This window comes from Macaca fascicularis, chromosome 3, assembly GCF_037993035.2.
Source record: "Macaca fascicularis isolate 582-1 chromosome 3, T2T-MFA8v1.1".
In the NCBI taxonomy this organism is placed as follows: Eukaryota; Metazoa; Chordata; class Mammalia; order Primates; family Cercopithecidae; genus Macaca; species Macaca fascicularis.
Genome location: NC_088377.1, coordinates 17,612,783 through 18,723,359, shown reverse-complemented (window position 1 = coordinate 18,723,359; position 1,110,577 = coordinate 17,612,783). Strand labels below are relative to the sequence as shown.

Below are 1,110,577 nucleotides of genomic sequence, written 5' to 3'. Positions count from 1 at the left end.
TCATGCAATAAGCCAAGATTGCGCCACTGCACTCCAGCCTGGTGACAGATCGAGACTCTATCTCAAAAAAAAAAAATAATAATAATAATAATAAATACAATAATAAATATAAATATTTATTATTGAGACATGAACATATTTGTGTCTACATTAACTGATATTTTAAATTTCCATCCCCTATTTCCATACTATTATAAAATGTTTAATAGTAATTAACTTGATATTTCAGTATTTAAGCTCCAGGATATCCAGGAGTAAGTATGTCTCAGCTAGAAAAGAGCATCAGCCAAAGACAGCCAAAAGGACTTTGTGTTCTCTTGTGGTGAGATGGTTAGTTAGTATCTGTTCAGTTATTAGGCAGAAACATGATTTCACTATGTCTTTATTTGGAAGTCGAAAGGCTTTTATATGAATATCAGGTTGACAAGGGGCAAACTGTGACAGCTTTGTACAATGTCAATTTAGTTAAACTAAAACTAAGTCTTCCATAATTCTATTTTCTATGTATTTCTGCATTAGAGTGAGCCAAAAGAGAAACTGCACAAGAATGGAATGGTAGACGTGAAAGAATGGCTATAATCTCTAAAGGTCAGTGTAGGGTACCAGGTCCCCATGTAGCTCACATACATTGTTACTGACCTGCTAGGCATGTGGGAGCAGCCAGACCTACAACTTTTTCAGATCCTGCTAGAGCTTCAGGTTTAGTTGTTGCTCCCAGGTAGAGAGTAGCTAGCTCTTCCTAACACAGGACACTCATATCATCAAGACTGGAGGAGGTAAGATTCAGACACTTCCCAGTTTTTCCTTATGGATTCCAGTTTGTCCTTGCTGTGTCTCCTATTCCATGTCTAACTTTTTTTCTGAACTACCAGCCTTGACTATCTATAGCAACTTCAGATCCACTGCCAGATACAGTGATAACAGCCTTCTGTAGACTTCTTTGCCAGCTCCCACAATTGTATATGTTCTGATTCCAACAATGTTCTTTCTTCTATGGTGATTATGCTTCTCCGATTTAACTCTAACAGATACAATATGCTGCAGCAAAATAAGGGGGAAATATCAAAAAGAAAGGCAACATCATGCAATGAGCCGAGATTGTGCCACTGCACTCCAGCCTGGTGACAGAGCGAGACTCCATCTCAAAAAAAAAAAAAAAAAAAAAAAAAGGCATCATCAGGGCACAAAAACAATGAATTCACTAACGTAAGAAAATTTGGAATTATTGACCTAGGATGATTGCTTCTGAAATCAGAAAGCCACCAGTTCAGCTAAATTAGAAGCACGTGGACTTTAGAACAAAGGTCTCCAGGCAAAAGGACTGGAGATTTGAGATTAAGTCCAGATAAAGAGTAGGTTACATGACAGAAAGTAAAGATAAAATTAATGATATTATCAAAACCTGAAAGAAAATGAAAGAAATCAATCATGAACTGCAGGTAAAACAAACATCTGCATAAGCAATTATGGTCTATATATCAGATTACTCCTTCAAATTAGAATAGGAAGCCAGTAAACTTCTAGAGGAAAAATGGACTGGATTTTAGGCAATAGAGTGAGCAAAAAGACAGATGATATTGGAGACATAACAAAGAAAACACGTTTCCAACAGGAAAAACAAATCAAAATAAAAGCACTTAGAAACTCTAGAAAGAACCAAGAAAAGAAAAAAGCATGGTGAAAACATGAAGGAAGTTAAAATGGGTCATAATTTTAAGAACTTGGGGGAGAGTAATAAAGGAGAATGGATTTGATCATCGTCCATTGAATGTCAGTGGGGTTGTCTCCATGGTGCTATAGAACAGGAGACTAATTCCGTCATCCACTGGGCATTGTTGTCAAGGATATTTAGATGGATATACCAACTTAATTGTAATTTATTTCAACTTTCAGACTCAGACTGCAAAATGCCTAGAAGACCAAATAATTAACACAAAACAGAGTATTAGTGGAATCAACACTGAGAAAATTAACAGTACAGTTGTAGAAAAAAGAACAAGGACATCATTTGATGTGCTTCACTTGCTACAAAATTGAGAAAAAAAGCATCTCAATAAAATATAGTATGACGCTTTGCTGAGTTAAGTGTGAGCTAAAGTTAGGAAAATCATCCTGTTTAATTATACTGTACACCATAAAAACAATTTAGCATAGAACATAAAACATTGCTAATCTATGTTTCTTGAAGACCTGCATTTCCCTGAACTTGAGTTAGAGAATTTTATGAACTGAATGACTGTGTGCCCCCTGCCAAATTCACGTGTTGAAGCTCTAATCCCTAGTATGACTGTGTTTAGAGATGGGGTCTCTAAAGAAATAATTAGGGTCAAATGTGGTAGTAAGGGTGGGTTTCTAATCCAATATGGCTGACTTCCTTATGAGAAGATATGCTAGAGAGCTTTCCACGTACCAAGGAAAAGCCATGTGAGGACACAGCAAGAAGAGGCCATCTACAAACCAGAAAGAGAGCCTCACCAGAAACAATCAGCCTGAAGCTTGATGTGGGACTCCAGCCTCCAGAACAACGAAAAAATACGTTATTGTTGTTTAAGCCATCTAGTCCACAGTATTTTGTTAGGCCAGCCAAGCTGACTAAGGCAGAGACCAATGATGGGGTTAAAGAAGAGGTGAAGAGAAGCTAAATGCCTCGTGTTTCTAGTTCAATCATATCAGCCTCATGTTATTTGTTTTATAATTGTTGTTTATTGTATTAGATATCAGATTTTCCCTGATGAAAGAAAAAAGAGTTCCAAACCATGAACTAGCATCCCTGAAGAAATAGAATGTCAAAAGCATCTAAATACTAAATAATTTATGTTTCCTACTCAAATATTACTGATTTTCCTTTATGCCACCATTTTTATGCACTGTTTGATATTTTGTTTTAAAATAAATTTTAACTTACAGGAAGGTTTTAAAATAGTTATATAAAACTCACACTCGTAGCTATATTCAACAACTATTAACATTTTGCCAAAATTTCTCACACATACTCTATTTCTATTCCTCTTTTCCCTTCCCTCTCTCTTTACACATACAAAATAATATAGACATAGAAATCTAAACCTTTGAGATTAAATGCAGATATCATACTTCCATATCTCCTAAATACTTAAACACACATTACAGCAAAACAAGGGCATTCTCTCTTTAAACACCTTCACAACATTTTTTGAACTTTCTTTTCTCTTTCTGTACTTCTTGCCCACAACTTATCTTGATTGCATTTGGATACTTTTTTCATATTCATAAATACATAACAGTATTCTGAATGAGATAAGCTAGGTAGAATGGGGAAAGACTGGTGTTTCTAGAAGAAACTGTTGAATTCAGTTGCCATGGTGGGATTATGAAAATGGGTTTGATAAAAATTCAAGCAGAAATAAATATGCATGATCTTCTCCATTTAGAATTGTACAAAAAGCTGTGTATATTGTCTGCTTTGAGATGAAACAATAGTCTTGTGCATTGTCATGTCAAACACAAATAACTCTTTATTCTATTTTGTTTTTCTTGTTTTCCCTTCTAGTCCTGCATGAAAGATATCCAAAAACTGATCTTCACTGAAAAACAACACTAAAATCAAGCAGAAGATTCCTTTTGGCAAAACATATTGAACTGATAAAACACTAATTAGTATATTTGGGTTCAGGCCTCAGGACATTTTCTTCAAATGTTTTCATTTTTATTCATAATTTATAATGTAATTCTCTTTTATTTTGAAATACACGCTTGTTTTGGAGGAAAACTCTGGCAATATACCAAAGAAGAAGTTATATCTAAATGATTTAAATAGTGTTTGCTAAGCATCTTTGGTGACTATTTTTCTCCCTTAGAACTATAAAATCTAACAAACATAATTTATGGAGATGTTTAGTCTTAAACAGAGATGTTATAGTTTTGAACCGGATTAAATTTCAAAAGTATCTTTCTATATCTTGAGACTTTTTGGTAATATAAATCAAAATAAAACATCCATAAAACATAAAATTCTGCTTCTTTCATCTCTTAAGTTTCTGTGCTCTACTAAACTGTTATGGGTGTTTGTACACCAACTGCATACACATTTACTCATGGATGCAATGGGAAGCTGAGAATTTTTGAGTTGCACAATTAGGATGTAAGAATATTCTTCAAAGGCTTCATCATAGTCCAGAGACTGAGGAATGCGTACTATCTCAAAGAGAAAAAACAAATAAGGCTCGCTTATCTTTCAAATTAAATTGACAGGGTATTAGCATAAGTAAAATTGTGTCATATTAATTATTGATCTGTAGGATGTTAGAGATTGTGCTAGAAAACTTAATGTAAGGACATGATACTCTTACTCATGCCTGGAGAGTTAGCAGTAATGTTAGTGTCATCCTGGCCAACTCTGTCCTTTTTCTTCCTAAATCATTTTCCCATCAGCCACTGATAAGAAATTCTGCTAATGAAGACATATTCTTTTTGTGTAAAACCCACACATGAATGAGATCATGATTTTTATGGAATCAGTATTAGTGACCACAGAATACGCTTGCAATAAATGTTGCTTAAATGTTTCTGAATATAGAAAAAAGAGACAAAAGTCAGTAAGCAGATGATGAAGCCCTACCTACAGAGACTAAACCTTTTGGGCTTCATGAGGGTTTTTCTGTCTTACAGAGATTTTGTTGTGAAGCGACTCCAACATAAAGGGAATACAAAAATTAACACATTGCATAGAATACAGTATAATCTCAATAAATTCAACTGCCTTTCACCTCACACATGTTCTTTGCATCTCCCACACCAAAGTGGCCAAATGGGACACTGTTCTATATAAATACATATTCTCTTATATCCAAAAAAAAAAAAAAAAAATAAGCCTGGTATGGTGGCTCACACCTATAATCCCAGAACTTTGGGAGGCCAAGACTAGAGAGTCCCTTGAGCCCAGGAGTTTGAGACTAGACTGGGCAACATAGGGAGTCCCCATCTTCTCTCTTAAAGAAATTTAAAAATTAGTCAGACATGGTGCCATGCACTTGCGGTTCCAGTGATTCAGAAGGCTGAGGTGGAAGGATCGCTTAAGCCCAGGTTGAGGCTCAAGTGAGCTGTCATAGCACCACTGCACTCTAGCCTGAGTGACAGAGCAAGACCTTGTCTCAAAAGAGAGAAAAAAAATCATCTGTCACTTTTCTATATATGACAGTCCATATACAGTTGTCATATATTGACCATTCTAAATCTAGCCTTCAAATAATATGACTGTTTTTGAATATAAATTGTGCATTGGCAAATCTAAATCCACCTTTCAAAGTACACATAGTTCTATTTTTTTTTTAAGTCACTATCTGATTATTGACAAATCTGAACAAATCTGTCATGTGGCTGAGGATGAGGGGCTGGGAGAGGGGAGTGGTATTTCCCGTACACCAGATCATTTGACAGTACTTATGAACAAAGATCAATGTCAAATGAAAGGAACTTTCTCTCTACCTGGTCTATAAAGGACCCACCAAGGCACCTGAAATTCCCTTGTTCCTGTGGGACACTATTTGCTGCTGTCCTCTTTCCTACTTCAAAGCCCCCACCACCTGTTTCCTCTGGGACAGAGCTAGAACTGCCATAATGTTAAGAAGCAAAGGAGTTGTCCAAAATAATCCCCTCTTCATGTAAGGTGGCCAAAACAGGCCCGAAACTCACTGACAAGGCTGCAAGGTGGAGGCAGAAACACATGCTATCTTTCTGTTATCCCTGCTCTGTGTAAAGTAGGTAACCTGACGATGAAGTTAAGAGATTGGGAGCTGCCAGCATCACTACCTCTGCCCATTGGAGAGGTTGGAGCTCAAGGGAGCAGGTGCTAACTGAGAAAGAACAAATGCCCCACTGGATTTCCCAGTAACAGTAATTGGTATGTGGGTGTTCATCCCCTCCACTGAAGCTGATTCCTGGCACGCCCAGGGGCTCTCATTCACCCAATGGATGGTCCAGTCCTGAAGGACACTACCTCCTTTCACTCCCAAATTAAGGAAGTAATAGCATTTTTCAGATCTCAGAAATTTAACTCTCCTAATAGTCTCTAAGTCTATTGTTCTACTTCCAGACATTATACTTCTAATTACATTTTCATAAACACCCACTATTAATTAAAATGGTGGCCGTCTATAGTTGTTCAATCATTGGCCAATATTTTGGAGTTCTGTTCATCTGAAAGCTTCCAACAATCTCTGCTACAATATAAAAATGTTCAAATGTTTTGCAGGTGGTAGTGTCTAATAAATATCTAATAACTGATTTAGCACTTTCAGATAAATTCAATAAAATAATTCTTGCGTTACGTCTACTAGAATAATTTTATTATAGTTACAATAATTCTTAAATTAGCCTTTTGAAGGCATGTGATCTTCACATCACATTTTGTTGCTGTCTCTTCCATGACTATATGGTGTTTTAACATATTTGTGTGATAAACAAAATTTAGTTTTGATGAGAAAATCTGGTGTCAACATAGAGCCTTTGGCTGAAATTTCACCTGCAACAATATATTAAAATGATATCTGTTGAGTGTATCCTTTCTAAATTTGAATATTAAAACCACTATTGCAACTTGTTAAAATGTAAAAGTAACTGTTAAATTATAGAAAGAATTCACTAAATTATGCTCTAGTAACTTACTAAAGACATTTTTAATGAAGTCAATCAATATTTTCACTTATCTTTATAAGAGTTCCAAAATGCTAGCATAATGAGCTTTTCACAATATATATTTTGTTTCATTACATATAATATCACCTTAATGGTTGTGGGAATTTAGTATTTCAACAATTCCCCTTACTATGTGTTGCTCTTTAGAAATTTTTCTAAATTTTAAGTTATTTAAAGATCAGTGATTTAAAAAGAGCAATTCTGCCACCTTGTGTTCTGTAAAACCAGGATAGCTGCTTGCTTCTGGGAAATTGCCAGTACTTTCTTATCAAACTTGAAAGTTGTAACTCTGAATCAGAATTCGACGATGATAATCAGCTGTGCCCCTCCCCCTGTTTATTTTCTTCCAACTGTGCTTGTACTGATCATGGAAGCTGGTTACTTAAGCTGTACTTGTGCCAGAGTTAGGACTCATTCCTCAGGATTTCCACCAAGGTTTGTAAAGCCAAACAACAAAACTTTAATTGTAACCATATGTCACTCTGTTTAAATTTTATTTTATTTTATATATATATATACATATATTTCAAATTTAGAATATATGTGTACATGGAATTACTGAAATGCTAGTTGATAGTCAGTTATACAGGTTATATTATACTCTATGTTTTAAAACAATAATAAGAACAATACAAAAAGAGGCTTACAATTTTTTAAAAATATACAACTTTTAAGAGGTAAGAAAAGTTGGTTGTGGTTTTTTGAAGTCAGATAATTAAAAAAAGAAAACTTTCAAACTTTTGGTAAAATACAACTTTTAATCAGAACATTAAAAATTAAACAGAAAAGGATCTCCTACTAATAAATAATCATTAACCTGTTGACGTGTCTCTTTCTTAAGAGTGGAAAGTTCCAGGAATACACAATCCATTGTTTAAAGGTTTGTAATTTATCATTCTTCCCCAGAAAAGCAGAAGATGAAATGCCATCAAAAGTCTCAACTTCAGAGTCTGTCCTTCCCTTGATACTTGGATTACCGAACTCTTTGTATCATCTGTTCCCTTTGTGGATTTATTTTCAAAAGAAAAATGTAAGTTAGTCTTCACAGGACTAAATTTTGTAAGTCTATGAAAAGGCTTCATCAGAAATTTATATACATGGTGCTTGGAGTGAAGAGAGACCATCATTTTAATCAGATTGTCAAAGGTGTCTACGTCCCCACCTTCCCAAAAGGATACAAATTACCATAAAAAGTCTCTGATTTGAATTACACAACTAGTTTCTATGAGTAAATCATAAAATTTCGGTGGTATGTTGCTGCCATCTTGTGTCTAGCAAATATCTCTTTCCATTTCCATTAAGTATGCTAGCTGGAGTGATCAATAAAGAAACATTCTAAATTCAACCCGTAGGATTCTGCAGGGACTTACGCGAACAAAACATGGAAAAACAGTGAATTTCAAGCTATAGGTCCCTTAAAGCATTATTAGAATTATTGTCCAAAACAGTTTTAATAAATTATACGGTTGCTCATGATTAAAGATTTCTCCTTAATAGTTTTAGTCTTAACTCATACTTAGAGCAGGAATTAGAATTGGCAGGAATCTCATAAGAAAGGACACCTACATAATAACATTTCTGCAACTGAAGGCAAGGAAATATCACTAATTCATTGAGATGTTGCAATTAGTTTTTAAATCTTGGATTCTTAAGGTGAACTTCTCCAAGTTTCTGAGTATTCATCCAACATGTGCCAAACTTCAAAACTTTGTAAAGTTTAGGCATTTCAACTTGAAAAAAAATTTTTTAAAGCACAAACATAAAAGGAAAATGCTGTGATGTATGACATAAAATCAGAAGAATTTTTCAGCATTGTGATTTTTAGTTATCTGGCTAAATTGTCTGTGTTGATTTAACATACAATTTAAGAACTAAAATCACTTTTTGAACACTTATGTATAAAAAATGATTGTAATTCTAAAATAATCCTGAAATTTAAGAAATGGAGGATTAATTACAGACTCAGAAAGAAAACACAAAAGTTCCAATGCTAACCAGCCTATCCAGCATGAACTTTTGAATATTATCAACTTTCCAACGGCATGGGAAGATGATTGGAGAGAGCTGGCAACTGCTTTTGAGTAATAAGTATATTTTGGAGCTCAATGGAAAGAAGAATTATGAATTTTCTTTCTCAGTAGTGTGACTACAAAATTCTTAGTTATAGAGGCATTAGTAGATATTATGAGGGTATTTCTAGCTAACAAATAATGTCTATTTTAGAGGGACTTCAAAGTAACCCTTTGGTTAAAAGAGGATTTGGAAGTTGGTCTTGAAGCTGATTTTGGATAGCAGGGACACTGATCTGGTGACTTTGTGGGGAGAGCATCACTTAATGCTGCTTTTGATAGATTGAAAACTGCTCTGTGAGAGAGGAAGAATTTGGTGTCATGATATAGCACTTTGGTCAAAAAAATAAGCAGAAATAACTAGTATAAAAATAAGCACCAATAAAGTTAACTTTTCAGGAGAAAATTTCTTTATATTATATTTTTATCTGGTTGGGAGGTTGGGGGTTGGAGACAGATAAGTTTAATTCAAATTCTCCAACTGACAAGCATTACTCACATTATCTGTATCAACTCACCCTTGTTTGAGTCTTTGATCATACAGCTGGCTTCCTAAACATGATAGGATTTCCTAAGGCACCTAAGATGTACTTCTAACAGGACGCTCAGTTAAAATAAATTATGCACGTTTCCAGGATCTGTTTCTGAGCCACTCAGATTCTTCTATCAACAAGCATATCTGAAATCAGTGTCCTATACCCATTTTTAGACTCTTACCCAAGGGCAGCCTAGCTCTCTGAATTGGCAGAACTATTGTTAGGATACTGCATTGTTCTGGGTTTGCCCATCTGATATGCCTATCCCAGAGGAAGAGCTGTAGGAACTGATAGAAGTTTGGAGAGCCATGTTTCCTTCCACTCCATGCTTCTTGACCAATTAAAACAAAGCACAGAAGGGAAAAATCAGTAATCACATTACAAAAGAACACAGGCATAAAAATCTTTCATTCTGAACAGTGGAAACTCAATTTTGCTATATCCTTCTGAAAATTTGCCTAGAAATGACCAAAAAAAAAAAAAAAAACAGAACCGGAAAAGACCTCAGAAGGACATGTGGCTTCCGGCCAGTTTTATGTGCCCCTTGTGTCCCTGGCCACACCTGACTGAGAGCATAGATGTTCTCTTTGGCAATCTTTCCCGCTCTTTCACTCCAGTGGCGGCTGGTCTCCCCACTTCTCTTTGTGTTTACTTGATTCTATAGCTGCAGCATTCCCCCTTCTCTCAATGACATTTGGCTGGACTTTGACTTGAAACTTGTTTTGTGCTTGTAGTGACCTCTGATGTAGACTTGTTACATTCTTCCACTAGAATGCTTCCCAATGAGTTTCCAGTCCCTGCTGGCACTGCTTTAGCCCTAAGAGGTGAGGATCCCTTCTCAATACCAGTACCTCCCTTGCATCAGCACCCTGAACATCAACCCATTACAAAAAAACACGAACTTCTCAACGACATTTCTAGCTTCCTCTCTTGAAAACTTTTGGATTGTTTTTCCAAGGGCTTGACTGGGGTACATTGACCAACACCACAAAGTGTTACAACGAGAGTACCCATTCCTCCACTCCCAGCATTGTCCTGTGGCCAGGATCAAGTCCAGGCAGCTCAGTTACTTTCCCACTCAAGATAAGCTCCCTTCTCATCCAAAGCACCTTGGAGAAATTGAAACAACCTTTGACCCCACCCTGGGTGGAGGTGTCTTAAGCCTGCCTACTAGATAAAAATGCCAGTTCCAGTGTGGTCTGCAACATTTCTCCTAGGGGAGACATTAATTTTTCATGAAGATTGTAAGGGATTTTATTCCTAAGCTGAAATCAATGAAGTTAATATGTTAAAACAAGCCTGTCCCATGGGATATTTGTGTCACTTGAAATGTGGAACTACAAGCATGAATAGTAAAATAGGACTTTTTCCTAAATTTTTAAAGTTGAAATAAGGAGTAGTTTCTGTTTAACTATGTCTCATGCTCATTCCAAAGTAGTTAAATGCACATAAATATTTTCTAACCACTCTGTTTTTTAAATTTCTTTTGTTGTTACTTATTTACCCCAAAACCACATTTTATGACTTCAAATCACCTTCATTCTTTAAAGCTGTCATGGATTTGGCTCTTTCAGATTGATCTCAATATATTTCTGACTGTGGTAACATCAAAAGCCAATATCAATTTCTTTCAAAAAATACCATCTGTATTCCAATAAAATAATTTTTTAAAAATCATTTCTCTCTTAAACTAGTGTATTTTTAAAGAAGAATTTAAATAAAAAGCAAGGCAAGCATTTCTACCCTTAAATATGACTACAATTCAAAAGCTTCGACAAAGTTGAAATTTTCTTATTGTCATTTGTCAGAATATATCTTGCAAAACAGATTTATTAGTATTTATCATCCATACGTATAATTCTGTGTGAGAGTATGTATGTACTTTGGCAGTGCAGTGGAGTATTTGCATGCTTTAGTAATTTTTGAAAGGAAGCCCCAGGAAGCAGGATAGTTGATTTCCTTGACATAATGAGCTAAATGCCCATCATCATCCACTTGTCTATAGATAAAGTAAGGAACCTAAGTGTGTTTTGAAGAGCATTAGAAGGGGGGAGGTACCTATCTATATTTCAATCCACATTTCACTGTCTCATAATCCAACCCCACAAATACATTCAATTGGTTTAATATCCATGGAGATATTTTCATAGTTCTAAATCATTTCTTTATCATTCCAAAATCCAAGAAACTAAAATTGTCTGTTTGTTTCCTAATTCTTCTGGTGGCAAAATCTGAACTAATACAGCAAGTAGCCTTATCTACTTTATCTTAATTAGTACCATTTCACTGCAGAGGTATTAATTAGTTAATTTGATTATGTATTTGATTATAAGGTGAAGGCATTTGTACCATACAATTTTTCTAAATTTAAAATTCTACAATTTAGAATTTGAAACATATCTTGTCTCAAAGTTTTTAAATAGATTTGTACTTATACTGGATAACACACTGCTTCTGGAAGGATAAATGATTTCAAAGGATTTATTAGACTCATTGTTCCCTGATTGACAATAAGGTTGGCTCCAGCACTTCGTTGTTTAGGGGCAAGGTGGGGACTAGACATAATAAGAGTGGAAAGAAAAGAGAGATATGGGTTTCAAGTGGCAAACAATATGTCTTTTGCACCTATGCAAAAGACGTATCATTCCAGATTATCTAAGGGGCAGAAGTAATCAGTTTCCTTCTGGAGCTTTCCAGCATCTAACTGGATCAGTCCGCACTCTGCATGTAGATTTTGGTGCCATTTCCTTCAGTTTTCAGAGGAAGAGAGTGAATTCTACTGCTTTTACAACTTTTAAAAATACAACCATCCTCTGTCTTGCTTACATTTGAATTAAGCGTTTTCCTGAGGAAATTTCAAGGATAGAGTTTGAGAAATTTCAGGAACCCCTTTAGAACTGCCAAATAGAAAGTTTCTTATGCAGACAAATCATTTTTTTTTTTACAATAGTATAATACTGTAATAAGAAAGAAAAAATCACATAAGTTACTAAAATCTGTAATAGAAAATTTGATGGTTACAAAGCAATTTTTTTTTTTTTTTTTTTGAGACGGAGGCTCGCTCTGTCGCCCAAGGCTGGAGTGGAGTGGTGCGACCTTGGCTCACTGCAATCTCCACCTCCCGGGTTCACGCCATTTTCCTGCCTCCCGAGTAGCTGGGACTATAGGCACCCACCACCACGCCAGGCTAATTTTTTGTATTTTTGGTAGAGACGGGGTTTCACCATGTTAGCCAGGATGGTCTCGATCTCCTGACTCTGTGATCCGTCCACCTCGGCCTCCCAAAGAGCTGGGATTACAGGCATGAGCCACCGCGCCTGGCCAGCATTTTTGAAATTAATTCAAATTTCTGAAAATCTGACCAAGTGAATATTTTTTTCTTATATATTATACCTGTTATACATTATACATATTTAAAATGCCATTTTGAATAATTGGCTTCTTTGCATTAGATAGACATTTAAAATGCAAAAAAAAACAAAAAAGAAATTGATTAAGATAAGTAAATAAACCAGTCTTTCAGATAATGTTACAAATTTATTCTAAGTTTTACTCAGAATCTGCAAATATTATTTTAAATTTGCCATACTCTTAAGCATATATAATCAGTAAGTATCTTTAAATAATTGTTATTTGTAAGAATATGTCTTGCAAAACAGATTTTCAAAGTTGAAATTTCTAAGGCAAGAAACTAGAAAATGTTGAGGAAAACATAAGAAAACTATGCCCCATTCCTCAAACATTTTCTACTTGTTGGTTTTAGTGGGAAGTCTCATATCACATATACAGAACTCCCTTAAAAAATAAAAAAATGTGCCATAATTTTGGAATCATATAATATACCCCACTTACTAACTTGAGACATGTGTTTTAAAATTATTATTTAGAGAAAAGAGCCTTTCAATAACAATTTGATTGTGAACACAGAATTATAATTGAGCCTTAGGAGCACTATGTTGCTTTTTTCAGACACAATAGGTAGGGTTTTGATTTGATCACATCTCCAGGAATTCAGTGTGGCTCACACTGAAATTGTTGTGGTTCACACAAGATTGTTGAGCACAATCTTGGATTATACTCATTGAAAGCTAGAAGGGGAAATGACCAACAAGAGATTTCACAGAAAGCATACTTTGCCATATGGCTTCTAACTGTTTGCTCTTTGAAGCTCAGCGAGAGAGATCTGAGATACTACAGCCATGTTTTTCCTTTGTCATGAAAGATTTGTCTAGGAAGACAGCAGAAGCCATGAATTTGACATGCTAGTCAAAATACAAGAAGTTTAAGGCAACAGATGAAAAAGCAGAGGGCTTGCAGCTGTTTCAAATGAGTTCCTGTGGTGCTGCGCTTCTTTCGAAGAGGGCCCTATCTCAGAATAAAGCCACAAGAGTTCTTCCTACCACTAAACAGTCCTATAGGTTAAAACCCATGACAGCCATTCTACTGATTTAAATTTTGATAGATCCTTATTTAAGCATCAAAGTTTAGTCAGTAATCTTTTGCATAAATGGGATATAATTAGTGATGTGTGAAAATTCACTAAATAAGCTTTCCTTCTTTGGTTTATTATGATGCTCAGAATTAGTCAATAATTTTTTGCATTTTTTGTTCTAACTCTGGGAATTTTCATGCTATTCTGAACCTTGAACGTTTAAAATGCATAATAAAATACATGAAGTCCAACTTATCCTCAATTAAAATTTAATAAGCTTTGAGAACTCTATTTTAAGGTATTACTAGTGATCATTTTTTACAAAAGAAATTTCAAGAAATATTAATATACCCATTGTATTAGTCTGTTCTCACCCTGCTATGAAGAAATACCCAAGATTGGATAATTTATAAAGAAAAGAGGTTTAATTGATTCACATTTCTGCATGGCTGGGGGTGCCTCAGGAAGCTTACAATCATGGCAGAAGTCACCTCTTTACAGGGTTGTAGGAGATAGAATGAGTGCCAGGAGGGAAATGCTGGATGCTTCTATGATGTGGTTTGGCTGTGTCCCCACCAAAATCTCATCTTGAATTTTAGCTCCCATAACCCCCATGTGTCATGGGAGGGACCCGGTGGGAGGTAATTGAATTGTTGGGCCTGGTCTTTCCTGTCCTGTTCTTGAAATAGTGAATAAATCTCACAAGATCTGATGGTTTTACAAAGAGGAGTTTCCCTGCATGTGCTTTCTTGCCTGCCATTGTGTAAGACGTGCCATTGGTTCTCCTTTGCCTTCTGCCATGATTGTGAGGCCTCCCCAGCCATGCTGAACTGTGAGTCTGTTAAGCCTCTTTCCTTCATAAATTAGCTAGTCTCAGGTATGTCTTTATTAGCAGTGTGAGAACAGACTAATACACTTATAAAACCATCAGATCTCGTGAGAACTCACTATCACAAGAATAAACACGGGAAAAACATCCCGTATGATTCAGTTACCTCCCACTGGGTTCTTCCCACATGTAGGTGTTATGAGGATTACAATTCAAGATGAGATTTCAGTGGGGACATAGCCAAATGATATCACCCATAGACCACTTTTTTTTATTCATGAGTTAATAATTTTGAGAAGAGAATCTTAGTATATTCCTAAAATTTAGAGAAAGACTTTATGTCTAAAAGAATGTCAATTAGAAAATTGTCACTGGGGCCAGGCGTGGTGGGTTATGCATGTAATCCTAGCACTTTGGGAGCCCAAGGTGGGCAGATCGCTTGAGGTCAGGAGTTCGAGACCAGCCCAGCCAACATGGTGAAACCCCATCTCCACTAAAAACACAAAAATTATCCAGGTGTGGTGGCAGGCACCTGTAATCTCAGCTACTCTGGAGGCTAAGGCAGGAGAATTGTTTGAACCTGGAGACAAAGGTTGTAGTGAGCCAAGATCACGCTACTGCACTTCAGCCTGGGTGACTTGACACTGGTTGGTTTGTTTTGTTTTGTTTGGAGCATTGAAACAATTGTCCTCCAACTATTAAGCCATCATAGCAAGATTAAAATGTTAATGCAACTACTATATTTGAAAATTAGCATCCTGATGAAATTATAAACTTGACCACATTGCAATAGCACCAACAATGGATTACTCATCACACATAATGACCCACTTCAAATTTAAATGATATTATTTAGTGCAATTAAATTAGAATTATCAAATTTCTATCTAGAGGACATATGTGATGACTTTAGAGTAAATTGCCATAAAAACAATAGGCAGTGACATGAGAAGAGGTCAATTTAGAGTCCAAGAGATACAGGAACTAAAGATGACTTTGTACACAACTTATTTCTATTTTCTTTTTACCATGTAATATATGTGAACAACTTAGGGTTGTAATGCAGTGCCTGGAAGTTCCTTTATATCACATTTAGTTGCTATGAGAGTTCCTGGATGAGAAAATCAGGGACAATCCAATGGGAGTGGGCATGGAGCAGAGGCAAAGAACAGCACATCAGAGTGAGAAGGGAATAAAGAAGAATAAAGTTAATGCAAATCTGGCAGTTTCTGACCATTTGTTTTTCCTTGTGACTTTTAAAAATCTTTTGCTAGGCTCTCTTTAAGCTATAATTTGTAGTCTCAACAGAAGGCATAGAGTGAGTGGTATCCAGACCACTACGACTCAAAGAGAGAAGACCTTTCTTTAATGGATAGAAATTTAAGACTACAAGAGTTCACTGTTTTTACCATCCTTGGAACAATATGTGTGCTCTAGGGAGAGATAATTACTTTTAAGAACTTCAAATCTAGCGCCTTTCACCAACTTAATTCTTTGAAAATGTTAGAAAAACATGACTTTTTTTCCTGAAACTTATTCTGAACAGACTTGAATGTTCCCACCCAGGGAGCAATTCAGGAAAGATTCTTCTTGCCAACCTTTCATGGCTAAATTTCTCAAGCACGACCTAGGTTAAAGTAAGGTTGCCTCAGTCTTGGGATGATTGCCATTTTTCCATTTATCGATTTTACATTTTTTGTTTCATCTCTGCAGGAAAGCATTTGTGTGGCTGGGGCATGAGGAAGTGTGAAAGAGTGCCTGCTTTTTCTGGGATTGCATGGTCTCCTAACTATGATTTCGTCACTTTAAGATGAAAATGCTGACAGCTAGGGTGGAGAGTCAAAGAAATAAATTAACGCCCTTGTCTGGTGTTCAAAGTAATGATATCATAAGTGTTACAATGATTATTCCATACCAGGATAAAGACTCATGCTGATGAATGACTTAATAACCTATGGTAACTATGTGAAGTTGTTTTATTAAAGATGGTGGCCTACTGATCTCTGTCTCTTCTGAAAACAAAATGAGGATAAAAAGTGCAAACTACACCCACAGCAAGAGAGATAAAACAGATATTCTGGATTTTCTAATCACAGTAGTTGTTATGAAAGAAAATCAATTTCTAAAGAATTGTAAGTGATCTCTAGTAAGAAATCAGTCTCCCTTAGTGAAATAAAAATATACCTGAAAGTGGCTTCCCCCCGCCCAATGGCAGCTGGCATGCTTCATGGGACCCTAGCCTATGACACTAAAATTGACCTCTAATGCATTAAGGGAAATAGGCTCTTCTTCCACTTGTTTGTGTATATAAGGGCCTTGAGTTCCCCACATTTATTTCAGAGTCAAGAAGCAAAAGATTAAACATTGGTCACTGATTAAATAATGTAATGATTTTCAATAAAATTCACAGGTTACCCCAACAATCATGGGTTAACTGTGTCCTATGAGATCATAGTAAAATCCAGAATATTTTCATTATATTTGGTAGCAAAGCATACTGCACGGCTACAACTTCTTCTCTGCCCTTGCTCAGCTACTTCCTCTCCTCCAATTCCCCTTTGCCATCCATGACCAGCCATGCACATGCATGAACAGTCAGAGGAGGAACAGGGATGCTCTTCAGGAACCCTTATAGAGCCCCCAAGTGTCTGAGAAATGCAATTGCCTCCACTGCACTCCAACTCCCACAGACAGCTCCTTTCCCCATTATTTTTTGGAGGAAGAGCTAGGTTCCTAACTCCATTGCAATCAGTCACAACTCACTTCATCACATGTGCCCTGGATGAAGCTATAAAATCAGATATCCAATCAAGAGAAATGGTGTAGGCATTAACTTTGGGCTAATTTCCGGTGGTATATTCTCAGATTCTTGCCTCATTTCCTCTACTGTTTTGTCATAGAATGTTAAGGATTTTCTAGAGACAATAAAGCTGAAAGCAATGGAAAGAAGTCTTGGCTGGAAAACAAAGAGAAAATAATCCTTCAATATTAAAATCCTTTAAAAGGAGATGAAGGAATTACATTAAATGACAATTATAGTGCAGTAAGGAAATGACTCCAAAGCTGGTAAGCTCATCATGATTTTGGGGGAGAATTCATAGTAGAACAGGAAAAGGCAAAGATTTGGAGCCAGAACAGAGCCCCCAAGGCATTTGTGCCTGAGGGATGTCACTGGAGCAAAGGCCACTCATGTAGAGGTCTGTGAGAAGACCGTCACTGAGGCCTCTCCTGCTGTCTCCAGTGGCCCTACCCTTCCAGTGCGACCCAATTCTCAAGACATCTAAGAATTATTAGGGAAAGGAAAGGGAAGCAAAGGAAGAGAAGACTCAAGTAACAAACCTATAAATAACTTTTTTTGTTTTTTTTTTTTTTTTTTTTTGAGAGAGAGTCTTGCTCTGCCATCCAGGCTGGAGTGGAGTGGTGCAATCTTGGCTTACAATCTTAGCATCACAATTGGGATGCTAAGAAATGTTGGGAATGGAGAAACAAAAGTTATCATTTTTAGTTACTTGGTAAAAGTTAATCACAATTCAGTTGGTAAATTCTCAATCATCATTGTTCAAATGTCAGCTAAAGTAAATCTCCAAACCAATCTTGCCCAACAGTTGATCACTCTTTCCATGCTTGATAGCTCTACCTTGTAAAGAGTTATTGGCTGGGTGTGGTGGCTCATGCCTGTAATCCCAGCACTTTGGGAGGCCAAGGCAGGCAAACTGCCTGAAGTCAGGAGTTCAAGACCAGCCTGGTCAAAATGGCGAAACTAAATAAAATACAAAAATTAGCCGGGCGTGGTGGCATGTGCCTGTAATCCCAGCTACTCATGAGGCTGAGGCAGGGGAATTGCTTGAACTAGGAAGGTGGAGGTTACAGTGAGCCAAGATTGCACCACTCCACTCCAGTCTGGATAGCAGAGCAAGACTCTCTCAAAAAAAAAAAAAAAAAAAAAAAAAAGTTATTTATAGGTTTATTACTAGAGTCTTCTCTTCCTTTGCTTTCCTTTCCTTTCCCTTCCTTCCTTCCTCCTCCCTTTTTCCTTCCCTCCCTCCCTTCTTCCTTCCTTCATTCCTCCCTCCCTTTCCTTCTCCTTCTCCTCCTCTTGTTCCTCCTCCTCTTCCTCTGCTTCTTCTCCTTCCTTCCTCCTTCCTTTCTCTCTCTCTTTCTTCTTTCTTTCTTTCCTTTCTTTCTCTCATTCTTTCTTTGTCTGTCCCCCTGACTTTAGAGAAAAGAAATGGTATCATCTTGGTTGTGTTCTGTCACATGAATCTGACAAATATTTGTTGGGCTCAAGGAAACTGAAGGTTGTAGAAGTCACTCTTAGATTCTTGGAAATATAGTTGCTCAACTGTAAAATAGTCATAATATCTTTTTCTTACGGTTGCTGGACTAATTTTAATAATTTGCCATATATGTCTGGTAAATGTCATGCCCTCAGCTAAATGGTTGTTGATGTATTACTATTTTCAAGTATATTATTTTAAATATTTCATAATATGTCTATTTTTATTATGGAGACAGAGTCTTGCTCTGTCACCCAGGCTGGAGTGCAGTGGCGCAATCTTGGCTCACTGCAACCTCCGCCTCCTGGGTTCAAGAGATTCTGCTGCCTCAGCCTCCTGAGTAGCTGGGACTACAGGCGCCGCCATCACGCCCAGCTAATTTTTTGTATTTTTAGTAGAGACAGGGTTTCACCGTGTTAGCCAGGATGGTCTCCATTTCCCAACCTTGTGATCCGCCCACCTCAGCCTCCTAAAGTGCTGGAATTACAGGCGTGAGTCACCGTGCCCAGTCAGTATGTGTATTATTATCACTAGTACTAATAATAATTGAGTTCCTAGGTGGACCTGGGGTAAACTTCATCTGCTGAAGACTTGAAGTGATTGTCTTTGTCCTCTAAATAGAGTCTAAATGATTTCACTAAAGCACAGACCACTTATTTTTTGCATTTTTTTTTTCTTTTCCAGATACGTTCTTGGTTATGCTTTCTCTGCCTTTTACTTCTTAAAATTTTTTTCAAGTGTTCTTAAGATGACTTCTCTCATTCTAATGGTTTTAATATTAAATTTCTAAATCTGGTTTTAAAATGAAACAGGATTACAAAACATGTTTGCAGATTAAGCTGGTATTAGAGAGATTAATAAATAAAAGTATTTTTTAACATGGGAACTCCACAATGTTGTGGTAGCTGGGGACAAATGTTTCTAGTGTATTTTGTGGCAGGGAAATGCAATCAGTTCATATGGGAGATGAATTTAGTTTTTGGATGCTCCTCCTTGTAATTAATAATAAATCCTGGTTAAAATAATGAAAGGAAAACAGGAAACGGAAGAAAAGAATCTCTAATCTGTGACTGGAGTGTAACTGTTTGGATAGTAATTATTGCCACATTTTTTGTATCATTACGAAAGTAAAATATCAGACCAACATTCTGATTGTTTTCTAAAAGAAAACAGGAACATCATTTTGTTCCTGATACTTGGCACTGACATTTCTACATATTATTAGAAGTAGCATTTGTCCCTTTACTGTAATAATGTGTTTTGAACAGATTGATTTTGACATTCTAATAAATAACCAACATGTAGGCAATTGAATATTTTGATTTTTTCCCAAAGAATTAGTTAAAACTTACATATACATTTGAAGAATCATCAACTTTTAGATAGCATTTCATTAAAACCATGAGACCAGATGAAATTACTTAGGGAATAAACAGAAATGCATAGACATTTTTGTTTGTTCTTAGTTTTCAATCATTGAAAAAATGATAAATTATCAGGCAAGGTAACTGGTGATCAGTTTCGTTATCAAAGAGGAATAAACAACTATAAAAACTGAAGGGCAATTGCCATATTAAAGTAAAAATCCTTTTGGGATTAAATAGAGGGCACTGCTCTAGTAAGATATAGCAAACACTAAAAATGTTAGAGGTGATTGGAGACCTCGGTATTCCTTGCTGAAGCCAAATTTAGATATACAGTTGATTTTACTATTTATTCAAGTTTACCTGCCCAGGAGAAAAAAGAAAAAAATGAATTTTTCATTTTGTGTTTTTCTTAAATTAGGCAAATTCTAAAACAGATTTGTATTTTACTAGCTCACATTCTACTTAAAATGAACAAGTACAGATATGTTTATAACCCTATTTTCTGACCTTCTACTCTAGTCTGGCTTTCTCCTCATGCTGACTTCTTCCAGATTAACAATCTCAGAGCAATTCCAGAAGTGTAGTGGGATCACAGTCTCTATTTAATGTGCAGCAAAATACCAATAGACTTTATTTGCCTAAATAATCAAAAAGATATCTATAAATGTGCATGCATAAAAATCCTAAAATAAATAAAAATGTTAAAGAAGTAAGTCTTTAACATTTAAAAATTACTTGCTGTTGTTGTTTTGAAGAGTTTCTTTCTTAGGTCTTTGGAACTATTTCATCTGGTATGGGAAGACAGTCTGATTTTTCATTAGTAGAAATAGTAGTGATATAAAAACAGTAGTAATAGAAAAGATAGTGCATGTAAGCATACTATTTCCGAGTTTAACTAAGAATTGGTGAAGTAGGTTAGGAAACACAGCCATGAACATTTCAGGGGTCATGGCACAGAGCAAAGATAAGCATAGAGTAATATGGAAGTGATGTCTTGACTGAGCCTCTATCTAACTGAACACATGTTATTCAGGTCCTTCAAATCAATTTCTGCATGTTTATTTAATACATACCAACCTGCTATGGTTGGAGTGGCTTACTGGATCACAATTCTCATCTCATTCTTTCAATTTAATATTGCTGAGCCTAAGAAAGGTCACTTTTTAAACCATGTTTATTTTACTCGGAAATCAAAATTTGGACAATGTTTAGAGAAAATAGCTTTTCTCTGCTCCTCTCAGAACCTGAAGGTTTGTTCACTCAAATTTTTGACAGTTGATGATCACTCTCTGTTGCAAGTTTATCTGGGGCTACCAATGAGAAAACCTACACGTGGCCTCTGTGCTTTCTCACAGAATGGTAGCTGAGTTTCAGAGACAAATGTTTTGAGAAAGAAAAAGTGATAGAAATAAAGGGAGAAGGAGAGAGAGAGAGAGAGAGAGAGAGAGAGTAGACAGAAGCCTTAGAAGTCATGCAACATCACATCCACTGCATTCTATCCATCAAGCCAGCCACAAATGCCACCAAAATGCAAGGGCATGAAAAACAGACTTTACATCTTTATTAGAAGAGGCAGAATTCTGCAAAAGCATATAGGCAATAGAATCTCTCATAACTGGTTTGCTCGACATGCTGTCAGTATAGTTCCACAGAAGAATTTTGTTGTTGCTGTCCTTATTTTCTAAAGAGTAAAGTTTTATCATGAAGAACATAACTGATGAATATGAAGGAAAGAAAGATAAAACAATTAACAGTGTGTGCATATTTACGTGTGTATTCATGCTAAGTATACATTCCTTCAAAAGGCTCCTATTCACTGCTTGAAACTTCATGGGGAAATTGATTCATGGCTAAATATAAATAGCAGCTTCCATTTTAATATACAGTCTTCCTTGGTATAACAGGAAATTGGTATGACTTCACACATCAAATATTCTTTTTCCTCCCCTTCCTCCCTCTTCTCCTCCATCTCCTTCTGCTGCTTCTTCCTTTTTTCTCTTTTATAAAATAAATTTGCATTATTATCCTCAAAGTAACAGTTATAGCTCATCACACTCCATGCCCACACTGTTTCTTCAGACTTGAGATTAAATCCAAAGACATAATGTAATGGCCAGTGATTGTCAAAGTGCAGAAAAGGTCTATCTAGGGAAGAAGTCTCAATAGAAAGAAAATGTGGAACACTCAATGGAAAGAAGAGAGGAGAGTCAGACCCATTCTCACTCTCTTCCTTTTGGTGTAGAAATATGGTAGGTAGACAGAGGGAACAATGCAAAAGAAATACCAGCCCAGTGAGGAGGGAACTCAATGCCATTTGGGGAACAGTTGTTGCTTTTTGTGGTACATTTTAGAGAAATTTCAAGTAGTCATGTTTAGGTTTGGTTAGGAGAGGTGACTAGACAGATTATCTGCAGGGCTCGTCATGATCTTCATAGAATAAGTGGCAGAGTAATTGGTGATATAAGATTCTATGTGCCCAGAACACAGCACAGAAAACATGAACAGGAAGAGGCCTCCAGGGGAGTCAGACTTAAAAAGGCACAATATTTAAAAATGTCACCATAAGTGGCAAATAGTAGAGTCCAAGGACTTCAGTAATGGGTACTAGAATGCTAACCACACAACAGATAGGGCCAGTCCTGCTTCACTAGTTGTGGGTTCAGGGACCAAAACAGAAAGTCCCTGCTTAGCAGAGACCAGCAAGATTCAAAAGACACCTTGTAGATCAGGGAACACTGCTATGGAGGTTCTCCCTTCCTGCACATATGTGGAGAGGAAGGGTAGAGGAGAAGAAAGTCTAAACTCCTGAGCACTTGTACAAAGAAGACTGATACATCCAAAATTATTATCTAAACTGGAAGGGACTGTGATTCTATCAACTTCAGGTTGCAATTTAGGTTTCCCTGACCACTTATAAAGTAACTGTTAATGAGGATAATCAGATTGGTTGTAGTAAATTAAGACCAACAAGATTTTGCCCATCTGAGTACATGCTCATCTAGCAAATATGTGAGCCTTCCCCCTTAGAGAATATTGAAGGCCTTATCATGAAAGAACCAATTTAGCCAATGTAAAAGAACAGAAATGTCTTCCCTTAGGAAATAGAGGTCCAAGGTATTCAAATGGCCTGCTTACAAGTAGCAGAATAGAAATCAGCATTCAGGATGCCTGGCATCCAGTTCAGTTTTCCCTGCCACACTATGTCCCACATGCAGTCAGGTCTGCTTGCTGTCTAATGGAAAGTCAGTGGAGGAATGAGTTCAGATGGGAAGGGACAGACTAGATTAAAGGTGTGAAAGCCCAGAACACTAATTGGCAAACGTCAGTTAATTTTTAAATATAATGTCTTCATCATTAAACACTTACTCTTCTCAAACTACGTGAAATCATCAAAGGATGTTACTGAGTCAACAGAAAAAAAGACAAGATCCATCTTGGATCATTTCACTGTTGGAGACTAAGCAGAAGTGAAAATCTCCTCTAGCAAAATTAGCCACTTGAATCATCTAAATGAGCTTAACAATGTTATACTAGATTACCTTTCAGAGTAATTAGACCACCGATTCCTGTCAATTTAAGGAGGCTACTTTCCAGAATGTGTTGAACTTGACATAATTCCCAAACTGGTAGAAAATGGAATAATGAGAATTATAGTTTTGATATCTTTTGTTTAGCCAAGTATGCTTTCTTCCACAAAGTGATCATAGCAATTCTTAATATTATAGATACTTCATTTTCTTTGTTCAACCCATTTTGTAACATGCTATTTTATTATTTTGAAAATTGTAGAATTGTGTACATTCTTCTTAGGCATATTGGTCAAGCTGTAATTTTTTTTGTTTAGCATAATTAGAAGTCTGGTATAAAAAAGTGTTTTAAAAAATATTACCTAAAAAAGAAAGTATGGGGCAGTGCAGCTTATGCGTAGGAAATTTCATTTGTTTGCATGCACAAGTAAATATTTTCATGGTGAAGTCAGATGTGTTTGCATGACCAAAGCTCTTTTGCATGTACAAATATGGGTTTCAAGTACCCAAATTACACAAATACATATGCTAATATAATGTGTTGTAGTTGTCGAATTTTTTTCTCAGTAAAATATCAAGGATGAATGAGCTCATTAGTTCCACAGTAAGCAGTTTTTCTCCCGGAAAGTATCTTATTTTAAAATACTCATCCCTCTATCCTTGCAACTTATAGAAATAAAAAACAATTTTTTTAACTTGAAGAAACACTTTTGAAAGGCAAATATCACACAAAATATTTAATTACAACACAGGCATAACAGTTAAGTTTTTAAGAAAGATTTTCAATTTGTCTAAGAAAGTTATATAGAAACCTACTAAACAGCCACAATTTTAGGTACTAAATTCACCATGCTATTCCTAGAGAGAAACAATAATTTTTTGAAAGGTGGAGTAATTCTCACAGGTCATGGGAATTAATTTGAGGCGGACCCTCACCAGCTCTGTGACTCTACCAATCCTAAAGATCTGCTACTTTGCTGGAAAACTCTTCTCATTTTCTCAAATGTGGCATTATAGGCGGTAACCATTACTGAATACTCAGAAAGGAAAGTGAATCTTCAAAGGGGAATATTTTAAAAATAACTTTCCTCTCTCACAACTTTTCCTCATTAGAATATCTTTCCAAAGTTACCTTGTAAGTTAAATTAAGGTTTAAAAGAGCTTTTAGAGTAACTTGATCATGTTTTAAGAGTTCAAAAACAATCATTTTATTGAGGCGTTGGAAATAGTTTAATAAAGTCATGCCTAAAGTTTTTCTTCATTTTTCTTTATTTTTTCCTAATAACATGTTCTGGACTACATGACTTCTCTCAAGTACACATTCAATGATGTATATTGTTTGAATAAGTATATTCAGAAGTCTTCCAAAACAAGCAATTGTGGAAATTTAGTAAGGCTTACTTGGGCCCAAAGCATGATTTTCTTCGGAATAGTTTCTTATTCTTTTAGACTGTAAGCAATGGACATTAATTGTATTTGTATTTATACTATATAAAAATGTATTTATACTATATATAGAAGATATTCACTGTGACATACATAAACACAAATATAACGAACATTTCATTTATATGTAGTATAAATTCACTGCTATCAATATATGTATTATACATACAGTAATATAAGTTCATTGGTATCATTCTCTATGAAATACTAAAAGTTCTATTCAGCACATCAGATTCATTCACCAAAAAAAAAAAATGATTTTGTTATCATGAATTTCACAGCATTCACTCTGTACTGAGGAGAGAGAGAGGGGTTGGAATTCATGGGACTTTAAGGAAACTGAAACCTAGTCATGAAGAAACATGCACAAAATGACCGACTACTTCCAAAATGTTATATCAAGAGTTTAAATTGTGCATCACAACAAATGGAAATAAGTGATCCGATGTGAACGGCACTTGAAAGGGTTGATGTGGAGTTCACTGTCATTATCAGAGTAGCACAGATTGGCAGAGGAAGACTTCAGGTGTTTAGATAGAAGGAATGATCTCAGCAAAGGAAGAGAAGAGATTAGAACTCCTCAGCAGAAGCCAAAAAGCAGTCAGAAGTTGCTATAGGCTACCACTCATAAGGAAGAACAGGTGGTATTTGGTTTTCTGTTCCTGCGTTAGTTTGCTAAGGACAATGGTCTCCAGCACCATCCATGTCCCTTCAAAGGACACGATCTCACACATGAACACATAGAAGGGAAGAACACACACTGGGGCCTTTCTGAGGGTGGAGAGTGGAAGGAGGCAGGGGATCAGGACAAACAACTATGGGTACTAGGCTAAATACCTGGGCAATGAAATAATCTGTACAACAAATGCCCATGACCAACTTTACCTATGTAATAGACCTACACTTGTACCCCTGAACTTAAAATAAATGTTTTTTTTAAAAGTTGCTATAAGCTTGTTAAAAGAGGAATAGGAATTGAGAATATGTAATACAAACGAAAAATAGAGCCATGCCTGTTGACCACATTCTGGGAACCATCACACAAGTCAGCTTTGTTAGATTGATTAACCTTATACAGCCACAGTGTAGCTAGACCCTTGTCATGCATCTCATTATTCTTTTCACATAACCTCATGCGTATCTCACCATTGAGGACAACAGCGAGAACCAATCTTGTCTTCATTCTAGAATTAGAGTCATAGGGACAACAAAAACAACAATAAAGTCATGGAGCATCTAACTGTCCTTATATCTAAATGTCAAGAAATGACCCTGATGTGTCATCCCCACCCTGCTTTACAATCAATGTTGTCCCAATTATAGTATTGATCCTTATGTTCTTCAAAATGCCAACGTCTGATGCACATGAAAGAAGAGGTTGTTGGGTCCATTCCAAAGACGACTAGGGAAAGAAAGTATTCAGAGATGAGGAGAGCCTGGAAGATAAACTTTTTGGCCCAAACGCAGCTTCCCATTCAAAGAAAGAATTCTACAGTGGGCAACGCTTCCATCTCCAAGATCTATTATGGGCACATTTAACTTCTGGCCAGATTCCCAGCATTTCTGCTATTCTTTGACTTTTGTACTGGTCCACAATGATGGAAATTCATGCATAAAAGTATATGTAGAGTAAGAGTGCACAAATAGGGGCATCTTCTATTCACCCATTGAAAGAGAGGGTCCATTTCTGAATGCAAGCTTGCTATTTCCACCCAATAAAAGGTGTAGGAAACATAAAAGGTCTATTAGATCATCTTGTCAACTCTTTTTCTTAGTTTCATCAACAGTCCAGGATGCTGTCAAATGAAACTCCTCACATTAGGGCATTTCCAAGGATAAAGGCCAGGCACACCTCTGAAATTTACATAGATGCCCAGTGTGCCAACCAGCTACAACAAGGTTCTATGATTCATGATTAGAAATGATCAAAGACCACCTCCCAGTGTTTCTTTCTCCCAGAATTAATAAACTGTATGACACTGAATTCACAAAATATTGTATTTTTAAGCATTCATATGCAATGATTCCTTTCATTGCTATTAATAAACTGGAGGACTCATCCAGCTGAACTCTTTCACTGTGTGTGTGTGTGTGCGCGCGCACATGCACGTGCTCCCACTTGGACTAGAAGAAAATCCCAGCATCATCTATATCTGACAAGCTTGCTGTACTGTGCTAATGAGCCCTAACGGTTTTAACATAAGTCCTGCAGGGCTGGACTACTTGAGGCTTATTCCATCATTGACAAAAAATGCTCAAGCTTATGGCAGTACTAGACGTTCAGAGAGCTTGAAGTGAAATACAGTCTGTCAATCTGTTCAGTGTCATACCTATAATCAGAATGCTGGGAATGTCTGCACAAATCCTTGTGCTTTTTCTTATGAATTGGAAGACTTTTCTTTCTTAAATAAAAGGAAACAGATCATGCAGCATGTTGAGTAGAAACAGGCTGGTGCATAACAGGAGAAGAAAATCCAATGGAGTAGCCACACACAGATTCCCTTTACTTCTAGGTTGGCAGGCAAAGTAAGATTTGGAATTAACACCAGAAAGGAATTTCTCCCATCTCTTTCCATGGAGCTGGCTCACTGATGTTCAAGCCATGTTAATAGTCTCAGACTGCTGGCTCTGGAAAATGCTAAAGGTATCACAAGGCACTCAGACATTTACCAGTGAATCCAAAATATATAAGCATTTATCCAAGTGCACCCAGTTTCCCAGTCTTCATTAATAATCAGGTAATTGAAAGTGTTCTCATCTCTAATGCCTAATGCAGTAAATTATGAGCAGTCTTGTCACCACATCTATGAGGCATGTTAAAGCCTATGGTGGGTTCTCAACCCTGGCGGCATGCTAATGTCACCCAGAGAGCTCTCACCAAATACCTACATCCAGAGCCCATCCCCAGAGATTCTGGCTTAATTGGCCTGAAGTAGAGCCAAGCCTTGGTATTTTTTTATTGCTCCCCAGGAGATTCTGGTGTGCAGCCAAGATTGAAAGACTAAAATTAACAAGCTGAATCTGAAATGAATTATAGGTATATTGGTATATTATAACAACATGTAACCCTTTATTAGAAGACTCAGAACTTTCTAGAAAAAAATTCCTCTGATGCCTCAGGACTTCTCTCATTACTTCACTTGATGTCTCCTGTGTATCTCAACAATCAGGAGCTACTTGGCATAAAATGTGTGTGAGAGGCAGCCCTGCATAATGGTTAAGAACACAGTGTTTATATTCTTGGGTTTAAATCCTTACTCCTTGGTTGATCTTGGTTGAATTACTTAGTCCTTCTGTTCCTCTACTTTCCCTCTGTAAAATGGTAATAATAGCTCCAGTTGAAAGGATTGAATGACTCAATGTGTGTGAAACATTTGCACTGTGCCTGGCCCATGGGAAGTTCTACATATGTACTGGCTATTATTATCTCTAAACTGCCAATAGCTGAAAAATAAAAATGTATGAAAATCCAAACCCCAAGTGTTTAATGCTTGAACAGTGTTCTAAACAACAGTCAGCTTTTGTTTTCCCTTTACTGTAAGTCCGGTACGCAATGACCTCTACAATTCTTAATATTCCACCCAGGACTCAGTCAAATGCACCAGTTTCTTCCATCAAAAAGGCTGCATGTTTTCTTGCCAGTATTGTCAAATTGGGAATCAGTTATTATATAATTTTGTGTTTACTAACAGCATTGTTGCAATACCATAAAAACTATAGTTTGCAAAAGAGCACTGTATTTCCAGATGTTTTATGCACGTCTATAGCAGTTTTGGTGACATTTGGAATATAAGCATTATGTAAACCTGAAATTTAAATTTCCATTTGTACAATAACAAGACTGACATAATGTGGATCCAAAGTGTGGTAGGTTTTTTAAAAAAAAAAAAAAAAAAGAAGAAGAAGAAAAAAAACTAAAAAGTCTTTTGTATAAGCATGTGCCCCACTTAACTAGCTACTTCACTGTTTGACAAAATATCATTTGAAAACAATGTCGGTAAGTACCATCAATCCTATGTAGAAGTTGTACTGCACTGACTCTGAAATGTTGTTTTGCTTTTAATTCTGCAGGCGTAATTTTTCCAGTGGGTCAGAATCAAGATTACAGTAATATGAAGCAGTGGAAGAAAATCTCCCTGCTGTTAGAAGAAAACATGGTTATCCTACCTATTAGTAGACAAACATGGAAATATTTGATTTAATTTAATTTTCACATGATTTAATTTTGACTTAATGCTCTCCCAGGGAATAGTGATTTCTGATGTCAGGAACTGCCTTTCCTTTAAGGCATATGCTTCTTCTTTAGAGGCAAGGAACTGCAAACATTTTCTGTAAAGCACCACGCATATACACTTTAGATTTTGCACCCATATGTTCTCTGTTGCAAATACTCAACTCTGCTATTGAAGCAAGAAAGTCACAAATAAATGAGCATGTCTGGTATGGAAGGCTGAATAATAGTTTCCAAAGAAAAGCAGATTCTAATACCTGCAACATGTGACTACTGCCTTATATTGCAAAAGGAACTTTGCAGGTATGGTTAAATCAAGGATCTTGAAATGAGGAGATTATTCTAGATTATCTGGATGAGCCCTAAAAGTAATCACAAGTGTCCTTATAAAAGAGAAGCAGAGAGGACATTTGACCACAGAGACAGAAGGCAATGTGACAACTGGAGCAAGATGCTATGCTACTGGCATGAAAGATGGAGAAAGGGCCAGATGCCAAAATATCAATTTTTAAGTGTACAATAGCGTTATCATCTATAGGGACAATGTTGTACAGCAGATCTCTGGTACTTACTCATCTTGCATAATTGAGAATTTATGCTCTTTGACTAGCAATTCCCTAAAGCTCCTTGCCCCAGCCCTAGGTTACCACCATGTTATCCTCTAATTCTATGAGTTTGACTATTTTAGTGTCAATTCTATGAGTTTGACTATGTCAGTGGAATCAGGCAATTTTAGTCCTTCTATGACTGGCTTATTTCACTTAGCATCAGGTCCCCAGGATCATCCAAGTTGTTGCATATAGCAGGATTTTCTTCTTTTTTAAGCTTGAATAAATATTACATTGTAAGTACATACCATATTTTATTTATTTGTTCATCCTTAAAAGGATGTTTATTCATTTCTACATTTTGTTATTGCAAATAGTGATGCAATAAACACTGGAGTGCTAACATCTCTTCTAGATTCTGATTTTAATTCTTTTGTATAAATACTAGAAGTGGGAGGAGTGTACTATGTGATAGTTCTATTTTTAATATTTTGGGAACACTCCTTACTCTTTTCCATAGCTGCTGCACTATTTTGCATTTCTGCAACAGTGCTCAAGAGATCCAACACCTCCACATCCTCACCAACACCTGTTGTGTTTTGATTGTTGAAAACAGCCATACTAAAAAGTGTGAGGTGATATCCCATTATGGTTTTGATTTGCATTTCTCTGATGATTACTGACAATGAACATCTTTTTCTTATGCCTGTTGGCCATTTATATGTCTCAACGACTGTTTATTCAAGACTTTGGCCCATTTCTTAATCTGATAATTAGGTTTCACTATTAAGTTACAAAAGTTTCCTTATATATTTTGGAAATTAATCGCTTATATAATAAATGGTTTACAAAGATTTTATTCCATTCCCTAGATTGCCTTTTTCACTCTATTGATTATTTCCTTTAATGTCAGAAACTTTCTAGTTCAATGTTGTCCCACTTACCTATTTTGATTTTCTTGCCTGCTTTTGATGTCATATTCATGAAATTATTGCCAATACCAATGTCTTGAAGTTTTACAGTTTCAGGTCTGATATGTAAGTCTTTAATCCACTTTGAGTTGAATCTGCATATGATTTAATATAAAGGTCCAATTTTATTCTTTTCCATGTGGATATCCAGTTGTCCCAGAGCCATTTGTTGAAGAAATTATCCTTTCTCAGTTTTATGACCTTTGTCAAAGATAATTTGACCATATATGTGTGAATTTATTTTGGGGTTCTCTATTCTGTTCCATTTTTCTATGTGTTTGTCTTTATGCCAGTAACACATTATTTTTTATTTTTTATTGATAAAGTTTGTGTTTTTACTATGTATAATGTATTGTTTTAAAGTATGCATACAATGTTGAATAACTCTAGTTAATTAACATATGCATCCCTTCATATGGTTATCATTTTTGTGATGAGAACACTTCATATCCACTTCCTTAGCTATTGCTATAGCTTTGGAATAAATTTTGAAATTAGGAAGTGTGATGCCTTCAGCTTTATTCTTCTTTGTCAAGATTGTTTTAGCTATTTGAGGTATTTTGTACTCCCATATAAATTTTAGAATTATTTTTTCTAATTCTATAAAAAATTCCATTGGGATTTTGATAGGGATTACATTGAATCTGTAGATTACTTTGGGCAGTATTGACGTTTTAACAATATTAAGTCTTTGAATCTATGAACACAGGATATCTTCCATCTGCTTGTATCTTATTTCATCAATGTTTTGTAGTTTTCTGTGTACAAGTATTTTGCCTCCTCAATATGTTCTGCTTTTTGTTGCCTTGTAAATGGGCTTGTTTTCCTAATTATTTTTTCAGACAGATTGTTGTATAGAAACTCAACTGATTTTTGTATGTTGATTTGCATCCTGTAATTTTAATGACTTTATTAGTCCTAATGTTTTTTACTGGAGTCTTTAGCGTTTTCTATGTATAAAAACTGCATCTGCAAACAGAGACAATGCTAATTTTTCCTTTCTGATTTGAGTGCCACTTTTCTTGCCTAATTTCCCAAGCTAGGAATTCCAGTACTATGTTAAATAAAACAACAAGTGACAAAAGAGGGCATCCTTGCTTTGTTCCAAACCATAGAAGAAAAACTTGCAACTTTTCACCTTTAAGTATGATGTCAACTGTGGGCTCTTCATATATGGCCTTTATTATATTGAGGTAATGTCTTTCTATGCCTCGTTTGTTTAGAGTTTTTATCACAAAAATGTTGTTGAATTTTGTCAAACACTTTTTCCACATCTGTTAAAATAACATGTATATGATTTTATTCTGCTAGTTCATTCAGGCTGTTATAACAAATACTTTAAATTGGGTGGTTAATAAAAAGAAATTTATTTCTCACAGTTTTAGAGGATGAGATGTTCACAATTGAGGTACTGGCCTCTTTTATAAAAGCACTAATTCCAATCATCTCCCAAACACTCTCCCTCCTAATGTCATCACATTGGTGATGAGGTACTAACGCATGCATTTTGGGGTGACACAAACATTCAGACCATAGAAGCGGCATAGTATATTAATTATTTTTGTATGTTAAAACAATCTCATGTCTCAAAGAGAAATCCCACTTGGTCATGGTGTATGATCCTTTAAATGTGCTGTTGAATTCAGTTTGCTGGTACTTTGTTAAAAATTTTTACGTCTTCAGAGATATTGACCTGTAGTTTTCTTTCCTTGTGGTATATTTGTCTGAATTTGGTAACAGGGTAATGTTGAGATCTCATAAAATGAATTTGGAAGTAAGTCCTCTTTTCCAGTTTTTTTAAAGAGTTTGAGAAAGGTTGATGTTAAATCTTCCTTTTATGTTTGGTAGAATTTACCAGTGAAGTCATCTGGTGCTGGGCTTTTCTTTATTAAGAGGTTTCTGGACAATGATCCAATCGTATATAAATATATATAGATATACACAGATGTAATTTATAGATAATATAATTTATATAATATATTGATATCAATATAATTTATGTTGATATATTGATATCAATATATTATATATAATATAAATATGTAATATACAATACATTAATATATTATATATCATTGATATATCATTAATATATCAGATGATACATATCATTATTATATATTTATATATCACTATATTAGATATGATATAGTAATATATTAGATATTATATATGATATATTAAATATATAATATAAAATATAATAAAACTATATAATACATTATATATAACATATATAACATGTATATTTATACCTATATGTGTGTGTATATATATTGGGGTGTGTGTGTATGTGTGTGTATATATATATGTACGTTCTTTGGGATCAGTTGAAGTACGTCTTCTTTCATTTCTGATTTTACTTATTTTTCTATCTTCTTTTTTAGTCTAGCTACAGGTTGTCAATTTTGTTTGTCTTTAAAATATACCAACACTTAGGTTTGCTTTCTGTATTGTTTTCTATTTTCTATTGTGTTTATTTCTGTTCTAAACTGTACAGTCTCCTTTCTTCTGCTAACTTTAGGCTTAGGTTGTTCTTCATTTTACTTTTTCACCCATTTTACTCCTTTGAGGTGTATAAACCTCCTTCTTAAAACTGTTTTTGCTGCATCTCAGAAATGTTTAGTATGTTGCATTTTTATTTTTGTCTCAAAATATTTTCTAATTTCCCTTTTGATTTTTTTCTTTTACCTACTGGTTCTTGAGAAGTAAGTGTGTTTTTAAATTTCCATATATTTGTGAATTTTCCAGTGTTTCTTCTGCTCTTGATTTCTAGTTTTATTTCATTGTGGTCACAAAAGATACTTGGTATAATTTCAGTCTTCTTAAATTTGTTAACATTTGTTTTGTGACCTAGCCTGTGCTCATCCTAAAGAAATATTCATGTACACATCAGAAGACTTTGTATTCTGCTCCTCTTGGTTTGGATGTTCTACATATATCTGTTAAGCCTATTTAGTCTATAATGTTATTCAAGTCCTCTGTTTACTTATTGATATTCTGTCTGGACGTCTGTCCATTATTGAAAGTTTGGCATCGAAGTCTCCTCCCATTACTGCATAGCTGTCTATTTCTACCCTCAGCTTTATCATAAACATATAAAGCTCATCTGCCATATATATTTAAATGCTCTAATGCTGGAGGTATATGCACTTATAATCATTGTTTCGTCCTGGGAAACTGATTGTTTTATCATCACATAACGTCTTTTTTATGTTTAGTGAAAGTTTTAGACTTAAAAATCTATTTTGCCTGATATAAGTGTGTCCACCTTTGCTGGATTTTGGTTGCCATTTACATTAAATATCTTTTTCCGTCCCTTCACTTGTAGCTATGTGTGTCCTTAAATCTAACGTCAGTTTCATGTGGATACAGCATAGCTGGATAATTTTTTAGTCCATTCAGCCACTCTAAGCCTTTTGATTGGGACATTTAATCATTTCAACTTTAAAAGTTTAATTATTTATAGGAAAAGATTTACTATTAACATTTTGTTGCTTGTTGTTTATCTTATAGTTCTTTTCTCTCTTTTTGTCTCTCTTATTTGATTTGATTTTTGGTGGGGGAGTGGGGGGATGGAGTTTTGCTCTTGTTGCCTGGGCAGGAAAGCAATGGCGCAATCTCAGCTGACTGCAACCTCTGCCTCTTGGGTTCAAGTGATTCTCCTGCCTCAGCCTCCCTAGTAGCTGGGATTACAGGCACTTCCACCACGCCTGGCTAACTTTTTTGTATTTTTAGTAGAGACGGAGTTTCACCATGTTGGCCAGGCTGGTCTTGAACTCCTGACCTCAGGTGACCCACCCGCCTTATCCCTTCAGAGTGCTGGGATTACAGGCATGAGCCACTGCGCCTGGCCTCTTTTTGTCTCTTGCTCTCTTCATTTGTGTTTCATTGATTTTTTTTTATTGATATACCTTTATTTCTTTTTATTTTTCTCTTGTGCTGTAGGCATTTTATTGTGGTTACCATGGGATTAACATAAAATACCTTACAGTTATAACAGATTTTTTAAAAAATAACAATTTAACTTCAAGCATATGCAAAAACTTTTTTCTTTCCCCTACACTCAGTTATTGATTTCCTAATTTAAATTAAGTTATAGTGTGGATCTATTATCATATTTTTAAATGCTAGTTATTTTCAATACATTTGTCCTTTATATTAGAATTAAAAGTGATTTGTCCACCATTACAATAATACAGCATTCTGTATTTGTCTATACATTTATCTTTTTTTTTTTTTTTTGAGATGGAGTCTCACTCTGTCTCTCAGGCTGGAGTGCAATGGCATGATCTCAGCTCACTACAACCTCTGCCTCCCAGGTTCAAGCAATTGTCCTGCCTCAGCCTCCCGAGTAACTGGGACTACAGGTGCCTGCCACAACACCCAGCTAATTTTTGTATTTTAAGTAGAGACAGGGTTTCATCATGCTGTCCAGGCTGGTCCAGAACTCCTAACCTCAGGTGATCCACCCACCTCGGCCTCCCAAAGTGCTGAAATTACAGGCATGAGCCACCACGCCCGGCCCTATACATTGATCTTTACAAATAAGTTTCACACTCTTTACGCTATTCTGTTACTGGTTAGTATCCTTTCCTTTTGACTTGAAGAACTCCCATTAGCATTTCTTGAGAGGCAAATTGAAAGAATGGTGATGAGCTTCCTCAGTTTTTATTAGCTTGGAAAAATCCTTCTTCTTCTTTTTTCTTTGAATGGTATTTTTGCCAGCTATAGTATATTTAGTTGGTAGTCGTTTATTTGTTTATTTCTTTTAGCACTTTCAATAAATCATCCTACTCCCATCTAACTGGCAAAGTTTCTGCTGAGAAAATTATCTTACAGTCTTGAGGAGGTTCCCTTATATGAGACAAGACATTTTTCTCTTGCTACTTTCAAAATTCTCTTTGGCTTTTGACAATTTGATTACAGAGTGTCTACATATAGATTTCTTTGGGTTTATTCTTTTGGGCTTGGGTTGAGGAGGCAAATTTCTGGTCTATATATTCATTTCCTAACCCAGATTTGGAAAGTTTTTAGCATTAACTTTTAAAATGTGCTTTCAGTATCATTTTTTTTCTCCAAGATCCCCATTTTATATATACATTGGTCCACTTGGTGGTGTCCCATAAGTTCCTAAATCTTTCTTCACTCTTGTTTTCTTCTGTTTTCTTTCAGCTTCTATGACTGAATAATTTTTATAACCAGGCTCTGACTTTACTAACACTCTCTTCTGTTTGATTTAGTCTACAGTTGAAGTTCATTAGTGAATTTTTCAGTTCAGTTATTATATTCTATAGTCCCATGATTTCTGTTGGTACATTTTTAATATTTCCTATCTCTTTGTTGAAATTCTCACTTTGTTTATGCATTATTCTCCACTTCTTGGTGAGAAATTTTAAGATGCTTATTTTGAATTATTTGCTAGATAAATTATATAACTCCATTTAATTCAATTCAGGTAGGTTTCTAGAGATTTGCCTTCCTTCTTTGATTGGAACATCATTGCCTAGTTCTCTAGTTCCCTTTCCTCTCTGTGTTGCTGTCTGAATATTAGACAAAAGAGTCACTTCTCCCACTCTTTAAAGACTAGCCTTGTCTAGGAGAAGTTCTCACTAATCAGCCCGGCCAGAGATTCCGAAGACTTCTCGAACCTGTAAGTTTTTCAACCCACTTTCTTTATTATACTCACCACCCCCACCACCACAGGCATCTAGAATATGCCAGATGCCATCAATACTCCAAGACAAGAAAAATAAAACCAGTTCTTCGGAAGTCCCTGAAAAGGTTGGATTATTGGGTACTCTAAGTCAACTCTTTCAATACCCAAAGAGGAGCTGGGAGCTGGGATTTTTATCTTCTCACTCTGATCTGCGCAGTCAGGTGAGCAGCTGTGGTGACTAGTTGTGTGCTAAAAACCCTATGCCTGCTTTGCTCATGTTCTTACTAACTATCCTCCATCACAAAGATACATTAATGGTACTATAGGTGTCAGTTTACATGACTGGTTTTTTTTTTCTTAGTTGTCAATTTTTGTGAGTATATAGCAGGTATATATATTTATGGGGTACATGAGATATTTTGATATAGGAATATATGCTTAATAACCACATCAAGATAGACAGGTGATATTCATCACCCCAAACATTTATCCTTTGTGTTATAAATAATCCAGTTATACACTTTTAGTTATTTTAAAATATAAAATTAAATTATTATTGCCTTTAGTCACCCTCTTGGGCTATCAAATACAAGGTCTTATTTATACTTCCTATTTTTTGTACCCATTAACCATACTACTTTTTTCCCACTACCAACCACTACCCTTCCCAGCCTCTGGTAACCATCCTCTACTCTCTATACCCATGAGTACAATTCTTTTAATTTCTAGCTCCCATAAATAGGTGAAAACATGCAAAGTTTGACTTTCTGTGCCTGGTTTATTTCACTTGACATAATGATTTCCAAGTCATTATGTTAATGACATGTTCCATTCATGCTGCTGCAAATGACAGGATCTTATTTAATAGCTGAATAGTATTCCATTGTATATACGTACCACATTTTCCTTAGTTATTCATCTGTTGATGGACACTCAATTTGCTTCCAAATCATGGCTACTGTGAATAGTGCTATAATAAACATGGGAGTGCAGATATCTATTCAATATGTTAATTTCATTTCTTTTGGGTATATACCTAGCAGTGGGATTGTGGGATCATACAGTAGCTCTATTTTTATTTTTTTTGAGGAAACTTGAAACTGTTCCAATAGTGGTTGTACTAATTTACATTCCCATTCACTATGTACAAGGTCTCCACCTTCTTACTAGCATTTGTTTCTGCCCCCCCCTTTTTTTGGATAAAAGCCATTTTTACTGAGATGAGATGATATCTCATTGTAGTTTTCATTTGCGTTTCTCTGATGATCAATGATGTTGAGCACCTTTTTATTCATCTGATTTTTATTTGTACATCTTCTTTTGTAAATGTCTGTTCAGATCTTTGGTCCATATTTTAATCAGATTATTAAATTTTTCTATAGAGTTTTTTGAGCTATTTATGTATTCTGGTAACTAACAACTGCTCAGGTGGATAGTTTACAAATATTTTCTACCATGCTGTGGGTTATCTCTTCACTTTATTGACCGTATCTATTGCTGTGGAGAAGCATTTTAATTTGATGTTATCCCATTTGTCTATTTTTGCTTTGCAAACTGTTTGTGGGCATTACTCAAAATCTTTACTTAGTGCAACGTCCTGGAGAGCTTCTCAGATGTTTTCTTGTAGTCGTTTCATAGTCAGAGGTCTGAAATTTAAGTGTTTAATCCATTTTGATTTGATTTTTTTTATACGGCAAGAGATAGAGGTCTAGTTTCATTCCTCTGCATATGGATATCCACATTTCCCAGCGCCATTTATTGATGAGACATTTATTTTTCCATTGTATGTTCTTGGTGTATTTGTTCAAAATGATTTTGTTTTAGGTTCTCTATTCTGTTCTGTTGTTCTATGTGTCTCTCTTTGTTTATTTGTTTGTCTGCTTTTGGAGACAGAGTCTTACTCTGTTGCCCAGAGATTTTGCAATGGCAAAATCTCAACTACTGCAAACTCCGAATCCAAAGTTCAAGCAATTCTTGTGCCTCAGCCTTACAAGTAGCTGAGGTTACAGGCATGTGCCACCAAACCTGGCTAAGTTTTGTATTTTAGCAGAGATGGGTTTTCATCATGTCGGCCAGACTGGCCTCGAACTGTTGGTCTCAAGTGATCCACCAGCCTTGGGCTCCCAAATTCTTGGGATAACAGCAGGCGTGAGCCACTGCACTGGGCCTATGTGTCTGTCTTCATGCCAATATTAATGCTGTTTTGGTCACTATAACTCTGTAATATTATTTGGTGTCAGGTGACAGGATTCCTCTAGTTTTGTTCTGTCTGTTCAGAATAGCTTTGGCTGTTCTGAGTCTTTTGTGGTTTCATATAAATTTTAGGATTATTTTTTCTATTTCCGTGAAGAATGTCATTGGTATTTTGATAGGAATTGCACTGAATCTGTAGATTGTTTTGGGTAATATGGGCTTTTTAACAATATTTATTCTTGAAATCCATGAACATAGAGTATCTTTCCATTTTTGTGCATTACTTTTTTATTTGTTTTTCAGATTAATTACTTTTGGCATATAAAAATATTAATATCTGTATATTGATGTTGTATCCCACGATTTACTGAATTTATTGGTTCTCATTTTTTTGCTGCAGTCTTTATTTTTTCCAAATATAAGATTATATGTGCATATAAGGATAATTTGACTCCTTCCTCTCCAATTTGGATGCTCATTATTTCTTTATCTTGTCTGATTGCTCTGGCAATAACTTCCAGCACTATGCTGAATAACAGTAGTGAAACTGGGCATCCTTGTCATTTTCTCAATCTTAGAGAAAAGGTCTTCAGTTTTTCCCCATTCAGTATATTAGCTGTGGGTCCGTCATATATGACTCTTATGTTGAGATATGTCCTTTCTATACGGTTTTTTAAGGGTTTTTATTATGAAGGGATGTTGAATTATATCAAATACTTCTCCAGCATTAGTTGAAACTGTCATATTGTTTTTGTCTTCATTCTGTTGATACATCAAATTGATTGATTTGCATATATTGCACATATATGCAAGGATGCTTGCACCTCTGAGATAAATCCCACTTGGCCATGATAAATCTTTTTGATGTGTTGTTGAGTTCAGTTTGCTAGTGTTTTGTGAAACATTTGTGAATCAAGGTTAATCAGGGATATTGGTCTGTAGTTTTTATTTATTTATTTTTTAATGTGTCTTTGGTTTTGGTATCAAAGTAATTCTGGGCTCATAAAATGAGATTGAAAATATTCCCTCCTCTTCTGTTTTTCTAAATGGTTTGAGTAGGATTGGTATTCTTTAAATGTTAGGTAAAATTCAGCAGTGAAGTCATTACATCTCAGGCTTGTCTTTCCTGGGAGATGTTTTATTATCATTTTGATCTCATCACTTATTATTGGTCCATTCAGATTGTAAATTTCTTCATGGTTCAATGTTGGCAGATTATATGTGTCTAAAAATTTATTCATTCCTTCTAGATTTTCCAATTTATGGGCATATAGTTGCTCAAAGTGGCCTCTAATAATCTTTTAAATTTCTGTACTATTAGTTGTAATGTCTCCTTTTTCATCTCTAATTTTATTTATTTGGGTCTTCTCTATCTTAGTCTGGCTAAAGGTCTGTCAATTTTGTTTAACTTTTCAGAAAACCAACTTTGATTCATTTTATTAATCTTTTGCATTGTTTTCTTCATTTTAATTTCATTTATTTATGTTCTGATCTTTACTGTTTCTTTTCTATTACTCATGTTGCGTTTGGTCAACTATGGCTTTTCTAGCTTTTTAAGATGCATAATTAGGATGTTTAAAGATTTTCTGCTTTTTTATGTAGGCCCTTATAAACTTTCCTCTTAGTACTGCTTTTACTGAATACCATAGGTTTTGGTATGCTGTGTTTCAATTATTGTTTGTAAAAATGTTTCAACTTCCTCTTTAATTTCTTCATTGACCCACAGGTCATTCAGGAGCATAATGTTTAATTTCCATGTACTTGTATAGTTTCTAAAATTCCTCTTGTTATTGATTTATTATTTTGATTATTTATTACTTTTTATTTCATTTGGTCAGAGAAGGTACTTGATTTTTTTTTTTTTTAATTTTAAAAGACTTGTTTTTTTGGCCTAGTATATGGTCTATCATTGAAAATGCTCCATGTGCCAAGGAGAAGAATGTGCATTCTGCAGCTGCTGGATGATATTTTCTGTAAATATTTATTAGGTCCATTTGGTCTGCAGTGCAGATTAAGTGTAAAGTTTAAGGTTGATCACTCTTTTTAGCTCTGACAATATATGCTTCATATATCTAGGTGTTCATATGTTGGGTGCATATACATGTACAATTATTGTATCCTCTCGGTAATTTTATCCTGTTATATAATGGCCTTCTTTGCATTTTTTACAGTTTTTGTCTTAAAATCTATTTTGTCTGATATAAGTATAGTGACTTGCTCTTATATGGTTCCCACTGGCATGGAATATATTTTTCCATCTCTTTTTCAGTCTACTTGTGTCCTTACAGATGAAGTGCATTTCTTCTAGACTATAGATCATTGGGTCTTGTTCTCTTTTTTCTTTTTTTTTTTAAGACAGAGTCTCCCTCTGTCACCCAGGCTGGAGTGCAGAGCATGATCTCAGCTCACTGCAACCTCTGCCTCCTGAGCTCTAAGTAATTCTCCTGCCTCAGCCTCCGGAGTAGCTGGGACTACAGGCACGCACCACCATGCCTGGCTAATTTTGTATTTTTAGTAGAGATGGGGTTTCATCCTGTTGGCCAGGGTGGTCTCAAACTCCTGACCTCAGGTGATCCACATGCCTCGGCCTCCCAAAGTGCAGGGATTACATGCGTGAACCACAACACCTGGCCTTGTTTTCTTATCCATTCAGTGAGTCTATGTCTTTTCATTGAGAAGTTTAGTTAATTTACATTTAATGTTACTCTTGATAAGTAAAATCTTACTCCTGTAAGATTTTTTTGTTTTGTTTTGTTGTTGGTTTTCTGGGTGTTTTTTTTTGTGTGTGTGTTCTCTTCCTTCTGACTTGTCTTCCTGCTTTCCTTTCAGTAAAAGTGATTTTCTCCAGTGGACTATTTTAATTTCTTGCTTATTATTTTTTATTTGTTGTGTGTTATTGGATTTGCAGTTACTATGGAGCTTGCAAATAAAATTGTATAACCTATTATTTTAAACTGATAACAGCTTAACACTGATTGCATAAATCAACAAATGAAATAACAAGAAAAATACTAATAAAAACTCTATAACTTCTTCCTCCTACTTTTTTGTGATGGATATTTATGATAGGTTTTATAATTTCTATATTTTTATTAAAATTTTAATTTCCATAATGAGTTTTTCTTTACTAAAATTTTCAATAGCTTTTGGGGTACAAGTGGTTTTCATTACATGGATGAAATTTTCAGTGGTGAATTCTGAGATTGTAGTTCACCCATCACCCAAGTAGGGTAGACTGTAGCTAATGTGAAGTTTTTTATCCCTATCCCCCCTCTGAGTCTCTAAAACTCATCATATAACTCTGTATGCCTCTGCATACTCATAGCTTAGTTCCCACTTATAAGTGAGAATATACAATATTTTGTTTTTTACTCCTGTGTTACTTCATTTAGAATAATGGCCTCCAGCTCCATTGAAGTTGCTGCAAAAGACATTATTTCATTCTTTTAATGGCTGAGTAGTAGTCCATGTGTGTATATAACACATTTTTTTATCCACTCAATAGTCAATGAGCACTTAACTTCGTTCCGCATCTTTGTAATTGTGAATTGTGCTGCATTTGCAAATGTCTTTTTCATATAATGACTTCTTTTCTTTTGAGTACTCAGTAGTGGCATTGCTGGATTGAATGGTAGATCTACTTATAGCTCTTTAAGGACTCTCCATGCTATTTTCCATAAAGGTTGTACTAATTTACACTCTCACCAGCAGTTTATAAGCATTCACTTTTCCCACATCCATGGCAACATCCATTGTTTTTCTGACTGTGTAATAATTGCCTTACTTGCCCGAGTAAGGTGGTATCTCACTGTAGTTTTAATTTGCATTCCCTAATGATTAGTGATGTTGAGCTTCTTTTCATATGTGTGTTGGTCATTTGTGTATCTTCTTTTGAGAAATGTCTATTCATTTCCTATGCTCACTTATTAAAGGAATTATTTGATTTTTTTTCTTGGTGTTTGAGTTCCTTATAGATTCTGGATGCTAGTTCTTTGTCAGATGCATAGATGGCAAATATTTTCTCCTATTCTATGGGTTGTCTGTTTACTCTGGTGAGTATTTCTTCTGCTGTGCAGAAGCTTTTTCATTTAGTTAGGTCTCATTTATTTCTTTTTGTTTTTGTTGCATTTACTTTGGAGGGTTTAGTCATGAATTCTTTACCTAGGCTGACATCTAAAATAGTTTTTCCAACATTGTCTTCTAGAAATTTTATGGTTTCAGACCTTATGTTTAAGTCTTTGATCCATCTTAATTTTTTTATATGGTGAGAAATAAGGATGCAGTTTTATTCTTCTATGTGTGGCTTGCCAGTTATCCCAGCACCATTTATTAAATAGAGTGTCCCTTCTCCAATTTGTGTTTTCATATGCTTTGTCAAAGATCAATTAGTTGTATGATTTTTATTTATTGCTTTTGATTGTTTTGGTTATTCTGACTCTTTTTTCATTTCATATAAATTTTAGGATTTTCTAATTCTGTGGCTACTAATGTTGGTATTTTGATGGGAATTGCATTAAATATGTAAATTGCTTTGGGTAGAATGGTCATTTTCACAATACTCATTCTTCTAATCCATGAGCATGAGCCATTCCATCTGTTTACGCCATCTGAGATTTCTTACAGCATTTTTTTTTTTTTTAGCTCTCTTGTTAGAGATCTTTCACCTGTTTGGTTATTTCCAGGTATTCTATATTCTTTACAGCTGTAGTAAAATATATTGAGTTCTTGATTTTATTCTCAGCTTGGTTGTTGTCGATATATAGCAGTGTTACTAATTTGTGTACGTTGATTGTGTAACCTGAGACTTCATTAAATTTGTTTTTCAAATCTAAGAATCTTTTGGAAGAGTCTTTAGAATTTTCTAGATATACAGTCATATCATCTGTAAACGGCAGTAGTTTGACTTTCTCTTCTTCAATTCGGATGCCCTATTTCTTTTTTTTCTTGCTTAATTGCTTTCTTTAGTACTTCCAGTACTATGTCGAATAGAAATGGTAAAAGTGAGTATTTTTGTCTTTTCTGGTTCTCAGAGAAAATTATTTCAACTTTTCCCATTCAGTATGATGTTGATTGTGAGTCTGTCATATATGGATTTTATTAATTTAAGATAGGTTCCATGTCTAGTTTGTTGAGAGTTTTTTTTTTTTTTTTTTTTTCATAAAGGAGAGCTAAAATTTGTCAATCACTTCTTCTGCATCTATCGAGATGATCATATGGTTTTTGTTTATAATTCTGATGATGTGATGTATCACATTTTTTAACTTGCATATACTAAACCACCTCTGCATCCCTTGGACAAAACTCACTAGATGATTTTGAATTATCTTTTTGATGTGCTGCTGGATTCAGTTAGCTAATATTTTCCTGAGGTTGTTTGCCTCTATGTTCATCACATAAATCGGTCTGTAGTTTTATTTTTTGTGTCATTCCTGGTTTTGGTATCAGAGTGATACTAGCTTCATAAAATGGTTTAGGGATGATGTCTTCTTTTTCAATCTTTTGAAATAGTTTCAGTAGGATTGCTAGTAATTCTTTAAATGTCTGGTAGAATTCACTTGTGAATTTATGTGGTCCCAGGCTCTTATTAATTGGCAATTTTTAAATTACTGACTCAGGTTTGCTGCCTCTTATTGATCTGTTCAAAGTTTCTATTTATTCCTGATTTAATCTGAGAGGGTTGTATATTTCCAGGAACTCGTCCATTTCCTCTAGGTTTTCTAGTTTGTATGCAAAAAGGTGTTCCATAGTGGTCTCAAATGATCTTTTGTATTTCCGTGGTGTTGATTGTAATGTCTCCAGTTTCATTTCCAGTTGAGTTTATTTGGATCTTCTCTGTTCTTTTCTTTTTTTTTTTTAATTTATTATTATTATACTTTAAGTTGTAGGGTACATGTGCATAACGTGCAGGTTTGTTACATATGTATACTTGTGCCTTGTTGGTGTGCTGCACCCATCAACTCGTCATTTACATCAGGTATAACTCCCAATGCAATCCCTCCCCCCTCCCCCCTCCCCATGATAGGCCCCGGTGTGTGATGTTCCCCTTCCTGAGTCCAAGTGATCTCATTGTTCAGTTCCCACCTATGAGTGAGAACATGCGGTGTTTGGTTTTCTGTTCTTGTGATAGTTTGCTAAGAATGATGGTTTCCAGCTGCATCCATGTCCCTACAAAGGACACAAACTCATCCTTTTTTACGGCTGCATAGTATTCCATGGTGTATATGTGCCACATTTTCTTAATCCAGTCTGTCACTGATGGACATTTGGGTTGATTCCAAGTCTTTGCTATTGTGAATAGTGCCGCAATAAACATACGTGTGCATGTGTATTTATAGCAGCATAATTTATAATCCTTTGGGTATATACCCAGTAATGGGATGGCTGGGTCATATGGTACATCTAGTTCTAGATCCTTGAGGAATCGCCATACTGTTTTCCATAATGGTTGAACTAGTTTACAATCCCATCAACAGTGTAAAAGTGTTCCTATTTCTCCACATCCTCTCCAGCACCTGTTGTTTCCTGACTTTTTAATGATCGCCATTCTAACTGGTGTGAGATGGTATCTCATTGTGGTTTTGATTTGCATTTCTCTGATGGCCAGTGATGATGAGCATTTTTTCATGTGTCTGTTGGCTGTATGAATGTCTTCTTTTGAGAAATGTCTGTTCATATCCTTTGCCCACTTTTTGATGGGGTTGTTTTTTTCTTGTAAATTTGTTTGAGTTCTTTGTAGGTTCTGGATATTAGCCCTTTGTCAGATGAGTAGATTGCAAAAATTTTCTCCCATTCTGAAGGTTGCCTGTTCACTCTGATGGTAGTTTCTTGTGCTGTGCAGAAGCTCTTTAGTTTAATGAGATCCCATTTGTCAATTTTGGCTTTTGCTGCTGTTGCTTTTGGTGTTTTAGACATGAAGTCTTTGCCCATGCCTATGTCCTGAATGGTACTACCTAGGTTTTCCTCTAGGATTTTTATGGTATTAGGTCTAACATTTAAGTCTCTAATCCATCTTGAATTAATTTTCGTATAAGGAGTAAGGAAAGGATCCAGTTTCAGCTTTCTACTTATGGCTAGCCAATTTTCCCAGCACCATTTATTAAATAGGGAATCCTTTCCCCATTTCTTGTTTCTCTTCAGATGGCTGTAGATGTGTGGTATTATTTCTGAGGACTCTGTTCTGTTCCATTGGTCTATATCTCTGTTTTGGTACCAGTACCATACTGTTTTGGTTACTGTAGCCTTGTAGTATAGTTTGAAGTCAGGTAGCGTGATGCCTCCAGCTTTGTTCTTTTGACTTAGGATTGTCTTGGAGATGCGGGCTCTTTTTTGGTTCCATATGAACTTTAAAGCAGTTTTTTCCAATTCTGTGAAGAAACTCGTTGGTAGCTTGATGGGGATGGCATTGAATCTATAAATTACCTTGGGCAGTATGGCCATTTTCACGATATTGATTCTTCCTATCCATGAGCATGGTATGTTCTTCCATTTGTTTGTGTCCTCTTTTATTTCACTGAGCAGTGGTTTGTAGTTCTCCTTGAAGAGGTCCTTTACATCCCTTGTAAGTTGGATTCCTAGGTATTTTATTCTCTTTGAAGCAACTGTGAATGGAAGTTCATTCCTGATTTGGCTCTCTGTTTGTCTGTTACTGGTGTATAAGAATGCTTGTGATTTTTGCACATTAATTTTGTATCCTGAGACTTTGCTGAAGTTGCTTATCAGCTTAAGGAGATTTTGGGCTGAGACAATGGGGTTTTCTAAATATACAATCATGTCATCTGCAAACAGGGACAGTTTGACTTCTTCTTTTCCTAACTGAATACCCTTGATTTCTTTCTCTTGCCTGATTGCCCTAGTCAGAACTTCCAACACTATGTTGAATAGGAGTGGTGAGAGAGGGCATCCCTGTCTTGTGCCAGTTTTCAAAGGGAATTTTTCCAGTTTTTGCCCATTCAGTATGATATTGGCTGTGGGTTTGTCATAAATAGCTCTTATTATTTTGAGGTACGTTCCATCAATACCGAATTTATTGAGCGTTTTTAGCATGAAGGGCTGTTGAATTTTGTCAAAAGCCTTTTCTGCATCTATTGAGATAATCATGTGGTTCTTGTCTTTGGTTCTGTTTATATGCTGGATTATGTTTATTGATTTGCAAATGTTGAACCAGCCTTGCATCCCAGGGATGAAGCCCACTTGATCATGGTGGATAAGCTTTTTGATGTGTTGCTGAATCCGGTTTGCCAGTACTTTATTGAGGACTTTTGCATCGATGTTCATCAGGGATATTGGTCTAAAATTCTCTTTTTTTGTTGTGTCTCTGCCAGGCTTTGGTATCAGGATGATGTTGGCCTCATAAAATGAGTTAGGGAGGATTCCCTCTTTTTCTATTGATTGGAATAGTTTCAGAAGGAATGGTACCAGCTCCTCCTTGTACCTCTGGTAGAATTCAGCTGTGAATCCATCTGGTCCTGGACTTTTTTTGGTTGGTAGGCTATTAATTATTGCCTCAATTTCAGAGCCTGCTATTGGTCTATTCAGGGATTCAACTTCTTCCTGGTTTAGTCTTGGAAGAGTGTAAGTGTCCAGGAAATTATCCATTTCTTCTAGATTTTCCAGTTTATTTGCGTAGAGGTGTTTATAGTATTCTCTGATGGTAGTTTGTATTTCTGTGGGGTCGGTGGTGATATCCCCTTTATCATTTTTAATTGCGTCGATTTGATTCTTCTCTCTTTTCTTCTTTATTAGTCTTGCTAGTGGTCTGTCAATTTTGTTGATCTTTTCAAAAAACCAACTCCTGGATTCATTGATTTTTGGAGGGTTTTTTGTGTCTCTATTGCCTTCAGTTCTGCTCTGATCTTAGTTATTTCTAGCCTTCTGCTAGCTTTCGAATGTGTTTGCTCTTGCTTCTCTAGTTCTTTTAATTGTGATGTTAGAGTGTCAATTTTAGATCTTTCCTGCTTTCTCTTGTGGGCATTTAGTGCTATAAATTTCCCTCTACACACTGCTTTAAATGTGTCCCAGAGATTCTGGTATGTTGTATCTTTGTTCTCATTGGTTTCAAAGAACATCTTTATTTCTGCCTTCATTTCGTTATGTACCCAGTAGTCATTCAGGAGCAGGTTGTTCAGTTTCCATGTAGTTGAGCGGTTGTGATTGAGTTTCTTAGTCCTGAGTTCTAGTTTGATTGCACTGTGGTCTGAGAGACAGTTTGTTATAATTTCTGTTCTTGTACATTTGCTGAGGAGTGCTTTACTTCCAATTACGTGGTCAATTTTGGAGTAAGTACGATGTGGTGCTGAGAAGAATGTATATTCTGTTGATTTGGGGTGGAGAGTTCTATAGATGTCTATTAGGTCTGCTTGCTGCAGAGATGAGTTCAATTCCTGGATATCCTTGTTAACTTTCTGTCTCGTTGATCTGTCTAATGTGGACAGTGGAGTGTTGAAGTCTCCCGTTATTATTGTATGGGAGTCTAAGTCTCTTTGTAAGTCTCTAAGGACTTGCTTGATGAATCTGGGTGCTCCTGTATTGGGTGCATATATATTTAGGATAGTTAGCTCTTCCTGTTGAATTGATCCCTTTACCATTATGTAATGGCCTTCTTTGTCTCTTTTGATCTTTGATGGTTTAAAGTCTGTTTTATCAGAGACTAGTATTGCAACCCCTGCTTTTTTTGGTTCTCCATTTGCTTGGTAAATCTTCCTCCATCCCTTTATTTTGAGCCTATGTATGTCTCTGCGTGTGAGATGGGTCTCCTGAATACAGCAGACTTATGGGTCTTGACTCTTTATCCAGTTTGCCAGTCTGTGTCTTTTAATTGGAGCATTTAGTCCATTTACATTTAAGGTTAAGATTGTTATGTGTGAACTTGATCCTGCCATTATGATATTAACTGGTTATTTTGCTCGTTAGTTGATGCAGTTTCTTCCTAGCCTCGATGGTCTTTACATTTTGGCATGTTTTTGCAATGGCTGGTACTGGTTGTTCCTTTCCATGTTTAGTGCTTCCTTCAGGGTCTCTTGTAAGGCAGGCCTAGTGGTGACAAAATCTCTAAGCATTTGCTTATCTGTAAAGGATTTTATTTCTCCTTCACTTATGAAACTTAGTTTGGCTGGATATGAAATTCTGGGTTGAAAATTCTTTTCTTTAAGAATGTTGAATATTGGCCCCCACTCTCTTCTGGCTTGTAGAGTTTCTGCTGAGAGATCTGCTGTTAGTCTGATGGGCTTCCCTTTGTGGGTAACCCGACCTTTCTCTCTGGCTGCCCTTAAGATTTTTTCCTTCATTTCAACTTTGGTGAATCTGGCAATTACGTGTCTTGGAGTTGCTCTTCTCGAGGAGTATCTTTGTGGCATTCTCTGTATTTCCTGGATTTGAATGTTGGCCTGCCCTACTAGGTTGAGGAAGTTCTCCTGGATGATATCCTGAAGAGTGTTTTCCAACTTGGTTCCATTTTCCCCCTCACTTTCAGGCACCCCAATCAGGCGTAGATTTGGTCTTTTTACATAATCCCATACTTCTTGCAGGCTTTGTTCATTTCTTTTTCTTCTTTTTTCTTTTGGTTTCTCTTCTCGCTTCATTTCATTCATTTGATCCTCAATCGCTGATACTCTTTCTTCCAGTTGATCGAGTCGGTTACTGAAGCTTGTGCATTTGTCACGTATTTCTCGTGTCATGGTTTTCATCTCTTTCATTTCGTTTATGACCTTCTCTGCATTAATTACTCTAGCCATCAATTCTTCCACTTTTTTTTTTCAAGATTTTTAGTTTCTTTGCGCTGGGTACGTAATTCCTCCTTTAGCTCTGAGAAATTTGATGGACTGAAGCCTTCTTCTCTCATCTCGTCAAAGTCATTCTCCGTCCAGCTTTGATCCGTTGCTGGCGATGAGCTGCGCTCCTTTGCCGGGGGAGATGCGCTCTTATTTTTTGAATTTCCAGCTTTTCTGCCCTGCTTTTTCCCCATCTTTGTGGTTTTATCTGCCTCTGGTCTTTGATGATGGTGATGTACTGATGGGGTTTTGGTGTAGGTGTCCTTCCTGTTTGATAGTTTTCCTTTTAACAGTCAGGACCCTCAGCTGTAGGTCTGTTGGAGATTGCTTGAGGTCCACTCCAGACCCTGTTTGCCTGGGTATCAGCAGCAGAGGCTGCAGAAGATAGAATATTGCTGAACAGCGAGTGTACTTGTCTGATTCTTGCTTTGGAAGCTTCCTCTCAGGGGTGTACTGCACCCTGTGAGGTGTGGGGTGTCAGACTGCCCCTAGTGGGGGATGTCTCCCAGTTAGGCTGCTCAGGGGTCAGGGACCCACTTGAGCAGGGAGTCTGTCCCTTCTCAGATCTCAACCTCCGTGTTGGGAGATCCACTGCTCTCTTCAAAGCTGTCAGACAGAGTCGTTTGCGTCTGCAGAGTTTTCTACTGTATTTGTTATTGTTTACTGTGCCTTGTCCCCAGAGGTGGAGTCTACAGAGACAGGCAGGTTTCCTTGAGCTGCTGTGAGCTCCACCCAGTTCGAGCTTCCCAGCGGCTTTGTTTACCTACTTAAGCCTCAGCAATGGTGGGCGCCCCTTCCCCAGCCTCGCTGCTGCCTTGCCGGTAGATCACAGACTGCTGTGCTAGCAATGAGGGAAGCTCCGTGGGTGTGGGACCCTCCCGGCCAGGTGTGGGATATGATCTCCTGGTGTGCCTGTTTGCTTAAAGCGCAGTATTGGGGTGGGAGTTACCCGATTTTCCAGGTGTTGTGTGTCTCCGTTCCCCTGGCTAGGAAAAGGGATTCCCTTCCCCCTTGTGCTTCCCAGGTGAGGCAATGCCTCGCCCTGCTTCAGCTCTCGCTGGTCGGGCTGCAGCAGCTGACCAGCACCGATCGTCCGGCACTCCCCAGTGAGATGAACCCAGTACCTCAGTTGAAAATGCAGAAATCACCGGTCTTCTGTGTCGCTCGCGCTGGGAGTTGGAGACTGGAGCTGTTCCTATTCGGCCATCTTGCTCCGCAAGCCCAGAATTCTTCTCTGTTCTTTTCATTGTTAATTTAGCTAATTGTCTATCACATTTGTTTATTTTTTCAAAAAACCATTTTTTCTTTCATGGCTCTTTTGGTTTTGTTTTTTGTTTTTTTTTTTTATTGTTGTTGTTTGAATTTCACTTAGTTCTGCTGTGATCCTTGTTATTTCTTTTCTTCTTTTAGCTTTTGTTTTGTTCGTTTTTCCAGTTCCTTGAGGATGACATTAGGTTGTCAATATGTGTTCTTTCAGACTTTCTGATGTAGGCATTTAGCACTATAAACCTCCCTCTTGGCAGTGCTTTTGCTGTATCCCAAAGGTTCTGATGCCCATGGTGGTGGACAAGGTGGGAAAGACTTCCTCTTCTTAAGACCCTTCATATGCACCAGGGCTTTCTAACTGTTGGGGTAGAGCTGAAGACTTTCCCTGCTCAACTCAGCACTTTAACTGTGCCACTGCTGAAAGCAGCTTTCCACCAGCAGAAAGACCTAGTGCTCAAGGCCTGCCACCCAGATTCTTTTGTCCCACATGGTGTTCCCTTCATGTGGTGCACTTCTGCCTCCTCTAGACTACCGTGAGTGTTGTCGCTCCTCTGGGTCTAGCTACCCAGCAAAGCTACAACACTCCAGGCTGGTGCTGGGGAATGTTTGCAAGGAGTCCGGTGATATGACCTGTCTGAGGCAATATCTTTTGTGTATGTGGGATTTCTGGTGTTTTGAAATAGTTCTACAATGAACACTTGCTAGTTTTGTCATCAGAAATAAATTCTTTCAGTGTAGTGCAAGTAAGTTCTATGTTTTCAGGCATTTCCTCAGCCTCTGTCCACAGGCTAATCTAAAAATGTGAAGGATGTTTGTATTGGCAGATTGAGATGTGAATTGTGCATACAAAGGTAGGAAAAGGTGGAAATAATGTTAATCCAAATGTCTTTGTGGAAAAGAAATAAGTTGTGGCATGAGACATGCCTTCAAAGTTAATTAGGTAATGATTAGCCTAAAGAAGCAAAAGGTCAAAGTTGCATAGTTTTAGCGATAAATCGTAAAAGATTCATTAACAGAAAATGAACACAGGAAGTGCCAGAACTAACCATGAGTCCCTGGTTCTTGTAACTTAAAAGGTCACCTTCTGATCATTTTAACTAATATTCCTCCATCCAAAATTATGAGGAAGAAAATTGTGCTCTGCTCCAAAACACAGGTAAAAAACATAATGTCAGAGTGAAGAGGTTAAAAATTAACATTTTTCTAGTTGCATTTAGTGAAAATGTTTAATTTTCAAAATCAGTGAAACAAAGGTAGAATGCATAGGAATTTGAGACCAATTGGAAAGGAGAGTTCTGTCAAAGGCAACACTGAATCCTCTGGTTGACTGAAGAATGGTAGTGCCAATAACAAAAATTCATAATAGCATTTGAGAGACAGAGAGAGAGAAGTGCCACAAGGCAGAGATGGTTTCAAGAGAGGAAACGCTGACTTTAGTTTGGTTTGTGTTAAGAATGTCTGTCCATATGGAAATACACAAAAGGTGGCCAGGTTTAGTGGCTCACCCCTGTAATCCCAGTGAGGCAGGAGAATAGGGTTTGGAGACGAGGAATGTAAGGACTTTCTAGAACTAAATCACATGAAAACATTACAGCTATGACAGGAAATATCTTCTCCGTTTACATAGGGAATAGGCTGAATACATGACTTTGTAACTTTACTTCATCCTCTTCACTTACATAGGGCATACACCAAGTAACCAATGGAAACCTCTAGACAGTATTTAAACCCCCCAAAAAATCTGTAACAGGACCCTTGAGCCCCTATGCTCAGGCCCACTCCCGCACCATGGAGTGTACTTTCATTTTCAATAAATTTCTGCTTTTGTTGCTTAATTCTTTCCTTGCTTTGTTTGTGCGTTTTGTACAATTCTCTGTTCAAGACACCAAGAACCTGGACACCCTCCACTGGTTAACACCGCACTTTGGGAGACCGAGGCAGGCAGATCACTTGAAGCCAGAAGTTTAAGACCAGTCTGGTCAACATAGCAAAACTACCAAAAATACAAAAAATTAGCCAGGTATGATGGCATACACCTGTAGTCCCAGCTACTTGGGAGGCTGAGGCAGAAGAATCCCTTGAATCAGGGAGGCAGAAGTTGCAGTGAGTCGAGATTGCACCACTGCACTCCAGGCTGAGCGAAAAAGCTAGACTCTGTCTCAAAAAAGAAAGAAACATATAAAAGGTAGCTGAAAATTAGAACTTACAGGAGCTATTCAAGCAGGTGAGAACAAGTTGGATATCATGCACAGCAACCTGATCACTGAAGCAACGCCCTAAACTGCAGATTCATGAAAACTAATAGATCACAGATAGGGAGGGAGTAGCAGCAGAATTCAGAGAGCTTGTTGAGACAGAAGCAGGGGGAAAGAATTTTAGGGAATAGAATTTGAAAGAGGAAAAAAGAAAAAACACAAAATGAGAAAAAATATTTTGGAAAAACAATACGTACCCACATAAGAGATATAGGACAAGTTTGTAGAAGAGCCGATCAAGATAGCTTTATTAGTCCCTGGAAAACCTCTGAAATCACAAAAAAAAAAAGGAACAGAGAAATATATTTTTAAAATTGTGACATTATCCAAGACTGGATCTTGAGTGAAGAGCAGTAAAAAATATTAATGAGGTTACTTTATGTTTTAGAAAATACATAGACTTTGGAAGCAAATATACCTGTGTTTGAATATTGACCTGGAAGACTTTGAATCTTGAAACTCTTTGAGCTTCATAGTTCTTTCTGTATAAATTAGAGAGGACTATACTTAGTTCACACAATTATTTTGAAAAGTTCAATGAATACAAACACATACAATTCAAAGCATGCCGCAGGACACATAGTTGTCATTCAATAAGTATTACCTCCTTTCAAGGATATAGGTACTATTAACCATACATTACAGATAAAGAAACTATTTATAACATACAGTGCTTGTTCCCTTCAACTGATACTTACTGAGCCTCTACTATGTAACAAGGTATGGTTGAATTGCAAGGCAAATGGTCCTGCACAATCTTCTGGCAAAGAAAGGCAAATAATAAACAAAAAAGTAAATACAGATATCATATAAAGATGAGTGCAATTCAGAAAAAAAAACTGCATGGTTTTATAAAGGTATCTGGGTGGCTAGCTTAGGTTAGGTTGTCAAAATGCTTCACCAGAGAGGTAGGAAGAAGGAATCAGGCAGCCTGTGAAGATTAAGTTGAGGGCTATTCCAGGAAAGGTCAACAGCCAGAGTAAAGGACTTAGGAAGAGTATGACGCAACTGGCACATCCAAGGAACCCAGGGAATGTTTAGTCTAGCTAAGGGTTTTCAGTGGATGAGGGGAAGAGAGGAACCAGGGAAGTCAGAGTGGCCAGATCACATAGGGCTTGGTAAGCCAGAGTAGCCTAGGTGTTAGTCCACATGAAATTGGGCAGCATTGGAGTACTGTAAACAGGCCACTAAAATAATCTGATTTGTGGTTTTCAAAGATCCCTCTGACTACTGGGTGAAGAATAGACAGCTAGGGGATAAAAGCCAAAAGAGGAGACACATCAGGAGGTTATTGTGTTCATGTTTAGAGGAGAAACAAGGACTACTTAAGCAAAAGAAGTAGAGCTACAGAGGAGGAGGGGAAGATATATCTTTGGGGTATGCTTAACAGAACCTGCCACCAGATTAGATGTGTGGGAAAGGTAAGTATCAAGGGTAACCCTTGGATTATTGTTGGGTACAAGTGACTGCTTGGGTGCCAATTAACAAGATCAAAAAGCAGAAAGTCGGGGGGCAAAGAGAGGACAAATGGGTGGAGAGAAGATGCTAGATACTCAATTGGATGAATATATCTTGAAAAGTTTTGAGGAGATTCAGAAACAGCAATTTAGAACAAATTTTAAACCACAGAATGGAATGAGAACTCTGAGGGAGAGTGTACAAAACTGGGAGAGAAGAAAACCCAGCATTCCCTCTGGGGCATGTCAACCTTTCAAGATCACACAAAAAAGGAATAGGAAACTGTGAAAGAGAAAAAGAATAGACAAGTAAAGCAGAAGGAAACCCAGAAAAGTGTAGAATCAGGCAAGCCAGGAGAGGAAGATGTTTCAACGAAGGGACCATTCTGTTCAGTGCTGAGATAATAAAGTATCTATAATAATTTGAAAGGTGAGTCCATTGAATTTGAAAGCATAGAAGTTATGAGTGACCTTCATAAGAAAAATCTTTGTGAAAGGATGAGAACTGGAGGCCAAATAAGATTTTGTGGCCGGGCACGGTGGCTCAAGCCTGTAATCCCAGCACTTTGGGAGGCCGAGACGGGTGGATCATGAGATCAGGAGATCGAGACCATCCTGGCTAACACGGTGAAACCCCGTCTCTACTAAAAAAATACAAAAACAAACTAGCCGGGTGAGGTGGGGGGTGCCTGTAGTCCCAGCTACTCGGGAGGCTGAGGCAGGAGAATGGCGTGAACCCGGGAGGCGGAGCTTGCAGTGAGCTGAGATCCGGCCACCACACTCCAGCCTGGGTGACAGAGCGAGACTCCGTCTCAAAAAAAAAAAAAAAAAAAAAAAAAAGACTTTGTATCATTTTCCTATACAGCAACATAGCCTAGGCATGCTCCATATATTAAATGTTAGCCAAGGAATGACTTAAAATACTGTATTTATTTTCTTTATACAATTATGTTTCAATGTTTTTCATGCATAATTTTGTTTAATCAAAAATGTTTATATTCTACTTTAAATCTTTTTCTTTTCCTTATGTTTTCTACCTTTCATTCAACATCAGCTCTCCTCCACCACAAGGTAGCCCACATTGCAACGCAGTAGTGATCTTCAATATCTTTTCTGTGCCTAGTCTCATTTATGTACATAGATGCATACCTTTATACAGATATATAAGGCTTAGATTTTTGTCCATATATTGTTTTACCTAAATGGAATCATACCATAAATACTTTCTGAGTCTTGCTTTCCACTCACCTATATCTCACAGAAACCCTGAGTCAATTAGCATAGCTTAAATCCACTCTTTTTTAACGGTTGGGTTATATTCTAGATGTGAGTTTGCTATAATTAAACATTCCTCTATAGACTAGCATTTACTTTGTTTTCAATCAAACATATGATGATTAGTGGTGCCAAAATACATCAAAACTTTATGAGTATTATAATTCTCTTTATTTGAATGTTTATGTCTTTACCACATTTCTATTTTAATTTAAAAAATACCTGTGAACATTTACACATAAATCTTTCACATATCTCTAATTCTTTTCTTAGGATAGATGCTTAGATATAAAGGCAAATGGCTTGGGCATAAAAAGTATTTGAAGAAATCTTGACAAATGATGCTAAATATCTTTCTAGGAAAGTAGAAATTTGTATTCTTACAGAAGATAAGAGTGTTAAGATCCCTGTTCCATGCCATCAGAACTCATCTGAGCATTATCTGAAGCAACTATGCCATCACTGAGGGAAGATGCCTCATAACTCTAACAGAGGTCTGACTTAAGTGCCAAGGCTGATCTAAACAAAGCAGTCAGGAACACACTGGCTAGGATTCTCCTGACCTCTTCTTTGTTGCCATAGTTACCTTTATCAATAAATGACCAAAGATGTAACCGAGGCATTGTTGTCATAGTTAACTGGATGGCAACAAACTGTTGTTGAATAAATTAGTGTCCCAATTAAGAGTCTTTCCTATTTTTCAGCACCTTTCCAATCTGTGACAGGCATTTCCTTTCAAAACACTGACAGAGTAAAATAATGTGAACTTCGTTAGAAATGAGAATCCTTGGCATCAGTTTAAAATCTTGACACCCAGGAGAATGAAAATTGTAATTTCTATTAATTATCCCATGAGGTTTTGCTAAAAAAGCGTCTGTTTTCTAGCCCTGCACCTTGTATCCTAACCAAAATATAATTGTCTATGATTAAAGCCTGGTTGTCTGCCTTCCTGAATCTTGGGCATCGGAAGTCAGTTTTCTGCTGCTAATCTCCTTTTGGGACAGCTCTCTAGAAGAACTCTAGAAAAGTTTGTATTGCGGAGTCTTGCATGGAGTTAACTGGCAGACATTAAGAACACAAGATAAACTCTGTCGAGTCAGGCACTTTTGACTTTCAGAAAATTTTTCAATCTTTCCCCTGAAAATTAGGAGCTCTGGAAGGTTTTCTTTCCTATGGAAAATAGTAAAATGCTTAAAAGAAACAGAACACATTTAACACAATTCCTTATTTGAATCAGATTTATTTAATAATCACAATCTAATTTTAGATAGTTTCTGTTTTCCAGAAAATGCAAGTTAGAGATCATTAGAGCAATTAGTACAAGATAAACTTTAGAATATTGCATTTGGCCAGACCAGATGTAAAATCATTAGGGAATAAACATAACCATGTTTCATAGAAGCCCAATATTCAGCCATTAGATGAGTTTTAGATCTGATGACATAATGACAGGCCTCATTTAAAAAGACTAATAACTTAGTGAAAACCATGTGTATTTCTACAACACTATTTGCATTTTACTAATTTAATCTCACCCATTAACTGAGGGTGCTGACATTTTAGCCAGTGTGAGCATGAGAAACAGATGACTCATGTATGATCTAAATGCACCACATCAAGATCACTAGTTGAGTTGTATTCAGAAGGGCTGAAATAATGTGTTATTGTCCAAAACACCATAGTCATATAAAAACAGGCAGTATAGCAGATACTTGAAAAAATATTTTTTGGATGAATAAGGGAAAATGTTAATATTTTACAGGCTATAAGTTGCTTTCATTCCCATTTCTTCAGCATCTGTTGTTACTAGGCAATGAACTAGTTTTTGAGATGCTAAGATAGATAAGATAGAGTATCTCTTTTTAGAAGCTAGCTTAATTCTAAACCCTGTAATCCAGGAATCATGAGTATTATTAAGCCATTTGTACAAGAGCTGAAAAGCAGTTAAATATGATCAAATGAACTGTCCAAGTCATGGAGTGCTAAGTGGGAACATTAGGTCCAATATTCAGGCTTTGAAACTCAGTCCAGTGTGCTTTATACTATCTTTCTCTAACCATCTTCCAAATTACTGTTTCTTTTTATGACAATATCATCAATGATCATATTTAAAATAAGACATTGAAAGATTCAAATGCATTCAATGCCTCAGTTATTTGCATTTTGGTATAATGACAGACTGTGATGAATAATTTTTTTAACAGTACAGACACATTTACTTTGCATCTCCCATTGCTTTTGGCACAGCTGTTAGTTGCTCAATAAACATATAGTAAACAAGATTATATAGACGGTTTATTGTAAGTGTCTTGTAAACGTGCCAGATGGCATATTTAAAAGAGCAAACTATCCCCATGATCCAAATAGCACATAAACAATTAAGATTGACTTCCACCATAAAACTCAAATGTGTCCTTTTGTAATGCTGAGTACCATTCAAAACAAGTAGGTTATTATCATGTTCAAAATATATATAAAAATAACTGCATGACATTTTCAGTTTTGCTGTATGAATAAATTCTGGAGATCTAATGTACAGCATGGTTACTATACCTGTATTACATATTTGAAATTTGCTAAGAGATTAGATCTTAAATGTTCTCACCAAAAAAATGTAACTATATAAGGTGATAGATATGTTAATAAGCTTGATTGTGACAATCATTTCACAATGCATATATACAAAATATTTCACCTTAAATATATACAATTTTTATTTGTTAATTATCCCACAATAAAGCTGGGAGAAATTCTAACACAAACAAAAAAAAAATAACTGTACATTGAGAGTTTAGATCATTCTGGTAAATCATCACAGGTTTACAAACTCAGAGCAAAAGGGAAATTCAACACTAACAAAAAAGAAAGTTGATATTCCACAGGCAGGAATTCTTACTTAAAATGTAAAATATAACGAATACTTTGTTTTTCAAGAGGATCAACTCCCCGTTGCACTGAAGCTGGGATCCCATGCCACACAAAGAGGCATAGAAGGGACCGGCATAAACCATGGAAGGTAGAAAATAATCCAATATCATTTTCCATTAAGTAAATTACATCATTGTCTATCTTGTAGATAGTCACAAATAAGATGTAAAATGAAGAAAAAAAAATTAACGTTTTTATTTTGAGGGCATTCTCAGAGAATAAGACGCTATTCCCTGAAATTAAATGATTTTCTAACCTGGCACTAACCATTCCGAGGCCAAGTGTTATTACTTCCTAGCGTTTCTGATGGAAGTTTTACCAACTTAATTCAATGTTTCTATGGACAGTGTTTAGTTAACACGAGTTATCCTTTTATTGATGACTTGACAATGTTGTTATGAAAATCAACTTATAGTTTTTCTTTATATTCAATCAGCCCTTCTCCTCTTTTGTATTCAGCTCTTTCTTCTGGTTTTTCTTTCTGGAAATTATTTCTTTGGAAACCCTTTTCTATTTTTACTTTTCTGTTTCTTATCTGCTACTGATCAAAAAAATAAAACTAAGACTCTTATAATTGTGAGTTAGGTAAAAGTAGATATACATTAAAAGCATGTTTCAATAACTCTTTTATAAAATTAAACAAATGGTTTAATCACATGAGAAATTGTGCCATTTTTTGAGATGTGGAAGACTGAAGAGAAGCAAATTTGGAGAGGAAAACAATTAATTATTATTTGTTACTGGATACTTTTGTCCATTCAATATCCAAGTGGATAAACTGACTAGTATGTTGAGCAAATCAATCTTGGATGTCACCATTGAGATGTATGCTGGAGATGTAGTTGCGGGAGCTACCAGAATATTGATGGTCTATAAAGCAATGGGACCAGGTGAGATTATTAGGGAGTGATGGTAGATATGGAGGAAAAAAAGTAGATCACTGAGGCTTGGACCACTCCAACATTGAGCAATCAGGAAGAGGAATGGAATTCACAAATGAAACTGAAAGAACAACCCTTGAGATAGAAGAACAACCAAGAGGATGGGCTTTAAAAGCTAAGTGAAGGAAATGTTTCAAAACAAGTGTTTGATCAACTGTGGAGTAAGATCAAGATTGAAAATTGACTATTGGATTTGACAACATGGAGGTTATCAGGTCTTACTCAGGACAATTTGGGTAGAAGTTTGGAGAAAAAAAACAACCAACCAAACTAATGTAGGCTTCAGAGAAAGGGAGAAAAAGAAACAGAGTTGGTGAGAACATATAACCCCTGTCAAGACTTTTTTTCAAAAAAAAATAAATAGCTGAGAAATGTGCCCAATAACTGGACAGGAAAGTAGGACCAAGAAAGGACTTTTTTTAAAACATGGAAGATTCCAGAATGTTGTATATTGAAGAAAATGCTCAGAAGGGAGGAAATATTGATGATACAGGAAAAAGAAAATATTATTTTATATGAGGAGTGAAGAAATGAAGATGTTGAGGATGACCTGTAAGTTTTTGGCTTGTGTACCTGAATGAATAGTGAAAATCTTTACCAAACTAGAAAATAGTGGAAAATTACAAGTTTACAAGAAAGTTCATGTTGTAACATAGGTTAAGTTGCAGGAGTTTGAGTTATCTAAAAGATACAAGTAGACACAATGGATCCTAGAAGAGAAATTAGATCTAAAGAAACTTTAAGACAACTGGACATGGTAATAACTTAAGCCAAGGGTGAAGGCAAGATCTCCAAGGTCCTCTTAATTTTTTGTGGTTAAAGGATCTCCTATATCCATGAACTTATCACCCTAATTTGGGAAATAAAGAAACCATATTTTAAGGGCCTGTTTTATATGTTTTGTACAGGATGTTACTATGTGTGATGAATGTTTTAAATACTGTGAGGTTGTAAAGTTAATGTTATTTTATAGGTGAAGGAACAGAAATTTAGAGAAACCATGTGACGTTCAAAATGGTAGAGATGGAATTGAATCTAGGCTTATCACAACCCAATGCCTGTTCTGTCTTTCAGCTACATGAGTTGGGATTTTTTATGATCCCCTCTGACCATTATAGTTACTTCTTAATAGGTTTTCTGATTTTCTAGCACCTTATCCTCCATTCCTAAGCTTTTCTGTGGATAAGAATCACTTCCAGAACATTGCCCTCCCCAGATAAACCAATAGTACACACAGTCTGCACATTCAATAAGCATCCACAAGTGATTCTGATGTGCTAATTTAACAAATAAGATGACCCATTAAGCCATATAAAGGCCTTCCTTCCACTAGGGAATTGAGGAGGCAAATTGAATATTGAAAAGGAGCTTTAAAAATGTCATCTGCTTCACCGTAAGATTTCACACAGCACTCAACTGTATAGACACAAATGTATTAAGAAAAAATGCTTGTTTGCTGTAAACTAAAATGAAAGTCATAACAAAATTTCCTAGTACATTTTCTCCCAAGCTTTATTATTGCAAATAAACAACTAACTCAAGTAAAATTATTAGAGATTGTATCTTCCAAATCTTTCTTATCACCATCCCATTCAAGACCAAGAGGTATAAACTGAATCAGAAAAAGATGTAGGTGTACAATAAATTATTGTTAACCATACTCACCCTATTCTGCTACCAAATACTAGATGTTATTCATTCTATTAATACACATCTGTAGTTTTGTACCCATTAACCATGTTCACTTTATCACCCTCTACCCATTACCATTCCTGGCCTTTGGTAACCGTTATTCTGTTCTCTGTCTCCATAAGTTCAATTTCTTTTTCAGCTTCAAGAAATGATAAATGCTTAAGGTGATGGACACCCCTGTTACCCATTCTGATTGTTACACATTGTATGTCTGTATCAAAACATCACTTGTACTCCATAAATATATACAACTATTACCTACCCACAGCAATTAAAAATATATTTTAAAATTACAGGAAGAAAAACAGTATGGCAGTAGAACTATAACAGCCAGATGTATCAATGACAAAGAATAAAACATCTGAAAACAAACAAAATAGTAATGTGGGCATATTGAAGACAAAACCAATAACTGAAAGTAAGTAGTTACAATCAAAATAGAAATACACAGCTGGAAAATTAGTTTTGCAGAAGAGTTTAAGTTTTCCTATTTCCTTGGCAACTGAAGAAGGTTGTGATGTTAACTGCTTAGACATCTGCATCCTTAGAACCATCTCCTCCTTTAGAAACTAGAATAAATACCAAAATAATACGATGGGCCAGAATATACTACTCCTTAACAAAACCAAGTGAAAGTAATGAAATAAAGCTTTTAATATGTGAATTATCTTGGGTTTAATGCTTGAGAGGGATTAATTATTTTTTGTTTTCCTTGTTTTCTTTAGAGAAAAGTGAAAGTCCATGTAATGGCAGGAATGTCCTGAGGTTGCTACATTCCAGGTGTTTTGGGCCCTTGAGCTAGTCATTACAAACTATCCCTATACTCTTAGGAGATTTTTATTATTATTCTTTTTAGGTTGAAGCTGGCACTTGATTATGGACACAGTTGGCTCAGAGCCTGTAGAACACTGGCATGAATACCAAGGAATAGCCAAAGGCAAGCCAGATTTCAATCACAGAACTCCTATTTCCCACATTAGAATACATTTAAACTGACAAAGGACAAAAGTCAATGATATAAAGTCAAAACTAAAAATCCAAAGGATTTTGTACACAATTCAACATTAATTGTAGAAATTTCAATTTTTTTTTCTAGGTTTGTTTGTGAGTCTCTAAAAACAGATGTTTATATCTTAGTAGTCACAGTACTCAGTCTGCCATCTGGCCAGTGGGTACCTGATCTAATTTAAAAGTTCAGGGATTTTTTTCCCCCAAATATCAAGATTTGTTGTGATAATGTCAGAATTATTCATACTTTGTTAGGTACATAGGTACAGGTACAGGAAGCCACATATAAGAATCACTCAATTATTCAGTGAATTTCATTTTTTGTTGTTGTATGTGATATAAGACAAAACTTATGTGAAAGAAAAGATAATCCCAACCCCTTTGCTGGTGAGTGGATCAGGAATAGACATGGAACACAATTGTGGCCAATGCTACTGAGGGGGTTTTTAGAATAAAGTTTCTTCACATATTGTATTAGTTTGTTAGAACTGCCATTACAAACTACGACAGACTGGGTGGCTTAAATGGGAGACATTTATTTTCTCATAGTTCTGGAGGCTAGAAGTCCAAGATCAATGTTGATTTCTTCTAAGGTCTTTCTCCTTAGTCTTTTCTCTTTGTCTATCTGTCCTCTTCTTTGAAGGACACTGGTCATATTGAATGAGAACCTACCCCAGTGACCTTATTTGACTGTAATTACCTGTTTAAAGGCAGTATCCCCAAATTAGGTCACATTCTGAGGTACACGGGGTTAGAACTGATGAATTTGGAGGGGACATGATTCAGCCTGTAACATGTTTAAAAAAACACACACAGAAAAAAAATCTTAATCGTTTAAACATTGTCACTGCTGGGTGTGGTATCTAACAGGCAATGAATGTCCCTGTAGATGACAGAACAGTGGACAGAATCTAGAACCTTTCTGACATCATGAGACTGGGGCATCCTTGACTTAGGACTTCCTATTATGCATGATAGTTACTGTTCTTATCTTTAAGCAGTTGAGGTGTTTTTTTTCTCTCTCTCTTCTGCTACAGTATCTAATTTGTATAAGTAAATACTTTTATTTTCATTGCCATTTCACAAATGCAGAAACCTTGTCAGGAAAGCTGGAATTCTGATCCTGGAATCTAGCTTCTGCCTGAATGACCATAAATAATAGGTCTGTGGCATCATAATGTTCTCTCCAATACTTAGCCTTTCATTTCAGTTTTATAAAGGCCTCCTACAGAAAAATGTAAAAGCACAGACCTTAGAATATTACTAGCTGGATATTCCAGAAATCTAGATGCAAGAAACTGTCCGAAGAAGTAAAAGTATGCCATGAAAGTATTTTGATGAACAAGAAAGTGTCTCCACTAAGATAAGGTTAAGAAATAGTAAGAATGGCTACAATATAAATACACAAAAGTCAATGGATAACGAAAAAGTGGTATGTATACACTACGGAGTACTCTACAGACATCAAAAAGAATGAAATCATGTCTTTTGTGGGATCAAGGATGGAGCTGGAGGCCATTATCCTTGGCAAACTAACGCAGAACCAGAAAACCAAATACCTCCTAATACGGTTTGGCTTCATGTCCTCACCCAAATCTCATCTTGTACCTCCCATAATTCCCACATGTTGTAGAAGGGACCCAGTGGGAGATGACTGAGTCATGGGAGTGGATATTTCCCAAGCTTTTCTCATAGATAATGGGTCTCACAAGATCTGACGGTTTTAAAATTGGAAGTCTCCCTGCACAAGCTCTCTTTTTGCCTGCTGCCATCCACATAAGACATGACTTGCTCTCCTTGCCTTCTGCCATGATTGTGAGGTGTCCCTAGCCATGTGGAATTGTAAGTCCACTTAAACCTCTTTCTTTTGTAAATTTCGAGTATTCGCGTGTAACTCTCGAGTATGTCTTTATCAGCAGTGTGAAAACAGACTAATACACTGCATGTTCTCACTTAGAAGTAGAAGCCAAATGATGAGAACTCACGGACACAAAGACAGGCACAATGGATACTCAGCCCTACTTGAGGGTGGAGGATGGGAGGAAGCAGAGGAGCAGAAAAAAGAAATATTGGGTACTAGGCTTAGTATCTCGGTGATAAAATGATCTGTACAACAAACCCCCATGACACGAGTTTACCTATGTAATGAACCTGCACATGACCCCAAAACCTAAAATAAAAGTTAAAAGTCATTAAACTAGTTAAATGAGATTATTGTTAACAACCGAATACACAAATTGTTCTCTCTCTACTAATCTCTGTAGATAGTTTGAGCTCAGTCCTTAATTCTCTTTGGCAAGAATCGTAAATTTACCTTTAGCTACGGATTTCATTGTTCAATTGGTTTTAATTACAGGGTTTTCCATTACTCATCATTTTCCTTATTTCAAATTAAGCCTCTCTTTTACTTCTTCCCTTAAGAGGAAATGAGCGCTTGTCTTTTCTCAAACCTTCCTTTACCTATTTGTATCACATGCCTTTTGTTGCCTTTCTGGAATAAACCCACTGCTCTTTCATGTCCACAGATGCCTCATCATCCCAGCATAAATTATTCCAATATTTCATGTATTTTCTTTAAGTTTTAAAAAATAGCCTGCCTATCTTTCTTCTTCTGAGATGGAATAATATAAAGAAACATAGTCTATTTCTTGTGCTTCAAAGAACACATTCCTACTTATTTGGGCCACTTTCTAGTGTTTTTATTGTGTGTGGGAAAATCCTTCAGGTTAATTCCTCAGTTTTACTCAGAACTGGAATGCCTGGCAGTGTGTTATCACCAGTTCCCAACCAGCATCAGGAAGGACAGCACCTAACCCAGCTGTAACTGATAAATAACTCCTGGCTTAGCAGAAACTCTGAGCTTGTGCATGATGGTTAAGCAATGTGATAAAGGAACCAGCTCTAGTGGAGAAACTCTGAGCTCCAGATGACTCACTGAGGTCAGAGTCCCTCTGCCTTACTTTCTAGTGATATATGTTTTGCTCTATTTTATAATTTACTTTCATCCTATTTGGCTTTAGAGGTACATTTTTCTTCAGTGACTTTTACTTTGCAGCTGATTACGGCATAAGTACTGCTGTCTATGGCTTTTTTGGCCCCAATTAATGGCCTCCCTTTGCCATGTGACTTTGCAGCTCTTTCCACCAAGACATGAAGCCTGTCCTCCAAGTCTTTAATATAGAGCTGGCTTTGTACCTTTGTACCAATAGCATCTAGTGAAGGTGGCAGCTAACCACTTCTGAGGGTAGGCCTTAAAAGCCCTTGCACATTTTCACTGTCTCAGAATGCCACCTTTGCTTGGAAAACAAGCCCTAGATAGCTTTCTGGAAGATGAGAGACCACATGGAACAGAGACCAACGATCTCTGCTGAAGACAACTTCAACCAGATCCCAGCTGACCCACCGACTGACAAGTCCAAGAGTGAGCTTAACCAAGATCAGCTGAGGTTGGCCCAGATCAGCAGAACCACCAACCCAGTCCTAAGTTCACGGACAAACATAAATTTTCATTGTCACGTACCAATGCAAAGGAAATGGCTGCGTTTTACTCAGTAGTAGGCTGAGGTGGCTGCCCGGTGCAGCATGATTCAGCAGGTTTGGAAAGCAGGCGCACAACTCCGCTTACCTAACCATGCCACATGAGGCGCGTTAGGTGATCACCCATCTGAGCTCTTGCTTGGCTCAGAGCCACTATTGTCTGTAAAGGTATAATTACCCTACTAAGACTGTACATACAGCTTGCGGTTTACACCTTCAGCTGACACCTAGGCTCACTTGCGCCCAGAGAGAGAGTAAAAGCCACGTCAAAACTGTAAACGATTTCTCGAGTATTTTTCCAGCTGCCTGCCATTGGTCTATCCACTCCCCTCAGTCCTCAGTTTGGGCTGGAACCTGACACTTGGCATGAAAATTGGCATCATGAACAGGATCCCGAGGTAGGTGAGCCTTTGGTCCCCACTGATTCTGGGTTGGCCCTGATGGCCACAACATGGGTAGTGGGTACCAGACTGCGGCTGTGCAGCAAGGATGGGCTGTAGTAGAGACTGGGCAGTGGTAGGTGGGGTCCCTCGCGAGCATGGAGAAGGCGCCGAAGCCACTGGAAGCACACAGCACTGAGAAGGAAGGAGCCTTTGCTGCAGAATTGGATGGGCATTTTTGACTGCGCTCGGAGTCCACACCCAGTCCCTGAGGGATGCCGCAGAGGTAAGGGCTTTCCAGGCATAGGCAAGGCACCTGGAGGCCTGGCTACACAGCTCAGAAAAAGAATTAGAAGCTGCCATTAATGGGGACCTCCAGGCACCCCCTGCAAGCCTGGCTACAGAGCTTGAAAAAGGAATTAAAGGCTGCTGTGAATGCAGGCCTGGAGGCCACTTGTGTGACTGAGCGGTCCACGCAGTAAAGAAGGGGAAGACGCCCCTCTCTCAGCACCCCCACCACGGGAGAATAGGGGACCCCCAACGAGTAACACACTCAAAGATGTGGATAGATTTGATTTTGGTCAGGATTGACAGAGAGAAAACTGATAAGCAGCCCAATGAAGTACTCTTAACTTTGTGAAGATGGCTGTCTCTGGAGCAGTAATTCCAGAAAATGCTCAAAAGGAAGAAGGGGAGAAGGACACTGCTGCATGACCCGGTCCCGCCCGGGATGTTCCAGTTCAAAGACTACATGCTGCAGCCAGGCAGGGATGTAAAACCTTTTCTATTTATGAGGGAACTGGCTGAGGTGCCCAGCTTGAGGGGACACTGGGCAACCAGAGGCCACAAGTGAAACTGAAAATCCACTGGTCCCTGCACCCAGGTAAGTTTCCAGGCAAGGCCACATAGACAGCTATGAAGTGTCTGTGGTCAATGAAAGTGAAGCCTGTATCTCTGCACCTTGGCATCAGCCACTTGGGCCCCTGGTTATGCACTGTGTATGTCTCTCCCATACCTGTATACATTCTGGGGTTGGACATTTTACATGGCTTGACAGCTGTCTCATCTATCACACATTTGATGGACTGCTTGACAACAGAATCGGGACAGTACCACTATGGGGTGGACTTGGCTAATACATTTTCTTTTTTTTTTTTTTTTTTTACAGAGAGCCAGGAACAATGTGAGAAAGTGACAATGGACTTTCACAGTGTTACTGCAGGGCTATGTTCATAGCCCCACCATATGTCATGGTCTTGCTAATGATATTATTCCTGGTCTTTTTAATGATATTATGCTAACCTCTAATTCTCTTGCAGATTTAGAAGCAGCAGTGCCCCTCTTCCCTGAGATTGCGATGGTGCAGCTGAGACCACCTTCCTGGCAGCCAAGTGGGCTATTTGGCAGCAATAAGCCCTGTGGATAGTTGACCAGGGGCTCCCATTTGAGCTGGATGTGCATGTGACCACAGATGGTTTCAGGTGGGGCCTGTGGCAGTGCACAGAGTGCTTGAGAACACCAGTAGGCTCTTGATCCCAACTCTGAAAGGGAGCTGAGCTCTGGTATTCCTTGATAGAGAAGCAGTTACTAACTGCATGTGCTGCCCTTCAGGCTCATGAGAGCTTGGCAGGATGGGCTACAATCTTCATGCGGATGATTTACCCAATAGTAGGATGGGTACATTCATGGATAATGGCCCCCTGGACTGGGATGGCGGAGACATCAACTTTGGCAAAGTGGAGTGCCTACTTGGAGCAGTACAGTACGCTGAGTACAAGTCCCTTAGAGGTCTTGGGAGCTGTAGTCCTATGTAAGATAAGGCCATGGGGCCTGAGGCACCCCTAGACCCCGAGCCTTTATCATTTAAAGAAGGGTATCCCTCCATTCTCAATGGGGCATGGTACACAAATGGGCCTAGCTGAGGTGCTTGGACCACTGTTGAAATCCAACCCAGTACTGACACGATATGGTTTGAAACCGGGTGTAGGCAAAGGAGCCAATGGGCTGTATTTAGAGCAGTATGGATGGTGATCACCAAGGAAGTGACACCTAATAGAAATCTGCACTAATAGCTGGGAAGTTTATTGAGGCTTAACCTTATGGTTAACTACCTGGAAGTTACAAAATTAGCTAGTTGTTCACTGGCCCATGTAGGCCAAGCCACGTGACAAGATCTATAGGAGGAAGGATGACCTTCTCCAACCAGGTATAGGGCTGAACAGTAACCTATTGTTGCCTGTCCTGATGCCCCTGAAGTAAAAGGAACAGAAAACCTGGCTGTCGCTGTGGACCCTCCAAGCCCCCAACTGCCTGTGGTTGGCCATCATAGCTCCCTGGGAGAAGGGCCTACAACATGACTTGCCTGTCACTCCTTGGCTGTTCAATGCATGCCCCCCACTGTTGACTGTTCATAGGGAAACAGCCAGATGAAGAACTGTCCTCCGGGAGACATATGTACTATCTGTGTTGCCTATTATGAGCTCCCCTGTGACTTTGGCACAGATACAGGACCCAAAGGAACCATGGGGAGCTGAGAAGGTGTGGTATCATCACCCAGGGCAGAAGCCCATGGTGGCTGAATTGTTATCCAGGGATGGAAAGTTAGCCTGTTACTGTTGTTGTGGGTTATGGATTCAGGGCTCTGTCCTTTGGGCACATGTCCCCTCACAGAGGACGCCCTCAGCCTATGAAGTGGAGTGTAAGGGAAATGGCTGCATGTTAGTCTGGAGTAGGCTGAGGCAGCCTCCCAGCACAGCATGACTAAGTAGGTTTGGAGTGCAGGTGCACAACTCCACATGTTATGTAACCACACCATATGAGGCACATTAGGTGATCACTCACATGAGCTTGTACTTAGCTCAAAGTCACTATTATCTGTAAAAGGTATAATTACCCTGGTAACGCTGTACACATGGCTTGCAGGTCATGCCCAGGCTTGCACCCAGGCTTGCAGCTTGCACCCATGGCTCACGTCCAGGTTTGCTCGTGCTCAGAGAGAGTAAAAGCCATGTCAAAACTGTCTATGATTCCTCGAGTATTTTTCCAGCTCCCTGCAACTTGTCCACCCACTGTCCTCAGTCCCCAGCTTGGGCTGGAACCTGACATTTAGGATGACAACCATTATGGTCTTGTAGTTGTTAATTAGACAGCATTATTATAGCATAAAAAACTGGCACAAGCCCATTTCTAATAATTATTGTATTTTCCTAATCATGACATATGATTTTTTTTAGATTATCTTGTTTTCTGTTCATGATTGCTTGACATTTTATCTTTAATTTTATTAAAAGCTGTGACATTCTTTACCATCCTCAGGAGAGGAGTTTGGTATTTTGATTTCCACAGCAATATGCCTAGCAGCCAACCAGGCTCAAGTGCGTGTCTAAATAAGACTACTTACTGGATAATTGTCAGGTTTCACAGATGCACCTCATTTACTCCACCCACTGTTTTTCCTAACCTTATCAGGTTTCATTCTGTCACAGTCCTAATCCATGAAATCAATGTAAATACTGTCTACCCTTTGACCGCATTTGATTAGTAGAAAACATATGCTTTCACCAAGCCAAGCTTTGATCTAAGGGATGTTTCTTAACTAAAGCAATGAGAATCATCACTATTCCAGGAACAGCAACAGTTGTTGAACAAACAAGATTTACCTGGGGATTTGAAGCGAGGGCAAATTTTTTCTCTCAATTTTTTTTTCAAATCAATAAATAAATAGAAGGGCAAAAGCAAACAGGAACTAAAAGTATAGACTCCTGTAATACCTAGTTATTATTTTTTTATAATTTTGAAAGTCTTATTCACAAGATAAACAGCCACCTCTATTTTTGAAATTTTTTATGGAGGAAAAAAACTCAAGGAGCTAGACTGTCCTGCTTTGACAATTAAAGACGGTGGAAAATCCCTCTGTCATTTAAGATGGATGCAGGTTAATTGCCTGAAAGAGTGGCATATAAAAGGCCAGTTTATTTGGCTAAGGTGTGCAGGTCATTTGGATAGTAGCACAATTAAGCAAAGGTGAGCTGGGGGAGTGTGAAGGAAATTCAAGGAATCTTCATTTCTGACAACTTGGTGAAGGATATCTGACCTAATACCATAGTGTATAGGTGATAGATTTCCATGAAACTGGAGTTAGTGTGGGAAGAACATAAAATGTGTATGGCCAGAAGACAGACTCCAAAAGCAAAGAACTAGGTGCAGGAGGGATGATGGGAAAACAAAAATGAAGACAAAGAGAAAGAAGTCAAGAGATTTCAAAATGCAAAGACAAAACAGAAGTAAGGAAAGGAAAGAGAAGATCACACAGTCTATAGACCATTACCAAGTGAAACTATCCAAAGCCATGAGAGACAGGCATAAGCATATACCTGAGTTTAAGGAGTACCGGTAAAAGACTCAGTCAATGTCATCCCATTTTCTGAAAGCAGGAAAAAAAAAAAAAAGAATAAGCCACTGAAAATTAGATTTTCTTAACAAATGGTTGAGGATAAATACTGCATAGGTACATGAGATATATACTAAAATTAAAATGTAAAAAAGTGTTTAGCCATTTAGGGAAGAAGCCTTTTTTTTTTTTTTTTTTTTTTGAGGAGTACATCAGTTTAGTAAACTCTAAGCTCTTCTGTTTGCTGATAGTCCTCTGGGCTATGGAAATACTCTGGCTGTGGGACTACTGCAGCTATGAGAATAGTACAAGATGAAGCTTCCTGTTATCGAGCTTCACAGGTAATCTGTGTCCTCTGACATTCCTGACTGTTGCTCACTACACAAGAGGCAAGAAGGGCTGTGAATCTCCTCACCACAGCGTGTGTCTATTGCTATTTCATAGTCCCCTGTTCCATCTGATAAAGATGGAACATGATCTATCTTGCTCACTCTCAATTTTTGTTTTTGCCTTAAAAACTGGACCATGAGTTAGAGGCATGAATAGAAACCATCTCTCAACTCCAGGAGGCTTTGCAAATTACAGACTACAAAGTACTTGACATAGAGTTTCTAAATACAGTTAATCAAAGTTATAAAACCTAAGAAATAAACTCAAGATTTGAAAATCTGTTTGAAAAGTGTATAGCTATAGTCCTATCCCATGACAAGAGTTCATTTACTTCATCTCTCTCCTTTTCCACCAGAAAAAAAAAACTATTTACATGTAGAGGTTTCAGAAACTTTATTACAAAACTGTCATAAAAGGACATCATATTTCATGCATATGGGATCATGCTTAGATCCAACACAAAACTAAGACAATAATTTTTTAAGAAAATTTATAATTAGATTTTATTAAATTCAAGTTGCTGAGTGTTGTTCTTTTCTTACATTGTGCATAAATGGCTTGAGATCAGAGTTTGCATTATTTTTCATTTTGTGAAAATTATCTTGTTATATTGGTAATTTCATTAAAAAATCTTTTTTATTCACAGTATTTCTCTAATCTCTTTAAAAATATATTATTTCTTTTTATAAGAACCTATCTGTGATTGTGGGAGTTAAAAACTTTAAGTTTCTAAGAAATGCCCTTGTTTGTTCAGAGCCTTTCTGTTTCTTAGAGAGAAATTGGCTTCTATATAATAAAGAGAAAACTAAAATTTTACTCCAATATTGTTTCCTATTTGGTTCAGACAAACCACCAACTGGATAGACAACATACTTGCAGGAACAGACACTAAATCATCTCATCTACAATAATGAAATGATGTCTGATATGGTTTGGCTATGTCCCCACCCAAATCTCATCTTGAATTCCCACATGTTGCAGGAGGGACCGGGTGGGAGATAATTGAATCATGGGGGCAGGTCTTTCCCGTGCTGTTCTCACGATAGTGAGTAAGTCTCATGAGATCTGATGATTATGTAAGGGTGAGTTTCCCTGCACAAGCTCTCTTCTTTTGTCTGCCGCCACATGAGATGTGCCTTTCACCTTCTGCCATGATTGTGAGGCGTCCCCAGTCACATGGAACTTTAAGTCCATGAAACCTTTTATCTTCCCAGTCTCAGGCATGTCTTTATCACCAGCATGAAAATAGACTAATACAATGTCTTAGAACCTGATATGGTTTGACTCTGTCCCCACCTAAATCTCATCTTGAATTGTAGCTCCCAGAATTCCCATGTGTCATGGGAAGGATGCTGTGGGAGGCAACTGAATCATGGGGTTGGGTCTTTCCCATACTGTTCTCATGATAGTGAATCAGTCTCAGGAGATCTGATAGTTTTATAAATGAGAGATCCCCTACACAAGCTCTCTTGCCTGCTGCCATGTAAGAGGTGACTTCGCTCCTCATTTGCATTGATTGTGAGGCCTCCCTAGCCATGTGGAACTGTGAGCCAATTAAACCTCTTTCCTTTATAAACTCCCCAGTCTTGGGTATGTCTTTATCAGCAGTGTGAGAACAGACTAATACAGAATCTTATTATATTTAAAATTTGCTTTAGAATATGCTAAAAAGATATATATGTGATGGGCTACCAAACATTATCTGTACAATGATTTATTTATCCCTTTTTTTTTTTTTTTTTTTTTTTTTTGAGACGGAGTCTCGCTGTGTCACCCAGGCTGGAGTATAGTGGCCGGATCTCAGCTCACTGCAAGCTCTGCCTCCCGGGTTTACGCCATTCTCCTGCCTCAGCCTCCCGAGTAGCTGGGACTACAGGCTCCTGCCACCTCGCCCGGCTAGTTTTTTGTATTTTTTAGTAGAGACGGGGTTTCACCGTGTTAGCCAGGATGGTCTTGATCTCCTGACCTCGTGATCCGCCCATCTCGGCCTCCCAAAGTGCTGGGATTACAGGCTTGAGCCACCGCGCCCGGCCTTATTTATCCCTTTGCAGCAAAAGTTTAAGCACCAGAAAATTAAAAACATTGAAGCACAGCAATCAAGTAAAACAATATCAGGCAATTCAGGTTTCTGTGGGGTCCTCCACAAAGCCAAAAAACTTTCATCAGTGCTGTGGTCTGAGGACAGACATGTTTCGCTAAATACCTTTGTGGTTAATACAATTTTTAAATAACATTCTCCAAAATTATTTCTCCAGAATCAGGTAATATAAATAAAAGAGGCAAAGGCTGGGTTGCAAGTTGATCACTACATCATTCATTTCACCATTTTACACAAATATTTCTTGACCTCATTTATTTCATAGAATGTACATGTGAATTTTTGTAAGATGTAGGTCACATTTCACTGATCTATTAAATATTCATATTTGAATGTATAATTGTGCTAAGAAGGGAAAAAACTGGATAATTTCCTAAATTCAGAAGAAAGTAAAACTAATATTAAAAGAAAAATATTTAAAACTAACATTAAAAGATATTTATCTGAATTGTTACAAATGGATTAAAAATTACATAATAAATAGCATGCCTTATATTTCAATTTGGCTGTATTTAAAAACAGAAGCCAAAATAACTTTCAAATTTTTAAATTAAAAAAAATATACTTGGAATATTCTTGAGAGTGGTATACTTCTCTAAATGCCTTGGTAATTCTGGCTGGTGTTACAAAGAGATAAGAAAAAAATCTAAACAAACTCCACTCAGATTTTACAGTAAAGCCTGAATGTATGGCTGTCTGTTTATTGAGATAGGTGGGTGATAGATTGGTGATAGGTAGCTATATAGATAAAGAGGATATATCATCTTAAAATGTGATAAATACCATGAATTTAATCCCTATAAACCAATAAATTATACAATATATGTCTTCAAAATAGAAATTTAACCTTATCTGACCCACTTATGAGCAAAATTTTTTAGAGTCCTCCATTGAGTTGCTACATCTCCATACTTCTCTTGTAGCTGCTAAAGTAAAGTGTTTTAATTCCCGTTTTTCAACAGGGAATAATTAATCTGAGATCCTTGGGGCTATTCCACTCAGCCCTCTAAACATACCTGTGGCACATAAAATGGCCATGACTAAAGATCAAGACCATGGGCTCCTTCCTCTTGTTTCTCTCTTAACCTAGAGGAGTAAAGACACACCTACTCATGCCATATTTGACCCTTCGCTAGCTCACTCTCCTGAGCGGAGCTGTCATTGGTCAGATTAAAAGAGCCAGGATGATCACTGGACCTGATTTTATTGGGAGGGGAGAGGTGCAAAGAAGGGAGTTGCTGTTCCCTAAAAGGAGGAACCCCTCAGACTTCACATTTTCCTCTTAAGTCCCACAGAACACCAGTAACTTTACCCACAACCTTAGTGGGAGGAGGCCCAGCTATTCTTCTTATTCTGTACCTCTCTTCCACATACTTCCACATTAGAAAATATTCCTAGTATTTCTGGGCAGGCTGAGACTTTCCTCTTGGGCTCCTAGCTATCCACACAATAGAACATACTGGCAATACCTTACTCACAGTTTATAATGTCATTCACAAAAAACCCACCATGCTATTATTGCATACGTTTCTTACAAGAGCTAACTAATATTTTTACTTCTACTTGGTTAGACTATTTTACCTGCATCTACATTGTAATATTTTAAATATCTTAAGTTATATTTGATTACTTTTTATCACAGCACCTATGTAACTCAGAATAGCTGTTGGAAATATGAAGTATGGTTTGGTTCTTAATCCCCCAAACTCACCCCACCTTCTCTTCAGGTTCTGAATCAAAGAGTGCCGTTTGGACCGTAAGGCCTGTGCCAGGCTTCCACCCCATCTACTTCTTAATGTTAAATAGCTCAGCTGCAGAGCAGAGTGAACTTGACATACCCGTAGCCTCTGAGAAAGTGAGAATAGTACAAAGAGGTCAAGCAAGGTCACCAGGCTGACACCAAAAGAGCCTTTTTTTTTTTTCTAGATAAAAATCACAACCATAGGTTGCCAAATTAATATTTTTTAAAAGATTAAAATTTTTAGTTGCTTATTAAGACAGCATAGATGGTGAACTAATTATTTAGATTATTTTGCCAAATCACAGCTAGTTACAGATGAAGAAACAGCTCTGTTTTTAGATAAACTTCACCCTCAGAGTGGTAAAATATTTATACGAGCATGATACAGAATATCATGAGTCATTTTACTTTTATAAAGGAAAATGCCAACTCATTTCCCATGTCAGCAACTTTTTCTGAAGGTTAGGATTGTCTCTAACAAATTACAAAAACTAATTAATAAGCCAGGCTCAGACAGAGAAAGACCATAGTATCTCACTTATGTGGAATATTTAAAAAGTAGAATTCGCACAAACAGAGAGTAAAGTGGTGGTTGCCAGAGGCTGGGGGTTAGAGGAGCTGGGAAAGTGTTGGTCAAAGCACATGGAATTTCAGTTAGACGGGAAACATACATTCAAAAAATCTGTTGTACATCATGGGGATTACAGTTAATAACAATACATCATATATGTAAAAATTCTTGAAAGTAGATTTTAAGTGTTCTCACCACAACAAAATAAGTATGTGAGATAATGCATGTGCGAAATATCTTTACTGAGCCCTTCCATTATGTATATATATGTCAAAAAATCATGTTGTATGCCATCAATATATATTATTTTACTTGTCAGTTTGAAAAATCATTTTTAAAAGCTAACTATTCAGGACACTTTTTTTAAAATAATTATATTGGGAGATCACCATGCCACCTTTTAGAAGCAGTTTAAATCTCAGTGGAAAACAAAATTACTTATTAGATATATCCTTGTAGCACATCATGTTTGCATACAACTTAGATTAACATCATTGCTCAGGCTGTCTAAATAAATGACACATAGAAAAAGGATAAAGTTAGGATATAGAAATATACAGAAAAGCACAGGCCTGTGGGGAGGCGGGGTCAGGCATTGAAGGTTTGCGACTAATTTTTATGAATACAAAAATTTGGACAGAAACAAATTTATTTTTCTTTCTTAAATATCAAGAGAAAAGGAGTATCTGTTTATGTTATTTTTCTCTCAAAACATATTTCTTACATTCTGTAATAGTTTTGGTATGAGAGTCATCTTACATAATTAAAATAAATTGAAATCTTTTTTAAAAAATAGGAGCAAAGAGAGAAAAGGGCAGTCACTTCTTAGATGAAATCTTGGTTTATTTTGGATTATTATTTTTCCAGATAAATTATTAATAAAATATCCAATATGGAAAATAAAGATAAATCAGATCAATAAATCAAGATGCATCAAGATTCCACCAGTACTAGACTCTGTGTGGGTGTAGCGCACTGGAAAGGTGGAATTATGGAACATTTTTTAAAAGCAACTGCCCACATGTAATTATTACAATTTAATTCACTGGAAAAGAGATAAGCATGAGAAAAGTGATGCATAGTGTGAGATAAAGGAGATGAGGAATCTCAAGAATGTCACCAGAGAAAGATTTTGCGTTTTAAATATTAAACATGGAAAAATTGATTCTTAGATTGCCCCACTTAGATGGTCGTATTAGTTTCCTATTGCTGTAGGTACCAACCACTGCAAACTTGGTGACTTAAAACAATAGACATTTATTATCTTGTAGTTCTAGAAGTCAGAAGTCCAAAATGGGTTTCACTGGACTAAAACCAAGATGTCAGTAGATCTGGTTCTTTTCAAAGGCTCTAAGGGAGAATTTGTTCCCATTCTTTTCCCAGGTTCTAAAAGTTACCTGTATTCCTTAAATGGTTCATTTGACCTTCATTCCTTGAAGATCCTCCATCTTCCAGTAGCATAGCATCTTCCAGTCTCTTTCAGACTCTGACCCTCCTGCCTCTCTCTTATAACAACCTTGTGATTGCACTGGGCTCACGTGAATAATCCAAGATAATCTTCCATCTCAAGATCCTTAATCACATCTGCAAAATCCCTTTTGCCATGCAAGGTAACATATTTACAAGTGCAGGGGATTAGCTCATGGACACCTTTGGGAGGGAGGGGCATTAATTTCCTATTACAATTGTGGACTGGCATTTTGCTTTGGTTAAAATACTCTCCCAATTTGGAAGCTATTGAGCATGTTGATGCTAAAATTAACATTCCAACCTCTAGGCAAAATGCCTCTCAACTGCATAGAAAGGGCTCACATGGATGAAATATTTTATTTTGGACACTTGGTTGCAGTCTAAATGAAATTAAGTTGAAAGTGGTAGCCACTCTATGACTGAGAAGTGATTAAATGAGTGAGATAAGACAAACACAGAAGAATCCTGTACACACAAAAATAGATTCAGCCACAGCAAGCCCTGCTGGCATGGTGAAAAGACAATCTATACATAGATTAAATGTAAAATGAAAATTCACACAGAAGTAGTAGCTACCATGTGTACTTGACCTCTCACGTGAAAGAGAAGAATTAATATAAATCATACAAGACATTTAAAAGTGGATTCAGTCAAAACTTACATGACTTTAGGAAATTATTTTGTAATGTGAATGAGTGATATCCCAAAGTATGTTCTGATCCCAGTGTCCAGGAATTGTGAATTCTGTTTGAATACAGATATCCACGGCATATATCCAAGCAGATGGAAACTCTCTGGAAGAAATATAACTAGACATATCTGTCCTCCTTATCGTAGCAAAGAACTTCTGCTCTAAACAAAAACCCTGATAATTCCTTTCAAATGTCTTCCTTAGACATGATCAGTCTATAGAAACAATGAATTAATTGTAAGATCTGCATGCAAGGAGAGGAATATTTTATTCTAAACTTGGCTAAGCCACTTGGGTAGAGGTAGGTCACTGTCTTCATTACCTATTGCTACATAACAAATTGCCCCCAAAACTTAAGTGGCTTAAATCGACACACATTTTTTATCTCACAGTTTCTATGGGTTAAGACTATGGAAGCAACCTAGCTAGGTAGCCTGTAATGACTCTGCAATCAAGATGTCAGCTAGAGCAGCAGGAGTCATGTCAAGATTCAAGTGACAAAGCATCCACTTCTGAGTTCACTCACATTGTTATTGGGAGAACTCAGAAGATTTTCTTGAGCTCTTTCCTGGGCTTATCAACATGACTGTTCCATAACATGGACACTGACTTTCTCCAAAGAGAATCATGCAAGAGATGGCAAAAGCACATTCACGATGGAAGCCATGGGTTTTTTTATAACTTAATCTTGGAAGTGACACCCATCACTGCTACCACATTCTACAGTTTATTCTTGAACAACATGAGTTTGAACTGCATGGATCCACTTACACATGGATTTTCTACTGCCTCTATCACCCATGAGACAAGAAGATCAACCCTTCCTTTTCATTCTCCTCCTCAGCCTACTCACTGTGAAGATGATGAGGATGAAGACCTTTATGATGCTCCATTTCCACTTAATAAATAGTAAATATCTGTTCTCTTCCTCGTGATTTTCTTAGCATTTTCTTTTCTATTAACTTACTTTATTGTAAGAATACAGTATAATACATATGACATACAACAGGTGCAAACCGACTGTTTATGTTATCAATAAGGTTTCCACTCAACAGTAGGCTATAGTAGTTAACTGTTGGAGAAGTCAAAAATTATAGAAAGATTTTTTGACTGTGCAGGGGATCAGCACCTCTAACTCCCATGTTGTTCAAGGGTCAACTCTATTTATTAGTAATGAGGTAACGTATAAGTCCATTTCCTTGCTGCTAATAAAGACATACCCAAGACTGGGTAGTTTATAAAGAAAAAGAAGTTTAATGGACTCACAGTTCTGTCTGGCTGGGCAGGCCTCACAATCACGGCAGAAGGCAAAAGGCACATCTTACATGGTGGCAGGGAAGGGAGAATGAGAACCTAGTGAAAGGGCAAATCCCTTGTAAAATCATCAGATCTTGTGAGGTTTATTTAATACCACAAGAACAGTATGGGAGAAACACCCCCATGATTCAATTATCTCCAACTGGGTCCCTCCCATGACACGTGGGAATTATGGGAGCTGCAATTCAAGATGAGATTTGGGCAGGGACACAGCCAAACCATATCAGGTAATATATCCTAGCCCATATTCAACAAGTAGGAATTCTACAAAGTCACAAACACCAGGAGGTAGGAAATATCACAGACCACCTTAGAGGCTGCCTGCTGTAGTCACCTGGGAAAACTCTCCTCCTAAATTAACTTTCCTAAGGAAGTAATGGTGCTTATACTTCAGTATTGGATCATTTTAAAGCTAATTTCTTAAAGACTAATGTGTATGTCTATCAAAGATAAACAAAGCCAGACACTACAGTGGTAAAGACAAATTTGTAATCAGTAATATACTATTGCTGTACAGAAGCATGTCCAGTGTAGACTGAACTCAACTTTGATTTGTGCAGAGGTAACTGAGCATTTTAAAGGGAGAATGGGAAGGTTGACAAGGGGTCTAGCAGCCTATCAGTAGAGTCAGAAGTGAAAAATTACTGACACTCGGTCCGTAAATGTCAATTAAACCAGCTGTATCTGTTGGTTGCAAATTGTCCAAGTTAACATTCTCTCCTTTCACAGAGACTGGGAGTCAGTCGGAGGCCCTTTCCTTCCTGATTGTTAGATATTAAAGGAATGGCTTTCAAGTGCTTGAAAAACACACTTCTGTGTTGTAAGAGATACACATACATCTCAAAGGGATGGAAGAAAGATTCACAATCATGAACAGTGTTTAGAAAATGCTTGAAAAGAGTTGTCAGAGCTCTATAATCAGGTGTTGGCTATGACAAACAGTCCATTCTTTTGGCAGCCTTGAACTTTCTCAGGCAGGCTCTGTAAGGGGACTGGGATCATCCTAGAGATGCAACCTTGAAATGTTAGAAACTATGCTAGTGTTTGTTTCAGCCTTTTTTTTTTTTTTTTGAGACAGAGTCTCGCTCTGTCGCCCAGGCTGGAGTGCAGTGGTGTGATCTCAGCTCACTGCAAGCTCCGCCTCCCGGGTTCACGCCATTCTCCGGCCTCAGCCTCCCAAGTAGCTGGGACTACAGGCGCCCACCACCACGCCCAGCTAATTTTTTGTATTTTTAGTAGAGACAGGGTTTCACCATGTTAGCCAGGATGATCTCTATCTCCTGACCTCGTGATCCACCCGCCTCGGCCTCCCAAAGTGCTGGGATTACAGGCATGAGCCACCGCGCCCGGCTGTTTCGGCCTTTTAATGTGGGATGATGAGACAGACAAAATCATCTGTGCTGAGAGTTTTTATAGCCAAGAGGAAGGCCCAATGGAGACTACCTAGAGTTTGGTAAAGGAAGAATCTTCATCATGTCCTTATTATGACACTTTAAGCCCATTCATTCTCTATTGGACCTCAGTTACCAAGTGCATTAATGTGCAAGTTCAGTGGTACCTGAGTCAGTGCTGGTAAAGATAGGCATCCGTTCATGCTATTCAGTTCTCCACTTGTGACTGGAATCCCTCAGCTAATTTATCACCTTCTTCCTTGCTTGTGGCTTGGCTGATTATAGGCCTCATCAACTGTTGGTCCCCCAAAATGTAGAATCAATTTGTCTACCAACTTGGCTAGATGTCGAAGCCAGCTAGCTACACTGACTATTCTCAGGACCAGGGAGAACCCAAAGCTCAGCCCCTCCAGGACAGCCAGCCAGGCCCCGGCAAACCAGCCAGAAATTTCTGAAAATTTCCAGAGCTGGATAGCTATGCTTGACATCTGTGTTCCAGAGCTGGGGACCCTCAAGCCTTATTCCAAACCCACAGGGCCAACTCTTGCTATAATATGTAGCTTTTATTTTCCATTTGCACTCTTCTTCTGATATTTTTGCATGTTCAGGGCTGGCCAATCTTAGTAGAAATGAAACACTTTGTTATGTTCAAACTTTTCAAGCAGACATTGTTCAGTGCATTTTCCAAACCAGAAGGTACTAATTAAAAACACTTCATTAAGATTCTGGATTTTCCAGTACTCAGTTCCCCAAACTGAATGGGAACACATATGGGAAAACATCCATTTATTAAAAAGTTGAAGTACTACGTGATAGAATGAAATGTAGTTGAATCACCAATAGCAGGTCTATTATCTTCGATGTCGATATTTCTAATATTTTCCATAATATGTTTTCTCACAAATGGCTGAGTCTTTTTTTAATTTTAAGCCCTTCCAGTGTTCATAGTAAGTAGTCTTTTTAGAAAAAAAAATCAAGTTTTCAGTGACTCCTTTTATAAACTTTGGGACAGAATGGTTATGCAATATAACAATAATACCAATGTTGAAACACTGTCTTTTAAAAAAAAATTTCATTAATAAAAGTTGTGTATATTCAAAGCACACAACGTGATGACTTGATACACTGTATATATTGTGTACCGACTACCACTATCAAAATAATTAACACATCCATCACCACCTACAGTTATCATTTGTATGTGGAGCAGGGTGGAAGAGGGGATAAGACACTTCAAATCTGCTCTCTTAGCAAATTTATTTCTTTTTCCTTTTTTTTTTTTTTTTCTTTTGAGATGGAGTTTTGCTCTGTTGCCCAGGCTGGAGTGCAGTGGCGTGATCTCGGATCACTGCAACCTCCACCTCCCAGGTTCAAGCGATTCAGTCTCCTGAGTAGCTGGGATTACAGGTGCCCATCACCATGCCCGGCTAATTTTGGTATTTTTAGTAGAGACTTGGTTTCACCATGTTAGACTTGTCTTGAACTCCTGACCTCAGGTGATCCACCCTACTCGGCCTTCCAAAGTGCTGGGATTACAGGCATGAGTCACTGCATAATATTGTTAACTACAGTCACCATGCTGTACTTTAGACCCCCAGAATGCACACATCTTAAAACTGGAAATTTGTATTCTTTGACCAGTATCTCATTTCTTCTACACCCCAGCCCATGGAAACCAGTGTTCTACTTTTGAAGCACTGTATATTAAAGATCATCTGAGACCTGTTTCCAGGTATCTCCGAGCTTCAATTTACTTGTCTCTGAATTTATGTTAATGTTCCCCTTCTCTCTCTGGGTTGATGTGAGAAGGGAAATGAAATCACATACATGAAAGCTCCTAGCACAATGTCTGTTCTGTAATAAATGTAAAATTAGTATTTGTTTTTCTGGTTGGAGGGTTATAATTTTTTTTAATTATAGGCATTTCTTCAGAAGGAATAGAAGAAAAAATGTTAGGTCTTTGCATGTCTTAATCTTTAAACTGTCACCCCAAGACAGCTTTGTACTCAAAATGTGAATTTTTTCCCTTTAGATGATGAGTTGGGGGGAGGGTGAGTTGTTTTTGATCCCTTGTTGAATGGATAGTCAACCTAAAACCACAGTTCTTGAGTGTCTCCCAAAGACACTAGCAGAAAAGAATTATTTTATGCCTTCACTGTGATAAGATTCGATATCTCTTTTATGAAAGATCTCAAATGCCTATTTTTTCCCGAGGCCATTAATCCATTTTATTCTTTTTCTGTTGCAACAGACTTATATTAACAGTATCTTTAAAAACAATGAAAGAGAGGAAGGTTTTTGACTAATTAAATATGTTGGATCCTTACTATATATTCACAACATGGTCTTAAATGAACTGGGCGGTATATTTGGATTAAAAAGAAGGGAGGAACAAAAATAATTTAGAGAGTTGAACAGAAGTGCACTAGAGGAAATGCCAGATACACGTTTAGGGACTGAGATTAGGCAATTCGGGCTGAAACACATGGATTATGTATAAGAGTAAATGACAACATGCTTCCTCATTTAGCTATCAACTGTCATCTCGTTGGCCATTCATTTCCAGGCAAGAGCTCTGCCAGATTTCGCAAATGAATTTTCTACACCCATTACATCTATTTCCTCTCCATCTACTTTCCCCTTTACCCCATGTAATTTGCTTTCCACTTCCAACAATGTGTCAAGTGCATGCTTGCAAAGTTCACCAATGACTATATTATTGCCAAAACAGGAGACTTCTCTCTTCTTTTGTTTTATTCTACAGGACATCTTCAGTGCATTTGACACTTTCTCTTAACATTTTTTCTTACCTACAGTCTTAATCTTTTGCCTTGGTTTCTCTATGTTTTGTAACCATTTCTAGTTATTTTTCCTCATTTTCTTCCCCAGAAACATCTCTGTGCATTACTCAAAAGGTCTGTTCTTCAGACCCTCTCTCCACATATTTTCAGCCCTGGAATGCAGCCATCCTCCAAGTCTTGACTATCCCTTATCAAATGTTGCTTTTCTATGCGGCTGGCCCATCAAATCTTTTTATGGCCCATAAAATGTGCAGCGCCTTCGCCCTCACATTAACCCTTCATGTTCTATCCCGACCATCTCTTCTCCTCTCAAATGTGACAGGCTTCTCACATGCACCAGGCACTTTCAACCATCTGGCCTATGTGCAGTTAATAGGCCAAAAAAATTAAAAAAAAAAAATTCTGCTAGTTAATTCATGTTCTCTCACATTGCACAGACCTTTTGCATGTACTTCCCTCCACCTGGAATGACCTTCCTATCCTGTGAGACTTTTTAATATCTGCTAGTCTTCCAAGACTCTGCTAAAGTCCTTAATAAGTATTTCCTACCTCCCTATTTTAAGGCAAATGCTCCTCTTCCTTCTGTTTAAGAGTTGATTTTGGAGGTTTAGTCTGTTTCTTTCAGGTTGTGAATACTTTAAAAAGACAGTCACTATTTGTCTCCTTCCTCTGCTTCCAATGCCCAGCATAATTTGTAACCCACCACACTTAATCAAAACCTCTTTGTTCAATGAAAACATGAATAAAGCAAGCCACGCAGTTGCCAGGTCTGCCTCTCTGGTAAGTTCTCTAGTCTTACGTGTGTAACTGATTCCTTGGCATGTCCATCTCCACTCATCTCAAATCCAGTACTTTCAATACTTGAAACAATACCTCAGTTCACAATGGAGATCTCCCAATTTAAAGCTTATTCTCTATGAATTTCCCATTGAAACTAGGATTTTCTCCTCTGTTGGACTGTAAGCTTCTTACATGACAATCTCATTTCCCCTAGAACTAAATAATACTTAATCCATGTATGTGCATAAATTTGGACTAAATGAAAGGTTAAATAGTAAATACAAATACTGGAAATGTAACTTGGAGCCAGTTGATAGGAAGCTAAAACCAAATGTTGGCTCTGCCTAGAAGGCTTCCTACTTGGTCTTTGTCAAAATCCTTCTCCAGTGTCAATTTCTCCATTAAACTCTTCCTCAGGTTCCACTTCACAAATGGTACTTAGTAGATAGAGATCTGTTATTACAGTGGTTTTGAATGTGCTTTTGCCCACTCCATCCCCCTGCCATCTCCCAACAGTAAGACAGATGAGGTCACCACTTCCTATTGCTTTTAGAAAAATACCTTGCCCAGACTAGAATTTGTAGCTATTTGGTTGAACTGAGGCACCAAGAGTTGGGATCCACAGGCTTCATCAGATGTCTTACGAGTTCAAGAGAAGTGATCAGGTACACTAGTCAGCAATAGAGCTAGTCAGCAATAGAGAAATCCCAAAAAGCTGACAGCTTATTTCACAAGTCTTTGCCCCTTTCAGAAAAGGAGAAGACAGCTCTGGAATGTTCTAAGTGACCATTTCTTTTCACAGGAACCCTCACCATTATCCACTACAACAGGGCCAAATAAAAAGTCGGACTCTGCCAAGCAACCTCAAATCTAGTTACATGACTAAACTGTTAAACAGACATCCTGATTCAAAGGCCCGGGGTAACTTGCCCTAGCATTTCCTATGAGAACATGTCTGTTTAATAACAATGTAACAGATAATAAGGACACCAATCACAGAGAGAGCTGGTTCAGCCCATGTTAAAAGTTGATGATAATTACTAGACTAAACAAATTATTAAAAATATGTCTCTATCTTCAATCTGAATTTTTAAATACTTAAGAATAACTTGGGAACTGAGGTTCAATTTAATAAGCATCATTATAACTAATACCAAATGGTTTAGCTACAACTGTACTTTGAAAAGGTTTGGGGATTTTTTTTTTTTTTTTTTTTTTTTTGGCATGTCAGGACAGATGAAATTTCAAAAGAATACATATTTCATTCCTTCTGAAGTGACCCTTAATTATATGGGGAGGAAAATGAGATGAAGCCTATGTGTCAACATATGCTAAACACCCTTATTCTGTACATATGTGGACACATTTCAGACATCATAGGTGGAAAATGATTTTAAATGTTTTAAAGTACTTTCTTATTTGAGAAGCAAGGGTAACCAAATATTTACTGGCAAAAGAAAAAGAAAATTGACCTACTCTTCTTCTTCATATCTAAAAATGTGTTCATTATGAACACATTTGGGTTCTCTAATATAGGGAACAAATTTCCTAGATCTGAGTAACAGTAATTTGTAGTTTAATCTGTCCATCAAAGAAATCTGTATTCCCAACTTCCCTAAAAGGTGGTGGGGAGTAAAATAAAATACAAAAGTTTTCAAAAAATTGGGTGGTATTTTTTATCATCAAAGAGCTATGAAATAACTTTTCTTCATAAAGAATATTTCACTTTGAGACTTTTATTTCTGCCCTTTCCATAACCTGTACAATATGTTTTTCCTAATGTCATTTTTCCTGGCTGAGAAGCACATTAACAAAAATAGAGATTTTTTTTTTAAGTGGAGGTGGAGAAAATAGGAGTGTTATGTCACAAGTGACTTCAAATGGAAGAAAAATACCAATTCCACATTGTATTCTGAAGAGAGAATGGAAATTTAAAAATAATGTTCAGTAACTTTCCCTGTGTGCCCATAGTCAACCAAGGATTTCTGTGTCTGCTTAACCCCACCTTGATCCAACTAAGAACTTGTTCATTCATAGAAAATAATCTCTGTTCCAACACAAGAGGAAGCAGTGTGAATTCTTTATTTTTAGCTAGGCTGCATATCATGAATCCTTGCCATGCTGAGGAATTGTGCTACTGATTCTTTCTATTAAAGACCATTTGGGGCATTTGAATTAAGTAACCTGCTCTTCATGCTAACTAATACGGATAGATTCTTACCATTTTCCAGTACCTCATGTAAATATTTCCATTTCCTATCAAATAAAACTAGTATTTCTGGACTCTTTTAATATACTTCAAGAAGCTTTTATGTTTGTTTTGGAATGTTTTAATTTTCACTTTAGTGATTTTTAGCTAAAATGTTACTCTTTTACTCAACAAGTTAATTTTGAGTGGCATGAGAAAAACTCATGTTTCAAAACCAGATGAGATTATCCCTGTGTGATGTTGCACTTTGCACTCTTTGCAGTTAGCAAATATAAATGAAATGCACAGGGATAGCGTTCGTGGCATTTTTTCAGATATACCATAGGAGTGGAAAGTGGCTGCACAGGAAATGAAAATATGCAAATGGATAACAGGCATATAAAAAGGTACCCAGCATCACTGATCATCAGAGAAACGCAAGTCAAAAGTACAATGAAATATCATCTCACCCCAGTAAAAATGGCTTTTATCCAAAAGAGGCAATAATGACTGCTGGTGAGGATATGGAGAGAACGGAGCCCTCAAATACTGTTTATGTTCCCATGGAACTACGACGGAGAGCAGTTTGGAGCTTCTTTAAGAAACTAAAAATAAACCTACCCTACTGCTAGGTAAATACCCCCAAAAAAGGAAATCAGTATATTGAAGATACACCTGCACTCCTATGGGTTTCGTTTGTTTGTTTGAGATGGGGTTTCACTCCCATAGCCCAGGTTGAAGTGCAGTGGCGTGATCTCAGCTCACTGCAGCCTCAACCACCCAGACCCAGGTGATCTTCTCACCTCAGCCTCCTGAGTAGCTGGGACTACAGTGTGGCACTACTGCACTCGGCTAATATTTTATATTTTTAGTAGAGACGAAGTCTTACCACGTTACCTAAGTTGGTCTTGAACTCCTGGGCTCAAGCAATCTGCCTGCCTTGGCCTCCCAAAGTGCTAGGATTACAGGCCAGAGCCCCAACACCCAGCCTCCTATGTTTATTTCAGCACTGTTCACAATAGCCAAGATTTGGAAGCAACCTAAGTGTCCATAAACAGATGAATGGATAAAGAAAATGTGGTATGCATACCCAGTGGAGTACTATTCAGCCACAAATAAGAATGAGATCCTGTCATTTACAACAATATGGATGAAACTAGAGGTCATTATGTTCAATGAAATAAGCTAGTCATAGAAACACAACCTTCATACGTTCTCTTTCATTTGTGGAAGTTAAAAATTAAAAGAATTGAACTCATGGAGATCGAGAGTAGAATGATGGTTACCAGAGGCTATGAAGGGTTGTGGTGGAGGGGAAAGAGAATGGTTAATGGGGACAAAAACACAGTTAGGTGGAATTAATAAGATGTAGTATTCGATAGCAAAATCGGGTGACAATAATAAAAAATAATTTACTCTACATTTTAAAATAACTAAAAGAACAAAATTGGATTGTTTGTACCAAAAAGAAAAATAATAAATGCTTGAGGTAATGAATATTTCATTTGCCCTGATGTGATTACTACGAATTGTATGCTTATATTAAAATACCTTAAGTACCCCATAAATATATACACCTACTATGTACCCACAAAAATTAAAAATTAAAAAATCAAAATTAATGCCTTTGATAAGCAGAGAAATTTTCAAACTGATTGATACAAAACTACTGTCCAGTAAATGTTCGATGTTATTATAATTTGTCACTGTATCCACTTTCAACACCTATGACCTCAGTGTTTTCATAATCTGGTTATATCTGCATATTCATTTCTAGTTACCAAATAAAATTCCAAAACTCGGACCTAGTAAGGTCAGTCCCACAGTGCCATAAGCCACCTATCTTGTTTGCATTTTTCCCAAGTAAGAATTTGAAAGTATGCACTGACAATATCAATACAAATATTATTACTGTAAGAATTAATAATGATGCATGAAATACTTTGATCCACTGGGGGACAGAGGTTATACAAGATTTTATCAATTTCTGGTGGCGTTATGTGCTCCTCTCGCTGAGGTTGTGGGCCTTGATTTAAGTAGCTCTCCCTTCATTGACTTCAATCACTTTTGGTTCTGAAGGTATTCATTTTCCCATTGCTAGTGTTACTGCAGCACCCACTATAGGAGATAGACAATAAATGATCCAGAAAATAGTTTCTCTCCCAAACAATCACTTGTAACTCCTGGTAACATTGGCCATGAAATAAACTCTCCCAATCCCACATGAGCAGGAGCTGAAAGAATTCAGGGTGGGCCAGATGGAAATTACATCCTGAACCTACAAGAAATTTAATATACTCAGCCTCTCCGGTTTCCTTTTTTTTTTTTTTTCCTTTTGGTTTACATGGGAACCTGTGTTTGTAATGGAGTTTTGTCTTAACCAGCTGCAGACAGAGTCCCCATTGCCTGTGCCTTCCCAGTGCTACAGAACTCCTTTTCCTAACATTTATTCAAGCCATGCTTTATGGTTTAATATGCCTTTTAATTGATTTTAGTCTTTCCCTACCAGAGGCAATGTTTGGGTGCTTTGTTCATTTGTTGGTTGGCTGGTTGGTTGCTTTGGGTTAGGGTTTACTTGTTAGTTTTGCCCACATTTTATCCCCACTGTATCTAACAATGTCCTAGATCCTGATAGGCTTTTAAAAAATATCTGGTTGATTGACTACTTAATCAGGTTCTCATGTTCTCTAAGGGTTTCTAAGATGACACGCTTTCCAAATATTCATTTTTTCCTCTTCTTTCCTTTCCCTAATTCCCTATGTCTTACAGAACAAATGGCCTTGTTGGGTTTAACAGATTTCTAAAAACTGGATTAATCAACACACCTCCATTTACAGCAACCACCTCCAGCACTATGATCACCACAATCTTTGTCTTTTTGTTAGAGAAACCCTATCCCTTCTATTTTTTCTCCTGTTACATGGTTTAAATTTATCTTATGTGTTATCACTGACCTTGTGCTATGGAAGGAACTATGCGGGCAAAATCACTCTTTGGCTTTCTACATAACAATTTTTTCAGGGTTGTTTTCTCTTTCCTATGAGGGAAAGTTTGTGCCATCTCTAAAATATTGCAAATGGTTCTCCCAGTCTTCCTCTTACCTGGCTGTGTTTCTGGCCAAAGTTGAGAATATGGAGAAGAAGGCTCATGGTCCCTCAAGTAGCCTACCATACAGTGGAGAGCACATGCGTGGACAAAAATTACAATGTGATGAGAGAGATGCTATCATGGAGATCTGTATGAAGTGCTGTGAGATAACAAGAGAAACATCCAGATCTACCCCTCAACACACAAACACACACACACAAACTCAAGGGAGAAGTCACAGGAAAAAAAGAACTTTAAAATGACAACTGGAGTCATAAGTATGCATTTGCCGGGCATAGGCATTCTTCGTAGAGAAAGCAGACTGTAAGCAATAGAGGGGGAAGCCTGCTCAGCTGATATGAGTAATTCAGTGGTGTGTGTGTGTGTGTGTGTGTGTGTGTGTGTGTGCAGGTGTTTATGAAGGAGTGTTTATGAAGGTGTTAGGAGATTAAATATTGAAAGATGAGAGTAGACAGGTTAGCATAGTTCAACTATATATCTTTTACTCTATCCTGTGGGCAATCAGAGGCTGTTTTATATTTACTGGTGAGAAAGATTTCTGGCATAAAGCAGGGAACTGACCAGTGAAGAATATTAAAAGCAGAGCGAATTATACAGCACTTGAAGCAAGAGATGGCATGCATTGACTAGCTGATGCTACAACAGAGTCAGTGCAGACGAAGATATTTTGGAGGCATGTTAACAGGACTTGATTATGGTTTGAGTGAGTACTAGATGTAAGGTGAGGGGAGGCATCTTGCACAATGTCTAGGATCACAGAGAGGATGCTAGAGGAGTAAATTTGAGGAGAATATGAGTTTAGTAGTGAAACAACAGGTGAAAATATCCAGGTGGAATCAATGTTTTCATTTGAAAAGCAATGGAAGAATCTGGTTGGAGAAATAAATTTGAAACTCATCAGCAACTGAGCACAGATGGAGGCACGTAAGAAAATGAAATTATCCTTGCAGAGTAGCAAGAAAAAAGAATTAAGTTTAAGTGTTTTGCTCTGAGCTACAATGTAAACAAGACTACTTTACAACTGCTTTATTTTTACTTTCATGTAATTTTTTACACATCTTTTTGAGGGTAAACTTCACCATATCCATTAATAATCCTTGGTTATTTTAAAATGGAAAAAAAAGAATGAAATTCTGGTGAATCTCCATCTGTAAGGTATAGATGGAGGAAGGAGAGCTAAAGTACACTGAGAATTGGCCAGAGAAATAGAAAAGAATTCATGTAAAAATGAAAGTTGGAGCATAAAGTGGTAAACAATATAAAATGTCATAAAGAGGGTCAGGTAAAAAGAGGAACAATTTTCTTTTTAGTTACAACATCTTGAAAGGCTTCGATGATGATTGCTAGAAAAATTTTAACAGAGTAGTGTGGGGTGTGAGGCCAAAGTGCAATGATTATTAATGTCAATAGAAGAGAAGGAATAGAGATATCTAGACAGTAGTTCTATGGGGAAATTGAGTCTAGGAGGGTTTCATCTTAAAGATGAATAAAGAAAACTTTACCAAGACCGAAGATAACATCAATCAAGAGTAAAAAGTAGAACATACACAAGGAAAGAATAATTTTTTGACCAAGTTCTTCAAAGAGGTGAAGAGAAGTGTGAGGTAGAACACAGAACGATGGCATGAACTTGAATAGTGATGGATACACCTCTGCTAAGGCAGAGTGAACAAAGGGACATAGAAGAAGAGTATGAAGAAGAAAAACCAGAAAGTTAAAAACATTTGCTTCCAATAACCTTTATTCTCTGGGGAAAGTAAACACAGAGCTAGACGGAAGATGGAGTGGCAATGGCTTCTAATAACCACGTGAGGAATTACAGATAGGGGGATGAGAGAATGACTAAGGCTCCAAAGAGAACCGTTTTGAGTTCACAGCTAGTGACAGCAGATGACCCTAACGCAATGTGTTAAATCTGGTCTCCAGATGTATGAACTTCAGGCTGGCATTGGGCCAGATGATGATAGCTGGCTCTGTCCTGTGAAGGAGGTGTGGGTAGGAAAATGTTCATAGCAGATGCACTTGAACAGGTAAGGGATGGGAATCCCAACAGGCCGAAGACACAACACAGAAATAGGAGGTTCTAAGGCATGTCTGGAAGCATCTTATTTCTTCTATCTTTACTTTTGCCACAGTGATGGGATTCTCCTTATCAAGGCCCAGCTTGTTTATTGATGTCATGCTAGAGAGCAAGCCATGTAATTCTTGCTTCCAGGAAATATTTTTTTCTGGGAAAGTATGGAAGGAATCTGTGTGCTCTGTGAGCTGCCCTGGCCTGACCACACAGCTGCTGGCTCTGTCAAAAACCAAGAGGATGTTCAGATGTTTCCCTAAGGCAAAGATACATATTGGGTATATCCAGCAGTTTATTTATCTAATAAAATAATCACACATAGTTCTCCTACTATGGGCCACAACTCTTTGAGCACTTTGTAAATATCAATTAATTTAACACCCAGAACAACCCACCAAGGTGAGTACTGTCATTATCCCCATTTCACAGATAGGGAAGCTGAAGTCTAGAGAAGTTAGGTGTGGTGTCTACAGACTCAAATGGGGTAAGATACAGGGAGGGATTTGAACCTAGACAGTCCAGTTCTGGAGTCTGGATTCTTCCGACTATTCCACGTTGTCTTTTTATAAGCAAATAGTTAAAAGTTGTAAAATTCTGTGTGGTGGGAATTTTCTAACTACTCCAATTCCTTCCTATTACACTACCACCAAACATATCATTAGAATTGGCAACTTAATAATTTCAATTTTGTTATCTTCTTTAAAGACATAAAGGTGTAGAATAAAGGTGATCATTTTTATTTTAATGTCACAGAATGCTTTTTCCTTCACCCTGAAATATCCACGTCTTTGATTTCCGTGAGTCATAGAACATTCATGTGTTCCCTGGATGTCAGCCCTATTTTAACTCCCTTTGTTTCCAGAGCAGGTGTCTACACAGTTGGTCATGGTGACCTCTGTTTGTTCTGGGAGACTTTTTGAATAGAAGGTAGTCTACTATTAGCCAGTATTCCACTTGGCAAAGCCAAACACATGTCAAGCCTGCTTGGAGATATATATATATCTCTCTCTCTAGCAAATTTGATTTTCCTTATTCTTAGCCAGTTATATATCTGTGTATATATTAATTGTTATAAGTTTAATTTTTCCATTGTCCTATATATGTGTATTTGTGTCTGGAAATGAATATCTTCTGTTTAAAATTCAAAGATATTGTTTCTTTAGTTAACAGATTACTCTGTCTTCAGAGATGTTCGTTTGATTTTCTAGAGAAAAAGTTCTGGGATTTTGAATGTTTTGTATTTTGAACACTGAGCCAAACTCTGACCACATCTTTTTTAAATGGAAACACTTCTGATGAAAAGATAAAGCATTATGTTAACCTGTAGCCTTTGGAGTTGAAGTCTAAACAGAAGTATAAAGCATGAATTGGCTAATTATTTCCCACTTCTGAGTTAGCTGGCTTTTTACTGTTAGCTGTAAGAGTCACAGGGCTCACAAAATTCTGTCTCCCCCTAACCAATGAGTAAGAAATGATGAGTTGTTCAATATAATACAAATCAAATTATAGAATGTTGCCCAAAAAATGACAACAGCAGTTTGATAATGGAGCAATTAAAGTTTAATTAAGAAAAATACATTTTTGATTTGGCAGATAATTGAGATAATATCTTCTACTATGTTGGAAAGAATAATTAAAAGTTTTGAAGTGAAAATGAAGAGTAGAAAATAAAACCTCTAAGCACAAAAAAACATTCTTAGTTTCCTCAGTGCAGTAGAAAGGCCAGCTTGCCTGAAGCAAAATGTACAAAAGTAGTTCTGAATCCTAGCATTCATAGCAGATCTATGACTTAAACTTTTGATAGCATTGTTCAGGAAAAATTCATGACCCCAGAATATAGGTGAGAATCTCATTAGTAATGATTAATGATTGATATGAGTACAGTAATTAACTTTTGCAAAGTTATTTATTCATTTAATTAAAAATTATCTGTTGATCATTTACCATGTGCACAGCATTGTGTAACATAATACAGCAAAAAGATCTTTACTCCCACTGAATTTCCATCTACCCAGGAAGATGAAGCATGATATGTCATTTCAAATGTGATTATGTGTATTATGAAAGGCTAAGTACAAATTGTTACGGTGGCAAATGCTACAGAGGACTTAGTCTCAGAGCACATAGACTTTGTCTACATGCTTATTAAAGATGGTTTTTTTAAATGTTAGTGTGCTTACAGCAAAAAGAGACTACCATCAGAGTGAACAGGCAACCTACAGAATGGGAGAAGATTTTTGCAATCTACTCATCTGACAAAGGGCTAATATCCAGGACCTACAAAGAACTCAAACAAATTTACAAGGAAAAAACAAAACCCCATCAAAAAGTGGGCAAAGGATATGAACAGACAATTCTCAAAAGAAGACATTTATGCAGCCAACAGACACATGAAAAAAATGTTCACCATCACTGGCCATCAGAGAAATGCAAATCAAAACCACAATGAGATACCATCTCACACCAGTTAGAATGGTGATCATTAAAAAGTCAGGAAACAACAGGTGCTGGAGAGGATGTGGAGAAATAGGAACACTTTTACACTGCTGGTGGGACTGTAAACTAGTTCAACCATTGTGTAAGACAGTGTGGTGATTCCTCAAGGATCTAGAACTAGAAATACCATTTGACCCAGCCATCCCATTACTGGGTATACACCAAAGGATTATAAATCATGCTGCTATAAAGACACATGCACACGTATGTTTATTGTGGCACTATTCACAATAGCAAAGACTTGGAATCAACCCAAATGTCCATCAGTGACAGACTGGATTAAAAAAATGTGGCAAATATACACCATGGAATATTATGCAGCCTTAAAAAAGGATGAGTTCATGTCCTTTGTAGGGATGTGGATGCAGCTGGAAACCATCATTCTCAGCAAACTATCACAAGAACAGAAAACCAAACACCACATGTTCTCACTCACAGGTGGGAACTGAACAATGAGAACACTTGCACACAAAAAGGGGAATCACACACCCGGGCCTGTTGTGGGGTGGGAGGTGGGGGGAGGGATAGCATTAGGAGATACACCTAATGTAAATGACAAGTTAACGGGTGCAGCACACCAACATGGCACATGTATACATATGTTAACAAACCTGCACGTTGTGCTCATGTACCCTAGAACATAAAGTATAAAAAAAAAAAATTAGTGTGCTTAAAAGCTCTATACCCATCTAATTGTAGCTATACATTACAGCATTCATCACATTCTATGTGTATGTAGACCTATTCCACCAAACATTGTTCTTAACTCTGATTACATAATAAGTGGTCTGCAGGGAAGCCCAAGCAAAAATGTATTTTTAAAAAAGCTTCCCAGGTTATTCTACCACACAGCTATGATCAAGAACCACAACTCTAGGCCACAAGCTGCTTAAGGACAGAGATACCTGTTGTCCTGAACTTTATGCCTAGCATCTGGCATGGTAAGCTATCTAGATTTGGTGTACAATAAACGCTTTTACATTGAACTGAATTGATTAGAAATGCCCTAGAAGGCCAGGCGCGGTGGCTCAAGCCTGTAATCCCAGCACTTTGGGAGGCCGAGACGGGTGGATCACGAGGTCAGGAGATCTAGACCATCCTGGCTAACACGGCGAAACCCCGTCTCTACTAAAAATACAAAAAAAAAACTAGCCGGGCGAGGTGGCGGCGCCTGTAGTCCCAGCTACTCCGGAGGCTGAGGCAGGAGAATGGCGTGAACCCGGGAGGCGGAGCTTGCAGTGAGCTGAGATCCGGCCACTGCACTCCAGCCTGGGCGACAGAGCGAGACTCCGTCTCAAAAAAAAAAAAAAAAAAAAAAAAAACAGAAATGCCCTAGAAATGCATTATAAACTGCTTCCTCAAGAGAGAAAATCTCCATATTGCATGTCCCTCTTTCATTTCTACTCTAGCAACATAAACATGATGAAGACACCCATACCAACCCAGTGAGTTATCTGCCTGTTCTCTCAGGAGGACCAAAAAATTAAAAGCATATTATTAAATAACTACAAAAAATTTGGATTAGGAAATATCCTAATTCAGCCATGGCCTGTCTAGTCCACTCAGTTCTCAATGCACATGCCAACTATTGCTAAAACCATCTGTTCCCTTCCAGACATGGATGATCCCATCGAACAACCATGAGCCGAATTTGCTAACCATCAGCCTGCAAAAATACAGAGTCTGACTTTTCACCTGACCAATCCTATCAGCACTTCATGCCAGCCATAAAGACAAAAAAGTCCAGTCAGCTGAACTCTGTGAATGGCTGAACTTATTGAACTGCCTAGATATTTTGGTCAGGAAGACACAGTCTAAGGCTTCCCCATCAACACAAATTTCCATGGAAACCAAACCCGGAGATAGAGTACATGTACTTTATTTTAGGTCCAGTGGTTGTCATGAGGCCTCCCCTGTGTCAGTCAAAGTTCTTGGTATCCAGGCCAGTGCTTTGCTCCATGGCTGGCTATCGTTTGAGCCATCACTTTAACCAGGCTCAGACAGCACTTACTTTGAATAGACTCCAAAGAGTTTTCCATGGAGAACTTATGTCTATAGAACTGTCTGCTCACCCAGACTTCATAAACCCTTTGTCTATCCAGACAGGAAAAAAAATCAACATTGCACTGTTATTATTAAATTCATTGAGTATTATTTTATTCTTTTTAAAAAATACAGCTGCATTCCTCTCTTACCACAATATATCTGGAACTTGAAATGTTATATCTGCTTTTTAAAACCATTTTAAGAATATCAATGACTTATAGCCTACATAGCCAAATATAAATGAACCCTTATTTTTCATAACAGTCCAGAGTGTTATGAAAAATTATGGTTTACTGTGAAATGTTACTCTCTGACTTTTGTAAACTCAGATTTGGGCACATCAGGCCCTCCACTATTTAATGGAAGTAAAAGTGGAGGTTTACCTTCACATTGATGATATCAATCCCTATTAAAAGTGAAATCAAATTTTGTGCTTTCAACATTCACATCTTTATTTCCTTGCCTAATGTGTTAGGAGGAATTCAATTCGGTGCAGGACACGGAAACCACACTGAGGGTTTTAAGCAGGGACAGATTAAAATAGGAAATTTGTTTCTGACAAAATTATTGAAAAGGCTTGAAAAACGGCTCCTAGGCTGGACCTCGTGGAAGGACTTCAAAAACAATTAAAACTGGCCGGGCGCGGTGGCTCACGCCTGTAATTCCAGCACTTTGGGAAGCTGAGACGGGCGGATCACGAGGTCAGGAATTCTAGACCATCCACGCTAACACAGTGAAACCCATCTCTATTGAAAATATAAAAAAATAGCCGGACACGGTGGCGGGCACCTGTAGTCCCAGCTACTCGCGAGGCTGAGGCAGGAGAATGGCGTGAACCGGGGAGGTGGAGCTTGAAGTGAGCCGAGATCGCGCCACTGCACTCCAGCCTGGGCGACACAGCGAGATTCCATCTCAAAAAAAAAAAAAAAATTAACACTGACTCTTTAAGGTGGTTGCTAGAGCTATGATAGAAGGGAGATGTTCCACTGACATGGCTCCAGTGTCCTTCCCACATCCAAAAAGCTAGAGAATGAACACTGCCAGCAGTGATTCTGAGACTGGAAGGCCAGATCATGACGCCAGCACCTCTGCCCCTGCTTCTTGACACCATGGAAGTTTGAGAATGGACAGTGGAGTGCTGAATTAAGGAGACCTCCTGTCTTCATGATCTCACTGGCCAGCAGCAACAGCTAAAAGCTACAAAAGGATGGCTTCTCCCTCACATCTGCCTTTCAGATTTCATGGAAATCAATCTAACTGGTGGATCTTCATTTCTTCTAAACCACAGCTGCAATCATATCTGAGAAATTTAGTAATTTTTCAACCTCTTCAACTAGAGGAAAGTTGTGAGTGTATAAATAATTTTTCAATCTCTTCAACAAGAGGAAGTTGTGAGTATATAAACACCTATATAAACAACATAAAAGAGACACAAATTAATATTCATTGTTTTATTTACACATTCAAGTTGGATATAGATAGAAGATGACAAAGTCTGATGACCAGAGGCCCCAGTTTCAACATTTTTAAAAGGAAACTGAGGTCATGCCAATCCTAAATACCATGCATTCAGATTATGGTTTCAAGTTCAAATAACAGCTAATGACTCAATTCACATATATTCAGAAAGACAGCCAAAAATCACCCCAGAATAAAACTCCCATGTCTCAACTCTTTGACCTCTGTACCATTCAACTTCACTTAGATGTCTAATTTTTGCCTTGAAACTGCATAAACTCAATCTTCAAAAGTTTATTGTTCTGTAGGACAACCAGAAATTTACACTCAGTTAAGAAACATAAGATGCAGTTGTCTTTTAGCATGCCCATTCTTCTGAATGTATATCACTCATAATAATAATAACTGATACCTCAAAGCAAATAAAGTATTTTATGATGTGGCTTAGTGGTTTTATTTATGCCTCCTCAGGAAGCCAAGAGACCACAACACAAATCTGAAAAAGAATTAGCCTCTGTTTCTGATTAAACATGTATTGCTTAAAGCTATAGCAAGTGAAAAAAAAAAAAAAGTTTACTGCTAATTCATACAAGCAGTATTTTTTTCTGGACCCTTTATATAATGAAAGCTATGAAAATAGTGGCAAAGGATAAAAGAAATTAAACACAATTTAATTTCTTCATTTTGAAATGCAGTCAGTAAATGTTTTCATTCATACCCCTTTGGATTTTCTTATCTATCCTGTGCACCAAGGAAATAAAATGTATCCAGAAAGGTCAATTGATAAATGCTTATTAAGTTAAAGCATGTTTAAGCTAAAATCTTAATCCTAGAATTATTTGTTTGGTGGAAATTCAATAGGGCAAGTCTTATTAACAAAAATCATGTGGCTAATCATTAGTGTTTCATCTTTAAAACTACTTTTAAGCTAACAAGAACATTTCTCACAGTTTGCAGGTTGATTCAGTAATGTACCTTTGACCTTCATGAGCCACTCACTTATAACCCTCCTTTTCAAATCTCCTAGCTTCTAAGTCTGCAATCAGAGAACACATACACAGAAGGAGTCTTAGGTGTTATGCTCACAGTGCAACTCCTTATATATTCAATTTAAAAATCTCAAAGTGCCTCTTAAACAAAGCTATTTAACTTACAAAGTCTTGATAAAATGCACATAGATGTTGGTGAAGATACTTATTCATTCCAGACACATGATTTAAATAGTCAAGCTCTCATAGTATGCACACAAACAAAAGCTGGAAAAATTTAGAAAACATTTATTTTTTTTAAAACAAGGTCTTGCTCTGTTGTCCAGCCTGGAGTGCAGTGGTGCAATCATAACTCACTGCAGCCTTGACTTTCTGGGCTCACATGGTCCTCCCACCTCAGCCTCCCAAGTAGCTGTGACTACTTTTTTTTTTTTTTTTTTCCAGACATTAGGTCTCACTATGTTGCTCGGCCTGGTCTGAAACTCACGGGCTCACGTGATCCTCCCACATCAGCCTCCCAAAGTGCTGGGATTACAGGCATGAGCCACTGTGCCCTGCCCCAACTATTTGGATCTTTAGTTCCCAAAATACCAAGTATCTGCATATACAAACATATCTGTATATTGGTGATTTTAGTTTTCATTTGGAAGTTTTCCATAAAAACCACAATCTTAGTTTTCTTAACTATGTGCCCTTAGTTGTGAATAATAATTTTGATAATGTTACTATCCCTTTAGGAAAATATTTAGCATAGGAACTCTGAGAAATATGTCTTGTCTGTTGCAGTTGACTACGTCTGCAAAAAGAAGAGGATTTGGAAAAGATATTTCAGTAATTCAACATAGCCAACAACTTATCATTGTATAAGTATTAACACACTAGTAAGACAACTAATCTTATTTTATGTACCACAATATACTTAATGAGTAAATTTAACTAAACCTATCACAGTAAAGGGTAAATGACTACTCCACTCCTTTTACATTTGAAGGGGGCCCAGTAATGCTCACTTCAGTGCAGGGGCTCTGAGGTCTCCACACTCATTCCTCAAAGAGTAGCAGGGTACAAACTGAGTATTGAATTTGGAAGGGGAAACTGAACACATGTTTCCCAGCCTCTTCCTGGTTCCTCAGTCTAGGAAGTGTAAGGCTTGCAAGTAGCATGAATTTTCCTATGTGCCATTTTGCTCCATGCTGCAAAGGATCTTGTCTCTATTGAGGAAATTTGTGGTTTCCAGGACTGCTGGAATTGGCAATCATACTCTCCAAAAGCAGATTTACTAGATTAAAAAAAACGTGGTAATTTGCTCCACATCTTTTTTATCTTTTGTCTTCTCACTTGGTTCAGAACTTAGGCAGTTTAATAGAGTTCTCTTTATTGGACCCACTTGAGCCTCATATAAGATTTAATTTTAAATCATCTGAAAGAGAGTCTGAGGCACCCAAGAAGCCTCTAGTTCATTAATCCGCTTGACTTTCCAAATCTATGTGCAGTAGCCAGAATCTATGTGCATAGATCTACCTATATAAAAGCCCTTCTGTAATACAATTTCTACCTGGGCTTTTTTTTTTTTTTTTTTTTTTACGAAGAAATAGAAATGGGAAACTCAACCAATCTATATTTTTTTCTTATACAGCTCATCATAGAAATATATAGATATACATAAACAACTATATACACAGTTACAGAAATAACTTTTCATTTAAAACACTATTAAAATCAGAACACATATTTAATATATATTAAAAGGTCACAATAGTTTTCTGTTGCTCTCTAATGAAAGGTGCATGAGAGACTTATTTACAAGGTTTCTTAATTTCAGCATTGGTTGCTTACTCTGCCCAAAATCACGAGTAATTGATGAAGGCCTATTTTGTTAATTATGTGAAGAGCTGTTTTAATTGTGCATTCTGGCATTTTTATATAAAACAAATTGAAATCGTGATTTAGGAATTTTCCAGTAAACCTGATCAAAGTAGGCCACCAAGCTTATTAATTCAGGCAAAGAAAGAGACGCTGGTTATCAGAATTGATCAAATGAGTGATGGTCAACAAATTCCTACTGTTTTGTGTACTATGGACACATAGTCTAGGAATTTACCCTAACTTCTCTTCTTCTCCATGAAATATATGAGAAATTGCCTGTCTCCAAGGCCAAAACTAAAAGCTACTTAAATTGATTACAGATGCTTATGTATCTCAAGATTAATGCACTGTGGATACAGATCAACCCAGACTTCACAACCAAATCAACTGAAGCTCATATGGCACACACCTGTGGAATTCTGGACAATCTATGTGCTTTCAATTCCACATCATCCTCAAAGTCAAAGGATTCCCCCATGTAAATAGCTTGTCTCCTTTGCAAAGTTAAAAAAATACATTTTGCTTCATCTTTGCAATTAAAAACAAAATAAATATACATCTGGATAAGCAAACAGAAATGTGAAAAGTTCAATGACTGCATGACCTTGGGAATAAAGCGCAGTTTCACTAGATTTTATATGAATGTCTGGACTACACAATCTTTTTTACCTAAATAATATTATTCAAAGGACATTTTACTATTAATAACATCTTGAACCATTAGACAGCAGTTTCAAGTGTCACTCTTCATGTGTTTTCTCAATATTCATCTACTTATCTACTCACACATTTATTCAAAAAATGGTACTATTCAGTGATTAATGACACAAAATTCCTAACCTCAGCGTTTATTCTCTTTGAGGGAGGGAGACCAGCAAAACAACAGTCACTATTAAGTGGAAAAAGCGGTACAAAACAAATGTGTGTACGAGATATTAGAGAAGCAGAGAAAAGGGTACTTAACTCATGGGGGGGGGGGTTCTTGGGGAGGGGAAATAACATCTGACCTTGATTTTGAAGGATAAGAAGAATAGTAAGAGTCAATTAGGTATGTGGGGAGGAGAGTCGTCATGGCATACAATGATAGCATCATGACCAAAACATAGTATTAAGAAGTAAAGTGTATTTGAGGAACTGAAAATAGTTCAATACATTTTAAAAAGGGTGGCAAGGAGAAAACCCCTGGAGAGGCAGACAGGAAGTGCCACTTTACTTGTGATGCCTACAAGCTTGGATTTTAGTCAGAAGGGAATTTGAAGCCAGAGTAAATGGAAATAATTGACACATTTGGACAATGGACTAAAAGTATAGGCTGACATAGGGCATGGGGTGTGAGATAATTGGTGGCCTCCTCTATGGAAACATAGGCAGGTGGAAGATTCCTTTAACTATATTGCAATACAGAGAAAGAAGCAGGTTTCGTAGGGGGCTGGTGAGTTAATTTTGTGTGTGTGCGGGGGAACGGAGTCTCGTTCTGTCACCTAGGCTGGAGTTCAGTGGTACTATCTCGGCTCACTGCAATCTCCACCTGCCAGGTTCAAGCAATTCTCTGCCTCAGCCTCCCGAGAGGCTGGGATTACAGGCGCCGAGACACCACCCCCAGTTAATTTTTGGATTTTTAGTAGAGATGGGGTTTCACCATCTTGGCCAGCCTAGTCTTGAACTCCTGACCTCGTGATCCACCCACCTTGGCCTCTCAAAGTGCTGGGATTACAGGCATGAGCTACCGCGCCTGGCTGAGTTAAATTTTTTACGTGTTGCTTTAAAGATGCTAGAGGGCCATCCATGTAGAGATGTCCTCTAAGAACATGTTTATAGCAGTCTAGATCTCAAAAGTGAGTTTGAGGCAGAAAATCAGCCCCATTCATAGACCTAAAAAAGGAATCACTTTCTGAAAGCTAATTTAAGAGTGTCACAAAATGACATCTGATGCAAAGCGTTTCTCTAAGTGGTCTACATTTTATAATATTTCATTGGAGGTCATTCCTTCAAAGGCTTCAGAAAAGTGGTAAAATTATATTAATCTATTTAGGACATTAACTTGTCTGGGTAGAAAACACATTAGCTACCCTAATTAGCTTATCATCTTTCACCACTTTCAACCATCTAAATTCTCAGGAAATTGGATACAGGTAGATATATTTTTATTACCAGAAAGGAAGGGTAAAAGCAGAAGCATTTTGTAAGACCTTTCTTAACAAGCAAGTGTGTATTGCAAGGGGGCTCTGGGAAATGAGGCCTGCAGGAGGGGAGGGAGGAGACACAGGATGCACAGGAAAGACAATGGCAAGTACCAAAGAAAAACATCCTTGATTTCTAAAATTAGAAAATAGCATCAGTGACTGAAAAGGACCATGTACAAAGTCTGTGGGGTTTTTTCACTGATTATTATAACCAATTGCAGCTTCCATTACCATTTTCCAAATCTGCTATCTCTTGGGTTCATAGTTTGCTAAAGCTTTGGCCCCCAAAGGAACATTCTATCTCCTATTCTATACTAACTTCCCTAGCCAACATTTCTCCCTCAAGCAATGCATTTTTTTTCTGCATTGCATGCATGAAATTTACAGAGCATATATCCCACATGTTAAAAACCACAATGCTTATATTAAAAGCAAGAGAGAGAAATAATGCACAAAACACTGAAAGGAAAACAAAAATTGTCCCCAGAAATAACTTGCCAAAAATGTAACCCTAGAGTCCTAAGTGGGGCTGGAAAGCAGAAAATGTTCATCTCAAACACCTTTACCTCTTTTTTACCCTCCTTAGGAACATCCAGAATGTCTCAGGTCCTTATGAATTCCTAACTTCTTGTTCAAACTGACTCACAGAAAAAAAATGCCCAATAAACTCATCCATGCTAAGTAATAAATTTGTCATACATTTTTACATTAATACATCATGAATGTTATTTTCTGACACATACATTAAAACACCAAAACGGTATATACAATAAGTAAATCCCAATCATTTAAATAATGGAGAAGAAGTGACCAGGTGTCCCTTTAAATCATGTATGTGCCTACACAAGCTGGCTCCCTTCGGTGTACTTACTGTTCATCGTGAGAAGCAACAGCTTCCTATCATCTGGACCAAGTGCAGGGAGAATGAAAGAAAAGCTGACTGTAACAGGGAGTGGCAATAAATCATCATTCAGAGTCTGAAGGTGACAGTGTCTTTGCTGCACTTGTAATCCCTCTCATGATACCGGAGAGGACAGAGGGAGAGTTAAAAACAGTGGACATGTTCATCTCCAAGCAGCCTGACTGTGATGTTTCTAGAGAGAAGCAGTTCTTAAAACATCTTCTTTTGAAATTCTCTGAAATAGTAGTGCCTCACAGCGTCAATAATGGAGTAAGGGATTAGGAGGATAAATGGATATAACAGAATGAGACAAAGTCATGCTTTCAGGAAACCTACATCTCAGAGGTGAAGAAGATGGCAAGCAAGAAGCTCAAATAACAAGATAATTAAGGATGATAAAATAGGGGAAGCTCTTCATGGGAAGAGATGTGAGGAGACATGAATCTAAAAATGAGACAGCGATGTCAAACACAGTGAAACATAAAAGTGCTCAGGCAAATAAATGCGACACGCAAGGACTCTGAGCTGGTCAATGGGCCTCCCCAACCAAGACTAAATACCTACAGCCTTCATTCTCTGATGTAAGCTGTACATTGGAACAAAAAATATATATATGCCATTTGTAGAAATCATTAACAGCCAAACTGTTTTGGCTGTTTATACTAACAAGATTTGTCAATAGCTTGTGGATAGTTTTACATATGATGCAACTTGATATGGTTTGGCTCTGTCCCCACCCAAATCTCACATTGAACTATAATAATCCCTATGTGTCAAGGGCGGGGCCAGGTGGAGATAATTGAATCATGGGGGTGGTTTCTCCCATACTGTTCTTGTGTACTGAATAAGTCTCATGGTATCTGATGGTTTTATAAGAGGGTGTTCCCCTGCACAAGCTCTCTTGCCTGCTGCCATGTAAGACGTGACTTTGTTCTCATTCACCTTCCACCATGATTGAGAGGCCTAGCCAACCATGTGGAACTGTGAGCCAATTAAACTTCCTTTCTTTATAAATTACCCAGTCTCAGATATGTCATTATTAGCAGTGTAAGAACAGAGTAATACACAATTTAAGTAATGTATAGGTAACATTTTTCCTGGATCAATCTATACAGACTTTGGATGAGAGTAAGAAGGATGACAATGGCCTCTTCTCTTTAGAGTTGAGGAAGTGACTATAACAAAAGCTAAACATCAATTTGCCAAGGAAAAATTCAAAGTTAGCAAGGATATTCCAGAGAACAGTACCAGCCTGTTCTGCTGACACCAAATGTAGTGGGGAAATAGAGAGACTAATTTGTATTTATGAAATAGGGAAAGCAAACTACCTTGGGGATGAGTATTTTCTTACTCCCAGTAAACGACCCTTTTGTGGGAAATCACAACAGTCAGCAGAGAAGCAGGAGAAAACAGAAGTCTTCAATTCCCTCAAAAAGATTTTCCTTGACGTAAAAGGAGCTTCGTTTGTTCTCTTACTGCAGTCACAGCAGGATGAAACCATATCATAATTCTTAATTCCAGGAAATTTAGGACAAATTATGAACAAGCTATTCTTTTAAAACAGCTGCTACTTTTAGTGTCTTTATAATTATTTAACTTCCTGGAAAGAATAACATATACAACTCTTCATCTTCCAAACTCCAATGTTTGGACTTTTTAAAAATGTTTAAGTAAATGTTAGAGTTGTTTTAATAAAAACATGCCAAATTTACCTTCTTCTACCCACAGTGTTTATAGGTTCTTCTGTATCACTATATTACCCCCCAAAAAAAAATGGCCCTGACAGAAAGAAAAAGTAAAAGTGGGGGCTTTGAAAATTATCTATTACAATAACTTTATATTTTGGTAATCATACATATATATTATATGTATTTTTTTTTTGAGACAGAGTCTTGCTCTGTTGCCCAGCCTGGATTGCAGTGGCGTGATCTTGACTTACCACAACCTCCGCCTCCCGGGTTCAAGTGCTTCTCCTGCCTCAGCCTCCTGAGTAGCTGGGACTACAGGCGTGTGCCACCATGCCCAGCTAATTTTTGTATTTTTAGTAGAGACAGGGTTTCACCATCTTGGCCAGTCTGGTCTTCAACTCCTAACCTCATGATCCACCCACCTTGGCATCCCAAAGTGCTGGAATTGCAGGCATGAGCCACCTCACTCAGCCCAATAATCACATTTTAAATAGTGATATTGTAGTTCAACCTACTGGATTATGTTATTTAACTCTACCCTTTCTTAGAACAGAGTAGCTACATATATTCATGGACTCTTAGAGAATCTATACCACCTGGACATTGTGCAAGTGAGAGAACTGAATTCAGCCCAAGAATCTTCAACAACTCACCCAGGATACCACAGGGAGAAAGTGAAAATGGCTGATGAGGGAAGTATTTTTAGGTGAATATTTTTGTTCAGAGAAGCAGAATAAAATTTCTCACCTGTATGGACCCAGATTTACACCCTGAAGTAAAGCAGAACCTTTTAGCTGTGCCCAGCCTTTCAGCTTGCAGCCAGGGATAGATGGAAGGCATTGCACTGACTCCCAACAAAAAGAGAATCAAGGGGAAAAATCCAGTTCTGCCCCAGGCAGGCAGAGTGACAGTCCTAAGCAGAGTAGGCAAAGTTTTTTTCTGTAAAAAGCCAAACAAAATATTTTTAGTTTCTAGGGACAAGAAACAAATTATACTATATACTTTTAAAACAAGTGAGAACACAAATTCTCAGAATGTTTTCGTTGATGAAATTCAAAATACAGTGATAACTGAGTACTTTTTTGTAATATAGGTCTACCAATGAGAAAAGCTGAATTCTTTATAGGGTGTATAATGTGTCACCTAATGAGATTCAAAGGTAAAAACTGTCTCTGGTGTGTGAACCAGAGAAAACAGACAGTAAGCTGTATTCGACCCATAGGACACAGGGTACCCACCCTGGCTTTCAGTGTGGCTCTATGTGGTATTACCCAAATGTCCTCCCATCCAGTAAAGAAAAACCGGGGCCAAATTTCTTAAGACAGATGGAGTAAGATGTAATGTTTCTCAATGAGAAAACCTCTTATTATTTTAAAGCCTATAGCAAAAACAGCAGTTGTACCACTGAAAGAGACCACAGCGCAGCAAATTAAAACGGTGCTAATGAGAACAGCAGGAAGACCTTGAGAATCATGACAAGAATGGTGTTCACCATCAAGGGGCTCTAGAGGAATTAGGCCTTGGTCCAGCCTTTATGTAAATATCCATATTTGCTTTATGTAAATATCCATAAAGCAAAGACGTCCAAAATTGTTCTCAGGCTATGCAATTGTGCTTAGATTGTCTTACTCCAAGGCAGTGTGCTCTCATGGAGGAAGGTCACATATTCACATTTGTATAATCTTTTTGTTGCTTCTTAAACTCTGAGTCTTTAACACTGAGATTCTTTTGCCTGTCCCAAAGCTTAGTCACTCCATTCTAATTCACCACAGGTGATCAGTCTAAGAAAGAAAGAATGCGATACAAGTGAGGAATTTTCAGGCTTTTGGAGATAAAGGGAGAATGACAGTGTGTAGTTTGATGCAAAAAGGAACACAGAGAAAGAATATTCTCTTACCAGATATACACTTGCTGAATGGATGTTCTAGAACTCTCAGGTCATGCTACTAATAGACATGTTACTGATGAGGTTCAAGAAGTTTCAAGAGCCCTATGGAGATCTAAAATTGTAGGCCCTAGAAAAGTGACTAAATTAAAATACAAGAGGAGTCTATAGATAAATTTTGCTTCTAGAAGGAATTGTGTCCATGGCTGGAGCTTGTCAGCCCAACATAGCTTACACTGTCCTCATGAGTAGTGTTAGCTTTGAGGACCTTTGTGATCACTGAGTAATTGCAGAACCTTGTGTTCACTCAGGACAGTGATTGTTGGATTTAGAATGTGTACAGCTTCCAATGACTAACTCTGCACATCACTTTCTCTGACTCCATTGTCATAATCCCAGTAGGCCCTTCTCCCATGAGAGACTAGGGAAGCTTTATCAAGAATGAAGACTATGAGATACTAGCCTACTTGCAAGCTAACATATTAGCCCCCCACAGCTTCAAGGGGATAGGCAGAAGACACTGGACTCCCAGATCAAAGAGAAAAACTTTATTATTCAAGGCACAATGAGCATCCTTATCTTCATATTTTCCCAGGTGGACACAGCACACACACTGAGTATGCATCATAGATGAACAACCTTTTGCTGGCAAAACCCCAGTTTCTAATAAAGAGCTACAGAGAATAAACCCAACATCTGCCCCAGATGAAGACACTGTATTTATTAGACTGGGCAGTAGACAAATGCCTTTTGCATCAGAGAGAGAAATCATCTCTATCTTCAGAAGCTGTTTGCTCTACCAACATCCTTGAAAAGATAGAGTGATCATCATTGGTGCCTTTATTTGCAAGACATACATGGAGAATTGTCTCCCAATACGCCAGGACTTGCTTAAATTCATTCATGTCACATTCCCTATTGAGCTTCCAGATAGTAAATAAATCACATCAACCTAATTCTTCTCTTTCCCTTCCCTGTCTAGTACACTAACATTTATTGATTAGTTAGGCAGTGAGCAACTATTTATTGAACGCCATTCTAAGACATGGCTTTACTCTTATGCAGCTCAAAGTCATCCGGAAAAATAGTCACTAGGGAAAAAGAAGTGAATCATGATTTCTAACCACTGCAATAAAGATACCTGAGCCAAGCCATTTGCTATTTCTCAGATTCAATTTTTGCTTACATCTCACTGAACAGAACTTAGTGACATAGCCTCACATAGCAGGAAAGGCAAGGAAATGAGTACATTGTTGCCTGGAATGACATCAAGGTTCTGTTACTAAGGAAGATGGGAAATATGGATAATGGGTGCAATTAAAATATCTGACACAAGAAAAAAACCTATAAAAGTTATGAGAATGATACATCTTTGGGAAATTATTCTGCTCGTATAAAACCAGTTTTCCCCAAATATGAATTAGGTATTCCTGTCAAATGTTAGGTGATTATGTAACTGAACTAAAAGATAGAAAATTAGACTTACCATGCTTACTTATTCCATTAAACAAACAGATTAACTCAGTTTAGCATTTATATATGCCATTGTGTGGTAACTATCGTGTGGTAATAATCTAACAACATAAAATATTGCTTTAAGATTAAAGCATAAAATTTTCAAATACTAAGAAGTTACCAAAAACTGTATACTACAGACTCACTGTATACTACAGTTCCGCTGAAGGTTGTTTCAAGACGTTCTTTTAAAATTTAGAACATAAAGGGCAAGGAGGTGAAAATACTAGACAAAAAGGGAAGCAATCTAAAAAAAGCCTAATTCTTAAAACAATATATTGGAAATTTCAGAAGGAGATATAATAGACAAAGGAGAGAGAATAATCAATAAAATAATAGTTGAGAATTTCTCTGAAGAAATAATAAATGTTAAAAACATGTTATGGTAGTAGAAACATAATTATACTGGAAAAGATTTAAATATTTCTCCAGAGTAAATGGGGGATAATAGATGGGGGGGAAAAGTGAATGTGTTTCTTTTCCACAAATACCAAATTTCAGAAGACAGTAGAGCAAAATTTCTAGAGTTTGAGCTTCAATACCTTCACACCCAATCAACCTCGGATTTAACTGCTAGGGCAAATGAACAGTATTCTTACACATGCAGGAATACTACTACCCATGTGCCCTCCCCCGCCACAAAAAACTCAAACGTTTCATCAATTGAGGAACAGAATAAAAATAAGACATCTGTGACATACTGACAAAATGAAATGAAAAAGGCAAGCTCAAAATATGTCTTACAATATGAACTTTCTGTTTAAAAATATTTATTATACATATTTAATGGAGATATATATCTCTATTTAAAAGCTTAGAAATATATAATCAATATCTTAACAGCGGTTATGTTTCACTAGTGGGAAAAATAATTTTTAATATTTATGGTCTATACCTGAGCTGTCCAACATGGTAGCCACTAACACATGCAACTAGTAAATGCTTGAAATATGGCTGGTCCCAGTGAGAGGAGAGATATGCTATAGTGCATGCCAGATTTCAAAGACCTAATGTGAAAAATGAATATAAAATATCTTATTGATAATTTTATGTTAAATACTAAAATAATATCTTAAATCATTAGATGAATAAATTTTATTATTAAAATTAATTTTATCTTTTAAAAAAAAATTATCTCACAAATGTAACTACTAAAAAGCTTTAAATTATATAGATTGTGAGTAATGGAAGTCCTATTCGAATTAACAGTTTTAAAAAGAAATCTGTAACTCATGGAGCTGGGAATAGTATTGGTATAACTCATGAGATGAAAGGAAAAGCTATGGGAACCAATATTCCGGTCATTATCCATCTCCCAGCTCTATCTTCAACTGGCTTCTTTCCGTGGGAGGCTTCTCTCCACCTCGCAGGAAACATGTTCGCCAGCAACTAAGTTTTGCATCCTCCCAAATAAAAGAAACATCTTTCTTGCCACATGTTGATGTGGTTTTTCCTTTGTTTTGTTTTGAGATGGAGTCTTGCTCTGTCGCCCAGGCTGGAGTGCAGTGGCGCAATCTCAGCTCACTGCAACCTTCACCTCCCGGGTTCAAGCGATTCTCCTGCCTCAGCCTCCGGAGTAGCTGGGATTACAGTTGCCTACCACCACGCCCGGTTAATTTTTTTGTAGTTTTAGTACAGACACGGTTTCCCCATGTTGGCCAGGGTGGTTTTAAACTCCTGACCTCAAGTGATCCACCCACATTGGACTCCCAAAGTGCCAGAATTACAGGCGTGAACCACCGTGCCTGGCTCATGTTGATATGTTAGCTGAAAAAATTACTCCGGTTGGCCCTACTTTGGACATATGGAAACTCCTGGACTAGTATTTTTTCTGACAAGGTCTGAATGGCAGGTAGACAGGGGACCTACAGGAGGGTGAGAGACAGGCAGAATGGGCTTGTCAGGGTCCATGACCAGAAGGAATAAGAAAGTGTTCTAAGAAGACAGCCCACTAGAACCAAAGTCTGAAAGTTATTATGCTAGACAAGTATTTCGTGAAATGAAACATTATGCATTAGACCATTATGACTCACATCATGTCCACTACACAAAAGTCTGGAAAGTGGCAGAAAATAGAAAGATTGAACAATAATTTCAGGGATAAAATGGACTAAGTATGATTGCACGATCTGTCTGTTCTTGTAAAAAATCACTTCTATAAGAAGGATTATATGCATTTTTGCTCTAGTTTCCTTCCACCACAGTCTGGCATATAAACTGTGCCTGCCTCTTACCCTTTGTGAACTAGAGATCCTGCTCTGTTTTTATTGCCTTAGGCTTTCAGAGATCAGCAATTACAAAAACTTCCAAGACTTTTCTCTGCTCAAAAGCTTTGTATACTTTCCCAAAAGAACATAATTTAGGATCTGTCTTTGTAGGTCACAGGTGCTTTCCCACCTGAGGGTCATGAGGAGGACATCAAGAGAAAGGATCAGTGAAGACAGAGCTTGGAGCAATCACAGATTTTGTCTCACCATTTAGCTTTCTGCTCTCCTTCCCTATGTAGATATATCTCCACTATTTATACTGGAGAAATGTAGATGTGCTCATGATTTCCTTGGATTGATTTAATGTAAGTTAACTTATTAATAAATAACCTTTCTTACCTTTCCCTTTCCATTATCTCATAACATACACAGCACATGAAGCAAAGAAGAAAGTTTCCTGGAGGTATTACTTGTTCATTTATCACCCAAGTTGTCTTTATCCTGTTTTTGCTCATTTAAACTGTGAAGTATTGAAAGGAAAAAAGAAAAAAATGTATGAGGAAGGAAAGACATTTCCTTTCTTATTTGCATTTCTCCATCTCTTGTCATCATTCTCCTTTACTACACCTTGGCCAACATAACCATTTTGCAATACCAGCATTTCCCACTCCCTTATGATAAATATTCACCTCTTATCTTCTAATATCTTATAATCTGCCCGCTTGGGACCAGTAACACCTACATCAGAGACTATGAGTGATTGGTGATGTAATTTAATAAAGGACCTGAGAACATCTGGAAACAGACCAGTATTCACTGTCAGTAATAATGTTTGTGCATATCTGAGTTTTCTTTCAGCAAAATCCCTTAAACTTTATTTATTTATTTATTTTTCATTGTAGAGGACTTGTTCACCATAGAAAGCACAATTTGATAAATAGCAAGTAATGAGTAGAGGGCACACATGCAGCAGTAATCCAGAAAAGGAAAATGTTACTGCTGTAACAGCACAAATGAGGTCATCATGGTACAGGGGCTGTAATAGTCAGAGGCTCAACGTGGTGGTCACTAGCCTTTGATTAGCAATTTCCAGTTAGTCAGAGTCATGGCCAAGGACAGAGGGCAAAGCATGAAAGACGTATCAGCAATAAGTCAGAAGCAGGAAAATGGAAAAAGTCTTAAAAAAAATAATAATAATAACCTGACTTGGAAACCAGGGATGAAACCAGTAACACAGGTCACAGCTGGGAGAAATGAAGCTGAAGGTGGAGAAAGCATGGAGGAGGTGAGTCACAGGCCAAGGAACAAAAGCCAGCGAACAAAGCATGGAACACCATGAGTCAGCCACGCTCAGGATAATGAGCAAAGACAGCCTTTCCATGAAACAGCCGCCTTTTGGAGGTGCATGATGGCTGGACTTTCAAGTCTTAAGTTAGCAGGAACATGGGACTGCTTTGGGCCCTGCCTCTGGACATTTGGGGGTCTGGTGGACACAAGAACCCCAGTGGAGGTACCTCTAAAAGAATTCAGATCCCATCAGAGAGGAAGGAGAGAGATTATTCCAAAATGTGGTCATGTGATAAAGCAGCAAGTTGAGAAGGCAGATGGGCCCACATGGCGGAGGACTTAAGGAGGATTTAAGTTAGTGAATTCATAACCTGAAGGCTCGTTGGAAAAGCAGAATAACATCATAAAAGCAAAATTGTGCATGGAAAATCAAGGACTTTCTATTGTACTTTGAATCTCTGTTTCATTTATATTTTAAATGTCTAATTTAATTGTTGCAGTCATATTTCAAAATCATATGGCCTAGCAGAAATCATAAATCTTATTAAATGCTCTGTTTCTTAGTCCAACTGCTGTAACAGAATACCACAGACTTGGTAATTTATAAACAACAGAGATTTCTTACACTTCTGGGGGCTGGGAAGTCCTAGGTTGAAGGGGCCACATCTGGCAAAGGCCATCTTGCAGGATAACATGGCAGAAGCCATGAGGGTAATAGAGCATTGGATGAGGAAGGGAAGAAAGTGAGATGAAAACATCCTTTTATCAAAAAGTCACTCTTCAGATAAGTGACCTTCTCCAGCAATAATGGCATTAATCCCATTCATGAGGCTTAGCTCTCATGACCTAATCACCTCTTTGAGGTCCCACCTCTCAACACTGTTCACTGGGGAATCAGTTTCCAACAAATAAGCTTTGAGGGACACATTCAAACAATAGCATTATGATAACGTAAACTTTCTTTTTTTTTGAGATGGAGTCTCGCTCTGTCGCCCAGGCTGGAGTGCAGTGGCGAGATCTCGGCTCACTGCAAGCTCCGCCTCCCGGGTTCCCGCCATTCTCCCGCCTCAGCCTCCCGAGGAGCTGGGACTACAGGTGCCCACCACCTTCCCCGGCTAGTTTTTGTATTTTTAGTAGAGACGGGGTTTCACCGTGTTAGCCAGGATGGTCTCAATCTCCTGACCTCATGATCCGCCCGTCTCAGCCTCCCAAAGTGCTGGGATTACAGGCGTGAGCCACCGCGCCCGGCTGATAATGTAAACTTTAAAATAAAGTAAAGAAATGAATCCCTTTTCTAACACTTTCCAAATCTGTTTTCAAGTTATTAATCTATATTCTTTTATATATATGCACGTTTATATATTTATGTGTCTGCATGTATGTGTGTGTATTCCAGTAAGTTTAAAAAACACTAAGAAAACAATACTTAATAGGTTTCTCTACTTTAGAACTAATATTTTAACCTCCAAGATTGGGATCTGTTTGCATTATTTATCAAATTGTTTGACCCTGCATGATTTGTTCTTGAAGCACATATTGGCATCCTTCCTGGAGCAAGGGTTCATTGGAATACCCGTTTGAGAGATTCTGTTTCAGTCTACTGGCTTTTTCCTAAGAAACCAAGCAGTTTGACTGATGTTGCTCAACCAAAAGATGGTTTGGAATGAAGTAACTATTCACGGCAGAATCTACCATCTCCCAAATTGTCAAATTATCGGTATTGTTCTTAAGAAAATGTTTCATGCATAATACACTGAATGTCTTCTTGAGAAAGCAGTGTCCTGCTTTCAGGATTCTGAAGGCACATCAGGATCTTTGGTGGTTTGTAATAATTATTTTCAAATTCCATTTTGCTGGTAGAACAGAGAAACACAAGTTTTAAAAGATGCTTCTTAACATGTGGCTAGATAACTAAAGTTTATGCATATTCTGCAATGAGTATATCTTCATATATTTATACACACATATAAAAGGAACTTTGATAAACACCTTGCAACTAGTCTTGTTAATTTATTTTTAATATTGGTTATGAATCAATGTATTGTACTGAGCCTGAGAGTCCTAATCTACAGAACGGGTCTATTAATTCTTATTCTTCTGCTAAAGTGGGTCAAAGAGATGAAAGTATTTTGTAAACTGTTTATGCAAATGTAAATGGTATCATTCAGTATATTTCTGTTGTATATATTTAGTGTCCTTGGTTAACTGAGTGGCTTAATCATTGGAATAGCTTATTCACCTGAAGCACATACTCTTTGGGTATGTATCTACATTAAAACCTAAGCCACATGAATAAAATAGATGTAAATCAAAATTGATATAGATTATCATTGAACCTGGAGTCATATCGTGTTGACCTGCCTAGGTATTAAATTGGGATGATTAGTTCATCTACCTCTAAATTCTGAAAAAATACAGATATTTTCCCCCAAAGTTTGTGTTGCTCACTGCATCTCATAAATGTCACATGTAACTGATTCTCTCCCACTCTTAGCCCTAAATTTTTGTCTACCAAATCCCTCTATAAAACCATGACTATGAAATAAAGGGAGAGGACTGGATAGGATGTCTGTGACAAAAACTACAGACTCATAATGCACCAAAACACAGCATTTAGATTCTGAGTATTTTTATTTTACTCTGAGAATTAAAAGCAGGCTGTTGACGCACATAGTCAATAAATCAAACACATGAAAATCTTGGGCTTTCTCCCCAGTGTCCACTTTACCAGGGTTTCTAATAAAAAGTCCCATATTTTGAATTCAGCTCATTCAGACCTCAAATCCAAACATAGTTTAATTATTGAACTATGGCTGTTGTTAAACGTCACAACCGAATGTTAAAAAACAGTTGCTGAAACATAGACTGTTCACCAAGCACTTTCACCTGACTTCTAAATACGTGGTTAATAGATTGGGACTTTTTTCTTTGTTTTGCCTGTTTTTGTTTTTGTCTTTTGTGTGTTGCCTATTCATAAGACTCTCAGGAAAAAAAAACTGTCAATGTTTACAGGAGAAAGTTAAAAAAAAAAACTGAGCAATACATGCAAACATTGTTTGAACTCACAAATTGGCTGAAACAGTGACCAATTCCCGCAAACAGAAAAGTGACAAAGAGTAACTAGAATACAAGTTCCCATCAGAGGTTAATCTATATGTTTTCTAAAGCTGGGAAAATAAAACACAATCAGAATATCCAAATATTTTGAAAACACTACTAAGACATTTCATTTGGTCCAAGCCCCTGCTTTATAGACATTATAAACAATTGGGCAAAGCACAAAGCTTGCTGGAGACTCTTCAAAAGAATGATGCAAAGAGCAGGAAGAAAATTAATAAGCAACAGATGCATGCATGAGCATTCTGTGTAACTGGCTGTGAGTACAGCATGTGCTGTTTTGTTTGTGCATGAGTTTCCTTAACACATGCACTATTTGTATCTGTAGATATTATACCAAAAAAATCACCATTACAAAAGAGGCTTAAATATTACCAGTTACTACAATTTTAACAAAACGCAGAAAGACAAGTATTCATGGTGAAAAAATACATACATTTTACTTCTCAGTTGCATACCTTTTTTTCCTTCAAAAACAAACAAATCTTGGATAAGAAAAGGCAAAGCAATAGTTTGCCAGAGAATCAACTGATGCACTTGGTTGCGAGACAGGTTTTAAATGTGCAAATTACTTCCATCCAATAGTTCACTTTTGTTTCAAACCAATCATTTTTTTATGTACTAATTTTTCAAACAAAAGTCATATGATTGACTCTGAATAGGTTATGCCTCCATCTTCTGTCCTTACTTTTACCTCTTCCATGTCTAGCCACTTATAGAAGTGATATAGAACTACGATGCTGCTTAGGGCTAAAAAAAAAAGAATCAAATTTAATGTGCTTGTCTCTATTCAAAAGATTGAATTATATTCATCCTACATTGTTATCCTTTTATTCTTTAATCATAAATTCTACAGATAACCAGTAATGCTTGATGGGCACCAGGTACCTGGAACTGGGGGTGTAAGGATGAGAATGAAAGACACGGATTCTGTTGTCACAGAATTTGCAACCAAGTTAATAAAAAGCCAAAGATTAAAAATACATTCAGTTAATTAGGTTTGACATCCAGCAACTGAATTTTCTTACCAACTCATATAATACGCTCATTCAAATATTCACACATCATTCATTCAACAAACATTTATTCTTACCATGCCTAGTTATGGCAGACACCACTATGTTAAATCCTGAGGTAGGTGTAAGAAGCAAAAATATCCTTGCTCTGGAAATGCTCAAAGACGATCACATAAGATAGATCTGCAAATATGTAGTACTAGAATGTACTAATAGAAATGTGTACTGACACGATGCCAAGCACATAGTAGGTATGGAAAATAAGATGTTCTTGCTTTGGCAAAAATAGACCAAGGAGCTATTTGCCTACAGAGGAGCTAATTATTCTGCCTGATGAAGCTGGACAAGTTTCCATAGAGGAAATGGCATTCGATTAGGGTTTACAGGGATGAAAACACATTTCCCAGATGGTGAAGAACACAAAGACTGTTTTGGGAAGAGGCAAAATCACATGTAAAAGCACAGAGAGCTATTAAAAATGTGTAGAATAATCACACATGCCCGATCTCAAGTTCTAAAATTCTAGTGAAGAGGGATTTACTCTGTACATTATATCCTCAGGGAAATTTTAGTTTCCATGCACATGAATTTATACTTCTTCCTGCCTTAGATTATTAGAGAAATAGGAAACTAGAAGTTAAGAAAAGGAAGCAGGAATAACTCACAAGGGAAAAGATAAAAGAGAGATGAGGCAATGCAGTGAAACTGTAGGAGAGAGAAGGAGACCTGGGAGAGGATTATCCTAAAACCTTGTAATTGAGTGTTTTGGTTCATGGGTGAAAACATCCGTGGAGTTGTAGGTGAGGAAGGGCTTTCTTGTAAATTTACTATGTTCAGAATTGGCACCACTGGGCCCTGCATTGCGGAACGGAAGTTGAGAAATAAAGACTACCCGAGGTTAGTTTTCCAGCTCAGGCATCCACATGAATGTCTGCAGAACGGCTGTGAAATCATACCGATAAAAGGTAAATTAAAATCATAAAATCAGAGAGGCTTTGAAAATTAGTGGACAAACACAGGGAATCTTCTGCACCGTAGATTAACACCATCAAACAAAAAAATCTATGAGTTCTGTATTTAAAATATGGAAAATGGAGAACAGAGATATTGAAAAGTCACTGGTGATCAAAGAATGATAAATTAATATGTATCCATCCCATGCTATTAATTACCAAATGAAGGAACGTGTGAGATATTGGCATTCTCATTACTTGGTGGGCTGTTTTCATGGCTCTATTTAAGAAAACATAAACTATGCTCATCAGATTTTTGAGAGATTAACTAATGATCTAATTTCCCCAATCCTATTTTTCCCCACGGGATTGTAAATTTCTCACATACGGATTTCATAAATCTAATTTTATGTATACAGAAGGGACTATTACATTGCAGCCAACTAAATTCACCATATCTCACATGGTTGTATACACACAACCTTAGGAGAATTGCAAGAAGCAAGTTTGTCAAAGTGAAACCAAAGAGTTTTAAAAGTGTCCTGTAGCCAGTAAGAAACTAAGGAAAGATTTTAGGAAACTCTGTCTTGAAAATAATTTTTTATTACTGCCTCCTCTTCTTGACCATTGAGAGTTCTTTTTGTAAGGTGCCATCTTTGAATTATGTTGAGTCTTCCTAGAAATGTAGTGGAAAATTCTTTTTTATTGAGAACATATGCATTAAAGGAAAGGAATTTTACATGTGGGAGAATACAAAATAACCAATATCCTAAGTTAAAGAGAGACAGGGAGAGAGAGTAATTTGTTTTAGGCTCCTTCACTGCAAAAGAAGAGGATTTGGTATTGTTTTCATTTGTTTAACACCATTGCTTGGTGGACAAATGAAAATTAGGCAATTCTATTTGCCAAAGCTTCAAGATCTCACTCTTGAATCAGAATACCAGTACACTCTTAAGACACAGCAAGAAGGAAGCTGCAATCCCGCATCATACACGAATCACATGTAAACTATGTACAGTAGTGATCTTCCCAGTGGTAGAAGAGCTCAAAGCCACATGAAACCAATCAACACCATATTGATGTCATCTTCTCAAAATTTCTCATCTGTTTCAGAGCCATCAGACATTGTGATCTTTAAAGCAGATATTTACCCTCTCTGTTGCTAACTAAGCCAAATTTTGCATTACAGTAACTTTTCTTACAAAATATTTTTCGGATTGTTGAAAGAACATAAAATGGGGTGGTTTATTTATTTAGTGGCAATAGTAATTAACACTGATATTATTAACTTATAAACTGTCCATTTAAAAATATGCTTATACATTTATTATGTGTCTTTTTTAATGACTACATCAGCCAGACTCCTAACAGAAAATTATGACATTCTCAAACTGGACAATTTGAGTTCAATAAAAGACCTATTTCTAAAAGTATGGATAAAGCTAAAAATGGTAGCTCCAATAATAGTAAAATACCTCTTTCTTGCAACCTTTGATAGGCAATTGCTCCTCTGGTTTGAAAACTGTCCCTTCCAGAACTCATGCCGAAATGTAATTGCCATTGCGACAGTATTAAGAGGTGGAGTCTTTAAAAGGTGGCAGGCCATGAGGGCTTCACCCTTGCATGTGGAATGGGTGCCTTTATAAAAGGGTAAATTTGGTTTCCTCCTTCTCTCTTGACATTCTGCCTTCCACCATATGATGGCACAAGAAGAAAGCCCTTGCCAGATGCTGGCACCTCAATCTTGGATTTCCCAGCCTCAAGAAGTAAATTTCTGTTCATTATAAATTACCACATCTGTGTCATTCTGTTATGGCAGCACGAAATGGACTAAGGCAGTTGTCAACAACTTGACAAATCTCAAACTCTCCCTTGGCATCTGAAGTACAAGGCAGAGACCCCACTGAGAAGTCTTCTATATGTTTACATGACATGAGTGGATTTAGTTTTCCTCATCATAATCTGTCAGAGTTTCCTCTTAGAAAAGCTTGTGAAAACTACATTGTCATGCCCTTAACACTGGATTGGAAAAACCGCACCAAAATCGCTTGAAGGAAAACTGACTGAACAAAGTTTCACAATAATGTCACTCCTACAATGCATCATCTTTGCAAAACAAGATATCAAATTCTATAACTTCCCAGCACACTAAATTATCTCCCATTTCCTCTACTTTTTTTCTTACAAAAACATATACTATACAAATACACATACCCCCCATTGCCTATCAACAATAATTGTGTACTGAGACTTCCAAAGAAGTTAGGTGACTTTACATTTGCGTGTATGTAATTACCTGTGAGCATAAGTCTTACCTTTCATGGTTTCCTAGGTAATAGGACCTCTTTGTTGACAGAACGATCCTAATATTGACATAGGAAAAGGAGCCACAAATAAGAGTTGGGCTGTTACTTAGGAAAGCTTGTCATTGTTACTTCCCCAGGCGATAAGAATAAATGATACAATAAAAGAATGAGTGCCTGCTTCAGCAACGCATCATTAAAAGTGAAGAACTACTACAGGAAGCAGAACTCTAAAATGCACTTATGCAACCTTCCTTTTAGCCTTTTGCAGCTAATTCTTATTATTATACATCAAGATAAGAAAAAAAATCACATAAATCTTTGAGGAAAAAAGAATGAAAGAGGGCTTTCTTTAAAGGTTACTAGCTAAATCCGTTTCTTTACTTTCTGATTTTTCTTTCCTTTTAAATAATCATTGAAGGCACTGATTCAAAGGAAGTTAAAACTGCAAAAGACCTAGAAATCATCTAGGAGTCTATTGACTTTAAAATATTTTTTTCTGAAGAATATTTTGTTCAAGTTCAGTGAAATTCCAACATGTGACAGCGCTTTGTTCTGGCTGAAGTCCACTTGGGTTCCTTTCCTCTTGTAGCCTACATCAGTAGTGGCTTCTACAGGGATTCTGGGTAATTCCCCCCAAGAGCACTGGCCTGGAATAGTGCCCCCTATGTAGAAATAAGAAAAAAATGAGGCACAGAAAGATGAAGGGATCCACCATCACAAAGGTGGTACACAGCAGATAAACATCTCTTCCTTGCCTTTTTATCTCCTACATTTGTCTTCTCATCTTTAAATCGTTTAGTAGGTCTGCAGAATAACTTTCCAGAGAAGATCAACTACACCACATAGCTAAAAGCTGACTTCCTTTTTTTCTTTCATTTCAAAAAATCAAAACACCTGGTTGTGAAATGGGACGTTTTCACAGAATATTTAATTATGGTCCACTTACTGATAGTATCAGTTTTATGTGAACAGTTACATGGCAATTAAATTTCTCAGATTACCATTCTTTAAAGAGTTCTCCAGAGTGCGTCAATGGCAAGGGACCCATTTTTCCAAACCTGTCTTGTTTCCTTAGTGAGTCAGTCTCTCAAAGCTTGTACTGCAGTCATTGTTTGTATTATAAAAGTAATCCCTAAAGTAAGAACAACTACATATAGTCTCTATAAAATTCCTAGCCTAAATAGTCATTTCAAATGCCTTGCTTTCTCAAGTATTGCTTAATATTACCTAACTATGACTACGACTGTACAAAAATATAGAACACTTGGGAGAAGATTATGGCAACAGTGAGACCTGGGAACATTTGTGTATTGGAAGGAAAAACCATGATTCTTGTGGGCAACAAAGAGAATGATCTTGAACAACAAAAGAATATAAGAGTCTGGCATATCATGCTTTTCCAAACGTATGGCTTCATTTAACAAACTTGGGACAGTCTTTATTTTTTCCATGATTACTTGTGTGTCAGCAGGCATAGCTTGGCCTTCTCCATCATAGGCCTGACGCTGAGTCAATGCTTAGCATCCAAACCACACATAAACTATTTTTTCCCCTAGAAAGTGCTCATTGGATGACTTAATAAAAGTATTTTAATGTTTGGAAAGGAAAAACATGCTTGCCTTATTCCTTTAGATTTACAGCTGCTTAGGGTTTATAGAAAATACTGTTGTCAACAATATTCAAAAGGCAGAATAAAAGAGTTTGAGGATGTAATCTTGCTACCTCTATGTTACTCCTACCATTCTGATATGGTTTGGTTCTGTGTCCCCACTCAAATCTCATCTTGAATTGTAATCCCCACACGTCAAGGGAGGGACCTGGTGGGAGGTGATTGGCTCATGGGGTCAGTTTCCCCCATGCAGTTCTCATAATACTGAGGGAGTTCTCATGAGATCTGGTTGTTAGATAAGTAAGCAACTGGCATTTCATTGCGCGCTCGCGCGCTCTCTCTCTCTCTCTCCCCCCCCCTGCTGCCATGTAAGACATGCCTTGCTTCCTCTTTGCCTTCCACCATGATTGTAAGTTTCCTGACACCCACCCAGCCACGTGGAACCATGAGTCAATTAAACCTCTTTTTTTTTCTTTTATAAATTACCCAGTCTCAGGTATTTCTTTATAGCAGTATGAAAATGGACTAATACACATCTGCATACCAGAAAGCCAGAGTGATGTAATCTGATGCAGAACAGAAGTTACTATAGAAAGTATGGCATGGGGCCGGGCGCGGTGGCTCACACCTGTAATCCCAGCACTTTGGGAGGCCGAGGCCGGCGGATCACGAGGTCAGGAGATCGAGACCATCCTGGCTAACAAGGTGAAACCCTGTCTCTACTAAAAAATACAAAAAACTAGCCGGGCATGGTGGTGGGCACCTGTGGTCCCAGCTACTCGGGAGGCTGAGGCGGGAGAATGGCGTGAACCTGGGAGGTGGAGCTTGCAGTGAGCCCAGATCGCACCACCGCACTCCAGCCTGGGCGACAGAGCGAGATTCCGTCTCAAAAAAAAAAAAAAAAAAAAGAAAGTATGGCATGGGTGACTGATTCTTGCAGGATGCTGACTTCTTAATGAGTTTTCAAACCTTGGACTTTGTACACACCAAATTGTTCTGAGATCAGCACAACTGACTTCTGATTCTAGCGAATTTATGCAATTCCTGTAAAAACAGAGCAAGGAAAGATGAGACCCTGTATCACTGAAGTCATGAATAATAACAATAGCAACAGTATAATAATAGCAAATGTTTTGGGAGCATTTACTATTCCAAACACTAAGCTAAACACTACATGCATCATTTTTCTTATTCTTACAATAAATCTTATATTTCTGTTTTGCAGATAGGAAAATAAAACTTAGGAAAGTTAGGTAATCCATCTAAGTTCACAGAGCTAATAAATTATGGAGTCAATATTAGGAGTCTGGTCTTTCCCTTTAATACCAACACCTTGTTCTTAATCATCAACAAGTCTACTTCCATCTCTGAGTAGAGGAAGGTAGACTAGATCATGTATAAATTCCAGATCAACTCTTTCAAGCTTTTGATTTTATACTAAAAATCATCTCCTAAACGCCACTAGCAGAAAATAGCATATCATCTCCAGGAACACAGTCCTCAATAGCTGTTTTTCCAACCTCATCTTTCAAGCAACTTGTTCATACATTTCTCATATTCCAAATGAACAATTTCCAAGGCCTTTCCATCTGACTCCATATTCACTGCTGTTTTTCATTCTCACTATTGTCTCCCTTCTTGCACCTTTACCTATCAAAATTCAAACTAGCTATAATTTCCAAACTAAATGCCACTTTCTCCACAAAGCTTTCTCATCAGATGGTGTCTGCTCTATGCATAATTTTTAATTACCAGCCACACATGTCCTGTGAGATGTTATAGCCTTTTATCCTGTGGACCACACACACAGCATAGACACTGTAAAAGGAACAAAATTGTCTCATAACTCTGTCTAATTATCAATATTGTCTAATGACTCTGTTCACCTACTGTGGAGGTGGCTGATTCTTCTCTTATTGCTCATCTTTACCTCTACATTAACCCAAGTCAAGTGCAGCCAAGGAAGTCACAATGAGCTGCTTATTTGTAGTTATTTTCCAAAGGATTAAAAAAAGTACAACATATCATTTATGGATGCTATGTAATCAGGGATCTTTACATAAATAAAAGTCAAGCAATTTCAGAAAAATGCTGATAGGAAATAATTCTGTCCAAAAATTCTGAAACAACAATACAACCAAGGGTATGCATGTGTAATCTTTTTGGTAGCACATTACAGACATACTTCTAATACTTCTAGTACTTTATATTCTGAAATTGTATTTTCATCATGGTTTCTCAGCAGGAATTTCATAACCAGTGGTCAAAGCTAATCTCAACATCGCTGATCTAGCTTCAAAAATAATAATAATAGCAACAACAAAAATGAGGTTGAAGAATAGAGCTTTTGTATGATACAAACGTCAGTTGATTACACATCAATTTTTCACATGCCATAAAACATAAACATGTATCTGGAAACCTCAGCTGCAGTGCACAGGAATTAAATGAATACTAGGGAGGTAAGGGGAGATTATGACAGATGTACAAGTAGAGAAGGAAGAAAGTTTGGGAGAAGGATCAATGAGTTGATGTTCAATGCTAAGAAAGCACAGATCCCAGGTCCCAGAAGCAGGCTTTTCTACTCTCAGCATTCTTGACTGACCTTCAATGGGCTCAGTCAGACTTGAAGACTTCAAAATAGCACATAGGTTTTCCTTTCCTTTAGAAAAGGAACTGCATTTTCTTTACTGTGAGACCACAACTCTTCCGCCTCAGTACAAAATCTCTGGGGTGTTAAGGCAAAAATAAGGAAAATATAGTCAACTGCAGATATTAAATAAAATAGTGCTTGCAAAGAACTTTGTAATTCAAATGTATTGGCTAGTTTGTAACATGTTAGTTTCATACTGAAGAGCTATATCATTTTTATTACAAAATAAAGTTTTTGAAAATGTTAACATTTATATTTTCAACAAATTCATGAATCAGATTTGCCTTATGTCATCTTATTAAGCATCTCATAGCTAATATCTTAAGCGTTTAGTGCTTGATAAACACATTTTGTTTGAGGTTTTCTTTAAAAGATGGACATATTAAATTGACTTTTTAAAAAGGCTTAGTTTATAGCACAATGTTTTGAGGAATAACATCATCGTTTGTTAAATTTTAGTTTTTATGAAGGTTGTTTCTAAAATCTAAATCTCAGGTGTGTATTTTCCTTAATACACAAAACCACTATTAACTGTAAACAGAAAGAATTTGATATCTAAGTCTAGGGGCAATCTACCTCTTTAGTCCTACAGATCACACAAAGGATGAAAAGGATTCATAACTGACATAACAAAAATCTCTGGTAGACCTAAGACACAGGTTGGGAAAGGGGAAATTATACAGAAAAAGACACAAAAAGGATACAAGTACTTAGGAAATAAAGAACATATAATAAGAGGGGTGGTAAGTAGTGGTGTGAAGACAAGGTACTTCAGGGAACGTGTAAGTTTCACGCACAATAAGGCACAGTCATAGGATCAACTTCTCAGAGAAAACATTGTCATCAGAGCTACATTTTACAGTGCAAAACACCACATTGTAACTTCCAAACACATTAACCTGGAGAGGAAAACACAGACAAAAGCATTCCAATGTGAGAATATATCTTTCAAATGAATGCAATAAGCCAAGAACCACCTCCAATCTAATGGTTACATGACTCGGAGCCAGGACCAGCTCAAGGCCCTGGTCAACTGTGCATGCTTTTGCAGTTGTCTGAAGAATCTTCCAGTGATGAGCCAGACCACTAATAACTGATTCCAAGGTTATGGTGTAGAGAACTGAAAAGGTTCCTTACCCTTCACGCTGCTAATACTTTGTTTCCTCACTCACAATTAACCTTATGATCTTAAATTATAAACCCCACATAATAAAGCTGACTAAATAAGAAACATCCTGTCTTATTCTGCAAAATAATAAAGAAGTCACTCTGATTCATTCAAATTACGGTAAATTTAATTCTTTCTGAATTTCGTGTAAAAGCTCTATTAAAAAGTCCAAAATAAATACACTTGCTCGGACACAAAGGATGAAGCAAATTGCAAAAACATTAAGTCCTAATCTGGTGGTTCTCAACATTTGTAACAATTTAGAATCACCCAGGAAACATAAAAAAGAGAAGATTCCTAGGCTTCCATCCTCAGAACAATTATATTATTCTTTCTGGGAGGTTAGACTCGGGCATCAGTATTCTTTAAAAGCTCCTCAAGTCATGAGAATACATAGCCAAGGTAGAGAACTACAGGCCTCATCTATTCGCTTATGAGATGGTAGTGGAGTGACAGAAGGAAATTCTCCTATAAGATGAGAATTCAAAGTCAAATTAAACAGGATGAGATGTGTGGTTTGGGGCAAATGAATCAGGCTCTCTGTGCTTCATATTCTGTATCCTTAAAATGGAGGACAAATAATTTCTCTTAAAGATCAGATACTTCTCTGGGGTTAAGGATCAATTATCACAGAACAGCTGGCTAGTGGTGAGACTGCAACAAGGTGGAATTCCCTCTCACTCCTGAACGCCTCCTTTCTCCCTCTGCCATTGATCTAAGCCTTCATCAACTAAGTTATTTATTCACTTCATGTCACAAAATATTGCTTTCTCATGAAAAGAAAGTGGTGATTATTAATTTCTAGGCATACTAAAAATTAAATATTTTTAAATTTATTCATTCCAGTCAAGGTTTAATATATTTATTAAGAATAATATAAAAATATGTCTTGAATTATCTACCACATCTCAGTAGAACACTTTCTCTTAAAATAGTAATCCTTGTGCAAAATGGTCTAGAAGGAGACAGACATTTAAAAATACAATGAATCACATAGGTACAAGAGAAAAAATATATGATAAAATGGATGAAAAGAGAGGAAAGCGTCAGAAAATGCTTTGAGCAGAAAAAAGTTCCAGTGCGATTACAGACTTTACCAAGAAAGCTAACCAAGCTTATTCTTTCATATAAAGGACCATTTAAGAAATCAGATATTGTAATTTCTAATCTTCCAAATGATTGTTTGCCAAATCCACATGAATTTGACAAAAAAAAAAAAAAATCAACGAGAATGTCAAATATTTTAAAGAACATCTAAAATTATCAGAAAAACACCATAATAAAGAAAACTATTTAAACTAGTTAAGAGTGAACACTGTGGACATTTATACATGAGCTATCTCTGCTGGGCATAAATGGCATCTGAGAATAATCTAAACCACGGTCACTATGTCTCTTGTATACTTCTTACCACAGCGCTGCCACTGGCACAGCCACCATCTCGCACTATTTCTTTCAGTCAGGGTTGGATTTAGGAGATGACTTTTAACCAACCAAACCACGCAGTGTCACACTGTTTGCCAAGGGAAATTTTTGGTGTGTGTTTGTTTGTTTTTAAGATGGAGTCTCATTCTGTTGCCCAGGCTGGGGTGCAGCCATGCAATCTCAGCTCACTGCAACCTCCGTCTCCCAGGTTCCCAGCGATTCTCCTACCGCAGCCTTCTGAGTAGCTGGGATTACAGGCATGTGCCACCACATCTGGCTAATTTTTTTGTATTTTTAGTAAAGATGGGGTTTCACCATGTTGGTCAGGCTGGTCTTAAACTCCTGACCTCAGGTGATTCACCCGCCTCAGCCTCCCAAAGTGCTGGGACTACAGGCGTGAGCCACCGCACCTGGCCAGGAACTGTTAATAGCACACCGTGCGCCATGTAGACTATAATTTCACTATCAGTTCCCATAATTGAATGCAGATGCTACATGCCCATGGGACCATTTCTGGTGAACTTTTTGACCACTGAATGGAGGGATCTAGTTTGTTCTTCTCATAGAGCCAAGAAGGTCTTTTCAGTGCTGCAACATCCTCATTTGTTAGGAGACATGAGGGTGAAAAGGTTGTTGGGCAAGGGCTTGATGCTGACCGCTAATATTTGCCATGTTAGCTCCCTCCTCTCCTTCATGAGCTATGTAAATTTTAAGAGATCAACCAGTATCTGTAGCCCTGAAAAGGTCAGATGTGATCATTATTCTACTCAACTACCAAAGTTAATTTTGTTTCAATCAAAATAAGCAAAACCAATTGAGATTTTTAGAGGACTTTAAAAATTACATATCTGGTACTCATTCATTTATGTTGTTCATGTTTCTAGTTATTTATTCATTCATGACCTAGTCATTAAATAAATAATTATAAAGTCTCTATTATAAACCAGATAATGTTCGAGGTACTGGAGATGAAAAGATAAATAAGACAGCATCCCTGCCTCAAGTTCTTTACAGTATAGAACAGGATTTCTCATCTTCACCATTATTGACACTGGGGACCAGGCAATTCGTTGTCACAGAACTTTTCCTGTGCATTGTAGAACATTTAACATCACCCTTGGTCTCTTCCCACTAGATGCCAGTAGCACCCCCTCACTGCCTTCTCCCCAGGGTTGTGACAAGGAAAATGTCTCCAGACATTGCCAGATGTCCACAGGGGACAAAATCACTTTCAGATGAGGACTGATGGTCTAGAAGGAAGAGATAGACATTACAAAATACAATGAATGACATGGGTACAATAATAGGAAAACACAGACGATAAAATGTAGGAAAAGAGAGGGAAGTGCCAGGAAATGCTTTGAGTAGAAAAAGGCTGAAGAGTGTGATTATAGACCTTCTTTCTGACTAAATATGCTTGTTATTTCTACTGTGACAAGACTACCCCAGGCTGGGGTGAGAGGCATCATGTGAGGCCATCTCTTCCTAGAATCCCAAATGGGATCTTCTCATTTGATTTCTTACCCCTCACACCCTCCCCTGGATTGAAAGGGATAACACTCAGCTGTGTTTCCCTCCTGGATGAAACTACTCTAACGTAATATATCCTCTTTCTCTGGATCACAGTAAGCCTGTAGGTCCTTGCAGATTATTGCAAGCATGATTGAGCAGAAGGAAGGTTGAAGTAATGCTCTTGAGTGTCCCTCTGCTTCAGTGTGGCAGGAGGGGGCAGAGGTGTCCAAAGGCAGGGAAGTTAAGAGCCAGTGAGACTGCAGTGGGGGCTTCTATAGCAAATGGCTGAGGCTCAGTGGGGTCTACAGTGCCTAAAAGAGCCAGATGGCATCAAGGCAGCAAGAAAGACCACTGTGGAGGCTCTTGCAGTGAGAAATAAGGAGCAGAGAGGAAATCTGAATGACTGGACATAAACCTAAAATAAATCTAACTACATAAAAATATAGAGAAAAACTGAAATACCATTAAAAAAAGCATGTTAGAATTCTTTACTAGAGTAGGCATAATTCAGGAAGATTCTATCAGTTACAGAAAAGGAATCATCTCCATATTCTTTGCCCATCTGTATTTTGACGTGATGACTTTCTATTTTGCTACTCAATAACTTCAAGATTAGAAATACAACATTCTGCAGGAGCACACAGCACAGTGTAGGTCTTGGCACTCAGGGAAAACTGGGATGAAAACATATAATTTTGAACAGAGATTGGAGCATGAACAGAAAGTAGCTTGCTGAAGGTAGAGAGGACAAAAGAGAGAGGAAGGATATTCCAACAAAGGGGATGGATGCAAGGGGCTCCAGATGTGGGGAAGAATTAGGTGAGTTTGAGAACTGGCATATATACACACAGCATTTCTAAGGTAAAGAGAGACATAATAGCCAATATTTATTCAGGATGTATTATATTCCAGGCACTATGCTACATGCTTTATAAAACTAATCCTGATTAAGGTTCATAACAATTAAGTAGGTAGTTGTAGCCCCTCTTCCTCATTTAGTTATTATCTTCATCATCATATTTTGTATTTTGGGAAATGGATAGATACAAGGAATGAAAGAACAGATTCGCAAGAACCATTTAAGAAGCTATCGCTGCAGAGCAGGAAGAACTGAAGTTCCAGACTATGCCATCAGTGATTGGAATAAAAAAGAATGAATGGATTCATGAGTCATTTCAAAGGTAGAACTGAAAGAGGTTGGATGCAACCAACTTATTTTTAAAATTCAAGAGAAGTGTTGAATAGGAGGCCAAAGCTTTAACTATGGAAAACAAGTAGCGAAGTCCTGCCCCAAGATGGGTCAACAGAAAGTAGAAAGTGGGGTTTGGGAGGCATGCAAAGATATAGAAAAGATAAGCTGTAAAATGGGGAGCTATGATTTGTACTGCTCAGTTTGAGGTACAGCAGGTAGCTGGAAATGGAGAATGGGAGCTTTGCAGGGAGAGATGGTCAAGATGACTTTTACTTTGAGGTAAAAGTTGGATCCTAGGAATGATTAAAATAGTAAAAAGAGAAGGAGGCAAATTAAATCAGGTACTGATAGTTCCGGATCAAAAAGGATCCATACCGTTCATCTGCAAGTCCAATCTATCTTGCTTTCTGTTCAAACATTAACAATGCCAAGAGCCCTGGAATCCAAAGTACATATTGCTTTTCTGATTTTTTTTGCTCCAAAGAGACCAGGAAGAGCAACCACTATCTGATAACTGCTCTTTTTCCAAGGCCTTTCCAGATACAAACATTTCTAAGCCTTGTGCTCTCTAGGGACCCTTCAGAGATCCATAGGCTCATGTCATCCTGTGATCATGCCCACGGACCTGATTCTCTTAACTTTCTCAAACTAAATGTCAGATCAGGCGGGGACTTCAGATGTGGGTGTTTTAATGTCATTGAGGTAAATAAAATAGTGACCTCCCACTGAAGGACACTGGGCCTTACAGCTTGGTATCGTTAAATGTGTTCAATCTGATTTGTTGAAATGTTCCATCCTTGCTTTGTCATAAAAGAACAAATTAAATATTTAAAGGAATACAGCAAATGTTTAAAACATGTTGCCTTTTCTTCACCATCTGTGTTTTATTTATTAAATTCTGCCCACTTAAAATTATCCTCTCCCCAACCTGCAACTGTCAAAATCCCATCTTTCAACATTTCATATCATCTCATCTCAAAACCCCATTAGAAAGTTATTCCTATTCTTCTTAGAGGGAATGAATTGTCAATCACTCTGTGCCCTGGGCACTTATATCTGTGAAAGCCTTTGCTGTGTTCTCCTATATTTTAGGGATGAGCACATGTGTTTGTGCTTTTGCGTGTGTGTGTGTGTGTGTGTGTGTGTGTGTGTATACATGTGATTGGAGCTGCTGAATGAAGTTGCTGAAAGAGACATATGGCCATGTAAGTAATAACAAATAGAAGGGCTCTATGAAAACACAAGCCAGAAATTATTCACTATTTCATGTTGAAAATAACACTTTCAGCAGAAAAATCCTCATTTGAAAATAGCAACAGTATAATTAGCCTTCAACTTTACTTCCTTATTAGTGATGCAATTCTCCATTCCACACAATGCAACACATTGTCAGAAATGGATGTTCATATAATGGATTGGAAGAGCATAGAATCCAAACATCTGGATTCTTCCACACATGCCTCATTAGCTGTTTCTGCAAAAGCCAATAGGAACTCCATGTTGATGCAATTAAATGTGACTGGAGAAATACATGCTTCTCACATTTTTAGTTATACATATGTATATGTTTGGCATATAATTCAATATAGTCACAGAAATTTTAAAAAAGAAAAGTTTTCTACAGCCATGTCTGTTAACCATCACTGTGCTACTTCCTGGAAGCAGGGGAAAAGTGAGTAGTCCTGGGCTGCTGGCCACTTCACCACATTGCCATAGTGAGAGAATGCCTAGTCCATAAATAAATTTAGTCCTGTATTAGGACTTCAAGCCTGCTCTTTATGATGGCAAAAATATGCTTTAATTTGAAATTGCCCAGAAATGAGTGAAACGAGGGATTTTATCCAACATTTCTTAATTTGCAAGAACACAAAATGGGTGAATACTTGTAATTCTTTCTCTCATCACTCTCGTTTTAAACAGGCCTGCAAATGGTGTGGCCTACACTTAGAATGAGAACACAGCTCAGTTTCACAGCCCTTGGAGAGCCAGCCTGGAGTAAAATCCAATAGCAAGGGGATTGAGGAAGAAGCTGATTTTCACGCTTTCACTTTCATTCTCTCATTTCCAATTTCGCCCTTTATATGCTAAAGACACAGTAATCCATGCCCAAGTTGGAATGAGTTTTCCTTCTTACGTTTCTGTGCACATGAGAGCCTCAAAAAGGGAGGGCATCCTCTCATTGCTCTTTTATAACTTTTCCAAAGGGAGAAGATTTACTCAACCTTCCCTTTATTTGATTATCTACTATAGAAAAATATTGAGTTACATAATATCTATATTCTCTCTTACCTGAAATCTCTCTTTCATTCCAAACTAAGTAAATACTAAACAAAAAAGTGGTATGCTGTTACTAATTTAGGGTGCCCAAACTGTCCCACAAGGAAACAAATAAGCATGTTGTCACTGATCAGATTTTCTGGATACAGACACTGAGATCCGTGCACAGGAGGTTTCTTGGCATGTCTTCTCAGGAATATTGCTTGTAAGGGAGTGAAGAAGTAAGATTTTTCCGAAGGAAAAGTTGAAATGTAGTAGAGTTCAACCAAAGGCTTCAGCCCATCCCACAGAGTCTGCAGAACTCTCAATCTGCAGTGACCCTCTAAAGATGTCCCGAACTGAGACAAGGGGGCCAGGCGTTTATATCCCCAACAGACTAGACATTGGACACTTGAAGGAGCGTTCTTCCATCAAGGGCAATTTCTACAGGAGAACACAGCTAGGATCCATCAGCAGCCAACATACTCAGGGTTGGGGAATGAGCACTTCGACTCTGAAGGCATTGATCTGGGTGACACACAATAGTATCCACTACAGTTCACCCTAATATACGATGCTTGGTTCTACTTGCTTCTTGTAAATAAGCTCTCTCAATCTAGAAACATCCTCTTTGGGATGCTAGTTGGTCTCATTTTCTAATGAAATTTGTAAGAGGAATTTTGGTCCTCTCCACTAGGGCTAGTCTCAAGGCTGCAAATGATACTCAGCGGTGCCCACCTTTACCCCCCATTCTATATTCCATACATTCTCAGCTTGCACCTCTTTTGGTCTAGGTTGTCTACCTGTTGGGTTGACCCAAATACTCATTTTCCAGGGGTCTGAGGTCTTGGCCAGCATGCAATTCTTGGGTCACAGGTACAAAATTTTTGTTTATTACCATCTTGTCACAACAGGGAAGGGGAGTACCAAGCAACACACTAGTAGGTCAGTGGTGCCAAACACGTTCCTCCCTGCCCCAAGTGTGGAACAGCTACCTTTTCTACCCCTAATATTTGGGGTCAACTACCCTGCCACGATGTAGTCATTTCTTCCTACTCATTCCTTGATATAAGGAGACTGACCAGACAGCAGTAATAGCTTAAAGCTCAACAGGACTTTCCTTGTCTCTCCTGGTAAAAGCATTTCCTTTGGAGAATAAGTACTTCCAGACCCACAAAAGCCTAAACTTTTTTTAAAAAAAAAGAAGCTAAAATTCCCCCAAGTGTGTTATGAGGGTGGTCATAAGCTAGGCCACTCCACCCCTTACCTTCCAGACACCTACTGGGAAAATAAAATCAGTTTATGGTTATTGATTTAGGGTATTTAACACCTCCTGGTGTATACACGCTTGCAGACTATCAACACCAAGTTGGCCTATCATTTGTACCACAAAAAAAGAGCTGTTTCATCCTTCTTTCAGGTTGTTTGTTTGAGTTCCCTAAGTTCAGAATTCCTTGACTGTAATACAACCCACTAAGCATGCAAGTATCAACCGAAAATGTTTGCATCTTCCTGTGGGAATTGAGACTGAGGAACCACCACAAAAAATGTTAATACTCTGGCTACTGCTATTGTTGCAAATAATAAACTGCCTTTGTTTCTGACCCCAAGGTCTTGCATCTCCTGCTGTCAGCATCCATGAATCCATGGCAGGCTGATTTTAAAATTTGTAAATAAGGTAAAAAAATCTTACACCCTTCACAGTTCTAGACACTTATATATGTTGTTATGCAAAAATATACTTTAAACAGCAGTAAGAGTGTTATAAACACCATTCTAGGAAATACTATGCAAATAAAGAGTTATAATCATCCATATTCATATTTTCTAGCCAGAAAAGAGAAGTACTAAGTTATGAAGACGTTACCTTTCTCAAATTATATAACTATTTTGTGATGGAACCAGGAGCTAACATGTTGATCAATATGTGATCAAAGGAGGGCATAGAAGGTACTAGCTAATTGAGTTACACACACACCCACACACAAATGACAGCTGACAGCATTCACTTGGTGACCCCAACTGCTTTCTTCACACTTCTTACATAAGATCTCCACCTCTACGTGGTACATGGGAGACAGAGTACAGAATCAAATCCAAGGATACAAGAACTAAAATGTTGCTTGGCTAACTTCACTATAATAGACTCTATCTGTAGCATACTTCTTATCTCTGCACTTTAGAAGAAAATCTTATGGTGTTTTGTATGAGGAACTTAAAGTGAGGACTTTTATATACATTTTGTTCCCAGTTTCTAGACCTAAAAAGAGAATCAGCATTGTTTTATTCCTATAGGCATAACACTTTCATATTCTACATTTACACTACAACTTATTACCAAACTTCTCGGACATACGGACCTAACTTATTGTCTTAGCCTGTGTTCCTCCAAAGAAGAATCTGAGATAAAGGTTTACATACCAGGAGTTTATATACAAGTGGGATTCCAGAGAGCTAAAGGGAAGTCCAGGAACAGTGAATCCGTGAAAGAGGAAAAGCCAGTACAAGGCTGCATTATCAAAATGGCCAACTGCTACAACAGATTACGTCCAAACCAACAGGACCATCTGAGGAGTCTAAAGAAATACATCTTAGAACTAGGAAAAAGCATTGATCAGTGGACTCTCACCCACCCTATTGCATCAGCTCTCACCCCCTACTGCATCAGCTCTCACCCCCTACTGCATCAGCTCTCACCCCATACCACATCAGCTCTCCTGCACTTCCAGGTTGCACATGTGTGAGAACCAAGTGGGCTCCCACAGCAATTGCTGAGAATCCCCATGGCAGGAAGCAAAACAGAGATGTCAAGTCTTATCTCTACAAAGCTGGTGAAAGCCCAGTATACCCAGGCAGGATCTGCAATAATAGATAGGGCTGCCAGAATTAAGAATGAGATCCAAGAGTTAACTAAAACTAGCCTCCTCTGCACACATTTTCTGGTGGTAAAGATGGCAGCTTCTCTATTACTGATTAAAAACCAGACACTTTTAGTCCTCAACCAGACTTCCCACCCACTGAAGAAATTCTATTATTCTGATTTTTCACACTATCCATTTCTTAAATCAGAGAGGCTATATAACACGAGAGTAGAAAAGACAGATTCTGGTGGTAGACTTCTGTAGAGAGAGGCTCTGATATAATTTGAGCAAGTTACATAATCTCCTGATGCTTCTTCCTGTTCATCCATAACAAGAATAATCATATCTACTGCAAAAATTGTTTATAAGGATTAACTACATTAATACTTAAAAAGTGTTTAGAAAAGCGTCCAGCACAGAGTCCATGAATATTCAGTACTACATTATTTAAACTTCATCATTATTGATATTTCTTAGCTTAAAGAATGACACTTTCAATAAAAATTTGCTTGTAATGGGATCTAAAATGATGGATGAAGTATGTTGAATTTGAGCACTATATGTTCCCAGTTGGTTCATAACTTTATAAAAATGGAATGAAAAAAGCATTCTCAAACATAAACTTATTGAGGGTACAAGTCTGCCTTACTCATCTCTAAATTCCCTAGACCCAATGAAGTCCCATTTTCTCCATGCTTACCTCTACAGCCTCATCCCTTGCAACACATATTTCCAGGTTTCAAAGTTCATATGGTTTGCCTGTGTCCCCATCCAAATCTCATCTTGAATTTAGCACCCACAATTCCATGTCATGGGAAGGACCCAGTGGGATGTATCTGAATCATAAGGGCAGGTTTTTCCTGTGCTGTCCTCATGATAGTGAAAAAGAGTAAGTTTCCCTGCACAAGTTCTCTCTTGCCTGCCACCACGTAAGACATCCCTTTGCTCTTCCTTCGTTTTCTGCCAAGATTGTGAGGCCTCCCCAGCCATGTGTAACTGTGAGTCCATTAAATATTTTTACTTTATAAATTACCCAGTCTCAGGTATATCTTTTATCGGCAGTATGAGAGCAAACTAACAGAAAGACGTTCCTGGCACATGTTGGCTTTGCAGCCCCTTGATTGCTCCTGCTTCATGACTCTCACAAGTTATTCCGTTTGTTTTCAGCACTACTACTTCCATTATTTGACTAATAATTGTCAGCCTTCAGGGCTCAGACTTTCCTTCTAATGGGAAGCCTTCCTGGATCCCCCAAGTCCGAGCAATGTTTCCTTCCTATGTGCACCCAAGGTGCCCATATTTCCTTGTCATAGCACTTACTCTCCAGTATTGTTATTACCTGTCCTCATCTGTTTCTCTCACTAGATTTAATTTTGCAATGATTGTGTCATTTTCATCATTGAGTACTGTGCCTGGCACAAAGCAAACCCTTAATAAATATTAGTGGAATCACCAAATGACAGAATGAATGAACACATACATAAATATGTGATCAAAGGAGGGCACAGAAGGCACTGAGTCACACACACACACACACACACACACACACACACACACAAAACAGCTGACAGCATTCACTTGGTTTTCTCATTTTTGTTCTCCATTCCACTCACACATGGCTAGAGCCCTCCCTCCTCCTGGAATGTGACAGCAACATGTAATAGTGGCCACTTCTCTGGACTGGTGCCCGACTCTGTAGGGGTCTCACCGGGTTTCCAGCTTTGACTGAGGGTCAGGAGTAGAGTCCAACTCATTCTCTCTCCTAACAAGCACAATTATATTGCTCCTTGTGATTGGCCCTTTTTTAATCTGACCCCAACTGCTGTCTTCATACTTCTTACGTAAGATCTCCACCACTGTGTGATGCATGGGAGACAGAGTACAGAGTCAAATCCAGGGATACGGCTTGATCGGTGCATTGAGTGGAGCCTCACTTCAGTATCACCAAAGACAAAAGTCATTCACTCCTCATTGAAACAGAGTCAATCCCCTTAATTATTTCAACAGTCACTTCTTACTAGAATGTGATTATAACCCCAAGGAATTCCTCATTATGCATGAACACAGTGGTAATATTTTAAAGTGAACAAAAACTTTTTTAGGGTGTCTATCTTCTTTCTCAGTGCTCTGCTCCTCAATGCTCCTAGCCTTCCCTCTGGAGCTTCTTTCCCCAGAAGACAGTCTTTACCAGCCCCTGTGGCTCTCCAGATGACTCCCAAATCCACCAAGATGAGGGTATAAGTCTCAAGACAGGGTTTTCAAAAGTGGGATTTTTGCATCTCCAAAATCTGCAACAACTCAATGCAGTGAACCAGATTGTCTTGGGGTGGGAACCCTGAATGTCATTTTACATGCCCCAGGTGATAAAAATCATGCACTCCCAGTATTGAGATCCATAGACTTTACTCCTTCCAAATATTTCCAAGTAAGGAGATAACCTTCAAACTACAAAGTAATAAAGCCTGATATGTATCTGAACTGAAGACCCTTTGCTTCCCCATAAGAATGGGTCTGACTCAGGTAATTAACCACATAGCAGTTTTAGACATTAAGATCAGGTGGCCTAATGGAGCCATATGGAATTGAGATCATATCAGTTTAGGGGATTATTGACTCTGACATCTGACATCAGTTTAAATCTGAAGCCAGAATTTATGAGCTGCTTAAAGGTACATTTTTAACTTCTAGGAACTAAATGTTCTCATGGTAGCAAGCACAGTTGGAAATCTTAAGAGACTTAGATTTGCTGGCTTGGGCAATGGATATGCATGATTACCTGAAATACTGGAAAACACAAGAGGAATGTTAGTGACTCTGAAGAATTCAGTCAAAGTTGAAGAATCTGGCTACAGATTACATTTGAGTAGAATCCAGAATTAGTAAATTGATGAACAATGCCCTACGCACAATGTTACTAAATAAATAGTAAGCAGACAATATTTATTTCACAAGTAAGAAAAGTTTTAAGTAACCTCAGAACATTTTTCTTTAAAACCAAGCCATTATTGTCCTGTAAAGACAATTTCTTTTCTAGCAGAAACCATATTTATAGTTTGATTTAGGTCATTGTTATATTATGGTGAAATTCCTCTTGAGTTAACACTATAAAAGGTAATTTAAGATACTGACTCTTTCCAAATAGAATATTAGTTTCTCTTGTAACCAAATACAATGGTGATACTCTCCAAATGCAATCCTTTGACTAGAAGTTGGCCCTCACGTTGGAGCAAAGGTTTTAAGCTTGCTTCATGCTGAATAAAGGCAGTCAATTCCTTCTTTTTCTTCTATATGGTTGGGCACTGATACTGCAGAGGGAAAGCTTCCCATAAAAGGCACACATAATGTCTCTTCATCTCCTCATACTCCAAAGAGCTCCATTCCAAGCAAGCTGATGTTACAGTCTAAGACTTGACTCTGTCAATGTATTGTTGCCATCGCTCATTTCAGTTTTGCCAAAAACTTCTAAAGGGGTGACAGATCAAATCAGTCTAAGAAAACCCATATGGACATTCTCTCAAAAGCATATACTATAGTAGTTAATGAATACTATATATCTTTAGAAACAATACAGTATCAAGTAGCAGATATTTCACAGACCTACACATTGACATAAATGCACTTTTACTCTTCCCAGAATACGTTTAATTAAATAAAAACAAGAGCAATGAAAACCTGCATATAAGGTATATTATGTTGAAAGAAATGTGGGCTTTGGGACTGCAACTTAGATTTTTTTTAATTTTTAGTAAATATTAATTAATTGTGTACTTGGGCCAAGAACCATATTAAATACTAGTAATTAAAAGAATAATAAAAGACTGTCATTGCCACACACAAATTCACAACTCAATAGAGAGAAGCGAACATACTTCAAATAATTATAAAACAGAGTGTGTCACACCTGTAATCCCAACACTTAGGTAGGCTGAGACGGGTGGATCACCTGAGGTCAGTAGTTCAAGACCAGCCTGACCAAGATGGAGAAAGCGCATCTCTACTAAAATACAAAATTAGCCAGGTGTGGTGGCAGGCACCTGTAATCCCAGCTACTCGGGAGGATGAGGCAGGAGAATGGCTTGATCCTGGAAGGCGGAGGTTGCAGTGAACTGAGATCCTGCCACTGCACTCCAGCCTGCGCAACAGAGTGAGACCCCATCTCAAAAAAACAGAAAACAAACAAAACCAGCATGTTGCCACAATACAAGAATAACTTTTTACATAAAGTCTGGCAATTCTCATAAAGATGACATTTGAGCTTAGTCTTCAACAATAAGTGAAGGAGGCGGGCAAGCAGTCACATGGGGAAAGGAGCAAGTGTAAAGTCAGGGCTGCCCCCAAACAGTGTCTTTGGGGACTGGATATGGACTGGAAGGTCCATCATTGTGGCATAGAATGGATTAAAAAGAATATCAGGAAATAAGGCTAAGAAGCCATGAAAAAGTCTCCATCATCCTTCACAAAGTAATGTTATTTTTGATAGATTTTTTTTTTTTTTTGAGACGGAGTCTGGCTCTGTCACCCAGGCTGGAGCGCAATGGTGCGATCTCCGCTCACTGCAAGCTCCGCCTCCCGGGTTCCCACCATTCTCCTTCCTCAACCTCCCAAGTAGCTGGGACTACAGGTGCCCACCACCACGCCAGGCTAATTTTTTGCGTTTTTTAGTAAAGACGGGGTTTCACTGTGTTAGCCAGAATGGTCTCGATCTCCTGACCTCGTGATCCACCCGCCTCGGCCTCCCAAAGTGCTGGGATTACAAGTGTAAGCCACCGTGCCCCGGCCATTTTTTGATAGATTATTTTCTAAAGAAATAACTTAAAATTTCTCAGTAAAAGTAGGCCATACGAAACTGTCCACCAAAACGGGAAATATTTGTGGGAAAAGAATACAATCTTATGACCACATACCCGTGTGAAGCTGAAAATTCCATTTTACAGAATCATAAACATTGCTTTTTGAAGTCACAGACAACTCTAATAATTCATAATTATAAGGAAACTAAACAGAAAGATGCAAACTAGGTCAGCAATGTAGGGCACTAATCATCTGATCCTATTCTGTCTGTTTTAAAATCCTAAAGACTAATTCTTCCAATATGTGGAATTACAAGTTTGGCTTTTTTCTCATCTTAATGCAAAAGCAAAATAAAAATAAATTCAAATCTTTAGAACTAAAAGTCACGGGTGGGTTTTGGACCATTTCAGTAGCAATGGCAGTTTCCTGTGCTCTGTCCTCAGTATTATAGAGTACTTCAGTGCAGTATTCACAGACACTCCGGGGAAAAACAATCTTAGAATAAAGCAGATGAACGAGTTGTGCTTCAGTCACTCCTCTGCCTGTCCTTCCCTTAACCACCCCACTTTAAGGCATTATATTGTCACAAAAGAAGATTCTAAAAAAGCACTCTGCCAGATGACTGAAAAACAATATATATGTTTTTTAAAAGGAATATTTACTGAAAAGATATATAATTCAAGGAGAGTGAAATTTTGAATCTTCATCTTCCAAAATATGCTCTCATTTTCACTTTTTTTGCCTTTGTGACTGTGTTCCCAGTATCCCTATCTTTTTTTTTTTTTCTCCGAGACAGAGTCTCACTCTGTCACCTAGGCTGGAGTGCAGTGGCGCCATCTTGGCTCACTGCAACCTCCGCCTCCCAAGTTCCAGCGATTCTCCTGCCTCAGCCTCCCAAGGAGTTGGGACTATAGGCGCGTGTCACCACACCCGGTTAATTTTTGTATTTTTAGTAGAGACAGGGTTTTATCAAATTGGCCAGGCTGGTCTCAAACTCCTGATCTCATGATCCACCAACCTCGGCCTCCCAGCACTGGGATTACAGGCCTGAGCCACTGTGCCCGGCCATTCCTACCATTTTTAAGGATGTTCATTACTGCCACCATATGTTGTGCTGGTCTTATGCAATTTGCTTTCATTTAGGACATTGGATTCAAGTATTAAAAAATTTAACTGCAACATAGCATGAAAATGAAATAAAACTGTATGTTCTTAGATAATTTCTGAAAAATTCACATCATCTTTGTATGTTTTTTGTCTCCTCTACATGAACAACCATAATCTGTAAGTGTTGAGTGTTAAAGTAGAGCAATTTAAAAATGCATTATTTTGTCAGGCAAATAAAAAACTTTTAAACATTTTTCTCTATATTTCTTTAAAAAATTATCTTAACTTTCTAATGGGCTATGGAGACGACAACAAAAGGTCCCAACTTCTATTAAGATCCTGGAAGGGCTATAGCCAAAACAAACCAAATTGGCTTTTCTAAAACTAAAACTCAACTTCAAATCAGCTCAGTCACAGCCTGCTTAAGGCTAATCCTCACCAACTTTAATTCTCTGCCAAAAAGAAAAAGTAAATTCTTGCTGGGGGAAAATACATTAGCCAGATCCCCAAATAATCCCTAAAATATTTCATTTCAATTATGACATTCAATAAAAAGTTACCAGGCATACAAGGAAAACTGACCAAATGACTAAATTGAGAGAAAAATCAGAACAAATGAAGCTCAGAAATAAGAAGTACTAGAAATAGACTTTATAGTAATTACAATACATCTGTTTAGTAAAACAGATGACAAGATGTAGAATTTCATTTCCCAAACACTGGAATCTATAATAAAGATTTAGTTCTAGACAATGGTACTAGACTAATTGTAGGACTAGCCCTAGAAAACCATCCTGAAAAATACAATTACTGAAAATAACAGATCAATAGATGAGTTTTAACAATAGACCATCTATGACAATTAATGAGCTAGATGATAGGTAAAAATAAAAAGAAGCAAAAAAGTAATTTATGGTATTGGATCAACATAATTGCTGAATTGGAAGAGGAGGAATATAGTGGCGAAATGCAAACATCTTCTGGTGTTTTGGCAACGTTCTATTACTTGAAGTGAATAGCAGTTACAAGCGAATATTCACCTTGTGAAAATTCATAAAGTTGTGCAAGTAAAAATGCATAAAACTAATCATTTATCTACTTTTCTATGTGTAAATTTAAGTCGACAAAACATGGACTTTTGGCCTTGGAGTAAAGGCCTCCTGAGCTCTATTATCTTTCCTCCAGTTTTTCCAGAGAAATTTTTCTATTGGTGAGGAAAATGGCTTCTGTTTTCATAATCATGCATGTTGCTGCAATGCAGTGATGATGTGGTCAAGAGCACCTATCTGCTATGTAACCCTGAATCATGAGTTTGTTTGACTAACCAAATCAGAGAAGCCAATGGGGAAAATTCTGCCTTTCAATGTAGAACATATCTGTGAGACTCTGAGTAACTTTTTGTTATTCTCTGCATATATCCTGTATAGCATCTTCCGAGCAGCATTTTGCCATAGAGAAGGATATATGACCTTAGGAGGCGACGGATAGGTCTTAAATCTGCTCTTGGCTATGAATACATTTAACATCTGAGCATCTAAAACCGTGGCATGGGGAAGGTTTTTTCCACTCTTAAAATAGACTGAATTATAGTGATTTGCTTAGTAAAACTCCATTTACTAGACAAAAGATCAGGAAACTATTGCTCATGGACCAAACCCAGCTCATATCTTACAAATTTACAAATACAGATTATAAGTCCTGTGATCTAAAAATGTTTTTCACATTTTTACAGGTTTTTAAAAAGTGCTATGAGATAGAGATTTTTTACTACCAATCCCTTTACAGAGAAGTTTGCTTGCTGTTGCACTGGATCTTTGATCATTTGCCCAAAGCACCTAATGAAACAAAAGAAACTCCTGGTTGGAAAATACCAAAATCTTCAGTGATGGTTAATTTCATGTGTCAACATGGCTAGACCACAGTACCCAGATATTTGGTTAAACCGGTTTTGATATTTCTGTGAAAATATTTTTTAGATAAGAGTATAATTTAAATCAGTAGACTCTGACTAAAGCAGATTATCCTCCATAATATGGTAGACCTCATCGAACCATTTGAAGGCCTTAAGAGAAATAAGACTAAGGTCCCATGAGAGTCAGTTCTGCCTCCAGAATGTCTTCAGGCTTGAGCTGCAACATCTGCCCTTCCCTAGTTCTCCAGCCTACTGGCCTACCCCACAGATTTTAGACTTGCCGGTCCCACAATTACATTAGCCAATCCTTTAAAATAATGTAGGAAAAGTAGGACAGAGATCTAAATTACAGCATTAGGATAATAGTTAACAAAATTATATTGCATACTAGAAATTTACTAAGAGAGTAATTTTAGCTAGTTTTACCACACACAGACACACACATATAAATACAAGGGTAACTATGTGAGATGATGAGTATGTTAATTTTCTTGCCTCTAGTAATCATTTCAATATGCATATCAAAACATGTTATATATTTTAAATATAAATTTAAAAAATCTTGTGTGTGTATATCTATAGATAGATGTAGATATACCTTGTCGTATCAGTTCTATTGATGTTGTTTCTATGTTTCTCCTACTCTATTAACCCTGCTTCTCTGGAGAACCCTAACTCATATACCTTTGATAGCCAAACTCCAGCCAAATTATCTTCTCTCAATCATATATATATATGAGACAACATATATGAGAAGCAGTAACCTAAAAGATGTTAAAAGAGTAGAAGAATCAAGTAATACTAGCGTTCTTTTGAAAAGAAAATGAGCTAGTGCAACGGATTCATTGCAAAACGAAAAGAGTGGTTTCAAATTTCTATTCTTCTTTATATACATTTTCTTTACAATGTGATTTTGAAGCTCCTCTTATCTATTTTCCCACTCCTTGAATCTAGGCTGGCCTTATGAATCTAGGCTGCTATTCCAGCTCCAGACCTCAAAGAGCCTTCCTTATTTTCATTCTGTCTTTTGTTCCTTTGCCTTTTCCATAAGAACAAGTTCAAGCTGGTCAGCTAGAGCTGGAGACACAATGTCGAGTATAGCCTAGTCATCTCAGCCCCTAGCTCATTAGCTAACTGCAAAAACAATGAACAGCTGAACTCAACTCATATTAGCAGAATTGCCCAGCAAACAGAGATGCTTAAAAATAATAAATTATTGTTATTCTGGAATAATAAAATGTGTAGGAGACCATTGATTTATACTAAGCTCCTATGCTGGGTCCAACAAAGCCAATCAATATGGAGTCATTCATGTAATGAAACTAACTAACTTGAGAGTATACTTACAGCTGAGTTTCAGTTAGCTACAGCTGCTGAAGTTTAGTCAATTGTAGATGGCCAGTGGATCCAAGTAAGACAAAATGCCAAGTTATAAACAATTAAATGTTTTTTTTTTTTAGTTTGTTTAGTTCTGTTTTGACAGGGTCTTGCCCTGCTACCCAGGCTGGAGTACAGTGGTGTGGTTTCAGCTCACTGCAACCTCCATCGCTTAGGCTCAAGCAATCCTCTTGCCTCAGCCTCCCTGGTAGCTGGGGCTACAGGCACAAGTCACAACACATGGCTAATTTAGTCTATTTTTTGTAAAGACAAGGTCACTGTGTTGCACAGGCTGGTCTCAAACTCTGGGCTCAAGAGATCCTCCCACCTTGACTTCCAAAAGTACTAGAATTACAGGCATGTGCTACCACACCCAGCCGAGTTGTTCTTTTTGCAGCACTTTTGTTTTCTGTTCATAAATGCTGTCTGACCATGTAGCAGGCAGAAGTTCTCAGAAATTGTTCTGGTTCTGAGGACTGCCAGATTTGAGAATTGTTGCTGGTGATGTTTCTTGCACAAATAAACTGATAAATTTAAACTTCCTTAAGATTTGTTTTAACACCCAGCAAACACAGATGCATTAGAATTAATAAATTATTGTTATTCTAAGTAGTAAGTTTTTGAGGCAGTTTATTATGTAACATTATTGTGGTGATAGAAAACTGATATATCCTAATTGAGAAACTGAGTCTCTTACTGTTTCTTTTATCCATCTCTCATCATCTTAGCATCTGAGTGTGGATAGTCTAGTTTACATGAAGGATGCTGAGTGTGCTTAATTTCATACCCACAGAGAATACATAAAGAAAATCCTGTTTTCGTAAGTCTTGTCAGACATAAAGAATAATTTTCCTGGACTTCTGACAAAAAACAAACCAATCTCAGGTTGAACGATTTTTTTTTTCTGATATAGCCAGAATTCAACATGAATGTGGAAAAATCAAGTGATAATTTTATGCAACAAAAACAAAAGCTCTAAATAAAGGAAGAACACAGGATGAATTATTTGGGTGTATATACAAGATTTCTGATTAATAGCTTCGAACTTTTTTGAAGAGATTACTGGGCAAGTTGAGATACATTACCCATGGAATGAGTGGATTTGTTTTCTGTTCATGAGAAAAAACTCATAAATAAAATGAAAAGAACTAGAAAATTATATGTTTAATTATCAAATTCAGTACAAGCCATTCAATTATTTTTTAAGCAATCTTAACATTTTGGGGAAGCTTAGTCTCAAATTTTTCAGAAAATGCATCAAAGATGAAACAGCAATTCAATAATAGCAAAGAGTAAATATATGTTAGTGCTTATCAGTAACAATGGGAAAACATGTAGATCATTTGCTACTTAATGAAGAGTAAAAATTTTAGTCCACGCAGATTTTTCATGTTAAGTTTATTCATACAGAAGTCTCAACATTTAAAAATTCTTCTGGAAAAAAAAAAAGACATAGCTAAAATCAAAGGAGTACTGAACAAAATTGAGACATAAAAATCCATATGAAGAATCAACAAAAACAAGAGTTAGATTTTTAAAAGAATAAACAAGATTGACAGACTGCTGCTTAAATTGACAAAGAAAAAAAGACTAGGGTGACATTACAACTGATTCCACAGAAATACAAAAGATCCTCTGAGACTGTTATGAACAGAAATGGATAAATGCCTGGAAACACATAACCTCCAAGGATTGAATAAAGACTAAATTGAAGCCATGTACAGACCAATATTGAGGTCTGAAATTGAATCAGTAATAAAAATTCTACCAACCCAAACAAAAAGCCCCAGACTAGATCGATTCACAGCCAAATTCTACCAGATGCACAAAGAAGAGTTAGTAAGAATTCTACTAAAACTACTCGAAAAACTTGAGCAGGAGGGACTCCCCTGTTCTTCATTCTATGAAGCCAGCATCACTCCGATACCAAAATCTGACAAGATACTACAAAAAAGAAAACTATAGGCCAACATTCCTGATGAACATAGACACAAAATTCCTCAACAAAATACTAGCAAACATTCAGGAGGCCATCAAAGAGTTAATTCACCATGGTCAACTAGGTTTCATTCTTGGGATGCAAGGTTGTTTCAACATCTACAAATCAATAAATGTGCTTCACCACATAAATATAATTAAAAACTAAAACCATATCATTTCAATATACATAGAAATGCTTTTGATAAAACCCAACATCGCTCCATTATTAAAAAACTCTCAACAAACTAGATGTTGAAGGAACAGACCTCAAATAATAAGAGCCATCTACGACAAACCCACAACCAACATCACACTGAAGAGACAAAAGCTGGAAGCATACCCCTTGAGAACTGGAACAAACAAGGATGTCCACTCTCACCACTCCTACTCAACATGGTACCAGAAGTCCTAGCCAGAGCAATCAGGCAAGATAAAGAAATAAAAAGGAATCTAAACAGAAAGAGAATAAGTCAAACTCTCTCTCTTTGCTGATGATATGATTCTATACCTAGAAAACCCTAAAGATCCTGCCAAGAGGCTCCTGGAATTGATACAGTATTTCAGTAAAGTTTCAGGACACAAAGTTACCGTACAAAAATTAGTAACAATTCAACACCCAAAAAACATTCAAGCTGAGAGCCAAACCAAAAATACAACCCCATTTACAATAGCCACAAAAAAATAAAATACACAGAAATATACCTAATCAAGGAGGTGAAAGATGTCTACAAGGAGAGCTATATAACACTGCTGAAAGAAATTACAGATGACACAAACAAGTGGAAAAACATTCCATGATAATATACTGGAAGATGTACTATCATTAAAATGCCCATACTAACCAAAGCAATCGACAGAATCAACATTATTTCTATCAAACTACCAATGTCATTTTTCACAGAATTAGAAAAAAAATTAAAACTATTTTAAAATACATTTGGAACCAAAAAGGAGCCTTAACAGCCAAAGCAATCCTAAACAAAAGAACAAACCTGGGAGCATAACTTCACCTAACTTCAAACTATACTAAAACACTACACTAACCAAACAGCAAGGTACCGGTACAAAAAGAGACACACAAACCAACGGAACAGAACAGAATACCCAGAAATAAAGCTGCATACCTACAGCCATCTGATTTTTGACAAAGTCCACAAAAATAAGCAATGGAGAAAGGAGTCCCCATTCAATAATTGCTGCTGGGACAGCTGACTAGCCATACGCAGGTGAAGCTGGACCCTTACCATTCACCATGTACAAAAATTAATGCTAAAAAATTTAATGTGAGGTCTCATATCTTGAGTACCCCATATATACAGAGAGAGGTATAATATATATCTGTATATAAACTCAATGAGATGTGTGTGTGTGTGTATATATATATATAATCTCAATGAGGTGTATATATAGAATTTCAACGAGGTATATATATATATAATCTCAATGAGGTCTGTGTATATACATATATCTACTATGTACCCACAAAAATTAAAAATTAAAACATTTCATAATACAAAAAAAAGGTAAGACCTTAAACTGTAGGAATCCTGGAAGAATAAAACCTAGGAAACACTATTCTGGACATTAGCCTTAGGAAATAATTTTTGACTAAGTCTTCAAAAGCAATTGCAACAAAAACAAAATTGGATAACTGGGACCTAATTAAAGAGCTTCTGCGACTTGGCACGGTGGCTCACGCCTGTAATCCCAACACTTTGGGAGGCCGAGGCGGGCAGATTAGCTGAGGTCAGGAGTTCGAAACCAGCCTGGCCAACATGGTGAAACCCCGTCTCTACTAAAAATACAAAAATTAGCCAGACATGGTGGCAGGCGCCTGTAATCCTAGCTACTCAGGAGGCTGAGGCAGGAGAATCGCTTGAACCTGGGAGGTGGAGGTTGCAGTGAGCCAAGAGTGTGCCAGTGCACTCTAGCCTGGGGGATAACAGGGAGACTTCATCTAAAAAGAAAAAAAACGAGTTTCTGCACTGCACAGCAAAAGAAACTATTAACAGAATGAACAGACAAACTACACAATGGGACAAAATATTCACAAACTATGCATCTGACAAAGGTCTAATATTCAGAATTTATAAGGAACTTAAACAACTGAACAAGCAAAAAACAAATAACCCTAACAAAAACTGGTCAAAAGACATGCACAGATGAACAGACACTTCTCAAAAGAAAACATACAAGCAACCAACAAACATATCAAAAAATGCTCGACATCACCAATCATCAGAGAAATTCAAACCAAAACCACAATGAGATACCATCTCACACCAGTCAGAATGGCTATTATTGAAAAGGCGAAACAGCAGATACTGGCAAGGCTGTGGAGAAAAGGGAGTGCTTACACACTGTCAGTGGGAGTGTACCTTAGTTCAGCCACTATAGAAAGCAGTCTGGAGATTTCTCAAAGAACTTAAAACTATGCATTTCTCAAAGAACTGAAAAGCAGTACTACTGCACCCAGCAGTCCCACTACTGGGTATATACCCAAAAGAAACTAAAGTATTCTATCAAAAAGGCACATGCACTTGTATGTTTATTGCAGGACTATTCACAATAGCAAGGACATGGAATCCACATAGGTATCCATCAATGGTGGATTTAACAAAGAAAAGATGGCAACAAAAGACACTGGGAACTACTAGAGGGAAGAGAGATGGAGGATAACAAGGGTTGAAAAACTAACTATTGGGTATTATCCTCATTACCTAGGTAATGATGATGTCATTTGTACCCCAAACCTCAGCATCACACAATATACTCATGTAACAAACCTTCACAGGTACCTCCGAATCTAAAATAAAAGTTGAAATCATTTTTTTATTCTGTTAAGTATATATATTACAGTTGTTTTTGAAGGTTTTTTAACTAGACTGAATACACTTCTTCATGAACAGCACAAATGCAAGAACTTAAAATGTGTTTATTTATTCATTTATTTATTCAGGGCTAATAGAAATAATGCCTAACCTCAACATACCTTTACCCTGATGAATTGAGTTTGGGAGCTAAATTATCTGGACAAGGGTCTTTAATAATATAAAATAATAAGTGTGTGTTTTCAGGCAAAACAGGTAACAATTCCCATGCATTTATCTAATGAAAATTATAACTCATCAACTGGAAAAGGAGAAATACTTTTACCTATAGTCAGAATGAATATGTATTTTTTAAATTTTCAATTTAATTTGCTATAGTAGCATTGTTTATTGCTGGAAAAGTTGCTTGGGAAATATTTTGATCACATTTCTCCAAAATGTAAATCTAGCCATATTTTATTGCACAACTCCAAAACTAAACCTCATCTTTTTTATGAGTTAAGTAACCAATACAAAATATCAGAGCCTCCTGAGTTTCTAGTACTTTAAAAAAAATAGAAGCAGAGAGGAAAAAAAATGGCTTTTATAGAATTTCAGAACAACCTCATACATTCTAACTCTTATGATATCCTAAGATTTTCAGATTTAAAAGGGGAAATTAAAGATGGTTTCATATTTCATCAACAGTGTGGGAAATAAACATTCAAGAAATTACTTTTGCATCATGTGTCATAACTCATGTGACCTTGGCTCAAGGCAAGCTTGTACTACAGTGTTGAGCTGTCAGAGAGAGAGAGAACAGTAGGGCCGAGGCTGAGAGATTTTCTTAGCTATGACTGCAGAGAGGTACTGAACAGTCTAACAGTCACACTGTTATGGGGAAGAGAGGGCTTGAGTTTGATCTGCACTAATGTTATCCCAAGACAGCATGGTCTGCTGAGTGTGTATATTTACAGAACTATTTGCCTGTGGGTTCATGCCCAGCTCTCCTTCCTCTCCTTTAGCCCCAACAAACCAACTCTGTTCTGTAACATAGCAGGTGGGGTCCACCCTGCAGTCTGCATATCCCAGATCTAAGTATTTGACTTTCCGGCTTCCCACTGAGTTCAGCCAATAGGGAGAACCCTCGGGAGATGCGATGATGGAGGGAAGGGAGAAGCCTGGGTAATCTCTCTGTTCCCCTCTGCATTAGGTAGAGTATCTGGCAGGGGCTATATCTTCACCAAGCTCCCATGCCCTCTGCACTAAAACTGCTGTGGTTCTAGCTTCTATCGGGCCACTCTATTCCTGGAGTCTGGTGAAACTGTCTTCTCCAGGCCTGTAATAACTAATATATTGGTTAGCTCCCCACTCCACTTGGTATCTCAGCTCTTCCACAATCTATGTAATCAGTCTCTACAAATTAATTGTTCTTGGTTTTAATATATGGAATTGTTTTCATTTGTTCTGACTGACACAATGAGAATTTATCTGTCCCTTGGCAGTAATTCCACTTGGAGTGGGTGGGCTCTTTCATAGTGGTTCATGAGGGCTGTGGACTATAAAGACAGGATGTATGCCCCATCCTCATGGGGAAAGGGATTGTAAGAGATGTTTAACAGTCCCAGAAAGGTGAGCTGGGAATCACATCGGATACACAGTCTAAAAGAAGGATCAAGAATACACTCAGGTTCCAAGGCTGAGGCCCATTCACACAAACTATAACTGTAGCAGGAGTAGTTGAGGAGGGGTGGGTAGAAGGAAAGTCTGTAATTCACGAGATATATGGGCTCACTCTAGGCACAGCAAATATTTTACTTAAGGAAGCAAGTTTCACACCAGTCCCAAATCATGCATGGAGATAGTCTTCCTAATTCTTCCCAGACTACTGAAAATTGGCCCAAGGACTGGGTGAAGCTGAGCTCATCAAATTTAAGGGTTTGGGAATTCACCTTCAGGTAAAACTGAAACAAACATCTTTTGAAAGATTTCAGCAAAATTATTGCTAGTGATAAAACCAGCTTCGAAGATTTGGTAATATTTTCTATTCTTCTAATCATTCTTCTACTTTTCTAATTGTATTCAGAGCCTTTGTCCTGTTTTCTTTTTCAAAATACCATTTACCTTCAATGTCAATAATCCTTTCTAGAATCTTGCTGGTCAAAGTGTGCTGCAAAGATGGGTAGCATTGGTATCATCTGGCAGCTTACTAAAAATTCAGAATCTCAGGCTCCAGCCTAGCTTTACTGATTTAGAATCTGCATTTGAACAAGATGCCCAGGGGATTCATGAATACATTAAAGTTTTAGAAGTACTTTAGGAGAAAGTAATTTAATTCAAGTAGCAACTAATATGATTAAAACACTCTTATCATAGTATTAGAACACAGAGAAGAATTTTTTTTTCCTTAAAGAGTGAACCATAAAACACAAACAAAAAATTTAACAATGTGAGCTCAGGATTTTATTTTTTTACTTATATACTGCATGAAACTAATGAGCCCTAGATGCTCTAGATGACTTATTCAATCCTTTTCTGTTTATTCTACATGACACATATTGACATAAGGGCTGTTGGCATAAAATGAGAGGCAGCAGCAAGAATGAAGACTGGTCAAAGGGACAAATCATAGGACTGAACATCAAAGAACCTTAATTTTCTTCCCCATGTTTATGACCTCTCTGCTATGTGCTTGGGTGCATAACGCCTCTTCCCTTGCTTAAAGATGTTTATTCCACTGGAAGTTTATCATATAATCGGAGTGAATAATGGTCATACTACACAAACTATATATTAGAGAGTCTTGGAGAATTTTGCTCAAAATGCTAATATCAAATTACAGATTTATCAAGATATTTGGAATAGAAAGTGTTAAAGTGGTTAAAGGCTGGTGGGGGAAAAAGAATAGAGCTTTCCAGGTTAAAAAATAAAATCAAAAAACAAGTTTTTTTTAAATGTCAAAGTCTTCTTGAAAATTATTTTTCTTTTTTTGGAGGGAGGAGGCATCTTCCTAATAACACCAGAAAATATATTAAGTATGTAAAGAGAGAAAAGCTGTCTACCTAACATTCTGAAAATACTGAGTGATTGAAGATAAGAAGACAAAGGAGTCTTAAAAGCTCTGGAAAACATTGAGGGAAAGTAATCAGTAAACTTTCTACCATCAAGATTTTAAAGTAAAGCTGTGTATTATTTCTGCTTTAAGTTGTATGACTCCAAGTCCCCAGTACAGAGGTAACTACTACATAACACTTTTCTTTGATTCCTTACCACCTCACAGGATTTTTTGGTAAAATTACCTTTGTAGTTGCCTTAAAAATATTATTTAGTGTATTTAAAATTTGCATATGTTATAATATAGTTTAAGTTTTAAAAATATGAGTGTATGTATGACTCATTTTTATTTTAAGATATAAGTATATATTCCTAAGTCTGCTCTAGGGTACTAGTTGCACTGACTGTTGAAAACTGATGTCTAAGTTGGAAAGGAGAGATATTTTTAAAAGAGAGACATGTTGAACTCATCAAATAAGGAGGGAAAGAAGAGAGAGGAAGAACAAAAGAAGAATGTGTGTTTCTGCAAATTCAACAACTGTGTGTGTTAACACAGGAGCTTAAAGTAGGAGCTCTGGAGTACACAGACTCAGAGCACCATGAACACAGTTGGGAGGCACAGCAGGTTCAGAGAGATGCAGAGTGAAGAGATCGATGGAGGGTGCACAGCCTATAGGATCTATTGCTTAGAAGTCAGGAGGGCAAAAGACAAGCTGAGACTGCAGTAAAAGACTTGAATTTTCCACCCTGAGAGGAGGAGCTATAGTGAAGTGCCTTCATTTTGCCAAGCCCTCAAAGCTAACTCAGAAGTTAACTCCTTAATACATTTTTCTTTGATGTCCAGATTCAAGACACCCTTTGCTCTTTACTCTTCCCCAGTACTTTTCCTCTGCATACTCTTATAAATATGGTAGCTATGAATCTCAGTCTGCAAACCCAATTTTTTTAACTTTAAAAATTTTAAGCTTTAAATCCAGCATTTTAAAAACTTTTGATCTAATTTAATCTGTCTCAGAGTCCCTAATCCAGAGATTATGAGAATGTCAATCCCAAACAACTCTGAAGTCACTACTGAGGTAGGAGACCAGCTGGACTTAATTCCAGGTTCTGATGGGATGCGGTGAAAAAACCACCAAGAACCAGCAGATGGCCAAGAAAGTGATCCCTAGCTGGCCTCATTGTTCATTAGCATGAGACACTCCCACCAGTGCCATGATAGTTTGCAAATGACACTGCAACCACCTGGAAGCTACTGTACCTTTCCACGACAGTGACCAGGAGGTTACCACCTCTTTCCTAGAAAGTTCTGTGTAACCTGTCCCTCAATTTGCATTACCTCACCCCTTGATTTGCATGTAATTCAAAGTGCACATACGTGACTATAAGTATAGTTTCCAACAGCCAACAAGCACAGCTCATGGCTCTAGGCACAATGTCTATGAGTTCTGCTCTGCAAGGAACAGTTCGAGTTCGATAAAAGATTACTATCCAGCACGACTGGTTTACCCTTGAATTCTTTCCTGAATGAAGGCAAGAGCCCTCTCAGGCTAAGCCCCAGTTGGGAGGCTTGTCTGTCCACCTGCATCAATATAAGACAAGAGCCCTCTCAGGCTAAGCCCCAATGTGAGGGTTTATCTGTCCACCTGCATCTCTTACCATTGCAGGGTAGATCCAGAATCCAAGATGCTAATGGGTTTCCCTAAAATGGAAAAGGAGGCTCTTACCATCTGCCCATTATAGCCATGACTGAGATTTATGGTTTCCACTTGGTGGTGGTATAGTGACTGTCTTATTTCAAGCCCTGTTTGAGATTCAGCCTCTAGGGTGTGCTACCTAAGGACAATACCAACAAGAAAGTCTTGGGTCCATGCCTTCTGGAAACCACTACTCTACAGTTTCTTTCAATTCTTGGCAGTTCTCCCTACCCTCTACTCCCACTCACTGTCAAAAGTCTCTTCACTTATCTACCCCTCCCCATTCTCTGTTCAGGATACCTATCACAATCTCTTAGGGGGACTTTGGCTTTTGCAAAAGACAGGAAGGGAAATATGGTGAAGGCAACTTCTGCTTTTGTTCCCATTATATACACCTCACTTTAGTGGAAAAAAAAAAGTTTGTCAACCTGAAAGGGGCAAAAGGAAAAATTAATTAATATGTTAGCTTTGTAGTCTGATTTATTCTTCACCTGAAGACTGTTTTCATCCCAGAGAGATAATTTACTCTTCATCTAGAGGCCATCCCAAACAAGATGGAACCATGTTTGTATCCTGAATTTGGGTTCTTTGGGATAGTAGTCCTAGCATTCAAAGATTAGCTGACTCAGTTTTCCTGAATCTCTCCAAGTACTACATAGGTAAGCCTGGCTACTAGGTAAATTTCCTGCTTCCTAAAGGGCACTATCTTCTTCTAGAGAAATTTCTTCCAACCCACACTGGCTACATTCCAACCAGAGAAATAATTATTAATTCAATAAATCTTTATTGAGTGTTTACTACGTGCTAGACACTGCTCAAAGCACTGAAAATAAGACAGTGATCAAGGCAAACAAAAATCTCTACCTTCAGGGAGCTTACATACTAGTGATAGGGGCAGACCACAGGGGCAAAAAAAATAAAATTACTAAGATAAATAGCATGTTAAATAAGAATAAATTCTTAGGGGAAATTTTAATCTGGAAAAGGATCTCCTTAAACCATCATTTGGAAAGGGCAAGTGGTGTAATGGGGAGGAAGAAAGTGGAAGAAAGTGTGAAAAAATTTATATTGGGTTGCCAAGAAAGGTGTCAGCCCCAGAGAGTCCAGATATGTCTTTGGTGTTTTTGCATAATTGCATAAAGTAGAGAATGGGAGGCAGTGAGAAGGGTAAATAACTCTTTGGGGTTTAAAAGTAGCCAGGTGTAGAGTCAACTCTAACAGGTGGTGAGCTGGTTCTCTACCTGACTCCATTTTCCTCTCTTCACCACTGAGCTAAGACTCTTTCCAATTTCTTCCACCAAAAGATTGGAAGGCCACGCCATGCTCGCTAGAGTAAGAGCTGTTGGGCTGTCATGATGATTCATGCAACAGGTGTCAATCATCAGGTTGAGAATCCAGCCCCTAGCTACACCTATCCTTGGTCTTGACATTTTGAAACAAGCTGAAAAGGTACTGACTGAGCTGAGACTCCTGTGGGATCAGAGCAGCTCTACTCTGTGATTCCTTTTTGGTTTCCTGAGACACCTCACCAATATTTTATTTCTGCATTACTTTTTGTGGTTTACCCTTGTGGGTGCCATCTTCTAGCAAATGTAAGGTCTAAATTCTAATATTCTCCCTCTGAAACTAAGCAGGGCTCTCTGTAGGCCTGGTATGGGGTCTGGTCTTCACTGAGACAGCATATTCCCAGATGCACTCCAGATCCATCAGTGGCTGTGTGATGGTTCACTTTATCTGTCAACTTGGGCTGGGCCATAGTGCCCAGATAGTTGGTCAAACTGATTCTGGATGTTTCCATGAGGGTACTTTTTGGCTGAGATCAATATTTAAACGGGTGGACATTGAATAAGAAGTATCCTCCATAATGTGGGTGGGCCTCATCCAATCAGCTGAAGGCCTTAACACGACAAATGCTGACCTTTCCTGAGCTAAAAAGAATTCTGCCAGCAGACAGAATTCCTTTTGTCTTTGGACTTAGGCCGTATTCTTCCCTGGGTCTTCAGCCTGCCAGCTTACCCTGAAGATTTTAGACTTACCAAGCCCTCACAACCACATGAAAAGAATTCCTTGAATAAATCTTTCCATCTTGCTGTATATATATATATACATGTACAGTGGGTTCTATTTCTCTGGAGAACCCTGAAGAACACAGGCACATAAAACTTATTTGGTGGTTCTTCATTTAGACAGCTTTTGTGATTGACTACGAAAGAGTTCTCCCCAAACCTTGCAAAGCAGTAGTGTGGGCTTTTCACAGCTGTGGTGCTACCCATTTGTCACTGCAAAGAGCCATCTGTTTCTAGCTTTCTGGCTTAAAGAGATGTGCAACCAATTCTATTTCTTTCTCCTCTTTTATCAGCTTCAATAGTATTCAATAAATCAGTCTAGCACATAAAAACATGTGTTTTCGTCTTCATCACTAGAGTATAAACCTCTCAAGGGCACCACCACTGTAGCACCTCTGGGGCTACCTCACACGCTGTAGATGCTCCATAAGGAAAAGAGACAAAGTTGAGCAAATTGTACTGAGAAACTGGATGAGAATGGTTGGCCTAATTTTACCCCAAGAATTAACCCAAGCATGCAGGTGTATCTGGTTTAATTTTGCATACCTTCCATGAAAAATGACTTACCAAGCAGAACTTCACACATTGCGGTTATAAGAATGCATTTTTTCACTGGCTCCAGTTCACATGGTTTAAATAGCATTTCATTTCGCTATGAGCTTTATTTTAATTTGAAACTTCACGAATATGAAACCATTTGAATCAAACCAGATGCAAACATTCAGAATATCCTGCTCATTCCTGTCAGCCTACTTCACTTGAGAAACAATTCAATTTGTCTTGACTTCAAGCAAACCCTTATTGAGCAGGGCTCTTTGTCTCTAATTGGCTTTTAGACTCCTCCACCCTTTACTAGCTGGTTTATGGAAAAAAGCAAGTAATCTTCAAAAAATAGTTACACCTTTTTTCCTTAAAAACAAGTTACTTTGTTCGGCAATTATAAAATAATACAGAAATGTGAGTAAGCATATTGCATCTATGTGTATTGCTTGCATTTTCAACTCATATACACACATTATCCTTTTAGTTCACTGTAGTTTTATATGAACCTATAATAAGCCAGTTCAGGAATGATGCCCGCCTTATTGTTAACAAAAATATGAGGATAAAGTTTTCCACTATCACATCCACTACTGTTTGGGTATGTAAGCTTCCAGTGTAGTTGGCACATGAGAGGTGAGTAATACTTGTTCCAGATTCAACTTGGAAGCCCAATCTAGGCTAAGCATTGTATATTTTCTTACTTTTGCAGCATAAGACTTACACAACTAGAAAACAAATAGATTTGCAACTATCACATACTCCCCTTCACCAGTGTCCATTTTCATTCAAACTCTGCTTTGGAAAATCTATCTGTAAAATAAATGGCAAAGCAATGAGCACTTAAATACTAGACTAGTAACAAGTAAGGCCATTTTTTTTTAATCCAAACACCAAAGCAAATGACCAAGACTGCTGGATTCATTTTAGAAGCCCCCACATTTCAAACATATATCTTTATACACAAACAACCAAAATATAGATCTATCTTTGTATAATATCCACTTAGGAGAAATTGGTTTTTTAAAAAAACAGAAATGCAACAAGGAAAAATGATGATATATATTAAAATATAGACATATGAGAAACCAGTATTTTTCTTAAAAATCTAGGATAGGCAATTACACAGAAAATACATGAAATGCAGTCCCTTTGTCCTTCTGGCTTTTCTCAATCATCGTTGTGGTTTAAGAAGAGGGGGTAGAAGTTTGATGCCTGAAAGGTGACTTGGTAGCCCTGGAAGGCCCACTGGGTGACCTGTTTAAGTAATGCTGACAGTTCCAATCAGACATTCAGAATACAGACTTACACTGCAAATATAATGATCACATGTACTCAATGTCTACTACACGGCAGGTGCTTTGGAAGCCTTCCTGATCATCTCAATCATGAATATCATGATACTCATGTTTCTTATGAGGAAACAGAAGTTGAGCAGAAGCAAGTAAGTTGCTCCCAAAATCCCAGAACTAATAAGTGACAGGTCAAGATTTGAATTTCAGAACTGGCTACTCAAAAGTCAATGCTTTTTCTACTTTTATACTCTAGAAGAAAAGTTCTTTTTTAAAAATCTTCCTTCACTGCCTCTTAATGATTCCAGATGTCTGCTTTACTTCCTGGCCTGTTATAAAGACTCTTAGTTTCTCATGTTTCAATTGTTGATCAAAATGGTTAACTCTATTCAAAAAAAAAAAGAAAAAAGAAAGTCTTACATACTCTACAAAGAAAGGAAATGGGTCTCTGTTATAGGTTGAATGCTGGGCTCCCAAAAAGATATGTTGAAATCCTTGAAATCTTGACCTTCAGTCCTTCAGAATGTGACCTTATTTGCAAACAGGGTCTTTGCACAGACAAGAAAGTTATGATTTGATTTCTTGTTTTTGGACACAGAGACACACACACACACACACAGAAGATTGTGAATGTGAATTGCGAATGTGAAGCCACACAGGGAGAAGACAGACATGTGGCTGGAGTGAAGCATCTATAAGCCAGGGACTCCAAGGATTGCTGGTGACCAACAGAAGCTAGGAAAAGGCAGGAAGGTTTCCCCTACAGGTATCAGAGAGAACACGCTCCTACAGATGCCTTGACTTTGGACCTGTAGCCTCTGGATCAATAAATTTGTTTTCAGTCACCCAGTTTGTGGTACTTTGCAATGGCAGCCCTAAGAAACTAGTACAGTTTTCAAATAGTGAAAATAAAGCACTGTAAAGCCTTGCCACTCACAGTGTGGCCCTGACACCAGCAGCATCTGCACCCCCTGGGAACACAGCGGGGTGCAGGCCAGACGTAGTGACTCAGAGCTGCTTTTCACAGCCTCTCCAGGTGATTCGTGTACATTCAAATTGAGAACAGAGATTGCAAATGGAATGCACAGTAAACTTAATTTGTAGCTCAGATAAAAACACAAAAGTACTTCCCTTTTGAAATCCTGTTTCTGGGGCTGGAGGCTCCAGACGGTGCATAGAAGAGGGAGAAATGTGTGTCTCTAGGCAGAAAGTGAATGTGCTCACCAGTTAAGACTAAGGATATACTGAAGAAATATGCAGGTACCTGGAATGTTCAAGAAACAGGCATCAGAAGGAGACTCAGGATGGCTTTGGGGAAGAAGAGCTAAAAGCGGTTTCAAAACCAAAGGGAATCTAAGAGATGAGTGTGTGACAAAGGACAGGAGCAGAAGTGGTGTGGGCAGGCCCAGGAGAAGGGAGAAGTATTCCGGCATCCCTCTCTGTTGACTGAATAACCAGGGGCCTCCAGGGAGGGCTGGGGACGGAGCAGAACTCTTGGTGATAACATGCCTGTTACAAAGCCAGTTTGGTAATTCCTATTAAGTAAATTTTGTCCTATTATATTTTTTTCCAAAAGTATTGAGTTAGGAGTGCTTACAAAGGGGAAGTCCTAAACCATGTCGAGCTTGTCCTCCAGGGGCCTGAGGTCAGGTCTCTGTATCTTTTCCTTTTCCCATGTATGGCCATCACATGCCAAAAGTCAATATAATACAGTAACAAGAGAAAATCTGAATCTTTGCCTGGAAATAATTCAGATCTCTAGTTTTTCTCCAAATTCTTAATTTTAAATCTCTCAAACAATAAAACAATGCAATGAGTCATACGGAAGCCTTTATTAAACTCTGACAAATCATATCATCAATCCATTTTAAATTCCTCACTTTTCAACTTCGTAGTAATTAAAATATTCACTTGAGATGAAAATTTTGAAAACATAATTCAATAGGAAACTTGTGACAGAGAAAAGTTGTCTGTTTTATAGATTAGGTGATTGCTGAGAACAGTTTTCTAAAATTATTGCATATGCATTTATTTGGAATTGTTATGTCTTAGAATCACAAAGTGGGGTGGCCCAAAAAAATCGGTCTAAATGTGAAGATGAGCATTCTAAATAGCCCTACTTTGAGAGTAAATGAGATTGGCATATCAACACTCAATAACTATTACATGGATTGTAAAATACTGAAAGACAGAAAAGAAAACCCTCTGGAAATGCTATCTTCCACCACCCTCTCCCACACATATACAGTCAAGATGCTTTCCTTTTTTTTTTTTTTTTAAATACAGGAAACATTTGTGGGACAAATGTAGAATAGGAAGAATTGAATCAGGCTCCCAAGTCAGCTAAACTTGAAATAAATCAGAATTTAAGGTCATAGATACCTTTGCCCTGTTTCTTCCTGTCTGCTTGTCATTTCTCAAGGCCCAATGCAAAAACTACAGCTATCCATGACTTTTAATTCTTCTGAATTGTAATTTTATTGATTGTTGGAACCAATCATTGTTTCCTTTTACTGATAGACATTTTAATGCATATACATATATGTTTTGGAGAAAAGAAGATAAATGTATTCCAACATTGGGTCTGGATTTCCCGTATTAAAACTAGATTGACTTCTGTTATTATTTGAAAGAGTGCAATTCAAATAGTAAGAGAAGATTAGATTAAATGATGCATTTTAAATGAAAGACCGTGGCTGAAAGATCTACAAGAATCAATCACATACCAATTCATGCAGCCAGTCTGCTAAGGTATCTCTTTGTACATGAGAGAATTCTCCCTAGCAACTACTGGGACTAAAGTCAGTTTCAAGATGGCCACTGCCTTCCCCTGAAAGCTTCATTATCAAGAGTTTGACCATAGCTCATGTGTATACTCTACTGTTGAGATTTCATATCCCAGGGAAACCCAGATTCAGTATTGAAGAAACTTTCTCAGAAAGACAGAGTTGAACCCAGTATGTGTTATAAAACAAGCTTCCAAGCCGCCTTCCAACCTTCCCTTGGCTAAATGTTCCTACATAACTGTGGGTTTATGACTTGACACCATCTCATTCTATGCTCTCTAGACAATTGGAATAAAGCAGGAAAAATTACGTCAGACAAAACCATATGATGTACTTACTTCATATGTCATAGGGTTAAAGTGGACATCTCACTCCAAATGAACTCTTCAGAGCAGCTTGGAACATCACCACCTCCCCTTCATTATACTGTGCTGTGCACCATCATTGTTAAACCAGTTTTTTCACTTTGCCTCCCTTCCTCTTTCCCTCCCTCCCTCCCTTTTTGTGAAGCAAAATTGTACATGTAACACTTTCACAAATGTTAAAAACAGAGCTACGGTTCTGTGATTTTTCTGGCATTGCTTCATACCACCAATCATTCCTTCTCTCCAAACTTGATGAAATCATAATGATTCATAAGCTTTGGTTGGAATGGTTGTGTGATATACTCTTGTAGAGGCAATAAGCTTATTATTCAAATAAATTGGTTTAAAAATAGAATAGTTGTACCCTTAAGTAAATCTAATGTGTCAGAGGCTCATACAAAATTGTGGTCATATTTGACATAATTAAAATTAAGCCAGCATGAATGCATTGAGCTTCACAAGTAACAGTCTCTCTGTCCCTGGAGGTGAACAAGAAGAATCAGATGAGGAATCTATCAAGGATGTTCTGAATAAGAGGTGAGACTCTAAAGTTTGCATCCTCAAATTTCATGAAGCCCAGATTGTGACATAGAGACAAAAATAACCAGAAAGAAAAGATTGAAGGGTGAGAAATCCAAAGTAAAATAATTTAATTTTAAGGGGTCAGACTAAAAAAAAAAAAGGCATATCAAAGGATCGAAAGGAAAGAAATTACAACCAGGTGTATGTAATACTAGCACTTTGGGAGGCCAAGGCAGGTGGATCACTTGAGGCCAGGAGATCAAGACCAGCCTGGTCAACATGGTGAAACCCCATCTCTACTAAAAATATAAAAATTTGCCAGGTGTGGTCGTGCATGCCTGTCGTCCCAGCTACTAGGGAGGCTGAGGCAAGAGAATCTCTGTAATCCGGGAGGTGGAGTCTTATGTGAGCTAAGATCACACCACTGTACTCCAGCCTGGGTGACACAGTGAAAATACCTACATACATACATACATACATAGAAAATACATGTTGACCCAAGTCCATGGCCAAAACGAAGCAGAGAATTACATTCTGAGGTGAAAGAAAACTTAGAAGTTACCTAATTCAGTCTTTTCATTACACAGATGGAAAACTCAAGCAAGGCAAACACGATGTTTTACCTGAAGACATGGGTTATGAGTAAGAACAGAGATGCAACCCAGAGCGTGCCAATCCCAGTATAATTCACTCTCTACCACATGAAGGAAGATTCCCACACATCAATAAAGGTTTCCAAACATCATGGACACATGGCACAGTTATAGAAATGTAATGATTATTCTGTTTCATGAATGCTATCAGCATCTTTCTATTTAATTGGAAATGTCCTAACATTTATTAATTAACCCTTTCGCCAAGTTCATTCCATATTTTCAGAGCATATATTTCAACTATTGTTTACAGAATTTTTTATTGTTTTGTTTTCTGGTTTTGTTTTTTTTTTTTTTTTTGAGACGGAGTCCTGTTCTGTTGCCCAGGCTGGAGTGCAATGGCATAATCTCGGCTCACTGCAACCTCCACCTCCCGGGTTCGAGCAATTCTCCTGCCTCAGCCTCCTGTGTAGCTGGGATTACAGATGTGCACCACCATGCCAAGCTAATTTTTTATATTTTTTTTAATAGAGACGGGGTTTTACCACGTTGGCCAGGCTGGTCTCAAACTCCTGACTGATCCACCCACCTCAGTCCCCCAAAGTGCTGGGTTTACAGGCGTGAGCCACTGCACCTGGCCTACAGAAAGTTTTTTTAATGAAGTTTTCCTATCACATTCCTATCAAGTTTGAACACCATTTTCTGTCATCCACCAAAAAGTGAAACACAAAAACACGTTGTTTTCACTTCGTCAAGATGGTGCCACCAACAAAAGGAATTTCCTAACAACACTCAGTGTCTACCGTTGATTATTTATTACTTGGCATAAAAGAAACATGCAAAGTTTCCTCTCACTCTCAAGAATAAATAGCTTTGAGCAGAGAACACAGTGTATCATACAAAATGTCACTACATTCTAACTGGAAACCATGTGATCCCAACATTTGCTGCCGTTCCATCGTCTTTTTGCTAGTGCCACATCCAGAATTTACAATCTGCAGAGAATATTCAGAGTGCAGAAATTTACTCCAGTGATACTCTGGTGGTGAGATTCTAGAGTTCTCACAAAACCAAATTTGTCATCATTGGAAAGCTTGTCAGCACCCAGAATGCAAGTATCCATGCAACTGCGAGATGGAACATAGGGTTGGTCATAGGGCAGCAAGGACAAGATCATAGGAATGTAAGAATTCTAAAAATAAATGAAACCCACAATCTATTTGCCTACATACCACCCTTCTCACTGTAGCACCAATTAGAGTAAGAGAATTGTGAATAAGGAGATGAGTAAACTTGGCACAAGTAAACGTTGGATTCTTGCCCTTCTCACTGCCTCATGCCCAGGCCATAGCTGCCCCCCATTGTTGGCCAAGCTCAGAAATATTTCCTTCTGCACCTACCATTTTGCCCATCTTTTGTTCCATTTCCTACAGAGCAGCAGATCTCCTTGTTAGGAGAAGGAATTCCCTTAGTAGACTTCATCTGAAAACACAAGTGGCTTGGAGTGAGGCTTAGCATGCTCAAACAGCCAGAGGCATTTTATATCTTAAAATGAGAACCTGTTGATCTATAGGAATGAATTGCTAATGCTGAGATTTTGGCTGCACATCTGGGGGTTCAAAAGGCCTCTCAGCACTTTGTAAATTTTGTTAGATGAGTTTCCACTCTTAGCCTTAGCATGGAGCCAGAAAGTGGAAATCTCATGACTTTAGATTCAGGACACTGGGGAGCTGGTTCTAGTTCCTCAGAGTGAACGTCAAGCAAATCACCATCTCTCCTTCATTTAAGAAATAAGATTCATCTAAGAAATAAGATTTAGAATACCTACCTGAAAACCTATTCTTGGAGATTGTTAGGGAATATGTAGGTATTTTTAAAACATTAAAATTATCAAAAAAAATTTTTTTCATGGATGTCAATCGTAAGAGAAATACCTCCTAATGATTCCAGCTTTCCAGAGGATTCTCCTAAAGTCGGTGTTGGCAAACTTTTTTCTACAGAAATCACTTTGGATTTGCAGACTAGTCTCTGTGAACTATAAAACTTCTGTTGTAAGGAGAAAGCAGCCATAGGCAATATGTAACGGAATGAGCTTGGCTAGATTCGGCCCACAGGTCCTAGATTGCTCACTAGGTCCTAGACTGCCGACCCCTGATCTAGAACAAACTACCAAAATAGGGATATACATTCATTAGAAATATGGAGCAGCCAAGACATCTATTTTGAAACTAGTCATTCATTTTTAGAACAAAAAGTATACCTCCCAATACCTGTTTCCTTGACTTAACCCCAGCTACCACATAAACTAGTTGCCTAACAAGCAGCCCATAAAACAAACAGTACAAACAATATATATTCTTAAATGAATGCCATATATTCTCCACCCCATGATCCTACATGATTGCTGGCAGGCTCGAGTGGTGCCAAAATGCCCGTGGTAGACCTGCTGGAGGAATGGCTTCCTCATTGACTCCCCTCACATTCTCTCTCAGGTTCAGTGCCCTCACAGATTTGGAGAAAATGTGACAGAATTGGTTGTCATGGTAGCTGAGTGTTTCTCCAGCTTTTCTCCGGAAGCATAGCCAGGATTCTCAGGAGTGCTATTTGTTTCCTTGACTTTGGGGGAGGGATTTTCCCTCCCGCATGCCTAGGCATCAGTCTGCACACCCCCAGGCTTACGCACAGCTTCCAACATGTGGAAAGGTGGCTGAGAGTGGGAGGACGTGGAATCTGAGCAATGAGCTGTGTCCTCTCGGGCTGCGCTCTTTGTTGGCATTCAGTGGGAAGGCTGCTGCTAGGAGGGGCACCTTCATTAAAAAATCCAAGCTCCTCTGAGGGCAGGGGCAGAAGCTATATCCCTAGGAGCTAGGTTAGTGACTAGCTCAATACATATTTGCTGAATGAATGAATAATGGAAAGAAGCAATCAGTCAATCAATAAACAAATGCAGGAATAGTCCAGACTCAGATAGTGATTTGAATACCTTGAAGGGCATTTTTGTTATGCATAGGCATGATTTTTGACAGAATAATTCAACACATCTGCTTATTGGTTTGCTGTTTGGGAATGAGATTTTGGAAAAGGCTGAGTATAAGAAATAGTATGAATTATACTCTTTCTGTGATTATTCTCTCTGTGATTGCACTATTAACCCAAGCCAATATATAGTAACCTTCTAATTTATTCATTATTCCTACTGTTGAAATTATGACAAGACTCCAACATAACAGCTTCCCTCTATCATCATTTTGGACAAGCTGAACATTCTTTAGAAGCATATGGGTATGTGGGTGTGGGCCTGTGGTGCGTGGTGTGGGGGAAGGTTCCTGGAGGCCTGGAAAAAGTAATACTTTCAAACTCAAAAAGCAAATTGCACCTATTTCAGCAAATTGGAAATTGATGGTGTGTAACTCTGAAAGCCCAGCAGTAGCTATTATTTCCATCCAGGCTATTATTAACTGGTAATATTTTCTCTAGTAAACATTCAATTACTATAGCAACAGGAGCCATGTCACATGGACCAAAAAGCTCCCTGAGTTTGCCAGAGAAATGGATGGCGTTTCAAAGGCATTTTAGAAAATGCAAAGAGGCCTGCCAAACACGATATTTTTAAAGTACTACACTGAATTTTTACTTGAGATAAAAGAGAGAAGAAAGCTGTGATAAAGTGGAAATTGAAGACTTCTTAGAACCCCCGCTTCTATATACTGTATCTAGTGTCTTCCCAGCAAGTATAGAAGTTCCTGTCCTCCCATCTAAGCCAAATGCTTCACTGTGCTCTCAGTGAGATCCCATGCCTCCATCGCAGGTACTGATTTACAATGTCAAGTATGACTTCTACATCGTCTAGCTTCAATTTCTTCCCCCCTACATCTCCCCATCAATATATACTGTATTGATGTGCAACATGCATATAAATAAATAAATCATAAGAATACATACAGCTCAATAAACTATTTTGAAGTAAACACACCTATGTAACCAGTACATGGTTAAAAAATTGAATACGACAGCACACAGAAAGTCTTCTTAGAGCCTATATAACAGTCTTCTCACACTAAAGGAAACCACTATGAATTAGTTTTCTTTGTGTATGAAATGTGTATAAATAGACTTGTATAGTTTGTACTTAGTCTAGCTTCATCCATCCAAAGATTTAGTCAATAGAATCATCCATGTCATTGCACACAGTAGAAGGCAGTTCCTTTCATTGCTGTATTAGCTTCCTAGGGCCTCTGTCATAGTACTGCAAACTGAGCAGCTTACAAAGCAGAGATGTATTTTCTTACACTTCTAAACATTCAACTACCATACCACTGGGAGTCACTTTGGTAGCTAAAGGTCTGAGATCAGGCTGTCAGCAGAGTGGGTTTCTCTCAGGGGTAATGATACTGACAGCACTAAATGATCAACTTTTCTGAAGTCTCCATGCCCCAGTTTTCCCATCTCTGAAATTGGAGATCATATCTCCTCAGCAGATAGCTTTACGACTGCTTTTAGGAGTAAATGAGATTATCTGTGTCTGACACAGAATAATGAAACAAATAATTATTGTTGCTGTTATTATGTTGTCATTAAAATTTTTTAACAACACCCCATGTCAGGTACCAAATGCAAAATACCAGCAGTTTATAAGACGCCAATTATAAAGTGCTGAAATTAAAAATCACATTGCAGTATCACAGAGAACAATAATCCTTAAGTTGTGGGCCACAAGCAAACCCTAAATGTTTTTATTCCTTTTTATATCAACCTGTCCTTTAAGAAAAAGGCTAAGAAGGGCCGGGCACGGTGGCTCATGCCTGTAATCCCAGCACTTTGGGAGGCCGAGGTGGGCGGATCACAAGGTCAGGAGATCGAGACCATCCTGGCTAACACGGTGAAACCTCGTCTCTACTAAAAATACAAAAAATTAGCCGGGCGTGCTGGCAGGTGCCTGTAGTCCCAGCTACTTGAGAGGCTGAGCCAGGAGAATGGCATGAACCCAGGAGGTGGAGCTTGCAGTGAGCGGAGATTGAGCCATTGCACTCCAACCTGGGCGACAAAGCCAGACTCCATCTCAAAAAAAAAAAAAAAAAGGCTAAGAAAAGACTTACTTCATCTTTTCCTGCAAAAGCCTTCTGAGCTAGGTACACAGGTTATTATGTTGCTTTCGCAACTGAAGAAACTGGGCCACGTGGAAGTTCAGTGATTTGAGTGTCAACTTGGAGTTCGTGGAAGATAAGCTGCTACTAAAATCCATTCTTTCCTTACAAATGTGGCTCACAGATCTAAAGTAAACTGACTTTACTTCTTTCTTTGATGATTATATACAGCTTGATTAGAAAGTTACACTCTGTAATTTCACAGTGATTACATGCCCTTGAATATCATTTTGTAAGTAAATGTTTTGAAACCAAAGATAATCACTGTTATACAACCATAACCCTTTTTCTTATGCCATATTCTCCACCAAGAATTTAACCAAGCTAAAGTTACACTTCAGACTCTGAGTAGCTGGCTCTGGGCTCTACTCTGTGTTCCTGGAATTCCAATTCTACTGGGCTATCTGGAGATGAATTACTGTTCTTTGGCTTCGGGGATAACCTTTATCTTTTCAATTGAACGACACGTGCACAAAAAGCTGCACTGTGCTGTCAACATGAGTGCTGTCAAATATAATATGTTAAGATGAAATAGATCAGAGACTTTGCGTAGTAAGACATTCAAAAGTGAAATACCCTGTCTAGATGCCTGGAAACATACTCCCATGATCTGGACATTATGAAGCTCCTCCTCCCTTTTAAGAAATTTCCTCCAGCCTGGGCAACATAGCAAGACACCATGTCTACAAAAAACAAAAAAATGAGTCTCCAACTCCCAGCGCGAGCGACACAGAAGACCGGTGATTTCTGCATTTTCAACTGAGGTACTGGGTTCATCTCACTGGGGAGTGCCGGACGATCGGTGCTGGTCAGCTGCTGCAGCCCGACCAGCGAGAGCTGAAGCAGGGCGAGGCATTGCCTCACCTGGGAAGCGCAAGGGGGAAGGGAATCCCTTTTCCTAGCCAGGGGAACTGAGACACACAACACCTGGAAAATCGGGTAACTCCCACCCCAATACTGCGCTTTAAGCCAACAGGCACACCAGGAGATCATATCCCACACCTGGCCGGGAGGGTCCCACACCCACGGAGCCTCCCTCATTGCTAGCACAGCAGTCTGTGATCTACCGGCAAGGCAGCAGCGAGGCTGGGGGAGGGGCGCCCGCCATTGCTGAGGCTTAAGCAGGTAAACAAAGCTGCTGAGAAGCTCGAAGTGGGTGGAGCTCACAGCAGCTCAAGGAAACCTGCCTGTCTCTGTAGACTCCACCTCTGGGGACAGGGCAATAACAAACATAGCCGAAACCTCTGCAGACGCAAACGACTCTGTCTGACAGCTTTGAAGAGAGCAGTGGATCTCCCAACACGGAGGCTGAGATCTGAGAAGGGACAGACTTCCTGCTCAAGTGGGTCCCTGACCCCTGAGTAGCCTAACTGGGAGACATCCCCCACTAGGGGCAGTCTGACACCCCACACCTCACAGGGTGGAGTACACCCCTGAGAGGAAGCTTCCAAAGCAAGAATCAGACAGGTACACTCGCTGTTCAGAAATATTCTATCTTCTGCAGCCTCTGCTGCTGATACCCAGGCAAACAGGGTCTGGAGTGGACCTCAAGTAATCTCCAACAGACCTACAGCTGAGGGTCCTGACTGTTAGAAGGAAAACTATCAAACAGGAAGGACACCTACACCAAAACCCCATCAGTACATCACCATCATCAAAGACCAGAGGCAGATAAAACCACAAAGATGGGGAAAAAGCAGGGCAGAAAAGCTGGAAATTCCAAAAATAAGAGTGCATCTCCCCCGGCAAAGGAGCGCAGCTCATCGCCAGCAACGGATCAAAGCTGGACGGAGAATGACTTTGACGAGATGAGAGAAGAAGGCTTCAGTCCATCAAATTTCTCAGAGCTAAAGGAGGAATTACGTACCCAGCGCAAAGAAACTAAAAATCTTGAAAAAAAAGTGGAAGAATTGATGGCTAGAGTAATTAATGCAGAGAAGGTCATAAACGAAATGAAAGAGATGAAAACCATGACACGAGAAATACGTGACAAATGCACAAGCTTCAGTAACCGACTCGATCAACTGGAAGAAAGAGTATCTGCGATTGAGGATCAAATGAATGAAATGAAGCGAGAAGAGAAACCAAAAGAAAAAAGAAGAAAAAGAAATGAACAAAGCCTGCAAGAAGTATGGGATTATGTAAAAAGACCAAATCTACGTCTGATTGGGGTGCCTGAAAGTGAGGGGGAAAATGGAACCAAGTTGGAAAACACTCTTCAGGATATCATCCAGGAGAACTTCCCCAACCTAGTAGGGCAGGCCAACATTCAAATCCAGGAAATACAGAGAACGCCACAAAGATACTCCTCGAGAAGAGCAACTCCAAGACACATAATTGCCAGATTCACCAAAGTTGAAATGAAGGAAAAAATCTTAAGGGCAGCCAGAGAGAAAGGTCGGGTTACCCACAAAGGGAAGCCCATAAGACTAACAGCAGATCTCTCAGCAGAAACTCTCCAAGCCAGAAGAGAGTGGGGGCCAATATTCAACATTCTTAAAGAAAAGAATTTTAAACCCAGAATTTCATATCCAGCCAAACTAAGTTTCATAAGTGAAGGAGAAATAAAATCCTTTACAGATAAGCAAATGCTTAGAGATTTTGTCACCACTAGGCCTGCCTTACAAGAGACCCTGAAGGAAGCACTAAACATGGAAAGGAACAACTGGTACCAGCCATTGCAAAAACATGCCAAAATGTAAAGTCCATCGAGGCTAGGAAGAAACTGCATCAACTAACGAGCAAAATAACCAGTTAATATCATAATGGCAGGATCAAGTTCACACATAACAATCTTAACCTTAAATGTAAATGGACTAAATGCTCCAATTAAAAGACACAGACTGGCAAACTGGATCAAGAGTCAAGACCCATCAGTCTGCTGTATTCAGGAGACCCATCTCACACGCAGAGACATACATAGGCTCAAAATAAAGGGATGGAGGAAGATTTACCAAGCAAATGGAGAACAAAAAAAAGCGGGGGTTGCAATACTAGTCTCTGATAAAACAGACTTTAAACCATCAAAGATCAAAAGAGACAAAGAAGGCCATTACATAATGGTAAAGGGATCAATTCAACAAGAAGAGCTAACTATCCTAAATATATATGCACCCAATACAGGAGCACCCAGATTCATAAAGCAAGTCCTTAGAGACTTACAAAGAGACTTAGACTCCCATACAATAATAATGGGAGACTTCAACACTCCACTGTCAACATTAGACAGATCAACGAGACAGAAAGTTAACAAGGATATCCAGGAATTGAACTCATCTCTGCAGCAAGCAGACCTAATAGACATCTATAGAACTCTCCACCCCAAATCAACAGAATATACATTTTTCTCAGCACCACATCGTACTTACTCCAAAATCGACCACGTAATTGGAAGTAAAGCACTCCTCAGCAAATGTACAAGAACAGAAATTATAACAAACTGTCTCTCAGACCACAGTGCAATCAAACTAGAACTCAGGACTAAGAAACTCAATCAAAACCGCTCAACTACATGGAAACTGAACAACCTGCTCCTGAATGACTACTGGGTACATAACGAAATGAAGGCAGAAATAAAGATGTTCTTCGAAACCAATGAGAACAAAGATACAACATACCAGAATCTCTGGGACACATTTAAAGCAGTGTGTAGAGGGAAATTTATAGCACTAAATGCCCACAAGAGAAAGCAGGAAAGATCTAAAATTGACACTCTAACATCACAATTAAAAGAACTAGAGAAGCAAGAGCAAACACATTCGAAAGCTAGCAGAAGGCTAGAAATAACTAAGATCAGAGCAGAACTGAAGGAGATAGAGACACAAAAAACTCTCCAAAAAATCAATGAATCCAGGAGTTGGTTTTTTGAAAAGATCAACAAAATTGACAGACCACTAGCAAGACTAATAAAGAAGAAAAGAGAGAGGAATCAAATCGACGCAATTAAAAATGATAAAGGGGATATCACCACCGACCCCACAGAAATACAAACTACCATCAGAGAATACTATAAACACCTCTACGCAAATAAACTGGAAAATCTAGAAGAAATGGATAATTTCCTGGACACTTACACTCTTCCAAGACTAAACCAGGAAGAAGTTGAATCCCTGAATAGACCAATAGCAGGCTCTGAAATTGAGGCAATAATTAATAGCCTACCAACCAAAAAAAGTCCAGGACCAGATGGATTCACAGCTGAATTCTACCAGAGGTACAAGGAGGAGTTGGTACCATTCCTTCTGAAACTATTCCAATCAATAGAAAAAGAGGGAATCCTCCCTAACTCATTTTATGAGGCCAACATCATCCTGATACCAAAGCCTGGCAGAGACACAACAAAAAAAGAGAATTCTAGACCAATATCCCTGATGAACATCGATGCAAAAATCCTCAATAAAATACTGGCAAACCGGATTCAGCAACACATCAAAAAGCTTATCCACCATGATCAAGTGGGCTTCATCCCTGGGATGCAAGGCTGGTTCAACATTCGCAAATCAATAAACATAATCCAGCATATAAACAGAACCAAAGACAAGAACCACATGATTATCTCAATTGATGCAGAAAAGGCTTTTGACAAAATTCAACAGCCCTTCATGCTAAAAACGCTCAATAAATTCGGTATTGATGGAACGTACCTCAAAATAATAACAGCTATTTATGACAAACCCACAGCCAATATCATACTGAATGGGCAAAAACTGGAAAAATTCCCTTTGAAAACTGGCACAAGACAGGGATGCCCTCTCTCACCACTCCTATTCAACATAGTGTTGGAAGTTCTGGCTAGGGCAATTAGGCAAGAGAAAGAAATCAAGGGTATTCAGTTAGGAAAAGAAGAAGTCAAACTGTCCCTGTTTGCAGATGACATGATTGTATATTTAGAAAACCCCATTGTCTCAGCCCAAAATCTCCTTAAGCTGATAAGCAACTTCAGCAAAGTCTCAGGATACAAAATTAATGTGCAAAAATCACAAGCATTCTTATACACCAGTAACAGACAAACAGAGAGCCAAATCAGGAATGAACTTCCATTCACAATTGCTTCAAAGAGAATCAAATACCTAGGAATCCAACTTACAAGGGATGTAAAGGACCTCTTCAAGGAGAACTACAAACCACTGCTCAGTGAAATCAAAGAGGACACAAACAAATGGAAGAACATACCATGCTCATGGATAGGAAGAATCAATATCGTGAAAATGGCCATACTGCCCAAGGTAATTTATAGATTCAATGCCATCCCCATCAAGCTACCAATGAGTTTCTTCACAGAATTGGAAAAAACTGCTTTAAAGTTCATATGGAACCAAAAAAGAGCCCGCATCTCCAAGACAATCCTAAGTCAAAAGAACAAAGCTGGAGGCATCACGCTACCTGACTTCAAACTCTACTACAAGGCTACAGTAACCAAAACAGCATGGTACTGGTACCAAAACAGAGATATAGACCAATGGAACAGAACAGAGCCCTCAGAAATAATACCACACATCTACAGCCATCTGATCTTTGACAAACCTGAGAGAAACAAGAAATGGGGAAAGGATTCCCTATTTAATAAATGGTGCTGGGAAAATTGGCTAGCCATAAGTAGAAAGCTGAAACTGGATCCTTTCCTTACTCCTTATACAAAAATTAATTCAAGATGGATTAGAGACTTAAATGTTAGACCTAATACCATAAAAATCCTAGAGGAAAACCTAGGTAGTACCATTCAGGACATAGGCATGGGCAAAGACTTCATGTCTAAAACACCAAAAGCAACGGCAGCAAAAGCCAAAATTGACAAATGGGATCTCATTAAATTAAAGAGCTTCTGCACAGCAAAAGAAACTACCACCAGAGTGAACAGGCAACCTACAGAATGGGAGAAAATTTTTGCAATCTACTCATCTGACAAAGGGCTAATATCCAGAACCTACAAGGAACTCAAACAAATTTACAAGAAAAAAACAAACAACCCCATCAAAAAGTGGGCAAAGGATATGAACAGACATTTCTCAAAAGAAGACATTCATACAGCCAACAGACACATGAAAAAATGCTCATCATCACTGGCCATCAGAGAAATGCAAATCAAAACCACAATGAGATACCATCTCACACCAGTTAGAATGGCGATCATTAAAAAGTCAGGAGACAACAGGTGCTGGAGAGGATGTGGAGAAATAGGAACACTTTTACACTGTTGGTGGGATTGTAAACTAGTTCAACCATTATGGAAAACAGTATGGCGATTCCTCAAGGATCTAGAACTAGATGTACCATATGACCCAGCCATCCCATTACTGGGTATATACCCAAAGGATTATAAATTATGCTGCTATAAAGACACATGCACACGTATGTTTATTGCAGCACTCTTCACAATAGCAAAGACTTGGAATCAACCCAAATGTCCATCAGTGACAGATTGGATTAAGAAAATGTGGCACATATACACCATGGAATACTATGCAGCCATCAAAAAGGATGAGTTTGCATCCTTTGTAGGGACATGGATGCAGCTGGAAACCATCATTCTTAGCAAACTATCACAAGAACAGAAAACCAAACACCGCATGTTCTCACTCATAGGTGGGAACTGAACAATGAGATCACATGGACTCAGGAAGGGGAACATCACACACCGGGGCCTATCATGGGGAGGGGGTAGGGGGGAGGGATTGCATTGGGAGTTATACCTGATGTAAACGATGAGTTGATGGGTGCAGCACACCAACATGGCACAAGTATACATATGTAACAAACCTGCACGTTATGCACATGTACCCTACAACTTAAAGTATAATAATAAAAAAAAAAAAAAAAAAAAAAGAAGTTAAGAAATAGACCCAAATATCCCTATAATGAAAATTATGGTGTTTAAAAGATGAATGATATGACTAATATTGTTGAGATAATTGGTTCTTCATATCTTAATTGTATATCACACAACAAAATAAATTCTAGATAGATTAGAAAAATTAAAGGTAAAAAAAAAAAAAAAAAAAAAAAAAAAAAAAATTAGCCAGGCATGATGGTGCATGTCTGTACTCCTACAATCGGGACATCATGAAGCTCCTCCTCTCTTTTAAGAAATTTCCTCCAGCCCGGGCAACATAGCAAGACACCACGTCTACAAAAAAAAAAAAAAAAAAATTAGCCAGGCATGATGGTACATGTCCGTACTCCCAGCTACTCGGGGGGCTGAGGCAGGAGCATCACTTGAGCCCAGGAGTTCGAGCTTGCAGTGAGTCACCACCACGCCACCGCACTTAGCCTGGGAGACAGAGTCTCACTCTGTCTCAAAAAAATAAATAAGTAAAAATAAATAAATAAATAAACTTCCTAATTGCTTGGCCAGATTGTCTCCAGAAACATCTCCAAATTCAAGTGTTCTCCACTCTGGGTTAGTAACTCAGAGATAGCCCTACCTAGTAACTCTTGAGGGCAGCTCATAACCATGGCATTCCTTAGTTCTCTATTTGACCAATAAAGCAATAAACTACAGTATTAATTCCCTTTTTCTCGATTATCTACAGTTCCTGCATTTTCACATCTGCTGAAATTTTCATAAAGAGTGATAAAAAATTTGCCCATGTATACACCTATTCTCACTCTCATCTCAAGGCCATGATTTCCTTTTGGCACCCTCTCATACACATACACACGCCCCAATTCTAACCTGTCGTGGAGGGTCAATCATGGTGTTTGGCTTTATAGACCAGGAGTGGATGTGTAAACCAAAATAAATTAATCAGAGTCTTTTGGGATTTTGGAATTTAGAGAAGAAGAGAAGCTCCGGTAAAAAACACAATGTAATTATTTTAACTGCAATGACCTGATGAAATTATTAACTAAACAGCTCTTTCAATCTAAATTTCCTGGAGCTAGCCTGGTTCCTAGCCTCTTTCAAACCATAATCTCCAGACTTCACATCTGTTACTATCTAGTACTCTGTAGTAATCAGTTGTGTTAGTTTCATCTAAATAAATTGGATCAATACTGAGTCTATCTCTTTTCCCTGAAATGTCTTTAAGTACACCTGGGGGGAAGTTTTTACACCACCACCAAGTGCTACTCTACATAAGTTTCCTTAATACAGAGAGACATTTATACAAATTAGATCCTAAGAACAGACTTGAGGGTCCATGGCTTCTCATGCTGCAATGAATTCTAACCACAACCTCCAATAATGACTGCTACTAAGTCATTTTAGAAAAAGAACTGCATAGCAAACAAATCTATCTGCAGATTAACATATAAACTCAGAACATATCTGCATCCACATTCCTTTATGCATCGAGTCACTCAGTCAGGATACCTGAGGACTTTTAAACACTTAACAATGGTGAGTATGTGTTTTTCCCTCTTAAGTCAGTCACAATAAAATGCGATTTACTTTTAACATAACTAGCCAGACACTTAACTCTTAAATGGAGAAATCATCATATTGGGGTTTTGGTGGTTTTACCTTTCTTCTTTCTGGGGAAAATTCTAGGCTAATTTTTTCTGATATGTGAATTATGGATGGGGTATACAGTCTGGCAGACAAGATCAAATATGGGTCTTCTTTTGGTATTACTGGTTATTACCCAATTTTTAGGGTCTCCTTTGAACACTGCAGGAAAAGAGGACCACAGGTATGTTTTTGTTGTTAGCATCATAAATTCTTAAAGTTGGAAAGGACTACAAAAGTCGTATCATTCTATAAGTCATGCCATATTGCAATCTTGACTTATTCAAAGCCAAGTTATTTTGTTCTTCATCATACATCATAAGCTATATCTATGTCTAAGGTGAAAATTGAGCCAATTAATCAGGTAATATAGGCCTAAAACACAGGTCAAGGAAATACCCAAAACGTAAGAGTGATAGGAGCTTTCAGGAATTATGGAGATGACTTCAAATCTTCATTTTACAGAGCACATCAGGAATCACCTCACGTGCAGAACACAGTGAGTGAACCGGCCATGTCCTGTCTGAAGTAGGACATAAAGAAAGATGAACAACCAATGTCAGTGGGATGTCATTTGTGTTGTCATTTGTAACAATTCAAACATCAAGATTTAGCTACAGTTTGTCACTTAACTTAGCATGGGCCCTTGTGTCTTTTAAATATTTAAGCATAAATTTTACAAAATATAAGGGACAAGGCTATGAGACTGAGTAAATTATTTTTTTCTTCCACATCCAACAGTTTATGGATTTAGTTTAGAAAAAAAAAATACGAATAGACTGCTGACAATACTTTATCACTAAAACTTGTAATATGTTCATGTATTTATTAGAAGTTAAGATTTATACCAGATTAACCTTTGTTTGCCTTTTAGACTGTTTTATCTAACAAGGACTTTATCTAATTATCTAACAGGACTTTAAATTTATGAATTCACTTGCATGTTATATTTTATAGGCATATTATTTCTATATCATATTCCTGTATTTTAAATTGCCTTTGAATATTTCTACTTTAATTTTCTTGTGAATATGATCTAAAGAAGGCATTTAAGGAATTGAAGAAAATATGTCAGAAACTGCTAACCAAACCATTAAGAAAATTGTATTAGATCGACAATAGAGACCACTGTAAAAACTGACAATATAAATTGGAGTTATCTTGCCATACCCTACTAAATTAGAGTTAAGAGGCCAGGGGAGAAAAAAACATTTCGGGTACAAAGCACCTGCCCAAGGACTATCTCTAAAGCCAGCTGCCAGAATGACCTGCTATAACCTTAAAATGAGTTTTACCTGGTAGCTGCTAAAATGAACTGCCATGAATCTAAGCCTATTTTTTTTTTGTCATTTCGTTTTTAATTTTTACTTTTTAATATTTCATTTTTGTGGGTACATAGTGTATATGTTTATGGGGTACATGAGATGCTTTGATACATGCATGCAATGCATAATAGTCACATCATGGAGAATGAGGTCTCCATCCCCTCAAACATTTATCCTTTGTGTTACAAATCATCCAATTATATATACTCTTTTAGTAATTTTTAAATGTAGAATTAAATTATGACTAACTTCAGTTACCCTATTGTGTTAGAATGAATGAATAAGATTTAAGACTCGTTTTAGCCAGTCACCGTTTACGCTCTCACCAGTTTGTCAGCTCCCAAAATCTTCTCTAGTGCCAATTAGGTTTCTTTCAAAACAATACACAACATTTTTTTTCTAATAAAACCCCCAATTTTTTCTTTGTTCTTCAAACACAGAGAACATCACCCCAGTCTATCTGTATGCCTAAAATTGCAATTCTGTTTTCCCAAATTAAATCTTTTGTTTAGAGATTCGTATTTATACTTTGACTCGTTCATACTTCACGTTAGAAGCAGAGCCTGAAACAGACTCACCTGAGAGAGATTAGCAAGCCCTGGAACTGGGTCACATGGTACCCACACTCTGGCCCCTTCCGCCTCCCCACTGCTTCCTCGGGGTACCCCTTTCCCCACAGTGAGTCTCATTTTTCTTTTGGTTGAGTTCTTCAGGGATTTGTTTAAGAGGAGTCTTTCCCCTCTCCTATCCATGAGACCTTCTGCTTATTTTCTACCCGCTGGATTAAGGCCTCCTGTTTATAAGGGATTTTCTCCATCCTGGTTACAAGGTCTTCTGTTTAGGAGGGATTATATTCCCCTCCTGTTAAAGAAAGCTTGTCTCTCCTGGTGAGTACAAACTTTATCTTTCAGTTCATTTGTGCGCTCGGATTTTATTTTGGCTTTGTGTAGCTGGCATTAAACTGAATCACCTAAACGAGTTTATTTACAGTTTGGGCTCTCAAAGTTGAAACGCATGCCAAGATAGATCCCCCGTTCTGGAACTCCAGCTGATGACATGTTACGGGGATCATTCAAACAGTTTGTTTTTCTTAGAAATAAAAGACCATTGCAATATAATCATACAGTCCAAATAGGGCACATATCTCATTTGGTATCTTAAGGTTCCAAAATGCATTCAGGACTCAAAGATTACCTTGCTGCAAAATACTGTCTCAAAGCTAACTGAGGCTCTTTCCTCCCCAAGGCCTTTCCCTCTCCTTCTACACCTCCTCCTCTTTCTCCTTCTCTAAGCCAAACTCTCTTTTTTGTGAAACTCCTCAGGTATTCTGGCATATTGACTAAATTAAGTCTGTTGAAAAACAGTAGATATCAAAAAAATTATTTTGACCTTCATGTTGTTTCTTAAAAGCAAAAGATGAAATCCCAAGTAAAGATACCCTCCCTATACTAGAAGGAAAGGTGACACTCCTTATCTTCAAAAACGAGGAATGAAACCAAGAGAACACCGTACAGCCTTTGTGAGTAAAACTCTTATCTTTTAAGTCTCCTCACGTAATTCAGTCACATTTTTACAATTAACTATTCTTTGTCCAACCCAGCTGTATTAGCCTGTTCCCATGCTGCTAATAAAGACATACCCGAGACTGGGTAATTCATAAAGGAAAGAAGTTTAATTGACTTACAGTTCCACACAGCTGGGGCGGCCTCAGGATACTTGCAATCATGGCGGAAGGCAAAGCAAACACATCCTTCGTGTGGCAGCAGCAAGGAGAAGTGCGGAGCAAAAGGGGAAAAGCCCCTTATAAAACCATCAGATCTCCCGAGAACTCACTCACTATCACGAGAACAGCATGGGGAAAACCTCCCCCATGATTTAATTATCTCCACCTGGTGCCTCCCACGACACGTGGAAATTAAGGAAGCTACAATTCAAGATGAGATTAGGGTGGAGACACAGCAAAACCATATCACTAGCCTTCATAGGCTTATTAGGACAAATACAAAATCTGAAAGTTTAGCTTTATTCTTTTTGTCGGAACTACAATTTGGCTCCAATTGTCTTCATATAAGCTAGTAAATTTGTAATACTACATTTTATTCATTACTAATTTTTAATAAAAACTGTCATTTCTTCACCTGTGTTTTCACAATTTTTTAATTCTATAAAAAGATAGATGATAGATTAGATAGATAGCTAGATGATTGATAGACAGATAGATGACATTTTTTATCAAATTATTTCAAAGAGCTCTATCAACTTAAAGGGAAAAATAAGTCCTTAAATGAAGTACATTAGAAATATAAAAATTAACCCAAATGCCTTTTAGGCCATATGATTTAAGTAAATTTTTTATAAACATGCTGATTTTAAATATATTGATAAAATTAAAACAAAGATTTCTAAGAATTGTTAGTGTGTGTATACATATATATGTATATATACACACTAACTAGTATATATATACACTAATTTAGTGTGTGTGTATGTATATAGTGTGTGTGTATATATACTAATTGTTAGTGTGTATGTATATAGTATGTGTATATATACACACACTAATTGTTAGTGTATGTATATAGTGTAGGTACATATATATATACACACACACACACACACTAATTGTTAGTGTGTATGTATACAGTGTGTATGTGTATATATAGTCCGGATTTGCTGCCCAGACAGGGTTATGTTTGTCTCTGCTAGATGTTTTAATATCATAAAAGTATGAGCTTGATCTAAGAACAAACAATGCAGTGTCCATTGTTTCCTATATATAAAGCACACTAACCTTCAGAAATCTTGACAGGAAAATTACTTAAAATAATAACTAGCTCTGTTAAATATCTGTTTTCATAAGTAATTTAGGTAGAATTGTTAGAAATAAATAAATTAGATAAATGTAAATGAAGTAAATCTTTATAATTTTTTATAGTATGAAATTTTAAAGTTATGTTGAATTAAATAATAGATATTCATAAAATCTGAGTCATTTCTAAATAAATAAATAAAATAATGAAACATGAATTGCCAAACATAGATTAAAGTTTATTTAGTTTTGGCTTTTTAAACCTCATAAGAAGACAAATATTTGGATATATTAACAAAATGTCCTTTTCCACATTAAAAGTTGTTCTATAAAAACTATTAAGATTATAGATTACATATTCATGAGATGTTAATATAGAACAGTTTTAAATTACTTTCCAGTTTTTTGCTAAAAATTAAGATTTCTAATAATTAAAAGTTTTAATTAATATATGTTATTCTATATACAAAACATACAAAAAATAATTTTTGTATGAGAAAGAAACTTGTATGGTCTCAATGATAAAGGCAAAAAAGGTAAAATTTTGCCCAAGGCAAATGATTGGTTATTTTGGTATAGAAAAGGGAAAGTATAGAACAAAGACAAAGAGAGTTTAAGGAAATGATGGAAAATCTAAGCCAGTCATGGAGAGTTTCAGAAGGATGGGTCTCATAAAGGGAGTTTCTTGCATGATCAGATTGGCTGGGTTAGAAGGAAATTGTTTATAAGTTTCTCTAAGAATTGAGCACTGGTGTCAGGGGTGCACTGATATAGGGCCGAAGTCTGACCCTCTCTGTTTGAAACAGCAGGATTTCTTAGAATGTCAATTTTCCCTTAGTAAAGAAAAATTGCAAGAGGTTTTGGTTTTAATTTTGAAATGTTTATTTACATTTGAAACCATTATCTGAACAACAGCTTTTTCCGGTTTTACACTTTCTACCTGATTTCAAGTTGGAAGTGCTGTCTTCTTTATTTAAAATTATAATTTCACGTCTCAAGGTAGCACTTTTCTCTTAAAGCTTTTCAGATTCACATCCCCAGGCTGGGGATATACTGTTGCTGATTATTTTTTGTATTATGTAATTTAATTTTTTTTAACCCCCAAAGCAAGTCCCTTTCACCTATGAGCCCATAATTTATATATGTTAGGATTGTCTTTCCATACCCTACTAAATTAGAGTCAAGAGTGCAGAGGGAAAAAGCACTTGGGGGCATAACACACATGACCTTTGTTCCAGTACCCAGTAAGTTCCTCATTTCCATCTGAAACCTTGTCACCTGGACTTTACTGTTCATATCACTATTAGCATTTTTATCACAACCATTTAGCCAATTTCTTAGAAGTTCCCAACTTTCTCTCATCTTCCTGCCTTCTTCTGAGCCCTCCAAACTCTTCCAACCTCTGCCTGTTACCCAGTTCCAAAGCTGCTTCCACATCTTTATAGCAATGCCCACTCCTCAGTACCAGTTTTTCTGTATTAGATCATTCTTGCATTGCTATAAAAGAAATACCTGACACTGAGAAATTTATAAGAAAAGAGGTTTAATTGGCTTATGGTTCTCCAGGCTTTAAAGGGAGCATGGTGCTGGCATCTCCTTAACTTCTAAGGGAAGTGTCAGAAAGCTTATAATCATGGCAGAAGGCAAAGGGGGAGCAAGCACGTCCTATGGCAAAAGTAGGAGTGAGAGAGAGAAAGAGAGTGGGGGGAGAGGTACCACATACTTTTAAATCACCAGTTCTTATGAGAACTTACTATCACAAAGACAGCACCAACCCATGAGGGGTCCATCCCCATAATCTAAACACCTCCCACCAGGCCACACCTCCAACATTGGCGATTACAATTCCTCATAAGATTTGGGTAGGGACAAATATCCAAACTATCTCAGTGAGCAAAGTTTAATGAGTGATTGGGCTTGGCCCACCCCTGTCATCACTGTGAGAAGAGCTGTCGTCCCTGGTTAGCTGCTGCTCCTTCAGCCAGCACCCTAGAAGAAACAGGCACACAATAGAATTGCCCCCACAAAAAGAAACTCAGTTTACCCAAATCTGAAGCTGAGCTCTCTGCCAAGCCCAGCCAAAAACAACTAACCCCAGACAACTCACAAATCTTTAAACTGATGAGTTCTGTTTTAAACCACAGCATTTTGGTAGCACTAACAGTTGAAGGGTGCGCAGATCATCCTTCGACACAGGAAGTGATCAGTGTAAGGTCCACATTCTTCTCCCCTTTCTCCAATCAACTAAGACTGAGCACAGGACTCCCAGATGTCTAATGGAAATACTCTTATTAAATGCAGGGTCCTAATGGAAGCAAAAATAGGCACTGTGCTCTCTGGAGAGGACTGTAGTCTCCACAGGAGCATGGTCATGAAGATGTAAAACTCATCTTGCCTCAGACTATGGTCATCTTTTGGCTAGGCTACCTGACAACGTTGTACCCTTATTCTCAGCCTTTTGGAAAACAATTTTGTAAAAAAATAAATAAGTTAGGAAATTTCGATTCCTAAAGCTGAGATAACAAAGAAGCTTAAAGTAGTAACTTACATTTAAATATAGCATTCTTAACTTTCTCCAGAGTTCTTCTCAATCACAATAAAGAAATGTATATGTACACAAGGCATCAATCATATACAAACTGTTATTTCAGGATATCTACTGTGCATTATATTTCACAGAAGTTATCTCATTTTATCCTCACCATCAGTTTTCTGGTGTTATCTTCCTAACATTTTATGGATGAAAAAGGGTAGCTTTAGGAGTTTGTGGGCCCTTCCATTTTCACAGTAACCGATGTGTTTTGCTGCCTCGGGGTCTCTGAATTGCTTTCTACTGTATGGAAACTGAGACCCAGAGGTTTAGAGTCTTCTCATAGTCATGCAGTTGATCAAGATGGTAGAGATGGGTCTCCTAACACACAGGTTGCAATTCTTTATCCTTTGGACTACCCTACTTGCGCTTAAGCCCCAGAGTAAAGAGCAAAAGGAAAACATCTTGACAATCACAACTGCCTTTGGCATTTGACAGTAAATCACATTTATCAGCTACCATTTTTCCAGAGTAACAAGATAAAATATGACATTCTTTTTAGATAACACAAAAAGTTCTTACAGTCTAAATGTTTTCGATCTCTGTCACTGATTTCTCAGAACACTGTCTCCCTCTTCTGTGGTCACGTAAAGCTCATTTGGAACACATAACGTTTCTACTGACTTGCCTTTTTATTCTATTTTCACTTTTCAGGGTAAAAATAAAACTTTTGGGGGCTCAAAAATGTTTCTCACTGTTTTTATGGCAATGATTTTTAGAGAGAGAAATGACAGCAGTTTCCATATTCACATTGCCCAATAAATATGTCGTCAAAAGTTCTCAGAGAACTCTCATTAATCAAAATTAGTTATTTCTCCCGTGCAAATGAGGAGGCCTTGAAATGATTTAAGCTGTGCTTGCAGCGAATGCAATGTCAAAATGAAAATACTATTACATTTTTTCAGGGAATTGAAGATATCCCTCAGTAATTTCTGGGTGTTGATAACACGAGGAGATCTGCCTTTCCTGAAAATGGAAGACAAAGACAAGGCATCTCACATTTGAAGCAAAAACAGACAAAGAAGGGAAAAAAAGCAACATCTTTAAAACAGACTTCAAAAATATATAAATTAGAATTCATAGTTTATCTTGTGCTTATTTGAATCTGGTAGATATTGTCTTGAACATTCTATTGAAATCAGGAGATAATAAACGGAGAAAATCAAAATGAAAAGTTGAGTCCTTGTATGTGTATGGATATGTGTCCCTGTGTGTGTTTTCTTCAAATGGGCAAACCAGCTTGTAGTTTTTTTTCATCTGAAACCTGCTTTGGCCCGGGCTGGCCCTTACAGAACTCCGGATAAACTACTTAGGTGGGATTTCTGGATTGGTTGCTGGAAATGTGATCTCAATCTGCCCCTGATTTCCTGTGTAATCTTGAGACCTTAATCTCTGCACCCTGTTTCCTCATCAGTAACTCTATTCAAATGCATGTGGTTGGGGGAAGGGTCACAAGGAGGCCAAGAGGCCAAAGAGGGAAATACAGCGATAATTTCTTTTAAGCATCATAATGTAGATTGCCTGAATATCTCATCAAGTCTGAATGGGCCACACACTTTTGCCAGGAGAATTCATTCTTAAAAGCAAGAAAGAGAAAAGACTTTGTAGGTACATTTATCTATATATCCAAAATCATTTGTAGTTCTTTAAAGTTAGACTCTGAGTAAGAAATAGAATTCAGAGTGAATAGTATATGTTTCTACATATCTGTGATCCTCTCATCAATTATTAAGACCACTAAACAATCAGCTTGTAAGCACAGAAACAAGAGTGAGAATGTTATTTAAATCGCGTTAGCTTTCTTAATGTGACTATCATACAGTGGTTTTCTACCCTGACTGTGCATTAGATTCTTGTCTATATCTTTTAAAAAATATAAATGTGTGAGTTCCACACCTGAACAACTGAATCAGAATTTCTAGGGTTAATATTAAATCTCTACAGGTAATTCTGATAAGCAGCCAAAGTTGGAAAATATTTAGGCCTGAGTGATTTCCGATTGTTTCAGAATGTAAAACAAACAATCTAATCACTGACTACTATTTTTCTTGCTCACTTTTAAAACATTAAGTAGACATAGTCGGAATTGACCACTTGAGTTTCTGCCAAATTTCACAGTAGATATTTTCTTGCCTGACATGGTTGAAAAAGTTATTTTATGATTCAAATCCCTTCCACCCCATCAGATGGATAGTAGAACAAACATTAACCCTTGAAAGTATCTTCCTCTGAGTCAAGGTTTCTCACCATTGGCAGTATTGACATTTTGGGTTAGATAATTCTTTACTGTAGGCTCTGTCCTGTGCATAACAGGATATGTAGCATCCCTGCCCTCTACCCACGCGATATGAGTAGCATACCTCCTATCCCCAGTTGTGACAACTAAAAATGTCTCCCATCGTGGCCAACTGTCTCATAGAGGGCAAAATCAAGGGCAAAACCAGCTCCCATTGAGAACCATTACTCTGTCTGAAAACAAGACTCATACAGCAATTAAATTACACGAAATATTTTTCACGTGTCAAGTTTTCCTTGATTTGGGTCTCCCAGGTAACTGAGGGGACCATCCTAATGGACTACCATAGCATAAATGGAAGTGAGCTCTCCCTGTTGCCATCTTGTTGTACCCTCCAGTTGGCCGTCCCCACTCTTACTGTCTCTGCTGTCTCTACCACCATATTACAACTCCATTCCACCATCTCTTGGGCAATGACAGAGCTGCTGAAATGGCCCTGCTTCCCCCAGGTCAGGTTCATCTCAGGGAATTAACAGCTGGAGGCTCTCAGCCTCAAGCATCATTAACCTGATCTTGACTCAGAGGTTAAGTAGACCTGGAAAGAGAGTAAATTGTCTTTCCTCTAAGGAAGTTTGTGTTTAATTGTTTATCATTGTGGTTTTTCATTTACCATATTCTTCCCCGAAACATTCAGTAACAGCAAGAGATTTCTTTTTTGAAATCCAAGACAGATATAGTCTGAAACAATGAAGCTACTGAAAGTGCTGGATACCTTTTACAAATCTATAACACAGTCAAATATCTTGAAAGCCCAGGATGACACATAAACCCATCCCGGGACCCAAATCACTGCCAAGAGATAGAAGACAAATGGAAAAGAGAGAATTTGAACAATAATATTTAAACACAAAATTGATAAATGTAAATGTAGAGTGATTATGTTAACTTTAATTGGAAAATCAAATTTTTCTTAGCAGAAAGGAGGCTGGAATACTTAAACTGGGACATAGAGATATTATATTTAAAATTATGTTTGCAGGTGTAGCTGCTGTAACTGTTTAGTGACAACCCCCTACACCATTTTTACTATGGACAGAGGCCTCTGAGCTCCCCAAATGAGCCAACCACATTTTTGTTTCCCTTCACTGGTTAAGCAAACTGGATTCTGTGACAATTTTTTCTTTTCTTTTTTTTTTTTTTTCCAGTTTTGTCAAGATCAATAATACCATGAAAACATTTAAGTTCACAAAGCGATTTCTTATACATTATCCTAATGATTATCTCCATTTTACAAAAAAGAATCAAAGATGAAATAATTTGCTCAAAGTCAATAAATGACAGTTCTCATACTAACATGCAGAATTGTTGATTCCAGAATATAACGTGTACCTTATGTTGTGGCCTAGTAGCTTAGTAGTTCAAATTGCCTTTTGGTTGACAAGGATTAGTTTTATGAATGTCTTATATTAAAAATAATTGCAGTGGAGGACCACCTCTCAATGTTTGTTAATTTGCACTGTTTGGTATATAACACAGCAATATTGCAAGAGGCACAAATGGAAATTAGACACTTAGGATGTCATTTTCCTTTGTGTAGACACCAGTTTCTCTTGTCATATTCCTGGTATGACCTCCTTTGCATTTTGTATTTTTTAATACTGTGCTCTCTGACATAAGCCTCATCTTGTACAGAAAGTCTGTATTTTGGAATGGGAAATTGTTTGCCTTAGAACCCAAGTACTGACTGGGCAGCTTCCTTTATCTCTTCCTCTAAAGGTCAATATATAATGGAATCATTACCACTCATGCTTAGATGTGAACAGCGTGTTCAATTTTATATTCCATTCTAGTAAATACAGTGAATACCTGTTATTCCTCTTCCTGTCCACACCCTTCCCAAGGACCCATAAAAACGGGAGGGGACAGGTGGGGTTTTCCCTTTTCATAAATCAAGCTTCCTGGAGTTTCCTATTGTTTCAGCTGGGATTGGTCTATTAATAAGCAATTAATATTCTGAAACTATCATCTCTTTATGGAAATTTCCATATTCTTTCTGATAAACAGAAATAGTTTTCCAAATGTATTAAAGGGAAGCAGAAACATCCCTACCCACTTGTACTTGTACAGGAACATCTAGGTCATAATCTCTTTTAATTCTGATTTAAAAGAAAAAATCCATTCAATATAAATAGCAACTGCCTCATATTAGCCAAGACTAGGAAATTTCTCGAACAAAATACTATTAATTTTGCATCTTATTAACTGGATACTATTCTCATGCTTTAACTGCTGCCTGTTTGTGGAAACTTAAGTATATGTTAATTATGTTAAATATAGTAATTAGAAAAATGAACTATCTAAATAAAATTCTCAGTAAGCTGGGTAGAAGGAATAGAGTAAAAGAGGATCAGGCAGGAATGTGGGAGATAGAAAGTATTCTGTAAACATCTGTCTCAGTACAGAAGCAAAATCATTACAGCTATAAGTCTGGCTTCCCTTAAGCTCCAGAAGCTTGACAAAAAAAACAAAATTCCTAAATATACAGTTTTTATCCTATGAACATATTTATATGGTACAAATTTTCGTTTCTGTAAAAGCCCTTTGAGATTTTAAAAAACTGTATCTTTTGCTGTTTAGGTGATCTCATCTTATTCCATGACTACCCCAGATTGGACTTCTCCCTTTGCTCCCCCAAAGTCAACTGGACATCTTTGCTCAAGTGTTTCTGAAGTAACAGAACCTCATCTGTCTAAATTGAAGAAATTCTTCCATAAATAATCGAGCAAAATGGAACAGGCATCTGAAATTTATAAATATGCAATATTTTATGCCTGTTCAATAAATCTGTTTAACGAGTGAATGCAAAAACAGGATATGCTACCTAAAATACTAAATGGGCATAGGGACATTCATACCTTAATTAATTTTATTCGAATGTTTGCTTGCTTCTTTGTTTTTCCTAAAGTCATGGGTAGTTATTAGGCTGAAAAACGTAATATTAAATACCTTTATTACCATCAGAATGTGTTCCTATTGCATCATTTTCTCCTAAAACTTTAATGTGTCTTCTTGTCTCCTTCTTCTCATCCTTATTTACCTATATTTTATTTTTATTTTTTAAATTTTTCTTAGCCAGGAATTTTAAGGATCAATTAATTCAAAAGATATGACTAGCTATCTAAATAGATTTTTTATTATCAAAAACAAATATGAACTTTTAGTCATTTAAAAATCAAAATAATATATCAGAAAATAGGCATTTTTGCAAGAAGGCTTATTTTGCCACCAGGCTAATGGTTTTACTGCTTCCAACCTACCAGTGTATAGAGATAATATTCACTTAAAGCAATTTCATAATACTGTCAATGGTTTGCGTTTTTTACACTCTACCTAACCATAATAGTATCTGTATAACATTATAATTTAGCACTGTTACTGGTTAAATCCAAAGCTAAGAACTTGATTAGAATAAGACCTCTGATTTTTGAATCAACACTTTTCATACAGTCTATTTTTAGAACAAGTTATGTAGTGTGTGGTATGTCCAACAGGGTGAACGTGATGAAATGTATAAAACCTTACAAGTAAGAATGAAGCCCATTAGTCAAATTGTGCTTTTAATCTGTAAAGGCATTACATCATAAGTCGTTTAGAGGAAAGGGTAGAGTTTCCTCTTGAATTCATTACAGCATGAAAAGTAACATTTAGAAGGTAGAGTTTACAAAATGAAATTGTACCTCTCAGGTAGAAGCATTTTTCCCATGAGAAAGTACACCTTCTACTTAAAAAGAGACCAACTGTATTATTTCCCTATTCCATCATGTATAAGTGACTGGAAACTTCTGAGCTCATTAGTAAACTTTCTAGAACTCTCAATGCAAAGAAAATGAGGCAGTGCAAATCAGGGCTCTATAAGAATAAAAAGCAAAGAGAGACCACTTCATTTGAGGAAATGTTATATGTAGATTTTTTTAACTTGAGCCTAGAAAATTTTCTAGAAGTATAAATATGTAGCTAAAATATGTTTCTTAAAGATCAGTGGATAACTAAAATTGATGGCTTGTCTCACATCTTTGTCTTAAGACTCACCAGTTTAATACTTAGGAACTCCTGAAATTTAAATACTTCATTAAACATTAAGACACCTGAAAATTAAAAGTTTGAGTGATGATCTGACCTCAAATTATGCCAAAAATAAAACTGTTCCTTTTCTAAAATTATTAATAAAAAAAAAGATGGCAATGAAAAATTGTAACACAAAAAGCAAGTGGGTGTCGATTCACTTCTCTTCCAAACAAGATGTTTGCAACTCAGCTGTCTCATTGTAAATGTAGAGTTTTACAAATCTGTACCTACTTCTCAAATTTAACTGGAAAATAAGTTAAAATGATGTATGTGAAAGTATTAAAACTATGAGCCATATCAGCACAATGTGATGAAGAGTTGAGGTAATTTGAAAATATTTAGCCTGGAGAAAAGAAATCTCGCATTGAATAGGATAGATGTCATCAGATACTTCAAAGTCTGAGCCATGGAAGGGATTAGAACTATTCAATATGACCTGAAAAACACACACACGCACACACCAACAGATAGAAGTAACAGAAAAATAGATTTGGGCTCAGTAAAAGAAAATACATTTCTAATAGAGTTTTTAGAAGCTGTGAGCTTTGCCACACTAGAAATGTACCAATGGAAGTAGAAGACTTTATTATATTAATGCTGAGAGGAAAATTCATATCTCAAATTGGCAACTGAGCTATATGATCTGTAAAATCCCTTCCAGAGTCAAGAATCTAGTATTTGAAACATATAGAGTATAATTGTTACTGTTTTTATTGTATTGTTATTTTCAATATTATCTTCATAAGTGTCAAACATACCTTAAGCATCGGTCTCATAAAGGTATAAGTTCCTCTCACAGAGGCAGGATTCTTACACCTTTGTCATCTCTACAATTTGGAGAAAGTAAAAGGCAGACGTGTCAGGAGTAAGCATACCAGGAAATACATCCAACCAAGCAAATATGCAACAGGATGGAAGAGAGACAGGTAGGAGAGGCACAAAGACAAGGTTGAGGAGTTATCTACCGGCATTACTTCCCCTGGGACTAGTTCTGTGCCTGCACACAATGGAGAAATTGATGTTTTATATAATTTCAGTTTAGCCAAACTGATAGGATCCATGATGCTGAGATCTTTATATGCAGCTATGAGTAAATAAAATGTGCATAAAGAATTGATTATCAAAGTAATTTATTATAATTCTTAAGAATAGAAACATATATCACTTAATTAGATTACATATAGTCTAGTTAACACAGACCTTATCCCTTTCCTTTCTTCAATATCAGTGTTCTTGTTGTTGTTTTGCCATGAATTACCCAGATAATTTCCTCAAAGCTCTATAGCTTTGCCTTTCTGGAAACACGCTGGGCATGCTCTGAACACAGTGCTAAGTCTCAGAAAATGTTCTAAAACCTTTGGCAACATCCAGCTCTTTGCCTGGGAGGTCTGGAACTGCCTGTTAGGCCAAATCCTTCAGTACCAAATTTAAAGCATCCCCAATATTAAATCAAAGGGACATCAAATTTTATTTAATAAATATGATAAGGTGTTTTGTTGCTCAGAGTTGGAACTATAAAGATAAACATCATCAATGAGGTACTGTGGTCCAACAGAGCTACTTTCAATCTCTTTGACTCCCATTCCAAAATATGTAAGTACACTTATCTACTTGCCTCAGATGAATCCAGATGAATCCAAGTAATTCATCCAAGATGAATCTTTTTATTTTAAAGAAATTTCACAAATAAGGTAAATATTAGTTCTAAAACCCCATTAAATAGAATATTATATTGATTGATACATTTGAGTGTGGAGCAAATGACAATTCTAAAAAGTTGATTAAATATAAAGGAATACAGACAATCAAATAAAGAAATTAATTTCAAGCATCATTTCTTAAATTAGCATATAATTATACATAGCTGAAAAGTGCATTTAAAATAAATATGGCAACATAGTTAAGTTGTGGCTTGCCTAAAGCTGAGAATCATTAGTGTTCAGACATCTGACAAGAAATGGAAACTTTGGTGAAATCCAAAGTTCTTGGAGTATTAAAAAAAAAGTCACTCTGTTATAAAAACAGCACTGTTTCATTCCCCAACCTCTTTTTTTTCTTTTTAGCCACTAGAACCCACTAAAATAATTGTTAAGGTTATAAATCATTTCAACAGAAAGCAAAAGCTCAGAAAAATCAAACATTTAGCTGGCTGGAAATCACACACTAAACGAGAAGTTAAAACTAAACTTTCGAATTTATAAGATGATAACAGTTATTTGTGTTTTATTCAAGTCTGAAAATATTTAATTTGCTGCAACTAAACAGAGTTCAGATGAAGACAGAAAAGTAAAAATTCCCTTCTTTCCTGGTAGCGCAAAATGATAATGCGAACACAAAATCAGCTGAAACACACCACCAGGAAAGAACACTCGTACACAATTCTTTACTTCCTTTGTGTCATCTTCTCTGGTTCTCCTTCATGAATCTCGATCCTTTTAAGATGGAGAAGACAAGAGTGAGATGGACGTGAGGGTAAGAGGGAGTAGTCAGAACTGCTGCGAAAGAAAAACTTGGGCAGGAGAGAAAACATTGAAGCAAGATTCTTCAATCTCAGGCTGCTCTTCTATGAAATTATATACATATATATATAGAGAGAGAGAATCTGAGTCAATAATGATATGTATACAATTTGAAGCATAATTTGTATTACGCTTAAGAGCCTGGCCAATTTCCTGGGTGTTACACTTGGGTAGTTGCATAGGGCAACTACAGAAAGGGCCAGGCTCTTAGTCTAATGCTTTGCTGTAGACATCTTGACATTTTAAGAATCTTATCTTTGAGCTTGTGTTTTGTACATTTAGCCCACAGGGACAATAAAACATGTACGTGAGCAGAGGACATACCCTGGAAACCAGCCAGGGCATGCAGGGACTCAGACCCTGTTACTGCTAGCAGTCAGCAGCAAGGAGCGTTTGGCCTGAGGCAGTCTTGGGCACCTTGCAGCCTCAAGGGGGCAGCCGAGCTAAGACCCAGGCCCAGACTGTCATTGACGATGGCAGCAGTACCAAAAGCAGTAGTAGTGAGAGTAACAGCTGCAGCCCTAGAGAAAAAGAGAATCTCCCAAGGGGAAAGGACCCTCAGAATGAGAGACCAGCTGGCCTGGCTATCCTGCAACCAATTTCCGCAGCATCTGCACAAATACCCACTCTCTGGCCTATGAGCAGGGACAGGAACTTCCGGTGCTCAGGCAGTATATTTTATCAGTGATTACACATTAAAAGCAGGTACATGGACATTGCAATAAAATAAATTAGGGAACTATTAGGATTTTTCAGAGTTTAGGATCTCTGGTTTAAAAACTGCTAGAATATTGCAAAGTAAATATCCATAGGCTTAGAAGAAGAAATTAAAAATTGTTGCAATTGATGGAAAAAAGTATTATTTTCATGTCATGCTTCAGATAAATTATTAGTGAGAAAGAAAATTTTAAATCTAATTTAACTTTTAACTGAAGATAAAGTGATATATAAACAAATATATCCAATTCTATACAAATCATGAATCACTTTCAGCTTCTTGTATGACCTCCCTAAAATACTGAAATGTCAGAGGAAACATTAAATGCCACTATATAAATGTGCATTTAATTCATATTTACACGAAACTTATTTGTATGAAAAGTTAAATCTTTTTGAAAACACTATTCCCCGAGATTCTTTAGCTCTAGATGTACTAAAATTTATATTTTGAAATAATTTACCAGAAAATAGTCAGTAAAAGTATAAATTGTGTTGTACCAATAAATAAATTCCCAGATAAACAAGCCAGAAAAATTATGCAATGAATCATTATATCCCACCAATAAAGTTTTATAACATATTCTGTTCTGTCACCAAAAATGTTACTGTTTGCATTTATAAGTTTATGTTGTTACTCATTTATTACTATTGCCTTTATTGCATGTTATAAATAAAGTATTTTTACATGAAAAGGCTTTATATTAAGATTTTGGTCCAGTTTTGCTAAAATGTAAATTCCAAAACTCAATGCTGAATTAAAAGTGTGAATCCACAGTTATGCCAACCACTCGAATCAGAATCACCTGGAATTCTTATTAAATATACAAATCCCTTGGCCTTACCCCAGACCTATTCTGTCAGAGGCCCTTGAGAAGGCAGGGCTGCAAGGAGACGTGAGCGTGTGCCGTTTTAGTGAACTCCCAAAGTTCCTTTAACCACACTTTCTTTATTTGCTTTTTGAACAAAGGGCACTGCGTGTTAATTTTGCATTTTCCTCCACAAATTATGTAGCAGGCTCCACCTGAGAGGAAGAAAACTTTGAGATCATTTTATAACTGAGAAGACTAAAATCCACGAGAGTTGAATGGCTCAGCCATAATTTCAAAGCTAGCTTTGGAGAGCAAATTTCTAGACTTTGAGTTTGAAAGGATAGAGCCTGGAGCTCATCAAGAACCCACTTAGAAGCCTCCAAATTATTAGAAGATGTGGATCTGCTCCTTAGAGCTATCTTTTCTGAGTAATCAAGACCACAGGGAAACAGAGAAGCAGCTGAGGGTGCACAGTAACCAGCCAGAGCGTAGAAAACAAAGAGCATGCTCTGCCAGCCTACCATCCAACAGGGAAATGAGTCATTGGACTTAGCCAGATCTACTGTATCCTTTTCTTTTCAGTGAAAACTTGCAAAAACAAATCTCGAGCAAGTATGGATCAAATAAACACTTTCTTTAAAAACTCTGATGGTGGGGATGTGGCGAAATTGTAATCCTTGTGGATCGTTGGTGAGAATGTAAAATGCTGCAGCCACCATAGAAAACAGTTCAGAGCTTCCACATAGAATTATCACGTGGTCTAGCAATTCCATGACTGGATATATACCCCCAAAGAATTAAAAACAGAGGCTCAAACAGACCAATGTTTGTAGCAGTATTATTCACAATACCCAGGTAGAAACCCAAGTATCTATCAACAGACGAGAGAATAAACAACACGTGGTATATACATAAAATGAAGTATTATCTAGCCATGTACAAGAATGAAATCCTGATGCATGTTACAATATAGATAACTTTGAAAGCATTATGCCAAATGAGATGGCAGACACAATATTGTATAATTTCATTCATATGAGGTACCTAGAATAGTGAAATTCACAAAGACATAAAGTAGCATGGCTAAAGGCTGAAGTGGGGGGAATGGGGATTTGTTGTTTAATGCATACAGAATTTCAGTTGTGATAATGAAAAAGCTCTGGAAATAGAGACCAGTGATTATCACACAACATGGTCAATTATTGTCACTGAATTATATACTTAAAAATGGTTAAAATGGTAAATTTTATGTTATATGTATTTCACTACAGTAAAAAATAAGCTATGATAAGATATAAATAATTTTTTAAAAAACATCTGAGCCCCTACAAAACATATTGTCTGGGTTCCAGATTATTTTTATTTCCTTATCAATTTAATATCTCAGAAATTAAAATCAAAATTCTAAAAAAATCCCCAATCACTATTGACATTTGAGTGCTCAAAGGCAACAGTAAATCCAATTTATATTAGAACTAATTTGAAAAATATTATGAACAAATGAAAAATGTGAGAACATTTAACTGTCTCAGAATCATTGAATTTTAGAGTTAGGACTTCAGATATCTTGTTCAATGTTTTCCAAAATGTATTTCACTGACCACTCATCCCACAATATAGTCCATCATAAAAGGCTTCTATGCCAAGTCATCATAAAGAGGCTACACTTCTTTAAATTTTTTATTTATTTTTTTGGAACAGGGTCTTACTCTGTTGCTCAGGCTGGAGTGCAGTGGCCCAATCACAGCTCACTGCTGCCTTGATCTCCCTGGGCTCAGGTGATTCTCCTGCCTCAGCCGCCCAAGTAGCTGGGACCACAGGCATGCGCCACCACACCCAGCTAATTTTTGTATATTTGGAGAGAGGGGGGTTAGTCATGTTGCCCAGGCTGGTCTCAAACTCCTGGCCTCAAGCTATTCTCCCTCCTGCAGACATCGGCAAATCAGCCCTGTGCATTTTAAATAAACCAGACCTGTTCTGCATTCTAGTGCTTCTCAAATTGTAAAGCACACAGTAATTACCTGGGGGTCTTGCACAAATGCAGATTCTGGTTCAGAAAGTTTGGGTGGAATCCAGGAATTAGCATTTTTGACAAGTGCCCAGGGTTGCTGCTGCTGCTGGTCCTGGATCATATTTTGTGGGACAGGTTAGAGAGTACAACTTCGGACAGCACAGGGGTGAAAATACTGATGCACTTCCGTGCTGACTGATAAATAACCACTGAAGGAGCATCCAGACTCCCCAGGAACCAGAAACAAACATCGGATTCCACTTGGGGGTGATATGGTTTGGCTGTGTCCCCACCCCCACCAAAATCTTGCCTTGAATTGTAATAATCCCCACGTGCCAAGGGTGGGGCCATGTGGAGATAACTGAATCATGGGGGCAGTTTCCCCCATACTCTTCTGATGGTAGTGAGGAAGTCTCACAAGATCTGATGATTTTATAAGTGGGAGTTCCCCTACAGAAGCCTTCCTTCTTGCCACCATGTAAGACATGACTTTCCTACTCCTTCACTTCTGTCATGATTGTGAGGCCTTCCCAGTCATGCGGAACTCTGAGTCAATTAAACCTCTTTCCTTTATAAATTACCTGGTCTTGGGTATGTCTTTATTAGCAGCATGAGAACAGACTAATGCAGGGGGCCTCAGAGACACTTCAGATTTGCAGCCAGCATTCATTCTGATTGGTCAATGACAGAATAACCACTTGTTTACTGTTTAAAGTAGGTTACCCTGGAAAAGGTCTTACCAGACAGGCAGCTCCCAGTAAATCTGTGTCGGATGACTCTGTGAAAATGGTTTCAGAATCAATGCAGTATAGACTCCTGCTTATCTTTACCTCCTTTTCCCCCAAACTCATTTAATCACAGGTCCCTTTAGAGGAAACATTGATCTAATTCAACCCAGTCATTTTGCTAATGAGAAAGTTGGAAATCAGAAGGTTGGGGTGATTCACTTACAGTCAGATAGCTAGAGAGAAGCCAACACAAGCCCAGAAATCAGTTCTTCTCACTCTCACAGTCATGCCCCACTGAGTTTGGTTTAGTTCGGCTATTGTAGATGTGAGATAACCTGTAAAGCTTATATTGCAAACCAGTTAAAGTATCTGAATTAACATTACTTTAAAGAAGAATCTCTATTTCTTTAACTCCAAACCCTCAGCTATGAAATATATTTTTATCAGGGTTATAGAGGTATATGTGAAAATTCTACTGTATCTAAAATCTTTAGATCATGCTGTCCAAAACCCCTCACCAGAGATGCAGAATTGAGTTAAAGTGATTTGCTTAATGACACCAGCATAATGGCTATTTAATGACAAATCCAAGACCAGTACCCAGATCTCTTTACTCTCATTGTGGAGCTTGTTTCTGAAAACTGCAACTGGATTCACTTTAGTTTTCTAAAGGAAGTATCTGCATGAATGACTGTTTAGCACAACCCAAGCTGCTGTGTAACTAGGTCACTGAATACAAGTTTACTTTTCTTGAAGAACCAGGTGTGAACAACCACCATCTGAGCAATGAATGAGACCTGCAATGGTGTACTATAGGCTCGAGGAAACAGCCCTCTGCTGGGATGCAGTGATGCTGCCTTTCACCATACCTTTAAAAGAAGGACTGAACTATTAAATATTCCCTGAGGTTCAATGAGGAATAAAGGAGGCATGCAGAGATATTGGTACATGGAAGCAAAATGTTTTTCCATATGTCTTCTTAGAAAATTATTTTCCAGCTGCAGTCAAATTCCCTTTAACAACTACATCTGCATTTGTAACCCCTACCCAGCATCCCGGCTGCTCCACGATGGCCTTGGGGGATATCTGTTACAGGGCTGGATGCGCTCTTATGAGAAATCTGGGAGTTGTATCCCCTGACTCTCACCCACCTCAAACCAAGAGGACACAGTGGTTACCATTGTGCGTTACCAGATAAGGTTACAGAAGGGATCAGAGAGGTGTCTGTGATTCAGTTCAAGGCCAAGGTAATTGCTACAACTTCAGCACTGAAGCGTTTTACAAAGGAAATAGCACCATCAGTTTGCAACACTGGTTTTCCTGTTCAATCTTAAAAAGGAACTGCCCTCAATAAATCATCTTCCTAATGGAAATGACAGAATTATTCTCCCAGGAGGACAATACAAACCACACGTCCCTCTTAATAGGAAGGAAACACAGAGCCACGGCTGCCTGGGAGGATCTAAGGCTTCCAAGGGATTTGTTTCCCCTTTTTCCCTCTGAGGTCACTTTTAACAAATTTTCTAAGTCATTGTTTACATGTAAACATAGATCCCCATCTCCTCAAATATGCCGTCTGTTTCTTTTTTTTCTAAAAACTATGCCGTCTGTTTCTTTTTTTTCTAAAAACTATGTCTATGGTTAACGTAAGGGAAAAAAATCATCATATATCTAAAGCAAAAAGTAAAGTTGTAAATCAGTGTAAGGTTATGTTTTTGTTAATAATGCCAACAAAATTAAATGCAAAAAAATAGAGTTGTAGCTTTTGAAGACGACTGTGATTATCTCTCCTTTTGTGTTTGTCTTATTTTTAAATTTTCTATATTTTTATAATTGAATTATAAAATTCTTATTATTTAAAATCATTTATTTGATCATGTATAATCTACCATAGTGTTTGATGCATACCCATATCACTAGCAACTTTTTAAAGTGCAGCAGAAATACATGGATCATATATGAGATTTTAAAACCAGAACTAATAATTCACTTTCCCATTCTCCATCAATTGCATTACTTTTATTAAGAATTAGTAATAAACTTTGCATATGGCATTTGGCAAAGAAACTTCTGTTCATTTCTTTAAAAATGAATTTGTTAGAACTCCAGGTTTCTTTTCCAATGAAAACTTTAGGAAATGCCACTCCCAAACCAACTGAACAGCCAGGCTTTTGGTTTCTGAGAAATTCTTGCCCAGGTCACCAGAGAATGAAAGGTCAACTTTGAGGAAGTTTCTGGAACAAGAAAGAATATCAGTGAAATTGGCTGGAATTTTTTGAGAGGTGAAAAAAAAATATCCCTTGACTATTAAGTAAGCTATATGTGAGTAAGGTCACAGTTTTATCAAATTCATCCTAGGGATTTGGTCAGATCCTTTGAAACATTTTCCCATGGTTAACATTCTATTTTGTTGCATTTTTGGCATGATGACTAAGAGATTTGGGGCACTGGCCCAAAAATCATAGTGTTTTATTGTTGTTGTTGTTGTTGTTACAACTAATTAATAAATTAGAGGAACTAGGTATTCTTTTTTGTTGTTGTTGTTTGAAATTCACAATGAACAGCCTACTTTGGGGAGAAAAACATCACAATTTGTTACATGTTCTTTTTGCATTCTTAATTTTTATTTTTTTCTGAATGGTGCCTGATAAATCTTATGGAGTTCTTAAATACAAGTGTTTTCCAAATATGATTCTTAAGACCCTTGCAGGAAGCCTACAGTTTTCTCCCGCTTCCAGCTAAAGATCTGCATGAAGTCAAAGTTTCTTTATATGTTTCAACCAAAATAACATGTTGCAATAGACTGAATTCAGAAGAAAATAAGAGAATGTGTCTTCTATTAAGCCAGACATAAAAGATTTTCAAAAATGTGAAACAATGACGTTTTCTCACTTTTCTTGTTTCAAAAAATACTGTTACTTTTCACAGAAATATGTCATTTATGGACATAAGTTTAGTATTTTTCATTAATTGCTTTTGTCCATTACTATTATTTGTAATGTATTAGTAATTACATATTTTTTATTTTCTCAGTATTAATTTCAAATACAGTAAACATCAACATCAACAGAAAGAACCAATCCAAATAGAAGCTCTTTGGGATCCTCAAAGAGCTAACAATGTAATTAGGTCCTAAGATCTTACATTGTTGGGATCTAACAATGTAAGCAGGTCCTAAGATCAAAAAGTATGAGAATTTCTAAGATAGAGAAGCCCCTTCCTTCTTAAGCTTCATGTACACGTCTCTGGCAGGAATAGAGCCTGTACTATATCTCTGCACAACTCTCAGAGATACTTTGAACCTTTGAGATTTTAAATAGACTATTAGGGTTGACCACCCTGCTCTCAAACAATGTGTAACGGTATTTACAATCTGTAGCCCTGCTGTAAGTCATAAATAAAATGGAGCTAGTGAAGAGAACTTTTTATCTGGGGTAATCAATAGATGCTGAATTAAAGAAGACAGTAGCATTGTCCTCAGGCATAAAAGGCAAATAAAAACAAATGCACACATCCCATCATGCAGGAGTTTAAACACCATGTATGAGTATATTTCCATATCTTAGTTGATGAATTTATGATCTATTCTGTATAGGCATTCTGATTTATACTAAATATAAGCCAGTTCAGCCCTCCTAAGCAGCTTAATACATGCATAATTTTGTATCACATGCTGTAGAACCAAACTCCTCCTTTCTATTAATCTCCTACTACAGTGGCTTCATTTATGTTGTCATCCTTGCCTAAAAAATGCCCCCTATTCTTTCCTTTACTTTCAAAGCTCAAGCTAAGTTGTACCTTCCCCTACCGAGATTTCCTTGAATGGCCCTACTTCTCTACAACTCCCTGTATCCAGGCCCTTTCCAAGTGGCTTTAAAATTTCTCTCATCAAAAAGTAGAGTTTGTTTTCCTGTTCTCTGACACTTAGCCCACCTTGTGATTCACTTTGTCCAGTAAAATGTAATGCAAGTAACAGTATACCAGTTTTAAGCCTAGACCTCTGTCTCTTGCTCCTTTGTCTTATTCACAAGAATGAGATCACAAGAGCAGTTGGAAGATGTGAGATCACATGGAGCAGAGCCTTATCGTCCAGGTTGAGGCCATTCTAGAACAGCAAACTCCAGCTGGCCTACCATTTGACTGAAGATGCGTGAGTCAGCCCAGCCAAGAGGAGATATTTCTGGCCTAGATGAAAAGAACCAACTAGCCAAACTACAAACTTGTGAGCAATAATAAATAATTTTTGTTTTAAGGCACTAAGTTTTTGAGTGTTTGCTATGTACCATTATTTTAGCAATAGATAACTGATTTGCCAATCCTCTAATTTCCTCAGAGAATTAACCATATATTTGCAATGAGTCCCAGATATTTTTCCTTATTATATATTGTCTTAGGCTGTGAATTGGTGTTTCTGAACTACTTGAGAGAATATAGTATACCTTAGCTTTCCTGTTTTTGCTCAATAGATATTTAATTGGTACATGGTGCAATTGGGAAACAAATTTCTAGACATAGAAGGATTCTTTAAAATTACTAATTTCTTACCTGACATACATTTTTTCCCTGAAATTAAAATTTTAAAGAAACGTGTCTTTTAAGGAACGAGTTTATCTTTCTTTTGCTTATTTTTCCTCCAAGACTCAATCTCCATGAGTCCCAAAACTCAACGAGTATGCAGAATTTATAACCACACAACTACAGCTTGATCTGCCAGAAGAAAGCACTTTCAATTGAATGGCTTTCTCATTTCTATCACTGAAATTCTAGAGCTCTGTAATCTACTGTCTCTATCATTTTTGTTCTTCATATTATTTTGGAAACTATTCAAAAAGAAAGTGAGTCACTTTGCCTGAAAGGTGATTGGCTCCTGCTGCGAGGTGGCCTCATGATGCTACCTCAAGAACACTCTGTTCATTCCCTGAAAAACTTGTGCCACGAGCAGCCCATGACAAAGATGCAAGCTTGTCCTCCAGAACCTCACATTTCTTTTTCTGTCTGCCTTTACTCCTTTTTGGACACTTATCTCCCCAACATCCTAAAAATTTCAATGCCATAAGCCTTTTTCTGAATAACAGAAGTCCCAAAATGTGAAAACTATTCTGCCTTCAAAATGCTCCATGATCCAAAGGTTATTTGCCTTCTTCCCTGAGTCCTTACCAAAGTCATGATCCTTGCCAAAGTGTCATTTATCTCACCTTGGTGTCTAGTAGAAGGATTTTATTAAAATAATTCATGTGAATAAGTGGTAGCTTAATAAACTAACTAGAACAATTATTTGCATGAAGAGGACGATTATTAATAAAATTATACCAGTGGTAATAAAACTATTTGTGGCAGGATCTGCTACCTGTTCACCACATATCATGTTCTACTCTTCTTCCTGGGCACATTATTTCTCATCCAGGGTTACTCAGAAACTGCATGTCGAAGAATTTCCATTTACCAGGTTTCCTGAATTACTGTGTGGGGAGGGACTGCTTTTCTAACCTGTTAACTGTTATGTGAACAACACAGAAACTTTAGTTTTGTTTAAATTATAAAAATATTGGGGTTTATAGAAGCTAGAGTTACCCTAAATAATTCACTATACTTTATTCATAATGTGATTTATCCTTTTAAAGAAAATTTTTACTCATTTATTCACAAGCAAATTTCACCAAAATTTTTCTATAAAAGGCCAGCTAGTAAATATTTTAGGTAGTGTAAGTCATATAGTCTCCGTTGTCACCACTCAACTCTGTCATTGCAATATGAAGCAAGCCATAGATGACACATAAAACAAATGGTCATGGCTATGCTTCAATAAAACTTTATTTACAAAAAGAGGAGGGAGGCAGGCTGGATTTGGCCCATAGGTATATTTTGCTAACTCCTTTGATAGACGATAGGTAAGTAAAACTAGAACCAGACCTTTATGATATTGGCTGGGCTCACTCCCACAACTGCATTCAACAGAGTATTTGATGGTTTCTGAAATTTTAAGATAGTTTCATTCTTACATCCGGTGCTTTATTCATTGTGACTGAAACATCTGAGGGTTCTCTGAGCTCACACTTCTTCACATGGTGCTGGATCCCAAGAGTCAACATGGGAGCTGCAAACCTGAAAACCTTAAAATATGTAGAAAATCTAAATAGGGCAACACCTCTTTGGCCCCAGTGAAGAATGTATTGGAATGGAAGCTGAGTTTATGCTCTGTCTCATCCATGAAGAAGGACTTGAGGTCACCTGCAAGAAGGGTGAAAACATAAAGTCCCGTATGGCACTAAAGACTTCCCCAGACACTACGCTCAGAGACTTGACCAAACTTTAGCTTGACTTCCACCTGTCATGGGTAGAAGCCATGTCCCTAACAGTGACCCCAGCCTTGTACTGAATCTTCACCCAAGAACATATAGCACTTCCAAACCATAAAAAATACATTGTCTCTACCCAGCTTGCCAAACCATTTGCAGTAATTCTCCACCTACCCCTTTCTGTAGTTTTTCCACTTCCACATGACTCCCTAGTCCATTTTTGTTTCCTTTTTTATTTCCCCTTAAAAACATCAGTTATCTTTGTCTTAGTTGGTGTTGAGCTCAGGGGCTCAGTCTATACTGGAGACTCTCTTACTTACTACAGTAAGTCTAATTAAATTGTCTTGCCACATTTAACAAGGGCCCAACACTGTTTTTCTTTGACAAGTGTATACAGAAATAATCAGAAGAAACTGGAGAAGGGCTCCATTATTTCTAACAAATACATTAGCCATACTTTATTTCCCCTCCTGTAAGGGAGGTATCTGAAAGTAGAATACTGTTTAGATTTGGTAATTGTATTACTTACCTATTGCTACATAAAAGAAATCCCAAAACTTAGTGGCTTAAAATAGCAATGATTTTTTAATGATTCTGTAGATTGGCTGGGCTCATCTACATGACTTGTTTTCTCTTCCTGATATTGGCTGCATGATATTGACTCCTAAAGCTGCATTCAATAAGATGCTTGATCAGGGCTGAGCTACTAAGACAGATTTATGCTCATATCTAGTGACTCATTCGGTGTGACTAAAAAATCTGGGAGTCAATGGAGCTCAAGCTTCTTTAGTACTGGGTCCCAAGAGTTCAACAATGGAAGCTTCAAGGTTCTTAAATCTACGTCTGGAATCACAGGTTTTTACTTTCTGTATATTCTACTAGTCAAATCAAGACACAGGGTCAGCCCAGATTCAGTAGGAAGGGAAGCAGACTCTTCCTCTTGAGATTGAAGTGGCATAGAGCTGCAGACATGGGGAGAACTGGCAGCCATGTTTGCAGATCCTACTACAACAGTTCACATCCTGTTCACAAGCGTTATTGAGTGGTTGTAGGAGAATTCTACATTCAAATTGAATGGGAAAAATGGATTGAACCTAAGTTGGGAGTTCTTGGGGAGTCTCCAACAGGGAACAGCAAAGAGCAAGACTGCTGGGGGCAACCTTGAAATAGTTCACATGCAAGAACATAGGATGGGTATACGATGAGTAATGAAGTCTGTGAGGTGTAGGAAGAGCTGATAGACTTATATATTTATCCCATTATGAGATAAATCATCTAAGTGCAGAAATATTTGGTAGTGGTTTCCTTTCCTTATCCTCTTTAATTATGTCACTGGATTCTCCTCTTAATACAGGAACTGACAGTTTCTAGTGCAATCATTTTGTCTTGCAAGTTTCTGCTTGAAAAAAAAATTAAGAAGATAAAGTTAAGCACCTGCCTGTCAAACAAGCAATTGCATAAACTGTAATGAATGTTACAGATGCTTGTTATCCCTTCAGCATCTGCATTTCAAAACCATGAGGAAAATAAAATTATAACTTCTAAAAATTTTTGTTTCATGAGGTCAGAAAATTCAGTATTTTATAGAAGCAAATCAATTGACCAAATCAATCAACCACATTTTATATACATCATGCAAGGTCAATGCAGTAAGCAAGGTTTACACATCTCAATGCAATATGCATATGGAATAACATATAATGGAAGTAAAGCACACAAGATCAGCATGAGAGCTCTAACAGGCTCAAGGCAGTCTGGGTCTCTCAAACCTTCTAAGGCTGAGAGACTCAGCAGTGAAAAGATAAATATAAAAGGGTTACTTTCCAACACAAAACTAAAAGACATCCTTTATTTTCCCCCTTTATTTAAAATGAGAATGTAGTGTGAAAGGGAAATAGACTGGAGGAAGGAAGAGTAAGTGCACAGGAATTCCCAAGGAAAACCACTGGGAAATTTTTGACCAATATACTGAAAAGTTTATTGCTGAATTTCACATCCTTCTCTTTCCTTCCCCACTCCAGAACTCTCCTTATTACACCAGTAGTGGACCCTTCCTAATGTCATAAGGATGTGCTAGGTTTTTCTCAACTAGAAGCAGAGAAATTGAAAAATTGACAGAATAGGGATAATGAAAGAGAGACATAGAATAGACAGATAAAAATAATTACTTTTATGTTTTCTAGTTTGGTCTTCTTTGCTAAAAGTAAAAAAATAATTACTTTTATGTTTTCTAGTTTGGTTGACTTTTTAAAGATAGACTTTATTTTTTGACATAAGTTTAACATTCACAGAAAAGTTGGGAAGAAAGTACAGAGTTCCCATATACCCTCTGTCCCATGTGCATAGCCTCCCCTACTGTCAACATTCCACACCAGAGTGGTCCACTTGTTACAATCAGTGAACCTCCACTGACACATCATCATCACCACACTCCATAGTTTACATCAGGGCTCACGCTTATTATACATTCTATGGAGTTTTGCAAATGTTTAACAAAATGTATCCACCATTATAATAGCATACAGAACAGTTTCAATGCCCCTAAAAATCCTGTGTTCTACTTATTCATCCCTCCCTCTCCTATAACCCCTGGAAAATATTGATTTTTAAAAAAATTTTGTGGGTACATAGTAGGGACACATGAGATGTTTTGATACAGGCATGCAATGTGAAATAAGCACATCATAGAGAATGGGGTATCCATCCCCTCAAACACTTATCCTTTGAGCTACAATCCAATTACACTCTTTATTTTAAAATATACAATTATTATTGACTATAGTCACCCTGTTTTGCTACCAAATAGTAGGTCTGATTCATTCGTTCTGACTACTTTTTGTACCCATTAACCATCCCCATCTCCCCCCACCCACCCTGCCACTATCCTTCCTTTTCCAAAATGTCATATAGTTGGAATCATATAGTATGTAACATCTTCATGTAGATCTCTTTCATTTAATTATATGCACTTAAATTTTCTCCACTTCTTTTCATGGTTTGTCAGCTCATTTCTGTTTAGCACTGAATAATATTCCATTATGGATATACCACAGTTTGTTTATTCTTTCTCCTACTGAAGGACATCTCCGTTGCATTCAAGTTTTAGCAATTACAAATAAGATTGCTATAACCATCTATGGGCAGATTTTTGTGTAGAATAAGATTTTTACATATTTCAGTAAATACCAGGGAGTGATTGCTGGATTATAAGATTATATTTAGTTTTATAAGAAACTGTTAAGCTGTTTTCCAAATGGCAATACCATTTCACATCCCACAAGCAATAAATGAGGGTTCCTGTTGTTCCTCAACCTCACCAGCATTTTGTATTATCAGTGTTTTGGATTTTAGCCATTAGGGGTATCTTTTTTTTTTTTTTTTTAATTTACAATTCTCTAATGAAAAATAATGTTGACCCATTTTTTTCGTTTCTTTCTTTTTTTTTTTTTTTTTAGACACAGCCTTGCTCTGTCTCCCAGGCTGGAGTGCAGTGGCACAATCTCAGCTCACTGCAACCTCTGCCTCCTGGGTTCAAGTGATTCTCCTGCCTCAACCTCCATTTTTTCATTCTTATTTGCCATCTGTATATCTTCTTTGATGGGGCATCTGTACAAGATTTTTGCTCATTTTTAATTGGTTTGGGTTATTTTTTTCCTATTTTTGAGTTTGTTCTTTGTATATTTTGGATAACACTCCTTTATCAGGCATGTCTTTTGCAAATATTTCTATCTGTGGCTTGCCTCTTCATTCTCTTGACATTGTCTTTTACACAGAAGAAAATTTTGATTTTAATAAGCTCCAGTCAATCAATTATATTTTTCATGGATCTTGTCTTTGCTGTGTATCTAAAAAGTCATCACCAAACCCAAGGTCATTTGGATATTCTCTTACATTATCTTCTAGGACTTTTATAGTTTTTAGTTTTACATTTATGTCTGTCACTCATTTTTTGTTAAGTTTCATAAACAGTGCAGGGTCTGTGCCTAGATTCCTCTTTTTGCATATAGATGTCCAGCTGTTCCAGCACCATTTGCTGAAAAGACTATTTTGGTTTCATTGATTCACTTTGTTCCTTTGTCGAAGATCAGTTGGCTATATTTATGTAGGTCTGTTTCTAGGCTCTCTATTCCATTCTATTAATCTATTTGTCTATTCTTTTGCTAGCACCACACTGTTTTTATTACTGTAGCTTTATAGTAAGTTTTGAAGTTAGGTAGTGTCAGTCTTCTGACTTTATTCTTCGCTTTCAATATTGTATTTGCCATTCTGGGTCTTTTGCATCTCTATATATACTTTGGAATAATTTTGTCAATATCTAAAAAGTAACTTGCTGAGGTTTTCACTGGCATTGCATTGAATCTATAGATCAAGTTGGGAAGAACTGACATCTTGAAAATATTGAGTCTTCCTATCCACAAACATGGGCTATCTCTTCATTTATCTAATTTTTCTTTTATTTTTTTAATCGGAGTTTTGTAGTTTTCCTCACATAGATCTTGAACATATTTTGTTAAATTTACACTTGAAGTATTTCACTTTGGAGTGGCTAGTAATGTAAATTTTGTTGTGTTTATAATTTAATATCCCCTTGTTCATTGTATATTAAGAAAGTGATTGGATTTTATATATTAATCTGTGTCCTGAAAACTTGCCATATATATTTATTAGATCCAGATTTATGTCAATTTTTTCAGATTGTCTTCATAGACAATTATGTCCTCTGAGAACAAAGACAGTTTTATTTCTTCCTTCCTTACTTGTATACCTTTTATATCACTTTTTTTTTTTTTAAATCTTACTATATAAGCTAGGACTTCCAGTAAGAGATTGAAAGGGAACATCCTTCTTTTGTTCCTATTCTCAGTGGGAAAGTTTCTGTTTTCTCACCATTAAGTAAAAGGCTAGCCATAGAGTTTTTGTAGATATTCTTTATCAAGTTAAGGAAGTTCCTTTTTCTATTCCTAGTTTGATGATTTTTCATTAATTGCTTTTGTATTTTGTGAAATGCTTTTCCTGCATCTAGTGATATGATCATGTGATTTTGGTTCTTTAGTCTGTTGATGTACTAGAATATATTAACTGATTTTCTAAAAAAGCCTTGCATAGCAAGCCTTGCATAAGTAGTATAAATCCCACATGGTTTTAGTGAATAATTCTTTGTCATAACGTGTAACTGGATATAATTTGTCAAGGAATTTTGCATCTATGTTAACGAGAGATAATGGTCTGTAGGGTTTTCCTTTCAATACAATGTCTTTGTCTGGCTTTGGTATTAGAGTAATGCTGGACTCAACAGAATGAATTAGGAAGTCTTCCCTCTGCTTTGATCTTCTGAAAGTGATTGTAAAGAACTGGTATAATTTCTTGCTGAAATGTTTGGTAGAATTCCCCAGTGAATCCATCTGGGCCTGATGGTTTCTGCTTTGGAAGTGTGTTAGTCTGTTTTGCATAAAGGAATACTTGAGGCTGAGTAATTTATAAAGAAAAGAGGTTTATTTGGTTCATGGTTCTGTAGGCTGTGCAAGAAGCATAGCACCAGCATTTGCTGCTGGTGGGGCTTCAGGGAGCTTCCACTCATGGTGGAAGGCACAGAGGAAGCAGGCGTGTCACACTGCATGAGAGGGAGCAAGAGAGATGCCATGCTATACTATAGTGAATACGTATGGTAAATATGTATATTTACTATATATGTTTAGTTCTATATATTTATACATATATATTTATAAACATGTGGCATACCTTAAGTATACACAATAAAATTTATTTTTAAAAAAGATTATGTCTTTGGAGGAATTGGTCCATTTCATCTAGGTTATCAAATGTATGGGCATAGAATTATTGCTGGTATTCTGTTTTCTTTTTTATGTCCATGGAATCTGTAATAATAATCCCTCTTTTATTTCTAATATTAGTAATTTGTGTTTTCTCTTTTTCTTAGCCTTGCTAGAAGTTCCTCAATTATACTGATTTTTTTTCAAAGAACCAGCTTTTAGTTTTCTTGATTTTTTTTCATTGATTAACTGTTTAAAATTTAATTGATTTCTGATCTAATTTTTATTATTTGTTTTCTTCTGCTTACTTTGAATTTAATTTGCTCTTCTTTTTCTATTTTGAAAGTGGAAGCTTAGATTATTGATCTTTGATCTTTCTTCTCTTCTAAAATATGTGTGCAATGCTATAAACTTCCCCATAATCACTGCTTTCACTGCATCTCACAAATTTTGATAAGTTACATCTTCATTTTCATTTAGTTCAAGATATTTTAAATTTTATCCTAAGACTTAATCTTTCATCCATGCATTATTTAGAAGAGTGTCATTTAATTTCCAAGTATTTTGAGATTTTTCAGATATCTTTCTGTTATTAATTTCTAGATTAATTCCACTGGGTTCTGAGAGCATACATTGTATAATTTCTATTCTTTTAAATTTGTTGAGGTGTGGTTTATGGCTCAAACTGTGTTATATCTTTTGAATGTTCCATGTGAGCTTCAGAAGAATGTGTATTCTGCAGTTGTTAGATAAAGTATTCTATAGATGTCATTTATAATATATCCAGTTGACTAATGGTGGTGTTGAGTTCAAGTATGTCCTTACTGATTACCTGTCACTGGGTCTGTTCATTTATGATAGAGGAGTATTGAAGTCTCCAACTATAATAGTGGATCTGTCTATTTCTTATTTCCGTTCTATGTTTTTGTCTCAGATATTTTGACACTCTATTTTTAGGGCATGTAAACATAAAGAATTATTATGCCTTCTTGAAGAATTGACCCTCTTGATCCCTAATAATTTTCCTTGCTTTGAAGTCAGTGCTGTCTTAGATTAACATACCTACTTTCTTTATTTTGACTAGGGATATCTTTCTCCATCCCTTTACTTTTAGTCTATATATTAAAGTCTGTATTAGTCTGCTCAGCCTGCCCTAACAAAACACCACAGGCTGGAGTTACGCATTCTGCTCTCCCCAGGTCAATCAGGTGCTGACAAAACACCAATGTGTTGAGATCTGGAAAATAATTTCTCTTGAGGGCAGGCAGGTCTTACAAGAACATAATCATTGACATAAGCAAGTTTAACTACGACTTGATTTTATTTGCATTATTAATTAATTTGTCTGTTAGGCTGAATGTCCAAACAACATTTTTTCTTTTCAAGTTCAATATCTTTACTAGGCTTTATCATGATGTTGGTATACGTGGGTTGTTTTGTTCTTCATCAATTTCCCATTGTTATATAACAAATTACCTCAAACTTAGCAACTCAAAACAATACAAATTTATTATCTTGTGTTGATAAAAACAGTCAAACTCTGTAAAATATTTGAAGAGATGTATTCTTTGCCAAATATGAGTGTCCATGGCCCAAGACACAGCCCTCAGGAAGTCCTGAGAACATGTGCCCAGGGTGGTTGGGGTGCACCTTGGTTTTATATATTTTAGGGAGGCATGAGACGTCAATTGAATACATTTAGGGAGGCATGAGACAAAATCGAATAAAGACATTGGTTTGGTTCAGAAAGTCAGGACAACTCAAAGCAGGGGTTTCCAGGCTATAGGTAAATTTAAACATTTTCTGGTTGACAATTGGTTGAGTTTATCTGAAGATCTGGGATCAATGGAAAAGAATGTCCAGGTTATAATAAAGGATTGTGGAGACCAAGTTTTATTGTGCAGAGGAAGCTCTCAGCAGACTTCAGGGAGAGAGCAAGTTGTAAATGTTTCTTATCAGACCTAAAAGGGTGCCTGGCTCTTAGCTGATTATCTCCTGGATCTGCAAAGAAAGGAAGGAAAACAAAGCGGGGAGGGGATTCTTTATAGAATGTGGATTTTTCCCACAAGAGACTTCGCAGGGCAATTTCAAGGTATGGCAAGGAAATATATTTTGGCGCTAAATATTTTTTCTTGTGTTGTAATGTTGTGCCAGAGTCAGATTGAAAAGTAAGTCACAATATATAGGGTCAAATAAAACCCACCTAATGAGAATTTATGTTTTGCAGGGCATGAACTCCCTAGACCTCTTGGGTAAGAATTTGGCCAAGATAAAATGTCACAGCTTAATCCTCACTTACAATATCTATGGGTCAGAAGTCTTGGCACAAGTTAGCTGGATCCTGTGCTTATTAGGGTCTCATCAGGTTGAAATCAAGGAGTAAGAGGGGACTATCATCTTTTCCAAGACTACTGGTCATCTTCCACACTCATGGGACTAACCTCTGTAGGACTAACACCTGGCTTTCTTGCTGGCTCTCTGCTGGGGGCCACTCTCAGCTCAGTTTTGAGGGACCACTAGCCATTTAAGGCCAACAGAATAGCCTCGTTTTAAAAGACACTATAACTATGTGTCTTTCCTAAAAACATTGATAGAGGTCATTCTTTTTGTGCATTACTTGTTGAGTTATAAATTTAGTCTCTGCTTAAATTTTATAAAGGATTTTTATCAACATTTTAAGAATATATAGTATAAAAAATAGGATGAGAAAATTGAGGCAAGGAGGAAATAAGTGCAGGTGAAATAATGCCCAAGATGAAAGTTATATCCCAAGCTGCATAATATAAAATTCTATATAGCTGTCCTACACTTACAATCTAAGCATGCTATTAATAGTTAACAAAGCAGAGAAGGAAACTGACATTCCTTCAGAAAAGCTTTTTCCAAGTACAGAAACCTAATCAAAATTTCTTCCATGGGTCCTCATGAAAAGGGCACCAAGTGGTAGAGTGAGTAACATTCCAAGTGACCTCCCTAAATAAATCCAAAGGCACAGTTCTAACACATAATTTTTATAAAAATATTTAATAATTGTATAAGCAAACAAAAATGTGGTTTAATTTGGCATGCTCTAGGCATGGAATTTAAAATACACTCAAAAACACGTAGATTACAAATTCTTTAGTAAGTTATCCCTGAATAACATTATTCAAACTGAGTTTTTGATAAAAATTACATGGCAAAGCATTTTAAGTTATACTCTCTGGCTAAAACCTGAAGGTTATACATGGCATGTAGGGAATAGCTAGCAGATTATCATGCTTTGACAATCAAATAGGCCTGCAGGGATACTGACATCCCCTTATTAAAATGAGGAACCTAACTAAGACTTGGGCTTAGATAGACTTTCATCCAATAACTGCATAGAGTTGATTCAAGGTAGTGACTCTGGGCAGAGCCAACATTTTACTCACTCTTGGGGCTGCTGCAAATATGGGCAAATGAGTAACTGAAGGTCCAAATTCTCCATTAAAGACTATGGCTGCAAGAATGTTCATATAGAAAATGTTATGAACAGGTATTACAAATAACCAGAGCACCCATTTATAATGTTGGTGAAGTATCCACAGAACAGTGACTATTAAATCCTGAAATTAAACTATGTTTGTCTTCTGATGATCCTTTACAGTAAATCAGAAAAGCATTGGTATAGATTTTTCTCCAGCCTACTTAGAAGCCAAGGTATAGGAAAATTTGTTTAGTTACATTGGTTCAGAGATTGAGATTGTCAAGGTGTCATGACAAATCTACCACAAATTTCATAAAACCACCAAAAGATATTAGATCTGGAGAACACAGCAGAGTTAAGAACTTGACAATTATGGTGAGGGTTGAAGGACAGGCAAAAAGGACCAAGATAATTGGAGTGATAGAAACAAAAGGTCCCTTTGTTAAAGTAGGAAAATTCTGGCTTTCAGTTTCCTAAGAGAATCAGATCCAGTCGTGAGAAATTTCAAGGTATAATCACACACATGAATGGCTAATGTGAAATTAAGGAAAGTTGATAGAATAGAAAAGCTTAGGAATGGCGAGCCTAGAGTTGCTGAGGACTCAATGTCCAACAGCCAAAATATACTCGCCTACTTCAAAAGAACTATACACTGAGCTTCAGTTATTTGCTAGTCATTATTTCCTATTTACTTATGTAAGTTACTTAGTTAAACCAATTGGTTTGAAAACAATAGCCAGCAAATAAAGTGCAAATTGTTTCATAACTAATACACTTTTTCAAGCTAATTGAACTCTATGTGCTAAGGACTTTGGCATCGACAATGATGACTAACAGCTGAAAAGGGAGATGAAGAAAAGTTAATGTGAGGGGAAATGAAAACTTGGATTTATAGTGTAGTCCAGTTGACTAAAGTTTCGAAATAATATTGACATACTGATAGTAAATGGAAAAAGGAATGGTGGAGAAAGCAGTTACGATTTCACAGAAACCACTTCCAACAGAAATACCATTTTAGATTGCTGATCTTCTAAATGAATGTTTACAATATCATTTTTAAGAGAAAGTTTTATTTCCATTGTGGTTACTAATGCATCTGAGTCACTTGTATATTCTTCTCCAGTGTGATGTATAAAAGGTCAATGAAGAAATAAATCACTTTGAAAAAGACCTATGTTTAACAGAAGATCTTAGGAAGGTCATCCTTAAAGACCATGTGTTAAGTTGGCTGAGTATCAATACAATGAGTATTCATTGATTCACAAGGAACTCATGTCCCTAGGGCTCCAGTTTCTAAGAGTGGTCCACAGTGGTAGATTCAAGCTGAACTCTGAACTTGAAATGAAATCCTATGTCATTTGAACTCTTTCTATTCTCAAAACTGTGAGATCCTCTGACAAATTCTGCTAACAGTTCCAAGGTTTAAAATTGGGGAAGTTAGAGACATGTTATTATTATTATTTTTTAATTTCAACTTTTATTGTAGACACAGGGAGTACACGTGCAGGTTTGTTAAATGGGTATATTGCAACCACACAGTGAGCATAGTACCCAATGGGTAGTTTTTTCAACCCACATCCCCCTTGCTCCCTCCCCTGTCTAGTGGTCCACAGTGCCTATTGTTCCCATGTACATGTCCATGTATGCTCAATACCACAATCCTAAGTGAACTAATGCAGGAACAAAGACATGTTTTTGTTTTTATTTGAATGCTACATCTGGGGCTGGCTAGGACTGAGAAGACACTATGTCTTGCTGACATGTCAGTCCCAACTTGAGCCTCTTCTGTGTGTGTGTGTAAAAAAGAAATCTTATTTATTTATTTATCTATTTTTAAATTATAAATTCATAGGGTACATATGCAGGCTTGTTACATGGGTGTATTGCATAATGCAGGGATTTAGGCTTCTAGAGAACTCATCACCCAAATAGTGAACATAGTATCCAATAGGTAGTTTTTTAATTCTTGTCCCCCTTTCCACCCTCCCCACTTTTGGATTTCTCAGTATCTATTTTTTCCATCTTTATAGCCACCAACATGAGTCTTTTGATGAAATAATGCCTGGCTGAGGTCCACAACTTAAAACAACATTCCAACATAGATTCTCATGATCCCTGAAGAAGTATGCTTGATGTGGCGAAATATCATCAAATGATTAAGTCAACATAGTAGAAGGAAAGAACAGTTCTTTATCAGATTAAATGAGTGAAACAGCTAAATGTCAAGTGACAAAATGTTGGGACTGACTGTATAAAATGCTAATAACATCTACCAAATAGTTTGCGTTGCGCTAAACAACTTATGCACATTATTTCTTTGATTCTTTTTAACACACTGTTGTGGGCTGAATGGTGTCTCCCAAGAAGTCATATGCTGGGATCCTGTCCTGTAGTGCCTCACAACGTGACATTGTTTGGAGTAAGGGTTGCTGAGGATGTAATTAGTCAAGATGAGGTCATACTTGAGTGAGCTGGGTTTCTAATCCAATGTGACTGGTGTCTGTAAAGGGGAAATGTGGACACAGGCACACGCATAAGGAGAACACCATGTGCAGATGAAGGTAGAAATTACACTGATGTGTCTACAAGCCAGGGAACACCAAAGATTGACAGAAAATCACCAGAAGCAGAGAGAGGCAAGAAACATTCTCCCTCAGAGCCTTCAGAAGAAAGCAACCCTGCTGGCACCTTCATCTTGGACTTTGAGCCTCCAGAACTGTGAGGCGATACATTTCTGTTGTTTAAGCCACCCAGTTTGTGGCATTTTGTTACAGCAGCACTAGAATCCTAATGGACGCTGTATTGGATACATATTTTAGGCTTAGGTAGGGTGGATTAAAAACTGTCTTTGTGAGATTATACCTATGAATTAAATCAAATACTTGAACTAAATAAGGTATGGTGTATACATTCCTCAGACAGAGGCAAAAAGAAAGACACTTCTCCATTCCTCATGGATATGCAGCAAATGAAGAAAACTGCTAGCACAAGGAATGGCAGTCTTGTGTGCTTTTCTTGTGTGATATTTTTTCAGGCTCATAACAAGTTCAGATTTCAAGCATCTAAATTTGCTAACTTCTCTGCACTTACTCCAAGGCCAACTAAGAGAAGAGAATTGCTGTTCTATGTCAAGAGAGTTTTCCTTCCACACAGCAAGGTAATAGGCTGTAGGCCTCTCATGAAATAGGTTACTATGATGGTTTGGGAGGGTTGATAGGCAGACACAGAGTTTTAAAGCAGTGGAAATGTTTTGTGTGATATATGATAATAGATACATGTCTCTATACAATTGCCCAAATTCATAGAATGCACAACACCAAGAGTAAACCCTAATATTAACTATGGACTTTGGGTGATTGTGATGTGTTGATACAGGTTTACCAATTGTAACAAATGTATCACTCTGGTGGAGGATGTTGATAATGCAGGAGACTACGCATGTCAGGCAGGAAGTATATGGGAAATCTCTGCACCTGCCTCTTAGTTTTTCTGTGAACCTAAAATTGCTCCAAAAGAAATAAAGTCATTAGAAAATTGCTATAGTGCCCATTAGCTAACATTCCCTTGCCTTTGTGGCCCCTCTCTTCAATGAAGGATTGCTGAAAGGAGTGGGAAATTGTCCTACAGCAGGGAGTAGAAGGCAGGGGACGAACAGATATCACCATCTCCATTTGTAAATGAGGACAGCCATACTTAAAGAGAAAGTATTCTGCTCAAGCTCCACCATTAGTAAAAGTCCAGTATTTAAATCCAGAAGTTACTCCAATCTTGTGTTCATAACCACTGGACTATGCTGCTTCCTAAAACTCACTTATTAGCGTGACATAATGATAGTGTTCAGAAAAAGCTCTTCCACTCCGCATGTTTTTTTATGTAAAAAATAATGCATGCTTATTGAAATGACTCAAATAATACTGAGTCATATAAGGAAAACTTTAATGTTATCTGCTTCCACTTTCTTGTTATAAACTCACGCCCTTGAAGTAACCAAGGGCCACAGTTTGATATTTATCTTTCCGTGTGTTTACCTACTCCATACAAATAGATCCCCAAAAAAAGCACAGAGGGGTTTTTATTCCTGTCTTCTTTAAAAATTGGATGATACTCTTTATATTGACCATCCCTTCAGGTATTTTAATCGACACATAATCATGTATATGAATATATATGGCTTATATATATAACTGTATATGACATATATGTATTTCGTACACGACAATCTAGTGCTTTTTTAATCTGTAAAACAGATTCCCAAAATAGATAATACTGGGTCAGAGAATATATATATATTTTTTAATTTTATAAAATCTAGCAATTTACTTTTCAAATTGTTTTACCAATTCACACCTCAATCAGCACTGCTTAAGACTGACAATTTCCCCACACTCTTACCAGTCCAGAATTTTATCTGGTATGTCCATCTGAATGTCCACACACAGGCAATTCCATAGCTGGTTCATTCAGTAGCTCCATAGTTTTAGTTCTCTGTGTTAACCGATTTGGAGTCTATTTGGCTCTTCCCTCATATCCACAAGACGGCTGCTCCATGTCTAGAGATCTCTTCTTCCTGTGAAGATGTAAGCAGCAGAAACTATCCTGGGTGACTTAATCATAAGAAGGCTGTTAAAGGATGATCAGTAGCTCACAGAATCATTAGGGAGGCTGAAGAACCAGATTTAGAGACAAATAGTCTGAACAATAGTCAAGCCATGGCATAAAAGTGATCAGAAAATACACGTTTGAGATGATGAATATGCTAATTACCCTGATCTGATCACTATGTACTATGTGTATGGAAACATCACCACATACCCCAGGAACATATACAAGTATTATTTTTTCAATTTTTTTTTTTTTTAATACAAAATCTCATTCTGTCACCAGGCTGGAGTGCAGTGGCGCAATCTCAGCTCACTGCAACCTCCGCCTCCCCAGTTCAAGCGATTCTCCTGCCTCAGGCTCCCAAGTAGCTGTGACTACAGGTGCGCACCACCACACCCAGCTAATTTTTGAATTTTTAGGGTTTCAACATGTTTGCCAGGATGGTCTCGATCTCTTGACCTCGTGATCTGCCCACCTCAGCCTCCCAAGGTGCTGGGACTACAGGCATGAGCCACTGTGCCCAGCCTTTATTTTCTCAATTTTTAATAAATTAACTCAATGACAAAACAAACGAGACCATTTCAAAATCATGGAAAATAAAAACTGACACTGCTACCAATTCTGCACCAAACAAATTAAACTTGCAGCAACTAACCTCCTCGAGAATTTTTTTTCTTTTTTCTTTTTTTTTTTTTTTTTTTTTGAGACCGAGTCTTGCTCTGTTGCCCAGGCTGGAGTGCAATGGCGCAATCTTGGCTCACCGCAACCTATTCTCCTGCCTCAGCCTCCCAAGTAGCTGGGATTACAGGCATGCACCACCATGCCCAGCCAATTTTTGTATTTTTAGTAGAGATGGGTTTTCGCCATGTTGACCAGGCTGGTCTCAAACTCCTGATCTCAGGTGATCTGCCTGCCTCAGCCTCCCAAAGTGCTGGGATTACGGGCATGAGCCACTGTGCCTGGCTGAGAATTTCTTACTGTGATATTGTGAAATATATATTTGGTATCTGCACCTGGTTCCTGAGACACAGCTCCTAATACCTTCATAGATAGGGATGCTAAGACAATCTTTTGCTCTAATATTTGGTCTTTGAGCCCAGTTTTGGCACAGAGCTCCTAAGACCTTTATGATTTCCTGAGTGCTAAGAGTGTCTGACAAAGAACTTCCAAATCCCTTGGAATTTCTTAGGCAATAGAAGCATCCTCTGTTCTAATGAGGTGACTCTTGGTGGGTACCGGCATAGCTTCATGATTGGGGTTGGTTGGCTGCTAGAAGAACAAATCATGTGATTAGAGTGTTGGAACTTTCCATCTCAGCCCCCAATCTCTGGAGAGGTGAGAAAGGCAAAAGGTAGAGTTGACCACTAACAGCCAGTGATTTAACTAATCATGCCTATGTACTAAAGCATCCATAAAAAACTAAAGATCACGGTGCAGAGAGCTTCTAGACTGCTGAATAAGCGGTAGTTCCTGGAGGATGATGCACCCAGAGAGGCATGGAAGCTCTGTACCTCTTTCCACATACATTTGCCTATGCATTTCTTCCACCTGGTGGATCCTCTGTTTGCTTTGTAGTATTTTTTATTAAAAAATGGATAAATGTAAATAAAATGTTTCCCTGAGTTATGTGAACCACTATAGCAAATTAATTGAACCCAAGAAGGAGGTCATGGAAACCCCAATTTATAGTTGGTTGTTCAGAAGCACAGGCCAAAGCCTGGAGCATGTGATTGGCATCTGAAGTTGGGGGGAGTCTTGAGGAACTGAGCCTTCGATCTATGAAATCAGATACTAATTCCAAGTAGATAGCTGGGTGAATTAGAGGACTCCAAGCTGGTGTCCGAGAAAAACTCACACCAATTTTGGTGACCAGAGTGAAGTGTAGTGTTGAGAAGAGAGAGTAGGAAAAAAGTTTGCTTTTCCATCAAAGGTACCATGTCTGTTTCTCATATTACTTGAAGGAGTCTAAATCATACTACATAGGAAACTGCAAAATGTAGCATCTAAAAGTTTTCAACTTTTGTGGTAGGAGGCAGTCTGTGCCTCCCACCAAAACTCATAAGGTATGAGTTCATCAAACTGTACAGAGAGAGTTTGGGTGCTAGGTGGCAGAAAAGAATAATCAATGTGTGCAGCATACCTTCTTTTTGAGTTTAGCCATTCTAACAGATGAAAACTGATTTCCCATTCTTTCTCTTATAACATCTTCCTAACACTATGTTTAAGATATGTTTTATTTCATTTTCCTAACTTGTACTTTTATCTTTTCCAATTGTTAATGTAGTTTTGTGTTCTTAAATTTTTAATGCAATTTATATTTTGGTAATATCTAAAATATCAATCATTTTATTATTCATTCACCATAAAATGTGGCTACGGTTTGGACATTTGGATTAAGTAATGACATTGTAATTCAGCCAGAACTGGCAGTAATCATCAGTGTTTGGGATGTTTTGAGAACAAAAGTCTCAGTTCCTGGAAGGGTGGCCCTTCATATGAACTCAGAGTGCACACTCTGTATGGTGTAATCCAAGATAGTTGAATGGTCTGCCTGCCAAAAATAGGCCTCCCACCAGGTTTTTATAAAGACTAGTATTACCAGCTTGAAGGCCTTTTTTCTGATTTAAGGTATTAAAACCTAAGGACCATGTTAAAAGATTGAAATTAACATTCACTGACTTGTTCATTCATTAATCTTTTTAAAGTTTTTTAATTGACGAAAAATAATTATATATATGTACAGGGTACAATGTGATGTTTTGATGTATGTGTACATTATAGAATGATTAAATCAAACTAATTAACATATCCATAACCTCACATACTTATGTTGTTTGCATGTGCTATGAATATTTAAAATCCACTCTCATAGCAATTTTGAAATATACATTACATTAACTATTGTCACCAGGCTGTGCAATTGATTTAAAAAACTTATTCCTCCTATTTAACCAAAACTTTGTAAATATTTAATTAGTGCCTCTTATTAGCCAGACTCTGTTTGAGGCACTAATGACACAGAGTTAAAAGTCAAGTTTGAGCCTCTCTTCTTAGGCATATAACTGTAGGCAAATTACGTCAACTCTGGCCAGTTTTCACATTTAAAATAGAGATGATAACGCTACCCACTTAATGGGTTTGCTTTAAGAATTAAATGATATTGTTTACGGTGCCCAGAAGGAAGGTAGGCCCACTGGCAGTCAGCACATGTAATGGACCAAGGGGTCTTTGAAGAAAGAACATATCCAAGTACAGGCGATAAGCTTGTATTTGAGGACAATGGGGTAGTGTTGAATGGCAGGATTGGGGTGCTATCTGTGATCCTCCCATAGTCTGATGACAGGGCCGGCACCAAAAGGTGTGATCCAATCAAGCACCAAACTCTCATGCAAGGGCGTCGTCCAAACCAGAAACAGCCCATGGGGACTGCCAGTTAGCTTTGCCAAAAAATATCCTTCCTGTCCAAGTCTCCCGAGTCTCTGATAAGAAGAGCCACCTTGAAGCTTTGGACTCCAAGCATGGCTTTCTGGTACAACTTTAACACAGAGGTTTATATTCAATTACCTACAGATACCATAATTATCATTACTATCATTATTAATAAACCTACAGTTAATTACAACAAGGTATGACAAATCTATAACAGACGTAGGCTAGGCTGCTATGGTTGACGAGAGTATAGAGGGAACAGCACTGCCCAAATTGGAGCAGAGGAAAGAAAGTTTGTAGAAGGCACCTAGAGGAGAAAAAACTTGAATCAAGTCTTCAAGAATGAATATGAGTTATGCTGGAGAAGAAAGTATGTGTGTTTGGCAGAAAGTACAAATGCTTGGAGAAGACAGATTAAACAGCACATTCAAACTATGGGGATGTGAAAGAATGTGGAGTGTTGGTAGACTTATGAAAGGATAGCGTGGGCCAGGACATAATCTAAATGTGAGAGAATGGAGAGAGAAGATGTTGTTCAAATTATGGATGGCTTTGTATACCATGTTGAATTGAGACATTGTGTTCAATAATATAAGGAGACATAAAATGACTTTCAGGGTGGTGGTTGGGGGAAGGTCATGATATCTGTATTTTAGACTTTCTACTCAGAGAGTAGTGGGGAAGTTGACTAAAGGAGTTTAAGATTAGTAACCAGGAAAGCCCCATCATGTCAACGCAGTAATCTCATGGGGAGTGGCAATGGCTAAAGTAGGAGCAGAAGCAAGGAAGGAATCAATTTGATACACACTTAAGAGGTAGAATTGGCACTTAAGACAACTGGCTGGAGAACAAGGAAAACTCTTCAAATATTACCAGGTCCCTGGCCTGGACAACTGAGTTAATGTGGCACTATCATCAAGCATGGGATATAGAAGATCAGGGTCATGATATAGAAGATCAGGGTCAGTTTGGTGAGTATGTATAGACTCTGAGATGTCTGTGGAACACTATTCAATAAGACATGGAGCTCCCTGTATATAGCAATATTTTCATGATGTGGCAGATGTGTATTTTGTCAACTGGATGATCTCCATTTCTCATATTATCTTCCCCACATGATTCTTGTGAGTATGGGCCTCAAGAGGCACCTGGTGTGAGATTTAGAAGACAGAAGTGAAGTCACATTGGATTATTTTTATACTCCAAAGGCTGGAGCTGGGTATGAGATACAGTAACTACACAGTCAAGTTCTACCTGCCAACTTACCTTGGTGGCAACATTCAGTTTCATTCCTGTATAATCCCCTGTTCCTGCTGTAGCTCCTTCTTCAGCATCTCTTGGGCCAGGTGAATAAAAAAGGGGACTGCCTTCTACAGGATACCCATGTTATCAAGGGTTACTTCTTAGTAAGAGGTGGACATGGGTTCCAGTTCATCTTCATAAGCCAACTCATCCAGAAAGTCCCAGTTTTTCCTCCTGGGTTCTAGCTCAGACTGTCAGGTTCCACTTTGTCCACGGTTTCCTTCTTAAATGCCTGCTGTGATGACTTCAGGCTGATAGAGAAGAAAAGAGCCTCCCATATTATTATTGAATCGCCTCCCAAAATTGCAAAAGGTCAAGTCTCTGTGGATAATCCCTGCTGGTTCTTCTACTCTGATTGAACCCTGACTGACAAAAAAATGTGGTTTTTATAAACCTCTTTTTCATTTTATACAACTTGGTATATTTAGTCCAACTATCCAGACGCTTTGGTCTCTGGGACCAAAGGTTAGTAGTTTTAGAATTCCATCAGTCTAGCACCCTGCTGTTCCTTTAGCATTAGTGCAGTGGCCCATCTCCTCAAGCTCAGAAATCATGTGTACAATAGATTGACAATCTAAAGCAGGGGTTGGCCTGTATTTTCTGTAAAGTGACTAATAGTAAATATTTTAGGATTTGTAGCCCATAAAGTCTTTATTGCAACTATTCTGCTTGCAATATTGAATAACAAGCAGCCATAGAAAATATAGAAATTTTAAAAGATGGCTGTGTCACAATAAAACTTTACTCACAAAAACAAACAGTACAGATTTGGCCTATAGCTCATGATTTGACAATGCCTAATTCGACAAAATAGTGTAAGTTCTTTATCATAAAAGAAATTTAAAATGTTCACAAATACATTTAACATTGAGAAAAAAATCAAAGTTAGACAGCCTGAGATCTAATCACAGCTCTGCCACTCTCTGATGCTCCATTTTCTCATTTTAAGTAGAGACGAGAAAGTAAATGCAGTGTTTTAAAATATATCCACAAGTGTTTTGACATGCTGTCTTTCAAAAGGTAACGTGTAATTCCCTTTCCCCGAATATGGACGGGACATAATGACTCCAAATGAACAGAATGTTGCAGAAGTTGTGTTCGCATAATTCCCAAGGCTAAGTTAGAAAAAAAGATGATTCAGTTTCAACTTGACTCCCTCTCAGGATAATCACACATAAAACACAACAGCCAAGCTGTGAGAAACCCAAGTGGCCAAACAGAAAGGCCATGTCGAGATGTTTTGACCAAAGGCTCCACCAGAGGTCCCAGCCAACAGCTAGCATCATCTGCCAGACATGCAAGTGATTGGACCACAGATGATTCCAGTCCCCAACTTTTGGAATAATACAATTGATGCCAAGTAGAGCAGAAATATTTGTCTACACGAACCTCACATAGATTGTAGAAACTCAAGTAAAATAAACTCTGTCATTATCTGAAACCACTAAGTTTTGGGGTGATTTGTTACATAGCAATAGATTGCCAGAACAAAAGGATTCCCAGAGACTCCTCTCTTACTACAATAAGAGAATTTTGTGGGACTCTCCCTAATCTATAGACCTGCTCACTTGGATCTTCGTACCAAAGACAAGTATATGCGTGCACTTGACTATTGAAGAGAGCTTCTCAACCATCAAGGAGAAGTCTCAGAAAACAAGCCAGAATACCATCAGAAGCCACAGAGAGGATTTAAGAGGCTGAACCTAATGATCTAACCTGGAATGTGACCAAAACTCTAGGTTTGACACTTCCAGTTCTTTTTAAAACGATGTCATGAGACTTTCAATAACCAGCCTAGATCAGGACTAGAGCCACCCAAACCATCTTTATGTGAAATGGAACACCACTGCTGAAAAAATAGGCCAATGAATTTTGAACTAGAAAGTTTGGGCTTTAATTTATTTTGACCAGAATTCTTTTCAACAGAAATGTAAATCAAATTTTAAAAGCTGGCTTCTAAGAGACATGAATGCCTACAGATCAGTTACAATTGGTTAATTTAAGGTTCATTCTTAAGTTCAACATTATAAGATGGAGTCTGGGAAACAGAATGCCTATACTTTTTATTCTAAATATTGGGATAAAAACCTCTATGACTAGGATAATTCTTTCATAAAGACAAAGATGATAGTAAGAATAAAAGAGAAAAAAGAGAATAAACCTATAAACACGGGATTGTAGCTTGATGATACGATGTGTGGATGGTGCGTATGAAAAGAGAAGGCGTTGGTTGAATAAGTGAGTAGGTGCAAGTGAATATAAATCCTGAAATTAAAGAACAAGCCTTTCAGAGAATGGAATATGAGAAAATCCTTCAACTTCATTTCTTTGCAGCACCTTCTTCCTTTCCTAAAACTACATGCTTTAGTGACACTGACCTACTTACTCATTCTTCAGTTTGCCATTTTTTCCAAAATGACATAACTTTACTACTCTAGGCTCTTTTCCTAGAATGTTCTCAGAGCAGTGTTTTGAAGTAGAAGAAATATGCAGTCATGCAACCATTGATTCAGAGGTCACATCTGCCTCTATCAAACTGTGTAAACTTGAGCCTTTGTTATTTATGACCATTAATTTCAAAACCAGTAAAATCGGGATAAGATATCCAGCCATATGATGATCACAGGGTTCAAGTAAGGCAATATTCATGAAACACTGACCACAATACCGCAAAACAACATGTAGGCCAAGTTTAGTAAACATTAATTTTCCCAGAGCCCCCAATTTACTACTCCATGACTTCTACTTAGGCTTTACAATCTGATGCAGTGTCACCTCCTCCATGCAGTCCTTGCCAAAGCCCCCAAGCAAAACTTGGTATCTTTCTCCAAGCTGTCAAAGCATCTTAGTCATATTGTATGGTCTTAGTATGATTACGTGTCTATCTACCCCATGTGGATTTGCACTTTATCAATTCCTTGTGTTTTGTACCTTCATCATGACAGTCTAGGGATTTTTGTTTTGTAACAAAGGCATTCATCAAGATGACATTTATAAAAATTAGTATGTACTATTTGAGAATGTTGAAATGTGGATTACTCAGTTCTTGGAAGTGTTTTAGCCTGCATTGCAGAGACCATCACTCTCTCTCCCCTCTGGTTCCCGTTTGCCCAGCTATCACTCTTAATTGATTTATGGGGGGCCCTGCTCTTCTTTATGACCTTGCCTCTCATGTTCTCTCAAGTTAAAAGTTTCTTTTTGTAAAACTATACCTTTGTTAATGAAATATGACCAATGGATGCTATAAAGCACTCTTGAAACATGTAATACAACACATTATATACTGCCCAAAGGGGTAGTACTAACTACAAAGGATGAAAAAACCACTACTGTAAAAGTTTACATTTAGGAATTAGTATTTTTCTCCTTATGTTTTAACCTCAAAAAAGGTTTACACTCTGATCCCTTTACTTCAATCTACATATTCTTAAACTGCTAAATGTCTAGAAATAATTATAATCCAACTAATGTTTACTCAGTATTTACCATGGCACAACACTAGAAAAGCGCTTTATGTGTCGTCTCATTGTATTGCTATGGCAAACTTACAGGAGAGATATTATCATTATGCTGGTTTCACAGATGAGGAAGTTGAACCATCATTAGACTAATTCTAATTTTAAAAGCCTGGTTCGCACATTATGCACTATTTATACATGAATTATTATATTAACAGAATTAGCTACCTCCTAGGGTTTATGATATTTTCATTATTTTCTTTTGTAACATTTAGGTACATAAAGAGCCTATGTTAAGATTTTTCTAGCTATAAATAAAGCAGCTTTGGTTATCTGATTGTCTTCTGTCATTTTACAGGAATGCATATAAATAGGAAACCAAGTAAATACATTTTATTAAAAATAGGAAACAGACAAAGAAAAAGTCAAAAAGTTCAGGATGGATGATTCTTACTACAGGCACTGAAGGGGAGGAACTGTGGCAAAGGGTTACACAAGAACATACAACTTCCTGAGCAGCTGAAATAATCAAAAAGAAACAGAAGCTATCCTAATAGCAACATTTATTTACTTTTACCAAAGTAGTAGGTGTCTAAGATCTACAGTGAGCTACTGATTTTTGCATTTACTCTACTGATTTCCTTGTAATAAACAGAAAACTGATCAAAGGTAGCCTTCTCAAATTACTTACATTTATTACAAGATTATCCTGCCATAACAAACAAATCTCCAAAATAGAATAATTTGATTTTTGTGGACCAAATGTTGTTATTTATACACATTCATTCTCCTTGACACGCATATTCCTTTAGGGTAGAGGTAAAAGCCCTTAGGTGAGTGCCTATGATGGTCCATTAATGCCTTAGGCCATTTGGGCTGCTATAACAAAGTACCATAAACTAAGTGGCTTATAAATAACACAAATTTATTTCTCAAAGTTCTGGAGGCTATGAAGCATAAAGCCTTCTGTTGCCAGCAGATTCAGTGTTTGGTGAAGGCTGAATTTGTGGCTCATACACAGTGATATGGTTTGGCTCTCTGTCCCCCCAAAATCTCATTTCAAATTGTAATCCTGCGTCAAGAGAGGGACCTGGTGGGAGGTGACTGGATCATGGGGGCAGTTTCCCACGCTGTTCTCGTGATTGTGAGTTCTCACATGATCTGATTGTTTAAAAGTGTTTAGCAGCTCCCCAATCACTCACTCTCTCTCCTGCTGCCTTGTGAAGAAGGTGCCTGCTTCCCCTTCGCCTTCTGCCATGATTGTAAGTTTCCTGAGGCTTCCCCAGCCATGCAGAAATGTGAGTCAAACCTCTTCTGTTTATAAATTACCCAGTCTCAGGTAGTTCTTTATAGCAATGTGAAAATAGACTAACACACACAGCATCTTCTTACTGTGTCTTCACCTGGTTAAAAGGGTGAGAGGTCTCTCTCAGACCTCTCTTATAAGGGCATTGATCCCATTCATAAAAGCTATGTACCCATGACCTAATCACCTCCCACAGCACACCCCTCCCCCCCGTCCTAATATCATCACCTTGGGGATTAGGATTTCAACATATAAATTTGGGGGAACGAACATTCAGACCACAGTAAATAGCAATGTCTTGGGGGGATAAAGACTCGGGGCCTTTTTTAAAATATATCAAATGCTTTCTCCCTGGTAGCTTCCTAGGCCATTGCTCTAGATTGAATCCAATAAGAAATCCCTCATGAGAGCAAATTCCAAAAACTAGACCTTCCAGAAGGAGAACAGAAAAGAGAGAGCACACTGTGCATATTTCAGTGGGAGCAATTGTCAGGGAGTGTAAGATAAGTGATCTTATACTCCCGTATTCTGATTAGTTCCTCCAGGAATTTTTCTGCTCACACCCTTGATAAGATTGCTTGCATGCAAATTATAAAACAACAATATATTGTTTGTAGATATGATTAGTGTCTATGTTGGTTCTATTATCTTACCAAAACTAGCCTTTATAGTCATGCAAATAAGGTATCCCCGATACACTATGTTAATAAATTTAGTGGTGTTGATTAGTGGTATCTTATGAACATCTCAGTGTATGCAGAAAACGTTAACAAAATTTAACATCAATTCAGGATTTTAAAAAAATCTCTTAGCAAACTATAACTACAGAGTAACTAAATCAATCTTACAACAGGCATCTGCAAAGAAACCTATTAATATCATATGCAGGTCCTGCTGAAGAAATAAGGTTGTTAAAAAGAAGCAAAGTAATAAAGTTTGAAAAGAAGGAAACACAAATGTATTATGAGACTATATGATTATATATATAAAAAATCCTAATGAATAGTATTGATATTCAGTATATCTCTAATGTCAAATTAATTATGTGCCTAGTAGCAAGAATAATACCCATTCATTTCCAATGCATTTTACCAATTTCCATATTCATCAATAAATTACACATTATATTTGACCATTATGTGTATCTATGAATAAAAGAAGAATATTAATTTGGGAATAAAACATATGTTGAGTATTATGTTGCATACCTACCATCACAATTAGTTCCTGACCTCAAAGAGTTTATAGTCTTGTGAAATCCAAGACTTAATATGGGACTTAGAAAACATTTACATTTTACAATTAAATTCACAATTAATCAGTATGCATGATGGTTCTATTTTCCATGAGCCACAACTTACTGGTCAGCCTCTGCTGTTATTGTCATAGGTAAGTCAATTGTCCCCATGGCCATTTACTAGTCAGATGGGATAATAAAAACTAAATCTGAGATGTGACAAGACTTGGGTAGGGTACAATATATGGTCCTCTCTACTTCACGCTATAATCGCACTACCGCACTACAGCCTGATACCCTGTCCCTATTAAAAAAATTAAGAAAGATAACTTACAAGGTTCTACTTCTTAAACTCTGTGGTTTGTTTGCAGTTTTCTAATAAGCTAACCAAGTTTGAATAATGATATTTGAGCTCTCTGATTTTTCCTTGATGTAATTTTCACATCAGTTAAAAAATGATTATGAGAATGGGCCATAACATGTAGCCAACTGGAGTTTTGGAAAACTTGGCAGGTGTTAATGTTTGAGAATCTCATTTATTTTTTATTAACCACTCAAGAACAGAGAAAATCATATAAATCCTGCCAGAAAATATCAGAAGTTTGGGTTATTTTAGATGGTGGTAACTGCCCTAGTGGCTTTTAATTAGCCATATTGTGCCTAACATTTAGAATGTTTATTTTTGCTCTTGGACTATTTTCAGAAACAATTAATAAGAGCCAAACCATTTATAGATGCACATAACCAAACCAAAATCAGAGTATTCACAAACATATTAACCCAAGCATGCAGATCAAACAAAACATTAAACTAGGCACACAGAACTAAAGTGCATAGATGGGGGGACCTCTCCTCAAACCAAGGGAAGCAGTGAAGGACTGTGATGCCCACCAGGGTTACTATGCTTTTTCCACAGATTTTTGCAATCCACGGATCAGGAGATTCCCTCATGAGCCTACCCTACCAGGGCCCTAGGTCTCAAGCACAAAACCAGGTGGCTATTCAAGCAGGCACTGAGCTGCAGGAGTTTTTACATACTGCAGTGGCACCTGAAACTCCAGCGAGACAAGAGAACTATCCACTCCCGTGGAAAGGGGGCTGAAGCCAGGGAGCCAAGCAGTCTCGCTAAGTGGGTCCCACCCCCACGGAGCCCAACAAGCTAAGAACCACTGGCTTGAAATTCTCACTGCGAACACAGCAATCTGGAGTCTTCCTGGGATGTCCAAGTTCCCAGGAGGAGGGGTGACCACCATTACTGTGGCTCGAGTCACCGTTTTTCATCTGACAGTGCTAAGGAGACTGGGAGGTTGGATTGGGTGGAATTCCCCACAGCACAGCAAAATGGCTGTAGCCAGACTGCTTCTCTAGATCCTTCGTACCTGGAAGGAGGAAGTCCAGCAGCTCCAGGGGCTTACAGACAGAACTCTCATCTCCCTCAGACAGAGCACCTGTGGGGAGGTGCAGTTGTGGCCTCAGGTTCAAAGGCCTTAATCTTTCCTGCCTGCTGGCTCTGAAGAGACCTGCTGATTCTGATGAGGGAGATTCCCCCAGCATAGTACACCAGCTCTGCTAAAGGACAGACTGCCTCCTCAAGTGGGTCCCTGATCCCATGCCTCCTGACTGGGTGAGACCTCCCAACAGGGGTGGACAGATACCTCATACAGGAGAGCTCCAGCTGGCATCAGGTCTGTGCCCTTCTGGGACAAGCTTCTGCAGAAGAAGCAGATGGCAATGTTTGCTGTTCTGCAGTTTCCACTCGTGATACCCAGGTGAACAGGGTCTGGAATGAACCCCCGGCAAACTGCAGCAGACTTGCAGAAGAGGAGCCTGTTAGAAGAAAAACAAACAGAAAGAAACAACGACAACCACATTAACAAAAAAGACCCCATAAAAATCCCACTTTGGATTTCTGTGACCTCACAGAAATCCAAAGGTCAACAGCCAGCCTCAAAGATCAAAGGTAGATGAATCAACAAAGATAAGAAAGAAACAGTGCAAAAATGCTGAAAATCCCAAAAGCCAGAATGCCTCTTTTCCTCCAAATTATCACAACACTTCTACAGCAAGGGCGCTAAATAGGGCTGAAGCTGAAATGGATGAACTGACAGAAGTGGCTTCAGAAAGTAGGTAACAATAAATTTCACTGAGCTAAAGTATTATGTTCTAATCCAATGTAAAGAAGCTAAGAACCATGACAAAAGATTACAGGAGCTATTAACCAGAATAACCACTTTCAGGAGGAACATAAATGACTTAATGGAGCTGAAAAGCACAGCAGGGTAACTTTGTGATACAAACACAAGTATCAATAGCTGAATCACCCAAGTGGAAGAGAGAATATCAGAGCTTGAAGACAATCTTGCTGAAATAAGGCAGGCAGACAAGATTAGAGAAAAGAGAATGAAAAGTTATGAACAAAATCTCCAAGAACTATGGGGCTATGCTAAAAGACCGAACCTACGACCAACTGGAGTACCTGAAAGAGATGGGGAGAATGCAAAAAAGTTGGAAAACACATTTCAGGACATCATTCAGGAGAACTTCCCCAACCTAGCAAAACAGGTCAATATTCAAATTCAGGAAATCCAGAGAACACCAGTAAGATACTCCACAAAAAGGTCTACCACAGCAGACCTCTCAGTGGAAACTCCACAAGCCAGAAGAGACTAGGGACCAATATTCAACATTCTTAAAAAAATGAAGTTCAAATCCCAGCACTTTGGGAGGCCGAGACGGGCGGATCACGAGGTCAGGAGATCAAGACCATCCTGGCTAACATGGTGAAACCCCGTCTCTACCAAAAAAGACAAAAAACTAGCCGGGCAAGGTGGCGGGCGCCTGTAGTCCCAGCTACCCCGGAGGCTGAGGCAGGAGAATGGCGGGAACCCGGGAGGCGGAGCTTGCAGTGAGCTGAGATCCGGCCACTGCACTCCAGCCTTGGCGACAGAGCGAGACTCCATCTCAAAAAAAAAAAATGAAGTTCAAACCTAGAATTTCATATACAACTAAACTAAGTTTTATAAGCAAAAGAGAAGTAACGTATTTTTCAGATAAGCAAATGCTGAGGGATTTTGTCAGCACCAGGCCTGTCTTACAAGAGCTCCTGAAGTAAACACTAAACATGGATAGAAAAAAACATTACTAGCCACTACAAAACATACTGAAGTATAGACCAATAACACTATGAAACAACTACATTAACAAGTCTGCAAAATTAACCAGCCAGCATCATGATAACAGGATCAAATTCACACATAACAATATTAACCTTAAATGTAAATGGGCTAAATGCCCCAATTAAAAGACACAGAATGGCAAGTTGAATACAAAGACAAGACCCATTAGTGTGCTGTATTCAAGAGACACATCTCATGTGCAAAGACACACATAGACTCAAAATAAAGGGATTAAGGAAAATTTACCAAGCAAATGGAAAGCAGAAAAAAAACAGGGGTTGCAATGCTAGTTTCTGACAAAATAGACCAACAAAGGTCAAAAAAGACAAAGAAGAGCATTACAAAATGTGAAAGGGTTCAATTCAACAAGAAGAGCTAACTATCCTAAATACATATGCACCCAAATCAGGAGCACACAGATCCATAAAGCAAGTTCTTAGAGACCTACAAAGAGACTTGGACCCCCACACAATAATAGTGGGAGAATTTAATACCCTATTGTCAGTATTAGAGACAGAAAATTAACAGATATTTAAGACTCAAACTCAGTTCTGGATCAAGTGGACCTGATAGATATCTACAAAACTCTTCACCCCAAAACAACAGAATATACATTTTTTTTCAGTGCCACATGATACTTTAAAATTGATCACATAATTAGAAGTAAAACACTCCTCAGCAAATGCAAAAGAACTGAAATCATAACAAACAGTCTCTCAGGCCACAGCGCAATTAAATTAGAACTAAAGATTTAGAAGCCCACTCAAAATCACACAACTACATGGAAATTGAACAACCTGTTCCTGAACGACTGCTGGATAAATAATGAAATTAAGGCAGAAGTCAAAAAGTTATTTGAAACCAACTTTGAGAACAAAGAGACAACATGTCAGAATCTCTGGGATGCAACTAAAGCAGTGTTAAGCAGGAAATTTATAGCACTAAATGCCCACTTCAAAAAGCTAGAAAGATCTCAAATCAACACCCTAACATCACAACTAAAAGAACTAGAAAACCAAGAGAAAACAAACCCCAGAGTTAACAGAATACAAGCAATAACCAAGATCAGAGTGGAACTGACAGAGATAGATACAAGGAAAACCCTTCAAAAAAATCTATGAATCCAGGGACTGGTGTTTTGAAAAAAATCAATAAAAGACTGCTAGCAAAACTAATAAAGAAGAAAAGAGAGAAGATTCAAATGAACACAATCAGAGACAATAAGGGGGATATCACCACTGACCCCACAGAAATACAAATAACCATCAGAAGACACTATAAACACCTCTATGCAAATAAACTGGAAAATCTAGAAAAAAATGGATAAATTCCTGGACACATACACCCTCCCAAGACTGTACCAGGAAGAAGTTGAATCCCTGAATAGGCCAATAACAAGTTCTGAAATAGAAGTAGTAACAAATAGCCTACCAACCAAAAAAAATCCCAGGTCCAGATGGATTTACAGCTGAATTCTACCAGAGGTACAAAGAGGAGCTGGTACTATTTCTTCTGAAACTATTCCAAACAATTGAAAAGGAGGGACTCCTCCTTAGCTCATTTTATGAGGCCAGCATCATCCTGATACAAAAACCTGGCAGAGATGCAACAAAAATAGAAAACTTCAGGCTAATATCCCTGATGGACATTGGTGCAAAAATCCTCAATAAAATACTGGCAAACCAAATCCAGCAGCACATCACAATGTTTATCCACCACGATCAAGTTGGCTTCATCCCTAGGATGCAAGGATGGTTCAACATATGTAAATCAATCAATGTAATTTATCACATAACAAAACTGAAGACAAAAAACACATGATTATCTCAATAGACACAGAAAAGTCCTTTGATAAAATTCAACATCCTTTCATGTTAAAAACTCTCAACAAACTAGGTATCGAAGGAATATACCTCAAAATAATAAGAGCCATTTATGACAAGCCCACAGCCAATATCATACTAAATGGGCAAAAGCTGGAAGCATTTTCCTTGAAAACTGGCACAAGACAAGGATTTCCTCTCTCATCACTCTTATTCAATGTAGTGTTGGAAGTTCTGGCCAGGGCAATCAGGCAAGAGAAAGAAATAAAGGATATTCAAATAGGAAGAGAGGAAGTCAAATTGTCTTTGTTTGCAGATGACATAATTCCATCTCTAGAAAACCCTATCATCTCAGCCCAAAAGCTTCTTAAGCTAACAAGCAACTTTAGCAAAGTACCAGGATACTAAATCAATGTGCAGAAATCACAAGCATTCGTACACACCAACAACAGACAAGCAGATACCCAAATCATAAACGAACTTCCATTCACAATTGCCACAAAGAGATTAAAATACTTAGGAATACAACTAACATGGAAAGTGAAGGACTTCAAGGAGAACTACAAATCATTGCTCAAGGAAATCAAAGCGGACACAAACAGATGGAAAAACATTCCATGCTCTTAGGAAGAATCAATATCATGAAAATGGCCATGCTGCTCAAAGCAATTTATAGATTCAATGGTATCTCCATTAAACTACCGTTGACATTTTTCATAGAATTAGAAAAAAATTTAAAATTTATATGGAACCAAAAAAGAACTTGCATAGCCAAGACAATCCAAAGCAAAAAAAAAAAAAAAGCTGGAGGCATCACACTACCTAACTTCAAACTATACTACAAAATCACAGTAACCAAAACAGCATGGTACTGGTACAAAAACAGGCACATAGACCAATGGAACAGAACATTGACCTAAGAAATAACACCACATATCTACAACCATCTGATCTTCAACAAACCCAGTGAAAACAAGCAATGGGGAAAGGATTCCCTATTTAATAAATTGTGTTGGGGGAACTGTCTAGCCATATGCAGAAAATTGAAACTGGATCCCTTCCTTACACCTTGTAAAAAATTAACTCAAGATGGATTAAAGGCTTAAATGTAAAACCCAAAACTATAAAAACCATATAAAAAATCCAGGCAATACCATGCAGGACATAGACACAGGAAAAGGTTTTATAATGGAAGTGCCAAAAGCAATTGCAACAAAAGCAAGTGGGATCTAATTAAAGAGTTTCTGCAGAGTAAAAGAAACTAGCATCAGAGTGAACAGACAACCTACAGAATAGGAGAAAATTTTTGCAATCTACTCATCTGACAAAGGTCTAACATCCAGAATCTACAAGGAACTTAATCAAATTTACAAGAAAACAAACAATCCCATCAAAAAGTGGGTAAAGAATATGAACAGACATTTCTCAAAAAAAGACATACATGTGGCCAACAAACATATGAAAAATAGCTCAACGTCACCAATCGTTAGGGAAATGTAAATCAAAACAACAATGAGATACCATCTCACACCAGTCAGAATGGCAATTATTAGAAAGTCAAGAAACAACAGATGCTGGCAAGTTTTCGGAGAAATAGGAACACTTTACACTGTTGGTGGGACTGAAAATTAGTCCAACCATTGTGGAAGAAACTGTAGTAATTCCTCAAAGATTTAGAACCGGAAAGACCATCTGACTCAGCAATCCCATTACTGGGTATATACCCAAAATAATATAAATAATTCTATTATAAAGACACATGCATGTATATGTTCATTGCAGCACTATTCACAATAGCAAAGACATGGAATCCAACTCAAATGCCCATCAATGATAGACTGGATAAAGAAAATGTGGTTCACATACATCATGGAATAATATGCAGCCATAAAAAGGAACAAGATGATGTCATTTGCAGGGACCTAGATGAAGTTGGAAGTCATTATCCTCAGCAAACTAATGCAGGAACCAAAAACCAAACACCACACGTTCTCACTTATAAATGGAAGCTAAACAATGAGAACACATGGACACAGGGAGGGGAACACCACTTACTGGGACTGTCAGAGGAGGGCGGTGGGGGGAAAGCATTAGGGAAAAGAGTTAATGAATTCTGGGATTAATAGGTAGGTGATGGGTTGATAGTTGCAGCAAACCACCATGGCACATGTTTTTCTATGTAACAAACATGCACATCCTGCACATGTACCCTAGAACTTAAAAAATAAAAATAAAATACTTATTTAAAAAAAAAAAAAAGGTTGCCAGTGGGATTAAAAAAAAAAAGGCATTCATCTGCTGTCTTCAAGAGACCCACTTCACATGTAATGACATAATAGGCTCAAAGTAAAGAGTTGCAGAAAGATCTACATGCAAACAAAAAAGAGCAGGGGATGCTATTTTTATATTGGATAAAGGAGAATTTAAACTAACAACAGTAAAAAAGAACAAAGAAGGACATTACATAATGATAAGGGTTGAATTCAACAAGACTAATCTATCCTAAATATATATGCACCCAACACTGGAGCACTTAGATTCATAAAACAAATTCTTAGAGACTTATTAAAAGACCCTAATAACCACACAATAATACTGGGAGATTTCAACACCCCACTACAATTTTAGACAGATCACCAAGACAGAATACTAACAGATATTCAGGACCTAAACTTGACACTGGACCAAATGTACCTAAAGACATCTACAAAACACTCCACTCAACAAAAACAGAATATATATTCTTCTCATGCACAAATGACACATACTCTAAAATTGACCATATGCTCGGCCATAAAGCAATTCTCAAAAAAGTAAAAACACTTTCAAAATCATACCAACCACACTCTTGCACCACAGGACAATAAAAATAGAAACCAATAACAAAAAGATCTCTCAGAACCATGCAGTTATATGGAAATTAAACAATGTACTCCTGACTGACTTTTGGGTAAATAGTGAAATTATGACAGAAATCAAGAACTAATGAAACTAATGAAAACAAGATACAACATACCAGAATCTCTGAGACACTGCTAAAGTAATGATAAGAGGACAGTTTAGAGTGCTAAATGCCTACATCAAAAAGTTGAAAAGATCTTAAATTAACAACCTAACATGACACCTAGAGGAAACAGAATAAAAAGAACAAACGAATTCCAAAGCTAGCAGAATAAAAGATATAATCAAAATCAGACAAATGAAGATGAGAAAAAACATGATATTTCAAAGATCAGAATGAGATCAAAAGTTAATTTTTAAAGAATAAAGTTAATGAGATCAAAAGTTAATTTTTAAAGAATAAATAATATTTATAGACTTATAACTAGAGTAATAAAGAAAAAAAAAGGGAGAAGATCCAAATAAACATAATCAGAAATGACAAAGGGGGCATTACCATTGATCTCCCCCCAAAAACAACAACAAATAAAAAAAAAAACACCCTCAGAGACCATTAGGAACACTTTTATGCATACAAACTAGAAAACCTGGAAGAAACAGATAAATTCCTGGAAACATACAACCTCTTAAGATTAAACCAGGAAGAAATTGAATACCTGAACAGACCAATAACAAATTCTGAAATTGAATCAGTAATAAACAGCCTACCAACCACAAAAACAACAACAACAACCAAAAAAAAAAACCCGGACCAGAACGATTCACAGCCAAATTCTACCAGATGTATACAGAAGAACTGGTACCAGTCCTATTGAAATTATAAAATATTGAAAGGGAGAGACTCCTCTCTAACTCCTTCTATGAGGCCAGAATCATTTTGATACCAAAACCTAGCAGACACCACACACAAAAAAAATTCAGGCCAATATCCCTTATGAACATAAATGCACAAATCCTCAACAAAATACTAGCAAACCAAATCCAACTGCACATCAAAAAGCTAATCCACCAACATTAAGTAGGCCTTATTCCTGGGGTGCAAGGTTGGTTCAACATGTGCAAATCAATACATGTTATTCATTACATAAACACAACTGAAAACAAAAAACATATGATCATCTGAAATAGATACAGAATAGACTTTTAATAAACTTAACATCCCTTCATGTTGAAAATTCTAAACAAACTAGGCATTGAAGGTACATACCTCAAAATAATAAAAGCTATCTATGACAAATTCACAGCCAACATCATATTGAACAGGCAAAAGATGGAAAGGTTCCCCTTGAGAACTGGGACAAGATAAGGATGTCTGCTGTCACCGCTCCTATTCAACATAATACTGGAAGTTCTAGCCAGAAAAGTGAGGCAAGAGAAAGAAATAAAAAGCATGAAAATAGGAAGATAAATTCAAACTATCTCTCTTCATAGGTGATATAATTCTATGCCCAGAAAACCCAAAGTCTCCAACATTTGATAAGCAACTTCAGCAAAGTTTTAGGATACAAAATCAATGTACAAAATCAGTACCATTTCTATACAGCAATACTGTCAAAGATGAGAGTCAAATCAAGAACACAATCCCATTCACAACAGCCACAAAAAGATTAAAATGCCTAGGAATATGGCTAATCAAGGAGGTGAAAGATCTCAGCAATGAAAAATACAAAACACTACTCAAGGAAATCAGAGATGGTACAAACAAATGGAAAAACATTTCATGCTTATGGATAGAAAGAATCAATAATGTTAAAATAACCATACTGCCCAAAGCGAATTTCAATGATATTCCTATCAAACTCGTAATGACATTTTTCAAAGAATTAGAAAAAAATTCTAAAATTTACTTGAAACCAAAACAAGAGACCAAACAGCCAAAGCAATCCTAAGAGAAAAGAACAGAGTTGGAGACATCACACTACCCAAATTCAAACTATAGTACAAGACTGTAATAGGTAAAACAGTATGGTACTGGGACTAAAACAGACACATAACCAACAGAACAGGTTAGAGAACCCAGAAATAAAGCCACAACCCTACAACTATCTGATCTTCAACAGAGCTGACAATAACAAGCAATGGGGAAAGACTCCCTGTTCAAATGGTGCTGGGATAACTGGCTACCCATATGCAGAATATTAAAATTGAACAACTACATTTCACCATATATAAAAATCAACTCAAGATGCATTAAAGACTTAAATGTAAAACCTAAAACAATAAAATCCTGAGTAGAAAACCTACAAAATACCATTCTGGTCATCAGCCCTGGTAAGACTTCATGAAGAAAACTTCAAAAGCAGTTGCAACAAAAATAAAAATTGACAAGTGGATTAAGCTTAGGAGCTTCTGCACAGCAAAACAAACTATCAGACAACATACAGAATAGGAAAATATATTTGCAAACTATGCATTCAATAAATATCTAATATCCAGAATCTGTAAGGAACTTAAACAATTGAACAAGGAAAAAACAAATAACCCCATTAAATGGACAAAAGATATAAACAGACACTTCTCAAAGGAAGACATACATGTGGCCAACAAGCATATGAAAAAAAATGCTCCACATCACTAATCATCAGAGAAGTACAAATCAAAACCATAATGAAATACCATCTCACACCAATCAGAATGGTTATTATTAAAAAAATAAAAAATAAAAAAAACAGATGCTGGTGAAGCTACAGAGAGAAGGAAATGCTTGTATACTGTTTCTTCCAGCCACTGTGGAAACCAGTCTGGAGATTCCTCAAAGAACTTAAAACAGAACTACCACTGGAACCAGCAACCCCATTAACAGGTATATATCCAGAAGAAAAGAAATCATTCTACCAAAAAGACACAGGAACTCACACATTTATTTCAGCACTATTCACAATAGTAAAGACATGTAATTAACCCAAGTATACCTCAACAGTGGGTTGGATAAAGAAAATATGGTACATATATACCATGGACTCCTGTGCAGCCATAAAAAGAATAAATCATTTTCTTTGCTGCAACATGGATGCAGGTGAAGGCCATTATCCTAAGCAAATTATGCAGGAACAGAAAACCAAATGACGCATGTTCTCACTTATAAGTGGGAGCTAATCATTGGGTACTCATGGACATAAAGATGACAACAATAGAACTGGGCAATACTAGAGGGGGAGAGGATGGATGCTCACAAAAGTTAACTAACTATTGGGTATCATGCTCACTACCTGGATGATGCTATCATTCATAACCCAAGCCCCATCATCTCACAATATTCCCAGAAAAAAACCTGCACATGGACCCTCTGAATCTAAAATAAAAGTTTTAAAAAAGAGAAAAACAATAAAACAACAATTGAATTTAAAAAACAAAGATTTTGTGTTTTATCCAAATGATTTTCTTTGTTGTTTTTATTAGATTTTTTATTACTTAGGAAAAGTGAGCTTTAAAAAAGTTAAGGTTTTTTTACATCTACTTAACTTTCTTTATTGCTTTTGAAGTTTTTTTAAATTACAACTCTGATTAAATGAGTAACTATTGTTTCACCATGACTTATGATCTTGTTTTGATCAAGTGTTTTAAGCACTTAATAGTGCTTGAAAGTACATCTTTCATAGACTTCCCCAATATCAAAATTCAAAATTAAGTCTTTTTAACCTAAAGTTAGCTTTGAGACTTTCTTGTTGGTCCCTTGAAGATCTTCAAAGGATGTATGTATTCATTTGTGTAGATAATAAATGATTCATATTATTTGGTAAATTATATGAGAAGTATGTATTGTCAAATGATATAATACTAGATCTTCTTTCAGTTACATTTATGGGTATGTTACTGATATACATGTTCCAAAATTGTATGAAATTCTTAAAAATCTGATATGACATCAGAAATAATTCTGGTTATTATGTTGTATCCATAAAAAATAACCAAAGTCCCCTGTCAATTGCTAATTAAACTTCCATTAGATTTTTAACCACTGCTATTTTAAGTCCCTGTCACCCACAGTTATTGTTTTTCTTTTTCAGTAAAAGTATTTGCACTCAGATTGATGGAGAAAACTCTAACAAGCACACTTAAATATAAGTTTCTAATAACTCTAAGATATAGGAACTTAATAAAAATTTTCCAGAACTCTAAGAAAGAAATTGATGGGTTCCTGCAACTGAAAATTAAGATCAAACAAAATTTAAAAATTAATTATATGATGTGAAATAACATCTGAAGATAATATTTTTATAACTTTTATTTCAAACATTCTTGGTTCTTCAGTGTTCTGTTTTTCACATTTAGGGAAATTTTCTCTCTTAAACTATCTATTGTTTACATCAGTTTGGCAAAGCACATTTTTATGAACAAAGCTGGAAACATTTACTTTTTCTCCTTACTTGATTCTTCCAAAATTCAAAAGTTATCCATGAGTATTATTTTTTTGGGGGGGGACAAAATCATTATTTTCATAAGTTTAATAAGAATCTGCATTCTTTATAACAAGATACAATTGGAAACATTGGTTAATACTACCAAGGTTTTGATTAAAATGTTATATCTGAGAATGAACATTGAATGTCTAACTTCAAGAATTCATAACCCTACAGTGAATGAATAAAAATTGTCAATTCCTGGCATGCCCAGAAACCTTAAGACTCTGGCTAGACTCTAAAGTCTGTTTTGCTTTGGCTTTCTAGCCTCTAGAGGCCTCTTAAAAACCTCTTGAGGTTTTTAAATCTGAGATTCCTATGTGATCAATGTAGAGAGAAAAAGTTATGTTCCTAAAAGACTATAATATACCTATTATTAGACTGTAGCCCTATGCATCATTTTCAATTTCTTTTTATCTGCCTGTAGGCTACACCAAATCCTTAATTATTCTAGGTTCCTCTTTCCAACTTTATTTCATAAAAATACTAAAAATGAAAGCTTCTCTGTTTTTGAAGCCCTATTAGCTGAAGCTAGATAAATTTTAAGAGACAAGTCTTATGCCTTATGTATGGCTCATACAAAACGTTCACCAAACTGCTTAATGACATAACCAGAGACATTCAAACTGCAAACCAGTACAAGAACTTGACAGCTTCACAATCTAGACAGCTTTTCCCAAGATGTCAATATAAGATTCCATATCATAATGAGACTCTTTCCTCTCTTAATGCCTATCTTTTTCACTTGGCAGGATAATGTTCAATGGATTTATTCAATTGGTTGCCTGTAAGCCTAAATACTTGGCTCAAAACCAATCTGCAAACCAAGATTGTAATACTACTATTAATTTTACGTTGTATCTTCCCTTTTTAAACATTATATCTATTACTTGTTAAATTTTTGCTGAAGTTCAACTCTTAACAGAATAATACTGGTACAGCACTTTGAGATGAGAGCAACAAAATTGAACTTAACAATGAACTCCAAGTAGACTTAGTCTGAAAGCCACTCCCTTCAAATCTCCCTTATTGCTCAAAGGTGGTTAAAAGGGTTTCAACACTGCTTCTAGCTGTCATTCACTCTCTTCAGCATGGAACCAGACCAGCAACCAGAGACAGATTCAACCCAGCACTGAAGAACAATTAAAACCTAACTACAGGATGATTTGCTAGAGATGCTTTTGGGGAAAAATTTTGATCAAAAGAGGAAATATTAAAGTTGTCAGGATCAAAATAGAGTCACCTATGATACATACACACACACGCACACACACACACAAACACACACACTAGAGCTGGGGAATGCCATGAAAGGAGATTTCTCATGCATAAATGAGTGATAAGAATTAGCACAAAGAGTCTGCAAAAATTACAACCTAGCAAAAAGGCTATCACAAACCTACACACACACACACAAATACTTCTATAAGGACATCTGCCCAGCAACTGCTTGTCCGACCTTGGACTGCAGCCACTCTTTTTGAGACGGAGTCTCACTCTGTAGCCCAGGCTGGAGTGCAGTGGTGCGATCTCAGCTCAGTGCAACCTCTGCTTCCCGAGTCCCAGTTCAAGCAATTCTCCTGCCTCAGCTTCCCAAGTTGCTGGGATTACAGGCCTGCACCACCATGCCCCACTAATTTTTGTATTTTTAGTAGAGATGGGGTTTCACCATGTTGGCCAGGCTGGTCTTGAAATACTGACCTCGTGATCTGCCCGCCTCGGCCTCCCAAAGTGTAGAGTCACTCCTATTGATCCTTGTGGCCATGGATGGATAATTGTCCCAAAACAGTTATGTAATCCTCCCTATTTTTCCTTTAAAGTACTCTTTCTTTACCTCTCTGCATATATACATAGTTTACCATGGCACACATATTCTCATTGCAAACCTCAATTTTTAAGAAATATAATTTTCTTTCAGAGACCCTCTCTCTTATTTAGGTTGAAAATTCAGCATGCCCCATAGTAAACTGCAAGAAAATCCTTGAACAAAGAGAATCGGTGTGCTTTTACTGAAGGCAGCAAAGAAGCAGGTGTTTCGGGAGACTATTCCTCACACTGAAGTCAATAGACAGAGAAAAGAACTGGAAGATTTCTCAAGCAGAAATGATCAATAGGCTGAGTTTTGGCACCTGTTTTATGCGTCAAGAAAGAAAAAGAAGGAATTGGTCCAGATATAGGGAACCCAAATGCCAAGCAGTTGAAAGTAGGTAAGTATGTGTAGAACCCCCACACACGTGACAGAGGAACAATGACTTGAATAGTTAGGTAGAGCACTGTCTCTGCGCCCCCATTTATGGCTTAAGTTGTACTTCTTAATAAATTTACAGATCGTGGAAAAGCCAGAGCTTCAGATGATGAGGCTGCAGCCACTACAAGAGTTATTATCAGAAATTACAAACAAACAAACAAACAAAAAATGGTTATTTCAGTAGGTAAAACTGGAAAGTTATAGAGGATATAGTTTCATTTCTTTCTTTGCGTAATTTTGTGGGATTTAATGTAATGCAATATTAGTCATTTTTACTTTTTTGTATGTGTTCTTTTGTATTTTTAGAAGACAGTGACTAAATTAGTATCATCAGAGTCAGCAAAACAGAACATGAAAAGTACAATACAAGTATGACATTTCCACCTTACTGCCATTTCACCGTACGAGGGACTCAATTACTATATGAGCCACCAAACTCTCTTACCTTGCTCTGTTTCTGTTAGTATTTCCATTATTATATTTATTATTATTTATATTACTATAATACATAATATAATATATACTATATGGTACAATTTTTAATTTTCTATTTTATAACTATAATACAGATATACAGTATTATATGATTGTTACAAATTATTAATTATTCTATTTTATTATTGTGTCTTATTCAGTCACTTTCCCTTGCTTTGATCTATAATAGCCCTTGTATATTTCAATATCTTATACTCCAAAATATATGCATTTGGGGTTAGATAAATAAGTCCATTTCTACAGGAAATAAAATTTTAGTTTAGAAGAATTGAAAAGTTGCTCCCTCTCATATGAGTAGAAATCACTCCAGGAAAAAATATGCAACCCACCCTAAAATGTTGCAAGACCTGCCTTTGGCAGTGACGTTTATTTGTGCTGTGTATTCACTAAATTCTTTGGAGCCCTGTTGTATGGGCCGGAACACTTGGATATGTTTTGATGTCAGGCTCAGTGTGACCTCTTATGCTCTCAATTCTTAAGAAGATTACTAGCTTAAAATGTCTACGAATATTTTGTAGAAGGGAAGACAAATGGCTGTAAGCAACAAGATAAATAATTACTATTCTAAAACTGAAACTAATCAGGTTGGAAAAGGTGATTTAGTCCTCCAAAAATGTGCAAAAGGAGATCACATCAACATAGATTGACGAAAGTGTTATCAAAAAACTGAAATATCTTACATGTGATCATTATTTGGGACATACTGATAGTTTTCAATTTGATTTTTTCATATTAACTATCAATGTGTTTATTTATCTCCTTAAATAAAAATTAGTTGCAAAAAGTAACCAGAATGTTATTGGTGATTGATTAGTCAAAAAAAAAAAAAAAAAAAAAAAACCCAGTGTTCTTTTTGTCATACAAACAAAATTTGGTTCTGGATGGTCATGGAAGTAGGCAACTAAAGCATATAGAATTTACAAGCTGAAGAGACTGGAAAAATTAGAGCTGTCTTCCTGAAACTGAGTATGTTCAGTTGATTTTTGAGGAAGCCATGAAATTTGGGGAAGGTTACTGGGGTGATTTCGAGGAGACCCAAAGAAAAGGTTTAAACACATTTTTATAACTTAAAGAAAATAATCAAAGTACGTTTTATACTATATCTAAAAGCATAGCATTGAAGCCAGCCAAGAGTGAATTCAAAACCCAGCTTCCAGGTAAAGCATGTACAGCTTACTAATACATTCTCTCTGAGCCTCAGTTCATCTATGTGCAAACTGGGGATTAAATAGCTAGTTGCTTCTCATTTTTTATCTCATTTATTGCACATGCCTATTTAATGAGAGAGAAAAGAGAACCAACTAGCTATTAATGTTTATTGTTGTTACATAAACATGACTTTCTGTTGTTACATAAACATAAGGGTACTTTTTATTATGATAATTAAGAGTCTAAAAAAGATATTGCTATTCACCTATCCGATGACGTTTTTATTAAGCCTACATTTAATAACATATTTTCCTCCCAAGGACAAAAACTTAACATTTTACTGCTTCTTTTAACCTTCTCTTTGTTTCTTTTACTCTTAACGAGACAATTTTATTTTTCTCCCTAAAGATGATTAAGCTGTGCAGGAAAAATCAGAAAGTTCAGCACCTGCTCCCCCTGTGATGTGTTTTGCAGCTTCTAAGAGAAAGGAGTACAGGGATACTTGTCCTGGTCACTCTCTGTAACTCCCAGGACTGAGACAGCGCCAGCAAGAGTCCCTGTACAATGATCTTCCACTGTGGGAAAAAAATATAAAATAAAATAAAATAAAATAAAATAAAATCTGTGTTTATATCAGCTGATTCATTCATATGTTTTTACAAAGTAGCAAACATTTATTGAACAACAACTATATGCCAGGACACTGTATAAGGGCAGATGATTAAGCGTGTGTGTGTGTGTGTGTGTGTGTGTGTGTGTGTGTGTGTGTGTGTGTAAAACACAGTAACAGTTTTCAAAGGGACTCATGGCCCAAGTTTTGGACAGAAATATGTTTTCAACATGCTACATTATTCAGTTTTTTGACTTTATGTTGCACCCAGGATTTTAATCCACTCAATATGAATGTGGAATATAATAAAACAATAGCTTTTTATTAATAAAATTAAATTGTGGCATTATTATAAAATATAAGATTGAATTCTTAATGTTTACACTACCTATCTTAAACATTTTGTGAAAACAAGCTAATACAAGTTCAATATCACTATTAAATAAGTTAATAAATTCATTGAAAATTATATAATTATAGAGTAAACTGAAAATCTTATCGAAGACTACCTTACAAAGGCGACAGGTAGTTTCAGAGGTGAATTTCTTCAAATGCTGATATATAAGTCTTGTGTTATTTAAGCTATTTTTTATCTTACAGAAAGAAAATAAATTCTTTATGTAAAATCTATTAGTAATACAAAAACTGACTATGGGTTTTTAAATCCTGAGTAAAATATCTGTAAATAGAATCTTGTAGTAAAACTTATAATTTGTCACAGTTGTAAATCAAAAGAAGAAAATTATATGCTCCTAGCAGGTACTGAAAACTTAATTTGTAAAATTTAGCTTCCATTCTTAGTTATATTTTTTAAACTCAGGATAAAAAAGTATATATAATATGAAAATAAATATGCATACATATATAAATAAAATAAAGTCATGCCTAATGGTGAGATTAAAACATTAATTTTATTAAAGACAGCAAAAGACAAAGATGCCTATAATTTTTATTATTATTTAACATTTTCCTACAAATGCTAGCCAATGAAATGTAGCATTAAAAACTAAATGAGATATAAAAATATTAAAGAGAAGGAAGCACCATTGCAATTATCAATGATACAATTATATATCTAGAAAAACTCCCACTGAAAATCAAAGAAAAATAGTAAGCTCAGAATGGTGACAGAGAGTAAACTTAAATAGCTATAAATCAACAGTCAGTTGGAGTGTCCCAGTCTCTTGAAATTCAGGTAATAGGACCATTTTATGCACTGTTGAAGCTCAAAGCTCACCTCGATTCCTTTTTAACTTCCAAGAGGTTTATGTTCTCATCCTCATATTTGACCCTGGGCTCTTGTTTTTGTATATGCTGTGTTTCTTTCCTTACTATATCATTTTACTTGAGTCTGAAGATCGTAAGAAATATTGAATATACAGGTTTTAAAACAGAAGTGTGTGCAGAAACATAATTTTTGAATTTACTAATTTTTCATCAAAAATCAGATAACATTTATAAAACTGTTAAATAAAAAAGGAAAACATAGTCTCTCTTCAACTTTTGACTACTTATTGCAGGAGAAGTGGTGTAATATTTAAAGCTGAAATAGGATGTCTCTCGTTCCTCATTTGGTAGAGTGGTTATTTTGTAAGTTTTAAATTTACCAAAATGAAGGACATTGTCAACTCTATTAAAGAAATATTCATGCTATTGGAATCTTTGTAAAACAAGATTTCTCTTTTATATCTCTTGGAAAATCTCACTACAGATATTAGAAATATTTGAATTGAGTGTTTAAGCTGCGAATAATATGATCGTCATTTCATGATCACATTAATATGGATTCAGTGTTACAAAACCATGTTTTTTTTCATTTTTATTTCACTTCAGTTATCTTAATAAACTGATATGCCTAGCTCTGCATTCCTTGACAAGCTGTGAATATTTTAAATTACTAAAACTATACTTAAAATGTCTTCTACAGAATACAGGGCAGGGATTTATTCTTGGGAAGAATATCCTAAGGGGAAAAAATGTTGCTTAAAGTAGTTGTTACAGAAGAAATGCTTTTGAGTAGATCTTTTAAAAGATTTTAATTGATTTAAAATACAGTAATTAACCAGAAAAAAATATTTGAAAATGATACAACATAAGTTTTAAGCACAAAGCTCCTTAAAACTACTTAAACTTTCTTCTAAGACTCACTCTTTTTTAGTTACCATTGGGTTGATTCTATGTGGCTGATATCAACCCTGTGTTATTTGATCCGGACAAATTCTTCAAGCTAGTTAACTAGTCACCATTCAGGACACAAAGAGAAAGAGAAAATAACTGATATTTACTGAGTACTTAACACCTGGGCTTCTATCAAGCACTTTTACATATATATTTTTATCCGCATAGTCACAGAGCACTGAGCTTAGGAACCTGGATAAGATTAGGTGAAGCCAGCATACAAAATAGATATCAATAGATATAATGAGATTTATTATAAGGTATTATGAGGTATGGGCTCACATGATTATGAAGGCAGAGAAGCACCATGATCTGCATTCCACAAGCTGGAGACCCACAAAAGCCAGTGGTGTAAACTGAAGGCCTGAGAGTTGAGCAGAGAGCAGGAGAAGACCAATGGCCCAGTTCAAGCAGTCAGGCAGAGAGTGAATTTAACCTTCCTCCTCCCCTTTGTTCCATTTAGGCCCTTGACCAGTTGGATGATGCCAGTGGTGGACTGAGTAAGGCAGATGGCTCTGTTTTACTGTGCTTTTACCTAGTCCACCAATTCAAATACTACTCAGTTTCAAAAAGACTTTCATGGATACACCCAGAAACACGGCTTAACCAGCTATCTGGGCATCCTGTGGCCTAGTCAACTTGATATGTAAAATTAACCATCATCATCACTGTGAATTTTTTTTATCTTTTTAATTGAGGTATTATTTACATCCAACGAAATGCATGGTTCTTTAGTATACAGTTCAATAAATTTTGACAAATGTGTATCCTTACATAACTACCACCCAATGAAGACACAGACATTTCCATCAACCTAGGAGTTTCCTTCCTTCCTTTTTCCAGTCTATCTCACTCCATACTGCCTCAGAGGTGGTTGCCTCTGTTTTTATTTCTGTAATGTTACATAAAGAGAACCTCACAGCATGTTCTCTGGGTTTGTTCTTTCACTCTACATAAAGTTTCTTCTGTTTTTATTTCTGTAATGTTTCATAAAGAGAACCTCACAGCATGTTCTCTGGGTTTGTTCTTTCACTCTACATAAAGTTTCTGAAATGCATCCATGTTGTTCCACATATAGGCAGCTTGTTCCTTTTATCATTGAGTGGTACCCTTTGTATGATCATAACACACAGTGTTTAATTATTCACCAGTTGATTGATATTTGGATTTTTTCTGTTTGGGGTTATCACGAACAAAACTGTAATGAGCATTCTTGGATAAATTTTTATGAGTATATGTTTTCATTGCTCTCATATAAATACATAGGAAAAGAATCTTTGGGTCATATTGTAAATATATGTTTAATGTTATAAGAAACTGCCAAACTATTGCCCCAAGTGTTTGTACCATTTTATTCCCCAACCAGCATATATGAGTTCTAGTCGCTCCAAGACTCTGTCAACAGTACTGTCAGCCCTTTTAATTTCAGCCTTTCTTGTGGGTAAGTGCTATCTCATTGTAGTCTTCAGGAAATTACATTTCCTTGAACAGTAATGATATTGGCTTCCTTTCCAAGAGTTTATTGGCCATTCATAAATTTCTCTTGTGAAGTATCTCTTTCAGTTTTTTTCCCTATTTTAAATTAGGTTTGTCTTTTATTATTGAGATTTGGAGTTTTTAAAATATTCTTAATACAAGTTATTTGTCAGATAGATGTATTTTTAATATTTTTCTCAATCTGTCTTATCCCCATTTTCTTAACAATGTCTTTGATAAATAGAATTTTAATTTTTATAAATTCAATCTATAATTTTTTATGGTTTCTCTTTATTTATCCCATTTAAGAAATCTTTGTGCCATGATTATGAAGATGCACTCTAATGTTTTTTCCCAGAAGCTCTGTAAGTTCAGCTTTTACCTTTTTTTCTTTTTTCTTTTTCTTTTTTTTTTTTTTTTGAGATGGAGTCCTACTCTTGTCACCGAGGCTGGAGTACAGTGGTGCAATCTCGGCTGACTGCAACCTCCACCTCCCAGGTTCAAGCAATTCCCCTGTTTCCACCTCTTGAGTAGCTGGGATTGCAGGTGCCTGCCACCATGCCTGGCTAATTTTCATATTTTTAGTAAAGATTGGGTTTCAACATGTTAGCCAGGCTGGTCTCGAACTCCTGACCTCAAGTGATCCACCCACCTCAGCCTCCCAAAGTGCTGGGATTACAGGCATGAGCCACCGTGCCCAGTCCGAGCTTTTACTTTTTGGTCTATGATTCCTCCCAAATTAATTTCTGTGAACCATTACCTTAAGATGCTGAGATTTAATGTCCAGAATCTCATTTGTTCACCTTTGAAAATTAAGAAACCCTGGCATAGTGTTGACTAGAGCCACTTCCCTTAATAGAAAGTAAAACTCACATATATCTGTAATGAAAAGCAGAGACCAACATAACCAGACACTTGACAGCTTAAAAATCCAAGGCCAGCGTCTTCTCAACTCAGGCCCCACTCACTTACTCCACAACATACTTCTTCTCTTCCTCAGCGTCTACTACTTGTGCTGGGACCTAGGTCTTCCCATTGCTCATGCCATTCTTTTCCTCACAGTTCCCATTCTTTTCTCCCTGAGAGAAAGAAATTTCAAAATACACCATGTTTCATTAGGAAGGCAAAAATGTAAAATTACCTTCAGGAAGATGTGTTTTGATATAAGTTTTCTTTATCCATAAGAAATTGATAGATTTGCAATAAGCATTGAAATTCTGGGGAATGAAAATCCCTTGTTTTGCCCCCTGACAACTTCTTATTTCCAAAACCCGGGACCCATCCTCAACTCTTTCATTTTCCTCAACCACATATCTAGGGTTGCCAGATAAATTGCAGGTTTCCAGCTATATTTGAATTTCAGTTAAGCAATAAATACTTTTTAGTATGTATCCTAAATATTGACCTTATATTTTAAAACAGTGATTTATCTGAAATTCAAATGTACATCATGTAGTTCTATTTGATAAATCTGACACCCCTACCCACATCCAATTCATCATTAAATGCTCTAAATCCTACTTCCTCAATATCATCCATCAGTCCAATTATTTCTATTTCTAGTGTCTTTACTTTTGAAGAAGACACCACATTTATATCCAGATGGCTTTAATGATCTTTTAATTGGCTCCCAAACTCCAGTCAAAACAACCTTTACTCTCTATTAAAGCTAAAACAATTTTTTCAAAACAAATCTGATTGTATCACACCCTTCCATTGTTTCCATTACATTTAAGATCAAGTCTAAACTCCTAAACTCAGCTATCATTGTTATATCCTATCTCTAAACAATCACTGTTTTGCACTCTGCATACACTCCAGCCATTTTGAAAAACCTTTCAGACGCCTGAAAAAGCTTAACTCTGCCCTTTGTTTCCAATATTTACATATAAAATGTTTTCTATCTAAAGCATGCTTTCAGCCAATAACATAAATCTCTCTACCCCTTTCTGCTGAACCTAGATCTTTTTGCCCTCAGATAATTTTCCCTTCCCCTGCTCTGTTCTGATTCAGCTCTCCATAATAAGGTTGTAATCACCTCCTATTCACCCTTCTGGTGAAGGAAGGATATCCACCCTCAGGTGAAAGGGATGGTTGAACATCCAACACCTGAAACAGGACAGATGATATTGACAGTACTTGTTAGTTGCATATAATCACAGACCAGTGGAAACAGACGAACCACACAGGACCACTGGGGGTTGCATTGGGGGAACAGAGTGAACAATCAGGAGGTGAGGGAGGCAGGCTTAGTAGTTTAAAGAGGTTGAGGTGCCCTTCTGGATCCCATGGGCGGATCACATTGGCTCATTTGAATTACCATATGGGCTGGCAGGGAACTGAAATCTTCTACTCAGAGATTAGCAGGAAATGTCCCTGGTTTCCTTGATTAAAAGGGTTGTTTGATAGGGGACCTTATCCATGGGAGCAAAGTGAGGAGGGAAACTTGTGGCTAAGCCATTCAAGGCCCTCCCAGTTTTACTAGATGTCAAGGCAGCACATGTAATATTGGGACTTAATTTTAGCCACACATTAATAAATTTGTAAGTATGTGCAACGGCTCTTGCTTGCTTCCAGAATGGCACCAAAAAAATATTTACCTCTCCCCAAATTCAGATATGGAATTAAATGTAATGTCAGGAAAATTGTCCAAGAGTTGGAAATGGGAAAAAGATGTTCTTTTGGTGGAGTTATGGGCTCCAGAGGTTATCGGATTCTATTGAATGACGTACTTCTGATTGTATTTGTAACAATTAGGCTATTTGTGAACTCGGTAGGGGTAGAAGTCGAGTTGTAGAAAATGGATGGTAATGCAAGTGATTTTTGTCCGTAACAATGCAAATGAATTCTGTTGGTAGAAATAGTCATTTCCACACTGTAGATTACGCTAAACAAACGTCATTACATTATATTTTATTGCCTTATAGACTATTAACCAATTTTGAATCATACAGTAGCAAATTTATTTCAGCATTCTTATGTGTATGTGTTTATACATACATGTGCATATATATTTAAGATATATAATTGTATGTTCTTCAAATTCTTCTTTGAACAGGTGTGAACCTCTTATTAGTTTTCTCATTAAAGAATTTAATAAGACCTTTAATACATGCTTGTATTTTCATGGGAGTCATGAGTTTACCTTTCTGGAAGTCATACTTCAGCAACCATGCTTTAAATAAACCATGATTTAAAATAGTTATCTTAGAAAAAGAAAGTAAAGGTATACTTAAATGTAAATGTTGTCTATTTTTAATAATATGTTTTTATTAATTTGTAAATTTAAAATAATATGTATTTAAGAGAGCTTAGTAAACATATCATACTACAAATAGAATGGAATAGGAATGACCCATGTCAAGGCAGTGTGGCAGTTTTTACCTTCAAAATTGTGCATATTTGTTAGTCCGATTTAACACCAAGAGCATTAGCCTGGATCCAATTCTTTGCTCAGCAATGTTGGAAAATGTTACCCTTGGGGTATGCAAAGGGCCCCAGTTTTGCTTTCCTTCATATTCAAAGTTTGACTGCTCACTCTGGTGACTAAACTTTCTGTGAAAAAGCTTAATTCCCAAGTTCTCTTCATCTTGTAAGCAGCTTACATCATGACTAAAAATTTCAAGCATCAGTTTGACTGACAAAGCATAAAAGAAGGGAGGCAGTGAGTTTTCTTGTGCAAACAAACAGTTGTCAGGTCACAATTCTGAATCTCTAAGAGATCATTAAGAAATCTGACAGTAGGCAAAAAGTGAGATTTTCTTGTCAACAGTGAACACCATCAATTTCTGAATATAGTTGATAGGTGACTCAGCTTCTACCACTTTGTACACTTCTTACGTAAGTGAGCTGGTGAGAAGCAGTGTCTGTAGGCAGCAGGTGGGCAAAGTTCCTCTAAGAGACGCAAGCCATTCTCCCCCTCCAGCACGAACGGAAGAAAGATCTTAGAAATGTACTCACTTCACAGTCTCTTGGCCTGTTCCCATAATGATGGCACCCAGAGAGTTGGAAGCAGGCGGCAGTTCTCTCCAGAGCCCCTCAAGGTTACATGGTTCAGAAAAGGAATGCAACCTGGGAGACAGGCTAGCATGGGCAGGGCAGAGCTCTCCAATGAGTGGCTCTCTGAATCCTGTTTAGCCTCCCACCCCACTCCCCACCATTTGAGCAAAACAATATTCCCTGGCTTCTGGTGCACCATCTCAACCATTTTTACCAAGTTCAACTGGCTTGGCTAAAATGAGAAATGTTTAATGTGCTTTTAAAAAAAAAAGAAGAAGAAGAAGAAGACGAAGCAACAGCTTTAGTATGCACAGTGAAAGTGCTTGCCCTGTTCCCTGCAAAATTAATGAAAAGAAAATATCACCGAAAGTCACCGCACACTCAGCCTCCTCCATGAAACTCCCTCCAACCCAATAGTCGACAAATATCCTCCCCAACCTGGATATCTAAAACACTTATTGTCTCCCCTGCCCTCTTTCTGCTGTGTGCATATCCTGTTCCTGTTGTGATTCACAAGTTTCTGTATAGGTGTTTCCCTTCCCAACTAGAAAGCAAAGTACTAAAAAATCCTGAGAAATCATGGGTTGTGCCTCTTATATCCCCAGTTCCTAGTATGGCCTTGCTCAGGATCCATACTTAAGCAAATAAGGGTTTAATAATGATGAATTTACCCACACCCCCATCCCCAACGTGAATAATGGCCTTTGTTTTGGTACCCATGAATCTTACTCGTTTAACTTTGGAAAAATGGTAAAGGGAAATATCTTGTCCCTTAATACCAAAAATAAAGGCCCTCTTGTCAAGCAGTTTCACTGTGCACTGGTTACTACCTTGTCTGAATCAGGTGAGACATAACACGCTTATTCATACATGAGTTATGTGGAGTGGATTTATTATTAGGTTGGTGCAAAAGTAATGGCTTTTTTTTCTTTACAGCTAGGCAGCAAGGAACAAAAGAAGCCTAGGATTCATTGTGAGCAAGTCCCCTAAGACTCAAGAAAGGTATCCAGAGGAGAAGGAGTCTGGACTGAGCATGGTACAATTGTATCACAGCTGAGGGAACCTGAACAGCAGCCCACCCTGGGTTACCTACCTCAAGGGCAATGTCACTCACTGCACTAAGGCTTTGAAGGAATATACTGCTTCCAGAGCAAAGAGGAACAAAGCCTGTTCTCCCTGAGCAATTTCTCCCTAACTCAAGATGCGATACTCCCTAGGAGAGACAGGGACAAGGCCTAGATTGTTCCAGGCAGCTGCTCTCTATCTCAGGGTATTGTATTCCCATTCCCAGCACATTCTAGTTATTCTTGAGAACTACAAGCAAGAAAGAGGTAAAAACTAGTTTGGTTTAAAGCCACCTAGAGAATGCCCTGCACTTTTGTTATCCAGCCAAATTAAAAAAGAAAATTGAATCCAGTGATCTTAGTAAATTCTGGAATGCAGTATGAAGCTTGAAATGGCTGATACATTTTAAAAGGAGGGGAAATGTTTAAAATGCCCTAACAGTTATGATTGACAATGTAGATATAATCTTTCACTATGTTCCTAAAGACTAGAGAAAGTATTTACAAAATGCAAACTGTATTGTTCTAATTTTTGTGCTTTTTCTTATTATATCATGACCAGCAGAGTGTGATCCAAATTAATTGAAAAAGAGCCACAAACACTGAAGTGGTTATTTCACCAGTTGGGATTCATTTATTGCTGAGTGTAATGGAAACTGGAATAGCAAAGGACTGAGCTATTCAGTTTTCTGTTTGGGGACTACTCAGTTCACGCAGTTTGAACTGAAGCTGACACTTTAAATGAATTTATTAGTCTCGCTTTGTTCCAGGACCAGACGGTAGTCCAGCTCACACTCATAGACACCTCTGGTCCAAATAATTTAATCCAGAAGGGACATATTAATATCATTTTTTTTTTCTCAGATGGTAAGCTTTCCAAGGCCAGATCTTTGATCTGATGTCATGTTGTCACTTGGAATTGAAACTTCCACTTAAACCACCTGGGGGCAATCAAGTATGTTTTACCAGTAACATATTATTCTGAAAATTGTTATCATGGCCTTCAGGGCGAGACTTTTATAAGACAGAGAAGTTGCCCTCTATAGTTCTGCAGAGGGTCTGCCAGGGTTCTCAGTCTTAGAGCTAAACATTTAAAGTTAGAAGGAAGCCCTCCCAGAGGACTAAGAAAATCAAATTAAGAGTACATAGTATAGAATAAATTAGGAAAGATTGAGAGGAAATACTATAACCAGTAGCTTCTTTCATACAAAATAATGTATTTCATTGACTCCAAGATACACAGTTACTGACATCTTATAAACAGTAGTAGCCAGGCTGTTGTCACAATGTCATTGCCATTGTCTACATATAAATAAATTTAGTGTTTTTCCCTGATGGTATAAAAAAATCAGCCAGCAAACCACTTAAGGACTATTTGAGGAAGAAATATGAACCCTGGTTGTTATCTGAAAACCTTTTCTTTTATTCTAGTTGATAATATCAAGACAGTACAACCATCAAGGTTTTACAGAATCGGTGTCATTGAAAGAGAATTTCAGAGACAATAGAGGAACATTCTCAAGAAATGTGGTACTATCAATGCTCTTGATGACACAGACAGCGATATTGGAAAAACAGTATCAATGAGACTGAGTCAAAAGCTATTTCTGAAGAGTTGCTATCTGAATGTGAAAGCATTTTTAAAATACTTTGAACAATTTATTTTTTACATGGCTAAAGAATTATATAAGATAAAAATACATCTCTAAATATGAAAGAGATATTTTAATGATTACAAAATAAAAATTCTAGGTGAAAAGAGAGCATTATTACATGATTCAATTGGAAGTGTCTGTTAGCAGTACCTAAAATAATGGACCTTCTTCCAATAGATGGTGTCTTAATTTAACGACACACAATGGCTATAGATTATTGAGCAAAATGGCAAGACCCAAGCCAGAAACCCTTCAAGAATTCTGTCCTCTCTTTATCCAAAGCATGCAGACCTTGTGAAAAGTCTTCCCTGCCCTCTGGTCACCCCTGAATGAGAAAGTCTGAGGTCTGAGGTCATTAAGGGGATCACAGAAGAACATAGACCTTGAAAAGGGCTACGCCATCAAAATGAACATCTGAATAAAACTATTTCCTGAACACGTCGTTTCAGGTTTTGCATAAATCAGGGTGCTCAAGAGTGTCTCATCATTTTAATTCTATTAAATGATTTCAGAGAACACTTCTATCTTTGTACCATAAATGGAAGTCTTGTTAAGAAAGGTGTGTTTAGCACCACAGCCATATTTTGCCCAAAGTGTGCAGCGTTGCATGGTTCTGTGAATGATTTCCCTTTATTATCATTAAGTTGTTATCATAAACAGCTGCTATTTTATCCTCAAGAACAGAAAGCATAGCATCTACACCCACACAGCTTAGTATTCACATTAACAGGACTTTACTCTTTCACCATCTCTGTTAATATAACTTTACTATTTCAGGAGTATAAAAGTTGCTAATCACTTTATTTTTCATTCTAGGATCATCTTGAAAGGTCCTTCAAATTTTCAATAGAAAGAATCAACAAGAAAATGTACAGAAGTCTCTGAAAGCTATATGCCAAAATCCTCAGACTGCACACCAGTCCTAAACAATTATATCACAGCCCTTAGCCAGTTCTAACCTGTACCGAAAAACTCACCTTAAACCAGACTTCACAATCTCAAAAAATTCCAATTTTGCCCTTTCCAATCTAAGATACTACTAAAATTCTCTCAAGGTAGTTCTTTTCTTATCCTAGTAAGAATAAACTCAATTTTGACTTATCAACAGTTAATTTTGGTGAATTTTGGTGGAGCTGCCATTCAACACAAAAGATTATTTTGTATGAATTATCAATAAATTAGGGAGTCAGGAACTTGAATTTAAGTTGTAAAGATTTTCTTTACAACAGCAAAATAGTAATAAGGAATCAGTACTTACTAGTACATTGAGGACAGTTATAGTTCTGCTCATAGCTTCTGAGTATAATTGAGGAAGATAAAGAATTAAATTAATTCATTATCTCTAAAGTCAGTTGAAGAATTTCTGTTTATAATATCTTAGATCAAAGTCTTTCTAAAATACATCTCAAAAATGTCAGGAAAGCAAAACCTTTTAATCTAGGAGAAGAGCATATAAGAAAGTAAGCGGGGTCACATCTTATTAAAGTGAAAACACCACTCCAGAAAGGAAAGTTCCCCACACTCTCAGGATGTCAAAAGGGCCTGGTGGAATGGTGGTCAGTGGGCCCGGGGGAGCAGGGTACTGTGGACTAAGCCTTGGACTTGGGCAGAGTAAGAAAGCAAATTGGAGACAACCCTACGTAAAACGGGCTGATAGAGAGCTGCACTATAAGGGAGAGGGTGGAATTGATGAAAAAGGGCACAACCGAGATAGGAAGCAAAGAAAATCATCTGTCTCTCCAAAACAAGAGAACTAAGTCATCCACCATGACACAAATGTTTACTATGTACCAAAGAAAAAGCCAAAGCTGAGAATTTTAGTGAAAAGTGGATATGGATAGCACCCAATGAGTATTTGGCAGAAACGGAGGCAATCCCTTTCTAGATAAAAATATCTTCTACTCAAGCCTCACAGGATTTAGAGGTGATTACCAGTATATGCTCACAACTTTCTTAAAAATCAGAACTATCAGTACTTTGGGAGGCCAAGGTGGGTGGATCACCTGAGGTCAGGAGTTCAAGACCAGCCTGCCCAACATGGTGAAATCACATCTCTGCTAAAAATACAAAAATTAGCTGAGCGCAGTGATGCATGCCTGTAATCCCAGCTACTCAGGAGGCTGAGGCAGCAGAATCGCTTGAGCCTGGGAGGCGGAGGTTGCAGTGAGCCAAGATTGCACCATTGCACTCCAGCCTGGGTGACAGAGCAAGACTCTGTCTCAATAAATAAGTAAATAAATAAATAAATATCAGAAGTAATCCAATAAATATATCACCTTCAGTGAAAATCAGCTGAAACAACAAACCAGACCCATAAAGGCTTCAGATATTGGAATTATCAGATAAGGAACATAGAGTACCTATGTTAACATGTATGTGTAAGGCAATCAGAGAAAGATCAAAGCAAAAACAAAAAATTGAAGGCAGACTTTTTAAAATAAAGAATTTCTATAAATAAATTATAACTAAAATTTGAAACTCAATGGAAATATAAAGCAGCAGATTACACAAACCTGAAGCAGGAATTAGTGGGTTGGATGACAGATCTAAAAAAGTGTGTATGGACAATATGAGAGAAAGGTTAAGAGACATGGAGGAAAGAGTAAGAAAGCCCAATATTTATCTATTCTGAGCTCTAGAAATAAGTTATAGAGAGAATGGGGAAGGGGCAACATTAAAAAAGATAATGGCTGAAAATTTTACCAAATTATTGAAAGACATAAATCTTCAGATAAAGGAAGTCCAATAAATCTTGAATAAAACAAATTATAACATAACCATATTGAAAGGAAGGAAGAAATCATAAGGCACAGATAGTTTAATCCTTCACCACAATAATATCCAGTAAGTAGATATTCCCTAAAATTCATGAATTATAAGATGGCAGGATGCACATATTATTTATAACACTAGTGATACACAAATGCTAGGTGAAAGATAGATTTAAATGTTACCCCTGGGAAAGATTTGGGAGCAAGAAAGTGGTGGGATAGAGAAATGGTGCATTTGCAATAAGCATCTTTGCGATGTTTGAATTTCTAAACCATGGTCTTGCATTAAAAATTAACTTAAAAAACAAACAAATTAGTGGAGCTAAACATTATGCATATGTTTGTGAATAAAAAGGCTACTAAAAATTTCTATCACAGTTTTCAAAGACAAAGTCTTATACTACCATAAAAAGATTGAAAAGGAATCCATATCTGTCTATTTAGGCTGTTACCACAATATCTTAAACTGGTGTTAAAACAAAATGAGAACAGCAAAGTAACTTAGGTTATTTCTTGCAAATACCTCTGATAATCATAAATAAAGCTTAAGTTGTCTTCCAAAAATAGTATAAGATGATTGCTTGCTAGCAATCCTCTGCCATCTTGAAACCTCCATGGTAACAATCAATCGCTGCAAACGCTAAACAACTACCTCATTTGCAGTTTATAAGCCATCCTATAATGCCATGCCTCTGAGTTTCCTCTTACCACTTTCATCCAAGGATTCCTGGTTTGCAAAAAAATTTGCAAAATTCCTGGTTCTTCTGTATCCACAATAAACTTTTAAAACTTTCAATTGTATCTGATTTTATTTTTGACACTGAGTAGATTATAAATAACAGAAATTTCTTGTTCACAGTTATACACATTAGACAGTTCAAGACGCAGACTCTGGTAGAGTCCATGTCTGGTGAGAGCCCACTTTCTGGTTCATAGGATTGTGTCTTCTCACAAGGGGGTGGTGAATGACCTTCCTTGGGCCTATTTTATAAGGGCATTAATCCCACCTATGAGGGTTCTGCCCTTATGACCTAATCACCTCCGAAGAGGTTTCACCTTCTAATACCTTGGGGTTAGGATTTCAACCTATGAAATGTGAGAGGATGCAAACGTTCAGACCACGGCAGCACCTGTATATTTCGTGTAAAAATAAAATATTTATGATTACAAAAAACTAAATTGAAGAAAATCCAGTAAGAAATAGTTTAGCCACAAAAGATAAATCAGCAATCTTAAGATTGCAAGCCATCCTATTTCATAGTAACACATGGTAAATGGAGTAGGCATATCAGACAAGGAAACAAACAAACAAACAAACAAACAAACAAAAACTTCAAACCCAGGCTCTATGATTCCACAACGCTTGCTCCAAACTACTCAAGCCAATTTTTACCAAGCCTGATGTTTCCCTTAGAAGATTCAATCACCTAAAATGGGTTGTGGGTTGTATTAAATTGATTTTTTATTATCTTACTCTAATCCTTATAATAGTTTTGATATATTTATATGGTAAATTATAAATATAATAGATTAATTGGTTGGTTTTTAAACAAATAGATTAGTTGATTGACCTACTCCTGGTGGTAGACAAAGTATGTGAAATTACTGTTACAAATTGCTAAGACATTCATTAGTAGTAGGCAACCTAAAAAACTAATTTACTACATGTGTAAGCCACCTTTTCCTTCTGGCATAGGTTATTTGTTCCTCCTTTCCACAAGTTTCCAATTATGGTTACTAATGGGTGTGTCTAGCCCCATTTCTTAATAATTTACTGTGATCCCACTAAATGACATTTTCAACTATCTACAAATGCCAGTGGAGTTGGATTTTTTTAATTTAAAAAATTGATCTACAGTCTGTCATCTCTTTACTGACTATATAATGAAGATTCCAGAAATTCAAAATGCAAACTGTTCAGAAACTCTTCTAAGCCCAAATAGATAAATAAATGATCATGTTTTATTGACCATCATAGTCCCCCTGGAAGTGACTCATTTGTTTGCAGAGATTAAAATAGCATACTTTGGTATTCTCTACATGCAGATATACGCAGAGAGCATTTTGGTCAAAAGACAAGGAAAAGTGTGATGTTGCAAGACAACTTGTATGCCAACCCCAGCTGCAGCTGGCAGAAAGATCAGGACTATTAAACGCAGGGGTGTTCTCTCTTCCTCCCCAGTGAGCGGCTGAGACTAATATAAGCTCTTGAATAGCTAAACATTCATAGATTTCAAAAGACAACCTCTTAGATCTTTTAAAGGTAGACATAAATTATGTGGCAAATAAAATTCACACATTGTAAAAAGAGACTCTCCACATTCTTGAAGTAATATTTAGGCAAAGTGAAAAAAAGCGTCATAAGAAAGCTGATTTGGGACACCAAAAAGGCCTACCAAGCTTCTTGCTCTACTCATTACTTCATTTAGTGGAAACTGTCACCCGCACACTACAGGCTCTGCCCTGGGAGCAACTTTAGGTAGTTCCTTACATATTGATGCTTTATTCTGTAACAGCTACACATCTTTTCTGTGACCCACCCCACCTGATTAATCCAGGACAGCTAAGGGCTGAAAATTTCAAAGTTGGTCATCCCACTCAGTAGGTGACCAGGATTTAACAGAAGTTCTGCCCAATCAGAGACGACGATACGCAATTTACCTGATCAGATTGTTGGGGTGGAGGATTCAAACCAGAAACAAAAAAGTAAAGTTAGTCGATTGATAAAAGGTACAAAAGTTGAAAAATAAACAAAGAAAGAGCAACATAGATGTAATGATGCAATAGAAGCCATGGGTGAGACAGAAGAAAAGAGCTAAAAGGGTCCAGGTGCGGTGGGTCATGCCTGTAATCCCGGTACTTTGGGAGGCCGGGACGGACGGATCACCTGAGGTCGGGAGTTCGAGACCAGTCTGACCAACATGGAGAAACCCCATCTCTACTAAAAATACCAAAAAATTAGCAGGGCATGGTGGCACATGCCTATAATCCCAGCTACTTAGGAGGCAGGAGAATCGCTTGAACCTGGGGGGTGGAGGTTGTAGTGAGCCGAGATTGCCCCATTGCACTCCAGCCTGGGCAACAAGAGTGAAACTCCATTTCAAAAAAAAAAAAAAAAGCTAAAAGGGGAAAAAAATAAGAGTATATGGGAGATAGATGAAATTTACTAGCAATGAGAATGGTAGAAACAGAGCACAATGGAAGAGCATCAAGTTCTTGTTGCTGAAGAAACAAGACCCCCTGTCTGTTAGAGACACCGTGTTAGGCACTTCCACGTCCTGAACTAGGGGCAGCCACCATAAGGGCAGGCTCTATAGCTGTTCCCAGGATCCCACACACCTGGTTGTGAAGGGATCCTGGTAACAGGGATTTCTGTCTTCTCTATCTCCATGTAATTCTTCATATTTAATTTTGTTTAATGACTTCAGATAATCTGAGAAAGTTATTGCCACCAAAAGAGATGAACACTCTCTGCCTCATTGGTATACAGAACTAATTTCATCTATAATCACACAAACACCATTTGTCTGTGTCTACTTTAACTTCTTCAAGAAGGGAAATGTATTATAATTACAATTTTTAAACTTAGGAAAAACAATTATTTTATAATGTGTTTACTTTTTCACTCAAAGTTTTATTTTGAAATTCTCCAGAACTCTGGAAAAGATGAAAGGCTTGTACAATAAACATCATATATTTCTCACCTGGATTCACCAGTTGTTTAAATTCTGCTATGTTGGAAAATAAGTTACAGACAATACGATATTCCAATTGAAAATGCTTCAGCAAGTATCTCGTACAAAGACAGCCTTCTACATAACCATAATATCATTACTATACCTAAGAACACAACAAAAACAGTTCTCATATATGTGAGATCTCAAACGTGTATGTATAATCTGATACACATACTATATACTAAACAAACATGATTTTCTTTTTCTTTTTATTAATCCAGGTTATAATCAAGAGTCGCACATTAAATACAGTTGGTATGTCTCTCTTTATGTACACAGTCCCCCAAAGAGTCTTAGTTATTCATCTTACAAAACATTCCAGCCAGGTGCAGTGACTCATGCCTGTAATCCCAGCACTATGGGAGGCCAAGGCGGGTGGATCACCTGACGTCAGGAGTTTGAGACCAGCCTGGCCAACATGGCAAATCCCCATCTCTACTAAAAGTACAAAAATTAGCCGGGCATGATGGTGGGCGCCTGAAATCCCAGCTACTCAGGAGGTTGATGCAGGAGAGTTGCTTGAAACCGGGAGGCGGAGGTTGTGGTGAGCCGAGATCGCGCCACTACACTCCAGCCTGGGCAGCAAGAGCGAGATTCCGTATCAAAAAATATATATATATACACATTTTGGATTTGTCTTATTGCTTCCTTTTGAGGTCATTTCACCTGCACCTCTATTTCCTGTAACCAGGAAGTTAGGCCTATAGTCTTGATTTAAATGCAGGCAAACATTTTTTTTAAATAGAGTGGTATTGTGTACTCCATGCTACGTCATACCAGGAGACATATAATATCAGGTTATCCCACTATTAATGATATTGAATTTTATCACTTAAATCTCAATATTCTCACTTGTCCACCATTACATGGGAACATACTTTTCCCTGTAATGGTGGGGTGATAGTTTTATACTATGTCTCATGATCTTTTTAACACAATGATTATAATATCATCTATAATGACACCAAATAAATTATTTCATTGATATCAAATTGTACTCTACATTTGTTAACTAGAATACTTTATTTATTAAAAAATAAATACTTTTCTTGCTCCCACTTTCTCTTATATTATACCTAAGTATTAATGGATCTTTTAAAAATTCAATGTATTATAATAAATTACTGTCTAATTTTTTTTGGTGCTTTAATTTTCCCAGAACAGGCTAGTGGTTGACTTTCTGAAATGAGTTCCTCTGGCATGATCCCATTAGCCTTCACTCGATCCCCAAACCAAAATCAGTAACTTCTTCACGATTATTTTCCATTTAAGTTTAGAAACAATAGTATTAATTCTATAATACCACTTGAGATTTTTTACTAGCAAACTGGAAATGGCCATTATAATCACTACCATTTTTATGGCAACCACACAATGCTGAGAAGTTTTCCTTTAGTACCTCATCTCATCCTCGCAGGTGAGATAACTAATTTACTTATTTTATAAATAAGAAGATAGAGGCTTGGGAAAATAAAGACCTTGCTTGAGGTCACAGAAGTATATTCAAATCTAATGTCCATGTTCTCCTTTTTACTTTGCCAAGGTATTTCTCAGAGATTTACAAAGAAGGACCCACCATAGGAGCTTGCCTGATCTGAAAAGTCCATCCGGGTGAGCATTCAATGTCGTTATTGAATAGGTCAGATACCAAAACAACCACACTTAATATTCAATATTAAAGTCTTAAAGTTTATTTAAAAATCATTTGCTCAAAGACCTAAAGGCCCAGCATATTATCCCCTAATAATGTATGTTTCTACTCTAAAAAATGCAATGCCTCCATAAATACAAAAGAAATTCCTTTCAGAAGGATCTAACCGGTATTCAATTTATATTGGAGTAAGCCTATACTGGTGAGAAAAGTGTCTCATGCCTCATCTGAATTGAATAGTTAGTACTTTTGACCATAATTAAACAGGGGAGTTAAAAATTATAGTATAAATTATACTGCATAATTTTCTTAAAAGATTTCGAAAAACATAATCAATGACCACATTATCTTGATTAGGATATCATTTTTCAGGCATAAAAAGCCATCTAATGTATATGCGTGTAATTAGAATTATTGAGTTAAACCACCAAAGCCTGATCTTTTGAAAACCGTGACCACAGTAACCACCTCTGGTCAGTTTCTGCAAATACAGACCAATATGACCATTCCAGAAAAACAGAAACCAAAACCTCTCTATGGCATTCATCACTCGGCTGTCGCTGTATAGTTACTTCTCCCACAAGCCTGTGTCTTTTATGTTATATCTCTACATACAGCAATTGTTTTGCACTTAAGGTGATTTTAAGAACATTTATTACCCTGGGCAACATGACAAAACCCTGTCTCTGTTTAAAAAAAAAAAAAAAAAAAAATCAGCACATCTGTAGTCCCAGCTACTCAGGAGGCTGAGGTGGGAGGATCACATAAGCCCGGGAGGTAGAGGCTGCAGTGAGCCTTGTTTGCACCACTGCACTGCAGCTTAGGCAACAGAATGAGGCCTTGTCTCAAAAAGAAAAAAAAGAACATTTATTAAATGATTAGAAATTAGAAGTCTAAACCTTTGTCAATGTTTTAATCCAGATTATTTGGCTTTTCTTGCCATTTAATTGTAGGAGTTCCTCACATATTTTCAATATTAACTGCTTATCAGAAAAATGGCTTGCAAATATTTTCTCACCAAATCGTTTTCTTTGCTGTGCAGAATCTTTTTAATTTGATATAGTCACATTCGTCTATTTTTGCTTTTTTTGCTTTCGCTTTTGGTGTCATGTTTAAGAAATTGTTACCAAAACTAATGTCATGAAGATTTTTCACTATTGCCTTCTAGAAGTTTTACAGATTCAGGTTTTAAATTTAAGTTTGAGTTAGTTTTTTTATATGGTGTAAGATAGGTGCCCAATTTCATTCTTTTGCATGTAAACATCTAGATTTCCCCAAAACTAGACCATTTGTTGAATAGACTGTTCTTTCCCCATTGTGTATTCTTGGTATCCTTGTCAAAGATCAGTTGATCATATATGCATGAGTTTATTTCAGGGTTCTGTATTCTATTCCATTAATCTTTATGTCTCTTTTTATGCCAGCACCATTTAATTTCATTACTATAGCTTTATAATATTTTTGAAACTCAGGAATGCGATGCCTCCAGTTTTGTCCTTTCTCAAGATTAGGCAGTCAGAGTCTTTGGTTATTCAGTCTTTCACGGTTCTATATAAATTTTAGAATTTCTTTTTCAATTTCTGTAAAAAGATGTCATTATAATTTTGATAGAGATTGCAATGAATCTGTGCATTGTTTTGCGGAGTATGGACATTGTAACATATTAATTCTTTCTAACCATGAATACAGAATGTCCTTCCACTTATTTTTCTTCTTTAATTTCTTTCATCAGTGTTTTTTAGGGTCTCAGTGTGTAAGTCTTTCACTTCTTTGATTAAGTTTATTCATAATTATTTTATTATTTTTGATGTTATTAGAAATGGGGCTATTTTCTTAATTTTCTTTTCAGATGGTTCAGTGTTAGGGTATAGAAATGTGACTGATTTTTGCATGTTGATTTTGTATACTGCAACTTTACTGAATTTGTTTAGTAGTTGTAAGTTTTCCTCTGTGTGTGTGTGTGGAGTCTGTAGGATTTTCTACATAGAAGATTATGTCATCTATGAAAGATCATTTTGCTTCTTCCTCTCCAATTTTGATGCCTTTTATTTCTTTTTCTTAATTGCTCTGGTTGGTACTTCCTGTACTATGTTGAAAACAAGTGGCAAGAGTGAGCATCCTTGTTTTTTCCTACTCCGAGAGAAAAAAGGCTTTAGCTTTTCAAAGGTAAGTATAATGCTAGCTGCGGGCTTTTCATATATAGTCTTTGTTTTATTGAAGTAAATTCCTTCTGTACCTAGTTTCTTTAGAGTTTTTATTATGAGTGTTGAATTTTATCAAATGTTTCTTTCTGCATGTAATTTTCTGATTATGTAATTTTCATTCCTCATTCTGTGAATAAATAAAAATTTCTCCAAAGTAGACATACAGATTGTCATGAGTATATGAAAATAAGTTCAACATCACTAATCATCAGGGAAACGCAAATAAAAACCATGAAATACGACCTCAGACTTTTTACGATAAACATTATCAAAAGCACGAAAGATAATAAGTGATGGCAAGGATGTGGAGCAATTATGCAAGATTAATAAGTTCTAGAGATCTGCACAACATTGTACCCATAGTTTACAATACCATACTAGGCACTTAAAAATGTAAGAGGGTGCATCTCATATTGTGTTCTTACAACAATTTTTTAAAAGACAACAACATTTCAAATACAAACATTGTAAATAGAACATTCATATGATACTATTCAATAATTCAATTAATTAAACAAATATTTATGAAAGTACTCTGGGACATACCAGGCCATTAAGAATCATCCTATAGCTTTAAAAACCCCAGGGTCTCATAGAGAATTTCAAACAGGAAGATACCTCAACCAGCTGGAGTCATCAAGGAAGAGTTATTTGGTTAAAATGACATATTATCTGAGTTTAGTGAAAGCTGGCTTAAATCTTGAAAGGCAAAGATGTGAAAGGTGGTATAAACAGATGACAGCAATTAGAAACTCAAAGTTAGTTGATATGGGAAGCCATCTGTATTAGTTCGTTTTCATGCTGCTGATAAAAGACACACCCAAGACTGGGAACAAAAAACAGGTTTAACTGGACATACAGTTCCACATGGCTGAGGAGGCCTCAGAATCATGGTGGAAGGTGAAAGGCTCTTCCTAAATGATGGTAGGAAGAGAAAATGAGGAAGAAGCAAAAGCAGAAACCCTGATAAATCCATCAGATCTCATAACACTTACTCACTATCGCAAGAATAGCACAGGAAAGACCAGCCCCCATGATTCAATTACCTCCCCCAGGGTCCCTCCCACAACGTGTGGGAATTCTGGGAAATACAATCTTGAATTGAGATTTGGGTGGCAACACAGCCAAACCATATCATTCCACCCCAGCCCCTCCAAATCTCCTGTGCTTACATTTCAAAACCAGTCATGCTTTCCCAACAGTCCCCCAAAGTCTTAACTCATTTCAACATTAACCCAAAAGTTCATAGTCCTAAGTCTCATCTGAGACAAGGCAAGTCCCTTCTGAATAAGAGCCTGTACAATCAAAAGCAAGTTAGTTACTTCCTAGATACAATGGGGATATAGGTATTGGGTTAATACAGCTGCTCCAAATGGGAGAAATTGGCCTAAACAAAGGGGTTACAGGGCCCATGCAACTCTGAAATCAAGCGGGGCAGTCAAATCTTAAAGCTCCAAAATGATCTCCTTTGACTCCAGGTCTCACATTCAGGTCACGCTGATGCAAGAGGTGGGTTCCCATGGTCCTGTGCATCTCTGCTCCTGTGGCTTTGCTGGGTGTAGTCTCCCTCCTGGCTGCTTTCATGGGCTAGCATTGATTGTCTGCAGCTTTTCCAGTTGCACGGTGCAAGCTGTTGATGGATCTACCATTCTGAGGTTTGGAGGATGGCGGCTCTCTTCTCATAGCTCCACTAGGCAGTGCCCCAGTAGGGACTCTGTGTATGGGGGCTCTGACCCCACATTTCCCTTCTGTACTACCCTAGCAGAAGTTCTCCATGAGGGCACTGTCCCTGCAGCAAACTTTTGTCTGGGCATCCAGGCATTTCCATACATCTTCTGAAATCTAGGTGGAGGTTCCCAAACCTCAATTCTTGACTTCTGTGCACCTGCAGGCTCAACACCACATGGAAGCTGCCAAGGCTTGGGGCTTCCACCTTCTGAAGCCACAGCCTGAGTTCTACATTGGCCCCTTTCAGCCACAGCTGGAGCTGCTGGGACACAGGACACCAAGTCCCTAGGCTGCACACAGCACAGGGACCCTGGGCCTGGCCCACAAAATCACTTTTTCCTTCTGGGCTTCCAGGCCTCTGATGGGAGGGGCTGCCATGAAGGTCTCTGACATGGCCTAGAGACATTTTCCCCATGGTCTTGGGGATTAACATTAGGCTCCTTGCTACTTATGCAAATTTCTGCAGCTGGGTTGGGCTTGAATTTCTCCCCAGAAAATGGGCTCTTCTTTTCTATCGCACAGTCAGGCTGCAAATTTTCCAAATTTGCATGCTCTGCTTCCCTTATAAAACTGAATGCCTTTAACAGTACCCAAGCCACCTCGTGAATGCTTTGCTGCTTAGAAATTTCTTCCACGAAATACCCTAAATTATCTCTCTCAAGTTCAAAGTTCCACAAATCTCTAGGGCAGGGGCGAATGCCATCAGTCTCTTTGCTAAAACATAGCAAGAGTCACCTTTGCTCCAGTTCCCAACCAGTTCCTCATCTCCGTCTGAGACTGCCTCAGCCTGGATTTTATTGTCCAAATTGCTATGACCATTTTGGACAAAGACCTTCAACAAGTCTCTAGGAAGTTCCAAACTTTCCCATATTTTCCTTTCTTCTTCTGAGCCCTTCAAACTGTTCTAATCTCTGCCTGTTACCCAGTTCCAAAGTCGCTTCCACATTTTCAGGTATCTTTTCGGCAACATCCCACTTTACTGGCACCAATTTACTGTATTAGTCTGTTTTCATGCTGCTGATAAAGTCACACCCGAGACTGGGAACAAAAAGAAGTTTAATTACAGTTCCACATGGCTGCAGAGGCCTCAGAATCATGGCAGGAGGTGAAAGGTACTTATTACATGGTGACAGCAAGAGAAAATGAAGAAGAAGCAAAAGCAGAAACCCCTGATAAACCCATCAGATCTCATGAGACGTATTCACTATCACAAGAATAACACAGGAAAGACCAGCCGCCATGATTCAAATACCTCCCCCTAGGTCCCTCCCACAACATGTGGGAATTCTGGGAGATACAATTCAAATTGAGATTTGGATGGGGACACAGCTAAACAATATCAGCATCACACCTATGAGAGAAAAAGAAGGAGTATTGTATATAGCAAAATTTCCGAGAAGTATTCTAAACTACAAAGAGCAGAATTTTGATACATTTAGGGGGATGGGTGGATTTAGAAGGGTTTAAAATGAATAGCTAATTTCATTTAGCTTCAGACCATTGTATGTTTTCATTTAGTAATTTTCTGTGTCTGAAGAGAGACAAGATTTACTGGGTACTTAATATGTACCAAGTACTATACATATACCATTAACCATCACCCTCCAACAATTATCCACATCAGTATTACTATTACACCTATTGAAAGGTAAGGCTTAGAGAGGCTATGTAATTTGGATAATCACATACAGTTAGCAACTATTCAGGAATTCAAAACCAGAAAGTAAGTTACCACTACACATTTATTAAAATGGCTAAAATTCGAAAAACTAACAACACCATTTGCAGACAAAGATATGGAGCAACAGGAACCCACATGCACTGCTGTTGAGAATGAAAAATGGTACAGCCACTTTGGAAGACAGTTTGAAAGTTTCTTACAAAGCTACACATAGTCTTACCATATAACCCAGCAATCATACTCCGAGATACAAGTGAAAACTTATGTTCACATAAAAACCTGCACATGAACATTTATAGCAATTTTGTTTATAATCACCAAAACTGGAAGTAACCAAGATGTCCTTCAACATGCAAATGAATAAGCAAACTGGGGCACATTCATGCAATGGAGTACTATCCAGTGATTAAAAAAATGAGTTAGGGCCAGGCGTGGTCGCTTACGCCTGTAATCCCAGCACTTTGGGAGGCCGAGGAGGGCGGATCATGAGATCAGGAGTTTGAGACCATCCTGGCTAACACGGTTAAACCCTGTCTCTACTAAAAATAACAAAAAATTAGCCGGGCATGGCAGTGGGTGCCTGTAGTCCCAGTTACTTAGGAGGCTGAGACAGGAGAATGGCATGAACCCGGGTGGTGGAGCTTGCAGTGAGTCGAGACTGCACCACTGCACTTCAGCCTGGGTGACAGAGTGAGACTCTGTCTCAAAAAAAAAAAAAAATGAGTTATTGAGCCATGAAAAATCATCTCAAATTAATAACTCTAAGTGAAAAACACCAGTCTGAAAAGATTACATACTATATAATTTCCTTTATGTAAACTTATAAAAAAGGCAAAACATTATAGTTGATAAACAGATCAGTGGTTGTCAGGCTGTTGATGAGAGAGAACGGTTTAATTAGCAAAGTAGAGGGGAATTTTTAGGGAAATGAAACTATTTTGTATTATTCTGTATTGAGATATACATGACAGTATGTATTTATCAAAACTCGTAAAACTGTATAGCACAGAATGGATTTCAACATATGCAATTTAAAAAAAAATCATCTAGGAGATCAAGGAATTCCAAGATGTGACAAAATCATATAACTATATTACAAATATATAAAACAACCTTGCTAAAACAACCTTGCTGAGGGTGTTGGGGGAGAAAGGTATTACACAAAGTAACTTTGGAAATGAGTGGAGACTGTCAGACAGGCAAAGGAACTTCACGTGGGCATTGTACTCTAGTTGATAAACTTGTTTGCCATGGGCATAGGGGTTAACAATTCTGAAATGCACGTAAGCTGAAATTAAATAATAAGTAAAGGACAGTGGACAGTGGGAGCCACGTTTCTCAGTTTCAGCCCAGGAGGTTACAGACAAGCAAAAGGGGAAAACTAGAATGATCCATATGGTATACTAGACTTGAGTTGGAAAAATCAATATGAACCATGCTTTGCTTTGATATAAAAATGGATACATATAGAAATATTTTTAGGCATGTATATATAGGTTGATCATTACTAATTCAAAAATTCAAAATCCAGAATGTTCCAAAATCTAAAAATTTTGGAGAACCAACAAGACGTCACAAGTGAAAAAATTTCACACCTGACCTCATGAGATGGATTACAGTAAAAACTCGGGTGCACAACACACAGTTTTTTTTTAATTCAGCATCCTCAAAGGAAGAAGACTCTCCCAGCTTCCTTCAGCTGTGATACATCTTTTCCACACGTTTCCGGATTTCCCCATGCAAGCACGCCCACAAAGGGTAATAAAATGGCATGTATGGAGGCTGGATCTGCCTATAGCAGGTTCCCCATGATGCCTCATATGGAGCTAAGACTTACCTGTGTTACTCTCTGTTTTTGGCTTTTTCTTTTTTGCTTATTCTTTGCTCTTTGGCATAAAGATATTGTTGAAATGTCAGCAAGGCCTGCAGATACAACTATGGGTAAGATTGATAAGAAAAAGAGGAAGCATTTACGTTTATCTGTAGCACAGAAAGTAAAGCTGTTGGAGAAACTGGACACCAGTGTAAGTGTGAAATATCTTACAGAAGAACATGGTGTTGGAATGACCACCATATACAAACTGGAGAAAGAGAAAGACAAACCACTGAAGTTCTATGCTGATAGTAACAAACACAAATTAATGAAAAATTTTTTTAAAAACTGAATAAAGCTAAAAATTAATATCTTGAACATGTATTGAAAGAGTGATTCATCAACATTACAGTGAACACACGCCACTTAATGGTATACTGATCATGAAACAAGCAAAGTTCTATCACAGTGAACTGAAATTTGGAGGGAACTGAAAATATACGCAACAAGCTGGCTGCAGAAATTTAAGAAGAGACACAACATTAAATTATTAAAGATTTGTAGTGATAAAGCCTCTGCCAATCATGAAGCAGCAGGGAAATTTATTAATTAATGAGTTTGCCAAAGTCATCACTGATGAAAATCTGGCACCAGAACAAGTCTCTAATGCTGATAAAACATCAATGCTTAGGCATTATTGGTCCAAAAAGACACTTGCTATAGCTGACGAGACAGCCCCTCCAGGAATTAAGGATGCCAAGACAGAATAACTGTGCTGGGGTGTGCTAATGCAGCAGGCATGCATAAGTGTAAACTCTGTTTAGACAAAAGTTGGCATCCTCTCTGTTTTCAAGGAGTTCATTTCTTACCAGTCTATCATTACGCTAAAAAGAAGTCATGGATCACCAATGACATCTCTTCTGATTAGTTGCATAAACATTTTGTTAGAGCACCTCCTGCTGACTGCAGGGAAGCTGGACTGGATAATGACTAAACGGCAAGAATGTGTTATTCCTCCACAACTATTTGGCTGATCCTCCAGCTGAAATTTCCATAAAAAATAATGTCTATGCCATGTACTTTTGCCCAAATATGACTTCATTAATTCAGCCAATGTGACCAGATCACATTACATATAAAAGCTTACATATAAAAACACTTTCTTGAGCAGCAGGCAGTGTTGTGAACAGACACTTGGGTATGGAAGATTTTCAAAAGAAAATTAGCATGAAAAATGCCATATATATGCTGTTGCCAATCCTTGGAACACAGTGACTACAGACACAGTTGTTGCATGCCTAGCACAACTGCTGGCCTGTGAGTATGTTCAGTGATAATGATGAACAAGGTGGTGACTTTGAAGAATTTTGTACGTCAAGTGAGGAAAAAAATGATGCATGACGACCTTACATATGCAAATAATATATTTTCAGAGTCCATCCGTAAATTGAGCAAAGTACATATCTAATAAGTTTTTATTAACTTTTAAGTTCAGGGGTACATGTGCAGATTCTTTATACAGGTAAACTCACATCATGGGAGTCTGTTGTACAGATTTTTTTCATCACCCGGGTACTGAGCCTACTACCCAATAATCATTTTTTTCTGATCCTCTCCCTTTTCCCACACTCCACCCTCTGGTAGGCCCCAGTGTCTGTTGTTCCCCTATATTTGTCCATGAGTTCTCATCATCTAGCTCTTACTTATAAATGAGAACATGGTGTATTTGGTTTTCTGTTCCTGAGTTAGTTTTCTAAGGAGTTGTCTAAGGATAATGGCCTCCAGCTCCATTCACATTCCTTCAAAGGAAATTGTCTCGTTCTTGTTTATAGCTACATAATGTTGCATGGTGCATATATCATATTTTCTTTATCCAGTCTACCATTGATGGGTTTTCAGGTTGATTCCGTGTCTTTGCTATTGTGAAAAGTGCTGCAAGGAACATATGCATGCATGTGTTTTTATGATAGAATAATTATATTCTTTTGGGTATATACCCAGTAATAGGATTGCTGGGTTGAATGGTAATCTGTTTTTAGGTCTTTGAAGAATTGCCACACTGTTTTCTACAACGGCTGAACTAATTTACACTCCCACCAACAGTGTATAAATGTTCCTTTTTCTCCTCAACCTCACCAGCACCTGTTCTTTTTTGACTTTTTAGTAATAGCTATTCTTACTGGTGTGACATGTTATGGCACTGTAATTTTGATTTGCATTTCTCTAATGATCAGTGATGTTGAGGTTTTACACAACAATAATGAGGCTGTCGTTGTGCAGTCATTGACCAATGGAGCCAAAAAGGTTCTTAATCAAGATGATCATGATGATAGTGATGATGAAGATGACGTCATTAACACTGAAGAAAAAGTGCCTGTAGGCAATACATGAAAATGTGTGATGCACTTATTGAAGGACTAAAATAGCATGTATTTATAACAGAATAAGAAATCATGTCAGTTTATAAAATTAAAGAGAGGCTTCCAAGACAAAAATTATTGTTAAGGAGGCAGACGACTCTGGAGGAAACATTTTTAAAAGCCATCCAGCAGAATGCCTCTTATCCCTAGGGGATTCACTTCCTGGTCTTTCAAATGCTTCTAATGTGTATTCTCACATAAAAATATAAAACATCACATACAATGAGCTTTTAATCAAAACACAGCATCAGAGGAGGAGAAAGCTTACTACTATTGCTGTTGTTTTTGCTGTTGTTTAACAGCTGATCCAGCTAGTCTCGGGTTTGATTTTACTGTACAAAGGACATGTATTTTTTATTGTTAAGTACTTACATGAATAAGTGTAAGAAAATGATTATCAGTAGCATTTAAATTCAGAGTCAGGAATTATGGTGATGCCAAACAACCACAGATTATCCACAAAGGGTGGTTAACAAAGTGGCACCTTTGCTTTCTGATGATTCCATGTACATGAACTTTGTTTCATAGAAAAAATTATTAGAAATATTATATGAGCCAGGCGTAGTGGCACACACCTATAATCCCAGCTACTTAGGAGGCTGAGACAGGAGAATTGTTTGAACCCGGGAGATGGAGGTTGCAGTGAGCCGAGATTTATGCTATTGCACTCCAGCCTGGGTGACAGAGTAAGACTTTGTCTCAAAAAATATATATATATTAAATTACTTTCAGGCTATTTGTGTAAGATGCATATAAACATAAATAAATTTTATGTTTAGACTTGGATCTCATCTCCAAGGCATCTCATTATGTACCTGCAAATATTCTAAAATCAAAAAAATTTGAAATCTCAAACATTTCTGGTCCCAAGCACTTCAGATAAGATACTCAACCTGTATACGTGGATTAGTATGTACACCTATGTTTTCTTGCTCTGACAGTTGAAAGAAGTAACAACATCACACTAGCAATGAGTAGACCCGGATCCCAGGTCTCAGTTTCTAATACTATTCTTCAATAGAAGCAAACATCACTCTTCAGAGAAATGGTTGATTTGAAGGCTAGGGTGGGAAATACACAAGATGATCCTGGAGTACCTTGTAGTGCCATTAAGTAAGGAAGTACTCAAAAAAAATTCATGATAATGAATGTGTGTCAAAGAAACACAGGAACTAAGTGAAAAAGCTCCCAACGGCCAAAGCTGGAACAGTTCGTGCAAAATAAAAAACAGTAGTATTGGGTTATAACCCATATATAAAATAAATATTCATGAGTCCATTTATATGTAAATAAATGGCTACATAAGTAAATAAATGGAGAGAATAGACAAATGTCTCTTGCAGAAGAATTCCAAATATTTTAGGTACTCTACCCTCATCAAGGTAGAGCATAACTCACAGTGACTTCCTTCCAAAAAAGACAGTTTGGAAAAGGGCTGGGGTAGAGCAGCCAACAGCAAAATCTGACAAACACTACTTCAGCTATATGATCAGGTTACCATCAACGGTGATAAGTAACACTGACAGAATTTACCCCGAGAATGGCATTTTACCTCTGTGATCTTCCTCTCAAATACCCATAACCTCCGTTTAATCATGAGAAAAACATAATATAAACCCAAATTGTGGGACATTTTACAAAATATCTGATCAGTACTCAAAACTGGCAAGGTAATAAAAAATAAGAAAACTCTAAGAAACTATCCTAGCCAAGAGAAGGCTCAGCAGACGTGAGGACAAAATTTAATGTGATATCTTGGATGAAATTCGGAGACAGAGAAAGGATAACAGGGAAAGACTAAGGAAATCAAAATAAAACGTGGAATTAAATTAATAATAATGTACTCATATTAGTTCATTAATTGTGACAAATGTACCAAACTAATGTAGGAGATTAACAATAAGGGAAAATGAGTGTATGTTATATGGAAATTATGTGTACAATCTTTACAATGTTTCTGTACACTTAAACTATTTAAAATAAAAAATTAATTTTTAAAAAGGCAGACAGTCTGACTGCAGGATGCATGCTCTTAAACCTAGGCAATACTGCCTTTTTAACATATGCAATTCCTATCTGACTGGCTATTATCTACTTCCCCGACAGGAGGGGGGAGTTGTAACTTTTATTATAATTTCAAAACTAATTTTCTCCCAAAGATGATTAATTTTAAGTGATAATAAACATCAAATTTTTAAAATCTAAATCTCTTATTCCTTTGTAAACAGCCACTTAGTTGTTTTTGTGTCACTGAATACTAAACCTAAACCCTCAATCTGTGCTAGAATGAAGTGTGTTGTCCTGTGTAGCAAAGAGCCATTCAGCATTTACCCGGGCTATTAAACCATATTGCTGCATCATTCACAACAGTTGAAATTGTTGGATCGCTTTCCTACTGTTTGACTCCAGGCTTTAACGAGCATTTATTGGCACTGAAGCAGAAGTTGGAATGATCGATTATTTCTATGATTTTATAGACAACATATTTTAAAAGCTATAGCAATGATTATTAAATATTTTTTAATTTTAAATTTTTGTGGGCACAGCAGGTGTATATATTTATAGGATCCACGAGATGTTTTGACACAGGGATGCAAAGCATAATAATCGCATCATGGAAGATGGGGTATCTATATCCTCAAACATTTATCCTTTGTGTTATAAACAATCCAATTATATTCTCTTAGTTATTTTAAAATGTACAACAACATTATTATTGACTACAGTCACCCTGTTGTGCTATCAAATACTAGGCCTTATTCATTCATTCTATTTTTTGTACCCACTAACCGTCCCCACATCCCCCTCACCGCCTCCCCCTACCACAACCCTTCCCAGCCTCTGATAACTATCCCTCTACTCTCTATATGCATGGGTTCAATTGTGTGATTTTTTAGGTCCCACAAATAAGTGAGAACATGTGATGTTTGTCTTTCTGTGCCTGGCTCATTTAGCTTAACACAATGACCTCCAGTTTCACCCATGTTGTTGCAAATGACTGAATCTCATTTCTTTATAGCTAAATAGTATTCCATTGTGTACAAATACTACATTTTTTAATCCATTCATCTGTTGATGAACACATAGGTTGCTTCCAAATCTTGGCTCTTATAAACAGAGCCGTAAGAAATATGGGAGTGCAGATATCTCTTCGATATATTGATTTCCTTTCTTTTGGGCATACACCCAGCAGTGGGATTGCTACACTGTATGGTAACTCTACTTCTAGTTTTTTAGAAACCTCCAAACAGTTCTTATTTTATTTTATTTTATTTTATTTTATTTATTTATTTATTTTTTGAGACAGAGTCTTGCTCTGTTGCCCAGGCTGGAGTGCAGTGGTGCAATCTTGGCTCACTGCAAGCTCTGCCTCAGCCTCCCAAGTAGCTGGGACTAGGCGCCCGCTACCACACCTGGCTAATTTTTTTGTATTTTTAGTAGAGACGGGGTTTCACCATGTTAGCCAGGATGGTCTCGATCTCCTGACCTCATGATTCACCTGCCTCGGCCTCCCAAAGTACTGAGATTACAGTCATGAGCCACTGCGCCCAGCCCAAACAGTTCTTATTGTTATATTTTTGCAAAATCTTCTTAGCCTAAATTAGGCACATCTTTCTCATAAATTTTCTGATCTTCTCAATATTACAACAAATAACGCACACACAAAATCCCTACATTTTGTTCTAAATTATAAGGGATGTAATAAATATCTTACTGAATCTCACTATGATGTGTATTGTTATATAGGAATAATTCTATAATCCAAGATATACAGTGAAAGAGCTCCCAGTAATTACCATGTCAGGGAAGTTTTAATTGAGAATATTCACGTTATCGGCCGGGCGCGGTGGCTCACGCCTGTAATCCCAGCACTTTGGGAGGCCAAGATGGGCGGATCACGAGGTCAGGAGATCGAGACCATCCTGGCTAACGTGGTGAAACCCCGTCTCTACTAAAAAAAAATACAAAAATTAGCCGGGCGCGGTGGCGGGCGCCTGTAGTCCCAGCCACACGGGAGGCTGAGGCAGGAGAATGGCGTGAACCCGGGAGGCGGAGCTTGCAGTGAGTGGAGATTGCACCACCGCACTCCAGCCTGGGCGACAGAGCGAGACTCCGTCTCAAAAAAAAAAAAAAAAAAAAGAGACAATATTCACGTTATCACAATTCGCTGCAACTCAAGCAAATCTTGACTTACTTTTCTTCTCAGAAAATTACAAATGGAATTACAAAGGTAATTTTATGTTTTGCTTAATCTAGTAACTATAGCTAGAATCTGTAAAAGATAATTTAAATTTAGTCTTGGCAGATAAGAGAGACTTGATAAGGATTTTAGGCTGATGGGAAAACAGTCATAAGAGATGATTTTTAGAAGTTTCGAAATAATTTTCCTAGAGACGAGAAGGAAGTATGAGTTCAGATAAAGAGAATTTGAAGTTAAGGATGGAAGAAACTTGAACAGAAATCATCATTTTTGCCATTGTGATAGGAGCAACAAAAGAAGCATGAACTTAAATACAGACGTGAAAACTGAAAAGTTACACTGAGGAAGGGAAAAGAAAGAAGACTAGGAACTGAGTTTCAGTAAGAGCCTAAAAAAATCAGGAACATGTATGAGATGAATGCTAACTTACAGGTGTGCAGGAAAATGTTCACTCAGCAGGCCTGGGTTGCTCAAACTAAACATTTCCAAGAAAATCCTGTCTTCAGGATTGGCCCTGGAAGATGAGCTCTGAGCCTTTGAAAGTTTCTGCCTGATAAGAGTCTTTTGTATGCCTGAGCCTTGGGCCATGCAGCACTAGTTTGATCATAAGGTTTATGCTGACAATATGATCTATGGTGAATGATTTTTTTAGTGGTTGCATATGAATGACATGTTTTGCTCCAAGGTGCTGCAGTAGGAGTAGCTGAGGTCAGTCAGAGAGTCATTGCATGTCTTTGTGATAAATCTCCAAAAGTAACCCTGGATACTATGATTCAGATGAGCTTATCTGGTTGGCAACACATCACATATGTTGCCACACATCCTTGGAAGAATTAAGCACAACCATGCAACTCCACTGTGAAGGACACCTGCAAGCTCATGCCTGGTTTCTCCTGGATTTTGCCCCATGCACCTTTCCTCTTAGCTTATTGTAATGTATATCCTTTTACTGTAAGAAACCACAGCCATGAGTTAATGAATTTTCTGAGTCCTGCAAGTCCACAAGTCCTTCTAGTAAATTATTGAGCCTGAGGGTGGTCTTAGGGATTCTGGATTCTATAGAATTACCCATTCCTAAACTCCAAGTCAAAAACAGTGAGTAGAGGTTGACTGGAAGTTTTTCTCAATTGCAGAACAGTAAGTGAAAAGAGTTGGGGACACTAAGGACAGAGTTATAGAAAAAAAGCCACAGAATCCAGCCTGAATAAGCACTGACATGAAGTCAAGATGGAACAGCAGGCTGAAAGAAGAGTAGTCCCTGCAGTTACAGATAAGGTCAGAAAGAATAATAGTGGCAGTAAAGGACTGAAGATAGTGAGGACATGATGTTGCAGTTTAGCACTTCAGAAATGATGGGCAAAGTTGCAAAGGATCCTAAAGTTTGGTATGCACCATGGAACTAGTACACTGTTTGAGAGTGAAGGTAAAAGCAAATATAGTTGAGGGGATTCAGAAGCTATGATGCTAATGTGGTCCAGGGTATGTGCACATGCAAGCACACAGAGGAAAACACTGAAATAAAGGAACATCAGCGTTCTTGATGGTGAAGTAGTGTTGTATTAGTCTGTTTTCACACTGCTGATAAAGACATCCTGGAGACTGCATAATTTATAAAGAAAAAGAAGTTCAATGGACTCACAGTTCCATATGGCTAGGGATGCCTCACAATCATGGCAAAGGCAAAAGGCATGTCTTACATGGAGGCAGACAAGAGAGAGAATGAGAACCAAGTGAAAGGGATTTCCTCTCATAAAACCATCAGATCTCGTGAGATTTATTCACTACCATGAGAACAGCATGGGGAAAACCACCTCCATGATTCAATTATCTCCCACCTGGTCCCTCCCACAACACATAGGAATAATGGGAGCTACAATTCAAAATGAGATTTGGGTGGGGTCTCAGAGCCAAACCATTTCATTCTGCCCATAGCCCCTCCCAAATCTCAAGTCCTCACATTTCAAAACCAATCATGTCTTCCCAACAGTCCCACAAAGTCTTAACTAATTTTGGCGTTAACTCAAAAGTCCACAGTCCAAAGTCTAATCTGAGATAAGGCACACACCTTCCACTTATGAGCAAGTAAAATTGAAAGCAAGTTAGTTACTTCCTAGATACAATGGGAGTACAGGCATTGGATAAACACACCCATTCCAAAAGAAAGAAACTGACCAAAACAAAGGGGTTACAGAGACAGTGCAAGTCCAAAATATAGCAGAGCAGTCAAATCTTAAAGCTCCAAAATTATTTCCTTTGACTCCATGTCTCACATCCAGGTCATGCTGATGCAAGAAGTGGGTTCCCAGGATCTTGGGCAGCTCCACCACTGTGGCTTTGCAGTGTACAGCTTCCCCCCAGCTGCTTTCACAGGCTGGCATTGAGTGTCTGTGACTTTTCCAGGTGCACGGTGCAAGCTGCAGGTAGATCTACTATTCTGGGATCTGGAGGACCATGGACCTCTTTTCACAGCTTCATTAGGCATTGCCCCAGTGGGGACTCTGTGTGGGGGCTTTAACCCTACATTTTCCTTTGGCACTGCCCTAGCAGAGATTCTCCATGAGGGCTCCGCCCCTGCAGCAAATTTCTGCATGGGCATTGAGCCGTTTCCATACATCCTCTGAAATTTAGGCGGAGGTTCCCAAAACTCAATTCTTGACTTCTGTGCACCGCAGGCTCAACACCACGTGGAAGCTGCCAAGGCTTGGGGCTTGCACCCTCTAAAGCCACAGCCTGAGCTGTACCTTGGCTCCTTTTGGCCATGGCTAGAGTGGCTGGGATGCAGGGCACAAAGTCTTTAGGCTGCACACAGCAGGGGCACCCTGGGCCTGGCCCATGAAACCTTCTTTTCTTCCAAGCCTCTGGGCCTGTGATGATAAGGGCTGTCTCAAAGGTCTCTGACATGCCCTGGAGACGTTTCCCCCACTGTCTTGGTGATTAACATTTGGCTTCTTGTAACTTATGCAAATTTCTGCAACTAGCTTGAATTTCTCCTCAGAAAATGGGTTTTTCTTTTCTATCTCATTGTCAGGCTGCAAATTTTCTGAATTTTTATGCTCTGCTTCTCTTTTAAAACTGAATACTTTTAACAGCACCCAAGTCACCTCTTGGATGCTTCACTGCTTTTTTCTTCCACCAGATACCCTAAATCATCCATCTCAAGTTCAAAGTTCCACAAATCTCTAGGGCAGGGGCAAAATGCCACCAGTCTCTTTGCTAAAACTTAGCAAGAGTCACCTTTATTCCAGTTTCCAATAAGTTCCAAACCTCCACTCCTCCATAATAATAAATCTCAGTTAATGGTTACTTCATTTTTCTGGCAGCTTAAGCCAAAAACCTTGGAGTTATCCTTTACTCAGGTTTTTCTCAAACCAAATGTTCAATCTTCTAACATATTGTGTCAACTCTGGTTCAAAACATATTCAGCTGCAACCATTGCTCACTACTTCCAAGCCACCATATCACGTGCCTGGTTATTTTCCTCCCCCTCATGCTCCATCCCAGCATATTCTACTGAGCAGTGAGAGGGATCCTGGTAAAACACGATCAGGTCTTGTCATTTATCTCCAAGCACTACCATCTCACTGGGCACAAACATCCAAACCTGCCAGTGGCTTTCAAGGACCTGCATTTACTGAGCCAGTACCCTCCTCACTGCACTTCCCCTCACCTGCTTCCCCTCATCCCCTGTTCCCCATCCTTACTGGCCTCTTTGGTGTTCCCTGGCTTTCTACACCTACTGATTCCTCTTCTTGGAACGTTAGTCTCCCAGATAAGCATGTTTCTCTCCTTCAGCTTCTCAGGGTTTTTGCTCAAATGTAATCCTCCAATTGAGACTTTCTCTACTAACACTTTTTACTATTTACAATTGCACTACACGCACTTCACCGCCTGGCAATTCCTATCTCCTCCCTTGGTTTTAGTTTTTTTTCTCCCTATCAATAGTCACCTTCTGACATCTCTCTCCCTCTCTCCCTCTCTCTCTCTCCTTCTGTAATTTATTCATTTAGGATTGCTCTTTCTTTCTAGTATGTAAGTCCCAAGGGGCAAGGAGATTTTCTATTCACTACTGTTTTTCTAGTTCCAAGAACTGAAGCTAGCACAGACTACTAAGTACTCAACACAGACTGTATTTGTTGAATGAATGAATGAATGTCTGAAAAGCAACAGAACGTGTTACATAGCTGATCATTTTGTAATTTCAGCAGACTCATCATTAAACCAAGCCCTTGGACACATCCTGTTATAACCTTGTCTGGAAGTAACAAGTGTGAGGACCGAGAAACACCTGCCCAATAGAGCACTGTCCTCCTAGCGAATTATGCAATGCTTCAACCATTTAATTCATTGTACGTTGTCATCAGATAATGGCTTGTGCAAGCCTAATTTCCTCAGTGGGAAGAATTTCAGCTTCCTAAACAAGGAGAACTTTTAATTATCTATTCCTTTAACTATGAAGGAAAAAAGGACTATTTTTGCATTTTTTTCGTCTTGGAAAACTGGGCTTCGTTGGTTGTCTTTGGTAACTTAAATATATGAACTGTGTTTTTTAAATTATTGCATTCATTTTTACACGTATTTATGGAGCACCTACAATGTGTTTATTTATTTAGTCATGAAAATGGTTATTAAGTATCTGATATGTGCCAAGGGATGTGCTACTCAATAAAACTGACATACTTATTTTACTGGATTTCAATGTTCTTTATAATAAAAATTATATTTAATAAATAAATAAATAAATGTCAGGGACTTTAGAATTGTTGCATTCTACATTTTGTGCATATTAATCCTGGACGTGAACAATGGTTCACAGCATGCCATTCTAAGACTACGCTTCCAGAAATCCACTAGGACATCTCTGGTGCTCCCACGTTGTTTTCACTATGAATGCATAATTGTAACTACAGTCTGAAAAGTGCATAGCAACCAGAAGCTATAGCCTTCAGGTCACAGTATGAAGATCTGTGTCACATTAGAAGGCAAGACTCCTGAGCCAATAGAGGGTGAAAGGAATCTTGCATGTGCAGTGGAAATGATAGATAACAGTTTTGGCATTGGGACCAACCTTGGAGACAGGAATGATTAGAGCTCATCTCACTAACCCTCCAGCCACCATATTGAGTTAGTCACAGCTGGATGGAATGAACTTCATGTAGTGCATCTGAGCAATCAACAAGAGGAGCAGCCTGCTAAAGACACCCAGTGCTTCTCCTAGACCTCCTTGTATCCCTTTTACCATTTCTGTACTTCGCTGCCTATTTTCTTCCAATGGCCAGCACCTGACACTCGTCTTAGGACAACTGCCCTCAGGGGTCCCTGAAGCCCATTTGCCTACAGGCATCATGGAAAGCCACGATAGCAAGTTCTCATCTCAAGGAGGAAAGCCCAGCTCCTTGGCCTCCAGTAGTGACACACTGAGGCTTAACCCACACACCAGAATATCCTTGCAAAATCAGGCTGACACTCTCCTCAACAACTCATTAGCTTCATCCCCATCCCTGCTGTGCTTCTTCAGCCCTCTTATAAATTTATCTTGGGAAAACTTCCCTAGTAAATCATTTGCCACTAATACTAATCTCAAAGTTCACTTCCGAGGAACCCAATCTAGGTCACCCTTCGTAGTCTCATTTTCAGGCAGTGCCCCATAGAGCCCCCCTTTTCTTATTCTATGGTGACATAGTGAATTCATAGGCAATCCCTTAGTGACACTTAGCAAGTAACAATATTGCTTTCCAGGAGGCAGCCCATAGAGTTTAACTCTTCCACAATATTATTTTACTGAGGATATATATAGATACATAGATATAAACTCTCTCTATAAAGAGAGAGTTTAACTTTTCCACAATATCATTTTACTGAGGATATATATACAAACACGTGTTTGTGTATGTTTTAGGTTGCAGGGGAAAAGTAAGATAAAACCTTTAAATGCTCTGGAATACTGTTTTTGCATGTCCTTCTTAATTCTTATATGACTACAACCCCAGGAAGGTTTTCTTTTCCTGGGTTGCTTTCTGAAGGAGCTCATCCTGCCACAACATTACTCCCGCAGTGTCGTTTAGTTTCAGCAGCTCAGTTGGAGCCTGCACTTGCAATAAATGAACTTTCACTCTCGGCTCATATATGGGATGACAGCAGTGTTGTCTTCAGTTGTCTTTATGGCAGGGATCAGGTTCCCACCTGGTTCATTCCAAAGTGCATGTCTACCCAAAAGTTGGTGGTGAGCCATGCAGGCAGCCTGCCCGAACTCTTCAGTGCAGCAAGCTCTGCATACTCATCTGTTACAGGCAGGCCAACTGCTATAGGGAGAGGTGAACACAGTCCTTAGAATTAAAGGATTCTGTGGCTGGAAGATCATGCAAGTCATTCTGGTTCAATCCCTACTTTCCATTGAGAAAACTGAGGCTCCTCATCGTCACACAATGTTTTGGTGGTGCAAGGTCTGAGATCAGAATCAGTGTTAGACCCTCAGTATACCCTGCTTCATACAGAACTGGATTTTGTCTTTTTCCCTGAAAAGAGGGCCCTTTAAGGTAGGGAACGTCACACACCAGGGCCTGTCATGGAGTGGGGGGCTGGGGAAGGGATAGCATTAGGAGAAATACTTAATGCAAATGACGAGTCGATGGGTGCAGCAAACCAACATGGCACATGTATACCTATGTATCAAACCTGCACATTGTGCACATGTATCCTAGAACTTAAAGGATAATAATAATAAAAAAAAAGAGGGCCCTTAAAATTTCTGCCTGTCACAGGAATAGTATATACCATTCTCTGTGTGAGAAAGACAGATGGGAACTTTCCAGGTGAGTAACAAGTTTAACTTTTCATTCAGCAAATGTCTAGAGGGGGTGAAGATAGACATGTCCATTTTATTCCACGTTGACCAGTAAATGACCTGGTGTACAAACTGCTCAGCAATTCTCATTTTGCAGATGAGAACATAGAAGCCCTGTAAGTTGTAATGACTTAACCTGAGACCATATGGTAAAGAATATTTTCAGGGTGCAAACCCCTGTGTCTCTATTGTCAAAGCTTGCACTCCACATACCACTCTGCCTCTCCAAAGCCTCACACCATTTGCTTTTTAGCTTGGCACAGATCTTACTAAAATGTCTTTGTCCACTTTCCTACTTTGGTAATACAATGGACTGGTCAGAGTTGAAGTCCTCATTGATGCATTGGGACCATGTTGTGCCACAGACAATTGTTCCTTAGCATGAATTTTTCTTGCACAGGTCAGTGCATGTAACTAACTTAAGGAGACAGGATTGTCCTAAATCTGCACTGATCACAGGGTATGTCCTTGAATATTGTTTTCCTCCTGATTTTAGGCATGTATCATGTAGGATCGATCCACATGTGGATGCACTTATGTCAACAAAAAGCATGCACAATTTCAAATATTCAGGCCTCGGTCTGCTCTTGCTCATAGCACCTCCACACAGCCAAGGCAGAATTCCCATTTGGGAACCAGAAGCTTTGCAAAGGAACTCCATTGGCATGTATTAGAATGCTGGTCGTTTTGACAGACCCAAGACTTCACTGAGCTCAACTACACACAGATAATAATGCTGAGTTTCAAATACAGTGAACGCGGAAGAAGAACAGATTGTTCCTCTGTGTAGTGGTTTCATTCTGAAGAACTCCTTTGAAGTCAAGGAAATGGATGCCTGCAACAGACAGAGAGTGCAGTGGAGAATGGCACTTATGTGTCACTATTAAATACTTTCAGCTTGGCTATTTTTAAGTCAAAAGTCTTCAAATATGTCAAAGGCACTTGTTCTAATTAAGAATAAAGGCCATGGCAAGTGGTGATTTTTTTTTAACTAAGTCAGTTTTTTAGCTCTTTAAACATGACTGAATCCATATGGAAGCTTTTGTTCAATATGAAAACCATATTTTTCCATCTTCCTGAATGTCCAATCCAAATTTCCTCATGCTTAAATATTTTAATATATATACAGATAAGTAAACACATTGAATGTAAATATGTTTTTGTGTATCTGTGTGAGCTAATCCATGTATCGTGTGTTTATGTATGTATATGTGTATATCAAGTATAGAAAGCGTTCATTTTAAGGTCAGTTTGGAATGAAAAATTTAATATACTTTATTAGTAAGTGCCATAACTAGGATGTTTCTATTTCAATGTCAAAATACAGCAACAATAAAATTATAATAATTATGTTCCATTGAAGGTATCCATGATATTTGGACAAAAAAAAATTGCTTTCTTGACCTATTAGTGGTTTTCTCAGTACAGTAAATTATTTTTGGCCAACATGTTAAAGTAAAATTTTCATAACTACACACACACACATATACACTCACACAACCTGTTGCAGGATAATAAAAAGAGAAACTGCAGACCTTAGAAAGTAGTGTTGGAAGTACCAGTTGGAATATCCAAAAATTCACAAATCAAAGCCAAATTTTGAATCACAAAACTATACAGAGATAGTATTACAATAAGGCTGGCCACCCAAGCCCCAAACATTCAAAATTCATTTGGGGCAGGACTTTTAAAAATGGGAAAAAACTGTGTGGAGGTAAAAGACAAAGCTGATCATGTCCTAAATGGAGGCTTTTTATTATCTCATGGTCTGTATTCAGTAATAGTTTCATTTATCTATTCGTTCATTTATTTCAAGCTATGCATTGAGCAACACCTCAATGTGCCAGGCAATATGTACAGTGGTTACAGTGATGAATAAGACAGAAAGGGCTTCTGCCTAAATAAAATTTACAGTTTAATGGCAAAGGCAGGCAAAGATGAAAGAAGTAAAATTATGATAATTATGTTCCATTAAAAGTATCTATGATATTTGGACAAAGAAATTGCTATCTTAACCTATTAGTGAGTTTCTCAGTGAAACGAATTCGTTTTGGCCAACTTGCTAAAGTAACATTTTTACTAGGGAAAGTATGACATATTTATCGAACAGCAAGAAATTCTGACCCAAATTCAGTGACCAAAGAAACACACATCAATGAGTAGGATGAGGAGAGATTATGGAGGCTTTCAAGAGGTATTCAGATTGGATTATGGCTGGAGGCTTAACCAATTTTTAATATGAATGATATGTAAAAATGTTGTTTGAGGGCCGGGTGCAGTGGTTCATGCCTGTAATCCTAGAACTTTTGGAGGCTGAGGTAGGCGGATTGCCTGAGCTCAGGAGTTCGCGACCAGCCTGGGCAACAAGGTGAAACCCCATCTCTACGAAAATATAAAAAATTAGCCAGGCATGGTGGCATGCGCCTATAGTCCCAGCTACATGGGAGACTGAGGCAGGAGACCTGCTTGAACCTGGGAGGCGGAGGTTGCAGAGAGTCAAGATCATGCCACTGCACTCCAGCCCGGGCAATACAGCGAGACTCCACCTCAAAAAAAAAAATTAAATAAATAATAAATAATTAAATAAAATGTTGTTTGAGGAAACTGGTGTCATCATTGCAGGCAGGGAAGAGGTCAACTAGGCTTCCTGACACCCAAGATTAGGTAATGTTCACCTGATCCATGAAAATATATGATTCTACTCCTTCACTCTAGCCAACAGGTTTAAACTTACTTTTTCTTCTTTGTCTGCCTTTGCCGTCAAGCTGTAAACTTCATGGAGGCAGAAGCTCTTTCTGTCTTATTTATCACTGTAACCACTATGCATATCACCTGGCACATTGAAAAGTTGCTCAATACATAGCTTGAAATAAATGAATGAATAAGTAAATGAAGCTATTACAGAATATAGACCATGAGATAATAAAGGTTTAAATTAAGATTATGGATATGAAAAGAGAGGAAGAAATATTGCAAACATTGAAAATTAGATTAGCGTGATTTTACATAGAAGATCCAAGAGGGGCTGATACAAAAATATTAACAGTTTGCATCTGTACAGTCCTTGATAATTTACATAGTATTTTCACAAATGACTTAACAATTTTGAACAACTTTGCCCCATGTTTTCAATCCCAAACAAACAAAATTATGTTGATGCTATTGAGGAAAACCAAGACTTGAGCTGCAGGACCAGTTGGAGGGACATGTTAAGTTCAGTTGTAGTCAGACTGAATTTGAAAATAAGTGAGAATATTGAAATGAAAATATCTAGTATTAAATTGAAAATATGGAACACTGACGTGAAAGAACAGGTCTGGAGATACGAACTGATTGCCTTTCAGGGCTGAACAAACAAACACTTTCAAGCAAAACCCACGTCAGTTTAATAATATGTTTCCACTCTCCAATTTTGAAAATTTCACTTTAGGTTATCAATTGCATTTTTCAATTTGTATATTCAAGTAGACTAAAAACTCCTATTAGCTTCAAAGCTAATACATTTCCAACTCCAAAAAAAAAAGAAATGAGATACCAGAAAAAATGGCTGATAGGAGATAGGACTAAATTGCAGCTCCCACTCAGATGGACAGAGCAGCATATGGAGACACACTTCATGAACTTTTGCTCCAAGAACTACTGAGGAACATACCAGGAAACCCAAGAGAATCCATAGACCCTTTGAAGGAAGGAGGTGGATGGCTATCGCGGGCTCTGTGAGACAGCTGAGAAACTGTGAGTCGGCTTTCTTTCTCAGCTGGGAGGCTTGCAGCCTTGAGTAAGTTCTCAGCCATGTTCGCCGGCTGCCTGGAAATAAATTCAATGCTATTGGCAGGGCAAAGTGGGAGTGACACCGGCCTTTTGGGCTGGGGGCTGCATGGGAGTTGGGTGAGGCCTGTGGCTGCCCACTTTGCCCACTCCCATGATGACCTGGGTGACTCAACAGAGGCAGCCATAATCCCCTGAAAAACATAATTCCATTGGCCTGAGAACCACACCCCATCCCTCACAGCAGCCACAGCAAGCCCTGCCCAAGGAAAGTCTGAGCTCAGACATGCCTAAAACTGCTCCCACCTGATAGTCTTCCTTACCCACCCTGGTAGTCAAAGAAAAAGGACATAAATTCTTGGCAGCTCTACGGCCCCACCCACCACCTGTTCCTTCTTCTACTACCACAGCTGATGCACTCTTGAAAGAGCCACCTCCTGGCTGGAGGCCAACCAACCCAAAACCAGCACACTTAACAAAAATACAACCAAGAACCCTGACAGAATCCACTTCACTCCCAGTTACCTCCATGGGAGCAGGTGCTAGTATCCATGACTAGGAGATCTGAAGATGGATCACATCACAGGACTCTTTGTCAACACTCCCCAGTATCAGCTCAGAGTGCGGTAGCTCTTCTAGGTGGTTAGATCCAGAAAAGAAACAACAATCACTGCAGTTTAGCTCTCAGGAAGCCCACCCCTAGGGCAAAGAGGAGAGCACCACATCAAGGAAGCACCCCGTGGGAAAAAGAAACTGAACAGCAGCCCTTGAGTCCCAAATCTTCACTCTGACATAGTCTACCCAAATGAGAAGGAACCAGAAAAACAGTTCTGGTAACACAACAAAACAAGGTTCTTTAACACCCCCAAAAGATCACCATAGCTCACCAGCAATGGATCTAAACCAAGAAGAAACCTCTGAATTGCCAGGAAAAAAAAAAAAAAAAAACAGAAGGTTGACTATTAAGCCAATCAAAGAGGCACCACAGGAAGGTGAAGTCCAACTTAAAGAAAAAAAAAATACGATATAGGATATGAATGGAAAAATCTCCAGTGACATAGATAGTATAAATAAAAAACAATCACAACTTCTGGAAATCAAGGACACACTTAGAGAAATGTAAAATGCACTGGGAAGTCTCAGCAATAGAATAGAACAAGCAGAAGAAACCATTTCAGAGCTCAAAAACACGACTTTTGAATTAACTCTGACAAAGACAAAAAAAAATTTTTTTAATGAACAAAGTCTCCAAGAAGTTTCAGATTATGCTAAATTACCAAAACTAAGAATAATTGGTGTTCCTGAGGAAGAAGAGAAATCTGAAAGTGTGGAAAACAGATTTGAGGGAATCATCAAGGAAAACTTCCCCAGCCTTACTAGAGATCTAGACATCCAAATACAAAAAGCTTGAAGAACACCTGGGAAATTCATCACAAACAGACCATCACCTAGGCACATGGTCATCAGGTTATTTATAGTCAAAACAAAGGAAAGAATCTTAAGAGCTGTGAGGCAAAAGCATCAGATAACCTATAAAGAAAAACCTGTCTGATTAACAGCAGATTTCATAGCAGAAACTCTACAGGCTAGAAGGCATTGGGCTCTATTTTTAGCTTCCTTAAACAAAACAATTATCAGCCAAGAATTTTGTATCCAGCAAAACTAAATTTTGTAAATGAAGGAAAGATAGTCTTTTTCAAACAAATGCTGAGAAAATTTGCCACTACCAAGTCAGCACTATAAGAACTGCTAAAAGGAGCTCTAAATCTTGAAACAAATCCTTGACATACACCAAAATAGAACCTCCCAAAAGCAAACATTTCACAGGACCTATAAAACAACAATACAATGAAAAAAATATAAGATATTCAGGCAACAGGCAACAAATAACATGATAATTAGAATAGTATGTCACATCTCAATACTAATGTTGAATGTAAATGACTTAAATGCTTCATTTAAAAGATACAGAATGGCAGAATGGATAAAGATTAACCAACAAAGTGTTTGCTGTCATCAAGAGACTCACCTGACACATAAGGACTCACACAAACTTAAGGTAAAGGGATAGAAAAAAAATATTCCATGCAAATGGACACCAAAAGAGAGCAGAAGTAGCTATTCTTGTATCAGGCAAAACAAACTTTAAAGCGACAGCAGTTAAAAAAGACAAAGAGAGGCATTATGTAATGATAAATGGACTCGTCCAACAGAAAAAAATCACTATTCTAAATATATATGCACCTAACACTGGAGCTCCCAAAGTTATAAAACAATTACTACTAGGCCTAAGAAATGAGATAGACAGCCACACAGTAATAGTGTGAGACCTTAATACTCCATTGACAGCACTAGACAGGTCATCAAGATGGAAGTTCAAAAAAGAAACAATGAATTTAAACTATACCCTACAACAAAAATGGATTTAACAGATATTTACAGAACTTTCTACCCAACAACTGCAGTATTTACATTCTATCCATCAGTATATGGAACATTCCCCAAGATAGACCATATGAGAGGCCACAAAACAAATCTCAACAAATTTAAGAAAATCAAAACTATAGCAAGTACTCTCTCAGACCAAAGTGGAAGAATATTGGAAATCAACTCCAAAAGGAACTCTCAAAACCATGCAAATACATGGAAATTAAATAACCTGTTCCTGAATAATCATTGGGTCAATGATGAAATCAAGGTAGAATTTTAAAAATTCTTTGAACTGAATGATAGTAGTGACATAACCTATCAAAACCTCTCAGATACAGAAACCGATATTACAAGTGATACCACATAAATACAAAAGATCATTCAAGGTTACTATGGACATGTTTACATGTATAAACTAGAAAACCTAGAGGCGATAGATAAATTCCTGGAAATATACAACCATCCAAGATTAAACCAAAAATAAATAGAGACTCTGAACAGACCAACAACAAGCAGCAAGATTGAAATGGTAATTTAAAATTACCATTTTAAATGGGAGCAGCTCACACTTGTAATCCCGGAAGCAGCTCACACCTGTAATCCCAGCACTTTGGGAGGCCGAGGCAGATGGATCATTTGAGGTCACAAGTTCAAGACCAACCTGGCCAACTGGCAAAACCTCATCTCTACTAAAAATACAAAAATTAGCTGTGCATAGTGGTGAGCACCTGTAGTCCCAGCTACTCAGAAGGCTGGAGAAGAGGAATTGCTTGAACCCAGGAGGGAAGCAGAGGTTGCAGTGAGTGAAGATTGTGCCACTGCATTCCAGCCTGGGTGACAAGACACCATCTCAAAAAAAAAAAAAAAAGTTACCAACAAAAAAATTTCAGGACAGACGAATTCACAACTAAATTCTATCAGACACTCAAAGAAGAATCGGTACCAATCTTATTGACACTATTCCAAAAGATAGCGATAGAGGGAATCCTCCCTAAATCACACTATGAAGCCGGTTTCACCCTAATACTAAAACCAGGAAAGGACATAACAAGAAAAGGAAACTACAGACCAATAGCCCTGACGAACAGAGATGCAAAAATCCAAATAAATAAATAAATAAATAAATATAAACAAACAAACTAGCTAGTCAGATCCAACAGCATATCAAAAAGATAATCCACCATGATCAAGTGGGTTTCATAGCAGGAATGCAGGAACAGTTTAACATCTGCAAGTCAATATATGTTGTACACCACATAAACAGAATTTAAAGCAAAAATCACATGATAATGTCAATAGATGCAAAAAAAAAAAAAGCACTAGACAAAATCCAACATCCCTTTACGATTCAGCAAAATTGGCATACAAAGGACATACCTTGAGGTAATAAATGCCATCTATGACAAACTCACAGCCAACATTACACTGAGTGGGCAAAAGTTTAAAGCATTCCCCCTGAGAGCTGGAACAAGGCAAGGATGCCCAGTTTCACCACTTCTATTTAACACAGTACCAGAAGTCCTAGCCAGAGCAATCAGACAGAACTAGAAAAAAATCTTAAAATTCATATGGAACGAAAAAAGAGCCCAAATAGCCAAAGCAAGACTAAGCAAAAAGAACAAATCTGGAGGCATCACTTTACCTGACTTTGAACTATTCTGTAAGGCCATAGTCACCAAAACAGCATGGTATCGATATAAATACTGACATATAGACTGATGAAACAGAATAGAGAACCAAGAAATAAAGCCAAATACTTACAGTCAATTGATCTTCAACAAAGCAAACCAAATCGTAAAGTAGGGAAATGACACCCTATTCAACAAATGGTGCTGGGATAATTGGCAAGTCACACATAGAAGACTGAAACTGGATTCTCATCTCTCACCTTATACAAAAATCAACTCAAGGTGTATCAAAGACTTAAATCTGAGACCTGAAACCATAAAAATTCTAGAAGATAACATTGGAGTAACCCATTGGCTTACCCAGAGAGTGGGAGAAAATCTTCTGAATCTATACATCTGTCAAAAGACTAATATCCAGAATTTATAAGGAACTCAAACAAATCAGAAAAAAAAAAAAATCCTATCAAAAAGTGGGCTAAGGACATGAACAGACAATTCTTAAAAGAAGATATACTACTGGCCAAGAAACATATTAAAATTATTCAATATCACTAATTATTAGGGAAATGCAAATCAAAACTGTAATATGATACCACCTTACTCCTGCAAGAATGACCATAATAAAAAATAAGAAATAATAGATGTTGGCATGGATGTGGTAAAAAGGGAGCACTTTTACACTATCGGTGGGAATGTAAACTTGTACAACCATTATGGAAAACAGTGTGGAGATTCCTTAAAGAACTAAAAGTAGATCTACCATTTGATAAAGCAGTCCTACTCCTGGATATCTACCTGGAGGAAAATAAGTCATACAAAAAAGATACTTACACACGCATGTTTATAGAAGCACAATTCGCAGTTGTAAAAATATGGAACTAGCCCAAATGCCCATCAATTAACGAGTGGATGAACAAATGTGATCGATAGATAGATAGATAGATAGATAGATAGATAGATAGATAGATCTATAGATAGATATCTAAGTGTATATATATTAGCTATATAATGAGTACAAGCTATGTGACTGTACATAAATATACATCTGTACACACACACACACACACACATATATATATAGACAGAGAGAGAGAGAGAGAGAGCACACAGAAACCACAGAGTGGCTTGTATACTGGTGGACCTAAAGTGGTACACATGATCGGGGTGACTTCCAGCAAATTTTGACTCTGGAATCAAGAACTTCTATATTTGCTGATACCTCCTTCCATAATGTAACTGAAACTGTACATAGCTTGCACTCATTTTAGCCAGCAGCAAAAAGCTTAGTCAAAATAAAGAAACTTTTCAAAGTTCAAAGAGAAAAACTAATTAAATAAAATAGGATACCATCAGCATTCCCATACTATAGGTGGGGAAACCATGGTATAGAGAGATTAAATAACTTTTTCAAATTACCCACCAGCAAAAGTATTCACCTTGTCTTCTCAGGATCCTCAGTACTGTGGTAGCCTTCTCTCCTTTCTTCTTGCATATTCTTTTTTTTCTTTTTTCCCTTAATCAAAACTTAACGTATTCTGTGTCCCCAGGACCTATCTAACAATATAATTAATTCACTAAAAAGAGCCAGGCCAAGTCATTTAGCTTAATGTGTCACATTTCCAAGACAGTATTTCTATTAAAGACCTTAAGTGTTTTAAAAGGAAAAAAAAGAAAAGAAATGGAGTTAAACATGTAAGCAATGTCCTCAAATCTAAGTTGCAGTCCTCCTACACTGATGAAGCTTGCTGACTAGGACTTACATTTCCATTGTAAAGTATCATTGTAAAAGTGCACTTTCTTCAGGGAAAAAGATACCCACAGCTTTCCCAGGGGTCAAGGGCAGTGCTATGTTTTCTTCACTGTGGGAATATTTTCTAGAAGCACCAAAAACAAACCAATGCCTGTCTCTTGCATACACATTACGAGGCCCTATTGCAGGAATGCATGTCAATTTAAATAAAGTTTATAATTCCCTTCCTTCTCTTTTTCTCCCCCACCTCTATCCAGGAATTGAATTTATAATCATGGTGCAATATACAAAACTTTCTAACCATGGTAGATAATTGACTGAGAAAAGATGAACTATGTATAGTTTACAAAATTAGAACTACCTAAGATGTCTATTCTTATCTGTGAACATATATATCCTTTACACTAGATTGATATTCTTATAATCTGGTTTTTTTTTTAAGTTTCCACAACACTGCTTTTAAATTTTTCTTCGACTCTTCACTATGGAGCAAAATTTTAGTTAGGATTACTGCTTATAATTGACTCTACTGGTTTTCACACATTTAAAAAAAAAAAAATATTGAAACCTGTCCATCAGACATTTTGCAATTTTACAAAACTTTGAAATAAAAGGTTTTCCAGAAGTTTTCAGAGTGAAAAATATGATCAAATAGTGTAAGCCAAAGCCAAGATTTCAACTTGAGACTTCGCCATTTTCTTGGGCTCTACGGCTATTAAGAAAAACATGGTAGGCAATTTGTAAAACTAAATGACATATTTTGGAAGAAAAAGTCCTTATATAAATTAGATTACCGTGACATTTTGCTGACATATGAACCACTAGAATATGGAATTTAACAGATGACATCTGACTCAAATCCTATCCAAGAAGTTTGTTATCGGAAGTAGCACAAATGCCTCCACATGGCACATGGCACAGGCTCACCTAGAGAATTTGCTAACACAAGCAGCCTCTAAGGACAGCACAAAAGTGGTTCTCTTTTGAGTTTCAAAACCCTTCAGAGCACTGAGTGATATTTTTCAATCTTGTAAGCATGGCATTTTCAGTGAGGCCTTTTCCTACTCTATATAAAATTCCATAACCCCTTCCTAATCTCTGAATGTTTCTCTGAAACACATGGTTCAGAATGCCTCTTCTTGTCTACAGGGACAGAATTTCTTAACTGCAGGTAGGAATGTCTTAGCATGGTGAGATACAAGAATGATATGGGAGGCTTCTCCCTTTCCTCGTGTATTAATAAAACTGACTCTCTTATTTGTCTGCAAATAAGGGAAGAATTTAATTCCTACTGCATTCAAATGATTCTTAGAAAGATCTGTAGTTCATGACCCCGAATGAAGCAGGAAGACGCAGGGAGTAAGATGCTGGAAGGAAGAAAGGAATAAGAAAGAAATATATTCTTCAGGGTTTTACTAGGGTCATCTCTCTCCTTCCCATTTCCTTTTCTCCCTCCCATTTCCTTTTCCCTCCTTTCCCCTTTTCCCCTCCTCTTCCTCTTCCTTCTCTCTCTTCTTCTTTTCCTCTCTCTCTTTCTCTCTCTCTCTCTCCCCCCCCCGTCTCTTCCCCACAACCCCCCACCTCTGAGAATAAGATTAGACCACAGGACCAGCAGAGAGGAATGTTGAGTCACAGAGCTGGGGTCATAAGCACACCAGCATCAGGACCAAAAAGTCACGAATGAACTGAGCTTTCAGATTCTGCTCATTACAATAAATTCTTGCCAAAAAACAAAAATAAAAAATGTAGATTTTATTTACCTTCTGGTTAGATCAGAATCAAGAGGAAGGGCACCTTTCTTTGGTCCCTTGCTTAAATCTTGTACTGGAAAATCCAAAGTGAAATCATTAGAACCATAGCCCATAGGGTATGGAATGCCATATTTGTCTTCCACAAGGCTAGAATTTTATTCGTTAATGCATTATAATTAGGTTCAAAATGGAACGGCTTAATGATTGTTCTTATATTTTTAATGCTATATGTTATTTAGGAACTAGTGCAGTGATCTCCAGAGTGGGGTACATAAACCACAGGAAGTCTAAGATAGCCCACTGAGGTACAAAAACAAGTTAAAAGTTACGTTGATTTTTATAACAAGAAGGAAAAAATAATCACAACTAACATTTAAAGTACAAATAATGGCATCTTCACTAGGTCCATACATCAAGTGCCACTTGTCGTGTTTAGAACATGGGGTCTCCAAAGGGAACGTTTTGTAATAAACAGGGGTTGACAGTGGAAACTTCAGTCACTGATCACTTTCAGCTTACAGAACAAATTGTCTAGACATAATTTCTCTAATCCTGGAAAAGTAGCTTTAAAAGATTTTTCAAGGCTGAAGATAGTGCTACTAATATAAGCAACAAGGAAATGCAGAACTAACTCTTCTTCTGCTTTGGGGAGAGGTTCTTTGCTAATCGCATCATGAGATTTTGAAAAACAATGGCAATTTTCATCAGATATGACAAGAAGTCTTGCCACTGAAACAATAAAAAAATTATTGAAAATATGGACTTATATCTAGCAGTATTGAGAATGAATCGTGCCATAAATGTATTAGCTAAAGATAATTTTTAAAAATCAGTCTTGTTTGAAAAGTTATTAATTTTTATGAAAAGTCTTATTCTAATAAAATATTAGATTTTTAAGAAACTGGAGTTTTTAAAATTCTATTACCTGCAAAATTCTCTCTAAAACTTCCCTGATACATGAAAAATTCCTGTGCTGAAATGCTAGTCTATGCCATTGTAGGAAAGCTCAAAATTATCAGAAAATTCTTCTTTTAACTAGTTGGATACTGTGTTCTTGTCATTTGTTTTTCTATTTCCCAGTCATTTAAATATTTTCCAGACTGAATATTGCCAGTTCCTGTCCTATAAGTACCATTTGTATATCCTTTGCTATACTAGTTTCTCATTTGTGGATAGATTCCAGTTTCTGTCTCTCCAACTCAAAAAACTCAACACATCTCTCAGGACTGGATCTAATCATTGTGGCAGGCAATAAAATAATTGTCATTCTTGCTCAGTTACTTCCCAAATATTAAATAAGAAACCATCAGGTACCAAGCACTTTTTTAAGGCACTGAGGTACAGTGATACAAAGTATATAAAGCCTTGCTATGATAGAACTTAGGCTCCAGTGAGCTGGCCACAGACAATTAGCTGGTAAGGAAAATAAATACATAAATAAACAAGAAAAATAAGATTTAGACATAGGAGCCAGACAGTGAAGTACAACAAGGTGATAGGTCAGAGAGTGACTTGGTGGCTAGTTTGAATTGGGTGGTCTGGAATAGCCTTGCTGAGGAAGGTTACATGTATACTAAGATCTAGAAGAACCTTCCACAGGAACAGCCAGTGCCAAGGCCCTAAGATAGGAAGCAGTTTAGCATTGAGAAACTGAAGCACATCTGGAGGGGCTGGAGTAGAGGGAGGCAGGGACCACAGTGCAAAATGAGACTGGAGATGCAAACAAGGACCAAATAATGAAGGACCTTGCATGACACGCTAAGAATATGTTATTTTGTGCTGATTTCATACTGAAGACCCTTAATGGTGTCAATATCAAATCTCTCACTGTCTTAAGTACTTACTGCTGTAAGCTCTCAGACTGCCATCTCTAGTCACAATACTGTGAGTTCTCTCAGCTCTACAAAGCATTGGCCATTGCCACATGGAGAGATGCATATAAAAGTTGTTTCTTCACAATCTAAACCATCTACTGATTCTTGCTACCTTAGCAGCTCATGATATGGCACTTCCTTGTTCAGTGCCTGGACAAAATAATATTTCTAAAGATTGTAAATTAAAATTGTAAGCTATTTCTGGAAACAGCAAAATGAGAAGATCTGATTAATCTCTAATATTCTGGTATTTGATATTCTTGACTGTCTTTTTTTTTTTTTAAGACAGAGTCTCATTCCCATCACCCAGGCTGGAGTGCAGTGACATCATCATGGCTTACTGCGGCCTCAACTTCCTAGGCTCAGGTGGTCTCCCACCTCACCCTCCCGAGTAGCTGAGACTACAGGCATATGCCACCAAGCCTGGCTAAATTTTGTACTGTTTGTAAAGATGAAGTTTCACTATGTTGCCCAGGCTGGTCTCAAACCCCTGAGCACAAGTGATCCTCTTACCTCAGACTCCCAGAGGGCTGAGATTACAGGTGTGAGCCACCACACCCAGCCTTGGTTGTTTTAAAGATAAAAAGAATAACAAGACAAATAGAATCAAGAGCTATCAAAATTAGGATAAGAATTTAAATTAATAATAGGAGTGGTTCAGTAAGCATATTTAAATTACTTCTCCTTGAAATGTCACTTAAGAATTTCAAATCCCTCATAGTTTCTTCCTCTGCGACCTCACTTTTCAAAATAAAATGTTCAGGTTTTCATTACTTACAACTTTATATTCATAAAAACAAGTATGTTTTCCGCTTGCACTTACAAAAGGAATTTTCTGACTTGTTTTCTTGTAATTACCATGCACTTAATCTTTGATTAATGGCTTATATGTTGACACATAGTTCATAGTTTTACACTTCTAAATCATTCTCTACTATAAATAAAAGATTTGTGTCAAAACTACACTTGGAGATTTTATTTTGAATTGATTATTAAAGCAAAGCTAGGTTCACTAGTAAAATATTGTTGAATCACAGGTGAACCTCATTTAACTGTATATTTTGGATTGATCTCCATCTTCTTAAAAATTACTATGTAAATTGATATTGTTGGAAAAACAATTAGAAACAGATTTCTAATCTGTCAATGATTAGAAATATACAACACTCTCCTAATTCATCCTTGCACATATGAACACATATCCTAAGGTACTTTTCCTTTTTGACAGTACATTGGCACATGGCTCACTCAATACTAATGATCACTTTTTACACTTATTAGTGTGACTGTGGAAAATTAACATTCAAGTTTATGTATAATAATAAACTAACGTTTTGATGGAGTATTCCATGTACATTGGTTGTTGTGAACTGAACTGTGTCTACTAAAAAAATTCATGCAAAGTCCAACCTCTAGTACCTCAGCGTGTGACTGTATTTGGAGAGAGGGTCTTTACAAAAGCTAGGAAGTTAAAATTAGCTCACTAGGGTAGGCCTTAACCTAATATGATTGGTGTACTTATAAGAAGAGGAAGTTTAGAGACAGACACGTACAGAGGGAAGATGATATGAAGACACAGGGAGAAGACGGCCGTCTATATGCCAAGGAGAGAAGCCTGGAGTGGATTCTTCCCTCAGAGCCCTCAGAAGGGACCAATCCTGTCAATGTCTTGATTTTGAACTCCTAGCATTCAGAACTTGGAGAAGATACTTAACTGTTGTTACAGCAGCCCTAGCAAACTAACACACTGGTTTACAACAAAGAGTCTGCAAAGATTAGAGACAGCTCATGTAATTGTGTGCCTTATGAGAAGTCATGTTCTGGCAATATATCTTTAAGAGCACATGAGGTAAATACCACAAGGTGACATAAAGGCTTTGAAATAACAAATTAAAGCCAAAGCAAACTTACTATCTTTTTGTAAATGGAATTTACTTTCACCAAATCTCATGGTCCTATAAAAGATGACATTTGTGAAGCATTCATTTTACCACCCATTGGCACTTCTCACAAAGATACTAAAATAAACTAGTAAAAGAGCTCTTAGTCTTTTCTAGGCATTGGCTACCATTAAAATCTTCATTTTATTCCTGCTCTTCTTTAACATGCCTTTTTTAAGAGTCCTTTAAAAAATTGTGTGGAGAGACTGCATTTTTATTACAAAAGGACTGAATAGAACTATTGATTCAGTACTTTCCTTTCTTCTCCATTGTCAACAATAATTGATGTTCCTATTGAAATGATGTGGTTTTAATTTGGGTTTGGGTTGCTAAGGGCTAAGGATAGCATGCAAATCAATAGAAGATTAAGGAACTATTGTTCCCACAAACCATAATCTGAGATAAACACCATATGACTTCATAAATCTAAGGAAATGTCTCTTAAAACTCTAATGCCAGGAGATTTTGGGCTGAGACGATGGGGTTTTCTAAATATACAATCATGTCATCTGCAAACAGAGACAATTTGACTTCCACTCTTGCTATCTGAATACGCTTTATTTCTTTCTCTTGACTGATTGCCCTGGCCAGAAATTCCAATACTATGTTGAATAGGAGTGGTGGGAGAGGACATTCAGATTTTGCATCCCAGGGATGAAGCTGACTTGATCGTGGTGGATAAGTTTTTTGATGTGCTGTTGGATTCAGTTTGCCAATATTTTATTGAGGATTTTCGCATCTATGTTCATCAGGGATATTGGCCTGAAATTTTCTTTTTTTGTTGTGTCTCTGCCAGATTTTAGTATCAGGATGATGCAGTCTCACAAAATGAGTTAGGGAGGAGTCCCGCTTTTTCTATTTTTTGGAATAGTTTCAGAAGGAATGGTACCAGCTCCTCTTTGTACCTCTGGTAGAATTTGGCTGTGAATCCATCTGGTCTTGGGCTTTTTTTGGTTGGTGGGCTATTAATTACTGCCTCAATTTCAGAACTTGTTATTGGTCTATTCAGGGATTTGACTTCTTCCTGGTTTAGTCTTGGAGGGTGCATGTGTCTAGGAATTTATCAATTTCCTCTAGATTTTCTAGTTTATTTGCATAGAGGTGTTTATAGTATTCTCTGATGGTAGTTTGTATTTCTGTGGGATCAGTGGTGATATTCCCTTTATTATTTTTTATTGTGCCTATGTGATGCTTCTCTTTTTTATTTTTTATTTTTTATTTTTTTGAGACAGAGTCTCGCTCTGCCACCCAGGCTAGAGTGCAGTGGCATGATTGGGGCTCACTGCAACCTCGGCCTCACGGGTGCAAGTGATTCTCCTGCCTCAGGCTCCCAAGTAGCTGGGACTACAGGCACACGCCACCACACCCAGCTTATTTTTGTATTTTTAGTAGAGATGGAGTTTCACCATGTTGACCAGGACAGTTTTGATCTCTTGACCTCATGATCTGCCTGCCTCCCAAAGTGCTGGGATTACAGGCATGAGCCACTGCGCCCGGCCCTCTTTTTTTCTTTAATAGTCTGGCTAGCAGTCTATTTGGTTAATCTTTTCAAAAAACCAACTCCTGGATTCACTGATTTTTTTCTTAAGGGTTTTTTTGTGTGTCTATCTTAGTTATTTCTTGTCTTCTGCTAGCTTTTGAATTTGTTTTCTCTTGCTTCTCTAGTTCTTTTCATTGTGACGTTAGGGTGTCGATTTTAGATCTTTCCCTCTTTCTCCTGTGGGCGTTTAGTGTATGTAAATTTCCCTCTAAACACTGCGTTAGCTGTGTCCCAGAAATTCTGGTACATTGTGTCTTTGTTCTCACTGGTTTCAAAAAAAATTATTTATTTCTGCCTTAATTTCGTTATTTACCCAGTAGTCATCCAGGAGCAGGTTGTTCAGTTTCCATGTAGTTGTGTGGTTTTCAGTGAGTGTCTCAATCCTGAGTTCTAATTTAAATCTGGGTGCTCCTGTATTGGGTGCATATATATTTAGGATAGTTAGCTCCTCTTGTTGCATTGATCCCTTTACCATTATGTAATGCCCTTCTTTGTCTTTTTTTTTTTTTTATCTTTGTTGGTTTAAAGTCTGTTTTATCAGAAACTAGGATTGCAAGCCCTGCTCTTTTTTGCTTTCCATTTGCTTGGTGAATATTCCTCCATCCCTTCATTTTGAGCCTACATATGTCTTTGCACGTGAGATGGATCAGCCCAAAATTTCCTTAAGCTAATAAGCAACTTCAGCAAAGTCTCAGGATACAAAATCAATGTGCAAAAATTGCAAGCATTCCTATACACCAATAATAGACAAACAGAGAACCAAATCATAAATGAACTTCCATTCACGATTGCTACAAAGAGAGTAAAATACCTAGCAATACAACTTACAACAGATGTGAAGAACCTCTTCAAGGAGAACTACAAACCACTGCTCAAGGAAATAAGAGAGGACACAAACAAATGGAAAAACATTCCATGCTCATGGATAGGAAGAATCAATATTGTGAAAATGGCCATACTACTCAAGTAATTTATACATTCAATGCTATCCCCATCAAATTACCATTGACTTTCTTCACAGAATTACAAGAAACTACTTTATATTTCATATGGAACCAAAAAAGAGCCCATATAGCCAAGACAATCCTAAGCAAAAAAAACAAAAACAAAGCTGGAGGCATCACACTACCTGACTTCAAACTATACTACAAGTCTACAGTAACCAAAACAGCATGGTACTGGTACCAAAATAAATATATAGACCAATAGAACAGAACAGAGGCCTCAGAAATAATATCACACATCTACAACCATCTGATCTTTGACAAACCTGACAAAAACAAGCAATGGGAAAAGGATTCCCTATTTAATAAATGATGCTGGGAAAACTGGCTAATCATATGCAGAATACTGAAACTGGGCCCCTTCCTTACACCTTATACAAAAATTAACTCAAGATGGATTAAAGGCTTATATGTAAGACCTAAAACCCTAAAAGCCCTAGAAGAAAACCTAGGCAATACCATTCAGGACATAGGCATGGGCAAAGACTTCATGACTAAAACATAAAAAGCAATGGCAACAAAAGTCAAAATTGACAAATGGGATCTAATGAAACTAAAGAGCTTCTACACAGCAAGCACTTCTAGTCCTTGTAATACCAGAAGCACAGAGAAAAAATGACATTCAGATTTTCTCCAGAATTTTAGAGAAAGTTTACGCTCACATCCGCTATGGAATTTTGAATGCTAAAACAAAGCAGCCTCTCCTCTCCATTGAGGAGTCCCATCATCCTATCCATAAAATTGGCAATTTGACACAGTTCTAAGTCAATCACTTCTCTCCGTAATACATAAGAAGTGACATTCTTCTATTCCTATCTAAAACAAAGATTAAGAGAATGAGGATAAAAACAGAGTTGAGGGTTCTGTTTGCTGCTGTCATCGAAGGGGAATATTCACTTAGTCAGAAGAGGGTGGCAGCGGTGGTTTTAGGGCATGGTGACACCCACTGTCATGCGTCTGGTCCCATCACTGTCCTAAGACAATGGTCTGTTTTGTATTAGGCTCAAGTCAAGTGACTATGATTATTTGGGATCTAGAGACTCTAGAGAAGGACCCTGGAAAGATCTGAGAAGAATATCACGTTCCTGGCTTAATGGGCTGGAATATGGAACCAGGCACAGACGGGACTAGGAACACTAATCAGGAACCCAAGGCAGAAAGCCAGATCACCACCCGAACAAACAAGGTGGCCTGTCTGCACCTGAGGCACTCACACTTACCCATGATTCTGAGCAACTACACCAAGCACCAAAGAGGTCAACTGTAGACCTAGGCCTAGGCTAGGCTTCTCCTGTACTAAGCAGAATGAGCTGATAGGTGTCAAGGCTCAGCCAAACTAGGGATAAAAGGCAGAGTGTAAGACTTTTGTCTGGTAGGTGAATAGCTATATTTGCATTTATGCTACTTTGCTTTACTATCAGAACAGGCCTCAGCCTTTTCACAAATCCTCAAAGTTTTACAAATTGCTAAGTCATGCACCCAACTTACTGAAATCAACTGAGGAAAAGTCACGTTATCACTGAGCCCTGCCCATAGGTCAGTAGAAAATGATAAAAGGAGAGATTAGATGCAAAAACAAACAGGTATGTTTTTACAGAGCTGTCTTGTTTCAAGAATAAAGTTCTTTTAGGAGAAGGCTTATTCAAATTTTTTCTATAAAGAAAAAAGCTAGCTATTGCAAAAAGATACTTGTGGAACTTATATTAAAATAAGCCCAGTAATCAAAACATACTTTTAGAAGATTCTTGAAAATATTACAACATGTAGGAACCCTAACACAATCCAGTCTAATCCATCCGTTTTGCTTATGAGAAAACTAAAGTTCAAAGAGATTATTTTTGGTGGCTCATGCCTGGAATCCCAGAATTTCGGGAGGCCAAGGTGGGTGGATCACTCGAGGTCAGGAGTTCGAGACCAGCCTAACCAACATGGTGAAACCCCATCTCTACTAAAAATACAAAAACATGGTGGTGCCTGCCTGTGATCTCAGCTACTCTAGAGGCTGAGGCACGAGAATCACTTGAACCCAGGAGGTGGAGGTTGCAGTGAGCTGGGATCCGGGGCCATGCCACTGCACTCCAGCCTCAGCCACAGAGCAAGACTCCCTCTAAAATAAATAAATAAATAAATAAATAAATAAATAAATAAAAACAGATTATTTCTATTATATCATTTGGCAAAGGAGGTAGATTTAGGTAGATAGGGAATGATACCAGATGGAAATATGGATCTACACAGGAAAATGAAGATCACCAGAAATGTAACAACAAGGATGAATATATTTATTGAAAATATCCTGTAAAAGAAAGGATTTGAAAAATCATTCTAAGATAAACAAAAGCTGAAAGAATTTGTCAGCATCAATCTGCACTAGAAGAAATGCTAAAGGCTATTCTCCAAGCTGCAGGAAAAAAATGTTATCAAATAGAAACTGAAATATACCAGGATTGAAACCCACTGGAAACAGTAAATAACAAATACATTTTTATTGTTGTTCTTATAATTTCCTTAAAAGACAACTGACTATTTAAGGGAAAAAAAGGCATTAAACAGTGGACTTTTTATGTTATATGCAAAAAATGGCACAAAAATAGCACCAAGGATGGGTGGAGTGGAAAATGGAATTAAACTATTATAAGGTTATTGCAATGAGAAGTGTTTTAAGTGTAGTTATATTAAGTGTAAGTTATATTAAGTGTAAGTGTTAACTAGGAACTATGAAGTGTGAAATAGTAAACATTGATAAGTTTTAGGGCTAGAACAACTACTAAATATTAATAAAAAGTTTAGCTAAGAAGCCAATAGAGCAAATAAAATAAATCCTAAAACAAATTAGTTAATTCATTAATAAGAAAATGGTATGGCAAGCAAAGCTGGGAGCAAATATTTGAAATACATATATTCAAAAACAGCCTATATTACAATACATAAAGAACTCTTACAAGTCAGTAATAATAAGACAAATAATGCAATAAAAAAGAGAGGCCAGGCATAGTGGCTCATACCTGTAATCCCAATGCTTTGGGAGGTCAGGATGAGAGGATCGCTTAAGACCAGCAGTTTCACACAGTCAGGGCAAGACATCCAGGCCCCATCTCTACATAAACAATAAAATAAAATAAGTTAAAAAATTTTTTAAAAGGGCAAAAAACTTGAACAAGCAAAAGAAGAAATACAAGTAGCCAACAAGTACATGAAAAGATGCTCAAGGTCACTAGTAATCAGAGAAATGCAAATTAAAATTGCAATGAGACACTACTTCAAACCCACTCATATACATATATGACCCAACAATTCTGCTCCGAAGTATTTAATTAAAAAAATAAAAATTTATAGTCACAGAAACATTTGTATATGAATGTCTACAGCAGTTTTATTCATAAGAGCTAAAAACTACAAACAATCCAAATGTACATTAACAGCTGAATGAATATGCCAATTGTGATATATTCACTCGATAAAATACTGGTCAGCAATAAAAAGGAACAAATACCGAAAGGTGCAACAACATGAATCAATTTCAGTGACATTACATTGAACAAAAGAAGCCAAGTACAAAAGAGCATATGTGGTATGATTCTGTGTATATGAGATTCTAGAACAGGTAACATTAACCTATAATGATCGAGATCAGAGCAGTACACTGCAAAGGGGCATGAGATAAATTTCTGGGGTTATGGAAATGTTACCTGTTTTGATCAGGACGGTGGTTACACAAGGGCATACATTTGTCAAAGCTTACTGAACACTGAAAATGGGTGCATTTTCTATCACATAAATTATGCTTTGATAAATCTGATTAAAAATAAAATTAAAATGTGCTCTGAGCAAAATATTGACATTAACAGTTCTTGTCCATGCTCCAACAATAACCATCTGTTTCATTTTAGCCTCCCCACGTTTCAATATCCTGATGAGTAAGATGAAGTAGTTGAAATGAATTATTTGTAAGCTCTCTTCCATTTGAACTGTTTCCAATGCTAAAATTAACATAAGCCAGGTACCAGCCATAAAGTTTCCATACCTCGTGTTATTCATGTACCTTATATGTATAAAGATATGTGTATATAGTGAGGCAGGAGAATAGGATCTGGAGGCAGGGAACCTAAGGCCAATTCACACTGACTTCCTAGAACTAAATCAAAAGGAAAACCCCAAGTTACCACACCTAAGTAACCAAAGGACCACAGGCTACTTTCTTTGCAACCTCCCCCCTGCCCTTTTTCTGCGTGGCAGATGGAAAATTGAAAGTACCGCTGATTGGTTGCTTTCCACAACCAATCAGACATTTGCATAGGGTGTAACCTTTGTAACATCACTTCAGTCTCTGACTGGTTGCTTTCCACAACCAATCAGACTGATTGCTGGCCACTACTTCATTTGCATGGGGACTACACTAAGTGTCCAATGGGAAACCTCTAGAGGGTATTTAAACCCCAGAAAATTCTGTAACAGGGCTCTTGAGCCCCTATGCTCTGCCCACTCCAACCCTCCGGAGTGTACTTTCATTTTCAATAAATCTCTGCTTTTGTTGCTTCATTCTTTCCCTGCTTTGTGCATTTGTTCAAAAGCCAAGAACTTGGGCACCCTCCACCAGTAACAATAGCATATGTATCTACACACATATACACATGTGTATGTATACAATACATACATTTAGATATAGTATAAGCTTCCTTTTTATTTGACATGCTAACTTAATAGTATTGATATTGTAAAATATCACAAATTTGGCGTTTTTATTTTATAATGACTGGATATGGTGTTAATTGATCTTTGCAACCACTATGAGTTAAGAATTGCTTATTTTGACTGCATTATTATAAATAAGGCCAACTTTAGCTTCTGTGATATTCTTTGGAGTTCAGATTAGATCATAGGTTCTGGAAAGGTTTTCTTTCTTTGAGACAGAGTTTCACTTTTGTTGCCCAGGCTGGAGTGCAATTGTATGATCTCGGTTCACTGCAACCTCCGCCTCCTGGATTCAAGTGATTCTCCTGCCTCAGCCTCCCGAGTAACTGGGATTACAGGTATGTGCCACCACGCCCGGCTACTTTTTTTTTTTTTTTTTCTAGTACCAACAAATAAATGTTATCACTCTCTTCACACTCAGATTTTATCAATTTACACTATTTACATTGCATCATTAGCAGGCTTATGAACAAACACAACAGTCTCTGGTAAGCGTATACAATCAAGTGGAGTGTGCAGAAATGCTTTGGAATACTAGAGAATGAGCTACAAACCAAAAATTCTGGAAATGTTGATCAGGCTGGTCTCAAACTCCCGACCTCAGGTAATCGGCCCGCCTCGGCCTCCCACAGTGCTGGGATTACAGGCATGAGCCACCATGCCCGGCCTGCAAAGGTTTTCTTGAACAGTTCTACTGTTTAGAACAAGTGAGCATCACATGCTGCCATTGACTTTTTCAGAATCACAAGAAGCATTTAGCACCCTTCATCCATGCGCATCAACTATGTTCACACACATCCCTGGTCATAATTTATTGAGCTTGCAGTATTAGGGCATCAGAACGAAATAAATCCCAAAACATTAAAGCTGGGAGTCTTGAACTTATCTGTTTATAAGGATCACCTGCTCTCACCCCCAACAGACCAAGTGAGTGAAAATTCCTGGGAAGGCTTGGGATCTATATTTTTTAAGTACTGCCCTTCCTCATCCCACACCATACACAAGGACTTTTAAGATCAGGCAAGTCTGGGAAACACAGGCATAATGTGAGAAACCATAGAATTTACCCCAGAGTCTTGGCAGGTCTCTTCTCAAAGACATTTGATGCATTTAGTGTGCTTGGATTTGGATTACCTCTTTCTCTAAAGTCTCACTGGTAATTAGAGAGAAGGAGGTGGGTGGCAAATTATAACCAGACAGCCAGATTCTGAAGCCAAGGGAGACAGTGCTGTGGTGTTGTCTCCAGTTATAGCTAAGTGGGCCTAGGTTTAGCATGGTCACGCAATCACCTCGACATCGAGCAGATATTCCAACCCAGATCCAACACATCAAAATAAATCATGGCATTTTTCATGCAAAATAGCCAGAATGTGCACTTGCAAAGCAAAGGCCCTAATATAAACAAATGCTCATGTAGATATTGGGTATGTATCCGACAGCCAAATATTGGAGCTATGCAGAGCAGCTAGAAGAGTGGACCGCAGGCAGGGTGGCAAGTCCAGAAGACAGCTCACTTAAAACATCATTTTTAAAACGTACATTCTTAAAGCCTTAAAGACAAGACTCAAATCTGATCCAGGAATAAGTGTAGCTGCCATCTCTAATTTAAAAGGCAGGTGATAATCTCATTTTCCAGCCCTCCTGTCATGTGAAGGTTGTTTATCTTTCCATAGATACATAACCTACCAGTATCCAGGATTCCGCAGGGGCCTGGAAGGCATATACAGTGGCTACATAAACCGGATCAGGGGATAGAAGGACAAGCTTATTAGTCCGCTGGTCCAGAGGGAATCAGTACAGCTTAATCTTCTCAAAATCCCCTTTGCTCAGTTTCTTATGTAGGTTTAACAGTGACTAAGGAAACAGGAAGTCACCAGAGAGTAATGAATCTCCCCAAAGTATGTGTGCCTCTCTGACCAACTTCAGTGGGGTTGGGGTGTAGAGGAAAATTTAGATATTCCAAAACTGACATACGGAAAGTTTGATCCAAAGCTCTCCCTCTTCCTGGTTTATAAACAGACAGTTTCAGAGGGACCAGCTGGTCCAGTCCCAGGAAAACTTCAAAAACATCATACTAGGAAAGGAGACAATATCCAAAAGATTATCTGTGGAATCAGCTGAGATTGCTTTTTATTGTAAAAATTCTGGAAATTCTTTAGCAAATGTGCTAGAAACATTCTTAAAATATCTAAACCTGTAAAAGTTTTTCTACTTCTGTAACATTGCTTGGTCAACCAGGATTCTCTAATTCAATAATTTCCAATCCTAGCTGAATGGCAGGTCTTTTTAAAAATACATATTCTAAGCCCCATCCTAATCCAGTGGTCTTGGATGAGATCTGGAAATATGTGTAGTAGAAACCCCGACAAAATTATAACTAGCATACAATTTGCTCAGCCCAAAAGTTTCATAAAGCAAAAAATCTGAACAAAATATGACATATGTACATCTTTAAGGTATAATCCTTTATATGAAACTAAAATATAAACATATGCATTTGACAGACTTTTTATGTCAAGTATGGACTTTTTCTTATAGAAGTCTACTGATTAAACAGTAAAGCCATCTTTCTTGTGTATTTCACACAAAAAGACAAGATATACAGTCTCCAGTTTTAGTTTCTTTGGAGTGAAGCCTTCAAGACTTTGTAAAGAAACAGGAGCCTAACGTCTTAGATTTTTACAATTTTTTTTATCACTTACAGTTGTCTTGTCCACATACAACAACAAATAAACGGTATCACTCTCTTCACACTCAGATTTTATCAATTTACATTATTTACATTGCATCATTAGCAGGCTTATGAACAAACACAATAGTCTCTGGTAAGCGTATACAATCAAGTGGAGTGTGCAGAAATGCTTTGGAATACTAGAGAATGAGCTACAAACCAGGATTAGTCAGTTTGCTGTGGTAACCCGTGAACATCTCACTGAAGTAAAGGAGAAAGTTTGTTAAACAAGTGAGTAAGTCGAAAAAGACTCATTCATTATCTCTGTACAATATTTCTGAAGAGCTCTACACATAAGCAATTATGGTGGTTATCTAAGTTTGAGAAATATTACCCTATATCAGAGTTTCTCAAACTGAAATGTGCATACAAATTCCCTGAGAGTCTTATTAAAATGCAGATTCTAGAGATCAGTATGTCTTGGGTGGATCCCCAAAATCTAACAGTCTCCTAGCTTTCATCAAAGAACTCTAAATGAGATCTCTACTATGCCACATGTTTTTATCAGTTGTGGCAGCAAAATTGTAGTTGAAAGTGAATTTTTCTTGCATTTTAATCTTTTATAATTAAATAACTTCAATTTTTTTAAACAGAAGAGTTTCTTGACCAATTATTCCCAATAACAATGTAAGATTTTTTCATTTTTTCCAACCATTCTTTGGTTTAGTAGAAAGAAGTGATAGGGAGCAGTAACAAAATATGTTTTCATTTTCTACTGATGTCAACATTACCAACTCTGTCTCTCTGTCCACACAGTAAAATACAAGTTGAACTATTTGTTCTTATAACTTTTGGCTTACAGGGGGAAAAGTTACCTTTGTAGAAAACTTTATAAGGATGCCTGCTTCTAACTCTCTCTTCCCAATCTTGCTGTACAATTTGGATTTAGCTAATGACAGTAGCTAATAGAAAACCAAAATGAGTGATTTCTTGGCAGCAAATGCCTCCCTGATGAATCACCATAGAAAAGATAGCACTGGAGTTTAACGGTGGGATGAGCAAAAAGTAGAGGCAGTGCTGACAGGTTTTCTCCTGCTGCAAGTGGCTTATTTCAACTGTCAGCACGTCACATAAGAAATTTATAGTGAGTCCTATTTCCTCCCATTCCTATAGCTCCTAGCATGATTGCCACTTGATCAGACCCATTTTTCACAATCCACAGCTTTTCTCTAAAACCAGCCACCAAATTCTGATTGTGATACGCTCACCCACTGGATGAGATTATAGGGACTGACATCACTATAGAAGGACGATTTGCTCCAGGTGGCCTGAGTGGAAGCAAGTTTGAACCTGTGCACTGAAAGGGCGAGGCTGGGTTTCTATAGAGGTTAGAAATGCAGTCCTCAGTTGTCAAAAGGCCTGCCAGCACTAGTGTGCATAGTCACAAAGAGAAAATGAACACAGCTGGCTCTCCCCATGAGCCAGGATGCTCTACAAATACCTCATCTTTACTATTGACATCATTTACTATTGAAAATCCACGGGTGAGATCTTAAACTCCTACTTAGGTGGAAACTGTGATTGATTCTAAAAGCACACAGGGCAATTCTCTGAGTCTATTTGTCTTCAAAATTACGGCAACTTTTTTAGGGAACAGAAGAGACTGAACAGGAAGCCTACCAAATAAATGGGCTGTTAGTAGCTAAGTCTGGCAGGGCAGTCATGCCTACATTCCCAAGTATTTTTTAAAATACCATGTATTTTTTAAAGTTCTGTTCTTTTAGAAACCAGAGGCCCCTTTCAGAATATAATAGAAACTGTGAGCCCTTTTCTCAGGACACAAAATCAACCTTCTGTATATGACTTCGAGATGACTTAAAGAGCTTTTTCCTCTGTGTGGCTACCAGGTTACAAATTCCCATTGTAATACAATATGAATAGTTCTCTGAGCCATTGCAAAGAGAAAGGTGTAAGTAAATAAGCACTGTATACTATGCTCAGGGTAAGAAGTTCAGCAACTTCTGTCCTTCTAAAACCTATCGGCCATCCGTCCCCACACCAGGAAAACGTTAGGGCGGTAACAGGAATAACCTACTGTGAAGTTCTGATAGTCACCAGCTTCCTGTGCTGGGCCCAATGGAACAGGCTTCGGTTATCTAAGATAATTCATTCGGTGCCAGCTACAGTGCCTGTTTAATTGTTCAGTGTTTCATGTTCGGGAACTCCTTTCCAATGACTGACTGCCCGTGGCGTCACTGCCATTCTGAATCATGCAAATGAGAATGTCATATCCTCTGACTCAAGAAGCTTTATCTCATTGAAAATTATTTTGAGAACTCCAAGCAGAGAGCTGGTGTTTGCTTAGATCTGACTTCCCAGATACACTACTTTTCCTTTTCTCACGGGGATCCAGCTGATTCCAAAGGAGACTGGGAAGTGTGCAAAGGGGGAATCCTATGGAACTGAGCTTGGGAAGCAGGCACTTGCTAGCAGGGACATTCTCCTCCTTTGCTGAGAGGCTGTGGTCCACAGCCATTGCCAAATCGGTTGCAGTAGCTAATAGTACATTTCCATGTATGTACTTTTTTCTCCCAATTTTCCCCAAGGAAAGGGCGAGTCAGGATATGCACGCATAGCACACAGGACTGAAATAGCCTTGTTTAAGTAGTTAAGTAGCTATTAAGTGAAGTTCCTTGACTTGTCTGTTCTGAGCACTAGTATTTGCACTAGTCAGGCAGCATCCCCCTAGGTCAACTACCTGTGTATTCCTGTACTCTATACTGAAAGACAGCATGCATAGGGCTTACGAAAACAGGCATTAGAAATAGGATTTGAGTCTTCGGGCTAGTTGTGTGACTTACTGGTTATATGAACTTAGACAATTTACCAAACCTCTCTGAGCTTAAATTTACTCATTTATAAAAAGGGGTAATACTAGTTTGTATCTCATAGACTTATTGTAAGGATAAAATCAATTAATATACTGCATATAAAGTTCCTAGCTCAGTGACTAGCACATATTACATACTGTGTGATACATATGTTAAGTGCTTGTGAAGGTTAGCTGTTACTATTACACCAGATATTCTTGAACATTTCTTTAACTCAGTATTAAAGCCAGGAGAGACATGTGTTACATTTAGTTTAAAGGATAAAAGTCAATATAGCATAGACTTGGGAGTCTGCTAGTTCATCATGCTGGTAAATGCTGCAGCAGTTAATAGTCAGCAAAGTTCAAAATTGTTTCTGAATGATCTATATGTTTAATGTTCTCATCTTTTCTTTTTTTTTTTGAGATGGAGTTTGCTCTTTCACCCAGGTTGGCGTGCAGTAGCGCCATCTCGGCTCACTGCAACCTCCATCTTCCGGTTTCAAGTGATTCTCCTGCCTCAGCCTCCCAAGTAGCTGGGATTACAGGTGCCTGCCACCACACCCAGCTAATTTTTGTATTTTTTAGTAAAGACAGGGTTTCACCATGTTGATCAGGCTGGTCTCCAACTCCTGAGCTCATGATCCGCCCACCTCAGACTCCCAAAGTGCTGGAATTACAGGTGTCCTCATCTATTAAGTAATAATCAAGTCTTCCTCATGAAATTTTAATGGCACTTAAATCAAGGGAAGGAAAACATCAAGCCCACAAGGATTAAGTGTACAATTAATGTTAGTCATCATTACCACTAAAAATTAACATGAGCTTAAATATATACAAACTATAGAAGATAGGCAGCAGGCATCCATTCATTTAAAAACTACTAATATTACACTACTGTGTGCCAAGCATGGTTCTACACAACTTACTCAAAAATAACTCATTTATTTAATCCTCATAATAGCTCCAGGAGGTAGGTACTATATCACCCAGCCCTATTTTAAATATGAAGAAACAGGGGCCACTCCATCACCAAGTTGCAGACTCAGGATTCACTCCCAGGCTCCCAAGACAATGCTCTTTCTGTGCTGTCTAATAGAACTTTCTACAATAATGGAACTGATTTGTCTGTGCTGCCCAGTATGCTACGACCTGGGCACATGTAGTAATTGAGCCCTTAAAATGTGGTAAATATGCTTGAGGAATAGAATTTTTTTTATTTCATCTCATTTTAATTAATTTAAATTAAATTTAAATAGCCACAGGTGGCTAGTGGCTATTGGACAACACATGTGTAGACCACCCAGTTCCACTGCTTTATTAAAGGGCTAGTTCCACTGAAGAAACTAGTGGAGACCCTTATCCACACCGTGCTTGTTCCACACTTGCCTACAGTGGTTGTAGTTCCTTCATTCAGGACCTTTATTACTATCTTCTTTAAAAATAAGTGACCTTTGTTGGTATATTTGATTATCTTCAGTAAAAGGAGATTTTGCCTTCAAAACACCCCACTAATAATGGCTCATCCTGTAACTTTTTATCCCTTTTGCCTACTTGTACTTGCTCGATGCCACACACTATTCTCTAGCCATAGATCACATGCAGTTTTCTGCACATGCCCACCCCATGTTCTCTAGTTAGGACACAAGCTCTATTTTGCTCTCTTTTGTAGAGCTAGCAACTACTTTATTGTTGTCTGAGCTGAAAATGGAGCCTTGATGGACAAAAATAGACATCATATCACTTTTTAACGTAATACCATCAAACTTGGCTTTCCGCTGATCCACCAAATTGTGCTTTTACTTTTGCCTCCATTTCATAAAATTAACTACCCTAAGCATGCCTATCTAATTGCAAATTTCCATTCCCTCATGTCCAACCTCTGCCTCCCACTCCACCACTGTAATTTGCCAAGTGTAACCTGCCCAAGTTCAGAGAGACTCAGGAAAACAAAACTCACAAAAAGGAGTACTTTTTTGTCCTGAGTTAAATCAATATTGCAACAAAGAAAACAATCTCATTAGAATGATGGTACATGCATCTTGCTTCCCCTTCCCATTTATGTAATTATCTGTGCTGTGACGCTCGATCCAAACAAGTGCTGTCCCATTTGTAATCAGGGCAGAGAGTATGACTCCGTCACTTCTACCCAAGTCCCTCATACAGCATTGCTTGTCATCAGCATTTTCAAAACTGCATTTCCAAGATCACAACTGGGATCATTTTTGCTTAGAAGCCACATAACAGAAGCCTCACAGACAAACCCAAAATCTTAAACAAGCTTTAAAATTATGACATAATGATTAGCCGATAATGTCTAAAGGCAAGTGGCATGTTCAGGTAGTTCGGCTTGATTTGCTATGCTCACAGCACAAGTGCAAATCTTGTGCTAAGTCATTTCCTCTCTTTGTTTTCAGACTGCATTTCCAAGCAAAATATTCATATCTTTTTCTGTACATAGACTGACTCAGCCTTGCCACAATTTTGTGGGCAGAGAGGGTATGTGTGTTATGTACTTATTTTATCCATTATTATATGATATTAGGGTGGTGATTCTGAGATATGTTAATTTTTCTTGTTTTCATTGGATTATTTTCTTTCCAACCTTCATTCCTATTGATGTGTTCATAGGTTATCATTTGTGTGATTTTTGAGACACAATGAATCAAAGGGATTAAAAGATCACTTGGATACACAATTTTTTCATTGATGTAACAGTGGGCACTTGCCTCTGCATGTAACAGAAATTTAAAAAAAAAAAAAAAAAGGAAAAGAAGCCCCATGTGTTGCTCTCAATAGAGCTGAGAATTGCATTGCCACAGGCATGACTGTCATAGACCTCTCATGCCACACAAATGCCTCACTTCTCCACCTGGGGTTAGTAAAAGACTTTCAGTCAACACTCACATTCATAGCTCATAAATGTTGAGACCTGAACAGCCTTCCTGCTAGGTGGGTTTCTATGGGTGGGTAGGAGTTTACTTTGAAATTAATTGTAGGGTTTCTCTAGGAAGCCAAGCTAGATGAATTCATCAATTCTGAGTTCAGAATTATGAAAAAGTAAGACCAGTTTTCAGTTTTACATTTTGAAGCATTTTAATGTAAGCATGACAGTTTACAACTGCTGTGAGTGAGAAAAAAAAAATTCTCTGTGTTCTTGCTTCTAATTTGATTTGAATCCACAAGTATATATCAATCAGAAAGCAACTAGTTGGAAAGGAGAAAAATAGAATTTATCGACATGAAATAAATAGATTAAAATCATGGGTGGTTATTTGACCTTTAGAAGGTACAAAGTAGCCACAAACTATGGGTACCATTTTCTTCCACACTTTTACATTCCTGAAACTTGGGGTATGTATTTATTTAATAGTCATTCACCCTGCTAGGCAGAGGGAACACAATGAAAACAAGATACAAATCTTGCCCTTAAGAAGCTCACCATCTACTTAGGGGGTATTAACACAAATATTTTAAAAGAAAATCCTTAACTGTAGTGGTAGGAATATGAATGGAATATCACAAAAGCATAGGGAAAGGCATCTAACCCATCAGGCTTCCTGGAGGAGGTGGGATCTGGTCTGCAATTTGAAGAATTATGTAGAGGGTCACTATGTGAAAGGAGGTATAGGAAGAGCAAAGGGACTGGAAGGAGTAGCATGGTGCACGGGTGAATTAAATGTTTCCACATTACCAGAGGGAAAACCATGAGGTAGAGATTAATGAAAGCTAAGTCTTGAGAGGCCAGCAAGATCCTGATCTTGAGGGTCTTATTTACGGCACATGGGGGAAAGCATTCTGGGGTTTTAAGTAAAGGAGAGGACATGTCTGATTTTGTTTTTAGTGGCGTATGAGTTGGTTTGTGCTACAAAAGAAACTGCCTCAAAACCTAGAGGTTTAAAAGAATGAATAGTTAGCTCTTGATCATGAGGGCAGTTCTTCTGAGCAGATCAGCTCAGCTCATTCTACCTGGCCGTCTTCTGTGTCTGGAGTCAGCTGACAAATTGGCTGGCAGCTAGATGATCCAGGCTGGCCTCACGTATGTGGTGGGAGGAGGCTGTCAGCCGGAGCTCCTTGGTTTTCCTCCACATGGCCTCATATGCACCAGCACGCTAGCTTGAGCTCACTCACATGGTCTAAGGATTCTAGGACAAGCAAGAGTGAAATCTGCCAGGCTATTTGAGGCCAAGCTCACAATGTGGACAATGTCATCACCACCGCATTCCAATTCTTAAAGCCAGTCACAAGGCCAGCCTAGATTCAAGAGAGGAGTAGTGGAAAGGAATGGCTCGCTTTCATGGGAGAAACTACAAGTTTTACCAAACTGCTACAGAGAAGTACAACCAAAGACAAGAAATCCAGTTAGGAGATACTGTGTTCTGCAGCCTAAAAATGAGATAATGGGCCTAACCTAAAGAAGTGATAGCAATGGAGAAAAGGAAACCAAGTTAAGAAACCTTCATGGATACAATGGCAGAATTTTATGATTGATTGGATCAAGATGAGGAAGAAGAAATCTCTAGTTTGACCAAAAGAAAGGTAGAAACTAAATATTTGTGTGCCTTATGTGTTTATTGAATTAACAACATACCAATGGCCAATCCTTATGCAAATACCAAGTGTGCATCAAGAAAGTAGAGAAGAATGTGGATCAATTTTATTGAGCACATATTAATTTAACACTCCCAGTCCTAGTGCCAACTAATGACCCTACCTTCAAGGAGCTAATACTTCAGGAAACAAGGTACACAGTAAATCAGGTAATAATAGAAAATAGTAACTGATCAAATGATAAAATATATAGTAAAGATAGAAAGTGACACAGAACAGAGAAGGAAACTCCAGAAGAATCAGGGAAGTCTTCATGGAGCAGGTGGGACCTAAATAAGGTGGGTTTTATAACCAAAAAGCCTCATAAATATTAGTTCTACATTAATTTATCTGAGTATCATCTGTATGACTAATACATTCTTTTAATGTCTTTTCCACATTCCATTGCTAAGAGAATTTAAAAAATAGTTATTCAAATCATGTTCAATATTCTGTGGTTCAGACGAGGAACCCTGATTAAGAAAATCTGGTTTACACATTATTTCTTGGGCTTCAGATTCTAGTTGTTAAAAATCTGTCAAAACTTGCGCCAGTAATGAGCCAATCATCCAGTACAAAGGCATGCTAGGAGCAAAGCCAGACTGAACCAAGAGAAGGTATTAGGAAACCAGCAGGGATCTGAGGGGGCAGAGGAGGTTGGAGGGAGAGAAAGAAAGGCTGAGTTGTAATCCTGGAGACAAGGTCCTATTAGCAAAGAGGCCTAGGGAACATTCACTCCAATTTAGAAGAGAAAACAAAGTCCAGAGGAAACCCACAGTCTCTGGCACATGGAAAATAACAATTTTTAAATGAATCTACACATAGATAGAAGAATGCAAACCAGGGAGTGGGGAGGGAAGATATTAAGCTGTCATTCTGAGATTTCCACACAGTGTGGAATTAGAAAATGAAGAGTAGCAGATGCAAGCAGGAAGCACTCTCTACCAATCTCCCATGATGACCAGTGCTCTGGGGAGATGGAGACACAATGGAGAGTCAAGATCTTTGGGCTCATGATGGCTCAGGAAGAGGGGTCACCATCTAAGAGTCCTTCAAAAGTGCTTGGAGCTCTTGTGTGAGGGCATAGGATGGACAGGAATATTTCTAAATTGTTTTGGTATCCAGCAAGGAAGCTGTTTACACAATAATTCATTGAGTTTGGGGAAGAGTTGAATCAACATGCAGATCCTAGAAACAATCAGAATGGTACTACTGCGGAATCAAGGGCAACCACAAACCAGTAGAAACATTCTCACCCTAAATCAAATTAAGGTATCTCTGAAATCCCTGCTTCTGCAGAAATCTAGCTACCTGGAAAGTTTCCTTTGACAACTGCTACTACCACTGACTACTTCTTGGAGTCCCTAATGGATGTCTAATCTAGGCTTCAAAACAAATCCAATCTGCTAGGATGTGGCTGATTGATCCAATGTTTCTTTCTCATCTGCCCAGCTGCCTTCAGGTTTATGTGATCTGCCATCCTCCAACATCCTGCCTTTTGTTCTAGGTGCATCCACTTCTAATTAACATTTCACCTTCTGCCTAATTCTGGTCTGCCCTGCAGGAGATCATGGCTGCTATGAAGAACAATCACAGTGCCAAGTACGTATGGTGTTAGGCAAAGATACCCTTTGACACTCTTAGGAGGAAATTAAAGGAATATTCTACCCTGCTGCGCATATTGGGCATTTCAGTAAAAATTGTTGTAAAAATTTACTGTTAAGAAAAACTGACTAGTGTTTCTTTGTTATTGTCTTTTTCTTTCTATTCTTTTTTTCGTGCCTTTTTCATCTGTCGTTTTTCTTTTACTGCCGTAAACTCACAAAGGAATAACAAAAATCCTCGTTTCCTCGCTTTCACCACAGTCAGAAGGTACCAGCATTTGTGTTTTTAAAAGTCTAAACTCTCCTTCAACTACCACTCCAGGGGAAAGTAGAGTTTTCATGTTTCAGATCCATAAAGGTAGAAGAAGTCAGGAAGAGTAATGGAAGGTGATGTTTTGAACTGAAGAGAAGTGCCCCAATACCTAGGGTGGCTTCTCTGAGTTAAAAGAAGGCAGTGGCGACAATGAACTTGCAGTGTGCCCCCCTCCTACCCACACACAAGGGCAGCAGAACCTCTAAGAAATGGGCTTTATAATGGCTTGAGGCCTGACCACCTGGAAGCCTTCTTATTGTGAGCCCAGAGCCACCCATTTCCTACTGGAACAGACAACCCTAAACAATGAGCATCTCAAAAGAGTCAACGATGGATGGAAGGCCAAAGGACCTTTTTTCCCCCAATTTTCTGGGTTGGAAAAGTTCCTTGGTTGTTGTAAAGACTGGACACCCACCAAAACATAACTAAGTTTAAATATTCTACAAACCCTAATGAACAAGAACTGAGATTTATTTCACTTAGAAAAATATAGTGGTTTTTGCACACACAAGTGAAGCACAGAGATACAAATTACACAATTTCTTCAGTTTTTATTATCAAGCCTCTTTTTCTCTCAGCTACAACTGGGCCAGGGATGGATCCAAAAACAAACAGAAAGCCATATTCAGAGCAGCCACTTCCCTCACACAACCACTGCTTGGCTGTCAGGCCAAGCTTATCTTCCTGGATCTCTGTCCCTGAGGATAAATTCTCTCCCACAAGATTCAACAATGTCTACTGCAAATAGGCCTCTGGTGTATCAGCCACATCAGTCAGCCAAACGTACAGATGGTTCTGAATCCCAGAGGTGAATGAATACGTGTGAGACTCAGGCCATCACGTTGGGGCTCAAAAAAAATCTGATGTTGAAAAAGTGAGAACCCCTGACATATTAGTAAATAGGCGCCTTCAGGAGCTGACTGAATATTAATAGTCCATTAAATGTTGAAACGACCCCAAAATTTCACATTAAGAGTTTATTTCTTACTGCTCTGGGCTGAATGCATGTGTTCCCCCAAAATTGATAAGCTGAAATCCTAACCCCAAAGGTGATCTTGAGGTGGGATAGTTCCCTTGACCCCCTTCACAGGCAGGAACCGGAAGGACTCATTTCAGTCAGCCTGCCACTGGCCACTCCTCATGGGAGGGAGCGTGCAAGTGAGTGATTGTGGGAACCGGAGTGAACAAATGCTGGAAGCATCCAGTCACTCTTCTCCGGTGGGAGCAGGCTCTATGCAGGCCCAGCAGCAGTGTCCAAGTGTTACTACCAGTCCTCTTTCAGCTCTGTCCTCTGGGGATGGCCAAGTGTCAACCAGCTCAGTGGAGGGTCAGGGTGGCAGCCCCTGCCCTCTCAGCACCCGGGTTCTTGTCAGGCGTCCAAGAAGAATCAGGTCACATGAACTGTTTGAAAGGTGATGAATACGGAAGACTTTATTGAGCGGAGGGTGGCTTTCAGCAGAAAGGGCTGGGAAGGTGATCTTTCCCTGAAGCCCAGCCATCTCTGGCCAGGCCCCTCTCTGAAGCTGCACCATCCAAAGTTAGACTCCAGCTGTAGTCTCCGACACTCAGTTACTTCTCTGCTCACTGCTCAGCTGCTCGATACAAACTGTGTGAATAACAAGCATCCCTGATGTTCAGCCACTTGTGTTACTCTGCCAGCTAATGTCTATAGGCACAGCATGGGGGCAAGGCAGGCCAAAAGGCAACATTTGGGTGGAAAAACAAGGTCAGCTGTTTTCATTTAGGGTCGCAGTTCCAGGTTAAGGGTGGGGTTTAGCTGGGAGCCCAGCCCTTCTGTATCAGTAGTACTAGAAGCCTGGGCCTTTGGGCAGTGGTCACATACCCCACAGTCTAAGGATGGCTGGGTAGCTGCTGCCCTCTTCGGACAGGCATGTGTTCTCCACAGTCCCCACCAGTTCCTACTGCTTTGCTACACTGAAGGTGCCAGCAACCACTTATTGCACTTGCTCTGTACTATGGTCTGAATGTCTGTGTACCTTCAAAATTCATATGCAGAAATCTTCACCCTTAAGGTGACGGTGGCAGGAGGTTGGGACTTCAGAAAGCGATTAAGTCATGGGGGTATACCCCTCACAAATGGGATGAGTACCCTTATAAAAGAGGCCCAAGGGAGACTCCTCAGCCCTTCAGACATATGAGAACACAGAGAAAAGATTAATGTTGACTGGGCACAGTGGATCATGCCTGTAACTGCACATCAAGAGGCTGAGGGGGGAGGATTGTTTGAGGCAAGGAGTCCAAAATCAGCCTGGGCAACATAGCAAGACCCCTTCTCTACAGAAAAAAATTAAAAATTATCCAGGCAAGGTCATGCACACCTGTTGTCCCAGCTACTGGGAGACTTAGGTGAGAAGATCGCTTGAGCCTAGGAGTTCAAGGCCACAGTGAGCCAGGATTGCAGCACTGCACTGCAGCCTGGGCAACAGAGTAACCAGTAAGCAGGTCCTTACCAGACAACTATCCTGCAGGCCTTGACCTTGGACTTCCCAGCCTCCAAAACTGTGAGAAATGAATGTCTGCTGTTTATAAGCTACCCAGTCTATGATAATTTGTTTTAGTAGCCTGAATAAACTAAGACACTAGCTCATGTAATAATTAAATGAGATAGCAGGAAGCTCTACTCCACATAGTCATTCAGGGATGCAGTTTCCTGCCATCTTGTGATAGAAGCATGTTCTAAGGCTTCATCTTCTTCTACATTAAGGCAATGATAGGATCATGAAGAACTGCATATGAGAAGGTTCCATGGGCCAAGACTTGAAGTTATGTGTAACACTTACCTCCAAATTCCATTGACATGAATTCAGGCACATCAAACACCACTGTACTGATCTGTTCTCACATTACTATAAGGAAATACCCAAGACTGGGTAATTTATAAAGGAAAGAGGTTTAATTGACTCACAGTTCCACATGGCTGGGGAGGCCTCAGGAAACTTACAATCATGGTGGAAGGTGAAGGGGAAGCAAGGCACCTTCGTCACAAGGTGGCAGGAAGAAGAATGACCAAAGGAGAAACCTGTCAAACATAAAAACATCAGATCTCATGAGAACTCACCCACTATCACAAGAGCAACATGGGGGAAACTGCCCCCATGATTCAGTCACCTCCACCCGTTCCCTCCCTTGACATATGACGATTATAGGGATCACAATTCAAGACGAGATTTTGGGTGGGGACACAGCAAAACCATATCACCCACCATCCTACCACCACCACTTATTGGCCACTGCAAAGAAATACGGAAAATGTGTGCCTAGAAATTAATGGAAATTAGTCTGGTAAGCAACTAACCTATCTCAAGTTCCAGCCACAGAACATCATAGCTCTTTCTCCCTGCTTACATTTCTTCACTCTCTTGGATTAAATGAGGTAATAACTGAGGAAATAACAAAACAAAGTATTAAATTCTGAATACTTTCCAATGGCCTAAACAACTCATAGAGTCTTAATTCTTTTTGCGAAATTTAAATCCTGAAAATATTTAGTAGATCAATTTCTCATTCTAATAACTATTTCATAAAAAATTGGCTAATTTGTTCTGGTGGTTTTGATGACCAGGCAATGTAAAATACTGGAAATCTAATTTTTTGTTTCTCAGAAATGTACAAATACTGCCTCACTCCATACTTTTGCTAATCTGATGAGAGATTGGCATTTGAGCTTAAGAACCTCTCTAGATTGAGGCCAGTGCTTTGGGGCCTGGAGACTTGGCCACAGATCCGAAGGTTTTTTGGCGAGTTATAGCAATGGAACTGAATGTGCATGCCCTTGGGGTAGGAGTGTCCTCATCAGGGAAGCTACAGAGTTACCTCCTTCTCCTCATCTCAAAGACTATGAAGTGAGTCTTTGAGGCCAGACAGGTAATCTACTTGTCCTCCCTTTGGGAGTTCCAGAGACACACTAGGGCACATTTTCCTGCCAGACTGTTTAATACTCCATGCTGCACTGCCCTTTTACTAACTGCACACATCCCCGAGCTTACACCAGGAAATTCATTTAGGGAGGGTCTCAGATAAGACTTCTCTTAATATTCTGTGAATTTAGTCTATCTTAGCCTCTGGTTTCTAATAAGTGCCTTCTACTCTAAACAGATTTGAAATTATTCCATTTATCTCACTGTCAGCTTTTGTCCAAGATCCTGTTCAGTTACAGACTGCCAAACACGAGGTAAGAATAATTCAAAAGTTTCACAGACCTATAAAGGTGTTGAAGGATTAAGAAAAATTGACAAAAACCTCAAAGAAAAAAGAGTCAGAAAGATTTTCTCACATCATGGTCCCCTAAATTTCCGCATACCGTCAACTTAGCTGTTTTTTTTAACAATACAGATTCCTGAGCCTCACTGTTATGGTCTGAATGTTGCATCCCCCAAAATTCATATGTGGAAACTTTATCACCAATGCAATGATATTCGGAGGTGGGGAGTTTGGGAGGTGATCAGGTCATGAAGTCAGAACCCTTGTAAATGAGATTAATGCCTTCATAAAAGAGATCTAAGGGAGCATGTTTGCCCCTTTCATCATGTGAGGACACAAGTAAAAAGTGCTATCTCTGAATCAGGAAGCAGGCCCTCACTAGACACCAAATCTGCCAGTTTCTTGCTCTTACACTTTCCAACCTTCAGAACTGTAAGCAATAAGTTTCTCTTTTATATAAGCCACCCCTGTTTATTATCATGGCCCAAAAGGACCAAGACACCCACTAACCTATAAATTCACATTCTCTTAAGGATAGAGCTGGGATTCGGAATTTTTAAACAAATTCCCCAGGTGATTTTAATTCATATTAAAGCTGAGAATCATGAAAGAAAAGGTTAATTAGGTATCAAAAGAAGGTTGTGAGGGTCACTTGATGAACTATCTGTATCTTGAGAGAGAACATCTGGCACATGTTTGCGGAGGTTTGATGTCTGTATGTTATCATTACAATATGAGCAGCATATGGATGACTACGAAGAGAAAGAGGGAGGTGCTCCTTCCTCCTGCATCAACCTGTCATCTCAGGGAAAGCCTGATGTCCTGATAGGTAACCCATAAATAGTGAGCTGGGTGATTCACTTAAGCATATCCTGAAGGACACCATGCCCTATCCCTGCTTCATACATAGAAGATTAGAGAGAGGGAGAAGAGGATATGAGGGGACAACTGCCTCTCTCTTAACATTTCCCTGAGAGTGAAGGGAAGAAGAATATTGAACTTGTCCTTCCTTCTTCAAAGACTTGACCCAAGAGACTCTCTCATAAAGTTTGAGGATATTTCAGTTATCTGTTGCTATGTAACAAACCACCCCCAAACAAAGTGGCTCAAAATAACAATGTTATCTCCATGGTTCTATCAATTGACGGTGTTCAGTCGGATGGCCTTATCTGGTATTTTTCATGTAGTATCAGTCAGGTGGCAGCTGGATTTGGAGATCACTGAAGGTTCCTGGGCCAGGCATGTAAAATGGCACGCTCATATGACTAGGAATTGATGCTGAGTGTCAGCCTGGAGCTCAGCTGGGGTAGTCAAGCACAGCACATGTATGTGGCCTCTCCATTTGGCTTGGGCTCCCTACAGCACTGGTTGGGGCATGGCAAGTCTGAAAAGGACTGATCCAAGAACAAGTCCTCTCGTGGACTAGTTTCATAAGTCCCAGAACATCCCTTCTGATTCATTCTGTTGGTTAAGCATGTTGCCTGGGCCAATCCAAATCCAAGAGAAGAAGAAACAGGCTCCTGTTCTCAATAGGGGGTGTGGTAAAGTCATATTGGAAAAGAACATTAAGGGTGAGAGATATTGTGGCTACAATCTTTTGAAAATATGATTTTCTACAGAATGTGGCTCTGAAATATGGTACAGAGATTGTTTTAGTTTTTCCACCAAGGGAACTTGGAAGAAAATGCAAAAGGCACTCAAGATTCTGAGGATGGGCTAATACAAATCCAAAAGGTGGTATAGAAAGTAGCAATGGGGGCCAGGTGTGGTGGCTCACTCCTGTAATCCCAGCACTTTGGGAGGCCAAGGTGGGCAGATCACGAGGTCAAGAAATCAAAACCATCCTGGCCAACATGGTGAAACCCTGTCTCTACTAAAAAATATATATATATTAGCTGGGCGTGGTGGCACATGCCTGTAGTCCTAGCTATCAGGAGGCTGAGGCAGGAGAATCACTTGAAACCGGAAGGCAGAGGTTGCAATGAGCCGAGATCGCGTCACTGAACTCCAGCCTGGGCAATAAGAGCGAAACTCCGTCTCAAAAAAAAAAAAAAAAAAAGAAAGAAAGAAAAAAAAGAAAAAGGAAGTGACACTGGGGGAGTTCTGAGGGGCCAGCCAAAACTTCCACCCAACATCACCTCCCTGTGGTTCATTGTGCCTTGGAATTATAGCAGAGGGAACAAAGGCTGGAACCATGCATTGCCTGTAAGAATTTCCCAGGGGCGAGGGTTGAGGGCTGCAGAAGGCCACTCTGCAGACCTCTTACATGAAGTGAATGGACACCACAACCACACACACACATACCCCATTCTGACAGCAAAGACCAACACAAAAGGCCCTCCTCCACCTCTCCTTTCCACCCAGGCTTGGGATGCACTGAGTATTGCTCAGAGCATGCACAGGCATTACGGCAAGAACAAGAGGGAGTGACTGAGAGGGAAAGATCAAACCTTCCCTTCTTCTCTACCATGTTCCTTGAAGCTGAGCTGAAGACCATTATGGGGGCTAGTGATTCTTGAATGTGACTGAATATTTACTCCACATGAGACTTGAGAGTGTAATTACCAGATTATAATGCAAATCACTAGTCAGAACTGAATTTATCAGCAGAGGCTGAGATTTCTTAATGGTGTTTTATACCTTTGCCTCTTTCCGTACCTCTTTCCCATTCAGAAGTCCCTGGAAAATGTTAGGAACTTGAAAAATTAAGACAGCAGCTTAAAAATAATCTATTCCATGTTTGGACATTACTAAGATGCTCAGATTGCTCCTGCTAACTTTCTGTATGTAAATACTTTTTGGAAATAAAGCATTTGACTCACCTTCCACTGGAAAAATTCTGAGAGTAAAACCTAACAGTTGCACCAGAAGTGGTTCTTTGGCAAAAAGTAGGTTAAGTATGGGGTGTTTTGGTTCAATAGAAATACCTATTTTTATCCTGGCAATAGAGCTGTGTAATCATTTATAAATGTCCGTCCTTGTCACTAGTCTGTAAGATCCCTGAGGACGGGGACCAAGTCTGCTTTGCCCATTACTGATTGCATCTCTAGCACTTAACTTGGTACCTCTCACCAGGAAGGTATTCAGGGGAGGTTTGTTAAATGAATAATTAAATTAGGTTGATGAGTCAAAGAAGCCCAGAACTCTAGTAGTAGAAGAGACTTTTGAGATCATTTAGTTCAACCTTGATCTTCTATGTTGTGATTCTGAGATCCAAAGACAATAAAGAACCTACTCACCACAAAGAAGTATGTCAGTGGCAGAGCAAGAAGTAATACTCAGGTCTCTTGTTTCTGAATTCAGGGATTTCCCATACATACTGTGTTTTCTTCTCTACACCACAGTACAGCAGGAGAGCTGAGCACTAACCAGACAGATTGAATCTGGTTCTGTCTCCAAGGCAGTATCAATATTTCCTTGCTTTTCCCCTCTCCCCTTAAAGTCACATCACTTAACTAAATTAAAAGAGGAAGCTCATAAGTAGAATAGAATGTTCACAAAAACTAAACCCATCTAGAAGGAAAGAATGAGGGTGGAAAGGGGGCTCTTGTCTGACCTGATCAAGCAATAAGTATAGGGTACACCAAAGAATCAAACATATCACCTCAGTGAACAAACCTTTGCTTGTTTATTCATTCAACAATATTTACTGAGCATCTACATTGTGACAGACACTGTTTTAGGAACTAGAAAGAAGTAACAAATAAGACAAAGTCCTTTCCCACAGGTAGAGTATATTCTAGTTCGGGACGCAGAAATAAACAACTACATGAACAGGAGAATTTCTGAGAGTTATGAGTAATTGGAAGTAAATAAATGTTATGCTGGGATATGGGATAACTGCTGGGAGAGGGTCTCCTTTGGAACAGATGATCAGGAAAGCTTCGCAAAGGCAGTAACATTTTATTTGGAATCTACAACGAGAAGGAGCTTGCTATGCTAAGCACTAAGGAAATATCATTCCAGAGCCCAAGGGAACAACAAATACTAAGGTTCAGAGGCAATAAGAATTTGAAGGAAGTGGAGAAGGAAATCAAGGCGGAGGAAACAGCTTGAGGAAAAACAAAATAATAAAATAATATAAAATTTGTACTTTTTTTTAATAACGAAATTTTAGAAGTATGAAACTACATGGCATGTTTGGAAACAAGTAATTCAAATATATGCATGGGAATGAGGTCGGAAACCAAGGCTGGGAGGCTGTAAAGAACATTTGAAATTCTAGATTTTATTCTTCAGACGACAGGAAATCAAAAGAAATGTTGAAATGGATGAATGCAGGAAATGGATTGAAGTGTAAAGAGGCAGGGAGTTCAGATAAAAAACACTGCCGGCTGGGCGCGGTGGCTAACGCCTGTAATCCTAGTACTTTGGGAGGCCCGGGGGGAACACAAGGTCAGGAGTTTGAGACCATCCTGGCCAACATAGTGAAACCCCATTTCTACTAAAAATACAAAAATTAGCTGGGCGTGGTGGCAGGTGCCTGTGATGGCAGCTACTCAGGAGGCTGAGGCAGGAGAATCGTTTGAACCAGGGAGACAGGGGTTGCAGTGAGCCGAGATCATGCCATTGCACTCCAGCCTGGGCGACAGGGCGAGACTCCATCTCAAAAAAAAAGAAAAAAAGCCATGGTCCACTTAATATTGGAGGCAGAATCAGCATAGTGGTATTGGTCATAGAAAGGAATAGAGAGAATTAAGAGACAGTCAGAGGTGGAAGCATAATGTGTGAAGTGACCAATTAGATACAGGAGTTGAGATAGGGAAGGAGTCAGAAAACTTTATAGTTTCCAAATTTGGCAATGGGGAAATGGAAGTACCTATAGCCAACATCTGGGGGAGCAATTGTGTGAGATGAGTTCAAGTGAGGTGGTACCTGGAGGTTAGACATCTTGGGATATTAGAGAGGGGTGTCTAGCCAACTATTCAGAGTTGAAGTCTAGTCTTGAGAAGGACGAGGTAAAGATGTAGATTCGGAAGTCCTCGGCATATAGAGGGGAGTTGAATCCATGGGGGAGAATGATGTTAACTCAGAAGATGAAAGGGGCTTGAAGAAACAGACAAGATGCTATGAAAGATATGCAGAAGAGAACTTTAGGGGATGATTTCATTTAAATGGTGAGAGGACAAAAAAGAACCATCAAAGGATGCTGAAGATGGGTACAGAGTGGTAGGGGGGATATTAGAAGAGAGTATTATATGGGACATGATTGAATGAGGGAAGAAGCAATGAGTCAAGAATGTCAAAAATATTGTCAAGAGGAGAGGAGACTGTAGTTGGAGTTGTGTAATTATTATTTCTGTGGACCAAGTAAATCTTATTCAGGAAGATAGGGCTACATTGCTATTCTGAAAATAAGTATAAATTGTGCTAGTCAAAGCACATAGTTTTCTGCTCCAATAAAATCTTTGCCAGCTGTCAAATACCAGTCACTTTAAAACATAATAAAGACCTATTTCACAGTGAGAAGTATTCCTTTTCCCCCCAGACTCCATGCAAATTATGGATAAAGAATGTAGCAATTTAATAAATCACTGTACTTTTGAACTTAGCCATAAGAAGAATCTACCAGAAGTGTGATTTAGAAGAAAAACTATAAAAAATATTCTACTTATTGTTGAACTGAATCAAGGCTTTTATGGAAATAAATGTGATGGTAGTTTATCAAAAAGAAGGTACTTGGAACAGAATACAAATAAAACAGAATAAAGTAGTGTTATTTAGCTTCTAAACATTGTCACTTGAATAGACCATTGTTTATGGATTTTTAATTATAAGTTGCAATTTGAGTTCAATCAAAATTAATACCTATCACAAGAATGATTTCATTTTTGTCTCCTCTGCATAATTACCAAATTCATATAATATCTTGCATAGAGCATTGTCATGAAGGTCAGACCATCCTCTTTCAAAACACTTTGTTTTCCTTGGAATCACTCTATATCAACCACCTCAGAGAATCTCTGTTAATGTCATTATAGAGAAATAGAAAATAAAGTCTGCCATGTTATTAACATGCCATTATTTTGCAAAAGAGAAAAGCTTAATAGAAATTTAAATAAAAGAAGTAGGTGGGGATGGGAAGAAAAAACATATCAAAATGTGAAAATCAAGTAGGACAACTTGTTCAAATTCCAACAGTCCACAACATACCACATTATACCTGTCTTATAAATTTTCTCTAAGCATGGAATAGCAAATTAAATCACCACATTTCTGTGATTTAAGATCTTTGGATTTGATTTGAATAGCTGTGTTTCTGAAGTTGCTTCATTACATTTTTTCCTATAGAGGTAAAGCTTTTATTTTCAGAATTATTCACACCGTATTTTTAGTCCCCTAAGATCTTAAAATGCAAACAGTGGTTGCTGACTTTATTAAAACATAAGAAAAGTTAGGTAATATTTACGATACTGTTGATCACCTACCCAACAGTATTTCTTCCCTCCTTCCTTTCAGAGTGTTGATTTTATTTAGGCATTCACTTTCCCCTCTTCACTGGGGAAATCCTGATTAGCTAAGCCAATCTTGGGCATGTCATTGCCCAGGAAACCAACACCAGGATGAACCTATGACCTAAGTTGACCCAATCAGATTGGAAAGAAGGGCTTATAGTTTCTTCCTTTTCTTTCTTTTTTCCTTTTTTTCTCTCTTCCTTCCTCCCTCCCTCCCTCCCTTCCTTCTTTTCTATCTTTCTTTCCTGCTGGACATGAACAAAGAAGCATGAAGTCCCAGCTGTCACAGACAGTCATCTTGCTTCTATGAGGGGAACACATTTTAGAATTAAAAATGGCAAAGCAGAGATATAGAAATAAACTAAATTCTTGAGGACTCCATTAAGCTGTTGTTCATTCCACCTGAAACCCACTTTACCCTTGAGACTACTAGAAATAAAAGAAAATAAAAAACATTATTGTTTATTTTCATTTGAGTTGAGGTTTTCTGCTATTGACAGCCGAAAGAATCTCAAGTGAGAGAATAATTTACCTAAACTCTTAAAAATAGCATTATATATTCACTTTATCTTTTCCTCGCAATTTCGACTGGTGTACTTCTAATATATTTGTGATCATTCAGGCACACTAATGCCAAATTATGTACCAAATATAATCTAGCCAAGTTATGACTAAAACTTCTAGGGCCCAAGATACAGATCACATACGACAGTCCTTCAAGATATTCCATGCCCTTATGGTACTGACTGTATATTTTTAATCTCCCAATCAAGGAGATCCAACATTCATAGCACCCCATATCCCTCCATTTTGCCACATTCCTCTAGTATCACCACAATTATTCTCTCACCTGAATGCTCTTCCAGCTGGTTTCCCTGCTGTGGCTTCTAAAATATATACTTCCCATAGAAGCCAGAATAGCCTTCTTAAAACATAAACCAGATTATACCGATACAAGAGACCATAGCGTTTATTTCCCAGTCTTGAAGGGATGAAGTGAAAAAATCAGCAGAAACCAGGAGATGGCCAAGAAAGTGATCCCTAACTATCCTCATTGCTCATTAGCATAACACGCTCCCACCAGTGCCAGGACGGTTTACAAACGCCAGGCAATTACCTGGAAGTTACTGACCCTTTCTGTGGCATTGACCCAAAAGTTACTGTTCCTTTCCTAGAAAGTTCTAAATAACCCACCCCTCAATTTGCATTAACCCTCCCCTTAATTTGCATGTAATTGAAAGTAGGTGTGAGTATAAAGAGAGTATAAAATATAAATCACCCATACTAAAATTGCTTCTCGGTCAACTAAGTATCACTTATGTGCAACATTTCTTAACATCCTACAAGTTTCTTGTTTGTCTACTGTCTCAGCTGCCCACAAGAATAAATAAATGAAAGCATTCCTGCTTCCATAGAAATCTTGGACCCTTGATACAAGCACTGATTTGTGTTTAGTTCATTGGACTATAAAGAGTTTTAAAATCTCAACTGTCACCTGGACTAGGTCTAATGCACGTACTAGCAACAAAATCAGATATTATTGGGAAATTATGTAAGCCTAAATGATCATGAAAAATGTATCTGGCTCTATGATGAGCAAAAGAAAAAACTATAAACCATAAACTATCTTATTTTTATCTCTTGAAGTCATTAGCTTTAAGTCAAAAAGACTAATGAAATAAAACAACTTCAAACGCTAACCTACATGCAAACTGTGTTTACCAACTGGAATTATTGTTGACCAATGGTATTTGAAAGTCACTAACAAAAATGATGTGACAGTTCTCAAATGAGCAGAAAGTACAGCAACCATGAAGAGGAAGAGCTGATAAAACTCTGAGAAAACATGTGGATTTGAGTCACAGAACATTGCACTGGTCTCACTGTCTTCTTGAAGGTCAATCAGAACAGATTCGTACAATGAAAGAGCATTTAGTAAGTTATGGGTCATGGGCCATATCCTTGCAGGTCACTAGTTTATTAATTTCAAAAACAGCACAGTGTTTTGTGCAACTAAGTACACTGTCCACCTGCACAGACTCTAAAAAATGTTTAAGTCCACTAATAGCTTTCATGGTTATCTCCAGCATTTTCTTTCTTTCTCTGCTTAGTTACTCACTTTGGAAGGGAAGGAGACCGAAGGATAACCTCTGACAAGTAGTATCGTTATTTTTGCTGGTAGAAAGGCACAAAAGTCAGAGATTCATAAGGCTATTTTTTCACCAGCACCCCAAGTTAAAGAAAGAATAAGAATTGTTTCTGAGCAGATGTTCTCTCCAGTGGAACTTGCCAGAACAAAGTTTCTACTGTCAAGAAAAAAATAAAACACACATTTTAATGTATTTCTCTTAACGTCTCATTTTCAGTGCTGTCCAAACAAAAACCTGGCTACAGGTTCAGACTTACTGAAACAAGTCAATGAAATCTGCTTGGAATTCATAGTTTTACCATAAAGCGCCCGATTTTAGAAAAATGGTTCTGCACATTAGGTTAATACATTAAGTTAGTTGTTTTCTGCAATAGGATTATTGTAGATACCTAAAAACAGAAGTTTGGCAGCCTAGAATTCCTTACACCAAGGGTACGAAATGCTGAATATAAAATCCAATTTCCATCTGCTTGCTTGAATATCTATTTTGACCAGGTATGTAAAAGACATGTACTTGCTGAAAATGCTGTCTTTTACGCTCACCACTCACTTCGTGCTGCTTAAATATTCATCTTTAATGAACTCGCCTGGAAACTAATTCACTTTGAAAGCAAATATTTACCAAAAAATTTTGAGGCCAATAGATGAGTATTATAGAAAAATTACATGTGCTCTCAAGGCACATTTTGAGCCTAATATACCTTTAAATACCTCTCCTTTTCTATTAAAATATTATGACAAGATGTTCTACTGTTGGAAAACACCCCAGTCCCCTCCTCTATTTGTCTATTCTATTTTTCACTAATTTCAATGAATACAATAAGTTTTTTATTTTGAATTTGTTTTGAACAAACTAGTATAGGGCAAAAAATGAGCAAATGAAAACTATGTGGTTAGCTGCCTGAGGCAATTGCTTGTAACTGTGATAGTGTCTAACTGCATAAAAATTTGCTATGAATAAGAAAAAAATAAATCTGACTCTAAGTAGTTTTAAAAATCCATTTGAATTCATCAAGGAGAATAGGAAATATATTTTCTTTTCCAAATCCATCTCAATTGAATTAAAAACTCTTTGAGGGCAGGAAGCAGCTCAGACTGGTGGGTAGAACCTTGGAAATTTGAAATCAGACCAATCAGGATAGTAGCCCAGGTATTTAAACCACTGTGTGACCTCTGCCAGGTTTCTTATTCTCTCTAGGCTTGAATTTCCCGACTGTAAGATAAGGATAATAATATCTACTTCATAGGATTGGGGTGTGAATTAAAGATCTGAGCATCTGACTCATGGTATGCTCCAAGTCGGTATTAGCTCTCTGATACTTCCCAAAACACCCAGCTCAGGTATTTACATACTGGATACTCAATGACTGTTTCCGGAATGAAATAAAATTAAACGCTATTTCCACTCTATAAAATACCTGCATTTATATAAGAAATAATCACAATTAATAGGACTTTTGCCAACTTTTTATTCTTCTAAACTTGAGATAGGTTCTACTTTCTCATTTGTACATATCCTATCTTACTCCTCACCCCTAAACCAAAATGTAAAATTTGTGCATGATTAGAATCTGCTTAAATGTATGAAAAGTCACACTTTAAATATCCAAACTTTTCCTGAGTTTTGTCAGGAAAATAAAGTCAAAATCAACATTATGAGAAAAATGAATTAAATATACAAATTCAGGCTACACAAACAGAAGATGGAGCAATGAAGGTTTAGAAGATGATGGCCAAGGTATCTCTTAACGAGGAGGGAAAAGCAATTTATCTCTGGAAAGTTCAAGAAACTGACACAACCCAAGAAGTGGATCTTGTGGAAAATTCTAGAAACCATGTCCTTTGCCACAACCTAGAGAAAACATGGTCTGGGGAAGTCCAAGAAAGTACCAGAACCACTAACAGCTTGTGGAGAGGTCTGAAAATCAGCTGCACCTAACAATCAGGACAGTCCCAGGATAACAGCTTCCACTTCATTTGCACCTTCCAAATCCCACTAAGGTCCCTCTTGTGGGTGAATTCTAACCCAACACCACTTAGGAATAAGAACATAGGGAAATATAGTCCTCAGCCTTAGACAGGGCTCTTGGTGGTGGTGCCACATTGAAAACAACCAACCTAGCACAATCCATGCAATACCTTTGTTAACCCATTGACTCAGCATCCATCTTACTACTAAAATCATCTTTAATTTCTACATAAAGACAATGACAACATCAGGCCTCCACCTAAACTAATGCAACCTATCATTTACACAACCAAAGACATACTAATCATCTGCCTCAACAAGGAGGCAAAGAGTCCACATGCCACTGTTAATTCTTTCTAAATACAAAGCAAGATAAGCCCATCAACCAAAGGCAATATAGTACAAGGACTTAAGTGTCAAAAAGACCAAGGGTCAAATCTTAGCTCTTTTACTTGACCATTGTGTAACTTTGATAAATTACATAACTCTCTGATCCTTCATTTCCTCAAGAGAAAAATGAAAAAACCCTACCTTCTAAGACCACTGTAAACACTTACAATAATATTTGTGACAATTCTGTTTCATAGTAAGTGCTCAACAAGTATTAGCCTTTATCAATATCTATTTTAAGTGGCATGCGTAGAGTAACATTTCTTGCTGATCATTTTTGGTCATGTAGTATATTACATTCATGTTTTCTCAACATTATATTAAACTATTTTCATACACAACTATGTATGTTTTTCTATTGCATACACTTCCTAAAACAAACATCAGCTGAAATTTCCTAATTTAAATGACCAATTTCTTGATCCTGCTTAGGTACACAGATCTGTATAAAGATACAAAAGAGTGATTAAACAGTCAAGCGTTAGCAGCAAACCCTAAAAAAAAGAAAGGTCAAAGAACTGAATTGTATACAAGTTACCTGATCAGCTCCTAAATAATAGAAAATTTACTGTTTATCCAAAAGGACAGCAGTCCTATTTACCTAAATTATGCCAAGAGTGACTTCAGACAGGAATTAGCTTTCGCTTCTACAAAGATCTAACCCATGAGTTTGTAACTTTAATACTCTGACTTCACGTCAAAGGAGAAAAATCTCAACTCAATTATCCTACCAGAAAACACAAATTGGTTGACACTGGCAGACTACAACACCACCATGAAAATTGTAACTGCAGAGAAAAGACAAAACAAAAAAGCCTCTGGAAGTCAGAATACTTAAGATGCATCTCTTCATAACTTGGAAGATTATTCTTTTTTCGGACAAAGCATACTGGAGTTTTTTAAATGTCTGTACTTCAACTCATCCATACTTATGATATAATACCCAAAAAGTAGCCAGCAACCCAAACCTTTAAGACTGCCAACCGGGAAAAATAACTTAGCACAACAATGATCTTTTTTAACCATAAATAATGTTATCTTGGGCCAAGCTTTCTAGATAGACTTGGATTGAAACAGCTCTTTACCCTGGGGCTACTAACTATATAACATGGATATTGAGAGGAAAAGGGCAAAAAGAAAAAATGCAGATGAATAAAATTAATTCTTAAAATACCTGAAATTTTGAATAAATGGGGACATGGACTTCTTGAATGGTAGTTCTGTAAATTAAGACAAGTCATTTCTTGCTATGTGTGCAAAAATCCTAGAAGTTGTGGGATGCTTAAAATTATGTTTATGACTCCAAAACTCAAGTGTGCATGCCAAACATAGGTTGTAGGGACAGATCTCAACTAATCTCTGTACAGCATTTGGCTGTAATATCAAAATAATAGGACCTAAAAGAAAAACAACATTAAAGGACTACTATCCAAAATCCAAACAACTTTGTAACTAGAGTACTAATAAAAGAATAACTGGAGCCTCTGGAGTTCCATAGCTCAGTTTGGTTACAGGCTACTTCAAAGGATATTTAAAAAGCCAGAAACCAATACAGTGGGGAAGTTGGCTTGAGGGCCCTGAGAAAATGCACAGAATAGAGTTCTGATTCAGTGGGGCTCCTGATGAGGTAGCAGAGGAATAAATACAACCCGCTTCAAGTTAAGCTGAAGCCTAAGTACCCATTTTAAATTGCCCTAAAATAGAACTGAAAGGTCTTCTGCCTGTGCAACTGCCATGTTGAAGACCTTTGTTCTGCCTGCAGAAGGTTGTAATCCAGTCCTGCTATTCTGACTCCTTTTGACTAAAAACAAATGACATGGAAACCAACACAGCTTCCATGTTATACTGGCATGATTTTAATGTCACATATTTACCAATCTCATATGAGCTATTTGCCTAAGATTCAGTTAGACTTTAAGAAAGCGTATTATATCATTGACTTGTCCCAAGCTCATGACTCACAAAAACCTCTTGTCCTTTTCGTGTAAATTAATGTTAAGGCACATCTTGTCTGCTGCATACTTGTGCAGTGGATCTTTAGATTCATTGTGGCGCTTTAGGTTAACTGCTATTACATTTCATCTTGTTAAACCTGGTCACTTATTTTACCTGAGTCTGATCTCGATTCTGCCCTCCAATATATTAGCTAAAGTTCCAAAGTCCATGTTACCTCTTTATTTCCCAAGCCCGCCAACAATGTTGAGTAGGTATAATCTCAAACATTTGCTGCATGTAACCAGCTACTTCCTGAGAGTCACAAATATTGATTGCTTTTCTTAGATACAAACTATCATTCAAAACTTCATAAATTCTCCTGAGTATATTACCATGCTGACATTTTTCTTTTTGTCCACAAAGATAATGCTCTGTATAACATAACAGACTAATGTATCTGTCTGATAAATCAGTTTCTGATAAACATTTTCCTAATCAATCAGCCTAGAAGCTTTATTCAATAAAGAAATTTGGAAAATGTGAAAAGCCTTGTTCTATGTGATTTAATAATAACTCACTGCAAGCGCTTCAGCTTTCTCAAAGAGTTCAAAAGATACCTTTTAATTAATCTGTTAGAGCATTTTGTTCCAAACGGACAATCAAGTTCATCAATCTGCATCAAAATATTTTTATTAATTCAGAATTTTGATAACATTTTGGCAGCATTTGCCCATTTCTCATTTTTCAGCACCTTTATCTTCATCCCAGGCATTTTAAAAGTGACAAAAGAAGTGAAGAAGCTCATTGCTACATTTTCTGTTCAAGAGGAAAGGTAGAAACCAAAGAGAACTATTTGAGTATGGAATTCCCTTCCATATTCATACACCCTGGATTCAACATTGCAATATAATGAAAAATTAAAATGGATTGGACTTGAAGATTTGAGGTATATTTCTAACAAAAGAGAAATAGGTAATGAGACATCTCATGCTTAGCCCATAGGATGGCATTATTTTTCACAATCCACTAACCAAATATCTCCATATCGGATAAGGTAAGTCCTCTCACCTAGTTATTCATCTTCAGTATTGCCTGGGCTATCTTTGATCTCTTGCCTTTCGCACAAATTTTAGAGTTATCCTAACAATATAGTTACCCACACATATGTGCAAGCACATAAAGAAGTGATAGAATTTTGATTGGGATGGCACTGAACCTAATCAATTTGGGGAGAATTGAAATATTGAAGAGATTACAGCTTTCTATTTATTAGATCCTTTTTAAATTTTTCTCAATAATGGGTTGTAGTTTCCTGTATGGAGGTCTTGCACAACTTTTAATAGACTTATTCCTGGTATTCAATATTTTATATTATTGTTCATGGCATTATTCTTAACTTTTACTCTTTCGTTTGTTTTTTCCAGAGTGTAAAATAAAACCGATTAAGCTGAAATACAATGACTTTGCTAAACTTAAAAATCAATTCTCATAATTTATCATTTGATTTTTGGATTTTTCTACCTAAAACTTAATATCATCTATAAATAATTATAATTTTGTTAATCTTTATAGCTTTTACTTCTTTTCACTGCCTTCTGGAAATAAAAACTTCCACTAACATGTTGAACAGTAAATTGGGCAAGCTTTACTTGTGCCTAATCTCAAAGGCAAAGTTCTTACTATTTTACTTTTATATAAAATGTTAGCTGGTGGATTTGGGATAACTATTGTTTATCAGATTGTGGATTTTTTCTATATAAACTTCTATCTATACTAAGAATTTTTAATCATAAATTTTCTCAAATTATTTTATATATTTATAATATTTTTGTTTTTGTTCTTTTAATGTGATGCACTACATTGGTTTATGATCAAATTTTAAACTAATCTCGCATTCCTAGAACATAAAAAAACCGTGGTGTAATATATTGTTAGATTTGGTTAGGGATTATTTTGTTCAGGAGTTTTGGACCGTTGTTAACATGTGAGATTGTCCTGTAATTTTTCTTCTTTTGTCTAGTTTTAAAAACAAGGTTTGGAGAACATCATAAAATGAGATGGCCAATTGTTCCCCTATTACTATTTTTTGAAAGAATTTGTAAATGATTGCCATTAAGTCTTAACAGAACTCAATAGTGAAGCTATGTGAGCCTGAAGTTATCTTTGAACAAAGTATTTAAATATGAACCAATTATTTAATACTTAAAGAACCATTTATATACTCTACCTTTTTAGGGCCAGTTTGGTAAATTTTTTTCTAGAAATAGGTTCATTTCTTCTAAATTTCCAAGTTTATTGGACTTGGGTTGTTAAAAATGTCTTATCTTTCTCATCTCTATCAGTTCTATGGTTATTTACTGACATGATGTGTGCCTTCTCTATTTTTTCCTCATCTTTCTTCCCAGGAGCTTACCAACTTTATTAATCCTTCAAAATAACTAATTATTGGCTTTGTCTTTTCTTCTATCTTTGATGTCTAATTAATGTTATCTTTCTGATTTTCTTCAGTTTCTACCATCTTTGTATTTCACTTTCTGTTCTTTTTCTAACTTATTGAGATGGACACATAAATTTCTTTTCTGAAATATTTAGTTAAGGCTCTAAATGTTCCTCTAAGGACAACTTTATTTATAACTACTTTATTTATGCAATATTTCAGAATAATTTTATCATCATATCATTAATTTTTAAATATATGGGATTTTAACTGCACTGTGACCAGAGAAGCTATACTTTTCAATTTTGTGATTATGCTAATGACAAAGAGTGTTGGGTTTGCTGACCTTGTCTTAACATCAACAATGACAACAACATATATATGTATGCAAACATATATATGTAAATATATATATATATTCTCTTTTCTTGAGGAAGGTCATCCTGAGTCTCTTCTGTTTCATTTCCTGGTTCTAACGAAGTTGTTTTACTCATGATTCCCCTCCACTTTGAGAACTCCTCATTCCTCTGGCCCAGCACTGTTTGATGGAACTTTATGTGATGACAGAAATGTTCTATATCTCCACTGTCCAATACAGTAGCCAGTAGTCACGTGTGGCTATTGAGTGCTTGAAATGTGATTAGTGTAACTGAGAAACAGTTTTTATATTTGAGTTATGTTTAATTAACTAAATTTATATCTAAGCAACCAAAGTGAGTAGAAGCTACCATATTGAACAGCACAAGTGGAATCAACCCATTCTTTCTCTGTTAGTTAGGATGCAGTCAGAAAGAAGCTATTTGAACAGAAAGAAAGGAACATAAATAGTCGTTAACTAAGTATATGTTTTGTTAACTAGAGAAAAAGGGAGAATCTAAGGCATCACAGAAGTAGCAACTAGGGGAAGCAACTATCATCTCTAGAGCTGAGGGAAGAAAATAAAGAGTCCGGAATATTAAACTTAGAAGCTTAGGGAAGAGGCCCACGAAGCTGGAGCAGACCTCTGAAAGGGAAATGAGGGTGGGCAGGAGAGGGTCACACTCATATGTGTAAACTGTACACTACAACCTGTATTCAGTTGTCACATCCTGAAAGAATTGCTGCTGCCAAGCTGAAGGAATGTTGCTGATGCCCCACTGATAGCCTTTTACTCTCACAGGAACCAAGTGGAAGGAGCTGGTTTGTCATCTGCCTCCAGTCTTGCTGCCTCCCTCTTTCCCCCTCCCCCCTCCACTGGCTGAGTCTTAACAGGAAGCATTTCACAAAGCAAAAAGGTGACTTTCAGAGTACAGGCCCAGGCACCGTGAAGCCAATCACAGAAGGGTGTGTTCAAAGTTAAAAACCAAAAACCAACTGATATGGTTTGACTGTGTCCCCACCCAAATCTCATCTTGAATTGTAGTTCCCATAATTCCCATGTGTCGTGGGAGGGACCCAGTGGGAGGTAATTGGATTGTGGAGACGGTTACTACCACGCTGCTGTTCTCACAATAGTGAGTGGCTTCTCATGAGATCTGATGATTTTATAAGGGGCTTTTCCCTGTTTTTCTTAGCACTTCTCCTTCTTGCCATCATGTGAAGAAGGACGTGCTTGCTACCCTTCCACCATGACTGTAAGTTTCCTGTGGCCTCCCCAGCCTTGAAGAACTGTGAGTCAATTAAACCTCTTTGCTTTATAAATTACCCAGTCTTAGGTGTGTCTTTATTAGCAGCATGAGAATGGACTGATACACCGACATACACTCTTATCTGTTTTTCCATTCTCCTCTCCTCTCTTGCTTTCCCCAAGCCCAATCTTACTTGCTCCCTAAGAGAAAAAACATACCTCTGAGAACCTCCAGCACCTCCAGCACTGATCCACAGTTTCTTAGATCTTTGGTTCAACTTCAGTGGAAGATAAGGGAGAGAAATAATCTCTCAATGGATGAGTGAAAAAAAGAAGAGAATACACAAAGAATAATCTGATGTAAAGATATAACTCTACCATGCTGTTTTCATATTTTGATAAAGACACTGGAAGAAAGACATAATTTTCTACTAAAAGATAAATGAGCAAGTATAATGATAAGTGTAGTGAAGTCGCAGAAACAAGTAGGGACTGTGGAGGACACATGCCTGTCTAAAGAGGGTAGCAGCCAGCCAGCCAGCCTGGGACTGCAGTGCGGTAATGTGAATCCAGTGTTCCCAGATCTCCTAATTTTTTGAGAGATGCCAGAAATCTGGATTTTTATGTGAAAGCATCCAATTTCAAAATGTTGGCTCAGAAAAATTTTAAACATTGTACCAGCCAAATGAAACACTGCGATGGGCCAAATCCAGCCTGTGGGCCATGGTTTGGGACTTCTGCAGTGCAGCACGTGGACAAAAGGGGCTCTGCGGCAATGATGTATGGACCTCAAGTATCCCATCACATGACCCATCGGCAAGAACAGACTAGTTTAACCTTAGGCGACAACCCTAGTTTTAATGCAACGTTGGTTACTTGGGATGGGTTTCTTGTTGTTGCTGTTTTTGTTGTTTCTCTCTGTCTTTTTTGTTATTGTCATTGATGACGTTAGGACAAAGTCCGTCTAACCTAGCATTGTCAGCCACTACCACGATCACTCACTTCAATGTGGAATTAGTTTAAAATGAACACATTGGAGGAAATAAACTGTATAAATGAAATATATAATCATTATTCTGAGGGTTTGGCATTTACGTCAAGAGAACGGGCATCTCTTTAGTTTGTAACAGCAAGAGTCCATCAGTGGGGCATGTAGTTGAATATGCAAACTGAAGGCAAATTGAAATAGACTAACATTGATATATATACATATATACGCATTGTACATATAGTATTCTCATATACAAAGCCTCATTGTCTTTGGTGGAAACTTTTGTACAGCTCTATTACAAAACAATAAAGTATATTGCAAAATAAAATGTGTAGACATTAAAACTGGAATTAGAAGTTTTATGATATGTGTTTATATTTGTCAAATCTTTTAGTAAGTTCTTTGATGCTTGATTCTTTCATTTGTTTGAGTATCAGAAAATATTTTTCCCATATGGAAGTTTTACACATATTCCTAAGCCACATGGAACAGACACTTTGACTCGCATGCAAAAGATTTGTGGTCTTTGCAAAGCCATTATAATTTCTCTTTTGGTACAATTGAAACCATAAACAAATATATGTACATGCATTGTATAAATTGTGTCATATGTTTCTGGATATCTTACTTGCTCTTATTCAAGAAAAATAAATCACTACATAGGTCCACACTTTAAAGGAGCAGTGGATTTTATCAAACATAATATTTCTCTTTCTTCTTTCTCTACCTTCACCCAACTCAAATTAGCACTTTATTTACACTACCATCAACCACCTGTACTACAGTTTATTCTTATAAAATAGGGATAGTGCAGAGTATTGAAAGCACGATGTTTTTCCTCCTAAAACTTTGCCTTTTAAAAAATATATATATTTTGTAAGCTAAAGAGAAAAGATCATCACTCTACTAGAATTCTAGCAGACCATACCTTCAGGTCCTTCTCTATATGTGCTACATTTGTAATAATTCCTGCATGCTTCAGTCTCTAACAATAATTATTTCACAGGTTGAAATGCTCAGAAAGGAAAATAAAGTAGACCTTTAGATTACAATAGCATTACCATATGATTAATAAATGCTAGTTTTTGATACTCAAGAGGGGTAGATTTTGTTCAGAAGATTACTTTGGTTTTAAAAATTAATATTTATTATAAGTTAAAAGTTTGTAAGACTAATTCATTCCTAAGCTTTTCAATTCAACTTACAAATCTTACTCCATTTATAGCTCCAGTTACTTTTAAAGAGGCTTATAGGCCAGGCACAGTGTCTCACGCCTATAATCCCAACACTTTGGGGGGCCAAAGCGGGAGATTGCTTGAGCCTAGGAGTTCAGCATCAGCTTGGGCAACATGGTGAGTTCTCATCTCTACTAAACATTTAAAAAAAAATTAGCCAGGAGTGGTGGCATGCACCTATGGTCTCAGCTACTCAGGATCTCTTGAGTCTGGGAGGTTGAGGCTGTGGTGAGACGTCGTGATCTCATCACTGCACTCCAGCCTGGGTGACAGAGAGAGACCCTATTCCAAAAGTAAATAAATACAAACAAAAAGATTAATTTATAAACACATTTGAAAATTTAGTTATTTATATTTCTTTAAATATTTTAAGTTGCATTTATACATTTGGGTACTTCATTGTCCATTAAAAAAAAATAACCTTTCCAACTGCTTATGTAATTCTTCTCTATAAAATAAACTTATAAATATGAGGGACATCAATTTCTCTTACATTTTCTAATATTATTGATAAACTTCTGTCTTTGACCTTAAAATCACAGTTGTAAATTGATTATGCATGATGCATATTTTAAATTAGAATCTAGTTCTAACATTGCAAATGGTCCTCAACTTAGGACCTACGTTGTTCCCTCATGTCCCTGGACTTTTGAGTTTGTTCCCATTTGTCTTGGCTTTGAAAGGAAGCAGATTGGAAGTTACATTTCTTCTTACTCTGTCTCCCATTTATCTTTTTTTCAGTATTTAGGAAAATGTATGACTTTGGTGAGAAATTTACAGAATTTATTTTCTCATTTAATTATTTGATTCCCTTTGCAGTATACATTTAAGATTCTTTAAAGTAGTTGTCTGTTCAATTTTTACTGTACACCTAATACTGGAAAAGGAGTTTAGGTTGTTAATACATGCCTTTGGAGACTCCAACATGCAAACAAGAAAAAATACACTTCTGGCAATGTGGTCTTCTTCATTTTGGCAGATAAATAGACTTAGGCACTTTTAGAATATCAAACTAGTTTCACACCATGTTGAAGAGAGACATGAATGATTAGATGATTAGATCTACTACTGGAAACAGTTAAGAATCTGTCCTCCACTTAATCATTGATAACAGAGGAAGGCAGGTTTTCCGATAGATTTGTAATATATTTGCCTAGATTGGAGCAAAAGGTAGAAGGGTAATAAATAGCTTAGCAGTTTCTTTTTCAGAATTAGATATCTCTTGATATATATAAATCCTGTTTAACCACTCATCTAACCATAATGTGTTCTCAGGAGAGACTAGAAAATATAGTCATTAGTTCTTATCTAGTAAGTTGGGCTCACTATACAAAAATGAAAAAGAGAAATTCACTTCAGAGATTTCTATATTATGGGAACAAATAGAAAAAACTAGCTGTTATGCAGTAATCTGAAAGTATTTTTTCTTCAAAGAAACAGAAGTCATGAGGTATGGAGCCCAGGACAACAGAATTTGGAATCACAAAACCCTGGCTCAAATGTCGGCTCTATCACCTAGCTATGCAACTTTGTAAAGACCTAATCATCTTGTTCATAAAGGATGATAATAATTTTCCTGTAGACTTGTTATTAGAAATAAAGATAATATATATATATATAATGTCTCAGAGTAGGTCCTGATGAAATATATGCTCTTATTTTACATAATTTTTAAATTGCTATTTCTCCCTGTGCAAACTGTATCTCATTGCCATGAACTCAAGGAATATATAAACATGTGTTGTTTTGACAGATTTTTACTCCAATGACGTGCTTTGCTAAAAAATATATAATCCACCATCAGGTTTCTGGGTTAAAGTGAAATGAGAAGCCATAATTTGTGTTTCTTTGATGAAAGAATTAGAATATGGGGAAAAAAAAAGTATTCTAAACCAAAACTATGAGATTGGGGGAAAGAGAGAATAAAGAAGCAAATATTACAGCAGACTGTCATTCACTCTCAAGAATGTGTCGAATACACATTTTGCTTCTGAAATCTGGAATCTTCCTGTTCTAGGTGGAAATTAGACTGCTTTTCTAGGAGTATTTATGCTGTTTCATGATGTGATTATTTCACATTGCATGCCTCTATCAAAACAGCTCATGTAACTCATAAAATATACACCTACTATGCACCTACAAAAGTTAAAAATTTTAAAAAAGTTACAAAAGTAAAAAAGGGTGAAATTCACTTAAAAACACTATTCTAGAGGCAACAACAGAGGGGTTAAGCAAACAAGTTCTGAAATCCGTCTTCCCGTTGGTATGGCCTCCTAGCTGTGGGATCTGAGTTACGAATGTGTGATCCTTTGTGATCCTTCAAGTAAGGTTAATAATAATCACTACCCTCATAGAGTTGTTGGGAGTATTAAATGAATTAATACATGGAAAGGGTTGAGGATGGCACCTGGCATATACTAATATTTATTAAGTATTCATTGTTATTATTGCTAATCAACCCAACAGCAAATGAGAAAAAACTCATACTCTGTCTGGGAAACACAGAAGTCCTTTGGGGGAAAATTTAGAATCAAGAACAATCCTGAGAGTGTTCTAGGTCCTGGTCAAATCTTGTTAGAAGCCAATTTTCCCCTTCTTTTCAGCATTTTTAACCAGGTTAAGTCAAATTAGAACAAACACTAAAGATAACCTCCAATAAGGCACTACAGACATCTTGAAATCCAAGAGAAAAGTGGAAAAAGGAATTTAGAGTACCTTATTTTATCCCAGTTTTGCTGTGCTGTTATTGGATGCATTTTTCAGCTTTTGCTGTAATAATCCTGTATAAGAAGCAATACCAAAATCTCATTGGCCTATAACAACTGAAATTAGTTTGTCACACATGGATCTGTGACGTAGCCACGGTGACTACGCTCCAGGCTATATACATGGTTCCTGTTCCTCAGTCTAAGACTTATAACATTTCTCACAGGCTGATGGAGCTGTAGCCACCTAAAGAAGTTTTTATCATGGCAGAGGGAACACAAGAGAAAAAAACCAATGACATAAACAAATTGAAAACCTTATTTGAACAGGAAGTAGGTCACTTCTGCTCACATTTCATTGACCAAAATAAATCACATGACCAGATCCAATAGCTATGTAACAAGGAAGTACATGCCTCCTGTGCTGGCATGGTCAAGGGCAGTATTTGCTGAATAATAATACAATCGATCACACTTGCCAAACTACTAGGTTCCATCAAATTCAAGACATATACTGACCACTTCAATTAACCTTATATTAGTGATAGAGGTCTCAAATGTTGAAGAGCATCAAAATCACCTGGGAAATTGTTAAAAATATAAATGACTTGGCCTTCCCACAGTGATACTAATGTAATGCATTTGAGGATGGGACCTAGGATCTGTATTGTCACCAATCTCATCAGTAATCCCACCATACACCAAAGTTTGAGAATCACTAGTTTGCAGAAAGCTATGCCTAGAGATTAGGACAAGTCACTACTGAGAAAGGGTGCCTACTTTTTCCGACTTGCTGTCCCAGGGAAGAAGGAAGGATGATACAACAACATTCCCACTTGCAGAAAGAAGAGAATAAACTGGGCCAGACGCGGTGGCTCATGCCTGTAATCCAGCACTTTGGGAGGCCAAGGTGGGCCAATCACTTGAGGTCAGGAGTTCGAGATCATCCTGGTCAACATGGTGAAACCCTGTCTTTACCAAAAATACAAAAATTAGCCAGATGTGGTGGTACACGCATGTAGTCCCAGCAACTCGGGAGGCTGAAGCAGGAGAATCTCTTGAACCCAAGAGGCGGAGGCTGCAGTGAGCTGAGATCACACCGCTGCACTCCAGCCTGGGTGACAGAGTGCGATTCAAAAAAAGAAGAGAATAAACTGGAGTTTCTGATGGATTGGATTTTGGCTCCCAATTCTTTCCCCTCTGTGTTTTCATGTCTTTGCAATTTGACTATGTAGTTCCTCCCATTGTTTCCCCACCTTGTGGTTACACTTAGCCATGTGACTCCCTTGGCCAATGAGATGTGGGTGAAGTAACAGAGTGCCATTTCCAAGCTTAAACCATGTTCCTGCTTTCCCTCTTGAACTCTACTTTGAGAACAGCTTTTCCTGCTAGCTGCTGCCAGTCCAGACAGGACCCCAGAGTTAACATACCTTGACCAACCTAAGCCCAAGCAAGAAGCCAAGCTCAGCTGGACCCAACTTGAATCAGAGTTGCCTAGCCAAGACCAGTTAGATCAATCCATCTCCATATGAAATCCATACACATGAAAGAAAAACTAATTGCAATTTTGAGCCAATGGATTTTGGGGTGACTTGCCACTCAGCAAAAGCTAACTCATACCCTTTCCCCAATTTTAGCATTATTTGGGTAGCAGGAGTGGGAACTCATGCTCCCCACATTGAAAAGAAGCTCAGACTTTAAGCAAAATAATTTTCCTAATTTTATGAAACATTAAGGATATATACTACTAGGAAGTATTTTCATCTGAATTCATAGTGTGTCATTTATTTGAAAACACCTGAAGAACCAAGCATATGAATGCAGAAGAGTGAAATAAGAGAAAATAGGAATATTTAGGTCATATAACGGCATCATTTTTTTTTTTCAAAATAGAAACAGATTGTTGTACAGAATCCAGCAATCCTGGTGGAAATACTCTGCAATGGAAGCATGTTTTCCATTAACTTAAATACTGTGTTAACCTCAATCAAAAATACACTTTCTTAAACTGAATACAGAATTTATAGTTTTGAGAAACAGAGCCTACAGTCTAAATGGGCAAAGGAACGGATGCAAATGACTCTGTCCCACATGATTAAAAATATTCTTAGTTTTATTTTGTAAAAATGAGATTAAAACCTAAAATAGAATTTATTCTGTCACCCAACCAAACACTTCAGCCATGTGTGATATCTTTTACATCTCCAGAGTCCATTTTCTTTTCTCACTGCTGTGTACTGTCTTGAGGCCATAAGGACATGGTTTCTCTCTATTGAATAAAACTACTCAAGAAAAACTTCTCACACACAGACAGCCACTATCATCTCAAGACTCTTGGAGGCTGATATTGCAAGGCAGATCTTTCTACTAAGCTAGTGAGTCTGAGAAGTATCGTCAGAGCTTTGTCCCGTTAGAAAGTGTATTAGTCCATTTTCACACTGCTACAAAGAACTTCCCTGAGACTGGGTAATTTATAAAGCAAAGAGGTTTAATTGACTCACAGTTCCACATGACTGGGGAGGCCTCAGGAAACTTACAGCTGTGGCAAAAGGCTAAGGAGGTATGTCTTATACGGCAGCAGGCAAGAGAGGGCATGTGAAAAAGGAACTGTAGAATGCTTATAAAACTGTCAGACCTTGGTGTGAACTCCCTCACTATCACAAGACAGCATGGGGGGAACCACTCCCATGATCCAATCACCTCCCACCAAGTCCTTCCTTCAACACATGGGGATTATAGAGATGATTACAATTTCAGATGAAATTTGGGTGGGGACACAGAGCCAAACCATATCAAAGAAAGTGATGCAACAGGTAACATATTGTATATCTGAGTTGCACTTTGGGCTTTTGGGCTTAGTGGGAGTGTCCTGCTATAAAGAAGAAAGATGTATTGTATGGAACAAGGAGGAGCAGGAGCCTTCTTGGAAGGGCTCAGGCCTCAGAGACTGCAGCCAGGTTTGGATCTTGCCTGTGATTCATATATTTCTCCTGCACTTCACTTTTGCCTTTTGAGGGACCAAGCAGATGTGGAAACTGTTAATCACATCTTTGAAAGAAAGTGAGAACAGGCAGTGTCGGGAGAGAAGCAGTGCACTGGAGGAAGAAAGAGTAAAGGTCCAAATAAATCCTGTCTGAAAACCCAAGGTCATAAAGTGGGCTCTAATCATGAGAGGAAGATTTCAGGTTAACACTACCATGCATCCTCCCTTTGCAGGCAACCTCTTCCTCTGGCTGCTAGAAAAGGAAGAATCCTCTTCATATATCCAGCCTTAGAGGTGAGCAAAGACCAACTTGGTATTCGTTGGACATGAAATCAAACATTTCTGGGACTAGATAAAGTTATTTCCCAGCCCAGAAGACTACGCTGATAAATACAACCTGGATTACTGGCTGTGGTAGGAGTGGGGTGGGCAAATAACCTGGTGTTTATAATGTGTTTAGAAGACTCAGAGTGCTTGATGCTATTTCCCAAAAGGCTGAGTTTAGTATAGCAATGCCAGGGATATCATCATTCCATAAATCTCGTTTACACCCTTAGTCACTAGAATCTTGGCTTTTTTATTACATCTGACGGTTGCTTCCACAATCATAAACATGATCCTCTGAATCATTTCCACTCTTTGAAAATGTTAGTTTTAATGTCACACATAAATTCTGCCATAGCACTACTATTCAGAATTTAATTTGCAAAACCTTTAAGCCAATATATGGTCTCCCCTATCATTTCACTGGAAAACAGAAAATTGCGAAATTCTGTGACTTATTCATTTTACAGTGGAGCAGAATAACTCAAGACCCATCTATCACATGACCAGTCATAGCCATTTTTAAAGTACACGCTGTTTTTCAATCACCAGAGCACATTAGATAGCAGGCCCTTTTGCAAAGCAAACTCCCAAAAAAAGAAACATAAGCTTAAATAGTTACCATCCTCATTAAACATTCATCTAGTTCTCTTTTCACTTGAAAAAAATGTTAAGTCATTTGGAACTTCCCTTTGCTGAGTCCTGTCCTCCACAGAGGCTTGTTCTCTCTCTTTCTCACCCTCTGTCTCCCTCAGGTCAACAACTGCCCCAAGTACCAATTGATAAGGGATACTGCCTATCACTAGGGAAAATGGTATTGACCATAATATTTTCCAAGGAGAGGACTGCGTATGTTTACAAGGAGAGCTTTAAGTCATTTGTAGCCAAAAAGACTCTTGAAGTGAATCCTAGAACTGCAAATCAATGTTTGCTCCTCTGCCTGTCAGAAATGTGCAAGGCTCCTGTTTGGTAGAAAAGAACATGCAAGTTTTAGGGCCTGAGTTGAATTTCTCTATTTATACAGAAGAGAGCGGGCTCTCCAGGAGGTGGTCTTTCTCCTCTTGATCCCCAACCAGTGTACACCCCTCCTTTAAATTAAATGTAGAGAGAATATTTAAAGACAATCATTTAAGGTGGTGCTGTATTAGTAGGCTATCCAAGACACCTGTATGCCTCAAAACAACCAAATGCCCTGCTCTTTTTCTCTTCTAACTCTGCTCTCTCTCCATTTTTCTTGACTTGTTTTAATTTAAAAATTGAAAATGTAATTCTTCCCTCACAGACGTGAGCTAAGTCTCAGTTCTTTTATCTCCCAATTTCTGATTCAACTAAGCAAACAAAAACTACCTTCCTTTTCTATTCTTCCTTCTACATGATAAATGCAAAAAGAAGGAAGGAAGAAATGAAGGAAGGAAGAGAGACAGAAAGAAAATAAAAAGAGAGAAAGAAAAAGAAAGAGGAAAAGAAAGAAAGAAAGAAAGAAAGAAAGAAAGAAAGAAAGAAAGAAAGAAAGAAAGAAAGAAAGAAAGAAAGAAAGAAAGAAAGAAAGAAAGAAAGAAAGAAAGAAAAGAAGGAAGGAAGGAGGGAAGAAAGAGGAGAGAAAAAGAGAGAGGGAGGGAGGAAAGAAGGAAGGAAGGAAGGAAGCAAAGAAGGAAGTAAAGGAGGGAAGGAAGGAAAGAGAAAGTGGAAGGAAGGAAGAAGGAAAGGAAGGAAGGAATGAAAGAAGGAAGAAGGGAAAGAAGGAAGGAAGGAAGGAGGGAGGGAAGGAGGGAAGCAGGGAAGGAGAGAGAGAAGGAGGGAGGGAGAGAAAGAAAAAGAAAGAGAAGAAAGGATGAAAGGGGGAAGAAAGAAAGATTGTCTAGAAAAATGCATGATAGTGTTTTAGCAATCATTTAAATGAATCATTCATAACTGTTTTCTCCAATCAGAACTTTGTCTGATGCAGAAAATTTAGAAGTATTTAAAGAAAATAAATTTGTCTGACACTATTTTTCTTTACATTGCTGAAAGTGGATTAAATTCTACTTTCTCACTCCAAAAATAAACTTCAGATAAATTTATATTCTCAGCAACAGTCTGAACTCCAACATATAACCCACATATACGGTCATATGACTATATGACTTTAAACAGCTACAAAAGTGAAAAATTAAAATGAATAGTTTCTCTTGCATTATAATCAACAAAGCCCTTCAAGGTTTGAGGACAAAACTTTTGTTAAAATTAACCACTCAGATAACTCAAGATGGTAGTGTCAGAGGCGTGTGAACCAGAGCAGCTCCATCTTAAATAGAAGCTGGGTAAAATGAGGCTGAAACCTACTGGGCTGCATTCCCAGAGGGTTAAGGCGTTCTAAGTCACAGAATGAGATCAGAGGTCAGCAAAAGATACGGGTCACAAAGACCTTACTGATAAAACACGCTGCAGTAAAGAAGCCGGCCAAAAACCCACCAAAAGCAAGATGGCGACAAGAGTGACCTCTGTCCTCACTGCTACACTCCCATTAGCACCATGACAGTTTACAGACGCCATGGCAATGTCAGGAAGTTACCCTATATGGTCTAAAAAGGGGAGGCATGAATAATCCACCCCTTGCTTAGCATATCATCAAGAAATAACTATAAAAAATTGGCAACCAGCAGCCCTCAGGACTACTCTGTCTATGGAGTAGCCATTCTTTCATACCTTTCCTTTCGTAATAAACTCGCTTTCACTTTACTGTATGGACTTGTCCTGAATTCCTTCTTGCTCAAGATCCAAGAACCCTCTCTTGGAGTCTGGATCTGGACCCCCTTCTGGTAACAGTAGCCCTGGTCAAAGACTCTCAAAAGCACAACTCATTCAGAGGCAGGCAGACAGAATGAGTCTCCCAGGAAGCTTGTCCTGCTTCTCCGGAGTTGAATGGAAGGCTCACTTCATGATCTCACTCCTTGATTGTCCATCTGCATTAATTTTTTCTGGTTTTAATTCTTTTTGTCTCCAGATCTAAGCACTCACCTTAAGAACTCTTTGCTAGACCCACTATGTTAGTCCATTCCTGCTGCTATCACAAAATATCTTAGACTGGGTAAATTATAAATAACAGAAATGTATGTCCCACAGTTCTGGAAACTGGGAAGTCCCGGGTCAAGGTGCTGGCAAGTTCAGTATCTAGCGAAGGCCTGTGTCTCACAGATGGTGCTTTCTCTGTGTCCTCACATGGCCAAAAAGGCAAGGCAGCTCCCTTCAACCTCTTTTATAAGAGCATTAATCCCACCCATGAAAGTGGAGTCCTCATGACTTAATCACGTCCCAAAAGGCCCCACTCCTTAATACTATTGAATTGGGAGTTAGGTTTCAACACATGAATTTTGGGGGCACATCAACATTTAGATCATGGAACTCAGTAAATGAATGATTAATTAGCTACCTAAGGACCTAGGGGTTAAAACACATTGGTAAATTATAGTAAACTTATACTTAGTGTGTGATTTTAGCACAGTTACCAAGTGCTTCCAAACAACTGGCTTATTCATCCATGTCTTCCTCATATAAGACAGAACAAGTAAACTTATTCCTTTTATGTACAAGGATTACGGAAGTGAAATAGCAACTTTTGCTGCTTTAAACAATATATTTACTCAAACATGATAATAAAAATGAAAAATGGATCAATCCCAAAAGATAATAAATGAATACATCTCAAGTTGGCAATTCACAAATTATGTCAGGCAGAGCACAGCCTGACTCATTACCCCCTCCCAGTGTCCCTATTTTGAAAAACTCGTGATCTAACTGTCATTAAGTGTTTTAAATATCTAAAGTGACTGCCAACAAGATTGTCAGCAGTAGGGCAGGATATCCATCACTGGCAACAAAAAGAGGGCAAGTTGAACACAAATGTTACAAGACAGAGACAGAACAACGAACATTTTAACCTTGCTCAGGGCATGCCCTTAGAAACTATAAGGATTGATGATGCATCAAGATTAATTTGATGACTTGCATTTCAACCAATAAGGCAGATTTTCAGGAATGCATATTCTAACTTGGAGCTAGGAAAGGCACAAACCCTGGGCCCAGTCCATCTTTGGGGATTGAGAACAGAGAGTTGAGAACTCATCTTATTAATAATTCCTGCAGTACTGGAGTGTGTGCTTTTAACTTGGAGCCAGAGAGAGTCTTCCTCACCCACAGAGAGGAGAGTAAAAGTCATCCAGAATGTTGCATCTCTCTTAGCTCTTCTTAGGAGGGCCTGGAGCTGCTACAGGAAGTTTCTCATTTGCAGTTCTGAAGTTCTTTCTTTTCTCAGGCCACTTTCTCTTCCAAGTCCAGCTGGGCACTACCCTGCCCCCTGGAATTTACTCCAACACAGATTCCTTCAGGCTTAACCCCAATTTCAGTGTCTGGGCCTTCGGAGTCACAGCCAAAGCTCAGCAGCAGATAAAGTACAAAAGTCAGCAAGGTAGAATTTGAAGCAAACTGCGCTGGTGTATGTTTTCTAGGGTTGCCGTAACAAAGTACCACAGACTGGGGGGCTTAAACTACAGAACCTTATTGTTTCACAATTCTGGAGGCTGAAATCCTGATATCAAGGAGTCAACAAGGTTGATTTCTCCTGAGTCCTCTGTCTTTAGTAGATTCCTGTGTCTACACATGGTAGTCCCTCTGTGTGTGTCTACATTCTAATCTCCTCGTTTTGTGAAGACACCAGTCAGCTTGGATTAGGACCCACAATAGGACCTCACTTTAATTTAATTACCTCTTCAAAGACCCTATTTCCAAATACAGTCACTTTCTGAGGTACTAGGGGATTAGGACTTCAATGGGAGCTGATCATAATCGCAAAAAACACAATCCCAAATGCCATCATGTTGAAATCCTGAAAGATCAACATCCTGAAAATATTGAGACAGCCAGGTGGGAGGGGTCCCCAGAGAAACTCCAACTGGCCTGCGCACTGGGAGGAGCATGCACTGGGGTGGAGTCACAGACGTTTGCGCCTTTGCAGCAGCGAGGAGCCTGGCCCCTCCTCTTCCCGGGTGGTACTTGGGGATTCAATCTGTGAGGCAGGAAGTGCACTAGCAGGACCCTGGCTTTGCAGAGGGTCCCTGTTTCCCCTTTTCCCCCTTTTGCCCAATAAATTCCATTATTCTCACCCTTCAAATTGTCTGTGAGCCTAATTTTTTGTGGCCATGTGGCAAGGACCCCTTCTTTAGTGGAACTAAGGAGAGCATCCTACAACAATATAATTCTGGAAAAAAATGACTTTTAAAATTCTTTAAAATATTTCTATATTTATATTATATTTACAATTATATTTATATTATATTAAATTTTAAAGAGGACTTATTTCAGAAACACACAAACACAAGAGAATACTTCATAGGCCACTTTACACAACAAAATAGGTAATAACAACATACACATTTTGGCAAGCATAAACACTCAGGTATACTAACAACAGTCACACAGGCATAACAATTATGAGCAGATGAACAGTATTCATAAAGAAATAGGCCAAGAGCAAAATGTATGAACGCTTATCACTATGGCTGCTAACTGTGTACCCAGCTTTATAACTGCAGTCATCTGAAACACTGTGATGAACAAACCAAGTCTTTTAATAAGATTAATCCAAAACCATGATGGGTCGCTGCTGCATTATCACTGCATGTAGCCCAAAGAGCCAGTATCTCAAGAAATTTTATCTTTCACAAATGCAAATGTACGAAAAGGATAGCTCTTATATGACATTTTTACATACACGCACAATGTTTGCACACCTAGTCAACCTTGTGATGATGCACTTTCATGGAGTCACGTTTGCAAAAAATTACATAAAACAAATTAGAACTCTCTGAAACTCTTTACACAATTTACATCTCCAGTGCTAGCAATGATGAAAAGATGAAATATATAGCATAGCATGCTGTAAAAAATGATGTCAACAATTTAAAATAGTGAAAAACACCAAAAATTAAAAAAGAAAATTTAACATATGAAAATACATATTGCAAAGAAAGACTGTGGGCAATTGCACAGAGACGGCCCCGAAGAGCTAACTTTCATAATCACTAACTATATTCTGAAGTCTTGCATCACGAGAAGCTTCTTTTTATCTTTTGGGATATGTATCTCCTTGGAGAATATGTTGACATTTATTTTCTATGTGGCACTGCTCTTGTAAAAATTACTCTATAATTCAATAAACACCAACATCAGCATTCCCATTTTAAACTATTAAACTCTCTCATCTTCTGTGCTATGTTCATATGCTGTTTTGGATACCCAGAAATCCATTCCACATGCACCTATATGCAGACCACAAATTTAGCAGAAACAATACCGGTGATTCAACAGCAACACCATTGTGTGTCTTCTTATCCTACCGTGCACCTAATTATACTCAAAAATTAAGTAACTTCTCTGGCTTGTTCAGCCAAATGAAGCTTTAATTCATTAAAATCTGGAATGTTGTCAGCTAGGAAGGAATGTCAATGCAGGTAAATGACACATTTTTTAAACTGAAGTTTTCACTGGACCAATTCATCCATCTGAATTTCCCTCCAAATGCATTAGGCTGAACGGAAAAACAAACTTCATTAGTAATACCTTGAAATCCACTTTCATAATCCTTGATGACACCTAATTTCAAGTCTGTCATTATGGTTTGAGAATTCAACTGAAATCCATTTTCTTCTACATAAAGACTACAAGGTAATTGTTCAACCTGACATGATGCAACCATCCTGTGACTATGATTTTTATCATTTTAGACATAAGGGATGTTATACTGTAGGGATTTTGATCATTTGGGATTTCAACATTTGAGATTATGCCATTCAGGATAGTGTCTTTCAGGATTATGATCCAAACCTGACATTAATACATGAATAGGGGATGCACAATCCCGCCCATAGTACTTGGGAACTCCAGTGGACCATGGGCTCACTTGACCTCCAAGCCCCTGGGTCGAACATCAACTTCCCTTCCTCATCCTGATGACCAAGTACCTGTGAGATCAGCTCTATTCTACAAGGAATGGTTATGCACACTTAGATTTCTAATGGCCACCAAAAAGGTTGAAAAGGTATCAAAAGTAAACAAAGCCAGAAACTAGTTAAAGAGGTAAGGACAGAGTTTCATCAGTAATGTACTATTGCAATAGGGAAAGGAGTTCTGCATGAACCGAAGACAACTTCAATTTGTGGAGAGGTGACTGGTGTTTTAAAGGGAGAATGAGAGAGTTGGGAGGGGGCGGGTATTAGAGTCTGGAAAGTAAAAAAACTACAAAAAACAGAAACAGGGAATTGGTTCATGTGAAGCATCTCAGGATGCAAGACTTCAGAATATAGTTAGTGATCATAAAAGTTAGCTCTTACGGGCTATCTCTATGCAATTGCCCATAATCTTTCCCTGCAATATGTTTTTCATATGTTAGATTTTCCTTTTTTAAGCCTTTTTCACTATTTTAAATTGTTGGCATTATTTTTTACAATATGCTATGATATGTATTTCATCTTTCCAACTAATCATAAGCCTTTATGTCCCAAAAGCCAGTATACCAGACAGGGCAGGAAGCTGAAGAACAGCAAGACCGAACACTCATCAGAAAGTCACAAACAGCCACAGTGATGACTCCCTCTTTTTTGTAAATTTAGCTAAAGGCTGTGGTAAAGTGGAAAAGGAAAAAATATATTAAGAAAGCAGAAGATTTAAGACCTAACTGACTCTCAAACCAAAACAAAGCCCATCATTGCAAACTTACATAAGCCAGTTTGGTTATGCACACTTAGATTTCCAGTGGTCACCAAAAAGGTTGAAAGGGTGTCAAGAATAAACAAAGCCATATGCTAAAGAGGTAACGACAGATTTTCATCAGTAATAAACTATTGCAATAGCGAAACAAGTTCTATATAAACTGAACTCAGCTTCAATTTGGAGAGAGGTGACTGGTATTTTAAAGGGAGATTGAGAGAGTAGGGAGGGGGCAGGTATTAGAGTCAGGGAACCAAAAAATTACAAAAAACAGAAACAGGGAATTAGTTCATGTAAAATTCAGCTGGGATTGCTAACTGGAGCTTATCAGAGTTAGGCTCCTTCCCTCCCACAGATGCTGGGAGACAGGGTCCCTGTATTTAGGTGTTGGCTGAAACAAACAGTACATCCTTATGACAGCCTTGAGTGTTCTCGGGCAAGCATTTTATATGTGGGTCTAGGGTCATTCTTAGGAATGCTACTTTGAGTTATTAGAAACTATATTAGTGAGTGTTCAAGTCTTAATATGCCAAGCTGAGGCCTAGTCAAGACGAGAGCTTCAAGGAGCCTGGCTAGAGTTTGGTGAAGGAGAGAATCTATTATAGTGAAAATTTACTACTCTCCCACACCTCACTATTAGGTGTTTTTGTTTTTTGGTTTTGTTGTTGTTGTTTTTTGTTTTTTGAGACAGAGTTTTGCTCTTATTGCTCAGGCTGGAGTGCAAGGGCACAATCTCAGCTCACCGCAACCTCTGCCTCCCAGGTTCAACCGATTCTCCTGCCTCAGCCTCCCAAGTAGCTGGGATTACTGGCACCCGCCACCTTGCCCAGCTAATTTTTGTATTTTCAGTAGAGATGGGGTTTCACCATGTTGGCCAGGCTGGTGTTGAACTTCGGACCTCGTGATCTTCCCACCTCAGCCTCCCAAAGTGCTGGGATTACAGGAGTGAGCCACCACGCCTGGCCACCATTAGGTTTTAACAAAAACAAATCTCAGCATAAATTTCTTTACACAGACAGACATGTATGTAGTAGCAACCATTCATTAGCAAGAAAGCATAAAACAGTTTATACTACTTGTTCTGTGTGCTGGATGAACCCTTTTTAGGTGGCCCAGGGATGAAACATGCAGTTGAAATAGACATTGTGAGATTTCCAAGGCAGGATTCTATGCTTACACAGCACCAGGCAGTCAGAAATTCTCCTAAATCAACATCTGGATTGAAGGGAATTGAACCATAACTGTCATCCTTAAAAATATCAGGACGGGCCTTCATGTGTTTTTACACTTTTTAAAAAGGATGGAAAGACTCTGAACTACTTTAGCCAATCCATATGTTCAAAATATGTTTAATTCATCAGTGAGAGCCAAAGTCTATTTCTAACATCCATCAGGCTAATCAACAAACACTAAATTCAGCAATGGAAACCCAAATTTGGAACTGATATGCTAGTTCTTAGAGTATCAGAGGTTGAACAAAAGTATATACAATAAAGGGCATGCAGCAGCTATTTCCACAGTGGGCCCCTCTCACATTATACCCCCTGCCACATCTGAACTATACTGCCCTGCTAGCATTATATCTGACCACAAATAAAGTTAAGCCTAAAGTAAAGTTTGCCCTGCTGTATGTACTTTAAAGTAAATTACAGAGATTGTAATACCTGTTTTATACAAAGTGAACCATGGCAATGGCAAACACACTGCACCTGGGGCTAGGACCCCTGGGTTACGATTTTAGAGCACCCACCTTGGACACAACTTCTCTTTGGACCTCATTTTCTTCAGCTAGAAAATAAATGGACTGACTTAGGTCACACTTCTCAGATTTGTCCTATAGAAACAGAGGGTTTTGTGGAGGAGCTTCAGGAATCCTACAAACCTGTGATATACATTTTTATATCATTTATTTGCAATGTATTTTTAAAGAAAAAAAGAGAAAATACGACGTCCATGCCAGCATAGCATGCACACATCCAGTAAAATTCAACACAGTAGACTCAGTGCTACCAGACCAACTTGTTTTTTTCAATCTTAGAATAAAGCTTCTCTAACCATATCTGTAAATGACATATAAAGATACTGTAAACACGTGATTGAGAAAGTAGATTGTAACTCAACCTTTTTTGTTGTTAAATTTAGGCCCATGCTTGTCAACTCAAGTAAAAGTACGTGACAAGGGACATGACTAGGATACAGGTAATGTACTCGGCTTAACGCCAGGAAAAGCTTAAGGATGGATGCCCTCATCACAGCATAGTTGTCAGTTATGCAACAGAAAGGAAAGGCCCAACATTTTTGCATTTATTGTAAGTTCTTGTTAAAATTTGACTTTTTAATTTTAAGGCTAGAGCCATTGTAAGTCTTGGGGTTTTTTTATCTAACTGTTTCTTTTCCCCAGGTAAGAAAAATAAATCCTTCTAAAGCTGAAAATTGCTATGAATCACTAGTTAAAAATAAAGCTTCCAAGAAGATTTGTTGATGGATACGGTGAATGGATGTGGCTCAAGTTAAATTATCAAAATGCCTGATTATCACCAGCTGATTTCTCAACTAGGATTCCACTCACAACTGCACGTGAAATGAAAGCAATGTCTCTCGAACTACATAACACAACTTGAAGACAATAAAGAATGAGAGTACATTGCCCAGGTCTTCAATAGATTTGAGTGAAATTCTTCAAAATAATTTTGACTTCAAATACACTTCAATGTAAATCTGAAACAAAACATGGTGAACATATCACATAAACTCAGATTTTTCAACAGTAATTGAACAATTTATAGGAAACAAATGCAAACAATACTTAACATCTAACAACAAAAATGCATTAACTTTTATCTTCAGATGCTGCTCTATGGCAGGTCTGGGAGAAGTTGTTAGAAAAAGCTTATTATATTCTGGACTCTTGATATCAGCAGGTCAACTAGAGTGCATGCATGATGAAGCAGGGACTTCGCTTGGTTAACTGCTTATCTCCAGGATCTAGGATGGCACATACTAGGTGCTCAATAAATGTTGTTGAATGAATAAATGTATAAGTTGATACAAAAATAGACAGCATTATTATCAGGGCTCAGAGAAGAATCCAGATATGTACACTACAGATGCATAAAAACTGATTCTAAGAAATGCTTCTGCTATGACTAAAGGAGCAGTAGATTTTTGTGGCTGTCTCCATTTTGTTTACTTTTACATAATATGCCCATATAAACAAATACAATGAAAATATATCCCTAGTAAAATACAGAACACACACACAATAGGAGAGGAAGTATTTAAATGCATAGACAGGAGATCTACAAGTGGTGATTTCTGGGCCAAATCCAGCCATGCCCATTAATTGATGTGTTGTTCATGTGCTGTTGGGCTACAATGGCAGAGTTAAATACCTGCAACAGAGACAATATGGCACACAAAGCTGAAAATATTTACTATCTGGCCTTGTACAGGGAGAGTCTGCCTACTCCTGGTGTAGATAAAGTATAACATACCATCAATTAAGAAAATATGTAATGACAATTATACCAAAAAGTAGTTATAAAATGGCAGAAAAAAATCAAAGGAATATCTTCTAAAAGCTATTGCCAAAATGGATTGAGGCATTCCTTGTATACTATGAACCTGAGCATCCACTATAAAGAATATCCCGTTAAAGTCATGCTTAATAACTCCATGCAAATTGTAGATGTTAAGACATAATCATTTAATCACAAATGTCTTAGAGTTACAGTAACAAAAGTGGCCAGTTCAAGGATTTACTTTTTTATACTTACATTTTCACTATCCTTAGACAATATTTCAGCTAAGAAAAAAATAATTTTTTTGTCTTTTTTTTTCTTAAAAAGAAGGTTAAGTACCTTTGATAAGTATCTTTCAAATATCACAAGAAGGCACCAGTTTGTATATCTCAGTAATTTTTTAGCCTTCATACATTATTTGTGAAATAAAATAGAAACACAGAAAACAACACAAAACAATGTATAAGGTGATCACACCTTTGGCAGGCAGAATTCTAAAGACATCCTCCCAGGATTCTAGTCCCCTGGTTATTCAATCAAACACTCACCTAAGTACTGCTGTGAAGAGACATTGAAGATGGAACTAAGGATACTTACTAACTGACCTTAAAATAGGGAGCTTATCCTGTATTCTCATGCGGACCAACGTGATCACGTGAGTCCTTCAAAGCAGCAGAGGAAAGCAGAAGAGTTGCAATAGAAGGAGAAATCTGAGAGATTCAAAACATAAGAGGGACTCCACTTACTGCTGCTGTTTGAAGATGAGGAGGCAATGTAGGGGTGGCCTTAAGAAGCTAAGTATATTAGTTCATTTACACACGGCTAATAAAGACACACCCAAGACTGAGTAATTTATAAAGGAAAGAGGTTTAATGGATTCACAGTTCCACATGGCTGGGGAGGCCTCATAATCATGGCAGAAGGCAAAGGAGAAGCAAAGGCACATCTTACATGGTGGCAGGCAAGACAGTTTGTGCAGGAGAACTCCTATTTATAAAACCATCAGATCCAGAAAGACTACCACGAGAACAGTATGAGGGAAACTGCCCCCATGATTCAATTATCTCCACCTGACCCTGCTCTTGACACATGGGGATTATTACAATTAGAGGTGAGATTTGGGTAGGGGCATAGCCAACCCATATCACTGAGGGAGCTCCGAGATGACAGCCATCAATAAAACAGGATCCTCAGCCTTGCAGCCTCAAGAAACTGAATTGTGGCAATCATCTGAAAGAACTTGGAAGTGAGCTCTTGCTCAGAGCCCCCAGATAAGAGTCCAGCTGACCAGCAACATGATTCTAGTCTTGTGAGACTCATAGCAGAGAAGCAAGTCAAGCTCACCTGGACTTCTCACCTACAGAACCATGAGATTATAAATTGTGGGTTTTTTTTAAGCCTCTAAGTTTATAGTAATTTAGTACCACAATAATAGAAAACTAATACAATGCCCTTGACATCCTCACCTGAGCCAAGAAGTAGAGCTTTGCCAGCCACCTAGAAGCCCCCTCTATGTGCCCCGTCTCAAATGCAGCCAACTCTTTCTCCACAAAGAAACCACTCTCTTGCCTTCACAGTATCTTCACAGTAATTTCTTTCTTGCATTGTACAGTCTTATCATCAAAATGATATGCCCCAGATGTTACCTATAATCTACCTCAATTTTTTAGAAATCACCACGTCTGTTTCTTCCAATATACAGCGTCTCCCTCCATCTCCTTCTTTTCCTTACAGTCCATCTGTGTAAAAACACAGCCATTTTAACCTGTACATCTTCTCTCGGTCAGGATTTTGATTGATATTCACAGTGCAATTCAGCAAGCTTCTCTGCCCTCTCTATTGTCTGCAAATTGGCAGCTAGATACAGAGTCTTGATCAATCTCAGCTTGCATCCTTTTGTCAAGGTTATAGGTGTTGCTGTACTTCTCTCCCTTTAGGAGGCACAGAAGGTCTGATTTTCACTCTGGTCACGACATTAGCAGCTCAATACCTAGATCTGTATTTCATGTGTGTTGCAAAATGGTGATAATTCTATCTGCTTTTTCATTTATTCACTGGAATACTCTTTTTAAAGAGATGCTTCCCCTCATCTACTATTGATTACCCAGTGAAACAGTTCATATGAAAGAGGTAGACTGAATGCTTGGGTTTTTCTCTTGCCTTTTAACCAGTTTTTGAAACAATGAATTGATTCAACATCTTCCAAAGATAATTAATTTTAAATATCTTTATGAATTTAAGGATTTAAATATCTCTGATGGGTTCACTTCATGTCAATTAAAACCCTTATTAAAGATCAAATTGTTCCATTTTTGGTGAGTGAGCTGGCCTCTTCAAGTTGGCTTCTGAAGCCTTTTCTCATGACCCTGATGGTCTCTGGTGGGTTCCTTGAAATCTGGCATGACAAGGTGTTACAGGTTGATCTGATACAAATTCTACTCCCGAGCCTGGAATCAGCCATTTCTCCAAAAAGTTCTGGTTGTCTCAGTGGGAAATAGTATTTCAACGCCACAATCTAGGAGCTAGGATTAACGTTATTTTAAAAATTGGAACAAGCTCAAGTTGGCAATAGATAGCGAGGTTACTATGATTCAACAGCAGATAAAGTGTCAACAAAGATGTTAGAATATAAAGTTTGGACCCAGCATAGAATCAAATACGTTTTACTCTTTCAAAACAACCTGTGAATATCTAACAAGACAACATTTGAGATAGCTGAACTTTCTTTAAGTGACTTTGTTAATCATTTCATTATTTCAGAAAATAATATGCATTTTTCACCAATTCAAACTAGCCAAAAAAACTGTTTATTGGCTCTCTCCAAATTTCAAAGTTTATCATACAGACATGCAGGAAGCTACTAAATCTTACTCATTATTTGACTGGAACAAATGTTCTACTCTTCTCTCAATCTTCCCAAGTGGTTTAATTAAAGAATAAACCAGAATGGTAAAGTGCAAGTTTATAGTCATTAATTAAAACCCACTTTATCTAAAAGATTTTATCACCCATGTTATTCACAGTACTGTTGACCCCTGAGATTCATTGCAACCCTGGACATTCTATGATTCCATATGCATTATAAATTTATTTCAGCAAGAGACTATTACTCTAGGTATCCATGAGATACTAATGGAGGCAAAATAAAGAGATAGAATTAGGGACAAAACAAAGCAATAGTCCTCAAGAAATGCAATTAACAGTGTACACAAATGCAACCTAAAAATTAAAATAAAATATGAAGCTATACACAATGATTAAAAATTCCTAGGAATATATATACTGTATATATTTTACAATAAGGAAAGGAAAAATAGAATATAGAACAATATTCATATTTTGATACCGTTTTCTCTTTTAAATAAAAGTATTATAAAACTAACCAAAGAATCTAAAAGGAGATAAACTAAAATGATTAACAGTATATTTTATTTATTTTCAAAATTTTTATGTTGCAGTGATTGAATAGTTTTTAAATATTAGTATTTTAAAATCAATAAAATACATTTAAATGTAAAACATGATCTATGCAAAAACTTGTATATGAATGCTTCTAGCAGCATTATTCATGATAACCAAAAAGTTCAAACCACCTTAATATACACCAGCTGATGAAAGGATGAACAAAGTATAGTATATTCAAACAAGAGGATATTATTCTACAATAAAATGGAATAAAGTATACACTACAACATGATGAACTTTGAAAACATTATACTGAGTCAAAGAAGCCAGTCACAAAAGGCCACATTTTGTATGCTTCCATCTGTATGAAATGTTCAAAACAGGCAAATCCAAAGTGGCAGAAAATAGATTAGTGTTTTGCCAGCAGCTGGAGGAGGGGGAGGAATGGGGAGTGACTGCTAATTAGTACTGGGTTTCTTTGTGGGGTGATGAAAATATTCTGGAATTAGATAGTGGTGATGATTGCACAACTTCATGAAAATGCTAAAAACCATTGAAATGTACACTTTAAAAGGGGGGATTTTGTGGTAATGAATTATGTCTCCAGTAAAAACTTTTAAAATATATGTATAATGTAGATGGTAAAATAATTCATTCAAAAAATATTTACTTTTTATAAAGATCTATACAGATGAGAACAGGAGAGGAACCAGAAATCTTTACCAAGAAGGTGGCATTTGTGAGGGGTTTTAGGCATAGAAGCATGGACTATTTGCCCAAGTTTTAGCAAGCATGACAAATTATTAAAGCTAATGTTATCATACTAATAAGGACTTGGGTACTATGACTCATAACATTTTTAACCTAAAAAGGATTCACTTTTAAGCCCAATCAACTGAAGGGGAAGGTTTTCTGTTAAGCCCCCAAAAGAATGAGGAATTTTTCAGGTCGTACATGTATTTCTTAACCAAAATCTCTGATTCTGCTTCAACATTTTGATTGCTGCAGCAATAACGTTAAAATGACACCCGTTAAGCATGCCACAGCCTGCCAAAATGAAGTACATTTTTATCTTTTGGGAATCACATCATTTTGTATTCATAGAACGTGCAGGAAAGCATGCCTTCTTCTTTATCATATTAAAGACAGTAAGCCCTCATCAGTTCAGCTCATTTACCTAACTTGCCTTGAGGATAACAGTGACACATTGGCAATCTCATCTATCTATCTAAGATGCACATATATCACCTTTTATACACTGTCAGAAAGAAGGAAGAAAGGCTCTAACTTTGTCTTTCTTAATCACTGTTTAGCTGAATTAAAATTCAACATGGATTTTTCACTTCTTTATCCATACAATCAAGATAGAATTTCTCTCAAAATATTTCCAGGAAAAAATGTACCCATTTAAAAATTTATTTGTAAATGTATGAGTAGTAGTTAGTGTAAACAAAGCACTAAATGATTACCAAATATATCTGCTTAACTATTATGATGTAATTACAGATGCAGTTCAAAAGTAGATTGTCAAAGGAAGGGTTCCTGTTTGTAATTACTGGCCTGGCCTACAGTTTCTTGGACAATTCCATTCCTCAAGCACACTGGGCATTCATACCAAGTACACTCTGATGCTTACTTTCTGTTTTCTCTTCTTGCTTTTAATGGTTATGGTACATAGTTGCCCTAAATAGTAGACTACCCAACATGTAGAATTTGCTCTAACCTAATTTGCAGGAATGTCTTATAGGTTTGTATGCCATATCTGTATAACTAACATACACATCATTTTTCAATGCTCTAAGTACTATAAGAAAAACAACAAAAGGAAGGTACAGGAAATCTTAGTATAGCACTAAGAGGTCATCAACATTACAAGCTCTTAAAATTCTTTAAAGCGTCCCTCCATCATTTATGGTTGAAGTTCTAAGCCCTTAATGTGGTTCAAATAACCAGCCATCATCTGGTCTCCGCCTCGCTATGCTATCCTCTTTCTTCAACTGTGCTTGACACACTCTACAGTGTAGTTATACTTGCATTTCCCAAATGTTCAATTTCTCTCCTCTATTTTGTTTCATATTTTCTCTCTGCCTGGAACATTTATCTCTTCCTGGTTCTTGGAGTAATTACTTTTTCAAGATTCAACATTGTAAAACTTTGCTGAACTTTCTCCTCCTAGCTAGACTGAGTCAGGTATGAAGGCCAATATGTGATCTTTCATCTTGACTTTCTTATGCCCAAAATACTGCCTGATGCAGTTAGTGCTTAATATTTTTTTCTAAATGAACAAATAATGAACCAGTGAAAAAATATATATAGCAGCTTGTCTTAGTTCATTCAGACTGCTACAACAAAATACCATTGCTATAGTTTGTTTTGTTTAACTCCTCCAAATCTCTTGTTGAAATCTGCTCCCCATGTTGAAGATAGCGCCTAATGACAGGTATTTGGGTTGCGGAGCAGATCTCTCATAAATGACTTGGTGTGTGTATTAGTCTGTTCTCACACTGCTAATAAAGACATATCCAAGACTGGGTAATTTATAAAGAGAAAAGGTTTAATTGACTCAGTTCAGCATAGCTAGGGAGGCCTCACAAATCATGGTGGAAGGCGAATGAGGAACAAAGTCATGTTTTACATGGCAACAGACAAGACAGCTTATGTAGGGGAACTCCCATTTATAAAACCATCATATCTCATGAGACTTATTCACTACCATGAGAACAGTATGGGGGAAATCGCCCCCATGATTCAATTATCTCCCCCTGGCCCCACCCTTGACACGTGGGGATTATTACAATTTAAGGTGAGATTTGGGTGGAGACACAGCCAAACCATATCTTTCTGCCCCCGCCCCCTCCCAAATCTCACATCTTCACATTTCAGAGCCAATCATGCCTTCCCAATGGTCCCCCAAAGTCTTAACTCATTTCAGCATTAACTTAAAGTCCACAGTCCAAAGTCTCATCTAAGACAAGGCAAGTCTCTTCCACCTATGAGCCTGTAAAATCAAAAGCAAGTTAATTACTTCCCAGATACAATGGGGGTTGTATCAGTCCAATTTCACACTGCTGATAAAGACATACCCGAGACTGAGTAATTTAGATAGATAGATAGATAGATAGATAGATAGATAGATAGATAGATAGATAGATATAGATAGATAGATAGATAGATTAAAAAAAAAAAAAAAAAAAGGTTGAATGAACTCACAGTTCCACATGGCTGAGGAGGCCCCACAATCATAGCAAAAGGCAAAAGGAACAACTTACATGGCAGCAGTCAAGAGAGAATGAGATCCAAGCAAAAGGGGTTTCCCCTTATAAAACCATCAAATCCTATGAGACTTATTCACTACCACAAGAACAGTTTTGGGGAAAACCGCCCCCATGATTACATTACCTCCCATTAGGTCCCTCCTACAACACATGGGAATTATGGGAGCTACAATTCAAGATGAGATTTGGGCAGGGACACAGCCAAACCATATCAGGGATACAGGCATTGGATAAATATACCCATTCCAAATGAAAGAAGTTGGCCAAAACAAAGGGCTACAGGCCCCATGCAAGTCTGAAATTCAAGAGGGCAGTCATTAAACCTTAAAGTTCCAAAATAATCTCCTTTGACTCCATGTCTCACATCCAGGTTGCACTGATGCAAGAAGTGGGTTCCCATGGTCTTGGGTAGCTCTGCCCCTGTGGTTCTGCAGGGTATAGTCCCTCTCCCGGCTACTTTCATGGGTTGTCATTGAGTTTCTGTGGCTTTTCCAGGCACATGGTGCAAGCTGATTGTGGATCTACCATTCTGGAGTCTAGCGGATGGTGGCCTTCTTCTCACAGCTCCACTAAGCAGTGTCCCAGTGAGGACTCTGTTTGAGGGCTCCCATCCCACATTTCCCTTTGGCATGCCCTAGCAGAGGTTCTCCATGAGGGCTCTGCCCTATAGCACACCTCTACTCAGACATCCAGGAATTTCCATACATCCTCTGAAATCTACGCAGAGGTTCCCAAACTGCAATTCTTGACCTCTGTACACCTGTAGGCCCAACATCATGTGTAAGCCACCAAGGCTTGGGGCTTGCATCCTCTGAAGCCACAGCCTGAGCTGTACCTTGGCCTCTTGTAGCCATGGCCAGAACTGAAGCAGCTGGGACATGGAGCACCATGTCCCAAGACTGCACACAGCAGGGGGGCCCTGAACCTGGCCAAGGAAAACATTTTTTTCTCCTAGGCCTTCAGGCCTATAATGTGAGGAGCTGCTGTGAAGGTCTCTGACATGCCCTGGAGACATTTTCCCTATTGTCTTGGTTATTAACATTTGGTTCCTCATTACTTATGCAATTTTCTGCAGCAGGCTTGAATTTCTTCCCCAGAAAATGGGTTTTTCTTTTATACTGCATTTTAAGGCTGCAAATTTTTCAAACTTTTATGATCTGCTTCCTGTTGAATGCTTTGCTGCTTAGAAATTTCTTCCCCCAGATGCCCTAAATCCTCTCTCTCAAGTTCAAAATTCCACAGAACTCTAGGGCAGGGGCAAAATGCCTCCAGTCTCTTTGCATAGCAAGAGTGACCTTTACTCCAGTTCCCAACAGGTTCCTCATCTCCATCTGAGATCATCCCAACCTGGACCTTATTGTCCATATCACTATCAGCATTTTGGTCAAAACCATTCAACGAGTCTCTAGGAAGTTCCAAACTTTCCCACATCTACCTGTCTTCTTCTGAGCCCTCCAAACTGTTCCAACCTCTGTCTGTTGCCCAGTTCCAATATGTCTTCAGAGTAATGAGTGAGTTATCAGTCTATTAGTTTCCACAAGAGCTAGTTGTTGAAAAGAAGCTGCCACCTTCTTTCTCTCTTGCCAGGTGATCTTTGCACACATTAGCTCCCCTTCACTTTCACCATGAGTGGAAGCTCCCTGAAGCCCTTATCAGAAACAGACGCTGACACCAGGCTTCTTGTAAACCCTGCAGATTCATGAGCAAAACAAACAAACAAACAAAAAAAAAAAAAACTCTTTTCTTTATAAATTACCCAGTCTCAGGTATTCCTTTAGCTTACAGTAACACAAACAAACAGACAACCATAGATTGGGTGACTTATAAACAATGGGAATTTATTTCTCACAGTTCTGGAGGCTGGAAGTCCAAGATCAGGGCAGATTTGGTGTCTGGTGACAGCCTGATTCTCTGGCCTATAAACAGTGTCTTTTTACTGTGTTCTCACATGGAAGAGGTGGACAAGATCCTGTGGGTCTCTTCTACAAGGTGACTGATATCACTCATGAAGGCTCAACCCTCCTGATTTAACCACTTGACAAAGGACCCACTTCTTAATACTACTATATTGCAGTTTAAGTATCAACATATGAATGTGGGAAGCACACAAACTTTCAGACCATAGCACAGCATACAACTTTTAGCTGGAGCATGGGCTCTGGAGCCAACTGTGTTTGTATCACTATGCAACTACTTACTAGCTAGTTGTGTGCTGTTAGAATGGGCTTTTTAAACCAATTTTAACTCAATTTTCTCATAAACTGGATATATATATATATATATATATATATATATATATATCCTGCTCCATAGCTTTAAATCAGTTAAAATGAAAAATTGTTTAAAATAATGTTGAGTGCATTAAAAATAATATGTTAGTGCTTACTGATATTATAATTGTAATTACTTGTATTACAGCATACAGGCCAGGAATATAAAGACTGGGTCCCATCCCCCTCAAGGGGAGAGATTCTTTTTTAAAGAATTACTCAATTTAAAAAAAGAAAGAAAAGAAATGAGGAATGACTATGAAATAGTGTAACTAATACAATAAAACCACCAAAAGCTGCAAATAAGATCCAAAAACTGCAATTTTATGAAAGACTGAAGTATTACAAGGCTAGTAAAAACTAATATTTTTCTACTCCATCTTCTGTGAACTGTTTGAGCAAAGATATTTTCACTGATTAGATGTTTTCACTGATTAGATGTTTTCACTGATTAGATGTTTTCACTGATTAGATATTTTCATGAATATATTTTCTATGAACTGTTTGAAAAAAGATATTTTCACTGATTAGATATTTTCCTTGATTAGATAGATCAATTACGTTTTTAAAACCATACACTGTATCTTGCATACCTACCCCAACCAAACCCCACATGGTTTGTGAATGAAATCCATCACCAAAACTTATCAGAATTCACATTATCCCATGGTTTTGCATATCCTTTATAAGATTAACCAAAATGTAAGCATTCATGTGATTTTTTAAATCTCTGCAATGTTTGCCTCCTATTATGCACATATTTTAATTCATGCAACCATTGCTCAAATTATTATTGGAAGTCATCTTTCTGAATGGCCTCTAGTAGTAATTCATGAACCAGCAGAGAAAACCAAAATTATGCTTTTTAGTTAAAATTACCCTTTTAATAAAATGCTACATGACTGTCTTAGTCTGTTTGTGTTACTATTACAAAGTATCATAGTCTGCACAATTTATAAACAACAGAACTTTTTTTTTTTTTTGAGACGGAGTCTCGCTCTGTCGCCCAGGCTGGAGTGCAGTGGCTGGATCTCAGCTCACTGCAAGCTCCGCCTCCCAGGTTTATGCCATTCTCCTGCCTCAGCCTCCCGAGTAGCTGGGACTACAGGCGCCCGCCACCTCACCCGGCTAGTTTTTTGTATTTTTTAGTAGAGACGGGGTTTCACCGTGTTAGCCAGGATGGTCTCGATCTCCTGACCTCGTGATCCGCCCGTCTTGGCCTCCCAAAGTGCTGGGATTACAGGCTTGAGCCACCGTGCCCAGCCACAACAGAATTTACTTCTTACAGTTCTGGATGCTGAGAATTCGAAGACAGGCACAAACACTTTTGGTGTGTGGCGAGGGCCTGCTTCCTGGTTCACAGATTGTGCCTCGTAGCTGTGTCCACATTTAAGAAAAATGAATACATTGAAACTGTCCAAAGATTTTGAAGATATTAAGTTGGGTCAAAATTTACAGGTAAGTTTATCAATCAGATGAGTTTGAATTCTTTTAGGAGAAAGATTAATGTGAGACCAGACAAAAATTTAACGAGAAGAATACACGATTTTTTTAAAGTATCATTGGCATTTTAGGGTTTGATAAAGGTAATAAGATTGCATTCCTGAACTTTAGTTCTATTTAAGGTTTTATCAAATTTAAGAGAAATTTGTTTACCAAGAAGATATAATCAATAAAAGGGTGGAGTGCCAAGGGCAGACATAAAAGTTTTTCATTAAATGTATTTAAGGAAAAAGTTTGCGAGCACAAACATGTCCTCTTTTCAACTTTGAGTTTGTTAACACAGATGGTTCAGATAGGGTTTTGTCATGCCCCATGAAATAGGAACTGCAAACGCTTGATTTATGTGACAAGAATCCTCACTCAGATTAATTTATTTGAATTTTACAATGAAATCACTAAAATATTAACCATGTTTTCCATATCACTTAGATTTCATCAATACAGTTTAATAAATATATACAAATTTTCTTTCCCCTAAAACTAAATGCTAAATAAAGCAGCCACTGATCCTTAAGGTGAGAAAGAAGTAGACCAACAGTCCCTGGCCAACACAGTGTTCGAGACTTAACAAAGCATCCATGAGGAAAAGTGTGTCCCCAGGGTGTCCCCATCTCTTTTCCTCTTCCCAAGTAGTGACCCCCTTCACCTCTCCTCCCACTAGGGAATTAGTGTTGACCCCACTATGTAGCTTTTCTATTCTGCTTCGCCTCTCTAACTTTGTTCTCTCAATAATACCTCTATTATGACAACTGTCCTCATCACAATCAATGGTATTTGAAGTATTGTTCACCTCAGAAGAACACACTTCCATTTATAAACAGTCACCAAAATATTTTGCTTTCTCAAAAAACAAGGCAAGTTATTAAGATGGATAGACTTAAGACTAGCTAGACTAATAAAGAAAAAAAGAGAGAATATCCAAATAAACACAATCAGAAATAACAATGGGGACATTACCACTAACCCCACAGAAATCATATTTTTAAAAAGCCCTCTGAGACTACTATGAACACTGCTATGCACACAAGCTGGAAAACCTAGAAGAAATGGATAAATTCCTGGAAACACAACCTTCCAAGATTAAACCAGGAAAAAATTGAATCCCTGAACACACCAATGATGAGTTCAGAAATTGAATCCATAATAAAAAGCCTACCAACCAGAAAAAGTCCAGGACCACACAGATTCACAGCCAAATTCTACCAGATACATACAGAGCTGGTACCATTCCTACTGAAGCTATTTCAAAAAATTGAGGAAGAGGGACTCTTCCTTAACTCATTCTATGAGGCCAGTATCATCCTGATACCAAAAGCTTGCAGAAACACACACACACACAAAGAACACTTTAGGACAATATCCCTGATGAACATAGATGCAAAAATCCTCAACAAAATATTAGCAAACTGAACCTAGCAGCACATCAAAAAGTTAACCTACCAGGATCAAGGAGGCTTTATCCCTGGGATGCAAGGTTGGTTCAACATATGTAAACCAGTAAATGTAATTAATCACATAAACAGAACTAAAAACAAAAACCATATGCTTATCTCAATAGCTGCAGAAAAAGCTTTTGATAAACTCCAACATGCCTTCATGATAAAAACCCTCAACTAGGCATTGAAGGAACATACTTCAAAATAATAAGAGCCATCTATGACAAAGCCACAGTCAACATCATACAGAATGGCCAAAAGCTGGAAGCATTCCCCTGGGAAACCAGAACAAGACAAGAATGCCCACTCTTTCCACTCCTATTCAACGTAATACTAGAAGTTCGTGCCAGAGCATTCAGGCAAGAGAAGAAATAAAAGGCATCTAAATAGGAGGAGAAGAAGTCAAACTATCTCTCTCTGCTGATATGATTCTATATACTTAGAAAACCCCATAGCCTCTGACCAAAACTCCTTAATCTGATAAACAACTTCAGCAAAGTTTCAGGATACAAAATTAATGTACAAAAATCAGTAGCATTCCTATACATCAACAACATATAAGCTGAGATCCAAATCAAGAATACAATCCCATTCACAATAGCCACACACACACACCAAAAAAAAAAACCTAGAAATATAGCTAACCAGGGTGGTAAAAGATTTCTACAATGAGAATTATAAAAGTCTGCTCAAAGAAATCAGAGGTGACATGAACAAATGGAAAAACAATGTTCATGGATAGGAAGAATCAGTATCATTAAAATGGCCATATTGCCCAAAGCAATATACAGATTCAATGCTATTCCTATTGAACCACCAAAGACATTCTTCATAGAATTAGAAAAAGCTATTTTGAAATTCATATAAAACCAAAAAAGAGCTCAATTAGCCAAGGCAAACCTAAGCAAAAAGAATAAAGCTAGAAGCATCACATTTCTCAATTTCAAACTGTACTGTAAGTCTACAGTAACCAAAACAGCACAGTACCACTACAAAAACATGTACATAGAGCAATAAGAGAATTGAGAGCTGAGAAATAATGCAGCACACCTACAAGCATCTGATCTTCAACAAAGTCACAAAAAAAAAGCAACAAAGAAAGGACTCCCTATTTATTAAATGGTTCTGGGAAAACTAGCTAGCCATATGCAGAAGATTGAAACTGGACCCCTGCCTATTACCATATACAAAAACCAACTCAAGATGGAATAAATACTTAAATGTAAAACCTAAAACTATAAAAACCCAGATGGTAACCTAGGAAGTACCATTCTGGAAATAGGACCTGGCAAAGATCTTATGACAAAGATGCCAAAAGCTATTGCAACAACAAAAAAAAAATTGACAAATGTGACCTAATTAAATTTAAGAGCTTCTTCACAGCAAAAGAAACTATCAACAGACTAAACAGACAACCTATGGAATGGGAGAAAATATTTGCAAACTATGCATCAGAATCTACAAGGAGCTTAAATCAATAAGCATAAAACATACAACCCCATTAAAACGTGGGCAAAGAACATGAACAGGCACTTTTCAAATGAAGACACACACACAGCCAACAAGCATATGAAAAAATGTTCAGTGTCACTAATCATGAGAGAAATGCAAATCAAAACCATAATGAGATACCATCTCACACCAGTCAGAATGACTATTATCAAAAAGTCAAGAAATAACAGATTCTAGTGAGGGTGCAGGGAAATGGAAACACTTATACACAGCTGGTGGGAATGTAAATTATTTCAGGCATTGTGGAAAGTAGTTCAGTGATTTCTCAAAGATCTCAAAGCAGAATTACCATTCAACCCAGCAATCTCATTATAGGGTATATACTCAAAGGAATATAAATCATTATACTATACAGATACATGCACTTCTTTGTTCATTGCAGCACTATCCCCAATACCAAAGAAAATGTGTTACATATAAACAATGGAATACTACACAACCATAAAAAAGAATGAGATCATGCCCTTCGCAGCAACATGGATGGAGCTGGAGATCATTATCCTAAGTGAACTAGCACAGGAACAGAAAAACCAAATACCATGTTCTCACTTATAAGTGGAAGCTAAACATTGTGTACACATGGACACAAAGAAGTGAACAACAGACACTGGGGCCTACCTGAGGGCAAGAGACTAGGAGGAGGGTGAGAATCAAAAACACTACCTATCAGGTACTGTGCTTATTACCTGGCTGGTGAAATAATCCTTACACCAAACCCTGGCAACACACAATTTACTTACATAACAAACCTGCACATGTACCCCTGAAACTAAAATAAAAGTTAAAAAAAAAAGGTGGGGGAAGGATGATTCCCCATAGGATCGCTGGCTGGAGAGAGGTAGTACTTTGGCGAGGGGATGCAATAAGCATTATCATCCAGGTTTTGTAGGTTAAGGCTAGGGAGAGAATAAAGCCAACCTCATTAAGCACCAGATGTCAGGCATCATATTGGAAGTCCTGCTTCCTTTTTCTAACATAGTCTTTACAATAATACTCCATGTTACTGACATCGTATTATGAAACAAGAAGCTCATGAGAGGAATTAAGCATATTTTATCTGCTCATCCTTTATCTATGGATAAAGACAGGCTGAAACCCCAGACCTTTGTTCCAGTGCTCTATCCCTGGATCCAAGCCAAAGGCAGCACTTCCCTGTGGCAGCTATTACTGTATTTCATTTCTTATGTTCCACACCCCTTACATTTTATCAGCATCCTCTAGAACAGGAAAGAACATTGTTTTTATGGAAGTACATTCATCCCGTGTAAAATTTATTGGATGCTCTGATTCAGGGTTACAGAAAAAAGACTACAGTGTAATAACATTATATTTAACGACGTGTTACATATTTTCCATCCTTCTCTTGGCATTTTAGACATTATTCTCCTAGGTCAGAACACCAATATTTCATGCTGTTTTCGTGGACTTGAAGCTTACTTGACTATGGTTAATGCTAATTAATATTGTGAACCCATAGAAGATGTCTGCTGATGTCACATTACCACTGAAACACTGTTCAAACTATTGTTTTGGAAGTTAAGATACTGAAGAAATAAAACCCTTGATATACAAACATGAGCTGGGAGGTCACGTTTCTAGCGCCTTCTTGTGCCTTGGAAATTAGCTAACTAAGTTAGCTGCATCTTCCTAGATCCTAGAGGGAAGCCAGAGGTAGTTCAAAATGCTGACTTTCTATAAACTAAGCCCAGGTGGGGAATATAATTCAGACCACATAGAAAACATTTGTCCCCATTTTTATCCCTTCTCAGACCTCCTAATGCACTGCTCTAGCAATTACATCTCCTTATACTTATGAGGCATTTCCTAAGTGCCCTGAGACTTCAAACAAAACGCATGGCTGGTTAAAGGTTTGCTTTTTTTACGTCCTGACAGAAAATTTACATTGGATCTGGGACACCATCTGAGTGAGACGCAAGTGATTAGGGTGTTAGCTCTAAACCCCTTGCTTAGCAATTTTACTAGATGATATTTTCTTCATACCATGATATTCAGCATATTCCAGAAGGTTTTGGCAAAAAAAAAAGAAAAAAAAAGAAAAAAAACAACTTATTCCCATTATACTAGGGTTATGAAATGCAGGTCGGTTTTGAATGGACACAGAAGGGAACAACTGTTTAAAAAAAAAAGTCAAATTGTTTCAGGTAAACCTAATTTACCCCTGACTTTCAGCTGTCATTCATGGGAAAACTGTCACCCGTAAGATGTACTAAAATTACTCTGAAGTAATTTAAAGCCAATTTAAAGCCAATCATTTAAAATAAATGTTGATGACAAAGTATACAAAGTTTAAAAATAAAAATGTTGAATATAAACACAACTTAATTTGTCCTGGTCCCTGTACCAGGTGGAGCATGTAAAGGCAGCAAGCATTGATGTTTTCCTGGCTTAGCAAACTGCCTCACCAGCTTCAAACTGCTTTGGCACTTCTAATTTTACATTCGGAGTAACTGCCTCCTTCCCTCTTCACTGCTGCTATCACTCGTACTTGCTGGTCTCCCTCTAGGCATCTTTGGCTTGAAGTCAACAAAATTACACGAGGGTGAAAGAAATAGAAACTGCAGTTTTCTCTCCAAGCAGCTTGGTAAATTTTCATTTCTTTTCTTTTTTCTTGTGCTACCTTGACTTATTCCTACCACTATCATACTACTAGATCAAGTCTCAAAATATTAACAAATATTTTTTAACATTTTGCTGGGCCTATTCTCTCCTATAAATTGAAATCTATATATCTATGGACTTTAAATAACTACGATAAAGTATTTCATTGATTTGAATAATTTTAAGACTCTTTTTTACTACTTTTCTTCTCTTTATCTACCCAAAGAAAAGGCAAGATTTTTAAATAATTTCCTCAGGAGACTGCCTTCCTAACTCACTCACTGGTAGAATCAAAGACTTAGAAATGGATTCCCATGTGTTCTTCATGAAAGAAATAGAAAAGCAACATATATCTCTTGGCTTCTTCTCTTATTACTTGGTTAATATGTGGGCTGCATAGTACAGCCTACACAATACTGCACTTGAAAGTGAAGACCTGGGAGTCAGAAAAATGTCCAACTTCAACTCTGCTGTATTCATTTTCCACCATAATGAATTACCATAAACTTAAGAGATTTAAAGCAACCCAAATGTATTATCTGACAGTTCTGTAGCCTAGAAGTTCAACAAGCCTCTCACTGGGCCAAAATCAAGGTGTCTGCAGGACTGTGTTCCTTTGTGGAGACTCTAAGGGTAAATCAACGTTCTCGCCTTTTCCAGTTTCTAGAGGCTTTCCACATTCCGTGACTCATGACTCCCTCCCCCATCTTCAAAGCCAAATGCAACAAAAATGCAGAGAAATGCAATTCTCTGACCATTCTGTAATTCCATCTTCCTTTCTCCGATCACAATGGGAAGGGCTGTCTGCTTTTAAGATTAGCTTGAGCCCACTTGGATAATCCAAGATAATTTCTGCATCTTAAAGTCTTTAATATCACATCTTCAAAGTCCTTTTTGCCTTGTAAGGCAACATATTCACACGTTTCAAGAATTAGGATGTAGACATCTTTGAAGTGGTCATTATTCTACCTACCACATCACCTATCAGTGCCTCATTCCACATGGACAAAGTCATAGGTTAGTTGTTCTTTATCTGAAGTAACTCTAAGTTCTTGTAAGAAATCTCAAACCTGTCTCTCAATCTCCTGTTTTCATCTAAAGATTTCGTTAGTGTATATCTTTGAGCATTCAAAAGTAGACAGATGCAACTACAAATTCATTTCATCTGTTCCACAATGATTTGGTTACATTGAAGGATTATCTAACGACTCTATAATATTCTAGTTACATTTTCTGAGAAACTTATGGTCTCTTATTGGGCCTCAATCAAATGTCATTCATGTCTTATTTCACATGTAGTTAGAAGGGGAGTGTGTGTAAAATATGGCCATGACGTGACTCTTGTAGTATCTTTACTCATCTTGGAAACAGAAAAACTTAGCTAGTTTCATAAACTTAATTTCTTTCCTTCTTCAGTTTTCTCTATCTGAAATTTTGAGGCTTCTCTTTAATCCATCTTTGAAAGCACAGAATTTCCTAAACTTTTTAAGAATTAGATGACTTTTCCAGATTTTGGAATTTTCTTTGCCCTTCATGAACACTATCACTGCAGAAAAAGCAAGACTTGTACTTTCAAGACAATAAAATAAGCCTAGTTTATAAAATTATTATTTAGAGGCTAAATATGGAATTTCAGATATTCACTCTGTACCACAAAAAACTGAAATTAGCATTCTTCTTGGTAGCTGTATTCTCTGCTACGGTACTTCCTTATTGTTCTATGTACTGTACTCTACTTTTGAAACTCCCAATCAGTAGGAAACCATTCTATGCTCTCAGATAAACATAAATACCCTGATGAGTGAAAGAAATGTAATGGGACCCTTTGAAAAAGTAAATAGTTAATGTACACAAAGAAGGTGGAAGTGACATTTGGATTCTCCAAAGTCTATCAGTTCTCAAACTTTCTGGCCGTAGCATCCCTTTACACTCTCAAAAGTGAAGGGCCTCAAGGAGTTTTAGGTCACGTGGATTGTGTGTACTGATATTTCTAATGTTAGAAATTTACATTGAGAAATTTAAAATATTTTTCAGTTTTAAAATGACAGTAAACACATTAAATGTTAACACAAACAACATCTTAATGAAAATTAACTATATTTTCCAAATCACAAAACTTAGAAGAGTTGCACAATTTTAATTTTTTTTTTTTTTTTTTTTTTGAGATGAAGTCTCACTCTGTCACCCAGTCTGGAGTGCAGTGGCATAATCTCAGCTCACTGCAACCTCTGCTTCCCCTACTCAAGTGATCCTCCCATCTCAGCCTCCCAAGTAGCTAGAATTACAAGCATGCGCCACCACGCTGGGCTACCTTTTGTATTTTTAGTATAGACGGGATTTCATCATGTTGGCCAGGCCGGTCTCGAACTCCTTGCCTCAAGTAATCCACTTGCCTTGGTCTCCCAAAGTTCTGGTATTACAGGCATGAGCCACCACACTCGATGTAAATATTTTTACGTCTCTTTAACGTACACCCTAGTAGAAGGCAGCTACACTCACCAGAGAATTACCCGCTTGTAAATAGTTTTTTTACTATACTTAGTTAAAATGCTCTTCTCAATATTGTACCATATGAAACTTACATGTGGAAACTTAAAGATCTTTTGAAAACCAAGTTTTATTTGTACTGGTTTCTCCTACTATTAATCCTTTTTTGCCTCCTGCCAAACAGTATTCTTTGTCTTCTTCCACTCATTATGTTATTCATGCTTATGTAGTAAATGATTATAATTTATCTTAGAATTTCCATTAAGTTGTTCTTGGATCATAATCCCCAGGGTATGGTTATAATCCGACGGATGAAGGGAAATGGCAAATAAGATTTCATGTGGGCATAGATTAGACGGGTGCAACAATTAATTCCAAGCATATTTACAGAAGGATAGCTATCACAGTTGTCAACAATGGTCATGACCAAGGAAAATGGTATAGAAAGTATTATGGTGTGGTTTGAAAGAGATTTGTCCTTTGGAAAGCTATTAACAACAAAAATAATGCTAGGTAATAGCAAAAAAGGATATCAAAAGTAAATCATACAAGTCTGTCATTCCTTATTCAAAATGGATTCATACCATACCTAGGACACTGTGAGCAATTCTGACCTCCATAAAGGCATAGCCAAACTACATGAAATCCAAGAAGATTAACTAAAATGCTTAAAAGAAAGGAGAGGTTTCTCAAAAATGAGAGATTAAAAAAACAAAAGAAGATTATATGTGTAAATAAACTCTGTCTTAGTTCAGGTAGTTATAACAAAATACCAAAGATAGGATGGCTTATAAACAACAGAAATTTATTTCTCAGCATCCTGGAGGCTGGAAGTCAGGGTGACAGTACGGTCTGGTCCTGGTGAGGGCCTTCCTCCAGGCTGCAGACTATCATCAACTTGTATCCTCACATGGCGGAAAAAGAGCTGGAGAGTTCTTTTTGGGGTCCCTTCTGTAAGGGCACTAATCCCACTTATGAGGGCTCCACCCTAGTGACCTAATCACCTCCCAAAGGCCTTCATCTCCTAATACCATCACACTGGGGATTAGGATTTCAACTCATGAATTTTGAAGGCACACAAACACTCCATCCATTGTAGTCTTTGAAATCACAAAAGATGTATGTAGAATACAGAGTTAATAATGAGGCAAATATCGAGTTGTTTATCAAATCTGAGAATTCTCAAATTACCTTCCATTGTGGAACCCAGGAGTGGCATAAATTTAAAATATAAGTAGGTTCAGGAAGGGCTTAGGGTAAAGTCATGAATGACAGTCATAATATAGGATAGAACTTCGGAATGCACTCCTCTAGTATCTCCAACTGGCTGTTATAAAGGACAACCAAGTCTACTGTTAAAATGTCCCTTGGTGCTGTCAGATAGAAAAATTTCTTATATCCTTATTTATATACTTTAAATACAAAGATTATCTTATGAAGATCCCTTGCCTTTCCCATCCTTCTGTCCTATAAAAAAGATTCTAGCTTTTCCTTGTCTGTCTTCCTTTTTCCCACCCTCCAAGGAGCTCCCACCTTTGCCAGACTGACCCTTTAAGGCTTTGTAAGGCAAAATCAGACAGAGGGCAGAGGAGAAAAGCACAGGAAACTAGAGGGCTGGGGCTAGAGGAAGAGACTTCCCTAGGTGAAGGACATTTGAAAATAAAAGTCCGGGTATAACTACAGAGAATATGCACGGAGAATGGGAGAGGAGTGGAAAAGAGGATATTAGAAAGCATTGCTTCTGAAAGATGTAAAGGATTTAGGTTACTTTGAAGCTAATTTTGGTTTCAGTGCTGTGTTCTTTTGACCATGATACTGCCCCAGACCTAACCACACCAGTCAAGGGTTTACAAACATTCCCATGTGGGCTCATCCAATAATACCCTTTGGGATTCCCTATTAAAACACCTAGAATTCCTACTTATGATTTCTGTTTTACCACATGACACTTTTCAGAAGAAAGTGGTTAAATAAGCTCCTTGGAGAACCTCCAAAGTTAGGTAATTGGAGCACAGGGAAGAATCTGTCATCAGATGCCTTTCACTAAGTTAATTACAGATAAAACCAACACGAAGTGGTTAGAAGCAAAGGTTAAAATTTCACTCCCTTGGACTTTGTATAATAATGAATTAAACTGCTGGACTGCATTGGCAACCTGTTGGGAATATGATTTGGAAATAGAAAAACCAGCCAATGGTGGTCTGATTTTGTTCTTGAAAGTGATTTAAAGTAACACAAACCCACCAAGACTTTACCTCTTTTTTACTTTAAAATGCTATTTGTGATTTTTTAAAATGGTGCAGATGTACAAAAGAATCTACATGCTTTTCCTCAAGTAAAGATACTTTCTCCATATGTGTGTGGACCACAAATCACCTAAATACTTTATAACTCAGGCACCATGACAGAATTTCAGTGCCGTTTCATTTCTCAAAACATTAAATCCTCCACAAATTCAGAAATCACATCACCTTAAAAAGCAGCCAGTGCTGGGGAGTGAGGAAGAAGGAGTAGGAGTGAAGAGAGGGTGCAATGGAGAATGGAATGAAATATATGGAGGATGGAAGGATCAGTTATTTTCTTTTCTTTAATAGGAAAGAATCAAATGATCCTGTCTCAATGAATATGCTTCATGTATAGTATTTTTGCTATTTTTTAAAACTTCAGAAAACACATTCCTAAAGGAAGATCCCACCCAAATTCCAAGTTCTTCATTAATCAGGCTTTCCATTACATTGTTCATGAGAAAATTCTCCTTTTTTAAACTACATGGTTTAATGCCTCCCATATTCCATAAGATTTTATAACCCAACTTTTCTGCTGGTGGCACCTATATGCTAAAAGTTGTCAAGCTCCAGAGCCTTGTTATTTTTTACTTTACTTCTTCTACATCCACTATAAATACTAGATCCTGATTTTTAATATGTTCAACTATTAAAATATATTAGGTAGAAACTCTAGGTACTTTTAATTAAAAAATTAAAAATCCAGGTCCCTACCTAATACACTCCCTTCTGATAATATCCCGTTTTCCTTCCCAAATACTATGTCCTCTTAATTGTTTTGGAGGAGGAATGAGAAGCTTTCATTATTGTATATGAGCATAAATAAGAAAATATTCTATGTATATGAAGGCTGGGGGGCATTGCAGACACCATTAGTGCCTTTTCAACATCAAATATCTGCATATCTCTGCTTGAGGGGGCTCTCTGGCTCCTGAAGTGAATTTGGTCCAGGCCAAACCAGGCAGGAAGTGCCGGGGAGGCATGGTTCCTCAGAGCAGCCCTCAACCATTGCCTGATTGATGTGAGAGGATGTCTTATTCAGTTTGGCCTGCTAGAACAGTTGGGGAGCCCAACTTCAATTAGAGGATAGGCTCACAATGTTTAGAGATAGAGAAGAGGCAAAAAATGTTTTAGAACCTGTTGATCTAGAGAGGGCTGACAGGAACAATTTAACTTTAATCCAAGTCTGTCTGTGATATAAACTCACACAAGAGCAAAGCAGCTTGGAAACAATTTAACAGGGATCCAGAAAAGCTTCAGAGGCAGTAACGTGTCAAGGAGGCTTTGAAAAATTAATAGGATTCATCTCAGCAGAAGTGTTTAGAGGACATCCTAGTCAAGGTAGCTTAAACAACAAAATTTATTTCTCACACTTCTGGAGGCTGGAAGTACAAGATCAGGGTGCCCACATGGTCGAGTTCTGGTGAGAGGCCTCTTCTGTCTTGCAGACTTCCATCTTTTCACTTGTCCTTACATGGCAAAAAAGAGGGTGAGGCAACTCTCTGAGGTCCCTGTTATAAGGACACTAACCCCATTCTTGAGGGCTCCACTCTCATGACCTAATAACCTCCCCCAAGGCAACACATCGTAATACCATGACCTTGGGGATTAAATTTCAACCCAGGAACATTGGAAGGACACAAATTTTGAGTCCATAACAGAAGACAATATCCCCAGCATCTTTGCCTTCAGTTGCAACAACCACGAGGCATGTTCTACACAGCCTCTGAGCGGTCCCAGCAGAAAGGATCCCTGGTTGCCCACCACCATGATCTGCTTGATAATTCCCCACTCCCTCAAAAGCACTTGCTGTGATCACCTCCCAAAACAGATTACTTACACGCAAATCCGTATCTCAGGATCTGCTTCTGGGGAAAGCCCAACTTCAATCAGAGGGTAGGTTCACAATGTTTAAGAAGAAGAGGCAAAATCAGTTGTAGAACTTGTTAGTCTAGAGGAAGGGGCTGAGGTGAACAATTTAACTTTAACTCAAGTCTGCCTGTGATATAAACTCACATAAGAAAGCTCAGAAACAATTTGACAGGGATCCAGAAAAGCCTCAGAGGCAGTAATGTTTCAAGGAGGCTTTGAAGAATTAGTAGGATTCATCTGGGCAGGATTGTTTAGAGGACATCTCAGGCAGAGGAACCAACAATCAAAGCCAAGAACACCCTTGGGGGCAACAGAGAAACCATGAACATGAGGCAGGAAAGTGTCTCAAGACCTTGGATATGACATTAATTGCAAAGAGCATACATTTCATTCCATATGCTTTGGGGAAGAAAATAAATGTTTGATCAGGGAATTGATACATTACAATTGTTTAGAAACCTAACTATGAACAAAGCATATGAAATTGATTTTTTAAAATAATAAGAGTATAAAATGTTCAAATTACTTACATTTACAATAAAGCTAAATAAATGTTTTGACCAATTTACACCCATCATGGCAAACCTACTATTTTGTGTATATTTGTTTCCATAGATATATGCAAATGAATATGATGCTCTTTCATGAATGAAAATAAGATTTTAGGCAAAAGGTACACTAAGGTTTCAGATTTGTGACATATGTCTGCAAGTAAATAAGGACAAAGGTACTCTGCAAAGTCAGTACTTTTCTGGGATTGCCTTTTGCAATGAACGGCATCACCACAGGCTGAGTTTCCAATCTGGGAGACCAGGATTCATCCTTAACACCTCCCTCTTCTTCCACTGCCACATCCAGCCCACCATAAAGTCCCATCCATTTTACCTCCTAAATAGCTCCCAGATTCCTCCACTTTTCTCCATTGCTTATGCCATCACCCAGTCGCAGCCACCATCATCTCTCACTGGGAGGACAGCCAGAGCAAACATTCACCCTAGATCTGCCATTCTATTACCAGCACAGAAGCTCATGTCTCTCCCCAGCTTAAAGCCCTGCATTGGCTCCCACTGCACTTAGGATAAAGTGATGTGGCCTCTGCCAACCTATTCCGCCTCAACTCTCAGGACTCCCTCATTCATTCTCGATGCTCCAGCCACAATGGCCAACCTTTAGTTCCCCAGGAAAACCTGTGATCCCCAACCGGGGGCTTTGCATGTACAGTTCCTCTTGCTAAGATGCTCTTTTCCCAGGCCCCTCCTTCTTTACTCATTTAACTCCCATTCCTCCTTTTCATCCTAGACTAGTATCACTTTCTCAAGGAACATTCCCTGTCCTTGGGGACCAAGCCAGGTCTCCCTGTTGGAAGCTTGTAACCTTCTGCGCTTTTCCTTCTCTGTCTGTTATTATCTACCTACGGGCCCATGTGACCGTCTACCTTCTTCTTTAGACCATGAGCTCTATGAAGATGGCACATAGCAGGGGCTTAAGAAATAAGTGTGTGAATAAATCATTTCAATTATATGTTAACTTGTCTCAGGAATATGGTTCATCATTTTATATGCACTATATGTACGTACGCATTATATGTGCATTGTATGCCCACATATAGCTAAGAAAACTAAGGCTGAGAGACTCTTAAGTTACTTGTTCATCAGGAATAAGGGACCTGGAGTTTGTTCATGAATCCGGCTTGGGCAGACACTCCTGACGAACACCTTGCACTGTACTGCAGAATAATAGGTAACAGTTACAGAGTTGGCTTCATGTCAAGAGTTATGGGGCCCATTTTTCTATTTCTAAAAATTTTATTGTATGTCATTGCCTTGATGCCTCTTCCATAAAAATAGCCTTCTAAATGATGGGTAGATTTTTCTAAGCTTTGTCTTACCCAGATTCTAATGTATTATTTGGGTTCTTAGAACTTTTTTCCAGGTTGGTTATTTGGCTTCCCATTGTATCATATTATGTCATTCTAGATATATTATTTCTACTCTTTGCCTCTGTTCTCCTTAATTTTTGCAAAGATGCAATACATTGAGAAAATACACCCACTGAGGCCTAATAGTTTTGCCCAAAATATCGCTATCTTCCTATATAGTTAGAGTATGGAGAGTGTTTTGAAATATGGTAGGAACAGACAATGAGATAAGGCTGAATTATATACAGAATAAAGAATAGGAAAAATCATCTCCGTGTTGGAAACAATGAAACCAGGTAACACTCCAGGTTAAAGGAACAAACATGGTTAATGAGCGTCTACTGTGATGAAGAGTTGACTAATACACAGAAGGCCAAAAATAATCTTCATTTTTTTTCATTTAAACCTTTATTTTTGATTCAGGGGTACATGTACAGGTTTGTCACAAGAGTATATTGCATGATGCTGAGGTTTGGGATACAAATGATCTCGTCACCCAGGCAGTAAGCATACTACTCAATAGGTAGTTTCCAAACTCTTGCCCTCCTCCCCCCTCCAGTAGTCCCCAGTGTCTATTGTTCTCACCTTTATATTCATGAGTACCTAGTGTTTAGCTCCCACTTATAAGCAAGAACATGCCATATTTGGTTTTCTGTTCCAGTGTTAATTTGCTTAGGATAATGACCTCTAGCTCCATCCATGCTGCTGCAATGGATGTGACTTCATTCTTTCTTATAGCTTTGTAATATTCCATGGTGTATATGTACCACATTTTCTTTATCCAGTCCACCACTGAAGGGCACCTAGGTTGAGTCAATGTCTTTACTCATATTAATGGTGCTGCGATAAACATGTAAGTGCATGTCTTTTTGGTAGAATGATTTACATTCCTTTGGGTACATATCCAGCAATTTGATTACTGGGTCAAATGGTAATTCTATTTTTAGTTCTCTGAGAAATTTCCAAACTACTTTCCACAGCAGTTGAACTAATTTACATTCCCACCAGTAGTGTGTAAGCATTCTCCTGTCTCTTCAGCCTTGCAAGCATCTGTTAATTTTTTTGACTTTTTATTAATAGCCAGTCTGACTGATGTGAGATGGTATCTCATTGTGGTTTTGATCTGCATTTCACTGATTAGCGATGTGGAGCATTGTTTCATGTATTTGTTGGCCACTTGTATATCTCATTTTAAGAAGTGTCTATTTTTGTCCTTTGCCCACTTTTTAATAGGGTTATTTATTTTTTGTTTGTTGAATTAAATTCTTTACATATTCTGGATATTAGACCTTTGTAGGATGCATAGTCTATGAATATTTTCTCCCATTCTGTAGGTTGTCTGTTTATTCTGTTGACAATTTATTTTGCTGTGCAGAAGCTCTTTAGTTTCATTATGTCTCATTTGTCAATTTTTTTGTTGTTGTTGCAATTGCTTTTGAAAACTTAGTCATAAAGTCTTTGCCAAGGCTTATGTCCACAAGAGTATTTCATTGATTTTCTTCTACCACTTTTATAGTTTTAGGTCTTACATCTAAGTCTTTAATCTATCTTAAGTTACTTTTTGTATCTGATGATAGGCAGTGGTCCAGTTTCATTGTTCTGCCTATGGCTAGCTAGTTATCCCAGCACCATTGATTGAATAGAAAATCCTTTCCCTATTGCTGATTTTTGTTGGCTTTGCTGAAGATCAGATGATTGTAGGCAGAAGGCTTTATTTCTGGGTTCTGTATTCTGTTTTATTGGTCTATGTATCTGTTTTTGAAGTCGTACCATGCTGTTTTGGTTACCATAGCCTTACAGTTTAGTTTGAAATTGAGTATTGTGATGCCTCCAGCTTTATTCTTTTTGCTTAGGATTGCTTTGGCTATTTGGCTCTTTTTTGGTTCCATATGCACTTCAGAGTAGTTTTTCTAATTCTGTGAAAAATTATATTGGTAGTTTGATAGGAATGGCACTGAATCTGTACATTACTCTGGCCAGTATGGCTGTTTTAATAATAATCTTCTAATCCATGTGCCTAGAATGTTTCGTTACTTGATTATGTTATATATGATTTCTTTCAGCAGTGTTTTGTAACTCTCCTTGAAGAGATCTCTCCCCTTCTTGACTAGACGTATTCCTAGGTATTTTATTTTTTGTGGCTATTGTAAATGGAATTGTGTTCTTGATTTGGCTCTCAGCTTGAACATTATTGATGCATAGAAATGCTACTGATTTTTCTACTTTGATTTTGTATACTGAAACATTACTGAAGTCATTTATTAGTTCTAGAAGCCTCTTGGCAGAGTCTTTAGGGCTTTCCAGATATCAAATCATATTATGAGCAAACAATGATAAAAGCATCCTATTTGGATGCTTCTTATTTGTTTCTCTTGCCTGATTGCTCTGGCTAGGACTTCTGGTACTATGTGGCAAAACTAGACATCCTCATCTTGTTCCAGTTCTTAAGGAAAATGCTTCCAGCTTTCATCCATTCAGTATTGGCTGTGGGTTTGTCATAGACAGCTCTTATTGTTTTGTGGTATGTTCCTTCGTGCCTAATTCTTGAGGGTTTTTATTATGAAGGGATGCTGGATTTTATGAAAAGCTTTTCCATGTCTATTGAAATAATCATATGGTTTTGTTTGCAGTTGCGTCTTTAGTTTTCAGTTGTGTGGTGAATCACATTTATTGATTTGTGTATGTTAAACCAGTCTTGCATCTCAAGAATGAAGCCTACTTGATCATGGTGGATTAACTTTTGCATATGCTTTGGGATTCAATTTGCTAGTATTTTGTTGAGGATTTTTGCATCTGTGTTCATCAGGAATATTGACCTGTAGTTTTCTTTTTTCATTGTGTCTTTGCCAGATTCAGCTATCAGGATGAGGCTGGGTTTGTAGAATGAGGGAGGAGTCCCTCCTCCTTGATTTTTTGGAATAGTTTCAGTAGGATTGGGACCAGCTCTTCTTTGTATGTCTGGTAGAATTCAGATGTGAATCCATCAGGTCGAGGTCTTTTTAAGGTTGGGTGTTTTTTTATTACTGATTCAATTTCAGAGCTCATTACTGGTATTACTGGTCTGCTCAGGGTTTCAACTTCTTTTTGATTCAATCTAGGGTGGTTGTGTCTATCCAGGAACTTACCCATTTCCTCCAAATTTTCTAGTTTGTGTACCTAGAAGTGTTTATAATAGTCTCTGAGGACCTTTTGTATTTCTGTGGGATCAGTTGTAATGTCATTTTAGTCTTTTCTTTTTTTTTTTTTTTTTTTTGAGACGGAGTCTCATTTGGTCACCCAGGCTAGAGTGCAGTGGCACGATTTCGGCTCACGACAACATCTGCCTCCTGGGTTCAAGCAATCCTTCTGCCTCAGCCTCCCAAGTAGCTGGATTACAGGCGCATGTCACCACCTCCAGCTAATTTTTGTATTTTTCGTAGAGACAGGGTTTCACCATGTTGGCCAGGATGTTCTCCAACTCCTGACCTCAGGTGATCTGCCCATCTCGGCTTCCCAAAATGCTGGGATTACCAGCATGAGCCACTTCACCTGGCCCATCTAGTCATTTCTGATTATGCTTATTTGGATCTTCTCTCTTTTGTCTTCATTAATCTAGCTAGCCGTCTATTGATCTCATTTATTCTTTCAAAAAAGCATTTTGGTTTTGTTGATCTTTTGTATGGATTTTGGATCTCTATTTCATTCAGTTCTGCTCTGATTTTAGTCATTTCTTCTATTCTGGTAGCTTTGGGTTTAGTTTGTTCTTCTGTTTCTAGTTCTTCTGAAAGGTAAAATGTGAAATTGTTAATTTGAAATCGTTCTAACTTCTTGATGCAGGCATTTAGTACTATAAATTTTTCTCTTAACACTGCTTTTGCTGCATCCCAGAGATTTTGGTATGTTGTGTCTGTTTTCATTTATTTCAAAAATTGTTTTGATTTCTATCTTAATTTTGTTGTTTACTCAAAAGTCATTCAGGAGTAAGTTTTTAAATTTCCATGTAATTGTCTAGTTTTGAGAGATCTTCTTGGCATTGATTTCTATTTTATTCCACTGTGATCTGAAAGTATGCTTAGTACAGTTTTTATAATTATTATTTTACTAAGACTTGCTTTATGGCTGAAGATGTACTTGATCTCAGAGTATGTTCCATTTGCAGATGAGAAGAATGTATATTCTGCGGCTATTGGCTGAAGTAGTCTGTAGAAGTCTATTAGGTCCAATTGGTCAAGTGCTGAATTTAAGTTCAGAATTTGTTAGTTTTCTGCCTCAAAGATCTGTCTAACACTGTCAGTGGGATGTTGAAGTCTCTAACTATTACTGTGTGGCTAAGTCTTTTTAGGTCTAGAAGTACTTGTTTTATGAATCGCAGTGCTCCAACACAATCTCCATTTTAAAAAAGAAAATAAATTGCTTGAGAAGATTTATCCAAAGGAGAGTTATGTGAAAACAGATGAACTTATATAATAACAGAATCACTATATATTTTAAATATGTTGCATTTTTTCTCAATAAAATCAGAATTATTTACAATATATACATATATTTTTCTTTGTTTCAAACAAAGAAAATTGTTTAACAAAAGAGACAAAAGGTGAGGCCCTAATGAATTCAGAAAATCCGGTCAACTTGATTCACGATAAGACAAAAGAGTAGATGAAAATATCAAAAATTATTGCAAAGTCTGTCAATGATTGTGCACAGCAAGCTTAGGCATGAGTCAAGGTTACTGTCTTCACTCACAATCTTATGATTTTATCCCAGAAAAGCCTACTCATGCCCCACAAAGCCAGTCCCCAAAAAAAGGCAACAATGGGCACCACAGCCCATTCACCCAAGAGGCCTGGCCTTTTCAACTTCTCTCTGGCTGACGTCAGGCTCTCAGTTCTATGCATCCTTTTATGAGTTCTCATCTTTTGACTTCATCTCCAGCCCCTGTGGGAGCATTGCAATTGAGGATCATTATGCTTTGGGTTTATCTGCTTTTGCCTTTTGCCAAGTGGGGGCATTGCTCATTTTCTGGCTCTTTCTGTTTACCATTGACTCTGCCCAACTGCTATCTTTCACCTGAGTCCCTACCCAAATCTCACCTTGAATTGTAATAATCCCCACACGTCAAGGGTGGCGCCTGGTGGAGATAACTGAATCATGGGGGTGGTTTCCCCCATACTGTTCTTGTGGTAGTGAATACGTTTCACGAAATCTGATGGTTTTACAAATGGGAGTTCTCCTGCACAAGCTCAATCTTGCCTGCCACCATATAAAACGTGCCTTAGCTTCTCCTTTGCCTTTGCCATGATTGTGAGGCCTCCCCAGCCATGCTGAACTGTTGAGTCCATTAAACCTCTTTCCTTTATAAATTACCCAGTCTCGGGTATACCTTCACTAGCAGTGTGAGAACAGAATAATACACCAATCAAGCTCCAGGACTCACTCACTTGGCTGTTCCACTCCCTGGGAGTAGGAGTAGGCAGTTCACCGTTATGAATATCCAAGTGCCAGGGTTTGAAGGAACCCAGTAGCTTCTCAGCTGCCCACCCAAATACACCGAAAGCATCTCTTAACATGCAACTGTTGATGAAAAGCAACCCAGCTTAATCTCATTATTCAGAGATTCCTTATTTGTAACTCCAAAATCAATTCTCTCAGTGCTTTCACGGCCATTCACGGATTTGCACAGAAGAAGAAACAAGTCTGAGTCACCTGACACATACATTCCCAGCTGAGGTCGAACAAGGCAACACGCTGCCTTGTTTCAGTAGACATACTGTAAAACAAGGGTCCTTTTAACTGTCTATTTACTGCCCTGCTTTTTACACTTGTGTGCTTTGGTTTGGTGATTTCACTGCTTAAAAGTTCCCAAGCACAGTGCTGAAGTGTTGTCTAGTATATGTGTTAGGTAAGCTTCATTCAAACCTGAGCTACAGTTTTGTTGGTCATGAGTTCAATACTAACAATTCAACAATAGATAGTAAATAAGGTGATTTTAAACAGAAACACACATAAGGTATGTGATGACCAGATGTTGACCAGAGGCTCCCAGGAGCATAACCCTGTATTACCCCTAGGAATAATAGCTCAGTATTTGCTAATTCACTGTTTACAGTGACTTTATAGAAGACAATTACTATGAATAATGAGAATCAACTGTAACTGCATCACATTATGGTCTTGGAGTAATAGGACCCAGAACAGACAGTAATGTTAAAATATAAGGGCCTGGGGCCAGGCGTGGTGGCTCATGCCTGTAATTCCAGCACTTTGGGAGGCCGAGTTGGGTGGATCACCTGAGGTCAGGAGTTTGAGACCAGCTTGGCCAACATAGCAAAACCCCGTCTCTACTGAAAATACAAAAATTAGCTGGGCATGGTGGTGGGCACCTGTAATCCCAGCAACTCAGGAGGCTGAGGCAGGAGAATTGCTTGAACCTAGGAGGTGGATGTTGCAGTGAGCCGAGATTGCACCACTGCACTCCAGCCTGGGCAACAAGAGCGAAACTCCATCTCAAAAAAATACATATATATAAGGGCCTGGATGGAGGTTTTGATGGGCTCCACCTTGAGAAACTAAGGAAGTGTCATGTGAAACAGGAGAGCACTGAACTGGAGTTGGAGAAGCACCAGAGACAAACTCATACCTCTTCTCCATACTTTTTGAGGCCAACCCTATTGCTATGTATTAGTAAATAGTCTGGTAATAATATCACATAACCTATCCATGGCAAAAGAGGTATTATCTCTGGATTTTACACTTAATGTTTGACAGTATAGATTGGTAGGCCGGGCCCAGTGACTCACACCTGCAATCCCAGCACTTTGGGAGGCCAAAGTGGGCAGATCACGAGGTCAGGAGATCAAGACTATCCTGGCTAACATGGTGAAACCCCGTCTCTACTAAAAATACAAAAAATTAGCCTGGCGTGGTGGCAGGCACCTAGTAGTCCCAGCTACTTGGGAGGCTGAGGCAGGAGAATGGCATGAACCCAGGAGGCGGAGCTTGCAATGAGGCGAGATGGCACCACTGCACTCTAGTCTCGGAGACAGAGCAAGACTCTGTCTCAAAAAAAAAAAAAAAAAAAAAGATAGTATATATTGGTACTGCTCAGTATAGTAGGTACCAGCAAATGTAGTCACTGAGTACTTAAAGGTTGCTAGTCCAAATTGAGATGTGCTACAATCATAGCATACACACCAGATTTCACACACGGTATGATAAAAATAATGTAAAACTGCTTGTGAATATTTTTTGAGACAGGATTTTGCTCTGTCTCCCAGGCTGGAGTGCAGTGGTACAATCATAGGTCAATGAAGCCTCGACCTCCAGGGCTCAATCCATCCTCCCACCTCAGCCTCCCTGGTAGCTGGGACTACAGGCATGTACCACCATGCCCAGCTAATTTTTGCATTTTTTGTAGAGAGATGTTTCACCATGTTGCCCAGGCTGGTCTCGAACTCCTGGGCTCAAGGTATCCTCCCACCTCGGCCTCCTAAAATGCTGCGATTACAGGAATGAGCCACCATGGCCAGCATGAATAATTTTTATATTGATTATATATTGAAGTATTTTTACATAATAGGCATTAAAAGTATTGAAATTAATTTTATCTTTTTTTAACCTTTTTAAAATGTGGCTACTAGGAAATGTTACATGGCTTATATGGACTGCATTGTGTTTGTATTAGACAGTGCTGATTTGGAATAAACAACTGAATTGGGAGGATTTATAATAAGAATTTATAGCGAAAATAGTGAACTAGACCACCATATAACAGCTATCGCTTACATCCTACTTACTCTGAGCCAGGCACTGTTCTAAGTACTTTACATATATTACTAATGATGTATATTACTTTACATATATTAACTTGACAGGTCCTCACTGGAATTCTCAGGATAGATGCTATTCATTTTGCAAATGAAAAACTGAGGCAAAGAAAAGTGAAGTGATTTGCCCCAGGTCACACTAGATTTGAGCCAGATTTGACCTAAGTAATATAGCTCACATTCTTAACCATCACACACACACACACACACACACACACACACACACACCCCACACATCTATTTGATGCAATCATCAAACCCATGAAATAAAAATTACTTATCAGTAAATAGAAATCATAGCTTATGCCTCGGTTGCATTCTCTGAAGATATAAAAAGAAACAGACATTTTTATAAAGGAATGAACATTAACTTCCAAAAGTTTTGCAAGGTTTTGCAAAAATTGAGCCACCATGAATGTGATAATATTTTGTTGTCTTCCATCTAGATCTAGTATAGAAACGCAGGTCAGAAGGTAGGAAGATAGAGTAAAAATATACCAGTTTTATTGGTTAAAAAAAACTAATAAAAGAGAATACTAAAATAAATTTAAAGAGGGATTTGGGGATTAATATTAGAAAAAGAACTTCTCAAATCAGAAGAGATAGTATACAGTGAAGTTTGCAGATGAACTAAGGTTCTAGGTAAATGAAGAGCCAAGCCAGCAGAAACAGGAGTCCGATGTAAGAGGAAGAAATATGCTAAATAAACAGACTTAGGATTTGTAAAACAAAACTGCTCAAGCTGCCCATATAAAGCTACTTGTTTGTTGTTTCAAAAATCAGTTGAAAATTCTTTGAGAGATTTGTTTCCATTTAAAAAATAAGGTTGCATTCACTTATCAGCAAAGGACAATGACCTGGCTCCTGTGCTGGTTATTCCTGGAAAGAAAGGCATCCAGAAAGGCCATGAAAGGGGCCTGACTCTCTTTTATACCTGCAGGATCTGCATCTTCAGAACTCCATACAGGCCTTGTAGATTTCTTTTATTTAAAAAAAAAAAGAGAGACAGAGTCAGTCTCTCTGTTACCCATGCCGGAGTGCAGTGGTGCAATCATAGCTCACTGCAGCCTCCAACTCCTGGGCAGAAGCGATCCCCCTGCCTCAGCCTCTCAAGTAGCTGGGGCCTACAGCTGCACGCTGCCATGGCCAGCTATTTTTACTTTTATTTTGTAGAGACAGAGTCTTGTTATGTTGCCTGGGCTGGTCTGGAACTCTTGGCCTCAAATGATCCTTCCATGTCAGCCTCCTAAAGTGCTGGGATTACAGGCATGAGACACCGCGCCTGGCCTAGATTCCATTTTAAAACACTGAGAACAATTAGTCTACATGTCACTGCACACTTGCATGGAGACAACTCCTCTACTATACAGGGAAGCCTGGACTAGTAGCAGGTGTTGCTGAACCACATCACTGGCCTGGGACTCAGAAAACCTGCATTCAAAGTCTCTCTGTTACTTATTACCCTGGGGATCTTGGCATTGCACAGAGTTTCCAAGGACTTTGTTTCTAAAGAGAAAAGATGTAATAAAAGGAAGAAGTTTACACAGAGATTAAAAATCTAAAACAGGGCTCAGATTCTTGCTCTTCGACTTCAAGTTTAAGACGTTGGCCACGTTACCTCTTGGAGCTTGTTTCTTCATCAATAAGATGTTGATAATCATGCCCGCCTCATGGGACTGATGAAATGATGGAGTGAGATCATCTTTGTAAAGTGTTTGGCACAGTGTTTAGCCTGGCACATACTACGAACCCAAAAATGATTTTGTAAAATTAGATGATAATTCAGCTTCTTTCCAGCTCAGACATGCTATGAAGATACGCAGCCAGCACTGCCTTGCCATGGTGCGTCTTTTTTTCTGACCCAAGCCTGTTCCTTATTAAAATGCTGCAACTTTGTGGTGAGAAAAGGAGTTATTCCATAATTTTGACCATCAGAAAGTGAACCAACTGACACCAATGCCTCAGCAATGATTCTAAGTATTAAGAGTTGCTTTCATCTTTACAGATGGAAGAAGTGAGGACAACACTTGGTCAAGGTCACACATGTTGAGGAACCACCCGACAGAGATCAGAAACTCAATCCCTTCTTCAAGCCCTTGGGCTCTGTTTGCTAATTTCTTGTGAGAGTTATTAACGTGCTTTTTGTTTTTCTTTAATTTTGGTTTTCTTCATTTATGGGTATCAACATAAGCCCTTGCTCAAAGCTCAAGGCTAAATACTAGGTAAGGCTCATATTCTTGCTGGCAGAAACCTCTGTTTTCAACACTTCTCTAAAAAATAGAACCTTGTTCATAAGCTTTATACCATTGCTGCAAAATGTAATATGCAAATACGGCATTTTATAACTTTAGAGTTAAATAATAAAGGCAGCTCTCCAAACCTCAACTAGATATTTACATAATTGCGTTACTAGCATTTGCATGAGCCATAATGAAAGCTAAGGGGGAAAACCTGCTTATTTCCTAGTAACTCCATAATACAACACGATTTTTATTTGCTCTTACAAATACAGCTTAACTGTTTGTTTGTTTGTTTGTTTTTTAACCAGACGTTATATTTGGGTTCCTTATAGTTCCTGGTTGCAATAACAGAGCGCCAGCAAATTTCATAAGAAGAGAAAATTGTCTGATGAAAAATTAGTTATTCCAAAAGAATGCCCCTAAATATTTGACTTTAGTATGCCTCTGCATTTGCTTTCTGGCTTTTGACAGATCAGCTTCTTCACTCCATGTATCGCGCCTTTTTTTTTATTTTTTATTTTTTATTTTATTTATTTATTTTTTTTTTTTTTTTTTGAGACAGGGTCTGACTCTGTCACCCTGGCTGGAGTGCAGAGGCATGATCTCAGCCCACTGCAACCTCCACCTCCTGGGTTCAAGCGATTCCCCTGCCTCAGCCTCCTGAGTAGTTGGGACTACAGGCGCACACCACCATGCCTGGGTAATTTTTTGAATTTTTTTGGTAGAGGTGGGGTTTTGTCATGTTGGCCAGATTGGTCTCAAACTCTTGGCCTCAAGCAATCTGCCCTCCTTGACCTCCCAAAGTGGTATCACGTCTTTTTAAGATTAATTTCTTCAAGGTCAGTTTTCCCTAAATCCCTTTAGGTATACTCAGTAGAGAGGACCAGCTGCTAGTCCTGACTATTCCATCCTGATTAATAAGTCAATGTTGTTGGGTGTCCCTAGAGCAAACCTAGCATGCACCCAATAAATGCATGCTAAATTGGATTGAAATTAAATCTATTCTATATAAGTAAGTGACTTACGGCACATCTCTTGGTTTTCATGTCCCCCAAATACAGATTCTGAGATAGAACCTGGGTGCAGGTAGTTTATTTGGGAGATAATCTCAGAAAGCACAGGTAGGGCAATGGAGAAAGTGAGACTAGGAAGGGAGGTAAACTAAAAGGGATACATTCATGAGACAGGTAATCACTGCGGAAAACTGAGCTGCAAACTCAGAGGGAACACTGGGAGGAAACACATGGAGAGAACTTGATGAAATCTCAGGCATTTCTCCCGCTTAGCCCCCTAACCACACATCAACAGCTTCCCAGAGATACCAGACAAGAGTAGGGTTTAGGTACTGCCAACTCTCAGACTGAACTCTGCAAGTTCTATCATGTCCTGACTCAGACCCCAGTTACTGTCAGAAGCAATGCTGTCTGCCATCCCCAGTCCAGATTCTCAATCTCATTTCAAGTCTTGCTTTTAAATCACTCTGGATTATTTTTATACCTTGGTGTTTGATTTGTCTATTTTTACTCATCTATCCCCCAAAATAATTTTAAAAGACATTGTACCCCCTAGCACATTATTAGGTTGACATCTACAGGCTTTTTTGGTCATCAGTTTAAGTAGTTGCTAAAAGTGACTTTCAGTAAATTGTAAATATTGGAAGTCTAAAATAAAATTGTTACTCAGATCCTTTAAATGTTTCCAATGGAATTTAAATTCCAAAGAAAGGTGATATTCATCACTGTTCACTTAAAGATATAAATGTACATGCTTACCTTGTTTTATAATGTTCCTTGAAGTCGCATTTCCATTCCATTTTCCCCCACAGAACTTTATGCTAATACAATAATATACTTGAAAGAATTTAACTAAATAAGTCTGTCATAATTCACCACAGAAAAGGGTATAAATTAACATTTTTTAAAAAGGTCCTTGACTATATAGGTTCAAATGTATTTTTTTAAGTTTTCTTTTGGGAATTATCATAATATGTCTTACTTAGTACACAATTGATCAAAACAATACAAACATTTTAAATGTTAATAAATACATTTAAAATTTTAAATTTTAATGGAAAGCCATGTCAATGAAATGGGCAGGACTAGTCTGTTTTTTCTAATTAGTTAATCTTTCCATGAATGAATACTATTTATCAATAGAATGAGACAGAGGTTAATATCAATGTTGTTCTTTGTTTTAAAAATAGCACTGAAAAGACCTGTCCAAAAAAATGTATTTAAGTAGTTGAAAATAGAATCGATTTTATTATAGCAGTGTCTTTCAATTCTTTGAGCTGTTTTAGAGTTACATCCTAAACATAGCACGGTAGTCTAGCGCCAAAGATTATTTTCAAGCCAGACACAGTGGGTCATGCCTATAATGCCAGCACTTTGGGAGGCCAAGGCCTGTGGATCACTTGAGGTCAGGAGTTTGAGACTAGACTGGCCAACATGGCAAAATCCTGTCTCTACTAAAAATACAAAAATTAGCTGGGAGTGGTGGTGGGTGCCTGTAATCCCAGCTACTCAGGAGGCTGGAGCATGAGAATCCTTGTGCCGCTACAGTCCAGCCTGGGCAAGAGAGCAAGACCCTGTCTCAAAAAAAAAAAAATGTAACAAACCTGCACGTTGTACACATGTACCCTAGAACTTAAAAGTATAATTTAAAAAAAAAAGATTATTTGGAATATCCTAAGTAGGTTTTCAAATTTTATTCTGAGCAAAGAATTAAAAATCACTATAAAAGAATGTGGTCCCCAGTTATCAGATCAATTAGTTTTCTCAATATCAGTACTAGTTCATAGGGTCCCTTTGCTTGGGTTTTTCCACCATAGCAAGATAAGGAGTGAATCAAGGGATGGAGGTAGGTAGTTCATAGGGTCCCTTTGCTTGGGTTTTTCCACCATAGCAAGATAAGGAGTGAATCAAGGGATGGAGGTAGGAACACGAAAAGGGCAAATGTGAGGGGAAAAAATGAGCAAGAAACTCTGCAAGTCATAAGGGTGCCTATAGAGGGATGAGTCTGAGAAAAGAAAACATAGGGGATTTGAGCATCTGGAGGCTGATTTTGTTGACACTGTCTCAGTCCCCACATACTCCCTTGGGAAGTCTATGCATCCCCAGGACACCCACACATTTACACTTCAGTGGCTTTGGAATAATTGTATAGTCCCAAAGTCTTTCTTAGTTTTGCCTTGTGAAATTCAAAGGCCAAGCTTTTGAAACCCAAAAACTAAGAATTAACTCTTTGGTTTGGTTATATCATCCTCAGGACAAGTTAGTAAAACCTAATGCCCAGGCAGCTGCCTGGAAAGGAGGGAAGGACACAGGACAAATAGTTTCCAGGAATAAAAAATATATTAGCTAACCTTTCAAAGTTGCACCCTGTGTGCTCAAAATAACAAAGGAGCCACTTCCATTATGGATGCTATAGAATTCATGAAGTTCAATCATTTAATTTGGGCCTTTGGTTTGTAGATTTAAGATTTAGTGCAGAAGAAAAGAAGAGCATATAATGTATTAATTTGCAGGGATGTTAAAAATGTCTGTACATGGACTCATTAGATAACTCTCAATGTGTAGGTAAATTTTATGTTCAAATAGGACCACTTATTTATCAGCCTGATTTCTCTGGGAAAAAAATCAATTCAGACCAGACCTGTTTCATTCAAGTAAGCCTGAGGGCTTGTGTGTGTATGCATACATATAATAATCTGAAGCAGTCTGCTGCTATTTAATTATAGCAATACATGTGACGACAGAAACACAGATTGGAGCGATTCAGGGCCATGAGCCAAGGAATGCAGGGTGACGATTTTAGCCCAGCAAGGCCCATTTCAGATTTGGGACCTCCAGAACTAGACAATAACAAATTTGTGTTGTCTTAAAATCTAAGTTTGTGGTAATTTGCTACAGTGGCAATCGGTAACTAATTCAGTGCCCTAATAAAATGACATGTCTTTACAAATTAACCATGTAGACACATTCCATTATCATCCTACATTGAAAGTATTTAATGTCCCCTAAAATAAAATTCCATTTTAATAATTATCACCTATGACTTTTGATTGCCCTAAGTAATCTAATATAGATAAGAAAATAAGTGTTCCACCAGGCTAGGCCCAAAGGAAATTGACAGGGCTGAGCAGTAGAAATCAGGAGTTATTAGAAATCACGGGGCCTCCCTAAAGGGTGGGAAATTTATCAACTGTGCTTTTCTTTCCTATTCAAGTGATTACGTTTGCCCAGAAATCCATGAACATGGAGGAACTCTAAGTATGTCTTCGGTAGGCAAATACTTGTTTTCTTCTAAACTCATGATGTAGAGGGAATGATTAAAAGCTACAGACCACAGGGGGTGGAAAAGTATTAGCTTAAAAAAATGGATCCAATCCAAATGTCACGGGCCGGCTTGAATTTTGGTGAACCTAATGATTTTTGAAAAATGTCTGTTAAAACTGTTCTCCATGCCAAGCTCCAGGGTAAAACCACAAGTAGGAATTGATCTGTTGTATTTTATAAAATCCAAATGCTGTTTTTCTGATTTAAATACTTCTTTAACAGATTCTGAAATAGGACACAAGGGAAGAAATTGAGACAGTACATTTTAACCTTCTCAAGCTGCCAGGACACAGATCTCTCCCTCTTTCCCTCCAGAAGGGATCAAGCAGTGACTCCTGGAGCTGTGACTCCTGGTGAGGGGCTAGTCATACAGTGTCCATTCCTAGACCATGCTTTAATCACGGCCAGGAACACTGAAGCTTTGGGACTGAGAGTGTACTCACTTAGTTTCCCTGAATTGAGAACGCGTGAGAAAAAGCAAAGGGTACCCAAATTCTTGTGGCCTTATTAACGCTTTCTGGAAAGTCTTTAATCATTTAATCATCTTCTAGGTTTCTCTGTCTCTGCTTCTTGCCAAAATAACATGGGCAGGTGAGAAAGCCTGTAGTTCTCCTCTTCAAGTAACCTCAAAATTTAGTTGCTGCTTAAGCCCCAAAATTCCTCCTTTGCATGAACTTGAGATGTTCATCCCTGAGATCTAGGCCTTGAATGGGAATGGTTTTAATAGGAGCAAATGGCAAAGCCAAGACAGTGGCCTAGGAAATGTCTGTGAATGGGCTTAGAGGTAAAGGCACCTCAAAGCACGTAAGCCTCCACTAAGTCCTATAGCAGCGCCTAGAAAGAGCGTGTGCATTTTTGCAGATAGCAGCGGGACTGGAAGAGCACTGTCTCAGGCAAAGCTGGATCCCAACTGTTTCACTTGCAGAAATGCCTACAGCAGGGGTGTCCAATCTTTTGGCTTCACTGGTCCACACTGGAAAAAGAGAACTGTCTTGAGCCACACATAAAATACACTAACACTAACGATGCTGATGAGAAAAAATTTTAAAAATCACAAAAAAGTTTCATAATGTTTTTAAAAAGTTTATAACTTTGTTTTGTGCTGTATCCAAAGCTGTCCTGGGCCATGTGTGGCCCACAGGCTGTGGGTTGGACAAGCGTGGCCTACAGAAATTCTTGCAAGAAACAAATATCTATGGAGAGTGTTCATGTTGAGGTTTTTAGAAGAGGGGTTGGTGAGTGATAAACAACACACCACGCCCTTTCCCAGTTTTTCTAATTAAAAAATAATTGGGAAATAATGCCAAAAGAAAAACACATGGAGAACAAACTGTCATCTTTACGACCAACATAGGGAAGGTCAGAGAATCCACTGACATCTGAGGGGCAAAGGGCTTCCTAAGACTGAACACGACATTAGCCAGACCTACCCAGCTGTACTAGTTATCTATTGCTTTGTAACAAAACCCCTCAAAGCTAAGCAGCTTAAAAGAACAAACATTGCCGGGGGTAGTGGCTCAGACCTATAATCCCAGCACTTTGGGATGCAAAGGCAGGAGGATCACTTGAGCCCAAGAGTTCAAAACCAGCCTGGGGAGCACAATGAGACCCCATCGCCACAAAAAAATATTTTTAATTAGCCAGGTATGGTGGGATGAGCCTGTAGTCACAGCTACTCAGGAGGCTGAGGTGGCAGGATTGCTTGAGCCTGGGGGGTCAAGGCTGCAGTAAGCCATGATCATACCACTGCACTCCAACCTGGGCAAACCTTGTCTCAAACATACACACACACACACACATACACACACACACACACACACATATTTATTTTCTCACAATTTCTATGGATCAGGGATCTAGGTACAGCATGGCTTCTCTGGCTCAGGGCCTCTCACCAGGCTATACTCAAGATGTTGGCCAGGGCTGTGGTCACATCGAGGCTCCACTGGAAGAGGACCTGCCTCCACACTCACTCATGCGGCATTGGCAGGAATTAGTTCCTCACAGGCTACTGAACTGAGGCCTCAGTTTCTTGCTGGCTGTTGGCTTGGAGACGTGAGTCCTTGCTATGTGGACCTCTCCATAGGGCTATTTAGAACATAGCAGCTTGCTTCCTTCTGTAGCTGGGCTCCAAGACAGCAAGAAAGAGAGGCCTGCAAGCCAGAAGTCACAATGTTTTACAAGCTAACCTCAGAAGTCATATCTGACACTTTTGCTACATTCTGTTTGGTAGAAGCAAGTCACTAAGTCCAGCCACATTCAAGAGGAAAAGATCACACACGTGTGTGAATATTATAGGGGCCCTTCTCAGAGGCAGCCCACCATGACAGACAAGTCAAGCAGTGCTCTGGGAGGACTGGAGGCCTCCCTCTACCCCATCCCAGCAGAAAAAGCTCATGCTCCCTATAAGAAGCCTGCCCATGGGTGAAATGACAGAGGATGGGATACACGGCACATGCTGTGTCATACCCATCAATTGCATAAATAAATCCTGCATGAGGGAGGAAGTGGTAGAGAGAGGCTATAAGCCTTAGGCTAAAAAAGTTGGGGGAAGGGAGAAGAGGGAAGGAGCAGACCTTTTCAAATCGAAAGAATCATTAGGAGTAAGGAATGAGAACCACCTAACTCTCACAATACCCTGTTTATATTATGATGCTCAATTTACATATAAAGAACTTGAAGCTTATAGAGCTTGAGTAACCCAAGGTCACATAGATCCTATGTAATGGAGCTAGAATCTATAAATATCCAATTTCTGAAAAAGTGCCATATTCTGTGTTATAATTATACGTCCCATACTCAGAATCTGCTGGGAAGCAGCTATCTGATGAAGACATTCATACTTGCCCATGAAAATGTCCCATTTCAGGAATGATGCTGCCTCATTCTCTCTGTGTCCTTAGATGTCCCCTAAATCTAAAGTTTTATGAAACAATGGCTTGGCCAGGAAACAAAATACACACCTGGCTTAGAAGTAAGCAGTCCCTTCATGACATAGGGCTAGAGAGAAAAGAGAAAAAAAGAGAAGTGAGCAGTCCCTGGAGCTACCTGCAAGCTGTCTGGGAACTCTACAGAGCACCCTAGGACTGCACAGCCTGTGCCTGCAGCCATGAACCTTGCCAGGAGCTGGTAGCCCACACAGAGGTGGTGACATGCAAGGCAGCTTGTCCAGAGTCCCTGGGTGGCACGTGTCACTCCTAGAAACCTAGCAGGTCAGAAAAGCATTGCTTTGAACTTGAGACAAGATACTTGCTTTCATCAGCCACCCAGCCTGTCCTGCCTTTTTGTTCTAGGAAGCGGGCTAAATCACCGATGGTGACACTTGGCTTCCTGCTGCCTTTGAGGTACAGGGCTGGACAGTGGCTATTTCTAGCCCTACACGCTACACAGAGGGAGAATGCCCAGGGACCATCGTCTCTTCAAGATGTCATGTCCTGTGTTAAAGAGAATGGGAAAAATATTTACTTGAATGGCTGTATAGTTATATGTGTACCATCATAGTGTCCTTTATTAAATGGTATTTCAGTACCCATTGTGTGCCAGGCACTGTGATGTGTGCTGAGGGTCACTGATGAATAAAGCAGAAGACTTGTGTGCCAGGAGCACACATGGTCTCGTGTGAATTCCCAAAGATAATACAGCATATGCTGGCATCAAGGGATGTCCCAGGTCACGTAGCATCTCCTAGGATGGACCGCATATGTGAAGGCAGAAGACTGTGGGTTGTGGACGTCACTATCAATTTCCCTCTCTGAGACCCAGTTCACTAAGTTGCTCTTCCCTCGCCCAGAACAAAAGAAGGCTGTAGGCAGGAGGAATGGATGTAAGCATGAAAGGGACTGGTAGGGAGGCCACAGGTAGGGATAAGGGAACTTGTGTAAATAATGTTTCCCAAGGAGACGACAGAAAGGATCACCAGTACATATCCAGCGTGTGCACCCAAATCATCAGAGATCTCCACTCTTCAGAGGAAAATATCCTGTCTGAACAAGAAAAACCTTGATTTCTGCTGAGTCTCAGACCTGACCATTATTCCCTTCTCCCAAATGTCCTTCAAAATCCTCTCCCTGCCTCTAGATAAAATTTTGCTTGTCGGTAGGTAGTACCCAGGTACCTCCAGAACAAGCACTGTGCGATAGTGAAGCTTCACTGGGGTCAACTTGGGCTCTACTCATCACACCTCCCAAATAAAAACATTAAGAATAAGCAGTGATATTGTTTACACAAATTGTGTGGCCTTCCGTTTCCCTGCTCGTAGCAGAATTCCTCTTAGATAACACTGGCTTTGTTTCTCGGCTGAGCATCCACAACAGTGTCCAGCTGAAAATCCCATCATGTACCCTAAGAATCCAACAGCTGCCTCTCTCTGGGCCATATATGCAGGTCTCATGATAAAGGAACCAGTGATGCACTTGTGGACCTCTCTACAGTTGAACTTGAACATGTATTTCCTCCACCCGCACCTTACATTTCCCTCTCCTTTTCTCTGTGGGTCACTAGTGTTTTGACTTAAGTTGCCTACCCACTCCCCCCAACCCCATTTTTCTCACACACAGGAGTTTTGCCCCATGTAACCTTTTGGTAGCCTGCTTGCTGTCCTTTGCAAGCCACTGTTTAGTCTTCCTCTGCGACAGCCTCTCCCCACCCCCTTCCCAGCAACGGCAGCGCTATTGCTGATCCTTTTCCCCTTCACACTAATCTTCCAGCAATCTCCATCCACAGATGTCTGTTCTAACATTTCTTGGTTCATTTAGGAATGGTTCATTCACCCACTTCCCCAGCAACAGCAGCCCTATTGCTGATCTTTTTTCTCCTTCACACTAATGTTGCACCAACCTCCATCCACAGATGTCTGTTCTATTATTTCTTGGTTCATTTAGGAATGGAGAAAAGCCATTATCATCTTTCCTGGGAGAGGGTATTAACATCGGATGCCATTGCAGACCTCCTATTACTGAAATACTATAGTAATCAACCCTTCTAAGTTCAAGATCTATAATATCCATATCAGGAGCTCAAAATGAAACTGAGCCACTCACATTTGTTTCACACACCTGCCTGATTATCTTAGGAACATAAAGTAGACAGTAGCCCCCCGAAGAAGAAACCCAAGTTTGCAAACAGGCGGAGTTCACTGAAAACAGTTTAGACTCCACACAGAGACACATTGCATATATTTACAAATATAACTTTTAAACTCTGACAGCACAAGTACACCATTGAAATGTTTTCATCTCTGTTTTTTATATCTGTTGTCTGCCACAGCATGTCTGCTTTCGACTATAATCAGAAATTTGGCAAGACGACTTTTTAAAAATATTTTACTTATTTATAATTTGCAGTCATATTTATAATGGTGAAAAGGTGAGTTGGTAAAATAATTTACCCTGAGCTCCTCATCAAAAATAAATGTCAAAAATAAATGTTTATAAATAAATTGTTTTTACATGAAGTGAAGGAGCAGTGAGGAACTTTGATATGACCTGTAGAATAATCCTGATTGAACCTATGCCACAGCTTTGATCAGCTCTGTGATGGTGTGCTGCCTAAGTACCTCATTGAAATGGGTGGGTCTCATCATGAGTCAACAAAAGCTTTCTATCTGAAGAATCATCAGTTCCAACCTTTCTAAATGTGGCAGTGTGCATGCTCAGCATTGAGACAACTTTGGTGTCTGCTTATAAAGACAGACTTTTTATCCATTAAATATTGCTCTGTAACAAACCATCCCAAAGCATAATGGCCCAAACAATAATCACTTGCATAACTCATGGTTCTGGAGGTCAGCAAGTCAGAGTGGGACAAACTGTGTGGTTCTGTACTCAGCTGAGTTCCCTCGGGCATCTGTGATCAACTGTGGGTTGGTCAGGTGGCCCTGCTTCTGGAAGTTGGCCAGCTTCAGTGGGGGCTCCTCGGCTCTGCTTCATATGGTCTCTCATTCCCCAGCAGGCTAGTCTGGGCATGGCTTCATGATCTTGCCAAGGTTCTGAGAGAGAATAGAAGTGTATGAGGTCTTCTGGGGCTTTGTTGGTTTTCTGTTGCTGCATAACAATCTCTACAAACTTAGCACCTTAACACAACAGTCATTTACTAGCTCACGGTTCTGTAAATTGGAAGTCTAGTGCAATAGGACTGAGTTTTCTACCCTGAGTATCATGAGGATGAAATTATGGTGTCACCTGGGCTAAGTTCTTAGCTGGAGGCTCTGGGGGTGAAAATGTGCTTCCAATCCCATTCTTGGTGTTAGCAGAATTCAGTTACTTGTGGTTGTAGGACTGAGGTCCCTGGTTCCTTGCAGGCTGTCAGTGAGAGGCCACTTTCAGCCACTAAAGATGACCCACATTCCTTATCGCAAAGATCCCTCCATCTCCAAGACAGTCAGGGTATGTCAAGTTCTTCCCATGTTTCAGACCTTGGACTGCCTGTCTCTGACCACTAGACTCAGATTTAAAGAACTCATGTGATGAGGTCAGGTCTACCCAGATAACCTCCCTATCTTATGCTCAATGGATTTGGAAAGGTGGCTATATCTTCAAAATCCCTTTTGCTACATAACATAACATAATCACAAGAGTAATAGCTCATCATATTCACAAGTGCCGACCACAGTGAAGGCAAGGAGATTCCACAAGAGTTAAGGGTCATGGTGGAATTCAGCCTCCTGCAGAAGTCTGGGCTTGACCGGCTCATTGGCCCTTCTACCCCATACTGAAAACTAAAGCAGATCAGCCCAAGTTAAAATGGTGGGAAAACAGATTTTACCTTTTGATGGAAGGAGCTACAAGGGCACATTACAAGGAGGGTAGACACAAGGAAGGGGTATAGGATTGACATCAGATCTTGCAATCTGCTACAGACAGGATATATGAAACTTACAAAATCCAGGCAGCTCAACGCCTTACGACAGCTCTTGCTGCAACAAGGTGGCCTGCAGAGACAGCCCATTTCTAGTTATTAGGATGAGAATATGGAAGGACAAGCAAGAAACGTCAGGCCCACACTGTCCCTGAAGTAGGCTAACCCACCTCTATTTCCTTGCTGCTTCACTTCACAAAGCCCAACTATCTTTGCTTCCTGGTCTTTCATTAGTGCAATAGAACAGCAAATCAGGATACTTTCACAGTTCTCTTAAGTGAGTCTAGAAGTGGGAGGCTGCTTGTTAACAAACTTGAAGCCTGAGTATGCTAATATCCTTTCAGTGGCCAGACGCGGTGGCTCATGCCTGTAATCCCAACACTTTGGGAGGCCGAGGTGGGCAGATCACCTGAAGTCAGGAGTTCGAGGCCAGCCCGGCCAACATGGTGAAACCCCACCTGTACTAAAAATACAAAAATTAGCTGGGTGTGGTGGCGCATGCCTGTAATCCCAGCTACTCAGAAGACTGAGACAGGAGAATCACTTGAACCTGGAAGGCGGAGGTTGCCGTGAGCCGATAGCGTGTCACTGCACTCCGGCCTGGGCAACAGAGTGACACTCTATCTCAAAAAAACAAAAAATAATATCCTTTCAGAAACCTGCTGGCTGTGTTTGGATACAATTTAAAAAAAAAAAAAAAAAAGGATGAGAGAGGCAGGTGCAAAGGAAATAAAAGTCACAACTGATCCAGTTGGGGAACTCAGAATTGACAGATAGGTGTCCTTTCATTTATTGATATTTTGAGATTCACAGGGGTTTAAACTTTATTCTTCTAAGACTGAATAGTTTCCACCTCCCTTCCATATATAAAATTCAAGCAGCTGGGGAGATTTAAAAGAGGCTCTCCATAAACTCAGAAGTACAACGAGACAAGGGTCCCAGTAAATACAAAATGATTGGGGTTGGGGAGGCAGATTTTCTATCTTCAGTGAAGTTTTGTTGGTTGGTTGGTTTTTGAGTGAGGGTCTCACTTTGTCGCCCAGGCTGGAGTGCAGTGATACAATCTTGGCTCACTGCAACCTCTGCTTCCAGAGTTTAAGCGATCCTTGGGCCTCGGCCCCCCAGGTAGCTGGGACTACAGGTGTGAACCACCCTGCCCAGGTAAGTTTTGTATTTTTAGTAGAGATGGGGTTTCACCATACTGGCCCGGGTGGTCTTGAACTCCTGGCCTCAAGTGATCTGCCCACCTCGGCCTCCCAAAGTTCTGGGATTACAGGCATGAGCCACCACGCCTAACCCCTCAGTGGAGTTTATCCACTTATTATAAAATGTTTTTGAGCCTTTAGAGGCAGAGCCAGAGAAAACAAGACTTCAAAAATCTGCCCCTTTTTTTTCTTTAGAAGTGCTGAAATCATAGCCTACTTGTGTTTCAATGGGGTTTCAGAGCTTAGTTAGTATATAGAATGTTAAAAGAAGAAGAAGAAGAAGAAGAAGAAGAAGAAGAAGAAGAAGAAGAAGAAGAAGAAGAAGAAGAAGAAGAAGAAGAAGAAGAAGAAGAAGAAGAAGAAGAAGAAGAGGAAGAGGAAGAGGAAGAGGAGGAGGAGGAGGAGGAGGAGGAGGAGGAGGAGGAGGAGGAGGAGGAGGAGGAGGAGGAGGAAGACGAGGAAGAAGAGCTGCTGTATGATTCCCCAGCCGCCTTAGAAATGTGCACCAAGCTTACAATGAAAACTTGTAAGGAGCATATATTTCTTTCAAGGATTCTCAAGAGCTCTGGAGAACTGTGCCTTTCTCTACAAACATCACTTCACTGCCCTCACATCTCAGTTAAATGGGCTAAATTCACCAAGCCCTGCTTAACTTCACAAGCCAGGTCTGCCAGAACCCTGGGAGGTTTCCATTGCTGATTGGCAGCTAGCCAGTGATATTATACACACAGAATGCGAGGGTGAGAGGATGACCTGCGAAGCAAAGAATCGTGTTCAGGGAAAAACACAGGAAGGGGCAGGCTGGGAGCAAACACTGCAAAGCCAATTGCAGCGCGTTTTCGTTTGTTTGGAGAGGGCATTATGGGAGGGCTGGAGGATTGTTTCTTAGCTTCTTCCAATGACAGTCAGATAATTGCTGCAAGTGGAGAGCTCAGAATAGCAACAATTTGCTGACACACGAGGGCCCCTCTTTACGTATTCATCTTTTTTGTCACCTTCCACTTAGGTATGTGTTATTGAAGCAGCAATGGACACGTTGAACTTTCTTTTTCAGAAAGCTATTAGCTTAGCTGGTGGTCTGTATTATTTCCACATTTAAGCAATAAAGCAGTGTTTCTTTGTAAAAATCTGACTTTTTTCAGTTAAGTTTGTTGCCAGATCTCCCAAAAAGACAGCTGAAGTCTATTACATATGTTGATCGCTATTATTGGGAGAAGGTGTTGGCAACCTTTTGAGTGGGGAGTGATGTTGCCAATGTGTTTTTCCAACAAGGTAAGGATGAGACAAGATAAAGGGCAAGGAAGGGGGAAAGGGTGCTGATGTGGACACAGAACAGCTCCCTCTTGCTGTCCTCCCTATGCTTTCCATCAACGTCAAGTGTCTCTTGTAAACACCAGCAGGGACAATTCAATCTGCCCATCTCTGACACTTGGGTCTCCCTTTCAGAAACTTCTCTGTGACCTGGGAAACAGTCCCAAGGAGAAGCCAAGACCCTGGGCCTTGACCCTGGGCCTTTACTCTGGGGGCTCCTCATGCAGGTCACTGCCCCACTCCCTGAACTCCGAAACAGTAGAGCTTACCTCCTGGGAAAACCTCCCAGAGGACGGCTCTAGTCCCCAACACTTCTGTGCTTGCAACATTTCTTACCCTGTAATAATACAAAAACTCTCACATTTAAATGCATTCATTCAACAGAGGCCAATTTCAGCACAAGCACTTCTGGGGCACTTGTGTTTGCAATGGGGACAAAACAGACAGTTGGCGTCCGTGGGAAGCTTAATCCGAGTCATTTTAATGCATTTTGCTTTCAATTAGCTTTTTCTGAATAATTCTATGACCATATTGAAATCGTGAGTGACATCCTGAAAAATACCTACATTGGATTGTAAACCACAATGAAAAAAATATATAAATGTCGCCCTTTCCAGAAGCTCATGTGTACTTAAAGTGAAACCAAAAAAACCTAAATTAGGTATTCGCAGATACCCTTCCGGGAAATTCGCGAGAGCAGCAAAAGTATACTGACATGCATATTTCTGACCCCATTTGATGACCTAAAACTTTTCCTCCCTCTTCACTTTCTATTGCTGAACCACAGTATTTTCCTGCTTGGCACAGATGAAGAACACAGGTCCTTCTGTTTTTGTTTTTCCCACTGAGGCTATGAAATTGGCCATTCAGTTATTACAGTAAGGATTAGTCAGGACATTTCAAGCACAACTAATTAAAGAAGTGTTTTCTGCAATTAAGATATTTTTGTTTAATTACATTAGAAGGAACTAAATATAATACGGTATGGATAAAAACAGAATTACTCAGAACTGAGGGAAAAAAATAAGTTGTGAGAAAATGTTAATAAGATCTGAATAAAGTGAATGCCATCTTCCTAGCATTTTTTCCGTAAACTTCATCAGTTGGGAGAAAACTAAATCTTCAATATTAAAAACAAGTCTTATGAGCAAAAATTGCTGTCTGGTCACCCTCTAGAGCAGGGCGCTATCTAAACAGAACTTTCTGTGATGATGGAAAGATTCTCTATCTGTGCTGTCCCTATAGCCAAGAGCCCTAGGTGCCTATTCAAATTTAAATTAACTAAAATTCAATAAGATTAACAATTCTGTTTTTCAGCGACAGCAGCCACATTTTAAGTGCTCAAAAACAACACATGGCCAGTGTCTACCATATTGGACAGCACAGTTCTAGAAGCCAGGAAAGAAGGTTAAATACACAGTGAAAATACACACCCGAGGTTTTCCAAACACGAGTAGAAATGGGAAATTCTTCCCAAAAGACCTCTATGGAGCATGAGAAGAAAGGTCTACTTTGTATCATCTGGAGGACTTTTTCCTCTTTCCATCAAGTTTCAGCCAATAATTAAAACAAGTTAGCAATATTTTTCACCCCAACACCTTGTGCAAATTCTCGTCTTCCCCCAAAGAGTTCCCTTGATATGCATTTTAACACACCCTGTCCATAGAAAAAGCACTTTCCAAACACCCAGTGTATGTTTTTCATGTAAATTCACTTTTCTGATCATTTTAGTAAATTTATAATGGAAATTCTCACTACTTAAAGCCTATCTATATCTTAGCAACTACAGTTTCCAAAGCTATTCCATGAAGCAGGTTTCTCTATTTACTTTTGTCTATTTGTGTAGCCCAACCACGCAATAAGATTTTCAAACTGGCCAAAAGACATGAAAATAGACAAAGTCCTTTATTGTGTGGGTAACCCATTGGAATGTTTTATTCCCTATGAGAGCTGACATAAAGCAGGAATTCAAATGACACTGGGTTAAAACCCGATGGCCAACTGCAGATTCCAGCCTACTTTTCAGTCAGTTGGCTATCATAGCTTCCATATGGGCAATAGCGATTGTTTATTAATTAATCCATGCAAAATACATCAAATCTAGTTGGAGAGGATTTTTTTTTATTTTATTTTCCATTCAACTTTTGTTTTTGTTTTTGTTTTTTCTTTTCTTTTTTTTTTATTATTATATTTTAAGTTCTAGGGTACACATGCATAATGTGCAGGTTTGTTACATATGTATATTTGTGCCATGTTGGTGTGCTGCACCCATCAACTTGTCATTTACATCAGGTATAACTCCCAATGCAATCCCTCCCCCCTCCCCATGATAGGCCCCGGTGTGTGATGTTCCCCTTCCCAAGTCCAAGTGATCTCATTGTTCAGTTCCCACCTATGAGTGAGAACATGCGGTGTTTGGTTTTCTGTTCTTGTGATAGTTTGCTGAGAATGATGGTTTCCAGCTGCATCCATGTCCCTACAAAGGACACAAACTCATCCTTTTTTATGGCTGCATAGTATTCCATGGTGTATATGTGCCACATTTTCTTAATCCAGTCTGTCACTGATGGACATTTGGGTTGATTCCAAGTCTTTGCTATTGTGAATAGTGCCGCAATAAACATATGTGTGCATGTGTCTTTATAGCAGCATGATTTATAATCCTTTGGGTATATACCCAGTAATGGGATGGCTGGGTCATATGGTACATCTAGTTCTAGATCCTTGAGGATTCGCCATACTGTTTTCCACAATGGTTGAACTAGTTTACAATCCCACCAACAGTGTAAAAGTGTTCCTATTTCTCCACATCCTGGAGAGGATTTTTATGGGAGGGAAAAGGTACCCTTTCTTCACCAGCCTTGGCTTCATGCTGAAGTATTGCACAACTACAGTGTTGTCATAAGCTTAGAATTCAAATGATGCCAAAAACTATCAAAAGCAACCTGCAATCTTTACCTGACCCAGAAGTTTACAAGATTGAATTCCTAGAAATTATTTGCTTTATTCTTCTGGAGTCTGCTTAAGTCTAGACAGGCAAGAAAGAACCTAGCAGATCAATGCCTCTCAAGGGAATTGATCCCAGTCAGGCGCAGTGGCTCATGCCTGTAATCCCAGCACTTTGGGAGGCCGAGGCGGGCGGATCACAACGTCAGGAGATTGAGACCACCCTGGCTAACACAGTGAAACCCCATCTCTACTAAAAACACAAAAAATTAGCTGGGCGTGGTGGTGGGCGCCTGTAGTCCCAACTACTTGGGAGGATGAGGCAGGACAATGGCGTGAACCCGGGAGGTAGAGCTTGCAGTGAGCCGAAATCGCGCCACTGCACTCCAGCCTGGGCGACAGAGCGAGACCCATCTCAAAAAAAAAACAGGGAATTGATCCCTTCTGCCCAACTTCCTGGGTAGAGTGGCCTTGAGTGAACCATATTCAGAATTAGCTCCTGTGGAACTTGACTACGGAAAAATATGTTAATAAATACATTTTTGAAAATTATTTAATGCATATTTTTGGACACAGGGCACTGTTGATAACTGTACATATGCTTTACCTCCAATACAATTACTACTATAACTTACTTCCTCAGTTGGTTTCTGTTTGGTTAACATACACATGCGTTAGCTCCAAGATAACTGAAGAGCATTTCCATGCTTACCAGGCCAGCTCCAAACCAAGCACAATCTCAAATCTAAACTCTTATTCCTAAAGTTGAATCATACCAGATGGGTCCCATGGGAAGAAATGAGATATGTCCAGGCCAACATCATGATTAGACCCATCTCCAATGTCACACTCACAAGTCGGTTTCCTAACCCACTCAACCCAACATTTTACCTCCAAAAGACGACACAAGATCATGCTTGAAACATATGGAGACAGCATCAGCATGGAGTTTTAAAAGGGGAGGGAAAATGTTTGTATTAGGCGTTCAAACCTAATACATAAAGAGGTTTCTTTTTCTAACTTTTATTTTAAGTTCAGGGGTGTATGTGCAGGTTTGTTATATAAGCAAACCTGTGTCATGGGGGTTTGTTGTACAGATTATTTCATCACCCAGGTAATTAAGCCTAGTACCCATTGGTTATTTTTCCTGATCCTCTCCCTCCTGCCACCCACAACCCTCTACAGGCCCCAGTGTGTGTTGTTCCCCTCTATGTGTCTCTGTGTTCTCATCATTTAGTGAGAACATGTGGTATTTGGTTTTCTGTTCCTATGTTAGTCTGCTAAGGATACTAAGGCCTCTAGCTTCATCCATGTCCCTGCAAAGGACATGATCTCATTCCTTTTTATGGCTGCATAGTATTCCATGGTGTATAAGTACCACATTTTCTTTATCCAGTCTATCATTAATGGGCATTTAGGTCGCTCCCATGTCTTTGCTATTTTGAATAGTGCTGCAGTGAACATGTGTGTGCCTGTGTCTGTATAATAGAGTGATACATATTTCTTCCTTTGGGTACATACCTAGTAACGGGATTGCTGGGTCAAATGGTATTTCTGTCTTTAGGTCTTTGAGGAATCACCACAAGAGAGAGCCTTCTTTAGAGGGAAAGCAAGCCTGGGTTTGAGGATGTGTCGGCAAACTATCGCTCAGGACTAAATCTGCCACCTGTTTTTGTAAATAAAATATTTACAAAACACAACCATGCCCGTCTGTATATGTATTGTCTATGGCTGCTTTCAGGGTAAAATGGCAGCACTGAGAAGCTTGGACAGAGACCGTGTAGCCCATAAAGCTGACAATATTTACTATCTGGATGGACCTGTACAGAAAAAGTTTGCTGGTCCCTGGTTTAGAGTTGCACATTTGCTGAAAACAGTGATTACTGAACAGTTCCTTTATGTTTGCCACAGAGCACCATTTGTGCCTCAGTCTTAAAGCAACTCTACATCTCATCACTCTGCTGCCATAAGTTCTGAGAACAATTATTTCTTTGTTAACATTTGGTAAACTTATCTCTACAGACACGAAAGAAGGTTGGGAACATCTCTGAGGTTTAATTTCAAAACGTGTTTGAGTTTAACATGGGGATCCACCAAGTGCTGGTAGCTAGAATAATGATGTACTTATCCAGAGACTTTTCAAGGGGAGGTTACTGACTAGTGCTTTGTAGGACAGGCCATGAGAGTAAACTTGAAAAAAAAATGGGCATCATTCCTTTTCCAAGTTTTAACCATAAATGATCATTTTTTAAAAGGTTCCAGTAACTTACCCACAAGGAAAAAAAAAGGAAAAAAAATGGGGGAGGGAGATAACGACACAGTGGTTTTGTTCTAAAACAGTCATGTGCGATGTCATGGTGCCATCTACAGTATTTCAATATTTTCACCCAAACACCAGAATGTGAAGAAGCCCTATAGACACATGTCTATTTATTGAGGGAGAATAAATAGACTTTTATTTGCTAGCACAACAGCATAAGAAGGCTTTACGCTAAAATTTTCTCTGTGGTCACGGTCTTCTGTCTTCTTCTCCTATGCACCATTTTTAAGTTTATTCCATTTCTTGATAACTTCTTAAGTGCCATTGTGATAGTAAATGTTAAAATTAATGAATGTGCTGTACCTGGTAGGAGTGCAATGAAACTGTTCCAAAATGTTGGGGTTTAGTATCTGCTCACGTTCACACAAATGCAGTCACTATTGTCAAGTGCGCCGTAGTGGTGGAGTGTAGAACAGCAGGGATGAGACCCGAACGTCTGAAAAGTCAGTATTTTAAGAAGTCTTGGAAAATTTGGGGGTTGAAGAATCTAACAGGAGTGCTTGCTTCAGCAGCAATTTAGAGTAGATTAGCATGGCCTCTGCGCCAGGATGACATGCACATTCCTAAAAGTGTTCCACATTTAAAAAAAAAAAATCTAAGGGCATGTGTACATTTGCTAGAGCTACCATAACAAAGTGCCAGAGACAGAGTCATTTCAACAACAGAAATTTATTTCTCACATTTTTCAGTCCATAACAGGAAATAAGGAGTTAAATAAAGCATTTGCTTCTATTGTTTGTACCTAAACTTAACAGAATACAGTAAGTAACAGACACTGGGATGCAGGAAAGAAAAAAGAGAGAGAAGGAAGGAGAGAAGGTGAAGGGAGAATGGAAGAGAGGAAGGGAGGGAGGAAAGAAAAGTTTGGTGAATGATTGCAGTCTAAACTGGTTCAAACAAGAGATCTTATTTAATTAAGGAATTCAGCCCATCTATGCCTATTAGGAGGAGGAAAAAGCCTAAAGTAGAAGATGGTGAAAGTTGGATGACCCCAGCCATTAAGGCCATTCATCTTTAACTGTTAGGCTTGGATCATGCAAATGGCATCTGGTAGCTGCAAGGGTTGCTGTGGGTACTGAATGCTTTATTGTTCTGAGGCTATCATGGGACATATAGACCATGGACTACCACACAGACATAAAAAGGAACAAGATCATGTCCTTTGCAGAAACACGGATGGAACTGGAGGCTCTTATCCTCAGCAAACTAACACAGGAATAGAAAACCAAATACCACATGTTCTCACTAGTAAGTGGGAGCTAAATAATGAGAACTCATGGACAGAAAGAGGGAAATAGCAGATACTGAGGCCTACTTGAGGGTGGGGGCTGGGAAGAGGGAGAGGTTCAGAAGAGAAAAAACTATCTGATACTATGCTTAGTACCTGGGTAATTAAATAATCTGTATACCAAACTCCTGAGTCACAAGTTTACCTTTATAACAAACCTGCACATGTACTCCTGAACCTAAAATAAAAATTAAAATATTTCTCAAAAATAAATTAACAATTAAAAAAAAGAAAATAATGAGACAGTAAGTAGATCCTGGCAAAAACTGTCCCCAGAGTGTTCTTTTAAATTTGCACTACAGATGTAATCCAAGTTGAGTAAAATAGAAAAGCATGGATTTGCTGTTCCTGAAAGTCATTCGTGGTTAATTGCCGAACGCTTTCATCTGCAGTGTCTGTGGAAGGCTAGTAGAACCCTAAGTAGTTTTTCATTCTCTGACTACTCAACTAGAAAGGCATAAGAGGCAACTCACTCTAGGATATTTCACTGTTTGGCCTCTCCTGTTCCAGAGTAGCAAAGGATTTTTGCACTTATCCACTAATTTATGATTTCTTCTTCATGAATGAAACAAGAGTCTCTATTTATTATGATTCCTGCCATGTATGAGGCTTGAGCGGGGTATTTTACATATATTATTTCATATGATAATCACCTTTCCAAACTCTTCAACCATATAAATGCATTACAGAGAGCTATTTTAGATAGACATGGTTATAAACACATAAACTATATAAAATCATATTTTAGAACCATTCTGTTTCGTGCTTTTAGAATATCTTACTATATGCCATAAATTAAAAACAGTAAATTATAAACCAAACAGTTGTATGGGTTTTTTTTTTTTTGGTCTTGCAGTTCTAGCTGAAGGAATACTGCACTTTAACTCACATGCTAATTAATTTTGTTCACAAATTTTGAATTACAAAATGCGTAGAGTCACAGACTCTAATTGGTATTAAAATAATTGATATTAAAAATAATTAAAAACAATTTATATTTTTTCAACACCAATTTTCCCAAGACAATAACCGAAGCATACATACAGTAGCCACTATTGGTAAAAAATGTATTCCTCATTTATGGAAAAAGTGCAAATAAAGAATAATTGCTGTTTATAAGCATAATTCCAATGACTGCTGCCAGTGGGAGGCACAGTGATTTTGTGTTAGATTTCTAAGAGCTTACAAGATGGAACCTTGTGGTGTGCGCATTTAGTGGCGCAACACTGTCATCTGGTGGTCAATATGAGGTATTTCAGATTTTGAGAAATGTCTTTCTAGTCTCCTTTCACATACTTACTCCCCAGAGAATCTGATTTGTACACACAGACATCATAGAATCTGCTTGTTATTTAAACAAGCAGATGGATGTTGTATGTGGTTGTTCCACGAGTTCACTGCCTTAGACTCGGACGAGAGGGGCCCTGCTCTGGCCCTGCCAGTTAGAGGGCTCAGTTCTGACCTCCCCTGTCTGCACCCCTCTCCACAGATCAAAAAGTCCTCAGACCCAAGAAAGTGCCCATCCAAAGCCAAGCCCTTTTCTTCCCTTTACCTGCCCTCTATCTCACCTCACCAGCAGTTCCACTTCCCTGCATCTTGATGAATGCTCTAATGCTCTCACGTTGCCTGAGGTTTTATGAATAATAGCGGGCTGCCACTTCCCAGATATCATTTGCATTTGAGCAGCTTCCCGACATATGACACGCCCCTTCCCAACAATAATGATGATGAAAGGAATTTTGAAGATGCAAAAACAGGCCCATGGGATAATTTTCTCACCCCCTTCAAATCCCACCCTAGCATGTATACAAAAACACAAGCATTTTCCAAACCTTAGCTCTCCGCTGCCACCTTCAGGACGATTTCAGTAACTGCAGGTACTGCAGCTGCTTAGCTAAAAAATACTAACACGCCCAGAAAGAGAAATCTGGCTGAATCTTGAAATAGAGCCAGGTGAGAAAGAAGTGGTTGACATTTAGTTGATGGTATTTTGCAAAATCTTGTAACATATTTTATTGGATACTCTATCAAATAATAGAATAATAACAATAGCTAACACCATATATAATGTAGATATGTGTAAGTAATAAAAACTGATAAAACGTTTTGTTTCATATGTATAACAAAACTATATGAATATAAAAATATGTATACATCCTACAGTAACAACAGCTGATACTTATTTGGAGCTTTTTCTGTGGCAGGCAGTATTCTGTATACTTCATCACTGTAAATACGTTTACATGTTTTGAAATGTCTCAATAACAACATGAGGTACATACTACTCTTAGTATGTTTCTTGCCCTTGGGGGACTCCTGTCTTTGCAGTGAGTCAGAAGATAATGAGAAAGCATAGACATAGTATTGCCCTGCATTCATTCAACAAATATCACCAAGCACCGAGAATGCAGAGATCAGTAAGACAAGCAAGGGCTTCGCTCACAACATTGTGTGCAGATAGGGAGGAGAGCAACAGAAAATAAATATTTTTAAAGGAATATATGAGTGATAAATGTGGCTTATAAAATGTGTAACTATACTGGAAATCAAAATAGGGTGGCGTGATAGAAAGTGACTGAGAGGCTATCTTACATTGAGTGGTCCAAGAAGAGGTGATATTAAAGTAGGGCCAATCTAAAAAAAAAAAAACAAAAAACCATCTATATGATAATCTATGGAGAACATATGAAGAGCTAGTACTAAAACTTTGAGAGGGGAAGCATTTCAATATACTTGAAGAACACAAATAAGGCCACTGCCAGGGGTGAAGAAGGGAAGGGAGAGGGTGGAAGAGGGAGGGCTGAGAGTCAAACACAGCCACAGCATGGAGGGCTTGATAAGCCAGGGCTGTGCAGTGAGGTTTTTTACCACATGGGAAGAGAAGTTCTTAAAAGGCTCTGAGCCTATCAAAAAGATCACTCCGGCTGCTCCATGGAGACAGGGATTTATGGAGCAGAGAACGTAGAAGCAAGATACCCAGTTAGAAATCACGTGCAATAGAGGCTCAAGAGACACCGCCTTTCACTAGTAGCAATGGAAATGGACAGATCTAGAAGATCCAGGTATGTTGTGGCCATGGAGTGTACAGGTGTACCTGATGTTTTCAATGTGGAACAGAAGGGAAAACATGAACTGAAAGTCATGCTTAGATATGGGAATTGCTATGACCTGGGAGGAGAAAGATTCTGGGTGAAGAGAAGCAAATCTCGAGTGGTCCTGCAAGGCCCAGCTGGAGGAACCCATTCTGTCTTCCTGTTTGACCGTAGTCCAGCTATTGGACCTCACAGAGCCCTAATGTACTTATCTGTAAAAATGCAGCAGCAGGTTCCTGCCAGATCAGCTTCTCCGAGTCTTGTGGGATTTAATTGAAGTTGACACAGAATGACTTTAAAACCTTCCAAGTCAATGGTTAATGATGAAAACACATATGAAAATTAATTGGGTGATCCTGTGCAGAAAAAAAAATTGTTCTGTTCAACCCTCAAAGGAAATGTCCAGAAGTGAAGATGAAGTTATCTTTCAGAGTTACAATACTCCTACACAACTACCTGTTTAAAATGGACTTTCATGTTATAAAATCCTGAAAATGTTGGAGTCAAAATTCCTCTAGATAAATGTGGTACATATATACCATAGAATAGTATGCAGCCATAAAAAGAGAACAAAATCTTATCCTTTGCACCAACGTGGATAGGAAATCTTATCCTAGAAGCAGGGAGCACTGCAATTGAAGGCTAAGAGGACAGGCTCTCAGACAATTTAACTGATCAGTCTGCAAGAAATTAAAATGAACATAACCAGAGAGAGGTAGTGTATCTCTTATTAGCACATCAGAGGAGTGTCTATGGCTGTGTAATGTTGACATTCTCTTGTCAACATGGATGCAGCTGGAGGCATTATCCTAAGTGAATTAACACAGGAACAGAAAACCAAATAACACATATTCTCACTTATAAGTGGGAGCTCCGCATTGCGTATGCATGAACATAAAGATGGAAACGATGCTGAGGACTACCAGAGTGGGGAGAGAGAGACAGGAGCAAGGGCTGAAAAGCTACCTATTGGCTATCATGCTCATTACCCGGGTGACAGGATCATTCGAACCCCAAGTCTCAGCATCACGCAATACACCCATGTAGCAAACCTGCACATGTACCACCTGAATCTAAAATGAACATTGAAAAATATAATAAACATTGAAATTATTTTTAAAACAGAAGTATAAGAATATAAATTAACAATGATATTCACCTTTTACTATACCTTGGTAAAAAAATAATCATGAGTTCAGTTTAAAAAGTCCTCCAGATAACAGAAGTATCATTCTGCTTTTAAATAAACATGGTAGACTGGAGTAAGTTCTTTTTCATTTGGCAGTGACATTGCTCTTTACACACGTTTCCATCAAGTATTGAACCACTTGTGCTTGATTCTTTCCCTCAAGTTACTTTTGAAGATTCTGTGAGGTTTGGGGATTATTGCTGTGATATCTGGGTTTTCTAAAGAAAATTCCTGGAAACCAAAAGGATTTGGGACAAAGCACACATGAACAGGAAACAGAGACATGGAAATAAATATTCCTTCTTCTGGGAAAACACGCACCATTATCAATTATATGGAGCTAACCTTCATTTTAAAAATCGGTTCCTCTTTCCACTGTCAGAGAGAGATTACAAAGATTGGTAATATTCCTGCCCTGTTCCTTAGAACTTTTAGAGAATTTCCATTTTCTACTTTGCTTTCTCCAAAGACTTGGAGGCCAGCTAAACTATTCATATTACCAAACTCACGACGATATATGTCCCACCAACTGACCCATATTTGAGCAAATGGAACTAGATGCTTGATACATCTTGTTGTCCAATAAACATCGCACACTTTATGATCTGGGTTTAACATGTTATCAAACCTTGGAGACAGGGCTCCTTAGATCCCAGAAGCAGAGTTAATTTAGCTAACCAGTGGTGAGCTGCATTCTGCTGTACGAGTTTGCTCTACCTCCTAAGGTAGCTATAATATTGTAGGAGATTCCAGCCTTGGCCAAGAGTGTGGACTACCTTCCCTTTATGATTTCCTGGAACCCTAAAACTTTATGAGACTATGAATATGACTAGGAACAAGATGATGATTTTCTTCTCAGTAGGGAAAATCGTTATATATACATCTATATCTTTATAATCCTAATAGCACAACTTATATTGTTACTATGTTATATGGGCCAAGCACTGTTCCATGCTCAAATTAACTCATTTAATTCTCATAAGAACTTATGTGGTAAATACTATTATTATCCCATTTTTAGAGGAGGAGATTGACGTAGAGAAAGTTGAAATGATTACCTCAAAGTCAGAGGATCCAAAGTACCTGCCCATTTTACGATAATTTGAAAGTATGAACTTGTTTTCTGCCATGAAGGACACACAGCCAAAATTCCACACAAAATTCCTAACAGCCCTGTCACTTTTTTAAATGTGCAAGAATCCAATCAAGAAGTGTGAAGACTGAGATTGTTCAGCACTTGGTGACCTTGAACTTGATCATCAGAGTATGATCCTGTAAAAGGCAATCTGTTTTAACATGGTCTTTGCTCACAGCACAGGAGGACAGCAATTTTAGGAGCAGGGTGAGCACTGCAGTTGAAGGCTAAGAGGACATGGCTCTCGGCCAATGTAACAGATCAGTGTGTAAGAAATTAAAATTAACATAACCAGAGAGAGATAGGGTATCTCTTATGAGAACATCAGAGGAGTGTCTATAGCTGTGTAATGTTGACATTCACTTCCAAAAATTGGTATATTTTCTAAAAGGACAGCTAACTGTGGATTGACATGCCAAAACCACTAGTTGAGAAATAAAAATAATCCATTATTAAGTCAATTGTTTTGTCATTGCTATTTTCACCAATCTAATAGAACAGGCCAATGCTTTTACAAGAAGTAGACAAGTCACTCATCTTGAAGTTTAGGACTAATAGCCAAGTAAATACTTCTCAAATACACAGAGGGAAGACTAACCAACAGTATTCACAACACAGTGAATAAATATACCGATATATGTAGAAACCCAGGCATATATTAGGTTAAATTAAGAAAAAAGAAGCACATGAATATCCTATAGAATGAGATTTGAGGAGAAAAATCTTCTAAATATGAAATTAGTTTCTCTCGTCATATTTAATTTTTAGCTGTAAGATAATCTACTCTAGGACCACTGTGTAGAACATCCCAGTGCAGACGCAATTTAATAGACTAATTTAATAACTTCAGAAATAACCGTAGATGTCAACTAGGCCAAACCCATTTCATAGAGTAGAAAACAAAGTCTCAGCCGGGAGCGGTGACTCATGCATGTAATCCCAACACTTCGGGAGGCCGAGGCAGGCGGATCACTTGAGGCCAGGAATTCTAGAACAGTCTGGCCAACGTGGTGAAGCTCCATCTCTACTAAAAAAACATATAAAAATTAGCTGGATGTGGTGACGCACACTTGTAATCCCAGCTACTTGGGAGGCTGAGGCAGGAGAATCGCTTGAACCCAGGAGGTAGAGGTTGCGGTGAGCAGAGATTGCGCCACTGCACTCCAGCCTGGGTGACAGAGCGAGACACCATCTCAAAAAAAAAAAAAAAGAAAAGAAAAGGAAAACGAAGTCTCAGAGAAGTTAAGCAATATTCTCAGGCTCATACAGTTCATTAGTGACAGAATCAACTCTAGAACCTGGTTCAGTCTTTCACAAAAATGAAAGAAAGAATTTTTGGCAACAGAAATGCAGTTGGGCGTAAAATATTATGATACAGAACCTTTCAGCCATCTCTTCTCCACTCGCCATGTTCTGAAACTTCAGAGAGCATTAAGATACATTAGCTCATTTTCATGACACAGAGAGATCCTAAGTTACTCTCTACCTAATACTTCTAAGGGGTGTGGGCTTCTTATCAAATGCATGAATTCTTGAATGATCTTGAAAAGAAGCCACTATCATTTTGAATGTTGCTTGAAAACATATCTACTGTTCAAAGGAACTTTGTTGAGCTTCGAATTGAAACAGAGCAAGATTAATGTCAGAGCACATACCATGTGCAAATTAAAAACTCCACTGTGGGTTATTCCAGAAGTAGACTAGAATTTTTTTCATTTTCTTTTTGAAATCATGTGTCTAAAATCAGCAGTTAGTTAAGGGCAGAAGAGATGTTGTAAATGAAGATTTAGACAGAAAAATTTCAAAGCCAATTTTTAACATCTGTATTTTGTTCAGAACCACCATAAGCAAAAGATTTTTTTTTTTTTTTTTTTTTTTTGGAGACAGAGTTTCGCTCTTGTTGCCCAGGCTGGAGTGCAACTGCATGATCTTGGCTCACTGTAACCTCCGCCTCCTGGGTTCAAAAGATTCTCCTGCCTCAGCCTCCTGAGTAGGTGGGATTATACGCACATGCCACTATGCCCAGCTAATTTTGTATTTTTAGTAGAGATGGAGTTTCTCCATACTGGTCCAGCTGGTCTCAAACTCCCGACCTCAGGTGATCCACCCACCTCAGCCTCCCAAAGTGCTGGGATTACAGGCCTGAGCCACCATGCCTGGCCAAAATTTGTTTTTAAAAAAAGAAAAACAAATGTTGGTTTTATAGACAAGAAATTGGGAAATAATAAACTGAACAGAACATAAAACCCTTTCACTGTCTAAAAACAATTGGATTAGTCTCTGGTTCCAACTTAAGTCTTAAAATCTCTAAAATTAAAATATCATGTGTAAGTCATGAAACCAGTTTTTATGTACATTTTCTCAATTCCTGTTTGCCAGTAAATAGACTAATTGTCCCCAAAGCAAACAAAGTCCAATCTTACAGAGCTAAACAAACAGAAAATCAAAATAACTGGAAGGAGCATTATCATCTGGTTATCTGGTCATCATAATAACCAGAGAGTGAATCAACTGATTCCAGGATAGTCCAAAGGACCAAACAAACAGCTGTTGTTCCAGTTAATAGCATGTCACTTGACTGAGCACATCATAAAGTCCTTCTAAGACGTTTCTAATCTAGGTATGTGAGCCTGGCTTCCAACATATCTCAGAGACGTAGAAATGTCCTATGATAATCTTGATGCTTCTTCCATAGTCATGTCTCGAATATTATAATTCTCGCAATATAGTATATGTTTTCTTCCTCTGTCATAAAAAAAATAGAAATGTTTCAATGTCATCTAAAGACAGACCCTTCTAGCTGTGGATACTGAGTGTCCACACACAGTGAACAGAGCCCTGGATTAGTCATCAGGAGAACAGGCACCGCTCTCAACTCAGTCTTCCCAGACTTGTGTCCTTAGCAAGTCTCCGCACCACATGTCCTCATCTGATGGGTGCAGAAATGAGAGAGAAAGGGATAAAGCCAGCTCTGCATGTCTCTTGTAAAGCAGAAGCACCGTAAAATGTAAGATATTATTGTTCTTACAATGCAAAGGGTGAAGCCAGGAGCACCCCATTGTCATGGCACAGACAGCCCATGGCAGAGGCCCATGGGGATGTGGGGCAGGTATCAATGGATGACTTGTGTGCACAGTGAGCCCATCCTTCTCCATTTGTGCTTGGCATCATGAATCATGAATGGTTCCTCTTACCCCTGCAGAACAATTATTGTTAAGTTCTGCAGTCCCTGCTATGGAAATGAGGCTGTGGTGATGCCTTCTTAAGATGGCTCTTAACCAAGAATGGTTCTTCAGGGTTAAGAAGTAGAAGGTACACTTTGGGAGGCCAAGATGGGCGAAGCACTTAAGGTCAGGAGTTGGAGACCAGCCTGGCCAACATGGTGAAACCCCATCTCCACTAAAAATACAAAAATTAACCAGGCATGGTGGCGTGTACCTGTAATCCCAGCTACTTGGGAGGTGGAAGAAGGAGAATTGCTCAAACCCAGGAGGCAGAAGTTGTAGTGAGCTGAGATTGCACCACTGCACTCCAGCCTGGGCAACACAGTGAGACTCTGTCTCAACAACAAAAAAAAAAATGTAGAAGGTAACTCACATGTTTACATTTTTCCAGAATCCTTAGTGCCTGCAATACTAGAGCATGTGCTTTCTTGTATATGGCCAGAATAGATCATCTGGCACGTCTCAGGGTTCACATCTAACTCCCAGGGTCATTATGGGAGCAGAAGGATTGACATTCTCAATCACCATTGGAGAAAGAATGCCCCTAAAGACAAAATAATGCCCAATACATCATAAATCCTACATCAGCTTTTAAGGCAGATGATTTGAATTCTCAGCAGTAACTTCATCTCCAAGGGGAGCCACTTACAAATCTCAGAGTTCGCCATATACGGTAATGTGAAGAGAAACACCTTTCACAAAACAGCACTATTTTGGAAAAAGAATTCATTCTGCTTAGTTTTATGAAATTCTTTTCTATAACCTACCTATCTACTATTTTTGTCTAGACAGAGATTTGGTCCTTTCAAACACACGTGCACACGCAATGCCCTCCTGTCTCCTTTTTTGGGATGTTCCTCCAGCTAAAAAGGCAGTGGAATTCCAAAGGTTACTAAATATATTCTGGCTTTTTCATGGCGTGCAATCATAAAATAGTGCTCTCTTTTCATCTCTTTTTGTCTTTTTAGGTAAAAGTATTTTTTCGGGAAGGAACTTTCTAAGATCATTCAGTACGTGTTTGGAGTGGAGCCCTGTTCACTTTCATTTCTACAAATCTCATACCAGAAAGATCTAATGCAGCCCCACTCCTATGTGTAGCTTCCACCAGTACCAATGCCAGAGAGGCTCAAGGGCCCCCTCGCGCAGTTGAGTATATAACCTCCTGAGTCCACAGTTTCACTTCCCCGAGTGAAGAGAAGAATGGAAGTGAAGAAAAGAATGGAAATTCAATCGGTACCAGCAGACTGTCAGTTCCTCCAGTAGCAAACAATAAATGCATCTGAGGAAGTTCTGGTGAACCAATCAAAAGGGGGGCTTTGTTCTGAACTTGGCGGAGCCTACCTCGTGCCTTGTAAATGTCAGTGTGTGTACGTGTGAGCGTCTGACATTACTCAGCAGCACATACCAAAGGCCAGGAATTTGGCAGAGCTGGGCTGATTACAATGCCTAAAAATATTCTGTTTTATCAAAATCTATTCTGATGCCTTTTAGCATGTGGGCAAAATGCTAGAGCAGCAGGCTCTTTAGGAAGCGGAAATTCTAAGAGGCGTTCCAAATATCCAAAACGACACAACCTCATTGTGTAAGAAGTAACCCTTCAGCTTAAATTCTTGTTTGTCTATTTTTATCTCAACAGTTTTTTTTTTTTGTTTTGTAAACCATGTAAGGCAATGATCTCTCCTTTGTAAATATTTATAAAATGTAATATAATTTATTCAACAAATAATTATTGAAAGCCTATTATACACAAGGCACTTTGTTGGGCTTAACAGGAACTATAAGGTCAAATAAATAATTGTTCTTATTTTTAATGTGCCTGCAATAAGCAAAGTGTTAAGACCTTTCCTGAGAATGAGCTGCTCTGGGCAAGGCAAACCATGATCCAGGCTTTAGAAGAGGCAAGACACAAGAGCTAGGGAGAAAGGGACAAGGAAGGAATTAATTTTCTGCTAAGGACTGGCAAAGGCTTCTTGAGAACTGTGGCATTTTGATGTGGGCCCTTCAGAGTAGATAGAGATGGCCAAGCAGAGCTGAGGAGTGCTCTAGGCAGAGGGAGCAGCATGGGTGTGTGCAGAGATGGGAAGTCCAGGGCAGTAGAAGAATTCGTGTGAGGTTTTCAGAGGTCTTCATCGTCACCAGGGATAGGATTTTTCCAAAATGAGAAGGCTAATGGCACCTAGAAAATGCACTACAGTGCGGTAGACTCTAAACGAAAGGGAGGATATCATTTCTGTGAAATTGCCAAAGCCACAAGAGTGATGAATTAGGCTGGAGGGAGGCAAGGCTTAATCCTCATTTGTTGAACATGTTAAAAATATGTGTGTCCATCACAATACATGTACACATGAACACACTCTAGGCACACCACCTTATAGCAAGTCTTCCTTTTTCAGCAACTGATGTACTCTTGGTCCTGGGTTTTAGTTTAGGTATCTCCCACCCGTTACAGATTGACCAAGAAGCTGCAATTCATGTTTCTACCGTAGAGTTTGTGGGAGTAAATACAAGAGGCGTGATATCTATCTTCGGTAGTAAGAGATCTGGAAGGCTTGCTCAGGAATCACCTTTATGTTTACCTGTAAATTGACTTACTTAAAGAATAATTGTCTAGCAATTGTGAGGAAGACTGCTTGCTAAGTTATGACACTACCAGATAGAGCCAGCTAGGCGCTATTGCCTAGCCATTCAACAGTTACTCAGTGCTCACTGTCTACACAGGTATAAGGCGATGAAAATTGTGCCTGAGAGATGCCTAATAAGATGGAAATAAGAGTAACACCATTTTTGTGTGTGAGAGAACAGGACTGATCAATCTACTGATGGATTTCAGTCTCTCTCTTATACCCAAATGCCTATATGCATATACCCTTATACGGATATGCACGAAAAAGAGAAGAGCGAGAAATAAAGGATATATTCCAGCACAGAAGGTAGATTGAACCAAACATTAAAATATATATGTGAGCCCAGTTTTTACATTTCTAAGGCCAGAATTGTAGCAACTGAAGTCAAGTAACTTCTGATCATCGGCACAGTTTTCATGAGTGTTCTCTGTAACTCCATAACTCAAGAAGACAGACACAAGGCCAGTTCTGGCATTTGGTTCATTACCAGTGGCCATAGATATACTTTGTTTCTCTGAGCAACAGGTGAGTTGTTCAACCATGCATTCCCTATGAACTGTGCATCTGTCACCCTAGGGCCACCTAATATCACAACCAACTGACCTTAGCCAACAGCACCACTGGTGGCTAAACCACTTAGTGGTTTAACTTCCAATCTCTTCCTCGCTGCACCTTCCTACAGAGGCAGATCACGCACATACCATGTGTCCAGTTTTTCTGTCTTTCCCCACCCTCTAGCCATTTACTGTCACTTCAGGCAGCCTTTTCTCACTTCACTCTCTAATTCATTCCACGTAGAAAATGATCTCAGGAAAATCTCCATCCATTCCAACCATAAACCAAAAATTTATTTATTTTATTCTTTAGCTCCTATTTGAGTCTCACCTTGTATTGTAAAACACACTAAATATGTATACTTTCACTTGATTCTCCAAACAACCTTGTGAGATAGATATCACTTACCACAATTTACAGAGAAGACAAGTGCCTTGTGCCAGAGAGTTCAGCTAGTAAGTGAAAGAACAGGCTTACAAACCAAGGCCTCTTGATTCCCAAACACTTTGTCCTTCTAGGGTGAAACAATAGTACTAATGGTTCATCTACTATAAATTAGGAAGGAGAATTTTTACATTTTGACATGAAATTAACATTAAAAAAACTTCCAATAGCAATATCCTGTAAAACTACTCGGAAGTCTCCTTCAGCATCTAGATAATGTTCTGACTTAGATAGGTTTTTCTCAAGACGGGTGTCTAAGATTGATGTACTCAATGCTCTTTTCTACTTATGGGAAATAAAATTCACTTAATAACTTTTTTTCTATCATTCATTGCAAATACAATATTTTAGTTTCATCATGTTTTACATGGAATAGCCTGGATAGTTAGTATTGCTTTGAATTCCATTATACATACTGCTATTCTTGCATCAATTTATTCAGCAACTGCCTACTAAATATTTTCTACAGTAAAGATGCTGTACCATACAGTATTAGGAATATCAAATTATGCCAGCACACTCTAAGTCGATCTATTTATAAGGTGTCATCCATGCTTAATTCAGGTATCATGTAAGTGATTCAAACTAAATGACAGGAATGAAGAGAACCCAGTTATGGTTAAATTGCTTAAACAAATAATAAAACCAGTTGGCACATTTTTAAGTATTTATAAGAATATTTTATACCATGGGAGCAGAATGGAGGAAAAGATGAAAGGGAAACAAATTGGGCCGGGCGCGGTGGCTCAAGCCTGTAATCCCAGCACTTTGGGAGGCCGAGACGGGCGGATCACGAGGTCAGGAGATCGAGACCATCCTGGCGAACACCGTGAAACCCCGTCTCTACTAAAAAATACAAAAAACTAGCCGGGCGAGGTGGCGGGCGCCTGTAGTCCCAGCTACTCGGGAGGCTGAGGCAGGAGAATGGCGTAAACCTGGGAGGCGGAGCTTGCAGTGAGCTGAGATCCAGCCACTGCACTCCAGCCCGGGCTACAGAGCGAGACTCTGCCTCAAAAAAAAAAAAAGAAAGAAAGGGAAACAAATTTTAGTTTGTTTCCTTAAAGAAATATATGTTAGATTTTCTCATTCCTGCCTGCCCCATTCCTCCATCTGCTGAACAGAATCAATGATAGCAGCAGCCAAGATCCCAGTGGACCCTCTGGCCAAAGGCAGCTGCATATGCAGAGCAATCCCAGGTGAAGCCAACAAAGGAACTCCCCTGCCCATATACAGATGTGTTAGTTTTAAATTGTTTAATTTAAATTTGTTGTTTAAATTTGTTGTTAAATCACTGTTGTCTGCAGATGAGGAGTTGCAGGATAGTTTGTTACACAACAATCAACAGCAGATACAACAAAACAGAGGAAATTCCCTAGAGACTGTAGGGCCAGAAGAAAGGATTGAGTAGGTCAGGTGCCTTAGGGCAAGAGAGTGGAAAACACTATTGACTAGGATAAGCATAGCTGTAAGGCCAAGAGGGGGTTTCCATGAAGGAGAGTGAGGAGGGCATTCTGGGACAGCAGAAACAGAGTTTGTTCAGGAGCTTTTCCTGGGTATAAGAGAGAGACTGCAAGCAGAGGAAATACAGCAGATGTGGCTATGCATTATTAATTTATTTCTCCATTCCATCATTTTCTCAGTAAACTGAAGAAAGATCTCAATTGCTTTCAAGTGTTTATTATTAATGAAAATTCGCTTTGAGATTCATTTTAAATATGCATTCTCAGTAATTCTTTTCACTTTAGGGGCAGAGGAAGTATAATGGATGATTTTCCTCTCAACCATATGGAAGAGTTGGACAAATAAACTAAGTAAGATTCTAAGAAGAAAGAAGATTAAATACAGCTAGATTGTGGTCATAACACAAAAAATGAAGGAGCTAAGGCATGCAGACTGGCTGGTCAGTTATTTCCTGACACTTTAGTATTCTAGGGTAGATGGAAGACTGAACAGGAGGTCAAGAAAACAACAGAACAGGAAAGGTAGGAGCCATGATTAAGAATGAGTTGCTCTGTGTAATCAGGTTGGGCGGGACAAAAACAGAAAGTCAATTTTTGGATTTGAGAACTAGAAATTTAGAGGCAAATATGATCATAGCAAAGGAGTAAAAGTAGAAAGGAATCTGGAAAAGACAAAAAGGAAGTTGGCCACAACACTAACTCATCCATCGCAGAGAACCAGAGGGGTTGGCAGCAGATGAGGGAAAGGAAATTCGTGTGGCGGTGAGGAGTTCAGCAACTGGCACAAGAGAGAACTATGAAGTTGGAGAAAACTAAGTTAGGAAGGGCAACGAGCAGAAGAGAAGATGACCAAGAAGAGAAATTCTTAATAGTAAGGCAACAAGAATAAAACCAATGTGCCTTTAATAATATCTGTGTTGCGTTGTATTAAATTCTTTGGAACACTTCCCATGAAACCCAATCCTCGGGCATGAAAATAACATGTCAAACCTCCCCATGACAGGTTACCTAAAAATAATTTACAGGTACCAGGGGAAGCTGGCGAATAGGCTGGAGTTCAGTGATCTGTGGATCCAGATAGGCTTTTTAGATCCAGAAAGTACACAATCCAGCAATTCATTTCAAGTTAGAGAAGCATGTACGCCTGCCCCGGGCCCTCTCCAGGGCTACTGATGTCTGCTGCACTCTCACTCCTGGTAGTCAGCTGAGTAGCCTGGTATAGCTGGTTTTCAAAATGCAATTGTCGCAATAAATGGATAGGTGCCCTCTGATGTCCCTTTGAGCTCCAAAGTCCTAGGATCAGGGCTAGCTTTCTGGGCATGCAATCTATGCATTTGCACAAGGCTCTGTGCTCCAGTGGGTCCTGCATTTGGTTTAATGCTCAGCTGTTACCATCTTAAAATTCTTGACAGTTTATTAGCAAGATCCCAGCATTTTCATCTTGCACTGTGCCCAAGAGCATGGGAGCCCACCTCTCGCATCAGTGTGACCTGGATGTGAGACATGGAATCAAAGGAGCTCATTTTGGAGCTTTAAGATTTGACTACCTCACTGGATTTCAGACTTGCATGGGGCCTGTAGTCCCTTTGTTTTGGTCAATTTCTCCCATTTGGAACAGCTGTATTTCCAATACCTGTACCCCCATTGTCTCTAAAATGTAACTAATTTGCTTTTGATATTATGGGCTCATAGGCAGAAGGGACTTGCCTTGTCTTTGATATGACTTTGGACTGTGGACTTTTGAGTTAATGCTAAAATTAGTTAAGACTTTGTGGGACTGTTGAGAAGGCATGATTGATTTTGAAATGTGAGGACATGAGATTTGGGAGGGGCCAGGGGTGGAATGATATGGTTTGGCTGTGTCCCCACTCAAATCTCATCTTGAATTGTAGCTCTCATAGTGCTCACATGTTGTGGAAAGGACCCAGTGGGAGATTAATTGAATCATGGGGGCAATTTCCCCCATACTGTTCTAATGATAGTGAATAAGTCTCATGAGATCAGATGGTTTTGTAAGGAATTTCCTCTTTTACTTGGCTTTCATTCTGTCTTGTCTGCCACCATGTAGGACATGCCTTTCACCTTCCACCATGATTGTGAGGCTTCCCCAACCACGTGAAACTGTGAGTCCCTTAAACCTCTTTTTCTTTTTAAATTACCCAGTCTCAGATATGTCTTTATAAGCAGTGTGAAAACAGACTACTACACACTGAACATCACAAATTATGTAGCTGGTCCTGCCTGGGATCTGTGTCCTGCACTAAAACTGAACAAGGACTGAATTGTCATCACTTGTGGGATATTTTGTGGACTTCTTTCTGGACTTCTTTCCTTATAGCACAAACTACCACACTAAATGTATAAAATCTCACAATGCAGCAACTGTCCAAGGCATCTTACTGCTTCTATCTTGACAGAGAAGAAGAGGATGCAATAACAACTCCCAACTCTCAGGGTAAGAAGGATGATGAAAAGAAAATTCCTGCGGATGGATGAGGTTTTTGGTGATCTCTGAAAGTTTCAATTAGGCTTTGTACCATATTTCTGGAGTCAATTATCAGAAATATCAAGCCCATGCTATATCAAGGCCTTCATCACTTTCCAGATTCAGCAAACTTTTTCCATAAATGGCTATAGAGTAAAATTTTAGGCTTTGTGGCACATATGATCTTTGCTGCAGCTAATAATCTTTGCCATGATGATGTGAAAGCAGACATAGACAACACCTAAACAAACAGTTACGTCTGTATTCTGTTAAAAATTTAATTGCATAACCCAGGTACCAATGACATTAACACTGAAAAAAAACTTTTATACAGATTACAGACTTTCTCTATATTTTGTAAATTGTTTTGACTGTATCCATTAGTTACAAAATAACGTCCAATATCACATATCACATTAACTCAACATATCTCTTTGGTTCTCTTTAATCTTGAACAATTTCTGTACCGTTCTTTATATTTACAACATTGATATTTTTAGAGGATAGTCATTTATTTTGTAGACTGTCCCATCTTTCATGGCCCCTTCATTTTTTAACATGGGTAATTTGTATTTTTGCTGTTTTTGATCAAAGTCCGATCTTGCCAGATATACACTGAATTAACATGTTTGGATAAAGCCAACATTTGCTCTTCATTCTGTTTCACATTTGTTTTCTATTTCAATAATTTCTATTGTTTCTTTCTACTTTACTTGGGGATAATTTGCTCTTTCCCTTTCAAACATATAGAGATTTACTTTTTGTTATATATCTATCCATTTATTACTGAGTTTGTTATTATTTATTTTCACCTTAAATTATATATAATCAGAAAAAAATAATGCCAGTGATTTTATTACTGTTTTGCTTTGTTCTGAGGGGACTTCTTTTATGGCCTAGTATATGATTATTTTTGAAAAATGTGGGTTCAACAAATGTAAATTAGCTGAAATGTATTGACTGAGGTTTTTTGAATCATCTATGTCCTTCAAGAATCAGTTCATAAGAAATGGACACTGAAGAATTTAGGTATAAATGGGCACCATATTTGCAACTTATTCTTTAACAGTTCAGTGAAAAAAATATATATGCATGTGTTTGTTTCACTATTTTGCACTATTTTAAAAACTTTTCTGTGAGTATGAAATTATCCAAAATGTTTTAAAGTAAAGCCAAAAAATTAATATTAAAAATATTTTTAATTGCAAGGACCTGTGGTGAGCAGGATTTGGCCCATGAGTCAAAATTTGTCAACCCTGCTTTAGAGAAAGGAGTCATCTCATTGCATCACAGATTACAGTAAAAATCAGATGACCTGAAGTTTATTCCCTTGGTTACCTGCATCACATAACTCAGAATGAGCCCTTTATTCTCTTGGTGTCTCAGTTTCTCTATCTGCTCTACAAAGCTTTTTTTTTTTTTTTTTCCCAATTTAGTATCAAATATATGGGAAGCCTTAGGAAAACTGTATAAACTGGCCTGGGAAGGGTTACTGGTCTCTCTTCTTTCTGTCTCCTTCCCCATTTGCCACATACAATGCACTAAAATACCTTATAAAACAAAATGGAGGGAAGACACAGAGAAGGCACACAACAGGTTGAATAAAAGATGAGGCATCAAGAAGATGAAAAGCAGCAGGATCTTTGAAGGAAAGATGTAGACCATAAAATGGGGCAGCAAATTGAAAAGATGAAGATTGGAATGAAAAGAGTTTGAAGCCAAACCACAGAGAATTCAACCCAGTGAGATCACTAGACTGAGGTAGGAAAAGAAACATCATGATATACTTCCAAATGTGTTTCCAGTCTCTGCTCATTAGAAATAAAATCTCTACCATTGTGTATTCCTTACACCCACAGATAATTTGATACTCACTCTGGGGTAAATCTGAATATCTTAGCTTTCCCTAAGAAAAGATGTTGCCCTCAGATTGCTGACAACCTGCAGAAACTCACACAAGAAGAGAGGAATACTGCCTGTGTGTGACTCCTGGAGATGCTATCTCTAGCACATTATGTTTCACAGCATTTATTAATACCATTATTGGCCCAAGTTACCCACGACTTGCTATTCTTGTAATCCTTTAAAGGCTTGCACAAGAAAACAAAGAACATGCCCGTGGATATTTTTTAAATGTCTACAATATTTTCTGCTTGACATATGAAGGTTATCCAAACCATGGTCTACATTAAAAACAAATAAAGCTGAGTCTCACCTTATTTATTTATATCCAGCCCACCAGAAAAAGCAAGGCCTCTCTCACCTGTCTCACATTGTTAGGGTTGAAAGGGTCACCGAAAATCACTGAACATGAAAAATTAACTCCAGAGAGAGTATGTGATTTGACGAATGTTCCAGAACTAAATGGAACCATTGCAAGCTGCAATGGTTTTAATGTGTCCCGCAAAAGTTCATGTGTTGGAAACCTAATCTCTTCGCCCTCACAAAAGGAGTCATGGAATAATGTTGCTATCACTGCAGAGGGTTTGTTATTGTAGGAGTGGCTTTGTTTTAAAAGCAAATTCCCTTGGCTCTGCTTTTCTTCATCTTTCACCTTCTACCGTGTTATGATGCAGCATGAAGGCCTTCACCAAGTGCAGGTGCCATGCTCTTGAACTTCCCAGCCTTTGGAACTGTGAGCTGAATAAACTTATTTTCTTTATAAATTACTCCATCTGTCATATTGTTTTATAGCAAAAGAGAATGGACTAAGACATGGGACAGACATTCAGTAGGCTTATTAAATTATCTATGTAACTACAGAGAGCTAGTGAACCAATTTCAGCTTAGGGGAAACAGGAAATTCAGAAACAGGAAGCCCAGAGAAAAATGGCACTGGACTGTGACTCCTATTGCCTCAGGTTAGATCATCTGACTTCACAAGGTAAAAGCTTCTGCACACAAAGATGCTTCAGCCCTTTTCCACCAACGGGACACCCTTGCTATGTAGAGTAGTGCAAAACTCTTGTCATTTACTAGTCATGGGACATTGGGCAAGTCACTCGGTATTAGTCCATTGTTTTGCTATAAAGAAATACCTGAGGCTGGGTAATTTACAAAGAAAAGAAGTTTAATAGGCTTATGGTTCTGCATGCTGTACAAGCCTGGCACTGGCATCTTCTCACTTCTGGTGAGGCCTCTGAGGAGAGCTTTTACTTATGATGGAAGGTAAAGCAGGAGCAAGCATGTCATATGGTGAGAGAGGAAGCAAGAGAGAGAGCAAGAGGAGGAGGTCAGGCTCTTTTAAACAATCAGTTCTTGCATGAACTCATTCATCACCAAGGGGATAGTGCTAAGCCATTCATGAGAGATCAGCCCCCATGACCCAGTGACTTCTGACCAGGCCCCGCCTCCAATAGTGTGAATCACATTTCAACACGATATTTGGAGGAGACAAACATCCCAACTATATCACACTGGAACATTCTGAGCCTCAGCAGCCTTATCAGAAGACTGAGGATAACCCAGTAAATTCAAGCCTAAGTGATGGAGGTGTGGTAATGCTCGACAGATAGAGGTGTTAAAAGGGGAAGCTATGTCATCATAAATGGGAATGAGCTGAGGACTATGATCATGTTCTTTTCAGGAGACACAGGGAGGTACAGTTAAGCAGATGTGATTGGTGCTCCCAAACCAACTCTTTTGACTGCCAACACCAACTACTCTCTTCTTGAGGTCATCTCTGGCCATTGTAGCCCACATGGACCACATGGAGCAGACTAGGGAGTTAATGTACCCCTAGAAACAGCCCTCAACAAGTGACTGAAAACCCCAGCTTCCTCATTCTAGGATGGGAGCAGGCGCAACAACTCTGAATCATGTTGCATAGTATCCCCATGGCGGAACTAAACCTCAGCTGCACACAGCAGTGACCTACTTAATATCATACTCTTTAATAGTTTTCTCTTTTTTTCCTAACTCACCTCCCTACTCCCTGCTGCTGTTTTCTGGAATCATTTCCCACATAAACTATTTACACTCAAATCCTTGTCTTAGAGTCTGTTACTGGGTACTTAGCCAACCTAAGATAGCCAAGTAGAAATACCCAGCAGGTAGTCTAATATCCAAGCCTGGGAGTTGTGTCAACAGGACAAACTGTATCTGCAAGTTGTTGTGCATTCATATTTGCTATGTGGAAAAGAGTGGTTACAGTGAGTTTAAATAAAAATTTTAAAGTGAGGCAGAAGCTGCTAAGACAAGAGATAATTTGAGCAAGAAATATTTCTGCAGAGGCCCAAAAAGCAGCAAAAGAAGATGATAACAAGAATGCCCCTTATAATAAACAAGGAATATAGGAGACAGAAAAAAAGCTGCAGTGAAACCTGTTTTACTTCTAGCACACTTATCTCTTATCAGGATATGTACGGAGAACACAAAAGTCCTATAAAAGATAAACAGCATGTCCCTTTGGCAGTCCATCAGTTGCACTCAGCATCTTCAGGACAGAATAGCGAGGGCATCTGGTTTCCTATCCAGCGTTGCCCCCTCCTAGAACTCACAGATGCAAGTTGATGACTCCTTTTTTAAAACTTAAGGCTGCAGCTGTCAGGAAAGTGAGGGAGACAAGCTCACCACTCTCAGTGGCCAGAAATCAGGTAATGTGATTATTTCACCTCCTTCCACTAGGTATTTCAGCGAATCATAAATATGCAATGACAGCTTCATTTACTTCTAATTCTGGACATGAGTACTACTAGTTCTTCAGTATTGCTGTCAGGCATACTATAAATTGCCCCCTTGACCCACCTGATATTCAAAATATCCTACTGGCATTTAATCTCTTGTGTGATCCTCTCCCCTTGAGTGCGGGCAGGACCTGTGACTTGCTTCTAACCAATTGAGTATGATGAAGTTGATAGAATACATGTAATTACATTACATAAGACTCTAATGTCTTTCCTGCAAGGGAAGTTTCACCCTTATGGCCTCTGAGGGAGCAAGTGGGTATCTTGGGAAGAAAGAGTGGCCTCCAGCTAACAACCAGCAAGAAATAGAGGCCCTCAACCTAACATGCCACAAGGAACTGAATTCTACCAACAACCACAGGAGCTTGGAAGCAGATCCTACCCCAGTCGAGTTTCAGGTGACACGGCAGCTCCATTTAATATTGTGGTTTCAGCCTCATGAAGCCAGGGACTAGAAGACACAGCTATGGTACACTCAAACTCCTGATGTACAGAAACTTGTAAGTATGTGTTGGTTTAAACTGCTAAAGGTGAGTTGTTTTAAGCTACTGTGTGCTAATATTGCTACACAGCAATAGCTAAATAATATGCTAACTATAATCTTGTATTGTCAATATTGACTTACAATATTGTAAGTCAATATATATCTTGTATTGACTTATTAGCTTTTAGTCCTAAGAATTTTGCTATTTATACTGAATCCTTTTAAACCATTAAACCATGTGGTTTGCAAATTACTGGATTTGTCATTGCCTTTTTGAAGTACAAGCTACCAAATCAGCCAAAAAGGTTTCCACCAACACACAGTTCCTCTGGTGAGTGATAAGAGAGACTCTGATAATAGCCGGATATGAGGAAGAACTTGACAAGTCTTACCATGCCTGCTGTAGGTCAGAATCAACCTCCAAACAGCAGGAAATATTTGGTGTCGTGGGCTCCATTTCCCTCACACTTGAGCTTCAGGAGAAATCTGAGAAAGTGTGAGTAATGACTAGCTAAAGAGCCATGATTTGCAAATGTTCAACATTACTAATCAACAGGGAAATACAAATTAAAACCACAATGAGATGCCACCATACTCCTGCAAGAATGGCCATAATTCACATATACACCATGGAATACTACATGGCCAAAAAAAGGATGAGTTCACGTCCTTTGCAGGGACATGGATGAAGCTGGAAACCATCATTCTCAGCAAAATATTACAAGGACAGAAAACCAAGCATGTTCTCACTCATAAGCGGGAGCTGAACAATGAGAACACATGGACACAGGGAGCGGAACATCACACACCGGGGCCTGTTGGGGGTTAGGGGGCTGGGGGAGGGATAGTGTTAGGAGAAATACTTAAAGTAAATGATGAGTTGATGGGTGTAGCAAACCAACATGGCACATGTATACCTATGTAACAAATCTGCACGTTGTGCACATGTACCCTAGAACTTAAAGTAGAATTTAAAAAAAAAGAATGGCCATAATTAAAAAGTCAAAAAGCGGCCGGGCGTGGTGGCTCACGCCTGTAATCCCAGCACTTTGGGAGGCAGAGGTGGGTGGATCACAAGGTCAGGAGATCGAGACCATGGTGAAACCCCGTCTCTACTAAGAATAGAAAAAATTAGCCGGGCGCAGGGGCGGACGCCTGTGGTCCCAGCTACTCGGGAGGCTGAGGCAGGAGAATGGCGTGAACCCGGGAGGCGGAGCTTGCAGTGAGCCGAGATTGCGCCACTGCACTCCAGCCTGGGCGACAGGGCGAGACTCCGTCTCAAAAAAAAAAAAAAAAAAAGTCAAAAAGCAATAGATATTGGCATGGATATGGTGAAAAGGGAACACTTTTAAACTGCTGGTGGGAATGTAAATTAGTTCAACCACTATGGAAAACAGTATGGAGATTCTTTAAAGAACTAAAAGTAGAACTATCATTCAATCCAGCAATCACACTGCTGGCTATCTACCCAAAGGAAAAGAAGACATTATATGAAAAAGACACATGCACACTCATGTTTAAGGCAGCATGGTTCACAGTTGCAAAGACATGGAACCAACCTAAGTGCCCATCAACCAACGAATAAAGCAAATATGGTATATATATACCATGGAATACTACTCAGCCATAAAAAGGAATGAAATAATGTCTTTTGCAACAACTTGAATAGAGTTGGAGGCCACTATCTTAAGTAACTCAGGAATGGAAAACAAAATGTTTTATGTTCTCACTTATAAGTGGGAGCTAAGCTATAAGGATGCAAAGGCATAAGAACAATATAACAGACTTTAGGGACTCAGGGGTGAGAAGGTTGGGAGGCGGGTGAGGGATAAAAGACTATGTATTGGTTATACTGTACACTGCTTGGGTAATGGGTGGACTAAAAGCTCAGAAGTAACTGCTAAAGAACATATCCAAGTGATATGGTTTGGCTGTGTCCCACCCGAATTTCATCTTGAATTCCAATGTGTTGTTGGAGGGACCTGATCCCTCCAACTGAATCATGGGGCCAGGTCTTTCCCGTGCTGTCCTTGTGATAGTGAATAAGTCTCATGAGATCTGATGGTTATAAAAAGGGGAGTTCCCCTGCACAAGTGCTCCTCTCTTTGCCTGCCACCATCCATGTAAGATGTGACTTGCTCCTACTTGCCTTCCACTATGATTGTGAGGCTTCCCCAGCCACATGGAACTGTAAGTCCAATTAAACCTCCTTCTTTTGTATACTGCCCAGTCTCGGGTATGTCTTTTTCAGCAGCATGAAAACAGACTAATACACCATGTAACCAAAAACCACCTGCACTGCACCCCAAAAACTATTGAAATTTTTTTTAAAAATGTAAGAGCTATGATTTGACACAAAAAGTGCATTCGATTAAAAAAAAAAAAAAAAAGAATTATGTTCTTGAAAAATTAGTGAGAATACAAGGCACTGACCAAGACCCAGGAGAATTCAGGACTCCAGTCTGCACATAAACCCATCTGATACAGAGTAGTCATTAAAGAATTGGCAAGAGCAACAACATTATGCTAACTGGCATAATACCCTTGATAATGAAAGAAGGGAGTTATAAAATTTATTATGAAATGACTTTACTGGAATCTGTTGTAACCACACACAGAGCCGAGAGGAGCATACGAAACAGGCCTTACTCCATAGTCAAGTCATATCATCTAACACATAACAGTTGATGTGTCTTGGGGTAGGCAGTAGTTGGTGTCTCAGGAGTGACTTCTTTCCTTCTATAAATTCATTCTGCCCAACTCCTTTACAATCATGGGTTCTTTAACACTGGCTCATGAGACATCCTCTTGCAGTCACCTGTCTCATGGCTGGCAAGTTCTATGAGAACTCTCCTCTCACAGGACCTCACAGTCCCTTTAGCTCTTCTATGTGCCCCTCCAGCGACCCCCCTTTCTTAGTTTCAGCCTCCAATGTGGTTGTCAATTATTCGGGTCCATATGCGTCCTCAATGGATGAGGAGCAAGGAATCAGGGTGTCGGGAAAGTGTGAGAAAGAGTTAGAAGAGGGTCTTTCTCTTTCATTGTATCTCTGAGAGGCTGAGACCTCTCACAGCTAGAGGTGGTCTCCTCACAGAAATGTTATTGCTCCGCCCAAATAGGATGCACTTCTCTTACCCTGGGCTTCCCTCTGTGAGCCACGTACCATGCCATGGAGACCACTGGAGGTTAGTAGAAGCAAAAGGCCATCCTCTACCCAACCTAACTCTTGAAGCCTGTCCAAAGGATACATTCTACTTCTTCCCCACCACAGACAGAGAACACTGGGGATTCTTATTGTGTAGCATGCAGCATCCAGCCACTTGCAGAGTGTCCACGCTATTTGTGCTCACCTTATTTCATGGATTGGCCAAAGAGATAAAGGATTTCCTGTAAGTGTCCCCTGTATGGAAATACCACTTCTTTTTCATTTCAGAGCTCCATCATCCCACACTCAACTCAGAGGAAATCAGACCTTATTCTCCCTTTCCTCAACTTTCATCCAAGAAGTACCCTTCTCCTCATGTTCAGCCTACCACCTACCCCTAGATAGGGGACAAGAAGAAAGAGGCAGATCTTCGTCAGTCTCCTCTAGAGTACAACCAATGGAGCATCTCATGGTCAGTGAGATAAGTTCCTTCCCCTCCAGTTTCTTGGATTGAAGGTCATTGCTCTAAGGTTCTGTTATGGACTAAATTTTGACCCCCTAAAAGTTATATGTTGATGTCCTAACCTTTGATGTGACTATATTTGGACACAGGATCTTTAAAAAGGTAATAAATTAAATGAGGTCATAAGGGTGGGCCCCAAACCTAATAGGACTGCTGTCCTTATATAAAGAAGAAACACCAAGGGTGAGCATGCACAGAGAAAAGGCTATATGAAGACAAAGCAATAATGTGGCCATCCGCAAGCCAAAGAGAGAGACCTCAGGAGAGAGCCAACCCACCAACATCTTAATCTTGGACGTCTAGCCTCCAGAACTGTGAAAAAATAAATTTGTGTTGTTTAAGCCACTTAGACTGTTAGTATTTCGTTATAGCAGCCCTGGCAAACAAACAGAGGTCCAGTTGAATTTTGCAAACTGGCAAGGATCCTGACTGGTCTACTAGCCAACAGGAATTCTCTCCAGATGTCAGGGATCTTAGGCCCACCTGGGACCCCCAGGTTTCAAAATAAGACCCAATCTCTACCCTGAAGCTTCTGGCATTACCCCAAGATGACGGGTAAGTACTTTTTCTATTGCAAAAGTTGTGTGCTGGGCTTTCAGATAGCTAACTTATATGGTTTGGAATTTACCTCTCAGCTCAGTAGCATAAGGGAGGTCTTTGTTTTCTCCCCCAAAATGAAGGCCAAAAATCCTACCAGAACCTTCAGCAAAGCATAATGAATCCAGATACTTGGTTCCTAATAGCAGCAAATATATGCCCTGGGAGACCCATATTTGGACTTCATTGTCTTTTCTACTCCAGATGTAAATTTTCTAGAATACTATTAAAGTAAGGTTGTGGATTCTCTTGAGGGTGATACAAAATAATCATAGATATTTTCATCTCTCTGAATTTAAGTATTTCCCACTGAAACAGAGCCCCTTTTTCTCTCTCACTTGCTTATAATGACTCAAAAGGGAACCAGTGAACTGAAATTTTTCTTCACCAAATATACAAAGTGTAAGCTTTCTTGTCCTGCATGGAAAAGCCCGCACATACTAAAGTTATCTAAGTTATCTTGGTCAAGTTTTAGCTGTCCAGTTCCCAGAACAAGAATTCAGAGTTTTCTAACTCTAAAGCTTTCTTATTCTGAATAATTTCTAAATAGGCTTCCTTCGTAAGCAATAGTTTGCACTGAATCAATTGCTTACAAGGGTCACATTTTGACTAGACATTTCCTGACTTTGGGCTAATGAATTACATCATAATTCAATTTGAATGCCTCAAAGTCATCAGCCAGCACCCTCAGCATTGTGCGGCAGTACTTCTAAAGCAATAGTAGCTACTGTCTGAGAGCTGAATTTTTTTCTGCAGAATGCACCATAAATAATTTTTATTTGCCTTCCCTAAAGCAAGGCTTTTGTGACGTTGAATTTGTAAGTTGTATTTTCCACCTCACAAAAGATCTCACAAGGAAGTAGTTTGGGGATTGCTTCTCCACTCTTGTGCATCCCACAAATCCTTATCCACATCCTGATTCCTCAACAGGTCACCGTGTTAAGAGTTGGTAGGAAGAAACCCTTTCCTTTAGGATTTTTCCTCTTCTCTATACCTCATGGCCACCTAGTGTAATTAAGCCCCTTTACTTTCTTCCCTCTGGGCTCTTTTTAGGTTTTCCTTACCATTCAGTTCAACCTTCTTCCAAGTGAAGGGAAGAGGATGGGGAATGAGGCTTCCCAAGGATATGTCCAGTATCTTTATGATACTGAGACCTTTCCAAGTGCTATCATTTGAATGTGTCCCCCAAAGTTTGTGTGTTAGAAACTTAATCTCCAATGAAATAGTGTTGGGAGGTGGGGCCTAATGAGAGGTAATTAAGTCACGAGGGCTCTGCCATCATGTATAAATTAATGTCATTATTGTGGGAGTGAATTAATTAACTCAAGAGTGGGCTTGTTATAAAAGCAAGTTCAGCTCTCTCTCTCTCTCTCACTTGCTCTCACCTTCCACCATGAGATCACACAGCAAGAAGGCTCTTGCCAGATGCTGACACCTTGACTTCCCAGCCTCCAGAACCATGAGTCAAACACATTTGTTTGTTATAAATTGCTTGGTCTGTGGTATTCTCTTACAGCAGCATTTAATTGACCTAGACACTGAGCACCTAGGTCAGACTCCTCTTAGAATATCTCCTGAGTACTATACTTCATCATACTACACTTCTCCACTTCTTCCTCCACTGTGAGTCAATACCAAATGCTGTCTCTCTTCCTTATTCTAGCCATGACTCTGGATGGAGAAATAAGATTAAAAACACACACACACACACACACACACACGCAACTTACTGGAATTTATAGAGCAGTTACTTCATGCCAGACACTGTGATAAGTGCTTCAGAAACATTGTATCAATTAATCCTCACAAACAACCGCTATTCCCATTTTATAGGTAAGGATATTGAGACACAGCGACCACACAAATAGCAAGTGGCAAGCCAAGGTTTGAATCCCAGTTTGAGGTCACCACTGTGTTCTGTGAACAGGACTTATGATGGCCAAGTACTATATTACAATATTGGAATTTATACTCGCTGGAGTTACGATTCAGGGAGAGGTTATTTGGAAGTATAAAGTCAGATATTTTCATATTAAATCAGGGTCAAATATTCTCAACCAGAGGTTATTTGCACCCCTCCCCCACCTCCTGACCAGGAGACATTTGGCAATGTCCAGAGACATGTTTGGTTGTCACAACTAGGGATTGCTACTGGCACCTAGTGGGTACAGGCTAGGGGTGCTATGAAAAATTCCACAATGCACAAGATGTCCCCACCCCACCAAGAACTGCCTACTCCAAAATGTCCACAGTGCTGTGATACAGACACCAGCTCTAAGGGTTTGGATTAGTTGGTATATTTTCCTCTTCCCTACCCATTCTTCTCTTTGGATTTTAATTCTCTGTGTCCATTTTAACCATCTTGTTTCAGGTTAATCTTGTACTGTGACTTTCCAAGGTCCTTTTAGGAAGCAAGGGGAGTATGACTGAAGGAAAAACTGACATTCAAAGAATCTCCTGAGAAATAGCACCCTGCTTGGAACAAAATGCTCTGTGAACACTATTTTGGGAACAGTGACCAAACGAGCCAATCTTCTGCCACTTACACATCCAATCCCACTCAGTATCACTGCTCCCTGGAATCCTGTCCCAAGAAAGGGGCTGGGGGTGAGAAGAGTGGTTACCCTGGAACATACCATTTCTATGAGAAATCTTAAAAGAAAAAAAAAAAAATGAAGACAACAAACCTGTAACTTGATGCCAGCCTGAAATCCTCTTCACTAATCATAAGTCAGAGAAAGTGAAATTATTTCCAACACACTCATACAGCATATTCTCTGGGGTTTGCAGGAACAGAAGAGACAATGTGGAGAAAATGCATTGTCTGTGGTTCTGAAATCAAAGCCTAATTAGTCAGAAGACAAATTCCATGGGCTTCAGTAATAAAAACCTATGTTTCAACCATGCCTATGTTGGGCAAGTCCTAAAAGTCAAATAATGATAAGGCAACTTTAGTGGAGAACATCTTTGTTTACATTACAGGACTCCCATGTAAACTTTGAAAGCATGCAATCAAGTGAATAAAATATTTTAATTGGCCTTTAAAATATTATTATAAGAGCAAGACCAACTTGTTTAAAGTGTTGCCTGGCGGGTCTCCGGTTTTGGCAGCTCATTATACTGTCTTAATGCCGTAAGATTTATTAGTGGTCACATGCATTTCTCTGAAAAGCATTCCAGATTTTATTCAATTCTGGGTAAAGGTTATTTATACCTTAGAATGCTCTTAATTGCTTCATATTAAAGAAAAATATGGAATAAGTTATAAGTATCGCCTCATTTAATATCTTTTTAAATTATAGTGTTTAGGCAAGTTTTGCTCATTCACTTCTTTAAGCTTGGGATATCTTTTATCCCCTTCACATTCTCTCAACATTTTCCTTATCACTCAAAATCTAATTCAGATACAAATTCCTCCATTAATCTGTCCCTGACTCCCACATCAGCATTAACCACATGTGCTTCTCTGCTCCCAACCATATTGCTTCTATATTCACTAGGCATATATAACAATCATTTTGCCCTACATTACATTTGTCTCTGTCTTTCTTCTTTAATTAAAGTAATTAAAGTACCTTCAGTGGGAAAGACAGCATCTTATTCATTTTGCATCTGAGGAAACTGATAGGGTGTCTGGAATTAGCATCCAATAACAATTGATTAAATTACATGAAATCATAAGAGTTTTATCGAATAAAAAATTGCTTTAAGTTTGTTCTTTGGGTTTGCTTGAAGTAGTTTGCTCATTTTAATAATGAGACCCAAGCCTCAATTCACTTAGAACAGGTAGTTATAGTGCCTCTCCCACTCTAGACTTAATTTTGAGTTTCCACTGGTGCCAGAATATAAACAAAACATTTTCTGATGCAAATATTGTCTCTGATTGGGACCACACAAACACCACAGTCCAAGTAGGTGAATAATGCACTGAATAAATAAAATAAATAAATTGGCCTGATTTGGGTGCTTGCAGGCAAGCTAGCTAATAATTAATTAAAGCAGGATCTTCTGTATTTACAAAAACTCCCTGACACTCTCTCACTCAGCAACTCTCATTATCAATTAATGACATTTAAACACCTAACACATACTAGGTATCTTTAACAACTAGAAATACATAGCTCAGTAAGGACACAGAACTGACTTTCTACAAACAAATGTAGAAACATATTAATAGCAGATTCTCTCTTTTAATATCTAAAAGATTGAAAAGATTGTTTAACAGAAAATATTCACCTAGAATATGACTTGGGTGGGCAAGTAGAGTTTGTTTCCAAGAGAAACGGGTACTCTCCTAGTAATTGCATTTTAAATATACACAATGTGCCACTGAGATCCCATAAATAATTTAGACCAAGGTCCCTAGCCATGCATGGGAAGAGACTTGCAAAGATTAATTCAAAGACAAGGATCATCTCTGGAAAAATCCCAGCTCAATGCTCTACTGGTATTCTGCATCAGATTCTCCACGGCTTCTACCTGAAAGCCAGAACCTCACCAATCTAGTTTGATTTTGTTTTCTGATGGCCTGATACTTGATGTCCTATAGCAGGAAAACTGCTCCCAAGCTGCAATTCGTGGCTGGAATTCTGCTTGCAAATATCAAGAATGGTACAAGTCTTTCTGAAGCTGTGAGTTTATTTTCACAGAGAAGGAAATAAGCCACAATTTAAGAGTACAGCCCAAGTTTTCCTTTTCATTTGCGATTCTTACACCTGCAACACTGGCTAGAAACCCAGAGACCTGGGTTTAGGTTCTGTTTAGGCTTTTCACAAGTTGTGTAAGGTTAGGCCAACTACTTAACTTCTCAAACCCAGTTATCTTATCTTCAAAATAAAAGAGATTGACAAGGTTATCCCTAAGATACACTCCAAATCTGGAGGCCTATGACTATTTGGTTTTTAAGTTCAGATGTCTCAGGTTTCTCCCGGAACATACTATCAGGATATCCGGAGAATCAAGCATACCTACTAAAAACTGTTACCAATATTAAGACATGCCCATAAAAGCTGAGTATGGTGGCTTACACCTGTAATCCCAGCATTCTGAGGGCCAAGGTGGGAGGATCGCAGGAGTTCAAGACCAGGCTGGGCAACATGGTGAGACACTGTCTCCACAAAAACGTTTAAAAATTAGCCGGGTGTGTTGGCACATGCCTGCAGTCCCAGCTACTCAAGAGGCTAAGGCAGGTGGATCGCTTGAGCCCAGGAGTTCGAGGTTACAATGAGCTATGATCATGCCACTTCAGCCTGGGTGACAAAGCAAAACCCTGCTTCTAAAAAAAGAAAAAAGAAATGCCCATATACAGAACTATTCATACTTCCCTTGAAATACTGTAAATTAAATTAGCAAATTAAATTTTGTTATTCCTTCTCTCTAGTAATATGATGATCTCATAAAAATCTTACCAAGGTCACTAAGAGTAGAAATATTTTCCTACTTGTAATCTATTTTTGAATACATAGTATTATTTCTTTTGAATCTAAATTATGTATTCCTGAGTAGTATGTAGCAATTAAAAGATAAGCATCTTTGTAATATTTATTTAATTTTGAAAAGATTATCTCCTCAACTTATCTTCAAGATGCATCTAAATTTAGATCCATCTTGTTTTTAGTAATTTCCTGAGGAAAACCTGGCAGAAAAGAACCCTGTAAGTGGAAAATAATATATTCCAGAAAGAAAGGGCTTTCCTTCAATAACGGGAAAATTTACAGTATAAGGAAGGAGGCCCTTCAGGCAAAACACATCTCAAAGTCCTTTTATTCAGTTTTCATTTAATATTTTGCACACTTGAAGAAATGTAAGTAACATTAGAGATAATCTTATGCCATCCTCTTATTTTGGATTTTCTTTAGGAAAATCAAAGCCATGATTTATGGCTGGAGCAAATGGATGACTGATATTGCCATTTACTGAAATTGAAAGCTCTAGAGACAAACATTTACTGAAATTGAGAGCTCTAGAAATGATGTGCAGGTGAGGAGGCGGACGGAGCGAAGGAAGAGGAGATAATATGTCGAGGGTTTGAACTTGTTGAGACTGAGATGCCTGCAGAACATTCAGGAAAATAAAGTCCAGAAGAGAAATGGATACACAGGTCTTGAGCTGAGGAGAATTAAAAATGTGTGTGTGTGTACATAAAATACTGAAATAGACACACATGTGTAAAATTATCACTATGTAAATCATAAGCTTTAGCCATAGCCATGAATGAGAGATTGATAGAAAGAATGTAAAGGAGACAAAGGGAGAACTATCCAAGCATTAGAAGAAAAACCCAAAATGAGACTCCATGGAAGTCAAAAAATAATGCTTTTTTCCCCCAACAATGTTAAATTCTTCTGAGAAGTTCAACAAGAAAAACAGTAAAAGGTACCTAAATTTAAGGACATAAAAGGTCATTGTTGACAATAACATGAGTTGTTTCAGTGAAATAATGGATACTAAAGCCAGATTATAGAAGATTAAATAAGGCGAGTGAGAGAGAAGAAGATGGAGACTAAGTGTACACAACCCTTTCAAGTTGTTATTTAAGAGAAAATAAATTAGAGAGCAAAGTGAAGTAAGTGGAAGATTTTATTAAGATGGGAGTGACTGTTAAAATGCCACTGGAAAGGATTCAGTAGAGTGATGGAAATTGGAGAGGTGAGGGTAAAAAAAAGAGGGAAGACAAAATATGCAATGGCCTTTAACAGAATTTGGCAGAAAAGGATCCTGCAGAGGAGTTATAGGTTTTAATCCCTTAAGTTCTTAAGGGGAATGGGTCCCTTTTTAATTCAAGGAATGGGGAGAAAATCTAGCAAAGACAGGCAGTGTCAAGAAGTATGTGTAGACTTCTGGGAGTTTCCATGCTGATGTCTCAAGCCTGGAAACAAGGTAAGCAGCCCTGATTAGGATTTCTTCTCAAAACTTGAAGCATGAAGAAAACATGAAAGCATCTCTTTGGCCTTCTACAGGCAACCCAGCTGAAGTCAAGACATCTTTTAACATAACAGTGGATGCTACAGAGCCAGTGGCTTATCTGCCTGATGAATCAGTTGCACCAGCCCAGAAAGAGGTGCAATTCAGAAAATTCTTGCCCCACTAGTAGTCTGCTGTGTATAATCCTGTTCTGAGAGAGGCTCACACAAGTGTGGTGAGAGTAGAAGAAAGACTGTGGACTGTGGTTGTATTAGTCATGGTTCTCTAGAGGAACAGGACTAATAGCATAGATGTATATATGAAGGGGAATTTATTAAGGCATGTTGACTCACATGATCACAAGGTGAAGTCCCACAATGGGCCACCTGCAAGCTGAGGAGAAGGAAGCCAGTCCGAGCCGCAAAACCTCAAAAGTAGGGAAGCCGACAGTACAGCCTTCAGTCTGTGGCTGAAAGCCTGAGAGTCCCTGGCAAACCACGGGTGTAAGTCCAAAAGTCCAAAAGCTGAAGAATTTGGAGTCCAATGTCCAAGGGCAGGAAGCGCTCAGGCATGGGAGAAGGATGAAGGCTGGAAGACTCAGGCAGTCTAGTCCTTCCACATTCTTCTGCCTGCTTTTATCCTAGCTGCTCTGGCAGCTGATTAAATGGTACCCTCCCAGATTGAGGGTGGGTCTGCCTCTCCCAGTCCACTGACTCAAAGGTTAATCTCCTTTGGCAACACCCTCACAGACACACCCAGAACAATGCTTTATTTCAGTCTTCAATCCAATCAAGATGACACTCAATATTAACTATCACAGTGGTTATTCTATGTATTATTGAATGTTTTTTACTAAAATGTGTTCATTCAGTTTTCCTTAAGCATTAAGTAATCCATTAGAATGTTTTTGATGCAAGTCACAGACTATCCAATTTGAAGCAGTTCAAACACTAAGAAGGCCTATGATATGGCAATGAAGCAGCAAATCTATATCATCAAGAACCCTTGTGCCTTCTCTATTTCAGTTTTGTCATCTTTAGTATGTTATGTGACCTCTTTATAGTCCAAACATGGTATCAGCAGCATCAGCCAACAACTGCAGACACAAAAATACCCAGCAAGGGAAAGTGAATTTCTTCCTGTATCTCAATTGCTTTTAGCAAGGAAGTTTCCAGAAGCTCCCCCAATTGACTTCTCCTCAGGTCTTATTGGCTAGATGTAGTCACATGCCCATCCCTAAATTAATATCTACAAAGGAAATGAGTCCACCATGATTGCCTTAGCCCAAACAGAATTCACTCTCTGGAGTCCAGAGAGGTTGTCACTTACCCTGAACTCATGGCCAGGTGACACCAGGATGAAATCAAGTCTCTGCCCTCAAGGAAAAGGGGATGAGATGGCTTAGGATAGACAAACAACTGTCACACCAGAATTAAAGCACACATTTGGCAAGAGGAGGAGGTCTGGTCACAAATGAAGGACCTTTGTTGTTAAGAGTATAAAGCATTCTTGTCCTCCAAAAGATGAAAGATAAGGTCATCAAACAGTGTTTGATTTCAGAGATATCTTCAAAAGCCTAGCTAGTGAATTCATTTATTTATTAAACAAAGTTAATGGGGTATTGGTATCTATGAGACATCAATAAAGTTCTAAAGAAAATTTCCTAAATTTAAATAACATTTTTACTTATGAACAAGACTTCCAAAATCCCATGAGAACCTTTACTTGAAAAAATAAATGTTTACCCTTGAAAACATTCTCAGTAGTACAAAAGAATTGTCCTAAATGTTTTGGTGTTATGTTTTTAATTGGTAAATATTATGCATATTTATGGTGGACAACACGATGTTATGAAATATGTATACACTGAGAAATGGCTCAACTTTTATATAACCATACTCACCTCCCTACCCTACCCATTTTCACACTCCCAGCAACTATTAGGCTATCCTCCAATTTTAAAATTTTGTCCAAATGTTATGTAAGTGGAATCATAAAGTACGTAAACTTTAGGGATTGGCTTTTTACTCTCAGCCTAATTCTCTGGAGATTCATCCAAGTTGTTGAATGTATTAGTCTTCTATTTCTTTTTATTGCTGGGTAGTATTCCATGGTAGGGATGTGTCATGGTTTAACTATTCATTTGCTGAACGCAAACCAAGCTTTTATACACATTCATCAACATGTTTTTATATGAACATGTTTCAATATATCTGCAACCAATGTCCAAAAGTGCAATTGCTGGGTCCTATGGCAATTGCAGGTTAGTTTTATAAGTAAGAGATCACCAAAATTCTTCAGAGTGGTTGTCCCATCTTACATTCCCACCAGCTATGTAGGAGTAGCCAAGGTTCTCTGCATCCTTGCCACCATTTGGTTTCATCACCATATTTTAGCCACCCAGATAGGTATGTGCTAGTATCTCACTGTAGTTTCTAGTTTCATTTTCCCAGTGGCTAACAATGAATATCTTTTCATATGCTTTTTGCCATCTTATATCTTCTTCATTGAAGTATTTATTCATGTCTTTTGCCCTTTACTAATTAAATTTTTTACCTGACTTTTTTCTTCATATATTGGGTTTAGTTGATTTTTTATATATTCTAGAAACAAGCTTTTGCTGGATATGTGGTTTGCAAATAGTTTTTCCCAGTCTACACGTTATCTTTCCATCATGGGCTTTCACAGAGCTAGAGTGTTTAATTTTTATGAGATCCAACTTAATCAATTTTTCCTCTTATGCATCATAAGAGGAATCCAGATCAACCCAAAAGGAAGCCACAGGACAAGGAGACTTGAAGCTAGACTTTAAAATTAGCCTCCTTAACTCCTTAAAAAACTAAAAATAGAACTACATGTGATCCAGCGATCCCACTTCTGGATAGATGTTCAAAGGATCAGAAATCAGTATGTTAAAGAGATAGCTTCTACTCCCACATTCATTGCAACATTATTTACAATAGCCAAGAGGTGGAAGTAAACTAAGTGTTCATCAATGGATGGATGGATAAAGAAAATGTGGTATATATACATGATGGAATACTATTCAGCCTTTAAAAATAAGGAAATTCTGTCATTTGTGAGAACACAGATGAATGTGGAGGATATCATGAGCAGTGACATAAGCCAGGAATAGAAAGAGTAATACTGCATGATCTCACTTACGAGAGGGATTTTAAAAAGTCAAATTGTTAGAGAGTAGAATGATGGTTGCCAGAGGTTGGGAGGAGGGTGTTGGAGAGATGTTGGTCAAAGGGTATAAAGCTTCAGTTAGGCAGAAGGAATAGGCTTTTAGATCTATTGAGCAGTAGGGTGACTATAGTTACTAACAAGGTATTGCATATTTCAAAGTTGCTAAGAGTACATTTCAAACATCTTATCACAAAAATATAATAAGTAAGTGAGATCTTGTGTCTCCTTGGGTCACTTTCTCCTGCCATGTTTCCCAGGAACTTTCTCTCTAGATCTTTTCTGTCATCTCTCTTATTCTAGTTCTCAACTTCTCAAGCACCAGGGGACAATTCCAAGGTGTCTATTTCTTTACAAGGTGGAGGAATTTAACTCCAAATATTCACCTGAGACTTAGCTCCTGGCCTCCTCTTTCAGTATGCAAAAAGAGTTTATTGTAAGAATTTTCTTGTTTAAAAAAACAGCCATCTACTCCTGAGATTAATGCTGCTGTTTCCTGAGCATTTCTTTTGTTGCTACATTATTTTTCATTAGACATATAACTCCCTCTGCCAACCCATCACCTATGTCACTTCAAACAAACAAAAAGCCACAAACTGAAACCTCCCATAGCACGAAGAGTCTCACTGACCAACAAAGACTGGATTCCCATTGTAAGCACTATAGCTCAGACCCATGAGCTATGAGCTTATGAGCAGCTAATGAGACTTCACTGGGTTCTGCTTTGGTGACTTTAGAAGACTGACCTAGACAATTTTTTTTTTTTTTTTAATGGAGTCTCACTCTGTCTCCCAGGCTGGAGTGCACTGGCACAATCTCGGCTCACTGCAACCTCTGCCTCCCGGGTTCAAGCGATTCTCCTGCCTCAGCCTCCCAAGTAGCTGAGACTACAAGCATGAGCCACCACACCCAGGTATTTTTTGGTATTTTTAGTAGAGACGGGGTTTCACTGTGTTACCCAGGATGGTCTCGATCTCCTGACCTCATGATCTGCCCGCCTCGGCCTCCCGAAGTGCTGTGATTACAAGCGTAAGCCACCAAGCCCAGCCAGACAACTTTTAAAGTTCATTCTAACCTTGAGATTCAAAGGGACCACCATAATAGTTAGTGAACTAAACCTTTGCTCACTAAAGTATTCAGACCCCAATGTCTATGAAATAAAGTTGTTCAAATCCAAGTCCCAACTCCCTAGATGTCATGGGAGACTTAAGAATTCCTTTAAGCAGCCATTACAGTTCTTCTGCATTTGTATTTTATTTCATCCCCCCCTCCTGGTGCCCTCTATCTTCCCCTGCTGCTCTGGCTCTTGACTACCACCCCTCCTTGGTGACTATGACATCACTGCTCAGGGACATCACTCATTTATCACCATAGCTCCCAGACAGGCTACACTTATCCTGCAGTCAAGACTTTTCATTGAGACAGGAAGAGTTCTCTCTTCTCTCATCATGTTTATAGATCTTAAGAGTTTCCCAAAAGCATTTTCCTTTCTCTCTCTGGTTCCTAAATAACTTCTACAAATAAGGTTTTATTATCCTCATTTTTCAGGTTTTTTTCCAAGCCTCTATCTCAAGGAGCTTAGAGTACATTCACCCAGGGCCAGGACAGCAGATATGAAAGAGGGACCTCAAAAAATCAAATCTAAAAGCACTCTTTTATTATTTGACTTCTTCCTGCAAGTGAATTACCTATCAACTCAAGGTACTCCCTCAAAACTAGAAGATAGTTTTGTGTGCTTCTGTTCTATATCAACTTTAGAGGCTTTCAACTTGTTCATCCATCTCTATCATTCTTATTATTTCTCCCAGAATGATCATTGAGTAACTGGGCAAATGAGACATATAGCTACCCATGAAGCCATGCCAGAGTTCCCAAGGCATGTTCCTGTGTTCAGAGGTCCCCAAGATCACCCTCAGCCTCAATAATTTACTTGAAGGACTCACAGAACTTCAGAAAACTGTAATACTCACAGTTATGGCAATACTACAGTGAAAGGAATCAGATGTAAATCAGCAATGGTAAAAGGTGCACAGAGCAAATTTTAAGAGAAACCAGACATAAGTTTCCAGTTGTCCTCTCACAGCGAATTTGTGTGAACAGCTTAATTCTCCCAGCAGCAATGTGGGAAAACATGCACAGAGTATTACCAACCAGGGAAGCTCACCTGAGCCTTTAGGCCAGAGTTTTTATTGGGAGTCATTTATATGGGCATAGTTATCCACCCAAATGGCTGATCTTCAGTCTCCAGTCCCTCTAGTGGTCACATTGATACTGCCTGGCCCAATGTCAGACATAATGGAATTGTGTGCATAGATTTTCTGGCCCCAAGGCTTCTAGGTAAACAGACACTGTTATCAGGGAGGATATTCTAAGGGTTTAGAGGTTACCTCCAGAGCAAGGGTCAACCTTTCTTTGGATTGTGCAGGGTGTGAACAAATCTGCTGATTTGATCCTTTACTATACAGTTTCATTGGGGCCACCTATAATTCTTAATTTAAAAAACCACTTCACTCAAGATGCAAAAATTGCTTGATCATCAACATAAGCATGAATCACATTCTAGCCATTCTCCCCTTCGACTTTTCAAAATTGAATAGTCTTAATCTTCACAGCATGTTCCCAAGTGACAGTGACTTTATTCCCTTGGTCATTTCCCTTCTTTATTTTGATTACTTTAGTTGACACATAGAAAACAGAACTGCACCCAGCAGTCAACGTGCACCTAATACTATAATATACACATAATATTAGAAAATTATATTGTGCCCAAAATATTTCTGTATGATTCTCAACATTTATAGGCACTCTAGGCCAAAGGAATGGACCTATATCTTCAGGAAATAATCAAGGCCTAGGTTCCTCTCCTAGCTAAATGCAGTAAATCCAGTACAACCAATGTATACATATAGTTCAGAAAAGTTATCTATAAATGCATTACCTGTGCTTTCACTAACCCACATATATATACCTATTCAATTATACATATTCAAAAGGAAAATATAAATAGTTAAGTAAAAATTAAAACTTCTTCATGTCATAAAAGGAGACATGAATAATCAAAAAAACCTTAAGTAATAACTATAATATATGTAATAGGGAAAAGTTTTAATATCCTTGATATATAAAGAACCCATGAAAAGAAAACTGTTAAGTGTTTAAATTTTTAAGTGGCCATAGGGATAAATGGAGAGTGACTGCTAATGAGTATGGGGTTTCTTTTCTGGGTGATAAGAAATGTTCTAAAAATGACTGTGCTGATGGTTACACAACTCTGTGAATAGACTAAAAGCCACTGAATTTTACACTTTAAATTAGTGATTTGTATGGTATTTGAATTATCTCGATAATTATATCTCAGTGGTTATATCTCAATAAAACTACTATTACTTTTTCAAATGGCCAATCTCTCTATAAATTAAATTAACAGTTGGCCAGTATGTAAAATGTTCTTTTGCAAGTGCTGGTAACAAGGTAGAATAATGATCTCTTTCATACAGACAGCCCTGATACAGGTTGAGTATCCCTTATCCAATATGCTTGGATAATCATAGACAGATGACCTAAACATTCTGTAAAATGGGATAATATTGGCATTCACTTAGTAGAATTGTGAGGCTTAAATGAGATAATGTTCTTTTTTCTTTTTGACTCCCAACAACATTAAATAAGATAATTTGGAGGAAACAATTAAATGAGATAATCCTCCTAGGTACACAACTCCAGTGATCTGGGAATCTCACCAGGATCCCCCACAGTAGCCGCAAGGCCCGCGCAAGGAGAGCATGAGCTCAGACATGCCTACGCCACCCCGACCTGATGGGTCTTTCCTATCTACCCTGGTAGCAGAAGACAAAGGGCATATGATCTTGGGAGTTCCTAGGACACTTCCAACCGCCAGTCCCTCTCCACACTAATACAGCAGATGCTTTCTGGAAAGCACCACCTCCTGGCAGGAGGCCAACCAGCACAAAAATAGAGCATTAAACCAAAGCTAAGGACCCTCAGAGAGTCCATTGTGTGCTCTGCCATTTCCACCAGAATAGGCACTGGTATCCATGGCTGAGAGACCCAGAGATGGTTCACATCACAGGACTCTGTGCAGACAACCCCCAGTACCAACCAGGAGCCAGGTATACTCGCTGGGTGGCTAGGCTCAGAAGAGAGACAATAATCACTGCATTTGGCTCACAGGAAGTCACTGCAATAATCACTGCATTTGGCTCACAGGAAAGAGGGGAGACTACTACACAGCAAGGCAACACCCCATGGGACAAAATAATCTGAACAACAGCCCACAACCTTCCCTCTAACAAAGACTACCCAAATGAGAAGGAACCAGAAAACCAACCCTGGTAATCTGACAAAATAAGGCTCTTCAACACCCCCAAAAAATCACACTAGTTCACAAGCAGCGGATTCAAATAAGGATAACTCCCTGATTTTCATGAAAACGAATTCAGGTTAGTTATTAAGCAAATCAGGGAGTGACCAGAGAAAGGCAAAGCCCAATGGAAGGAAATCCAAAAAAAAAGGATACAAGAAATGAAGGGAGATATATTCAAGGAAATAGATAGCTTAGAGAAAAAGCAATCAAAAATTCAGGAAACTGTGCACACATTTTTAGAAATGCAAAAGGTTTCGGAACGTCTCGGCAATAGAACTGAACAAATAGAAGAATGAAATTCTGAGCTCAATGACAAAGTCTTCAAATTAATCCAAACTAACAAAGACAAAGAAAACAGAATAAGAAAATATGAACGAAGTCTCCAAAAAGTCTGGGATTATGTTAAACAACCAAATCTAAGAATAATCGGTATTTCCGAGGAAGAAGACAATTTCAAAAGTTTGGAAAACATATTTGTGAGAATAATCAAGGAAAACTTCTCTGGCCTTGCTAGAGACATAGACATGCAAATATAAGAAGCACAAAGAATGCCTGAGAAATTCTTAGCAAAAAGATCTTCACCTAGACACATTGTCATCAGGTTATCCAAAGTTAAGACAAAGGAAAGACTCCCAAGAGCTGTGAGACAGAAGCACCAGGCAACCTATAAAGGAAAACCTATCAAATTAACAGCATGTTTCTCAGCAGAAACCCTACAAGCTAGAAGGGATTGGGGCCCTATCTTTAGCCTCCTCACACAAAACAATTATCAGCCCAGAGTTTTGTATCCAACAAAACTAGGCATCATATATGAAGGAAAGATACAGTCATCTTCAGACAAATGAATGCTGAGAGAATTTACCAGTACCAAGCAACCACTATAAGAACTGCTAAAAGGAGCTCTAAATCTTGAAAAAAAATTCCCTGAAACACATCAAAACAAAACCTCTTTAAAGCATAAATCACACAGTACCTATAAAACGAAAATACAAGTTGAAAAGCAAAAATAAAAAAAGTACACAGGCAACAAAGAACATGATGAATGCAATGGTGCCTCACATTTCAATACTAACATTGAATGTAAACGATCTCAATGCTCCACTTAAAATTTTTGATACAGAACCGCAGAATGGATAAGAACTCACCAACCAACTATCTCCTGCCTTCGGGAGACTCACCTAATACATAAGGACTCACATACACTTAAAGTAAAAGGATGGAAAAGATATTTCATGCAAACGGACACCAGAAGTGAGCAGGGGTAGCTATTCTTACATCAGAGAAAACAAACTTTAAAGCAATAGCAGTTAAAAGAGACAAAGAGGGACATTATATAATGGTTAAAAGCCTTGTCCAACAGGAAAATATCACAATCCTAAATACATATGCACCTAACACTGAAGATCCCAAATTCATAAAACAATTACGAATACACCTAAGAAATGAGATAGGCAGCAACAGAATAATAGTGGGGGATTCAATACTCCACTTACAGCACTTGACAGTTCATCAAGGCAGAAAGTCAACAAATAAACAATGGATTTTAACTATACCTTGGAACAAATGGACTTAACAGATATATATACAGAACAGTTCATCCGACAACTGCAGAATACACATTCTATTCAACAGTGCATGGAACTTTCTCCAAGACAGACTATGTGATAAGCCATAAAACGAGCCTCAACAAATTAAGAAAACTGAAATTATATCAGGCACTCTCTCAGACCAAACTAGAATAAAACTAGAAATCAACTCCAAAAGGAACCTTCAACTATGCAAATATATGAAAATTAAATAACCCACTCCTGAATGAGCATTGGGTCAAAAATAAAGTTAAGATAGAAATTAAAGAATTATTCAAACTGAATGACAATTATGACACAATCTATCAAAACTTCTGGGATACAGCAAAGGCAGTGCTAATAGGAAAGTTCAGAGCCCTAAATACCTACATCAAAAAGTCTGAAAGAGCACAAACAATCTAAGGTCACACCTCAAGGAACTAGAGAAACAAGAACAAACCAAACCCAAACATAGCAGAGAAAAGAAAATAACCAAAATCAGAGCAGAAATAAATGAAATTGAAACAAAAAAATACAAAAGATAAATGAAACAGCTGGTTCTTTGAAAAGATAAATAAAATTGATATACCACTAGCAAGATTAACCAAGAAAAGAAGAGAGAATATCCAAATAACCTTACTAAGAAATGAAACGGGAGATATTACAACTGACATCACTGAAATACAAAAGATCATTCAAGGCTACCATAAACATCTTTACACACATAAACTAGAAAACCTAGAAGAGATGGCTACATTCATGGAAAAATACAACCCTCCTAGCTTAAAACAGGAAAAATTAGGTACCCTAAGCAGACCAAAAACAAGCAGCGAGATTGAAATCATAATTGTAAAATTACCAACAAAAAAAGTCCAAGGCCAGACAGATTCACAGCAGAATTCTACCAGACATTCAAAGAATAATTGGTACTAATCCTTTTGACACTATTCCACAAGATAAAGAAGGAACCCTCCCTAATTCATTCTGTAAAGCCAGCATCACCCTAATACCAAAACCAGGAAATGACATAACCACAACAGAAAACTACATACCGTTATCCTTGATGAACATAGATACTAAAATCCTTAACAAAATACTAGCTAACCAAATCCAACAACATATCAAAAAGATAATCCACCACGATCAAGTGGGTTTCATACCAGGAATGCAGGGATGGTTTAACATACACAAGTCAGTAAATGTGATACACCACATAAACAGAACTGAAAACAAAAATTGCATGATCATCTCAATAGATGCAGAAAAAGCATTCGACAAAACGCATCATTGCTTTATGATCAAAACTCTCGGCAAAAACTCTCAGCATGTAAGGGACTTACCTTAATGTAATAAAAGCCATCTAAAACAAACCCACAGCCAACAAAATACTGAATTGGGAAAAGTTGAAAGCATTCCCTCGGAGAAAAGTAACGAGAATAGGATGCCCACTCTCACCACTCCTCTTCAACATAGTATTGGAAGTCCCAGCCAAAGCAATCAGATAAGAGAAAGAAATAAAGGGCATCCAAATCGGTAAAGAGGAAGTCAAACACTGTTTGCTGACAATTTGATTGTTTACCTTGAAAACCCTAAGGATGCCTCCAGAAAGCTCCTAGACTAATAAAAGAAAGCAGCAAAGTTTCCTGATACAAGATTAATGTACACAAATCAGTAGCTCTTCTATATATCAACAGCAACCAGGCAGAGAATCAAATCAACAATTCAACCCCTTTTACAATAGCTGCAAAAAAAAATAAAATAAAATACTTAGGAATATACCTAACAAAGGAGTCAAAACACTGCTGAAAGACATTATAGATGACACAAACAAATGGAAACATATCCCATGCTCATGGATAGGTAGAATCAATATTGTGAAAATGACCATACTGGCAAAAGCAATCTACAAATTCAATGCAATCTCCATCCAAATACCACCATCATTCTTCACAGAGTTAGAAAAAACAATTCCAAAATTCATATGGAGCCAAAAAAGAGCCCACAGAGCCAAAGCAAGACTAAGCAAAAAGAACAAATCTGGAGGCATCACATCACCTGATTTCAAACTAGCCTATAAGGCCACAGTCACCAAAACTATGGTACTGGTATAAAAAATAGGCACATAGACCAATGGAACAGAAGAGAGAACCCAGAAATAAACTGAAATACTTACAGTCAACTGATCTTCAACAAAGCAAACAAAATCATAAAGTAGGGAAAGGACACCCTTTTCAACAAATGGTGCTGGGATAATTGGCTAGCCACATGTAGGAGAATGAAACTGGATCCTCATCTCTCACATTATACAAAAATCAACTCAATATGGATTAAGGACTGAAACCTAAGACCTGAAACTATAAAAATTCTAGAAGAGATAACATTGGAAAAACCCTTCTATACATTGGCTTAGGCAAGGATTTCATGACCAAGAACCCAAAACCAAATGCAATAAAAACAAAAAGAAATAGCTGGCACCTAATTAAACTAAAGAGCTTTTGCACAGCAAAAAAAACAGCAGAGTAAACAGACAACCCACAGAGTGGGAGAAAACCTTCACAATCTATGCATCTGACAAAGGACTAATATCCAGAATCTACAACGAACTCAAACAAATCAGTAAAAACAAACAAACAAACAATACCATCAAAAAGTGGGCTAAGAACATGAATAGACAATTCTCAAAAGAAGACATACAAATGGCCAACAAACATATTTTAAAAATGCTCAACATTACTAATGATCAGGGAAATTCAAATCAAAATCACAATGTGATACCACCTCACTCCTACAAGACTGTCCATAATCAAAAAATCAGAAAATAGCAGATGTTGGTGTGGACACAGTGAACAGTGAACACTTCTACACTGCTGATGGGAATGCAAACTAGTACAGCCACTATAGAAAACAGTGTGGAGACTCCTTAAAGAACTGAAAGTGGGAACTACCATTTGATCCAGGAATCCTACTACTGGGTATCTACCCAGAGAAAAAGAAGCCATTATTCGAAAAAGATACTTGCACATGCATGTTTATAGCAGCAAAATTTATAACTCCAAAATCATGGAACCATCCCAAATGCCCATCAATCAATAAGTGGATAAAGAAACTGTGAGAGAGATATATATAAAGCAGTCATAAATAGAAATGAATTAACAGCATTTGCAGTGACCTAGATGAGACTGGAGACTATTACTCTAAGTGAAGTAACTCAAGAATGGAAAAGCAAACACTGTATGTTCTCACTGATACGTGGAAGCTAAGCTATGAGCACAAAAAGGCATAAGAATGATACAAATGGACTCTGAGGACTTGAGGGAAAAGTCAAAGCGGGGCAAGGGATAAAAGACTACAAATATGGTGCAGTGTATAACTGCTCAGGTGATGGGTGAGCCAAAATCTTACAAAATCACCACTAAAGAACTTACTCACGTAGCCAAATACCACCTGTACCCCAATAACTTATGGAAAAATATAATAAAACAAAAATCTTTAGGTACTCCAAGAAAAAAAAAGAAAAAACGCCATTGTCCTGGATTGAACAGTCTTCATGTCCACCAGACTCTCAGAATGTGACCCTATTTGGAAATAGGGTCCTTGCAGATGTAATCAGTAAAGATGAGATCATAGTGGATTAGGTAGGGCCCCAATATAATGAGTGATGTCCTTATAAGAAGGCCATATAAAGACACCCAGTGGAGACGGCCATGTGAAGATGCAGGCATAGATTGGAGTGATGCATCTATAAGTCACGGAACACCAAGGATTGCTGGGGTTACAGAAACAAGGAGAGAGGCGTGAAACAGATTCTCCCTGTGACCCCCTAAGAGGGAACAAACCCTGCTGACTCCTTGATTTCAGACTTCTGACCTGCAGAATTGTGAGAAATAAATTTTTGTTGTTTTAAGTTAAAAAAAAAAAAAGGCAAATATCCAGTTACATTTGAATTTCAGATGAATATCAAGTAAGTTTTTAGTGTAAGGGTGTCCCATGTAACATTGGCAGTATTTTCATCTTCTATATATGTGACAACCTTGGTAATAGAAGACTATTTTTTATTTTTAATGCTCTACTGCTTTCAATTGGTTTGAGGATGTAAGATTGGCTGTGAGGTGCTGAGAAATATCTCAATAAACAGTATATAGCTCTCCCCTGGGGAACGATATGGATGCGCAACTGAAAGCCAGGAATTTAGCACTAGCAACGAGGGGGAAGAAGACAACATGCTTGGCAGAGGCCTAAGGGGCACGGGAGAGGGTATACGAGGGACAGTTATGAAATGTTATGCTATTTTCTTAAAAGATAAAATAAAATCATCCTTCTAATCTTCTACAAGTGGATTTCAGTAAAATCTACTATTGCTAACTAATGACTTGGGGAAGAAGTAGGTAAATTCTAGGGTGGATTCTTTCTTGGCATTAAAAGATATCGAGTCCTACTTAAAGTTTGACACAAAACAGCCAACATGTAGATTATATGAATAATTGGAGAAAGTCTTGCAAGCAACAGCAAGCCCACATATGACATATATTTGCTTCAGCCTCTAACGGGCAGGTCTGCAAAACCACCCTGAATAAATGTGAACCAAAGTAGATAAGGCCCTGCTTAGGGCTAGTAAATGTCAGCTCCTGAGCAACTAAAAGCAGAGTGTTTAGACTAAGACCAGACAAAAATCACTCACTCACTCACTCACAGACAACAATACCCATATGAAGATTTTTTTTATTATTAAACATTGGTCTAATGCTAAAAAGTTTAAACACCAACATAGCATTGTAAACCTACTGCCTTGTGAGTTAACTTTAACTTACTGAGTTAACTAACTACATTTTTAACATAGTGCTTCCATTTTTAAAAACAAACTTGGCCATTTCACAAACACCTCATGGCTAATCACTTTATAATATAGTTTATTTACAGAAATGAAATGAATTCGGGTAATTTGAAGCAATGAGCTACACATAAAACATCTCTGAAATCTTTTTGAATGTCAGTTTTCAAAACAAAAACTCGGAAATGTGATTCCATTTTGATGATAAAAACCTGCAATAAACTAGGAATATTTTTCCAACCCACTCTCCCGGTTTCATTACACATCAAACTGCTATTTGGTTAGGTGGGGAGGAGGGGGATTAACTGTTGTTAATGGTTTTTATTATTCAGAAAGAATTTAAATCAGTGAAACCTGCATTTGTCAAGCATCAAGCGTCTTGCAGACTGCCACAGAGAGTAGCAAAGTTCAGGTGTTTTGCTGATCCTTTGTTTTGGACATCGTGTGACTGTTCTAAGTACAAAAGTTTGCATTTGGCATTAACCGTGAAAGACACAGCACAAGATTACCCCAAGGCTGGTGTGAGAAAAACATAGCAGGAGTATCTGATGGAACAATTCCAGGCACAGAGTGAGGGATCGATCCATAGTCATTGAATGAATAAATACTTCTGTAGCTTCCCTCTAACTTTAGCAAAAAATATTAATGAAGGAAAAATGAATTTTGGATTCACTGAGAACATTTTGGAAATAGTTTAAATGATATTGTATATGTGTGTATTCTAAATGCATTTTTTGTATTTTCTAAAGAATATTTTGCAAATAAAGTAAAAGAGACACCCCTGACTGACAGTATTCCATTTGTGAGCCAGTGGTTAGACATAGAAAATGATGGATTAGGGACAGCATGTAGACCAAGAGTTCCCAACCTTGGCTGCATGTTAATATTACCTCAGTTCCTTTTTTAGAATCCCAATTCCCAGGTCACACCCCACACTCATGAAATCAAAATCTGTGTGGGTAGAACACAGGCATCAATATTTTAAAAAGTGATTTCATTATGCAATCAAGGTTGAGAATAACAGATATAGACTCTAATTCTCCTCTTGTCCCATGGAATAGTGTGCAGAAAGCTACATTTGAGACAAGGAATGAACAAAAATTCACCCTGTGTTTCTGAGATGGTGGGGTATTGTTCCTCGTGGGCTAAGAATCTTTCACCTTTTTCTACGCTGTGTTCCCATAAAGTGGAAACAAAAAATAAACATAATCCAAAAAAGGGTGGGGAGAGTGGGGCTTAGGGAAGCTGAGTGTTCAATATTTCCTCTTCCAACGAGATTCCTCTTATCATGCTCTATTTGACATAATCTTATAAAAGTTAATGTTTAATAGAAACATACAAATAATTAAGAAATCTCTACTAGCATTTTGTGTCAGGGAAGGTCAAAAGTGAGACCCACTACTCTGGTGTCTTCTGCTACTGGATTTATTTGTGCCTGGGTTGACCATGAGGGAGTCATTGGCAACTTTAAGCAGCAGTAGGAGGATTGGCCAATCCACTGTGCCCAAATTACCAGAGTGACTCCATCTTGAATAGGGGATGGGGAAAATGAGGATGAGACCTGCTGGGCCGTATTCCCAGGTTAGACATTCTTAGTCACAGGAAAAGATAGGAGGTTGGCAGGGCTGGTATCACAAGATACAGTTCATAAAGACTTTGCTGATAAACCAGGATGCAGAGAAGAAAAAAAAAGAAAGCCCACCAAAACCAAGATGGCAACGAAAGTGATCTTTGATCAACCCCACTGCTCATTATATGCTAATTATAATGCATTAGCATGCTAAAAGACACTCTTATCAATGCCAGGAGAGTTTACAAATGCCATGGCAACGTCTGGAAATTACCCTTTATGGTCTGAAAGGGGAGGAGTAGTAAGTTCCAGGAAATGCCTGCCCCTTTCCTAGAAAACTCATGAATAATCCACCCCTTGTTTAGCATATGACCAAAAAATAACCCTCAAAATGCCAACCAGCAGCCCTCTGGTTGTTCTTCGTATGAACATAACCTGTTCTGCCTCTGGAGTAGCCTATCTTTTGTTTCTTTATTTCCCTAATAAACTCGCTTTCACTTTATTCTGCGGACTTGTCCCAACTGCTTTCTTGCTCAAGATCTGAGACCCCTCTCTTGGGATCCGGATCAGAATCCCTTTCTGGTAACAAATCTCTTAAGCCCCCACAAGTGGGAGGGATGAGACTTACAGGGACTCCAAAGACTATTCAATGGAAGGTCCTCTGTGCCCTGCTCTTGTGGTTGTAAGAAACAGAGTCCCATGGTCTATCTCAAATGATGAGGTCTTTCTGGGTGAACACTTGCTACAATAGGATAAATGTTACCTCCACAAGAATCCCCAAATTGTGAAATGGTCTAACTCAGCAACAGCTGTGGATTGAACCTCTGCCCCTAGGGTGACACAGCAATGCTCCCTGTCTTGGTTTCTACCTGCTCGGCAACTGCTGAGCTTATCAATACTGCGTCTTCTCTACCTCATTATGCCTGCTTTCTCCAGAGTACAGCTTCCTATGCCTTCCCAGGGTTCTCACTGTTTTTCATCTCCATCTGGATCTTTTCAGCATTTGCTCTCATGCCCAGGTAAATCAGGGGCACCTAGGCATCAGTATCTTCCAAAGCTCCCCAGAGGATTCAATGTGCAACCAAGCAGAGAATCACTGCACCAAAAAACAGCAGTTTCACGTAAGACAACTTGGATTTATAATTACCACCTTAGCCCAAAAGGAAGAAAACTGGAGAAGGTAACTTATAATGCACAAGAATTCTGTTCTCCTTGCATTTTGTTTTAATTCAGTGTCTTGTTTCTCTATCTTTAGAGCACATATTTATTCACATGGATTTTAGTATTTTAACTGTGTTGTACTTACAGGAAAGAAAGCATGCCTTCTGAAGTGATGGTCTTTGAGCCACTAGTCAAGAGATTGGGGCTCTCTAATGAGCCAAGACTCCCATCTAGTGGTAACCACCCCTGAATTGCCAATACAAGGTCTCTCAACTTTTATTAATGACAAAACTTTTTGAGAAGTGGCTGGTCAATTTCAATAACTCATTTGCCTAAAACAAAATACACCTATTTGTCAAAAGAGCTTTGCCACTTCCAATCTGTGTGCGTAAATACCCCCAGGATAAATTATTGCTATCTATTTGAACTTATGAAGGAAAATCAACTTCTTGATTCTGTCAAATAAGTGTGTTTTAGTGAATTCAGAGGTTGTGTGACTTATAAAAGTAAGTGGTTGTTATGAAATAGTTCATACACATCCAAATTGAAATGACTAGTGATAAAACCTTAGAGGATGCTGTGAGGTGAATGGTGGCCCCTGAAAATGTATGTCAACATCCCCCAAATCTGTGAATGTGACCTTACTTGGAAATGGGGTCTTGGTCCATATCATTATTATGTTATGTTAAAGATCTTGAAAACAGATCATCCTGGATTACCCAGGTGGGCCCTAAATCTAACACAAGTGCTTTAAAAGAAGCACAGAGAACAAGAGAAGAAACAGAGAGAAGGAGTCAAAGGCCATATGAAGACAACAGCAGAGACTGGAATTAATGCAGCCAGAAGCCAAGAGGACACTTGAAACCACCAGAAGCTGAAAGAGGCAAGAAATCTCCACTAGAGCCTTCAGAGAGAACATGGCCCTTCTGACACCTTCATTGCAGACTTCTGGCCTGCAGAACTTTGAGAAAATAATTTTCTGTTGTTTTAAGACATCCACTTTGTGGTAATTTGTTACAGGAGACTTAGGAAAGTAGTATGGTTTCCTCTTCCTTTCTTTCCAGTACACTCCTTCAGAAAACAAAAATAGCATATTTGGAAATGACCTAGATGCCTAAAGTTTTTTTAATAATACACATGTAAATTCATTGCTCTACACTATTATAGGGTGGTATTCAATCAACAGCATAAATACTTCACTGTCTACCTACAATTTTCAAAGGTATTTTGGACAGCAAACTTTTCATTTCAGAAGTTTTTCACTACAAGTACCTTAACTGAAAGACTAATCAACTAAAATTCTTCTTTCTAAGATAGAACATGAAGCAACAAGAGTTTTGCCTAAATATGGATGTGTGTAATGAGAATAACTCAAATTTCATGTCCAGTTGGGACAGCATAGTCAATTCAACAGGAATGTTCATGAGTTGTTTATCACATGAAGTATTTGGAAGGTATGCGAACACTAAAACCAACAATGTCAATACAATTAAATGGAGGCATTCATAAAACTGTTGTTCAGATCAGCAGGTAATCTTGTAACTGCATATTTGAGAATTTCAGGGAAGGAAATGTACAAATAATCAAAGGCAGAAAATTCCCTTCAGGAAATGTGGTATCCACATATTGTATGACAGGCTTGCTTTTACTGAATAATGCATGAAGTTGTCTGTTTTAAATCATTCACTGACTACAGAGTTGACAAGTAACCATCGAAGAACAATGGGATTGGGCACCAGATGCCTCTATTTCAAATCTGACTCTGTGAAGGCTGTTTCTTTTCTAGGGAACTGGGGGTTCTATGTAACATAAGACTCAAGCAAAAAGTGTGGATTCTGTGGTATGCTCATGGGATGGTTCCAGTAAATGTGCTGATAGAATTCTGGAACCCAAGAGCTGACAATGGGTGCCATTAAAGTCCAGACCCGGTGCTGTAGCACTTTGATGTGTCAAAGGGTTAGGTTCTGCCATTTTTCTGAACAAATATATTCTAATAGAACACTACATAAAAATGTAAAGGGCCTTGTAGGGTCAAATGAAACTTTGAGCAGAGAATGAACAATATCCCTATGAGATGAAAGTGCTGTCTTTGTTGAATTAATTCCATTCTTTTTTGTTCTCATTGTTTTCAAAACAATTAATAGATACACTGAGAAAGAAGGAAAGCAAGAGAGTTACTCTGATAATGATGGCTCTCATTTATAAATCCATGAAAAGTACTATCAATTTTCTTCCTTAATAGATAACAAATCTAAAACTCAGAATGGGTGAGGAACTTGCCCCAGTATCACAGAGCCAATAACCAAGATTCTTCTCTCCCAGAACCTGTGCTACTTCCTGGTTGATGTCAAAACACTGCCTAATAAGGACCTCAAAAAAAATCTAATCAACTGACCACTGGTCAAGTGCCTCCCTTCTCCAGTTCAACAGACTCTGCCAGAGTCACAAAGGACAAGGAACCTCGTCTCTTCATCTCTTTATCTGCAATACCTAGCATGGTGATCATTCATAACAAAGCGCTCAATATGTGTTTACTGGGTGAACAGATAAAAGGTACAGAAAAGAGGGAAAGGGCTCAGGAAAACCTATATAGAACATTTCGGAAGCATTTGCCATTTCCATGTGGAAATGTCAATCATAGATAAACATCCCAATCATGATGATTCATAAAACATATTAAGAGGAGCCCAGTGTTCAGGAAATGCAAACTATCTGCAGTGTGAGACTGAGGCATAGGTTTGATAACTTAAGAGGCCGATCAAAAAGGAAATTTGGTTTACAATTTTGTAATTGTCAGGTATATGGTAATTAATTATCCTAAAGTGATATTGAAGGCTTGGCCTGAGTCTGATGACAATATTAGAAATCTGAGTGAGAAAGTGATCAGCAGTTTGACTGTTTACAGGTTTGTTGGTTGTTCCTTTCCTTTTAAAACTGAGTCTCCAGCTGCTAGCTACTGTGTCCCAGGGGGCCTTGTGCCCTCTACCTCCTGTTTTCTCTGAAAACAAATGAGAATTCTTACGCTACCTTGACTCTATGCAGATTTTCCTGCTGTTAAGAGACAAACAGCAAAGTGATACTTCAAAGCTAAAATAAATATATTTTATTTTATGTTTTCAGACCAAGTCTCACTCTGTCGACCAGGCTGGAGTGGAGTGGCACTGTCTCAGCTCACAGCAAGCTCCGCTCCCCCCCAGCCCCAGTCCCTGCGATTCTCCTGCCTCAGCCTCCCAAGTAGATGGGATTATAAGTGCCCGTCACTACATACGGCTAATTTTTGTATTTTTAGTAGAGACAGGGTTTCACCATGTTGGCCAGGCTGGTCTGGAACTCGTGACCTCAGGTGATCTGCCGCCTCGGCCTCCCAAAGTGCTGGGATTACAGGCGTGAGCCACCACACCCAGCCAAATAAATGTATTTTAAATCTGGGATAGATGTTCCAATTAGGTAGACTCTGAAATTTCAGACTTTAGCCTCAGTCAGAGGCCATTAGAACTGTTCCAAAAAATGCACAGAATTAATAAACTATTGATGGATGAATAAGAAAAAAAAAAAAAAAAACTGAATCTTACTCTGTCATCCAAGCAGGAGTGCGGTGGTGCAATTACAGTTCACTGCAGCCTCTACTTCTTGGGCTCAAGTAAGCCTCCCATCCCAGCCTCCCAAGTAGCTGGGACCACAGGTGCATGCCACTATACTCAGCTAATTTTTATTAATTTATTTTGTAGAGATGGGAGTTTGCTTATGTTTCCCAGGCTGGTCTCAGACTCCTGGGCTCAAGTGATCCTCCCACCTTAGCCTCCCAAAGTACTGGGATTACAGACATGAACCACTGCACCTGGTCTGTTGGTTGTTCCTTTGGATGTAACAATTAATATTAAAGGTACTTCAATATAAATTTCAAATTGTAATTTTTTTCCAGGGTCACTATTTTGTATATTTATATTTTTAGTTTATTTCAGGTTTTGTTGGTAGCATCCAAGTATTCCCTAGGCTGTTGGTTGGTCCTTCCGACAGTTTCTAGGACAGAAAACGGATCTTTAACCCAACAGAGATGAGGAATGGGTAAACTGCCTTGGATGCCGAGATATTCTTGTTTTATGTACACATGGCAGAGGTCATCTACAACCATCTGCAGACTCTGACTCTTCACTGGGGCCCACAGCCATCCCCACTGTTGAATGTACATTGCTCTCCTATTCTGAAGGAACAAAGAAAGGACAGGAAATGAGTGAACCCAGTGAGGAAAAAGCTTTCAAGATACGTATCAAAAAGAAAAAGGAAGGCCGGGACCAGTGGCCCATGTCTGTAATCCCAGCACTTTGGGAGGCTAAGTTGGACGGATTGCTTGAGCCCGGGAGATGGAGACCATCCAAGGCAATGTGGTGAAACCCTGTCTCTACCAAAAAAGAAAATAATAATAAAACAAATTAGCTGGGCACAGTGATGCGTGCCTGTGGTCCCAGCTACTCAGGAGGCTGAGGTGAGAGAATTGCCTGAACCTGGGAGGTGGAGGTTGCCCCAGTGAGTGGAGATCGTGCCACTGCACTCCAGCCTGGGTGACAGTACGAGACTGTGTCTCAAAAAAAAAAAAAAGAAAAGAAAAAGAAAGAAAAGCAAAAGAAAATGAGAAATCTAGAGACTGAAGAATCAAATTCTCAATATTAAAGGATGGGAAAAAACAACTTGGGTGAGAGCTATTAGCTTGAAATAGACACAAGATCATAAAATCCAACATCATAATAATGAGGAAAACTGGCTTGTGTAAAACAGGAGATGACAGTTGGAAGATTAAAAAGGTCCTGCCTGTTGTTGCTAAAAGGTAAAAACAAGGGGTTCTGTGATATGTGCGTGCAAAGGAAGCTACTGAGAGGCTTAAAGGAGCATTTGGAGCTGATATCGATCATCAAAGTTTCTGCTGATTCCTATCTGCATGGCTGGACTTATTGATGCCACCAAACATTCTTCCCTCATGCTCCATAAGTTTTCAATCCTTTAACTTCTAACTGGAACACCAGGCACCCTGTCTCCTTTCAGGCTTAATTTCTGCCAACAGCCAGTCCTGAGGATCCAGGCAAGCGACCCTGTGTTATCTTTCTGCTCTGCCTTCCTGAGGGAGCCTCTCCTTTGTTCATCAAGCAGCAGCTGCTACTTTCAGTGCTTCTCTGCACACGGAATATAGATGGGTTTCGAGTATGTGAAGCTCAGCTTGGGGTTTGGGGTGGGTGTTTAAAATCACTACCTCCGTGCCTCTTGCCTTCTTCCAGATGAAATTCAAGAACAATCAAAATATAAACAGAACAGCACTGAACTTTGCAGACCTACTTTTTTCACATGGTAACCCTGTGGTGTGGGGCAATTTAATTGATCTCTCTGTGCTCAGCTTACTCATCTGTAAAATGAGCATATAGGTGTTCCCAACCCATAGAGTTTCTGTGAGAATAAAATGAGATACTTCATGTTCAGCAGTCACTCTGTGCTAGACACTATGCTAATAACTAAGTGAGACCAACTGTTTTTATTTATTATCATTGTTCTGTTTATCACCCATAAAGTCTGTAACTCTAGAGCCTGAGTGGAAACTAAATAAGGGATGTGTGGCCATTTATTTTTTCCTTTTCATCCCTGTCCTGTATTCTTTGGGGGCCTGGACAGGAAAAGAAATGGTAGCACCAGAGCTGTCAATTAACAGAGATGAATAGTAGTCGTGGTGGGGGTCATAGTAGGAATTGTGTCACCAGTAGTAGAAGCTGTGGTAATAGGTAAAACAGCTAATATTTTGTGATGGGTTTGTGCCAAGGACTGTGCGAAGGACACACATCTCTATGCATTGCTCATTGCCACTACTCTTAAAGGTAGAGATATATATGTGCGGCCTTGGGGCAGTTATATCTCCTGCAGCAAAAGGCATCCTATCCCTCACCAGTAATTTGAGATGTCTGTGCCTTCCTAAGGATCTTTCAGGATGCTCTTTCAACCTGCTGGAATCCTAATTTGAGTGCTGTCCTAAGAATGTAAACTGACACTGAACTGGTGGTTTTCCAACCACACTGTGCACACCACAGAGATTTCCAAATTCCACAGCACCTCCCTAGGATTGCCAGGACTGGTGGCATGATCAACAATTTGGGTTCTGTATTAGTCCATTCTTATGCTGCTGATAAAGACATACCTAAGACTGGGCAATTTACAAAAGAAAGAGGTTTAATGGACTTACAGTTCCAAGTGGCTGGGGAGGCCTCACAATCATGGTGGAAGGTGAAAGGCATGTCTCACATGGCGGCAAACAAGAGAAGAGAGCTTGTGCAGGGGAACTCCCCTTTTTAAAATCATCAGATCCCGTGAGACTTATTCCCTATCATGAAAACAGCACAGGAAAGGCCCACCACCATGATTCAATTACCTCCCACCAGGTCCCTCCCACTGGGCCCCTCCCACAACATGTAGGAATTGTGGGAGCTATAATTCAAGATGAGATTTGAGATTTGGGTGGGGACACAGTCAAACCCTATTAGGTTCCAAGACTCAAACCCTCTTCACCCAGAGTGAGTCTGCATTCATCTGTTTCTACATTGTCCTCTCCTTATCACCTCATTGAGAAAACTCTGTAGACAAAGAGCTCACAGTTTTCAAATGACTGCGAAAGCCAGTGCAATAAACTTGGTTTCCTCCTACAAAATCACAATTCTAAATCCTCTGCAGGATTTCATAAACCATATTGGTGCATAACTCCTGAAGGTTTGAAAAGCCCTATGAGATTTTCAAAAATGCTCCCTATGTGAATACGAAATATTATTTTTAACGTATCCTCTCAACCTTCTATCTGTATCTTTATTTATGCAAAACTATCCATGGTTTTGGTCAGGTAAAATGTTTGGCATGCCCAAATTTGGAATCTTCTTTTATGGTTTTGTTTTCTGTGTAGCTCAGTGATGAGAAGGCCCAGCTTCAAGCACATAACCAGATACCCATTTTTTATTTCTCCAAGTAAGAGCATTTTCCAAGAACACTCAAGTCTAGCAGTATACACTCTGAAACTCACATTGTAGCTTTGGCAATCCTGTTTTACGCACGTGATGCTGCAGTTTATGTGCAATCGTGCTTTCCAAGACAGGGCAACTCCTAATGGTTGTACCCGTCAGTTCAGACCTACATTGGTTGGGAAATCAAAACACTGTCACCATGACTGAATTATCTGTCTCTTGCTTCCAAGTGGGCCCCTTTGTTTTAAAGCAGTGGTGCTTAAACACCAGACAGACTCATCTCATGCTTACGTACATGTGAAATTCTCGCACTACACAATCTTGGATTGCTTCATGTTGTAACAAAAAAACCAACCCAACCACTAAGAAATCCAGTTAAAACAACACTTTAATGTAATCTTTTTTTTTTTTTAATGTAGTGGAATTGAGTAGAGGATGTGTAAGCTCTGTGTTCAGGACCCTTTCAGACCATACCCTATGTTTCTCCGCATTTGGCAGGTCCTGATCTGTACCCATTATATTAAAAGTGTAATTGTAAATGCATGTACATATATATGCTTATACACATTATACAGAAATGTATATTTATCATAAGTATGTATGTTGTATGTGTATAGACATATCTGTGTGTATGTAAATATATAGGTGTGTATGTGTATGCCTATGTGTGTATATATCCGTAAACCTAGGTATATGTGTGTATGTAGTGGAGGATTGTGAGACCTCACAAGATTGGTAAAGTATCAAACAATGCCTGTATTTTTTTTTTAAGGAGCCGTTTTTCAACATATAGAGTAATAATGTCAATGCCTGGGTTAATACTCTTTTAGAAAAGGCCAATTTTCAATGATTTCAGGTAGCTCATGTTATTCAGTAACAATCTCAGCCTTCAAAAGTAGCCAAAAGAAAAGCAGAATAAATGGTCTCCTAAATAAAATGACCTGTGGGACCATCATTGACTAAGTAGCCTTTTTACTCATCTCATACAGCCTCTTCCTAACAAAAATGAAGCAGCATCATAAGAACAGTAGGGAGAAAGGGTGCACAGACAGAGATTTATGGGCAGGACAGGGTACCAGGGTTAGGACACATACCAGGAAAGAGGAAAAGAACACACTGTAGAAGAAAAAGCACACCAGCTTCCTACTTGTGCCTCAGGGGAGCTTTGTCAAAGTGTTCTGAGCACATGAGGTATCCTCTAAACATTTATTAACCAAATGCACAGAGAGGCATGTTGACAGGGATTTAGGGTATGACGAAGGTGGCATATCAAACCATGGAGGAAAGGTGCTACTCAATAAATGGTTTGGGGACAAGTGGGAGCCAACTAGAAAGAATAAAATAAAACTGGATTCGTACCTCACATTTTATACCAGGACAAATTACAAATGGATCAAATGTTTTACAGTAAAAAATAAAACTATAAATATTCTTTTTTAAAAAGGGATAACTTTTTTATATTCCTGGATTATAAAAATAAATTATAATTTTGGATTAGGGAAGATCTTTCTAAACATAATTCAAAATATATAAATAATAAAAGAAAAAATGATAATTTGATGACAAACTTCTTCATGGACAGAAACATTAAAAGCCAATCAATAGGAAAATTTGAAAAAATATATTTGAAATTTATATCACAAAAGGCTACTCTCCCTGATATACAAAGATCACCTAGAAAGCAACAAGAAAAAGACGAACACAATACAGCAAAGAGAAAAGTTTAGAGAAAAAGAGTATAAGATTAAATTAAATCACATGAAACTGATTGTTAAAAATGTTTGAAAATTGGCCATTTCAAATGATTTAAACAAATAGTTATGAAACATATGAAAGAATATTCAATAACACTTGTAAGAAGAGAAAGCCAAATTAGAACATCACTGTCGGATTAACAAAAAAAAAAATCCAAAAATTTGGAAACTCACTATTTGGTGAGCTGTGGGGAAACAGAGGCTTTCACACATCATTGGTATACATTAACTTATCTTTGGGGGCCAATTTGGTATATCTATTGAAATTACATATATATATATACACACATATATATATATACACATATATATATGCTTTTGGCTAAGCAGTTCTACTTTGGAGAATGTATCCTGTATATATACGTGAGCAAAATGATGAAATGTACAAAGTTACTCATTTCAGCCTTGTTTATAATAGCAAAAGAATGGGAATACATAAACAAGTGCCCAGCAATAGGGACCAGTCAAAAACATGAGTCATTGGTACAATGACTTTCTATACAGCTTGTAAAAAAGTAAAGGGAAGTTTCTTATGTACAGACATATCTGTAAGATCTCCAAGAAATATTAACTGGAAAAATTAAATACCCTCTGTTTAAAATATAAGGGAGAGAAATAAGTCTCTACATTCACATTTCTTTTCTATGTATAAAATTCTGGAAGGATACAACATAAAAAACTTATAATACCAGTTAAATGGAGAGGGAGCTGGAATGGGGAACAGAAATGGCAGATAGGCCAGATGTGGTGGCTCAGGCCTGTAATCTCAGCACTTTGGGAGGCCAAGGCGGGTGGATTACCTAAGGTCAGGAGTTCAAGACCAGCCTGGACAAAATAGTGAAACCCCATCTCTACTAAAAAAAATACAAAAATTAGCTGGGCATAGTGGTGTAAGCCTGTAGTCCCAGCTACTCGGGAGGCAGAGGCAGGGGAATCACTTGAACCCAGGAAGGGGAGGTTGCAGTGAGCTGAGATCATATCACTGCACTGCAGCCTGGGCGACAGAGTGACACTCCATCTCAAAAGAAAATAAATAAAAAATTTAAAAAGAAATAACAAATATATTTTCTTGTCAACCTTTTAATAATTTTAGCATTTTGAACCAGGTGAATGCATTATCTATTCAAAACAATTTTAACTTAAAAATAAATAGTTGAGTCCTATGACTGATCAATAAAGGAATTGGAGTAGATGTTTGTTTATATCATTTATATGCTAGATCATCTACCTAAGTTGTGGGACTCAGAGAAAATTAAAATATGAGGCCCCTTGTTATAAACTTTTTAAGAACTTCAAGATGGCAGCAGCAGACCATTAAACCAATCACTGGGGCCCTTCTAAGAATGGGTCGGGCACCTGTGAAGTTAGCCCTGGTTGCACACAACTGTACTCATCAGAATATCAGAATACTAATGTCATTCCCAAAGGGAAGCAACTGGCTTCTCAAAAACCCAGGCAAGAGCAGTCTTGGAAAAAATCATTTCCCTCGATTTCACATACACTTCATGTTCTGTTGGTTCCTAAGCAATTAACCTGAATATATATGGGTGTTGATCCCAAGGGATTAACATACACATCCTAAAACCTCAAGCTTTGGAGACTAACCATCTTAGATCACAAATTTGTGATCAAGCAAAATAACAGAATCTTAAGAAATGGTCTTTGTATACATAGTCAGTTTTTTGAAATAGTAAGTTTTTATTTTACTGCATTCAATTAAATTATGAAACCCAAATAAATCCTGGAGCCCAGTGTGGTCCAATCTCAGCCTACTGGTGCCCACTGTGGTCCAATCTCAGCCTACTGCTACAGTCAAATAATCATAGCTTAGCAGCCAGAAAGTAGTGAAAGAAACTTCCAAGGTTTTCTTTTTCAGCTTCTTAAGAAAATTCCAACGAAGGAAATATATTCTTAATGCCCAGAAAAACACATTTCAAATTCTCTCTCATCACTAACTCTATTAGGCTCCTCCATAAAGCTATTAATAGTAGCCGCTTCCCAAAACTCTCTCCTCCCATTTACACCTCACCTTCACCCACATAGATTTTCTGTTCCTTACCTCATTTCTTTCTCCCTCTATTACTCTTCCCTCTTCTCACTTGTTCAAATGTGATATCATCCATTTCTATTTCTTGGGTACCCGAATTAGAGTAATTGTCTGAATTATAAGGGTTGGGTTGGGGGAGGCAGAACTTCAGAGCAATGCCAGAATTATCTTTCAGGGGCAAAAGGAGGGCAACAAGTTATGCATACTCACAAATAATTTCTGTCCTTGTTATAGTTGCAATTATCAACATTGTACTGCTAATAGAATTTCTTTCAAAATGACTGTAGAATATTCCTTAGGAAATTCATCACTGACAATTGTTTTGGAATGAAGAAATGAAGCACAAGTCCTCTATCAGTGTCTAAAAAATGAAGCCAACATTCTAAATAATCTTGTTCAATTAACATATGGTATTTATTAGCTATCTCCAAAAGAGAAAGGCTATCTTCTTATGAAAAAGTTTTTTCCCATCTCTTCTACAATTAGGAAGTTCAGACAAATTTACTTCATTTTCTGTGCTGTTCCAACTAGCCCAAGAGTTACTATTTGTGACTTTGGTACTGCTTATGTTTATCTAGAGTTGCTCCATTTCTTTAAAAAATGCAAAACAAGACTTGAACATTTTGTAATTCAAAATAAAGATAAGAACAGCCAAATTTTCTTTTTAGCTGTCAACAGAAAAATTCCAGCAATCAGTTTGAATATCTCATATAATTAAATGTTGAGGCTGGGCGCAGTGGCTCATGCCTGTAATCTCAGCACTTTGGGAGGTTGAGGCAAGAGGATTGTGTGAGCCCAGCAGTTCAAGACTAGCTTGGGCACCATAGGGAGACCCCCATCTCTACAAATCACTTAAAAATAAAATAAAATAATAAATAAATAAACACTGAAATCATTTTTAATGGTAATACATATGCCCCTAAAATGATCTACCCTGTGGTAAAGAGTCAATGACACTTGGTAGGCTGATGGATCATAAACCGAAATCCTATCCAAAAGCTTCATCACTCAGAACACTTGATAATCTAACATTAGACAGACCACATGTCATGCACACATTTCTTTCATTCCTACACACACAATATGGGAAGGGCTGAGAAGAAAACCAGCATTCATTGAGTGGTAATTATGCTACATATCCTATTCTAGTCACTTGACATACTGTTTGTAATTCATGTTTCTCAAAGTACCCTGAGAGTTTTTTAAATCTACAGAAACCTGGGTTGTCATTAAATATACAGCTTACCAGGCTCCAGCCCTGAAAATTCTGATTCAGCTGGGCTAGGTTGGGGCCCAGGAATCTGTGTTTTAACAAAATGTATTCTTCATTGCAATGCTGTAAAATTATTTTCCTTGTTTCTGTCTTGCAGAAGCAAGGAAACTGAGAGAATTAAACAATTTATCAGGGCACCCAGATGACACAGGGAGAGCTGGATATTCAATCTCAAGTACGTTGGCTCTAAAGCCGACTTTATCACTGGGGCATGCCACAGCCCAGTAAAACTCCATTTGCACTCTGTGACTGGAATAGTGGCTTCAGTTCCCCATTTACAGCAGCTCTAGCTTCTTGCTGCCTGCTTTCCCTCCCACCACCCACCCATAAAATCCAGCACCGTATAGGCTCTTGAATTATATTATTGGTTATTATATGATAAAATGTTGCATTGCAACTTGAGCAGGAAGACAAACGAATGAGAATCATATCCTATTTTCTAATTGTCTCAAACCATACCTCTATAAAGTAAAAAGAGTTGATTGAAACCAAAACGTTTGGGAATTACAACAAGCTATTCCTAATCGACACAACTTGTCAGAAATTTGGAGTCTGCCATCAGCTGAGTTGCTTCTCAAACAAAGCAGTCTCAGAGTATTTTTTGAGTCCCTGATTCTTTCGACTGGGTAGACGCTTCTGTTAGACTTTACGTTGTTTTATTTAAAAGCTTTGCTTTTTTTTTTCTCTGAAACTAGTGTATTTATAGGTGCTACATGCTTTAAAAGTGCACAACTGTGAAAAATGAGGTAACACTGAAACAAGCAAAACCCTGACGGAAAGTTGAAATTGAGATTGTCCAAAAACTCAGCCAGTACATAGTGTTTCTGCCTACTCTGATTTTTCAGCAGTTTTGTGATTTCTTTTCCCTTGTTTGTTTTTGAGTACACACATCAGTATGTCCCATGGCGTAGTGTCTGCTTTCCAAAAATCCAGAAACATGAGTCAGCTGTTCAACTATTATATACAAATTTGGTAAAGTACCGTATTCATGGAATCTGAGTGTGTTTTCCAGGAATTACGTCCCCAGTGCCCCCACATGACTGCCTGATCAGCCTGTGATGTCTCTGAAGTGTTCTGCACCTACTTTCTAAGGGAAATGGTACACGACAGATAATTATGGAATTGTGGGCTTTTAGTTATTTAGAATAAATCTACAAGGCTATGGTTTAATAAATTTAATATGCTGGTTCATGTAAAATGTCATATGCCATATGTAACATGACTGTAACTTAAGGATATTCTTTTAACTTAGTGAACTTGGTAGAAAATCCTTCTATGAACCTGATATGGGTTAACCTGTGTTCTCTCCAAAAAAAATATGAAGTCCTAACCCACAGTAACTTAGAATGTAATTAGGGTAATTATAGATGTAATTAGTTAAGATGAGGTCACGAATGAATCCTAATCCAATATGACTGGTGGACTTGTAAAAAGGAGGTATTGGGCAGTCCCACAGAGGCTGCACTGCCTGGCTGGTGCATCTTTCCTGGTCTGCAAAGGACAAAAAAATAAAATTAAAAAGGGAAATTGGGACAGACATAAACTTGCAGAGAGAAAAGGTTATGTGAAGAGACATTCAGGGAGAAGATGGACGAATGAACATCGAAGCAGAGATTCAAATTATGCTGCCACATACCAAAGACTTCCTGGGTTCACCAAAAGCTAGGAAAGGACAAGGAAGAATGCTCCCCAGATGCTACAGAGTGACCATGGCCTTACTAACCCCTTAATTTCAGATCTCTAGCCTCCATAACTGTGAGACTAAATTTCTGCTGTTCTTAAGCAACTCGGTTTGTGGCATTTCTTTATGGCAACTCTAGGAAACAAATACAGAGCCCTTGAAGGTACTTTCAGCTGGAAAATGTCAGAGGCAGGCAGAACTAAACTGAGGTTCCTGACTTTAAACACCATTTATATCATATGACTTCCAAAGGTATTATCTATCGCCATTGCCACTTCCTGAGCTCCAAAATCAAATCTGCAACTACCCTATGGGTAGCTTCTCTCGCCTAATAGCATCTCAAAATTAGCACAACCAAAGTAGGACTTTGAATTCATTGCCGCCCGTACTTCCCCTAGTCTACTGCATCTAAGTAAAGACATCACCATCTACTAAGCTATTTAAAGAAAAACCCAGAAGTCATCCTCACACCTTGCTGCCTACCCACCATATCCAATCCATCTGTGTGTCCTCTAAATTCTATGCCTGGGTCAGTTTCCTGGGAGACACACTCTGAAGTGGAGATTAGCATGCAGAATTGTTATTAGAGATCGCCCTCAGAATCAACATCCATAGACAGAGGGAGAAGCTGAACTGCAATGCAGTCACCACAAAGACCTCAGTTCATCCTACAAAGAACTCTGGAGCTGTAAGGGCCCCTATCTTGAGTCATCTTTACCCCCACTCCACTGACCAGTGAGTGCAGGTCATCCCTGATAAGGGAATGTGGCCTTGGCTGACATGGTTCTTTTTGGCAGAGAGCAATGCCTGGAGAGAGTCCTTAGTGGAGAGCCATCAACCTCCAAATTTTTCAACAGCTAAGGTAATAAGTACTTTGGTTCAGAAAAAAGATCTGGATAGCATACCACAGCATCTGCTATACTAGAAGAGAAAGAAGAAATATCCTGACCAGCTAAATCCTGTAAAACTAAATACCTGTGAAAATTCAGGAAAACCAATGATTAACTTTTTTCCTGTCCATCCCCTCCATTTTCCCACTCAGCCAGTCTTTCTGTGTTCTTAATTTCAGGAGGTGATGTGAAAGAGTCTTCTAGAATGCATTTCCATCAGCTGGATCTTTCTGGAATGCTAAGAAAACTTAAGGTTTATAAAGAATGTTTGAGAGACACAGAGAGCTAGAGCAAAGGGCTTGAAGAGAGTGCAGTGCCTCCCCAAAAACCCTGAAACAAGATTGCCCCCAAGATGAAGAAAGAGGAGACACAAAGAAGATGATAACAGAGAAGTCATGGGCCCCAACAAAAGGGCAGAATCTAAATTGGGCTGCATGGACAGGGACAAGGGCAAACATCTCAACAAAAACTCCTGTGAGGAGTACTGTTCCAGTGCTGTGTTTTTCAAACCTCATTTCAGGACCACATCACCTTGTTTACTGTAACTTTATAGAAAGTCTTGAAGTCAGGTAATGTAATGTAATTCACCCAACTTCATTTTTCTTTTCCAATATTTTTGGAATGTTCTAGATCCCTTGCATTTCCATATTTTTAAAATTACTTTGTCAAATTCTATCCTTCCAAAAACAAAGCCTGCTGGAAATATGATGAGGATTGCATTGAGTCAGTAGATCAATCTGTGAGAAATAACATCTCAACAATATTGAATGTTTCAATCCATGAACATGGTATATCTCCTTTTATTTAGGTCTTGTTTAACTTCCTTCAGCATTGGTTTGTGGTTTTCAGTGTAGAGCTTATATATTTATTTACAAACACATTATATTTTATGTTATTATAAATGCAGTTGTTCTTTTATTTCATTTTTCAATTATGTACTGCTAGTATATGAAATAAAATTGATCTTTTATATTAACCTTGTATACCGTGATTTTGCTAAATTCACTTATGAGTTCTAGTGGTTGTAGATCTCTTGGACTTATTTACGTAAACAACCATGTCATTTGCTAATAAAGACAATTTTACTTTTTCCTGTCTGCTTTTTATATTAGTATTTAACAAAATGCATTTCAACTTATTCAAATCTAATAGTTTTAATTAAGAGAATGGTATTATTAATGTTTATCAAGATAACTCATTTTTCAAAGCACATAAGAACAACAGATTAAAACTGTCATTTGAGTCATCAAATTTTACTCTTTTGCTAGTTTGTGCATAAAGAGTGGAAATAAAGCAAAATAAAATTTTGTCTTTAATGAATTGTGCTAGAGGAATTCACAATTGCTCTATAGAGGTGATATATTCACCATCATTTCAAATAATGAGAGGGACTGCTGATTAGTAGTATGAACGGAAGAAAACTTTTGGAGAACAAGATATCTAAGCTAGCCTTTGAAGAAAGTTTAGACAGTCAAATTAGTAGTAGGAAGATACAGGCGTAAAGTAAAGTAAGCAAAGGTAGAGGGAGAAATTAACAAAACAAGTTCCAAATATTGAGGCAGAGAACAAATCAGATTGTTATGAGAAATACTGATACATAATAACAGGAGGTCTCAAACGATAGGCTACTGAGTTTGGATTTTATGGTCTACTTATGCAAAAGGTTTTTAAGTAGTGAAGAATTACAAAAGGAAATCTTCCAAGTAGACCATAGCCAAAGAAAGTTTGAGCTCTGAGAGGAGATAATAGGTATAAATACTTGTACAGCTAACAGCTCCTGTAAGAGCTGAACAGTTTTCCCACACCAGTGTTTTTGCAAAGCCAAATAAATAATTTATGTTCTTGAAGACAGGCTACTAACTTCATTTAAAATGCAACAGCTGTAAGTCCCCATGTCAAATCCTGTAAGAATGGCTTATATAAGGCTGATACATAGTTAACATTCTGAAATGAGGAAGCAATTTCTGCTTTGTGGATGAAATTTTCCGAGACAAAAAAATCTTGCATTCTAATGTTTTTTAAAACACTTTGATATATAGTGCTAAAAACTCACAACAAATATATTAATTACAGAGTAGAATTCATTGACAGCTGTATCTATCTTGAATGCCATCCAAAGAGAGTATCACCTGTAAAATACTCAAGGAAATGCTTTAAGGAATGAGTAGCAGTTGATGCAAACCTTGTAAGATTACCAATTTCTGGGCACAAATTTCCTTGTATTCTTTCATTGTCTTACTCTTCTATATAATGTCATGGTCTACAAGGCTATTGCAATGGTATAAAACAAAACCATACTAGTCTGAATGCCTGGAGCCACCATGGCCATGGAGTATCCGTAGATTCCCTCAGCCCAGTGCCAACGCACTGCTCTGCCAAAAGTGTGCTTCTCTCCATTCAACAGTATTTATGTCTTTAGCTCTAGGGGAAACTGTCTCTGGTACAGTGCTAGATTAGGTTCCCCCAATAGGACACAAATTTTTCCCACCCATTCAAGAAGCAATTATTTCCATTTGGTCATTCAGCTTTCCATCAGGAAAACTGAAGCCACTCTAGGTATTTCAACCAGTAATAATTTAATAGAAGGACTTAGGGACATACAAAACTGTTAAAAGGGCTGAGAGAGCAACAGTCATGGGAGCTTGCATTTACAGTCAATAAATCAAAAACAGCATGAATTTAAAGAAATATCCACTAGTACCACTGTGGTTGACTCTCAGGAGCTCACCCAGCAACCATATGCAAACCTCACTTCTGTCACCTGCCTGCTGGTGCAACTAAAGATCAGTGGCTCCTCCTTTTCTGTTTTTCCAGATTCACATATGTGCCTCACATTGGGATAATCTAGATGGGATCTTGCTGATGAGGTAAACTGGGAATTTAATTTTTAGCATTCCAGCCCTACAATGCAGGGTGGTACTTAGAAGGGCAAGGATATTGCTGAAAACTAATAGACAATATCAAGCACATCTTTCTTTACCTCATAACTCATAGCCAAAACCACTCCCAAAAAATAAAGACTCATTCTTCCACAGTATTCTCACTGTGGTGATTTCCCTTCAGAGACTCAGTTCAGTCTTCTTCCTTTTGCATTCTGTGTTCTGTCAGTCCTTCTTATAAGTGTGTCTGCTCCCCGATGGAAACCAGCATTCTCCACATGTGATCTTCCAAAGGGACACTTTTCCAGAGTTTGAATAATAGTGTATGTGTTATTGCAGGTTCAAAGATGGAGAAGGAATCATGTGGTGAGACTTTCATTAAGCCCAAGATTAAGTCCCTAACATGAAAAGGCTAAATTGTGCAATACACACTGAACAGTATTTCAGTGAACCAGCCTATGTACAGAAAACCAACTATGTCCAGAAAATCCAGACATAGGCCAGGCACAACGGCTCATGCCTCTAATCCCAGCACTTTAGGAGGCCAAGGCAGGAGGATTTCTTGACACCAGGAATTCAAGATTAGCCAACAAATTGAGATCTCATCTCTAAAGAGAGAAAGAGGGAAAGAGATAAATGGAGAAAGAGGAAAGAGAGAGAGAGAGAGAGAAAGATAGAGAAAGAAAGAGAGAGAGAGAGAAAGAAAGAAAGAAAGAAAGAAAGAAAGAAAGAAAGAAAGAAAGAAAGAAAGAAAGAAAGAAAGAAAGAAAGAAAAAGAAAGAAAGGAAGGAAGGAAGGAAGGAAGGAAGGAAGGAAGGAAGGAAGGAAGGAAGGAAGGAAGGAAGGAGAGGGAGGGAGGGAAGGAGAGAGAGAGAGAGAAAGAAAGAAAGAAAGAAAGAAAGAAAGAAAGAAAGAAAGAAAGAAAGAAAGAAAGAAAAAAGAAAGAAAGAGAGAGAGAGAGAAGGGAAGGGAAGGGAAGGGAAAGGGAAAATGAAAGGGAAAGAGAAAGGGAAGGGAAGGGAACGGAAAGGAAAGGAAAGGAAAGGGAAGAAGGAGGAGGAGGAGGAGGAGGGAAGGAGGGAAGCAGGGAAGGAAGGAAGCGGGGGGGAGAGAGAGAGAGAGAAAGCAAGCCAAGACGGCTGATACACATTTAACATTCTTATTATGAATAATAATCTTAACATTTATATTTAACATACTTTGGCATATTCCAACCCAAAGAGAATCCACAGAGCAGATAGATATTTGGGAGTAGCTTATCCTCACTATTCCCACTCATCCTCCCATACCCTTTCAACATACCAGCTTTACAATAATTCTGTATGTGTCTGAATATTCATGTGTCTGACTCTCTCACTGGGTTGTAGGTACTTTGCTAAGCTTTGTATCTCTGCTACATAATATGATGTCAATTACATAGTAATCTGCTACATAATATGATGCCAGTTACATAGTAGGATTTTCATGAATAAATGGAATGGTAAGATGGAGCTTGAAAAGTTTCCTACCACATCTCCAACTGGTTGCTTTATGTTCCTACGAATATATTGCTTAGCCATTCATACACCACATATCTAAAATAAAATTTGTCTGTTCTTTAAAACTTTCTCCCCTTAAGAGGTTAGTAGTGGTTTTTAATAATGTGGTTCATCAGAAAGGTGGAAAAATCCTAACGGCCAGATGTCTTACAGATCCACATGACTATTGAAAACATTTAGGAAGAGATGTGGAGATAAAAATAGTAGGAGTAAATATCTTTAGGAAGATAGAAATGAAAATTGCTGGGCATTAGACAGCAAGTATTTGTGGTCTAGCCAGAGGTATTAATGGCATTTTTAAAGTACAATGGCACTCCCAGAGTTATTTAATATTGATATAAAATTCAAGCTTTTGCCCATTTAGTATGATATTGGCTGTGGGTTGGTCATAAATAGCTCTTATTATTTTGAGATACATTCCATCAATACCTAGTTTATTGAATGTTTTTAAAGCATGAAGGGGTGTTCAATTTTATTGAAGGTCTTTTCTGCATCTATTGAGATAATAATGTGGTTTTTGTCATTGGTTCTGTTTATGAGATGAATTACGTTTATTTATTTGGTATGTTGAACCAGCCTTGCATCCCAGGGATGAAGCCGATTTGATTGTGTTGGATAAGCTTCTTGATGTGCTGCTGGATTTGGTTTGCCAGTATTTTATTGAGGATTTTCACATTGATGTTCATCAGGGATACTGGCCTGAATTTTTTTTTTTTTTTTTTTTTTTTGGTTGTTTCTCTGCCAGGTTTTCGTATCAGGATGATGCTGGCCTCACAAAATGAGTTAGGGAGGAGTCCCTCTTTTCCTATTGTTTGAAATAGTTTCAGAAGGAATAGTACCAGCTCCTCTTTGTACCTCTGGTAGAATTCGGCTGAGAATCTGTCTGGTCCCGGGCTTTTTTTGGTTGGTAGGCTATTAATTACTGCCTTAGTTTCAGAAGTTGTTATTGGTCTATTTAGGGATTCTACTTCTTCCTGGTTTAGTCTTGGGAGGGAGTATGTGTCCAGGAATTTTTCCATTTCTTCTAGATTTTCTAGTTTATTTGCATAGAGGTGTTTATAGTATTCTCTCATGCTAGTTTGTATTTCTGTGGGATCAGTGGTGATATCCCCTTTATCATTTTTTATTGTGTCTTTTTGATTCTTCTCTCTTTTTGAAAACTGGCACAAGACAAGGATGGCCTCTCTCACCACTCCTATTCAACATAGTATGGGAAGTTCCAGTCAGGGCAATCAGGAAAGAGAAGGAATTAAAGCATATTCAAATAGGAAGAGAGGAAGTCAAATTGTCTCTGTTTTCAGATGACGTGATTGTATATTTAGAAAACCCCATCGTCTCAGCCCCAAATCTCCTTAAGCTGTTAAGCAACTTCAGCAAAGTCCCAGGATACAAAATCAATGTGCAGAAATCACAAGCATTCCTATACACCAATAATAGTCAAACAGAGAGTCAAATCATGAGGGAACTCCCATTCACAATTGCTACAAAGAGAATAAAATACCTAGGAATACAACTTACAAGGGATGTGAATCACTGCTCAACGAAATAAGAGAGGACACAAACAAATGGAAAAACATTCCATGCTCATGGATAGGAAGACTCAATATTGTGAAAATGACCATACTGCCCAAAGTAATTTATAGATTCAATGCTATCCCTATCAAGCTACCACTGACTTTCTTCAGAGAATTAGAAAAAAACTACTTTACATTTCATATGGAACCAAAAAAGAGCCTTATAGCCATGACAATTCTAAGCAAAAGAACAAAGCTGGAGGCATCACATTATCTGACTTCAAACTACACTACAAGGCTACAGTAACCAAAACAGCATGGTACTGGTACCAAAACAGATTTATAGACCAATGGAAAAGAACAGAGGCCTCAGAAATAACACCACACATCTACAATTATCTGATCTTTGACAAATCTGACAAAAACAAGCAATGGGGAAAGGATTCTCTATTTAATAAACAGTGTTGGGAAAACTGGCTAGCCATATGCAGAAAACTGAAACTGGATCCCTTCCTTACACCTTAAACAAAAATTAACTCAAGATGGATTAAAGACTTAAACATGGGCCGGGCACAGTGGCTCACATTTGTAATCACGGCACTTTGGGCAACTGAGGTGAGTGGATCACGAGGTCAGGAAATCGAGACCATCCTGGCCAACATGGTGAAACCCCATCTCTACTAAAAATACAAAAAATTAGCTGTGTGTGGTGGAACACACCTGTAGTCCCAGCTACTTGAGAGGCTGAGGCAGGAGAATATCTTGAACCCGGGAGGCAAAGGTTGCAGTGAGCCGAGATCGTGCCACTGCACTGCAGCCTGGGTGACAGAGCGAGACTCCATCTCAAAAAAACAGAGACTTAAATGTAAGACCTAAAACCATAAAAACCCTAGAAGAAAACCTGGACAAAACCATTCAGGACATAGGCATGGGCAGACTTCATGACTAAAATACCAAAAGCAATAGCAACAAAAGCCAAAATTGACAAATGGGATCTCATTAAACTAAAGAGCTTCTGCACAGCAAAAGAAACTATCATCAGAGTGAACAGGTGACCTACAAAATGGGAGAAAAATTTGCAATCTATTCATCTGACAAAGGGCTAATATCCAGAATCTACAAGGAACTTAAACAAATTTACAAGAAAAAAACAAACAACCCCATCAAAAAGTGGACAAAGGATATGAACAGACACGTCTCAAAAGAAGACATTTATGCAGCCAACAAACATATGAAAAAATGCTCATCATCACTGGTCATTAAAGAAATACAAATCAAAACCACAGTGAGATATCATCTCCTGCCAGTTAGAATGGCGATCATTAAAAAGTCAGGTGCTGCAGAGGATGTAGAGAAACAGGAAGGTTTTTATGCTGTTGGTGGGAGTATAAATTAGTTCAACCATCATGGAAGACAGTGTGGCAATTTCTCAAGGATCTAGAACCAGAAACACCATTTGACCCAGCAATCCCATTACCCAAAGGATTATAAATCATTCTACTATAAAGACACATGCACACATATGTTTACTGCAGCACTATTCACAATAGCAAACACTTGGAACCAACCCAAAAGCCCATCAACGATAGACTGGATAAAGAAAATGTGGCATATATACACCATGGAATACTATGCAGTTATAAAAAAGGATGAGTTCATGTCCTTTGCAGGGACATGGATAAAGCTGGAAACCATCATTCTTAGCAAACTAACACAAGAACAAAAAGCCAAACAGCATATATTCTCACTCAGAAATGGGAGTAGAACAATGAGAACACATGGACATGGGGAGGGGAACATCACATACTGGGGCCTGTCGGGGGATGGGGGGTTAGGGGAGGGATAGCATTAGGAGAAATTCCTAATGTAGATGATAGATTGATGGGTGCAGCAAACCAACATGGCACGTGTATACTTATGTAACAAACCTGCACATTCCACATCTGTATCCCAGAACTTAAAGTATAATAAAAAATATATAGATATAAAATTTTTTAAGGAGCACACAAATATATTTATTATAAATATATTAATAATTATTTATTACACATATATTAATTATATATTATATATAAATATATATTTGCCCCTTTAAAATTTTTATATTACATATATCCCAAATTCCTATCCCAAATTCCATGAAAAGCCAAAAAAACCTGTAGCACCATGTTGGAAAAAAAGAAATCTGAAGACATCTTGAGGAATTTCTGAAAGGTAGTGAGAAAAAAGACTTTTATCTTCAGAATCACAAAACTGAAAAAGCCTCAGCATAAAACACATGCAGGAGAAAGCTACTTGCAGCTTTGGAAGTCCCAGAGTCAATACATACTTTTTTTAAATAGGGAAGGGACCGGGCGCAGTGGCTCACTCCTGTTATCCCAGCACTTTGGAGGGCCAAGGCAGGCAGATCACCTGAAGTCAGGAGTTCACAACCAGTCTGATCAACATGGTGAAATCCCGTCTCTACTAAAAATATAAAAATTAGCCAGGCATAATGGCATACACCTGTAGTCCCAGCTACTTGGGAGGCTGAGGCAGGAGAATCACTTGAATCTGGGAAGTGGAGGTTTCAGTGAGCCAAGATCATACCATTGCACTCCAGCCTGGGCAACAGAGCAAGACTCCATCCCAAAAAAAAAAAAAAAAATAGGGGAAGGTCTGAAGGCAGTCTTGAAGATGCTAAGCTGGCTAGTCTCTCCCACATCCTACTAAATAGCTGCCAGGAAAAAAATGGCAATTGGAGTAAAGCACCAATATCAGCTCCAGGGCCCCCAAAACACAGGTGGTGTCTGGGTAAAAACCGACCCAGGGAGGAACAGGGTGCCACCTTACAGAGCACCTTTCACCAACAGGGCATTCCATGCCTCCAACACATTCACTGAAGGAGAGCTACAGTTATCACAAACAGCATCTTCAAGCAGGTGACAAAGACAAAGATGAGCAAAACAAAAATGAAAATTACCAAATATTTGAGTAAAAGCAACAGCATCAAAAAATGGCACCAAATCCAACCAACTAAATAACTAACATCTGAGAAAACAGAATTCATAGAAGAATTGAGGGAGGAAGGTCTTTACAGTAAAACATACATATAGTTGTTATGGACTGCATTATTATGTCCCTGTGAATTTATATATTGAAGCTGTAACCCCTAGTACCTCAAAATTATGATTCTATTTTGAAATAGGGCCTATAAAGAGGGTAAAAGAGGCCTTAAAAGTAAGGTAAAATGAGGCTGTTAGTGTGGGCTGTAACCCAATCTGACTGAAGACTAGGGTACACAAAGAGACACCAGACATGTGCATACCCAGAAGGAAGATCAAGTGAAGAGGCAGCAAGAGATGGCATCTGAAGCCAAGAAGAGAAACCTCAGAGGAAATTAATTGTGCTGGCACCTTGATCTTGGGCTTTCAGCCTTCCAAACTGTGAGAAATTAAATGTCTGTTATTTCAGCCACCCAGTCTGTGCTACTTTGTTCCTAGCAAACTAATACAATAGCGATATTCTCAGAAAGAAGTCAGGAGAATACTATTACCAGGAAAAACAAACTAAATAGTTTGGAAATTTAGAATATGATTATTAAAATTAATTTGTGTCAGGATCTATATCCTAGGGAAATAAAAAATGATAATTTTTAAAAGTTATCCAGCTGGTATGCATAGTGGCTCATGCCTGTAATCCCAGCACTTTGAAAGGCTGAGGTTGGAAGATCATTTGAAGCCAGGAATTCAAGAGCAGCCTGGGCCACAAGGCAAGACACTGTCTCTACAAAAAATAAAAATGAAAATGAAAAATTACCCAGGCATGGTGGCACATGGTTGTAGTCCCAGCTGCTTGGGAGGCTGAGGCAGAAGGATCGCTTGAGCCCAGGAGTTGGAGTTTGCACTGAAATATAAGCACACCACTGCAGTACAGTCTAGGAGTCAGAGTGAGCCTTGCCTCTTAAAAAAATTAAAATTTACGTAAGAGAAGAGATACAGCTGAAGAATGAATTAGTGAGCTGGGAGATGAAGCTAAGCAATTCTCCTAAAATGGTGTGCAAAGAAAAGTGAAGTCGAAAGCACGAAGGAAGAGCTAGAAGGCATGAAGGATGCATCAGGAGCTTCAGTAGCTGCCTGGTAAGTGTTCCAGAGTGAAAACAGAGATAATAGAAGACATGAGCTGGTAACTTAGAAGTCACTGAAGAAATTTCCTCAGAGCTGAAGAAACACGTGAATCTTTTCATTCACATGGACCATCAAATGTCATGCAGAGTGAATAAAAGAACCACAGTAAAATACATTCACATGAAACTTCAAACTCCAATGAAAAAGAAAAGCTAAACACTTCCAACTAGGGGGCGGGGGGGGTATATAAACTAATGAATGAAAATTAGATTACTGTCTGTAATCACAACAGCAACACTGGGTGCTAAGAAATGTTGAAATATTATATTCAAAATTCTCAAGAAAAATTCACATTGAACCTAGAATCCCATTTCCAGCCCAATTTCAAACACAAAATAAAGACATTTTCAGATATGCAAGGACTCAGAAAGCTTACTTGTTTATCCTTTCTGACACAGTTTCTCAAGGATATAGTCCAAAAAAATTAAAGATAAAATATAATGAAGAGGAAGATATGGAATACAATAAATTGTAGAAAACAAAGAAAAAAGAGCTATTGCAAAAGTTATTGATGTATTATTTTTATTTAATAATCTTTTATAAACAAAATCACAAGCGATCTCTCCATGACAGGTGTAGGGTGGGGCAAAGAGGGCAAAAACGGGATCACTCTTCTCTTATTTGGGGATCCTGTTTACTAACTCAAGATTTCAGCTGACAAACATAAGCATAAGTATTCGTTTTTGAGAAATATATACACTTTGAAAGTCATTAAGGAAAGGGAAATGAAGGATTTCCTTGAGAGTAGTAATTGTACCATGTAACTGCTAATAAAGGTCTGATGGAGTGAAGAAAATTTGTCTATAAAAGTAGCAAGGAGCAATGACCCTTCTCAATTGCCCCTTCTATCCCTTGGCCATTAGTGTTGGGAGACAGTGCAGTAATCAAAAACATGGATAGGGTTCAGGTCCCAGCTTCCCATTCACTAGCCATATGTCCTTACTCATGACAGTTACTATCTCAGAGCTCTGGTGCGTCCATTGATAAAGTGAAATTAATAAAATCTTGTAAAATTGCTGTGTAGATAAATAAGTCAAGCCTCCCTTGGTGACCAACCATCTGCATGTAAGGATAGTGTGATGGTTAATACTGAGTGTCAACTTAACTGGACTGAAGGATGCAAAGTATTGTTCCTGGGTGTGTCTGTGAGGGTGTTGCCAAAGGAGATTAACATTTGAGTCAGTAAACTGGGAAAAGGAGATCCACCCTCAATCTGGGTGGGCATAATGTAATCAGCAGCCATGTGGCCAGAATAAAAAGCAGGCAGAAGAACGTGAAAGGACTAGACTGGCTGAGTCTTCTGGCCTCCATCTTTCTCCCATGCTGGATGCTTCCTGCCCTCAAACATCAGACTCCAAGTTCGTCTGCTTTGACACTCTTGGGCCTTCGACCACAGATTGAAGGCTGCACTGTTGGCTTCCCTACTTTTGAACTTTTGAGACTTGGACTGGCTTCCTTGCTCCTCAGCTTGCAGATGGCCTATTGTGGGACCTCACCTTATGATCGTGTAACTTAATACTCATTAATAAACTCATATATATATACATATATATCCTATTAGTTCTGTCCCTCTAGAGAACCCTGACTAATACAGACAGGAATACAGAGCAATGTCTAGACAGAGGCTGAAACCCTCCTCACCTCCAAAGCACCTTGTGTTTTTCTCTCCTTCCCCTTCTTTGCCCACCCTCTCCTTAGGAATTTTCAGCCAATCCACACTCTGAGAAAGCTGCAGGGAGAAGCTGACCTGATGGGCTTGCCCCAGTTGGACCCCACTGCAGTTTCCCGGGAGCCTCACAGGGACTGCATCACAGTCCATGGGGCTCCATAATAAGCTCTTTCAGCATCAGCTTAGCTTCACCATTAACTGCTACCACATTGAGGCAAAGAACTATGGTTTTCACGGCCTCCCCAAATCATGTCGGATCATTCCTACAAAAAAGTGGACCAGAAAGAAAGAAACTAGGATTCATTTCTTAGTGCCAGAAGTAACATAATTACAGAGGAATGTTCTGGCTAATTTAAAAGTTGCTTTTTGGTCTGTTGACCTAAGACCTATATTTGCTGTTTTGTTTTCAATGTTCTTCCTCACATGTCCTGTCTTTACCATTTCCAAGCCTAAGAACTGTGGGTTATCTATAATCAGTCATTAATGTTTTCCTTACCCTCAGTTAGTGAATACTTAAAGAAGCTGGAAATTCTCGAAACTCTGGTAGTTGCTCAAGGAAAAGCCAACAAATAATAGGGTATAGAAAAGCCTCAAGTAAAACTAGATGGGTATTGTTGGATACCCATGATGTAAGGATACACAAAGTGTTTTATGTTGCTGAGTCAAAATGTGCCATCTAAACTACACAACCACCATGCATTTTATTAGCTAAAAAAAAAAAAAAAAAAAAAAAAAAAAAAAAGGCCCTGGTCATTTAAATCTATGCCATTCACGTGCTTATACATATTTTTATATGCTTTACATAGGAAGTTTTTTAACTTATTATTTAAGCATAGCTAAAAGTTATATAACCAAAAAATTCGATTAACTCAAATACATGAGAACATTTGGGCAATCTTTTGGCCTATTGAATTTCTAGTTAGTGGAGGATTTCCCAAAGAGTTCCTCCAGCTTTCCACTTTTAGTTTCTTTTCTTTCTTTCTTTTTTTTTTTTTTTTTTTTTTGAGACAGAGTCTTACTCTGTCGCCAGGCTGGAGTGCAGTGGCGCGATCTCAGCTCACTGCAACCTCCACCTCCCAGGCTCAAGCGATTCTCCTGCCTCAGCCTCCCGGGTAGCTGGGACCACAAACGCGGGTGCCACCACACCTGGCTACTTTTTTATATTTTTAGTAGAGACAGAATTTCACCATGTTGACCAGGATGGTCTCAATCTTTTGACCTCGTGATCCACCTGCCTCGGCCTCCCAAAGTGCTGAGATTACAGGCGTGAGCTACTGCGCCTGGCTCCACCTTTATGTTCTAACGATTGCTTTACCAAGTCTTCCCAGGTCCTTTACTTAGAAGCTTTCTCTCACTTAAGGTACATGACTTTTTAACCAATGAGTTCTTACTGTAAAAATGTCTCAGAAATATCATTCTGGCTGTCAATCTATTAAGTGATATGAATTCATGGGTTGACAATTTATGTCTTTTTCATACAAAGTTAAATGTACAAGAAAATCTCCAGATTTCATCATGATATACATGCTTTAAAGTGAAGGAGTTCAGGGAACTTGACCCCAAAATATGGCTCCCTGGTATAATGAGTATTTTGAACTAAAGGCCTTTAGAGATCAACAGATTTTAGAAGAGACTTTTTCCCTATCTACATAAAGACCAGACAGACCCATTAAGAGAAGAATCGTTTTCCTCCCCTACCACTTGACTCTCAATCCTCTGCCTCTCCCAAACACAGTCTGAAGTTCCCTCATCTGCCTAAAGTCTGGACCTACCAAAAGAAGAAAACAATGCCCTGTGGTCCCTTCCCTGAGTTTTCATTAACTTCCTTCATTGCAAGAAGGAAGACTAAAGTCAAGGTCTGACAGACCTTGACAGACTTTTGTCACAAACCCTTGACTGCTCTGTGGACCTAAGAGACCACTGTAAGTTCTTCAAGCCCACTGATTTCCCCTAAAAATCACTTACTATCCCCCTAAAATTATCCACACTTCCCCATCTCCATTCCCCCTAAGAAGTAGAGTATATAAACACCTGTATCCCACTGGAATATTGGACAATCACTCTGAGATTCCCTTCATGCACATAATAGTAATAAATCTCTGTGCCTTTTCTTTAGTTGATTTTTAGCAAACCTTCCAAGCTTTCCCTTCACCCATAAAAAACTGTGTAACTTTTGGGTTACTATATTTCTGGCTCTTATTTTTTGAACATCTTCCATAGGGGGTTTTCTTTGTCTTATAAAAATGTGGGGAAGCTGAAATGCAGGGAATCTGAAGCAATCATATGTTTTTGTTTTACCTCCTATGTGAAATACATAAGCAAAGTGGTTCCTCAACACGTACATCAACGGCTAAATTCCAAAGGTATCCCAGTTGTCTGAGCATTCTCCCCTACCTATCAGTGTATTCTTTTCCTCTTCTTACTTTTCCATAAACCAAATGTTTTCATTTCTTATATTTACAATTCTGTGACTCTTAATAAAGATAGTAAAGCATAAACAATAAATGCCTGGAAATGCAGTTTTTGTCTGACTTTGGACTTATTCCGTTGTTCAGTTTTCTCTGAAGATTTTTCCTGCCAACCTTCCACTCCACCCACCATCACCCGACCCCAGCCCCCTCCATTTGGTTCACTGACACCTTCCAAAACCTATTCCAGTGTCTAGCACTAACGACAATGCACCACAGAGGGAGAGGGCGTGGGCTCCAGAATCGGCAACCTCAGTCTGAATCTCTGCTGCCCCACTGAGGGATTCTTAACCTCTCTGAGTCTCTATTCCTTTATCTGTAAAAGTGGAGATAACAGCAAAACTGGGTAATCTTCTGGAAATATTTAAATGAGTTGACCTATGTGAAAGAAACTGACTTTTAATAGATAATTAGTAAATTCTAGTTTATCTTTCCTAGTTTGGGGAATTTGGAAGGAAGAATAACAACGATTGTTGTCTATAAACTCATACCACTTTTCCACCGCACCCCTTTATCTTAACAATCTAAATGAAAGTTCAATGGCAGAGTACCAAAGAAAAGAGGCTAAAATGTTTATCTGAAAAAATCAGTAGACTTCTGCCAAATTTCCAGTCTCACAAAACCCAAGAATACTCTTCCCAAGAATTTCCAGTGCCCCGCTCCCAATCGCTAATAATAAAAACAACAATTCTGACATCTGTTTGCTGCTAGAATATATTGGTGGCTCAATCTTCAAAGAAAAATTTAATGTAATCAAATATATTCAAATTCAAGTATAATTTAGAAGGTTTTTTTTACACATCAGAAGGTATTTTAAGACCTGGCCCTTTCTCCGCTTGTTGATGGCAACACTTACTAGTTCCGGTTACTTTCACCATCCACCTCTTTGGATCTGGATACTGGAAGCTCACTTCAGTAATACCTCCTGGAAGACCAAAAAGTGAGATAAACAGAAATATTAGCATAATTGAATGAGGCAATATGGACAAACAACTGCAAAGAAGACAGATACTCAATCATGTAGAATATTAACATTCTCTCTTCCCCTTTTATGGACATTTTATTCTGCTACAGAATTCCAGTCACTAGTTTAGCTACACTCTGAAAAGTCATTTTCCTTTTTGACTTGTAGTGGAGCCAATCGGTTTAGAAGCACTCAGGGAGGTATCTTATATACCATCTGGGACAAAGTAAATAAAGTATTTTTTCATTTCCTTAGCAGTTACAAATTTACCTAATGATATCATTCCAAATGGAGCAGAATATAAGGTTCGACTATGTTAATCATTTGGCAATTGTGGTCCAAGTCCTATTACAATATTAAGATACCACAATTTAAATCACACATCATATGAAATAGTAATTTGCTTTAAAAATGCTGAATTTCTTGGCTCATGTTCTAAAAAGATATTGTAGGAGACCAATTGCAACAAAAAATTTAGAGAACATGTGTGGAATAAAATATGTAAGGAATTTCCCTAGTTTATTTACTTAAATGAGCCACACCATAAAAGTGGCTACAATGCATATATATACACACACACACACACACACACACGTATACATATATATATATCCCTGAGCCCTCGTAATTGTTAGATTGCTAGACTAGCTTTGCTATGAAAAAGCTGAGGAACTCCAACTGGAGCCATTCCTTTCCCCAATTATTACTGAAGGTTATATTTCATTATCTAGCTGAGCTGCTGTAATTAGCATCAACAAAGCTCTGTGCCATAATTCTTGATGTATAAACTTTTGGGAAGCCCATTACAATTCAGATGGACCTTCTGAAATGTAGCATTCCACCTGATGGCTAATCCCAGATATTAATGTCCATTCAATTTCCATTCACCCCTTCTAACGTGTTTGTGTACTGCTTGCTCATGACTGTAATATGTTTGTAGTACAAATAGTACTTTGCATTTTTGAATTTGGGGCTTAAATCTGTTCAGGCTCTCTCATGTGGCTGGAATGTTGGCATGGCTCAGAAAACAAAAGTCAACTTAAAAAAAAGTGGGTTCCTCCAGGAAGAGAGATGGCTATCAAGCTTGACAAATGCACTGTAATGTGAACAGGGCAGCAGGGTTAATTCTGTTAAGTGATTACTATAGGCCTTTGCTTGTCTTGGACTTTTGGCCTTTTGCTGCAAACAGGGTGGGCCTTGTTAAACTGCCAAGTCGACAACTTTATATCCAAAGGCTTTTGACAATTTTATATCCAAGGCTTTGCTTTTCTGTTGTGATTTTTCAACAGGAAAGCTCAAAGTGCTTTGGGGATTTTCATCTCTGAGTCCATGATAACACTTAGAAAACTCAATGGATCATTGTTTGCTGAATCCGAGCCTAAAAACTAGGTTCTAAGAGAAAAAAAAATCATTGTATAAAAACATAGATTTGGATATCACAGTGTGCTCTGCTAATTTCTTTTGGCTGGTGCTTTTTTTTGTTTAAAGTTTACATGGAATCTCTGTTTCCACTGAACCATCTCAGACACTGAAACACAAAGCTGGGTTACAACCTAATCCACAATGTGGGGTTATCTTCCTACTGTTGGGGCACTTTCCAACTGGGTAAGGATTTGAGCACTACAGAGATGTATACTGAGTTCTTATATTACTCTGTCTGTGTCAGACTTAACTGAGACACAGATAAGTTAAAAAAGTAGCCCGCAAATCCTAGGACCTACTGCCCCACAATCTAAGAGCTAAAATCATTGTCTCTTGGACATAAATCAGCAAACTTCATTCAGCACATGTTACATACTTGCCATATGTTAATCCTCTACTAACCATGTGTTACATACTGTGGAAAAAAAAAAAAAAGCCACCATTGAAGGTTTCTAGGTTTCTAAAAGTTACCTGATCTACCAATCATCTCCATCAGAACCCTCAGGTAAGCTTGTGTATTAAGCAGATTCCTGAATCCCACCCCAGATCTACTTGATCAAAGGAGGGGGCTAAATATGCATTTTTTATAAGCTTCTCCCAAATGATGCTTATGAGTAATGTTTGAGAACTATTCTAGACTCACGATTCTCAAACCTGGCTGCGCATTTGAATCACCTGGTGAAGTTAAGCCACCAGGGACGTAGTACCACAGCAGACCAACTAAATCAGACCCTCGGGTAAGGGGGAGCCTGAGCATCTGTCGTTGTTGTTGTTGTTGCTGTTGTTGCTGTTGTTGTTGTTAAGTCCCCATGTGACTCAAATGGGCATCCAAGTCTGTGAACCATGGTTCTAGACTTTAGGCCCTATCAGAATTTACGACAGGGAGAAATCACTTCTATCTGAAGTGGGCAGATACTACCTTTGATTTCCTCTCAGATCTCGCAAAAGACTTCACATTCTCTTTGAAAAGTGTGTGTGTATGAGTTTGTTATTGTTTTGAAAATTACATATTTATACAGCACCCATCCAAGAAACAATTTTTATAGACAGTACATAATTTCATTTCTCTTCAATTCATCTGCTGTAATGATTAGAAGAAAAGTTTATTAGTATTCCAATTATAGATAAAGCAAAAGATTGGTACTTGGCCTGAGATCACAGACCAAGTTCATTCTAAAATTCTGACTTCACTGGAGTTGCTTCCCAGAAATTAAAAAAAGAGAGATTGAGAGTCTTTTAACAGTCCTAGTTGAAATGTAGCCTATTCAATACTAAAAATTATTCAAATAAGTAGTCCATCCACACTCCATAATGGACAGTTTTCCTCTTGGCTTTTGTGTTGTTGTTATTATAAAGAAGGGAATATCCTAAAAGGTCAATAATCCTCTATTTCTCCATTTTTCTGTCTCCATAAGGCAACATCACTGAATGTATTAATAGGCTTGCTCAGTTAGGGTTTTTAATTCCTCCCAGTTTGCCCAGAATGTTCTCAGTTTCAGTACTGAAAGCCTTGTGCCCAGTTAACCCTTGTCTTGGGCAAACCTGGACAGTCCCTATCAGCAGTGGCAATAAACAGTGCTTTGAAAATCTACGTAGGAATGGGAGTTTCGGGTTGGTTAGGAAGATCGGCCAGGCCAGCAGGGAGTGAGACAATAAAGATCCATGAAGGTGGGTAGGCTTGGCTTCAGGCTTTGAAGTCTAGCTGGGGAGGCACAGTACATGACCTAGCAAGAGGCTCTCAAACTTGAATGTGTATTACAGCCCCTGGATGGCTTGTTAAAACACAAATTGCTGGGCACCACCTCCAGAGTTCCTCATTCAGTAGGTCTAGAGAGGGGTCTAGAATTTGCATTTCTAACACATTCCCATGTGATGCTGATGCTGCTGGTCCCAGGATCACACCTTGAGAACCACTGCTCTGGGTGCTAGTCTAGACTTTAGTTGAGCATAAGTAATCGGTTTGAAGGTGGTATCTTAGCACCAGGGAGCTAGCAGGCCACATTAGGCAGAGAGATAAGCTAGGGACCAAAGGCAGGACTCAAAGCACTGAGCAAATCTGAGCTAACATGGCAGGACCAGGCTAAGAGGATCTGGAGTACTAGGCAGATAAACAAAAGAGGAGCTCCATCTTAAAGAAGTATGACCAAAATCTTTCTACTGGATGTGGGTGCAAGGTGAGGTGTTGGCCTTAGGAACAAGGCAAAATTCAATGTGTAAGCAATCATTCAGGACCACAGACTTAATGGCCAGTCACTAGAGTGGATTAATTCCTGAATTAGGAATTTTTAAGATCCCCTGACAACCAAAAAAGTTGGGTGACCAACTATCCTAGTTTTCCCAGGAATTTCCCGACTTTAGCACTGAAAGTTCAGGGCCTAGAAACCCCTCAGTCCTAAAACATCTGGTCACCCTAATTGTACTCTTAAGAGACTAGAGCCTAGATCCACCTACATCTCTGGGTCAGCTGGCTCCAGCCATAAGAAAAGAAAGCACACATGAGAAGAGGAGGGGCCAGTTGGAAAATGAGGCAGAGAGCCAAGATGCTCATTGCAACCTATAGCCTTCAAGAGAGGATAAAAGAGCACCCAGAAATATTGTCTATAAATGCTGAAATGTATTTGCTTTAAATGGGCAAAACACGTTAAATGACTCCACAGGCCTGCCGTTTTTCTAAACTCACGAAAGTGGAAAAGTTCAGCATAAACGGAACCATCCAGACACCCCATAGATGGAAGTCTCTCTCACTGCCTTTTGACAATCATCACACACACTTAAGATCTCATTGTAAGTATAGCCTTAAAGAGCCCTGAGAAGTACACACCAGTAGGGGAACTAAAACCCATTTGTAAATATTAGCAGAGTCTCCCATATTCTTTTGGTTTCCTTCACACACAAAAATAAGCTAAATGGAATGAACACACAGTTCAAAATGACTAAAACATTAAAGGACATTTAAATCTGGGAAAAGAATCTCTCTGTTGGGAATGTGGATTTCACCTAAGATCCTTAGTGCCATTCCCAGCATGCCAGAGTTATTTCAAATCTCTTTCATAATCAAATATTAATATTCCACCAGAATGGGGAGCATGAGGGCCACTATTGACAGGAACACAGCCTACTAATTATGACAGAAGTTTAAGATGTTCTTCACTAACGTTATCCACAGACTGCATAAAAATAATAACAGAAAACGTTTAACAGTAACAAGGATCATCACCAGGGAAAGTACCCAAACCATCACAAAATCCAAAAGCAAACACTGAACTAATCCATCCTCCCAGTAACTAACTCCTGCAAAATGCTGCTTATGTAGAAATAATCTTCTCAATCACACTTAAAATATTCACTATGATAATGAACTTTAGCCTCAGTGGATTGACTGTCCCAATATGCTGAGTCTTCATGATCAAGGAGAATCTGGCATAACCAGCATCTTCAAAACGCAAGTACCCTATGTCCTTCTGGAATGAACATCCAGAAGGTAGGCTGAAACAGATGCATCCGACAAGGAGACTCTCCCAGAGCTGAAGTGGGAGTTCAGAGCAGAGTGGAGAAGATTGAAAATCTCCCAGATAACCTGGGAGAAAATGCCAGAAGAAACAGGAATTTGACCATCCATTCAATCTTTCATTCAACAGATAGTTATGATGTGCCATCTCAATGCCAGACTCCATGCTAGGCAGAAAAGCTACAAAGTCTAATGGAACTGCTTTCTAGGTATTTGTAATCAAACAGGGCAAGCAGATAAATTAACAAGTAATTGCAGTACCTCTAAGACATTTTGTAATAAAAGGATATGTGCAACCTCAGAGAAGCACAGAAAAGAGAGAATTTCCCCCAACCTTTTATTATTTTCAGTGCAACTAACTGTTTTTGATACCAGAGTTAAGCTCTTCCTTCTCAGAAGCTTCTTATTTGAGTCACTTTTGGGAAAAAAATAATTATTGCTTTTCCGAGAGATCAGAGTATCATCAAATGTTATTGTGATTCTAAGACTGCCAACAGCTACCACTTAGTGAATACTTACTATGTGCCAGGCACTACACTGAATGTTCTGCACACATTACTCCAGTCAATCCTCAGCCCTGCGTGACAAGCAGCATGCTCTCTCCTCTTTAGAAATCAAGGGGAAATGAATCACAGTGGGATTAACTAGTTTATCCTGGGTCTGTCAATGATGGGGCCAGGAAGTGAACACAGATAGTCCACTTCATGTTCAAGATCTTAACCACTATGTTGAAATCACTTATGTAGTGAACTATTAGAATGTCTATATTGATTATTTGTATTCTACTGTTATAATTGCATGCATCTAGTTTTTGCTTATGAGTTCTTACAAGAAATTGCATGCTGCTTTTAATACTTCCTTATTTGAGTTGATAATTTTCAACCATTTTATTTGAACCAATCTCTGTGGGCCTTAACCACAATAGCTGCAATTTATTGAAAACTTGCTCTGAGCCGGTATATATCATCTCTGTCAATTCCCATAGTTCTCTGAGGGGTATGTATGTAGGTATGTATGTATACTTATATTTTTATATATGTATCTATAATGTAGAGTATCAGGTAACTTACCCCTGGTAGCTTAGGCTACAGGTCCTCCACTAGCATAGGCTTTTCCAAGGTTCTAGAAAGGGTTCTTAGAAACATGTTTGCGTGGGCATACATTTTCTTATCTATTTTTTAAAGAGTATTTCAAAACTTGTATAAGCTTAAGACCCACAAAAACTGAGCCAACCTTGCAGACCACAGGTGATGGAAACAGGGTTTGTGTGCAGGTGTGCCCAACTCCAAGGGTTTAAAACCCCATGACATAGTAAGTAGGGAAGAAGGGGTGGAGCAGCAGGATTTAGATGTACATGTTGGGCTCATACTGAGAGATTTCAAGCTATGGAAAGAGGGGAGTTGATTTGAGGGAATTTTCTCCTCTAAAGTGACCTTGAAGCCCTCATTTTAATGTTTCATGTACCAACAAGAAGTAGAGAATGTAGGTAACTCTGATACCAATGAGGCTCTAAGAACTACTAGGTGAACACTCACAATAGTGGCACCAGTTCTGAACAACACATTTGTAAATAAATTGAAGCAGCCTTCAGTTTTGTCCAAACTGAGAAGCTACTATACACTAAGCAAGTCAAACAGGCCAAAGGCACTTTGGTGACACTTAGCTTAGGTAGCCCTTGGACTGCCAATCCATCATTATCTGAAAGTTCTGCATTGACCAACCACTGTCAGAAAATGTTCCCTTTCTTCCAGAAATTCCACGCCTGCTCACCTTCCAAAAGTTTCCAGGGTGCTTGTTGATCTTTCACCCAAACAGCCACCTAACACTTTAGAAATATCCACCTCTGTAAAGAAACCCACTCAGCTGCAACAACCTGGTTTTTTTGTTTTTTTTTTTAATTCATTAAGCCTTAGAATAGCATCTTTCTTTGTAATTATAAATGCAATATTTATTAAAAATACATACAATGATTATTTTAAGCAGGGAAAGAACAGGCTGAAAATAAGTGATTTTAATAAGAGCTTTAGCAATTTTTAATAGACCTGCATTCCTTTACATTTCTGGTGTTTCTCAAACTTTAGTGGGTTTAAAGTTCATCTGGGGATTTATAAAAATTGCTGACTTCAAGAGCTCCTCTCAAAATTTCTAATTCTGAAGTCCTGGAGGGATCCTCAACAATCTTCATTTTTAACTATTTTGATGAAGATGGACTGCAGCTGCCTCTTGAGAAATGCTTCTTTAGAACAAGTGAAATTGCTAATTACACAGTAAGCACTTAGGCATCTACCATTATCCAAGTCTTGTTAGTTGTGAGTTGCCCCTTGGTATCTGCTAAGGTTTGAGTACCCCTCAGAAGGTATATGTTGGAAACTTAACCTTTAATGCAACAGTGTTTGTTGGGAGGTAGGTCCTAATGAGAGGTAATTAGGACATGAGGGCTCTGCACTTATGAATAGATGAATGCTATCAATGCGGAAGTAGGTTCCTTATAAAAGAACAAGGTCAGCCGCCTTTCCTCTCTCCCATCCTCTTTTTGCCCCTTTGATATCCGATGCCTTCCACCATGAGATGACACAGCAAGAAGGTCCCTGATAGATACCAGTGGCTCAATCTGGGACTTCCCAACTCAAGAACTATGAACCAATAAATTTCTGTTCATTAAATTATCCAATCTCAGGTATTCTGTTACAGTTTCACAAAACAGACTAAGACAGTATCCTATTCTCGGCTGCAGCAATTCTTTTTAAGACAAACCTCCATGGATTTTAAGACATCTGGGTAGGGAGAGTTAATTATGTCCTCTCAAAGAGGTATTTTCCCTAGACCAATTAGTTTACAAGAACATACACTCTCTGTTTCTAAAACTTTGGAAAACAAAGATGTGGTTCATATCAGAGTGAAAGTTTCATTGATATCCATTATAATGAACATGTTTCATTTTGGCAAACAGTTATGAAATGTCCTGTTCACTTGGAGAAAATTCCTGGAAAGATGGTAGGCACAGGTCCCAACTCCCAATATGGAATCCTAAGGGGCAGAAGATCTGTCTGCTCCCAGAGAAGGGTGGACTCTTCCCACACGAAGATCTTAGCCACATTTTGTCTCCCTGAATTCTTGCCAGAGACTAGTCCTCCAGGCTGAGAGTTATCTCATACAGGTTCTTTTTTTTAACCTGAGTTAACTGGAGTCAATTACGTTATCTAAAACTGAGAACCCTGGGTATGGTACACGCAGACACTTACAGCAGAAAATATCTGATACAGTTTGGCTCTGTGTTCCCACTCAAATCTCATGTCAAATTGTAATCCCCAATGTTGGAGAAGGGATCTGGTGGGAGGTAATTGGATCACAGGGGCAGATTTATCCCTTGCTCTTGTGATAGTAAGTTCTCATGAGATCTAATAAATGTTTAAGGGTGTGTAGCACTTCCCCCACTTCACTCTGTCTCTCGTTCCACCATGGTGAGACGTGCTTGCTTCCCCTTTACCTTCTGCCATGACTGTAAGTTTCCTGAGACCTTCCAGCCATGCTTCCTGTACAGCCTATGGACTGTGAGTCAATCAAACCTCTTTCTTCATAAATTATCCAGGTCAGGTAGTTCTTTACAACAGTGTGAGAACAGACTCTACAATATCTTCAAAATGTTTTTTATTTAAAAAAAAAAAAATGGATGGGGGCCAGGTGGGTGGTGGCTCATGTGTGTAATCTCAGCACTTTGGGAGGCCGAGGTGGGCAGATCATGAGGTCAGGAGATCGAGACCATTCTGGCTAACACAGTGAAAAACTGTCTTTACCAAAAATACAAAAAATTAGCCGGGCATGGTGGCGGGTACATGTAATCCCAGCTACTCAGGAGGCTGAGGCAGGAGAATCGCTTGAACCTGGGAGGAGGAAGTTGCAGTAAGCTGAGTTTGTGCCACTGCACTCCAGCCTGGGTGACAGAGCAAGACTCCATCTCAAAACAAAACAAAACCAAAAAAAGGGTGGGTAGCAGAAAGAAAAGAATAGAAGGTGAAAGGCAGAGAGGAAATGGAGAATTAGTATTCTATCCATCTGTGGAAATTTTTTAAAAATAGGTATTATCTTTTATTCTGATTTCTTATGGATTCCGCTTTGTAGATTTATGAGTCCAGGACCACTGGTATTCAGTAAAGGAGTAGAAATCAATTTGTAGGGGCAGGAGGGATGCCATGTGTCATAGCTACACAAACAGAAGAAACTTAGTGATTCAAAGTCACAAAGAAGAACAGTATTGGCTGGAAGCTACGGCTTATGCTTATAATCCCAGCACTTTGGGAGGCCGAAGTGGGTGGATAACTTGAGGTCAGGAATTCGAGACCAGCCTGGCCAAGATGGCGAAACCCCCATCTCTACTAAAAATATAAAAATTAGGCCGGGCGCGGTGGCTCAAGCCTGTAATCCCAGCACTTTGGGAGGCCGAGACGGGCGGATCACGAGGTCAGGAGATCGAGACCATCCTGGCTAATATGGTGAAACCCCATCTCTACTAAAAAATACAAAAAACTAGCCGGGTGAGGTGGTGGGCGCCTGTAGTCCCAGCTACTCGGGAGGCTGAGGCAGGAGAATGGCGTAAACCCGGGAGGCGGAGCTTGCAGTGAGCTGAGATCCGGCCACTGCACTCCAGCCTAGGCGACAAAGCGAGACTCCGTCTCAAAAAAAAAAAAAAAAAAAAAAATTAGCTGGGCATAGTAGCCGGCACCTGTAATCCCAGCTACTCAGGAGGCTGAGGCAGGAGAATTATTTGAACCTGGGAGGCAGAGGTTGCAGTGAGCTGAGATCATGCCACTGTACTCCAGCCTGGGTGACAGGGCGAGACACACTCTTTCTCAAAAAAAAAAAAAAAACAAAACAAAAAACAAAGAAAGAAAGAACAGTATCACCAACTATCACCTTTCAAACAGTGATGGGTCCCTAATACCTACATGCTGAGTATTGTCACACTCATGTTCTGCAGCTGTTTGTATTCTGGGTCGTACTATATGTACACAAGACAGAAAACAAAAAACACTGTTTAATTCAGATTTTGTCATGTATATACTATAACTGTTTACTAAAATATCATATTTGTATGAGGTGGAAAGTTTAATATACTAGCAAACTGCTAAAGATAATTTACTATTTTTTTTAACAAGGAATGTATATTTATGTAGCACTCTCAGACTTTAAAAGCACCATTATTGTACATAAAACTTTTTGATTTGCAGTTTTTCATCATAAACCCAACAGAGCAGAGACCAGACACCAGGCATTTTTCCGTGGAGTCACTCTGCCTTATTATCAGGACTGGACTTAAGTATCCTTCCCTGGAAAGGGCAAAAGAGCTCACATTGTAGGGCAAACATGCTTGAGGCAACACAAAGAGGCACAGTCATGTTTCAGGATGTGGTTTTAGCCAAAGGTGATACAATCACAAAGCTGGGTTGAAAAAGGACATAACAATCAGTTGCCTTGAGTGTGTCTCCATTACCTGGAGTCTTCTTGTTCTTCTCTCTACCTCTCCAAGAGTCTCCATTACCACTGATGTAAATAATTAGTAATAAGAGCCGGAAGCTAAAATGTTGAAATACGTGAGTTCTTTTGAACACAAATTTAATAGCAGTAGTAAACTAACAAATGAACCATTGAATTGAGGGTAGATTCTGCTGCAACAAAGAACTTGTATTATGATATAAATTGAGAAGATTGTTCTGATCTAGCTCCTCCTATATTCAGAGTTAAAACTGTCTGTAAACATCATGTTCCACCTAAGAACCATTAACTCTCCCATTCTCACAACCTGTGTGACAAATACTCATACTCTAAATATTTGGCTTATCTCACTTATCTATTACTAGAGGATTTAACATATAAGTGTTGCCCTACATACAGACTACTAAGTTAACCATAACCATTCATGTATCGACACGTATGTTCAAACAGCAATGATGAATTGAGTGCCTGCTCTGAAGGAACTCAAATTCAGATTCAGCTGATATTTCTGGAGTAACACCCATGTACTAGGCACTGAGCTAAAGACTTTGTCTTATGTAGGTGCCTATCATGTGCTAGGTATTGAACTAGTTACTTTAACACATTATCTCATGTGGTCTTTGTAACAACCTAGTAGGTAGACATTAGCATTTTTCATTTTATAGATAGGAACCTCACACTCAGAAAAGGTAAGTGACTTGCCTGAAGTCATAAAATTAGTCAAGACTTAAAACTGGCTTGAAAACTGAGTCTTCTCTCTGGCTCTTTCCTATTGGTAATATTGTCTGTCTTATGTCCATGCTTTAACTATCCTCCTCTATGTAAACGAATATCTGATCAGAAAGAAACAAAGCCACTTACAGTTTTATTAGAAAGAAATAAAACCATATAGAATTTTAGCCAGCTATGTCTATGGGCTGACAGCTTTGCCCACACAAGGCCAAGCAACCACAGACTCCAGAGATGTGATGTGGAGATGTGCCAAGTGGCAGGTGATATCACATCTTTTCATTCCTAGAAGTACTGTACCCTAATAATTTTATGGTAGAGACATAAACATAAACAGATGGACGTGACAAATCCAGTAATGGCTGTTACATAATCTCAAGATCTTTCTAAGGACTCTAAGAACATGTCCAAGACCAAGAATGACTTACCAGGTACATGCCAGTGCTTTAACAAAACAGAAACTATTTTTCAACTAAACAAACATAAATTACATTATTCCTCTTTTTTGGCTCTACCATTTTGAAATTTCTAACTTTGTGAGGTTTTTAACTCAAAAATGTTTTTCTAAATTTATGGAAAGAGGCCACATATGCCCATGTTTAGGGAAAAGTATGGACTTTGGAGTTACAAGCTCAGGTTTGGACAAGGCCAGGTAAGGTTGGACTGAATCCTGCCTCTATCGTTTTCTCACTACATTTGCAGTAAGTCACTAAACTTTTTTAAGTCTCTGCTCCCTCATCTGTAAAATGGGTATAGCAACAACATTTACCTGCGCAGAAAAGAGTTAACCCAGCAGGGCTGAATTGTTCAAACCTTGCACATTCCCAAGAAAGGCCTGTTTTCATGACTGCTCTTTGACCAGCTTCTGGGAATTAAACTGTTAGAATTTTCCAAGAACTAAGAATATTTTTCTCATATGGGTTCTTGAGCCTACTATACCAGTTTGTCTGGATACTTGTGCAACGTGGTTTATGCTTGCTTCTGGGAGCCTGCAGCTTCGATGGTACAAGTCATGTGCCTATGTGAAAGATCCCCAATAAAAGCCCTAGACTCACTCAATCATGGCAGATGGGAGGCACGACTAGATTGCAGCTCCAGACAGAGCAGTGTGCAAGGGCTTGCGTTGTGAATTTTAGCTCCAGATCAACTGCAAGAACAAACCAGCAATCCTGAGAGGACCCACAGACCCTCTGAAGAAAACAGACAGCTCCTACAGGACCTGGGAGACCCCCCAAAACTGTGAGTGCCCTAACCTTGGAAGTGGAAGAGGGAGACCCTCCTTTCCTGAACTCACACTCCGACTGGAGAAGCTGAAGGTCTGTTTGCAGGAGAAGTTTCTTACTTTACCTGCAGCTGAGTCAGTCTGGAGGGCTGAGTGAAATTCAGGGGCAGAGGAAGTAGCAGAAAGGCTCTGGGAGCTCGCTGGGTCCCCTAGCAGGCCATTCCTGCCTGTCACCCCAAGGATCCAACAGGAGAGGAGCAGGGGATAAAACTACACGGGGAGAAGGAAATCTCTAGTTGAACTTTGTAACAATTAGAACAGGGTGAGAAGCCTCCTGGCCAGAACTCAGGGGAGGGCACAAATCCAGTGTGCAGACTCCAAAGGCAAGGGAAGACCCAAGCCCCTTTCTTTCCCAGCGTGGAGGTGGGTAGCCTGAGGCAGGTTTTCAAACCCATATTGCTCTCCACCTGGAACTGAGTGGGGATCTGGTGGTGGGGGCATGGGGGGAATGAGACAGAACCTTCAGTTTGCATGGGAGCTGGGTGAAGCCTGTAACTGCTGGCTGTCCCCTACTTCCCAGGCAACCTGCATGACTCAGCAGAGGCAGCCATAATCCTCCTAGGTACACATTCCAGTGGCCTGGGAATCTCACCCCCATCCCCGACAGTAGCTGCAGCAAGACCCACCCAAGGAGAGCCTGAACTCAGACATGCCTAGCCCAGCTCCCACCTGATGGTCCTTCCCTACCCACCCTGGTCGTGGAAGACAAAGGGCATATAATCTTGAGAGTTCTAGGGCCCCACCCGCCACCAGTTCCTCCCCATACTACCACAACTGATGCGCTCTGGAAAATGCCACCTCCTGGCAGAAGGCCAACCAGCACAAAAACAGCATTGAACCACCAAAGCAAAGGACCCTCATGGAGTCCATTGCACCCCCCGCCCCCTCCACCAGAACAGGGACTGGTATCCACGGCTGAGAGACCCAAAGATGGTTCACATAACAGGACACTGTGCAGAAAACCCCCAGTACCAGCCCAGAACTGCGTAGATTTACCAGGTGGCTAGACCCAGAAGACAGACAACAATCACTGCACTTCGTCTCACAGGAAGCCACATCCGTAGGAAAAACGGGGCGAGTACTACATCAAGGGAACTACCCGTGGGAGAATCTGAAGAATAGCCTTCAGCCCTAGACTTTCTCTTTGACAGAGCCTACCCAAATAAGAAGGAACCAGAAAACCAACCCAGGTAATATGACAAAACAAGGCTCTTCAACACCCCCAAAAAATCACATTAGTTCACCAGCAATGGATCCAAACCAAGAAGAAATCCCTAATTTACCTGAATAAGAATTCGGAGATTCGTTATTAAGCTAATCAGGGAGGGACCAGAGAAAGGCAAAGCGCAATGCCAGGAAATCCAAAAAATGAAACAGGAAGTGAAGAGAGAAATATTCAAGGAAATAGATGGTTTAAAGAAAAACAATCAAAAATTCAGGAAATTTTGGACACACTTTTAGAAATGCAAAATGCTCTGGAAAATCTCAGCAATAGAATTGAACAAGTAGAAGAAAGAAATTCAGAGCTCAATGACATGGTAATCAAATTAACCCAGTCCAACAAAGACAAAGAAAAAAAATGAGAAAATATGAACAAAGCCTCCAAGAAGTCTGGGATTATGCTAAACAACCAAACGTAACAATAATCAGTGTTCTTGAGGAAGAAGGCAATTCTAAAAGCTTGGGAAACATATTTTGGGGAATAATTGAGGAAAACTTCCTCAGCCTTGCTAGAGACATAGACATGCAAATATAAGAAAGCACAAAGAACACCTGGGAAATTCATCACAAAAAGATCTTCACCTAGGCACAATGTCATCAGGTTATCCAAAGTTAAGACGAAGGAAAGAATCTTAAGAGCTGTGAGACAGAAGCACCAGGTAACCTATAAAGGAAAACCTATCAGATTAACAGCAGATTTCTCAACAGAAACCCTACAAGCTAGAAGGGACTGGGGCCCTATCTTCAGCCTCCTCAAACAAAACAATTATCAGTCAAGAATTTTGTATCCAGAAAAACTAAGCATCATATATGAAGGAAAGATAGTCTTTTTTTTTAGACAAACAAATCCTGAGAGAATTTGCCATTACCACGTCACCACTATAAGAACTGCTAAAAGGAGCTCTAAATCTTGAAAGAAATCCTGGAAACACATCAAAACAGAATCTTTTTAAAGCATAAATCACACAGCACCTATAAAACAAAAATACAAGCTAAAAAGCAAAAACAAAAAACACCGAAGTATAAAGGCAACAAAGAACACAATGAATGCAATGGTGCCTCACATTTCAATACTAACATTGAATGTAAATGATGTAAATGCTCCACTTAAAAGATACAGAACCGCAGAATGGATAAGAACTCACCAACCAACCATCTGCTGCCTTAAGGGGACTCAGCTAACACATACGGACTCACATAAACTTAAAATAAAGGGGTAAAAAAAGGCATTTCATGCAAATGGACAACAAAAGTAAGCAGGTATAAATATTCTTATATCAGACAAAACAAACTTAAAAGCAACAGCAGTTAAAAGAGACAAAAAGAAACATTATATAATGGTAAAAGGCCTTATCCAACAGGAAAATATCACAGTCCTAAACCCTAAATACCACAATCACAAATCTGAAAATATATGCACCTAACACTGGAGCTCCGAAATTTATAAAGCAATTACTAATAGACCTAAGAAATGAGATAGACAACAACACAATAGTGGGGGACGTCAATATTCCACTGACAGCACTAGACAGGTCATCAAGACAGAAAGTCAACAAAGAAACAATGAATGTAAACTATACCTTGGACCAAATGGACTTAACAGATATATAGAGAACAGTTCATCCAACAACTGCAGAATACACATTCTATTCAACAACGCATAGAACTTTCTCCAAGATAGACCATATCATAGGCCATAAAATGAGCCTCAATAAATTTAAGAAAATTAAAATTATATCAAGCACTCTCTCAGACCACAGTGGAATAAAACTGGAAATCAACTCCAAAAGGAATCTTAAAAGAAGCCAGGAAATACATGGAAATTAAATAGCCTGCTCCTTAATGAGCACTGGGTCAAAAATTATATTAAGATGGAAATTTAAAAATTCTTTGAACTGAATGACAATAATGATACCACTTATCAAAACCTCTGGGATACAGCAAAGGTAGTGCTAAGTGGAAAGTTCATATCCCTAAACACCTACATCAAAAAGACTGAAAGAGCACAAACTGATACTCTAAGGTCACACCTCAAGAAACTAGAGAAACACAACAAACCAAACTCAAACCCAGCAAAGAAAGGAAATAACCAAGATCAGAGCAGAGCTAAAGGAAATCGAAACAAACAAACAAAACACAAAAGATAAATGAATCAAAAAGCTGGTTCTTTGAAAAGATAAATACAATTGATAGACCATTAGCAATATTAACCAAGTAAAGAAGAAAGAAAATCCAAATAACCTCACTAAGAAACAAAACAGGAGATATTACAACTGACATCACTGAAATACAAAAGATCGTTCAAGGCCACTATGAACACCTTTACACACATAAACTAGAAAATCTAGAATAGATGGATACATTTCTGGAAAAATACAACCCTCCTAACTTAAATTAGGAAGAATTACATACCTTGAACAGACCAGTAACGAGCAGCAAGATTGAAATGGCAATTTTAAAATTGCCAACAAAAAAATAGCCCAGGACCTGACAGATTCACAGCAGAATTCTACCAGACATTCAAAGAAAAATTGTCCCCAATCCTTTTGACACTATTTCACAAGATAAAGAAAGAAGGAACCATCCCTAATTCATTCTATAAAGTCAGCATTACCCTAATGCCAAAATCAGGAAAGGACATAACCAAAAAAGAAAACTACAGGCTGGGCGCGGTGGCTCACACCTGTAACCCCAGCACTTTGGGAGGCCAAAGCAGGTAGATCACGAGGTCAGGAGATTGAGACCATCCTGGCTAACACGGTGAAACCCCATCTCTACTAAAAATACAAAATAAATAGCCAGGCATAGTGGCGGGCACCTGTAGTCCCAGCTACTCGGGAGGCTGAGGCAGGAGAATGGCATGAACCCAGTAGGCAGAGCTTGCAGTGAGCCAAGATAGCGCCACTGCACTCCAGCCTGGGCGACAGAGCGAGACTCTGTCTCAAAAAAAAAAAAAAAAAAAAACAGGAAAGAAATAAAACTACAGACCGACATCCTTGAAGAACATAGGTGATAAAATCCTTAACAAAATACTAGCTAACTGAATCCAACAATATATAAAAAAGATCTACGGCCAGGCGCAGTGGCTCACACTTGTAATCCCAGTACTTTGGGAGGCTGAGGCGGGTGGATTACCTAAGGTCGGTAGTTCGAGACCAGCCAGACCAACATGGAGAAACCCTGTCTCTACTAAAAATACAAAATTATTTATTTTGTATTGGCATGTTGGTGCATGCCTGTAATCTCAGCTACTCAGGAGGCTGAGGCAGAAGAATCGCTTGAACCCGGGAGGTGGAAGTTGTGGTGAGCCGAGACATGCCATTGCACTCCAGCCTGGGCAACAAGAGTGAAACTCCATATCAAAAAAAAAAAAAAAAAAAAAAGATAATCTGCCATGATAAAGTGGGTTTCATACCAGGGATACAGGGATGGTTTAACATATGTGAGTCAATGAATCTGATACAACAGATAAACAGAATTAAAAACAAAACTTACATGATCACTTCAATAGATGCAGAAAAGGCATTCAACAAAATCTAGCATCCCTTTATGGTTAAAACTCTCAACAAAATCAGCATACAAGAGACATACCTTAATGTAATAAAAGCCATCTACAACAAACTCACAGCCAACTTAATACTGAATGGTAAAAGTTGAAAGCACTCCCTCTGAGAATGGAAACAAGGCAAGGATGCCCACTCTCACCACTTCTCTTCAACACAGTACTGGATGTCCTGACCAGAGCTATCAGACAAGAGAAAGAAATAAAGGGCATTCAAAGTAGTAAAGAGAAAGTCAAATTGTCACTGTTTGCTAACAATATGATCGCTTACCTTGAAAACCCTAAGGAGTCCTCCAGAAAGCTCCTAGAACTGATAAAAGAATTCAGCAAAGTTTCCAGACACAAGATGAATGTACACAAATCAGTAGCTCTTCCATACACCAAAAGCAACCAAGCAGAGAATCAAATCAAGAATACAATCCCTTTTACAATAGCTGCAAAAAAATACAATAAAATACTTAGGAATATGCCTAATAAAGGAGTCAAAAGACCTCTATAAGGAAAACTATAACACACTACTGAAAGAAATCATAGACAACATCAACAAATGGAAACATATCCCATGCTCATGGATAGGTAGAATCAATTTTGTGAAAATGACCATACTGCCAAAAGCAATCTACAAATTCAATGCAATCCCCATCAAAATACCACCATGATTCTTCACAGAATTAGAAAAACAATTCCAAAATTCATATGGAACCAAAAAAGAGCCTGCAGAGCCAAAGCAAGACCAAGCAAAAAGAACAAATCTGGAGGCATCACACTATCTGGTTTCAAACTATACTGTAAGGCTATAGTTACCAAAACAACATGGTACTGGTATAAAAATAGGCACAAAGACCAATGGAACAGAAGAGAGAACCCAGAAACAAACCCAGATACTTACAGCCAAATGATCTTTGACAAAGTAAACACAAACATAAAGTGGGGAAAGGACATTCTTTCAACAAATGGTGCTGGGATAATTAGCTAGCCACATGTAGGCGAATGAAACTGGATCCTCATCTCTCACCTTATGCAAAATCAACTCAAATTGGATTAAGTACTTAAACCTAAGACCTGAAACTATAAAAATTCTAGAAGTTAACATTGGAAAATCCCTTCTAGACATTGGCTTAGGCAAGGGTTTCATAACCTAGAACCCAAAAGCAAATATAATAAAAACAAACATAAATAGCTGGGACCTAATTAAACTAAAGAGCTTTGCGTGGCAAACAGAACAGTCAGCAGAGTAAACAGACAACTCACAAGTGGGAGAAAATCTTCACAATCTATACATCTGACAAAGGACTAATATCCAGAATATACCATGAATTCAAACAAATCACTAAGGAAAAAAACAAACAATCTTATCAAAAAGTAGAATGAAGACATGAATAAGACAATTCTCAAAAGAAGATACACAAACGGCCAACAAACATGAAAAAATTCTCAACATTACTAATGATCAGGGAAATGCAAATCAAAGCCACAATGAGATACCACCTCACTCCTGCAAGAATGGCCATAATCAAAAAATCAAAAAACAGTAGATGTTAGTATGGATGTGGTGAACAGGGAACACTTCTACGCTGTTGGTGGGAATGTAAACTAGTACAGCTGCTATGGAAAACAATATGGAGATTCCTTAAGGAACTAAAAGTAGAACTACCATTTGATCCAGCAATTTCACTACTGAGTATCTACCCAGAGAAAAATAAGTCATTATTCAAAAGACACTTGCACAAGCATGTTTATAGCAGCACAATTTACGATTGCAAAATCGTGAAACTAACCCAAATGCCCATCAATCAATGAATGGATAAAGACACTGTGATAGATACATATTTTATTTATATATATATATATATATATATATATATTTCTAATTCACAGAATTAAAAAAACAATTCCAAAATTTATATTCATATCATATATATTATATATGTACATTTTATATATATGATATATATATGATGGAATACTACACAGCCATAAAAAGGAATGAAGTAACAGTATCTGCAGTGACCTGGATGAGATTAGAGACTGTTATTCTAAGTGAAGTAACTCAGGAATGGAAAATCAAGCATTGTATGTTCTCACTGATATGTGGGAGCTAAGCTATGAGGACACAAAGGCATAAGAATTATACGATGGACTTTGGGGAGCTGCGGGGAAGAGTGGGAGGGGATGAGGGATAAAAAACTACAAATACAGTGCAATGTATGCTGCTCAGGTGATGGGTGCACCAAAATCCCACAAATCACCACTAAAGAACTTACTCATGTAACCAAATACCACCTGTACCCCAATAATTTATGGAAAAATAAAAAATAAAAACAAAAACCCTTAGACTCCTAGGCTAGGAGAGCCCTGCTGAAAGACAACATTTCACACTTGTCTCAACTCATTGCTGGAGGAATTAGGCACATTCTGTGCAACTCCACTGGGAGAGGACTCTTGGAAGCCTGAGGCTGCTTTCCTTTGGATTTAGTCCCATGTGCCTATTCCCTTTGCTGATTTTGCTGTATATCCTTTCACAACAATAAACTGTAATTGTAACTATTACAACTTCTGAGTTCTATGAGTCCTTCTAGAAAGTCACTGAACCTGGGGTGGTCTTAGGAATAGATGCCTGACACACTATCTCAAAGGATAATTATGAAGATTAAACAGCAATATGCATATCAAGCACTTGACATAATGCCTAGCCTAAAGTGTTCAGTGGGTGTTATTGGTATCATTATTATATATTACATTATTTATTCATATAAACTCATATCTTATTATATCACATATATAACTACATAGCTCAGTTTTCTATACATTCTTAATAAAAGATTGAGATAATTCTTTATTTTTCCTTAAACATTTACCTCTCTCACTCTTTGTTGATTTAGCTATATTTCTACTGAACACATGAACTAATATCCTCACTTCTCAGACTATCAACAGATGCCATTAAATAACTGGATGCTTGTTAGCAACTGGCCTGATAGTATTTGATTATGCTTTCTACTGTTCCTTCCTGATGACTTGTAGAGCGGTAGAACCAGACAATACCTGGAAAGTATTTGCTCACGTGGCAGTCACTGTTGATTGCCTACCCAAAGCCATTACTCCTTCTCCCTGCCTAAAAGAAGCTGAGTTTTGTTCAGCAGCAATGTGCCCAGTCCCACAGGATAAATCTTGGCTAGTCCAAGCTAGCACTAGTAGTTGCATTTTCTTTTGCCAATGATTTATTTTAAGTGATCATGGGACCTGGTTATGAATTATGAGACAAAGGTAGAATATCCCAGGACTCAGGAAGCAACTGGGAAGATTTCATCCTTTGACTGTATACAGAAAATCAGGTAGATAATACGAGGGTCCCTTTGCTCCTCTTGTTGCCTAACTTTGGAGATGGATATATAAAAACCTGCTGCTAAATGTGCAGTTGTTATCCCATGTCTACGATGGGAGATAGCATCAAATTACTGGAGATGGAAGAATGGGAAGATAGACAATTTGGTCTTGATAAAATTGTTGAACTATAATTTTGTAACTACTTATATTTAGACTTCCTTTAAATAAGAAAAGTAAATGTTCATTTTGTCTAGTAACTATTGGCTGAGTCTTCTCTTACATGAGACTAATAGTATCCTCAAGAACTTGAAACACATGCAGTTTCAACATGTGTTTTGTAAAGACAAATTATGCACAGCCCTGATTAGTCCATTTTCACACCGCTATAAAGATACTACCTGAGACTGGGCAATTTGTAAAGGAAAGAGGCTTACTTGACTCACAGTTCTGCATGGCTGAGGAGGCCTCAGGAAACTTACAATCATGGCAAAAGGTGAAGGGGAACCGCAAGGCAATCTTCTTATGGTGGCAGGAGAGAGAGGAAAGAGGGAAGCATCAGACACATCATGAGAACTTAACTCCATATCCTAGAACAGCATGGGGGAAACAACCCCCGTGATCCAATTACCTCCCACCAGGTCCCTCCCTTGACATGTGGTGATTACAATTCAGATTACAATCCAAACCCATATTAAGTCCTTATCTGAGAATTCTGAAAATATAGCACATGTGCAATTCAAACTTAATGATCTTCTTCCAAAAAAGACATATTCAGTAATAACAAACTTCAATCAAAACCCAATTATTTTTGTAAAGAAAGGAAGATAGAAACAGAAGATTCTTTACTCTTTTAAAGCATGTCATGGTCTCCTTTCAGGTTAAAGATCTTCTTGATTAAACATGAAATTTTCTGTGCAAATAAGCCATTTCTGCAGACATGAACTCTGAGGAGAATATTTTATGTTTATACTGTGGATTTTACTCTTCATGGTTGGGAAATGAGAAATGAACGCTATTTTACATGTCATTATCCTTTGCCAATTTCTCCGAAGGGCATCCAGCTTCACATAGTAGTAAAATGTATAATTCAGGACTGGGAAACTGTATAATCTGAAATTAGTGTTTTTAAGAAATTTTAAGGGAATCTGAATTTTAAAATGCTCAAAAAATAAAACATATATTTATATACAGTATTAGAGGGTATTATAGGTGTGATTGCTTTTAAGTCAAAGTTTTAATAATCTATTGCTTATTTATGGGTTGTATAATACTTCCAATATGTGAAGCAATAAGAAAAATGACAAAGGAATTATATACATATATACACATTTAAACATAATACATATATATGTACACAAATATCAAGCATGTATACCCTTCATAGTGGTCAATTTGGTAAGCTTTAATTGTTTGAATTTCTCATTAGGAATTTTATTCACAGTCAATACCATCTGATTTTAAATATCCTCAACAGTGGCTGATGGTCATTCTTTCAAAGCAGAGAAGCTATCCATCTGCTTTTTTCTCCACTCTTCACATTAGCCCAATTCCATACTTCTCTCCCTGACCAGGTAATCCCATATAGAAATGTGCATGTAAGTCTATATACATGAGTATTATTGTTTATTTTACAAAAAGGGATCTCGCAATTTCTATAGCTTGTCGGAGACAATCCTTATACTTTTGTGCAGAATACCTTGTGGAAATCACTACAGGTCAATAGGTATAGTACTAATCATTATTTTTAATGAGATTTTTGCCACTACAAACACATGGCCTTACATGTGAATATCTTTCTATGGAATAGAGTCCAAGAACTGGAATTGCTGGGCCAAGCAGCACACGTATATTTTAAAATTTAATAGATGTTGGCAAATGGCTTTCCCAAAACCTATAACACCTCATATTTTTCACAGCCATGAGACTAATCCTTTCCCTAAATCACCACCAGTAATATTTATTATAACTCTTCAATTTTTGTCATCTGATTGATGTAAAAATGACACTTTTACTTTAATTTGCATTTTCCCTACTAGTAACAAACTTGAGAATCCTTCCATATATTTTTTGGACATTTGGATTCATAATTCTTTGCCTGTTTTTTTATTGAATTGTGTTACTTTTGGCCAAATGTTCAGCTATTTGAAAAAATCAGTTACAAACATTTCTTGTAAATTGAATGTCTGTCTATTGTTTTATTTATGATATCCTTTGTGACATCAAAGTTCAAATATGTCTATCTTTTCTTTTATAGCTTCTGGAAAAGATGCTCTCAGTTCCTACATTTTTATACATTCAATTTTCTAGATCTTCTTGCAAGGCTTTTACAATTTTATTTTGACCATGTAAGTTTCTCAGCCATCTGGAATTTATATTTAAAGGTAAAATAAAATGGTGATCCTCTTTTCTTTTCTTCCAGATGGATAATCAGTTGTCCAAACATAATTTATTAAATAATTGACTCATTTCCTGCTAAAATGAATTACTACTTTGGAAATATATTGAACTCATCTATACTGGGTTCTATTTCTTCAATTTTTATTCCTTTCCCAATACCACATGATGATGATGCAGTAGTTTTATTATTTATACTAATATCCAGCAAAATAAGACCTCTCACTATTTCCCCTTTGCATAGTTTCTTAGCTATTCTGAAGCATTTACTCTTCAGTATGAACTTTAACCTTCTTTGGCCAATCGTCCCACCAAAGAATGCCAACTCTAATTTTACTGCCTTATGTTTATACACTCATTAGGTGTGTGTATTTAATGCTTCTGTTAAGTATTTCTATTCAACATGATATGCCTTTCCATTTGTTCAAATCTTATTTTCTTTCAGTAAGATTTTATAATTTTATATACTTTTCTTGTTTGATTTATTCCTAAGTATTTTATATTTTTCCAATAATTGTAAGTAGAAATTTGTTTCTCACTTCTAAGTATTTTGTTAACACAGAGATAAACTAACGCTTTTTAAAAATTTATCTTCTGGGAGGCCAAGGCAGGTGGACCACGAGGTCAGGAGATTGAGACCATCCTGGCTAACACAGTGAAACCCTGTCTCTACTAAAAATACAAAAAATTAGCTGGGTGTGGTGGCAGGCACCTGTAGTCCCAGCTACTTGGGAGGCTGAGGCCGGGGAATGGCGTGAACCTGGGAGGCGGAGCTTGCAGTGAGCCGAGATCACACCACACTGCACTCCAGCCTGGGTGACAGAGCAAGACTCCGTCTCAGAAAAAATCTTCTATTCATCTCCTCACCAAATTCTTCTCTTTCTTTTACATTTTGATTTTAAGTTCAAGGGGTATATGTACAGATTTGTTACATGGCTAAATTATGTGTCATGGTGGTTTCATGTATAGATAATTTTGTCACCCAGATAGTCAGCATAATACCCAATAGGTAGTTTTGGAATCCAAACCCTCCTCCCACCCTCTACCCTCAAGTAGGCCCAGTGTTTATTGTTCCCTCCATTGTGTCAGTGTGGACTCAATGTTTAACTCCCACTTATAAGTGAGAATATGTAGTATTTAGTTTTCTGTCCTTACATTAGTTTGCTTCAGACAACGGCCTCTAGCTCCATCCATGTTGCTGCAAAGAACATAATCTTATTCTTTTTTATGGCTGCATAGTATTCCATGATGTTCATGTTCCACATTTTCTTTATCCAGTCTACCACTGATGGGCGTCTAGGTTGATTCCATGTCTTTGCTATTGTGAAAAGTGCCACAATGAACATATGCATGCATGTGCCTTTATGGTAGACATGATTTCTATTCCTTTGGATATATATCCAGTAATGGGATTGCTGGGTCAACTGGTGGTTCTGTTTTAAATTCTTTGAGAAATCTCCACATTGCTTTCCACAATGGCTGAACTAATTTACATTCCCACCAGCAATATATAAGCGTTCCTTTTCTCTGCAACCTTGCCAGCATCTGTTGGCTTTTTAACAATAGCCGCTTTTTTTGACTTTTTAACAATAGCCGTTCTAACTAGTGTGAGATGGTATCTTGTTGGGGTTTCATTTTGCATTTCCCTAATGATTAGTAATATTGAGTATTTTTTCATATGTTTGTTGGCCACATGCATGTATTCTCTTAAGAAGTATCTGTTCATGCCCTTTGTCAATTTTTTTTAACTTTTATTTTAGGTCCAGGGATACATGTGCAGGTTTGTTATATAGGTAAATTGTGTTGCAGGGGTTTGGTATCCAGATTATTTCATCACCCAGTAATAAGCATAGTATCTGATAGGTAATTTTTCAATCCTTGGCCTCCTCCCACTGTCTACCCTCAAGTAAGCTCCAGTGTCTCTTGTTCCCATCTTTGTGTCCATGTGTACTCAATGTTAGCTACCACTTATAAGCAAGAATATGTGGTATTTGTTTTTCTGTTCCTGCATTAGTTCACTTAGAATAATGGCGTCCAACTCCATGCATGTTGCTGCAAATATTATCTTGTTCTTTTTTATGGCTGTGTAGTATTCCACGGTATATATGTAACACATTTTCTTCATCAAGTCCACCACTGGTTGGCACCTAGGTTGATTCCATGTCTTTGCTATTGTGAATAATGCTGTGATGACATACATATGCATGTATTTTTATGGCTAAACAATTTATATTACTTTAGGTATACAACCAGGAATGGGATTGGTATTTCTGTTTCAGTTCTTTGAGAAATCTTCAGACTGCTTTCCACAGCGGCTGAATTAATTTATATTCCCACCAGCAATGTATAAGCATTCCCTTTTCTCTGCAACTTCACCAGCATCATTTATTTCTTGACATTTAATAATATCCATTCTGCCTGATGCAAGATGGCATGTCATCATGATTTTGATTTGCATTTCCCTAATGATTAGTGATGCTGAGCATATATTCATATGCTTTTTGGCCATAGGTATGTCTTCTTCTGAAAAGTGTCTGTTCATGTTCTTTATCTACCTTTTAACAAAGTAGTTTGCTTTTTGCTTGTTAATTTAATTTCCTTATAAATTCTGGATATTAGATATTTTTCGTATGCATGTTTGCTAATATTTTCTCCTATTCAGTAGGTTGTTTACTCTGTTAATAATTTCTTTTGCTGTGCAGAAGCTCTTTCATTTAATTAGGTCCCATTTATCAATTTTTGTTTTTGTTGCAATTGCTTTTGGCATCTTCATCATGAAGACTTTGCCATGGCCAATGGGAAGAACGCAATTTTCTGGATTTTCTTCTAGGATTTTTATAGTTTTAGGTTTTACATTTAAGTCTTTAATCCACCTTGACTTGATTTTTGTGTATGGTAAAAGCTAGGGTTCCAGTTTCAGTTTTCCGCATGTGGCTAGCCAGTTATCCCAGCACCATTTACAGAAGAGAGAGAGTCCTTTCCCTATTGCTTGCTACTGTTGACTTTGTCAAAGATCAGATAGTCATAGATGTGAAACTTTATTTCTGGGTTCTCTAACCTGTTCCACTGGTCTGTGTGTATGTTTTTGTACTAGTACCATGCTGTCTCAGTTACTGTAGCCTTATAGTACAGTTTGAAGTCAGGTAGTGTGATGCCTCCAGCTTTGTTCTTTTTGCTTAGGATTGCTTTGGCTATTCAAGCTCTTTTTTGGTTCCAAATGAATTTTAGAACAGTCTTTTCCAATTCTGTGGAAAATGTCATTGATAGTTTGACAGGAACAGCATTCATTCTATACATTTCTTTCAGTAGTATGGCCATTTTAACAATATTGATTCTTCCTATCCATGAGCATGGAATGTTTTTTCATTTGTTTGTGTGGTCTCTGATTTCTTTTAGCCGTGTTTTGTAATTCTCACTGTAGAAAGTTCTTATTTTTAAATCTAGTAATGTTTACCATGGTTTCTTGAATTTTCTAGGCATATAATATTATCAACAAAAAGAGATCATTTGATTTTTTTTTAAGTTTATATCAGTTTTTTTTTTAATTTTCTTATCTTACTGCATTCAGTAGCCCTTCTGAGGTAATGTTAAATAGAATGATAATGAGTGTCCTCCTCTGGTAACTAATTTAATTTAAATAGTTTTAGATTTCACAATTTAAAGTATTTTCTGAATGACTTTATGTTTTCTAATTTTATTATATTCTCTTTTACTTAGCAATGTTATTAGAAATGATTCATTTCTTTCAAACTCCTTTAGGCATCTATTCATAAAATTACAGTTTTCCTTTAATGTGTTGTTATAATAGATTATGTTTATAAAATTTCCTAATATTCAACAACTGAAAATCTAAAAGAAAAACCTGCTCTGTGAAATGCATTTTTCCACCCACTGCTGTGCCGCCACCACCAACTATGAATACACACACGGAGGCCAGCAGTCTCACACCCATCAGCACCCCACCCCGGTCACTGCCAGTGTGAGTGCAAGCACAGACACCAGCAACCCTGCCCCTGCCTATGCCCTGCCACTGGTACGAGTGCACGCAGAACTCTGCAGCCCCACTCCCGCCAGTACCCAACCCCAGCTGACACACATGCACCCCACGGTGCTGCCCCAGCTACTGGCATGTGTAAGTTAGCACAGATCCTACAGCCACCACCCTGACAACGTGCTTTGGCCAGGACTACCCATCAGAGTGTTGTGGCCAGTGGACTGGGAAAACCTCAGCCCCTCCAGCACAGAAGGTTCCTAACTTTGAGGGGCCAGAGAACAAAAGCCAGGGGCCCAGTACCAGCCCCTGAGAGTTATGGTATGTAGACCAGGAGTGCTGAGCTGAGGTTTGGCTCCCTGGTATCTTCCAGAAAAAAAACCCAGTCAACTGAACCCACATTATACCACAGTCAAACTCCCAGAGCATCAAAAAAGATAAAAGAAAAAAAAAAAAAAGAAAAGAAAAGAAAAAAAAAAGAAAACCCATCCAAAGAACATCAGCTTCAAAGACTGAAGGAACATCAGGCCACACAGATGAGAAAGAACCAGAGCAAGAACTCGGGAAACTCAAAAAGCCAGAGTGTCTTCTCACCTCCAAATGTCTGCACTAGTTCCCTAGCAGTAATTCTTAACCAGGCTTAAATGGTTGACAGAAATATAATTCAAAATATGGTTAGGAACAAAGATCACTGACATCTAAGAGACAGTCAAAATCCAATCCAAGGAATCTAAGGAATTCAATAAAATGATATGAGAGATAAAACAAGAAATGGCCACTTTAATAAAAAAAGAAACTGATCTGATACAGCTGAAAAACTCACTTCAAGAATATCATAATACAATAGTAAGTACTGATAGCAGAATAAAACAAGTTGACGAAAGAATCTCAGACACTGAAGACCAGTTCTCCAAAATTACTTAGTCAGACAAAAATAAAGAAACAACAAACCAAGGTGACGAAAGAATCTCAGATATTGACGACCAGTTCTCCAAAATTACTTAGACAATAATAAAGAAACAATAAAGAAGGATGAATAAAACCTCCCAGAAATATGGGATTATGTAAAGGAACCAAATCTATGACTCATTGGCATCCTTGAAAGAGAGAGAGAGAAAGCAAGCAACTTGGAAAACATATTCAAAGATATCATCCATGAAAATTTTCCTAACCTAACTAGAGAGGAAACATTCAAATTAAGGAAAGGCACAGAACCCCTGTGAGATACTATGCAAGACAATGATCCCCAGGACATGTAGTCATCAAATTCTTCAAGGTCAAAATTAAAGAAAAAATGTTAAAGACAGCTAGAGAGAAGGGGCAGGTCACCTACAGAGGAAATCCTGTCAGGTGAACAGCTGGCTTTTCAGCAGAAACCCCACAAGCCAGAAGAGACGGGATACCTATGCACAGCATTCTTAAGGAAAAGAAATTCCAACCAAGAATTTTACATCAAGCCAAACTGAGCTTCATAGGTGAAGGGGAAATAAACTCCTTTTCAAACAAGCAAATGCTAAGGTAATTTCTTACCACCAGACCTGCCTTACAAAAGGTCCTTAAGGGAGGGCTAAATATTAGAACAAAAGACCGTTACTGGCCACCACAAAAACACACTTAAGTACATAGACCACTGTGTTAGGGTTCTCTAGAGGGACAGAACTAATAGGATAGATGTGTATATAAAAGGGAGTTTACTAAGGGGAGTTTACTAACCAGGCCCTTGTCATCTCTTCCTCTATCAATTGATTATTGTGAACTCCCCATGAAGCTATCGGTGCAGGCTGGGGGAGAGAAGGGGAGAGAAGGAAGGGTGGCAGGAGTGGAGACCGTGGGCATTTGAGTCACCTCCTCTTGTAACTTACTTGTGCCCTCTGGACCTGCTTGAGCCCAGTCACGTATATACCACTTCCACTTGATAATGAAATGCTGCTGTGCATACCCCACCTATGGCTAGATGGGTCAGAAAACACCCAGTTCATGATAGGCAGTTCAGGTCGCATGGTGACTTGATGACCCATAGTCTGACACTCAATTTCTACCAAAGCCGAGTAACAGGCCAAGAGCTGTTTCTTAAAAGAAGAGTAGTTATCTGCAGAAGATGGCAGGGCCTTACTCCAAATCCTAGAGGCCCCCACTGTGTTTCACCTACAGGGGTCTGCCAAAGGCTCCAAACAGCATCCCCATCTGCCACTGACACCTCAAGCACCATTGGATCTGATGGGTCATATGGCCCAAGTGGAAGAACAGCTTGCACAGCAGCCTGGACCTGTTGCACAGCCTTCTCTAGTTCAGGATCCCACTGAAAAATGACAGCCTTTCAGGTCACTGGATAAGTCAGCCAGAGTAACACACTCAAATAAGGGAGGTGATGCCTTCAAAATCCAAACCGGCCCGCTAGGAGTTGTGCCTTTTTCTTGGTTGTCGGAGGGACCAAATGCAGCAACTTCTCTTTTACCTTAGAAGGAATATCTCGACAGGCCCCACATCACTGAACCCTTAGAAATTTTGCTGAGGTGGAAAGTCCCTAAATTTTAGTTGGATTTATTTTCCATCCTCTGGCATGCAAATGTCTCACCAATAAGTCCAGTGTGTTCACTACTTCTCACTCACTGGATCCAATCAGCATAATGTCATCAATGTAATATACCAGTATTATATCTTATGGAAGGGAAAAGTGATCAAGGTCTCTCCAAATAAGATAATGACACAAAGCCAGAGAGCTAATACACCCTGATATAGGACAGTAAAGGTATATTGCTGGCCTTGCCAGCTGAAGGGAAATTGCTTCTGGTTGGCCTTATGGACAGGAATGGAGAAAAAGTTATTTGCCAAGTCAATGGCTGCATACCAGGTACCAGGAGAAGTGGTAATTTTCTCAGGCAATGAAACCACATCTGGTACAGCAGCTGCACTTGCAGTCACCACTTGGTTAAGCCTACGATAATCCACTGTCATTTTCCAAGATCCATCTGTCCCCTGTACAGCCCAAATGGGAGAGTTCAAAGGGGATGTGGTGGGGATCACCATCCCTGCATCTTTCAAGTCCTTGCTGGTGGCACTAATCTCTGCAATCCCTCCAGGGATGAGATATTGTTTTTGATTTACTATTTTTCTAGGTAAAGGCAGCTCTAATGACTTCCATTTGGCCTTTTCCGCCATAATAGCCCTCACCCTATCAGTCAGGGAGCCAATGTGTGGGTTCTGCCAGCTGCTAAGTTGTCTATGCCAATTATGCTTTCTGGCACTGGGGAAATGACCACAGGATGAGTCTGGGGACTCACTGAACCTACTTTAAGTCAGACCTGGGCTAAAACTTCATTAATTACCTGACCTCCATAAGCCCCTACTTAAATTAGAGAATGACAACGACTTTTTATGTCCCCTGGAGTCAAGTCAGCTCGGAGCCAGTGTCCAGTAGTCCCCAAAATGTCTGATCATTTCCGTTTCCCCAATCCACAGTTACCCTGGTAGAGGCTAGAGGTCCCTTTGGGAAATGATTGGAGAAAGAATTAACAGCATAAATTGTTGGTACTGTAGTGGGGTCCTTCCACAAGACCCAGCCTCTCCTTCATTCAAAGGGTTCTAGGTGTGTAAACTGGTTCAAGTACGGAAATTGACTGAGGGGCTGTGATTCTCTGTACTTGTAATTCAGATTAGTCTTTTGTATACTCAATCTGGAAGTTCTCTGCTTATATAAATTAAGTAAGAATGCAGTAGGTTTCCTATCAATTTAACTTCTAGGAACACCATGATTAATTAGCCAATGTCAGAGCTCTACATAAGTCACACTATTCTGATTGCGACTTTGCCTCTGCCGTCCATTCTGTTAGCTACACCCACCTTGCCTTTGATGGTTGAGTGCTACCACTTGGCCCCTGCCACCTCGGGATCCAATTTTTCTCACTGCATTTAAGATTTGCAGTTGAATGACTGCAGTTTCCACTGTTAGATCTGGCATATAGAGAAGAGCAATCACAGAGTTCTTCAAAGATGGCAGGTGCCGCCCTCACAAATCTATTTCACAAAGTATTGGTCAAGGGTATATCTGCTGGACCCTCCCAGCTGGGATGAGTAGGTCTAAAATGACTAATCCACTCCAGCATCCCAATCTCCCTGAGCCTTTGGATCCCTTTCTCTACATTAAACCAAGGAAGATCAGGCATTTCCAGCTCACTCACAGTGGGCCATCTTTTAATCATATTTTCAGCTAACCAAGCAAATAAACTATTAGAACCTCTTTTATCTCCCCAAGCTACAACATTAAATGCAGAATCCCTGCTTAGTGGGCCCAAATCAATGAATTCAACCTGATCCAACTCTATGTTTTTTTCCACAATTATCCACACCCTTAATCTCCATTCCCATGACTATTGTTCAGATTTCTGTTTATATAAATTAGAAAACTCAAGCAGTTATTTTCAGGTATAGTGCACTCCCTCATGGGTCACACTCTTATCGTCACTTCTAGGGGCCCACTGGAACTTTAGTTATAGGTCTAGGACCAAACAGGAGTGTTGGGGGTGGCTCCTAAGGAGAATCAACATTATCTTGCCTGGCAACTGCCTCAGTAGAGGCCATTACTGTTGCCTCAGGCAACGTAGGGTATATCTCCTCAGACAAAGGTGGAAAGGATGATGGCAGCATGGGTTGGGGAGGGAATGTTGCCACTATTGGAGCTGAGGAAGCTGTTTCTTCAGGCAAAAAAGGTTTATCAGAGTTTACAAGCTCAATGTCCCCAGCTTCATCAGGGCCCTCTCACACATCCCCATTCCAAGTTGCAGGGTCCTATTCTTTTCCAATCAATGCCCTCACTTTAACAGTGGACCCCTGGCGAGGCTGTGCATGCACCTTTCACTGCAGGTCAGCCATGCACATAATGAGAGCTTGTGTCTGCTTTTCTCACAATTTCAGCTCTTTCTCGATAGGAGATAAGAGTCTCACTCAGGGCTCTCTTAGCACATTTGAGGCTCAGTATCTGCTTCTGAAGCCAGGAGATAGAATCCCTGAGTTCATCATTTTTTTCCATCATTTTGTCTACTGAACTTAGGAGCAATCAACCAGCTTCATTATTTTCCTTGGTTCTCCACATACGATCAAAGGTATTATGTATAGAGTTACTAAGTTCCTTGCGTCTCATGACCGATGAATCAGGAATGTCAAATGCATTTATTTTGCATAACTTTCTATACAGTTCATGCCAAGGATTATAGGTGTTCTCCATACCATTAGAAGTAAAGTCCTTAACATTTTGGGGTCTAATCATATTAAGCAGCCAAGTCCAGAAACCCTAAAAGCAATGAAAGAACTCCAACCTTAATATTTTGTTCCTCTAGAACCACTCCTGGTATCAAAATGTGTATTAGTAAGGATTCTCTAGAGGGAGAGAACTAATGGAATAGATATATCTATATATCTAAATCTATAGATATACATAGATATAGAGATACAGGGATAGAGATAGAGATATATAAAGGGGATTTACTAAGTATTAACTCACACAATCATAAGGTCCCACAATAGGCCATCTGCAGGCTGAGGAGCAAGGAGAGCCAGTCTGAGTTCCAAAACTGAAGAACCTGGAGTCCGATGTTCGAGGGCAAGAAGCATCCAGTATGGGAGAAAGATGTAGACTGGGAGGCTGGGCCAGTCTCTCTTCTCACATTTTTCTGTCTGTGTATATTCTAGTCACACTGGCAACTGATTACATTGTGCCCACCCGGATTGGGGTTGGGTCTGCCTTTCTCAGTCCACTGACTCTAATGTTAATCTCCTTTGGCAACGTCCTCACAGACACACCCAGAAATAATACTTTGCATCCTTCAATCCAATCAAGTTGATACTCAAAATTAACCACTGCAATCATTGACACTATAAAGCAGCCACATCATCAAGTCTGCATAATAACTAGCTAACAACATTATGACAGCAACAAATTCACACATACCAACACTAACTTTGATGTAAATTCGCTAAATGTCTCAATTAAAAGGCATAAAGTGGCAAGATGAATAAAGAAGCAGACCCAACTGTATGCTATCTTCCAGAGACTATGTCTTATACAATGACACCTGCAGGCTCAAAGTAAACAGATGGAGAAAAACATATCAAGCAAACAGTAAAAAAAAAAAAAAAAAAAAAAAAAAAAAAAAAAAAAAAAGCAGGAGTTGCTATTCTAATTTCAGACAAAACAGTCTTTAAACCAACAACATTCTAAAGAGACAAAGAAAAGAACTACGAAAAGAATTACATAAGGGTAAAGGATTGAAGTCAACAAGAAGAGCTAATTGTTCTAAATATACATGCATCCAACACAGGAGCACACAGATTATAAAGCAAGTTCTCAGAGACCTTCAAAGAGTACTTAGACTCCCACACAATGATAGTGGGAGACTTCTACACCCTACCGACAGTGTTAGCCAGACCATTAAGGCCGAAAACTAACCAAGATATTAATTATAAGTGTCGGGACCTGAACTCACCACTTGACCAAACAGGCCTAATAGAACTCTTCCACCCTGAAACAACAGAATATACATTCTTCTCATTTGCACATGGCACATACTCTAAAATAAACCACACAATCAGAAAACAACCCTCAGCAAATTCAAAAAATGGAAAGTAAAATTACATCAAACACACTCTCAGCCCACAGTCCAATGAAAACAGAAATCAGTACTAAGAAAATCATATAAAACCATGCAATTACATGGAAATTAAACAACCTGCTTCTGAATGACTTTTGGGTAAGCAATGAAATCAAGGCAGAAATCAAGAAATTATTTGAAACTAATGAGAACAAACATAAAATATACCAGAATCTCTGGGACACAGCTAAAGCAGTGTTAAGAGGGAAGTTGACAGTGTTAGCCACCCACATCAAAAAATTAGAAAGATCTCAAATGAACAACCTAACATTACACCTAGAGGAGCTAGAGAAACAAGACCAAACCAAACTAGCAGAAGACAAAAAACAATGTGTTTTTAAAATACATTGCAGATACTATCAGGTAAAATGTATTAAGAATTATCCTCTGTATTCCTTGGTTAGAGTGATACATTGTTTTATTTGTTGGACACCTTTGGCAGCTTTTTTTAAAGTTATTTTGGGCTGGGCACAGTAGCTTGTGCCTGTAATCCCAGCACTCTGGGGGGCCGAGGAGGGTGGATCACTTGAGGGCAGGAATTTGAGACCAGCCTGACCAACATGGTGAAACTCTGTCTCTACTAAAAATACAAAAATTAGCCAGAAGTGGTGGTAGGTTCCTGTAATCCCAGCTACTTGGGAGGCTGAAGCAGGAGAATTACTTCAACCTGGGAGGCAGAGGTTGCAGTGAGCTGAGATCGTGCCACAGGGCTCCAACCTGGATTGACAGAGCAAGACTCCATCAAAGAAGAAAGAAGAAAGAAGAGGAGGAAGAGGAAGAAGAAGAGGAGGAGGAAGAAGACGACAAAGACGAAGGAGAAGAAGAAGAAGAAGAAGAAGGAGAAGGAGAAGGAGAAGGAGAAGGAGAAGGAGAAGGAGAAGGAGAAGGAGAAGGAGAAGGAGAAGGAGAAGAAGAAGAAGAAGAAGAAGAAGAAGAAGAAGAAGAAGAAGAAGAAGAAGAAGAAGAAGAAGAATTATTATTATTATTACTATTATTATTAAGGTTATTTTGGCTTGATAAAATCCATTTGATAAATGAAAATTCTGGTGGTCCAAGATGGCCAATTGAAGCAGCTGCAGTCTGCACCTCTCACAGAGAATGAAAATATCAAGTAAATTCTATACCTTCAATTGAGGTATCCAGGTTCTCACATTGTGACTGACTAGGCAACTGGCGCAACCCACAAAGAGTGAGGAAAAGCAGGGTTAGGCAACAGTCCACCCAGGAGCAGCACAGAGCCAGGGATCCCCCACCCCCAGCCAAGGGATGCGGTAAGTGATTGTGCAACCCTGCCAAGGAAACCATACTTTTCCCATGAATCTTTGCATCCTGTATATCAGGAGATCGCCTCGTGAGCCCATGCTACCAGGGTTTCGGGTCTGAAGCACTGAGCTGCGCAGACTCCCAGCAGCTGCTCAGGCATGCATGGAGACACAGGAGGTTTTGCATACTCCAGCCCCAGGAATTCCAGTGAGGCAGGAGATCTGTTCATTCTCCTAGGAAAGTGGTGGAAGCCAGGGAGCCAAGTGGCATCATTCAATGGGCCCCACTCCCACAGCACCTCACAAGTTAAGACCCACTGGTTTGGAATTCCAGCCAACCAGCAGCCCCAGCAGGCTGGAGATTGACCAAGATGACCATTGTGTTTTACACATAATTTATAGTTTCCCTTGTAAATTTGTTTTGATCTAAGAGTTACCTAGAAGCATGCTTATTAATTTCCAAGGAGATTAAACTTTTTAGCAAACTTTGTATAAAGTTCTTTATTTTATTGAATTTGCTCTTTAATTTTATTGAATTTGATAAAAAAAAAAACTTAAACTACAAAATTTCTACCTTAAAATTGTAGAGGTTTTCCTGAAACCAAGCACCATACAAGTACAAAACTTGTTTTATAAATGTTCAATGAACATATACAAGAAAGATTCTTTGTTGGAAGGATTTAAGGTTTAGTGTACATCTATTAAATAAAGTTTATTGATTGCATGATTCTTTTCTGTATGACTTGTTTTTGGTTTGTTTTTAACTAGACCTGTGTAATTCTGAAAGAGAAATAATTTGTCTCTCGCGATAGTTTTATTTTCCCAAATTTTTTCCTCATGTAGTTAGCCGCTGTGTCATTTAACACAGATTTATAAATGTAATATACTCTTCATAAACTGTTACTTTCATTATTATGTAACATACCTCTTCAGTGCATTTAACCTTACATTTAATCTTGTCTGTTATTAATATTGCCATTTGTTATGTAAAATTAATTGCAATCCTGTCAGAACATAGATGTTCTGGGTCTTATTAAGAATAACCAAAGATTTCCTACCTTTACGGAAAGAGATTATATGAGCTACTCTCTATGTTAAGTCTTTATACTGTTTAACTAGCATACACTTATGTCACAAAGCTATATATGTTCTAAGAACAGGGTTCCTGCACAGTCCACTGTTCATACAAACACTATCCAGATTGCATCAGGTGTTGTGGCTGGCTTTGACTTTTCAACAGGAACAGGCCTCTTGTTTCATAGGTCATGCTGACCCACTTAGCCTACAATCCTACAATACAGATCTTCTATCCTTGGTCTTATCTTTATGTGACTGAACAACAAAACAGCTGCAAGGTTCCACCACATGCTCCTTTCTTTTTATTTGAATATGTCTCTTATCTCTTCGCTCAATTCTCAATTTAAGCTGTTAACACTGCTTAAGCGAGGTTTTATTTTCTTGTACACAGCAAATAGCTATGATTTGTTTGCACCCTAGTCTACAATCTGTCAACTACATCCCTAACCACCCTTTCCTCCCATCAGTATGTCCTACTTCACCTCCACTTCTTCCTTAACCCCAATAAGTTGAAGCCCAGGCTGGGCGCAGTGGCTCAAGCCTGTAATCCCAGCACTTTGGGAGGCCAAGACGGGCGGATCATGAGGTCAGGAGATCGAGACCATCCTGGCTAACACGGTGAAACCCTGTCTCTACTAAAAGTTACAAAAAAACTAGCCGGGCGAGGTGGCGGGCACCTGTAGTCCCAGCTACTCGGGAGGCTGAGGCAGGAGAATGGCGTAAACCCAGGAGGCAGAGCTTGCAGTGAGCTGAGATCCGGCCACTGCGCTCCAGCCTAGGCGACAGAGCAAGACTCCATCTCAAAAAATAAAAATAAAAAATAAAAAAAATAAAAAGTTGAAGCCCATAGACTACCTTCACTTCTCCTCTCTCCTCGCCAACTTCATTCTCTGCACCAGTTATAACCTTGGGATGCTTCTACTTTCCACTGTTACCACAATCACCAGCTCCTCAGTTTTCTGAATTTGGGTAGTACATTTTAGAAATGTCTTATCCTTCCTGTCTCAAGAGACTTGCTTTATGGATCACATTTTGAGATACTATATTCTTATTCAGCTAGATGTATAGATGAAAACAGGAAGGAGGGAGGAAAGGAGGAACGGAGGGAGGGAAGGAGGGAGGGAGGGAGGAAAGGAGGAGGGGAAGGAGAGAGGAAGGAAGGGAGGAAGAGAGGAGGGAAGGAGGGAGGGAGGAAGGGAGGGAATTGGGGAAAGAAGGAGGGAAGGACAAGTATTGCTAATCACCACTGTGGCCTTGTTGCCTTGCCTCTTTACTTTCTCCATCCTAAGGTTTCTGCTGTGGTTCATTTATTGCTCAGTTAGAGTATTTTCTCAATAAATTTTTTTAAAGGGACCATGCCAGGAGTTCAATGTCACAGGGAGCTATGATGGCACCACTGCACTCCAGCCTAGGTGTCTGAGCAACTCTCTAAAACATAACAACAAAACAAAATAAAATAAAAGGGGTATATGGCTGATATACTCTGAATTTTTATTTATCCTCACATATCTCTCTGTCACTCTGACAGGTCAATTATCTTATTTGAGAATACTTTGGGTTCCAATTCTTTAATTGATGCTATTTCACTACCAGCCAGCTTTCAGTAAATTAAAAAATAACAGAGGATTCCATTGCCCAATGCTTTGTTCCTTTATTCCTTTGTTGGTTGGTTGTTATTTCTACCTAGAAGCCTATAATATTATCTTCATTATTAAAGTTCCAGGATTCCCTCAGGACATATCTGGTGTGTATCTCTTACCACCAGTAAAGCCTGCAATTTGGAAAGCTCTTATACTCTACAGTCTCAAAACTGTATTTACTTTAGATAACTTGTTTTTTAGTATTTGTTTAGTGATTGCCTATCTTCCATCTGCTCTTTTTTTTTCCTTAAGAATCTCCAATTATGTTTATGGTAGGGATCCTCAAATCTTGCATTCAAGTTGCCTACATTTTCATTTGTGCTTTGAGCTATTCCTTGAACCTGATCATCCAGTTTACCAATTCAGATGTCAATAATGACCACCCTTATCTTAAATGTATCTACTGAGTTATCTGAGAAATCGTGGCATTAAAGTCAAAGAAGTCTTTTATCCGCTGCCTTAAGTGCAGTTACTTTTTTTTTCAATTCAGCCATTCTTCTTCTACTCTTCTAACAATTCTCTTCCACTGGGTTTGTGCTCTAATTTTTGGCTGATATTCTCATCTCTCATCTATGGTACCCTCATATTTGTGGTTATTTATCTCTGATAGTTACAGGGACCTCAGGTGTGTTGTGGAGAATTCTGAATGGTTGGACTCCCATGGATGCTGGAAGGAGAAGCAGCAGCTGACCTCAGCATCCCAGATCTGAGTGTGGAAACCTCAGGCTCACATCCCCCTCCCCGGCTCTCCATATAGACAGAAAAGTAACCAAATTTAGGTCACTATGTCCCTAAAAATGATACTGTTCATCCTTTTCCCCAATATTTGTCTTTAATTAATGAATAAATGAACTATTTGAGCTTCATTTTTGGAAACAAGATATACTGAGTGTGATGGTTAATACACAGTGTCAACTTGATTGGATTGAAGGATACAAAGGATTGACCCTGGGTGTGTCTCTGAGGGTGTTGCCAAAGGAGATTAACATTTGAGTCAGTGGGCTGAGAAAGGCAGACCCACCCTTAATCTGGGCGGGCACAATCTATTCAGCTCCCAGCGTGCCTAGAAAACAAGCAGGCAGAAAAATAAAAAGAGAGACTGGCCTAGCCTCCCAGCCTACATCTTTCTCCTACGCTGGATGCTTCCTGTCCTGAAACACTGGACTCCAAGTTCTTCAGTTTTGGAACTCGGACTTGGCTCTCCTTGCCCCTCAGCCTGCAGATAGCCTATTATGGGACTTTGTGATTGTGTGAGTTAATACTTAATAAACTCGCCTTTATGTATACAAAATATATATATGATATATGTATACAAAATACATATATGATATATATATTCTATATAGAGTATATATGTATATATACTACATTTATATATAATATATATACTGTACTTATATATATTATATATACTCTATATATAATATATTAGCCTCAAATCTGCTAAGATTGCCCTGAGTGAGAGTCTCATCTGTCGAGAAAGAGCTGAAACTGTGAAAAAACAGACACAAGAATTGCTTGAGTTTTCTAATTTATATAAACAGAAATCTGGAGAACAGGCGTGGGAATGAATATTAGAAGTGTGGGATAGTGGTGGAAGGAACATGGAGTTGAATAAGCCTGAATTTATTGATTTGGGCCTACCAAGTAGGGACTCTGCATTTAATGTTGCAGCTCAGGGAGTTAAAAAAGGTTCTAATAGTTTATTTGCTTGATTGGCTGAAATATGGATTAAAAGACGGCCCACTGTGAATGAGCTGGAAATGCCTGATCTTCCTTAATGCAGAGAAAGGGATCCAAAGGCTTAGGGAAATTGGCATGGTGGAATGAATTAGTCATTTTAGACCTATTCATCCCAGCTGGGAAGGTCCAGAAATATACCCCTGACCAATGTCTTGCGAAACAGATTCGTGAGGGCAGCACCTGCATCTTTGAAGAGCCTTGTAATTGCTCTTGTCTGTATGTCAGATCTAACAGCGAGAACTGCAGACACTCAACTACAAAATTAAAATACAATGGGAGTAACTGGATCGCGAGATGGCAGGGGCCAAGTGGTGGCACTCAACTATCAAAGGCAAGGTGGGTATAGCTACTGTAATAGACAGCAGAGGCAAAGCAGCAATCAGAATAGTCTGACTCATGTCGAGCTCTGGCATTGGCTAATTAATCATGGTGTTCCTAGAAGTGAAATTGATAGGAAGCCTACTGTATTCTTAATTTATATAAGCAGAAAACTTCTAGGTCGAATGGACAAAAGACTAATTTGAATTACAAATACAGAGAATCACAGCCCTGCAATCAATTTCCAGACTTGAGCCAGTTTACGGTTTACTTCCCCTTGAGGAAGGACCCCACCACATTACCGACACTTTATGCAGTGATTCTCCCATCCTTTCCCAAGGAGATGCCATGGTCATGGAATTCACAGGTCTTACCATGTTCCCCATTATCCTGAAGCAGCTGGATTGATAGAATGGTGGATTAGCCTTTCAAAGTCACAATTCCAAAGCCAACTAGGTGACAATACTTCGCAGGGCTGAGGCAAAGTTCTCTAGAAGGCTGTGTATGCTGAGAATAGGCATCTAATACATGGTACTATTTCTCTCATAGCCAGGATTCACAGGTCCAGGAATCAAGGGGTAGAAGTGGAAGTGGCACTACTCACCATCGCCCTTAGTAATTAGCTAGCAAATTTTTTGCTTCCTGTTCCCACCACATTACATTGTGCTGGCCTAGAGGTCTTAGTTGTCACCAGGAGACACAACAACAATTCCACTAAACTGGAAGACTGCCACCTGACACTTCAGGCTTCTCCTACCTTTAAGTCAACACGCTAAGAAGGGAGTTACAGTGTTGCCTGGGGTGACTGACCTGGACTTTCAAGATGAAATCAGTCTACTACTTCACAAAGGAGGTAAGGAAGAGTTTGCATGGAATATAGGCAATCCATTAGGGTGTCTCTTATTATTACCATGCCCTGTGATTAAGGTCAATAGGAAGCTACAACAGCCCAATCCAGGCAGGACTACAAATGACCCAGACCCTTCAGAAATGAAGATTTGGGTTACTCCACCAGGAAAAAAACCACGACCTGCTGAGATGCTTGCTGAAGGCAAAGGGAATACAGAATGAGTAGTATAACAAGGTAGTCATCAGTACCAGCTACGACCACATGACCAATTGCAGAAATGACTGTAATTGTCATCAGTATTTCCTCCTTTTGTTAAAAACATGTTTTTGCATGTATACACTTGTACTAAGAAAATATCTTCATTTTATTTCCTTCCTCCTTTATCTTGTGACATAAGATTTATTGACTTCACATCAGCATTTAAGTACTGTTAACTTTATGTATTTGGGTTGGGGATTGGTGCGTTTCTGGTTGTATGAAGGATAGTTGTATTATGTTAGGTGTCATTATGACCTTATTGTCTTTATTTGAAGATTATGCATGATCTCAGCAGATGTGTATAGGCTCAAGTTGACAAGGGGTGGACTTGTGATGGTTAATACTGAGTGTCAACTTGTTTGGATTGAAGGATACAAAGGATTGACCCTGGGTGTGTCTCTGAAGGTGTTGCCAAAGGAGATTAACATTTGAGTCAGTGGGCTGGGAAAGGCAGACCCACCTTTAATCTGGGTGAGCACAATCTAATCAGCTGCCAGCACAGATAGAATATGAGCGGCAGAAAAATGTAAAAAGAGAGACTGGCCTAGCCTCCCAGCCTGTATCTTTCTCCCATGCTGGATGCTTCCTGCCTGTGAACACAGGACTCCCAGTTCCTCAGTTTTGGAACTTAGACTGGCTCTCCTTGCTCCTCAGACTGCAGACGGCTTATTGTGGGACCTTGTGATTGTGTGAGTTAATACTTATTAAACTCCCTTTATATATATAATATGTATCTATTCCATTAGTTCTGTCCCTCTAAAGAATGTTAATACACCAAGATTCCATTTTACTCTGTTCTACTACAAGGCTTTGAGAAAATGGTAAGTGGTGTTAACTTATAGGGGATCACAGACACTGGTGAAAACCTAAACAAAGCTAGACACACTTTCTCTAGAAGGAAAAAGCCTTTACATATACACAGAGGGTGGCCAGGTTTCTGGAAGTCCATAAACTTCAGATTAAGAGACTACCAAGGAGAGACTGTCATTTCTCTGTTTTTCAGATTAAGATTATCAGGACCACTGAAACTGTTCTTATCCCTTGGTCTCATTGAACACTTGCTGCTCTGGTGCCAGAAACAGTCTTTTCTGTAATTTATTTACTTTTTGAGACAGAGTCTTGCTCTGTCGCCCAGGCTGGAGTACAGTGGCATGATCTTGGCTCACTGTAACCTCCACCTCTGAGATTCAAGCAATTCTCCTGCCTCAGCCTCCCGACTAGCTGGGACTACAGGCGTGTACCACCATGCCTGGCTAATTATTTATATTTTTTTAGTAGAGGCAGGGTTTCACCATGTTGGCCAGGGTAGTCTAGAGCTTCTGACCTGAAGTGATCCACCCACCTTGGCCTCCCACAGTGCTGGGGATACAGGCATGAGCCACTGCGCCTGGCCCCCAGAAGCAGTCTTAATGTTCATTTTGAACAGAATCCTCCCCTTGGCTGGATGAAAGGATTATAAGCTATGGCAACCTAAGAGCTGGCATTCCCAAGCTAGAACTTTAGCCACCCACCTCCTTTTGCATAAATCTAGAGATGAGAGAGAGAGCTATAAAACCAAAGGCCTTCTAAAGCAAAAGACACCTTTGGTAAATAGCTAAAAAGATTTCTAGAGCTTCGAATATTAGGCACTTTAAAAAGTGTATTAATTGGACCCCTAGGCATCTTACATTATTATTTAAGATGTAGGTCCTAAAAGAGCATTGCACCAGCTTAATCCTTCCTGAAAACTGTTATCCCATGAAGACTCTCCTTTGATGAGTTCATTCAATCACATGACTTCAAACACTCCTCACATGATAATAGCTCCAATTTCAATAACTCTAGTTCATTTCCTCTCTCCTCAACCCAGACCCATGTGCATAAACATTTGGACATGTCCACTTAAAAAGTTTCACTTCAATCCTAACTTGTCCCCATGTTGTCCTTATCATCTTCCCCCCATTCCATTTTACTCTCCCTCCACAAAGCTTCCCCCTTCTGGTTTCCATTCCTGGGAATGGCACTATTATTCTCTCAGCTGCCCAAGTTAAAAACCCACAAGTCACCTCAACTCCTACCTCTCTCTCAGATAGATAGATAGATAGATAGATAGATAGATAGATAGATAGATAGATAGATAGATAGATAGATAGATAGATAATAGGTAGATACAGATGGATAGATGATAGAGAGAGAAAGAAAGAGATAGATAGACAGAATCTATAGATACAGGTATTCAATCAGTTACCAAGTGCTGTCCTTTCTTTACCCTACGCAAATATGTTCCCTCTTCCCATTCCCACAGCCTCAACCTCAGTTCAGGCCACTACCATCTCTTCATTTAACCACAGCAGTCTCAAGTGGGTCCTCCATCTCCTGATTAACCTGCCTCTGGTCCATTCCCCACAGCCAGAGTGATCTTTTAGTTTTTCTTTTGTTTTGTTTTTGGTTTTGTTTTCAAGATGGAATTTTGCTCTCTTGCCCGGGCTGGAGTGCAGTGGCACAATCTCCACTCACTGCAACCTTTACCTCCCGGGTTCAAGTGACTCTCCTCCCTCAGCCTCCCAAGTAGCTGAGATTACAGGTGCACACCAGAACACCTGGCAAATTTTTGTATTTTTAGTAGAGATGTGGTTTCACCTTGTTGGCCAGGCTGGGTCTCGGACTCCTGGCCTCAAGTGATCTGCCCACCTTGGCCACCCAACATTCTGGGATTACAGGCGTGAGCCACTGTGCCCAGCCCAGAATGATATTTTGAAAACACATTTGATTTTGTTGACTCCTTGCTTAGAAGCATGTCTTCAGAATAAAGACGACATCCTTTCCCATAATTTGTGAGCACTGAATGCTGTTTCCTGCTGTATCCTAGACTCCTCTTTGACCAGTCCTCCACCTGAATCCTGGACCTAGCCAGACTGAGCTACTTGTAATTCCCTGAATATGCTGGACTCTGACTCTGAAGCCTCTAGGCCTTTCCATGCACTCTTCCCTCTGCTGAATGCCATCTCACTTCTTCTGCACTTGCCTGAATCCCATTCTCCTTTCTAGACTCAACTTAGCCATTATCAATTACAGGATGTATAGGATGTATTGACTTCACAGTCTCCAAAACTCCCTGTGCGTTCCTCTATCATCAAACTGTAGCCACGTATCCCCACTGTTTCAGGCTTCTGAAATTCTAAAGTTGTCCTTTTCTTTTCTTTTTTGAAACAGGGTCTCACTCTGTCACCTGGGCTAGAGAGCAGTGGCACAATCACAGTTCACTGTCCTTTTATTAGCCAATAAGAATAGTCGAAGTTTTGGCAGGTGCAGTGGCTCATGCCTGTACTTCCAGCACTTTGGGAGGCCAAGGCAGGGGTGGATCGCTTGAGTCCAGGAATTGGAGACCAGCCTGGGCAACATGGTATGGCAAAACCTCTTCTCTACAGAGAAAAAAAACACACACACACTATATTAGCCAGGCACAGTGGCCCATACCTATAATCCCAGCTACTAGGGAAACTGAGGTGAGAGGATCACGTGAGCCCAGAAGGTCAAGTCTGCAGTCAGCCAAGATCACACCACTGCACTCCAGCCTGGGCAACAGAGCGATCTTAGCTACTTTGGAGGCTGAATCAGAAGAACTGCTTAAACCCAGAAGGCGGAGGCTGCAGTGAGCCGAGATCATGTCACTGCACTCCAGCCTGGACAACACTGAGACTCCGTCTCAAAAAAATAAATAAATAAAGAGCACACATTCTTCTCTACAGTCTAATAAGCATTAGTTTCACATGGTGAAACTCCCATCTCTACTTAAAATACAAGAATTAGCCAGGTGGTGCACATCTGTGGTCCCAGCTACTCCAGAGGCTTGTGTGGGGGCATATGCCTATAATCCTAGCTCCTTGGGAGGCTGAGGCATGAGAATTGCTTGAAATCTGGAGGCACAGGTTGCAGTGAGCCAAGGTTGCGCTACTGCACTCCAGCCTGGGTGACAGAACGAGATGCTGGCTCAAAAAAACAAAAAAAGAAACAAAATTGAGACGATTGAGTAGAAAATGTTTGCAAAATGTAGATTAGTAGCCAGAATATATGAATAATTGGTTCTTACAAATCAACAAGTAAAAAGACAACAGAAATCTGATACAAAAATGCTTAAATGACAATAGAGCAAAAATATCTAAATGGCTAATAGACATATGAAAATTTCAACCATACTATTCATTAGGAAAATACAAATCAATATTATATTAGACCTACTAGACTGGCAAAATCTAAGAAGTCTAACAGTCCCAAATATTGGTGAACATATGGTGCTATAGAAATTCATATACACTACTGGCAAGTAAACTGGTATCTTTCTGGAAAACAATTTGGCATTATCAGGTAAAATAAAGCGTAATTGTACTGTATGATTTAGAAATTCCACTTCTAGGTATTGACTAGAGTACCAATAGACATGTACAGAGATGTTTATAGTGACATTATTCATAATAGGGAAAACTGGAAACAACCTAAAATTCAATGATCAAAGTATGAATAAATGAATAGTGGAATATATCAGTGAAAATGAGTGAACAACTCATCAACATGGAGAAGGTGCACAAAAATATTAAGCAGAAAACTCAATGTGGGACATTTATAAAAATCTTTTTATAACCTATGAAAAAAATCCCAACGTGCCATCACCAAGGGCAAGTGAAAAACTGTTGGCTCCAGTAAGGCAGAACTAAAGGAAGTTCTAACACGGGAAAATTGCAGCACACTGGACTGTTGAGAAATGTAAAGGATCTGAGATTTTACTCCACTTGCAACCTAACAAATTAGTCTGCCACAGTTTCACTGTTGGCAGGAAAAAAATAAGGCTTTTGGGTCAGAGACAAGGAACTTTATTACTCACAGTATTAATACAACAATTAGCACAAGCAACAGTATATTTTCTCAGTTTCCCCTTGCCTCAAGTCTTATGGGGGCAACATGGATGGGCCCAGATGGATCTGACCTCCTTGGCCTCCCTCAGTACAGGGATTACAACACGCCCAGCCTCAATTTTCTTTATAATGCCTTTTGATGAACGTAACTCTTTACTGTAACTGAATTTATCAGTCTTTTAGGGTCTGTGATTCTTTTCTATTTTATAGATACACTTTCCCATTCTATTGTCATAAAAATATTCTCCTATATTTTTTCCAAATTTAAAATTCAACCTTTTTATTTACAACTTAATCCATTTTAGTGGACTTCTGTATATGGTGTGAGGTAAGAAACTAATTTCACTGTTTCCTTTTGTGTATAATCACTTATACAGTACTATGCCATTTGTTCTGCAGTTCCATTTCATCATGTACACATTTCTATATATGTACATGTTTCTTTATGGACTTTCCATTCTGTTTCAGTTTATTTATCTTTGGGTCAATATAAAACTGTCTTAATTACTATTGTTTAATAACAAGCATTTGGCATCTGAGTAGTTCAAGCTCTCTCATGCTCCTCCTATTATCTAGGAGTGTCTAGGCTGTTCTTGGTCATTTGTTCAGGTTTTATGAAAAACACTTTTGGGTTTTTGACTGGAATTTTACTGTAAATATAGGAACAATTGGTATCTTTATAATAGTGAGTCTTCCTAGTCAAACATGAAATAATTTTCCATTTACTTAGGTATTTAAAATGTCTTTTAGGCTGTGCGTGGTGGTTCATGCCTGTAATCTCAGCACTTTGGGAGGCCGAGGTGGGAGGATTGCTTGAGCTCTGGCATTCAAGACCAGCCTGAGCAACATGGTGAGACCCCCATCTCTACTAAAAATATGAAAAATTAGCTGATTGTGGTGGTGCACACCTGTGGTCCCAGCAACTCAAGAGGCTGAGGTGGGAGGATGGCCTAAGCTCGTGGGGTGGAGGTTGCAGTGAGCCAAGTTCACGCCACTGCACCACTCCAGCCTGGGTGACAGAACAAGACCTTGTCTCAAAAAAAAAAAAAAAAAAAAGTATTTTAATCAAATTGCATGTTAGTCCTGTACTCGTTATATTTACTCCATGATGCCTTATTTATCATTTTTAGTGGTATTATTAAAATGTTTTCCTGCTTTGGGGAAATATATATTATATAGAAATATAAATGATTTCTGAATATTATTATTACAGACAACACTTTCCTAAGCCCTCTTATCATAACTCAGTGCTTTTTTAAATGTTTTCCTGGTAAATAATATCATCTGTTAATGACGACAATTTTGTGCATACTTTCTTATCCTTTTCCCTTTCATTTTTTTTTCTTTTCTTATTTTGCTGGCTAGGACTTCCAGTGAAAATGTTGAATAGGAGTGGTAATAGGTGGCAATTTTCTCGTTTCTGATTTTTATAGGAAATGCTTTCAGTATTTCTACTTGCAGAATATTTGCCAGAGTTTTTTGTGTACAGACCATACTGGGTTAAGAAAGTTCCTTCTCTTCCTAGTTTGCCAAGTGTATTCAATTTCAACAAATGTGTGTCCACATCTGTTGAGGTGATAATGTGCTATTTTTCTTCCCTTTAACCTATTAGAATGATAAATGGAATTTATAGATTTTTTATTAAACCATGGTTACATTCCTGGGATAAACTCAACTTGGTCATAGTATATCATCTGTTTTATATATACTGCTAGATTTAGCTTGTTGAAGTTTTATTCTTTTTTTCCTCTATGTGAATGTGATTGGCCTGTCAGTTTCCTTTCTTATATAACCCTTATCTGGTTTTGTTATCAAGGTTTTGTCTAACACAATTATTTAGGGGGAAGAATTACAAGAATCACTTCTTCTTGGGCATACAGTTCAACTATACTGGAATCATCTGAATGAGTCCTGGCCACTGGAATTCGAAGTCACTTATGCTACTTCCAGGACTGGCTCAAAAATCTCTCATGCACGATCTTCCTCTTTTTTCCGTATCCATGCTGACAGAGGTTACAAGCTGAATGTGATGGTGGCACAAAACAGAGGGATCCTGAGTCTCTGAATGACTAAATGGAATAGAACACTTTCTATGCCCTGGACAAAGCACATTAGATTATAAAATGCATAAGCAATAAATTTTTAGTGTGTCACTAATAAAGAACTTGGTACACCAGTTGAACCTCTGCACATGAGAATAACACAGACTGTAAGATCATGGCCCAGTTCACATGAATTTAAAATAATAAAATGTATACCCAAGAAACCCTCTATCCAACTTCAGAACTGGAACACTGCCAGTCCCTTTATGGTGTTTACCTGGGTGCCTGGTTCTCCTCTAGCCTTTCTCCCAGTCATCCTTACCTCCTCTCATCCCACTGGTTAGCGCTAACCTGAATTTTTTGTTTATCATTATGTTGCCTTTTTGTTTGCTTTGTTTTGGTTTTCTCTTACACTAAAAGACCTTTTAAATGTTTTTTAGAACAGTTTTAGCTTTACAGGAAAACTGATAAGGAGGTACAGAGAGTTTTGTTGTAGACACAGGTTAAAAAAAAAAAAGTACAGTTTGCACAAACCTCTCCCTGACTGCACAAACACAAGCACAGTTCCCCCCAGTTATTTGCATCTTGCATTAGTGTGGTGCATCTTGCATTAGTGTGGTGCATCTGTTACAATTGATGAACCAATATTGATATATTATTACTAACTAAAGTTCACAGTTTTTATTAGCGTTCACTCTCTGTTCAGTAATTTTCAAAATGTCATTTCCTTTTTTTTTTTTTTTGAAACGGAGTCTTGCTCTTGTTGCCCAGGCTGGAGTGCAATGGCATGATCTCAGCTCACTGCCATCTCTGCCTCTCAAGCTCAAGCTATTCTCCTGCCTCAACCTCCCGAGCACATGGGATTACAGGCACATGCCACCATGCCCAGCTAATTTTTTTATTTTTAGTAGAGATGGGGTTTCATCATGTTGGCCAGGCTGGTCCCAAACTCCTGACATCAGGTGATCTGCCTGCCTCGGCCTCCAAAAGTGGTGGGATTACAGGAGTGAGCCATCACACCCAGCCTAAAATGTCATTATTTCTTCCTTGACATATGAATTGTTTAGAAGCATGTTTTAAATTTTGTAAATGTATGGGGACTTTTACATTTTATTTTTGTTATCAATTTATAACCTAAACACTTTATAGTCAGAGAAGATTAGCTATATCATATTGATTCTTTCAATTTTATAGGGACTTACTTTTGGTCTAGTATGTAATCATGTTGGTAAACATCCCATGAGTGCTTGAGAAAGAATATGCATTCCCTGACTGTTAGTTTCAGAGTTCTATATTAGTCTGTTATATCAAACTCACTGCTATTTTTCAAATCTCTTTGCCTTTTTGGTCTCCTTGATGTGGTGGCACGCGCCTGTAATCCCATCTACTCCGGAGGTTGAGGCAGGAGAACTGCTTGAGCTTGAGAGGCAGAGATGGCAGTGAGCTGAGATCATGGCATTGCACTCCGGCCTGGGCAACAAGAGCAAGAGTCCGTCTCAGAAAGTGTAAACCCTTTATCATTCTTTTTTTTTTTTTTTTTGAGACATAGTTTCGCTCTGTCGCCCAGGCTGGAGTGCAGTGGTGCGATCTCCGCTCACTGCAAGCTCCGCCACCTCCCGGGTTCACGCCATTCCCCTGCCTCAGTCTCTCTAGAAGCGGGGACTACCGGTGCCCGCCACCACGCCTGGCTAATTTTTTTGTATTTTTAGTAGAGACGGGGTTTCACTGTGTTCGCCAGGATGGTCTCGATCTCCTGACCTCGTGATCCGCCCGCCTCGGCCTCCCAAAGTGCTGGGATTACAGGCATGAGCCACCGCGCCCTGCGCCCTTTATCATTCTTTAGTGTCTGTATTAGTCTGTTCTCGCATTGCTATAAAGAATTACCTGAGACTGGGTAAAAAAAAGAAGCTTAATTGGCTCACGGTTTCACAGGCTGTACAGGAAGCATGGCTGGGGAGGCCTGAGGAAGCTTGAAATCATGGCGCAAGGCAAAGAGGAAGGAGGCATGTCCACATGGTTGGAGCAGGAGGAAGAGAGCGAAGAGGAAGTGCTACACACGTTTAAACAACCAGATCTCGTTAGGAACTCACTATCATGAGAACAGCAAGGAGGAAGTCTGCCCCCATGATCCAATCACCTCTCACCAGGCCCCTCTTCCAATATTAGGGATTAAAATTCAACATGAGATTTGAGTGGGGACACAAATCCAAACCATATCAGTGTCCACGTCTATTCCTAATCATGCTTTTAATTTTGCACTCAGCATATTAATTTCTGAGAGTTACTGTAACAGTGCCACCAACTGGGTAGCTTAAAACAAATGCATTCTCTCACAGTTCTTGAGGCTAGATGTCTAAAATAAAGGTGTGGGCTGGACCATGCTCCCTCTGAAGGCTTGAAAGAAGAGTCCTTCCTGCTTCTTCTAGCCTCTGGTAGTTGCTAGCAACCCCTGCATTCCTTTACTTGTTGGCTCATCACTCCAACCTCTGCCTCTGTCTTCACATGGCATCCTCCCTACGTCTCTGTGCTCAGATTTTCCTGTTCTTACAAGGACACAAGGGATATTGGATTTAGCATCCACCCGAACCCAGTATGACCTTGTCTTAACTTGACTACATCTGCAAAGTTCCTAATTCCAAATAGGATCATATTCACAGGTTTCAGTTGAACACGAATTTTGTGGGGTGGGGGGGACACTACTCAATCCAGTACAAACAGCTATTAATGTAGCTGATGCAGGATTTTCTGTTCCTTAATTCAGTTAAATTTGGGTTATCACACAACCAGAAAAAATAAGGCACACGTATACACTGAAAGGCAAGGAGGGCAGAATTTATTAAGCGAAAGCAAAGCTCTCCACAAAAGGAGGGGTCCTTCATGCAGGTTTTCCACCTCACAAATTGAATGCCAGGCCACCACACACGAGCTGAAGGCACATGGCTTCTCCCCTGCATAAGGCGCAAACTCCGCGTGGCTCCACCCCATGTACGGGCGCTTGGTCTAAGCTACATTGATTTATTTCCCTTACTGCACACGTGTTGAGAAATGGAATTTTTCACAGTGGGCATGTTCAGGCAAGCCATCTGTGCACAATGACCTGGGCAAGTCAGAGGTTCTTCAGGGACCCTTCCCTATTTGCCTAGGCATGTGCCCGTCTCCCTTTTCTTTCATAGCTATCTGTTTTATAGATTGGTCTAATATATCTTTTATCAATACTACAAGAAAATGGCTTACATGATTATGGAGGCTAAGAGGTCCCATGATCTGTCATCTATAAAGCTGGAGACCCAGGAAGGCCTGTGGTATAATTCAGTCTGAGTCCAAAGGCGTGAGAACCAGGGGAGTCAGTGATGTAAATCCATCTGAGGACAGGAGAAGATGAGATGTCACAGCTCAAACAATGAGGCAGGAAAAAAAAGGGGGGGGTGAATTCTTCCTTCCTCAGCCTTTTATTTACATCCTCAACAAATTGGATGATGTCCACCCACCTTGGGGATGGCCATCTCCTTTACTGAATCCCCCAATTCAAATGTGAATCTCCTCTGTAAACACGCTCAAGACACTCCAGAATAATGTTTAAACAGATATCTGGGACCCTGTGGCCTATTCAAGTTGACATATAAAATTAACCATCGCAAGTTTACCCTTGTCAACTTGGCACCCATACGCATCTCCTTAAACCATACTTAACTGCCACATAAACACAACAGCAAGGTCATAATTCCATCTAACACGATTAACAATTGAGCATTCTACCAGAAACACACTAACCCATTTCCCAGAAGAGGAGGTAAAGTCTTCATGTGATGTTTACTCTCTCCTTGATATCCCATAACTTAAATACCATGATGTAAAATTAATCAAGGTTGAACATTGGAGCCAGTTTAAAAAATTAACAATATTTAAACACTATATTTAAACAATGCATCTATAATAAATCTATAATACATCACTATAATAAAATCAATGCATCTTATGTCACAGAATAAGGAAATGAGAAGAAAGAAAGCTACACACACACAAAATGGAGTCATAGCAAAATATGGAGGACATACTTATGACAATTGCAGTCTGTGTTTCTATAACTGGTCATATGATCAAAGTCAGTATTTCTTCCACCACTTATTCTGCATTCCCTTTGCCTTCAGCAAGCACTTCATCTGGTCATGGTACTTACCTGGTGGTGACCCAAACCTTTATTCCTGAAAGGTCTGGGTCATTAGTGGTCCTGTCTGAATTAAGTTGTAGTTTTCCATTGACCTTAATCACAGGGCATGGTAACACTAAGAGAAGCCCTAAGGAATCTCACATATTCCCAACATACTTTTCCTTACCACCATTTGGAGGTAGTCCAGTTTCTACTTGGTAGTCGGGAACAATCACCCAGCCAGCACTGTAACTCATTTGTCTATTGAGTTAGAGGCATGAGAAGCCTGAAGTGGCGGAGGAGCAGTCTTCAACTTCCAGTTCAATTAAATCATGATTGTACCTCTCAATGGAAAACATGCCACCCTGTGGAAGACCTCTAGGCCAGCAGAGCATAAGTCATGACAACAGGAAGCAAAAATTTTGCTAGTGGGTCACTAGGGCTAATAGCGAACAGTGTCCCTCCTATTTTGACCCCTTGATTCCTGGACCTGTGAATCCCAGTCATAAGAGAAATGCACCATATACTGGATGCTGACTCAGAGAGTAGACAGCCTTCCACAGAACCTTGTCCCAGCCCTACAAGGCACTGCTGTATAGCTGGTGCTATTACTGTCTTCAAAATACCATTCCACTGCTCTATGTAGCCAGTTGATTCAGGATAGTAGGGAACATTGTAAGAAAATTCCATGAGCATGGGCCCACTGCCACACTTTTGCTGTGAACTGAGTTCCTTGTAATGCTGTGTGGAATACCATGGTCATAGATGAGAGATTCTGTAAGTCCATGGATGGCAGTTTTAGTAGAAGCACTGCGCGAAGGGAAAGCAAATCTGTATCCAGAGTAAGATCTATTTCAGTATGGACAAAACACTATCCCTTCAACGATGGAGGTGGATCAATGTAATTAACCTGCCACTAGGCAGCTGGCTGCTGACTCTGGGAAATGGTGTCATATCAGGGGCTCAGTGTTGGTCTCTGCTGCTGGCAGACTGGGCACTCAGAGATAGCCTTGGCCAGGTCAGCCTTGGTGAGTAGAAGTCCACGTTGCTGAGCCCATGCATAATCTCTATTCTTGTTACCATGGCTACTTTGTTCATGAAACAATTGGGTGATGACAGGGGTGGCTGGAGAAAGAGGCCTACTAGTATCCATAGAACAGGTTATCTTGTCTACTTTATTAAAATCCTTCTTTCTAACCCTTTGGTGAGCATTCACATGGGGCACAAATATCTTCGCCCTTTTTGCCCATTCAGTGTCTATCCATATACTTCATCTCCAAATTTCTTTGTCACCAATTTTCCAGTTATGTTGAACTCCCTGATCATCCTGCCAAACCACTGGCCATAGCCTACGAATTAGCATATAATTGAATATCTGGCCATTTTTCCTTCTAAGCAAAGTCAACAAGGGGGACTGCTCAAAGTTCTTTCCACTGGGAGGATTTCCCTTCACCACTGTCCTTCAAGGTAGCCCAGAGGTGAGCTGAGTGCTGCAGCTGTCCACTTTTGGGTGGTACCTGCATATCATATAGAAGCGTCTGTAAACCAGGCCTAAGTCTTCTCTTTCTCTGTCAGCTGGTCGTAGGGAAGTCCCCATGAAGCCACAGATGCAGGCTGGAAGAGAGAAGGCAGGTAGCAGAAGCGGGGACTATGGAAATTTGGCCTACTTCTTCATGTAACTTCCTTGTGCCTTCAGGGCCTGCTCAGGCCCAATCACGTGTATACCATTTCCATCTGATGACGGAGTGTTGCTGGGCATATCCAACTTTGTGCGTTGGTGGCTCAGATAACATCCAGTTCATGACAGGCAGCTCAGGTTGCATGGTAACTTGGTGGCTCAAGAAGTATCCATCTCTACTAAGGCCCAGTAGCAGGCCAAGAGCTGTTTCTCAGAAAGAGACTAGCTATTTGTTGGTGATGGCAGGACTTTGCTCTAAAATCCTAAACCAAGATTCACCTACAGGGACCTGCCAGAAGCTTCAAACAGCATCCCTATCTGCCACTGCCACTTAAACACCACTGGATCTGCTGGATCATAAGACCCAAGTGGCGGAGCAGCTTTAACAGCAGCCTGGACCCGTTACAGAGACTTTCCTTGTTCTGGGCCCTACTCAAAACTAGCAGCTTTTTGAGTCAATTGGTAAATGGGCTGAAGTAACTTAATGAAATTGGAAAATGTTGCCTCCAAAACCCAAAGAGGCCCACTAAGTATTGTGCCTCTTTCTGGGTTGTAAGAGCAGCAAGATGCAAGTACTTATCCTTCACCTTAGAAGAAATATCCCAACATGCCCCATGTCGCTGTATCCCTACCAATTTCACTAAGGTAGAGGATCCTTGAAATGCAGTCATATTTATTTCCTACCCTCTGATGCAAATGTCTTTCCACTAAGTCTAGTGTAGTTTCTACTTCTTGCTCACTAGGTCAAATCAGCATAATGTCATGAATATAATGAATTAGTGTAATATTTTGTGGAAGGGAAAGGTAATCAAGAGCCCCATGAACTGAATTATGACATAGAGTTGGAGAACTGATATACACCAGAGATACAACAATGAAGGTGTGTCACTGGCCCTGCCATCTGAAAGCAAACTGCCTTTATGGACTAGTATGAAAAAAAAGACATTTGCCAGATAAATTCCATTGCCTTACCAAATAATGGTGAAATAAATATTTCATACATAACTTTTATATTTAAAATGCAAATTATAAATATAATACACATATTTACCTGTACTTTTGCAAATAATTATATAGGCCTGACTGGAAGGGAATGTTCCACCTTCCTGCCTTTTTTTAATGACAAATTTCTGATAAAATTCCTTGTTACCTAATGAATGACTTCAGTTTCAAGATATGCTAAATGCATTCAGTTTCCAGTAGCTCTGGGCACACACTGTATGCTAGGACTTGGTGAACTTGAGGACTGAAAGAGTTTCTTGGCCTGCTTGTCTGGAAAGTGCAGTGGTTCCTTGCAGACCTTTTGTCTTCATTATTTTCAAAATTTCTTCTAAAATAAAAATCAAAAGGTAAAATCCATTAAGCCATTTGGTAGTGTGCATGATCAATAAGCAATTTAATAAGTTAAACACAGATGATTTATAAATTGTATTCATCAATTTATTTGATATACAAAACAATGTATATCAAATAAATGTCTATTAAAGTGAACTTCGTCTTCAGCTAAATAGGAGCACTTCGTATTTTCAAAGTGTTGCTGGTGATTCTAATCAGAATGAATGGCTTGTTTTGCAGTCACAGCCTACTTTAGGCTCAGCAGAAACATTAATTGTCCTTGTTATTATAGCAAGTGATCAGTTTTTAAGTTGCTTGGCTCCAATCTCTGCCCTATGTCTTTCTCTTTGGATGACAAGAGCCAATGATGGTGTGGGACAAACTGAATAGTGACATTGCACAGTGAGAGTGGAAGAAGTAGCTTATTTCTTTCAGGCATATTGAGAAAAGAAAACCTTCCTTATAAATAAATAAAACTCAGAAGACTAAACTAAGAAAATGGAGAAGAAAGAAAAAAAGAAAAGGAAAGGTAAGGAAAAGAGAGAAAGAAGGAAGGATGGACGGAAGGAAGGAAAAAAAGGAGAGGAGAGAGAGAGAAAAGAAAGAAAGAAAGAAAAAAAGAAAGAAAGAAAGAGAAAGAAGAGAAGAGAAGGGAAGGAAGGAAGAAGGAAGGAAGGAAGGAAAGAAAGAGAGAGAAAGACGGACAAAGGGAGGAAAAAATAAGAGAAGAGAAAAGAGAGAGAAAGAAAAGAAAAAAGAAAGAAAGAAGAGAAGAAAAGAAAGACGGACAGAAGGAAAAAAGAAGAGAAAAGAGAAAAAGAGAAAGAAGAAAAGAAGGGAAGGAAGAAGAAAGAAAGAAAGAGAGAGAAAGAAGGAAGGACCGATGGATGGAAGGAAGGGAAAGGAGAAGAGAAAGAAAGAAAAGAAAATAAGGGAAGGGAAGAGAAGGGAAGGAAGGGAGGAAGGAAGGAGGGAGGAAGGGAGGGAAGGAGAAAGAAAGGAAGAGAGAGAGAGAGAAGGAAGGAAAGAAGGAAGGAAGGAAGGAAGGAAGGAAGGAAGGAAGGAAGGAAGGAAGGAAGGGAGGGAGGGAGGGAGGGAGGGAGGGAGGGAGGGAGGGAGGGAAAAGAAAGAAAGACGGATGGAAGGAAGGAAAAAAAGAAGAGAAGAGAAAAGAGAGAGAGAGAAAAAGAAAGAAGGAAAGGAAAGGAAAAGAAAGGAAAGGAAAGGAAAGGAAAAGAAAGGAAAGGAAAGCAAGGCCAGAGAAAACTAGCAATCATGTGATTTGAAGGGCTGAGGATTTTTAGTATAAGCTAAAAATCAAACTTGAAGTGTACAGATAAAGAGAAGAAAGATTATGTTCAATTTAGTTATAAAGCAATCTGAAAACAAAGATAAAAATCTATACAATAAAATAACTTTCATGATACAACTCCAGACGAACTAAAGAGTACAGCACAATTGTCAAGGGCATGAAGACTAGAGAGTAGAGAGAAAATTCATAACACTGAGGCTGAGGTGTTAGAAGAAAACATTAGCGATCTTTGTACTTGAATATTAGGTTATAAATGGGGAAAAGAGAAGATAACACTTTTTAAAATAAGAAAAATTTACCCCTGAAAACCTCTTTTCTCTTTCAACATGAATTTATGCCTTTATTAGCTATTGTCAGTGATTGTTTTAAGTGATTCATTAACATGCCAGGTTATCTTATAAATTATAGCATTTTACATTATTAACTTTTGATTTCAGCAACATAAATGCTTAAACAATAAATTGGTCTGTTATTACCTGGGTTGTTTTCTTTAATGGTAACTAAATAGAATAATCCTCTTGGTGAAAGGAGATCTGGAACCAGGGGGAAAAACCTGTCCATGACTTCCCGACCATTTCTGCCACCAGCCCAAGCTGCCTCTATTCCGTGACTTCCTACCTGTGAACAATTAGAAAGAATGTTTTCTTTCTTTTTTTTTTTTTTTAATTTATTTTTTGAGACGGAGTCTCGCTGTGTCGCCCAGGCTGGAGTGCAGTGGCGCGATCTCGGCTCACTGCAAGCTCCGCCTCCCGGGTTCACGCCATTCTCCTGCCTCAGCCTCCCGAGTAGCTGGGACTACAGGCGCCCGCCACCGCGCCCAGCTTTTTTGTATTTTTAGTAGAGACGGGGTTTCACCGTGTTAGCCAGGATGGTCTCGATCTCCTGACCTTGTGATCCGCCCGCCTCGGCCTCCCAGAGCGCTGGGATTACAGGCGTAAGCCACCGCGCCCGGCCGAATGTTTTCTTTTAACTCGTTTGATTTAGATCACAAACCGAATCTTTTTGAGAAGTATTATCACCAAACAACTATATATTTTGCATTTTTTACTGCTGACCAAGGAGCAGTAAAGTTGAATCTAAGTTTCATCATTTTCTAGTGTGTAACCTTGGGTAAATTAGTAATCCTGTTTGTGAATTACTTTCCTCCTTTATCTGTAAAATTAGGAAAAGAATAGTTCCATATGTACAATTAGAAAAATAATAACTGGATAAAAAATGTTTTTGTAATAATAAAAAAATATTTTTATCCACTGTTAGGAATGAGGAAGTATATTTAAAGTTTTGAGAACATTGCTCTTGATATATGAGAACATATATCAAGGGCTTAATAATAGTTATTACTATTAGTGCAATGCTTAAATTGAGAGACGTGGGTAGCTTTTATACTTAATACAGAAAGAAGCTAGGAGGAGGAGCTTGTATTGTAAGATACCTACTGTACAGAAACAAAGTTTCAAAATGTCCCAATGCATCTGGCCCTCTTATAGATTAAAGTGTGAAACACATAGACCTTTTCTAAGGAACCCATTTATTATATATTATATAAAGGCATACTGAAGCATGTTTCCTCTAACAATCTATATTTTAGAAACAATACACCTGAGAGCTTATATACTATTTAAAAATCTTTAGATCCTTATCATTGTATATTGTTTCCTTTTTTCACTTTTTTTTTTGAGACGGGGTCTCCCTCTGTCACCTAGACTGGAGTGCAGTCATGTAATCATGGCTCACTGCAGCTTCCACCTCCTGTGCTCAAGTGATCCTCCCACTTCAGCTTCCCAAGTATCTAAGAGGACTACAGGCGCAAACAACCATGCCTGGTTAATTTTTTTTTTTTTTTTTGAGCCGGAGTCTCGCACTATCGCCCAGGCTGGAGTGCAGTGGCTCAATCTCAGCTCACTGCAAGCTCTGCCTCCCGTGTTTAGGCCATTCTCCTGCCTCAGCCTCCCGAGCAGCTAGAACGACAGGTGCCCACCACCACATCTGGCTAATTTTTTGTATTTTTAGTAGAAACGGGGTTTCACTGTATTAGCCAGAATGGTCTCGATCTCCTGACCTCGTGATCCCCCCACCTCGGCCTCCCAAAGTGCTGGGATTATAGGTGTGAGCCACTGCGCCCGGCCAATTTTCTAAATTTTTTGTAGAAAAGGGGGCTGTCACTATGTTGCCCAGGCTGGTCAAGAACTTCTGGCCTCACGTGATCCTCCCAGGTCAGCCTCCCAAAGTGCTGGAGTTATAGGCATGAGCCACAAAGACTGCTCTGTTGTACATTATTTTTAAGATTAAAGAATGTTTTGAAGATGTCCCTCAGAAGTTACTTTAACCCTAACACAACTAGTTTCTTCCTATTTCCTTTTGGGCCCTTTGTCCATATTTTAGTTTAAATTATTTTTACACAATAATGTCTGCTAGTCATTCATTTAATATAGCATATATTTCCTCATTAAAAATAATTGCTTTATAGCTATAACCTTATGCACATATACCTTTATGAAGAAGAGAAATGTTCACATTCCTGCTTTTAAAAAGCGGGTCGAACAGAGCTTGAAAAAAAAGAAAAAAAAGCCACACTTTTTGATTTTACTGTTTTGTTTGTCTGCCTTTGCCTATCTTCTACACACACAGGTTTTTCTTTTTTGCCATGTTTTACAATGACCGGATATATTCTATACGCTTACTTACATCTTGCTTTTCTCATTCAACAATACCTTATGAAAATCTCTTCATATCATTTGATATAGTTCTAATTCTTTTTTTTTTCTATTAAACATGCCACATTATTTTTAATTACATACAAAAACCTAACGTATCACCCAGGGACCATTTCTCCCACTGCTCTGTTTGGCCGCCAGTCTCTTGTCTCTCTTCAGCAATGGTGAGGCAGATACCCTTTCCTCAGGGAAGAGAAATCCACAGTTTGTTGTTCTTGCCAATAAGAAAAATGTTGGAAAGTCGAGTGGCAAATCTGTTGCCATTGGCATCTTTCAGGTGAACCACATCAGAAGATCCAGGGTTGGGGATCACACCAATTCTACCCAGGTTAGCACCTCCAGTCACCATACACAGATGACCAGTGTCAAATTTGTTGAAATCAGTAATCTTGGCAGTCTCCAAATCAATCTGAACAGTGTCATTCACCTTGATGAGGGGATCAGGGTAGCAGATGGTGCAAGCATCATGAGTCACCAGATAAGGGATTCCTTTTGTGCCCACAAAGATTCTTCTCACTTTGCACAACTTGTACTTGGCCTCCTCAGGTGTAATATGATGTACAGCAAAGTGACCCTTGGTGTCACAGATCAAACGGAAATTCTCTGCCATCTTGTCAATGCTGATGACATCAACAAGGATTCTGAAGATTAAAGATCATGGCCAGATCACCTTCAATGTTTCAAAACCCTGTTTTTATGACTCTACATAAAATTTAAAAGTGAATCGAGGCCAGGTGTGGTGGTTCATGCTTGTAATCCCAGGATTTTGGGAGGCCAAGGCAGGCAGATTACCTGAAGTCAGGAGTTCAAGACCAGCCTGGCCAACATGGTGAAACCCCCTCTCTACTTCTAATTCATTCTTTTAAGGGCTATATAATATTTCCTGGAAGAAAAGTATCACATCTTAGTTGGCTATTGATGGGCATTCACTATGTCCATTTGCTTAATTTTTTTGACTCTAATCATTCCCACACCTATCATAAGCTTCTCAACACAATTTTCCACAAAGTTAATCATATTAGGAAATGTATCATTTCCTCTGTTTTTAAGACTTTCCTCCTGGAGACTTCCTTTTCCTGGCATTCTCTCTACTTTTCTCCTGGGTTATACACCCCATTTGTGCTGTTGGCACAAACCAACATCCTACTTCATGTTTCAATATATCAGTAAGTATACCCACAGCTTATTATAAATACAAACTCCTATTATTTGTATATTAGGTTTCCTGGATCTAATCTCTGAGTCTCTTCTCTTTTACCTTTGTGAATTCTTCTCTGTATCTTTGTGCTCTGTGCACTGAAATCTTTTTTTCATTGGGTTTCCAGACCACTGATTCAGGTCTTGACAGTGACCACATTCTCTTTTAATTCACTGCCTGATGTTTTACTGTGTAAAACGTATTTTTAAGCTCCAAGACATCTTCGTTGTGTTGTATTTTATCCTGCTTTCTAGCTAATTGCCCAGCTCATGAGAATACGACAGGTTTTCTCTCCGTTGGGAAAGCAAAAAAGCCCAAGGCATTGCCTGCACTCAATCATCTATATGTCCCAGCAGCTGTAAGGCTCAGAAGCATGTGGCTTAGGGCTAGAAACATGAAGTAAGGAAACCCATTCAGGTCACCATGTTCCCAGAATCTCCTTTTCATTGATTAGTCTTCCCACTAGTTGGATAGTGCTTTCCTAAAGAGCTTTATGAAGCTGCATTTCCCTCAACGGCTGTTCACCTTCTGACTTCCCTGTCATATGAGTTCATATGTCAGCAAAGCAATAGCTTTTTCGCTGTTTAACTGCCATTAGTAGCAACAGCCAAATGGATCCTTCCCATCTTGGCGTTGAGGTGAATGTAATGTTTACCAGCCTTGCCAGAGAATAATTATCAAAGAATAAAAAAGCATAATAATTAAAGGAAAGCTAGTCTTAGCCCATTATTAAACTTTGACCATTCCTGGGAAAAGGTTAACGTGATTTACCTCTTCATTACCGAGATTTTAAAAAATAATATACTTCAAGATTATTTGTTTTCCCTATCTGAAATGAGAATTGGTTTCACTCTTTCACTTTTTGGAAATACTTGTGAAAGGAGGAAACCAGAAACTTTCAGAAGGAATTCCTATGTGAATTTAAGATTGGTTAAAAAAATTTTTTTTTTTTTTTTGAGACAGAGTCTCACTCTGTCAGCCAGGCTGGAGTACACTGGCCGATCTCGGCTCATTGCAACCTCCGTCTTCCAGGCTCAAGCAATTCTCCTGCGACAGTCTCCCAAATAGCTGGGATTACAGGTGTGTGCCACCAGGTCCAGCTAATTTTTGTATTTTTAGTAGAGACGGTGTTTCACCATGTTGGCCAGGCTGGTCTTGAACCCTTGACCCCAGTAATCTGCTGCCTCGGCCTCCCAAAGTGCTGGGATTACAGGCGTGGGCCACTGTGCCCGGCAGGTTAAAACATTTTGTTTTGCAAATTTTTTATTCATGATAAAGGATATATGTAATATATATGTATATGTATATTTGAATATATGAATATAAACACCATGGCCTGATACGAATGTGATTTTTAGTGACAGATATGTGTCACAGTTTGTATTTCCATCATTTAAGGTTCCTTTCCTAGGTCTATTAATAGGACTCGATCACTGACAATTAGGAGTAAAATCAGAGTAGTCTGTGATAGCAGCAGCTGATTGATCTCATAGGGTAACATTCATTTGAATTTACAAACAAAATAATTGAAAATATTAATAATTAAATTTTGTTGTATGTTTTACCTCTTCAGGTGGAGTCACTACATAGGGGGGATTGAACACCAGAAGATCAACTTTTTCCTTCAATCTTGGTAGCAAGCCTTTGACCTAAATGTATTCAACAATAGTGAGAATTTTACATTAAACTCTGAATTAAATAATTGACAAATCAATCTTTAAAAATAATCTTCCATGTTTTTGGGAAAATAACGTGTTAGGGCCTGCACTTGTAGAGAGAAATGAAGTTAAGTATTTTTACCTTTTCATTCAGAAAAATAATATAGGCTATTAAATAAAAATAAGGAAATTAAACTATCAGAATGAACATTAAAAAGCCTATACTCCTCAACAGCACATATATTTATATTCTGGGTTCACTTTTAGAAAATGAAATAAGAAAGCAAACTCTAATTCTGTATAATCGGTATAGACTTGGATGTAAGTTTACAACTATATTTGCTAACATTTTCACAATTTTTCCCATATCTGTACAGATACCTACCATCATTTACTGGATACTGTTCTATAGTTTCTTCTATCTCTGGTGTTTCACCATTCTATCAAAAACACTTACTTAACACTAATTATGGAAACATTAGAGAAATTTTTAGGCCACGCTTGGTGGCTCATGCCCGTAATCCCAGCACTTTGGGAGGCCGAGGCAGGCGGATCACCTGAGGTCAGGAGTTCAAGACCAGCCTGGCCAACCCATGGCCAACATGATGAAACCCAGTCTCTACTAAAAATACAAAAAACTAGCCAGGCGCAGTGGTGGGTGCCTGTAATCCCAGCTACTCGGGAGGCTGAGGCAGGATAATTGCTTGAACCCAGGAGGCGGAGTCTGCAGTGAGCCAAGACTGCGCCACTACACTCCAGCCTGGGCGACAAAGTGAGACTCTGTCTCAAAAAAAAAAAAAAAAAAGAAAAAAAGAGAAAGAAAAAAAGAAAGAAATTTTTAAAATACAAAAACAAAAATCACCACATTGATCTCATGCAAATTACCAGAGTACCTTTCTTGATACCCTAGCTTTTATTAGCAGTAACAACTTCTAGTAATATGAAAATAATTTCTTATCTCTCTGGCTTAATTCCTTCTAAGCTACAAAATCATTTACAAATTAAAAAAAAAAAAAGCAAACAGGAAAGCTACCTACGCTCATCAGTGTAATAAAAGTGTAGGTTAAGGAGCACAGAAGTATTTTGTATTTCATATGTCTACCTGGTGCATGCTATTATTATTTTTGCTTATAAAAAGGTATTTCACGTACATAAATTAAAAACCCACAAATTTAAAACTGCTACTTGAAAATGTGTGCTGTTAACTTCTTAAAACAACGGTTGTGCAGTTGTCATTTGTTGTTTTTACCTACCGAGGACCCACTGCCCCTTTCTTCTGATTTAACTTCCTTGACTTTTGTTAGGGAAGCTCTACCTCCCATCATTCTCTATCTAAGTGGCCTGAGTAGGGTTTATCCCAACTCAGCTCCTGGGATGGGACTATGAGCCAGGTTGAAGCCAATCATCTCCATATTCAAATCTCCTTTGACCACAGCAAAAGGTTGACAGGCACATAACCCAAGTTGATCCAGATAATACTCATTCTGGGGCCTCTTCTACAGTAACTGAATAGAAAGGGCCTCTTTCCTCGGGAAGGTGTTGAGAAATAAGATACAGATATGCAAACATCCTGTTACCATGAAGGGAAAGATTGCCTAGGAATAGAGCCACCAGAGAGAAGTTCAGAGATAAGAAAAAGACGTCTATAACATTCTTAGAGTTCCTGGAAGTAGCTGTGCTGAAGCCATCAAATTTTTGTTTTGTTTTGTTTTTTTGTTTTTTTTTTTGAGACAGGGCCTTGTTCTGTTCCCCGGGCTGGAGTGCAGTGGCACGATCATGGCTCAAGGCAGCCTCAACCTCCCAGGGTCAAGCAATCCTCCCACCTCAGCCTCCCAAGTAGCTGGCACCACAGGTGTGCACAACCACATCCAGCTATTTTTTTTTTAATTTTTATTTTTTGTAGAGACGAGGTCTCACTATATTGTACAAGCTGGTCTCGAACTCCTGGGCTCAAGCAATCATCATGCCTTGGCATCCCAGAGTACTGGGACTAAAGGTGTGAGCCTTTGCACCTGGACTAACATTTTAAATTTAAGCCAGTTTGAACAGGGTTCACTATAACTTCTGACTGAAAGAAGTCTGATCTATATAAGTTAATATAAATTCCTTTTGAATTGTGGAAAAGATGGATTACATCAACGAAGAATTTACTTTGTATAGGGTATACTGCTTAGTGGGTCAAAAGTCAATTACTTACCAAAGTTTCTTTGACCTAAAACATCTTAACCTTATTTGAAAAGAAAATTATTATTGGACAAAGATTAGCTTACCAAATCTGTAATAACTGGTTGAACGTGGACTTTGTTACAGCGTGCTGTCTCTAGGGTACAAGCTGCTGCCTCAGGGTTGATATCAGTGCACCTATAAACAGAAACGGAAGGAAACTATCCTATGTCCATAAGGCAAATCTGTTTCTGAGTAATTTCAAGGAATGTTCCATTAATTCTACACAGAACAGATTTAGAAAAAAAAATTAGAATGTATTCAATAACGGCAAATAAGAAGACAACAAGGATTTGTTCTACTGATGAAAAAGACTGTTATATTGATACAATGTCCAAGAGTAGAATACACATACATGCACACACATCTGAAGGAATTTATGAAATTATGATACATCCAACGAAGGAGTACTATGCAGCCACCAAAAATGAAATTTAAAGGGAATTTTTGATAGGAAAATGTTTATGAGGCCGGGCGCGGTGGCTCAAGCCTGTAATCCCAGCACTTTGGGAGGCCGAGACGGGCGGATCACGAGGTCAGGAGTTCGAGACCATCCTGGCTAACACGGTGAAACCCCGTCTCTACTAAAAAATACAAAACACTAGCCGGGCGAGGTGGTGGGCGCCTGTAGTCCCGGCTACTCAGGAGGCTGAGGCAGGAGAATGGCGTAAAAACCCGGGAGGCGGAGCTTGCAGTGAGCTGAGATCCGGCCACTGCACTCCACCCTGGGCGACATAGCGAGACTCCGTCTCAAAAAAAAAAAAAAAAAAAAAGAAAATGTTTATGAGACAAAATTAAATTTAAAACACAGGAAATGGGCCAGGCGCGGTGGTTCACGCCTGTAATCCCAGCACTTTGGGAGGCTGAGGCAGGCGGATCACCAGGTCAGGAGATCGAGACCATCCTGCCTAACATGGTGAAACCCCATCTCTACTAAAAATACAAAAAAAAAATTAGCTGGGCATGGTGGCAGGTGCCTGTAGTCCCAGCTACTCAGGAGGCTGAGGCAGGAGAATGGCAAGAACCCAGGAGGCCGAGGTTGCAGTGAGCCAAGATCACGCCACTGCACTCCATGCTGGGCGACAGAGCGAGACTTTGTCTCAAAAAAAAAAAAAAAAAAAAAAAAAAACACACACAGGAAATGAAAAAAAAAAAAAAACAGAAGGAAACTCAGTTGGACCATGTATGGTAAAATTTATAGGTGATTTTAATTTTCTTCTTTATACTTTTCTATATTCTTCAATTTTCTATAAACTTAAGCAACTTTAAATTTCTTATATCAAATTATTTACCTAAGAAATAAATCAAATTTAGAGACGATCTAAAATTATGCTGCTTCTACAATTATGCAGTATGATGGAGCAGTTTGAACATGAATAATTTTTAGGGAAGCATAGTTTGTAATCTGAGTTTTTGCTATGCTTAAATACTATAAGATACATACTGTCTATTTAAAAATTATTTCATTAGAGTTATCATGGTTAACCTGTCAGTGGAAGATCTAGATGAATATGATATACTTACATGTACAAAGCCTGAGGACCTATCATAGAGGCTAGGAATGCAGATACTACACCAGACCCTGCCCCTACTTCTAGACATATTTCCACTCTAAAAAAAAACAAAATAAATATTAGTACAGTAGAATCAAAATACTTTTCACAGAAAACTCTCATGCTAGCTTTATTTCTAGCACGTATATTTCTCTAGCATCATCACTAACCTGCAAATATATGGAAATAGAAATTTGTAATTTCTGACAACTACTTCATACTTAATACTGCACAACTCAAAATTACTAATATTTTGGGTATGTAATATATTTTTAGTCCACAAAAGTTATATATTACCAAACATGGCTTTCAGTTAATTTCGACAAACCATTACATTAAAAAGTATGGAAAAACGTTAATCCAGGGTTGGAAATCTTAATGTGAAAGATACCATTCCTTTGCACAAGGAGCTCCTAGCTTAGTATTTCCTAAAATGATAAGGTTTGTATTATTACTAAACTTATTTTTGATAAAAGGTTTCTCTATCATTTTTAACACCTAACATTCATAGAGCCATCAGTATATCCTAGAGAATTAAAAGGTCCCCCAGTAATAGAGCAGGACAAAAATTCCTTTTCTGTACAGCTATAAGCTAATTCAGATAATAGTATCTGATCTTCTAATGTTAGCCATCCGAGAATGCTGTTAACTATTAAAATCTTCATTCTACCGTACTTTATCTTTCCATTAAATTTATTTTCTTGCCTATAATCTTGGAAGTTCTTTTTTAGATCCATGCTCTTGCTCTGTCACCTAGGCTAGAGTGCAGTGGTGCCACCATAGCGCACCGCAGCCTTTAACTCCTGGGCTCAAGTGATCTCCCGCCTCAGCCTCCCAAGTAGTTAGGACTACAGTAATAAACCACAGTGCCAGGCCTCTATAATGTTACACATGCATTAAAAGCATAAATTATCCCTATCACAAAGATCAGCTTGATGGCATTTAGGGAAATTTTTAGCACTAAACTCCCAAAACAACTACCCAGTGACAAGCTCCAGAGGTTTTAAACTTTTGGAACCAGTCTACACATCTGACAAGTCTTTATTAGGTGGTAGTAAGGTCTGTGAATCTCACCAGGTGGCTTCTCTTTGAAAATAACTATCACGGTCTCATAAATAATTAGAATTCCAAACTAGAAATAACCCAAGACTTTATAACAAAATCAGCTCCTTTCACAGCATACTTTGCAGTGCAATTTGTGCTTGTAAATCTTTCTGGGCTATCTTGAGAAAAGACAAGTTATAAAACAGTACTGTTCCACTCTATACTCCAGTAAATCCAAAAGTTCCATCATCTACAATGAAAGACTAGTTTAATAAGAGCTGGGGCATTTTATACGTGGAAAAATATGACCAAGTTTAAGAGGGATAAATAAATATAATATAGATCTTTGAAATCTGACAGCTGTTTGTTCCATCCTGAGAAAACCCAGTTCACCTCATCTTCAAACAAATCTAACAACACAAATTCCTTACATTTAAAAATCACAATGTCAGTATTCATTCTTTCTGCTATTAATTTAAAATTGATGGCGATCACTTCAACAAATCCATTTAAATAAAGTGCTAGGGTAGACTATTGTCTGCTAGCTGGATGTAACTTTCTATTTTGTAACAATTAAATGAAAAATTCAGTTCCTCAGTAGCACTAGCCACATTTCAAGTGCTCTGTAGCCACAAGTGAGGACTGGCTGCTGCTAGAGTATGCTATCCAGTGGGTTTAAAAATATTTCCCCCCTCCAGTAACACAACTTTCTTTCATGTTTGTTAAGGGTGCTATGTGCTGAGTAAACCAAATAATACCACGCAATTTTAATATTTAATACTTTAAAAATTAATAATCAACGTTTCCGGAATATTTTGTTTCCAAACGTGTTATACTATCGCATCTCTCAGGGACATGTGTTCTTCAGATTAACAGGTGACAGGAAAAGAGACGCCTTTGCATGATAAGCAGTCAGGGAGCTCATGAGACAGAGCAGCCCCTGGCAAAGGAGATGTGTCCCCGGCACACTCATTACTTGTAAGTACAGGAAAATTCTCAATTACGGCGTCCTGGCTGTCAATCATCTGCAAGTGGACCCCGCCTCCTCCGGCTCAGGGCGATGATAGCCACCGTCCCGGCCCTCCGCCACTGCACTTCTTCAGAACGCCTCAGCCCTTTCCCGTCAGAGCCCCTCCCCTCCTCGCACCCCGCCAGCTCGGCAGCTGCTGCCTCGAGCGCGTCCAGAAGCAGAAACGTGTCCTCCGCGGGCTCGTACACGTCGCTGAAGGCGCCGCGGCCCACGTGCCCGTGGAACGGCGTAGGGAAGCGCTGGCTCGCCATAGTCCTTCACTGCGTTCTGCGCGCCTGCGCAGGGCGCGCGCATGCGCATCCCCTCAAGCGCCGGTCTGGGAGTGGGGCTGGAGTTCCGGGCGACCGGAGTGTTCTTCGGTCTTATATCTAAATTTGTCTGGGGACCTCCTTGAAATTTCTAAGTAGGCAGTTGTATAATCCGTGACTATTGACATTTACTTTCTCCTTTGGAACATTTAAATTTTATTCTGTTAACTAGAACCTGATAGTGGGCATTCTGAGTTGTTTTTGACTAAGGTAAATGTTCTTCATTCTACTAATACTTAGAAATTCTGTTTTACTCCTAGTTTGCAAGGATTTGAAAAAAATACATAATAAATTTTACTATTTTTTTGTCAGCTGAACTTTAAGCTTTACGCTATAAAGATGAAGACTTTTCTCGTTTGATTTTTTTTACTGTACTTTATAAATTGCTTTCCTGATGAATCATGAATGCACTCTTTTTATAAACCTTAAGCAAGATGATGCGGTTTAATACACTGCTGAATTTGAGGGGCTAATAATCTGGCTCTGTTTTTTACCAAGATTACGCTACCCTCATTGTATGAGTTAGGACACTGTTTCTGGAACATTAGGTAGAAAACCTTAAAACTGGCTGGGCTTGGTGCCTTTTTGAGTAGATGGATCTTTGATGTTTTGGAACATTTATAAGTTGTTAGACTGTTCAAGTACTTGCATTCTTTTTGAGTCGATTTCTGAAATTTGTTTCCCAAAGAAACATTTTTACAGCTCTTTTTTTAAATTTGAAAAATAAAAATACAGAAAAGTATTTGAGTTACAGATTTTATTTTATTTCTTTTTTTGTTTGTTTGTTTGTTTGTTTGTTTGGAGACAGAGTCTCACTGTATCCCCCAGGCTGGAGGGCAGTGGCGCGATCTAGGCTAAGTGCAACCTCTGCCTCCCAGGTTCAAGTGATTCTCCTGCCTCAGCCTCCGGAATAGATGGGATTACAGGCTCCTGCGGCCACGGCCGCCTAATCTGTATTTTCAGTAGAGACGGATTTTCCCCATGTTGGCCAGGCTGGTCTCAAACTGCTGACCTCAGGTGATCCACCCGCCTCAGGCTCCCAAAGTGCTGGGATTACAGGTGTGAGCCCGTAACACACGTGGCTGGGTTACAAATTTAAAAACCCCAAGTTTTAAACCCAGAAATGACAGTATTTTCTCATGTTTCCTTAAAATATTTTTTACATACAAGAACTAAAATATTACAAATGAGATGGATGTTCTTTCTCTACTTACCTTCAGTTTAATTGTGTAACCTTCTTTCCAAGGCTCTTATGGATTTAGTGTATGTCCATCTAACCCACGTAAAAACACGGATCTTGCATTTATACGTTTATAAACATTCATATCTTTATAAGCAACATGTGGTGTGTTTTAAAATTTACATAACTGGTACTAGGTTGGACATGTTTTTCAAATTTCTTTTTCAGTCAACATATGAGATTTATATTTTGATATATAAAGTTAGGTTACTCCTCTTAACTGCCATATAGAATTTTATTATATAAAAATATGAAATATATATATATAGAAAGAAAGAGAGCGAGAAAGAGAGAGAGATAGAGTTGTACTTGATCTCCTGGGTTCAAACGATCCTCCTGCCTCAGCCTCCTGAGTAGCTGGAACCATAGGCGCATGCCACCACTCCCAGCTTATTTTATTTTATTTATTTTTTGAGATGGAGTCTCGCTCTGTCACCGAGGCTGGAGTGCATTGGCGTGATCTTGGCTCACTGCAACCTCTGCCTCCGGATTCAAGCTAATCTCGTACCTCAGCCTCCCTAGTAACTCCCAGCTAATGTTTAATTTTTTTTTTTTTTTTTTTTTTAGAGATGGGGGTCTCACCGCGTTTCCTAAGCTGTTCTCAAACTCCTGAGCTCAAGCAGTCCTCCAGCCTAAGCCTCCCAAAATGCTAGGATTACAGACATGAGCCACTGTGCCTAAAGTATCTTTTATCTGGGTTGGATAAATGTCTACTGGTAAAGATTTTCTCCTTTTCAAGTTTTCACTATTATGAACAACGTGGTGATTAACTTTCTTTTTCTTTTCTTTTTTTTTTTTTTTTTTTTTGAGACGGGGTCTCGCTCTGTGCCCTAGGCTGGAGTGCAGTGGCGATCTCAGCTCACTGCAAGCTCCGCCTCCCGGGTTCACACCATTCTCCTGCCTCAGCCTCCTGAGTAGCTGGGACTACAGGCGCCCGCCACCACGCCCGGCTAATTTTCTTGTATTTTTAGTAGAGACGGGGTTTCACCATGTTAGCCAGGATGGTCTCGATCTCCTGACCTCGTGATCCGCCTGCCTTGGCCTCCCTAAGTGCTGGGATTACAGGCTTGAGCCACCACGCCCGGCCTTTTTTTTTTTTTTTTTTTTTTTTGAGATGGAGTCTCGCTCTGTTGCCCAGGCTGGAGTACAGTGGCATGATCTCAACTCATTGCAACCTCCACCTTCCAGATTCAAGCGATTCTCCTACCTTAGCCTCCCGAGTAACTGGGATTACAGGCACGCACTACCATGCCCTGCTAATTTTTGTATTTTTAGTAGAAATGGGGTTTCACCATGTTGGTCAGGCTGGTCTCGAACTCCTGACCTCAGGTGATCTGACAGCCTCGTCCTCCCAAAGTGCTGGGATTACAGGCATGAGCCACTGCGCTGAGCCATGATTAACTTTCTTATATATAGTTTCTCCTGATGTTGTACAAAAGTTTCCTGAGTGTCAACCTAGAAGTGGATGAGCTGGGTTTTAGTGTATGCAGATTTTCAGTATTTCTACAAACTCATTTTACTTATTTAAACTCCTACCTCTTGATTGCATATTTGATATTTAATATTATAAAACTTATTTTTGTTTATTTTAAATTGATCTCATAGCTAACTGATGTTGGGCATGTGTTCCTTTGTTTCTTCCTTTGTAAATTATTCATTTTTGCTTATTTTACCTTAAGTTTTGCCTTTATTTTTTGTCAAAGTTGATACATACATAGTTTAATAGGGCAAACAGTTCTACAAAATTTATTATGAAAAAGCAGTATTTTCTAGCACTCAACATCCAATTTCTCATGTCTCATTCTTCAGAGGGGACCACCTTCAACTTTTAGCTGTGTCTTTTGCCATTCATTTCCATATCTCTGTATACTAAGCTTATAATAATACTTCATTTTCAAACGTTAAGCATTATCTATAGAATTTCTATGACTGGAAGTAAGAATAATTCTCTTGTATCCAGTAGACCAATATGTTGCCAGTCTCCTCTCCCTTTCTTCACAATGTGATACCATGGTTTTCTAAAAAATTTCTCAGCTGGGCGCGGTGGCTCACACCTGTAATCCCAGCACTTTGGGAGGCAAAGGCAGGCGGATCACAAGGTCGGGAGATCGAGACCATCCTGGCTAACACGGTGAAACTGCGTCTTTACTAAAAATACAAAAAAAATATCCTGGCGTGGTGGTCGGTGCCTGTAGTCCCAGCTACTCAGGAGGCTGAGGCAGGAGAATGGCGGGAACCTGGGAGGTGGAGCTTGCAGTGAGTCGAGATCGCGCCACTGCACTCCAGCCTGGGCTGCAGAGTGAGACTCTGTCTCAAAAAAAAAAAGAAAAAAAAAAAAAATTTCTCAGCCGGGCATGGTGGCTCACACCTGTAATCCCAGCACATTTGGAGTCCAAGGAGGGTGGATCACTTAAGGTCAGAAATTCAAGACCTGTCTGGCCAACATGGTGAAACCCCGTCTCACTAAAAATACAAAAATTAGTCTGGTGTGGTGGTGGGTACCTGTAATCCCAGCTACTCAGGAGGCTGAGACATGATAATTGCTTGAACCCAGGAGGTGGAGGTTGCAGTGAGCCAAGTTCACACCACTGCACTCCAGCCTGGATGACAGAGTGAGAAAAAAAAAAAAATTGTATTATTTTTAAAACATTATTTTGCCTATATAAATGCTACTGAAATCTGACCCCCAAATGTTACACCAGTTACGTTTGCTTTCTTGCACAACTTTTTGCTTTTCCTTGAAGTTAATAATTAATTAGTTTCTTGGGATGCCATAACAAATTACCACAAACTGGGTAAACAAATAAAGACATTTATTCTTGGTCCTGTAGATTAGAAATCTGAAATCAAGGTGTTGGCCTGACCGTGCCCCTTGATGAAGAGAAGAATCCTTCCTTTCGTCTTCCAGCTTCTGGTGGTTGCCAACAATCCTGGCCGCCTTTGGCTTGTGGCAGCGGAGCTCCCATCTCTGCCTTTATCTTTCTTTGGCCTTCTCCCCTGTGTCTTTATGTCTCCAAGACTCTCTCTCCTTGTAAGGATCTCTCTCTCCTTGGTATCCTTACAAGCATTAGGGTGCAGTTAGGAGGCACCCTAATCCAGCAGCATCTCAACTTGATTACATCTGCAAAGACCCTACTATATTTAAGATCACATTCACAGTTTTGAGGGGGGTGGTGGTGGTGGTGGTGGTAGAGAAGGTGGTTAGGACTTCAAAATGTCTCTTCAGGAAATACAACTCAACCCACAATAATCTAGTAATAGCTACTTTTTCATCTGCTTAGTTTTCTAATATATCGCAAATCAGCCTCAAAGTCTCTTCCAATTGTTACCACCCCCTCTCCACCAATACATTTAAAGATATTGAGCGTTCTGATTATTTCTATCCAATTTACTTAGGCACCGAAACATGTCTCTGGTGTTTATTTCTTGGATTTACTTATTCTTTGCTGTTTTACCTTCAGGCTGGCTCTCCTTGTGGTAGCAAGATGGCTGCATCTTCATATCCTCACACTACCGAATTCAATGGAAGAGTCTTACCATTGCTTGCAACAAGTCCTGCCATTTACTCTTTCTTACTGGCCCCAAATGAGTCATGTGCTCATGTGTGGATCAATCCTGTGGCTAAGGAGATGAAATGATCTGCCCCACTCAGGACTGAGACTAAGGTCTCACTTTAGCTGCATCGCCAGAATGGTGTTTCCAAGCAAAACTGTGTTGCTGGTGTGGATGCCAGGCAATAAACACACAATTTCTGCTACCTGGAAATTTCTCATGTAAGTATTGGTAATTATTTTCCTCCAGTGTGTTATTATCTTTTGGTTATATTTACAGTATTTTCCACCAGATATTAACAGTTTTTCAGATATTAACAGTTTTTCAGATATTAACCTTTTTTGGTGGAAATATTTATTCAATCTACTTTATTTTGTTTGTTTCTCATTCTTGTATTGTTCTTAGAAATATCTTTCCTACTCTCTGCCATTGAAAAGAAAGTTTATTTTCTGGTTTCTGGTTTCAAAGTATAGACTTTAGTAACTGGGTTTACCTTATTACTTAGGTTTTTAGGTCTTCTAGAATCCTGTTTATTTTTGTATCTATTTGATCTTTATGGCCTGAATAAGGTGAATTAACTTTTTATAATAATTATAATAAAAGTCTTTTCGTACTAGAGAGTTTGTCTACTTATATTTCTTGATAGATTTTGGTTTTTTTAATTTCAATGCTATGCCAGTTGGAGTGATTGATACATGTTGACTGAAGATTATGCCTACTATGAAGTATCTGCCTTTGTGTTTGTATTGTGTATTCATTTTGCCTGAAATTAATTTGCTTGAAATTAAGGATACAATCTTGCCTTCTTTTTGTTTCCATTTTCCTAATCTGCCTTTGTCTTTTTTTCACTGTCAGTCACACTTAAACTTTGAAACACACACACATTTTTCTTAGTGTTGCCATTGGTCAGCATCACATCTTCTCCTAATAAAGATAAAAATTCTGGCATGTTTTTATTTCTCTTTTTTTTCCAATGTCCCCTAACCCCCCCTTCCAGGTTGAGTTCATCTGAAAATTTTGGAGATGCTTATTAATTTTTGAAAACAACTAACTAATTTAATTTAACTACGTATGTTATTTTATTTTTTTATTTTTTTAGAGATGGGGTCTTGCTATGTTGCCTAGGCTGGTCTCGAAGTCTTTGCCTCAACTGATTCTCCCCTCTCAGCCTCCCAAGTCTCCTGAATTATGGGCATGAGCCAATGCACCTGGCTTTTTAAAAATATATACATATTTTAATAGTTCTCTGATCCACAGTTTTATAGTATGCCATAATTTTTCTTATGACTTATATTGGTTTGGAATACATACTCTGCTAATTGTTTCTGAGAGTAATATCCCAAATGTCTTTATTTAAGTCCTCAACCTAAAAAACAGTTTTTGTGTATTAAGGATTCTAGGTTGAAAATAATATTCCCTCAGAACTTTGAAGGTAATTCTCCAGCGTCTTCCTAACATTCAGTGTTGCTATTGATGAGAAGACAAGATAGTTCCCTTGACCCCCTTTGTGGGCAGGAACTGGAATGGCTTGTTTCATTCAGCATGCTGCTGGCCACTCCTTGCAAGAGGGAGCATGCAAGCAAGCGAGTGTGGGAACCAGAGGGAGTGAACACTGGAACTGGCCGGTGACTCCTCTGTGGCAAGAGTAGGCTCTGTGCAGGCCCTGCAGCAGCATCCAAGCCCCTGCCTTTTTGGCACCCGGGTTCTTGTCTAAGAATCAGGTCACATGAACAGATTGAAGGGTAGTGTATGTGGAGGATTTTATTGGATGATGGAAATGGCTCTCGGATGGGGGGCGGGATGGGAAATTGGAAAGAGAATGACTGGGAAGAAGGTGATCTTTCCCTGAAGCTGCACTGTCTGAAGTTTGCGGCATCTACCTGTAGATCTTTCCCTGAAGCCACACTGTCTGCAGTTAGCCACATCTATCTGTAGTCTCCGACACTCAGTTGCTTCTCTGTTCGCCACTCAGCCACTTGTATCCCTGCTACTCAGCTGCCTGTGTTGCTCTGCCAACTAAAGGCTTTTATGGGCACAAGATAGGGGTGTGGCAGGCCAAAAAGGCAACACTTGGGCATTTGAAAACGAGGTCAGCTGCTTTCACTTAGGGCCATGTTCCAGGCTTAAGGGCGAGGTTTAGCCAGGAGCCCAGCCCTTCCGTATCAATGAGATATCATGCCAATTCAGTCTTATTCCTTTGTAGATACTTTATCTTTTTTTTTTTTTTTACCCTGGAAGTGTTTATTTTTGGTCTTCTGAAAGTCTCATAGTAGATGTATATGTATATGTGTGATGCTTAATTTTATGTGTCACCTTGATTGGGCCACATCACTTAGACATGTGGTCAGACACTCTGGATATTTTAGTGAGGGTGTTTTTACATGAGATTAACATTTACATTCGTGAGCTTTAAAGCACTCTATAATGTGAGAGGGCCTCATCCAATCACTTTGAGGCCTAGGAAGAACAAAAGAATGACCTTGATCTCCTGACCTCGGGAATTCTGCAGCAGATGGCCTTTGGGTTTGAACTGCAACATTGGCTTTTCCTGGGCCCCCATCCTGCAGGCCCACCCTGAAGATCTTGAGACCTGTCAGCCTCCGTAATCACCTTAGCCAGTTCCTTAAAATAAATCTCTTTCTGTGTATACACACATCCTGTTGGTTCTGTTTTTCTGGAGAACGCTAATATAACACATATATGCATACATGTATTTTTTCTTTTCATCTTATCCAACAGTTGGTGGGCCTGTTTCATCTGATCACTCTCTTTTATTGATGGAAAATCTACTTTGATACTTTTATTTGATTTTCCCTTCCCTCCATTCTCTGTTCTTGTCTCTTAGAAATCCGATTAGACAGAAGGACAAATACCTAGATGTCTTCTGTTTTCGTTCTTTCTGTCTATCTTAGATGGATGGGCTACCCAGAAACAGACTCTCAGGTGGAGATTCGCATGCAGCCAGTGGAGAGAGAAGTGGGGCAGGGTAGAGGGAGAAGTTGAGCTGAGATGTAATTGCAACAACGACCTCGCCTGACCCTGCTGGGAGCTTTGGGCTTGGGCTGACACTTCAGATTGTCCTAAATCCAAGTGAAGTGTCTTGTGTACTTTTGGGAGGGGATATTACCTGGGCAAAGAAGCTTTCTTTCCTGAGGAGAATACCTAGAGAGGGAGTTAGCTGTGACCTGTCAACAGCCAATATATGGTAGAGTGAGTGCCTTGGTCCCTACAGGGGGATCTGGGTAGCACACCACTGCACCCACTACCCTCTCTTTCATTTTGAGGGAAATTCAGGCTTCTAGCTAGCATGTCATCTCATCAACTGAGTATACTCTACTTTGTGGGTTATTTATTGGGATTTTTATTTGGTAAGTACATTTTTTTCCTAATATTTAAAAAAAAAATAGGCTAGGCACGGTGGCCCACACCTGTAATCCCAGCACTTTGGGAGGCCGAGGTGGGCAGATCATGAGGTCAGGAGATTGAGACCAACCTGGCTAACACGATGAAACCCCATCTCTGCTAAAACTACAAAAAATTAGCTGGGCGTGGTGGCACATGCCTGTAGTCCCAGCGACTGGGGAGGCTGAGGCAGGAGAATCACTTGAACGCAGAAGGCAAAGGTTGCAGTGAGCCAAGATCGCACCACTGCACTCCAGCCTGGGTGACAGAGCGAGACTTGGTCTCAAAAAATAATAATCATCATCATCATCATCTTGTTTCATGGATGCAATATCTATTCTCATATCTCTAAGTTTTTATAAATTTTCAAAGTTTTCATTTGTCTGCTGCATAAATTCTAATGTGTTAAGTGATTTCCTTTGTTCATCAAGTTGTATACCTCTCTTTCATGGTGTTTGTCCACTTCAGATGTTTAACTCCTGGCTGCATGTTCATCTTCGTCATTGAGGCTGTGTTGGCCTGAATATGAAGGTGGTATGCATACCACAGTCAGCTTCCAGTGATTTCAGACAAGGGTGCATTGTGCTGCCATGTAAGACATACCAGCAACTTCTCTTAGAGAAGGAGAGTTTCTGTTCCTCCTAAGCATGGCTCTGACCCAATACTCATAACCAATTCTTCCATTCTGTCTTTGTTCTCCACTCAAAGAGGGGAGTTCGGGCAGCCTACCTACCGCTGTAATGTTGATGGAGACAGTCACCCTGGTGGTTACTCCAGGACTACCTCGAGACCCTGGTGTCCACAGGCCTTGACACTTGGAGTTCTCCTGGAATCACTCCTTGCTTTCCTCTGATAGTCATATCCTTTCTGCTCTTTTTTCAGGATGGGTGGGAGCCTATGTAACCTCACTCAGTATCTTTTCTACCCTCCTTCTACGTATGCCTGCCGAAATTACTGAGGCTGGAAAACTACATTTTTGACATGCCCTTGAAACTCTGCTTTTAGATGGGATTTAGGGTCCCACCTATCCTTTACAGCCACATGGGTTTTGGAAGGCAGAGGCAGAACACTGCGGGCAGAGGCTGACTTCTTTTGCCTCCACTATTTCTGCCGACAGAGTTGGTTTTTCTGAAAGAGCTGTGGTGTTGAGACTCCTCAGTGCTGGGTCTCTGGCTTCATGAGTGTTGAGAGGCAGGGCATACTGCTTTGAAAACTCCCAGTTAAACTGGGGTTCTGGTACCAGAGTGGCTAGCAACCCTGCTCTAACCAGAAATGGAGGGAGCCAGATGTGGTGTTTACAGTGTGCCTTTCTCAGGATAATTCCTTTACCGGGCAAATAGCCTAATGCCTGGCTGTCTGACCCTTGACCAGGGAATCCCTTACAGAGGACGCTTGTTTGTATTGGCAGATGCCCTGGTGGCTCATGTCTGACCCATGTCCAGTTTACACCTGCCTGGCCATGGCTCTGGCACTGGGAGTCTGACCTTATGTTCTCCCCTGCATTCCAGAAATATCCCAGCCCAGGGCAGCTCCTACTTCTTCAGATGGAAGGCACAAATTCATCTTTTTTTTTTTTTTTTTTTTTTTTTTTGAGATAGAGCCTCTCTTTGTCACCCAGGCTGGAGTGCAGTGGCATGATCTCGGCTCACTGCAACCTCCACCTCCCAGGTTCAAGTGATTCTCATGTCTCAGTCTCCCAACTAGTACCCACCACCAGGCCCGGCTAATTTTTGCATTTTTGGTAGAGATGGGGTTTCACCATGTTGGCCAGGCTGCTTTCGAACTCTTGACCTGAAGTGATCCACTCACCTCCCAAAGTGCCGGGATTATAGGCGTGAGCTGCCATGCCCAGCCCTGGAATGCACAAGTTTAATACACCACCACAGTAAGAAACAAGTTCAAAGATTTTTACATAGAAAACCTGGGCAAGGAGGGTGTAGTGAGTCACAAGGGTTCTTCCATCCCTGGGTCATGCGAGGCCAGAATGAAGAGTCAGGCAAAAGAGAGAAGCATGTGGTTATCAGCCATATACATAAGGAAATGGGGTATGGGCCACTTTAAGTTCACAAACTGATGTCTGAACGGTCCATTTAAAGGAAACAATGGGAGAACAGGGGCCCGGTCAGCTAGGTGGGAGGGATGTCTCTAAGTTATTGTCACTGGCCACTGGCTGAGCCATTCAGCTGTGTTGTAGAACTGAAAACTGTGTCAAGGGTGACCGAGCTCTGTTTCTGGTATGAGAAATTTAAATTTGTATTCAAAAGGAAATCTGAGGCAAGATCCAATTAGGAGAATTCCGTGCATGCAGCTCCTTCATTTTGCAGCTGTGGATGGCGGGTGGTGTAAGTGGCTTTGGTCTGGAGCTTGTAGTGCAGCAGCTGATTCCTGATTCCACAGTTTCCTGACTGTGGCAGGGCCAGAAGCTCAGTTCTGCAGCGTGGCTTTAGGAGATGTTCTTGAAAGTATAGCCCAAAGTAGGTCTTCTTTAGACCTCTCAGTGATTGTGAGACCCTTTGGCTTTGCTGTAATATAGCGGCCCCCAACCTTTTTGGCATCGGGGACTGGTTTGTAGAAGACAGTTTTTCCACAGACCGTGGGGAGGGGGGTTGATTTTGTGATGATTCAAGCCCATTACATTTATTTAATTAATTTTACTTATTTATTTATTTATTATTTATTTTTGAGATGGAGTCTCGCTTTGTCATCCAGGCTGGAGTGCAGTGGCGTGATCTCAGCTCACTGCAACATCTGCCTCCCAGTTCAAGCGATTCTCCTGCCTCAGCCTCCCTAGTAGCTGAGACTACAGGCACGCACCACCATGCCTGGAAAATTTTTGTGTTTTTAGTAGAGGTGGGATTTCACTACGTTGGCCGGGCTGGTCTCGAACTCCTGACCTCAAGTGATCCACCTGCCTCGGCCTCCCAAAGTGCTGGGATTACAGGTGTGAGCCACTGCGCCCAGCCACACTACATTCATTGTGCACCTCATTTATTACATTGTAATATATAATGAAATAATTATACCCTCACCATAATGTAGAATCAGTGGGAGCCCAGAGCTTGTTTTCCTGCAACTAGAGGATCCCATTAGGGAGTGATTTGAGTGACAGATCATCAGGCATGAGTTTCTCATAAGGAGTGCACAACCTAGATCCCTCACCTGTGCAGTTCACAATGGGGTTTGCGCTTCTATGAGAATCTAATGCCGCCGCTGATCTGACAGGAGGTACCAGTCCATGGCCTTGGAGTTGGGGAACCTCTGCTGTAATAAATTCCCTTTAGATTAAACTAACTAGCGTAGATTCTATTGTATGCAATGGAACCCTCTCTGGTACATGTGGATTCCCTGCATTTTCTAGTATGTTACAGTCATGACTTCTTATTGAAGAGATGTTTCAAATGAATTATTTTGAGGTCATTTGGTTCCATGCTTGCTTGTGGTTTTTGGTGCTATGATGGTAGGAGCATGTGCTCAGTCAGTCATTTTACTTTCATCTTTCTAGTGAGACTTAATGTTTCTTAGAGGTAATAGAGTCTAATAACATAATAACATAACATAATAAGGGATATTTCTGCTTTTAAGAAGGCTTTAGTCCAAGCCTCTTTCAGTGTGAGAGAGAATATCCCTCCTTTTTTGTCTAGTAAGAAACATTTAGCACCTGGTTTGCATTTTAATAGAAACTATGAGTTGCAGCTCTCTTCACGATATTCAGGGTTAGTACTGACCTTGACTAGATTCCACGTCTTTCTTAGATATATCAGGATTCTGTAGGGAGTCCAGTTAATTTCAAGTTGGTTTGTGTTGTTAACATAAATAACAAACAGAAAGTTTCTAGGCTCTCTAAAAGAAAACAATGCTTATTTGGGAATAGAGCATTGCTACGTGAATTTGCATACCACAGTAAACTGTATGTATTCAGGGAGAGAAAGAAAGAATAAAGGTTTTTAAAGTAAAAATGAGGAGGATTATGTAAATGTTTTGAAATGATTATCCTTAGCTACGAAAATCAATAACAAATGTAGCACCAGTCTAAGGTTGTACGGTGAGAAGATACAGTTTATTGAAAGCTACTTCATTATAGAGTAGGGCATCCTCAGAAAGCAAGCAGAGGAATGTACTGTCTTTAAGTTTTTCTTATGTAGGGGTCTTGTCTATGTAAAGGCCAAACTAAGCTGTGCCTACATGTGGGTGAGCAGACAGCATGACAAAATTTATTATACTGTTAATTTAAGGAAAATGATTCTTGACATTTTAGTGTGTAAGTAAAGCATAACTATAATTATTTTGAAACCATGTATTGTTATGAGTATTGGGACATCTAGACTTTCTGCTGTCGTAGGAGTGCGTCCTTGTAGGTTTTCCTCAGCTGTAAACATCTTATGACCATGGGTCATGGCTGGCAAGGAATGTGCCTGGTTAGTCTCAAAATAAAGTGGAACTTAAATTGGTGTCATCCTGGCTCTCCTGGGCTCCTGCTTCCCTAACAACCTTACTGACTTACCGAACACTATGTATTGTATCTTCTATCTAACTATATTTTTGTGCCCATTAGTCAACCTCTCTTTATTCCCTCTTCCCCCATCCTTCTCAGTCTCTGGTAACCGTTCTTCTCTCTACCTCCATGAGGTCCACTTTTTTAGCTCCCACATATGAATGAGAACATGCAATATGTGTCTTTCTGTGCCTGGCTTATTTCACATAACATAGTGACCCCCAGTTCTGCCCATGTTGCTGCAAATGACAGGATTTCATTCTTTTTTGTGGCTGAATAATATTCTATTGTGTATATATACCACAGTTTCTTCATGCATTGATAGGTACTTAGGTTGATTCCATATTTTGGCTATCGTGAATAATGCTACAATAAACATGTGAGCACAGATATTTCTTTGATATTTTGGTTTTTTTGGTATATACCCAGTAGTGGGATTGCTGTCTTCTATGGTAGCTCTATTTTTAGTTTTCTGAGGAACCTCTAAACTGTTCTCCATAGTGACTGTACTAGTTTACATTCCCACCAACAGTGTATGAGGGTTCCCCTTTCTCCACATCCTTGCCAGCACTCATTATTCTTTGTCTTTTTTTTCTTTTCTTTTTTTTTTTTTTTTTGAGATGGAGTCTCACTCTGTCACCCAGCCAGGAGTACAGTGGCATGACCTCGGCTCACTGCAACCTCCGCCTCCCAGGTTCAAGCGATTCTCCTACCTCAGCCTCCAGAGTAGATGGGATTACAGACGCCCACCACTATGCCCAGCTAATTTTTGTGTATTTAGTAGAGACGGGGTTTCATCATGTTAGCCACGCTGGTTTCAAACTCCTGACCTTAGGTGATCCACCCACCTCAGCCTCCCAACGTGCTGGGATTACAGGCTTCAGCCACCACACCCGGCCTCTTTGTCTTTTTAATAAAAGCCATTTTAACTAGGGTGAGAGGATATCTCATTGTGGTTTTGATTTGCATTTTTTCCATGATTAGTGATGTTGAGCATTTTATTTTATACCTGTTGGCCATTTGTTTGTCTTCTTTTGAAAAATATCTACTCAGATATTTTTCTCATTTTTAATTGGATTATTTGTTTTTCTGCTGTCGAGTTGTTTGAGCTCCTCATATATTCTGGTAATTAATTCCTTGTCAGTTGGATAATTTGCAAATAATTTCTCCCAGTAGATGAGCTGTCTCTTCTCTTTGTTGATTGTCACTGCTGTGCAAAGGCTTTTTCACTTGATATAATCCTATTTGTCTATTTTTGCTTTTGTAGCCTGTGCTTTTGAGATCTTACTCAAGAACCTTTGCCCAGACTAATGTCCTGAAGCATTTCCCCATTGTTTTCTTCTAGTAGTTTCATAGTTTTAAGGTTTTGGATTTAAGTCATTGATCCATTTTGATTTGCTTTTTCTATATGCTTAGAGATAGGGGTCTAGTTTCATCCTTCTGCATGGGGTTATCTAGTTTTTCAGCACCATTTGTTGAAGAGACTGTCTTTTTCCCAGTGTTTGTTCTTGGCACCTTTGTAAAAATGAGTTGGTTGTGAATACATGGATTTATTTCTGGGTTCTCTATTCTGTTGCATTGTTCTGTGTGTCCTTCCTTCCTTCCTTCCTTCCTTCCTCTCTCTCTCTCTCTGTCTGTCTTTTTTTCTTTCTGACAGGATCACACCCTGTCACCCACACTAGAGTGCAGTGGTGTGATCATAGCTCACTGCAGCCTCTAACTCCTAGACTCAAGCAGTCCTCCAGCCTCAGCCTCCTGAGCAGCTAGGGACAACTAGTGCACGCCACCATGCCCAGCTATTTTTTTTTTTCTTTTTTGTAGACATAGGGTCTCAGTATGTTGCTAAGGCTGGTCTCAAACTCCTGGCCTCAAGTGATCTTCCTGCCTCAGCCTCCCAAAGTGCTGAGAACACAGTCGTGAGCCACTGCACCTAGCCTTATGTGTCTATTTTTCCCCAAGTACCGTGCTACTTTGGTTACCATTGGTTTATAATGTGTTTTGAAGTCATGTAGTGTGATGCCTCCAGCTTTGTTCATTTTGCTCAGGATTCCTTTGGCTATTCAGAGTCTTTTGTGGTTTCATGTAAATTTGGGGACTGTTTTTTCTATTTCTGTGAAGAATGTCATTGGTATTTTGATAGGAATTTCATTAAATCTGTAGATTGCTCTGGGTAGTATTGACATTTTGACAATATCAATTCTAATCCATGAGCATACAATATCTTTCCTTTTTATATATGTATATGGAGTCTCACTCTGTCAGCCAGGCTAGAGTGCGATGGTGGAATCTCAGCTCACTGCAACCTCTGCCTCCCAGGTTCAAGCGTTTTGTCTTTTTTTTTTTTTAGTAGAGACACAGTTTCACCATGTTGACCAGGCTGGTCATGAACCCTTTCCATTTTTAAAATGTCCTCTTCAATTTCCTTCATCAGTGTGTTATAGCTTTTCTAAGATAGATCTTTCACTTATTTGGTTAAATGTATTCTAGGTATTTTATAATTCATGTAGCTATTGTGAATGGGTTTGCCTTCTTGATTTCTTTCTCAGAGCATGTGCTGTTAGTGTATATAAATACTATTGATTTTTGTATGATTATTTTGTATCCTGCAACTTTACTTAGAATTCATTTTTCAGTTCCAACTAAATTCATTTATCAGTTCCAACATTTTTTTGTGGAGTCTTTAGGGTTTTCTAATTATACACTCGTGTTGTCTGTGAACAAGGATAATTTGACTTCTTCCTTTCTGATTTGGATGCCCTTAATTTATTTCTCTTTTCTAATTGTACTGGCTAGGAATTCCAGTACTGTGTTGAATAGGAATGGCGAGTGCGGACATCTTTGTCTTGTTCCAGTTCTTTTTTTTTTTTTTTTTTAACTTTAAACAAATTTTTACTACACTAAGGTTGTCACATAATTGGATATTTCTCTACTTTGTACACAATTATTCTCACTCTCCACAGAAAGGCTGATTAAATTCTCCTCTGGTGGTGGCAAGCCCTAAATATTTTAACAGAATAGTATTAAAAATGCCTCAGTGATTTAAGTTCAAAGCAGTACATTGGTACGTGGCTTTTGCACCCAGTATTAGGACTATACAAATGTCTTTTTATCCAAAAATACAAATAAATTATCTTTTTTTTTTTTTTTTTTTTTGAGACGGAGTCTTGCTCTGTCGCCCAGGCTGGAGTGCAGTGGCCGGATCTCAGCTCACTGCAAGCTCCGCCTCCCGGGTCTACGCCATTCTCCTGCCTCAGCCTCCCGAGTAGTTGGGACTACAGGCGCCCGCCACCTCGCCCGGCTAGTTTTTTGTATTTTTTTAGTAGAGACGGGGTTTCACAGTGTTAGCCAGGCTGGTCTCGATCTCCTGACCTCGTGATCCGCCCGTCTCGGCCTCCCAAAGTGCTGGGATTACAGGCTTGAGCCACCGCGCCCGGCCACAAATAAATTATCTGTAGGCATAGACAATGACAGCAGTCAAACGTTATATATTTGTCACTTGAAACCAGTAACTGATCGTTATAGTGATTTCCTGAACATCAGCTAGCCTCTTCTTCAGTCATTTTCTCCAGCTTCTCTGAAGTTATTGGTGAGGAACACTGCCTTGGACTTCCTGCCATAGTTCATTAATTAAAGTAAAGCACTATTCTAATAATTAGAACTTGCCATCTCCCATAACACCTCCCATTCTACCCATTGCACCCATTACAGGGTCCTTCTCTTTTTTTAGGAATTTCTGTGACTACAACTTCTGCTGTAGTTAACAGAGAGGCTACCCCAGCAGCATCCAATAAAGCACTTCTCACAACCTTTGTTGGCTCAATAATTCCTTTTTCCACCATATTCACAAAATCTCTGACCATGGCATCATAACCAACTTCTGAGGAACTACGTAATTTTCTCAACTATCAAAGATCCTTCAACACCTGCATTTTTAGCAATGGTCATTTCAGGAATTTTGAGTGTTCTCTTAATAATTTCTATACCAATTTTTTGATCTTCATTAGCTGGAGTCAATGAGTCCAAGGCACCAATGCACCAAAGTAGGGTACAACCCCCTCCCCAGAACAATGCCTTCTTCCACAACAGCTCTTGTAGCATTAAGGGCATCTGTAACTCTGTCTTTCTTTTCATTCACTTCAATATCACTTGTCCCACTAACTGTCAGCACAGCTACTCTATCTGAAAGTTTTGCCAGCCGTTCAATTTTTCCTTTTCATATTCACTAGTTGTGACATCCAGTTGCTCAATAATTCCTTGAATTCGTTTTTCAACTTGAGCCTTGTCACCTTTTCCTTTTAAGAACATAGCATCATGTTTGAGCATCAAGTGACCTCTCCAACTTCTCCTAAGTCATGAGGCTGAATATCTTCGAGATTTAAGGTCAACTCCTCTTCTTCAAACAGTACACCACCAGTAGCAATAGTTATACCATTAAACTGGTTCTTTCTACTGTCACCAAACCTCGGAGCTTTGACTGCTACAACCTGAAGACCAACTTTTAGCCTATTCAAAATGAGTGTACTTAGAGTTTTTCCATCAACATTTTCAGCAATTATGACCAAAGGCTTATGGTGAGCATGGGCAATTTCAAGAGCAGGTACAATGGGCTGGACACTAGAAATTTTCTTTTCACTCAATAGAACATAAGAATCCTGGAATTCACATTTCTGACCTTTTGATGTATTAATAAAGTATGGAGAAATATATCCTCAAACTTTCATGCCTTCAATAATGTCTTTTTTCTTTTTTTTAGATGGAGTCTCGCTCTGTCACCCACGCTGGAGTGCAGTGGTACAATCTCAGCTCACTACAACCTCTGCCTCCTGGGTTCAAGCGATTCTCCTGCCTCAGCCTCCCAAGTAGCTGGGACTACAGGCGCATGTCACCACATCCGGCTAATTTTTTGTATTTTTAGTAGAGATGGGGTTTCACCGTGTTAGCCAGGGTGGTCTCAGTCTCCTGACCTCGTGATCTGCCCGCCTCCGCCTCCCGAAGTGCTGGGATTACAGGCGTGAGCCACCGCACCTGGCCTCGTGCCTTCAATAATGTCTAATTCATCCGTAGTGTTTTTCCATCTTTACTGTGATGAAACCCTTTCTTTTGACCTTTTTCATTGCATCAGAAATTAGGTTGCCAATTTCTTTGTCTCCATTTGCAGACATTGTAGCAACCTGAGCAGTTTCTTCAGGGGTGGTCTATCAAGCCACAAAAAGACATGAGGAAAACTTAAATGCATATTGCTAAGTGAAAGAAGCCAATCTTAAAAGGCTATATACTGTATGATTCTAACTATGTGACATTCTGGAAAATGCAAAACTATAGAGACAGTAAAAAGAACCGTACTTGCCAGGGGTTGAGGAGGAATGAGAGATAAGTAGATGGAACATGGAGGATTTTTTACAACAGTGAAACTATTGTTTATGATACTATAATGGTGGCTACATGTCCAAAGCCATAGAATATACAACATCAAGAATGAACTCTAATAAGCTATGGATTTTGGATGATAAACATGTATAAATGTAGGTTTGTTGATTGTAACAAATGTACCACTTTCTTGTAGGAGACTGATAGTTGTCTACGTATGTGTGTCAGGGGGTGCAGGGTATAGACGGGAACTCTCTGTACTTTGTACTCAATTTTGCTGTGAACCTAAAAATTCTCTAAAAGGTAAATTTTATTTTGAAAAACACCATCATACACTAAAACTTTTTTGTCCTTATTTGGTAATACTTACAAATAGAATTTTATTAAAATTATATTTAAATGTAGAGTCAAAAGATATGCATGTTTTAGTGAAATATCTTCTATTATTATTACTATCATCATAATTGTTATTATTTGACTTAGAAATCCTCGGTAGACATTATGAATTTAGAGATCAGTAATGTTCATTTTGAAAAAGACATATACTTGTCTTGTTCTTTTGATGTTACTGTGGTTAAGAGTCTTGTGCTGTACTGATCTCAGTTAAAAATAGTAAAAAGAATCTCTTCAGTATTGTGGTGGACTCTGCACAGTTAATGCAACAGGAGGCAGGGTCACCTGCCCATATAGCTTTGTTTGTATCAGCCAGTCAAAATGTCAAGATGGTTCCTTATCCACTGGATAATTTCACAATCCTCCTCTTAATTTGGTTGCTTTGGACACATTCTATCCTGGAAACAAAATCTAGGTTTCATAATACTTTCGGAAATAATAGATTCATGTTCTTTTTTTCCAGCTGGTACTGGTAGAGTTTACACATTTACTCCTGCACCATAGGAACAGCTGCTTAAAAAGCTGAAGTGTGTATTTGATTCCATTACATTGGCACAATAGAAAGTCACGTAAAAGACGGAGACTCTCTCAGTTTCTCCATATTTGGAAAATTAATTCCTTTAAGTGCGTTAAAAAAATCTCTACAGGTGGTCACATTCTATGAACTTAGGACCAGAAATGACCTCATCACCTTCAGCTGGCCTAAAAGTTGTCTTTGGCTGCTGCACGCTTCACAAAATCTTGTTAATTATGATTGTTTTTCCTAGTTATAAGTCCTTCTGGATAAGTTTTTATAAAGCATTTATTTTTATCACTTACATAACTACATAAAATATTTTCATTGGTGTCAAAATGTCATGTTATTGCCAAACACATTCCATTTCAATTTCTAGAAATTATTGGAAAGTTAATACCCACACTTTAATGGCACCCTTGCTGTAGTATTAAATCATGCTTCACTGAAATTCACAAGAATCATAATTACACTGCATTTATCCAGAATAAAGCACTAGAACAGTTACTTTTTGACCGTCTTGTCCGTTAATTACTATGCATGCACTCTCTCTTTAGACAAACAATAAATGAAATTTAGTGTCTTTCTAGAACTGAGTTTTCATGAAAGTGATTGTCATATATATACTCATCATCTGCTTCTCTTTTCAGCACAGTAATATTTTAGTTCAAGAATCGGTAAGTGAATCTTTTCCCTGGCTTATAGAACTTCACCCTATTTATTTCTATTTCAAGAAAAGTAAAAAATATTTTAAAAAGTAAAATTAGGCAAGAAAGTTGTCTTGCCAGCTAGGCATTTGGTTTCTCCTTAGATTTGTTATTTAAGAAAACTCAGTCTCCCTAGACATCATTTCAAGAATATAATTGTTTAGCTGCAAAGCTATAGTTTTGGGTAGAAAATTCCCTTTGAGGGTTGCACATTGAACCCATATTTAGAGAACCTGAGAAATGAGCTTTCAGCAGTAATCACATTTACTCTTCTCCCCACAGCCTGGGGTGTCTGGAAGAACATCCTCCACCAGGAACGCTGGAGGATGACTAAAGAGCTGAGTCTGATCCAGTTTGCCAGAATAGGTCCATCACCCTGAGGCCCTTTTTTGCCCAGGTCCTGCATATTCCATGCTATGGACTGAATTACGTCCCTGTAAAATTCGTATTTTGAAGCCTTAACCCCCAATGTCATGGTATTTGGAGATGGGGCCTTTGGGAGATAATTAAGTTTAGATGAGGTCATGAGGCCATGGCCTCACGATGGGATTAGTACTGTTAAAAGAAGGGGCATCAGAGAGCTTGCTGTGTGTCTCTTTTTCTGCCATTGTGAGGACACAGGAAGAAGGCGGCCATCTGCAAGCCGGAAGGAGGGATCTAGCTCCAACCATGCTGGTGCATGAAGACTTCTGGCCTCCATAACTGTGGAAATAAATGTCTGTTGTTGAGCCACTCAGTCTATGGTATTTTGTTATTGCAGCATGAGCTGAGGATTGGAATTGGCCCCCAACCTAACAATGGTTCCACTTATGCTTTTTTGACTTTATGATGGTGCAAAAGTGAAAAGCATTCAGTAGTAACTCTAATTGGAGTGCCCATACAGTCATCCTGGTTTTTACTTTCAGTATAGTATTCAAAAAATTACATGAGATATTCCACACCTTATAAAATAGGCTTTGTGTTAGGTAGTGTTGCCCATCTGTAGGCTGATGTAAGTATTCTGAGCATGTTTCAAGAAGGTTAGGCTAAGCCACGATATTCTGTAGATTCGGTGTATTAAATGCATTTTAAACTTAAGATATTTTCAATTTATGATTAGTTTATTGTGACATAACCCCATCACAAGTCAGGGTGTATCTGTCCATCCCCCAAGGACAAGAGACTTGGAGCCTGAGCACACAGGGATGGTGCAAACTCGGATGTTGATCCAGGCAGTTCAGGAACACATGTTTTAAAATTGGAATTGTTGCCTCAATTTTCTCTTTCAGTGTGTAAATAGAACCTCCAAATAAGATTAAATTGAAGAGAAAGTATTAAAGGGCAATATTCCAGTGGAATCCATGAACAGTTTGCTTGCACTGACTTGCTAAGGAAGGAAAATTTTTAAAGTAGTCGTTATTCTTAAGAAAGTTAAATTTATAGTTTAAGTTATGGTATATTTTGTACTGGGCACTGTGCCTTCCTCATAATATTCTTATTAAATATTTGTTGATTTAAGATTTTTTTTACTTCATCACATGTATTTAGCAAAGAGTAAATTCTTTTTTTTTTTTTTTTTTTTTTTTGAGACGGAGTCTCGCTTTGTCGCCCAGGCTGGAGTGCAGTGGCCGGATCTCAGCTCACTGCAAGCTCCGCCTCGCGGGTTTACGCCATTCTCCTGCCTCAGCCTCCCGAGTAGCTGGGACTACAGGTGCCCACCACCTCGCCCGGCTAGTTTTTTGTATTTTTAGTAGAGACGGGGTTTCACCATATTAGCCAGGATGGTCTCGATCTCCTGACCTCGTGATCCGCCCGTCTCGGCCTCCCAAAGTGCTGGGATTACAGGCTTGAGCCACCGCGCCCGGCCAGCAAAGAGTAAATTCTTATAAAAGAATTTTATCATATCCTTGTGACAAAGCATACTCCGTGCTAAATGTGGTACTAATTACTTGAGTGTGAAGGTGAAGATTTTTCCTGGCAAATTTGGAACAACGGCTTAAAAAATAGGTACTACACAGCTAAAGAGTCTTTCTTTCCAGATTCAACTCATATACCTACTATCTTGCCTTTCCCTAAGCATATATATTTAAATTCTAGAAACCACCACATTCACTTATTAAAGCCAAGCATGTGTCTAATATTTATTACACTACATTTTTACTTTTATGAAATACTGCTTGGAACAAATAGTCACCCAGCACAGAGGTCCCGAACCCCTGGACCATGGACCGGTATTCATCTGTGGCCTGTTTGTAACTGGGCTGCACAGCAGGAAGTGAGTGGCAAGTAAATGAGCATTAGTGAGATCGGTGGCGGCATTAGACTCTCATAAGAACCCTATGGTGAACTGCACGTGTGAGGGATCTAGGTGGTGTGCTTCTTATGAGACTCTAATTAATGCCTGATGATTTGAGGTGGAACAGTTTTATCCTGAAACTATCCCCTCTGCCAGCTGGCCATGGAAAAACTTGTCTTTCACAAAATTGGTCCTTGGTGCTAAAAAGGCTGGAGACCACTGATCTAGGGCATAGCTAGTTTTTGCCATAGCTGTGTCATAACTAGATGTGTTGAGACAAAATCTCACCTGTAGATCTGAGTTGAGCATATGAGCCTATTTCATTGTGGTAGACAATTCTGTCTGCCGTGGTCCTCCAAAGATATTCACATCCTAATCCCCAGAATCTGTAAATATGATACCTTACATGGCAAAAGGGAGTTTGTATACATGATTAAGTTAAGGATCTTGATGTGGGGAGATTATCCTGGATTAACCAGGTGGGTTCAATGTCATCAGAAGGCTCCTCCTATGAGGGAGGAAGAAAGTCAGAAATAAGAGTAGGAGATATGATGTTTGTGCAGAGGAGAGAGAAAGAGACAGAGAGATTTGAGGATGATATGCTGCTGGTTTTGTTTTGAAGATGAACGAAGGGGCCCTGAGCCAAGGAATGCAGGCCACCTCTAGAAGCTGGAAAAGGCAAGGAAATGGATTCCCCCAAGAGCCTCCGGAAGGAACACAACCATGCCAACCCGTTTTAGACTTCTGATCTCCTGAACTGTAAGATAATAAATATGTGTTGTTTTAAGCCAATAAATTTGTGATAATTTGTTATAGTAGCAATAGGAGAAGAATACAGCAAATCAACACTGATTTTATTTTCTTAACATGGTGCAACTAATACCAACTTAAAAGCAATTTAAACTTTACACACTAGTTGTCAAATTCTCTGAAGAGACAAATGTAAGTGGATATAAGAGACTAATTTAATCTTCTGACATCTATGGGCACATTGAAGACTGGGAGAACTGGTAGTGTTCACGCAGTGTTTGTCCAACCCTTTAATCCAGCACCCTCTAGACCTGCACTGTCCACCCCACCTGGAGCTACTGTGCCCTGGAATTGTATCTAGAATGTAATGAGATGTGCAGGAAGTCTAAGATACACTATGGATTTTGTAAAGAAGAGTACAAAAATACCTTGATGATTTTTGCTTTGTTTTGTTTTTGAGACAGTCTTGTTCTGTCATCCAGGCTAGAGTGCAGTGACACAATGTCGGCTCACTGCAACCTCCTCCTCCTGGGTTTAAGCAATTCTCCTGCCTCAGTCTCCCGAGTAGCTGGAACTACAGGCACATGCCACCATGCCTGGCTAATTTTTGTATTTTTAGTAGAGATGGGGTTTCCCTATGTTGCCCAGGCTGGTACAAACTCCTGACCTCAAGTGATCCACCTGCCTCAGCCTCCCAAAGTGCTGGAATTACAGGTGTGAGCCACTGTGCCTGGCAATAATTTTAAAATATTGATCACATGTTGAAACGATATTAGTTTGGATATATTGGGTTAAATAAAATATATTATTAAATTTAATTTTAACTTGTTTTAACTTAATGAATGCTGCTACAAGAAGACTTACATTGCACATATAAGTCATATTTTATTTCTATTGGACAGAGTTGCTCTACACAGATGAATTCTATGTAATGATGTAATTAATATCATGTAGGTTACTTATGTCAATTGATAGATTATTGATTAATGATTAGACTGCTGCAGTTGAGAGAGCTGATGGATTTATTTATATATATATTTATGCAGTTTAAAACTAGTATCTCCATTTTTTGTAGTCATATTTTGCTAGAGTCTGACCTCTACAAATCTCAGGTTAAATTGTGCTGAGTTAAGTCAGACTTTGAAAAAACTATCTGGAGGAATGCCTAAGGAATAGTGAGAAATCCTGTTGGCAGCTCAAAGGTGGCATTTTTGGATGGTGGGAGGTAGGGTTTTCTGTGCTGGGTGAAAGTGACCTTTGTGGATATTTTGTTGCCTTTTTTTTTTTTTTTTTTTAAAAGAAGGAAAGGTAGTCCATAACTATGAAGACATTGTTACTATAAAAACCTTAATTTAGGTAATTTTTTTTTTTGGTAAAATGAAAAACGTATTTTTTCCTTTTAGTGTAGGAATACTTACAGGGAAGACAGAATTAAAAAGAGGAGGCAGATTGCTTGGATAAAAATCACCCAATTGAAGCCATTAGGAAAGACCTAAACCTTGTGGCTTCATTAACACATGTGTGTCTGGTTAGGAATAGACTATGCTACCAATAGAATGATGAGGTTACAGCTTCCTAGACCATTGGCAAACTAATTTTTTTTTTTTTTTTTTTTAGGGAACAAATTTATTTTGATTTTTCTGAAAATATCAGGAACTATGAAAAACAAGGTTGATATTTGGCTGTACCAAAAGCAAAGTACAAGTAAAAATAGCATTTGAAAACCATGTTTAACCTTAGAGAAACATGTTTTAAAATACAAAGTTTAACATTCTTTTCTCTATAAAGCTTGTAAACAAGTTTTCTCAACCGCAAGACTGCAGGGGTTTTTTTTGTTTGTTTGTTTTAAGCTGACGTAATTTTTAGAAGAAAAAACTAAAGGGGAATTAAAAAGCACTCACCTCCTACCCTGGAATCTCATCATTTATAAAATAACATGCTCAAATGTCAGTGAAAATAAACAGTTGATAAACCTGAAAACAAGTCTTTTAATGAGTTCAGGTTACAACCAAACAGAGGATTTTGTAGCTGGGAAGGAACAGCTTGTATAACAACCGAGCCTTACCAAATACAAATAAATATAAAAGGCAACTAAAAACAAACTATAAAATCAAAATCTTTCTGTAGAGTGGCAACTTTCACAAAGTAAAAACAACTTAGTTCCACAGAGTTGCATATTCTGTAGGCATATGGTCAATTTTTTTCCATGTCCTTTTGTCATGCACTATCAAAATAAAAGAATGTCATGGAGTATGTCTGCTGAAGAAGGCACCAAAATTCTATCCTCCCTATTCCCCTAAATAATATTAATAAATCTCTTATCAATCTTTTCAAGGTAACTTCAACACCATTAAGAATTAACATTCTAAATATGTAAAGCTATAGAAGGAAGGTCCTGCCTATTCTCTTTGCCCCTCTCAAATCATTCTAGTCTGGTTTACCAAACAGAACTGCTAGCTACGAGGATAAAAATATATTCCCATGTTCACTAGCCATTAAATAAACATAGCCACTTGTGCAGGAAGCCTAACATTTTTACTACTTCCTAACTTTTTAAAACTTAAGGATAAGCCCATTTCCACAAGCTAATTTTACAGCTCCTTAATATTCTTATTCTGGACAGTTTACTTTGCAGACTTTGTTGGTGTCTGCCTTTTTCAATTATTTTACCCAAAAAATAGGCCATGAAAAAACTTTCAAATTCAGGAAACCCCTGCAGGGAACCCTTATGGTGTGTGAGTGTGAGCACTAAGTTGAAGAATACTCTTATTTCACAGAAATATAGGGCTGTCAGACAAGAGCTGAGTTCATTCTCTTCTTTCGGAGACAAAATTTCAAGCTGAGCAGGTTTGCAGAAAGGGTTCCCCATACAGTCATATACTAGTGCTGGGAAAAGGAGAGAAAATACTACTTAATTGGGTTTTGTGGTTCCTCCAGGTGGGTTCTAGAAAGATTTGAGAGTTGTACTCTTCATTTTCAAGTCCAAGTGGCTGCAGAAACATTTCAAGAATCCCCCGGCAAGGTAGCAAATCAGTTTCCTTTTAGATCTAAGACTCTTGTCACTTTAAGAAAAAAATTTTTCCCAGAACCTTTCAGAGACTTGTTCATTTGTTCATGTGATGAAAATCATCTGCTAAATAGGCTAGTTTCTGTAGCCATTTTTCATTTCCAAAGCACTCAGCAAAAGCTGGCTGTTTTCTTGTAAGTACTTGGCAATTCACCTTTCAACTCAAATGTCCTGTAGAGAACTCTTCCTCTGATAAGTCACTGGATGTCTGTATGGTGCAGGAGGTTTATGTGCTGTTTGTCCAGGTTTTTGTTTTGAGTGTTTTAATTTTTTTAACATTTTTGCATAAATGGGTCTTTGATACAGGTAACCAGTTTTGTAGCATTATTCAGAACGTCACTGTATCTTCAAGTTTTTTGATATCAGCATCTCTCTGAAGAAAGCAGTGTGCTATAATGTCAACATCAGGATTTCTTTCTTTTTTTTTTTAATGATGCAAAATTACTTACGGAGACAACCACTGATGGGGCACCAGGAGGGTAGATAACAGACCTCTAGTTACCAAATAGGATGTCACAACATTATATATTGGCCTTTGTTTTGGTAGCCTAGAAATAGAAGAAGTTTTCTTTGAATTTCATCATTTACAAATCTTACAAATGCTACAGCATGACAAATATTTGTGAAACCTGTTGACTCATCATCCTGGATAGAGAAGCTGCTGCTTTTCAGTTAATGATGCAAAACCTTTTTAGCATCATTTGAGATATCAGACTTATTGAGAATAAAGTCTTTTATTCTCAAGACTTATTGAGAATAAAGTCTTTTCAATCTTGTACTGCATCCTGCCCCAGCATTGTAATGTTATTAGATTCTCATCAACTATGCATATTTTCCTTTCCTGAGATAAGTTCTGCTACTAGATAATTCGCTTCCTAAACCTTTTGACTAAATGTGATTTTTGAACAAAAGCCTTACTGTTTTGATAGTCCAAAAGCAATTTGAAAATAATGAATATTCTTTCTTGTCAAGTGGCTGTGACTTATAGTTACAATTTCTAGTTTTGTAAGTTGCATGCCACAGACTATACACAATGGGATAGGACAGCTTGGACTGAGTTCATATAAAACCCTTGAGGACTAGCTTTCATTATAAAGACAGAATTTCTTTGTCTCCCTTGTTGCACTAGAATACTGAAGTATACTCAGAAGACCAAAATTCTTCATCACCAACCTTTTCAGAAATGTCTGTAGCTCTGTGCCTAAAATGGCTCTCTTCTTTCTCACATCTTGCCTTCCCAAATTGCAGCACTGAACTGTCAGCTTTGTTACACACAAATGTTAATAAAATATAAAAACAGACATAGCCAAACAAGAAAATCACAACAGTACAAAAACTTCACCAAACCATTCACTTCTAACCTACATGTTCCACATTCTTGCAATGTTTACAACAAACTGGCAGGGGGACAGCTGAGCTGTGGCATGTAAAAACTCCTTCCTTCCAATGAAAACTCCCCTCTGATTTTCTACTTTACGGTCAGTTCACTACAGTAAGTCAGCTGGCACTGCATAAGAGGAGCCTGGGAGAGGCCAGCATCCCCCTCCCCTCCCATCTTCCCCTCTTTGCAATAGTGTGGCACATGGGTCTGCCTCTACATAATTCCATAAGGGCTGAAAGATCCCTAACAAAACGATTAACAGGGCTGTGCAATCATTGTTCACTACTGTGAGAACAGCATAATGCAGCACACAAATAAAAAACTGTTTTTAGTCGCAATTCAAGGTGGAACCCCAGCAACATCTCATAGAGCCCCAGTTGAGAAACCCACCTCCAGCACCAAATGGCCTCCTATGAGAGATCATTTTCATTTGATTTGGACCCTTCTGTGGCTTGACTTGCAAGTTCAGGTTTGGCTCCTCCCTCATTTACCACCTGCGGATTAGACAGTTTCGTCTGCCCCAGCACCTCAGTATTCTCTGGTACCTGCTGGTTATTTTTCCCTTCTGCTGTGTTGTTTCGATCTGATTTGTCAGCAGCTTCCAGTTTACCTTCTTTCCCATTTCCCTGCTCTGAGTTAAGCTGTGATGGATCCTTAGAGCTCTTTATCATCTCCTGGAGACTGAATTTCTTTTTCTTTCTTTCTTTTTTTTTTTTTTTTTTTTTTTGAATGCTCTGTTGCCAGGCTGGAGTGCAATGGCACCATCTCCCACCTCAGCTCACTGCAACCTAAGCCCCCCGGGTTCAAGCAATTCTCCTGCCTCAGCCTCCTCCCAAGTAGCTAAGACTACAGGCCCACACCACCATGCCCAGCTCATTTTTTAAGTTTTAGTGGAGATGGGGTTTCACCGTGTTGGCCAGCATGGTCTTGATCTCTTGTCCTCGTGATCTGCCCACGTCCTTGGCCTCCCAAAGTGTTGGGATTACAGGCATGAGCCACTGCGCCCAACCGGAAATTGTATTTTCTAAACATGTAATCTTTCACGACACTCAGGCAACAGACAGCTTTGATGATTTCTACTACCACCATGTACTGTGGATTGGTGAGATCCAGTTTATTTTCTGAATTGAGGGTACACACTATTCCTCCCAATTCTTTGATAACTTCTCTATTCATGTGACTGTGTCCGGAGTTGGTTCCTTCTGGTGGGTTCGTGATCTCACTGACTTCAAGAATGAAGCCACGGGCCTTCCCGGTGAGTGTTACAGCCCTTAAAGGTGGCATGGACCCAAAGAGTGAGCAGCAGCAAGCTTTTATTGTGAAGAGTGAAAGAACAAAGCTTCCACAGCATGTGAGGGGACCAAGTGGGTTGCCACTGCTGGCTGGGGTCGCCAACTTTTATTCCCTTATTTGTCCCCTCCCATGTCCTGTTTCTGTCCTATCAGAATGCCCTTTTCTCAATCCTCACAATGATTGGTTACTTTTAGAATCCTGCTGACTGGTCCATTTTACACACCTCTTGCTAGCTACAGAGCATTGATTGGTGCATTTTTACAGAGTGTTGATTGGTTCATTTTACAAACCTCTTGCTAGCTACAGAGCGCTGATTGGTGCATTTTACAATCCCCTTGTAAGACCGACTAGTTCTCCAAGTCCCCACTGGCCCCAGGAAGTCTGGCTGGGTTCACCTCTCATGACTGCTATTTCGAGATTTGTACACAATCTGAAACGTCTCTTTGCTTGGAGCGTTAAACTAGGGTTCCAAAAATGTTTCTGCATATTTTTTCATATCCTCTAAAAAAGCCTTGCATGTGCCTGAGATGGGTAACATTCGTAGAATAACTTGAGTCGTCTTGGTTTTGTACACATCCTGGAGAATATGATGCACCAATTTATCAGGTTCTATCCCGAGTGTCCTGATGAAGACAATGTTATTTGCTCCACTTTCCACTAACTGGAATCTTCTTAGGCTTATCTCTGTAGATGCCTTCATGTCACCAACTTCTTTCTTCAAGGCAGCCTCCACATCATCATCTTCTCCCTCACTTCCAGGGGGCTTCTGATCCTTGTCTGTAAACTTTTCCAGCCTATACGTGTTGTCGCCATATTCGTTGAGTAGGGTGTAGGCCTCCTCTACACACTTGGGCTGGTTCATGTTGCAGGTGATGAGGATGCCCCATAACCTGGGCTATAGCTGACTGGGTCCGCCAGAGTCGCAGCGCCGAGCCCACTTGGCCAGCACATATTGAGCCTTGCCTCTGCGCTTCCCGCCGCCAGGCTGAGGAGGCTGCTGGGCGGCAACCGCCATGATGTGTGCAAGCTGAGAGGAAAGAGAAACGTTTTTCCACAGCTGTTGGAGTCCTCACCTCCCGGCGAACTTCTACACGGTTTAGGGGTGTGAATAGAAGTACGATGGCTTCAACATTTGGGATACATATGCCTTTTTACCTGCAGACCATGAGTAGTTTTTAATCACTTAAGTGTTTTTGTTTTCTCACAAAGGTTTCATGGACACCTCTTTCTCTTTCCGAAGAAACAAATTTCTTTTGAAATCCTGTTAGTGTTTCGTGAAGGCATCTAGCCAGTGCAGCTTCCTAGAAGGAAACTTCCTTCTTAGGAAACTAAACAAGATCCGAAAGCAATTATGCTTTGCATGGCGATCACTTAGAGTTCAGTGTGGAAAAAAAAACATATATGTGTATATTAGGCATGTGTGTGTGTGTATATATATATATGCAAAAGCAAAGTGATGTGTGTTTGGTAAAAGACAAAACATTTGCCTTCTGGGCACTCTATACCATTTTGGGAATGCTAAATATCACCTAGGACGTGAGGCTCATGGTTTGACACTCAGCATGAAAAAATATATATTAAGAAAATGTGTTCTGGGCATAGTGGTTTGCACCTGTAATCCCAGTACTTTGGGAGGTTGAGGTGGGTGAGGCTAGAGGCGAGCAGTTCGAGACCAGCCTGGCCAACATGGCAAAACCCTGTCTCTACTAAAAGTGCAAAAATGAGCTGGGTGTGGTAGTGCATGCCTGCAATCCCAGCTACTTGGGAGGCTGAGGTAGGAGTATTACTTGAGCCCAGGAGACAGAAGGTTGCAGTGAGCTGACATTGAGCCACTGCACTCCAGCCTGGGAGATAGAGCAAGACTTTGTCTCCAAGAAAAAAAAAAAAAAAAAGAAAGAAAAAAGGAAAAGGAAAAGAAAAACAGAAAGTTTGTACAAACTTTATAATTTCAATAAGTAAATAAGTGTCATAAATGATTATTAGTGGAAGGATTTCTCTTTAAATTACTTGGATCATCCCTCCCCCAACCCATCACCAGTTTTTTACTTTATTTTGTAGAGGCTGCCACACTCATCTAGGGGCTGCGTCTACTAATTGATGTAAGTATTGACCACTTATGGGGTTTTAGTGAAATAGTAACCTCTGAAAAGTTTCCCCACTTCCTGAAAAATCCATGTACATTTATCATTTTTATATATGTATATATATAGAAAGGTTATCAGGGCCAGGTGGATCGCTTGAGCCCAGGAATTTGAGACCAGCCTGGGTAACATGGCAAAACTCCGTCTCTACAAAAAAACACAAAAAAATTAGCCGGGTGTGGTGGTGCGTGCCTGTAGTCCCAGCTACTCGGGAGGTGAGGTGGGAGGATTGATTGAGTGAGCCATGGTCACACCACTGCACTTCAGCCTGGGAGACAGAGTGAGACCCTGTCTCAAAAAAAAAAAAAAAAAAAAAAAAAAGAAAAGAAAAGAAAAAGGAAAAAGAGAAAAGTTATCAGAAAGTAGAGAAAACTTTTGAAAGAGCGCTTGGATAAGATGGAAGTCAGCTGCTATCAGAGGCTAATATCCTAACTGGACTTCCATTGGCAAATATCCTGTTTTTTTCCCAGTGGGCAGTAGAATGTATATTTCTTGGCTTTGCAAGAATACAAAAATATCCCATTCATTAACTTAGGTTTCATGCTTCAAATAAACAATTGCCCTGATTTCTAAGATAAGATACAGTTAGCTATGAATGCATATAGGCAGAACCTGGTGCATATGTTTATCTCAAATCCAGGGCTGTTTTTATGTTTTACAGACCATGCCCTGCAAGTCTAAGTGTTCTCGGGTAAAGTTGTCAAGGCAGGAGGCTGAGTGAGGACACACCAGCTTTACCTGCCTTGGGGCACTCCTCGGATTGATTGGTTTCCCCAGAGCCATAAAATTTTTTATTATTCTTCTGCGTGTATCAGGCCATGGAACTGTGTGGCCTTCTGGGATTTCTGCTGCTTGTAAAATGGCACAACATTTTTGTTGGCTGAAGTGCAGGGTGAGAATTGCTCATCAGCCTTGCAGAGCAACTGGAGACCTCTTTTAGGGTCATTGGTTAACCTGCACCAGAGGGCAATTAATGAGTCAATGAAGGAAATGCTAACATTAAATTTAAATGTGTGAAGAAGGATTCCTCCAAGCATCAGATGAGCTAGATGGGGTAGGAACATTGAGAGTGAAAATCTGGGAAATAACCAAGTGCTTTGTTCTTTTCTACGGCATGCAGAACTCATTACTGTTGATGGAAGCAAAAACAACAAGGCTGAGTGCCTTCAATAGGTCAGAGGTTAGACGCGCTCTGGCTCAACTTTACTGGCCAGTCTTCATTAGGTGAGCAAAGAAGCCTCTAAAGAGAAGAAGTTTGTTTGCCCTACTAGAAGAGCAGTCATTGCTTTTATAAATAATCAATACCACATATCTTTACATATAGTTTCATCATACTTAAAATATTTCAGCTTCTTCGTGGTATAGAAGTTACAGATGGATTAAAACCAAATGCTTAAAATTCACCCCCCCAGAGAATATGGAATTGGTCTTAGAAAATGGTAGTCTTTAAGATGAGAGGTAAGTCAGGTACTAGATATCTCTTAATGGAAAGTCCTACTGAATTCTTCTGATCTAAATGAGTATAATTGAGCCAGTTGGAGTAGCAAAAATAATTTCAGGTGGTATAATGCAGCAATTATAAAGCAGGCCTTGGAACTGGCAGACCAGGTGCCAAATCCCTACTAATTTCAGTGTTATTTGACAGAGTAGAATTACAGTATATAGTTTAACAAAATAGTTGTACAGAGGTTTATTCAGCTCTTTTGCTTTTAAAGAATAGTCACCAATTCCAACAATTAAAAGAATTTTAATGTATCAGTATGATATATATGTTTAGGTACACACACACACATATATATATATATTTATATTTATATTTGAGAAAGATTATCTCTTAGAAATCCAAGAACAGGATTTGTAATAGAACAATTTCTGGGGGAAGTGATTTGGAACCCAACACAAGTTTGGGATCCTCAGAAGTAGAAGTCCATTAATTTCACTCCGAGCGCCCAGTGTTAATGTGAAGACACTATGCATCTGTTGTCTGCTCTGTGCTCCTCTGTCCACCAAAGGGCTTGTGTTTTCTGTATTTCACAATTCAGGTTCTTGAAACAGGCATTCTGGCCTGTTTGAGCACAGACTTATTGGCCAGGTCACGTTTTAGCCCAATCACTAGTTTATGGATTGGCTGGTGATGGGACAGACAGGTCTTTACTCCTAATCCAATTAAAGATGTTTATTAAGAAGGCTGCCCTTCAGTAAGGGGAATGGGTGGACAACATCTTTTTGCTAGGGTATAATGAATGATATGCCTGACAGTCCTTGAGAGTTTGTTATGGGTAAGTTAGATCTGCATGCCATCTTACTTTCTGATTACACTTCTTCACAGTCATTGAAACACAAGTGGAAAGAAGATAAAGATCCCTGTTATTTGAGAGCAAATCTTCTGAATATCCATTCCATGAAACTCAGATACCTTCTCCAGGTAAGACTTAACTTTGTAAACTATTCACGGCAGAAATGTAAACATAAAGAAATTGCCCTACACACTAGGTAAGTAACAGAGTGGAGTGAATCTTAAGCAAAAGGGTCAAGTAGGCAATGAGATTTTTTTTTTGTCAGAGTCATTCTTTCTTTTCAAACTCAGAGGTATTTCATATACTAGCAAATTAAAGCCAGCTGCGCTTTGGGAGGAAGAGGATGTTATTTAGTTGGCAGATAACCTTAAATCGCACCTTTGCCCCATAGCCTATGGCCTTGGGTAAATAAGTGAGCTTCTTTGAGCTTTAATCTCCTCAATGCCAAATGTAACTATCTGCTATGGTCTGAATGTGTTCCCCAAAATTCATGTATTAAAAACTTAATCCCCAGTGCAGCAGTGCTGAAAGGTGAGTCTCTTTGGGAGGTGTTTAGGTCGTGAGGGCTCTGCCCTTATAAATAGATTAATGCTATCAAACTAGGACTTGATGGAGGAAGTTAGTCTCTCTTGACCGTCTGACGTTCCCCATATAAGGACACAGCAAAAAAGCCCTTGTCAGACACCAAATGTTGGTGCCTTGATCTTGGACTTCCCAATCCCTAGAACTGTGAGAACATAAAATTCTCTTCTTTATAAATTACCCAGTTTCAAGTATTTTGTTGTACTAGCACAAAACACACTAAGACACTATCATACAAGGTCATTGTTCTAAATATTGTATGAAAGAGGTGGGTATATGATGGATAATTATTTCATAAGTACTAAAAAAAATGATGGTGGGGCACCTAAGAACTCTCATTTTACAGATGTGGGAACTGGGGCTTGAGAATTATTTCCGTTGTTTAAGTTCAGTCAGCTTACTTAGTCAAAACTAGAACTCAGGTCTCTTGACTTCCGAGGCCAGTGTTTTTTCAAGCTACCTCTAAGTTATTCTACAATTCCAAAAACTTGCTCTTAAGACTGTGGATGTAGCTAAAGTTATAGCTTCCAGTTTGCCTACAATGAACAAAACTATTTTTATTATTAGGCTGAATTTCTTTTTTTTTTTTTTTGAGACAGAGTCTCACTCTGTCACCCAGGCTGGAGTGCAGTGGCACTATCTCAGCTCACTGCAACCTCTATCTCCTGGGTTCAAGCTATTCTCCTATCTCAGCCTCCTAGGTAGCTGGGACTATAGGCATGTGTCACAATGCCTGGCTAATTTTTCTTGTTTGTTTTTTAACTAGAGACGGGATTTCACTATGTTGGTCAGGCTGGTCTCGAACTCCTGACCTCAAGTGATCTGCCCGCCTTGGCCTCCCAAAGTGCTGGGATTACAGGTGTGAACCACCATGCCTGGCCAAAGTTCTTTTTTTAAAAAAAGAGAATATATCTGGTCCTTATTTCTGTGAAGACTGAATAACTGTTAATAGCCCAAATTACTAACTGTCCTAGAGGAATGTGTTTTAATAGTAACACAAGTCTTAAAGAAGTGAAACTCCTTAGCTAGGCATCCCTGAGCCTCCCTGGCCTCCTGCAGTCACTCTGGCCACATGGCTAACCTCCTGTAGCTCTAAGATCAAGGAGTCAATCCAAGGCTTCCAACTGGTAGTCAAGCTCCAGACTGAAAGGCCATGAAACACAAGTAACCTGAGCTCATCTGGCTGAGCGTCACAATCCAGAAATGTTTTTCATGCCATGCACTCCTCTGCCATGTGAGCAAAGCATGGCATGGTGCAGTGGAAACTTTGTGTAATCCATTCTATTTTAAATTACCAAGGAGTTGAATTTTATGAAATACTAAAGGACTAGATTCTAGAAGACCTTCATAGAATACAGATGGTTTGTTCACATAATTTTTGTCTTTGCTCAGGAGTGCAAGATTTTCCAAGCACGTCTTCCTTCTTCCACTTAGAATTCCTTCACAGACTCTTGTTGTCTATTTTGTGTAAAGCACCATAGGAAATACAAAATGATATTTTGTGTGCTTTCTTTCCCCATAGAGCTTGTTTTCCAGTTGACATATGAATGGAGACTCCGTGAGGTCTGGAACTTTGTCTGTTTTATCCACTGTTGGGATCTCGTGCCCAGAACAGCATCTTGCAGAGAAAAGGCACCTAAGGAACATTTGTGGAATGCATGGATGAACATTAGTCATAACCAACAAACATTTATATGTCTAATATTTATTCCCCCCTCCCTCATTTTTTTCTTTAGAGATGGGGTCTTGCTGTGCTGCTCAGGCTGGACTCAAACTCCTGGGCTAAGCTGATCTTCCCACCTTGGCCTTCCAAGTAAGTGGGATTACAGGCATGTGCCACAGTGCTTGACTGTGCCCCCTAGTGTTTTTTATTTTTTATTTTTTTAGACGGAGCCTTGCTCTGTTGCCCAGGCTGGAGTGCAATGGCACGATCACAGCTCACTGCAGACTCTGCCTCCTGGGTTCAAGTGATTCTCCTGCCTCAGCCACCTAAGTAACTGGGATTACAAGTGTGCACCACCACGCCCAGATAATTTTTGTTATTTTTAGTAGAGATGGGGTTTCACCATATTAGCTAGGCTGGTCTTGAACTCCTGACCTCAAGTGATCTGCCTACTTCAGCCTCCCAAAGTGCTGGGATTACAGATGTGAGCCACCGTGCCCAGTTTGTCCCCTAGTATTTTAAGTACAGTTGCTGCCTCATTTGATTCTCACAATTCCACGAGGTAGGAACTATTAATGTTTCCATTTTGAAGATGGGGAAACCGAGGCTTAGAAAGATTAACTTTTCCAGTGTTCCCCAGTGGTGATCCTAGGATTTGTAGCAAAGTCAGCTGGACCTGAAATCTGTTCTCTTGGCCACTGTGTTCTGTTGCCTCTGAATACTATGCTGTCTTCTCCCTCAGAGTAAAATACACTCCTTACCTGTTTTTATAACCCAAATCAAGAGGTGTTTATAATGGCCTCACATCTGTGATATAAACAACAATGGGCTGGAAAGTTTTGGAGAGTCTAAACCAGATGTGGGATTAAAGCTGTCCTTGAGGGACAGGAAGGATTTGAACAGGTAAGAAGTAGAGCTCTTCTTCTCACTTAGACTTCTGGGAGAAGTTGGCTTGAAAATCCTCTCCATAATGTTATTATATTATAATCTCATAAAATATTATAGTTATTATCTTTCATCTTTCACCCAGCTTCATCATCTTAAACAGCTTGTGTGGGTGAGCATACAGTCTTGTTAATATTTCTATACAAGCTCAGCACCTAGCATGGCACCTTCTCTTTGATTTGATTGAAATTGAATTATCATTGATGGTAAGCTGGTTGGGCTTGGGAAAGTATTCATGCCAAACCTTGAATTCAGATAGGCTTTTCTTTTTCATGTTTTTCTCCAACCCTTCCTCTGCTTTTGAAGAAGTCCTAAAGTAAAAAAGAACACAACTCTTCATATGAAATCATTTTTGACATCTTCAGAGATTTCCTAGGTTCTGGCCCAAGCCTGACTGTTGTTCTGTTCCACCTACATTTTTCCTACACTTGAGGGATTTCAAAAAATGTACTTAATGATTTGGACTTATTTTAATTTTCTCTAACTTATTTATTTTTTCTGAGGTTAAGAACATTTTGTAAATTCACAAACCAAAGATATTTTGCACAAGATGAAAGAGTTTTTAAGAAACATTGGATCAGAGTTAGAATATTTCCCCGAGGAAAGGAAATACACAAAATAGTCACATGATTGATTGAAAAAACAAAGCAAGAGAACTAAAATATCCTCCTGAACTAGTTCCTAAGGTACACTCTTTTTCCATTCTGAAACAATGACTAGTCTGCACTGTTTGTTTTTTGAAGTGAAACTTTGGTGGGAAAAATTTATAACCAAAATTTCGTATATTTCACACTAACATTCTTTTTCTTGCCAAACATTTTGATGTGAACTCAGGCATTTATCTTCATATGTTTTCCAGCCTGTTCAGGTGTTCATCTCTCTTGTTCTCAATAAATACTAAATTTTCAAGTCAAGCTTCTGGAAAGGTAGTTTGGTCATGATGTTTTTGTAGAGTGATTATAATGCAAATTTTCTTTTATTTGTTTATAATAAGGAACACAAACCCCTGGTGTGAATTTCACTTTCTGAGGATCTGATATTAGTAAAGAAGTTAATTTGGAAAATGTTGGCTATCTGAAGAAGACTGACAAATCGTGAATGACCTAATTGGTAAGTTGACAAAGCTATTGAAATTGCTAAATTGACAGACCAAAATTGACAAATTGATAAACATTTTTTTGAGCAGTGACTATATGCAAAGCCAAACTTCCAATTGAAATTTGCTCTGTACTAAACAGAAGCAAAGATGTGGGGGCTTGGAGTAGGCACCTAGTTAGCAATGTCATTCGTTATTCCTGCCAGTAGGTCATGGACAAGAATGAACTCTTCCCATCCTGTTCCTCTTTCTAACTTACTGTAACTGGGCAGTACTGTAACTGGACTCATCTCACACCCAGATCAGTCAGTTTTTATAACTGACGTTTTCTAATGCATTCAGCTCCATTAGCAGTGCCACCAAATATTACTTCTGATTTCTTAGGAATTAATTCAGACTTTTTTCTCCAGATTTCATCATGCTGAGAAACATTTCTCATGCCTGCAAGAGCTAGTATCTATTTCCATAAGTCAAATTCAACAATATTGATAGACTTATCTTTGCCCCAATGTCAGTAGCTGTCAGAGACTCAGGAGACTCTAAAGATGCATCAATAATAGTAGTAGACATAGCAATCGTAATAGTAGTAAAAGTAGCAGAAATGACAGTATTTACTGGATGCTTTCTACCCAGGCACTGTGCTAAGCACTTTATTTTCAGTTACGATTTCGTTTCGAAGTGACATAAAGCCCACTAAATTATTTAGTTAGGGGAAATAAGGGCATTGAAAAATGTAAGAACTCAATAGAAGAAAGTAAATATAGCCAGGTATAGTGGCTCACGCCTGTAATCCCAGCACTTTGGGAGGCCAAGGCCAGTGGATCACCTGAGGTCAGGAGTTCACGACCAGCCTGGTCAACACGGCGAAACTCTGTCTCTACTAAAAATAAAAAAAGAGGCAGGAGAATTGCCTGAACCCGGTAGGCGTAGGTTGCAGTTAGCCAAGATCACACCACTGCACTACAGCCTGGGCAACAGAGTCAGACTCCATCTCAAAAATAAATAAGCCCAGAGAAAAAATGTCAATCTATTCAATTAAAAGTGGGAAATTGAAATGATAGTCAAGAACTTCCCCTCTCAAAAAAAAGCCCACCCAGATGGTTTCACTGGTGAGTTCTACTAAACTTTTAAAACACAATGAATTTTCTGGCTCTACCACTTGGACTGTATAAGGTTATTTTACCTCTCTGAGCCTTGATTTCTTCTTCTATAAAATGAAATTGTAACTGAAGATAAAGATAATATATGCCACTATAGCTACTGCCTCTATAATATATATGGACATTTAAATCTTTTTCTTTGTTTTGGTCCTAGCCCTTTAAAGATGACTTCCACATTTGAAATTTCTATGCCCTTACTTATCTATTTTGTCTGCTTGTTCCGTCAGTTACAAAGAGAGGTGTATTGAAGTCTCCCACTATGATTGTGGATAATTCTTTTTTTTTTTTTTTTAGCTGTTTCAATTTTTGCATTATAGAGGTCAAACTTATACTAGTAGGTGACCAAATTTAAAATAATTATATCTTCCTGGTGAATTGAATTTTTATCATTGTGGAAATGTTCCTTTTTGTCTTTAGTAAAACTTTTTACCTGAACACCTATTTTGTGTGACGTTAGTATAGGTATAGCAGGTGTCTGAGTCAGTTTTGTCTGCTGTAACAAAGAACCATAGACTGAGTGGCCTCTAAGCAACAGAAATTTACTCTTTGTAGTTCTGGAGGCTGGAAGTCTGAGTTCAGGGTGCCAGCATGGTTGGGTTGGAGTGAGGGCTGTCTTCCAGGTTACAGGGCTCTCTTCCAGGTTACAGGGCTCTTACGAGAGAGCTGGAGAGCGCTCTTGGATCCCTTTGTAAAGGCAAACATTCTCTTCATGAGGATTCCACCTTGTTGTGCTAAATTACCTACGAAAGACCCCACCTCCTACTACCATCACACTGGGGGCGAGGATTTCAACATATGAATTTTGCAGGGACAAATTCAGTCCGTAACACTAAGTTTTTTTGGATTTATATTTAGCATATTTTAGCTTTTTCCATCATTTTAAAAAATGATTTCACTCTTTAAAAAAAATTAAGTTGTGTGTTATGAACTGAATGTATCCCTCCAAAATTCATACCCAGAAGCCCTAACACCTTCAATGTGTCTATATTTGGAGATGGGCCTCTAAGGAAGTAATTAAGCTTAAATGAGATCATAACCACTTACCTCCTAAAAGGTAAGAGCCAAAATAAATGACCATTTGATCTCAATTTCTTTTTTTTTCCAGAATATTCTACCCCCAAATGCAAATAAATTTACACATAACCCATTAATTTTATGTGAAACAGGTGCTATTCTTATTTTGATAATTACACTAAGATAAATGGGAGCTAGAAGCAATTTTCAAAACAAAATAAGCAGGAGGGGAAACAGTTGTTTTCCCAGCCTCTGTTCCTGGTCTCTCATTTCTGACTCGAGGACTACCACCCTCTGGAGCCCTGAGAATCACCTTTCTGGAGTTTTGGGATATGCTGCATGTTCCTGACAAGCTAATTGCATGGACGAGGAAAATGGGATAAAAGTTGGGAAAATGGGGATAGGTTAAGGAAAGAAATAATAGATAAAAGCAATAAAGGAAAGAGAGATAAAGGAAGGCAGTACGGTGATAAGAGATCAGAAAGTAGTATTTTGTGGAAAGAAACATGTGATGACCCCGTATCAAGTAGGCAGAATGCTCCATTAAAAACACAATCACATGAAATTCTGTTATGAAGAGAGAGCATTTCAGGAACATCAGGCTATAGAATGATGAGAGGTACAAGTGCTTTAGCTCATTTGCTTTATTGGTTAAATTTTATTTATATATTTAGTTTTTGTCTTATTTAATATTTTAAATGGTATACAATGTGATATTTTGGTATATGTATACATTGTGAAATTATTGAATCAAACCAGCATATCCATCACTTCACATAGTTATTTTATGTGTGTGTGGTGAGAACACTTATCTACTGTCTTAGCAAATTTCAAGTCTACAATACATCATGACTAACTATAATCACCATGCTGTTGAATAGATATCCAGAACTTACTCATACTATGTGACTGAAACTTTGTACCCTTTGTTTTGTGTTTGTTTTTGTTTGAGACAGGGTCTTGCTGTGTTGCCCAGTGTTGCCCAGGCTGGAGTGCAGTGGCACAATCACAGCTCACTGAAGCCTCAACCTCCTGTGCTCAAGCAATCCGCTTGCCTCAGCCTCCCGAGTAAACGGTACTACAGGCACGCATCACCATGTTTGGCTAATTTTTAATATTTTTTGTAGAGATGCGGTCTCACTATGTTGCCCAGGCTGATCTTGAACTTCTGAGTTCAAGCAATCCTCCTGCCTCAGCTTCTCAATGTGCTGGAATTACAGGTGTGAGCTACCATGCCTGGCCCTTTGACTTGGTTTGGCCCTTAAGGGTATGAGTTGGATAAGAGTCTACCTCTTCCTAGCTCTGTGGCCTTACCTTTTTTTTTTTTTTTTTTTTTTTTTTTGAGACACGGTCTTACTCTGTTACCCAGGCTGAAATGCAGTGGCTTGATCATCGCTCACCCCAGGCTTGAACTCCTGCGTTCAAGACATCCTCACACCTCAACCTCCAGAGTAGCTGGAACTATAGGCAAGCCACTGCCATGCCCAGCTAATTTTAAAACTTTTTTGTAGAGACAAGGACTCACTATGTTGCCTAGGCTGGTCTCCGATTCCTGGACTTAGGTGATCCTCTGCCTCAGCCTTCCGAAATGCTGGAATTACAGGGGTGAGTCACCATGCCTGGCCCTTAATGTCTTTAAACTGTCATTTTCTCATTTGTTGAGTGAATATCACAATAGTACCCACCTCATAGGGTAGTTCTGGGGATTAAGTAAAATATTTAGATAAAATCTTGGCACATTGTAAGCACTCTGTAAATGTTACCTACTTCTGCTATTATCGTTGTTGTTATAATAATTATTATTATTGGCATACAGGTTGGCAATAGAAAATTATAACCCCCCCTCTAAAAAAAAAAGAAAGAAAATTATAACCCTCATACTTAATTCAGCCCTAATTCGAAATTATAACTGAATCTAGCAGCTGCAAGTGGCAGCAGTTTAATGAAGAACTAGTTGTCATAACATTTAAATTATATCTATCCGTAGCTAGTTTCTATTTGTAATATAATTGAGTTTTTTCCAAGTTTGTTTGTTACAAATGGAAAAGAGCTTTGCTGTAATCATAAGAGATTTGATTTAATAGTTCCAAAGACCACTGACTTAATTTTGGATGTTCTGACTTTAAATGTGGCTGTGTAAAGCAACCTGTGTGCTTGCCATCCTTGTTTGTTGGTTTTAAAAAGTATATTTTCTTATTATGTTGGTTAAGAAAAATTATATTTGTTAGAATATGTTTCTTGTAGAAGTTAAACTTACCCATCAAGCCTTATGCTGTACACACCAGCACTCTAATCATTAACTTGCTGCCCACAGTTTTTGATTTGCATCTGTGACTTCACTAGAATCTTAGTGGCCTTTGTCTCTACCAGTATATTTATAACAAACTTAATTATCCTCAGAGACTTAATTGGTACATAATATTTGCCACTAAAAATACAGTTTTTAGATATAACATTATGCCTTTACAGGGTGTATTCTGAGGAAGACAAATATGTAAACATTCTTCATGTCATCAGAATGTATAATATTTTTCTGGAGTGGAAGGTTATTACTCCTATTTTCTCAAAAAGTACCAGGGGGTCAGTGACTTCTTCAAGGTCAATAGCTTCTGTCTGGAATTACCAAGACCATAACTTGAATAGTCTGTTGCAGATTCACTTTCTAGTCCATAACATTGTCGTGCAAAATTGAAATACTTATGTGACACCAAAACAAAAACAAAAACCAAACAAACCCAAAAACCAAAATCCCAAAACCCCCCAAGAAACTAACACAAAAAAACTAAACTAAAAAACCTAATTAAACCCTAAATCAGGTGGAAACACTTCAAATAATTTCTGGATGTGAGAGCTTCTCAGAAGTTAATAAAGATTCCTTGCTCTATTGGATGGAATGCTAAGAAGCTATTGTGGTTGGATTGTGAACATTTATTAGCGTCTTCATGTGAGCAGCAGTAACAGTGTGCTACCTATTAAAATTACCTATTTGCTTATTTTCCCCACCCTTTTCAGATATGAGCTTTTGACATTTCAACAAAATTAATGACCAGCTTGTTTTGGGTAACCAATTTCTTGCAGTTGATTATTATTCCCCAGAAATTCCTCTGCGCCAAGTCTTATAGCCAAAATAATTATTTAACACAAGTACAGTCATGTGCCGCATAACGATGTTTCAGCCAACAATGACCGCATGTAAGACAATGGTCCCATAAGGTTATAATGGAACATAAATAGAAACTTGATATGTAACACTTGATATTGGCTCTGCAGAATAAGTAGGGGAATGACTGATAATTCATTTAAGGTTCTGAGACATTTGGTTTTCCGTATGAAAAATATGTATAAATTAAATATATATGTATACATATACCATCAATGTTTGTGTAAATATACTCTATGATATTTGCACAGTGACAAAATGGTCTAATGTCACATTTCTCAGAACATATCGCCATCATTAAGCAACATATGCCAGGAATAATTATGAATAGGTATAATAACTGCAAAAAGTCATGTAAAATAGATGGCGCTCCAGTGCTCAACAAATGAAGAGGATAAATGAATGGTTTATATGTAAAGGGGTAAATGAATGTCGGTAAGAAATAGCACTCTCATGCTTCCACTTGCCAGAAGTATCACCTTTGGTTGGTTGTGGGTAATGTCAATTATTGAAATAATTAAGTGAATATGGAGAAATCCAGAGACTAAAATACTGAGCGATCAATCAGTGTGTCAGTGTCTACTCGTGTATGACAAAACCTTCTGTGCAAAGAAACGTAGATTCTATGAGAGGTGAAGGCATGTCTGAGGCACAGCTATGGTTTCCAAAGTCTTTATAGTTTGATTTTAGAAAGCAATATTTGATACAGAAATACCAGAATTTTAGAGCTGGAATAAAATAGAGGAAGTTTTTGTTTTGGTTTTTTTTTTGAGATGGAGTCGTCTCACTCTGTCACCCAGGCTGGATGAATTGCAGTGGCGTGAACTCGGCTCACTGCAGCCTCTGAGTTCAAATGATTCTCCCGCCTCAGCCACACTAGTAGCTGGAATTACAGGCATGTGCCACCACGCAGGGCTAATTTTTTTTTTCTTTATATTTTTAGTAGAAATGGAGTTTCCCCATGTTGGCCAGGCTGGTCTTGCACTCCTGACCTTAAGTGATCCGCCCACCTAGGCCTACCGAAGTAGAGATTACAGGCATGAACCACCATGCCTGGCCAAAAATAAAGAGAAATTGTGTAATTAGAAGAGAACTTAGAGATCACCTAGCCTAATACTCATGGCTAAAAAGATAATTTAGTGAGAACTTAAAATGTAAGCTATAATTTTAACTTACATCACAGGCCCATTCCTTCTTTTATATATGTTTTATCTTCCTCATGTCATCAGAATGTATAATATTTTTCTGGAGTGGAAGGTGATTACTTTTTTCCCAAAAAGTACCAGGGGGTCAGTGACTTCTTCAAGGTCAATAGCTTCTATCTGGTGATTTGTTACACAGTAATAGATAATTAATACAACCATTAGAAATGGCTATTTAATATTGGGCTTTTAACTTGTAACATGGGGCATAATATTGTCAGATGTTTCACTTTCAAAATAAAATTTCCAAATGGTTTATTTCTTCCTTGAATTGGATGAAAAGATTGATTTCTTTTGACATATCTGACAACAATGATATAAAACTGGCATCAAGTAACTGTAAAATTCTGCTAATTAAATGCATCAACAGTAATTGCTTTTCATATGTGAAATAAAATTGTTAGAAAATAATTTTAGAATCATCTTAGTGAAAAATCATGCTTCACCATGATATGCAAATGTACCTTTTGCAGTAGCACGTGATAAATCACTTTGAGCACAGTCATCTTCGAATAATTACAAATTTTTGAAGTAGATGAGACTGCTGATTTTGCAAAATTTGCTAAGTACTGATATCTCCCTGGCTCCTTCCCCTGATGTATGGTAAATGTCATTTTCTTTCATTAAAGATTTTCAGTTGAGTTTAGACAAAATGAAACCAAAACTTAGGACTTGTTGGAAAAGGTTTGATGTTGTCACAGGATACTTACAGTCAATTACAACACATGTTCAAGAAGGCTCAACTATATTTAAAATCTAATTTATGACAAGCAGCGAAGAGAAAAAGAATGTGTTGCTTTGCTGAAGTATATTTTTTGTTTGAATACCAGCTTGTTTTAAGTGTTCTGTAGCTCTGTTAGTATGAAATATCTGTGTGTAAATTGATAACTACAAAGCTATTTTTGATAGAGTATCAGACTTTGGATAAAATCATAAATTATATAGACATCACAATCAATTTCAAATTCATTTTGGCATCATAGCTTTCTTAAGTTAGAAAGAACACCGTATTTAGCATATAATCTGTACATGCATTACCTGCATTGTGGGGATTTTAAGCATGTCCACACATTCTTTGACACCTCTCTGTCCAAAAAGTGAAGTCTACTTCTCTAGCACTTGAGTGTGAGTTGGACTTAGTGGTTCATTTCCAAGGAATAGAGTATGGAAGGGAGAAAACAATAACCACATGAAGTACATGTAGACATTTATTTCAAAAAATGAAAACAAAAATGACAAAAACCAAATTATAAATATAATTAATTGAAAATCTCACTTATGAATATACAGAACAAGAAAAATTATAGTTTATTTGTAAATGAAGATTCAAAATTTGAAAAATAAAATATTTTAAATCCGCAAGTATATTATTAGTAATACTACTAATCATGACCAATTCAGGTTTATCCCAGAATGCAAGGATGGTTCAAAATTATGTAATCAACCATAATAGGAAGAGAGGAAAACACTTGCCATCTTAATAGATGTAGGACAAGCTTTTTATAAAACTCATCCACTCAGGACTTAAAAATATAAGCAAATAGAAACTTCCTAACCTAATATAGTGGAAGTAGCTCAAAGCTGGGGTACATCACATTTAATGACTTAAAATATTCCATCTTAAAGTAGATCAAAAGACAAAGGTAACTGCTTACTAAGAAGTCTTCCCAGCTAAGAGAAGAAAACAAAATAAGATGTGAAATTCATAGACACTGTCTTCAAAACTACTGTCAAGCAGACCATGACAAAGCTCATGTTACGAAGGCATGAGATGCATTATGTATTGGGATAAGGGTATGTTAAATGAAGGGAAGTGCTTTCCAAAAATGTTACTACTTAATTATAATCTTGTGACAAACAACTACAAAACCATTTTTAATAATACATTCTTTCTGTGATAGGAAATGTAATCTTTTCACTTTGTAAAAGCTGTCACTTTGTAAAAGCCTTCTTTCTATTACTAGGGAAGAACTGGACTTTGATTACATAGAATTTCTATTTCATTTCTCCTTTTTTTCCAGCAGTGACTAGATTCCTAGCAACAGAGTCTCTGGAAGATCTCACCCAAGGAGTAAGGCAGTTTTTTCAACATTTCCAGCATTAGGACTTGGTTGGCTCACCTGCAAGACAGTGTGAGATGCTATTCATGATAGATTCCCTAACACCAAATCTAAAGTTGAGAGATATTTTTAAATTTCTGTAAGATGGGCCGGGCACAGTGGCTCACGCCTGTAATCCCAGCACTTTGGGAGGCCGAGGCGGGAGGATCACCTGAGGTCAGGAGTTTGACACCAGCCTGACCAACATGGTGAAACCCCGTCTCTACTAAAAATACAAAAATTAGCCGGACATGGTGGCCTGTAATCCCAGCTACTTGGGAGGCTGAGGCAAGAGAATCGCTTGAACCCGAGAGGCAGAGGTTGCAGTGAGCCGAGATCGCGCCACTGCACTCCAGCCTGGGGGATAAGAGTGAGACTCCATCTCAAAAAAAAAAAAAGATTATGTAAGATGGTCAATAAAGATCTGCTGGTGTGTTTAACTCTGGTCTGGGAACCCACTAAACTTTCACTTACCATATTTGCCAGAAGAGTATCTTCAAACTTTATCACCTACATACCTCTAAATAAAATTTAGAAAGTATGTACACTTTCATGTATTTTTAAGTTGATAACTAACATTTATCATCATAAATTTAAGTAAGTGCAAATAAGATAAATTCCAGGGGTATACTGTAAATATTTACATTTTCAAAAATAAAAACTTTTATATCATTCTTTTAAATGTATCTCACAGAATCTAAGTACCACAGCAATTTGATTCCCACCATTATCAACATAATACATAAGCAAGCTCTTCAACAGTGAGACATTAAACATCATTCACCGGATCTTTATTTATATTTTGCTTTCCTCACAGAATTATAGTATATTTCACTACTTAAAATATTTATCTCCTAAGGTAGTTTTCTGCAATGAATATAAATTGAAATTTAAAAAGTTTCCTGTTACTAAAAGGCTGTAAGCATTAAAAATAACTTTTTTCTAAATTATTACAATAACTATTAGAACACAGTAGATAATATCAGGCCGGGCGCGGTGGCTCAAGCCTGTAATCCCAGCACTTTGGGAGGCCAAGACGGGCGGATCACTAGGTCAGGAGATCGAGACCATCCTGGCGAACACGGTGAAACCCCGTCTCTACTAAAAAATACAAAAAACTAGCCGGGCGAGGTGGCGGGCGCCTGTAGTCCCAGCTACTCGGGAGGCTGAGGCAGGAGAATGGCGTAAACCCGGGGGGCGGAGCTTGCAGTGAGCTGAGATCCGGCCACTGCACTCCAGCCCGGGCGACAGAGCCAGACTCCGTCTCAAAAAAAAAAAAAAAAAAAAAAAAAAAGAACACAGTAGATAATATCACAAACATGAATATTTTTACACATAAGTATTAAACATAAAACATTAAAAATCTTACTGGAAATTCATCTGATAATCAAGACCAATTTGTAGTGTTCTTTTGGTTTTTTTTTTAGTTCATTTTTCTGTGGGTATATATTACGCATAATTAGAATGCCATAGCAGTCAACATAAATGATATTCCCATTTTTCCTATCTATAGATGAGATCACTTTTAATGTAAAACAAATAGATGAGAATGTAATTTTGTTCTGTTTTTAATTTTCATGGGTACATGGGTGTAGATATTTATGGGGTACATGAGATGTTGATACAGGCAAGCAATGTGTAATCATCACGTCATGTAAAGTGGGGTATCCATCCCCACAAGCATTTATCCTTTGTGTTACAAACAATCCAATTATATTCCTCTAGTTATTTTAACTCGTACAATTATATTATTGACTATAGTCACCTTGTTGTGCTATCAAATACTAGGTTTTATTCATTCTATTTTTTGTAGCCATTAATCATCCCCACGTCTACCCCCACCCCGCCCTGCGCCATTACCCTTCTCAGTCTCTGGTAACCATCCTTCTACTCCCTAGGTCCATGAGTCCAATTGTTTTGATTTTTAGATCCCACAAATAAGTGAGAACATGCAATGTCTGCCTTTCTGTACCTGGCTTATTTCAGTTAGCACAACAACATCCAGTTCCATCCACTGTGTGCAAGTACATTTTCTTTATCCAGAGAATGGGGATTTGTAATAACTCAATTATTTGTCACTCGGTGCCACTGCATCCATCCATTTTTTTAGTAATATGTCAACAATGAAACAAATTTTAATGATTTAATGGCTGACAGCCTGCGTAGGCTTTTCTCTAATTTTATTGAAAGCAAATAACTGAAAACCAGTGAGTTGCAAAAAAGGGTTAGCCATTATTGGAATCTCTTTCTCAACCCATTTTCAAATGACCTGTATAGACTCCAAGGGTTTTGTCTGTTTGTTTTGCTTTTCCCATCCCACCTTGACAATGGTGAAACTGAGAAAGATGGGTGAAAATTATGCCTTTCTTTTAAAAAAGGAGGACACATATGAAAGGGGCAGGTGGGAAAAGAACCATCTGAGACAGGTATATACATGAGAAGATCAAATTTTGGAAAGAGTACCGAGGAAGTGGAGGAAATGAAAAGGGGTTAAAATTCTCCTTGCACAAGTACCTCTTGAAATGTCTTCGTGTGCACTATTGTGCTAACCCATTTTACATATAAGGGTACGTACTGCATCTAGGATTTAAGAATAAATGTGTATCAATTAGTATTTCTGCTAATGAATTAAGGTGCATTCACTTGTGCATATTGGCTGAAGTTAAACTGATGAACTTATCTGGAGAATGGAGGGGTGTACAGTGAAGTGAAAGGCAATCATTAGTCAGGAAGCCCTTTTAAAGGGTGTCCTAGTCTTAACAATAAAGACGATGGTGAGGATTTGGCCAATGAAAAACTTTAACGCACAGATTGACTTGTTTATGTTTTCTTACCCTGCAATAAATTGAATGTTATAATGTCTCTTAAGGTGAGTCTCCTCTGTGAATTAAAATAGCCATAAAGTCTGCCAAAGTATCCAAGGTAAAAAAAGGAAAAAAAAAAGTTAAATTCAAACTAAAGTATACAGTGAAAGTTTCTGAACCAAGCCAGATGGCATCCTGGTTTGAAGAGATCAGACAGAAAGGGCATGTGCGATCCACAGCTGACTTGACCAGTGCTTTCACATCCCAGCCTCTGTCCAGCTAAGCTTGAGCTGGTGAATGCATATAAAAGCTCCTGAAAGCAAAATCAATCTTGGGACCCCCAAATCACTAAGCTAAAGGGAAAAGTCAAGCTAGGAACTGCTTAGGGCAAACCTGCCTCCCACTCTATTCAAAATCACCCCTCTGAGGCTCACCTGAGACAAATGCTTATCTGATTCCTTCCTCTCTCCTATTATGTGAAAATGCAGATCCACTGAACCAGACTAAATTGTGTATTCAGTGGAAGGCTGATCTAGGACTTAAAAGAAGGCAACCTTTTGCCTCTTATGTACTTCTAACGTGGAAGCCCCCACTTCGAGTTGTCCTGCCTTACTGGACTGAACTAATGTAGATCTTACACATACTGATTGATGTCTCATGTCTCCCTAAAATGTATAAAAGCAAACTGTACCCCCAAACACCTTGGGCACGTGTCTCAGGACTTCCTGAGGCTGTGCCTTGGGCATATCCTTAACTTTAGCAAAATAAACTTCCTAAATTGACTGAGACCTGTCTCAGATATTTTGTGTTCACAAGCTCTACATGGATTTAAGGCATAGATGGTAAAGGTTTCCCAAAAGTGCTCAAGCAGGGATACCAAAACATTGTATGTGTGTATATGATTGCTATAAAGGTTATAAATTATCCATAAAAAGCAAAGGGAAAGGATGGAACTGACATTCTAAGACTTATCTAGGTAACTGCTTCTCTCTAGTGGAGCATTTGTCATTAAACAGATTGTAGGGACTTCTCTTATTTTGGCTAGAATGTACTTTTATCAGGTCAGTGACTCTACTCAAAAATTAGATATACTTACAGATACAGAAACATAGATGAGGATATCTGCTTAAACAAGAGAGCCACCAAGGCAGTAAGGAGGCCGAGACGGGCGGATCACGAGGTCAGGCGATCGAGACCATCCTGGCTAACACGGTGAAACCCCGTCTCTACTAAAAAATACAAAAAACTAGCCGGGCGAGGTGGCGGGCGCCTGTAGTCCCAGCTACTCGGGAGGCTGAGGCAGGAGAACGGCGTAAACCCGGGAGGCGGAGCTTGCAGTGAGCTGAGATCCGGCCACTGCACTCCAGCCTGGGCGACAGAGCGAGACTCCGCCTCAAAAAAAAAAAAAAAAGAAAAAAAAGAAATTGAAGGGTCAAGACCATGTGCAAAAGCGAAGAGCAAAGGTGAGAATGACATTTAGCATAAGCAGTAGCCTAAGGCTAAGAAGCTAAATGGTGGGAAATGATGAGCCGAAAACAGAGGCCCGGAGGTTGAAAAGGTGAGCAGAACTCTAGGCTGTCTTACATGTCTGGGAATACAAAAACCAGTTCAGGGTCAATCAAGGTGAAAGAACCTTGAATGAAAAGTAAATATACCAACCCTCAAAAGGACTAAAGCTCAGCTGTTTAATTAGCTAACTGCCACACTGATCTGCTCTTATCCAAACTGTTTGCCAGAAGCAAAAAGTAAACTGTCTATGAAAAAAAGATAGCATCAAGAGTTAATCAATAATCAACTCAATAATTTTTCATTCACACAAAAATTACTGACCATACTAAAAGATAAGACCAAGTGACTGAAAATAGAGAGAAAAGTGGAAACTGTGTTAAGAATTATCAAGCATGGGCTTCCAAATTACTTCTAAGTAACTGTAATTAATATGCTCTAGAAAAGATACAACATACAAAATACTCTGCTGATGAATTTCAGCAGAGGGTCCAAATCAGTAAAAATAATTATATGGAACTTGTAGAAATTGAAAATAATAGAACTGAAATTAAGAATGCAGTAAATGAGTTAAATGACAGCTTAGACATAGCTGAAGAGAAGTTCAGTGAATTACAAAATAGGTCAATAAAAATCCAGAATGAGCATGAAGAGAAAAAACAAATAAAACAACAAAACAGAAAAGAATCTAACACACGTATGGCTAATGGTGAAAAGCCCTAATTGAGTAGGCGAGGAGAGAATTGGGGCAAAAGTGATAGAAGAAGAGATTACGCCTGAGAATTTTCCAAAATAATGAAAGACACCAAATCACAGATTCCCCTAGAGACATCATAGTAAAACTGTTCAAAACCCAAAACAAAGGGAAAATAAAAGCAGCTGGGGGTAGAGTGGGGTAGGGTACACATTTTCTTAAAAGGAAGAAGACTCAGAGATGACGTTGTAACAGAAACAATAGAACTCCGAAAGACAAAGGAGTAATACTGCCAAGGTGATGAAAGAATTACCAAATGCAAAATGGAATGAAGAAATATACAAAGGGTAAATGTGAAGAAAAATATAAATGAATATATAGATTCATAAAACAACAATAATGTCCTGTGGCGTTTAAACAATAGTATAAAAAAATAGTACTGGGGCAGGCATCGTGGTTCATGCCTGTAATCCCAGAACTTTCGGAGGCCAAGGCAGGAGGATCACTTGAGGTCAGGAGTTCGAGACCAGCCTGGCCAACATGGCAAAACCCTGTCTCTACTAAAAATACAAAAATTAGCTGGACGTGGTAGCACACGCCTGTAATCCCAGCTACTTGGGAGGTTGAGGCAAGAGAATCACTTGAACCCAGGAAGTGGAGGTTGCAGTGAGCCGAGTTCATCCCACTGCACTCCAGCCTAGGTGACAGAGTGAGACTTGATCACAAAATATGATAATAATAATAATGATAATGATAGTACTGAAGTTATTCTAAGGTCCTTGAAATTTTTGGTTTTGAGACAGTGTCTCCCACTGTCACCCAGGCTGGAGTGCAGTGGCATGATCTCATCTCACTGCAGCCTTGACCTCCCAGACTCAAGCAATCCTCCCATCTCAGTCTCCCAAGTAATTGGGACTACTGGTGCACACCACCATGCCTGGCTAATTTTTGTATTTTCTTTTGTAGAGATGGGGTTTCACCACATTGCCCGACCTGGTCTTGAACTCGAGCTCAAGTGATCCTCCTGCCTTGATCTCCCAAAGGGCTGGGATTAAGGATGTGTGCTTTGAATTTTCCAGGAAGTGACAAAAAGAACTTATAATATGAGATGTTGATAAGTCAGGTATTAATGTTGGAATCTCTAGGATAATCTTAAATAATAAGTTAATATATTTTATGATGTGAAAGAAACTAATAGGAGGGGAAAATAGAAATAAAAAAGAAATAGAATACAAAACAGATGGAAAAATTAGAAAACTAATCATAAACTATCTTAGTAATTACATTATATAAATGAACTAAATGTTACAATTAAGATGAAAAATTATCACACTGGATAGAAATGATTGTACATTTTAAAGACATACTTTAGAAAATTGTGGTCTTCGATGGAAAAGAACAGAGACCTCAGAAATAACACCACACATCTATAACCATCTGATCTTTGACAAACAGGACAAAAACAAGCAATGGGGAAAGGATTCCCTATTTAATAAATGGTGCTGGAAGAACTGGCCAGCCATATGCAGAAAACTGAAACTGAATCCCTTCCTTATACAAAAATTAACTCAAGATCAATTAAAGATTTAAATGTAAAACCCAAAACCATAAAAACGGTGGAAGAAAAGCTAAGCAATACCATTCAAGACACAGGCATGGGCAAAGACTTCATGGCGAAAACACCAAAAGCAATAGCAACGAAAGCCAAAATTGACAAATGGGATCTAATTAAATCAAAGAGCTTCTGCACACAAAAGATACTGTCATCAGAGTTAACAAGCAACCTACAGAATGGGAGAAAATTTTTGCAAGCTACCTATCTGACAAAGGTCTGATATCCAGAATCTACAAGAAACTTAAATTTACAAGAAAAAACAATTCCATCAAAAAGTGGGCAAAGGATATGAACAGATACTTCTCAAAAGAAGACATTTATGTAGCCAATAAACATTTGAAAAAAAGCTCAACATCACTGATCATTAGAGAAATGCAAATCAAAACCATAATGAGATACCATCTCATGCCAATCAGATAGCGATTATTAAAAAGTCAAGAAACAATAGAAGATAGGAAGACTGTGGAGAAATAGGAATGCCTTTACACTGTTGGTGGGAATATAAATTAGCTCAACCACTGTGGAAAACAGTGTGGTGATTCCTCAAGGATGTAGAACCAGGTGGGAATATAAATTAGCTCAACCACTGTGGAAAACAGTGTGGTGATTCCTCAAGGATCTAGAACCAGAAATACCATTTGACCCAGCAATCCCATTACTGGGTATATACCCAAAGGATTATAAATCATTCTACTATAAAGACACATGCACACGTATGTTTACTGCAGCACTATTTACAATAGCAAAGACTTGGAACCAACCCAAATGCCCATCAATGATAGACTGGATAAAGAAAATGTGGCACATATACACCATGGAATACAATGCAGCCATAAAAAAGAATGAGTTTGTGTCCTTTGCAGGGACATGGATGAAGCTGGAAGCCACCATTCTCAGCAAACTAACACAGGAACAGAAAACTAAACACTGCATGTTCTCACTTAGAAGTGGGAGTTGAACAACGAGAAGACATGGACACAGAGAGGGGAACATCACACACTGGGGCCTGTTGCGGGCAGGGGGCAAGGGGAGGGACAGCATTAGGGAAAAAACCTAATGCATGTGGGGCTTAAAACCGAGAAGATGCGTAGACAGGTGCAGCAAACCACCATGGCACATGTATGCCTATGTAACGAACCTGCACATTCTGCAAATGTATCCCAGAACTTAAAGTGAAATTAAAAAAAAAAATAATAATGCCAGGTAAATTAGGCACATTTTGAAATTTAAAACTTTTAACAAGATATAATGGAATTTTTTAAACCTCAGTTAAGTAACAAATTTTTAAAACCTAACATAAAAAAGTCTCAGTCATAAAAGTAAAAAAAAAAGATCTGATTAAATTTAACTGAAAAATTCTGTGATATTAAAGATAGTCACAGAAAATGTTAAAGACAAGCCACATATTAGAAGTCCTATGAGATAAAGCATTATGATCAGTAAGAATAGAAGTAACCCAGCAGAAAAATAGGCATAGATTATGGACGAAAATCTGTCAAATAATGACCAATAAATATACGAAATGAAACTAGGCTTCTTAAGGAAATATAAGTTAAAACAAAGAGCTACTACCTCATCGCTTTCAGACTGCAGAAAAAAATTCTGATAAGACTAAGTGTTGGTGACAAGATAGGAAAACCAGAATTCTCTTAAACTGCAGTTGGGAAAGCAAATTTGCATATCAACTTTGGAGAGCAATTTGATAACATCTAAAGTGACAGAATATACACATCCTACTACCTGAAATTCCATATTTATTTATTTTTTACACACACACACACACACACACACACATATATATATATATATTTATTTATTTATTTTCAGACTGAGTCTTGCTCTGTTGCCCAAGCTAGAGTGCAGTGGCACGATCTGGGCTCACTGCAGCCTCCACTTCCTGGGTTCAAGCAATTCTCCTGCCTCAGCCTCCCGAAATACTGGGATTACAGGTGTGCACCACCATGCCTGGCTAATTTTTTTTTTACTTTTAGTAGAGATGGGGTTTCACCATGTTGGCCAGGCTGGTCTCAAACTCCTGACCTCAGGTGATCCTCCCACCTCGGCCTCCCAAAGTGCTGGGATTACAGGTGTGAGCCACTGTGCTGGGCTAAAATTCCATTTTTAGACATATGTCCAGAATATCTAGCACATCTGCATGAGGTGACATGATCAAGAATGTACACTTGCAGCACCGTTCAAAATGGCAAAAAAGTAACAATTTAAACAACCATTAGTAAGGGAATTGGTAAGTAAACTGACATGACACTAAACAGCATATTATGTTAAGTGGAAAATCAGGTTACAAAAGATTACATACAGTAAAACATCATTAACATAATTTTTGTTAACTATTATATATTGTTTCTGGATAAAAACACATGGTAAAGTATAAAAGGAGTCACACCAACTTCAGAATAGTAGGTTAGCTCTAGGGAGAGAAGGAGGAGAATGGCGCCAGGGAGAAGTACAAAAGAGCAACATTTTATTTATTTAAAAATCAGAAGCAAATATGGCAAAATAGTATGTGAAGGGTACAAGGGCATTTATATTATTATTTTTCTGTATATTTGAAATATTTGTAATTAAAAAGAATTTTAATGGGCACATATGGTATAACAATCAAATAATAACATTAATTACTCGCACCAGAAAAATGTATCAAATAACAACATATTATTTAAGCCACAGAAACTTATGTACATACATTAGAGCATGTGATAAAAGAGTCAAAAATAAATTTTAAAATTTGCAATTTACTTTGAGGTTTTAAATTAATAATTTTGCTAATCTCATGCAATTTTAAAATGTCCTTAAGCTAAAATTTTAAGGGCTGCTATCCTTTTTGTTAGAGTTGTCACGCTGTGCAGATAAAACTTTAATGTGGTATCCTGAATTTCAGTCTTATTTTGTAAAGCTTCTTCTTTAATATATAAACAGTTAACAAGCTTTACAATTATACTTACAAGTCTTAAAGAAACGTATTACGAGTCCTAAGTATGAAGAACAGTTATTTAATTATAACTACTTAATTATAGTGTTTTACCAAGAATCTGATGCCCTAATACTAACGTGGAAAAACAATGCTCCATTATTCCATTTTCTTTTCTGCTTGGGTTTGGGCCAGAAGCCAAGATGTACCAATACTGGAAAGGTTTTAAACAGTCTTATTACAAAACCATTTTTAAAGGAAAAGTAGTAACTTTCACAGGGGAGTAACACAATCCTTTGGGATTACTATGTCAGAGAGACATAGAAAGATAGAGAATATTTTAAGAAAAGGGTTAACGAGGTAGTAAAATTTTGCTATCTATACTTCACTTACTGATCCTCAGAGTCTCAAGGCTAGAAAACAATAAATATTTTACAGAAAAATGTAGGAAGCAAAACTGGGCAGGACACTGCATCTATAAATATAATTTGAGAGATCTATAACCCACACATAGCACTTCACTCTCAACTATAATCCTCTGACCACATTCATACTATTTCAATAGTCATTTTACCCGGTAGATGGAAAGCAATAATTTTATTTATCATGAATTGCTTTTTGCCAATTAAACATGTGCAACAGAGATGATGAGCTGGTCTCTCAAGTAACCTAGATATTAGATATGCTATTTCCACGTAATGGAAGACTGCAATAAAATTGTTCCAAGTTCTAAACTTCCATACTTTTATATTTTGGGCACAATTTTTAAGAGTGGCAAAAGGCAGGTTTTCACTTACTCCACTTCAGCCTGTTATACTGAATTTTACTCAGTGCTAAAATCCTTAACTTTCCATTTCTGAAGGCTGAAAAACATTTGCTCCCCCAAGTCTCTTATTTAGTATAACTTTGGCTAGTAAGAACATCTAAGTTTGCTTCCAAAATTGAAAGTCTCCTACAACATTTTTAAATGTTTCTTTCTCCACTGATCTTTAAGTTTCAGTAATACTCATTTATTTCTTCCCTGTCAACAGAAAGATAACTACCACTCTGTTTCATGAATGAAATAATCAAATTACTATTTCAAATTCTCACCCTCTAGATACTCGCTCAAACGGAGTAATAAATTCACTGACACGTTTACAATTCAAATTTCACTAATACATAGAAATAATTCTTCCACAAGCAAAAAGATCAGCATCAAGAATTTAATTTTCTGAGTTTCATAACCCTTGATAAATGGAGGCACCTTGAAGTTCAGTTGAAACTTTTATATAGGATTTCAGAGCATGCTCCCAAATATCTTAAGACAAGCCATATTAATAGCTTAGTGTCATTTTTATCATTAAAATAATCTACAAATATCAGAATACTACTAATTTATTGTCATGACTAATAAATAAGACTTAAAATATCTATAGATGTAAATCAGCTCTCTCCGTTCATTTTGCTTCACTTGGACTATTCTAAAATACAGATCGACAAATGGAACGGGTTTATCAATAATATACTTGTACGATCTTTTCACAAATTCCAGTTCTGTAATTTAGGGTTTTTCATATTTATTTTTAAATATACAAAGAGATTAAACCATTAATAGAAATATTTTCTCTCAAATATGTAATATTCTTTTGTAAAAGGAAGTTTCCAAACATTTACAAAGCAATCTAAAGTTAAGTAAACCTGATTTTAGGATTATTACATTAACCAAAATAATTTTCCAGAGAAGGTCCTATTTAAAAGTTATGCTCACTGGCTTCCCCACATCCACATTTTAAGATGGATCCAAATCCAATGCCTTTGCTTGATGTACTTCAGGGATCCCTTCCAGTGAAGAAAACCTCAGAAAAATGTCTCACGACACAGTGGACAAGTGGATTTGTTGCTAGATGTAAACCATTTGTACTGAAAAAGAAAAGGTTTTAAATATCAAAAGCTTTTTAAAGCTCTCCTCTTACATATATCATAAAGTACATATACATCTAAAGTAACCTTCAAATGATAAAGTGAAAAGGGAAGAATACTAAAATGTTTGCTCTTTCTGTATCTCCAAAATCAACACAAATGAGTATACTTCCGATGGCTACACTAAGTTCTTTCTACTTAGGCTCATGCACACAACCACTAAGATATGAGAAATCTCCTGTGAAACAAAGGAACAAATGGCAACTTCTTTTTCACTATGTTTAAAAAGAGCATAGGGCTCTGATGCCAAATGGCTTCCAGCACCGACTCCTGTAGTCTCCTTCTGGTCTAGATCTCAGAAGACCTTCTACTTCTTGAGCGGTAAAAGGTCACTGGAAACACCCATTTATTAGAGGGCCTTGATTCTACCAGTCTCGGTAAACTGCTAATTATCTTTTGCAGATTTTTAAAAATCACTTTTTAATATATCTCCCATTAGCTACAATTAAGTTTAACATACACTTTCTCTTCCAAAGTTAGACATTGTGTATGTGTGTGTGTGTGTGCGCGCGCGTTTATGTGTATAAAATACATAAAATATAAGTAAGTTAATTTCTCTTTAGACTTACCAAGCAAGCTGAATGGAATTTTTTCTTGCATGTTCTACAGGCTTTTTTGGGAAGGGAATAGTTGAAACCATGAATGACTGAGAAACAGATCATACAATCTTCAACACCCTCAAAACGTTTGTCTACATTATTTTTCCATAAAGCTAAGCCTTCCATAATACTTCCATTCTGTTAACAAGAAGAAAAGTAAGTCACGACACACTGATGACCACCAATTTTATTTTTATTCAATTTCACAAATTTTAAAGTTGAATTACAATTCTGAAAGAAGACAATCTGCTTGGCTATGTTCATATCTCCTAACTTTTATGAATGTTGGTTTTTAAAATAACCTCCCAAGTTTTCAGAACCAGATGTAATTTTTCTCCATTAAAGTCAGACTTTAAAGGCTTCTGGACCAATACTTAAAGTGTAATAGTCCAAGCTTATTGCTTGATAAAACTCTCTTAATAATTAAATCATTTAGGTTAGTTCTAATGTTTAACTGAAAATGAGGAAATTATCTCAAATTATTTGCGCCATCTCTACAATAATGGTAAGCATATTTGTTTAAAATAGTTTTTCTTGGCCGGGCACCGTAGCTCATGCCTATAATCCCAGCACTTCGGGAAGCCAAGGTGGGTAGATGACTTGAGGTCAGGAGTTCGTTGACCACCATAGCCAACGTGGTGAAACTCCATCTCTACTAAAAATACAAAAAATTAGCCAGGTGTGGTGGTGGGTGCCTGTAATCCCAGTTATTCTGAAAGCTAAGGCAGCAGAATCGCTTGAACCAGGAGGCAGAGGTTGCAGTGAGCCGAGATTGTGCCATTGCGCTTCAGCCTGGGCAACAAGAGCAAAACTCCGTCTTGGGAAAAAAAAAAAAAAAGTTTTTCCTTACTGTAGAATGCCTGAGATACACAGCGTGCAAACAGAACTGAAGATTTAAAATGTGGTTAGAGGTCAAAGGTCTTTGAGAGTACTGGGACTTCTTTAACCAAAGAGGAGTTGAAATGTAAGAATAAAAGTGAAAGTAGCTCAGAAGGCATTCATCTGTCCAGCATCTTTCAAAAGATCCTCTCTGAAACAATTTCCTTAATACCATGTACTGTTCTACATCTTCTACAATGTTAATGAAATAAAGTCAATCCCTCGCAAACACCAGAAAATAAATTACAGAACCTTAAAAATTAAAACAGAAAGGCAGGTTTATCCATTTAGGCATATATCTGTATTTATCCAAGGAAGTTTAACATCTATTTTTACCTTAAGCAGAAAAGATGTATTTTGTGTTTAAATGCCCTTTTAAATAGATCATCTTTTTCAAGTTTGTAAAGCCAAATGTATAAACAGAAACTTACCTGATGGGTGAGGTAAGTGCTTAACTGCAGCATCCAGTTCCGCCACTGCTGAACAGCCACTCCTACTCTTTTGCCACTTTCTACTGTTATTGAACCCAATGGATAATTTGAAGGCAGCTGTATTATAAGTTCAATAACTATGTCCTCAATAGTATAAGTAGCCATTACCTCTCGAGTAGTAGCTCGAGCTTTAACCTGCAATACAACAAAGGATATTTTGTTTGCCAGATTCCTTTCTTTCATCCAGAAAACATTTTGATAGGTTGACTATGAAAAGCTAAAGGCTTCATTCAAGGACAATGCAAGTAAACACATTCACTTATCTAACATAAGGTAATTAAGAAATAGGTTTAGACTGGGCACGGTGACTCACACCTGTAATCTCAGCTCTTTGGGAGGCCAAGGCGGGCGGATCACGAGGTCAGGAGATCGAGACCATCCTGGCTAATACGGTGAAACCCCATCTCGACTAAAAATACAAAAAATTAGCCGGGTGAGGTGGCGGGCACCTGTAGTCCTAGCTACTCGGGAGGCTGAGGCAGGAGAATGGCGTGAACCTGGGAGGCAGAGCTTGCAGTGAGCCGAGATTGCGCCACTGCACTCCAGCCTGGGTGACAGAGCGAGACTCCATCTCAAAAAAATAAAAATTAAAAAAAAGAGAAAGAAATAGGTTTAAATACCTCCCTGGTATATTTTTACAGTGATTTTGTGATATTCAAAGTTTGTTTTAAAAGACATTAATTGCTCATAAAAAAAGGTTTTATAATGTTAGGCTTGTCACATAATAGTTCAATAAACCTTGAATAGATAAGTGACAGAATGGGTTATTATCCCTTCTCTTCCACACCGAGTATCGAATATCACTTCTACGTCTAGTAAGTCTTCCTCTACCATGTAATCCTCCTGAGCTTTGGAGCCAACCATCAACTGCCAGAATATTTATAGTTATTTGTTTGGTTTTCAAACCAACATTGCAAACTCAACATAAAATGCACACATTATCATCCTTCATCAAACTTCATCTTCTGAATTTCCTACTCCCAGGCTAAAAAATCATCATAGCACCATTTTAAATTTCTGCTTCTACCTCATCCTAGATATTAACTAAATCACTGGCACATCTCTCACATCTCTACTCTTTTATATTCCCACTGATACTGCCTCACCCATGCCCTAGTCCTTTGCTCATAATGTCTACCCCAATAGTCTCCTCTAACCATTCACTTGAATCCAAACTGTTTGCCAATAGATCATGCTATAGACTATGGTCAGAGCAATTTCAAAGATCATAACTTGACCATGCTACTGCCTGAATGAAAAATGTTCAGTGGCTGAATTGTACCACTTTGGATTGTTATTTGAGGCCCTTCCCAATATACCTCTAATTCACTGTTGAGCAGTCTATTCACCTTTGGGACTCCTACTCATTATTTGGGTTGCAGTACTGCATTATTTATCATTTCTTGGGCAACAACTGAAATGACATTCTCACTTTTGTGCTTTTTGCATTTGCGATAGTATTTTTTTTTCTCTCTCTCTCTCTTTTTTTTTTTTTGAGACAGAGTTTCACTCTTGTTGCCCAGGCTGGAGTGCAATGGCGTGATCTTGGCTTACCGCAACCTCCGCCTCCCAGGTTCAAGCGATTCTCCTACCTCAGCCTCCCGAGTAGCTGGGATTAAAGGCATGTGCCACCACATCCGGCTAATTTTGTATTTTTAGTAGAGACGGGGTTTCTCCATGTTGGCCAGGCTGGTCTGAAGCTCCCGACCTCAGGTGATCAGCCCACCTCGGCCTCCCAAGTGTTGGGATTACAGGTATGAGCCACTGTACCTGGCCTATTTTCTCTATAGTAAATGCCTTTCCCTTCATTTTCCCCATAACAAAATCCTGCCCACCTCCAAGTGATTTTCTTCCATAAAATCTCACTTAATCCCCTCAGCCAGATGAATCTTTCCCACTCAGATCATGAGAACTCTTTCTCTTAACATGCTACTTTCCAATGCAAAAATCATTATCAGTATCGCTCTTTTCCCTTTATTAGACTGTATCTTATTATAGGACAAGAGTCTAGTCCTACTAAACTGTTCATATCCTTGGTGACTGGGACACAGTGCTTGGCATCTGTAAGTATTCCAATACAGATTTTGAATGAACTAATGAATGCTCAAAAACTATTTGCTGGGTGAAATGGTTTGGATCTGTATCCCTGCCCGAATTTCATGCTGAATTGTAATCCCAAATGTTGGAAGTGGGGCCTAGTGGGAAGTGATTGGATCATGGGGGCAGATTTCCCATAGGTGCTAGTCTCGTGATAGTGAGTTCTCATGAGATCTGGTTGTTTAAAAGTGTATGGCACCTCCCCGCCTCTCTCCCTCCTGCTCTGGCCGTGTGAGGTGCTGACTCCCATTTGCCTTCCACCACGATTGTAAGTTTCTGAGTAGCTGGGATTACTGGCGCCCGCCACCACGCATGGCTAATTTTTGTATTTTTTTAGTAGAGATGGGTTTTACCATGTTGCCCAGGCTGGTTTCAAATTCCTGACCTCAAGTGATCCACCCACCTCGGCTTCCCAAAGTCCTGGGATTACAGGCATAAGCCACTGCACCCGGCCTAAACGTCTTTTCTTTATAAATTACCCAGTCTCAGGCATTTGTAGAAATGTAAGAATAGACTAATACAGTGTGTGAATGAAAATTATGTTTCAATCCATACATGAAGTAATATTGAGATTTGACACACAAATTAGAAAACAAAATAGGCTGGTCTTGAACTCCTGGGCTCAAGTGATCCTCCCACCTTGGCATCCCAAAGCGTTGGGATTACAGGCATTAGCCATAACTCCTGGCCACCAGTTTCTATAAATTCTGAGCCAAGAGCTACAGTCTGTTTTGATATTAACAATGACAGACATACCCAATATTAAAACAACTTTTCTGGAGAAAGTCAAGACAATACTAACCGTCATGCCATTAAATAGTTGTGTACTTGTTTGTACAGAAGATATTTCTTGAAAAGAAAGAACACTGCTGACATACTTGCTTGTAAATCTATCTACAATATTGAAAACACGCTTCTCACTGCTATTCCACCACAACCTAACCATGGCAGGCAAGTCTTTTAATGTCATATGATAGACTGAGCAAGCCAAGTGTGGAATGTGGTATGGAAGAGTTGCTGTTTCTGAGGAAAAAACAAATTCCTGATTAGTCACATGTATTTCTTATATAGAATAACAGACTAATATTAGTATTTTCTTTAGAAAGTGAACCTTAATTCCTCAACGATAGTGCTATAGCTCATCAAACAAACATACCAGAGAAACCAGAACTCTGGAGTCTGAGCATTTTTCCACACATTCAAAATGAACCATAAGAATGGCAAAATAATTTTTTTTTAAAGTGAAAATCCCAATTGACACTGAAAAAATCTACCTAGAAACAGAATTCTATATTTAACATGAAAGACTACAAATAAAATAGAATATATTTTAAAAAGAAGGAAAAATTAAAGATGCTTGGTGTTATAAATTATGAAAAGGAGTTTGGCCTCCTTTACTTTCCCAGAGCTCGCTGTGCTGCTGTGCAGAAGTCTTAGAATACCCAACTCAATACTCACAAGATGCAGCCCATCCTCAGATCTCCAAGGCATTTAAAAAATGCATATTCTTAGTAAATTGTTTCCAATACTGTGGTACAACCACATATATGCACATCTATCCTCTCTGCTCACATGCGGGCTCCCAGAATGAAATACATTTTATTCAACTTTATTTCCCCTTATTTATATGCCTATAAAATGTTATCACATAAGAAATATTTGTTTACAGAGTCAAAAGTTAATAGTCTTACCACACTAAGCTTCAAAAATATATTAAATTCCTCACAGTCCTTTATTTTAGGGTAAAATCGAATTATTCATCCTATTTAGAGAAATGTGGAAAATGGTCAAGTTCAACATTCTCATAGCCAGGACCTAGCTTTAGGGTTATTCTCCACATTCCCAGGGAAAAGTTTAATTCAACCTAGTGTGAATCTAGCGTCCAAGAAAGAACATAAACACATATCTTACTGACCTCGAATACTCAGCTGGAGCTCCTCAGTAAAGAATGTTTTAGGGTCCTTATTTGGGACCTCAATTGCGGTCTCGGCATAGGTTGGATTTTCTGGCATAAGCCTGAACAGGTGATAGAGCAATTTATTCAAACTCTTTGTTTTCCGAAGATACATTGAATACAGAGCCCGAAGCTGGTGGAGAGCAAAGAATTTGTTAGTAAACCAAATACACCAAGACAATTGGTATAAAAGAACAACTCAAAGTATAACAAATTTCCTTTCCTCTTAAACTAGCAGACATTCTATCCGCTCATTATTAGAACAAGTTTCTAATATCTTTCTCAAATTGTCTTCCTGTGTTAGAATACACTCACCTTGGCTTACAGTGCCTGAGATAAGAAAATCTATTCACCATTCCCTCACTCTCCTCCCAAGTCTTCCATACATTCCTTCCACACCATTGTCCTTAACCTTTCAAATTCCTGCTTAAAACTAATCCCGTTTTTATGGCTGACCTCATCCTGTATCAAAAACTCCGACATTCCTTTACGACAGAGAGCACAAACTAGTAGTCCAAGATGTCTTGGGGGGTCTTCTCAGAGTTGTTTTTTCAATCAGGAGATTTCACATAAAAATATGGATTTCTGGTTTCTCTTTTAAAAACAGAAAAACGAGCCACCACTGGGAGCGCTGCAGGTATCTGTGTCAGACCTGTGCTTCACAACTCCTGCCTTCCCTCAATAATACAGCTTGCACTTTCCACATTGACTTTGCAGTTCTTTGGTATCTGTATTGGTTTTAAGATAATTTCTTCTACTATATCACATATCTCCTCATAGTACAAAGATACCATTTTATTTTTTGTTTTTAAAAATTTTGTATTTTTAATTTTTGTGGGTACACAGTAGATATTTATGGGGCACGAGGTATTTTATAGGCATATAATATGTAATAGGGTAAGTGGGGTATTCATCACCTCAAGCATTTATCCTTTCTTTGTGTAAAATACAACTTTTTTTTTTTTTTTTGAGACGGAGTCTCGCTCTGTCGCCCAGGCTGGAGTGCAGTGGCCAGATCTCAGCTCACTGCAAGCTCTGCCTCCCAGGTTTACGCCATTCTCCTGCCTCAGCCTCCCGAGTAGCTAGGACTACAGGCGCCCGCCACCTCGCCTGGCTAGTATTTTGGGTTTTTTTAGTAGAGACGGGGTTTCACCGTGTTAGCCAGGATGGTCTCGATCTCCTGACCTCGTGATCCGCCCGCCTCGGCCTCCCAAAGATTACAGGCTTGAACCACCGCGCCCAGCCTTTTATTTTCTAAACACTATGAATACTTACAAGGATCAAGTAATAGGATTTGGAATTGATTTTTAAAATATGTTGACCAAAGTGCTCTTATCATCAAACTTAACATCACTAATGAAGGATGAACATCCCAAATCTGAAAATCCAAAATGCTTCATCATCTAAAACTTGTTGAGCACCAACATGATGCTTAAAGGAAATGCTCCTGGAGCATTTCAGGTTTTCGGATCTGGGATACTTAACCAGTAAGTGTAACAAAAATATTCCAGAATCTGAAAAAATCTGAAATCAGAAACACTACTGGTCCCAAGCATTTTGGATAAGGAATACTCAACCTGTAAAAGAACACAATGACATTATATGGCTGAGGTAAGACTCTGAGAACATGTAACAACTTGTACAGTAAGTACTCTTGCTGAAAATTAACCACAATCTAATGAGGAAACGATCAGACAAATTCAAACTGTATGACAGGCTAAAAACAGCTGGCCCAAACAATGACAAGAAAGAAAAGAAAGGTATAGGAATTATAGGTTAAAGAAACTAAAGAAATATGGCAAACAAATACAAACATGGTTCTTGATTGGATCTTCAACACAGAAGAAAATAAAACTATAAAGATATTACTGGGACAACTAAGAGTATCTAAATAAAAATTAGGTACTACTGCATCAAAATTAAATTTGAATATAAAAATTGTATTCTGCTTATGTAGAAACATGTCCTTGATCTTAGGAGATACATGTTTAAATGCTTTTGGTAAAGCATCATAATGTCTGCAAGTTAGTTTCAAGCAGATCAGCAGAAAAAGAGTACATACAGATACAGTACGTGCAAATGTAGCCACGTGTTAAAAATGTGTTGATCTAAAAGAGTATGTGACTTTTCATGAATTATTCTTCCAACATTGTTGTTTAATTTTTTTTCAAATAAAAAGTTGGAGATATTTTAAAAATTAATCAGCAATATCAATGGACTTTAAAAAACACACATTTATGACCCAGCAATCCCACTGAAGTATACAACACAAGTGAAATGAAAACACATTTCAACACAAAAGTTTATACATTAATGTTCACAGCAGCTTTATTTACAATGGTCAAAAAAACCAGAAACAGCCTAAATGTCCACTAACAGATAAGCAGATAAACAAAATGTGATATCTATAAAATGGAGCATTATTCAGCCACAAAAAGAAATGCAATACTTATGACACATGCTACAATCTGATAAATCTTGAAAACAATATACTAAGATAAAAGCCAGACACAAAAGACCAGATGTGTGAAATGTCCAGAACAGGCAGATGCATAGAGACAGAACACAGTTTAATGGCTGTCAGGAGCTGTAGGGTTTGAGAGGAAATGGGAAGTGATTGCTATCAAATACAGTGGGATGTTGACAATGTTCTAAAATTAGATAGTGGTAATAGTTGCACAAGTCTGTGAATACAGTCAGCCCTCCACATCCACGGGTTCCACATCTGAGAATTCAACCAATTGCAGATAGAAAATATTTGAGGGGCAAAAAAAGTGATTTTTAAAAACCCAATACAATAAAAATACTACAAATGTTAAAAATACAGTATAGCAACTATTTCAATAGCATTTACATTGTATCGATGATAACTAATCTAGAGATGATTTTAACTAGTATACAGGAGGACGTGCATAGGTTAGATACAAATACTATGCCATTTTATATAAGGAACTTGAGTATTCACTGGGTTGTGGGCCATGGGAGGGAGCCTGGAAACAATCCCCTGCAGATATAAAGGGATGACTATATACTAAAAACACTAAACTGTGTGGCCAGGTGCGGTGGCTCATGCCTGTAATCGCAGCACGTTGGGAGGCCAAGGTAGGCGCAACACCTGAGGTCAGGAGTTTGAGACCAGCCTGGCCAACATGGTGAAACCCCGTCTCTACTAAAAATAGAAAAATTAGCCAGGCGTGGTGGTAAGCGCCTGTAATCCCAGCTACTCGGGAGGCTGAGGCAGGAGAATCACTTGAACCCAGGAGCTGGAGGTTGCAGTGAGCCAAGATCGCACCATTGCACTCCAGTCTGGGGGACAAGAGCGAGACTCCATCTCAAAAAAAAAAAAAAAAAATTTTTTTTAAACACCAAACTGTGTATGCTAAGTGGGTAAATTTTATGGTATGTGCAATATCTCAGTAAAGCTTTATAAAACAAATAAACATACACATGTACATATACAACTTTTTCTAGTTCAATCTGATTTGCTAGGAGTTTTTTTGAGAAAAAAGTTAACCCATGATTTAGGAACATTTAAAGTTTTCTGAAGAAAAATTGTTTATTTCAGGATTCAACTAATTATTGGGTAGGCAGATAAACCAGAATAACCCACTAAATAATACTAAGTATTAGGTGGGTTATTGTGGTTTATCTGCCTACAGCTCAGTTCAAGTTTTTCAGACTCAATAATAATAAATGCTGCTGTATAATTTTTCACCCTAACCCAATCCCAGCCTAATAAAAAAGGTGAGGCATGGCCATTTTCCTAATTTCTGAATATAAAATGAGAACAAAACTCTTATACACAAAAGCCTCAATCTGCTGCTATTTTTTTAGAGATCAACAATATTTTAAGAAATTGATGTAAAAGCCCAATAAGGAGCTCTTGAAATATATCATCAGCAAATAAAACCAGCTTAAGTCACAAAAATACATGACAGGCCTAAAGAGAAAACTAATCTATTTAACAACTAGATCAATGCTACTTCTGTGATTTGATTTTTCTCCTTAGATGTACAAATGCAAAGATGCAAAAATTGATATCTTTGTACCAAGGTATAGGTTATGAGCAACAACATAAATTATAATTTAAAAATTCCAAAAAGTCACATTGGAAATGAATGCCATGAATACTTAATCACACTAAGTGATAAACTAAATCTTTTTGTATTGACCTGTCAAAGAAGGCACATATTTCACTAGGTTAATTCAATCAAAGATTGACAGAGATTTGGATCTTCCTTGTTCTTTTTGAGACAGGGTCTGGCACTGTCGCCCAGGCTTGAGTGCAGTGGCATGATCTCATTTCACTGCAACCTCCGCTTCCCGGGCTCAAACTATCCTCAAGTGGGGATCTTTCTAAAAGAAATAAAAACTAGAGAGATCTTTCCAGTTTCTTCTTGGACAAGGTCTTACTTCCTAAACGTGAGACAACAGAGACATCTAGTGGCTGCTAGAATAATTTGGGCAAAATATTTCAGATATTTTTACCATTTAGGTAACAGTTGGAATTATTACATAGGTAATGTTTCACAGATCTTTCTCCAAACAGTGATTTTCAAGTAAGGTAAATTGCCAATGATGTATTAAGTGAAATCTCCACAACAGAGTGAAAAACTGACCCCCCCAAAAAAACAGAAAAAACACAAGATTCAATTCTTTTGAAATAATTACTATGATAGTACATAATTAAATTATATAAATATTATTTCTTGATATAAAAGAACCTGGTGACTACATTCAGTTAGAAAAAAAGTTGGTCTGGCCACATATCAGAGTAATTACTTTTGCTTGGAGGGGTAGGGTATAAGGGACAGGAGTAAACTTATTAAGCAGATTGTCTGAAGTTAGCTGGATAAAATGAGATTAGGCCGGGCACCGTGGCTCATGCCTATAATCCCAGCATTTTGGGAGGCCAATGAGGGTGGATCACTTGAGCTCAGGAGTATGAGACCAGTCTGGGCAACGTGGTGAAACCCCATCTCTACAAAAAATATAAAAATTAGCCAGGCATGGTGGCTTGCACTTGTAGTTCCAGCCACTTAGTGAGAAGATCGCTTGAGCCTAGGAGGCAGAGGCTGCAGTGAGCCAAGATCGTGCCACTGCATTCCCGCATGGGCAACAGAGTGAGACCATGTCTCAAATGCAAAAAAAAAAAAGGATGAGATTAAAACATAAGGATTTCCCTTTTATTAAACTGAAGGGAAGGAAGGTATTTAGAACAGTATCAGAAGCATATTAGGACAGAATTATCGAAAGGTGTCACATATTTATTTACCTGTGATGACGCGGCTTTGAAGAAAGTGAGAATTAATTTCCAAGTGAGAAGGTATCCCAGAACATAACAGAAGTCTTCACTCAGTGGTTTAATAGTAACTATCTGTCCAACAGGAACACACCCCAAAACATTTTCTAGTAAGTCCTCTTGAGTGCTAAGAAGAGACATCAGTGTGGCTGGTGGTGACCTAAGAATCAATGATTAAACACCACAAGTTTTCTTTATAACTCATCCCTTAACAAACTGACAGTACTCGTAAACTTCAAGCATTGTAGAAAAATTTCTCTATTTTCCAAAAAACGTTTTAAAAATTCTCCTCTATTGATCCAATTTTAACTCCTAATCTCACATAACAGTAAAATAAAAAAGACATTATTATAGCACTTGAAGGAAAGACATTTTTAGAAAACATCTATTTCAATTTTCTGTTTTATAAGTGAAAAAAAAAATCACACACCCAGAGAAGCCAAATGATTAGTCCAAAGTCTTTCAGTTAGTAGGGGAAACCGTTAGGGATTCTAAATCCTACCAGGCCTTTTATCATTCCTATAAAAGACAAAGTGAAGACTAAGACTTCGAACTTTGTCACTTCATTCTAGTTTCTATTTTACTGCATATTATCTACTTAGTGCTATTAAGAAATATCACAATGGTACTATTAATCAGAATGATAAACAGAAAATAATTATGTGCCTATTTAAAAAATCATGATTGTTATCTTTTTAGGAAAATAAATATACCATTCAGATTACTTCACAACAAAGTAAGTTAATTTTCTTCTTTATTGAACTACTCTACGCATTTATACTTTCAGGTGAACTTAGGAGATTCTCAAAAAGTAAAATGATTAACTCTCTTCTCTATGATACTCTAGCCTGGTTCTCTCCTTTCACTGCTGTGATCATTCTTCCCTTGTGGCTTCCTTCTCCCAGCCCACAAGCATAGGCCTTCTCCAAACTTCTGCTCTTAGGTCTTTTCCTTCAACCCCTCCATCTCACATACCCAGCCTTCTATATTCCATATTGATAGTCACTAAATCTTATAAAACACCAGCTCCAAAATCTCTCCACTTTTCACATTGCCCTCCACGCATTGTTATTTAACTTCTGGAATGACCTCCACCTCTGCTTGCTTCTTTTTACAATTCATGTTTCACATTACACTAGTGTCAGAATCAGCTGATGGCGCCCTGTCTCCTACCAAATGATGCCCAAATCCGCCCCCAAAAGTCATTTTTAAGGCCATTCATTATCAGGCCTCCTTAACTACCCTTTCGGCTTTATCTTCCACTATACCCTGCCTACTCTATACACACTGGTTCATTTATTCTTTCATTCAACATACTACTCATGATGTCTGCTATAGGCCAGGAAGTATTCTGGCCTATAGCAATCTAGCCTATTTCTCTCTCAGAAATGAGAGACAGAAATTCCTGCCCTCACAGAACTTAAATTCCAGGAAAGAAAGACACTGTCAATAAAAGTACACATTAAGTGGGAACTACTCAATATTGCCCAAGCACATCTTCACATTCATGACTCAGTGCCTTTGTACATGATGTTCTCTTAATGTATATTGTCTTTCCTGTCCTGCAGAAATGCTACCTAACCTTAAAGGACCAGTTTAAATGCCTCTTCCTCAAGAAAGTCTTCCCTTCCTGATGTACATTAATTGTGCCCTCATCACATGCTATCTTCTATAGGCCTAAATGATATTTTAAAAAATGTTATCTATCCTCCTTCTTAGCACTTATCATATACTATATTTTCTATAAGGCTACAGTATCATCTGTATCAGATAAATTCCTTAAGAAAAAGAAAGTGCTCACTAAACACTGCACACTCCCTTCAGCATTTAATTAATACTCTGCACAAAGTGGATGCTCAATAGATATTTGAACTGATACACTCTTTCCACAGCCACCATATGGCCAAAGATAGTTTTACTGAACAGTAGCAAACAGAAAATATGATTTAAGAACAATTAAGAGAGAGAAACAATCTTTTGGGTGAAATCTAGATTTCATTTATATGTTACAGATATGAATATAACTCTAATTTATAGTAGAATGAATATAACTCTAATTTATAGCTTCTGTGCTGCTCCAGTCCTCTAAAGACATTATAAGTGAGATGGATTATAAGAATTTAATAAAACAAATTATTTTAAAAACCTTACAGGGCCGGCTCTTCTTCTTCATCTCCATATGTCTTTAGATTATCCTGATCATATTGTGGTAATTCAGGCATCAATCTAGAAATCAGAACATTATTTTAAAATATGTGATATTAAACTGTTTATTAAGTCATGCTCAAGAGCAGAAAGACCAATACTTATTTTATAATAAGTAAATGTTTTAATGAGTTTTCTCTAAAACAACTACTATAGCCAGGACTATTGAAATATAAATTGTGTATAGAAAACAATAACCTAAAAGATCAGGCAACTTAGTGTCCCTATAAGTGAAGCAGTCAGATCTCCTTCTTTTAAAACTTTTACTTTTTTAAATGATTAAAAGTAAAAACTAAGCATATATTCTATTTTTTTAGATCATTGTAACATTGATTCAGTTGGATGAATTCTTACTTGTATAGCATATGATAAACAGCAATTTGCACAGGCCTAGCTCTGAAGAGAAGTAATGGGGCCAATGTATTTAACAAAGTCTGGAGATATTCTGGTAAGTTTGTTTTTTGGTCAGCAACTAATCTTGCAGGAAGTTTGTGACTCAATAGCTGTTCCTTTGAGATATATGTTAATGCTTCACACATGGGTTTCAGCATTGCATTCTGAAAGGACGTTTCAGACACATCTTTGTTTTCTCCTAATGACAAAAAGGAAAGAAACATGCCCGTCCCAAAAGAAAGTTAGTATAGCTTAACTGATTCACAATCAAGTATCATTTAAGAAAATGAAATAAAAACTAGACATCAACAATAAAGCACTCTTAACTAGAAACATGACCTGAATATATATTCCAGTTAATCTCAACTGTTTTCATGACTTTTATCTGATCCTCATCTAAAAAGAAAGCAAATGTTCAACAGGTTCTATTCACGTGATCCATTCATGTTATCTGAATTACTATTATTTTAATTTGCAACAGTCATTGGATACCTTGCCATTTTTCAATTTTTGTCTGTAAAGTAGAAGCATATATGATGCTTCTGAGAAGCCAAGCTTTCTTTTCTGGCTTTTTCTTTTACTATTTAGTATTATTTGATTTAAACATCGAAATTTTTGGTTTTGAATTTTTCAGTAAGTCATTTCCAATGAATCAATCTCATTATTATTCCCTTTTTCACTTGCCTGTAACAGTCACCAAAATAGGTAAAAGCAAACTGTGGATGCCTTGGGAAAAAAATTCTTTCCATTCACTGATTAGATTTACAGGAAGATTGCCAACGGTATCCAGAGTTGTGGAATCAAAAAAAGCACTGAGGTCACAGGCCAAATCACAGCTGACACAGGCAAACAGTTGCACAAGTGGAATAGAATACAATGCCTGATTCTCACTTGTTGTCTGAAAAAAACAATAAAAATGAAATAGGTAAACAGACTTCTACCAGAACACTACAAATAAAGCCAATATAAAGAAAAGCCTTTCTTTCATTTCTTTGAATTTTAAAATGAAAAGCAGTTGAAGTATGTAGTCTCAGGAGAAATAAAACAATTTTATATCAAAATAACTTTTTTCTTCAAAATTAAATACCATGAATTAGAATCATTAACAAATAATTTATTCTCAAATGCCCTTTTTAATTTCTAAACTATGGAAGAAAACACTAAGTCAGATACATAAAATACACATTTCTAATCTTCTCAGTAGCCCTACAAGTTGTAAGTTATTATTTTAAAATAAGAAAATCGGCCAGGCACAGTGGCTCAGAGGCTGAGGCGGGTGGGTCACATGAGGGCAGGAGTTTGAGACCAGCCTGGTCAAAATGGTGAAACTGCATCTCTACTAAAAATATAAAAATTAGTCAGGCATGCTGGTGGGTGTCTGTAATCCTGCTATTTGGGAGGCTGAGGCGCAAGAATTGCTTGAACCCAGAAGACGGAGGTTGCAGTGAGCCAAGATTGCGCCACCGCACTCCAGCCTAAGCAACAGAGCGAGACTCCTCTCAAATTAAAAAAAAAAAAAAAGAAAAAGAAAGAAAGCTGAGTTTAAGTTTAAAACTCGAAGTCACGGCCGGGCGCGGTGGCTCAAGCCTGTACTCCCAGCACTTTGGGAGGCCGAGACGGGCAGACCACGAGGTCAGGAGATCGAGACCATCCTGGCTAACACGGTGAAACCCCGTCTCTACTAAAAAATACAAAAAACTAGCCGGGCGCGGTGGCGGGCGTCTGTAGTCCCAGCTACTCGGGAGGCTGAGGCAGGAGAATGGCGTGAACCCGGGAGGCGGAGCTTGCAGTGAGCTGAGATCGGGCCACTGCACTCCAGCCTGGGCGGCAGAGCGAGACTCCGTCTCAAAAAAAAAAAAAAACTCGAAGTCACATAGCTAATAGCAGGCAAAGCAGAGATTGAGACCAATTCGACCCTGACCAACTTGCTGCCTTGGAGCCCACAAGTAATATACCTCTGGTTGCTCTGGGTCATAAAATTACACTAATTCCCTCTGAATTTGCTATTTAATGCATTACTCTCACAATATTCATACAGTATGTTTTAGAAACAATCTAATTATAACCAAAAAAGACCAAAATAATTGTCATTAACAGATAAAACCTAAAAGGGCTGTGCTGCAAATATTATAATAAGCTAATGGAGAAAGCATTTTAATAACAGGAGATTTGGTCACTGAATGATGCTGGTAGTCATTAAAAATCTATCATCTTACTATTCTGTCAAATTGTAGCTGGTAAGAAGAACATCTATAAAGTGTTTTAAATTATGCAAAGGAACCAATTACAATCATCACTTAAAGAATGAGATTGGTAGATAGTTCTGATGCAAAAGTATGTACAAAGACCCACAAGAGGTGATGACATATCACGTTAATTTACCTCCAACCAAGCCAACATGGAGCACATGATGAAGTCCCACTCACTCTCTGCCAAAGGGGATGAGCAATATTTCAGAAATAGGGAAAGAAACCGGATTATTTCTATATTTACACCCAGTACCTCTGGACTTGCTTCTGATAGATTACTGTGATGAAGACAAAAACAAATGACAACAAAATAATAATTATATTGACATTCAATTAGAAAAAATGTTATTTAAATCTTATATACTCATAAATAACTGACTTAAATGTCTACCATAATTACTCTACAAAATTGTGACACAGATATGTCATCTTTGTCTGAATTGTATACTGAAGGAAAAACATAGTATAAAGCATCACCTACCAACTGAAAAGAAAAATATCTTCATGCTCTTTCTTCCAGGATATTATGATTTTCAATATTCCATGTAATAGCTCCCCATCATCTATACTTTTGGTTTGCAAACAAGAATTGAAAATGGCAAGATGTCCAAAACCTCCTGAAGTAAAATTCAAAATGAAAATTAAAAATTTTTAAGAACTATACGGCTATATTTAAAAAGTCCACTTTGAAAAGTAAAAGACTTTCTTGAGAAGTGCTCAGGTTAAGAACTCTACAAATGGCTTTTATGTAAGAGTCCACAAATGAGCTTATAAGCTCCAAAGGACAGAGACTCTGTCTCCATACCTAGCACACAATAGAGAGTTTGGGGGAGGGGAAAGTAAGGGAATGATACTGTAATTTAAACGGACTTATGCTGCTTTTGTTTTGATTTCTTAAGTGCAGGACATATTCAGCAAACTCATCATTCAAATAAAAAAAAAACCTACAGCTACAGAGTAACTGGAAACAGCAAATGGAAAAGAGAACATAGTGTTTCATAATTTACACATTCATTCACTCAATAGCAGCTAGTATATGTGGTAAACTCTGATGTGGACCCTCTCTTTTTTTTTCTTTTTTGAGACGGAGTCTCGCTCTGCTGCCCAGGCTGGAGTGCAGTGGCCGGATCTCAGCTCACTGCAAGCTCCGCCTCCCGGGTTCACACCATTCTCCTGCCTCAGCCTCCCGAGTAGCTGGGACTACAGGCGCCCGCTACCTCGCCCGGCTAGTTTTTTGTATTTTTAAAGTAGAGACGGGGTTTCACCGTGTCAGCCAGGATGGTCTCGATCTCCTGACCTCGTGATCCGCCCGTCTCGGCCTCCCAAAGTGCTGGGATTACAGGCTTGAGCCACCGCGCCCCGGCCTGGACTCTCTCTTTAGAATCTCTACCATTCCTCAAAATCCATCCACTGATGTATCTTAACACCCTCTGTCCCCAACCTTCTATCTTATATACCAGCCAAAATGAACAATCTGTACTCTTGTATGTTTGTGTAACTGGAATGCCCTTCCCCAACTATGTCCATATGGAAAACGATTTATCCTTCAACACCCAGTAGAAATATTTATCTTTATGAAATCGCCACTAACACCCTCAAAGCAGAGTGGAAACTCCTTCCTTTCTGCCACTTGTATACATAATCCATCTTTTTGCTACATCAGTTATCACATGATACAACTTCACATTTGTCTTCTCTACAACAGGAACTACCATGTAGTGGGTGCTCATAAGTGTTGATTAAATTAATAAACAGGCCGGGCGCAGTGGCTCACGCCTGTAATCCCAGCACTTTGGGAGGCCAAGGCAGGCGGATCATGAGGTCAGGAGATCAAGACCATCCTGGCCAACATGATGAAACCACATCTCTACCAAAAAAATACAAAAAATTAGCCAGGTGTGGTGGCAGGCGCCTGTAGTCTCAGCTACTCAGGAGGCTGAGGCAGGAGAACAGCGTGAACGTGGGAGGCGGAGCTTGCAGTGAGCCGAGATCGCGCCACTGCACTCCAGCCTGGGCAATAGAGTGAGACCCTATCTCAGGAAAAAAAAAAAAAAAAAAAGGCCGGGCGTGGTGGCTCACGCCTGTAATCTCAGCACTTTGGGAGGCCGAGGCAGGCGGATCACGAGGTCAGAAGATCCAGACCATCCTGGCTAACACAGTGAAACCCCGTCTCTACTAAAAATACAAAAAATTAGCCGGGTGCTGTGGCGGGCGCCTGTAGTCCCAGCTACTCGGGAGGCTGAGGCTGGAGAATGGGGTGAACCCGGGAGGCGGAGCTTGCAGTGAGCCGAGATCGCACCACTGCACTCCAGCCTGGGCGACAGAGCGAGACTCCGTCTCAAAAAAAAAAAAAAAAAAAAAAAAAAATTTATAAACAAATGAAAAGTGCAGTGTTTTAAATACAACAGAAGCTATTTTTGCCTTTACATGTTCAGTCATTGGTTGGCTAGGGAGAAATGAGGCACAGCTTTAAAAAGCTGTAGATAGAAAAGAAATGGTTAGAAGGTATTTCTGGGTGTAAGTCTTCCCTCAAGGCCCAGCATTTTTGTACTGTAAAATGGTAACAGCCATTGTCTAATGACACTCATCCATATAATCTCAGGACAAATCAGCTGTAATTCAATTTACCTCTAATAGATATGGTCTTATATATTAGAAACAGTTCTTCATCTCAAGCAATAATTAAATTAATGAAATATTTATTATCAAGCAACTAACCATTAGTACTCCAAAGATCCTTCTTAGTCCAGCCCAAAAGAGCAGGTATACATTGAGCACTAAATTCTTTCTTTTCTTCTTTTGACAAAAATGGACATAGACTTTGAATGGTATGCAAATTGCCTTTAGTTAGTGGGAAAAAACTGTTTAAAGAAAAGAAAAAGCACAAGTTAGATTTCTTCCAAACATACAGTTATTTCATATATTCCTTTTATTTGGGACTATTGAAAAAGATGAATAATTCTATCACATATAATTACATAAAAAGAAACTATGATAGGTTTTAACAAGTGCTGACTTGAAATTTTTTTGTTTGCTCCTTTTTTCTGCATAAATTTTTTAAATGAGCATATATAACATTTCCCCATGTATGATTTTTAAAAAATACACTAGCCACATGACATTATGTTCTCTTTTTAAAAAAAAGAGTCAACTGCCAGGCATAGTGGCTCACACCTGTAATCCCAACACTTTGGGAGGCTGAGGAGGGTAGATCATGAAGTCAGGCATTTGAGACCAGCCTGGCGAACGTAGTGAAACCCCATCTCTACTAAATATACAAAAAATTAGCCGAGTGTGGTGGCAGGCGCCTATAATCCCAGCTACTCAGGAGGCTGAGGCAGGAGAATCGCTTGCACCTGGGAGGCGGAAGTTGCAGTAAGCTGAGATCGCGCCACTGCACTCCAGCCCTGGCGACGGTGCAAGACTCCATCTCAAAAAAAAGAAAAAAAAAAAGAGTCAGTTGATTCAACTTAAATAAATAGTACCAGTTGTGTGTCCTTTCTCTTTTTTTTTTTGAGATGGAGTTTCACTCTTGTTGCCCAGGATGGGGTACAACGTATGATCTCAGCTCAATGCAACCTCCGCCTCCCAGGTACAAGTGATTCTCCTGTCTCAGCCTCCCAAGTAGCTCGGATTACAGGCATGCACCACCACGTCTGGCTAATTTTTTTGTATTTAGTAGAGACAGGGTTTCACCATGTTAGTCAGGCTGGTCGCGAACTCCTGACCTCAGGTGATCCACCCGCCTCGGCCCCACAAAGTGCTGGGATTACAGGCCTGTGTGTCCTTTCTTCGAACTGATACTCATATTTGTGCATATATATAGTTGGGTTTTATTCATATAAAAGGGATGACACTAAACATATTGTTCTATCATTTACCACTTATATATACTTTGTCAGAATGTATAAATTATTCTGTTTTAAAGCTATATAACAAAAATAAAATCTACCTAACACTCTGTACTATGGATGTGTCATAACTATTTCCCTATCCGTGAACATTAGGTTTCTTTCCCCCCCAAATTTTTGCCCTCACACATAATGCTGCAATAAATATCCTTAAGAAGATACTATTCTGCGAATGTATAAATACCTCTTCGGGCTAAATTCCTAGAAGTGGAATTGAAAGCTCAAAGGTTTGAATGTATTATATGTTGGCAATTTCAAATTGCTTCTGAAAACTCATAATCAATTTACACTGTCACCGAAAATGCACAGGTGGGACTGTTTAGCTGCACACTTAATGAATCTTTTTGATTCTTGGCAATATAGTGGATAAAACCATTGCTTTTAATTTGTACTTCTATCATTATTAGTAAGGCAAATCCTTTCATATTTCACATTTCAGTATTGACCTACCTTTGACCATTTCACCTATGAGTTGCCTCTTTAAGTCTTTGATAAACTTTTCAATTTGGAGGGTTTTACTGATTTATATAAACTATCTACATATTACAGATACTTTTTGTTGATTTGCAAATGTCCTCTCCCATTGTCATTTGTCCCGGTAATCTTTATATTTTTGTCACAGTTTTCATCTTTCATAAATACTATATACAAAATTTTAACTGTCATAAAATACACATGTAATTAATGTATTAGCCATTTTTAAGTGTAGAGTTCTGCAGTGTTAAGTCCATTCACACTATTGTGCAACTATCTTCAGACCTCTTCATTCTGCAAAACTGAAACTCTACCCACTAAACATGAATGCTGCATTCCTCTCTCACCGTCGGCCCCAGGCAACCACCTTCTACTTTCTATCCCTATGAATCTGACTACTCTATAAAAGGAATCATAGAGTATCCGTCTTTTTGTAACTGGCTTATTTCACTCAGCATAATGTCCTCAAGGTTCATACAGACTGTAGCATGTCAGAATTTCTTTCCCTTTTAAGGCTGAATAATATTCCATTATATGGTTATATCACACTTTTATCTATCCATTTATCCACTGATGGGCACTTAGGTTGCAAGAAGTTTTCATTTTTGCAAAATCAAATATATATATATATTTACATATAATGTAAAGGAGAAGGTCTCAGTATTTTTCTTCCAAACACATGACCAATTTTCATATCATTATTATTTATTCACCACACTGATTTGAAATGCCACCTATATTAAAAACTAAATTCACATATATGTGTGAATAGGTTTCTGGACTGTATCCACTGATTTGTCTACTCTTCAATTTCATACTGCTTAATTACTATAATTCAATATTATATTTTATATTTGGTATGCAGTTTCTTTCACTTTTTTGAAAAATTTCTTATTTTTGATAACTTTTTCTTCAAATGTATACTATGTTCAGAACAGTTTACTAAGTTTTTCAAAAACTGCTGAAATTGATTGAGATTGCACTGAAATTATAGGTGTTCACAATCATTTTTACAATTAATCTTCCCACCTTCTTTTGAGATCTTTATTCAAGTTTTACAATTGTAATTTTTTTAAAAATTTATTTCTAAGTATTTATAGTTTTTGTTGTCATTGTGAATGGAATCTTTTTTTCCCATACCATTTTTTAAATTTATTACTATGGGTGAATAAAAAAGTTACTCATTTTTGTGTGGTATACATCCATCTCCTTAGTAATTAGTTCCAATAGTTCTTTAGCTAATTTCATATTACTTTTATAATCAGAAAAAAATTTTAATTATGCTACAAAAGCTAATGTCAAAAAGTTACATACAGTATGATTCCATTTATATAATATTGTTTTTTGTCTTGTTTTGTTTGTTTTGAGACTGGGTCTCATTCTGTTGCCCAGGCTGGAGTGCAGTGGCGTGATCTCTGTTCTCTGCAACCTCCGCCTTTACTGCAACCTCCGCCTCCTGAGCTCAAGTGATCCTCCCACCTCAGCTTGATGAGTAGCTGAAACTACAGGTGCACACCAACACACCTAGCTAATTTTTGTATTTTTTGTAGAGATGGGGTTTTGCCATGTTACCCAGGCTGCTCTCGAACTCCTGGGCTTAAGCTGTCCTCTCACCTCAGCCTTCCAAAGTGCTGGGATTACAGGCATGAGCCTCTGCACCTGGCCAATTCCATTTATATAATATTCTTAAATGACATAATTACAAACACAGAGAACAGATTAGTGGTTGCTAGAGATCAGGACAATGGGAAGGGAGGTGGCTGAGGCTATATATGGATAACCTAAGGGATCCTGATAATGAAACTGTTCTGTAGTTGACTGTGGTGGTGGTCACAGATGTGAGCTACATAGAACACATACACACTCTATCTCTCACACACACAAACATACACAAACATGTGCATGTAAACTAAGTCAACTGACTGTATCAACACCTTTTCCTTGGTTATAATACTATGCTAAAGTTATGCAAAACAGTACCATTGGGTAGATATATGATTTTTATTCTTTGTATTACTTCTTACACATTCATGTGAATCCACAATTAACCTCAAAATAAAAAGTTTTTTAAAACTTTTACAAAAAAAATAAAAAATAAAAAATAAATAAAACTTTTAAGATAAAAAATGATCAAAATTTAATTTAGAATTCTACTATGCCCAAACACGTATCTGTCATTTCAGAATTCTTCTTGGTAAATCAGTAAATTCAGAGTGCCTCTTGGTAAATCTCAGCTAAGTATTAATTTGAATGCTGAGCTTCACCAGCACACCCAAACCCACAAGCTACCTCTTTGTCTGAAGAACAGAACATATTTGTTACTTTTCTAGAACATACTTCAATAGGATGATGTTATTTAAGAGAAGAGTAACTTTCCCTGTCATTTCCATATAGCAAATAAAGTGATGGAAAAAGAGTATTAGGAAAGGGCAAAAGAAAATATTTCTATCAGAAAGATTTCTGGGGAAAAGAAAACAAGTTCATGAAATGCTGTTGGCTTAAAAAAAAAAAAAAGTACCGTATAAAATTCTACAACAAAAGGCTATGGAGTTAAAACTACTTACTTTAAAAAAAAAAGGTGTGGGCCAGACATGGTGGCTCACACCTGTAATTCCAGACCTTTGGGAGGCTGAGGCAGCAGGACTGCTTAAGCCCAGGAGTTCGAGACCAGCCTGGGCAACATGGCAAGAGACCCCATTCCTACAAAATTACAAAATTAGCCATGTGTGCTGGTGCACACCTGTGGTCCCAGTTACTCAGGAGGGTGTGGTGGGAGGAGCACTTGACCACGGGAGGTTGAGGCTACAGTGAGCCATGTTCGTACCACTGAACTCCAGCCTGGGCAACAGAGTGAGACCCTGTCTCAAAAATAAATAAATAAATAAAAAGGTATGTCCCTAACCTAAAACAATTTAATTTGCCTTGAGGTCTTTAATTTCCTCATTTCCTAAACCTGTTTTCTTGATTCACTAGAGATTATTCATTAATTAGGGGCTGCCAAAGTGACCATTTACAGTAAATTACAAAGTAAAAACATTTTAAATAAGAATACCTTTCTTTTCTCTTATAATGTGGTTTTACTTCATCAGATGAAATGCTTCGGGAAAGGATCAACTTAGCAATAATAAGAGACCACAGTGTGCCATGTTCTCTGGACCTAAAAAAGGAAAGAAAAAAATTATATTCCATTTTGAAAGTGTACTGAATAAAATGTTTAAACACTGGCTAGCTGGATTCCTTTTACAGAATTAAATAAGGCACCTTGTGATGGCATCAATTAACCTAAGACTTTGTACCCAAGCAACTGCCAGTAATTATCCAAAGAACTGGGAGTTTAGGCTTTCAACACTCTTTCACGGTTGGTATTGAGCTCTCATCCCTAGGAAACTCCACAGTCTCTTCAGTCTCAATAGGGGAGATGATCTTAGAGATCAGGCTTGAAAACCAGAGGCTGTAGCTGGGAAAAAGACATCTCCCAGAGGACACCTAGGCTGGCTTAAGTTGAACAATCAAAGAGGTTCTTTGGTTCTGAGGGAAGTTGTGAGTGTCAACTAAGTAGAATGGGATTGGAAAGGAAGCCTGGGTCCTCTGACACAGCAAAGCATGCTCAAAATACTATCGGCAAGTGATAAAACTCTTAAAGCAGTTCAACACGGTAATTTCAAAAAGCTAAACATCTTACTACTATAACCTCTACAAGGACTGTTTTCATACCTGCCTTCCTAATCTAGGGGAGAGGGCTTTGTGGTCATAACATTAAGACACACCTATAACAACACGTAAGATAAAGGATGAATCTGAGAGAACTGGGAGGATGAGTCACAGATAAATCAAAACAACTTCTACAAGCTTCTACTTCTTTTTTGTCATCTGATCCCTGAATGTATTTATGGATTTAATAAGACATGTAGAATACAAATATCTTCCCCTGAGAAGGTTAAATCAAGTATTTAGAATTCATACACTATTTATCATTAAGAATAGGAATTATTTAGATCAATCCTCTGACTGAAACATTAGCATGAAGTAGTGTTACCTCTTAGAGAAGGCAAAGCCATAAAGAAGTAGCATAGTCATTTTAAAAACAGAAATTGAAAGAGATTCTTACCTGTTAAATAACTGCTGCAAAAGGCCAGAAGTATTACCAAGTACACGTAAGTGATCATACGTAATATTCATTTTTTGAAGCATTTCACAAAATCCAGTTAGAAAAATAGGTGGGTTATCTAATTCTTCACACCACTGCAGTGAATAAAGCAGTTCCGCAACTAAGAGAAGAGACAGCACCAAATTATCAAAAGTACTTTGTGAACAAACCCTTCAATTATTTTCACTTCTCCGCCTTGTTTTCTACCACTGTTGTGCCCACTCATCTCAAAACACCTATGAACTGATTTTCATATCTGCTTTGACATGTTCAAGGATAATGAAAACTGAGAATATTTGTCTGATACAAAATATCACCCTTTTCCCAAATTTTCCTTTTTCTAATTAGTTAAGAATGTGACAAGAACCTAAGTTACTAGAGATACTGAAAGAATCTTCCTACCATTTTGGCACAATTGGTAAAAAGTTCCAGACAGGAAAAACAACTAAGGGACCCAAGACCTGACGTGAGAAGTCCATGGCAAATGGGAGAGATGGGAGACAGTATGATACAGTAAAAGGACATGGGGCCTCAGCTACAGATTGGGGTGGATTCAAATCTGCATCTCTCTCTCTCAAGCTATATAAATAGTTATCAATTAGGATATTACAAACTAACTCACAGGACTGCAGTGAGAATTAAATGGACAAGTATCTATCATGAAGCCTGGCATATCATAGGTTTCTAATACACAGTCACAACTCCCTTTTATAAAGCCATGTACAGATTTTGGAGTGAGAAGCGTTGCGACCTGGTTCAAAATCTAATCCTACACTTAACAGCTAAGCAACTCTAATCAAGTCATGGTAACACAAACAACAATAATATCTGACCAATGAGCTCGATAAAATTAAAGAAATAATATTGCGTTTGTAATTAGTAACACAAAAAATTATTACTCTACTTACTAGTTTTGGGTTTGCCCAGATTTACTCTGTGAGCAATGTAAACTACAGGCTTATTTCCTTTCCCTTAACTGAATGTGAAGCTGGCTGCCCAAAAGAGGTGTTTCAACTTTCTTCCACAGAGCATATATTCCCCCTTCTAGTAACTGTGTTACAGCTGAGGGCTTACAAACAAGACTGATACAGGGTTTCTGCAAATCCTCTACCTTCAATACCATCTGGTAAAAGTCACACCACCACCTATAATTCTAAACCATTTATTGAAACAGGAAAATTCGCTGAGGCCCTAAGTCCTCTTAGGGTTCAACATTTGAACATCCATTTGCCAGAAAAAAAAATTAGAGCCTGATGAAACATAAAGGTATTCAAAAACCACTGGAATCAAAACAGTATGGTATCTGCATAAAAACAGACACACACAGACCAATGGAACAGAACTAGAGAACCCAGAAATAAATCGACATATTTGCAGCCAACTGACAAAGTCTTATTGGGGAAAGGACATCCTCTTCAAGAAATCATGCTAGGAAAACTGAATATTCATATGTAGAAAAGTGAAAATAGACCTCTATCTCTCACCATCTAAAAAGAACAACTCAAAATGGATTAAAGACTTAAACATAAGAACTGAAACTATACAAAACAACTAGAAAGCATCAAGGAATGCTACAGGACATTGGTCTAGGCAAATATTTTTATGGCTAAGACAACAAAAATTGGCAAACAGGACTATATTAAACTAAAAGCTTTCTGCACAGCAAAAGAAACAATCAACAAAGTGAAGAGACAATCTGTAGAATGGGAGAAAATATTTGCAAACTATTCATCTAACAAGGGGCTAACATACAGAATATATAAGGAATTTAAACAACAGCAAGAAAGGAAAAAAAAATCCCATGCTCAATATTAGTAATCGTCAGGGAAATGCTAATCAAAACCCCAGTTAGAATGGCTATTGTCAAAAAGGTAAGAAATAAGCTGGGCATGGTGGCACTGCCTATAATCGCAGCACTGTGGGAGGCTGAGGCAAGAGGATTGCTTAAGCCCAGGATAAAGACCAGTCTGGGAACATAGTAACACCCCATCTCTTAAAAAAAAAAAAAAAAAAAAAAAAAAAAAGACAAAAAATTACAAATGTTGGCAAGAATGCAGAGAAATAGGAACTTATATACTGTTGGTAGGAATGCAAATTAGTACAGCCATTTTTGAAAACGATATGGAAGTGGCTCAAAAAAAACTAAAAATAGAACTATCATACAATCTAGCAATCCCACTGAGTAATTAGAAAACTGGTATATTTGCACCCCATATTTACTGCAGCACTATTCACAATAGCTGAGAGAGATGAAATCAACCTAAGTGTCCATCAGTGAATGAATGGATACATAAAATGTGGTACATATACACAATGGAATACTCTTCAGACATTAAAAAAAGAATGAGGCCGGGCGCGGTGGCTCAAGCCTGTAATCCCAGCACTTTGGGAGGCCGAGGCGGGCGGATCACAAGGTCAGGAGATCGAGACCACAGTGAAACCCCGTCTCTACTAAAAAATACAAAAAATTAGCCGGGCGCGGTGGCGGGCGCCTGTAGTCCCAGCTACTCAGGAGGCTGAGGCAGGAGAATGGCGGGAACCCGGGAGGCGGAGCTTGCAGTGAGCCGAGATCGCGTCACTGCACTCCAGCCTGGGCAACAGCATGAGACTCCATCTCAAAAAAAAAAAAAAAAGAATGAGGCCGGGCACGGTGGCTCACTTCTATAATCCCAGTACTTTGGGAGGCTGAGACAGGCAGATCACGAGGTCAGGAGTTCAAGACCAGCCTGGCCAACATAGTGAAACCTTGTCTCTACTAAAAATACAAAAACTAGCCAGGCATGGTGGCGTGCACCTGTAGTCCCATCTACTTGGGAAGCTGAGGCAGGAGAATCACTTGAACCTGGGAGGCGGAGGTTGTGGCGAGCCGAGATCACGCCACTGCACTCCAGCCTGGGCAACAGAGCAAGACTCTGTCTCAGAAAAAAAGAATGAAATCCTGTCATTTGCAGCAACACAGATGAAACTGGACATCATCATGCTAAATGAAATAAACCACGCATGGAAAGACACACATCGCATGTTCTTATTTGTTTATGGGAGCTAAAAAAGTGCATCTCATGAAGATAAGAGTAGTAAAATAGACTGATGGTTACCCTGAGAAGGGTCAAGGAGAGCAGGGGATGAAGAGAGGTGGGTGAATGGGTACCAAAATACAGTTAGAGAGAAGATAAAAGACCTAGTATTCAATAATACAGTAGGATGACCACAGTTAACAATGATTTATATTTAAAAATAACTAGAAGATTTGAAATGTTCTCAAAACAAAGAAATGATAAATGTTTGAGGTGATGAATATTCTACTTAGCCTGATTTGATCACTACACATTCTATGTATATATCAAAATATCACATGTAACCCATAAATATGTACAATTATCAGGCATCAATTTTTTTTAATCAACAGAAAATTCTGAATCCTTGATAAAACACCAAAGCCTCACCCATTTTCTTTAGGGTATGCGTCACAGGATCTTTTTATATTGATGTCATGACAGTGTGAGTAGCTAACACCAAATTATGATCCACAGTTAACAAGATTATAGCAAGGTTCCAATATATTTGTATCTAATTTGCAATTTAATATTCATCACTCAAGTAACTTCAAGGTTCTCATCATTAAAATAGGAAAAAGGAAGCTGAAGATTCTTTAAATTAAAGATTTAAATTGCAGTATAATCAAGATTATTTCAAGATTATTCATGCATTATGTTATATGTAAATACTCATATATACTTACTTATTTTCTCAAGCTCATTATTTTCTAAGACTATTTCCTTTCTCAGTGCAATTAAGACCATTTTGCTCAATAATGCTGAAGTACACAAATGGCTGGGAAGTGTCTTTATGTCCTGTTCCTTAAAATCTGTTTTGAAACATTCATAATTCAAACTCAATCTTCCCTCTAAAAGAGGTCTATGTAACCACTGTGAAAAGAGTACATTATATACAAAATTATTTATTACCTAAGCAATTAAGACTGAACAAAAATGAAGTTGTGAGAATATTTATTACCAAAACCACGGAAACCTAGAAGTTTGTTTTCTATTACAGGAAATTATCAACGTGTATTTCTTTAAGACTCCTTAAGTACAGAACTAGGTCTTAAGTCTTTGTACCATGGCCACTGCCACTGTCAAATAGTGTCTTGCAAAAAGCAAACATCCAGTATATGAGTGTACAAAGACATCAAAGCAAAGCAAAATATTCATTTTATTTATGTTTTTCTTCCCCAAAATAAAAAATATTCAAGCTTGCATGAAATCCAAACCTCAGAATGAGATACATCCTCTTCAATTTCAAAAATACCTGCATAGGAAGAGACTGTCTCATCTTTTCCCATTCACTGTCATTCGGCATTACACTTCCAATATAAACTCTCATAAGATAAGAATCTTCACTCTCTAGAAGTGTATTTAGCAAATCATCAACAGCAGACAAGAGGACTTGGAGACTAAAAATAATGCAAAAAACTTAACTGTTGTAGTTATGCTATGACTAGTTTGAATACCCCAGTACATATTAAATACCCTATAATAGCTTACCTGAACAAAAAGAAATGATGAAAATAAAAAAGAGGTAAGTGATGCTCCCCCACCGACAACACACCAACATAGCACAGTCAAACTGGGTAGGTAATCCAATATTTATCATCTGAAATCTAGTGTTGCTTCCTATCTATCTCAGAATGAAGAGGACCTGACCTATTTCAGACCAGGTATTTCAGAAATATAGCTACCTTATGAAATTCAGCATTATTTAACCTAACCCCAATATCTTCTAAATGCATTCTCTCTTCTCCTTTATTATATGGATGTAGGTATGAGATGTAAAATATACTTGCAATTCAACACCTTAAAACAGTGCCTACTTGTCCCCCAAAAATAAATAACCAAGGACAATCAGTACATGTGGTGACCATGAGAGGCTACAGTGCACACCGGCCTATGACAAAGGAAAGTATTACCATCACTTTACTGTCTATAAGTTATGAGTCCAGCAGGTATGTTATAGTAAATTATCCTTCAATTAATTGGCAGTTTAAATGGATGATCATTGAAACAAAATGGTTTTGAAAAAATTTGTTTGGATCTTTTCTTAGAGTCCCATAGATTTGTTACCTAACAAGTCATTTTTCATTTTTCTCTTTTTTAAGAGATGGCATCTCACTATGTTGCTCAGGCTGGTCTCGAACTCCTGGAGGCCTCAACTGATCCTCCCACCTCAGCCTACTGAGTAGCTGGGATTATAGGTGCAAGCCCTACAAGTAATTTTTCATAGGCATTCACACTGATCATGGAATCTTATTTAAGGACACTGACAAAGTATAAAAAAGACACTGAAACCAAGCTCAAAAAAGGTTACCTGTTGATATCCAAAGATGAAGCCTGAACTTGGTTCTTCAGCCACACAGCAGACAAATGCAGGAAGGTACTCTCTTTATATGAACTGTCAGTTTGATGAACCAATAAATTTACACCGGAGAGCCAAGTATTTTTCAGTTTACAGATAAGAAAATCTAAAATCAAGATGTCAACAGGAATTTGTAATCTCACTGAATTAACTCTAATCAGCACGAAATGTTTGAAACAACTCTACAGATCTGAGATTTTTTTAAATACCATTTAAAAAAGAAAAATTTTAAGTTCAATTGCCATTCAAAATTAAATTGCCAAACAAAGCAACTGTGTCATAAACATGCAATCACACAAGCTAGCTCGTATCATATAAATGTAAAATGGTAAGATATTTAAAGTTACATTTTTTATGTTTGAACTTATTTACAAGAATTGTCCTTTTGGAGACATTAAAAAAAAATTATTACACCTTTTCCAAATACAGAAGTTAGTATTTAAGACAGGGTTGGTAGACAATGATGGGCAGAAAAAAAGAGAGAAAGAGGAAGGAAGAAGGAAAGAAAAAAAAGAAACAACGAAGGGTTGGAGGAGAGCTCTCTATAGATAGTATTTTTGTATTTCCTTTCACAAATAAGTCTGAATTAGCATATAAGGCAAGAATATAGTCCTTAAAAAGATAATCTCAATTCTATTTTGATATACACCAAAGATTGAATGTTTTTACTATAATAAAGGGATATTATTATCCCCCTTTTACAAATGAGGAAACTAAGGCATCAAGAAATTAAGGAACATGCCAGAACTGCTGAATGGACTAAGATTCTACCTAATCAATTATGGCTCATTCCAAATTTCTTTGAATATCAAGTGAGATCTTTAGAAATAATATCTACACACATCTTTAACTTGGTTTCTAAAGCTGAAAGTGTTTAAGACTGTAGCCCTTTACTCAAAATGCTTTAAACTTTCAAACACATTATGATTCAATTAATAAAGCCTGGGCACTTACACTCACTATGAAGGTCAGAGCCGGAGATTCCCAACAAAACATTTGAGCAGTAGGCTATTACCTGGCAAATGTGTTTTTTCTTTGCTCTGAGCACATAACTGAAAGAGAGTTAATAATAAATCTTCAGATGATGGCATTAGCAAGCATCCTTTCGCTGAGCTGAAATAGTTATAGGCCACATCACAGATAAAAGACACTGATGAGTCACTATTTTCAGCTTCTGATGATTCCTTTGTTTTGAACAAAGTTTCATGAAGTTTAACAATAATTCTTTCAACGTATACATCTCCAATCAAGTAATCTAGAGAAAAAAGGTTCAAACAGACAAAAAATAAAAATATTAACGTGTATTTTTAAATATCTTACTTTGGATTAATAATTCTATAGGTCTTTCCTGGATTTTAAAACGGTGTTTATGTATTAGACAAAATTTTATCAACAAATCAACACATTCTCTCACACACATAAAGGCCCTCAGGTAAAAAAGGCAGTTTTAAATTAAGTAGAAAACAGAAATAGTTTACACAGTTAGGGTGAGCAACTTTGCTACACTGAAAACTCTTTAAGTCATGAGTCAACTTTATGAGTTAAAAAAAAAAACCATTATGATATAGAACTAAAAATATTAAATATCTTCCAAGTCATGGTATGAAGATTAATAAACAATTAGGGTGCTTACAATATTAAGATACATAAATGAGCTGGGTGCAGCGGCTCACGCCTGTAATCCCAGCACTTTGGGAGGCTGAGGCAGGCAGATCACCTGAGGTCAGGAGTTCGAGACTAGCCTGGCCAACACAGCAAAACCCTATCTCTAGTAAAAATACAAAATTTAGCCAGGTATAGTGGCATGCACCTGTAGTCCCAACTACTTGGGAAGCTGAGGCACAAGAATCACTTGAACCCAAATGTTGTAAGCCAAGATCACACCACTGCACTCCAGCCTAGATGACAGAGGGAGACTCAGTCTCAAAAAAAAAAAAAAAAGAAAAAAAATTTTTTGAATAAGTCGTTATTTTCAACCAATAACACGTAAGCTGAGCCCCATGGAATCCCCCACAAAGGTGAAATGGATTATCCCCTATTAGAAAACAAAAGTCCTACCATTTTTAACATGTTGGGATAATACCAAGCTTAGAAGAGTCCATCTTTCTGAGAAGTAAGGTTCTGAAGATACCCTGGATTCCAAGTCCTCATTACAAAGACAGTCTGCCAAGTTGACCAATTTCTCACCAAGGATATCGCCTTTTAGCCAAGGAGTTACTAAAGCATGTTTATCTGAACTAGAACATGCCTAAAACCATAAAATTAAAGCAAAGATCAACAGCAAGATCAAATACTCTCTCTGTCCAAAATATTACTTGTACCATATTACTATCCCTTCGTTATGATGGCTCCAATTCTATCCCCCCTCCTCCTCCTCCTGAAGTTCTAGAAAGACTGGTATCCTCCCTGTTTCCCACTAAGCCTGGATGATGTTCACTTCCATGCTTTGCTCATGCTACCTTCCCAGCCATAAATATTCCCCCTCCACACCTTTTTTTTTTACTTAAAATCTCATCCATTCTTTGAAAATCAGTACAAATCCCACCTACTTTATGAAGTCTCCCCATCCACTCCAGCCCACAATGATCACTGCTTTTCTCTGAATTTCTAAAGCACTTACTGGATTGTATAATTATTTAAATGTTTCATCTGTGTATATCTTGTCTTTCCAATGAGATTGTAAGTTCCTTGAGAGTAGAGACTGTCTTAAACTTCTTTGATACCTGCTATCAACACTGTAGATATGTTCAATGAATCATGAATAAACTTTGAAGATAGATTTATAAATGCTCTATAAATTTTTGTTCATTAATTTTGCTAAAATTAAAGAACAATTAATGTATAATAATGGTAAATAACTTCAGTATGAACAATGGGATTTATTTCCCCAAATTCTCTGATAGAGTTACTAGGGCCAGATATCTGACAGCAACTTATTTTCATGAGGTGGGGAAGCAAGAAAAAAAACTGTAAATCCACCCCTAAAGCATGCTGATCCATGTTCCCAGAGCTTCTTTTGCTTTAAGGGCTGAGAAGAAAGGAATTTGCAACTTGGTTCATTTCAAAGCAATCTGGAAGAAAAAAAAAAATCCAAGTGCAGATTGGGTAGTGCTTGGAAAACTTTATCCTTTTATTTAAAAATTGTAGGTAACCAGAGCTTATATTTTAGTCCAAGCTTTATCACTAACTAGCCTACAACCTTGGACAAATCTTTTAATAAACGTGGGCCTATCTCCTAATTTGAAAGTTGGAAAGATTAACTTAGAAAACCTCTAAGGTCCTTTTATGGTTCCAAAACTCAAATCTGTTTTTTAATTGATTGTTTTTTTAAAAGATGACTTTAAGACCAGCCTGACCAACCAACACGGTGAAATCTTGTCTCTACTAAAAATTCAAAAATTAGCTGGGCATGGTGGCAGGTGCCTATAATCCCAGCTACTCAGGAGGCTGAGGCAGGAGAATCGCTTGAACCTCTGGGAGGCAGAAGCTGCAGTAAGCCAAGACCGTGAAATTGCACTCCAGCCTGCTGGGCAACAGAGCGAGACTCTGTCTCAAAAAAGATGATTTTAAGACTCTGCTCATAAAGTATTAAGGTTCCATAAAACAAGAAAAACTACTTTAGAATTTAGATGGCTGTGATACCTGCTTTCCCAGTGTAGTTTGCCAAGTAAAACCAATCTATTCTGCAGAATCCTGGTAAACAAAATAAACTTCTGAATAAAATGCCTCTCGAGTTAGCAAGATAAAAAGTTCAACATAATGTACAGGCATACCTTGTTTTATTGGGCTTATATTTATTGTGCTTTGTAAATGCTGCAATTTTAAAACTTGAAGATTTGTGGCAACCCTGCATTGAGCAAGTTTATTAGCACCATTTAACAACAATATATGCTCATTTTGTGTCTCTGTGTCATATTTTGGTAATTCGCACAATATTTCAAACTTTTCATTATTATATCTGTTACAGTGATCTGCAATCAGTGACTTTTGATGTTACGATTGTAATGTTTGGGGGTGCCACAAACCACTGCCATGTAAGAGGGCAAACTTAATTAACAAATGTCATGTGTGTGTTCCGACTGCCCTGCTGACTGACCGTTACCTAATCTCTCTTCTCTGTCCTTGGGCCTCCCTATTCCCTTAGACATGACAATGCTGAAATTGGGCCAATTAATAACACTACAATGGCCTCTAAATGTTCAAGTGGAAAGATGAGTCACACATCTCTCACTTTAAATCAAAAGCTGGAAATGATGAAGCTTAGCAAGGACGGCACGTTGCAAGCCAAGAGAGGAGGAAAGCTGGCCTCTTGTGTCAAACAGCCAAGTTGTGAATGCAAAGGAAAAGTTATTGAAGGAAATTAAAAGCGCCACTCCTGTGAGCCCAAGAGTAACAGAAAGTCACACAGACTTACTGCTGATATGGACAAAGTTTTAGTGGTCCAGACAGAAGATCAAACAAGCCACAACATTCTCTTAAGCCAAAACCTAATCCAGAGCAAGGCCCTAATTCTCTTTAATTCTATGAAGGCTGAGAGGTGAGGAAGCTGCAAAAGAAAAGTCTGACGCTAGCAAAGGGTGGTTCATAAGGTTTAAAGGAAGAAACCATCTCCACAATACAAAAGTACAAGGTGAAGCAGCAAGTGCTGATGTAGAAGCTGCAGCATGTTATACAGAAGATCTAGCCAAGATCAATAATGAAGGTGGCTACACTGAACAGATTTTCAGTGGAGGTAAAACAGTCACATATTAGAAGAAGATGCCATCTAGGACTCTCATAGCTAGCAAAAAGTCAATGCCTGGCTTCCAAGTTTCAAAGAACAGGCTGACTCTTGTTAGGGGCTAATACAGCTGGTAACTTTAAGTTGAAGCCAATGCTCATTTCTCATTTTAAAAATCCTAGGGCTCTTAAGCTTATGCTAAATCTACTTTGCCTGTGCTCTATAAGTGGAATAACAAGGACTAAATTACGGCACATGTTTATAGTGTGGTTGATTGAATATCTTAAGCCCACTGTGGGAAAAACGAAGGAAAAAAAGAAAGAAAAAATCCTTTCAAAGTATTACTGCTCATTGACAATGCACCTGGTTAACCCAAGACCTCTGATAGAGATGTACAAGGAAATTAATGTTGTTTTCACGCCTGCTAACACAACATCCATTCTGTAGCCCATGCATCAAAGAGTAATTTTAACTTTCAAGTCTTATTAATAAGAAATACATTTTATTAAGCTATAGCAGCCATAGACAGTGATTCCTCTGATGGATCTGGGCAAAGTCCATTGAAAACCTTCTGGAAAAAACTCACCATTTTAGATGTCATTAAGACATTCATGAACCATGGGAAAAGGCTAAAATAGTAACATTAATAGGAGTTGAGAAGTTGATTCCAACCCTCATGGATGACTTTGGGAGGTTCAAGACTTTAGGAAGTAACTGCAGATGTGGAGGAAAGAGGCAAAGAACTAGAATGAGACATGAAGCCTGAAGGTGTGACTGAAATGCTGTAATCTCATAATAAAATGTGGATGGATGAGGAGTTCCCTCTTACAGATAAGAAAGTGGTTTCCTGAGGTGGAATCTACTCCTGGTGAAAAAGCATGAACATCATTGACATGACCACAAAGGATTTAGAATATTACATAAACTTAGATAATACAGCAGTGGCAGGGTTTGAAAGGATTGACTCCAATTCTGAAAGAAGTTCTTCTTTGGGTAAAATGCTATCAAACAGCATCATATGCTTCAGAGAAATCTTTCATGAAAGGAAGAGTCAATCAATGCAGTAAACTGCACTGTTGTCCTTATTTTAAGAAATTGCCACAGCCACTCCAGCCTTCAGATACCACCACCCTGGTCAGTCAGCAGCCATGAACATCGAGGCAAGACTCTCGATCAGCAAAATGATTACAACTCGCTGAAGGCTTAGATGATCATTAGCACTGTTTAGCAATAAAGTAATTTTAAATTAAGATATGTACATTGGTTTTCAGATATAATGTTATTGCACACTTAATAGACTATAGTGTACACATAACTTTTATATGCACTGGCAATCCAAAATATTTGTGTAACTTGCTTTATTGCTGCGGTCTGGAACTGAACTTACGATGTCTCTGAGATATGCCAGTATGAACATATCTAATGAAAGCTGCCTAGCTGTAAGGAGATGAGGAGGCTAGTGAGTCATGGAAGCGCAGGCAGCAAACACTGGCTAGGAACTTCCAATCACTGCTCAGGAAGAGGATATTCTTCCACACAGATGTGAGTATTTGTACTTCATGGCAGGTACATTCCTAAGTTGGAAATGGATACATTAGTCTACTCTTATCAAATTATTTACACCCCCTGCTCTGATTCAAGGCTTATCAAGGAGCCTTCTGATAATTTAGCTCTTCATGTAACTTGGCTACAGGGAGAGAAGGCACTAGATAAACTAAGGCAAATAGTGTGCCTGGTAAGTCATATTCCTCATTGAAAAATAATAAATATTCTGTATTTATTTTGTAAAAATAAAACCATGGGGAAAATGGGGAGTTACTGTTTAATGGATACAGGGTTTCAGTTTTGCAAGACGAATTAAGTTATGGAAACTGCACAACAATATAAATATACTTGATGCTACTGAACTGTACATTTAGAAATGGTTAAGATGGTAAATTTCATGCTATGTGTTTTTTTACTACAATTTAAAAAATAGAAAAAAACTTGCAAATTGGAGTTAGCTATGAAAACAGAAAAATAATTTGAAAATGCTTTAAAAAGGAGTACGAATTTTAGGTAGCTAGTCATAACATCTCTACAGTTGGAAAAGTGTTAGTTACAACATTTACATCCTCATTAGGAAAGAATACTTAAGCTATTTTGAAAATTTGTAAATGGTTTGTGTTCTTTCATTTCTTTTCATTATTCTTACCACTAATTTTCTTAGTCAGTGGCAATCATACAAAGACTGGAAGATTTTTATTTACCTACATAGTGTTCCAGAGTAGAGAAAACTTAATTTTCTCATGTGTTCTAGCCAAAGCTAGAACCACCAATCCATTTCTACAGTATAAAAAGTAACTAGGATAAGAGCAGAAAGTTGTAGCCTTAATTAAAAGATAATAAAATGTTTAAATCTGCCTTTGTTACCTTCTAGGAAAGAAACACTGGATTTTCTAGAGCCTGTTCATTTTTCCCTAATATTACTAACCAGAAAAATAATACTACAGGAAAGGAAAAGAACACATATCTTCCCACATTATAGGAAGAAAGTTACAATAATGAGGAAGTTCTCTAACACAGAACCTGACTGATCATATTTATTGTGTGAATAGGACTATGGTTATAATATTTCTATTCCCATAAGTACAAAAAAAAAAAAAATCCCTAAGATACCTTTTCAATAATCTTAAGAAGAGAATTCCATTTCAGGTCCACCTGAAAAAAGAAAAAGAGTTAGAAACAATCTGCTAGAACAACTTTTTGTTTGAGATGGGGTTTTGCTATGTTGCCCAGGCTAGTCTAGAACTCCTGGGCTCAAGCCAATTGTCTCACCTCAACCTCCTGAGTAGCTGGGACTATAGGCATGCACCAACATGCCCAGCTAAAACTTTTAAAAAGTAAATGAAGTACCCATGAAACCAATACAAAACTAAAATGTTCTTATCCAACCTTTTAAATGTATAGATTAAAAGAATTCACCTTTTAATTACAAGTATTTGTTATCCTGATACTGCTGAACATCTACCCAGCAGCCTTAGATACTTCCCAAATCATGATCAAGAATATACTGCTTGTCCTAAAATTGACACTCCCAGTGAAGAAACAACCAGAAAACAATATGCAGGCTCATTCTACTCATCTATTATTAAAATAGTTTGAAAAGATATACAACAGGAATACCTTGGTTAGATCATCCAAGACTTTTTTTCTTTCCATATCATTGTCACAGCACCGGAGAGCACTGTACAAAATGTCCACCAGGAACCCAAAATCCTTCCTTTGATCTTCATTTAGCCAGCCTATCAGTTTCTGGTATAAAAACTGCACCGCAGGATTTTTTTGTGCAAGTTTGGCTATTTCAAGAGGTTTGGCTTGGACAATACTCTGTTTTTCATCACCAAGTAGCATTTTAAATACTCGGCTTGAAGAAAAGGAGTCAAGCAGAGTAGAAAGAAACCTTAGATGTTGCTCTGACTTTTGTTCATTGACATAATTGATACTTATATCTGCGAGTTTACAGACTAAGTCTTCCAAAGGTTTTTTCCTTAGTGGAGACAAAAGGCCTGAACAATTATGAGTGAGAGAAGGTTCAGTTGTTAATTCCCAGCCTTCAGTGTTCTCTCCTTCTGAAGATACACATTTTTCATTCTCCTTATTGCTTTCAGGTATCTCATCAGCAAATCTAACCTTACCATTTTTTTTTTTATTTGACTTCAATGAGCTATTCGGCTTCTGAAGCACCTGTAATAGGTTAGATACACCCAAAACCGACTCAACATCAGCTTCTGGCTCATTGATTTTCGCGACACAGATCTCTGACAGTCTTTCCCAGAAATGTATCAGTACGTTCTCCAAGTTGTGAGCTGTTTTTTCATCTTTTTCCGTGTCTGCTTTGGCTTCCCAGGAACTTAGAGTTTCTGCTAAATGGTTAAATAGCTGCCCATGTTGCAACCCTGGGTCTTTGAGAACTGCATCAATAAAAGGGATCAACTGAAAGAAAAGGTATAGTATCATAAAATATATATTTGGTCTTCAACCCCATCTCCTGATACACAGCTCTAAAATCCTTGAATCTCCAAAGTGATATCATTTTGTAAGCTAATGGGTTGACTGATGGCTGGCAGCACCTATACAGTAGGATGGGGGCTGATCACCAGAAAGACCAAGGCAGGATTAAAGGACTAGAACTTTCAATACCTCCCCAACCTCCAAGGATACAAGGGCAGCTAAAGGTTAAGCTGATCACCAGTGGCAATTACTTAATCATTCATGTCTAGTAATGAAGCCTCCATAAAAATGCAAGAAAGACAGCATTCAGGGAGCTTCCAGATAGCTGAACTTGTGGAGGTTCCTGAAGGGTAGCGCACCCAAGGAGGGTGTGGAAGTTCTTCGCCCCTTCCCGTATCTCACCCTGTGCATTTCTTCATCTGTATCCTTTGTAATATCATTTATAATAAACTGGTAAATTGTTTCTCTGAGTTCTGTGAGCCAGTCTAGCAAATTAAGCAAACCCCAGGAGGGGGTCATGGGATCCCTGATTAAGATGTATAGCTGGTTGGTCAGAAGCTCAGGTAAAACAGCCTGGGGCTTGCGATTGGCATCAGAAGTGGGGAGCGGTCTTGTGGGACTGAGTCCTAGGCCAGTGAGATCTGACACTATCTCCAGGTAGAGAGTCAGAATTGAATTGAAGGACACACAGCTGGTGTCTGCTGCAGAACTGACTGCTTGCTGGGTGGGGAGAAATCCCCACATATTTGGTCACAGAAGTCTTCTGTGTTGATTACTATGGTGTGAGAGTAGAGGAAAAACTGTGTTTTTTCCACTCACAGAAGGTACAAAATAGAGAAGTTCAATTTTCAAGAGAAATAAAATTTAAACAAAGTATTTGTAAAATACTATAAAATTTCATATTTAATAACTGAAAAACATAAATTTTCCCCTAGAACTCTGAAAAAGTTAACCTGAAGATCTCTTTCATATCATAAAAGAGCTGAATGATTTCATCTCAATTATTCCTTTTTCGTGATAAAACTGACTGGGATTCTTGGTCATTAACAATCTAATTTTCTTTGCATCTTCTGGACTTAAGTGTTTTGCTTTTCTGCCTTAACTACAGGTAAATCTAAGATGTGAGACTATAAGCCAATATGAAAGATACCTAGAACCCACAGAGTGTGGTATCCTATTTCCTAAATTACACAAATAAGGGTAGTTAGAGAAATCCTAGGATCTGGACTTCTAAAATCTCATTAATCTCCTACTGTAAAGAACCATATTCCATAACCTTCGCTCATCTCTGGTTCTAAAAGCCAAGCCAAACTTTCACAAAGCATAATTTGAGTATTTTAGAATTAACAAGATGATTGCTTCATGATTTATTTAAACTTACTACAAAAGATCATAAATAGCATCTTCAAAATTCTGCTTTGCATTACATCTTTTTTTTTTTTTTTGAGATGGAGTTTCGCTCGTTGCCCAGACTAGAGTGCAATGGCACGATTTTGGCTCACTGCAACCTCCACCTCCCAGGTTCAAGCAATTATCCAACCTCCTGAGTAGCTGGGATTACAGGCATGCACCACCACGCCCGGCTAATTTTGCATTTTTAGTAGAGATGGGGTTTCTCCATGTTGGTCAGGCTGGTCTTGAAGCCCCAACCTCAAGTGATCCACCCACCTTGGCCTCCCGAAGTGCTGGGATTACAGGCGTGAGCCACAATGCCCAGCCTGCATTACATCTTTCTAAAATAGGGTTTTTACAGGCTGGGCGCAATGGCTCACACCTGTAATTCCAGCACTTTGTGAGCCCGAGGCGGGTGGATCACCTGAGGTCAGGAGTTCTCCACCAGTCTGACCAACATGGTGAAACACCGTCTCTACTAAAAATACAAAAATTAGCTGGGTGTAGTGGCAGTTACCTGTAATCCCAGCTACTTGGGAAGCTGAGGCAGGAGAATTGCTTGAACCCAGGAGGCAGAGGTTGCAGTGAGCCGAGATCATGCCATTGTACTCCAGCCTGGGCAACAAAGAGCGAAACTCCCATCTCAAAAAAAAAAAAAAAAATAGGGTTTCTGCATCCAGACACTGATTAGTTTCTTAGGTATCATACTATGCTAGCAACTGAGAGTATGGAATTTTTACTTCTCTGGTCAGAAATACACATTACTCAATTGGTAAATTATAAAAATAAAATTTTTCCAAGGAAGGCTTATTACTGAAAATGGCAACAAGATACAATGAGGTTGATCCTATATAATCAGTATGCAAAGACACTGATGACTTTTACTAGATACCTGATCATTGATGAGCATCTGTTCAATTTCTTCCTCACCTAAGTTTTGCTGCATTATAAAACGTAAGCATTCAAAAAAAGCAGATATTACTGCCAAGGACTCTGAAGAGCTGGTTTTAGTTCTCTCTGTTGACAGCCTAAGAAATAATTAATAACTGGATTACTCTTTTGTGAAGAAGAAATAAGAACTCAGAATTATCAAAATAAAGACCTCAAAAAGGCATCATAACAGAAGAAACATTTTTAAAGCAGTTTCTTAAACTACAAATTAAATACCAATGAAAATACATATAGCCCAATGAGAATATGAACTTAAAAAACTTTGAAAAAGTTTTGCAAAAAATTATCAGTAATAAGTAAGAGAATATTTCCTTTTTCTTCTTTTTTTTTTTTTTTTAAGAAATAGGGTCTTACTATCTTGACCAGACTGGTCTTGAATTCCTGGCCTCAAGCAATCCTCCCACTTCAGCTTGTGCTAGCACCACGCCCAGCTGAGATATTAATTTTCTATTCATGGAACCAATCCACTTGCAAATTCGAGATAACTTATTAACCAAATAAAGATAATAGTGTAGTAAAAAAAATTTGTAATCATTAATAAAATCATGTATCTTCTAAGTTCAACAAATGTACTGAAATGGTTTTTTTAAGTGTGAATTTAAACATCTATAGTAGTTAAATTTGTGGAAGTTTTAAAAATTTCACTGGCTAATTTTCTGCATTCAGGCATTTATATTTATCAATATAAAAAATAAAAAATGGCTACATGTCTCTGTGATGCAGTTGGTTAGCGCATTCTGCTATTTAAAAAATGGCTAATTTGAAAAACAGCCTAGTTGACCTATTTCTAACTAGGAGCTTTACCATATAACTTTCTGCTGTGTACTACTACAGAAGTCTTGAACGTACTCAAGAAAAAAATACCAACTGTAATTCTCTGAAAACTTTAAAAGTATTTAATGAATAGTAAAACAACTTGGAGAAATTTAAGAAAGAAAATAATGAATATAAAACCAGGAAAATCTGTTTTAAAAATCAAAAATTTAAATTTCTTACCCAGCAACTAGAGACGTGAGGAAATTTTTGAAAAAATCCAACTTTGGATTTGTGATGGACTGAGGGAGCTTGCTGATGAATGGCAGAAGGTAAGGATATATGACAGTAGCTAGACCCCGACCACCTTCACGAATCACAGTTGATAGCTTGGGAAACACACTCTTTTTTGCATTTACATGAAGCCAACAGTCCTAACCAAAGAAAAGATTATAGTAGTAATTAGACATCATAAACATACTTTTCTCAAAAGAGAAAACATATAGGCTCTCAAAAAGAAAAACCCAGTATTTTACCTAAAAAAAGCTAAAATCTCTCACCACCATTAAAAACTAAAACTGAAATTATAAATGTATTACATATAATGATCATATATTTGACATGCATACAAGACAGTATTGATTAGAAATAATTATTTAACTTCTATTTCTATAAAAGTTGCTTTCTAAAAGGGACAATTATATTTCAATCTTAATTATATTTCATTCTAAATATAAAATTCAGATATGGTGACTGCACTAGGCCACATAAGGTTTAAAGAAATAATACTGGCTAAACAAAATAAAATAAAAACTCTTTGCCATTTTTAGTCACTTTAAGATTTATGCCAAGTTTAGATTATTTTATTTCCAAGAAAGCATTTTCCCAATAAGTTTTAGATATTCTTATCTCATAGGTTCTCGGTCATATGATACCCAAGGGTTCTAAAATGCAACTAAAAGACAAGTATTCCTCAGTGTACTAAATGTGCCTCTCTTACATACCTCAATAGTTGTAAGTGTATAGAGTACAGCTTCCCAGAGAGCTGGGCAGACAATTGGGTCACTGTCATCAATGCTAAGTAGAACCGATGGGCTCACTTTGGATGCTTCCTCTTTCATCAGCTGTGGAATGCGCTGGCACAACGCAGAAACTAACTCAAAATAAGCTGAGCGAATCTAAAAGAAAGCAAAGCTGAATTAAATTAAAACCTAGTAAAACTTGATAAGATTTTTAATGTATAGTAATAGATTATTCACACTAACCCTCCCATTAAGAAAACTAAAATAGCTAGAAAAAATACTTTTTAAAATCTTAGAGTATAAAATGGCTGAAAAGGCATAAGGAATTACCAAGGCAAAAGTGAAGGCTGAAAGAATTAATTCAACTTTCTCTTTCTTTGACTGAAGCAAACACAAATCCTCTTTAGTAGCAGAAGCCTTCATTTGGGGCCTCCATTATAGCCAAACAAACAGAAAATAAGACACCATGAGCCACAATCAGGAGAAATAAAAGATCTGAGACTTTAAATCTTAGAATGATCAGTCACAAATTTTATAATACGATGCTTATTACATTTAAAGGAACAAAAGTTTTTTAAAACTTGTAGGAAAAAGGATCCTGGTAAAAACAGAGCAATCTGAAAAAGATCAAGCACAACTACTAAACTAAAAATAATTAAAATTTAAAGCTCAACTCATAGTTTAAGAACAGTGCAATGGTCTGAATGTCTCCCTCCAAAATTAATATGTTGAAACTTAATCACCAGTGTGATAGTATTAAGCAGCGAGGACTTTAGGAGATGATTAAGTCTTGAGAGCACTACCCTCATGAATAGGATCAGAGTGCCCTTATAAAAGGGTATGAGAGACCATGTTTACTCCTTCTGCCATGTGAGGACACAGCAAAAAGCAGCCATCTTTGAAACAGAGAAAGCAACCCTCACCAGACACTGAATCTGCTGGCACCTTGATCTTGAAATGTCCAGCCTATAGAACCGTGAGAAATAAATTTTTATTATTTACAAATTACTCAGTCTAAGGTACAGTTCATCCCTTGGTACCTGCAGGGGACTGGTTCAAGGACACCCCACCCTCCCACCCCCACACATATGCCAAATTCCCAGGAATTATATAAAATGTCCCTGACATCAAATGGCGTAATACAGTCGGCCCTCCATATCCACAGGTTCCTCATCTACAGTTGATTGAATCCACATATGCAGAACCTGCAGATATGGAGGACTGACTGTATTTTGTTAAAGTAGCCTGAATGGACTAAGGCAGCTGGAGGTTAGATACAAATAAGAGAGAATCAGTGAACTAGAAGACTGAGCAAAAGAAATTATCCACAAAGCAGCATGGAGAGACAAAAAAACGAAAAACAACAAAGAAAACATAACAAACATAGAGGATACAGTGAGGTTTAATATCTATTTAATCAGAATCCCAAAACAAGAGAAGAATGAGGCAAAGGAAATACCTAGAGATAATAGCTGAGAATTTTACAGAGCCAATGAAATATACCAAGTCAAAGATTCAAAACGCCCAACAAATCCCAAGCAGGATACGTAAAGGAAATCCACACAAAGACACATTATGGTGCAAATGGAAAAACACAAGGAGAAAAACTTAAAAGTAGCCCAAAAGGAAAGATAAACTACCTTCAAAAGAAGGACAATAAGACTGATAGTTAATTTTGACAGCAATAATTCAATCAGAAGACATGGAATGATATCTTCAACACAAAAATAACTACCAACATACAATCCTGTACTCAGCAAATATGTCTTTCAAGAATGAGGGTGAAGGCCAGGCATGGTGGCTCATGTCTGTAATCCCAGAACTTTGGGAGGTTGAGGTGGGCAGATCACTTGAGGCCAGGAGTTCAAGACCGGGCTGGCCAACATAGCAAAACCCCATCTCTACTAAAAATACAAAAATTAGCCAGGCATGGTGGCACATGCTTGTAATCCCAGGATTTGGGAGGCTGAGGCACAAAAATTACTTGAATCTGGAAGGCGGAGGTTGCAATGAGCCGAGATTGTACCACTGCACTCCAGCCTGGGTGACAAAGCGAGACTCCGTCTCAAAAAAAAAAAAAAAAAAAGAATGAGGGCAAAATAAAAACACCTTCTGACACAAAGCAACAAATATATAGGCAAATCTAAACAAAGATTGAGAGTATAATATTTTGTGAGATTTAAAAATATACACATATTTAACCCCACAAAATATTTTATGTATATTTTATATAAAATATTACCAAATCAAAGTTAGCAAAGTATTTTCAAAGACATGACATTTACAAAGACAGCAAACTTCTAGCTATGCTGAAAAACTTTGATCATAAAACATCAGAAAAATCAAGAAAATTTTGCTTTGCTTTTCAAGCACTCATTCATGAAAGAAACAAAAACCATAAGGACTGAGCAGACTGTAAAACATTATTCTAGAATGCAAAAGACCTAAGATAACCAAAAGAATTTTGAAAAAGAACAAAGTTGGAAGTTTTCAACACAGTATAACATTAATAATCGAGTGCATGGTATTGGGTGTAAGGATAGATTTACAGATCAATGGAGCAGAACAGAGTCTAAAATTAAAGTTGTACATATACGGTCAAGTGAATTCTGACAAAGGTGTCAGAATAAGGATGGGATAGTCTTTCACCAACTGAATACTACATAACCAAACACTTAATTTTGACTCTCACCTTCAGTTTATATGCAAAAAATAACTCTAAATCCACTACACGAAGCTAACCTATAAAACTTCTAAAATAAAACATAGAAAATCTTTGCAAACTTAGGCAAAGATTTCTTAGATAAGACATCAATCTAGTAACTGGCCATTCAAATAATAAACATAAAAAATAAGACATCAAATGCACAACCGTAAAAAAAAAAAAAAGATCAATTAAACTTCATCGAAATCAAAACATCTACTCTTCAAAAACATGAATGAAATTAAAAGGCAAGCCACATACTGGAAGAAAGCATTCATCCTACTTTTATCTGACAAATACTTCTACTCAGGATAAATACAGCACACCTGCAACTCAAAAATAACCAAACTGCAATTTTAAAATGGACAAAAAAATAGGGATGAGTAAGAGCCCAATATATCAATCCTCCTAAAAGGAGGCTCTGTGGATAAAACACACACAAAAAACAACTACCTGAGGGCTCTGGAGACTGAAATACAGATGCATTTTAGAAGAGAATCAAACTGGGAGTAAGTGATCCATGTAGATTGAGATCCCAATTTTGGCAGCCTTGCCCACACGTGGCTGTGGTCACCATCACAAAGGCACAGGACCAGCTACAACTTCAGTTGAAAGACTGACATCTTTCTGGCCAGAGGAACTAGAAGAACCAGGAAAGAAGGCCAGGATAACGCGGGACGATGCAGGAAAGTGATGGGGGACTCTACAACGGAGAAGACCACAGAAGGGAACCTCTATATTCTGTATTTTAACAGCCTAAATCTACAGCTTATCTCTGAACTATGCATGTGCACTCCACCATGCCCAGCTAATTTTTAAATTTTTTTTAGAGATATGAGTCTAACTATGTTGCACAGGCTGGTCTTGAACTCCTGGCCTCAAGTAAACTAGAAGCAGCTTAAAGCTAAAACAAGAAATGAACTGAGAGCTAAGCCATTTCCCACCACAGGCATAATGGTTTGGAATGGGTCTAATCGAGTTAACTGCCTGCTAACAAAAACAATACCCTTTGGATAAATATAAAATAATCCAGTCTCCAAAACATAACATTCACAATGTCCAGTATGCAATCTTAAATTACTCAACATACCAAGAGCCAGAAAAATGTGGTCTCATCACAAGGGATAAGACAGTTAACTGATGCAACCCCAAGATGACCCAGATGTTATCAGACATGGATTTTAAAAAGCTATTAAAACTATACTCAATAAAGTAAAGGAAAATACGATGAGGATCAATGGGGAAAACATAGACAATTTCATCTAAGAAACAGAAAATATAAAAAACCAAGTAGAAGTTCTTGAAATAAAAAATAAGCAAAAGATTAAAACAGACACCTCCAAAAAAAGATATACAATTGGCCCATAAACACATTAAAAGATGTTCAACATCATTAGTCATCATGGAAATGCAAAGTAAAACCACAATGAGAAACCTCTATTCCAGAGGTCAGTAAACATCTTCTACAAAGAGACAGAAATATATTAGGGTTTGCCGGCCATGTCGTCACTGTTGCAACTACTTACCTCTGCTTTGTAGAAGTAAAGGAGCCATAGATAATACATAAAACTATCTACAAAAATAGATGTTTCCCTCGTGTCCATGGGGATGGGGATGAAAAAAACAAAAACAGATATGCCAGATTTGACACACGAGCTACTGCAATCCCTGATCTCATACCCAGGAGAATGACCTAAACTAAAATGGCTGGCAATATGAAACATGAGGATATGGAGCAACTAAAAATCTCACACACTGCTGGTAAGAGTACTACAACTTTAGAAAACATCTTGGTAGCTTCCTATAAAGATATACTTACCATATGACATATCAATTCCCCTCCTTACTCAAGAAAGATAAAAACATATGTTCACATGAAAACTATATTAAACTAAATAATAAAATGGACTGATATATGCAACAACATGAATGAACCTTAAAACATTACACTAAGCAAAAGAAGCTACATAGACAGTAATGTCTAGCTCCATTTATATGAAAGCATAGAAAAGACAAACCTAATCTGTAGTGATGGAAGGCAAATCAATGACTGCCTGGGATAAAGGCAGAGGATGACTTGGATGGACAAAAGGAACGCATTTTGGGTAAAAAAAAAAAAAAGTTCCATTTCTTTATTGTAGTGGTTATATGGGTATATATACATGTAGATGGGTGTATACATCTGTCAAAACTTAACTGTAAAAACGGCTGCATTTTACAGGATTGTGTGCAAATTATACTTCAATAAAGTTGATTTTTTTAGAATTATTGTAAGATATTTTTAAGTACCCAAATAAATTGAGAGGCTGGGCATGGTGGCTCACACCTGTATTCCCAGCACTTTGGGAGGCCAAGGCTGGTGGATCATTTGAGGTCAGGAGTTCAAGATCAGTTTGTCAACACAGTGACACCCTGTCTCTACTAAAAGTACAAAAATTAGCCGGGCATGGTGGCACATGCTTGTAATTCCAGCTACTTGGGAGGCTGAGGCAGGAGAATCACTTGAACCCAGGAGGCAGAGGTTGCAGTGAGCCAAGATCACACCACGGCACTCCAGCCTGGGCAACAGAGTGAGACTGTCTCAAAAAAAAAAAATAAAAAAATAAAAATTGAAAGAGATGAGAAGTTCATGGATAGGAAGACTCAATAACATAAAGAAAGCAAGTCTCTCCATATTGGTCTATAAATTGAGTACAACCCCAATTAAAAATCTAGTTAGACGGCCGGGCGCGGTGGCTCAAGCCTGTAATCCCAGCACTTTGGGAGGCCGAGACGGGCGGATCACGAGGTCAGGAGATCGAGACCATCCTGGCTAACATGGTGAAACCCCGTCTCTACTAAAATATACAAAAAAAAACTAGCCGGGCGAGGTGGCGGGCGCCTGTAGTCCCAGCTACTCCGGAGGCTGAGGCAGGAGAATGGCGTGAATCTGGGAGGCGGAGCTTGCAGTGAGCTGAGATCCGGCCACTGCACTCCAGCCTGGGCGGCAGAGCAAGACTCCGTCTAAAAAAAAAAAAAAAAAAAAAAAAAAAAAAAAAAAAAAAAATCTAGTTAGACTTTTTTTAGAAATTCAATAAATGTACTGGAATTTGTTTTGTTAAGACAGGATCTCACTCTATTGCCTAGGCTGGAGTGCAGTGGCAGCACAATCAAAGCTCACTGCAGCCTCAATCTCCCAGGCCCAAGTGATCCTACCACGACAACTTCCCAAGTACTTAGGACTACCAGCACTCCCCACTGTGCCCAGCTAATTTTTTTACATTTTTTAGATGGAGTCTATGTTGTGTAGGTTGGTCTCAAACTCCTGGCCTCAAGTCATCCTCCTGCCTTGGCCTCCCAAAGGTCTGGAATTACAGGCGTGAGCCACCACTTCCAGCCCAACTTTACTGAAAATTTTATGAAAGAATAAAGTTCTGGCCAGGCACAGTGGCTCATACATGTAATCCCAGCACTTTGGGAGGCCAAGGCAGGTGGATCACCTGAGGTCAGGAGTTTGCAACCAGCCTGGCCAAAATGGCAAAACCCTGTCTTTATTAAAAATACAAAAATTAGCTGGGCGTGGTGGCGGGTGCCTGTAATCCCAGCTGCTGAGGCAGGAGAATCGCTTGAACCCAGGAGGTGGAGGTTGCAGTGAGCTGAGATCGTGCCACTGCATTCCAGCCTGGGCAACAAAGTGAGACTCCATCTCAAAAAAAAAAGGAACACAACCCAAAAAATGTGACTAACTTGGGCAGGTATTAGGACATATCACAAAGCCAGGCGCAGTGGCTCATGCCTGTAATCCCATTTGGGAGGCTGAGGTGGGCAGATCACCTGAGGTCAGGAGTTCGAGACCAACCTGACCAACATGGTGAAACTCCATTTCTAGTAAAAATACAAAAATTATCTAGGCATGGTGGCAGGTGCCTCTAATCCCAGCTACTTGGGAGGCTGAGGCAGGAGAACGACTTGAACCTGGGAGGTGGAGGTTCCAGTGAGTCAAGATTGTGCCACTATACTCCAGCCCGACTAACCGAGTAAAACTCCGTCTCAAGAAAACAGCCTGGCCAACAGGCCAAAACCCGTCTCTACTGAAAATACAAAAATTAAGTCAGGTAAGGTGGCGGGCACCTATAACCCCAGCTACTTGGGAGGCTGAGGCAGGAGAATGGCTTGAACCTGGGAGGCAGAGGTTGTAGTGAGCTGAGATCATGCCACTGCACTCCAGCCTGGGTGACAGAGTAAGACACTGTCTCAAAAAAAAAAAAAAAAGACATATCATAATGTCATACTGACAGTGGCACCAATATAAGAAGAAACAGAGACCAATGCATAAGAACATAGTTTAGAGGCAAATTTCTGAATGTTTTTTTTTTTTTTAAATAGGTTCTTGCTCCTCCCCCAGGCTGGAGTGCACAATCAAGGCTCATTACAGCCTTGACTTCCTGGGATCAAGTGATCCTCCTGCCTCAGTCTCTGAGTAGTTGGGACAATAGGAGTATGCCACCACACCTGGCTAACTTTTTAATTATTTTTTTGTAGAGACAGGATCTTGTCATGTTGTCCAGGCTGGTTTGGAACTCCTGGGCTCAAGTGATCCACTTGCCTTGGCCTCCCAAAGTTCTGGGATTACTGGCATAAGCTACTGTGCCCAGCAATATCTAAGAACTTAATGTCTTGTAATGACATGACCACAGATGAACAGGGAATAAACAGTTTACTAGGTAATGTTAGGAAAACTGACTCACCATATATGAAGAAAAATTTCATACTTAACACCAAATGAAAAGGTAGATTACTGATGAAGTAAAGATTTTATTAGAAAGGTAAAACTGCAATATAAAGCCTACAACTATAAAGCTAAAAAAATTAAAAATATAAGAATATCTTTATGACTTAAAGGTGGGAATAGCCTTCATAAGGCAAAAATCAGTGACTTTGATCACATCAAAATTAAGATTTGTTTCTGACATAAGACACATGGCAGAGGTGACAGAATGGGAGCTTTTTTGCATTGCCTAAAAATGACAAAAGATAATCTGTCATGAGATTGGAATTTTTAAAAAAGACAAAAAGATTAATATTTAGATTATAAAAGGAGCTCCTGCATAAAAAGAAAAAGAGAACTCCAAAAAGGAAAAATGAACAAGAAACACAAAAATGAAAACACGCTAAAAATTATTGAAGAGATGCAAAATCACCAATAAGGAAAGTAATTCCAATTAAAGAGAGGTATCACCTGAATTCCTATTAGGCTAATGAAAAATTAAGCAGCTGAATGCTGCCTAGTAAAGGCTAGAAGATAAGATTATGCAGTATAGGAGTCATCATGTATTGATGGTTGAGTCTAGAGTAACGCAGCCATTCAGGAGAGCAATCCGGCACTATTTTAGGAAATTAGGTATGTACACACTTTACTGACTCAGCAATTCCGACAGTTTCTTAAGATCCAAGGACACATAAATGAAGATGTTCATTGCTGCATTACTTGTGAAGGCAAAGAGTTGGAGACAATCAGGATCAATCACTGGAGGAATGGGCAGGCGAAACACATAGGTACATGCAAACTTCTGAATACTACAAGGCAGGTAGAAGTCATGGATCAGTTGTACATATAGGAACATGAGAGATCGTTTTTTAAAAGCAATAAATAAAAATAAATGGAATAAAATATAACACAGTACTATTTATGTGAATTAAAAACTCAAGCACACACAAAAGCACATTTTTCAAAAATACAGTCAATCCTCACAAATCCCATATTTGCCAATTCACCTACTTGCTAAAATGTATTTGTAACCCCAAAATCAAAACTTGCAGTGTCTTAGGCCGGGTGTGGTGGCTCACGCCTGTAATCCCAGCACTTTGGGGGGCCATGGTGGGCGGATCATCTGAGGTTAGGAGTTTGAGACCAGCCTGGCCAACAAGGTGAAACTCTGTCTCTACTAAAAATATTAAAAAATTAGCCAGGCATGGTGGCGGGCGCCTGTAATCCCAGCTACTTGGGAGGCTGAGGCAGGAGAATCACTTGAACCCAGGAGGCGGAGGTTGCAGTGAGCCTAGATTGCGCCATTGTACTCCAGCCTGGGTGACAAGAGCGAAACTCTGTCTGGTAAAACAAAAACAACAACAACAACAACAAAAACTTGCAGTGCCTTGCAGTCATTTGTGGACATGCATAGAATGGCAAAAAATTTGAGTCACCCACGTGCACATTCCCAGCTGAGGCTGAACAAGGCAACATTCCCTTATTTCAGTTCTCATACTGTAAAAAAGTATCCTTTTCACAGTATTTTCTCAAATTTTTGTGCTTTTGATTGGTGATTTCATGTTTTAAATGGCCTCCAAGCAGCAGCACTGAAGTGCTGTCTATTGTATCTAAGCACAAGAATGCTGTGATGTGCCTTCCAAAGAAAATATGTGTACGATATGCTTTATCCAGGCGTGAGTTTTAGTGCTCTTGGCCCTGATCTTGGCCCTGAGTTCAATGATAATGAATCAATAACAGCTATGAAAAATGGTGGCTTTAAACAGAAACACACATAAAACAAGGTTACGTACTGGTTATATCAGTTATCAACTGACAAAAATGCTGTGAATAGAGGCTCACAAGAACCTAACCCTTTATTTGCCGTAAGGGCAATGCCTCAGTATTCACTAAGTCAGTATTCATGATGAGTTTATAGAACGTAACTACTACGAATGATGAGAATCAACTGCACAAACAAAAGCACATATATTAAACATAGTAGAGCAGTCAGCCAGTGAAAGCAGAGAATGGAGAGATGGACAAAAGGGAAAAAATAAATACATTAAATGAGAAGAGACTTGCACACACCAATTTTAAGGTGCTATGAACAAAGGAGTATGGTAATTCATACTGATAATTCTGAATCTGAGGCCCAAACTAAATAAAAAAGTAAAAACAGAGTAACATTCTAGTAAGAGAAGTAATTCAGCAAATGAATGGCCTACCACAGAGATGTGCTTGCAGAGTTCTAAATATAAACAATAAACATAAAACATAAACTAAGAAGATGGGGCTAAGGAATCAGAGAAATGTCTTAAGATAAAAAAGATTAATATACCTGAGGTACGCTGTGTTTTCCATACTTCCAAAACTTATTCTGTGATAAAAGAGACTTAAATTTCTCCTCCAGAGAATCAAGTTCATTATCAGGTAAAAGGCAAAGCAATTTCTTTAATGCCAATAAGGAACAAGTTACAACCCGGTAGAATTTAGCTTCTCTTTCTTCCTCTGGAACAGTTCTTGATATAAAACAAAATAAATATATTAAAAAATTTAGAATAAGCCAAACTATATATCTGGTAGTTCCATTTTAAAACATTTTATCATTAAGTATGTACCAAAGTTGCTTTATTTCTATCTTCTATTTCCCCTGTGCTAATGACCCTCAAAATGTAAACATACAAAGAAATTTAATCACATACTTTACTACTAATACAAAGTGAAAGTAGATGAAAAGCCAAGGCTTGCGATAAGTGAGAAAGTATACTGTTCTTAGTAGCATGTACAAAGGTGATCCCAGGGAATGGATATCAAGCCATCTAAGACGATTTTCCCTCAAGGACTCTTAAAACTTTTATTAGAATATAAAAGTAAACAAAATACTTTACTACTCTTTCAACAGAACTATTTATATTCTTCAACTATGTTCAACCAGACCTTAAACAACTTCCTCTTACAACTGTCAAAAAGTAAATGCAGGAAACATATACAAATATCTCTTTCTAATACAACCAAATGTGTAGCTCCCAGATAATTCAAGTTAAATAGCAGGACAGCTTGCAAGTAAAAGCACTTAATACAGCATCTCACATATAGCATTATATTATTTTCATCTCTACATATATTATTCCTTCTTTTTAAAAATGTCACATTGGGCCGGGTCCAGTAGCTCATGCTTGTAATCCCAACACTTTGGGAGGCCAAGGCGGGCGGATCACTTGAGGTCACAAGTACGAGACTAGCCTGACCAACATGGTAAAACCCCAACTCTATGAAAAATATAAAAAAATTAGCCAGGTGCAGTGGTGCATGCCTGTAATCCCAGCTACTCGGGAGACTGAGGCATGAGAATCACTTGAACCCAGAAGATGGAGGTTGCAGTGAGCTGAGATTGAATCATTGCAATGCAGCCTGGGTGACAGGGTGAGACTCTGTCTCAAAAAAAAAGTCACAATGAAATCATCTGATTACTTATGAGTAAAATAAATCCTCAACATGAGTTACAATGAAATAATACAACTTACTGCGGGTCACTGAGTGTATCAGGTGTTTCTTTTATAAGATGATCCTGCAGCACCTACAAAGGGAGTAAAATACCAAAGCCTTTGGTTTTATTGAATTGTCAATGGTGAACAGACAGAGCCTAGTTAAATAAAATCCATTTTAAAAATCCCCATAAACCTCATCTTACCTAAGAGAAGAATCAAATAGCAAAACTGAAAGGTATGAATTTTACCAATTTTTCTTTCCCTATCAATTCCCAAGGTTAGCTGCTCTTGGAATAAAAAGGATAGATATTTCTTCCCCACGCAACTATAAATACTCCTGACCACTTGTTCCTCCAATTATCTTGCACACAGCAATGAAGTGAATGTGAATCTGGGAGAGAAATTAGGCTCTGCTTTCCTCTCCCCTCTTTCTGTAAGCCTGCTTGCCCACAAAGAACGCCATACATTGTAAGAGAAGTAATTCAGCAAATGAATGGTCCATCACAGAGGAAGGTATGAGGTTTTCAAATGTGGAGAAGTCTGTTTCCTCCTGGGATGTAACACAAGGGAGTCCACTGTTCCAGGAACTGCTTTATCAGCATAAATAAGTGCAGTAACAATAACTAACACTTATTGAGCTTTTGCATGTGCCAGGTATAGCTTTGAGCACATTTTAGGCATTAACTAAATTAATCCTCTTAACTCCATGAAGTACAAGTTAATTCCTGCTTTATAGATTACACAATGAAGGCACAGAAACTTGCCCAAGGTCACACACCTAGTTGCTAGCTGATGGCAGAGTGGGACTAGAACTAACGGTGTGACCCAGAGCCCATGTCTTACAGACAGTATGATATACTATCTATAATGCTGACATTTTTATTTTCATTTGCCTAACTCCTCTCTAATACATGGGTTTGGAACTTGAGACAGTTCAACGCCAATAGCCATAATGAACTGTGACATAGCCAACTAAAGGGAAACTAAAATGGAAGAAATAACCCATATGTTCAATAATCAGTTATCCATCCATGACAAAGCCAAGAACAAATTTATTTTTTAAAGCCCATGAAGAGCCAAATTAGTTGTCTCAAAATTCATTTCCTAAAGCTCTTAGCGTCCAAACTCATGACACTTCACTCTTGTAACATTTATGACTTGGCATTTTAAATCAACCAATGATTCTTAAGTTACAGATGGGTTAGAGAACTCCATTTGAGCATATGATTAAAGCTACAAACCATCTCCCTAGAAAAATACACTTGGTACACCTGAGAAATGAAGAATGGAAGAACCTAAATGGGGTACTAGAATTAAGTAATGTGTCGGGAGGCTGGAAGTGGTGGTTCACGTCTGTAATCCCAGCACTTTGGGAGGCCGAGGCGGGTGGATCACGAGGTCAGGAGTTCGAGACCAGCCTGGCCAACGTACTGAAACCCCGTCTCTACTAAAAATACAAAAATCAGTCGGGCGTGGTGGTGGGCGCCTGTAATCCCAGCTACTCAGGAGGCTAAGGCAGGGCAGGGGAATCACTTGAATTCGGGAGGCAGAGGTTGCAGTGAGCTGAGATTGCATCATTGCACTCCAACCTGGGCAGCAGACAGACTCCATCTCAAAAAAAAAAAAAAAAAAAGTAACATGTTGGGGGATGCTGGGTGAAGAGATTAGATAGGTAAGCAGGGACCTGATCATGCAGAGCCTTGTATGTCAAGACAAGAAATCTGAACTTAAATTGTAATGGAGAGCCACAGGGAGGATGGCTAATTGAAAGAAAAAAGGAGAGCGGGGAGAGAGGGTCAGATGGACATGTTTAAGCAGGGTTATACACAGGGTGTTGTGGAAACATAGGAGTACTAAATAAGGGAATAAATGCAAGCAAAGATTTAAAAATTATCAATTCCCTCCTCACTCCTACTTCATCTGCTTTTATTTCTCAATATAATTCTAACAACTTTGTTGTCTGGTTTTTCTAGTGCATATACTGGGAATAGCAAATGAAGGGGGAAGAAATGCGACACTACTAGAAACGGACACACTGAAAGCCACAAACAGGTATGGTTGATAACTTTTTATGAGAAAGTTATGGCAAAAGCATTGGCCCAGTGTGGAGAAACTTCATCTGATAATGGGAGTATAAATTTACTTGGCCTTGAAGGGCCATTTATCATTATCTATAAAAATTTTTAATGTTCTTATCCTTTGGCCCAACATATGCTTACTAGAAGTTCTAGTAAGTATTACTCCCACAAAGGTATTAAGAGATCTACTTAAAAATGTTTACTGAAGTAGCATTTGTTATGATAAAAATTGGAAAAAAAATCCAAATGTACTTTAATATAAAAAGAGTTAAATAAACTATAGTACATCCATGTATAGTAATACCAGAGATCCAATAAAAAGACACTAAGGTAGATCTGTACATATATATTGATCATGGAAACACGAGAGAAAGTAATTTTAGATTTTTAGATATGTTATTTGTTTAGATTATATAAAACATGTCTACTTTTTAAAAATGTAATTAAGACTTCAAAATTAAAATGAAAAATTTAAATACTGTAGAAAGATCCAATCCAAAATGTTAATTTTGTTAAAGATCGAAAATGGTCAATTTTACTAAACAGAATTTTAAAACGGCAATCTTCAGTTGGAAATATTTATTTTATTTTAATTATTTTTTTTGAGATGGAGTCTCGCTCTGTCACCCAGGCTGGATGGAGTGCAGTGGCACGATCTTGGCTCACTACAAGCTCCGCCTCCTGGGTTCACACCATTCTCCTGCCTCAGCCTCCCAAGTAGCTGGGACTACAACCACCATGCCTGGCTAATTTTTTTGTATTTTTAGTAAAGACAGGGTTTCACCATGTTAACCAGGATGGTCTCAATCTCTTGACCTCGTGATCCTCCCGCCTCAGCCTCCCAAAGTGCTGGGATTACAGGCGTGAGCCACCGTGCTCAGCCTTCAGTTGGAAATATTATACTTACTCATTCCCCTACAATCCCAAGTAAAAAAGCTGTCATTATGCTTATAACTGTTAAATACTTAAAAAAAAAAAAAAAAAAAGATTCAGAATAATTCCAGAACTTACACTTGTAATTTCATCCTTACAAAATGCTATGGCTTCAGGTTGCTTGCTTGGAGGAAAAGCCGCTTCAAATGCATCTTTTGCTGCAAACGCAGCTGGTGTATAAGTATCACATTGAGCCATTAGCCAATATCCCATTAAACTTTTTAAGTAGGGAGCCAACTGTTTCTTTACTTTAAGGATAAGTTTTTCAAAAGCTTGTTGTGTGGCTTCTCGGACCCGACGGTCATGATCCTATTAAAAATATAAATGTGATTTAAAATAGCTCTAGCCCATAAAAACAATCACAGACACTTCTGGATATGTTATAATGACCCATTACCAAGAATTCACCTATGCATTAAGCTAAACTGAAATCATTTTTTAAAATCAATAACTTCGAGGTTTTTAAACCAGAAACTATATAAAATAATTTATTAATTTTTCTTTCTCCCCTTCTCCCAATGAGACAGGATTGTATTCAAGACAGATTCAAAGTTGGGCCTTGAGGCCGAGCCTGGTGGTTCACGCCTATAATCCCAGTACTTTCGGTGGCCGAGGCAGGTGGATTATTTGCAATCAGGAGTTCAAGACCAGCCTGGCCAACATGGTGAAACCCTGTCTCTACTTAAAATACAAAAAATTAGCAGGGCATGGTGGCACACACCTGTAATCCCAGCTACTCAGGAGCCTGAGGCAGGAGACTCACTTGAACCCAGGAGACAAGGTTGCAGTGAACAGAGATTGAGCCACTGCACTCCAGCCTGAGTAACAGAATGAGACTCCATCTCAATTAAAAAAAAAAAAAAAAGGTTGGGTCTTGAATAATTAAGCAACTCACTCTCATTCTTCTGCAGCAAATATACAAGGAATAAAATCATCATCAAAATTTATTAAAACTGGAAAGCACCAGGGTAATTCTCTAGTAACAATCTAATTTCTGAAAACAGACTTCCTAAATGTTCTTCTTAACCCGACACAATCCAATCTTTTTTTTTTTTTTAAAGATGTTGTATTGCTCTATTGTCCAGGCTGGAGTGCAGTGGTTCAATCTTGGCTCACTGCAACCTCCGCCCCCGGGTTCAAGCGATTCTTCTGCCTCAGCCTCCCAAGTAGCTGGGATTACAGGCATCCACCACCACACTCGGCTAATTTTTGTATTTTTAGTAGAGACAGGGTTTCACCATGTTGGCCAGGCTGGTCTCGAACTCCTGACCTCAAGTGATCTGCCCATCTTAGCCTCCCACAGTGCTGGGATTACACACATGAGCCACCATACCAGGCCCCAACCTCTTTTTTTATATCCACGTTCTTCTGAAGTGTTAACAATTCAATCTGCAAAACCATGCTGACATAACATTTAATAACCCTCACTAAAAAATCAACATTATAAATTTGAGAGTGTCCATGACTCCAACCAAAAAATATACAACAGAAATAAACTAGCAAAGTTTTAATACTTACAAGTGAAATTTTGCAAAAAATTCTTGGCCAATATGGAAGAACTCCTTTCACAGTTTCTGTGTCTCTCTCTGTACACATGGTTCCAAATTCCTGCATAGCCTAAAAGTAAGTCATTATTAACATCATTAGGATTAACAACCATAATACTGGCTATTAATTATTCTGTTCTGGAAGCTTTGTCTATTTATGTAATAGGAGAATACACTATTTCTGTTTATGCCATATGAGACTAGTTTGAAGAGCTCCTTCACAGACTACTATGGTAGAAACTCTTCAGTTGTTTTTTAAGAAATAAAACATCTACAAACAAAAAAAATCTCATTTAAAGTTACAAGGTCAAAGTTACATTTCCTAATGGGAAAAATTATACAGCCAAAATTCTAAAGCAGTTTAAAAAAGTTCAGTGTAACAAACTAATTTACAACCTAGAAAATAAATATCAACTAAGTTTAAGACTGTGTGACAGAAAAAAGTACAATTATAAAAGAACTTAGCAATTGTTCATTTTTCTTTACATAAAACATGCTAATGACTTTTGTTTTAGCAAAGGGATTTTCTTGATAATTTTTATGAAAACAAGAAAACTTGCTTTTAATTTTGTGGTGACATCTTTCTTTGAAAGCTTCCGCAGCACCATTCGGAAATCAGAATCTACAAGACTGTCAATTTCTTCAGCTCCTTGAATAGCAGGAACATAGCCTAGGTCACTCTGAGATGTTCCAAAACCAATAAATCCAGGCACTGTTCCCTGTTCTTTGGCAAGGAGTTCTGCAGCTCGGCCACTGTTTGACGGCTGATAAGAAAATTACAGAGGAAAAAAGTCAGAGTCCAGAAAGGGTTCAAAACTTAACTTTATAATTCCTTGGCTATTCCCATGGTCAGAATGAGCTTTTATTTTATTTTTTCCTAGCCTAAAATTTCATCTATTGCAAAATTCCCCAAAGATTAATGGTTTTGTTCCCAAGAATCCATCAATACTGATCCTAGAAATTATTCCGTTTCCTAAACATTAGAATGTTTTGTAAACCATAGATACAATCCATTAGTGGCTCATGATATCAATATAATGGACCGTGACAGAATTTTAAAGAAATTGACTAAAACTTTTAAAATCAGAATGTATCACATGTGGCAAAATTTTCATAAATGCTGTTTTATGAATTTTTTTATTTCCAACTTTCATATAAATAGTATGTATACACATATGTATACTATGTAAACATGTAAAATTAACTCATAAATAGAACCCATCCTTTCATTCACCCATTAATTGAACAAATATTTATTAAGAATCACAATGGCCCAGGTCTAATGATAGCTGCCTCTAGACTGGGAGTTCCTTGAGGGTGGACACACTCATTTCCATATACTCCAAAGCCTAGCCTAACCTCTTTGGGCTAAAATTACATTATTACAACCATAAAAATCAATACAACGGTCAATCTATAATACAGACTCCTTTGTTTTCAATCACAGTCAGTGCTTTGTTTGACTGATACACAATACAGTAGTCTTCTACTAAAAGGAGGTTAGTTGATACAGAGAAAGAAAATATTTGAACTGCTGAAAGAAATTAACTTACTGTCAGCTAAACAGAAAATGCTTCAGTTTGACCACCAAACTGACATCACAACCCATCTAAACTCATCTATTTCTTATTTCTCTATAAGGATGCTTGCCAACGGTTATCCAAATGTGTGATTCAAATTGCTCATACCGGCCAGGCAAGGTGGCTCATGCCTGTAATCCCAACACTTTGGAAGGCCAAGGCGGGTGGGATCACTTGAGCCCTGGAGTTCAAAACCAGCCTGGACGATATGGCAAAACCGTCTCTACTAAAAACACAAAAATTAGCCAGGCGTGGTAGCGTGTGCCTGTAATCCCAGCACTCAGGAGGCTGAGTCATGAGAATCGCTTGAACCTGGAGACTGAGGTTGCAGTGAGCCAAGATCGTGCCACTGCACTCCACCCAGGGCAACAGAGCAAGACTCTGTCTCAAAAAAAAAAAAAATTGCTAATACCTAGCAAAAGTGTGTTTGGAAAACTCACTTGACAAGGAATAATCTGGTCTACTTCCTAAACTGAATTGAGTGAACAAGAAAGAAAATGATGGCCTGCATTACATTTTTTTTCAATCTGTAGCATTTAAGACTAATTCCAAAAAAGGTTCTCTATTTTTTTTTTAAGTGAAAGTAAGTTTACTAAGAAAATAGGTCAGGCATGGTAGTTCATGCCTGTAATCCCAGCACTTTGGGAGGCAGAGGAGGGTAGATCACCTGAGGTCAGGAGTTCAAGACCAGCCTGGCCAACATGGTGAAACCCCATGTCTACTAAAAATACAAACAGGCATAGTGGCACATGCCTTTAATCCCAGCTACTTGGGAGGCTGAGGCAGGAGAATTGGTTGAACCCGGGAGGCAGAGGTTGCAGTGTGTCGAGATCGCACCATTGCACTCCAGCCTCAGCAAAAAGAATGAAACTCCATTTAAAAAAAAAGAAAAGAAAAGAATAAAAGAATGGCTACTCCATAGGCAAAGCAGCTGTTCTCTATTTTTTCAGTTTATTAAAATGAATTAATTATTCAATTCACCTTTTTCAATATTGGTACATGAATAAAGAGCCACAAAGGAAGTAGTCAGTGAATTATAATTCTAAAAACTAAGTATGATGACTCTAGGATATCAGAATTTTCTACAGTCTCATGTGTAAACAGTTTTATTACAAAACACAATAAAAAACTAATTATTGCTAAAATCTAAAGGAGTTGAGGCTGAAATAACAGAATTAAAAGTGGTAACTAGGGGCAAAAGAGAAGGTATCAAATTTCCAGTCTCCAATTTAAGTAACTTGTTACTTTTAAATGCACTTTTTTAAATGTCTACTTTAAATTTAAAATATACTTACTCTTATGATCTTTGTATGTTAAAAGCTACACCCATAGTTCAATAAAAATTAAGAAACAATTCTATTTATGGCACTTTTTTTTTTTTTTTTGGACTATGCCTACTTTTGTCTACATTCTTTCATGCCTACCTTCTGGAGGTATTTGTGGTGGCAATCCTGAGTCTACAGTTTAAAGACCAAACCAAGGAAGACTTACAAGATCTTTCACCATCTAACCTCAACTTTTCCCAGTCTTATCTCCTGCCGCTCTTTCCTTCCCTTGCCCCACTTCCTTCTCCCTTCTCCAAATTATGCTGTTATCATTCATGCCCTAGTACCAAATCAAATTCGAAGTTCTCTGAGGCAGGGCATGGTGGCTCACACCTGTAATCCCAGCACTTTGGGAGGCTGAGCAGACAGTTGGGTGGATCACTTCAGGCCAGGAGTTCGAGACCAGTCTGGCCAACATGGCAAAACCCTGTCTCTACTAAAAATACAAAAAATTAGCCGGGTGTGATGGTACACGCCTGTAATCCCAGCTACTTGAGAGGCTGAGGCAAGAAAATTGCTTGAACCTGGGAAGTGGAGGTTGCAGTGATCCGAGACACTGTCTCAAAAAAAAAAAAGTTATCTATGTGATGGCCTTTCGCAATTCGATCTTTATATAATCTTTTCTCTCTACCTGAAAACTCTTCCTTTCTTTTCATTGCCTGACAAACTCCTACTCATCTTTCAAACTCATGTTTGCAACACTTGCCTTCCTCCAGTCTCTTCCATTCTCCCACATTCTTTCTTCTAATACCTGCATCATAATTCTTTAATATATTATAATATTTGCTTACATATGTGTCTGTATCATCAAACTAATAGTTCAAGAACAGCGGACATCTGTCTATTATCTCTGAACACCTGAAATCCAGTATCAAAGTCTTCTACTGAAGACTTTGCCCCATTAAAGTTAACATTCCAACTCCACAACTTCCTGGCTACATGAGCTTAGGCAAGCTAATTTCTCTAAACCTCAGTTTCATCACACTTAAAATGAGATATGAGTAATTAATTCATTACTTGGATTGTTTTCATAATTAAGCATAAGTTTTTCACCATCGTAATAACTGATTCCAGCAAGAATCAAAGGGTGCTCAAACCATTAGGTGAAAGTTTGTGGAAGAACAGGACATTTCACAGTTTCAAACTAACATATTATTTGTTATTGGCCAATGGAAAAAGATAACTTTATAACGGACAACACGTTAACCAAGTAATTAAACAAATACCACCAATAAGGGGACAAATGGGTACGAAGTGCCCCGGTGTGATGCACTGAGAAAGTCTCATCATCTATGAAGAATTCCTTCTAAAAATTGTTTAGCCTGAATCTAATCATAAGGAAACAACTAGATGAATCTGAATTAATCAAACAAATGGCCCAGGCTCTTCCAAATGTTGTTAAAAAAGACAGTCCTCTCCCCACTTAAACAGTACTGAGAAACTGTCCAGATCAAAGAAACCCAAATGGTAACTAAATGGAATGAGTGATCCTTGACTGGATCTCAAATGTTAAAATGGTTTATCTTTTTTAAAAAAAAGTACCAGCCTGGGCAACATGGCGAAACTGTCCCTACAAAAAATACAAAAATTAGCTAGCCATGATGGCCTGTGCCTGTAGTCCTAGCTACTGGAAAGGCTAAGCTAGGAGGATCACTTGAACCCGAGAGGCGGAGATTGCAGTGAGCCCAGTTCACGCCCCTGCACTCCAGCCTGGGTAACACAGCAAGACTCTGTCCTGAAAAAAAAAAAAATTAGCCAGGAGTCATAGCTATTAAGGAGGCTGAGGTGGGAGGATCGATCTCTTGGGCCCAAGAAGTTGACACCGCAGTGGGCCGTGATCATACCACTGCACTCCAGGTTTGGAGACAGAGCGACCCTGTCTTACAAAAAAAAAAAAAAAAGAAAAGAAAAAAGAGAACATTATTGGGATAACTACAGAAGTCTAAATACAAGGCTGTATCCTGGATTACAGTATTACACAAAAGTCAAAGTTTCTGCATGCTATAACCATTATTATAATTGCTGCAGGCTAGAAAAATGGCATTGTTTTTAGAAGATACATGCTGATGTATTTAGGAGTTAAGAGTCCCGACTTCTGCAGCTAACTCTCATACAGTTCAGCAAAATACATAAATTAACAGAAAGAAAGCAAATGCAACCAAGTATTAGCAACTGGTGAATCTAGGTAGAGTATATGGGATGTCACTCTAACATTCTCGCAACTTTTCCTCGTAAGAACTTTTCAAATATAAAACATTGAGAAAATTTAAATAAAAAATATTAAATGAGGATGCAAGTAAAGTGCTTAGCACAGTAACACAACAGGTTGCTATAATTGCTAATACTGTTATTATCTTCCAAAACAGATTAAGTGACAGATCTAAGAAAATGTGACATTGAAATCACTAGAAATAACTATATCAGAAACAGGAAAAAAAAGCATTCTCATAAAATTGGACTGTGCTATAATAAATCCAACACCATAAAAAAATACCATTACAAAACCCCTCATCGTGTAGTTTTACACGAATCCACTTTAATGTCGTCTTTAAACAAGTACTTAGTGAGCGCCTATCAGGTGCCAGTCTCTGTTCTAGGCTCCGAGGATAAAAACATTTACTTTCAAAATACTTACATCTTAGTGAACTAAGACAATAAATGTCATAAATACAATGGAGTTTAAAACAAAGTAGGAAGAACAGGGAGTGCGGAAGGACTGCAAGAGTAAAGTTTGGAGCCTCCTAACTGAAGAGCGTTGGGAGCCGGCCAGGTAAGGTCAAGGCACAGTGAAGAGATCAGTGTGGCTGGATGAAGTAAGCCAAGAGGAGGGAGTTGAAGATGGGACTGCAGATGGAAAGGGGTAACAGGCAGTCCAGAAACCAAATATACCATCCTAAGAGCTTTAGCTTAGAAGAAGCCCAAAGGAGAGGCACAATCAGCGGTAACTTCCACAGTGGGTTCACTTTAACATCCTCCCAACTCTCCTTCTTCCTAGCGCCGCCCTCCCCCAACCAAGCCTCTACCTCGGCCAGATCACCTTCCAGTGAACCTGACACATTATCATTTCTTCATGAATATTGTGGGTGTATGCTCGGATGGGGACAGCTCTGGCATGGTACATCTTTTCTCTCACGATTCCCCAATCTGCTCAGAGATAACCCAAACCACCCTCAGGGACGCACACACAACAGAGAGGTCACACTCGACACGCAAAAGCACGCCTCCCCACAGCGGCGCTCCACACACCCTCCAGCAACGCGCTGGGCGGTGCCAGCCGCCTCGAAGCGAGGCTCCCGGGTCGACCGAGCCACCCCCCACTCACCCTCAGGTTCCCTTTAGTTCGCTGCTTGTTCTTCCCGCCCATGGTCGCGGTTGCAGCTGTATTCTGAGCACTCAGATCCCGGTTGACTCGTCCGGGACACAACTTCCGGCCTCTGGCGCCGGAAGAGGACTCCCTCTAATAACTTCCCCCGGGCCCTTTTTCCACCACCCACCCTGTCCATTTGCTGCCCCACTTCCGCTCCCGCCTCCCGCTGTGTCCCTGACCATCCGCCGCCGGAGACGTCACAGTTAAAGCCACGCCTGTCTGAGTGATGTCATTCCTGGCCAATAGCAAGCCAAGCATTGGACCCGTGGCGCCAAATCCTGTCTTCCCCGCTTCCAGAAGCTAGGTTTGTTCCTTGCTTAGCGGGTAGGAAAGTGGCATGAACCAACAGAGGGGCAGTTCACATAAGGGTAGCAATAGAATGTTATGGTAGAGGCTGTGGGAAGATGGGAATGTGTTAGACTTCCAACATGATGCAATCATCAGTATCACCTGGGCGTTTGTTACAAAAGGCCAACTCGGGCCTCTTGGAACTCCTCAATCAGATCCTGAATTTTGACGGTATTCCCAAGTCTTGTTAAAATTTGATTACTGCTCTAGGCAATATTCTCTGTAAATCTACCCCCCGTCCCCTTTTATTCATATTGAAACTGTTACGTGCAGTTTAAAAGAGTATAATGTGGGAGTCTCTATTAACATTTGAAATGTACGAATCCTGTGACCTAGTGATTGTGCGACTCAGAATCGCACTAGAGAAACAAGTAAATGTATGCTGGTTATTGTTTCTTGTCCACGCAGTCACCCTTTTATACTCACTCCATGTTACTGGGGCGCTTCTGCTAGACTTCACCAACAGGGCGAACTAAAGGGAAACAAAGGCAAGAGGAAGAAGGGACTTGCTCCATTCTGTGAGCATCATGCCAGCAGCAGCTGCCTTTTACCGTGGCAGGAGCAATTGCTTTAGCCAGCAGGTGGTTTTAATCTCCATCCTTTTTCCAACAATCACAGAATCAGCCGTATTGCACGCCTTACCGATCACAGCAGCAGTCAGTGCTCTCCTCAGAGATCTGAATTCTACCTTCATGGAACCCCTCCCTTGAGCTCCTGAGATAGCCAATGTTTGAGCCACCTCCTCAGGAGTTTGAGCCCCAACACTGTGGGATCCCTTCTTTGAGCTCCAGAGATCCAGCAACAGCCAGCCATCACCCTCTCTACATTCTTCATAGGCCTGAACTAAGGTTTTCAGGGCCCTCCTCCAAGCTTTTAGGTTCTGATGACTCCAACCACTTTTTTTGTTCCATCCTTTCCTAGCTCTAAGAATGGTTAGCTGCTACCTCCAATGATTACCTGTTACCTTTTATAATTCCTTTTGACCAATTTCCCATATTAAAATATTTCTCAATAACTAATGTGATTTCTGTTTTCCCGACTGGACCCTAATTTTAAAATGCACACAAAAGCCGGGTGTAGTGGCTCACGTCTGTAATCCCAGCACTTTGGGAGGCCGAGGCAGGTGGATCGCCTGATGTCAGGTGTTCGAGACCAGCCTGGCCAACATGGCAAAACCCCGTCTCTACTAAAATACAAAAATTAGCTGGGCCTGATGGCAGGCGCCTGTAATTCCAGCTACGTGGGAGGCTGAGGCACAAGAATCTCTCGAACCCGGGAGGTGAATGTTGCAGTGAGCTGAGATCATGCCACTGCACCCCAGCCTGGGTGACAGAGCAGACTCTGTCTCAAAAAAAAAAAAAAAAAAAAAAAAGTCACACAAAGAGACGGATGTTCACAAAAACTTTATAACAGGAAGATATTTGTAAGCAACCTATGCTTATATATTGGAGAATGGCTAAATATATGTATTCAATAGGCTATTACGCAGCATTTAAGAAGAATAAGGTTTATCTGTACATATATAGGAAGAATTATGAGACACATTCTTAAGTAAAAAGCAAATACCAAGTAATATATACAGTATGATACCATTTGTGTTTTTAAAACCCACAACACAATAATATATATATATTTATGCGTATATATAATATAAATACAGAGAATAGGCCGGGTGTAGTGGCTCACACCTGTAATCCCAGCACTTGGGGAGGCTGAGGTGGGTGGATTACATCAGGAGTTCAAGACCAGCCTGGCCAACATGGTGAAACCCTGTCACTACTAAAATACAAAAATTAGCTGGGCATAGTGGCAGGCGGCTCTAATCCCAGCTACTAGGGAGGCTGAGGCAGGAGAATTGCTTGAACCCAGGAGATGGAGGTTACAGTGAGCCAAGATCCCGCCTCTGCACTTCAGCCTGGGCAACAAAGTGAGACTACATCTCAAAAAAAAAATAATAATAATAATACAGAGAATAAAGATCTGCAAGAAAACATACCAGTCTGATCATTGTAGTTAATTTTTGTGGGAAAAAGTGGCAAGAAAAGAGATCAGGGTTATGAGTTACAGTCAAAAGAAATTAAGCCTTATCTGTAAGATTTTATTTTATACAAGGACAACATATTCCTGTATTAATTATGTAGTTAAAAATCAACTCAGGCTGGGCAAGATGACTGATGCCTATAATCCCAGCACTTTGAGAGGCCAAGGTGGGTGGATCACCTGAGGTCAGGAGTTCCAAGACCAGCCTGGCCAACGTGGTGAAACCCCGTCTCTACCAAAAATACAAAAACTAGCTAGGCACGGTGGTGTGCACCTGTAATCCCAGCTACTCGGGAGGCTGAGGCAGGAGAATCACCTGAACCCAAGAGGTAGAGGTTGTACCGAGCTGAGGTCACACTACTGCACTTCAGCCTGAGCAACAGAGCAAGACACTGTCTCAAAAGAAAGAAAGAAAAGAGAAATGTCAATACTTTTAGGCCAAGATTAGAAACTTCAGAAATCAGGTTGGGAGTTGAAAAAAAAAAAAAAAAGATTTGAAACTCTCCCTTCTTCATTCATGATTATTAATATTATAAATTATTATTTTCACAGATTAAGAGTTATACAACAGAATTATAGTCTTTTTTCCCTAAGTAACTATTGGGCATGACTTACAGATGCCCGATGTTAGAATAATCTTATCCATCCAGACAAGTTTCTGAGGAGGAAAATCAGACATCAAGCACTTAAAAATATATTTCCACATTCTATTTTATTTATTTATTGACCCTCCATACCCAAGTACATTTGAAAAACATCACCATATCCTGTGGCTTTAAAAAATGGCACAGTTGGCTGAAATTCACATGACCTCCTGAGTCTAATCACATCAAATGTTTTTTTCTAAAATTGAAAATTTTCTTTGCTCTTCTATTTTATCAAGAGTGCCACCAAAAAGAATGTTTTATTGATGGTGAATTAAAATTTTCTTCTAGGTTATTCGTCTGAGTTGGAAAATATTTTTTTTTTTTTTTTTTTTGAGATGGAGTCTTGCTCTGTCACCCAGGCTGCAGTGCAGTGGCAAGCTCCGCCTCCCGGGTTCACACCGTTCTCCTGCCTCAGCCTCCCAAGTAGCTGGGACTACAGGCGCCCGCCACTACACCCGGCTGATTTTTTGTATTTTTAGTAGAGACGGGGTTTCACCGTGTTAGCCAGGATGGTCTCGATCTCCTGACCTCGTGATCCGCCCACCTCGGCCTCCCAAAGTGCTGGGAATTATAGGCATGAGCCACCGCACCCAGAGGAAAATAAATTTTCAGAGTAGACATTTTAAAAGTAAGATGTGTTCAGAAATATTAAAAGTAGTTTGATTTTTAACCCACCAATGCTAATAAAATAGAAATCTATTTTTATTTCATACAAACACATTTTATTGCCCAATATTATCCAGTTCATATCTCATTCCAGACTCATTTGTTTTGTCCTCATTTCCCTCATAAGTTTGGAAGAGTGGAAATGGCTGAACTTCTTAATCCATCAGTTTCAGGAAAGGAGACCCCAGATTTGTGACGGTTGGGTTGTCACTCTCAATGGGACTTTAACCACAAAACTTCTGTGAAAGTCCTTTTTTATGGGATTCAAAACATAAGCTAAGATGATGAGTCATATTTTGGAATCAAACTATATCTCAGAAACCATCTAGTAGCTTTAGAAATCAATGTAACATTTATCAAACTTTCCAAGCTCTTGACCTATTAAGAGCCTATGTCTAGAAACAGCTAAGCAACTGGCGTAAGCTCCACAATAACAGTCCTAGAACCAAAAGGCACTGACTCTCAGTCCATTGTTGCCATTACAATGGAAAAATCACTTTTGGCTCCGTGGCCTGAATGTATAATCACTTGCTTTCCCATCTATTACAACCTCAGTTTGTACTAAACAGGCTGCATAGTACAGAAAAAGGAAAGAAAATTAAAAAGCAAACCTAATCCACATGTGCTCTGTAAGCCTTCCACACAAATGACACCAGGTTTCCCACCATGCTACACCCAGATAGGAAAAGCTCCTTTGCTAGTTCCACAATACCCTTTCTTTTATGTTGGCTAGAGCTCCTCAAACTGGTGAGAACGGGATCTGGGTGTTGTGCTGTACTTTCTTGGGAGATGGAAGTTGTGGGATCCCTGCTGATATATTCAGAGGCATGTTCTGTAACCCATCCTCTAGCATTCAGTGTACAGACTTCACCACAACAATCACTCTGCAAGTGCACACTGAAATCTGTGTTCAGTAGGGCCTGCTGGGATTGTTTTAAGGACTTTGACCTGATAAGAACATATTGCTTTCCTAGGTCCTTCAAAAAACACACACAAGTCATTTTTATATACCAAAAAATATAGGTAAGACTGGGCAGAGAATTTCTGTAACACACTTGACAGTAATTTCAGGTAGAGCTTCATGATATTTAAAAGGGAATGCAGAAGTCAGAGAAAGTGTTACTTGAAAGTATAGCAGAGTACTCAATAATTTTTCCTCTACACATAATAGATTTGCTTTTTTCTAAAAACTGCAAAAGAAAGTACCATAGCTATATGTGACATCTCCTGGTTTATAGTCACAGGAAACTTTTGAAGATCTCAGCTCCATGGTCCCCTTTTCAATACAATCTTTCACTTCTTCTGTAGCCACCTTGTCATTCACAGTGAACTTTTTCTAACCGGCAAACATACTAGCCAGCAGTTCTAACTCAGACAATCTCAGTCATTCTATAATAATTCACAAGTTCATTCATTCCTTTCCTTCCTTCCTTCCGTCCTTCCTCCCTCCCTTCCTTCCTTCCTTCCTTCCTTCCTTCCTTCCTTCCTTCCTTCCTTCCTTCCCTCCCTTACTCCCTCCTTCCTTCCTTCCTCTCTCTTTTTTTTTAAGACAGTTTCACTCTTTTGCCCAGGCTGGAGTGAAGTGAGGTGATCTCAGCTCACTACAACCACCCCCACCCCCAGCACAGGTTGAAGTGATTCTTCTGCCTCAGCCTCCTGTGTAGCTGGGATTACAGGAGCAAGCCACCACGCCCAGCTAATTTTTGTATTTTTAGTAGAGACAGGGTTTCGCAATGTTGGCCAGGCTGGTCTCGAACTCCTGGTCTCAGGTGATCCACTTGCCTCGGCCTCCCAAAGTGCTACGATTACAGGTGTGAGCCACTATGCCCAGCTATAATTCACAAGTTTCTAGAGAGGCAAGGGCAAGAGAATTTATACCCACAAACTTGGGAGAACCCAATGGGATAGAAATACGGCTACTTCCAGCCACATGGCTACTTCCAGCCTGGGAAACACAGCATGGTGGCAGGCGTGGTGGCACATGCCTGTGGTCCCAGCTACTCAGAGAGGCTGAGGCAGGAGGATCATTTGAGCCCGGGAGGTCATGGCTGCAGTGAACCGTGATCATACCACTGCACTCCCACCTGGGTGACAGAGTGAGACCCTGTTTCAGAAAAAAAAAAATAAAGAAATGTGGCTGCTAGAGAAAATGTATCTGATTACCAAAATTAATCACAGATAGGATTTCCCCTTTATTCTACTTTCAGATATACTTTACCAAGATAAGAAATATAGTGAAATCCAGTGACAATCATAAAAAATGCTGATAAAACTCAGCATTAATTAATCTTTATTAAACTTGGTGGTACTTTACCTTCAACTGTTATTAAGATGTATTTTTTTTTGGGGGGGACAAATACTTTTTAATGGCTTTTTTTTAACGGCTTTAAAGTTTTTCTTTTTCTTTCTTTCTTTTTTTTTTTTTTTTTTTTTAATATACTGGAGAATCACGCAATGCACAATCAGGGGCCACAAGTCTGCACTCTCCTTTGCTACTGGTCCTGTAATGGCAGAACCTTTCATTTCGCCTTTATTACTCACTAAGACCCCTGCATTATCTTTGAAATAAACACTTTCCATCTTTTCTCCGGTATGACTTTCATTGTCGAATGACCGCTGCTGGATGTACCATTTTTCTGAGCTCTGGTTTGCCTTTCTTGACTGTGGCCATCACCATGTCACCGACACCAGCAGCGGAAAGTCTGTTCAGCCATCCCTTGATCGCCTTCACAGAGATGATATACAGGTTTTTGGCTCCTGTGTTATCAGCACAGTTGATCACAGCTCCTACTGGAAGACCCAAGGAAATCTGGAATTTCACACCAGAGGACCTACCACGTCCTCGCTTTGACATCTTGAACACTGGAAAGAAGGAAAAAAGTATTTCCAAATTGTTTAAAGCAAACTTCGTATTTAAATAGCAGCAACACTACATAGGTAGTATATGCCAGGAGAGCATTTGTTTGTCAACTGGGATCCCTAGAGAGTCAATTGAGAAAACAAGATATAATAGTTTACTAACATTACAAAATAAATGTACAATAAGAATAATTTCAGTATATATCGGCTATAACTCACCACAATTTAACACGACATTTGGGTGGGGACAAATATCCAAACTATATTAGAGGGATTTAAAAGAAAAGAAGATCGGCCGGGCGTGGTGGCTCAAGTCTGTAATCCCAGCACTTTGGGAGGCTGAGACGGGCGGATCACGAGGTCAGGAGATCAAGACCATCCTGGCGAACACAGTGAAACCCCGTCTCTACTAAAAAATACAAAAAACTAGCCGGGCGAAGTGGCGGGTGCCTGTAGTCCCAGCTACTCGGGAGGCTGAGGCAGGAGAATGGCGTTAAAGCCGGGAGGCGGAGCTTGCAGTGAGCTGAGATCTGGCCACTGCACTCCAGCCTGGGCGACAGAGCGAGACTCCGTCTCAAAAAAAAAAAAAAAAAAAAAAAGAAAAAAAAAAGAAAATAACCATAATAGTACTAGAGGAATATATAGGTGGATTTCCAGTTCAAAATAGCATCTGCTAGCAGCCTCTCCCAAATTCACACACACGCACAAACACACACACACACACACAAATTGATGAAAACATTGAAGAAGACAGAAACAGCATGACTAAAACTAAAACTGATGAAAAACAGATTTTCAGAATCTAGAAGGAAACTGTAATACTGAGTCTGGACTCAGGAAGTCAAGAAGGCAGGAAGGAGATACAGGTACATGTATATATATTTCCCTACCACATAAAACTGTGTCCTTTCTTGCTGGTCTAACCCCTACTCCCATCTGCCCTACAAAGCCCTTCCTTCCCACATATTCTTTGGAATTGTAGCTCTGTGATTAGCCAGTATTCACCCTCAACACTTGTTCACAGGTTGGCTAATGACAGTGCTTCCACAGCAGCATCTCATGAGTGCTGTTTATCATTTAAAATCCCACCTACCTCAGGGGTCTGCAGATAAGAATAGGATCCTCTTTGCTTCTACTTTCCTTAAAACAATAAATCATTCTTTTCAGGCTGCTGTCAACAGAATACACCTTCTGACATCTGTCCTCTTACCAGCCTCCTGGTCATACCCTTGTAGTCTCTAAACACTTAACACTTGGCTCTCCACCCTCATTCCAAACATCATCCTGGACAGTCTTTTTAAAGTCCTGATTAGGTTCATGTGGCATATCTGTCCACTGCTTGGCCTCTCAGTTATAAAAATCTTCATCTCTCATATCCTTTTCCTCTATTCAACTTCATCTGCCACTCCACAGTCACATCCTGATATTACTACTTACATTTTCCCAATTTCACCCCACTCATGGGTCACGATCCCCTCTTGCCAGATTCCTCATTTAACTGTTTCCACCTAGACATTCTTCAAGGAAATCTTGACCTTGCATTGGCCCTTATATTTTCTCCTTAACACTAAGGACTCTTTTCTCTTTACTCCCTTCATTGTTCACTTTAGATTTCATGATCTTTTGTATCAGTCACTCTCTTGCCAATACCACAAAGTCTCTTGTACATCTGCTCCTTCAGCCTATTCATCTGGAGAAACCAAACACTACACAAAGCCAATTATTTGTTTTCAGCTTTTTTTTTTTTTTTCCAGAGAAAAGTTTAACACTGCCTGGAAAACTAACAATGTAGTCAACAGAAGCTTTAGACCACTAAGAATTAATGATCCCATGCCTTAGTTGTGTCTTCATTACAGCCCAACAAATGTACCACACTTCTGTAATTTTCTAGGACTCCCAGTAATTATTTGAACACTTCTTCAAAACTCTGACCATTCTACCTTCCTCCTTGACTTAAACAGATGAGTTTTCCTCCAATTTCACAGGACAAGATAATCAGATTATAATCCTTATCTTTCCAACAGCAAACATATAAATTGGACTGATGATTATTATACACCGTTTAACTTAAATGGTTGTTAAAATAGTAAAATTCTCTGATACCCTCTGAAATGTTTTCATTGCCCTTGCCATTTCCCTAGGACTTCCCTGACCTTCCCCTGATTCCTGGCTAAAGTGTTAATTGTTGATTTATCAGTCTTCCAAAACCCCATTCCAGCCCTAGACATGTGGCTAGTCCAATGGATGGTGATCAGGTCATGTTGGTTGTTAACTACGTTGAATATCATCCCTTCCCACGAACTTTCCTTGCATCTTCAACTATAGTCCTCCATAATTCTGCTAAAAAAAAGAAGTATTAAAAGACGGGGGCGCCGGGGGGAATGAATGCACAAGGCTAGTCATTGCTGCACCATTTCTTTTCTTTTTCTTTCTTTCTTTTTTTTTTTTTTGACAAGGAGTCTCGCTCTGTCACCCGGGCTTCAGTTCAGTGGTGTGATCTCAGCTCACTGCAACCTCCGCCTTCCGGGTTCAAGCGATTCTCCTGCCTCAGCCTCCTGAGTAGCTGGGATTACAGGTGCCTGCCACCACACCTGGCTAATTTTTTGTATTTTTAGTAGAGGCAGGGTTTCACCATGTTGGCCAGGCTGGTCTCGAACTCCTGACCTCAGGTGATCCACCCATCTTGGCCTCCCAAAATGGTGCGATTACAGGCGTGAGCCACCACACCCGGCCTAATTTTTTTATTTTTTAAATTTTAATTAATTATTTATTTTTATTATTATTATTATTTGAGATGGAGTCTAGTTCTGTCGCGCAGGCTGGAGTGCAGCGGCACGATCTCGGCTCACGGCTCCGCCTCCCGGATTCACACCATTCTCCTGCCTCAGCCTCCGGAGTAGCTGGGATTACAGGCGTGAGCCACCACGCCCGGCCCTAATTTTTTTTTTTTTCTTTTTAAAGAAAACCCTACATATACACACATGCAAAAATAGGATACTAGAAAATAAAATGTAAAACCAAAATTTAATATTGTCTTTTTGGACATGGGATTGTGGGTGACTTTAAAATCCAGCTATTTCTACTCTTCCTATAATGATATATATTATGTGTAATCATATATGTAATACATATGTTTAATACGTTATATATAACATATAAATAATATATATAATTTGTTGGCGGGAGAAACGAGGGAGAGCAGGTTTTCAAAATCCGAAAAGCCAAATGCCCCCCAGTGGGGAAAAAAGCCTCGATTTCCGTAATTCTCTGGTTAAAATGGAGGAACACCTTGGACTTCGAAGGCACTACCTGGGTCCCAGGGTGCACCATTCCTCTAATCCCCCAGTTGCAGCAACATCTGGGAAGTCCCGAGAATGGGAATCGATGCGTCTTTTTCCGAAGATAGGAAGCGTCAACAACAAAAAATAAACAAAAAGTCCAACTCGGCCCCAAAGCAGCATCTGGCTGGCCTGCGAGATGCCCACTCAGCAGGCGAGTCCGCAGCTTAGGACTCAAGCCCGTGTTCGGAAGCTATAGCCGAGATCCGAAAGGCAGCGCTCGCAGCTGCAGTGACCCGCCCCGCCCATAAGTCCTGGTGCTCATAGCATCCCGGAAACCCACGCCTAGTGCTTCCGGGCCACGTCGGCCCAGGAAGGCGCACGCGCGAAATATGGCGAGCTTCCCTCCGCGCTCTTAGGCTGCCTGTGGGGCCTGCGAGTGCTCGGGAGCTGCCGGGGTCACAAGAGAAAGCCTAGCTGTCGATGACAGCCCCAGAGCGCCTGGGAGCCTTGCGATACCCGGGTGTCTGTAGGCAGCCAGCAGACACTTCCACGCTGATCTGGAATCTTCCCTCGCCCGGCTCTGCCCCTCACAGGGATGGCAAAGGACTTTACGACCTACATCCCTTCCCCGATCTGATGGCTTCAGATGGGCAGATTGTGTTTAAGTGGAATGCTTGTGGTGCCCCTTTGCTGAGTTTTTATGGACTCAGTTTTCTCAAGTAGTTCTAATAATCGCTGGGGGTAGGGGGGTGGGGCGGGAACGTAATTTCTGCATCTGCCCTTAAATACCTTTAAACCTTGGCTGCATTGTCGCTTTTATGGAATTTCACCAATGGTCTGTTATTTTTTAGTTTCCCTGATACACATCTTTCTTAATAACAAAATAAATAGCACTTTGGGAGGCCAACGCGGACGGATTACCTGAGGTCCGGAGTTCAAGACCAGCCTGGCTAACATGGTGAAACCCCCATCTCTACTAAAAATACAAAAAATTAGCCGGGTGCGGTGGCGCGCGCCTGTAATCCCATCTACTCGGGAGGCTGAGGCAGAATTGCTTGAACCTGGGAGGCAGAGGTTGCCGTGAGCCGAGATCACGCCACTGCACTCACACTCCAGCCTGGGCTACAGAGCGAGACTTCCTCTTCAAACAAACAAACAAAAACAAAATAAAACAAAGCATGTGGCCAATATTCCCTGCCAGTACTTGTTTTCTTTAGAAAATATAACTTTTAAACATAATTTGACTTGAAACGGTTTTTCAGGATTTATCATTTTTTATAGGTGATTCCAGTTCAAAATAGTTATTACATTAATATATTGATAAATCGTCATTGCTGAACAAATTTTTTTATGTGCAATCATACAGAACATTTTATATTTAAGGATGTTTATATATCAAGTATATAATCATTGGTAGAAACTGGGCAGGGCGCGGTGGCTCACGCCTGTAATTCCAGCACTTTGAGAGGCTGAGGCAGGTGGATCATCTGAGGTCAAGAGTTCAAGACCAGCATGGCCAACATAGTCAATCCCCGTCTCTACTAAAAATCCAAAAAGTAGCGAGTGTGGTAACACGCACCTGTAATCTCGGCTACTTGGGAGAATGAGGTGGGAGAATCACTTGAACCCCAGGCGGCGGAGGTTGCAGTAAGCCAGGATTGCACTACTGCACTCCAGCCAGGGTGACAGATCCAGACAGAGTCTGTCTCCAGAAAAAAAAAAAAGAAACCTAAGAAAGCTATATTGCTTATACTCTTAACATTTCTAACATTTCACTACATTTATCCATTCTCAAAGGAACTTTCTCATCACAAGATTGGAAAATCTGTACTTCCCTGGCTTAGTATGACTTAATCATAAACGTCTAAATTTGACTGATGTCCCAGGAAATAAAACTTGTAAAACTACTCTGTTGCATTCTATGTGTTTATGTGACATTTGAGATCTGCATATTATGCATAGCAATCTGGTTTTTAATATAATGTACAGAAACTGAAAAAGTTTTAGCGGTTTAGTTGCCACTTTAGCTGCTTAAAGTAATATATGCATCATCTGCCCCCTTTGGTGGTAGGAATGTCAGATTCCATTCTCTGTAGGGTATTTCATACAAATCTGTTAGTCACTGGAGGAATCAGAAACTAGACACACAACTGGTCCATCTGGCTGTCTGGTGGCAGCAGAGGAACTGGGATTTCCAGGGCAACTGACAGGGCAATAGGAATGGGCAGCAGGGAGGAAATCTGGGGAGGTACATAAGGTTTAGGTCCAATACAGGCACTGTGCTTTAAATACCATTCTGACCCTCATTTATGTTTAATAACCTTTATATTTAAGATCTATCCACATTGCCTTCTTCCATTTTATTCCTTCAGATTTCTACATTGTATTACATAATATATGCTATCTTTCACTTACTGATTCATTTTGTGATAAGCATAGTTTGCCTCCAACTTTTTACTAACTTAATGCATTGTTTCTCACCCCAACTCCATTCCTCAACCAAGTCTGACTGGTCAAGAAATATCCAACACCTGGTATCAACCTGCGTGCTAGCAAATTAATAAATAATAAATGCTTTTGGAACCAATTTATGGAGGTCCTTAAAAACTGACTGGTGTGTTTAATGGTAGGTCAAAATTTGGCAAAAAGAAGTATACGGAAAGCCATTTCCAGAACAAAAAAATGTCAGAATACAATTTGCCAAACAAATCTTCTAAATTACTAATTTGATGAATTGTTGACGCTTGTTAAAAAAGTTTAAGCCCTACTCGTGCCTCAGCCTTGTCTGAGGCAAGCCCAGGAACAGGGGCAGAGCGTGAGTATACAAAACGAGACGAACTGCAAACTCCACTTCAGAAAAACTTCACCTATTTATGTATCAAAAGGCTGGGGTAAATGCAAAACTAAAGCTCTGAAAAACTCTATTTGACAAACTAGCTTTCAACTGCTAGTAAAAAGCCTAGAAATTGGCTGGGCGTGGTGGCTCATGCCTGTAATCCCAGCACATTGGGAGGCCGAGGCGGGCGATCACCTGAGGTCAGGAGTTCGAGACCAGCCTGGCCAACATGGGGAAACCCCGTCTCTACTAAAAACACAAAAATTAGCCAGGCATGGTGGCAGGCCCCTATAATCTCAGCTACTCGGGAGGCCGAGGCAGGAGAATCGCTTGAACTTGGGAGGCGGAGGTTGCAGTGAGCCGAGATCGCACCATTGCACTCCAGCCTGGGTGACAGAGCAAGACTCCGTCTATTAAAAAAAAAAAAAAAAGCCTAGAAATTAAACAAAACTGGTTTTATTTCATAAGACGTCTAGAGATAGGCAGCGGCTGGTGTTGGGTCAGCAGCTCAACAACGTGGCAACTGGCATCTTCGTGGTTCTCTTAGTCCTTCCTTCTGTCATAGTTCAAATAACTCCTCCAGCTCCAGCCATCACTTTGGCGTTTATAAAAGTAAGAGGGGGAGGAGGTGGCCTAGCTGCATATGTTTCTTTAATCAGGAAGCAAAAGTTTCCCCAGAATTCCCAAGGCCAAAGCTGTGTCCTGAGGCCACTGAGAGTTGTTAGTTGCAACAGAGGCTGAAAGGGAAACAATTAGCTTTTCTGGGTTCTTTAGTGAAGGCAGGTAAGGGAGAAGGGGGTTGGGAATGGCTGGCAAATTGGAGCACCAACATCACCTTTGTGGATCATTTCTTTTTCAAAATGGGCAGCTGATATGTGAAGAAATATCTAACAATTTTAAGGTTGTAATTTAAAACTCAGTTCTGCTTTCAATCATGACATTTTTAACAGATGCATTTCAGCTATACTATTTTTTCTTGTCCCCCACTCCCCAACGTTCTAGAATGGAACTAAAATAAAATTACTTACTTAATCTTTCAAGAAAAAGTGGGAAAAAAAAATCAAAAGACTAACAGTGACAAGATACTTTCAACTACTCTTACTGTCATTGTCCTTCTACACCAAAAAACATCTGGAAAACATCCCCACATCCTTTGGCATTTAAGAACTGATAGAGCTGACCAAAGTCCATGTGGTTTCCCCTGGCTCCATTAACACTGAACACTTTTTCTTCAAAAATGGAAAATTTCCTTTGTCTTTCCATTTCATCATTTGTACCATCAAAAGGAATGTCTTCTCGATGGCGGATTAAAATTCTCTTCCAGTTTAATTTTCTGAGTCTGAAAAGAAATTTCCAAAGTAAACATTTTCAAAATGTATAGAGCACATAAAACAGAAGTTATAAAACAGACTTATCAATGCCTTTTCCTAGAAGTAGTCTACTTTTTAAAATTTTTATAACTTTTGTTTATTTAGTAGAGACAGGTCTTGCTATGTTGCTCATGTTGGTTTCAAACTCCTGGCTGCAATTGATATGCTGCCTCAGCCACCCACAGTGCTGGGATTACAGGTGTGAGTCATCACACCCCACCCAAGAAACCTACTTTTATCTCAGAGGGATTTATTTTAATCAAATATGATTCTGGTCATAATCCCATCCCCAAACTCATTTGTTGCCCTTACTACGGCCTTGTATCAGTAGTTTAGAAATGTAGGAATTACTGAATCCCAAACTATTAATGGATCTTCTCAGAAATTCATTTAGGATATCAGTAGAGAAATGAGAAGACTAGTGGCAACTCTAGTGCTTCTAGAAAGCCCCTTACTTCATAGGGTATACAGTTTGCAGCATCACTAAGATAAGGGAAGGATCAGATCCATGGAAGTGGATGGGGTCATCGTGTCTTGGGCAGGAGCTCAATTCATTCAGCGTATATTTACAGAATGTCTCCTATATGTACTTGTCAGGTGAGGGGGAAAATGCTGACTACATGCGATTTCTGCCGTATCTATCAACTTGAGATTGAATCCCCATAAAGATACAACCCCCGGGACATACTTATCTCCAAATCTCTAATAGTCATGTGTTGCTCAACAATGGGGATACATTCTGAGAAATGTATCTTCAGGTTATTTTGTCATTGTACCACCACGATAGAGTGTACTTACACAAACCTAGATGGTACTTTTTTTGTATTTATATTTTTTCATATAGAAAAGCAAATGTCCCAGCACGATTACTGAATATCACTCTGATATTCAATAGTGGGAAGATCAAGTGCCATGTATCAGGTTTCTATATGTGCTCCATTATAATCCTATGGCACCACTGTTTTATGTGTGGTCCACTGTTGAGCAAAACATTACTAGGCAGCACATGACTGTATCTTGTTTACTATTAAAATTTTTGACATGACTTCACATACATATGTGAAAGCAAACCTTGACCAGAATTCTTCACAGGCACTTTGTGGGCCTTCCACACAAACAACACCAGGTTTTCCAGGCATGCTAAACCCAGACAGGGAAAGCTCCTTTGCCCACTCTAGAATATTCTTTCTTTTGCATTTGTTGTAGATATGATGGCTGTAGATCCAGAGTCTTGTGAAGATGAGGTCAACTGACTGGACTGTGCTTCCTGTGGGGGGTGAAGATGAAGTATCTCTGCTGACATAGCCAGACGCGTGTTCTCTAACCCACTCCGTGGCATTCAGTATACAAACATCTCCATGACAATGTTTTTGCAGGAATGCAGTCAGATCTGTGTTCAGCTGAGTCTGCTGGGATCTACTCAATATTACTGATCTAACAGAAAAGATATAAGAAAACAATTGTCTGGGAACAGAAAACAAATTCAAGAGTTGCTTTTATTCTCAGATTAATTTGACCTCTAAAGTTGGCCAGAACTTCTGTAACGTACCTGACAGTAATTTCAGGCAGAACTGCTGGGTATTTAAAAGGAAGAATACAGGCCAGAGAAAACATCGCCTGATTAAAGAGAAGAAGAAAAAGTGCACTAACCAATGTTTTAAGTCTCAACATGTTTCAATCCTTCCAAAAGCAAAACTGAATTACCATTGCTTCCTCAGATACATCCAGGTTCATATTGATAGTAAAGTAAACTTTTGAAGATCGCCCCTCCATTGTCTTCTTTTCAATACAATCTTTCAGTTCTGCTACAGCCAGTTGGTCATTTACTATGAGCTCATTCTCACCAGGGAACATACTGGCTAGCAGGTCTAACTCAGCAAGCTGGGCCTCCGCCTGCTCTATCTCAATCATTTTTGGACATGTGTAAGTTTCTAAGGAGGTAAAGACAAGAGAGACAATTTACATATGCAATCTTAGAAGAAATGAATACATCAACAAGGGTACTTACTAAAATTTTATTTGATTTCTTCGTAAATTGTACAATTTAATTAGTCTCTTCCCCATCACTCTACTTTCAGATATAATATACTAAGTCCTATGCTAAGACCAGCCTGGGCAACATACTGAGACCATCTATAAAAAAACAAACACAAAAAACTTTTAATAGTAAGTAGACACCACATTCTTCTGTGTCTAGATAGTTGAGCGGACATTTTGAGCTACCATAAATGGGCAATTTCATCATAGTAAACCAATTATGTAGTCAAAAAGCTGTATCAATAATGTAGCCAGAAGAGAGGACATAACTGGTTACACTGGAAACCTAGAATGTACAGAATAAGTCAGAGAGTTTGATTATCTGAATGGTCAGTTTCTTAAGTAAATATTGTTTATTAGTTTTTTTTGAGACAAGGTCTAGCTCTGTTACCCCAGCTGGAGTGCAGTGGCATGATCCCCGCTCACTGCAACCTCAACCTCCCACGCCCAAGCAATCCTCCCACCTCAGACTTCTGAGTAGCTAGGACCACAGGTACGCACTGCCACACCTGGCTTCATTTTTTATTTGTAGAAACAAGGTCTTGCTATGTTGCTCAGCCTGGTGTCAACCTCCTGGGCTCAAGCAATCCTCCTGTCTTGGCCTCCCCAAGTGCTAGCATTACAGGTATGAGCCAATGAGCCACTGTGCATGGCATTTATGAGTTTTTCTTTTTTTTTTTTTTTTTTTTGAGACAGAGTCTCGCTCTGTCGCCCAGGCTGGAGTTTAGTGGCACGATCTCGGCTCACTGCAAGCTCCGCCTCCCGGGTTCATGCCATTCTCCTGCCTCAGCCTCCGGAGTAGCTGGGACTACAGGTGCCCACCACCACGCCCAGCTAATTTTTTGTATTTAATAGAGATGGAGTTTCACCATGGTGGTCGGGCTGGTCTCAAACACCCGACCTCAGGTGATTCACCTGCCCCCTCGGCCTCCGAAAGTGCTGGGATTATAGGTGTGAGCCACCTCACCTGGCCTCATGACAATGTTTTCTTTGCTAACCACTGACTTCGTATAATGTTATATCCCACTTTTGTAACTTGATATCGTAACAAACATTTGGTGGTGGTGTTTTTTGTTTTTGTTTTTGTTTTTTTTTGAGACAGAGTCTCGCTCTGTCGCCTAAGCTGGAGTGCAGTGGCACCATATCCGCTCACTGCAAATTCTGCGTCCCAGGTACACGCCATTCTCCTGCCTCAGCCTCCCGAGTAGCTGGGACTACAGGTGCCCGCCACCACGCCCAGCTATTTTTTTTTTTTAATTTTTTGTAGAGACGGGGTTTCACCATGTTAGCCAGGATGGTTGAGATCTCCTGACTTCGTGATCCACCCGCCTCCACCTCCCAAAGTGCTGGAATTACAGGCGTGAGCCACCACACCCAGCCCCCCCCCCTTTTTTTTTTTTAACAAAATCCTCATACATACTTAAAATCCCTGGACTTATTGGAATTCCATAGACGTATCTGCTAGTCTGTTTTGGAGTTGAGAAACACAGAAAACAACTTCTTGGGTGGTTATTAGAGGAAGTGCATTTACTTTGTTTTTTGTTGGAGTGGCTCTGTTACCAGTGTTTGGATTCTATTACCAGATTGCCAAGGTGCAACTCCAGGCTCTGCCACTTACCAACTGCACGACCTTAGGCAAGTGGCTTAATTTATCTGTGCTTTAGTCTCCCCAACTCCGTAACTGGGATGAGAGGGTTGCTGTGATGATTAGATGAGAATTTGTGGAAAGTGCCTGGCAACAAAGTAAATTTTATGTGTGCTTGCTGCTATTATTATTAATTTAAAAACCTTTTTTTTTTTTTTTGAGACAAGGTCTAGCTCTGTCACCCAGGCCAGAGTGCAGAGTTGGTTCACTACAACCTCTGCTTTCTGGGTTTTTTAGTAGAGATGGGGTTTTACCACATTGGCCAGGCTGGTCTCGAACTCTTGCCCTTGTGATCCACCCGCCTTGGCCTCCCAAAGTGCTGGGATTACAGGCATGAGCCACGGTGTCGGGCCGCTTATTACTATTATTATTATTGGTCATCATTTCTTTTTTTGTTTGTTTTTGAGACGTAGTCTTGCTCTGTCACCCAGGCCGGAGTGCAGTGGCACGATCTCGGCTCACTGCAAGCTCCGCCTCCTGGGTTCACGCCATTCTCCTGGCTTAGCCTCCCAAGTAGCTAGAACTACAGGTGCCCGCTACCATGCCCGGCTAATTTTTTGTAGTTTTGGTAGAGATGGGGTTTCACTGTGTTAGCCAGGATGGTCTCGATCTCCTTCATCTTGTGATCCACCCGTCTCGGCCTCCCAAAGTGCTGGGATTACAGGCGTGAGCCACCAAGCCCGGCCTGGTCATCATTTCAACAAATGTTTCTAAAGCACTTACGTTCAAGCATTGGCACTAAGATAACAACGAACGAAAGTAATAAAACAACTCTACTGGTGGGAGGATACCATGACATCAAAAACAAATTTATATGCCCAGCCCAGGTGTGGTGGCTCACGCCTGTAATCACAGCACTTTGGGAGGATGAGATGGGCGGATTACCTGAGGTCAGGAGTTTGAGACCAGCCTGGCCAACATGATGAAACCCCATCTCTACTAAAAATACAAAAATTAGCCAGGTGTGGTCGCACACGCCTGTAGTCCCAGCTACTAGGGAGGCTGAGGCAGGAGAATCACTTGAACTGGGGAGGCAGAGGTTGCAGTGAGCTAAGATCATACTACTGCACTCCAGCCTGGGCAACATGTGAGACTGTTTCAAAAAAAACAAAAAAGAATTTTTATATCCAGTAAATAACTGCTGTGAAGAAACCTGAAGAAAACAAGGACAAGGGAAACAATAAGGCAGCAGGGGGGTGAGACTGCACAAGGGGTCGTCAGGAAAGGCCTTTCTCCTAAGGTGACTGTAGGGAAGAGACTTTAAGGAACTGAAAAGGATGCCATGTGTTGTGTTTTTCTTGGCCAAGAGCGTTCGAGGGAAAGTGAACAGCATGTTCAAATGCCTTGAGGTAGGAGGGTGCTAGAGCAGCTGGCCAGCGCACAGTGAGCTGGGGACAGGCGGAATGAAAGAGTTTAGTAAGGAAAGGTGGGGCAGTTTATGTTGGGACTAGTAAAGCATGGCCAGAATTTTGAATTTTATCCCGACTGATACGTAAGAGCTACAAGAGAGGTTTGACTTACAAAGATCCCCACACTTGCTGCTACGGAGAAAAGTGAAAGGAAAAGTGGGGTAACCAGATAGACACCGCAATAACTAGGGAGAGAGGATGGTGGCTTGGATAGGATTATAGTGGTCAAGTTGGTAAACTTCAGGTTCTGGATACATGGAGAGAACAGAGGCAACAGGATTTACAGATGAATTACATGAGACACGGAAGAATGACTCCAAGGCGTTAAGCTACTGAAAGTATGGATGTGCCATTTATTTGGACGGTGTGGTCATGGAGAGCTTCAGGAGAGCTTCATGGAGAGCTGAAGTAATGAAGCGCCTAAGACACTGTTAGTTAAATAGAGATGCCTAGCATGCAGTTAGATATACAGTTTTGGAGTCTACGAGAGACTGAGCTACAGATATAATTTTGGGAGTCAACACTTATTTGGAGCTATATATTTGTTTAAAGTCTCCCAGGGAGTGAGCAAAGTCGGGAGAGGGTCCTATCGAATTGCAGGTAGCAAAGATGAAATGGAATAGCGAAGAAGTACGGGACGGAGGGACTCTTGAATGGATAACTACGGGAGTGATGTCACAGGTCATTTATCTGCCAAACTATTTTCGCTTAAGAGATCTCAGTCCTTCCAAAAAACCCTCAAGATAATTTTATGACTCAAGATTTCAGCGAATGCTGTAAGGAAATAGACTGTAGCCGGGCGCGGTGGCTCACGCTTGTAATCCCAGCACTTTGGGAGAAAGGGGGATTGCTTAAGCCCAATTGTTCAAGACCAGCCTGGCTAACACAGGGAGACCTCGCCTTTACTATTATTTAAAATATATATATATTTAAGAGAACGTAGACTGAAACTTGCTATTTCTGAGTGGAATAATATCTTTTCCTTGCAGTTTTTTTTTTTTGAAAAACAGAGCACGGTACCCCGCGACCCAAGCCACGAAGCTCTCAGGAAGAATGCCCAGCACGCAGCCACCCTCGCACCCTGATTGCCCTCGGGGCGAGGTCGCCGGCTGGAGCGGGGCTGCTGAAGCCGGGAAGCAACGCCGAGGTCCAAACCGACCGATGGGCGCCTGCAGTGAGGGGAGGCGGGCAGCCATGCCGGGAACGTTCCCAAAGTGTTGCGCCCGGCGCTGCAGCGTGGGAAACCCCCGTGGCGCTCGCCACTGGCGCTGAGGCGAGACTAACCTTGAGTCGCGGCCCCCTCACTGCTGTAACCCGGGTTCCATGGCTGCACGGACAGCTCAATTTTCACCGGAAGGAAACCTCAAAATTCTAGTATACTGCGACCCAAAACTCGCAAACCGCCTCACCTAGCGGCCCATCAGAAAAAACAAGGCGCACGGCGCATGCGCGCGCAGGGCCGCGGCCGGAAGCTAGAGCTGGCCTGTCAGGCGCCGGGTCCGCCAGTGTTTGTGTACCCAGCTGGAACGACTAAGGGAATGCTTTGTCCCTGCTAGGTACTTCTCAGTCGCAGAGTTTTCTTCTTCTTCTTCTCCTTTTTTTTTTTTTTTCTTTTTTTTTGAGACGGAGTCTCGCTCTGTCCCCCAAGCTGGAGTGCAGTGGCGCGATCTCGGCTCACAGCAGCCTTCGCCTCCCGGGTTCGGGTTCAAGCGATTCTCCTGCCTCGGCCTCCCGAGTAGCAAGGATTACAGGCGCCCACCACCATGCCCAGATAATTTTTGTGTTTTTTAGTAGAGACGGGGGTTTCACCATGTTGGCCAGGCTGGTCTCGAACTGCTGACCTCAGGCGATCCGCCACCCCTGGCCTCCCAAAGTGCTGGGATTACAGGCCTGAGCCACCGCGCCCGGCTGGAGTTTTTCTTCTTAATAACTCTCCATGCCAACCCCGTTGTCATTTCCCAGCGGCTGCCACTGTCAGTCTATATAGTGGGCTCTTTTCAGGGACAAATAATCGGTCCGTTAATGCTCCTCAAACTCGAACGTGCCTAGGAATAGTTCGGGAATCCTGTTGAAATGCAGATCAAGATTCGGTAGGTAGGGGCGGGGGTCCAAATTTTGCATTTCTAGTATCTTCCCACACAGTGGTGATCCTCCTTGTCCCTGAATCATGGAGGAGGAGGGCAATTAGGGAGATCTGAGCCTGGATGCATGGTGGCCTTAGCTATCTTAGGTGTTCTCGCCCATTAACCAAGCTGGGAGGAACCGTGTGAATGCATATTTTTCCCTCTTAATAAAAGGGTAGTTTGAAGGAGATGCTGACAGGAGGGTAATTGGAAATGTTTTTCTTCTCAATCCAACTATATGGAATACACCTTATAATATTTATTTTAGAAGTGTCATAGATACGATTTGTAAACACTGACATTTAGCAATACTAAATATCACTGCTAGCTCTCCCCCCCCACCCCTGCCGCTTTTTTTTTAAACAAAAAGACGACAGTATGTATTGTAGGTGTTCATAAACTACATCTTCTGCATGGTGTTTCATGAGCATTTTTCAATGTAATAATTTATTTTTTCCTCCAACATTTATTATGAAAAATTTCAAGTGTAAAGCAAAGTCGAGAGAATTTTACAGTGGAGCAGATCTCAAGAGAAGGGGAAGGACGGATTTCCCCTCTATTTAGCAGTGTCTGAAGACATTTTGGGTTGTCACAACTGGAAGGATGCTATTGGCATGGAGTAGGTAGAGCCCAGGGATGCTCCTCAACTTCCTACAATGAACAGGACATCCCCTGACGATAACAAATTTGCTGGTTCAAAATGCTGATAAGTGTTGAGGTTGAAAAACACTGACCTGGAGAGTATAGAATTTTACTCTACCAGCTTTGTCACATATCTCATCAATCCATCTGTTTTCATACATTTCAAAGTAAACTGCAGACAGTACCTTCTAAGTATCTCTAATGCACATCATTCAAATTAGTTTTTGTTTTGTTTTGTTTTGTTTTTGAGACGGAGTCTCGCTCTGTCGCCCAGGCTGGAGTGCAGTGGCGCCATCCCAGCTCACTGCAACCTCTGCCTCCTGGGTTCACGCCATTCTGCCTCAGCCTCCCAAGTAGCTGGGACTACAGGCGCCCGCCACCACGCCCAGCTAATTTTTTGTATTTTTAGTAGAGACAGGGTTTCACGGTGTTAGCCAAGATGGTCTCGATCTCCTGACCTCATGATCCACCCACCTTGGCCTCCCAAAGTGCTGAGATTACAGGCATGAGCCACCGCCCCGGCCCAAATTAAGGGTTTTAAAGGTAAAAATGAAATGTATACCTTAAATACACAAGTTTTTAAATGCATACACCTATGGAACTCAAGCCATATTAACGTATAGAACATTACCATCACCCCATAAAGTTCTTTCATGCCCTTTCTTAGTCCCCATCCAGTTCTCCCCAAAGGTAACCACTGTTCTGATTTTTTTTCCCCACCATACTTATTTTTCTTGTTCTAGAACTTCATATGGTTGGAGTCATACAATAGATATTTTTGTGTAAGGGTTCTTTCACTCAGGGAAATATTTTCATCTGTTATCATGTGTATCAGTTTCTTTTGATTGCTCAGTAGTATTCCATCATATGAATATACCAGTTCCATTCTTGTTTTGATAGAAACCTGGGCTATCTTCAGTTTTTTGGCTATTATAAATAAAGCAGCTGCGAACATTCTTGTACAGCATTTTATTTCTCATGACTATTTCTTTTCAATAAATATTTATCGAGCACTTACTATATTCCAGGCACTTGCAGGTACTAATTATAGCCATGAACAACACAAAGATGTTGCATCTCTCAAAGACCTTATATTTGCACATTTCTGTGTATGGATGAAGAGGGCTAAACATAAAGGTAAAAATAAAAGAAAATTATGGGCCGGGCACAGTGGCTCACACCTGTAATCCCAGCACTTTGGGAGGCCAAGGCAGGCAGCTCACTTGAGGTTGGGAGTTCGAGACCAGCCTGACCAACATGGAGAAACCCGGTCTCTACTAAAAATACAAAACTTAGCTGGACATGGTGGCACATGCCTGTAATCCCAACTACTGGGGAGGCTGAGGCAGGAGAGTCCCTTGAACCCGGGACGCAGAGGTTGCTGTGAGCTGAGATCACGCCATTGCACTCCAGCCTGGGCAACAAGAGCAAAACTCAGTCTCAAAAAAAAAAAAGAAAAGAAAAGAAAATTATGGCTAGGCATAATAGCTCATGCCTATAATCCCAGCACTTTGGGAGACCAAGGAGGATCACTTGAGCCCAGGGTTTGAGACCAGTTTGGGCAACAGAGAGAGACCCCTGTCTCTACAAAAAATACAAAAATTAGCCAGATGTGGGGTCCTGTGCCTGTAGGCCTGTAGTCCCAGCTACTCAGGAGGCTGAGGTAGGAGAATTGCTTGAGCCTGGGAGACTGAGGCTGCAGTGAGCTGTAACTGCACTACTGCACTCCAGCCTGGGCAACAGAGTGAGACTCTGTTTCAAAAAAAAAAAAAAAGAAAAAGAAAATTACCAGATAGTGGATAATTGCTGGACAGAGAAGTAAGGTGATGTGAGTGATCAGATGACTGTGTTACCTAGATTGCCCTGTAACTGGAAGGAAGTGACTTTTAAGGCATGTATAGAGGCTGGATGCGGTGACTCACACCTGGAATCCTAGTGCTTTGGGAGACTGAGGCTGGAGTATCGCTTGAGGTCAGGAGTTTGAGACCAGCCTGGGCAGCAAGCTTTTGCAGAGACACGGTGACTTCAAAAAATCAAAAAGTTAGCTGATGGGGTGGCACACACTTGCAGTACCAGCTACAGGAGGCTGAGGTGTGAGGATCACTTGAGCACAGGAATTCAAGGTTACAGTGAACTATGATTGCACTTTAGTCTGGGCTACAAAGCCAGACCCTGTCTCTAAAATAAGTAAATTAAAAATAAGGTATGAACAGAATGACAATAAGATACCAACCCCGGAAGATGAAGGGGAAGAGCCTTTCAGACAGGAAGCACATGGTACAATGACCTTAAGGCTCTGTTTTAAAATGGGTGGGGGCAAAAAGCCTGCATTTCTGGAGCTTGGAGAATAAAGCTTTAAAAAATTATCTCACCCCACTCCTGTTCTTTCTTGCATGAGAGCTGGAGCCTATGCCCTACCACACATCCGTGGATATGCCCAGGATTTGACTTGAGCCTTGGAACTTTGCATAATAGCTGCTACTAACTTTTTGAGATAATACATTCGTGGGGGCTCAGTCCTGCCTCATCTAAATCACCAGAGACCAAACAAGGATGAGCCCAATATCTCTTGGACTTTAATGTCATAATGTTGTCAGAATAAAGTGAAAGATGAAACTAAGCTGGGCGCGGTGGCTTACACCTGTAATTCAGCACTTTGGGAGGCTGAGGCAGGTGGATCACTTGAGGCCAGGAGTTCAAGACCAGCCTGGCCAACATGCTGAAACCCCACCTCTACCAAAAACTACAAACGTTAGCTGGGTGTGGTGGGGTGGCATGTGCCTATAATCCCAGCCATAAAGGAGGCAGAGGCAGGAGAATGGCTTCAACCCGGAAGGTGGAGGTTGCAGTGAGCTGAGATCGTGCCACTGTACTCCAGCCTGGGCAGCAGAGTGCAAGCCAGTCTCAAAACAAAAGAAAACAAACAAACAAAAAAATTTATCTCAGCAGTAAAAAGCAAGAGAGCTAGTTTTCCCCCAAATTTAACCAAATGTTACTCTGGTGGTTAGTATGCCACCATCTTAAACTCCTTTCATCTGATTAGTAACAATAGACATTTATTTTATGACCAATTTTTTTTTTATGGTGAATTACCTGTTTACATTCTTTGACTATTTTTCTATAGATATCTGCAACCCCCCCACCCTGGCACCCTTGGTAGGGATTACTATTTTCTCTACTAAACTAAGACTCCAGGGCAGAGAGGCCTATGTTTAATTCATTTGAGGGAAGGCTTGGCACAAAGTGTACCCTTACATATTTTCTTTTTTTGAGACAGAGTTTCACTCTTGTTGCCCAGGCTAGAGTGCAATGGAGTGATCTCGGCTCACTGCAACCTCTGCCTCCAGAGTTCAAGCGACTCTCCTCCCTTAGCCTCCCGAGTAGCTGGGATTACAGGCGCTCGCCGCCATGCCCGACTAATTTTTTGTATTTTTAGTAGAGACGGGACTTCACCATGTTGGCCAGGCTGGTCTCGAACTCCTGACCTCAGGTCATCCACCCGCCTCGGCCTCCCAGTGTTGGGATTACAGGCATGAGCCACCGCGCCCGGCCTCGCACTTACAAATTTTCAAAGAATGAACAGTAAATATTTGAAAATCCCCTCCTCTCCCGCAATTTATGTTTGACACCGTCTTTCAGTTCTGCTTTAAAAATTCACTCTCGCGGCCGGGCGCGGTGGCTCACGCCTGTAATCCCAGCACTTTGGGAGGCCGAGAAGGGCGGATCACAAGGTCAGGAGTTCCAGACCAGCCTGGCCAATATGACGAAACCCAGTCTCTACTAAAAATACAAAAGTTAGCCGGGTGTAGTGGCGTGCGCCTGTAGTCCCAGCTACTCGGAAGGCTGAGGCAGAAGAATGCCCTCCAGCCTGGGCGACAGACGGATATTCCGTCTCAAAAAAAAAAAAAAAAAAAATTAACTCGCTGCGTTTTTTATTCTGACATGGCGCAGGAAGGTAAATTCAAGACAACTCACGTACTCAGTTTTAGAAGTCGAGAGGACAGAATTATGGAAACAGAAATTTAAGCGCTCCCCGTTAGTCTCCAAATGTAATGTGTTCCAGAAAGGTAACCATCTGGGGAACTCCAAGGCTCAGACCACCACCAGATGCCCACACTTCAGAGGCATTTATATAACTTCATGGTTATGTCAGAGACCAGAAAACCCATTGACAACCAAACCCCTAAGCCCGAACTTCCGGCGCAAGCCGCACGCAGGCGCAGATTTACTAGCGTCAGAGCCCATGGTCACGGGAGGTGGGGGTGGGGAGGTGGTGGCCTAGCCACTTCCCATAATGCCGCGTTCCGGAAGTTGTTGCTTTCCAGGGGTCACTCTGGCTTCTGCTCCGTCGCTCTCAATTCGTCACCAGGAGGAAGACGGAGCTGGCTGCCCAGCCCAAAGGCCCATGAGGGGATGCAGTTATGGGCTCTGTCGCCGTGGGTGAGTTCTGGTCGCACTGCCTGGCAGTCGTCGCTCGCCTGACTTCCTGCGCTGGGAGAGCCCCTGTTTTCCGCCCCAACTTCGTTCTCTTCTTGAAGGCCCCACTCTTTAAGCACGTAACCCGGCTACTTCCGGTACTGCGATCTCATTGGCTGCGTGTCTTGTCAGTTCCAGAAGCTGGCCAATGAGATGCTGCTGCTGGCGCCCTTCTTGACCCCGTGGACCCCGGGGTTCCCCGGTGGGATCGGAGCAGTTAGAAGAGGAGGAGAGGGGAGGTGTGGCAGGCGCCGAGCAAGTGGGTGGGTGGCGCGTGGCAGGGACTACCCTATGGGTTGGGGCTGGGTTTGCAGCCGTGTTCTTACTGCTGGTAGGAAAAGCAGGATCTGTCACCTATCCAGTTGACTTCACCTAGGAGAGGACTGATCTACGCAAAACTTGAAAGCCACGTTAAGACCTGCTGACAAAGTTTTCCACACGCTTACATTTTTAATGGAACCGAGTAGGCAGGGGACGACTGGGAGGGCAGAGAGAGAAGAGACTTGGAATAATATGAGAGCCGGCAACACTATCTTTGATTTAGATTTTGTACGGAGCCCTGCAAAGAGTCATTTCACTAGGACGCTAATACTCATCCGATGACACTACTTGAAAAGTGTAGTAAGCTTATTGATGTTTTAGAGCTGATGGAAGTCACAGTATTCTCTCCTCGTGACTCATTAGTTGCCTTTACAGTTGTCAGAAATTTACTGGGGCTCTTTCCGCAGCACTGGAGTGACGCCTCTATGTCGTCTGCCTGCAGCAATTAACAATTCGTCTTTCAAGTTTCCTATGGAGTCTTGAGCTGCTGCAATCCTAAAACCGGATTTACTAGTGCTGTCTGTCTTCACTGCTGCAGACTTCTGACTTCTTATTCTTCACTCTTTTCTTTTTCACCAGAACTTGTTTGCTTCATTCTTATGTACCTACCTTTGCACCTTGTAATCATCCTTTATGCCTCAGGTACTATTCTATTTTTCTATTTAAATGCAAGAAGTATTTCTTCAGGACCTACTATGTACTAACATTATGCTAGATATTATAGGCAGTTCCAAAGCTATGCCTGAAACCATTTATTTTTCTAAGAACTTTAGGTTCTGCTTAGAGAAATAAGATAAACCCAGATAAAAATTTAAGAAATTCACTAGAATATCTGATAAGGGGACAAGATGACTGGAGCATACCATAAATACTGGAGAAGTTCAGTGGAGAGGTTAATTTAGGGTAGAATGATTGTCTAAGTCTTCCTTGAAATGGAGAGCTTGCAAGATTGGTAAGATTTAGATAGATAGAACATTACGGCTAGAAATCAAAGACATCAAGGCGCGGAGGGTACAAAGTGTTTTGGAGTGGAGTACAAGAGACAGACTTGGCCAGGCACGGTGGCTCACGTCTTTAATCCCAGCACTTCGGGAGGCCGAGGCGGGCAGATCACGAGGTCAGGAGTTCAGACCAGCCTGGCCCAGAGTTCAAACCCCTGTCTCTACTAAAAATACAAAAATTAGGCGGGCGTGGTGGTGGGCTCTGTAATCGTAGCTATTCGGGAGTCTGAGGTAGAAGCAGCATTTGAACCTGGGCAGCAGAGCAAGACTCTGTCTCAAAAAAAACCAAAAAGAGACTGACTTGATTGGCAGGTAAAAAGTGGTGGTCTTGAAAACCCAAACATCTGCGTTTTACCTTTTTTTTTTTGTAGAGATAGAGTGTCGCTTTTTTGTTGCCCAGGCTAGTCATGAACTTCCGGCCTCAAGCGATCCTCCCACCTCGACGTCCGAAAGTGTTGGGATTATAGGCGCGAGCCACCGCATCCAGACAACACCTGCCTTTTAGCTCATTTTTGTTACCCTGTGTGATCTTTCACCATTTTTTTTCCTGAGTTTTCTCCTTGAGTGAAATGTCTCTGTTTAAAGTGTTGTTATCGAAATCCGATGTGATAATGTTTGTGAAAGGACTTTGAAGATCAAAAGTACTATATAATTATAATTTTAGTGGGTTTTTTGTTGTTGTTTTTGTTGTCGAGGCATAATAGTCAGGATTAGCTGAGCATTGGGGCCAAATTTATAAAGGCCTATGGTCCCTATTTATAAAGGCTAAAGTTTAGGGAGTGTGGTCTGGGAAACTGTTAAATGCTTTCAATCAAGAGAATGATATAATAAAAATGGCATAACTGGAAGATGAATGTAGTACTGAACTCCCACCCCGATTAGAGTGAGTTGGATTGGAAGCAAGAACTTGGGTGCTATATTTTGTATTTATTTCTAAAATCTATAATTCTAGATAGGTAGACCTGTATGTACTTTTAGCACTTTTCTTGTTTTCTAAGTTTGAATTGTTGACTAAGAAGGTGAAGATGTGATGTGCAGCTAGATTTGTCATAGCCTTCCAAAGTGGTTTTGTCAATAATGTAATAATGTGAATAGTCAAGAATGCAGTTGTAATCAATTTCCATTTAGCTGATATGCATAGGAAATCTTGGTGTGGAAAATGCACAACAGTGTATCACTTTTTGTATTTAGCTTTGAAGCTGTTTTGGAAAATTTCTAACTCCCTTCAGGAGGTTGTTGTCCGAATTATTTTTAATTTTTATTAGAGAAATTATCCATTTAATTTGCATAGACTGCAGAGCTAAGAAAGATAGCTTAGAAGGAAAGGAAATCAGTTTTCTGATTAAAGTGCCACCATTTCACATGTACGTAGTGAGGAGTCAGCTTCCTAAGAGTATCAAGTTCTGAGACTGTTCAAGACCTGTGTAAGAAGACCAGGGTTCTCTCCTGACCTTTTACATGTATTGAAAACCTCTTAAGCTTGCTAAGAATCAGTTTCCTATGCTGTGAAAAACAGGGGGGATAACTATTCTATCTACTTGAGTTCCTATTGAAAATTAGATGATTATATGTGATTGGTCTTTATAAATTACAGTGTGATAGACACGCATAATATATGTGGCTTCATTATTTTACTGTCTCCTAGAGAAATATAAGACATACTTTCTTTTTTGTTCAAGCTAACTTTATCTTGTTTTCTAGATTATTATTTTGTGTCAGTAAGTAATCCATAAAGTGCCAACATGGGAAAGAAACGGACAAAGGGAAAAACTGTTCCAATCGATGATTCCTCTGAAACTTTAGGTATATTTCATTGACTGAATCTTTAATGTTTATATCTCTAAATGAATATGTTTTAAAATATGAAAATGGTATAAAACTGTACATTATTGTTATCTGCATTTTAATATAATGTTTATAATCTATATGTCATTTAACAGTCTTCTACTTTTTTTTTTTTTTTTTTTTTTTGAGAAAGAGTCTCGCTCTGTCACCCAGGCTGGAGTGCAGTGGTGCAATCTCAGCTCACTGCAACCTCCGCCTCCCAGGTTCAAACGATTCTCTTGTGCCTCAGCCTCCGAGTAACTGGGATTACAGACATATCCCACCACAGCCAGCTAATTTTTTTTTTTTTTTAAATAGAGACAATGTTTCCCTATGTTGGTCAGGCTGGTCTTGAACTCCTGGCCTCAAGTGATCCGCCTGCCTTGGCCTCCAAAAGTGCTGGGACTACACATGAGAGTCACTGTGCCCAACCTTCTACAACACTTTTTTTTTTTTTTTTTTTTCTGAGATGGAGTCTGGCTCTGTTGCCCAGACTGGAGTGGGGTAGCATGATCTCAGCTCACTGCAGCCTCTGCCTCGCGGGTTCAAGCGATTCTCCTGTCTCAGCCTCATGAGTAGTTGGGATTACTGGTGTGTTCCACCACACCCAGCTAATTTTTGTATTTTTAGTAGAGATGGGGTTTCACCATGTTAGCCAGGCTGGTCTTGAACTCCTGACCTCAAGTGATCCACTTGCCTCAGCCTCTCAAAGTTCTGGAATTACGGGCATGAGCCACCGTACCGGACCTTCAACAACATTTTTAATGGCATATTACTGCATTGACCAAAGATCATGGGTATTTCATAATTTATTTAGATAATTTTCTACTGTTACAGATTTAGGTAATCTTTAACTTTTTAGTATTATGAATGGCTCAGTAGTAAACAACTTTATAGCTAAATCTCTGTGTATATTTAAATATTTTCCTAATACACATATATAATTTTTTAATAGAAGGGTATCAACATTTTCAAGGCTCTTTTGATTCTGTTGCTAAATTGCCATCCAGGAATGTTTTACTAATTTCCAGGCCCCCTAGCAGCATAGAAAAGTGCCCATTTCCCTGAACCTTCATCAGCACTGGTTAGTATCATCTGTAAAAATCTGTGCTGATTGGATAGTTGAAAAAGGGTACCTTCTTTTTCCAGTTTGTATTTCTTTGAGGACTGAGATTTGGTAGTTTTTCCACATGATCTCAGTTGCATTTGTATTTCTTTTCTTGGTGCAAGATCATTGGACATAAAGCTAATTATGCCACTTGACTAGTTTCTAAACCTCCAATGTTCCTGAAACAACTCAGCACTTTAGAGTGATTTGCAAAGCTCTTTACTTATCTTGGCCCCAACAGAGTTTTCAGCCTCAGGTTCAACTGCTCATTTTTACACATTGTGTAACTCCATCATCTGGGGAGACAGCATGCACTTTTACATGTTTTTGTTCTTGGCATTGGCATTTTCAGATTGCCCTTCACTCCCTGAGGTCACAGTTTAAAGTGTGAGCCGTGAAGTCAGAAAGATTTGAGTCTAAATTCTGGCATAGATACTCAGTAGTTATGAGGGCAGTAAATCTTAGTTTTCTCATTTGTCATTGGGAATAATACTGTCTTCTAGGGTGATTGTAAGGATTAAATGAGATAATGTATGCAAAACATTTAACAAAGTTCATAGAACATATTTAATTAATATCAGCAATTTTTATTACTATTATTATCTTCTAGGATTGCACAGATATTACCTCCCCTGTGACACTTTTGGTGACTTTAGCCTTCTCTTCTTTTGCTGCTACACCATGTTTCAGAGATTTTTATACATTAATTTATTTAGCTGCCTTTCCTTCCGGAATGTGAGCTACTCAAAGGAAAGAGCTGTGACTTGGTCAATTTTGGGCTCCTGAGCGTCTAGCACAGTGCCTGCCCTGTAGTAGGTGTACCATTGACTGAATGAAGGATGTTTTCTACAAATCTTTAAAGATAAAGAGAATCATAAATATGATAAAGGTCCTTAATTTAAAGGGAATAGCCAAATAAATTGAAATGAATTTGTAGTGGGGGCAGTGGTGGTTATATTTACGACTTTAAGAAAGCAAAACTTCACAAATTTGTATCAAATCTGTTTCTCACATATTCATCTCGTATTATTCAAACATCAAACAATTTTAAGTTCAGAATATCTAACAGTTACTTTACAGAGTAAATTTCATTTTTGAAATGTGAATCAAGGTTAAGTTTTGAGATTAACTGAAGAAAGTGATTTTTGACCTTATATATTCCTTCTCTATTATTTGTTTTAATAGAACCTATGTGCAGACACATTAGAAAAGGATTGGAACAAGGTAACTTGAAAAAGGCTTTAGTGAATGTGGAATGGAATATTTGCCAAGACTGTAAGACTGACAATAAAGTGAAAGATAAAGCTGAAGAAGAAACAGAAGAAAAGCCTTCAGTTTGGTTATGTCTTAAATGTGGCCATCAGGTATGCTTACTTTTAAGATTAATATGAGATTTTAGAAAACTCTTTGAACTTACTTCAGAAAGTATTACTTGGAAGTACAGTATGGGTAAAAGGATACTAGTAACATAGATCGTGTTCTCTGGGGAACCAGTTCTGAGTCTAAAGTGTGCGTGTAGGTGGTAGAGTGTTCTCTGGTACCACACCAGTAGAAGTAAGGGAAGCAAGATTAAGCACAGGGAGAAGTTGAATGAAGAGGCAGTGGCAATGGCGTCTCAGCCAATCCCACAGTGATCTCTGCCTGAATTGAGGCAAGGAGCTAGACCTTTCTATCTGTGTATAGACCAGTCACTGGATATGGCCTGTCCCTAGAGCAGGAAGTAACCTTGGGCGAGGCAGCTCCCTTTTGTTGAGACCAATTCCTGGGGATGGATGGACTAGACTGTGAGCTCTCAGCCGGCCACATTCTCAGCACCTGGGGGAATGAGTAGTACCTTGATCTTTGGGAGTGAGGGCATGTCTGGCTGGCACATCATAGTGTCTGCTCTGGCAGCTCACAGTTACTACCGGGGTACTAAAGTCAGGGCCTCTCAGTTACCCTTAGTGGTGGCAAGTTAAACTTATATGTTAGGAAATTGGGCTACTAGGCAGTAGTCATGAAGTCATGAGGCTTCAAGATGAGGCAGATAGCCAGTTGTTTTGTGTGTTTTTTTTTTTTTTTGAGATGGGGTCTTACTCTGTCACCCAGGCTGGAGTGCAGTGGTGCAATCTTGGCTCATGGCAGCCTCTACCTCCCAGGTTCAAGCAGCTTTCCTGCCTCAGTCTCCAGGTAGCTGGAATTACAGGTGTGCGCCACCACGCCCGGCTGATTTTTGTATTTTTAGTAGAGACGGGGTTTTGCCGTGTTGGCCAGGCTGGTCTCAAACTCCTGATTTCAAGTGATCCACTAACCTTGGCTTGCTCAAAGTGCTAGGAATACAGGCGTGAGCCACTGCGCCCAGTCAGGATTTTTTTTTTTTCATTACATGTTTTCGAGTTGAAAATCTTATTGAGGTTGTTATAGATCCATGTGCAGATCTAATAAATAATACAGAGAAATCCCTATGCATTTTGCTCAGATGGTAACATTTTACAAAATGGGTATAATATCACAACCAGGATATTGAGATTGATACAACACACCAATCTCAATCAGATCTCCTGAGTTTGACTTCTCTTTTGTGCATGTGTATGTGTACATGTGTATTACATTCTGTACACTTTTGTCACCTGTGTAGATTATTCACCACCACAGTCATGATACTAAATAGTTGAACATCACAGGGATCGCTCATACCCACCTCCCTACTGCCACCACTCTCTCCAGCCCCTGGCAACCACCATTCTATTCTGTATTTCTAAATTTAGTCACTTCATCAGAAAGGTTATGTAAATGGAGTCATACAGTGTGCAACATTTTGGGATTGGCTTTTTCTTTTTTCTTTTTTCGAGACAGGGCCTCACTCTCTCACCCAGGCTGGAGTTCAGTGATATAATCATGGCTCACGGCAGCCTTCACCTCCCAGGCTCAAGTGATCCTCCCATCTCAGCCTCCCGAGTGCAGGGACTACACCTGCATGCCACTACTCATGGCTAATTTTTGTAGTTTTTGTAGAGATGTGGTTTTGGTATACTGCCCAGGCTGGTCTTAAACTCCTGGACTCAAGTGATCTGCCCACCCAGGCCTCCCAAAGTGCTAAGATGATAGGTGTGAGCCACAATGCCCAGCCAGGATTGGCTTTTTCACTCAGCATAATCACCTGAAGATTTATCAAAGCTGTGTCTATCAAGTTTATTCTTTTTTTAATCACCAAATGTATTTTATGGTATATATGTACCACAGCTTGTTTTTACTGTTTACCTGTCGAATGACAACATCTGGGCTGATACCATTTTTTGGTGATTAAATAAAGCCGCTATTAACATTTGTGTACAGGTTTTTGTGTGAACTTAGATTTCATTTCTCTAGGATAAATGTGCAAGAGTGCACTTGCTGGGTCCTATGGCAATTTAATGTTTAGTTTTTTAAAAAACTGCCAAACTATTTTTTCACAGTGACACTACTTTTTGTATTCTTACTAGCACTGTATGAATGATTCACTTTTTCTTCATTTTTGCCAGCATTTACAATTGTCACAGTTTTTTATTTTAGCCGTTGTGAGAGTTGTATACCGATATCTCATTGTGGTCAGTTAAAAAAATCTATATGTTAGAAAAGAATGTTGTTTACTTGTATTTGAAAGGTTTAATTGTAACCTTTTAAATACATATGGTGAGTATGAATATACTTTGCTATTTCAATTTTTCGGAATATGTTTTGTGTTACAAAGTTTACTTGCTACCTTTTTAATTCATAAGAGTAAGACAAGTCAGTATTAACTTTTTTCCCACGAGATACTTTTGGCACTGTTAGCTAATGATTCTTAACTCTTGTGTCAAGACAACTGTATGTTTCAGATGTTCTCAAATGATGTTGTAATTTTCAAAAATATTATCAAATGTTAATTCATTTATTTTGGAATTAAATATTGAGTGGGATAAATTAAGCCAATAGTGTTTGGTATCATAGTTAAGGAATTAGAAACTACCAATGTATATTCCTTCTCCAGAGTATATATCTCGCTGCAGTGGAAACAGGACCGGTTGTTGTACTGTGGTCCAAAAGTTGATAGATTGGTTCCAGTAGATACACAGTGAAGGTATGTTTCTTAGCAGTGATCTGACTAGCTGGAAGCAGGAGTTTTGGTCATGTTCTTTCATGAATAAGCCTATACATCTTCTAGGTAAAAGTCTCCCATTTGCTTGTTTAAATAGTGCTTTTTGACCACCTCCTGTGTTCTAGAATATTTGATAATATATTAAGTCTATTGCTTTGAGCCTTTGGGATTTATAGTTCAGGGGCGAATGGATATAAATATCAGTAACGTTAGTACAAGGTAGAAAATAAGGAATGCCACTAGGAATTTACACCATGTTTTATATAATTTGTTTAAAGGAAGGAGACGGTATTTTCTCATCTGGAAGATAAGTATAGGCTTCTGGGAGGAGGTGGCTTTTGAGCAAGATCTTCAAGAGTCGGTGGGATTTTGTTAGGTAGGAGTGTTCATAAAGGATTCTGGATAAATAGAATAATGTGAACAAAATTGCATAGTTGTGAAAAGTGCTGAGTGTGTTTTTAGCTAGTCATTGGTATGTGAATAAGAGAATGTGGGAGTTAACACTGGAGAGATATGTTGGGGTCAGAGAATGTCAGGTTTGTTTATTAGGGGTTTAAGAGAGCAATTCATAATTTTTGAATTGTGTATGAACAGAGCTTTGTTTAAGGAACATTAAACTGAAAAAATATGCATGTGAAGGAGGAGGCTAAGGTTAGGGGAATGTTTAGGAGACTGTTAAGGAATCCAAACCAGACTTCATGAGTGACTGCATTAGTGTGGTTTAATTTGGGTCGGAAAGTTGGAGAGGAAGAGTACTTTGAATGCGTGGTTTTCTTTTTTTTTTTTTTTTATTTTGAGATGGTGTTTTCGCTCTTGTTGCCCAGGCTGGAGTGCAATGGTATGATATTGGCTCACTGCAACCTCTGCCTCCTAGGTTCAAGCAATTCTCCTGTCTCAGCCTCCTAATTAGCTGGGATTACAGATGTGTGCCACCATGCCTGGCTAATTTTTGTATTTTTAGTAGAGACAGGGTTTCACCATGTTGGTCAGGCTGGTCTCGAACTCCTGACCTCAGGTGATCCCCCGACCTCAGCCCCCCAAAATACTGGGATTACAGGTATGAGCCACCGCGCCCAGCAAGTGCATGGTTTTCTAAATACTTTTTGATTTAAATGTTCTCAGTTGCCTGTGCATATTTAAGTTTTAACAAAATACTGATTCTGGAGTCTAACATTTTCTTTTCAAGATTGTTAAGAGTGGCAGAGTTTCATGAGCCACTTCCTTGTTTATGATAGATTTTGCATTCTCCCCTCCTGCTGAATTTTTATGGCCTTGAGGTTTATGATTATGATTTTTTTAGGGCTGTGGCAGAAATTCTCAGGAGCAGCATGCCTTGAAGCACTATCTCACACCAAGATCTGAACCTCACTGTCTGGTTCTTAGTTTGGACAACTGGAGTGTATGGTGAGTTTCAGTGCCTCTGCCGGTTGGGTGGAAATTATTTGAAATATTGGAGAACAGAAATGTTTAAATATGTTTAAGAAGAAAACAATTTAAAATTTTTGTAGTATGTTTTAAAATACCATCACTTTCACAAAGCTAAGAATGTGGTGTTATCAGAAGCTTCTACTTGGACGTTTGCACAAACAGAAAAATTGTAACATAGAAGACTTAAGAATCTTTACCCCTTTGTTTTTCTCGCTTGTGATATTATAAGGCATATAGTGGAGATAGGGACGCTAAGAACAAATTTCAGATAAACAAGATTGTAATAAAATTTTGGCTATGAATTTGCGTGAAAATAAATATCAGGCTTGTATGTTACAGATGCTGCATCGTAACATCATTAAAACAGATTTTTACCTCTTAAAAATCATTTTCACAGTAGTCTTCACTGAATGACATCTTTTTTTTTTTTTTTTTTTGGGATGGAATCTCTTTCTGTCGCCCAGGCTGGAGTGCAGTGGCGCCATCTCGGCTCACCGCAACCTCCGCCTCCCGGGTTCAAGCAATTCTCCTGCCTCAGCCTCCCGAGTAGCTGGGACTATAGGCATGTACCACCATGCCCAGCTAATTTTTGTATTTTTAGTAGAGACAGGGTTTCACCATGTTGGTCAGGCTGGTCTCAAACTCCTAACCTTGTGATCCTCCTGTGATTCGCATGCCTCGGCCTCCCAAAGTGCTGGAATTACAGGCATGAGCCACTGTGCCTGGCTTGAATGACATCTTGCAGTTGTAAATATTGTTACTTTTGTCTGGCTAACACAGTGAAACCCCATCTCTACTAAAAATATCAAAAAAAAATTAGCCGAGCGTGGTGGTGGGCACCTGTAGTCCCAGCTATTCAGGAGACTGAAGCAGGAGGGTGGCATGAACCCGGGAGGCAGAGCTTGCAGTGAGCGTAGATGGTGCCACTGCACCCCAGCCTGGGCGACAGAGCGAGACTCTGTCTCAAAAAACAAAAAAGAAGTTGTTATTTTTGTTAGTGTAGTTCTGTATTTTAAAATATATGTAGAAAAATCTTTTGACTTCAATGTTATAACCAGTAAAGTAAAATATTTGGGGTATTTCATCGTACTGCTTACATGCAGCTGTAATTCTGGCAAATGTTGTTAATAATAAACCAGAGTAAATATGCACTGTCTTCTTCAGGAAAACAGAATTTTTATGTTCAGTTTCTTTAATAGAATAAGTTGGCATTACACACTTTGGATTCCAGGAATTATTATTTATCTCCCCCTTTTTAGTTGTCAGTTTGTCATTTTTCTTTCTGTGATTTTTGGGACACAGGTGTTACATATGTGATAATGAGGTCCAGTATTGTAGTTCAAACCAATTGGGTCAAGTGGTTGATTATGTTAGAAAACAAGCCGGCATTACAACTCCAAAGCCAGGTAAAATAATTTGTTTCTTTAATATATACCAAATGTTGATTTGTGTATCTGCTGATACTTAGATTTGTTATACTACCTAGTGTTACATACAGCTGAGTAACATTAGTTATGGTTGATTTCAAACTATGAAACTTTTTAGTTTCAGGTATTAGAAGGGATGTAATAAATGGTCTAGTCAGATGTGATGAAGGCCATAGACTAAGGTAATGACCAATAAGCCTGTTCCCATAACCCTAGCCAGGCTTACTATAGACCTGCCTTACACTGTTCTTACTGTCGTAATTTTGTAATAGCAAGATTTCTGTCTATTTGCTGGGATAACATAAAAGTAAAGCATTTGTGATTCCTTCTAATGGTCAGATATTTCTTAGGTTCTTTCCATGCATAATTAAATTAATTGACTGATATACAGCATTTGCTTTAAGCATGTTTTTTAAGTTTTTATTGTCACAAGTATCTTTGTCAGAGCCAGAATTACTTGTTTTTTACTTTAGGATTGATTTTTGACCCAAGGAATTCATTAAAAAATTTATTTTATGTCCACGTTCTTGATTGTTTTATATTCTTAATTTCACAAGGTAAGATGTGTTCCATTTGTAAAGAATTTTTATGCAGTAAAAAAGGGAGATTTATACCAAAGCACATACTGTTTGGTTTCATTTGTCAAACTATTGCTTACTTTAGGTCTGAGTATTTGTTGTTTATTGGTTTTTTTTTTTTTGCATGGCAATTTACTTGTATTTATTTAAAATCAAATGGGTGGGTGGGTAGGAAATAATGTCTTTAGGTAAACTCACAGACTCTAATACTGTTTCCCAAGTATACGTCTGTATTTGATATGACCGTATTACACATTTTGCTAAATGTTTTCTTCTTTTTTTAAAGCAGAGAAAGATAATGGAAATATTGAACTTGAAAATAAAAAATTAGAAAAAGAGAGTAAAAATGAACAAGAGAGAGAAAAGAAGGAAAACATGGCTAAAGAGAATCCTCCCATGAATTCTCCTTCCCAGATAACTGTGAAAGGACTCAGTAATTTGGGAAACACGTGTTTCTTCAACGCAGTTATGCAGGTACATTGTCATTTTTTTCCCTTTAAAAAAAAAACACGTCCTTTTCCTTATAGAATCTGCTACTTAATTCCCCCCTAAGTAATTTATTTCTATGTATCCAAAGAAAACTTTTTTTTTTTTTTTTTTTTTTTTTTGAGACAGGGTCTCACTCTGTCACTCAGCTGGAGTGCGGTGGCACGATCTCGGTTCACTGCAGCCTCTGCCTCTTGGGCTCAAGCAATCCTCCTACCTCAGCCTCCAGAGTAACTAGGACTATAGGCATGCGCCACCACTCCCAGCTAGTTTTTGTATCTTGTAGAGATGGGGTTTCGCCATGTTGCCTAGGCTGGTCTTGAACTTCTGGGCTCAAGCAGTCCACCCACTTTGGCCACCCAAAATGTTTAGATTACAGGCATGGGCCAACTTGCCTGGCCAAAGAAAACTTAAGGAAAGTTTTATTACAGTAAGACAGTTTGGTGAGCGCTTGGGTGCAGTGGGTTTGAAACAAATATTGCTGCTTCTTTCATGGAGCTTGCACTTGGGTGGTGGAAACACAGGATAACCTCGTACAGAAGCAAATATGTAGCTACAGGTGGTGGTAAGTGGTTGTGAGAGAATCATGGTAGAGGATTGGGGATAGCTACTTCTGATTGGGTGGTGGGAGAATGCCCCACTGAGGTGATGAATAAGTTCAGAAATGAAGTAGTTATGACCCAAATAGAGTTGGGAGAGAAGAGTCTGTAACTTTTCATTTTCCGAGTACAGATACAATAGAGATTTTAGTGTTGGTCATGATTTTCTTTTTTGATAGAATAGATACTTACGAAGTGTTTAAGTTGATTTACCTTTAAATAATTTTTCTCTTTTTTTTTCACCCTACATGCTAGAACTTGTCACAAACACCAGTGCTTAGAGAACTATTAAAAGAAGTGAAAATGTCTGGAACAATTGTAAAAATTGAACCACCTGATTTGGCATTAACAGTATGTTCTTTAAACTTTTCTAATCTGTAACTTTCCTCTCTGAATGTCTGTTTTCTAAATTATTTTAAATAATTGGCACTCATGTCCACCGTTTTCGTTTTGTTTTACTTTAGGCTACTAAGTTAAACAGTTTCAGGCTAATAGAAGTTTTAAGGAGCCTTTATATCTGTTTGCTCTGTGTGTGCTCTGATTTTCTGAGCTCAAGTGTTAAGCTTCCTTCTTGGGAACGTGTATATGTTTGTGAAGCCTTAGGCTTACCTTATTATTTTTAACATCTTTAAGGTGACTTAAGAGCTGTGTAATCAAATAAATATTGCCTTATCCATTTTTATTATTTACATTTTGCTTTGGCTCTTTCAATTCTTAGGTAGTAAGTGTTCCGGATAATCTAAAACTAAAATAGTAGAGCTGAATTCTGCATAAGGCAGTCTGTGACCAAACAGTTTCTGTATCTTTTGATGTACATTTTAAACTTAAATGGGGCAGTTCTGTCAGGAACATTGACACTGTATGTTAACTAATTAGATTTTAGTAAAGTCAATGATTCCAAAATTTGACTGAAGAAAGTAATTTCTTTTCCCATATTCAGGAACCGTTAGAAATAAACCTTGAGCCTCCAGGCCCTCTTACTTTAGCCATGAGCCAGTTTCTTAATGAGATGCAAGAGACCAAAAAGGGGATTGTGACACCTAAAGAACTCTTTTCTCAGGTCTGTAAAAAGTGAGTATCCACTTTGATTGTGCTTTCAGTGCCTCAGATGCTGAGAAATCATATTAATATAAAAATATAAAAATATTAATAGCATTACATTTAGTCAACCCTCTGTATACAAAATGCATAGTTTTTTTTCATTTGGATTTTAAAATATATTTTATGTGATAGTTATATCTCCCAAGGGTGTTAATGGACTAAACAGAAATTTGTAGAAACTAGAACTCTCTGGCCAGTTGCGGTGGCTCACGCCTGTAATCCCAGCATTTTGGGAGGGTGAGGCGGGCGGATCACAAGGTCAGGAGATCAAGACCATCCTGGCTAACACAGTGAAACCCTGTCTCTACTAAAAATACAAAAAATTATCTGAGTGTGGTGGCGGGTGCCTGTAGTCCTAGCTACTCGGGAAGCTGAGGCGGGAGAATGGCGTGAACCCGGGAGTTGGAACTTGCAGTGAGCTGAGATTGCCCCACTGCACTCCAGCCTGGGCAACAGAGCGAGACTCCGTCTCAAAAAAAAAAAAAAGAAAAGAAACTAGAACTCTCTGAGATTTGGAATATGATCCTAAGATTTTCTAAAAATAGCTTCAGCTCTTAGTAGACTGAAGATTGCTTTTCTTTCTTTTTGTTTTTCTCCAGAGCAGTGCGGTTTAAAGGCTATCAGCAGCAAGACAGCCAGGAGCTGCTTCGCTATTTATTGGATGGGATGAGAGCAGAAGAACACCAAGTTAGCATGTTATAACCGTTGTATTTTATAATCTTATCTTCATAAGCTGTCTGTCTCATTTGATATCTTATGAGTTAAAACAATGAAAGCTAGATATTAAGGCCATCATACTTTTAAATTTTTTCTTACACCAGCTTTTTCAACTAGTATGTTTTCACCATTAGAATGAATCCAGAGAATTAGCAGTGATTCTCTTTCTCATGATGGCTTAAGTTTAGTTGATGTTTACAGCATTAATGTTCTTTAAAGGTTTTTTGTACTAACCAATGAGAAGAACTGCCAAATATTGGAAAATGTTTCTCCCAAAATAGTTCCCAGGTGCAGCATACCCTTACTCTTATTCTGAGTCTGATTTAACACTGTTTTTTGAATCTAGAAAGTATTTTCATTTTGTAGGAGTCAGGGAACATTTGTTGCATTTTAAAATTTTTGTTATTTGCCAGGATATAAAATAATGTATTTGGGGATATGAATTAATGGGTACTCATAATAGTGATAATAACTAATATTTATTTTGCACTTATTTTATGCCAATCACTGTTTTCAGTGTTTTGTATTAATTCCCTTACTTTGTTCTCACAAAGTTTCTGCGAGGTGGATACTGTGATTTTTTTCCTATTCCATAGATAGAGAATCTAGGCTGTGAAGAAGTTCAGTACATAGTTTAAGGTCCCCCAGAAATAATGGAGCTGGGCTTTAAGCACTGGAGTCAGCCCCTGTGGCCCTCACGTAATCATTCTGCTTGTAGGACAAGCTATTTCAGTTTCTTTTCAAAGGAGGCGGGCATGTTCTGATAAGCTGTGGTTTGAAAAGGTTTAAGATCTTGAAATGATAAGATAATACCTTTATTCAATGGTTAGTGATTGCTTTGCAGCATAATTCCTTTTTAGGTCCTTGAATTAATTTTGAAAATGTGATTCTGGAATTATTTAGTAAAAATGGGGAGCTGTATCCTGATCACTTTCTTGACTTGATTACATATTTTCTAAGGAAAATAAAATTTAAAATTTAATAGTATATATATATTCATTTTATTACTTTTAGAGAGTGAGTAAAGGAATACTTAAAGCATTTGGTAATTCTACTGAAAAATTGGATGAAGAACTAAAAAATAAAGTTAAAGGTAATGTCTGACTTTTTGAACTAAAACACTATAGTTGAAATCTGTATCTTAGGACAAGATTGCTGGCACATGTATTTCCAAGTCCACAATTATTAATGTATAATTTCTCTTTATCAACATTGATTAGTAAAAATTATTCAGTATTCCAAAAGTGGACAATTTTAACCTATGGTGCATTCTTTTTATGTATTAAAGATAGAGCTAAGATGAATTACAGTTTTACTTTTCAAAAGCTTAAAATTATAATTAGCAGTAATACATGAATTGTATTTGTTACTGTGAGTTGTCAGTAGTTGGTATTAATCATGGAGCCAACTTAGTTCTTATTATGTGGCATGTAAAGATTTAGGACAGATCTGCCCAGTAGAACTTCCTGTGTTGATGGAACTCTTCTGTATCTTTGCTGTCCCGTATAGAAGCAACTAGGCACGTGTGTCGCCTGAAATGTGACTGGTGAAACTGAGGAACTACATTTTTATTTTTATTTAATTGTAATTAAATTTACATAGCCACAAGTGACTAAGGGCTACTGTATTATAAAGCAAAGATTTGAATCAACTCATAGCAACTCTTTGCCTCCCTGGTGCCCTTTAGAGCCTGGCCAGTAATGAAGAGAATTATCCCCGCTGGCATTTTCTGTCGTAAAAGTGTGGTTCTGCATAAATTGTCATTTGAATAATGCTTATAGGCTTCACGTATTTGGAAAATTGGCTGACCAAGTAGTAAAATTAGGGCTTTTAGTTAGATTAAACTTATCAAGATTATTTCTAGAAACATAGGAAAATAAAAGGAAGATTTTGTTTGAAACATTTTCCTGAGGTTTTTCTTTTGTTTTTAAAATATCAAAGGAGTTCGGTCTTAAGAGTTCACAAAACAAGTTACATGCATTTTCTCTCCCAGTTTGCTACTGTGGTATCTTTTATCAGTCTTGAATGTTAGAATGTTAGAGCTAAAACTAAGGAGCTAGACTGTCATTCAGCTTAGTCCGAGCTGTTCATTTTATACTAACAGAGAGAGAGACATAGAAGTCTCACTGACTTGCAGAGTTTACTGCCCACTGACTAGGTCTTGGATAAGGACTTTTTTGTCTTATTCCTAAAAGGTGATTGTGTTCAATTATGTTATGCTCAGAGGTGGAATTTATAATACTGACTTCTATCGCATAAAAATGAAATAATGGTGATTATGAATGGAGGAAGAAGTCTGTGGGACAGGAAATTTAAAATAAAATTTTAGAGTTAGATAGGTAAGTAGTTTTAGTTTTTCTTATTTAATTAATTATATAAAGGTAATTGGTAATTGATAAATTTTTTTTTTCTCCTTAGACTATGAGAAGAAAAAATCAATACCAAGTTTTGTTGACCGCATCTTTGGTGGTGAACTAACTAGTACGATCATGTGTGATCAATGCAGAACTGTAAGTAGATGTGATGTGTACTGGGTTTATTCACTAATATTCATAGAGTAGTTTATCTATTGTTTATTTCAAAAACAGAAATCTCTACCTTCATAGGATATCTTTTTAAACTATTCAGATGTGCATGGTTCTTTGTGGGAAATGTCAGCACTCCTTAATTCTTGAAGAAGTTAAACATTTTGATTTATTTTCCCCAACCCAAAGTCCTCAGTGTTGTATAATTTTTCATTTCAAATTTTCTTAAGCCTTTGTTTATTTTAAAACCCTCCCCCTACCCCCCATCCCACAGGGCAGGGAGTAGCTTACTATGTAACATTTACAGTATTTACATTTTTACATTGTCTTTTTTGATTGGTTAAGGTCTCCTTGGTTCATGAATCTTTCCTTGATTTGTCTCTCCCAGTTTTAGATGATCAGGTAAGACTATTGAGTTTATTTTATTCAAGTAGATTTATTTTCCTGTAAGATTTTACTGGGGGAAGCCCTGTTACTCTTTTTAAGTTTGTATATTACTGGCACATGCAGAAATTTTTCTTAATTTGAGGTAGAATAATTTTTAGGATTTGAATAAAGAACAGGGTAACTACTTTTAAAAACAAGGATGAGGAAAAGACGATGTATTCAGAATTCTGTACAAGTAATTACTTTGATTGGTTTCCATACAGGGAAGTGTTTTCCTTATATTAAAATTAATACTTATTTTTGTTATTTAAGACTAACCACGAATCCCTTGCACACCTAAGTTCATAAATGTTAAAGAGTATTATTTCATTTTAATTTGGTTCCTTTTAAGTAGTAGTAGGAAAAAAGAGATGTTATGAGTATTGGATAAATCATTATTCAACTTCGTATGAATTATGAGACCTTTGGCTTGTTACTTGGCAATTAGTCTCACCAAACTTTATTTTCTCTTTTTCTAAAACTGTCATATGCATGCAAAGAAAGAAAAGAATAAAAAAGAATACACTGTGGTGACTTATGTAAGTCACTTAGAAAATGTATTTGGAAATGGACATATTTACAGTGTGACACAGCATGTATCTAATAAAATTCGTTGTATTTCTATTACACTTGCATGTGGCATTGCCTTTTGCTGTTTTGTTGGTTTGCTTGTTTTCTCATTATGTGAAGATTGCTTTCTAGTATATGAGATAAATGAATTTTGTCTCGTCTATTTTCAAATATTGTGGAAAATAAAACCAGTATATAATAGAAGTAGAAAAATATTTACATAGCACGGATTTTTTTCACCAAACAGTAGTTGTAAAATTTTGTTTTTGACCTATGTTATCTGTATTTTAAGAGTGGTAAGAAAAGTGTCAATGACAAAAATCTGAAAAAGACAATGGAGGATGAAGATCAAGATAGCGAGGAAGAAAAAGATAACGACAGTTACATAAAAGAGAGAAGTGATATTCCTTCTGGAACAAGTAAGCACTTACAGAAAAAAGCAAAGAAACAAGCCAAAAAGCAAGCCAAGGTGGGTAATTAGTAGGAAAATCATATGCTTCTAATTTTATATTTTGAACTATTGAGTGTGTAGTCTGAATGACGTTGGTTAGACATGTCTGTTATTTTAGATACAGCACTTTCATTTGGCAGTTGCAGAATTTAGCTCATTTAGTATTCTCTGCAGGGAAATTGCTTTGAGTATATGTGAAGAAAACATGCTTTTTTAAAAAAATCCTGCATTGCTTGTAACAAGTATTTGTAGTAAATTTAATTAACTTAATTTTTTGAGTTAGTATATTGATGCTCACAAATTTAAAAATATATAAAGATAAACAATAAATCCCCCTTCCACCAGTGTTTTTTTTTCCCCCGTGCCACCAAGACGGAGTCTTGCTATCACCCAGGCCAGAGTGCAGTGGCACGATCTGTGCTCACTGCAACCTCTATCTCCCAGGTTCAAGCAATTCTCGTGCCTCAGCCTCCTGAGCAGTCAGGACTACAGGCACATGCCACCAATCATAGCTAATTTTTATATTTTTAGTAGAGACAGGGTTTCACCATTATTGGCCAGGCTGGTCTCAAACTCCTGACCTCAAGTGATCCGCCCGCCTCGGCCTCTCAAAGTGCTGGGATTACAGGCATGAGCCACTGTGCCCGGCCGACCACCACTTTCCTTTTGTGACAAAGATAAACATTTTCGTTTCTTCTTACGTATCCTTCTGGAGTTTCTTTTGGAAAATATGAGCAAATACAAATATGCAGTCTTGGTTTTTTCCCCCCTTTCTTACCATACACACCATTCTGGATTGTATTGTTTGTTTATACTTAGATTCTTGGAGTCCTTTCCATTTTAGTATATAAAACTTGTTCATTTTTTTTTTTTTCTTTTTTGAGATGGAGTCTCACTTTGTCTCGCTTTGTCGCCCAGGCTGGAGTGCACATGGCGAGATCTTGAACTGCCTCCCGGGTTCAAGTAATTCTCCTGCCTCAGCCTCTCAAGTAGCTGGGATTACAGGCATGTGCCACCATGCCTGGCTAATTTTTGTATTTTTAGAAAAGACAGGTTTCGCCATGTTCGTCAGGCTGGTCTCTAACTCCTGACCTCAGATAACCTGCCCACTTCAGCCTTCCAAAATGCTGGGATTACAGATGTGAGACTCCGTTCCTGGCCCATTCTTTCTTTCTTTCTTTCTTTCTTTCTTTTTTTTTCCCACAGTTACATGATTCTGTTTTATGGATGTGCCATAATTCATTTAGCCATTTCTCTATTGATTTAGGTTGTTTCTAGTCTTTTGCTGTAATAGTCAATGCTCTAGTGAATAACCCTACACATATGTCATCTGTAGGGTAAATTTTGAGAAGAGAGATTGCATTTGTAGTTTTGGTTGATACTAATTGTCCTTCACAAAGGTTGCTCCTGACCCTTGACAGCTGTGTGTTATCAAACTTCCAGATTTTGATTGGTGTGTTAGATGGGAAATATTATCTCAATGCAGTTTTATTTTGCATTTATTTTAATATAAATTAAGCATATTTTTATATTTCAGAGCCATTTGTGTTTCATTTTCTTTGAAGTTTTTGCTTATATTCCTTTCTCATTTTTTATTCATGTGTTCCTCTGTTTTTACGGAAACATCAGAAAATGTTTGGGTCCCATCCTTTTGGCTGCCCTTCATTCTTCTGGTATTACAGAGTAGCCTCACGCGGGTTGTTCTTTCAGTTACAACCAAAAATGCTAACCCCTTTGGGTTTTTAGGCATTTCAGTAACAGGAATCTTGATGAAATGCCTTCTTTTCTTCTCTGTTTGGAAGTAGGTTGCAAGTGGCAAGAGTGATTTAAAGGGAAAAGTTCTTTACTCTCTTCTGTAAGTGCAGCTACCTTGCTTCTTTGTTAACTTCAGGCCATTTTTTTCTCAGAATACTTTCGTCCATTCCTCTGACCAATCTGCCCTGTACTTGTACATCCTTGAGTTTTCTTTCAGTTTGTTTGTTTTTTTTAATCTCAGTGAAACCTTGACCCAATAACTCATATGGATACGTTTATTTCTGTTAGGTGTGTAGTCAGACCCACCATATGGTATAACATTTGACTGCCTGGGTTTAACAGTCTTATTACTCTGCCTGGATTACTTCTCTTAGCACAGAGACCATGTCTTGCATATTTTATTTCTGTAATGGGGTGCTTTTTTGATGGTTGGTGATGGTTTATACCTGATTTCATTTAAATAACTTTTTCTTTCTTTTTTTTTGGGAAGAGTCACTCTGTTGCCCAGGCTGGAGTGCAGTGGTGTGGTCTCGGCTCACTGCAACCCCACCTCCCATGTTTGAGCGATTCTCTTTTCTCAGTCTCCTGAGTAGCTGGGACAACAGGCACGTACCACCCATGCATGCATTACAGGCACACCTGGCTAATTTTTGTATTTTTAGTAGAGATGGGGTTTCACCATGTAGGCCAGGCTGGTTTCAAATTCCTCACCTCAAGTGAGACGCCCTCTTCAGCCTCCCAAAGTGTTGGGATTACAGGTGTGAGCCACTGCACCTGGCCTAAATAACTTTTCTTCATAATTTATTTATTTATTTTTTTTGAGACAGAGTCTTGCTCTGCCACCCAGGCTGGAGTATGGTGTGCATGATCATAGCTCACAGTAATCTTGAACTCCTGGGCTCAAGTGATCCTCCCGCCTCAACCTGCTGAGTAGCTGGGACTACAGGTGCACACCAACGTGCCCAGCTAATTTTTATTTTTATTTTTTTTTAGAGATGGGGTCTCAGTATGTTGCCCAGGCTTGTCCCACACTCTTCAAGTGGTCTCTTGTGATCCTTTTGCTTTGGCCTTCCACAGTGCTAGGATTACAGGTGTTAGCCACCATGCCCAGCCAATTTCTTCACAATTTATTCGATCCTTGGTAGTAAAGGAACTTTTTAGGATCAGATTGTGGAGTGAACTCTTTCCTTAGGAAATTATTTTTGATCGACAAGCAACAAAACTGGATATAGTACATGTGTGTGCTTTCTCTTTCTTCCTTTGTCTCTCTTCTTCCTTTTCTCCCTCTCTTTCTTTTTTTTTCTTTCTTTCTTTTTTAATACCTTATACTTTTTACCCAGAACCAACGAAGACAACAAAAAATTCAAGGAAAAGTTCTTCATTTAAATGATATTTGTACTATTGACCATCCTGAAGATAACGAATATGAAGCTGAAATGTCACTTCAAGGAGAAGTAAATATTAAATCCAACCATATTTCACAAGAGGGTGTTATGCATAAAGAATATTGTGTCAACCAGAAAGATTTGAATGGCCAAGAAAAAATGATAGAAAGTGTAACTGACAATCAAAAATCCACAGAGGAAGTCGATATGAAAAATATCAACATGGATAATGATCTGGAGGTTTTAACATCTTCTCCCACTGAATGTACTAGGAATTTAAATGGTGCCTACCTAACGGAAGCGAGCAATGGAGAAGTGGACATTTCCAGTGGTTTCAAAAACCTAAATTTGAATGCTGCTCTTCATCCTGATGAAATAAATATAGAGATTCTGAATGACAGTCATACTCCTGGAACAAAGGTGTATGAGGTTGTAAATGAAGATCCAGAAACTGCTTTCTGTACTCTTGCAAACAGGGAAGTTTTCAATACTGATGAGTGTTCAATCCAACATTGTTTATATCAGTTCACCCGTAACGAGAAACTTCGAGATGCGAATAAACTGCTTTGTGAAGTATGCACACGGAGACAGTGTAATGGACCAAAGGCAAATATGAAAGGTACGTTAATGCTCTCACTGTAAGTAAAATTAATATTCAGGGACAGATTTTGCCCTGCATAGGTAGAGTGCTCCTATTCTAATTGTATCGGGATTTGGATGGCATGAATAAGTGTCCTCTTCTATGTAAATATTTTAATAGAAGGATGGAAGAAGTAAGACTTTATTGAAGTGGCTAATACACTATGACATCCCAGCAGCAGTTAAATGGGACAGTTTTCTCCCTGACATCTCTCCCTGTGGGTAAATTATCCCCTTGGAATACAGTCACCACAGCATCCTGACACACAGTGGCTATTTTTTACCACCCTTACCTCCTTTGCACCCAGTATGCCACATTTGAATGTATCAGTGAACTAATGTGACATGCCCAGTGCAAAGCACTGGGAAGACAGTGCTTTCTTACAGTCTTCCTCAAATGGGAAAAAGAAACATACTGACAATTTCCATTATCTCCCCACTGCCTTTTTTTTTTTTTTTGAGTTTGGGTAAATAGGATGTGGAGGGGCCATGGATTCCTAAGGATTTTTACTAGAATTATTGAAACATTTTAAAATTGTAAGTAAAATTTTATTTATTTATATGTAGAGACAAAAAGGCTGTTTGTGTGTGTGTGTGTATGTGTATATATAAATCTTATATGTGTGTATGTGTATATATATAGATATATATCAGCTCAGAGACCATACAAGAATAGGCTTACTTTTTGTGTGTGTATATATATATATATATATATCAGCTCAGAGACCATACATATATATGTGTGTGTGTGTGTGTATATATATATATATGTATTTTTTTTTTTTGAGACAGAGTCTTGCCCTGTCTCCCAGGCTAAAGTGCAGTGGCCAATCTCAGCTCACTGCAGTCTCTGCCTCCTGGGTTCAAGAGATTCTCCTGCCTCAGCCTCCCAAGTAGCTGGAACTACAGGCGCCCACCACCACACCTGGCTAATTTATGTATTTTTAGTAGAGATAGGGTTTCGCCACATTGGCCAGCCTGGTCTCGAACTCCTAACCTCAAGTGATTTGCCCGCCTAGGTCTCCCAAAGTCTTGGGATTACAGGCGTGAGCCATCGCACCCAGTCTAAAAAATATTTTTTATAGGCGAACATTTGCAAATTATTTGATATGATGGAATATACTAAATTTTGAACCTCATTAACCAAAATATTGTGTCTCTCCACAGTAATTCCACTTTTTTCTTTGATTGTAATCATTCTCAGTTATTACAGTATTTTGATTTCATCAGTCAGAATTTATGGACATTTTTATCTCGTATAAGTACTTATGAAATATCTTTGATTTTGCTTCTTACTCCACAAATTCTACAGTGTTTGTTATCTGGTCCTTCATAGAAAAAGTTTACTGATCCTTGCTTTAGATGTTTGAAATGATTTTATAGCAAACCTGAATGCTGTAGGGGTCCAAAATGATTTTCACCCTGTTAAAAATTTCTTCTTTTCTTTAGGTGAAAGGAAGCATGTTTATACCAATGCCAAAAAGCAGATGCTAATTTCTCTTGCTCCTCCTGTTCTTACTCTTCATTTAAAGAGATTTCAGCAGGTACTCCTTGTTACCCAAAATTTGTTTTAAATATGTAACACCTATTTTGTTTATTACCTATTTTATTCATTACTGTCTCAACATATTACTATGTTTCTTTGGTTTTCTGTTGTTTCTCAACTCTAATGTCAATGAAGTCAGAAAGGGAAAAAAATAGGGGCTAGGCAGAGGTGCATGTGAAGGTGGAGGCACAGTCTCAGATTTCCTAGAATTCATGTTCTTTTTAGTAAGATTGGCATCTTACTTTTATTTCAGGTTAAATAAAATAAAAGACTGGTGTATTACATATATCTCATGCTTAGGAATATTAGCTTATCTTTTCTGTTTTGTGTGTGGCATCTTATTTTTATGGACCCTTGATGAAAAGACAGTGGTGCCTCGGATTGTCATCATTTTGGTGACCTTGTCTTTTCTGGAAAACTTTTGCTATAGCTGTATAACTTCTAAACTGTGTTCCAAATTCCAAAAGTACTTTCAGTATCTTCAGAACGTTTTTCCCCTTGTGGTTGGTATGGGCTTGAGTAATTGGGTGGGCCTTTATTAGCAATTCACTAAGCTTGGTTCGAGCATGAGGCTGAGAGTGCATGTTTCACAGAAAAGTATTATGCTATCGCTGAGTTTTAAGCACTCAGAACCTCTGCTCTAATCTGGCATTTCTGGATGGCTGAAGCAGAAACATTGAGAATTTTCTCACAAGAACAGTTTTTTTTCTTCTTTTTGAAACAGTCTTGTTCTGTCATCCAGGCTGATATGCAATGACACGATCATGGCTCACTGAAGCTTTGACCTGGAGGGTCTCAAGCAATCCTCCCACCTCAGCCTCTATCGTAGGTGGCTACCACCATGTCCAGCTAATTTTTTAATTTTCTTGTAGAGACAGAGTCTCACCGTGTTGCTCAGGCTGGTCTCGAACTCTGGGGCTCAAGTGATCCTCCTGCCTCAGCTTCCCAAAGTGCTGGGATTACAGGCATGTGCCATCGTGCCCAGCTGAGAATAGCTTTCTTAATGTGTTGGTATGTGTTTTTTGTGTGATACATGTGCACTTAGCAAAAGCAAACCAACTTGGAACCAGTTAGTGGTCAGAAAGAATTGAGTCTCCAAAGAAAATTGAACTAGGACTTAATGTTGATATTCTTTTGGACATCAGAGGGGACTTTGGTTTACTTAACCTGTATTGCTTTTCCAGGAAAATAAGTCAATCTGTTATATTTCTCTTTTAGGCTGGCTTTAACCTACGCAAAGTTAACAAACACATAAAGTTTCCGGAAATCTTAGATTTGGCTCCTTTTTGCACCCTTAAATGTAAGGTAAGTGAAAGTGGTCTTTTTCAGGAAAGTCCTTTAAAGTCACATCATAGCTTACTTACCTAATGCTCCAGTAGCAACTCACTTAAGTATGAAGTTGATAACAATTACTGAGTAGAGTGGGTCTTTGATCATTGTACCTTTATAATTTGAAGATTAGTGATGAATCATTTTGAAGAATGGGTTATTTCAGTTAAACGTTTAGAATCCCCTTTATTATGGCACACATTGTCTTGTGAGCTGAAGGCATAAAACTAAAGGTGAGCACATCTATTAATGAATAATCTCAGTTTAATGTGGTTGAATATTAAGGCTGGTGAACATAGATCAGGGGTGGTATACACTTAACCCAGCATGTTGGTGGTTCAGGAATGGCTTTTTAAAGTAAACCGTGCCTCAACTATATTTAAAGAAGGAGTAAAAGTATGATGAATCAAGATAAAATGAGTTTTGCAGGCAGAAAGAACAGCAGGAGTAGAGGCAACAGGGTAAAATAGGATGGTGAGTGCCAGAGACTGGTAATGTATGTAGTTCTAGAGTTTACAGTACAAGGTATGGGGGAGTTGAGAAATGAAGCCAGAGAAGTGAGATAGGAATGAAGGTTTGGAGGGTTCCCATGGTGTAGAACTTGGACTTCATTAGGTATACAGTGGGGAGCCCTGAGGAGTTTAAAGCATTGGGTGGCATGGTCAGATCTGCATATGACATAGGTTACTTATTGACATATGGAGGCTGGATTTTAGGAGGGAAAGACTAGAGGTGGGGAAATGAGTTAGGTGGCTGTTGCATTAATTCAGCCAGTAGTTGATGAGGGCTTAAAGTTGGGCAGGAGATGGGGAGATAGAAAGACTACTTCAGGAGGTAGAATTAACCAGACTTAATGACTGATTGGCACTGGAAGGTGAGGCAGATGCCTTTTGTAAATGGATGCTGAGGGTGTCAGAGAAAGGGTTGAGGATGATTCCTGAGGCCTGGCTTGACGGATGGGAGTGCTGTAAATTGAGGTAGGAAATATAGGGAGAAAAGCAGGTTGAGAAAAGCAGGTAGAAAAAGGATAATAACTTGAGTGTTAGATACATTTGAGTGTCAGATATCTTTGAGAAATTAATGTGATTAGTCTAGAAAACATTTGGATATACATATCTGACACCTACAGCAGAGAGGTTAGGACGGGCCCAGGGCAAAGATTTAGAAATCAGTACATATGTGGTGGTTTAAAATATGAGAAGATGGGATCCCTTGTGTATAGTGTCCGAAGAGAGAAAGAGGAGATGGCCAATGACAGGACCCTCCTAAGTATCTGAGTGGAATAGGCAGGGGTAGAAAGTGAGGACGCCACAAACGATCTCAAAGAATCTCCATGTTGAAGAATTTGGGGCTGGGCGTGATGGCGCACGCCTGTAATGCCAACACTTTGGGAGGCCAAGGCAGTTGACTCACTTGAGGTCAGGAGTTCGAGACCAGCCTGGCCAACATGGTGAAACCCTGTCTCTACTGAAAATGCAAAAATTAGCCAGGCATGGTGGTGTGCACCTGTAATCCCAGCTACTCAGGAGGCTGAGGCAGGAGAATCGCTGGAACCCGGGAGGCAGAGCTGCAGTGAGCTGAGATTGCGTCACTGCACTCCTGCCTAGGTGACAGAGCAAGAAACTCTCAAAAAAAAAAAAAAAAAAAAGCTGGGCCAGTAGCTGTGAAGGGCATAATGGAAGAGGCAGCTAAGGACAATTTATAAGATTATAGTCACATTGAGGACTATGACAACGTACATGATCATATGTTATAGTTTTGTTTCTTAGCAGTAGCGGCTGTCTGGGTTTGGGGCATGGCAGGTACATTATAGGATTCAGGGTGAGGTTTTGTGATGAATTGGATATGGTGGCAAAGCTGGTGGTGAGTATTGGGAGGATATCATTTGTAAGTGATACATGTGGTTGAAGTTCCCAAATTTTAATGTGTATGTAGGAATCATACCTACAAATTTTGATCTGTAGGTCTGGCATGGGATCAAAAATTCTGCTTTTTTATTTTATTTTTTTCTGAGACGGAGTCTCGCTCTGTCGCCCAGGCTGGAGTGCAGTGGCCGGATCTCAGCTCACTGCAAGCTCTGCCTCCCGGGTTCACGCCATTCTCCTGCCTCAGCCTCCCAAGCAGCTGGGACTACAGGCGCCTGCCACCTCGCCTGGCTAGTTTTTTTGTATTTTTTAGTAGAGACGGGGTTTCACCGGGTTAGCCAGGATGGTCTCGATCTCCTGACCTCGTGATCCGCCCGTCTCGGCCTCCCAAAGTGCTGGGATTACAGGCGTGAGCCACTGCGCCCGGCCTAAATTCTGCATCTTTAATATAAACTCTCAGGTGATGCTGATACTAGCTGTTCATGGACCACAGTTTGAATAGTGATGGTCTAGACTACATATGGGGAATTGCATTAGTCAGTTTCCATGCTGCTGATAAAGATATACCCAAGACTTGGCAATTTACAAAAGAAAGAGGTTTATTGGACTTACAGTTCCACATGACTGGGGAGGCCTCACAATCATGACGGAAGGCAAGGAGGAGCAAGTCACTCTTACATGGATGGCAGCAGGCAAAGCAAGAGCATGTGCAGGGAAACTCCCTCTTATGAAACCATCAGATCTTGTGAGGCTTATTCATTATCAAGAATAAGCATGGGGAAGACCTGCTCCCATGATTCAGTTACCTCCCAACAGGTCCCCCCCTACATGTGGGAATTATGGGAGCTACAACTGAAGATGAGATTTAGGTGGGGACACAGCCAAACCATATCAGGAATGAAGCCAGAAGTCTTCATAAGCAAGGAGAATATGAGCATTGGAGATCCTGTTAGGTTAAAGAGTACAGAATAGGTGAGATGAGAGTTGAATAAATGGAAGACTCGTAGACTAAGACTAAAAATAAGATATATGTCCCTTGCGCTTAGGACTTTGAGACCAACCTGGGCAATATGCTGAAACCCCGTCTCTACAAAAAATTAATTTAGCAGGTCATGGTGGTGTGCACCTGTAGTCCCAGCTATTCCAGAGGCTGAGGCGGGAGGATCACTTGAGCCCAGGAGGCAGAGGTTGCATTGAGCCGAGATCACACCACTGCACTACAGCCTGCGTGATAGAGTGAGACCCTGTCTCAAAAAGGATTTTATGAAGTTGAAGGATCACTTGAGCCCAGGAGGCAGAGGTTGCATTGAGCCGATATCATACCACTGCACTCCAGTCTGGGTGACAGAGTGAGACCCTGTCTCAAAAAAAATTTTATGAAGTTGAACAATTCTGAGTGATGACAAGCCTAGACTTTAGTCCTGGTTGTGGCTGGCTAAAATGGAATGGCATTTAAAGTCCTGTGAGGATCATAGATGGATGGAGAAGTACTAAGTTTTTCAGTGAATATGGAGGCACAGATTGGGAAGCTGAGTATAGAGACAGTACTACTGAAGGGCAGCGATGCATGTTACGAACTTTTTACATGAGAACATAAATAGTTGTCTGAAAAGTGGCTCCTGGCCCAGAGAATGCCTGTTCCTATTGCCAGCCCTATGGCATATGGAGTCCTGAAAGAATAAGCAGACTGCACTCTCTAGTGGGGAAAGTGAACACTTGAGAGGTTGAATGTGCTTCTCACCAACTCCCTTGGGGACATTTAAAGATGTAAGGGGTAATTTTTGGCACAACCTAAAATGCTGTCCTGTTCCTGTTCAGGACTTGTCTTTTAAACAGGGTATTCAGGGTTGTTAATAGCTAGGGTTGTTAAGGTATTTTGGAATTATCCTCAGGCTCCTAAAGAAACTGGCAAGTTGAATTAACTTATTTGGTATCTGAGCCAGGTAACTGCATCAAGTGGCCTATGGCTTACGGCTTTTCTAGCAGGGGAACGATGGTAAATTTATAAAACCAGAAGTGTCTCAGGCTGAGAAGAGATGGAGAAGACTAGACTCAGGAGTGATTTCTGCACTCTCAAAGTAATGGTTAAAGACCTTTGCATGGTGTAAACTTGCCTTGCCAATGACATCTGTGTAAACGGAACTAGAACTAACTTTTGGATTCTACTCATTTTTAAAGAATGTTGCAGAAGAAAATACAAGGGTACTCTATTCCTTATATGGAGTTGTTGAACACAGTGGTACCATGAGGTCGGGGCATTACACTGCCTATGCCAAGGCAAGAACTGCAAATAGTCATCTCTCTAATCTTGTTCTTCATGGTGATATTCCACAAGGTAAGATGTCTTGGAAAATTCAGGCACTCAGCAGATTATGGCAAAACCAAAAAGTAACCAACTTGAATCTTTCCATTTACGTTTGATTTTTCATTTCCTCTTCACAGATTTTGAAATGGAATCAAAAGGGCAGTGGTTTCACATCAGCGACACACATGTGCAAGCTGTGCCTACAACTAAAGTACTAAACTCACAAGCATACCTCCTATTTTATGAGAGAATACTGTAATAGTATCAAAAGTACTTTTTCTGGAAACACGTTTATGACTTTTATAATGGCTGAAATAACAATAAAAAAGTAAAGACTAATTAAAATCATGTTCACTTAACATTAAATACATGCCAGAAGAAATCATGTTTATTTAAATATTGAAGGGAAAAATACCTAAAAATTTACAAAGGTTTTGTATTGTCATGGTGGTTTTAATTCCTGCTTCATTTCTGGAAAGCAAATCCTGAATTACTTAAGTCCTCTGTGTTTAATGTCTGGGTGATGGATCACAATACATCAATAAACTGACTTACCTAAAATCTTGTTTTATTACTGAGGAGATTTTAACTTCTACTGACTCACCCTACTAGGTAACACTTTAAAAAATATTTCATCAGATGGGCTAATGAAGCTTCATTACAAGTCTGTTCATTTTATAAGAATCTATACTGACAGCAGAATATAAATGGGAGGAATGTTTCTTTGTAATCCTGATGCCAGTGTGCATAAGCTGGGGTACATAAGGCCTTACTCTGTATTTGCTCTGTGCCAGTGGTCAGCTGATCTGGGACAGATGTAAGACAAACTAGTCTCACTCCTATGAGTGTAATTGGGTACCAAACCCCTTAATACCAGCATACCAGAGAAAGCCTGCGAACTGTCCCAAGTCAGCCAGTGTTTGAGTTACATGCAATGCAAAGAGCTTAGGGACACCAAGCCTCTCTTAACTTCTTGAAAGGTTCTATATGAGGATGACTTCGACATACAATGAACACTTCTAACCTGCTGTGGCAGTAATGAGAGTTGTATCATTCCTAGCACCTGTTGAGTTTATGTAAGACCCAGTCAGTCATATTGCTTCTAAAATCTCTTGGAAAGAATACTAAAAACAGGCTGGCATGGTGGCTTATGCTTGTAATAGCACTCTGGGAGGTCAAGGCAGTAGAAACCTGGAGCCGGGAGTTTTGAGACCAGCCTGGGTAACACACACAGTGAGACCCTTTTCAGGAGGCTGAGATGGGTGGATTGCCTGAGCCCAAGAGCGGAGGTTGCAGTCAGCTGAGCTTTCACCACTGCACTCCAGCCTGTGCGACAGAGCAACACCCTGTCTCAAGGAAAAATACATACACACACAATTTCAAACAGTATTGAGGACCTTATATAAGCAACATGTATAGTAGCACATGTCCTATAAAATTCAGTATAATTATTTATTTATAATGTTCTTGGCTTTTTCAACACTCCTTACTGATTGTAACAAAGTAGGATCTGCTTTATGAAAACTGACTTAATTTTGTACATGTCAGGAGATCTACTTTCAGTTATAAGCATTTTTTGGTACTTTGCTAAGTAGAGTGTCTTCCATTCAACAAATTATTGCTATTGAAACAAGTCATCTTGAGTAAGGCATTCCAGAGCTGTGACAAAAACACTCTGGAAATCTAGTCCAGGTGTTGACAGACCTTTCCTGTAGAGGGCCAGATAGTAAATATTTTAGGCTTTGTAGGCCCATTTGGTCTCTGTTAAAAATACTTAACTCTGCCACTCCCTTGTTAGAAAGCAACTGCAGACAATATGTAATGGTATGAGCATGGCTGTTTTCCAATAACTTACTTACACAGGCAGTGGACCAGATATACATGGGTAATAGGCCTCTACTTATATAAGTGACTTGCCTTAAGTCCCACAGCTGATGTGATTAACAAGGTTGAGAGGAACACAAGTCATTTAGAGCCAATAACCGTGGTCATTAGACAATAAGGCTTTGACAGTAACAATATGTTTATTATAACATCCAGCCAAGAATACAAACACAAAATACCTCTTAATTTAAGGAGAATAAGAAAACATCAGGCGATTCTTAGAGTACTACTACAAATACAGCCTTCACCTACAGTAAAAATTAAGCCAATTTCAATCATTTTGGTCATCATCCCAGTCTTTCTTCCCACTTGGAGGCTTGGGCCCACCAGCTGGTTTTGCCATGATGATCTGCATAAAAAAGAATCACACAAAAGTATGCTTATAAACTCAACCTTTAGAATGAAAAGAATGCTTCTACTAGCATGATTTAAGATTAAGCAGTCTTCTTGATATAATTATGTACTGCATATAAAACACTATAGCAGTTTGCTAGCTCCCTTGTTAGAAATTCAATTGTAAACTTTCAGCAGCATGAGGTTTACTGCTTTTGTGGATAACTGCAACAAGATCCACACAGATTAGTGAATATTCCAAGACATGCACTTCAATAACTCAAAAAGCTGAAAGTGAAAATATGTGCATGCATCACTAGTATAAGTCGGTCAGTCAGTTTGGCACCTGATTTGCTATTTATATGTGAGATTCATCTTGCCAACCATCTCTGTCCCAATTTCCTTGCAGTTTAGGAGCTTTAGGTCCACCTGCCAGCTTTGCCATTATAATCTAAAGTAGTTGATACATAAATATAAACAAAGTTTAACATTGAAATTTTCTAAAACCTGTAAATGAGAACCATTCAAGCATCCAGTTTTCATAAACAAAAATCTAAGCCCTCAGTTCCCAACTTAAAAAAAAGTGCCACAAACCTCACCTTACTTAATCTAAAATAAATGGGTTTTAGTTTTTTTTTTTTTTTTTTTTTTGAGACAAGAGGACAGAGTCTTGCTCTGTTGCCCAGGCTAGAGAGTGCAGTGGCGCAATCTCACCTCAATGCAACCTCTGCCTCTTGGGTTCAAGCAATTCTCCTGCCTCAGCCTCCCAAGTAACTGAGATTACAGGTGCCTGCCACCATGCCCGGCTAATTTTTTATTGTTAATACAGATGGGGTTTCACCATGTTGGCCAGGCTGGTCTCAAACTCCTGCATGATCCACCCGCCTTGGCCTCCCAAAGTATTGGGATTACAGGCCTGAGCCACTGTGCTCGGCCAGAAAACATCTTAATTACCATCTGCAAACATAAGCTGTGCACAGTGGCTCAGGCCTGTAATCCTAACACTTTGGGAGGCCAAGGTTTGAGGCCAGGAGTTTGAGACCAGCCTCGGCAACAAAGAGACCTAGTCTACAAAAACTAAAAATATATATATAAAATATATACACATATATATACACATATAAAATCAGCCAACCGTGACAGCACCTGCCTACAGTCCCAGCTATTCAGGATGCTAAGGCAGGAGAATCAATGGAACTCAGGATTTTGAGGTTGTGGTAAGCTTATTATGATTGTGCCACTGTACTCCAACCTGGGTGATAGAGTAAGACCTTATCACAACAACAACAACAACAAAGATACCTAAACCTGAAATTCTCAAAGTAACATGTTACTGATTGAGGGTAATTTCAGAAATTTCAGATTGAATTAAAGGCATTAAGCGTAATTTTAGAACCTAAGTGCACCATGATTTTAAAAAGTAACTAAAAGCCAGGTGTGGTGGCTTACACCTGTAATCCCAGCACTTTGGGCAGCTGAGGTGGGCGGATCACGAGGTCAAGAGATCGACACCATCCTGGCCAACATGGTGAAACCCTATCTCTACTAAAATTACAAAAAAAATTAGGTGGGCGTGGTGGCATACGCCTGTAGTCCCAGCTACTTGGGAGGCTGAGGCAGGAGAATCGCTTGAACCAGGGAGGCGGAGGTTGCAGTGAGCTGAGATCACGCCACTGCACTCCAGCCTGGCAACAGAGCGAGACTCCATCTCAAAATAATAAATAAAAAATAAAATAGGCCGGGCGCGGTGGCTCAAGCCTGTAATCCCAGCACTTTGGGAGGCCGAGATGGGCGGATCATGAGGTCAGGAGATCGAGACCATCCTGGCTAATACGGTGAAACCCCGTCTCTACTAAAAAATACAAAAAACTAGCCGGGCGAAGTGGCGGGTGCCTGTAGTCCCAGCTACTCGGGAGGCTGAGGCAGGAGAATGGCGTGAACCCGAGAGGAGGAGCTTGCAGTGAGCTGAGATCCGGCCACTGCACTCCAGCCTGGGTGACAGAGCAAGACTCCGTCTCAAAAAAAAAAAATAAAATAAAATAAAATAAAATAAAATAACGAAAACAAGTAGTTCACAGATTTTAGTGGGCACCATAATCAGACAGAGTGCTCATTAAAACAGACTGCTAGGCCTCTTCCAGCATTTCTGATATCAGTGGGTCTGTAGTGACATCTGAGAATCTGTATTTCTTCTTTTTTTGAGACGGAGTCTTGCTCTGTTGCCCAGGCTGGAGTGCAGTGGCGCCATCTATGCTTACTGCAAGCTTTGCCTCCCAGGTTCACACCATTCTCCTGCCTCAGTCTCCCAAGTAGCTGGGACTACAAGCATCTGCCACCACACCCAGCTAATTTTTTTTTTTTAGTAGAGATGGGGTTTCACCACGTTAGCCAGGATGGTCTCGATCTCCTGACCTCGTGATCCGACTGCCTCGGCCTCCCAAAGTGCTGGGATTACAGGCGTCAGCCATCGCACCCGGCCTCCGAGAATCTATATTTCTTATTTATTTTTAGTTTTTTAAAAGATGGAGTATCACTCTGTCAACCAGGCTGGAGTGCCATGATCTGATCATAGCTCATTGCAGCCTTCAACTCCCAGGCTCAAGTGATCCTCCCACCTCAGCCTCCTGCATAACTGGGATTACAGGTGTGAGCCACCATACCTGGCTGAGAATCTGTCATTCTAACAAGTTCTCAGGTGATGTTGATGCTATTTTGGGACCATACTTTGAGAACTAGTGAAATAGATATTCGCACAAAGATTAATCCAGCCCGTACTACACTATCCAATGCTTAAAGCTTGATGTGCAATTCCTTTTCTAGAATATATACTATACAAATTGAGGTTCATTATACTATACACTATATACACAAACTGGTTAGTATAGTTGGATGGGTTCTTTAGATACATACTTTACACCGAGTGCAAAGACTGGGGGAACAGATCAACCAACAACTTCCCCTACCACAAGATAAAGCAGAGTTCCTAGTTTAAAGCCAAAATTCAAAGTGCCTTTGTGACCAAGGGTGGTTGTTATTGTCTTGTTTGGATAATTGACATTCAGTTCCTAAGTAACACAGTTGGAATTTTTGCGTACCTTATGCTGCAGTCTACTTAGCTTCTTCCGTCCCTGCTATTTTTGGTTTCCCCTTTTATTCTTAGCCACATTCTAATTTCTAGAAAATATTTCTTTAGATCTCTATTTATTTAAAAACTCAAACATATTCTTCCATTGAAAACCACCTAATAAGCTGATAGAAAAAACCCTGTTAATCTGGTACCCAAACATCTAGTTTCTGCTTATTTCCAGTGACTTGAAACTAAATATCCAGTTCTTTTTGGTCATCTCTTCCTATCATAGTTCCTCTAATAAATCTGTTACAATTAAAACCAACTGGTCCTTACTGTACTTAAAAGTTGAATTGTCTTTCCACTGATTTCTACTTAGGACTTACTCCAACTTTAATATGACATGACTTTTACCTAATGGATTTATACTGTCCCTCTAGCAAATTAAAATTTTCTATTAAGTACTTATAAATAGTCATTGCTTATTAATTACTTCTGGAATTTTGTGGGGGAAATGTATTAAGTTTGCCAGAAAATGCCTTTTGGAAAAATAATTATGATTTCGGGTTTACTTCTATATATGGAACAGTTTACCACAGTTCAAAAAAAAAAAGTAGAAATATGATTTTTAAACACCTTTAACATCTTTTAGTACCTCAAGCTATAATTTGTCATAGCAGAAAAAATTTTCAATGCCCAGTCCTCTTATCTGCAGACAGCTAGAGACTCCATTTTCCTTCAAGCTGGTGGTCTGCAATGTCTGCTCGAGGGCTTTATGGTCCTTCCAAATTCCATGTTAGTACTATACATTAAATTTACTCTCTAAATTATTTGTACAAAGGGGTTCTAAGGCTAAAAAGTTTGAAAGTTATATTTAAATTACATTTATTCCACTGATTCCAACTTAAAATGGCAAAGGATTATTTCAGTGGAAAGATGTCCATTTTAAATTAGTTGTAATATATTCAATACAATTTATAATAGAAGAAAAAAAATCGGAGGGGGGCACATAGTGTCTCTAATATGTGAGGAGTGAGGACTAAGAATCCTTTGAATTAGAACTATGCTATGTTCTAGTTCTAGGAAAATATACTATTAAATCATATGCAAATGAGTATTTTTAAAGATCAAAATTTCACTTTGCTCACCTGATCCACTCTAAGTACAGTGACTGCAGCATTAGTAGCGAGTTTGATAGCCCAATATTTTCCCAGGTAAGTATCTAGAATACCAGCTTCCAACATGTCCTTTACAGCAGGGACTTCAGCCTGTCAAAACACAATTTTCATCCTTTCATTTAAAATCCTCTTATGTGAAAATGTTTACACCTAACAAAAAGCCCCACATAGCTCCTTAAATAGTAATGGAAAGTAACCAAGCACAGTACTACCTTACAGAGTCATCCTTTAGTATGTGAGGATTGGTTCCAGGACCCCCAAGGATGCCAAAATCCGTGGATGCTCAAATCCATTATATAAAATGGCATGGTGTTTGGATATCTATGTGCATCCTCGTATATACTTTAAATCGTCTCCAGATTAAATTATATAACAGTGTAAATAGTTGTTATACTGTATTTTTAAATGTCTTTAGTTTTTCCAAATATTTCAATCTGTGGTTGGTTGGATCAGTGGCTACAGAACTGGGCTGATTACACACTACAGAACAGAAGGCTATCAATAAAACAAGGAAAATGAAACATTCCTCCATCAGACAAACTATGTAAAAACTAAGAAAATAATCTGCTCCCAAATCAGAACACTGTTTCTCATTGATACTTCTTTTAAACTCACACTATTTTTAGGTTGTGCATTCCCCAAATAAAGCAATTTAAGTTCAGTGTTTTTTCAAATACCTCAATATCTAATCCAACATTTTTATTTCCTTCTTGATGTACTGCATAAAGTTTAGAGATTACTTCATTGGCCTTAACTCCAGAGTTTTCTGCCAGTGCGCGGGGAATAGCTTCAAATGCCTCAGCAAACTTCTTAATAGCGTACTGTTCAAGTCCAGGACATGTCTACAAGAAAAATGTGTTAATTATTGCCTTTTATTCAAGCAATGGAAAGAAAGTCAATTTATACAGAAAAAGCTGTACCTCTCCGTATGATGTGATCTGTTTGGCTAATTCAATTTCTGTTGCTCCACCTCCAGGTACAAGACGTTTATCCTGTACGTAGTCCCCCCGCCAAAAAAAAAAAAAAAAAAAAAAAAAAAACACAAAAATTCACTAAAAAGCAGTTCGCAGTTTTCTCATCTTTTCACATTCCAGTAACCCCACCAAACAGGAGTTTTTATCAGTCATTGTTACTCAAATACATATTACAAATTTGGTAAAAGTGAGTGGGTGGGGCAGATTTTCTTAGTGCACAGTGTCTGGTGTATGAAAAGGACCAAAGTGAAGAATGGGAATAGCACCGTATCATTTTTGCATATCCACAGATATAGCACTAAGAACTGCTTTAGCAACTCAAAGTACATTACAATGGAAAACTACCATAAACAATGTTTTTAAAAGCTCTGCGTTGCTGTTAACTCCTCTGTAAAATCCTTTTTGGAAACTATCATATTCAATAGCAGTGGACACTTAGGTAAAAACAAAAACAGGTGCTTCATTGCATATAAACCACTCATTCTGAAGTACTCGTGATGTGCATGAGTCTGCCAACTGTACTTTTAAGAACATACAAAGTACTCAGACCTTACAAACTACTAAGATTATTGCTAATACTGACCCTTGTAAGAACTTTGAAAGTATTAACACCATCGTCTACTGCCCTTTCTATGTCATCCATCAGATTGTCTGTAGAGCCTCGAAGTACTATGGTAGAAATGGCGCCATCTTCCTTTTCTATCAAAAAATTAAATATATTTGGTGATTAAATACAAGAAGCTAAAGCCCTGCACTTAAACATATTTTACCATTCCTACATACCATGCTTAAAAACCACCACCTGAGTATCTCCAACTTCTGAGAGGCAAACACTGTCACAATGTCCCATTTCTTCAAGGACAGGAGGTGTCTGTAAGAAAGTGACTGTTGTAATAAAAATTCCATCATGTTCAACTATCTTTTAGTGTTTTCCAAAATACATACCAATCTAGGAAGAGCCGTAGCACCAACTGTTTTACACAGTCTTCGGAGATCCCATTTTGAGTTTAGCCTTTAAAAAACACAAAGACCTTAATAAAAGTTTTAATCCATTTGATTTTAATTTCAGATAGCATATAAACTTCAAATTAAAGAGGAACCTGTATACCAGCCCCCACGTCACATTCTTTTTTTTTTTTTTTTTTTTTTTTTTTTTGAGACAGAGTCTCGCTCTGTCGCCCAGGCTGGAGTGCAGTGGCCGGATCTCGGCTCACTGCAAGCTCCGCCTCCCGGGTTCACGCCATTCTCCTGCCTCAGCCTCCCGTGTAGCTGGGACTACAGGCGCCCGCCACCTCGCCCGGCTAGTTTTTTGTGTTTTTTAGTAGAGACGGGGTTTCACCATGTTAGCCAGGATGGTCTTGATCTCCTGACCTCGTGATCCGCCCGTCTCGGCCTCCCAAAGTGCTGGGATTACAGGCTTGAGCCACCGCGCCCGGCCACGTCACATTCTTTTGACAGTAGATTTTAACTCAGAACACGTCTGGATTGCAATGAACACTGAGGCCAGGAAGCTGCTGACTCTGAGTGAGTCCAGCTGGCCAATAGTACCACATCTTAAGTCTGTGTTGTATGGCATTGTTCTAGAATTGCGAGAATGGAAATCACTTTAGGATGCCAGTGGTTTATAGTTCTAAAACACCAGGGAAACCCTTACAAAACTCAACAGCATATAGAAAATTTTTGCTTTACTTTGTGCAATCAATGTTCTGTGAACAGGAGTGATTTATTTTGCACATTTTATTAGGTACTAGGGATGGTGGTAGGTAGAAATGGGTAAGTTGTCTAGTGTGCACCATAAATGTGTTCATGGATTAAAAGGGATCTTCCTGACTCCACACTCTGATGGGCAATGCACCAGGCTTGTGTCTAGTCTCTTGGACAAGTTGTTCCTTTTGCCTGGAATGCTTTTCCCTCTTCAGATATCTGGTAATTGGTTCTTCAAGCTCTCAGCTTCAATTTATGTTTTCTCAGAGGTGTTTCCTGATCCCTCCCCAAACTAAGTCCTTCTGCTATTTGACCTAATACCTATACTTTTCCTTTATTAATAGTCGTCGTGGTCTATTTTGTTTAGTGTTTTCACCACCGAAAAAAACATTTACGACATAGGTAAAAAGAATTTGGCTTTCTCTTACCTCACTAACATGATGTTATATTTGTTTGCATAATGAAGAGCCATGTCTGCCACTTTGCCACCTGTTACTACGACATTTGCACCAGTATCAGCAATAGCTTTGACTTGTGCATCCATGAGATTTTCTTCTCCCTTACTAAAATTCATCAATTCTTCAGCAGTCTTTATCAACACTGTTCCCTGGCAAAACAAGTAAACATTCCCTTTAAAATCATTTCACTACACTGGTGTTCAAAGTTGTAAGATAACAGTTTACTGAATAAATAATTTTAAGGTTTGGCTAAAAAAAAAAAAAAAAAAGAAGATAAATGTGCATATATTACGAAGCAGCAGAATACTAAATGCTTCTAGAACCTTCTAGATGCATCTGCTTTTGATAAGTACTTAGGTGGAAAAGTACTTCTAGTTATTTATTTTTGAGACACAGTCTTACTCTGTCACCATACTGGTGTGCAGTGGCAGGATCTCGGCTCACCACAACCTCTGACTCCCTGGTTCAAGCGATTCTCCTGCCTCAGCCTCACGAGTAGCTGGGCTTACAGGCAAGCACCACCATGCCTAGCTAATTTTTGTATTTTTAGTAGAGACAGGGTTTCACCATGTTGGCCAGGATGGTCTCAATCTCCTGACCTCGTGATTTGCCTGCCTTGGCCTGTGCTGGGATTATAGGCGTGAGCCACCGTGCCCAGCTGAGAAGCACTTTTATTTTAAATATGTCAGGTAGGTGTCCTGGTGTTTGTCTTTTGACAAAGGTTAACTAGTATTAGCAAAACAACATTGTGGTTCTCAAACTTTTTCTAAAATGTGGACTTGGCGAGGCCGAGGTAGGTGGCTCATTTGCGGTCAGGAGTTGGAGACCAGGCTGGCCAACATGGTGAAACTGTCTCTACTGAAAGTACAGAAATTAGCCAGAGATCACTTGAACCCAGGAGGCAGAGGTTGCAGTGAGCCAAGATCGTACCAATGCACTCCAGCCTGGGTGACAAAGCAAGACTCTGTCTCAAGAAAAAAAAAAAAATAAAATAAAATAAAATAAAATAAAATAAAATAAAATGTGGACCAAAAGACCACACCCAGCTCATGCTACAAAATTTAAAAACTGTCAACAACTTAGATTTCAAGAATTCTAGAGATGAAGTCAGTCACTATTGACTGTAAACACAAACTTCAAACTTTCTAACATGTATTTTTAGAAACATACCTACCATTTTCAAATTACATTCGCTTATCTTGTTTCAGGATGCTACAGAATGTCAACTTTATTTTTGTGAAGAGCACACAAAGTACTCGCATTCTCATATTCTTTCACTTGCTGAATTTATAAGCTGTACCAGAAGGGCTGTGTGTCAGATTATAAATAATATGGCCACCATCTTTATATTTCAAGTTTAATGTTCAGTAGTTGAATTAGATATTCAAAGAACATAAATCTGGCATAAAAAAATAGGTAAGATCCTGCAATGTTCAGTTTTTTAAAAAGTACTTACTGGTTTAAGAGCTAACTCAAACAATCTGGAAGTGCAACCCCAATTATTACTTTTAAGGTTTGAAGTCTACATACCTTAGTTTCTGTTATCGTGCCATCAAAAGGACAAGAGTACACTGCTATTTTTGCATCTTTGACAGATGTTACATCACCTTCGGTTTCCTTCTTAAAAACCATGCCATGCAATACTGAAGAGGAACTGATACCAGAGCCCTAAGGAATTGAATACCAAAACCATCAGTGATCTCATGAAAATAACATTATGGTCAAACTGTTGATTCTCCATATACCAAAAATCTCCCTTTCTAAAATAAAGTCATAAACCAAGACAGTGACTCCTGGGATAAGGGGTGGAGTGGTGGACATAAAGCACGCCCTTCTGCTCTAGTCAGAAATCACTGAGGGAATGAGCTACTGTTAGGAGAGGTCCTTCAGCATACTGGGAAGAACCAAAGGCAGAGAACTGCTCTTAGCCATTCAGTTACCTAGTACTTGGTGCCAATATACTAGCCACAGCTGTCAGTACTGCGAATACAACACAGAACAAGGCAAAGATTCTGTCCTCACAAGGTTACAATTTAATGGGGAAAGCTGGCAGTACGTGGAGGGAGACAGCAAACAGAACACACGAGGATCTTCAGGGAAAGCACATGTACTTATGTTAAGCTAAATTCACATTAACAATCAGAATGCCAAATGTGCAAAACCAAAACCACTCCACTGATAGGTTTTACTCGATCAAGCACATTTTATAAAAAATAAACTTTAATATTTCAATACTAACATTAAAGTGTGAATTCTATCATTGAAGAGGGATAGGGCAATTTCCACCCCACTCAAAATGGTCTTCTAAGCTTATTATAATTCAGAGTATTATGAAGAACACAAAAAAATTAGTATTTTGGGCTGGGCATGGTGGCTCACACCCGTAATCTCAGCACTTTGGGAGGCCAAGGTGGGCGGATGATGAGGTCAGGAGTTCGAGACCAGCCAGGCCAACACGGCGAAAACTCTGCCTTTACTAAAAAACACAAAAATTAGCTGGGCTTGGTGACGCACACCTATAATCCCAGCTACTCGGGAAGTTGAGGCAGGAGAATTGCTTGAAACTGGGAGGCGGAGGTTGCAGTGAGCCAAGGTCACGGCACTGCACTCCAACCTGGGTGACAGAGCCAGACTATCTCAAAAAAAAAAAAAAAAAAAAAATTTAGCATTTTGTTTATACATTGTTCTTAAACCCACAAGACATCACAGAAAATGACTTTATAAGGAGATAGTATGTCAATATCCTTTTAAACTTAAATAGGTAGTAGTATTATTACAACTTAGCAGTATCAAAATGTTATAAAATAATGCCTCGAAGGCCAGGCACAGTGCCTGACGCCTGTTAATCCCAGCACTTTGGGAGGCCGAGGCAGGCGGATCACCTGAGGTTGGGAGTTCGAGACCAGCCTCGCCAACATGGAGAAACCCCGTCTCTACTAAAAACACAATATTAGCCGGTGTGGTGGCGCATGCCTGTAATCCCAGCTACTCGGGAGGCTGAGACTGGAGAATCGCTTGAACCAAGAGGCAGAGGTTGTGGTGAGCCGAGATCGCGCCATTACACTCCAGCCTGGGCAACAAGAGCAAGACTCCATCTCAAAAAATAAAATAAATAAATAAAAAATAATAATGCCTTGAAAAAAGTCCTAAGTGTCCAAAATCATGAAGTAACATTTAGGTTTTGATGAACACAATTTTTTTTTTTTTTTGCACAAAAAACAAAAACAACAAAAAAACTGATCTAGATATGTAGCATTAATGCATTTTCTACTTACCAGAATTTTACAGACTCTGATGTTATCAACATTGAAATGGCCGGAATCAGGAAAAATAGATACTGTTAAGAAATGAGACATATCAAAAGATTATTTTGGGACAACAGAGAAAATACCTAGTCATGTTAAAGACATTTTTATTTTGGATCTTTTCATTTACTGATATTTACTTACCGCATGCCTGAGCAATAAGCTTGGCCAGAAATACTTCATTACCATATTGTTTACTCATTATGGAGGTACGAAGTAGAGATGAGACTTCATCAACATCTCGAAGGTTTTTTGCAGAACAACATACCAAATTAGGAAGAATCTCATGAGCTTTTCTGCAGGCTATTTCATAACCTTCTATGACCTGAAATATAAACAACAACATTTCCTATTCTGACATGACTTAAAGTAGCTTACTTAGGTAACCGAATGCATATGGATGTTTATTTTTGATATAAAATGACAAAGAATATACTTTGGAATAATACATATAGTAGACTCTACTAGTTATGAATGGAGGCTTAGATGACAGCCCAAATTTGAATCTTAACTCTACCTAACTCACTAGCTATGAGATCTTGGGCAAGATTTTTCTAATTTTAATCTCTTTTCTCATCTAAAATAAAGTGGGGGAAAAAAAAGAAAAAATAGATAAAATAGATTATAAGGCCTCAAAAATAGGGTTTTTGTGAGACTAAAATGATACTGCATGTGAAGCATATGTACTATAACGGCTGCTGGTACAGAGAAACTGCTCAGTACATGTTAGCTACTACTATAATAATGATTTTAGTTTATGTTTTAAGCAGGTGTACATGTAAGCAAAAATTAAGTAGGAGTAAATTATAAATGAACACTTGCCTCTGAAACTGACAGGCCAATCCTCAGAAGTTCTTCAGCTAATTCCAGCAGAGCTCCAGCAAATACCAGAACAAAGTTTGTGCCATCTCCAACTTCTTGCTCTTGCATATGAGAAGCCATTACAATCATTTTTGCAGCAGGATGCTGTACCTAGTAGGAAAGGTAATATCAAGTTAAACATCTGATTCTTAAAGCAACATAAAATTGTTCATTTCCCTTTCTTAGACTCCAATTTTCCTGTAGATTAGGTAACTCCATTTGATCACACCGCTATACGCTACTTATAGTGTGGTCACAAGAAAAAATCCAAGTCCCTTTATGCCGATCAGCACAAATGTATCACTATAAATAAGAATTTCAAAGTGCATCCTCTTTTGATGGCCTGTACATACAGTGCCACACATATGGTTCAGCATATCATTATATCTCACTAAATTAAAAAACAAAGTAATTACAACCACCAAACCTAAATATTTTTTTAAAATCCTTCAGGATAACTAAAATAGATACCACTTAACTTGGTCATGAGTCTCAGTATCTATTTTACCATATATTCTTGTTCTAAGGGCTATCATTTGTGATTTAAAGGGGGAGTATAAAAGTTTTCTTAAAATGTAACATAATTTTACGTGGATTTTATTCTTAAGATTTAATTTTAGATATCTTTACAGAAACAAGCCAAGGAGTAAGAACTGAAAGCAGGGAGTAAACTATAAGAGTCAGCCCTGTGATTTTATTATTTTGACAGTATCACCACTATACTTTAATAACTCCTGATGTTAACTCCTGAGATCATCAGTGTGCAACATTAACATTCACAATGACAAATCCTTGTACAAGTGTTTTGTGGAGTTAAAATTTAACTTTAAACTTAAAAAAAATTATATATATATGTATATATATTTTTAAGTTGGAGTCTTGCTCTGTTGCCCAGACTGGAGTGCAGTGGCGTGATCTTGGCTCACTGCAACCTCGGCCTCCCAGGTTCAAGCGATTCTTCAGCCCCAGCCTCCTGAGTAGCTGGAATTACAGGTGTGCACCACCACGCCCGGCTAATTTTTTTTTCTGTATTTTTAGTAGAGATGGGGTTTCACTATGTTGTCCAGGCTAGTCTAGAACCCCTGACCTCAGGTGATCCGCCTGCCTCGACCTCCCAAAGTGGTGGGATCACAGGCGTGAGCTACCGCGTCCAGCCAAAAATATTTTAAGAGGTTAGAGAAGTGCTGATTCTTCTATAGTTTCATTTAAAACAAAAGATTAAGTTCTAGCACTTTCAAGGGCTAAGCTGCAGGAAAATTCCCTGAGGCTGAATATGTTATCCTTTAATTACAAGGCGGGAATGAGGAATGGCTCTCTCTGCCTGTTCAGGTGCCAGATCTTCCTTACAACCCTGCTGGCAGGCAGTATCTATTTTATAGACTCTAATAGCAAAACTGGAGCTGAACAAAGTAGATTGCCATAAACTGACTGTTTTTATTTTCATAAAATCAAGTGGTTGGATCTTTTTAAAAACCACTGTTTTATGTATACGTTTTTGCATTGTGGAATAATTCACTTCAGAGTCACTCTATCGAATGAAGATAATGGTAATCAATTTCATATCCCAATTAGCAATGTATCACAACCAATCCCTCCACAAATTAATAACTTAAGAAATTTTTAAGATTTCAGTGGTTACAATGTTCAATCTAAAGAGGACTCTCTATAATTAGAACAACCTGTATAATAAATTTTCAAGTTGGAAAAACAGTCCCTTATCCAATCTGAAATAAGAGATTTCTTCTAGTTAAAGTCTACTTAATTTTGATGTCACCAAAATATTTCTTGACTTTTAAAGAAACAACTTACTTCTAGTTCTCTTAAAATAGTCGCTGCATCATTTGTCACAAACAACTTCTCCAAGTGGTTGATAACCATTTTGTTCATTCCTCAAAAGTAACAGTTAAAAAAAGAAAAAGAAAGCCATTATTAATCAAATCCTTACCCAAATACCCACGAAAATCTAGTAAGAAAATATAAATTTGTGTATTTAAAAAATAGCTTTGTAAGAAAACACATACTATCTATTCTTCAAGTTTATCTTATAGCCCCATGGGCATTCTCTGACCGCAGACCCATATTCTTTCTTTCCTTTTTAATGTCCTACAATATTTACTACGTAACATGCCAAATCTCACATTTTTGCCAATTTCTGTCTTCTCTTGCAACATGATTGTCATGCAACAAGTGCTCAACAGATATTAATATGTAAAAAGGCCAAAATAACCTATTTAGTATATTTAGTTGTATGTTTATTCCATGAAACTGTATCAATTAAATTTAATTGGCGGTAGAAGGCAAGAAGAAGGAGGGAATTTTCTTCCTTAAACTATGTCACTTTTATATTCAGTGTTTGTCACAATGAACATTAGGTACTATCTTACTAGTCAAAGTGTTATAATTTTTCTACCCTCTCAACAGGATAAAAAGTAATATATTGATCCCTATTTTTCTAGAGATCTGAGTTGACTGAAAATTAGAAATAACTAAAAACTTGAACTATTAATTAAGCTATCAAATTAACTTCCAAAGCCATACTATAACATCCTCAGAACAAGTTTGAAAGAAGAGGTAGTACACAAAATTCTACTACTGTATCTTTACAAATATTAATTTAGAAATTACCATTTGGTCCATATGCTGTACGAGTGGTTTGGGCAAGCTCCTTGCAAGCTTGTATATTTCTATACACAGCCTCTTCTAATCCTGAAAAGTGCTGTTAAAACAAACAAACAAAAAACCCCGCTAATTAGACAGGACAGTGAAACAAGAATTTTCAAACAGAAGATATCTTCGCTTATATCTTGCTTCTAATAAAGAGGGAGCATAGCTGAGGTATTCGGCACAAGAGGGCTGGTTACAAATCTTAGCTTTCTGGCTTTTTAATTTGGGCAATTTTCTTAATATTTCTTCATTATAAAATGCGGTAATTATAATAGTACCTACCTCATAGGATTGTTGAGACAATCAAACAAGATTTATGTAAAACATAGCATTTGATATTCATAAATGATGCATACATTTCCTCTCTAGCTGAATGAATAAAAGTATAACATTTTGGGGGACTGCAGGTACCTACTTACACATCAAATCGTAAGACTTATAATTTTTTTATTAAAAGTAGTGAAAAGTACAGGGAACCATGCTAAGGCTAATTAGAGAATGGGAATGAGGTACTTCAAGTCGAATACCTTTCCAGAGTTTATCGGTATTTTCTAATGTTGAAATGTGGAATATTTTTCTCATTGTGTTAGAATCTGGGCTTTTGTAAAGCCAGAAGTTCTTTAAGTATGTGCCACTGAAGTGTTTAGGGACTGAAGTACCCAGACTGTTGAATACTTTTTTTGAAGTGCAACATTATCCCAATGTATACGTATTGAAAAAGTGAACTGTTCACAGTACTAAAAACTCTCACAAATTCCACACTAGATTTTTTAGAGTTGAGGTTTACTTGGGTCCTCAGATATATTTCACTAATCTACAGTGCATGAGAACATTTCTTTAGAGCTGTGCTGCCCAATACAGTAGCCACCAGCTACATGGGGCTAGTGAAAGCAATTAAAGTAAATTTTCAAGTAATTAAAATTTAAAAATTCAGTTCCTCAATTGCAGGAGCCACACACAGTTCAAATGCCCAGTAGCTACATGTGGCTTGTGAATATCACATTGGACAGGCTGATACAGCATATGTCCAACACTGCAAAAAGTTCTATTACACAGTACTGCTTTACAATACAAGCCATGATTTTGTGATCCAAAACCAAGGTTAATAGCTGTTACATTTTTTTGAGAGAGAGAGAGTCTCTATCGCTCAGGCTGGAGTGCGGTGGCACGATCTCAGCTCACTGCAACCTGGGCCTCCCAGTTCAAGCAATTCTGGAGGCTCAGCCTCCTGAGAAGCTGGGACTAGAGGCGCGCGCCACCACACGAGGCTAAGTTTTTTTGTATTTTACCCCTGCCAATAGCCACTACTCTAAAAGCATCTTCAGCAATAAGAACTGTATTCCAGCAATAACACTTAAGTCTGAACTCCTGGCTTCCACTCTTCCTTCTTCCCCTCACTCCCCATTCTGTGAGAAACTACCATCTGATCAGATCCCATCATTCCCATACTTAAGACCTTCAAGGCCGGGCGCGGTGGCTCACGCCTGTAATCCCAGCACTTTGGGAGGCCTAGGCGAGCGGATCACGAGGTCAGGAGTTTGAGACCAGGCTGGCCAACATAGTGAACCCTTGTCTCTACTAAAAATACACAAAAAATTAGCCGGGCGTGCGCCTGTAATCCCAGCTACTCTGGAGGCTGAGGCAGGAGAATCGCGTGAACCTGGCAGGCGGAGGGTGGAGAGAGCGCCACTGCATCCCAGCCTGGGCGACAGAACGCAACCTCGTCTCAAAAAAAAAAAAAAACCCACAAACAACAAAAAAAACCCTTCAACAGTTTCCCATCCTGCTTAGGATAAAATGCAAATCCCTCTTCAGGGAAACAAGGCCCTACATATCCTGGCCCGTGTATCCTTGTATAGCTCCTCCTCTAAATTTACCATTTTCTTTTCTTTGGTAAGCTTCAGCCCTATAACCTGTTTTCTGGTTTTTTTGAAGAAGAAGAAAAAAAACAGGTTCAAATCATTCCTTCCTCAGGGTCTTTGTACTAGTTAAGTACACCTAAATAAGAGGTGGGGGGAAACAGCCCAGGCTCAGGGGCTTCTCTCACTAAGCACAGAGCTAAGAGTTCTTCCCTAAATATCTAAGTGTTCTGTCTATTCCTGATGCTTCTTTTAGAGACATTTTAACCTCCTGTCATCCTCTACTATAGTACGGTTTCTTTCATCATTATTTGGAATTCTCCTTTTAATCATTATATCTGCCTTAGAAGCACATAAACTCTACGAGAAGTGGGACTTGTGTTTTTCACTGCAGTTCCTTCAGTACCTATTTATTGAATGAAATAGCTCAGTGTTCTGTAAAAATCTACTAGCATTGGAAATACAAATAATGTTTTGTGATACACGAGTTTTCCAAAACTGTATTAGTGAAAAAAACCCAAATTGGAAGCTAATATCTCAGCCTGATTTTTTAAGGAAATCAGCCCATATTATTTTCAAAAGATGATGCCACCAACATTTACATTAAACCCTGACATTTACTTACTATAATGACATTATTTGAAGAGTGCATTCTACAAACATGAACCTAGTTGTATTAAACTGTTAATGCTCCCTGTACCTCGCATAACCTTAAATTCGACCACACTGATCTATTTCTTGAATTAACAAAATCTGGAGGACATACAGAGGAACGCAATTTGAATAGCACAAGAGACAAATTTATCAACAGTGCAGTAAGATATGTTTTAAAACTATGCTACTGAAATAACGTTCAAGACACGGCCATTAAACAAAACAGTGTCATCTGCAACACTGTATCACTTATCCTGCAGATTACAGGGTCAGAACTCAAAGACACCACCCTCTTGGTCCAATCTCCATAATTTAAAGATCAAGAAAACAAAACCCAAGAGAGTTAGGTTTTAGACTAAGCCAGCTAACATAAGTTGGGACTGGAACTCATCTGGCTACAACGCATGGCTTCTGTCAACCAAGCTGAAAGCCCTGTTTCTCACTGGGAAAGAAGCAACCACGACCCGGCCCTTTTTCCCACACTCTCTTCTCTGGATCGCCTAGTTCTCCTTCTTCCCCATCCTATAACTCGCGAGCTATGTGTCAATCGGCGTCGCAGTTCCCAAGACAATTTCATCTACGTTATTCAATTTCACCCTCACAACCCCTTTTAAGCGTGACGGGCCTTAGCCCCATTTATGGATGGAGGCAAAACGCACGCGCGGCTTCACGTCCGTCCACCTTCAAGGTGTACAATGTCCATCGTGCCGCCCACCCCTCAGCCTTCTCCCGGTCGCGGAAGAAGAGAAGTGCCTGTAGGCCCCGGGACACCTGGAAGGCCGAGTCCTTCCAAGATCACCTCCCTTTCTGGAATCTTCTCTCCCCCGGCCGCTGTGCCAGGGCAGCACGCTCAGCCCGTTAGTAGGCCCTCCTACTTCGCCGCGGCCGCCGCAGCCCTATGCTGACTCTCCCACCTCATTCCTTTCCTTCAGCCCTTACTTTGGCTCCCTCCTTGAGCATCTGGGCAAAGCCCGGAGCCTTGGGAACGTGAAGCGCCATGGCCAGGCTGCAGGAAGCCGTTCACGCGACCACTCGGAAGAAAGCGGAGGAAGCAAGGAGCACGCACAGCCTTCTGGGAAAGCAGCGTGCGGCCGTGTCTCTTTCTTCCTCGCTCTCCAGTTAGCCCGCCCTTTCCCCGCCGCCAGAGGTGAAGCATCGCGAGAAGAGCAACTTCTGTGACCAGAACCAAGCTGACGATCCCCGATCGGGTCGATCGATAGGGCGGGCCCAGGGAGCGCCTCGGGTTTCCGGCTCACGCACGCGCAGACGGCCCAAGCCGTGGGAGCTTGTTCCAGTCTGTGCTCCCTGATCGGACTCAGTAGTCGCGGTGTTAGATTTTTGCGGCTTTTGATGTGGAAGGCACACATCCTTAGCTTAATTTCCACGTAATATTCCAGACCCAGCCACCAACATCAGGGCAGGTGTGTGTGTGTGGATTTTTTTCCCCGAGGCAGAGCATCTGCCCCATCCTCCAAAATTGCCTTTGGGCGTGCGCTGTGTGTTGGGCACCATAGGAAGCGCTGGGAATGCGCATGATAATTAAAGTCGTCACTAAGGGTAGCGTAGCACACATCAAATGCTCACGTGTGCCAGGTTCTGTGTGATCTGCTTTACATGCGCCAGGTTCTGTATGATCCGCTTTCCATGGAGTATCTCTGTTAATGGTCAATCTTAAAAATTAATGAATCGTCGATTAAAATAACATTTAGTTTTCCTTCTACAAAATGGAGACAATACCATTTGATTTTTAATGGTATTGTTTCCATTTTATGGAAGGGAAACTGAAGTTCACAAAGGGTAATAATTTTCCCAAGATCACAGAGCTAGTAAATATTACAGCTAGAATTCCTACCCAGGTCAGACTGATTGCAAAATGTATACATTTTATATAAATATATCTGATTTATATATAAATTTATAGATCAATATAAATCCCTTCGGCTTGGTGGCATGCACCTGTAGTCTCAGCTGCTCAGGAGGCTAAGGTTGGAGGATCTGCTTGAGCCTGGGAGGTTGAGGCTGCAGTGAACTGAGATCATGCCACTGCACTCCAGCCTGGGCAACAGAGTGAGGTCCTGTCTCAAAAAAAAAAAAAATCTTTTTTTGCAAAAATGTAAATGCCAGTGATATGGTTTGGATTTGTGTCCCTGCCCAAATATGATGTGGAATTATAATCCCCAGTGTTGGAGGTGTGGCCTGGTGGGAGGTGATTTGATCAAGGGGGCGAACGTCCCCATTGCTGTTCTTGTGATAGTGAGTGAGTTCTCATGAGACCTAGTTGTTTAAAAGTGTGTGGCACCTCCCTACTCTGTCTCTTCCTCCTCCTCCAGCCTTGTAGGACTTTCCGGCTTCCCCTTCACCTTCCACCTTGATTGTAAGCTTCCCGAGGCTTCCCCAGCCATGCTTCCTGTATCGCCTGTGGAACTGTGAGCCAATTAAACCTGTTTTCTTTATAAATTACCCACTCTCAAGTAGTTCTTTATAGCGATTAGAGAACGGACTAATACAGCCACCTTTTTCCTTCTTGGAAAATAAGGATAGTTTTAATAAAATCATACATATTATTGTGTGATAAGGTTATTGTTATTTTTTAAATAATGTTTACAAATTTATCAGTTTTAATTTCTCATACAGCAAATATCGATACCTATAACCCACATAAACCAAAGGCCTTTGGGGAAGTCAATACTTTTTTTAAGAGTCTAAAGGTGTTCTGAGACTGGTACCTTAGAGAACTACTACAATGATCAGGCCCGAACAACAGAACGATCCAAGATTTTTCCCTCGATTAGCTAAGAAATAAATAAAAGCACATTCCTCTGACTCAGAGATAATGTTGCTTATAAAAATAGCTAACACAAAATAAAACTGAAAGGAGCTAAAATGACACCTGATTTTTTTTTTTTTTTTTGAGACGGAGTCTTGCTCTGTCGCCCAGGCTGGAGTGCAGTGGCCGGATCTCAGCTCACTGCAAGCTCCGCCTGCCAGATTCACGCCATTCTCCTGCCTCAGCCTCCCGAGTAACTGGGACTACAGGCGCCCGCCACCTCGCCCGGCTAGTTTTTTGTATTTTTTTTAGTAGAGACAGGGTTTCACCGTTTTAGCCAGGATGGTCTCGATCTCCTGACCTCGTGATCCGCCCGTCTCGGCCTCCCAAAGTGCTGGGATTACAGGTTTGAGCCACCGCGCCCGGCCTAATGACACCTGATTAATTTTATTAATTAAAAATGGAGGAATCAAATCTTGAGAAATGTATAACTAGACCATGGAAAATAGAACTTGAGGAAAAAACCATTGATAGATCAAATTTTTGTTGAAAATTTATAATAAAAAATTGATCTTTAATTTTAACAAATAGGAAATGGGAAGAATTAAAATCAATTTAAATCTGTATGGTAATTTATCAATGAATGAAATGGACTTAACTGCTAAGAATACTTTCTAGATGAAAATTAGAAACTTTATATAATTTGGGTTAAACTGCATTCATAATGATAGAGTCAAAACAAGGGCCAAATATTCGCTGAGTCCAAAAGGTCAAATATTCCTTGCCCAGAAAAGAAACACAAATATTTAAGGTGACTTCGAGGCCTGGGTTCTGGTCCTTGTTTATCTCACTGGTATCTTCTCCATTTTGGCATTAATGTCCTGTATTCTGGCCCCAGTACCTGGAATAGTTCATGCTGTCTGCTTTACCACTTCTGCCTCAGGGTCTTTACCTCTGCTCTTCTTCCTACCTAAAATGCTCTTCTATTCCCTTTTGGCTGAGTTAATTCTACCTCAGTATGCAGACACTTTCATTAGAAAGTCTTTGATGACTCCTGAGACATTCCCTGTTTGTCATTCTCATAGCTTCTGTGTTTCTCCTTCATAGCACTTAACACAGTTGTAATGATGGAATTACTTGTCTTCTTTCTCCACCAGCAGGTAGATGCTGAATCACCAGCCCTTATAGTGTAATTGGACAATGCACAGAGTAAGGATTCAATAAATAGTCGTCAAATGAACTACTGGGTGACCAAATGGGTATCCAGAAGAGGAGATCGAAAAATTGAGGTGCTGTGGTCTCAATGTTTGTGTCACTCCAAAATTCGTATGTTAAAATCCTAAGCCCCGAAATGATGGTATTACATAGGGCCTTTTGGGAGATGATTAGTTCATTAGGTCTCCACCCTTATAAAAGATTAGTGCCCTTATGAAAGATGCCCAAGGGAGCTTAATTTGCCTTTCCACCATCTGATGACACAGCTAGAAGGTGCTATCTGTGAACCAGGAAGCAGGCCCTCACCAGTCTCTGTATCTGCTAGCACCTTGATCTTGGACTTCCAGCCTCCAGAACTGTGAGTAACACATTTCTCTTGTTTCTAAGCCACCTAGTTTATGGTATTTTGTTATACCACCCCAAACAGATTAAGACATGGGAGGCATGGTCTGTATTCTTCCCATCCAGACGTATATAAAGTAAAACCAGAGAACAACACAAAGCAATCGAGAGGATTTTTCCTCCAGAGTTTGCAAAAGGCCAAGGAGACTGCAGGTTTCTGTTATATTGATTCAAAAGCCTGAGATCCTCATGTTAGGTGCCGACTGAAAACACGGCCTCCAGCCTCCAGGAGAGCTAAAAGCCATGAGGATTGGGGGTTGGGGACGTCTGAGCCATCTTAGGATTCTGATAAGGACTCAGTTCACTGTTTCTAGTTACTTTGTTTCTATTTTTTTTTTTTTTCATTTTTTATTTGTTTGCCTTAAAGTTTTCACCCCTGTACATCAGAATTGTTTAACGTTTTTGGCTTGTCTGTGTGTTTTGATTTTTTTTGTATTATTTAATTTTCCCAACTCCCATTAAATCCTTAACCTCCTGACTTTTCTTCTTCTTCCTCCATTTGTATTGTTTACTTCATGTTACTATATCATCTTATGTTTCAATATTTTTCTTTTGTTTGGCTTTGGAGTCTATGACTCATTTTGTGTTGGCTCATTATTTTGCTTCAGGATTTTTTTTCTTGTTGTTAAAATCTTTTAATATTCCTTTATAAATTTAAATTTTTTCTCTTTTAATCAAATTTATTTGGGTTTAAGAGGGCACAATAATTTATACCCGTATTCCTTTTCTGATCTTGGAAACAACCAAGAAAATAGTTAGAGGGGTCAGGAGGCTGGAATTCAGAGTCTCGCTGGACTATGGAGAACGTGGCTTAGGGTGAAAGCACAGGCATGCTATGCATCATTGCTGCTTTGCACTGAATTCAGAGAAGGACGGACTTTAAATGGTTTAACTCCATGTAATCAAGAAAGGTAGCCCCATGTTAATCCCTTACCAGTGAGGTAACTTCCAATGTGGGTCAGAAGGAGTGGATTGAGAGGCTGAGAATTGGGGGGAACCAAAAGAGTAAGACTAAACAACACTCTCCTCTCAATATAATTGTTACTATTGTTAATCTCCCTGTAAACCTCCCTCCCACTCTTCTGCCTTTTATCTATGGAGTGGGGATGAGGTTGAGGGGAGACTGGGCCTAGGACTACCATGTTGGTCCCACAGCTCCACTTAGCTTCTGTCAAGCACACATGAGACAAGGCATGGCCAAGATAAAGTCCTGACTGATTCAACTGGTGAAGATACAAGGACACTTTTTAAGAATCAGACAATTTGTTAGTCATATAGATGACGAAAGGAAGACTAGCCAAATGTGCCAACTCCTTGAGGTTATTGTTCTGCTCATCAAAAAGAATGACACTGAAACCAAAGCAACTTGCAGATTGCAATGCAAGTTGGGTAATACAGCTCGGTGGTTTTATATTCTGCCATTCTATTAAGAGAGGGTGAAGCAGGAAGACCCATGTCTCATCAGAACACTGGAGGTGATGAGAAACTGCTTCATGACAGCTTCCCAGGTGAGATCAGGAGGTGAAAGGAAGATGGTCTTGGAGAAGCTCTTTGCAGGCCTCCATCTTCTTGTGTTGCAGGTGGATCACAAGGCATTTGGACAAGACTCAGATTAGCTTGGGCCTTTGCCTGCATGCCCTTTGTGGATACACCAGGGCAGAGCCACTTCTTCCTGTCTCTTGGCACTGTTTCTCCTGTGGCCCTCCTCAGAGGGCTCACCCCCATGAAGATTCTTGTCTTCAGTGAGGCTTGTCTTGCACTTCCACAATTTTGGTGCTTACTCTTCCTGCCCATCCTTCTGAAGGTTCACATCTCTAGCTCCCTCCTGCAAGACATCTGATACCCTCTAGTTACCCATAATTATTTTCTGACTCCTACAGAATACTGGCTCCCTAAAATATCATTGGGACAATATGTTGATGAGACAAAGCTGAGTTTATTCTTACTGCAGTCATAGAGAACACTACCTTGACCGAGACTTAGTAGCAACTCAGTGAGGGGCAAAATTGGGATATTTAAGAGTTTTAAAAGTCTGGTTAGGCCAGGCGCGGTGGCTCAAGCCTGTAATCCCAGCACTTTGGGAGGCCGAGACAAGTGGATCACGAGGTCAGGAGATCGAGACCATCCTGGCTAACACGGTGAAACCCCATCTCTACTAAAAAATACAAAAAAACTAGCCGGGCGAGGTGGCGGGCGCCTGTAGTCCCAGCTACTCAGGAGGCTGAGGCAGGAGAATGGCGTGAACCCGGGAGGCAGAGCTTGCAGTGAGCTGAGATCCGGCCACTACACTCCAGCCTGGGCGACAGAGCGAGACTCCGTCTCAAAAAAAAAAAAAAAAAATTAAAAATAAATAAATAAATAAAAAAATAAAAGTCTGGTTAAAGCAGATCCTTCAATGCAGGGGCGTGGGTAGGTTTGTGTAAGAATCATGATATGGGATCGGTGGGCACAGCAAGGTAAAGATTTTGAAGCAAAAATTCAAAGAGTCTTGGTGTGTAAACCGTCACTTGATGCTTTTTATTAAAAGATGATGGATTTTTCAGGAAGTTTCTGGAATGAACAATAAAGTTACTTGCAGTTTTTATCTTTCTCCGCCATTGTTTCTGGGAATAAAGTTATGTTGATGAGGACACTGGAATAGTAAAGTCATGCCAATGTGGACCTCAAGTTTTGTGGGTGTAGATGGTTTCAGTTGTCATTCTGACACTTTTTCTGGTGATAGTCAAAGGGGATCTTCTCTAGGTGATTGAATCTCTTGTGGACTCTGTATCAGGGCTGGTGTCTTGGTCCAGACAGTCTGTACATTTCCTTTGTTCCAAATTCTCAGGTGGAAGGGCATGTCTGGATTCAGATGAGAGAGCTAGATGGAGGCTGAGCTCATAGAGATAGTTGCAGCATTTGCTGATATCAGTCTTTATGTCATAACCAACATGTCTATTCTGTATTAATAATTTCTGGTTGTTTAGGTAGAGGTTGTTTTCCTTCCAATGAACAAGATTCCTCTACTAGAATGTGGCATAGTTGGGGCCCTAAGATAAGGTTCCTAAACTACCTTATTTTAGAAACCTCAAGCAAAGTTACAGTATCTATTTTGGATGTATTAATATTTTGACTGCAGGTATCTATAAATGCCAGATTTTAGGTTCCTCTTTTCCTAGTAATAGAAGAAAAAAATCTTTCACAGAGATAAAAATAGGCTAATTATGCTCTTTTTTTTTTTTTCCCCAAGCTTGTGGTGGGGAAAGGGATGATGGCTATCAAACTCTTTGTCTTAGTCAGCTCAGGCTGCCATAACAAAATACCACAGACTGGGTGGCTTAAATAACAGACATTTGTTTTCTCCTAGTTCTGGAGGCTAGAAAGTCTACGATCAAGGTCCCAGGCCTCTTCTCTTAGCTTGTAGGCAGACATCATCTCACTGTGTGCTCTTATGGCCTCGTTGTGGGTACATGACAGGAGATAGAGCAACTCTTTGATGTCTCTTCTTGTAAGGACATTAACCTTATGGTATTAGGACTTCACCCTTATGAACTTGTTTAACCTTAATTGCTTCCTTGTAGGCCCTACCTCCAAATGTAGCCAAGTTAGGGGGTTAGGGCTTCAATATATGAATTTATTTATTTTTTATTTTTTGAGACAGAGTCTCTTGTCACCCAGGGTAGAGTGCAGTGGCACGATCTAGGCTCACTGCAACCTCTGCTTCCATGCCTCGGACTCCCAAGTAGCTGGGATTACAGGGAGACTAATTTTAGTATTTTTAGTAGAGATGAGGTTTCGCCACGTTGCCTCGGCTGGTCTCAAACTCCTGACCTTAAGCGGTCCACCTGCCTTGGCCTCCCAAAGTGCTGGGATTACAGGCGTGAGCCGCTGCACCTGGCCCAATATGTGAATTTTGGGGGATAAAATTCAGTTTATAACATTCTGTATTCTTATGAAAATTTTTTTTGTTCCTATTAATTTCACTAATAAATCAATCACATGAGATTTGCCTCGGTGCACATATTTCCGTATCAGACCACCCACTCTCTGCCTAGGTATTGGGTCACAATCCTGTGATCTTTGGACTTTCAACTATTCTATTAATCCCCATAGGAGGATGAAACATTTACATTTACCGCTTGGTAAAGAACCAATGGATACCTGCCTGAAACCACTGAGAGAAAGATTCCCATGAGCCACTTCTATGAGCATCACAGGGAAGTGTTGAATGGCACATTTCCCACCAACCTCATTTGCGTATATAGTCTGCTCAATCTGAATAAGTTACATGTGAAATAAACTTGGACATAATTTTTCTCTGTTCGTGAGCTTTAGTGTGTAGGTTAGGCTCTTTGAGGTTGGAAGGAAAGGAAATCTACATGCTGAGACTATTAAAGGGTTTGGTTTATTACGAATTACAGAAAAGTAAGAAAGAACAAAACTGTCCTGGAAGTCAGATGACATTTTGTGTATATCACCATAGATTGAATATCTCTGACTTACCATTCTCATACCTTAGCTTATCTGGTTTTATGCTGTTTACCAAGGTGGCTTCTGCATCTCTTCATCTCTGTCAACTGCGGATCTCTTTTTTTTCCTATTTCTTAGCTTTGACTTGCTTCCTTTTCTCTTTGGGTCTCTCAGCTTCCCCATACGTCTCTCCACCCCCCGCCCAAGGAAGGTCTCTACTAGTTTCACATTCAAACATCCCAAGAGGGAGCATCTGATTGGTTCAGTTTATTGCTTTGCCACAAAAAGCCCCCAGGTTCTGCTAAATTTTCAGGTCAAGCAACTTCAGAAAATACAAGTTTCCATGGTTGCTTTGGCCTAAGCAAGAATTGGTGGTGCACTCAATGGCAAATGGGGGCCAGGGTCATCTGGGTCATCTGTAACCTTGGTGTGAGTATACTCTGTGGCCGTTTTGTTCCTAAGTGGGCTCTGTGTGTGGCCCACATTCAGAGTTTCAAGAATAGTCCAGTCAATCTACTTGAGGCTGTACTACAGTGAATATCTCCCTTAAAGCCTCTGCGGGTTAGGACAAAGTCACAAGAAATAAAATGTATTATAATCACTCCCTGTTTATTACCATTCTAAGAGGGAAGATCTTGAACTGGATGAAAGTGATTGATTCTTTTCTTAAATGTTGGTTTAGCTGTCCTGGTGTCTTTTGTGCCTAGGTGTGATTGAGCTGGTTAGATTAATGGGAATGAGAAGGGTGAAATGGAGTGAGATGCATTTAAATCCTGTTGGTGATACCTTAGATATCTAGAGATGAAATCTTTATTTCAGATGACTTAAGAGAGAAGGTTCTTTTGAGCTTTTATGAATCGACTATTGATGAACTAAAACTGTGTTTATCAGTCTTTCAGCAAAGATAGAGGTTACTGTCATAGTTCCCCTGATCAGTGTGCTAGACTGGCACACATGGGGTCTTGTACTGCAAGGCTGGAAAGCAAAAACTGTGTTTCTTGGGTTCTGTTGCAGTTATGGCTGTGGATACAAATAAGCCTCCACCAATTAGATACCTTCATGCCAGGATTGGAAGGTGGTAGGAAAACAAAGTCTATTTTCATGCTGCTTTGACATTTCTGCCATAAGCCCCCATGGCTGCTGTGGTTTCAACAAGAATTCCTGGTGCATTCATGGGTGTCCAGGGACCAGGGTCTTTTGTAACCTTGGTGTAAAGAATGTGATGAGATGATGCATTTTTGGCACCTCTTTGCCAAAAATACACTTTGCTCTCCAGGCTTACAGATGTGCAAGGGCAGCCGTGGGGCTGGCGACAGCTTCGTAATCCTGGCTTCCCGCTTTCTGGGTCACAGTCCTGGTGGTGTGTTCTTGATCTCAATCCATCCAGTGGCATTGTTTGATTCCTCCTACCTTGCTGGTCATTCGTAGTGTAGCTCCCAAGGTGAGTCACTCTGTTACATCTGGGACCTATTCTTGGAAGCCCATTTTAGAGCTTGCTTCTCCAGCCCATCAAGAGTTTTTTGAAGGATCTGATTCCTGTATTAAAGCCCTTCTGCTTGAGTGGTTTTGTTTCCTACATGCTGTATGACATAATTCCTGTGTTTATGATTGTTACAAAGCTAAAAACAGCCACGGCCAGGCTTGTGAGCTCACATTGGAAATGAAATTCAGAAGTCATTCAGAATCTTATCAAATTCAGGTTTTACCCTCGATTTAAAAATATTTTACTTTTTAAAATTAATTTTAAATTAATTACATTTATTAAATAAATTAAATTTAACTGCCCAGACCTGGCAGTTAGAACTGAGTATCAGGAATGGTTTTAAGACAAACTTGAGGAGGAAGGTTGAAGTAGTCACAATATCTAGAAATACAAGAGGGCCTGTTTTCTCAGGCTTATACTTTGAGATAAATTTCCTCTTTTTAGTACATGCAGGGAACATTTCATTTCATAGTTTTGCTGATTGAAAAGGCCAAATTATATATATTACTTGGAGGAGGTTTTCTGCTATTAAAATTGTTTGTGGTCTGTTAGTATCTGGCCTTCCCAACTTGGTTCTGATGGACCAACATATAGTATATTTCCCATCTCTCCCTTTGTAAAGAAAGGTAAATTTACTCTTTTTTTAAATTATGAATTCATCAGTTTGCTGGTTATTCTTTTTTTATATTTTAGCCAGTTTCCCATCACAGATTGCAAGTTTGGGCTTCTCAGACCATTGTTCTATGCAAGATGCAGGGTTTCGGCAAGTTTCTTCCACATCAAATTATTTTTCCTTTCTGTATATTTTGTGCAGAAATCTTTCAATAACAAGATAGGATTGTTTGCAGCTTTTATTGATCTTTACTCAATAGTTGATTCTGTGCATAGGAACCAGTTGTAGGCAAGCCTGCCTAAGTACAATATTGAACCCAGTCCTGATTCTTATATAGAATTTGCATCTTAACACCGGTGCGAAGACCTGGGTTTGGAAGAACAGTCTCCTGATAAGTTAAATGATTATTTCAAAATGAATAAAACAGGATGTTTTGAGTACCTTGTTTCTTTTTGTTTCATAATATAATATTACTTTTGGATGAACTAACTGAATCTGTCCCTCTTTCCACTGAGAGTAAAAGTAATAAGTATTATCTACTAATATTTTTAAGTTCCATAGATGACTCTAGCAGCTCTTGGTCCTATTTCCTAATATTACATAAAGAAATGGCTTAAGTTCAGGCACTGCATTAGTTAGCGATTGTTGTGTAACAAACCACTCCAAATCTCAGTGGCTTAAAACAACAGCTACTTATTATTTCTCCCATGCCTAGGACTGGTTGGGCGGTTTGGCTGATCTGACCAAGCTTTACTGTATTAGGCAGGGATTGCTTATGTATCTGCAGTCAGCTGGTGGGTGGGCTTGGGGCTGGGGAGCAGTGTTGGCAGGCTTGGAAGTCTCAGCTGGAACAATTCAGCTGTGCCTCACGTGGTCTCAGCCTCCAGTAGGTTACCTGGGCTTGCTCTCATGAAAGTAGAAGGAGCCAAGGGAGCAAGCAGAAATGTGTAAGCACCTTGTTAAATTTGCTACTAGCCCATTGGCTGAAGTAGGTCACGTGGCCACACCCAGGCTCAGTGTGGCAGGGCAGTATGAAAGACTGTAGATACATGGAGGCATGTAAGTTGAGGACAATAGTGCAGTCAATCTACCACGGCCACTCTAAAACCCCAGTCCCTGTTTTTGGCAAGAGTTTCCCAACGTTCATTTACTTTGTGTTCAACAACTTAATTCAACGAGTTTCTTAAGAAAATATTGGGATCGGCCGGGCGTGGTGGCTCACGCCTGTAATCCCAGCACTTTGGGAGGCCGAGGCGGGCGGATCATGAGGTCAGGAGATGGAGACCATCCTGGCTAACTCGGCAAAACCCCGTCTCTACTTAAAATACAAAAAAATTAGCCGGGTGTGGTGGCGGGCATCTCTAGTCCCAGCTGCTTGGGAGGCTGAGGCAGGAGAATGGCGGGAACCCGGGAGGCAGAGCTTGTAGTGAACCGAGATCGCGCCACTGCACTCCAGCCTGGGTGACAGAGCAAGACTCCATCTCAAAAAGAAAAAAAAAGAAAATATTGGAATCAATTTACCTTGCAGGATTCACTAGAAAGCAATATTGCTTAAATTAAGGTGTCATTTTGATGTTTTACTGAGCTTGTTTTTTTCTTGAGCCACCACAGCAGGTGACTATTAATATCTGTATTGAAAAAGCTCTGGCTAAACATTAGTGTCATCACTCTTTGTGTCATAGAACGTTGGTGTCTTACTTTCCCATTTAATTATATTTTGAAATGAATTCAGAAATGTTTGGAGGGCATGATATTGGTCCTTTCTAATGGTACTTGGGTGTTTGCCTTGGGCAGTACCTCAGTTTTCTTTGCCTTACTCTATTACACAGAAGTCTGCACCCTGGACTCTGGTTTGAGAAGATAATTTCTAACCATTCTTTATCCAATCCTTCTCAAATGCCTAATTGCAAAAATTTATGTTTGAGCAAAATTCCCTCAATGCCATGCAGTACATTCTCATTTAGATAATTAATTTTGCCCTTGGATGAAGCCAGACCGTTAAAATTTTAGTCCTTTGGAGAATTGAGTTTGATAAATTGCATTTTGGTATCATACCATTGTCTTATAATAAGGAAAATTAAAAGGAAAGGCCAACTATCATAGACTGTTATCTCTACTCGATGCCTGTTTTTAATGGCTGTCAATCATTTCATTACATGATATCCTTTTTATATGACCTGTGGGAAAAATTTATCCCAGCGTTCAACCTGGTTTTTATTTTATGGCCGCTATGAATCTTCCACTGTTTTTGTTTCTTTAACTGCTGGAAACTTAGAGCCGAATGTGTAACCCATCTCTACCAACTCTATGGGGCTCTGGTGCAACATTTCTGTCTACTACTCTTAACATTTGGTTTTACTCTTTTCCTGATTGTTCTTTCTTTTTTGCTCAGACTATCTCAACTTAAAAAAATCCTTAGTGATCTTATTTGTTTTTATAAGCCACATCAAGTTATTTATGGAACCAGCTGGGGTGTGTGTGTGTGTGTGTGTATGTAATATATATAATATATAATATTACATCTCTGTATATGTAACACATACGTCTCTGTTTTACTCATTCTGAAATAATCATTTAATATTATAACATATAATATATAATTATATATAACATGTATATACACATGTGTAATATGTATATATTTTATATGATATATAATATATGTAATATAATTATATATTATATGTATATATACATGTATAATATGTATATTTTGTTTTCCAAAATTGCTAGTTTACGAATTCAGAGATCCTTTGGGATGACTAAAAGGATTAGCAGTTTCACTTTAGAATGATTTTGTTTTTTACTTAGAAGGAAGAATTTATAATTTGTGGCTTAAACTAGAAACACTACCACATCATAAGTAGCACAACACTAAAGCATAAAAAGCAATCTTGAGACCTTTTTACATTACTATATATAGATTCTATTAAAAATAATAATGGGAACTAGAGGGTCATTGTAGAATATTTTTTCTTAAGGTCTACACACTAATTGATTCATATAAGATGGTCCCTGATTTCTTTTAGGTACTTAGCCCATGAGCCAGTATTTATTTTTGTAGTGGGATTAGTAAGGATGCTTGATGGTTCAAATGCGTATCAGCCATCATCATTCTCACTTGCCCTGTTCTTAATGTTTTGGCTATTTTTATTACAATGATTTCCTCTGGGATTTTCATTAGGGTCAGTCATTAGCCTCAGGGGAATAAAATCAAGAAAGGATCTACGTGTCTATTTATGTAGCAGTCTGCTAGGGAAATTACATTTTCTCATTGCTATTTGATTAGGCTGTTTTCTTTCTCACCAGATATTCAGACTCTTCTGACTCCATGCCAAATGCACCACCGAGGTGAAAGTTAAATCATGTCAGGAATCTCAATGAAGAAGGAGGTTACCAAAAATCCCTTCCAAAAGATCTTTTCATTCCCTGACATCATCACACAGCGATTTTTGACAACTTAGGCAAACATAGTCTAAGAGCAATTAGAAATTAACTTTCTGAGATGAATAAGAAAGTTTATTTAGGAAATGGAAGTGAGAAATGAGAAGTAGAAGAGAATATGTTTAGGAAATGTAATAATACACAGTGACTTATCTCAAGATGATTCTCAAACTTTGCCAAAAATTCACAAAGGAAAAAAACAGTCAGCAAGGAAAATGCCTGTATCTAAGCCCATATTTTCTCTCATTTGAGGTATGGAATAACTCTTTTTTTTTTTTTTTGAAATGGAGTCTCACTCTGTCGCCCAGGCTGGAGTGCAGTGGTGCGATCTCGGCTCACTGCAGCCTCTTCCTCCCAGGTTCACGCCATGCTCCTGCCTCAGACTCCTGAGTAGCTGGGACTACAGGCGCCTGCCACCACGTACGGCTAATTTTTGTATTTTTAGTAGGGACAGGGTCTCACCACGTTAGCCAGGATGGTCTCCATCTCCTGACCTCGTGGTCCACCCGCCTCGGCCTCCCAAAGTGCTGGGATTACAGGCGTGAGCCACCGTGCCCAGCCGAGGTATGGAAAAACTCTTAAGCTCTTCCTGGGGTCCTCTGGACTGAGAATTGTTGTAAAGTGATACTGCTCAGGTTCGTAAGTTTTATAATCTTGTTTCTCACACAGAGCAAATGTGAATGGGGTGGGAATGCTCAAGCCAAGAGCAGTCAAACCTGCTAATAGTAGCAAAAGCGACAGCTAGACCAACAAGAGCTTGACATGCTTCAAGGAGAGTTGCTCACCAGAACTTGAGAAACATAACTGAAGCTTTTAGGCGAAACCACTGCATTGCATGTAGCCATGTATTACGCTTAAAGTGATCATTGGCTATGAATAAACAAAATAAAGATCCCTGTGCCTTATTTAAGTGGTCGTTGGGCATTAAAAGGGCATTTAAATTCTATCAAAAATGTTTCAAAATTTACTAATATCTTTTGGTTCTTGTTGGGGTGAGCTTTGTTTGTCTGCAAAATTCATTTGTGTAGAAAACCTCATTCTCCCCAATATTATGTGTGAATGAAATATTACTGTATTTAACATTAATTGAATGCCAATGGCATGGTTAGTATGTTGTTTGAAGGAATGTTGTGATGGCTTTGATGCAGAATCATAACTCTCTATCCCCCGCAGGTGAAAGACAACTTGAGTGGTTAAATTACTGTCTTGCCAAGCGACTAGATGGTTTCAGCTGATTGCACCTTTAGAAGTTATGTGGAATGAGGCAGCAGATCTTAAGTTATGTCTGCCTTCCCCCAACCCCTTCCTATAAAACTGTCGACTATAATCCTGTTTTCAGTGAAAACAGGGTGGGAAAAATGTAGGAAAGAAGCAGAGAGAAATGGACCTTGGAAGTCTCAGCTAACCATTACTGTTGGCAATCTGTGGGAGGTCGGCAGCCTATTTGTTAAAGTGCTGATTGAAACTCTGGGACACCGGTTCTTTCCCTTAATACAAAACCAATTTTGAGCCAAGTCATTTAAGACCTTTTGAAAACTGATTCTAAAATAGCAGGTGATATCCTGTGGAAAAAATAAACCATGATTTAGTAAACTAAATGATCCATGGAGTAAGGACTGCTTTATTTGGTGTTCTTAGAGAAAGAGCAGGCACAGATGATAAAACATGGCCAGGAAAAATCCTTGGCACATCTATGTGAGTTCCCACTTGAAATGACCTTCTCGAGGTTCACAGCCCCGTGTTTGCTGCCCACCAGCTCTGGAAAATGGGTGGAAGGATTCCCACCCAGCTTGGAAAACAGAAAGTTTGCTTACCTGATGATGCTCTGGGGGAAATTAAGGGATGCTGGTGTCATTTCATAGTGACCACAGCATTGAGTATTGCTCCTTCAGATTCATTTTGCTGTAGGCTGATCAACATTTCACTTCAGTAATGAACAGTGCTGGCCTAAGATTTTACTTCAGTTGCATTGATAATAAAGCTCATGGTGGAAATGATAATGATGACAAGAAATATAGTAAAGCCTGCCCCACAATAGTGAGAATTCGGCCAGGTGGTGATTGGCAATAGACTCCTATCCTCTGCTCAGGCCGTGTTCTTTCTTCATTAATCTTGCAATAACTTGACCCTGAGTTTTAAAATAATACATATTTTGGACTTCACATATTGTGTGTTAGGGTTTTATCATATATCAACAGTGATTATAATGACGTCCCCCTTTCCTAAGTGTTCACTCTGCACATTGTGCTGAGTGCTTTATACATGTTATCTCAGTCTTCACGACCATCCTGATGAAAGTCCTCTAATGCCTTTGAACTGTACTTAAAATAAAAACCAAACTCTAAACCAGTTCCTCTAAGGAGTGGCCTGATCTAGCCCCTGCCTACTTCATGTCCTGCGTCTTTTCCACTCGCTCTGCCCCAGCCACACTACCTTCTTTTTGTTCTTGTGACATGCCACACTCATTCTCTCTGTTGGATTTTTTCACCAGCTTTTCCTTCTGCCTGGACCTCTCTTCTCCCAGACCTTGGTGTGGATGACACCTCCTTGTCATTCAGGCCCCAGATTGAATCTCATCTCCCTAGAGAGGGTTTCCTTGACAACTCTGTCTTCAGGAACTTCCTCAATATTCCTTTTACATCACCCTATTTCATTTTTATCCTAAGAGCTAATACTTCCTAAACATTTTCACATTAATTAATTTTAAAAACTCTCTATCTCTGCCAATTTGAATGCAATCTTCCTGAGAATTTGGACCAAATATGTTCTTTAATTATGTTCCCAGTTCTCAGAACAGTGGTTGGCACATGTTAAGTATTCAATAAATGAATGAACCCCAGTTTTTGGATGAAGAAGCTAAAGAACAGAGAGGTTAAGCTATGTCTTAGGTCATATATCTCCTAAATGGTTTATGCAGGATTTAACTGTAAATCTAATGCTCATTTTCTTTTTCTTTTTTTTTGAAATGGAGTCTTGCTCTGTCTCCCAGGCTGAAGTGCAGTGGTGTGATCTCAGCTCACTGCAAGCTCCACCTCCAGAGTTCAAAGGATTCTCCTGCCTCAGCCTCCCCAGTAGCTGGGACCACAGGCGCCCACCACCACGCCCGGCTAATTTTTGTGTTTTTAGTAGATGGGGTTTCACTGAGTTAGCCAGAATGTTCTGGATCTCCTGCCCTCATGATCCACCTGCCTCGGCCTCCCAAAGTACTGGGATTACAGGCGTGAGCCACCATGCCCAGCCGTGCTCATTTTAATGATCATGCTATATAATACTATGAGATTTCTATACATCACAACTGGAGTCACATAAGGATTATAGCTGAAAACTAAATTTAGCTTCCCAAAGAGGAAATTCCGATTGTATTTTAATCTACTCACTAAGTTAAGTGAGTAAGAGCTTCTTCATTGAATCACTGTGCATTAGATAGGGACCATATTTCTCAAAAGCTCCAAATTTTATGTCTCTGCACTCAAGAGAGAGCAGAGCTGCAAAAACATTTCACTTGTGTTCTCATAACTCTGATCAAGACAGATGCTTTTATTTTTTTCCAGCATTTTAACTATGAGAGGTGAAGCTTTGGTAGGCACACAATTTAGGCTGTTATATATATTTTGGATTAAAAAGTTTAAATGTAAGCATAAGAAAAAGCAAATAATTAATGCTGTCACCTTGTTTTGTGTTTTCCTGCAAGTGTTTATTTTAAAATATATAATCTGACAAAAACACAAGTTTACAGATTGCATTACATTTTCGCACTGTTTTGAATTATGTGTAAGCAATAAATATAATTTCTGGGTTATTCCAAATTCCTTTTCATAAGCTCTCCTTAAGTTATTTCACATACTGCAAAGTTTAATTTCATCATGCTAGTTTTGTTTAATAGGTTAAAAGGAATTAAATTGGTCTTAAAATAAATTATGCTGTGAATAATAAAAATGCTAATAGGAAATATATTCCATAACACTAGTGCCATATTTCTTAAGGCTATTGAAGCCTGGTTATCATTACAGGCAGTCTTTTTTTTTTTTTTTTTGAGACACAGTCTTGCTCTGTCACCCAGGCTGGAGTGCAGTGGCCGGATCTCAGCTCACTGCAAGCTCCTCCTCTCGGGTTCACGCCATTCTCCTGCCTCAGCCTCCCGAGTAGCTGGGACTACAGGCACCCGCCACTTCGCCCGGCTAGTTTTTTGTATTTTTTAGTAGAGACGGGGTTTCACCGTGTTAGCCAGGATGGTCTCGATCTCCTGACCTCATGATCAGCGCGTCTCGAGATGACTAATCTATGAAATGAGTGTTGGTGACACAGGAAAGTGTGTGTGCGTGTGTGTGTGTTGAAGAAAGCAGAGGGAATTCACCTTTTGGGTGTTGCTTTCTCTGATGATGATATTAATTTTTCTTTGTTCTCCAGTTCAGAAATCTTGGGGAATGACTGTACCAGTGAGTTAGCGTCCTTGTTTTGCACTAAAGAGTGCTAACGAGATACTGGCCGGGAGCGGTGGCTCATGCCTGTAATCCCAGCACTTTGGGAGGCCGAGGTGGGTGGATCACGAGGTCAGGAGTTCGAGACCAGCCTGGCCACATGGTGAAACCCTGTCTCTACTAAAAATACAAAAATTAGCCGGGCGTGGTGGCGGGCACCTGTAGTCCCAGCTACCTGGGAGGCTGAGGCAGGAGAATCACTCGTACCCGGGAGGCAGAGGTTTCAGTGAGCCGAGATTGTACCACTATACTCCAGCCTGGTGACAGAGCAAGAATCCGTCTCAAAAAAAAAGACACTGGTCTTGGGGTTGTCTGGCATGAATCTCCCAGAGGTAACCCTCATCTCTAAATCAAGAAACTGGGGGAAGACTGCTTATACTACCTGGAGAAAGAAGGATAATCTCCTGAGAGCCCAAAGGGGGTCTTATATTTGTCTTTTTCCATAAAAATACTGTTATGTATTACTAATTGATAAAGTAAAAATAATGATGTTATTATTATCTATCTCAGATACATTATAGTTTAATATGTATTTGTGTCCTTGTGAACTGGCCCAGAAAAAATGAGAAAAAGATTTCTCATTCCAAACAACTAAAATATAAACTGCCTTTGGGAAGGTAACCCTTTCCTAAGTTAGGCACTGCTTATAATCACATACTTGACACCATTAAGTTTGTGACTGGTGATGTTTGTGGCCTTGTTATCTCTTTACTTTATCTGCCAGATTGAATTTAGAAACAAGAATGAAGCATTAACCTCATAAAGAAACTGTACCGAAATCAACAGCATAAATCTCTAGGCTGAGTTTGGCCTTTTGCCATCTGTCTTTATATAGGATTTCCAAAAAAGATATGTCTAAGCTGTTCAAAGAGTGAAAGCGAGAAAAAAGAGGAAAGAAGGAAGGAAGGAAGGAAGGAAGGAAGGAAGGAAGGAAGGAAGGAAGGAAGGGATAGAGGAAGGGAGGGAAGAAGGAAGGAGGGAAGGATGAGAGGGAGGGAGGGAGGGGGAAGAAAAGAAGAAAGGGAGGGAGTAAAGAGAAAAAGAAGGAGGAAAGACAGGAAGGAGGGAAAGAAGGCAGAAGGGAAGGAAAAAAGAAAGGGTTGACATAACCAATAATAATTTTTATACTATCCGACCCATTTCCTTGCCTTTATTTTCATCATTATTGAATCAATGATGACAGCAGTAGATGCAGTAATGTGAATTGTAACTCATCCATTAATTTATTCATTCTGCAGAATTTTTTACAGAACTTCACTGTTCAATATTGCTATATTACTAAGTAACCTGCAGAGGGTGCACTTTCCTTATTTTTATGTCTTTCTACCCGCTTGTGACCAAAAGAGGGCCCAGTGTTTTATAAGATTAAAAGAGATTATTCAGTGAAAGAGGTGAGGAAGACGCAACTCCTGTTTTCTTTCTTCTACCAAATGTTACAAAACGAAATACGTAAAAGGCATAGGGAATGCAATATCGATTAGCTACTTTGTTAATAGAAAAATCAATTTTGTGACTTTCTTTGCATGGAACAAGGATCATCAAGCCTGTGGCCTTCTTCACGTTTTTGTTTTTTGTTTTTTTTTTTAATTGCTACATCCCCGGGACTTCCTTTTTTTCTTGCTCTTTGTGTATGTGTGTTCTTGTTTTTCCTCTCTATACTGCATTGGTCAATAGAAATATAATGCAAGCCATATATGTAATTTAAAATTGCTTAACAGTCACATTAAAAAACTAAAAAGGAGGTAAAATTCATTTAAAAATATTTTATTTACTCCAACTTACCAATTTTATCATTTCACCATATAATCAATGTAAACATATTATTGAATATTTTACTTTTTTTGGTACCAAATCTTTGAAATCTGCTGTGAATTTTGTATTTACAGCACATCTCAGCTTGAACTGGTCACATTTTAAGCTGTGAATAGCCACATGGTACCAGTGGCTACTGTGCTGGACAAAACATCTATATACCTTCCTTTTTCATTCACAGTTTGTCCATCCCTAACCAAACTAGCAGAAAACAGTGTATTACAAAATGGTGCTGTTTACTCAGAAAATCTTTATGACTAATTATCCACCAATTTGAATCATGCAGGAAACATGAGACGTGGCCTGTGTTCCTTATCAGAGACTGTCGTTTACCAGTTTTGAGATTTTAAAAAATAGAATGTTTTTTAGCTAGTTGATTTTTAAGTCACTCTGGCTCCCTCCATCACAAAATGAGGCATAGCTCTTAATAAAAGTCCTTCAATTTTATTTTCCTGAGTGTACATTTTCTTTTCTTTCTTTCTCTTTTTTTTTTTTTTTTTTCAAGATAGCCCCTTGCTCTGTCACCCAGGCTGGAGTGCAGTGGTGCAATCATGGCTTACTGCAGCCTGCAGCCCTGACCTCCTGGGCCCAGGTGATTGTCCCACTTCAGCCTCTCAAGTAGCTGGGAACACAGGCATGCACCACCACATCCAGCTAAGTCTGTCTGTCTCTCTTTCTTTCTTTTCTTTTCTTTCTTTTCTTTTCTTTCTTTCTTTCTTTCTTTCTTTCTTTCTTTCTTTCTTTCTTTCTTTCTTTTTCTTTCTTTCTTACTTTCTTTCTTTCTTTCTTTTTCTTTCTTTCTTTCTTTTTCCTTCTTTCTTTCTTTCCTTCCTTCCTTCTTTCCTTCCTTCCTTCCTTCTTTCCTCCTTTCTTTCTCTCTTTCTTTCTTTCTTTCTTTCCTTCCTTCCTTCCTTCCTTCCTTCCTTCCTTCCTTCCTTCCTTCCTTCCTTCCTTCCTTCCTTCCTTCCTTCCTTCCTTCCTTCTTTCTTTCTTTTCTTTCTCTAGCTATTTTGACCAGGTTGGTCTCAAACACCTGGCCTCAAGCAATCCTCCTGCCTTGGCTTCTTGAAGTGCTTGGATTACAGGTATCAGCCACTGCACCTGGCCTGTCCATTCTCAAATACATATTAGTAACTCCCATCTACTGAGTACTTCCTATGTGCCAGGTACTATGTATTGTTTATACATATAATTCCATTTAATATTCACAAAAGTCCTTTTGAGTTGAATACTGTTGTTATCACCTGTGTTTTAAAGATGAAGAAACTAGCATGGGGAGGGCTAGGGGAGTTGTCTAACATGATCCAGCTAGAACACTGCAGAGCTGGGATTGCAAGCTGGGCCTGGATGACTCCAAATCCTGCCTTCTGTAATTTTATGCATGGTGTCTCCCAAGTGGGGAGTATATTAAATGCAAATTTCAGATGTTGGTAAAAGGTAGAATTCTAGAAGTGGTAGAAATCCTAGAGTTCTTATAATGAGCTCTCTTTGTTTTTATAAGAAAAATCTGAGGCAGAGTGAGGTTGAGTGGTTTCTCTGTTGAACATCCAGGACTGGAACCCAGGATTCTGAGTCCAAGCCCAGTGCTCTTTCCCCTGATGAGAAACGTTTCCAGATTTAAACTCCAGTTTATAGGTCCATTAACAACCCTCTCTAAAGAGGAGGCAAGAGGTTTCAAGTTCTTCTCAGGGAAAAAAAGAACTGACATCAAAAGGTCTGTATGGGGTCATTTGTCTCATCATGACTTTGATTTGGCCTTGATCTTTATTTAGTATTTCAGTTTTATGCTCTGCAACAAGTTTGGCCATGTTGGAGGACCATCCAAAGGTCAGCAAGTTGGCTACTGGCGATTGGATGCTCACTCTGAAGCCAAAGTCTATTACTGTGCCCATGGAAATCCCCAGCTCACCTCTGGGTGAGTATTCCATCCAGGTTCTGGAAGTCTCAGGCTCTGAAGGCTTTTTACACACTGCTCCATGGGAGCCTAAGGCTGGTTGAGCAGCACCTCATTCTGCAGGGATCCTGGTCAGAGCAGGACAACGGCTCTACGATGTGCTGGGTGTTCTTCTTCTATCTCCTTCAGCCAGTGTGCTAGGATTGTGATTTCACTTTCTCACCAGGCAGGGGCTGCAGTTTACAGGAGAAGGACTGTTCCTGAATTTGTCTGATTGTGCTGTTTTTTTACTCCCCTTAACTGATTACAAATCTCTCCAACATCACTTACTGAGGCTCACTATTGACTTTTTTGTTTTTGTTTTTGAGAAGGAGTCTCGCTCTGTCACCCAGGCTGGAGTGCAGTGGCACGATCTTAGCTCACTGCAACCTCCACCTCCTGGGTTCAAGCGATTCTCCTGCCTCAGCCTCCTGAGTAGCTGGGATTACAGGCATGCACCATCATGCCCAACTATGTTTTGTATTTTTAGTAGAGATGGGGTTTCACCATGTTGGCCAGGCTAGTCTCAAACTCCTGACTTCAAGTGATCCGCCCGCCTCCTCCTCCCAAAATGCTGGGACTACAGGCGTGAGCCCCTGCACCCAGCTGACTATCATAAGACTTCTATTTCCAAATAATAGCTCACATAATAACTTGTGTAAATATCTATAGATAGGCTTCCCTTATTTTGGATGCACAATCCGTTTTTCATATTGAATAATCTATTAGAGTATCCCTACAACTATTATTTCTCAGCTAATACTGAATTTATTCCAAGAGCAATAATATTGTTAAAGACTAGAAATAACCCCTCCATAACTCATTTAATAAGGTAATTCTCTTTATGAAAAAGAAAGACCTAAGTTTAAGTTCCCTCTCTGCTACTTAGCAGGCAGTAACCTTGGTCATATCAAGTAACTTGTATGAATCTCAGTTTCCTTACCACTAAGATGAGAATGATGATAATCACCCTCCTTCTAGGATTACTGTGGGGAACAAATGACCAATATGTGAAAGTGCTTTGTAAACTGTAAACTATTTAGAGGTTAGTTTATGTCACATTGTCATGTATCTGTGAATACTTAAGTGCATGTATGTTATCATTTTTGTGTGTTTTTATGTTATGTTTTAGGCTTGGACCAATCTAGGTCATAGTTATTACTCGAGGGCAGTGGTTCTCAACTGGGGGCAATTTTGTCCCCCAGGGGATATTTGGCAATGGCTGGAGATATTTTGGGGTGTCACAACCAGGGATATGGTACAAGAATCTAGTAGCTAGAGGCCAGAGGCTTGTCTAAACATCCCACAATCCACAGAACAGCTTCCCGCAACAACAATTATCTGGCCTCAAATGTCCATAGTGCTGAATTTGAGAAACCCTGCTACAGAGCAGTGGGTTCTCAAATGTTAGAATCTGTCAGAGTCACCCAGGGGAAGTATCAAAACACAGATGGCTGGACTCAATCCCGACATTTTCTGATTCAGAAAGTCTAGGGTGGGGCCCAAGAATTTGAAGTTTTAGGAAGTTCCCAGGTGATGCTAATGTTGCTGGTCCAGACATTGCCCTTTGAGAACCATTTCTGGAGACAAATCCTTCAATACGCACGGGTCGCTTTGATAGACTACTTTGCTTAGCCTACTGAGCAAAGTAGTATCTTATTAAATGGTGCAAAGTTTATATCAACTAGTTGAGAAGTTTGACTCTAGGCCAAAATCCTTTGTGTGATCGATGTGTGATTTGAGATAATGACAAGGCTTTGCCTGGCAAGCTCCATGGAAGGAAGAAGCTGCCCTTCCCACAGCAGACTCAGTGCACAGCCAGTGCCTTACAGTTTCCTCTAGGGAGTTGCATTCAAGGATTCAGGCGGGTATGTTTCTTCTCACACCTGTAATCCCAGCACTTTGGGAGGCCGAGGCGGGAGCATTGCTTGAGCCCAGGAGTTCAAGACCAGCCTGGGCAACGTGGCAAAACCCCATCTCTACCAAAAATACAAATACATGCACCTGCAGTCCCAGCTACTTGGGAGGCTGATGTGGGAGGATGGTTTGAGCCTGGGAGGCGGAGGATGCAGTGAGCTGAGATTTTGCCACTGTACTCCAGCCTGGGTGATAGAGCCAGACCCTGTCTCAAAAATGAAAGGAAAGGGAAGGGGAGGGGAATGGAGCAGAGGAGAGGGGAGGGGAGGGGAGGGGAAGGGAAGGTTAGGCTCATACATTAAATAAAAAAAAAAAAGATTCAGTTCCACCACCCCTCCCTCACACCCCTGCACCGCATGTGTGCATGTCTGTATGCCTAGCCCAGGTGTCTCTATTCAGAGGCTGCCTGTTGGGGGCCTTGGCTGAGGCACTTTCCTCCACTTTGACTCCGCACCTTTCTACTCCTAGCCCTTTCCCCTTTCCCAGCCTGTGGGCTATAAAGAGGCAGGAGCCTTTCGTGTGGGGCCTGGGCTCATTTTTCTTGTCTGTTCTCCACGTCATCTGATCCTCACCTAGAGCTGTTCCATGGGGATAAGGTGTGGGGGAGCTGGAGGCGTCCTCTTTTGCCTCTTGCCCACACTGTTGTAGTAGAGAAGAAAGGTCTGATTGTTACTCTCAGTTTGGCTCATTGAATTAACTGACCACCTCAACATCTGATTCCTCAAAAGCTGGTATTAAGTATTTTCCTTCACCTGCAGTCTCCCAACCTATGTGCTTGAATACAAATGGTATGGCACAAAAACATCTGCTGTGACTGACTATTCCAGAGCAGTGGTTGAGAGCTGTACATGGTGTTATCTGGGGATCTTGTTAAAATGTTTCTAATTCTATAGGTTCTGGGATGGGGCTTGAGATTCTGCATATCTGAAAAGCTCCTGGAGGGATATTGATTTTACTGGTCTAGGGACCACACTTTGAGTAGCAAGACTAAAGTGTCAAGGAATTAACGATTTCATTAAAAGAATTAGAATTAATATACAGAGAAACATAAAGCAATTAGGGCAATGCCACTTGATAGTATCAGCAGTTTCAAAGAGGAAAAATAAGGTGATTTTGAAACAGTGGTACTTAACCCTGGCTGCAACTGAGAAGCTTATTATTTATTTTTTGTGTGAAAAATATTTTTAGAAGTAGATGTTTATAGTGAGAAGTAGGCTGGATTAAGAGTTGAAAGTCATATTTTCAGCCTGGTAATTGGCCTTCTGAGCTGTGGAATCTTAGGAAATTTAGTGTCTACCAGCTTAGTTCTGCTAGGAAGTAGGGTTGAAAATGTATACTAGGCCGGGCGTGGTGGCTCACACCTGTAATCCCAGCACTTTGGGAGGCCGAGGCTGGTGGATCACGAGGTCAGGAGTTCAAGACCACCCTGGCCAATATGGTGAAACCCTGTCTCTACTAAAAATACAAAAATTAGCCTGGTGTGGTGGCAGGCGCCTGTAGTCCCAGCTACTCGGGAGGCTAAGGCGGGAGAATTGCTTGAACCAGGAAGTGGAGGTTGCAGTGAGCCGAGATCACACCACTGCACTGCACTCCAGCCTGGGTGACAGAGCAAGACTCTGTCTCAACAACAAAAAAAGAAAAGAAAAAAAAAAAGAAAATGTATACTAAGTTTTGAAAATATATTAACGATATGCATAGAAAACACCGTTCATGTATTCCTTAGGTATGTACTTTGGGCCAAGCACTATTCTAGGTGCTGGGGAATATATCAGTGAATAAGACAGATGCAGTTCCCTGATCTCACAAAGCTCAGAGTCTAGTGGTAAAGAGAAACATCAAAGAGGCAATAATAATAACTACGGTGAGGTTGATGATAGGGAAAGCACAAAGTGCACAAAGAGTTTATAGCGGGTGAATGACCTACATCTAAAAGTCAGGTAGGCCCTCCTTAAGACAGTGATGTTTCAGCTGAGATCTGAAGCCTGTGGCTCCAGCCAGAGGGATGATATATTCCAAGGCCCAGGCATGAAAGAGCACAGTGACCAGAGAGTATTCAAGTATGGCTGAGCATGGAGAGTGAAGGGGAGCATGGCTATGAGTTTGAAGAGGCACTAGATTCAACCGGACACATTTGATTACAGATGCCAGAAGCCGACTCATAGAAGCTTATGTATAAAAGGGAAATTGTTGGTCTACTGAACTGGGAAGTCCATTGGGTGGAGCTGGCCTCAGGCAGAGAAATGAAATCATCCGATCATGTCTTTGCTCTCTTCCTCTCTTCTACTTCCCTCCATGTGTGGCTCTTATTCTTCCCCATTTCAGGAGTGCTTCCTTCATATGGTTGGGAAATGACAGAGTATGATTACAGATAGCTCAAGGTTTACAGCAACCCAGTTTAGCAACTGAAAAGAAAAAAAGGTCACCTTTCTTTCAGAATAGGTATAAAATCTCGGCTAAGAACTCTGATAGGAACTTGGAAGGGCACCACGTTTAATCCCAGGCTAACGATTGTGGCTGGGGGATGAGAGGAGTATTGTGATTGGCTGTCCCACCAAAATCACAAGTAGGGGTAAAGGATACTACCTTCTGGGGAAAGGAGTTGCAGTTATCAGGAAAAGAGGGACACATAATACTGGGCAGGCAGAACCCAAAAGTATTCACTCAGAGTATCTAGTAGGAATTTGGAGGGAGTATGCATACTATGGTAAGCATGGTTTTTCCTAACTGCAGCATAGATGGTAAGTTTAGTTTTGAAGACACTGATGAAATATCTGTAAACTATAGGGTAGCAGATAGATATTTAGAACTTATTATCTAAAGGAAAAAAGAGAGAGGAAGAAAAGAGAAAAGAGCTTTTATAAATTAAAAATATTACTATTGTTCATAAAACATAGGAGGTAGAACAAAATGAAAATTTATTTTAAATTTTATTTTTGTCACTGCAATTCCCCTTACGTCAACCTTGATATGCCTTTTAAATATCTAAGGTGTAATGACTACTTCAGTTCCTAGGCTAATAGATAGTCAGATTTGCTACATAGTCTTCCTTATAAGTTTTTTTTTTTAATTAGTCATTTCCCCTGTAGACATTATGGTCAAATAACACGATATGTAGGCCGGGCGCGGTGGCTCAAGCCTGTAATCCCAGCCCTTTGGGAGGCCAAGATGGGTGGATCACGAGGTCAGGAGATCGAGACCATCCTGGTTAATATGGTGAAACCCCGTCTCTACTAAAAAGTACAAAAAACTAGCCAAGCGAGGTGGTGGGTGCCTGTAGTCCCAGCTACTTGGGAGGCTGAGGCAGGAGAATGGCGTGAACCCGGGAGGCGGAGCTTGCAGTGAGCTGAGATCTGGCTACTGCACTCCAGCCTGGGCGACAGAGCGAGACTCCGTCTCAAAAAAAAAAAAAAAAAAAAAAAAACACGATATGTAGTTATCATAGCAATTGATTTCACATAAATTAGGCCAAGGAGCAACATGATGAAAACATGCAAAGATATAATTTATATAATGTTTTTAATTGGTCAAAAATGGCTTACTGATTAATGGTATAATATTGGGATTAATAGAATTAGAAAGAATGTTGATTTCTCCCCCCCACCCAGATTTTAGCTCAATTAACATAAACTGGTTGAACAGTTAAGGTTGGACAACATCATAAAAAATGTATGTGGGAGCAAACTGTACATTCTATAAACCGTTGTGTCTGTATCATTTGAAGGAATTATAGGGAAAAAAATCTAGGTTGTATATTACCTAGATTTGCACTGTCTAATATGATAGCTATATGACTTTGAATTAATTATAATGAAATAAAATTAAAAATTTAGTTTCTTGGTCATACTAGCCATACTTCAAGTGCCAAGAGGCACAGGAGGCTCATGTCTACCATATTAGACAACAACCATCTAGGACATTTCCATTATCACAAAAAATTCTGTTGGAGAGCAGCAATCTACACAGCACCAATGAGTCAGTCCTCTTTCTTTGGAATGAAATAAGCTAAATAAAATTTTTCAGAGGGATTTTTCTCTCCATGTGCTCCACAGTGAGCACGGTCAACTCTATCTTTAAGATACGTCCCAAATCTCCTCACTTCTCTTTTTTTCTACTGTTACTCTCTGAGCCTGAGCCATTTTTATCTCCCATCTGGACTTCAATAGTCTCCTGACTCACCTCTCTATTTCCATTCTTTCAACTTATATATGATCTCCATGGAGCAGCTAGAATGACTTTTTTAAAAACATATACTGGTTTTAAATTTCTTGAGAAAAAAAAGGAATGTGAAAGAAGGACACAATATTTTTTGAATTTCTATTATTTGCGCCACTGTGCACCGTTCTTTCAAAAAAGTGATCTTCTTTAATCCTTACAATAATAAAGGAAAAAGAAGGTATTATCATTCCTTTTTGCAAAGGTGGAAATTAAGACTCAGAGAGGGCAAATAACTAGCCTGTGTTCACCTACCCAGTAAGTGGCAAACCCTTTGAAGAAGTGAATGGATGATTAAACAGCCAAGTCCTAAGCTTTCAACGAGTCTACCTCGCCAAACATTATTAAGCACCGAAGGAGATTTGTTACTGGGCTTCTTTCCTTTGAGGAAGAGAGAAATTCATCGTATCTTTCTCTACCTTATCTGCTCATTTATCTGGACTTTGCCTCCTCAGTTATGAGTATAGCAGTCCTCTCAGGGTGAAGTTGAAGGTCTCTATTCTTTTAATTCTGAAAGGTGCCAAAGTGGCAGGTAGAGCTTTGACCCCATATGGAAAGGGTCTCCTCCCAACCAAGTTCGGCTTGGTATTCCACGATTTAAGGCAGTAGTTCACTCATTTTTAGATCTGAGGCACAGTTTAAAATACTAGCTTTCTTTTCTTTCTTTCTTTCTTTTTTTTTTTTTGAGACAGGGCCTGCTCTTTCGCCCAGGCTGGAGTCACGGCTCATGGCAGCTTCGACTTTCTGGGCTCAGGCAATCCTCCTAGCCCAGCTTCCCAAGTAGCTGGGACTACATGTGTGCACCACTGTACCCAGTTACCAGCTAATTTTTTTTTTTTTTTTTTTTTTGTAGAGACGGGATCTTGCCATGTTGCCCAAGCTTGAGCTTCCGGGTTCAAGCCATTTTCCCACCTTAGTCTCCCAAAGTGCTGAGATTACAGGCATGAGCCACCGCACCCAGCTAAAATACTAGATTTTGAAAGCGTTTAAAGGAGTTGAAAGATTCAAAACAGCTCACACACAAAAAGCCAGTATAATAATAACAAATTATAATAAAATAAAACATCTCAATATATATGAGTACAGCCACGGTTATCGTGGTTATTACACCCTTTCCCTGCTTTGCTCCACATGTTCCATCTGCCTGGCCTCACTGTATTTAAGAGTCTTTGTACTGAGTTGTAGCTAAAGTATGTTGTATTCCTTTTACTAGGTTTATTGCAGCTGGAAGGCTCTCTGTGAAGATATTGCAACATAACAGTTGGTCAGAGTAGATTAGAAACCTCTTCTTCCTTTCCTCTTAAGAAACAGATCTCCATCTTCTGTGACAGACTAATTAAAAAAAAAAAAAAAAGAAATAGATCTCCTCCTCCCACCTTTATCCTCTGAGTGGCATCCCCAGGATTAATAGGAAGCTGTCAGCATCAGCCACGTATGCCCTGGAGAGTCACTAGCCTCACTGGTTTTCTGCATGGCCGCATTTCTTCATCTCAGTTGAGTAATCTTCAAATCCTTGTTTCCCCACTCCACATTTTTTAGTATAAATATCATTTCAATTTGCTTTTTGGGCTGTGGATAAAGCAGAGGAGGGGTATGAAATTTTAGAAAAATAGAGATGAATACTTTGTTTCAGTCCCTGATTTTACTGATGAGGAAACTGACTACCAAGAGGTTGCAGTAACTTGCCCAAAGTCATACAGCTAGTTAGAGTGTGGATTTCAGAGCTACACTGGATTTAAATTCCAGTGCTGTCATTTACTAGCTGTTTTGAATTTGGGAAAGTCATGTAAATATTCTGAGTCTCCGTTTTCTCTGTAAAATGAAGTTGATAGTAGTTAGATCACAGAGTTGTTGGTTATTGCAATCGATTAAGCCTCACCTGGAAGAATGTAGTAGCTATCTATTACCGTGTTACAGATAACCCCAACATTAGCAGCTTACAACCGCAAACTTTTTTTTTTTTTTTTTTTTTTTTTTGAGACGGAGTCTTTTGCTCTTGTCGCCCTTGGGAGAGTGCAGTGGCGCGATCTCGGCTCACTGCCAAGTTCCGCCTCCCGGGTTCACGCCATTCCCGAGTAGCTGGGACTACAGGCGCCTGTCACCACGCTCGGCTAATTTTTTGTATTTTTAGTAGAGACGGGGTTTCACCGCGTAGCCAGGATGGTCTCGATCTCCTGACCTCGTGATCTGCCCGCCTCGGCCTCCCAAAGTGCTGGGATTACAGGCGTGAGCCACCACGCCCGGCCGCGAACATATTTTATCTCACGATTTCTGTGGGTCAGGAATCTGGGTGTGGCTTAGCTGGATACCTCAGGCTCAGGATCTACTACAAAGCTGCATGATAGGTCATGCAAAATGCCATTTACGTGGGTGTGAAAAGAGGTGGAATCATTGGGGACCATTTTCCAGGCTGCCTAGCACAGAGTATCTGCTCCATAATGATTGATTTGGGATTAGATGCTGGGTCAAGTGGTAATGTCACCAAAACAGATTATTGCATCAGTGTTCACCTGAAAGCTCTGTTCTCAGCCTGGTCTCATTTAACATCTTTGTTGTTTTTTGAGATGGAGTCTCGCGCTGTCGCCCAGGCTGGAGTGCAGTGGCGCGATCTCGGCTCACTGCAAGCTCCGCCTCCCGGGTTCCCGCCATTCTCCTGCCTCAGCCTCCCGAGTAGCTGGGACCACAGGCGCCGCCACCACCACGCCCAGCTAATTTTTTGTATTTTTAGTAGACACTGGGTTTCACCGTGTTAGCCAGGATGGTCTGGATCTCCAGACCTCGTGATCCGCCCACCTCGGCCTCCCAAAGTGCTGGGATTACAGGCTTGAGCCACCGCGCCCGGCCACATTTCACATTTTTATCAGTGACTTAGATGATGATATAAAACGATAGTCTCTAATATTTCTTGATTATGTGTCAGTAAAAACTTCTAAGTGTTCACTTCAAATACATATATTTATTTATAAGTTAACACATATGCCAGTGTTAATCTATTAACTAATAGTGAGGCTTACTTTCATTCCTGCTTTAGATCTAAAAAGTTACAAATAGAAGTTCCATTATTTTTTCATCTGAACCCCAAAGGATTCTTATATACTCTCTGGGTGTGCAAAACCCACCAACAGAGAAAGTGACTGAGAGATGGAGAATGTGGTGGATGTCACAGTCAGGATCTAAAGAAAGTACCAAGATTGGGGCTGAATCATGTAAACAATCAACATCCCGGGGGCATTGCTGGCACATGAATCACGTTGTGGGGATTCCTGCAGAGGCGCCCTCTCTGGGCAGAAGAAAGACAAAGATTAGCTGGGCACAGTGGCTCACGCCTGTAATCCCAGCACTTTGGGAGGCCGAGGCGGGTGGATCATGAGGTCAGGGCTTTGAGACCAGCCTGACCAACATGGTGAAACCCCATCTCTACTAAAAATACAAAAATTAGCTGGGTGTGGCGGCAGGTGCCAGTAATCCCAGCTACTCAGGAGGCTGAGGCAGGAGAATTGCTTGAACCTGGGAGGCAGAGGTTGCAGTGAGCCAAGATGTCGCCACTGCACTCCAGCCTGGGCGGCAGAGCGACTCCATCTCCAAAAAAAAAAAAAAAAAGAGAAAGACAAAGATTATCTCCTTCTTTTGGGAACAAAGTGTGGTGAGCTGAGTGCAGGTTGGATTTTAGTCACTTCTCATCTGTGCCTCTTCTTGTGCAGTGCACAAAAGGTACAATGATCCGTGGCAGACCTGTGGCTTCCCATTAACAAAGAGGCTGTTTTTTGGAATTTCAAGTCAGTTGACTTAACCAAGGCTCAAGAAACAGAAAAATTAAGTATATGGTGGAAACAAGCCTCAGAAATAAGGCTAAATCTCAGCTTTTTAAGACATAGATCACACATTTGGTCAAGACATCAAGACTGACTTTATTCTCGCTCTCTCTTTTTTTTTTTTTTTTAAGAGACAGGGTCTTGCTGTGTTGCCCAAGCTGGTCTGGAACTCCTGAGCTCAAGAGATACTCCCTACTCAGCCTCTCAAAGTACTGGTATTATAGCCGTGAGCCACTGTGCCTGGCTGAAATTGAATTGATTCCATGACCTTCTTGTTTTCATCTTTTTAGGCCCAAAAGCGGGGAGACTAAGTTCCCTTTTTTAAAGTGTAGGCTGGATAAATGACTCAGTTCTAAAGAATAAGATATGACGGAATAGGTATGAGTCGGTCATAAAATGCTTCATGGCTTCTTTCTTATTCTCTCTTGGATTATGTACTCTGGGGGAATCTGCCATGTGGTAAGGGCATTCAAGCAGCCCTATAGAGGGGTCCATGTAATGAGGAACTGAGGTCTCCTACTAACAGCCGTAAAAGTGAGTCATCTTAGAAGCAGATCCTCCAGCCTTGGTCAAGCCTTCAGAGGACTGCTGCCCCCAGCTAACAGATCTATTGCAACTGCAGGACAGACTCTGAGCCAGAACCACCTAGCTAAGCTGCTCCCAGATTCTTGACCCATAGAAACTGTGAGAGGTAATAGGTTTGTTATTTTAAGCCAGGGGTTGGCAAAGTACTGCTCCAAGGCCAAATCCAGTCTGCAGCCTGTTTTTGTAAATAACGTTTTATTGGAACAAAGCCATGTCTGTTGGTTTATATAGTGTCTATGGCTACTTTCCCATTACAACAGCACAGTTGAGTAATTGTGATAGCAGCTACGTGACCGACAAAGCTGAAAATGTTTACCATTTGGCCGTATGTTACAGAAGGAAGTTTGTGGCTGGGCACGGTGGCTCACATCTGTAATCCCAGCACTTTGGGAGGCTGAGGCAGGTGGATCATGGGAGCCCAGAAGTTCCAGACCAGCCTGGGCAACATGATAACACCCATCTCTACAGAAAAAATTAAAAATTGCAACCAGATGCAGTGGCTCATGCCTATAATCCCAGCACTTTGGGAGGCCAAAGCAGGCAGATCACTTTAGGTCAGGAGTTCGAGACCAGCCTGGCCAACGTGATGAAACCCTTAATCTCTACTAAAAGTACAGAAGAATTAGCCAGGCGTAGTGGCATGCTCCTGTAGTCCAAGTTACTTGGGAGGCTGAGGCAGGAGAGTTGCTTGAACCTGGGAGGCGGGGGTTATAGTGAGCCGGGATCGTGCCACTGCACTGCAGCCTGGGTGACAGAGTGAGACTTTGTCTCAAAAAAAAAAAAAAAAAATTAGCCAGGCATGGTGGTATGCACCTGTAGTCCCAGCTACTCAGGGAGGCTAAGGTGGGAGGATCACTTGAGCCCAGAAGGTTGAGGCTGCAGTGAGCCAAGCTGTGATTGCTCCACTGCACTCCAGCCAGGGTGACAGACTGAGACCCTGTCTCAAAACTAAACTAAACTGAAATAAAAAGTTTGGCAATTCCTGTTTTAAGCTTTTGGAGTAATTTTTTTTTCCTTGCACAGCAGTAGATATTTAATATGGAGGAAACTGACAATGGTTTAATTTGTGTTGAGAGCACCAAGTAACACAAACTCTTGCCATGATGTTGTTTACTTTTTCCCCTTCTTGATACATATTTGTTTTGTTGTAGTTTGTGTGTTTTTTGTTTGGTTGGGTTTTTGCAAATCAGTATCAGGCCTTGTGTCCTATGAGGCTCTGCTGCTCAAAGGGTGGTCCTTGGTCCCAGCAGCATCAGCACCAGCACAGACAACCCTCTAAAAACAACAGACATTTTTTTCCTCAGGATTTTTTTCTGTTCTCATTTCAAAACTATTCTCCATTTCTCCTCTCAGCAAGAGCTGTGGTTTACATGTGAACTACTGCTATCTCTGCAGAAAAAAAATCACTTTCCCTACCTTGAAAAGAGTTGACTTCTCATCCCATAGTTCGTGGCCTGGGTTGGTGATGCCTGCAGTAGTCGTTTCATTTCCAGTTGCATGGTGGACAGAACAATAAGCAAATCCTCCACGTGGAGGCAAGCTTTGCTGTTTTCAATTCTGCGCTAACCAGCCTTACGCACATGCCGTGAATTTGAGAACCTCTTTTGCCGAAGCCGGGAAAGCTTGTCTGGATTAGAAAAGTCCTCCATAGAAACCTGACACTGTCCTGAGCTGGAGTATTTGGAATCACACACAGGAAAGGCTGCGTGTTTGCTGACCTGCCTGAACGGCAGAATGTGTGTGCGGTTGTCTCCAGTTACAGCACTCCAGGAAGCATCACCCCAAAAGTGCGCTTGCTATGAACCGCAGCGTGTCCTTCGGCTAATCCTCATTAGCTGAGGTGGATTCTCTTTCTACATGTACCCTCTTTTCGAAATGGTATCCTTCCTGCGGTCTTTTCATGCCTTGGCCTAAGACTCTGGACACACAGGCCAGCTTTGTCCCCACCAGATCCATTCGATAGTTTTTCATGAATCACCAGCTCTCCTGGAGAAACGCAGGGTTCTAATTATTGAAGAACCATGCATAGGGAACTGGAGATAAGCCACGGGTAAGAGTTTCTTAAGAAGGGAAGAAAGTCTCATTGGAAGCCCCCTAACATTCAAATGACAGGAACTATCTGATTTCCACCCAAGAATCCAGCTCTGAGTTAGTGGAGGGACCGAATCACTGATCACCGATCATTTTCTGGGCAGTTCCTCATTTTTTGCTTTCCATCTACAATGAGCCCATCACTGGAAGTGGAGCTTGCCCTGGGAAATGCTATATTGAAGGAAGACCTTGCTCTCTGATCTTTCTCAGTCCTCCTACAGGTGATCGTTCATTCTCTTCCTCCCCTTTCACATGCCATGCTGATGATTAACCTTCAACAGATCTGATTCTGCCCTGCCTTCATCCTGTTCCTCATTCCCCTGAGCCTCTCGAGCTCTGAACTGAAAACCAAGATGATAAGAATGAGGTCTTTGGCCTCGGGGAGGAGCTTTCTGCTTAGTTATCCAGTTATACCTATAAAGGAATAATCCTAGTACTGTGTGATTAATGATCTAAAGGACATTCAAGAGCTATGGGATCCTTGAGGAAGGAGTGTGTAATTATTTATCTAGAGAAGTGGGATGGGGGCAAGAGATTCTAGGCAGTAGGAAAAAACATACCAGATAGAGGCACAGGGCCATGAAACCATATGGAGAAGAGCTTATAAGCAGTTTCTTCAGAGAAACGGTCTTTTCATAAATCTCATCCTAGAAGCTCTGTGTGGAAGGGCCAGTGGGGGAAGAGGGACAGTGACATTCAAGAGCATTTTAAATCTCCTCCCCACATTGCATGGGACTAAGGTGGGTCCTGTCTGGAGTTGCTGCTTGGATAGAAAAAAATGCATGTGGTCCTGTACTCTGACTGTTGGAAGAGGGCTACATAGAGGGAGACAGAAAAAAGTTCTACTCCTTATGAATTCTTTTTCTTAAAATGTTGCTGAAAGTAGCTTTACAAAATTAAGCCCTGGCCAGGTCTTGCGTGGTTCCTGGCCTTTTCTTTGCAAAATTGAGACCCCATGAACCTCCCTGTCTTCTCATCTGTAGGCTCACACTAATCCCCAGGCTCTAAGATCAAGCCAGACTGGGGTATAAGTAACCTATATGGAATTTCCACACAAATCAGGAAAAGACATCTTCTATGTGGTCCAGGGCATGGTAAGGATAAGGCTCCTTTGAGAGTACTGAGAAAACAGCACTGTTTTTCTTTTTTTTTTTGAGACAGAGTGTTGCTCTATTGCCCAGGCTGGAGTGCAGCAGCATGATCTCAGCTAACCACAACCTCTGCCTCCCGGGTTCAAGCTATTCTGCCTCAGCCTCCGGAGTAGCTGGGACTACAGGCATGCACCACCACACCCGGCTAATTTTGTATTTTTAGTAGAGACAGAATTTCACATGTTGGCCAGGCTGGTCTCGAACCCCTGACCTCAGGTGATCTGCCCAAAAAAGGCAGCACTTCTGAAGAAAGAGGCACCTACTTCTTTAGGAAGATGGAATCCACTAATGGGTTATGGCTTGGAGAGCATTGCTGAGCTGGGTTTTATCCCCATCCACTTCTCTCAGTCTGGGGCCCTTGCACTGATCACAATCTGTACAACCATGTGTGGCAGCTCGGGAACATGACCTCTGGGCAGAGAGTTTTAAGGATCAGACATGAGTTCAGTATTGCAAGGTTTAGAATTGAGTCACTGCTGCCACTAGTCCCTCTCTGGCCTGATGTCCTAGCTCTGAGCAGTGGGCTTTATCTCTGCGTCCCAGACTAGTTTCTGCCTTGTTGTGGTTCTGAGCACAGAGCATCATGTGGCCAAGCTGTTGGAGCAGACCTCTCTCTGCCCTGCTCTCCACCCCGAGCTCCATCATGAAAACTCGTCTATTCTGCCAGTCCTTTAAGCACAGGATCTTGCCCTGATAGCTTTGTCCAATTCTGTCCAAGCTGCAATTCTGTCCAATTCTTTTGTTGGGGAAGAAAGAAGGCAGGCCTGTGTAGAGCTTTGGGGCTGACTGCTAAGAGAAGAAAGATGGCTGGCATTCAAAGCCTGGGGTGTATTAAAGTCTGACTTAGGCCAGGTGCCGTGGCTCACGCCTGTAATCTCAGAACCTTGGGAGGCCAAGGCGGGTGGATCATGAGGTCAGGAGTTCAAGACCAACCTGGCCAAGATGGTGAATCCCCATCTCTACTAAAAATACAAAAATTAGCCAGGCATGGTAGCGGACGCCTGTAGTCCCAGCTACTCGGGAGGCTGAGGCAGAGAATTGCCTGAACCCAGGAGGCAAAGGTTGCAGTGAGCCAAGATCTCGCCGCTGCACTCTAGCCTGGGTGACAAAGCGAGACTCCATCTAAAAGAAAGAAAGAAAAAAAAAGTCTGACTTATAAAGAAAATTGATCTAAGATGGAGGATGAACTCTCAGGAACAGAAAGCGACAGTATAGAGACTGCTGGCAGCCCACCCAAGAGTGATTTCCCTTTTGTGTTCTTATTTTGTTTCGGTAGGAAAAGTGGTGTAAGTGAATCATGATAATCCTATTTCTTTCTGTAATGATTTAGGGTAGGCCTGTGCCCTAGTTATAGGGAAGTCTAATGAGAGCTTCTGGGAAAGATTTTCTTCCCTCGCCACCCCCACCTGCCTTTGGAAGTTGTCACGTGGGGATGTGATACCTGGAGCTGCAGCAGCCACGTTGAGACCATGAACAAACAAAGTTATGAAAAAATAGGGACACTAAAACAAAATGTTGACTTTATTGAACTGCTACATTAATCAATCCTGTCTCTGGACTTCTTGTTATGTGAGAGGACAAATGTCCATTGGTTAAACTATTGTTGTTGAGTATTAACGGTTAGTGAAAATAACTGATATGGAAATTATTGTTTGCTAGGCATTGTGCTGCAACTTCATAATATTCATGACAACTCTATGCAATATATATTCCTGTTATCTCTCTTTTTGTATATGAATAAACTGAAGTTCAGAAATGTAAAGTATTTTGCCCAAAAACATTGCAAGGAACATATGGGATTAATTATTTTATTGAGTTAATTTCTTAGGAGAGAAACTACAAGCTTAAAGAGTATGCATGTTGTTATTGATTAAATGTCTGTCTCCCCCCAGAATTCATATGTTGAAGTTCTTACCCTCATTGTAACTGTATTTTGAGACAAGGTCTTTAAGACCTAATTAAATAAAGCTGTAAGAGTGGGGTCCTGATCAGATAGGATTAGTGTCCTTGTAAGAAGAGATACCAGATAGCCCCATCTCCATGCGCACACAAAAAAGAGGTCATGTGAGGACATAGCAAGAAGGTGGTTGTCTGCAAGCTACGAAGAGAGCCCTCACCAGGAATGGAATCAGCTAGCACCGTGATCTTGGACTTGCCAGCCTAGAACTGTGAGAAATAAATAAATTCCTGTTGTTTAAGCCCTCTAATCTATAGTATTTTCTTGTGGCAGCCTAAGCTGACTAAAAGGCTTTTGATACCTACTGTCAAATTGTCCTCCAGAAACATTATACCAGTGGCACTCCTACCAGTAGCATATAAAAAATACATATTTCCCTGTGCTTATACCAGTACTGAATGTAACCTTAGAGGAACTGAATTTAAATTGCAGTATACCTTACAACATTGGGTATGCTTGGACAAACCACTCCCCTCTCTGAGTCCCAGTATCCTCATTTGTCAAATTAGCATCATGATAATCCCTGTCTTGTTGGTGCCATCTCACAGCACTGTTGGGAGTTCCAATGAGATGAAGTATGAGAAGATGTTTTGCAAACTGTAAAGGAAAACATAAGTATTGGTGGTGGTGTTATTCATCTCACTGCCTCAGTAGAATAAACTGTAGAATGTTTAGGAGGTCAAATGAAACAGTCAAAAATAATTTTGCAGTGTTCAGTCAACTCCAACGGTGTGAAAATTAGTCAAACTGAGAAATGCACGAATGCTTTGGTTACAGTCTTGAAGGTCAACTTGAATCCGAATTCAATGTCGGCTGGACCCAAGTAATGTTCTGAATGTAGAAAAGTAGCTCCAAAGAGTCTATGCACTTCCCTTTCCTCATTGCAGAATTATCTTCCCACTAGGTTGACATTCTTAACCTTCCTGGATCCTATCAGGGAAACCTCATTCATCATTTCATTTCCAAATTATGAAGACCATCTGGGCCTGAGTGAAGATGCTTGTTTCTTCCTCTTCCCTAATGCCCTTTCCACCAGTGTGAACTGCAGGTATGGACACAGGGCAGGATGGGTAAGTGTTAAGTGCTATGAGCTCCAAGGAAGAAGAAATTCTGTATGTAAAACCAGATAGTGCATATGTGGGTAATGCTTATTTTATGCCCATTTAATTAATGCCATGATCACTATTGCTTCTAGTAATTAATTTGATTTTCATTAGTACTGGAAAAATAGACCAACTCCTTGAAATCAGAGAGAGCTTTAAAAAATGCTCAGCCAGGAGGTGTTAAGTATTTCACTAAGTGTGAAACTTCTGGCAAAACCCCCATCTCAGCATTCAATTGTTGTCTTTGTTAAGAGTTGTTGACATAGATACAGGAATAACTTTTGACCAGCAATTCCATAAATATTTTACTTTACTGAAATCCATTTTTTGATTTATAAACTGCACATTTAATGTAAATAGCACATTATTCCCCCTGTCACAGAGCTGATATAGTAATGATTGTCTATAAGTGATAATTATTCTGCATTTAGGGTTCTCTGCATGATCTTGGCTCACTGCCTTATGCAAACCTTATACAAACAGTTATATCTCAAGCTGACCCTAGGCAAAATTATAAAATGGTCTAATAAATTATCTTTTACTTATATCTTATGTTCTGCTGCTGCTGCCTTTTTTTTTTTTTTTTTTTTTACATAGGGTAGACTCCCAGGAGTGGGATTTCTGGGTCAAAAGGTATGTCAAATTTGTCTTCTATTATTGTCAGATTGTTCTCCAAGAAGACATTAATCTAGCGATCTAGCAATGTGTAGTAAGTTTCTCCTGCAAACCCGCCAACAAGAGATGCTATCTATCTTTAGAAGGTTATGAGTACAATGCTGTATAAAGTGGTATGATATTGTGTACTTACTTGCATTTCTTTGACTATTAGTAAATTTGAGCATATTTTTACTTCAAGCCTTGTAAAACTTTTAACCGTTCAAGTTTTTTCTTTTACTATCTTCCATTACATCTTACAGCAACCAGCCATTTTACTTCAAACACAAAATTAATCTATTTTCCATAAATAAAAAACGCATCCACTATCATAACATATATTCATATTTCTTTGCCGCTATATCCCTCCATCACTCACATCAATTACAATTTTGACTAAAGTCATTATCTTTGAGGTACATCTACTTTTTCACTTTCTGGAATTTCTATATTCAGATGCTTGGGGGACTAATGGTCTAAAGTTCTTATCATCCTGTTGCTCCATTTTTTATCTCTGTATCTTTTTTTTTTTTTTTTTTTTTTTTTTTTTGAGACAAGGTCTCTGTTGCCCAGGCTGCAGTGCAGTGGCATGATCTCGGCTCACTGCAACCTCCACCTCCCCAGTTCAAGTGATCCTCTTGCCTCAGTCTCCCCAGTAGCTGGGATTACAGGTGTGTGCCCCTAGGCCCAGCTAATTCTTGTATTTTTAGTACAGATGGAATTTTGCCATGTTGGCCAGGCTGGTCTCAAACTCCTGACCTCAAATGATCCACTCCCCCTCAGTCTCCCAGAGTGCTGGGATTACAGGCATGAGCCACCACTCTCGGCCATCTCTCTACCTTTTTGTTCTATTTGCTAGTAGCTCCTAAACTTCATGTCCCACCCCTTCTATTGAATTTTTAGTTTCTGCTTTCATGTTCTTAATTGTGAAGAACTTCTTTTTGTTCTCTGAATGTTTCTTTTAAAAATGCTATTCTATTCTTATTTCATGGATACAATATCTTAAATCTCAATGTATATATTTTAAAAAGAGTTCTCTTACTCTCAGCAATCTCTCTAATTGCTGTTTTTGGTCCCTGTCTTCCATGTGAGAAACGTTCCTTGGGGGCTGGGCACGGTGGCTCACGGCTGTAATCTCAGCACTTTGAGAGGCTGAGGCGGGCAGATCATGAGGCCAGGAGATCAAGACCATCCTGGCTAACATGGTGAGACCCTGTCTCTACTAAAAATACAAAAACTTAGCCGGGCGTGGTGGCGGGCACCTGTAGTCCCAGCTACTCGGGAGGCTGAGGCAGGGGAATCGCTTGAACCCAGAAGTTGGAGGTTGCGGTGAGCTGAGACCACACCACTGCACTCCGGCCTGAAGGACAGAGTGAGGCTCCTTCTCAAAACAAAAACAAAACAAACAAAAAAAGCAAAACACAAACAAAAAACGTTCCTTGGATGTCTCATCATCTTACTTGTCTGTTCTTATTTGAGAGTGGGGAGCTAAGAGGCTGGCTGGTGTTCTGGGTGTGTTAGGTGGGCTTGTGGAATGCAGAGTGACCCCACTGTTCGGATTTGTGAGGAGCTCTATTCCCTACCCCTCCACTGTCCCCCTTCCCACCGCACCACATCCACATGTTTAGATCTATCTTCTTGTCCAAGTCCCCTGAGAAGAGTCTTCAGTCTCTTGCCTGGAGGGTAAGAGCTTGACTGTTCGAACTGTGGATGTTGAGAAGGACTGGAAATCTACGTGTTTTCAGTTAATCCCATTTAAGTCCAGGCTGGTGTAGGGAGACAGCCTTTCTTCCCCCTTCCCCAAAGAATAAAGCCTAACTCTGGGGTGAGGAAAGGAGTGTGGAGTAGAAAGGGATTGAAGAGTCTGACTGTGTCTTACACAGATTTCAACCCATCCTTATTTTAGTTTCTCACTTTGCCCCCACTTCCAGAGGTACCTAGTGCCTCCCATTCCTGCACTTTTGGAGAATATTGTGTTGCAAATCAAGCTGATTCTTCACCTTTCCCATGGATGACTTAAACCCTCTGATGTGCTAAGCCAGCTCTCATTCTTATGCCTGCTTTCCAGACCCCGACTTTGTGTTGCCTCCTCTCCAATTCTCCATGTCCTTAAAGCTCTGTCTTCTTTCATTGCAAAATCTTTTGTTAGGTCTGGTGCGGTGGCTCACACCTGTAATCCTAGCACTTTGGGAGGCCGAGGCGGGAGGATCACCTGAGGTCAGGAGATCGAGACCATCCTGGCCAACATGGTGAAACCCCATCTCTACTAAAATACAAAAAATTAGCCAGGCGTGGTGGCAGGCGCCTGTAGTCCCAGCTATTCGGGAGGCTGAGGCAGGAGAATCACTTGAACCCATGAGGCAGAGGTTGCAGTGAGCTGAGATCACGCCACTGCACTCCAACCTGGTGACAGAGCAAGACTGTGTCTCAAAAAAAAAATAAATAAATAAAATAAAATAACACATAAAAAAAACTTTCATTATAGTTTTTGGAAGGATTGAAATTACATGCACTCTTCAATCCTTATGGCAGCAAATTTTTCTTTATCATTTTGTTTTATGTGTCTTCCTTGCAATTAGTATTAACCTAGGATTTTTTTTAAACCCAGTCTCTGCTTTGTAGTTTAATGATTGATGTATTATATTAGATTTTTTCATATATCTTTATATTTGCTGTTTATTTTATACATTTTTATATGCTATTTTCTTTTTCCCTTTGTTTGGTAGGTTTGATCAAGTTCAATTGGTTTCTTTTCCCTTGATAATTACTATATTTTTCCATTCTGTGTTCCCTTGTCTCTCATAATTACATAGACATTTCTTTATGATTTTTGAAAACAAGATTCCAATTATTTCCGTAATCCAGATGTTCTTTAAGCTTCATGCTTTCTCCCTCCGTCAGAATACATTTCCTCGTTCTTCCGCCTTCTCTCCCAGCAAACGAGGCCTTTGGAACTTTTTTTTTTTTGAGACGGAGTCTCTCTCTGTCTCTCAGGCTAGAGGGCAGTGGCGGAATCTCAGCTCAACCTCCGCCTCCCAGGCTCAAGCGATTCTCTTGCCTCAGCGTCCCAAATAACTGGGACTACAGGCGCCCCCACCACGCCTGGCCAATTTTTTGTATTTTTAGTAGAGACAGGGTTTCATCGTGTTAGCCAGGATGGTCTCTATCTCTTGACCTCGTGATCCACCCGCCTCAGCCTCCCAAAGTGCTGGGATTACAGGCGTGAGTCACCGCGCCCGGCTGACCTTTGGAATTTTTATGCTACATCTTTCTCACCCCTACATTCGACTCTCATCTCCAATACCTCGACAAAATAGTTGAGAGCATTCGATCCTGTACTCCCATTAGAATTTCTTCTTCTGGGATGCTTCTTCTTTAAGGGTTCCTATTTGAAAATAATCCTTGGATAGTGTGTTTAGAAACGTTGTATCTGGAACCAGACTGCTTGGATTTGAATCCTGACTCTGCCATTTCCTGATTTTGTGACTATGGATCAGTTATTTAATCACTCTGTGCCTCCGTTTTCACCTTGGGGAAATGGAGTTAACACTAGTACCATCTTCATAGAATTTTTATTTATTTGTTTGTTTATTTATTTATTTATTTATTTATTTTTGAGACAGGGTCTCACTCGTATGATCACGGCTCACTGAAGCCTCAATCTTCTGGGCTCAAGTGATCCTCCCACTTCAGCTTCCCAAGTAGCTGGGACTACAGGTACACACTACCACACCCAGATAATTTTTTGTAATTTTTATAGAGACAGGGTTTTACCATGTTGCCCAAGCTGGTCTCAAACTCCTGGGCTCAAATGATCTGGCTGCCTTGGCCTCCCAAAGTGCTGGGATTATAGGTGCAAGCCACCACACCTGGCCCCTGACAGCAATTTTGTGAGAGTTAAATTAGTCACTTTATGAAAAATATTTAAAACAGTACTTAGTTCACAGTTCAATAAGTGTTAACTTATTAACATTTAAAAACACATTCATAAATATTATATCATTATTCTATGATATATTATTAAGATATATTTATGTGTCTCTGTGCATATATATTATCTATTGATGTATCCATCTATCTGTATCTTTTTTTTTTTTTTTTTTTTGAGATGGAGTTTTGCTCTTGTTGCCCAGGCTGGAGTGCAATGGCGCAGTCTCGGCTCACCGCAGCCTCTGCCTCCCAGGTTCAAGCAATTCTCCTGCCTCAGCCTCCCCTGTAGCGGGGATTACAGGTGTACCACAAAGCCCAGCTAATTTTTGTAGTTTGGTAGAGATGGGGTTTCACCATGTTGGTCAGGGTGGTCTTGATCTCCTGACCTCAGGTGATGATCCGCCCACCTTGGTCACCACACCTGGCCATATAATGCCTACTTAAGCATCAGTTGCTGGCCTGTTCAGTGTTGCTTACATGGTTCTGGTCTGCACTGGGCAAGGGCGTTTGGCAATGAGGAAGGAGTGTGCTTGGTTTAGAATAGCAGCTTCTGTGGTTCTTTTTAGAGGCATCATTTCTGCCCAAATCTGGAGTGCCTTTTCATTGATCTACATTTGGGAGTTAACTCAAATAAAAGGAGAGTTTTATTCTAATTAATTAAATTAAATTAATTAATTAATTTAATTTTGAGAGAGTCTTGCTGTGTCGCCCAGGCTGGAGTGCAGTGGCACAATCTCAGCTTTTTGCCACCTCTACCTCCTGGGTTCAAGAGATTCTCATGTCTCAGCCTCCCAAGTAGCTGGGACTACAGGCGTGCACTACCATGCCTAGCTAAATTTTGTATTATTAGTAGACAGGGTTTCACCATGTTGACCAGGCTGGTCTCGAACTCTTGGTCAAAATTGATCTGCCTGCCTTGGCCTCCCAAAGTGCTGGGATTATAGGTGTGTGCCACTGCGCCAGGCCTTATTTTGTTTTTATATTTATTTATTTATTTATTTATTTTTTGAGACGGAGTCTCGCTCTGTAGCCCAGGCTGGAGTGCAGTGGCCGGATCTCAGCTCACTGCAAGCTCCGCCTCCCGGGTTTACGCCATTCTCCGGCCTCAGCCTCCCGAGTAGCTGGGACTACAGGCGCTGCCACCTCGCCCGGCTATTTTTTGTATTTCTTAGTAGAGACGGGGTTTCACCGTGTTAGCCAGGATGGTCTCGATCTCCTGACCTCGTGATCCGCCCATCTCGGCCTCCCAAAGTGCTGGGATTACAGGCTTGAGCCACCGCGCCCGGCCTATTTATTTATTTTTGAGACAGGGTCTTGCTCTGCCACCCAGGCTGGAGGGCAGTGGTGCAGTCATGGCTCACTGCAACCTCGGCCTCCCGAACTCAATTGATCCTCCCACCTCAGCCTCTCAAGTAGCTGAGGCTACTCAGGTAGCTGAGTCTACAGGTGTGAGCCACCACACCTTGCTAAGCTGTGTATTTTTTGTGGAGACAGGTTCTTGCTATGTTGCCCAGGCTGGTCTCAAACTTCTGAGCTCAAAAGATCCACCTGCCTTGGCTTCCCAAAGTGCTGGGATTACAGGCATGAGCCACTGCAGCCGGCTATGATTTTTAAAATTCAAAAGCAGAGTGTAGATGGGACCCTAAATGACGGCAAATAATAATAATAATAAACTCTCAGAGACTGTATGGTGTAGACCAGGCCCTGGATTAATGGGAATGTCTACATTCCATCCCCTTGAGCTCAAATATTCTAGTCAAAGTGAGTCACCCAAGGTTACTTTCGATAGAAGGTGGGTGTGGAAAGACTTGGACAAGAAAATCTAGGAGCCACAGGAGGCCAGATGCTTCTCTCTACAGGAGACTTGACCTGTGACACAGAGCCCTGAGGAAATCTTGACTGTTTTCTTTAGTATTTGATCCTCAGCTGATGCAAGCCATTTATTTATGTTTGCCCATTGGACAGCAGGGGGATTGGGCTGTTTTCACATCTATAAAAGGCAGTGCAGAGTGCTTCCTTTGATGTGTCCCGCCTCTGCTGTGGCCTCACCATGCCGGGCTAACTTGGTCTTCCCCATGTAGGGCTCTGGATCCCACTCCTAAAAACTCTAATTTGAGGATCAGAGTCTGAAATAGCCCAAAAGGTATCCTGTTTAGCTTGTCATTTAAATAGCTAAGCCCCTGCCATGGCCATTTAAAATCATCTCACCTTTCATTTAGCTAAGCAGTTCTTTTTTCAAATTTGGCTTGTTTGTGTTTTTCTCTATTCACTGCAATTCTGCATCTATAAAAAGCATTGATGGAAGGAGGAACGAGTGAAATCAACATGCTTTTTAGTAGACGGCCTTCGTTGGAATTGCAGAAATATCAGGGAACTTAGCAATAAAGGCCTCCAGAGTTATCCCTCAGTGCAGGGGGCCAGAGTGGTCACAGCCATGGCCTGGATGTGAAACTTGACTTAAAAAATGACTAGCTTTTTGACCTTAGGTAGGTTACTTGACCTCCCTTTACCTCCGTTTCCCCATCTGTAAAACTGGGGTGATAATAGTTCTTGCCTCATAGGTGGGACTGGTTACATAGCTTCCAGAGATTCTTGTTCGAATTTCAATGAAATGAAAATGCTAGGCCCCTTGTTCAGCTTTCAAGATGGCAGCAGCATAACATCATACCAAGTGTGGAACCCCTCTGAGCGTGGGCCCTGTGACACTTGCCAGGACGCTGGCCCTGCTCACAGGATCATTGTGAGAACTAAATTAATTATTGTATTTAAAGCCCTTAATGTACTGCCTGGCACATATGCAATCTATGTAAACATTAATGAAATCTAAAAAATGACAGAGGAGTAATCTGGGAAGCAGAGAAATTGTTACTAGCTCAGAGTATAACACAGTGAATTGGTGGTAAAGGAAGCCTTGGATTCCATCTGTTCCGTGGCTTTCTGCGTAGTTTATTTACGTATACTCTAGTGGTTTCTTCAGTGAAGCTCTTTCATCCAATCAGCATTTTTGAATGCTTTTCTATATCCCATGTGCAACAGTAAACAGTGGCAATGGGTAGTTCATGAGTTTTGTTTTAATTTGTTATTTCTTTGTATTTCCAGTGCTGTAGCAGGCTAGAATAAATCTTAAGCTATACTAACTTTGTCACTGAACAAGCCATGAGATTCTTACCTTATTAAGTCATATGAATTTAGAAGAGTCAAGGAAATGACATCCAGAATCTTGGTATCAACACATGAAGAAAACTTGTAAGTACAAATATGTAAAAAATATAAATGTAACTATAAATGATGGATGAGCTTTCTCGTGTAAAATCAGAGGATGATTTAGATGATCTGAAAGAAGTCTCCTAGCTCTAACATTAGTAACAGAATCACATGAGCCTCAATTCTTTCCTACTGCCCATGTAGCCACAAATGGAAATATCTCGTTAAAATGACTACTTTTTTTGTTCCTAATGTGTCCTTAAAGAAAATTATTAAAAATATCTCAGGTCAATGGCAGATAAAATTTTCCTGAAGTCTTCCTTTAAGAAACCCAAAGAGAGTACAAACTTATGTCTGTATTCTGATTCATCTTCATTTACTTTTTCTTGATAAACAGGGAATGTCATTCTTGTTCATTCTGAATTTCAGAATCTAAATTTGGAAAAAGAATACTAAAAGCATGCTAATTAGGCTCTTCAAAGAGTTCTTCAAAAATTTGAATATATAAATAATTTTATCATTCAGGGTGTGAATCAGCTATAGTTAGTCCAAAAAGCTTTTTAAAGCAATATACTTTTTCATGTTCAGGAATGATTTCCTGATATATAAATAACTTCCATTTTCATGGTACTCAGGCCATAAAGGGCCCTGCAGAACACACTTGTCTAATTTGAATTGTTCAGATTAATTTGGCAACCTGTGAAATATCACTTTGATTCTAATTATTGTCATGCTCACCTTGAGTAAGGCTTTTTGTGGTTTAATAATGCATACTCTTATTTCAGACACAAAAGCATCTGTGAAATCTGTCTTAACTATCAATATATTTCTTCTATTTGACATAATTTAATTTAATTAATGTAAATTATAAGATCCTAAAATCTCAAAAGAAGATAATCTCCTGTCCTTCACTAGAATTTTTCTGTTCCAGGAAAATGTCATATTCTATTTGTGGACTCTTCTAGGAAATCTTCATTCCCATTTAGCTGGAGCGGCGATGGAAAGCTATTCCTTCTCTGATGGACTTAACAATGCTATTTCTGTGTCTCATTTGTGAGGCTGGGCAGCCATTCATTCGTGGTTAATACTGTAATTCTTAAAATGTATTTTTAAGAAGTGGATAGAAATATCTGATGCTCCATTTTAGTTTGAATGCTATCACCACTGAAGAACACACAAAACTGTCAGCAAAATGCTGTTTGTATTGGACAACTCCTATGAATTGAAAGTAGCTAAGCTAAAAAAAGGAAAATTGACAGGTGTCTTATTAGGCCCCAGCGATTAGTCATTTTTGTGTGTGCACAAGTAATTGACACTCACTTCTAAACAAGGATTGTGCATTTGCATGCTTTCAGGAAGAAGTCCTGCTGGGTGATTTTAATCTACTATTTTAGGAAGTGATGGCTTAATTTGAAAAATGTTTTTATGAACAAAACATGATCTCTTTCTTGTCACTTTTCTGAATGTCCTCAGGTTTCACAGTGTGATCAGGGACTGAAAGGATTTTACTCGGGTACCAAATATCTGATGACTAAATGGGTTTGGCAGTAAAATTGAGGGTTGTGTTGGTAACTGCCTTCCACAGGGAGAGGAAGAGATTATCTTTATTCTGCTCTTTTCTCAACTACTGCTGTAAAATGTATTTTTGGTTGGTTACAAACCAGTTGAATCTTTACAGAATCAAAACCAGAGAAGAAATTCTGTGGATAATTATTTTTTTATTCAGGGGCTGGCTCCACCTACTAAAATTAAGGAATTTAGAAATACAGGAAACTTTAGAGAGTATTAATTTAATTTGATTTTTTAAATTTAAAAAAAATTTTTTGAGATGGAGTCTTGCGCTGTCGCCCAGGCTGGAGTGCAGTGGCATGATCTCAAATCACTGCAACCTCCGCCTCCCAGGTTCACGCCATTCTCCTGCCTCAGCCTCCCGAGTAGCTGGGATTACAGGCGCCCGCCACCACACCTGGCTAATTTTTTGTGTTTTTAGTAGAGATGGGGTTTCACCGTGTTAGCCAGGATGGTCTTGATCTCCTAACTTTAGGATCCGCCCACCTCAGCCTCCCAAAGTGCTGGGATTACAGGCGTGAGCCACTGCGCCTGGCCACCTCACACAGCTTTTAAAATCCCCTTTATTATCTGTAGCCACTCGGCTGTGGCCTGAAGAATATATGTTCCCCCACCTCCCACCAGCAAAACAATAGCCTGTGGTAAACTATGAGCATGCGTGTTCTTATTACATGCCTTTTGGGGGCAAGGATGCCTCAATTCACTTGGCCATACCTGTGGGTTTGGGATATTGATTCTTCACAAAAACAGATCTAAAGTTAAAAGGTTAACTTGGACCTGGTCTGGCAGTAGACAAAACTACAGATATTGCCAAAGTAAACTAGGATGTCTAAACTTTTCTTTTCTTTTTTTTGAAATAGAGTCTCTCTGTGTTGCTCAGGCTGGAGTGCAGTGGTGCGATCTTGGCTCACTGCAACATCTGCCTCCCGGGTTCAAGCGATTCTCCTGCCTCAATCCCCTGAGTAGCTGGGATTACAGGTGTGCACCCCCACACTTGGCTAATTTTTGTATTTTTAGTAGAGACAGTGTTTCACCAAGTGGACCAGGCTGGTCTTGAACTCCTCACCTCAGGTGATCTGCCTGCCCTGGCCTCCCAAAGTGTCTTAATTTTTCTCCATGTGTCTTAACTTTTCTCTATGTTTCCCTGATTTTATGGGTTCCTTCACTATTAGGCATTTGCATCCCAGGTTCAATTTAGTTCCAGAAATATTTATTGAGGCCCTGCTAAGGGCAAGGCACTGACCATGTGTCTTTGGTTGAATTAGGGGTGACAGTGGGGTGGGTAAATGGAAGCAACACAATGTGGTACTCAGTGCATTAGCAGGAGAATGATCAAAGGGTTTTGGGAGGACAGGGGTTGAAATGACTACACAGAGGAGGTGACAGGAGTGAGGGCCTTGATCTGTGAAGGCACAAAGTTGACAACGAGGCCATAGTATCGAAAACACTGAGAGAAGTTCAGTGTGACCCCATTGTAGGGAGGGTGGGAGCATGAGATGGGTATGGAGGAAAGGAGGACAAATTATGAAGGGCTTTGGATGCTAAACTAAAGACGTGATTCTTTAGGCAAGAGTGAGCCAACAAATGGATCTTTAAACATTTTAATTTTTGTTTAGGTTTTGCATGCACATATGTTAAAGAGTCAAATAGTTCTGCAAGATTTATTACAAAAAACCCAAGAGGGCTCAGCCCTCCTTCTTCCTGTTTTCCGCATTCCAGAGGTAAACATTGTCTAGATGATGGTGCTGGTCTTTACCTCCCACTTCTATGACATGTGTTTGCATGACTATTTCTTGCTTTTTCCAGTCTCGGCCATTATCTACTGGCTTCTCCCCATGCAGGCTGAGGATCTGGCTCTCTCCCTGCATCCCCACACCACCGCACACACAAACACCCTTTCTCTGCCACCTCCTTTCCACAGTGTAATTTTTGTTAGATCAACATTCAATATTGACAATATGAGGCTGCTGTAAATGTATTCACAGCTGAGGCAAATAGTCAACAGTGGTTATTTTTACTTTACAGTACAGTTTCAGCCCTGTGCCTGGAGGGCAGGCTAAATTTTTTGTTTGTTTGCTTGCCTTTTTATTCCATGTACTCATCACTGATTCAACCCTAAAGGTCTTTGGGCTTCTGCCAGTTGCCTAAATGTCTTCTCAGTATGACATCAATCAAGTAGTCTAACTATTTCCTATTCCTAATGGAGCCATTCCTATGGCTTTCAGACCTGCTTCTGTGAGTTCTGGCACACAGGGTCACTGTGATTCCCTTTTATTGCCGTCCCGAAGGGCCATTTTACCCAGTGTGGTGTTGGGCCTTTGTGTTTCCTGTGTTCCAGGCTTTCTCTTTCCTTGTTTACACCAGTAGCTTTTTGAAAAACGTGCATGGGATATAAAAATTTTGTTGAAGACCTTAATCCTAAAACTTTTTTTTTTTTTTTGAGATGGAAGTTTCACTCTTGTTGCCCAGGCTGGAGTGCAGTGACGTGATCTCGGCTCACTGCAACCTCCGCCTTCTGGGTTCAAGGAATTCTCCTGCCTCAGCCTTTTAAGTAGCTGGGATCACAGGCACCTGCCATCCCTGGCTAATTTTTTTTGTATTTTTAATAGAGATGGGGTTTCACCATGTTGGCCAGGCTGGTCTTGAACTTCTGACCTTAGGTCATCCACTCGCCTCGGCCTCCCAGAGTGCTGGGATTACAGGCATGAGCCACCATGCCTGGACTTTAATCTTAACACTTGATTGATAGTTTGGTCAGATATGGAACTTTAGGTTGGAAATACTTTTTCCTTTAGCATATTGAAGATTAGTTCCATTTCCTACTGGTTTCCAGAATTGTTATGGAGAAATATGAAAACATTTCTGGTAACTGATTTTTTTATGAGATCTTATGCTTTTCCTCCTTGGAAGCTTGATCTTTTGTTTCCAGTTTGGGGAATTTTCTTTTTTTTTTTTGAGATGGAGTCTCCCAATCTATTGATATCTTTGTGTCTTTGTTTATTTGTGTATTTGTATCGTTGTATATTTGTATCTTTGGCACCAATGAAAAGGTATCTCCTACAAAGGCAATTTGAGCCACATACCATAAACAGGATTTTGGTGCGTCAATGAAGAGATTTAATTTTGGCAAACAAATTGGCTCTTACACTTTATGAGCTCTGGAACTTTGGGCAAATCATTGAAACTTTATAAGTCTCAGTTCCTGTATAAAGCAGGAATTACAGTAGCTATCTTAAAGGGGTGTTTTGTGCATTAAATTACAACATGGGTATGAAAAGGGCTTAGCTGAGTGTCTGGCACATAGTATTTGCCCCACATAATTCATTTCTCGTCACCTTAAAATGAGAATATTTCATGGGACTTTGACATTCTACTCATGAAGGTATTAGCATAGAATGTTTGAGTCTTCTTTCTCTCTCTTTCTTTCTTTCTTTCTCTTTCTTTCTTTCTTTCTTTCTTTCTTTCTTTCTTTCTTTCTTTCTTTCTTTCTTTCTTTCTTTCTTTCCTTTCTTTCTTTTCTTCCTTCCTTCCTTTTCTTTTCCCTTCCTTCCTTCCTTCCCTCCCTCCCTCCCTCCTTTCTTTCTTTCTTTTCTTTCTCTCTGTCTCTCTCTCCCCCTCTCTCTCTCTCTCTTTCTCTCTTTTCCTTCCGTCCTTCCTTCCTTTTCTTTCTTTAATCAATTTGAGAAATAGGCTGAGCATAATGGCTCATGCCTGTAATCCCAGCACTTTGGGAGGCCAAGGTGGGTGGATTGCTTTAGCCCAGGAGTTCGAGACCAGCCTGGGCAACATAGTGAAACCCCATTTCTACAAAAAATACAAAAATTAGCTGGGCATGGTGACATACACCTGTAGTTCCGGCTAGTTGGGAGTCTGAGGTGGGAAAATCACTTGAGCCTGGAAGGTTGAGGCATTAGTGAGCTGTGATTGTGCCACTGCACTTCAGCCTGGGCAACAGAGTCAGACCCTGTATCAAATATATATATATATATATGTGAGGAATAATGCCTTCCCTACCCAACTTCATTCATGAGCCCCTATTGCAGGCTTCACCTGTTCAAGTACTACCCATTATCTACGGTGAGGGAAATGGCACTCCCGTTTGGGCAATGACTGTCTTCCCTGGGAATTCTGAGGGAAAAGGTCTTCTCTTCATGGGTTTGTAAAGCTGGTAGGACATAAATGTAGGCAGCTGGTGGCCAACTCATGGGAAAACTCCATCTGAGAATGAAGCTAATGTAAAGAAAGCTGATCATGAAGTGGAGTAAGTTAGTTCCCTATGGCTATCAGTTGTGCCTTTGGGTAAATCAATGTCTAAAAAAAATAGGCCCCTGGATTTCCTAGTTTTGTGAACCAATAATTACCTGTTGGTATTCAAGCTAATGTTAAGTTGGTTCTTGACTCCTGCAACTAAAAGAATATAGGTTCATTCAGAGCTAAACTTCTTTTTTCTTTTCTCACATTCACATGGGAGGTTTGTTGGCATTTGGTCCTTTCTTGCAGTAGGAGGGTTTCCAAGTAAAGACATAAACCGAAAAGGTAGTGAACCAGATCTTTAATAAGCCATGCAGTTCAGTGTTTGGGATTTTTAGAAATACTTCAATGAGTTTCCTTTATAATTTCAGTAAATATATGACCTTAACACTGAAGCTTATTTGAGAAATGTCTGAAGCATACTTAGGCTACATCTCGTAGGCCTTCTGATTTTAAGAGGGTTGTGTTCATGGGTAAATGTAGCTGTGGTTGGGGAAAAAAAGAGAGACCAACATTTCCGAACACCAGGCACTCAGCACTTTCCTCACAATGTGTTCTTGCTGCATGAAGACCAAGGATGTCACAGGCACCAGTCAAATTTGAGTTGCAAAGCAGGCCACAGAGGGAAAGTCCTACGAGGACTCAGTCATCAGCATGGGGAGGAGGAACTCAAACCAAATGTACACTACAGAATGTGTCCCATGTTTACGTTTGTGCACCTGTTTTGTTTCTGGAAAGTGCTCCCTCATGTTAAATTTATGTAGTGAGTTGTAAAACAGCAAATCTTCCTTGACCCCTTAGCAGGACTTGTGAAAGGGGTGGCTTGTTTACTTAGCCCACAGCATTCAACCCCTCATGGGACAGGGAGCGTGCAGGTAAGTGGGTACGGGGGACAGGATGAGTGCTTCTGGGTGTCAGCAGGAGCAGAATTTTGTGCGGCTCTGTGGCAGCATCTGGGGGGGTACCCATGACCCCTGGAGCCCTAGAGGGCATGTGTTACACTGCAGTCTTAGCTTTGCTGTGCACGGATGACTTAAGTGTTTAACAGCTCAATGTGACAGCCCTCTGTATCCTGAGCTCTCATTCAGTGTTCAGGAAGAATCGTGTTGTATGAACGAATTGAAGATGATAAATGTGGGTGATTTTCTTGCCAATGAAACTGGCTCTTAGTGGAATAGAGAGCTGGAAAGGGGATGGAGTGGGAAGGTGGTCTTTCCCCGGAGTTTGGCCATCCACTGCTGAACTCTTCTTCGAGGTCCCACCATCAAGCCGTCCCTCTTAAGTTAAGCTGCTTTTCACTGACGTCCAGCTGCTTCTTCTTTTCTCTACTTCTCTGCCACTCTGCTGCCAGCGGAGGCTGGGGTTTTTCTGGGTACAGGATGGGGTACAGGGCAGGCCAGGGTGATTTTGGAAAAGGCAACATTCACGTAGGAAAAGAGGAATGCGTGTTCTTACTTTGGGCCATGGGTCCAGGCTTGAGGGTGGCACCCTCATTGGGGACTGCCCTCTTCTACCCAGTATTTTCCTGCCTCCTGTCCTTATCGATTGTATTTTAAATTTGTCACTTCATTTGAATTTAAATTATAAAATTGGCTTATAAGAGCTTTGTAGATTTGATTTTATAAGAGTTTTATAAAAAGATTATATATAGTTTTATGCTTATACTTAAGTAATGTTATTTTCAAAATGAAGTCAATACTGGAGAATATTTTATCATTTTTTTTTTTTTGAAATAGAGTTTTGCTCTTGTTGCCCAGGCTGGAGTGCAATGGCGTAATCTTGGCTCACTGCAACCTCTGCCTCCCAGGTACAAGCGATTCCCCTGCCTCAGCCTCTGGAGCAGCTGGGATTACAGGTGCCCACCACCATGCCTGGCTAGTTTTGTATATTTTTAATAAAGATGAGGTTTCACTATGTTGGCCAGGCTGGTCTCAAATTCCTGACCTCAGGTGACCCACCTGCCTTGGCCTCCCAAAGTCCTGGGATTACAGGTGTGAGCCACCGCACCTGACCGATCTTTTAAATAAATGTTATTCACTGTCTTTGAAGTAGTACTGCAAAAATAAAAAATACAAAAAAATAGTCACATCTGAATCTGACCAAGTTTCTAGATCCAATGGCTAATTTATGATGGACAAAGATAACAGAGAAGCATATTAAAAAACGTTATAGAGGTGCAACTTTGGGAACTCTATAGTTTCTTTAGCAAATAAATTTGCAAAAAAAGAGGGAGGAAGAGTAATTATAGATTTATAAATATAAAAACTTAGCAGTCCATCATGTGTCCAGACTTTGGATCTTGATTAAACATTTAAAAATTAATGGAGAAAACAATTGAAAATGTTTGTGATAAAACTGGAGGTTTGAATCCTGTCTGATGATGGGTAACGTTGGGGAATTATTGTGGTGGTGGTGGTTGGTGTGATGGTGCTATTTGGTTGTGTTAAAGAAGAGAGTGCACTTCCTTTTTGGAGTACACACTGGGATATTTACAGATGATGAGAAATTTATGTTTTCCTTAGGATGACATCAAGAAGGTAAAGTAAATCTATCTATACTATAATAACAAGCTTTAAAATTTGGTGCTGTTAGTCTTTCTAGGTTATATTCTTGGAAAAGATATAAATATTAAAATATAAGATAAACGTTATTTTCTCATACAGTCAAAAATATTAAAGGAAATTTATTCTTTCTCCAAGAGTCTGCTGTCTAGGTATTTATAGAAAAAGGAACACAAGCCAGGAGCAGTGGCTCACACCTATAATCCCAGCACTTTGGGAGGCTGAGGTGGGTGGATCATGAGGTCAGGAGTTCAAGACCCACCTGGCGAAGGTGGTGAAACCCCATCTCTACTAAAAAATACAAAAATTAGCTGGGTGTGGTGGCGGGCACCTGTAATCCCAGCTACTTAGGAGGCTGAGGCAGGAGAATCACTTGAACCTAGGAGGCGGAAGTTGTGGTGAGCCAATATTGTACCACTGCACTCTAGCCCGGGCAACAGAGCGAGACTCCGTCTCAAACAACAAACAAACAAACAAACAAACACATATGTCACATTTAATTAACTTTATATGGTAAACTCAAATAGTATAAAACCATTTAAGTTTTTATGAATAAAATATTTGATAAAAGATTAATCCATTTAGATAAATAGATAGCTAAATCAAGTTAAAAAGGCAAAACAGTGGCTACACACACATCACGTTATTCCCATCTGGGGAAACCCTGAGTTAGTCCATGCTTGCTTGCTGGCTATACAAATCAAGGGTCCAAAAACTCTGGGCATCAGGTAAAATCTGTCTCACAGCCTGTTTTGGTATGGCCCAGGAGCTTAGAATGGTTTTAATATTTGAAAATATTTGACAAGTATCAAAAGGAGAATAATCTTCGGCGACATTTGGAAATCATATGAAATTCTAATATCAGTGTCTGTAGTTTTACTGGAATACAGCTATGCACATTTATTTACTGTTTTTGTAAATAAAGTTTTATTGGAGTCATCCATCATTTGCATATAGTCTATGGCTACTTTAAACTTAGAACAGCAGAGATGAGTAATTGTAACAGAAAGTGTATGGCCTGAAAAACCTAAAATATTTATCTCCTGGCCCTCTACAAAAAAAGTTTGTTAACCTTGATGAAAAAACTGAGTCCTGGAGGTATGAAGTGTCCGATCTAAACTTCCACAGCTTTTGAAGGCAGCATCACCATGCAAATCTAGGTCTTCTAAATCTAGGTATCCTTTGGGTGTGGTTTTTTTCCTATGTTTTTGCCCCTTGAAAAAATGATTTCTATTTACATAGTGTCTGTTTTATTTCTGGCATTGTTGCACATACTTGTATTATTCTTTTAATTGTCATAACAACCTGTAGGACAGGTACTATAATTATCCCCCATTTTATATGTGGGGAAGTTGTGGCATATAATTTATTAAGGAATTTAACCAAAGACCTATATGAGTAAGAGACAGAGCTGGGTTGGGGACCCAGGTGGCCTGACTTAAATGTTGCACACTGCTCTGTCTCCTTCAGTAAGGGAACCACAAAGCTAGTGAAAGAGAAACCATTGAGTGGTTCAGTGGTTCTAACCCCTGTCATTCCTCTTTTGAGCTTTGGGGGCACAATGATACAGAGTTGATCATTCTGCTATCTTAAGCCTGAAGTGAACTTGGATTAGGAAAAGCGGCTCCCAGTTACCCTTAAAATCAAAGACTGTGACAGTATATGATCAGAAATCCTTACACTAGAAACATACAATTTTTATTTGTCAATTAAAATAAAAAGAAGTTCCTGGGGGAGGTGCTGTCTTGTTTTTGTCATTGAGCCTTGATCCTTGCTTTGTGGTTTTTCATTGCATTGCCCTACAAGAAGGTTTGAGAAGGAGTAACAACATTACTGCAAGTTAGCACTGCAAGAAGGCTTCTTTGGGAGCCTGGGAAACCTTACCTGACGTTTCACTGGGGTCAGGAGCAGAGGAAGAGGCTCCTCCAAAGAACAACGGCACAAGACTAGCTCACAATATGCAACAGGTCCCTGTGGCACTTTCTCACCGTGGCCTGCACATGCAGTCTCATGACCAATTGGAAGAGGTGTTTATTCACTGTTTTTTTTCCAAACAGACGTATCAGTGCTTTATAGAAAAGCAGGGTTCATACGTAACTTTGGGACTTTTGCTTTACTAACTGAGAAATCTGACAAAATTTTTTTTTTATGGGGATGGAGTTGGGAAGAATGAAGTGAAGAAAGTGGCAGCAAAAGAAGAGTTACTTTTCTCCCAGAGGACTCTGCCCGTGCCATACGGCACTGTGTGGGGAGCTGCGGCTTGGCTGTCCAATGGACGTTCAATCAGGATAAGGCTGTCCACTGGATGTTCAATCAGGATAAGGCTGTCCACTGGATGTTCAATCAGGATAAGGCTGTCCACTGGATGTTCAATCAGGAGGGGTTGGCAAATTATAGTCTGCAGGCCAAATCCAGGCTGCTCTCTCTTTGTAAATAAAGTGTTTTTGGAACACAGCCATGTACATTTGTTTCCTGTTTTTGTCAATAAAGTCAGAGCCCATCCATTCCTATACATGTTGTCTATGGCCGCCTTTATGCTACAGAGGCAGAGATGAGTAGTTGTGACAGAGATCCTTAAGACCTCACAAGTGTAAAATATTTCTTTCTTTTTTTCTTTTTTTTTTTTTTGAGATGGAGTTTTGCTCTTGTTGCCCTGGCTGGAGTACAATGGTGCGGTCTTGGCTCACTCCAACCTCCACCTCCCGGGTTCAAGTGAGTCTCCTGCCTCAGCCTCCAGAGTAGCTGGGATTACAGGCGCCTGCCACCATGCCTGGCTAATTTTTGTATTTTTAGTAGAGATGGGGTCTTACCATGTTGGCCAGGCTGGTCTCAAATTCCTGACCTTAGGTGATCCACCCGCCTCGGCCTCCCAAAATACTGGGATTACAGATGTGAGCCACCACACCTGGCTCACAAGTGTAAAATATTTCTAATATGGCCCTTTAGAGAAAAATTTTGCTGACTTCTGGATATAATGGAAGACTGATTTGCCATCATGGAATATTTCTTTGTTGGAGACTACCGGCTGCATATGTCACATAGCAATACAGAGCTGACTTTAAAATGTTGGGGAAAATGTCTTCTCAACTATTCTCTAAATGCTATGAATAGCCATTAAAGTTTCTTTTTTAAAATTTCCAGAATGAGAGTCTACTCAGACTACTGAGTCACTATGGCAAAGCCTGGAAATGGGTATTTTTTAAAGGTACCTAGTAATCAGGTACTTTGGAGAAACACTAGCCTGGAACATACCAAGCCTTCACAACATACATATCGAGTTGTACTGAGAAATCGGTATTACATAATTGTGACAATAGTCTGTGGTAGGAGTGTATTACTGATCATAATTCAGAAGCAAGGCTAGAGCTCAGTATGTGAAAAACTCCTTGAATATTATTGAAAATAACTTTCCAAATAACTGTAAAAACACATTTGTTGCTGAAAAGAATAAAATAAAAATTATACATTATTGCCACCCCCAAGAAACATACTGTTAATCTGTTTATATATTGATGCAGAAACACATCCTTTCTGGATTGAATTTATATAATTCTATTAAATTCTTAAAATACCATGTAGTTATTTTGGGTTTAGTTATGGGAAGGGATTTCACTTGGATTTCAGATTTGTTACTCTCTTGAAAGTGTTTGGATAAAGAGCCAAGAAACACATCGTTGCTCATATGGGAACAGAGGAGCTGGTAAATATTAATTGTGACTGTGAAAACCTTGAATTTATGTTATCAGATTCAGAAAGAGAACATTTAGACAATTTAGACATATTCTTTTTGTTCCTTTCTCATTGTTGTCAAATTATCTTTTAATGAAATCTTTGTCTTTGTAGCCCTTTACCAACTGGGCATCTACCACACCTCTCTTGATGTCATTTTTAATGTCATGAGGATGTAGCTGTCAATGCTGCAGCTCGCACAGTGGGGAATTCCAAGGTTCACTTTAATGATTCCAGAGAGTTCTGTGGATAAAGATCTATGCTGTGTTGGTCAGGAGCTGTTATCATAGAAGGCAGTATCATAGAAGGCAGTATTTGCATTGTGTTTAACATGTAACTGTCTCTTTCTATCTCTGTATGGTTCCTTGAGAGCCTGATGGTCAGTGCAGAAAAGGAAGGTGCTACTTCATCCCTATCCATTCTAACTGTCAGTTTCACTAGAATTTGGCCACTTCCAGTCACCAATTGCTTTGGCAATGTCTGTCACCACAAGCTTTTCTGAAGGCAGACCCGGGGGGCCAATTTGAGAGACAGCACAGATGTGGTATCTGCTTTCCCATCAGCACACATAAGATGCAGAACTTTGATTTTCTTGGGGTGGAACTTGGGTGTCATGATAAAGATGGCTAGTGTCAGATGAACCTGGATGCTGGACCACTGAAGAAAGTGATACTTTTGTCTCCTCCAAACAAAAGCTGAGAGTCGGACTTATTCTTAACTGAAAATTTCAATTAAAATTTTTTTTTTTTGAGACAGAATCTCACTCTGTCGCCCAGGCTAGAGTGCAGTAGGGCGCAATCTTGGCTCACTGCAAGCTCCGCCTCCCCGGTTCACGCCATTCTCTTGTCTCAGCCTCCCAAGTAACTGGGATTACAGGCACCCGCCACCATGCCCAGCTAATTTTTTGTATTTTTAGTAGAGACTGGGTTTCACCGTGTTAGCTTGGATGGTCTCGATCTCCTGACCTCGTGATCTGCCTGCCTCGGCCTCCCAAAGTGCTGGGATTACAGGCGTGAGCCACCACGCCCGGCCAATTAAATCTTTGCTACAGAGTGCATCCTGGTGTAGTGGAAGCAGCTTGAACTAATAATTAGAAAATCTGGATTGTATCTGGGTTCTTAATTCTCTTATGGTCATTCATCCTCAAGCCTGTTATTTGAATTGTCTGTGCCTCAGTTTGCTCATCTGTCAAATTGGGATGGCAATACTGACCATGACTATTGTGTAGGATCTTCTGGAAGATTAAAATGAGATCATGAATAAGAAATTCACTTTGATAAATTATAATGCATTAGTAAGTTTTATTATAACCATAAAATAATATTAAAACAGTAATATTAATTCCTGAAAAGAATAATCTTATATGTGAATGTTTTAATTATTTGAGTCTATACAGCTGTATTGTTTATATATCGTAACAAATTAGCCTTCCATTCATTAGATTAAGAAAACCTGCTGAGTCCTTTTACTTGTGTATTTAATACCTTTTGAGCAGTTTTAGATTTACAGAAAAAAACAGAGTGAAATGTACGTTAATTCCCATGTATTTCCTCATCTCTCTAACCCCTAATTAACATCTTTGCTACAATTAATGAACCAATATTGATACATTATTATTCATTATTAGTCCATAGTTTGCATTAGGGTTCACTCTGTGTTGTACATTCTATGAGTTTTGACAATTGTGTAATGACGTGTATCTACCGTTACAGTCTCATACAGAATAGTTTCATTGCCCTAAAAAATCCCCAAGCTCCACCTTGGGGATAAAAAAGGAATTTATCCTTCCTTTTTCTCTTCCTGAATCCCTGGCAACCACTGATCTTTTTACAGTATCCACAATTTTGCCTTTTCTAGAATGTCATGTTGTTGGAATTATACAGCATGTAGCCTTTTAAGATTAGCTTCTTTCATTTAGTAATATGCACCTAAGTACTTCCATATCTTTTTGTGGCTTGATAGTTTTTCTTTTTATCCCTGAATGATATTCCATTGTCAGGATATGCCAGGATTTATTTACCTGTTGAAGAACAACTTGGTTGCTTCTAAGTTTTGGCAATTATGGATAAACCTGCTATAAACATCTGTATGCGGGTTTTGGGGAAATAACAAGGAGTGTGATTTGTGAGTCACGTGGTAAAAGTATGTTTGCTTTTGTAAGAAGCTGCCCAACTGTTTACTAAAGTGGGATGTACTCTTATGTTTTCATTCCCACCAGCATGGAATGAAAGTTCTTGTTGCTCCACAGCCTCACCAACATTTGATGTTGTCAGTATTTTGAATTTGGGTTATTCTAATAGGTGTATAGTGGTATTTCATTGTTGTCTTAGTTTGCAATTCCCTAATGACATATGATGTTGATCATCTTTTCATATGCTTACTTGCCATCTGTATATTTTCTGTAGTGAGATATCTTTCAGATCTTTTGCCCATTTTTTGATTGAGTTGTTTTTCTGTTGTTGAATTTTAAGAGTTCATTGTATATTTTGGATGCCAGTCCTTCATCTGATATGTGTTTTGCAGATTTTCTTCCAGTCTGTGGCTGTCTTTGCCTTCTCCTAATATTTATTTCACTTATTTAACCTCAAAATCACAATCCAATTATTTTTAAGTACCAATGACATCCAGGTTTACAGTTTTTAAAAAGGTTGACAAATCCTAATGCTCCATTCTTATTTACCATTGACTCCTTTTGTGGTTGGTTGCATTTGAAGAATGAATCAAGTCATCAAGCCCAACACGGGCTCAACCTCAAACCTCACATTCTTAACCAGGATCATCGCTGCTATCATTTGAGAGTCAGCTTGTGGCCTGTCCAAGTTGGCTGGGTCTGGCTGAGCTGATTGGAGCGGCCGACATTTTTGCTGACTGGAGTCATGCTATCTTTGCCAGTTTGCTGGAATAGACACAGACACCGATTGGGTCACGCTGAAGACATTCCTGTCTTGTGAAGCAAGTCTGTTTGTATTTTAAGTTTGCCAGGACTAATGAATTAAAACATTTGGACTCTCCACAACTTGCTGTTTATCAATGCCTCTGACAGGAGGAGGGTTTTCTTTTGCTCTTGCTTTTTCTAGAAACATGACAACATCCTGGCTGTTAGAGAGGCAAGGAAAGGAGAGAGGGGTTGTGGAGGGAAGCAGAAGGGAAGGGAAGGGAGGTCCCGTGGGACGCTGGGGTCTGGGGCAGAGCAGGTAGCAGCGTGCTGCCCTGACAGCTGTCTCCACTCCTCAGATTGTCAGTGGCTGCTATGCAGCAGGTGCAGCCTGGTCTCTCACTGAGTCTCTACTCCACAAAGGCAACGACTGGCCAAGGCAGTGGCTGGCTCTGGGTTACACAAGTGCAGACACTCAACTAAGTGAGGTAAGCCAACAGGTGTGAAAACTGAACTAAATGCTCGGATCACCAGCAACTTAACCAAAGCTCTGTTACAGCTTGTAGCCGAGAGAAGGAACCTGTGGTTCATTTCCCCAGACGGTGTGATGAAAAGGCAAGTTGGTGTAGGGGTTCTTGTGGTCAATGTTGTGTGGAACTCAAAGTCTACTCAGTCTTGCCACCATCCTTTCACAGGTAGACAGATGTTCTCCATTGAGCAGACGGGAGGGACTCTAATTAGCTGTGTTTATTAATTCCATTTCCTGTAGCTGGAAACCATACCAGAGGACTATTTACAAAATCCTTGAGGTAAATTTCTACCTCTTGTGCTTGATTTCTTGGTGCGGGAAAGTGTTGGGAGATTTAGCCTAAAGAGGAGTACAACTTTCCATCCTTAGATGTTATGCTAAAGTGATTCGGTGATTGTACAATGCATAACAGTAAAACTTTTCTTTTTAGCTAAAATGTTAAGGGAATTTTAATAGTTTCTTCTGCTGAATTTGAGATAATCCATGCCATTCCCTAAGTGGCTAACAAAATGCTTGATTCTAAGCAGATAAGACTGGACAGAAGAGTGGCAGAGTTAAGACAAAATAAATCCTGAATCAAATAACAGATATTTTATATTACCCTTTTTTAAAATTATATGTTTCATGTTACTATTTCTTTCTAACTTAGAATTACATGATATGGACAGTGGAGAGCTTTTTGGTGCATTGCTACTTGTAGTGCTAAATAAACGGGTCAAATTATGATTCTAACTAGATGATAAACAGTTGCTGGTTTTTCTCCAAAGCTATACTAGGGTTTTAATATAAGCCTGATCTTTTTTCATATGCTGGGTAAGATGATTCCATATGTATGTATGTCTAAATATACATGTGTATATATATGTATTGGCTTTGGCTCTATAAATACTTTTAAAAACAAAATTCAGTGTTCTGGACACTATTTTTAGATAGAGGAAAGTTATGGGAAAAAGTCAGAAACCGTGCTGTGAGAAAATGTCCTGCTAAGCATTTCCCAGAATCTCTTTAAGGATGGCTAAAGAGATTATTTATACTTTGCCATTTTTAGAGATATTTCCCTTAAAATATCATTCAGGTTTTTTGGTTTACTGTCTACATGAGAAGGAAAGTAGAGGGTTTAGGGGAGGCAGGACTAAAAATAGAAAAGTTAAATATATGTTTTTAAATAACAGAGATATCATGTATTTGTAACTATCTTTTCCTAGTTCCCTGTAGACATCAAATTATCAAATATCTTGGTTAAAATATATTTGGGCTAAATTCTCTGATTATAATCAGAAATATTCATGTGTTTTTGCCTATTCCATTTTATCTGCAGGATGTTTTTTTCCCTTCATTCTACCTTAGTTAATTAATTAAATGATGATTTGATAGGTGGAGTAGAACATCTATAGGATATTTTTGAGTCTTGTCTTTTGCTTTTATAGATTAAGATGTGCAACCTTAGAAATGTTTGATAGGCTTACAGGTAATCAGATATTTAAAGCACATGATATTCGTAATATAACAGATATTTTAAAGTGGCTTTTGGTATTCTTTATTTACTTATTTTTTTTTTTAGACAAGTCTCACTCTGTCGCCCAGGCAGGAGTGCAGTGGTGTGATCTCGGTTAACTGCAACCTCTGCCTGCTGGGTTCAACCGATTTTCTTGCCTCAACCTCCCAAGTAGCTGGGATTACAGGTGCCTGCCACCACGCCCCACTAATTTTTATACTTTTAGTAGAGACAGGGTTTCCTCATGTTGGCCAAGTGGGTCTTGAACTCCTGACCTCAAGTGATCCTCCCGCCTCGGCCTCCCAAAGTGTTGGGATTACAGGCGTGAGACACCACACCCAGCGACTTTTGGTATTCTTTAAATGATTCCATGAAACTCATTCTTTACCACTCTCAGATTAATAATTCAGATTTAATTTGGGCTTTTGAACACGAAAAGCTAGTCTAATTTGAAGCCATCTGATACCTTATTAAGACTATATCTCTTTTTATCCTCCTCAGTTGAAAGTAAAATACTTTATATGACCTTAATGGGGCAGGATTGAACTGGTCAGTATGAAAGGATTCTGAGCAAGTAAGACAGGTAGAGATATTTCCAATATTTCATTCATTCTAGATGTATATTGCAAAAGCAATTTTTTCTTGAGCCAAGAAAAAAAAATATTTAAATGGGGCAGGCAAATACTTTTGACGTAGAAAAAGAAAGCTCAAAACTAGGAGTATCTTTAGAATAAGCAGATAATGCTTACTAAGCTTAATAACTTCACCTGTAATTTCCAAGGGCCTCTGAGTATTTAGGGGGATGATGCTGGATAAAGTGACAATGGCTCTCTCTTGCTGTCACAGCTGGAAGACCCAGGAGAAGGCAGAGGCTCAGGTGCCCACATGATCAGCACAGCCAGGGTACCTGCTGACAAGCCTGTACGCATCGCCTTTAGCCTCAATGACGCCTCAGGTATACTCTGCTCTGGAAGAAGCGTTGTCTCCCTCGTACCCCACCTTTCCAGCATCTTTTCCAATACCACGCCTCTGTGGGAAATTTAAAGTTGCATGCTCGCATGACCTGATGATGGGGAATTTCATCATGATATTTCATCATGCATCGTTAGATGGTGGCTTCCAGAAATGCCTCTAGTGATGCTTTCCTCCACCTTGAGTCCTTGGGTCATTTAAACTCATTTTTTTTTTCTCCTCCCTCCTCATTCTAGCTTTCTTTTAGAATAAAATTCATTGAGCTATAACAATTTCTAACAATAGCAAAGTGTGTTATTGTTAAAACTGCATGAGGAAACATTTATTAGGAGCTGGCAGTTGGTTAGGTAATATGAAAATATCACTGTTCCGTTTCCAGCAACATTTGCTAAAGCCTAAGTTTGAAATGCTGGTTTCTCACTGGTGCTCCTACACTTCTGGCTAAATCAACAGACTTCAGCAGGAATGATGAATGGGACAGGTGAGGAGGAGCCTCTCTAAATAGTAAGGTCTGAGGTGAAACTGCCATACTTAGAGCCCTTCGTCATGGCTCCCCTCAGTGACCTCTTAACACACATATTGAATTGCACCCCTTTTGAACAAAGGACCTCATGTGGTGGGAGGTCACAGTGCTGAGGAAAGGAAGGCTTGGCTCTCTTCCACTGGCGCCCACCATTGCTCTTAGCTTAATGTCATCTGTTAAAATCACATGCTTAAACAACATTACCATTTAAACTTTGGGTCTTTCGAGGACTCTGTCTCTCTCTGTTCCTATAACGCCCATGTAGGGATGATGCTTTAAAAAGTAATGATTGGCCAAGCACGGTGGCTAACGACTGTAATCCCAGTACTTTGGGAGGCCAAGGCAGGAGGATCCGTTGAGCCCAGGAGTTTTGAGACTAGCCTGGGCAACACAGGGAGACCTCATTTCTATTAAAAAAAAATAATAATTGAAAAGGGACAGGATCACTCCAAAATAATGCAAAGTAAGGAGCTCTGTGAAATCTGATGTCACACAACCATTGCAGGCTTGGGGTTACTATGCCAGGCGACACATTTAACCTGGTGTTTCCTAGACTGTTAGCCTCCAGTGGAGATGTATTCCATAGTAGGAAGAGGTGAAGGCTTGACTCTTCATAATCTATTTTTCTAAACGTCTTTCCATGATCTGCCGTTATACTGTGTCCTCACTCAGGGTCACTCTGAAAGACAGTGGTAAGAAGAAATCCTCCCAACAGGCAAATCAATCCACCCCAACATAGAGATGACAACTGCCATTAACTATACTTCTCTGTCATAATAAGCATTCACCTGTATTATCTCTCATCCTTAAAACAACCATGCGGCCAGGCACAGTGGCTCACGCCTATAATCCCAGCACTTTGGGAGGTCGAGGCAGGTGGATCACGAGGTCAGGAGATCAAGACCATCCTGGCTAACATAGTGAAACCTGTCTCTACTAAAACTACAAAAAAAATTAGCTGGGCATGGTGGCGGGCACCTGTAGTCCCAGCTACTCAGGAAGCTGAGGCAGGAGAATGGTGCGAACCCAGGAGGTGGAGCTTGCAGTGAGCGGAGATCATGCCACTGCACTCCAGCCTGGGTGACAGAGTAGGACTCCGTTTCAAAAAACAAAAACAAAAACAAACACACACACACACAAAAAAACCGTGCAACGTAGGCATTAGTATTAGTATTCCTTATGTACAGAGACAGAGATTGCCGCCCAGAGACCACACTGTAAGTAATGGAGTTATGTTCTGAACTCAGGGCCCTAGGCTTGAAGTCTGAACTTTCTCTGTTTTTCCATGCTGTTTCTCCAAAAGGAAAAATGAAAGCCCTTTCTGTTTTTATGCATTTCATGAACGCAAGATTTCAAGGAATAGTCAGTGCTTTTCATGGCATCTTGAGTGGCTAGCTCTCAAGACACATGCATGCAAACCCAAAATCCAGAGGGAAGGAAAATGTATAATTTCCTTTCTTTTTCGGTCATGCTTCATGTGAGCAGAACAAGCCCTGTTACAATCAACAGCCTCACAAAGAAAATTTCAGTATATAAAGCTTATTTATCTCAAGCAGTATTATTACATTATAATTTTGGACCAAATGTACTGTTCCCTTGTCAACATTGTAACAAAATTTAATTTATTTACAGAAAAGAGCCATGGAGAGGTGAAATCTCCATCTTTGGTTTGCCTGAATAACCTTTCTTGAAGTACGAGATGTACAACTTGCAATTAATTTGTCACCATTGTTGGAACTCTCTTGGTCTCTGACTAGGAGCTCGCAGATGTTTCTCATCCATCAATTTATATTGGTTTGTTCCAGTCTCTTTCTCTTCTCTTTCAAATGACTCCAGAATGCCCACTTTCAAAATACATGGGTTTTAATAGGTAGCCTCCAAAAGGGATTATAATTTATTTTAAATAATTCCTACCCTCAAGCCCCACCAAAAGATGCTTATGAAAAAAACTCCCCAAATTAAGTATTTTAATCTTATGGTCAGTGTGTCCCCATATCTCTAGAAAGGGCACCTACCTGGAGAACCTAGGGCAGGAGCTGAGAGTTCAGTGTTTCTCAGCCTTGCCTGATTAAAATCATCACCTGAGAGCACTCATTGAAAACACATGTTCTAAGGCCCCCACTCCTATATATTCTGATTCAGGAGACCCATTATTGTTGTAAGAAGGAAAAGAAAACCCCCTCCTATGTTTTATGCATATCACAAATGCAAGATTTCAAAGAATAGTCGGGGCCCAGGACTCTGTATTCTTGCACATACATGCGGCTCTGAGTGCCCAAAAAGATGCTTTGCAGATATTTGGGACACTCCTTTTGAATTCTTGAATAAGGAACATGTGGAGTGTCACACAGGAGAACACTTGCCATCAAGCGAGCTGTGCATGCCTTTTGAATTCCAGTGCATGTGGCCTGCAAAACACACATTTAGGGGGAAACAAAGGAAAACCCCCTAGACTTTCATAGTAAATGAGGGCACCAGGTGGACTTTTTGGGAGTGATTCTATATTGTTGGATTTATTGTTGATGAATAAGCAGAGTCCATGAGAAAAGGAGACATCTTTGCTTGTGAATATTGACATGTTCATTTCTTTCTTTTGTTTTTGTTTTTGTTTTTGTTTTTGAGAGAGAGTCTTTGTCGCCCAGGCTGGCATGCAGTGGTGTGATATTGGCTCACTGCGACCTCTGCCTCCCTGAGGCGATTCTCCTGCCTCAGCCTCCCGAGTAGCTGGGATTACACGCACCTGCCACCACGCCTGCCTAATTTTTGTATTTTCAGTAGAGACGGGGTTTCACCACATTGGCCAGGCTGGTCTCAAACTCTTGACCTCAGTCGATCTGCCCGCCTCAGCCTCCCAAAGTGCTGGGATTATAGGCATGAGCCACTGCACCCGGCCCAACATGTTGATTTCTGATAAGCCTAGTCTAGTGCTCATTTCATCTGGTCATTTCAGGACTATATATTCCTGAGATGATTTAGTGTAGAGGTTAAGGACATAGGCTTTACAGCCAGAGAGGCATGATTTCTAGACCTACCTCCAACACTATTTTTATGATCATTCCACCTTGCTGAAATTCAGTTTCCTATAAGATGCGAATAGTAGTATTAATTCACAGGGTTGTAATAAGAAGCCAATGACACCTTATAGGTAAGGTATTTAGCAGAGTGCTTGATACAAATTAAGCATTAAACTTATCCCTGAAATTATAACTGACTGTGGAGTATCAAGGGAAATGTATACCACTGAGTAGTTGTGTCTCACCTACATCTCACACTTCTGCTTGACGTCAAGGTAGATTTTATAGTATTATTGACTGGCAGTTATTTGGGGACTAGTTATGCAGTTAGTAGATTGTTCATGTCCTATTTTTCCTCTGGTCAATTAGCTGAATTTATTTGGTTTCAGTGTTTCCAGCACTCTGCCAAAGGTGAGTGGGATGTGCAAAAGAGAACAGTATGACCTCCCATGGGCTTTGGAAGGCAGAGGTGTTGGGAGAAAAGTCTGTGTCACCCAGAGAAGTTAGTAATAGCTTCTTGGAAGAGGTGATAGTCAAACTGGGCTTGAGGGCAGGTAGAGTATAGAACAGCAGTACAGGACAGATGCCATTCCTGGGTACTAGATACAAAAAAGGGGGCTACATATCTTGTAACCAGTTTTCTTTCTTTTCCCTCTAAACAGAAAGCAGGAGCAAAACTTAAGAGTCAGGAAGAACATGGTGTGTTCAAAAAAGACTAAAACTAGTCGTTTGGAGCAGAGGTCTGAACTGTGGAAGAGTAACCTGTCTACGTGCCCTGCTTGAGCCAGGCATTGTTTTAGATACTTACATAGGGTACCTGTTTAGATAGCAATAGACTAGGGTTACTAAGTCAATCTTCAAAGTTCAGCAAAAGGGTTTGGACTTGATCAAAAGTGATGAAATGTCAAAAGTCCTTAGAAAAGGGAATAATATGATGAAAATGGTAAATGTTTGGTGGAATAGTCTGGAATGTGGAGAGATGGGAGAATGGAAGAGGCTTTTTATAATGGTACCAAGTGATGAGAGCCTGCATTAGATACTGTAATGGGATGACTGAATTCAGAGTCCATTTTGAAAGAAGGGTTGAAAGGACTTGGTGACAGACTGGCCCTGGTAGATGAGGAGTTGGTCATTGTTCAGTGATAGCAGAATGAGCCATAAGACTTTGAATAGAACATGGACCTCCAGGGGTCCTTAAATAAAGGAAGCAAGGTTTTGGAGCATATATATATATATGGCTAGTCAAGTATATATATATTTTATATATATATATATTTTATATATATATATTAGTTTTTAAAGTAATACTTAGCTAATGGTAATTTCCAGAGGCAGTGATGCCTGTCTTTAATGAGCTAATGATATTAATGATAATCAGTATGATTTCTAAACTGGGAACTTCAAAGAGTTAAAACTTCCTAAACTGGAAACTTCATGGAATTAATTCTCTTAATAGAAAAAAGTGCAGAAGGAAAATATGAATCCTACCTCTTGGGTTATTCAAGAATCACTGGCCCTTCTCCAGCTAGAGGGAATTTAGAGTTGGACAGACATTAGGATTTCTTGTTAATTATTTGAGACTTTTATTCATCTTCAGCTAAGCTAAAATCTGTCATGCTCCTTGTAAATTTAGACCTTGGCTTTGGAATTCTCTCTGTCTTTTGCATTTTTTAGAGCAGTTTTTTGTTTTATTTAGAAAGAGTCAAGAATACTAGTATCAGCTCAAGCTGGTAGCTTTTAATATTTTGTTTTTAAAATTCTTTCTGGCCAGGCACGGTGGCTCATGCCTATAATCCCAACACTTTGGGAAGCTGAGCCAGGAGGATCACTTGAGGCCAGGGAAGACCAGCCTGGGCAACATAATGAGACCTATTTCTGTAAAAAAATTAAAAAATAAGCTGGGCGTGGTGGTGCATGTCTGCAGTCCCAACTACCGGGGCACTTGCTTGAGTCTTGGGGATTTAGGCTGCAATGAGCCATGATTCCACCACTGCACTCCAGCCTGGGTGACATAGCAAGACCCTATCTCAAAAACAATTCTTTCAGGCTATTAGAAATTTTTTATATCTGGATATGAATTAATTGTATGACATTTAGTTTTTTTTCTTTTTTTGAGACGGAGTCTCGCTCTGTCGCCCAGGCTGGAGTGCAGTGGCCGGATCTCGGCTCACTGCAAGCTCCGCCTCCCGAGTTCACGCCATTCTCCTGGCTCAGCCTCCTGAGTAGCTGGGACTACAGGCGCCCGCCACCACGCCCGGCTAGGTTTTTTTTTTTTGTATTTTTTAGTAGAGACAGGGTTTCACCGTGTTAGCCAGGATGGTCTCGATCTCCTGACCTTGTGATCTGCCTGTCTCGGCCTCCCAAACTGCTGGGATTACAGGCTTGAGCCACTGCGCCCGGCTTTTTTTTTTTTTTTTTTTTTTTAAATCCAGAACCTATACCATTGGTGTCTCTTTTAAATAATACAATTTTCTCCTCAAATATCAGGATGTTTTGTGTGGTAGGGAGAATTACATGGAGTGGTTGCAATAGCTACCTTTGAATCTAATGCAACAAGTTGGGTGTTATGTGAAATCTTTTTGTGTACACTTATAAAACTGGCTCTCAGCAAAATTGCGGTGCAGGTGAAGTGTCTTTTTATTTATCGTTATTTTTTAAGGCTAGTCAAGTAAAGCACTGAGAGAAAAGAAGGAACAAAGAAATCTGTAGCTGGTTGTGATTAATTAATTGTAAACACCATTGTACTTGGACCAGCCACCAAGTGTCTTTTGTCGCTGTCCTCTTCCTTCAACCTTTTCCACCTTCAGTATTATTCTCCTTGTCCTCCTCAGGATCCTAAGGGTTTCTAGTACTTTCTTCTCTCCATACTTTTAATCATTGTTCTCTGGAATGACTCTAGAAAACCTCATCCACGCTAAGCTATAAATGAATATTGAGTTTACCATTTTCTCCTCTCTTCTTTTTTTTTTGAGATGGAGTCTCACTCTGTCACCCAGGCTGGAGTGCAGTGGTGTGATCTTGGCTCACTACAACCTTCACCTCCTGGGTTCAAGCCACTCTCCTGCCTCAGCCTCCTGAGTAGCTGGGATAACAGGCGCCCGCTACCACACCCAGCTAATTTTTGTATTTTTAATAGACATGGGATTTCCCCATGTTGGCCAGTCTGGTCTCAAACTCCTGACCTCAGGTGACCGCCCACCTTGGCCTCCCAAAGTGCTGGACTTACAGGCGTGAGCCACGGCACCCAGGCCCCCTCTCTGGCTTTTTTTTTTTTTTTTTTTCCATATTCACAGGGAACTCTGTAGGAAGTTAAGGGGTAAAGTTCCCACTAGGATTTTAGACACCAGGAACCAGGAATTTGCAGGAAACCGAGGCTCAGACAGTCACTATGAACTCTCTCGAATCACCTTCTGTCCCAACATGAGCTTACATTTAAAGCTGTCTCAGCATGCAGTGACAACATTCAGTCAAAAGTGCCTTAAGGGCAGGGTGGAAGGTGGGTGTCTCCTATATTTACATTTCTGATGGCACGCAGAGTTGAGAACTATAGTAGAAACGTAATTATGAAACACTTATGAAATCAGTAATGCACTATCTGTAACCACTTGGGGTTCATTATCCTGGTGTCTGATGAAAAGTCTGAGATCCTATGGGATTTATTGGTTGGAATGTATTACTTAAAGTTGTGAAGAAAGGCCAGAAAGGAGGTGAATGTTTACTGAATACTTAGGAGTAGTGCTTTTACTGGCATCTTCTCATCAATTTAATATTGGCTGCAGCCCCACAGGAAGGTGCTATTCCACTCGCTTTCACAGAAGTGGAAATAAATGTTTGCTAAGTGAGATGAAGTGACTTGCTTCAAATCATGTAATTAATAAATAGAAGGAGGGTTCAAAGCCAGGTCCTCAGGACTGTTACTTAATTGCCCATTTAGAGGCAGAGTTCATGTTATGAGAGAAAGCTCAAAGCTTCCTGACAACGAATAGCTTCCCAAGGGCCATGGGGTTGATGGAGGAAGGTTACTTCTGGTATGTTGTGGTAGGAGAGAAGAAAAAAAGGAGTAAATTTTATTTGGTGGTGTGCTAAAGGATAAATATACTTCCAGTAGGTTCTTGTTTGTTTGCTTATTTATTTCTTTATTTAGAGGCACGGTCTCACTCTGTTGCCCAGGCTGGAGTGCAGTGGTGCAGTCTTGGCTCACTGCAGCCTCAACCTCCTGGTCTCAAGCTATCCTCCCACTTCAGCCTCCCAAGTAGCTAGGACTGCAGGCATGCACCACGATACCCAGTTTCTTGTTTATTTTTTGTCGAGACAGCATCTCACTATGTTGCTCAGGCTAGGCTTGGACTCCTGAGTTCAAGCAATCCACTCATGTCGGCCTCCCAAAGTGCTGAGATTACAGGCATAAGCCACTGAACCTGGCCCCGATAAGCTCTTCTTGAGGCAGGTGCTTTTCAGACAGTGAGTATGTTATAACCTAAGCCAGTCAAAACATTCTAACAACAGGATAAATCAATGACATTCACAAAATGATAGCTACAATAATTGTGAATAGGTGTTTCCAAGAAACATAAAATTTGTCCTTGGCTGGGTGCGGTGGCTCACGCTTATAATCCCAGCACTTTGGGAGGCGGAGGTGGGGGGATCATGAGGTCAGGAGATGGAGACCATCCTGGCTAACACGGTGAAACCCCATATCTACTAAAAATACAAAAAATTAGCTGGGCATGGTGGCAGGTGCCTGTAGTCCCAGCTACTCGGGAGGCTGAGGCAGGAGGATCGCTTGAACCCAGGAGGCGGAAGTTGCAGGGAGCCGAAATCGCATCACTGCACTCCAGCCTGGGTGACAGAGTGAGACTCTGTCTCAAAAAAAAAAAAAAAGAAATTGTCCTTAACTAAATCAAGTCTCTTTTTGCTGAGCAAAACCAGTCTACTGATGCATGGTCTTATTAGTCTGACAATTTTAGGTACTGGTTAAGATACCATCATGTTTATTAATTTATAAAGAACTGAAAATCTGCTTTGCCATACCAAATCTCTACCTTTATCCATATCTGCGTTAATATTCACATTCATCTCTGTAGCTATACTTGTAATTTTATGGGTCCTGAAAATCCGATGTATATTAAAGGATTCACATCTCTAGCGTTTAATAAGCAGGAAGCAAAGTTTTCAAAAGCTTTTGATGTGTCTTAAAACTATGTGATACTCTAACAAGGACTTAGGTATCTAGAAATTAAACTTTTTGGATATATTAGGAATGTGCATTGGTTACTTTTTGTCACATATTTTATTCCTAAAAATAAAATATTAGTTTACATTTAGATTTAAAATGACAGTACTCAAAGACCTTTCATGCATAAATTTTTTTTTTACAGTCTTTCATATGAAAAGTGTTTGTAAGTAAATTCTTTTTTTTTGAGACAAGGTTCTTACTCTGTCACTCAGGCTCAAGTGTAGTAGCATGACCTCTGCTCACTGCATCCTTCACCTCCCATTCTCAAGCAATCGTCCTGCCTCAGCCTCTCAAGTAGCTGGGACTTCAGGTGTGTGCCACCACACCTGGCTAATTGTTTTGTATTTTTTATAGAGATGGGGTTTTGCTGTGTTACCTAGGCTGGTCTCAAACTCTTGAACTGGAGCAATCCTCTCACCTCAGCCTCCCAAAGTGCTGGAATTACAGGCATGAGCCACTGTGCCTAGACAGGAGATCCTTAAATTCACATTTAAATGAAGAGAGTAAATCCACAAGACCTGAGGTTATAGCTGCATCAGGGAAATCTCCCTTAAGTGGCAGAGGGAGAACTCAGTAACTAGAGTCAGTGACCTTAACCCTGTGTGTTGCCTTTATATTATTCAGATGATGAAGAATAATAATTTCCCATCTCCTGCCACTACTCACATATCTACACACACAGCTGCCCTGTCTCCACATTACCCCTTTGGTCAGGTTGATGGTGAAAAAGAATGAAAAGTGAACTTAATTATATTAAGCATTCATTATTATTACTGGTTATTTTCTGGGTGCTGGGCTTTAGGATAGTGATTCACATACACATTCCTTTATCAATAGCAAGTTTCAGAGACAGGTAATACCCTTGCCATTTTGCAGAGCAGGAAACTGAGTCTCAAGAAGATTATGCCAATTGTTTACATTCACCAATTAAAAAGTGGCCAACCTGAGATTCAAATTCAAGTCTGTGTCCTACTGAACATTGTACTGACCTGCTGTGTTCTTAGTGGTTAGGAGCCTTCGTAGGCAAACAGTTCCCAGGAAAGTTTCTGTATGAGCCTCAGCACTTAAGCCACTACCCAGATTCACCTGCCTTGTAAGTGTCAGTTTGTCCCTGGTGACCTGCAGGACAATTTACAGGACACCAGCACTCAGAGATCATACTGCAGGTAGAATTAACTTCATAATTTACAGGGCATGGTGCAAAATGAAAATTCAGCGTTCCTCATTCAAAAATTATTAAGAAATTCAAGACACTCTAGCAGAGTATTAAATTAAGCGTGGGGCCCATCTGGAGGGAGGGCTCTGTGTGATCACATAGGTCCAGTGCCCATGAAGCCAGCTGTAACTGCAAGAAATGTCAACAAATTCAGTGGATCCTGGGCAAGGCTTCCCCTTGTGTTCTGCTTGGGGAGTGCAGTGGGCTTGGGAATGTCCTCTGGGCATGGCTTCCCCTCTCCTGAGGTCTTCTCCATGTGGCAGCCTAAACACTTTTTAACAAGGATTTAGGGCTTCTCAACTTACACCCCAGTTATGTCTACAATGGTGAGCACAGTGGGAAGGAGAGATGATTGACTGCAAAACACAGCGAAGATGTTGTTTAGAACAGTGTTCTCAAAACCCAGTCTGGCTTTGATGAAGTTTTCACCCCTCTGATATAAAGAAAGAAAGAAAGGTACGAGAGTGAGGTATTTTGGGTATATGTTTATTTTCATCTGTAAAGCTAAATATAATGGCCACTCCTTTACTCTATGATTGCCTTATGATTTTGGTGTTGAAATGTTCTCTCTATCATAAAGGGATACTAATGATATTCGGTGGTCATTTTTGAATCATCTTCACTAGCCAAAGAAATAGTTGGATGCTCTTAAGATGTAATTCCCAATATTTTAGGGATTTTTTTTTTTTTTTTTGACATGGAGTCTAGCTCTGTTGCCCAGGCTGGAGTGCAGGGGCTTGATCTTGGCTCACTGCAACCTCCGGTTCTCACTGCAGCCTCCTGGGTTCAAGTGATTCTCCTGTCTCAGCCTCCCGAGTAGCTGGGACTACAGGCACACACCACCATGCCAGGCTGATTTTTGAATTTTTAGTGGAGATGGGCTTTCACTGTGTTGGCCAGGCTGGTCTCGAACTCCTGACCTGAAGTGATCCTCCTGCCTGGGCCTCTCAAAGTGCTAGGATTACAAGTATGAGTCACTGTGCCTGGCCAGAATATTTTAGGGAAAATTTTACTGGTTCATGAAATACAAGTCTGAGAACCTGTGGACTAGTAAGTGCAGAAGAGTGGAGTGGGATGGTGGAAAGAGCCCAGGGCTGGGGGACACCCCTTAATCTTACATGGCCACGAATCACAGAGTCTTGGGTAGCTTCTTTCCCTTTTTGGGGTCCTTGTGTTTAGCTCTACTCTGAGGGGGCTGGACCAGACGGTTGCCTAGTCCTTTCCAGTTTCAATATTCTCTGCTAACTGATTGCTAGCTCTCATTGCTAAATAACAGGGAGGATTTGGATTACAGACCCAATGTGTCCTATTTGTTCAAGTTATGGAGAAACACAGAGAAGACAATTGAAGGGAATCTACAAACAAAAGAATCCTGAAACCAACACAACAGCTGCTCAATAGATGTTGAAAAGAGCCCATCGTCAAATGTACCATGGTACATCACAACGGTTGGGTGGTCAATAGGAAAGTTCTATCTTAAGGACATTGGCTTCGTCACATTGTATTTGCCAAACAAGCAGTGAACATCTGTTTATATAAAAAATTTTCCTCTTCTCTCCTTTATATTTCATCCTTTAAAAACTTTCTTAGGATACATTTTGCTTGGTCTGGTAAGTCTACAGTGCCATTTTGAAGAGGAAGCCTTCAAATTACTTCCTTAATGCATTAAAAATATGATAAAGTGATTTGCTCATTTTGCGTAAGTCTCAGCCCCAGTCTTGCACAATAAATATTTGGTAAATAGATTTTAATAAAAGTATACTTGTGCTGTGATTTTGTCCCATTATAAACATATCTAGCAACTATTTTCTTTTGAAAAAAGCTAAATTTGCTAGAGGGTCTCTTGTACAGCTACTGTACAGTCTACTTTATGCTTCTGGAATTGTCAAAACAAACTTAACTGCTGTCAGGAACTCCGATCCGGTATCACTGTCAAAATGTTTTACAACGATTCAGCCAAATGTTTTTGGAACAGCTGTGCTACTAGTCAGCCTGAGTCATTTTCCTTCTTTCCTTTTGGCCCAATCCAGTGATTCATCATCCTGCTTTTAGAATATTTGCCTATTTTTAAAACCAGTCAAAGAAGGCAGCCACTGTTTAAAAGTAAACACACCACACATCAACTTGGGGCAGCTTTGTAAGCAGCTTCGCAAGCCCTGAAATTTCTGGCTGCTAGGGATGCCAGCTAAACCAGATGGCATCAAACAGTGAAATACAGGCCTGGCTTTCAGACTTGGTAGGCTTCGTACATCTGTCTTTGGTCTTCTTGTTTCCGCTGCTATTTCCTGCTTGGGTTAATCCAGCTTGATCCATTCTTTAACAAAAGTCTTACTTTTTATTTTGCTCGACTCTCTAAAACATCCATTGTATGTTGATTTCTATGTTAATCAATTAGACTTTTATTTCAACTCAAGGAGTCCAATTTGAAGCTACTTTATTTATCTGTAAAATTATCAGTATGGTCACATATGTTTGACTGGACATGGTGTGACTATAAATAAGGATGTAGATTTCCACAGTGGGCCTCATTAATTCTGTTGATACCAGGTGTTTGCTATTTACATTACTGTAGTAAAGTAAATGAAGATTTTTTTTTTTTTTTTAAATAATTAAGCAGGAAGGAGTGTGACTTCACAGGAGGCAAGGCGGATTAAGTCTCAGGAAGCCTTGAGGTTCATTCCTGGCTGTCTTCTAGAATTCTAGAATGTCTTAGCTGCTCTCATACTTTACAGAAGTGGTTTCTCCTTCCAACAAGTGCCTGCTTGTCTATGATTATTAGGGTTGGGATGCACAAGTAGAATATGTTCCCATTTACCTTTGCCAAATCATTCTGGCCTTGGACCCAGTGAGCTAAAATGATTGTGATGTCTAGGTTATTAAACTTGTACTGCAGTGAATGTAAATGCAGTTAAGACCAAAATCAGTTTCACAAAGCATAGGTTTTATAATGAAGCCTACCTCTAAAGGGTCAGTGGTGACAAGTGCATTATTTCTGCCTTTTATCCAATTCTTTGCAAATGTTGGGGTGGATTTAACAAGGCACAGTAATGGGCAGAATTTGTCACTTCTAGTCTAAGTAGAGCATTCAAAGGTCCTGGGGACTGAATCCCAATTCCTCTGAAGACTGTCTTCTAACCTGCAGCAAGGGGCTTGGGAAATTTCTCAGTTTCTACTTGTTCTGTGAGCTAAAGTTAAGTGGTATCACTGAATCTGAGGACAGCCATTGTCTAGCATAGGTGCAGATACAAAACAGATTCAAATGTGGTGATGCACTGTCATTATTTTAAACTACTTTTATATGGAAGTATTGTTATACTACTCTTGACTAAAATATACCAGAGACTATTAAGTGATATGACCCTTGAGGGCTTTGGTCAAAGTGAATACCGTGCTTGTTTAAATTATCTTTCTGGTGATTATCTTCGATGCCTTCAATGCCTTAGATGCCAGAAATGCCTTGTGTACTACATTTTATTCTGGACTGTACTATCAGCGCATTGGGAGAGGATACTTGTTTCTGTGTTGTGTGTGGCCCATAACACTCCCTCTAGTTCAAAAAGAACATCAACCAGTTTTTAATCAAGAAATTTGGTGATGACTATGAAAACATAAAAACTATTATCTTTTCTTGCTTTATTATAATTTAAAATAGCTTTGGTTTTTAAATTATTTTTTCACCTTATATTTTGCATACATACCGTATATGTATAGTATATGTAGATGTATGTGTACTGTATATGTGTATGTACACTGTATATGTATATATGCATATGTACTATGTATCTGTACCGTATATGTATGTGTACTATATGTATAAGTGTACTGTATATGTAGTATATGCACTGTATCTGTACTGTATATGTATCTGCACTGTATATGTGTACTGTGTGTATGTACTGTATATGTATATGTACTGTACTGCACATATGTATATGTACTGCATATGTATCCGTACTGTATCTGTATGTGTACTGTGTATATCTTACTGTACCTGTACTGTACATATATGTGTACTGTATATGTATCTGTACTGTCTCTATTATATATATGTGTACTATATGTGTATATGTATGTGTACCGTGTATGTATGTATCTGTACTGTATCTGTACTGTATATAACTGTATGTGTATTGTACATATGTGTACTGTATATGTATCTGTACTGTATCTCTATTATATGTGTATGTGTACTATATCTGTATTGTATATGTGTACTGTATATGTATCTGTATTGTACCTGTACTGTATGTATATGTGTACTCTGTATGTACCTGTACTGTATCTCTATTATATATGCATGTTTATGTGTATCTGTATTGTATGTGTATGTGTACTGTATATGTATCTACTGTACCTGTACTGTATGTATATGTGTACTCTGTATGTACCTGTACTGTATCTCTATTATATATGCATGTTTATGTGTATCTGTATTGTATGTGTATGTGTACTGTATATGTATCTACTGTACCTGTACTGTATGTATATGTGTACTCTGTATGTACCTGTACTGTATCTCTATTATATATGCATGTGTATGTGTATCTGTATTGTATGTGTTTGTGTACTGTATATGTATCTACTGTACCTGTACTGTATGTATATGTGTACTGTATATATACTAGGGTAGGGATTGGAAATGAGTGGCCAATGAACCCTTAGAGCCGGAGAGTACCTGGAGATACCAGAGGTTCTGCTTTGTAGCACCAAGGCTGGGTCAGCACTATGTTCTTGAAGAGATTTGGGGGTGACTTGGATATTCTGACCTATATTTTGTTCAGATTTCCTCAAATGCTTCTTAGAACTTCATCTTCCGATCCAGCAACAGCTGCCTATTGCCAACCAGTCAACGTAAGCACGAGTTAGGAGGTCTTTTGGGACTCTCTGGGCTCTGGCGCTCTCTAACAAAGCTGTGAATTCTGCCACAGGGTAGGAGTGCTGCCTGGTGTATTGGAAAGAAACGCCCCATTTGGGTTGCTGCCTGTTTCTCACTGTAACCCAGAACGAGTTTCTGGTTAACTGCCTGTTAGTGTGGTTTGTGGTAGGAGCAGACAGCAATACTGTCACAGCTTGCAGCACTTGGAGTCATTCAGAGCAGAACGAACGCCTCTACTTTTCACTAACATGTTCTCCTGTCCCATTAAAGTCCTTCTGGCCACCTCATTAGCACCTTATTAAAGCATTTTGTTTCATATCATATTTTTTGGTTTTGGCCAATGTAAGAGTATTGAAAGACAAGCAGTCCTTCTTAATTGGAGAGCTACCAGCCTGGACATTTGAGGATTCTGATATTTGCTTGCAAAATTTTGTTCGGGCCAACTAAGCTCTCCACGCATCTGTGTGTACAGAAAACGAGCAAAATTGTCCTTTACACTCTGTCTGTCCCCAACTGAAGTGATGAAAATGACTGAAACAGTGTACACTGATGGTCTAACTATGGGGGAGTCCAAGGACGGTCCCAACAGGGCACCTCTCCTACAAGAAAGAGCTCCATAGTGAAGAATCATTTCATGTTCTTGTTTTAGATGATACACCCCCTGAAGACTCCATTCCTTTGGAATTTCCAGAATTAGACCAGCAGCTACAGGTAAGGATTTTTCTAAAGTCTCTCTTCTTTCCTCCTTAGTGTCAAAGTATAGCAAGCTGGGCAGATAGTGGCCTGACTAGGGGAGACTGACTTGGACACAGAATGTGGGGCTTTGAAGTCATCAAGGATTACATTTCTTTTTTTTTTTTTTTAATTTATTTATTATTATTGTACTTTAAGTTGTAGGGTACATGTGCATAATGTGCAGGTTTGTTACATATGTATACTTGTGCCATGTTGGTGTGCTGCACCCATCAACTCATCATTTACATCAGGTATATCTCCCAATGCAACCCCTCCCCCCTCCCCCCTCCCCATGATAGGCCCCTGTGTGTGATGTTCCCCTTCCTGAGTCCAAGTGATCTCATTGTTCAGTTCCCAACATGAGAGAAAGGATTACATTTCTAGAGCTCCAAAGTCAGGCTGAAGCCCTCATGGAGTGCCCCTGTCTGGTTATCTGGCTATGGCACCAGGACATCAAGTGCTTATAGTGTAAATTGCCTCCTATTTTTAAGGAGTTCTGGAGCCTGGGAAAAGGACGGGTCCCTGCTCTACTTTGGTATGGCTGTCTCGATGCCATTGCAGTTTTGGCTGTGTTTGGGGTTAGTGGTTTAGTGATCAACTCCGCAGAGAAAACTTACCATGTTTGCCAAGACTTTGGAATAACCTTCCTTTCTCCGTTCCCTGCCCCTTCCCCAGTTCTCTGACAACTTTTAATGGAATATAATTATTTTAAGTTAAACCTTCTGAAAATTGACTTGTTGGACCCATGAAAAATTATTTTGTATATGTAGTTTCTGAATGATCTGTCGAAAGATATTTTAATACACCAGAATTATTTGAAAGGAGCTCATTTATCACATTTTAATTTTCTTTAGATTATCCATGGTGATTCCAGGCAAAAATGGCTTTTGGAAGAGGTTCTGTCTAAAATACCTGGATACTGCCCTTGGGCCAGCCATTGACTTGAATACTTAACTTTGTAGTCACATTTGGACAAGTCCAGTAGGGGTCTTGAATCCTGTACACAGACATTTCTTGGTCGCCACTTTTTTCTCCTAAATATTGATTTTTGAAAGCCTTTAGAAGGGATTTGTAACCTCCAGTTCCCAACAGGCCCTGACATACCCTATTATCTTACACACAGCAGCTTTTCCCATTTGTGGGTGTGCCTTGTGTCCTAAGGTCATTTGAGTTTGGGATTCTTATTCCTGGACAGCCCTCAACGGAGGTGGAAGAAGAACCAAGAATGAGCCCTTCCACAAGCCAAGATAGTGTTCCCTTTTGTTTGCTTCTGTTCTTACCTCAGTACACAGGCACTGTGTTAAAAACCTGGGTCAGGTTTGAAAAGCTGGTGTTCTACTGCCAGGGTGCTCTCTAAAAAACCAACTGAGGGCGACTCAGGTGTGACCTGGCCGCTTGGAGGAGTCCTCATTCTCACCTTTGCAGCAGTCCTGGGTATTGTCTCAGTTTTCCAACAGAAAGCTGCTCAACAGAGCAGTATAGCTATGTAGGTATTACTGAAAACAGTATAGGAGATTGGAGGGTTACCCTGATCACCACACAGCTGTCAAAAGAGCTCTGTCATCCCTAAAATCTCATCTCTAGCTATCAGCCATCATGTCTCCTTTTTTTCTGTCCTCCATGCAGGGTTCTCAACCCAGCTCTCCTGGCTTCTAATATCTAACTATGGTCTCTCCCTCCCCTGCCCCCACCAATATCTCTTCTTTTCAGCATGAAGAAGAACAATTCAAACCTCCCTCTGCCTTTCCTTTGAGACAGAGTCTCCCTCTGTCACCTAGGCTGGAGTACAGCGGGGTGATCTCAGCTCACTGCAAACTCCACCTCCTGGGTTCAAGCGATTCTCCCATCTCAGCCTCCCTAGTAGCTGGAATTACAGGCGTGTGCCACCACACCTGGCTAATTTTTGTATTTTTAGTAGAGACGGGATTTTGCCATGTTGCCCAGACTGGTCTCAAACTCCTGACCTCAAGCAATCCGCCCGCCTCAGCCTCCCAAAGTGCTGGGATTGCAGGTGTGAGCCACCACGCCTGGCCTGCATTTTCTTCTGATGTGCTCACATTGCAAATGACGGTTCTTGCTTAGGTTCTGTTCTCACACAGGGGCTGTCTATGTGCTACTGGTGGTGTAATTGGGATTGCCATTGAAAGTAATGCCATTGGCCAGGTGCCGTGCGTCACGCCTGTAATCCCAGCACTTTGGGAGGCTGAGGCAGGTGGATAAGACCAACCTGGTCAATATGGTGAAACCCCATCTCTACTAAAAATACAAAAATTAGCCAGGTGTGGTGGCACGCGCCTATAGTCACAGCTACTGGGGGGCTGAGGCAGGAGAATCACTTGAAACTGGGAGGCGGAGGTTGCAGTGAGCTGAAGGTTGCTGTGAGCCAAAATTATACCACTGCACTCCAGCCTGGGCAACAGAGCAAGACTCCGTCTCAAAAAAAATAAAAAAGAAAGTAATGGCAAAAACTACAACTTCTTTTGCACCAGCCTAATAGCTATTTTTTCCTCTAGTCACATTTTTTCCTCTTTATTCTGTGGTCACATCAAAGCTATTTTGTTATCATGGAAATTAGGTGAAAATAAGGAGTAAACATGTTTTGGAAATAAAACACTAAAAGCATATTCAGGTTCTTGTTCTCTCCTCAAATTATAGATCATTAATTCTACTTTTTTGTGTTGGAACAAAATTTTTTCCTTTGGGAACTTTAATGGTCTTCTCTGGCTCATGGATCATTCTCCACAAGACTCACAGTAGCCTTGGCAATTATCCAGATAATTTTTTCTGTTAAAGCATTGCCAGGTCCATTTGAATTTTATAGCTTTAATTCCACTTGACATATATTAGAAATTAAGTCTATTTAATTATTTTACTCTAATGAAACTATTTCATCTTCATTGATCTTTAATGAATTAGGCAGTTGAGAGGGTAGTTTCTGGCTCAGGGTTTTGATTTTTTTCCCCTTAAAGTATGATAGTGCTTTATCTCTTTGTGAATGGAGAGAGCGTTACCAGCAATACAACTAAACACATTTCAGTAAGTGCTTGTTTGTTGAGTGAAGGATAGGAGTGAGTGTTACAAACATTCACCAGTTGTCAAGGCATTTGGGTAGGGTTGCCTCTGTCTAGAGCTGTTGCCTGTTATCTTTATTCTGTACTCCAGGGCGTGAGTGACTAAAGAGCAAGACGGTGATGGTTGGGAGGAGAAATCTAACAGAAAATGACATCTGAAAGCAAATGTTTATTTCTATGCTTAGCATAAGCATATACATTTATGCCTTCTGTAGCAGGAAGTCTCTGTATTGAAAGCAATGCAAATGCTTCATGTACAAAAAGAACAATCTATTACACGGAGCGGGCCACCTTTACAGTCAGTCTCGTGTGCTTTCATCACACAGTAATGGCTCTTGGAATTTTGTCGACTATCATCATCCACTATGGAAGAGTAAAAGTTGGGTTACAGAGGCATATGAAGTGCTTTGTGGTTGCAACTATTTGCTTAAGAATGAACTGAGTCTTCATGACCTCTATCAGAGATTTAAACATTTTCTTGGTGGAAAATAAATGATGCCAGGTATTGCCAGCCCCATTCTCTGCAAAACCTCGGATTTAAATCCCACCAAAGCACACTGAGTACCTACTAGGCAAGGGATGTTTCCCTACATATGATCTCATTTGATCCTTACGTTAATCAGTACGCTAACTATTATGTCTCCGCTTTACAGATGAGAAACTTGAGGCCAAATTTTGGTCTAAATACATTTACTATTCCCTTCTTTCCCTCACGCTTTTTAAGGAACATACAGGCTGCTTAAATTACTTTGATAGGTGGAAACTTTTTTTGTTTGTTTGTTTCTGTTTTGCAAGGTTGCCATAATGTTGTTATAGAATAACCTTGTAAAATCTGTTCTGACTTTCTGATATCCATTACACATGCGTTGGTAGTTTATAAAATGCTGCTATAAAATAGCTATTTGGTAGATACTCGATCACTAATTTGACCCCCAGCATTTTTCTGTTGTTTTGCCAAGAATGTGGACATGTTTGAGCATGTAATTCGCAGTGCTGCTATTTTCACAGAAGCCAAAAAAAGCCTTGTGCAAGAATAGCAGTGACAAACATTTCTCTTGATGTCTCTATTAATGCAAAATATTGAGCAAGAGACCGCAGGAGAAGGTAGGTGTTAAAATGAACATCTCTTTATAATGTTCATTTGTGGGCCTTGGGCCTCCATCCAGGGGTAGGTGGAAGGTCAATTCTATTTGTGCAGATTCCTTTCTTGGGACTAGATTTCTAAATTTCCCATGGCCATCAGGGGCAGTATTTGAGTAGAGCTAATGTAGATGATATAGTCAGAAGAAAGGAGGCCCAATTCTATGTCCATTTCTAAGAATGAATGAAAAATCACTATTCTCTTTCGTTTTTATTTTTTGAGACAAAGTCTTGCTCTGTCACCTAGGCTGGAGTGCAGTGGCATGATCATGGCTCACTGCAGCCTTGACTTCCCTGAGCTCAGGTGATCCTCCCACCCCAGCCTCTTGAGTAGCTGAGACCACAGGTGCATGCCACCACACCTGGCTAATTTTTGTATTTTTCATAGAGATAGGGTTTTGCCATGTTGCCCAGATTGGTCTCAAACTCCTGGGCTCAAGGGATCTACCCACCTCAGGCTCCCAAACTGCTGAGATTACAGATGTGAACCAACACACCTAGCCATTACTTTTCTTCAGGTCTCAGCTTCTTTCTGTCTGACCTGTCTCTCTCTGTTCTAAAAGATGGTGGAATCCTTTCATGGTCCCAGGGTTTGGGTCAAGACCAAGCCTGTCTTACTGCTTAAGCGTGTTATGTTTTTGGAACCATGATTTGACTTACACATGATCCAAAACTATGCTACAACGTGGTCTTAACTGCATTGGAATGAGAAATATGTTCTATTGTCAGGTAGAGGACATGATGACTAGTAGATTGTAATTAAAAACATCCTAATGAGAATGACAATGACCAAAGCATGGGCATTAGCATTGGGTTGGCCTGGATTTGGATCTCAGCTAAATTTGTGATTTCCGGCTTGTTATTTACTCTCTTGAAAGCTCACTTCTCAACTGCAAAGTGGAGATAACTATATCAATCTCACATTGTTGTGGGAATTAAATATGGTAATGAGTAGATCTAGCACAGACCTTGACAAAATCATTGTTCAATTAATGTAAATTTCATTCTCTGGTGAAATTATTTATTGAATAAAATACTTAAGAATAAGTAATTTATTTTTATTCATGTAAAATGAAATAAAAGCATCTCCTTGGGATTTTAAGTTAGGGATAGAAGTTCTGATACCCTCTTCTTTTCATTAAGCCAAGGTGCTTTGAAAACAATAGGACTTTTTTTAACCAAATTGAGCAATAGCTTCAATCCCTCCTTAAAGTCCTCCTATCTAATCTGACAGTGACAGGTGTCTCTGTGGTACACACTGAACTAACAGAGTCTGATAAGTCCAGAAACTGATGTCACCTCCACAAATAAACAATTTCGTAGCTTCAGTTGTGTACCATAATATCCTGTTATCCGAGCAGCCTCTCCGGAAACTTCTGTTAGGTTTTGCATCAATATATCGCTTGACATCTGGGAAATGAAAATGATAGAAAATGAAGAAGTCTAGCCTTCCAGGATTCTGCTACACTGGTCTTTAACATCCATCTGGAAATGTGGTTAGGATGTATTCTCATAGAAAGCACCAGACATAGCCGACATTTTCTGTCATACACACATTGAAAAGTATCTTATACTGCAAGTTTTCTTTGACTGCTGTGTCCACACAGAAAACATATATAGATACGTTGGAGCTTTTCAATAATGCTTTTAATTTTTTTGTTTGTTTGTTTGTTTTGAGAAGCTCAGTTGTCATTTGGGTACGGCTTGTTCAAAAAGTTTGCTACTCTTGTGTTCTTTCTCCTTTTGATATTATGTCAACAGAAATGACGTAAATATACTTTACTCCAATGTAACATGATATATAAGTTCTGTAGTATAATTGACAGTGCTTAACGTGTACTGTAATGTAGATACTATATAAATGTCAGTTCTTAAAATATTTAAAGTTCTAAGATAATAGAGTTCTTAAATATCGAAATCAGCATGGACTGTGTTTTTCCTCTCAGTTTTAACAAACGATGCTTGTTAATTGTAAGACATTACAATGTAATGTAAATTTAAATCGGACACCCCCATCTTTCCCCAAAGTAGGTAACCCTGAGAATCAAGGAATAAATACAAAGACTGTTCAGCGAGTGTAGAATGTTTAGCTTCCTAAATATATCTCCTGTGTGGGAAGCTGGGATAGGAAAATTAAATTCTTACATTTTTGAAGAGGATGGGGCCAGTAGCATTCGCAGAAGCCAAGTAGAAAACGGAAACGCCTGAGCCGGCTTTGCTCCTAGCCCAGGGTGGCTTGGCTGCGTCCTTCCCCATGGGGCCTGTTCCGGGGAGTGGAATCCACTTCGGGAGGAGCTTGCTATGAACCGGCGGCTCAGGCAGAGAGCAGAATAGCACCTTGTGGCTCAAGCCGGCATTCTTGGAACGGGACCCTGCGGTTTCTCTCTTACTTCATCTTGTTAAATCGGTCCTGATAATTGGGGCGGATACCAGAGATAGTAGCAGCTCCTTCACACTGCACTGCCATGAAATATTAAGCCCTTGCAAGTTCCATCCTCAGGCGGCAGCAGGAGGAGGCGGAGATGGAGGAAAAGGGGGTGAGGAGGAAGTATCTCCTCCTGGGCTGTGACCTCACCCTAGCCCCAATCTGTGTCTTGGAAACATGTGTTTCAAAGTTGGCTTGAGGCACTGTTAGGAGAATGTCTTAATTTCACCTCCTTAGAACTGGCTGTGTTGTTTAGTAAACCAGATACGATGGCAGTGAGTGCATCTGAAAAGCTGCTGCTGTGACCACACAGCATTTGTGCTCTAGTACATCAGTAGTATCTTTTTCTTCAACTTGTCAACTGAACTATTTTTGGATTCCTTTTCTTTGAAGTGCAATATTTCATTCTTTAAGCAGGAAGGTGGGCTAAGTGTATCCAAAATGGGAGGATGTAGCATCATTATGGAGAGAATAACAAGGGAATTTTTTTTCCTCCGGATCTGGAAAAAAATTATTTAACAACATTAAGAGTTTATTTATCGTACATCCGTTCCCAGCATGGGCTTAGAACTATGAAAATCTCTCTGACAAGAACAGTCAAAATCAAGCAATGAGAACTGAAATAGTGTCACTTTTATTGCAAGAAGTTAATAGATGTTTTTTCATCTAGTTACCCACAGGTATTCTTTTAAGTTATTTTTCAGTTTTTAATTTGAGCATGTGTTACATAAACCCACATAGAGTCAATTAATTCATGAGTGCCAGTGTTTTACATGTCATGTTACTTAAGCGTACTGGTCCTCCATTTTTAAACTGAAAACCTGATTCTTGAATTCTAGGAATCGATTTCCTCAGGCAGAAGTTTATGTTTGATTAATATTGTTGGCCATATATTGTCTCTTATTTTGAGGGATTACCTCTCAAAAGGTAAGGTAAGAGAGGATTGCCCTCAGTCAGGACCTGATGATACAACACACATACACACATTATATCACAAAGCAATGAGAGTTACTCTGTCCCCCACAGAACAACACATCAGATTATTCTACAGTGCCACTTTTTATATTAGGTATAAAACCTGACTATCTTGATACTTGTATTCACTAGCCTGGTGGGACGAGAACCATATATATTTAAGCAAATTCTTTGGTCAGTTTCCTGGGCTGGGGTAAATGGCTAATGATGTCAACTGCCTTCTAAGAACAGTGGATTCTGTTGACCCAAGAGCACTTTGATTTGCCAAACAATGGCAATAATATCCATTATTATTTGGCTGCTGGAATATCCAATATCCCAGCAGCAAAAAACGTGTTTGGGGTTACCAGTGAATGGCTTGAGATTATAAAGGGGTGAGAAATTTGAAGTTCCCTGGGGAGAAATTTGGGAAAGTGAGGAAGATTGACTACAAGTGGAGTCAGATTCTCCTAGGTAACCCTGGCAGCACTGCTTAGAAGACGATGGGCTAGAGACAGCAGAAAGGTTTAATGAAATAATTTTTTGCATTAATTTTTTTCTCATTATGGGTAAAAATGCATATGATAAAATTTACCATCTTAACCATTTCTAAGTGTACAGTTTGGTAGTGTTGAGTATGTTCACATTGTTGTGCAACCAATCTCCAGAACTTTTTCATCTTGCAAAATAGAAAGTCTGTTCCCATTAAACAACAATTCCTTATTTCCCTCTTCCTCTGGCAACTAATGAGAGAATTTTACAATGTTTTGGTGGGTTATGCAATATAACCTTCCTCTTTGCTTAAAAAAGAGAAATCTATATTACTCTTTAATGTTTTCATACAAACTGGGAGCATTTGAAGTGTTGCTGAGTTATATGTCAAGTTGAAGGCTTCGTTTTCAGGATCCAGAGGCTGAAATGACCCCTGGAATCTTTGTACTCTCTGAAAACTGGATACAAAGTATTTTAGGCTTATTCTTTTTTTGATTGTCCCTTCTTTATGATGGGAAGTCTTGAAAATATTATTATGTATAGATAGCATGATCGTGCTGCTGAAAGCACATGTGGGTATCTTGAAATATGTATCATTACATACCGTTAGTGGCATGATCACGCTACCTACAGATAATAACATCTTTGAATTTCCTACAATTAAGAGATGCCAATAATAAAAAAAGAACAAATGACAACATTTCCCACTTAGTGAAAAGCATTACAGGTGGCAAGCTGGGGTGACGAAGGGAAGGCCTCTGTCTTCTTAAGAAAGTTATTAATGTACTTTTCAGTTTTCCTTTTAAATTATAGCAGCAAAAGACATACCTCCCTTTACATGGCTATTCTCTATGTTCTCTTAAAGCTGTGAATCCTTCATGCAGAATTCTGGAACTTTTTGGCTGTCACATAGTTAACTGTACTGAATTCATGGTTCAGGTACCTACATGTACTGAGCTCTTGTTTCAACTGAGTATAGCCCCGTGTGGGGTTTGTAAGGACAGGATCTGATGTGTAGTCTTAGGACCTTCCAGGAGACAAATCCTTTAACAGGGCACAGATGATTTAACAACTTGGCTATGGTGCCCAGAATAAATTGCTTTCATTCCCCTTACTGTTATACCTGGTAAGTTGCCAGTGTAACAGGTGAAAATTGATGAGTGGGTAGCGATTTCTGGGGCACAGACTGGAGGAGCCAGGAGTTCTGAATTCCTTTGGCAACAGCTTTATCTCATGGGGAGAGTTATACTGTAGTACTACTGTGCATTATTTTTCAATTTAATCCCGTATAGAAAGGGATAATGGTTCCAACAGGCTGAGTTTATCCCGTGAATGTGTTCATGGGCAGTAGAGAAAGATGCTGCCTAATATGATTACTATTAGATTTTCCATGAACTAGGATGTAACAGATGTTCCACGTGAAGGTAAATTTGATCAAAATCTATTTAGAATTTTATTTCCTTTAAACATCTCTACTCAGAGGCCTCATGATAAATAGGGAAGGTCATCTTATCTATCAATCAGACAGTAAAGTTTATTGAATTTCTATTATATCGTGGGAAGGATCACTAAATATGACACCCACAGAAATCTGTGTCCTTGAAGAATATAATGAGAGGAACAAATAGTAAAAACTTCATTAGTTCTCCATTTCCTTATATAAAATTAGTGACAATATGACCTTGTCAGATACTACATATATATATATATATATATATAAAATATACCATTTTGAAGAAAGGATAAGATTGAAGAACCTATTTCACAATAAACTGATATTTCTCAGATTTTATATACATTTTTTTCTACATATAATTGAAAAGGGTGATTTAAAAAAACTCTTAACTAATATTCCTAAAAGTAGTACTTTTTTTTTTCCTTTTGGGATGGAGTCTTACTCTGTTACCCCGGCTGGATGCAGTGGCATGATCTCGGCTTACTGCAACCTCCACCTCCTGGGTTCAAGCAATTCTCCTGCCTCAGTCTCCCAAGTAGCTGGGACTAAAGGTGCATGCCGCCATGCCTGGCTAATTTTTGTATTTTTAGTAGAGATCGGTTTTCATCATGTTGGCCAGGCTGGTCTTGAACACCTGGCCTCAAGCGATCCACCTGGCCTAAAAGTGGTACTTTTAATCACGCATTGCTAAACAAGAAATTAGAATAATACACTTGGGGGAAACTCGTTCTTTAAAAATAATTCCTAGAAGTAGGGTTTTCACCATGTTGCAGTCAGAAAGGTTTGCCGCGCTGCTCTTTGTTTCTTCCATGGATGGGAGAAAAAGAGAGACATGAATCTTACACGGATGGTTTTTTTTTTAGGGGGAGGGAGATCTGGCCTTTCTTACAGGTTTGTTAATCCTTGCAAGCATTATTTCTGGCTCAGCATCTTTCTTTAGGTCAGATGCATTTCTCAGAAGAGAGCTTTTCTTCTCTACTCTGTAAGATGAGATTATACCTCCTGACTACAGGAACAGAAAGCAAGGGGTAATTGAACAGACAACTGAACTGTTTCCCCACCACTGCTCTTCTCTAAAGCAGAGTCTAAGATTTCGAGGGAGTACTGTAGAATCCTTGAGAGACTTATTTTTACTCCATCACGTGGCAGGTAACTGACATGTAATGGATTTCAGGGCTCTGACTTAGGCCAGAGATGTCCATGAATGACACTGGGAGACGAATGTGGGGACTATCTGTCCACCTCTCTATTTTCAGTCAAATAGAATCAGCTGAACTCTGTTGAATGGTGACTAACAATGCTGTTCTCATGTTAAAAAAAAAAAAAGAAAGAAAAAACCTTCCTTTAAAGAACATCAGCAGAGCAAAATGGTTGGTAATTTATCCTGATGCAAAGAAATGGACTAATTTCATCTTCTTGTTTGTGAAGCCCCTGCCACCTTGTCATGACTCCGCGGAATCCATGGAGGTGTTCAAACAGCACTGCCAAATAGCAGAAGAATACCATGAGGTCAAAAAGGAAATCGCCCTGCTTGAGCAAAGAAAGTAAGTACCTACCCCCCACCCCCCACACTCTACATCTGAGTAGGTCCTGCCTACTGGGCAAGGACCAAGGGCGGTGGGCAGGGGACAGGCTGAGTGTGAGGATGAGACGGAGGTTATAGCAATGATTCAAGTGGTGCTATTGGAGATTAAGTGCTTTACTTTATGGAGTAGCAAAAGGAATACCAGGAATGCTTCCTACTCAAAACCTAAATTTTTAAATAAGAAATATTAGTTCAGGAAATTAAAAATGCCAAAATACCACCCAAAACCACACTATGTTTTCCGTAAATGTGCCCAGAGGCCGCAGAACACTGTGGCTTGGTGTAAATTTTAATTTCTGCTTAAATGATGGTGTTCCCACATCACGCGAAGAAGCCACTGGGACAGCTCTTCGAAATGACGTAAATGTATTAGTTGACTGACTACATTTTATAGTCGGGTAAGTTTTTATCTTGATAGCTTTTATTACTATTACAGTTCTGCGGTAGAGAATTATACAGTTCTATTAATTCAAGCACTCTGATTTTACTCACTCATAACTGTTTGTTTCCGAATCCTTCTTTTTAACTGCACTTGATTCCGCCAGTGCCTACCCCAGTGAATCCCATTCTTTTATACTTGCAAAGCATCAGAGTAGACACCTTTCCTTCACAGTACTGGCTGGTTGGGATTTCCCATTTATTAATGAGATATTTTGATTACTAGGATCTTTTGATTAGATCTCCTTTTGATTACATCTCCTACTAGGTGGTAAGTGCCATAAAACACAGGTAGTCAGGTGTTGTCACCATCAGATTCCTGGAGCCTGGTATGATATGTGGCACCTAGAGGCTGAGTAAATTATTGTTGAATGTGTGAAACAGAACACAAACATATTGTGATTGTTTGTTTCTTATATATCACGTGTCACCCCAATAAAAGGAGGGGGAGAAGAAATAAACATGCTACCATGCTCAGCTAATTAAAAAATATTTTGTGGGGGCCGGGCACAGAGGTCCACACCTGTAATCCCAGCACTTTGGGAGGCTGAGGCAGGTAGATCACTTGAGGTCACGAATTCGAGACCAGCCTGGCCAACGTGGTGAAACCCTGTCTCTATTAAAAATACAAAAATTAGCCAGGCATGGTGGCGGGCACCTGTAATCCCAGCTACTCGGGAAACTGAGGCAAGAGAATTACTTGAACCTGGGAGGTAGAGATTGCAGTGAGCTGAGATCACGTGCCAGTATACTTCAGCCTGGGCAACAGAGTGAGACTCTTATCTCAAAAAAAATTTTTTTTTTTTAATAGATGGGATCTTGTTATCTTGCCCAGGCTTGTCTCAAACTTCTGGCCTCAAGCAATCCTCCCACCTTGGCCTCCCAAAGTGCTGGGATTACAGAGTCAATATCAGCAATAAAGGGCTGCTAAGATGAATTGTTAAATTAGGAAATATGGTTATATCTTATATTTATAAATACATGAGCTTGGTTTTCCAAGGTTATTAATGATTATTATTTTCATTAATATAGATATGAAATTTCATAAAGGAATTGATGATTATTTATAATGTGACCAGTATTGAAGTCAAAGGAAGAGTTATATGATCAATAGCCTGTAAATAAATATATCTTCTGGTGCGTGTATGTGAAGTGTGGTGGTATAATAAAAATACACACACACACACACGAAATTTAATTTTTACAAGAAAGCGAATGAAATACATTCTGTGTTGAGAAGTTTGTGAAATCCTTAGAATTTTTGAGACTCCCAGAATGGTGGTCAGACAGTATAGCCTGATGGTGGACAGTATGGGTTTTGGAGCTAGACTTCTGTAGACCTCAGTTAGTACCTTACAAACCCTTCCTTCCTTCCTTGCTTTGCCATGCTTCAAACATAAAATCATATCTAAACTTTCGGCTACAGGGGATTAAAAGATGTTTATTAGGAGGTCACAAACAAAACTTTTCCCTCCTATGTCTGACTATTTTCTTTTTGTTCTAAGAGTTTTGACAAAGTTGCTTGGAATACTCAGATTGCATGGTAACACATGGTTGGAGTCCTACAAAAAATTTCATGAAGGAATTGAAGATTATTAATCACGTGACCTGTATTGAAGTCAAAGACGACTAGTTGTATGACAAATAGCCTGTAAACGTATCTTCTGGTGTGTGTATGTGTGTGAAGTGTGGTGGTATGATAGAAAAATCTCCAGTAATTATGTCTCTATTTGTAAACTCTTCAGACTGAAGGTACTGGAGGACTTTGTTATTTAAATTAAATTTATGTGTAGCTTTTTTTCTTTTTTTGGAAATGCAATACTCATCCCCTAAATTACATGCTCTGTAAGTTTTTTTATGTTGCATTAAAAAAAATATGGTAGGGACCAGACACGGTGACTCACACCTGTAATCCCAGCACTTTGGGAGGCTGAGGCAAGTAGATCACCTGACGTCAGGAGTTCAAGACCAGCCTGGCCAACATGGCAAAACCCTGTCTCTATTAAAAATACAAAAATTAGCCCGGTGTGGTGGCAGATGCATGTAATCCCAGCTACTTGGGAGGCTGAGGCAGGAGAATCACTTGAACCCAGGAGGTGGAGGTTACAGTGAGGTGAGATTGCGCCATTGCACTCCAGCCTGGGCAATAAGAGCAAAACTCCATCTCAAAAAAAAAAAAAAAAAAAAAAAAGATATGGTAGGATAATGATACGAGAGCAACTCCTATCTAATGTTTGAAACATATCCTTGCTGTTTGCATTGAAAGCAGTGATAACTCTGGGTACCACTACAACAATATTAAAATGAAAAAAGGGGCCAGGAACAGAGGCTCACACCTATAATCCCAGCACTTTGGGAGTCAAGGCAGGCGGATCAGCTGCGGTCAGGAGTTCAAGACCAGCCTGGTCAACATGGCAAAACCCCGTCTCTACTAAAAATACAAAAAAATTAGTTGAGAGTAGTAGGTAGCACACTCCTGTAATCCCAGCCACTCAGGAAGCTGAGTCACGAGAATTGCTTCAAGCCAGTAGGCGGAGGTTGCAGTGAGCCAAGATCATGCCACTGCATTCCAGCCTGGGTGACAGAGTGAGACTCTGTCTCAAAAAAATAAAAACAAAAAATAAAAAAATGAAAAGTCAGCTTCTAGAAATAACATGGCTAGCAGGCTAGTGGAGGCATTTTATACAAACTTCCAGACCACACACAAGTGGGCCAGACCCCCTCGTTAATTACTTATATGCCCGTGTGTGTTTCTGTAGAACTCATCTTGTTCCCTTCCCCAAAGTACTTGAAGTTTCTCCCAAAATAATTGGCTAGATATAGGGCCAAGGCCAAATTCTTTCGTTATATATGTTTTTTCTTTTTCATAAAGTTTCTAATTCCTTTTTCTTCATTCTCACTTCTACCATTTGGGCTTGGGACTTATTACTTGAGATCTCGGTTGATGCAATATTGTAACTAGTTTCCCTGCCTAGGGTTTCTTGTTGCTAGAAAATGACAGCCAGTTCTGGGCTAGATTTCAGGACCTACCTGGGGATGCCTTGGAACCTCTGTAGAACTTCCAATCTCATCCCTCAACTTCAGCTACATTGGCCTCCTCACTTCTCCCGAGGCAGGAGGTGGGTCCTCCAGTCACTGAGCCCCTGTTCACACCAAGCTCTTGGCCTAACCTACCAGGGCCCTTTCTTCCTTTTTTTTTTTTTTTTTTTTTTTTTGAGACAAAGGCTTGCCCTGTCACCCAGGCTGGAGTGCAGTGCTGCAATCATAGCTCACTGCAGCCTCAACCTCCTGAGCTCCAGCAACTCTCCTACCTCAGCCTCCTGAATAGCTGGGACCACAGGCGCATGCAAGCATGCCCTGTTAATTAAAAAAAATTTTTGTAAAGAGATGGCGTCTTGCTGTGTTGCCCAGGCTGGTCTCAAACTCCTGACCTACAGCAATCCTTCCACCTCAGCCACCCAAAGTGCTGGTATTACAGAGTCAATATCAGCAATGAAGGACTGCTAGGAGGAAAATTGCTCGAACCCGGGAGGTGGAGGTTGCAGTGAGCCTAGATCACACCATTGCACTCCAGCCCAGGCGACAGTGTGAGAATCCATCTCAAAAACAAAAACAAAAACAAAAACAAAAGAACAGCTAGGATAAATTGTTAAATTGGGAAATATGGTAATATCTTATATTTATAAATACAAGAGCTTGGTTTTCCAAGGATTATTAATGATCGTTATTTTTGTTAAGACTTTACTGAAGTGGAAATTCATTTTCAAACATCTTTTCCTGAACAGTCTTTATTTTCAAGCAAGATATATTGGGCCAAATGAATTTGACCCAAGTAGTTAGCTCTCCATTTTTTGATGATTCTGTTGAGAATTTCTTTCCCATCATTTCATAAAGTGTAGCTGATTGTGTTGCCTCTACCTTGGCTGGCATAAGCTAGATGCAAAGAGACGCTAACTAAGGTATTTTAAGAGAGAGTTTTTCTTTATTGGAGTCATTCAGACACTGCTTAAGGTTTGAACTCCAAACTGAACTTCTCTCTCATCTCCAGAGGAGGTCTCCCTGGATCAAGTTTGAGAGAATTTGAAGAGGCATGATGAGAAGAGTTGCTGAAACTGTTATTTTAAATCGTATGTGTTGGATGCAGAAAGAGAGTCAAACATTTTCTAGGATTATAAACTCAGCATTGGCTGAATCCAATTTAAAGAATCACTTCTGGCTTATGACCAATGATGTACGAGAGGTTTGTTATATTTTTATTGATTTTTTTTCTTCTCAGTGTAAAAAAAGATGGGAAAGACTTTCTTGAAAGCTTTGAAAAATTACCAAAAATTCTGATATCTTTAAAGAACTCCATCATTTTAATCTAATTATTTCGAGGCCTTTTTCACGTGAAGAGACATTTTAATATAATTGCATATATACTAACATGGAATGTATAAAATGATTTTTTCCCGTAAATATTATAAGCATATTTCTACAACATACATAGCTTTTTGTGTATGTAATATGAAACTCATTGAAGTGAGATATAGACATTTTATGGCTTTTGAAATCTATCACCAAATTTAGAAAAAAAATTTAAAAATGAGATCTATTACCAAATTGTTTGACAGAAAATTTTTAAAGTATATTATTAAACTGCAATCAACTGTAAAGTTTGCTTTGTTCCAGATAAAGCATTTTATCTTGTCCAGTAGAGAAACCACTTATTTATTTTTTTTGGTATGAAATATTGTACTGGGTACTTTGGTGTTTAGAAGATTAACTTAAATGTCAGGAAAAGAGACACTCTCAGAAAAGTCAGATTGAAGAATGTTTTATTTATTCATTTTGATGTTTTTATTTCAATATGTTTCTGGGGCACAGGCGGTGATGGGTTACATGAGTAAGTTCTTTAGTGATGATTTCTGAGATTTTGGTGCACCTGTCACCCAATGTGTAGTCTTTTATTCCCCACGCCTCTCCCACCCTTTCCCGAGTCCCCAAAGTCAATTGTATCATCCTTATGTCTTTGCATCCTCATGTTATGTATTTTTTATAAACTATTTTATTTTATTTTATTGTTCTGAGACAGTCTCTTGCTCAGTCACCCAGGCTGGAGTGCAACGGTGCCATCTTGGCTCACTGCAACCTCTGCCTCCCAGGTTCAAGCAATCCTCCCACCTCAGCCCCCCGAATAGCTGGGATTACAGGTGTGTGTCCCAACTCTGGGCTAATTTTTATATTTTTAGTAGAGTCAGGGTTTCGCCATGTTGGCCAGGCTGCTCTCAGACTCCTGGCCTCAAGTGATCGGCCTCCTAAAGTGCTGGGATTAGAGGCGTGAGCCATGCACCTGGCCAGTTTTATTTTGTTTTTAATTGACATGTAGTAATTGTACTTAGTTATGGGGTCGAGCGTAATGTTTTCATACATTGTGTAATGATCAAACCAGTGTGATTAGCATATTCATCACCTCGAATATTTGTCATTTCTTCGTGATGAGAACATTCAGAATCCTCTCTTTTAGCTGTTTTGAAGTGTACATCATTGTTAACTACAGTCACCCTACTGTACAGGAGAACACCAGACGTTATTCTTCCTGTTTAACTGTAACTGTGTACCCATTGAATAACCCCATCCCATGCCCCTCTCCCTACCACCCTCCCCAGCCTCTGGTAATCAGTATTCTACTCTCTACATCAATGAGATCAGATCAACTTTTTTAGATTCCACATAGAAGTGAGATCGTGTGGTCTTTGTCCTTCTGTGCCTGGCTTATTTCATTTAACATAATGTCCTCCAGGTTCATCCATGTTGTTGCAAATGACAAGATTTCATTTTTTAAAATGGCTGAATAGTATTTCATTGTATAGATATATCACATTAAAAAATCTATTCTTCTACTGAGGGACACTTGGACACTTAGGTTGATCCTATATCCTGGCTATTACAATTCGGTGGTTTTCAGTATATTCACAGAGTTGTGCAACCATCACCAACTTTACAACATTTCCTTCACTGCAGAAATAAATCTGGCACCCTTTGGCAGTTACTCCCCATTGACCCTTGATTTCTGGACTTTGGCAAACAATAATCTACTTTCTGTCTCTATGGATTTGCTTATTCTGGACATTTCATACAAATGGAATCATATAATATACAATCTTTTGTGATTGGCTTTTTTCACTTAGCATAATGTTTTTAAGGTTCACCCCCATTGTATCATGCATCAGTACTTTATTCTTTTATTGCTGAATAATATTCCATTGTATGAATATACAATATTTTATTCTTTTATAGGCTAATGGACATTTAATGGGTTGGTTTGTACTTCTTAGCTATTGTGAATAATGCTGCTATGAACATTTGTGTGCAATTTTTGAGGTAGACATATGTTTTCAATTCTCTTGAGTAGGTTCCTAGCAGTAGAATTGTTGGCTTATATGATAACTCAATGTGTAACCTTTTGAGAAACTGCCAGACTGTTTTCAAAGGGGTTGACATTTTATATTCTTGCCAGCAGTGTATCAAGGTTCCAATTTTTCCACATCTTTGCCAACACTTCCTGTGCCTTTTAGATTCTAGCCATCTCTAGTGGGTGTGAAACAATGTGCCATTGTGGTTTTGATTTACAGTTATCTGATGGCTAATGATGTTGCACGGGTTCTCCTGTGCTTCATTGGCCGTTTCTATGGCTTCTTGGAGAAATAACTCTAAAGATCTTTTGCCTGTTTTTAAATTTGGTTGTCTTTTTGTTTCTGAGGTGAAAAATGTTACGTAATTTTAGTGTGTTCAGGCAAAATATTAGAAAGGGGTTTTCATATGAGGCCATCAAAATCAATGTGTGACTTATATTCTCATGTCTTTTTAAAAAGTATAAAATGATGATTAGGGGAGTAACATTTCATCTAGGGGAGCATATCAAGATGGGGCAAAAGGGTGCATGTGTAATTTGCAAAGGCATAAACTAAAATTCGTGGAATTTTGGTTTGTTTTTAGTCATGATATTTATCTGAGATTTCTAATAACAGGAGGTTTTAACGTTTTTTAAAATGTTTAACCAGAAGCATTTATTTCTTAAGGATATTCCCAAAGGCAGAAGCTTTTAGAGTGTGTTCTGAGGAGTCTCTCATGGATTCAGGAGGGAGAGCGTGTCAGGCAGGGGACTGTACCCAGATCAACCAGAGAAGGACCAATTTTATCTGTTTTATTTGCATCCCTTCAGGGTATGACTTTCTTTGAAAAAGGATTCCACAGGAAGGTGACACTGAAAACCAAACCTCACTTTTATATACCTAAGATATTTTTCTTAAATATTTACTCAGCCTCCAGAAATTACATTTTTGTTATCATAAATATAAGGTAAATGGAGATATTTCTCCACGAGTGTTTGAAGGATATATAGTAACGTGGAGAAAAGTTCTATCTTCTCTTTCCTACGATGTCTGATACGAGTCAGATGCCTTCTGGGTAAGATATGAGATTTGAGTTCATTTTCCAGCTGTGGAGATGCGCTTCCCAAGACTGACTTGGCTAGCAAGAATAGAGGTCGGTGGCTGGCTTGTAACAGACTTTCAATAAATACTTGCTGAGCAAATGTGTAGAAGAGCAAAGGACTGCCTCGGTTCTTTACTTTGTGTATGGAGACAGAGATGTAGCCAAAGGTATTCTTTCATTTTAGTATTTAGTTTTTTGTGAAATTTCAATATCCCAGATGCCATCAGGCTGTGAGATTACGCTTTCTGTTAATGCCCCATAATGATTTGGGTGTTTTACACCACATAATTACGTGCAGCCCAGTCATTTAATGCGTATTTCATTCCCAAGTATTTCTACACCTAATTGTCTGCCCAAAACTATATTAAACTTATGCCTAGTGTTCCATTATTGGAACACTCAATGTGGGAGAGTTATTTATATCCTACTGCTCAAGGTCATTGCCAAGGTCTCATTTTCCCAATTCAAAAAATTGCAACCTCAGGCATTAGGTGGGTTAGAAGGGACAGCATATTTACTCTTCTCAGTGAGAGCTCCGTTAAGTAGGTTTCCCTTGCTGAGGCAAGAGGCTCCAATCCAATGTCTGGGGAAGCAGAGTGAGGAAACCTTTTGCCGTCCACTTTCTTCCTGTCCCAGGATTAATTCTTTTTAGGGTGATTGATAGTGGGAATCTCCATTTCCTTTAGAGCGGTGGTTTTTCACCGGGAAATTCTCCACACCTGCCCCACCCTACATTGGCAATACTTAGAGACATTTTTGGCTGGAATGACTGGGGGTGAGGGTGGGTTTGCTATTGACATCTAGTGAGTAGAGGCCAAGGTTACTGCTAGACTTCCTACAATGCCAATGTATACACGGTGCCCGACAACAAAGAATCGCCTGGCCCACAATGTCAGTTGTACCAAGGATGAGAAATCCTGCTTTGGAGCAAGTCTGACTTCCTCCTGCAAGGGTGCCGTATTGCCCTTTGCTTCCCAATAGATATTAGTACATTTGTTCATGCATTAAAGCATTTGTATGGCTTCAACAACATAGTCTAGACTGAGCTTTGGAAATCTCAGTTCAATATCATTTATTATTCCTCCACCTGGATAAAATGAAGGTCGACTTTGGCATCCTTTCTCTCATCTTAAGGCATTGACTCCTTCTCTCCTGTGTATGAATGCTTTTACTTGGCCATAAATCTCTCAAGATCCACCAACAGTACAGTCTAAATCCCTATTTAAAAATAAAATTCTCCCTATGATAAAGATATTTTATTATATTATTGCCCCAAATTCTTTAGCTCACTGGGGCCAAACTGTCTAGAATTTTGCCTTTCCCAAATAAAAGTCCTTAGTTAACTTTGACAGTGCCAAGATCCCTAGTAGTGGTCTCCTTAGCACAGAGAAATATTTCTTCCAGTGATGAATCCACATCTCAGACTCCTGCAACATAAAGAATCTCCTTAATTTTGGAATTAATTTCCACAAAGTTTGAAAGTTTTCTTAACCAATTCACTTGGACTTTCTCTTCCCCTGTTTGTTTTAGCAACTAAAAACCTTTCCAGGCATGTGGCTTAGGATGGGGACAACAGATGAGCTATGGTGAACTCCAAAGTTATGACCTTTTAGGCTATTGAATGGCATCATGTGGAAAGCTATGTTACAGATTCGTGGCTGCAGAAATACGGTCTCTCTAACTATTGTCTTCTACCCCCATATTACATTACATTCAAGGAAACGATACAAATAGAACCAATAAATCAAAGGCAGAACCACATTCTAGCCTATAATAAATATTGATTTGTTCTTCAGATCATCTATTTATAAGATTGTTTTTGTAGCTTGATGTGCCAGGGTTTAATTATGAATTGCTAATGGATGAGCATAAATATATCTATATAAATAGGTCCTGGACAGGAAGCAACAGACGTTGTGACAGTTTTCATTGGATGTCTGTATAATTGCTTATCAAATACATGAAACTAATTTAGAAACATATCCACTGAGTCTTCTGAGTTCCAGTAAAGAAGAAATTATTATTGACTTTCTCCAATGCAAGAAGATCAGACCAGACAATTTAGACTATTCTTTCAAATTGTAAAAATCTATGATTTTGTGATTTATTACCTCTGTCAGTCAAAATTAATGACAGGTAGCTTCAGGAGTTTTACATGAGGTTAGATATGGAGCCAGGGAAATAGCCATTGTTATCCCCATTACCACCACCTCCCAGACCGTGATTTGAAAGCAAAACTCTATCTCCACCTAAATCGTTTATACGACACAAGCAATTTGAAGGGAAAAATAGAACCAGAATAGATGATCTGTTTGATGGATAGGGGATTTAAAGCATGTCTCTCTCTCTCTTTTTTTTTTTTTTCTTTTTTTTGAGATGAAGACTCACTCTGTTGCCCAGGCAGGAGTGCAGCGATGCGATCCCGGCTTACTGCATCTCCACCTCCCAGGTTCCAGCGATTCTCCTGCCTCAGCCTCCTGAGTAGCTGGGATTACAGGCACACATCACCATGCCTGGCTAATTTTTGTATTTTCAGTAGACACGGGGTTTCACCATGTTGGCCAGGCTGGTCTCGAGCTCCTGACCTCAAGTGATCCGCCCGCCTTGGCCTCTTAAAGTGCTGGGATTACAGGTGTGAGCCTCTGAGCCTGGCCTTTTTTTTTTTTTTCTTAAAATTGGTTTTACTCATTAATGTTTTAAAAATAATTACATGAGGAATTTTACTAATCAATATTTAATTATTGACATTTACTACCTAAGCTATGCTTAGGGACACAAAACTAAACATTTGATCAGAAGATAAGCTGGATTTCTGACTCTTTCTTATTAGCTGATTAAATGGAACACTTTCAGTTTCTATTTCCTCATTTTTAAAACATAAATTACTGTATTTATCTCTGAGCTACATTTTTCTTCAATTATTTATTTAGTAAGTATTTATTGCGAGCCTATTCTATTCTAAAGAGTGTGGAAGATTCAAAAATCAGTAAGAGCCCAAAGGAACTTTGTTTATATGCGTATCAGTGATGTACATTATCTTCCAGTTTTCCCTGATTGGACACTTTCTAATGTCTGGTTTTGCTCAGTGGACACCAAAGTGGGTATCCAAGGCAGGCCACTGGGCGCAGGAAGAAAATACTAGAACTTTTATCCTTATTTACTCCTTGTCTTTTTTTCAGGATAACTGCATTTTGATAGTTTCAAACCTAGAGAAAAATTGCAAAAGTAGTATAAAGAACTCCTGGCTGGGCACAGTGGCTCATGCCTATAAACCCAGTACTTTGGGAGGCTGAGGCAGGCAGATCACCTGAGGTCAGGACCAGCCCAGCCAATGTGGTAAAACCCCGTCTATACTAAAAATACAAAAATGAGCCAAGCGTGGTGGCACACACCTGCAGTCCCAGCTACTTGGGAGGCTGAGGCAGGAGAATTGCTTGATCCCAGGAGGCAGAGGTTGCAGTGAGCCGAGATCACACCACTGCACTCCGGCCTGGGTGACAGAGCGAGACTCCATCTCAAAAAAACCAAAACCAAAACGAAACAAAACAAAACAAAAAAACACATTCCCATATATGCTTTACTGGATTCAACAGTTACTAAAACTTTCCCCAGTTGTGCCTTATTCTTCCTCACGACAGTACTGGGGTTTTCCTTCTCTCTCTCTGTTTCTCATATACACACGCATACATATATACATATGTGTATGTATACATGTGTGCAAATACATATATGTATGTGTATGCATATATGTGTGTATGTACATATGCGTACATACACACACCATCATGTTCCACATTGCCCTAAACACTTCAGTAAGTATATTCTGAAACAATAACATTCTCTCTTTTAACCATGGAATAATAATTAAAATCAAGAAATTTAGCACTGATACAGTATTATTATGTAATTCACAGTTCGTATTCAAATTACATCAGTTTCTCAATAATGTTCTTCAAAACTATTTTTTTTTTTCAGTTTAGAATAGCACATTGCCTATGTTGTCATTTCTTTTTGGTTTCTTTAAATACAGAGGAGTTCTTAACATTTTTTAAGATACAGGTTAGCAATTTTGTAGAATTTCCCTGAATTTAATTTTGTCTGTATGATTAGATATAGATTGTACATTTTTGGCAGGAATACCACAGAAATGATGTGTGTTTCACAGTGCGTGTGATATCCATTATCTCATGACTAGCAGTGTCAACTTTGGTCATTTGATGAAAGTGGCCTTCCATTTTTTGTCACTGATTTCACTTTTCAATTAAGTAATTTGTGGGATACGTTGAGGTTATGTAAATATTTTGTTCCTCATAAGACTTTCACCCCCTAGGTTTAGCATCCAGTCTTATCCTGTTATATATCTACATTTGGGTATGCTTTATAATGTATGTAATATATTGGCAGGTATATAATTTATGAATGAATATGCAGACATATGTAGAAGTAGTCTGGGTTTGTGTTCAATTTTTTTTTTTAACTAATAGTATTCTATAATAAAACATGTTTGGAAACCCAATTGAATGAGATGGTCAGGCTGTTTTCTAGCTCTGGATTATTGAAACATTACAGGCTGTGTTTTGATGAGCAACCCCCACTGCCCCTTGTTCCCAGTGGCCACAGGCTTATTTCCAATATAAACTTGAATATTATTGCTTTTCGGGAATGTATGTACTTTCCTTTCTTCTTTTCATATTATGTTGTGTCAGATCAGTATCTGATCAGTGAAAGAAGGAAGAGGAGAGGCTTTTAGAAATGTGGCCAACTGTAGTGATGAAAGAATGTAAGGAAGATAGTATTTGCATGTATTTTATGCTAAGGCAATGTTATTACTACTTTAAAACAAGGGTTCAAAACCATTGCCTAGGAACACAACCATAAAACCTCAGGAGCTTTGCAGGGTAGGGGGAGCCTAGGAGGAGAAGGCTTGGGACTGAGACTGGTGGCAGGGTGTCCCAAGCTTTGGTCATTTGGGTACAACTTCTGTGAATGATCATGAAGTAACTTCCAGATACTTCCACATCTACATTATTATTGACTCCAACTGTTTTTGTGCGTCATCTTTACGTAGATCTTCTTCTAGTTAGCCTCCTTTTAGGGCATAAGATCTTTGAAGTCATGGGTTAGATGTGTTGGTTTGTATTTAAAAATACACATTAATTTAATTTAATTCAAAAATCTAATAAAGCTTTCAGTACAACCTACAGTCATCTAACGTTAACACCAGCAGTGCAAAACCTTCCCTTTGGAAAACCCATCTAGAAAACTCTGTATCTGAAGGACATTTACCAACTGTTTTTTGCCCTACAGAGGAGGAAGAAATATGAGGCAAAGGAGAATTCAGTTAGATTTTGTCTAGGTTAGGATTACCTGACCTCCATACGGGAGACAGACCTGGTATCCTTTGAGTTGTCATGTTTATTAAATCTACACACGGACTGAAGATCTTTAACTCATTACTTTACTTATTTATTTACTTTTTTGAGACAGGATCTCACTCTTTTGCCCAGGCTGGAGTATAGTGGCACAATTACAGCTCACTGCAGCCTCAACCTCCCAGGCTCAAGTGATCCTCCTGCCACAGCCTCCCGAGTAGCTGGAACTACGGTTGTCAGCCATCATACCCAGCTGATTTCCTAATTTTTTGTAGAGACGGTGTCTCGCTATGTTGCCAAGGATGGTCTCAAACTCCGGGACTCAAGCAATCCGTTTGCCTAGGTCTCTCAAAGTGCTGGGATTACAGATGTGAACCGCTGTGCCCAGCCTTTAGTTCTTATTGTGTGTATTTACCTCAATGAATTATTTACAAATATTAACTAAGAACTGAGTTTCTTTAAAGTGTTGTCATTACAGTTTTCCTACAGTACCTTCAGCCTGCTTCCTCAATTCTAGAGTCAGGCCAGCATCAAATGTGGACACATCGTTTTGTTAATTTGGGCTGCAACATGTGTGTAAGGATTAGGGAAAGACATAGGAGGTAATATCTACAAGGACAGAGTTGGGATTCTGTAGTTCAAAGAAGTCTGTTGGAGATTTGTTCAACTCCGATATAGGAAACAAAGGAAGATAACAACGAATTTGGGGGACAAAGACTCAGCCGAGAGAAAACTATAGTTGTCCTCCCTACGAGACAACAGGCAGCATCTTAAATTATGAAAAATTATACACAGATTTTTTTCTAAATTATTATTTTCACAATTTTTTGTATTCTTAAAATGATCATGTTTTTGACTATTAACCTATAGGACTTTTGGTGTATAGTTAGTATTTTGGAAGTGTCTAGTAGAGATACTAGAATAAATGGGACATAAAACTTGCAAAGCTGGACAAATAAAAGTCATTGGAGGCAAGTAAGGATGGGAAACAATTCAGAAGAACAGAATGAATCATTCTACTTCCGTCATGCTATTACTGAGTAATTTAATTTGTTTGCGTTGAATTCTGTGCTTCTTCCTGCCCTGTACCCTGAATCTTCAGGAAGGAGCTCATTGCCAAGTTGGATCAGGCAGAAAAGGAGAAGGTGGATGCTGCTGAGCTGGTTCGGGAATTCGAGGCTCTGACGGAGGAGAATCGGACGTTGAGGTTGGCCCAGTCTCAATGTGTGGAACAACTGGAGAAACTTCGAATACAGTATCAGAAGAGGCAGGGCTCATCCTAACTTTCAGTTTTTCAGTGTGAGCATACGAGGTTGATGACTGCCCTGTGCTGGCCAAAAGATTTTTATTTTAAACGAATAACGAGTCAGATCTATTGCTTCTCTGTGTTACCCACATGGCAACTGTCTATGATGAATTTACTGCTTGCCAGCTTCTAGCTTGAGAGAAGGGATATTTTAAATGAGATCATTAATGTGAAACTATTACTAGTACATGTTTTTGGAGATCAGAATTCTTTTCCAAAGATATATCTATTTTTCTTTTTTAGGAAGATATGATCATGCCGTACAACAGGGTAGAAAACGATAAAAATAGAATATTGACTGACCCAGCTAAGAATCATGGGCTGAGCAGAGTTAAGCCACGCAACAAACCCGTAACATGTTCACTGTAGTTTCACATGTGTATTTTTAAAATTTCATGCCTTTAATATTTCAAATATGCTCAAATTTAAACTCTCAGAAACTTCTCTGCATGTATTTATATTCACCAGAGTATAAGCTTTTGTACTCTGATTTTTATTCTTCAATGATTGATTGTACTGAGAATAAATGGTCACATATCCTAAAAGCTTCTTCATGAAATTATTAGCAGAAACTGTGTTTGTAACCAAAGCACATTTGCCAATGCTAACTAGCTGTTGTAATAATAGACAGATAAGGTTGCATTTGCTTCACGCCATGTGACCTTACAGTAAACATCTCTGCCTTTGCCTGTGTGTGTTATGGGGGGAGGGGGGACATGGAAAAAGATTGTTTGGACATTATTTGGGTGAGTGCCCTTGAAAACATCAGTGAACTTGTAACTATTGTTTTGGATTTAAGGAGATGTTTTAGATCAGTAACAGCTAATAGGAATATGCGAGTAAATTCAGAATGAAAACGATTTCTCCTTGTTCTACCTATCACCACATTTTCTCAAATTGAATTCTTTGTTTTATGTCCATTTCTATTCATGTAACTTCTTTTTCATTAAACATGGATCAAAACTGACAGGTTCTAGTTTGCTCTTTTCTTCACCTCCTTTGTGCTAGACGTTGGGATGACCTAGCCCTGGTCCGAAACTGGTTCTTAGCTGTATTTGCATATACCAAAAAAAAGAAGCGAAGTTCCATTTCTTCCTTCCTTCCCTCCCTCCCTCCCTCCCTCCCTCCCTCCCTCCCTCCCTCCCTCCCTCCCTTCCTTCCTTCCTTCCTTCCTTCCTTCCTTCCTTCCTTCCTTCCTTTCTTCCTTCTTTCCTTCCTTCCTTCCTTCTTTCTTTTCATTCTTTTCTTTCTTTCTTTCATGGAGTCTCGCTCTGTCGCCCAGGCTGGAGTGCAGTGGCAAGATCTCAGCTCACTGCAACCTCTGCCTCCCAGGTTCAAGCGATTCTCCTGCCTCAGCCTCCCAAGTAGCTGGGATTACGGGTGCCTGCCACCACGCCTGGCTAATTTTTGTATTTGTGGTAGAGATGGGGTTTCACCAGGTTGGCCAGGCTGGTCTCGAACTCCTTATCTTGGATGATCTGCCCACCTCCGCCTCCCAAAGTGCTGGGACTCCAGGCGTGAACCACCGTACCTGGCCTAAAGTCCCATTTCTTAGAAAGACTGTGATTTCTCATATAAATAACTCAGAGCTTCAATACTCAATGTGATGCATTTGTATCTTGCGATACTTGCCCAAAAAACAGAAAAAAGGAATAATTCATTAAAACAGGACGACCTCAGATAAACCAATGGTTTTCAGACGGGGTGATTTTGCCCCCAGGGGACCTTTGACAGTGTCTGGAGAAAAGTTTTTGTTGCCACAGCTAGCATGAGGGGGTGCTACCGGTATCTAGAGGACCGAGTCCAGGATACTGCTAACCATCCTGCCCAGAACAGCACCTGCAACAAAGAGTTGTACGCCACAATGTGACAATAGTGCTGAGATTGATGTGCTGTGGGATAGACAAGTCTCGGGACAGTTTGGTCAAATGTGAAGGGAGGCACGGTGCAGGGCCACAGGTTTTTTGCCACGTGGTGCAGAGCTGGGAGGCCCTTATGCATGTTGATCTTCAATTTCCTCATTTGTGAAATGAAGCTTTTTGATAGACCTCAAAGTTTTCAGGTTATGTGAGCCTATTCACCCTTACACTGCTTTAACATTTGACCAAAGGTGGAAGTCTCTAGTATTCTGGAAGAACCTTCTGTTTCGGTAACCTGCCTCTTCTTTTTAGTATAACGCTAATAAACACCAGTATAAGGGAGGATTTGTTCACTAAGTTAATACAAATACAAAGTTAGCAGAATGGGAGGAAGAAAGGTAAATTACTCATCCTTAACATAAGATTAGTTTTTGGACACTGCTCATCTGAAGACAGTTGCATATATTTACAGAATTCAAGCAGTCACAGTCCCTTCTAGAAAATGGGAAGCTGGGAAATATGGCTCCAAAATCTCTTTGCTTTACCAGAATGAAAATAGTTTAACAAAGTAAAAATATTTGAGCACAATTATTATTACATTAAGGAGTCACTGATAGTTTTCTTATCTTTGCTGGTGTTAGCTTGACTTTTTACTGTCTCCAAAAGATATATGTTTGCGACTAGAAAGCAAGCATTTCCCTAGGTGTATATATTTTAAGCAGATTTTTATTCATTAGAACATGAAAATATCATCTACTTTTGTAGCATGTCAGAGAAATCTTATGTCAGAAGATGGAATTTCTTATGTTATCTATCTTTTTTTTTTCATTAATTTGACAAATTTCCACTAATCTTATTTACCACTGCATATTATCTATATAATGCGGACCATTTAAGAATTTTCTATCTTCAATTATATTTGCGATATTCTTGCTATTAGCAATAATGACAATATTATAGAGCATAAAAACGAGCACAGAAGTATTATGGTGTTAGTAGTAGTATAGTATTAGGATGAAAGTGCTTGCTTTAGAGATAGAATTAAGAGAAAATGTAACTCACATTATATTCTGTAATCGCTCTACTGAAGAATTTGCCATTTATGGGCCATTTATTTTGTGTAGACATGAGAAGAATGTGGTTACACGTAGCTAGAAAATTTATAACCTTTGGTATGGGCAGGGCATGTATCTCTATCTCATCCTGGTACCTGGGTTTGAGTGTATGATTAACTTAGTGCAAGTAAGGAACTAAATAAAAGAGATGTGGAACTGAAATTCTATTCAACAAAAATTTATTGTACACTTAGCTAGTGCGGGGCAGAGCAACAGCAATAGAAGATGTAAAAATGACAAAGATGATGTGGTCCTAGCACATTTAGGGATGGATTGCACCAGACAGAGAATAGAGGCACAGGAAACTGATAGAAGGCTAATAGAAAAGCATGTGCAAGGCAAGTCTAAGAGCAGCAGCAATTGAAAGGGAGTAACAGACTAAGAGGGATGGGAAAGACATAAGGGAAAGTAGGCTCCGCAGGGCTTCAGATGGATTGCATGCGTGATTGAGGCAAGGAAGAGGAAGAGAAAGAATGACCCCCTTCTGTGCCAGACTATACTAGGTGCTTTGTATAGGCTGTATTGTTTTAACCACCCGAGAGACAGCTGTGATTATTCCTTTTCTCCAAAACCAGAAACTAATGTTGTATAATTTGTAGAAAGTTCTCAGAGCTGGGATTCAAGTGCAAAGTTTCATTCATTCATTAATTCATATAGTCAATATTTATTGAATGTCCACACTCTGCCAGGCATCCTGGAAGATACCAGGGACACAAAAGTGAACACTAGAAACAAGGGTTCTATTGGTTTCTCAAGGAACCCTTAGTCTAGTAAGCGAGGTAGCTATTTATCTAAATACCCAAATGGGGTCGTTTTAAAACATACCAAAAAGTTCCCATAAGAGGTAGAACCTCATTTCTCTCCCCTTTAATGTCAGTTGGACTTAAAGACATGTTTTTGACAAATAGAATCAAGCAGCAGTGACAACATGTGACTTCTAAGTCCAGGTCATGAAAGACATTGGAGCTTCCTTCCCACCTGCTCTCTCTTGGATCACTTGCCCTGGGGTGAGCCCGCTGCCACGGAGAAGGCCACAGGGTAAGGAACTGACACCTTCGGCCAACAGCCACATAAGTGAACTTGGAAGCAGATCTGCCAGTCCCAGGCAAGACTTCAAACGTGCAGTCTGGCTGACATCTTGAGTGCAGCCTCATGAAAGTCTCTGAGTCAGAACCACCCAGCTAAACTGCCCCTGGTTGCCAATTCTCAGGAAATTTGAGGCAATAATACTGGTTTTAAGCTGCTAAGTTTGGGGTGATTTGTTTTGCAGCCAGAGATAATGAAGACAACCACATAAGTGAGATAAGTGACAAAATGTAGTTGATGAATGCACCTTAAAAACAGAATCTTGCTAGGCGCGATGGCTCACGTCTGTAATCCCAGCACTTTGGGAGGCTGAGGCAGGTGGATCACCTGAGGTCAGGAGTTCAAGACCAGCCTGGCCAACATGGTGAAACCCTGTCTTTACTAAATATACAAAAATTAGCCGGGCGTGGTGGTGGGCCTGTAATCCCAGCTACCTGGGAGGCTGAGGCAGGATAATCGGTTGAACTCGGGAGGCAGAGGTTGCAGTGAGCCGAGATCACGCCATTGCACTCCAGCCTGGGCAAAAACAGTGAAACTTCATCTCAAACAAACAAACAAACACGGAATCTTACTGAGATGAGGGAGTCTGGGATGGCTTCTTAATGTAGTGTCTACTGAGCTAAGATCTAATGGATGAGTAAGAACTAAAGAGGCAAAGAAGGCAGGTGGAGGAAGACAACATAGACAGAGTGAAAACACGTGCAAAGGCCCTGGGGCATGCTCAAAGACCTGAAGGAAGGCCAGGATGGCTGAGCATGAAGTGGTAGGGAGAATATAGTATAAGGTACAGTTGTAGAATAGGGCAAGAACTTGAAGATCGCATTAAGAATGTTGGCCTAAAAGCAAAGAAAAGCCATTGGAGAATTTTAAGCATATTACAGGGGTAACATATTTTTTGCTAGGATAGCATGTTTTAAGAGTTTTCTGGCTGGGCGCAGTGGCTCACACCTGTAATCCCAGCACTTCATGAGGCCAAGGTGCATGGATCACCTGAGGTCAGGAGTTTGAGACCGGCCTGGCCAATATGGTGAAACCTCATCTCTACTTAAAAAAAAAAAAAAAAAAAAAAAAAATGTAGCCGGGCATGGTGGTGTGCCTGTAATCCCAGCTACTTGGGAGACTGAGATGGGAGAATCACTTGAACCCAGGAGGTGGAGGTTGCAGTGAGTCGAGATCACGCCGCTGCACTTCAGCCTGAGCACGCCAGAGTAAGACTCAGTCTCAAAAGGAAAAAAAAAAAAAAAAAAAGGGTTTTCTAAGTTACCTAACTTAAGTTGATTAGAGTGCTATCTAGGGTTATTCATACTATACATATTTAGGTAGACCGATAGTAGAAAGATGATAGGGTTGTTTAGATGGGGTTGTTACACACATTTTACTTGCGATGTCCTCAATGGTTGTTATTATTTTGTATTACAAGAAGGGAACCCCCTCAGACTGCATCCTCTCTCTCTTACTTTCCCAGAGGAAGAGCGAAACGGTTCTCAATGGCAAATGGAGTTGCAGTGAAGCAGCTCCCAGAGCCAGTGTCAGCCTCCGGAGAGAGCGCTGCACCGCCGCCTGTGGTTTCTGGTGTTCCACATGTTCAGGGAAACTTCTCTAGCAGTGGGCTATAGAAATGATCCCTGCAAGCATTGTCTTTGTAAGGTCATTTTAATGACTATTTTTCTCCTCAGGAAATAGGTAAGCCCTCAGCAGTATCAAATAGCTTGGCAGAATAAAAGGCAGATTGAGTCGGCCTCCGCTGTGACCATTAACATATTTAATTGGGTGACACCAAATAATCCTGCTTTTTATGAAAATGTCTACAATCCATCTTGTTTTTTACCGCTTTAGAGCTGACAAACTCCATATGGGAACAGAATACTCTTAAACAGAACTCTTAAAACCGTATTTTTCACCTCTCTGTTTTATTTATTTATTTATCTATCTATTGAGACAGGGTCTTGCTCTGTCACCCAGGCTGGAGTGCAGTCGTGTGATCCCGGTTCTCTGCAGCCTCGGCCTCCTGGGCTCTAGCGATCCTCCCAAGTAGCTCAGATTGCAGGAATGCACCACCAGGCCCAGTTATTTTAAAAAATATTTTGTAAAGATGGGGGTCTCACTTTGTTGGCCCAGGCTGGTCTTGAACTCCTGGGCTCAAGCAATCCTCCCGCCTTATCCTTCCAAAGTGCTGGAATTATAGGCATGAGCCACCACACCTGGCCTATCATTATTATTTTTTTATTTTTTATTTTTTAAATTTGAGATGGAGTCTCCCTCTGTCGCGCGGGCTGGAGTACAATGGCACGTTCTCAGCTCACTGCAACCTCCCCCTCCCGGGTTCAAGCAATTCTCCTGCCTCAGCCTCCCGAGTAGCTGGGATTGCAGACACACACCACCATGCCCAGTTAGTTTGTTGTAGTTTTAGTGGAGACGGGGTTTCTCCATGTTGGTCAGTCTGGTCTTGGACTCCCCACCTCTGGTGATCCGCCCGCCTCGGCCTCCCAAAGTGCTGGGATTACAAGCATGAGCCATCGCGCCCAGCGCCTCTTATTTTTAAAGAATGAGAATAATCGGAGCTGGGAATGCAGCTCGTATCAAACATGAACATAGAAAAGGAAATGTACAAAGTGAGAGATGAAATCACTCACAAAGCAGATAGCATGAACTTCTAGATTCCCTGAATACCCTTCCAGTTCTAATCTCCTATGTTTTAATTCACTGGGAATATATTCCTTAATTTCTCATAATTACAAACAAATCCTCCTTAGAAGAAAAATTCATGCTTAAGAGAGTATTCAGTTCCAGTGTTAAAATCGTATCTTTTCATTTTTCTCTGAAACTTGGAAAATGTCTCTGCTCAGTCGTTTATGTGTACTTCTCAGGCAGTGCTGAAGACGGAGATAAAAGGGGCGGTGCTGACACGTAGATGACTGGGGCTGTGACAAGGACCATGAGCTGATGATCTGAGTCACACAAACTGGAAAACAAAGTTTTTCCCTAAGGAGATGGACTTTTAAAAACTTCTTATTGGCTGCTTTTGGATTAAGGCGTTTAGGACCAGCATTATGAGCAGAAGGACTCCGTGTGTATGAAGGAGAAACCAAGCTTTTCTACAGCAAAAGAGGAGGAATTTGCTTTTGCAAAATATTTTACTGTTGTATCTGTCACTGAACATGTCTGGGCAGTGACTGTTCTCTCAGGTCTGAGTCCTGAAAAGTGAAAGGGAAAGAGATTGTAGGACAAGGTGAAATGATACACGAAACAGCATTTCCCCCAGCTGCTTCTTTGCCTGCACATTTCTCATAAATGGAGTAAATGCTGAACAAGCTGACTTTCTCCCATCATTCCTGTAAATAAGGATATGACTCACAGACCTTGCAATCTCTAAAATACCATAGATACTACAGTGATTTGATTATTTAAAAATAGCTGGGAAAATAACAGCAAGAAATTGGTCCTGGGTAAGTTAGGATGGATTCTTTTTTGTTTGTTTTTGTTTATCATTTAAATGGTTATTGTATCTCACCCTAAGTATTCTGACAACATCTAGTTTGCCAAATAAATCTTAGGGATTTGTGAGTGCTGGAAACTAACAGTATGAACGTGCTGGTCAGATCTCAGATCCCAGGCAAAGAAACCCAAAAAGCGAGAAACAAAAGACAGCAAGACACAAGGCTCACCATAGAGTCACTGTGATCTGCGGGCAAATACGGATTTGGTTATATGATCTCCTTTTCTATAAAGTAGAGAGAGGTAAGTGTCAACAGCACTTAAGTATGCTGACTCCCAACTCCAAATAACACAAGTGCTGGTAATAACAATAGTTTATATTAAGCCTACTGAATGGCTTTTGTTGATCTTTAAGTAGCCTATCTAGAAATGGGAAACGAATGACCTCTTTATTATTAGTCAAGTGTTAAAACTCCCCAAGTAGGACTGTTTGTCAAAACTAGGTGTGAGTTTGAGATTCAGGATTAAGGTTCAAGTAGGGAATCTCCATTTACCCTGCATCTCAGTCTTACGCTGTATTAGTCAGCATCTTGGGAGGAAAGAGGAGCACCCTTAAGAAGGGGTGATAAAAAGAGAACGTAATGAAGGGATTATTATAAAGTTAGAGGAAGAGTTAAGGGAAATAAGAAGGGTTGATGAGGTCCTTGGGGTGACTACTTCAGGAAGTCTTCCCTAGGCTTTCAAGGGCAAGCAAAGGACCACTGACGTCCTCACAAACTTGTATTTTGGTGAGGGACCTGGGCCACAGCTGACCTAGGGCTTAGCAGAAAATTTCTCTCTCCTTCTGTCCTTCCATCCTCTCCTGGTGGCTCCCACTGGCCAAGCCCAAGTACAAACCAGAGAACAAGGGAGCTTGGTTGCTGGGGTCCATACAACCAGTCTTTCAGAGTACAGAGCAGAGTGAAAGGGTGGAGAATGGATCTGCAGGGGAACATGGATAGTGTTGGGTACAGACCATGGACAAACGAAAGAGATGGAAATGCTTCAGAAAAGAAAGCAGGATGGCCAGGTCAGTGACTTTTTTTTTTGGAGATGGAGTCTTGCTCTGTCACCCAGGTTGGAATGCACTGGCGCAGTGGTGGCTCACTGCAACCTCCTGGGTCCAAGCAATTCTCCTGCCTTAGCCTCCCTAGTAGCTGGGATTACAGGCGTGCACCATCACGCCCAGATAATTTTTTGTATTTTTTTTCTAGTAGAGATGGGGTTTCACCATGTTGGCCAGGCTGGTCTTGAACTCCTGACCTCAGATGATCCACCCACCTCGACCTCCCAAAGTGTTGGGATTACAGGTGTGAACCACCGCACCTGGCCAGGCCTGTGATGTTAATAATGGGATCTTGTCTAGTGGTAAAGCCCCATTAAATGTCTGGAAATCTGAATCAGAAGCACTAGCAATTGTTTGTCCCTAGGAATGGATCAAAGGTAGGTCCTATGGATATGGCTTGTCTGTCCCCACCAAAACTCATGTTGAAATTCGATCATGAATATGGTGGTGTTGAGAGGCGGGGCCTTGTGGGAGGTGTTTGGGCCAGGGGCATGGCCTTATGAATAATGCAGTTTTCTAGGTAGTGGGTTCTTGCTCTCACGAGACTGCATTAGTTCTTGTGGGAATGGATTAGTTCCCTAAAGTGTGAGTTATTATAAAGCAAGGTTCCTGTTCTTGTTTGATCCTCTCTCTTCTCACTTGTCTGCTTCCCCTTTGACCTTCTCTGTCCTGCAATGTTACGACACAGAAGAACACCCTCACCAGAAGCCATGGCCATACTTTTGAACTTCCCACCCTGTAGAACCGTGGACTAAATACACTTCTTTCCTTTGTAAATTACCCAGTCTCATGTATTCTATCATAGCAGGACAAAATGGACTAAGACAGTAGGGTTGCCAGGGAAAAGACAGGCACCCAGTTAAAATTGAATTTCAGAAGTTAGACAAACTTTTTTTTTTTAAAGTATATCCCGTGCAATATTTGGGATATAAAGAACAACAATTCTTTAAGTGTAAGTATATCCCAAATATTGCACAGGATATACTTATGCTTAAAGAGTTGTTGTTCATTTGAAATTCAGTTTTAACTGGGCAACCCGTATTTTTATAGATATGGTAATTCCTTCTCACTAAAGATATTAGAATTAGAACTTGAATATGGTATAGCATTTCTGAAACCTTGTTCTTTCAACACAAATGTTTGAAGTGTTAAGTATTTCCAAACAAACAAACAAACAAAGATAAACACTATTTCATAGTCGAAGTTTAAAAAACACTGGATTAAAAGAAAGCTAAATAGTTCTCACAGCTTTAGGATTTCTCCTGGGACTTAATGCTAACATGCATTGTGACAACAATAATAGTATTTCTCCTTGCTTTATTTAAAAACCGTCACAACAAAGAAACGGCCCAATATTCTGTTTCACTGTGACCATAAGTTTCCATTGAAATGCAGTTTAAATTTTAAAAAGTCATTTTGGTGTCTATCATGTTAAAGTGAAATTTTACTATTACTTCATAATCTTGCTTTAAGACTAAATTTATATTTATAAAGATGTTTTAAAGCTCTCTATAAATGTTTGCAAAGTAATAGCATTGTATTTAATAAGCTATTACATTGTTCACTTGATACTGGTTTTGCTTAGCTTAATATGAAGAATCAATTAAAACCAAATTATCATCTAAGCAGGGACAATCCTAGATTATTCAGAGAGAAAAATGAGGATAAAAACATTAGCTCTGTCTGCTTCTCAAGGTTAGTTTTGGCAAGAAATGAAGTAATGTTGTGAAAGACTGTGCAAATATTACCGTGAGGATACAAATTACCCTCCCTGTAGAGTTGATGGGCTTTTCACAATTTTCTCCCTTTCTGATCATAGGTATTTTATCTAATTTATTGTGCAGTCTGTAATTCTACCCTGTTGTGTGCAGTGGGAGTGAAAGGGAGTTACATGAGTTAGGATTAGAATTACTTGTGAAGGACAAAAACCTGCTAAATAATGGTGACTTAAACAAGGTGGAAGTTTCCTTTTCTCTCATGCAAAAGACTGGGATGTGTAGTCCTGGGCTGAAATAGAGGCTCTTCTCCATAAAATCTCCAGGGCCTCAAACTTCTTTGCCGTGATTGAGCAATGTTCCTTAATCTCATGGTCAAAGATGGCGGCATATATGTTCCAGGCAACCGGAGGAGGAAGGAACAAAGAAGGGTCTGAAGCAGTGGGGTGGCTGTCTGTCTTGGAAGCTGGCACAAGATACTTTCAGTTACATGCTTGAAATGGTTAATTTTATGTATTAACTTGACCGGGCCACAGGATGCCCAGATATTTGGTCAACCAGTATTCTGCATGTGTCTGTGAGAGTATTTTTAGATGTGAATAACAATTGAATTGGCAGACTGAGAAAAGCATATTTTACATCCTAATGTGGGTGGGCCTCATCCAATCTACTGAAGACCTGAAGAGAACAAAAGGTTGACCCTCCTACAAGTAAAAGAGAACTCTTCCTGCCTGACTGCCTTGACCCTGTGACATGGACTCTTTCTTGCCTTCTGCCCCAAACTAAAATATTGGTCTCCTCCTGGATCTTGAGCCTCTTAGCCTTTGGATTGGAACTACACCATGGCTCTTCTGGGTCTCCTGCTTGCTGGCTGCAGATTTTGGTACTTGTCAGCCTTCATAATCTCATGAGGCAATTCCTTGTTATATATTGATATCTGTCTATCTATCTATCTATCTATCTATCTATCTATCTATCTATCTATCATCTATCTATCTATCTATCTATCTATCTATCTATCTATCTATCTATCTATATCAGTCAGTCATCAGTCACCTCTCTATCTGTTGGTTCTGTTTCGTTGGACAACACTGACTAATACAATCCTATTGTCTGGAACTTAGTATGGAAGAAAGAGAGTGAGTATACAGGGTGAAATGTATGGGAGTGGAGCTAAAGGACTTTGCTGCAGGAGTGGAGTTCAAGTCATTCAGGGCAGTTGTGAGTCAGCAATAATGTTGGTGCAGTATTTTATTTCAGGAGCTGATCAAGAGTATTGTCATTTTAGCAGTTTAGGTCTTCCATTTATCAAATTGAGTATAGTGCCTTCCTCTGTCCTATCAGATGAAAGCTTATGAAAGATACTAATCATTTCCAAATTCCTTCATTTTTACTATCTATCCAGATTATTTTAAATATAATATCTCTATAAATAGCACTTTGTCCATTGATATATGTTTGTGTTTATATGATTGTGTGTGTGTGCGCGCGTGCATGCGCAAAACATGGAAACAGGCTATTTGGTCTACCTTAATCCCTGGAGTAATGGTGATTACTTTTGTACAGCAAGTAATAAACTCCCAAATTGTTGGCATTTCCTTTTTCTTATACTAGACAGAGTCAAGGGTGAAGGATGATAAAGAAAAGTTTTGACAATAGTGCCAAATTACCTTCCTCAGTTCCTAGATCGGGGATTTTCAATCTAGGGGCAATGTCACTATAATATAAGAGGTCTAGTCCTTGATTTCAGAAGCAGCTATCCACGCTCTTAGAAGAACTGACGATAGGAACTTGCCTGTCTTCTCAAGTTCTCTCAAGTTCTGTACAAGAACCACTTATCCAAAGCTCTTGATGGTTATTGCTCAGCCATCTCTTGCCAACTGTTCTTTCCATATGCAGGGAGAGCATGGGAGTATGGAGCCTCAGTCTGGTTTGCTATTGTTAGGACATCAAAGTAATCATTAGGTAGAAAGTTGAATAAACATTTACTTTTGACTTTTAATTGGTTACTAAACTTAAGAAAGTTTTACTTAGCGGCAAGACCAACTACATAATTTGCGGGGCCCAGTGCAATGTGAAAATTTGGGGTCCTTTGTTTCAAAAAATATTAAGAATCTCAAGATAGTGACAGAGCTTTAAGGCCAATTCAGGGTCCTCCTGAGTGCAGGACTCTGTGTAACTGCACAGATAGCAGAGCTAGGATGCAGATGCTGCTCAACATCATACATTTAGTACTTTGATGTCCCTGAATTCCTTACAAAACTGTTACCTCCTCCCCTCCCCATCCAAGTCCCCAACTCTTCTGTTTTTTTTCAAAACTTTACTTATGTACAACACTATGAAACACGACAGGGTCTGATGAGAATTAATTGGCTTTAACCTAAGTTTTTTCCATTTTTATTTCTGAATATCAGCACTCACAACCCCTTTCCCTATTTTCTGACTTAACCTAATACAACCCCATATCATACAAAGCTTCATAGTCCTGTATATGCATGTGGTGAACATTTGTGTGGCTATTTGCAGCCAATGGATTAGTATCAATAAATTGAGAGTATTCTTCAAAGATCCTAAGATTGAATATGAAAAAATGACCTGTAAGAATTAAGTCATTCACATGTAGCACAGATGAACTAATTACCAAGGGAGATGGTATATATCTGGATTGTAAAAGATTTATAAGGCAAATTAAAGGCATGTATTCGAATCAAAGTACCTTCTGATTGCTTTATTTCCTGCATTACTCTATTATCAGTGTCAGGGTTCTCCAGAGAAACAAAATCAATAGGATGTATATAAATTTCCTACATGGAATATGGTTTGGTTATGTAGGAAATGCAGAAGAATGAGTGAGTGGAATTACATGTGAGGAACTGGCTCCCATGATTATGAAAGTGGGCAAGTTCAAAGATCTGGAGGTGAGTCAGCAAGCCTGGCTAGAGACCCACGCTGGCAGGCTCAAGACCGAGGAGGAGCTGATGTCCCAATTTGAAGGTAGCCAGGCAGCCAGAATTCTCTCTTACTTAGGGGACAGTAGTCTTTTTGTTTTATTCAGGCCTTCAAATGATTGGATGAGGCCCGCCCACACTGGAAAGGGCAATCTGTTTTATTCAGTGTGCCTGTTGAAATGCCAATCTCACTCAACAATACCCCCAAGAAACACCCACAATGTTTGACCAAATACCTGGGGAACCCGTGGCCCAGTCAAGTTGACACATGAAATTAAGGTATCGCAGATCTCCTGTTGTCACAACTCTGTAGAGCACTTAAAATTTCTGGTTTCATACTTGGTACAGAAAGTTAGCTACTGTTCATCGTTTGTTTAATTCTACACCTGGCCATAACTTAAGATTAATTAGAACAAAGTTTAATTAGAACGAAAGATTTAATTAGATGTAAATTCTTGCATTAGATGGTTGCTTCATGCTAGGCACAGGTTAGGACTGCAAAAATGACTACAAATGACTGATTACTACAAAGGACATTGTAGTATTTTTATTTTTATTATTTTTTTGAAATGGAGTTTTGCTCTTATTGCCCCGGCTGGAGTGCAATGGCGCGATCTTGGCTCACTGCAACCTCTGCCTCCCGGTTCAAGTGAGTTTCCTGCCTCAGCTTCCCTAGTAGCTGGGATTACAGGCACTCACCACCATGCCCAGCTCTTAGTTTGTATTTTTAGCAGAGACAGGGTTTCACCATATTGGTCAGGCTGGTCTTGAACTCCTGACCTCAGGTGATCCACCCGCCTCAGCCCACCAAAGTGTTGGGATTACAGGCGTGAGCCAGTGCCCCTGGCAGGACATTGGTTTAGAAGCAGCTTTTTAAAGTGGATTTCATCTGAGAGTTTCTTCCTATACTTTTAGTCCTTCTTGTCAGAGATGTGATTTATTTTCTCTTGTGATTGCACTTTTAAAGTTGGAAGCCTATGAATGCCATCAGCACTACTATGTGGAATATGGTTTGGTCACGTAGGAAATGCAGAAGACTGAGTGAGTGACACAAGAGTGGATCAGAAAGCAGCAATGGTCATAGACATCAGCCTCAGTGAGGCAACAGGAGTTGGAAGGAGTAAACTGAGGAAAAAATCAGGAGAATACTGGATGGAGCAGACAGAGTGAGACTGAATAGGAGAAGGGTGAGGTGGGCCCAGACAGCTGGTCACATTCAGCTCTAAATTCTTGAAGAAGTAGTTTAGACTACACCAAGGATGGGGGATAAAAACCAGCCTAGAGCTTAGAGAAGGCAGATGTGGCAAGGGAAATAAGAACTGTCATTGCTGAATTCCTTGAGAAAAAAATGTGAAGAAGAGGCTCGAGGCCTCAAAGACATTGCATGCATGAGTCAGAACAAGCTTGAGCTAAAAGGAAGATTTGATTAATCAATCAAATATGAATGCCACATTTTCTATTTCAAGTGTTTTTTTTTCCCAACTATTCTGTGTGGAATGTCTTCGCTCTCTGCCATCACCTTATTATTAATAACTCCTGTTAACTCTTAGGTCTCCGTCTTGCTGTTACTTCCTCCCCAGAAGTCTCCTTTAACCCCTAAAGACTGGGCTTGGTGCCTTTCCCCTGTGTTCTCATGTCACCCTACTCTAGAACTTATGTCACTGATATAAATTGCTTTCTGGTCAGGCGCGGTGGCTGACACCTGTAATCCCAGCACTTTAGGAGGCCGACGCGGGTGGATCACGAGGTCAGGAGTTCGAGACCAGCCTGATCAACATGGTGAAACCCCGTCTCTACTTAAAATACAAAAATTAGCCGGGCATGATGGTGGGGGCCTGTAGTTCCAGCTACTTGGGAGGCTGAGGCAGGAGAATTGCTTGAACCCAGGAGGCGGAGGTTGCAGCCAGCCAAGATCGCGCCATTGCACTGCAGCCTGGGCGACAGAGTGAGGCTCCATAAAACGAAATTGCTTTCTGACATGTCTGTTTTCCTGAATGAGTTGGGAGCTCCTTCATGACAATAGCTGTTTCTTGTTTAAAGTCATATCCCCAGAAACTGCAAGCTTAGTAGATATTTGCTACGTGAAAGAGAGAATGAAAGAATGAATGAGGACTTGATTCCTGTACTCCCAACAACATTTAAGACACTGAGCTGAGTATTCGGTAAGGGGGCATCACGAAGGGTGAGGTAGAGGTTGTGGTGAAACCAAAAAATTGAACACTGTTCCTGGCTTCAGAGAACGTATAGTCTAGTAACAATTGTGAATAACGGTGTAATACAAGACATGTGACATAATAGAGTACTACAACACAAGACAAGAGAATAGGATTGCCATATTTAGCAAATAAAAATACAGGATGCCCAGTTAAATTTGAATTTCAGGCAGAACACACAACAAATAGTATGTATATATCTCATGGACTATTTGGGAGATACTAATACCAAAAAATATTCATTGCTTATTAAAATTCAAATTTGATTGGATATCCTGTATTTTATCAACCCTGAATGAGAAGAACTGGGGCCGTAAGAGATTGCTTTTGTTTTTGTGTTTTCATTTTTTCAGGGATGGAATGGAGGTATTAGAGAAAGGTAAATGGTTTGGGAAATGTTTTCTGGAAAAGATAGAACTGAGTTGAGTTACAAAGATCACAAGACAAAATATGAGGAGGTGCAGTTCTGGTAGAAGAAACCTTAAATGAAAAGGTGAGACTGTGGCAGGATCAGAGACTGGCTGATGTCTGGTTTGGCCGGAGTGTGAAAGGGTGGTGAGAAACCCAACTAGAGGGTTGGGTAGGGCTTGGTGACTCCATATGTTCCAAAGCCTCAGTCTCTGGGCACCCTGCCCCCTTTGCCTTGGCCACACTTTGTGAACAAGCAGAACTAGATCTTTCTGCCTGGGCCAACGTTTTATCCTTACCTAGTTAATTAGGCTTGAACATTAGTCTCTCTCTGGAAATAGTGAAGAAGAAACACCAGGAGCATTTTGCAAGGGTCATACATTGCTCAATGTTTGCATTTTTTTAAAAAACACTGGTGTCAAAACAGCATGTCTAGCAAAGTTGAGGGAAAAGTGAAAACTAATGATGACTTATCAAAACAAGATGTGATGGTGTGGGAAATGTTATTAACTTCTACGGCATTTGTAATTTTCATCTTTCTCTTCTGTTATAACATATGTTTAGCATTATATAGTAAATATGGAATAAAACAGATATAAATAGCTTATTTGTAATCTAAGAAGAGGGGGAAATGTTTATATAATAAAGTTGGGCACCTACTGTGTTCCAGGTGGCAACATATGTTATTTCTCTTAATTTTCACAACAATACTATAATACTATGGTATATACCATGATGATTTTAATGTGCATCTTGCTGAATTTCACAATGTTTATTTGCTCATCTATGATCACTCAACTAGCAATTGGTTATTTTGAAATTCAAATCTGGTTTGACTTCAACATCTATTTTGTTTCCATTTACCACACCTATAGATAGGTACTCACAGATAAACAATAGTTATGATGCAGTTATGGCAGATTCACTGTGGGAACAGACAGGAGGGAGCATCTAATTCTGTCTTGTGGACATCAAGGGTGGCTTTGGAAGGAGATGATGCTTGAGTGGTGATTGATGAAAATGATCTCATTTTCTAATAAGGTTAATAACAGGCAATGCATGAAACATATTCACAAGAGAAATATTAATAGCTTGTAAAACACACGTATTTCATCCTAATAAGCTCTCATTAGGTTTCTGTAACCTTTTATTAAATGTTCCACACTAATCACATTGATAACAAACAAATTTTTTTTTTTTTTTTTGAGACGGAGTTTTGCCCTTGTTGCCCAGGCTGGAGTGCAATGGCACCATCTTGGCTCACAGCAACCTCTGCCTCCTGGGTTCAAGCGATTCTCCTGCCTCAGCCTCCTGAGTAGCGGGGATTATAGGTATGCACCACCACGCCCGGCTAATTTTGTATTTTTAGTAGAGACAGGGTTTCTCCATGTTGGTCAGGCTTGTCTCGAACTCCTGACCTCAGGTGATCCACCCACCTCGGCCTCCCAAAGTGCTGGGATTATAGGCGTGAGCCACCGCACCCGGCCAACAAACACAAATTCTTATACTTGCTACCACAAACATCATTAGTCATATTTATTAAATGGAGATTATTTATTAAATTAAATTAAATAATTAAATCTTCATTAAATCATTAAAACCTTCAGCTACTTACATGATTATAGTTTGGTGCTGTTTTTGCCAAAACACTACACATTCACATAGAAATACGTCTAAAACTTTTTTTATCATTCTATAAACTACATGAATGGTCATACAGTTGAGTTGACTAAATTCCTCCCACATAATTATTTCAATTACATAAAATATTACTTACATAACTGGAATGGTATTATAGCTATAAAATACTAAAGTCTGTAATTACATAAAATTAAATTCAGTCAAAAGAAAGGCCTAAAATTTTAGCAACATACTCTCCAGAGAAAAGCTGCTGAATAGTTGTGTTCCTATAATTTTTAAAATACAATTGTAAAAATAAAAACTAAAAACAAAAATTTTCAAAATTTTGGTGTCTCAAAAGACATTAGTCAAATTTTAATAAAAACATTGAAGAGTTTGTTTTGCATACACTCTGATGAGGTGAACTACTATTATCCTCTTTTAAACCAAATTTTGTTCGCAAGTCTTCTCTCCAAGAAGCCCCCTAAACAGATCTCACTTTCCTTTTGGTAATGCTTACTTACGAAGTGTTAGCAACTTACTTGTATTGTTACAGGTAGTTAGATAGGCATAAGTGGGGCAGGAGAGGGCTCTTCCCCCACCCACTAGGAATGTCCGGGGATGGTTTGACAATTATCACACTGACTCTCTAGCAATGATAATTCAGCAGCCAGCGCCAGGGAGGGACAAGCTCCTGATGATCCACAGCTGTTAACATTAAAGTGTTAATTGAATGCAGATGCCAGGGAAAGCAGCTTCCTGGGCCTGTACACAAAGAGACAAGTTGGCGGAGTATGACCTTCCGGGGACACTCCACCAGAAAAAAAGGAAGGCAGGATCAGAAGGGCCTGGATACAACTTCCTAAACTCCCTGTGCGCTCAGTTCCCAGACGTAAGGAGGCCACTGCGCATGCGGGAAGCCCACCCTAAGGGAAGAATCACGGGAAAGAGGCAAGCCTGTAAAGCTCTAGGATCAAGGTTAAAGCTCTCTTTTTGACCTTCAGGCACCTTCTTGGGTCTTTTACAAGTGAACTTTCTTTTCTGTTTTAAAGACTTTTAAATAAACTTCCACTCCTGTGCCAAAACTTGCCTTGGTCTATTTTTCTGCTTTATGCCCCTCAGTCGAATTCTTTCTTCTCTGGAGGCAAGAATTGAAGTTGCTGCAGACGCCTATGGATTCACCACCAGTAAATCGGAGTAACCACTGGGAACAACAGGTTGCCTTAGAAGCTTGGCAGGTTGTTTTTGTTTTTTTGTTTTTGATACGGGGTCTCACTTTGTCGCCCAGGCTGGAGTGCAGTGGTGCAATCTCGGCTGTCTGCAACCTCTGCCTCCCGGGCTCAAGTGATCCTCCCACCTCAGCCTCCCGAGTACCTGGGACTGCAGGCGTGCACCACCACACTCGGCTAATTTTTATTTTTATTTTGTATTTTTGGTAGAGTTGGGGTTTCACCATGTTCCCAGCTGGTCTTGAACTCTTGAGGTGAAGCAATCCGCCCACCTCAGCCTCCCACAGTGCTGAGATTACAGACGTGAGCCATCGTGCCTTGGCTTGCAAGTCGTTTTTGGCTGAACAGAAAAAGCTATTCAAAAATGTCCAGGACTCTATTATTTACTCAGCAAGCTTACAAAGCCATCTTTGATTGACTGATTCTTTGACAATGACTATATGGATGACACAGGAAGGATGCAATTCTGGCCTTGGAGAGAAAACTTGCAAGGAAAGGAACATGTTTGAATTTCAGATGTGTTCTTCAATGAATCATGTAAGTTTGCTGTTTATATTCATTAAAGAATATGTTTTAAATGAGGATAAAATTACAACTTTCATGCAATATAAAATAAACAGGTGTTAAAGATTTTATTTAACACAGGAATTAATACGGTGATAAATAGATGTTGCAAGGAGTTCAAAAGAGAACCACACATTTATGGTCAAATAAGGAATGTGAAATGCATTTACAAACACATGCAAAACTGGCAAAACTGGTCAATATCCACACAAACCCAAATTGCATTTTCATGGACAGAGATTATTTGCATTCCAATCAATTTTCTCCAACGTAACTTCTGTGTCTAAAGAGTTGTGAAATAGACCAGTCAGAGGCAAACAAAGGCACAGATAACCCAGATGGATGAGTGAGACAAAGTCTTTCACCCTTTTTCTCTACATGTTCTTTCCCTATCAGGGTGATTTTGGTGCATCTGGCACCTTTTTAATGATTAATAAATCAAGATCCAGAAATTAGTGAATAAAATTAAGTACTGGGGGCTGTAGGGGGAAACATTTCTCTCTACTCTGCATATCTTTTAGCTGGGGCAGATTCCTGCAACAAAAGACTGATTAACGAGGGAAAAACCGATGTTTCATAACATGTATATCTTCTGTATACCTGGGAGAAACTTAGAGAAATGAGCAAATCTCAAAGACATGGCTTGGAATTCAGGTTTAAATTCTATCTTCCACTGAAACAAAGACAGAAGGGTGAGGGGAAGGCCATTTATGGTGAGATGCCCAGGAGAGCACAGTAAGCATAGGTAAAGTTTGTTATGCAGATCTAAATTGGTACCTTCTCCACTGAGTCTCTGATGATTTAGTCATCCTTCTCATCCTGGTACAGAGAGGAAGACACTTACAAATGGAGATTTCCTTTACAGATATAAATTTTTCTCACATAAGGGTAACTTTTACGCTGTTTTCAGAGCTTCTCCTGTGTCTGCAGTTTCTCAAAATCATCAGTTCAAAATAATCTTTATGCCAAACAGACATATTTTTATCTCCCACAGGTCAAAGATTCAAGAGTTTGGCAATGAAATTCATTTTGGATAATAACATAAAAATCAAGGTTTCTTTTGAGGGCATGGCATTAACTAATTACAATTTGACACAAAAACGGTACTGTCATTCTATTTTCTGTACATGGTCCATGAAATACAATATAAGCATTTGGAACGATTTGGGTAAATTATCCAACTACCAGCAATCTCTTTATAACTCACAGATCCCCCTCTATAATAATCACAATGATAATAACAGCAATAATAATAAAAACTGTGACACCTGAGTCTTTTTTTTATCCCTTAACAGATGCCAGACACTGGGCTAGGTGTTTTAACTATAATTTCTTAAATTTAATTTTCATAATACCATATACGGTGGATATAATCATGCTAATTTGTGAAATAACAATTCATGCCTTTCTTCCTCTCAGCCCCTCTTTTCAATAAGAAAAAAAAAATTTAAGCAAACAAGTTTCACTGAATGATCTCAATTATAGTATTTCAAAAGCATGGTTCAGGGAACTAAACAGCTGTCCTTCTTTGGCTATGGTTTCCTCAATAACTTGACTTCTTTCCCCTCAGTTTGAAAAGTTATATATAGCTTTATGTAATCACTGATGTTTGATTTCTGTGAAATGCTTTAAAAAGCTCACAAGGTATAAAACTCTCATGTATTCCCCTTTTTATAAGTGGAAAGACTTGAAGAGGACTTGAGTCCTTTGCTTTTACAGAGTTAGGGTCTAGAACTGTTGATTTCTAGTCGTTCAGAGAGAAAACATCTGAAAGAGTCGTGCAATGAAATCACAAAGCAAACATTGTTTGGGGAACTAAGATAGTATCTAGACTACCCACACTGAAAAGTTAATTTATGTCTACACTTATTTTCTTCTTTGCACTCTTCTCTCTTCTTTCTTCTTCTTTGTCTTTGTTCTCTTTATCCACTTCATATGCTGCAAGAGTCATTTAGTACCTGACTACACAAAAAGAAATGTGCTGAATTTGACTTTCTTTTTTGCATACACTAGGGAACTAATGTTAGTGTATGTTGCATTATTTTATAAATGACTTTTTTTTGGCTGTCCTATAGTTAGAGTTCTAAACTCTTGCTCTCTTGCTGTGCGTTTTTATTTCCCTGCTTTGCATGGTGGCAAAAAGAAAGCAAAAAGCCATCACTACACTAGAGGCATCCTCTAAATAAAGACGGCTTTCCCCAGGTCGGACTGTGACTTTCCCCCACCCCACTAATGGAAGGGGTTAGAAAAAGGAAGTAGCATGAGTCATTGCTATTGCCACACCCTCAGGAAAACCCCTGCTCCATCTTCCTCTTGTGCTACGATGACTCTTTCTAGCCAAGGTCCTGGGTCACAGGAGCGAAGTTTTCAAAACATACTCACCGGTTTCTGGAGGAATGCAGCGTTGATTTGATTGACAACAACAAGAATAGAAACAAGGTTAGATACCAAAAAATAAAAAATTATTTGACTGAAAAACAGAAGAATGGGTCTGATCCAAACATTCATTTATGAGCTGGTTGTTTGAAAGTGAAACCGTTTCCATTTTTTACGTATACATCCTTGATGATTGTTAGGACTGCTAGACTATCCACTCAAGCATATCCTACACCCAAATGGCTGAGGTGTGTGTAATATTGTTTCTGTGGGGAAGGTTCAGCTGACTTTCCCGTTTGGTTACCAGGGACATGTTTTCCCATCCTTCACCAGGGTTCTAACAGCTGGTGGAGTGATGTTCCTTTAGCCATTTGGCTGGGCAATGAGAATAGGACTTCTGGAGAGAAAAATACTTGCTGCAGAGATAAGTCTGGGAAAGAAGAGGGGAAAACCCTGATTTCTGTTGTGGAGGAGAGAAGGTGATTTTGATATGGGCAGAAGACAGGGAAATACTGGGTAGAAGAGGGTGGTTCCCCGGCAAAGTCCCCACCCTCAAGCCTGGAGACCCATGGCACTAAGTGGGAACAGGCATTACGTGCCCCAAAAGTTGCCTTTTGGCTCACTGTGCCCCCCTATCCTGTACCCATATAAACCCTGAACCCCAGGCTCCAGAAGCAGATGAGCAGATGAGGAGACAAGCAGACAAACAGCGCAACAGAGAAAGACAGAAGAGAAGGAACATCTGAACACTGAGGGGAGCTCAGCTGGGGGTGGTTAGAGGGGAGTTCGGCTGCTGGACAGCCAAACTGCAGGAAAGATCATCTTCCCAGTCCATCCCCCTCCCAGCTCCCCATCCATCCTGCTGAGAGCCACCTCCATCACTCAATAAAACCCCACATTCATCCTTCAAGCCCATGTGTCACCTGATTCTTCTGGGATGCTGAGCAAGAGCTCAGATACAGAAAGCTGCCATACTGGTCCTCTGTCCTTGCAGAAAGGGGCCGCAGGGACGCACCCCTAGATACTACCGGGCGGCTGGAGCCCAAATTACTCGCCCCGGCTCCTACACCTGTCAGTCTGTGTGTTTCCCTTCCCATCAGGGTTTTGAGCAGTGGTGTTGACTGAACAGACGAGCCACACCTCTGTTGCATGTCCTGCAAGGGGAATCAGGAAACTTTCCCGTTTCAATTTCCAGCAACTGCCTGGGTCATTCCTATCACCAGGGATGGGAAAACAGAGGAGAGGCAGGGGAAAATGTGGAGCAGTGGGAAGTGATGGTCTTGGTGAGGAACAGAATGAAAAGTCATACCTCCTAGGAGAGTGAGGACTGGTTGCTGTCCTCACTTGTGGGTGTCAAGTGGTGTCGCATTGTGATTTTTATTTGTATTTCCCTAATGACTAATGATGAGCATTTTTTTATGTACTCATTGGCCATTTGGACATATTTGAAGAAATGTCTATCAAATTCTTTATTTCTTAATTGGGTTGTCTTTTTATTGTTGATCTCTAAGAGTTCTTCATATATTCTGCATTGTGTGTTCAGTCTTTTATTACATATATGATTTGCAAATATATTTTTCCCATTCTTCGGTTGTCTTTTTGTTTTATTGATTATGTCCTTAGAAATGGGGTTTTTAAGCCAGGTGTGGTGGGTCACACCTGTAATCTCAGCACTTTGGGAGGCCGAGGCGGGTGGATCATGAGGTCAGGTGATCGAAACCATCCTGGCTAACACAGTGAAACCCCGTCTCTACTAAAAATACAAAAAAATTAGCCGGGCATGGTAGGCACCTGTAGTCCCAGCTACTCGGGAGGCTGAGGCAGGAGAATGGCATGAACCCAGGGGGGCGGAGCTTGCAGTGAGCAGACATTATGCCACTGCACTCCAGCCTGGGCAACAAAGCAAGACTCTGTCTCAAAAAACAAAAGCAAACAAACAAACAGACAAAAGAAATGGGGTTTTAAGTTTCTATGAAATCCAATTTATCTACTTTTTCTTTTGTTGTTTATACATTTGGTGTTATATCTGTGTGTTAGTCTCTTTTCATACCACTGATAAAGACATACCCATGACCGGGCATGGTAGCTTGCACCTATAATCCCAGCACTTTGGGAGGCCAAGGGTGTATGAATCATTTGAGGTCAGGAGTTCAAGACCAGCCTGACCTAGATGGTGAAACCCCATCTCTACTAAAAATACACACAAACACGCAAAATTAGCTGGGCATTGTGGCGCATGCCTGTAATCCCAGTTACTTGGAAGGCTGAGCCAGGAGAATAGCCTGAACCCAGGAGGTGGAGGTTGTAGTGAGCTGAGATTGCACCACTGCATTCCAGCCTGGGCAACAGAGCTAGACTCCATCTCAAAAAACAAACAAAAACAAAAGCAAAAACAAAACAAAACAAAACAAAAAGATATACCTGAGACCTGGCAATTTACAAAAGAAAGAGGTTTATTGGACTCAAAAGTTCCATGTGGCTAGGGAGGCCTTACAATTATTGTAGAAGGTGAAAGTCACATCTCACATGGTGGCAGACAAGAGAAGAGTGAGAGCCAAGCAAAAGGGGTTTCCAAGCAAAAGGGGTTTCCCCTTATAGAATCATCAGCCCTCATGAGACTTATTCACTACTGTGAGAACAGTATGGGGGAAACTCCCCCCATGATTCAGTTGTCTCCCACTGGGTCCCTCCCACAACACAACAGAATTATGGGAGCTGCAATTCAAGATGAGATTTGGCTGGCGACACAGCCAAACAGTATCAGTCTGTAAACCAAAAATAAAATTCTAAGCCCTTCAACCATCTGAACGAATCCCTCCTCTTGGCCAAGGGCATTCCAAAGTTAACCTGAAAAACTAGTTCAGGGCATGATGGGAAGGGAGAGTCAGAAGTGCCTCATTATATCCTCTTCCCTTTTGGAATTCAGGAAAAGCCTTCCAGCATTAACATCAACACAGACCTTAAGTCTTATAAGAAACATTTACAATCTATTCTCTCTGAAGCCTCCTAACTGGAGGTTTCATCTGCAAGATAAAACTTTGGTTTCCACAACCCCTTATCTTAACCTAGACATTCCATTCTATTGATTTCAGGTCTTTAGATAATAACTTAACTCTTTCAACCAATTGCCAATCAGAAAATCTTTAAAATCTACCTGTGAGCTGGAAGCCCCACTTCAAGTTGTCCTACCTTTCTAGATGGAAACAATGTACATCTTACATGTATTGATTGATATATTATGTCTCCCTAAAATGCATAAAAGCAAGCTGTACTCGACCACCTTGAGCACATGCCATCAGGACCTCCTGAGGCTGTGTCATAGGTGCATCCTTAACCTTGGCAAAATCAACTTCCTAAATTGATTGAGACCTGTCTCAGGTACCTTTGGATTCACAAATCTAAGAAACCATTGCCTAACCCAATGTCAGGAAGATTTACTCTTATGCTTTCTGCTAAGACTTTTTTTTTGAGATAGAGTCTCACTCTGTCACCCAGGCTGGAGTACAGTGGCACCGTGTTGGCTCACTGGAACTTCCATCTCCTGAGTTCAAGCAATTCCCCTGCCTCAGCCTATTGAGTAGTTGGGATTACAGGTGCCCACCACCACGCCTGGCTAGTTTTTATATTTTTAGTAAAGAAGGGGTTTCACCATGTTGGCCAGGCTGGTCTTGAACTGCTGACCTTAGGTGATCCACTCGCCTTGGCTTCCCAAAGTGTTGGGATTACAGGTGTGAACCACTGCTCCCGGCCTCTTCTAAGACTTTTATAGTTTTACCTGTTGTATTTAGGTCTATGGCTGACATTGATAGTTTTACCGCTTATGTTTAGGTCTATGAATTTTTGTATATGGTGTGAAGTAGGGCTTACTTTATTCTTTTGCATATGGATATTTAGTTGTCCCAGCACCATTTGTTGAAAAGACTACTGTTTCTTCATTACATTTTCTTGACATCTTTGCTGAAAAATAATTTGACCTATAAATGTAAGAGTTTATTTCTGAATCCAATTCTATTCTGTTGATCTATATGTCTATACTTATGCCAGTACTACATTGTCTTAATCACGGCAGTTTTGTAATAAGTTTTGAAACTGATAAGCCTAAGTCCTACAACCCAAGGTTGTTTTGGTTATTGTGGTTCCTTTGAGTTTTCATACAAATTTTAGGATTGGCTTGTCAATTTCTGAAAATACATAGCTGAGATTTTGAGAAGTACTGAGTTGAGTATGTGGATTAATTTGTGAAATATTGCCACCTTAACACAAGTAAGTCTTCTCATCCATGAACATGAGATATCTTCCCATTTATTTAGATCTTCTTTAATTTCTTTCAATTATCTTTTATAGATTTTCACTGTACAAGTTTTTTACTTTAAAAAAATTACCCCTGAGGTTTTCTTTTATACTTTTGCAAACAAAATTTTTTATTGTATTTTTTATTGTTTATGGCTATTTTATAGAAATAAAATTCATTTCCATATATTAATCTTGTGTTCTGCAACCTTATTATGCTTGTTTATTAGAATCTCATAGTTTTTTGGTAGATTTTCCTTAGGATTTTATTTATACAAGATTACATCATCTGCAAATAGAAATAATTTTACCTCTTCCTTTGTAATCTGTCAAGTCTGTGTTCTTTTTTATGTGCAGCCACTGAAGTGTCTGCCTGATCTGATTAGCAGTCAGCTAATTATTAGACAGAGATTTTCTTAAATGCTTTGAACTACTAAGTTTCCCAGTCTTTGCTGATGGGATATGTGTGTGCTTACCTTTTCTTTCTTTCTTTCTGCTTAGCTGCTCTGGCTAGACCTTCAATATGATGTTGACTAGAAGTGGTGAGAGCAGACATCCTTATCTTGTTGCTGAACTGTCTTTCACTATTAAACATGATGTTAGCTAGAGGTTTTTCATAGATGCCCTTTATTGGGTTGAGAAACTTCTCTTCTATGCTTAGTTTGCTGTGGGGGTGGGGGGTGGATTTCATCAATTGCTTTAAGAAAATCTATTGAGATGATTATGTGGGTTTATCTTTAATTCTACTAATATGGTATATTACATTGATAGTTTCTTATATTGAGCCAACCCTGCATTCCTGGGATAATCTTACTTAGTCATGGTGTATAATCCATTTTATATGTTGTTCATTATGGCCTGCTACACTTTTGTTGAGGATTTTTGCATCTATATTTATAAGATATATTAGTCTGTGGTTTTTTCTCTTTTCATATCTATATCTGATTATGGTATTATGGTGATATGGCCTCCATAGAATTAATTGGGAAATGCTCCTTTCTCTTCCACTTTTTCAGAAAAGTCTGTGAGTGATCTTCATTCTTTCTAAATTGTTCAGTGGAATTCATCATTGAAATCACTTGAGCCTGGACTTTTTGTGATAAGTTTTTGGATTACTAATTCAATCTCTTTACTTAGTATAGGTCCATTTGGATATTCAGTTTCTTTTTGAGTCAGTTTTGGTAGTTTGTTTCTTTCTAGGAATTTGGCTACGTCATCTGGGTTATTTAATTTGTTAACACACAATTGTTTGTAGTATTTTCTTATAATCCTTGTATTTCTTTAAACATCCTAATGTTGTTCTTTATCATTTCTGATTTTAGTAATTGGAGTGATTTGTATTTCTTATATGGCATGTCTGCTAGTGACGAATTATTTTAGTTTTTGTTTATCTGGGAATATCTTACTTTTTCCTTCATTTTTGAAAGACATTTTTGCTTAATATAGAATTCTCAACTGAGAATCTTTTTCTTTCAGCACTTTGAATATATTAACTCCCATTTCCTTCTGATCTCAATGGTTTCTGATGAAAAGCCAACAGTTAATCTTACTAAGAATCCTTTGTATGTGGTAAGCCATTTCTCTCTTGCTGCTTTCAAGATTCTTGCTTTGTCTTTGTCTTTTTACAGTCAGATTGCAATGTAACTGACTGTGGATCTCTTTGAGTTTATCCTACTTGAATTTATTTAGATTCTTGACTATGTATATGTTTGACCCAGTTTGGAAAATTTTTGGCCATTATTTTTTCAAATGATATTTCTGTCTTTTTTATCAATCTTTTCTCCTCTTGGACTGCCATATGTTGGTATACTTGATAGTGTCCCACAGGTTTCTGAAGCTTGTTATTATTTTTTTAAATCTTTTTTCTTTCTGGTCCTGGATAATCACAGTTGGTCTATCTTCAAGTTCACTGATTCTTTCTTCTATGAGTTCAAATTTGTTGTTAATCCTGTCTAGTGAATTTTAATTTCAGTTATACTTTTCAACTTCAGAATTTCTGTTCTCTTAAAACAATAATTTATATCTTTTTATAGATAGTTTTGTTTGAGGAGACATTTCTCACACTTTGCTTTAATTCTTAAATGTGATTTCCTTTAGTTCATTAGATGATTAAAAGTCATTGTTTATTGAGTGCTCATGGACACACATATGGCAAAAATAGACACTGGGGACTACTAGAAGAGGAAGGGAGGGAGGGGCCAAGGGTTAAAAAAACAACTATTGGGTACTGTACTCACTATCTGGGTTACAGGATCATTCATACCCCAAACCTCAGTGTCACACAGTATACCTATGCAACAAAATTGCACATGTACCCATTGAGTCTAAAATAAAACATCAAATTATAAAACAAAAAGCAAAATAAAAATCTTTGTTTGCTAAATCCAAAGTCTGGACTTTGTCAAGGAGAATTTACTGCTTGTTTTCTATTGCATGGGACATTCTTTGTGTGTGTGTGTGTGTGTGTGTGTGTGTGTGTGTCTGTTTTTGTTAAAAACTGGACATTTTAAATAATATGTCTACTTGGGAAATCGGATGCTCTCTTCTCCCCAAAGTTTGTTGTTATTGTTGCTATTTTTTCTTACTATTATTATTTTTTATTCATTTGTTTAGTGACTTTCCTGCACTAATTCTGTAAAGTCTATATTCTTCTTTCATATGCAGCCATTGAAGTCTCTGCCTGGTTAGATTGGTAGTCAGCTAACGATTAGACAGAGATTTCCTTACATTCCTTGAACCAATAAGTTTCGCAGTTTTGGGTGATGGGATACATGTGTGGGTTGGGGTATATCTTTAATATTCCTACAGGCAGTTTACAACTTTGCCTTAAGCTTTCTTCCTGTTTGTGTGGAATCTTAAGGTAAGACAGAGGTGAGGAATTAGGATCTTCTCAGGTCTTTCCTGTGCAGACACATAGCCCTGCACATGTGAGTGACCTTCTGTATTTGCAGGAATATGTGTTTGCTTTCCAAAGTCGTTTATCGACATCTTAATTTCTTGGTTGTTGTATTTTGGTCAGTTTCCTGTTAGTTCCAACCAGTAACATTGTCTCAGGCAGCTGCAATGTGAAATAATTGGCACCTTTTCTTTTTTTTTTAAACAAATGCCCTAGGGATAGGGCTGTTGGCACAGAGCAAATTCTGTGTTAGGTCAAACATAGAAAAGCCCCGAGAATGGATATTTTCAGTGAATTGCCACACAGGTCAAGTCTTAACAATTATGAGATTTGGGGGAAGTTTTATATCCATATCCATTTGACCCTCTCCAGTGGCTGCCAGCCTGCTGGTTTTCATAGCTACCATAGTTGCGAGGCTGTTGGTTTTCAATGTTACCATGGCATTGGGGTGGGGGAGTGGGATTAGGTCAAGTTAAAATGCCACAAAACAGCTCACTGGTCTTACCAAGATTCAGCCATTTTTCCTGACTAAACACTCCTTGACATTTTGCAATCTTTTAGTTAACTTCCAGAATTCTGAGAAAGTTAATTTTGACAATTTGTGCCACTGATTTCATTACTTTTATGGATGAGCAGATTTTTGATGGTCCTTATTGTACCATTCAAGAAGTACTCCCTTTTTTAGGATATTAAAAGATAAGTTTTTTAAAAAACATAAACCATGATACAAAAGTTATAAAAATAGTAAATGAACACACGCCAAAGACTTTATTTAACTCTTTATTTATTGTGAAGCATATTAAGATATTATACATTCAAAAGAGAATTAAATACACATACACACAGAGGGAATTGAGAATGCTGAAATCATTTTACAGGCATATTGGGTTAATACCTACAGCCCAATAATCAATTGTATTTCACAGGGCCCAATTCACTTTCATTTCTTCAGGCAAGCATCATTTGTGTTATTATCAGTTTCTGACAATATAGAGAGTAGTGAAGTAGCTGAAAGAGAGTAAAAGGCAAAGATACACTAGAAGGATAGATAGACAGAGTCCTGGTAATCTTTTTGACCGCAGTAAAGTTTTCACAGTTTTTCCTGATAAGGGAATGGAGAGGAGAGTGTAGGGAGAAGCAGTATAACATTTTGAGACCCTGGACACGTGACTGAAACAATGGAAAAGGACAGAGAAGAGTGCAGGGGTGTTCAAGGTAGCTTTGCCGGCCTTGCCTTCAGTGATAAATTCTTCTCTATGCCCTGCTTCCTCATCTGTAAGGTAAAGATATGGAACAGCTGATTGCTAAGGCTCATCCCATTCCAGCTGTATTCAATTGTGGCCCTCAGACCTGCAGCATCAGTATCACCTGAGACTTGTTAGAAATGCAGATCTTTAGGCCCCGTCCGAGTTTTACTGAATCAGAGACTCCAGGGTAGATCCCAGCAAGCTCTCTAGGTGATTTTGATGCAGTTGAATTTTGAGAACCATTGCATACCAATTTTCTATGAGATGGAATGTTGATATTGATATGAGATGGTTCAGCTGTGTTCCCACTCAACTCTCACCTTAAATTGTAAGAACCCCTGCCAGGTGCCAGGTGGAGATAGTTGAATCATAGGGCCAGTCTCCCGGCTACTGTACTTGCAGTAGTGAGTAAGTCTCACGAGATCTGACGGTTTTATAAATGGGAGTTCCCCTGCACAAGCTGTCCTGCCTGTCGCCGTGTAAGATGTGACTTTGCTCCTCACTGGCCCTTCCACCATGATTGTGAGACCTCTCTAGCCACGTGGAACTGTGAGTCAATTAAGCCTCTTTCCTTTATAAATTGCCCAGTGTCGTGTACCTCTTTATTAGCAGCGTGGGAATAGACTAATACAGATATCAAGGAAACTCATTAGCTATCATGACAGCATATTTAGAATTTTCTCCTAAACTTTGAAAGCATCAATTATTTCTGTGTGTAAAAGGAGAAAGTCAGTTTGGTTAAAACTCTTTATTTTTTATATTAAAAAAGGAGTTCGGCCAGGAGCAGTGGCTCACGCCTGTAATCCCAGCACTTTGGGAGGCGGAGGAGGGTGGATCACGAGATCAGGAGATCGAGACCATCCTGGCTAACACAGTGAAACCCCGTGTCTACTAAAAATACAAAAAATTAGCCAGGCGCGGTGGCGGGCGCCTGTAGTCCCAGCTACTCATGGCGTGAACCCGGGAGGTGGAGCTTGCAGTGAGCCGAGATCGCGCCCCTGCTCTCCAGCCTGGCTGACAGAGCGAGACTCCGTCTCAAAAAAAAGAAAATGAAAAAAAAAAAAAAAAAAAAGGAGTTCATTTCTGCTTACTCAGAATTCATTATAGAGAGTAGCTTGTCATTGCTCTATGTCCATTTGTTGTAGGCAAAACCTCAATTCACACTTTATTTTAACATAACCAGTCCAAAGAAAGGTCAGAGAGGTATTTTTTGTAGCTTTGAGTTTTATATATTTTATATAGTTAGAAACTTTTCTCCTAGTCATCATAGTGGGGAAGGGCGAGGTCAGACTTCCGAAGTCTTGTGCTGGAAAGTTTTTGGTCTTTCTCTTCACTCACAAAGGCAGTCATTACAGGACACTATGGGTTGTGCTTGGAAAACTTCTGTATCAACCTCAGTCTTGGGTTGGGCACTTCTCTGCTTGCTTATGATGAGTTTTCCGTTTGTTTGGTGCAGAGTAGACTGGTCCTGTTTGTCAATATCATTTTCTTACGGTTTACAGCTGTGGTGCGCCATTTAAAATGATGGTTTTCAATATCCTAATTGTATTATATGTCCTTTGTACATTCTCAGCATGATGCTTTTTCCAGCATTTTCTACAGTAGCTGTTCTTTGCTCAACCCCATCTAATCGACTGGTGCAAAGGTGATTGCTGTATCTAACTGGATGCCCTGGCCAGCTTTGAAAACTCTCTTAGCAATGACTTATATTTAAGCATAGGTCACTGATTACATGGGTCAAAGTAGTATCTATGAAGTTAAGAACAATGAGACCTCAGAACTAGTAGTCAAAACCTCACTGTTCACAATGTAGGGAAGTTTCTCCAGCAGGTGTTAATCAGTTTACTACAAAGAAAGCATGTCTGTGGTCAAATCTCTCAAAGACTTCTGATGCACATTCCTATCAAACACTCTGAGAGTCTTATAGTAAAGAAACATCTAACTGTGTTTAACTCACATTTTCAAACTTATTTGAGCATGAAACATTTTTATCACTGGCATATCTAATCACATCCAGTTTGGGGAAAGGCAAGTGTAGAACATTTGAGATGATCTTTAGAACTTGTTAAAAGGAGGATTTCTTAAAAATCCAGGAATGTGGTGCGATGCTGAGTCCTCAAAGCCTCCCTGTGTTTCCATAACAGATAAAATAAGACTGGACATTTCACAGAATCCTGTTTTACTCATCTAGTGATCGAAAGAGGTAAATTATGTGAGGGACCGTCCTATGCAACAAAGGAGCAACACAAATGCGAGTTATTCAGTGATTATGGTAACCAAGTTGACTGCAGCTTTGCTACTCAAAATGTGGCCCATGAAAGCAGAGCATTGCAATCACCTGAGTGCCTGTTAGAAATGCAGTCTCAGGCCCTAATCCAGACTCATTTTATCTAAAGCTGCATTGTAGCAAAATGTGATTCCTATGCAGGTTCAAGTCTGAAAAGCATTGATTGCAGCCTTTTGCATTCTTCCTCTTCCTGACATATCTTAAGCTCATTTCTTCTACCTCCTTTCTCTTGCTGCCTACCCCAACTGGAATTCTTTGCAATACTTCTCTTCCTGAAAATTCATAATCTTTACCATTCACTTCCATCGAAATTTTGTTCCTCTTTTCCTTCTCTGAATTCTAACATTATATGTGGTTTATTTTATGCCAATATTATGCCTGGACCTCGGAAATTTCTCAGAAGACCACAGTAAACTTTAGAAAAATTTAAAAATTCCATAAATTGTTCAGCACTGTTGTTTTTGTCTGTTTCCTGCTGTAACAAAATGGAGAATTTATACAGAAAAGTTTATTTAGATCATGGTTCTGGAGGTTAGGAAGTCCAAATGGCACTGGCATCTGGCAAGTGGCATCCCATGGTGGAAGGGTGGAAGGTGGGATTGAGCCCATGAGATAGAGACAGAAATAGGGGCCGAACTTAGGCTTTAATCAGAAGCCCACTCTTGTGATAATTGACCTACTTCCAATATACTGGCATTAATCCATTCGTGACGGCAGAGCTCTTATATTTTCTTTATAGTGTTAACTTCTTAAATAAAGGCTCCATCTTCCAATACCCTTGCAATGGCAATTAAATTTCAACATGACTTTTTGTAGGGACATTCAAAACATAGGAACTGTCAATTACTTTTCCAAAGTCAGTCTCTCTAGGTCTTTCTTTAGTTATAGGAAGGGACAGGGTATGGGGCTGGGTGTGTTAATAATCCCTTTCCATTTAATAAAGTTGCTAAGAGTTAAAAATCTAAGTTCTGCCTATACAAAAAATAACATTCATTATCACAATAGTTTAATTTCAGATGAGATTGGGCACATGCAGAGTGGTGTGGCTGTAGACACAATAGTTTCAGATATCAGACTGTCAGAACCATACAGTGATAGCCGAAATAAGCACCAAAAACCCCATGTACAGATTTCTCTAGCAAAGATGCTTCCTTAACGGCGTCACTGCTCCAGGATGGGGTTGAGGTGTCGCTGGGGTTTGGTAGCCACATTGCTTGTAAAGACACTGTACCTGCTCCTTCCAGTCTCCCTAGGATAAAGTTTTAAGAATATCATAATGAGAAATTTTAGGCTACATATAGATTTTTCCACTGTAGGTAGATGAGATCACGTATTCTGGTTAGACATTACATAAAACTTCTGAGATTTGAACATGCTTTCTTTAGACAAATGAATGTAATTTTTGATGATCTAATATTCTGCATGTTTCTGGAGGAAGCAGTTAAAGACAAATTTAAATTCTGACAAAGATTTATTCAACTCGTTCTTTGGTGGGAAAGGGGAGCTGAATGATAAAATTTCAATGATTCAAAACTCATAATATTCCTTGTTCCAAGTAAATAATGAGTTTCTAGATAACAGAATTCAAAAAAAGTTCCTGTAAATTTTCCCTTCTTCAATACTGTCACAAATATCTATGCATGGCCAGTAAATAATGTAGCCTTAATACATTAAAAGATGAATCATGTAAAAGGGAAGTGACAATGACAAATATGGGGAAAAATGTGATACAAAGAAGTGCATTATGTGTTTAGTTGAGAAACCATGAAAACTTCAGTGAAAAAACTAAGTGCATGAGATCACTAACTCAACATTTTAAATCCCTCTGCTGAATTTTCATGGTTTGTAAGCAATCTGAAGGGCATTCAGGCTTCTAGGAAGAAGTTTTGCAACTTTGAATTTTTGCCTGTCTCTTGGCCTTAATACAGCAATTTAAAAATAAAGTATCAAGGGAACTCAGCCTGCCTCTAAATTGAGGACTAATATTCTGCCTTTACAAGCCTGTGACATCACATAGCTTCTTACTTTACAAAAGCTCAAATTCACTGAGCATTAAGATATTAAGAACCTAGTGATGCACAGAAAACATGAGTTATTTTCTAATTTCCCAAAGTGATTGGCTGTGAAACTCCAGAACAGCGTTGTCCAAAACAACTTTCTGTAATAGGCTGGGCACAGTGGCTCATGCTTGTAATCCCAGCACTTTGGGAGGCCAAGATGGGTGGATCACCTGAGGTCAGGAGTTCGAGACCAGCCTGGCCAACATGGGGAAACCCCATCTCTACTAAAAATACAGATATTAACTGGGGTCGATGGTGTATCCCTGTAGTTCTAACTATTCGGGAGGCTGAAGCAGGAGAATCGCTCGAACTCAGGAGGCAGAAGTTGCAGTGAGCCAAGATTATGAAACTGCACTCCAGCCTGGGCAACAGAGTGAGACTCTGTCTCAAAAAAAAAAAAAAAAAAAAAAAACCTTTTCTGTAATGATGAACGTTTTCTATGTATATGCTGTCCAATGTGGTGGCTACTATCAAATGAATGTTTATTTTTTAAAAACTTTAATTAATTAAAATTTAAGTTTAAATAGCTACATGTGGCCAGTGGCTACACGGTTGGATAATGCAACCTTAGGAATATTTTCTTTATGGTGTTAACATAAAATTTAAAGCATTATTTTTATGTCTTAATACTATTTTCTAGTTTATATATATAGAAAAAAACCCTTTAATACCTTAGATGAGAACGAATTTTTAGTGCCATTCCTTAGAGATTATTTTCTCGGAAATAATGATGTAAGTGGTCCATTAGATGATGTTATATGAGTCATAGAAATGCTTGATATAAAGTCCAAAATATCCTCACACATGTGGTCTGTGAGGCAGGTTTCTACATAGAAAAAAGATGGAGGAAATTATGAGCACAGGGAAGGAGGTGAAATCATTGCTGGTGCCATACGTCTAGATCTTCTCTTCTATTGTGATTTATGTTCTTTCTAAATGACTTTACTGAGCCCTTTGATTTATTTTGTGATAAATAAAAAGATGAAATATTTTATCCTTTTCTGATGTTTAAAATCTGAGATTAGTCTAAATAAGGAGACCCATTTTTTTGAGGCACACGCTGCCTACCTGTCATCATACCACTGGCCAAGCCTTTAGACAATGAACTAGTACATGTGATAGCCTCCACAATGCTCCCTTTGAGCTCTTTATTTTTTAAATGTCTTGCTAATGGAGTTTCTTAAAACTATTTTTTCTTGAAGTATTTCCTTCAGGATTGGTTTATATACCACACAGGAAACCAGTTTCATTACTTGATAATTGTGCTTTGGTTATATAACCAATTTTTTGAATGGGCTGGACTTAGGAGGCCAAGTAGAAATCAGTCTTGTTCTTTCAAACCCCCTTTCAGATTTCTCTTTCATGTCTATGGATAAATTCATCTTAAAGATCCCATTTTCAGATATTAAACAGTCCAGCCCATGGGAAAAAAATATTCACATGTAAAATAATGAAGTTGGATCTTTACCTAACATCGTATATAAAAATTAACTCAAAGTGGATCAAAGATCCATATGTAAAACCTAAAATTATGTAAATCTTAGAAAAAACAGAGGGCAAAAGTTTTAAAACATGGATTTGAAAATGATCTTTTGGTAGCTATTATACTTAAGGCAAAGGCCATAAAAGAAGAAATAAACAAATTGGGCTTCATGAAAAAATTTTAAAATTGGACATCAAAGAAAATATCAACTGGCTAAAAAGACACCCCACGGAATGGGAGAAAACATTTGCACTCATAGAAGGGATTGAGTAGTATCCAGAATATATAGAGAACTCCTAAAACTCAACAACAAATGACCTGATTCAAATGGGCAAAGAACTTGAATAGGCATTTCTTCAAAGAAGATATATAAATGGTCAATAAGCATGTGAAAAGGTGTTCAACATTACCAGTCACTAGAGAGATACAAATCAAAACTAAAAGGAGATATCGCTTGAGTAAGCTATGTGATCAGATGACTGCTTATGAGCTTTGCTTAGCGACCTCATCTGATGGAGAGTCTCCTATAGCTTCTCCTTTAGGGGTTGCTTTGCCCTGTCAGGCAGATGCCTTCTATATGGTCCTTTCAAGTCTTCCCAACATGGTTACCTTCCATAGTCTCCATTTAACCCCTAGAGCACTCAGCACCTGGCCTCAGACAGAGTCTGAGGGTGTAGGCAGCTTCTCTTCACTTTGCTTAGAAGGGAGCTCTAGCCAGCCTCTCATTAGACTTTGTCAGGTGAGAATCGGGCACCTGTCCTGTGTCCCTGTAAGTCCAGGAAACTCTAGTTCCTCTCAGGGCCCATGCTGTTGCTGAGGCCCAGAACCAGCACCAGCTGGCTAGGCGTGGGGGATGATGGGAAGGGTGTGGAAGTCTAAGCTGTCTTACTCCCTTCCTGCCAGACACTGCAATCTCTATAAGCAGTTATTCTGAAGACTCTCATTTGGCATGCACTATGGACTGAACGCGTGTTCCCCACCTTGCCTAAATTCATATGCTGAAACTGTAATCCCTAAGATGATGGTATTAGGAGGTGGAGACTTTGGGAGGTAATTAGGTGGAGCCCTCATGATGGGACTGGTGCCCTTTTAAGAGACACGAGAGAGCTTGTTTCTTCTCTCTCCACCATGTGAGGACATAACCAAGAACTGATTCATCCTGCACCTGGGTCTTGCACTTCCAGCCTCCAGAACTGGGAGAAATACATTTCTGTTGCTTAAGCCACTCAGCCTATGATATTTTTGTTATAGCAGTCTGAACTAACTAAGGCAATATAAGAATGGGAGAGAAGTGCTCCAGCTGCTCTCCCGGGGCGGGGGAACAAACATACAAATAAATCCCTATTAATCTTTGTACTCCTCCTGAATGGAAGCTGAAGGAAGGTGAAGTAGATGAGGTTCAAGTCACCTCTTAGCAAATCATGCACAGATATTCTAACACTCTCTTTAGGTTTTGAAACATGGTACACCACGATAATTCCACCGAACTAATTGTCTCTGGTTGGAGAAATCTCAAAATTGTGAGGTACGTGATTTAGAAAGAACAAGGAATATAAATACATTTAAAATATTTTTCCTAACCTCTCCGTACTAAAATGCAAAAAAAAAAAAAACACGAATATTCATCTTCTCTTAAGCATGAATCACCTCAGAATAGCCCACGATGCACACTAATATGTGGAAATACCTTCATGGGATTTAGATATATTTACATTTCAATTATAGAATTAAGATGATTTTGGAAAACAGATAAAGAGACATTGAAATGTGGAGAAGTTGATCTCATGCTCTCATGCAAAAGAGTTGATCTCCTCTCTTTGGCAATATCCTACCTACCTTTCCCTGTAACCCTCTGCATTTTTGCTCCTGCCACACATGGAGGCATAGATACGTGCTCGCAGACATACAGAAACACAGACACAGACACATAGACATATACACATACACATACAGACACATGTATACACACAGACACACATACACATCAGGCACACATACACACACACACACAGAGATACTTAGACACACCTGTGTATGGGAAAACAAGCCCTTAGTCTTTCCACTTCCTATTTGTCCTGTGATCCTTCTTCTATACCATATGCTCCATTTCAATCTTCCAATGCCATTTACCATGTTCTGGATCTCCCGTGCCTCGTATATCCTGACATTTGTGTGTCTTTCGTCCCAGGCCTTTGGGCTTTACTTTCTACTCACTGCCAAGAAAAATTCCCGATAGTGTTCTTGGTGGCGGAAAAAAAAAAGACATTCTTATGTGATATCTCTCAGGCACCAAATGTACACCTGACAGGCAAGTGTACACAGTAAATTTGGAAATTTACTGTGTGAATCCACAAGATTGCCTCTAATGCCCATAGAAGAGGTACTTAGGGAATGTCAGAACCTTCTTTGTTCTCTTCAGTTCACACCACATAGACAAGCTTATAAAGAATTCCTTCTAGGAGGTTATTTGACATCTATTGAATTAGTTTTGGGGGTTCAGCCAAAAATAAGGTAACGGAAACATTTTCACACCCTATTACATAGTAGATACTGTCCAGATTTAATATATGATGTTTCTACTATTTGCAAGTAGAATTATTTATCAGTAAGTCCTAAGTGGCTTTTTAAAAATGATGAGAGTTTCATGGAGACTAAAGCTTTCACACAAGTTTAATTTTGAAGTTTTTCATTATTTTCTTTGTCTTCATTAGTCTTTAAGCAGCAAGTTCTCATTATAAACTAAACTACGCAAAGCGTGTAATATACAAGACACTCCTCCCACTTCCTTGCAGCCGGGGGCATCCATGAACTTAGTAAAGATTGTTTCAGCAGAAATGCAAAAAGAGTCAACTTTTGGCCTTAGGCTGCAAAAAAGTTCCTTGAATCCTCCCAATTTTTGTTCAACACTTTCATTGGTTAATTCCTACTCATTAAAAAAAAAATCACTTAATTGAGGTAAGACTGCTATACAAAAAGGCATACCTAATTAAAACGTACAACTTACTGAGTTTGGGGATTAGTATATACCCATGAAACCATCACCACAGTCTATGGCACAAACCTATTCATCACCTCCGAAAGTTTCCATCTATCTTCTTCATTTATTGTATTTTTGGTGATAAGAATCCTTAACATGAAATCTACTTAGTAGGTTTGTAAGTATACAATACAATATTGTTAGGTTATGCAACATAAAAAATACCACTCATTCTTTATCACTTGGCTCTGGTCTCATCTCTCCATAATACCTTTGCCGGTTTCTACAAAGTTCTCGTATTTTGACTTGATAGTGTTAATGCGTACCCTTATCTCAGTACTTCATATGCACCTTGAAATTATCCATGTTACCTCTTAGTCCTTACAATGTTCTCGGAAGAAACTATGTCTTATTCATCTTTGTTACCCCTCTTCCAAAGTGCCTGTTACATAGTAGGTGCTCAATATATTTTTATTGAATAGAGAGAAATAGGTAAGATTAGGATCTATTTCTGATCACATTTTACAGGCAAGAAAACTAACGCTATCCAGGAATGGGCAAACTATTTCAGTAAAGGGCCAGAGAGAAAATATTTTATGCTTTTTTGGCCATCTGGACTCTTTCACAATTACTTAACTCTGCTGTTGTAGCGGGACAGCAGCCATAGACAATCTGTAAATGACTGGGTGTGGCTGCGTTCCAATGAAACTTTATTTACAAAAACAGATGGCACACAGATTTGTGTCTAGGGTTCTAGTTTGCAGCTTCTCCTGTACTAAACTAAGAGTGATTTACTGACTTAGTTTCATATCTAGAGTGTATTTGTGTATGGCAGAACTCAGTCTTTTTACATAGTTGAATGATAGTATATTGTGGTGGAATAGTAATCTTCTCAATAGTTTGCTAGTGGTCTAAAGATCTGATGTTCAATCAAAGATGTGTAATTTACTACTAAGAGGAAGCAAGTTAAGCCTCTCTAATTCTAATATACTTGTGAGTGGGAAGATACAATGAATATCAGCTGTTCAACAAAATAGTGCATGCTTAAGAACAATCTGTTCCCCATGGTCTCCTAGGTCATCAAGAGAATGGACTCTTTAATGGACAAGAATTATGTGCTCAATAAAATGGTAATATTGGCTCTGCCTGTCAAAGGAAGTGTTCATTATTCACAGGTGTATATTTATCAGCCTCCTCCTGAGTTGATGCCTGTTTCCCCACCATTTCTTGGCATTAAAGACTTCCTCTGGTAGGTCTATCTCCTCACAGGGCTCCATGTGGTCCGGGTTGGATCTTTGCATATATTGCTCTTCCCAAAAGGATGTAGGGGTGTTAGAGGATAGATTCCAAGATCTCCAAGGTCCCAAGCAGTCCTCAAATTTATTAGCTTTTGTCTCCTTTCAAATGCATCTTTTCCATGCAAGCCCCTTCTGCCTTGGAACGTTTTCTAAGTTTAAATTAGCTCTTTCTTCTCTGACCTCAAGTTGCTGGGGCACATATGGCAGGATTATCTTGGCTATTAATCTGTTCTCTGTGTAATTCCCTCTCCTTCTATTTCTTACCTTCAGTGAACCCAGGGGCACCCGTAGACTAATTACACATTGATCTAAGCATTTCAGATGCTTGCTTGTAAAGACTACTTGAACCTGAGGCTGAGACCATGAGAAGATGGAAGGGGGGTGATTGGGATATGAGAGAAAAGTGTGGAGGCAACAGATTTTTCAGAGCGAAGCCAGGAAGTGGAAGGAGGGCCAGGAAGTGGAAGGAGGGCCAGGAAGTGGAAGGAGGGCCAGGAAGTGGAAGGAGGGCCAGGAAGTGGAAGGAGGGCCAGGAAGTGGAAGGAGGGCCAGGAAGTGGAAGGAGGGCCAGGAAGTGGAAGGAGGGCCAGGAAGTGGAAGGAGGGCCAGGAAGTGGAAGGAGTCAATGCCACACTGTGCTTGAAATCAACTTGCCCTCAGTGACTCAGTGCCTGTGGACAACATACCATCTAAAAGTGTTGGGTCCTTATTTGTCCCCTGAACAGAAAGTAGGCTTCTTGGTTGCCTTGTCAGGGCAGAAAGCATGAAAGAAAAACATGGTGTCCTGGCCTAGATGCAACTGATTGGAACAGCTGGGAATTTCCCTGTGCGATTGAACAACTCTGGACCTACCACTGCTGTTACACACTGCTTCACCTCTAATGGTTGTTATTTCTCATGGGTTAGTCTTGTTTTTAGTTACTATTTTATGAAGAAATTCCTTCCTCTCAAAATGGATAGAATAAGATCAACCTCATGGAGTTATTGTGGGGATTAAGTAAGAGGACGTGTGGGCTGGGCGCAGTGGGCTCATGTCTGTAATCCCAGTACTTTGGGAGGCTGAGGGGGTAGAGCCCTTGAGGTCAGGAGTTTGAGACTAGCCTGGCCAACATGGCGAAACCTCGTCTCTACTAAAAATACAAAAATTAGCTGGGCATGGTGGTGCACACCAATAATCCCAGCTATTCAGGAGGCTAAGGCAGGGGAATCGTTTGAACCTAGAAGGCAGAGGCTGCAGTGAGCCAAGATTGAGCCATTGCACTCCAACCTGGGTAACAGAGTAAGACACTGTCTCAAAAAAAAAAAAAAAAAAGCATACGTGAAATGCCTCTGAAATTATGATATTCCAAAATAAAGAATTGTTATATGTTAAAAGCTCCCTGAGGATCAAGTTTTGGACTCCTCTCATTTCACATAATGACTCATATGACAGCATATCATCAAGATATGGTTTATGAGATTTTCCTGGAATTACATCATATTGATGACAGTTATGCGTCTTTGCAGTTACAAAATTCCTCCTACATTGAATGTTGTTATTCTCCCTTCATGATTCAGTTCAAATGCCTTCTCTGTAACGCCTTTGTCAACATCCCACTTCCTCCAGTCTCCCCACTGTTCTGCTCATAATTCTCCTATCCACATCACATTGTGTAATGATTGTTTGTTTACATGTCTGATTATCCTGCTAGTTTGTGAGCACTTGGAGATGAGAAAACACACAACCCATATTTTATTCATGTCTGTATGCCCGATGTGTGCACCAGCTGACAGCATAAATGCTCCATGTATATTCAATATTTCCTAACTGTAAAGTTGAGAATAGCCCTTCAGCTTTGGGGTTTTGCTGATGTTCTCAGTGAAACCCAAGTTTGGAACTCTAATAAATATATTCGACTATTTCTTGGGCCTATAAATGCGGCTTGGAACTAAAGACATATGGTCTACTATAAAAATCTTCTGAATGGTCTCTATTCCTCTGTTCATGTTTCCTTTCAATCATTCTCTAATTCCTGCCAAAGAGAATGTTCCAAAACAAATCTGTTTATTACTTTCTTAATTAAAAGTCTTCAAAGTCTTCCCCTTGCTAAGGGATTAAAATTTTTTTAGGATGGCATCCAAGACCTTAACTTGATCCTTTTGGCCTTCCACGACTTATCTCTTGATGCATCTTCTCCATTCTCCCCTCAGTCCGCCACCAATACACACAACTACCCCATACCCCTGCACTTTCCACCCCACCTACCTGCTTTATAGATGCTGAATTACAAGTAATTATCTAAATGGACCACACTGCAGGAACTTCTGTAGTCATTTTCCATCATCGTCCTGTTCTTTCATTGTTGTTTCTATTTTCTTTATCTCCCTGATTTTTTAAACCATATTTTACAGTCAGGTGAATTCTCCACTTGTTAACATTTACTGACTCTCATGGTGGTAGAGATGGATTTTTTCCTAGTGTGCCTGTGTGTGGGTGAGTTTTGTTTTATTTGCTTATTTTATTGTGAGATCATTTTCAGCAGGGGTTGATTCGCTTCCCATTCCCAGGTAGTAGAAGTACCAGTTTTGCTAGTTTCCTAGTGGCTTTATGGGTCCTAGACAAACTCTATGTTAATGTCCCAACTTGGGATTTTGATAGCATGGGGACAATATAAATTGGAGCCTTACATGCTTGTGTGCCTTAGGTTTGGAATTTCTCATTTTTTCCCTACTGAGTCGCGAATAGATGGCAAACTTCCTTGCTACTTCTCTAGGCTTTTGGGTGGAGTATTTCTAGTTTCCTTTTCACAGATGGGCCTGGCTAAATGTAGAGGTTTCAGCTCTAGCTCTCCACTTCACATCTCACGTGGGTCAGTGTCCTTACCCTCTTCCTGCCAGGACATGAAAACTCAGCTGTATTGCTAAGGAGGCCTGACAGCCCCGTGAGAGGCTGCTACACCAGCTCCATTTACTAGCATGTATTTAATTTCCCTCTTCCTTGCTTAAACCTATGGGTTTGTTTCCATTTTCTTTTTTCAAGCTCAACTATTTTTCCTTATGCTGTTTTATCTAGCACGTGGGAGAACTGGTGTCAGTGTAGTCCAATAGATTGTTGGAGGGCCTCTGTGTTACCTGCTGTGGTTATACCCATGTCCTCCTTTACATGGAATACTCTGTCGTCAAACCAACCAGACTGCAGGGCAACTTTGCTCATCTTTCATACTCAGCCAAGCATCCCCTTCTCTATTGAACTTTTTAAAACCTTTCTCCAGATTAGAATTAGTCTCTTCTTCACTGGTACTTCCACACACTGTTTAGTTTTAAACCATAAGACCCGTGACACTAGTGTGCTTACATTGTGTTCATGAGTCCTTTTTCCTTCCTGAAGATTATATTTTATCTTTGCGTCCTTAGGGTCCTGCACTTTGCAGGGTCCATAACAGGCATTTAATACAAGCCAAATAATGAATGAATGAGTGAATACATAAAATGGGTGGATAATAAGAAATACCATAATAGTAGGAATAATAGAATTTCACAGTTCCCCTGGGTCAGGCATGGTGGTATGCACCTGTAGTCCTTGCCACCCAGTAGGCTGAGGCAGGAGAATCACATGCACCCAGGAGTGCCAGCCTGGAATAAAGTGTGATTACGCCACTGCACTGTAGCCTGACAACAGAGTAAGACCCGAAAAAAGAGAAAAGTTCCTCTCTCTCTGTCTTTATGCCGTGTTTCTAGGCCACATCTATAAATAAATTAAAGTCAAATTTAAACAAATATCCTGATAAGAAGTGAAATGTAAGATGTTTATTGAAACTAGCAGCAATCACATCTTGTGCCCCCCATGTGCCAGGCACATTAAATTCACACATCTACTTTTTACAGCAACCTTTTGATGTAGATGCTATGAATATTCTTTTTACACATGAGGGAATTGAGTCACCGAAAGGTTGAATAACTTGACCAAACTCAAAACTGGTCGAGCTAGGATTTGAGCTCAGGTAGTTTGGCTCTAGAGTCTGTATTTTTAACCATAATATTAGATAACCTATCAATACTAATGAAGAAGACAGATGGAAGTTTCTGGGTCCATTTTTTTAAAGCAATTATTTGTGAGTTTAAAGTAAATCATTATTTTCTAATGAATACTCAGGTTCTTCTTAGAACCCTGCCATGTGGGAAGATAAAAGTCTCACTCAGTAAAATACCTCTAAATTTAACTGATAGGTCTAAAAATCCTTCCAGAATTGAATCTAGATCTCAGATGTTGTTATTTAAACACCTTTCTTTCTGTTTTCCTTCCTTATTCACAGAAAAAAAGACAAAACAAAAACAAAAACAAAAACAAAAACAAATACAGCCACCTCCTTCTGGTCTTCCTAGAAATATAAGTTGAAGTTTTATTAGAAATCATTTGGTATATACCCCTTTTCCTTAAAATCTGGAAAGCACCACCAATATTTTGAATTTATTTTATTTTATTTTTATTTTATTTTTGGGATGTAATCTCACTCTGTCACCCAGGCTGGAGTGCAGTGGCATGATTTTGGCTCACTGCAACCTCCACCTCTCAGGTTCAAGCAATTCTCTCACCTCAGCCTTCCAAGTAGCTGGGACTACAGGCACCCGCCACCATGCCCAGCTAATTTTTGTATTTTTAGTAGAGGCAAGGTTTCACCATGTTGGTCAGGGCAGTCTTGAACTCCTGACCTCAAGTGCTCTGCCTGCCTGGGTCTCCCTAAGTGCTGGGATTGCAGGCGTGAGCCACTGGGCCAGGCCATTTTGGATATACTGATACAAAGTCACCCTGCTCATTCATTCTCCTTATCACCAACCAAGAAGTAAGAATCAAGACATACTGGATGGAACAAAACAACAGGCTCCATCTGCCCAGTTGTTTTGACTGTCATACCTTCTGCGGGTGGTAACCACAATGCTTATACTTGTGGATGCAGAGGCCCAGTGATTCCTGCATTGCAAATATGATCTCATCTCTTATCAAAGCTCCTGTATTGGAATTTTGTGGGGAAGTGATAATCTTCCCTGAATGTAAGAGTGGGCGAAAGAATCTCAAACCACAAGACTCATTGACCATGAGCAAAATGGGAATGTGTTTTTGGAGCAGCAGAAGCTTTTTACTTAGGATTATTAAAGAATATGCTAAAGAAAGATAAGCAACTTGAACGGTTACTAAATATACCAAGCATGCATGGGGCTGAGATATGTGGGGTTATGTGCAGCTGAACAAACAAAATGACTATTTCTGTAGGGACCCTGAGTGTGTGGCGCTTTGGGTTTGATGACGCATCTGACTATTTAAGGAAAGCTGGAGATTTATCCTATCTGAGGTCCAGAATAGATTTTTTTCTTCAAGAGAAAATTAGTTTTTTAATGTTTGAATGGACTTTGAGTAAAATGTATCTGTCATGAAAATATCCAATAATTTACCATGCCACCAAGACGGCACAGCCTAAGAGCCATGCTGAGATCAGAAGAAAATTGATATAATTGTTAGAGTACAAAGGGCTTCATTTTTTCTTTTCCTTTTTGGCGATAAACTGACTCCATTACAGTGTTAGTGAGTTTCAGAAAACAGATGGTTATTGACATGAGATTACTTGTGAAGCATAGTGTAGATAATTCAGGTGAAAAAGATTCTGTTTTTTTCTTTTTAAGCCCAAAGTACTATATTTAGATCAATATTTAAACACATGGTAGAACTTATTAAAAGTAGTAAAACTGAAATGTTTGTCATTTAATGAATGATTGGCAACCCTGCTTAAGGTATCTTAGCCACGCAGGTATTTAAAAGGAAATTAGGCTCTCTGCTCCTCTGGTTTGACAGCCATATTTTCTCGTGCAGTGTCAGCCATGTCCCTGAGACACCATGGTGGAAGTGCAGGTCAGACTAAATGGATTTGGCCATACTGAGTGCCTGGTCACCAAGGCTGCTTTTAACTTTGGGAAGTAGTTATTGTTGTCATCAACGACCCTTTCATTGACCTCAACTACGTGCTCTGCATATTCCAGTATGATTCCATGGCATTGTCAAGACTGAGAATGGGAAACTTGTCATCAGTGGAAATCTTATCACCATGTTCCTGGAGGAAGATCCCACCAAAAGCAAATGGGGTGATACCAGTGCTCATTATATTGTGGAGCCCACTGGCATCTTACTCCCACTGCCATGGAGAAGGCTGGGGCGTACTGAGAGTGGGGAGTCTAAATGGTCATCATCCCTGCCCTCTCTGTTGATGACCCCATGTTCATGATGGGGGTGAACCATGAGAAGTTCAAAAACAGCCTCAAGATCATCAGCAATGCCTCCTGTACCACCAGCTTCTTCGCCCCCCTAGCCAAGGTCATCCATGCCAACTTTGGCATCATGGAGGGACTCATGACCACAGTCCATGCCATCACTGTCACCTACAAGACCAGGGAATGGTCCCTCTGGGAAACAGTGGTGTGACAGCCATGGGACTCTCCAGAACATCATCTGTGCATCTACTGGTGCTGCATCTACCAAGCTGAACAGGAAGCTCACTGGCATGTCCTTCTGTGTCCCCACCACCAATGTGTCGATCATGGACCTGACCTTCTATCTGGAGAAACCTGCCAAATATGACATCAAGAAGGTGGTGATGCAAGCATTGGAGGGCCCCTTCAAGGGCATCTTGGGCTATACTGAGCACCAGGCTCTCTCCTCCAACTTTAACAGTGACACTTATTCTTCCACTTTCCATGCTGGATCAGCATTGCGCCCAAGAACCACTTTGTCAAGCTCATATCCTGATATGACAATGAATATGGCTACAACAATAGGGTGGTAGGCCTCAAAGGAGTAAGGCACCCAGACTGCCAGCCCCAGCGAGGGCACGAGAGGGAAAAGAGAGGCCCTCAGCTGCTGGGGAGTCCATGCCACACTCAGTCCCCCACCACAGTGAGAATCTCCTCTCCTCACTGGTTCCATGGCAAACACCCTGAAGTGGGAGGGGTCTAGGGAGCCCCACCTAGTGTACCATCAATAAAGTCTCCTGTATCCAAAAAAAAAAAAAAGAAATACTGAAAGATAGCATTTAATAAAGAGTTAAGATGGTTTGTGCTCATATGTGAATCAGTATCAGGCAGCGGATTTATCATTTTGGAAATTAAGTTCCTTTGTAAAAAATATCTGAGTTGTTTGTGAGTTACTGGCACTTTCTTATAAAGCTTTTCTCAGATAACTGGGAAGCCCCTTTCAATTTTGTTGTGTTCTGTGGACAGCTTTCCACCCCAAAGACTGGAAAATCTCTTTTCTAACCACGGGAGAAAAACTGAAGCAGAAATAGCAAGAAATACAGGTACTTTGACAAAAGGATTTTCTCACCCCAGTGCTTTCTTACTGCCTGAAATTCTAGTAGTTACAATTCTTCAAGAGTCAGATACTTGTCACAATGTGATATGGCTTGGATCTGTGTCCCCACACGAATCTTATCTTGAATTATAATCTGAATTGTAATCCCCATGTGTTGAAGGAGGGAGCTAGTGGGAGATGATTGGATTATGGGGGCGCTTTCCACCATGCTGTACTCATGATAGTAAGTTCTCATGAGATCTGATGGTTTTATAAGTGGCAATATCCCCTGCATGCTCATCTCTTTCCTGCTACCATGTAATACATATCTTGCTTCCATTTCCCCTTCCGCCATGATTGTAAGTTTCCCGAGGCCTTCCCAACCATGCGGAACTGTGAGTCAATTCAACCTCTTTTGTTTATAAATTACCCAGTCTCAGGTAGTATCTTTGTAGCACTGTGAGAACGGACTAATATACAATGACTCAGAAAGAAAAAGACATCCTTTGACTTTGGAGGGATATATTTTTAGGGTGAGATGATATAAATGGGGATCTCACGGTATCAGGATAGTTGACCTCAGTTGACCAAAGAGCCTAAGCTGAAAAACAAAAATAGTAGCTTATTTTTTTAAAATAGCTAATGCTGTAGAGGAAAGCAGTAGGTAACTTGGAGAAAAGGCAGAGATAGCACGAACAGGGTCAAAATCTGGAGAAGCTCGAACCTCATATGGCAGATCATAATTGTAACACAATTGCTTATTTTATACCCTGAAAATTTTCAGTTCTAAATGAAATCTTGCTGGGTAAGAATATTTTTCAATGACTATTTTAAAGAAAAACAATCTTGCCAGTTTTGTGATATATGGTTATAAAAGAGTTAAAGAGCAAGAGTTAAGTCATATTGTTAATACCGTGGCATAGAAAATAATGTAATCTTGTCCTTTGCCCTTTTCTAAATTGGATTAATTTTACTAATATATTTTATTTAACCCAATATATATAAATATTTTGTCATGTAATCAACATAAAATGTTGATGAGATTTTTACCTTTTTATTCATTCATAATGTCTTCAAAATTCAGGATGTATTTTACACTCAGAACAAATCTCAGTTTGAACTGGTCACATTTCAAGTGCTCAGAAGCACAGATGTAGCTGTCATATTAAACAGTACACTGCAGATAGTTCTCGTTTATAGCTGGGCATTTGGCTTTGCAGAAGTCTGAGGTCCGCATGTTTTTTTTTTTTTCTCCTTGTAGGTGATTAGCTTTCTGATACCTGAACAATTGTTTTTTCATTCTTATAATTCAATAACTTAACAAAGATATATATATAAATGTAAAGCATTCCATACTTAATTTTCATGTTCTTTCACTGTGCCAATTGAGTTCTCATTTCAGGACTGTTATTTATTTTGTGATATATCTTTGTAATACTTTTCTTATTCCACTGTTGAATTATTTTTTTCTTCTGAGACATCAATTAACATTTGTTGGGCTCTCTATTTTTGTCCTCCATATCTAGCAGTTTCTCTATGATTCTTTAAGCACCTCATGTTTATTTGCATTACTGTGTAATTATCACAATCTTTTTTCTAAATGTAAGTATATTGATTTTGTTTTCTGCTCTTTTGATCTTACTCATTTTTAACTTGTGATTTAAGCTTGCTTATTTTTGATGACATTATTTTGGTTCTTATTTTGTTTTCTAAGCGTAGTGTTTTCCTGTTTCATACTATAGCATTCTTTATATTCTAATTTTTGTGCTCTCATTTTGTCAAATTCGAGTGGCTATTGTAAGCTTGTCCTATTACTCAAAGCTCTTTTGAAAATGTTCCTTCTTTACTGCAGTTGAGTCATATAAAAGAATAAACAACAAAAATAAAGATTTTTTTAAAAAAAGAAAACTAAAGAAAATGTTCCTTCTGTTTCTTGTTTGCATTAGTTTTTTTCTCCTTAAGATTAGGTTGTTTATTTGGTATCTAGCTAATGTTGGTCTTGTAAAATAAAGTGGGAAGTGTTTCCTCCTCTTCTAAGGAAGAGGTTATGTGGAATTTGTGCTATTTCTTTTTTAAATGTTTGGTAGAACTGATTGGTGAAATAATTTGTCCAGGAGATATCTTTTACGGATGTTTTCAATTTCTTTAATAGCTTTAGGACTACCCAGATTATCTATTTCATCTTAGGTAAGCTTTGGTATTTATTGATTTTGGAGAAATTGTTCCATTTTATCTCAGTTGTCAAATGTATGTGTATAGAGTTATTTGTAGCCTTTACATATTATCTTTTTTTCACATCCATGGGGTTTGTAGTCATGTATTCTTTCATTCCTGATCTTGGTAAATCAAGTCAGTCCTAAATAATAGAAATTTTCAGTTGATAGAATTCCAAGAAAATTAGATTTTATCTCAAAGTAATACAATAAGACCTCTAGATCTTGAAATCGATGTATCTCAAATTAATATGTTCAAAAGGAATTTCATCATCTGTCTTCCAATTCCTTTTCCTGTTACATACCATTCTTTTTCAAATTTCACTTATCCAAGACAAAAACTGGGGTACTTCACTACCCCCTTTCCCTAACCCCCGAACTGGTGCCTTAGTTTTGTAACTTTGCCTTTTTAATATCTCTAGGAGGCATTCCATCTTCTCCAACCTATCTGCACTGCACTGGTTCAGATTCCCTTTACTTCTGTCCAGGATTATTTCAGAAACCTCTAAATGATTTTTCTGCCTTTGGCTTTAGCTTCCTTGTAAAGTATTCTCTATGTTGTAGCCAAGCCATATTTTAAAAGTATGATTCTAGGAATATTATCTTCCCCTCACTCTCATGAAAATCCTTTAGAGTTCGCCTTAGTCTTTTAGGCTGCTATAACAAAAATCCATAAACTAGGTGGCTTATAAACAACAAACATTTGTTTCACACAGTTCTAGAGCCTGAGAAGTCGACGATCAAGATGCCAGCACATTCAGTGTGTGGTGAGGGTCTGTTTCTGGTTCACAGAAGACGTCGTCTAGCTGTATCCTCACATGGTGGAAGGCTCAAGCTAGCTCTCTGAAGCGTCTTTTACAAGGGCATTCATCCCATAATGAAGTCTCTACCCTCATGACCTAATCACTCCACAAAAGGTCACACTTCCTAATACCATCATGTTGGGGGTTAGGATTTCACCATATGAATTTTGGGGGAAACAAACAGAGCATAGCAGAGGCCTTCTGCAGTAGTTGAGATAGAGAATAAACTCTCAGGCACATTTGCTGTTACTGTTGTTCGTTTGTGATCAGACCCCTGCCAGTGTCTATTTTCACATGTTGCCACTCTCTTGTTTTTGTACTCCAGCCATCCTGACCCATTGCGTTTATTTTACCAAGACTTTATTCATCTCTGTGCCTTTGCACAAATTGTTCTTTAGGCTCAGGGTACTCTCCCTTGTTACAGTTCCTCTCCTGAACAAGACATGCTTAAAAGATCCAAGAGTAAGCTCCTTTGGTGGCCTCTCTGACCTTCCTCATCTCAGTCCCCTGTGTACTCTCAAAATATCCTGTGTACACTGTTTGACACTTCTTATATTTTACTTGTCTAAGCCTGCTTCAGGCAGAGACTGTATCTTTTTCATATTTATCTTGGTACATAGTAAGTACTCAATAATTATGGAGTGAAGATGAAATCTTCTGCATTAAGGGATATGATATTCCAACTGGAAAAGTTAAAAATTGTAATGTGAGAATAATATCTTCAATTAATTTTGTTTGATTGCATATTTTCATTTTGCCCTTATAGTAACTCTGTGAATTAACAGGAATCCTCAACTTAATAGAGAAACAAAATGAGGTATGGGAGGGTTGATAATTTTCCCACAGTAACTCAGCTAATAAGTGGCTGAACCAGGAGTCTGGTATGTGGTTGTCTTAATTTAAAGCTGTTTTCTTCCCACTCTAACGTCAAGCTCAGTATTGGAGAATAAAGAGTAAGAGAACCTGAAGACATTTTAAATGTGCTCATACCCCCAGTATTAGGTAAATTACTTTTCAGGGTATAAAGGTCTCCTGGATGTGTTGTCAGAGACAGTAGGGAACTGCAGAGATGAAAGAAGCCTGGAAATGTGCAAATATTTAAAAAGTGTATCTGAGAAATCCTTTTCTCCGAATTTTTTATTACCTAGATCATTGTTGCACATTTGGAATAGAAGATGGCAATCAATCAGGACTGATATATATTTCCTTCGAATAGATCAGGTAAAGTAAACTCTGATTTTCTTTCTATTCTAAGTTTCCTAGATTGTCTGATCACAATAAAGTAGCAGACAAAATGTTCACTTATTTGTTCTGGGACCACCCCTCCCCCACCCACCAGTTGTCATCATTGGGCCAAAATCCACATGGAATAAGATAAAGTAACCAACAAATTCAAATGAATTAGCAAGGACCGGTCTCAAGACTGTCTACAAAAAGAATGGTCAGATCTCAACTCTAAGTCCTCAAAGGCTTCGTCTTCCATGACCCAAGTGGGCGGCCTCCATCTCTATTATCATTGTATGGTGTCTACCGCATCCTATAATGTACTTATCCTTCCATGCACCCTGAACATTTCCACAATATCCTAGCAGAGTGAAGAGGCATCTTGCCTAGAAACATGGGAGTTTTCGAAGGGATAAGGGATAAGGATTTCTTCATTGTCATGACCTTTTGCACATGATTTGGTGGTGTGTCCCACTATCTGGGTCTTGTGGTTTCCTTACAGACAGTTTCTGCTGTTTTTGTGGTTGGTTCCTCCTTTGGCCTTCTTATCCTTTAGATATCTGTGCAGTTCTTCTTTTTCTTCTTTCCGTAAAAGTAACAATAAACAGCACAAAGGAACCCCTGGCAACCTTTATTATTGTATTATACCTGAATAAAGCCTATTTTAATAATCTTATGAGCAAGATAAAAGCATGTGGGATGGCTACATTTGATGCTCCAGATGAATTTTTAAGTAGTTGGACAATCACACAAAAAGGGCATAAACCAAGGGAGGTCAATCTTAAAAGAAGTTTCTTTAGTTCTTTTTTTCTTGGACTTCTGTGAAAAATGTTATCAGAGACTTGAATATAAACATAAAAGCCACATTTATCAAATTAAAAAATTTATAATGCAAAAAGCTGCCAGCTTAGCCAAAAGAACTTTTTTTTTTTTTTCCCTTCTTCTAGTTGAAGATGAAAATTCTAAGTAATCTTACCAGGTCGGATAACTGGCTATGAAATGGCATGAAATATGTAAGTTACTATTGTCAGCTGGAAAAGAGCAATTCTACAATGATAAGATATAAGATCTGAAGATCTTTGTGGCAGCAGCTTTTGTAAAAACAAAAATAAGACATAAACAAATCAACTAATTATGAATTTGCTTTAAGACTGAAATACCACATGGTCCCCAAAAGCTGAGACAGTCACTGCAGATATTGAAGATCTGCATTCCATAAACTACGTGTTTTATCTCCAGTGTTCAGCTCAATGTATTGTGCTTGGTAGATTCTTAATTATTTGTTCAGTAGCAATTATAATGATCAGGTCTTTGCAGGAATATTAAAATTTGTCTGTTACACTTTAATGGTCAGTTGTTAATGTGGAGTGCACACAAATAATAATGATAGATCAGCAGGGAGGGTCTAAAAACCACATACTAGGAAGTCCAATGGAAGAATTAGGTGTGTACAGAAGAGAAGGTTAATAAGAGAGAGGCTATTTTATTATAATAGACTGTCTTATTCAGTCCCAAGGGAAGTATTCTGCTGTTATAGAGAGGAAGGTTTAAACTCAAGAAGAGCTCTCTATAATTAATAAAAGACAATGATATAGACTTGTATTAGTTTGTTTTCATACAGCTATAAAGAGCTACCTGAGACTGGGTAATTTATAAAGAAAGCAGTTTTAATTGACTTACACTTCCACATAGCTGGAGAGGCCTCAGGAAACTTATAATCATGGCAGAAGGTAAAGGAGAAGCAAGCACCTTCTTCACAAGGCAGCAGGAGAGAGAATAAGGTGGGAAGTGCCACGCTTTAAACCATCAGATCTCGTGAGAACTCACTGTCATGAAAATAGCAGAGGGAAACCCACCCCCATGATCCAACCACTTCCCACCAGGTTCCTCTCCTGACACGTAGGGATTACAATTTGAGATGAGATTTGGGTTGAGGGGGCACAGAGCCAAGCCATATCAGGACTATTGCATGACCAGAAATTAGGCATGTTGTAGGGAACATTTCTGTCTATATATTTAGTGTAGTGATTTAGCTTGGATGGCCTTTCCAACTCAAAGATTCTATATTGGGTAGTAAGAGTGAGTCTACTTTTTTGTATAATAATAAATATCTGGGCTATATGCACTTTTTTCATTTTCAACAACATTACTAAAATACCTTTTCACAGATTAAGCCAAACAATGGGGTTTCTAATTCTTTCTTACTATATTACAGTTTTATTTTTTACAGTTTGTTAAGAGATCACTAGACAATTACATTACTAATATCCATTATTCTGTCAACATGTAGCTATCTCTGTTGGTTTTTAAAATGCTTGAATATTTTCTGAATTTAAGAAGTGATTTTACAGTATTCTCAAGTATTCAGATCATTATGATTATTTGCAAAACCAATCATATGTTTCTGTTTCTGTGTATTTTACAATTTTTTTTCACGATGTAAGTGAACACTGAGAATTAAGTTTTTTGGAAAATGCTCGTTTTTATTAGATGGTGCCCAGAATATCTCAATAATGAAAAGTTGAGTATGTTGGAGTTAAACAATTGCCTGCCCTCAATGCAGCGCTTGTTTCAGCTTGCTAACAGCACCAGTCAGCAGTTTGCCATTCTGAGTGTTTACTACCACATCCCTGACATATTTTACCCTGGAATCCCAGGACTCTGCGTTTTCTGGCTATGCTCGGCCTCACTGGCTTCTTCGCAGCTGCCTCTCCCTCATTCTCATCTTAACTGTGGCCACACCCAAAGGAAGGATTTGTAATTCTCTTCTTTGCAATTTTCTGCTTAGAGGTCTCCTCTGCTTCCATGCCTTAAATGGAGAAGCCCCAGTTCTTCACCCATGGCCCTGCCATCAATCTCCCAGCTCTGTGTGAAGGCTCTCCATCGAAATTAACAGGTCTAACATCCACCTCATCATGTTTCTCCTCACAAGAAAACTTTGGGATCTTCTCTGTTTCTACCAGTGATTCAACCTTTCTCTCAGTCACTAAATCTCAGATATATTGTAACCACCCAATGGGTTCACCTTGCCTGCTACCTAGACAGAGTCTATCAAGACAGGGGAATTGCAATAGAGAAATAATAATTTACACAGAGCTGGCTGTGTGGGGGACCAGAGTTTCATTATTACTCAGTCTCCCTGAGCATTTGGGGATCAGAGTTTTGTTTGTTTGTTTTTGAGATGGAGTCTCGTTTTGTTGCCAGGATAGAGTGCAGTGGCGCGATCTCAGCTCACTGCAACCTCTGCCTCCCTGGTTCAAGTGATTCTCCTGCCTCAGCCTCTCTAGTAGGTGGGACTACAGATGCCTGCTACCACGCCCAGCTCATTTTTCTATTTCTAGTAGAGACGGGGTTTCACCATGTTGGCCAGGATGGTCTCGATCTCTTGACCTTGTGACCCACCTGTCTCGATCTCCCAAAGTGCTTGGATTACAGGCTTGAGCTACTGGGCCTGGCCCAGAGTGTTTAAGGATAATTTGGTGGGTGAGGGAAGGCCAGTGAATTGAGAGTGCTGACTGGCTGGGTGAGAGATGAAATCATGGCAAGTTGAAGCTGTCCTCTTGTGCTGTGTCAATTCCTGGGTGGGAGGCCACAAGATCAGATGAGCCAGTTCATCAGTCTGGGTGCTGCCAGCTGATCCATCAAAATGTCTGCAAAATATCTCAAGCACTAATCCTATGAGCAGTTTAGGGAGGGTCAGAATCCTGTAGCCTCCAGCTGCATAAGTCCTAAAACATAATTTCAAATCTCGTGGCTAATAGATCCTATAAAGACGGTTTAGTCCCCAGGCAAGAAGGTTTGTTTTGGGAAAGGGCTGTTAGGGTCTTTGTTGGAAACTATAAACTAAGTTCCTCCCAAAGTTCAACCTATGCCCAGGAAGGAATAAGGACAGCTTAAAGGTTAGAAGGAAGATGAAGTTGGTTACGTCAGATCTCTTTCACTGTCTCAGTCATAATTTTGCAAAGGCAGTTTCAATGTCACAGTTCCTCTTCTCCCTTCTTGGGGAGGCAGTATCCCATAATTGTTAAGAGCACACCCTCTGACTCAAGCCATCTAGGTTCAAATCCTAGCCCTTCCCTTCGCCAGTTGCTGAACTCGAACAAGTTGTTTAGCCTCTTCAAGTCCCATTTTTCATATCTGTAAAATGGAGATCGTAACAAACTGTAAATGTCAATGATGTCCACAGAGTTGGACCAAGTGTTATGAATCTGACAGCCAAAACTTCCAGACTGGCTGTGCCATTATTTCAGTTATTCTGACATGGCTCTAATGCAATGTGGACGTCAACAAAGCATTAAAAGTGAGAGACAGATCAGTAAGCAACGTAAGCTTAATAAGAGTAAGCAACTCCCTAAGGGTGGAGTTTTAAATATGCACTAAAACTGTGAGGAAGCTAATATACTGTATTAGTTCACTAGGGCTGCCAGAATAAAGTGCCAGAAGGACACTAGGTGACTCAGAAAACGAAAATTTGTTTTCTCACAGTTCTGGAGGCTGAATCTGAGATCACGGTGTCAGCAGGTTGACTTCTGAGGCCCCTCTCCCTGGCTTGTAGGTCTGTGACTTCAGATTGTCTTCCCTCTGGGTGCCTGTGTCCTAATCTTGTAAGGACACCAGTCAGATTACATTAGGACCCATGCCAATAACCTCATTTTACCTTAATTACCTCTTTAAAGGCTTTATGTCTGTGAAAGCAAACTAAATACAACCTGAGAAAGATTCCCTACTTCTATATTTAAGTCCTTGTGGATGAACCGTAACCTAACTTAATAGGCAGACAAAACTGAAAACCTAACTTAGTAGTAGGCACCTGTAACAATAACTAAGTCCTGGCGAATCCCAGCAGCCATACTTCAACCATTCATATACTGCTTAGGGTTTAAACTGTGTTCAACTAAGGCAAACACCAACCTGTAACCAATCCAGCCATTCTCTACCTCACTTCCAAATTCTGTACGTCATTTCTTTCTCTCTCTCTCTCTCTTTTTTTTTTTTTTTTGGTCTATAAATCATCTTCCACCACATGGCTGCGCTGGAGTCTTTGTGAATCTGCTGTGATTTGGGGGCTATCTGATTCGCTAAACGTTCGTTGCTCAACTAAACTCCTTTAAATTTAAATCGGCTAAAGTTTTTCTTTTATCATGTCCCAAAACAGGAACATTCTGAGGTACTAGAGGTTTGGAGTTGAACATATACATTTGGGGGAGGTTGCAGGAAGACAATTCAGCCCATAGCATATACCTACCTGAGGTCTTAACTGGTAAACAAACAAAAAACCAACCCAGTTATAGTTTTAAATTTGTTTCTGTTTTATTTCCCATGAGGTAGTCTGAAAGAACCTGGGGAATCCAGGTGCTTTTCAAAGCAGTACTTGTGTGGTGTATTATCACTGCCTCTCAGGTGGTGGGAAATGAAACTCGGAAGGGCCCATTTGGTTTCTATGATACTAGCTTTCCTCACCTTTCTTTGGGAGAGTGATTTTGAAACTACAGGCTAGAAAAGACTTTTGGATTATGTGTGAGCTATGCTCTCTCTCTGGCACTCCTACTACGCTTTGTGATTGTGAAAAGGAGTGATTCAAAATCTAAGCTGTTAGAACTCTCAATTATTTTGAGCCGTAAGGAAATGTGAATTATGGAGCCTCAGTCACAAGACAGGCAGTGTAAACTAGGCAGCTGTGAACTTTTTGTAGTATTTTTGATTGTCTGAATTGTCTTTTCCCTTACCTACATTATTTTGTAAAATGTTGTAAATGGTTGTAGGACGTGTGAAAGGTGTAGCTCGCCTGCTTGGTCGCCCCAAAGCTCAAATCCCAAGGGGGAAGCATGCAGACAGGCAGGTGCAGAGGCCAGCACAAGCACTTTTGGGCTCCGGTCCTACCACAGAGTCTAGGGGTTGGCTCTCTGTGACTCCCGAAACCCATGTGGGCACGTGTTACAAAGCTCTTTCAGATTCGTTGTCTGCAGACAGCTTGAGTGTTAATCAGCTTAACGGACCCTCTGCGTTATTGTAAGGGCAGGGGGCCAGTGTGACAACTTCCTGTATCCCAAGCTCTTGTCCAGTGTCCTGAAAGAATCAGATCACACACAGGCTTGAAGGTTGAGTGCTAGGTTTTATGGAGTGGCTGTCCCTGAGATGGATGGGGAGCCAGAAGTGGGGTTGGAGTGGGAAGGTGGTCTTTCCCTGGAGTCGGGCATCCAGTGGCCTAACTCTTCTCCAGCCACCCCTGGCTGAGCTCCCCTAGGATTCCAGACATCCTTCCTTTTCTCACTTTCCCTGCCGCATTGTTCCACTATCACTGGTCTGCTGGTCTTGATGTCCAGCTTCTTGTGTGTGTGCCCTCTAAGGTCTTGGGTTTATGTGGGGGCAGGATGGGGGGCGCATGGCAGGCCAAAAGGCAAAATTTGGCCCTGAAAACAGAAATGCCTGTCCTCCTTTAGGGCTGCGGGTCTTCAGGCTTGAGGGTGGGCCCTTTGCTGGGAACTGCCCTCTTCTACCCAGTATTTCCCTGTCTCCTGTCCATATCAGTGAAGGATGCCAGGGAAGACCCCTTCCCTCTTACTGTTGACTTTCATTATAAATTAACCTCTTTCTTCTCACACAAAAACTTTGTGGCCATCTCAATGCCTCAAGATGGAATACTAAGCACACTCTTCTAAAATGAAAAGGAAATGAAAACGAGCAATAAAGAGAAGAAAACAAGCTGCATGGAAAAGAAAACACACTGTAACTGATTAATTTGTTGTAACTCATAAACCAGCCCTGTATTGAAAATGTTGTAATCTTGTTAAATTTCTTTGCTTTTTCCTATATAAAAGAGAATTTAGCTTTTAACTTCAGAGCACTACCGCCATTTCTCTGGGATGGAACATCCAGAATGGCCATTCCCAGCTTTTTGCTTGAATAAACTCTCTAAAATTGGAATCTGACCCTTTTGATTATTTCAGGTTGACATGATCAGGAGTTGGCTATAAAGTCACTGTTCTGGCAAAGACTGAATTTCTGTCCTAATATCAATCCAACACCACTGTTGCCCCGATACATACTGCATTATTGTGGAAGGTTTAAAATCAAGCTACTTAATATTTTCCCTTTTGTAGAAGTGGGTTTTAATTACTTCAAGGATCAGGTTTATGGTCTGGGGTGGGGGCTCCAGGGATGTGGGGAGGGTGGCGTCACAAGGAATTTTCCTCCAAAATGAGTGTAAGCTCAAGTCCTCTCTTGTGTCTGCTTTGCCTTACTTTTCAGAGAAAGAACCCAAGTTGCATGCAATCGCACTTCCTATCTAGCTTCTCATTGTCTCTTAATTTTCAAACTTGTTTTCATCCCTATTAACAGCCAAGTCATAGAATCATTTTCAGAAGCATTTCAGGTGCTTCAGGATTTTTGAAACCCTTTAGCTCGCCTGGTTTGAGTGTGTCACAGGTTAGTAAACCCTCAAAGCTATGCTAAGGTCATGGTTATTGTGCGGTTTATGCCAAGAGAAACTGGTCATAGTCTACCCCAAGTAGCAATAACGGGGACCCTGAGGGGCAGTCGGGAGAAGTGACTAAATGAATCCAGCAAGCTCTAGAGAAACATTTCCTCTTGATAAGTTCACTATTTTGTGAAAGTCAAATGCAACCAAATGCCAGGGGAAAGAACGTCTCCCACTGGTGTTTGATGATATTTGTAGAATTAAGTGAAATTGTGTTTCTGGTGGTTGAAAGTGTCTGTCTGTGATTTCATGTATTCTATTTTGCTGAATAGGTACTTAGGATCTGATTTGGGAGGAAATGAAAGCATGACCACTGGCAAGGGTCAGAAACAGCTACAGGCATTGGCATTTTCTGTCTATTTCTAAGATCGTTTTGTCAATCTGGTATTTGGAAACAACTTTCAGTCTACCTGCAGGCATTTAAAATGAGTTCTTTACCTTGTTTCTCATAGAAAAACTTAATTTAGCTGCATCCACACCAGGCAAGTTTTGTTTTCAGTATTTGTGTTTTTCTTAATCACTTCCCTCATCTTCCTTCCTCTCTGAGCCCCTCCTTTTCAACCTCCTGCAGTTCCCCACCCCAGCCCCTAATGGAGTGTGATGTATTATACTTACACTTTATGAAATTCTCATTAGGCAGGATCCTGACAATTGGCAATAATAGTTGACTTGCAGAATTCTCAAATATGAAGTTTCAATGGCTTGTACATCATGTGGTTGACTTTCTTTCCTCCCACATGTGGATAATGTCCACACAACAGTATCTCATGCCCCTATTCTTTGTGAAAACATGTGGAAAAGTCAACGTCTTCGGTGGATCAATTGTCAATAACAACAATGTTGCAGATTCATAAGCCCTTCCTGTTGTAGTCACACCTTCTCTCTGACTTTAGGGGCCCCTACAAAGTCCATGTATTTATTTCAGAATAGGCTAGCATAGAGACTTAAAGAAGAGCTCTCAGCATCAGTCAGGAATTCATCAGTCAGGCCCTGAGCCCTCCCTCTGCCATACTGTCATTGACTTTGGCCTTAGGTGGGTCATTTTGCATCTCTGGGCTCAGTTTCCCCACCCTTAAAAGAAGACTGGCCTGTCAGGAGTTCTAGCATCCTTGTGATAGGTCGTCCTTGTTGGACAATGCTTGTTTTGTTCCCATTAAGTTTTATTTGCCAGTGAGTTCCTTCTCATCCTTTTGTAGATTCTGTAAGACCCGGGGTGAGTCTAGCCAAAGAGTGAATCAAGCTGGGCTAGTCAAAGAATGAATCCTCTTTGCTCCTAAACTTCTGAAGAATAACTCACTCCAGAGGCAGGAGGAACCACCTCTGATTAAGCCAGTGAGCATGTAGCTGGCTGTCCTTATGAGCCCCAGGCCCCACCACCAGATCTAAGCTTGCCAAGGAATGGGGTGTTCCTTCCATAGTTCTGCTTCAGATCTGCTTCCCAGCCCTGTCTGTCCTTCCTGGATTAGGCAGCAGCATTCTAGGAACAAATCCCCTTTGCTCAGCCATGCGTCGCTGCCTTCCAACTCATTTTCTGAATCTCACGGTTCTTGTCTCCTCCCTGCTGGTCCTGGCAAGACTGAATTTGTCAGGCCCTGTTGAGTTCCTGTGGCCTGGTGCATGTGGTTAGGACCTAGGTTGCTTTTGGCTTCTGTAGGTATTTTTAAGTACTTTTAATTGATTGGAAAAACATGCTAACTTTGAGTTTTAAAGTATTTGTAATTATACCCCCAAGGCCACTGACTTAGCAGTAGGGTTGTCAAAGAGCCATTAATAAGCAAATTAAAAGGAAGAGGTGGAGCCGTAAAAGCAGTTGCAGAACTAGAAGCCAAAAGAAGCACTTTCTGTTTAGTGACGCTAATAGCCCTGACTGTGTGTGGCTATTCCCTGGACTCCTGAGCTGGAGGACAAGTGAACTTACTATGTGTTCAAAGAAATGTTTGCTGTGGGGCAAGTATAAACCTATGCTGTGCCCCACTCCTTCAAGGCTGATCTATTTCATGGCTACTTCCAGAATTGTGGAACAGGTGACCTCCAGGATAACTATGGCTTATCTTACAGCAACATAGTTCATCTAGGATAGAAAATGGTACCTTTTATCCCTGGTGCCTTCTGACTACAGGTGACATAGTGCTTGAACCAATCCTATCTAATCTCTTTGAGCTTATTTTTAGAATAAAAGCCAAGCCTCTCATGGAATGGGATGCCCTTAGAGATGGAATGCTTATTTCAGTGCAGTTGTAAGTTACTGCTTCATGGTGTCATATATATTAGTCAGTTTCACTGCAATAATATATAGTCTCCAAATCTCGGGCTCACGCCAATAAATTTTCATTTTCCACTTGCATTACATAGTGATGGTTGTGTATTGATTGCCACAATTCTGCTTCCAGTGTCTTCTCTTTCCTGGAATCAGAAATATAGCCATGTATATTTGGGACCTGCTCTTTTTGTTTCCTAACTGCATTTTTGCACCCAGTAGCTGTCTGCACTCCATCCCCTTCCCTGTCCTCTTCCCAGCTTCTAGTAACCATCATTTTACTCTTTACCTCCATGAGTTCAATTGTTTTGATTCCTAAGTCTCACATATGAGTGAGAACCTGTAAAATTTATCTTTCTGTGCCTGGCTTTGAGACTGCTGTTTCTGTGGCAGAGAGAAAAACAGAGAATTGGCTGGAAAATATCATGCTTCAAAGTGTTTGCTTGAACTGGCACACTGTCACCTCTGCTTACATTTCATTGGCCCAGACACATCATGTTGCCCAGCCTGAAAACATGGCAGAGAAATATTCTCCACGTATGGAGAGGCACCGCAAGTCATTCGGAAATGGGTTGGATGTGTAATCACTTTCAGGGAAGAAAGCCAGTATGGGGAATAACAGTCCCATCGATCATCAGTTTCACATGCTAGACAGGTAACTTCATGAGAAAGGCCATGCTCTGGACAGAAGCCTCTGATCCATAAATCTGTCTTTCCTATCCTTGAGTGCTGTTATATAAGGAAGACAGGGGAGAATAGCTCTTTGATTTTTATATTTGGGAAGGCCTGCGCCAAGATTCCTTTTATGAGATGGGGTCTGTTTTTATTCTAACACCCTTGAGGTTCTTATTCCTGCCTTAGACCATGTCTGCTCTTCTGCAAATTGCTCAATTTGTTTGGATTGATCTTTTGATTGCGGTTGATGGCTTTGGCGTTAATAAATGTTTTGCTCTTCTTTCAGCTGACTCTCAAATGTGCTCTTGCAGATGCAAAATCACTGTGGTTTGGCACCAGACTAGAAGATGTAGGAATCAGTATCAGCAGAGATCTGGCCTTCTTGGTCCCAGGCAGATTCAAGAAGTAGAGGATTATGGGAGAAGAGCTAGATGTAGGAATAAACGCATCTATTTCCTTGTTTTAAGAGGGACTATAAAAGTTAACATTTTTTTCTTCACTTTCCACAGGTGAATTTGTTTTTGGACCATTTTGCTGTTTTAGCGTGTCTTTCTCATGGAACATATAGCTTAGATGGTGAAATTATTTTTCTTGACTTTTAGACTTTCTGGAAAGTCAAAGAGGATGGGTGTTTCTGATCTGCGACAACAATGAACTTTTTATAATAACTTGAAATAGGAAAAAGATCTGATTGCAGTATAGAATAATCAGAAAATTTCCTTCTCTTTGCAGAAATCAAAATTATTTCCAGCATATGTGAAACAATCTTTGCTGATAAATACAAACCCTCCAGTAATTATTTCTTTTTATTAGTTTGTAAAAGAATAGATATTTATAATACATAATGTCATTAAACTTTTTTCCATAGGTACATGGTTATTGTCACCCAAAGCAGTGGTCTTTTATTGGAAAAAGAATTGCATGGGAACATCTGCTTAAACCCCTTCCCTTCACCATCCCGTTTTGCATTTGTCAGTTTCCTTGTCTGATCTCCTACAGGGACTTGAGATTTGAGAGAAGTTTAATTTCCAGCAGTTTTCTGTTCTCTCTCCACATTTTACACAGTGCCTTTTGTGGCATTTTTTGGTTTTGTTTTTGGGTTTTTTTTTTTTTTTGAGACAGAGTCTCCCTCTGTCACGCAGGCTGGAGTGTGGTGGTGCGATCTCAGCTCACTGCAACCTCTGCTTCCAGGGTTCAAGCAATTCTCCTACCTCAGCTTCCCAAGTTGCTGGGATTACAGGCGTCTGCCACCACCCCCAGCTAATTTTCGTGTTTTTAGTAGAGACGAGGTTTTGCCATGTTGGCCGGGCTTGTCTCGAACTCCTGACCTCAAGTGATCTGCCCACCTTGGCCTCCCAAAGCGAAGGAAAGAAGGTTGGGAACTCGGGGCAGGCATTCCCCTATCTATTGCCTGGTCTGCATTTGTTGTTCTTTTCTTTTCTGGAACAAGACTGTATTTTGCTCATTCATTGGCTTAGTTATTCATTCTATTCAATACAAATGCCACAAAAGTCCGGGTGCGGTGGTTCACACCTGTAATCCTATCACTTTGGGAGGCCAAGGTGGGCAGATCACTTTAGTGTCTTATTCTACTCCACCAGCAAAAGGAGTAGTGTCTTAGAATTAGGGTTTTACAATATAAATATATGTTTACAGCAACATACTTATAATGAGGGTGGTTTTCTCTTAAAAAGAACTATGCTAACATACTTTATATAATTGCAATGAATTTGTTTTTCACTGTTTATAACTTCTTAAAAAATACACTGGGCATGAGAAGACCTATCCCAAAGCAGGAAAATCTTATATTAAACTGTAATTATGTCAGTTATGTCATGAAATCGTAAATGGCGGCTTTCTGTCAAAATGTGCTATATTTCCTTAGAAGACGATGAATGTTCAGGATAACTCACTGATGTCTCTTTAAGCTGACATATTTGGAAGAATTCCCAAATAATTTTCGTGGTCAGAGAGATTCTCATTATGCAAGCTACCCCTGAGCAACAGGCTCTGGGGACTTTGCCCAACCTGTAACATTCAGATGAGTTGCTGATTGTTTAAGTAGCTAAATCGTGTTAATCCTCTTTCCATGTATGGCAGCATTTATTTAACATTATTTATTGAATGCTTTCTATGTGCCAGGCCCATTTCCAAGTACTGGAAATTCCTGGTGAACAAATCCTACACATATTACTACCCTTAGGGAGCTTACACTCTGGCATGAGGCCTCCAAACAACACATTCTGGCAAGTGAGGCTGGTAATTTTTAAGGGTTAAAGAGCTCAGAGTTATCAGAGTGTTGACCGGGCGTGGTGGCTCATGCCTGTAATCCCAACACTCTGGGAGGCCGAGGTGCGCAGATCACCTGAGGTCTGGAGTTTGGTACAAGCCTGGCCAACGTGGTGAAACCTGGCCTCTATTAAAAATACAAATATCTGGGCATGGTGGCGGGCCCCTGTAATCCCAGCTACTTGGGAGGTTAAGGCAGGAGAATGGCTTGAACTCGGGAGGCAGAGGTTGCAGTGAGCTGAGATCTAGCCATTGCTCTCCAGCCTGGCTGACGGAGCAAGACTCTGTCTCAAAAAAAAAAAAAAAAAAATTATTAGAGTGTAGATTTATGTATTAAGCATCTTTCAAAAGACCTTACACACTTACAGTTTACATTATTAATGTACTACATTTCTTGACAAATAATTTATTGCTGTTTGTCTTCCAGTCCCCATTCTATAAGATATATATGCAAAGTCAGGAAACAAAATAAACTTTTCTTAAAACAGTATGTTATCTTCAAATAATATGCCTTCAGGTGAAGTGGGTTTGCTCTAGATTTAAAATAATGGGTGTAATTGCTGATCTAGAAAAAAATAACTTATAAAACATTATTGACTGTCCAAAAATTCTGACAGCATAGGAAACTTAGTATATTCATTATATTTTTGAAGGGGACTGGAAGTTGAAGAAATGCAGATTATATTTTTTGAAAATTATCTGAATCCATTTGTGTTGCTATAAAGGAATATCTGTGACTGGGTAATTTATAAAGAAAAGAGGTTTATTTGGCTCACACTTCTGTAGCCCATACAAGAAGCATGACACCAACATCTGAATCTGGTGAGGATCTCAGGCTGCTTTCACTCATGATGGAAGGTGAAGGGAAGCCAGTGTGTTCAGAAATCATTTAGCAAGAGAAGAGGCAAGAGAGGCAGGAGGCGCCAGGCTATTTTCAACAATCAGCTCTCGCAGGAACTGATAGAACAAGAACTCATTACCATAAGGATAGTACCAAGCCATTCTTGAGAAATTCACTCCCATGGTCTAAACACCTCCTCTTAGGCCTCATCTCCAGCACTGGGGATCAAAGTTCAATGTGGGGTTTGGGGAGACAAACACCCAAACTGTAGCAAACATATAAGTGACACACTGTTGAAAGATGGATTTATCCTATGTTTCTTTCTCTCTCTCTTTTTTTTTTTTTTTTTTTTTTGAGAAGGAGCCTTGCTCTGTTGCCCAGCAGTGGCATGATCTAGGTTCACTGCAACCTCCACCTCCCAGGTTCAAGCAATTCTTCTACCTCAGCCTCCTGAGTAGCTGGGATTACAGGCGGGCACTGTATTGCAAAGCTAATTTTTGTATTTTTAGTAGAGATGGGGTTTCACCATGTTGGCCAGGCTATTCACCCCAGTGACTCTCCCCTTAAACAATTGGCAGTTGTAGGAAGGAGCAAAAGATACACAATTGTGCGGCAAACAAGGGTAGTATCCCATTACTTGTTATTTAGGATTCCGTGGCATGTACTTATTCTTGAATAATTTACTCAAAAAAAAAAAATGAGAAGCTTCCAAATCTTGGCAATTACGTGTAGTGCTGCCACGGGAACACGGGAGTGGATATCTCCTCGGTAAACTGACTTCCTTCCTTTTGGGTAAACACCTAGCAGTGGGATTGCTGGATCATGTTCTAGTTCTATTTTTTTTTTTTTTTTTTTTTTTTTTTGAGATGGAGTCTCGCTCTGCCGCCCAGGCTGGAGTGCAGTGGCCGGATCTCAGCTCACTGCAAGCTCCGCCTCCCGGGTTCACGCCATTCTCCTGCCTCAGCCTCCCGAGTAGTTGGGACTATAGGTGCCCGCCACCGCGCCCGGCTAGTTTTTTGTATTTTTTAGTAGAGACGGGGTTTCACCGTGTTAGCCAGGATGGTCTCGATCTCCTGACCTCGTGATCCGCCCGTCTCGGCCTCCCAAAGTGCTGGGATTACAGGCTTGAGCCACCGCGCCCGGCCTAGTTCTATTTTTAATTGTTTGAGGAGCTTCCATATTATTCTTGTACTGGCTATGGAGAATAATTTACATTCTAATTTAGTACTAATTTACATTCCCACCGACAGCGTACAAGGGTTCCTTTTTCTCCACTTGAATAAGATCTAATATTTAATAGCACAACAGGGTGATTACAGCCAACGATAATTTATCATGCATTTAAAAATAACTAAAAGAGTATAAATGAAATGTTTGTAACATAAATAAATGATAAATACTTGAGGTGATGGATACTCGGTTTACCCTAATGTGATTATTACACATTGTATGCCTGTATCAAAATATCTCATGTACCCCATAAATATGTACACCTACTGTATACCCATAATTTTTTAAAGTAAGCACTTTCAGGAAGGCTGCTTCTCAGACTTCACAAACATTGCATTTTTATACTTTCATAGTGGCAAAATATAAATCAGTTTTGTTAAAGGTGGTGCGTGAGAGAGTAGGAAGATGAGGTCCAGAAGATTTCATGTATTTTAACATGTTCCTCAGGAAGCTTCAAATGGATATCTGTAAATTTTAAGAAGCCACCCTAGGAGACCGCAAAATAAGTCTGTGGTCACCCGCTGCTCACAAACAGAGCGTGAGGCAGAGGGCACTGTTTGGATGCGTCCTCTATCCAGCTGGAAAGCCAGAAATATTATTTTCATAGTCAAATGATTAAAATAGTAATGGTTTATTTACTCTCCCCAAGCGTAGTTGGGAAATACATGAGGTTAAAATTTAGGCATCTGAGTTTGTTTCTCCTCCTCCAACTATGAAGGTAAGTTGGTCTCTCCCTGTGCCCATCGTGGCAAGTGTCTGCCCAGGCCCTTGACCAGAGAGACAGGAAGCAATGATGACAGAGCCAGGCAAGCCCAGACCTCACATGAGCCTCCTCTGTAATTTTAGACAGTTCTGGAAACTGGACCATCAGCCTTAATTGCCTATGCCGGGAATCCTGTGCACACCAGGCCATATTTCTCAGCAGCTTGCCTGTGCCATGCCCCTAAAAAACAGCTCAGACCTGCTCCACAGGGACATTCATCTTGTCAGCTGAAGAGGGTGAGCTCATTTTAGGCACGTTGCTGTAAACAACTGAAAGATCCAGTCTCCTAAGCATAGACCTGACTCAACTATGTCTCTGCAAATGGTCTCCCTTTTGCAACACAGCTGCACAGAGAAGCTACACACTTTCACCTTCCAGCAGATCTTGGTCAGATACATCGCAGTGAACTTCCCACTCTCTTCCCACTCTCTCCAAACTCGGTCACTGAAACCACAACCACCCCACCACTGTAACAAAAGAACCAACTTCAATGGTTCGACGCCATTCCTAAACTGTGTCTCTCAGGCTGGAACAAATGAACAAGCTCCTTGTGCCATCAGCATTAATATTTGCGGTGTCAAGTGGGCATTGTATAGATTTTCCCCACTATCCACACATCAGATTGTGAGGTGGATAGAAGGGCGTGATGGCCGTTTGACAGATAAGAAAGCCAAGTTAAAATCAGTTGCCCAAAGTTATAGCTTACAGCGACAGAACTGGCCCGTGAATTCATTACCTTTTCATTCCACTACAGTATCAGTCAAATGTTAAAAACAAGCCCCAAAATATATTTCCATATATGTTTTATTTTCGTCCTGGGATTTTGAGCTGTCTTGTCAATATTAATTTACTTAAGTTTCAAAAGAATACTACTACTACTATTGAAGGTTCTATTACTACGTCTGAGTGACTGTATGCTAAAAGGTATGCTAAAATATGTTTTGAGAAGTGTTCAATGAATATGTCTAAAATTCATGATTTCTAACCAATTAAAATTTTGTATTCATGATAAATAGGTTAAGAAAGAGACAATATACCACATTTTTATTTGATGCTTTTTAACAATTATGAAGAAAAAACTGATGAGAAAAAGTACAGATTATACTCTTAGATTTTTTTTCTTTTTCTTTTGTCTTGTTTTGTTTTGAGACAGGGTCTTGCTCTGTCTCCCAGGCTGTAGTGCCATCATGGCTCACTGCATGCAGCCTTCACCTTCTGGGCTCAAGTGATCCTCCCACCACAGCCTTCTGAGTAGCTGGGACTACAGGTGCATGCCACTATGCCTGGCTAATTTTTAATTTTTTTGTGGAGGCGGGGTCTTGCTGTGTTGACTAGGCTGGTCTCAAACTCCTGGGATTACAGGCGTGAGCAACCACAACCAGCCCAGACTATAATCTTAAATACATTTTTCAAACATATGTTAAGAACTAGTTGTGTGCAGGCTACTTTGCTAAAGAGTATCTATTCATTGGAATGTTCAGTTTTGAGGAAATAGTTATTGTATAGGTTTATCAATGGCCATTATCTTGAGTAAACTAAAATATTTACATAAATGATCTTGAGAGGAGATTGACAACAAAGAGCCAGGTTATAGAGCAATCTTCTCTGGAACCTGGATTTGTTCGGATGAATGATTGTATAATGATGTCCAGTGGGAATTGTAGGATGTGACAGCTGTTTGACAGCCTGTCGATTTTACAAATGAAGCAACTGGAGCCAAGTGAAGTTATGTCTTGCTCAAGCTTCTAAGGATAAGCTGAGTCTGAAACCTAGATTTTCTTTTATTTTTCTTTATTTTACTTTTTACAGATTTAGGAGATACAAGTGCAATTATGTCACATCAATATAGTGTATGGTGGTGAAGTCTGAGCTTTTAGTGTAACCGTCACCTGAATTTTGTACATTGTACCCATTAAGTAATTTTCATCCCTCACCCCCTTCCCACCCTTCCACCTTTCTGAGTCTGCAATGTCTACTATTCTTTATGTTGATGTATACACATCATTTAGGCCTCACTTATAAGTGAGAACATGCAGTATTTGACTTTGAGTTATTTCACTTAAGATAATAGACTCCAGTTCCATCCATGTTGCTGCAAAAGACATGATTTCATTCTTTTTTATGGCCGAATAGTATTCCATGCTGTGTGTGTGTGTAAACATACATATCTCTCTCTCTCACATTTTCTTTATCTGGTCATCCCTTGATGGACATATAGGTTGATTTCATATCCTTGATATTGTGACTAGTGCTTCCATAAACATACAAGTGCAAGTATCTTTTTGATATGATGATTTCAGATTTTCTGATAGTAAGCCATTTGCTGGTTTCAGCAAACCCTAGGTTTTCTTCTAAAGGAAAAATTTCTCCACCTGGCAGCTTTGCAAAATTTAATCAGGGACATGAATCTGAGGTTGGCCACTCCCAAGGCTATGCTTCTGCAGAGAAGAACTTGGATGTGCTTCTGAGGGATATTTTTTCCCATCAAGAAATAACACAGGAAATTATAGTAACACATTTTAAATTTAAAATCGCATTTAAATTGATTATACAAGATGAAAATGAAAATGGGAAATATTTCTTCACTTGTCTTAAGAATGTCCATATGAAGATTTCTCATACTTTAAAATTTTTATGATAAAGGTGAGGAAATGTAGCTAGTAAGCTTTGATTTGACTTCTGGTGACAAAGCGTATTTCACCATTTTCCAAACTGGGAAACTGGTTTATGTCCTAATTTCAATTCCTTATAACACTATATTTCTTGAGTTAATCGAAAATAAAAATTGTCCAGTGTTATTTCATGCAGTATTCAATTACTATTTCCCATTGACTGTATAATGATTTTTGTTCACATATGGAAAATAGCAAAAAGTGGGATACATATTGTTTAATGATTTTTTTTTTCTAATAGAAATTTTTTTTCTTTTTTTTTGATGTGGAGTCTCACTCTGTTGCCCAGGCTAGAGTGCAGTGGTGTAATCTCGGCTTACTGCAGCCTCCGCCTCCTGGATTCAAGTGATTCTTGTGCCTCAGCCTCCCAAGTAGCTGGGATTGTAGGCATGTGCTGCCATGCCCGGCTCATTTTTGTATTTCTGTGGTGACAGGGTTTCACCATGTGGCCCAGGCTGGTCTTGAACTCCTGACCTCAGGTGATCCACTGGCCTCGGCCTCCCAAAGTGCTAGATTACAGGTGTGAGCCACCAGGCCCGGCCGAACTTCTGTCTTTTGGTTACATGAACTTCTATTTTGAGTTTCCAGATAATTTAATTTTTATTTATCTTTAATTTTTAATTTTTATCTAGTATTTTAGTAACAGACATTAAGCTCCCTATTGCACATCTCCTATTTTCAGTCTATTCACTATTAGATACAGTGACACTGAATCTTCATTCATAAGAGGAAGAGCTTATTTCCTCATTTTTGTCATAGTTCCCAAAGTGCTTTTTTTGGATGATTTCATTTCTTCTTCCAAGAAGAAAATTGGTCAACCTTCCTTTAAAAGTTATATTGTACATCAAGTGTTCTAATGTTTCATTGAGTCATAAATGAGAAACAGAATTTATTATAACATAGCTTTCATTCTGTGTGGAGAGCTGTGTGGGTGGGTGTTAGTATTATTTATTTATTTATTTTTAAAAAGACAAACACTCCTTTATTCTCCTGTTCCAGATTCTAGAAATCTGGAGTTCCATCTGAGCTCCTAAAATCGTGTAATTTATGTCCATCTCTGCCTTCCTGATAAGAAGGCTATACGCAGAGATTTTTAGAACAAGACTTGTTCAGCTTGAGCTAGAACTAAAATTTTTATTTATTTTCACATTTAAAGTAAACTGTTCCAGCTTTCAAATTTGTTTTTCCTATAATCTGATTCTTTGGTGAAGAATAAAAATCAGAAGCCAGAACTTTGTTTTTAAAAAGCATTAAGTAGGAGTATGTACTTTAAAAAAAATTCAGTAATGATTGATAGTGATATCTATTTTACTGTAGAGACGTTGAAGAGGTTTTAATATCTTACCGTATTAGATATTCTCAAATATTTTCAACATTAAACCTTCAAAATTCATTCAGAAATTATTTACGTGTCTTCTTTATGATTATGATTCTGTATAAGAAATCATTTGAAAGAGATTCCCACTTCTTTAAAACCATCTCTTAGAAAACTTTATTTTTCCATTATAAAAGTACCACATTTTTATTAACAATATTCAGAACATATAAAAGACTTAAAACATACCAATAATCCCAGCTATACACAATCACTGTTGATGTGTGGTATTTCTTTTTCTTTTCTTAAACATTTTCTCCCCTCTATATGTTTTTATTTATTGATTGGTTAAACTTCAACTTTTATTTTAGATACAGGGGGTACATGTGCAGGTTTGTTACATGGCTATATTTCATCCAGGTAATAAGCATAGTACCCAATAGGTAGTTTTTCAATCCACACTCCCTCCCTCTCCATCTCTAGTAGTTCACAGTGTCTCTTTTTTCCATGTTTATGTCCATGTGTGCTCAATGTTTAACTCCCACTTATAAGTGAGAGCATGTGGTATTTGGTTTTCTGTTCCTGCATTAGTTTGCTTAGGATTATGGCCTCCAACTCCATCCATGTTCCTGTGAAAGACGTGATGTCATTCTTTTTTATGGCTGCATAGTATTCCATGGTATGTAGGTATTGCATTTTCTTTGTCTAATCCACCACTGATGGGCATCCAGGTTGATTCCATGTCTTTGCTATTGTGAATAGTGTGGTGATGAACATATGAGTACATGTGTCTCTTGAATATAATGATCTTATTTTCCTTTAGGTATATACCCAGTAATGGAATTGCTAGGTTGAATGGTAGCTCTGTTTTAAGTTCTTAGCGAAATCTCTGAACTGCTTTCTGCAGTGGCTTAACTAGTTTTCAATTCCACCAACAGTGTATGTGTTCTTTTTTCTCTGCAGCCTTCCAATTTTCTGTTTTTTGACTTTTTAGTAATAGCCTTCTGACTGGTGTGTGATGATATTTCATTGTGGTTTTGATTTGCATTTATCTGATGATCTGTGATGATGAGTAGTTTTTCATAGTTTGTTGGCTGCTTGTATATCTTCTTTTGAGAAATATCTGTTCATCTCCTTTGCCAGTTTTTTAATGGAATTATTTTCTTGTTGATTTAAGTTCCTAAACGATTTTGGATATTAGACTTTTGCTGGATGCACAGTTAGCAAATATTTTCTCCCATTCTGTAGGGTGTCTGTTTACTTTACTGGTAGTTTCTTTTGCTTCCCTGTATATATATATTTAAAACATTTTGATAATTATACTATATATGTATTTTTCCATGCCTTAATTTTATATGTAGTTTCAATAGAATTATTATATCAGTATTATTCTATCTCTGGGAAAGAGATAGGTGCCCAGATGGTTTTTAAAAGATGCCTAGCTAATTATTTGAAAGTATGATTTGGACATGATTTGATTTGGCAATGGCATAATTCATAGAGCTTATCATAATTAATTTAGAATGCTATCTTTATGATATACTACATTCTCAAAGGAATTTGGGTCTATTTCTATACTTTGTTTTCTTCTATTGGTTTATCTCTCTAGTGGTAGCAGGCAGATTTGTAGATGATCCCCGCCTCCTGGTATTTATACCTGTGTGTAATCCCCTCCCCTTGAATGTGAGCTGGACCCAGTGACTTGCTTCTAATGAACTGAATACTGAAAAAGTGATGGGATGTCACTTCTGCAATTAGATTACAAAAACTGAGACCTCCATGTTACTGGTACTCTGTCGCTCGCTCTCATTCTCTCACTTGCTTGCTCTGCTAAAGCCACCTGCCATGTTGTGAGTTGCCCTGTGGAGAAACCCATGTGGCAAGGGAATGAGCAAGATCGCTAGCCAACAGCTGAGGAGGAACTAAGGCCATCATTCCAACAGCCTGCAAGGAACCGAATCCTTCTAGCAACCAAGTGAGTGAGCTTAGAAGCAGGTCTTACCCTAGTTGAGCCTTGAGATGACTGTGGCCCCAGTAGACACGTTGATTGCAGCCTTGTGAGACACCCATAGTCAGAGAACTCAGGTAATCATGCTCTGATTCCTGACCCACAAAACTTTGAGATAATAGGTGTGTGTTATTTTAAGTCAATATGTTTTGGGGAAATTTGTTATGCAGCAATAATTAACTAACACACTAACCCTGCCACAAAATGCTTTAGTTCCTGTAGTCTTATATGCTTTAATATTTGATAAAAATAGTTCTGTCTCATCTTATTTTTTCCACACTTTTTCCTGTTTCATCTTCCAGGTGAACTTATTACAATTTTTTCAAATACCTCCTGAATTCCTGTTGCTTTTTAAATTGAATTTTTGAAGGTTGATTTGATAATTTTAGAGTTTTGAGTTTTTCTACATAGGGACATTTACTCAATTCTCCTTTTATGTCTCTTCAGTAAATTTGTAATATGTTAACTGCTGTATGTTAACTGCTAAGATGATTTCTAATTATTTGTTTTTGTCTTGTTATGAGGTTTTATTTAATCCTTTTTTTCTTATTATGATTTTGTAGATAGGTAAACTACTCATTTTTGTAAATAAATAACATTTTTAACCAGTCACATTATTTTATCCTTTTATGCAGTCCTGTAATCTCCAAATTATGACAATTATGTATCTTTTCTAGTACATATACTCTCCTTATTTATTTGCTTGCATTAAATTTTACTTCCAGAACAGTGGGCAATAATTGTGATAGCACCATTGTTTTGTTTGTGAAATTTGAATGAAAAATTGAAAGTTTACTGTTAAATTTGTTGCTAGCTTTTGATGTGATTAAGTATAAGAATTGATCTATTTTGCTTTGTGTCAGAAATGGGTGTTGTATTTTATGTCATTTCTGCATTTATTGAGATATTTACCTGATTTTTTATGTGAACTACTAAAACTAGAAGTTATATAATAGATTCTCTAATGTTCACCAATGTAGCAACTATATATTTCACCAGGTTGTATACAAGATATACATTATAGCTTGTATATCTATGCAAGCCAGTTTTTGCTTTTGTAAACACCTATTTGACAAACATATTTACATAGATAACTTTATCCTTTGTTAAAAATTGTAATGGATAACACATGGAAATATCTGTATCTCAGGTACTTTACAATCTTTCTATTTACTAACTCATTTTTTAACAATTGCAATCACCTTATGAAATTGGTATTATTATGATATCCATTTTACAGATGAGATAACTGAGGCACAGAGGAGTTAAATAACTTGCCCAAGTGTATTAGTCCATTTTCACACTGCTGATAAAGACATACCCAAGACTGGGAAGAAAAAGATATTTAATTGGACTTATAGCTCCACATGGCTGGGGCGGCCTCAGAATCATGGCAGGAGGTGAAAGGCACTTCTTACATGGTGGAGGCGAGAGAAAAATGAGGAGGATGCAAAAGTGAAAACCTCTGATATAACCATCAGATCTCGTGAGACTTATTCACTACCATGAGAACAGTATGGGGGAACTGTTCCCATTATTCAAATTATCTCCCACTGAGTCCCTCCCACATCATGTGAGAATTATGGGAGTCCAATTCAAGATGAGATTTGGGTGGGGACACAGAGTCAAACCATATCATTCCACCCCTGGCCTCTTCAAATCTCATCCTCACATTTCAAAACCAACCATGCCATCCCAACAGTCCCTCAAAGTCTTAAGTCATTTCAGCATTAACCCGAAAGTCCCCAGTCCAACTCGTCTGATACAAGGCAAGTCTCTTCCACCTATGAGCCTGTAAAGTCAAAAGCAAGGTAGTTACTTCCTAGATACAATGGGATACAGATATTGGGTAAATACAGCCATTCCAATGGGAGAAATTGGCCAGAACAAAAGGGTTACGGGGCCCATGCAAGTCTGAAATCCAGCAGGGAAGTCAAATTTTAAAGCTCCAAAATGATCTCCTTTGATTCCATATCTCACATCCAGGTCATGCTGATGCAAGAGATAGGTTCCCATAGTCTTGGGCAGCTCTGCCCTTGTGGCTTTGCAGGGTATAGCCCCCCTCCTGGTTGCTTTCACGGGCTAGCATTGAGTGTCTGTGGCCTTTCCAGGTGTACATTGCAGGCTGTTGTTGGATCTACCATTTTGGGATCTGGAGGGCAGTAACCCTCTTCTCACAGCTCCACTAGGTGGTACACCAGTAGGGACTCTGTGTGGGGGCTCTGACCCCACATTTCCCTTCTGTACTGCCCTAGCAGAGGTTCTCCAAAGTTTGCCCTGCCTGTGTAGCAAACTTTTGCCTGGGCATCCAGGCATTTCCATACATCTTCTGAAATCTAGGAGGAGGTTCCCAAACCTCAATTCTTGACTTCTGTGCAACTGCAGGCTCAACACCATGTGGAAACTGCCAAGGTTTGCACCCTCTGAAACCATGGGCCAAGCTGTACATTGGCCCCTTTTAGCAATGGCTGGAGCAGCTGGGACATAGGGCACCAAGTTCCTATGCTGCACACAGCATGAGGACCCTGGGCCCAGCCCATGAAACCATTTTTTCCTCCTATGCTTCCAGGTCTGTGATGGGAGGGGCTGCCTTGAAAATGTATGACATGCCCTGGAGACATTTTCCCCATTGTCTTGGGGATTAACATTCAACTTTTTGTTACTTAGGCAAATTTCTGCAGCCAGGTTGAATTTCTCCTCAGAAAAGTGGGTTTTTCTTTTCCACTGCATCATCAGGCTGCAAATTTTCTGAGCTTTTATGCTCTGTTTCCCTTTCAAAATGGAATGCTTTTAACAGCACCCAAGTCACCTCTTGAATGCTTTTCTGCTTAGAAATTTCTTCTACCAGATACTCTAAATCATCTCTCTCAAGTTCAAAGTTCCATAGATCTTTAAGGCAGGGGAAAAATGCCATAGTCTCTTTGATAAAACATAACAAGAGTTACTTTTACTCCAGTTCCTAACAAGTTCTTCATCTCCATCTGTGGTCACCTCAGCCTGGGCCTTATTGTTCATATCACTATCAGCATTTTTGTCAAAAGTCATTCAACAAATCTCTAGGAGGTTCCATACTTTCCTACATTTTCCTGTCTTCTTCTGAGCCTGTTACCCAGTTCCAAAGTTGCTTCCACATTTTTGGGTATCTTTCCAGCAACACCCCACTGCTGGTGCCAACTTACTGTATTAGTCCATTTTCACACTGCTGATAAAGACATACCCCAGACTGGGAAGAAAAAGAGGTTTAATTGGACTTACAGTTCCACATGGCTGGGGAAGACTCAGAATCATAGTGGGAGGCAAAAGGCACTTCTTACATGGTGGCGGCAAGAGAAAAATGAGGAAGATGCAAAAGTAGAGACCCTGATAAACCCATCAGATCTCATGAGACTTACTACCACAAGAACAGTATGGGGGAACCACACCCATGATTCAAATTATGTCCCACTGGGTCCCTCCCACAACATGTGAGAATTATGGGAGTCCAATTCAAGATGAGATTTGGGTGGGGACACAGAGCCAAACCATATCACCAAGTAAGTGTCAGAACCAACACACAAATCAGGTAGACTAGGCCTTGTTACAAACTAGACAATGGTCACTATCACAGTCAAAATATAGAACATTTCCTTCACACCAAAAACTGTCTTCCAGCATTTATGCATTCAGTTTCCTGTCCTACCTAGCTCCAGGCAATCACTGATTTTGCTTTTCTCTATAGATTAGTTTTCTTGGACTTTCCTATTAATAGAATCACGTTGTAAGTCGTCTTTTACATCTAACTTGTTTTGCTCAGTATAATGTTTTTCAGATTCACTCATGTTGTTGCATATATCATTAGTTTGTTCCTTTTCCTTGCTAAATAGTATGCCATTGTATGGATTTACCACAATTAGTTTATCTATTCACCTATAAATGGACATTTTGTTGGTTTTTCATTTTTAGCTATTATAAATATAGCTGTTGTGAACATTTGTACGCCTGTTTTGTGGACATGTTATTATTTCTCTTGGGTAAATAAGTTAGTGTACAACATGTCTTTGCTTACATCAATACTGGAATGTCTTGACTTCTAAATTCTCATAACCACTGTCCTATTAAATTTTGCTTGTAAAAATATATAAGGTACTATTAAAATTTTTAAGTAATTCTTTTCAGACTCTGTCATCTCAGTGCTGTCATCTATTGCTTGCATTTTTCATTCAGCTCAAAGCTTTCCTGTTTTTTTTGTGTGACTAGTACTTTTTGATTAAAATCTGGATACTCAGAACACTTTCATCAAAAAACAAAAATTTCACTGCTACCTATTTATAGTCGTTTCCCACTTCTGTGCCTAGCCCCAGGCAGCCACTGGTCTGCTTTCTGTTTCTATAACTTTGCCTGTACTACAGATTTCATATAAAATGAAATCATATAATATATCGTCATTTGTGACTGGGCGTGGTGGCTCATGCCTGTAATCCCAGCAGTTTGGGAGGCTGAGGCAGGTGGATCACGAGGTCAGGAGTTCAGCCTGGCCAACATGGTGAAACCCCATCTCTACTAAAAATACAAAAATTAACTGGGCGTAGTGGCACACGTCTGTAATCCCAGCTACTTGGGAGGCTGAGGCAGGAGAATCACTTGAACCTGGGAGGCGGAGGTTGCAGTGAGCCAGGATCATGCCACTGCACTCCAGCCTAGGCGACAGAGCAAGACTGTGTCTCAGAAACAACAACAACAATATATATATAGTCATTTGTGTCTAGCTTTTTTTACTTAGCGTAATATTGAGGGTCAGCCATGATTTTTCAAGAATCAGTAGTCCATTCCTTTTATTGCTGAGTAGTATTCCATTGTATGAATGTACCAAATTTTGTTTACTCATTTACCATTTCGAGGAGATTTAGGTTGTTTCCAATTTCAGACTATTCTGAGTAATTCTGCTATGAACATTCACATTCATTTCTCTTGAGTAAACACTTAGAGTGAAATTGCTGGGCCTACCGTAAGTATATGTTTAACTTTTTAAAAAACTGCAAAATTGTTTTCCAAAGTGACTGAACCATTTTACATTCTGATTGGCATGTGTGAATTTCCATTTTCCTTATATTCTCCAGAGGTCATTTAAGCGATGTGTGCTGTATCCAATGAGCAATGATTCCTCCTCCTTCTGCTTTCCCCAACTCTGGTCCTCAACCTACTATGTGCATACACTACATGGCATGTAGTTAAAATTGCCTACTTTATCCTGCACTGGGACTTGGTGTTTAGGGGGAGTTCACATTCACTTGCCTATGGGTTGTAGATCTTCCCACACACTTGGCTGAAATTGGTTTGGCCTATTAGCGCTTTCATTCAGTGTTTTTTTCATGTTCCTCCTTTTTTTGTACTACACTGTTTTCTGCTACTGCAATACTTCAAAATCGGACTGTCATTTGTAATGTTTACTTTTCTGAAGGAAAGATTCACCACTTACTTCCTAGATAATATGCAATGATAAAAAGTTGGCACAATTTATGACACTGGAACTGGTTACCGTTTTCTAGTATGTGTCAATTCTTCTAAGTCCAAGGACTGTCTTCCTCCTTTAAATGTATATCTAATGCTGTCCTAAGTTGGCTATGATGTTTGTCATCTGCTAGTACTTGAAGTAGCCATTGGGGCTTATATAAGAAAGTGGCCTGCTACTCACCTGTGGCAGATGGAGAAGAGGGGTACTGCTGCCAAAAACCCCATCCACTCCCGTTGTCTGTGGACTATTTTCAAAGCAAGAGCTCATATGATTCACAGTCATCATCCCTCTAGGAAAATAAAAAGTTCAGCAGATCGGAGCTACCAGCTGTATGGGGAGGGCATCTAATCACTTAGCTTCCGTATCCATTCTAGTGACAAAGGACACTTTGAAATTATTTTTAACAAGATATATGATTTCAGGAAGTAACCATTGCTCTCTAAGCAGCATTTGCCTTAGCAGTCTTGAGCCATATGCTAACATATGAGTGTTGCATAAGTTCATCTTGTGATCTTCAGTGAGTAACATATTTTCCTAAATCTCCTTGTTAAAAATCTGTGAAATCGGGCCTATTATGCTAACACATCATGGCATGTTTGTAGGATTAGGTACTAACAAGATTTGTAAAGAGATTAGCCAATAAAAAATCCTTACCATTATATATATATGCCTTCTATGTAGAAAAGATACCAAATTCAAAATATTTTTACTTATTACATGTTCAAAAAAATTAGAATCTTAAGCAAAGAGGCAAGGATGTGACTAACAGGTCATTTTTGAGTGATAAAATTTTTGGTTTTGGCTTTCACATAAGTGCACAGACTCTGGCTTCTTGCATATGGTGTAAATTGTTGTAAATGGTTTATTGAGAATTCTCAACATGATATGGTATAAACAGAAAACTTTTGTTTCAATGACTTCTTTCTCCCCAACTGCACGCTATTTATCATCTCCTTTCTTGTTGGATATATTCACTCTTAACAACATCTCGGTCAGATTTTCTAACTTCCTATCACTCTAGGTATTAGCTTGACCTACTTAGGTGCTTGCAAATTATCTGAGACTGTTTTACCATTGAGAGGTAGTTTAGGTTTTCTCTCCTTGAGTCTGGGTGAATTTGGGGCTGCTTTAATCATCAGAGAACCACAGAAGTGATACTGTGTGACTTCTAAGGTAAGATCACAATATACTTGGTGACATTTGTTCTTGGAGTCCTGAACCATGTAGTAAGTTTGACTAGCTGGAGGATGCCATGCTGTCAGGAAGCTCAAGTAACACAGAAAGACCATGTGTAATCACTGGTTGAAAGTCAAGCCATTAAATCATCCCAGGCCAGGTAGCAGATATGTCAGTGAGAAAAGTCTCCAGATGTTCCAGCCTCCACTTCTCCAGGTTTTCCAACTGAGGCCCTAAACATTGTGGAGTAGAGGATCATCCCTGCTATGCTTGTCTGAATTCTTGACCCACAGAGGCAAACATATCAAAATGGTTATTATTTTATGCCACTACCTTTTAGAGTGATATGTTACATAGCAATCGATATCAGAATAGTATATAAAACTCAGTCCTACTCATTTTAAAATTTCAATTTTGATGCAAAGATTATCTCATCCCTTTTCCTTGGCTCTGGCTAAACCTTTGATTTCTCTGTGGCATGGAGGGAGAAATGGGAACATGGTCTTCTCTCCACACATTTCTACATTCCTGCTACCCCGTACTTCTCTCTCGTACTGGCCAGCAAGGAACGAGGGGTCTCTTTACACCTCTCGGTATTCGAGTAGCTGCAACTCTCCCTTTGTTTGGTTGTTACAGTTACTCGGCCAACACTGACCAATTAGCAATGCCTCCTGTGTGACAGACAATCACTTGCTGCCTCTCCATGAGGTGCTGAGGCTGTTAGGAAAACTGGGGCAGAGACTTCATGCCTTCCTCTGCTACCACGACCGGTGTTCCAGCCCAGAGATCCTCAGCTTTGCAGAACAATTACATCAGAATTTCTGATGGAGAGGGGTGCGCCAGGCATCAGTATTTTTTAAAACCACTGAGCATGGCTACCATTTTTTAAACTTGGCTACAGCGATGGTTAATACTGAATGTCAACTTGATTGGATTGAAGGATACAAACTATTGATCCTGGGTGTGTCTGTGAGGTTATTGCCAAAAGAGATGAACACAAAAGAGTCAGTGGGCTAGGGATGACAGATCCACCCTTAATCTTGTGGACACAATCTAATCAGTTGCCAGTGAATATAAAGCAGGCTGAAAAAAGTGAACAGGAGAGACTGGCCTAGCCTCCCAGATCATTCTCCCATGCTGGATGCTTCCTGCCCCTGAACATCAGACTCCAAGTGCTTCAGTTTTGGGACTCAGACTGGCTCTCCTTGCTCCTCAGCCTGCAGATAGCCTATAGTGGGACCTGGTGATTGTGTAAGTTAATCCTTAATATATTTTATATATATTTCCTATTAGTTCTGTCCCTCTAGAGAACCCTGACTAATACAGCTACCATAAAAATCATCTGTGGTTTTAAAAAACCGAGTGATTTAACTTATGCCCATAATTTATGAACACCTATAATGTCCTGGATGCTATGGTAGGCCTTTTACCTTCATTATTTAATCTTCATAACATTTATATAAAGCAACTTCTATTACCTATCTCTTTCAGAGCAGGACACTGATAGTCTGGGAGGTTGCATAACTTGCCTGAGTGGTGAGGTCAGGACTGCAGGATTTCTGTCTGACCATGGAACCCATTGTCATTTCTCTATATCACCTGCCTCTTTGTTCAAGAATGTTAACATGTAATTCTCAAATCGAGTTTTTAATAATATCTTATTACTTAAACTGTAAAGTGGACAAAAGTCAGAGTTGCTGGAATTTTCCAAGGAAGTGACCTTCAGGTTTCCTTTTTGCCACTTTTCTTGGGGTAAATGTATTTTAAACTCCTCTTTAATCCTCACAATGTCCTTATGAAGTATGAAGGAGGAAAATATCATTCTTTTTTCCAAGGACATTAGACTAAAGAACTTCAGAATGTAGCATAGTAGAAAAAGTATAGACTTTGGAGTCAGACAGAAGCTCTAATCCTGACAGATGCTAAAAGTCTGAGTACTTTCAGGAAACTTCCTAAATAGTACTCTTTGGTCGGGTGCAGTGGCTCACGCCTGTAATCCCAACACTTCAGGAGGCCAAGGCAGGTAGATCACTTGAGGTCAGGAGTTCAAGATCAGCCTGGCCAACATGGTGAAACCCCTTCTCTACTAAAAATACAAAAATTGGCCGGGTGTGGTGGCATGAGCTTGTAGTCCCAGTTACTTGGGAGACTGGGGCAGGAGATTCTCTTGAACTCGGGAGGCAGAGGTTGCAGTGAGCTGAGAGTGTGCCATTGCACTCCAGCCTGGGCAACAGAGTGAGACTCCACCTCCTCCTACCTCCCACCAAAATAGTGCCCTTAACTGTAAAATGAAAATAATACCACCTCCTTTATGGGATATGAGACTAATCCAGTATGATCAAACATGATAAGCATCTGTCTTGGAGCCTAGTTCACAAGAGAAATCCAGTAAATGTTAGTCCTTCTTTGCCTATTGCAGCCACAATTATTTTACTGACTCTTAGACATTCATGTGAGGCTGAATATGAATCACACAGGAAAAATGCTAAGAGCTAGTCCTGTTTTGAGGTAATTTGATCAGTTATACATAAAGTGATGCTGTGCAATGGTACTCACAAACACAGGACACCCCAAATCAATATGTTAGTGAGTATTTAAAATACAATTCCAAAAATTTAGGAGAGAAGGGGCAAGAAGATACATAGATGATAGAGAATGGGACAAACCTACGACTTGTGATCAATTGCAGGAATTCTGATTTCTTTCTGTTGGAATGAGCCAAGGGAGGGGGAAGAAAATTCATAGAAAAGGAGATTGGAATTTGGGTGCAGCCTCCTGGCACGTGCTCATCCTGTTCTTCCAATTTCTGAAGGCTGTGCCTACGTGACTTTTGCCTGTTGCATACCTCACATCAGTCAGCTCTCTCTTTTTTTATTATAGAAAATTGTGCAATCCTTTCTGGTTTGTTTTTGTTAGGATTTCCTTCCCTTTATCTCTGGCAGGAAAATATTATCCCTTGAGATTTCCTCTGGGACATGATTATTTACAGTAAACTACAATTTAGTGAATTCTTGAGGATTTCTTCCTGATGTATCCTCTTTTTTATTTTTCATTCTTAAATGCCTTTTGTTTTGACTGCTTCTCTCTTGGGTGTTTTGTATAATTTTTGAAAAATACCTACTGGCAGCTTGTATATCTTTTTTCCAAAACCTCTCCAAAGTACTTTATTTAAGAAGGTATCTTCCATATATATCTTTTGTATATGCAAACATATATATTATTTACATATAATATATATTTCATCAGACATATAGTATTTGTGCATCATTATTTTTGTGCATCACGGCTTTATATCATAAGATAATAATCTGCATCATCTGGCTAGCTTCACTGCTCAGGGGATGGTCAGCTCATTTCAGATCAGTGTAATCTCTTGCTTCAGTTACCAGGTCAGCCTCCTGTCTAGTCTTCCTGGTCCTGGATTTGCTCACCTTCCCATCTTGCACACACTGAAGCCAGACAAGTCATCTTCTGAAGAGAAAACCTGATCACATCTGCTTAGTATCTTTCAATAGGGTCATTAGACTCAGGGAGGCATGATCTGGCCCCTACCTATCTCTCCAGCCCATCTCATGCACTCCCACCCCACTCTATGCCTGGCCATAATGCTGACTTAAGAGTTACCTGAAGAATGTTTTCCTCTTTCTCCCCTCCTACCCCCTGCACTTGTTATTCTCTCTGCCTTGGGAAGCTTATCTTCACCCTGTAGCTACTTTTGGCCTGTTTAATTCCCACTCATTGTTTAGGACCTGTCTTTGTTTTGTGCTGCTCTAACAATACCATAGATGGGATAATGTTTAAATGAACAGAAATTTATTTCTCACATATCTGGAGGCTGCAAAGTCCAAGATCGAGTACTTGCATCTGATTGAAGGTCTTCTTGCTGTGTCTTCACAATAGTGAGGCCCAGGCAGAGAGAGAGAGACCGAGAGAGAGAGAGAGAGAGAGAGACCTGAACTCGCCCTTCTATAACGATCACACTCCAGCAACATGGCACTCACTAATCCATTGATGAGGGTAGAGCTCTCATGCCTAGTCACGTTTTAATGGTCCCCCTCTTAATACTGCTAAAATGGCAATTAAATTTCAACATGAGTTTTGGAGGGCGTAAATATTCCAACCATAGCAAGACCCAACTTAGGGATGACTTCTTTCTGGGAGCCTTCTCTAATGTCCCTAGACTAATTTTGTGCTCTTTTATATCTCCAATTTTCTATGCCTATCATGATACCATACTCTCTTCAAATTATTTGACTGCCGCATTAGGGCAGGGCTCTGGCCTGATGAGGTATGCACTCAATAAATATTTGCTAACTGAGCGAGTGAATGAATGAAGACATTGCCTTGAGGCAGTGTTGCTCAAAGGTTAAGGAAGCTGGAGTGAGGTGGTCTTGGTTTGGATCCTGGCTCTACGCCTAACTAACTATGTGACTTCTGGCAAGTTATTGCCTCTCAGTTTCTTAACCACTAACATGGAGATTATAACAGGAAACATCTCATTGAATTATTTCGATTAAATGTTAATAGATATAAACAGAATGGTGCTTGCACAGAATACAGTTTCAGGTGTTAGCTATTATTATTATTATTATTGCCTAAATATTCATCTGGCAACCTAATAGCCAAAGTGGAGTCATAGCACCTGGCACGGTTTATGAGGAATCGTCCACTCTTAGCTGCATGAGGGATTCACAATAATTGATTTTTTAAAAATGCTGGATTTCTACAACAATGTTGTAAATGATTTTAAAAGGTATCCTATATTATAATTTAATATTACAGTTATGGAGAAGACAACTCATATCATTCCTTGAAGGTTTTTAATATGTGCTGGATAAGTATGTTTTAAGGAATTAGGATCTATTATAGGCTGAATTTTCAGTTAACAGAGTCTTGACGACAGACAGAAATCCATGTTAAATAATATTCTCTAAAAACTGTAAGATACTGATCAGAAATTGGGTAGAGGAAACTGTATAATTTTTCAAATAGAAAATACTGATTAAAACTTAGAAGAAAGTTGTCAGAAAGGTCATAAATTAGAGAAAAATCGTGTTTCACTTTAGTCAACAGCGATGGTGTGATTAACACTTTTTTTTACTGGGTCCAGAAATGAAGGCGGAGGGAAGAAGAGAAGGAGGGAGGGAAGGAGGTAGAGAAGGAGGGATGGAAGGAGGTAGAGAAGGAGGGAGGGGGAGGGAGAGAGAGAGAAAAAAAAACTTGGAAGGAATATTTTCCATCACAAATTATAAGGAGTAGCTATCAATCACACTTTTTAAGGAAATCAAAGGTGGGATAAAAGTGCTTGCAGTGTCTTTGGATATAAAGATGGTGAGAAGCCAGATAAGCTTTGGGAAGCTCAATCTTCAAATTACAAGATTCAGCATGAATTAGATTTACTTGAACCAGGGGAAAAACCAGGATTAGGTTAAGCAGTGATTCAGAAATGTTCACAGTCAGTAACTGAGGCAACCCTATGTAGGTACTAATATAAACGATATTGAATGTTTGAGTGTCATCTTCTTTAGGATTTATGTTTTTGTTATTTTGGAAAAATAGCATTAACTAAATGGAAACCATACTGTATTTTATTTTCTTCATTTTAGTTACTTCTGCCCATAGCAAACAGCTTTTTGGATTGAGAGGCAGTGTTCAATGTAACATTGTCTACAAGAATAAACAAGAGTTCCTGCCCTTGCCTTGAGGCAGTGTAGGTTGAGTCAGAAGGCCTGCGTCTGGGTTCTACTGCAAGTCAATACAGGCATACCTCGAAGATATTGCAGGTTTGGTTCCAGACCACCATAATAAAGCAAATATCACAATCAAGCAAGTCACATAAATTTTTCCATTTTCCAGAGCATATAAAAGTTATGTTTACGATATATTAAAGTCTATTAGGTGTGCAGTAGCATTGTCTAAAAATGTACATACCTTATTTTAAAAGTATTTTATTGCTTAACAAGGCTAACAATCACCTGAGCCTTCAGCAAGTTGTAATCTTTTTGCTGGTGGAATGTTGATCAGGGTGGTGGTTGCTGACTCTTAAAATAAGACAACTGAAGTTGGCCTCATCAGTTTACTCTTCCTTTCACGAGAGATTTATCTGTAGAAAATGCTGTTTGATAGCATTTTACCCACAGTAGAACTTATTTCAAAATTAGTCCTCTCAAACTTCGTCACTGCTTTATCAACTACATTTATGTAATATTCTAAGTCATTTGTTGCCATTTCAATAATGTTCACAGCATCCTCACCAGGATTAGATTCCACCGGAAACCACTTTGCTCATCCATAAGTAACTCCTTATCCATTTAGGTTTTACAATGAGATTGCAGCAATTTGGTCATATCTTTAACCTCCACCTCTAATTCTAGTTCTCTTATTTCCACCACATTGGCAGTGACTTCTTCCTCTGAAGTCTTGAACTTCTCAAAGTCATGCATGAGGGTTAGAATCAACTTCCAAACTCCTATTAATGTTGATATTTTGACCTTCTCCCATGAATCATGAATGTTCTTAATGACACTTAAAATGAAGATTTTTTTTTCTCCAGAAGATAGTCAATTTCCTTTGCCCAGACCTATCAGGAATCACTATCTATGGCCACTATGCCCTGATGAAATGTATTTCTGAGATAATAAGACTTGAAGATTACAATTATTCCTTCATCCATGGGCTGCAGAATGGATGTGGTGTCAGCAGCATGAAAACATTACTCTCCTGTACATCTCCATCAGAGCTATTGGGTGACTGGATGCATTGTCAATAAACAGTAATGCTTTTAAAAGAATCCCTTTTTTGAGCAGTAGGTCTCAACAGTGAGTTGTGGGCTTAAAATATTTGATAAACCATGGTGTTACCAAATGTGCTGTTATCCAGGCTTTGTTGTTCCATTTATAGAGCATAGGCAGAGTAGATGTAACGTAATTCTTAAAGGCTGTGGGATTTTCAGAATGGTAAATGAGCATTGGTTTTAACATGAGTCACCAACTGCATTAGCCTCTGACAAAAAAGTCAGCCCGTCCTTTGAATTTTTGAAGCCAGGCACTGACTTCTCTTTAGAAGTCCTAGATGGCATCTTCTTCCAGTAGAAGAATGTTTCGCCTACATTGAGAATCTGTTGTTTAGTGTAGCCACCTTCATCAATGAGCTTAGCTAGATCTCCTGGTTAACTGGCTACAACTTCTACATTAGCACTCACTGCTTCACCTTGTACTTTATATTATAAAGATGGCTTCTTTCTTTAAAAATCATGAACCAATCTCTACTAACTCCAAACCTTTCTTGTACCGCCTCCTTATTGCTCTCAGTTTTCATAAAATTAAAGAGAGTTAGGGTCTCTCTCTGGATTAAACTTTGGCCTGAGGGCGTGTTGTGGCTGGTTTGATCTATCCAGACTACTAAAATGTTCTCCATGTCAATGGTACATCTGTTTTGCTCTCTGATCATTCTTGTGTTCACTGGAATAGCACTTTTAATTTTCTTCAAGAACTTTTCCTTTGCATTCACAACTTGGCTGTTTGGTGCAGAAACCTAGCTTTTGGCCTATCTTGACTTTCAGCATGACTTTCTCACTAAGCTTGTTAATAATTTCTAGTTTTTAAAGTGTGAGATGTGTGACTCTTCCTTTCACCTGAACACTTGAGTGTTGAACAGTAAGTGTTCACTTGAACACTCTGAGGCCATTGTAGGGTTATCAATTGGCTTAATTTCAATATTGAGTCTCAAGGAACAGGGAGGCCTGAAAAGAGGGAGAGAGATGGGAAACAGCCAGTTGATGGAGCAGTTAGAACACAAACATGTATTGATTAAGTTTGCCTTCTTATATGGGCAGGGTTTGTGGCATTCCCAAACAGTGACAATAGTAACATCAAAGATAACTGCTCACAGATCACCATAACAGATGTAATAAAAATGAAAAAGTTTGAAATATTGCTAGAATTACCAAAATGTGACACAGAGGCAAAAAGTGAGTACATGCTGTTGGAGTAATAGCACTGACAGACTTGCTCAACACGGGGTTGCCACAAACCTTTAATTTGTAAAAAGCACAGTATCTGCGAAGCACAATAAAGCGAAGTGCAAGAAAACAAGACATGCCTGTAGTTTGAAGGACATTTTTACCTTCTCTTATATGTACTACATTTATTAAGCCAAGCTTCTCTGGTAAGAAAACATATTTCATTTTATAAATATCACAATTCATGACAGATACTTTCATAGCTAATGAGAGTTTACAGTGTATGTGACTATTTAGATAAGGCATTTATTTTTGAGATTGTGTTTTATGTTACAAATATCGTAGTTTCACAACACGCAATAAGGTCCCCTGACCTTGCTATGCCACGGGGTATGAAATAAACTTGACCTCATTTTATAATCCCATTCTTCTTTCCATCTCCTACTTTAAAAGAAGCATTACACTGCATTACAATAAAATGAATTGATATATAAAGAGTACATAGCCTGGTGGTGGCACATAGAAAATGATCAGTGGACATTATCTGCTCGTACTGTTGTTAGTGGAAGAGGTACCTGTCTTTGAAGTATGCTGGATGCTTTGCTGGGTCGTTTATAGTTATCACATCTACTCCTCAAAATAACCAAGGGAAATAGGTGACATCATTTCCATTTCTAGATGAAGAAACTGGGCTCAGAGAAGTTCAGAATTTGTCCTAGAGAGTGGGGGACAGAGCCAGCATTTAAGCCAGATTGATCCAATTTTTGAAGTACTTCCACTCCTCAGTGATGATTTCTGTATTGCCAAAGACCAAGCACAGGTTAGTATAGTGGGGCGGGGTAGGGTGTGTGCATAGAAAGATATTCTCCAGTTCGTTCTCCAGTTACCAGGTTGTGGATTGAAAAATGTGATTAATATACTGGAATTCATATTGTATATAGTTACAAATATAATATATATTTATATGTATACATCTTTTCCCAATGAAAGAAAAACATACACTTAACTTTCCACACGTATTTTTCCTATAATTTCATTATAAATGTGTTCATTAAATATTCTTTGATCACAAGATTTAACATATTACATGTAAACAGCAACAAACCTGTAAACAAGAACTATTTAAGAGGTAAATTTAGACCGGTGTGGTGGCTTGCGCCTGTAATAGCAACGCTTTGGGAGGCCAAGGTGGGTGGATCACTTGAGGTCAAGAGTTCGAGACCAGCCTGGTCAACATGGTGAAACCCCATCTCTACTAAAAATTCAAAAATTAGCCGGGCATGGTGGCAGGTGCCTGTAATCCCAGCTACTCAGGAGGGTGAGGCAGGAGAATCACTTGAACCCAGGAAGCAGAGGTTGCAGTGAGCTGAGATTGTGCCAGCCTGGGTGACAGAGCAAGACTCTGCCTCAAAAGAAAAAAAAAAAGAGGTAAATGTAATACTTTTTGATTAACGTGTGTTATGGTTTAGCTGTGTCCTCATCCAGATCTCCCCTTGAATTGTAATAATCCTCATGTGTCAAGGCCAGGCCAGGTGAAGATAATTGAATCATGGGGACGGCTTTCCCCCAGGATGTTCTTGTGGTAGGGAATAAATCTCACCAGATCTGATGGTTTTATAAAGGGGAGTTCCCCTGCACACGCCCTCTTGTCTGCTGCCATGTAAGATGTGACTTTGCTCCTCCTCCACCCTTCTGCCATAATTGTGAGCTTCTCCAGCAATATAGAACTATGAGTCAATTAAACCTCTTTGCTTTATAAATTATCCAGTCTTAGGTATGTCTTTATTAGCAGCATGAGAATGGACTAATACAACATATTAAAAGCTCACTGATGTAAATCCTAGACATTTTGATTTGAAATGAAACTTCCATTTTCAAACCTGACTGCATGTTAGATTTGCCTGGCAGCTCTGGGGCTATGGGGACAACAACCATCACCACCATTCCATGCCTGGGACTCAGCTGCAAAGATGGTGTTTTAACTGATGGGGGAGTTGATGCTGTTTGAAACCTCCCCAGGTGATTCTAATGGGTCATCAGGGCTGGGAATCACTGGCCTAAAAAAGTAGAAGCACCTAATTGAATGTGATAATAAATACTTGCTGGAACGGATTAAGTGCTCAGTACTTTAAAACCAATGCCCTTGGTTGGGCGCGGTGGCTTGTGTCAGTAATCCCAGCACTTCAGGAAGCAGAGGCGGTTTGATCGCTTGAGATCAGGAGTTCAAGACCAGCCTGGACAACACGGTGGAACTACTAAACCTGTTTTCTCTACTAAAAATACAAAAATTAGCTGGGCATGGTGGTGGACACCCGTAGTCCCAACTTCTCAGGAGGCTGAGGCAGGAGAATCGCTTGAACCTGGGAGGCAGAGGTTGCAGTGAGCCAGGATCATACCACTGTGCTCTAGCTGGGATGACAGAGTGACTCTGTCGCAAAAAAAAAAAAATCAATGCCCTCATCTGCACAGCATCCATGAAAGAATCTTCCTTTGGTCTTTAACCTTCCTCAGATGCTATCTCCTTCTCCAGACCTACTTGTCTCTAAAGTGTAGAGGCTGCTCAAAGTTTCTATTTCTTCCACTTCTTAATCCATCTCAACCAACAGTTATGATCTCCATCCTCCTGAAACTGATCTTACCAAGCCTCAATCAGTAATTCATTTACTATACCTTAATATGTAATTTATAACTAATACATAACATTAATGTATATTGAAGACCTACCTGAAGATTGCAGTGAGTCATAAGAAGGGGTATTGAATGCCTGAGTCTCTAGGAATAGATTATAGAGTTGAACAAAGATTTTAAAATTACCTTGTCCTGTGCTTCTCAAGTTAATTTCATGTAGAGTGACACATCTCTTTATTTGGGAAGCTTATTTGAAATGTCAGCAGGTAATAAAAGAGAGGGTGGGGCTACTTTGTGGGGTATTGGTGGTGGGGACAGAGCCCTGATTGCTGGATTCTGTCTACCTTTCTGTCCACTGTTCCCTCAGAGATAGGCCTTAGAGATTTCCACAGACCCTCTGCATCTCTGCAAAGGAGAGTTTGGAAACTACCCATCTAGTCTTGATCCCTTTCAGATACAGCACAGGATATGTCTGCCACCTTAAGAAGCTTCTAGGTTTTTTTTTTCTTTTTTTTTTTTGTTTTGTTTTGTTTTTTGAGATGGAGTCTCTGTCGCCCAGGCAGCCTCTGGAGTAGCTGAGACTACAGGCACCCGCCATCATACCCAGTTAATTTTGCTGAGACTACAGGTGCCTGCCGCCACGCCCAGCTGATTTTTGTAATTTTAGTAGAGACGGGGTTTCACCATATTGGCCAGGCTGGTCTTGAACTCCTGACCTTGTGATCCCCCAACCTCGGCCTCCCAAAGTGCTGGGATTACAGGCGTGAGCTACCACCCCCAGTCACTTCCAGGTTTTATAAATAAAACACCTGTTAATGTTAAAAAACATAACGTATGAGCTCACATTTACAATGTGTTTATTACGTGGCAGTCACCTTTCTATGTCACATGTAGTGACTTGTTCGGTCTCACAACAGTACTGTGACTGCAGTTATTATCACTCCCATTTTATGGATGAGGACACAGAAGCATGAGGCTTTAATTTGCCTGCCAGTCACAGCTGGGGAATGCACTTATGTACCCATGTTCTTAAGTGGTAACACTTTGCCTTGTATTAATATATACAAGGATTCTGTCTGGTAGCCTGCACCACACATACACCATGTCTTTGTGCACATACATTATTTAACCAATAGATCTTTAGTACTGGTGGCTCATTATTCATTAGTGGCAGATACTGGAGATACTGGAGTTAACACCATGTGAGGAAGACAGACAACACACCTGTAAACAAATAAGGAAATAAGACGATGCAGAAAGGGAAGTGCAATGAAGAACATATGACGGTGAAGCCACAGGAGTTACCAGGATGACGGTGCATCTTACTTCCTGCAGGCTTGCTAGAACTTTGCCGCTCAAAGGGTGGCCGGCAGCCGGGGAGGATCGGTGTCATATGAAAGGTTGTTAGAAATAAAGAATCTTGGGAACCACGAGACCTACTCCAGAATCAGAATCTGCATTTTAAGAAGCTTCCCAAGTGATTCATGTGCACATTAAAATGTGAGGGGCACTGAACAGCAGAGGGCACGTTTCTGTTGCTAGCAGCCAAGATTCATTCTTTCTCTCCCCCGCCCATTCAGACACACACACAAACACATACACAATATATGTACATAAATAAAAAATATGGACTTTGCATTTTGAAATGTTATATTGTAACATAAGAACATTCCTGGCCAGGTGTGGTGGCTCATACCTGTAATCCCAGCACTTTGGGAGGCCGAGGCGGGTGGATCACAAGGTCAGGGGTTTGAGATCAGCCTGGCCAATATGGTGATACCCTGTCTCTACTAAAAATACAAAAATTAGCTGGGTGTGGTGGTGGGCGCCTGTAGTCCCAGCTCAGGAGGCCAAGGCAGGAGAATCACTTGAACCTGGGAGGCAGAGGTTGCAGTGAGCTGAGATCGCACCACTGCACTCCAGCCTGGGTAACAGAGCGAGACTCTGTCTCAAAAACAAACAAACAAAAATTTCCTAATTTTATTTGCAGTGTATTCTCAGAAACTTCATCATTTAAAAACAGTATGTTGTCATTAGACTAATGATATAATTGGGGGTTATATTGCTGATTCAACATGAAATAATTCATAGTGCTGACTAAAAAGAACATAAAAGAAAAACTAAGTAAAATTTCTATATATCCTTTTAAAATATGAAATTTAATGCTTCAACTCCAATAAAATGAGTAAAAAATACACAGTAAATTTAAATATAATAAATATATACATATATAACTTAAATATATAAATATATAAATTAAATATATAAATTAAATATGTATAAATAAAATGAGTAAAAAATACACTGTAAATATACAGAACTTCAATTTGCTATAAAAAATATATATAGTATATAAATATTACTCCAGTGTAAATTTGCTTTAAATAAGGATGCCAATTATAAGCATTATTTAAACATTAAATGACTATGTTTGCATTTTGATGAGAAAATTCATAATTTTCCAGGCCACTTTTACTCCTTTATTATTTTTATTAAATTTTTAATATTTTGGATACATAGTAGGTGTTTATGGGGTTCATGAGGTGTTTTCATACAGGCATCCAATGTGAAATAATCACATCATGGAGAACGCAGGATCTATCCCCTCAAACATTTATCCTTTCAGTTGCAATCCACTTAAACTCTTAGTTATTTTAAAATGTACAACTAAGTTATTATTGACTATAGTCACCTGTTGTGCTATCAAATAGTAGGTGTTATTCCCACTACTTTATTTGTAGCCATTAACTATCTCCACCTCCCTCACCCGCCATTACCCTTTCTAGCCTCTGGTAACCATTTTTCTGCTCTGTCTATGAGTTCAATTGTTTTTATTTTCAGATCCCACAAATAAGTGAGAACATGTGACATTTGTCTGTCTGTTGTCCAGGCCACTTTTAAAAAACATCTAGTTTTAATTAAACACATACAACCTTTTTCTCTGAGGACAAGTAACACTCAGAATCATCCTGATTATCTTAGAGTTTTCAGAAACTACTACTCAGAGTACTGAGGTGTTATTTCAGCAAAGGTTGGTGGCACTTTTCTTACTAAAAACACTTAGAAAATAGAAACCACCCAAAATATCCCTACTTGGCACTGTCCAGCCTTTTCAGTTGCCTCAGATTTTGTATAGCAAAGGTCAAACAGAAGCCACTGGGGGAAGAAGAAAGAAAAAAGAACTACCAAGGGACTCAAAAAAAATCCAGCTGAACAATCATCATCTCAAACAATAATCCCAGTTTGCCTAGTACTTTCCTGGTTTTAGCACTGAAAGTCTCAATTCCCAGGAACCCTCTCAGTTCCTGGAAAACTGGAATGGTTGGACGCTCTAGGCCACTGGAATGGTTGGGCTTTCTATCCCCACCCAAATCTCATCTTGAATTGTGATTCCCATCATCCCCATGTGGCAAAGGAGAGACTAGGCGGAGGGATCATGGGGGTGTTCTCCCTCATTCTGTTCTTGCGATAGTGAGTGAGTTCTCACAAGATCTGATGGTTTTATAAGGGGCTCTTTCCCCTTTGCTCAGCACTTCTCCTTCCTGCGACCTTGTGAAGAAGGTGCCTTGCTTCGCCTTCACCTTCTGCCATGATTGTAAGTTTCCTGAGGCCTCTCCAGCCATCCTGACCTGTGAGTCAATTAAACCTCTTTCCTTTATAAATTCCCTAATCTCAGGCCGTTCCTTATAGCAGTATGAAAACAGACTAATATAGTCTGTTAATATAGATTAATTTTCAAAAACAGGTTTCACAGAATTGTGACACAATATTGGGTTTTATTTTGCTGCTTGCAAAGAAAATCCTCCCAAAATATTAAAACTCAACACCAAAGAGTATCAAACGTTAATTTAATAGTATCAAATGAATAGAACATGTGTTTGGTAAAAAGAAAAACAAATTTCCATTGCCTTTGTCTTCCCTTTCTTAATTTTGTGTTTAGCCTGTTCGGGAGAAAGCAGAAAAAGACATTGCCTTTATAATTCACTAGACCACTGAGCTCCAAAATGGAGGTAAATGAAGCCAACATTAACACTTCTATTTTTAATGATTTAATGTTCCTAAAACTGAATAATAGAAATTTTGCTTTACTGATGTGTAATACACAGATTGATACTAATGTCTTCAGCGGATCAGTAAGTCAGAATGCATAGTTCTGGAGGGAGGATGGGGTGACATCGGTTCCTTCTGCCGTTGGTTTATTTCTGAGACTCTTAAAGTGTATTATCAGTGACATACTATAGGAGGTCATCTTTGTGTTAATTTATAAAAATGAGACCTTTGAATATGTGATCCTTTTTGAGATGGAGTGTAGTAATCAGCTTTTACTGTGTAACAAAGCACTTGAAAACTCAGTGGTTTGAAATAACAACTTTTATTCTTTTTTTTTTTTTTGAGCTGGAACTTCACTCTTGTTGCCCAGGCTGGAGTACAATGGTACCATCTTGGCTCACTGCAACCTCTGCCTCCTGGCTTCAAGTGATTCTCCTGCCTCAGCCTCCCGAGCAGCTGGGATTACAGGCATGTGCCACCATGCCCGACTAATTTTTTAAATTTTTAGTAGGGACAGGGTTTCTCCATGTTGGTCAAGCTGGTCTTGAACTCCCAACCTCAGGTGATCCACCTGCCTCGGCCTCCCAAAAGTGCTGGGATTACAAGCGTGAGCCAACATGCCCTGCCAACTTTTACTCTTTCTCATGATTCTGTGTGAAGCCTGAACGAAATTTGAGTGGTTCTTCTGATGTCCTTGTTTGAGGTGGGTTAATCTAGGATGACTTTATTACTTTATTAGTAAGTATGGTGGGCTGGGAGTGTTGGGACAATCCCCTGTGCCACCTGGTCTCTCATCCTCTACCAGACTAGTCTACAATTCTTTTATTCTTTTTTTCTTTTTGAGATGGAGTCTTACTCTCACCCAGGCTGGAGTGCAGTGCCGCAATCTCTGCTCACTGCAACCTCTGCTTCCCAGGCTCAAGCAATTCTTCTGTCTTAGCCTCCTAAGTAGGTGGGATTACAGGGGCGCACCACCATATCCAGCTAATTTTTGTATTTTTTTAAATAGAAATGGAGTTTTACCACGTCAGCCAGGCTGTGTCGATTTCCTGACCTCAGGTGATCTGTCCGTCTTGGCCTCCCAAAGTGTTGGGGTTACAAGCATGAGCCACCACACCTGGCCTAGTCTGGGTTTCTTCACTTGGTGATTAATGAAGAGCAAACAGCAGAAAGAGAGGAAGCACAGGCCCTTTTCAAGCCTTTGTTTGCACCACTTTTGCTAATGTCTCATTGGCTAAGGCAAGTCACATGGCCAAGCCCAGGTTCAAATGTTAGAGAAAAGTACTCTGCCTTTTTCTTGGAGGGTCTGCAAAATCACATTGCAGGAATGGGTAGAATTTATGGCTATTGCAAGCAATCACAGAGGTGGAACTAGTAAACCATTAAAATGTGTTGTAACCCAGAAGTTCCTGGCTCAATTTCTGGCAAAGCATTTAAAAGATGTATTAAAAGATGGCATGCATGATACAAACAATCCAAATTTGCTGTCTTCTTCTGTAAAGATAAATGGGTGTTAGAATCATGTTATGGAGCAAATATTTTGACCAAATAAACACAGCGTGTCCTTTCAAAGTAAATATGACATTTCAACAATGTGTAAGAAAGCACTCATTTTTCAAAAGAAAATTGTGGTATACAAAAAGCCTTTCAAAATAGTTTGAAAATATTTCCAATGTGAACTTATTCTATTTTAAAAATGGATGTTCATTAATCCTGTAATGCCAGCACTTTGGAAGGCCTAGGCAGGAGGATTGCTTAAGGCCAGGAGTTTCAGATCAGCCTGGGCAACACGGAGATGCCCCCATCTCTACTAAAAATTTTAAAAATTCACCAGGCATGTGGTGCATGCCTATAGTCCCAGCTATTCAGGAGGCTGAGGTGGAAGGATAGCTTGACCCCAGGAGTTTGAGGCTGCAGGGAGGAATGATTGAGCCACTGTATTCCAGCCTGGGCAACAAAGTGAGACGACTCTGTCTCTAGGAATTCTTTTTTAAAGGATATTGGGATGATGCAAAAAAATTCAAGACATTCCCACCACTTAGAGTTGTACTTTTTAAATGGATGTATATGTATTTGTGAGTATGCCAGGAACAGTAGTTTTTTTTCTTTTTTTTTGAGACAGAGTCTCGCTGTGTTGCCCAGGCTGCAGTGCAGTGGCACAATCTCACCTCACTGCAACCTCCACCGACTGAATTCAAGCGATTCTTGTGCCTCAGTCTCCTGAGTAACTGGGACTACATGCACGTGCCACCACACGCGACTAATTTTTGTATTTCTTAGTAGAGACGGGGTTTTGCCGTGTTGGCCAGGCTAGTCTCAAACGATCTGCCCACCTTGGCCTCGCAAAGTGCTGGGAATACAGGCATGAGCCACAGTGCCAGGCCAAGGAACAGCAGATTAACATGAGATAAACATGCCACATATTTTTAGGTTATCAATTATACTCAAAGATTCATAATAAAATATATTGCCACAAAATAGTTATATGCTGGAGTAACAGGCAAAAATGAAAAAGCAACATTTACAATGACACATGAAACTTCAAATGAATTCTGAAGTTTTTGCCGTATCTTCAGACTTGGTGAGGAGACGTGGGAATAAGTATAAGGTGAGACAATGTTTCTCTGTCACTAGGGGTACCTTCCCAGTAAAGCTTGTTTGAGATGTACCATCATTCTATAAGGAGCTATCCTTACATATGTAATGTCTTGGAAATGTCTGTTGCCTATTTGTTTTAGATACAATTTTTCTTTTATTTTAGATTATGTTCTCCAGGACAGGGTTATATTTCTTAATTACTTTTCAGGATAATATAAGGTAATTATGGTTTTTAAGTAATAAAAATTAAAAGTTGAAAATCTTTTGAAGTTTTAGTGGGGAGGTAAACAGGTGCAATAACTTTGGAAAACAGATGGATATTCATATACCAGGTGAGTTAGCAGTTTTATTCTTAGGAATATATTAGAAGCTCTTGCACATGTTTAAGACTGTTGACAGCAACACTGTTCGTAAAAGCAAAAATCTGGAAAGAACTCAAATGCACATCAACAGGAGTGTAGATTCAAGAATTGTGTAATCACACAATGAAATATTACATAGCATTCTTACCTAATAAGACACTACAACACTCACAATTGGATAAATCTTACAAATATTAGGTTGGTGCAAAAGTAACTGTGTTTTTTTCTATTAAAAGCAATAACGAAAACCATAATTACTTTTGTATCAACTTAATATACTATCCAATGGAAAACAGTTATCAGGACATTATCTATAGCATACTACCTTTACATAATATAAATGCTGGTCCCTATATCTCAATGTGTCACTGAGTTTTGCAGTTTTGGTAGGTTACATAATAGAAATGAAAGGGTTAGCTTAAATATCGAACTTGTAACACAAATAGCTTTTTAAAGGCATATTAAAACTTTTACTAAGAAGAAAAAAGATTTAAACATTGTGTTGGAATGGATGTAGCAAATTATGGATTTTATGTTTTCAGTGAATTTTCCTATGGACTTTTCTAGTTTTCCTTTCCCCCCATTGATTAAATTAAAACCTCTATATTATCCATGAGTGCCTTACCAGAAGTCCTGGTGCCTAGAAATTATTTATATAATGAATAATAGCTGCCATTTTTGAGTACTTATCAGGGGTAGAGATTGTGCTAAAGACTTTATATTCATTTCCTCATGTAATTAGAAGAGTTAGAAGAGAAAGGAAGGCAATCACCACAGAAAGGAAGGCAATCACCACAGAAAGGAAGGCAATCACCAGGAAGAGGTGTTATCCATAAAGTAGGAATGAGAAAGGGAAAGATAAAATGATATTATTTATTTTCCTTGTGTTTTTTGACTTTGTTTTTTTTAGAGCAGTTTTAGGTTCACTGCAAAATTGAGAGGAAGGTACAGAGATTCCCCATGTATCCCCACCCCACACATGCATAGCCTCCACCATTACTGACATCCCCACCAGAGTGGTGCATTTGGTGCAGTCGATAAACCCGATTGACACATCATTATATCACCCGGAGTCCATAGTTTACATTCAGGTTCACTGTTGGTGTTCTGCATTCTATGAGTTTGGACAAATATATAATGACATGTTTTCCATGGTTCTTGGAAGAGCATTCATACTGCTTCATTAAAATATATTTCTTTTTATATTGTATTTTTCTTAATTGAAACACTTATAAACATTTTGTCATTTAGCTGCAATTTCATTCAATTTAAAATGCATTTCATCATAAGAAGTAATTTATAGTTTAAATTTAAAATATTACCTTTTAAAATGATCTTTAATATACAGTGAAAGCTTAAGTTTTTAGCATAGTAGATAGTATAACTAGAGCTTGGTGATTAACACTAAGCTAGTGAGTGAAGTACTTTATTATGGAAATATATAAGTATAAAATACTAATTTATCTCTTAAACTTTGAGGTACTAAGTTTTATTCCTCATAATGACTTGTATTTTTCCCAACTGAATACTTCTACTTTTTTTTTTTTTTTTTTTTTTGAGGCAGAGTCTTGCTCTGCCGCCCAGGCTGGGGTGCAGTGACCAGATCTCGGCTCACTGCAAGCTCCGCCTCCCGGGTGCACGCCATTCTCCTGCCTCAGCCTCCCGAGTAGCTGGGACTACAGGCACCCGCCACCTCGCCCAGCTAATTTTTTGTAATTTTTAGTAGAGACGGGGTTTCACCGTGTTGGCCAGGATGGTCTCGATCTCCTGAGTTCGTGATCCACCCGCCTCAGCCTCCCAAAGTGTTGGGATTACAGGCGTGAGCCACCACGCCCGGCCCAAATACTTCTACTTTTTAAAGAAAGGTATAACTCTGTGTTGAATGTTATATGTCACTGACAGTCATGATATACTTTTTAAAGACTGAGCCTGTTAACATGATTTTAATAAAAATCAGGAGAGTGAAAATTTAAACTAAAAACAGATTCCAGCTTTCTCCAACATCTTTATCACTTTCCTTACGGGCAGTGTTAAATGTATCTTATTCTCTTCAATTTTTCCTTACTGAGTTTACAGTAATGACAAATAGCAAATCTTAAATGTGACTTAAGTATATACTAAGTGTTGCCTATTGACTGACTCCTATTCATTTATTTCTCATGTTGGATATTTTCGTAAGCATGTAGCATAGAGCTATTAGGAAGATTGGAGAAGGTTCCAATCAGGAGATGAATTTTGAGCTGTTCTTGACAGCAAGTAATGAGTAAAAAAGAGGTGAGGTGGGTGACTTTGGGTACAATTCCATTCAGGATGAGATGATAGCAGGTGAAAAAGTACAGAGCTAATTTTCTCTGTAAAGCAACAGACAACTGAAAAAATAAAATTTCAAAACAATACCAGTTACAATACCATCAACCATCATACCATATTAAGAATAAATTCAGCCAAATGTGTGGTAGGCAATTTTTGTATATCAGCTTTGTATTCTCTGACTTCATTAAATTCACTTGTTAATTCTAGTAAGTTAAAATTTTTTCTTATGATTTTTCTACAGAAAAGAACATATCAACTATTAATATGAAGTCTTCTGTCCACTTTTTTATTTATTTACGTATTTTTGCCTTATTGAACTGGCTATTACCTCCAGTATAGCACAAACTACAAAAAGTTGCAGAGAATAAGTAAAATATATCTAATATAAAATATATTTAAATAAGTATTGCAATATACCATGTTTATACATTGGCAGATTCAAGACTGTTAGGACATCTATTCTCTCCCAAATATAAATTTAACACTATTCCAAATAAAATCTCAGCATACTTAAAAAAAATCTAGAAGCCAATTCTAATATATTTATGGATTGCTGAAGACCCAGAATGTACATATTCTGAAAAAAAATTTTATTAGAGAATTCACACACCTGATTTCAAGGTATACTCTAAAGTTTCTATAATTGAGACAATATGGCATTTGTAAAAGGAGAGACAACTAGATCCAAGAAAAAAAATAGGATCTAGAAGTTGTTCCATAGTTACATGGTAATCAATTTTTGGCAAAGTGCCAAAGTAAATCAATGGGAAAAGAACAATTTCAACAAATGATGTGGAACATCTGTACATCTGCATGGGAAAATAAATTCACCCTGACCTCTGCCTCGCACCATCCACAACATTTTTTAAGATGGGAAGTAGACCTCAGTGTAAAAGCTAAAATGTTGGCTGGGCACGGTGGCTCAAGCCTGTAATCCCAGCACTTTGGGAGGCCGAGACGGGCGGATCACGAGGTCAGGAGTTCGAGACCATCCTGGCTAACACGGTGAAACCCCGTCTCTACTAAAAAATATGAAAAAAACTAGCCGGGCGAGGTGGCGGGCGCCTGTAGTCCCGGCTACTCGGGAGGCTGAGGCAGGAGAATGGCGTAAAAACCCGGGAGGCGGAGCTTGCAGTGAGCTGAGATCCGGCCACTGCACTCCAGCCTGGGCGACACAGCGAGACTCCGTCTCAAAAAAAAAAAAAAAAAAAAAAAAAAAAAAGCTAAAATGTTAAACTTCCAGAAGCATAGGAGAATGTCTTTGTGCTCTTGCCACGGCCATCGATTTTTAGGCTAGGACACAAACACTACCTATAAAAAGAAAAACTGATAAGTGGGACTTCAGAACAATACATCACTAAGATAATTAAAAGGTAGAATAAACAAGAATAAAATATCTCTCTTGCTCTCTCTTTGTGTGTGTGTACATGTGTATGTGCAAGCATGTGCATCCTGAATCCAGAATACATAAAGAACTCTTAAAAATCAAGAATAAAAGTATAAACAGGCAGTAATACATAGGCAAAGACTCAATAGATACTGTACAAAAGAAAATATAGGAATGGCCAATAAATACATGAAAAGGTAACAAGGTGTTCAACATCATTGGTTGTCAGTGAAATGGAAATACATCTCCATGAGACTACATTTCTTTCTTTTTTTGAGACACGGTCTTGTTCTGGCTTAGTGCAACCTAGACCTCTAGAGCTCAATCAGTCCTTTTGCATCAGCCTCCTAAGAAACTGAAACTACAGCCTGGCTAATTTTTGTATTTTTTGTAGAGACAGGGTTTTGTCATTTTGCAGGATGGTCTCGAACTCCTGGGCATAAGCAATCCTCCTGCCTTGGCCTCTCAAAGTTTGGGATTTCTCATAAACTTATAAACATACCTATGGGCCCCGTGTGGTGGCTGATGCCTGTAATCCCAGCACTTTGGGAGGCGGAGGTGGGCGGATTGCCTGAGGTCAGGAGTTCGAGACCAGCCTGGACCAGCATGGTGAAACCCCGTCTCTACTAAAAATACAAAAATTAGCTGGGCATGGTGGCACGTGCCTGTAATCCCAGCTACTTGGGAGGCTAAGGCACTAGAATTGCTTAAACCTGGGAGGTGGAGGTTGCAGTGGGCCAAGATCATGCCACCGTACTCTAGCCTGGATGACAGAGCAAGACTCCATCACAAAAAGAAAGGGGTGAGGGCTATGTCCAGCAATCCCACTGCTAGGGAAATGAGGGATATAAAAACAAATATTTATAAAAAAAAATTATATATGAATATAACAGTTTTATCTGTAATAGTCTAAACCTGAAACAACCCACATGTCCTTCAGTAGGTGAATGGATAAACAAATTTGTGGTACAGTCAAACAAATGAATATTTCTCAGCAAAAAAATGAATGAACTGTTGATACACACAATGATGTGGGTGAATCCATACTTTCCAATTCTTTTAATTGAGGCTTGAGAACAGCAAAAATTAAGCCAGGGTCAAAGAAATCGGATCAGGTGTTGCTTGGAGGAGAGGGAGAATAAGTCATGGTAAAGGGGCGTGAGAGAATTTTCTGACATGATGGGAATGAACTGTACACTTAAAATTTGTGCAGTTAGTAGTGTAATAAATTTTACACTGACTAACCCAATTAAGAGATTGAAAAAGCCACAGAATGAGAAAAAAATCTAAAAGACATATATCCCTAAGTTACATATTTTCAAAATCTTCCTGGAACTCATTAAGAAAAATACAGACAGTCCAAAGAAAAAAGTCAAATGACTTGAGCAAGACCTCACACATCAGGGTTTTCAAAATGGTCAATAAATTTATGAAATGTGGCTTAACATCCTGGAAATGCAAATTAAAACCACAATGAATATCATTACCCAACAACCAGAATGGGTAAAACTTCAAAAACTGACAATGTCAGGTGTCCTAGTGGATGTGAAATACTTGGAACTCTCATACACCACTCGCTGGACTGTTAATTGAAGAGCCGTTTAGGAAGGTTGTTGGGCAGCATCTGTGAATGCTGATCCTCTGCACACCCTTTGATCTAGTAATCCCATTCCTAGTTTTATACCCAAAACAAATGCGAATATAAATGTACCAGGAAACATTTGCAAGTATGTTCACAGCAACTTTATTCATGATGGCCTCAAACATGCCTACCAACCGTACCATGGATACATGCACTGTGGTACATTCATACACAGCAAAGAAATATGGATATTGTTACTACTCCTAATAACAGGGATAAATTTTGCAAAAAAAAAAAGAGTTAAAGAAGCCAGACACAATATTATATATTGTATAATTCTACTTCAAAATTAATTTAAACTTACATGAAGTTCAAAAAGCTGGCAAAACTAATCTGTGGTGTTTGGTTGCTGAATAATGGTTATCTTCTGGGGACACAGGTAATTATTGGTGACACCAGGGAGTCATGTGGGATAAGAGAAAAGTTCTACATATTGATTAGGTGGTGTTTACATAGGTGTATTCACTTTGTAAAAAAAATTAAGTTTTATACTTACAATTTATGTATCTTTCTATATGCATGTTTCATTTTAATAAAAGATTTATATTAAAGTGAAAGAAATAATGAAGGCCCGAAGTAATGTTAATAGAAGGGGAGAAAAGTGCCCGATTTTAAGGGTATTTCAGAAGTAAATTCCATAGGATTTAGTGATTGATTGGTTTTGAGGAATCCAGATGAAACAGAGATGAGAACAAGCTAACGTGGTGGAAGAGGGTGATATCATCAATGGAGACTGAAAATCTAAGTAACGTTTGTGCTTGTGTAATCATTCCATTCTAAATTTGTTTGCATTGTACTATAAGATGCTTTTTTCTGTGCTTGGGGTTTGTATTAGTCCATTCTCACACTGCTAATAAAGACATACCCGAGTGGCTGGGCATGGTGGCTCACACCTGCAATCCCAGCGCTTTGGGAGGCCGAGGTGGGTGGATCACGAGGTCAGGAGATCGAGACCATCCTGGCTAACATGGTGAAACCCCATCTCTACTAAAAAAAATACAACAACAACAAAAATTAGCTAGGTGTGGTGGCAGGCGCCTGTGGTCCCAGCTACTCGGGAGGCTGAGGCAGGAGAATGGCGTGAACCTGGGAGGCAGAGCTTGCAGTGAGCCGAGATCACACCACTGCATTCCAGCCTGGGTGACAATGCGAGACTCTGTCTCAAAAAAAAAAAAAAAAAAAAAACCAAAAAACATACCCAAGAATGGGTAATTTATAAAGAAAAGAGGTTTAACTCACAATTCTACATGGCTGGTGAGGCTTCACAATCATGGTGGAAAGCAAAGGAGGAGCAAAGGCACATCTTACACGGCATAGGCAGAAGAGCATGTACCGGGGAACTCCGCTTTACAAAACCATCAGATCTCATGAGACTTATTCACTGTCACAACAACAGCAAGGGAAAAAACCCACCCTCATGATTCAATTACCTCCTACCAGGTCCCTCCCACTACACGTGGGGGCTATTACAATTCAAGGTGAGATCTGAGTGGGGACATAGCCAAACCATATCAAGGTTTGTTGAGCTTCTTGGCTATATATGTTTATGGATTTCATCACATTTGGAAAAATTCTTCAGCCATTATTTCTTTAAATGTTTTTTTATGTTCTCTCCCATCCTTTGGGAACTCCAATTACATGTATGTTAGGCTGCCTGAGATTGTCTCACAGTTAAGTGATGCTCTGTTCATTTTTTTTCAGTTGTTTATTCAATTTCGTTTTGGAGAGTTTCTATTGCTGTGTCTTCACATTAGTCTTTTCTTTTGTGGTACAGTCACAGATTGATACTTCTCAGCAATAAAATGAATGAACACATAATACACACAATAATGTGGGTGAATCCATACTTTAAAATCCATAGTTTTGAATCCATATAGTGTCTAATGTGCTGTTAATCTCATACAACAGATGGAATTTTTATTTAAGACATTGTACTTTTTATTTCTAGAAGTTGGATTTGGGTCACTTTAATATATCCAAGTCTCTACTAAAAATGTTTCATCTTTCTCCTGCCTCCTTGTACATATGGAATATAGTTACGATGGAAATAGAGTTACAATATAGTTTTAATGTCCTTGTCTACTAATTCTATCAGTTGTAGATCCATCATTTCTGGATCAATTTCTATTGATTAATTTTTTTCTTTCATTATGTGTTGTCATATTTCTCTGCTTCTTTGTGTACCTGGTAATATTTGATTGGATGTTGTTCATTGTAAATTTTATCTTGTTGGGGTTATTGATATTTTTGTATTCCTGTAAATATTTGAGTTTTATTGGGATGCAGTTATGAAAATAGTTTGAGCCTTTCAAACTTTTAAGCTTTTGTGATTTGGGAGGAGAGCAGCATTTAGTTTAGGGCTAATTTTGCCCCATTACTGAAACAATACTCTTCTGAGTACTCTATCCAATGCTTCATGAATGAGGTTTTCCACTGTGGCTGGAAGACACCTGAACTATTCCCTGTCTTGTTTGAGCTCCAGTATTTGCTTCCTTTGTTCCTTTTAGGTGGTTCTTTGCCTATCCATCAACCTTTGCCTCACAAGCATGCAGTGAACATTATGAAGCTGGAGACATGAGGGGGACTGTCTGCAGATCACTGGAGTTCTCTATGAAGCTCCCTTTCTTCAGCATTCTTCTCTGCAAATTCCGGCTGCCTTGGTTTTTCCAGATGACCAACTCCAGCTTCTTAACTCTGGTTGACCATGAGGCTCCATTTGGGTTTCCTCTCTTCAGGCAGTAATCTGGGGCACTCATAGGACTCACTTTATTTGTTTTCCCACTGTCAGGGAACACTGTCCTGTGTTGCTAGAATCCAGTCGAAAAACCATTGTTTCATTTTCTTTTTTTCTGATTTTTTAGTTGTTTCTAGTGGGAGGGTGTATTAGTTCTTGCACTGCTATAAATAAATATATAAAACTGAGTAATTTATAAAGAAAAGTTTAATTAGCTCACAGTTCCACAGGCTGTACAGGAAGCACAGCTGGGGAGGCCTCAGGAAACTTACAATCATAGGGGAAGGGGAAGCAGGCATGTCTTGATATGTTCACAGCAGGAGGAAGGGAAAGAAGGGGGAGGTGCTACGCACTTAACAACCAGATCTCATGAGAACTCACTATTGCAAGAATAGCAAGGGAGAAATCCACCTCCATGATCCAATCACCTCCCATCAGGCTCCTCTTCCAACACTGGAGATTATAATTTGACATGAGATTTGGACAGTGATGCAGAGCCAAACCATATCAGAGGATAAACCTTGTTTCTGTTACCCTATCTTAGTCATAAGCAGAAATCCAGATGTGTTCTGCAAACACATTTTTTCTGTTTTCTCCCATTGGCACTTAGTCTTATAAATCTGACAGATTTCTGTTTATGAAGAGGTAGTAAATGGGTCACACCTGTGTGACTTCCTTCCTCAGGGAATCAAAGGAAGTCATTCCTTACATTTCAATTATCTCCTATCATTGAATTCTATCTGTGTGACTGAAACTCATTCTTGAAAAAATGTTTAGTTCCAGTCCTCCTCTTTCTTTTTTAATGCCTTTCAGCTGTTCCTAATACTGTCTGATGGAAACACTGAAGTTACACTGAGGCTGTTCAGCATCAGTGGCCAAGAGCCACAGATATTGGCATCAATCAGAGCTGGATCTGCATCTTGGCACAACTGCTGAATAATCATAACATTCCTTGAGCTCTTACTACCTGGCCAGGCAAGGTGTGATGGGCCTTTATATGAACGATTTCAATGAATATTCACAACAATCCTACCCAATAGCATAGTTGGTGTTATTGTTATGAGTTACAACATGGAGATCTGCAACAGCAGTCAGTGTGTCTGAGTTGAATCCTGGCATTACCCCTTACTATCTTTGCATTATTGAGGAAGTTCTTTAACCTCTTCAAGCTTTGGACTCTTCATTTGTAAAGTGGGAATAATATCTTCCTCATGTGCTGTGAGGACTGTAAAAGAACAAATATATAAAGTGCTTAGCACAGTGATTGCTGCACATGAGTGCTCAATAAAAGGTGACTAGATGCATTATTTTTCTGTGAAACATTGAGAATAAAAGGGATGTTGCCGTGTAGCTTTCAAACAAAGACTTTTTGGAAACTTGATAAAGAAGCCATGAGAATGCACCTCCCAGACATAACAGGGCACAGTAGAAGGCCATTTGTAATTGGTCTATGGCACCAGCTACTAAGTTTTGAAATGCATGGGTACATCTGCTGAGGCTTGAGGCTATACCTCCCATGAGCTGCTCCTTGCCAGTGATGCAGTGTAGTGGGGATACAAAGGCAGATGTATTCATAGAGCCATGGGACTCCTACCAGTGTCCACTTAGGCTCAAGGACTTTCTGCTAACTTTGTTGAACCTTCGTTAGACTGCACTGTATTTCTTCGATGCTTCCATGCAATCGAGAGAATCGATGCTTCTCTCTTTGCTTGAGATTAGGCTTGCGATGGAGTCTTATTGCTCTACCCACTATTTCCTTTTACACAGGCATTCCTTCTAATCAGTTCCTTGCATGTTTAATCCTGTTCTAGGTGTTGGCTTGTTAGAGGACCTGGACTAACACACTTGAGTTCTTGTTCAGTTTACCTTGGCAATCATGCTAATTGGAACTTGCAAAGGGTTTTTCCTGGTCCCTATCTCGGGAAAATGATGTTCATCACTATTTTCCTTAGAAGTTTCTCTTCATTCCTCCAATGGTTCCTTGACTTCATTCATTTGACTTCCCACCATATTTTAACAGTTAGGGTTACCTCCTGTCACCCTTCTTTGATTTTCCTTCCAGCCACCTATATTTAGTAATTCATTCTTCATCTGCTCCCTTTTTTTCCTCTCTCTTCCTTGCAATCTTGAATTGTAGGACGTTTAGTGAGACATCCTATATCCTTCATATATCTTTGCACTTCCTCAACTTTTAATTGCAGTCAACTTTGCAAATTTGCATAGAGATTATCTTTATATAATTAAGTTAGATATAATGGAATTTTTACCTTTTTTGTGATTCTTATAATTCTATGTTCTATATAAGCCTCCTTGCATTTAAATACTCATTCAGTTTAGTATTGGACAAATTACTTTGCTGATCCTCAAACTCCTTGCTGTGAAACAGGGATGGGCACACATGTTCCTTCTGGTTGTTGTGAAGATTAGATGATCACACATCAGTGGAACCTAGCTCTGTGCCCAGTGTTTGGCAAATGTTGGTTCATTCTTCTACCTAGGTAACACAAAATCTAAGACAGTTCTTGGTTGTATTGGTTGTATCAATAAGAAATAAAATACTACTGAAACTGAAAACATTCAAAGATAGGAAGCAGGCTCATAGAAGTTAGCACAGCTAAGGGCAAGATTTGAATTCAGATTTCCTGATCCCAGAGTGTGCCTTAATTACTAATCACTTATTATAAAATAAGACAAAAAGTATCTTCACTTCTGTCTTGTCAGTGTGTGAGTCTGTTTGGGCTGCTATAACAAAATACCATCAACTGGGAAGCTTATAAAAACGGAATTTTATTTTTCACAGTTCTAGAGGCTGGGAAGTCTGAGATCCAGAAACGGGCAGATTCTGTGTCTAGAGAGGGCCCACTTCCTGGTTCACGGATGGTGCCGCCTTGCCGTGTTCTCACGTAGACGAAGCTAGCCAGCTCTCTGGGGTCTCTTTTATAAGTATACTAAGTGCATTAATCACTTCCTAAAAGCCCCATTTTCTAAAACCATCACCTTGGGGGTAGGATTTTCACATACGGATCTTGAGGGAACACAAACATTCAGATCAAAGCAGCTGGGTTCCCCAGAAGCAGACCCTGAGACAAGGATTCATGTGCAAGTGATTTGTTATTTATTATTTTCCTCCCAAGGGAAATCAGTAAGGAAACGAAGGAAGAATAGGGAAGGAGAGGAAGCCAAACAAGGTGCAATATTGGACAAAAGTCCTGCGGAAGATAGGCGTGGCCTTATCTCACAGGGGAACTTAGAGAATAACGTGAGGCAGGGGAGCTTGGCTTTCATACTCCTCTGCGCAGCAGCTAAGCACCATCCAGAGAGAGGTAAAGTTGCAAGCATTTCTGAATCAACATGTGCAAGGGATGGGCGTGGGAAGCAGCTTCATTAGACTGAGGGAAGTCTTCTAAAGAAGGGCTGGCCATTGGGAGCAAGAGCAGAGAGGTGCACAAAAATGGTAAAAGGGGTCTGAAGGGTCTTGGTGGATCACCAACACTGTGCACTTCAACTCCAGCCTACTCCCTGGGAGGCTGTTTTCACAGTTTTGTTTTCACTTAGAAGATGCTTATTTCAATATGCGCACGCACACAAGTCCTCTATTCCAAAGGCTATCATCAAACCAGTTTATAACTGAAATTTAAATTACGGTAATATCTCTTGGATAGTTCCACATTAAGGAATGATTAGTATTCCTCTTACATAACTTCAAAGCTAAAAAACCCTCAGTGCCACCATCTTCATGTTTCTTGATGCTATCTAGTCCCTTCTCAGAATCAGCAAATTAGGCTTGGGCACGACCTGATCTCTGCTTCACCCTTGCTTTTGTCTAAAATATTCTTAGCTTCTATAATAATAAAGCTAATACACGATTATGCCTATGTGCTGGTCTAAATGCTCTTTGTATGTTAACTCATTTAATATTTGCAACAAATAAGTACCAGCATAATCCCTATTTATGGTTGAAGAAACAGGCACAAATGGGTACGTAGTAGAAGTGGGTTTCAAACACTCTGGCTCTAACTGAAGTCCATGTTTGTAATCATTATGCTGAAATGCCTCTCCACGAGGGATGAAAAGTCCCTCCAAAAGCAGCCTACATTGATTTCTGTTCCATCTACTTTCTCATCAATGACTTCCTGTTAGTCTGAATTGAACTAATAAGTACTCAAGACTAGTAAATACTTAGTTCCTGAACTTGGTGATTCAGATAGCAGGAAGCCCAATGTAGTTTCCTTCCAGTTTCTATTCTAAGCCATCCGTGGCTTGCTTTATATTGTGTCCCAGCAGGACTCCACAGAGGCCAGGATTTTGCCACTTTGGACCATTATAAATAAAATTGATCAAAATACCTCCTACAAATCATATGACATAATCGGGAATTAATAGACCTTTTATTAAATGATTACACATCATACTTAAAAATATAAAACTGTACAATATAAAACTTTAAAACATGCATATAAATTGATATAAGAAGACACTTATGAAGTCCATACAGTCAAGTTTATTTACCTGTATTTATTTACGGGATCTTCAGGGAATGTTTCAGGTGGAGGAAAGGGCTCTTGGTCAATGAGCCTGAAGACTGCATGGCAACCTTTGCCAGCTTTTGGCCTGAAAACTCAACTTCTTCATTTGAGATAATTCCTGTTTTATATACTTTCATTTGAGATATTCCTGGTGTATCAAATGAAACAAAATCTATGAAATACCGGATTCACAAAAATACATTTTGAATATTGAATGTAGATAGATGTATTTAAATCTTTCCTGCTTTTTGCATTTTCATAACATATTCCGTTCTTTATTTTTCTACTAATCATGATGAATTTACAGTATCTCAGGGCCTCATTTTTGATATCTTAAAGCTGGATTTTTAATAAAAATCTTACTGAATAGGTAACACTTGTTTCCAAAAGCTATGCTCACCTGTCAATGATTCAGAATTCGTCTCTGTCATCCTCCTGCTACTTAGCATTCAGTGTCCTCTACTGCCCTCCTCGACTCCACCAAATTTCTCTCAGGTCATGACAGTGGCATGGATTCTGCTCTTGATGCTTTCTTCCACTTTCCTGTCAAAATGCATTTAAATCCCAGTCGCCATGAGTATTTTTATGAGCTGCTTCTCACTACAGTGATTACGACTGTCCTTGAATGTGGCTTAATGTTTGCCCTCTGAAAGAATTTGTATTTTAACAGAGAGCTTCTGAATACGCAAAACCTTCACCCCAAATAGTCAATCTTTAAGGGATTTCGGGCACCAACTAGAAAAGTAATAAGGGCACAGACTGATCTATTTGTATCTGCTAATAGAAACATGGATTTTCGTCTATCAAAAAGTGATAGAAATGTCTATGATTAATATTTTCTTTCCTATGCCACATCATGAGGTGCTTGCACATGGTTTTATGCTTGACTTCCCATTGGTAAGGATAAAGAATCAAATTATATTAGAGCTTGTTTTTGGAAACCCAAGGGGTACATATAGTTAATTAGAGATATGCCCTGTGTTTATTTTCCCTTTTTTTCCTAAGGGATGTAAAAAACATTTTCAATAGTATTCCTTCTGGAAATCTTATTTAGCCAGTGGGTAATTTCCCAGTGTTCTAATCAATTTAAATTGATGCTTTTAGAACTGTAAGCTTAATATTCATTCTAGAGTCTCTTTTTACTTAGGTAAAATTCTCAAATTGCTAGTATAAAAAGATATTTCCTTTTATTAAATGGGATTCAACATCTCCTCACTCCTGTAGCTTCAGTTCAGAGACATGGATTTAAAATACATTTAGTTTATTTTGGCCACGTTAAGTGGATCTGCTTTTTAAATTTTATGTAATTATGACAGATGTTTTATTGATTATTCTTTCATAAAGTGCACAATAAAAGAGGCTGAGTATCAGAATAATTCCATATAATTTCACATGCTCCCCCAATGTTTTTGCAGAGCTTAAATCCATAAAATTGTTTTGAAGGATTTTAATTTCCTTTTTTTTTTTGTCTGGCAGCTGTCCCATGTTTCGAAAGAGCCATTTCCTGGAACTTTGTCAGACTGTTTTTACTGGCTTATCTATATCTGTATTTTCTTATGTGTGACCTTATTATATCCAAGGGGAGGTAGCAATACTGAAGTCAATAATATTCTTCATAATTTCATAATAACATACATCTTTTGTTCTTTTATTTCTGTCAACACTATTTTTTTTTTTTTGAGATGGAAGTCTTGCTATGTCCCCCAGGCTGGACTGCAGTGGCGCTATCTCGGCTCACTGCAAGCTCCGCCTCCCGGGGTCATGCCATTCTCCTACCCCAGCCTCCCGAGTAGATGGGACCACAGGCACCTGCCACCGTGCCTGGCTAATTTTTTATATTTTTAGTTGATACAGGGTTTCACCATGTTAGCCAGGATGGTTTCGATCTCCTGACCTCGTGATCCGCCCACCTTGGCCTCCCAAAGTGCTGGGATTACAGGCGTGAGCCACTGTGCCCAGCCTGTCAACAACATAATACTGTCATTCAGTGCTATTCATTTGCCAGTTTCCAGGATCATAGGTGTAGGTTGAGTGTCTGGGTCAATTTGTGCTGCTTTAACAGAATACCATAGTGGCTTGTACAACAAGCACTCATTTGTTACAGTTCTGGAGGCTGGAAGTCCAAGATCATGGTTCAGCTTGGTCAGGTTCTGCTGAAGGCTCTCTTTTGGGTTGCAGATGTCACCTTCTTGCTGTGTTTTCACATGGTGGGATGGGGGAGGGAGCTTTATGGGGTTCCTTTTATAAGGGCACTAATTCCATTTATGAGGGTTCCATTCTCAAGAACTAATCACCTTCCAAAGGCCTGACCCCATAATAACATTACAATGGGGGTTAGGATTTCAACATAAGAATTTTGGTGAGACATAAAATTCCATTTATTGCACTGAATATTTTTATAACCTACTTACTCCCATACAACAGAGGATGCATGACTTCAGGTTCTTAGCATGTATGTTTATACAGAATGACATGAGGGACTTGAGATTAAGAAGGGGTATCAGTTAAGACTGCATTTGGCTTCATGTCATAGAAACTCAACTCTAGAAGCTTATCTGAATAGGGTTTTCTTTCTCTGCTTTTAAAAGAAGAGTAAACTCAGTAACCAGGGCTAATCAGCTGCTCAAGAAAGTCATCAAGCACCTGAACTTCCTCCTAGCTTCCTGCTCTGCTATCATTAGCATGTAGTTTTCACCCTCATGATTGAAAGAAAAGAGCTCCTCCTCCAGTCATTCAAGGGAAGGTGGGCAGAGGGCATAAGCACAGCTGATTTAGTCTTTTGTTATCAGGAAAGTAAAAACTTTCCTGGAAATTCTATTGAGTCCATATTTGCTTGTATGTGGTTGAGAAGGACTAGGTCACAGAGCTAAGGCAATCTGGAAAGGCATGTTTTAAGTTGGTACATTGCACATTTAACCAGGATTATGTTAGAAAGGAAGGGATACTGGGAAGGCAAAGCAGTGTCTGTCACAAAGGGATTTAGGGCAAGGTGAGTGTATGGAAAATAAAGCATCCCTGATCTAAAGGTCAGTCCTGAAGCTACTATGATGAATAAAGAGGGTGTTTCCATGAAGTAGGAAACACCTGAACCAGGTCACTGCAGGATTATCATCTCACCATGATTTTGAACTTGCTGATGCAGAAACCTGAACTATAGACACATCAGTGGTGATACCAGCTTTAGGATGTACGTTCACCTGAAGCTGCAGAGGCAGGGGGAACACTGGAAAGATACTTTATTTACAATGAGAATACAGTTAACAAGTGTTTCAAATATTGATGCTTACTAACCAACCCATCTCTTCCAGTAGGTAAATGTACATGTACAGGCAAATAACTATTAGAAAGAAATCAAAGAGAAATCCAAGTTGGAAGACCTTGATAGCTAATCTAGTAGAACCAAACCATGGTAGCCTGTGCTTCCATCCTTCTCCTGTCCTGCAGGTTAACAGGGCCCAGGAGTAAAATACTGTGTCCCAGGCAGGGCAAGGGATATGATGCTCCTATTTGTACCTCTAGCTTTCCCTTTACTGGCTTTAGGAGTTGACTGCTCTTTACTACATTCACATTCTTTCCTTTGATGTGTTAATATAGTCACTCTCCTTACCCTCAAGTCTTAATCTGGTGAATCAGTCAGGGAACTGACAGGAAACAGATGGAACCATTTACAAGGATGAGGGCAGGGAACCCACCAAAGGGGTGATGCACTCTAGAGCTAACCAAAGTAGAGAAATGTCACCACCCTTAGAGTGATGTTGCTTTGACTTTAGCTGTAGGTGAGGGGGGCCTGGCAGGAGCTGGGGACTTTGGTAGAGGAATATAGCCATAGCCAACCCATGGCCTGGCAGGTAGACAGCTGAGTTCCTGTAGACATCTGCCATTATCCGTATCAACCAGAAGTGAGGGAGCAGGGGGAATCCATGAATACCATCCTAAGAGGCCTGCCTCCTAGGGTACAGAGCAGTGTGGAGGAGGCTGGAGAGGGAATCTGGAGCGATCAAGGCTGAAAACCCAGCATCCCTAATCAATTGACTGTTCTATCTTTTCATGCTAATATCCATCTCTCTCCTCTGACCCAGTAGTTCTTATTCAAGGATCAATCATTTTCCTCCCTTTCCAAAGTGCTCCCTATGTATGGCATCTCAGTCCAGGGAACAGGCTGTTGTGATGACATCCTGTGTCTACGGTCTCTCCTCTAGGAGTTCAGTACTTCTCACGGTGGCCACTCAGCCCTCAGTTAGCTCACGATTCAATTATCTGCTTTATCTTTTTACCTGGATGCCAGGAAGCTACAGATAAATCTGTAGCTCATCTTTATCAAAGACACATGTTTTGCAGTATGTATGTTTTAGCTTCTTTCCTGGCTCCATTTTTTTCTTTCCACTTTGTTCCTTTATTCCTTTACACTTTCTTTTAATGTATACACACATTTCTCATATTGGGGCATGAATATCTGTAGGTCAGGGTTTCTCAGCCTTAGCTCTGTGGAAACTTGGGCCAGATAATTCTTTGTTCTGAATGGCAAATAACGTATCCTTATTCACAAAGTATTTTATTCATGGGCACTGTCCTGTGCGTTGTAGAATGTTTTGCAGCATCTCTGGCCTCTACACGCTAGAGGCTAGTACCACCCACCCCATAACAATATCTCCTGGCGGGGGCTGCGGGGGGTGGGGGTGGGGGCAAAATTTGCCTCTATTTTGAACCTGAATGAGAACCTGATTGAGGACACTCAATGAAGTGGTATATGAAGAGGTGAAGTAAAAACATGAGTCAAAATTGGCACCTCTCTTGATTGTGCCAGTTTTGCATTAAAAAATTGAGAATACATTTATTAAAACAGGTATGTTATAGAGTAGCCTTTACTACTACTACAACTTTTCAGAATAAAAGATCAAGAGCTGCAGGCGACAATCCTTGGTGTAAACACCAACAAATACCTAGAACAAAGCTATCAGGTTGGATTTTTCTGTCCTTTGCAGATGTGTGACTATGGCAGAAGGTGCTGTAAGTGCTGTCTCCAATTCAGTACCAAGCATAAGCATCACTGACTCTGGAGGAAGACACTGGCACCAAACGTTTAGTAACTTTTCCACAGGCTTGAGGGATTGATTACATGAAGCTTTGGGAAATCTTCTGTCACCTTTCTGGCTGCAACTCAACTTTCTTCTCCCCTCACTTCTCCCCATTTGGGTGCAGAGCAGTCAGGCTACATCCAAGATTCAGGCTACATCCAAGATTCTTTCTATCCCCAAGCATTTATATGTATGTATATATGTATGTGTGTGTATACATATGTGTGTATATATATGGTGATAAATGTATAAATATATAAAACACTTAAACATTTAAATATTATAAACTATTATACATGTTAATATTAAAAATATATGTATGTACACATACATATCTATAAAAACATTTTGCAGCATTAGCTTATGAGAGAATAATTTCTCTACTTCATTATATAAATATATGTAACAGAATGAGAGAAAATTTGTAGCACAATGAATTTCTAATGGAGGAAAATTGCAAGTGTCATTTTAGGTCTAGGAGCTTGACACAGGTTTAAATTTAAACAGCCTTTCTCACATATTTTCTTTTTTATTTACTGAACTTTCCTCTAAGTCGTGATCATTGGGGTTGTGGTTCTTACAAATTTAACTCCATTTTCATGCTCCATTTTAATAATCTGATATTTAATCTTGATTTTGGTTATCTATTGCTATATGAAAAAAACACTGCAAAATTTCATGACTTTCAACAATAATAATTTTATTATTTCATAATTCTATGTGTTGGCTGGGCTCAACTGGAAAGTTCTTTTGTATAGACTTGACCAGAGAACATCCTAGATGGCTCATTCACGTGACTGGCACGTGATGCTCAGTACTGGCTGGTTGCTGGGGCTCCTGAGTGAAAAGGCCACACATGCCCCATGCCTGGTGGTTTGGTTCTGAGAGAGGGTGTCCCAAGAGAGCTCATTCTGAGAAAGAGGAAGTGGAGGCTGACAGTCTTCTAAAAGACTAGAACCAGAACTGGCAGAGCATCACTTCTGCCTTCTTGGCTATGCAGTCACAGGGCCAGATTCAAGATGAAGAAAAATAAACTCCCATTCTCGACGGGAAAAATGATCAAAATTTTGTGGCCATCTTTAGTCCACTGCAACCTCCTGCTGGTTTTCAGAAGCACAATTTTTTTTGGGTGTTTGGGCCACTTTGGTTGTCATGATATTTGGTATCTGAGCAGCACCTCTTTCACTGATTTGGCCCCTGTCCCACTGAGTTCTTCTGCTTCACAACTGGCTATTTCCTTTCCATTTTTCTGCCTTTATCTTGATCTTAGACTTTGTAACATTTCAAACCAGAGGCTACACCTCATCTTTGATTTCAGTTATCAGGTAAACACGACGGTGTGTTTACTCATCTGCTCCAGGAAGTTCTCATTGTCTTCTAATAAAATACGTTCATTTTCCATAAAACCTTCCAACCGGGGGGCAGGAGTGCTGTGACTTTAATCCATAATCACATCTTAGGGTACAGGTGTCAAAGAGCAGTTTTTCAAGTGGGGAGACTTGTGTTTGTTTTATCTGGGTACTCCCCCACAGTTTAAAGCCTAGTTTTTTTGCCTTGCCCCTCTCCAATCATTTTCTTGACTTAGCAAGTGAATACTTAAAAGGCGCTAAGGCGATGAAGATGGAGGGAGTGAAGTTCTGGGAAGGCTGGAGGGGTATGCAGATTTGTAGGGGTTATAGATATCATGTTGCATCTGTGGAAATGAGGATTCAGAACCAAAGGTGGGTAGGCAATAAATGTGGATGTGTGGATGTTTCCTGAGGTTAGGGAGGAGGACGGGATAAGGGTTACACTGACTACACATCAAAGTTTTTCCAGGATATGTATTATGTTTTATTGTCCAAATATTATGCTATGGTGTTCCTTATAGCCATGAACATGTCACCTATTTGTATGATTTAACTCCCTTATTTTTGAGGGTCAGGCAAGGCAACCTGTTATTAGAGGAGAAAATGATGGTGTATATATCTAGGTTTTATTAAAAATCATTCCCTACCGGTGGCTTATAGTTATTTAAATTGTTTTCAGAGTTAAATTAATAAGATTTTATTTTGGTAATAAAATCAGTATGATGGCCAGAAAGAAGATATGTATGTTTGGAAAAATTGGAAATATCATTTTTGAAAGAAATGTGACAATGCACATATATAACATCTTGCGAACGGTATTGTATATCACAAAACCTGCTCACAGCAGAAAAACTAGCCATCACTTCTCACAGTCAATGAGAAGTATAAATCAAGGACATAGCAGTAAGCTGTGATGCCCAAGCCTCATGGATACATTTTCCTAAAGAATAATGCACTAAAAACAAAACTACATGACCAAAAAAAAGCACTAATTGCAAATCACTGTGAAACAGTAGCAAAAATCTTTATGTTGTGCTACTAGTGATAGCAACAGGAGACAGTCAAATACCTAGGCAGATAGAGGCAGGTCCCTGGTGAAACCTCACATCCAAGCTAAAGACAGTTTAAAGCCTGAAAGCCAAGCTACAAGTTAAATTCTCAGACCAGATTGAGAACTTGTCTTCCTGTTTGGCACGCTTTCCTCTGACCCCCACCCTTCACCTATTTTACATATACCTACCCTTTCTAATTGGTTTTCTACACTGTCGTGCCTGCCTTTGAGTGGTGTCTTCGCTTAAACCTTTTTTTGCAAACTCACAAACCAATCAGTATGCACTCCCCATTCTGAGTGGATAAAAGCCCCAGGCTCAGTCACACGAGAGGTGATTTTCCCACTTTTGGGTAGGGGAAACAATCCCAGCATTCCCTCTTTGCTGAGAACTTTCCTTTCCCTTAATCAATTCCACTCCACTCACTCTCCAGTGTCTGTGTGCCTAATTTTTCCTAGTTGTGAGACAAGAACTTGGACCTACCTGAGCTAAGGAGCAGAAAGACCACAACACTAGGCTACTTGTCCCAGTTTCAAACTATTATCAATACCAATTGAAAGCAATCAGCTGGGAGTAGTAGCTCATGCCTGTAATCCCAGCACTTTGGGAGGCCAAGGCAGGTGGATCATTTGAGGTCGGGAGTTTGAGATCAGCCTGGCCAACATGGTGAAACCCCGTCTCTACTAAAAATATAAAAATTAGCTGGTCCTGGTGGCGGTGCCTGTAATTCCAGCTACTCAGGAGGCTGAGGCAGGAGAATCGCTTGAATCTGGGAGGCAGAGGTTGCAGTGAGACGAAATCATGCCACTGCACTCCAGCCTGCGTGACAGAGAAAGACACCATCTCAAAAAAAAAAAAACAATTTTTTTTCTTGGTCCCCAAATCTTAACATTTTTTTTTTCCAATAGGAATTGGGTAGAAGCACTATGTCTCATTATAACGTTAAGATAATTTTTTAAAATCTGTTTTAGTAATATATTTCAATAAATGTATGAGTTAGTGTAAAAGATCTTGAGGCCGATGTCCTTCAAAGTTGACCAATGATGTAGCCACTTTTCTTGATTCTGAGTATAGTAGGATTACTCAAGGTTTTGTTGGCCTGGCAGCTGATAATGTTAATGCTAACTCTGGAAGTCCAGAAGACATAGGTCAGAACATACAGTTGTTTGTGAATATTTACACTGATATTCAGGTTTTAAAAGAAATATATTCTAAGTGGTTTTGGTTCAAAGCAAGAGAATACTGAAAACAAAGTGCCACATCTTTCACTATTTTACTGCATCATCATTCAGTCATTCCTTCATTCAACCTACCATGTTTCCACTCCCATTCCTTCTCAATACTAGAATTAGCTTTTAAAAACAACCACACGACTTAAAAACCTCTACTCACTTATTACAGACCACGGGATAAAGTCCAAACTCCAGGTGCTGTGCATGAGGCCCTTCTCATACTGACTCGGTTTCATTTCATTCTCCAGTTTCATTTTTCATCCTGTCCCTACTACATGCCACAAGCTTGAAGGCCACACGCTTCAGTATTAAAAATGCAGATCCTTAGGTCCTACTCAGATCTACAAAATTAGAATCTTTTGGAGGTGGGACCCAGGAAACTTTTTTTTTTTTTTTTTTTTTTTTTTTTTTTTTTTTTTTTTTTTGAGACGGAGTCTTGCTCTGTCGCCAGGCTGGAGTGAGTGCAGTGGCGCGATCTTGGCTCACTGCAACCTCCACCCACTAGGTTCAAGCGATTCCCCTGTGTCAGCCTCCTGAGTGGCTGAGACTACAGGCGCGCGCCATCACGCCCGGCTAATTTTTTGTATTTTAGTAGAAACGGGGTTTCACCATGTTGGCTAGGATGGTCTTGATCTCCTCATCTCGCGATCCGCCCGCCTTGGCCTCCCAAAGTGCTGAGATTACAGGCATGAGCCACTGCTCCCGGCCAGAATCTGCATTTTAACAAGCAAACCAGATATTCTTACCCAAATTGAAGCTTGAGAGTCACTCACTTGCCTTGATACTCTCAGCACATTGGTATACCTTTGTGAGAGCTTCTCAAATAATTAAACATGTCAGGGCATACATCATAATTTTCAGGCTAGAAAATGTCACGGCTATTATCTAAAGAAGAAGGAGTTCCTCCCAAAGAGGAGGGTCTGATCTTCCCCTAGAAAAAACTGCATAGGTGTAGAAAAAAGACTGTAATTCCACTGGCTCAGGGTGGAAGGAGAATAAAGCCTCGGGCGCTCTCATGTGTCTGTAAGAACTTCAATCCTTCTTTCATGGTTTATTTCCAAATGTCCTTTGCTCATGTTTCACTAAATATCTGCACTCCCACCAAGAACTGAGGCAGCCCGAGATGCGAGGTACCTCCCACCTCTGGACCCTATCTAGACCGCTGGGTTCCACTCTCCCCAGTTAAGACACAATGCTCCAGGAAGCCTCCCCTAATTCTAGGTCATAATGTATCACTTCACCCCTCGCACTCCCATCCAACTTCACTTACGTGATTTTCTCATGTATTTGGGATGTAACTCAAACGTCCTCAAGTCCCACAGCCTGTGGGTGCAAATGCAGTCATGTTAGCGATAATACCTGAATTATTATCTTGGTATCCTTTTTGCCCCAGGAACTCCACGGCTGTCTTCTTGTTACTGGCTCCAAAGCTAACAGTAAAACCCCTTCACACAAATCGTCCTTTGGCTACAGACCTCAAGGTCCGTGCCATCTCCGCAGGAACCCTCGTGGGGTTGGCGTGCACAGTCCCCTCCGCTGCGCGTGCATCCCTCTCCGCTGACAGCCACTGCTTTGAACTCCAGAGGTGTTAAATGGCTTGGGAACATAATTTCAAAATTGACAGTTGGATAAATACCAGAATAAGCACCAGAAGATGACAGCGGAACCAAGGCTCGAGATGGGCCGGCTGACACCACTGGGCGCTGAACCTGGCTGGAAGCTTCCTGGCAGCGACAGCGAAAAGGGAACACCTGTCGTGGGGGCCCTTGTTTCATGTCAGTAAGAAGTAGAGCAACTGCTAGACGCGCTCCAGAAAACCCTGGACGCACTTGATACATCCCAACCAGCAAGCTCAAGTACCCTGCGAACCTGGGCGCCCGCCACCCCCAGGGCAGGCAGCGAGGAGGTCTTCAAGGGGTAAAGCGACCCCTGTGGGGCCAGCGCCCGTCCTCTCTCCTGCTATCCGCGGGCACCCGGGCACGCTACGACTCGGCTGAATTAGGGCGTCCTGCAGCTCCCGGGGCGAGGAGGAGCTCGGCCTTTCTGTTCTGCCCTCAGAAGGGAGAGGAGAGGTGGTCCTGGAGTGGGAGTCAGTTCAGGCTGCGGGCTGTGCCACGCGCGGAGGTCCGGGGACCCCACCCCCGCCTCCCCGAGGCCCGCCCCGCCCCTTACGACCCGACCCTGCAATCCCTCTGCGCGGGCTTCCGGCCGCGGCGACCCCGGCCCGCGCTGTTGCGCTAGCTAGTTCGCTGCCAGAGGTCTCGAGGGCGGTGGGGCGGGGCGGGGCTTCGGCGGCGGGGGCGGGGCCTCCAGCGGGCGGGCGGGGTTTTGGCGCCGCGAGGTGGCGGCAGCAGAGCGGCGCAGAAGGGAGGGGGCGGCTGGCCGCGCGGAAGGAGTGAGTCACCTGACCGCTGCCCTCGCCGCCCGCCAGGCGCTCTCGCTGCAGTCAGTCGGGCCGCGCCGCGCCTCAGCTCCGGTGAGTGGCTCGGCAGTCCCGCCGGCCCTTCTCCGGGAGGGTTGGCGCGGTCAGGGCCGCGGGCCTGTGAGGGGAGGCCCGCGGACAGGTCCGGGGGAGGCGCGGGCGGGCCGGGGGCGGCTCTTTCTGGGCTGGGCGGGGCGCGGGGGGCGCGTAGCGGGGCTCGCTGGGGGCGCTGGCGGCCGGGATTCTGGAAGTGGCCGCGACGCCGGAAGGGGCGTCCCGTCGGCGCCCGAACCCCCTGCACGGCAGGAGCTGTTGTTTACCCGCGCGCGCCGTACTTTACCCGGGGCGGGCGGGGACTAGGGGCCGCGGGGTCCCTGCCCCACCCCCGCTCCCCGCCCTCGGGCGCCAGCCCAGCCCCTCGCCCGCGGCCCGCCCGGTCTGTGACACATCAGCACCGCCCTCGCGGCTGGGGCCCCGTATTGTCCTCCGCCGCCTCCCACCGCTATGCCCAGCCTCGCGTCTACTCAGCCTGGTGCCTGTCGCGCGTGGAATCGCGTAAGAAAAGCCGAGTTTGTGCCTGGGGAGAGAAGGCCACCGTGCTGAGATGGATTTAGCGAAGACTGGTTTTGGGGACCGGAGATCCCAGGACTCCCTTTGTTGGAGTTTTGCCCACGCGTTGTAATTAAGCCTCGCACAATATGGTGAGAGTGGGCGTTGATTCTGGAGACACCAGCTTTGTGCTCGTGTAATGTAACACGAGTGCCGTTGCTTCCTCATTCTTACACGGCAGTTTCATGTCATTGAGTAGAATTGTGCGGAATGCTTTTATGGAGTGAGGCTTCTGCGTTAAACTTGTTTTGATTCCAGGTAAAGTGTAGTAGTAATTGTGAAAGAACGTGTATGGGGAAAACGAGCTACAGTGTCAGGCTTGGAGGAACAAAGAATGTTTTGTAGGATGCTTTGCTTTTTGGAAAATTGTATAGGGGTATGGACTGTTACCCATGGAGGATGCTATGGGAATTTGGTCACATATTTGAACACACTTTACATCAGAGGGTTTGTATTGAATGCAGTTCAGAAGGATAAAGGGTGGAAATCCCAGATGTGTTAGTGGCAGAGCACTTGAGCGCTTCACATAGCCAAGCAGAGAAATGGGAAGAGGCTTGCTTCTTCCTGGTCTTTGGGTAGTGGTGCAAGGGCTGGGCTGGGCTTGGCTTGAAGGCACTTGCCACTTCTGCCTTTGGACATCTTAAGGAAGGTTAGGGAAGAAAGGCTCCTGGTGAGTCAGCTTGGAGTAGGGTGGCTTTGGTGTAGTGAATCTTGTATTGCTGTTTAACCTATGGTTCTGTCAAGTGGTTTACTATTGTTCAGTATGTTGGTTGATTAACAAGGTAGGATGACTCTTTAAAAAGTTGGGTTGCTGAGTCATTCGCCCCAGCTTGAGAGGTAATTAGAAACAGCTGGTGCAGATACTCATCACATGCCTCCACTATAAAAGGCCAAGGAGCGCTCTAGAGGGGTTGCTTCAGAAGGCTGAAGGGGACCCAGCTGGGGTTGTTTTGATCCAGCTTATCGGTGGGTGAAGTGGAAGAGCACTCTTAGGCAGTGGCCAATAGCACTGAGGCGGTGTTTAAACCCAGAGTCTCGTGACCTGCTGTCTGAGAAGAAATTTGCGCTGGAGAGAGCTGAAACTGGGGAAGAAATTTGCAGCTAGGGGTAACCCAATAAAAAATATTGTAACAAAAATATTTGCTACTCTTACTGGACTTAGTTTCCTTTTTGTGGTTTTTGTTACGTGGTCTATAAATTTCAAGCAGTGAGCTTAATTTGTGCTTCATAAAAATTTGGTTATGAGTACACAGAGGGGACTTGCTGTTTCTCAAGACCCTTGGCTTTTCATGCATACACAAGAAGTTTCAGGAGTCAGAGGAGGGTAAGCACAGTATGGGTGGAATTAACAGGTCTCATTGGGTCAAGTCTGGAAAGAGCTGTTTAATGAATGGCCAACCATAAATACCTGTCTCATTGTCTTGATTGTGTGACACTACTGCCTTTACACCTGGTGTCATTGCTTCTTGCTTTAAAAAGGAGCACACAGCCCAAATATTTATGAATCCTCATTGCAAACAAAGTTTAGGAATGGGCAATGTAGAGCTGGGAATTTGACCCTTTGGTGGAAAAAATGATGATTCCTATTAATGATAGTTCATTTAAAACATTTTATATTAGGAAAAACTTTTTTATATATAAATTTTTATATTTGTTCCTTTATGTCTGGGACTAGAGGAGATTAGAAATCATGAATATTGTAAGTATTAGGGCCTCTAAGGTGGGGTACAAGGAGTTTCATGTGGAAACACTATATTAAAACTTTTAAAACCTTCTATTTAATATAAGAAAGACATTAAACTTAAAAATACAGACTAACAATAGCGCATTCATATTATATAATGCGCGTGCATGCCCTCCACCCGTTTGTTGTTGGGGGAACATAGCCTGTTAACCACTGTCAATAACATTCTTTCAGCAACCGGAATGCTTGTTCTTTTATGGTTTCCTCCTAAGAGTTCTTTCAGACTGTCCTTAATATTCCATTTAAGTTTTATTTTATAGGTAGTTATCTTGTCTGTATATTTTACTTTAAAGATTAGAAGTTTGAGTGTAAACTTCTTGTTACATTGTTGATATTGGGGATGGAAATACAAAAAATACAGAATTTCATTTGGTAACCTGTATTTTGAATTTGGAGACAAGCTCACTGGTTGGTTTGTTTAAATGTTTGTTATCTGAAGTGCAGTGAAATGTAAAAAGGTGCAATGGAAATACTCGAAGATGATCCACACATTGGAGTGTAGTATGTATATAGAGTGTAATATGTATATCACACATTCTGTAAAAATTACTTTGTACTGTCACTCCTCGAAGTCTTGTTTTTTTTGTATTTTTTTTGGCCAAGCTTACACTTGCTTAATGAAGATTAATAAGACGACAGATTCAGTGAATCCCTTGGAAAGTAGCATTTATTCTGAATATCAACCTCCTGCTAGTGCTGGTGGCGGGTGGCGGCAGTGAGGGTGGTATTTACCGTTCAGTTAAATCTCATGTGCCATGTGGCTTCTACACACCTGTACTGTGAGAGATTATGCTCAGAATAACAGTTGCAAAACCCTTTAAAATTACCACGTGTCAGAGATTCTCTTCATTGTGCTGATCTCTCTATGACTTACGTTTTAGGAATCACCACCTCTTCTAATTTTCTGACTTATGTTCTGTTAATGAGAGAATTGTCTTAACCCTAAAACCTGCACTCCCTGAGCATTCTAAACAGGGTTTATTTTATGTGGTGGAACGATGATTTTTGAGATTGTTTTGTTTTAAAATATATGTCAAATGAGGTAATGTACTGATGGCCAAGGTATGGGTAATTTGAGTGCAGTTTGCCAGAATCCACACCCCTTGGAGGGAGTAAACATTTTAGGACTGCAGATAAAACATTGACTTGTCACACTAGCCTGCAGCCCAGGCACCTGACTTACACAGTGCATTAACATAACTGAAGTCTGGGTTTGATCACTGTACGGTTGACAAAAGAAGCAGTAAGCAGAATGGTTAAAAGTAGATCTGGAGCCAGACTGCTGAAGGTCAGGTTCTGGTTGTGTCACCCACTTTAAAGCCTTGGGCAGGCCCTTCTGCCTGGTAACTGGTACTTCATTGTTTCCTCTGTAAAGCAGGGATGGTGGTAGTAGAATCTTTATCAGAGAGATTGTTGTGAGGATTAAATGTGTTAATATGGGGTAAGTGTTTAGAACAGTGCCAGCTGTATGAGAACCATCAATAAGTGTTAGGTGTTACTATCTGTTGTTCAGAATCAGGGAAGTACTTAGTTACACAGCAATGTTTCGTAGCTGCTGAGAGCTGATTTGCCGCCATTGATCACAAGTGAGACTGAGGAGTGCAGCGCAGGTTGCTGCTACTGGAAAAACAACTCGGGGAACACTCTTAACGTTAAGTCAGTAGCACCATCTCAAACATACATTCAACTTCTGAGGGCAAGGAACACAGGACATAGCTTTTTACTTAAAGGAATCTTAGTCTCAGCAGAGTGCTTGAGGTAGTCACTAACCAGTTAATTGAAACTGGCTTTTATGAAATCAGAACACTTGCTATTCTTTCGCTAGTCTTTTCCATGTTGTAGTTGACATTGTGGCCTGGCAGCTTTAGTAACCTGTCCACCCCTCCCTTCTTGTTAACACCAGAACAGAACTAGCTTCTCAGTACATATTCCTGGGCCCTATCCAGTTTGTTGGAAACATTTGGAATGTAAATTTGTATGCCAGTTTGTTTCTTCTAAGTATTATGTTTTCTTTAGATGATATGCCCATACTAATACAGAAAAATTATCCATGAAATGGATATGAATACAACGGATGTATTTATCATATAGCTTTTTGTACCTGTTAGTAATTCAGAAAGGTTGTGTTATTGACCATTCTTTGAACCAGAGTGTAAGTTTCCTGATGGTGAGAATCTGTGTCTTTCTGTTTTATCTCCTATGGCACACTGAATATACCTTGGCTGTGTTTCTTTAATAAACTGTTGGTTGCTGAACTGGGTGGTATGATATGTGTTCATTCTAGTTCTGTGGTTTTGAAACTTGGGAATGTTTAACAGATTAAAGGAGAGAACATCGTGTATTGTACCTTGTAAGTGTACACTGAGTTAAAATTCTTTTGATTGTTTAGCTTTCTACTTTGTTTTTTATCATTGGTGTGATTATTGAGAAAGCAGCTGGAATTAAGTAATTCTAGTTCATCTCCTAAGATAGACATAAAACTTGTGACTTATTTTTACCCATAATTGGCTTAGAATTGAATTGAGCACAATATAATTTGGTTTTCTAGATGTAAAATGTCTTATACGTCTAATACTTTGAATATCATCACTCCTCTAGGGCAGATTCTTCGTTTTATTTAGGATCAGGGACAGGTTAGAAAATATTCATTGGAAAATAAAAGCTGTCTTGAAGCAAACATGAGGAAGAAGAAATAGTGGTAGCCAGAATCTTGGTTGTTAATGACCAGTGTAGGAGCACAGTGGGCATGTAGTGAAATTGGCTGGCAGCTGGTTCCTTTCTCAATACCGGCACAATTTAGAAAATGTTACATTAATATAGCTGAAATTTTGTGCAGATCATGTTATCTGAAAAGTAATTGTAAACACTTTTCTCAATGCCTTAGGAAAGTCATCGTTCAAGTTAATATTTTTGTAACAAACTATTCCCAGTTTTTTTTTTTTTTTTTTTTTTTTTTGAGATGGAGTATCACTCTGTCGCCCAGGCTGGAGTACAGTGGTGTGATCTCAGCTCACTGCAACCTCCGCCTCTTGGGTTCAACCAGTTCTCCTGCCTCGGCCTCTGTAGTAGCTGGGATTACGGGGCACTCCCCCCACCATGCCCAGCTAATTTTTGTGTTTTAGTAGAGATGGTTTTCACCGTGTTGGCCAGGCTGGTCTCGAACTCCTGACCTCAAGCAATCCACCCACCTCTGCCTGCCAAAGTGCTGAGATTACAGGCATGAGCCACTGTGCCTGGCCCCTAATTATTCCCAGTTTCTATCAGGTAAAGTTATTTTCACTTTTTAAATTTATCATTTTTTTAGATCAGATCGGTCATAGTGGACAGTTGCACTCTACTTCCCCATCCTTCGTTAAAGTGGAATTACACTAAAAAATGCTTTCAATTCCTTTGTAGCCTGGACATTAGTAATAGCCTACCTCCAAGGCTATAGAGTAAATAGTATAGTAAGGGAAGTGTCCCTCCCTCCGCCTGCACACCTTTTTTCCAGTTATCTCTTCTTTTTATTGACTTGTCTGTCTCCAGGACCCTAGGGAGGTATTTTTGTCCTAAGGAGGTGAACTCCTCAGGGTCCTATTGGATGGTCCTATCCATCCAACTTCCTCTTTACTGATATCTTCATATACTTAATGCCTTATTCCTTTTCTAAAGTGTGCCAGCGTCTTTTGGAAGTCAGCTAAATTAGTGCAGTGGCTCATCCATCAGTTTATTATAAAATGTGTAACTATAAAAGATTGAATGATTTATTAGGTTATGATTTCATTAATGTGTATTTTATATTTAAATATTATTTTAAAAAACGTACAGTGGTTATCTGATGTTGGCGCAGACCTCTTCAATTTCCAGCGTACCTGATGTCTCTTTATCGACTGTTTTTCTGAGGTATATTTTTGGCCTGGCTCTGGGTACTCACCTAGGTAAGAGTCATCATTCAGGTTAAAAGAAGTAAGAAAAAAGAAGCTTTTGGCTCTTGTAATCTTTTTTTTTTTTCTTTCACATTAGCAAGAGACTGTTGAAGTAAAAAGCATTTTGCCCAGCTGACTCGGGTTCTTTGCTGGCATGCCTTCAATTTCAGTTGTCATCCAGAGAAGTCAAAGGAAATGCTATTTGGGGATGAGCATGTAGTTACGATTAACTTTCCCTACTTCGTTGTCTTTTGGTGGTAAAGGACTGTCACAAGTGCTATTCAAGCTGTAGGTATATTTTGAAGTGTGTTTTGTCTCTGAGGGCCTCCTGTCTTTGGACTAGTTTATCTTTTCCAGACCCCAGAAGGGCTGGGCCGCCTTTTCTTCTCTGAGCAGGTTGGCAACAGTGGTCACAAATAGCGGAGGAGCTGAGATTCTAGAGAGCTATGCTACCACTGCTTCTCACATGCCAGTGTGGAAACAGCCTCTTCTTTTTTGTTGAATTAGCTTGGAACAGCTCTCTAATCTCTGATGAGTGAGGAAGAACTGTGTTTTTAAGTTTCAAGGCTAAGGCCCTTTGTTCTCATTTCTCCCTGTTCCTGCTGCTGTTCTCCCCAAACTCACACAAACACATATTTAACTTTCGGTGTATGTGGACAATAGGGTTGCTAAATTCATTTCAGTATTTTTGGCATTCCTACATGTTAGGCATTTGGTTTACATTTAACTTATGAAACAAATATTTAGGCTTCTATAAGCTGGGAACTTTTCCAGATACTGGCAATAATGAACTTTTCAGAAGTTACAGTCTAATAGGCAAACCATTCCCATATCATGCTATAGTAGCAACATAGTAAAACATGCTGTGGAACCATAGACTGTTAGAAGCCTAAGTTTTGGGAAATCAGGAAAGCCTTAGGGATGTTTAATGATGAATGCATGGGTTAGTGGAGGAAACAGCTTGTATCAACTCAATTTGAGAAGCTTAGTTGTGAATAAGAGTAGAGAGATAGATTTTAGTAGGGGGAAGTTAGGTCAGGAAGTGTGTGTGTGTGTGTGTGTGTCTAAAAATCCAGTCAATGGAAAGGCAGTGTCCTTGTTTTGTCCTTGGCAAGTTCCTCTTATGGTTGCAAGATGGCTGCCACAAGTTCAAGTGTCACAAGAAAATATGACTAAGTTTCCTGGAAGAAGAGACACTTTTTTTTTCCCTAGCTTGTTTCTATCAGTGAGAAAAACTTTCCCCTAAAGCCTCATAGTAGATGCTACCCTATCCCTCTCTCCTCTCTTCGTAGGTCATCATTGCACCCCAGCCAGTGCCTAAATGAGTCAAGGTCAAGGGGAATAGCACAGCTGTGATTGGCATAAATGGATTGTGATTCATCTTAGGTTGTGACTGGGGTCTGCTTACTGGGAAGTTGATGGCCTCTGGTTGAGAGAGGTATGTGAGCACAATCAGGGTTTGGTTAGAAAGTGAGGGGGTGAATGGTATTGTGCAGTTAACGGTGACATCCTTGTCTACTAGCCACCACTACACATAGATACAAACTTCTGAGGAGAAAAATAAAATATGCTTGTCTTTGGATGTGGAATTTTAGGTGACTTTTTTTCCTTTTATATGCCATTTCCTTCTATGATCAAGTAGCACTTTTACAATCAAATCAAATCAATGGTTTATTTAAAAATTATTTAAAAATTGAAAATGCCAATTTTGCCAATAAATATATATAAAAGAAAGAAATTTTTTTCAGTACTTTAAACATTTCAAAAGTTCCCTGCCATTGTCTTATGCCATATGTCTCCTCTCCTTTCAGGGAGAGGAGAACATATAATTATATCTGGTAGTTTCTGATTATGTGTATACCAAGAGGACTACTCTGTCCCTCAGTCGATAGTGCACACCCACCTGTGGTCTATGTGGCTTGCACCGAGCGCTGAGGCCAACCTGGCTCAGATAGAACGGTTAATTCATTGGCTAGATGGGTCAGGATTCTTTAGAACCCAAGTTCTTGAATCAGGAGTACAAACAGGAACATCTTCCCTTCTCTACACACTCATTCCACTCCTCGAAGGGAAAGCTGTACCGTGGTTAGCTTATTAGTCATTCTTTTCAGACTTCAAAATTAATGCCACCTTAAGTTTATACAGTATTCTTGTAGTACTCCTAACTTTTCTGTTTTGCTGTATGTGTACATTGTAGAAAGATTAAATCAAGCTAATTAACATGTCCATTACCTCACTTACCTTTGTGTGTGTGTGTGGTGAGAACCTTTAAATCTACTCTCTTAGCAATTTTGATATACAGTAGGCTTCTCACCCACTGTTTCACTTTCAGCAGTTTGTTACCCGTGGTCAAATGAAGTCCAAAAATACTAAATGCAGTAGATATTTTGAGAAACATCACATTCACATAACTTTTATTACAGTATACGGTTATAGTTGTGTTTTATTATTATTAATCTCTTATTGTACTTGATGAAAAAGCATAGTATATATAGGGTTCGTTACTATCTGCAGTTTCAGGTATCCACTGGGGTTCTTGGAATGTATCCCCTGTAGATAAGGGGGACACCTGTGTGTGTTGTTACAAGTATGGTCACTGTGTAAAAGCACTTTTATATTTCATTCTTGTTCCTTCTCAATCCCAGGTTTGGGTGCTTCCTGTGCTGTGAAACACAGGCAGACAAATAATGTAAATCCTAAACACTTGAGTGTTGTAAATTTACAAAATGCAAAGTAATTGCTCAATGGTTGTTTCTTTTTGAGAGTAACAGACTGTGATAAATGGCCAGAATAGGCTTCTGAACTGGTATTATTTTTTTGGATAGAATTTAGAAAGACTTATACTACCAATGTAATTTTTGTCTCAGATAAATGCAGTAGTATTTACCTACTTAGTAGTTCCTTAAATGCTATTTAAACTGAGATATATTTCAGCTTTATTTATAGGCCACATATTGTTCCTTATTTGGCTGAATCTTGTGGTTATCATATAATGAAAAGTAGTTACTGAGATCACTGGTGCAAAATCTGTAGCTTGGAAATCCTCATTTTAGAAATAATTATTTTGACTCTCAAGTTAAATAGTGAAAAATAGACTTACGTTTTTAGTTTTAGCTATGTATATTGAGAAACTGTGGCCCTATGGTGGCTGTTAGGGATTATTGGATTTGGTTGTTTTTAAATAAGGCATTTCAATTTAGTATCTCTACTTGAATAAAACAGTTTCAGATTTGTGATTCATGTGATATACTGATTGCTGTACGGTAACTTCTGCTTTATTTAATTAAAATTGTTAACATTCTTTTTATACTCTTAAGCACCTCCCCCCACCCCCCTTTTTGACTCATTTTTATTGTGAGTTGGTGTATAATTAGGAATTTGAAGAGCACTTTTTTTGTTTATTTTGTCTTTTCAGTTACTGTGCATACTGTGTGTGTCAACTCTTAAACCTATAGGGGGTCATTTTGGCCATCAACTAGTTTTAGGGCTTTCACCTCCTAAATAATATGAATTATGGTTATAATTTTTACAGTTTGAAAACAAGATGGCATCTGAAGAATCTTTATTTCATTATGAAAATAGTACATGGATGCTTAATCCTCTATATTGAAAGTAACTCATAGTGAAATACTTTCTAGCGTTCTTTTCTTCTAGTTTTCCATATGTAGTATGTATAACTATAGACCTTGATGATTTAAGTTGAGCACAGTTTAGTGTCAGGTTCCTTTCAGTGATGCATGAGATTGGTTATATAATCTAGTGAGTGTTATTTAGAAATTAATTCACCAGACCCTGCTGTGGTGGCTCACGCCTGTAATCCCAGCAGTTTGGGAGGGCGAGGCGGGCAGATCACCTGAGGTCAGGAGTTCGAGACCAGCCTGGCCAACATAGTGAAATCCTGTCTCTACTAAAAATAAAAAAATTATCTGGGTGTGGTGGTGTGGTAGTGCTCGCCTGTAATCCCAGCTCTTTGGGAGGCTGAGGCATGAGAATCACTTGAACCTGGGAGGCAGGGATTGCAGTGAGCCAAGATTGCACCACTGCACTCCAGCCTGGGTGAACAGAGTGAGACTCTGTCTCAAAAAAAAAAAAAAAAAAAAGCCACCAAATACTGATTAATAAGGGGAAATTTGTTGTTCCACAAATGTCCATTTAATCTGTTTGTCTAATAGCGTTCGTTCTCATCACACACAGGATACTTGGGGTATTTCTTGTATTCCTTGTTCTTCCATCCCTCCTCAGTTTTACCTATTCCTCCCCTACATACCACTTGAGTTGTGTAACATGAATTGAAATGTAATATTTGGACTTGGGAGCAGAGAGCTTTTCAATCTTTAAATTATTGCCCTTCTCAAGGCTGTAGTTTCCTTATCTGTAACAGAAGCGGGTCATCCTGGATGAATGTGCTCTTTTAGTTGGAAATTCTTTAGGTCTGTGAAATTAGCAGTTATTTTGGGCAGACTTGTGCAATTTTAATATTTTCATTTTATCTTGAGATACTTATTAAGCTTAACTGAATTTTTATTGTAGGAAGTGTTAAGCCAAGTAATTTACGGAAGATCACACAGTTGATGATACCAGTAGAGCGTTAATCTGATTATTCAGGGCTGCTGGTAGCCTTAAAATAACCTAAACCTTGATTTCCTGTTGTCCTTAATAATTCTGTGTGTTCAACACTTCATATTTTTCAAAGAGCTTCGTGAGACAGATAGGGTGGGAGCTACCTACTTAGGCTATCTGTTCAGTTTCACACATGCGCATTTGCCCTTGTTCACGTGGCTAGACTTGCCTTGATGGGTCTTTCCTCCTCATTTTCCTATAGCAGGGTTCTCTCATTTTTTTTTTAAAACACCAAGTCTTCTTTTTATTTTAGGTTTCTATAAAATTTAATTTATTCTTTAGTAATTTATTGTGAAGAATCTGTTAAGTTTTAGAGCCTTACCATGTAGTGACAAACCAATTGTCTGTAGGAAATATCTGCTCTAAAGGGGGAAAACATAATCGGCAATCTTTGGGAGATTTCAGTCAAAATAAATGTGAACTATTTTTTTAACCAGGGCACATTTTTTGTTTATAGTTAGTTATTCCAGCATTTTTCTGATTATGAAGTAATATGTATTTATAGTTAAGAATTTGAATGCAGAAACAAAAAAAATAAAAATTAGCTAGATCTTACCATGCTAATATTTTAATAAATATCATAACAAGGCATGGTGATGAGGGTGGTAACCAAGATTTCTGGACCTACTGAATTTGTGATGCCTGTTAGACATACAGGTAGTAATTTGAGTGTGCAGTTGGCTGTATGAGTATGAAATTCAACAGAGAACTCAACATTGGACCAGATACGAATATGAGAGTGTTCAGCAAGTCTGTGCAGTAATCATGTCTCCACTGTGGGTCCAGATGTGTTCACCTAGAGAGTGTGTGCAAAGAAGAAACTAGAGGATCCTGGAAGCCAAGTGAAGACAAGGTTTCAGGAAAGGAATGATCAACCTGTTAAATATTGCTGAGATGCTGTGTAAGAAGACTGAACATTTGCCATTTGGTGATGTGGAAGCTGTTGAGCTTCACTAAATTGTTTCTATGGAGTGGAGGGCAAAGGCTTGTTTGAGCGGGCTCAAATGAAATTGGGAAGAGAGTGTGAGTATTAAATGGTTCCTTTTGGAAATTCAGTACAGGATAGCAAAGAATTACAGATCAAGGGGTATAAGGAGGGTCAATAAATTTTAAGAGAGGATCCATTATTCATCAGTTCCATTAAAGGCAAATGCAAAATTTTATTATTTGCTTAGTTTTCTGGTGGAAGTTCAATAGATTTCATCAGATTCTGTAAGGCAGAGAACCGGTGCTTTAGTGATTTGGCGGTTCAACGGCTCATTTTTCTGGAGGATACCCTTAAATTTTTAACTGATTTAAATTAGTATTTGCCAGTATTAAATAGTATGTATAACATCGTACCCAAACAAGATGTCTTTCTGTATTTTTTTTCTTTCCATCTCTTAGTTCTGTTAAAATCATTTCAGTTCAAAATTTTCTCTATCAAATGCCTTTTCTACTTGAAGACTCCTAAAAAGTTACACTAATACTTGCAACCAAGTTATCAACAATTTACATTTAACTAAGTTTTGCTACTTTTGTTTACTATTTAAACATTTTAAGTTTGTTTTTAGTCAAAGTAATACATGTTCTTGGTTGTTTTTTTTTTTTTTTTGTACAGAGAACAACCTTATCTGCTACACCTCACCCCCTAATTCTGCTTCAGAGTTATGTGCAATGTTTACTGATTTCTGCTATTTAATTTTTTTGGTGGATACCTCTGTCTTTCTAAGATGTTTATATCTCATTTTATCAACCTAAGACATTATCTGTTGACTTACTGTGGACGATGATTTCCTTTACTATCCCCCCACGTGTATTTGTAATCTTATTATTAATTCCACTTCTACTCTTGATCACCTCTGCAACTCCAGCTCTAAACATTTTTTTTCTATTTCTTTTTCTTGTCTCATTAATTGAAGGCAGTGCCTTTTGACTTTGCACATTGTAAGTTGTATGGAAATACTCTTCCCATTCTCCCTGATTCTGTCTCCCAGCCTGTTTTATTTTGTCAAGGTTAATAGTATTTACATTCTATGCTATAGTTACAATTAAGTCTCCCATTATTTGTCTATTCTAAAAGTTGAAAACCAGTTAGCCAGTTTTGTTTGTGTTATAGCAATGCTGTGTCAATACTGGGCACTGAGCTGAGTAGTGGAGTCTTGTATTTCTTTCCCTACAGTTTCAGTGCTGCCCTGTGCTACTCAAAAAACATTTCTAGCATCAAATTCAAATAATAGCTGATGATTATTAAGCACTCATTATGTGCCAGACATTGTCCTAAGAAGATTAAATATATTATTTCATTTGGATCTCCCCCAAAAGTACTATTCTTGTTCCTAGATTGCCAGAAAAAAAAAAAATTGTCACAGAGATGTAAAGTGACATGCTCAACTGACAGTGGAGTCCTCAAGTTATAAAGTGCTGTTAATATTTTGTGCTGTCCCACCCATAGGTATCCCTAGAGCAGCTAGCTGCCGTTTGACAGTTTCTGGAAAAGTCTTTATGTCCTTACTTGTGCTCCCTGATAACAACTCTCTCTTTATCTTCAGCCTATGATTGTGGGATTTTAGGGGTATCTGAGGTGTAAGTATTTAGAAACTGGTGTAGACAAACCTTGGAGGAGGCTGAGTTGGGAAATTTTATGCGTTGGGGGAATTTTCATTCTTTGCTTTTTTCCCCTCCCCTCTTTCTTGTGGGAGCCTTAAGTGGGATAGTAACAATTGCACCCGCCTCTCTGCCCATTAGTTGCTCATCTTAGAAAATCTACAGTTAACATCATATTTAGTGGTGAAATACTTAACACTTTCCTTATATGGGAATGAGATGAGGATACCCACTGTCACCACTCTCACTATTCAGTCATTGCAATAAGGGAAGAAAAAGAAATAAGCATAAAGGTGGGAAAGAAGTAAAATTGTCTGTGTTTGCAGATTACATGACTGTGTGCCTAGAAAATCCTATGGAATCTACAAAGCAGCTATCTGAACTGGTAAGCAAATTAAGTAAGGTTGCAGAATTCACAGTTGATATTTAAAATGATAATTTTGTTTTTACACAATAGCAGCAAAAAAAAAAAAAATGAAGTTAAAAAACCCAACTCTATTTGCAGTAACTATAAACATTAAATGCTGAGGAATAAATTTAGCAAAAGCTTCACAAGCCCTCTTTACTAAAAAGATCATAATAATGCTGAGATAAAGAATGCCTACGTAAATGAAGATAGATGCCCTATTTATATACTGGAGGACTCAGTTTTTTAGATGTTGGTTCTCCCCAAATTGATCTATATTTTCACTGCAGTCCTAATCAGAATTCAACTAGCTCTTACGGTAGAATTTGATAAGAATTAAAAAGCCCAGAAGAATTAGACATTTCACAAAAGGAGATATACAAATGGCTAATAAGCACATGTAAAGAGGCTCAACGTCCATTACTGATCAAGAAATGCAAAGTAAAACCACAGTGAGATACCACCATACATATTAGGATAGGCAGGATTAAAAAGATGACAATACCAAGGGTTAATGAGAATGTAGAACATGGCTGTCCAACCTTTTGGCTTCCTTGGGCTGCATTGGAAGAATTGTCTTGGGCCACAGATAAAATACACTAACAACGATAGCTGACGAGCTACAAAGAAGAAAAAAAAAGTCCATGCATGATTTTCATGCTATCTACCACCACAGATGAAGCAAAACAGTCCTCACATTCAAAGGGATGGACACGTCTTATGTAGCGCATTCTCATTAATTGCCATACATTGGAATTGTCATACACTGCTGGTAGCAAGGTGAAATGATACAGTCACTTTGGAAAACTATTCAGCAATTTCTAAAAAGTTAGACATGTGCCTGTAATATGACTCAGCTCTTTTACTCCTAGTTGTTTACCCAAGAAAAATGAAACACGAAATATATGTCCATGCAAATGTTCATCAAAGCTTTATTGCAATAATCCCAAATTGAGAACAATGCAAGGGTACGTCTTTACTACAGTAGTCCATCAGAGTCAAATGGATAAACAAATTGTGGCATATCCATGTAATGGAGTGTTATTCTGTAATATAAAGGAACATCTGAGGTATGCAACAACATGAATGAACCTCAGAATCATTAAGTGAAAGAAACCCGAAGAGTACATAATGTGTGATTCCATTTATATAAAAAGAAAATGCTCATTAATCCATAGTGACACTAAAGCAAATTATTGGTTACCTGGAATCTAGCACAGGGAAGGGTACATGTCACTGCCCTTGGTGGAAGGGGTGTGTGAAATTTTGAGGACTGATGGAAATTTCTTTGTCTTGGTTGGAGTGGTGGTGGTGGTTTTATGCACATATACAGTTGTTAAAGGTCATTGTATTGTATGCTTTAAATAGATATGGCTTATTCTATATTAAATCATACCCCAAAGTTGCTTCACAAATAGTGACTGACAAATGCATGACAGAAAATATGTATTCAGTGAGTAAGCTTTATTGATGTGGACCAATTCTAGTTACTAGTTCACATTTTCATAACAGATAACAATCCTATTCAGAATCAAGTAGCAGCCAAATATGTTAAGCAAATAAAAGACTTCATTGTTTCTTAAATTCTTTGTAGTAAAAAGGTATAACAGTGGAATCTGTTAGTCTTGTTTTGGTTCTGGAGCTTGGATTTCCTATGTTCCTTCTCATCTTTGTTCCTGTGTTTACTTCCAAGCTCTTCTAAACTTATGACCCAGAATTATCAAAGTTGGATTTGTTCGTTTGGGAAGTAAAACACCATTTATTTTTGATCTCTGAAGTAGTTTTTCAAACTTCTCTAACAGTTCAGACTCCTCTCCTCTAAGCTTAACCTTAGTTTCATAATTTCAAATATGGGTTTAGATCCAGCAACTATAACAATGACTTAACTATATGGTCCATGACTTAACTATATGGTTTTTAATATTAGGAAAAGTCAATGAAAAACATTGCCTGTATGGGACCTCACATGATGTTGTAATAATCATGAGCTGCAATAATTGTAGTGATTTCCTCCCACCCCATTTTTTAAAAAGCAGTGGCATCTTTAGTTACGTAACAGTTCTAATGTAAATTGCCAGGTTATTTACTCGTCTAACAATGTCGTCATTTTTGGTGTTGCTATAAGCTCCTCTGCTACTTACCTTAGTTCAAACTTTTTTTTGTTTCCCATTTTCATTCAGCCTTTTCAAAATATATTTGTCGGTGTACCTTATCCAATAATACTTAAGGCTTTTCCTAAGGCTGAGAGAAATAACTTTAGAAAATGTGATTATCAAATCACAGATGTTTAAGCAGTTATGATATTTAAGCCTGTAAACGGTTAAAGAAAATAACAACTTGGTCACGGAGTTACTCTTCCAGGCGCTCCTGGCAGGCGAGTCGGGTCTTGGGACTTTGGGAAGAATGTTGTCTTAAATCACTGTCCTGAATTAAGTTTCCACAGACTTTTTGATGTTAAGTTTTTTTCAGAATTATAGAATGATGAAGAGCCATGTCTTTAGAAAGAATTTTTCTTATGGAAATCTCCACCTTAAATTTAAAATCATTTTAAAAATAAAGACCCTTAAAGGAGAGTCAAAGGTATAGACACAGGATACTGTTGGATCTTTGCCATCCACTTGAAACATTGAATATAAGGTTCACCTAATTTCAGAAGAACACTCAGACTTTGGGTATCTTAGATATATTGTAACAGAAACTGACTGGCTTAGGGGATTTTGAAGCTTGGGCTTAGGGAGCTAGGAAAGATGTCATAGTAAGAGGAATTTGCCTGTCTTCTGAGTCATTGAAGATCTGCCCTGAAATTGAGTGAGGTGAAAATAATTGACAGGTTGATGAAGGTGATGTTAGGCAGAAACAGTGAGGAGGCAAAGGTGGAAATTCCCAATAGCCACTAGAAATGGGAGAAGGCAGGTTTTGAGGAATGGACTGGGCTGCAGGTCACGGCACTGCTTTTATAAAAGCTGGAACTTGCCCATATGCACTGTTCCTGATGTCCACTGGCCGCCACTTGTGGCCGGCCACACACACACACACACACACACACACACACACTCCTTGACTAACAGAGAACTGTTTGTGAAATAATTGTTCTCATTAATTGAATATTATGGTTAAATGAAAACTGACCAGGAAAGTAGTTTTTGTTTGAAGATTTACTTCAAATAAATACCTTTCCAGATATCCACACTCCTGTGTAAATTGATTATAATGATTATTATTATCTTTTTTACCTAGAGGCGTCGTTCTCATTTTGAACATATCTAGGTTATATTCTTGAAGGGAGTCTTTTATTTGTGTTTTCATGGCACTTAGTGTATCATGTGGCACAGCTAACACTTGTAGGAAGAACATTTGTCATTGTTCAATGAAGATAAAGTGTGGTAGCCTTTTTTAAAAAAAAAAAAGTTTGCAGTGTTATTTATTGTACCCTTCTACATTGAGAATTAAAACACAACATAGTCCATTGACTTGAGGTAGATAAAATTCCAGCTCTTTTGCACACATGGAACTTTATAGAAAGTTATCTTCTGACTTTCTGTTACATGAACTATTGTAGACCTGGTTTCATGATCAGGTGTTCACCTTAGGTTTTTAAAAGTTTTTTTTCCTTTAAATAAATTATCTTTAAAATTATATAATTTGATAAAGCCACAGCATCTTGTTTCCTGTATGATTTTGTAAGCAAAAATGTCAAGTAGTAACTATCAAAACTTAAATTATGTGCATTCAGCAGAGAGCAGAAGTTATTTCCAAATTGAGGTGTAGGAAGCTTTAAAATGCTTATTCATCATTTATCAGCACTAGTGAATGAATTGGCAACTTCCAAAGGTCATCAAACTTTTATTTTGAATGATAACAATGGTATTATTTCTAAGAATATAGAAAAATGCAGGCGTAACAGGAATCTAAATTTAGCATTAATAAGTTAATAGAATGTTAGATTCTGGAAGGCTGGAGTGTTTTACTTTTTAGATTTGAGAAATGTTAGAAAGTGCATGATGGATGTTAGAGGACGTGAATGTGCCGTTCTTGTCTGATGTAGTTGTTACATAGTTAAGTTATTGGGTAAAAATGGATTGCTGACCACTTAGATGGTTTCCAGGGTTAGGAGAAATGATTTTCAGAACACTCTTCTGTAGTGCCTCATGCTAATGAAAGCAAAGGGCAAGGTGTTTTCATTACTGTAGGTCGTCTGTATTGGCCATGTTTATAGTTGCCAATCTTTGCACTTTTTTGGCCTGTCGTGGCAGATATGTTTTTGACTTCCAGAGGGATGAGCTGGCCTCTTTTTTGCCCCTCAAGGCTCTGGAAAAGCTGTCCAAGAAATTTTCTCTGAATACTTGGCTCAGTGGCATTGTTCCACATATGTTGGAATAGGTGACTGGGCTGTGTTTGGAAGAAGATCTAGATTGGGGTCCCCAACCTCTGGGTTGCACAGCAGGAAGTGAGTGGCTGCCCAGTGAGCATTATTGCCTGAGCTCCGCCTCCTGTCAGATGAGCAGTAGCATTAAGTTCTCATAGGAGTGTGAACCCTGTGCTGAACTGTGCATGTGAGGGATATAGGTTGCACAGTCTTTGTGAGACTCTAATGCCTGATGGTCTGAAACAGTTTCATCCTAAAACCATTGCACCACCCATCTGGGGAAAAATTGTCTTCCATGAAACCCATCGCTGGTGCCAAAAAGTTGGAGACTGCTGATCTAGATAATCTCTGTTTTGTTTCTGTATTAAAAATAAGAAATTATTCATTCAGCAGCATGTACCTCTGTTGGACCAGGTCCAACAGGTATGCTTGGGTTATGGCAGAGAACAAATCAGACAAAGTTGTGACATTTAAACAGAGAACTAAAAGGTGAGGCGTTAGCTGGCTAAGGAGTAGAAGTCCGGATAGTGGGCACAGTGTGTGTGAAGGCCCTGAAATCAGTAGGAGCTTGGGGCCTGTGGAGCAGGAAGGTGGAGACAGGCTAGAGAATAGCAAGAGAGGGGGGCAACGGCTTGAGATAAGTCTGGATTAGTGGATGGAAAACCCAACTACATAGGACTTGAGGACATGTTAAGGATTTTGAAGTGATCATAAGCCATTTATTTGAAAGGTGATACAGAGTTTTTGTTATGAAGAGAATACATTGGAGGGGATCAAGAAGGGCTTTAGGGGTATAAGGCTTTTGTTAATATTATCACCACTAATAGCAGCTAATATTATTTGTTGCTGTAGACCAAGCACTGTGCTGTGAACTCTTTTCCCTCCTCATCTCATGTAAACTTCAGAACATCTCAGTATGGTGGTGTTTTCTCTACTTTGTAGATGAGGGAACCAAGACAGTGAGGTTAAGCAACTTGGCCAAGGTCATATAGCTAGTAAGTGGCAGAGCTGGGATTTGAATCGAGACAGTGTAAGATTGTAAATTCTGAGACTCTAAATCCTGTTTGCCACCGGGCCTCTATTTGTCAGTGCGTAGGTGATGGGCCATTAGTGGGTCTTGAAATTGAGTGGATCACAACTGGGATTTAAAAAAAAATTTGAATGGAGTAGAAAGTATCAGACTACTTGCGTGTAATAAGCATACATATTATTATGTGAAACTTTATTTTATATAACTAAACTTGCACATTTGTGAGCTTGTGAGCTGTTACAGGTTAAACAGCATTTTTCCAGGCAGGAGCTGATGATGGCTTGGATTAGAATTGTGCTGATGCAGATGGAGAGAGGTGGACCTCAGTGTGAAGAGGCAGAGGCAGCAGGACTCAGTAAGAGATTGAATAGAGGTGTCCAGCTGAGGAAGGAATGAGGAATGAGTTCCAGATTTCTTGTGTGAACAGCATCAGTCATCGTGCATGCTGTGCTCAATCCACTTTAAGGGAGACTGATCCTTCTTAGAGGGGTCCTCCTGGATGGCTGTTTTACTATCTGAATCTCTAGTTTCTCTCAGCTGCAGCTGGTAGGACTTGGGATTGGCATCTCGCCCAGGGGTGGCAAATCTGTAAGCTCGCTCTGAACCCATGAAATGATGTGTTACTGAAAACTGCCTAAACAGATGCTGAGCAAAGAATTCGCTGGAATTTGAGGTGAATAGCCAGCTGGTGGCAGGGTGAGAAGCAGTGGGCCACAGATGTGTGTAGTTGGGCTACTAGCAGCTCTAGGGTAAAGGTGTAGGAATTATTTGTGTGGAGTCACCTTGAGATCCAAAGAAGCTTTAGATTTCAGTGTCTAAGGCCCGTAGTCATTCTCTTTCTGAAGCACAGGTCCAATTTTTTTTTTCTTGTTGTCTGTGCAGTCCATTTCCTTATTCTCAAGCATAACCTTTTAGTAATATCTGGGTCCCCACATTACTGCAGTGAATCTCCATACTGTGCGTTCAGCGAGTACTAACTGGAGACAGAATGATGGAGTAGTTAAAAATGTCTGGTGGCAATTCCCCTTTTTTGTCTTACTGGTCTTTTGATGTTGGCCAAGATACTTCTCACTAAGCCTTGGTTTCCACATCTGTAAAATTGGGATGATAGAGGAGCATCACAGGGCTGTTTTGAGGCATAAATGAGAGAAACTCTAGCTCTTAGCTCAGTGCCTGGTGAAGAATTAGAGCTTAATAATCTTGCCATTGATAGTTGACATCTTTAGGATAGTCTCTGGAGAGACTTAAACGCGTTCATTAACAAACGCTATGGGAAGGAGCCAGCATAGAGGGAGAGGTTGCATATATATGAGACAGGGTGTTAAGAGAAGGTATTGGATCCCAGAGAAGCAGGGATGGCATGGGATTAAGAGAATACGTTACAGATTGTTTTCAACAGAAGAGGGAACCTGGTGGAGGTAGTGGGAGGACTGTTTTTTCTGAGGTTGGGTCCCAGTTATGGTGATTTACTGGGAGAGATGCTGATACCAGGAGGAGAAACGTGGCAAGGTGGAAAGCTGTTACAGAGAACAGGAGACAGGGACATACCAAAAAACTGGTAAACAGTACCGAGAGCCTGAGACTGCACATTGTAAATTTATAGTGACACCAGTCTGCGTGTTTCTACAGTGTTTTCTGGCAGTGCTGTGTTCAAAAGAATGACGAGCTACAAAAGTAAGATTAGTATAGTTTTTAAGGGTGTGCATCCGAGATGCCAGGAAAGAATAAGGAGGCTGGGAGCTTGGGTACAGGGCCATAGTAGGGCAGGTGGTCAGCCATGGAGTCCGGCTTGGTTGGGAGGGCAGTGTGCTCTGGGTAGGGTATAGTCTTGAAGAATGAAGAGGGCAGTGGTCTGTGTGGTGCCACCCACAAAAACTTCTTTGATTGATGGTTTTCCCTATTATTCTTTACACTAATTCCTTGTTTTGATAACTGAAGTATTAAGACTAATTGCTAAAAATAAATTTATACTCTTTTATGGGCCAAAACTGGAGTTAGTTCTAGTGTTCATTTTTGAAGTTACCAGTGATTTCATGTGGTATGCTGAATCAGTAAATAAGTTGTGATCCTTAACCTTGGGACTGAACTTCAGTAGTCCTTATTTCTCCTTTCATTTTTGTTTGGAGTGTGTAGCAAATCTGAAAGCAGTACCATTTACTCATTCACTGACCATTTGAGGGCTTCCCATGTTTCAGGCAGTAAGGTGTCAGGAGAACAGAAGTGAATGACGCAGGGATGATACCATGAGGCATCACACAGATAAAGGCCAATAAGCTTCTCAGAGTATCATCCCTTCTGGCCTTAGGGTGCTGGAAGAAAATATTAGAACTTCTCTTTTAACTTCTTACTTTGAACTTCTGTGTTTCTCAGAACATATATATCAGAATAGTAGCACGTGTCTGAAAAATATAGATAAGCATACAGGTATTGGGGGTACTCTTGTTTTTGCCAATAGTGTGTATGTGATGAAAAAATATTTGGAGACTATTACATGTTAGTATGTATTTTTAAAAATTTAAAATTATAACTTTCTTATTTTTAGCATTTTGAGAAAACCTAGTTTTTGCATGTTATTAATGAGGTAGTTTTACCTACCTGTATTTGTAATGTGAAGTAAATCTTACTGTATAAAAAGACTTATTACCAAGATCTGGCCTGACACATTTCAGTCATTTTCTTCTTTGTGTTGGAGGATCTTTACCTTTGTAGAACAGTGTCCTTTGTTATAAAGCACTAAATTCACTTGCCGTCTATCAGATGTTGAGGAATGGGGCATGGAGAATGTGGAACAGCACATGCCTGTTTTATCAGATGTTGAGGAATGGGGCATGGAGAATGTGGAACAGCACATGCCTGTTTTACTATCAGTCTTATCCCAAAGTGTGACCTCCGGGGACCCTTCTTCTCACCTCTCTGGCTGTCTTTCCTCCCCTCTCTGTCTCTCAACTGTCTCAAAACAATAGTATTGGGATGCTACCGGAAATTCCCTGCTCCCATCTGTTTGCTCTAGTGGGTGGTTTCTCAGTGTGTAATGTCTCACTTTCAGAGAGCCATGAAATCCTTGGTTCAAAAAGTTCGTCCTTCCCTCACCCCAAGAACCTTTTCCCTAAAATTAGGAAAACTGCTATCAAGAACCTATTTTAAATGAAGTATATTGAATAAATGCCTCTAGGTTGTTCCTCTGGAGGTTTTTTATTTTCATTTTTGTTTTAATGAGTGTATATTTTAATCTATATTTGATACTGATTTTTTAACAAGATGTTATTTAAGTGAAATCTTACATGTGTGTTTGCAGGTTGATGACAATTAGAAGCATGCTTTCCCCTGAACTTCCCGACAACACCTGTTATGCAGAATGTCTCTGAGTGAGAACTCGGTTTTTGCCTATGAATCTTCTGTGCATAGCACCAATGTTTTGCTCAGCCTTAATGACCAGCGGAAGAAAGACGTGCTATGCGATGTCACCATCTTTGTGGAGGGTCAGCGGTTCCGCGCTCACCGGTCCGTGCTGGCGGCATGCAGCAGTTACTTCCACTCGAGAATCGTAGGCCAGGCTGATGGAGAGCTGAACATTACTCTTCCAGAAGAGGTGAGAGATCCATGTTTCTGGCAATTTTAATTTACTTTTAAGTTTTTTATGGTTCATAATGTTAAAAGTAAAGCACAGTCTCCTTGTCAGGTGGCTATGGAGCATTTCCAAAACTATGGAGTTTTTTTTTTTTAATGTAAAATCATTAATTTTGAATGTTGGTTAACAGTATTGAGCAGTTGGATATAACATAACACCCACTGTTATGTTATTTTTGATGAAATGACCAAATCAGGACACACCCAGTGGATTATAGGCAGTTGGAAAAGTCATGGTTTTGAGAGTCCATGCTGTGTGACGTTGTCTTCTAGAGGCCCTTTCCAGTGATCAGCAACTGTAGCTAGGTGCGTTAGTCTGTTTTCATGGCGCTAGTAAAGACATACCTGAAAACTGGGTACTTTTTAAAGGAAAGAAGTTTAATTGACTCACAGTTGCACATGGCTGAGGAGGCCTCACAATCATGGTGGAAGACGAAGGAAAAGCAAAGGGACTTACATGGTGGTGGGCAAGAGAGAACTTGTGCAGTGAAGCTCCCGCTTATAAAACCATCACATCTCGTGAGACTTACTCACTATTACGAGAATAGCATGGGAATGACCAGCCCCCGTGATTCAGTGAACTCCCATTGGGTCCCTCCCATGACATGGGAATTGTGGGAACTACAATTCAAGATTAGATTTGGGTGGGGACACAGCCAAACCATATCACTATGTTTAGGGTTGTATAAAACGTCCGTTTTCCCAAGACATCTCCTATTTTCAGGCATTCCATAAGTGTTCTGTCTCCCCTTCTTTCTTTCTTGACTTTGTCTTTATGTATTGATTAGAAAAAATAAACAGTGTTATGTCATTTTTATAGAGCCTTATTTTTACATATATCTTTTTCCCTGGTCTGTTATGGAGCTCAGGCTAACAAATGTTTGGGTCCTTGTTAATGTCCTGCCTTTAAGAGGAACTCTCGTTTGGGTGGGGATGTGCTGGCTATGCTGACTCTTAGCAGCATCCCTTGCTTTATTTAGTTAGTAACTGCTATTAGCAGAGTATCAAAGCTGTGGCATTGGGACACAGATAGAAGTTAGGAGGAATATGGAGAAAGAATGTAGAAATTCTTTGTGTATGACAGGTCTGTGTGGGATGTTCCCAGTTGGATACAGTTGGATAAACTGTAAACTAAGTCTACAGTTTAGCTTGTTGCTGTCCATGCCTACTTCTATGAAAATGCAGCTACAGTTTTGGGAACAGATAGGTTGTCAGTTTTGTGGCAGAGGTCAGAGTCAATGGTGCAATACCAAGAAAATGGTAAAAAAGGCCAACCTGTGAACTGGCCATTGTTTTAAAAAAAGACCAACACATTTTATAATGGAGATATATTAATTATGGTTCATATTTTCAAATTATTGAATGAGACTTTCCAAGTAAAGCAAAGTTTGATTCATGGATTTAGGAGGAAAGGTATGTGCATACATGCATGTATGTGTGCATTCATTCATTCTTTCTAATGTGTAAATCATAAGTTTTCAAATATTGGAAGTGTTTCATTATAGTGACAGTGTCAAAATACCTTATAACTCATTGTCCTAAAGACCTTTTTAGATTATTTTAACTAATTTAAAAATTTTAATTGAAATTTTTATTGAGTGTATTAGAGTTCTCCAGAGGGACAGAACTAATAGGATATATATATATATATGAAGGGGCGTTTATTAAGGAAAATTGGCTCACACGTTCACAAGGTGAAGTCATACGATAGGCCACCTGCAAGCTGAGGAGGAAGAAAGCCAGTAGTGGCCCAGTCTGAGTCCAAAAGCCTCAAAAATAGGGAAGCCAACACTGTAGCCTTCAGTCTGTGGCCAAAGGCCCAAGAGCCCTCGTCAAACCACTGATGTAAGTCTAAGAGTCCAAAGGCCAAAGAACCTGGCATCTGATGTCAAGGGCAGGAAGCATCCAGCAGGGGAGAAAGGCGAAAGTCAGAAGAGTCAGCAAGTCACCTATCCCACCTTCTTCCTTCTGTTTTGTTCCAGCCTTGCTGGTAGCCGATTGGATGGTGCCCACCCATATTGAGGGTGGGTTATCTTTCCCAGTCCACTGACTCAATGTTAATTTTCCCTAGCAACGCCCTCACTGACACACCCAGAAACAAGACTTTACAGCCTTCAATCCAGTCAAGTTGACATTTAATATTATCACCTTGATGTTTTCATGTACAGATATAAGAAACAGTGCAGAGTTCCTTTTCACTTTGTCCAGTGTCCCCCATTGATAACATTTTGCAAAGTTGTAGTGTAGTATTACAACCAGGATATTGATACAGTCCCCCATAGGGTTCAGATTGCCACAATTTTGCTTGTACTAATAATGTCTGTGTGTGTGTGTGCGCGCACTCGCGCATTAAGTTCTATATAATTTTATCCCCTGTGAAGGTTTGTGTATCCACCACCATAGTTAAGATGCTCAGTTGGGTGCAGTGGCTCATGCCTGTAATCCCAGCACTTTGGGAGTCCGAGGCAGGCAGATCACCTGAGGTCAGGAGTTTACCAGCCTGGCCAACATGGTGAAACGTCTCTACTAAAAATACAAAAATTAGTCAGGCGTGGTGGCGGGCACCTGTAATCCCAGCTACTCGTGAGCCGAGATTGCACCACTGTACTCTAGCCTGGGTGACAGAGCGAGATTCTACCTCAAAAAAAAAAAAGATACTGAACTTGCCAACACACAAAGATCCCTTTTGTTGTCCTTTTATAACCACAGACATCTCCTGCCTACACTCCATGCCCTCATTCCCTTGCCCCCTTTCTCCATCCCTAATCCATAGCAACCACTTACCTTTCTTCCTTTTCTAAAGTTTTTTCATTCTAAAAATGTTATATAAATGAAATTATGCAGTATATTACCTCTTAGGATTGATGTTGTTTGACTTAGGTGAGATTATCCAGGTTGTGTGTATCAGAAATTTTTTCCTTTTTATTGCTGAGTAGTATTCCGTAGTATGGATGTACCGTGTGTGTATGTGTGTGTGTAGCTTTTCACCTATTGAAGGAAATCAGGCTAATTCCGGTTTTTGGCTATCACAAATAAGATTGCTGTAAACATTTGTGTACTGGTGTTTGTGTGAACATAAGTTTTCATTTCTTTGGGATAAAAGACCAGGAGTGCAGTTGCTGAGTCATATGGTAGTTGCATGTTTACTTTTATAAGAAAGTGTATTTCAAATTGTCTGTACCATTTTACATTCCCACTAGCAATATGTGAGTGATTTAGTTTCTCTGCATTCTCATTAGCATTTGATGGTATCATTGCTTTTTATTTGAGCCTTTAAAAAGCCTAAACATGGTTTAGCATGTTTAGATTTTTAAGATCACAAATATTATCTTGACCACTCTTATAAGAACTCAGTGGTTTCAAATTAATTTTGTACTTTTAACCCAGGATAGGACTTTCTGTGTACTTCAGCTGGTTCCATTTGCCTCTCATTTTAAGAGGCAGGTGTAATGTAAATGTGCAGGTTTCTACTTAAAAGTTTTGTTACTTTGAGTCCATGAATTTTTGCTGAAACAGTACTGAGGCATGATTTCTATAACTTCTCCTAGATCACTTTAAAAAATCTGTATCTTTAAAACTTTTACTGTTAGGACAGTAAAGTTAATAGTTACCAGTTAGTATGCATTTACCATGGATCAGGACTTTGTAACTTCTTTACAGGTACTGTTTTATATCCTTAAGAGTTCTGGTTTTGCAGCTGGTAGCAGTTGGGGTTGTTTGGAATACAGTGGCCATGTGGAGCTGGGCTAGCAGTAGGCTCACTATGTATGTGTGGCAGGTCGTGTTCATCCTGCTCTAATTCATAGATGATTTTTTTTTCCACTGTCATGGGAAACTTGTAATGTCTTAATGTCTTTAACTTATGTGAGTAAACCATAATTCATGTGCAATTAAGAGTGGACTCTATAAAATAGTGTGTGGTCGCTGTGAAAAGCATGCTTTTCCAGGATCCTTTCCTTTTCCATTTCTTAGAAGAATATTTTTTCTTTAAATTAAAGTACATATTTTATCATTATCACAAATAAGTTACACATCTATTTCTCTTCCACTTATCTCATTTTTATGTACTAGACAGCTTTCAAATGATGTGTTTTTTATTTTGTGTATCAACAGGTGACAGTTAAAGGATTTGAACCTTTAATTCAGTTTGCCTACACTGCTAAACTGATTTTAAGTAAAGAGAATGTGGATGAAGTGTGCAAATGTGTGGAGTTTTTAAGTGTACACAATATTGAGGAATCCTGCTTTCAGTTTCTGAAATTTAAGTTTTTGGACTCCACTGCAGACCAGCAAGAATGCCCAAGAAAAAAATGCTTTTCATCACACTGTCAGAAAACAGATCTTAAACTTTCACTTTTGGACCAGAGGGATCTAGAAACAGATGAAGTGGAGGAATTTGTGGAAAATAAAAATGTTCAGACTCCTCAATGTAAACTCCGCAGGTATCAAGGAAATGCAAAAGCCTCGCCTCCTCTACAAGACAGTGCCAGTCAGACATATGAATCCATGTGCTTAGAGAAGGATGCTGCTCTGGCCTTGCCTTCTTTATGCCCCAAATACAGAAAATTCCAAAAAGCATTTGGAACTGACAGAGTCCGTACTGGGGAATCTAGTGTCAAAGACATTCATGCTTCTGTTCAGCCAAATGAAACGTCGGAAAATGAATGCCTGGGAGGAGTCCCGGAGTGTAGAGATTTGCAGGTGATGTTAAAATGTGACGAAAGTAAATTAGCAATGGAACCCGAAGAAACGAAGAAAGAGCCTGCTTCTCAGTGTCCAACTGAAAAATCAGAAGTGACTCCTTTCCCCCACAATTCTTCCATAGACCCTCATGGACTTTATTCTCTGTCTCTTTTACACACATATGACCAATATGGTGACTTGAATTTTGCTGGTATGCAAAACACAACAGTGTTAACAGAAAAGCCTTTGTCAGGTCCAGATGTTCAAGAAAAAACATTTGGCGAAAGTCAGGATTTACCTTTGAAATCCGACTTGGGCCCCAGGGAAGATAGTAGTGTTGCATCTAGTGATAGGAGTAGTGTGGAGCGCGAAGTGGCAGAACACCTAGCCAAAGGCTTCTGGAGTGACATTTGCAGCACCGACTCTCCTTGCCAAATGCAGTTATCACCTGCTGTGGCCAAAGATGGCTCAGAACAGATCTCACAGAAACGGTCTGAGTGTCCCTGGTTAGGTATCAGGATTAGCGAGAGCCCAGAACCAGGTCAAAGGACTTTTACAACGTTAAGTTCTGTCAACTGCCCTTTTATAAGTACTCTGAGTACTGAAGGCTGTTCAAGCAATTTGGAAATTGGAAACGATGATTATGTTTCAGAACCCCAGCAAGAACCTTGCCCATATGCTTGTGTCATTAGCTTGGGAGACGACTCGGAGACGGACACTGAAGGAGACAGTGAATCCTGTTCAGCCAGGGAACAAGAATGTGAGGTGAGCAGGAGTATGTTCTTAATTCATTGTTTTAATAACTATTAATTGGGATTTACTCTGGATCAGCTCCCTTTGCATCGTTAGGGATATGATCAGGTTCAGGGAGTGGGGAGGAAACTCATATAAAGTTAATTTTAAGACTGTGCGATGGGGCTGGGTGCAGTGGCTCACAGCTGTAATTCCAGCACTTTGGGAAGCCAAGGAGAGGGTGAATCACCTGAAATCAGAAGTTCGAGACCAGCCTGGCCAACATGGCGAAACCCCATCTCTACAAAAATTAGCTGGGCGTGGCGACGGGTGCCTGTGCCTGTAATCCCAGCTACTCGGGAGGCTGAGGCAGGAGAAGCACTTGAATGTGGGAGGCAGAGGTTGCAGTGAGCCAGGTTTGTGCCATTGCACTCCAGCCTAGGAGACAGAGCAAGACTGTCTCAAAAACAATTTTAAAAAGACTGTGATAAATACTAAAAGAGATAGATGAAGTTTGAAGAACTTCTGTGTTCGTTTATTTCCAGTAGATGTATTAACCATAAAGTAGGTTCACACATTGGCTGTGTTCACATGTCGGCCATTTAATTGTTTAAATCAAATGCCATGCCACAAGACGGAAAAGAATAATGATTCTATGCTCATTACATGATAACTCCCGGAAAAATGCAGCATATATTCAATCTTGCTCATTGCCAACAAGAACCTCTAGACCTGGGACATGTCCCTGAGCAATGGTTTAACAGTGATTAGTTGTAGGAATGTGGCTTCTAGTGGAGTAAAGTTTATTGGATCTAGTTTTTCATGGCCATTGATTTTTAAATTTTCCTTTGGCCATTTCAGCTATTGATAGGTGTCTTAATTTAGCATGAATTACATGTAGCTGGTATGATCAAAACAAGCTTGATTTGTGTATTCTGTACATAAAAGTTTGTATTTGTTAGCTCCCTTCAGTAAAATATTACTTATAAGTCCAATAATGATAAGGGCCTGTTCCTTCCAAAAATATATTATTTAAAATGTTTTTTCTTTGTTTTTATGTTTTATATGATTTTGTTTGCCTTTCAATAGTTGACTTTTCTCTTTATAATCGCAATTTACATTCTTTTTAAAAATTATTTTTCTATTTTTATCCATTGCATTTTTTCCCCCTTTCTTGGGCTTTATTTTTTTTTTATTGTGATAAGAATACTTACCACAGAATCTACCCTTATAATAAATTTTTAAGTGCATGATGCAGTATTGTTAAGTATAAGCATGATATTCTACAGCAGATCTCTGTAACTTATTCTTTTGTAGCTGAAACTTAACCCATCCAATTGCAATTCCCCCTTTTTTCCCTCTTCTCAGACCCTGGCAACCACCATTCTACTCTCTGTTTCTATGAGTTTGACTGTTCTGTCTACTTTGTATAAGTGAAATCATGTTGGATTTACTTTCCTCTGTGTCTGGCTTATTTCACTTAGCATGATGCCTTCCAGGTTCTCCATATTTTAGCAAATGGCAGGATTTCCTTCTTTTTATCAGGCTGAATGGTATTCCTTTATGTATGTACACCACATTTTCTTTATCCATTCATCCATCCATGGACATTTAGGTTGTTTCCATATCGTGGCTATTGTGAATAATGCAGTAATGAATATAGATGGGAGTGCAGACTGGGCACAGTGGCTCATGACTGTAATCCCAGCACCTTGGAAGGGTGAGGTGGGTGGATTGCCTGAGCCCAGGAGTTTCAGATCAGCTTGGGCAACATGGTGAAACCCTGTCTCTACAAAAAATACAAAAATCAGCGAGTCATGGTGGCATGTGCCTGTAGCCCCAGCTACTTAGGAAGCTGAGGTGAGAGGATCGCTTGAGCCCAGGAGGTTGAGGCTGCAGTGAGCCGTGATTGCACCACTGTACTCCTGCATGACAGAGATCCTGTCTCCAAAAAAAAGAATATGTGTAGATGAGTGCAGATATCTCTTTGAGATGCTGATTGCAATTCTTTTGGATAAATACCTGGGAGTAAGATTGCTGGGACATACAGTGCTATGATTTTTAATGGTTTGAGGAACCTCCATACCATTTTCCATGGCAGCTGCACTATTTTCCCACAGGTGTACAATGATTCCAATTTCTCCGCATCCCATTCTTTGGCATTTTCTTTGGTTTCGTAGCTGTTAGATGACACGGCTTTTGAAAGAGGCTTAAAAAAAAAAAAAAAATCTTGGCTTTGGAAGGAGATGGATTGGTGATTAAGAAGTAGTATGTATGTTTGGGTTATATATAGACTTTTATGACATTATAAATGTAGCATTTGGAATTACTACAAAAAGAATATTAAAAATAAAACATTTAAAAAATTTTTAAACATTTTATGTAACAAATATCTATAAGCTTAAAAGGTAAGCTAAGTAGGTTGCCAGACTGACCAGTGTTTCATTTACATTTTTGATAATATAATTAAACCCACACAATTTTGTTTTAGAAAAGATTTTCTTTTTCCAAATTTAAGTATGTTGAAATGACTTTAACATAGTTATAAAACTTTTCTAACTTTTTTTGTATTGGCAAGAGACATGTATTAGAGTGATTTATGTGAGGCTATCATTTTCTTGATAGAAAAATAAATTTTCTGAAATGCTGTAGAAATTAGTAGCATAATTATACTAACATAAAACCAATGCTGCATAGTCATTTCATTCAAAAAATAAAATAGGTTTTATTTTTGGGTTGAGTAAAAAGTCTGTATTAACATGCAAAAATAAAATAAAGTAAAAAAAGTAAAAAAAATGTTTAGTAAAATAAAATTGTGTTTACATTTTACATGTCAGTATTTGTGTTAATGTTTGATTTGCTGAAAAAAAAATCTGCTTAATGTATTTGTCTTTTGAAATAGACCATAAATACAAATTAGATTATCAGTGTTTATTATAATTGATTATATAGAAATTGGGAATAGAGGCCTATGTTTTCTTTAATGTAAAGTAAGTTCTCTGAAAAACCTAGATGTATACCTTCATCTTCCTAGGTTTGAGTATAATTATAAAATACAGCAATAATTAGTAATATTTATTTCATATTCTAGGTAAAGCTGCCATTCAATGCACAACGGATAATTTCACTCTCTCGAAATGATTTTCAGTCCTTGTTGAAAATGCACAAGCTTACTCCAGAACAGCTGGATTGTATCCATGATATTCGAAGAAGAAGTAAAAACAGAATTGCTGCACAGCGCTGTCGCAAGAGAAAACTTGACTGTATACAGAATCTTGAATCAGAAATTGAGAAGCTGGTAAGTGTACAAGTTTCTTATTACTATTTAAATTCTGCCACTTTCTTTTTTGTCAAGGAAATAGTTCTTAAATTTCTGGATCAAATATAATGCTCATTAACATATGTTAATATGTATCAATTACCGTTTTATCATTTTTACCATGATATGCTACGATATGTGAGTGTTTTTTTTTTTTTTTTAAAAAAAGGTTTTCAAATTAAAAATGACTTTATTGTCTACCTAATCATTAGTGGTTGTGAATAAAGAAATTATAAAGCACTTTAATTTCTCTGTTTTGTGTCTATAGGAGCTAATATTCCAGATGTTAATTTAAATGAACTGTGGACCTGAATAACTTGTTTTAGTTGATACCAAAACCAGACCAACCAGGATCTTTCATCTAAGGGAAAAATTCTGATAAGATATGGTGATATGAATTGAAAATAATAATATCTAATGAGATCCTAAGTGAGAACAGTGCTTGCTTTTGAATCTTCCTTTCTTTTTCTTTTCTGAAATGGAGTCACTCTGTCACCCAGGCTGGAGTGCAGTGGTGCGATCTTGGCTCACTGCAAGCTTTGCCTCCTGGGTTCATGCCATTCTCCTGCCTCAGCCTCCCGAGTAGCTGGGACTACAGGCGCCCGCCACTGTGCCCGGCTAATTTTTTTTATTTTTTTTATTTTTAGTAGAGATGGGGTTTCACCGTGTGAGCCAGGATGGTCTTGATCTCCTGACCTCGTGATCTGCCCGCCTCGGCCTCGCAAAGGGATTACAGGCGTGAGCCACCATGCCCGGCCTGAATCTTATTTTCTATTCTAGCGTCAAGACACAAATTAACTGAAAAATTGATTAGTTTACTCCTCTGTTTCATTTTTATGTTGGTGGAAGGAAGCATTGTATGAAAGAGGACAACTGTGATAGTACAGGCCAGCTAAAGCTAAGATACGGTTAAAGATAGCAAGGAAACAGCCTAGAAGTAGTAAAAGCATTGCTTGAATATTCAATTTTGTGTCTTTGTTAACTGGTGAAAGTTTAAAGTTGGGATTGTGGCAAGTTTTCAAGCATGAACGTTCTAGCTATGAATGGCAATTAAACAGCAACAATTTAGGGGAAAAAAATTGTGCCTCCAAGAGAAGTTGAAAAATAAAAATTTATTTATATATTGTACATATACTTTATGTAAAAAGATAAAAAATCATAACTATATTAAAGAGATGAAGCATAACTAAATAAAAAATAAAGGAGGAACCAGATGTTTTACAAATAGAGGCATGAGAGATGTTTAAAACAAACAAACAACTGATACGATATTGCTGAATAGTTAAAATTGTTAAAACCAAGGAGGAAAAGTTTTGAATTCTTTAGTACTTAGTACTTTTGGAGTGTATATCAGTAATACCTTTAATAAACACTGGTGTTCTTTCTTACTCAGTTTTGAATTAAACCCTTACCTGCCTTTAGACGGAGTATAGCATTTTGAGCTTCAGTTATTATTCTGTGCTGCAATACAGAGATGCTGTTTACACTGTTAGGTTATGTGAAGCCAGTGGAATGAAATCTACATAAAATTGTACTACTGGAGTTCTTAGTTCTGCTTCTTGCTCTTCCCTGTCTGCCAGTTATAATTTATAGTAGTTCGTAGAGTTTATCCAGTTTTCTTACTCTAAAAATAAAAATAAAAGCGAAACAAGACTGTTCTAGTTTATTTCGTAACTTTATTTTATAAATGGATACTAAGCAAATATGTTTGAGAGTAGCTATCATCCTTTAGAACAACTCTGTTTCTTGGCTCACAGGTGTTATTTTTTTGATACAAATCAGACATTGGTTTGCTAGATTATTGTTATTTTTACTAAATTTCAGATAGCTAGGATGAAGAAGCCTTGCTATCTTTGGACTTTCTGCTCCCTCTGCCTTTCCTTCTTAGGAGAGAGGTGGCAGATACAGTGGTTAAAATTGTGGGCTCTGAATCAGATGCTTAGTAACTTTGGGCAGGTTAATTTCTCTGTGACTTGTTTTTTTTTCATCTAAAAATAGGATAATACTAGTTCCTACTTTATAGATTAGGTGCTTATTTTGGGGAGTTAATTGAGTTAATACTAATCTGAAGAACTTAGAACAATTCCTGGCACATAGTAACTACTCAATAAACATTACGTAGTATTATTGATTTTCCGTTTTCTCCTTTTTAAAAAATTTTTTTATTTGGTTTATCTATTTATTTATTTTTTGAGATGCAGTCTTGCTCTGTTGCCCAGGCTGGAGTACAGTGGCATGATCTCGGCTCACTGCAACCTCCGCCTCCTGGGTTCAAGCAATTCGCCTGCCTCAGCCTCCCGAGTAGCTGGGATTACAGGCGCCCGGCACCATGCCCAGCTAATTTTTTGTATTTTTAGTAGAGACGGGGTTTCACCGTGTTAGCCAGGATGGCCTCGATCTCCTGACCTCGTGATCCTCCCGCTTCAGCCTTCCAGAGTGCTGGGATTACAGACGTAAGCCACCGCGCCTGGGCTCTATTTTCCCTTTCTTAATTGACTTTCCTAATGTCTCTGCCTAAACTGTAAACTCTGTGTTTGGTGTATTGCTTTTGTCATCATAGTAAGGTTTCTTTCATATGGCCAGTGAATAACTACTGGTTAATTTTCAATACAAAGTAACATTTGTTTCTCAGCAGTTTTTATGAAATCCAAAATCAGAGTGGTCAGTATCCTGTTTAACTGTTACATTAAATTTGGACTCTTTGGCTTCAAGAAACAGACTCTTGAGTGAAGAATGAATGAATGAATGAATGAGTGAGTGAGTGAGTGAGTGAGTGAGTGAGTTTGTTGTAGGGAGATAGGTACCTCTCATTTAGAAGCCAGAGAATGGAGCCAGGCCTCATAAATAACAGGGAACAAAAGTGGAAGACTCCTGGGAACCCAGGGACTTCTCTCTGCACCTTCTTCGCTCTATACCCGAGAGTGGCTTTTTGTGCCACTAAGTGCACATGGGAAGGGTGACTGTGGCACAGTGCCTGAATAATTTCACTGTCCAGGGACTAATCCAGTCAGAGACTACTGTTTTAGTCAGTTCTGAATTCCCAAGGAGAGCATCTTACTGGCCTCATTCACTCAGGTATCCTCCTCTGTGGCTAGAGAGCAAGAACAAAATAGAAGAGTCAAGACCTTCCTTTCTGGGCAGGCACAGCAGACATCTGATAGTGTCTCCTGCGCCTAGAAAGGCGCCAGTCTGACTTCCAAAATAACCGCAGAGAAGTCATGTTGGAGTTTTTGTATCAGAGTGACTCGTTTGTGTTTCATCTTCCTTGAACTCCCTACTCAGTCCTCCACACTACTCTCAGTTCTAGTGATTTCTATAGGCAAGCTCCAGTTGCAGCGTGAGGGGTACATTACAAATTTCTGTCCTGCGTAGGTGTCTTTCTCAGGTGAACATAAACAGAAGATGTGCTGCTTATTAGCTAATAAGAATAAGAAAGCTGGCTCATCTAGAAGTAAAAGAATTTGACGTTTAAGATATTTATTATGGTAAGAAGTTTACTTGGACCCTGGTTGTTGGGTGATGTTATGGATCTTGTCTTTTGTAAACAGAAAACTAGGAGAGTTACAGTCAGAAGTTTATACTTAGTAGCATGGAGAGTTGAGAATACAGAGGACGGAATGTGAACAGGTATTTGTGTATATTTTAATCTCATTGAGATGTTACTTTTTGAAAGTAACATGGCCAGTAGACAAGCAGTATTCTTCGTCTTTGTAGTCTAAACATTATAACAAACCTATTTAAGGGAAATTGCTTGTTTAATAATTAAACAGCCATTTGCACATAGCGAATGACTGGTTGGCTTTAACATATAAATAGATTCACAGTATTTATTGCCCTGGTCTGAAAATATTCAGGCAGAGGGCCCTATATTCTAGTCAGTTTGGTCTTTGCTATTGGCTGTTTGTTTTCCTAGAGAGAAATCTTGGAACTTTTTGCAGTTTGTCCTGAGGGTAGTAGCATAATAGACTCTGGATGGATCAGCATGTGATAAAAGGGGTTTGATTACAATAGAATAATTATTCTAAAATGTTTGAAAAGTGGGTTAGTATTATCATGTATAAAGGAATAAAGGACACTTTTATAGTCTCTGTCGGGACAAAGGGAGATGTGAGTTAGCATTCATTAAATAATGTATTTCTCAACAAGAAGTTCTATCAGAGTCTAATAGAACCTTTGAAGAGAAAGTGCGTATTTATTTGGTGGAAATTGATGGTATTGACTTTAGGATTTATTTTGAATTTTATAGTATGTTAGAGGTTAAGCACTAATTTAGCATTGCTTTTACTGTAAGGACTGAATGTACATAATGCATAAGCCAGTAACATGACTTTGTTTTTCTTTTTTTTTGAGGCGGAGTCTCGCTCTTTTGCCCAGGCTGGAGTGCAGTGGCGCCATCTCAGCTCACTGTAAGCTCCGCCTCCCGGGTTCCCGCCATTCTCCTGCCTCAGCCTCGCCAGTAGCTGGTACTACAGGCGCCCGCCACCATGACTGGCCAATTTTTTGTATTTTTAGTTGAGACGGGGTTTTGCCATGTTAGCCAGGGTGGTCTCAATCTCCTGACCTCATGATCCACCTGCCTCAGCCTCCTAAAGTGCTGGGATTACAGGCGTGAGCCACCGTGCCCGGCCGACTTTTAAAACTGGTAATTACAGTCTTTGGATTCAACTTCTGTTCATGTGTTTGGCTTATGAAGCTCTTGTCTATGTAGCTTTCTTTACAAGGTTCGAGTTTATTCTTCTGGAAGATTAATTCAGAAGTTAGAAAATACACATATCTCTGATAACCATTTTAACCTCAGAGGTAACCCTGAAATGAAGGGAGCCTTGCTTTTTGCGGGAAAATATTTACCAAAATGTATTTCTTTTAGAAAGTATCAAATATTGTTTTTGATACCAACTTATAAGTGATCAGCGATCAGAATATTCACAAACGCTCAGGGTTGAGGGGTTCAGACACCATTTTATTTCATTACCTTTGTCCGTTATGATGGCACAGAAGTAAAACGACCTCATCTGTTGTTAGTGATTTGCATTTTGTGGTGAAGATTATATTTTATTAAAAATAAACCTGTTCACAACTAGTCCCAATTTACTGGCTGTTCTACCAAAGTGCACCCCAGTGACCCTTCCGGAACCTGCCCTCTGTCATTCCATGTTGTCCTTGAGCAGCATTTCTTGAAATGTGGTGTGTATCCCATTGGCATCATACTTATCTTGGGTGCCCCTTAAAGGTGGACATTTCTTAGTCTATCCCAGAGCCGTCGTCAAGGCCCTGGACCATGCATTTTATACAAGTCCGAGATAAATTTTATGTACATTTTAAATTCTGAGAATTCACTGCACAATAGCACTGAGGTTGGAGGGAGGCTCTGGAGACAAACGACTGGAAAGCTTGCCTGGCCACTGGGTAACTTTGTGGCCTGGGGCAATTGCTTAACCTCCAGTACCCACATTCCCCCATTACTAACATGGGATAAGAGTAATAGCCACCGCGGGGTTGATGCAAGGATCTGATGAGATCAGGGATGGAAAGCTGTTTGTACTGTCCAGCATGTGTTCAGGGCTCAATATGTATTAGTTGTACTTTAAATAAAAGTGGTTCTCTATTCTTTCTCTAAGTGTTTGCTGGTCACCCTACATGTTAAATGTTGTGCTTGGTACCAGGACGTCAGAAATGAGTAAGACATAATCCTCGCTTACTTACAGTCTCATGGGGAGCCAAGTTCAAGTGTGTTCATTTTTTCTTGAGCTTCATGTCAGCACCCGTTCTAAAAATTTCAAGCTTTCAGAAAAGTTAAATGAATGGTACAATAACTGTATACTCTTCATGTAGATTCTTTGATTTTTGACATTTTGCCACATTTGCTTTATTTCTCTATCTTGGTCTTTCTGACTCTGTCTCTCCACCTCAGATCATCTGTCTGTACCTGTTGGCTTGTCCGTCTTCGAATCTCTGTCTCCATCTGTCAGTCTTGGTCTTTGTTTAACCCCACTTGCTTGATCTTGGTCTCTCACCCCTTGGTGTCACTGTCATTCCTGTCCTGCTGTCTTGCTGGCTGTCATTCCTCTCTCTGGCTCTCTTCCTCTCCTTTTATTTTCTGAATTGTTTGAAAGCTACCATATTATGACACTTCATCCTTAAATGTTTAAACATGCATCTTCTAAAAAGAGGCATTCTTAGATATGACTATTATCTTTATTATGCCTGAGAATATTAACACATCCTGAATATTATATCTAGTTTTTATTCAAGTTACTCTGATTTTTCCATCTTTCATAGATGCTTTTTTTTTTCCAAACGAGGATACAGTCATCATATAATGCATTTGATTAAACCTGTTTAGTCTCTTAATCTAAAGTGCTCTCATTGTTTTAATGACAATAACTTTTTGAAGTATCCAGGCCAGATTTCTCATAAATGTCTTACTTTAAGTATTTGTCTGATTGCTTCCCCGTGGCTTTAAGTCATTTCTCCATCCCTTTATTTCCTGTAAACTGGAAATGTTTGAGTTGAGGAGACTGAGTTTAAACATTCACTGGTGTTGTCCTTTATACTGTGTCACCTAGGGAGGCAGGAGGTCCAGGGTCAGTGTTGTCCCATGTAGGTGGGTGGAAGTACCAAGTTGCTCCATTTTCAAAGTAGTGTTTTTTCACCCTGTGTTGCTTAGTTGTCTGTGATGTGTTACTTGGGCACTTTATAATTATCCTATTCCCCAGTACTCCTGCATCTTTTAGAATACGTTGATGACCTTTACTGTGATTACCATGATTACGAAATCATAATTTTTCTAATTCTTTTATTCTATTTGCATTAGTCAGTATTCCTCATTAAAAAGGATTGTTCTTCCTTTCTCTCTCTTTTTTATTTTTTTATTTTTTTTGGAACAGAGTCTCACTCTGTTGTCCAGGCTGGAGTGTGGAGTGTGGTGGCATGATCTCAGCTCACTGCAACCTCTACCTCCCAGGTTCATGTGATTCTCCTGCCTCAGCCTCCCGAGTAGCTAGGACTACAGGTGCCCACCACCACACCTGGCTAATTTTTGTATTTTTATTAGTGATGGGTTTTCACCGTGTTGACCATCCTGGTCTTGAACTCCTGACCTCAAGGGATCTGCCTGCCTCAGCTTCCTAAGGTGGTGCGATTACGGACATGAGCCACCATGCCTGGCCTTTTCTTCTTTTCTCTTTTCCTTCCCTCCCACTGTTTGGAATCCCTGTGGACTCATGGATTAATTTTTTCTGATTCAACTTGTTAGAATAAGTAATAGTCATTATTCTTTTTGATGTTGACATTTTTCAGATTTGGCCAGGAAGAGCTCGTTCAAGCCAGCTCCTGTCCTGCTGCCATAATCTCACTTTTTAACCTCTGTTGTTTCAAGATTTGGAATCACCCATTTCTTTAAAACTCCTGTTTTTTTTAGCAGATATGTTGGACTTTGGAAAGCCTACCTGCTAAAGGAGTATTATTCCTTCTAGGCCTTTTTCCGTGGACAGAGCTAGGAAATATATGCGTCTGTGTATAAAATAAAGAGTTCATTACATCATGAGTTCATATATATCAGGCTTCAGTAAATGAAAGTAAAAAGTACATTAGAAATCCTGAGTTTATGTAGTATTTCCAGTCCAAATTTAACAGTATAGAGCTTTTGTCTTCACTTCTTTTATATGTTTATGTTTAATCTCTCATCACTTACAGGGAAAATTTCGGCTCCGTATTGTTTCCTTTATTCTATAATACACAGTAAGTTTTCACTTAACATGAAATGATGGATAATAAAACCAGTTTTTTTCCTCATCAACTTTATAATGAAAGGATGTTGAACAAAGAACACTTGGACACAGGGTGGGGAACATCACACACTGGGGCCTGTTGTGGGGTGAGGGGAGGGGGAGGGATAGCATTAGGAGATATACCTAATGTAAATGACGGGTGCTGGGCGCTGTGGCTCACGCCTGTAATCCCAGCACTTTGGGAGGCCGAGGCGGGTGGATCGCCCTAGGTCAGGAGTTTAAGGCTAGCCTGGCCAACATGGTGAAACCCCATCTCTACTAAAAATACAAAAATTAGCCGGGCATGGTGGCGTAAGCCTGTAATCCCAGCTACTCAGGAGGCTGCGGCAGGAGAATCGCTCGAACTCAGGAGGTGGAGGTTGCAGTGAGCTGAGATCATGCCATTCATTGCACTCCAACCTGGGCTACAAGAGCGAAACTACATCTCAAAAAAAAAGAAAAAAAAATGACAAGTTAATGGGTACAGCACACCAACATGGCACATGTATACATATGTAACAAACTTGCACCTTGTGCACATGTACCCTAGAACTTAAAGTATAATAAAAAATAAAGGCTGTTGAACAAAATGTTTGAGGACCTGCTGTAGGTTGTTTCTCTTAAAGTCAGTTTCCAAGAACCTGTCAATGATTTTAAGTGAAGGCACACTGTATAAAAAGTAAAAAAAGTTACAATCAGTATTACTGTTAACAGATTGAGCAGAATTTGAGATTTGCCTTTTTTTGTGCTTACATGTTTCCCAGTGTGAAGCTTTAAAGTTATTTGAAATATTTGTGTTACCAATTTGATATACAATTAATTTTTTTTCTATTTATATTACTGGGATTTCCTCTACATTTTTCGAGACAGGGTTTCACTCTGTCACCCAGGCTGGAGTGCAGTGGCACAATTAATGACTCACTGCAGCCTTGACTTCTGGGATCAAGTGATCATCTCACGTCAGCCTTCTTAGTGGCCAGGACTACAGGTGCGCACCATCATGCCGGGTAATTGTTTTGTTTTTTGTCAAGATGAGGTTTCACTGTGTTGCTCAAAACTCCTGGGCTCAAGCGATCCTCCTGCCTTGGCCTCCCGAAGTGCTGAGATTTTAGGCATGAGCCACCATGCCTGGCCTACATTTTTAATTTATTTTTGAATGTAAAACGTTTATATGGCTCGAAAGTTAAAACTATGTTTTAAAAAATATATATTCCAAATCTTGATCTCATCTTCTCCTTATATCCTATTCATAGCTGCTTCCTGCAGGTAACCACTTTCATTAGTTTCTGGATTTTTTTTCCCCTGTATTTCTTTTCTAAAAGCGTATTAACATTTTATGTCTACTTTTATTATCCATCCTGCTGCATAGAAGTATTTTATATCCATTGTTCTGTACTTTACTATTTAAACTTAAGAATTGATTTCTAGGAAATATTTTTTCATTCGTTTTCCAGCTCCATAGTACTCAGTTGTGTCTGTAATACAATTCAAACCAGTCTTCTGTGGGTGGACATTTGGGACCCTGCAGTGAATAACTGTATACTGTTGTTTCATGTTTAAGGAGCTGTGTCTCTAGGACACATTCCTAGAAATGGGATTGTTCTATCAAGGGTAAATACATACATAATTTTATTAGATATTAACAGATTCTCCTCCATAGGAACTGTAATATTTGGCCTTCCATCAGCAGTATATGTGTGTGTCTGTCTGTCCACACCCTCAGTCAAGATTTGTTGTCAGCTTTTGGGTTTTTTTCCAGTCTGATAGTGAGATACCATGATATCTCGTGGTAGCTTTTATTTTTATCTTATGAGTGAAAATGAGCATTTTTGCTTATATTTGTCAGTGCCATTTGTAGATTTCTCTGAACTGTCTATTCAGAGGTTTTACTAAGGAACTATTAGTGACCATTTTCTAACAGTGAGTACTCTTTACCCTATCATAAAATTGTCACTCATTCTTTTGGTGCCAAATTCTTCTATTCCATATCTTTATTGGGTGAGTTGTATTTATAATCTTTAAAAAATTATATTTGAATAAATATTGTCCACTAGCTATTCAAAATAAGGATTTAGAGATAAAGGGTTTTTTTTGTTTGTTTGTTTGTTTGTTTTTTTTTTTTTTGAGACAGGGTCTTGCTCTGTCACCCAGGCTGAAGTGCAATGGTGCAATCTTGGCTCACTGCAACCTCCATCTCCCAGGTTCAAGTGATTCCCCTGCCTCAGCCTGCCCTTGTAGCTAGGATTACAGGTGTGTGCCACCACGCCAGCTATTTTTTTTGTATTTTTATTAGAGACAGGGTTTCACGATGTTGGCCAGGCTGGTCTCGATCTCCTGACCTCACATGATCTGCCCACCTCAGCCTCACAGGCGTGAGCCACTGTGCCCAGCCTACTAAAGGTTTTTGGTTGATACAAAATCCAGAATGGCACCAGAATGCCAATTTTATTCCTTTTTAAAAAAAGTTCTGTAATTAAAGGTGCAGCACTTCAAACATGATTTATACAGTTGTTTTTATAGGAAAATGGAAATATATTGTAGGAATAGGTAGCAGGATGCCAATATTGACTCCCACTCATGACTATAAGTAGTGACTTTCGGAGATATCTTAAATACTGATGTCATTAAGTGATTAACTTGAATTACTTGTATTTTACTTTTAGTTATTAAGCTGACTGCTATTATAGTAGAGATGTGTTTTAAACTTAGAATGAAATGAAAACATTAGCTAACTGCTTAGAAGCTTAGCTGTGTGGGAGTTAAAGTACAGGGGAACAGATGGGAACATTTAATTTATAGAAATAATTCTGATGGAGTTCTAGGGTTATACCTATTTGTTGTAGTTGTGAAGAAGCAAGCCATCTTGTGTACTTAAAGAATGATGTCATCCCTAATTTAGTGGGGTGGGAGGAGTGAGAGTATTTAAAGATCATGTGGATATTAAGATACAGAAGTCATAAAATATTTGTAATCATAGTATCTGTAGGTTAAGTAGTGGTTCTAATTTCTGGGAGGAAGCTCAAGTAATCCTTATTTTGTTTAACCATATTTAATTTAAAAGACCAACCAGCAGTTGAAATTTTTCTATTGCTGTTTAGAATAGATTCATCCCCACTTTGGTAGAGGAATCCGTGGCTGAATGTTGCTGTGACTGAAAAAAGATTATTTCTCACTTTCTACTGGAAGCTTTATTTCCATCCTCCTTTGGATTGGCTTCCAGGAGACCATAAAAAGAAATGGGTGTTGATTGCATTTAATGGTTCCTTCTGTGAACAAGCAGTAGGTGCCATTCTTGCCCTTCCGGTATCTGCAGACTCATTTTATCAGAAGAGTGCAACTGATAAACTTTGCATAAGAGAAAATGTACCGGCCGAACATTGATTTTGGTTACATATACTTAACACACTCTTTCTTGGCCTACATCTATTTAAAAAAGAAAAAAAAAAAAAGAACTTGTATATAAAAATCTGAGCAGATTGGAGAATACTTTGCCATATAAAAATTTAGTATTTTGTATTTATTGTATATTTTCTCAAAATATTACATGGCTTTAAAATATTTTAGAACTAACAATAATTGGATGCATACATAATTTTGTAGTAATACTTTTGTATAAAACCATAACAGTACTTTTGTATAAAGCAAAATTCATTTTACTCTTTTAGTGACTTTTGTGTCATACAAGATTAAAGGATGGCACTTCTAGATTAGCACTATGAACTAACTTGTCTCAAGGTTAACTGGCAGCCTCAACTCTCCAGAACCCTCCAATGAGCAGAAAGCAAGCAGAACAAGACTGACTTGTTGAGAGTTGTGATAATTTTCACAAGAAAAACCTTTGACTTTCTAGCAAGTGTTTGTTTACTCTTTTCTTATAAATACCTTGATTATTTGGTTTCCTGGCTCATAATAGATTAGAAGCAATAAAATGTTAGAACAAGAAGGATGAGATGGGACGATAATAGAAAAGACGTGCTATCAGCAGTGATAAGTGACATGGACAGCAAGGCAGGACCCAGAAAAACTTTTGAAAAATTCTGTGGTAGACTTTCTTATAGGGGTAATAAGATTATAACAATAACAAAAATAGTAATTAGCAAACACAAAATTCCCCCTCGAATTCTCCACACTTTAGTAACTCACCCAGCAGCTGTCTCTAGGCATGTTAAACTCAGTCCCATCCCTTCAGTGGGTTTGATGTGCTTAAGTCAGGAGAGGTGTTGTGTGGATTACATAGCTGAGATTGCATGTTGGAAAACATTTAGCACAATATCTGGCACAGAGTATCTACTCAACAAATGCTGATCATTAGTTGAATCTTGCAATACTTTTGAGTCTCAGTAGTTAAGTTATGCTAACTGTACTTTTACTTTTTTCTTGTTGTATCTCATCCAAAATGTCATCCATACCTGTTATGTACAGTCTGTAAATCCAGAAAGCTCCGAAAACCATATAAGTTTGTCACAGACTCTTTTGACCAAAAAACTGCCCCAAATTGACATTAGAATGCATAGTCTTTATCCTACTTTCTTCATTATTTGCTATTTTATGTTTTACTTAGAAATGTAAAGATAGTTGATAGTGAAGTGCTGTCCCAGACCTGCTAGAGAAATTATGTGTGCACCCATATATACTATCTTTCTAAAACCTGAAAAATGCTTTATGCCAAAATACATCCGCCCCAAGAGTTTTGGATGGGACATTCTGGGCCTTTAGTATTTAATGTGTAATTGAATGGAATTGAAAGGATAAACTCCATGTGATCTTATTTGATGAGAAGACACTGTATATTATTTGATCACCTTGGAAATGTTGATTGAGCTAATAAACACAAGCCATTGTGTTCTCTTTCCCCACTTCACAGCAAAATGAAAAGGAGAGCTTGTTGAAGGAAAGAGATCACATTTTGTCAACTCTGGGCGAGACAAAGCAGAACCTAACTGGACTTTGCCAGAAAGTTTGTAAAGAAGCAGCTCTGAGTCAAGAACAAATACAGATACTCGCCAAGTACTCAGCTTCAGATTGCCCACTTTCATTTTTAATTTCTGAAAAAGATAAAAGTACTCCTGATGGTGAACTGGCCTTACCATCAATTTTCAGTTTATCTGACGGGCCTCCAGCAGTGCTGCCTCCTTGTGCCAGAGGAAACAGTGAGTCTGGCTACACGCGGGGGCAGGAGTCCCAGCAGACATCCACAGTCACCTCTGAGCAAGCCGGGCCTGCGGAACAGTGTCGTCAGAGTGGTGGAATCTCAGACTTCTGTCAGCAGATGACTGATAAATGTACTACTGATGAGTAAACTTGCATTCACTTCCTTCAAACCATCTAATTTTCTACTGAAGTTTTGGCAGTGTCTTGAAAGCCTAATATGACCATCTGTTGCTTAACAATATTGTTTTTCCCTTTAGTAGTTTGCCATAAGGGAATTTCTCTTAAGTCAACCATGATTTCTCCTTGATTTCCGCAAGAGACAAAGAAACGATTTTGCCTCCTGGATATCAGAAAAATCCATGTGAAAATGTAGTAAACCTTTAAAACTCATGTTTTACAGAATAATAACTCTAGTAATAACTCTTCTTGCTATTCAGAACAAGTAGGAGAATGAAAACTGCAGCATATCAGACAGCAATTTAACAGCTTGAAACGTCTACAGATAGTTCCTACTAAAAGAAGTGGCCTGCAGAAGTTTAATAATTTGACATTTTTGTAATATTTTAGATTGAAAGAAAATTTCTGCCCAAGCAATGCTAATAGAGTTCTGTTCTCACCTGAAACAGGGTGTCAGCTACTGGGAATGTTTTTGTAGAGCTGCATTGTGAAAAATAGATGGTCTTACCTGAATCTTAGGGCTTTGCTCTTTGGCTCCTAAAATCAGGTTTTAAGCTACATTGGGAAGATTTCATAAACAGGCAAGTGGTTGGCCTAAGACGGGGGCTTCTTCTCTTCAGTATGGACTCTAGAAAGTCTGGCTGCATAAACAGATTAAGTGTCACTTTCCCTCTTTTTTTCCCCCCTCTTCAGTCTTTACCATATCTGGTCCCATCATGGACTTCCTGTTTTCTGGCGTTCTTGTCCCTTTGGAAGAAGAACTAGGACTCAGAATACAGTGGCATGAGTGATCATACTGGCAGCACTATCTCAGGCTCCCTAGAATCTGGAGAGCTTACCAACATGTGAAGCTGTCCACTTTGCCACCATGGGTGACCAGTGCCGGAAAAGCAGACATCACGGGGAAAGAATATTGCTTACGTTTTACCAGGAGTGCAGTTCATTTTTTCATCCTGTTTTTGAAGTCGTATGGTTCACTTGTAAAAAGCATTGTTACAGATAAAAATGTATTTGCAGCAACTCTGCAGGTTTGTGAAATAGGATGAACTCAATCTTTTCCTATTGTGGGTTTGCATTTGAAAACCAGGTTTAATCCTTGCTCTCCTCCCCAAATTTGGTGTGGTATAAAGACACACAAATCATTTTAACTTGGGCATTTAAAGATCAGTCTTAGTGTTTGTTCAGTCCTGTTACAAAATAGATAATTGAGCACCTATCGCAAAACATTTTGCAGTGACTTTTAGTCATGTTGGAGTTAGATTTGTTTGAGAGTCAAATGAAAGCTATGGATCTTCTCAGCAATTTAAAAAAATGCATATATTCACATTCACAGAAACGTTGGCAGAACCCAGTTTTAATGGTGCAGAGGGGTAGTTTATAGTGTTGATTTCACCGAAATCAGAGGACTGAAAGAGACACTTCTATGGACTGCATCCTGAGCCTAGTGCAGGGCTTGTCTAGCTAATGTGGGCAACCACCACCCACTGGGTATGAAATCTGAAGCAAGTTGGCCTTGCCTGTGAGAGTATATGGGGACCAGTCTTCATGTCTTGGAGTAATTTGTCAAATGTTACCCTTTTTGATCAGGATGTAGGGGGAGGATATTGCTAGTATATTTTCAGTAGTTTGTATGTTATCTCTGTTATTGACTTATTTGTAAGAGAAAATTAGTTGGACTTGTTTATTTTCTAGTAGCTTTTATAAGTACACTCAAGAATTTGTCAGGGAGAATAATTCTAATAATGTGTCCCATACTGCAAAAGAATTTGTGTGTGTGTGTGTGTGTGTGTGTGTGTGTGTATATGTGTGTGTGTATACATACATATATTCTCCCCATATAGGTATTTCTTTGATACTTGTAATTTTAAATTTCAACTTCACAATATAAAATAATGTAAGAACTTGTGGTTTACAAAATGTAAAATCTTAAGCCAATGGAACCCTTGATTTCCTACCTCAGTGTACACTCAACTATTGGTCGTATCAGTTTGTGTATGTGCAAATGTCAAATAATCTTTTGCTTTAATTGCTACTGTACTTGCTTTGAAAGATTACTATTTTATGATAAAACGTAGTTGTCTCCAGAGCTTAAATATAATTTGTTAAAGCACTTGGTTTAAATTTCTCTCTACCTATGAACAGTTTAGCATTAAGGGTTTCTATTAATGACATATAATTATTGGCCAAGTGTAATTTCTTAAAATTTAGCATTACTTTAAATAGCCAGCATGTAATACAAGTAACTACACTACCTCATATCTACATGATTTTCAAGTTGTAATGCAGATGGACAGATAAAAAAGATTTTATCTTTGTCTTTTGGCCATAAGTGGGGAAGTTTTCTGTATATTGCATAGCATTACACATTTATGCCTATTTTAACATTAACTTCTAAAGAAGTTTTTTCTAAGAAAATGTTTCAAGGTAATATTTTTTTTGAGGCTGCCGAAGACAAATGACAGGATTATGAGTATACAGTGTATGCCTTTTCCTTCATGCAGAAGTTTGAAATGTTTTCAGTTTGTATATTGCATATTCACATGATCATTGTTCACTATTTTATGAACCGGCCTTCTCAATGCGTGATGATTTTTTTAAAAAGCTGTTATGTTGAATTCAGTAAAATAACATTACCTTATTTTTTTTTTTTCTTACTCATTCTGGAACTATAGCAAATAATTTGTTAAATTGTCATATTCAGAACAAATGTAGATACAGTCTTGGTTCTCCATCTGTAATTTTTTTTTAACAGTTTGCTATAGCTTACTGCTTAACGAATTTTAAATAAGGAATTAAGTATGTTAGATGCAGTAGACGATACAGGTTGCATGTGGACACTCAGCCACATTAACAACTTGGGGAAAACAATGGCAACGTTACAGTGAATTCTCAGGTGAACTTTTTTCAGTTATAAAACATCTATTTTGAATTTGTAAATATTTTAAATGTTTTATTAAGGCATGTAATAAACTATTCTTTGAAACTTGTTGGGTAGAATGAAAACTTAAAGCCATAATGGTAAAAGGTGGCATACTGATTATAAAAGAAACAGAAAAACATTGATTTTTTTTGTATCTTTCATAATATTTTCTAACAATGCAATAAAACCACTAAACTTCTATGTCCATATTTTACTGAGACCACGTTTCATTAAAAGCATACTTTCATAGTATTTAATTTACATTTTCTTCCTAATGTTCTTACCCAAATGTACCTGAACTATAAAATGTTAGATGTTGGTGATAAATTGACAGTTAAATAAAATTCTCTAAAATTGCTTCTAATTGAATAGAATTGTACGTTCTATTTTCATTTTCTCACCTCATGTGGATTTACTCAGTTTAGTCTTTTGATCGGTAATTAGTATATCTGAATTTGTAGGAGAGACTCTTTCCTTAGTTGATAATCATGCCTGGAAAAAAAAAATTCCAGCATTCAGGTGTTTTAGGAAGCACAGATTTTAGCTTTGCTTCTGATTTTACATAATTCTAGTTTGGATAGAGAAGTATAGGGACTCTTAAGGGGTATTATCTCTTATCAGTCATTAAGTTTTAAAAACTTAATCTGCCGAGTCAGCTCTTTGTATTCTATTCAATTTCCAATCAGGCCCCTCTGACCAAGCTTTGGGCAGCTGCTCAGCGGTGTTGGCCATCCAGGGCAAAGTCTTCTGGTCTAGTCATTGTGATTCTCAGCTGGGGATGATTTTGCTGCCCGGGGGACACTTGGCAGTTCCCAGAGACAGAAATCGTGGGGGCAGGATATAGGATATGGCTTCTAGGGGCAGAGGCCAGGACAGCCCTCACAACAGTTACCCCACCCAGGGTATTGATCAGGCTGACATTGAGAAACCCTGACTAGACCAATGATGGAATCAAGATGACTTCTAAGAAAGTGCTCAGTTGTGTGAGGTAGTGTGATGGCTGCAAGAGTTCAAAGGAGACAGGATGAGAAACGTGGCATTTCACCGAGCTTTGAAAGGGTAGTCTGAAAAGGGAGAAGGATGGTTTCTGGGGAGAGAAGGCCACCTGGCACAAATAAGCCTGGTGTGTTAAAGGAACAGAAGGAGGTTGTGTCACAGTGAGAGAAGGAGGAGGCCCCCACTTGAGTGTTCTTCACCTGTGGGTGTCCCAGCATCTTGCCCTACCCAGATTGACTTAAGTTACCAAAGGTCTGAGGTTAGACTGTAAGGGCTTTAAGAACAATAGAAGTATAAGTAGTGGGTATCGAGGTTTTAGAGGAAGGCCAATAAATAGCATCTTTTCCCTGGCCAGAGTTTTGAACCATTTAAGAAATTAAAGAGTAGGTGAAATCCATATCACTGATGGAACCCAGCTTGGAACCATGGCTTTCTAGCTGTTTAGCCCAGTGAACCTGCTAGAAGTGCATTCTGGAATGAGGCAGACTTAATCCATCCACCGGTCACCTTGACCCACCCCAAAAGGGGCAGAGCTCTTAGAGGAGTGGAAAAATATAAATGGAGCAAATTCCACGAGTAAGGGGTGGGCTGAGCCAAGTAGACTTAATGACTCAAAATTTACTCATCAGAATCAGAGACGACTACAGCAGGGCCAGTGGAAGTACAAAGGCCAGAGGGTGTTTCTTGCCCTGGAGATTGAAACTAGGGAAGTCTTAGGGAAGAGTGTTCCCCTTTCACGCCCCCAGTTGAAGTTCTCTTGAAACATTGGCCCCATTGCTCAACCAGGGCTGTGACTGATGGCCTGGAGGAGGAGAGCAGCTGTTCCAGAAGGCAGACTTCCTCTCACCTTTGAGGCCACTTCCCAGCACCAGCCTTTGCAGATGTGACACCCTGGGGCTGTCAGTGAACATTTGGTCTAAGAAGGCTCTGGATCCAGCAGTGTACTAATAAGTAAATGAATTCAAAGGCTACTCTGTACCAAAGACTGAACATTTTTCCCATCCCTAATTATCTCCTACCTCATCATCCCATATAGCATATCAGAGGCCTTGCATTGAGATTAAATCCCAACAGAACATTCCCATAAGAAAATGTGTGAAAGTCCAGGAATAAAATGCTAGCAACATGATACCCAAATTTGAATGGTAGTTAAACTTCTATTATTCAACTTTTAGAGAAAAAAAATTCAAAGATTAAGTCCCTTTGGGTTAAATCTAAAGGCATTAAAGTCTAAAGGAACTAAAGCAAATCAAATTATCTTGTCCACCTGAGTTCCAAGTAAAAAACTAAGAAAAATAAATCCCAAAACTATACTGCCAGATTTCTCATTCAGATCAGCCTTGGCCAGAGGAGTTCTTGATGCCTCGGTCCAGTCGAGATTCTTTCAAGAGGCTGTAGCTGGAATTGTCTTTAAGAGGGTGATTGTTCCTGCCGTGCTCCAGAAGGAACTAGGTTCGAGGCTGAGTCTCTGATGTGCTCACTTTAGAGTTAGAAGAAGAAACCGCAAAATTATAGCCTTGGCCCCACAACCACGCTTGTTTTGAAACAAGCTAATTCCTAGGTACTAAAGCAGTCATCCCATACAACGCTGCTCCCACAACTCAGTACCTAGTGCTGCCAAAGACCATAGTAGAACCTCAATAGTATCTGGAAAAAAAAAATCTTGGTTTCAGCTGCCCAAAGATGCCCCAGTGTTCTGTAACTCACAACTTGTGATCCTAATTTCTATTGGAAGGACACTCAAAAAGGGCTTAATTTTGGCCGTATACACTGATCATTCCTGGGAGAAAGACCACCATTGCAAGACACCTTAATTTACATTTCCAACATGCTAAGTTTCTGGTACCTGGGACTGTTGAGTGAGGGCTCCCTCTAGGGAGCCCACATCCCTGTATACAGGCGTTTTCAGGCCTGAGCCACAATGGATATTTAGGCCTAAGAAAGTTACCTCCTAGGGATGGAGGAGGCATCTGAAATCTATCTACATAGATTTAAGCAGTCCAGAATCAACTATAGATGAACCACATGGATCCAGGTTCCCTTCATGGTTCCCTCCTTGCGCCTGAATGCAGAATGGAATTTGGGGTGGCTGATACAGCAAGGGCCACAGTGGCCTGGCGCTACCAGTTAGAAGCTAGAACCTTAGAAGTAGTCTAGTACGTTGGAACCCTGCTGCCTTGAAAATAGGTGAAAATCAGTACCTATTATTTTTCCCAGCTACACCTAAAAGGCCTGTGAGGTCTGCTTTTCCCCTGGAAACTGCAGCAGTGGCATCTTGAGGCCGCCAGCCCTGCCAAGCACCTGTGGGCGCTGGGCCTTTCCCTGTGAAACTGCTGTGTTGCTGTTGATGGACAGGGGCCCACAGGCTGCTGCCCACATTTAATTTATGCCATGTTGCACCCACTTTCTAGGGCCTCTTGCAGTCAATGGGGAGTGTGGAGGGAATTTCTGCCAGTTGGGTTTAAGATCATGGGTAGTACATTCCAGAAAGTGGGTGTTGACTGACAGGCATTAGGGGAAAGCTAATGTAAGGATTTTCCCCATCGGCTTTCCTTGCCTCAGTTACCACTGAGTACCTTCCACAGCTTTTGGGCGCACTAGGTACTGTGTTCTAAGAACATAACTTTTCTTGGACAGCTGCTCTCATGGCTGGGGGTTGGACTGATTTCAAAACAGGTGGTGCAAATGCTGTGATAATCTTGTGAGTGTCTCATTATGAACGCCGAGCCACTTAGACTCTTGGCATTGAGCCAGTTAAACTCCTGAGTCCCTGAAGGAATTGCATCATGCCTGTGAGAGGCACCCCATATCTCTTCTGAAGTCCCTGCGCCTTTCACTTAAGATGCCCCCACCCCATCCAAGCCTCTCCAAAGGTCTAAGGAAACCAGGTAGGACTCCACAGAAGTCATTCTCTGAGGAAGAACACCATAAGCCACAATGATCCTCTAGATTCAATATGCTCACAGGCTGCTTTAGAACCTCTTACCCAGACCAACGTCACTCCTGTAAAAACCCACCTGGCCTAATACAAACCTCCACATACAATCGAAGGTAAAATGCCCCGGCCTCTGCTGCACCCCGTGGTTTACAAGACGCCTAATCACACGTGTCTCTTACTATCCAAACTCTGCTCTTCTGGTTTTGATTTTTTCAGTGTCTCTATACAATGCCGCCCTGCCAAATGTTGGGTTTCCAAAGGAACACTGCATATTCTTTTCTTGAGTTCCTGAGCTCTGAAGAATCTGAGAGAGAAAATAAAGGAATGGTAGATGGGAAACCAGAACAAAACCTCAGTTGCAGATAATGGAGTAGCTTAGCGTGAGAGCCTAGTGCAAACTCCAGAACGAGGCAAGTGGACCTCATCAGGTTGTTTCTTGTTACAGGAAGTAACTTTTCCACCCTTGGTTTCCATGTAAGGAGATTTTCCTCTGGGCAGCACAGCACCACCGATACTCCGCTATTCAGCATGGTGGTGTGGAGGCGTAGGGTGCTAGTGGTGCTATTTGGAGACAGGCACATCCCAAGAGGAAGAATGGCCGTGCAGGGCAGAGGACAACCAGTTATGTTCAGATTCATCAATCAGCCAGCACACTCCATCTCTGCACGGATGAAGGAGCAAGGAGGTTGAGGGAAGATCATGTTCCAGGGTCAGAGTATAGAAAGTGAAGGAAAGAATGTGGAAAGGAATTATGTGGAGGCAGAGTCTGGGTGGGGGCTTTGAGAAGCTTGCAAGAAGAGAAAGAGAAAGATACGCCAGAAGAGAAGCAGACTCCCACAAAAGCCACGAACTTGCCCTCTCATCACACTCTGCTACGAGTGGGAACATAGGTTCGGGTTTAAAAGCCAAGCCTGACCTCGTGTTTAGCTGCAAACACTTCTTTTTCCTCTTCCTCATCTCTATGATCCACATTATTCTTAAAGTATAAATGCAAAGATCATGGAAAATATTTAAAAATTGAGGACAGCACATTACCTTTTCATTTTAAAACAGCCATCTTCTAAAGCAGACACTATTTTCCTTCTCCACTCTTAGTTTATACTTAATCACTGTCCCGAAAGTCAGCTGTTTTCTAAAGAGTTAATTTCCTTCTTTCAGAGACTGGACTTAAATAATTTTCCAGATAACATCTTGATATGCTGGTTTCCCATGTGATATGAATCTCTTGGCAGTAGATCCTGTTAATAATACCCAGCACACTATATGAAAATATCCACTCTAACTTAAGCCTTCTAAAGTAATACCTCTTTGGTCCACCTCAGAAACTGACAGTAGTTTTGCTTTGAGCTATTAATTTCAGAGAATCTTCCTTTGTGAAATAAGCATGCTTATGTTTTCCTTGCTTTGATTTAAATAATAGCCTTAACTGTTGGGCACAGGACTATTACACCTTAAGTATAAGCTTTTCTGAAGAAAGAATTCCTTTTTTAAACACCGTGTTTTCATCTCATTTGAGCTTTTACTCTGGATTTTAGAAGACCTCATCTGCTATGCTCAACATCTGATATTTGAGGGGTTGTGTTTCAGTTTCCGTGGAAAATCTGATGGGCCAAGAAGTGTTCCATACCATTCTGAGAACTTTGGATACCTGCTCAGACAGCTCTGTTTCAGCTAAATGGTAACATCTGGGAGGGATCCTTAATGTGGAATCAAGGATGGAGTTTAACACAGGAATGAGGAGTAGAGCACGTAGCTGCTAAGATAAGGTAGGAGAATTTGGCTAGTAAAAGCACTTAATAGCCTGAACTTGTGTTCACTAGGGTTTGGGAGAGCAGATAGCTGCCAGCATACTTTTAATAGGGTGAGTATGAAGTATGCACTTAAGGACTAAAAGAATTGCACAAATTTAGGCAATGACTCAATTACAAATCCAAGCCCTTTCAGAAAGTACAGGAACTGTGGGGAGGAATAGAAAGAACATAAACCTGTGGTGAGACAGACCTAGTTCTTTTTTTTCTTTTTTGAGGTGGAGTCTCGCTTTATTGCCCAGGCTGGAGTGCAGTGGTGCGATCACAGCTCACAGCAACGTCTGCCTCCTGGGTTCAAGCCATTCTTCTGCCTCAGCCTCCCGAGTAGCTAGGATTATAGGCGTGCACCACCACATCCAGCTAATTTTTGTATTTTTGGTAGAGACGGGGTTTCACATGTTGGCCAGGCTGGTCTCAAACTCCTGACCTCAAGTGATCCGCCCACCTCGGCCTCCCAAAGTGCTGGGATTACAGGTGTGAGCCTCCGCTCCTGGCCCAGACCAAGTTTTGAAGCCTGGTTTTGATGCTTAGCCACAGTGTAGCCAAAGGAAAATTACTTAATGTCTCTCAGACAGAATTTCCTTACATGTATGTCTTTCATATTGGGACTTCTGGTCCTTGAGTTCAAAGTAAGACTGACTTCAAACTTCTACTCACAGTTTGTGAAAATTCAAATCAATTCACCACATATTTTTTGAATATCCTCTTTAATTTGAGGCAGTGGTTGGGGGATGATTCCTGGAGTGTAAACGTGAGTATTAGTGGCACGACTGGCTTAGAGTCCCGTGGTCACTCTGTCTTAGGTGCCTGCTTCCATCAAATTTGTTCAGTTTCTCGGTTGCCTTTTTCTGTGCTTTCCACATGGGTGATGGAAACATTAAACTCAACCACTTCCTCTAGTTCCACAAAAACAAATAAATGAAAGAATAGTTCATATACCTCTGGCACTAGACGTTGATGAGTAGAGTAGGCTTTATTGAAAATTTGGGAAATACTGTATTTATATCACAGCAATACAGAGGGCTTGAAAGTGAACGTTGTTAGATAGCCCTGTCATAAGATCCTCCCTCCCTTTGGGGGATTTTCACAGGCTGCCCAACCTCATGTTGTCACTCAACCTCATGTTGTCTCCAAGCTTTATTCTGCCCCACTGGCTTCCTTCCTCCATCCTACTCCTTAATTGTCCCCAGGAGTCTCTCATTCCTCTCCCTGGAATATATGGAGCAGTTTGACTCTTCCCAGTCTCAGCCTCTGAGGTTGGCTTTTGACCATCTTCACTTATAAGTCCATACAAAGGCTCAGCAGAACACAGAAGGCATTTCATGGAGCAGAATCTGCCCCATCTAAAAGGCAGCTCGTTCATTCATCCAAAAACAAAACAACAACAACAACAACAACAACAAAAAACAAACATCTGTGAATCCCTAGGGTCCTGGGTTCCAGGGATACGTATCCTTAGAGAGGGAAATAGACAAAACTCTCCGCCTCCACTGGCTGGCACAAATGGATAGTAAACAGAAGCATAAAGCAAATAGCATATTAGATAGTGAAAAGTGACGTAAGAAAAATAAGTACTAAAGAATGGTATTGCTTGCAGTTTTTTTTTTTGTTTTTTTGTTTTGAGACAGAGTCTTGCTCTATTGCTCAGGCCAGAGTCTCAGCTCACTGCAACCTCCTCCTCCTGGGTTCAAGTGATTCTCCTGCCTCAGCCTCCTGAGTAGCTGGGACTACAGGTGCGTGTCACCACACCCAGCTAATTTTTGTATTTTTGTATTTTTTTTTTTGAGACGGAGTCTTGCTCTGTCACCCAGGCTGGAGTACAGTGGCACGATCTTGGCTCCCTGCAATCTCCACCTCCCAGGTTCAAGCAATTTTCCTGCCTCAGCCTCCTGAGTAGCTGGGACTACAGGTGCATACCACCACACCCGGCTAATTTTTGTATTTTTAGTAGAGATGGGGTTTCACCATGTTGGCCAGGCCAGTCTTGAACTCCTGACCTCAGGTAATCTACCTGCCTTGGCCCCCTAAAGTGCTACATTACTGGCGTGAGCCACTGCACCCAGCCTAATTTTTGTGTTTTTAGTAGAGATGGGGTTTCACTATGTTGGCCAGGCTAGCCTTGAACTCCTGACCTCGTGATCCACCTGCCTCGGCCTCCCAAAGTGCTGGAATTACAGGTGTGAGCCACTGTGCCCGGCCGGTTGCAGTTTTTTAAGAAGTGGCAATGGAAGGTCTTACTGAGAAGATGTAAGAACTGAAGGAGGTGAAGTGAGTTTTAGTGTTTATACCGTGCAAATTATTTTTGACTTAAGTTATAAGTAAAAAATAGAGGAAATAACCAAGAAAAAAACAAACATCTATGAATCCCTTGTATGGTTGTAGTAAGAATCAAACAAAATGTATGGCAGAGTGTCTACCAGAAGGCCCCATGTACACAGCTAGCATGCAATAAGCTTTCATCTTCTTATATAGAATGGTACCATCCAATTCAGTACCCACTAGCCACATGCCACATGTCACTCCCTTCTTTTCTTAGTACCTTTTAGTCAGAGGTCTCCTCTGTCTTCCTCCAACTTGCCAAAATTCACCTCTATCTCTTATGCCGCATTTGAGAAGGAACTGGCTAAGAAGTGTTTTTGGAATTCTTAGCTGACCACCCACCTCCAGCCTACAGAGGTGGTTGAAAAGACTAAGAAGAAATTTTTGGAGAAGATAGAGAATTTTGTTAGAAAATGTGGTGGTGCTGGGACTCTAACCTTCTTAATCTTAGTGAGGGGGGGCTATGAGATGCCCACTAAAAAAGCCTTGACATGAGTCACCTAGAGTTTGGGGGACACAAAGGACTGGCATGTTATGCATAAAAAATATTGCTTAAGTAGATGGATGAAACTTCCGTGGCAGCAGAATAGAGTGGCATTTGAGAAGAAGTAGAATTGGCACTGGTGGGGGTCAAAGTTATAGGATTTCAGCCACCAGATGTGGAACCTAAACGAGGACTGTTTGAGGTCATTTCCAAGGGGATCCTATTCAGCAGGACTTCTGCCGGGGAGGGAGGCCGCTTTGAAAGAGAAAATCTGAGATTTACCCTCAGGTGCAGAAGCTGAGGGATTGCTCATGGTCAACCAATGGAGCTCTAAAAGATAAGCAGGAAGCTGGGTGAAGAGGAAGCATGTTTTGAGCCAAGGCAATTGCAAATGCAAAGGCTGAGGGATGAGAGAGGGCCTCTCATGGTTTATTTGTGGAACTGAAAGATGTTTGGTGTGATGGCATGCCATGTATGTGTGGCCGGGGATAATGAGGGCTCCAGGTTGGAGGAGTGACATGTGATGAGTCAGGAGAGGGGTGAGAAGAGTCCAGATCTTCTCAGGTATATGATAAAGTTTGACATTTATCTTAAGGACAATGGGAAACTTTTGAAAGGTGTGATATGATCAGTCCTGTGTTTCACAGTTTGTCTTGGCTGCAGTGAGGAGAATGTATCGTGGAGTGGGAAGAGTAGAATGGGAGATACCAGTAAGAAGGCTGCAGTCAGACAAGAAGTTAGGTGGGCTGGACCAGGGATGTGTTTGTGGGAAATCAGAACAGTGGCCAGATGCATGAAACATGGCAGAGGTGACTGACCTGAGGTAGAGAAAGAGCTGGTAAAAAAGATAGAAGAACCACAGACAATCCCCAGGTTCCTTTCTTGGACAACAGAGTGGAAGATGTTTCTATTCAATGCGATGGTGAACATGAGGTCAGAGCAGGTTTGTGGAACCAGGTGTTAAATTCAGTGATGACCACACTTCAGGCGAGGCATGCTGTGTGGCACCCATGTGGTGGTTGACATGTAAGACTTCTGCTCAGGAAGAAGATTTGGGCCAAAGCTTTACATTTATGCTTTGGGCATATGGTCCACTTTTGAGGCTGTGTGAGAGGAAAAGCTTGCCTGAAAAGAGTGTGTGTGGTGAAAAGAGGAGATAGTCCAGGACAAACCCCAAAGGAATCCTGATGATTGGGAAAGAAGAACCCACAAAGGAGATAAGGAACACGAGAGGAGAAGGAAGATCAGAAGATAAAAATAGGTCAGGCTTGGTGGCTCACACCTGTAATCTCATCACTTTGGGAGGCTGAGGCAGGCAGATCACTTGAGGTCAGGAGTTCGAGACCAGCCTGTCCAACATGGTGAAACTCTGTCTCTGCTAAAAATAGAGAAGTTAGGTGGGTGTGGTGGAACATGCCTGTGATCCCGTCTACTCAGGAGGCCGAGGCATGAAAATCTTGAACCCGAGAGGTGGAGGTTGCAGTGAGCCAAGATCATGCCAGTGCACTCCAGCCTGGGTGACAGAGTGAGACTCTGTCTCAAACAAACACAAACAAACAAACAAACACGTGGAAGAGCAGTGTCAGGAAGGAGTAAGGAGGAAGGCTTAAAGATAAGGATTAAGTGTCTCCCCTGGTGATGAGGTGGTCAACTAGACGAGGTGATAGGTGAGACGTAGAAAAGCAGAACCAGCGTAGGCAGAGATACTTGGCCTGCTGTGGCCAACAAATGTATGAAAAGGTCTTCAAACTCAACTGATAACCAAAGAAATGGAAATAAAACTAAAGTTTTATAGGTAAAGATTTAAAAGATTGTGGTAACTGAAGTCAACAATTTTGTGAAGAAATGAACATTATTCATTGAGAAGTAAACTGATACAAACTTCTTGGTGGTGGTTTGAGAACATCTAAAAATTATTATTCATAAGATTGCTCAAAATATTATAGATGTGGTCACGCCTATAAGCCGGGCACGGTGGCTCACGCCTATAATTCTAGCACTTTGGGAGGCTGAGGTGGGTGGATCACCTGGGGTCAGGAGTTCGAAACCAGCCTGGCCAACATGGCAAAACTCCATCTCTACTAAAAATACAAAAATTATCTGGGCGTGCTGGTGTGCGCCTGTAATCCCAGCTACTCGGGAAGTTGAGGCAAGAGAATCGCTTGAACCCAGGAGGTGGAGGTTACAGTGAGCTGAGGTTGTGCCACTGCACTCCAGCCTGGGTAACAGAGGAAGACTCCATCTCAAAAAAAAATTCTTATAGTCTAGTTAGAGGAATACGGCTAAAACTGTATTTAGTGGTGTTATTATGGCCAAAGGGCTTAGAGTAGGAGACTCCCTGTATATTGCAATGTGTTTGTATTTTAAGTTGTATTTGTTTTCCTGTGATAAAATGTACATAACACAAAAGTCACCATTTTAAGCATTTTTTGCACTTTTAAATGCAATTTAATGTCATTAAGTACATTTGCAGCATTGCAACAATTGCCACTATCCATTTCCAGAACATATGCATCATCCAAGCGGAAACTCTATACCCATTAAACAAAAATTCCCTTTCTCTCCTCCCCCAAGCACCTGGTAACCACTATTAGACTTTTTGTTTCTATGAATTTCACTACTCAGGGTACCTTATATAAGTGGAATCATACAATATTTGTCCTTTTGTGTCCAGCTTATTTAGCATGATGTTTTAAAGGTTCATCCATATTGTAGCATGCATCAGAACTTTCCCCCTTTTTATGGCTGAGTTATACTCCATTATATGGATAAACCATGTTTTGTTTATGCATTCATCTGTTTTAATGGTTTTTTAAAATAATGATGGGTTGTAATATTAATTACTTTAAAAATTATGGGAAAGTGTGTTTGCTGTTACAAGTAGCAAGAAGAAACAAAACCCACAGTATGTCTTTAATAAGGAATTATAAATAAAGTACCAATTAATTAGGTTTTAGGCAGTGGATGTAAGATGCAGACGAGTAAATTTAATGAACTACAAAGTGGGTTATGCGTGTTTCCCTATTGTCTCCTGTATCGCTGTGTATTCTTTTTGAAAATAGACAAAAACTGTATATATTTATAATGTACAACATATTTGATACATGTATACACCAAGGAATGGCTAAATCAAGCTAATTAACATAAGCATAACCTCACATACTTGTCATTTTTTGGTGATGAGAACACTTAAAATTCTCTCAGCAATTTTTGAGTGTAAAATATATTGTTATTAGCTACAGTCACCATGACGTACAATAGATCTTTCTGTGTATTCTTATCTATTAGCTCTTGCATTCTTTCGGAGGTGGGGGTTTGTGTCCACTTTTAGGAGCCACAACTGATAGAAATCTGGACTGCCACACTGATGTGCTTCCCGGTTTCCATGGAAACGTTTCCCATCATGAAATAGTGACTTTGTATGGAGGAAGACTGCTGAATGATTCCAGGCCATAAGCACCATGTATTTAGGATTGCACTTTCTATTTTGGGAAAATGAAGGAGCATGGCTGTAGTTTGGGGAAGCTGATAGAATGTTCATCAGCTGCATCATCACAGAAGAAAGCAAACAAAATAAGGATGAGTTGGTCTGATCCAGTAATTCGTTGAAATTTTTACAAACTTCCCTCTCTAGGGTCTGAGTAAGTTGAGTATTTGTGAGCCCAAGGTGCAGAAAAACCTGTTGTTGCAGGAGAACTCTATAATATTCGTGTCTACCGTGAATTCCCTTTTGGGTCAAGATTCCTAGTCTTCCTTTTTGCCTGGAATTCTGAGATGGCTAGAAACTTTGAAAACAAAGACTGTAGTCCTTTCGTTTGAAAAAGTCAACGTGTTTAAGTCATGGCTTATTAAAGAACACAGTCGTCTCTGTTGGGAGGAATCTGCCTCCTCTTTATGAACTGTATGAGGAAAATTGCTTTTAGTAGTAGGAAAGACTTTAGAAGTAGAAAGGATTAATAACTGTAGCAACTAGTTATAGTCACTTTGAACTGACTATGAAGATTTGAGGCCCATTTCTAACGACATTGACCCATAGAGAGCAATGAACTTCAACATTATTTCTGGCTTTGTTTCCAATTCCTCTTGAGCTTTTGCGTTAATCAATTATATATATTAATTTAATTATATAATAATTTATCTTGCATAAGTTCAATCAAGTGGCCATATTTAAGGCATACAAAAGGAGCAGGTTTTCTAATTATCAGCAATTTATTAGAAAATATCCTGATAAAAAAATTTTATATATATAGTGATGAAAACAAAACAGCCATTTCTAGGAATAATTCTGGTGAGAAATGGCTAGAACTTCGTTAAAATAGATTGAAACACATTTTTTGTGATATATAAAAGAAAACCTAAATCAGTGGATAACTGGAACACATTCCTGAACGGAAAGAAGTTTATTCGTTTGCTCTGAAACTAAACAATGTTTATTAGTTTACTCTGGTGGCCATAATAAAATATCAGAAACCGGGGATGCTATGGTCTGAGTGTTTGTTGCTCCACCAAATTTATATGTTAAAATTGTCTCGCAAAAGCTGATGATATTTGAAGGTGGAGCCTTTGGGATGTGATTAAGTCATAAGGGTGGCTCCTACATGAAGGGGACTAATGCCTTTATACAAGAGACCTCAGAGAGCTGCCTTGCCCTTTCCACCATGTGAGGAGCAGTGAGAAGGCACCATCTGTGGGGAAGGAGGCCCTCACCAGACGTTAAATCTGCTGGCACCTTGATCTTTCACCTCCCAGCCTTCAAACTATGAGAAATAAATTTCTGTTGTTTATAAGCTACCCAGTCTGTGGTATTTTGTTAAAGCAGAATCAATAGTCTAAGACCGGGTGGCTTAAACAACAGAAATAATTTTCTCAGAGTTCTGAGGGCTGGGAAATCAAAGATCCAGGTACTGGCAGGATTTAGGGTCTGGTAAGGGCTCTGGTCCTGGCTTGCAGACGGCTGCCTTCTTGGTGTTTCCACACGTGTCCTTTCTTCTCTGTACATGTGATGAGAGCGAGCTCTCTGGTGTCTCTTCCTCTTCTTATAAGAACACTATTGCAGTTGGATAAGGGCCTCACCCTCATGACCTCATCTAACTTTAATAACCTCCCTGAAAGCCTGACAGACTCCCTCTCCAAATACAATCACATTGGGAGTTAGGGCTTCAACATATTGGTGGGGACACAATTCAATGCATAACAAACAGACACCATGAAGATGTTAGCTGTAACCAAATAAATGAATTTCCAATGAAAATATGAATAAAATAGTTTTGTGGGGGACAGTGCCTAGGGTGTTCCTTAACATCATCATCAAAAAATTCCAGATGTATTACAGTAAAGTGATAAAAAATCAAATTATAGAAAGATAAAATATAAGTGAATCTTCATCAAACCTTTGAAAGTGTCAATACTTTTTAAACATAGAAATAATGGAAGTAAAATTATATTAAACATAGATTTTAGTAGGTAAGCGTAAATACTTTTATATATTTAAAGTAGAGAAAAAATAATCAAATAGCCACAGTGCCCTGGTTTATATTCAGGGCTCTCTTTCCATGGGCTTAATACCATGTAATTACTTCCTTTTTTCCCTCCCTGAATTATATATACAAATAAAATACGTATACAAATGTGAATCCCCCAAATTTGAGACAGGTCTTAGTTAATTGAGAAAGTTTATTTTGTCAAGGTTGTTTGAAATGTTTGTTCCTCGGTGCCGTAAAGAAATAGTACTTGAATATAAATTTTATTTATTTAGTAAGGCCATTTTTACTTCCTGCAGAAAGGGTACACTCGCCAGCAGTTTTGCCACGAGAGTACACCAAACAAAGAAGACAGGGTCATTTATAACCTGACGTGTCCACTTTACTGCTGTGTCTGGTTTCTATTGGCTGGAATGGGCACCTCACATTCTGTATTTGTCCCAATTGGCTAGCAGCTTAGAACTTTTTAAAAGAGGCAAAGGTAGAGGGGAACAAAGGAAGGAGGAAGTAACTTGTGGAATGCTGAGGAAGGTAAAAACACTTTTAAATAAAGAAGAGGAGCAGGCTATGACCTAATGCTTGCTTAGACCAATATAAGCATGCCAGGGCAAATATTTAGGCTAAATTGTGGGAGCTAAGAACATAAAGTATATTGATTTCTTTATTACAGTTAGCAGATATTTAAGATTGTTAGCACAGGTGTTTGAATAAATTTTGCTTTTAAGAGAAGTTACTATTTATTCCTAATTAGACGGAAGGAAAGTCTTTGAAGAGGAACCTCTACTTTTTACAAGGTTGACGTGCGGTGACACAGCCTTAGGAAGTCCTGACAGCACGTGCCCAAGGTGGTTCGGGCACAGCTTACTTTTATACATTTTAGGGAGACATGAGACAGCAATCAATATATGTAAGAAGTACATTAGTTTGGTTTGGAGAGGCGGGACAACTTGAAGCAAAGGCAGGAAGACTCCAAGCATGTGGGGGCTTGGAGCTTCCAGGTCCCAGCTAGGTGAGAGATCAAGGATCGCATTCTTTTGAATTTCTGATTAGCCTGTCCAAAGGAGGCAATCAGATATGCATCTATCTGAGTCAGCAGAGGGTTGACTTTGAATAGAATGGGAGGCAGGTTTGCCCTAAGCACTTCCCAGCTTGACTTTTCCCTTCAGCTTAGTGATTTGGGGGGCCCAAGATTTATTTTCCCTTCACACAGATAAAATACAAGGAAAGTGTATGTGTATATATGTTTATGTGTGCGTAGTGGTGTCTGATAGTATGCCCGTGTGTTTGAGAGTGAGAGGTTGTAAATGTAGGGTGCAATGTGTGAGTGTGGATGTGTAATTTGCTCTTTGAAATAGTCTAATCACATACGGTGTTTTCTCATGCAACTGTTTGGAGGACCCTCACCTCTCATGTAGATTGTGTAACAGGCTGAGGAGACAGGAACCTGGGGTGGGGTGCGTTTTAGTCTGTTCAGGCTGCCATAACAAAATACCATAGACTGGGTAGCTCATAAACAACAGAAGCTTATTTCTCATAGCTCTGGATGCTGGGAAGTCCAAGATGAAGATGCCAGCTGACTTAGGGTCTTTTGAGAGCCTACTTTCTGTTTCATAGACCATGCCTTCTTGCTGCGTCCTCACATGCTTGAAGGGACAAGGGGTCTCTCTCAAGTCTCTTCGCAAGGGCTCCAACTTCATGACCCAGTCACTCCCCAAAGGCCCACCTTTGGGGAATTTTTTGTGAGACAGAGTCTCGCCCTGTTGCCAGGCTGGAGTGCAGTGGCACGATCTCTGCTCACTGCAATCTCTGACTTCCTGGTTCAAGCAATTCTCCTGCCTCAGCCTCCCGAGTAGCTGGATTACAGGCACGCGCCACCATGCCTGGCTAATTTTTGTATTTTTAGTAGAGATGGAGTTTCCCCATGTTGGCCAGGATGGTCTTGATTTCCTGACCTTGTGATCTGCCCGCCTTGGCCTTCCAAAGTGCTGGGATTACAGGTGTGGGCCACCACGCCCGGCCAAGGATTTTAACATATGAATGCTGGGGAGACACACTTTCAGACCATAGGGGAGTGTGAGACAAGTTTCCAGAGACCAGTTCTGTTTCCTCCGGTGTCTGGTATTGGTTCCTTCTGGTGGGTTCTTGATGTCGCTGACTTCAAGAATGAAGCCACGGACCCTCACAGTGAGTGTTACAGTTCTTAAAGATGGTGTGTCCGGAGTTTGTTCCTTCAGATGTTCAGATGTGTCCAGAGTTTCTTCCTTCTGGTGGGTTCGTGATCTTGCTGACGTCAGGAGTGAAGCTGCAGACCTTCACAGTGAGTGTTACAGCTCTTAAAGGTGGTACGTCCGGAGTTGTTCGTTCCTCCCAGTGGGTTCGTGGTCTTGCTGACTTTAGGAGTGAAGCCACAGACCTTCTCAGTGAGTGTTACAGCTCATAAAGGTAGTGCCGACCCAAAGAGTGAGCAGCAGCAAGATTTATTGCGAAGAGCAAAAGAACAAACCTTCCGCAGCATGGAAGTGTTGGAACCGAACTGTCGATTCCTTCCTGGGCAGGGGTCGCCGCGAAGGATCACCGACACGAGATTCACAGCAGAGAGTTATTTATTACTAGCGCGCTAGGGTCCCAAGCTCTAAGTTGGCCCTGGGACCCCGAGTGCTTGTTACAGGTTGTTTATATAGGCAAACACAAGTTCAAACACAGCTTAAGGCGCGAAATTCAAACAAAGCTTTAGGCGCGTGGTAATTGGGTCTAGCTATGACCTGAGCAAGGTGTCTTGTTCTAATTGGTTAGAGCAGGACCTTATGAGGTTTTTTCTTGGAGTTGCTGATTCCGGGAACTTCGAGGCAGGGTGGGACCCCCGGAATTGGCAGGGTGGGACCCCATGAGGTTGTTTCCCGGAATTGGCAGGGTGGGACCCTATCAGGGTGGGACCCTATCGAGGCAGGGTGGGACCCTATCGAGGCAGGGTGGGACCCTATCCAGAGCCACCTGGTGTTAATTTTTTCTCTATATGAGGCCTAGTTTCTAAGTTTTATGAGGCCTAGTTTCATTCCCTCCTCTTTTTGTGTCAGAGGCTCAATCTTGAGCCTCTTCTTCAGTCCTGAGGGTCTGGTATTGTTGGGTCAGAACCATAGCATGTACTATGTTTAATCTATTTTTAATAAGGGTGAGTAAGCGGTTGAGTATGCATGGCCCGAAAGTCAGGATGAGCGTGAGCAGGATGAGGGGTCCTAAGATGGTGGAGATTAGGGTGCTAAGCCAAGGGAATTGGTTGTATCAATTTTCAAACCAATTTTGCTGAGATTCTCTCTCTTTTTTTCTCTTGTCTAATCTTTCTCTCAGTTTTGCCATAGAATCTTTAACTACTCCTGAATGATCTGCATAAAAACAACATTGCTCTTTCAGGGCTGCACAGAGCCCACCCTCTTTCAGAAAGACAATTTCTAGTCCTCGTCGGTTCTGTAATACAACTTCAGACAGAGAAGTCAAGGACTCTTCAAGTTTTGTGATAGATTGTTCTATGGCTCTAAGGTCTTTATCTATGGCCATTCTAAGTTGTTGCAGATGATGGTTACCATGCACCAGGGCTGCTGTCCCGGTCCCAACTCCAGCCGCTACCCCAATTCCTAACATAACGGCGAGGGTGAGGGAGATAGGTTCTCTCTTTGGTCTAGTATGAGTTTTTTGCTCATACCGGAGATCAAAGGAGTCTCCAGAGTGATAGTATACTCGGGGAACAACTTGTACCAATACGCAATAGTGGGTGTCGCTGCTAAAAACGGCTGTGGATACACAGGGGGTGAGCCCAGTGTTGCAAGCCCACCAGTCCGTCTCGGAGGGGACCAAATAGTGATTGGAGCTGGGTACTGTCAAGGTTACATTACAAAGATGCTGGTGACTAGGGGGCACTCGGCCTATGCAGGTCCCCGACCCAGAAACCTCAGCCAGGGTTAGTTTTCTTTGTTGTTCCCACGCGCATCCAGTAGGATTGGCGGAGTTAGTGAAATTATTAGTGGAGGCGATGCCTTCATAGTAAGGGGGGCCTGTTGCCAGACATAGCCAGCAAGAGGAGGTAAATTCTGGCTTTGTCTGGTTTAAAGCGAAGTAGGAGCCTTTTATGAGATTTAGGAGCCTGTCACCTATTCCCGGGTCAAGGGGCCCGCGGGTGACGTTTTGGGCTGAAGGTGTGTATTTAGAGGAGGTGGAGATTGGAGGCGGGGAAGTGCTTTTAGGAGCTCTTGGTTGGGGCTCTCTCGATGCAGGAACCAGGGGCTTCCCTGTTTCTGATAAAACTTGGTTTGGTCCTACTGCGACAGGGGCTGTGATAGGGTTGACTATTAATTTGATTTGGATGGGGATTCCATACAGTGGCTTTTGGTATAAATATAGGCCCCATATTAACCCGGATATCCAACGGTTATCAGATTTTGCTGCATCTTCAAACTTGATGCGGACCAGATTGCAAGTTTTTGAATATCAGGTTCTGGTGCAGCGCTGGACAAAGGACATGGTTATGTACCAGGGTTTCGTGGCCCATTTCCATTCTCCATCATTAGTAGTTATACAGGACCAACTAGCGTAAAACAGGGCATCTATTTCTCTACAAGTTTTTTTCATTTTTCCTGTCCTGAATCCGGGACAGGCATAGAACCCGTTCCGGCTTACGGACACCCTTCTAGCCTGTTTTCTCCATTCTCCCCCTTCCATGTCATCTATCTTTGCTATTTTGTCTAGGTTGAAATAGAGGTCAGGGAACCAAGTCCCCATAGGAGCAATTTTTGAGGTTTTATCTAAGACCTCATGAGTACTAAAATCAATCACCTGCCAGGTCAGGTTATATGGCCGGTGGGGGTTATTACTGCCAGCGACGCAGGGAAGGAGGGCTAGTAACAAGCAAGGGGCTAGATACGAGAGAGTCTTATCTTGAGCGGGTCCTCGGAGCGTCGGAGTTTCCATGTCTCAGGTGGTGTTGGTCCGGGCGTCCCTGGAGCAGCCTTGGCGTGGGATGCGTGGATCCAAGTGGAGATTCCGTCAACCTTTATGGCTGTGGGTGTGGTCAGGAGAACAATGTAGGGTCCTTTCCACCGAGGCTCTAGTCCTTGAGTGCGATGTCGTCTAACGTAGACAGAGTCTCCCACCTGGAAGGGGTGACTGGTCTGTGGATGTCCTGGTTGGTACAGTTCTGCCAAGGGGGCCCAGATTTGGGCCTGTACTGCTTGGAGTCCTTTTAGCCGGGCCTGTAGGTCAGTCTTAGGATCGGAGGGGGAGAAGGAATTAAGCAAGGTTGACAAAGGGGGAGGTCCTCCGTAGAGGATTTCATATGGAGTGAGCCCAAAACAGTTAGGTGTATTCCGGGCCCTTAACAGGGCTAAGGATAGGAGGCGTCTCCAATCTTTTAAACCAGTCTCTAAGGTCAATTTAGTAAGGGTCTCTTTTATTGTTTTATTCATTCTTTCTACCTGTCCTGAGCTCTGGGGTCTATAGGCACAATGTAATTTCCAATTAATCCCCAATATCCTGGCGAGCCCCTGACTTACCTGAGAAACGAAGGCCGGCCCGTTATCTGACCCAATTACCTTGGGAAGTCCGAATCTAGGAAAGATTTCTTCCAAAATTTTCTTGGCTACTATGTGTGCCGTTTCTTGCCGGGTGGGGTAGGCTTCTACCCATCCTGAAAAGGTATCTACAAACACCAGTAAGTACTTATATCCAGCATAGTGAGGTTTTACTTCAGTGAAGTCTATTTCCCAATAGACTCCTGGGCGGTTACCACGAGTTCGTTTCCTTTCTGGCACTCGGGTAGCCCCAGCGTTTACCTGCTGACAGACCTTACAGGCAGATGTCACTTGTTCTACAAGGGTACTTGCCTTTGGGATTAGAAAGTCAGTTTTTTCAATCAGTAATTTTAGCTTTCGATTACTCAAGTGTGTCCAGGCATGCATCTGCTGGATCATTGCCAGGGCCTCCTTTTGGGGAAGGACTATTTTCCCTCTTTATTCTCAGTTTTTGGTGTCTTTGTTTTCTATAGCCCCTATGGCCTTTGCTTCTTCCTGGTCTTCTGGGGTATAAGTATGTTCAATAGTTATGTGGCTGGTTTCGTCAGGTTCTGTGGCTAGGGTCAGTACTTCCGCCATGGCGGCTTGCCTGGCTACTTGGTCAGCCTGTCTGTTTCCTACTGCGACTGGATCCTGTCCTTTCTGATGCCCGGGGCAGTGAATTATAGCCACTTCTTGAGGAAGAAAAAGGGCTTTCAATAAGGCAATTATTTCAGCTTTGTTCTTGATTTCCTTTCCTTCTGAGGTTAGGAGACCTCTTCTTTCATAGATACTTCCATGAGTATGAGCCGTTGCAAAGGCATACCGGCCATCAGTATAAATGTTAGCTTTCTTTCCCTTTGACAGCTCTAGGGCCTTGGTTAGTGCTATTAACTCAGCCTTCTGTGCAGACGTGCCAGGAGGTAGTGATTGTGCCCAAATGGTGTTGTGGCCATCTACTACCGCCGCTCCCGCCCTCCGGGTACCTGAGTCAAGGTAACTGCTGCCGTCTGTGTACCAGGTGTGATCCGCGTCTGGGAGTTCTTGGTCTTTAAGGTCTTCCCGTGTTCCATGGGTCTCAGCCAGTACTTGCCGACAATCGTGTGGGCTTGGTTGGTCTTCCGGTACTGGCAGCAGCATAGCAGGGTTTAGGGTGACCGGAGGGCCAAACTGGACGCGGTCCGTGTCCAGTAGGAGGGCCTGGTAGTGGGTTAGGCGTGCGTTGGTTATCCACCGGTCCGGGGGCTGCCGCACTATGGCCTCTAGAGCATGTGGGGTAATAATAGTCAGTCGCTGCCCAAGGGTTAACTTAGCAGAGTCCTTGACTAGCATAGCGGTGGCTGCCATGATACGGAGACACGGGGGCCAGCCAGCCGCCACAGGGTCTAGCTTCTTAGACAGGTATGCTACCGGTCTTTTCCAAGGCCCTAATTTTTGGGTCAAGACCCCTTTGGCAATTCCTTGCCTCTCGTCCAGGAAGAGGGTAAAGGGCTTTGAGGTGTCCGGTAACCCAAGGGCCGGGGCAGACAAGAGTGCTTGTTTTAGTGCCTCAAAAGCCAATTGATGCTCTGTCTGCCAGGTGAAAGGGGTGCTCTCCTTGGTGAGTGCATAAAGCGGGGCGGCCAGTTCAGCAAAACCGGGTATCCACAAGCGACAGAACCCAGCAGTTCCCAAGAATTCATGTACCTCCCTGGGATTTCGTGGTGGTGGAAGGCGAGCCACTGTCTCTATGCGCCCAGGGGTGAGCCACCTTTTCCCTTCACTCAGGATATACCCCAGATATGTTACCTTGGTCTGACAGAGCTGTGCCTTCTTGGCGGATGCCCGGTATCCTTTTTCACCCAGTGCCTGGAGTAGATGCCTGGTACCTTGTATACAGATTTCCTTTGTAGGAGCAGCCAAGAGGAGGTCATCCACATACTGGAGTAGAGTCACGTCTGGATTTTGGGTCCGGAAGTCAGTCAGGTTTCGATGAAGAGCCTCATCGAAGAGAGTGGGAGAGTTCTTGAATCCTTGGGGAAGCCGGGTTGAGGTCAATTGGCCCGAAATTCCTTTCTTAGGATCCTTCCACTCAAAGGCAAAGAGTTCTTGGCTTTGGGGGGCCAGAGGTAAACAGAAGAAAGCATCTTTTAAATCTAATACTGTATACCAGTCATAGCCTGGTTTTAAGGTGCTGAGTAAGTTGTAAGGATTGGGGACCGTGGGATGGATGCCCATTGTTCTTTTGTTGATTTCTCTCAAGTCTTGGACAGGCCTGTAATCCTGAGTACCAGGCTTTTTTACTGGCAGAAGAGGAGTGTTCCAGGGCGAGCGACAAGGTCGCAACACTCTGAGTTCTAGAAATTTGTTAATGTGCTGCCGAATTCCTATATGAGCCTCTCGGCTCATGGGATATTGCTTGATAGACACGGGCACCTCCGTGGGCTTTAGATCAATTATGATTGGGGCTTGATACTTAGCTAGCCCGAGTCCTCCCGTTTCCACCCAAGCTTGGGGAAAATCTTGCAACCAAATATCAGGGAGGCTAGTGATAACCAGAGCGTCGAAAAGCCGATGCTCATCTTGCAGAGACACAGTTAAGATTTGGATGGGCTGACCGTCCCGATTTAATACCTGGGCCCCTGTCTCGGAGAAATGGATTTGGGCTCCGAGCTTGGTCAGAAGATCTCGCCCTAGGAGGGGGTAGGGGCATTCAGGTACCACCAAGAAGGAATGTGTCACCATTCCTTGTCCAAGATTAACTGTCCGGTGGTTATCCACTTGTGCAATTTTCCCCCTGTTGCCCCCTGGACCCAGGATGTGCGGGAAGACAGGGGCCCGTCTGCCTTTGTCAAAACTGAATGTTGGGCGCCTGTGTCCACCAAGAAGGTGGTGGGTTGCCCCCCTACAGAGAGAGTTAGCCGGGGCTCGGGGGGGGCTCCAGAGCCTTGACACCCCTATTCGCTATCTTCACCTAGGGTGAGGACAGCGGCAGGTTTCTTTTGGTCTTTAGGACGCTTGGGGCAATCTTTAATCCAATGTCCCCGTTCTTTGCAGTAGGCACACTGGTCTTTTTCCACCTTTGGCCGCCTTCGCTTTTCTCCCTCTCTCCCTGGTCCTTTCTCTTTCACAACTGCCGCCAGGATTTTTGTTAAATGCTTATTTCTCACTCGGTCCCTACGATCCTCTCGCTCCATCTGTTCCTTTGCTAACCTGGCTTCCCTTTCCTCAGGGGTTTCTCTCTTATTATATACTTTTTCTGCCTCCCTAACCAATTCCTGTAATCCATAGGTTTGGATTCTATCTAGTCTTTGGAGTTTTCCTTTGATATCTAATGCAGCTTGATCTATGAATGCCATAGCTACGGTAGCCTTATGTTCTAGGGCCTCTGGATCGAATGGGGTATACATTCGGAACCCTTCCAGAAGCCTTTCCATGAAGGCTGCCGGGCTTTCATCCCTTTCCTGAGTTATGGTCCTTACCTTGGCCAAATTTGTGGGGCACTTTCCTGCCCCTTTGAGACCCGCCAACAGAGCCTGGTGATAGATTCGGAGACTCTCCCTACCTGGTGCCGTTTCATAGTCCCAGTCTGGGCGGGTGAGGGGAAATCCCTCGTCTATTTCATTGGGAAGTTGGGTTGGGAGGCCTCCTGGTCCTGGCACATTTTTCCGGGCCTCCAGGAGGACTCGCTGCCTTTCTTCAGTGGTTAGGAGGACCTGCAAGAGTTGCTGGCAATCATCCCAAGTGGGCTGGTGAGTGAGGAGAATGGATTCTATTAACGAGGTTAGGGCCTGGGGGTCTTGGGAAAAGGAAGGGTTATGGGTTTTCCAGTTGTAGAGGTCAGAGGCAGAGAAGGGCCAGTACTGGACCGTGCGATTGAGAGTACGGAGGGGAAAAAGGGAGGATTGCCAAGTAGAAGGGCCCTCTGGGTCCTCAGTCCGCCGCAAGCGGAGACGAGGAGGTGTCGGCGGCGGCGTCTGAGGGGTGAGTTTGGGCGGGGCTGGAGAAGGAGACGGGGTGGAGGGAGGGGCCGAGGGAGAAGTTGGAGAAAGGGTAGGGGCCGAGGTGGTAGAGGAAAGAGCTGGGGACAAGACAGGGGGCAAGGGTGAAGCGTAAGCTGGAGGTCCCAGAAGGGGGTTCTGAGGTGGAGGAGGCAGGGGGTCAAGAAGGAGGAGATCCCTCTGGGGTTCATCTGGGAGGACTGGCTTAGGCGGGTCTGGATCCCGATTCTTTGGGGCTTCTAAGGCAAGGAGGGTAGATTGGGATGGGGAAGGGGGATGGAGGAAGGGTTTCACCCAAGAGGGAGGATTTCGGACCAGATCCTCCTAAATAATTATGTAGGCCACCTGGTCCGGGTGTCCGAGTGGCCCAGGATCCATCACTTTTGCTTTAACCTGCAAGATAATTGAGAGGTTAAATGTTCCGTCCCGGGGCCATTCCCCATGGAGGGTTGGCCATTCGGACGAGCAGAATGTTTTCCATCGTCCCTTACGGACTTCTACAGAGAGATGGTGGGCTCGAGCCCGGACGTCAGGGAAGTGAGTCAGGGTTAGAGACAAAGGAGTCGTCAACGTCTGTCCCATTTCGTCCACGTATAACAAGGACAAAACAAAAGAAACAAAAACAAAGACCAGACAAGTAAGGAGAAGCCACGCGGCCAGAGAGTGGCGCCACAAGATCACAAAATATTCAGACGGCAGGGGCGGCCTGCCTACAGATTTGAAGAGGCTAACTGAGTCGTTAGCCTTCTCCCAGACTACCGCCAGGGCGTTCCCCAGGGCGCAAGTGGGAAGGTGCGGGACACGTCTGTCCCCCTTCCCCACTTAATTCAGAAGGAGTACTCCCCAGAGTTCAGAGTTAGCCGGCAAGACAGACAGAACAAAACGAAAGTACCTGGTAGGTCCGTTCAGTCAGCAGTCCGTGGCCCGGGCCAGATGGGTCTCCGCCGGATGGGTCGGGGGTCCTTGGACGACTCCACTTCCCGGCCAACGCACCAAATGTTGGAACCGAACTGTCGATTCCTTCCTGGGCAGGGGTCGCCGCGAAGGATCACCGACACGAGATTCACAGCAGAGAGTTATTTATTACTATCGCGCTAGGGTCCCAAGCTCTAAGTTGGCCCTGGGACCCCGAGTGCTTGTTACAGGTTGTTTATATAGGCAAACACAAGTTCAAACACAGCTTAAGGCGCGAAATTCAAACAAAGCTTTAGGCGCGTGGTAATTGGGTCTAGCTATGACCTGAGCAAGGTGTCTTGTTCTAATTGGTTAGAGCAGGACCTTATGAGGTTTTTTCTTGGAGTTGCTGATTCCGGGAACTTCGAGGCAGGGTGGGACCCCCGGAATTGGCAGGGTGGGACCCCATGAGGTTGTTTCCCGGAATTGGCAGGGTGGGACCCTATCAGGGTGGGACCCTATCGAGGCAGGGTGGGACCCTATCGAGGCAGGGTGGGACCCTATCCAGAGCCACCTGGTGTTAATTTTTTCTCTATATGAGGCCTAGTTTCTAAGTTTTATGAGGCCTAGTTTCAGAAGGGCACCCCAGTTGGTTGCCCCTGCTGGCTCCGTAGCCAGCTTTTATTCCCTTATTTGGCCCCTCCCTTGTTCTGCTGATTGGTCCATTTCACAGAATGCTGATTGGTCCGTTTTTACAGAGTGCTGATTGGTGCATTTACAAACCTTTAGCTAGACACAGAGTGCTGATTGGTGTGTTTTTACAGAGTGCTGATTGGTGTGTTTACAAACCTTTAGCTAGACACAGAGCACTGATTGGTGCATTTACAATCCTTTAGCTAGACAAAAAAGTTCCCCAAGTCCCCACCTGACCCAGAAGCCCCAGCTGGCTTCATCTCTCAATCCCCCCTCTAAACAGGACACCCCAACAGCTGCTGGGAATTGGGCGATGACCACTCTAGCTACTTCCTGCTGGATAGGGGTGAAGAAGGGGCCCTGCGGTTGTAGTGTCCTCCAGAGGGGAACTCTTTAGGCTGGTGAAAGGGCCAGTGGGTCACTCCAGGGGTCCTCGGTAGTTGTTAGTTGAGCTCATTTGGGGTTCCATTTGTAAGACCATCTGTGCTTGGTGGCCTCGATTCTAGAGGAAACAAATTTGACAAGGAGGTTAAAAATACAGGGCCTGAAGGTGAGCAATAGCAAGATGGCTGCTGTGGGACCCAGAAAGGGGAGAAGCCATGTTGCCCAACTCCGGAGGTTGGTATAAGTGTTTGAAAGGCGTTGTCTGATTTCAGAAGCCTTTTCCTGTAAATGCCGGGCGACATCTCATACTATCCCTGACTGGTTAGTGTGAAAACAACACTCTTCCCCTAAGAAGGTGCAGAGTCCTCCTTTCTCAGCAGTGAGGAGGTCTAGGACTCGGCAGTTCTGGAGAGTCACTGCTGCCAAAGAGTCTATTTGGGATTGTAGAGTAAGGATAGATTTCGTTATTTCTTGCAAACTGTCTGAGAAATCCTTTAAGAGTGTGTGGTAGTAGGATAATGAAGTAGATAAACTGGCTATTCCAGTTCCTGTAGCAGTAGCCATTCCTAACCCTATAAGTAGGGGTATTAGTTGTATGGCTCTGCGCTGATGGACTTGAGCTTTGAGGGGCACAGATAGGGTCTGATTTCCATAAAATTAGAAATTAGGATAATACATGTTACACTGTTAACTTTTAGCAAAACTTTTGTTGAAAACCTTGTAAGTTTGGGATTTTAATTTTTCTTTGCTGTTAATAAAACCTCGTTCAGTCCATATTAACTTAGAATTGGTATAGATGGCTCCTTCCTGATTCTGTAAGTACTTTAAGGTTTGGCTGAGTGCAAACAGCTCCCATGTTTGAGCAGACCAATTATTAGGCAGTTTTCCTAACTGCTTCTACAAGAGTTTCCTTATCACTTACTGAATACCCATTGTGTCTTTTTTCCTTAATGGCCCGGGGGAACCATCTATCATCCTGTCCTGAAGGGAGTTCCTCCTAGTCTGGTCAGACCTTTGTATGGTAATTAATTAAGATTTAGATCCCCCATTAGGAAACCTGCTGGGTTAAGGATTTTTGATAGGAAGGCTATGGGTTGTCAGTGGCCTCAATGCTTTTGGGCTGTGCCCTTGTTTACAGTGACAACAAGGTGGTCTTGGAGTGTTATAGGGTTACAGAGAAGACCTTCAATTATCAATTATAGGTTTTAAATTTACCCTGGCTTTTAAAGGAATAGGGTACACTGTTTTTTCTTTACTACTTCTCTCTCTCTCTTTGACTTCTTGTCTGTCTCTCTCTCTCTTTCCTTTATGCTGCCTCTGCCAGCTGCTTAAGCTGCTGTTCTCCCCTCTCCTTTCCCTTTTGATGGCTTTGGCAGTGTAAGACTGCCACCTCCTTGGGTTTTTGCCCTGCACGCAGTAACTCCATGGTTTCTTTGTGATATTTAATGGGGTTCCCCCAGAGGTTAGGAACTCCCTTTCTTTCCATATTGCAGCATGGACATGTAGGATTAGATAAGCATACTTGCTGTCTGTATACACATTTATTCTTCTTCCCTTTCCCAGATCTAAGGCTCAGGTAAGTGCCACTAGTTCTGCTAACGGGGCACTGGTCCCTGGGGGAAGAGGCTTACTTTCAAGTACTGTTACTATGGCATAACCTGCCTTTTGTATCCCATTCTCCACAAACGAACCTCCATTGGTGTATAGGTTAAGGTCAGGATTAACTAAGGGGACTTCTAAGAGATCATCTCGGGTGGCATAAGTCTGGACTATAATTTGTTGGCAGTCATGCTTGATTGGTTCCCCATCCTCTGGGAGAAAAGTGGCAGGGTTGATGGCCACGCACGTATGTATTTGAAGCACTGGTCCCTCAAGGAGTAGCACCTGGTATCCAAGTAGGCGGTTGTCTGATAGCCATAAACTTCCTTTGGCGCCTAGTGTGCCATTTACATCATGAGTAGTCCAGACAGTGAGATCCTTTCCTTGTATTATTTTGATAGCCTCTGACACTAAGACGGCCACCGCCGCAACTACCCGTAAACAGTGAGGCCAGCCTTTTGCTACTACATCAATTTGCTTACTTAGGTATGCCACTGATGTGGGGTTGTCCCACGAGTCTGAGTAAGGACTCCAAGAGCTATCCCTGCTCTCTCTGTGACGTATAAAGGAAAGTTTTGTCCCGTGGGAAGGCTTAAGGCTAGAGCTTGAGTTTGTTCCTTCCACTGCCCAGACTTCAGGGCTGATTCCCTCCTCAAGTAGGGGACAACAAATGGGTAACTCGTTCCCCATATTCATGTAGATGATAACTCCACCTTTGGCTACTCCTACTGGATCCAGTGGAGTCAGTGTGATCCGCTTCTCCCACTCACCTAGTCCCCACACGCCCTGCGAGCTAATCCCTGCGGTCCAGCGTCCACCCCTCACTTCTTCTGCCCTTTCCTTATACTTTCCTGCTGGAGTGACCGGGAAGTGGGGATGCTCTTCCCTGGACACAGGGGAGAGGGAGGGCCCCTGGGGTTGTCACTTCCTCCGCCCTCTCCTTCATGGGTGGGGCAGGAAGGGCACATTGAATGTTAGCAATTCAGCATAAAAGTGAAAACTAATTTGGTCTCAAGATTTAAGAGTCATCCAAACAACAGCTACAGGGCTAATATCTTTAATCTTTACACATTTGACAATATCCAATAAAAAGAACACCAAACTACAGCAAGACAAAGGAGCGACAGACATGGGCCTGCAGAGGACAAAAGAGAAAACAGGAGCACTCGGTAACCAAGAACTCAGGGACTTTGGAGGCAACCTGTGTGGGTTAAACATGCTCTTGAAGATTTTCATTGTTATTTCTCATTAGAAATGTAAAAAGTGGGCTGGGCACGGTGGCTCACACCTGTAATCCCAGCACTTTGGGAGGCTGAGGCGAGTGGATCACGAGGTCAGGAGTTCAAGACCAGTCTGGCCAACATGGTGAAACCCCATCTCTACTAAAAATACAAAAATTAGCATGGCATGGTGGAGGACACCTGTAATCCCAGCTACTGGGGAGGCTGAGGCAGGAGGATTGCTTGACCTCGGGAGGTGGAGGTTGCAGTGAGCTGTGATCATGCCACTGCACTCCAGCCTGGGCGACAGAGTGAGACTCCTTCGTGGGAAAAAAAAATGCTAAATAGACAGAAGTAAAAAATATATCAAATTAGAAAACAAAAAATGACGGGGAGTGAAATTGGCATTCTAACACAAGGGGGGTAGTATTTAAAATAGCTTTTATGCTTTGGGGAAGCAATTTTATATTTTATTTAAAACATTTTAAACTAGTCATAACCTTTGACCCAGTAATTGTATGCCAAGGAATCTATCCTGAAAAACAATAATCTTAAATTTTAGGACTATTATTAATCCATAATAATAATAATAAAAGTTTCTTCTTATATCAAGATGTCCATCATAGCATTTATCATAGTAAATAATTTTGAATAAACTTTTAGAAATGGAAAAAAGCAAAGCACTATATTGTATCTCTACTCAAACTAAGATTTGACACTGTACTTGGCTCTTTTTATAATTTTTTCACTTAATCCTCACAGTAAAATCAAAAGTTTGACACAATGATTGTCCCTTTATGAGTTTTTAGCTAACAAAATGGTTATGGTAAACATAGAATAACGTGAAAAATGCTCATGACAGATGCTAAACATGAAAGCAAATGATTTACGTATCCAGTATGATTATAACCAGGTATATCGGAATCTCTCCGTGAACAAAAAAATATTGAAGTCTATCTGGGGTGAACAGTTGTTATTTATTAAAATTTGCTTTTGCGAGTCCTCATGAATCTTGAGACAGTAACCACCACCACAATTGTAAAACTATCAAACAGGATTTTAAGCAAACAAAAAAAAAAAAAAAAAAGAGAAAAATCATGAAAGGAAAATAAATCTCAAGATTCCGGAATCACTAAGCCAAACGGAAAAGTCAAACTGGGAACCGCATCAGACAAACCTGCCTCCCATTTTTTTCCTAAATAAAATAGCTACAAAGAAAAAATAAAATAAAAAAGGTACATGCCTCCCTCACAGTTTGCCCACAAGGAAGTTAAATTCCTTGTGAGCCTCAAGATCTTTACCCTAAAACAGTTCTGTTGAACTTCATCCTGGCCATGTTAATTGATAGCTTATCTTCCCAGGCTCAGGACAGAGGACAGACAGAACTCACGATCATCGCTCTGCTCTCTGCTCACCTGCGACAAATGCATGCCTCATTGCTTCCTCTGCCCTATTGTTTATGTAAAAATGCAGATTCACCGAGTCAGACTAAGGCATCAGTGACTATTCCTCTACCCATTCCACCTCACATGTATTCAGTGAAAGGCTGATTGAAGACCCCAAAGAATGGAACCTTTTGTCCCTTATCTATCTCTGACCTGGAAGCCCTTACTTCAAGTTGTCCCACCTTTCTGGACCAAACCAATGTACATCTTATGCATATTGATTGATGTCTCATCAATGTATAAAATCAAGCCAAAATGTATAAAACCAAGCTGTGCCCTGACCACTTGGGTACATGTCATCATGTACCCAAGACATCCTGAGGCTGTCACACGCACGTCCTTAGCCTTGGCAGATAAACTTTCTAAATTAATTGAGACCTGTCTCAAATATTTTAGGTTCACAAAACCTAGCTCTCCATCAGGCAGATATCTAAAAGCAAGAAGTGATATTTTACTCAGCTAAAAGCTGCTGTCTTGTCGGCGGCCTCAGAGGCCTTCTACAATGAACTCCCTCCCTAACCCTCTGGCCTCATTCCCAGGCCCCTGTCCTCTCCTGGGAACTCCTGGGAGTGTGATGTTTGCCCCATTGTCATCTTGTCAGTGAAGCTCCCCTGACTGCCCTCATTAAGACTGCATCTGGCCAGGCATGGTGGCTCATGCCTGTAATCCCAGCACTTTGGGAGGCCGAGGTGGGTGGATCACCTGAGGTCAGGAGTTTGTGACCAGCCTGGCCAACATGGCGAAACCCCATCTCTACTAAAAATACAAAAATTACCCAGGCGTGGTGGCACACACCTGTTATCCCAGCTACTCAGGAGGCTGAGACAGGAGAATCGCTTGAACTCATGAGGTGGAGGTTGCAGTGAGCTGAGATCGCGTCAGTGCACTCCAGCCTGGGTGACAGAGCAAGACTCCCGTCTCAAAAACAAAAACAAAAACAAAAAACCCTGCATCCTTCCTCCTTCCTACCATTCTACCTCCAATTCCCATGTCCTGCCCTCTTGTTTTCTCTCTTCGTAATGCCTGCCACCTGCCAACATAGTATAGAATGAGCTCGTTTACTTAGTCTAGTGTTTAATGTCTGTCTCACTCCACTAGAATGTAAGCATCGCAAGGGCAAGAGATTCGTTTGGTCTGTGCTGCATCTCAAGCAGGACAATGGCTGGAACATAGGAGGGTCTCCAGAAATGTTTGTCGAACGTTGCTGATGGCAGCATCCTGGAGTAGGAAAAAGACTGAAGAGTGGAAAAAGAAATCCTAACATGAATTGTGGGCAAAGGCAAGCAGTAGCTGACTTGGAAAATGATTACAGTAGGTCTTGTACCATTTGAGTTACCAGTATTGCAGATTTTTTGCACCTGCTCCACCAACAATAATTGCGTTAAGGCTTTGCAGCTGGGATATTATACCGCTTGCTTTAGGTTTTATTTTGCTTGCAAATCAATCAATACCTTACAATGATTTTAACACGGGGAGAGAGCCATAGTTGTAGACCTTGGAATGTATTTGTTTGGTCTATCTTAAAAACAATTGTTAATGTTTTGACACTGTAACTCTTTTTAGTAGTTGTGGCTTTGCAGACCTTGCTGCACTTTGATCTTTTTCTCGTTCCACCTATAGATGGCAGCACACCACTACCTACGATCCGATCAACAACGGCCTGGGTTTGTAAGTCAGAGCTGTTGGTCACGAGAGAGCAGCTAATGAGTAATCAGTCCAAACTGAATGGCAAATTAATGTCTTCATTACGTGAACAAACCAGCTTCCTCTATAAACAAGGTCAGAGTATTTATAACCCAGTGTATTTCATAAAAGCAAAAACGCATCTCCATTTACATAACTTCACTATGGAGCTCATGATTTATCTGCATGAAGCATATGCAAAATCTCACTTGTATACCGTCTTTAATAAGGACCCGTGCTGTTCTGATGTAATTATTAATAAAGTCACGCTTGATACGGAGCCTTGTTTTTCTCACACAAGGTAAATGAAAAGGTGATTGCTTTACACAAAAGCCACTCTTACAAGATGATATTGGGTGGCCTGTTCCAAATTGAGTTCTTAGTAATAAAAATGAAGTGTGATCCTTATTGATCAAATATATCTGCCACTTAGGTTCTATGAGAACTTATTTAAAATTTAGAGTTGGTTACACAGGTATAAAGTTTGATATTTACCATATAATATATGTCACTTCAATTCAGTGAATTGAATGCTTAATTTTGCCATCCTTGTCAGAGAACAATGTAGAAATTTCAGAAACTCTTTTCACAAAATGACCAGGTGTCAAAGACTCTGAATTTCTGTTTTTAGATCAGTGTCATCCAATAGAAATATAAAGTGAGACAAATGCAAGTTGCATGTGAAGTTTTAAATCTTCTAGAAACCACATTTTAAAAAGTAAGAAAAGAGGTGAAATTAATTTGAATACTGTACTCTATTTTATTTAACCAGATATATCCAAAATATTATTTTTAGCAGGTAATCTATATAAAAATTATTGCGATATTGCACATTCATTTTTTAAAATCTGGTGTGTATTCTACACTCACAGCTCATCTAGATTTGGATGAGCCAGATTTTAAGTGCTGAATAGCCACATGTGGCTAGTGGCCACTACCATGGCTCTAAAGACTTAGTGCCTCTTATGAGGTGGATTGTGTGCCCCCCAAATTCATGTGTTGGAATCCTAACCCCCACTACCTCAGAATGTGACCTTATTTGGAGATAGGGTTGTTACCAAGTAAAAACAAGGTCATTTTAGGGTGGACCTTTAGGGTGGATCCTAATACAGTATGACTGATGTCCTTCTGAAATGGGGAGACCTGGAGACAGGCTCACACACAGGGAGAGCTCCATGTGGAGAGGAAGGCAGAGACGGGGTGATGCATCTCCAAGCCAAGGACCATCAAAGATCACCACCATCCCCAGAAGCTAGGAGGGAGCCATGGAACAGAGTCTCCCTCACAGCCTCAGAAGGAACCAACCCTGCTGATGTCTTGATTTTGGACATCCAGCCTCCAGAACTGTGAGAGAACACATTTCTGCAGTTTAAGGCACCCGACCTGTGGTGCATTGTTACGGCAGCCCTAGCCAACCACTACGGAAACTTTGGTTGGTGGCTGCCATTGTTCCAAAGGTTTCCTCTCCTTGCCTTGAATCTCCTCTTCTCTTCCTTCTGCGCTTTCTCCTCTGGCCTCTCTGTCACTCAACTTTCCTGCCCTCTCTCATCGTATTCCATAGGATCTCCCTCTCATAGCGCAGAGGTAAGCAGGGAGTTTCTGTTGCAATAAGCGGGAGATGAGTTCCACCTGAGCAGGGAGATGCCTGACTTGTTCCACATCTCTACTGGGGATAATATTACCCGCCAGCTGTCCCCTGGAGCTACTGTTGTGTAGATGAAGGGCTGACTCAGAAAGTGCTTTGAAATCCATAAATAATACATGGATGAGAATGAGTATTTTGTGTGTTTTACTTTCACGTGTTAGGACTCAAAGGTGGAATGAAGCATTCTCTAAGTTACTTTGGTTTCTTCTCTCTGTAATTATCTAGGGTTCCTACTTCATGGTAGGGAATGTGTGAAATGGCATAGGCTCTGCCACTTTCTTGCCATCTGTCAGTAGTGGGCTTCTACTGGCTGCCTCCCAAGAATGTTTTATATCCTCTCCACCCAGCGCAGAACGGCCTCCCTAATTCACAAACCATGTGTTAAGGTGATATGGATCCCACCCCCATCTCTAGAAGTGGGTCCCAAATAGGGTGACTGCATCAGATAATTCCAAGGGGTATCATCTTGATACAGTTTGGCTTTGTGTCCCCACCCAAATCTCATCTTGAATTGTAATCCCATAATCCCCATGTGTCATGGGAGGGACCTGGTGGGAGACAATTGAATCAGGGTGGCTGTTTCCCCCATGCTGTTCTCGTGATAGTGAGTGAGTGAGTTCTCAGGAGATCTGATTGCTTTATAAGTGTCTGGCATTTCCCCTGCTGGCACTCATTCTCTCTCCTGCTGCCCTGAGAAGAGGTGCCTTCCACCAGGATTGTAAGTTTCCCGAGGCCTCCCTAGCTATGGAGAACCGTAAGTCAATTAAATCTCTTTTCTTTATAAATTACCCAATCTCGAGTATTTCTTCATAGCAGCATGAGAACGGACCACTACACATCTGCATTGTCATAAATGTGTCTACTGAACTTGAGGTTGTGCAGTGCACAACCTGCACAGTCGTATCTGATAGCCCCAATCCTGCACAATTAAATCATTCAGGCAATCCCATCTCTCTGACCACAGTCATAAGTACAGAATGGGCACTAACATTTCTTAAAGCTGTGGGGAGAGATTTTCCAGGGTTACTGAGAAAAAAAAAAAAACAAAAAACCAAAAGACTCTTGCCTTCTCCGGGAACCTACTGAAAGACAGCATTCTGAGTGTGATATAAATATATAAGGCTGGCAGCTGTGCTCATGAGAGAAGGGCCAGTACCTTTGGAGAAGTCATTAGGTGGAGCTTGAAGAATAAGAGAACAGAGTTCTGAAAGAGCCAGGGCTTGTGCTTGTGCCTCTGGATCAAGCCTTGCCTGAAGCACCTGTGCAGTTTTTTACATGAGCCCATGTATTTGCTTTATAGAGATGACTTGAGTTGGATTTTCTGTCCCTTGCTACCCAAAGAATTCTAACTACTATACTGGAGATGGAAGTAAAGAAAGGGGGAGATAGAGATGTGTTTCTGGTTGATAGTGCAACAACTAGTAAAAACAAAAACAAAACTTCTTCAATCATCCACAACAGTTGCCACAGCAATTTGAATTACATTTTCTAATGAAAACCAGGCCAAATGATTGTTAGCATTCTCAGCTAACTCACAGCAATGTTCTTAAGTCTATTTGTGATTGTCCAAAGCTAAAAATATACCAGTTGGCATTAAAAACCTAAACTATTTCTACCACTGTATGGCTTTTAACTAGAGGTTTGTGGTCTAGCCTGAAAACTTAATCTACTATGCATATCTTTATTTCTAAACTAATACGTTCTTTTGAGTTCAGTCTACCTAAAAACATACTTCTGGTGTACTACCTATTTGTAAGGTAAAACTTGTCATAGGCATAATAACATTGCCCCCATTGTTCTTATTAATTCATAGCAAGGGGGAACACTACTGTGTAGATGTTATAAATGCTTAGGCAAGGCAGACCATTTAGCTCTTAACCTGGTTTCCTACTGCAAATATCAAAAGTTGGATCAACATATGCCCCTAGTTACAAAGATGTAACATCATTTCTAAAGTCTTTAGCAGCAAAATCCTAAAGGGCCCCTAAATTTCAGTCTTAACTTTGTTCCAGCCACATCCCAGCTGTTTCTCGCAAGTACTTCATTATCTGCAGGCTGTTTTCAGTTCATTCTGGGACCAACAAGAGGCCACTAGGACAGTATATCAATAGGACAATCCTTGCCAAATAATGAAATTTGGAAATAGGCTGGGCACGGTGGCTCATACCTCTAATCCTAGCACTTTAGGAGGCTGAGGCAGGAGGATTGCTTGAGCCTAGGAGTTGAAGGTTGCAGTCAGCTATGATTGCACCGCTGCACCCCAGGTTGGGTAGACAGAGCGAGACCCTGTCTCTTAAAAAAAAAAAAAGTTTTTGGCTACTTTGTAACTGAAAGAGATCAATCCCTAGAACGTCCTTCCTAGGGAAGCCGGGCTACCTGCCTAGCCTCTTTCTGCGTGCCTCTCTTGGGTACATGGGTTTTTCTGTTGTGCCCCTTCCCAAAGCAGGAGCTGGCATCTCCTTGCCTCCTGCAAACTTTAGTCCCATGGATCCTCTTCTTGTTTTCTGCACTGATTTTGTATCGATTCCTCTGGAGCAAACCTTGGAAGCTGCTGTCAGATATGCCAGGGCTCTCTGCCCTGGTGCGTTCTGTGTTGCTAGCTGGAGATTACCCCCTGGGTTTGTTTCAAGACGCTTGGAACCAGAATAGAGGTGACACTCTCCTGTTTGTACTCTCTCTGGCTGTGATTTTTAAATCCTTGTTCTGAGCCTACTGGTTTTTTTTTTTTTTTTTTTTTCTTCTCTGCCTCACTTTTCTAGCTCATTTCCTTCTATATCTTCCACTGGCTCAGTTTGCCTGAGCCCTCTGCATTTGGCACTAAATCGTAGTTTATTCTAATCCTTTGCCTGGAAGCTGATGCTGGTAACCAGATGGCAATAAAAAGACACTGAATGCAACATTTATACCTGTGAGTTGAGAGACAATACTCGTTACTTCCTGGGAAAACAGTTGGTGTTTTTCTCAGTTGGGGTAAAATGCTATTTCCAAAAATCCTATTGTTTTCTTACTTGGAAAAATGTTAAAATATATTTATTAGAAAGTATGCTTTTAAATATTTTTTAGTCTAAAGAAATATTGCTGCTTCTCAGAGTTTTGGCAAATATTGCTTTTCATTTGTTCTTCTTTTCCTGTCTCTTCTTTCTTTTCACTCTCTTACCATCTATAGATTTAAATTACATGTCATTTTATTATTGTTCACTGTATTAATTAAACTCGCTTTTTATGTTAGTTCAAAAAGATGGATGTGTGGAGTATTTTAAATTTGGCTCTTAAAATAAGCACAGTATATTACAGATTAGAAAGTTATTATTTTTTCTGACATCCAGCAAGCACCATTTCTCTGTTCTTAAGCTATCTGACAGCTTGGGGACAGATACGAGCCTTTGATACAAACTGGGCCAGAGTATTCTTTCCTGAGACTTTTCAAACTAAAGCTAGAAGAGAGGTGCCCCCTGTATTAGTCAGCTACTGCTGCGTAACAAAGAACTATAAAATCAGAGTCACTTAAAACAGTGAGCATTTATTTACTTCACATCTCTTCAGGTCTACTGAGTGGGCTCCACTGATCTCAGCAGGCCTGCTCATATGTCTTTAGGCTGGCAGTGGGTGGTTTGATTTAAGGATGTCTCTAGTCCACACTGCATGTTTGCACATCTGTTACCTATGTCTTTGCTATGGTTTGGATACTTGAACCTTCCAAGTATCATGTTGAAATTTGATCCTCAATGTTGGAGGCAGGGCCTGGTGGGAGGTGTTTGGGTCCTGAGGGAGGATCCCTCATAAATGGCTTGGTGCCATTCTTGTGGGGATGCGTGAGTTCTCCTGAGAGCTGGGTTTTGAAAAGAGCTTGGCACCTCCTCCTCTTTCTGTCTCTTGCTTCCTCTCTCACCACGTGGCTCCCCTTCACCTTCCACAATGAGTGGAAGCAGCCTGAAGCCCCCATCAAAATGAGATAGATACCAGTGCCATGCCTGTACAACCTGCAGAACTGTGACCCAAATAAACTTTTTTCCTTTATAAACTGCCCAGCCACAGGCATCTTTTTTCTTTCTTTCTTTCTTTCTTTTTCTTTCTTTCTTTCTTTCTTTCTTTCTTTCTTTCTTTCTTTCTTTCTTTCTTTCTTTCTCTTTCTCTTTCTCTTTCTCTCTTTCTTTCCTTCCTTCCTTCCTTCCTTCCTTCCTTCCTTCCTTCCTTCCTTCCTTCCTTCCTTCCTTCCTTCCTTCCTTCCTTCCTTCCTTCTTTCTTTCTTTCTTTCTTTCTTTCTTTCTTTCTTTCTTTCTTTCTTTCTTTCTTTCTTTCTTTCTTTCTTTCTTTCTTTCTTTCTTTCTTTCAAAACAGATTAAGTCAGTCTTTAACCTTTCAGCAGACTAGTTGGGGAATATTCCACAAGACAGCAAGTGAGAACCTGCAAGGTCACATAGACCTAGGCGTGAAGGTCATATTATGACTTCTACTCTTATGCCATTGGCCAAAGTAAGTCAAATGAACAAGCACAAACTCAAGGCACAGGCATACATCACCCGCTAGGAGGCCATGCTAAGGGTGTGGATATGTGGAAGGGTGAAGAACTGGACCAGTCTTTCAATGCCACAGCCCCTTTCTTCGGGCATGGAGCTGCTAGGAGTAAGCCCCACATGCAGACATCTGTCTCTGGTAGGAGAAGACAAAGCCAAGATCTAGAGAGATGCAGTGGAAGACAGGATGGGAGAGGGTCCCGATCATTTTCTAGTTATTAATAACATCTTTGGCTGTACTTAGATGGCTGCACTTGGGAGGTTTGGTTAATCATCTTTTTTTTTTTTTGTTTACTATGAGGTAGGCTACTCCACAACCCCTCCAAACTCTTCTTTCTTGCATTAATTAGTATAAATTGCATTTCTGCTACTTGCAACCAAAGGGTTATGACCCATATATACTATTTCTTCTAGATCAGAGGGGGTTTTTATATCAAAAGTCGCTGTCCCTATCCCAATGCAAAGCTTTTTAAGTTGATTTTTAGGAGGATAAAATCTTTCATATTGGAAATAAACATTATCACCTATATTTCACAGGTTATTAGTTTATTAAGTTAAACAGAACGACATAGTTTCAAATAAAAGTGTTACTGAATTTGCAGTAAAAATTACACATAATTAGCATAAATTAGAAAAGGTATATAAAATGGTTGGCACAAGGCAATAACATCCCTACTTTTAACCCATGAATTTTATCCCTAGGAATTTACCTCAATAAAGTAATCTAACAGATGCAAATGCTCATATGCATGAAACAATTTATGACAACTGTCATAATAATAAATTAAAGGGACATATCTAAATTAAGAGAATGCTTTAACAAATTATGTTAGTTTATCAGGATGGAATATTATGTAGTCTTTAACTATGTTAATTATAGTTAATTAAGAAAATTATATAAAATTTCAAAATTTGTTTATGACATGGTACGTGAAAAAGCAAAACAAAACGCAAAATTACATGGACATCCAGACTGTGTATATGTGGTCACTCTCACTTTATACATGCAAACACACACAACACACACAAACCCACACAACCATTTTCTTTTTGTGTGCAGTAGACCAAAAAAAAAAAAAAACATTTCAAATCTACCTGTTATTTTCTCTTGTTCAGCTAGGAGACATACATCATCTTTGATTAAAAGTATTCTTCACTGGGTTATTTATGCAAAGCCAAAATTCTATTCTAGACTCAAGAAGCTCGAGCCAGACATCCTGAACAGCTCTGAATAAAATTATCAAAGGCTGAATTTGTCATGTGCAGAATTGCATCTTTGCAGGATTATGATGCTGTTGCCTGTGGGTGAGGATGTGATGGATAACACCCTTACTTGCAGTGAGGGTAAGGGGAGTTGGAGAAGGTAACCTGGGGACTGGTGGCTCATGGTAATTGATGGACTAGGGGAGGCCACATAGAGAGGAAGCCAGTGGAGAGGCATGGCTGATGGACTCAACTCCAAGAGCAGTGATAGTTCATATCCAGTACTGTATTTTTCTTTCTCTCCATTATAATTCCCTCATTATTCTCAAGCCTCCAGGAAATTGTCTTAAATGTTTATCCAGATATTTGCTATACTTTTGGAAATTAAGGGAGGAGCCTACAACTCTCCTTGCATAAAACAAGAGTCTGTCTTGCGTGAAAAAGTGATAAGAAGATATTCAGTAGAGATCTGAGGGGAAATCTCGGAGCAGAGGTCCAGAATAAGTTAAGTGTGGACTGCATAAGAATTCCATTGGTATGGGAGACTGTATTTCTGTTTGCCAAATATTTTACTTTTCCTCCATCTTTTGCCATGGAAGGAGTTTACTCTTCAACTCTGCCAGACTCAAGAGAGGCCATGTGATTTGCTGTGGCTGATGAAATGGGAGCAGCAAAAACGTGTTATCATTTCTGGGAACCAGTGCACTGTTCTCTTTGTCTCCCTTCTCTCACCCTGGGCCTGATAATGTTCCAGCTGGATGCTGCTCTATCATCGTGGAACCTAGAGTGAAGTTTGGGGAAAGCATCAAAGCCAGAGCCAACTTTCATTCAACATGTTGTGATGGTTAATTTTGTGTGTCAACTTGACTGGATCATGGAGTGGCCAGATATTTGGCTAAGCTTTTCTGGGTGTCTGTGATGGTGTTTCCAGATGAGATTTGCATTTTAGTCAGTGGACTCCATAAGACAGATTTTTCTTCCCTGAATGGAAGGGTATTAGCCAATTTGTTGAGAGCCTGAACCGAACAAAAGGTGGAGGAAGGAGAATTCATCTCCTCTGCCTGACTGTTTGAGCTGGGATATCAGTCTCCTTCTGCCCTCAAACTGAGACTTAACATCATCAGCTCCACTTGTTCTCAGGCCTCGAGTCTGAAACCAAACTACACCATCAGCTTTCCTGGTTCTGCAGCTTGCAGATGGCAGAGCATGGGACTTAGCCTTCGTAATCAAGTGAGCTAATTCCTCAGAATACATCCATCTGTGTTAGTCCATTCTCACACTGCTATGAAGAAATACCTGAGATGAGGTAATTTATAAAGGAAAGAGGCTTAATTGACTCACAGTTCTGCATGGCTGGGGAGGCCACAGGAAACTTACAATCATGGCGGAAGGTAAAGGGGAAGCAGGCACCTTCTTCACAAGGGCGGCAGGATAGAGTGAGTGCAAGCTGGGGAAATGCCAGGCACTTATAAAACCATCAGATATCATGAGAACTCACTATCACAAGAACAGCATGGGGGAACCGCACCCATGATCCAATTACCTCCACCTGGTCCTGACCTTGACACATGGGGATTGTGGTGATTACAGTTTCAGGTGGGATTTGGGTGGGGACACAGAGCCAAACCATATCACTATCTCTCCCCCTTATCCCCCCTCTCTGTTAAATCCTTTATTGGTTCTATTTCTCTGGAAAACCCTAAATACTGTGGGAAAGAAGTAACCCTTTGTGTTGTAAGCTGCTGAGACTTTGGGGTTATTTGTTACTATAGCATGATCTGGCCTATTCTAATTTATACAATGGGATTTTTTTTTTTTTTCTACAAACACTAAGGAAGTAGCAGGTGGAAGGCTGGACCTTATGTTGCCATCAGGAGGGGGGTTTCTATGGTATGAAGACCTATGAGCCTTTTGGGTTACTCTTTGACTTGCACTTGGGTGTTGATGTTGATGCCAAGCAGTATATTTATACTCCTCTAAAATGTGTTTTTCTCTCTTTAAATGGTGTTTTGTGAACTTTCACCAGCTCGTCTCAACTTTTGCCTCTAATTTTTCCCATAATATTCACTAACTCTAGTGATAGCTGTCTATGCACATTGTACTGACACTAATTCAGAGAGTGTGTTGGATGAATTTTGATTTGATTTGTATGTAACGGTCAAAAACTGTATTTGAGAAAACAGTTGCATCCTTGGCAAAACCTGGAAGTCTCTATGTTAACAGTTTTCCCAATTTTTATTTTAGGAAGCCATTCTGCATATTATGTTTTTAAATAAAAGGATTTGACTTTAGGCTGACAATTTAGCATTTAACCGCTGTCTCCGTGCCAATTCCACAAGAGCAGGGATCTAGATTAATTAGAGAAAGCTCATTGGTTTCTGATGGAGGGGGCATTCATAGAAACAACCCGCTGACAACTAAGGAACTACTGCGATGGGATGGGCAGCCTGCAGCTTCACTCGGCGGGCAGCCTCCACAGGTACTTTAATTCCTCGCTCTTCTGGCCAGGTGTCTCTTGGTAAAGGCAGGTAGAGGAAGCAAAGCAATTACCTAGATAATTAAGGAAAAACAAACCTGTATGTGGCAATCAAGGAAAAACAAACCTGTCTGTGGCAGGTAACTTGGGGAGCTGCTTCTAATTTTCTAGGCAACTATTTTCATTCTTCACTTCCCTGGTGTCAGCAGGAATCTGAGCTAGATCCCAAGAGCAACTTGAACAATGACAATGGTCTCAGTTGGCAAACCTGGCCTCACAGGAGCTTCCCTCCTCATTGATCTAGAGTTTGAAATGGCTTTGTCAGATCTCAGGGGCGTGCTCCTACTGATTTACGGCAAAATCCCAATAACAGCTGTGAAAATGTTTATCCATTTGTGAAACTTCAGAAAGCGGGTCTAGCATATCATTCTTTCTGGTGATTCTGGGGCAAGGTGAGAACTGTACCCTCACAGGCCGGGTGAGTAAGATTCTAGTTGTGGTGGAGGCCAAGGAAGAAGACGTACTATTTGTCAATCTCTCTAGGAGGCATTTGCTGAACCTTCCCCTCCTATACCTTCCTACAAGGCAGCTCCGACGACTTCTACTTTACAGATGAGAAGATGGAGCCTCCACAAGGCACACAGCTGGTGAGTGACAAAACCAGAATTCAAACCCAGGTCCATTTGATTGTGACATTTGTTTCCACTACCCTAGTGGCTCTGGGAGAAGGCAGGACCCCTATATTTCTGTAAAGTCCCACAGTTGTTTCTAGTGTCATCCGGGTTGGAAGCTGTACGTTAAGTCAGTGGTTCTCAGACTTTAGCATGTGTTAGTATTTCCTGTTACGCTTGTAAAAACACAGACTGCAGGCCCCACACTTAGATTTCGGACTCGGTAGGTAGGTCTGAGTTGGGACCCAGAAATTTGCATTTCTAACAAGTTCTGAAGTGATGCTGATGTAGGGGGCCTGGGCACTACACTGTGGGAACCACCACTGCTGCATTAAGGTGAACTCAGAGCTGAATCTGACGTGCAAATCTACGTTAATGGAGATGACATCAGATATCTGCAAAGTCACTTAATAGAATGGTTGAGACTAAGTCTTGAATAATATTAAAACTAACACATCTAAAAAGACTATGCCCATCACAGGTGGATGGTCAGAATAGAAGCATTACATAATGGGGTAGAAAATGTAGCTGATGCTATTCATCTGGAAGGAAGAAGTGATGTAAGGGTCAGTTTTCACCTTTGCTTTGAATTCCCTGGACAGCAAGCAATCATATGAGCATTAATTTGATTTATTTTTTCAGGTGTCATATCTGATTTCAGATACATAAAACGGTCTCAAGTGTGTTTTTCACGACCACCACTTTGTAGTCCTGTTGATGCCGCTGCTGTTGAAGTCTATGTGAATGGCGCCCCCTGGTGGAATGGAAAAGGTAGTGTATTACAGTCGTCGTAAATGAATGACCTAGGGTTGTTATCATGCTCAGCTGGTAGAGACCACTCCATTCACCTTAAACTAGCGAGCCTGAGGACCAGTCCCGGGGAACCATGAGAGCGTGATCTCCCAGAGCCCTGCCCTTGAGAAGGGTTCTCCTCAGCAATACTCCAACTGACCCCAGACCTAAAAATTCTTAAATTGTGAAAACGGTAGAAGATGGTTAGCAAATCCATATGCTATCATGATATATATCTTTCTTCTTAGTTCCATGGGATGAAATGATGCCAAGATTTGACTTACAGAGTAGGGATTGTGACTGAAGCCTTTGGACAGGTATTTAGGCCCTTTTTAGTGTCCCCTCTTGTCTAGAGAATGGGACGCCAGGAATGTCAGATGCTTTTCAGCCTCTCCCCTGCTCTTACGCCTAGAAACAGGAGCCCCACAAAGGTCTGTCATTCCTCAGGGCTGACGAAAAGCCCTGTGGCTCAATGGCCAGAAGCATGTCTTTGTGGCCAAGTAAGAAGTGTCTTGGTTTGAACTCTTTGGTCTAGAGACAGATTCTTCTACCAGTGGTGTAAAACCCTAAAGAGGCTCTGCATAAGACCTACCAATGCCCTGTGTCTCATGACACCCTGCCCCCACCACTGGAAGGCCACGCCATCCTGCTTCTCTGTGATCTGCAAGTTTCCCAGCAACACCTGGATTCGAAGCTCAAGTCCACCACTTAATAGCTATGGACCTAATGTATCAGATGTTATAAGGATTACAGAGAAAGAGGTATAGATAAAGCTGGTAGCAATGACTGACACATCTTTACATTACATAATTCTGACATGCATTATTATTGTAGTTTTCTGTTATTCAGACATACTTGTTAAGAAGGCGCTGGGGACAATTTGTACATGCTGGGTATAAAAGGGCTTGGAAAGTATTTCACGAATGGAGTTAGCATTGAGGAGTCCAATCCATGTACAATGGGTAGAATTAGAGAGGCATTGAGGGTAGTTTATTAGTCTGTTTTCAAACTGCTGATAAAGACATACCTGAGAGTGGGTAATTTATAAAGAAAGAAGAGGTTTAATGGCCTCGCAGTTCCATGAGGTTGGGGAGGCTTCACAATCATGGCAGAAGGTGAAAGGCACATCTTACATGGCAGCAGCCAAGAAAGAATGAGAGCCAAGCAAAAGGGGAAACCCCTTATGAAACTCTCAGATCTTGTGAGACTTATTCACTACCATGAGAACAGTATGGAGGAAACTGCTTCTTTGATTCAATTATCTTCCACCAGGTCCCTCCCACAACACATGGGAATTATGGGAGCTACAATTCAAGATGAGATTTGGGTGGGGACACAGCCAAACCATATCAGGTGGTTACATAAGAGAGTCAGTAGAGAGGTACGAACTCCAGAGGAGATAACTCACCTGGAAAGTAGGCAATCAGGAATATAAGATCCCAGTACAATAATAATAATAAAAAAAAAAAAAAAAAAAAGAGGCTGTGGGTATGGGAGGTGTATCTCAGAGAGAAGAAACACTACTGTTCGTGCCTGTGAAACCCAAGATTTCCCCTTCCTCCTAAGGGTGCTCTCCCTCTGATGAGAGTTGTTTACACTGCTGACTAGAAACTATTAAGGTTTACAAATCAATTTGTGTGGGTTGTGGCCAGCATTTAAAAAACAGAACAGAATATGAAACATCAGTGTGCATTGCACATAGTGAGTAAATATTACTTTATGAAACTTTCATCAGTTACACATGTACGTGTGTATAGGGGTATGATGTAAAGTGTGTTATTCCTTTGGGTCTTGGTACAAGGAGTTGAGAGCTGCATCTCTAGTGAATTCACTGGGGTGGGGAGCAGGATGGGGAGTTTTCTCATGTCTGCTCTTGCGAGGTCCTCTTGACTATTTACTTTCCAGGATGGTTTTCCCCATCGGCCTTTTCTGAGAGTCTGAGTCAGTTTGGGCTGCTATAACAAAGTACCGTAGATTGCGTGGCTTAGAAATTACAGATATTTATTTCTCACAGTTCCAAGATTAGGATGTCGGCATGGTCGGGTGCTGATGAGGACCCTCTTCCGGGTCACAGCCTGCCGTCTTCTTGTATCCTCAGAAAGAGAGAAGAGCCGGTGTGGTGGCTCATGCCTGTAATCCCAGCACTTTGGGAGGCCGAGGCAAGTGGATCACTTGAGGTCAGGAGTTCAAGGCCAGGCTGACCAACCTGGTGAAACCCCATATCTACTAAAAAATACAAAAAATTTGCTGAGCATGGTGGCGTGTGCCTCTAATCCCAATTACGTGGGAGGCTGAGGCAGGAGAATCATTTGAACCTGGGGGGTGGAAGTTGTGGTGAGCCAAGATCGTGCCATTGCACGCCAGCCTGGGCAACAGAGTGAGACTTGGTCTCAACAAAAGAAAGAAAAAGGAAGGATGGAAGGAAGGGAGGGAGGGAGGGAGGGAGGGAGGGAGGAAGGAAGGAAGGAAGGAAGGAAGGACGGAAGGAAGGAAAGAAACTCTCTGGGGACTCCTTTATAAGGTCACTAATCCCATCAGAAGGGATCCACCCTCATGACCCGATTACCTATCAAGGTTCCATTTTCCAGAACCAGGCAGGGCATTTTGGTATATAATGCATTTCCATTAAATAGAAGTAACGTGAAAAAAATTCATATTACATTTACTGTCAGTAAGAGTTTAGTTGCAGAAACCCCAGAATTTATTGAATTTCTAACTTTTTTTTAAAAAAAAGTATTTTAAAACTGTATCTATATTATTTGGCTATTTTAGTAAATAACTCACCATACTTGTGTGTAAGTGCAAATTCTTGAAGTTTTTTATCTTTTCAAATGGAATCTGTTAATTTACCATCATAGAAATAGGATTCCCTATTGTAAAAAATTCAGCTGGTAAAAACATGTACATTAAATGCACCTTCAGGTTTTTTTTTTTTTTTTTTTTTAAGAAGTAGAAGTTACTGTGGAAGGCCGGGCACAGGCAGATCATTTGAGGTCAGGAGTTCGAGACCAGCCTGGCCAACATGGTGAAACCCCATCTGTACTAAAAATACAAAAAAATTAGCCAGGCATGGTGGTGTGTGTATGTAATCCTAGCTACTGAGACGGCTGAGGCAGGAGAATTGCTTGAGCCTGGGAAGTGGAGGTTGCAGTGAGCAGAGATCATGCCACTGCACTCCAGCCTGGGTGACAGAGTGAGACTCTCTCAAAAAAAAAAAAATAAATAAATAAAAATAAAAATAAAAATAAAAATAAAAAAATAAATAAAGAAAGAAGTTACTGTGGAAGGGTGCAGGGGCCTGTTACCATAAGAAGTGGTAAAGACAGTGTCTCTGCCCTGAGCACCATCCAGAAATACTCCCTAAACCTCTTGTCGCTATGACGTTTTGAACGGGCCATGGGGGCAACACTCACATTATCAGTGGGGATGGCCTCTTGTTGAGGCTGCCAGAGTCAATGCCCTCCTTTATCCTCTTGGTCCTGTTCTCTGCACAGCCTTCCTTTCCTGATGCTCCCCCAAGCATCCCTGATGCTCTGACCACTGCGTTGATGTATCTGTTTCCCTGGCTAAAGGCCCCAGTGATTCTTCCTGTAGTCCACTTAGGTGACTAACATGGAGGTGTGACTCTGACATTCATAGCTCCCTTGTGGCTCTAACTTATCAGGAAAAGAGTAGCCTCTTCTCATCAGGGCTACTTTTGCTTTGATTCCATCTTTCAGGTTCTCATGACTTCCCAATTCAGACAAAGCTTGGCACAAGTTACCCAGTGCCTAGACAGGAAGAAAACATCAGCCTACCTGAAAAACTACTATATCCCAAATCATTTATTCTTGGCAACCACCAGTTGTGGGGGGCAGGGGGGTCGCCCTGACTCTGTCACTTTAGAGTGAGGTGACATTCAAAATTCGTATTTAATAACCAGTTGTCTTGGGTGCTTGATCAAATCAGTGACTGACCAATCAGTATGGCCAAACCATTGCGTACTGGCTCAATATCAGATTGGGCGGGAGCCCAAACAGACAGGTCTCTGGGCCATGTTTCCAGTAGATTAGTTTTGTTTGGTATGCAGGGTAATCTTGAAATATGGTATGTGTTTGAGTGCCTTTAGGCTAAACAGCCCTGTTCCCTGTCCTAGAGTTGGCTGGCTTTACTCATTTATGTTACTCTGGGTTGCTGAAAAGCATCTGCTTGCTAGAGGCTGCTCTAAACCTTTCCTTGTGGCCTGGTCTCTATCCGGCAGCTGACAGCTCCAATTTGTTTCTTACCACGTCCTCTCAGCTTGTCTCCATGTGCGTAGGCCTTCATACAAAAGGAACTATGTGAAGCCCCCCAGTCGTGGGGCCTAAATTTCCGTAGAGGTAGGCTTCCTATTCTGAATCTGAATTATACCAATATTTCTGTGGCACATTAAATGATAATTGATTTGGAAATGAGAGACTGCATATACAAAGACAATGGCCAGACCGTATATGAAAATAGAACAGCTTATACTTACCCGCCCAGAAAACCAACTCCTTGTTTCTAACAAACAGCCCAGGAAACCAGCCTGCTTTAAGTCAGACTTGGAGGGGGTCAGATGCTATCTCAGGCAACGGTCTAGGAATTAACAATCACTTCTGGAACAATTGGTCTAAAACGGCCAGGACTTGAAGAATGACTGACAGCTTCCCTAATTTTTGTCCCCTCTTCCAACTTAGGACCAACCAGAGAAAGGCAAATATGCAACAGGATACCAGTTTCTAGCTAGGCGGCCCACAGCTTCGCCATGCCAGCTGCCTGCAATCAGGGCACACGGGAAGCCTTCCCCTTTTTCCACTGTAAGGCTTTTCCACTCTGCCTGCCTTTGAGTTCTTGGCCAAAATGCAACTGATGGTGGCCGACTCCCTTGTTATAGCAAGCCCTGAATAAGTAGACTTTTCTTTTTTCCTTTGGTTTGTATTCATTTAATTTCCACAGAAATAAATTCAATCATATTTAGATAATCAAAGTAATAGTAAAGGCCATTAGCAAAATGGCAAAATAGAGAGGAAAAATAAGAATCTTGTATTCCGTAAAAGTTTAAGAGGAGTCTGTTTTTCAGGATGCTTTGAATCTCCTCCATGGATCACTTCTCCAATTTTTCCTGTCACCACAGAAATTTACAGTATTAATAAAACAACTCATGTTAAAATGTTGAACTTTGCTACTTCCAAACTGAAAACTTTTTGAAGCTTAAGGCAGTTATTTCTGCAAAAGATGGCTTTGGGTTTATTAATTTAAAAGAATGCAGGAAGTATTTGAAATATTGTCATCTGGGTGACTTACATTTATAAATGCTCTACTGTCTCACCATAATTAAAATAAAATGAAAAGAGTTTGAAATATACTTAGAGCTTAAAACATGAAAATAATTCTTTTTAACATGAATAATTATCCCACCAGTTTTATAATCTAATACAAATCAAAGTAAAAGAAAAATGCTAGATATTTAAATTATGAGAAATCCTATGAATTCTGGGAACTTAGAAACGTTACCCACATATTTGTATTCCAGAATCCTCATTCTAGAAATTCTTTCCTCAAAGATGTTGCAAAGAAGCGGAGCCAATGGTGTCTTTTTCAATATGACCTAAAACATATAAAGCTCTCTATGAAGGATGCCTGGTTTGGAATCCAAATTTAACAATAATTTACGTCACATTTGAACTGGGATGCAGACTAGACATCCATAGGCTTTGCCTGTGTTTTTCTTATTTATTCCTCTAAAATTAGAGTAGGCCGGGTGCAGTGGCTCACGCCTGTAGTCCCAGCACTTTGGGAAGCCGAGACGGGCGGATCACGAGGTCAGGAAATTGAGACCATCCTGGCTAACACGCTGAAACCCTGTCTCTACTAAAAAAACATGAAAAAATTAGCTGGGTGTGGTGGTGGGCGCCTGTAGTCCCAGCTACTCAGGAGGCTGAGGCAGAAGAATGGCATGAACCCGGGGAACAGGCCTTGCAGTGAGCCGAGATTGTGCCACTGCACTCCAGCCTGGGTGATAGTGCAAGACTCTGTCTCAAAATAAATAAAATAAAATAAAATAAAATAAAATAAAATTAGAGGGTTTTTTTTTTTTTTTTTTCTCTCGTTGCCCAGGCTGGAGTGCAATGGCATGATCTCAGCTCACTGCAACCTCCGCCTCCTGGGTTCAAGCAATTCTCTTGCCTCAGCCTCCTGAGTAGCTGGGATTATAGGCACCCACCACCGTGCCTGTCTAATTTTTGTATTTTTAGTAAAGACAGGGTTTCGCCATGTTGGTCAGGCTGGTCTTGAACTCTTGACTTTGTGATCCACCTGCCTTGGCCTCCCAAAGTGCTGGGATTACAGGTGTGAGCCACCACACCCAGTCCCAACCTTTATGATTCTTAACTCTAGGCAGAGAGAGGTAGAGGAGAGAATACTGTAGAAACTTTGTTGTATTTTCTAACTTTTCAGGAGTCACTTTAGCATTGACCATAGTATCCTTTAAACATATGCATATTACTCATATTTGATTTTTAAATTGTAAATTCTTCAGAGAATTCCCCAAATACTCCCTTTCTGGGTCTTCATTGGTTGGTGTATTTTGAAGAAACGGACATTAAAGGTGTTCAATGCATACTTTTTGGCAAATCGATTAAATGCAAACCGATTTTATATTAGGCTCAATTTGGAAGACAAGTGTGCTGAAACAGTAAGTCACTTAACACTTATTTTGTATTATTTGACTTACTGCTCCCTACTCTTTTCTAGAGTTAATTCACATTGACTGTATATCTTTTGATTTATTGATTATTCCCCTGCCTCTTGTGTAAAATGAGAATATCTCATATTCACTTGATCTCAGGTTTTTTTTTTTTTTTTTTTTTTTTTTGTTGTTGTTTTTTTTTGAGATGGAGTCTCGCTCTGTCGCCCAGGCTGGAGGGCAGTGGCACAATCTCAGCTCACTGCAAGCTCCGCCTCCTGGGTTCACGCCATTCTCCGGCCTCAGCCTCCCGAGCAGCTGGAATTACAGGCGCCCACCACATGCCCGGCTAATTTTTTGTATTTTTAGTAGAGACGGGGTTTCACCGTGTTAGCCAGGATGGTCTCCATCTCCTGACCTTGTGAGCCACCCGCCTCGGCCTCCCAAAGTGCTGGGATTACAGGCGTGAGCCACCGCGCCTGGCCTGATCTCAGGTTTTTATGGATTGAATGGAGCTACAGTGTTCTCCCAGATCTGCCTGTCCTCTGCAGACATGAATCTTCTCTGCTTTTTTCAAGTTTGGTGTTTATCACAATCACCTGGAGGGCTGGTTATAACTTGGAGTGCTAGGCCCTGCCCCTAGAGTTTCTGATTCTGTGAGCCTGGGATGGGGCCCAAGATTTTATTGCATATATAATAAGTCGCCAGGGATGCCGATGCTGCCAGTCTCAGGACCACACTTTCAGATCTGCCGCTATTGTGCCATTTACAAATTAATATGAATTCCACAGCACACTTGTATGTGTGTGCGTGTAGGGTGTGTGTGTGTGTGTGTGTGTGTGTGTGTGTGTGTGTGTGTGTAGGTGGTGGTGTTGGTGGTAGGAATAGGGGTAGTGTTTCACCAGGCAGGACCTGGCCATAGAAAAGGTTGCAGGTGTAGGTCATTGTGAGAAAGCCACAGAGGTCCTGGAAAGAGCCCAGGTCCCAAAGGCATAAGGATGTCAGGAACTGACATGTTCCTGACAGCTGGATGCTTCTCCCATTTAGATTTCTCTGAACTGAAATTCTAGATGGTTTAATTACTCCATAAGGTTTGCTAAATTGCCACATCTCAGTCTCACATACAACGCTGGTATCTACATTCTATGCTCTCAGACTATGCATTAAAACTGTGCACTGGTGGAGTAAGCTAGGTAAATATTTGTACATTTCACTGCACACAGCTACTGCTTACGTTCTCTTGTTCTTCTGCTCTATCTTAAGGAATCTGTGTGAGTCAGCCAGTTAAAATGCTGGCTGGGAGGTAATTAGCTGGGAATTTTAACCCCATCATAGTCATTTACCTGCTTGAAGAATGAAGTGGATGGGCACTTTAGTGAGTCTAGCAACCTGTTTCTTTCTCTGTCAAATGCAAGAAATTCTTTGTGAGTTGCTGGATGGCTCAAATTATATTCTGGAGCTTATTCTGAAAACAGGCAAATGTCAGTCCAATAGAACATCAGCGCACATTGATATATAAAGTTGCAGGGAGATGAAAGGCTCTGAAAGAACTCTATGAGTGTCTGGTCTTAACACTCTCTTAGGTTTTGATGGTACATTGTCTTTTTCGTTTCAACTCTGTTTTAAATTTTTTATTATGTAAATTTTTAGACATACCCAGAATTAGAAAGAATAGCATAATAAAACTTGATGGTACCATTAATTCAGTCTCAATAATTGTCAATAGTTTGCCAATTGTGTTTAGTCAGTCCCCACTCTTGGTTTCCTTGTGGTCTGGTCTCTATCTGGCAGCTATTAACTCCAATTTGTTTCTTACCACAATCTCTCAGCTCGTCTCCACGTATGTAGACCTTCATCCAAGTGGAATTGTGTGAAGCCTCCCCTGGCTGTGGGGCCTATATTTCCATAGAGGTAGCCTCCCTATTCTGGATCTGAGTTATACCAAGATTTCAGTGGCACATTAAATGATAATTGATTTGGAAATGAGAGACTGCATAAACAAAGACAATGGCCAGACCGTATATGAAAATAGAACAGCTTACACCTACCCGCCCAGAAAACCAACCCCTTGTTTCCAACAAACATCCCAGGAAACCAGCCTGCTTTAAGTCAGAGTCGGAGGGGGTCAGATGCTATCTCGGGCAATGGTCTAGGAAGTTAACAGTCACTTCTGGAACAATTCGTCTAAAATGGCCAGGACTTCACAAATTTTACTGGTAAATACTTCAGTATGAATCTCTAGCAGATAAGGGCTTTAGGACAATATAACCACAATACTATCACCATACTTAAAAAAATTATTATTTTAAATATCATCAGTCCATGTTCAAATTACCTTGTCTCAACAAATTTTTTAATAGTACATTTGTTCAAATCAGGACCCGTACAAGCTCCTTTGCTGACTTTGGTCGATATATCTCTTAAGCCTCTATTATTATTTAACACTTTCTCCTCCCCCTTTTTTTCAAACCATTTATTTGTTGAAAATATGCCATTTTTCCTGTTGAATTTCCCACATCCTGGTCTTATGTGATTGTATCCTGTGGTATTGTTTATATACTTTCTATATAGCCCATAGTTCTTGTTAACCGGTAGTTAAGTCAAGAGACACAATTAAATTTAGGTTTCTTTTTTTCAGGGCCAAGAATATTTTATTGGCAATGTTTAAATCAACAGAGACCCAGTGTCCATTTGTCCCACTTTTCATGATGCTAAGGTTGATGGGTTTAGATGTCATCATTCACCTGTCATCTGTTTTCCCATCAACTACCATTTATGATTATTGCCGAAATCCGTTGTCTTGGTAGGGGTTGCAAAATGACATATTTCTGATTATTTTTCTCATAATCATTGATTTTTAATTAGAATTCTTCTATGGAGAAGAGCTTTCCCTCACATCTATTTGATTAACCTGAAGCACAGTTCATAAATGAGAAGCAAGATAAATGCTGCATTCTGTACCTTTATTTATCCAATTTCAGAATAATGAGCCCAGCAATAGCCAAAAATGATTAGTCTGGTTTTCATTTTTCAAAATATCATTATGAACTTACAGATTTGATATACATATTCACATGTTATCTATTAATATACTAAAAGATTTGATATATATCTAAAATATTTAATATATTTCAATCAATGAGTTTCAGTTGACAATCCATTGCAATGAATGCTAAATTTATCTCCACGTTGTTTAATAGAATTGCTCTTAAACTCAGTGTAAAACTGCTTTCCTACTATCTTGTTTATTTTTGAAATGCAACTGTACTTAGAGTTAAAATATTCTTATTGTAGAAAATTTAGAGAATAAAGCCCCACATAAAGATGAAAGTGAAAATCACCTGTATTCTTCCCACTCAAAAAGATTTCCCTTTATAAATGTCAAATTTCCCTCTATTGTTTTGCTCTTATATGTATCATTAAATACTCTTCAGCCTGTCATTATAATCACTCCCTCAGAAGTGCTTTCAGCCACCCCTCATCTTCGCCTCATTGCACGTGTCTAGCCAAACCTCAACCCTCTTCATCTCTGCACCTGTGTCTGTTACTGGAAACTATTAACTGAACCGTTTCCTTCATTTGATGATCTAAGGCCTCCACAGGCATGCACTGTGACCCAGAAACCTTCGTGTGTTTCCCAGAACTATTCATATGTTCTCCTCAAACCCTCCCCCAACCCTTCCCTCTTTAGTCCTCACTGGGCTATTGACCTTGTTCCACACTTCAGTGAAGTAAAAACCTTCAGATGATAACTCTAACATTCCTGATGAAAACGTAACAAAAACTTATCTGCAGTTAGTGCCCCCCTTCTTTCCTCCTGGCGCAATGGAGGGCATTTTCTTTCTCGTAGCAAAGTCCAGTCCCTCCCCTTCTCTGCATCCAATGCTCTTTGACCTTTTAAAACACTTCACTCTGTTTATCTTCTCTCTTTTCTTTTATCAACTTCCCCTTATCATCTACTGGATCATTTCTGTAACCATATTCTAATTTACCAACTCTATCTTAAAAACAACACCAACAACAAACACAGTCACTTCTTTGGTTCCCTGTCTCCCTGAAGGTACCATCCATTTCTGTATTATTCTGCATTGCCAGACTTCTCAAGAGTTGTTAACTAGATGAGTTCCGCTTTTTTAACTCTTTTTTTTTTTTTTTAATTCCAGTCTGGTTGCTCTCCAGCCCCATCACTGTACTAAAATTTCTTGCCTCAGGGTCACTGGAAATCCACATAGCCACATGCAATGTACACTTCTCTGTCTTCATCTTACCCTTTCAGCAGCATTGGGTGGAGTGGACCATTTGTTTCTTGAAATACTCTTCCCTTGGTTATCATCAGGCCATTGTTTCTCTGCTTTCCAAACTCACTGGCTTCTCACAGCTAGCTTTTCAGCCAGCTTCTATTTCTCCTTTTAAGTGTTGACAGTACTGGGTCCTCTTCTCTTCTCCTGTTACCGTTTTTCACTGGGTGATTCCATTAATTTGCAGCTTTAAAAATCTCATTAGGACTCAAGACTCCAAAGTTTATACCTTCAACCCATTTTTTTCTGAGCACCATATCTGGCTCTGCTTACTTGACAGTTCAACCTGGATGTCCTACAAACATCTCAAATTAAACATGTCCAAGATAGAACTTCTCATTTCCCCTCCATGAATCAATTCCTCCTCTATCTGTCCTATGCCAATAAATGGCAGCATTATCCATCAGTTGCCCAATTCAGAAATCTGAGTCAGTCCCGATTTTCCCTTTCCCATAACTCCCATATATCAGGTGCAGCAACCCCATTTGATTGTTCCCCCTAAAACATCTTGACTGTCAACTTTTCTCTGTCTCCATGGCGAACAGACTGGCCATGGCTCATCCTTCACCTGTACTATGTCAACACCTCTTTGATGGGTCTTTCAATTCATACTTATTCTCTACAATCCATTTTCCACATTATGAGCAAGAACATAAATTAAACCTTACATTAAAACTTCAGTGGCTTTCATTACATGTGTAATAAATCCAAACTCTGTACAAGGGCTGGATGGCTCTACAGATCCTGTCTCCCGATATCTCTCCAGCCTCAGGCTAAGCTACTCCCTACACCAGAGTCACTCTTACTCAAACACACTTAAATCTTCCTGCCTCAGGCTGTTTGTATCTGCTGTACCCTCTGCTTAAAATGCTTTTCTCCCTGCTATTGCCATGTGTGACTTCTTATCCATAGGAAATCAGCTTAAATATTGTCATGTTGAAGCTTTTTCTTTTCTTTTTTCTTTTTTTTTTGAGACAGAGTCTCGCTCTGTCGCCCAGGCTGGAGTGCAGTGGTATAATCTTGGCTGACTGCAAGCTCCGCCTTCCAGGTTCAAGGGGTTCTCCTGCCTCAGCCTCCCGAGTAGCTGGGACTACAAGTGCACGCCACCATGCCCAACTAACTTTTGTATTTTTAGTAGAGAGAGGGTTTCACCAGTTTGGCCAGGCCGGTCTCCAACTCCTGGCCTCAAGTGATCTGCCCGCCTCAGCCTCCCAAAGTGCTGGGATTACAGGTGTGAGCCTGGCCCACGTTGAAGCTTTTTCTGACTGGTGTAATTAAAGTATGTCTCCCTCAGTTATTTTCTATTTTATCTTCTTGATGATTATATTCATAGACATTTTCACACTATATAAATATTTATGATAATCATGTGTTGCTTAATAACAGGAATATGTTCTGAGAAATGCATCTTTGTCATTGTGCGAACATTACAAGTGTATTTACACAAACCCAGATGGTATAGCCTACTACACACCTAGCCTATGTGGTATAGCCTATTGCTCCTGGGCTACAAACCTGTACAGCATGTTACTGCCCTGAATACTGTAAGCAACTGTAACACAATGGTATTTATGTATCTAAACATAGGAAAGGTACAGTAAAAACATGAAATAATCTTAGGGGACCACTGTTGTACAAGTGGCCTGTCTGGAATGTCAGTATGTGATGTGTGGCTGTATTTGTTTGTTTGTTTTTTTTTTCTGTTTTCCATACTGAATGTGTTATAGGAAAGGGGTCTGGATCCAGACCCCAAGAGAGGGTTCTTGGATCTCGCACAAGAAAGAATTCAGGGCAAGTCTGCAGTGCCAAGTGAAAGCAAGTTTAAGTAAAGGAATAAAAGAATGGATACTCCATAGACAGAGCAGCCCCGAGGGCTGATGGTTGCTCATTTTTATGGTTATTTCTTGATGATATGCTGAACAAGGGGTGGATTATTCATGCCTCCCCTTTATAGACCGTATAGGGTAACGTCCTGATGTTGCCATGGCATCTGTAAACTGTCATGGCGCTGGCAAGAGTGTAGCAGTGAGGACGACCAGAGGTCACTCTCGTCGCCTTTTTGGTTTTGATGGGTTTTGGCTGGTTCCTTTACTACAACCTGTTTTATTAGCACAGTCTTTATGACCTGTACTTTTGCTGACCTCTGATCTCATTCTGTGACTTAGAATGCCTTAGCCCTCTGAGAACGCAGCCCAGTAGGTTTCAGCCTCGTTTTACCCAGCTCCTATTTAAGATGGAGCTGCTCTGGTTCACACGCCTCTGACAAATCTAATCTTCGTGAGAGTCGAGAATATATTATTCACTTTCAATTCTTAGTGTTTAGCTTAGTGTCTGGCACATGGTACACTGTAATCATTTGTTGTATTAATAAAATAATTCTACATTATTGTTTTTAGTGGCAAACATTTTCTGAGTTCTTACTGTTTACAGACCCAAGCCTGGTTCTTGAGAATACACTGTTGAATAAGACAACCTGGTCCTGTTTTCAAGGTGCTCCCATCTACCAGAGGGTGCAATTGTGTACCTAGGCAGATACAAAATAAGCATGCTTTTGTACAAGTAGATTCAAAATCATATAATGCAATTAATTTTATAGGAGAAGTATAGAGCACTTTTGGATGAAAGAAAAAGGACACCTTGGGGCCACATTTATTTTAATAAAACTCTCATTTGACACAGGCTCCTTCCAATTTTTTACTATTTTATACGTCTTTATAGATGTATATTATGTATAATCTATACATAGTCCCTAGAATGGAATCTTAGGACTTAGTGGGTCAATGGTCATTAAATAATTTTGAAACTTGGGATTTCACTGCCAAGTTTTGCTTTTCTAATATTAAGTGGCATGTTTCCTATTTTCAAAGTGTTTTTGCCATCATTGACATCATCATAATTGAAAATTTGACAGTTTGTATGAGAAAATAGTGTCTCATTATTTTAATTTTAACTGCAATGATTATTAGTGAAGTAAAACTTCTCTTGAACCTGTATTTGCCATTTTGTATTTGTTTCTCAGATTGCTTCATGTTCTTAACTTATCTTTATATTAAGGGGTTCATGTTTTCCTTGATTTATAACATTTCTTTATATGTTATAGAAACAATGACGTTATGATATATGACTTGATTATATCATTATATATGATAATGCTAACTTCATTATCATATATGATCTAAGTATATTTTCCCAGCTCTTCATTTACTTTTAATTTTTGTTGTCTTTATGTTTTTGATGTTGAAGGATTACATATTTAATCTTTTAAATATCAAAGTTTTAATTTAGAACTTCTTAGAAAGACTTTTTCTGCCTAAGATTATGAAAATAATCATCCATCACTTCTAGCACTTACCTGTTTTCATTTTTTTCATGGCTGAAAATTGATTTTGGTGTAAAAAGTAAAGTGGAAATGCAGGTTAATTGGTTTTTCCAAAGAACATTGCTCTTTACACACTTTTTCTCCCTAATTTGACCTACTAAAATTATTTGAGTATAGATGGGAAACGTCAATTTTTAGCTACGCAAAGACCACTCCTGAATGGTTGTTATTCATTTTCCATGCTCTTTGGTGGAATGTTTGGCATATGACTGAGTTACAAATAATGGAAGCAGGCTGAAGTCATAGGTATAACTTCCAGAAAGTATACTTGGAGGGTAGGGATTGTGCATCTTTCTCCTTTTTCCTTTCTGCAGGGTAAATTCCAGGCATCATATTTTTAGCTGGAGAATCCATATTGGCGAAGGACCACACACACTAGGATAGCAATGCAGAAAGCTCAGCATATCTGGGGTCCCCAGTGACTCTGTGGAACTTCTACGTCCGCCCAGACCGCCTGCTTCTGACTTTCCCCCGCTTTTTTTTCATGTCAGATGTTTAATGTGCCAATGATGGAACAAGGTTTGAGGCAGGCACATCTCACACATGAACGTGAAAACCCAATCATCGCACTTACAAACCACAAAATGGTCTACCTCTGGATTTTTTAGAATAAGAAATCAAAACCACAGGTTTTAAAGCCACTATTAATTTAGTTTATCTTAGCTGTTTCAATATCATGTTATTTAATAGTTTGTATTTTTACTCTACTTCGCAGTTTTTATTGTCTTATATTTTCTGAATTTGAGCCATATTTTGTTTCAGTTTCTCATGACTTGGAAGTTACATAGCCTCCTCAGAGTCTTCTAGTAATTGACTTTAAATTTTAAAGATACATTCTTTAACACATTTTTCTGATCATGTGTCCTCATTTGAAATAGCATGATAAATATATTGCACTTCTATTTTTGTCTTCTACCATGCTGGATTTTGCTAATACAACCCATGTAATTACTCTTAAATTATTTATAATCATTTCATATATTTTTTCTTTTTAAGTTTACTTTGTATCATTTGTATTTGTGTTTGTAATAATGCTTATTTAGACTAAATTCACCACAGGAATAATTTCAGTTCTTGATACTATTTATTTTCTAATACAGTGCTCTCAGGCTTGTGATCTTAATTTTTCTTTCCATCTTTTTTTTTGTCTTTGAGACAGGGTTTTACTCTGTTACTCAGGCTGGTGTGCAGTGGTGCAATCTGAGCTCACTGCAACCTCCACCTCATGGTTCAAGCAATTCTCAGGCTTCAGCCTTTGGAGTAGCTGGGATTACAGGGGTGCACCACCACACCAAGCTAATTTTTGTATTTTTAATAGAGGGGATTTCACCATGTTGACCAGACTGGTCTCGAACTCCTACCCTCAAATGATCTGCCCACCTCGGTCTTCCCAAGTGTTGGGATTACAGGCATGAGCCACCGTGCCTGGCCTCTTTCTTTCTTTTCTTAAAGACATTTTTAGGGTAATTTTTTTTTTTTCCCCAAGAAAGGTATTATTATAAGCCCTTATATAAGATCTTAGGTGTTTATAAATATTTTTCCTGTTGTCTGAATTGAAAATTCTTAGTTTCCACATTTTTTTCCTTAAAACTGTAAACATTTCATGTGTGTGTATATTTAAAACTTAATTCTATACAGAAGTATAAGATCATCTTGACTTCGTTTTTTCTTAGTGACCAGGTGTTTTCCAAGTGAATGTTTACACGATATCGTTCTGTTTTGTAGTTATAGTTTCAGAATGTTTTATGTGTAATTTATATGTTCATCTGTTTATTTTGTGGATCATGGGGAGTGAGTCTTTTTGCTTGCACAGTTAAGACTTTTTCAGCTTAAAAGCATTTTCTTTGTTCCTGATTTTGGTTATTGCTTTGCTTGTATTATCTTGGTATTCTCCTAAGAAAGACACTAAATTATTTATTTGGCTTTCCAAACTCTCCTTCAAGATCATCTTCTTGCTCATCGCTTGTATCTTTGTTTTTACCTTCTCTTTTAAAAGGTTCTGAAATTTGCCCTCCACCAGATGCCTTTGATTTGTCGTAGCGACATCTGCTTTGCATGTGCTCTTTTACCCTGCTATTAGCCTTTCAGTCTCTCTCCTCTGACCCTTCCTGCGCACTTTTAGTAAGTAGTGTGTTGTTATTATGATTTTAAAATCTCAGCTTGAGTTTAATTTAATTTCATCTTTTCATCTCTTCTTGAGTTCATGTCAACCTATTCACTTTCTGTGGCTCTTTGAAGAAGCCAGGCTGTCTTGTGGCTTGTTGAAAGCACCTAGTTTCCTAGAGCTTAATTCTGGTTCTTTCGGTAGATAATTCTCAGAGATTGGCTCTGTCTCTGAGTCTATAGTTGTTGTTCCCTTTTTCCTAGTCTCATATTGTTTGCAAGGCCTCAAGCTCTCTTTTTAAAATTTTAATTAAATTTAATTTTAAGTTCCAGGATACATGTGCAGGACATGCAGGTTTGTTACATACATATACATGTGCTATGGTGTGTGCTGCACCTATCAACCCATCACCTAGATGTTAAACCCCTCACACATTAGCTATTTATCCTGATGCTCTCCCTCCACCTCCCCCACTCCCCAAACAGGCTCCAGTGTGTGTTGTTCCCCTCCTAGTGCCCATGTGTTCTCATTGTTCAGCTCCCACTTATAAGTGAGAACATGGAGTGTTTGGTTTTCTGTTCCTGTATTAGTTTGCTGAGGATAATGGCTTCCAGCTCTATTCATGTCCCTGCAAAGGACATGATCTCTTTCCTTTTTATGGTTGCATAGTATTCCACGGTGTATATGTACCACATTTTCTTTATCCAGTCTATCATTGATGGGCATTTGGGTTAATTCTATGTTTTTGCTGTTGTAAATGGTGCTGCAGTGAACATACACATGCATATACCTTTATAATAGAATGATTTATATTCCTTTGGGTAGATACCTAATAATGGGATTGCTGAGTCACATAGTATTTCTGGTTCCAGGTCTTTGAGGAATTGCCACACTGCCTTCCACAATGGTTGAACTAATTTACATTCCCACCAACAGTGTAAAAGTGTTCCTGTTTCTCCACAGCTTCACCAGCACCTGTTGTTTCTTAACTTGGAGAATCATCATTCTGACTGGTGTGAGATGCTGTTTCATTGTGGTTTTGATTTGCATTTCTCTAGTGATGTTGAGCTTTTTTCATATGTTTGTTGGCTGCAAAAATGTTCTGTTTTGAGAAGTGTCTGTTCATGTCCTTTGCCCAATTTTTAATGTTTTGTTATGTTTTTTTTTTTTTTTTTTTTTTTTTTTTTTTTTTTTACATTTGTTTAAGTTCCTTGTAGATTCTGGATATTAGACCTTTGTCAGATGGTTAGATTGTAAGAATCTTCTCCCATTCTGTAGGTTTTCTGTTTACTCTGACAGTTTTTTTTTTTTTTTTTTCCTGTGCAGAAGCTCTTTGGTTTAATTAGATCCCATTTATCAACTGTAGCTTTTGACGTTTTCGTCATGAAATCTTTGCCTGTGCCTATGTCCTGAATGGTATTGCCTAGATTTTCTTCTAGGGTTTTTATAGTTTGGGGTATTAAATTTAAATCTTTAATCCATCTTGAGTTAATTTTTGTATGAGGTACAAGGAATGGGTCTGGTTTCAGTTTTCTGTATATGGCTAACCAGTTTTCCCAGCACCACTTATTAAATAGGGAATCCTTCCTCCATTGCTTGTTTTTGTCAGGTTTTTCGAAGGTCAGATGGTTGTAGATGTACAGTCTTATTTCTGAGATCTCTATTCTGTTCCATTGGTCTATGTGTCTGTTTTCATACCAGTACCATGCTGTTTAGGTAATCGTAACCTTATAGTATAGTTTGAAGTCAGATAGTGTGATGCCTCCAACTTTGTTATTTTTGCTTAGAATTATCTTGGTTATACGGGCTCTTTTTTTGGTTCCATATGAATTTTAAAGTAATTTTTTTTTTTTCTAATTCTGTGAAGAATGGCAATGGTAGTTAAATGGGAATAGTTCTGAATCTACAAGTTACTTTGGGCAGTATGACCATTTTTGTGATATTGATTCTTCCTATCCATGAGCATGGAATGTTTTTCCGTTTGTTTGTGTCCTCTCTGATTTCCTTAGCAGTAGTTTGTAATTCTCCTTAAATAGGTCCTTCACTTCCCTTGTTAGCTGTATTCCTAGATATTTTATTCTCTTTGTAGCAATTGTGAATGAAAGTTCATTCATGAGTTGGCTCTCTGCTTGTCTATTGTTGGTGTATAGAAATGCTTGTGATTTTTGCACATTGATTTCTTATCCTGAGACTTTGCTGGAGTTGCTTATCAGCTTAAGCTTTTGGCCTGCCCAAGCCCTTTTTTTTTCTTCCTTAGTCATAAAGGAAAAAATGATCTAGATTTGGCATCTTCCATAGAAAAGAGGAATAGGTATGTTTGCCTTTCTCACATGGATAGCCGAAGGCGAGTCTTTATGTGTAGTCCCATCTAAAGTGTCTAGGAAGCTCCCATGGACGTGGTGCTGGCATACTGAAGTGGGATCTTCTACTCCTGCTTGATTTTCTGACCTTCTGAGAGTGACATGCTAAAAACTGAAATCTCCAGCATGGTCTGCCACTGGAACCTTCATTCTTGCCCTGCCTGCCCCACAGTGCTTAAAATATTAGAATAATATTGCTATTGCTTAAGAAAGAATCACTTCTGCTGGTGCCAATGACTCGCTGTTTCTTGAAGGAGTTACAAGTTTTGAAAATGTGCAGGAAAATGATGAGGTAGAAACATTCTGATCACCTCAAAACAGTACCTGTTCAGTAGCAAAGCCACAGCTTTTTTTTTTTTTTTTTTTTTTTTTTTTTTTTTTTTTTTTTTTTTTTTTGTGGTTATTAGCTAGGGCAGACTGATATGGACATTCAAGATGCCATTCACCTTATTTGGACAAAGCTGTATGGACTACAGATTGATTTTCACAATTCCACTCCACCTAATTCATAATTAGAAATTCTAAAGCCAGGCGTGGTGGTTTACACCTATAATCCCAGCACTTTAGGTGGCTGAGGCAGGAGAACCACTTGAGCCCAGGAGTTTGAGACCAGTCTGTGCAATATAGCACAACCTAGACTTTACCAAAAAATCAAAAAATTAGCCAGGTATGGTGGCGTGTGCCTGTGATCCCAGCTACTTGGGAGGCTGAGGCAGGAGGATCCTTTGAGCCCAGAAGGTTGAGGCCACAGTGAGCCCTGATCATGCCACTGCAATCCAACCTCAGTGACAGAGCAAGACCTTGTCTCAAAAAAAAAAAAAAAAAAAAAAAAAAATTCTGACAGTAATTAGAGTGTTACTCTTTGCCTTTATAAAGCGTTTTAGCAAGACTTTGGAGAGGGTGCTGCAGGAGGTGTTAACTGGGCACCCTTTAAACAGGAAAGTCCTCGTGATGTCACTTCTGGATTAAAAGATATGCATATGTAATTGACATTTCTTGCACATTCATAATTTGCCAAGTACCATGCCCACTGCTTGATAAATATTATCTAACTTAATCTTTATAATGACCCTGTGAAGTCAATGTTATATGGTTTCTGTTTGCAGATGAGACACTGGGTTAGGAGGGTCAAGTAACCTTCCCAAGGTCATTGTACTAGGAATAGGAGGCCACGTGGTGAGAGTTCTCATGAATGCCTTCTGGTTCTAGGTACATGGCCTTATACAAAAGTCCTTCTCAAACCCAGGTACCTGGAAGATAGAAAGGACTGTCTTTTTCTTTCTTTCTTTCTTTTGAGATGGAGTTTCGCTCTTGTTGCCCAGGCTGAAGTACAATGGCGCGATCTTGGCTCACCGCAACCTCCCCCTCCCAGGTTCAAGCAATTCTCTTGCCTCAGCCTCCAGAGTAGCTGGGATTACAGGCACGCGCCGCCATACCCAGCTAATTTTGTATTTTCAGTAGAGACGGGGCTTCTCCATGTTGGTCAGGCTGGTCTTGAACTCCCGACCTCCGGTGATCCACCCGTCTCAGCCTCCCAAAGTGCTGGGATTACAGGTGTGAGCCACTATGCCTGGCAGAAAGGACTTTCTAATAACTTTCTATTGTCTTTAATTTGGGAGGAGTGGCTCTTCCTCATTACTATAATTTAAATGTGTTTGTTAACAGAGCAAGTTTTCTACTCAAAGGCTGCCTCTTTTAAGGGAAGCAAAGGGAACTTGCTTTAATCATCCCATTGACAATTCTTTTGTCTTAAAATTTGCTGCAGCCTGTGACCTGGGAAGAGACCATCTAAACACCTCTGTTTGTCTTCTAGCATCTCATTTTTATTCCAGCCAGCTGGGAGTGAAGTGATCTGACTCTCTCAAATGCCAGTTGCTTCTTTTTAATCTTGTCTTCTAGGAAAACAATTTATCCTCCTATTAGCAATATAAATTCCAGTGATCTATTCTTGGAAAAGCCTATTCAAACAAAAATACTGACTTTGATCTGATAACTTCGTAAGAATACGCTAGGATTCCAATTTAAATTTTGACTTGTTACTTTTTGAATCAGCTCCTTCCTCCTCTATTTCTTAATTAGTAGACCCATGAGAAATCAAAATGGATGAAAGAAGGGGGGAGATATGTGCAGTTGCTCAATGATAGGATAACTTAATAATAGTTCTTTCATTTGGGGGCAGAGGAGCCATGAAAGAGAAGGGCACACCATCCTTAAATGCCTACTCTGTATCAGGTACTATACTAGATATAATTAGTTGGTCTTACTTTGGAACACTACTAGGCCTGAGCCAGGGCCTACTGACTCATAAAAGTTTAGAGTTGGAAAGAATCTCAAAGGTCATTTAGTCCAGCCGTTACCTATTTGGTGAGTCCTCCAGCAATATGTTATTTTGCGCTTTCTAGTCCCCTTTTGAACTCTCTATTCCCCACTGCAGCTTATTCCATGGTTAATAATTCTAATTATCAGAAAGTTTTTTCTCCAGGTAACGTCCATCCAGGATTCCTCTTTCTATCCTCTATAACCCAAACAGTATGATGAATCTGTCCTCCCCATGGTAATCTTCCAGGTTTTGGAATTTGGACATTAAGTGGCCCACAGGGCTACTCCAGGCCAAATGTTATGTTTAGATTTAGGGTTAGTGTGACTTGAGACTCACCGGCCACCTTCAGAGTTCCTGCAGCCCTCCACATCTCATTTTTCCCTGTGGCTCTGGGCTAAGTGTGCATAGTTGAGATCATTCCATAGCCCCTTCACTCTAAATAAATACTACTTTAGGCATCAAGACGTATTATTATCCATATATTCACCACCACTTAGGTGTCTACAAAGTATACATGCTTTATGTATATTAACTTTATCCCATACAAAATCCTTGGATAATAGGCATTAGAACTATATGAAACTGTCATATTTGTAGGTCAGAAATGGTTGAATATTAGCAACTTCAAATGACTTAATTATTACAAATCAGATTTGACAGATGAGAAAAATGGAGACTTGGAAATGTCATTCATACCCACAAAGCCAGCAAGAGGAGGCTGAGGTCTACACCTGAATCTGTTGAGGTCTACATCTGCATCTGTCTAGCTCTAAAGTGGGCTCGTCCTGCTGCACGTGCTGTTTCCATACGCATTATCTTGCAGTTGCATATGCAAGATTCAAAGTAAAGATGAAGGGGTCACAGTCTTTTGGAAAGGAAAGAGGAATTTGAGACATTTACATATTTGCTAAGTAAATCTTTATTCCCCATGATGTGGTTTGGCTCTGGGTCCACAACCAAATCTCATCTCAAATTGTAATCCCCATGTGTAAAGGGAGGGATCTGTAATCCTCACGGGTTGAGGGAGGGAGATGATTGGATCATGGGGACAGTTTCCTCCATGCTGTTCTCATAGTGAGTGAGATCTCATGAGATCTGATGGTTTTATAAGTGTTTGGAAGTTCCTCTTTTGTGCTTCTGTCTCCTATTGCCTTGTGAAGAAGGTGAGTGCTTCCCCTTCCACCATGATTATAAATTTCCTGAGGCCTCCCCAGCCATGTGGAACTGTGAGTCAATTAAACCTCTTTCTTTTGTAAATTACCCAGTCTCAGGTATTTCTTTATAGTAGTGTGAAAACAGACTAATACACCCCACTTACTATGTGTATGACCTCAAGGAATTTATTGAACCACCCTGAGACACAATTAGCTCATCTAAAATTGGGTTATTAATATTTAACTTGTAGTACTTGTGTGAGGATGAAGTAGATTGATATTCTGTCAAGCTCCTGCCCAGTGCTCTTCGGATGCCTGGCACGTCCTGCAGTATATAGAGTCTTAGCCCATTCACTCACTCACTCTCCTCTGTCAAAGGTAGCCCAGTTTTTTCTGTAAAGGGCCAGTACTAATAATGTAGGCTTCTTTGGCCAAGGGGAAATGTCCTCAACTCTTTGAGTATGTGTTCTCTCTGAAAGGCTAATAGTTCTTTTTATATTTTACTTTTAAAAATGTAAAAATTATTCTTAGCACACAGCCCATACAAAAATAGGTGTCTCCAACAGCTTCCCACTCATCTCTCTCTCTCAGTATTCCTTCCTCATTCATCCAGAAGACAGGAGCTATCAGACGGGATGGGCTCCCTCTGCCATGCCTCCCTTCATGGTGCTCACATTCTCTTTCCTGTCTCTGTTTTTAATTTTAATTTTTAATTTTGCTTTTTTGGGACAGGGTTTCTCTCTGTCACCCAGGCTGGAGTGCAGTAGTGTGATCTTGGCTCACTGAAGTCTTGACCCCCTGGACTCAAGAGATCCACCCACCTCAGCCTCCCAAGTAGCTGGAATTACAGGAACCCACCACCATATCTGGCTAATTTGAAAATTTTTGTAGAGAGGGGGCCTCACTATGTTACCCAGGCTGGTCTCAAACTTCTATGCTCAAGTGATCCTTCCACCTTGGCCTCCCAAGTGCTGGGATTACAGACCTGAGCCACCACATCTGGCCTCTTTTCATCTCTGGTCACAGTGAAGGAGCTCTCTGGTCTCCAGACCGAGCCAGCCCCTTCAATTGTATGTTATGTCCTGTTGTCTCCCACTCATTCAGGAATATTGTTCCATCCATCCTCCCCTATCTCCTTTAAAGCAACTAACATTTCTTCACTGGATCTTCCCTATCAGCATGCAAACATGCTATGATTTGCTCCATTCTAAAAGATTCCCTTGATTCTGCTTTCTCCTCCATCTGTCACTTCACATTTCTCTCAGCAAAACTCCATGAATGAGTTAATGGCATAGGCTAACTCCAATTTCACTCTTTCTGTTCTTTCTTCACCATTACTCTATCAAGGTCAGTAATGACCTTCAGGTATTCCAATGAGCAATTCTCAGTCCCCCAGGACTGACTTTGCCACAGATGGCCACAGGGTCATTCCCTTCTTTCTGGATGAGCCCTTCACTTGCCTTCTACCAGGTTCTACTGCCTTTCCTCCTTAGTTGCTGCTGATTCCTTCTCAGCTTCACAGTCTGTTGATATTGGAGAGTCCCAAGGATTAGTCCTTGCACGTCTTCTATTTTTTTAAAATCTACATTCACTCTCATAGTGATTTTGTACAACCTCATGACTTTAAGGACCATCTATATGTTGATGATTCCCATATGTATATCTCTAGCCTGACCTGTTTCCTGAACTCCAGATTTATAGACATGACTGTTCATTCAACAGCTCCCTATTAGGCATGTCAAACTTAGCATGTCCATAACTCAGCTCCTTATATTCCATTTCACCATCAACAAAATTGACTCCTCTCATAATCTTTCTCATCTTTGAAAATTACAACTCTATTCTTCCAATCACTCAGGCTAAAACCTGGCTTTATTCTTTTAAAAAATTTTTAAAGTCAACTTTATGACATACATGTCCAGTAAAGTGTAACATTTAAAGTGCACAACTCAGTGAGTTTGGATATACACCCATAATGCCATTGCCACAATTAGTTTACAGAACATTTCTATCTCCTTTGTCACCCATTCCTCCCTTCAACTCTGTCCTCAGGAGACTACTGATTTGCTTTTCATCATGACTAGTTTACATTTTCCAGAATTTTATATAGATGGAGTTATGCAGTGTGTACTCTTGTTACGTCTCTTTTACTTAGAGTGAATATTTTGATATTTATTCATGTGTGAAATGGTAGTTTACTTCCTTGTGTTGTGATTAATATTTCATAATATTTCATTATATAGACACACCACGATTTGCTTATGCATTCTTCATGTGATGAACGTTTGAGTTGCCCCCAGTTTTTGGCAATATTATGAATAAAGTTGCCATGAACATGCTGTAGTGGTCTTTATGTAGATATTTGATTTCATATTTCTTGAGTAAATCACCTAAGAGTGGCATATCTGGGTGGGTAGGTGCATTGTGTAGCTTTTTAAGAAACTGCCAAATAGTTTTCCAAGGTGGCTGTACCATCTTGCATTTCCATGAGCAGTGGATTATAGTTCCAGTTCCTCCACATTCTCGCTTGACTATATCTTTGCTCTCTTTTTCTCACGTTCAGCTTCCCATTCATTAGCAAGTTCTGTTGCCCAGACCTTCAAAATATACCTAGAATCTTACCCCTTTTCATCCTATTACTGTGACCATTTGGGTCCGAGACAGTCTCATCTCTCATTGGATTTTTTGCGATAGCTTCCTGCTTGTACCCTTGTTTTCTTCAGTGTTCTCAACACAGCAGTTGAAATAAACTTGTTAAAATATAAGCAGCTTCTATCATTCCACTGTTTTGTTTTGTTTGAGACAAGGTCTTGCTCTTTCATCCAGGTTGTCATAACCATAGTTCACTGCAGCCTTGAACTCCTGGGCTCAAGTGATTCTCCTGCCTTGGCCTCCCAAGTAGGTAGGATGACAAGCACGTGCCACCACACCCAGTTAATTTTTAAGTTTTTGTTGTAGAGAGGTGGGTCTTGCTATGTTGCCCAGGCTGGTCTTGAATTCCTGGCTTCAAGGGATCCTCCTGCCTCAGCCTCACTCCACTACTTAAAACTCTCAGTGCCTTCCCATATCAGAACTAATGCCAAGACATCCCAGTGTACATCTGGCCATCCCTTGCACTCCTTACCTTTTCACCCTCCTACTTCTCTTCCACTCTTTTCTTTCTCTGTGTGCTGTTATTTGAACACACAAATGTGCTCCTATCTCAGGGCCTTTGCTGATGCTGTTTAAGGTTCCGTTCCCTTCTATCCCAGATAGGTGTACATGACTTGCATTCTCACTTCTTTCAGAACTTTACTCCAATGACACTTTTCCTATGAAGCTTTCCCTAATTCGTCCATTTAAAATTGCACCCTCCCCACACTCTCTGTTTCATTTCCCTACTTTATTTTTTGCCATTACACTTATCACCATTTGGTATTCAATATATATTTGTTGATCTTCTACCATGTGCTAAGGACCATGCTAGGTCCCAGGGATGCAAATTAAATGAAACAGTCAAAAATCTCCATCATCATAGAATTTGCACATATATTACTAATGTATCTTGCTTCTCAATTGTTTCCCATCCACTAGAATAAAAGTGTTGTGATAACAGGGATGCTGTTGGTTTTGTTCAGTGCTGCATTGCTAGTGCCTAGAATGCCTGGCACATTGCAGGCTCTTAACAAATACCAAGCTGTTGTCTTTTTTTTTTTTTTTTCCAAATTAAAAAAAAAAGCAATCCTTGCTCCAAGTGTGGAATAGATTCCTGCAGTGTCATACTTTAGACCTTGAGGGAATCTGCAGCCTGTGAAAACTGAAGACACAATTGAATTGTTAATTAAACATTGGAACCAGTTCAATTCTATGATCCTCTAAGGAAAGGATTTTAAGTGGTGAAGTAGTGTTAATCTCACTTTCCAGACAACTTATCATGGCAGAGCAAAGTTCTCCTTCGACAGCCCCTTCCAAGACTTTTAGACCAGCCTGAGAGCTGAGTGATGAGGCTGGCTGCTCCACTGATTGCCCCTTCCTTAGGGGACATGTCTTTTAACACTTCTGTCTAGTTGAGTGCTTCCCAAAGTATAGTCTCTTGACTACCTGCATTAGCATTGATCAACTTAACCACTGAATGAGAATCTCTGGAGGTAGGCTTCTAAAAGTCTTCATTATTTACAGACTCTGGAGGTAGTTGGTTAGAATTTGAAGTTTGCAAATATTTCTTTTAAAATCTGAGTTAGTGCATCTGGATCCAGGAGGATTAAATTACTGTACTTGATGGCAGTATGGCAGGAAGCATCCGGGGGTAAATTACAATGTCCAGGAGAGGATTAGAAGCTTTGGTTAGTATTTAAATTAAATAAATACTCAACGTTAGTATTAAAGCTCAACGTTAGTATTTTTTGGCTATGCCCTTGTTACAAGTTGAATTTTGTGTTCCCCCCAAATGAAGTTCCAACTCACAGCGCCTCAGAATGTGACCTTAATTGGAAATAGGGACGTTGCAGATGTGATTTGTTAAGACAAGGTCAGACGGAAATGGAGTGGGCCCTAATCGGACTGGTGTCCTTATGAAAAGATATCCATGTGAAGAGAAGAGGCACAGGGAGAATGTCATGTGGAAATAAGGGATTGGAGGGAGGCATCTGTAAGCCAGGGAACACCAGAGATTGACAGCAAATCCTCAGAAGTTAGGAATAAGCAAGGGATTTCCCTACAGATTTCAGAGGGAGTGTTGTCCTACTGACACCTTAATTTTGGACTTCTAGTCTCCAGAACTGTGAACATTTCTGAACAATACATTTGCACAATACGTTTTTGTTGTTTTAAGTCACCAATTTTGTGGTACTTTGTTATGGCAGCCCCAGGAAACTCACAGGAAACCTCCTTTGTGTTTCACTAACAGCTACAATGATATTGAGATATTGAGATGGTACTGTAGATGAAAGAAGAAGCAGGAGTGATAACTTCAGGGATTTTTAGAACTCAGGAAATTTTAAATGGAGGCTTGAGATTTCCCTAAAGGATTGACAGATAGACCAATGGAAGACTAGCAAACCGAGAAAAATGTCAACACCTACATGAAAGCTGATGTATGATGTAAGTGGCATTGTTAAATCAGTGAGAAAGAGATAGACTAGATAACATGTAGGAGTGGGAAAATTGGCTATGCATGTGCAAAAATAAAACTAGAGCTCATGTAATAATAAGAGTAATCCCTTCTACTGCACTCAGTAGGTGCTGTTCTAAAAGGTTTTTGTATATTCTAATTGCAACTTTACTCTTACCTATGAGTAGGTACTCATTTACAGATTAAGAAACTGGAGTACATGGAAGTTAAATGACAGGCTGAAAAGTAGCAGAGCTGACAAGTGAACCCAGGTAGTCTGCCTCTGGACTCCATGTTCTCAATCCCGAAGTCGTGCTGCTTTGCACCTCCTAGGGATGTGAACAGAAGGTTTGTTCAACACCTGACTGTGAAAATAAAAACTCTAAAAATGTAGAAGAAAATAAAGGATAATATCTTCAAGACTTTAGGGTAGGGAATAAAGAAAACAGAAAACAGACAAATTATAAAGATAAATATTGACAACACAAACTACGTAAAACATTTTTGTTCATCAAAAGATACTATAATTAGAATGAAAAAGAGAAAGATATTTGCAGCATGTATAATCAACAGAGGATTAATATCCAATTTATATAAGAAATTCTCTATATCATTAAGAAAAGGACAATGAACAACATTATCAAAAAACAGTCGCCCCCCTCAAAAAAGAACACGGAATCTCACAGATGAGAAATAATAAATTACAAATACTGATTTGAAGAGATTATTAACTCTACTAGTAATGTGGATAATGGTAAAAGAAATCACTATGAGGTATAATTTCACACTCCTATTGGTAGAAAATTTAAAATCTGACTATCAAACGGTTACAAGGATATAAGGCAATAACAATTCCTTTGCACAGCCTGGGGAATGTAGATTTGTGTAGCCACTTTAGAGATCAATTTTGCAATATTTAGTAAAGTTGGAAATTAATCTCCTCTGTGACTCAGCAGCTTTTACTCTAGAAATATGCCCTAGGACGTCTTGTCCATATTCCCAGGGAGACAGAGTCAAATGGTTTATTGTAGCAAACACTTAGAAACAACTTCAGTAGCCATCAACGGAAACATGGATTAACTCATGGTGGAGTGTTCATATGATAGATACTATGTGACACTGAAAATTAATGAACTAGAGCCAAATACATTCATGAAAGAACCTCATAAACATAATGTTGCTTGAAAAAGCAAATTGAATCAAAATATATAAAAATTTAAAACATACAAATAAGACTAAAAAAATAAAAGAAGAACATATAAAGGTTCAAAATATACAATACAAATACATGCACCTACTGTGTACCCACTGATATGGTTTGGCTGTGTCCCCACCCAAATCTCATCTTGAATTGTAGTTCCTGTAATCCCCATGTGTCATGGCAGGGACCTGGTGGGAAGTAATCGAATCATGGTGGTTGTTAACACCATGCTGTTGTCCTCATGATAGTGAGTTCTTATGAGATCTGATGGTTTTATAAGAGGCTTTTCCCCCTTTTGCTTGGTGCTTCTCCTTGCTGCCACCATGTGAAGAAGGATGTGTTTGCTTCTCCTTCTGCCATGATTTAAATTTCCTGAGACCTCCCCAGACATGCTGAACTGTGAGTCAATTAAACCTCTTTCCATTATAAATTACCCAGTCTCAGGTATGTCTTTATTAGCAGCATGAGAATGGACTAATACAGTAAATTGGTACCAGGTAGTGGGATGCTGCTGTAAAGTGCCCGAAAATGTGGAAGTAACTTTGGAACTGGGTAACAGGCAGAGGTTGTGAAACAGGAGAGTTCCCTGACCTCCCTCACAGGACATGTGACAGGGGTGTGGCTCTCTGTTCGGCCGCTGCGAACTCAAACCCCTTATGGGAGGGGGAGCACACAGAGGGGCAGGTGCAGAAACTGGGGTGAGCACTTTTAGGCTCCAGCCCCACGACAGTGTCTAGAAGTGGGTGTCTGTGACTCCCAAAGACCAGTGGGCACATGTTACAGTGTACTCTTTTAGCTTTGCTCTCCACTGATAGCCTAAGTGTTAACCAGCTCAGTGGACTCTGCCTTTTTGCGAGGGCAGAGGGCCAGTGTGACAGCCTTCTGTATCCCAAGCTCTTGTCCAGCATCCTGGAAGAATTGGGTCACACATAGACTTGAAGGATGAATGTGGGGGCTTTATTGAGTGGTAGAAGTGGTTCTCAGTGGGATGGATGGGGAGCTGGACAGGGGATGTAGTGGGAAGATGATGTTCCCCTGGAGTTTGGCTATCCGGTGGCTGATCTCATCTCTGACCATCCCCAGCTGAACTCCTCTTGATGTTCAGATATTCCTTCTCTTCTCTCCTTCTCTGCTGTGCCATTCTGCCACTCTTCTGCTCCGCTGTTCATCTGGTCATGGAGTCTGGGTTTTGGGATTTATATGGGTACAGGATATGGGGACGTGGTGAGCCAGAAGGCAACTTTTTGAGTGTGAAAACAGAAATACCTGTTCTCACTTAGGGCTGTGGGTATCAAGGCTTGAGGGTGGGTCCTTTGCCAGGAAGTGCCTTCTTCTACCCAGTAGTTTCTCTCCTGTCCCTATCATTTGGAACAGTTTGGAGGGCTCAGAAGAAGATAGGAAAATGTGGGAAAGTTTGAAACTTCCTTGAGATTTGTTGAATGGCTTTGACCAAAATGCTGATAGTGATATGGATAATAAAGTCAAGGCTGAGGTAGTCTCAGATGGTGATGAGGAACTTGTTGGGAACTGGAGTAAAGGTCACGCTTGCTGTGCAGAGACTGGTGGCATTTTCCCCCTGTCCTAGAGATCTTTGAATTTGAAAGAGATGGTTTAGGGTATCTGGCAGAAGAAATTTCCAAGTGGCAAAATGTTCAAGGGGAAGCAAAGCATAAAAGTTTAGAAAATTTGCAGCCTGACAATGTGATAGAAAAGAAAACCTCATTTTCTGGGGAGAAATTCAAGATGGCTACAGAAATTTGCATAAGTAACAAGGAACCAAATGTTAATCACCAAGAAAATGGGGAAAATGTCTCCAGGGCATGTCAGAGACCTTTATGGCAGACCCTCCCATCACAGTCCCAGAGGCCTAGGAGGGAAAAATGGTTTCCTGGGCCCTGTCCAGGGCTCCACTGCTCTATACAGCCTGCCTGCCTTCCTCCTCCTCCTTCCTCTTCTCTTCTTCTCTTCTCTTCTCTTCTCTTCTCTTCTCTTCTCTTCTCTTCTCTTCTCTTCTCTTCTCTTCTCTTCTCTTCTCTTCTCTTCTCTCCTTCCTTCCTTCCTTCCTTCCTTCCTTCCTTCCTTCCTTCCTTCCTTCCTTCCTTCCTTCCTTCCTTCCTTCTTTTCTTTCTTGAGACAGGGTCTTGCTCTGTTGCCCAGGCACAATCACAGTGGCACAATCACAGCTCACTGATCCTTGACCTCCTGGGCCCAAGTAATCCGCCTCCCTCAGCCTCCTGAGTAGCTGGGACCACTGGTGGGAGCCACCATGCCTGGCTTTTAAAAATTTTTTGTAGAGATGGGGTCTCCCTTTGTTGGCCAGCCTGGTCTCAAATTCCTGAAATCAAGCAATTTTCCTGCCACAGCCTCCCAAAGTGCTGGAATTCAGGTGTGAGCCACCACTCCTGGCCCTGGGGATTACATTTCAGTGTGATGTTTGGAGGAGACAAACATCCAAACCATATCACTAGTTGATAGGTACATAGGTACTTATATTATTCTTCATTTCCTTTTCTATGTCTCAAATATTACAAAATAAATTTTTATAAAGAAAAGAGATTGGGAGCCACTCAGTTGAGTGGAGAAAGTGAATCATTTGAATGTCAAATATGGGGACTATATGTCAGAAGGGGCTGGAAGTGCCATAGTGTTTGCTCCTTTTGACTTCATTTCTCTTTTCCTATTCCAGAATAATGTTGGGAAAGAAAAAGTGCTATAAGAATCTCTTCCTTTTCTTCTGAGATCCAGGATCCTTATAGTTCTCTCCTACAGTTTGCTCTCCTTCTTGGTTTGGATAGGCTACTGTTAGGGCAGTCAAGTTCAGAGTGAGTACTTGTTTTTGTAAAGTCACTGTGGTTTCTTATCTTTTGTGTTTTCCAAGTTGTTTTTGATTTAATATTTTCTAGTGCCCCTTTTATGCACAATAAAATAGTGTACAAATTCTCTCACAAATAAAGTGTGACTGATATACACTAATAATCCTCCTTCACACAAACCAAAGGTCTTCTAACAAGCAATAATTAAGAATCAATGTGCTTGTTGTCTGGTGCTCCAGAGTGGCTTACAACATGTCTCTCTCTTTGGTCAGCTGAAAAGAGGGAGGTGGTTAATAAGTTAATAAACATTCCTTCTATTCCTTATGCTCTAACATACACCTATGTCAACAGAAAATATCATGTTGGTTGTGTATGTTTTCACTTAATACTTGCTGCAGTGAGTTTTGCCCAGATGTCTTATTATGGTGGATAGAGTAAATCTGAGTGCAGAATATTTTTGGTGTTATTTCAATGATTCTGTCCTCTTACCAGTGTTATAGGACCAACAGGTTTGTATGTCCACTGTTCAGTAACATACCAACTACACTAAGACAACAGTGTTTGCAGCAGAGAAAGAGTCTAATGATTGCAGGGCACTGAGCAAGGAGATGGGTGGAGACCCTCAAATCCATCTCCCCGAGGAGTTCTGGGTGGGGGCTTTTAAGGGGATCATGAAGTTGAAGGGCTGGAAAATTGGGGCCATTGATTGGTCGGCATAAGGGGCATGAAACCATCAAGATGTGGAAACTCAGAATCACACAGGCTTCTTCAGGGACTCAGTATCTTGTGGGGTCCTTCAGAGCAGCTGACATCAGAAGTTTCATTAATACATAGGATCTGAAAGAATATCTCAGATGGAAAACTTAGCATCTTATAATGTTCACGTTGTTATCTATAGAGCAGGTAAGAGGAACTATAATCTTGTAATGGGTTGTAACCACCTAGTGGGTTTACCTTGCCCACTGCCTAGACAGAGCCGATTTATTAAGACAGAGGAATTGCAAGGAAGAAAGAGTAATTCAGGCAGAGCTGGCTGTACAGAAGACCAGAGTTTTACTATTACTCAAATCAGTCTCCCTGAGAATTTGGGGATCGGAGTTTTTAAAGATAATTTGGTGAGTAGGGGCTTGGGAAATGGGGAATGTGGATTGGTCAGGTTGGAGATGGAATCATTGGGGGTCAAAGTGAGGTTTTTTTCTGCCTTTGTTCCTGGGTGGGATGGCAGAACTGGTTGAGCCAGATTACTGGTCTGGGTGGTGTTACCTGATCCATCCACTGCAGGGTCTGCAAAATATCTCAGCATTGATCTTAGATTTTACAATAGAGATGCTATCCCTAGGAGCAATTTGGGGAGGTTCAGACTCTTGGAGCCAGAGGCTCCATGACCCCTCAACCTTAATTTCTAATCTTGTAGCTAATTTGTTAGTCCTGCGAAGGCAGACTGGTCCCCAGGCAAGAAGGGGGTCTTTTTGTGAAAGGGCTGTTATCAATTTTGTTTCGGAGTCCAACCATGAACTGAATTCCTTCCCAAAGTTAGTTTGGCCTATGCCCAGGAATGAACAAGGACAGCTAAATGGTTAGAAGCAAGATGGAGTCGGTTAGGTCTGATCTCTTTCCTTGTCATGATTTCCTCGGTTGTAATTTTTGCAAAGGCAGTTTCAGGGTCTATGTGATTCTGAGGCAGTCATCACCGAACAACCAGGAGGAAGCAGGTCAGAGAGCAGCTGGCCTAGTGATGAATGCTGAGCCTGCTGTGAGCCTGGTTTAGTTTCCTTGCTCTTCCTCCCTTCTTCCCTGATTAATTTTATAAAGTATATAGGGACGATTTTTACCAGCATCTTGTGTATCAGTCTCATTAATTCACGAAGAATGACCAAGGCGGGGGTTTGGGGAGAAGACAAATGAGCCTATCACTCTTTTGTTTATGATTCAACCTAGAAAACTCATTCAAAAACTGAAAGTATGCCTTCTCACCCCTGAAAATCTCTGTTATATAGAAATCATTATTTTGGTTATAGTGACAGAGTAAAGATTTCTCAGGAATTTAGTATTTTTCATTGTTGTGGATTTTTTGGGTTTTCTCAGTTGTTGGTCATTGAAATCTGATCCCTCTATTGAAATTGAATTTGGAAGCTGAAAAATGGAAATATTTTAATAATATTCTTAAAAATAAAAAGTTTTTTAAAGTGGTAATAAGGCTGGGTGCAGTGGCTCAACCTGTAATCCCAGCATTTTGGGAGGCCAAGGTGGGCTGATCACTTGAGGTAAGGAGTTCAAGACCAGCGTGGCCAACATGGTGAAACCAAGTCTCTAGTAAAAATATAAAACTTAGCTGGGCGTGGTGGCACATGCCTGTAATCCCAGCTATTCCAGAGGCTGAGGTAGGAGAATTGCTCAGACCCTGGGAGGCAGAGTTTGCAGTGAGCCAAGATCATGCCACTGCACTCCAGCCTGGGCGACAGAGTGAGACTATCTCAAAAGAAAAAAAAAAAAAAAAAAGAGTGGTAACAGTAGTGAAGTATTACCTGGATATGCTAGGATTTCGATCAAGGGAAAAGGTTTCTCCCAGGGACATTTCTCTATAAAGGTCTTGCTCAGGATGTGGTGTGGGTTGGGGGAGTTGGCCCTGGAGTCCTATTTATTGTGCATTAAAAATACATCAGGCATGATTCAAAGCCTTTGTCTGGTCATCAAAATCCTGTGATGCTGGAATGATGCATTTTATCAGCTTGTTCTCAATCTTCTAACAGAATCCAAACACTTGACCAGCTACATGATGAATTTCTTCAGTAAACAATTTGCACCTTGCAGTCACCTGAAAGAGAATAATTTTTCTACAGAATTATTTACTCCTTAAATGCATATTTATTTTCCTGAATCACTTGCATTTGCTTACTTAGCCAAGAAATGGTGAAAAAGTCCTAGTTAGATTCTGAAATGCGGTCTTTAAAAATAGATATGTCAGTCTTGTTCATGCTCTATATTAATATGTAAAACAATGCCTGCCACATAATAGATGCCCATTAACCACCAAAAGAAAAAAAATGAATGAATGAATATGTTCTTCATATTTATTCTCCTACAATTTCAGGATACTATTTTTTCTATTAATGTAACTCCGGCTTGTGGGAGATATGAAGAGCCTAGGAAATGGAAAAGGAAACAGCTGGAACTCACAGGCAGGTCAGGGGGCTCTAATCATCTTTCATTTTATACACACAAGATTAAAGATTCCCTCTGAGTTTTGATTAAGGATGCACAGTTATAAGATTAAATACCGGTGAGCCAAATTAGAAAAGCTTTAACTCCAATCTCAGGATTCATCAAAACTCTTCCTGCTACCCCCTCCCTCACATTAAGCCGTCTTTACAACATGGGATTAGAGCAAACTATTTAAGACTTCATGTCCCCAGGCTCTTTGTCACCTTTGCTGTACAGCTGTCCTCATTCTGATCACAAACAATTTTCTCATCAAGAATCAAAGCTCATTTCCCCTTGAAATTTCTGTTTCTATCCATGACTGAATTCATTCCAGTGCCTCTACACATATTTATTTATTTTGGCGACCTGCAGGGTCCTAGATCAGGTACAACATGCACTCTTGTCTTATGCGTTGTCATGAAACATATTAAAACTTAGTATGCTTGTCTATTTTAGAAAACACCTCTTTAATCATTCCGGTAATTATGCAAACACTCCCACAGGGCCAACAATAAACATGTCCTTCCCTTCCCGGGAAGCCTTCTGACTGTCTCCTTGGAAGCCACACCAAAGGGATGTGGACAGAACGTGCAATTAATAACTCAAAGGAGGAGAGGTTAGTATGGTCATCAGGCATCTGAGAAATAAAAGTGTCATTGCTTTATTAAAAGCTGTAATTCAGGTACAAGCTTGCATAGTAACGATAAGATAATGTTAAAGAAAGAAATGAAAGGACCAGAAGAAAAAAATATGTTGATCTTAACTCTAGACAAGATTTTAGATTCTGCAAACATATTTTCTTGGTTGATAAAGAATGAGATCCATTGACCTTTAAATGTATTATTTGTTGCAAGAAAATGTAAAAGTCCAAGGAAACTCTACAGGGACTTTGCTACTTGAGGTTTGATAACCTGTCCATGAGTTTCCTAAGTACAGTGAATTTTTGAGGGTCCATTTTTATGTGGCCTCAGGAGATCAAATTTAATCATTTAGGTTTTCCTTTCTCTTATGCGGTAGGGGTGTAGGGACTGAGAAGCTCAGGGCTATTTAAAAACACCTACATGGGTCAGACATGGTGGCTCATGCCTGTACTCTCAGCACTTTGGGAGGATGAGTGGGGAGGATCACTTGAGCCAGGAGTTTGAGACCAACCTGGGCAATATAGGGAGACCCCTGTCTGTATGTGTGTGTGTGTGTGTGTGTGTGTGTGTGTGTATATATATATATATATATATATAAAATCAGTCATATGTGGTGGCACACACCTGTAATCCAAGCTACTCAGGAGGCTGAGGAGGGAGGATCTCCTGAGCCCAGGAATTTGAGGCTTCAGTGAGCCTTGATCAAGCCACTGCCCCAGCCTGGGCAACAGAACAAGACCCTGGGTCAATAAAGTAAAATAAAATGGCCTATACTATCTCTTATTGTCGTTGTTGCCCATTCTTAATATCAAAGAAGACTAAGAGAAATGACTCCTATGTAATAAGGTCCAGGTATATGAAAGAGAATAATGAGAATAAAGAGAATAATGATGAGGCCCTGATGTACATCCCATAACATGAGAAATGACAGATAGAAGAACAGGGGGCTCTGTTTAGTGGTAACATGAACTCTTTAAGGAAGCTGGGACAAGGGAGAGCCATCAATTTCTCATACACAGAAGCCAATACGGGCTGTTTATGGTTGAATGAGGAGGTAGATGGTTTGGGTTCCTTGACCTATGTCACTGAGGTACAGTCGTTATTTCAAAACCTCCCAGGCCATGATGAAAAGACTCCTGGAAAACCATGAGGTGGCCCTCCCAAACCCTAAGATTGGAATGTGGTTTTCCCTGGGAAAGAAGAATTATCAGATGTCTGGAGGTGAGCATTGGTGCAGAAGGTCTGTAGGAGCAAGAAAACCATGGGCTTTATCCTTTAGGCCACGGAGTCATTGGAGAAATTTGGACAGACGAATAATGAGATAGAAGTAATGTCTAGAGAATATTAATTTGATAACAGGGTACAAAATAATTTAGGAGATTTCTGGGAAGGAGGCCAGTTCAGAATCTTCTTCCCCCCATAATCTGTACATGAGAACATGAAGTGCTGTTGGTTTATTGAGTGAGCTAAATTGAGTGGGGTAGAACTAGGGAACGAGTTAATTTTTCATCATCTATTGCATTTAAATGCGGTCTGTTTGATCCCTTTTCCTTATCCCTGAATGAGATCTGAGGAAAACCACATAGCTTTCTTGTCCTTTTGACTTATTAGACAAGTCCTATTTTGTTAAGAGTCACTGTGTCTGGTATTAAACTGCCCAGTCTAAATAAAAACTTCAGGCTCAGATCCAATTCTGAGCTGCTCGCTTTCCCTCAGCTCAGGTCTGATCTAGGCTAGGAAAGAGGTGTGGTCTTTTCTTATGCAACTCCTTTCTCCTTTGCTTCTCTTCCCAACTCCTGCTGCTGGCTCCTCCACAACTGGGAAGCAGGGGTTAGCATGAAAGGGGGAAAGGCATTTTTACTCAGTTCTCGATGTTTCTGGGTTTCTCTTGGCTGGTGATAATATGTGTGCTGGGCCTCCAAATGCTGGCTCATTTGTGGGGTGCAGGTAGTCTGTGTGTGCTCCACGTTGGCTCTGCACAGGGTGTCAAGAGACGCAATACCCAGTTGGCCTTTTCCAAGGCTCCGGTGGTACCGCCTAGTGTGCTGCATCCCATCGAGATGACTCAAGCTTGACTCCCTTCCGGAGTTCACCGAACCCACCGGAAATGCATGATTCCTTGCAGTTTCCAAACGCGGGCTGCTGCCGGTGCTCCTTTCCTTCCTC

The 1,110,577-nt window shown here is 39.1% G+C and overlaps 7 protein-coding genes, 4 long non-coding RNA genes, 2 other non-coding genes and 4 pseudogenes across 61 annotated transcripts; 6 read left to right on the top strand and 11 right to left on the bottom strand.

Moving 5' to 3' along the window:
* Positions 1-50,845: 50,845 nt before the first annotated feature.
* On the bottom strand, positions 50,846-53,532 carry LOC141409809 (uncharacterized). Its single transcript, XR_012432076.1, has 2 exons — positions 53,463-53,532; positions 50,846-53,312 (listed from the first exon to the last, which is right to left on the bottom strand). It is a non-coding gene; the product is annotated as an uncharacterized lncRNA (long non-coding RNA).
* Positions 53,533-213,998: 160,466 nt separating this feature from the next.
* Positions 213,999-558,124, bottom strand: HEMK2 (HemK methyltransferase 2, ETF1 glutamine and histone H4 lysine). 15 transcript variants are annotated; one of them, XR_012432071.1, is made up of 13 exons: positions 557,837-558,124; positions 555,760-555,846; positions 554,283-554,373; positions 551,920-552,003; positions 546,919-547,060; positions 544,946-545,125; positions 541,205-541,332; positions 511,306-511,381; positions 490,214-490,282; positions 301,973-302,064; positions 226,717-226,888; positions 219,025-219,311; positions 213,999-214,294 (listed from the first exon to the last, which is right to left on the bottom strand). XR_012432071.1 is itself a non-coding variant. In XM_074034178.1 (6 exons), the coding sequence occupies exons 2-6, from the start codon at positions 555,783-555,785 to the stop codon at positions 545,019-545,021; spliced, it is 450 nt and encodes a 149-aa protein (XP_073890279.1). In that variant the 5' UTR covers positions 555,786-555,846; positions 557,809-558,124; the 3' UTR covers positions 540,779-545,018. The 15 variants fall into 15 exon arrangements, 5 of the variants coding, with proteins under 5 accessions (XP_073890279.1, XP_073890278.1, XP_005548934.3 ...); XR_012432072.1 differs by having other exon boundaries at positions 511,297-511,378; XR_012432068.1 differs by having other exon boundaries at positions 511,297-511,381; positions 557,980-558,124.
* LOC123572611 (U6 spliceosomal RNA) lies at positions 410,450-410,549 on the top strand (annotated as a pseudogene).
* A 4,920-nt stretch (positions 558,125-563,044) lies between the features above and the next one.
* On the top strand, positions 563,045-578,257 carry LOC135970022 (uncharacterized). Its single transcript, XR_010585407.2, has 3 exons — positions 563,045-563,183; positions 577,781-577,807; positions 578,120-578,257. It is a non-coding gene; the product is annotated as an uncharacterized lncRNA (long non-coding RNA).
* On the bottom strand, positions 574,383-576,018 carry LOC102146270 (60 kDa heat shock protein, mitochondrial pseudogene; annotated as a pseudogene).
* A 7,463-nt stretch (positions 578,258-585,720) lies between the features above and the next one.
* Positions 585,721-587,633, bottom strand: LOC102140742 (THUMP domain-containing protein 1-like; annotated as a pseudogene).
* Positions 587,634-594,028: 6,395 nt separating this feature from the next.
* On the top strand, positions 594,029-598,596 carry LOC135970021 (uncharacterized). Its single transcript, XR_010585402.2, has 3 exons — positions 594,029-594,189; positions 595,226-595,341; positions 598,458-598,596. It is a non-coding gene; the product is annotated as an uncharacterized lncRNA (long non-coding RNA).
* A 14,446-nt stretch (positions 598,597-613,042) lies between these two features.
* LTN1 (listerin E3 ubiquitin protein ligase 1) lies at positions 613,043-680,236 on the bottom strand. Of its 5 annotated transcripts, XM_074034168.1 has the most exons (32): positions 680,123-680,236; positions 674,456-674,659; positions 673,867-673,965; positions 672,427-672,657; positions 669,374-669,426; positions 668,188-668,368; positions 659,340-659,382; positions 658,747-658,846; positions 658,399-658,572; positions 657,638-657,828; positions 656,583-656,718; positions 653,471-654,280; positions 652,964-653,005; positions 647,644-647,833; positions 646,601-646,840; positions 645,538-645,691; positions 644,482-644,626; positions 643,913-644,099; positions 640,135-640,294; positions 639,079-639,183; positions 634,360-634,502; positions 632,123-632,258; positions 631,775-631,919; positions 630,077-630,290; positions 629,354-629,591; positions 628,946-629,020; positions 626,768-626,954; positions 621,454-621,625; positions 620,341-620,561; positions 617,382-617,576; positions 616,042-616,209; positions 613,043-615,412 (listed from the first exon to the last, which is right to left on the bottom strand). In XM_074034168.1, exons 8-32 carry the CDS (start codon positions 658,837-658,839, stop codon positions 615,350-615,352), a joined length of 4,584 nt encoding a protein of 1,527 aa, XP_073890269.1. In that variant the 5' UTR covers positions 658,840-658,846; positions 659,340-659,382; positions 668,188-668,368; positions 669,374-669,426; positions 672,427-672,657; positions 673,867-673,965; positions 674,456-674,659; positions 680,123-680,236; the 3' UTR covers positions 613,043-615,349. The 5 variants fall into 5 exon arrangements, with proteins under 5 accessions (XP_073890269.1, XP_005548933.3, XP_045245144.2 ...); XM_005548876.4 differs by lacking the exons at positions 658,747-658,846; positions 659,340-659,382; XM_045389209.2 differs by lacking the exons at positions 652,964-653,005; positions 658,747-658,846; positions 659,340-659,382.
* Positions 680,237-686,036: 5,800 nt separating this feature from the next.
* On the bottom strand, positions 686,037-690,068 carry LOC102139085 (large ribosomal subunit protein uL14 pseudogene; annotated as a pseudogene).
* Positions 690,069-691,262: 1,194 nt separating this feature from the next.
* Positions 691,263-706,269, bottom strand: RWDD2B (RWD domain containing 2B). 3 transcript variants are annotated; one of them, XM_045389216.2, is made up of 5 exons: positions 706,050-706,269; positions 695,919-696,145; positions 695,764-695,831; positions 695,286-695,648; positions 691,263-694,183 (listed from the first exon to the last, which is right to left on the bottom strand). In XM_045389216.2, exons 2-5 carry the CDS (start codon positions 696,123-696,125, stop codon positions 693,949-693,951), a joined length of 873 nt encoding a protein of 290 aa, XP_045245151.1. In that variant the 5' UTR covers positions 696,126-696,145; positions 706,050-706,269; the 3' UTR covers positions 691,263-693,948. The 3 variants fall into 3 exon arrangements, with proteins under 3 accessions (XP_045245151.1, XP_005548932.1, XP_005548931.1); XM_005548875.5 differs by lacking the exon at positions 706,050-706,269 and adding an exon at positions 700,590-700,670 and having other exon boundaries at positions 695,270-695,648; XM_005548874.5 differs by lacking the exon at positions 706,050-706,269 and adding an exon at positions 700,590-700,670.
* Positions 706,270-706,393: 124 nt separating this feature from the next.
* On the top strand, positions 706,394-736,589 carry USP16 (ubiquitin specific peptidase 16). Of its 11 annotated transcripts, none has more exons than XM_074034170.1 (19): positions 706,394-706,510; positions 707,447-707,509; positions 709,570-709,671; positions 711,986-712,164; positions 716,197-716,300; positions 717,627-717,730; positions 718,619-718,803; positions 719,670-719,765; positions 720,355-720,485; positions 721,115-721,202; positions 722,247-722,325; positions 723,651-723,742; positions 724,103-724,159; positions 725,046-725,222; positions 728,300-728,963; positions 730,433-730,527; positions 731,748-731,834; positions 735,902-736,058; positions 736,166-736,589. In XM_074034170.1, exons 3-19 carry the CDS (start codon positions 709,611-709,613, stop codon positions 736,285-736,287), a joined length of 2,478 nt encoding a protein of 825 aa, XP_073890271.1. In that variant the 5' UTR covers positions 706,394-706,510; positions 707,447-707,509; positions 709,570-709,610; the 3' UTR covers positions 736,288-736,589. The 11 variants fall into 11 exon arrangements, with proteins under 11 accessions (XP_073890271.1, XP_005548927.2, XP_005548928.2 ...); XM_005548870.4 differs by having other exon boundaries at positions 718,616-718,803; XM_074034171.1 differs by lacking the exon at positions 706,394-706,510 and adding an exon at positions 706,723-706,809.
* Positions 736,590-738,033: 1,444 nt separating this feature from the next.
* CCT8 (chaperonin containing TCP1 subunit 8) lies at positions 738,034-756,026 on the bottom strand. Of its 4 annotated transcripts, none has more exons than XM_015446601.3 (16): positions 755,884-756,026; positions 752,418-752,508; positions 751,602-751,681; positions 749,754-749,903; positions 749,076-749,256; positions 748,902-748,963; positions 747,157-747,294; positions 745,597-745,775; positions 744,410-744,476; positions 744,248-744,335; positions 744,048-744,163; positions 743,411-743,482; positions 743,168-743,332; positions 742,461-742,580; positions 738,592-738,696; positions 738,034-738,261 (listed from the first exon to the last, which is right to left on the bottom strand). In XM_015446601.3, the coding sequence occupies exons 3-15, from the start codon at positions 751,677-751,679 to the stop codon at positions 738,604-738,606; spliced, it is 1,509 nt and encodes a 502-aa protein (XP_015302087.3). In that variant the 5' UTR covers positions 751,680-751,681; positions 752,418-752,508; positions 755,884-756,026; the 3' UTR covers positions 738,034-738,261; positions 738,592-738,603. The 4 variants fall into 4 exon arrangements, with proteins under 4 accessions (XP_015302087.3, XP_005548924.3, XP_065397506.1 ...); XM_005548867.4 differs by having other exon boundaries at positions 755,909-756,026; XM_065541434.1 differs by lacking the exon at positions 738,592-738,696.
* Positions 756,027-817,389: 61,363 nt separating this feature from the next.
* Positions 817,390-862,444, top strand: MAP3K7CL (MAP3K7 C-terminal like). 4 transcript variants are annotated; one of them, XM_005548865.5, is made up of 5 exons: positions 817,390-817,654; positions 820,037-820,145; positions 835,677-835,738; positions 846,729-846,844; positions 861,274-862,444. In XM_005548865.5, the coding sequence occupies exons 2-5, from the start codon at positions 820,076-820,078 to the stop codon at positions 861,452-861,454; spliced, it is 429 nt and encodes a 142-aa protein (XP_005548922.1). In that variant the 5' UTR covers positions 817,390-817,654; positions 820,037-820,075; the 3' UTR covers positions 861,455-862,444. The 4 variants fall into 4 exon arrangements, with proteins under 4 accessions (XP_005548922.1, XP_015302424.1, XP_065397504.1 ...); XM_065541432.1 differs by having other exon boundaries at positions 817,571-817,781; XM_015446938.4 differs by lacking the exon at positions 820,037-820,145.
* Positions 862,445-866,964: 4,520 nt separating this feature from the next.
* On the bottom strand, positions 866,965-867,178 carry LOC123572719 (small nucleolar RNA U3). The gene has a single exon (XR_006697253.1). It is a non-coding gene; the product is annotated as a small nucleolar RNA U3 (small nucleolar RNA).
* Positions 867,179-971,479: 104,301 nt separating this feature from the next.
* Positions 971,480-980,638, bottom strand: LOC123572198 (uncharacterized). The gene is made up of 3 exons (XR_010585400.2): positions 980,500-980,638; positions 972,035-972,177; positions 971,480-971,782 (listed from the first exon to the last, which is right to left on the bottom strand). It is a non-coding gene; the product is annotated as an uncharacterized lncRNA (long non-coding RNA).
* Positions 980,639-982,699: 2,061 nt separating this feature from the next.
* BACH1 (BTB domain and CNC homolog 1) lies at positions 982,700-1,073,340 on the top strand. Of its 13 annotated transcripts, none has more exons than XM_015446935.4 (6): positions 982,700-982,815; positions 1,005,323-1,005,616; positions 1,009,768-1,011,102; positions 1,014,161-1,014,367; positions 1,072,247-1,072,350; positions 1,073,017-1,073,340. In XM_015446935.4, the coding sequence occupies exons 2-6, from the start codon at positions 1,005,383-1,005,385 to the stop codon at positions 1,073,027-1,073,029; spliced, it is 1,893 nt and encodes a 630-aa protein (XP_015302421.3). In that variant the 5' UTR covers positions 982,700-982,815; positions 1,005,323-1,005,382; the 3' UTR covers positions 1,073,030-1,073,340. The 13 variants fall into 13 exon arrangements, with proteins under 13 accessions (XP_015302421.3, XP_015302418.3, XP_045243683.2 ...); XM_015446932.4 differs by lacking the exons at positions 1,072,247-1,072,350; positions 1,073,017-1,073,340 and adding exons at positions 996,552-996,610; positions 1,027,022-1,030,774; XM_074034162.1 differs by lacking the exon at positions 982,700-982,815 and adding an exon at positions 983,238-983,462.
* A 14,673-nt stretch (positions 1,073,341-1,088,013) lies between these two features.
* LOC123572676 (small nucleolar RNA U13) lies at positions 1,088,014-1,088,117 on the bottom strand. Its single transcript, XR_006697225.2, has one exon. It is a non-coding gene; the product is annotated as a small nucleolar RNA U13 (small nucleolar RNA).
* Positions 1,088,118-1,110,577: the final 22,460 nt, after the last annotated feature.

What these genes read in the sequence shown, in the direction of transcription:
- HEMK2 (XM_005548877.5), bottom strand. Translation starts at nt 558,113, where the DNA reads ATGGCGAGCCAGCGCTTCCCTACGCCGTTCCACGGGCACGTGGGCCGC. An exon ending in GCAGCTGCCGAGCTGGCGGG is followed by an intron (nt 555,847 to 557,979) that starts GTGCGAGGAGGG and finishes GTTTTTTTTTAG; the next exon opens with AGTGGAAATATGTCTAGAAG. An exon ending in TAGTGACTCCACCTGAAGAG is followed by an intron (nt 547,061 to 551,919) that starts GTAAAACATACA and finishes AATTGTTCACAG; the next exon opens with GTAGGAAGTCACGGAATAGA.
- LTN1 (XM_005548876.4), bottom strand. Translation starts at nt 680,164, where the DNA reads ATGGGCGGGAAGAACAAGCAGCGAACTAAAGGGAACCTGAGG. An exon ending in GAACTAAAGGGAACCTGAGG is followed by an intron (nt 674,660 to 680,122) that starts GTGAGTGGGGGG and finishes TTTTCTTATCAG; the next exon opens with CCGTCAAACAGTGGCCGAGC. An exon ending in AGAAAAAACACATTTGCCAG is followed by an intron (nt 645,692 to 646,600) that starts GTAATAGCCTAC and finishes TCTTGATTTTAG; the next exon opens with ATTTTCTTATCTGTAAACTG.
- RWDD2B (XM_045389216.2), bottom strand. Translation starts at nt 696,125, where the DNA reads ATGATTGAGATAGAGCAGGCGGAGGCCCAGCTTGCTGAGTTAGACCTG. An exon ending in ATGTATCTGAGGAAGCAATG is followed by an intron (nt 695,832 to 695,918) that starts GTAATTCAGTTT and finishes CTCTTTAATCAG; the next exon opens with GCGATGTTTTCTCTGGCCTG. An exon ending in CTGCCTGAAATTACTGTCAG is followed by an intron (nt 695,649 to 695,763) that starts GTACGTTACAGA and finishes CTTTTCTGTTAG; the next exon opens with ATCAGTAATATTGAGTAGAT.
- USP16 (XM_005548869.4), top strand. Translation starts at nt 709,611, where the DNA reads ATGGGAAAGAAACGGACAAAGGGAAAAACTGTTCCAATCGATGATTCC. An exon ending in CATTACAACTCCAAAGCCAG is followed by an intron (nt 717,731 to 718,615) that starts GTAAAATAATTT and finishes CTTTTTTTAAAG; the next exon opens with CAGAGAAAGATAATGGAAAT. An exon ending in TCCCAGTTTTAGATGATCAG is followed by an intron (nt 724,160 to 725,045) that starts GTAAGACTATTG and finishes CTGTATTTTAAG; the next exon opens with AGTGGTAAGAAAAGTGTCAA.
- CCT8 (XM_005548867.4), bottom strand. Translation starts at nt 755,968, where the DNA reads ATGGCGCTTCACGTTCCCAAGGCTCCGGGCTTTGCCCAGATGCTCAAG. An exon ending in TTGGCCTGTCAGTTTCAGAG is followed by an intron (nt 749,257 to 749,753) that starts GCAAGTGTTCAT and finishes TTTATATTTCAG; the next exon opens with GTCATAGAAGGTTATGAAAT. An exon ending in CTACGGCTCTTCCTAGATTG is followed by an intron (nt 744,336 to 744,409) that starts GTATGTATTTTG and finishes ACTTTCTTACAG; the next exon opens with ACACCTCCTGTCCTTGAAGA.
- MAP3K7CL (XM_005548865.5), top strand. Translation starts at nt 820,076, where the DNA reads ATGATCAGCACAGCCAGGGTACCTGCTGACAAGCCTGTACGCATCGCC. An exon ending in TAGCCTCAATGACGCCTCAG is followed by an intron (nt 820,146 to 835,676) that starts GTATACTCTGCT and finishes TTCTTGTTTTAG; the next exon opens with ATGATACACCCCCTGAAGAC. An exon ending in AATTAGACCAGCAGCTACAG is followed by an intron (nt 835,739 to 846,728) that starts GTAAGGATTTTT and finishes TTGTTTGTGAAG; the next exon opens with CCCCTGCCACCTTGTCATGA.
- BACH1 (XM_005548862.5), top strand. Translation starts at nt 1,005,383, where the DNA reads ATGTCTCTGAGTGAGAACTCGGTTTTTGCCTATGAATCTTCTGTGCAT. An exon ending in CCAGGGAACAAGAATGTGAG is followed by an intron (nt 1,011,103 to 1,014,160) that starts GTGAGCAGGAGT and finishes TTCATATTCTAG; the next exon opens with GTAAAGCTGCCATTCAATGC. An exon ending in AATCAGAAATTGAGAAGCTG is followed by an intron (nt 1,014,368 to 1,027,021) that starts GTAAGTGTACAA and finishes CCCACTTCACAG; the next exon opens with CAAAATGAAAAGGAGAGCTT.